Source organism: Ursus americanus, chromosome 16 (assembly GCF_024610735.1).
Source record: "Ursus americanus isolate L20-20 chromosome 16, mUrsAme1.1.p, whole genome shotgun sequence".
NCBI lineage: Eukaryota > Metazoa > Chordata > Mammalia > Carnivora > Ursidae > Ursus > Ursus americanus.
In genome coordinates, this window is record NC_142142.1 from 11206431 (window position 1) to 12055022 (window position 848592).

An 848592-nucleotide genomic window follows, 5' to 3' on the forward strand; every position below is an offset into this window, starting at 1 on the left:
GGCTCTGGGACACAGAAAGGACTCGGGTAGAATCGCCCTCCAGGAGCTCTTAGTCTGGTGGCAGATGAGGCAGAGATCCCACTGCTGTGGCCCACGGCCACCTGGAGCTGTGGAGGGAAATCAGGGCAGACTCCCTGGAAGAGGTGGTACAGGCCGGGGTTGAAACGGGAGTTTGGCAGGTGGGCCAGGGTGGCTGAGACCTTTCAGGTGGAGGAGGTGGAAGAGAGCCTGGTGATAGGAGGTGGGGAACCTCAAGGTTAAGATCGCTGGCTCTGGAGCAGGGCCTACCGGGATTCCAGGCTCACCTCTGGTGCTTTACAGCTATGGGAACTTGAGTCTCCGTTTCTTTAAAATGAGGTTGATAATAACAGAAATCTCTTCAAAGATGGTAAGAGTTACATGTAACAATGTACATCACGTGCTCAGTGCAGGGCTGACCCGGAAGCAGTCAATAATTGTCAGCTCTGAGCACAAGGTTGGAGGTGGCCAGAGAGAGATGGACGGCAGGGCCCCTCTGAGCTGCCTGAAAGACACAGGCACAGAAAGCTGACTGTGGCTGACAGCCCAGGGGACGGAGAAGTCTAGGCAGCTAGTGGGCCACGGTGCTGCCCGCCTCCCCTCCTGCCCGCCAGGCCCATGAGCCTCCAGGAGCACCGTGGCAGCTTACTGAGTTCAGTGGGCCAGGAGCCCTGGCACCGCTGGCGGAGACGTGGGTAGCGAGGGCCTCCCCTCTCCCTGGAGCTTGCCGGATGCTCTGATGACCTAGTTGGCAGCTGTGTCCATGTTTGGCTGAAAACAGGAATTTCTGCCTTGCTGGGGGTCTCGGCCAGGTAAGCAAACGGCCCTGTTTGCCAGGAAAAGGGGTCAGGGACCTAGTGGGCTCCAGCCGGTTTGGAGGCCCGCAGAGCCCTGCGCAGAGTCAGCCTCCGCTGCTGCCTTCCCTTCGGCCCTCCCTGAGCACTTCCTGTGCCAGGCCAGAGTCACAGGCCTTCTTGCCCCCAGCCCCATCTATGAAATAGGCATTTAGAACGTTCCTTTGGAGTAGGCTCTGGGAGGTGAGAGGACGGAGCCCAGAGGAGCTGCCTTGGAGAAACGTCCGGGGTGTTTGGGGATAGAGCTGGTGGAGAGGCGCTGAGCTGCGATTCGTGGGAGAGGAAGTAGGGAAGAGAAGATAGGCCCCTACAGGGGGTAGTGTCTGGGTGTCAGGCAGCTGAGAAGGGGCGACAAGGCCACATGAGCACAGGCACAGGGTGGGGGACCCCACCTCAGAGCCCCTCACCTGCGCCCCAGCCCCACCGCAGGTGAGGTGGCTTGTCCCTTCGCCAACACTCTCCCCCTCCGGGAACCAGGAATGCTCTTCTTCCAAGGTCAGTCTTGAACTGCAGCCTGGCCCCTCACTCAATTCTCTGGCCCCTGCAACACCTGGGTATCAGGGTATCGGGGCTGGGTGCTTCGGGCTGCCTGGGGCTGGAGACAGAGATCTGGGCATCATCAGAGCAATGGAGCACGACAATGAGGGTGATCGCGTTCCTGAGGACTCTTCCTGGCCATTCAGATGCCTCGAGACAGATGAGAACACACAGAGTGTGAGAAGGAGTGGTCCGAGAGGAGGGCAGAAACCACGTGTGTGGGGCTTGATGCCAAGGACAGTGTGCCGAGGGGAGGGCGTGGGTGACAGGGAGGATGGATGGGGTGGGGGCCCCCTGCAGCTGAGGGGTCAAGGAGGTACAGTCTGGAAAGTGCACGGAGTTCAGCAAAGGATAACCTCAGCCAGGGTAGTGCGGGGGTGGGGGCGGGGGGTGGAGAGGGCAAGGCGCCAGGGGTGGGTTGAGAATGGAGGGAGGAGGAAGGGGTTACTTCACCAGGACGTTTCCCCGTGAAGGAGAAGGAAAGGGAAAGTGATTTAAGGGTCTTTTTACTCTATTTCAGATAGGCAAGACTTTGGCACAGCCACGGTGTGAAAGGAGGACGTGAAGAGAAGAGCGGCTGCAGAGGGAGGTCCCAGAGCGTGGGCAGGACCGACAGCGTGGCTTCTGCCATGAGGTAGGGGCTGAGCAGAGAGAAGGTGAACTGCCAAGAAGGAAGGGCCGGGTGGGGTCAGAGCTTGTTGAATGTACGGGTCACGGGTGTGGCAGGGGAATGAGGGCTGAGGCCCCAGGGCGGTGAGGACCCAGAGCCTCAGTCTCCCCACCCCCGTCTCCCCTCAATGAGGTTCACCATGAGGATTTGAAGACCGCGATGGAAGTAGAGGGAGTTCAAGTGGATGCAATGATGGCAATGTTCCGCAGCAAGGAGGAGGCTGGCAGCCCACACTGTTTCTTCAAAATTGTTTTTTAATACATTCATGTGGGTTATACAAAGAGCTGGTCCCCAGGCCCGGGTCGTAGCCTAGTTCCTGGAGGTGAGAGCAGCATTGTGTAGTGTTTTCAAAGATCAGGCCTGAAGGGGCTCACACCTTGCCCTCCAGGCCTGAGCTGGAGTGTTTCTGTGCGCGAGCACCTGTGGTTGTGATCCCAACCAGGACTGGGTCCACCTGGCTGCCCCCCACACCACCAGGGCCCCAGGCTAGGGCCAGGACACCAGCTTCTAGCCCCGGCTCTGCCGCTGACTCCCTGAGTCCTTGACCCTCTCTGGGCCTCAGTTTTCTTGTCTGTAAAATGGGGCGAAGAGAGGGGTGTTTTCATTGTCTCAGACTTTACCAAGCACCATCATGAGCCAGACAATGAGCCAAGCATGGGTAAGATAGTGAAGACAACAACAGAGGGCGTTGGGCTGACCCCAGGGCTTCCTGGACAGCCCATGATTCCAAGGGCATAAGAAATAGGGGGTTATATCTAGATGGGTTTTTCTACCCACTTTTCTAGGAGGAAAAAATTCCTGCATGACGAGGACCCGAAAGTGTTTGGAGCCAGCGTTATCTTGTAACAGGAAGCTGAGATAGAAGGAAATCACTCAGGTCCGGCCCCCAAATCCCCTTCACACCCCCAATGAAGTCTGAGTCCACTTTTGTCACAGGCTTTGCCACTGGCTTGTGAAGCTCTGAGCAAGTTCCAGTCTCTTCCTCAGCCTCAGTTTCCCTATCTGTGCCATGGGGAGGCTGGACTCCATGGTCTCAAACTCCAGGCTGTGCTCAGTGGAGGAAGACGGAATGCAAGAGCGAGAGAAAACGGTGAACACACACCAGTCTGCAAAGGAGGCAGTAAGGGAAACTGAGGCAGAGAAGGAGGAGAGGGCCTGTGTCTGCCTAGCCTGGGAGAGAGGAGGGAGAGGAGTGGGTGGGGAGGGTGCAGCCCAGGAGGCTCCCAGGCCCTGCTCCCTCAATACGGGGCCATTTCCTGTCCACCTAACAGCCGACAGCCCCCACAGTGGCAAAGGTCGGGCCTTGGGGACAGGAGAATTTGAGCCTGAATCTCGGGTCTGGCATTTCTTAGCTGGAGGACCCTAGAGGCAGAGCTCGGGAGTTTTGTAAATGGGTGAAATACCAACGTCAGAGGGCTGCCATAAAGAAGCAAACATGTTCCAGCTGCCAAAAAGCCTGTGCCAAACAGACCCGGTGCTTAAGGTTCTAACTCCTGGCTCACCAGCCAGGGGGCGCTGGGGACGAACAGGGTGCCTGCGTAGGGGCCAGAGTGGTATTCGGGCGAGTATGCGCACCCCGAGAGTGCCAGGCAGGGAAAGAGCCCGTTCGGAGCAGGAAATGGAATGGTCCAGCACTGGGGCCAGAAACCCCGGCTCGCAGCTGCCACACAGCCGGATCCGAGACCTCATGTGGCTCCAGTTCCCTTCCGGTCACAAGCTCTTCGTGTTCCAGAGAAGCTGAAAGTCATTATGGGAAGATGTGACAAACAGTCTGCTTGGAAACGTCTCAGACCAGTCTTCTGGGTCTTGCCCCTCCTGTGCTCTGGCCCCGGGGGGGGCAGGACGCCCCACGTCTCCACCCGCTGGGGCTACAGCGCCTGGGAGCCCTGGCCATCCACGCTGCGTGGCCACTGTGTCGTGGCTTCGCGACCACCTCCCCACCAGGACTCGGAGCTGCTCGAGGGCAGGGATGTGTCTCCTCTACCGGCGTCCCCAGTGCCCGGAGCAGGATGTGACACAAAACAGATGATCTGTTGATCGGACAGGTCGACCTTGTTCTCTGCCACTCCTGAGACTGCCCAACTTGCGGCTTCCACAGCCGGACCACACGTGTGGCCTGGGAAGTGGGTCGCTTCCCAAGACAGCAGGACATAAGGAAAGGAGGGGCCCTGGGCTGGGATGTAGAGACCAGCGTTCTCAGACCCTGGCTCACCGTGTGACCTTGGGTCAGTCCCCAGCCCTGCCTATGCCTCCGGCTCCCCCGCTGACCTGGGAAGGTCCCCCTGCTGAGCTCTTCCGCAGCCCCCGGCTCCTCTAGGCTTTGTACTGTTGGCTGAACTTCTGCCGGCGGACGCAGCAGCAGGTGGCCAGCGTGGTGAGGAGGACGGCCGAGATCAGCGCAAAGGTGAGGATGATGATAAGGTTGACGTTCTTGAGCCCCCCCTTCTCACAGTCCTCGGGGCGGACGTGGCTCAGGGCCACCTCCTCCTGGGAGCCGAAGCGGCAGGTGAGCTCCTGGGTGGGGTCCACGTCCACGCGGCCCTGGTGCAGCTGGGCGGCCAGCCAGCCGTTGCCACAGCAGCTCAGTGGATTCCCCTGCAGGTAGAGGCGCCGGAGGCTGGCCTCCAGGCCGCCCATGGCGCTGCCGGGCAGGAGGCTGAAGCTGTTATTCCTCAGGTCCAGTACCTCGAGGGACACGGCCTGTGTCCAGGCAGGCAGGTGGCTCAGGCGGTTCTCGGCAAGATTGAGACGCTTGAGGCAGCTGAAGCAGGGCAGGTCCACTTGTAGGACAGCCAGCCCGTTGCCTTGCAGGGCCAGCACCTCCAGGGAGGCCTCCAGGCCTGCCAGGGCCCCTGAGACCACATCCAGCCCCGGGTTCTCAGAGAGGTCCAGCTCGGTAAGTGGTGTGTGGAGGAAGGCACCCGCCCGCAGCCGCTCCATCTCATTGTCCACCAGGTTCAGGAAGCGGAGGGAGGAGATGCCCGAGAAGGCCACACACCCCAGGGGTCCAGGCTCCTCCGGCCCCCCGCAAGGCCTGACCCGGTTCCCCTGAAGGTTAAGCCTCTGCAGACTGGCCAGGCCGGCAAAAGTGTACGGGGGCAGGTCCTGCAGGGCGTTGGTCTGGAGAAGCAGCGTCCGCAGGGACCCCAGGGCTCTGGAGCCCAGCGCCAGCGTCTTCAGCGCGTTGTGGCTGACGTCCAGGTGCACGAGGCAAGGCAGGACACCGGCGCGCGGCACCGCAAAGGCTCGCAGGCAGTTCCGGCTGAGATTCAAGAAGCGAAGGGAGGTCAGGGGCTCAAGAAAGCCCTCAGGGACCAGCTCGATCTCATTGTAGCTCAAATCCAGATTCAGGAGCTGGGAGAGGGGGTGGGCGCTGGCGTTCCGGCTGGGGTCCGAGAAGGGCAAGGCCGACCAGCCCTCAGAAGGCGCGTGGACGCCCTCGCTGGCCCGGGCTGGCCCTGCAGGGAGCCGGATGAGGTTGTTGGACACGTTCAGGTAGATGAGTCTCGGGAGCGCGGCCACGTCGGGGAAGTGGAGTAGTTTGTTCTCGCGCAGGTCGAGCCAGGCCAGCTGGTACTCGGCCTGGGGCTCGGGGGCCGTCTGAAAGGCCTCAATACTGTTGCAGCTCAGGTCCAGTATCCGCAGCTGCTGGAGGCTGAAGTCGGAGATGCAGGTGAGGGAGTTCCTGGAGAGATTCAGGTGGGCCAGGCGCGGCAGGGCGTCCAAAGCCCCGTCCTCGATGTCCATGAGCACGTTGCTGTGGAGGTCGAGGCGCTCCAGCGCGGGCGTGCCCCGGAAGGTGTGCCGGGCCAGGCGGGTCAGGCTGTTCTCTGCCAGCGAGAGGGTGCGCAGGGCGGGCGCCTCCCCCAGCAGCCGCTCCGCCAGGCCGCTGTACAGGCTGTTTCCGGACAGGTCCAGGGATGTCACGCGAGGCAGGGGGCCCAGGCCGGGGGCGCTCAGCACGGTGCCTGCCGCCAGGTGGTTATGGGCCAGGTTGAGGTACTCCAGGTGGGGCAGGGCCTGGAAGACCCCCGTCTGGATGAAGCTGATCTCATTGGTGCTCAGGTCCAGGTGTCGGAGTGCCGTGTAGAAGCCCAGGGGTGAGGCCAGCACGCTCCGCAGCTGGTTTCCAGAGAGGTCGAGGGCCTCGATGTCCCGCGGGAGCATCGAGGGGACCTGGAGCAGGCCAAGACCCTGGCACAAGACCTCCTTGTCGACCTGGGGTGGGTTGGGGAAGGCAGGGAGAGCAGTGGGCATGAGTGGGTACAGCAGGGGGCGGAACCACACGCACCTTCCAGGAAGGATGCCCCAAGCCCCGCCCCCGCCCCAGCCAGGCTGAGCTACGCTTCTCCTCTGGCTCCCAGATGTTCCACATTCCTCCACCCCGGCCCGATCATCCCACATCTGGATGACCCCTATCTTGCTCCCTGCCCCTGTCTCTGGCACTCAGTACTGTGCCGGGCATCAGAGGGGGACTTAAGGAAGTTTGATGGATACCCAGACACAGAAAGGACACACAGATATGAAGACAAATGAACTCACAAAACACCGTATACTGACTATTATCCCATTTCACAGGAAACTGAGCCACATATCACCTAGAAGGATCCCAAGCCAGTGAACAGCAGGGCCGAGCTGGAACCCGGGGCCTCCTGGTTCACATCCTGGGTTCCTTTTGTGGGCCCAGATAGTGAAATTCACCCAGCGGCTGTTACACTAGAAACGATTTTGGGAGAAATGTTTCCAAAGTGCAATTTGCACTCCTCTCACCAGGTTTTGGCCTCCTAGCCTCAGCCCTCATTCCATGGGGCAGAGCTCCGGGTCCCAGTGCCTGCCTTTCTCGCTGCGTATCCCCAGATGAGACCTCCTTTCTGCTGCTGCCACCTGCCCCACTTCCATCAGTGGCCTGGCCTTCCACGGCCTGGTCCGGATTGGCCCCTGGAGATGGGAGTGGGGGTAGGAAGCAGGGGAAAGATGGGCAGGGTCCCAGCCCACCTTCTTTGGTGACAAGTCTATGGTTTTGCTGTGTGATTTTCACCAACTCACATTACCACTCCGGGCTTCCTATCCAGAAAGTAGCACCCTTCCCCAGCACCCACTCAGCGTTTTACATTTTATTTAGCACGGTCAGGCCCATGGTCTCACTGGAGCCCCCCCCAGAACAGGCCCATCAAATATGGTCACCGCTCTGTTCAGAAACCCAGGCTCAGTTTAGGAAGGCGGCTCTTGGCTCACCCCGCTGGGGAGGAGCAGAGCTGGGGTTTGAACCTAGATCTTTTCACAACAAAAGGCCAACTTTGTCCTCCTAGCACAAGTGCCTTCTGCAGCCTGATTTTTTTTTTTCTGCGCAAATACAGTCTCCCTTTCACCTTTTCGAAGACCCCAGGAATCCAGACCCAGGAAAGGATCTGACTTCCACAACCACCCAGCTCGGGCCCACCCCTGCCCTGGGCTCTCCGTATCCATTGACCCATTCTGACACTTCCACCTGCCTAATGCCTGGCAACTGCTAAAAGAAAACCTCCCCTCCGTGCTACTCTCTGCTTCTACCCCTCCCGGGCAAAATCCAGGACACTCAGCAGGGTTCAAGGCTGTTTGTAACCCTTGCTGACCTGTCCTCTCTCCTCCCAACCCACTCCAGCCCAGCCCATAGGCGGTGACCACACCTGACTGTTCTTCGTGCCCTCGCACACCTACCTCTGGGCCTCCTCCCTGCTGTTCCCTGTGCCGGTCATACCTACCCCTCCCCGCCCAGATCTGCAGGGGAAACTTGGGGTTTGGCGCACTGAGCCGGGCAGGTGCGGCCTCCTCTGGGCTCTCACTGCCCCGGTGCTCTCTCTCTCATAGCTCTGGCCCCTGATTGTGACAGTCTGTGTGGGACCTGCCAGGCAGAGAGCTCCGAGCTAACAGGGATTGGTGTGATTGATGTGGGTGCCTTGGACCTGGCTCACAAAAGGTATATATATATATATATTTTTAAAGATTTTATTTATTTATTCGACAGAGATAGAGACAGCCAGCGAGAGAGGGAACACAAGCAGGGGGAGTGGGAGAGGAAGAAGCAGGCTCATAGCAGAAGAGCCTGATGTGGGGCTCGATCCCAGATCGCTGGGATCACGCCCTGAGCCGAAGGCAGACGCTTAACCGCTGTGCCACCCAGGCGCCCCAAAAGGTATATTTTTTTAATGAATGAAAGAGTCGCGGGCATCCCTGGCTTAGTAAAGGACTGAGGGATTGACTCCATTGCCTTTCCGAAAGGAAAGGAAAGAGATAATCCATGTATTCTAAATGGAGTTAAAGACCATTAGAGTAAAAAGACTCATTTCCCCAATGGGGAGACAGAACCTGAAGATGGCAGTGACCTGTGCAAGGTCACAGTGAGTGGTGGAGCCCCCGGAGCAGGAACACCAGCCTGGGTGCTCCCTGCGCTCGAGGCTTCCTCCCCAGAGCTCAAGGTGAGTGTGGGGGACGGGAGGGGCACACGGAACCACGCTCCTCAGGCACCATGTGACTCTCCCTGCTCCTGGCAATCCCGCGACTTGGCCCTTCCACTTCCAGCTTAGCAGCTTCGTCGAGGTCTCAGAGGTCCACGGATACCACTGCAACCAAGCATCACCCTAAGCCACAAACCTAGCCCGGCCACCTTGCCGGCCCTGCCCGGCTCTTGCCGCTTCCTCCCTCACCACCTCTCCGCCAGCTCAGGCCACTGGGCATAGCCTCCTCTCAGCTCCCGGGACCATCCTGACTTAAGGAAGAAACGGCAGAAGGAAGAGCGGGACCACCGCTGTCCTGGAGCACCAGCTCTGCGGCAGGCTCCGCGGCTGAGTGCAAGGACCCCTTGCCTCGTTGAATCTGGGCATGCATCAGTTACCGTGTTGACCCCCCTAAGGAGGGGCTCAGGGGGTGAGCTCCCCCCAGAGTCGTCAGAGGCTCCGGAGTCCCAGCGTGAGGTCCTTTCCCACGGGTGCCGCCGGCCCCCCCGAGTCAGGAGCTGCCAGCCCCAGGGCCAAGCCGGGCTGCCAGAGTGCCTGTCGCCTCCCCAGGCGGACGCCTGCCTTGACCTCAGTGACTGCCCAGCCTGCCAAGGGGAGCTAGGTGGTCCCCCTTCCCTGGATCCCGCAGCATCCCAGTGACTTCAGGGCTAGTCTCCCTGGCCAAGCGCAAGAAAAAGGAGCAGAAGTGAATCAAACCTTGTCCCTGCCCCGAAGAAGTTCTTGGTCTGGCAAGTGAAACAGGCTTGGACCCATTCACCAACTACCCGACGTGCTCAGTGTGAGAGTCCAGAAAAAGGAGCACACGGAACTAGGTCAGCCTGGGAGGGCTGGGGGGACCCTCTGGAAGAGGTGGCATTTGATCTGGGCAGCAGTGAATGAGAGGCATCCCATCAGGGAAGCAGCAGACAAGTCAAGGACCCAAATTCCCCACACATACACATGTTCTGTGTCACCCTGAGGGTCCACTGCCCTGCAGGGGCAGCTCGGGGGACTAGAGTCCCATCTTAGCCCCACCGGTCCGAGTCGAATGACCTTGGACGAGTCACCTAACCTCTCTAAACTACAGTTTCCAACTCTATGAAATGGGAATAATGGTACTTACCTGACGGGAGGAAGAGTTCATCAAGTATTTAAACATCCTAGTAGGTACTCATGAAATGCAAGGTTTAAATGCGTTAAATGTGTTCCCTTTCCTCTTCTAACTCCTCTGACTTCCGGCTTGTGGGGCTGGGGCAGTAGGACACCCTCGGGGCTTACCGCACCTGGGCAGGGCTTCTTACCATCTTACAGGGCACCTTGTCTCGCTGTTGGGAGGTGGCCAGGCCCAGGGTCAGCACGGCCAGGAGCAGCAGGATCTGGTGGCTCATGGCTCTGCAGAGGGTGGGGAGGAAAGGGAAACACTGTAAGACCCCTGGCTGCTTTCCACGGCCAGCCCCATCACTCCCGTCCTGTCTGTGCCTGCCTTTAGGGAGCCCCAGATCACAGCTAGAGCTGGACCAAAGGTGCCGTGATTGAGTCAGCCGTGGATGCTGGGGTCTGCAGCCTACCACAAAACCCCTCGTGCCAGGCCAAGGAGCTGGGCTGTCACCAGAGGCAGCAAGAGTTTTGAAGCAGTGGGTGACTTGGTCAGATCTGGATTTCAAAAGACCCTACCTGATGGAAGACTGCCTGGAGGGGGTGAGCAGGAGACAGAGGGACTCTAAGGGCTGCCCCAGGCCAAGCTCAGGGCTGGGGTGGGGTGAGGTGGGGAACTAGGCCTCTAACTGCATTTCCACCCACGTCCTAAGCAGGTCCCCCATCCTAGTTTCTTAGGCCCCAAATGGAATTCCTCAATCCCCGCACCCCCGGACTTTTATTTTGCCCTTTTTCTTTTGATTTTCTGATTCTGGAGTCCCTGCCATTGTTTGAAGGCTGGGCCTGGAGCCCTGACAGGAAGCCCCGCCGGGAGGCCTGCCCTGCCCCCAGCACTGTAGCTGCGGACTTCCCCAGGAGCAGGCTCCAGGCCCTTTACTTTCACTGAAGTTACCACCAGCGCAGGGGGCCACTCGGGCCTGCTGGTGTTCTCTCTATGTACAGGCAGGGTGGCATCGAGGGGGACCGCAGAGGCCCTGAGCAGAGTCAAAGCCCAGTGCTGCTAGGGGCTCACTTACTGAGGACCTGGCTCGAGAGCTAGGTCCTATACATCAAGTCATTTCTTTCTTTTCTTTCTTTCTTTCTTTCTTTCTTTCTTTCTTTCTTTCTTTCTTTCTTTCTTTCTTTCTTTCTCTTTCTTTCTTTCTTTCTTTCTCTCTCTCTCTCTCTCTCTCTCTCTTTCTTTCTTTCTTTCTTTTTTCTTTTCTTTCTTCTCTTTCTTTTTCTCTCTTTCTCCCTTTCACACCTTAACTGAATGCCTCCTCCAGGCTGGCTCTGCGCTGGGAACTGGGGTCACAAATCAGTGCACGGAAGTGACCAGAATGCATAGAGTGTTTGGGAGGAAGGACACATCGAGCTGTCCAAGAGCACTGGACTCAGTCACCCCTGACTGACTCCTCTCTCTTTCCCTCCACTTACCTACTATGGGACCTTGTACAAGTCACTTCACTTCTCGGAGCCTCAGTTTCCTCTTTTGAAGTTAATGCCAACTTTGCTAAGTTCTTATAAAGATCAAAGGAGAGGCACTGTAGGAAAGAAAGTGCCCTCACAGAGCCCTTCCGATGCACCAGGCACTCTTCTCGATACTTGACATGTATTAACTCAATCGTCACAGTAATTCAAGCGCTTGGTTTTATGATTACCACTCTCATTTTGCAGATGGGGAAGCCGAGGCTCAGAGAGATTAAGTAACATGGCCAAGGTCACATAGCTTACTAGTGGCAGGCCTGTGCAATCTGCGCCCTTAAGCTCTACTCTAGAAGGTTACCCATAGGTGCTCGACAAGTGAGCGCTGAATTGCAGCTCTGAAGGGTGCCTTAGAAGGGCATCTACAGGACCTACGAGGACTGAGTCTTTGACTTTGGAATCCACCAGTGTCCTCGTGATGAATTCTGAATCAAGATGGTTACTCTGAGGCCCTTTCTTGTCCAAACACACCTAGGCCACAGTGGTGTCTTTTCAACCCCATTCCCTGGGTTCAGCTCGGGGCCATGGGCCCCCTGGCCCCCACAGCTGCTCTCCTCTCACCTGCGTTCACAGGAAATCTGGTTCTGCTGTTTAAAAAGCAGAACATCACCACCCATTTGAAAGCTAGTGTACTCAGAATTGAATGGAAACCTCTCAGTGGGACCTTTGAGGCCCTTGGGGAGTGTGCCTGCCCAGCCAGCTCTTCGCCCCAGTTTCATCGCTCACTGTCCCCTCTCCCGCTCTGACTTCTGGCAGCCTCCTATTTCCTTCAGTTCTGCGAGCACCTTTTCATCGCCCCAAACCTCCACTTCCTCCCCTCTCTTGTGCTGAATGCCTCCTCATCCTCTGGGTCTCAGCTTAGATATCACTTCCTCCAGGAAGCCTTCTCTGATTCCCCAAGTCTGGGTGATGGATAGCTCATCCAGGTTCCCACAGACCCTGAGCTTCCAGTGAGCACAGCACTGAGCAGTCCCGGGTGTGTTCCTCCTCTGACCCGGCTCCTACGGGGAGTGCCCCAGGGCAAAGAGGACTCTGCTGGGAGGCATCTCACACCAGCAGGCAGGCCAGGGAGGCACTGAGAACTGACACAAGGTGACGTGGGGCGGGGGGCGGGGGCGGTCCTTCTGGACTCTCCCTTCATCTCCCTGCCATACCCCTTCCGCCACAGAAGGTTCTGTCTGTTCTGCCTGAAAGACAGACCCCGGGGCTGCTACCTCCCTCCTTCATCACTGCTCCACACTGGGGCGCCACCACACACTGGGCCTCGTCGACAGTACAACACCCCGCCTCCACCCTGACGCCCTCCAGGTTGTCCTCCACACACAGCCAGAGTGACGTCTTTCAATCATATATCAGAGCATGAATCTCACTGCTTGAGAGCCTCCAACGAAATCCAGGCTCCACACAATCTCCCCTCTGACCACATCTGCCGTGTGTCCTGCCCTTACCAGATTCGAGCTTCCTCACCATTCCTCACACAGGGCAAGTGCGTTCCTGCCTCCGGGCCTGGAATGCTAGTCCCCAAATTCCCACACATTTTGCTTCCTCACATTGATCATTTCCTGCTCATTTATTTCTTTTTTAAAAAAAGATTTTATTATTTATTTGAAAGAGAGAGAGCACGAGCAGGGGGCTGGGCAGAGGGAGACGCAGACTCCGTGCTGAGCCGGGAGCCCGATGTGGGGCTCCGTCCCAGGACCCCGGCCGGAAACATGACCTGAGCCGCAGGCAGGGGCTTAACCAACTGAGCCACCCAGGCGCCCCTCCTGCTAATTTATTTCTGACTCGATGGGAACAGGGGTCTATTCAGTGGTGCTGACCAAACGTTTACTGAACGAATGGCAAGTGAGGAGTAGAAGCTCTACTCCAGGGGGCCGTGAGGTCAGGACAAGGAAGGACCTGGATTAGTTCTGGAGCTGAAGGCAGTGCTGCTCAAAGGAGCCCTCCCTACCCCCTCTTCCGCCTGCCAGATCTCACCTACCCCCAAGGCGGGCGCCTGCGCATCCAGTCCCGGAGCACGTGGCCTTCGGCCCTGGCACCTCACCTGCGGGCCCCCTCAGTAGTGCCCCCGACCCGCGGTGGAGCACATGAGGGCCACTCACTCTCAAGAGGGAGGACGGTGGTCTGTGGTCACTCAGACCCAGGCTTACATTTAGGCACTCCTGCTTCCGTGCTCCCTGGGCAAGTCCCTTAAACTTTCCGTGCCTCAGGGTCCCACCTGTATGGCATGTCGCCTGGTGGCTGTTCTGCCGTTGGCTTCCCCCAACCACTGTGACGATCAAGCTGAGAATGGCTGTGAACGTGTCCTGGACACATTGCCTTTGCCAGCTGGGGCAATGACCCGGAGGGCCGACCAGGCCCAGGTGAGACACGCTGCGGAGGGAGGCCCAGCCTGCAGACTAGCGGCCTCGCCAAGAGAAGGCAGGAGACATTTTAGGACTCTGACTGGGAGGACAAATGCCAGAGAATATCAGTGTGTGTGTGTGTGTGAGAGAGAGAGAAATAGTGGGGGCACAAGGGGGAGGGCAATGCCTATTATACTATTATAATAAGCCTATCCCTACTATTTCCAGGCATTAGACACTGTTCTAAGCACTTGATCTGTATTATCTCCTTGAAGTCACAACACAGTAAGGTGGTTACCATAATTTCCATTTTACAGATGAGAAAACTGAGGCTCAGAAAGTGACTTAGCCCATTGGTAAGCATCTGGGGAGTGGGGGTTAGCCCAGGTCTACAGGCCCCAAACGCTGTTTTCTCCATTAGGTTCTCAGCTACCTGCTCCCTACAGAACCGCCCTTATTTTGCCCAGGAGGAAAACAAGGCGCAGAGAGGTGACTTACCCAAAGTCACACATGTAGTAAAGAGCAGACAGATTCAGAATCTGGTCTGAATGCCTCCAAAGCGAACGTTTCCACTACACCAGGCCAAGATCTCCCTCCCTAACCACCTCCAGCGACCCCCACCCGCACCCCTACCACGCACAAACAGACAAGCTCACAGGGCTGGGCTCTGGGGTGCTCCTCTCCCTCCTTTCAGCCCCAATCACCAGCACCGTAGGGTCCTGGGAGAGCTGCTGTGAATGTTCATACCAAGCAGTGAATCACTAAGGGCAAGCCCCGTTCTGGAGACATGTGCATCCCACGGGGGAATTAGACTTTAACCCAAAGGAATGTAGCTGTGATGGCGGAATTTCAGGCAGCTCGGGTGGGGGTGGGGGTGGGGGTCCCTCACATCTCACCACTCATGAAGAAGGCCGGCTTCAGAACCCCTCAGGGAGAGGTGGGTGCCCCCCATCCCCACCCAGAGGTGGACAAGCTATTTGGTGCGGTGAGATGGGAAGCGCTAGCCCGCCTGAGTCCGAGGGCGGTAGGAGACTTGGATTCAAATCCCGATCTGCCCCTGACTAGCTGTGAGTTCCCGGGCAAGTAAGTGCCGGCCTTTCTGCCGCTGTTTCCCCATCTGTCAAATACGAACTCCGGCCTCTCCCTTCGCGGGAAAGATCAGCTGAGACAGGAGCCTTGGGCCGAGGGAGGGTCATGCTTTGCTGCGTGTGTGGAGTGGGGGCGGCGGCCGGAGGGGACTACTGGGGACGGAGGGGGCCATCGGGATGGACCGGCCGCACCCCGCACTCTCCAGGGGCGCGCGACGGCCGGTTCCCCGAGGGGCCGGCTGCCTTGCCCGCGGGGCGGCTCCTACCTGGCTCAGCGCGGCCGCCGCTCCTCTCCCGCGCAGCCCCGGCACATCTTGCGCAAACCTGCCCCCCCACGGCCCCACCCCGCGCCAGACCCCGGGGTCACGGCCCGCGGAGGCCCACGGCTGCTCCACTGCCCCACGGGAACCCGACCCGCGAGGGGGTAGCTCGGGCTCCAATTTAAATACCTCTCCCGCCGACCCGCCCCACCACGCCCCCCCCTCGGCCAAGCTGCGGGGTCCTAGCGCCCGGCCGGCGAGCCCCCGCGTGACTCGGTTTCTCCGGAACGCGCGAGGGGGTGAAGCATCTTTCCGCTGGAACCCCGGCTGGGAAGGGGCGGGGTGGCAGGGGGCGGGATGAAAGGGCCGGGAGGGAGGGGGGTCGCTAAGGAAGCGCTGGGCGGGCGAGGCCGCCCGGACCGCCGCACGTGCAGCTCGTGGCCCCGCGGGGTCCGGAGGGGCGGGATGGGGGGGGGGGCTCTAGGAGCCGCAGGTCCGCAGAGGAAATCCGGCCTGGCCCCGTTTTCCCGTTGTCGGCGCCGCCGCACTTAGGGCGAGCAAACAGGAGAGGTGACGGCGGGGCTGAACGCGGAAGGAAATGACCCTTCTCTGGCCCTGGGGCGGCCACAGAGGGGGTTCCCCACACCGCGGCCATCCCCTCTGACGAGTCCAGGCAGGTCACTTCCCCTCTCTGAATGTGCTCTCTCGGATCCGCGCTGGCCTTCCTCCTTCATCTCCGGGACCCTTAAGCAGTCCTGTGAACCGGTACCGTCGAAGTCTCCAGTTTTCAGATGGAGAAAGCGAGGCTAGGGATGGGACAGCGAATATCAATAAAACCCAGTTGTCTGGGACTAGTAAGGTCCCCATTTATGTTTGGGGAAACTGAGTCTCAGAAAGGTTTCATGGCACATCCAAAGTCGTGCAGGGATTTGTGCCCAGTCCGTCCACAAGGCTAAGTCCAGGCCCATCAGGGGGCTCTTTTCCAGGCACCACCTTGCCTGGGTTGGTTTCAAGTGCAGAGGGAAAGCAGCACAGTGCCCTTCTTGTCTTTTACACTAGAGGTTGAGGCACATCTTCCCCCAAAGCCACCCCCTCTCCTAGAGGCCTTGGCCCTCCCTAATCACAGGTACTCTGCCCTGCTAGGTGTTGACCCAAGGGTAGGGGTGCCTGGGAGAAAAAGGTCATGGCCATCCTTCGGGCCCTGGTTCCAAGGAGAGAATGTTTCTCTTCCCAGCCCTGACAGTGACACAGGGTGGCCCATTTTACCCACGGGAAAGTGACCACCCAAAGCCTTGCAGTAAACCAGGGTAAAGTTGGGCTTAGAAGCTGGGATCCCTGAATCCCTAGGTGGCTGCCATCTTTACTTCCTCCCATCTGGCTCACGTTGGGAATAGGCCTGCACAGATGGGGACAGTCCAGAGAGGACAAACTGTGATAGCAGGTGGCCCAGGCCCTAACCTCAGCGGAGGAGATCAGGGAAGGCTTCCCTAAGGAGGGGCCTGAACTGCAAAGAAGGCGTGGGTAGGAGAGGGTACGGGAACAGGGAAGGATGTCCAAACCCCTCCCGTCCCTCTCAGCCACTGGAGGCCTCAGATTTATGCTCATGGAGGTCCCAGCTGGTCACCCCAACCCTCTCTCTGGACTCTTGTGCTCTTCTGGTCCAATGGAACCTGTTTCCCTGACTGTAAAGTGAACAAGATAGGAGCAACTTCTTGGGGTTGGGACCAGAATGAAGTCTAGCGAAGCCAGCCTGGGGCCTGGACCCAGCAGATGTTAGGTAACTTCTTGCTGTTTTTATTGGTTTTACCTCCTCTGTACCCTGCCGGCTTCCTTTTCCAGATCCTTGTCCAAGCGGTCAGATGTCCAGAAAGTGCTTCGCGGCATCCCTGCCTCATGGGCAGAGCGTGGCCGAGCCAGATTCCGGCGCCTCCCGCGTTCTCCCATGCGACCTGCTCCGGCCACCTCCATGCCCAGGCCGGCTGAGCGCCAGCTCCTCTTTCCCTGAGCTACTGCCAGGCCGAAACCGCTGGGCTGGCACAGAGCTTTGGCTGGTGTTGGGGTAGGGCAGGGCTGGAGCCGTGACGGGCCCGGGGACGGCGGTCTGCCTCACACACCCGCCCCCCCCCCGCCAAAGGCTGTGGTTGTGGTTAGTTAGTTCACGGGGTTCCACCTCACTCGGTGTCCGGATGGGGCTCCCCAAGAGTCAGAGATAGATGGGCAATCAAGTGTGCCTCCCTGCTGTGGGGGCCCCTTGGCACGGGCGACGGAAAGCCAAGAATGCCACGTGCTCAGTGCCCCTTCTTTCGTCTCTTCACTGCTTCAGCAGTCATGTTGCTGTGTGACTTTTGGCAGGTTGCTTGATCTTTCTGATCTCAGCTGGTGGATCTGCAAAGTGAGGCTAATAATATCATCTGACGGCGTGGCTTGCTGTGAAGACTCGAACGCAGCAGTGTGTGTAAAGTACCTGGGCAGAGGCCTGGCCCGTGGGACTTGCTCAGTGAACGTGACCTCCCTTCCCTGATGGGCCCCAGAAAGCTGAGGAATACAAGCATCCGGGACCTACCCTTGTGGAGCTCCCAGACCAGATGGGAGGCAGATGAGAACATAGGATGATTGAGTCCAGAGGCCTCGAAGGCCGAGTCCAGGAGTCTGAGTGTGATCTGAAGGAGGGGGAGAGGTCGGAACTGAGCAGGGTCAGGGTTGCCTGGCAGCCATGTGTGTGTGTGTGGGGGGGGGTGGCTTTCTTTAAAAGGCCACCAAGGCCGGCTTGCCATCCAGCGTTCATTGGTCCCAGCTTGCGTACCTCCAGGAACAGGGAGTTCTCCAGAACAGCCCATCGATGGGTGGCTCAGTCTGGACTGGGTTGGTAATTTTGTGAAAATGCTTCCATTCCCTCCTCCCTCTGTCAGTGAAGATAGTAGACGTGGCTTTTCCTGTGTCCTCAGGACTACCACCCTGAGCTGAGAAAACCCTCTCAGGCACCAAGTTGGGCTCAAGGTTCCCTGGGAGGGCTTCACCTCAGGCCAAGATGAAACCCAGAAGCCTCAAGTAGGAGCGAGTGGCCCCTGAGACCACACAGGATGGCCCAGGAAGGCAATGATGTGCACATCCTGTGTGGCCTTGGGCAAGTCGCTAAACCTCTGGGCCTTGCTGTCCCCATCTAACTGCAAAGCTGAAGTGGAAAGGACCATAGCACCTTGGGCCCTCAATTTGGTTTCCACTACTCTGTGCCCAACCCCCACTGTGGGCCAGTCTTTCATCTTCTGTGGCAAATCAGGATAAAAACAACCACAGAGAGCCTTTCAGTTAGGTGTCTGTATTATCGATCACGGACTAGGCTACGGGTTCAGCGAGGTTAAGCAACTGGCCCGAGTCACACAGCTTTGGAGTCAGGAATTGAACCCTGGTCTCTGTACTCCCAGGCCAGATCTCAGTGCAAGGATATGGCCGTCCTCACTCCCTGCCCCTGCCTAGCACCTCTGGGGGCCCCTGGGAGTCAGGAAGTCCCTTATCAGCCCCTCCTGGGGCCCTGCCTTCTGAGGCAGAACGCTGGGTTCCCCAGTTCTTTTACCACCAACCCCCCCCCCACCCCGTGTTCCTTAGGGCAGCTGGGTTCAGACCGTGCTGGCTATGGGCCACCTCCTGGGGTCACAGTAGGAGAGGAAAGCAAATGTTGCTGGATGTCAGCTGTAGGGAGTTTGTGAGCCAAAAGCCAATGCTGGGTGCTTGGGAAAGTAGCACTTAGAAAGGGACGGGAGGTGCGCCCTTGCTCTGAGGAATAGCTGATGTGTTAAGCGGGAGTAACGAGGGCTTGCAAGACCAGGCCTCATGCTAGGTACTATAGTGGAATTATCTCCTCCTCACGGTCATCCGACGAGGTGGGGGCTATTGTTGCCCCCCTTTTACAGAAGAGAGACCGAGGCTCAGAGGGATGGTGTGACTTGCCCACAGTCACACAGCTGACAGGACAGGGCACAGCCCCCGTTTCCATCTGAGTCCTCAGACTCCAAGGCCCTCACGCATGGCCAGAGACTAGCTTGGCTAGTTTTCTGCTCTCCGTGGGGGCACGAGCACCAGGAGTGACCAATGCAGGGAAACTGAGGCCCTGTGAACCCTTCCGCCGCCACACAGGAGGCTCCGGGCTCTGAGTCTAGAACTGGTTCTGAGGAGTCTGGAGGCTCTGGGAGGCCCCCGGGAGAGGGGGGAGGGTAGACGAGAAAATTCGAGACTGGGCAAAGCAGGCAGGCTGGATCAGAAGCGTCTCCAGAGCTTGACTGGGCTGCTCCGTGGACCATGAAACCACAGCTCTCTTCAGCACCCAGGCTGCTGGGAACTTGAGGGTTTGTCCCTTTGAGCCACATAACTTTCTCTTCCATTTTAACCATTTCAAGGTAAAGCCCCATGTAACTTTCTTCTGATGATCCAGAGTTATCGGTATGGGCTTGGGTTATAGCCCACAATTCATAAGGTGTCATGTCCCAGTTTCCAACAGCAGCAGCAGAGCCAAGCCAGGGGGGAGACAGCAAGCACATGAGTGCCCCTGAGGACAGCATTAAGTAGAGGCCAGGCTGCCTTGGGGACAGCCCGCCACAGGCGAGCTGGACCACCTCAGACAAGTCATTCTCTCCTGATAGTCTCAGTTTCTCATCTGTGTACTGGAGACTGTCATTCTGCCACCTCAAGGGTGCGTTGGGTCTATACCACGGAAAGCTGAGTGGAATGGGGGTTGTTGGGTCAGTATGATTATTGATGTCATCTTCCTCACCTGAGAGGCTATGACTCTGTGGTTGACTGAAGCACCCGGTGATAAGAGACAGTGAGTGAGAGGGGCCGAGGTGGAGAGACCCGAGCGAGGTAGCCGCAGTGGGCCCAGGGCAGACGTGGGCCCTGGGCTCCTCAGGCAAGGCCCGACTCCCATGAGGGGAAGGGCTGTGGCCCAGGGAGGGCATCCCATGGTGGGCATACTCTGTATCCAGGGGTTCCCTGGAGGTCCCTTCCCAACGTCGGTTCCCCCACTGTGCCGAGCTCCCAGCAGGCTCTGGGATCTGTCTTCCCCAGCGGGGGGGTGGGTCAAAGCCCCAAGGCAAAGCTTCTAGAAACCTGCTCACACATACTCAGGTGACCCCCATAGATAAAGATCACCTCCTGAAGTTTCAGAGAATCCTGTTTGCGTCCTCTACTTCCACTCCAAGAAAAACATCAGATTCTAGGCCCCAAGAGGGTGCTGAGGGGGTGAGTCCCCTCCCCCACCCTACTTTCTTTGACTCGCCCCACATGAGGTACTCCTCGGTTCATACCACAGGCTCTTCAGAGGCCTCGCCTAGCTCCTCTCAGACTGTGGAGACGATCAGAATCCTGGAGGGCTTGATAAAACAGACTGCCAGGTACCGCCGAGACTCTGGTTCAGTAGGTCCCAGGTAGGGCCCAGAAGCTTCGGCTTGTGCAAACCCCCAGTGGCTTTAGTGCTGCCCGTCCTCAGGCCCTTGGAGAAACGCCACCCGTGTGAGGGTGAGGGACAGCCTTCATCCTCTGTGAGACGGAGGTGACCACAGCCCCTCCTCACTGAGCTGCCGAAATGAAGCAGGGGATGGGAAGCTATGGTTCACAGGATTATGAGTCTTTCTCACCATGAGTGAAATTCTGAGACCAGCGTGAGGCCTCTGTATACCTTCAAGTTGGGAAGGGGATGGGCTGGCCCAGGCAGCTTTCTAATGCAGCCTTCGTGTTGTAACGCGTTTAATCCTACAACACCCAGTGAGTAAACATTATTTTATTATTATCATTATTATTACTATTACTGTCGTTATTATCTTCATTTTATATAGATGACATAGGAAGAAACCCAGAGAGGTTAAGTGATTAACTCAAGCTTGCACAGCCAGTGCAGATGAGTCTGCAGCAGGGCTCTAGCCCCTACTCATTTAACATTCTCACATGTTGTCCCTTGGTGCAACATTAATTAGCCAAAAGAGCACGTGTTCTAAACCTCTTTAAATTTACCACGATGCCCCTTCTGTGGAACATTGTATTTTCTCCCCCCTTGGGCGGGAGGAAGAGTGGTCTGAGGAGGGCAAAGCCGAGGGAGAGAAGCAGCCCAGATTTCAGAGGGGGACCCACCAGGGTTCCCACCCTCACTGTGCTGCCCACTGCTGTGCGACTTCAGGCCGGCGGCCTCACCTCTCTGAACACATTCCGTCTCTGTCACGGGGAGCAATGATGGACGACTAGGGCTGTTCGAGGGGTGAGCTCCTTTGTGTCAGTACCTGCCTGCCCGCGGCATTCATCCAGTCCATGGCACTGCTTGTGGTTTCTGGCGGCTTATTGTTTGCTTTTTTTTTTTTTTTTTTTTTTTTTGCAGCAGTTCGATCCACTTTGTGCTGGTTTCGTCCAGGGAAGAGTGACGTGGTTTGTGAAGTCTCCCCTGGCTGTGCTTGGAAGATGTGGGGAGGGGCCCTGTCTAACCTGCATCTGTGGCTGCCCCCGGGGGCAGTGAGAGTGGGCAGCATTCCCATTCTGCAGGGGGACCGGCGGGGCCTCCAGAACGTAGGCTAGGGGCCCGAGGGCTGGGCACCCCAGCTGTTACCGGGACCATCTTCTTTGGCACAGGCCACCATGACGCCTTCCTGTCCTACTCGCACTGCCTTCCTCATGACCAGAAGGCCTTCCTAGAATCGCTCAAGTACGGGGCTTTGGGGGAAATCTGAGGCTGGAGGGGTGCTCATGGAGTACTGAGGCTGGAGTACTAGGTCATGGCACACAGCCAGGAGACGGCAGCGTGGAAGCTAGAACTCCCCCTCTGTGCAGCGCTGGGCTGTCCCACCTCCCCCCGTGCTGTCCCCTCACACACACGCTCCCCACCCACAGACACAGCCCACTTACAAAAGCACACGCCACGCCCACGCGCGCATGCGCCCTTCGTAGAGCCCCTCGAAGACCGTACGGGACACACAGGGCGACAGCTCACGAGAACAGCAAGCACCAAACTTACGCAAACGTTTCACACAGGTACACACTGCCTACAGACATGTCAAACATTCCACAGAGACACCCTCGAGAGTCACATCGTCACACCACACAGATACACACGCCCTCCCAAATTCACTCTCACGCTAACGCTACGCAGGCAGCACGCAGGACAAACATACACCCCGAGCATACGTGCTGGGCACACGCCAGTCACAAACGTACCACACGCATTGGCCGCAGACGCATTTCCTACCCCACGTACACGGCAAAGACTCAAGATCCCCAGGCTCCCAGACCCAGTGCACATACCTAGACACATGTGCACGTGCCTGTGGGAACTAGGCTGTGACCTCGCATGGCTTGTGACTCCGATTTTCTCCAAAGCAGATCCTACACGAGTCGAGTGGCTGATTTCCTGGGGCGTGAAAGGGAAGAAGGGAAAGGACACAGCTTGACAGACTGTCGTGGCCTCCGAGGGAGCCTGTGATTCATCCCGATGGGATGCTGGGAGCTCAGGACCCCGCGAGCTTAGAGGCCGGGCTGGGGCTGCAGGATGCGGAGGGCTGGATCCCGTGTCCTAAGCAGTGGAGGCCTGGCCCTGGCCCTGTCCCCAAAGCCAGCGCCTCTCACTAGGTCTGGAAGCTTGGGAATGGGTATTCAGCCTTACAGACTGCTGTCCTCTGACCTCTTCTGGGCCGTATGACTTCTGCCTGCTTGCTCTCCCTCTCCTCTGTACGCTGGGGGCAGGAGACGAGGGCTTGAGGCCTGATCCCAACCCCTGAAACTGTCCTCACCGCTGCTCGAATCAGGGCCTGCCTGGCATCCTGGGGGCCGGGCTGTGCTTGCTGCTGGCAGAGGCCATCTCTTAGGAGAACTGGGCAGCCGCTCTCCCTGCAGCCTCTCCCCTCAGCATGGACACTCCCCTATTTCCCGAACCCCTTCCAGGCCGACCCATGTCCCCTCCAGCTACTGCCCCATCCTTTTGTCTCCTGGCAAGACCTGCTGTGTCTGCCGCCTACCCTTGCTGTGTCCATCTCCACCCCCCCACATGCCTCCCTTCTCCCTCCACTTGTCTCCAGCCTCATGGTTCCAAGCAGCTCATCCCCAGCTTCCATGACCAGAAGCGCTGCGGGAGCACACTCTTCCATCCCCACCTCCCCCGGTCCCTCAGTCCCTTGGCTGCATTCTTCATAGTTGCCCACTCCCTCCTTCCTGATATGGCCTCTCCCCTTGGCACCTTGTGATGCCTTCTCCTGGCTCTCTTTCCGTATCTCCAGCATCTCGGATCCTTCTCTGGCCCCTCCTCTTCTTCCTCCTCCTCCTCCATCTGGTCTTTATATGTGAAAGCGCCTGGGTCTCCCTCTGCCTTCGAGCCGGCTTGTTCCTCTTCTCGCCCTCCCTTCAGGAGACCTTCCTGCCCCAGGGTCTCCCTTTCCTGTTCATCCATCCAGCCATTCATCCTCCACGTGGCGGCCAGATGGAGTCTCTCCAAAACACAGATTTGACCAGGTCACTCCCTGCTTAAAACCCTTTGATGGCCCTGGGGGTCCAAGCACATGCCCCATTTCCCATTTTCCTGTCTCTTTCACTACTCACAGGGACCAGATTCCATATCACGCACCCACATACATCCTCTACCAGCTCCTTTCCTGCCGTCTCCCAACTGTGCTCTGTGATCTCTGCCACTCCTGCTCTCTCCCTGCCCCCCACTCTCTCCTGCGCTTCCCCTCCCCACCTCTCTCTTCTGTCTCTGTCCCTCTCTACGTTTAGAGTTGCCAGAGGACCACCCCGCCTAGGGCTACCTGCCTTGAAGACATCCTGCCCGGTGCCTGGAAGGCCCCGCGAAGGCTTCTGGATGGCCTGAGCCCATTGGCGCCCTTGCCATTTCGTTCTCCCACTGCCCCACTGACACTGCAGACACAGACTTTGACCTCTGTCCGCAGCACGCTCTGATGTCTGCCCATTCAGCAACTCCAGCTGTCGTCCGGACACCTGGCTGTTGGCCTTGGTTTCACCCGGGGCCTGGCCTCACCAGCCTGCTCCTCTGGACCTCACCCCAGAGCTCACCCCATTTCCTTTGGCTGCTCCCACCCTGTCGCTGGCGGCTGAGGCCGTCACCCTGTCCACGTCAGCCTTTTCCACGTAGCGTGTAGCCGCGGCCAACAAGGCAGGCAGGATGGCGCACGTGGTGGGGGCTTTGGAGTCGAGGTCTGCCTCTGCCATTGGCTTGCTGGGGAACCTTGGACTGAGCCTAAGGGGCTTCATTGAAAATATGGGGGGAATAATATCCACCTGGCATGATCGTAGTGGGGCTTAAAGCGCAGGTATTCCGTCTGCATCAGTTCCTTTTTTCCAGGAGGATGAAGACCCTCCTACGGGCTCCCCAACAGACAGGTGAGCCTGATGCTGCCCTTTAAAAAGCTCCTGGACCTTGGGCCAGTCACATAATTGCTCTTTGGGTAGCTGCCAATGAAGCGGGACGTGGAGGCTGGGTGCTGGTTGGCTTGGAATGATAGGGGCTTTGGGAGGCAAGGGGGACATGGGGAACAAGAGCGGGGGCTGGCTCTGCCAGGGAGGGGACTGGAGGGAGAACTGAGGGGCTGGGAGGGACTCATAAAGCCCAGCTGTACAAGGTGGAGGAATGTGCTCTCTTCTCTGGCTCCCAGGAGATCTCCAGCAAACTCTCCGCTTCTCACGATGCTCTGGGAAGTTGGGTCTGGTTTTAGGGCTGTATCACACAAGGAAAACACAGAGCGCCCCCACAGCCTAACTTTCCCCAGGCCATGCACCTGATGACAATTGGGAGATAAGCCAAGTGAATATTGTGATGTTCCTCAAGCTAGGATTTGGGACTTGGACACCATGTCACCCAGTCTCCTGGTCACTGGGTCCAGATCTGGGGGGGTGGTGGTTATTAAAACTAATTATAAAAAACTATAAAGACATTAATAAGAATGTCTCATAATAGCAATCCTCTAGGTTGAAACTGAGGGTCTGAGCAATTTGAGAGGACAAAGTGGGGCTAGGCACGGGGGCGGGAAAGGGCTGGGCGCCAGAGGAGATGGTGGGGAGGGCCCCATTGGCAGGAGCTCCCTGGCGAAGAGCCCTGGTCATCAGCGGTGGGGAAGGTACTCAGTAGGAGGGTGACATGGCAAGTTCTGTGCTACAGGTAGGCTGGGGATGCCGCGGGCCAATGGGGAATGGAGGCAGGAGTGGCCCGGAGGTCGACGTCATCACTGAGTACCCTGATGCTGGGGCCTGGACAAAGGCAGAGGCCAGTGTAGTGGGTGGGACAGACTTGCGGATTGATTGTGGGGATGGGGGTTGGGGAGAGAGTCGTGGGAAGGACAGCGGAGAGAGGGCGATCACTCCTGGTTCTGGCCAGGTGACGAGGCAGAGCGCAGACAGGGCAGTCTGTGGCTCACTGGGGAGCTGCCCAGCAGGCAGCCAGATGCTGGGCCTGGAGCCCAGAAGGAGGTCTAAGTCAGCAATGGAAGAGAGCTGCCAGCAAGAGCTTCATTCTCCTGTCCATGCACGGGGACCACTACACCTGCCTCCCTGGGGAAGGTATGGTGGGCCCTGTGAACGTCACCTAGGTGTTGTTCGATAGGACTGCAAATATCTGGAGACTCAACAGAAGTCTGACGTAAGCCACCTTGGGCCAGGCTCTTTGGCTGGGGCAGGACACTGACATCTGCCGTCCTCTCACTGTCCCTCACTCATCAGAGAGAGTCCCCCAGCAGGATGCCTCTATGGGGTGGGCCCCACCTATGGCTCTGCGCCTCAGCGCTCTCCCTTTTTGGCTGGGCAGTCAGCCCCTGGAGCCTGCTGGCTGGGGAGGGGCCGGGAATCCTGGGGTGGCTGGAGGGGCTCCTGCTTCTCTCTGGAACAGCTTGCCTGCCCCCTAGTGGACTTCTGAAGAGTCTCAAGGACTCCCACAAACTGGAAAGGGATCTCGAAGATTCAATCTACCCTGAAGCCCCAGAAGGAATGGCTTCTGCGAGCCCAGGGCTAGGGCCAGGCCAAGAGGGGCATGGCTGGCCCTTGGGAAGGGCCCTGGTGAATGCAGTGGCAGTGGGGATGGTGACACCCCCTACCTAGGGCTACAAGGTGGGCTCTCTGAGACAACACATACACCACAAGCTTGGTAACATGTGGCCCTTTCGTCCCGCTCTACGCCACTTCACCTCCCCCTGGAAGAGTGTAGACTCAGCTGGAACAATGTTTGAGCAAACCTGGATCTTCGTGCAGGTGGATTTCCTCAAAGGGAGGTCCACCTGCCACCACTGTGGCCTCCTCTACCTCCCCTGCCCTCTTCTAGTTCTTCTCCTGCTGGGGTCACAGAAAGGGGGCTTAGGCCCAGCCCTGCCCTTAAGGAAGCCCCCAGTCTGCAAGGACAGGGTGGGACAGGGTGGCTGAGGGGCTGGAGGGCCAGAGGAGGTGCCCCTCCTGCAGTATGCAGGGATGAAGCGAGGGTTTCAGGGAAGACTTCCTGGAGGAGGCAGCAGGGAACAGAGGTATGGAGGGTGAGGAGGAGTTGGACGGAAGGGGTGGGAAGCATAGGGGTGAGGGAAGACTACTCAGGCTAGTGCAGGGGTGGAGGTGAGAGCATCCATAGCCGCGGGAGGGCTGGTGGTGAGAAGAGACAGGCAGCCAAGGGAAACCATGGGCTGACACACTGCGCATACCTGGCGTGCAGGGTCCCAACTAAGCATTAGACTAAGCAGGCCCAACACAGAGAATAGCAGAGCGGGGACTGGCCAGGAGAGCTCAGGAGCTGGCGTTGCAGAGGGGAGACTGTCCGCTGAAAGCCTTTGGGCTAGCTGCTTCTTCGGTTTGTTAGTTCATCCACTCAGTTTCCCACTGCTCACCTCCTCCTGGGCCTTGGGCCAAACGAATGAACTAGATACAGCTCCTGCCATCAAGCGAGGGTCAGGCCTGGCAGCTACTGATTACCCACAGGGACGGTCTGGGAAAGGGTTTCAGGAGGAGGTGGCTTCTGGGTGGGTTTTGAATGATGTTTGGGAGTTCGCCAAATGTGGGAAAAAGGATCAAGACATGTAGGTAGAGAAAATAGCAAGACTAAGATGTGGCATCCCTCGGGGTTTAGGCAAGAGCAGTGTGTCGTGAGCAGAACGTTGAGTGGAAGGGGGCAGATGGGGTGACGCCAGCATGAGTACAAGAGGGCCAGGCTGAAGCGTTTGGCTTTCCCAAGGAGTCCGTTCCACACTGGGCCTGCCTGAGGAGCCACACGCCGAACCTTCCAGGCCCGGCAACGACCTTCTGGAGCCCTGTGGCTCTGTCTGCCATCGTGAGAACTCCACTCCTTAGAGGTGTCAGGAGGGTTCCGTGTTTGGAAACCGACCAAGGGACAGGAGGATGGCAGCAGGCTAATGGCAAGGCGGGGGGGGACTTCACAAGGACCAGCTAGCACTGACTCACCATGAAAGTCATGACTTGGGGCCCCATCTCTGGGGTTCTGCCGGGGCGGATGCCCGGAAGCCCCATGCAAATGCCAGGCTGGCTCCTCGTGACAGGAGGGGAGCTCCTCAAAGCCTCCTCAGCCTCACAAGAAGGTTCGCCCTCACCCCCCATTCACAGAAAAGCCGTGTGCCCCCTGCGGCTGCCCGCTCTCGAGCTTTCCAGGGACCACTGCTGTTTCTCTGGGCTTTCGTCGCACTGTGTAACCACCTCCGATCAGAAGACAGACAGAGCCTGGCACGGACAATCACTTCACCCCTCCGAGCCTCTTTCCTCATCTAGGAAGTGGGCAAATACCTCCCGTCTTGATGAGTGTTGTGGTTGAGACAGTGTGCACGGAAGCTCCAGGCAGAGAGCTGGTAGTGGTAAGTGTGGAACAGGTAAGCCCTCCGTCTCCCAGCACACAGGAAGCCAGCCCGGCCCCGGGGCGGAGGCACGATGCAGGAGCCAGGCGGGCGCTGGCCTTTGTCCTCAGTGAGCTTGTCCCCCCTGATGAGGGAAGGTTGGGGAAAGGCGAGGACCCCGGTGTGGGGGGCATCTATTCATAGCCTTGGAGAGAGAGTTCCCTCCTGGAGCCCCCAGCGTCCGCCCTGGAGGGTCTGAGAGAGACACTGAGAACAGCTGCCTTAGCCCTTCTCAGCATGGGGAGCTCAGAGGCTGGCCAGAAGGCCGAAGCCTACTCTCCCCACACCACCATTCTGGAGGGCCCCAGAGCAAGGAGACCCATGGCTGGATCCAGGCACAATCAGACATACAACCCATCCATGTACAAGGTGTGCTCTTGGACACATGCCACAAATGCTGGACACAGACACGAATACATGGGGATTGGCCGCTGCTCCCAGACACACGGGTATGTGCGACCCCCCGAGGCCCACATATATACAAACGCGCACACACAGACACATAAATGCACACATGCGTGCCCTGACAACACTCACACATCCATGGACAAGCACATATGCAGACGCAGACGCGTGTGCAGGGACAGCGGCACTCGCCTGCTCAGAGCCCTTTCAACTCCGACATCCACGGAACGTACACAGAGCCATACAGGTCTGTTCACATACATGGGCACCCTGAGGCCTTCATCTGGTGACAGCGTGCATTCACAGCTGTTGCCACCATGGACCCAAGAGCAGCCCCATAAGGCATGCAGGGCAGGGGCCTGGTCCCCGCTGTGCGGTGAGGAGCCCAGGGCATAGAGAGACTGGGGTCTGGGATGCCATGGGAAAGCTGGCTTTTGCTTTGGACTCTGGTCTCCTGGGTCTGCCCCCCACACCGGTCTCCATTTCGCACACGGGTGCTCACGGAGACTCAGTGTGCACAAAGCCTCACACCCAGAGGGACCAGGTGTCGCAGTCACCTGGACCCCACGTCCCTTCTACAGATGAGGAGAGAAGATCCACAGGGGGAATGTGGGCCACTGAATTCCGTGGAGGAACCAGGGCCACGCTTCTGCACCCCACCCCCGACCCAGCTGCACCCCAGGCACAGATGTGGTCGCACAAAGCCGGGGGTGTGTCCCACCAGTGGGCGTGCGCAGGTCCTCCCTGCTCAACACTGCAGCCTTGCTCGGCCAGGTGTGCTGTCTCCACAGTGCTTCCTCACAGGGGAGCTGAGGGGACCGGCCCATCCTGCATTTCCGGAAACTCGGGAGTGAAAAGGTTAGGCCCAAAGTCATGCAAGGTCAGGACGGGCCGTGGCATCTCCCAAAGCTGAGTCCAGCACTTTCCACCACACAGCTGTTCGTGGTTCCATACACATATCATCCACGGGACTCTCGCATCTCCTCTCTCTTGCTCCAGTGCGAGCGTGCGCGTGCGCGCGCGCACACACACACACACACACACACACACACACACACACAGCCTAGCTCCTGTGAGCACACCCCCCACCGGAACATTTTTCCAACGACCCCCAGTTCCGTGTTGCGCCAGCTCTGCTTCCCAAGGGGTCTTTTGAAGAAGGACAAGTTTGTTTAGGCCTGAACCTGCCCCCTGGCCCCTGGCTCCTGGCCCTCTGCCCTCAGTGGGGGAAATGAATTCCACCCGCTTCTGTCTGCCGGCTCTGAAATCAGCCTGGGGGCTCTGGTGAGCACTCTTTGATGTTAGAAGCCAGTTTAATGAGTGGGTTGTGGGTTTGTTTGCTTTTCTCTGTAAGACAGAAGTCTCATTTTCCTAAGAACTAAGGAATCATCACTCCACTTCCCTTCCTTCTCCTGAGATTCTGGGAGCCCGAGACCTGGACTCCCCGCACAGTGCTCGCAGATACCCAGAGGGTGAAGCTGGTTAGGGCAGGAGCGGAGGGAAGGAGGCAGCATACTAACAGTGTTTCAGGAACAGGGCTTACATGCCTCGTCAACACCCATTTTAGAGATGACACACAGTCTCGGAGACGTGAGGTGACAGCAGTAGGCAGTCCCTGTAAGTCTGGGGCCCTGGTCTGCCTGGCTCTAGGTCCTGGCCCCCGTCGTGCTTTTCCCTGTGACAGCTGTGCCACTTGGGGCACATGGCCTCCTGCCTCTGGCCCCAGCACTCCAGCTATACAGTGGGAAGGGTGTTCTGGGTCCGAAGAATAATAAGGTCTATGATAACAAGCTCTCAGAGTCAAAACGATTTGTCAGGAACAAAGCACTGCGTGAAAGGGAGGGAGTATTTCTATTTTTATTGTTTTTGTGTCAAGAGGCAAGTTTCCCCGCAGGATTCATACTGGAATGCATCGATTAATATCGCTCCGGGGCACTTAGTAATGAGCTCCCTGTTGGCTGCCAGGTTGCTCAGAAGAGAATTCTTGGCGGGCACTGGAGCAGGGAGAGGTTTCGGGGCCACCTAGGTACAAGAGCTTCTGGGCTGGCACAGGCCCCTGCTCCCCTCTGTCCTCCTCCTCAGGGCCCAGCGAAGGCCTTGCCTGAGCTCCCGGGCCCGGCCGTGCTCTGGCGCGCTTTGGCGAAGGCCACCCTGATTTCTTGGTTGATGAGGTCCTGCCAGGGGTCCCTAGGGGAAAAGGAGACACAAAAGTAATAAGACCACCACCCAGAACAACAGGGGTGGGCATTGCTTGCAAGGAGCCCCTTCTCTTCTTGGGCTTCTCCTGCTCCCGGCAGCGGCCCCGCCATGGGCACACCCAGACCAGGCTCAGAGAGGTGAAGTGGTGTAGACTCGTGCGAATGCGGGCCTTCGTGTCCAGCGGCCTCCCAGGAGATGGGGAGCTGGCCCCAGGTCCATCCCCTGCTCCAGATGATTGCTGGGAAGCCAGAATGCCGTGGGCTGAGGGGCTCTGTGACTCTTGGGGTACGAGGCATATCTGGGATAGGGACCCTGGGCGCCCTCCCTGCACACACGTTCATTTTCTTATTTGCTTCCCTTATGTGCCTGGAGGAGGGTAGGTTAGTGTTATGACCTTTGCGTGGAGAAGAAAGCAAGGCTCTGAGTGACAGCCAGGGCCTCGCAGCAACCTGGCAGGGGTAGGTTTTGAGCCTGGTCGGCAGGGATAGAGGAAAGAGAAGGGACCGTTCTGTGGAGTGTTTCTGTGTCATGAGATGGAAGCTTCTGTTGTGGCGACACCAAGACATGGGAAGGCGGCTTGGGTCTCCTTGCTCTGATCTTCACCGGCTTCCCCAAACATCCCCAAAGAGATAAAGATAAATAACTTCGGCGGGTATGGCAAATACAGAAAGTGAGGATAAAAGCATCTTTAGAAAACTTGACCTTAAAAAAAATCACGTTATAGCATATAGTTCAAGTAAAAATTTGGTAACTGCTTTAGAGACACAACTCCAAGACAAGTCCCCCCAAGCCCTTCCCACAGAGATTCCGTGTGTGTGTGTGTGTGTGTGTGTGTGTGTGTGTGTGTGTGTGTCTTGGTCTGTGATCTCATCACCAGGCAAGCAGAGGGGTATGTGGTGGTGTTTCCATGTGTGCGTGTATCCGATGCCCACGACAGGTGTAAAGTGGGTGTGCACACTTGTTTGTGTCCGCGTGCTAGGTCTGAGCCCGTGGGCAAGGAGGTTGCCGATTCTCCCCCGCCTGCCCGAAGGTCTGGGAGGCTCCCAAGTCAGGTGGAACTCACTGGGGCTCATCTCAGCTCTCTCCCCTCCCTGAGCCAAGAAGATGAAAACGTTTCTGGCACTTTCTAAAGTTTCCATCAGGGAGTGGAAAAGTCATCAGCTGACAAGCTCAGGATGACAAATGGTTGCCAGACCTGCTATTCCTGCTCCTAGGATGGGGTGGGCCAGGGGCCTGATGGGAGCCAGCGGGAGCTTGAGAGCTCCCCTTCCCTGGGCTTCTGGCACTGAAAGACCAGCGGTGCATGCGCCGGCCAGATCTCCTGGAGCTTATGTAAGCAGGGGAAAGTTCCATAAAGGAACCAAATAGAAGCGTCAGGAAGCAGCAAGTGCTATGGGGATGCGATGCTGGGAGATGGGAAGGAGGTGACAGCAGGGTTTCCTTTAGCGTGTGTCATCAGAGCCGCTTGCTGAAGGAGGGGCTTCAGAGCCAAGGCCTGCAGGATCGGAAGGGAAAGGGCCAGGGCATCCCAGGTACGGGGGGATAGCGGGTGCAAAGGCCCTGAGTTAGAAAGACATTCAGGGTGTTTTAGGGTAACAGCAAGAGGTCCGGAGCAGGTGGTGAGCCGTGGAAGGCAGCCAGAATGCCCAGGTCAGGGGCAGGCCCGGCCCAGAGGCACGGGTGTCGGGGGCAGCAGGAAAGCTTGGGCTTGAGCCTCGGAGTAGTAGGGAGACCCAGAGGGTGTTAGCGGGGGGACTTTCCTATGGATCACGTTAGTGTTGTACTTACGACCTTGCTCCGGCTGCCAGGTGGTGGGTGGAGAGGCCCTGTGGATGGGGGAGTGGGGAGCCGCGGAGCCCTCGGGTGGGGTGTGTGAAGGCAGAGCGGTTGGGGGCTCCAGGACGGCCTCCTCCACCTTTGTGACGGAGGACAAGGACGAGGCCACCCACGAGGAGAGAGCTCTGGAGGAGGGCCAGGCTGCCAGGTGGGGCTCCTGAAAGATCTGTTGAGGGACAGCAAGCGCTCCACAGCCCAGAGCTCCGGAGGGTAGGTCAGGCTGAGGCCCATGATAGACGTCACCAACGTCTGGGTGGGAAGGGAACCCCCGCATTTCAGGGCCCGGGAGAGGCACGGTGCTGGCTGGCGGGGAGCCTGAGGAGGCTGCATTGGAGAGGAAGGAGCCCAGCTGGGAGGCCTGGGGTGTGTTTCTGGGAAGAGGGAGGGCAAAGGGGAAATGCTGCTGAGCTGTGGGTCGGGTTGAGAACCAAAACTAGCCCGCGGATCTAGTGACATGGATGGAGGTCACCGGTGACCTTCACAGAGTCTTCTGGGTGCGTGGGGGTGAAAGTCAGACTGCGGGGGCTGGGCAGGGAGTGGTGGGTGAGGAAGTGAAGTCACCGTCAGCAGACAGGCCTTCTGAGAAGTGCGGCTCCCTGCCCGGGTGCGCCCTGGAAGGCTGTGGGCTGAGGAGGCTTGCTCTTTGAGGGGCAAGAGAGGCGGGCTGGAGCAGAAGACCTTGCTGGACAAGAAAAGGACACAAAGGGCCATGGCTGTTCTCCTGCGGATGGGTGAGCCAGGGTGCCGTGGCGCACGGGAAGGCCCCAGGCCATACTTTGTTCCTCAGCCCGTGCTGCTGTCCCAGCAAACTGTCCACACGGACACTGTCTGCGAAACGGAAGGGCCCCGGGCTGCGTGGAGGCCTTTCTGGGAGCAGAAGTTGCTTCTGCATCCAGGAGGCTGGGGTGTCCTTATAAAAAGGGTGCCCCCGTGTGCCCTGCACCCTGGCCAGCGCACCAGTGTGTGCCCACCAGCCCCCTCCCCGCCCTGCTGCGCTGGGCCCCGCGCTGCGTCAGGGGGAGGGCACTCGAGATGCCCTTGGGGCACCCCAGCGGCAGGTGGAAAGGAAATGGCCTCCTTGAGCAGCTCCCTGCCTGTAGCCCCTGCCCCACCAGCCAGGCCCCTGGGTTGCTTCAGTGCTGGCTTTTTCCTGGGAAGACCACGTGCGTCCCGCACATTTCTTGTCTTTAAGAGATGGGGCAGCCTTGGGTGGGGGGCCGTCCTGGAAAAGGTGAGGGGAGCCAGTCGGAAGTTCTGATGACAGAAAACCCTACTGGGGCTCAGCCTCCACACCTGCACTGAGCCTGTGGGCCCCTGGACCTTCTCATTTCTAGGAAACTGTCATTTTCAGCCACGGGCAGTGCCGGGCCGCCCTGCGCTCAGCCCTGTGTAGGCTGTCCACTGCTTGAGAAGAGCACTTCGCGGTAAAACAGCTCCCTCGCCACCCCGCCCTTACCGCCCTCAGGGAAGGACATAGGGCCACACGGGACAGAGGACAAAGGGAAGAGCCAAGCTTCCAGGCGGGCACAAGCTCTCAGAGGCTCTGCCTCATCGGGCCCTGAGGTGTCTGTGTCCTTTGGTCTATACGTTCCTCACCTGCAGAAAGAGTCTGAATGGCGACAAACGCCCGGTCACTTTTTACCAAAGCATCACCCAGGACCGGCTCAGAATGGGAGGACTGGGCGTGCGCGGCAAGAAGAGAGAGGCTGAGTCACCCTCGGCGCTGCAATCCTGGTGCCGTCATGAGGGATGTGTGTTTCTGACGTGGTCTGACCCGCACGCAGAGCTCAGATCAGAATGAGACCAGCCAGGCGGCATGACCTCATCCACAGCAAACCGTCAGCCGCGGGCTGTCTCTCAGCAGTGGGAAGAGGTGACATTTAATCGCTAAAGAATTCTGTATTTTCCAAGTTTTCCGCATTGGACGGGTGATACCCTCATCAGAAAAAGAACAAATCAAACTTCAAGCACAAGAGGCTGAGCTTTGGGGGAAGTTCCTCTTACCCAGGTTTGATGTCCAGAGGTGTGGGGAAGGACCCGGGGAAGCCTGCCTTCCCCACCAGCCAGTAGGTCTCCTCGACGCCCTTCCCCTGAGGAGAGAGGAAAGGGGATTGGGTGAGCACAGCTTCTCAGGCAGAGAGCAAGGCCAGAGGAAAGGGCACAGTTCCAAACAGCTCCGTGCAGAGCAGCCTGGAGCCGGGAGCCAGACCGTTTGGGTCCAAATCCCGGCTCCATCACTGGCTAGCTGTGTGACTTTGGCCAATTTACGTCACCTCTCTGTTCCTCAATACCTCATGAGTTGTTGTGAGGATTACATGCCTTAATATTGATCTGTTAGAGAACTAGCTGAATAATAAGTCATGAATTCTACGACCAGCAGACCTGGAATGCTAAGAGCCCAAGATGCTGTGCTCTGTGATTTTCCCAAACTGTTGCAGGACCCCATTGCCTGGGATGGGGGTACGGCTGCCAGGAACTTAGGAGTAGAGGTGGCATCAGGGGCACTGGGGCCAGGGCTGGCTGGCCTATGGATTCGGCCAGGGACGGGTATTGCCCCGTGGAGCCCCAGGCCATCAGGAACCAGCCTGTGGTTGGTGTGCTGCCCTCCCCACCCCCTTCTGCATTCCCCTCTGGCTTCAGAATGCTCTGTTCCTCAGGCCATCTCGTGCCTCCTCCCCCAACAAGACTTATTCCCGCTTGCTCTCCCTCCAGAGCTCAGCCTCCAGAGCTAAGGAGTCCACGTACGCCCACCGTCGCAGGCTGTGTGACCGCGGACAAGCTGCTGCTCCTCCCTCAGCAGCTCCTCCCCCAGCTGCGCCCTCTTGCTCTGACGTTTCACAGTGTAATGAAGCGAGTGCCACGGAGCACGCAATTTCTAGGGCCCGGTCACAGTTCTGGGCCTTTAAACGTCTAGGCTGCTCCAGTCTTACACCAGGCCTGACTGTCCCCGAGGAATGGGGGACTGAGAGGAAGTGGGGTAGGAAGAAAGTCACTCACCCATGGGAATACTGAACCATGACCTTTTATTGAATGTTAACATTTCAAAAACGAATACAAAGGTGCTTGTGGGCAAGTATCACCCAGTATAGCCCTGCAGCAGCAGAGGGCGGTCGTGGGAGGGGTGGGCGCACGGAGACGGCATGACAGTTACCGCTGGGGAAAGGGAAGCGGGGTGTTCCTGGGTCGGGGCAGGCTTCCGGGAGAGGTGAGATAGCTCTAGGGTCCTGAGGGATGAGTAGGAGCCCGACAATGTCATGGAGAAAGCATAGGCTTTAGAGCCGTCCAATCTGGGATACAAACTATGTGACTTTGGACGAATCACTTTGCCTAAGTCCCCTTCCTCAACTATAAAATGGGGACATTGTTCCTTCTTTGACGATTGCTGTGACAAAAAATACATTAATGTCAGGCACCATCCTGCTGCCCAGGTATGTCATCAGTAGAAGTACGTTCTCGACCCTGGCCCTTCTTCCTATGAGGAGTCAATGAGGGAGTGGTTTTCCCAGGACGAAATGGGTTTTTTTCGAATTTGGGGAGTGATGCGGACAGGTGATCAACTCCGTCCTCGACTACAGACAGGCATTTCCTTCTCTATCAGTCAAATGAGTAAGAATCTCTCCTGCTGCCCACAGAAACTGGATTGGCAGGGGGGCGGGGATTTTTCCATCAATTCCAGGAAAGAAAGTTCCCCTACCTTTAGCTCAGTCTGGCCTCTGATGTCAATTCTGTAGCCTTCGTCCAGGCTGAGCAGTGTCTGGACTGTGCTTCTGCTGACGTGAATTCTATATGCTGACAAGAAAGGTAGTAATCAAGTCACCACCTGGTGGCAGCATACCTAGTGTTTGGTAATATCTTTAAGACCTATAACAGCCCCAGTTCCAGCCAGTAATGCACACAACACTGATTCATACAACACCCTTCACCTGACCTTCCTGTCCCGCTGGTAGACTGTTGGTCACTAAAATAGAGGCCTCAAGGAAAAGCAAATTCCATAGATTGAGTGTTAAGAGGAACTCAAGATGAAGTCAAAACCCCTAGGAACGTAATTTTCATTTATAGGGAAGTCTATGAAGGCTGAGTCAGAGCAGGTAAGCAGTTACTTTTCTTTTAAGAGCCGAACTCCCCACTAGGGCCAACACATGTAGTCACGCAGGATGTGTACCAAACGGCATTAGGGAGCACACGCTTCCAGGGCCAGAAGCAAAGTCCTAGGACTCCAACTTTTACACCTGTTCTAACCAAGCCATCAGAGTGCCCTCAAGGGCCTAAAATGGCATTAAAAAAATTGAGAGGGGTCTCCTTGTTATAAAGATGTGGAAACCAAGACCTAGAGGAAGAATATTTTGCTCAAGGACACTAAGCAAGCCAGTGGCAGACAGGGCTGGGATCCAGGCCTCCTGCTCACAAGTCATTGCCTTCTCTCATGAGATCATCACAAAAGCCCCATGGAAAGTTAAAAGAACCAGAGATATAAATTATCTCCGTATAGTTGTTTTACTGACAACTAAGGTACACTGCCACCAGGTGGTGGTTTGGTTACTAAGCACTGTTTCAAATAGCCAGGCTGCAGGGGTTGTTGAGAGTCCTCAACCAGGCAAGATAGAAATGTAAGACACTCACGCAGTCCTGTGGACTCCATCCGGGATGCAGTGTTAACAGTGTCACCAAAGAGGCAGTACCGGGGCATGGTGAGACCGACGACCCCTGCCACACAAGGTCCTGAAACTCAAATGTGCCCAGTGAGTTCCAGGAGGTCCTGGACCCAAGAGAGGTTCCCATGACAGTCTTGCCCTTCCCCCAAGTCCCCCCACCCCTGCCATCTCCACCCCACCTCCTGGGCTCCAGCTGGGGGTGAAGATGAAGCTGTATGGAGTCTCCGACAGTACCCAGAGAAGAGATGATACCTGTGCTAGGCTCTGGGCTGGGGGCAGGGGGACACAGATAAATCAGAGCCAGTTTTTGCTCTTGGGGAGCTCCCAGCCAGGTGGGGGTGGGGGGAGGTGTGTATCAATGTTGTCTGTGATCAATGTCAGATGGAAGCATCAGAGCTGTGCCAGCCCAGAAAGGGGGAGTCTGACCCAGCCCAGAGGACTTTCTGGTGGAGGTGGTGCATGAGCTGTGTCTTGGAGGATGAGACAATGAGTGGGCAGGGAATGGCAGGTGCCAAGGCACAGAGACAGAGAGCCCACATGTCTGTGGGAAGCGGCAAGCAGCTGAGTGTGGTTGGAGTGGCAAGTGGGAAGTGATGGGAGACGAGGCTGGAGGGAATAGCAAGAGCCTGGGAGGCTGTGAGAGGGCCAGGAATTTGGACTTTATCCTGCAGGTGTGACCATGGAGGGAGGAAGGGGTGGCGGCCTGAGAAGCATGTATAAGAGACCCCGCCGTCCCTCCTAGACCCATCCCAGCAAACATTTTGTTGTTTGCATAACCACAGAAGGTCTCTGTCCTGCCTCTTCCGTCAGACTATCGGCTCCTCGGGATGGCCTCAGATGACTGACAGATGCTGGGGCAACATATGTGTGTGTGTATTTATATATGTGAATGAAACTGAGCATCACGCATTCTTTGACTTACAACATCTCAGAACCTTCCACTAATAGAAGAAAAAATGCCAATTTTTCTATCGTAGAGCTTTAGAATCTCAGAATCCCAGAGCACACCATTGGGGTTGCCCCAGCCCATAGCCCTGGCAGGGTGGGGACGTTGGTCTGGCCTGTCGCCCCCAGGCCCCCGGTTCATACCTGAGTGCAGGCCAGCCCGGATGTAAATGGGCACGTCGGGGGCATGCTTCATCCGGAAGCCTCTCACAGAGCTGAGGATGTCCAGGGCCATGTTGGCGATCTCAGCCGCGTGCCGGCTCCCGTTGCGCCGGGGCAGCCCTGACGCCACCATGTACGCATCCCCGATGGTCTCCACCTAGAGGCCACAGCCTTCTCACTCCAGTGCAAGAGCACGCCCCCCTGGACTGTCCCAGAGCCCACACAAGGCCCTTCTGGGGAGCCCTGACCCACCCCTCAAGTCTCTGGCCCACAGTGCCATCTCTAGCAGGCCTCCCGTCCCAGGTGCTTGAGCAACAGACAGATCTGCACCCTTCAAATCGCCTTGGTTTCAAGTGTAGCTGAGCCTGCCTGTCTGGTCTCCTCCAGTCCCAGGCCACGAGCTCCTTGGCGGCAAGACCTGGACACCCCGTCCACACAATGCCACAGCGGCAGGTCAGGCCCTCAGCTGGAGAGGAGTATATCAGATGCATATATACTCTGGGATGCATATATACCCCGGAGGGGTTTGGAAAATAAGTACACCCAGTATGTCTTCCAAGGTGTCCTAGAAAAAACGTAGGTTTGGGAATCCTATAGATGTGGGTTCAATCCCTGGCTCTGCCGTTAACTGGGCAGACCGGTTAGCTTGTGCGAGCCTCAGTTCCCTCCTAGGTGGAATGCATATTAAAGATACAGTATTGAAAGAACTAGGCTCTGGTTATCAGAAGGGAGGTGGGTGGGGGATGGGGGAAACAGGTGGTGGGGATTAAGGACGGCGCTTGTCATGAGCACCCGGTATTGTATGGAAGTGTTGAATCACTAAATTCTACACCTGAAACTAAGATTACACTGTATGTTACCTAAAAAATTTTGTTTACTTTTTTAAAGATTTTATTTACTTATGTGAGATAGAGAGAGAGAGCAGAAGCAGGGGGAGCTACAGAGGGAGAAGAAGAAGCAGGCTCCCCGTCAAGCAGGGAGCCTGATGCGGGGCTCGATCCCAGGACCCTGAGGTCATGACCAGAGCCGAAAGCAGACCCTTAATTGACTGAGTTGCCCAGGCGCCCCCCATAATTTTTTTTTAAAGGAACTAGTCTTATTATAGATGCTCAATGGATGGAGACTTCTGTCACCATCATTATCATCACCATTTCCTTGGCTGATGGTGTCGAAGATGAAAGAATCCCAGAATCTCAGAACTCGGCGGGGCTTTAAAGGCTGCCCACTTGCCTCCTTAGTGGCTGGCCGGGCCTGCTTGCGTCTGTTGATAGGAAAGTCCCCCCTTCTAGAAGTGGCTGCTTCCTCCTCTAGGGAGCTCTGATTTGAACACAGATGTGTACTGTGGCCTTCTTCTCTACCACCAGCCAGGCAGCCAGGGTGAAGATGGTGACTCTACCGCCCCATCAAGTCTTCCCCCCTCCAGGCTCAAGAGCCCAGCTCCTGCACTGCCTCTCCTGCAGCCAGCAAATGCTGGCACCTCCCAGACCTGGGGAGCAGTGCTGTCCTGCTGCCCCACACACCTGCTCTCCCTCAGCACTGGTGGACAAGAAGAAGAAGAAGAAGAAGAAGAAGAAGAAGAAGAAGAAGAAGAAGAAGAAGAAGAAGGAGGAGGAGGAGGAGGAGGAGGAGGAGGAGGAGGAGGAAGAGGAGGAGGAGGAGGAGGAGGAGGGGAAGGAGGGGAAGGAGGGGGAGGAGGAGGAGGAAGAGGAGGAGGAAGAGAAGAATACGTCCCCTGAGGACATCTGGGTGGCTCAGTAGGTTAAGTGTCTGCCTTTGGCTCAGGTCATGATCCCAGGGTTCTGGGATCAAGCCCCACATCGGGCTCTGTGCTTGGCGCAGAGCCTGCTTCTCTCTCTCCTCTGCTGCTCCCCCTGCTTGTGCTCTCTATCAAATAAATAAATAAATAAATAAATAAATAAATAAATAAATAAATAAATAAGTAATCTTGAAAAGAAAATACGTCCTCTGCCCATAGGGGGTGCTGTAATTCAATAAATCTCTCCCACATTTGCTGTGGACTGTGCCCTACTACATATACCCCCCAAACCTCTCTCCCACCCAGCCTGTCTCTACCCCAACACCAGGCAGTGATCTGCCCTAACCATGCCACATTCTGTTTAGATATTTTAATTTGCTCCCTGTGGCCTGGCAGTCAGGGACTTCCATGATTTGCAGAATTTCCTGACTAATTCCTAACTGTTACTCCTGGTTCCCCATACTTCCACCAATGGGAATCTTTCTGTTGTCCGCAGAGACACTGAGTGCTTGCTTGATGGCCTGGCCCCTCTGCCTGAAATGCTCTCTCTCAGTCCCTGTTTGTTGAGATCCAAGCCCTCCATCAGCCCAGCTCCCACCTCATCAAGTCTGTAAAATCTTCCAGGGCACCAGCTGTTTCCCTCCTCAGGGCTGTGAGCTCCCCCTCCCTCTCCATCACCTGCTGATGTCCACCCAGTGCTGGTGGGCTGGCGGTGAATGTGGCCAGGGTCAGGGACATGCCTCCTCCCCTCTGTGTACATTTCCACAGAGGAGAAAGACCTCACACCCCGTAGCCCAGGAGGGAAAAATATGAGCGAGCCCCAGCTTTCCCTCTGCCCGCCCACTTCTTCCCACAGGAGGAAGAACCCGTGATCTTCCTGGCAAGGTTGGAAGAAGGACAAATGCTTAAGTACTTGGATAGCAGCTAGTACATGCCAGACACTGTTCCAAACCCTTCACAAATATCAATGCATTTAGACCTCTGCAAGAATTCTGCGAGGTAGGTATGACTACCATTTCATAGGGGGACAGCGGGCCAGATAATTAAGTCACTTGCCAACATCGCACAGTGCAGCTTTGAGCTTGGTCAGTCCAGCTCCATGGCCTGTATGCTGTGCTGCCTCTTGGTACGCAGGGCTTGGGCCCTTTCCCTCTCTGTTTAGGGGAGCGTGCCTGCTCTGTGGGGTTTCCCTCTGCTACCGTCCTGCACATGGCCAGCACGTGCGTGTAGGTCAGCCCCGCCTCCCAGAGGTAGCCCCGGAGGCCTACAGCTCGCTGGCCCCACTTCTAGCCACGAAGCTGCAATTCAGGGACAGTACGTCTGCTCTGGGGACGCAGCGCTGCCTCAGTCGGGTGACCCAAGGTCCAGACTGTGGGGGAGGGGCATGGTGGTCTCTCTAAGCTGTTAAACTGCCCTCCAGCCCGCCATCTGCCTGCCAGCAGAGCTGGGAGACTTTGGTGTCATTAATAATCACCCCAACGATGCCAGTGACAGAAAGGTGACCCGGCACAGGCCCCACTCTCCAGGAGCTCGGACCCATAATGAGGATCACTCAAAGACTCCTATGATCGTGGGCACTCAGCGGCAAGCAAGGGTATACACCGGTGCGGTCCTTTTGCAGATGGGAGAACACAGCCAGAGGAGAATTGAGGGCAAAGATCTCCACGTTAGCAAACACTGATGTGAATTCCAACTCCACCACTGACTTGCTGTGTGACCTTGGGCTAGTTACTTACCTCTCTGAACCTGTGTTGCATCTGAAGGGATAATGGCCTCTGCAGGCCATTGTATGGTTCATGAAATCCCCTGGGATAGTCCCTAGGTTGGGCCAATCTCTGTAGATGCTTACCTAGCTCTGTCCGCCCCCCCTCCGACCCCTGCCCTGTTCTGTGCTTTCAGGGGGGAGGCCTCAGCACCTGCACATGGTGGTGCTCGGCGGCAGCGGCATTGCGCCGATGAATGAAGAAACCACAGCACTTCCTCTCACATTGCTTGATCGGCGAAACCATCCTAAGCCATAGGCACATTCACCTCTGTTTTACAAACGGGAGCGTGGTACTCAGAGAGGTCAAGTGATTTGCCCAGGGCCCCTTGGCAGCCTGGCCAAGGCCAGTCTCACCTGCTGGGGCTGAGTGCTGGGGGTAAGTCCCCTCCACCCCTATAGCCCACATGGGCTCCACTCCAGAGCCGTGTCCATAAAGGGCTCATTCAGTGTGCACTGCCAGGGAATCACAGACCCCAGAGGAACGAGGAAATGGTCGTCTGGCTGCCTCCCAGCCCAGACCGATTAAAGAGCAGTAACCAGATCCTGCTGGGGACGGAGGGGAAATCGAGGCGGATGGCTGAGTGATGAGAGACGTGCTCGCACATCGTCAGGAACAGGCTGCCTGTTTCCCCACATCTGGAGGGGTGTGCGGGCCTTGTTTTATATCATTTCATTCTGCCAGAAAGATGCAGACCTCTTGGCCAGAGTTCAGAGCAGATCAGAAAGCATGATTCAGAGCTGGGAGGGACACATGTGTGAGAAAAGATTAGCAGGAGAGGAAGAGACAAGGCCAGGGGTGACTCAGGGCACATCAAAGCCACAGGGCTCAGCAAGATGAGATGAGAGATGAGGAATGTTTTCCTGGGGCCCACAGGGCCATGGAGGCTCTGGAAACAAAAGGGAAACTCAGCCAGCGTGAGAGACAACAGCTCCGAACCAGGGGTTGGGGCAAGAGTGTGGGCTCCTGAACAGGGAGCAGGAAGGAAGCTGCGTCCTTGGAATGTCCGTGGCTCAGGACTGGGAGGCTTGGTGTGGAGCAGTGTGGTGTAGCAGACAGAGCCGGGCAGTGACGGTAGGCATTGCTGTTTCCTGTCCTGGCTCTACCGCCTACTGGCTGTGTGACCTTGGGCGAGCCACTTTCCTTTCTGGGCTTCAGTGAGCTCCTCACTCAGTCAATATATATTTCCAGAGGACATACAACGTGCTGGACATTGCCAAGCACTGGGGACAGAGTGATTTGGGTTAGAACCATAAAGCATGGCTGTGCCGTCCAGGGGTAGTTACAAGAGCACCGCACAGGAGCTCCTAACCCTGTCTGGGAGGGGAAGGGGGATAACCTGAGGCCAGAAGGATGAGGAGGAGGGAGCCAGATGAGGAGGAGGGAGAGTGTGTCCCAGGAGGACGGACATGTGCAAAGGCCCAGTGGCCCTGAGAGCAAAGCTCGTGTGAAGAATGCAGAGGTCTGCATGGAGTGGCCAGAGGTACAGTTGGGGAGGTAGATGGGGCCAGTTCCTGGAGAGTCTTGTGAGCCACTATGAACCTGTGACTTTCTCCTGAGGATGTCCATGTCATGAGGCTGGCGAACCCAGCCCCTGCCCCCGCCACAGAAGGGGGTTCTTGGGATCAGAATGCCCAAGTGCAAATCTCAGCTCCACATTCCACTGAAAACATGTAATTAGATAAGCCCCTTATTCACCCATTTCCTCATCTATACATTAGGGGTGCCATTACCTACCTCACAGTCTGTTAGGATGGTTAAATGGATTAGTACATATAAAGCACTTAGACTAGTGTCCAGTACACAGTAAGCACTCAGTAAGTACTGGCAATTATTGTTGTTGGGATACTGTACATAGTGCTATCAGCAGACTGCCTCTAAAACTTCCCGTCCAGGCCTCCTGTCTATCCTGGCTTCTGCCCCAGGGCCTGGCTCTCCTCTGTCCCTGCCTCCCTGGAGGGCTGTGGTTAGAAGGAGACTGGTGGGTCGCAAAAGAAGGCCAGTGGAGTCTGAGTATGGCGGTTTCTGGGGAGCTCCCTCTCCACCCCTCCTCCACTGTGTCTAGAGCAACTCAAGACCTCCAGCAACTGGGTCAGAATAAGGGGCAGGATTGAGGTGGGGTCCCCACAGCAGGCAGGCAGGGATAGGACACTATTCACTTCTACAATCTCAGTTTACACAGCACTACTTCAAGGGGGATAGGATCCGCCCATCATCTGTAAACCCCCGGGGCTGGGGTCATCATTCCTGTGTTATAGGCGACGACACAGAAGTCCAGAGAGAGGAAGACATTTGCCCAAATCTACACAGATGCTGGTGGCCAAGCTGGGAATCAAACCCAGGATCGAGAGAGGGACAGGGACTAGATCATGGAAGGTCTTGACAGCTCCGGCCCCACTCCTTTCTCCAGTGTCCCCCAGCCACCACCCACTCCACCATGGGCCCACTTCATGTCCAGTCATTACAACCCATTCATCACTCTTCATACTCACTGGGCCCATCGTCTCAAGGCTCCAGCTTTGGCACATTATTCCCCCATGGCTTGCCTGGAGCAACCACACCCAGACTGGACAGCGCTAGGAACACAGCACCTCCTCCAGGAAGCCTTTCTTGCTTTTTACTCTACACATCTATCCCTAGCTGGACTGGGGGCCCTTTCAGCCTCCTCTGCCTGCCCTGATCATCACTTTTACTGTGGGTTGCCTTCCTCTTTCATCTGCAAAACTGAGAGCTCCCAAAGGGGAGGCACAGGAGATGACTCATCTGTTGGCCCTTTGCCCAGCACAGGTGGAGTTTATTACCCACCCCCTTAAATCTGGGTTGGCCTTTTTTGTTAAGTAAACTCTATGCCCAATGTGGGGCTTGAACTCATGACCCTGAGATCAAGAATTGTATGCTCCACTGACTGAGCCAGCCAGGTGCCCCTGGGTTGGCTTTTTGACTTGCTTTGACCAATAGAATATGTCAGAAGTAGCCACGTGCCGAATGCCAGCTCAGACTTCCAGAGGCTTCTGTGCTTCCGCCTTCTCTTTCAGAACCCTGCCACACCATGGGAACGATACCAACCAGCCTGCTTGAGGTTAGACCCTGTGGGCCAGAGCTGTCCCATTCAAGGTTCCAGAGATATGAGAGAGCCCAGCCAAGATCAGCAGAACTTCCTATCTCACCACACTGCCCACAGATGTATGAGTGGTCCAGTTGAGTCTAGAGAACTTTCCAGCTGACCTATAGGTTTATGAGTGATAATAAATGCTTATAATTTTACACTACTGGGTTTTGGGATTATTTGTTACATGGCAATAGCTAACTGATAAAAACACACAGATAAATGACACAAACACAGCAGTAGAGGAAGGAGGGATGTGATACCGGCTCCTGGTGTCCTCACCTTATACACATCGTGGCTGCCCAGAACAGCATCGAACAGTGTGTAGAGGTCGTTGAGCAAGCCTACCACCTCAATGGGCTCGCTCAGGGCTGAGATAATGGTGAAACCCACAATGTCACTGAAGTATATGGTGACCTGGTCAAAGTACTCTGGTTCCACAGCTGCCCCCATTTTCAGAGCTTCAGCCACAGACCTGAAGGAATGGGAAGGACCAGTCACAGGGTGGGGATACCCCCTTCCCACAGTTTGGAGGTGAGGGAGGGGTCTTGGGGGGAAATTCCTGGGTTGGGCATCAGGGGATCTGGGTCAGGTCTGCTTGTGTACTAGCTGTCCTCCAGCAAGTACCTGTCCTTCTCTGGACATTACTTCCTCTGAAGTCAGATGGGGGACACTATGCCCTCTCCTTGTTCTCAAGGGAGCGAGGTAGCAGAATTAATACTTAAAAGCCCAGCATAGTGCCTGGCACATATAAGGGCTCTCTGAAAACATGTTAGATAAATAAACAATGAGTAAATTGAATGAATTCGTGGAACCCAGATTTACTGAGCACTTACTATGTCCTAGGTCCCATGCTCAGAGCCACCGAGGCTAGAGGCACAATCAAGTCCTAAGGGGCCACTCACGGAGGGAGCATTTGAGAGAGCAGCCTCTCTGTCTTCTGCCTCTCCAGCTCCAGTTCCTCAGTCCGCTCTTGGATCAGGTCCTCCAGGTTCTGGGAATACTTCTCCAGCATCCACAGCATAGAGTCAGCAACGCTGGTCTTCTTGCCTTGATTGATGCTTTTGAACTGAAAATGGAACAAAAATCCCAATTCACCCATGAAGGTCAGCACACTTGCTCTCAGGTTGGAAATCTCAGCTGCAGGATTGAAGCAGACATAGTCCCTGCCTGGAGGAGTTCCACAGGTGGGGAGCAGATATGGAAAAGACAAGGGATGGTGGCTCTGACAAGGAAAAGCACAGACCTCCGGGAGGAAAAGTGAGTGAGTTCTGTATGAGGCAGGCAGGGAGATGACTTTACAAAGAAGCCTATGGCCCCGCATAGCATTACTGCTAACCTTGCTGCTCTGGTTCTCACAACAACACTGTAGAAGAGACATTCTTTGCTTTCAAAGGTGGATGGATGGATGGATGGATGGATGGATGGATGGATGGATGGATGGATGATGGATGGATATATATGGTGGATGGATGGATGGATGAATAGATAGATGGGTGGATATGATGGATGGAAGGATGGATGAACAGATGGGCAGATAGAAAGGATATATGTAGATTATTTATGTATATAATCATTTCTACCTCTCTATTTCTCTCCTTGTTCAAAAAAACTTTTTTACAAAATTAAATAATAAATAGGTAAGGATGCCGGGACCAAAGAAGAAAAAATCCATGCTATTTTTGTCTAGCAAAATGCATGCCAGAAGTTGGTCACAATTTTGAACATGAGCTTCCTAGCAACAAAGCAAAGAGGGAAATATAGATTACACAAACCACAGAGTCCATGAGACAGTGGAACATTAAATTGTTGCTCAATAGAAACGCAACTACTGCCAGTTGCTGAGCGGAGAGAAATAACTAGCTTAGGTCTTCATATGAGGACGTTCATGTGTGGTCATAAGTCATACCTTCAGTGAAAAATTTTCAGAAAAGACCGCAGTGTGTTCCCTAAGGAGATTTACTAGAACCTTCCCCAATCTGGTTTGCACCTTCCCAAAGTGCAGTCAGTGGGAGAAGCAAATTAATGATTGTCAGAGTGAAGGAGCCCCTTCCTGTGTAAATCCAGCGGCTTAGCATGTGCATGCACGTGTGTGTGTGTGTGTGTGTGTGTGTGTGTGTGTGTAGGTGTGTATATCCAACCTCCATTAGTACCACTTCTCTCTACCAAGCATCTGTAAGGTGGGGAGCGGCAGCAGCCCCTAACACACACCTATTTTGTATCGCCCGTTAAAAGCAGAGGTGCAGGGGCGCCTGGGTGGCACAGCGGTTAAGCGTCTGCCTTCGGCTCAGGGCGTGATCCCGGCGTTATGGGATCGAGCCCCACATCAGGCTCCTCTGCTGTGAGCCTGCTTCTTCCTCTCCCACTCCCCCTGCTTGTGTTCCCTCTCTCGCTGGCTGTCTCTATCTCTGTCAAATAAATAAATAAATAAAATCTTTAAAAAAAAAAAAAAGCAGAGGTACAAGCTGTAAAGGTCAGTTGGGGTGGGCATGGCAGCTGCTGACCTTGAGACACCAAGGACACATGCTGACCGGAAGCGCACCTGTGCAAGGAAGGTCCCCATGATACAAATGAAAAAACAAAGGATCTGAGAAGTAAAATAACTTGTCAAGGACCTCATAATGGTGGAACTGAGTTTCAAACTGAGATCTTTCATGTGTTAATTTTATCATCAGCCACCCCAATGAATTATTTTAAAATTTGGGATGTGTTTTCCATTGTTTCCCTCAGGTTGCCCAGGAGCACAGTCATAGGATATGCAAATAGCACTCATTCTCTTCTTCCTTTCTAACATTCATCTTCTTGTTTCATTGCATTAGCTGGTACTCCCAGGACAAGGTTAAGTCAACATGAACCAAGCCTTTTGACTTGGAGGTCAGCGTTCTTTGTCTAACGCCTCACTCACTCTCTCTTTCTCAGAGAACCACTGTGTTCTTAACTTCGTTCTCTCACTTGATGGTCACTCCAATATGGCAAGTTGGGCCAGGGTTAGTCTTTCCCAGCAACTTTTAGGGAGGTTGAAGCTTGACAGAGCAATTGACTTGCCCAAGGTCAAGGAGGTGAACTGCCGCGTAGATGTGAACGCAGGCATGTTGGCCCCAGCCCCCCACAGTGTGACGCAGTTCCCACCTTCGTGCTGTCTACCATATGCCCGTCCCCGCCTTCTCTGCCCCAGAGCCTTGGGCAGGATCTTTCCTCACAGTCACCCGCTGGCCACGACAATCTCTGATCCCTGGATAGATTCCAGGCTCGTGTTTGAAGAACTGGCTGCTAGTCCTAGCTCTGCAACCCAGCCTCACTGTGGCCACTGAGGGCTCCTCTACTCTAAGACCCAGATTTCTCGTCTGTGGAATGGAGACACCACCCCTGATGCCAGAGCTGAGGTGGGGAGAGGGTGTGGGAAGTCAGGGGATGTGGAAGAGTTCTCGGAGGACACCTGCGCGTTCCTCCCGTCTGTCTTCCTGGCTCTCGCTCCCTCACCACCTGTCTGGACGCCCCTCTCGCTTGCTGAGCCTCTCCTTGGCCACGTGCCACTGCGGCTGGGGAGTGCAGGGCAGAAAGGGGGGGCACGAAGCTGTCACCTCAGGCTTGATGGGTTGGTCCCGTGGGAGCCATTAGCCAGCTCATTCAGGCCCACACACTCCACCTTCGCCCTGCAAACACGTGGCAACTTGCCTCACCCCTCCTGTTGCAGTTACCAAGGCAGGCCTGGGGGTGGGGATGTACCCGTGCCCCTCACAAATTCCACGCACGGACGAGGGGAACCAGTGCTGCCTCCACAGCCACGAAGGGCCTCTTTGCTCCGGTGCCGGGTCTGCAGACAGACAAACCTGAGTTTGGATTCCAGCCCCACCTTTCACTCCCTGAGTTACATTGGGTGAGCCCCTCACCTCTCTGTGCCTCAGTTTCTCTCCTATGAAGCCGAGATAATACTAGTACTTCTTTGGAGGGCCATTATGAGGATTACATAAAGTAAGCGTAACACTTAGCACGGGGCTCGGCACTTAGGAATGCACTCCACAAACATCTCCGGAACCCAGGGTTCTGAGAAAGTTTTCCTCGGAGGGCGGACCTCAGGCACAGCCCTCAAGAATGAGGGTGCCGGCCTGGGCCCCCTTACTACATAGGGTTTCCAGGCCCCAGAGGTAGTGTCGGGCTTCCACTGGGCTAAGTGAGGCGAACGGAGGAGCCATTTCTTGTGAGCACTGGCCGAGGGAGCACTGACCTGGGTGTAGATCTGGTCTAGGCTGGGTCTGTCCTCTGGAGCCTCCTCCCAGCACTGCTCCATCAGCTGGATGCACTCGGGTGGCCCATGGTCAGGCGACACCAGGGGCCGGCACAAGGGAGGGGGTGATACCACCTTCCTGATGATTTCTGCAATCAACACCATGGGGATGAAAGACTCGAGGTCCCCAGCAAGGCTCGTGGGAAGGGGTTGGCCTGGGGTCCCGAGAGAGAAGGCAGGGGAGGCCTCTGGGGGTGCAGGGATCAGGCCCTGCATGTACTCTTTGGCTCCCCTGCTCTGCACCCCATGGCATGCTGGCCAGCAGACCCAGGATTGCCCAGGATGTGACCAGGAAAAGGGTCTCGCACTAGGACTGGAAGAACGGGGTTTGAATTCCAAATCTGCTACAACCTCTCTAGGAGATGGTGGACGGACCCAGATCTCGCCGAGCCTCAGTCTTCCCATCTGTGAAATGAGCTTAATAAACTGCCTTCTTGAGAGGGGCGCAGAGGGGAGAGAGGATGGATGTTAAGCCGCTGGCTCGTAGCAGGCTCTCCCCCCCGCAACCCAGCCGCTGCTGCCAGCGATGCCCACCGACGTGCTTGAAACCCCGACGTTGTGGCTCTTTCCACCAGCCCTGCCACCTGGAGACTTTCTGGTGCCACTTCCCCGGGGAAGAAATAAGGCTGTCTGCTTTCATTATCATCATCATTACTATTTTCCCAAGACAGCCCCAGCCATGATCTTCCCGTCCCCATTCCCTGTAATAAAGGCCACCAGGCTAAGTGAGGTCTGACAGATCAGTGTTCTAGTCCTGGCTTTGCCACTTGCCATCTCTCTGTGCCTCGGTGTCCCCATCTAACAACTGCTTGAAAAAGCTCCACCCCCGGAAGTTGTTGGGGGACACTGGGGGGCACCGAGAGATTCACAAGGGCTCTGGGAGGAAGTGGGGTGGGGGTACCGAGCTCAGACTTGCAGCGGGTCCGGAGGGGACTTCTAGATCACCCATCGATGTTCTAAGTTATGCCACCTCTCCGCGCCTCATTTTACTCACAGATAAAAAGGGCATAAAATAGTACAGACTTCCTAGGGCTGAGGGATACAGCAGTCACTCGCAGAGGAGGACTGGGATTCTCCTCTCCTGGCCGAGGAGGTGGGAGCCCTTGGTGCCCACGAGGAGAAGCTTCTTTCTGGATTTCGCTCCCCTCCCCACTCCTTGTTGGCCCCCTTGTTGGGGAGAGGGCTCGAGTCCCTGTCTCATTTTACAGATAGGGAAACTGAGGCTCCTGGGAGTGACGTAGCTCACCCCCAGCTATGGGGCTGGTAAAAAGCAAACTCTAGATCGGAGCCTGAGCTCTTTCTGCCTCATCTCCTTTGCCCAGAGGCTTCCAGCCTGCCGCCATCAGACCCTAAGGGCCTGTGGGTAAAGGGTCTGGAAATCTGTATGTGCTTACAAAAGAGTGTGTGCAGACGGAATCAATAATACATCATACACACGGACAACTCTCTCGAAAGTATTCGGACGGTGTTATGATGAACAAAACGCAAACCCATTGCAAAGCGTTGCTGATTTCAGAGCAGATTCTGTCTTTGTCTCAGTCGGCGGATATTAAAAGTCAAATAGTAGCATGTGAGGCTCCAAAGGTTTTTGACGTTAACATGGAGTCCTCGCATGTGAACGTGCTGAAGGCCACCGGCCCAGGCCAGGCCGGTGTCGTGTTCCCTCGCCCGCCAGGCCCGCTGTCCACGCCCAGGGCATCACGTGCTCGACCAGCCCCGCCAGCTGCGGAGGGAGGAGGCTACACCCCCAGCTCTGTGGGACATGCTCCGTGGATGATTCCAGGAGATCTGAGGGCAACAGCACTGATGCACTGCTTTCCGCTGAGTGGTCCCTTGCCCGCTCTGAGCCTCCCTCAATTATCCCCAAAGAATGCACTTCCCCCCCACAAGGCTGTCCAGGGGGGATAATACACATGACAGAGCTCTGGAAGCTGCAAGCCCCGCCCCCCAGCACGCACACAGGATCTTGAAAAGATGTTATTTCTAAGAGCAAGGAGGGTCTGCTTGAAGTTGGGAGGTCAGGAGAGAATGTGGGGTCCCGCATCAGCACATTCCTAAAATCACTCGGGCAAATATTTATAGAGTGCCCACCAGGTGTCAGGCACTTTGTGTAAAGAATTTCACTGAGTCCTCACAACCACTCTGGGAGGCAGGCCACATGGTCCCCATTTTACAGATGATGAAACTGAGGCTCGGAGCCTGAGAGGCATTTACTTGAAGTTATGAAGGGGATTGGCGCTGAGCTAAGCTTAGGTCGGTGTCCCCTGGTACCTGCGCTCTTTGCATTTTCCTCCCTGAGACCAGGGAAGACACTCCCCCCTTCCCCCGGGAAGTGGCAGGCCCTGGCCTGACAGCCCAATGCAGTGGTGACCATCCAAGGGTTCCAGGCCTGGTCCCTTCCCCTAAAACCTCATGGAGTCTGGGCCCGAGGCGCCGTGCCCTGGCAGCCTGGCTTACACACTCCATCTGGCTAGTCTCGCCTCTCCTGGCAGGCAAATGTGGGGGGCCCAGGCCACTGAGGAGTGTTGAACAAATGGCCTGACAAAGGCCCCTCTCCTTCCCACTCCTCCACCTCATAAATTTGGGGCCTGGAATGCTCATTACTCACTGAGCCGTGCTTTGCTGGAGAAAGGAAGCGAGCCAGGCGTCCCATGAGTTAAAGATCTTCCACTGGGGGTGGGAGGGGGTGGTGGGCTCGGCTCCCTCGCTGCCCCGCACTGCAGCTGAGAAGCCAGGCTGTGTGTGGGGACAGGTCCCTGGGACTGGACACAGGCAGCAGGGGGACAGCTAAAACAGCCCAGGGTCTGGGTCACCCTGACAGGGAACACAGAAGGGGAAGAAACGTTTCTGAAGTTGGGCCCTGGCACTGGGGTCAGAAGAGAACATGTCTAAGACCGGGCGATGATGGGGACGGTGTGAGTGAGAGTCCTCCACACATCGAAGGAGATGAGATATTCTTGAAGGAGCCCCACCTGGGCAGAGAAGCAAGCCCCCCAATAGTGAGCAGCCTAGCCACACTCGACGTGGGCCACATGTCTGGCCCGTTTTTTATTTCATCCCCATTTTAAAGATGAGAAAACTGAGGCTCAGAGAGGGGAAGTGACTTGTGTAAGGTTGTGTAGTAAGTGAAGCAGCTGGAGAAAACTGAGGTCTGCGTGAGCACGAAGACGACAGTAAGCAAGAGGGATGATTAGGGCATGAGCACCCACAGACACGGCAATGACCCCGGAAGAGAGAGAAGACGGTGGAGGTTTCTCCCAGGAACCAATGTCTTCGGCCCCGGAGCTGGTCAGCTGCCATTCTGGCAAGGCTGCCGCTGGCTGCCTGGCTTGAGCCAAAGAAACTCAGTTCTCAAGGTCAAACCAGGCAAGTGCGCCTGTGTGGTTCTATCCAGGCCTGGATTTCCCGACGGCCACAGGGCTCCCCCACTACATGGGGACTCCAGGCGGGGACAGGCCGAGGAAGGAGGACGGGGTGCTGTACCTTCTGCGGAGAGCCCCGAGGAGCTGTAGGGTGGGCCTCGAGTCAGCACCTCTTGCAGGACGATGCCGATGCTGAAGACGTCTGCTTTGAGGGTGCCCCGCCCCGGCGCCCCCGGCGCCCGCAGCAGCTCCGGAGCTGTCCACAGCAGCTCTGAGGTCACAGGGCAGGGCACACCGTCCTCACCCACTGAGCACCAGGCTGGGCCGCGGTGGGCGGGCGCTTCGCACATGTGGCGTCATTGCCCGGGAGGACGTAGGTGCTTCCATTCTCCCCCATTCACAGGCAAAGGGCCTGAGGCCGCTCAAGGTCACACCACGGGAAATGCTGAAGGATTGGACATCCACCCCTTCTCCCTGCCTCATAAGCATCCGATTTAAACAGAGGCCTCAGAACCTACTGGTGGCCCCTGCCTACCCCTGAGCTGACCTTCTGGGGCTGGCCGGGGGCGGGGAACCCGCTGAACATCCAGGAGCTCTGCATAACCGTGGTCCGTGACCTTGAGAACAAAGCGTCCATCCACCACGCAGTTTCGGGACTTGAGGCGGCCATGAGGGAAATGCCGATGGTGCAGATACCGCATGCCCTGGGGTGGACATAGTGGTGGTCCAAAAGGCCTGCGATGAATGAAAGGGGCCCCTGGTCCTCTCAGAATCCCACAGACCCTAGAAACCCTTCCTGCCTCCTCTCACCTTTTCCCACACTGTTCAGGTTTTTCTTAGACCAAGTGGAAAGAGACCAGGTCTTGGAAATCTGAGCATCTCTTGTCTCCTTGCCCTCCCCATGGCCCCCATAGCTCCAAACCCGGGGAGGGTTCTCACACGGATCAAATCCAGCAGCAGAGAGGCCTTGAAGGTCCAGTCCAGCCGCAGAGCCTCATTCCGCAGCAGGTCCTCCAGGCTGCCCCGGGCACAGTGCTCCAGCACTACAGCACTGACCCCCGGGGCTACAAAGACACCCAGGCAGGCAGCAACATTCTCATGCCGCAGCTCCCGCATCTGTTGGGGCAATGGGCACAGTAGAGCCCTCAGGCGCTTGTCAAAGGCAGGACCAGGTACAGTCCACATCTGGGCCTCCAGTATTTAGCACACAGCACAGGGCAGAGCACAGACAGGCACCAGAAACGTTGGATGGGTGGATGGATGGATGGATGCATGGATGGACGGATGGATAAATGGATGGTTGGATGGATGAATGGATGAAAGATGGATAGATGGATGGATGGATGGATGATGGATGGATGATGGATAATAGATGAATGGATGATGGATGGATAAATGGATGGTTGGATGGATGGATGATGGATGGATATGTGGATGGCTGGTTGGATGGTTGAATGGATGGATAGATGAATGGATGGATGAATAGAGGGATGGGTAATAGATGGATGCATGCATGCAGGATAAATGGATGGTTGGATGGGTGGATGCATGATGAATGGATGGATGGATGGATGGATGGATGGATGGATAAATGGATGGATGATGGATGGATGATGGATGGGTGGATGGATGATGGAGGATGGATAGATGGATGGAAGGATGATGGATGGATGGATGGGTAGAGGGTGGATGGATGGATAGATAGATGAACAGATGATGGATGGATGAACAAGTAGGTGAAAAACTGAGTGGAAACGTCATGGGTAAATAAGTGAGTAAGTTGTAGCCAACTCCACGGTATAGGCATCTAAGCTTGTTTCCCAATCTAAGTGTACATTCTGTCCCCTCCAAGAAGCAAGGACTGATGAAGAGAGGAAGAAGAGCAGAAGGGATCAGGCTCAAGAAGAAAACAGCTTCCCTGATGGCTGCCCAGCAGGTCAGAGAGCTCCAACCCCACCAGCAATGCTAACATTTATTCAAGCAGGAAAAATGGAAGCCTTGTTTGGTTTGGACCTTCTCACAAAAACAGTTCAAGGATCAACTAAGTGGGGGAGACCTGAATACAGGTCACAATTATGTGAATATATCTGGTGAGTTGAGAATGGCCTCAATCCTTTGACCCTCCTGAGAGCAAGAGGTGGGACCTCTGTCCTTTCCCCTCGAGTGAGTTCTGTGATGACTGTGACCAACAGAACATGGTGGAAGTGGTCTTTGCATTTTGGGTCTGGCTCTTAGGAGACTAACAGCTTCTACTTCCTGTCTCTTCTAGCCCTCTCTGTTAGGGACTTGAATGGCTGTAAGAAGTCCTTCTACCCGGAGTCATCATGCTAGAGAGACCACGTGGAGAGACTACACAGAGTGGAAAGTCAGGTCTGGTTGAACCCGCTCTTCCAAATGCCCTGCCAGCATGTAAGTAATCGAATGCGTAAGTAAAGCCTTTTTAGGCCCTCTGGACCGGAGGTCAGCAAACTCTTCTGTAAAAATCCAGTTGGTAAATACTTTAGGCTTTGCAGCCCATACAGTCTCTGTCACAAATACTTAACCTCTGCCACCGAGGGCAAAAGCTGACACAGACAATACGTAAAGGAATGAATATGAGTTCCAGTAAAGCCTTTTCTATAAAAACAGGCAGTGGACCTGGTTTGGCCTGCGTGCCATAGTTTGCCAACCTGACAGCCCATTTAAAGCCAAATACCATTAAGTGACCCCCAACCAATGCCAAATAGAACCAAAGACTTGCTCAGCTGAGCCCTGCCCAAATTTCCTACCCACACAAGAATATCATAAAAATGATTGTTGCTTGAAGCCACTACATTTTGTCACACAGTCACAGATAACCAGAACATATTGAAGGTTCTGAAAAGCCCGATGGCTAACGCAAGCAATTTCCAAACTTATTTGACCACATATAGGACTTCTTCTTTTAAGAAACATCTATTCGCTCTGGTTGCAAGATGCCGACTAGGACATGCCTACCCTCGCCTCCAGTCACTTAATCTCTCCAAACTTGATTTCAGATCGTGGTCATGTGGGAAATAATAATAATAAAATTCACCATTTATCAAAGGCACACTGCTGGCCAGGGACAGTTCTAGGTTATTTCATATGTTCTCTCCAATCCTCATAATTCCCTGGGACTGGACTTGATTAGCTCCATTTTACAGGAAAGCTAAGCATTTCATGGAGGCAGAGTTCTCCCCAGGACCTTCTTGACTCAAGTCCTGTGCTCCGTCCTCCAGCCCACAGTGCCTCTTAGGATGGTGGCAGCCTCGGGGGTGGAGGGGCTCATGTGCTTAGTGATGAACAAGTGACCGGGAGCTCCCTGAAGGAAGGAGCCCCGTCCCTCTTCTCCCCAGCTCTACCCCAAACCCAGCACACAGCTCGGCACGTACTTGGTATTCAGTACACAGTGGATACCTGGGTGGGTGGGTGGAGGGATGGAGGGCACGGGATGAGGTTCTTCGAGGGTGTTGATGATACTGATGGAAGGGACTGTGCACCCGGTGGTCGTGGTGATGGCCATGTTGGGGTGGTGCTGTGACTTTAGGCATGCTCGTGTGTGAAGATGACAGTGATGGTGTGTAACGGTGCTTGAGGGGTCGGCCATGGGACAGCGATTGTGACAACAGGAAGGACTCCTTCCTGAGGCTAGAAGTTTCTACGTTGAGTGGGGACCACTCCATACCACTAGGGGTCTCCTGACAGCACCCCCTCCGCAGCCCATCCCCCACCCCCTCCGCAGCCCTACCTTTCTCAGGAGGCTGAGGCAGCTGGGCCTCAGCTCCGGGGCAGTGCCAGCTTCAAACCTCTTCAGCCACACCCACTCCCCCTGTTCAAGGAAGAACAAGAGTTCACTTGCTGGTCCCCAGCAGTGTGACCCTGGGTCAGTCCCTCGGTGTCTCTCAGCCTCGCCTTCTTCCCCATAAACGTAGTCTTTCTGTGTGCTCCGAGCTAGGCAGAGCCTGGCTAGCAGGAACCAAAGTCAGACTTTCGCTTTGGTGGGGCAAGGCCAGGGGCCCGGCTTTGGCTGACAGACCCGAGTTCAGTCCTAACTCCACCACTGTCTAGCTCAGTGACCTTGGACAAGTGACTTTGGGTTCCAACTCTGTAATGCGAAGATGAGACCCCCGCCCACACCGGAGGGCTAACAATTGGTGCATATAAAGCGTGTTAGCTCCCAGTCTCAAGGTCAGCTTTACTCTGCAGGCCTCAGGCACCCACAACACCCCAAAGCCTGCGAAGTGACTGGGGGGGAGGGGTCTGTGATCCAGGGCCTGTAGGAGAGGGGAGGCTGGGAGCGAAGGAAGCTTCGGGCTGGAGCTCTGTCCTCGCCCTGGCCTGGCTCAGAGCTAGCTACAGCCTTAGCCGCATGTCACCTGTCACTGCTGGGTTTCTGCCCCCTCAGCCTCACCCACGGCCCGTCCGCTACTCAGAGGAGCGGACAACACACGCTGTGTACATCATTAAAGCCTCCTTTCAGCATAAAAGAAAAAAGATGGGATTCCCCTGGAGAGAAGGTGGGACAGAAGGAGCTTGAGCCTTGTGTTGCTTCCTGTGCAATTAGCCCAGCTCGTCAACCGTGAGTCACGGAATATGAGAATTGGAGCATCAGTGAATTGCCAAATTTGAGAACACAGCACCTGAGAAGCCACGGTGTCTTTAGAATCCTGCTGGTCTAATCTCTGACTTTGCAGCCTTTGCTCTCAGCTGGTGGCGAGGCTCTGCCCAGCGGCTGTCTGGGGCAGGGGGCTGGGCCTCTGGGCCTCAGGGACCTGGGATCGCACTGTCCCTTGCTGAAATAGGCAGGAGGGTGACGTAGGCTGGTCCCAGGGCTGAGAGAAGCCCTGGGGTGGACCCATGCCAGGAGTGCCCAGGCCCAAGTGGCCAGGAACTGGTTGTTTCCCAAGGTCACATCACAAACCATGCTGAACTGGGAGCTGGGAGTTCTGCTTCCCCCTCCCACCATGCCACTGATTTACTGTGGGACCCCAGAAAGTCACTGGTTCTCTTCAAGCCTCAGTTTTCCACTCCATAACGGAAGTAGGGCATACAGAGGTCCAAGAGGCTGTAGGCTCCATCGGCTTCTCCCAAACTCCCTGCAGCTCCTCAGACCTGGAAGTGGGGTGGCAGAGGCCCTCACCTGGTACAGGGCCACATTGGTGGGCTCCTGGGGGGCTGGCAGGCTTCTTGCTGATCCCTGGGCCACTGACCTCAGGCTCCCACCATCCACCACACTCCTTGATTCGCTCACGCTGTCCATGTGCAGCCTCTGGAGGGGACAGGCATGGTCAAGAGTCTGGACAAGGCTTCAGTCCGGGGCTTGCCCCGCCAGCCCAGTGCCTGCCCCACCTACCCGTCTGCTCGGGGGCCGTTGGATGAAGGTGAGCTCCTGGGCTGTCAGCAGGACCCGGTGGCGGCCGCGCACCAGCTGCCACTGTTGGATTCCGGATCTGGGGGAAGAGGAAGTGCAGGGCACAGGGATGGCACACATGTCACTCCCACCGCCCTCGGGCCCTTTGGACCTGCGCTGACCTTCAAGCCCTCTTCCTGTGTCCCCAGCAGTCCCAGCTGAGCTGGGAGGGCACCACGGAGCACTTCCTCCTACAGAGGCCTTGGCCCCAGTTCAAGGCTCATCCCTTGGCCCGATATGCTTGCTGGTCCCTAGCCTGCAAATTCCCAAATTGCCTGGAGGCTTTCTGGGGTGATCAGAGCCTGGGGTGAGGGGTGGGGGTACACAGCTACCCCTTCCAGATGTGGCTGAGGCTCAGAGAACACAGAGGACTTCAGACCCAGGAAGAATTGTTTTCAACCCAGGAAGAAGCCCAGGGAATCCTCCTGGTCAAGCCCTCATTGTCCACGTTCATAGCCTGAAGCTCAGCGAGGGACAGTCGTGCGTGAGGTCGCAGGCTTCTTCCCCAACTTTCAAATGGACCTTTTTCGGGAGGCACCCCAGCCTCGACAGGGCCCTGACCGAGCCTCTAGGAGGGAGGGGCAGTCCTGAGGTGCTGGAATGGAGGATAGGAAAGTCTCCTATGGGTTGCCAGGATTGTGCCTACAGAAGAGAGGCCCTGTGGGGTGGGGGGCACCGAGGGGCAGAATGAGGCTCGGGCGCAGACAGTCTCACCTGATGAGGCAAGTGAGGGCCCCGCCGGCCAGCACCAGGAGACAGGCCAGAGCAAAAGCCAGGAGGCTGCCCGGGGGCTGTGCTTCTGTGGGGGAGCAGAGCGGATGTGAGTCCTAACAGTAACAACTGCGCAAGGAGGGCAGCCCCCTTCCCCCAGCCCCTGCACCTCCTCCCTGGCCTTCCTCTGGGAAATGGGAACTGAAACCCCTCCCCAGACCCTCTCCAGGGATGAGGCTCAGAATGGCCTCCAAGTGGGAAAGTCCTATCTGTTGACTGGTCATCACACACAGATACTGATTTCAAGCATTTCTGTCTGGGTTCTGGGGCTCCCTGTCCCCAGGTCCCCACGGACCCTGCTCAGATGCCATTATGGTCCTGATCACACTATGGTCTTTTGTCTCCTGGCATATCAGGTCCCTTCCCACTAGACAGAGTGTCTGGATAGCAGGGCCTGTGTCTTATTCATCTCACTGTCCCTGGCACCCAACACAGGACCTGGATGGGGCAGATGCTGAATAAAAATTTTGTATCCCTCTCAATTGCTGTCCTACGTCTTACATTCCCCCTGTGATGAGCCACTCACTACCTGTTTTGGCAGCCAGTCTTATTGTCCTTCACTCTGACTGTTTGGAGAGCCCTCCTTACACTGAACCAAAAATCTCCAGCCCTCATGTCAGGAGTTGGCGATGAAGAGGTGCTAAGGATCACTGGGCAAGGTTGGGAGGGCTGCTGTGGGCAACCCCAGCAGCAGCCTGGGCTGGCAAGGAGCTAAATGCCCATCCCCGTCCTGGAGAAAGGACACTGACCTCTGCTGCCGCAGGAAGGGGACCATCCCTTCGTCCTGCCTTGCCTCCTCCCGTCCTTCTCTCCTTGGAAGACTGAGCACTGCTGTCCGCCCCCTGCTGAGACCCCCAGTCTGAGTTAAGTCCGTCGTCATCATAGCAGCAAATACCTTGCAATCTGTTATACTCTTGTATTGCATGAAGCACTGATTCTGACGCTATTATGTATTTCAATTCAGTTATTCTGCACATGACCTCTGGTCATGATCACAATTTTGTAGAAGAGGAAAGAGAGAAGTAACGGTCTGTGAGTGGCAGAACCTGGATTCAAACCCAGGCGGTTTTGCTCTGGCATCCGGGCTTCTAGCCACCGCACCATCCCGGCTCTCGCCTACGCTCCGAGGGCCTAAGCTCTGAGTTTTAATCTGGAGGAGACCAGGGAGCAAGCATACAGCCTGCGGCAGAAAAGTGTTCTAGGCCTAGGGGGCAGCAAGTGGCCAGGTTCCGAAGCGGGAGTGTGATGGAGGGAGAGCAGGGCAGAGGGGGAGGAAGCCAGGCCAAGGAGCTGAGGGGGCCGGGGTGCTGTGAAGTCTGAGGCCAGGACTCCGACGTGACTCCGGGTGAGGCCGAGGCTCTGCAGGATCTGCTGGGGGTGTGCCAGGTCTGATTATGTTTCCAAAGGATCCGCCAACCTGCCAGGTTGTACAAGGACAAGGGGGAAGCGGGGTAGCGATCCAGTGAGAGATGCTGAGGGCCTGGCCCGGGGTGGGGGCAGTGAGTGATGAACGGCTCTGCTTCTGGACAAATTCTAAAGATGGAGCCCCCAGGGCGTGCTGACGGGCCAGAAGGGGGGTGTGAGGAGACAGAGGGTTCCTGCACCTCTGGGAGGTTGGGGGTCCCATTACCTGCAATGGGGAAGATGATGGGAGGCAGGTTGGGGGACAGACTGGGAGTTCAAGTTCAGATACCATCAAGTCTGAGATGTCGACTAGACCCAGGTAGCATCTGACTACTGGACATGTCCAGCAGGAGGTCGGGCAACAAGGAGCCAGCAATGCTGGAGACCGCAATGTGGGGGCCACAAGAATGGGTGAGACGCCAAGGGAGTGAGCGCGGAGCAAACCCAGAAAGTCTCCAAGCACCGAGCTCACAGGAGTCGGTGGTCACAGGTCAGCACAGCAGGAGAACAGAAAAGGTGCCAGAGAAGGAGCACGAGCAGGGGAGCCTGGAACGCAGCGGAGCAGCAGGGAGGAGGGAGTGGAGCTGACCACTCCCTGGCCGAGCAAGTCACAGACTGACAGCTGGCCCTGGGCCTCAGCCCTGTGGGGGCCACTGGGGGCCTCGATATGGCTACTTCTGTTACGAGGGTGGTGGAGAGAGTCCGTGGAGAGGATTCAAGAGAAGAGGGGAAGTGACATTTAATCCACTTAGCATGGACACCGTTTCGAGGAATCTTGTTGCCAAAGGGAGTCAAGGAATACGGCGGAGGCTGAAAGGAGAGGTGGATGAATGAATCTCTAAGGTTAACATTTCAAGGCAGAGATAATCAGAGAAAACAAAGAACACAGCACATCCTCTTGCCAACAAGACCCCTGAGACTCAGACAGCAGAGAAGCCAGCCGTGGACAGGACAAGTCCAGCCAGTCCTGGGGTTCCTAGGTGCTCCCTGGGGGAGTGGTTTTCACTGAGAACCTGTGACCTCACAGCCCCTTCCCATCTCCTCGAAGTACAAGCCTTGCTGCTGGGCTCTGCCTGGCCCCTGTGCAAGGACAAGCCATTGAGGGTCCTAAGTCTTTGTTCCTATTTACACATGAAAGATGGAGACCCAGAGAGGGTATGCAACTTGCCCAAGATCACACAGCTAGTCAGCAGCAGCATTGAGCTGCAACCCTAAGTACATTTGCCCCCAAAGCCCTGCTGTCTGGTCTCTCAATCCACGCTGTCTGATCAGTTGTATTGGAGCCAATCGTGGCAATCCTGGGCTAGAGTGTGAGTGGCCATTTCTGGATCCCGGAGAGAAGACACATCCTGTGGCCGGTGCTGCTGCTCAGGCTCCCACCCCCCTTAGCGTCCCCTCGCAGAGCCCTGTCTCAGAGCACCTGCCCTACCCCGTTCCCCGTTACTCGGGAGCTTCATCATGGGTGCTGGCCGTGAGCAGGATTCTTATCTGCCCTCACATCCTCAACTCTCAGCATCAAGCGTAGGACCCTGTGGATGCTCAGTAAATGTTGGCTGATGGATTTGTTGAATGAATGAATTGAAATCTGTTAGACGGTGAAGCGTGTGAGCCAGGGATGACAGAGGAGGGTCTCCTCTGGGCTCCGTCAGCCCCTGGCTTCCCCACTCATGGCTCTGATCACACTGTTGTGTTGTTTTCTGTCCTTGTCTCTGCCACCAGACATGGAAAGCAGGCCCTGGGGCTGGTCTTCAAGCACTTCGGCTCTATGAGGGCAGGGACATCATTTCACTCATTCCTGTATCCCTGTGGCTGTGCACAGTGCCTGGCACGTGGGAGGCCCTCCAGCAGCATTTGCGGAAGAGAAGCGGCAAAGAAACAATTGGGTGAAGGTAGCTTCGTGAGCTACCTGCTAGTCTGGGGAACAGATGACACTGGTCCTCGCCAGTGCGGGACACACACTCTAGGAACATAAAGCAGTTCACCCAGGAGCTGTGGGGAGCACGGGGGAGGGGCCCCCAGCCCTGACAGGTAAGACAGGTAGGATTTAACCAGGCAAGGTGGGGAGCACTCCAGGAAGAGGAAAATGCATTGGATGGATGGAAAGATGAATGGACGGATGGATGGATGGATGGATGGATGGATGGATGGATGGATGGATAGATAGATGGATGATGAATTACCTCTCACACATAGCATATTGGGGTCAAACCAGCAGCTGGAGTCACGCGCCGGAGGGGCCCCTCCTGGAAAGTGTATGGCCCTGTCCAGGGACTGCACATGCCACGTGCCTGTGTCCAGAATGTGGGTGGGGACCAGCTGGCTTCCCCGACCATCTGTGTCCAAAATGACATACTGAGCCAGCCTCCTGCCCTTCTCATCCGTCCGGATCCTCTGGCTAAAACCAGCCACGTTCAGAGTCCCCATATGGTCCCCCAAGTGGGCCCCGGAGAGGCCGGCACCACGGCTCTGAGAGCGGTTCAGGGCGTGGACCAGCAGGACAACAGCATCATAGATGGTCCCGAAGAGCGGGGACACCTGTGAAAGAGACAGTCCCTCAACTCCATAACCCCGTGTCACAGACTCCCAGACATCTCTGAGCCCTGCCAGCCACAATCGTACAGATTATCACCCCCACCCTGGCCCCAACACAGCCCTCCCTGTGGTCCCACCCTGACCTCAGTCCCCACTCAGTGGTGGCGTGGTCTCCGTGGCCGCCACCAACTCCGACGTCTCCAGGGCACCTCAAACCTGCCTGAGATGTCCAAAACAGAACTCCTGTTCCTCAAGGCTTCTGTCTGCTTCTGCTGCACAGACATCCCCCCCCCCAATCTGGGAAATGCCTGGTGTCTCGAGTCCAGGTTTGATTCCCGCTTCCTCTCTTTCTCTCTTCCAGTTCATCTTTGAATCTTCTTGGTTCTATTCCAGAACTTATTCCCAACCCAACTGACTCCTCACCCCCTCCGCTCCTGCCATCTGGGTCCAGGCGCCCTCACTGCTCTCCCGGCCCACACAGGAGCCTCCTAAAGGCCTCCTTGCTTCATCTGCGTTTCTTCAGGCCACTCGGGCAGCCAAAGCGATCTTTTTGAAAACCATAAATCAAGGGGCGCCTGGGTGGTGCAGTCGTTGGTGGCCACCTCTTGGTTTCGGCTCAGGTCATGGTCTCAGGGTCATGGGATCGAGCACCAGGGCGGGCTCTGCACTCAGCACGGAATTCTGCTTCAGATTTTCTCTCCCTCTCCCTCTGCCTCTCCCGCTCGTGCTCTCTCTCTGTCTACAATAAATCTTAAAAAAAAAAAATCAATGATTTCTTACTTAAAACCTACTGATAGTTTCCCATTAGTGTCCCATAAGTTGAGACTCCTTTACTGGCATAAAATGTCTCACATGGCCCGGCCCCAAGCTCATCTCGGACCCCTGCTCCCACGTTTCATGACAGTCCAGCCTCTCCATGCCCTCTGCCTGTTTCTCTAGGCTCCAAAGCTCACTCTGCCTCCAGGACTTTACGCTCCTCACCCAGACCCGCACCCTGGCTGCCTCCTTCCCATGCAGGACTCAGCTCCCGTGCCGCCTCCTCACAGTGGGGTTCCCTGCCTGTCCCAACTCCTGTTGCCCACTGCTCCATCCTGACCGCTCTCTGTCACTTTATCCTGCTTCCTTCTCTTGGCGACATTACCACGATTTGGATTTGGTTATACGGTTGCTTGGGTATTATCTGTCTCGCCCTAATGGAAGCTCGCTGAAGGCCAGGTCTGTCTAATTCACCACCGTGTCCCTGACGCCTGGCCCAGTGGCACAGCAGAGGGACCCAATTCACATTTGTCAGATGAATGTCTCGTTGTAAGGCCCTCCCCCAGCATCTGCATCCCCGTCACCACCTCCAGACACTGTTGCCTTCTTGTCACCAAGAAGCAGACATCCCACGGGGGACTCGAGCTGCGGAGCCCTATGCGCAAAGTGGAGCCAGCACGACCCTCCCCCGGCACTTCTCAGATTCACAGCAGCGACTGCAGCAAACCTTCCCATTCTCCCGCACCCCAACATCCCTCCTACTGATCTGCACGTTTGCTAGGCAGATGCGGACGAAGAAGAGGGAGAATGTCTGTGAGAGGAAGAGCAGCTGGGCCAGAAATGGAAATTGCAGGCGCTGAGCTGGAGATAGAGAAATAGAAGCAGAAAGTCACAAGACAGGGAGAACTGATGAAGCAGGCCAAGAGCGATTAATAGACACACACACAAGCCAGCACGTGCACACACACACGGACGAGAGGGAGGGAGAGAGGGAACTAGAGATGGAGAGAGTACCTAGGGACTAGGCAGAGACACTTTGCCCAGTAAGGGACAGGTCACGGGCCCACAGTGGAGGTGGGGCTGAGCGGCCAGGTGGGTAGCTGGCCAAGGCCAGAAAGGCCTAGAGCGGGTGAGGAGCACGTGTAACCGGCCCGCAGCCCCGCACTCCGGGCCCTGTGCGGGCCTGCACGGACCCACCTGCTCTGGGTCCAAGTGCATGGCCACCTCTCCACTGGCCCTGGCAGCTTCAGAGGCCTGATCCACGGGCCCGGACTCCAGGCTGATGGTGAGCACGGCGTCATAGACCTCCTGCAGGGGCCCGCTGTCGCCGAGGGCCAGGTAGGAGCGGTTCCGGTAGGGCAAGGCGAAGAGCATGGTATCGTAGGGCAGGAAGACCAGCCTCCCATCTGCCAGGCCCCGGGCCCATGCTCGGCTCAGCAGGGCGCTCTGCTCCAGGCCGCCCAGGAGCGCTGAGTGCATGCACAGCACCACAACTGGGGTGGGGGGGTGAGGGGGAGAAGGGGCAGGCTTGCGTCTGCAGGCCTTCCCCGCAGCCCAGGATCTGTGGCCCGGGAAAGCTGCTCGTAACTCTCAGGTCCGCTCCCCACAGTGAGCACATGCCTCTTTGCCTCCGAGAAGGAGATAGGCCCTTGGTGATAAGGCAGCCAGGTTCCTCCCCAGGCCCCCAGGACAGAAGAGAGCCCCTGCCCAAGGCAAGGGTCTCACACGTCTATCCAAAGTAGGGGTCCCCTGTATCTTTTCTCTCTTCTCCACTTGGGTCCCTGACCAGGGCTACAACCTCAGCCAACAAAGGGCCACCCCTCAGGTTCCTGCTGCAATCAATTTCTCTAGAAAATCCAGGAAAACAGCCTCCCAGGAAGGCTGGTGTCTCCTTGCTGGCGCCTGAGGCCCTGGTCATGTGGAAGCCAGAGCCTGGAGCCCTAGGCTCTGCTGAGCCCCTGGGTGGCCATGCTGTGTGGGCCATGGGCCACAAGCTACCTACTCCCTGTCCCAGCATAGGAGGGAGGACCCTCACACACTAGGACTGGGAAGAAACAGAACCAGGGCTTCCTTTGCCCCATCTCTTTGGTCCCGTGTTTGTTCTGGCTTCTAACCAAAAAAACCCTTTGTTTGATAAGTTGGGGACACTGTTCTGCAGTTGGCCACAGGGGAAAGCTGATACCCACAACCTGGGAGGAAGTGTGGACTGAGATGGAGGGGGTTTATTAGCCTCGCGTCACTGATGAGGACACTATAGCACAGAGAGGTTTAGTGAGTTGCTGAGGTCACACAGCTGGTAAGAGGTGGGGCCAGGACTGTGACTCTGGCTATCTGACCCCTGAGAATATGCCCCGAACCACTCTGCCTCCTGGCTCCTGAAAGCTGGCAATTTGGTTGGAACTCAAAACTCTGCAGCAGGGCTGGAGAAGGAGTCTGACGAGGTGTCCCCCACCACCTGCCACCATGCTCCGGCCACACAGAACTGAGCTCTCCATCCCCCTAGTCCCATCCATTCCTCCATCCCCTTGCACTAGCTCGTCCCTCTGCCTAGAACGCCTTCCTCCTCATCGCTGCCTGCAATCAGCTTCTTCTCAGGCCCTGCCCTGGCGTCACCTCCTCTGTGAAGCCCTTCCTACCCCCAAGCGAAGCAGCTCCCGCCAGACCAGAGCTGCTCCCCACTGGGGCCTGGGCACCCTCTCCCCACCACCCCCCCAGAGCCCAGCCAGGCTCGGGCCCGGGGCAGCGCTCGGTGACTCTTGGCTGAATGGCGTGTTTACGGTGCACTCAGCCGTGAGCAGCTGCTGCTTGAGGACCCTGCGAGGTGGGTGTTATCATCCCCATTCCACCTACTGGAAGACCGGGGCTCCGAGAAGTGAGGTCCTGCCGCTCCCGGGCGCGGGCACACCTGGGCCGGGGCTCCCTGTGCACCGGGCACGAGCTCTCAGGGCAGCTGCACCTGCTCAGGGGCCGCCCACCCGCCCTCCTCAGGCTTGGCCTCCAGCTCACTCAGGTGGAGAATGCGGCAGCCACCGGGAGTTTCAGTTCCCCTGCCGCCTGCAAAGCGTTCTCGTGCTTGCCCCCGTTGTCCCATTCTAGGTTCCCTCTTCTACTCAGTTCCGTTCTTCTCTCTTTCTGTCCCGTTCTTTCTTTCTTTTTTTGTACTGCTAGTCTCGATTCGAGTTTCTTGACCATGATGGGCCCCAAGTCACAGTTTGAAATAAGCCCAGTCTAGATTAACTTCAAGGGCTGTTCTGTGTTCCAGGCGCCGCCTCTGCCTCGGTCTACCCACCGTGCCTCTCCTGAGCCGACAGGCAAGTGCCGCCTCCTCCCGGAAGCCTCAGACCCCCAGGGCCCAGCCCTAAACCTCCTCTGATTCTCCAAGCCTCGGCACCCTCGGATGGCCTTGACCTCTCTGTCACGACCACCTGCTTCTATACCTGTCTCTCCATCACATCGTTCTCTCCAGAGACCCGCCCCCTGGTGGGTCCTGTTTCCCCACGTGACCCAGCACTCGGCACAGCAGGGGCTTGATAAACCAGAAGCGGCTGGCTGGTCCGTGGAGTGTGTGCCTCTTGATCTCGGGGCTGTAAGTTCAAGCCCCACGTTGGGTGTAAAGATCACTTAAAAATAAAATCTTAATAAAAAAGCCATTCTGACTCTCACCGCCTTTCCAGGCTCAAGCACTGCTACTCTCTCCTGTCCTCCAGCGGCCCTGGCAGGAAGCCAGGCAGCTCTGGGCTCCCACTCCACAACCAACGCTTGAATCCAGGCTCAAAACCCGACTGCACCGCTTGCCAGCTGTGTGACTTCGGCAAGTTACATACCTTCTCTGAGCTGCAAAGTGCAGAGCTCAACGGGACTAGCTCACAGGGCTGCTGTGAGACGAAATGCAGGGCTGTCGTCAAGGGCTCAGGCCAGGGTCTTCACAGCCCTCCGAAGTCCCACTGCCCACCGGAGGAAGGCACCCAGGTACACTTACTTTTCAGGCCGTCCACACTGCAGAGCTGCTCCAGGACCTCTGTGGCCCCCTGCTCTCCCGGTCCTAGAGAGGTCACCAGCCCCACAGGCAGCCCATGTGTCCTGAGAGTCATGGCCACCTGCCGGGCTGTGGCCACCCAGATGTCCTGGTGGGAGGACACGATGGCCACGCGCGCCCAGCCAAAGTGTCTCATGATAGACAGCAGCACGTGGGCAGCCGACGGCAAGGTGGACACTAGTTCTCTTCCTCCTTCTGGAGCTCCGCACGCCCAAGAGAAGAGGGTCTTGCCCCAGCCTTGGGCCAGCAGGGCTGCTGCTTGGCAGTAACCAGGATCAACAGGGCCCACAAAAGCAGCTACGGTATTCTTGTGGGCCAGAAATGTGGCCAGGGCGTGAGGGGTGTCACAGCCTGTGGGAAGGGCCACGGAAACCAGCCTCGAGCCCAGCACCAGTGAGGAGTCCTGGTTGGCTTGGTCCACGGCCAGTTGGGCAGCCACACTGGGGAGGGCCTGGGCAAAGATGGGGTCACAGTCCCAGGGACCCAGCACCCCTAAGGTGAAGGTCCCTGCCCCCAGGGCCAGATCCAGAAGGGAGCCAGCCCACAGGAGGGCACCCCAAAGCACCACAGAGAGAGGGGGAGGGAAAAAGGCTGTCCTTGGATGACTGACGGTGGCCCCCCATGGGCCCTGGGAGGACAGGCACATCTTCCCGTGGGCAGCACCCAGCACCAACCTTCAGGGTACAAGCCCCTCTGTAAGTCCTGGGAAAGGGGGACAAGAATAAAGTTTGCTTTCTAGTACTTTTGGCCATTACTCCCTGCATGATTTTGAAGCAGACAGCCCTGCTCCCCAGAACGTCAGCCTCCTCATTTATAAAACGAGTGATTTGGACCCACCATGTCTGAAGACTGTCCCCCCTTTTAGGGGCCTAACATCCTCCTCGAGACTGACTCACAGCCTGGTGATGCCCGCGCAGTCCTGGCTGTAGCTCAGTCCCTCAGTGTGGGCTCCGGAGTCAGAGCTGGCCAGCCCTGGCTCACTGCTTGCCCTCTGTGTTGCCCTAGACCAATCTCTGAGGTTTCTGAGCCTCAGTTCCCTCTTCAGTAAAAATGTGGGAAACAAAGCCTACCATATGGAGGGACTGTGATGATTAAGTGGCATGACATGAGGCACTTAGCACGGTCCCTGGTACTTAGGTGTTCCATAAATCCTGCTTTTCTCAACCTATTATTTGTTTGTTTCCTGCACTCATCATCCCAGGTGGGCCGGTTCTCCCGGTGCCCCTCTGAGCTTCCCCCGCCGCATCCCCTCAAGCCTAGCACCATCTGCCAGCACTTGACTCTGCTGGACTCTGGGGCCCTATAGCGTGAGCGTGTTTGTAGCAAGTGGGTTTACAATGCATGTGCACAGTCCCCTCTCTAGTCTGCGCAGCCCTGTGCAGACAAAGCTCTTTCTATCTCCACAGCACAGATGAGGAAAATAAGGGAGACTGAATGGAGTTGGCAGAGAGCCAGGATGAGGACAAGTCTCTCCCACTCATCCTCCATCCCACACAGGACCTACTTGATGAGGACATTTGGACTAGAGCACCCCCCCACACACTCCATCCCACTGTCCCAGGACTTCGATGTCCACCTTGCAACCCTGCCACGTCTGCTTGGTCATGGCCCATTCCCCAGCCACGCCCCTCAGCCAAGGCCTCTCACCCATTTCGTGCAGCCTGCAACTTTCCACTCTGGGTGCCCCAGGAAGGTATAAAATCCAATCTCACCCTTAAGAAACTGTCAGGCCAGTAGAGAGGTAGGTTCCAGCCAAGAGAAGAGCTGACCACAAGTGCAGGCAACAGGCAGGACCAGTAGGGAGGTTCTGTGAGCTCATGGAGGGCTTCCCAGGGGAGGCAAGCTGGAAGCAGCCTACGCTTGGAAGTGTAGGTCAGGAGAGTGAGGGGATGCCTTCTCAGTGCCAACAGCAATGGTCTGTGCAGAGGAGGTCCTTAGAAATTATGTTCTAGGGGCGCCTGGGTGGTGCAGTCAGTTAAATGTCTGACTCTTGGTTTCAGCTCAGGTCGTGATCTCAGGGTTGTGAGATCAAGCCCCATGTGAGCACAGAGCCTGCTTGAAAGTATCTCTCCCTCTCCCTCTCCCCCTCCTGCTCACATGTGAGCTCTCTCTCTCTCTCTCAAATAAATAAATATGTCTTTAAAAAAAAAGAAATTATGTGCAGTGCAGAGAAATAAAGAAGGTCCTTGGAATCACACAGCGGAATAAACCCTGATTTTATCACTCACTTGTCCCTGACCCTGGAGAGACGCTTAACTTCTCTGGCCTCCTAACTTTCTCGTCTGCAAAGTGGAGATGACAATAGCTATCTGGCAGATTTTGTGGTAAAAACTAAAATGCATTGAGTATCTACAATGGGGATGTCATTGTGGTAGGGAGGTAAGCAGGTGGTAAATAGCACTTGCTAAACAGAAGTAAGTGGGTACTTACTTGAAACGGTCATCATCAGCCCCAGCACCGCCACCACCACGATCATCGCCATCTTGGGATCTTTGAGGAGTGGCAGGGGTACTGCGGTATAGAAAGAGCTGGACAGGGAGGTGGAGGTCTGAGTTTCAGTCGCACTCCTGCCCCTGACCCCCTTGCGGCCTCAAGCTCCGTATCTGTGAAAGTAGCCAGTTGGCAGCGCTGGCCAACCCGGAGCCCTTCAGGCCCATGAGGCTATAGTTCTCCCAGCTCTGGGCTCAGGGACTTGGGGAGGGCTGCTCTCCTGCCAGCCCCTGAGGAGCACTCTGCACCCTCCCTGCTCTTCTGTCATGATGTCTCCTAGCATCCCCAGCCCTCGGGATGGACCCCCCCCCCCCGCCCCCCGGAGCAGCTGGGCTTGTTCTGGGCTCACAGAGAGCTAATTGTCTCCGGTTGGAAATGTAAGCATACATGCATGATACTAATGACAGCTGCCTCTCCCCCTAATTTGTACTTTCTAAAGCACCTGTGATCCACTACTTTGCCTTGTCCTCTCAGGAGCCCCAAAAGAGACATTTTACCCTCTTTTTCAGAGGAGGAAACGGACTCTGGGGGAACTGCAATGTGTCTGAGCTCTCGCCAAAAGTCAGGGCTGTGTTGGAACTGGAGCTTGGCTTCCTACCTCCCAACCCAAGACAAAAATCGCCTTTTTCTCAAACACCTAGAACATCACAGATGAAGGATCCTTGAAGAGCTAAACATCTAAACCTACTCTTCTGTGTACAAATAGAGAAACTGAGGTACAGAAGGCATATGGCTTTTCTTCAGTCCCACAAAGCAGCAACAGGTTCCCCTGGCCCCACAGTCCTGCTGGCCACACTCAGGTCCCGGGAAGCCTACAGCTGATGACATGCAGGGACTCAGAGGAGACTCAGGCCTGGAGCTACTCTCAACTCTAGCTCTGTTGCTGACTTGTGGAACAGAGCCCACACCCCTTTCTGTGCCTTGGTTTTCCCATCTGTACGGAGGGGCTTAGTTTTGATGTGTAGGTCTCCAAAGATCATTCAGCTCTAATGCTCTAGTTGTCAGTAAAAATCAGGAACGTCCCATGTCTCAGCCCTTCCCCCAGGAGTGTGTGAGCTGCCAGCGCTCCCACCTCCAGCACAATGGGTTAATTCAACATCCTCCTGGGGAAAACCATTTGTATTTTTAAACTCTAGGGGATGGATGCCAATGATTACGCACAGATTGCTTGGCTCATAGAGCCAAGCCTATTGAATTAATCAACTCATAATATCAGAACCCAAAAAGATAAAGTTGCCTTTGGCTGCATTAAAAGACAAATGAGCAAAATAAAAAAGTTAGTAAGAACCCCAGGAAGGAAGAGGGAGGGTTCCTGTTAGAGCCAGGACCCCTTCAACTCCTGTAGCCAAAGGTCACCTTCTGTTCCCCCCACCAGCCTGGCTCTTCTTGCCTTCCTTCAGGCAGCTTCCCAAGGACCCACCTGCCATGCTGTGCCAGGCTGTGCCAGGCTGACTCACTGTCTCTCTGTGGATCCTAAGGTTGCTGCACCAGGGTCTTAGATGTCAAGCTCTCCAAGGAACTTTGGCTTGGGGGGCCCCCATTCCCACCACAGGCCCCATGGTAACACTCCAGCTCCAGCTGCCTGTCAGCTTCCCAGGGCTCTTGCCCAAGGAGTGCCTCATATATGGCTCATTTCCTCCCTGTCCCCCTCAGAGGCCTGAAGAAGCCACCTGGAAAATTCGATCTATTCAAACCCTAGGGCTCTAGGGAGCCAAGCAGAGAAAGGAAGGAGAGAATGAAGGAGAGAGGAACTGAGGGAGGGAGGGAGGATGTCTTCAGCACTCCGGACAGCTCCAGACTGTGCTTGTACTCCCTGGAGGAAGGAAGGATGGGCTAACACTAAAGTAACCAGCATTACTGAGCATCCAGTATGTGCCAAGCCCTGTGGGCAGTATTTATACAACCCAGTGTGACAGGCATTATTGTTATTCCCACTTTACAGATAAGGAAAATACCACTCAGAAAGGTTAGGGAATTTGAGCAAGTGCACAGAGCTAGTAAGTGGCAGGGCCAACTACAAGTCCAGGCTTCTGCTCATCACACCACATTGATTCTTTGGGATTATAATGGTGATTTTTCTATCTTCCTTTTGGGGGTGGGCCCTTTTATGGAAATAGATAACATGGTCTAGTGGATTTTCAACTCTTCCTTCTGCACCTGTTCTCTCCTACCTGGGAGAAATTGACCTTTACCAAGTACACTAAGTATTTACCATGTGCTAATGATCCCAACTCATTTAATTTTTACAACAACCTTGTAAAATGGGTGTTGTATTTTGTTTTCTTCACATCACTTAATTCATACTCACAACATTTACTGAGCACCTACTATGTTTCAGGCACTGTTCACCTAAGATACATCAACAAACAAACAAAAAAGCAAAGTTTTTTTTCCCCCTCACAGAAATTTCTAGTGGGAGTAGGGCATCAACAAAAGCTTTATTTTACAAAGCGATAGGTGGTATAAAAAGAGAAAAAGTAAAGAAGGGTAATAATGTTGTATTATAATTCACTATAAGTATTTTCTGTATTGCTATACAGTCTTCATATTTGTAGTCTCAATGGTCAAGGAACACACTGGATGGATGTGTCACAAGTTAGTAATTATCTTTTTGTTGGCTATTTTTAGCCCTAATCTTGTTCTGGAAGGATCTTAGGGCCTTTGTTGATGTGCCAGACTTACGCCTGTTGCTCTCAGATCCATTCACTGACCTTTCCAAACCTGACTGGTCTCCCAATAGGGAGGTTAGGGACGTACCGCTGTCTCACAGAGGGCTGACCCTGAAAACTTCATTCCCAGCGTCTCTTGCCGCTGGTTTCTGGCTGGATCTAGCCATAGGAGACACTCACAGGAGACTGGAGGCAAGGAGAAAGTGAGAAGCCAGAGAAGCCCCACCCCCGCCCCCACATGTGGAAAGGATCCCGGTGATGTCTCTCTTGTCCTGGCCTCTTCAAACATCCCTCCTGATGTGGCTCCAATTTCTGGGCTCAGGTACTACCACCTCCTTCCCCCCCTTCCCCTCCTCCAGTAGGGATGGTAGAGATTTCCTGCTGTCGCCAATGTCTGTACTGCTTGATATCCCAACATCTTTGTAATCACTCTCCCACTCTAATTTCCCGCTATTGATATAATGATGAGGACTGTGTTTTCGAGAATGTACCATGACTCATACACTATATATCTGAGTTGTTTGCAATTTCTCACCATTATGAATAATTCCTTAATAGATATCATGCCTTTATCATCTTTTGAATTTTTTCCTTATGATAAACCTTTAGGAAGAGCCGTACTAGATCAAAGAATAGGAACATTTTAAGTTACTCATTATATATTGCTTCATATTATAATGTATTAATGTCAAGATATTCTTTAGATAATTGGAGACATTTGAATATGGACAGAGCATTAACTGATACGTGGTTATTAAGATTTTTAGGTGTAGTAATGATAAAGTGTAAAGAAATTTGCCATTTGTTTTCAACTATGCATATTTGAATTATGCAGAGAGAAATGACATGATGTCTGGGATTTGTTTTGAAATTATCATACAAAAGGGAGAGAGATGAAGTATGAAAATATCTTAATTTTTGAATGTAGGCTATGGTTGTACTTGGGCTAATTATAACTATTCTTCCTGCTTTTGCTTGTATTTGAGAACTTGCATAACAAGAGAAAGTAGTGTTAATACCAATTAACAATGTAGATACACAAATTTCACCAAAACCTTTTCAGCATTCAGTAAAATAATTTTTTTAAGATTTATTTATTTATTTAAGAGAGAGAGCATGCACGAGAGTTAGTTTGGGGTAGGGGGAGGCACAGAGGGAAAGGGAGAGAGAGAATCCCAAGCAGACTCCCCTCTGTGTGTGGACCCTAACTCGGGGCTTGATTCCACAACCCTGAGATCATGACCTGAGCCGGAATCAAGAGTCAGACACTTAACTGACTGAGCCACCCAGGCACCCCTCATTTTTCTAAAATTTAACCAGCATTTTAAAAAATCATGCATTGTATTAGTTTTTTATGTTGTATGACAAATCACCACAAACTTAGTGACTTAAAATAGCACATGTGTATTATCCCAGTTTCTGTGGATCACAGGTACAGGTGCAGCTTAGAGAGACCACAGGTTAAGGTCTCACAGGCCCAGGATATTGGTCAAGGCTGAGTTCTCATCTGGAGGCTCAGCTAGGGAAGTATCTGCTTCCAAACTCGCTCAGATTGTTGTCTGTAGGATTCATGGGAACTTGCTTCTTCAAAGCCAGCAACAGAGAGAATCTGCTAGCAAGATAGTTTTAGAAAACATAACGTAATCTAATGTAATATAATCATCAGAGTAGCATCATACCATATTCTTTACCATATTCTATTGGTTTGAAGGAAGTCACAGGTTCCACCCACACTCAAAGGGAGGGGCTATACAAGGGCACAGATACCAGGAGGCAGGAGTTGTGGAGGCCACCTTAGAATCTGTCCACCACAAGCATTTAATAGTGGAAGAAACTGACAGCCTGGAGGAGTTCATTCCACAACAAATTGGGTCAAGGCTAGAACCAGAGCCTCCCTATGAAAATCATCATCACCTGCTTTATGACTTTGCTAAAGGGAGAGCCAGAGCCATCTTCTTTCCTTCCCTCCATACTCCACCCCTAACTTCTATCATCTTCCTCTCTCTCCCTGCCATACTCCAGGCAGGACCCTGTTCTCTAGTCTAAAATTTCTCTTAGGAAGGTCACATAAAGATCATTCTAACACTAAAGGAACGATGGTAGATATAAACTTACTAGGATTTCCATCCCGGGGTACCTGCTGGGCTGATACAAAACAACAAGGCAACAAGATAATTTGCTCCAAGAGAATGAAGGTTGACTCTTAGACACTTGGGCCATGAACAACCACTGGAAACAGTTTTTGGATGGAAGGAATAATCAATCACCATCTCAGAGTGGGTAAACCCATCGTGGCACAGTAACCAGGAGGGAACGCTGAGGTCTACAGACCTCGGTTAAAATCCTCAACCCATCATTCACTCTCTGAGTGACCCTAGGCAAGTCACTTAGCCTCTCTGAGCTTCAGTTTCCTTATCTATAAACACAGTGATACTATTATAATATCTATCTCGCAGGGTAGCTGTGAGTCAGTGTTAAAGCATTCAGTAAATGATGGACACTAATAATGACAATAATCACCATCATCACCATTACCAAGCACTTACCAGATGCAGACATGGATCACATGATTCTAAAAAGAAAGTGCTCATACAGCTATACACCCTTGAGTCATACAGGAAAGGGGGGTGTTTAAAGAAAGAAAAGTTTATACCAGTCAGGATCCCAGCTAGAAGCAAAGGCACACGCAAGTTAGGATAATTCAGAGGATTTATTTACCAAGGAACTGTTAACAAAAGGATGTGGAAGCTAGTGCTATCACCTGCGGTTAGCAGTAGCAGAGCTGCTACTATTCCGGGCCCCAAAGTGGGGGAGGGGGGCACCGTTACTAGACCCTAGGAAGATAAAGTCATGGGAGAAGGCTGCCTTGATGGAGGCAATGACCACTGGTTGAGGGATACAGCCAGCTTGAAACAACCCTGCAGGGAAGCAGCAATAGAAACAAATCTCTTGACCTTGCTCCTTTTGATCTGCCAGGTCTCTCTTTGGTCAAACCTAAGCAGAAGCCCCAGGCATGGAGGTTTGATGGTGTTTCCCTCACAAGCCATCCTCCCAGGTCAGAGCGAGGGAGGGGGAGAGATCACCTGGCAGGCAAAGGGAAGGTATGTGGCACAGTCCACCCCTTTGTCTCTCAGCATTCACTCCTGTCCTTCATCCAGGGTAGTGGTATCGCTAAGACAGAAGATATGAGAAGTCCCATCAGCTAACTCTATTAGCAAGGGGCTGCCGATTCTCCTTACAACCACTTGAAACTAAAACATTAGTCATTACTAACGTTCTTTATATAAGAAAGTGGGTACAAAAGAATCAATTTACAAGACACATAGCTGCTACAGTCCCCATCTCCATAGCCAATTGGTCATCTAAAGTGCTAATCAGAGCTGCCATCATCTGCCCTTGTTCTATGTCCCCTTACCCTCTTATAAGACCCCAGGTGGAGCTTCTCTACCTGGTGTAGTGATCCAAACCCTCATTCCTGAACAAACTGAGTCTTCAGTGGCCTGCTCTTTCCTGGGTTTCCCCATTTACTATTGACCAGGACCCAGTGGCAAGGAGGACTAACAGGCTCCCCGGTTAATATCCTGGGCGCCAGTCACTGTCCTCCATGCCCCATTGTGAGGCAACACTGACACTTCCTCATGGCATTGGGATCCATCATTTGGCTTATATAGTAGTGATTCCCTTCTCTGCCTGTTGATTCAGGGTCATGAAGATCCCAAAATGATCAAGGGACAGGTTCAGCCTCCAATTGCTAAGATGAATTACTGCGTCCTCTGGTGAAACTTGGGACTAGGTGCTCCGAACTCCCAAGTACAAGATCAGGCACAGGTGGCAGCAAACATTCTTCCAGTGAGTTTGTGGGTTAAGAGTGAGAGAGGCCACTGCTCTTTATTTTTTGGTTTCCAACCTGTGCATTCTGTCTGCAGGAAGACAGCACTCTTGGTCACTAGTATAAAGCATATATTGCACACTGTAAGTACAAGCTAGTGTCTCCAGCTCGTTCTATAACTGAGCTTCAGCAGACCATTCCACAGTTCCATCAGGCCAGATGCTTCTGGATGATGGGAGACAAAGCTAAACCAGTGCGCCGACTGCTGCAGCTCACTTGCAATCAGATGCTCTCCTGGTCAGATCACTGTTGTAGAAGAGACTACGGTAAATCAGGAATAACGGTTCTGGCAAAAGCACAGCAAGCAAGGAAAGCAAATATGTACACAGTCACAGTCCTATCCCTGTGAGTAGGAAAAAGTGTTGCCTTTTGAGGGGAGAGATCTGATATAACAGGTAGCTGGCTGGTCCTCCTAGGGAAACGGTGCCAGCTTGTGCGTTTGGCGTGGCCTCTGCTATTGGCAGGTTGGGCACTGAGCTGGGGCAGTGGTCAGATGAGGCATGAAGTCCATGTCATGGAACCCACACACAGCCTCCATTCTGTCTGCCACGGCCACTTTGTATGGATGTATATTGAGCAAGCACTTGGGGCGGCCGGGAAGAAGCTGACTGATAGCCACAGTTCATCTTGTCGTGAGTTGAGGGCTTCCTCTGTCATAGATGCCGTGTGGTGGGGCATTCACATGGGATGTGTATCTTCACACCCTGTGACTATTCTGAGGGATCCATCCACATACATCATTGACACCAATTTTCCTGTCATTTATACTAACACCTTGGTCATCCAGATGACCCATTATCAACTACCCATGAGTCAAAGCAAATTAGGGCCTCAGGCCATCTCTCCTTCTGCACAAAATGAACAATCAGAGGGACCCCCCGAAGTTCTGCCCACTGGGAAGATTTCCCTTCCACACTCGTGTTTCAGAACCAGCTTTCGCTGGGGGCTGTAATGCCGCTGCCAGACACTCCCGGCTGATGCCAGCGTATCATAATACCCATCCATGGACCAGGTCCCCCTTCTCCTCCACTAACTGGTGATAAGGAACTCCTAATAAGGTCATGGGTGCAGGATGAAGGAGCAGTGGCAAAAAACAGCGGTAGGTACCATGGGAGTCTGAGCCATCGCCTTGGTCTCCTCCTTGCCATTTCCATTTTATATTATTTTTCTCTCCATTTATTATTTTTTAATTAACATATAATGTATTATTTGTTTCAGGGGTACAGGTCTGTGACTCATCATCTTATATAATACCCAGTGCTCATTATATCACAGGCCCTCCTTAATGCCCATCACCCAGTTACCCCATCCCCCTTTCCCTCCAGCAACCCTCAGTTTAAGAGTCTCTTATGGTTTGTCTCCCTCTCTGATTTCTTTTTTTTTAGATTATTTGTTTGTTTGTTTGTTTGTTTGTTTGTTTGTTTGACAGAGAGAGAGACAGCCAGCAAGAGAGGGAACACAAGCAGGGGGAGTGGGAAAGGAAGAAGCAGTCTCCCAGCGGAGCAGGGAGCCCGATGTTGGGCTCGATCCCAGGACCCTGGGATCACACCCTGAGCTAAAGGCAGACGCTTAATGACTGAGCCACCCAGGTGCCCCTCCCTCTCTGATTTCATCTTGTTCTATTTTTTCCTCTCTTCCCTTATGATCTTCTGTTTTGTTTCTTAGATTCCACATATGAGTGAGATCATATGATAATTTTCTTTCTCTGACTGACTTATTTTGCTTAGATAATACCCTCTAGTTCCATCCATGTCATTGCAAATGGCAAGATTTCATTTTTTGATGGTTGAGTAATATTCCATTATATATATATATATACACCCCACACCTTCTTTATCCATTCATCTGTCGACGGACATCCGGGCTCTTTCCATAGTTTGGTTATTGTGGACATTGCTGCTATGGACATTGGGGTGCAGGTGTCCCTTCGGATCACTGCATTTGTATCTTTGGGGTAAACACCCAGTAGTGCCATTGCTGGATCATAGGGTAGCTCTACTTTCAACTTTTTGAGGAACTTCCATACTGTTTTCCAGAGTGGCTGCACCAGCTTGCATTCCCACCAGCCGTGTAGGAGCCACCTCCATTTTATTAAGGAATGCTTCTGTGCATGTCAGTATTACGGTTCAGTGGATCAGATAACACCCAGTTCCCTTGTCAGCTCTGGTGGCACAGTCACTGGGTGTTTGCAGTGTGTTTCAGGCTCTACCAGGGCCAGGAGCAAGTCATAAATTGCTTCTTAAATGGATGGAAGTTGTCCACGGGAAAGAATACGGCTTTACTATACTACCACCACCGCTGCTACCCCCCCCACCCCCTCCCTAAATGCACCGCTTATGCTTTAGTGAAGGGAGTATACTAGGCTTCTTCTAGGGGTGTGAGCAGGTTGCATGCAATAGATCCATTTCAACACATGTACTTTCCCAAGACTTCGGACTCTCCTACACAGAATTCCAAGGAAGTTCTGGCATGTCAAACTCATCCGGTGAGGCCATCATTGTGTTTAAATTTCACTTAGGCAAACTAGCAGATAATTAAAATCACTCCTAGGGGCACCTGGGTGGCTCAGTTGGTTAAGCATCTGCCTTCAGCTCAGGTCATGATCCTGGGGTCCTGGGATCTAGTCCCGCATTGGGCTCCTTGCTCAGCAGGGAGCCTGCTTCTCCCTCTGCCTCTGCCCCTCCCCCTGCTTGTGCATTCACTCTCTTTCTCTCTCTCTCTGACAAATAAATAATCTAAATAAATAAATAAAACCACCCCTAGGTGATCAAATGAAAAAATTAAACCCCAAATCCCAGGCTAGGGCATTTGTCAGTGGATTTGGTCAAGTCCTATAATTCTTACCCTTGGTCTAACATCCCTGGAATCCACACCCACAGGCTCCTGCCAATATAGATTGACAAAGTCTTCTAAGAATTTCACTGTATAGACAATCTTCTTGTGGTGTAGGCTTTGTATTTCTCCTCTATACCATGCTGGGATTAAGCTCCAGTTATGGGCTTGGAGGCCACAAAGAATGATGAGAGTACGCTCCTCAGCGTAGGGATCAGCTTCTGGAAGGACTGCTCCTGGTTGGACCACTGAAAGGCTTTAATGTGGGGGGAGAGGAGTGAGGGCATTCTGACAGGTAGGGAGGAGCTGCCTCTGCTGGCAAAGGAAGTTCAGGGGAATTTGCAGGTGGAAATTCTCAGCCCCAACCATGTCTCCCCAATGCCCACTCCTTCCTTATTAGTACCCCTCCTTTAATGTAAGGCGCCTGGGCTGGGGTGCCGTGACCTCTGCAGCCTTTACCACCAGAACCCGGGTTTGGTCCTGCTACCCCTTGCCTGTAGCCCCAGGACGTAAGGGACTCCTTCAAGCTCTCATGGGAGCTTCTATTGTTCACGCATCTTCTCAATTATGTGGACATAATTTTTCATTTCATTCCTCCATTTTTGCTCATGGGCTGTAGGAAGAAGCCAGGTGCCTCCACTATAATGAGTATCGTTGCCACAGGGCCAAGCGCCACAGCCACTTAATACACCGACTGGCCTTCCAACTTACGCTGCATCCCGTCCGACTGCTAATCATCACCTGAGTCGTGGCGATACTACCAGACGCTGTGAGTTGCATCCTGTTTGTCTCAGCAAGGAGAGTATCCCTGTATTGCTCAAACACAAGACCGACCCAATTCCAGAATCGTCTTTGAAGGATCGGTTTCCTAAAGCAGCTCCTGGTGCTCAGTCAGGGTCCAGGAAACTGAAGGCACCCTCAAATTAGGATAATTCTAGAAGGACTCCTTCACAAGGGACTATTACCAAGGTAGAGATGGGGGTACCATAAAGAATATTGCAAAAACTTGAGGCTAACGGTAGCAGAACTGTTGCTTTCCCAGGCCCAAGGAAATGGGAGGAGAGAGCTTTCTGGAACCCAGAAGACAGCAGGCTCCTGGAAAGGCAGAAGTGCACACCCGGACTGCAGCATCCCTGCCGGGAGGAATCCAGGGAGTCAGAAACCCCGGTGATGCTGTCCATATAGACCAGCCCCCTGGAGCTCAAAGGGGTGGATAAGGGTAAAGCATTGTTCTGGGTGGGCAAATGGAAGACCCCGGTATAGCCACTTTTCCCTCGAGAGAGTCAGGGGCCTGCAGCTTTAGTCCATCCAGGCCTTGAAGAAGGGGAAGTTTGCCCAGGAGCAGATCACAGGAGGGCGCCTGGGGAGAAAGGAGTAACACCAGCAAATGTAAAGAGACCAGAGAGTGCCAGCTACATCCCGATGTAGACTGCGTGCCTAGAAAGAGCGTCAGGGGCAGCTCACAGCTCACAGGCAGGCCTGGGCTCAAACCTGGACCCAAATCTCCATCCATTTGGAAGACTCCCTAATTCTGGAGTCTATCTTCCTGCATTTGGGCATCCAGAGACCTCAGGAAACTCTGCTCACAGTGGTCCACCCAGGGCTGATGGCTCCGGCTAGGATCACACACACATTCTACCCTGCTGCCCACCCAGGATCAACCCTGCTCTCGCCAGGGCGCATCCGACCAACTTAGTCTTTAACCAATTTGTCCCGAGTGCCCATCCCTGCAATCAGACACTGTCTCCATGCCTGCTGGGGCCATAGTCTGATGTCTGCCTCCAGAGAGAAAGTCCTGTGGTGATTAGGTCCCAGGTGTCCGTAGCAGTTCTCCAGGTGGATAGGAGAGGCAGTGGGACCAGCAGAGACACGTGTCTGGAAGGCAGGGAGCATGGAGAACACCAGACTTCCTGTGGCTGGGGACACAACAAGGGACGAGGCTGGAGGGACTGAATGAAAAAGGGCCTCAAATACCAAGCTCAGGAGTTTTGATTTTACCCTGAAGACAAGGGCAAGTATGGGGGGAGGTACATAGAGTGCATTTTCAAGACCTTCCTATTGAAAGTCCATTTGCACTTTCAAGATGTTACTATTGTTGTCCCCATTTTGCAGATGAGGAAACCGACACTCAGACAAGGTATGTAATTTGCATAGAGTGACCTGGCTTGTGCAAGACGCAGCCATACATTCTGTGAGCATATTATCTCTGAATTCTTGGGAGGCCAGCAGAGTGTGGTCTAGTTATCTAATGCTGGGAAACATCCTCAAACGTAGAGGCCTACCACAAAAACAGCCATTTCTTTTGCCTGTGAATCTGCAGTCTGGGCAGAGGCTGGCAGGGCAGGGGTGTCTCTGGGCCACATAGCATCAGCCGGGCAGCTTGCCCGACGCAAGTCCTAGGGGTGGACACATGTCTCTGAGCAGGAGGCAGTTCCTGGAAGGCCGGTCAGGTCTCCACTGGTGTCCCAGGTCCTGGCGGAGACAGAGTCACGAGCCGAGGGCAGTTGCCTGGCATCAGGGTTGAGACCAGGAGGTGGCTGTTCCTCTCCATCTTTGGGGGCTCTCTACAGGGGTCTTAGAGTCCACACCATCTGTCCTCCAGAAAAACGGAAGCCCTTAGCTGAGGAAGGAGCCTCACGTGGCCTCCTTCATGCCACCTCTCGAACAGTATCTCTACTCGTGCTTGCACACCTCCACTGCTAAGCCACTCACTGCCCCGGGGCCAGCTGCCCTGCTGTGGGCTGCTTGGCTCTTAAGGCTTCTGTCCTGCCTCCCTCTGGCCTCAACACCAGGGTCCCTGTTCTACACTTCGCCCGCAGAAAAGCCTGCCCCCATCACCTTCATCAGCCCCAGACAGTCAAGAATCGTCACCAAACCCAAAGTACCAATAAATAGTCAACAGTCAGGACAATCACAATAGCAAACGCACAGCGCTAATTATGTGTAGGACTGTTCTAGGTGCTCGGCATGCAATAATTCGTTTACTCATCACACTCCAAGGAGATAGGACAGACCTTCCCTGCCTTGTTCATTTCTGGGTCCCCGAGACCCTGTCCAGCACTTACTAGCTAGATAACATGTGTACATTGAATTGTTACCCCTATTCGGTGATGAGAAAACCAAGGCACAGAGAAGGTATTACTTGCTGCAGATCCCACAGCTGAATCTGAAGGGGCCATGCTGGGATTTCATTTAGCGGTCTAGCTCCAGGCTCCGTGGGTGCCCTCAGCTCCCGTGGGTGCCGCTTTTTTTTTTTTAACATCATGTCAACAATTCCCTTACCTTTTCTCTTCCCAGCAAAGCACCCCCAAATCCTTTCCTGTTCCTCATAGACACAATGACAATGACGTGACATGGATGGCACTTAGATGGCACTGTGATAGGTTCTCGTCTCTCTGACGCCTTGTTGTAGCCTCTCCAGTGTGAGGTTCGGAGGAGCAGAGGCTGGCCCGGGCCCGCTCGGTGCCGTCTCCCCAAAGCCATGCCTGGCACATAGCACGTGCATAATAAGTGGAAGTTGTGTGGGATAATTTTACTGATGAGGGACTGAGGTCCGTAGAGTTAAGAAGCTTGCCTGAAGTGGCAGAATTAGTAAGTGCCAGAGCCCTGCTTTGAAATCAGTCTCTGTCCCTAGAGACTGTTTCTCGGGCACCGTGCTGCCCCGTGTCTCTGGGGCTCCGTTTCCTCATCAGTGAAATGGGGATGGGATTCTAAGCCTCCTCGGGGTTGTTGTGGGGACAAAGGATACAAAGGGTGTGACGGTGCTCTGCACACAAGAAAGGGACACACGGTGTGGGGCTTCCTGGTTCCTTCTCTTCATCGCTGAGGCCCATGCAAGGCCAGGTGTAGAGCAGGAGCTGGGGAACTTCGGGGGGCCCCAGAGAGCGAGGGTGATGCTACAGGCAAAACTGGGATGGATGGATGGACGGATGGATGGATGGACGGATGGACGGACGGACGGACGGATGGATGGATGGATGGATGGGCACGTGGGTGGGTGAATGGAAGGCTGGACAGATGGATGGATGAAGAAATAAGTGTCGTTTTGAAGAAGACGTTAATGTGGCAGTGTGGACCCGGGCTAGTATTTTAGCCTTTATCCAGCAGAGGGCACCAAGACTCCAATCATTGGCCCAAGGAGCCTTGCTGGGCCCTGCAGGAGGGCACTGTAGCCGGCAGGGGGCTTGCTGGCCGCTCTAGCCAATTAAAGAAAGGAGACAAGGGGACCACACCGGAGTCTGCGGGGTGAAGGGCTAGAGACAAGCCCCAGGAGTCCACCTCCAGTAATAGGGACTTTAGGGAGTACTTCACACCCAGCGTCGTTCCCTTTTGTAAAACAGGAAAACGAGTACTTTTAGGCTTGCCCTGAGGATTCGATGAGATATACTCTAGGAGGTGCACATTCTCGGCTCAGAGAGGTTTGTCTGACCTACGCGAGGCCACCCAGCAAGTACAAGGTGGTCTCTGAGGACCCTAAGGAGATGTCTATGAGAATAGAGTTGTACTGGGGTAAAAGTGGTTCTGGGGAATAGGGTGAGTTCTTGGTGAGTGTGGCAGTCCTCGGGGAGGGAAGCTGCTCGGAGGCTGGAGAAGCTTCTTGGAGACTCCGAGCTAAGCGAGCCCCTGTCCCGCCCCCTCCTGACAGCCAGCCTAGGAGCTCCAGGCCCATCTCGGCAGTGCAGGAAATTAAGATTTTAACCTGAATTTGACTCTCGCGTCCTCTGGCAGGGGGGTGTGAATTTGCCATCTTAGTGGGCGTTTCAGGGGTTCTCCTTCGGCGTTTATTTTTCTGTGCTGCTGTCCCTCCTGAGCCCTGCCAGGGGTTAATCCAGGACCAGGCCTGGCTCAAGCTGCCTCAGCATGAGCTTGACGACGGGCGGCCCCCCGGGCGGCCCCCTGCCGAAGGCAAAGCCCCCTCCTAGATGGTCTCAAAAGTATAAACAGAAAACCAATGCCGTGTTTCCCTGGAGGAGCAAGCGGCCTTGTCGGGCTGAGGAAGTGTCCGGGTCCGAACACAGCAGTAAGCTGGTCCCCTGGCCTGGACCGCGGCCCCGAGCCTGAGCAAGAATATTGTCCACACTGCCGTGCTCGTCTTTCTCAAAGTGGCTTGCACAGGATCGGCCTCCCTTTTTGCGAGTGGACCCAAAAGTGGAGCAGTGATGCTTTGTTTTGCCCTTTTTCCTCTTGTAAGGCAGCGTCTAGAACCTTCCAAGACGCTGCAGGCCATGTAGAGGTGGCTGGGACATGGGCCAGCCTGCTCCTGCTGCCCCCACCCCACCCCGGGGATGGCTCAGGGAGCAGCGGCCCCCACTACTGCTCGGTGGGGTAAGGCCACAGCCTCAGCCACCTGGAGGGTCTGTCTCTGGAGGGTCTGTCTCCTCCCTGGCCCCAGGACGCCCTGGCCCCGGCTCAAGCAGGATCTTTGCGGTCCTTCTTCATGAAGTTCCTCCGGGCACATCCCGTTCATGAATCCAGCTTGTTGGGATTCACCTCTTCATTCATCTGGAATGTAGACATTTTCTGATGTCCCACTCTGGGCCAGCTCCGTCTTTGGTACCAGGAGACAGGGCGACAAGCCAGGCCCTTGTTAAAATCTCATCTCACGAGGGACGCAGAGGGTTTCAACCTAGCGGAGGGCAGAAGCCCAGAAGGAGGTGGGAACAGTGCTTCGGAAGGGATCTTGTGAATCTCGCAGCCCCCCCCCCCATGCGTGTGCAGGTCATGGAGTTCGCCGGTGTGATGAGAAGGTGAGCCACCCTGTCCCGTGGGCCCCCAACAGGGCCTTGGAGGGCATGGGGCTGACAGTTTGCAGTACCCCAGACAGGGCAGGCCCAGCACAGTGTCTGTAGAACTAACCAGGCTCTGGGAACAGGACTGAAGGCACAAAGCCGACACTAGGCCGTGGAGGCCTGAGGAGCCCACTGTGACCCCATGTCAAGGGGCGCTGGGCTGTGAGCGGGGGAAGGAGGTCGCTTGTCCCTCTGCTGGCAGCCCACCAGCCAGGCGCCTCCAAACAGGCAGCCTGCCCCTTCGCACTGCGACATCTGAGCCCACTCTGCGAGCCCCTCTTGCTTCCCTTAAGGACACAGGACATGTGATGTGGCCCACTCCCAACTCTGACTGAAACACTCCTTGCCCCTAAAATGTCAATCTCAAGCCTTTGGGCAGAACTCTGGCGATCCCAGGGCAGCTGCCGGGATGTCAGCTCTGACTAACTGTCTCTCTGTTGTGCCTTCTCCAGGACCAGAACCAGCCGTCCAGGGCTGCTTCGCAGGATCTCTCGGCTTCTCCTCCCACTGCCACAGTTGCATCCTGGGGTTGTCTCAGTGGGTAGAGGAGCGCGGAGGCAGGTCAGACTGGTGTGGGGCTGAAAACCTGCCTGCTGGGCCTGCGACCTGGGGAGCCTAAGCCTCCTTGCCTGTGAAACGGAGGACATCTGCGCCGGCCTCCCGAGGCTGCTGTGAGGCTTGTGTGGGGTGACAGGCGCGCCTGGCACCGGTCGGGAGATGCGCTGTAAATGTCTGTGAGGCCTGGATTCTGGAAAGCCTGGGTCCAGACCACAAAGTGCAAAACCTGTGGGTTTGATGGGAATGAAGCCAGATCCTAACCCTTAGAAGGGGTCAGAATTTTCTCTCCCGACTGAGTCTTGATCCATGTCTACACGGAGAACATTCCAAGGGCTGGAAGCTTACAGTTCAGGCCAGAATAGACATGGAAACACTGTTTCCATGAACCTGAGTGCCAGCAGCAGTTCCTGATGAGAAATGGCTACCCATGCTCACGCCCCAGCCGTGTGTGTGTGTGTGTGTGTGTGTGTGTGGCTGTGTGTGTGCACGTGTGCACGTGTGTGCATGCACACATAGTTTGAGATTGCTTGGCGGCCAACGCCCGCTCTCTGGGTTTGGGCAGTGACAGGATTGGACATCCTCTCTGAGCGCTGCGTGTGACTTTATGAGACTTCTTCGAGGCAGAGGCAGCCGACAGGGCGCAGCGTGCCTGTTGGAGCCCGCCTCAAAGCTGCTTCTTCCATTATAGGGGAGGAGCCTGGCTCTGCTAGGGGCCACGTGGCAGCGGTGCCCAGCTCCTAGCCCCAGGCCAGGGCATGGCTGGAAAAGGGGACTCTGGGCAGGGACGAGGACAGAGTGGGGACCCAGAAACACGGGTTCAGGAATAGGCTGAGAAAGCAATGTGGGGCAGGGAGCCAGGGAAGGGGGGCAGGCAGTGATCAGAGGGAGAAACAGAATTCAGAACAAGGTTGTTACAGACAGGAACGCGGTAGAAAGCCAGAGAGCAGGGCAGAGAGAGACAGAGACTAGAGGGTCGGAGGCAGTAGAAACAGAGAAAGGGAGAGGGAGGAAGAAGAGACTCAAGAAAGAAAAATTCAGATAGGAAGTCAATGTTTAGAGTCATAGAAGAGAATAAAGTCACAGAAAGAGGAAAGAGAGAGACTCCCAGAGAATCAGAGGCAGAGAGGAAAGAGTATATGGTAAGTAGACAGGGAGCAAAAAGAGAGGTGGCAGAGATGGGAAGGAGGAGAGGAAGAGCCAGGAGGGACCTTAATATCTACATTCAACCCTCCCCTCCATTTTCCAGATAAGAAAACTGAGACCCAGCTAGCCAGTGGCAGAATCAAGCTTAGCACACAGGAGACAAAGATGGTGAAAAGAGGAAGAAACCCGGAGAAAAGATGACAGCCTGACAGAAAGCCCCAAAGGAGAGGGGGGCAAGAAAAGATGGGGGTGAAGGGGCTGGGGTCTGGCTGCAGACCAGGCCGCTGGAGCAGGGAGACCCGGGTGCCCAGAGCGGTGAACACCCACCTCTCCCTCAGCTGGGGGCTAAGGACCTCCTGCCTGACCCGGGTCCCAGGTGCAGGCAGAGAACCCGGCGGCGTGGTTTGGGCTGAAGAAACACCAGTGCGATTATATCCATTTTCACACACTTATCAGAAGGGAGCACATGGAGGTGGGCGCCCGGGCAGGTCTAAGTAATGTCAGCTGACCGCAAAGTAGGAGATGGTATAATTGAGAGCAACAGATGCCAGAAGTGACCACGTTTCTTGATGTGGGACCACGCAGAGCGGGAGCATCAAATTGTAACAGGGCGTGTGCTTCCCCGAGATTCAGAGTTCTCGAGAACCGGTAACCCCCCTTAGTGAACCTCGCTCACAAAGATGTGGAAGTGCTGCATGCATTTGAGGAAGAGGGTCTCAAATCAGGGGTCCAGCAATGTATTCTGAGAGTACGAGTTTTCTAAGTGGACTTTTAACTGTGTGTTTTCCTTATTTTATATTATTTTAAGAATTCTCTTCTCAGTTGATCGAGAGTACACTTACCGATGATGAGCACCGAATAATGAATAGAATTGTCGAGTCACCGTATCGTACACCTGAAACTAATATAACACTGCATATCAACTACACCGGAATTAAAAGAAAAAGAAGAAACAAAAAGTTATCTTACCAGTTATGAAAACAAAGGTCTCTTTTTCACTGACAATTCAAAATTAAAAGAGATTATTTGTAGAATAAAGCTTGAATTTCTTGGTGAGGGTTACTCAAGAAAGACTTAGCTTTGAGTGGATCAATTCAACAAATGTTGACCACGTGGGGGACTGGGCCGGCATGGGGTAGCAGAGCACAGAAAGGGTGAGAAAGGCATCCACACAAAGGAGGGGGCAGGGGCCGTGATGGGAGATTTGTTATAGAGATCGAATAAGTAAATATATTCAGGATAATGGGAGCCAGGTTTCTCACTGTTGGAGGAGAACGTTACAAATATGGAAAGAGAAATATAGAATGAGCTGTGTGGTGGTGGAGTGGAATTGGAGGAAGTGGGGTGAACTCAACAATTTTACTGAGAGATATGATTTAGCTTTCTCCACTGAGAAGACCTGGGAGAAGTAACACCCCAGCAGCCATGAGCACCCCAAATACCTAGATCTTGGCTTCTAAAGGATCCAGGGCTCCTTGTAGAAATGGCTTATTCCTGAGGCCCAGAAAGAATAAGGTGAGCCTGTTGTTCTGGAAAGTGGGGAAGTACTTACAGATGGGGATATATCCAAATGACACAGAAGTCACTGTGTCTGAGCTGGAACGCTTTGCACATCAAAATAAATAATGATAGTAATAGATTATAGCACACTGAATAAAATAAGAAACCATGAGTCCAAACAGGGAGGAAGGGAAGGGAGCAGGAAGAAGGGAGAATTTGATGGGGAAAGGGTTATTTATATCATTTCAAAATACCTCCCCACAAAAAATACTCTCTCATTGCAAATGGAAAAGGAATAATTTCCTGAGTAATGTTCCTGCACAGACCCTTGGCAAACACAGTCAAGGTGATCAAACAGCACCAGTAATGAGACCAACTGAAATCCCGTGCCTCCTGATAGCGTGCGCTGAGAACACAGCGTCGCTTCTGTGATACTCACTTCTGGGAGAGTCCTGTGCTGAAGACCTGAAAACAAGCTCATCATGAGAGAAGATCAGACAAACCACAATTGAAGGGCATTCTACCAGGGCAAGGCAAGAACCACTGGCTTATAATCTTCAAAAGTATCAAGATCATGGAAGTCAAGGAAGGACTGGGAAACTGTTTCCGTCTGAAGGACGCTAAGAGACGTAACAGGAGATTCTGAACTGGATCCTTCGGCTATAAAGGACAGGATTGGGACAACTGGAGAAACTCGAATGGGGCCTAAGGGGTGGATGATGGGACTGTACACATGTTCATTTCCTGACTTTGATGGTCCTGTTGTGGTTATGTAGGAAGATGCCCTTGTTTGTAGGAAGCACTGAAACAGCCACTGAGGAAAAAAATACATTACGTGTACTTGCAACTTTTCTGTAAAAGTGAACATTGTTGGTTGTTTTTTTAACAAGATTTTATTTATTTATTTATTTATTTATTTATTTATTTATTTATTTGACAGAGAGAGAGAGAGAAAGAATACAAGTAAGCAGGGCAGCAGGCAGAGGGAGAGGGAGAAGCAGGCTCCCCACTGAGCAGGGAGCCCGATGCCGGACTCAATCCCAGGACTCTGGGATCATGACCTGAGCCAAAGGCAGATGCTTAACTGACTGAGCCACCCAGGTACCCCTGAAAATTGTTTTAAAGGATTTTAATAATGGGGCACCTGGGTGGCTCAGTCAGTTAAGGGTGGTGAGATCCAGCCTCACATGGGGCTCTGCATTCAGCAGGGAGTCTGTGTGATATCCTCTCTCTCCCTCTCCCCCTGCTCATTCTCTCTCTTTCTCTTTCAAATAAATAAATAAATACTTTTAAATTTTTTAATAAAAAAATAAAAATAAAATTTTTAAATAAAAATTTTTAGTACAACTCAAGATAAAGAATTTTTCATATGAGCAATGCCAAACCTTCAAGGAATTAATAACCTGAATTCATACAACATTTCCATACCAAAATCAGAGTCAGTGTGGTAAAGGAAAATTATAAGCCTAGAGGACCTACGAACATGTTTGTAAAAATCCCAGATAGGAGTGCCTGGGCAGAGTCGGTTAAATGTCAGACTCTTGGTTTCGGCTCAGGTCATGATCTCAGGGTCAAGAGATCAAGCCCCACATCAGGCTCTGCACTGGCATGGAACCTGCTTAAGATTCTCCCTCTTCCTCTGCCCCTTCCCCTGCTTTATCTTTCTCTCTCTCGCTCACTCTCAAATAAATAAATAAATAAATCTTTAAAAAAAAAGTCCCAAATAAAACACAAGCAATGTCTAGGGCACCATACTCCAGGAGTCTTTCCTGCAAGCCAGTTGGCTGGCCCCTCGCTCCTGAGGAGGATTCTGTGAGGCTGGGGCGCCATCTTGGGTCATGAGGGCCAGCCTGGTTGACAGGGGACAGGGGGAAAAATGGGAGAGCCTGGGGCATTGAGGACTTCCTGGAGTACAGCCCAACTACTCCTGAAAGCCTACTCCAGACTTGTATGTGAGGGAGACATAAACTCCTCTTATGTTTAAGCTGCCATTAGTTTGGCTTTTCTGTCATTCACTGCCGAAGCTTATCTGATCTAATATTCAGCAATAGCAGATTAAAGGAGAAAAGCCATATTTTCATTCCATAGATGAAAAAAAAGGATTTGGTACTATTCAATGTTCACTTATGACTAAACAAACAAAACAGCTCTTAGACTCGGAGGGCAGAAAAACTTAAATCTCACAAAGAATACTTACAAAACCTCCAGCGGCAAACCATATTCAATAGTGAGTTGTTTTTTTTAAATCCTCCTTAAAATCAGGAACACGAGGGGCGCCTGGGTGGCACAGCGGTTGAGCGTCTGCCTTCGGCTCAGGGCGTGATCCCGGCATTATGGGATCGAGCCCCACATCAGGCTCCTCCGCTAGGAGCCTGCTTCTTCCTCTCCCACTCCCCTACTGTGTTCCCTCTCTCGCTGGCTATCTCTCGGTCAAATAAATAAATAAATAATCTTTTAAAAAAAAAAGTTCAAATACGAGAACCAACTTTTTTGTCATGAATTTTTGGAGAAAACTTAGGAACATTCCTTTATGAACTTCCTTTACGGAACAAGAGATAAAAAAGCATGCAGACACAAAGGGAAGAGTGCGGTGAGGCTGACTGTTACAGACCTTAGAACGTCTGTTCATCAAAAGATACCGTAAAGTCAAAACACGAGCCTTAAAGTGGGTGCGGCAGATTTTATTTTCCCCAGAGGGCTGCAATAATGTCTCCCAACCCGCACGCTCTTTTAGAACCATGCCACTCCCCATCAAGAAGTAGAGTTTAGGGGCGCCTGGGTGGCACAGCGGTTAAGCGTCTGCCTTCGGCTCAGGGCGTGATCCCGGCGTTGTGGGATCGAGCCCCACATCAAGCTCTTCCGCTATGAGCCTGCTTCTTCCTCTCCCACTCCCCCTGCTTGTGTTCCCTCTCTCACTGGCTGTCTCTATCTCTGTCAAATAAATAAATAAAATCTTTAAAAAAAAAAAAAAGAAGTAGAGTTTATATACCCTCTGCCCTTGGACCCGGCAGGCGCTTGACTAATAAGGGCCAGCCGAAGTGATGCCATTGTCTGCCAGGGCTCGGTCATGAAACCGCCATCCACGTGAACCCCCTCCCCCCTGCTTCGAGCCTTCTCCCCCTCTCCCCACCTGCACTTCGCAGGTGACTCGGAGCAGCTTTCTGGCTCAGACTCTGTCTCCATCACATCTGATATGCTCACGTTTGCTCGGGCTCGGCTTCTCCCACTGTCTCTGCAAGATCCGCCCCCACGACCACCTGGCCTGGAAACCTGCCTGGCCTTACCTGGGACATATATTTCCACAGTCTCCAACCTGAGAGGTGGAGAGAGGCACAGAAGTCAGAGGCATATCCAACATCCACTGGTGCTGAGGAGTTGGGAAGCGAGGGCTGGCCTGGAGAAAGCATGCTTGGGGACACTTAGAATGAAGAACCCTGTCCCCACCCAGTCCCCAGGGCTGTCCACCAGCATCATGCCCAGTAAAGGTGGGAAAAGGTTGGGACTTGGAGAGTTCCACGTCCCTTGCTCTGCCCCTCATATGCTGTGTGACTCTGGGCATGTCACTTTGCCTCTCTGGGTCTCAGCTTCCTTAACACCAGGGTTCCTGTGTTCGTCATTTCCATACATTTAATATCTAGCAGGGGGTCGGATATATGGAGCAGGTGCCCCATACATGGAGTTGAAGGAATGCTCTCTCGCCCTGTCCCCCGCGTTTTTCCTACCCCGTAAACTGGGTCACTTGTCAAGAGCCATCTCACACATCACCCCTGCAGTAAGTCTCCTGTGACTCACCAAGCCACCTGGGGGTCTCCGTGCTTCCCTCTATCACAGGACTAAACTCTGTCTCCCATCTCAACCACTCCTGATGGTGAGCCCTCTGAGAGCAGAAATCATATCTGAACCCTCTGTGTCCCAAGACCCTGCCTAGGAAACGGCTGCTGAACTAATTAGTTAATTAGCACATAAAGAAAGCTGTTCATTTAAGAGGACCCAGAAGGGTCTGTTCTGGCTGAAGGCCACACAAGAGTCAGATGGGGAACCAAGTCCCAGTCTGCTTTGAGATTCCCGTCAGTGAGGCCAGTCATGGGGCTGTCGGGGAAAGTCACCGGCTTCCAGACAGCTGCTTTCTCAGCTGATCTCATGACACACATGAGTCTCTCATTTATTCATTTATTTTCCAAGAGTGGCAATATTCCAAGGGTGGCATACTTTTTTTTTCCCTGGTAAGATCTACAGATATATGTAAGGATATTAATTGTCATTAGTGCTGCTTTAAATACATCTTCATACCTTTTGTGCCACGGTCAAATGGCCCAGGGTAAACTCTCCATTATCTGCATGTGGATTGTCTGTGGCCCGTGTGGACTCCCAGGTGGCCTCCCTGGGCCTCCTGGGTCACTTCCTCTTCCCACCTGATGCGGAAGATTCGATCTTTCCAATTTCATCTGAATCAAATGAATTTTTAGTCCCGAGGCTTGCTCACACACCTGTGGCCTGTTCCCACCCAGAATTGCCCAGCTTAGCTCAGCCTGGAGAGAACTCAAAGGGCAGTTCTCAGTGAGCCCCACTGTGGGAGCCAGTCTGTCTCACCACCCCTCCACCTGCTTCCTCATTTCCATACAGTTCAGCCGGGGACACCGTGGCTAGATGTGCAGACAGGGTGAGAAAGGGGGGAGGGGCACAGTGACACTTGGGTTTCTAATTTGAGCAACACCTTTATGGCCATAAGAAACCGTAAAGTAGGGACGCCTGGGTATCTCAGTTCTTTGAGTGTTTGACTCTTGGTTTTGGCTCAGGTCATGATCTCAAGGTCATGATCTGGGATCCAGGGATGGAGCCCCGCATGGGGTTCTGAGCTCAGCATGTGGAGTCTGCTAGTCTCCCTCCCTCCCCTTCTGCCCCTTCCACTTGCTCACTCACTCACTCACTCACCCTCGTATGCACACATGCACGCGTGTGCTCTCTCAAATAAACAGATTAATAAAATCTGAAAAAAAGAAAGAAGGGCACCTACGTGGCTCAGTTGGTTAAGCATCTGCCCTCGGCTCTAGTCATGATCCCAGGGTCCCGGGATCGAGCCCCGCATCAGGCTCCCTGTTCAGCGGGGAGTCCGCTTCTCCCTCTCCCTCTGCCCCTCCCCCCACATGCTCCCTCTCTCACATAACTAAAATCTTGGAAGAAAGAAAGAAAGAAAGAAAGAAAGAAAGAAAGAAAGGAAGGAAGGAAGGAAGGAAGGAAGGAAGGAAGGAAGGAAGGAAGGAAGGAAGAAAGAAAGAAAGAAAGAAAGAAAGAAAGAAAGAAAGAAAGAAAGAAAGAAAGAAATGGTGAAGTAAATTTGGCAAAAAAAAGGTATGACCAGCTTTGAGTGGATTACAATTTCAAATTTTATATATATTATAGATATATATAACAACTTTGTGAGACATTCATAAGTGTATTGATTTCTCATAATGTCAGAAGGAAACATGAGATTTAAAGTGGCTTATAAGATTTTATAACAATACAGGATAGGGTATATATAGGATTGTGCATCAATCAGTGGAGTGTTAAAGGTAGTTGGGAAAACAATGATGTGGAAGAATATTTAATGACACGAAAGCTCTTTACAACATTGTATTAAGTTGAGAAAAATTAGCCTGCAAGAGAACAGAGGAACTCTAACTGTGGGAATATATACATGGGTGTATGGAATGGATTCCCAATGCAGACCGTTCAGATATACACAAAAAAGTGGTAACTGCATTTTTCTACCTAAATTTAATTTGTATTACAAACCCCCATTCTGTGAGATGGAAACTTAACCTCAGTCATTTCTGGGTCCCCAAGCACACAACCAACTCTACTTCCTTTTCCCTGTCCTCAAGTGCCATCTGCCCACAATGGTGGAATGTCCCCTGAGACATCCCGTGAGCCTGGCGGAGCCGGCTGTCACTTCGGCCGGCCTGTTCTGTCCACCCGACCCTTCAGTCCAGGCAGCTTTCTTGGGCCCCGTGTTGGCAGAAAAAATACCCCCTCCCCCAACACATATTCACTTCCTAATCCCCAGAACCTGTGGATAGTACCTTATATGGCAAAAGATGAATATTGCCTTATATGGAAAAATATGTGATTAAGATAAAGATCTTTTTTTTTCAATCCCATCCCGTAATTTCAAAAAGGAAACTGAGGTCCAAAGAAAAGAGTTCCCTTACCGCAGATCACCCCTAGAGGCTCCTGATTTTTCCCCTTCTCTTTATCACATCAGAATAAAACATAATGGGGCATGATAATGTGGAAAAGTGCCATCAGTGGGCAAACTGAATTCATTGATAACTTCAGCGTTTACTAGGAACCTACATACCACAGTTCTGCTAAGCGCTGGGGCTCGAGGACCCCGGCCCTCACAGAGCTTAGGTTCCCGTGCAGAGAAGGAATCTTCCTAACCTTTGTTCAGTCGGTCTTTTCTATCCAAAAACCCTACAGATGCCTCTCCGACCCATCAGAGGCCAATAAAACGTTCTCGGCCCTTTATTCTGTGCATATTTCATGCAGCAGCGACTGAAGCCCCACCTCACTCAGCTCTTCTTTGATTCCTGTACAAGAGGCGGACGTGTAAGGACAATGCCCGCGCGTGCGCACGTGGATAGAGACCGATGAAGAGCGCGAGACTGGCGTCTTTATTTTATTCTCACCTAGGACAGAAATTTACTGGTGTATTTAAATTATTACTTATTCACAATTTTTAATGATTTGCCCATTTTAAATTATTATGTATTTGTTTACAATTTTTATTTTACTTATTTTTAAAATTGTGTTTGATTCTTTTTAAAGAATTTATTTATTTATTTGAGAGAGTGAGAGACCAAGAGAGAGGGTGGACAGCAAGAGGGGGGAGGGGCAAAGGGAGAGGGAGAAAAAGGATCCTGGATAAGCAGAGAGCCTGACAAGGGGCTCTATCCCAGAACCCTGAGCAGAAGGCAGATGCCTAAGGGACTGAGACCCCCCAGGAGCCCCTTAATTATTTTTATCTTAACATATAATATCATATTAATTTCGGGTGTATATCAGAATGATTTGGTATTTGTGTGTATTGTGCAATGATCACCACAATAAGTCGTTAACATCCTTCCCTATACATAGATACAAAAAAATTTTTTTCTTGTGATGAGAACTTTTAAGATCTTCTCTCTTAGCAACTTTTCAATATACAACATAGTTTCATTAACCATAGTAACCACGCAGTACATTATTATCTCCGGGACTTTATAAATGGAATTTTGTGCCTTTTGAGCCCCTCTACCCATGTCACCCACCTCATACCCCCACTGCTGGCAACCACCAATCTGCTCTCTGTATCCAAGAGTTCAGTTTGGGGGAGTTGATTTTTAGATTCCATGTATAAATGAGATCATGCAGTATTTAGCATAATGCCCTCCAAGTCCCTCCATGGCCAAAAAATACGCCATTTTTTTTATATGTCCACCACATCTTCTTTATCCGTTCTTCCATCAGCGCACTCAGGTTGCTTCCATATCTTTGCTATTGTAAATAATGCTGCAGCGAGCACGGGAATGCATGTATCTTTCTAAGTTAGTGTTTTCATTTTCATCTGATAAATACCCAGAAGTGGAACTGCCAGAGTGTAGGGTAATTCTATTTTTAAATTTTTGAGGCGCCTCCACACTGTTTTCCAGAGTGGCTGCACGAGTTTGCATTCCCACCGCCGTGCATGAGAGTTCCCCTTTCTCCACATCCTCGCCAATACTTGTTATGTCTTGCCTTTTTGATGATAGCCATTCTAACACGTGTGAGGAGATAGTTCACTAACCCTGTGCTTGGATTGCCATGTCCTTGATGATGAGAGACGTAGACTATCTTCTCGTGTGGCTGTTGGCCATCAGGATGTCTTCTCTGGAAACATGTCTGTCCAGATCCTCTCCCCATGGTTTAATCAGATTGCTTTTTGTTTTATTTCATTTCGTTACTGAGTTGTTGGAGTTACATATTTTGTTATCGTAGGTGTAATATATTTTGGATATTGACCCTTATCGTATATATGACTTACAAATGTTTTCTCCCATTCAGTAGGTTGCCTCTTCACATTGTTGATGGTTCCCTTCGCTGTGCAGAAGGCTTTTAGTTTGATGTCGTCTCACTTGTTTATTTTTCCTTCTGTTTAGGATAAGGACCGAGCTTATCCTGGATTACCCAGATGAATTTTAACCGCAGTCGCATGTATCCTTGTAAGCGAGAGGCAGACGGAGATAGATGGACATGAAGACAGAACAGGGGCGTAGCCACAAGCTAACAGCCACCAGAGGCTGGAGGGGGCCAGAAGATTCTCCGCCGGAGCCTCCAGAGGGAGGGTGGCCCTGCCAGCACTTTGATTTCAGTCCAGTGAAACTGACTGTGGACCTCTGACCTCCAGAACTGTGAGAGAATAAATTTCTGTTGTCTCAGGCCAGCAAGTGTGTGGTAATGTGTTACAGCCAGCAGCCCCAGGAAACCGGTACAGCCTCACATCGGGGCGCTGTGATGGTCACACTCGTGTGCATGAGCCAAGGGGAACCCCCGGAGCTCTCCATCATGCCCTACAACCTCCCAGGGGCCCAGGGCCTCCCTCTCCTCCCCCGTCCCGGCCTCTCCTGGGCTGGGGGACATCCTGCAGGGCTCTCACTGCCCAGCTGCTTGGAGTTCCCAGTCATCTCCGCTCTGCTCCGCTGTCCAGCACCTCAGGGGAGCTGCCAGGAACCCAGGTGCCCTGGCTTCCTCAGGATGTGCTGACAGGGAGGGCACAGACATGGAGTCCTACAGCACCCTTCTGCCATGCGGGGGCCCCCATGCCCCCACCTCCTGGGACAAAGCAGGGGCCGGGGACAGATGGGACAGACAGGTGGGAGACAGGGCTCCTTTTCAGCACCCACACTTCCTCACCTTCCCTCCAGCGCTGTCCCCCGGCTCCGTTAGAGTATTCCTGTCTGGTCTGGACTCCTCCTCAATTCTTCCAAATGCGTTGCTTACACTCAAACCTCAAAAACCAAATATTTGCTTCCTTCATTATTTGTTTTCCACCGTGTCATGAAGGTTCAATCCCTTGGGAGCCTGGGCGAGGGAAAAGGCAAGGGATTAAAGGAACTATAGAAGAAGGAAAATAAATGTCGAGTAGCTCAATGTTGCACATGTATGTCATATATATGTAATATACATGTAATTTGTCCATACATGTACATATATATGCATAATCAAATGGAAGTCCTACCAGAAACAAGACTAACAGTAGTTATCTTTGAGTCACATGTATTTCCCCATGCTATATTCTGCATGTCCATTTTCCAAAATACCTAACATGAACATGTATTATTTTTGTAATTGAGGAAAAATTGTTATTGTAAAGAAATTATTTAAGAGGCTTAACATTAGAAAACAATTCTCAAGCAGGTAGGAAAGCACCAAGCGCAGAAATAAAGCTGTGACTACCTAAAGGTCAGTGCGTTTGCTCTGGAAGGGCACGTGCTTTGCGTCTGGCTTCCCAGCAGCCAGTCAGCACGAGCAGCGCAGCCGCAGTTCACGAGAGTGAAACGGACCAACTGCTCAGAAGGACGGCTATTCTTAGGCCCGAAAGCAGACAGGAATTTCTGCCAAGGATCTGTTAGACGCATAGTCTTAATCTGCTTTTTTTACAGAGAGGAGAAAAATGAAGCAGAGGGCTAAATGCCTCGCCCAGTGAGAGAGCTACAAAGAGGCAGAGCTGAGATTTGAACCCACAGAACAGCCATGTGGAATAATCGTTTTAAAACATAAGTCATGGGTGAAGGGGATCAAAAGGTACAAAGTTCTAGTTATAAGTTAAACAAGTCCTGGGGTTGCAGTGCACAGTGTGGTGACTACAGTCAATAATTCTGTGTTGTGTATTTGAAAGTTGCTAAGAGTGTTAGATCTTAAAAGTTCTTATCACGGGGCACCTGAGTGGCTCAGTCGGTTAAGCATCTGCCTTTGGCTCAGGTCACGATCCTAGGGTCTTGGGACTGAGCCCCATACTGGGCTCCCCACTCAGCAGGGAGTCTGCTTCTCCCTCTCCTTCTGCCCCTTTCCCACCCTCCCCTGCACAGGCTCGCTCTCCCTCAAATAAATAAATAAAATCTTTAAAAAGAAGTTCTCCTCACAAGAAAAATCAAATTTTTTATGACTATGAGTGGCGATGGATGTTAATTAAATTTATTATGATAATTATTTGGCATGTATCAAATTATTATATTATATGTCTGAAACTACAATATCATATACAAAGTATATCTCCACAAAAATAAGTATTAAATAAATCAAATCAAATCAAATCATGTCATTCCTATGCTCAAAACCTCCCATGACTCCTTACCTCATTCAGGGCAAAAATCAAAGTCCTTCTGGTAGCCTATAAGGGCTGGTGAACTAGCCCAGTAACCACCCTGGCCTCATGCCCTATCTCCTGTTCTCCTTCTCCACCCCAACAAACCCGGTCAGCTCCACCTTAAGGCCTTTGCCCTGGCTGTTCCCTGGTCAAGAACCACCCCCTCCCCGCCCGCACAGGTATAACTGTCTGGCCAAGTCCCTCACCTCCTTCAAGCTTTGGCTCAAAGTTCCTCTTCTAAGGCGTCATACACCAACCACTTTATTTAAGATCGTAACCCACTCCCTTTTTCCCCACGCTCCCCGTGTCACCGCGCTATTTTTATTTGCAGCACTTGTCACCTTCTAACACTCACGTTTGCTGTTTGTCATCGGCTCCCTCTGCTAGAAAGCAAGTTCTCCGAGGACAGGATTTGTGCCCTTGGCTCACCGATCTTACTCAAGTGCTGCCAGCAGGGCCTGACATGGTGTAGAAATTCACCGGGTGTTTGTTAGACGGTTGAATGATGCTCAGAGAATGCTCCCCACCTTGCCTGGCTCATAGTAAATGCTCAGAGAACATGGCTGTTGGGGGCCGGGGACCACTTCCCTTTGCATGCATTGTATTGCGTTAGGCACTGAGGATGGGAAAATCCTGTCCTCAAGGATTTCCCACTTTCTCCTGAGTTTTCCCACTAAATGCTCATGAGACCCACAGGTAGACACAAATAGTCCCATCTTACAAGTAAGTAAACTAAACTCACTGAGTCAGGTAAACTGCCCAAGGTCAAGAGACTCAGTCTGGCTCAGGGCGATCTTGGGATGGTTGCAGTAGAGCTGGCTTCTGAAGGGTTGGCAGGAGAGTCGCAGAAAGAGAAGGCTGGACGGCACAGCCCAGGTGGCAAGGACAACGGGCCCCAAGGCACAGATGTGGTTGCTTGTGGGATGTGTTCAAGAGCAGCCAGGTTCAGATAAGGGCAGATCTATCTGGCTTGCCACTGTGACCCCCCACTCAGGTGGGCAGGGGTCAGTGCCCAGCCTGGAGACAGGACGTGCCCATCGGGCTTACTACCAAGATGGGACAAAGCTTGCAGCCACAGAAATAGCCTCCCCATGGCCTCCACCTTCACTGGCAGGGACAGCCCCTGACCCCGGCCTACTTGGGTCTACTCCAGGCTGTAGCTTCCTTGGCTTTAGAGCCCCGGCCCCTCAGCAGCTGCCCTGGTCAACAGCCTACAGAAACAACTCACTGGCACCTTCACTTAGCCTGCTGTGAGCCTGAAGGACACTAAAAACCAGACCCTTCCCCATACTCCTTAGCAGTTTGGTTTCAATGGGGCAACTGGCCCCATATGTAAGGATAAGGGTCGATCCTTATATACTGAATGTTTTCTTGTAATTCTTGTGCCATGATTATCATAATTCATGAGGATTAAGATTTATCGAACACTGTGTACTTTTACACTCCCTACTTAATTGCATTCTTTTTTTTAAAGATTTTATTTGTTTATTTGAGAGAGAGATAGCGAGAGAGAGCACAAGTTGGGGGTGGGCAGGGAGTGGGGGAGGCAGACTCTCCACTAAGCAAGGGCCAGACACGGGGGCCCAAACCCAGGACCCTGGGATCATGATCTGAGCTGAAGGCAGATGCTTAACTGACTGAGCCACCCAGGCGCCCCTCATTTCATTCTTAAAACAACCTTGCAAGGTAAAGCTGACCTCTCCATTTTACGGGGGACCTGTGGTTTACGAAAGGCCACCACCAGTCGGTGACTGAGATTCAGGCCTTCACCCCCTCCTCCCTTCCTTTATCTATACATGGAGGCTTTCTGAGCACCCTTGCCTGCCCAACCCCGGGCCGCCCTGGGAGGGCACAGGTGGGATCGGAACGCACATTCCATCTCAGCTAACATTTATTGCGAGCCTTCAGTGTCGGCTGTCTGATCCATATCTTAACACCGAATTCTCGCAATAGTGCCCCAGGAGGGGATCTGCTGTTTCATTTTACAGGCAGGAAAACAGAGGCTCAGAAGGAAGTGGCTGACCTAAGACTACCCCACGGGTAGGGGGCAGAGCCCAGGGCCCAGGAGACCCCACGTGCTCAGTCGTCATCTCAGGGTTCACATTCCAGTCTCACTTGCTCTTGCCTTCCCTCATTCCACCTGGCTGGGTCCTGGCCTCTTGTTCCTTTCAATGGAAGCAGCCCTGATATCGAATAGCCCTGCTCCCAGCAGGCTCTGTGGGAGGACGGCAGCAGAGGGAAGCAGCCCCCTTGGGGAGCCCATGAGTGCAGCGCTTGTTTGGGGGACCCCTGCCTGGCCAGGGCACTGGAACAGTCAGGGACAGGAAGGGGGCCAGGCTGCTGCACTCCTATGCAGGGCAGGGGTGGGGTATCTTCAGGCCTGAAAAGGCCCCTCCACCCAGACCAGGGGCACAGCCACGCCCTCCTTCCCAGGATGTCATGGGTCCAGCAGGCTCCCCCTGGCTGTGCTGGTGCTGCCTTCACTGCCTGGCAGAGGGCTGGGGTGGGAAGTCAAGCTTGCCAAGCTCAGGCTGGGTTGAGTCAGGAGCCAAGAAGGGGCTTTGGGAGAGACTAAAACCACCCCTCCACTGGGCAGGGAAGGTTAAGGGGGCCACTAGGGTGGGAAAGGGGTCTGGAGAGAACACAGAAAAACCGAGACAAGGAGAGAGGAACAGAGAAGGAAACACAGAGGCAAAGAACAAGTAGAGAGAAAAAAAGACAAAGAGCACAGAGGCCAAGAGACAGACACGCAGACAGAAGGCAAGGAAGAGCCTGAGAGCAGGGAAGAGGGACTCCCCCCACCTCCAGGACAGGAAGAGGCCTCGGGCAGCTCCTCAGCTGGGGTTCGGCCACAGCCTGCTGGACTCCGGGAAAGAGGCAGGGACCGCACCCATCTGGAAGCACTCAGGGTCCCTCAGGGAGGAGGGTGTGGGGAGGAAGCCAGACATGAGCCACGTCTGAAAAGAGAAAGCGGCAGGATTTTTGCAAAGGCCTGAACTGGCTCAGGGCAGGGAGGTAACGCAGACTGGGTTCTCTGGTCTGATTTCGCAGTGGGCAGAAGGACAGAGCCCCTGGGCAGTCCTGGGCTCCATAAGAGAAGGACTGGGTGGGCAAGGTTGTCCCAGAGAGAAGCCCGGCTCCCTCACCACCACTCCTTTCTTTGCAGATGGAAAACAGAGACCCAAGGAGGGAAAACGTCTGGCCCAAGGTCCCACGGTTTCCAGGTTTTCTAGAACTGCAGCCCCTCTCAGTCACTCATTCACTGATTCACTCAATTATGCCACAAGCATTGGCTGAGCAACTGCCGCGTGCTAAGTACTGTGCTAGGGACTAAGGGGACACTGATGGATAGTAGATGGCCTCCCCTCCCCAGAGAGAGGCAAGTGTGACAGCCCAGTGCGCTAAACGCTGTGATGAAGGGGAGCTCTGTGGTGTGGAGCCAGTCTGGGGGCTCAAGGGTAGTTCCCCAAGGAGGAATAACAGGGCTAAATTGAGAGGTTGAACAGGAACCAACCAGGAAAGGGGGGGGGGGCATGCCCAGCAGAGGCAACAGAATGAACAAAGTGCATTGCATCCGGGTCACAAAATTCAGCTCACGGTGCATCCCAATGCACAAGGAAGCTCAGTTATTTTGTTTGTTACTAATCTGACTTTCCTCCCAAACCACGCCCTGCCTTGGTTAGCAGGAAAATAAGACATAATGTCATCGAATGTGGGTTAAAGCTGGGTCTGATCCGATGTAACTGATCTCTTTAGGTGTGCTCAGGCTGTCTTGTGTAAGAATGTTCCATCCTTCAGGTCGCTGCCACCTCCACCTGCCTCCCCAGGAGTGTGTGTGTGTGTGTGTGTGTGTGTGTGTGTGTAGTGTGTGGAGGGGGCCCTAATGTGCACAACCAGGCAGATGCCAGGTTGCCCTGAAGAGCAGGTGGGATCCATACCGTCTCCCTCTCCAGGGTGAGGATGGGGTCCTCTCAGGAGGTCTCCAGCCCAGGCGCAATGGTGGTCCTGGCTGGTCTGGCTGCACCTTGGCTGCTGGTGCTTACAAAACCACAGTCTCTCGCTTGTTCCCCATCTGCCCCCTGCCCAGTGGTCTCCCCTCAACCTCTGCTGCTCGGGGCCTTTACCCTCCCGGGACTATTTGCTCACTTGTTCTCAATTCAGCCTCCGGGTTACTTGGAATGCATGGTACCCGGAAAACAAGCTCTCGGGACTCCCTCTCTCGGACCACAGCATGAGGCTGCACCCCCCTGTTGCCACATGGTATTACAGAGAACGAATGCACCATCCCCTGTTCTTGCATATTCACCTCCAATTTTTCACTATTATGAACAATCCTGTAATACATGTCTTTGAACCTCTCTCTGTGCACACATGCAAATGTTTCTCTGAGGTAGATGCCGAGAGGTGAATCACTGGGGCAAATACACCAAGGTATGAGTATTCTAAATTCTGAACTGAGTTTATGAGTTGGGCTCCAAAAAGTCTACACTAACTTACATTGCCACTCATCAACATTGGATATCATCGATATTTTTCAAAATTTGTTAAATTTTTGAAATTTTTCAAAATTTCTTATTTGTCAAACTAATTTCCCAACCAATATTTCCCTTTAGCTTCCATTTCTCTGAGGAGCAACAAGGCAGGCATCTTTGCAGACATAAATCCATTTTATTTCTCTTATGACTTTCCTGTTCCAACACTTTGCCCAGTTTTCTATCAGGTTGCCTATCTTTTCTTGTCGCTTTATAGATGTCCTATTTTCCAGACATTGATCTCTTCCTGTGTATGTGGCAAATATTTCTCTTGATTTGTCATTCAAGTTTTGACATTATGCTGTCTCCTTTTACAAAGACATTCCTAACTGAGAGGCAGTCAAATGCAGCAAACTTATCCTTTAGAGTTATTGTCTTTTATTTTATATCTTATTTTTTCTGAGTTAAACTTAAAAGTTGCTCAGGTCTCCCAAATGGTCTCCCACACAAGGGACTTAGTGACTGACCCACAAAGGACTTAGTCCAACTTTCCCCACCAGTGAGAGCACACCCATGCCTAAGCAGCCATTGCCACCATCACTCCTGTCTGTCTGCCACCTGGCATCATCTGCCCCCCACTGATCCAACAGCCAAAGCACAACCCTCTGCCAGGCCGCATGTTCCTCCTAGGGGCCGCCCCACTATCTCCACACCAAGCTCAGATAAGGGTGCACAGAACCCCGGCTTCTTGCCTGGCAGGTCTGCCTCCTTGGACCAAGGCCATGGGCAGTCCTAGTGGGGCAGGGTTCAGCCTCCATCTTCCTGTGGATAAGACTTTGGTCCCTCTTTCTCCTCTGGGATCTGGCAGCTTTTCCTTTTCAGCCCACAAAACACTCTAATTACACTCTAATTACCCTCCCTGTCCCTGACCACGCTGTTGGCCCCACCCAGGGGTGGCTGTGTTCCCCAGAGCCGGACAGAAAATGCATGCTCTGGCGTCTGCCTCACTCCCTCCCTTGCAGCCCCTCACACCCTGACAGCCTGAGCCCATGCTGTGCAGGTTTTCAGCGTCCCCTTTCTCCCTTCTCATTCCCAGGTAACCCCTGAGCCAGGGATTCAGGTTGTTTTCAGTATCTGCCTTCTCAAAAATGCTGATCCGATGCCCCTTCCCCCTGAGGACCCCTCATTCTTGTAGGACATCTGGAGGCCTCCCCTGCAGCAACGTTCTAAAAAAGGCCACACTCAGGAACTCCAAGGTCATTTTCTGCCTGGAGCTTCTCTTATTAAAGACAATATAACTTCGTTCATTACAAGACAGTCCTTCTGAGCCCACTGCCCATCTGAATTCTAGGGTGACCACTAAGGTGCATATAGACATTCAGAGTAGCACCCATCAACCGCTGTGCCTGAAATGTCACCATACGTATGTCACAATGTCATTCCCTTGTGTAATATGCATTTTCGGGGAGCTTTCTTTAAGTGCAAACATATTCCACTCTTTATGCTTTAGTATGAATTAGATTATCATTGGGTCCCCCTGTGACAAGAAAAACTATGACAACCAGACAGCCCAGATTTTCCAGGAACATCCTGATTCTAAATATTAAAATATTATATTAATTGATATCTGCATAACCAAAACTTGTACTCCCTTTATATCAGTCTATTTTTTTTCAGTGAAATTATTTATTAAGCTTGTGACTACCTATGGTTTAATTTTTGTAAGTCATTCACATTTAACCCTGTCCCAGGCCCTGAGCTAGAGCGAGGGATACAAGCACAAAGACGCTGGACATTGATTCAAGATGAAGCTCGTGGCCATAGGAGAGGACAGGTGGGCCACACTGTATCCTACAGAAGATAAAGCTGGAACAGAGGTTTGACCCAAGCACTTTGGAGGCAGTGAGGTGGGTAACTAACTGCCTGAGGCAGAGGAGAAGGTCCCGAAGGACCTCTGGATGTGGCCATATGGGATAGATGGTCAAGGGCATTCACACAGACGGAACAGCTGTGCAAAAACTCGGAGGCCAGAGACAGCATCTTGCTTCTGGGGAACCGCAAAGCCCCTGGTGCTATTAGAGCCAGAGGACAGGGTGCATGGGGGGATGGGAGGGAGGCAGCAAGACAAGGGCCAGGTCACGAAGGGCCTGGCATCTACTAGGCTAGAAAAGAGCTTGTGGGTTTTATCTTGATTGCAATCAAGAGCCCACAGAGAATTTTATTTCTTTCTTTCGAGTTTTTATTGACACGCTTACAGAAAAATTCACGTAAGTGTACATGTCGATGAATTTTCACAGGAAGTACACCCATGTAACCAGCATCTCAAGCTAAGTATAGAGCACTTTCAGTACCCAGAGGTACTCCCCGGGCTCTTCTAGTCATTATGCCCCCTCCCAAGGTGAACCACTTGTCCCGTCTTCCAGCACCACAGTTTCGTCTCACCTGTTTTGAACGTGATGAAAGTAGAATCACACAGCACGAACGCCGTGGTGTCCGTGAGAGGCATTGGAACAGGTGCCGTAGCAGTGGCTTGAGCGAACGTTCTACTCTCTGCGTGCTCATCGCCTCGCTCATGGGCACGTGTGCCGTCTCAGGTCTGAGCACTCCGGCACAGTGCTGCGGCGTTCCCATGCGTGTCTGTTAGAGCTCAGACGTACGCGTTGGGGGGAATATTTCAAAGAGTGGAATTGCTGGCTCAGAGTATACACATGTTCAGCTTTACTATGCGGCACCAAAGAGTTTTCCAAAGTGTTTGCAGGTGAGAAGTTTTAAGCAAAGAGAAGGCAGTTTGAGGCAACCCCTCTCTGAAAAGGCAGAGTGTGAGGGGCACAGGGACATCGCAGGGGAGCTGCCCTGAGGCTGGTGGATGGTGGGTAGGGAGCTGGGGGCAGTTGCCACCTCGGCTGGAGAAGGAGATCAGGGAGTGGTCAGAGCAGAGGGGACAGAGAACGTGTGAGGTGGAGAAGAACTGGGACCAGGGACAGGCTCTGGACGCAGTCATGGTGAGGGAGCCATGGAGATGGAGGAGCCTTCACAGGCTACGGAGAAGTGACAGCCTAGGAAAGAGGGAAGAGCCAGCCAGGGGAGGGGGCGAGTCATAGGCACCAAGGGGGGTGTCTGAGGAAGGAGGGCAGGTCTAGAGCACCGAAGACGCTAAGAGGGCCACCGATTAGGACCAAACGAGAGGTGTCCACTGAATTTGACGAGAGCGTGGGGGGGACCTGGCGGAGGGCACGGTCAGTGGGGCGGGTGAGCACACCGGTCTGCACACTAGGCCACCGCACAGTGAAGCAGGAGAGAGATAAGCAACTGGCTTAAAGGGCTCGGCCCTGCGTCTGGAAGCCTGACATCCATCTTACTGAAATCAGCCCCCCAGAGGCCGGGAAGGAGCAGGTGCCGTGTGCCCCTCCCTCCATCTCCCCTCTCCCCAGCACCCTCCCAAGCTTCAGCAGGAGTTGTGCTCGGGCCCATGCTGTGGAGGAGAAGGTGATGCCAAGGGGTTAAGCCTGAAGGGCCAGGCAAGTCTCTCAACAGCTCAGTTGTTTATCTGAAGCTTAAAGGTTACTAGAGGGTATAGAAATGGGAATCGCTTCTTGAGATAAGAATGAGAACAAAGAATTCCCCAAGCATTGTTCCTGACACAAAGCAACCTGGGTCCCTGTCCAGGTCCTCTCCTTCCTGGGGACACCCTGCCCCTTCCCTTCCCCAGGTGTGGCACTCACGCCAACCCCGGGCACCTCCCTCCCAGCGCTAAAGATGACAGCCACAGATGAGCACCGAGCCGGGCCCCTGGGCTAAGTGCTTCCCTCACAGCCTCTCTTTCAACTCTCTAGAGAATCCGAGGAAGAGAGTGGAGAGCATCATTACCCCCGTTTTACAAGCGAGAAAACCGAGACCCGGGAAGTGGAAGCACCTGCCCAAATGTACCCGCCAGGAGGCTGCGGACCCCGACTCCAGAGCCTCTGGGTGCTCTGACCCCCACCCAGTGTCTCCACCCACGCTCCTTGAATCTCGGAGTCCTGTTGACCCCCACTCCAGCCTCTGGGAAAGCCCAGACCTACCCCTTTCCTTCCACTTCCTGAAGCAGGAGTTCTACTGTGCATTCAGGAACAAAAGGGCCGCTGTGATAGAGTGGAGGTTTTTACTGGCTTGCAGACCTTGGGCAAGTCACCCCCCTCTTGGAAAATCTGTTTTCTCCATAAAGCAGGGATAATAATCTAACCTGCCAGGCTGGCGGTGAGGAGAAACTCGAGTTGTACGAGGACCGAGGGCAGATGTCCCAGAGTAAACAGCGCATCGGGTTCTGGTCACTCCTTCTTTGGTTTCCGTGTTTGGACCTCCCTCCTCCCCTTCCTGTCAGAGACCTGGTCCTCTGCATGGATGGCTCCAGGGGTGGTCTTTGCCGTGAGATCTGAACAAGGGCTCATGTTTGCTTTGGGTAACCCAGAATATCTCCTTGGACCCTGACATTAACAGCCCCAAAACCTTTCAGCCTGAGGGGCCCCTGCCCCAAGACACTGACAGACCTTACGAAGAAAAAATATATAGGGCTAGAGCATTGGCTCAGAGCCACCAAACCAGCCTACCGAACGGGCTAACTGCTGGGGACCTCGTGTGAAATGCACACCTTGACTCAAAGGCTGATGGGCCGGTAGCACTTGATGGGTCTTCATTCAGTGTTCTCGGACTTTCTTAATTCAATGAGGTTCCTCGTGCGGACACATGTTCTCACCTGCAAGCCTCACTCACACTTGGGTCACAGTCAAGCCCACGGTCACACACACACCCAAGAGTATATACTCCGAGGGGTCACCTACTGCCAATTGAGGGGAAGGTGCTGTCGGCAGCCGGCAGGTAGGATGCAGAATTCTGTGACAAGGGAAATGTCGTCGTCCTGCCCAAACGGGGTCCTGTGTCAGCACCCCCACTCCAAAAAGGGAGTGATGCTTTCGGGTGGGAGGGGCTTTGATGCTCTTTACAGTACAATAGCTGGGAGGCGCTCACCTCGGAGAGCGGAGAGCAGGAGAGCCGACACAGGCTCAGGTTGGAGAGAGGGATGGGCTGCCGCAGCCATGCTCCTGGCTGCAGGGGTGTGACCTCCATGCTTCGCTTCTCTGGCTGCTGGACATAACTTTGGTCAGGTGAAGGTTTTCTCAGATGATTCAGGACCCTGGGTGCTAGAGTTCTGGTGGTGGGTAGGGTGCATAGTGCTAGGGCAATGGCAAGAAGCCCCCCATCCTTGGTCCCCTACATTCCATGATAGCAACACTCCTACTGTCCCCTCCTGCCCACTGGTGGCCCCAGTCACTGGCATCTGTCCCCACTGGCATCTGCTGAAGGGCACACACTGCCATCTGATCGGACCCATCTTAGATCCGGGCCAGGGGCCCCTACCTGGGCCCGGTGCTCCAGAGGCTACTGCAGATGACAAAGACTGACATACAGGGATAGAGAGGCAGATCCATAGATGTAGTCTCGTAAGAAATTATTCTGGAAGCCCGCTAACTGCCCGAGCAAACAAGAAGACCAGAGATGGAAGTCAGAGACAAACTGTCCCCATCCGTGCCAGGCCACAGTCCCCAGGGCTGAGAATACGTCACTGCGTGAGCATCAGGCCTCCCTGCATCAGACGCACTAAGGTGTTAGGACGTCAGGGGCCCTGGAGAGGCGGAGGCCTCAGCCCTCACATATCCAGGTGGGCTCTCAGCTGCCCCAGCGCACCTGGACAACCTCGGATGCGCACGGCTGGCACCGTTAGCCTCACAGTGAGTCTGAGCACCCCTCCAAGGGGTTTGGCCCAGTAATTAAATCAGGGCCGGGAGGAGGGGTGGTAACTGAGTGCAGGGAAGTGAAGCAGCAAGTTCAAGGTCCAGAAAGAAAAGAGAAGCCCAGAGGCACTCCCCTGGGACCTCCCAGGTTGGAGCTCTGGGGACAGCACAGGGAAGGCCACAGCTATGGAGCCCTTCCAGACTCACCACACCGCAGCACTCCGGGTCCTGGCGGCCTCTGGATGGTGGAGAGGGCAGGTCCAGGGTGGAGGCAGGGATTCCTTCAAAGGCACAGAGCTAAACTGGAGTAGAAGCCAAGTGTTTTGGTAAGAGGACTCTTCCTACCTCCCCACGCCCTGCAAGAGCCATGGAAGTTCCAGGCTCCTGACTTGCTCCCACGTGGCTGGGGCTTTGTTTCTTCATCACAACCTAATGATGTTAATGAGACCAAGGCACTGAGCCTCCTCCCTGGGCTGGGCTCTCCTCCCCTGACGACATCTCCTATCCCAAAAAGACAGATGCAATCTTAAGAATAATTGGTCAAATTCAGCAGATAGATTTTCTGATGGTTGGACTGCTTCCATCTCATCTGACTCCCCTGCCCCAACTCTCCAGACCCACACAAGGAAGCAGGCTGCCCAGAGCACGTCTCAGGTTGATCCATCAGTGGTTTGTGAGCAATTCAAGGGCGATCCCACCCCTCCCCAGGTCCCCAGCACCCAGAACGGAGCTTCTCACAGGGCCTCAAATGTACCTGATGATGAATGAATGAATGAATGAACCATGTTTGTTTTGCCTGGTATAATATCCCCATACCAATAACAGAGCACATATGACATGGCACAGTGCCAGGAGAGGCGTGTAGGATGGATGGATGAATGGTGTGCTCTCTTCCCTTCATTCCACCAGCTCTGTTCACCACCTTTCCACACCAGCTCTATGTCCCAGAGGCTGACCTGAAGGGACTGCATCCACTGGCCGCAGGGCCCTTTGGTTTCTGGTTGGGTCAGCTGAAGGGAAGCCCAGCAGGAGACAGAAAAGTAGAGAGAGAAAGGGAAGAAGCTGGGGTTCTTATTCCGCAGGCCCCCCTCTCTGTGTGGTGTCTCAGACTGACAGATCTCTTGACAAAGGGAACTGCTCCTGTCAGGTCCTCTCTCCCCAGGTTCCATTAATGTCGCCCTCTCCTCATTCCTTCAGGTTCTAGGTAATATCAACCTTGCTGTTCCTAACTCTAGGACACTGAAAAATCCTGTGTGGTTTCCCTTCACACCACACCTCCTCATCTTAATAAATAGTCCCTCTATTAAGCCCACCTTGAACTCTATTTAAGTATAAATCTGTTTTCTACTGGGAGTCTATCTGATACAAATGGATAACTGGTTGGATGGATGGATGGATGGATGGATGGATGGATGGATGGATGGGTAAGTGGGTGGATGGTTGGATGGATGGATGGATGGATGGATGGATGGATGGATGGATGGGTAAGTGGGTGGATGGTTGGATGGATGGTTGGATGGATGGACGGGTGGTTGCATGGTTGGATGGAGGGATGGGTGGTTGCATGGTTGGATGGAGATGGATGGATGGATGGATGGATGGATGGATGGATGGATGGATGGATAAGTGGGTGGATGTTTGGATGGATGGTTGGATGGAGGGATGGGTGGTTGCATGGTTGGATGGAGGGATGGATGGATGGATGAATGGGTGGATAGAACTAGCATAATGGAGTAGTTAAGAGCCCAAATTTTATAGCCTGGATTTGTATACTAGCTCTACTACTTATTAGATGTGTGAACTTGAACAAGTTATATAATGTCTCTAAGATTTTGTTTTCTCAGCTGTAATATGAGATTAAAAATAGTAACTTACAGAGCTGTCATGAGGATCAAATGTGATAATAAACGCAAAGAGTTAAGCATCTTGCTTGGCATATAGTAAGTGCTCAATAAATGGTCACCACTGCTACAATGGCTGGCCAATCAGATGGGAAGATGAAGGCCCACACTGCCTCCCTCAACTTGAGCCACCTGACGTTCCTCAGTGAGGTCAAGCCAGGTTGTGGTGTAAAACATCTGTGAGTTCTTTCCCCGGGTGGGGGGTGCCGCCAGACTTCCCTCCCTCCCCTGAGCCTGGCTGTGGAAAGCACTGATTTTGTTCCCACTCTTCTCCGTGAGCTGGGTGGGCGGTTCTCTGAGGTGGGCAGACAGACAGCTCTGTCTGTCTCCCGCTAGGCATTCCTATGATCTTGCTCCTCTTTCTCTAGAGTGGGGGTGGGGGGCATGGCTGAATCTCAGCGACATCAACGATGTAGCAGTTCGGCTCTAGACACTGCAGCCCCCTAGCAAGCTTCCCATCCCCCACCTTTCAGGAGGCCCAGCAAAGTTCAAGAGCCATAGGCCTTTCCGGTGAGGGGCATCTCAGGCTATGAGCTCCCCAGTGAGGCTGAGAGGAGTCCCCAGAATCTCCCTCTTTAGAGGCCTGGACAGGGAGGAACGGCCCTGTCACCAGGGGGGTCACCCTTCCACTCCACAAGGAACAACCCTGAACTCCCTGCCCCTCGCGTGGTACCTGCAAGCTGCCCACCCCCGGTGCAGCCACACACACTCCCTCTGGCCCCATAGTCAGCGAAAGTTCACTGAGGTCCCCTCTGAGTGAAGGGCCACCCCAGGCACTGGGAACCCAAATGAGGCAGACGGTCCCAGCCTTCCAAAGGCATAGCACACATCCAGAGCTGGTCACAGTGGGAAATGGATGAATTCAAACCCACTTGTACAGATGTGGACCGTGAGTCCCAGAGAGGGGAGGGACCTGCCCAAGGCCACCCTTTGGGGCAGAGCCTGTTCCAACCCGGTTTTCCAACTACCAGGCCACTGTCTTTCCATCTCCCAAGTCAGTGAGAGTTTCGGGAAAGGAGACAAAGTGGGTCATGGCTTGAGGTCAGGGAATTGAGGGGCTTTGGAAAGTGACCTGAGCTCAAGGCCTGGCCCCACGGCTTGCTTGCTGGGAGATGTTGGCAAGTCACCTGATCTCTCTTGACCTCAATTTCATCAGCTTTGAAATCAGAAGAATAACTCCTCCTTGCAGAGTTCCCTCCCGCAAGAGAATGGAGAGAATCTCCGGTTTTGTGTCTGAATAACATGAGTTAGGTTGAATGGAAGAAACTGTCCGTTTTTCAAATGATGGTTTCACCTCCTAACGATCATTTGTATTTAGTCTGAGCGTAATTATTATCAACTGTGTGCTCTCACACGTATTCCTTAATCTCTCGGTCTCCTCATCCAAAAAAAGGAAGCCGGGATGAAAAGCACGTTGCATAAGACCTAGGTGCTCCCTGGAGCTTGGCCTCCCCGGCGCCTTCCCCTCCTCATGCAATCACTTTCCCCGTGGGAGGTACAGGGGGGCCTGTCCTCTCTGCTGAGTACCACGGCCCCGTGAGGCTGAGGATGAGATCGTGACTGAGAGATGGGGCAAGAGTAAAGAGCCGCCTTCTAGAAAAAGTCATTTTCTCGGGGAAATGTGAAAAGTTAAAAGAAAAAACGTACCAGGTCATGTTGTCAAAAACCTGACACAGTGCAACCTTATGAAGCCGTGCCTGGGACTTCAGGTATCGGGGACAGGAGACCAGAGAACTGCGGAGAGAAACTCCCCGCTCCACTCCCCGCCTCCTGCCTGAGCGGCCTTCAGCAAGACATTCAGTTCGGTGTGTTCTGGGTCATAGCTGAGCAAATTACCAGAATGTCCTTTGGGCAGCTGGAGGCCACCTGGAGCCATAGCAGAACTGAAGATTCCAGGCCTGGGCAGGCACCTCACCTCTGAGTCCAGCCTCCTGCCTCTACATGGGCGGCTGTCAGACCCTGAGGGCAGAGGCTGGCACCCTCCGAGGATGGAGATGCCACCCCAACCTTCATCCCCTATAGGGCTTTCCTTCATGTCAGCCAGGAAGCCTCCCTTTTGTCCAACCTCAGCCCTTCCTCCCTTTATCCATCCATCGATAGCCTCTGATCGCATGTCCATGTGCTGGCCCAGGGGACACAGGGACAAACAGAACAGCCCCTGTCCACTCCCCAGTCAAGCACACAACTTCTCTACCAGCCTGGACACAGGTTAAGGCTAGACGCAGGTGAGGCAGGACCCAGGTGACATAGAGCATGTGGCAAGTACTCCCTGAACAGTTGTTCAGTGTTAAGGGAAAGGATGAACAAATGAGTGAACAGCCAGGCTCTACAGGAACGTTTTCGGGAACCAGGCTCACTGCTTCACAGGGAGCCCATTTCCCTGAAGGAAACAGGAGTGGTGGGCCCGAGCCGAGGCAGGCACAGCTGGCCACCCAGGTCTCCTTCTGCCCCTGGGGAGGCGCTATCCACTGGAGAGGCCACGAACCTTCCCACACATGCCTGGGCTTCAAACCAGGAGCTGGGGGATCCCCAGGTCTGGAAAATCCCTCGTGCCTGGCATTAGGCTTTCCCATTCCACCCCGCCTCCCCCACAGGCCTGGACATTCTCAGCACCATTTCTTGGAAGGAGATATTGGCTTATGATCAGAAGTTCTGGAATTCACTACAGGAAGTGGCCATCTGAACGATGGGAAAAGAACCCCGACTGAAGAGCCAAGAGCGGCCGGTTCTGATGCCCACTCCAGCAATTCCAGGCATAAGATGCAGGGTCGGGTGGACCTGGGTTCAACTCCAGCTCTACTGCCTAGGCACTGTCCGGTTTCTGGCAAGCCATCTACCTCCCTGAGCCCTGGTTTCCTCCTCTTAAGAAGGGATATAGTATCCGCCTCAGCATATCCCTCTGAGGATTATATGAGGAACCAGATCTCCAGCGGCCATGCAGATTCTAACCTAAGCTTGGTTAGAAGCTGGTGCTCAGAGCCCCCTGAGCGCCCATCCCACCCAACACATCACCACCCCCACCACGCTTCAGCAACGGAAGGGTTCACTTCTAGCTCAGTAGCGGATCTCCGGGACCCCGGTGCCCCTTCTGATCGGTTGGTGCCCATATTAAACTAGGGGGTGTGAGAAAATGCTTTATGACTGCCGGGTGCTGGCTAACCCCTAGATCCACACCTTCGTCTCAGATCTGTCTCCTGATCGTGGATAGTCTGCCCTGCCTCCTGGACCCCCATCTGGATGCCCCGGGGGCATGGCACGCTCCCCACTCCCAGACTGAAGTAGGTCCCGGTAAACCCAGTGCAGGAACTGGCCCCACCTCTTCTCGGCTGCTCCGTAGGATCGCCTCCGTGCCCAGCACGTCCCTGTCTGGCGACTCTGTGTCCCCGATGTCCCCCAGATCCAGCCCTCCTTCCCGCCCCCACACACCTCCTGCCCCCCTCAGTCCTCCGCTGAATCAGAACAGCCTCTTCACCGGCCTCCGCACTCAGACCCCCCCTGGCATTTCATTCTCACGCACTGACCCCCCTCAGGGATGGCTGTCACAGGTCGGGCTCCCGGGAAGGAGATTCTGGGGTAAATACCGGCTGACAGGGGCCTTACTGGGGATTGATCTCAAGACCGACACCTGTCAGGGAGTGACTGAAGCAGGACTGGGCAGAGGGACAAGTTGGGCTGTGAGGCAGACCCTGCCAAGGCCTCAGCCACCGTCTCAGGCAGCTCGGCAGTTGGAATGAATTTTCACAGTTGGGCCAAGTTGAGGCATGGGGGCTGGGCAGTAGACCCCCCTATGGATGGTCAGTAGATGCGGGCCGGTCCCAGGAAGGGGAGTGACATTAGATGATGAGGGTCTCTTCAGCCTAAGGGAACGAACGGCAGGGAGGAGGGTCTCAGCCTGCAAGCTGCCAGCCCTCAGAGGGATGGAAGCTCGGGTCTGAGGGGGGAGGCGAGGACATCTGAGCAGCGTACGCCGTGCCCATGAAAGGTGCTCTGGGTAGAGTAGATCCGCGGGAACGTTTGCTGTATGATGAAAAGAATAACCCTCCATTGCCTTCACGTTACATTTTGAATGTCTTGATCTGCCCCAGACATCCTCTCCGTTTGGCTCTCATCTCCCCCCTCCCGCTTGCTCTCCACTCTTCCCATATTGTGCTTCTCGCAGTTTCCCAAGCCCCACATGCCATTTCACACCTCTGCTTTCACACACGTTATTTCATCTGCCTGCAATGCCTTTAAATGGAAGAAGAAATCCTACTCTCTTCTTCCAGCCCCTCCCTGCTCCTGCGGCGAGACTCTGGCCAAGCTCTGCCTCCCCCCCCCCCCCGGGAAACCTTCTACTCGTTCCTCCACACGTGCTGCTCCCACCACGACCAAGGCTGCGGAGATCTTCGTCCAGGCTCAGATCCACAGGGCGCGTCAGATCCCCGGGCGCGGAGTAGCCGGAGTAGCGGAGTCTCGGGAAGGGCAGGCAGAGAGAAGAAATGGAAAGTGAAGAGCCCAGGCGCATGCGGGGGAGGGCTTCACAGTGTCTCATACTGTCCAACAGGACTGTCCTTGTCATCCTTCTCCCCCCACCGCCATCGTCACCGTCAGCATGGTGTCGGCAAGGCCACACTGTTGAGTGCTTACTACATACCAGGCTCTGGGCCAAGTATTTTGTGGGCACACTCCCTTTAACCCGATTTTATCCTCACTATTAATAACCCCCAACAGTAGGTACTATTATTAAGTTCAGGAAGGTTAAGAGCTCTGCCCAAGGTCAAAGAGCTGGTTAATGGTCTGTCTGGCCCAAGGACTATTCACCTCACCAGCAGGCAGCTGGGCCACACTGATCTCATCCCTTCCTGCCCCTCCCGTCCCCATCACTCTCTGCGGGAACGTTTTTTCCTAAATGAAAGGACAGCCAGCTGAGGAGATGTAGGGTGGGCCCAGCTGCAGCCCCAAGAGACTGGGGAGGGGTCTCGGTGGAGGGTGGGGGAGCACACTCAGAATCACGTCTGTCTTTCTAGATGAGTCCAATACGGTGTTTGGTTCAGCTACGGCTATGAGTGCTGCTTGGAAAGCCTGTCCCCTCCTCCTGGCTGTGAAAAGGGAATCTGAAGCCCTAAGGGTCACACTGCGTGTCAGGGGCCAGCCAGGGTTACAGTCTGAACTCTGGGCTCCCAGACCAGGGCCCTGCCCACTGCCAGGCTATTGCAGCAAATGCCACCTTTGAGGGGGAATGTGAGCAGGGGCGCCTGGGTGGCTCAGTCGGTTAAGCGTCTGCCTTTGGCTCTGTTCATGATCCTGGGGTCCTGGGATCGAGTCCTGCATGGGGCTCCCTGCTTGGCAGGAAGTCTGCTTCTCCTCCCTCTGCTTCTCCTCCCTCTGCTGCTCTGTCTGCTTGTGCGCGCGCTCGCTCTCTCTCTCTCTCTCTCTCTCTCTCTCGTCAAATAAATAAATAAAATCTTTAAAGTGGGGGGGGTTGAGGGTACAGGGAAGAGCCCCTCCTCGCCCACACGAAGGCCTACCTCCCCAGGCTGCAGGGATGCCTGGAATCTCTCCAGGGTGATGAGCGTCCTGACCCTTGTCTCAGGCCCAAAGTCTCCACCCCAGCTCCACCCCAGCTGGAAGCCACCCGCCGACTCCCTCGGCTCCTCTGGAAATGCGCAAGCCACCAGGGACTGACTCTGAGGAGGCTCTGGGGTAAGGAAACCCCAAACATGGCTGTGACAGGGACAGACGGACGAACAAGAGGCAACACAACCTAGTGAGAGGATTTAGCCAGACTGGTTTTATTCGGTCTCCAAGTGTACAGACCACGGGAACTCTGGGAGGATATCTGACTGCTGTGGGCCTCCGTTTCCTCAGCTACAAAATGGGAATCAGAGCTCCTATCGGCAAGGTTGTGGGGATTCGATGAGACAGATATTGAGGACGTTTGATGCGGCAACAGGCCTGGTGCCCACAAGGAGACGTAGGTGGCGGTTGGATCGTAACTGAATCTGGGGTCAAACAGAGCCAGATTTGTCCACATTTCTCCAGTCCTGGCTGGACACATAGACAACACAGAAACTTCTTGGCCTGGCACCTAGGACACTGACCCACCTTTTCACCTCTCCTCACTCATGGCTTGTTCCAGTAGTTCCAGCATTTTCTGTCATATCATAAGATTTTATTGAAAGTACATCTTTGCTTTCAGGTCTGTCTCCCCAACTTGACAATGACCCCCTAGAGGACCATTTCTGGCTCTTCTGTGTCCCTGGAATCCAGCACAAGAGCTTGCCAGGGTGTCCAATGCCAAGGGTCGATTGCAGTGGAGTTTTGTAGCCTCAGAGGACAGACCGACCCCAGTGGTTGGGGGATGGAGGAAGGCAGATACAATGTGAGGATGGCCTTTCTGCTAGAACTCTCCGAAGGCAGAAGGGAGTTGCAGACGCGGTGAGTCTCCCGGGAGCATTCAAGCAGAACCCGGGTGGGCATGATCACAAGGACCAAGTGGCTCCATAGACTCTAGGAGCCTAGGACAATGTCGGAGTTGGAAAGCCATTCAGAGGCCCTCAAGCCCCAGCTCCTCAAAATACGGATGGGGAAACTGAGGCCCCCAGGGACCCAAGGTGAGCCAATGCTACATCCAGGACGAGTAGCAGGTCTCCTGGCTCTACAGAGAGAGGGTGGGTACGGTTACATCCATTTTACAAAAGAGAGTGAGGCCCAGAAGGGGGCAGAAATTTGCTGAGGTCACCAAGAAAGTGTGTGATAGATCTCACCCATCTCTCTGGCTTCAGGGCTCTGCCAGGGCTATCTGCGCTGAAAGGTTTTTGGCTGGAGGAAAAGGAGCCAGAAGGCTGATCCCCACCCTTAGCAAGGCTGGAGTAAGTCATATTTCCTGGGGACACGGGGCAGTGTCTTCTGGCTGGGAAAGCCACTACGTACTCCCCAGCCCAGCTCCATTGGCCCAAACACCAAAACTCCGGGAGGGGAAGCCTACGAGGCACTTATTACCCGTCCACAGAGAGTCTGAGGAGGAAACTGGCTCCGAATGGGGAGTGGCTGCTCTGGGACCTCACGGCCACAGGAGCCTGGCAAGGTGGGCCTTGACCCCAAGCCCGGTCTCTCTCAGGAGAGAGGCAGAGACAGACACCATTGCAAGAGGGGAGATTGTCCTGACCTGGGAAAGTCAGACAGGAGGGGGGCAGGCCTACCCTTTGAGAGCTGGGAAAGGAAACAGCTCGGATTTGCACATCCCTCAGCTGGGCTCCCATCAGTCCCCCACTGACCCCTCAGGGACCTCCTCCCCACCCCAGCACCTATCCTCTCAGTTGCTGCACTCATTGGCCCTCTCCTGTCTCTACATCATCAAACAACCCTAACTCAACATGATCTCTCATGACTCCGTGCCTTCTGCATGCTGTGCCCTGCCTGGAGAGCTGTTCCCTCCCTTGTCCATCTAAGTCTGACTCATGTTTTATTCCTTCAGCTGAGGCTTCCCTGGCCCTCCCACCCAGCCCCTCCAGCTCTCTGACATGGATCAGAGTCATCTGTTCTAGCTCCCCCCAGCCCAGGTGGCTCCTCCCTCTGTCACAGCACAGGTCACACCATGGTCACTGTGTCTGCCACTCCCAACAGACTAGCACAGAAGCCTCTAGGAAACAGGATTGGGCTCTGATTTAGGCAACATCCTCAGATGCAGCAAAGAGCTGACCACAAAGGATCAACTCATTCATTCATTCATTCGGCAAATAACGACCAAACTCTGACCACGTGCCAGGAACGGTTCCATGTGCCAGAGACAGAGCAGGAACAAAACAGACAAAATTCCTGCTGCAGGATCATCATTCTAGGGGGGGCGGGTGATGGGAGGTAAACGGTACAGAAATCTAACAGTCCAAGGCAGTTTGCATGGTGACAGGCGCTGTGAAGCAGGTGGAACTGTGCTCCTTGAACCAGGAACCGCAGAGAGGACGGCGGGCTCCAGCACTGGGGGCCGGAGGGAGGTAAATTCCGCTCACCTGTAGGGCTCTCTGCTGCATTCTCTCTCACGGGCTGCCAGGCGCTGGGGGAAGTAGGCATGCAGGAAGGAAGCCTTGGGGGCCCCCTGGAAGTGCCAGACGTCTCTCCCACCCACAGACACACTTCCTGGCTCTCCAGGAATTCGATTCAACAACAGTTACTGAGCACTTAGTTACGAAACAGTCACAATAGCTGCCATTTACTGTGGGTCTGGAGAGTTCCAGGGGCAGAGATGGCCTCCCTCTCTCCCGGAGCCTCTCAACAGCCTGGTGAGGTGGGGGACTTGTCCAGGCTCCCACTGCTAGTCCCTGACCCGGCTGGGATTTGGGCCTCGGTCTGGTGACACCTGGGTCCGGGTACTTCCCACCACAGCCCATAGCCCCCCAAGCAAGAGGCCCCCCTGATGAAAAGGGCCAGGGCTTGAGTCTGGATTCCAAGGTCCTAGTCTCAGCATGGGCTTGCTGAGTTAGGGGGAGCCTCTTAAGTCTTTTGGGCCTCAGTTTCTCTTCGTGTCAAGGGGAGCCCATTAGCCCCGCTCACCTGAAAGGGTTGCTAAGAATATCAGATGAGCTTCACCGTGCAAGTATTTTAGGAAATACCACAACACAACAGTCAACCGCACCACCCTGAGGGCCCCCTGGGCCCCCCTCCCTATCCTTCCAACCCTGCCCTGGTGTTGGGGCCTAAGCCAAGCTAGCCAACCGCTCACAGCAGGTTTGCTGCCGAGCTTAGGCAGAGGCAAAGCCTCTGTGAACCCTACTGACCTCACAGCCTGGCAGACAGAAAGCCAGTGTCAAAGCCAAGGGTGGTGCTGAGAGCAGGACTGCCAGTCAAGGGTCAGGGGTCCTGCAGGTTCATGCTGAGGCACGATGACTCAGTAACATCCCAGTTCCCCTCCCCTGACAGAGCCAGCTGCTGTTCCCGTGCTAAGAGGGGATGCGACGCCAGCATTTGCTACGGACCTACTATGTGCTTGTGCTTTCTCAGGCATGACATCCTTTAATCTCTTATTGAAGCACAGAAAGGTGAAGGGGCTATGCCCAAGGGTGCCCAATGAGAATATTCGTTTACTGAGGGCTGCCATAACCAAGCCCATTATAAGCTTCAGCTAAGTCTTTTAACTTTAAGTTTTATTTACTGGAGGCACCCCCACAGGTGCCAGGAGCATGAAAACCAACCTCAAGTCCCGGTTCTGCCTCTTCCTCCTTGTGTGAACTTGGACAACCACTTCCCGCCTCTGAGCCTCCGTCTGCAAAATGAGGGCACGAGCCCCCCTCCCAGGGTCATTGTGTTGAGCACCCAGGTGGCCACAGCATGAACCCCAAAATCTACTCTATACGTGTTTAATTCCTGTGACTGCCACCAGAAAATTAAAATGAAAGCAGGCTGACAGACAAGTATCCTTTTTCTCTTTGTGGCACGGGGCCTGCCCTGCAGCTTCAAATAGTAGGACTTGGAGGTGGCTGGGGTGAGAGGGAGGCCACGTCCTCAGCCACGGGCAGGTCACTGACACTGACTCACAGAGGTCACTGTGGCCTGAAGTACCCCTCTGTTGTGTAATCGGTCCCAGGATATCTGTTCTGATAGCACAAAGCCCATGGCTGATGAACTGCCTTCACCTAACCGACAGGGCACCTGAGTTCCACCCTGCGTTGGCCTTGGGCCCGCACTCCTGTGGAAACGCACACCAGGTCCTGCCCCGCATTTTCACCCGCTATGCTCTCTCCTTCCCCTCCCCCCTTCTGCCTTCCCCTCTTATTCTCCACTCTCTGCCTCCCCAAACTCAGACCATCCTACTTCCTCCCCCCAGGCCCTGATTGTGAGGACAGACCTTGACCTCCCAGTTCTTGGCCTTTAATTAGACACATTCTGTATTTCACTCTTTGGGGTTGGGGGAGTGGTTACTGTGAACCCTAGAAACCGCCAGAGCAAAGGTTTAGAGGATGGAAAGCACCGAAATGTCTGCGGGCCTGTGGCCTCGTGCAGGGGGCCATCAACTATGTATGGGACCCGAAAACAGGTGGTGGGATCTGAGCCGGACGGGCATGGGGGCCTCACCTCAGGTCCCTCCAGAACACTGAGAGGTTCAGAGTAGCAGAGGCAAAGGGGCAAAGCCCTGATGGTCTTGTGCTCCCTGGGACGGGAGCCCACTCCAAGGGCCCGTTGTGTCCAAGCAGGGGTCATGGCGCAAGGCACCGGCCATCGGGTGAGCCAAAGCTGAACCAGCTCTGAGGTGCTCTGGGCGGGTGTGAGCGTGGAGGGGCATGGTCACGTGCTCCAGGGCTCTCAGGTCCTATAGCCTGAGACTTAAACCTCCACTCAGCCACTCCCAAGCCATAGAACAACTTCCCCTCTCTGAGCCTCAGTTTCCCCAACTATAAAATCAGACCACTAATTGTACCCACTTTGTTGTGAGCGCTCATAGAGGTGATGCTGGCGCTGATGGACACTTAGCACAGTGCCCGGCACACAGGGGGAGCTCGGGAAGTAGAAGGCCCTCCTCTTGCCTGCTGCTCCGTTACACTCTGGGCTCAGCTCTGAGGGCAGGTGTGTGAACTGAGTCACCTCTGTTATTCAACAAGGCTTTACTGAACACCTACTTCTAAACTGTTTATTATAAGGGATTATTGTTATTAATAATAATAAACACTTACGGAACAATCACTATGTGTCCGAATTGTGTGAACCACTTTACATAAGTGATCCCATTGAATCTCTTCCACCATCTTGCAAGGTAGTCATTCTCTTCATTTTACAGAAAAGGAAATGGAGTCTTTAAGGGTCTTAGAGGAAGCAGCAGAGCCAAAATTCAACCCCAGGTCTGTGTGGTCTAAGAGCTGAGCCCTTCCCCACTTTTTCTCACTATTCCCACCATATTTTTTGTCCTGTCCATTTTCCCAGAAGCCTCCCTGCTCTGTCCACTTCCCAGAGTATGAGGTAGTGAGTGCCTAAGGAAGGCTGTATCGTACAGCAGAAACAGAGCGGGCCTCAGAGTCAGAGACCCGGGTTCAAGCCCAGGCTCTCCCACTTGTGAGCTGAGTGACTTGGGGCAAGTTGACTTGTGGGCCTGTCTGAGCCTCAGTTTCTTCGTCTAAAGAACAGAGATCATATGAAGTAACAGATGTGTGCACTCAGCCCAGGCTCTGACCTGAATGCCTCTTTCCTTCTCTTCCTCTCACACAGGGATGTGAGGACCATGTTGTGCACATGACCTTGCTGGTCATGTAGCAAATAACTACTAGAACTTTCTGCTTGCCTGGTAGACCCAGAATATAATCATCTGGCACCATCTGAAGACCTTGAACATCCCTGTCTTCAGAAACCCCAAGTATCATTCCTGTTGTTCTAGACCAAACAAATGCCTTCAGATAGTCTAGACCAAGGGAGGTTGGGAATTTAAGAAGAAGCCTGAAGAATCAGAGCCCAAAGGAGTGGATTCTAGTTGTCGCTCTGCCCCAACATGCTCTGTGACCCTGGACAAGCCTCTACCTTCACTGAGCCTCAGTTTCCCCATCAGTAAAATCCAGGTTTCTAAGGCAGTTCAGCCTATCCTGATGGTAGAGAATCTTCCTGAAGGGTGCTTGTCCTCTCCCTCAGGCCCTAATCCTGAGCACTGATGCATGCCAGGCCAGGGCACAGGAGCTCTGTCCTCTGGGCCCTGAGGAAAATAGGCCCTGAAGCATAGTCGGGTTAGCTAAAATAACCCGGCCACCAAGGTCTCCCAGTCAGAACCCCAGGACAGTTGTTTGGCTACAAAGAGACTCAGATCAGACAACACCATCACCAACGCCCCCATCAGAGGGAGCAGTTGTATACGCTCCACATCGGGCTCCGTGGTCTCATTGCTCACACCCCCAGACAGGGCAGGCAGGGCCTCTTATCAGCACTTTATAAAAAATCAAATGGAAAGTCAGAGAAAGGGCTTCGTCAGCTTGCTTGAGATTACAGCTGACAAGCGGTAGGACTGAAATACTCTCTGGTCCCATGCATCGACATTCTGTGAATCCATTCAGTGTATTTCCATGATTCTGATGTCCTGGGACTCTGATCGTCACAGTCAATGTTCCAAACATCTGGTTACTGTCCCTTCCTAACACTGTAGTGGTTCTGTTTTGCTTCCAACATGAAATCTAAAAGCCCGTTCTTTTTTTTTTTTTTTAAGATTTTACTTATTTATTTGTCAGAGAGAGAGAGAGAGCACACAAGCAGGGGGAGCGGCAGGCAGAGGGAGAGGGAGAAGCCGACTCACCGCTGAGTAAGGAGCCCGATGCAGGACTTGAACCCAGGACCCCGGGATCATTACCTGATCTTAACCAACTGAGCCACCCAGGCGCCACTAAAAGCTCATTCTTTTACAGATACTGAGTGCCTACTGTGTGCTAGGTCCTGAGCTCAGGGCTAGGGACACAGCAGTGAGCACAGCGGCATCCCCAGATTCACAGAGCTTCCGGTCGGGAGGCAGAGAGGACAAATGTGAGCCAATGATGAGAAAGCATCGTAAAGACCATGACAGAAGAAGCAGAAGGCAGAACACAGGAACCACACGTAGTGGGCCAGTGACGGCGTCCTGAATAACCATCCGCTAAGCTATGACCGGAGGAGGCGGTGGGCTTCATTCGGCCAGTGTTCCAGTTAGAGAGAACGGCAGGGACAGAGGCCGGGAGGGGGAGGGCACCGAGTCCGGGGGACTGACGATGGTTGTGTATGTCGCAGAGCTCCGAGATGCAGGTGAGAGGTGAGGCGGGAGAGGTAGGCTGGGGCAAGACTACACAGCGTTTTTATGTCACCAGAAATAACTACAACTTCATCGTAAAAGCAACAGTCGTGGGCAGATTTTAAAACCAAGTAGAGGCAAGGTCCTTATTGCATTTTAAAAGAAACCCTCTCGTATTATGCTAAGCGAAATAAGTCAATCAGAGAAAAGACAATTATAGGTTCTCACTCCTGTGTGGAATTTAAGAAACAAAACACAGGATCATAGGGAAAGAGAAGAAAAAATAAAACAAGATGATATTGGAGAGAGAGGGACAAACCATAAGAGACTCTTAACCGTAGGAAACAAACTGAGGGTTGCTGGAGGGGAGGGGGGTGAAGGGATGGGGGAACTGGGTGATGGGCATTAGGGAGGGCGCGTGATGCAATGAGCACTGGGTGTTATTTGCAACTGATGAATCACTGAACTCTACCTCTGAAACTAATAATACACTATATGTTAATTAATTGAATTTAAATTTAAATATACAATTTAACTAACTAACTAACTAACTAAATAAATAAATAAAAGAAACCCTCTCACGGTTCCAAAGAGCTTGGTCTGAAGGTGATGACATGCAGGCAGGAGACCTCAAGGAGGTGATTTTCACGGTCTAGGCAAGAAATGCTGTCACCTGGACTCGGCTTAGGTGAGGTGAACAGAGAGAAGGGGACAGATTTGAGAAGCTTGGGGATGCATCAGCTCTGGGGACGAGGAAGAGCAAGGATTCTGGGATGGGTCCCAAGCTCGGGGTTTCTACAGCTAGGAGGGTGGTGGCACCATTCCCTAAGACAGGGACTCGGGACGGGCAGATTTGGGTGGGAGCCGAAGCTTGGACCTCAGTGAATGGAGTATAAGGCCTGTAGGACTCCCTCACAGCGAAGACGAGCAGGCAGGTGGCTGAGAGGCTGGCACGAGCGGTGTCACCAGACAACACATTCTTCAGCATCGGGCAGCAACTGGAGGCATGGGGCAGGGCGGGGTGAGCCGCCCCTGGAAACCCTGCAGCGCGAGAGGCGGAGGGGACTCAGAGCAGAGCCTGGGGAACTACAGGGCTAGCCCGTGGTCTGGGACAACGTAGGGGGCAAGCCAAGGATAAAGACAGTCAGCTATGACAGACGTCACTCGGTGAGGGTCGGTGAGCCACCGTCGGCAGCTTAGCAGTGGCAAAGCCCGGGTTATGGTTTTCTAGAGGGGATGAACGGGAGTGAGAAAGCGGAAACAATGAATCCAGACTGTCATTCAAGAAATTTAACGGATGCAAGGCAGGATGGTCAGTAAATGCTCAGCGAAATATTCCTAAGCGAATGCATCAGCTGGAGAGAGAGAGCAGTAAGTGCAGAGCAGCTAGGCTGGGGGAGGTGTTCTTTTGTTCTCTTGGCTTGTTTGGCTTAAACACCAGAGACACTAAAACAGAGGTTCTCAGACTTCCCATTTTAACTTGTTAGTGGGATGTGAAATCGATTTACAGGGTTCTGACCACCATTGTTATAGCTAATGGAATAGAACAAGATAGAAAAGAAAATATCAGCGTGTGTTAAATGTGGTAAGGGTAAGTATTGTTCTGCCAAACGTTTGCTTCTGCTTTGTGGATACATATGTACCCGTGTCCCTGCGTGTGTGACACCATGCATTTCTTATGATAGGCTGTCATTAAAAAGAAAAAGAAAAAAAGCCTGAAAACCCCTTTGACAGAGAACTTGTTTGCTTATGGATAGGAACGATTCTGTTGTTCTCTGAGTCAACTTGTGGGGGTAGCATTCTGTTTGTCCTGGGACAGAAGGTAATAAACCATGCACACAGCCCTTTGCACGCAATAATGTAATCATGCAACCCAAGATAACAAAGTTCTCCAGAGTTCACTGGCCCTCAGCGACTGAACCTAGTCATGAAGGCTTCTGCACCATGGTGTAAATGAGATATCTTCCCTAGAGAGGGCGCTGCAGCGAGAGGCCCAGGAGACACTGGTGGGACTGGCCATAGCTGGTAATGGCCCTGCAAATATATTGTTTTTAAGAAGCTGATCTAGCCCAGGTTGGTTGGTGACAAAGCCAGGACTGGAATCCCATGTCCTGACCTCCAGGCAGGGACTCTTTGCCTGCACAGTGTGGTGGTGGGATACAATCTGTTTCTTGTCAGAAAGACAGAGAGGAAAGGGGGGACGGTCCAGGTCATTGATAAGGACTAATAGGCTAAAAGGAGAGAGAGAGAGGGACAGAGGAGGGCAGAGGAGGAGGAGGAAATGAGTGTGGGGGATGGGGCGGGTCAAGAGAGCATTATCAGGTCTCAGGGAGGAGAGGGATAGGCTAACAGGAAGGGGACAAAGTCCCCAGAGCCTTCCCTCCTCCCTGAGCGCCCTTCACTGGGGCTCTCTCAGATGAGCACCTGACAATGGAATAGATCATCTGAGGTTCCCACGCATGTGGCACCAAGGACTGACATCTCCGCCGGCACATAGGGCCCCCTGCCCTGTGACTCTCTCGCCTTCTCTCAGACCTCAGACCAGGCCCCCTCTTGCCTGGTACCCCAGCCACACTGAAGCACTGTTACTTCACACTCTCCGCTCTGGCCACGCTATTCCTCCTGGCTGGAATCCCCTTAACTTCTTCCCGAACCCCATATTGCCAACCCCTCTATGCCCAGCAGGACTCTCTCAACCATCCCCTCCCTGATGACACCTTTCCTCATTGCTCTGACTAGAATCTGGTCCCCTCTGCGTGGGTTTTTATCAGAGCACCCAAAACTCTTTGGGACCTAAGATGTGTCTGTGTCAGTGTCCCGCACCCCAACTGTGGGTTCCCGGAGCCTAGCACCAGACCTGATGTGTCAGTTCAACAGGTAAACACTTGCTGGGTGGATGGATGGACGGACGGATGGATGGACGGATGGACAGATGGATGGGCAGATGAACAGATGGATGGGCAGATGGACAGAGAGTAAAGACAGTAGGACAGAGGGATGGAAGGATGGCACAGGCAATGGAAAAATATGTCATTATAGTGGCAATGTAAAGAAATTAAAAGACTTCTGACTGGGAGTCTAGAAGCTTTCCTGTTCATTAGCTCTGTGACCTTGGACAAGTCATTCCCTTTCTTTGGACCTCAGTTTCCCACCAGCAAAATGAGGGAGGCAATAGGGTAGAAAGCCTGGTATCTGATCCCCAAGGGCCCTTAGGCTTCCATGCTGACTCTGCGGTGACAGGACTGTCACCTTCCGTCTGAACGTGCAGGTCAGCTCAGCTCCTGGAGGCAGGGATGGGAGTATAGGTTCGGGGGTCAGAGGAAGCCTGGAAGCCACGGTAGGGAAAGGCAGCCCTTGAGATGTGGCCTGGGCCTCCTGGCAGAAGACCAACTCTGACAGCTGCTCAGGAGACAGTTTGTTCCTGACCCCCTACCACTGACATCAAACTGGGAACTCTGGAGGCCGAGGCCCTGGCAGATTTGACTAACAGTCTTGAGCCTCTGTGCAAACCAGGGTCTCCTGCTGAGAGGGCCCATCAGAGATCCATGGGTCCAACAGAGGGAGCCTCTCTCTCTACTGGGGCCCCTCCCTACTCCTGAGGCCAAAGCCACCTTCCATTTTTTTTTCTCTGCAGGGGAAAAACAAATCTTTGTGCCTGCCAAACTTCCCATACCCCACACTGTGTTCTCCTGGGCCATATAATCAGGTTTCTGCTTCAGTTTCCCTGTCTAGTTTTACAAACGTTTGCTGTAGAATGAACGAATAAATCGTAATAGTGGTCGCCAACATTCATCAAGTGCTCGCTATATTCCAGACACTGTTCTACACAGCCCACGTGGATTAATTCATTTAATTCTTACAATAACCTTTGAGGTAGGGACTATTTTTCTCACTTTACAGATGAGAAACGTGAGGCAGGGGCTCCTGGCTGGCTCAGCCGGTGAAGCCTTCGACTCTTGATCTCAGGGTTGTAGATTTGAGCCCCACGTTGGGTGTAAAGATTACTTAAAAATAAAATCCTCTTTGAAAAAAAAGAAATGTAAGTCAGAGAGAGAAGTTTAAGAACTTCCCTACTGTGAAGCTGGGATTCATACCTCTGCAGTTCAGCCCAAAAGTTTGCCCCTTGCCATAGTGAATAGACAATGGACGAAAAACCTTGTTCATGACAGAGGTATCCTCGCTCCGCCACGGACGCAAGGAGGAGGGCCTCCAAGGGTCAGGTTAAGGGTTGGGAAAGTCAGGTGGGGCTTCCTGGAGAAGGTGGTACTCAGCTAGATTTTGAATCAGTGAGAGATGGGGTGGAGTGAGGGGCCCTTCTATAGGGGGGCGCAGCAGGAACAGAGAGAGGCAGTGAGGAACCGCCAGAGGCTGCAGGGGACCCAACAGCTGGGGCCAGAGCCTGCAGGGGACCCAACAGCTGGGGATGTTGGGGACTGCAGCGGCAGCAGGGGGCGGGGCTGGAGAGGGGGCGGCACAGAAGCGCAGAGAGAGCGCTTCCAGGCTCAGAGGAAGAGAAACTGGGGGAAATGAAAATGTCTTTGTGGAGGAGGCAGCCGGGCTTGGAAGACCATGAGGACTGCAGCTGGCAGACTGCGCTGAGAAAGTCATTCCAGGCAGGGGAAAAAGCACGGAGGTGGGAGAGTGGGAGAGAAATATTTAGGGAAGCATTTGATTTGGCAGGAGGAGAAGAGCGTTCATTGCACAGTGACTGCTGAGACACCGGCAAAGGCCAGGCGCAGAATTCTGCCCTGCCGAGGACTGGCTAGAGTTCCGTCAGAGACAGTTTTAGGCCCCAGCTGTGTGCTGCTGGATGGGTCGCTTCAGAGGCTCGGTTTCCACATCTGTAAAATGGAGCTAAGAGATGACCTAAGAAGTGTGCTCAGAGGCTCAAAAATGAATTCGTGTGTGGAAGGACTTTGTAAAGCCTAAGGAGTTCGCCCTGTCCGCCGGTCCCCACACTGCCAGCAGAATCACCACGCAAGCTTTTAAAAGACACGGCCTAGCACAAGGCAGCTCAGCCCCGTGGAATCAGAAGAGGGCTTGGACGGGCAGCCTTTGTCTTCCAGCTCTTCTTTTCTATTATTTCCTCACGTGGTCCTGATGCTCTATTAACTTTAGATCTGCCAGCTTCTGACCACTGGAAAGAGGAAAACGCAGCAAGAAAAATAGATTCGGGAGGTTCGTGGAAATACGTTGGATTTGGCGGGTTTTCTGGTCAGGGCTTGACAGCTACGATAAGGGGGAGAAAAAGACCTTTTAGCTTTCTCAAAACAGGGGAAATGAGCAAGGCAACGGAAGGGACTCCTGGTGCCTTTGACCTCGTCTGGAGAGTTCTAAGAAAAAAAGAAATCCTCACCCAATGACCCTCTGCTGGAGTGTGGCTGGTCAAGGAAATCAATGAAAAGCACGCAGCGCCTACAGCATACACCATTTTTGCATCTGTGTTCATTCATTTGATCCTCCCTATGTCCCTGTGACGTAGGGCTTTTTATTTATTCCCATTTTCCAGGGAAGGAAACTGAGGCTCACGGGAAGAAAGGGACTAGCCCGAAGTCCATAGGTAGGCGAGGCTAGAGCCATGGTTTGCCTCTGGGACACTTCGGTCCCGAGGTCTCTCTTACTATGCTACATTTTGCTTTTGTGTGGATTGTACAAGGAGCACGGGAGCCGTAACTACTGTGCAGCTCTGCAAAAAACAGGTTGTGTGACGTTGGACGGACCTCTTGCCTTCTCTGGGCCTCACCACAGTCAATCTGTGTGGTTGTTAAATGATTATTTAACAGGAATTAAATGATGTAATGACTTTTAAAGTATCCAGCACAGTCCCCTGGCATGTGGTTAACAGTCAGGATGGCGGGGGGGAGAATGATGACAAAGGGAGTGGCAACGTAATAGAACAAAGGACCAACTTTGCCAGGCAGAGGGCTTCCTGCGGGAGGGGAACCTGGACAGAGACTTGAAGAATGTAGAGGTGCTCCCCTCCCTCATCTCCCTCCCCCAGTTCCAGGTGCCTAAAGGCCTAGAGCTTTAAATGTGTAAGAAGGGGTGCCCAGAAATGAGGCTGAAGAGGTGGGGGTAAGGGGCGGGGGCATATCTCATGGGCCTTGAATGCCAAGCCAAGGAGTCTGGCTTTTGCCACTGAAAGGTTTTAAGTAGACAAGTGTCATGATCAGTTTTGCAGATTTGGAGTTTAGGAAGGTTATTTTTGCTGCAGTGTAGACAGCGGACAAGGGAGGTGGGTAGGGCTGATGGACATTCCCCACCTAAAGCCCAAGTCAGGGAAGATGAGGGAAATGAGTTTCAGAAACTGCCTCCAGCCACCAACCAAGGTGTGAAGGGCTGTTCATCTTGTGTATTGCAGGAGCCTGGATCCTTCCAGCCCAGCCAGCTAGGCCCTGCATACAAAGGCCAGTGGGAGTTAGCATCCCCCTTGCCCCCACCCCCTGAGTTGGGGGGGTTGATTGTTGATTATTTATCTCCATTTCTCAGATGCCCAGCAGGAGCCTCACTCCGAAACTCCGAAACTCCAGAAACTCCACATCGAGGGAGGGGAGGATGAAAGTCTCCAGGCCGCGGGGCCCAGGGGGATTGTACTGAAAGAAAGCCCCCTCCCCCACAGGGAAGGGGGCTAGAGAGTCAGATGGCCATTCCCCAGTCCCTTCCCCTCCCAAGCCTGCCTCTACATCTCCCTGATGGGAGATGTCGAGGTATAAGAATCCTGGCAATTAACACGGCAGGACGGTGCTTCCTGTGAGCCAGATACTGCTTTACTTTACTGTTCACTTCTCCTAACAGCCTCTTTTGCAGCTGCAGAACCTCAGAGAGCACAGGCCCCTTGCTAAGATCACGCAAAGCCGGGCAGCGGCGGGGCTCTAAACCCTGTCCAAGCTCAGGGCCCTCACCAAATGCTTTCTTGGGGTCTCCTCCCCCAGGCAGGGAGAAGGGTCTGGGAAGGGCTCTCCGTCCTCCTGAGAGCACCGGGCTGCACAGCGAACGATTAGGGGGTGCCGAGTTGAATCGCAGCTGCGCATTTATTATGAGCTCAACTGTGAGGAAGTGACCGACGCAAAGGAGTACAATTTCAAACACTGATGAGAAGTCTGGCTGCTCGGCCCTCCGGCCTCCTAGTTCGGGCAGCTGGGTTTCTAATTGGGGGAGGACAATGGGCAGAGGCAGAGGACAGAGGAGAGCTCTTCCGGTCCCACACTGATAAGACCAGGCTCCCAGCCTTCGCCCCGCACCTCCCTGATAGGCAGGGTCTGGGGGTCTCACCCAGGTGAGCACCGTCTACAGGACCTACACAGGGACTGGCTGCAGGGGAAGCCTCGTGAGAGCACTTTGTGCTCCGGGTAGCCGATTCCGGTTTGCTGCCCTGAGGCTGGGGTAGCGGCCTCTACTCCTCCTTCCCCATCTCTACGTACCTCCCTCGTTTCCCAGGCAGACAGACAGACAGACAGACACACACACACACACAAGCCCAAGCAACTTTTTGTAATTAAAAAAAAAAAGTAATAAAGAAATAAGAAGCAAAAAGACTGGGAGTGCAAGTCTGGGCCACTGCAGGGAGAACATTGCCCAATCTCTGCACCCAGGGGCCCTCTCCACAACAGGGGGTTCCTGGGAGGTCCAGGGTTCAAGACCAAAGCCTCCTTCCACCCCTGGGCTTGATACCTCTGGGGTGCCTGACAACTTGTCTACGTGTGTTGAGACTCAAACTCACCCCCCTCGCCAGCCCCAGCCCCACATTAGAAATGCATCCACCAGGCAATTCCTCTCCCAATCCTCATTTTTAAAAGTTTTTGTTTTGTTTTGTTCTGTTTTGAGATGCCTTCCTGACCTTATAAACATAAAGGGGGTGAAGAGAGGATGAGCTGCAGAGGGAGGAATAAATGGTGCCTCGTCACACACGCAGTTTCCCTTCTTAGAAATCCGACCAGAAGTCCACGGTTCCCTTCAGAAAAAAGAAGTCGCTGCGTTCCCTCTCCTCTCCGGCTAGTTTCTCTGCGGAAGCCTGCCTCTCTCCCCTCTGCGGGTTCGTCTTTCAGCCAGTCTGCTTCTCACTAATGTCTCTGGACCTCTTTCACTCATTTAAAAAAAAAAAGGAGGGGATGAACGCGAGAAGAGGGAACCCTCACCCACCCAATCTCTTTCTTACCAACGTCCCCCACCCTCTGACTCGCGCGCGCGCGCGCGCGCGCACACACACACATACACACACACACACACACACACACACACACACACACACACACACACACACACACTCTCGCGACCTCCAGATGTTCCCGACCGTGCGGCCATCTGCTGAGGTTGCTCAGGCGCTCTAGGGGAGGGGGCAGGGATCCCGGTTGCAGGAAGCTGGGAGCGAGGCCGACTGGAGTGGGCGAGAGCTGCGTGCGCACTTTTGAGACGCTCCCTAGGGTGGAACCCGGGCACTGCTAGGGCTTCGCAGGCGGGCGGGGGGCGGGGCGGGCGCGCGCCGGGAAAGTCGGCACTTTGGCGACACTCCCTACGTCGTTGGGCGGCGGGCCAGAGCCGCCACTGGGCGCCAGGAGGGCGGGGGGGCTCCCAGCGGCGGGCGGGGGCTGGGGGGCGGGCCGCGCCGCGCCGAGAAAAGCGCCGGCCGGAGGGCCCGCGGCCGGGCCGCCTGGGTGAGCGCGCCGAGGCGGCAGCGGCGCAGGCTTCCAGGTGGGTGTGGGTCCCGGGCGGAGCCCGAGTCCGCGCTGCGTGCGAAGGTCCGGAGCCCCCGACCTCAACCTCGCGGCCCCATCCGGCGGGCAGGCGGGCGGGCGGCGCTGGACTCTGGGGGCGGTCCCCGGGCCCCTCAACTTTTCCTGGATCCAGGGCGTCGGCAGTGGCTGCGGGGCGCCCGGGGCTCGGCCGGGGTAGGGAACCCGTACCAAGGGGAGAGGGCTTCCAGGAGACAAAGGCTCTGGGCGCGGGCCGGGGGCCGGCGCCTCTGGGGTCTTTGTGCGGACACGTGCATCACGCGTTTGTGGGTCTTTGTAGATTTGGATCCAGGGACGTGCATCTGCCCGCGCCTTTGTGTGTCCGTGGCTTTGTGTGGCTGTTTCGTGCCTGTGTCCACGTTTTGTGGGCCCGCGTTTGGTTGTGGGTGTGGGTGGGCTCATCGTCGTGTGTCCGCGTACGTGGTCTGTGCCTGTCGACGTGTCTGGGTTGGATGTCCGTGGAGTGTGTGCGCGCCGAGAGCCAGACACCGCCCCAACTCCTCGCTCCCCTGCTGTCCACCCGGGCCCCCGACTTGACTTCAAACTTTTCTACTGGTTCCTCAGGCAACAGCCCCCGTCCCCCTCCCGCTGCAGCCGGGGCGGGGGCGCTGGCAGCCCTCCCCTCCTTCACCTCCTGGGGTCCTTAGAGTCGCGAGGGGATAGAATAGGATGGGGGGGGGTGATCAGCCGCGCTAGGGGACTCGCCCAGGCCAGGGCTGGGCGGAGCGTGCCGGACACCCCAGCCGACCCAGCTGGGAGAGGAGAGGTAAGCGGCCAATCCTGGGCTCCGGCGGGGGGCGGGAGGCGGGGGGGAGGCTGGAGACAGGAGTGGAGACGGCAGCCGGTGTTGCCCGCCCCGCGCTTCTCGGAGGGAGTGTATGTGACCGAGAGAGACGTGTCTGCTTGGCGAGAGGCCGGCCCCAGCCGCCGGCTCCGCTTTGAGATCCGCTCTCTGCTGGCGTCCCGCCCCCGGGGGGTGGGGGGAGCAGTCCTCCGACCCAGTAGGTGAGGAGGCGACGGCTTCTGGGATCCCGGCACTTACTGGTTCCCAGTGGGACGCCACGGGCCCACAGTCCGGCTCTGAGCGAGCTGCTGAGCCTGTCGGAGTCGCGGTCACCCTGTTGTGGTTGGGGCGAGAGAACTCCCTCTGGGTGCCCAGCGTGCAGTCGGGATTACCCGCGCTGCGGGATTCGGCCTGAGAGCCGTGCCGCCCACACTTGAGGTGACTCAGGAACTTCTCCGATCCTTCCTCCCTGCCTGCTCTACCCTTCAGATAAGTCCAGACTTGCGGAGCCTTAGGTCTGACCCGAGCGGGAGCGCTGAGGGGTGGGAGCCTGCTGGGCCTTTGATCCTGAGTCGAAGAGATAGCCCTAACACCTTCCCTTCCCTGCCCCCTCACCGCCCCCCAACCCTGGCGCAGTCTTTAACCTCGAGTTTTGGGGATGCTGCAGATGTGAAGGAGGGCCACGAGCCACTCACCTGGGAAGAAGGCAACCGTGGGCACTTTCCTTTCCGGGCCTCAGTTTCCCTTCTGGAAAGGAAGGTGTGAACAACTTCTCCCCTCCCTTTCTGTTGTGGCTGACTGGTTGAGACCTCAGAACCTGGAAACACTTTGATGTTTAACACACGCCTCCGTTCTGTCTTGAGCAGTTCCCCAGGCAGTAATTTGCTGTATTGAATGGGGAGAGGTGGCTTTGAAGTTAGGGAGGGATGAAGTGAGGTGGGCCTGGAGCCCCTGCAGCCCGGGAAAGGAAGGCTGGAATGCAGCTGTGGGGGGAGGCCAGGGGACTGTGCCAGGGAAGCAGGAAGTGTCTAGCACTGCATGGCTGTGTATTCTGATAACACCACAGAGGTGGTCAGCCTTGTGGACTATAAGATGTAAGGTGTGTGTTGGGGTGGGGTGGGGTGGGGATTGGAATTCCTCTGGGAGGGAGGGGAGGGGCCAAATATGAGGACCTTCAATGACAGGCCGGAGAGCTGGGATTTGAATCTGCAGGTGGGAAGCTGCTGGAGCGTTTAAACCAATCAGGGTGGGATTGGTAATTTCAGGAAACCTTCCTCTGTCTTGTGGGCAGTGCTGGAGACTGGGAGACCACTCTGCAGGCACAGTTAGAGTGAAGAATCTAGATTTTACTCCCGCTCCATGGCTTCTTAGCCCTGTGAGCTTGGGCAAGTAACTTTACCTCGGATTCTGTCTCCTCATCCTTCAGATGTGAGCAGCAGTAATTCCTGTCTCACTGATCCATTGTGAATGCCAAATAGGATGATGAGTCCCCGTGCTAACGAAATGGGACGAGTTTGTGCTGTGCCTTACAGTGCTGGATTGCACTGTCAACGGAGGCAGAGACAGCTTCACCTGCGGTCCTCAACCTGATTTCACCACCTGGCAAAGCCCAGAGTCTCCTGCAAGCTTGGGCCAGTTTCGTCCTCACCAAGCAGGAGGAAGCTTTCTGTCCAGGACATTTCATTCATCTGGTGTATCCCCTTTCGTGTGGCCAGGCCCCACGCAGGCGATGAGGAGGACACCGATCCAAAGATGGTCACAGACCACGAAGTGTATCATATTTTGACATGAGCAGCCCAGGGGCCAGGGGAGCCTAGGGCGACAGTGCTTGTTAAACAAAGAAAAGAAAGGCAGCTCTGTCATCTTCTCATCTTTGTCAGAGGAACAGCCTGTGCAAAGGCGTGGGGCCCTAGAAGCAAGCCAGGCTTCTAGTCTGGCAAGCTGTCTCTGTGGGATGGGTTTCAAGTGGGAGCAATGGTGAGGTCCCAGGCTTCTGTTGGGATTGTACTGTAGCACCCAGTAAGGCTGACAGTTGGAGGCAGGGGGCCAGGAACAGCGCTGTTGTAGCGGTCCAGGCCAGGAGGGCTCCTGAGCTGAACCTGGGCAGGGCGAGGTCACTGCCCGGCTTGCGGGGTGAGAGAGGCGAAGACGGTGACCCACCTACGCAGGGATAGCCGCCAATTCGCATTCTGTCCTCCTTGTGCACAGATGACACTCCCGCTTCAGCCTGCTTTGGCTCTGCAACCTTGCGAGACCCCCTTCCCAATTCCCTGATAGATCCTGGTCGGCATTCGTAGCGCAGACAGGGCCCTGGATGGTGCGCCAAGAGAGAATCCAAGGCTCCGGATGCATTTCGGATTCTTTAAACTCTGCCCCTGCCTCACCTTCAGATCTGCTGGTGTCATAGCTCCTTTTCCTTTCCTGGCCCCTGAAAGCAGTCATGAGGGGGCAGGAACCCCCGTGCAATGAGCACCAATGTGCGCCAGGCCCGGGACTGTGTCTTCATTTTACGTTGTGTAATCATCCCGGTGACCTGCTGGGAGCAATACCACAATTCTCACCACGTTACAGAGGAAGCCTCGGACTCGGGTGAGGGCACACGCAAGCCTCCCAGCAGGAGAGGCTCTCGGGTTGGAGTCCGGTCCGCCTGGCTGCAAAACCCATCCCCTCGCCCCAGACTGCCTCCCCGTGAGTCCACACAGGCTGCCTTCCAGCGAAGGCAACTTGGCAAGCTTCAGGAAGAAGACGTGCTGGACGGAGGTAATAGTCTTGGGAGCCGTGTCCATTTCCCTGTAGATCGTCCTCCTCGGGCAAGGTCACTGGGCCCAACTGTGCCAGGGATAATGTCATAGAGGAGGCCAGGCACTGGCTGTCAGAGGACCTGGAGCCTGAGTCCAGCCCCTGTCCTCACTGGCTGTGTGATTCTGGACAGAGCACCGAACCCCTCTGGGTCTCTTCGCGGAGCTGTAAGAGAGACACAGTGCCAGCCAACCTGCTGATCCTGCAAGGTGACTGAACGGATCATAGCGGAGGCGGCGGAAAGGTTAAGAGGCGTCCTTTGGTGCAGTGGTAGTATTCGGCATGCCTGGTGCCTCTCCCTGTGTTACCCGCTCTGCCAGCTCCGGTGCTCAGCGCAAGGACATACACATCAATGCGACTCCAGCCCTGCTCGCAGGACAGACAGGGAAACATAATCACAGTCCAGCACGATCAGCTCTAGCCGTCGCCCACACAGGCCCATTTGTAAGTTGAGTCCCAGTGGTATAAGGAGGGATTTGGAGCTCAGACGTCTGGGTTTGAGCCCTGGTTCCTCTACGACCCAGCTGAATACTATCAGTCTCGTCTGCGAAAATAGGGACAGTGATCCCCATGGGCAAGGACTGTGATGAGGTAGAAACAAGATGGCGGCATAGAAGGTGCGTGGTGAGCTGACGTGTTGGTACAGATGTGTGGCATTAGTGATTCTGTTGGGAGAGTCAGCCCTCAAGGCCCTGAAATTCTTTCTGCCTTGCGTTTCCAGAGCTGATGTGGGGGTGGGGGTGGGGGGCAGGACGTTCGCGGAATTTCCACCTGGGGATTTCGCTGGCATCGGCCCAAGTGAGCTCATGGCAGAGAGAACAGGGTGGGAGGCAGCTCAGCACTGAGCGGCCTGTCTCAGGTGGGTGCTGGGGCCCTGGTCCAGCCCAAGGCTCAGCCTCCCACCCACCTTCTGCCTGTGCCAGCGGCTCCCTCTTGCAGTTGTGGTGAGGAGCTGGCAGACCTTTGGCCCAGAAATGCTGCGGTAGGGCACCAGGGGTAGGCACCTGGGGCCAGGAAGACCTAAGCCAGAACCCCAAGCTCTAGGTCGGTCTCAGAGAAGAAGGAGGGAGTTTGGGGCCTGGCCAGCCAACACCAGCACGCTGTCCAGAGAATGTTAGTATAAGCAGTCACAGACCTGCCCGGGGCTTGGCACTGCGCTGGGTCCTTGACGGGGGTGGGGGGGGGACATAAAGAAGAATGACACGGCCATTGCCTTCTGGAAGCTCAATGATTCATCGCCGTCATCAACTGCCACACATGGAGCACTTAGCATGTGGCAGACATTGAGCTGAGTGTTTCACATGCTATCCCATAATGCTTTGACCAACCCCTTGTCGTCGCCCCTATTGAGGACACCGAGACCCAACAAGGTTGGCACTTGCTAAGGCGTGCAGGCCCGGGGCTGGCCTTCCACTTGGGTTTGAGTGCCGCAGCTGATCCTGAATTGCTGGCCTGCTCCCTCAGCCGAGTGTCCGCCATGGCCTCCCGGCCTGGCTCTGACCCCAGCGGGTGGAAGGGATGAACAGGTGAGGAAGGCAGGGTCACGGCCCAAGCCGCTCACACCTGAAGTCAGGAGACAGGCAGGTAAATCACAGGAGAGAATGCAGTCAGTATGCACCCGAAGGAGGCGCGCGGACGGCGTGAGAGGCCCAGGGCGGGAGCCGCAGCTCTGGGGCCCGAGTGGACAGAACAGGCCAGGGCCACGGCGGGCCAGGTGGATGCAGGCGCTGCAGTCAGGCGTGGGGACCCGGGTCCTGGGCCCTGCTCTGCCGTTTCCTTGTTGTCACTACCCCCGCTGGGCCTGTTTCCCATGATCTCTGGGGGACCTTCCAGTTCCCCACCCTGAATTCTCCAAGTTTGAGGAGGTGCGAGCAAGGGCCAAGAGTTGTTCAGAGCTCCTCACCGTAGGTTCAGGTCAAGATGGGGGCTCAGCTGGGGGAGGGAGGACCGTGGGGACAGCGTGCCTCTGTGGCAGAGTGAACTTGATGTCTGTAGGTAGAAGGAGAGGTTGGGAGGGCTTTGAGAAGGGGAGTGATGTGGCCACAGCTGTCCTGGGGGCTGTCTGAGCAGGCCCTCGCTGGGAAGGAGAGCTGCCTCGAGTCTGTTAGTAAATAACCATGTGGCTCTTGCTTCTGACCTCTCAGGGCCATCAGCCAACTTTCCTTAGAGTCACAGTCACCAAGGAATAACTCCTGGCCCCAGCCCAGAGGACCTTATGCTATGTGCCCCTAACCCAGGGTGGGTAGTTTCTAAGCCCTCGTGTTCTGTAGGCTGGCTGACCAGGGTCTTTTATCTGCAGGGTGGGGTTTGGAGAAGAAGTGCTACATCTTGGGCCAAAGATCCCTTTTCTCCCTTCCTTAGATGGTGGTCACCTGTCTGCCTTTCCCTTTCTCCGCAGGGTAGATCACAGGTCCCAGAGGGAGGCAGAGTCCGTACCGTTACATAGATGGGGAAACCGAGGCTCAAAGAAAGAAAACTGTGAAGGTCACACAGGTGGAATGCTGGGCACTAGAATCCGGTTCTTCTGGGTCCAAGGCAGGTGTTGGCGATCTTATTCTGACTTGCTCTCCTGTCCCACTGCTGGTATGTAAGCCTCGTGAGGACGGGGGCCTTGTCCCGCCACCCCCCCCCAACATACACCTCCCGTGGCCTCGCACGGCGCCCTGCACTCGGTAGAGATTTAGTGAATGCTTCTGGTACGTGTTGACGTCCTGAGACACTGGAGATGCACGGTCTGGGCTAAACGTCTCTCTCCCCGCGAAGCCGGAGGAGCTCAGGCTCAAAGAGGAGAGGGGACTTGTCCACAGGTGTGAGCAGGCCAGGCTGGGGCTCCTGACTGTCCCCCAGGGTCAGTCTTGTCACCATGCACAGTCGTCCTGTTGCCTCCCCTTCACCCCCAGAGAGTGATGAAGGGATTGGGGGAGGGCCCCTGGGGGACTCCTGCGCCACAGCGGGGGAGAGGCACAGGCACTCATCAACCGCATGTCTGCCTCGTCCTGGCGCTGTGGTCTCTGGTCCTCACAACGACCCCTTGAGGAAGGTGGTGTTGTCTTCATTTTAGGTGAGGAAACAGCTGAGAGAGGAAGTCACTTCCCGAAGTTGCCAGGATCGTAGCTCCTTCAGAGCCGAACTGATCAGAGGGAATGGATCCCAGAATGACATCTGGAGGGCCACCCCTGACCGGTGGCAGAGGCCTCCTAGAATAACAAGTCGGGAAAAGCTCTGGGGCGCTGCACAGTTTCCCCAGGAAGGGGCGCTGTGATTGAGCAAGGACCTCCACAGTGGATATGGCTATAGGTCCGATCGAAAGGCGCTCTTTCCATCATGTGGCCTCCACTCCCCCCACCCCGGGGCCTCATTTCTCTACGGGAAGATTCAGCTTCCCAGTCTCATCTTCACACCTATCTTCTCTAAGGCCGATGGGGCCAGCATCACTGTCCCAGATTCATAGTCTAAGGAACTGGTCCGGAGAGGTAAAGTGACTCGCCTGGTTCACACTGCAGGTTAGCACCCAAGGTTTCTGGTGGTTTCCATCAAGGGGAACTCAACATTCCTCATCCCTTCTCAGATCCAGCAGCCCTATGGAGAAACAGTGTACCTTCTGGGAAAAAACTGCTCTCCCAGGGGATGCCCATAAGAGCTTTGACATGTTCCATATGTGTGAGCTGAAGGAAGGAGGAAGAGAGATGGGTCAGGCCTGCCTGCTGGCCTCCACCCACCTGCTCCCTGTCTGTGGGGGAAGGCAGGGTAACCCACACTGCAGTCTTCCCATGTGCTAGGCAGACGAAACCATTCTGTTTCGTCTCCACCACAGTCCTATGAGCTGGCTATTCACATCTCCATTTTCCGGATGGGGAGACTAAGGCTCAGAGATTGTGGCTAGCCAAGATCGGAGAAAGCCGAGATGGCCATGGTCTTTTAGGAGGCTCTGTGAGTATGTTTGTCAGTGTGTTTTATATATATTTCTCCTGTAAGAGAGGAAATAGGGGAGAAAAGGAGATTAAGACATGTTTAAATCGCTCAAAGTTCTACCATCTAAAGAAAAACTACTGTTATGTGGATATATTTTCTTCTAGACTTTCCAAAATTAGGATTTGGGTTGGTTGTGTGTGGGGTTTTTTTTAATGCATAGTTATAATTTTCCTAGACATGCAATTTGTCCTTATGATACCTAACATTATGGCATCAGCCCCCTCTATGAGGCTGCCAACTTTTCTGAGCATGATTTTTATGGACTCCGTAAGACCCCCAGGAGACTTCAACGTCCATCCTGAGTGGGCTGGGAAGTCCTAGTCTGGAATCAGGAGACCAGAGCCTGAACATGGGCCACCACCCCCTCACTAGGGGCCGTGGACAAGTCACTGCACGATGGGTCACAGGCTCCACATCACTCCAGTGCCTGGTGGCACACCCTGCTCTGTGGCCCTCGTGCCATCCAAACAGCAAAGGCCTTTTGTGAACTATAAAGAGCCGCACCCCTGGCCAGAATATTCCTTATCTTCCCTCAGTCTCCCCCTGAGAAAGTTCTGCCTTCCCCTTGGCTCCTGAGCCTTTTGCTAAGGGCTTGGCGCCACAGCGCCAGGCCCTAGCATCTCTGAGACACTCACACAAAGGCACCCCTCCCGATGTCACCCCAGAGGGGATCTCCTCTGGGCAGGACAGGGACACCGGCCCACACCTCAGAAGTCGTAAGGCACCAGGGATTCTTCCTTCCTCTTGACTGCGTGGGACACCCCGGAGAGGCCTCTGGGCTGTGTCGCGAGCTCACAAAAGCCCCGGAGCCACTGAGTATTAAAGACCGTGGCACGCGCGTCTTCACAGCTGCCAGTGGCAAAGCAGAGCCTGGCCTGAGCTCTCTGGCCATGTCGTGGCCGTGTCGCTCTTCCTTTCCCAGCCAAGTACAGAAGCGCGCGTTCCGCTTGGCCCGAACCAGGTCGGAGGTTACCAAGGCCTGGGTTCAGTTCTCATCGTCCCTTTCCTCTAAAGTGGACCCAAGACTGCTGACCGCCTGGCGTGACTGCAGATGTGGGGGGGAATGTGCGTCCAGCACTGGCCCGTCGTGAGGACCGGCTCGGACTGTCCCCGTCAGCATTTGCCACCGGGAATGGCCAGGCCTGGCCCAGAACAGGGGCCCCGGCAGAGGTGGCCGCTGTGCAGGGCTGAGCGCGGACCAGCGCAGTTATGCGGGTGGGCCTCGGTCTGTGCTCCCGCTCCCTTTACGTCAGCTGTCCTGTCTCCAGTGGCCTGGTGATGACCACCTTGCGTTCGTGCCCGGCTCCTCACAGTTCGCATTGCGCTTTGGTGGGAGCTGAATCGCCTCGTGTGAAGAGGGCAGGGCAGGAGTGACCGCCTTGCGGAACAGAGGACAGGCGGGGGCCTGGGGAGGCCGGTAAGAGGCCCTGCTCTGGAGGAGAGGGTTGGGGCTCTGTCGGGCTGCCGGTTACATAAGCAGGAGCTCACGAGGGGCCATCTGGCATTTAATAGGCACATTGTATAATCACCTTTGGGAACCAAAGGGTAACCTCGGGGCCTTTGTGTGTGTGTGTGTAGTGTTTGTTTAAACCCCAGGAAGGGTGCGTGTGGGCAGATCGGCTTGGCCGGGAAGGTGGGGCTCTGAGTGGTAATGAACCCCTGTGGTGAGAAACTCACCCAGCAGAACAAAGGGGGCCTGGAGCAACTCAATATTTTCCTTTTGGTTCCAGACATTGGAACACTCTGTCCTGCCTCAGTTGGGACCAAGCCCAGGATGCACCTGGGCCGGGTTTAATCCTCAAATTGGACTCTACAAAAGAAAGGGGTGGGAGAGGAGAGGCCCACAAGGAGGGGGGCGGAGAGAAGAGCCCCACTTCTCGCTGACCCTGGGCAGAGCCGGAGTGCGGATCAGATGGCTGCCCCTTTAAAGTTTCATGTAGGGCTGGTAATGCTATCCTGCTGTTCCCTCCCCACCCACCCCTCCCTGAGGGCCAGTGGGAGGGATGGGTGTGGGGGAAGACTGAGCAGGGGGGCAGGGCAGGGCCACCCCAGATGAAGAGACCTGCTGGGGTGAGGCTGAGTGCCTTCTGTCTCCCGGCAGAGTGGCCGCTGTGTGGCAGGAGGGAGGTAACCACAGACTGTGCTGTGAGAGGCTTCACAACTCAACCCTCTCTCATCCCCCTGCAAGCCCCTCCCTCAGCACCTCTGTCTGCAGAGCTGCCGTGGGTGTGAACTCAGGCTGTGGGTGGGTGTGAGGAATGAATGCAACAACATACATGGAGTGCCCGGCATCGCCGGCAGCTACTGTTATAATTGTACAGGGAGGGAAACTGAGGCCAGGGAGGGAAGTAGCTTGTGTTATAGCATGTGTCAGTGGGAAAAGCCCCTCTTGGGCTTCTCTCCGCTGGCCACCTCCCCAGTCCTGGAGGAAGCAGATGAAAAGAGGGGAATTGGGATTGAGCAGGCCTGGGTTCTAATCCTGCCCTGCTTTTCCTAGTTTGGGAGAAAACCCTGTTCCTCTGTGAGCCTCTAGTTCTTCATCTGTATAATGAAGGAACCAGCCCAGCTGCCTGCCCTTGGTCAAAGGAAGGGCCAACAGGGCATAATAGCTGCATCAGCTGTGGGTAGGGACAAGGCAAGGGAGAAGGGGCTTGGGACAGGTGTCCCCAGAACCCATCTGAAAGTCTAGGCACAGGGTCCCCAGTTGGAATAAGGATCCTGCCTCTGGAGAACAGGCCAGGGAGTGGACTCAGGACTAGGGACTCAGCTGTTGTTACCCACAAAAGGGGTAGGGTGGGAACAGTCACTGCAGGCCCCCCTTACAGGGAGAGGCTTCAGTCTCGGGGATGGAGTGTGGGTCTCAGACATGGCTCAGCCACTGCCACACCACGACAGTGAGTCATGCTTCCTCTGTACTCCATCCAGGTCCTTTCCCCCGTACATGTGGCCGTGCATAGCTCTCTGAACCTTCCACATCTCAGTTCCCTCTTCGTGAAGTGGCCACGGAATAGCGCCTTGAGTTTCTGCCATTATGAGGGTTAAGTGGGACTGCGCCGGGAGGCGGGTAGTGCAGCGCCCAGCACCCAGCACTTGCTCAGCAGAGACAGATGGAGCACCGGAGGCTGTCAGAGCTGGAGAGGGCAGCCAAAGACCCATCCAGTCCAGGAGGGTTCCAGCAGGGTGGTAAGCAGGCTGGAAGGTTCCAAGTGCCCACCCTCACATCAGCCAGAGCATGCCTGCCTTTACGTGCTCATCTTTTTTTAAGCAAGTGTTCCGCTGCTCCGCCGATCTGGCCTAACCCCTTCACCATACAGGTGGAGAGACTCAGGCCAGAGAGGAGCAGGGACCAGGGTGTTTAGGGGAGCAACCTGGGAGGACAGGACTGGCAGTGGCAACGTTCGGCTATGCCTAGATACACCGGCTCGAGGCTTCTGTGCTAGGGCGAGAACCATCTGGTATGGGGTACCCGCTGCCGTCCCTCACCTGTGGCTCTCTTTCCAGCCCCCACCATGCCGTGGCCCCTGCTGCTGCCCCCGCTGCTGTTGCTGCTAGCTGCGAGCGGGGCCCAGACAACCCGGCCATGCTTCCCCGGATGCCAGTGCGAGGTGGAGACCTTTGGCCTCTTCGACAGCTTCAGCCTGACCCGCGTGGATTGCAGTGGCCTGGGCCCCCACATCGTGCCCGTGCCCATCCCTCTGGACACGGCGCACTTGGACCTGTCCTCCAACCGGCTGGAGACCGTGAACGAGTCGGTGCTGGCCGGGCCGGGCTACACCACGCTGGCTGGTCTGGATCTCAGCCACAACCTGCTCGCCAGCATCTCGCCCACCGCCTTCTCCCGCCTTCGCTACCTGGAGTCGCTTGACATCAGCCACAATGGCCTGGCGGCTCTGCCGGCGGAAAGCTTCACCAGCTCACCCCTGAGCGACGTGAATCTCAGCCACAACCGGCTCCGGGAGGTCTCGGTGTCCGCCTTCTCCACCCACAGCCAGGCCCCGGCGCTGCACGTGGACCTCTCCCACAACCTGCTCCACCGCCTGGTGCCCCAGCCTGCGGGGGCCGGCCTGCCCACGCCCGCCATCCAGAGCCTGAACCTGGCCTGGAACCGGCTCCGCACCGTACCCGACCTCCGGGACCTGCCCCTGCGCTACCTGAGCCTGGATGGGAACCCGCTGGCCGCCATCGGCCCAGGCGCCTTCAGGGGGCTGGCGGGCCTCACGCACCTGTCACTGGGCAGCCTGCAAGGTCTCCCCCAGCTGGCGCCCTACGGCTTCCGCGAGCTGCAGAGCTTACAGGTCTTGGACCTGTCGGGCAACCCCAAGCTCAAGTGGGCGGGAGCCGAGGTGTTCTCAGGCCTGGGCGCCCTGCAGGAGCTGGACCTGTCGGGCACGGGCCTGCTGCCTCTGCCCGACACACTGCTCCTCCAGCTGCCCGCGCTGCAGAGCGTCCGCGCCGGCCAGGGGCTGTGGTGCCGGCGGCTGGTGCGGGGGGGCGCCTACCCTCGGCAGCCTGGCTCCGGCCCCAAGGTGGCCCTGCACTGCGTGGACACCCGGGACTCGGCTGCTAAGGGCCCCGACACTTTGTGACAAATGGCGTAGCCTGGGGTCACATAACGGACTGCTGCCCTGGGCTCCCTTGGGGCCCGGGTAACTTATATTTTCATGTGCCAATGCCAGGGGGCATCCTGCGGGCGTCTGTGGCAGCATCCTCGGAAGAGAGCTGCGGACCTGGGGAGAGGCTTTGGAGCAGGAACAAAGTCTTGCCCCTTTGTGTCGTCCCCCAAACCATAAGTAGAAGGTCTTCGATGCCAAACCAGACAGCAGTCCCCTGCTGTCCTTCCCCACTTGTCCCCGAAGTGCCTTCCCTCAGGCCTGGGCCAGCCTGACCCGTGACAGGAGGAGGGTGGAAGGGAGCCACTGCTGCCGGACGGAGGTCAGGCCACGGCTGAGCATCCCCCTGGGCCCGCGGTCCAGTCACTCAGGGGCACGGGCTGCCTTTCTGAGGTAGCCCCCTCTTTGCTCTGGGCACATGAGGCCCACCTCATCCTTTTCTTTTCCTCTGGAACCCTGGGTAGGACCTTAGTCATGGAAGGAGCTGGAGAAAAAGTCAAGTGCACTGCCCCATGAGACAGACGGGGCAACTGAGGTCTAGAGAAGGAAAATGGCTACTCTGAGGCGCCACGGCGGAGGCGTAACCAGCCCAGCGCCCTGCCTCACAGTGAGGCCCTTTGCACTTTTCTGTCTTCTCTGAATCATGCCCTTTGTCCCCTCCTGGGCTCCCCCATCCTGTCATTTGTGCGCTTTCCCTGTATTCCCAGGACCAGCAAGGGCCTCGGAGGTGGGACTCTGGGCCCCGAGACCAGCTGTGCGGCCCAGGTTAAGTCAGTTCACCGCCAAGCCTCTGAAGCTTATCCCAGCCCTACCAGTTTCCCACTCTGGCATGGGGTCCCCCAGCATCAAGACTGGAAATTCATCCATTGACCCCTGAGGTGTACTGCAAGGAGTTGAGGCAGGCCTGGAAACCCCAAGGGGCCTCCTGGATGCAGCCCCCACTGGCCCTGAGCCCCACAGCCTGTCTCCCCCATCCATCAGGAGGCAGGTATGCCCATCAGAGTTTATGCTGCACCCCAGATGACATCTCAGCTTCCCAGCCCTGGGCACTTTCCTTAGTCTTTGTTTTATAAAAGTTGTTGCTTTTGTAAAGGACTGTCACTTCAACCACCCCACCCCCCACCCCTGCCGGCAGGGGATGGAAACCTGTCATTTGTAAAAGAAGAAAAACATTGCATTTGTTCACTTTTGTAATACTGTGTCCTGGGGATGCGCTGAAGGGGGAGGTGTTGGGTGGAAGCCTGGGCGTTTGTGGCCTATTGGGCCTCAGGGGGCTGGTCCCACAGAGATGCCCACAGGACAATGAGAACTCTGTCCTCCCCCACCAGCCCCACGCTACACCTAACTGGTCCTTGATTGAATAAACACTATAAAGAGTCCCGCTTTCCATCCTTCCACCCGCATTCACTCCACGGCCTGGCCCTGGGCAGCCTGTTCTCCCAGAAAAGCCCAGGAGGCTCGCAGGATTTGGACGGTGAGCCGACATGAGGGAGGCAGTTACTCAGGAGTGGCTGCTCCTTTTGCTGTAGCTGGTACCCTGTCTGGCCTTCTCTCCCCCATCCCTGCTGCCCCAGCTCCAGGAACACGTCAGGCCCTGGCACAGCTGTGCCTTTGCTCAGGCTGTTCCTCCGGGGCCTTGCCCTTCTGCCACCCCTGCCGCTCCACTCCTCCCCATTCTAATAGACCTGCTTCCTCCCTCACCTTCTCAGAAGGTTTCCCTAAGGTCCCCCCTCCCCTCCCTCCTGAGCTCCAGCAGTACCTGGTTCCTGCTTGGCATTTTGGCTGCTGCCTACCCTAACTCCCGTTTGCATACTTCCAGTTCTGGGAACTGGTTTCCAGCTCATCTGAATGCCTGTGCTGTCTCTAAGTTGTCGTCCTAACTGGCAAAGGTCCGCGGGAACATCCATCACCATCATCACCAACAATGACAAGGTTTTTTCTGCTGTCTGCTCTGTGCCGGGGGACTCATGTTCTCGGAGTGTGAGTGGGAAGGACACACAGAAGATACCTGGCCGTAAGAGCTGCACAGGGAGCTGTGAGAGCCCTGTGGTGGGGCTAGGAAAGCTTCCTGGAGGAGGTGGGTCCACAGAGCTGAGGACAAGGGGACCTGGACAGAGGGGGATGACACCTAGGGGGAGGGGGTTCATGGGTGAACAATGGCACAGAGCCCAGAACATTCAGGCTACAGGTATGGCTGGGAAGCTTGCCCATCATGTCACTTACCCCCCCCCCCCCGCCCCGCCACTTGGACTTCATGAGCACCCATCAGTCAATATGGAAGTAGGTATCAGGGTGAGACCCCAGCACTCCCAGTCCTCAGACTGGTTCTCCATCCCTCCCTCATCCCCTGGGATAAGAGAGCCTTCAAATGCAGGAGCAGGGGAGGGATCCTAGGGACTTTAACCCGGTGAGGCTGGGCCCTCCCAAAGTCCTCCTTGAAGGGAAAGGGTGTGGGGGACATGGAATGTAGGTGTCTTTGAAAAAGGTAATTAATTAATTAATTAATTAATAAGGGGACAAAGCGGTGCTGAAGGCAGGGTGGGGAGGCCAGGCCTGCAGAAGACGTGAGTTTTGGGGCAGGCCACCTCTGCCTTCGGCTGCAGCTTCATATCCGCAAAAGCTCCAAGGCGAGGACGGGACCGTCACACTGTGCCTCCCGTGCCGCCCTGGCCTCCGGCAAACAGAGAAGCCCCGCGGGCCAGCGGCCCTCCTGAGGCTCCCAGCCCGCAGCGCCACCATGTGGCCGCACATGGCCAGACACCCCGGGTCCGAGGGTTTGCGAAGCAAGGCCCGGGGCCCCTGGAGGCCAAAGGGGACCTGCGCAGTTTGCCCGGCCAGCACCTCTACCCCCTAGCCACACTGCCTTCATGCTGTCACAGTCAGCCCTCCTGGGATCCTGAGGCTGAGAATGAGGACGTTAGAACCTTACGGAATTATAAAGATGAGTGCAGAGGTCCCGTTTTAGAGTTCACAGAAAAGGATTAATTAAAACCTTGGGTCCATCATGAACCAGTCGTGTGACTTTGGCTACCTCGCTTTACGGCTCCGAGCCTGGAGAAGGGGGATGAGAATATCACCCTCCACGGGACTGTATGAGTAAATGAAGTAACATTTGTAAAGAATCAAGCACAGTGCCCGGCACAAAATTAACGCTCCATAAATGCTTGCTCCTGGCTTCATCGAACCACAGAATTAGGAAATAGATTACAGAATCAGGGAGTCTTAGACTCATGTTTTCATAACTGAGGCAGGACTGAAGAATGTCATAAAGGTTTCGGATTGTAGAGTTGCAGAACGACGCTCTAATCCACAGATCTTCGCTCTGGGTGCCGAACACAGAATAGGCCTTCAGCCCACGTCAGTTGAGGTTCAGGGATGGGCAGACCACTGAGGCGCAGTGTGTCATCCCGGCCCAGGCTGGCTCCCACACATCTCCCTCCATTTCACTAACAATACGGGTGCCCCTTACTGGACACATGTTCCTCAGACTAATACCATTTCCTCCTCACCGCAACTGCCCCAGCTGATATTGTCACCATACCGACGAGGATACCAGCCTGGGCCTGGCTTCGTCTGACCGAGGGTGAGTCATCCTTGCGTGTCCTACTTCGGTGGCTGGGCCAGCTGTGCGGATCCCACACGTCAGAGTGGGCAGAGGTGCTCTGAGAAACCCAAAAAACACTGGGATTCCATCTATTTTTCTGTTGAAAATAAATCAGGGAAGTTATGCAATTCTAAATACCTTCAGTCAGACCCTTGGTTCTATATCACAGAGCATGAAAAGCCAAACATCAAAGCCAAAGTCCTCCCCCGCCCCCACCCATGACCCTATTTCACGAATGCGGAGACTAAGGCCCAGAGAAGAGCAGCCCAAGGTCGCATGACAGGTGACCAGGATTCTGTGCTTCAGAGCCGGTTACGTAATTTGTGGGACCCAGTGTAAAATGACAATACAGAGCCTCATTCAAAATTATTGAGAATTTCCACATGGCAAGAGCAGAGCATTCAACCGAGCCCAAGGGCCTTCTAAGGTCCCACTGCCCACGAAACCAGCCCCGCTGCACTTTAATCACGCAGAGAAGGAAGCAGCAAACACCCAGTGCTGACCAGGGGCAGGTAGAGAGTCCCTGTGGATTCGTGTGTCATGTCATCCCTCTGGGAGCCAATTATTCTTTGAAATCTGGGAATTTCCCTCCATGGCTCTTATCATACCACCCCCTGATGTCCCCAAGCTATCATGGCCAAAGGGCTCTCAGAGAAGGCAGATGAAGATATGGATCCTAGCACCCACCAACTGCTTCCAAACCGGCTCACAGGGTGTTTCTAGGCCGCCAAGCATGCCTGGGACAGAGGCCTACCCTCTGCTCCTACCTAATATTCACGCGGACAGTAGAGGTCATCATAGGCTGACAGGGCCTTGCTCGTCGATGCACAGTGTTCTGTGTTGGCTAATGCCCACAAGGGAGAAGATGTTCTGATACTAGTATTTATCAATACCTAATGTCCATCACCGACAGCCCCCACCAACGGCTGATATCCACAAAGGGAAAATGGCCAGTGGCGGTAATGTCCGCTATTGTTCAATAAATACCAACGCCCCGTGTTTGCGGGGAGCTGATTGCAATGACAAGTACATCAGTACCTAATGTCAGTCCGGAGCTCAGCATCGGGCAACAGCAAATGGCCATCCAGTGAGGTCACGTGTCCTGTGTTTATTCTTCTCTTATTTATTAAAGTGCCAGTGGTTGTATTTATGGATGTGATTGTGTTTGTTGAGCCAAGCGGGAAATTCTTCCTGTGTTTACTGTTTAATTCCAAAAGCGATTTCTTATTTTAGTTTGCATACCTGTTAGTCAAAATGGTCTGATGTAACAATACACATTTATGTTTCTTGAAATATACACGTATATATGTGTAACATGTAACACGTATATGTAATCATTTATACAAGATGCAAGAAGGCAGAGAAAAGAGAACAAGGTTTTAGGGCAGAAGCGTCAAGCAGAGAAAACGTGCTAACTCGTTGCTTCTTAGCAACATCTTCCAAAGCTGAGCGATGATTCAAGGCGTCCGCTCTCCTGCTCAGGTGAAGAAGGACAAAGAGCCAGGTTTCCTAATAAGGTTAAGGACCTGACACCGGGCGCCTTAAAGCCCCGTCCGTAACCAGCTGCGAAGGCTCGAAGCTCGGCTTTGCTCCTTACAGCGAAGTGGCCTGGGGGTAAGCCCTTTAACCTCTCTGTGAGCCTTAGTTTCCACGTCTGGGAAGTGGAGTTGGTAACTATCTCACAGGCTTGTGGTGGGGAATAAGTGAGTCAACGTCATAAAACACTTAGACTAGTGCCTGGCCTAGAATAAGTAATAAATAATATAAAATACTATTGCCTTGAAAATTCTTTCTTTGACAAACTTAGAACTCTGCTGTGACTCGAGATATTCTCAAGCAGACTTTCTTCCGTGGCTGTCAGCTCTCAGCAGGTGACCTCACAGAAGCTGTTATGCTCAGGAGTTTGGCTGAAAAGGCATTCTACCGTCTACACCAGTACGTTTCAAAATTGTCCTCCCCATACAGTTTCCTTCTGACCCAACGCTCGTGAGGGAGCAGTGCTTAGGTAATATCCTCCTAACCGTCCTCCTCGTCCTCCTCGGACCTGGCGGGTCACAGATGGAATGGCCACCCTGCTATGATTTGAAATGCAGGGAAGCCTTCCACTGCTGTCGGCATCCCTGACAGCCTCACTGCGCCTGAAATTCTGCCATTATTCTTTGGCTTAAGCCGTGGAGATGAAAAGTGTCTGTGCGGGATTCGGGCATTCACGAATTCCTGGGGAGCAAGGGGACCCTGACTGCTGTCTCCAAATGTGATATATCCTAAAAGATGACTTTAAGGGGCTATGTGATGATGCTGAGACGACTGTGCTCGAGGCCAGATCGTGAGATCCATAAAGAAGGTAGTTGAAGGAGAAGGTCTCTTACGTACGCAGCCTTCTCTACCAACCAGTGTGATATCCTGTTCTACTGATGACCCCCGTGACCCACCTCCTAGCATTATCACCCTTCTTTCCGAATCTGGATTGGATCCAGATTTGCTTTAATCAACAGAACACAAAAGAAGTGGCTCAGGGTCAGTTCCAGGCCTACGTCTTCAGTCTTCAGAAGGCCTGGGGAGTTTCACTTTTGCAATCTTGGGATCCTGAAGCTGCCACATATGGAGGCTGGGGAGACCATGTAGAGAGGCCGTAAGGCCATATGGAGACAGAAAATCTCAACCATCCTGTGGCCCAGCAAATCTTGGACCCCAGCCTAACACGCGAGTGACCCCAAGAAAACCAGCAGAAGAAGAACTAGCCAGGCGATCTCAGCCCTGATTGTAGGATCGTGAGGAAATAAAACGGTGATTGTGCTAAGCCATTATTCTTCGGCGTGGGTTCTTCCATGGCAATAAATAACCAAAACAATCCAGTCGTAGTTTCCCTGTGCCCCCAGCCCCATCACACGGCTCCACCCCCTCTAGCTTCCCTGGTAAAAGAACTGCTAACCAAGCCCGGGGCCACAGCAGCTGAAGATGCAAAAAGGCCAAATGACAGAGCCAGATGGCCAGAGCCTCCTCAAGGGTGACCGGTTCGGAGGGACGCGGCGAGGGGCACCGTTGAGAGGAAATGCGTGTCGCAGGTGTTCTCAAGGTTATGAGGTGCCTCCCTGCACGTGAGCTCATCTCTCGATCTGTGTGCGTCTCTCGCCTCCCAGGGGCCTGGCCAGCTCCCCTCAGCCTCACACTCTCCTCCTAGCCCAGACAGAGGACTCGCAAGTCCCCAGACGGACACGCCTCTCAAGCAGGGCCTTCCCCTTGTCTCACCTCCAGTCCTACCTCAGACCTGGAAGAATAAAGACCTAGCCCCCCAGTCCAGCTAACAGGCCCTCCCTGTACCCGCAGCAGCTTTCCTCCAGGTGTCAGGACTTCTCTGAGGGGCCCCGGGGCTGGGAATGCAGCAGCTCCCAGAACGGCCCCTGAAAAAGGCATAGCTTTTTGTTCTTTCCCGCAGACTGTGGGCAAAGTCATACTTAGCACAAGCTTTAAAAATACTCTCCCCACACACAGACACAAACACTGTAATTCCCTTGACTTGCCCCACCCACCAGCTAAATGCAACCTCGTGTGCGGACATGTGAGAAGTGCGTAGGGACCAGGATGGGGGCTTGAAGGGAGTGTTCTCTCGGGGTCTGAGCACTCAGGAGTGGCTACACAGAACTTCCCTTCACTAACATGCTTTAAAGACAAGGTTACCCTCGAAGGAGTAAGGGAGGGGGCAATAAATGCTTCCCTGTCCTCACACCCAACAGGCTGATTACCTCCCACTTATCCTTCCTATCTCAGCATCCATGGCACCACCTCCCCACGTCCTTCCCCAGGCAAGGTCAGATGTTCCTCCTCGACACTAACCCAGTACCTCCTCTTCCCTCCAGAGGGACACTGATCGCATTTATTTTTCTGTGTATTTTTCCAGCTTACACTTTACCCTGAGGGCAAGAACTGTGCCTCCAAAGGGTCCCTGGCACCCAGGCTGGTGCCTGGCACATAGTTGTTTGTCGATACATTCCCGAAAATAAATAAATGTGCCTGTTGCATCCATTTTACTGACAGTGAAATGGAGGCCCAGAGAGGTTAAGTGACTTTCCCACGGCAGCACAGCGAGCTCATGGCAGAAACCAGCTCTTGAGATTTCCAGTTCCTCTGCAATAGGAACCTCCCTTCCCTCTCCCCTCCCCTCTTCCTCAGATGGCAGATGTGTGCTTCACCTGCCTGAAGCTGGGATGGAGAAGGAGTCCCCTGTGAGGTTCCCCCTCCTTCTCTCCAGCTCCTTGACAGGGAACCACCTCTGCTCTGACTCTCCCCCGGGTGACTAGGTCTGTGCCCTGCTTCACCCATCCCAACGGCTGCCCTACTGGCAATCGAAGGCTGAGTCCCCCTCGTCTGAGCCTGCTTCCCCAGCTGTAACACGGTCAACCTCCAAGATCAGGGGCTCCTTCTAACAGAGGGTCTGTGAGCCCCCATGAAAAAGACTGAAGAAGGCGTCACGCCAGCCCCATCATGCTTGCAGCGTGGCACACAGAACAAACCTTCACCGGAAAGGCCCAGAAATCTCATTTTTTTCAAATGTACCAAAATTTCACTTCAACGTTACACCAGTTTCTAACTTTCGTGTGTGTGTGTGTGTGTGTGTGTGTGTGTGTGTGTGTGTGTGCATGGATGGTGGCGGTGGCAGTTTTCAGGTTTGAAAAAACAAACAAATCCAGATGATTCTGCTGCATCATCAGGTTTGGGCAACATTTCAGGGTTTACACAGAGCTTACCCGTCACACCCACACCTCGTCTGCTCTTCACAACCTTCTCCTGAGGAAGCAGGGCAGGGCTTATCACTAACCCCTTTCGCAGGTGGGGAAAATGAAGTCCAGAGAGTGGGTGGCAGAAGCTGGGACTTGGACTCAGAAGCCCTAGTCCCAATTCTGTCCTCTTCCCACTCCACCTAGACTGATTCCGTTTCAAAAACGAAAAGAAAAGAAAAAGGAAAAAGAAAAAAGAAAAAAGGCCAGAGGTAATTACTCCGCTGAGAGACCTGCCCGAAGAGCTTGCTCAGCCCTGGCAGGGAGCGAAATCATTTGGTGGGAAGCCCGTTTTCTAGGAGATGGGGGTGAGAGGTGACAAGAATAATAAAACCCTGGGACAAAGGCAACAGGATGCTGAGAGAGTGACTCAAAGGATTAGGGCGGCCCAGGGTGAGCCTGCAGGCCTCAGCGCTCAGGAGCCACCCACACGCACTCGGAAGCCCTGCGATTGTCAGAAAGACGTCACCCGCAGTCCTGGCCACAGGGCCCCAGAGGTGTTCCGACCCCCGCCCTGTCCCTGGGGCTCCCGTGGACTGCAGTAGAAAGCGGCGAATGGCTCCCTAGGCGGGGCTGGAGCTCGAGTTCCCATCTGACAGAGGGGACGCTGGGGATCCTTGCAAGCATGCCGTGCTGGCGGAGCCAGGAGCAGAAGCCCGGTCTCTGACCCGTCAGTGCCGTCCCCCCAGAGGGCCAGGCCAACAGCACGCCCCTTGCCTCTCCCCACCCACTGGCCACTTTTCTTACACCCCTGTTTCTGGTATTGATGCTGTAGTCCCAGGCCTGGGGTGCGGGGCGGGGAGGGGGGGGGAAGGCAGCCCCTCGAGGACAGAGCAGAGGGGGAGCTCGGGAAGTAGAAGGCTGAGTGAGCAGTCGTTCTTGGCAGTCACCAAAGAGCGCATTGCCTTCATATCTTCCCCTCTGGTAAAATCACTTTCAATCTTTAAAAACTAACATTTATTCAGGTGATATTTTTTTTAATTCATCACATAGTTGCTGCTTATATGTTGACTTACTTCATTCTCACTGCGCAGAAAGATGTTTGACAGATGAGAAAACTGAGGCTCAGAGAGGTTACCAGATGTGCCCAAGGTCACACAGCAGGTAAGGGACAGATTTCAGATTTTTTTTTTTAAGGAAGCTCTACACCTGATGTGGGGCTTGAACTCATGACGCCGAGATCAAGAGTTGCATGCTCCACCAACTGAGCCAGCCAGGTGCCCCCAGATTTCAGATTTTAAAAGCAAGTCTGTCTGACTCCGGAGCCCATAAATAAACTAAGTGTATAGATGGGAAACACACGCCAACCATACAGAATCTGAAACAGAGAGTCCTAGAGTGTCAGCCTCCTTGACTCTTCCTCGTGGTAGCTGAGCCTGGGGTTTGGTGGGGACCTTGGAAGAGACTTGAGGTCCTGTGGCCCGTGATTTAACTGCTCTGATCCGGGCTCCAACCCAATCCACTGGCCTGTGAGCAGGGCCAGTCGGGAGCAACTTCTCGTGACCCCTGCTTGGTTGTTCTACTGGCCAAGGGCAGTTCCTCTGGGGTTGGGAAGCCCCTCAGAGAAAGGCCCTGTGGGCCCAAGCCTTCATTCTTCCCCTTCTTAGGTAAGCCGCTCAAGCCCAGGGGGTCTGAATTTGAACCCAGGTCCTCTGACCTTCCTGTCCAAGCCTCCTCCCTGCCCATCCCGGGGCCATTGTTCAATATCGGGTGTACCAAGGACATTTCATGGGCCACTGCCAATTGTGGATGAAGCTGTGGCATAGTCCCCACTCACGTCCATGGCACTTTAACAAGGACCTCAGAGATTTAACTAAAAAATGTTTGGTCATGGGGGGATACCCAGGCACGAAGGTTGGTCAGCAGGGAAAGTATTTAGCCTCTGGGATCAGAGTGGCAGGGAAAGTTGGGGCACCGTGCATGCCAGCTGCCCCTCCACTTCATAACTTCATCACCCCAGCCAAGACATTGGAGCTCCAGGCCCCTCACCAGAAAGTGGGGATACCAACCCTGTTTGCAGCACATTCACACCACCCTGAGAGCCTCCATCACATGGCCTGGCGCACTGCGGGCCTCAGGGAGTGCCAGCAACTTCCTCCACTTCCCGAGGCCGAGGTTCTGGGCGCATATCCCAGGATCGGGCCTGTGTCGGGTTTGACTGGGCAGTACTGGTACCACACTGGTACGTAAATCCTGTGACTCTCTGTGCCATTAGGCCTAATGGGGACCCCAGAGGCTTGGGTCATGGTGTCCGGGGACACTGATAAGGCAAATTAATGTAACGTGTAGCCAGAAATTACGGAGTTAAAGGAACTAAAATTAACAGTGCAATCAGTAATGCCTATCTACCCTCTGACCAGCATGTGTATTTCAGAGCAATCGCATGTGCGTGCAATTCTGATCTCAACAGAAAGCTCGTGCGGAGCTCGGATGGCACTATTAGCTCCTTTTACAAAACAGAAAACCGAGCGTCAGTGAGGAGGTGTGTGGTTTGTCCAGGGCCATACGTGCGGTGGCGGAGAGGAGAGCAAACTCTGGTCCTGGTCCCCTGGCCTGGCGAGAACCCGAAAGTGGGAAGACAGGGAAGGACATGGGAGCACAGAATCTTCCCTTCTGCCCCCCCAGAATTGCCCTTAGTAACAAAAAACATGCCAACAAAGACACTGTGGGATCCCATTTGCACTGATGTTGTTTCGTTTCTAGGAAGTGCTGTCTCCTTAGGGGACAGGGTGGGAAATAGGCTGTCTCACGCCCGGCTCAAGCGAGAGAACTTTGGCACGACTTTGCTCAAGTTTGGCCATATGTACCCAATGTCCCATGCTGATTTCAAAATAAAAATTCTGAATGAAGCTGCAACCCCAGCCAGGGAGTGGACAGTGGCGGGGAGGGGACCTGAGGGCACCCTCAGAGGGTGGACAGGACGGTAAGATCCTGTCCTATTGATCCGGGTGCTGGGTACACAGATGAGTTGTGACATTCAATGAGCTGTGCCCTTTGATACATGTGCTTTTCTGTATCTATACTAAACTTCAGTACAAAGGGGTTTTTTAAGGCTAAACCCACAGGAGAACATTTAAAGATGTGAGGCAATGTCCATACATATATATAAATATCTTAAGTAGAAAAAAAAGTAGGGCACAAAGGAGTGTATATTATTTGACACAATATTTGGTTTAAAATTATATAAATAGAGTGGCGCCTGGAGGCTCAGTCGGTTAAGCCTTTGACTCTTTGTTTCCACTTAGGTCATGATCTCGTGGTTGTGGGATCGAGCCCCACTGGGGCGCGGGGCGGGGGGTTGTACTCAGCACGGAGTCTGCTTCAGATTCTCTCTACCTCTCCCTTCTGCTCACTCTCTCTCTCCCTTAAGTAAATAAATAAAATCTTTTTTAAAATAAAATCACATAAATGTAAGGACACCTGGCTGGCTTAGTTGGTGGAGCTTAGTTGGTGGGACTCTTGCTCTCAGGGTTGTGAGTTTGAGCCCCACGTTGGGCATGGAGCCTACATAAAGAGATAGATAGATAGATAGATAGATAGATAGATAGATAGATAGATAGATAGATGATAGATAGATAGATAGATAGATAGATAAAATTATATAAATGTATGTATGTGTAGAGAAACGACTAAGAAGATATGCCAGGTTGCTAATTATGGCTGCCTCTGTCTCATGGGGTAATGCCTCATCTAAACTCACTTCTTGGCTCTGTATTTTCCATATTCGCTATGATAACGATGTATCACTTTTGAAAAAATACACGCACAGAGTTGTTTTAAATTCTAACCTTCGATATTTGTATGGAATTCCCTAGCTTATAAATATTTTTTAATAACCATGTTCTTAGAAAGATCCACAGGACAGAGATGATTATTCCCCTTTCAAAGATCAGGGAACAGCAGAGCCCAGGGAGGGAGCCGCTTATCCAAGGCCTCACCATGGTTACCCATGGAGCGAAGGCTAACCTCAGGTCTCCAGCTCCCACACTGAGCTGTCCCTATGGCAAAAGACCATGCTGGGCACAAAGGGACTTCAATGGTAACTAAAATCATAGTTGTCTGAGTTGGCCTTCACATCTCATTCAGTCCAATCCTACCATCTCTCCATCATGCCCTAGAATGGCCACCTGGTCTCTCCTTGCATACCTCCAGTGACAGCGGACTCACTGTCTCCTAAGGCAGCCCCTTCCATTCTAGAATGGCTCTATGCGAAGTGAATTGCCCAGCATTCTCACTGACCCCCACTCCTCCACCTTCTGTCACCCATCTTCATCCCGCTTGTCGGGCTACACGAATACATATGATGCCTCTTTCTTGTGGCAGTCCTGTGGAATTTGGGAGACGACAATCACCCCTGTCCTTCACTCCTAAGGATAGGACTTTGAGCTTCTAATTTTCTAGACCCAAACCCTGAGACCCTGAGAAATCGAGTGACTTACCTAAGGTCACACAGTGATTTCAATAGATGCTTACTGAGTGTGGGCCGTGGTACAGCACACTCTGTTGACTCTGCTGATATGGCTGGAGCGACCTGGACACGGGGGGGACCACCTGGGATCCCCTTTGCAGGAGTAGGGCGTGAAAAGGAGACGTATCTCAGTGCCAAACCTGCTTCCGGGTCCTCTGGGAGCCATAATCCCCCTCCCCCCACCCCACATACACCAGAGAGTCTGCATGCGCTCCACCCACACACCTCACTGCCCAGAGCTCCTCCCAGGCCTCCCAAATCCCTCAGATCCCACCGGAAGTCCCAGCTCTGCTCTTGCAGTCCTGAGGAAATGAGTCAGGCGGGAGGGGCTGAGGAAGGGAATGTGAGGAAGGAAGGAAACGGTTCCCGGTCCCTCACAGGGGGCTCTGAGGTGACCTTGAGCAAGTCAATTCTTCTCTTGGGATCTCAGCTTCCTCATTTGCCCACCAAGGTGCAAGTCCCCACCTGAAACCAAATCCTCGCAGATCCTGCTGTGAGGGGCCAGTGGGATCCAGACTAGGGAAGGGCTTAGACAAATCGGGGACCTGGGATAACAGAGTGTGCGGGAGCTATGGCTGTTTAAAGTGATTTGAGACCCTCCTTTCTTCCCTTCTCATTCGTTCAAGCCTCCTCTCTCAGCCAAGCCCTGGGCCAGGCTCCAGCGAGAGAGAGATACGCGTAGGCCAGGGTACCACCGCAGGAGTCCATGGTGGCAGGAGCGGGGGCAGGAGGAGGGTGGAGAAGGGGCTCAGAATACAGGCAAGTAAACCAACAACTGCAAATGATAACGAGAAGCTCGGGCACAGTGAGAGAGTCCGGAGAAATGGAATCCGGTCAGACTGTGAGATACACAGAGGAGGTGGCCTCTGGCTGGACTTTGAAGGTCCTCCTTGTGCTGGTGGACAAGACAGAGAAGGGCATAGAGCAGAGGCGTGGACGTGAGAAAGGCCTCCCCTCCTGGCCCAAGAAGAGCTTTCTAAATTTCCCTGCAAAGACTCCCCGGAAGGAGCGGCCTCTGTGCGCCAGGCTCTGGAGAGACAACCTGAAGCAGAGAAGAGAGACACTGGAATACAAGGCCTTTCAGGTCTTTCTAAGGGCGGCAATTCTGAGCTGACCCCGATTAGAAGGTCCTTTTCCCCTCTGTGCCCGAGAAGCAGTATCACATTTCAGGACTAAAGAAGGATCTCGAGCCGAAGCTACACGATGACAAAACCCTCCGTGGAATCTGGATGCCTTTGCCACAGCCTCAAACCTGCGTGGCCTTTCCCAGCCTGAGGGCCCTCGTCTTCCCAGAATTCAGCTCTCAGCATCCTGTTCCGAAGTCCCCCCGTGAGGGCCTGGGCCCCACGCCTCCTGCCAGAGGGAAGACCTGGGAGAGAGCTGTGGGTGGGGAAGGGCCGGGCCGGGCTGCGGGCGGGTGGCCAGGGGCTGAGACTCCAGCGGCGGAGCAGCCCAGCCAGCGCCCTAACCACCAGGACTCCCGACTGGCACCCAAGCGGTGCAGAGGCCCTTTCTCACATGGACGCCCAGTTACCCATTTCTCCCCCGTCCCCTTAAAACACCAGTACAGCAATCCCCTTAATCACAGAGTCCTCCTCTGCCAGGACTAGGAGCCTCTGGCTTCTCTCTCTGCCCTCAGGGACGGCAGGTGGGTAAATTTACAACATCCTGGCTCCAAGATGAGTCAGAATGGAGACTAGGAGCAATTGGGGGGGAGGCAACTCCTGGAGGCTAGGTCCCCAAAGAATGTCTGAGCTAGGGCTGAGGGCCTGCGGAGGAAGCCACCGCAAGACTTGATGACTGATTAGACGTGGGGGTGACCAGCAGTGAGGGGTCAGGGCCGACTCCAGATGCTGGCTTGGCTCACACACGTTGGTGGTGGAAAGGCAGAAGAGAAAGCCAGGGCTACATAATGAGCTAGCAGCAAATGCCCATCATCTCCTTCAAAATTTCACCTTCTGCATAATAGGAAAAAAACTGTGAACGACTGACTTAGTCAGTAGAGAGGTAAATTAAATCAACTGTTAAATCCATACTAGACAATATTATAGAACAGGAGATATGGGGAAAGAGTCTCAGTAAATTATGTTTTGAAAGTGGGTCATAAAACAGTATTGCATAATAATCCTAGTTTTGTAAAAGGAGATGTACATATCTGCATACAAATTTTTTAAAAACTGAAGTAGTAAACATCAAAATATTAAAAGCAGTTATCCCTTTTTTCTTTTCTTTTTTAAATTAATTTGGGGGGGGGCAGAGGGAGAGGGAGAGAATCCCAAGCGGAGTCTGTGCTGAGCACGGAGCCAAACGGGGGGCTTAATCCCACAACCCTGAGATCATGACCTGAGCCTAAATCAAGAGTCAGACACTTAGCCGACTGAGCCACCCAGGCGCCCAGTGGTTATCTCTTGGTGATGAATCACTGGGGATTTTTGCTATCTTCTTGGTGTATTTTTCACATTCTTTTTTTTTTTTTAAGATTTTATTTATTTATTCGACAGAGATAGAGACAGCCAGCGAGAGAGGGAACACAGCAGGGGAGTGGGAGAGGAAGAAGCAGGCTCCCAGTGGAGGAGCCTGATGTGGGGCTCGATCCCAGAACGCGGGATCACGCCCTGAGCCGAAGGCAGACGCTTAACGACTGAGCCACCCAGGCGCCCCCACATTCTTTCATAAGGAACAACAAGTGTTACTTATCTATGTGCTCTCTTCTGAGAAAGATATGGAGTCTGGACTGACAGTTCCTTAAAGCAATAACAAAGAGTCTGAAGATAGTTCTGCCCCCATGTGTCCCGTCCCTCCCCGCCCCCTCTCCCCCACCTAATGTGTTCTGTCCTGTAGGGAAGCAGCCCCTTGGCCCCAGGTATAGCCAGGTGCTTGCTTCTCTGGGTTCTAAGTGGCACAATCCCTTTTGGTTCTTGGGTCCCAGTCCATGGAGGACAGAGGCCACCAATAAATTACATCAGGATCTCTGGCCTAGAAAGGCCCTGGGAGCTTTCTCCAGTGGTGCGAGGCCGACCTGCCAAGGCCAAGAGCCCGGAAGAGAAATAGGAAAAGGTGAGGTGCTGTCGAGCTGGCCCAGGTGCACAGGATAGCTAAGACCAATAAAATGTTCAATAAAAATGTATCGAATGACTTAATGAAGGGGCAAGATCAACTTTGTGAATCTTTTGGATACGTTGGGAATTCTTTTTCCAAATGACAAGTGAATGAAACAGAAGTATAAAGAAACTAATTCAACACCAAATGCTAGTCTATCAGCTGCCCCAGATTAGAAGTGCGCGGTCCCAGCAAGATCCAAGTAGGTCCTAGTGAGATGCAGCACTGGCCCCTGAGATCCAATCAAGCTCTGTTCTTTCCTGATGGCAGAGCCCAGTCCGTGGTGGCAACTCAGTTACATTCTGCTAAGTGAAGGGAAAGGGATGGAACCAGGGCCTCACTAGCTGTGCTGTGACCCCCCTGAGCTTATTAGTTTCTCACACTTCCCTCCAGAAGTTCTGCACACGTGGGACATCCTTGGACACTTGCCTGAAATTGGCAGAAAGCCCCTGACCTTTTCCTAATGAGAGCGTTATTAATGTTCTCTGACTCCAGAATGACAGCTCACTGCTTTTTTTTTTTTCTTCCTTCCCTGAAAACCTATTAATGTAGGAGCATCTGGGGGATTTCAAAGTTGGCAATGACCTTGACAGTTTCTGCAGCCGCTCTGCCCGCGGTGCCCTCAGGCATTCAGTGGTATTTCATAGGTTCCCATAAGCCTTCCGAGGAGCTCCACGATTTCTAGACCAATTCCCATCCAATCACTCAGACATCTTCTGAGCAGACGAGGTTACCATTTCCTGGCACTAATTCTTCATCTTGCCTGTTCTGCACCACTGTGGTTTCTGCCCCTGATGCTGCCAGAGGTTTGGAATCAAACTCTGAGTCATGGACTCATGAAGGTCTAAGCTGGAAGGTTTGAGGGGGGAGCGGGCAGTGGGTCCAATCGTCTCACATGCGAATTCATTTCCATTCTTTCCACCCATCATTACCGAGCGGCTCCTCTGTGCTGGGCCCAGAGCCAGGTTCTGGGGGCACAGAGCTGGGGTTCTGCATTCTCCCCAGCAGTCCTTGAAGAATTAGCTCACACTCACAGGGTAGAGAGACCCTGTAAACATATCCCATTCATTCAGAAAAATAAGGCTTCCGTAGAGGGCCAGATAAAGTCCAGGAGAGGGGAGCGTGGGATGGAGAAGCCAATTGCACTTGGTGAGCTCAAGGAAGGCATCATGAGAGGAGGGGAGGTTTGGAATTTGTAAGTTGATATTTTGAAGATAATAGTCGAGGGTGTGTCAGGGAGATGTGGGGGTAACAAACATTTCCAACAAAAGCAGTGGCCTCTAGGTGCAGAGCCTGGGCTCTGGAGTCAGACCGGCTGGGTTGGAATCCCCCTCTGTGTGACGCTAGTCAAGCTACTCACCTTCTCTCTGCTCGGCTTCCTCACCTGTAAGATTCACAGGCTCCTGTAAGGAAGGCTGTCGCTCGCAGCCTGCAGTTTGTCTCAGCGGTCCTTTTCGGGACGTGTCCTACACCGCTAAGTGTCGTATGCCTGTTATGCAAGTTTTCCAGCAAGCGAGAGTCAAGTGCTTGCTTTCGCGAAGTATTGTGACACTTTGTGACAGAAGTAAAGTGTCGTGAGGAGGGATGCCTTTTACTAATTTGCACAAAGGCACCAAGTGTGCTGCAGGTAGCCTGGCACCCGTGGTGTCTTTCTGCTTTCAGAAGTGAAACTCCGGGGCTGGGTGGCTCAGTCGGTTAAGCGTCTGCCTTTGGCTCAGGTCATGATCCCAAGGTCCTGGCATTGAGTCCAGAGCCAGGCTCCCTGATCAGTGAAGAGTCTGCTTCTCCCTCTCCTTCCCACTCATGCTCTCTCTTGCTCTCTCTGTCTCTCTCTCTCTCAAATAAATAAATAAATGAAATCTTTTTTTTTTAAATGTCCCTTTGGTGGCTCATTGGGTTAAGCATCTGTCTTCCACTCAGGTCATGATCCAGGGTCCTGGGATTGAGCCCCATATCAGGCTCCCTGCTCAGTGGCAAGTCTGCTTCTCCCTTTCCCTGCCGTTTCCCCTGCTTGTACTCTCTCTCCATCAAATGAATAAATAAAACCTTTTTTATTTTTTTTCTCTCTTTGAAATTCTTTTTTTTTTAATATTTTTTTTATTATATGTTAGTCACCATACAGTACATCCCTGGTTTCTGATGTAAAGTTCGATGATTCATTAGTTGCGTATAACACCCAGTGCACCATGCAATACGTGCCCTCCTTACTACCCATCACCAGTCTATCCCATTCCCCCACCCCTCTCCCCCTCTGAAGCCCTCAGTTTGTTTCTCAGAGTCCATAGTCTCTCATGCTTCATTCCCCCTTCTGATCACCCCCCCTTTCTTTATCCCTTTCTTCTCCTACCAATCTTCCTAGTTCTTATGTTCCATAGATGAGAGAAACCATATGATAATTGCCTTTCTCTGCTTGACTTATTTCACTTAGCATTATCTCGTCCAGTGCCGTCCATGTTGCAGCAAATGTTGAGAACTCATTCTTTCTGATAGCTGAGTAATATTCCATTGTATATATGAACCAAGGGGATCCCTCCTACATTGTTGGTGGGAATAAAATCTTTTTTTAAAAAAAAAAAGTGAAACTCTTTATATCAGGCAAGGATCAGAAGAGCTTCAGTCTTTTTTTTTTTAAGTGGGCTCCACACCCAGGATGGAGTCCAACGTGGGGCTTGAACTCTCGTCCCTGAGATAATAGACCTGACCGGAGATCAAAAGTCAGACACTTAACCAACTAAGCCACCCAAGTGCCCCCAGAGGAGTGTCAGTCTTCTTGGGTCTCTCAGGTTGTCCACGGAGAAGCACCCTCGGCTGTCTGGGGCTGCTGCCCGCTAGCCATACTCTTCTCCACAGAAGCCCTGGAGGGACGACAGGGCTCCTTTCCCTCACTGCTCCATCCCTTCGGTCTCCCCAGATTATACGCCTTACCTGGGCAGGGGGTAAACCTTTCCACACAGATGGCTGGGACCATCCTGAAAGGCAAAGCTGAGAGAAGATAGTCTTATTTAAGCAGTAGGGCCAGAGTCCACAAGCTCCCCGCCGCAGCCCCTGTCCTGCTGAGAGCGATGAGGTGAGTTTATTTTCTGCTCTATCTGGGGGCCTGTCAGAAGAACCGAAATGTGCCCCATCACCCTTTAACACAGTGGCTCTCTAGGTTAAGGTCTCCCAAGTCCTCTGTCAGCATCGCATGAGTGCTTACTAACATGTCTCAGCCTTACCCCAACCTGCTCCTCTGCCGAGTCAGAATCCTTGGGGGGAGAAGCCAGAAATCTGTGCTTCTCGTAGAGTTCCCAGGTGATTTTTAGGCCTGTCAAGTTTCGGAAAATTCTGCCCCTCTTTTCTCTCGCTCTCTTTTTTTGTTTGTTTGTTTTGTTTTAAGATTTTATTTATTTATTTGAGAGAGAGAGAGAATACAAGCAGGGGAAAGGGAGAAGCAGGGAGCCCAACACAGGGCTTGATCCCAAGACCCCAGGACCATGACCCGAACCAAATCGAGCTACCCAGGCGCCCCGGTTCTCTCTTTCAAATAAAGGAAAGACTTACTGACCATTCTGGTCAAAGGATTTTATAAAATTCTTTAGTTCTCATGATGTGCATGGGTGTGTGTACGTGTATGAGGGGCCTGTATATGGTGCATATGTGCGTATGTGGTGTGTGTGCGTGTGTGTAATATATATGTGTGCATGTGTGTTTTGTGTCTATTGTATGTGTGATGTGCGTGCATGTGTTGTGTGTGTGTGTGTGTGTGTGTGTGTGTGTGTGTGTGTGTGTATGTGTGTTGGGAGGGCAGCAGGCAGGGGGAAGATGGATCAGTTTCTCACACTGCACATTGAAAGACAAAAGTGCTGGAGAGGGGGGCGCTTGGGTGGCTCAGTCAGTTGACTGTCCAACTCTTGATATCAGGCCAGATCATGATCTCAGGGTCGTGAGATCGAGCCTTGTGTTGGACTCAGTGGGGAATCTCTCTCTCTCTCTCTCTCTCTCTCTCTCTCTCTCTTCTGCCCCTCCGCCTGCTTGAACGGGTGCAGTCTCTCTTTCTAAAATTAATGAATAAATCTTAAAAAAATAGAGAGAGAGAAGTTCTGGGGCTCCTGGCTGGCTCAGTCGATAGAGAATAAGACTCTTGATCTCGAGGTCGTGAGTCCAAGCCCCATGTTGGGCATGGAGCTTACATAGATAGATAGATAGATAGATAGATAGATAGATAGATAGATAGATAGATAGATGATAGATAAAAGTGCTTATTTTGGGGTAGTGAAATTAATAGCTATTTTTCTTTTGCCTTCTCTACATTTTTCAACTTGTCAACAAGGGGCATATATGACTTATGCAACAGCAACAAAAAACAATTAAAAGGAATTCACTGTATTTCTTTGTCATCCACGTTGAACCCCTTGGTCCCGCAAACGCTGTGAGTATGGTGCTATCCTAGTCCGATGTGTCAGTGCAAGAATGCTCACGGACTGCTTTTAGTCTGGCTACAGGAGTGGTCTGGAGGCAGGGACCCCACCCTGTTCTGTCATCCAGGGCTTGCCCAGATGGTCGGTAGGGCCCTGGCAGGGTCCTAAGCATTTGATTCCCAGGGTTCCAGGCAGCTTGGGAGTTGGACCCTGGCCAAGGGGGTAGGGGGGAACCAGGTGCAGAGTCCAGCTCTGGAGGAGGCCTGGTAAGAGCCAGGATGGCACCAGAACACTTCCACCCAAGAGAGCTGCCATAGCTCCTCACCCCCAAGACCTGCATTGCCCTCCTTGCATTGATTTTTGAAATGGAGGGCAACATCTGGAAATTGACATGGTCATTCAGTGAGCTGATACTTCTTGTTTTCCCAAAAGGCCCTTATTAAATCTGCAAGTTATACCCAGAATGGAGCACAGTGTCAGGCTCACAGTGGATGCCAATAAATCTCTCTTAATAAATGAACACATATATTAAAAGGAAAAAAATAATATCTATCTTTTTATAAGAGCAACATGCCTCCTGCTGATCTCGAAGTAAGTGACACTTGCTTGGGGGGGGTTCCCCTGGGCTTGCTTAGCTTGGCACAGTCCCCCTGGGGACATTAAAGAAACACAGTGACTCTATGGGACTCCTGGGTGGCTCAGTCGGTTAAGCGTCTGCGTTCAGCTCAGGTCGTGATCCCAGGATCCCAAGATCGAGTCCCACATCGGGCTTCTTGCTCAGCAGGGAGCCTGCTTGTCCCTCTGCCTGCTCTGCCCGCTGCTCCCCCTGCTTGCGCTTTCTCTCTGACAAATAAATAAACAAAATCTTAAAAGTAACCAGGTACTAATTTAAGGCAACAGGCACCTCCCACTCCTATTCCAGAACAAAGGAATGACAACATTTAATTTTTTAAGAAGATTTATTTATTTATTTATTTATTTATTTATTTATTTATTTATTTATTTTAGAGAAAGAGAGAGAGTGTGCACGCAAGTGGGGCGGGATCGGTGGGAGGTTGGGGAGAGGGAGAGAGAGAACCCCAAGCAGACTCCCCACTGGGCATGCGGCCCAACGCCGGGCTCATCCCATGACCCCAAGATCATGACCCAAGCCAAAACCAAGGGTAGAACACTCAACCCACTGAGCCATCCAGGCGCCCCAGGAATGACAACATTTAAAGGGATATTAGGCTGAACCCTACTAATACAAAAAAATATATGATTCATTCCAGATGTAGAGTATTTCATCATTATAAGAAAATTAACTATTTTAAATGGTTGTCCCCTTTGCCTCAGAAGGGTGTGACTGAGTCCAGTGTCTAAAGGGATGTGGCGTGGCGCCTGGGTGGCTCAGTCGGTTAAGCGTCTGTCTTTGGCTCAGGTCATGATCTTAGGGTCCTGGGATTTATCCCCGTGTTAGACTCCCTGCTCAGCAGAGGTCTGCTTCTCTCTCTCTCTCTCTTCTCTTGCTCTCTCTCAAGTAAATAGATAAAACTCTTTAAAAACTAAAATAAAATAGAGGCGCCTGGATGGCACAGTGGTTAAGCGTCTGCCTTCGGCTCAGGGCGTGATCCCGGAGTCTTGGGATCGAGCCCCGCATCAGGCTCCTCCGCTATGAGCCTGCTTCTTCCTCTCCCACTCCCCCTGCTTGTGTTCCCTCTCTCGCTGGCTGTCTCTATCTCTGTCAAATAAATAAATAAAATCTTTAAAAAAAATAAAAAATAAAAAATAAAAAAACTAAAATAAAATAAAACAAAATAAAATAAAGGGGTGTGGCATCTAGGTAGTGGTCTCTAAGTGGGTCCCCTTGGTGGGCTGGGCACCTCCATCCCCATTCTCTAGCTGCTGTTGGCCCCCAACCCCCATCCCATTCCAACACCCTATTAGGTGCAAGTGGACAGGAGGATAAGGGGCAGACAAGGATTAACTTGACTATTGCAGATGTAACTTGGCATTGGGTCTTTCTTCAAGATAGCTGTGCAAAATCATTGACATTTGTCTTGTAGGAAGTTCTGTGGGCCCCTCACAGCCTTTCCCCTCCCTGGGGAAATCCTTGACTTGGCTTTGCCTTCTCTGGCTGAAAGCTATGCTTTTTCCTCAGCTCATCTCCAGTTCGTCCCCTCTGAGGTGCCACGTGCCCTTCTAGGAGGTCCTCTTAATCCACCTCCTGTCCATGGGGGCACATCTGGCCCATTGGGAAAAACAGGCATCCTTGCCCGGCTGAATCTGGGCTGTTCCTAAAGCACCACCATCTCCCGACTTGGCCACCAGTGGGCGCCCTAATCAAGCCTCTAGCCAATAGACATTTTCAGGTGTGGTCAGGTACCAATCTGTACTCTCGCTAAATGTCCAGGCACACAGGCTACATTCTCTGGAAGGTTTCCAGGAAGCCCCCCTCAGCTGGCTTAAGTAAGGAAGAGGCTCCCCTTTGGCCTTCCCATCTGGGGTTCGAGGTAGGGTGCAGGCAGGGACAGAGATGGACAACACTATCTAGTCTCCAGTGAAACCTCACCTCCCCCTTCTCTATCCAGCTTGCTGTGTATCTTCGGCAGGGGTTTTAGTCTCTTATTAAGTGTCATGGAGATTGTCCTTCCCCTGGTCTGTAGTGCCTCCATGAACTCTCTGAGAAAAACAGGAAGTTGCCTCAGCCCTGTCAGGCTTCACTGATTCCAACATCTTCCAGAGACACAGGGAGTCTGTGGGGTACGGATTCAGATCCCTACCCTTTGTTTAACAAGTCCCTTCGGCAAGTTGCTGAACTTCTCTTGGTCCCAGATTCCTTACTTGCAAATTGGGTTTCAAAATCCTTATTTCACAGAGTTTGGAAGAAGTTTAAACAGACAATATTGTGGAGCATCTGGCATAGTGCCTCGCTTATAATAAATGTTCACTAAATGAGAATCATTATTCACATGGCCCTGCTCAGATGGGAGCTTCCTGCTCTGGGCCTGGGAGGCATCCAGGCTTTCCAGGGCTGCTCTGCAGAGGGATAAGCTCATCCATTATGCTGCCCATGGCCAGCTTGACTTCCTGAGGAGTGGTAGGGAAAGATCACAGGGGTTACCTTCACACAGGGCGGATTCCCTCTCTACCCCATCACATCTCAGCTAGGTGACCTTAAATATCTCTGAACTCCTGGTCCCTCCCCTGAAAAGTTAAGACAATATCAAGCTGTTTTGGAAATAACCCTTCCTTGGTCTCAGGGGGCTGTTGTAAGGATGACATTAGGTGGCATATGGCAGGTCTGGCACAAGGAGCCCTCAGCAGTGATTAATTCCCTCCTCCTCCCCCTGAGAGGAAGCAGTGCAGATGGTGTCTGTCACCTGCATGTCTTCATCCACAAAACGGTTGTGACGGCTGAAGAAAAGAGTGTCCTGTACCAGGTCGCCTGCACTGTAAAGGGTGAGCAGGCCCTGACCATTAGCAGGAAGAAAGAAGAGACCAGAAGTTCTGGGAATAGTTTCTGAAGAAGAAGCCACTTTCAATTTTGCTCCCCAAGGAAGATTCAAAGCAGTCTGTTCTGTTGAAATGTGTGCTTCTCTCAGGAATCGTTTGTACACAGTTGGTAAAGGGAGGTACAGTGTCCATATTATGTGGAAGCCATATTGATTCATTTTTTTATTTAAATTCCATTAGCCAACATGGAGTACATCATTAGTTGCAGATGTGGTGTTCAATGATTCATCAGCTGTGTGTAACACTCAGTGCTCATCACATCACATGCCCTCCTTAATGCCCGACACACAGTTACCCATCCCCCACCCACCTCCCCTCGCCATATTGATTCTTATGTCATATATTCCAGCATGTCCGTGTTTTGAAGCAATTAAACAAGCTTTCTCACAACTAAAGAGGAAGCTGCAGCATTTTATGAAGATCTTACAAAAAGCTGACAATCCTGCAGAAGTGCTTTCCTCTGGTGCGTGTCGTTGCTGACGCGGTGGCTTCAGGAACCAACGTCCTCTCCACTATGTGAGGCTCTCCGGGGAAGCGGATCGTGCGGATGAAGAAGCTGTGGAGATACTTCCTCTTGTGTTGACGAAAACGTGTTTTATTTTCACTTTGGTGACTCCAGCTCTGTTAGAGGCAAATGCCGTAAAAATCCCACATCTGGGAGGAGGCACCTCGGGTTTGAGGCCGTTAGCACGAAGTGACCGGGGCGCTGGGTGCAAGCGCTGATGCCAGCGAGCCGCCCTTGATTAGGATTGGTGCTGCTTTTATTAGAGCTCTGCTTCCTAAGACCCATAGGTTTTAAGTGCTCTGCCCCAAACTTACTCTTTCATTGTGGTTAAGCCCTATCTTTTTTTTTTTTTCAGAGAATTTTATTTTATTCAAGGGGTTTTAATCCATCATTTCCATTATTTATTTTGATGCTCAAATAAGCCTTTACTTGGCTAGTGGGGCCTTATTATTCTTTGAGCCCTTCCTTAATTTCTTTTTTTTTCCCTTTTAGAAATTTACTTATTTTATTTAAATTCAATTAATTAACATATAATGTATTATTAGTTTCAGAGGTAGAGATCAGTGATTCATCAGTGAACACCCAGTGCTCATTACATCACATGTCCTCCTTAATGCCCATCACCCAGTTACCCCACCCCCCTACCTCTGTCCCCTCCAGCAGCCCTCAGTTTGTTTTCTATGGTTAAGAGTCATTATCTCCCTCTCTGAGTTCATCTTGTTTTATTTTTTCCTCTCTTCCCCTATGATCCTCTGCTTTGTTTCTTAGATTCCACATATGAGTGAGATCATATGATAATTGTCTTTCTCTGACTAACTTATTTCTCTTAGCATAATGCCCTTTAGTTCCATCCACGTTGTTGCAAATGGCAAGATTTCATTTTTGATGGCTGAGTAATATTCCATTGTATATGTACACCATATCTTCTTTATCAATTCACCTGTCGATGGACATCTGGGCTTTTTCCATAGTTTGGCTATTGTGGACATTGCTGCTGTGAACATTGGGGTGCACGTGCCCCTTCAGATCACAACATTTGTGTCTTTGGTAAACCCTATAATTTTTACACCATGGGATTTTGCAAAAGGATTTTCTTTGTTTTGTTTTCTTTTCAGGGTCATACATATGGCATGACCCCATTAGGCATGACTACATATGGTATGACCGTATTAGGACATAAATGCCTACTTTAGGATCCCATGAGCCGATCAGAATTACCCAAACCTCCAAGAAAGCAAAAAGTAAACTGTTTTGGGGGTAGTTCATGTCCCCTCAACCACATGTTTTCCAGGTTTGGTGAAAGCCATGTTACCAGAACAAGAGAATACTCCTCATATAGAAAAAAAAGGTAATTTCAGATGTAAGTAAAATTCAGATTTACCTCCTCCAGGAAGCCCTCTCTGCAGCCTTCTGCCAGGCTGGGCTAGGGGCCCTCCTCTGGGCTCCCTCAGCTTCCTGCATTTCTCTGTCTCGGCTCAGAGTACATGGCGTGGTCACTGCTTCCACCCCTGCACCAGTCTCACTGGTCCTTGGGGGTCGAGGGCCCAGCACAAGGCCAGGCACCGGGGTGGCATCAGGGAGCACTGTGCACTACACAGAATGACACAGGGACACGGCTTGGGGCTGGTGAGTGGAACAGTGTGACTGCCTGTACTTGCAGCTGGTGAGACTGTATTTTGGCGGCCGTTTACCCCTCTAAGCCAGTAGTAAGCCTGTGTGTAAACACTTTTTACAAAGTTCATGAAGCATTTAGCTTTGCTTACTAGCTCTGGCACAGGCCTAAAACCCCCCCTGAGGTTTGGAGGCGATGTGTGGATGCATACAAAACCCAGGACGGGACCAGAATGCTGCATGGAACAGCGAAGAAAACCGAAGCAGGAGAGCACAGGGAGGATAGAAAAGTGCCAGGCTGGTAAGTAAGCCATGCTCCAAGCCACACTCCGACGTTCACATGCTGTGTGACCTGGAGGGTCTCTTTGGGCTCCAGTTTCCTCGTCTGCAGGAGGAGGGCCTCGGAGTAGGTCCCACCATTTGTTCAACATATATTGGTCTTCAGGACCTTCACAGTCCCTCCACGGAGGGAAGAGGAATTAACCTCTACTGATGGGACCAAGGGTGTCCCAGGCACTTTGTATCTAATATCTAATTTAATGCCTCCTCCAAGGTAGGCTTTTTTTTTTTTTAAGATTTTATTTATTTGACAGAGAGTGAGAGAGCACAAGCAGGGGGAGCAGCAGAGAGAGAGGGAGAAGTAGGCTCCCTGCCGAGCAGGGAGCCTGATGCGGGGCTCGATCCCAGGACCCTGGGATCACAACCTAAGCCAAAGGCAGATGCTTAACCATCTGAGCCATCCAGGCGCCCCTCAAGGTAGGCATTATTATCCCCATTTTATAGCCGCAGAAACAGAAGCTCAAGAGGTTAAGTGACTCAGGGGCGCCTGGGTGGCTCAGTCAGTGAAGCGTCGGACTCTTAATTTTGGCTCAGGTCATGATCTCAGGGCCAGGAAATGGAGCCTTCCAACGGGCTTCAGGCTCCACGCTCCACAAGGAACCTGCTTAAGATTCTCTCTCTCTCCCTCTGCCTCTCTTCCCCCCCCAGCTCATGCTCTCTTGCTCTTTCTCTCTCAAAAAAAAAAAAAAAAGAAGTTAAGTTCCTTATCCATGTTTGTGGAGCTGGCAAGCAACAGAGCTGGCGTTTGAACCCAGGTCTGCCCAACCAAAGATTAAGACGGTTCCCACCCCACCTGAACGGTCTAGGACTCTGTGATTTAAAAACATAATAATTCAGAAGAATGTATATTCATCTCCCCCTTAGATCTCTGCTTTTAATCATTTAAATGAAAAAGGGATTCTGATTCAGAAAATGGATAATGTCCTATTCTAGGTTATATGTGACAAAAAGCTGAAAGATAGCTCATTCATCCCTCCATCCATTCATTCACACATTTGTTCAACGGATATTTACCGAGTATCTATGTACTGACCACACACTGTTCGAAGCACTGGATAAATGTAATGAACAAGGACAGATGAGGCCTCTGCTCTCATGGAACTGACATTGTACTGGGAAGATAGACAATGAAAACACAAACAACTAAATAAGATGATTTTAGTTTATCGTAAGTCCTAGGAGAAATGTGAACTAGGAAAAACGACAGGGCAGGTTGCAGGTCCAAGTCCAAGTAGTTAGAAGTGGCCTCTCTGAGCAGACGACATTTGAGCTGAGATCAGGTTGAGAAGGACCAGCCATGGGATGATCAAGGGAAAGTACTTTGGAGGCTGAGGGAACAGCAAGTGAAAAGGCACTGAGGTAGGGACAAGCTTGACTATGTGAGGAACAAAAAGGAAGCCAGTGTGGCTGGAGTAGGTCAACAATGGGGAAAGTGGCAGAAAACAATGTGGGAGATGGCATCATGAGGCCATTACATAGTTTAGATGGCTAGAAAAAGTCACCGGCAGAAGGTAAGCAGGGTCATGACATTCAACCTTAGAGACACTCTGACCCAAGCATCTCACATTGGTCCAGCTGAAAAGACCTGTCCAGACACCCAACAAAGTCAGTTGGTGGTGGAGCCAAGAGTTAGTGGAAGACCATGGTCTCCCTCCTCCCCAGGGTGTTAAAACAGAGCTCTTGGCCAAACCAGTAACACCGTGGCTGTAATAGAACTGTCCTGATCAATTGCGCCAACCTTTGCTGGTCTTCTGACTCCCACCTTTATCCTCCTAAGGCTTATTGTCTACACTGCAGGCAGAATGAGCACGTTAAAACTTAGTCTAGATCATGTCAGACCTCTGCTCAAACCCTCTGAGGGTTTCCCTGCACTGTTCATTTCTATGTGACCCCACCACACATGAGGACAGGCTCTTGTCAGATATCCCTGATGCTTGGGGTGCTGAACATAGATCTGGCATGCAAAAAAAAAAAAAAAAACAACAACAACAACAAAAAAAAAAAACCCAACAACTGCTGAAGGAATAAACATGTACAGATATAAAACCATGTGAGCAAGCGGACTGGGCGATCCGCTTTATGCCTCTGTAGAGTCGTCTGGTTATCACTAGGGTACAACACACTGGTTAAGAGCATGGGCATTGAACCAGACTGCCTAGGTCAAAAACCTGTCTTCTCCACTTGCCAGTGGTTGGACCTTGGATAAGTTATTAGCCCCTTTGTGTCTCAGTTTCCTTGCTTATATAATTCAGATAATAATAGCATCTAATAGGGTTGTTGCAAGTATTAAATTAGTCAGGATACATGAAGTGCCTGGAACAATTCTTGGTACCTCCCGACTACTAGTTATTGATATTATTACTGATATCTACATATGCAGTGGGAAAAATGAATGCAAGAAAGGTCCAGATGGCTTCAATGGCCGCTCCTGGTATTGGAGTCAAATCCCTGTCTGTGGAGCGTTCCCCTAATTAGCTGGCATGAATTTGGGCAAGTCACTTCACCCTTTAGAATCTGTTTCCAGGGGCGCCTGGGTGGATCAGTCGTTAAGCGTCTGCTTTCGCCTCAGGGCGTGATCCCAGGGTCCTGGGATCGAGCCCCACGTCAGGCTCCTCCGCTGGGAGCCTGCTTCTTCCTCTCCCACTCCCCCTGCTTGTGTTCCCTCTCTCGCTGGCTGTCTCTATCTCTGTCAAATAAATAAATAAAATCTTTAAAAAAAAAAAAAAAGAATCTGTTTCCAAATCTGAAAAAGGAAGGTCATCTCACTTCCCGCATTGGAAGCTAGCTTTGAAATTAAGTGAGATTATGTGTATCAAGTTTCTGGCCCAGGACCTGGCACCTACTCAAAAGGCAACAAATGTTTCCTTTCTTCTCCCCGCTGGCCTGTGAGCTCAGCAAGCCAGCCCAGCCAGGGATCCTTGTTAAATGGGCCTGAAGCTGCCCACACCCGCAGTGCCTAGCACAGAGCCTGGCCCTCTAGACAGACAATAAACGGCAAACAGACAAAAGCAGCAAACAGACAATAAACACTTGTGGACTCTGACTTATGTAGGCTGCCTTGGCGATATCTCACATATCTATCCCCCGAGTTTCATTTTTCGCTGCTAGAAATCTTGTCCAGAGCATCGTCGTCTCTCACGGTGGCTATGCCGAAAACCACCTACTGGTCTCCCCACTCTGGGAAGGGCTCGACCCTCCGGCTGCACTGAACACGGTACCAGATCGGTCTTCCTAAAGCACGGCTCAGACCATGCCCCTTGCCTTGCACAGAACCTTTGTGACCTTCTAGGGCTGACCCAACCCATCCGTGCTCCTTAGGCTGGTGGTGGAGGCACACCACAGCCCACCCCTGGCTGTGCCAGGTCCTCTCTCCCTCTCTAACCTTAGACACACACACACACACACACACACACACACACACACACACACACACGGCATCAGACCGAATCACAGTTCCTTGGGCCTTGCCAGCGCTGTGCCCTTGCTCATACCCCCACTCCCCGGCCTGGAGTGGCCTCCTGAAGCATCATGTACCCCATAATGCAAGGTACCACTGTCATGCCGCCTCTCCATCCGGCCTCACCCAGTTCCAGAAGCTAGAATCGTCCCTCCCGCACCTGTTGCTACGGCACCTCACGGGACTGCTCAGCGCACACGTGCTGCTGTGGGCCTTGTAGTGTGTTCATCTGTGTGCCTGAGCCAAGTGCGTACTCGGTCAACGCGATGAACAGCTGTGCTGGCCTCGCCCCTGTCAGGGTAAGGATGGGCCTCCCTCATCTTTCATGCCTCTCCTCTCTCACACACGAACATGCTTTCTGAAATGTTAAGAAGGAGCACAATACATGCTCCACAGATGAGTCTCCCCGCCTTGTGTGTTCTCGTGTGGAAAGGTGTCTTGAATCAGTCTCTTGTCCTCAGCCCTGCTGCTGCCCTAAGTCAGACCGAATCAAGGCCCACCGGGACCAATATGACAGCCTCCTAGCTGCCTCTCTTCTTTCCTTCTAAGCCCCACACAGACTACCAGTGTGACCTTGCTAAAACAAAAATCTCATCATGTCTTTCCCCTCCTGAAAAGATTTTACTAGCCCCCCACTGCCATGGCATAAAGCTGTCTTCCTCTTCAGCCTCATCTTCTGTTCCCCCATCCCCTTCCTCCTTCCACATTTCCTTGTACTCCTCCAGACCTGCTTATAATACCACAGCAATCCTGTGCTGCTTCAGGCCTCTGTGTCTTAGCATATGCTGTTCCCTCCTCTTCAAATGACGCCCCACCTGCCATCCCGGTCCCCATCACGTGATAAACAGCTGCGTATGCCTCCAAACCCAGTTCTGCTGGCAGTTCCGTCTGTGCAGGAGGCGATGGCTGACACGTGAACACCCCCAGCCCCGCCCTAACCATACATTTGCCCTGCGCACATCGGGGACTCTCAGACCGTCCTTCTAGGCAGCTCCTGTACTGGTCGGATCCCTGTGGGTGCAGTCGGCACCCCGTGTTGATGTGACTGGTGCTCATACCTGCCTTGTTGCCCCCCCCCGCCCCGAGCGCTGAGCTCCAGGCAGCTCCTAGCTCTCGTCTCTTAGTCTCCTCCTTCCTTCACTGAGTGCTCACACGCTGCTCACACGTGGGGAAGCTCGTCTCTTAGTCTCCTCCTTCCTTCACTGAGTGCTCACACGCTGCTCACACGTGGGGAAGACCCAGGAATGAGCCGCACCGCAGGCACAAATGGTCCGTCCGTCCATTTCCGAAGACCGAGGAAGGCAAGTGTGGAACGGAGCAGGACAACGTCCAAGATCTGACCAAGGCTGACACGGTCCTTTGCCTCTTATTTTGCCATCTTGCCAATCACTAGCGAAAAGATGCTTTGGCTTTGGCTGTCCTGGGACTCCTGCTCGGGCTTCGGTTGAGTGGTTCCCGGGGGCAAGGTCCTCAGGAAACTTCCCTGCAACCCGCAGAATGCTGGGCCAGTGAACGGGTCACACAGGCTGCTGACAGCCCCGCACAGTGTGACACCAGCTCCGTCACCACAAGGATGGCAGGAAATAAGGACGCTCTGGCTTCGACTGTTCAGAGCCTCAGTGTGTCCGTTCGGTTCTTTAACAAGGCTTGCTGATGCTCACTTTGTGCTTGGCCCTGAGGACGGGGAGAGAAATCAGACTGTCCCTGCCCTGGAGAAGCACCTTGTCTGCGGAAGCGGGGCGTGTGTTTCGAGACACTTCGCGGAACAAGTAAGTCACCACACGGCGAAGTCCCAAAGAGCTAGTTCTGAAGGAAGGAGGAACCGGTGCATTCTAAGAATGGCAAGAAGACAAGTGAGGGGTACCTGGAGATAAAGGGAAAGATCCCCAGTGAAACAGGACACGTTGTGCAAGGTGGAGGTAAGGGGAGGCGCGCAGCCTCGTCACTATAGTAAGAGCTAACGTGAGTGTGGCACTCACTACGGGCCAGGCGCTCTTCTAGACGCTTCACGTGCATTAACTCCTTTCATTGGCCCAATAAGCGATGAGGTTAATTGTGATTATTATCCTATGAGCCCTGAGAAGCCATTGAATGGTGTCAAGCAGGGAAAACAAATCAGATTTATATATGAGAAATCCCCGTCTGGCTCTGGTGTGGGACACCGAAGGAGGTCCGAGTGGATGCCAGGACACCCATCAGGAGGCCTCCACGGCAGGGCAGCAGGGGCAGATGCCAGGAGCCTGGACCTGGGGGCTGGCCGTGGGGTGGAGAGAAGTAGGCATTTCTAGGGGCTATTAAGGAGCGGAGCTGACAGACTGGTTAGCGCTTACTCATTCTTCAGGACTCTGCCAGGCCTCCCACATCCCTCCCCTCCTCCTCTAGGCTCCTCCAGGCTTGGCCACCTTGCTTGCTTCTAATAGCCCTGATCTTACTCAACAGCAGATTCCAGGCCAATTTTCCAACAAGCACATCACAGAAGCCAGCTGCCCAAATGAATAATTCCTCAAACCATCACTTTGCCAAACGGCTAATAAGCCAGAAGCTAACTCATAATAAGCCAAATCATTCAAAACTAATTCCTAAATTTGCTTGTTTCCTTTTATTTTATCTATTCTTTTTTTTTTTTTTTTTTAGAGAAAGAGTGCATGTACGTGCGAGCAGGGGAGCACAGGGTGGGGGGCGGTGCAGAGGGAGAGGGAGAGGGAGACTCTCAAGCAGGCGCCGTGCTCAGCACAGTGCCCACACAGGGCTGGATCTCAGGACCCTGAGATCATGACCTGAGCGGAAATCAAGAGTCAGACCCGTCACTGACTGAGCCACACAGACGCCCCTTGTTTCCTTTCAAAACTATTGTGTAATTTATAGCAGTTGGTATTAAATGGGACAGGTTTTTTTGTTTGTTTGTATTAAGTACAGAAAAAAAACTTATAAAAATATGCATAAGGCATAAAAAACAATGATACAACAAAACTCCTGCACCCAAAACCAGTTTTTAAAAATGAATATTACTGGGGCACCTGGGTGCCTCGGTCAGATGAGTGTCCAACTCTTGATTTTGGCTCATGTCGTGATCTCAGGGTCATGAGATCCAGCCCTATGTCGGGCTCCACGCTCAGCAGGGAATTTGCTTGAGATTCTCTCTGTCCCTCTCCTCTTCCCCTGCTCTCTCTCTGTAAAATAAATAAATTTTTAAAAATGAGTATTACTGTTACCTTGGAAACTCTAGTGCCCCTCCCACATCCCATTGCCCTTCACCTCACTCTAGAGCTAATCACACTCCTCGATTTTCTGCTTTCTCCCTCACTTTTCTTTATATTACATATTTGTACCCTCAAATTTTCTTAGTTTTATGTGTTGAACTTTAAATAAAAGGAATTAGAATATATATATTTTTCTGTAACTTATTTTTTTCATTCAGTATTATATTTCTGAGATTCCTTCTTGTTGGTGCATAGAATTCTTTTTTTTTAAGATTTTATTTATTTATAAAGATTTTATTTATTTATTTGGCAGTGAGAGATAGCGAGAGAGAGAGAGAGCAAAAGCAGGGGGAGCAGCAGGCAGAAGGGGAGGGAGACACAGGCTCCCCACTGAGCAGGGAGCCTGACATGGGGCTCAGATCCCAGGACCCCAGGATCATGACCTGACCCGAAGTCAGATGCTTAACCAACTGAGCCAGTTTTTAAGTAACCTCTGCACCCAACATGGGGCTGGAACTTACAACCCCAAGATCAAGAGTTGCATGTTCCACTGACTGAGCCAGCCAGGTGCCCCTGATGCGTACAATCTAATTCATTCATTTTCTTGGCCGTATAGTAATCTGTTTTATGAATACATTATAACTTATGTATTTGTTGAATTAAGGGACACTTACAATGCTTCGCGTTTCCCATTACACATAGTGTCGCTAGGAAGATTCGTGGATATGTCTCCTGGGGCACAGATGCTATGGAATTGGTCTAATTCATTTTTTTTTAATTTTTTCATTTACTTGTCAGAGAAAGCACAAGCAGGGGGAGTGGCAGGCAGAGGGAGAAGCAGGCTCCTCACTGAGCAAGAAGCCTGATGTGGGGACTCCATCCTAGGACCCTGGGATCATGACCTGAGCCGAAGGCAGATGCTTAACCGACTGAGCCTCCCAGGTGTCCCAGTGTAATTCATTCTTTACAACAATCCTATGAAGTGCAAATAATTAGCCTCATTTTATAAAGTACTTGAGGTTCAGAAAATTTAAATAACGAAGGATATGAATCTAATAAGAAGTGCAAGATTTCATACATTGAATCTCCCCATAGCATGAAGTGGTCTATGAGAAGAAAAACCCAGGCTCTGACCCATTCTCTAAGCAAAGGGTTCCTATTTGGACAACTCCTACCCATGAACCCCCCACCCCCATATCCCATTCTTCCCAGCATACCACCAGTCCCTTCCTCCCAGCTTCATTCCTCCCTGTCCCCTCCTCTCCAGCCCTAAAACCCACCACTGTCCACTTTCAAATTGATGTTGACCACTCACAGAATTAGAACAAAGGGCCAAGGACCTCAATCTCCCACCCACCCTTTCCCACCTTCCCTATCCCTCAGCCTCTTGCCTCCAGACAGGGGTCTTCCCTCCCCCTCCGACCACCCACAGCTCTGCCCTACTCTGTTGAACCTGATCACTTGGCCTGGGATGTAGCACGTGCCTCTCCCAGTTGGGAGCTCTTCGAACAAGGGTCTGGTCTTTCGTGTCTGTTTCCCCAGCAGATCCAGAGAAGTTTTCCCTGGTGCTATTTAGCACTTTCTACCTCATGTTATTTTTTTTTTTAATTTTTTAAAGATTTTATTTTGGGGGCGCCTGGGTGGCGCAGTCATTAAGCGTCTGCCTTCAGCTCAGGGCGTGATCCCAGCATTCTGGGATCGAGCCCCACATCAGGCTCCTCCGCTGGGAGCCTGCTTCTTCCTCTCCCACTCCCCCTGCCTGTATTCCCTCTCTCGCTGGCTGTCTCTCTCTCTGTCAAATAAATAAATAAAATCTTTAAAAAAAAAAAAGACTTTATTTTTAAATAATCTCTACACCCAACGTGGGGCTCGAACCCACAACCCCAAGAGTCTCACGCTCTACTGACTGAGCCAGCCAGGCACCCCTCTATCTCATGTTGTAACGTACCTGTTTTATTCTCGTTTATCTCCCCAGATCTCACCTCAGGGCCTTGCACAGAATGAGTAACAAATATTTAATGAAAGAATCCATTTTCACCCAAACCACTTCCCGTGCTGTGCTTGGATTAATTTCAGTTAATGTTTACCCATCTACTTTCAAGTACCAAATACTGTGCACAGCCCTCCTCTTCTGGGCCGCCAAGCCACTCCCTCCATCTCATTTCTCCAGGCTCAAGCACAGGGCCTACCTACCTTCCCAGGCATAGTCTCCTTCAGGGACCTCCTAAAAGTCTGGCCCCTAATAACAAGCACTAATATTCACAAAGCTCTTTCAAGTTTAAGCAGAACTGTCAGACTCATTTGACCTGCCCAGCCACTCAGTGAGTACTGCAGGTGTCATGATCCCCATTTTGCAAATAAGTAAACCAAGGTCCAGAGATAGCAAATGATTCTCCCTGGTCCCCACAGAAAGTCTCCAGAATTGAATCCAACTTTTCTAAAGCAAGAGCCCTTGCTTTTCCACTACAGAAATCTTCATGGCAGTTGACAAGTCGGCATGGTAGAGTGGGAAAGGCTGCCAGCTAGGAATAAGTCACCCTTGGAGTTTGACCTAGTAACAGTGCCTTTAGCTTCCCTAATCCTGAGTGTTTCATCTGCAAATGAGGCAGTAACATCTACCTCACAAGATGATGAAGATTCAAAGGGGAAAAAAAATGTGTATACATTGCCTTATACTTAGGACTCAGTAAGCCTGAGACCCTCACCTGGCCCCACTGTGATCTCTGTGACAATAATCCAATAGTCCAAGTTCTGTGCCCTAAACTATTAGTCCGTGCATGCAGGGGATTGCTCACCCACAGAAGATGGGACAATGAGTTCAGCACAAAGGATGAATGTATGTTAATTTCCTCATTCCTGGGCGCAGTTCTTTATTTTCCTCTGGTTGCTTGCTTGCCTTCCCTGAGATTTTTAAGAGCATGTACGTTTAGGTTTGCCCATAGCCTGGCATGGCCTGCGTTAGCTGCAGAGCGAGGTTTCAGCCTTGCTTCTCCTATACTGAACTCTTTCCCCCACCCACCAGCTGCCAAGCTCCAAAGGAGCTGGTGGTTCCTGAAGCCCACATCAGCCTCAGGGGAAATTTCTTATAGCTGTTTTTAATCTCAGAAACTATTCCCTGCCAGACAAATGGTCTATCAGTCCATTTCTGAAGACTTAACTAAGTGCAAATGATGGGGGCATGTCAGGTCCTCAGACCCAGAGGGGGTCCCATGGGACTAGTCAAGAGGATCCCTGCTGAGCACAGGAAAGAAATCGAACAACCAGCCAGCAGGAAGTGAGAGCAGAGTTTATTGTAGGTATAGAGAGAAAGTTCAGCTACAGAATATCTGGGAGACTCAGAAAGGAAAGGAGGGAGTCTGGGATTGTTTGGAGTCTCAGGGTTTTTTATTGAGGATTGTCGTCTGGTGTACCTGTCTTCTCAGGCACCTAGAAACCCCTAGAACAAAGACAAGGGCCCAGGTGTTATTCCTTGGAGCCCAGGGGTGTGATCGTGGAGATGCGCAGCCTAGCCCGGGTGGTCTGTAATACACATAACGATAGCTGCCTCTGCTTAGATGTTATCTACTTAATAAAAGCATTCACGCCTTGTCCCTTAGAAGGAGGACATGCAGTGTTTGCATTCTGAGGCGTGTGTAAAGTGGGATTGCAGGTTCTAGCAAGAATAGAAGCAGGGAAAGGAGCAAAAAGCTGGTTTTTATGCATCCTTCGGTTTCCCTAGCTCATAAAGTCACATGGCACACACGAGTGACAATTACTATAATGACTGCACTGTCAGTTACCGGGCGTCTGTGTGTGTGCAATGGAGTTAAGTGCTTTATACACATGATCTCATCTTATCTTTACAACAAAATGTTGGGATGGGTGGTTATCTCTGTTTCAAAGATGAGAAAACCGAGAAATAGAAAGGTTTGGTGACTTGCTCAAGCCTACGCTGCTAGTCGCAGAGCTGTGGTTGGAAACCCTGTCTGATTCCTCTCCCTGCCCTCAGAAGTTCCCCAGTCTGTTAATGGGACTTACAAACCCAGAAACAAATACTTCATTTCTTTGTTTCTGATGATAAAATCTGGTTCTGAATACAATAGTCCTCCTCTGCAGGAGGAGGATTAAGGATTGGGAGGAGAGGAAGATTTATTTACTTTTTGAGGACTTTTTTTGTACTTGGTGAATTTTCTCTACCTGTGTGATTTTTTTTTTTAACCTAACGAAGGGGGCATGGGGTAGAATGCCACCCAAAATGTGCCACTTTGGCAAGTGTATTATTTTATGCTGAAAGCAATCAAGACCCAGCAGATTCAGGAAAAGTTTTTTTTTTTTGTTTTTTTTTTTGTTTTTGTTTTTGTTTTTTTTTTTTTACCTCCCCCTTAACTGCCTAAAAGAATTTAGAAAGGGGGCCTGTAACCAGGAAGAGAGCTCTTATCTAAGATCACATTTTCGATATGAGAGACTTACCTGCAGGACAGGGCAAGCATTTGTTTACCAAACATGTGCTCTTCTCACCTTTCTGTGAATTGCCTTCCCCCGACTCTCCCCTTGGAAATCCCAGACCTCTATCCTTGTCCTTAGCTTCGCAAGGTATATAAGCCTCAACTGCGTTGTTGCCTTTGAATCTCATCTCTTTGTGGGGACTTGTTTTTCTCCTGTTAAGCTGTCTTTTTGATATAGGTGGGGTCTCAGCCAAGAACCTAGAAGAGAGGAAGAATTATTTTCTCACCCTTACAATAGTTTTAAAAACCAATTAAAACATAGTAGAACATTTAGAAAATATAGCCAGTAATAAAAAATCGTTCTTAATCCCACTTTACATAAATACTCACTTCTGGCTTTTTTTCTAAGCGCGCGCTTAAAATAAGATCACATTTACACATATTGCTTTGTAACCTGCTTCTCCCCGCCCGCTTATCCGCATCTTACGACTACTACCACATCTTTTCATGTGCATGATACAGACCTGATGGTGCTGATGGCGTTCAGGTGGTTTACAAGCCCTTAACACTAAGAAAAAGCAGAGATGAACTTTTTTGAGTGGGAATCCAGCGCACGCCCGGGTCAGCTCCGGCTGACGCTTGCTCCTAACGCCGAGGCAGGGACCGCGGGCTCAGTGCCGGGCATGCTGGGCCCAGGGCAGGGGCTGGTGTCCGCGTGATACCCGCGGAGAGCTCTCCTGCTGGGCTAGAGCTGGGTGGAGCAGAGGTCAAGCTGCTGAGGTTCCAGGCTGGACCCAGCTCCTGGAGGGGCACCACCCTACTACTCTGGCACACAAGCAGGGGGAGCAGCAGGCAGAGGGAGAAGAAGGCTCCCCGCCGGGCAAAGAGCCCCATGTGGGGCTCGATTCCAGGATTTTATTTATCCATTTATTTGAGAGAGAGATAGAGAGAGAGAGAGCACAAGCAGGGGGAGGGGCAGAGGGAGAGGGAGAAGCAGACTCCCTTGCTCCATCCCAGGACCCCGGGATCAGGACCCCAGCCAAAGGCAGATGCCCAACCAACTGAGCCACCTAGGCGCCCCTAAGCCTTGGTATTTTAATCTGCAAAGTGGAATAATGATCTTACTTTGCTAGACTGAGAGAATTAAATGAAAGAATGCATATAAAAATGCTTGCTTAAGGATGCCTGGGTGGCTCAGTCCCTGAGTACCTGCCTTCGGCTGGGATCATGATCCCAGGGTCCTGAGATCGAGTCCCTCATCAGGCTCCCTGCTCAGCGGGGAGCCTGCTTCTCCCTCTGCCTGCCACTCCCCCTGCTTGTGTGCTCTTTCCCTCTGTGACAAATAAATCAATAAAATCTTTGAAAAATAAATGCTTGCTTAAATGCCTGGCTAACATATAACAGACACTCCATAAATAGTAATAGTAGTAGCAGTAACTATAATAAATGATTAGTTTGTACTGAGTTCTTGCCATGTGTCAGCCGTTGTCCTAAGTGTTTTAAGCTCATTATCTCATTTACTCATAATAGCAACCTTAGGAGGCTGGTACAAGTATTAGCTTTATTTTTCAGGTGAGGGAGCCAAGCAAATTGCTCAAAGTCACAGAGGTAACATGAGGCCTTGCTGGATTCCCATCTCTGGTCTGTTAGGGAGCTTACGCTCGCACCTGCAGACAAGGGAGAATCACTGAAGGAGAATCACTTTTGTTTGTTTGCTCACTTGTCTATCTGACAAGAGTGCATGCTACCCTGTACATAGTAACCATCATTATTATGTGGATGAGGCATGTGGAGGAGAGGAAGGACAAAGGATTGGAGCTAGAGAGGTGACCCACTTTGTGCCCGGCCCTGTGTTCGGCGCTAGGGACATGCTGGGGCCCAAGACACTTTCCTTGCCCTGAGGTTGCCTAGAGTCTGGTTTGGTATTTCTCAAGATCTGGTTCCGGGACCATCAGTCTCACAGTGACCCAGGCTGCTTGTCTGACATGGAGATGCCTGGGCCCCCAGAGACCAGGCTGGGCCTGCAGGTTTCTGAAGGAACATAACCAGCGGCAATTCTGGAATTCTCGTAAGTTTGAGAGCCACTGATCTAGCTGACGAGGAAGACAAGTAAACAGGTGGCTAAACTGCAGAGCGCTAGGAATTACAATGGCAGGTCTGGGAAGAGCTTCTGGAGGAAGCCTGGAATGGTCTGAGACCTGAAAGATAAGAAGTTAGCTGAGGGGACAGGAAGGGAGGGGAAGATGCCCACAAAATCCAGCAGTGAGAGAAGTGACTCTTCTAGGGAAGAGTATTTGAAAGTATTTTAGGGGTGCCTGGGTGGCTCAGGTCATGATCCCAGGGTCCTAGGGTGGAGCCCTGCATCAGGCTCTCTGCTCAATGGGGGGCCTGCTTCTGCCTCTGCCCGCCACTCTGCCCATTTGTGTTCTCTCTCACTCTCTGTCAATAAATAAATAAAATCTTTTTTTAAAAAAAGTATTTTAGTGTGACCGGAGTGTGGGATGTGGCAACAAGGCCGGAGAGGTGGGTAGGGTCCAGGTCACAGAGAGATTCGCTGGTCATACTGAAGAGTTTTGACTTTTTCCCCACAGGTCGTGGAAAATCACTGAAATTTGTGATGATTCAGAGGAGAGCATTGACAGTTTTGAGTTTAAGAAAGAGCCTTCTGGCAGCTGCAGTGGGAAGAATAGTAGTGGGACTGGAACAGGGCGAGGATTTCCTCAGGGCTATGAGGGAGGGCATAGGCAATGAGGACCTGGACAGAGACAATGGCGGTGAGAGAAGGAGGGAGGTGGACGGACCCAAGAGCCCACAGCGGTGGTAACTGATTGGGTACGGATGGATGGGGACAGGGGAAGTCAAGGCTTCCTTCTTTAGCAAACTGGGTCAATGGTTGTGAATTTCACTGTAGTAAGAAATGACTGGAAGAGAAACCAAATTGGAGGGAAAACGATAAGATCACCTTATGACACACGAAATTTGAGATCCTCGAAGTATCCATGTGGATCTGTCCAAGACAACTGGACTTGCAGGGTTATGGGGTATCCTGCTAGTCGCCCACTCGACAGCCTCTTTTCCTCCCTCCCTAACAGAAGCCAACTTTGTTTGGGACAGCGATGCGCCTAGTTAAAACATCCGCCCTCCTAGACTCTCTTGTCAGTCTTCCCAGACTCTATAGTTGGTCATGAGATCCAGTTCCGACCAATAAACTCTAACCGAACATCACTGGGTGGAGGTTCTGGAAAAGCTATTATTTTCCTGATAACAATGGGCAGGTCCAGCTGGCATTTGCCTTTTACCCCTGTCCTTCCTTCTTGCCTAAACAGCATTGTGATGCTGGGACAAGAGGCAGCCCTTCTGTGACCATGAGGATGAAGCCTCTTAGTGTACTAAGGGAAGCAGAGAAGAAAAACAGAAGGATTCTGGCATTGTGGAGTTCTTGTATGGCCCTGGGCTGTCCGAGAAAAATAAACCCTAATTTAGTTAAGCCACTGGGTTTGGTTTTCTACCACCTGGAGCAAAACATGATCCTAATTGATTAGGGCTAAAGGGCTCCAAGGCTAAAGCTCTGGGGACAGATCTGGGTTAGATAGAGATTTGGGTCAGCATCTAGATGGTAACTGACAGTGTTTGGGTGGATACAAGAAAACCAGCACCTGACTAGGCACACATATAAATGATTCTTACAAGTTGAAGGACAGAGGGCTTAATTTGTAGGCAATGTTGAAAGAAGGAATTCCTGTTCACAGGGCAAATGTCTTTAGGTTACTTTTTTATTGTTGATGTTTCCATAACCTCATTCAACACAAAACAATCCATTTAGGGCTATTCAATTACTACTCAACCCCATGACATTTATTTTGTAACAACTTTCCAAGTGCTTACCCAAGGGCAGTGACTGTTCATATACGTGGCGACTTATGTCCCAGGGTGTGGTGTGTTTGGTGCTCAGGAGGTGACTTGGTAAACCACAGTTCTCTGTTTTCCATGAAGCAAGTGCCCTTGGAGTTTCCTTTTGGAAAGACTGTATGAGGACTGCCCAGGACCTGTATTGCAATTTAACCTAATGGTCCTATCTTTTGCCAAGATTATTTGCCACAGTTTCCTAATTAATTAGAAGGTTGATCAGGCTAATTTTCCTGATTCCTCTCTTCTCTCTGCCCTGCCCCCTACACAAAAATCCAAAAACCAGAAATCTATTTTCCCTAACACATAGAAATATGTTATACCCTTTCTTGAACCCTTCTGTTGTCTTTAGGATAAAGCCCAAACACCTTATCCCAGTGTATTAGGCCTCAATCTTTCCCTCCTCGGTTCCCGATAAATGTTCTCACCTCTCTCCCATCTCCGCACACCGGTCAGCCACTCTGAATGTCTCATTCTGACCACATTTTTCTCTTCCTTTCTTTCTTTCTTTCTTTCTTTCTTTCTTTCTTTCTTTCTTTCTTTCTTTCAAGATTTTATTTATTTATATGAGAGTGAGGGAAAGCACGAGCGGGGGGGGGAGGGGCAGAGCGAGAGGGAGAAGCAGGCTCCTTGCTAAACAGGGAGCCTGATGTGGGGTTCGATCCCAAAACCCTGAGACCAGGGACTGGAGCCAAAGGCAGACTCTCAACCAACTGAGCTACCCAGGCGCCCCTTTCTCGCCCTTTCAAGTCCTCAAAGACTATTTCCTTGCCCAATAATGCTTTCTCTGCTTCTTGCTCTGAAGGATACCCCCATCCACCCCCAGCAGCCAGGTTAATTTTCTGGTCTTTGGGCAGCTGGGAATGGCGGGGAACCCAGGAGTGATCAACCTCCTCCTTCTCCTTGATCCTTCTCCCCACTATCTCTCCAAATCCTGTTGACTCAACCCCTTAAACATCTGTGAATTTGTCCCCTCTTCGCCGCCACCATTGCTGCTAACCAAATCACTGCAAGTCCCTATGGAAACCTCTGTGTCGTCAGTCTTGCCCAATTCAATCAATCCGTCCTCCTCTTTGCAAATTTACCCATGTCACTCTTTCCCTAAAAACCCTGTCCATCCCTGATGGCATTATCCCTGCAGACCTCTCAAGCCTCATTTCCTACACTCCAGGTACTGAGAGAAATCAAACCCAAGGCTGGCCTTCAGCCCTCTGTCCTGCACAGCCCCCGGCTCCAGCGCTCCTCAGGGCTAGTGAGACACAAGAGTTAAGAACATGGCCTCTTGCACCAGACAGCCTGGATTCCAGCCTCTACTCAGCCACTTATTAGCTGGGCGCCTTTGGGTGAACTATTTAGTCTCACCATGTCAGTTTCGTTATTGGTAAATGAGGGCTAAAGGTAGCCTTCATCCTTGGGGTTGTTAGAAAGATTTTAGAAGGGAATACTGAAGAATACTCAGAACAGTGTCAGAAACTGAGTAAATGTTATATTAAGTGTTAGCTATTACAACTATTACATTTCATTTTGATCCTTGAAATTTGTCTTTTTCTCCTCTTCTATTACCTAGAATAGTGCAGAAGACATGGTAGGAGATGGCTTGTGGATAGGATAAGGGGGCCAGGGAGCCTTGAGGGAAATGCTGAGAAACTAGGGGCTAAAGAAGCTTACTTAGCTCAAGTCAACAAAAATTGGCTTTGGAGGACCTGGGTGGCTTGGTCCATTAAGTGTCTGACAGTTGATTTCAGCTCAAGCCCTGATCTCAGGGTCATGAGTTCAAGCCCTGGGTTGGGCTCCATGTTGGGCATGGAGCCTTCATAAAAACAAACAAACAAACAAACAAACAAACAAACAAACAAACTGACTTTCTGTTCTCTGTAACCCAAGTTTCAGCTTAGTTTAGAAGATAGGCCTTACAGGAAAATCAGGCCCAGATGTTCCCCACCATCTCTCTTGTGCATGGTAGACAGTATGCTTCCCCATGCTTCCCCAAGGATGCTTTCTCCTTTCTTCAAAGTGATAATAATACCACAATACCATGAAGTGTTTTGATCTCATTTCATTTCCCAGGCACTGTATTTTGCAACCTTTTTTTTTTTCCATTTAATCCAAACATGAAGTGGGTACTGTTGCTTTTTTTTTTTTTTCTTTTTAAGATTTTATTTTTAAGTAATCTCCATATCCAACATGGGGCTTGAACTCACAACCCCGGGATCAAGAGTCACACACTCTACCAACTGAGCCAGCAAGGCGCCCCTGTTTCCCCATTTTATAGATTGAGGTTTATGGTGGTTAATAGGACCAAAATCACAGCATATTAAGAAGTGAGTTTGCGATAGAGGGTCACGATTGCCACGTTCCAGAGCTGATACTCTTTTTTTTTTTTTAAAGATTTATTTATTTTAAAGTCAAGCAGAGAAAGACAACTATCATATGATTTCTCTCATCTATGGAACATAAGAACTAGGATAATCGGTAGGGGAAGAAAGGGATAAAGAAAGGGGGGTAATCAGAAGGGGGAATGAAACATGAGAGACTATGGACTATGAGAAACAAACTGAGGACTTCAGAGGGGAGGGGGGTGGGGGAATGGGATAGACCGGTGATGGGTAGTAAGGAGGGCACGTATTGCATGGTGCACTGGGTGTTATACACAACTAATGAATCATCGAGCCTTACATCGGAAACCGGGGATGTACTGTATGGTGACTAACATAATATAATAAAAAATCATTAAAAAAAAATAAATAAAGATTTATTTATTTTAGAGAGAGACAGAGTGGGAGTGAGTGGGGCGGAAGAGCAGAGGGAGAGAAAATCTTCAAGCAGACTCCCTGCTGAGCATGGAGCTGGCCATGGGGCTTGATTCCATGACCCTGAGATCATGACCTGAGTTAAACCTAAGAGTTGGGACACAACCGACTTAGTCACCCAGGTGTCCCCGAGGTGATACTTTTTTTTTTTTTTTAGATTTTATTTATTTATTTGGCAGAGAGAGAGAAAGAGAGTACAAGCAGGGGGAGCAGCAGAGGGAGGGGGAGAAGCAGGCCTCCTGCTGAGCAGGGAGCCCAATGTGGGACTCAATCCTAGGACCCTGAGACCATGACCCAAGCCAAAGGCAGACATTTAACCGACTGAGCCACCAAGGCATCCCAGAGCTGATACTCTTAACCTCTTAATGCTATGCCAGATTGCTTCATAAAAGTGGATGTTTTACTTCATTTGAGAAATGTCTGTGGACTTGCTCACATGCTAGTTCTGGTGCTAGGCACTGGGAACATAGAGATACATATGGGTGATCCTTTGTTTCCAGGAACTCACAGCTGCCTTCTGGGTACAAGCTAGTCAGCAGGCAGCGAGGCCAAGTGTGGGAAACGCACAGGAGGCTAGGGAGCAAGGAAAAGAAAGCGTTAACGCCACCTGGAGAGTGGGGCCTGGGATCCAGCTACAGAGGCAGCAGCTGAGTCTCAAAGTCTGGGATTGAGAGTCATGATTACTCTAGTGATGTTTCTGGAAGCCTAAGCATCAGCAGGTGCATAAAAATTTATTCTTTGATGTTTGTCATGTATTATAAGTGAAAACAAGAAACCCCAAAGGGTGCCTGGGTAACTCAGTTGGTTAAGCATCAGACTCTTGGTTTCTGCTCTCAGCTCAGGTCGTGATCTCAGGGTCATGAGATCGAGCCTCTCATTGGGCTCCCTGCTCAGCGAGGAGTCTGCTTAAGATTCTCTCTCTCTTCCCTCTGCCCCTCCCTCCACCCTGTCTCTCTCTCTCTCTCAAATAAAAAAAAAAGAAACTCCCAAATGATTTGTGTTTTTAAACTCTATTTTAATATAACATACGTATGTATAGGTCTAAATAAAACACACACACATACACACACAGAAAGATGTTTGGCCCATCATATACCAAATATTGTCAGTGCTTTCTACTGAGTGATGAAATTTCAGATGATTCTTTATATATATATTTTTATTGCGGATTATATTTTTATTTTATAAATATATTTTATATTGTGAAATACAACTTTATTGTGGAAATGTAAATCGGTACAACCACTTTAGAAAGCACTGAGCTCCGCACTCAGTGTAGTCTGCTTGGGATTCTCTCCCCCTCTCCCTCTGCCCCTCAGGCTCATGCTCTCTCTCTCTCTAAAATAAATAAAAATAAATCTTAAAAAAAAAATTCGGGGGGCGCCTGGGTGGCACAGTGGTTAAGCGTCTGCCTTCAGCTCAGGGCGTGATCCCGGCGTTATGGGATCGAGCCCCACGTCAGGCTCCTCCGCTCTGAGCCTGCTTCTTCCTCTCCCACTCCCCCTGCTTGTGTTCCCTCTCTCGCTGGCTGTCTCTATCTCTATCGAATAAATAAATAAAATCTTTAAAAAAAAAATCCGGGAAGGTGGTTGCTTCTGCAGGGAGAGAAGTAATGAGATTGGAGAAGGATACACGGGGCTTAAGGCATCAGCCAGGTTCTAGCTCTCATATAGGTTCTATCTTAATCAGATTCTATCTCTTAATTATTCTTAATATATTCAGTTATCTATTATTTTTATATATTATATATTTCATAATGAAACTATTTTTTAATCCATATTTTGAAATTTCCCATAATGAACATGAGTACAAACGGTGATATTAAACAGAAAGATAACAAATGCCATAGCATTTTAAAAACTGTTGTTCTCTTATAGTTTTTCTTACCCTGGCCTTTTCATATTGTTCATTCATCACATGTTCACTGGGGACTTACTCTGTCCCAAGCTGTATGTTGGGGATACAGTGATGTTACATAGTTCCTACACTCATGAAACTTACCCTCCTGGGTGCTCTTCTGTGTCCCTGTCAAATTCCCAGAGTTTGGCTTTCACTATCAATATTTTACAAGTTCGTCAGCAATTTTTGTTAAGGTAGCTGTTAAGCACCTGAGTTCTGAAGCTAACTGCTTAAATTCAAATCCTGGCTCCGCTACTAACTAGTTACACATATTTAGGCAAGTAACTTAACCTCTTTGTACTTTAATGACCTTAACTATGAAATGGGAGAGAGAATAGTGTCTACCCCGTTGGGCTGTTGTAAGGTTTAACTCAGTTAATAGAATATAAAGACCCCAGGACAGGACCCGGCTCATGGTAAATGTACCATAAATGATATCTATTGTTATTGTTTTTGTTCTTTAAATATTCCCTGAGACCAGTTCTGTGTCAGGCCCCATGAGGGACTGGTGATACAGAGATAGAATGAGACCGAGTCTGGAAGATGGATTCTTAGACTACTGTGAAACCGGAGAGAAGCTATGGTGGAGGGAAACCCAGGGCTGCAGGAGTATAGATGGGCTCCCCCAGCCAACCCTGGGGGCAGGGGCTCTTCCCACAGAGGTTTGGGGCTGTGTCCCCGGGTTGTGGTCTGCTGCACGTGGGCAACATGCTAATATTCCCATATACAGGACCTAGGAAGTGTTGACAGGCTACCATAGATGTGCCTTGCCGTAAGAGGCCAAGAGGTAACGTGTAGATCATAAAATCACTTCATCTGTGGTAAGCCTACACATTTGGTTTCTGTGGTTTCAAATTTTCCTTTGCAGTTATGGAATGGTGCAACATATCTCATGTGGAAAACATGGCTTACAGCTTGGATTTCTTTTGTCTTTTTTTTTTTTTATAAGATTTTATTTATTTATTTGACAGAGAGAGCCAGGCAGTGAGAGAGGGAACACAAGCAGGGGAAGTAGGAGAGGAAGAAGCAGGCTCCCAGTGGAGGAGCCCGATGTGGGGCTCGATCCCAGAACGCCGGGATAACGTCCTGAGCCAAAGGCTTAACAACTGAGCCACCCAGGCGCCCCTGGATTTCTTTTGTCTTGGAAACTAGTAAAAAGGGTTTTCACTAGGAATCTGGTTGAAAGCTCCCAAAATTTGGGTTCTCATTTGTTAGCTGAAAAATAAATACAAGGATTGGAAATAACATAAATGCTCAGTAAAAAGGGAATAGTAGCATGGATATATGAAAAGTACATTGTGGCATATCTATAATACTGAATGTGATATAACTATTAATATGTTTACAAGGATTTTTTAATGGCATGAGAAATGCTTCTGAAATATGAAATACAAAGGCAATATTAGTTCTAGCATGTAAAAAATCCATAGATAAAATGCTGGAAAAAAATATTCTTACATGTTAACAACAGTTATTGCTAGTTGGTGGGATTATGAGTGATTTCCTTTATTTTTTCACAGTTTTCTAAATTTTCCAGTATAATAATATCTGACTTTCTTTAAAAACACAGCTTTATTGGAATACCTGGGTGGCTCAATGGGTTAAGTGTCTGACTTCGGCTCAGATCATGATCCCAGGGTCCTAGGATTGAGCCCCAAGTCCGGTTCAGTGGGGAGTCTGCTTCTTCCTCTGCCTCCATAACCCCTCTATGCTCACACATGCACTCTCTCAAATAAAATCTTAAAAAAATAGCTTAATTGAGATATAATTAAGCTACCATACCATTCAGCCATTTAGAATACTTACTGTACATTTTATTTATTTACTTTTTAAAAGATTTTATTTATTCATTTGACAGAGAGAGACTGCAAAAGAGGAAACACAAGCAGGGAGAGTGGGAGAGGGAGAAGGAGGCTTCCTGCCCAGCAGGGAACCTGATGTGGGGCTTGATTCGGGCCTCGATGTGGGGCTTGATGTGGGGCTCGATGTGGGGCTCAACGTGGGGCTCAATCCCAGGACCCTGGGACCGCGACCTGAGCCGAAGGCAGACGCTTAATAACTGAGCCACCCAGGTACCCCACTGTGCATTTTAAAGTATACAATTTGGGGGCACCTGGCTGGCTCAGTCAGTGGAGCGTGAGACTCTTGATTTCAGGGTTGAGTTCGAGCCCCATGTTGGGTATAGGGATTACTTTAAAAAATAAAAAATCTTAAAAAAAATTAAAAGTGTACAATTTTTTTTTTGCATATTCAGAGTTGTGCAACCATTACCACATCTAATTTTAGAACACTTTCATTGTCCCAAAAGAAACCTTGTACCCATTAGCAATCACTTCCCATTCCCTGTTTCAGCCAACCACTGATTTACCTTCTACTTTACTTTACTTACTATCTAAAGATTTGCCTATTCTGGATGTTTTATATAAATGGAATCTTACAATATGTACCCTTTGTGTTTGGCTTCTTTGATGTAGCATAATGTTTTCAAGGTTCATTCATATTGTATCCTGCATCAGTATTCATTTCTTCTTATTGTCAAATAATATTCCATTGCATGGATAGTCTATATTTTATTAATCCATTCATCAGTTTCCACTCTTTGGCTATTATGAATAAAGCTGCTGGGGCGCCTGGGTAGCGCAGTCGTTAAAGCGTCTGCCTTCGTCTCAGGGCGTGATCCCGGCATACCGGGATCCAGTCCCACATCAGGCTCTTCCGCTATGAGCCTGCTTCTTCCTCTCCCACTCCCCTGCTGTGTTCCCTCTCTCGCTGGCTGTCTCTCTGTCACATAAATAAATAAAATCTTTAAAAAAAAATGAATAAAGCTGCTATGAACATCCTTGTACAATTTTTTTTGTGGCCATGTTTTCAGATTTCTTTTTTTTTTTTTTTAATGATTTTGTTTGTTTATTCGACAGAGATAGAGACAGCCAGCGAGACAGGGAACACAAGCAGGGGGAGTGGGAGAGGAAGAAGTAGGCTCCTAGCGGAGGAGCCTGATGTGGGGCTCGATCTCATAATGCCGGGATCACGCCCTGAGCCGAAGGCAGACGCTTAGCTGCTGTGCCACCCAGGCGCCCCTCGGATTTCTTGATACATAGCTAAGAGTAGAATTGTTAGGTCCTATGGTAACCCTGTTGAGTATTCTGATGAAGTGCCAAACTGTTCCCAAAGTGGTCATATCATTTTACATACTATCAATGTATTAGGGTTCCAATTTTCCTACATCTTTGATAATATTAGTTATTGTTTTTTTTATTATAGTCACCCTAGTGTATGTGAAGTGATATCTCATTGTGGCTTTGATTTGCATTTCTCTAATGGCAAACATGAGCATCTTTTCAGGTGATTATTGGCATTTATCTTCCTTGGAGAAATGTCTAGCCATATTCTTCGCCCATTTTTAATTGTTTTTGTGTGTGTGTGTGTGTGTGTTTATTAAGTTGTAACAGGTCTTTTATATTCTGAACACAAGTCTCTTATCAGATATATTATTTGTAAATATTTCTTTCCATTTTGGGGTTGTCTTTTCACTTTCTTGATGGTATTACTTGCAACAAAAAGTTTTTAATTTTGATGAAGCCCAATTTATCTGTTTTTTCTTTTGTTACTTGTGCTTTTGTTATTTTATATAAGAAACCACCTCCTAACCCAAGGTTACAAAAATTTACTTTTATGTAAACTAAGAGTTTTATAGTTTTAGTACTTAAATGTAACTCTATGATACATTTTGAGTTATTGTTTACTGTGGCAAGAAGGAGTCTAATTTCATTCTTTTGCATGTGGATATCCAGTTGTCACAGCACCATTTATTGAAAAGACTATTCTTTCCCTATTAAATTGTCTTAGCATCCTTTTTGGAAATCAACTGACCAAAAACTTAAGGGTTTGTGGGGCACCTAGGTGTCTCAGTCATTAAGTGTCTGCCTTTGGCTCAGGGCCTGATTCCAGGGTCCTGGGATCGAGCCCCACATCGGGCTCCCTGCATCGCTGGGAGCCTCCTTCCTCCTCTCCTACTCCCCCTGCTTGTGTTCCCTCTCTCGCTGGCCGTCTCTCTCTCTCTGTCAAATAAATAAATAAAATCTTAAAACAACAACAACAACAACAAAAAACCCTTAAGGGTTTGTTTCTGGGGTCTTCATTCTATTCCATTAATCTACATGTTTATCCTTATGCTAGTATTACACTCCCTTGATTAGTGTAGCTTTTTAGTATGAAATTGTCCTCCAACTTTGATTTTTTTCAAGATAGTTTTGGCTTTTCAGGGTCCCTTACATTTCCATGCATTGTTTTTATACTTGGGAAAATTTTGTTAGAAAGAGAGAAAAATAGATACTGCTGATGGTAATATGAATTCCATTTTGTTTTCTGAGAAGGAAATTACTGCAGTGCACCTGTTTTCTTGGTCAGGTGAATTTTTCTCTCCTAAATTTTGTCCTGTTCATGGTAGATTTTTTTTTTCACTGTTGATGAAAATGTGATGAAATGTGCAGGGTCTTGATTTAGTCAAGACTTCATCTCCTGACTTGAGTCACTTGGCTGGGTCAGGGGTTCTTTCCACAACACCCTAATTTTTTTTCTAAAGATTTTTATTTATTTATTTGATGGGGAAAGAGAGAGAGAGAGAGAGCACGCACAAGCAGAGGGAGCGGGAGAGGGAGTAGCAGGCTCCCCACTGAGCAGGGAGCTGGATATGGGGCTTGACCCCAGGACCCCAGGATCATGACCAGAGCCGCCTTAACCAACTGAGCCACCCAGGTGCCCCACAATACGCTAATTTTTTATTTAGTCCGAGCAAAATACTATCACACTCTATTTTTGTGGTCTGTACACTGTTTTCATAGTAATTTCATCAGCAAATCACACTGTTGTTTTTTTTTTAAAGATTTTCTTTCTAAGTGAACTCTACAGCTAACATGGGGCCTGAACTCACAATCCCAACATCAAGGGTCACATGCTCTACTGACTGAGCCAGACAGGCACTCCAACACCAGCAAATAACTTGAGTATGTATTTCTGCATGTTCACTTTGAATATACAAATATATGTATATTTATTCATTTATAAGTTATATATACATGATTATTATACATTTTAAAAATATACACAAAACATTTTAGAGGTTGAGATTCTAAAAATGCTTAGAAATAGAAGTTTTCCCACACCTCAATGGCTTTTATTTCTCTGGAGATTGCCCTCTTGATCTTTCCTATTCACTTCAGAGTGTTCCAGCACCCAGCCAAGGGCAGAAGCTCAATGTCTGTTGTTCAAAAGAAAATTTTCAGCTATCCTACTATTTCTATTAATACACACTGCCTCTACTCCTAGTTCCGCACCCTGAAAGTATAGATTTTGCATCTACCATCTGCTAGGGTCACTTTACAGAGAGTCTGTGGGCCCATCTCCCCTTGTTTTCTCTTTTACCTGTGATTGCGCCTTATCCAACTAGTTCCTTTAGAAAACGGCAATTGTATCATCCTCAACTATAATCTTCATTTCAAACGGCATGGTCAGGCATGGTCAGGTGGAGTGCGTTCCTTGACCATAAAGAATAAACAGCAAGCTTTCTTATCAGGATGTATCACTGGAGGGTGCGAACAAAGGGCAAGGGAGCTTTGTGGGGTGACTATTAGGAAGTGCTTCAGGAAGCTGCATTTGTTTTTAAGATTTTATTTATTTTTGAGAGAGAGCATAAGCAGTGGAGCTGCAGGCCCTGGGAGAAGCAGACTCCCTGCTGAGCACCCAGGGAGACAGACTCTCAACCGACTGAGCCACCCAGGCGCCCAGGAAGCTGCATTTTAAAGGGCCAGTGGGAGTTAGGCAAATAGATAACAGAGGAAGGCAGTCCCAGTTGAACAGCAGGGACAAGGGCCGAGATGGGAATGGACCTTCTGAGCTGGGGAAGAGTTTGTGTAGTTGACAACAAGGGGCAGGAACGGTTGCATTTGCGTTTTTAAAAGATCCCTCCTGCAGCTCTGTGTCGCAATAGTCTTCAGGCTGGAAGTAGGGGAGGCTGTTGCTTGCCTGGAGAGTAGGGCAAAATTATAGGAAGCCTGCGGAAACCTCTGGGATTGGAAGCCCAAATTGAAGCAGCTCTGCTTCAGTGCTTTGGCTGCATTCTTTTATAGGATCTCAACGCCCCTCCTTTTTTTTTTTTTCCCCTCCAGGGTTGTTGCCCTTTCCCTTTGTTCCCAAGACACACTTACCTATATCTTTATCAAAAAAATCGCTGTTTATTTCCTAGAATTCCCGGGAGCTGGGAGAGTTCTGTTTCCGGGCTCGGTTTGAGGTCTGCCCTCCAAGGAAGACACTGAGGTGCGTCTCTGCACAGGTTTTATCAAGCCAGGGCATGTCGGTGGCTTCAACCCACCCCGCCCTAGTTAAAAATCAAACCACACACACACACAGACAGAGATAGAGGCTCAGACACGTCCAGACAGGGAACAGCTTCAGGGTTATCAGGAGCCCCGAACATACAGCCAGGGGCGTGTCTGAGCTGGGCAGGCAGCCCGGGGAACCATTGCCCGGGTGCCCAGACCACAGCCCTTCCCTGGGAAGCAGGGGGCGGAGGGAAACCCCAGCGCCCTCGGGGTGGGCGGGGCGCCGGCAGGGCGCGGGCGGCCTGGCGGCGCCGGTGGGCGGGGTTTCCCCGCCGGGCACTGCTGCTGACGGCGCCGGCCCCGCCCCTCGGGGAGGGCGTGCGGGAGGGGCATGCGGTGAGCGCGCGAGCAGGGCCCGAGCCGGCCTGGGAGCCTGCCGAGCCGAGCGCAGCGAGCGGCGGAGCGTCTGGGCGGCGGCGGCAGCGTGCGCTATGGCTCCGGCCGCGGACCGCGAGGGCTACTGGGGTCCCACGACGTCCACGCTGGACTGGTGCGAGGAGAACTACGCGGTGACCTGGTACATCGCCGAGTTCTGTGAGTGCGGGCGCCAGCGCCCGGGCCTGAGGCGGGAGGCAGGGAAGGAGGTCTGAGGGGAGACTCCGCGTGAGGAAAGCAGAGGGCGGACCTGGCTGCCAGGGGAGGCACCAGGCCTGGCCGGGAAGGTGGGGTGGGGAGCCCTGGCCTGGGGGCAGGAATGGGAGCGCTGCCGAGGAGGGGAGCGGATGGGGGAATCCAGTGTGTCGGGTGAGGCGTGCCGGTCTGAACGGTTTGGGGGGGGGTGTTGAGTTTGCGGGAGTGGAAGAGAAGTGGGGAGCCCCCGCTGGACCAGAAGGGAGGCCTGAGGGTAGGGCTGGGATGGGAATTCCTGTCTGAGGGGCGGAGTGGGGCAGGCTGGGGCGGTCCGAGAGGAGGTTGGGAGAGTGGAGGACTCTGCTCGTTAGAATGAGGGCCCGGGACACCTGCTCCTACTGTTGCCGCCACCACCTTCGGCCTAAGGGCACAGGAGAAAGGAACAGGTCCTGGCCTCGTCTTACCGCAACCGTGAAAATTCCCAGGTCTTTCCCTTCCTTTTTGTTCTCGTCGGACCTCTTCGGTCACCTCCAGGGAAGGTGCCAGGCTCGCAAGAGCACATGGGACCATGTCCCTGCGCCACCCTGCCTCCTTTACGACTACCTAAGGGTTAGGGTTCATCTGAGGACACTACTTCCACTGACTGCCCCTTCTGAGAACTTGGGGAACATCCTTCTCCAGCAGCTGCCCCTGACAGTCCCCAGTTGCCCCCTAGGTCTGTGTGTGTGTGTGTGTGTGTGTGTTTCGCCAGATCTCATTCCACTAGGCTAGGGGAGCACAGGAAAAATCTGCCACTTTTTTAAATGCAGTTTACTTTGGTTAAAGTTTGAGAACACAATGTTTGACCCTTCTTCCAGTACCCACCTGCTTCTGGCAAAGTACAGAGAATATTTTTTGGCTATTTCGTCTTTTAATTGAGTCCACTTTCTCAGGACAGGAAGCAACTCTTCTTCGCTAACCTACCCATTGTTGGGTCCTTTGCCCAGGCATTTGTTTGGCTTGATAGGAAAGAAGCAAGAGTGTCATGCCAGCTGATTCTACTTTATTCTCTTCACAGTAATTGACTAAATTAAAAAAACAAAAACAAAAACGAACTCTTTGTAGTGTTCAAGACTTTAAACCGTTCCTTTTAAACCATGATTTAGGCTGAGAGTCACTTCTCCGGAACTACTAGTTTGAAGTAATAATTTTTACGTAGTAATGGAAGTATATGGGCAAAGGGATCATTTGTAGTGTAATTACTTGGCAGCCCAAGTGTTGGCAAGGAAGCGCTTTATCAGTTTGCTGTTAGATCATGTTGGCAAGCCCATACATGGTCCAGAGAAGGTCCATGAGAGGAAAAGACTTAAAACCATGCTTTCTGAACTGGAAGTGTGTAACATGAAAAAGAGAAACTCAAGGGTCTTCAAACACTGGATGGGCTGTCATATAGAGTAGTTCAGCTTTCGTATTTCTCTAGAATGTGGACTTAGAGTGTATGGATGGAAACTAACCGTAAGGGGAGAGATTTTGCTTCAACATAAGGAAACTTTTAAACCAAAGAATCATGGGATGGTTTGAGGAGAGGTAGAAGGTCACTGAAAGTGTTGAAACAGACATTGCTCAACTAACTCACATGAATATTTTGTGGGGAATTAATTTTTAGTAAAGAAAAGAGGTTGGCTTTAGTTGGCCTTTAGGTCCTTTGCATATTTATGGGTGGATATAGATAATAAGGCCCTTAGTGTAGAGCCAAGGATTAGAATCAAGAGAAAACTGACAGTTAAGTCATGTGAGCTATGAGAGTGCAAAATACTACTGTTCTGCCAGATAGCTCTGAGAAATGGGAAATGGCTTTTGGTCTTACTGTCCTCAGAGGAGGAAACTGAGCAGACTTCAGGGAGGGTTTTGACATAGGGATCAGGGGGTGCAAGAAGAGGGTAAGTGAATGTTGGTTTTCCTTTGCACATGTACCTTGGGAGAAAATTATCTGGAGGAAGTTGAGGTTAAGTCTTCTTACCCAGGAGGCAGTGGGTATCTATTGTATTTTGGAGTAAGAGAATTTGATCTTTGAAAAATACACTGGTTAATAATGATGTGCTGAAAACAAATGTTTTATCATTGTTATAATATTTACATTAATGATAGAAATTTTAAAAAGATAATAATGGTGATAATAGCTATATCTAAGTGCTTAGTGTATACCACGCTTTGCTAAGCACTTCATCTGTCTTCTCTCATTCTTTTTTTTTCTTTTGTAGATTTATTATTTTAGAGAGAGAGAAAGCGAAAGAGAGAGCTCAGAGCACGAAAGAGAGAGTGCATGCTCACCTGCTTGTGGGGGTGAGGGGAGGGGCAAGGGGAGAGGGAGAGAGAAAATCTTAAGCAGACTCCCTGTTGAGCTTAGTGGGGGGGTGCTCAATCCCAGACCCTGAAATCGTGACGTGAGCCGAAATCAAGAGTCTGTCACTCAACGTACTGAGCCACCCAGGTGCCCCTCTTTGATTTTTTTACCTAAGGTGTAGAGATAGTATTCAAGTTGAGGTCTGATTCTAAAGCTACTATATGCCATATTCTATCACACTTCCGTTGTTTTGTCCCCGCATGCAAGGGATGCGGACAGGTGAAATAGTATACTATCACAAAGGACAAATTGAGTAATTATTCAAGAATCCTATCTTTTAGGGGCGCCTGGGTGGCACAGCGGTTAAGCGTCTGCCTTCGGCTCAGGGCGTGATCCCGGCGATCTGGGATCGAGCCCCACGTCAGGCTCCTCTGCTATGAGCCTGCTTCTTCCTCTCCCACTCCCCTGCTTGTGTTCCCTCTCTCGCTGGCTGTCTCTATCTCTGTCAAATAAATAAATAAAATCTTAAAAAAAAAAAAAAAGAATCCTATCTTTTAGCACCAGGCTGTGTGTATTTTGAATAATAAAAAGATGAGTTTCTGGAATTGCATGTTCAGATGGCAACAGTTCTGAGTCACTGAAATACCTGAAAATCTGCCTTCTTAGGATCACCCAAGATCAGTTCAAATAATTCTTCTTCTTCTTCTTCTTTCTTCGTTTTCTTTCTTCTTCTCCTTCTCCTCCTTCTTCTTCTTTCCAAATTCCTTTTTTGTTTGAGCAGATTGTAAGGACAGGGGAAAAGGTAGAGTTTTTCTCTTAATTATAATTGTGAAATAATATATTCCTTGGTGTGGCAGAAGTTATAGGTACAGGCAGTTTCACTCTTTATGGTAGTAACCGTGCAAGTTAAAACCTGGCAAAATAGTCTTAATAGCCAATGGGAAAAGTTACAATTGTTCTGTGACCTTTAAAATTTTTTGTCAAGCACTGTAAACCCTCCTATTGATGGTTATAAATATAGAGAAAAATGAAAAAATAGCAAAGCTATTATTTAGTACACTGTAATTTAAAACATTAAAAACACTGAGAATTAAAATGTGCTATTTCTTTGTAAAAGAACTTATCAAGAGTAGTTTGAACAGTGCTGGCTTTCTTGTGATATAATGTATGATATGGAATGAGTAATTTTTCTATGCCTTGATGAATTGTCATACTCCTTTCTAAGTTTGGTTCAGCTTCAACATTTTGCTCTTTGCACTTTCAATATTGTGAAATATCTCTGAGAGTTCTTCTAATGCAGAGTTTTTTGCTGGCGTCACTTCTTCTGGTCCGTCTTCATCTTTTTCTCACAACCACTTTTTACATTTATGTTGATAAGTTCGCCTTCATGGAGTTCCTCTGGCTGCATATCTAGAATCTGTCTGCATATCTAGAATCTCTCAATGGCAGCAGTCAACATTGTCATTGTCAGCTATTTCTTTGATAACTCTGTTTATGTTTGATTGGAATTTCACTTCCAAAATTATCACTTTTTGTTTCTTTGGTACACTTTCATCATTGTTGGCTATTTCCCTCTTTTGCTTATTCATTTTTGTAAAATGTCACATACGTTTGTCACCAGGAGGTAAGGAGGCAACTCAGCTACACACTTTGCTGTCTGTACATGACCTGAATAACAGAGTACAGTGAATAATCACCAGCAGTTTTTGCCTTGATTTTTTTTTTTTAAGGATTTTATTTATTTTTAGAGAGCAAGCGTGCAAGTAGGGGGCGAGGGGAGAGGGAGAGGGAGAAAGAAAATCTCAAGCAGACTCCCCACTGAGTGCAGAGACTGATGCGAGATTCAGTCTCACAACCTGGAGATCATGACCTAAGCCGAAATCCAGAGTTGGATGCTTAACTGACTGCGTTACCGAGGCGCCCCTCAAACCACTTTTTAGACTTAGGTCTATAGTTAGAGTTTAGTAATACTTGAAGGCAAAGAGCATTTTGAAGTCTCATCTTTTTTTTTTTTTTTTTTTTTTTTTTTTTTAAAGATTTTATTTATTTATTCGACAGAGAGAGACAGCCAGCGAGAGAGGGAACACAAGCAGGGGGAGTGGGAGAGGAAGAAGCAGGCTCATAGCGGAAGAGCCTGATGTGGGACTCGATCCCGTAACGCTGGGATCACGCCCTGAGCCGAAGGCAGACGATTAACCGCTGTGCCACCCAGGCGCCCCTGAAGTCTCATCTTAACTTAGTTTTTACTCATGTTGTCCAAGATATTAACTAGGAAAAATTGTCATTTGGTAGCATATATTGGAAGAAATTACAGATTTTTTTTTAATGGAACAGTAATTGATATATGGGTAAATAAAAAGAATGAATACCTCAGATAGTAATTTGGAGAACTTTACTAAGCCAGAATACATAGAATAGTGAACATTTAAATGAAAGTCTTGCCCAGTGCATGATTAGCTCAGGTTAAAATTTTAAGTTGTTCCTTTGATTTTGGGTTTACCCTGTTCCTTTGCCAACTGTTTCCTCATTAGCGGGGAAAAAAACCTGACCTGGAGAGTTTTAGGTAGTGCAGAAGAGCATTTTAAAAGTAGAAGCATGGAGAAACATTTTAGTACCCAGCAAAATGATAGAGCCCAAAAGAGACAGCAAGGCAATTAGTAGTGACACAAAAGCCCCACATGTTTACTGTGGGAAAGTTCATAGTATAATGACTTGGAGCCAGGATCAAGATTCCTATTTGAACTTTGCGCTGTTGAATGTTGTGACTTTGGGCAAATCATTTAAGCATTCTTTGTATCAGTTTATTTTCTATAACATTATAACGATATCCAAGAGGGTTATGAGAATTAACTGGCATAATACATGTGAAAGAGCACAGTGAGGTGAAGTGCCTGACAAATACAGGGTGCTCAATAAATAGTAATTGAATTGGAATCTAGTCAAATAAGTCTAAAAAGTAAATCATGCTATGTTATAGTTGTGGCCTCCTCATCTGTGAGGGTTAGTTTTATGAGCGAACTTGGCTAGGCTATCGTATCCATTTATTTAATCAAATACTAATCTAGGTGTTGCTGTGAAGGTATCTTATAAATGTGGTCAACATCTACAATCAGTTGACTTTAAGTAAAGATTACTCTCAGTAATGTGGTTGGGCCTTATTCAGTCAGTTGAAAGGCCTTAAGAGCAAACACTGAGTTTGGGGAGGGTGGGGGATGGTTAAACTTTTTGGGGAGAGGTTTCCTCCATGACTTACTTGACTCCTCACTTTAGTGGACCTACTTGACTCCTCACTTTAGTGGACCTTTCCTCTCATCTCCTTTCCTCCCTTTCATCCTTTCTTTCATTTGTTTGAATATATTGAGAATATGCCAGAATTTTTGGATGTTTTCAGTGGGATGGCTTTTGCACATGATCTTCCCTTGTCATTTGTAGCTACATTCTCTGTGAATACCTCTTTAAACCTTGATTGATTACTCCTTACAGAGTTAGGTGCCTCTGTTTCCCTTGGAGAACTTTTTAAAACAATTAAAAAAAAAATCATTCATTTAACAGAAAGAGAGTGCACGCTCCTGCGCCCAAGAGGGGGAAGGAGCAGAGGGAGAGGGACAAGCAGACTACTGAGTGCAGAGCCAGTGCAGGGCAGGGCTCGCACTCACAACCCTGAGATCAGGCATGACCTGAGCCGAAATCAGGAGCCAAATGCTTAACAGACTGAGCCACCCGGGTACCCCTCCCTTGGAGGACTTTCTGTTAACTGAAGGATAAAGGCCAAATTCTAACATGGCATGAAAACCCCTTCTTCTTTTTTTTTTTTAATGAATATTTTTACCACAGTCAAGAATTTTGCAGTGAATATCTGTTCACCTATTGCCTAGATTCTATTATTAACATTTTATTGTGCTTGTTTTATACTTTTTTTTTTTTAAAGATTTTATTTATTTATTTTACAGAGAGAGCACAAGCAGGGAGAGCGGCAGGCAGAGGGAGAGGGAGAAGCAGGACCCTGGGATCATGACCTGAGCTGAAGGCAGCTGCTTAACTGACTGAGCCACCCAAGCGCCGCTGTGCTTGTTTTATTGCATGTCTGTCCATTTATCCATTCTTCTATCAATTCATTTTATTTTTTGATACATTTCAGAGTAAATTGCGGACATCTGTATACTTTCCCCTAAATCCTTCAACATGGATATCATCAGTTAAAGTTCAATTCTTTTTTTTTTTTTTTAAAGATTTTATTTATTTATTTAAGAGAGAGAGAGTGTGAGAGAGAAGAGAGCACTAGCAGGGGGTAGGGGTGAGCAGCGAGCATGGTGCGACTCAATCCCAGGACTATGGGATCATGACCTGAGCTGAAGGCAGACACTTAACTGACTGAGCCACCCAGGCACCCTTAAAGATCAATTCTTTTTGGGTTTTCTTTTGGATGTAAAATTTATATTTGATGTTATGCACAGATTTTATGGTATATTTGCTGAATTTTGAGAAATGCATACATTTGTGTAACCAAAACTTCTATTAGAATATGTAGCTTTACCATCAAGCAAGAAAATTCCTCATGCCCCTTCCCTGTTAATCCTCACCTCCACCTTCCCCTTCTGTCTAGGGCAACCACTGTTCTGATTTTTTTTCCCCCACCATAGATTAGATGTGCCTGTATATAAGTGAAATCATACAGTGTTTACTGTTTGGTATAAGACTTCTTTCGGTCAGCATATGGTTTTTCAGATTTCACCAATGTTGCATGTTTTGGTAGTTTCTTTTTATTGCGGAGTAGTTTTCCATTGTATGAATATACCATAGTTTATCAGTTTTCCTATTGCTAAACACCTGGCTGTTTTCAGGTTTTGGCAATTATAAATAAAGCTGCTATGAACATTCTTGCACAAGTCTTTTTGTGGATATATATTTTCATGTCTCATAGGTGAATACTCAGGATTGGAATAACTGGATCAGAGGGTAGTTGTGTGTTCAATTTTATTAGAAACTGCCAGACCTTTTCTCAAAGTGGTTGTAGTGTTTTACATTCACAGCATTTCATCCACTTCCTCACTAACATTTGGTGTGTCTTCAATTTTCGCCATTCTGGTAGTTATGTAGTTTTTTTTTTTTAACTCATTGTGGGATCCAGTGTATTCTAAACTCTTCAGTCTTTGTTCCTCCTTTTATCTTAATTCCTGCTTTCCCTGCATAAACTGTACTCTTTCCAAAACAGACTGTTTATATATCACATTTATATTCCGGTGTACTTTTCATTGTTTGTGTTCTTCCCATGAGAGATAATAATAAATTGTTTTTTAAAGCCATGAGGTTTGGGGGTGGTTTGTTTTTCAGCAATAAGTAACTGAAGTAGTGTCTAAAGTTGAGTTTTGAGCAATTTTGATTTCCTGTTGTCTAAACTCAGAGTAAGCCAAATTATACCGTACATTTTATTCTTAGAGGATGAAACTTTAAAAATAATAATAAAGTTTGATATAGGCCCTCTCTCTCTGAAAATTTCAAAGAATTTTTATAAGCATCATTTTATTTATCCCTCTGATGCACTCATAAGACTCAAAAGAGGTATTTTACCCAATGAAAATAAAGAACTACTTCAAGGTTGAAAGTATTCAGTTGCATGACTGGAAAAATCTTTGACTCATTAAAGGTGTGGACTCCATCTTAAAGTCCTTTAACTTTTCAGAGAAAGCTGCTTTTAACAGCAAGAGGAAAGACTGAATGGATTCAGAAACAAAACAGAACTCTAAAATTCTGCATGTTAAAATGTTGATACTGCTGTAAAACTGTTTTACAACTGGAATTCATTCATTTCTACAAAATGATAAGGAGATATTCTAGGTAAGATAGTCTCCACAAAATGAAATATTATGGTTTGAGGCTATTTTATTTGCAGGGTACCAATCCCTTCCCCACCCTTCCCCACCCCTCCCCACCCCCTTTTTAAAGCAGACATGAGGACACTCTGGTTTTGTTGTCTGATATCCAGTTGATCACTGGAGTTCATTTAGTTAGTTTTGCCAACCGGATGAATGTTCTCTGTTCTTTCACTACTCTAGAAATGTCCAACTTAGGGGTCCCTGGGTGGCTCAGTCAGTTAAGCATCTGCCTTCGGCTCAGGTCATGATCCCAGGGTCCTGGGATTGTGCCTCACATTGGGCTTCCATCTGCTTCTCCCTCTCCATCTGCCCCTCCCCCTGCTTGTTCTCTCTCTGTGTCTCTGTCAAATAAATAAGTAAAATCTTAAAAAAAAAAAAAAGTTCAACTTAAAGCTTGACAAAGAGAGTTATGACCTTCATAAAGGAGGACTGTTCTTTGGTTAAGAGCATTCATTAAGTAAACATTTAACCCCCTCTGTGCCTTTCCCTCATTCCATCTTCTTCCTTTTTCTCCAGAGATAACTGCTATTCTCAATTTAGTGTTTCTCATTTCCTAGCTTTTTACCCTGTGCATTTCTAAAAATATACTGTTTAGGTTTGCTTGTTTTATATTTTATATAAGTGGAATTGTACTGTGTGTGTGTGTTTATTCTTCAACTTGCTTTTTTCACTCATTGTGGTCAAATATGTATCATCCATGTTCCCCAAGAATTATCTTTGTTGATGGGTTTAGATATAGTTCATTTATTTTTACTGTTTAGAATTCTAAATCTATATGGATTTATCTGTTCTTCAGTCATTGGATGTTTTGTTGTTTTCAGGTTTTTGCTATTACAAATAATGTTATAACCTTCTTGTATGTATTCTAGTACACACAAATTAATAGTTCCTGTATCTATTGGGTAGTATTAGGGCATGCCCATATTCAAATTTTAGTAGATCAGAAGTTCTCACATTTTTTGGTCTCATGACTTCCTTTATACATTTGAAAATTACTGAGGACCCTGAAGAGCTCTGTGAGTTAAATCTTTTGGTATTTACTGTATTAGAAGTTAAAATTGAAAAGATTTAAGATTTTTATTAATCCATTTAAGATTAATGCTTGTGTAAGAATTGAGTAAACCCCCTGAAAAAAGTTTCATTCTGAGAAATGAGATTTAACCATGCTGTTGTATCAGTAGTTCGTTCCTATTTGTTTAATTTTTAAAATTTAAACAAATTTTTACAAAATTTTTTAATTTTATTTTTAATTTTTATTTTTTAAAAGATTTTATTTATTTTATTTGACACAGAGAGAGAGCACAAGCAGGGGGAATAAGCAGAGGGAGAGGGAGAAGCAGGCTCCCCACTGAGCAGGGAGCCTGACATGGGGCTCAATCCCAGGACCCTGGGATTTTGACTTGAGTCAAAGACAGATGCTTAACTGACTCAGGCACCCCAAAGATTTTTTTTATTTTTAAGTTATCTCCACACCCAATGTGGGGCTCAAACCCACAACCCAGGACCGGTAGTCACATGTTCTACCGATTGAGCCAGCCAGGTGCCCCAATATTTTGTTTCTTTTTATTGCTGAGTAGTGTTCCACTGTATGATTATAGTATAGTTTGTTTATCCATTGTCTTATTCATGGATAACACCAGGACTATTTCCAGTTTTTTGGCTATTATGAATAAGCCTATGAAAATTTTTATGCAAGTCTTTTCATGGACATATATTCTCATCTTTCTTGGGTAAATTCCTAGGACTGGAATTGTCAGGTCATAGAGTTGGTTAAGGGACTGCAACACTTTTTTCCAAAGTGATGTATCATTTTATTGTAGAAGTTTTAGGTGCTCCATATCCTCAACAACATTTGCTGATAGTCTTTTTGAAATTTTATCCACTGTGGACTATGTGTAGTGGTATCTCATTGTGTGTTGGGTTTTTTTTTTTAAGGATTTTATTTATTTATTTGTGAGAGAGACAAAGCATGAGCGGGGGAGGGCGATTGGGTAAAGGGAGAGTGAGGAGTAGAGGGAGAGGAGACACAGATGCCCTGCTGAGCAGGGAGCCTGAGCAAGGGGCCCAATCCCAGGACCCTGAGACCATGACCCAAGCTGAAGGCAGACCTTAACCAACTGAGCCACCCAGGAGCCCATCTCGTTGTGGTTTTAATTAACATTTACCTGATGAATAAACATAATGAGAACATTTTCATTGCTTCTTGAACATTACCGTATCTTCTTTTGTGAAGTGTCTTTTGCCCATTAAAATCTGTTTTTAAAAAAATTTTTGTGATTGAAGAATATAGTTGACATACAGTATTATATTAGTTTCATGTGTACAACGTAGTGATTCTACATTTATATATTATGAAATGCTTATCATGAAAAGTGTGGTTGCCATTTGTCACCATACAAAATTATTACAGTAAGATTCAGTCTCATTTTCTGTCTTTCTCTGATTACTGATTTACTGTGATTACTGATTTTTATTAGTAATTTTGATTACTGATTACATTTTATTTATTTCCACCCTTTTTTTTTTTTTTTTAAAGATTTTATTTATTTATTTATTTGACAGAGAGAGACAGCCAGCGAGAGAGGGAACACAAGCAGGGGGAGTGGGAGAGGAAGAAGCAGGCTCATAGCGGAGGAGCCTGATGTGGGGCTCGATCCCATAACGCGGGGATCACGCCCTGAGCCGAAGGCAGACGCTTAACCGCTGTGCCACCCAGGCGCCCCTATTTCCACCCTTTTTAATGCTTTTTATTCTACATCTCCTATATTCCTTGCCTTCTTTTGGCAGTGATAGGTTTTTTTTTTTAATTCCCTTTTCCCCTCTACTGGTTTGGAAGCTACTGGTTTGTTCTAGTTCTCGTTCTTTTATCTATCTATCTATATCTATATCTATATGATAAACATTTCATGATATATATATATATGTAAGTATAAATGTTGGATTTTTTAAAAAAATTTATTTATTAGAGGGAGAGAGAGGGAGAGAGAACTAGCAGGAGGGGCGGAGGGAGAAGGAGAGAGAATCTCAGGCAGATTCCATGCTAAGCATGGAGTCTGTCTCAGGGCTCGATCGCAGGACCCTGAGATTGATCTCCACCTGAGCTGAAACTGAAAGACCCTCAACTGACTGGGCCACCCAGGTACCCCTAAATGTCGGATTTTAAGTGTAGTTCTCTAGGCTGTACTTTTCTCATACCCATGATCTATTTATTTGATAACTGGAGTTTGTACCTCTTAATCTTTTTTTTTTTTTTTTAAGATTTTATTTATTTATTTGACAGAGATAGAGACAGCCAGCGAGAGAGGGAACACAAGCAGGGGGAGTGGGAGAGGAAGAAGCAGGCTCATAACGGAAGAGCCTGATGTGGGGCTCGATCCCAGATCGCCGGGATCACGCCCTGAGCCGAAGGCAGACGCTTAACCGCTGTGCCACCCAGGCGCCCCTGTACCTCTTAATCTTATTCAACTGTTTCATCCATTCCCCCATCCCTTTACCCTCTGGCAACTACCAGTTTGTTCTCAGTATTTATGAGTCTGTTTCTGTTTTGTTTGTTTTTTAAGTTCTCCATATAAGTGAAATCATATGGTATTTATCTTTGTCTGACTTACTCCACTTAGCATAATACCCTCCCTCTAGGTCCGTCCATGGTGTCAAAAATGGCAAGATTTCATTCTTTTTTATTGCTAAGTAATATTCAGTGTGTGTGTGTGTGTGTGTGTGTGTGCACGTGTGTGTGTGCCACATCTATTATCCATTCATCCTTCAATGGATACTTGGGTTTCTTCCGTATCTTTACTATTGTAAATGCTGCAATAAACAGAGGGGTGCATATATCTTTTTAAATTAGTTTTTTCTTTTTCTTTCTCTACCCAGAAGTAGAATTATTGGATTTTATAGCATTTCTATTTTTAATTTTTAGAGGAACTTCCATACTGTTTTCCATAGTGGCTACACCAATTAACATTCCTACCAATAGTACAAGGGTTCCCTTTTCTCTACCTCCTCACCAACACTTGTTATTTCTCGTCTTCCTGATATTAGCCCCTCTGACTGGTGTGAAGTGATAATCTCATTGTGGTTTTAATTTGTATTTCTCTGATGGTTAGTGATGTTGAGCATCTTTTCATGCATCTCTTGGCCATCTGTATGTCTTCTTTGGAGAAATGTCTACTCAGGTCTTCTCATTTTTTAATTAGATTGTTTGAGGGTTTTTTGGTGTTGAGTTGTATGAGTTTTTAATATATTTTGGATATTAACCCCTTATCAAATATGTCTTCTGCAAATATCTTCTTTCATTATTAGGTTGCCTTTTCATTTTGTTAATGGTTTCCTTTGCTGTGCGAAAAAACTGTACATATTTAAAGTGTATGATTTGCTAAATTTTGACAGATGTACTCCTGTGAACCCATCACCACAATCAAGATTTGAATATACTCATCATCCCAAAAAGTTTCCTTGTGCACCTTTGTTGCTTCATTAGTTGTTTCAGGTAGGAGAGTAAATCTGGTCCTTGTCACTCTATCTTGGGTGGAAGTGTAATGTTCATTACTTTTAATCCTGTCTGTATACAGCCTATCTTGCTTATTATTGCCCTCCGTTAGAAGTCTTCCTTAATCATTTGGTAAGCATGCAATGTGGGTATCTTCGTAAAATTGCTCTATCAGCTATGAAACTAGTACAAAGCCATGTGTACTATCAATAAATGGTTTGCTTCTTTAAGAGATTAGACAAAAACAATGGCACTAATTCTAAAAATGACCTAAAATTTAAGTTGTATAATGAACTTATGCTATAAAATCTGTTTTGTTTCTTTTGCCTGACATATTTTCCCCCAGGCTTTTACTGTCAGCCATCATGTGCCCTTATGTTTAAGGTGTTTATCTTATAAATAGCAGATAGATGTTTCTTTTATTTTTAAAACTCAGTGTCATTTTCTGTCTTTCTGTGATTACTGATATATTTTTATTTCTACCCTATCCTTTATAATAATGCTTTTTATCCTACATCTATATTTCTTGCCTTCTTTTGGCAGCGATAGGTTTTTTTATTCCCTTCTCCCCTCCACTGGTTTGGAAGCTACTGGTTTGTTATAGTTCTTTTCTTCTGGTGATTATTTAAATATTTTTTGAATACATGTTTGACTTAAAATCCAAACTTATTTCTTCTCTCCTTTTAGGTAATTGAAAGAAGCTACTTTAACTTTGTATATGCTCCTCTTAACTTATCGTTATTCAGTATGTAGTTCCACTTTGTATTAGTCTTTACCGCGTAACAAATTTCCACAAATGTAGTGGCTTAAAGTAGCACATTTATAATGTCATATTTTCTGTGGCTTAGGAGTGTGGGCCTGGCTTGGGTGGGTCATTTGCTTAGAGTCTCATAAGGCTGCAGTCAAGGTGTTGGCTGGGGCTGTGGTCTCATCTGAAGCTTGAAGAGGGAAGACATTATTAGCAGAATTTGGTTCCCTTTGGTTGTAGGGAAGGCTTCAGTTTCTTGCTGGCATTTGGATGGAGGCTAGTCTTAGCTCCTGGAGTCTGCCCTTGGTTCCTTGCTACTTGAGACCCCCAAAATAGGCAACCCACCAATGTGTGGTAGGTTGCTTCTTCAGCACCAGCAAGGGAGTGAGAGACTCCAGCAAGATGGGTGCTACAATCTCATATAATATTATCACATACTTGTACTTATGTATATCTTGTCATCTTGCTGTATTCTGTTGATTAGAAGCAAGTCACCGGTTCTGCTCACATACAAAGGGAGGGAGTTACACAAAGGCTTGGATACTAAGGGGTGAGGATCTTGGTGGCCACTTTATTTATTTAAGATTTATTTATTTATTTTAGAGTGAGAGAGAGTGTACACAATCAGGGTGAGGGGCAGAGGGTGAAGGGGAGGGAAAGGGACAAGCTAACTCTGGCTGTCCCATGGCTCCCTGAGATTGGTACCGGAGCCAAGACTTGAGCCAAAATCAAGCCGCTTGTCAACCAACTAAGCCACCCCAGCACCCCCTGGTGGCCACTGTAGAATATGCTTGTCACAAACCTTGTGTTTATACTTCCAAACAAGGTAATTAATTGTTTTTATTGTTTAATTTTTTTTCCCTTAAATTAGATCACTGTGGAACAACTTTCTTACTGTTATTCTGTGGTACTGGGTGGTTACTTTTCTATTTCATTTAACTACTGAGTAGGTAGTCCCTCAAGCATTTCATATAGATGATCTCAAATCCAGTTCTCATCCTTCCATGGTCCAGTGCCTTATCTCCTATTCCTGTGTGAGCATTTGAAACTCTACTTCCTACAATAATGAGACAGGCAATTCATTGCCCTACCTCTTTTCTCTCTATATGACAGTCATAACCCAGCCACCATATTGATTTTTCAGGTTCTTCTCAATTTTTCCCTCTGGGAATTACCTTTAGTCTTTTGGGAGTTGAGCTGTGCATTGAAAAATACAGTATTAAACTTATCCAGCATGTCTAGGTATTTGTAATGAGAGGGTTTTTGGGATGTCAGGCATATTGCTCAATAGCTATTTCTTTATTTTATTTTATTTCTTTATTTTATTTTTATTTATTTTATTTTATTTCTATTTTTATTTTATTTTAAAATAAATATTTTATCTATTTCTTCATATTATTTTATTTCTTTATTTTTATTTCTTTAGTTTATCTTATTTTATTTGTATTTTTTAAATGTAATTTTATTTATACATTTCAAAACTAGAAATACTATTAACTATATATACACATAAAAATGTATACTTACAGATACATAAGATAAGAACTTCAGATAATCAGTATTGCCACATGTGGAATATAGAGTTGAGAAGTATAATGGATAAAGACTTTCACAAACCAGCCCTTGATGACTTTTCTGATGTAATCTCTTGCCTTTCTAAACACTTGCACTTTATACTTCAGCAATATAATTCAGCTTTTATTTCCTCAAACACAGAATGCAGCCTCATAGTTTCCTGTGTTTGCATACATTATTCTTTCTGATCTGGAATGTCCTGCTTTATCTCTTTCATCTCTCTTTGCTTGGTTAATTCAGCCTTTTATTATTTTTTTCTTTTACATTCATTTTTTTCTCTTTAGCATTTTTAATTATTATATTTTTCATTTCCAAAGTTTTTCTTTTTCAAATCTACTTGACAGTTTGTGATAATTTTTTATTTTTTAAAGATTTTATTTATTTATTTGTCAGAGAGAAAGAGAGACTGAGCAAGCAAGAGGAGTGACAGGCAGAGGGAGAAGCAGGCTCCCCACTGAGCAAGGAGCCTGATGTGGGACTCTATCCCAGGACTCTGGGATCATGACCTGAGCTGAAGACAGACACTTAACTGACTAAGCCACCCAGATGTCCCTATTTTTTGGTTATTTTTTGTTGCTTGCTTTTATTTCTTAAACGTATCAAACATACTTAATATCCTGTATCCATTAACTTCAATATCTTTCATCTTTGCTTGTCTGTTTCTGTTGTTTGCTTGCTGTTCTTCCTTTATGGCTGCATGTTTTCTTATGTGTTCCTATGATTTTTGACCATGAGTTCATTTTTTTTCTAGACTTGGGAAGTCTTTGAGGCCATTTTAGGTTGTAAAGTCAATGAAGGGAGGAGCCCTAGGATCTTGTTCATTGCTGTATCCCAGGGCTTGTTACAGTATTTACTACATGAGGATTTCAACAAATATTTGTTGAATGAATGATGTGTGTATGTTTCACATAGTATTGTAATTATTTATATATATGTCTGTATTCTCCACTATATTGATAATGCCTCAAGTTAAAAAAACTTTTTAGCTGTAACTCAGTATCCATAGCACTTAGCATAATATCTAATATAGATTAAGTTCTCAGTAAATGTTAGTTAAACCAGTGAGAAATTGCTTGGCATATTCTGCCCATTGTAATCTATAGAATTGAAAAGATTTATTTTTGCCTGGTTGTCATTTTGAAGCCATTACTAGTGGAGATACTAGAGAAATGATGAATCAACGAAGATAACCAGTAGTATGTCATGATCATGATCGATTAAAGCAGAACCTTTTTTCAGACTGAGCTATAAAACCAGAATTTTTTTTAAGTTTATTTGTTTAAATAATCTCTACACCCAACGTGGGGCTCTAACTCACTATCCCAAGATCAAGAGTCACATGCTCTTCTAACTGAGCCAGCCAGGCACCCCTAAAACCAGAACTTTTGAAGTCCAGTGTCACAGAAAGCTGATCACATTATCAACTATTCAAGTGCGTAACTGATTTCAGGGCATTGTGAATATACAAAGCATTCAGCAAATATTTACTAAATACCTACTATATGTATCGTACTTTGCAGTGTTGTATGATGGATTTTTTTCCCCAATAGGTTATGGGCTACGTGAGGCATGAACTTAAAATGTCTAAAGGTGACTAGCAGAAAAGATAAATGATTTGTTTCAGCAGTGAAATAATTGTCTTAAGACAGTATCATTTCCTTGGTCATATGAATCACAAATGAACAAATTCTGTAGACATTCAGATGAGTCTAGGACAGTTGTCAGAATTACATGGCTTGCTTGACTCTTAAGATTTATTAGGATAGACCAATACTTATGATTTTGTCTCTCTTATTCTCTTTCTTTCCTTTCGCTTTTTCTTTTTGCATGTTGTGGTGATAGAAACACAGCTTGTTCAAGAGAAATAACATGAGATTGATTCTAGATATTCCCACTTGGAAGATGTATGACACGGAAAATTCCTTAATCTTTCTGTGGCTCAGTTTACTAATATGTGAAATAAGAATGATAAGACCCAGTTCACAAGGTGATATTTTATATTAGTAAGATTATGTAAATAATGTCACTAGTTTGGTTCCAGGCATATAAACTCAATAGATATTAGTACTCTTCTGTTTTATTCTTTTTCTTTCATTATCTAATTTGTGTGATTTTTTTTTACGATTTCATTCTCATTCTTTTTTTAAATAAAAATAAAAATCAATTTTAAAATAAAGTCAGTATTTAGATTAAAGGTTAATGGAAAAAACCATGGAAATATTCCAGTTATATGTATGTGTGGTTGTAAGAGCATTGCTGTTTTAGTTGGATCACAGAGAAACCTTTGTTTGCTACATGGGACACTTGTCTTGGCTGACCTATCTCATTTTCTCTGGTTTTCTTTAAAGCAGTTTTTTTTAGACCTTTAGAGCTGACACTTGAGCAATGAATACCCTGAAAAAAGCTTGTTCCAGTGGAAATTGGCCCAAAGTTATTTGGGTAGAACTAGAACAGTTCTTTAAGGGGGGTGGTGAGGGAGAGAGAGAGAGAGAATCTTAAGCAGGCCCCACGCCCATTGCAATGTGGGGCTTAATCTCACAACCTGAGATCATGACCTGAGCTGAAATCAAGAGTCTGACGCTTAACTGACAGCCACCCAGGCGCCCCTAGAACAATTCATTTGAGAGATTTGGGAATTAAAAAGTTAAAAAACTTTTATAGTCTTTAATTTTTTCCCTATTGCTTAGGAATTTGATTTAAATTAAACACTGCTTAAGACTTTAAGTTAAATGAAATAAATTCATAAACTTATATTTCACTTAACGTGTTCTATTGGAGCAAGTATTTAGTTGCTTACACTGTTAAAGAATGAGATACTGCTAAACATTAAGAACTAATTATACATTTTCAAAAACAATTCCACAACTCAGATAGCTTTTCATGTTTAGAAAATACATATCTCAATGATTTGTTTTCATTATTCATATTGATTTGGAAGCTGACTAAAATAAATGAATTATTTTTATTTCATTTTCCAGAAAACTGTTTGAAATTACCAGGAAATAAAAGTTACGTAATTCAATAAATATTTAAGAAACATATTTATAACCATCAATTAGAGAATAAAGTCACTAAGACATTTAAATTATTTTACTTTAAATTCTAAATTATTTACAATTATTATGATAAAATAAGAATGTTTTACTTAGTTTTTTTCATTTTGTGGATTTTTTTTTTTTTTAAAGATTCATCTACTTTAGAGAGAGAGTGAGGGCAGTGAGGGGCAGAGGGAGAGAGAAACTTTAGCAGACTCCTCACTGAGCTTGGAGCCCACATGGGGCTCCATCTCACAATTCCCGAGATCACGACCTGAGCCAAAGCCAAGAGTCAGATGGTTAACTGACTGCTCCACCCAGGGGCCCCTCATTTTGTGGATTTTTTTTTTTTTAAGATTTTATTTATTAGAGAGAGTTCACGAGAGACCATGGGGAGGGGAGAGGCAGAGAGAGAGGGAGAAGCAAACTCTCCGCTAAGTACGGAGCCCGATGTGGGGCTCAATCCCAGGACCCTGAGATCATGACTTGAGCTGAAGGCACATGCTCAACCAGCTGAGCCATCCAGGTGCCCCTCATTTTGTGGATTTTTAAAAAAATGAAGTAGGACATTTCAATCCAAATCAACATAAGACTAAGAAATAGTTCATAAAATGGAAAGAAAACAGGTTATTAGTACCCTTGCATTTGAATCCTGACTTTGCCTTGTTCAAAGTGTGATCTTGTGTGAGCTTGTATATATTAGGACAAATTGCTTAATTTTGATTTCACTTTCTTTAGCTGTCAAATTTGATTAAAAATACCTTATAGGTTGGTTTTGAGGATTAAGTTAGACAAAGTAATGACCTTATGCCTCTAAAGTACCATATAAAATATTGGTTAATGGCTTTCTTAAGAATTTAGAATATCAGACCATGCACTTAAATTTAAACTTCCTTTTCATCCATGAACTGAAAAAGTATTGATTTTTCTGTTTTAAAATGTCTCACTTTTTGCTACAACTAAGCTCTACTTAACACAGTGTCTAAGCATCATAACTGGTGCTCATGTAATTGCGGAGTGAAGGAATGAATATGTTCAGCCTCTTGATATCAACATTGTATACTGTTATTAACCTCTTTACTAGATAGATGGATGCAGATACCTTTGTAACTTATTTCAATAAGCCTCATCAAGATGTAGAGATATTACCTTAAGCCCTCAAATAATAGCATAGGCATGTAATTGCTGCAGACTTGGGAGGCAGCCTAGTTTAACTGCTAGACCTATACCTTGGGCTTTGAGTCCAGTTCTGCCCCTTACTGGTTGAGCAAAGGTGGACAAGTCATTTAATCTTTTGAGTCTGGTTTCTGTAGTCTACTCCTTAACAGGGTTACTTTGGGAATTTAATATTAGTATATGTGAAAGTATTTATAGATTATAAAGCAGTGTAAAATACAGAAATTTTTGTTTTATTAAGATTGACAAGGATATGAATTGAGCCATATGGCTTATTTTTACATTCATGAAAGTGTACAGAAAATAGTATTGCAAAGATTTCACAAGTTTGGGTATTTGAAAGGACTCATGGGTCTCCATAGAGCATATTCACCTAAGGCTTTTATTTAAAGTTAAAGTATATGGTGTAGCAAGAGAAAGAGAGAGTAGAGTGGACAAGCATTAAGAATGTGGGGGACTTCAAGGGGAAACTTTCTAGAATTCTAATTTGTACGCAGGTCCATTTCATCTCTGGATTGAACCACCAAGATCTGTGTGATATCTTGGGTTGTGGAGAGCTCAAGGCAGTTCACAGTGGGGTATTGTTGTGTTGCTCTGATCATGTAGTCAAGCCAGGCTGGCTAACCAGTTCTATCAGATGAAAACCTGTCAGTAAACAAACTGGTTTACAGGTCGCCAGGGGAGTTTTGGATTTTGAACAGCACATCATAAATCTAATTGATCTTATCTTCTTCAAGAGCCAGATATCCAGATGTCTGCAGAGATGAAGATAGAGCTTTTCCAGTCCAGCTCTAAATTGACCCTATCATACACAATTAGATTCAAAGCACCTGCTATGCACAAGGTATATAGTATGCCTTTGGAATTGGCATTAAGACATCATCCTTGACAACTAGAAAGATTAGTGAAGAAAAAAATAGAAAATCAACAAAGTGATATTGGCAGTTAGGGGAGTTAGCACCTAACTCTGTCACAGTGTCTAGGTGATTTCCTGCTTGCTTATGTAAGGCTTCACTGAGGAAGTAACAACTTAGATGGTTTTAAATGATGCGTAAAATTTTGCCAATGTTTTGCACAAGTGCCTAGCCAAGTAGGCAATCAGTAATATTTGATGTATTTATTATATTTATGCACCTAAAGTAGGGGACAGTATGTTCAAATCCATATACGATGAAAGTGCAAAGCTTTTCTGGGGGATAGATGATCTAATATGGCTATGCAAAGAACACATGGTAGTAATGGCAAAGTGATTTAGGGACAGATTATTAAAGCTCTTGGGGCACCTGGCTAGCTCAGTTAGAAGAGCTTATGTCCTTCTCTCTGCCCCTCCCCCTGCTTGCTCTGTCTCTGTCTCTCTCATAAATAAATAAAAATCTTAAAAAAAAAAAAAAAGAATTATTTCTTGGCGGTTAGCACCAGACCTCACCAACATTCAAAAACTACATCGTTAATATAAATACCATTTTTATGAAAAATAACCAAAACAAAATTTAGTTATAAGAGCGGCATTGCTTTACATTTTTGAAGGTCTCTTTTAATGTCTGGCTTAATGGAAGTCAGCTGGATTCTCATATCTACTTCTGCATTTAATCTGTTGTAATATGTTATTTCAATTGAAGTGTATAAAGAAATCTAGGGTTTACACAGACATACGTAGTTGGAAAAGAGAGAACTATTTTAATAATAGCCTTTCTAGATAATTGTGGATGTTCTTCTTTGATAGTATACCAAACTTGGCAAGTGGCAGTCTTAGTGATGTGTTTTGGAGTGTGTTTTTGGGGTTCGGAGCCGACAGCCAAGAAAGAATTCAATATTTTGGCAGCAAGTAAGAAGATAGAATTAGTTTCAGATAATGGGCCCCACTCTGCACAGACACATTTAAAATCCTCATTGGTAACCTCCCTACCACTGCTGAATAGCTTTATGTGCTTCCTCTTTTATTTAATGACTTTTTTAACAATTAGATCTGATGAAATTATTTATGCTCTAGGCAGCAGGGAAGGTTTAAATTCTGAGAACTCATGAAAAGATTTTAAGGAGGCAAACAGCATAGGGAATACAGTTAATAATATTATGCTACACTTATGGGAAGGATAATGTATAAAATTGTTGAATCACTGTGTTGTACACCTGAAACTAACATTATATGTTGACTATACTTCAATCAAAAATTTATAATTTTAATAAAAGAGTTTTAAGGAGGAACCACTATTTGTTAAAGAATATATAGATTTCTAGGAAAAAATTACTTTCTTTGGTGGCCTTTTTTGACAATGTTAAAAGCAATAGGGGCGCCTGGGTGGCACAGCAGTTAAGCGTCTGCCTTCGGCTCAGGGCGTGATCCCGGCGTTGTGGGATCGAGCCTGCATCAGGCTCCTCCGCTGTGAGCCTGCTTCTTCCTCTCCCACTCCCCCTGCTTGTGTTCCCTCTCTCGCTGGCTGTCTCTATCTCCATTGAATAAATAAATAAAATCTTTAAAAAAAAAAAACAATATTAACCTAACAGGTCGTATTTATTGGCACTTACTATGTGTCAACCACCATGCTAAACACCTTATTTAATTATAATGAAAAATCTGTTTGGGGAGTATTTATGATGATGGTCCTGCATATTTAGAGTTATTTCCTCTTTCTATGGAAAGAAAGTGGGTAACTTTAATACTTTCGACATTTTATTAGTTTTTCAGCAAAGTTATAAATATATATTTGCATGCTTTTGTTTGCCTTTTGCGTAACCAGTTGGGAATATATTCTTTCCTCATAGAAAACTCTTCTTAAATTAGTCATTCATGCCTCCCCTCCCTCTCTCCCATCTCACAGCGATCTTAGTTCAGTTCCTTATCATCACTTATTTGGATTATTGTAGTCATCTTATTTGCCCCCTTCCTACCTTATCCAGTCTATCAAGCTTATGTTAAAGTTATTTGTCTCCTTATCATTCCTCTGCATCATTTGCTTCCCATTTGCTCTCTCTGGAATAGGGTTCAGACTGTGCAGTTTGGTAGGGAGATCATAGACATGTTGTCCATGTTTATATTCTTTCCACTTTATCAGAGTAGCTATATGTACCTCCCAATACAACTTGCCTCCTAGACTTTATAAAAGTTACTTGTCATGGTTTCCTAGGCATAGCATGTTCTTTCTTGCTTTGTACATTCGTGTGCTATCTCTGCCTCAAATACTGTTCTCTGCACTTGTCCAACTCCTATTCACCCTTTAAGGCACACTGAAATACTTTCCCTTCTATGAAATTTTCATCAATTATACCAAGCCAAGGGTTAATGAATTGATACCATTTTCTATGAACTTTCATTATGGGTTTTTTTTTTTGTTTTTTTTTGTTTTTTTTTTTTTACTGATGTTATGTTCATATGGATTTCCTTTGTAGAAACCACTTTTCTTGTTTTTCTTACTAGAAAGTAATTACTTTTTTATTGTGGAAAATTTTGGATCAGTCAGCAAATATTGACTGATTACTTTCAATATGCCAGGCACAGTGCTAAGCCAGGGCGAAACTGGTGAAATCTTCTTGCAGTGTATAGTTTAGACTTAGGGAAGTACTTAAATAGTTCAGCTCTTCAAAATGTTGTGAAGGGAAATGTAGAAAATACAAAGAAGCAGAAAAAGAAAATGAAAAGCACCAGTAATCACTCTGCTCAGCATTACATTACAAAATGAAATGTAAAAATCAGACCTGGCCCAAGCAGGCCCATGAGGCACAATTAATCTGCATAGGCGGTGGCTTAGCTTCCATGCTACCAACTCCTGTATCACCTCACTCTCAACCCACACCTGTGGCCTCATGGAACGTTTCTTAGGAGTAAATTGTTTGCTGTATATCCTCCACACTGTCTTTATCTCTTTCTCACTCTCTGCACACGCACATATTTTTAAAATAAAAATATATGACTATACGTTATGTAATATTTTGTGGCCTGATTTTCTCAGTGAATGTAATGAATACTTCTACTCTTTAAAAAGTTATTTAGAAGATAAACTTTATTTTATTCTATATGAGCTTACTTTAAATAAAAAAAATGCATTGAGCTTACATTTCTCTATCAAAAATGAAAAAATATTTGTTCACCCTCCTCATGTGAAGTAATACATGGAACATATGTTCTTTTACTTTTCACTTACTTTACTTTTTTTTTTTTTTTTTAAATCTCATACAAGTTAAGGTAAGAGGGCCTGAAATATGGCGGTGATAGTGAAGATGAAGGTAAGGGAACTCTAGTGAACATTCCCAACCCTTGCTCATTGCCCTTCTGCCTCCTGTGATAGCTCAGGACTCCCTTCCATCTCTTTCCTCTTTTCCTTTTCGTCTTCCCCAACTAGGAAGTCTGTTTTATATGCATATAAAGCAATAAACAAGATACTTGTATAAATGTACATAAAGATGGTCTCTGAAATATTGTTGGCATGGGACTAGATAAATAAAATTTGGTATATTCCTATAATAGCATACTGTAGAGCAGTTGAAAGTAATGAACTATTGTAATTATCTACTGGATCTCTCAACTGTAATTTTTATTGATAAAAATTATTTGCAGAGTGATACAGAGTTATCCAACTTAGATAAAAATAAAAAGCACAAAGCAAAACTATATGTTTGTGGACATATATATATGTGAAATAATTTTTAAATGAATTACAATTATGCCCCCAAATTAACACTAGCCATTATCTCCAGAAATGAAGGAGAATTGGACTGGAGAGATGGTTGATTTTGATTATATCGGTAATAGTTCATTTACTTTATTAAAATAAAAAGCTTGATGCAGACATGGCAAAATGTAAATAATGATCATTTGTCATTGGGGGATGTATTTGTTACATTTTTCTTTTTTCTGGATTATACAGTTTCTGTAATTAAAGATCATTGTATAGCATCTGGCACAAAAATGAATTTCAGTTTTCTCTGTTTTTGTCAACTGTTCCTATAGGAGGAGTGGATCAGTGTAGTTTCAGTAAATAACTGTGATGTTACACAGCCAGTTCAATATCCCAGTTAAAGCTTCTCCAGCGACTTTAAAGATACCCCCTTCCCCCGTGGTGATACATTTTGAGGTACAAATTCAGGAAATAAACATTCTTTATGACAGATTGGGCCAGGAACTTATTCTTAAGAGAAATACCAGTATACCCTGTCTAGTAACTTTTTTTTTTTAAGATTATATTTATTTATGTGACAGAGAGATAGCCAGCGAGAGAGGGAACACAGCAGGGGAGTGGGAGAGGAAGAAGCAGGCTCCCAGTGGAGGAGCCCGGTGTGGGACTCGATCCTGGAACGCCAGAACGCCGGGATCACGCCCTGAGCCGAAGGCAGACGCTTAAAGACTGCGCTACCCAGGCGTCCTGTCTAGTAATTTTTGTATTGTTTCATTGTTACAGTTTTTGCACTTGGAAAGTCTTCTGTAGATTACAACTCACTAGACACTATGTCAAATAATTTGTTGTGAAACCTGTGTTGTTTAGCTAATTGTTTTTTTCTTTCAAGTTTTTATTATTGACTGATTTTTAAAGATTTTATTTATTTATTAGAAAGTGAGAGAGAGATTGTGTGTGCACGTGAGCACATGAGCAGGGGGAGGGGCAGAGGGAGAAGGAAGCTCCTCGCTGATTAGGGAGCCTGGCTTGGGGCTTGATCCTAGGACCCTGAGATCACGACCTGAGCTGAAGGCAGATGCTTAACTGACTGAGCCACTGAGGTGCCCCTAAGTTTTTTTTTTTTTTCTTTTAAAGATTTATTTATTTTGAGAGAAAGAGAATAAGGGGGGGGGCTGAGGGAGAGAAGCAGACTCCCCCCTGACTACAGAGCCTGATGCAGGGCTCAATCTCATGACCCTGAGATCCTGACCTGAGTCAAAATTAAGAGTTGGACGCTTAACGTACTAAGCTACCCAGGCACCGCTTTAAAGCTTCCGAGTTTTTATTTTTAATTTCTTAATTTTTATTTTTAAAGATTTTATTCATTTATTAGAGAAGAGAGAGTGAGAAGGGAAAGCCCAGAGGGAGAGTTGGAGGGAGAAGCAAACTCCCCATTGAGCAGAGAGCCCAACGTGAGGCTTGATCCCAGGACCCCGAGATCCTGACCTGAGCCAAAGGCAGACGCCCAACCGACTGAGCCACCCAGGCGCCCCCCCCCCGCCAAGTTTATATTTAAATTCCAGTTAGTTAACATACAGTGTAATAATAGTTTCAGGTGTAGAACTTAGTGATTCAACACTTACATAAAACTCGTGGTGCTCAGGGCACCTGGGTGGCTTAGTCTATATATATATATATACACATATATCACACCTTCTTTATCCATTCATCTATCTGTGGACACTTGGGCCCTTTCCATAATTTGGCTTTTGTGGACAACATCTGGGCTCTTTTCATAATTTGACTATTGTTGATAATGCTGCTATAAACATCAGGGTGCATATATCCTTTCAAATTAGCATTTTTGTATGCTTCGGATAAATACCTAGTAGTGCAATTGCTGGATCAGAGGGTAGTTCTATTTTTAACTTTTGAGGAACCTCCATATTGTTTTCCAGAGTGGCTGCACCAGTTTGCATTCCCACCAACAGTGTGAGAGGGTTCCCCTTTCTCTGCATCCCCACCAACATCTGTTGTTTCCTGTGTTGTTAATTTTAGCCATTCTGACAGGTGTGAGGTGGTATCTCATTGTGGTTTTGATTTGTATTTTCCTGATGCTGAGTGATGTTGAGCATCTTTTCATGTGTCTGTAAGCCATCTGTATGTCTTCTTTGGAAAAGTGTCTATTCATGTCTTCTGCCCATTTCTTAACTGGATTATTTGTTTTTTTTGGATGTTGAGTTTGATAAGTTCTTTATAGATTTTGGATACTAACCCATTATCAGATATGTCATTTGCAAATATCTTCTCTGATTCCATAGGTTGCCTTTTAGTTTTGTTGATTGCTTCCTTGTATATATTCGTGATTTTTAACTAATGCATTTCAGCTCTTAAGTAAAATGAAGAGTGAGTGACAAATTATAGTGAGACTAGTTTTGAGTAAAGGATAAATCTGATAAATGAGATTAATTTGTGAGTAAAGAATTACTCCATTACATCATAATTGAACTACTTCTAAAAGAATTCTGTTAGTTTTTTAATATCTTTACTATTTTGTAAATTTGGCACCAGTTTAATTTGCATGAGAGCAGAGTCTGTCTGGTTTTCCTTTGTATTCCTTTATAGTGCTTTCCATAGTAGATGTTCAGTAAATACTTGCTTTTGAATGAGTGAATAAATGTAAGGCTGTTGCTCTTAGGAAATTTAACTTAAGAAGACAGATGTAAATACTTAGCATTTTGACTTGGTGAAAAGAAGCTATCTGTGCAGGGCAGTCTGTGCTAAGTGCCAGGTGAGGGGTTAGAACAGTCAGTGCTGTAAGAAGAGGGAGTGATCATTTTCAGGAGGGTGACTAAGCAAAAATTATTGAATTGGACCCTGAAAAGAAAGTTTCATTGAAAATGGAGAGGAACTAGGGTTTATCAAAATAATCATTTTCTGATTTTGTTATTTCAAAATGCCTCTTCATCCTGAATATGGTTTGGAAACGTCCCCTTTTTTGACCTTTGCATAAATCTGAAATCTTCATTTCACCAAATATTTCTCTAGGGACATCAGGACCATCTTATTTCCTTTGTTCTTCTAATTCATGTCTTCTGTATCATTCTTTTCTGTTAATTGTTTATTCTCACTGTTCAGCTCTCATCTTTGAGCCTTCTTCAAAGCAGCATTATATAAAGATAATATTCTTTTTTAGCTATGAGTCTTTCCCTTTCCCTGTGACCTCCATGTTAATGGACTATAGTGTACCTGAACCGTAACTAATGAGGAACTCCCAAGGTCTTCTGTTATCTCTTTAAGATACCACTATGTACTTGGCCTTTCTTCCCAAACCTAAAATGTACTTCCTCTTGAACATAATATGAACATTTTCATTTTTATTATTTTATAATAAATGGTTTTAAATTTTATTTTTATTATAACGTATATGTAGTAAAGTGAAAATAGAATGTATGTGTTAAAAAATAATGTGTAAACCAGTTTTCATAAATAATTTTTTGAAGCTACTATATGCACTCTAAAGAAAATAGAATGACTTGTATTAGTAGTGATATAAATACTTCTTATATTTCCTTCTTTCAAGGCATAGCTCCAGTGCTAGCTTCTTACTGAATCTCTTCTTGGGTTCCCTCCCTTCCTGAGTATGTTGTTGGGTACTCCTTGGTCCTGCCATTCTCCCTTGATAGTTGTTTACCTGTCTCTCTTTCTACAAAATTATGTATATAATTTCTCAGAACAGGAACCAGGGACCACTTGCTAACCCTTTCTTCCCATCTCCTATCTCAGTGCCTTGCCCATAGAAAATACTTAATAAATATTTGTCAAATTGAACTGAATTTGTGCTTATAATTCTTTAAAGTAAGACATACCTGTATTGGTTTCCTGTTTTTCTTCTGGTATCTGTCTTGAAAGCTACTAAGGAGTATCTAATGCTGTAATATGCATTTATATGATTTTTTAAAAACTGGGTGAAACAGCATATACTACAGTTTTCTTTGTTTTTCTTTGTTACTGTTCTGGATTGGAGGGCAAACTTTCTCCCTTCTGACAACTGTTCTGAGCTGATCTAAGTACCAAAACAATTCCCAGACAGCACTTAATTTTTATTTTATTTTATTTTTATATCCATTAATTAACATATAGTGTATTATTAGTTTCATAGGTAGAGTTTAGTGATTCATCAGTTGCATATAACACCCAATGCTCATTAATCAAGTGCCCTCTTTAATGCCCATCACCCTGTCGTACCCCCCCCCCCCACCTCCCGTCCAGCAACCCTCAGTTTGTTTCCTAGAGTTAAGAGTCTGTTATGGCTTGTCTCCCTTTCTGTTTCATCTTATTTCATTTTCCCCTTTCTTTCCCTAAGTTCATCTGTTCTGTTTCTTAAGTTCCAGCACCTAATTTTTAACATAGCTGGATTGTGGAAATTCTTGTATAATGTTCAGTGGATCTTTGTCATGTCAGAAATGATCTTTTTTGGGTCATACTGTTTTAATCATACTTCTTTAAACAATTTAAATATTTTGACCCCCCCTCCCATTTTACAGGTCAGGAAACTAAGTCCTTTTTTTTTTTTTTTTAAGATTTTACTTATTTATTTGTCAGAGAGAGAGAGAGAGCACAGGCAGGGGCTGCGGCAGGCAGAGGGCAGGCTCCCTGCCGAGCTTTGATGTAGGCTTGATCCCAGGACCCTGGGATTGTGACCTGAACCAAAGGCAGACACTTAACCTACTGAGCCACCCAGGAGTCTCAGGAAACTAAGTCCTTAGCATAAATAAGTTTCCCAAGTTAACACAGCTAGAAAGTCCTGTTAGGTATGAATAAAATGTTGCCGAATATAAATTGAGGGGATTAAATTAGATGATCTCCCTGTCTTCTTTCAGCTCCAAAGTCTCTGAAGTTCTGGGAATCTTTAACATTATTTGAATATTTGCATAAGCAGTAAAATATGTGACAAAATGAACTTGTTTTGGGGAAAGTGTCGGGTTGCTTTCAAGCTCAAACCAGTTACTGCTTTCACGGAGATCATTTGCTGACTGTGCAGGAGGGCTCCTCACAGTGGGAATGAAGCAATATCGATCATTTTTTCAGCTTCACCGGGTTTTAATCCTTTCATTTTTTATCTTTCCTTCTGGGTCGTGGTTATACACTTCTAAATACAACTGAGCTCTCAGTTGTCTACTCAGTTGCCCCAGGGCTCTCTTGTATCAGGCAAAATTCGGAAGAACCCTTAGGTCTGCTGAGCGCACTGGCTCCACCTACTGTCATGCTGAGAAAAACATCTTACTGTTTCTCCATTGAGAGTTGTTTTAAATTAACGTTTGCATATTGCCTTTTTCCCGACTTTCTTTCCTTTGATTTTGATAATAGAGTTTTCTTTTCATTTACCAAAATTTGGTTTTACCTATTAAGAAATCTCTAAATTATGGGAATGTTGTTAACGTCTATAATTTTTATTTGGTGGGAGAATACAAAGAAATTGTGTTTGGAGGTATAAAAATATTGTAGTTTTCAGACTTTAAAAAAATTCCTTAAGTCTATATTCAAGTAGGATTCCTTCTATGAAAAAAAAATATTTTTTTGCTCTAATGTTTTAGTATACTTATTGTGTGGCATATGAATGAATCTTTAGTTTTTACTTCTGGTAACAAAATTTTTAATTGAATTTTCTGGGAGCATCCCAAATGCAATTACACTATAAGTAGAAGTGATTTAGCCTTCATTTTCTGTCATTTATATTGTTAATATTTTAATTCTAAACTATAGAAACAATATAACCACATTGTAGAAAATACATGTAGAAAAAAAAAAGAAAAGACCATTATTTTACCATCTTAAAAAAACCCATTCTTATCATTTTGGTGTTTGGGGGAACCTTCACCAACCATAGTTATGCCCAGCCATGATTAATGAAAACATAGTTTTATAGTTGTGTTAGTTACCAACTTATTATCCATCAGCTCCAAATTGATTCATTGCATGCTCTGTGAAAATGGACTCGGCCGTTTAAATACGTTTCCTTTGATAGCTGGCCGAATGTTAAACTTTGCCAGTAGAGGGCACTGGAGAGTGATGGCCTGGTGGCTCCTCCAGTGCCTGACTCTTGCAGTAGAGGCTTATCTAGTGTCTCTCCGACAGTGCAAGAAACTTCCTCTAGTGCCCAGATCTTAAAGCTTAGTCAGCTTTTACAGTGATAGCTCCTGCAGAGCACTGCAATCAGCAGCGCCTACTGGCCAGTAGCTCCCCTCTCCATGTGATCAGCTTTCCCTGGCTCCCTAGAGGGCATATGAAGAACAAGTTCTTAAGGGTAGATTTTTCAGTAAGCTCTGCAGTTGTGGCACTACAGCAACTTTTCTGCTGTTCTGTGAGCTGTGGTCATGCCCTTTCCCACAAGGTCTAGATCTCAGCCCTGGCTGGGACCTCTTCTTTCAGTATTCTATCTCCAACCTAGGAATAGTGGCCATTCCTTACATCTCCTATTCCTATATTCTGAAGTATTCTCTTCTTACTAGCCAATCCTTCATTACTCCAATTTTCTCATAGTTAATGATTCTTTATAGTAAACTTTTCTTGTTCAGATTACTCTGGGGTTTGGTGAGGGTTCCCTAAACACCAAAATGATAAAAATGGATATTTTAAGATGGTAAAATAATGGATTTTTCCCCCTTTTTTCCCTTGTATTTTCTATAATGTGGCTATATTGTTTTTATAATTTAAAATATTAATATACATGAATGATAGAGAATAAAAGCTAAATTCTACTTAAAGTTTGATTGGTCCTTCACGTACACCATTTTTTAAAAAGATTTTATTTATTAGAGAGAGAGAGCGTGCACATGCTTGCACAAGAGTGGCAGGGGAGAGACAAAGGGAGAGGGTGAAGCAGGCTCCTTGCTCAGCAGGAAGCCCGACTCAGGGCTCAGTTGCAAGACCCTGAGATCATGACCTGAGCTGAAGGCAGATGCTTAACCAACTGAGCCACCCAGGCGCCCAACTTACACCATTTTTTTAAAGCAGAAATTTTCAGTCCGTGATCATTTTATGTGCATTTTTTTGTTCAGTAAAGTTAAATTAGCTAATATTTATAGATCTCCTTATTTACAAAGCAATTTCATATCTATTGTTCTTTAAATCAGCTTTTTAAAAACAACCTTCTATTCTTGACTTTATAGTCCTAGCTTCTTGACCTTATAGTTTTTTTGCCTTTGTAGTTAAACCTTTTGGTGTCCTATTTAAAAACTCATTGCCACTCCAAGGTCATCAAGATATTTTCCTGTGTTTTCTTCTAAAAAGTTATATTGTTTTACCTTTCACATTTAGATCTGCAGTACATCTTGAATTTATTTTTGTATAAAAAATGTGAGTTCGGGGTCCAGATTTTTTTTTTCCCCCATGTAAGTATCTAGTTGATCCAGTACCCTTTATTGAAAAGAACTTTTTTTCTGTACTACACTGCAGGGCCATGTTTGTCATAAATCAGGTGATTGTACAAGTTGGTTCTTGGGATCTTTCTGTTCTATTTGTCTGTCCTTGCTAATAGGCCTTGATATCTAGTTGTATACATACTCTAACTTTGTTGTAATTTGAAATTGTCTGGGTTCTTCTTGGCCTTTTGAATTTTCAGATAAAGGTGAGACTCAGTTTCTCAATTTGGACCCAAAAAACCTTCCAGGAGTGTAGACTTAAACCTCTTTTGTTAGATTTGTATCTAGGGTATGTGACATGTTTTGATGCTACTGAAAATTACATGTGTAGCTTGCAGTTACAGATTCACGTTGTCTGACTCAGGAGTCAAAAATGTCTTTATTACTATGTTTTCTGAGCTGTATAGAGAGATACAGCAGGTGTAGCATTATTATCTGATCTCAAGGCCTATTATCTACCCAAATACACAGATTCAAGTGTAATGCAGTAATACTTCGGGAGTCTAGGCAAGAAAGCAAGTCTTCTACAAGGGAAAAATTCATGCTAGTTTCAAACGTCTCCATAGTAATGTTCAATCTGGAAGATGACAGCACAATACTTACAAACTTTTGAAGGAAAGAGAGATCTCAACATTTTATAGCTAAGTAAGTCATCTTTTGAGGATAAAAGCAGAGCACAATATTCGCAAACACTCAAGATGTCAGGGAATACAACATGTATAACTCCCTGAAAAACTATGTAGCAAGTAGATCATGGAAATGGGAAGAAAAGGCCGGGGTGGCGGGGGGAAGACTAGTGGTAGGCACTATATGTATTTAAATAGAGATTTGAGGGTAAAAACAAGACTGAACATAGAATTACCATATGATGCAGAATTCCTGTCCTAGGTATGTATCCTAGAGAATTGAAAACATGTCTACACAAAAAAATTGTATTATGAATATTCATAGCACATTATTTATAATAGCCAAAGAGTGGAAAGCAACCCAGATGTCTTAACTGATGAATATATAAATAAGATGTGTTATATCTACCCAGTGACCTGTTAGGCAATAAAAAAGAATGAAGTTTTTGATACATGCATGCTACAAAATGGATGAGCCTTGAAAACATTGTGCTGAGAGAAGCTAGACACAAAAGACTACATATTGAATGATTTCATTTATATGAAATATCCAAAATAGCCGAATCCATAGACATGGCAAGTGGATTAGTGGTTGCCAGGGACTGTGGGGAGGAGAGATGGGGAATGACTGCTAATGGGTCTGGGGTTTCATTTTGGGGTGATGAAAATGTTCTAAAATTGATGATGGTTGCACAAATCTGTAAATATGTTAAAAACCACTGAATCGTATACATGAAAAGGGTAAATTTTATGATATGTGAATTATATCTTGATAAAGTTATTTAAAAAACCACAAGGATGGAAAATGTGGTTTGCAGAACTAAATGTAAATCCTTGACAATATGAAATATATAGCCCTTGACAATGTGGAAATGACTAATAAAAATAAGTAAGTAGGGGAAGAGAGGTGGGAGGAAATTTTGGAGCGTGAATTGTTTTTATGTTTCACGGCAAAGATGCATTTGCTCTAGCGGCGCCTGGGTGGCTCAGTTGGTTAAGCGTCTGACACTTGGTTTCAGCTTATGTCATGATCTCGGGGTCATGGGATCAAGCCCTGGTACACTGCCAGCTCAGCATGGAATCTGCTTGTCCTCCCTCTGCTCCACCCTGCTCTGCCCTCCTTGCCTGCTCGCACACACACTGTCTCAAATAAATAAATAAAATCTTTAAAAAAAAAAAAGGATGCTATCAAAACCATGTAAAAATCAGGTCTTTAATCTTTTAGTCATTTTTTTTTTTTAGATTTTATTTATTTGAGAGAGAAAGAGAGAGAGGGAGAGTGTGTGCCCATGTGGGGGAGGAGGTGAGGGGGCAGAAGAAGAGGGAGAAGCAGACTCCCTGCTGAGCAGGGAGCCTCATGTGGGGCTCCATCCCAGGACACCTAAGCCAAAGGCAGATGCTTAACTGAGCCACCCAGGTGCCCCTCTTTTAGGCATTTTCATATTCAGTTTTACTTTGTTTTTTAAATTAGTGTATTTCTGATACTTTAAAAAAAAGGTATGTCTAATATCCTGTAAAACTTGGTCTTTTCTTTCTTAATTCATCCATTCTTTCATCTCTCTATATACGTAAAGCTTATTAGCAAAACAAACTGCCATCTGCTATAACCATTGTTAAATCAAAAGAGAAGGAAACACTTAATTTTATGAATAATACCAGAGGATAGGGAGAAACTACTATATACTCTGGTTTCATCGAGCATGCATGCATGGATTTATTTATTCTACCCGATTTTCCTGAGAGCCTACTCTGTCCTTGGTATTGTACCAAGTGAAAAGCATTACAAGTATGAGTAAGACGTGGCCCCTGTCCAAAAAAGTTCATAGTCTAGCAAGGCAGCTTGTTATGCTTTCTTTGGATAGTTCTAATTTTAGAATATTTTGCCTTATATTGAGTAGAAAGCTGCTTCTCTGTAACTTCATTGATTTTAATTTTGATATTTTACAGCTGCTGGTAGCCTCATTCACCTGTAGTTTAACAATCCTTCAGATATTTGAAGACTACAGTCATGCCGTTCTCATATGACGTGTTTTATTAATTAAGTGAATGATTCCTTTATTTGAGTCTCTTCTGTCAGTACTTAGGATCTATGTTTGTTTAAAATAGGGTGCCACAAATAGGCTTCCAAAGAGAAACTGAACTAAAGCAGAGAGAAGGATGACCACTACCCATCTCTTTCCATTTTTACTTCTGAATTTTGCTTTGAGGTGGTATATTCAGATTTTCCCCAAGAATAGTCTACTGTCATCTTTCTGTCTTTAGATTGTTCTCTTATAGTTGTCCTTATTCTATCTCTTCACAGCAGCTTATATTTGTGGTTTGCAGTTTCTCATTCTAATTTGTAAAACTGCGTTGTCCTTAATTGAGTTTTATGTAGTTTGTAAAGACTCCTACCCCCTGTCTCCAGGTCATTTGAAATGCGTTTCTCACTTCCATAGTATTGACATCTCAGTTGAATTTAATATTACGTGTACCTTTGGGCATATTTTGATTCCTTTATCTCAGCCATCAGTAAAGATTTTCGTTAGTTTGAATCCTAGGGCCCTCCTGAATGGCGTCTTCTGCAGGTTTCAGGGTCTTCTGCAGGTTTACTTAAAGCTATTGAGAACTGCCGTTTGAATATGTAACTATCAATCTATTTCCCCACCTTATTTTTTCACACTCCACCTAGGCAAGTTACTTTGCTATTTGTACAATTCGGAATTTACTTAAAACATTTTTAATAGAATACTCTCTGATATAATTTTTTTAAAAGATTTTTTAAAATTTATTTTAGAGAGAGAGCATGAGTGAGGGAAGGGGGAGAGGAAGAGGGAGAGAGAGAGAGAATTCCAAGCAGACTCTCGCACTGAGTGTGGAGCCTGATACAGGACTCAATCTCAGAACCCCGAGATCATGACCTTAGCCGAAATCAGGAGTTGGTCACCTGAACAACTGAGCCACCTATACATACCATCTTTGATATAATTTTTAAAATATTAAAAAGGGCCTTCTTTATACAAACATTGTGCTAGTACATTAAAGGGTAAGAAGATTGACTGTAAGGACAGGTAGACCTGGAATAAAATCTTGACTCTGCCATTTGTTTACTGTGAGAACTTGGGTAAATTAAATAATCTCTTAGCCTGGGATGCCTGGGTGGCACAGTGGGTTGAGTGTCTGCCTTTGGCTCAGGTAATGATCCTGGAGTCCTGGGACTCAGGGACTTGCTCCCTGCTCAGCAGGGGGTCTGCTTCTCCCTCTGCCCCACCCCCAACTCATGCTCGCTCTCTGTCTTGCTCTTTCTCAAATAAATAAATAAAATCTTAAAAAAAAAAAATCTCTGGGGCGCCTGGGTGGCTCAGTCATTAAGCGTCTGCCTTCGGTTCAGGGCGTGATCCCAGGGTCCTGGGATCCAGCCGCACATCAGGCTCCTCCCCTGGGAGCCTGCTTCTTCCTCTCCCACTCCCCCTGCTTGTGTTCCCTCTCTCGATGGCTGTCTCTCTCTCTGTCAAATAAATAAATAAAATCTTAAAAAAAAAAAAAGTTCTCAAAAACACTAATACTTAAAAAAAAAATCTATTAGCCTGACTTTATTGTTTGTTTAATGGGGTAGTAATGTTTCACAGGGTTGTTGTGAGAAGCAAGTTAGCACGTGTATAATGTGAAGTCCAGTACTTGGTACTTAATATGCCAATAGACTTTAGTTCCTTTCTTTTCAGGATCTAGCTCAAATCTTATCACATCTATGAAACTATCCCCAACTGTTTTATTCCCTTTCCTTAAAGTTTCTTTAATTAATTTTTATTTTATCAAAGTGATAAGTTAAAAATATAAAAATCCAGTACATTAAAAAATAGATAAAAATCCAGCTAGTGGTAAAGGAGGTGTAATAAAATCAGAAAGCAGTGACTTTCCCTTTTTTCTCTCTACCCTCTAATTCTCCTCAGAGGCAAAACTTTAAAAAACAGTTTTATTGAGGTATAGTTGACATACAACAGAGTTTGCATACTTAGGGTGTATAAATTAAGTTTTGACATATGTGTACACATGTGAAACCATCACCACAGTCAAGATAATGAACATATCCATTGCCTCCAAGTTTTCTCATGTCCCTTTGTAAGTCCTCCCTTTCCATCCCACTGTTGCCTCCACCTCAGCTCTACCCCACAACCACTGTTCTACTTTCTGACACTATAGGTTAGTTTGTATTTTCTAGACTTTTATATGAACTGTTTTAATTCTTGTCTGCTAACTCTAACGTATATGCCAGTTCTGGATTGGTTTTACTGGATTATTTGTCTCATTATGGGTTGTGTTTCTTCTTTGTATGCTTGGTAATCTTTTTTTTTTTTTTTTTTGGTTAAGATTTATTTATTTAATTAAAGGGGGAGAGAGAGAGAGAGAGAGAGAGAGAGAGCAAGCAGGGGGGAGGGGCAGAGGGAGAAGAAGAGAGAATCCTTGAGCAGTCTCCCTGCTGGGCACAGAGCCCGGCATGAGGCTCAATCCCACAATCCTGAGACCATGACCTGAGCTGAAACCCGAGAGTTGGACGCCCAACTGACTGAGCCACCCAGGCACCCCATATGCTTGGTAATCTTTGATTGGAGGCCAGACATTGTGTTTTTTACCTTGTTGGGTGCTGGATATTTTTTGTATTACCAGAAATAGCCTTGAATTTTGTTTTAGGATTCAGTTAAATTACTTAGAAATAGGTTTGGTTTTTTCCCTCTCCGGTTTTATTGAGATATAATTGAAAACAGATGACCCTTGAATAATATGGAGTTGAGGAACACTGATCTGCCCATACAGTCAAAAAGCCATATATAACTTTTGGCTCACCCAGGACATAACTATTAATAGCTTACTGTTGACCGGAAGACTTACCAATAACAAACAGTAGATTAACACATATTTTGTGTGTTATATGTATTATATAGTATATTTTTATAATATAGTAAGCTAGAGAAAAGAAAATATTAGTAAGAAACACATAAGGAAAAGAAAATGTACTTACAGTACTGTATTATATTTATTGGACCTGTGCAGTTCAAACCTTTGTTGTTCAGGGGTCAGCTGTATAATGTTATATAAGTTTAAGGTGTACAGTGTGTTGATTTGATAAACATATATTGTAAAATGATTACCCGCATAGCATTATATAATTACCTGTCACATAATTACAAGTAATTATGTGTGTGTGTGTGTGTGGTGAGAACGTTTAAGGTGAACTTTCTTAGCAACTTTTAAGTATATAATATAGAATTATTAGCTATAATCACCATGCTGGGGGCGCCTGGGTGGCGCAGTCGTTAAGCGTCTGCCTTCGGCTCAGGGCGTGATCCCAGATCCCTGGGATCGAGCCCCGCATCAGGCTCCTCTGCTGGGAGCCTGCTTCTTCCTCTCCCACTCCCCCTGCTTGTGTTCCCTCTCTTGCTGGCTGTCTTTCTCTCTGTCAAATAAATAAATAAAATCTCTAAAAAAAAATAATCACCATGCTGTACATTAAATCTCCAGAACTTGTTAATCCCTGTAACTGGAAGTTTGTACACCTTGACCAATATGTCGTCATTCTCCAGTTCCCCACCCCCAACCCTTGGTAACTACCGTTCTGTTCTCTATTTCTCTGAGTTTGGCTTTTTACATGATGTCACATAGTATTTGGTATCAGGATTCATGAATACAAGTTTGGAAGTATTCCCTTCTCTTCTATATTTGGGGAACAGTTTGAGAAGGTTTGGTGCTAATTCTTTTAAATATTTAGTAGAATTCACCAAGGAAACTACTTGTACCCAGCTTTTCTTTGTTGGGAGGTTTTTTTTCTTTTTTTTTTTTTAGAGAGAGGGAGAGGGAGATGGAGAAGCAGACTCCCCTGAGAGCTGGGAGCCTGACATGGGGCTCAATCCCAGAACTTAGAGATCATGACCTGAGCTGAAGGCAGATGCTTAACCATCTGAGCCACCCAGACACCCCATGTGTTGGGAGATTTTTGATTACAGATTCAATATCCTTACTTGTTACTGTTTCATTAACATTTTCTTTTTCTTCCTGATTCAGTCTTGGTGGATTGTATATATCTAGGAATATATCCATTTCTTCTAGGTTTTCCAATTTGTTGGCATATAATTGTTCATAGTAGTCTCTAATGATCCTTTTTGTTTCTGTGGTATTAGTTGCAGTGTCCTCTTTTAGTTCTGATTTTATTTATTTGAATTCTCTTGCTTTTTTTCTGAGTTCATGTAGCTGAAGTCAGTTTTTATCTTTTAAAAAACCAGCTCTTTGTTTTATTAATCTAATTCATTTATTTCCACTCTGATTTTTTTTTTCTTTCCTTCTCCTAACTTTGGGCTTGTTTTTTTCTAGTTCTTTGAGGTATAAAGTTAGGTTGTTTAGTTGAGAGTTTTCTTTTTTTAAAGATTATTTATTTGAGAGAGAGAACATGCTTATGGGGGTGGGCAGAGGGAAAGGGAGAGAGAATCTCAAGCAGACTGTGCTAAGCACAGAGCCTGATTCTAGGCTCCATCCCACAACCCCTGAGGTCACAACTGGAGCTGAAATCAAGAGTCTGACGTTCAACTAACTGAGCCACCCAAGTGCCCCAAGATCTTTCTTTTTTTCTTAGTACAGGTATTTATTGCTATAAACTTTCCTTTTAGAGCTGTTTTAGCTGCATCCCATAAGTTTTGGTATATTGTGTTTCTATTTTCATTTACTTCAAGATATTTTTAAATGTACCTTTTGATTTCTTCTTTGCTCCATTGGTTGTTCAGGAATATGTTGTTTAATTTCCACATATTTGTGAATTTCTAGTTTTCCTCCATGTTATTCATTTCTAGTTTTATAGCACTGTGGTCAGAAAAGATACTTTGTATGATTTCAGTTTTGAAATTTTTGCTAAGATTTGTTTTGTGACATGATCTATCCTGGAGAATCTGTATTCTGCTGCTCTTGGATGGAATGTTCTATATATGTCTGTTAGGTCCTTTTGGTGTCAAGCATAGTTTAAGTCCAACTTTTCTGTATTAGTTTTCAATCTGCGTTTACTATTGTTGAAAGTGTGGTATTGAAGTCTGCTACTATTAATTGTATTGTCTATTTCTCCCTTCAGATCTGTTAGTATTTCTTAATATATTTAGATGCTCTGATGTTGGGTGCATACATATTTACAGTTATTATATCCTCCTGATGAATTAAGCCTTTGTTATTATATAATGATCTTCTTTGTGTTTTGTTAACAGTTTTCGTAAAGTCTGTTTTGTCTGTGTAGCTACCCCTGCTCTCTTTTGGTTTCTCTTGAATGGGATATCTTTTTCCATACCTTCACTTTGAGCATATGTGTGTCCTTAAAGCTGAAGTGAATCTGTTGTAGCTAGCAAGCATATAGTCAGGTCTTTGTTTTTTTTATCCATCTAGCCACTGTGCCTTTTAATTGCAGAATTTAATCCATTTACATTTAGAGTAGTTATTGATAGTTACGGACTTACTAATGCCATCTTATTGTTTTCTGGCCGTTACATAGTTCTTTCTTCCTCTTTGGCTGCCTTACTTTGTGAATTGATGATTTTCTATAGTTACATGCTTTGATTCCCTTCTCTTTATTTTTCTGTAGATTTTTGCTTTGTGGTTACCATATGGCTTACATAAGACAACTTATAGATATAACAGTCTTTTTTTCTGCTGATAACATCTTTGCTTACTAAAAACTCTACCCTTTTATTCTCCTCCTTATAAGTTTTTGACATAACAATTTACCTGTTTTTTTATTGTCTCTTCATTAATAAATTATTGTAGCTATAGTTTTTTTAATTTTAGTATGGCTAACATACAGTGTTATATGAATTCCAGGTGTACATTGTAGTGATTCAACGGTTCTATGCATTACTCAGTGCCTGTTATGATAAGTACACTCTTAATCCCCATCCTCTATTTAACCATTCCTCCCACACCTCCCCTCTGGTAACTATCAGTTTGTTCTCTATAGTTAGGAGTCTGTTTCTTGGTTTCTCTCTCTCTCCTTTTTTCCTTTGCTCATTTGTTTTGTTTCTTAAATTCCACATATGAGTGAAATCGTATGGTATTTGTCTTTCTCTGGCTTATTTTGTTTAGCATTATACTCTAGATCCATCTGTGTGTTGCAAATGGCAAGATTTCATTCTTTGTTATGGCTGAAAATATTCCATTGTGTATATATTTGCTACATCTTCTTTATCCATTATCTGTGGATGGACACTCAGGCTGCTTCCATAATCTGGCTATTGTTAATTATGCCGTAATAAACATAGGGTGCATATATCCCTTCAAATTAGTGTTTTCATATTCTTAAAAAAATTTCTTTAATTATTATTTTTTAATATTTATTTATTTGACACAGAGAGAGATTGAGAAAGCATATGCAGGGGGAGCTGCAGGCAGAGGGAGAGAGAGAAGCAGGCATGCCACTGAGCAGGGAGCCTGATGAAGACTCAATCCCAGGACACTGGGATCATGACCTGAGCTGAAGGCAGACACTTAACCAACTGAGCCACCCAGGCATCCCAGTGTTTTCATATTCTTTGGGTAAATACCCAGTAGTGCGATTACTGGATCATAAAGTAGTTCTACTTTTAATTAACTTTTTGAGGAACCTCCATACTGTTTTCCACAGTGGCTGCACCAGTTTTCATTCCTACCAGCAGTGCACAAGGGTTCCTTCTTCTCCACATCCTTGCCAACACCTGTTGTTTCTTGTGTTGATTTTAGCCATTCTGACAGGTGTGAGGTGATACCTCATTGTGGTTTTGATTTGCATTTCCCTGGTGATGAATAGTGTTGAGCATCTTTTCATGTGTCTGTTGGCCATCTGCATGTCTCTTTTGGAGAAATGTCTGTTCATATTTTCTGCCCATTTTTTAATTAGAGTATTTGATTTCTTGGGTGGTGTATCAGTCCTTTTTATATTTTGGATACTAACTATTGGATATGTCATTTGCAGCTATAGTTTTATTTTGTGTGTGGGTTTTTTTTTTTTTTGCAGCTGTAGTTATTTTTAATATTTTTGTCCTTTCACTTTTTTAAGTTATAGAGGTAAGTGATTAATATACCATCATATTATGGTACTAGAGCATTCAGACTTGGACCATATACTTACCTTCACCAGTATGTTGTGTATTTTTATATATATTCATTTTACTAATTAGCATTATTTCATTTCAGCTTGGAGATCTTTCTTGTTGCTTTTTGTTTTTAGAGAGAGAGAGAGAGAGAGAGCATGAGCAGGGGAGGGGGAGGGGCAGAGGGGGGGAAGAAGAGAGACAGAATCCCAGTGCTGAGCATGGAGCCCAATGTGCAGGGCTTGATCTCATGACCCTGAGATTATTACCTGAGCTGAAATCAAGAGTTGGTCACTTAACTGACTGAGCCACCTAGGTGCCCTGATCTTATTTGTTTGTTTGTTTGTTTTTAAAGATTTTTATTTATTTATTTGAGAGAGAGAGAGTGCACAATTGGGGGGAGGGGCAGAGGGAGAAGCAGACTCCCCACTAAGCAGGGAGCCCAATGTGGGGCTTAATCCCAGAACCCTGAGATCATGACCTGAGCTGAAGGCAGTTGCTTAACTGAGTGAACCACCCAGGTGCCCCACTGATCTTGTTTTCTTTTTTTTTTCTTTTTTTTTTTTTTTAAAGATTTTTTATTTATTTATTTGACAGAGATAGAGACAGCCAGCGAGAGAGGGAACACAAGCAGGGGGAGTGGGAGAGGAAGAAACAGGCTCATAGCAGAGGAGCCTGATGTGGGGCTCGATCCCACAATGCCGGGATCACGCCCTGAGCCGAAGGCAGACGCTTAACCGCTGTGCCACCCAGGCGCCCCTGATCTTGTTTTCTAATATAAGCATTTATATCTGTAAATTTTGCCTTGGTGCTGCTTTTGTTGCATCCCATGAATTTTGGGGTGTTGTGTTTATTTTAATTCATCTCTAAGTATTTTCTATTTTCTCTTGTGATTTCTTCTTTGATCCATTGGTTGTTTAAGAATATGGTGTTTATCAAAACAGTATGGTACTGACACAAAAACGGACACATCGATTAATGGAACAGAATAAAGAGTCCAGAAAGAAACCCATGCTTATATGGTCAACTAATCTCCAACAAGGGCGCAAGAATATATAATGGGAAAAAGACAACCCCTTCATAAATGGTGCTGGGAAAACTGGATAGCTACATGCAAAGGAGTGAAACTGGACCACTTTCTTATACCATACACAAAAATAAGCTCAAAATGGATTCAAGAAATCATAAAACTACTAGAAGAAGACATAGGCAGTAATTTCTTTGACATCACCCTTAGCAACATTTTTCTAGATATGTCTCCTCAGGCAAGGGAAACAAAATCAAAAATAAACTATTGGGACTACATCAAAATGAAAAGCTTTTGCACAGTGAAGGAAACCATCAACAAAATGAAAAGGCAAGAGTGACTAGAATTAATAAGATATAAAAAGTGTTGGTGAGGGGGTGCCTAGGTGGCACAGCGGTTAAGCGTCTGCCTTCGGCTCAGGGTGTGATCCCGACATTATGGGATCGAGCCCCACATCAGGTTCCTCTGCTGAGAGCCTGCTTCTTCCTCTCCCACTCCCCCTGCTTGTGTTCCCTCTCTCGCTGGCTGTCTCTATCTCTGTCGAATAAATAAATAAAATCTTAAAAAAAAAAAAAAAGTGTTGGTGAGGATGTGGACAAGAGGGAGCCCTCGTGCACTGTTGGTGGGAATGTAAATTGGTGCAGCCACTGTGGAAGACAGTGTGGAGGTTCCTCAAAAAGTTAGAGATATCAGGGCACCTGGCTGATTCAGTTGGTAGAGCATGCAACTCTTAATTTCAGGGTTATGAGGATGTAGATATTACTTTAAAAAATACCCCCAAATAAAAAATAGTAATATTATATGGTCCAGTAATCCCACTACTGGGCATTTATCCAAAGAAAATGAAAACACTAATTTGAAAAGATACATGCATTTCTGTGTTTATCACAGCATTATTAACAACAGCCACAAGATGGAAGTAGCCCAAGTGTCCATCCATAGATGAATGGATAAAGAAGATATGGTACATATATATAATGGAATATTGCCCAGCCATAAAAAAATGAATGTTATCTTGGCATTTGTGACAACATGGATGGGCCTAGATGTAATTAGGCTAATAAATGAAATAAATCAGAGAAACACAAATACCATATGATTTCACTTATTTGGAATCTAAAAAACAAAACAGGCAAAGACACAGCAAAAACAGATCCATAAATGCAGAGAACAAACTATGGTTGCCAGGGAGGATGGGCAAAGTGCATGAAGTAGGAGATACAGACTTCCAGTTATGGAATGAATAAGTTTCGGGGATGAAAGGTACAGCATAGGAAATGGTATTGTAATTAGCATTGTATGGTGAGCGATGGTGATGGGTATACTTGTAGTGAGCGCAGCATAATGTATAGACTGGTCAAATCACTGTTATACACCTGAAATTGATGGAATATTATGTATCAACTATAATTTAAAAAGAAGCTGACATAGGGGTGCCTGGGTAGCTCAGTTGTTTAAGCTTCTGACTCTTGATTTTGGCTCAGGTCATGATCTCAGGGTCGTGAGATTGAGCCCCGCATCGGGCTACAGGCTCATCAGGGAGTCTGCTTAGGATTCTCTCTCTCCCTCTCCTCCTCCCCCCGACCTCCAAACTCCCTCACCCTGCTCACCCTCTCCCTTCCTCTCAATTAAAAAAAAAAGGGAGCTGACGTAAGATATTAACTTCATGTTTATACTTATCTTCTCATTTTAATGTTGTTAAAATAAAAAATGAAAGCATTCTTCATAAAAAACACTTGTATTAGTTTAAGTTTATCATTCATATAACAGCATTAAATTTACCAAAGATGTGGGGCGCCTGGGTGGCTCAGTCGTTAAGCGTCTGCCTTCAGCTCAGGGCATGATCCCGGAGTCCTGGGATCGAGCCCCACATCAGGCTTCTCTGCTGGGAGCCTGCTTCTTCCTCTCCCACTCCGCCTGCCTGTGTTCCCTCTCTCGCTGGCTGTCTCTCTCTCTCTGTCAAATAAATAAATAAAATCTTTAAAAAATAATAATAATAAATAAATAAATTTACCAAAGATGTGTAATGACTCAAAGACAGACATTTGTCGTTCAGTTTCGGGATGGTATCGGGCTTTGTGTTCACAGAGAAAAGGTTGTTAGCATTTTTAATTCAAATGAAATAAGGTGCACTGCATCTTTTGCATCAGTTAGGATTAGGTTTGGCTGTGAGTAACAAATATGTGAAAATTAGTGCCTTAAAGAAGATGTAGATTTATTTCCATCTGAAGAAAGGCAGTTTGGGGTTTGGATGGCAGCTCTACGGTATCAGGGACACAAGCTTCTCTTATTTTGTTGCTTAGCCATTTTTGGTATAGGGGCCTAGGGCAGGCTGCCCAAGATGGGCCATCGTGGTCTAAAGATTATTTTGAGTTAAAAGTAATCAAGGGGTGCATGGGTGGCTCATTCGGTTATGTGTCTGACTCTTGTTTTCAGCCCAGGTCATGATCTCTGGATTCTGAGAAGGAGCTCTGTGTTGGGCTCCATACTCAGCGGGGAATCTGCTTGGATTCTCTCTCTCCCTCTCCTTCTGCCCCCCCACTAAAATAAATAAATACATCTTTTTAAAAAGTAATTAAAACACAGCAGATACAGGAAAAGCTCTCTGCCTCCGGGCAGCTACCTAAATTTACATTGAAAGGGAGAGTATATAACAGGAAGAGAGCTATTAAGAAAGACTACCCTTTACCTTCATAACTTAACCAGGTGCCCCTGTCAATTTGATTCTAAGTCCAGTTAGAAGGACCATAGGGCAGAGGTAGGTCTTAGATGGGCTTAGACATGGGCTTAGATTCCCAGTGTCCCCTCAGAGACCAAGAAGGCTTTAGCTATTACATCCACATTTCCTATAGTAGAGAAGGGGAAGAGGAAACAAGAAGGGTGTAACCTCCATTTTTCTTGAAAGTACCATGGCAGACTTCCATTTATCTTGAACTCAAGTCTCATGACCATTCCAAGCTGCAAAGAGTTCTTAGAAATGTAGTTTTCTTAGCGAGTAGCAATGTATTCAGGTTAAAAATTGGGGTTCTTTTTTTTATTAAGAAAAAAGGGAGAGTGATATTGGGAAGGCAAATAGCCCCCAAAAATAAAGGAAAAAAAAGAATATGTCATTTGATTTCCACAGACTTATGAATTTTTGTTTTTGCTTGGTTATTTTTAACTTCCTTTTGTTGTGGTTGGAGGAGGTATTTTGTATGTTATCTCTTTTCAAGTCTGTTGAGAACTTATAGTCTAACAGATGGTCTGTCCAAACGTTCCATGTGTACTTGAGAAGAACGTATATGCTGTATGGTAGAGTGTTCTGTATATGTCCATTAATTGATATATGTCTTGTTATAAGTTCCTGTGTTGAAAATCATTCATTTGGAATTTTGAATGTTTTGTGCCACTTTATTCTACCCAGAGTCAATTTATAAAATAGTTTATCCATTTCTTTTCCCATTTTACTACTTATTTCTGCTTTTGGGTGTTTATTATTTCTTTGCTTTTCATGTTTGAGATTTGTTTTTGTTTTTGTAAAGACAGGAACAAAACTCAGATGAGGATCCATTGCTAGAAACAAATTAAATATATCACCATAAAATGAAATTTCAAAAATACATGCGAAATGCATACCCCAATTTGTTGCTATTTGATTCAACAGACAAAAGTAACACAATTCTGTATTTTGTCTTGTCATTAGTGTATCCATGGACCACTCTTTCAGTCTCAATGGCTGCCTTCTCCAGCTAATTTTTTGCTGTATCTTTGAGGTTCTTTTTGAGATACTTTTATCTTTAGAATTACCTTTAAGGGGCGCCTGGGTGGCTCAGTTGGTTAAGCATCTGCTTTGGGCTCAGGTCATAGTCCTGGGGTCCTGGGATCCAGCCCTGCATTGGGCTCCCTGCTCCCCAGGAAGCCGGCTTCTCCCTCTCCCTCTGCAGCTCCCCCTGCTGGTGTTCTCTCTCTCTCTCTCTCTCTCTCTCTCTCTTTCTCTCTCTCTCGTGTTCTCTCTGTCAAATAAATAAATAAAACCTTTTAAAAAAAGAATTTTCTTTAGTGAAACTTCTGATCAAAAAATCTTAGTTTAGGGACACCTGGGTGGCTCAGTCAGTTAATCGTCTGTCTTTAGTGCGGGTCATGATCCAAGGGTCCTGGGTTTGAGTCCTGCATCCGGCTTCTTGCTCAGTGGGGAGCCTGCTTCTCCCTTTGCCTGATGCTCCCCCCATTTGTGCTTGCTCATTCTCTCTCTCTCTCTCTCTCTGACAAATAAATAAAATCTTAAAAAAAAAAAGAAAGAATAATCTTAGTTTCTCTTGTCAAAGGTTATTTTTATTTTAATTGGATCATTTTACAGGATTTTTTTGAGTAGAGAATTATTTTCCTTTAGCACCTTGTGAATATGTTTCCACCATCTTTCTTAGAAGTCACCTATTTAATTTTTATTAAGGGTCAAGTTCATGTATTTTATTTAAAGTGGTATTGACTAATATAGTTATTTTCTTGTGTTCTTCTCCTATAGGGAATACAGTGAGTAACCTGATTATGATTATACCTCCAATTTTTGGTGCAATTCAGAGTGTTAGAGATGGACTGGAAAAGCGATACATTGCTTCTTATTTAGCACTCACAGGTATGTGTAACACTTCGTCTAAAAATGATGTACAGTATTCAGATGGGTTATTTTTCTCGTTCATACCTAAAGTTGGTTCTTAATTTTGTGTCGTTTATTACACAACTTGAACATATTCTGAAACTTCTGATTTAAAACTCCAGTAAATTGAACTGCATTTTGAATACAGTTTTTTAAAAATCTGAATATTTCAAGCATACAGAAAAGAATAGAGATAATATAACAAATATACCCATGTGTCTTACCACTCAGCTTTGTCAGTTGTTAGTACTTTGCAATATTTGTTTCAGATTTTTTTCTTTTTTAAGGAAATAAACTACCATGGATAAAATTGAAGCTACATTTGTATTCCTGCCTGATTTTATTTCCCTCGTCCTTCTAGCTCATCCTCCTAGAGTTAACCTTTCTACTTAATTTAATTATCATTTTCTCATGTGTTTTTGTATTTATACTACATATATATGACTACATATATATGTATACTTAAAAGTATATATAATATGGTTTGCATCTTTTCAAACTTTTTTTTGAAGGATATTGTACTGTATCTAACCTTTTGCAACTTACTCATATTCCTCTCTCTGCCTTGTCTGTGAGGCAGGGACTGTGTCTTGGTTATCTTTGTATCCCTACTAACTGGCAATTTAGTGGTCTTCAATGAGTGTTGGATGGGTGGATAAATGAACTTCACAAGAGCATAAGATGGGAAAATCTGTCATGTTCTTGCATCATCATCATCATACAAGAAAAATAATAAGTTAATTCTTTTTTTTCTTTTATATATAACCTTCTAAACACAATTTCTTGTTTTAGCCCAAAGTATTATTTATACATGGGTAGAAATGACTTCTAATTACTACAAATCAATAAGCCATAATGTGTCATATCAGATTCTACCATAATTAATCATTGAATATGAGAGACTTCAGTTTCTGAATCCATTTCTCATATGCATGACGTTTTAAGAAAGTTATTTGTTTTAAGAAAGTTACTTCAAAAGGAAGACTTGTCCACAAACTTAGCACTTTGCTTTATTTCCTGGGATTTTTTTTTTTTAAGATTTATGTATTTATTTTTTTAGAAAGAGAGAGTGTGTAGGCGTGTAGGGGCAGAGGGAGAGAGATTCTAATGTAGACTCCACACTGAGCATGGAGATCGACGAGGGTTCAATCTCAGGACCCTGATTTCATGACCTGAGCCAAAACCAAGAGTTAGAGCTTAACCAACTGCACTGCCTAGGTGCCCCTATTTCCAGGGATGTTTTAAAAATGTTTATAAAATACGGACAAATCACAGTCAGTAATAACAATAAGAATAAAATGATTTACAGGACTTCCTGGTTGCCCTAGGATAAGGGTGTCCGCCTTAATTAGAGTTTGTCCACTCATCCTCCCAGAAAACCATACAGATTAAGAAAGTACATAGTACCACACTTATTCAATACTTTCAGCCTTACTGTGAGAGAAAGAATACTATGAATTTCAAATCGTTTTTAAATAAGTAAAAACACCAATTTCCAACAGAACCATCTTTGATGTTTTAGAGTTGGGGACGTTTGAAAAACTGCATGAAAAAGAGGAGAGGGGTTGAGAGCCTAAGTCTGAAAAAAAAATAATAAAGCTCCACATTAATTGCAAAATTTCTGAAAGCAGTCTAAGATCTGGTAGATTACAGTACTGGCTAAAGGTAAGGGACTTAAAAGTGTGTAAGACCTAAGGTGGCACTTTTGGAAAGGTACCACTTCTGGGAAAGAGATAAATAGAAAGGGGGTGGGACTGGGGCACCTGGGTAGCTCAGTAGGTTAAGTGCCTGACTTGATTTTGGCTCAGGTCATGATCTCAGGGAACTGGGATTTGAGCCCTGTGTCAGTCTCCGTGCCGAATGTGGAGCCTGCTTGGGATTCTCTCTCTTCTTCTCTCTTTCTTATTAAAAAAAAGTATTTAAATAAAGAAAGGGGGAGGGAACTTTTGGAGATATGTCAGTGAAGGGAAAGAAGGAAGCTAGAGGGAGGTATTAAGATCCTGTGGAAACAAAGGAACTATAAAACTTAACAGCCCCTTCCCCCTTCACTCCGTCTATTGCCCAAGTAAGTATATATGAAAAAGGGCACCGAACCTCACTATTCTGCCAGAAGGGGGCAGTCTTGAGCTGGGAATGCTTAAGCCCCCCAAAATCTTTACTCTTTCTGCAAAATGGACCAAAAGCAGCAGTCTATGTCCATATAATATTACTGTAAAAAGAAAACAGAAAATGAAAATCAAAATTTTTTGGTGCATGGGCATCTTTCCCCCACAACTCGTTACCAAGTGGAAGGAAACTATAACATAAAACTCCTGGCTGAATTAACTAGCCTCAAAGAAATGAATCAAAAATTTAAAAACAAATAACATCCCCTTCTTCTAAAAGAAAGAAAATTAGGATTAAACATAGCGAAAGATGTTGAGGCTGAATTACAAGGTGTTGAATATTTAATAAGGACTACCTAAGAAGGCAGAGAAATAAGCAAAAGAAGGAAAGTGAGATAAAGAAAAGGGTCTGACAGAAAGTGATTGAAGTGGGAGAGCGGCAAAGAAGACCTCATAAACATACAATTGGAGTCACTGGAGAAGAAAAACAAAACAGTGAAATAGAACTTACAGGGGCGCCTGGGTGGCACAATGGTTAGGTGTTTGCCTTCGGCTCAGGGCGTGATCCCAGCGTTGTGGGATCGAGCCCCACATCAGGCTCCTCTGCTATGAGCCTGCTTCTTCCTCTCCCACTCCCCCTACTTGTGTTCCCTCTCTCGCTGGCTGTCTCTATCTCTGTCGAATAAATAAATAAAATCTTTAAAAAAAAAATAAATAAATAAAGCCTGAGCTTTAAAAAAAAAAAAAGAAGAAGAAATAGAACTTACATTTAAAGCTATAATTCAAGAACCTTTTTAGAAATGAAAGAAGAAAGAAATGAATCTGCGTATTAAAAGGTCCATTTTTGCCTCTTAAAACTGACTTGGAATGGTTAACTCTGAAACAGCCTTGTAAAACTGCTGGATTTTAAAAACAGAAAAAAAAAATCCTTCAAGCTCTAGCAAAAAAGGCCGGGTTACTGACTAGAGCAAGTAAATTAGGCCAGCATTAGACCTCATCAGCAACACAAAGAAAGGTGGAACAGCATTTTTAGTGTCAGCCACAGATTTCTTTTCTAATCAAGTTGTTTTTCAGATATCCAGGTTATAGAAAGACAGTTTTAAACATGCAAGTCTCACTGACTATTATATACATGACTCCTTCCTCATGAATCTGTGAGCACTGTACTAATTTAGTAGCTACTAGCCACATGTGGCAATTTAAATTTAAATTAATTGAAATGAAGTAAAATGTAAAATTCAATTCCTCTGTCACACTAGTCACATTTCAAGTGCTTAATACTCATATGTGGCTTGTGGCTACCGTATTGGGCAATGCAGATAAAGAACATGTCCATCATCACAGAAAGTTCTGCTGACTACATTATATCAGGGAGTGATGTTCATCCAACTAAGAGAAGACTGGGAAAACTTTTGGCAAAATGTTGAGTCTTTAATATATTTAACTATAGATCTAAGGCTACTACAGGTGGGATAGGGTTGAAGGGTAACATATGGACACATTATGTGGTGTAATAAGTAGAAAGAATGAAGTTTTTTTAAATGAGGAAAGGAAAGGGCAAAGTAGAATAAGTTCATTGACTGTTGCCTAGGTAATAAGTTGAGTACTAAAGAATATGATTTAAAAGTAAGAATTGGGTTGTAAAAGATCGAGTAAGAAAACAAAGGGGGACTCAGTACTATAAAACGCCTAAATACAAAAGAAACCCTTAGAATAAAAAAATGCATTTTCTACATACCAAAAGAAGTTTCTTAAAGAGCAGAAAAGACTTATCACTTAGAGAAGTACATTAAATATAAAATAATATGTGTAACAATTATAGTAAGACAGTGTGAGTTGAGATTAAACACATCAGTCATACCAATCACAAATGAGCTTAACTGTCAAAAGAAAAACATTTTCAAATTTGATTACTAAACAAAACCAAACTTTATGCTTTATACAAAAGACACACCTAAAACAAAATGATTTCAGGAAATTAGAAATCATAAGGAAGTAGGGGTAGTGATCTTGATATCATATAAAGTAGAATTCTCATTAAAAAGCATTAAATGTGACAAAGACTTTATAATTCTAGAAACCATGATTCACAATGAAAATAGAACAGTTACGAATATCTCTGCACCAAATAATACAAATACTATTTTTATATAGCAGAAACTACAAAAGATACAAGGAGAAATAGAAATATAATAATAGAAGATGCCACACTCAGTATAAGACAGGTAAAGTGAACAACAGCAAAAAATCAACAGTATCTAAGACCTAATAACAACCAGTAAAGCAGACCAGTGGGTTTATGCTGAACTTCACACCCTAATAGAACATATGCCCTCTTCTCAAGTGTGCATAAAACATTCGTAAGAACAAAAGAATGAGTTCCATGAAGAAGAAATAATAAAATAATATCCTCTGATTACAATGCATTCATGCTAAAAATTAACAACAAATTCAAACCAGAAAAAGGTTCTTCCTTTTCAGAATTTTCAAATCTTCTATTAACTATTGATTGAAAGGGAAAATGGAAAGTGAAATTATGATATCCTTAAAATAGAGTTGTAACAGAAATTTTGCCTATCAGAGTCTATGGGGATTTATGTAAAGCAGCCATCAGAGGACAATCCATAGGCTTAAACACTTAATAATAAAAGGTTAAAAAGTGAAGTTTTTTAAAGATTTTATTTATTAATTTGAGAGAGAGAGGGAGAGCACAAGCAGGGGGAGGGGCAGAGGGAGAAGCAGACTCCCTACTGAGCAGGGAGCCCTGGGAGCCTGCGGGAGCCTGACCTGGTGCTGGATGGATCCCAGGACCCTGAGATCAAGACCCTAGCCAAAAGATGGATTTAGCCAACCGAGCCACTCAGGTGCCACCCAAAAAGTGAAATATATATATCAGATCTCAAAAGGCAAGGAAAAAAGACCACAAAGTAAACCAAATGAAAGTTCAAGGGATGAAATTATAAAGACATAAGCAGAAATTAACAAGATAGAGGACAGAAAAACATAGTTCTCATTAATACATCAAATCCATTTTTTTCTTTAAAGAAAAAGTACGCAACTAGCTAACTTAAGAAGAAAGGAAGCGAGCATGAACATACATAATAAGAAATGGCAAAGGGAAATATCCACTGAGGCAAAGGAATTAAATTTTAAAACCTCTTTTTGACTTTTTTGATGTATGTGTGAAACAGTGTTGTCCAACAATAAACCGGAATTTTTATTTGCTGACTTGTTCTAAAATAAATAAATAAAAATAAAACCTCTATGTAAATACGTTTAGAAATGGATAATTTACTAAGAAAATAGTTTACCAAAATTGACCCAGAAAGGATAGAAAGGTTTGAACAGGCCAATGTCGGTATAAAGAAAAGAAGCTGTCAAGGAGCTCCACAAAATAATACCAGGTCCGGAGAGTTTCACAGAGAATTCTACTAAAACTTCACAAAGACCAGATAATTCCAATATTACATAAATTTTTTCAAAGCATGAATAAGAAAGGAAAATTTCCAAATTCTTTTTATGAAGCAAAGTGTTAATGTAACGTGATAAAAGTGCTGTAAAAAAGGAGATAAAGTGCCGTAAAAAGGAAAATTAAGGGCTAATATGAATATCAATGCAGATATCATAAATTATTAGCAAGCAAAAAGGAGTGAACTACTGATGCATTTAACAAAAAGGAGGAACCTCAGAAATATGCCAAGAGAAAGAAACTAAAAGATATAAAAGAAAACAGATTATGTGATTCTATTTACATGAAATTTCTAGAAAAGGCAAAATTATGGAGATAAGGAAATCATTAGTTACATGGGGTTTAAGGTGGGACTGGATGTTGACTACAGATGGGTTCTCGGGGTGATGCAGTTATCACAAAAACTGGATTGTGATGGTTGTACAAGTTTTTAAATTTACTAAAACTCATAAAGTCATACATTGAGTGAGTTTAATGGTATATCTCAATACTTGATTAAAAACTAAAAACCAGTGGACACAGGAAATGGAGGAATGTGCACACTGTGAGAGAGAATGAGATGTTGAGTGTTTATATCTTGGGTGGGGCTGAAGGAAGAAAAGCAGTAAAAGAGAATATAGATACAGAAGATTTGAAAACAGCAATATCATGTATAGGAGCTGTATCTCTTCTCTGGTGGGGTATAGCTACTTTTCCCATTGTACCTGACATTTAGGATCCAGGCAGCCACTCCTAATTGTTGAAGATTGATGAATCCTGTTTATCACCCTGAGTTTGAGGATTTTCTCTTAACAGGGATCAGTGTCTTTTAAGTGAATTCATTTGCATATTAATGACCAAAAGGCATTTTTTTATGTTGACGCATATATGATGATTTGAGTAACTATTCCACATATTGTGGTAATCTGCTGTCTTCTGATATTCCTGTGAATATACGGAGGTACATATTTTCTAAATTACTTTTTCCTGTAATCTTTTTCCAACTGAAGAAGGTTTAGTGGTGCTTAAGGGAGACAAAAAATACAGCACAATAGAGGCATCATAATGAAATTCTTGGGCCTCTTGTATCAGTATCTCTTCATGGAAGGCATCCTTATGAAATTTATTCTTTGAAGGTCAGAGAAAGCCCTTGAGCTCAATTAAAGAAAAAAATTTCTTCCATTTACACTACTAATATAGATTAATAAATCCTTATTCAGTTCCTTGGAACCAGAAGTATTTCTGAATTCAGATTGCTTTTGGATTTTAGAAAATTAATAGATTGTATATACTACAGTATACCTACTAAGCCCACCAAGACTTGAGGCAGCACTCCATAGGTGAGCTATTCATCTTGCTGCTTAACATGAATATTTACACTAACTGGGCTAAATAATTATTATAAGTAGCCTTATATTAGTAGCCTTATGTCCAATCAGGTCAGGTTTTACTGTCAAATCAGTTTGTGCCAAACTTAAAGAACAAAAGAACTTTTGGTTTTAAAAGCTTTTTTTTTTTTTTTTGAGTTATTAAACAAGATATTTAAATTAATTTAATTCTCTCTTTTCTTATTTTAAAAAGTAGTAGATAATAAATGGAATCTGGCCCCACATTAGGAAAATAATATGCCATGACAACTGGAGTTTGGTCCCCAGAGTGCAGGATCATTCAAATTTAGGAGATACATTAATACATACGATAAATACAATTTATTACAGGAGTAAATTCAAGGGGAAAAACCATGTGATTATCATAAATCACCATGTGATTTCGTAAATGCTGAAAAGCCTTTGTCAAAATTCAGTACCTGTTTCTTTTTTTTTTTTTTAAGATTTTATTTATTTATTTGACAGAGAGAAAGAGAAAAAGAGCATGAGCAGGGAGAGCAGCAGGCAGAGGGAGAGGGAGAAGCAGGCTCCTTGCTGAGCAGGGAGCCCGATACAGGGCTTGATCCCAGGTCATGAACTGAACTGAAGGCAGATGCTTAACCAACTGAGCCCCCAGGTTCCCCTCAGTACCCATTTCTGATTAAAAAGAAAACTCAAGAGAAATTAGGAATTGATGGATACTGTATTAATATGGTAATATAATACCTCAGTCCTAAAGCCAGCATTTTACTCAGTGTGGAAGCACTAGAAGCACTAGAGACATTAATCAGTGCATTTATACCAGAGAAAATGATTAAGGACCTAGGAATTGGGAAAGAAGGAAACTATCTCTGTTAATAGATACCATAGTATTCCTGAAAACTGTCATCCAGAGAATCAATTCTCAAGCTAACTCAGTGCAACTATTTGGTGAGGTATCAGGTTTAAAATTATAAAAAGCAATAACCATACATACAAACAATATCCCATTAAATATAATAGTAAAGAAGACCCCATTTAAAATATAATCCCAAAAGATAAAATACCTAGGAATAGATTTAATGAGAAATATGTAATATCTGTGTGAAAAAAACTAGAACACTTGATGACATGAAAGAAAATATGAAAAACTAAAAAGTTGTTTCTAGATAGACAACTTAAACATGTCTGTTAGTCTAGGTTAATCTATTATTATTTTTTTAAAGATTTTATTTATTTATTTGACAGAGAGAGTGTACAAGCAGTGGGAGCAGCAGAGGGAGAGGGAGAAGCAGGCTTCCAGCTGAGCATGTAGCCCACTGAGCAGGGAGCCGCATGAGGGGCTGGATCCCAGGACCCTGGGATCATGACTTGAGCTGAAGGCAGACGCTTAACCCACTGAGCCACCCAGGTGCCCCTAGGTTAATTTATTAAAATAAATAATACTAATAGAGCAACCAGTAAGTTGTTTTCATTAAGACAAGTGGATACTAAAGTTCATATGAAAATATAAACATGCAAAGATATTTATGAAATCTTTAAAAAGGAAGAGCTATAAGGATAAACTAACTCTTCTGTATATGTTAAAGTATACTTTAAAACTTGCATTGGTAAAATAGTGTATATATAGTACTGGTATTCCAATAGATAGTACAATGGAATTTTTTTTTTTAAAGGCATAAATAGGGGCACCTGGGTGGCTCAGTTGGTTGAACGTCAGACTCCTGGTTTCAGCCCAGGTCATGATCTGAGGGTCGTGAGATCAGGCCCCATGTGGGGCTCTGTGCTCAGCACGGAATCCTCCCTTTCCCTCCCCCATTGCCCTCCCCCTGACTTGTGCTTTCTCTCACTTTAAAGTAAATAAATAAATAAAATCTTAAAAAAAAATAAAAAGGCATAAATAGACCCAAGTCCATCTTAGAGTTGACAAAGATTGTATCTCTAATCACTGGGAGAAAGATGAATATTTTAATAAATGGTATTCAGAAGAATAGAATGGATGTATGTATACCTTATACATAAGAAAAAGTTCTAAATTGATCGGAGACCTAATTATAAAAACTAAAGTCTTGTAACCACTAGAAGAAAATACATTTGAATTCTTCTATATCCAGTGTGTGGAGAAAGTCTTTGTAACTGTGATTTGACGTCCAGATGTAATAAAGGAAAATGTTGACCAATTAAATAAAAACTTTGGCTTGGCAAAAAAAATACCATAAGCAAAGTTCAAAGCAAAAGACCAAACAGTGAAAATATTTATGATGTACACTACAGGTAGAGGTTTAATATCCCTAACACAAAAATGACTTTTAAAATTGAGGATAAAAAGGACCAAAAATCCAATAGAAATAAGTCGTCAGAGACAGACAGAAAATTCTCCAAAATATATATTAAAAATAGCCAACATATTTAAGAAAAGATACTCAGTTCACTCATAATAAAAAAAATGCAAATGAGAACTATACTGATGTATTATTTCTCATTTGTCAGATTGGCAAAAAGTGAAATGCTTGACAGCATATTCTTGGCAAAGCTGTGGTAGAAATCGGCACTCTTCAGATATTGCTGGTGAGAACACAAAATTTTTGTAGGTGAATTTGGCAATATCTAACAAAACTATGTATGCAATTACCCTTTGACTCAGCATTCACTTTTTAAAAAAGAATTTATTTATTAGAAGAGAGAGAGCACAAGTGGGGGGAGGGCCAGAGGGATAGGGAGAACCAGACAACACCCCTGAGCAGAGAGCCTAACATGGGGCTCCATCCCAGGACCCTGGGATCATGACCCTAGCTGAAGGCAGCCACTTAACCGAGTGAGCCACCCAGGCGTCCCTCAGCGTTCACATTTTAAAGAATTTTCTGTTAGGATATATACCCTTGATTCAAAATTAAACGGACACATGGATATTTATTACAACTTAAGATCCCATATAAGCTTTAAACATAAAACCCATATATGCTTTTAAAGATGCAGAGTGTAAAAGTATATTGTAAAATGATACAGGACTGTTTAACACTTCTCAGAGTATACCTTTTAGTATTGTTTTTATATTTGGAACCATAGTGTGTTTTCACATACTCAAAAAATGCAATTAGATCTGGCAGAACAGGAGTAGTGGAAATTAGGAGGAGGGACCCTGACTTCGAATACAAAGAAAAATAAATTGCAAAAGATACATCTGATAAAGAATTGTTATCCAAAATATATAAAGAACTCTTGGTATACAAAATGTAAATATAAAATTCAACATTAAGGAAACAACTTGGTTAAAAAATGGACCAAGGACCTTAACAGACACCTCACCAAAGATTTATAGATAGTAAATAATATGAAAAGTTGCTCTACATCGTATATCATCAGAAAAATGCAAATTAAAATAACGAGATCCCACTATACATCTATTAGAATGGCCAAAATCCAAACACTTTTGAGATGTGGAGCAATACGAACTCTCATTCATTGCTGCTAGGAATGCAGAATGGAGCAGCCACTTCGGAAGACAGTTTGGTGGTTTCTTGCAAAAGCTCAGCATAATTTCACCATACCAATCAGTTGTGCTTTTTGTTATTTACCCAAAACAGTTGAAAAATTATGTCCATACAAAAATCACACAGATAATTATACCAGCTTTATTTATAATGCGAATACTTGGAAGCAAACAAGAAGTCCTGTAGTAGGTAAATGGATAAACTGTGGTATCTCCAGACAATGAAATGTAATTAGTGCTAAAAAGAAGTGAGATATCAAAGTATGTAAAAACAAAGAGGAACCTAAAATGTCTATTAGTAAGTGAAAGAAGCCAGTCTGAAAAGGCTACCTGCTATATGATTCCAGCTCTAGAATGTTCTGGAAAAGGCAAAACTATAGAGACAGTGAAAAGATCTGTTAAAAGTTCAGGGTTGCCAGGAGTTTGGGGGAGGGAGAGATGAATAGGCAGAGCACAGAGATTTTTAGCACTGTGAAACTATTGTATATTTCTATGATACTGTAATGCTGGGTGCATGCCATTATAAATTTGTCTAAATCCATAGAATGTACAATACCAAAAGTGAGCTATAATGTAAGCTATGAACTTTGGGTGATAATGTTGTGTTAATATAGTTTCATCAGTTGTAACAAATGTGCCTCTAGGGACGTTGATAATAGGGGAGGCTATGCACGTGGGTGAGTAGGGATTATATGGGAAATATCTGTACATTCTGCTCCATTTTGCCGTGAAATGAAATCCTGTGTAAAAAGAAAAAGTCGTAATAATAATTTAAAAAGTACTGTACCCTTTATCAAATAGAGAACATAACCACAAAGGAGGAAAGTGAAAATATTAATCCAATTAACTTTGAATGTTATTTTCATTGTATGTCCCCAGTTTGAAAACAAAAGGAAATTCAATGAAATCTTGAACCTTACTTTACTAACTTTATTAACTTTTATTTATTTATTTACTGTTTATTATTGGTAGGGGTATGAGTGAGTATGGCAATTCTGAAGTTAGTTTTGTATGCCTTTTAGGATTAAGCAAATGAGGAAATTTATTGAAATTGTATTGTTGGGTGAGGGTTCTCATATGGAAGAAAGATATAAATTTCGATGGGGGAAGATAAGGAAGAACCCTGTAGTATTCGATTGGATTTTGGTATCCGCATAATTAAACAAACAAAAGATTGCATATTCTGAAAGGGCCTGAAAGCAGGGAGTCTTAAGTAGGAGCAAACACATCTAGTTGAGGTCTTGGTTTCTAAAAATCTTTCCTCACTGAAGTAATGAAGACTTCTTGGAGAAATGACCATTTCTGGGGTGAGGCAAGGAGAATACAAGATGAGTCTGACACATCTTGTGATGCCAGAAAGTAAGAGAGTGTCCAAAAAATGAGGGAATCATGTCAAAATAACACAGAAGGCAGTTGGCCAAGCCAGGACAAGTTGAACTTCCAAATGAAAAATAACAGAATTGGGTTACAATAAATGGTATGAGAAAAGAATCCACAAGTTTGTACTGATACTAACAACCAAACAAACAAATGGTATGGGAAGGGATACTTTTTTTTTTTTTAAGAGTAGAATTGCCAAGCCAAGAAATAGACTCAACTATAGAGAATACACTGATGGTTACCAGAGGAGGGGTGGGGAATGGGGGAAATAGTGATGGGGATTAAGGAGGGCACTTGTGAGGAGCACCTGGTGATGTATGGAGGTGTGAGTCACTATGTTATACACCTGAAACTAATATTAGTATGTTTACCAACTGGAATTTAAATAAAAATTTAATTGCCAACTAATAAATGTAAACAGAATGATACAGTTGTTGTTTTTTTTTATTTAATCACTATTTGCAACCATCATTGTAATGGTTGATTCACACAAGAGTCATCAGTGAATGCTAAAAATACTGGGTGAAAGTGTTTGCGAAATAATTATACAGCCTGAAAGTATCTTCTGACAGATTACTGATCAATCACAAATGGAAAATATGGTAACAACACAGAAATCTGGTAGATACCACCTTATTCAAGAAATTAAAGTTAACATGATTAATAACGATACAAACTAACAACTGGTTCTTCGTGGTGTGATGCACTGAAAAGGAAACACCAGTTATACGGTATTACTGCCAAAAGTGCATGACCTGAATCAAATGTTGCGAAAACAATCACAAAAAAAAACCCACAACAAATTGAGGTGCATTCTTGAAACAACTCAAAAAATGTTCAAGTTTCAAAATAATATTAAAGTCATGACACACAGAGAAAGGCTGAGGAACTGTTCCAGACTAACAGCTAAATGAAATACGGGATTTGTAGCATGAGAAGAAAGTCTAAAGGGCAGTATTGGGCAAATCAGTGAAATCTGAATAAGGACTGTATATTAGATAATAATATTGTATTAACGTAAGTTTCCTGTATTTGATCACTGCATTGTGATTATATAATAGAATGTCCCTGCTTGGGAGATAAATGCTAAAGAATTTAAGGGTAAAAGGTCATAGTCTCAGCAACTTACTCTTAAATAGTTCAACAAAATAACACTAATGTGTGTATTACTTTGTTTTATGTACATTTTTAATGAATATAGAGATAAAATATGGCAAAATATTAGTAAATCTAGGTTAAGGTACATAGGAGTTCATTGTAATACTTTTATAAATTCTGCAATGTCTTTTTTCTTTTTTTAAAATTTAAATTAATTAACATGTAGTGTATTATTAGTTTCAGAGGCAGATGTCAGTGATTCATCAGTCTTATATAATACCCAGTGCTCATTTCATCATGTGCCCTCCCTCCTTAATGTCCATCACCCAGTTACCCCATCCTCCCACCCCCCTTCCCTCCAGCAACCCTCAGTTTGTTTCCTGTCATTAACAGTCTCGTGTTGTTCGTCTCCCTCTCTGATTTCGTCTTGTTTTATTTTTCCCTACCTTCCCCTATGATCCTCTGTTTTGTTTCTTAAATTCCACATATGAGTGAGATCCTATGATAATTATCTTTCTCTGTTTGACTTATTTTGCTTGCTTTTGTGATTGCAGTCTTATCACTGTACATATTAACTGTTATAATCTGTTTTTAAGTGTCTGTTCCATCTGAGCTTCCTGAAAGCAGGGCTCAGTCTTACTCTTCTGGGTGTCTGGCATTCAGCAATACCTGGTGCAAGCTAAACACGTGAGAATGTTCGATGAGTGAATGAGTGCTTTCTTTTAAACGCTTTGAACAGCAGGCATGTTTTGCTAAGACTTTTTCATATATGTACTTGTTTGAATTTTTCACTGAGATAAGTCTCCCCACTGAAAATATGTGTGTATATGAGAGAGACACACACATGTACACAGAACAGACTTCACCTGGAAATAAAGATTTGATTAACAAATCCCAAGGAAATTTAGTAAATACTTGAATAAGATTTTCAGTATTTTAATTTTGTGATCAAAAATCCTTAATAACTGCTTGAGATGCACTTTTTGGAGTTGAGGGAGATTTTACAGAAAGAATTGGGAACTTTGGCATTGTGTTGAAGCATATTAGGGACAAACTGTTAGTAATTCATGAGGTATATTGTGTTATGGCTTGGAGCCTAAATCCACTAAATTTAGTCATTTAATTCATTCAACAAATGTTTACTGAGAATCTGTTATGTGCTAGGTATCATTGTCAGATCATTGTTCATCGGAGCTTAATAGTTCAGCAGCAGAGATAGACATTACATAATTTTATAATTAAGTATATACTAACAGTTGTGTTCAGTATTGTGAAGAAAAGATATCAACTACAGTGAGGAAGAATAAAGAAGAATTTAAAATGTTACTTTTTCATATTTTTTCTTATCTTGTGTCCCTGAGCAATTGCCAGTTCTTCTGGTAAGCCTGATTTCAGTTTAATTTACCATCCCAGTTATAGCTGCTTTGGAACCACTCAGTCCCGTTGTCTAAAATCTCTTTCTTTCTCTTTTTGTTTATTTTTTTACTATAGTATAGTCTGAGTATACATATTTTATGAAAGGAAGAGATGCTCGTAAAGATCAATAGGAGAATCAAAAATGTCGCCTCTGATTATTTTTCTGATAAGTCTATTAGAAAAGTAGGAATGCTATTAAATTGAGGGGAGAATAAGAACCTAGTATTTAAGTAAATATTTTTGAAACCAGCAAAATTATTTATATAGAGAGATGATAATGAATTCCAATGAGTTTAATACTCCTTGTCCCATGATAAAACTAGGAGAATAAATTGAAAAGCAAAGACAAGTTCTTTGAAGCTGAGTTCTGCCTGCCTGGTTGCTACTTACTGTTTGATATTAGGACTCTTAGAATTTTCAAAGCTTCATGTGATTATGGCTTAGTCATTAATTTTTATGAGGCCATAAAATTTGCTGTTAACATTGGTGGAGTTTGAAGAGACAATAGTAATTATCATTTACAGGGCATTTATAATATACCAGGTTCTGTGGGAAGTATATTAATTTATATTATGTCATTTAAAACTCTCCACAACCTATGAGGAATTCTTTAACCTCATTTTATAAATGAATTTTTGAGAAATAATTTGACCAAGATCACAGAATTTGAAAATAGTAGAACAATACTTTTGAGAAACAATTTTTGAGAAATAATTTGACCAAGATCACAGAATTTGAAAATAGTAGAACAATACCTTGAATTCAGATCTATATTCAGATCTGACTTTTAATCATTATACCATAAACCAATAATTTAAAACTGTCCATAATCTAAAATAGAACCATGCCAAAAGAAACTTTTTTCACATGATTTAATTTTTTCTCATATGAGATTTAATTTTTCTCTTTACCCCTAAATCTACAAAATCTATTTGTAGTTGCACAAATGTATTTGTTGTGTGTTTATCTAAGTAAGTAGGTAATTGGCAACAAGAAAAATAAAATGAATTGTAAAATAGTCAAAACATAAAGTAGAGCAGGAAAAAGTCTATTAAAGATTTTTATGTCAAAGTCCATTCTAAGTCCATTTCTACTGAAATAAAAATGTCACAGAAATACAAAGTCATTTCCTTGTGAAAAGGACCGTTGAAAACTCTTTGTATGGAGTACCTTAAGTTTTAGTATGATCTTACCTATAGTCTGTCACTACCAGGCTAAGTCAAAGTCATCTGAAATGATCTTAAGAACGTTATGCTTTTTGTCTAGGGGGAAGTAAGTGGATTGCATAGTAGATTAATAACCTTTTAGATTATAGCAGTGAAACAGACATAAAATCAATGTGCTGTGGAAAAGACCTTTGGAAATCATTTTATAACCAGGTTATAACTTATTTATTACCCTTTATTTTAGTTCCAGTTTTTCAGACACTGCCAGAAACACCAGTGATCTTTTTTTTTCTAATTTGTTGAAAAAGTAAAGTGATAGTAACATCACCCAACAGAAACAGTGTTTTCATTTTTTGGTTAATATTTCTTATCTTTGCATGTATGCAGTTGTGGTTTTTACATGACTGTACTTTGAATGAACATGTCCAGCCTAGTAACCAAAACCCAGGGACAGGCTCAACCAGAGAAGCAGGAACCAGAGATAGCTAAGTAGCCTGTGTAGTTAGTGAACAGGAAGTGAGGAAATGTGGCCAGGAAAGTAGCCTGGTAGTAAGTAAAAATAACCAGTAGAAAGCCTGAAAGGATAGAGACTAAGGCAGAAAGTAGGCAGCTGTAATGACTCTTCATCTGGTTCCTGTGGCCTCAGTTGTGACTTATTTTAAGTGTTTTAGGCTGGAGACTAAATTGACAATAATTGATTGGCAACTATCTTCTGAAAAAAAACTAATGTAGCAGCCCATCTGCTACTAATGTTGCAAAGTGGGATGGGAGTGGGATGGGATGGGAGAAAGTAATCCAGAATACACTGATATGGCTAAAGAGGACATACTGGCCTCTGTATATATGTTTGTTACTATAATAAGGTTATATACTAGGTAAGGAGTAGATTAGAAAAGAGAATGTGATCAATTCCCCTTAGGATAGGTGGGAAACAATTAGAAAAGCTCTTATTAAATATCCTAAATGGCTTCCCATCAGTTTAGGGATAAAGTCCAGACTTCTTAGGACAACTCTCCAAAGCTCATTCTCTTAATCACTACACTCTGCTTCCTCTCTAATATGGTAGGAGATTTTGTTTCTCATGTGAATGCTAACTTCACAAGTAAAGTAGGATCATGCATGCCCTGTAATTGTAGCTGGCATTGTTGTGACACCACCAAATAACACCAAAATCTCTAACCCGAGGTCATAATTTTAAATAATCACACCTTATACCAGTAATGCCTTTGATACTTTATAGTAATATGCCCTTCTCCTTTTTCATTTATTCTAGGTCCCTTCTTATACATTTTGGTAAATCATGATGGAATTTGAAAAAGAACTCATTGTATTTCCTGGGCCTTTAATTTTCTGTCGTGGCAAATAACCTAACCTACTTCTAAAATCTAATGACTCCGTTCTCTATGTACATGAATTTTTTAATAGCTTGAGTTAGGGATTAGAAAATAAAATTTGTTGATGCCTGTTATATGCCAGGTACATGCTAGGCAATCCTCATAGCAACCTTTCATGATAAACATTGTTATCCGTATTTTGCAGCTTAGACAGCTGAGTCTCAAAAAGGGTTAACATCTTGCCAAAGCTGATAAATAGTAAGTGATGGACTTCGGATTCTAGTTTAGATCTGATTCCAAAGCCCTTGTACACTTTCCACGGTGTGGTCAGTCAAATGGATCAAAATAAATGGTTATCAGAACATATCTGTATTCTCTTATAACCTTGAAAAACTTTGGTAGCATGCCAAAATATTTGAATCAAGAGGTTCCAACTCAGTGAAATTCTGTTATATGCTTGAGAGACTCTTAAAACTGTACTGAAGTGCTGTGAATATAAACATCTAATTAGAAGATGTACAGTGACCTTTCTTTTTTTTTTTTTTAAGTTTTTTACTTATTTATTTGACAGAGATAGACAGCCAGTGAGAGAGGGAACACAAGCAGGGAGAGTGGGAGAGGAAGAAGCAGGCTCCCAGCGGAGGAGCCCGATGTGGGGCTCGATCCCGGAATGCTGGGATCACGCCCTGAGCCGAAGGCAGACGCCTAACGACTGCGCTACCCAGGCGCCCCTGTACAGTGACCTTTCTATTCTAATTTCATTACTATTTCGACTGCCTCAGCTTTCACTTTAGCCATAGCCATGTAGGGAAACTTGTCCCTACTTGTTTTTTGGGATGTTCTAGATAATTCCTACAAATGTGAATTTTATTTTATTATTTTTTAAAAACGTGAATATGATCTTAACTTTGATGCCTCAGACTTTTTAAGGAAACACCGTGATGAAATGTTGGGTAAGAGTTGCCCTTTCCATGAATTTTTTAATTCTTCTTTAATTTCCTGGTTGACCCATTCATTCTTTACTAGAATGCTCTTTAGCCTCCACGTATTTGAGTTCTTTCTAAATTTCCTCTTGTGATTGAGTTCCAGCTTCAAAGCATCGTGGTCTGAAAATAGCAGGGAATGATCCCAATCTTTTGGGATTGGTTTAGACCTGATTTGCGACACAGCTTGTGATCTATTCAGGAGAATGTTCCATTTGCAATTGAGAAGAATATGTATTCTGTTGCTTTAGGATGGCATGCTCTGAATATATCTGTGAAGTTCATCTGGTCCAGTGTGTCATTCAAAGCCCTTGTTTCCTTGTTGATCTTCTGCTTAGATGATCTATCCATTGCAGTGAGTGGGGTGTTAAAGTCCCCTACTATTATTGTATTATTATCTATGTGTTTCTTTAATTTTGCTATTAATTGGCTTATATAATTGGCTGTTCCCTTGTTAGGGGCATACGTATTTACAATTATTAGATCTTGTTGGATAGACCCTTTAATTATGATATAGTGTCCTTCCTCATCTCTTATTAAAGCAATCTTTGGTTTAAAATATAATTTGTCTGATATAAGGATTGCCACCCCAGCTTTCTTTTGATGTCCATTAGCATGATAAAATGGTTTTCCACCCCCTGACTTTAAATCTGGAGGTGTCTTTGGGTCTAAAATGAGTCTCTTGCAGACAGCAAATCCATGGGTCTTGCTATTTAATCCAGTCTGATACCCTGTGTCTTTTGATTGGGGCATTTAGCCCATTTACATTTAGAATAACTATTGAATAGACCATGTTTATACCATTTAATATACCATATTGTAATTATCTGTTTACTTTCTGACTCTCCCCTAATGTTCTTTAGTAGTTAAGGGGGAAAGTGGCAGAATATGAGGTTGGAGAGATTTAGGCAGGGGCCAGATCATGCAGGACCAGAGTAAAGAGTCTGGGTTTTATTCTAAAAGCCATTAGAGGGTTTTTAGCAGGAATGTGACATAATCCTATTTATGTTTTTAAAAGATCACCATGACTGCTTAGTGGAGAATGAATTGGTGGACAGTAAGAGTGCAAGCTGGGCAACCAGTTAACAGACTGTTGCAGCGGTGCAAGTGAGAGGTGATAGTGGTGTAGACTAGGACAGTGGAGACACTGGAGAGAAGTAGATGACTTGGGACATATTTTGGAGATAGTGCCTATAGGGCTTATTAATGTGTTAAGTGTGGGAGTTAAAGAAAAGATTTTCAGATGACTTTCTAGGTTTCTAGTTTGAGCAAGTGTGTAGAGGGAAGATCTGGCATTCTGTTTTTATTATGTTGAGTTTGAAATGTCTGTGAGACATTAAATGAAGGTGTTAAAATATGTGAGATTGGAGTTCAGAGGGGGCTTTAGGCATCATTGTCATAAAGTTGGTGTTTAAAGCTGTGGAAACTGATGAGATCACCCAGGGAATGTGGGAAGGAAAAATGGGCAAAGGTGAATATAAATAACATCAAAAGTTCATCACCCAAAAGGTAGAATCTGACATGCAGACATGTCTTAATTGGCCCATATTTAAAATTTAACCATTTTAAAATTAGTTGCCCATATTGGAAAATTGAGAGAGTTCCCATAGAAATCCAGATCATTGGGGTGCCTGGGTGGCCTAGTCAGTTGAGCATCTACCTTCAGTTCAGGTCATGATCCCGGGATCCTGGGATTGAGCCCCAAGTGGGACTCCCTGCTCAGCGGGAGGGGGGAGTCTGCATCTTCCTTTCTCTCTGCCCCTCCCCCAACTCATGTGTGCTCTCATTCTCTCTCAAATAAATAAATAAAATCTTAAAAAAAAAAAGAAAAAAAAAGAAATCCAGGTCTTTGCCTTCTCTGAATAATTAGAAGATGCAACATCACTGAGCCTGTGTTTCTGCATGGGAGCAATCAGCCCAAGCTGTTCTCTTTCAAATGGTCTGAATAGTTGACCACAAACTCTACTGTTCCCTTATTGTTCTTCATTTAGCTATTTTACTCAAATGCCTCTATTTGAATTTACAGCCCCTGATTTAGACCTTAAGGATAGAAGGAGCTAACAGAGGAACCTAGGAAGAAGCAGTCATGAGATAAGAAAACCAGAATAGGGCATTACTGAAAACTAGATAGGAAAGTGTTTCAGCTACTAAATGCCACTAAGAGATTGAGTAAGATGAAGACAGAAAAGGGCTGTTGTAGTGGTGTGAATGGGTTTGAGGACTAGATAGGAAAGAGAGGTGAGGAAATGGAGGCAGTTCTTTTGAAAACTCAGGAAAGTGAAGAGGCGTAGGTAATGGGGCACAAGGTGGCTTTTGGAGATATTAGCGGATATGTGAACAATCCACTAGAGAAGTAGACATTAATGATGCAGGAGAGAAAGGTGACAATAAAGATTTAGGAGAACAGATGATATCGTAGAGAGCCTGATTGGCCTTTGCTAGAAGGAGACATGCTGCTTCAGGGAATGAAGGAGAGTGTCGGTCCTGAGGTGATGACAATATGGAATACTGATAGATAAAAATGAGAATCTTCAGTGTTCACACAGAGCCAGAATTATCTTAGGCTAAAGATTTAGACTAAATACAGACTTTTATTCATTCAATCCTTCGTTCATTTAAAGAGAGAGGGGGAGATGGGTGGGGGGAGGGGAAGAGGGAGAGGGAGAGAGAATTTTAAGCAGTCTCCACTCACAGCATGTACCCTGACTTGGGCCTTTGTCTCACGACCCTGAGATCATGACCTGAGCCAAAATGAAGAGTTGGTCGCTTAACCGACTGAGCCACTCAGGGACCCCTAGACTTACATTTAGATTTATAGATTTATATAGATTTATTTAGACTAAACATGGATTTTGGAATTTAATCTGTAAAACTCTGTTACTTTTCTTAAAGAGCACATAATAGTCACATGTATTCTAATAGTATTGAAAAAGAGAATATTACTTTACAGTTTATAGGTAAGAACTGAGGATCAGATATGTGGATTTAAGATTGCCCATTGAGGGGCGCCTGGGTGGCACAGCGGTTAAGCGTCTGCCTTCGGCTCAGGGCGTGATCCCGGCGTTATGGGATTGAGCCCCACATCAGGCTCCTCCGCTATGAGCCTGCTTCTTCCTCTCCCACTCCCCCTGCTTGTGTTCCCTCTCTCGCTGGCTGTCTCTCTGTCAAATAAATAAATAAAATCTTTAAAAAAAAAAAAAAAGATTGCCCATTGAGCAGAAGTGGGGCTTCAACCCCTAGTCATCACGAGTTCCAGTCTTACATTCTTCCTGACATACCAATATCTCTAACTTACTTACCTAAAATCTAAGTGAACTAGCCATGTACTTTAATCTTAAGGGAACATTAATTGTTTTTTTTTTTTTTTATCAGGTTTTAGAGAGCATTGTGGTTGGGAGAATATGCTTACACTGAATTTGTTTTTTTACCACCTCTGTGATTCAGAATTTAAAAAGGAAAAAACAGGTTCCAAGGCTGATTTGGAGATTTTTCTTTCGATAGCCTTCTTAAAACCATAGAAAATGTATTCTTTTGAGAAAAAGATAATATTGAAAATCTACAGAATACTTTCTCCTGTCTTTTCCTGAGTTGAATAACAAAACCTGAAATCATACCTTGCTCTCATTTCTTATCTACTGAAAATAAGTTTGAATCTTATATTTCCACATCTTGCTTTTGAAAGGATTTTATTTGGTGTCTCTGATTCTGTCTTGATTCATATTCTTACCACAAAATAATCTCTTCTTAAGTTTTGGATCAGCCTTGACTTATTAAAGTTTATACAGCAGAACCAGTAGTTTCTGGAGAATAATTTCTAGATACCTGTATCTTGTCAAGACAATTTTATGTACAGCCTTAAATTACAAACTTATTTTTCATTTTAAGATTCATATTCATAAATAAAGTTTTTAGTAAAATAAACTATGTAGATATTACTAATTTTGGTGGGGTTTTAAAAATTGTTCTTTTGCTTTTGTAACTACTTGGGATTTACAGCTAAAAGGATTATTACTCCATTTTTCCCCATTAAAGCATATAAGCACGTCATAGTTTTCCCCGGGATCTGGGTATAGTCAGTATGATAAATTATTTTAAGAGACTCAGTTATCACTGTTAATCCTCTTGGTCTCGTTTTCCTGTATATTTGAAGGTTTTATTTTTAAGTAATCTCTACAAGCCCCTCCAACATGGGGCTTGAACTCACAACCCTGAGATCAAGAGTCCCATGCTCTGCTGACTGAGCCAGCCAGGCACTCCTCATTTTCTTTCCAGTATTTTAATGTGTCTGGAGAGCACCTAGGTTAACCACTGATTAGAGGGGAAGTAACCAAAATGCTTCCTGAACTCTCCTTTGATTTCTTGTGGAATGTGGGCATGTGGCTGAGTTGCCCATCTGGCTCACATCAGAGGCACGCTTCTGGGCATCCTCGTTTATTTTTCTCCTTCCCTTTGCAAACCACCTCCTGCTCTCGTTTCCTGTGCTGCAAGTTTCGTTAGGTCCTGCGCACAAAACCACAATTTCATCCTTGACTAGTCCCCTTCCTCCCACTCTCAGAACTCCCATATCCCTCCATAAGCCAAGTCTTCGGGTTCTATCTTTGTGATCTCTAGAACAGCCTCTTTATTTCCATTTTTATCGTCCTCATTCTAATTGAGAATCTGTATTTTTTTCTTACCTAGACTTCTCCTTACTAACTTCACAGGTGGCGCAGGACACTGTGCATTCTTCTCCTAAGTAAAAATTCTATTCTTTTGGACACTTGCCACCCTAGAACCTTATCAAAATTCTGATATTTCTCTTAATTGCTCCCAGGAGTAGGTGTGATACAAGGAAAGGCTTTAGGGCAGACAGTCTTTGTTTCTAATCTGAACTCTGCTACTTGCTATTTACGTTTCCAAACATCACTTTCTTCCTGTCTACAAAATGGGAATAATAATGTGGGAATACCTTGTAGATATTTTGAAACGTTTGGAGGTAGAGTATATAAAGTACCATACCTGGCACTGGTATTACAGGTGCAACCTAAAAAACACCATCTATGCTACCAGCTCACCTTTCTGCCTTTTTTTCTGTTCCTGTCTGATACTCACTCCAGCCCTATTGAATGACATGCTTATTCCTAAATATTGTCCATATCTCCACACCTTTACTCCAACTGTATGTATATTCTCCACTTGCATGTTCTCACTCACCTTATTTGCCTGCAAATCTCTCTTAAGTTCTATCTCAAATGTCACCTTGTGAGGCAAACCTTTCTGTTCTTATTGTGCACATTCTACCCAAATAACATTTTTTCCTCTTTGGAACTCATTTCTTCTATTATTTTCTCAATTCAGGGACATTCCTTACCACCCTCTACTACCAATACACATACTCTAATGTGAAGTGCTGGATCATTGAGGAGGAAGAAAAAAAATCAACCAGTTAGCAAGTACTTAATAAGCGTTCTTTATATGTTCAGCACTGTGCTAGGTTCTGGAGATTCTTTAGTGAACTCTAGAGACCTGGACCCTGCCCTTAATGAATTTTAGAATTTAACAGTGATCTTTGGCTTTTGATGTTCAGCAAAATCATTGGTGGGCCTTTAAAATACGGGTACCAGAGTAGCCACTGAGTCAGAAGTTTCTAGAACAAGGGGCTCTAGGTAAAATAGAATTCTCCAAATCTGGTAACTACTGGCCTAGCCAAACACTATTTCTTACATGCCTTATATGGTTGTCTGAATGGAGGAGGAAGCAGAGGAAGATTTGACTTAGGAGGTGATATTTCAAATGGATATGGGATACACACTGAAGTATTAAGGGTAAAGCGATATGATGTATCTAATTTACTCATAAATGGTTCATAAAAATAATTATATATGTACATATACATATATATACATATATACATTTATACACACACATATGTATGTGGATATAGATATCAAAATGTTAGAAATGGTGATTCTGGAGCACCTGGGTGGTTCAGTCGGTGTAGTGTCTGCCTTCGGCTCAGGTCATGATCTCAGGGTCCTGGGATTGAGCCCCACATCAGGCTCCCTGCTCAGCAGGGAGCCTGCTTCTCCCTCTCCCTCTGCCTGCTGCTCCCCTGCTTGTGCTCGCTTTCTCTGTCAAATAAATAAATAATATCTTTAAAAAAAAAAAAAGAAAGAAATGGTGATTCTGAATAGAACATACACAGCAGTTTACTACTCTTTAAACATTTCTGAAGTTTGAAATTGTTTCAAAAGAAGAAGCTAACAGGAATGAGCAAATTGGATCTAAAAATTGTGTAAGATTTCATGGTTTTTTTAAAGTTTGGTTTTTTTTTAAAGGGTTTTTTTATGTGTGTTTTTTTTAAGTAATCTCTACACCCATCGTGGGGCTCAAACTCACTACCCCAAGATCAAGAGTCTCATGCTCTTCTGACTGAGCCAGCCAGGTGCCCCAAAGTTGTGTAACATTTCAATAAGCAGAGACATAGACTACAGGATTGGAGACAGGGTATAGGATAGGTGTAATAGGGACTGATATTTGGCCAGCTAATTTTTAAAAATTCAAAACAGAGTTATCGTTAAATTATGTATGTACCTACCTTAAAATTTTATTTTAATTAAAACAGTTATATAATCTGGCGTGGCCTTTAAATATGGGATCCTAGTTATATTTCTACTTAGCTTTTTTTGCATTAAAAAACAAAATTTTTAAAAACCCTAAAATGAAAACAGTTTATTTAAAATGGAGGCACTTGGGAAGAACTTTGAGACCTAAATGTGGACTCTTTAGATTTTTACCATTTTTCTCAATTTAACAGGTATCTTACCCACACTTAATTCACAGCAATTTTCGTTAGCAACTCTCTTTTATTGAGTCTGTTTTAAGCATTTTAAATAGTTTTTGTAGAAACAGCAGTTCTCTTTTTGCAGTCGTATTTAGATGTCCTATAACAAACGTAACTGGCTCTTAGTAAGTATACAATTCAGCTATTTGGATAAAAGTACAAGAAAGTTCTAGAGTAGCTAACTAGCTATAAACATTATCCTGTAATATTTAAGCTGTAAAGCTTATCCTGGGAGGCAGGCAGTTTCTCCTTTGCTTGTCCTGTCCACTGCTCCCTTGTGGTGTAGTCAATAAACTTCTGTCTCCTTTATTAAAAAAAAAAAAAAAAAAAAAAAAAGCTTATCCTGAGTATCAGGTAGTATATTTTATAGGAAGAATAGAGAATGTTGATTAATCCAGTAAGTCCATTTAGTGGAGGGAATTTGTGAGAATTTCTTGGTTTTTTTTCTATACCAAAATTTCATCAATTATAGAACTTATGCAGAGTCTGCTGTATCCTGCCATTGATTTCATAAACTTTGTTCTTAAAATTCAGTGCTTTGTATTGTCTTATTATCTTCTCACGTCACTCTGACCATCCCCAAAGAATTTCATGCTAATCGTCTTCTTTTATTTGTTTTAATTTCAGTGGTAGGAATGGGATCCTGGTGCTTCCACATGACTCTGAAATATGAAATGCAGGTCAGTAATGACAAAATTAACTAAATGCTTATTTCTCTTCACCCAGAGATACTTCAGATGTGAGGAAAGAGTACATTGCTAGAGGGTGCTATTGAGATAAGAGACCAAAGGAAAAAAAAAGAGATTGCAAATCTCTGGAGATTTTACTTCAGGCCAGAGGATTCAAATTGGCTAAGTGAAGTAAAGAGGCAAGCAAATAAATTAGTTGTCCATAGAGAAAACAAGTGAGAGCACTATAGCTTTTGACCTCCTCTGTGCAGACATGTATGTTAGAGCAGAATTAGAGAGTAGAGACCCCTGGAGACATTTTAAGAAGACAATTCACTAAGATAATATATTCTGTGATGCCTGTGTTTCCTCATGTCTCTCTAATGGCATCCGTTTGAGTGGTTAGTTCCTCTAGCTAGCAAAGTTTTAGAGCTATGCAAGGATTTTTATTTACTGTCCTTGCTCTAGGAGGCCATATATCTAGTCCTCAATCTTTTGACGTCTTTATTCCCCATCGCTAACCCAGAAACTCATAGAACAGCACTGTGCAGTAGAAATATAATGGGAGTATATATGTAATTAAAATTTTTTTGATAGCTGCATTAAGAAAGTCCATGTTAAAAAGAAATAAGTAAAATTAATTATAATAATATATTTTATTTAACCCAATATATTCTAATATTACTTCAACATGTTATCAGTATAAAAATTTATTAATGAAATGTTTCATGTCTTGAAATAAGGTGTATATCTCAATTTAGATTAGTGCTCAGTAGCTACATAAGGCTGGTGGCTGCTATATAGGATAGTGCTATTCCAGAAGGATTTGTGAATTATTGATTACACTATTTAAATGTATAAGAATTAATTCTTAGGATTGATTCTGATATTCAACACATATTTATAATAAATAATAAAAGACTAGAGAACTGTTTAAGATTGAAGGAGACCAAAAAGACATGACAACTAAATACAGTGTGCAATTCTGGACTGGATGGGTGTGTGTGTGTGTGTGTATGCTTTCATTTATGGTATTATTGGGACACTTAGAAAAACGTAAATGAGGTCCGAGGACTATATGGTAGTAGTAAATCAATCTTCATACCCTGATTTTGTTGGTAGTATTGTGGATATGTAGATGAGTGTCTTTTTTTTTTTTTAAAAGATATAACTCACATGCCATAAAATTAACCATTTTAAAGTATGTAAGTTAATTGTTTTAAGTATACTTACAAAATTGTGAAGCCATTACCATTATTTAATTACAGAACACTTTCATCACCCCAGAGAGAAACCTCATGCCCATTAACTGTCTCTCCTCATTACTCCCTCCACCTAGCCTCTGACAACCACTAATCTACTCTCTGCCTCTGTGGATTTGCCTCTTCTGGACATTTCATAACAATGGATCATATAGTGTGTAACCTTTTTTATGTCTGGCTTCTTTGACTTAGGCTGAATAATATTCCAATTCATAGATATACCACATTTTGTTTATTCATTTATCAATTAATGGACTTTGGGTTATTTCCACTCCATGGCTTTTATGCATAATGCTTCTGTGAACATTGGTGTGCAAGTTTTTATGTGGATATATGTTTTCAGTTATTTAAGATATATATTTATTAGAAGTGGAATTGCTAGGTCACATGGTAATTCTGCATTTAACCTTTAAAATTTTTTATTTTATTTTATTTTTTTGCATTTAACCTTTCGAGGAGCTACAAGACTGCTTTTCAAAGTGGCTATGCCATTTTACATTCCCACCAGCGATTTTCTCTATATCCTTGCCAATACTAGTGATTGTTCTTCCTTTTGATTATAGCCATCTTGCTGGATGTGATGTGATATCTCATTGTGGTCTTGATTTGCATTTCCCTAGTGACCAGTGATGTTGAACATTTTTCACGTGCTTATTGCCCATTTGTATATTCATAGGAGAAATGTCTGTTCAGATCCTTCTCCCATTTTTAAATTGTGTTGTTTGCCTTTTTATCATTGAGTTGTAAGAGTACCTTATGTATTTTGCATACTAGACCCTTCCTGAATACATAATTCACAGTTTTCTTCCGTTCTGTGGATTGTTTTTCCATTTCTAGTTCTGTGAAAAATGCTGTTGATATCTTGACAGGGATTGCATTAAATCTATAGATCACTTGGGGTAGTATGGACATTTTAACAATATTCTCCTGATTCTTTAATCCATTTTAAATAATTTTTCTAAAATGTGATATGAGGTCCGGGTCTAGCTTCATTCTTTTGCATGTGGGTATCCAGTTGCCCCAGAATCATTCACTGAAAAGACTGTTCTTTCCCCATTGAATTGTCTTGGCACCCCTGTCTAAACTCAAGCAATCATAAATGTATTAATTTATTTCTTGACTTTCAAACTCTTGGTTCTATTCCATTGACCTGTATGTCTCTATTTATGTCAGTATCAGTACCACACAGCCTTGATTACTGTAGATTTGTAGTAAGTTTTGAAATCAGGAGCTATGAGTCCTCCAGATTTGTTGTTCTTTTTAAAAATTGTTGAAGAATTTCCTTGTGAATTTTAGGATCAGCTTATCAATTTTTCCAAAACTTAACTGGAATTTATCACTTTGGAGAGTATTGCTATCTTTATTTTTTTCTTTGTATTTACTTTTATTTTGCATATGATCTACAATAAACATCATTTTGGTAATAAAATATTTTAAAAACTTTTAATTAGATGATTTTATGCTAATTTATAACTTTATGCAGACTATAAATTTAATACTGTTCTTAATATTGTCTTCCAATCCGTGAACATGGGATGTCTTCCCATTTATTTAAGTCTCTTATTTCTTTCAGTGATGTTTTATAGTTTGCAAATCATACCTTCTTTTGTTAAATGTATAAATAAGCATTATAGTTTTTGATGGTATTGTAAATGGAATTTTCTTAATTTCATTTTTTTTGATTTATCGTGCCTAATTTATAGAAATAACAGTGATTTTTGCATATTGTTATTGTATCCTGAAACATTGCTGAACTTGTTTTTTATCTCTAGTAGTTTTGTGTGTGTGCATATGTGGATTTGCTAGGGCTTTCTGTGTACAAGATCATGTCATATGCAAATAAGGATTGTTTTATGTCTTCCTTAACAATTGGATGCCTTTTACTTATTTTTCTTGCCTAGTTGCCCTGGATAGAACTTCCAGTACACTGTTGAATAGAAGTGGAGAGAGCAGATATCCTTGTTTTGTTCCTGATCTTAGGAAAAAAGCTTTTAGTTTTTCACCATTAATTATAGTATTGGCTGGAGTTTTGTGTGGATGTCCTTTTTAAATCTGAGGAAGCTCCCTTCTATTCCTAGTTTGCTGAGTGTTTTTATCATGAAAAGATGTTGAAATTTTCAGATTTTTTTTTTCTGAATGTCTTGAAATGACCATGTGATTTTTCTCCTTTATTGTATTAGTATCGTCTAGTACATTGGTTCTCATATGTTGAACCAACCTTGCATTCCAGTGATAAGTTCCATTTGGTCAAGGCATATAATCCAAGTGAGTATCTTTGTAGGAAACATGCACTAGAGTATTTGGGAGTAATAGAACTTCATGTCAGCAACTTACTGAAACGGTTCAGAGATTTAAAAAAGTTCCTTATATTGTCCTTCAAACTTTTCTGTACCTTGAAGTTGTTTCAAAACATTACTTTTTTTTAATTAAAAAAAAAAACAGTATACATGTTCTTTGACCCCAGTAATTACACTCCTAGGAATACTTCCTAAAAAAGTAATCAGAGACAGGGAAAAGATGTTTTACAAGTATGTTACATATGTGAGAGTGTTACACATGGTAAAGATTTTTAAATGATCCAAACGTTTAACAAAAGGGAAATTGTTATATATACTGTGATATATCTATGTGTTGAAATGTACTATTGCCATTTAAAATAATATTTTAAGGGACACCTGGCTGGCTCAGTCAGTAGAGAATGTGACTCTTGATCTCAGGATCATGAGTTTGAGCCCCACATTGGTCATAAAGCTAACTTTAAAAATAAACATGATCTTACAAAAAAGTAAATATGATCTCTGGTTGAGTATCTTTAAAAAAATATTTTGAAAACTATTGAAAACTTTATAACTATTGTTATAAAGACAAAACTTTATGTAATGTGATCTCAGTTTTATAAACAATAGAAAAAAGACTGGAAGGAAATACATTTTGCCTCACTTCTTTTCCTTTGTTACAAAGTATGTAATCTGTGTGTGGCTCAAAATTATAATAACTCCCACCCACCCATAAAATATCTGTAAAGCCTTGCCCCTTGCTTTCTGAGCAATATTCAACTCTGATCAAGCTCAATTATCTGTGTATCCTGTGTCTGAACTGAGTAGCTAAATATTGCTTTTAGAAATTATATCCCTTTGTTTTTTTTTATTTTTTTTATTTTTTTAAAGATTTAATTTATTTATTTGACAGAGATAGAGACAGCCAGCGAGAGAGGGAACACAAGCAGGGGGAGTGGGAGAGGAAGAAGCAGGCTCATAGCAGAGGAGCCTGATGTGGGACTCGATCCCAGAACGCCAGGATCACGCCCTGAGCCGAAGGCAGACGCTTAACCGCTGTGCCACCCAGGCGCCCCTAGAAATTATATCCCTTTTTTAAGTGATCTCACTTTTAAATTATTGAACAAAAATCTCAAATAACCACTCAGTGCCATAAGATGGTACCATTACATTTCCTTGACAGTTTCAATTTCCATTCTTCAGAACTATTATTTCACACTTGCTGCTCTTTTTAGATTTCTATTTATGTCTTTCTTGCCTCATATCCCCTTCTCCTCACTGATACCTTCAATATTTCACCAGGAATATAGAAGAAGTTAATAAAAAACTCCCTCGTCTTTTTACCACTATCATCTTCCTCCTATTATTGTAGAAGAAATGTCCCAACTCCTCTCAAAGGCCAGTGTCCCCTCTCTCCAACTCAAAGACTCAAGCCAAAGACTCAAGCCTGCAGTTACATGCTCCAGCCCAGTCACTTGCTCCCCCAGTCTTTAGAAAGTCACCACACTCATTCACTGCCATCTGCTTACACACATACTCAAATAACTCCCCTTCTTTAAAAATTACTTCTCCCTGACACTGTGTCCAGCTCCAGCTATTGAATCATTTTTTGGTTCCCTTTCATATCAAAAGCACTTGAATGTCTCTGCTCTGTCTACACATAACCTCCCTCTCTTTTCTTCCCATTCCAGTTAGGTATTCCCTTCATTTCACAGAAACTGCTATTGTCAAGGTCACCAGTGACCTTCATCTTGCCAAAACCAATAAATACATTTCTATCTTATTTGACCTCTCAGTAGCATTCCACACAATATTTGCTTTTTTCTTTGTGAAGCACTTGTTTGGCCTTCCCACTTCTCCTTTATGTAAAAGGAAATTCCCTCAGCCTTCTTCCTTTATATAAAAGAAAATTCCCTCAGCCTTCTTCCTTACCTCACTGGACTCTTTGTGTGTGTGTGTGTGTGTGTGTGTGTGTGTGTGTGTGTGTGGTTTTATGGTTGTATTAAAACAAATATGACATGCACAGAAGCTGTCTGTTCATTGTCTTCGCTGGCATTGGGATTGGTGACTCTGATGGCCAGCTGGGCTGCTCTTTCCACAATGGCTTTGTGGTTTTTAGAGGAGACATTATGAGCAATCTCTTCACAGTAAGATTTGTTGCATGTTAGCACTTCAAACTTCTTTTTTTTTTTCTTTTTTAAGATTTTATTTATTTGAGAGAGAGCACGCACATACACACATGAGCACAAGTAGGGGGAGGAGCAGAGGGAGGAGGAGAAAAGCAAGACTCCCTGCTGGGTGCAGAGCTGGTTGAGGGGCTAGATCCCTTGACCCTGGGATCATGACCTGAGCCAAAGGCAGATGCTTAACCGACTGAGCCACCCAGGCACCCCAGCACTTCAAGCTTTTTGATGTTGTGAACTAGGAACTTCAGGAAGCCACTGGGAAGCTTTGTTTTCTTGTTGCTCCTGTAACCAGTGTTGGGCATCAAGGTCCGGCCCTTGAATCTTCTGTGCACCCTATTGTCAATGCCCCTGAGTTTCCACTAGTTGCGCTTAATTTTTGTATATCAGTCTGACTTGTGCCAGATGAACTTCTTGGTCCATTATAAAATTAATGATCTTGGGCTCTACCAGAGGTCTGAGGGCAGCCATGATGCTGAGTAGGAGATGGCTGCCACCTCTGCAGGCAGCGCTGAGGTAGAGAGGACCCCTGGCTGCTCTTTTAGTCCTAGGCTACCTTCTCTGTATTCTCTCCGAGGTGATCTTATATAATATCATGGCCTAAAGTATGATTTTTATGCTGATGATTTCAAAACATCCGTCTCCAGTTCTAACGTCATCTTTGAGCTCTAGATTTGTATAATCAAGTGTAACTTTGACATACCACTTCAATGTCTAGTAGAAATCTCAACCTTTAATATGGGCAATATGTAATTCTTTATTGCGTTTTCCATACCAGTTCCTCCCCTAGTATCCACTGTGATGCCATCATCCACCCAGTTGGTGAAGCTAAAAACCTGGGATCATCCTTGACTGCTTTCTTCTCCTCATCCCTCACATCACATCTGTTAGCCGTTGTTCTGGTTTTATTTTAAAAATATAACTGCAAAATGTGTTCTGTTTTCACTTGTGTAAGCCGTCACCATCTCATTTCCTGGGTGCTGCAATAGACATAGGTTGCCCATGCAGCCATCCAAGGTAGTCTTTTAAATTTTAAATCAGATCGCATTGTTCTGCTGAAGACTCTCCAAGACATCCTTTTGCACTTAAAGTGAAATTTAAATTCTTCACCTTGGCCTACTTGATCTGGCCCTGGTCTAGTTCTACAACTTCAGTTTTTACGCTTCCTCTGCATTGTTTACTGCATTCCAGTCACACTGCGTGGTCTCCCCCGACTAGAATGTAGACTTCTTGAGAGCAGAGATCCCACTTCTCTTAAATACTACTGTACTGTAGCATATAGACTAGTGCTGGCACATGGTATATGCCCAATAAATATGTAAATGGAGGGGAGGAAGGGTTTAAGGAGGGAAGGAAGGACATTTATTTAAACACATGAGTAAATAACTAAAGAGATCCATTAAAGTATTAAATAGTAGTTATCCCTGGATTGTGGAGTTACAGGGAATTATATTTCTTTCTCTCTTGCATTTCTATGTTTTTCAGATTTTCTGTAATAAACATGAAATAGTTTTGTTAATAAGAAAAATACATGTTTGTGCTTGTTTTAAAAGAAAAGGGACTTTAAAATAGACTCCAAATGTGCTTTGGAGGAGTAGTAATGATAATAAGCCAATCTGAATACCCCTCATCCTAGAGCAGACTACCTTCCGTTCTTGGGAGGTGGGTATTTAATTCAATTTTAAGTTTTATTTATGTGGCAGATTATTGTATTTTCCAGAGATGTTAACACCAATATATCTCCCACTTGCTTTTCTTACAATGTGATATTGACTCTCCTCAAGAGGTGGGATCTTTGTTACTTGCCCTTGAATCTGGGCAAGACTGTTACTATGGTGGACATGAAGCTATATGACTTCCAGGAGTGAGTCACTAAAGGCAATAGAGCTTCTTCTTCATCCTCTTGGGATGCTTACCCTGGAATCCAGCACCATGTTGTAAAGAAGCCAGTGAGCCATATGGAAAGGCCATGTATAGATGTTCCTACCAGAACCTCACCTGAAGTCCCCAGGCTGCAGCTGCATCAACTACCCCAAATTTGAGTGTGTAAACCTTTAGATGATTCCACGCCCAGCCTTTGAGCTGTCCCAGCTGACCCTGAATGAAGGAGAGATGAACTACTCCCTCCCAGTTCTGCTCAAAATGCATGTTAATCAGCAAAGTATTTATTGGTGTTTTAAGCCACTGAGTTTTAAGGTGGTTTGGTATACAGTAACAGATAACCAGAACAATTTACAAAACATATCTATTCTAATTCTGTACATATGGCTACCTGTGACATTTTCTTTAACACATATTTTCTAAGACTTAGGTAAGTTTTTAAATTTCTAGGATCATTCCTGTTGTCCATCATGTTATTCCTAAAACAGAAACCCTGGAAGGTAGTGTGTGTGTCTATCACATATATAAAGAAGCAATTGCATGAATGTGCAGAGACAAGGCTAGACTAAGTATCTGAGTGAGGGAAGGGATAGGCTCCCCTACTGTGTGCTGAGTAGATCATGACAATATTTCACTTCCGAGGACTGACCTGGTTTGTGCTCAAATGAGAAACACCAGAATGGTGAAAGAACTAAAACTCCGGTCATGATGCTTGAGGGGAAGGAACTGGGAACATTTAGCCTGAAGACGAGAAGACATGCCACTCACTCAGCTGTACGTATCAGACTCTCTCTCAGTTCTATGCATTTTTCATGTCTGGCCCTATTGCACTGCCCTCTCTCCCTTGGACAATTCCTGTTCATCCTTTAAAGTCTTAGCCAAAGTGGCAGCTCCTCTAGGAGGCCTTCCATGGCCCTGGGGTTGGATATGTACCGTTCGTATGTTCTACAACACTCTGTGCTTCTCTGTTACTGCCCTTATCTTTTGTTTTATAAATATATTTATATCTTTCTTCTGTATCAGAATGTGAGTTACCTAAGAGCAGGGACTCTCTCTGGTTGACCTTGACGTATCCCATACTTACCCGGCACATAGCACTACATAAATGTTTTATGAATCAGTGTTTGAAGGGTTGACATGTTGAAAAGGATTCGATTTATTCTTTGTGGTCCTAGTGGTATTAAAGGTAAAGAGACATCTTGCTCAACATGAGGAAGAATTTCCTGAGCTAGTAGACGGTAAGAGCTTCCTTCAGAGATCTTGAGTCCTCTGTCCTTGGAGGTGCCCAAGCATAAGCTGGACAGACACTTTTATTAGTTCAGCAGTTAGTACCTGGGCAAGAGGTATGCATAGGTAAAGATGATATAGTCCTTTCATCAAGGAATCTGTGGTCTCGGAGTGAAGGTACTATGCTAGTGAATGCAGTAGTAAAGGGACCTACAGTATGCTATGGAAATGAAAAGAGAAATTATTTAGGGAAGGGAGGTGAGAGAACGGGTTTCACGCAGGTGACTCAGACACATGTTTGAGTTGCATCTTCAAAGATGAATAGGAGTTTGCCAGGCCAACTCGAACCTACAGAGTTGAGAGTATGTCTGGCATCTCAGGGCACTGCAAATAACACTTTGTGGTCGTGGCCATGGATGGAATGGGAATATGTGGTGATGATGGTGACAGTTCTAACAGTAATAATAGCTAACATTTGTTACATTATTGAGTACCTGCTCTGAGTAGCCATTGAACTAAATAGTAAGAGATGTGGTTTAGGAAGCTAACCAGAGGCCAGATCTAAGCCTCTTGGACTTTATCCCCTGTAAGCCATTAACAGATTTGGAGCAGAAGTGAAAGCACACTTTCATTGGTATATAAACTTAATTGTTGATAAGATTGTTACCAAGATAACACAGCATTTGGATGGACCAGATGGCCTTTCATCCTGAGATCTTTGATTTTGTGCTTTATCATTAGTGTAATACTACTCTGTCAACTTTGGGGACAGATTATATAGATGCCTTATTTCTTGCCTCTTTTGGTCTACAAAGTTGTGGTTTTATGTGCTTGCCTATCTGGACAGAAATGATATATGACCCAATTTCCCAATGATTTAGGAAGGAAGAATCCTCAGTATTAAAGGGCTTTTTAAAACAGCTTCCCCATCTCTCTAATTTAAACATAAAATGATTGTAAATACTCCTTGAAGGCTTCTTGTTTCCTTTCAGGATAAAGTTGCCTCAGCTATGTTAGGCCATTATTTTTTATGCACAGTCACTGACGCAAAGTCCAAAATGACAGTGCTGTCACTTACTAGACCCTGGTTGTCAGTGAACCATTTCACCAGCCTGAACTTAGCTGGTTATAGCTGTCTTTGGATGCCCATTCTTTACTTCTGCCTAAACTGAGCACAAGCAGATATTAACAGTTCTGTCTTAAGAGTGATTTGGAGCTTAGATGGTATTTTCTCCAGATTTACTATTGCTAGGTGGCTGCTTTCGCTCCAGTTCCGATTCTGCTACCACTTTGCTGGCTGTTTGAGCATAGATATGCCACTTAATCTTGCTGAGCTTGTTTCCTCATCTATCTAATGGATTTAATAATACCTGTAGGAGTATTGTAGGGATCAGTTGATTGGCATATGTGAAAGTGTCATCATAGGATCTGGTAAATAAGTGTTTAATAAGTATTAATTTCCTTCCTTTTTCTTTAGCCAGTTAGAATGTCTGAAACCACCATTATTGATTAATTGTTAGTAATTCATTCCTTTGAGTACTATTATGTATGCCCTGTGAAGGGTAATATTTTAGGGGCGCCTGGGTGGCACAGCGGTTAAGCGTCTGCCTTCGGCTCAGGGCGTGATCCCGGCGTTATGGGATCGAGCCCCACGTCAGGCTCCTCCGCTATGAGCCTGCTTCTTCCTCTCCCACTCCCCCTGCTTGTGTTCCCTCTCTCGCTGGCTGTCTCTATCTCTGTCGAATAAATAAATAAAATCTTTAAAAAAAAAAGGGTAATATTTTAAGCTATTACTAACTCCTTTCTCTTGATTAATATGTCACATCCTTTTGGCAACTAGCCAAGAGCAATGCATTTGGGAATGGGTTTGAGGAAAACATTAAAGAAGGAATAGAGACACCAGGAATGGCCTTCAAGTAAGGGGTAAAAGGTGCCAAAGAACAATTTAGAATCATAGAACTTTAATATTAGAAGAGATTTTTATTTTTATTTTTTTTAAGATTTTATTTATTTATTTAAGAGAGAGAGCACAAACACGGGATAGAGGGAGAAGCAGGCTCACCGCTGAGCAGGGGCAGGGAGCGCAACATGGGGCTGAATCCCAGGACCCTGGGATCATGTCCTGAGCCAAAGGCAGACACTTAACTGACTGAGCCACCCCAGTTGCCCCTAGAAGGGATTTTTAAAATGTCATCCAATCTACAAATTTTACAAATGGAAAACAGCCCAGGAGAGGTGAAGTAAATTGACTAGAAGTTACACAGAAAGTTAGAGACAAGATGAGGACCTACGTTTTGTCTTACTTATTTGTGTTTCCTTTACCTATCTTAGGACTTTGTCTTGCATTGCTGGTGGTTGGAGTATAAAAGTTTCAAGTTTTTAGGAGACTTCTCCCAGATTTTCTTTTCATCTATTCACTCATTCAACTCATTCTTTTTTGCTTTCACTAACTGACATATACACAGTTATCGATAACCCTGGGGAGGGTAAAGTTAAAGGCAATTTCTTAATTTCTTCAGCCATGTGGAATTTTTCTTTGTGTTCTTCTGCTCTTTCTAAGTATTCTTTACTGAGCATATATGTTTGATATTAGAAAAAAGAAGTAGATGCTAGTTAAAAAAATGAATGTATTCACCCTCTTCTCATAAGTAAAAATAAAATAAAACCAACGAAAAATGTGTGTTCACCTATAATTTTCTTTGTAATACAAAAACAAAAATTGCATAACTGCTAGGTAATTCATGTAAGCTAATTCAGATTTTATAATGTAAATAACAGATGTTCTGGCTATAAATATTATCCTTCTTCCTCCTTTGCTCTCTATCTCAGTGAATGGAACCACCTTACACTGAAAGCCCAAGCCTAAAACTCATGATTCATCTTTAATTTCTTCGGCTTTCTCACTTCTAAAAACACTGAAAGCTGAAATACATCTAGCTCTTGCTATCTAAACAGCCACGACCTTAATCCATCATCTCCAATCCGGATTTCTGTAACTCTTTCCTAATTGGTGTCCCTGCGTCCCCTATCCATTTGTCACACCGGAACAGAAATACTGTTCCTACAAACAAAACTAATAGTTTTCATTCTTTGAGCAGTGTTTGCTAGGCTTTGTTTAAGTGTTAGACATGAGACATGTAAAATGCAGTCTCTGCTCTCCAGGATGCATACCACTTTTTATTTATTTTTTTTATTTTTTTTATTTTTTTTTTAAGATTTTATTTATTTGACAGAGATAGAGACAGCCAGCGAGAGAGGGAACACAAGCAGGGGGAGTGGGAGAGGAAGAAGCAGGCTCATAGCGGAGGAGCCTGACGTGGGGCTCGATCCCATAATGCGGGGATCACGCCCTGAGCCGAAGGCAGACGCTTAACCACTGTGCCACCCAGGCGCCCCTGCATACCACTTTTTAAACCATCTTTAATACTTCCCATAGATCAGGCTCATGAATTTGAAACTCAGGCTGTGATCTGGCCCCTGCCTACCTCTCCAGACTCACCTTCAGTCACGCGCCCCACCCTCAACCTGGAACTCTGTGCTCTTTTACCAGTCATAATTTTGCTACTTACAGTTTTGAAATAAGACTTCTGTATTTGTATTACCCAGATTTTAAAATCCATGCCCTTTTAACATATGCTTAATTTAGTTTCTCTAAACAAATAAACAAGCAGCCAACATCTGGAGTCCAGACTTTTCTTCTGAGCTACAGATTTGTATTTCTAGTTGCCTGATTGACATTTCCACTTGGCTGTCTCACAGGTACCTCAAACTCAACATGTCGAAATTGTTCTTGTAATTTTCTCTGTTCTTACAATCTCAGTAAACTGTACTGTCATCAACTGTGGTACTTAGGCAAGAAACCTAGGAGTTATCCTTGGGAGTTTCTTCTCCCTCACCTTTATATCAGATCAGTCACAAATCCCTGATTAATTTACTTCCTAAATATTTCTCAAGTCTAGTTACTTATGTCTATTCTCAATTCCGCGACCTTAATCCAAGTAGCCACTTTCCTTGACCTGGCCTGCTATAACCTACTAGGTAGCCCTCCCACAACTGTGCTCTTTCCCTGCAGAACGCTCTCCACACGTACCTGATCTGGCATCTGATGCTTATTATTGTATTAGTCAGCTGGAGCTGCCGTACAAAAATACTGTAGATTAGGTGGCTTAAGCAATAGACATATATTTTTTCATAGTTCTGGAGGCTTGAAGTCTGAGATCAGGGTGCCAGCATGGTTGGGTCTTGTGAGAGCTGTATTCCTGGCTTACAGGTAGCCACTCCTTTTTGTTTTTCGTTTTTGTTTTGTTTTGGTTTGTTTTTTGGTTAAATGACCTTTGTTTGTTTGTTGTAATTTCAGTTTAGTTAATATACAGTGTTTTATTAGTTTCAGGCATACAATATGGTAATTCAACGGTTCAATATATTACTCAGTGCTCATCAAGATAACTGTACTCTTATTTATTTATTTATTTTTAACATAAACGTACTCTGAATCCCCTTCACCTATTTCATTCATCCTCCCACCCACCTCCCCTCTGGTAACAATCTCTTCTCTATAGTTAAGAGTTTGTTTTTTGGTTTGTTTCTCTTTTATTTTTTTTTCTTTGTTTTCTGCTTTGTTTCTTAAATTCTACATTTGAGTGAAATCATGGTATTTGTCTTTCTCTGGGTTCTTGCAATCTGTCTGGTATCTCTTCCTGTGAGGGCATTAATCCCATCATAAGGGCCCCTACCCTTTGACCTCATCTAATCCTAATTACCAACCAAAGGCCCCATCTTCAAATACTGTTGGATTGGGGATTAGGGTTTCAACATGTGAATTTGGGCAGGACACAAACATTCAGTCCGTAATAACTGTATTTTCTTATTTTTTGTATTCTTGATGCTCTGGCATCTGGAGCCTCACTGAGTAGGGAGAGACTGTCCCTTCCAGGGGTGGCCATTTCTTAGATATAGCAAATAACTCACCCTGGATGGCACCTTTCATATTCAGACTAACCAATCCAGAGCCTATGCTCTAAACCACCTTCTTTTTCTGACTCTTACACTCCAGGAGATAGTATTCCTCTGCTCTAATCACCCCAGGGCCAGGTACCAGACAACTAAAGATAGCCCCTAGACCCTAGAGCCTGATGCAGTTATTCAAATTAGCCAATGCTAAGCCTGCTTGCCCTCTCTTACGTGGCCTTTCTTTGGGAAACCACAGTAAAGGTTGTCATCCATGCTTTCCCCTTGCTCGTTCTGCCTCCTGACTGATGCTGGTGCTTTCCCATGTGGCCCTGCTTGGCGTGGCATGTCTCTTCTTAGGAACTGTGAATAACAAACTCTCTTTTCAATGGCAGTTATCTCCTGATCTGTTGGCTTCACCATACCTGAAAAATAATAAAACATGTATTTTAAACACACTACTACCACCACTGTGGACTGAATTGTATCCCCTCAGAATTCATATGTTAAATCTCTAGTCCCCTGTGTGACAGTATTTGTGGAGATGGGGCCTTAAGATAGTCATAAGTTTAGATGAGGTTATGAAGTGGGGTTTTCATGATGGGATTAGTGCCCTTCTAAGAAGAGACCAGAGAGCTGGCTCTCTCTCCCCTCTCTCTACCATGTGAGAATAAGTGAGAAGGCAGCTGTCTGCAAGCCAAGAAGAGAAACTTCACCAAGCACCAAATCTGTGCCATCATCTTGGACTTCCTAACCTCCAGAACTGTGAGAAATAAATTCTGTTTTTGAGGTACCCAGTCTAAGGTATTTTGTTGCTGCCCAAGCTGATGAAGATCGCCACCCAGCTTAAACCTTTTCAGTGGCTTGCCATTACTTTTAAGATAAAATTAAGAATCCCTTTCAGCGTATAACATTTGCCTGATTTATTTGCTGCTTATCTTTCCAGCCTCATTTTATATCCTTTCTCTTCATCATTAATTAAGCTTCAATCACAATGGACATTTTTCAGTTTTTTAAATTCCCTTCCTGCAGCAGGACCTTCGCACATTATGTTCCCACTGCTTAGGGGTTCTCATCTTCCCCTCAAACCCTCTGCACCTTACTCATATCTGCATATTTTTCAGGACTCAGTTTATGTGTCACCTCTTTAAGGAAAATCTTCATGACTCCTTACATGAGGACCACTGTTTTTTGGTCATGGTACTCTGTACTTTTCTATCATGGCACTTATCATAATTGTAATTAAATATTTATTTTTGTGCAGTTAACTGTCTAGTGTCTTTCACCCTGGCTAGATTGAAAAACATCGTAAGAGCAAGGGTTATCTTGTCTCCTGCACATAGCATTGTTTCAGGCACATAGTAGGTGCTTAATAAATATTTGTCCAACGATTGAATAAAAGAATGACAATTATTTCAACTGCCTTTATAGACTGTATAGATAGACCTATGGGATAATATGGAGAAAGCAGATCTTTTTATGTCCTATCCTCCAAATACAGGAATAGACGATCCCCCAAAATGGGCCATTTAAATACCCCAGTACTACATTGTGGAAAGGCCAAATAATTACACAACTATTTTGCTAGCACACAAAAACTGAAATAAAGAAGATATAAATGCAGGAGATGTTTAATATAAAGCCAGGAGATCATGGTTCAAAATTTTAAATAGAAGAATCTTCTGTGTATCATAAACCTTGTGGTAGATTTATCTGCAGCATATTGTGATACTGTGCCAACTTTTTTGAACATGTGAAGGTGATTCAAGTGAAAGGTTTTGGAGGCAACATAATATAGAGGTATGCTCCAGAGTCAGTTTAAAATCTGGCTCCATTACTTACTAGCTCTGTGATCTTGAACAAATTACTTAAATTGTCTAAACCTCAGAGTTCTCGTCTTGGGATGGAGATAATAGGACCTACCTTAGAATTGTTGTTAAACTTAAATGAGCTAATGAATGCAAAACACCTAACCGTCAGACCCTGCACATATGCTATTTCATTATTCCAGTAATTTACCAGAATAAATTACTCTGCGTAAACTCTCTTCCTTCTTCCTAGAATGTATTTCTCTACCACCCCATTTCATTTCCTGCCACCACCTTCTCTGGCTTGTGTGTGCCCCTTTTGTTGGAATCTTTTATATTTAATCACATGTTTTTCATTTCCCTCCCTCACTAGACTGTGAAGGCATTGACTGTGTCTTGTTTTCATTATATCCTCAGCAGCTAACACATTGCCTGGTACATATTAGATATATTATTAAATAATTAATTAAATGCATATCTACTGAATAAGTAAATTTTATAGGATTGGTTTAAGGATCAGAAATAACCTTAGTGAATAACCTTAGAAATAACCCTAAATAACATTTAGCTTAGTGTCTAGCTTGTAGTTTAATACATAATCTAGCTTGTAGTTTAATACATAATAGCTGTTATTATTACTGCTAATAATAATTTTTTTCAGAAACATAGGTTACTTAGATTAACTAAATGACTTTCCCAGCCATTAATATCCCTTCTTACATATATTAGTGGTCATTTTATCCATCTTAGGTGTTCTAGGAAAAGGGAAAATGCAAAAGAATATTGATAGGACCCACAGACCTATAGATGGTAGACATTCTTTCCTGGAGGTATGACATCATAGTTTGTGGTACTGAATGATCTGAGTGGTCCAGTGAGTCAGGCATCCTACTTAGGTTTGTACATTAGGATAGATAGATAGATGGACAAGCTTGTTTGTTCAGTGACGGTAAACCAGCCCTCATAAGGAGAGGGCAGGGAAAGGTGGTAGAAAGAGGCAGGCCACTCCTGGTTGGTAGATAGCAGTTTTAATAAGCAGAGAGTACCTACATACAAGGCTCATCTTGGGTGGCCACAATGGATCCCCACCAGCCCACCAAACCCTAAAAGTTTGTAAAGAGGCCTTAATTCGGTTCAGTCAAGTATACCATACAGGTGTTTTCAACACCACATCACTATCTCAAGACTCTGTCCTTGGAACAGCCTCTGGGAGCAAGAAAGATGAGCGGGACTCCTCTTCCAAGGATAGGAGGGCGTGAGGATCCTCCAGTCACCTGAGTCCAGCTCACATCCAGCTGACACTCACGTCCTTCCAGTGACCTTCCCCAACACTCAGATTACTTAGATGTGAAATATACGAAAGACTTGGTAAAAGATATTAGATAATAAGAGGTGACTATCATAATCATTCTGATGTTTTATTTTGGTTTGTATAATAATTGCACCTCTATATTCAAGTCCTCTTTCTTTGTTTCTTATAGCTATTGGATGAACTCCCAATGATTTACAGCTGTTGTATATTTGTGTACTGCATGTAAGTACTTATGGTTAAAATTCAGTTGTTTAATATATTTTAAAATTTATTTTCACCTCATAGGGGATTAAGTAACATAGTTTAACCCTGTTACATTATACTGGGAGATGGTAATAGTGTAAAAGGTTATAACTTCTGTGATCTCCATGTAGAGTATAATCTGTGGGAAGTTATAATCATGTTGCTTATTAACTTTTATGATCTCAAAACCCTATGGCCAGTTTAGATACTCTTACTTAACTTTGACTTGTGTAATCTGCCTTCCCTTGAGTTATGAATGTATATAAATATAGATAAAAATTTTATATATTATGCCATAAAAATAATAGTTATGTACTTTTACCTGTAATTGTGGTAGGTATTATACAATCATCTCTAATTCTTTCCGTTGTGCAAGGTAAATGGGTATTATCCCCATTTTATAGATGATGAAGTGAAGCACAGAGAGATTTAGTAACTTGTCTGAGGATATAAGCAGAACTTATGCTTAGGTGACGTGCCTAAGGCCATGTAGTTGGTAAGTGTCAGGTTGGAAATTAAACTACAAATTTAATAAACTTACTTTCTAAGTATGCGTTTCATTCCCTAGCACTAGTGCTTAAAATTTCTCCAAACCCCTTATGTGATGGTTATCCCTTTTCAATATGATCATTATTGCTAGCTCAGGTATATTTTCGTCTTCTTCTCTTTCTCTTTCTCTCTCTCTCTCTCTCTTTTTTTTTTTTTTCTGAGAGAGAGTGTGCTAGTGCAAGCAGTAGGTGGGTAGGGAGGCAGAGGGAGAGGGAGAGAGAGAATCCCTAGCAGGCTCCACACTCAGCATGGAGCCTGATGTGGTGCTCGATTTCAGGACCCCGAGATCATGACCTGAACCGGCATCACGAGTCTGACGCTTAACTGACTGAGCCACCCAGGCACCCCCAGAATATTTTCTTCTAAAGATATCTAAAAATCAGGATCATTTGAGAAAATGTATTATTTAAAAGAGCTTATCTGGGGGCACCTGGGTGGCTCAGTTGGTTAAGCATCTGCCTTCAGCTCAGGTCATGATCCCGTGGTCCTGGGAACCATCCCTGTGTTGGGCTCCCTGCTCATCAGGGAGTCTGCTTCTGTCTCTCTCCCTCTCTCCCTCTGCCCCTCCCCCTGCTCTTGTTCTTTCTCTCTCTCTCTTTCAAATAAATAAAATCTTAAAAAAAAAAATAAAAGAGCTCATCAGAAACTTTTCCTGTAAAGGAACAGATAGTAGTAATTATTTTAGGTTTTATGGGCCTATGGTCTCTGTTGCAGCTCTTTAGCTCTGCTACTGTAGCACTGAAGTAGCCATAGATGATATGTAAACAAGTGAGTGTGACCTTCCAGTAAAATTTTATTTACAAAAACAAGCTTGGGCCTTTGGGCAATAGTTTGCTGCCCCCTCAAAAATACTTTCATGTGAGCTTTTTTTAAAATAAGTCATCAAGTCACAGAATTGGAAGGTAAAAGAGATGTTAGAAATCATCTGGGCCCAACTGCCTTTCTGTAGAGATAAGGAAATAGGAGTTGGGTCCAAATCCCACAGCCAGTTAATTAGTAAATTGAAAACTCTCCTGCTGCTTCTACTAAAACATAGGTTCAAAGGTTGGATACCTAACTGATGGTGAAATATTTGTTCATATTTCCTTATTTACTGAGTATTTGCTAGCCAAGTGATTAGATACACGAGAAAAAGATTTTATCCCTGCACACAAGGAGTTCACAGTCTGGTTGAGGAGACTATAAAGAGACAATTTTAATAGAGTGGTATTTTCTGTAATAGTGTGCCTTAGTCAGGGATGGCTCATTGCAAGATGTAGAAACCTACTCAAGCCAGCTTGAGGTAAGAGAGATTTATTTATTTTAAGCACATGAGGAAATTGTATGAAACCCAATAGCAGGAAGTGCAGCCTGACTACAACTCAAGGGCAGCTTCTCTCTCCCACCCTTTTATCTCCATCACTTCTTCTCTGCATGGTCTCAGTTCTTTGAATTTGCTTTATTTTTCCCTCCATGCAGATCACTTCTCTGCTCATTCATCTTCTTGTTCACTCAATTTAAATGCCCAAATATCAGCATAAGACTTTCAATCCATGAGGCTTTATACTTTGACCCTCACACTTAATTGATTTAGTCTCTGACTCCTAAACTCTGAAGTTTTCAGGAGAGAGCCTCTCATTGTACCCAGTTTAAGCCAGGTGCCTTCTCCTGATTTCCCCAGCCTCTTGGAGGCTGTACGTGGTGGAAGTTCTCTGAGATAAGAGTTTGGGTAGGAGGAAATGATGGGCATCACTAGACCCAGAAGTGTGTGTATAAGTGGTAATACAGCATTCTGTTTGTTTTACTACTTATGTATTCTAAAACAAGTTTCTTTCGTTCTCTGTTTTCTTAAAGGTTTGAATGTTTCAAGATGAAGAACTCTGTAAACTACCACCTGCTTTTTATCTTAGTTCTATTCAGTTTAATAGTAACCACAGTAAGTCATATTTTGTTTCTAACAGATTAAGAATATGATGTGGATTGGAGAATTGTCAGGGTGTAAGTAGTACTAGAAATGTGGGAATAGATGAACTGACACAGAGATAACATGAACCATTAAGATGACCAAAGATGCAACCCTATGGAACACTTTTTTTTTTTTAAACAGAGATAAACGAGAGTATGCAGTTATGATACTTTACCCTAAAAGTTACAGTTGATTTGTCTGTTTGATATTCACAGCCTGTCAGTATGCGTAAGGATTTCAATAAGTCATCACTTTAAAAATAAAAACTATATATACATTCAAGGTGTAAAATATACATAGTGAAATGATTATTCAAGCTAATTAACCTATCTTCTCACGTGTGTGAGAGAGAGAGAGATATGAGACCACCTGAAATTTGTTCTCTTAGCAAATTGCCAGTATTCAACCCGGTATTAACTATAATCACCATGCTGTACATGGGAACACTGACATTTGAAGGTCAGATAGAAGAAATGGAGCCAGCAAATGAGACCTAGAATAAGTAATCAGAGCTCTATGAAAAGGCAGAGCCCGATATCACAGAGTACAAAGAGATTTCTAGAAGGAGTAACAGTATTAGTTACCTCTGAGAAGATGAGTAAAATAAAGATTGAGGTTTGACCTATAAAAATTTCAATTAAAAGACCAAGTGACCGTAATAAAGATACTGTCAACAATAGGTTGATGGAGGCAGAAGTTAGCTGAGAAGGTGAATAGGAGGTTGAAAGAACAGATACACTGTTTTCTTATGCTTCAACACTGCACTGTATAGTCCTTCACATAAACTACATACTCGTTGATCATTAGAGAATCCTAGTGTTTCATAGGTGAAAGGAAAGCTTATTACTGTATAAAAGAAGAGACTAGGGGGCGCCTGGGTGGCTCAGTTGGTTAAGGTTCTGCCTTGGGCTTAGGTCATGATCTCAGGGTCCCGGGATCGAGCCCCATGTCGGACTCTCTGCTCAGCAAGAAGTCTGCTTCTTCTTACTCTCCTTCTGTGCTCTCCCCCCTCTCTATCTCAAATAAATAAATCTTACAAAGAAAAGAAAAGAAAAGAAAAGAAAAGAAAAGAAAAGAAAAGAAAAGAAAAGAAAGAAAGAAAAAGAAGAAGCGATTAAAGTCCAGAGAGTTTTAGTGACTTGAGACTAAAGTCCAGAGAGTTTTAGTGACTTGCCTGTCCAACCAAGTTTATATGGAGAATTTGTGGCAGAGTCAAAACTGGACCCCTCTGTAAGTTTAGAATTGATGTGGTCAGAAATATAGGCTTGGGAGTCAGTCAGATCTGAGTTGAGACCAACACTGTTACTTAATAACTGGGAACCTTGGGCAAGTTACTTAATCTCTCTGTGTTGATTTCCTTGTCTGTAAAATGAAGATAATAATAGCATACATTTCATATTAGTTGTGAAAATTAATACCTGGCACACAGTAAGGACTCCATAATTCTTTTGCCTTAAAAAATGTCTTTAAGAGGCATATCCTTTTGCATTTCTTTTATTAATAGCAGTGGGGATATGAAACTATACAAAGGGAAATTAGCATTTTGAAACAACACGTTTCAGAGATGAAAAGCATTCTTCCTTACTGAGTTTAGAGTTACAGATATATAGCGGCTCATATACATCTTACTATTAAAGCTCTGTGGGTGCCTAAAGGAAATAATCTGCTCTTATTGTGGTGAGGGTAGGAACTTCCTCCTGGAATAAGAAATTTTGTAGCCACATTGAAAAAATACATTAAATTTGTGAGGTTAGCACTACATTAACTGAGTATATAGAGATATCTAAACACAGCCTTTGCTGTCAAAGAGATGATTGCCTTGTAGGGTAGAGAAACAAACCAGTAAATTACATGACGTTTATACATGGTCAGTGAGGGCACAAAGGAGGGTAAATGGCTGCTTCTGCTGCATGGAGAAGGGACCAGGAAAGGCTTCAAGAAAGATGGATAGTTTGAGCTGGATCTTGGAAGATGAATGTTTGCCAGCAGGGGAGGATTTCTGAACAAAGTTAAGAGCGGCATGTTTAAAGATGTGGAGGCACTGTACTTTCTGGAGCCTAGGATGAAAAGGGAACAAGAGGAGAGCAGCGAGGCCAGGCAGAAGGTCAGGAGTGAAATCATGGAAAGCTTTGAAATTTGGACTTTGTCTTGTAAATGATGGAAGCCATTTCAGGATTATGATTGAATTTTGATTCCTCTCCACAATGTCATTTTAAAGGCATACTCCTACAGGACAGTAAATGCATGCTAAATCTTAAAAAGGCATCAAACTTAATCACCCACATGATATTGGAGCCTAAAACTAGGGTATGTGTAATTGGGAATGCCTTTAGGTGATGAGTTATACATCTAGGTGAGCATGTTAGAGGTTTTGGAAGTAAAAGAAAGCACAAGAAATTTGTTTTAAATGTTTTCAGTTATTGAGCATGCATTATATACTAAAAACTTTCATGTATTTTAGCTTATTATGCCTCACTACTGTTATTCCCATTATTCAGATAAGGAAAAAAATGAGTCTTTTGGTTAAGTGACTTGCTCAAGGTATATGGCAAGTAAGTGGCAGACTCTGAAATTTATCACCTGTCTCTAAGTCCACTGTTCTTTCTGTTGTGAAAAAAATGTGTCATAGACATTGTCAACAGAACCTCTTCACCCCTCATGAGTAACATTAAATTACTTAATTGCCCTTCCTTGATGCTGATATAGCAACCAAGAGGCCAGAGTAATCCGTAATAGCTTTGAAACATTTAGTTTACCATGGTAAAGCTAGCTCTGGGGGAGACCCACCTGTAGGTACCAGCCCTTTTTTGGCACGCCACCTTAATCTGATTGGTTTTACATGGCTAGAGTCAGATCTAAGTAGCAGGAGTAGGGAAGCAAGAGAGGTTTGGGATTTGCAGAATTGTTGGAATAAGTTTTCTTCCCCTTCAATAATGCAGTTCATTCACATGCTGTTTCTTTCAATATTTTGTAGGTTTACCTTAAGGTAAAGGAGCCTGTATTCCATCAGGTAATTTTAAAAAATGATTATACACTTGATTGTTTAATAGTACTTACCTGCATTGTGTTTCCTTTTCTGATAAATTATATGCAATACAATTTCTGAAAATAAAATGGCAGATATCCTATGAAAGTGTTTAAAACAGATTGCCGGGCACCTGGGTGGCTCAGTCAGTTAAGCTTCTGAATATGGCTCAGGTCATGATCCCAGGGTCCTGGGATTGAGCCTTGTGTCAGGCTCCCTGCTGAACTGAGAGCCTGCTTTTCCCTTTCCCACTCCCTCTGCTTGTGCTCACTCTCTCTCTGTCAAATAAATAAATACAATATTTTAAAAAATAAAAAAATGAAACAGAGTTTGCAAACTCCAGTGCCTAAAGGATGCCAATGCCCAGGCCCAACTGGCTTTGGTAGTCAGTAATGCAGGTGTAGCATTGCTCTTATACAGAAAAACCCGAAAGCATTCATGCACATACACATACAAAGTCCTTTTTATGACATTATTTCTAGAAAAGATAGACTGAAAATTCCTTGAATATTCCCCCCTAATATTTTATGAGTTTTTTAAGGTGGAAGATTATTTATATTGAGGAAAGCAGACATAGGAAACTTTGCTGTAGGAAATAATAATTTAAGTGCATCCCATAATGAAACCAGAGGAAAATAAAATAGCAGACCCTAAATAGAGCCATTGTTAATTGAATGCTATCATGTGCCTGGTGCTATGCCCATTACTGCACAGACTCTTATCTCCCCTGCAGTCCTACGGTTAGGTATTATTGAGCTCATTTTAAAGGAAATGAGCTCAGAGATACTAAGAATTTGCCCAGTGGTTACACAGTTATTCAAGGGCACAGCCAGGATTATAACCTAGATTTGTTTGACTCCTATCACAATTCTTTTAACAAACTAGAAAACAATAAATGAGGACACATTTCAGGAATATCAGAAGCCTTGTAGTTTTAGAATATTTTGTGCTTATATAAAAGTTAAGTGTCCCTGTATCTTTTTAAACTTAAGCTAGATAATAATCATCTAACTGAAATCTGTTACTTAAAATGAATTCCAAAACCACATTATTGTGCCTTGCTTTTCTATAGGCAAGCTGAAAGTAGATGTTACAAGAGAGGACATCCTCACCTTTCTGTTTATTTTAGCTTGAAGTATGTCATTATGGAATTACCTCTTTATTTATTATTGATACAGTGGAGAGGATGAAGTTTATTTATATGAAGAATACTTCAGCTTTTGTAAATTTCTTATTTGTCTTCATAAGAAAGAAAAATCATAAGCACAAAAAAACAAAATTCAGAAATTTGGGGTTAATTTTTGTAAGTTTATGACCATCGATTTTCCATTTTGTGTTTTAGACCTATTTTACACTATGTTTATGTAATAAAAGTAACAGACTATTCATCTAACTTCCCATGCTGCAGCTCTTATGTGTTTTTTTCAGTAATACATATTTTCTTTTCTGTAGATAGTGGTAAATGTTTGCTAATAGGAAGGGAGGGAGGGAGGATGAAAGCTTATAGCTATGGGTTATATACTAGGCCTTCTCAGGAGCGAAGTGAAGAAGTAGAGAACTGGTAGGGTGAAGTAGGTAATTAATCTGAAGGAAGAAGACATTCATTCATTCAACAGATGTCCAGTGTGTACCTTCTCCGTACCAGATTCTGAGCTGGAAGTTGGAAATAGAGAGGCAGTGGAGCAAAAATTTAAATATCTAAAATCAGGCAGGCCTGGATTCAAATCAAGTCTCTACTTACTAGCTGTATACCCTGGACAAGTTACTTTACTTCTTTGATCTTTGGTTTCCTCATTATTCCACAAACACTTTTTAAGTGCCTTCAGTATGCCAGGTGCTGTACTAGGCATAAGAAAGATATTAGTGAATAAAATAACAGGGTCTTTGCTCTTGAGGAGCTCATTATACTGTATCTCTAAAATTGGTATAATAATCTCCTAAGGTTGTCTGAATGAGGTAATGTCTAAATGAGGTAATGCAGAGGTGCCTGGCTGCCTCAGTCAATAGAGCATGTGACTCTTCATCTGGGGGGTTGTAAGTTTGAGCTCTATGTTGGGTGTAGAGATGACTTAAAAATAAATCTTCTAAAAAATAAAATAAATTTAAAAATAAATGAGATAATGCATATAAAACCCCTACCACATGCTAAGTAGTCAGTAAATATTAACTAATATTAATGAGCCAAGGCAAATAAGACATGGTTATTGGTCTCAAGGAGCTCACTGGTCAGGAAGATAGACCTGTAAAAAAAATATTTATAATACAGTATGTAAAAGCAGTGCTAATGTAGACAAGTGTGCAGTCTGTCTGCTTAGATGACTCAGGATAGGGTTACAAAATATAACTATTGCATATAGCTAAATTATTACTTCTTCTAATATTGAAAAACAAAATAGGGAAGATGGCCTACTATTGTGATGCAGTAATATTTCTTGCTATTCGTAATGTTTTACTTGAAGAGGAAAGTCTAATCTGGAATATTCTTTGCTGTCCTGTTAAGTAATTAGAATTGATTTTCTTCTTTTTAATAAGCTCCACACCCAATGTGGGGCTCGAACTCAAAACCCTGAGATCAAGAGCATCATACTCTACCGACTCACCTAAGCCAGGTTCCCCAGAATCAATGCTTTTTATTTATACTTAATGACTTCAAAAATCTATTCCTAATGAGTTTCTGCATATCATTCTTTAGAAAAGAGAACTGCTTTTTCTGAGAATCTTGTTTTTGTCTAAGTTTGTGGAGTATCACTCTCATTCTTTTTTTTTTTTTTTTAAGATTTTATTTATTTATTTGACAGAGATAGAGACAGCCAGCGAGAGAGAAAACACAAGCAGGGGGAGTGGGAGAGGAAGAAGCAGGCTCATAGCAGAGGAGCCTGATGTGGGGCTCGATCCCATAACGCCGGGATCACGCCCTGAGCCGAAGGCAGATGCTTAACCGCTGTGCCACCCAGGCGCCCCTCACTCTCATTCTTTTATGTCACTGTTAATATTACGTACAGAAATTTAGAAAAATTGTTTTGAAATTTGTAATTGGAAAAATTGTTTTGGAATTTGTGACTAGATTTACAGTAAGTGTCAAGATCTTAGAAATAATGGAAAAGGAGGGAAGAGCAATGTTATCTAATATAAAGGAACTCTGGCTTGAGAGTTTAGAATCTTGATTTCTTACCACTTCGATTTCTTGAAGTTTGAGATCTCAATTTCTTGCTGCTTCGTTATCCATGGACATGCTGTGCCTGTTCTTCAGTTTCCTCGTCTATGAAATGTTTGAAGCGAGGAGAGGTTTTATTTCACAAGGATAATATAAAAATACTATATAAGGTAAAGCACAAGGCAATAAATCCAATAATAGTGCGTCACTAAAAGTACATACGAAGGTGTAAGATGACACGGGTAAGTTTCTGCCTGTGATAATCACAGAAGGCTTCTGAAAGGAGATACTTGAGTAGGGACTAGACAGGTAAGTGGTGGTGATATACAATTAGAAGGAAAGAGTTAATAAACACTTTAAAAGTATCTGTCACAGCCAGGATGATTGTCTTGCTAATCAGTTAGCTTCCCTGAGGGAGAAAATGCTGATAACAGCTCTACTTTTCTGTATTAAATCCAAGGTGATCCGACATCTCCAAAAGAGAGCCAAATGCTGTTTATTTAATTCAATGGCCTCTCCAAGGGTAATACTAAAATCATATGCCTGCGACGTTCAGTAGAAATACTAATATATCTTAAGTAAGAAAGCAACAACAGGGGCGCCTGGGTGGCACAGCGGTTAAGCGCCTGCCTTTGGCTCAGGGCGTGATCCCGGTGTTATGGGATTGAGCCCCACATCAGGCTCCTCCACTATGAGCCTGCTTCTTCCTCTCCCACTCCCCCTGCTTGTGTTCCCTCTCTCGCTGGCTATCTCTGTTAAATAAATGAATAAAATCTTTAAAAAAAAAAAAAAGCAACAACAAAAAAAGTATACATGAAAATAGGTTAAAAGAACTTTTAAGAAGTTAATGAACCCTCTTTAAGCCAATTGGTAAAGCAGTTTACCTCAGAGAGTACTATTGCTTAAAATCTTCTCACTGAAGTAGATATCTCCTAGAGATTATTTCTAGACATGACATATCAGTATTTTACTACTCTCCCTTCTAATTTAACTCTCACGGTTTGTAAGAAAGAACACAATAAACAATTTGAAAAGCAGGAACTTAAGCAGATTTATTTAAATTTTATTCTGTAATTTTTTTAAGAGACTTTATTTATTTGACAGAGAGAGTGAGAGAGTGCACGAGCAGAGGGAGCAGCAGGCAGAGGAAGAAGCAGGCTCCCCACCGAGCAGGGAGCTGGGATCATGACCTAAGCCGAAGGCAGACACTTAACCAGCTGAGCCACCCAGGCACCGTGCTTTCATGTAGTTTATATAGATTGACTTACCTATTATCTTACTAAATATCAACAAACCTGTATAGAAATTACCATCTTCATTTTATAGATGAGATAAGGGAGAGTCAGAAAGGTTAAATAATTTGTTCAGTGTTTCTCACCTAGTTACCAGCAGTGCTGAACATTGAACCCAGGTCTTTTTTATTCCAAAGCCCATATTCCTTCTGTGATATGATGATGTAGTAGATTACTTTGGAATTTAATTTATTATCAGAATGAAAATATTTTTAAGTGAAAATTACAAGGAGCAAAAAGTATGCATTCTATTATCTTTTTTTATTTAAAAAATGACTAACACAGGAATATGCACAGAAAAAAGTTGTGAAGGTCACGTGGCTACCGCTAGCTGCAAGAGAGACTGAGAAATCAAATTTACAGCTGGACATTGTCAGCCAAATAAAATCAGTCTTCTATAAAGACAAAAAAATAAATAAAAGGAGAGATTGGATACTGAGTGGGTCACTAGCAGGGTCTGCCACAGATCCTAGGAGAGAATCAGAATGTATGGGGTGGAGGTGCTTGTGAAAAGAAGAAAATTAATTTGGAAAAGACTCAGTGCACTTCCAGAGTATAGGTTTGAACTTATCCATTATTTGATGTGTTTAATATACTCCTTGAACAATCTGTTCCCCTTGACTTCTGTATGGTGATGATTCGTAAATCTGTTTCTTCAGCTTAGATTTTTTTTTTTTCCTAAGATTTAGACCCGGCTATCTAACATCTGTTCTCAGAGATATCTACATGGATATCTGACTGCCACCTCAAACTCAACATATCTAGAAATGAAATCACCATGTTCTCTCCAGTATTTCTTCTCTTCCTGTATTCCCTAACCCAAGGAACAATTTCACCATGGCACCTAACTGCTAAAGTCATAAACCAGGCCATCATTGACTTTCCCAGCTCTTCCTGACTGCCATAAAAAATTATTATCAGTCCAAGCCCTAAATAGCTCTGTAATCTATTTCTCTCTGTTCCCACTGATATTACCTGGTTCAGGCCCCATCACTCACCTGGGTTACTGTAATACCTCATCATTGGTTTGTTTTCCATTGGTCTTGCCTACATTCTCCACCCAGCAAGAGAGGGTTATTTTTCTAATGCACGAAGTGATCATGTTGTGCTGTTGCTGAAACTTCATTGACTTCCCTTTGCTTAATAAGATAAAGTTCAACTCAAGTGACTTGAAAAGCCAGACTTGACCTCTGGTTGTACTTTTCTGACTTCATTTTTCCCTCTCTTCCCTCCAACAATATAGTCTAGTTGTCCTTTTTTTTTCCTATAAGCTATGCCAGTTACTTTCTTCCAGCTCCAATCGCTTTTTGTTTTTGTTTTTGTTTTTTTGAGAGTGCTTGCACACAGGGTGGGGAGGGGCAGAGGGAGAAGGAGAGAGAAAATCTCAAGCAGGCTCCACACCTAGAGCAGACTCTGACACGGGGACTCAATCTCAAAACGGAAGATCATGACCTGAGCCGAAATCAAGAGTCCAACACTCAATTGACTGAGCCACCCAGGCGTCCCAACTTCTAGCTTCTCTTAATAATATTTCAGTGATTATTAATGATGTTTCTAGTAATGCTTCGATTATAAAATTAAAAATTATATCCTCCATTAAAGTCTTTCTGATCTGCATAAGTCTAGATTAGGTGGCTTTTCTACAGTGGCTTCTGTACAGTCCCTGTCACAGAGTTAAGTACTACATTTTTAATTCCCTCATAACTTACCTCTTTCCACACTAGATTGTAATGGCTGTGAGGCCAGGGATCTTGCCTGCCTTGTTCACGATTAGAGCATCATGGCTGCAGTTATAGATTTAAGCAGGCAATCAGCCTCTAATCAGCTCTAATCTAATGCTTTGTTTACTTAGCTCTATAAAGGGATACATGGTGCAAATACAGCAGGTATAACATTTCCATTTAATCAGGAGATCCAGAGCTATTTATATACACAGATTCTTTTGCTCTCTCATCCACATAAGTTATGTACAGCTGCCAGGGATGAGAGCTAAGTGTGGTGGAGGTCATTGTAACACATAGAGGCTACAGCCCCTTTTTGTACCATTCTTTATAATGAGCACCTTTCATACTGTTCTCACGCAGGCCCCAAGCCTCCAACCTAGGTGTAGTCCTTCACAGCCAAAACAGACATAATATTTTCCATTTATCTTAACTGTTGTATTCAACTGGGAGACTGAGGTCATTCTTAACCAGGCCTACATCAAGACGATGCATGATATTAATCCTTTACTCCACACCATTATATCCCCAGGGTCTAATACAATGCTCAATAAATATTTGTTGGATTCTACTATTGTAGAGAGACTACAAGTAGTAGGCAGGAGATATATCAAGGCCTTATAAAAGAGTCCACCAGAAATATAAAGATATGGAAAGGGTGAAAGTGACAGTATGGAAAGGTATATATACCATGCAAACACTAAGCATAGTTGTGTCATATGTATATGTGATATAGTTTTATTATAGAACAAAATAGACTTTAAGGAAAAAGCATTTCTCTTGCTAGGGGTTTACTTTGTAGTGTTAAAAATATTCAATTCATCAGAAAATTATAATTAAAATTTATATGTATCTCTAATGTAGTGTCTCAAATATATAATGCAAAAATTGACAGAGCTAAAAGAAAAAATAGACAAATCTTTAATTTTAGGTGATTTTAATACATACCCCTCAGTAATTGATTACGATGTAAAATAGTTAACGTATTTAAGAAACTTAACCCATGGGGTACTGGGTGGTTCAGTCAGTTGGGCAGCCAACTCTTTGATTTTGGCTCAGGTCATGATCTCAGGGTCCTGGGATCCAGCCCCATGTTGGGCTCCTCACTCATGCTCGCTCTCTCTCTCTCTCCCTGAAATTAATTAATTAACTAATTAAAAATAAACTTGACCCATAAGCCAAATGTAAAATACTGCATCCGACAATTGCAGAAGCGCATTTTTTTCAAGCCCTTAGAGAACATTTACAAAAATTACATTTGCCCATGTAGCGTCTTAAATTTCAAAGGATTAAAATCAGAATATAATTTATGACTATAATGCAATTATGTTAAATATAAGTAATATAATTCTAAATAATAATAGATCAAAGAAATCATAGGTACTGGAAAATACTTTGAATCATAATGAAAATAAATACATGTTAAAACTTGTAGGATTCTGCAAAATTAACACTTGGAGAGAAATATCTAGCCTTAAAATGTGTATAGCAAAAAAAGAAAAAGAGGAAGAAGAAGAAAGGCCCAAAAGGGAAGTTTTAGCATATAGTTCAAGAAACAAGGCAAAGATAAAAAGCAAAAATGAATACAATCAGAAAACAAATATACGTAGAGAAAATAAGCAAAGCCGTAAGTTGCTTCTTCAAAAAGACAAGTAAAATTAACATATATCCTTAGCGAATTTGATCAAGGAGGAAAAAAGCAAGCACAAATAATATCAGAAATGAAAGGGGGATATTACATCAAATCCTAGAGGCATTAAAAAGTTAAGTGAATATTATGAGGGACTTTATGCCAATAAATTTAAAGTTGTATTTTCTTAAGTAGATTTCCTAGAAGTATAACCTGCAGAAACTTAATAAAGAATAGAAAATCTGAAATGCCCTATAACCATTAAAATTAATTGAATCAGTAGTCAGAAATCTTCCCACGAATATGACTTCACTAGAATATTCAACCACACAGTAAAAGAAGTAATTCCAGTCTTAAACAGATTCTTATGGAGAACAGAACAAAAGGGACAGATACTCTCCAACTCATGTATGAGGCAAGCAAAACTTTGATACCAATAAGAACAGTAGGAAAGAGTTAAAATTAATTAGGCAGAAGTCCTAAGCAAAATATTTGTAAACCAGATTGTCCACACACACACACACACACACACACACACACACACACACGGATAAAACATCATGCCTAAGTTGGTTATATCCCAGGAATGTTAAGTTGGGTAGACTATTAACTAATATCAGAAAATCGTATTAAAAGGGGCGCCTGGGTGGCTCAGTCGTTAAGCGTCTGCCTTTGGCTCAGGGCGTGATCCCGGCATTCTGGGATCAAGCCCTGCATCAGGCTCCTCCGCTGGGAGCCTGCTTCTCCCTCTCTCACTCCCCCTGCTTGTGTTCCCTTTCTCGCTGGCTGTCTCTGTCAAATAAATAAATAAAATAAAATCTTTAGGAAAAAAAATCATATTAAAAGATTAAATGACAAAAATTGTGTAATTATCTCAAGAGATACAGAAAAAAGTATTTGATAAAATATGTTAATTTATTATTTAAAAAACAGAGCAAATTAGAAATAAAAAAGATCTTCTTTAACTGATAAAGAGTATTTAAAAAAAATTTTTTTAAGCCTACAACCAATATTACTCTTAGTGATGTACCAGTGAAAGTTTTCCTTTCAGATTGAGCATGAGATAGCAAACTTGTTATCAGCAGTTCTATTCACATTGTACTGGAGGGTTTGGCTCAGTTAGGCAATTAAATTTAAAAGGATGAAATAAAATGGTAAATATTCACAAGTGATACACAAATGTGTATCTTTAGAAAATCTAAATCTACAGATAAATTCTAAAATTTGAAGAGATTTTACAAAGCAAAGTCACATGATATGAAAACAGTATGCAAAAAATGGTTGTATTTATATATATAAAACAGCATCAAACAGGTAGAAAATATTTTTGAAAGTACTACTTAATAGTAATCATCTAAGAATATGAAATACCTTGGAATAAATGTAACATAAACGTCTAGGACTTATAAATGGAAGAAGTGATAAAACATTTGAAGACATTAAAGAGTACTTAAGTAAATGGGTAATTATGCCATCATTACAAGACACAACACTAATCATCTATCTTAAAATTAAGAATTTGGGTTCATCAAAAGACATCATAAGAGTGAAAACATAATGCTATAGAGTGGATTAAGATATTTACAAATATGACCAAGCAAAGACTAGTATATATAAAGACCCCTTACAAACCAGTAAAAGTAGAAGACCCAATAGAAAAATGAACAAAAGATTTTAAGAGATACTTAACAAAAGATAGTATTCAAATGGCCAGTAAACATGTGAAATGGTGCTCAATCTATTAGTCATCATGGAAGTAAAAATTAAAAACAAAATGAGATGCTACTACAAACCCAACAGAATGGCTAAAATCAAAAAGACTACAGTATCTAGTGCTCACTGGCAAGGATATTATGCAACCATCATACAGTATTGGTGGGAATGTTAATTGGCATAACCACTTTGGAAAACAGTTTGTATAAACTACTAAAGTTGAATTTATGCATACTCTGATCCAGCAATTTGGTTCCTAGGCTTATGCTGAATAGAAATCTCTGAACATGTACTCCAAAAATACATATTAAAGTGATTATATCAGGGTTATTATAAATATCTAAAATTGGACCCCAATGTCCAGCAGCAGTAGAATGGATATATAAAATGTGCATATTCGGGTGTCTGGGTGTCTCAGTTGTTGGGTGTCTGCCTTCGGCTTGGGTCATGATCCCAGGGTCCTGGGATCAAACCCCACATCGGGCTCCCTGCTCAGCAGGAAGCCTGCTTCTCCCTCTCCCACTCCCCCTGCTTGTGTTCCCTCTCTTGCTATCTCTCCCTCTCTCTCTGTCAAATAAAATCTTTTAAAAAAATAAATAAAATATGCATATTCAATGCAATGGGGAAAGGTCTCTTCAACAAATGATGTTGGGAAAAACTAGACAGCTATATGCATAGGAATGAAACTGGACCACTTTCTCTACCATACACAAAAATAAACTCAAATGGATTAAAGACCTAAATGTGAGGCCTGAAACCCTGAAAATCCTAGAAGAGGGCATAGGCAGTAATTTCTCTGACATTGGCCATAGCAACGTTTTTCTAGATATGTCTCCTGAGACAAGGGAGACAAAAGCAAAAAATAAACTTCAAAATAAACTGTTGGGACTACGTCAAAATGAAATGCTTTTGCACAACAAAGGAAACCATTAGTAAAACAGCAAAAAAAATAAACAAAAAAAATAAACTTCAAAAATAAACTGTTGGGACTATGTCAAAATGAAATGCTTTTGCACAGCAAAGGAAACCATTAGTAAAACAGAAAGACAAGTTAGTGAATGGGAAAGAATATTTGAAAGTGATATATCCAATAAGGGGTTACTATCCAATATATAAAGAACTTACACAACTCAATACCCAAAAAAACAAATAATCCAGTTAAAAACTGGGCAGAAGACATGAACAGACATTTCTCCAAAGAAGACATACTGATGGCCAAGAGACACATGAAAAGATGCTCAACATCAGTGATCCTCATCAGGGAAATGCAAATCAAAACCACAATGAGATATCACCTCACACCTGTCAGAATGGCTAAAATCAACAATACAGGAAACAACGGGTGGTAGGAAGGATGTGGAGAAAAAGGCACTGTTGGTGGGAATGCAAACTGGTGCAGCAACTGTGGAAAACAATATGGAAGTTCCTCAAAAAATTAAAAATAGAATTACTGGGGGCGCCTGTCTGGCTCAGTCAGTGGGGCATGGGACTTAATCTCAAGGCTGTGAGTTCAAGCCTCATATAGGGTGTAGAGATTACTAATAAAATAAAATCTTAAAAAACAAATAGAATTACTGTATGATCCAGTAATTCCACTACTGGGTATTTACCCAAAGAAAATGAAAATACTAACTTGAAAAGACATATACACCTCTGTGTTTACTGCAGCACTTTTTACAATGACCAAATTATGGAAGCAGCCCAAGTGTCCATCCATTCATGAATGGATGAAGAAGTGGCGTATATACAGTGGAATATTACTCAGCCATAAAAAAAGAATGAACCATTGCCATTTGCAACAAAATGGGTGGACCCAGAGGGTATAATGCTAAGGGAAATAAATCATAAGACATATACCATATGATTTCACTCATACATGGAATTTAAGAAACAAAGCAAAAAAAAGAAAAAAGGACACTTAACTATAGAGAACAAACTGATGGTTACCAGAGGGGAGGGGGGATGGGTGAAATCAGTGAGGGGGATTAAGAATACACTTATGGGGGCGCCTGGGTGGCACAGCGGTTAAGCGTCTGCCTTCGGCTCAGGGCGTGATCCCGGCATTATGGGATCGAGCCCCACATCAGGCTCCTCTGGTATGAGCCTGCTTCTTCCTCTCCCACTCCCCCTGCTTGTGTTCCCTCTCTCGCTGGCTGTCTCTATCTCTGTCGAATAAATAAATAAAATCTTTAAAAAAAAAAAAAAGAATACACTTATGGGAGGAGGGGGAAAAGATGGTGGAGGAGTAGGGGACCCCTTTTTTTAGCCGGTCCCCAGAATCAAGCTGGATATCTACCACACCATCCCGAAAACCCACGGAATCAGCCTGAGACGCAGGAAGATACATCTGGATCTCTACAAATGAACATCTCCAGTGCTGAGTATTGAGGTACGAAGCGGGGAGCCGTGAATCCACGCACAGATATCAGAAGATAAACGGAAGGGGGAGGGAGCCGCCGTGCTCGGGCGCCAGGAAGCAGTAGCCACCTGCACTGGGGAGCCAGACTCGCAGACCCGCACCTGCAAGGAAGCAGACTGAGACTGTGAGCCCAGGAACGAGCATGCGACCAGACTGAAAACCGGAGTTCCAGAGCGCTCACTAGAACTGGACTGAGACCAGGAACTCCGGAGTGCACACTCGAACTAGACTGAAACCAGGAGCTCAGGAGCGTGCGAACCACACTGAAACAGGGTGCTCAGGAGTCTGCACAGGAAGCAGGGGCAGCTGGTAGTATTAGAAGCACAAAGGACAGAGACGTGCCAGCCCTCGAAGTGAGGGCTGGGAGAGTGGGTTTGGGGCGCACACCCCAGGAAGCTGCAGGGCTTTTAGCAGCACCGACGGAAACAGTTTAAGTGGCCAGAAGAGCTCAGTGGAGAGCAGATTGTGATCTCCCTGTTCTGAGGCAGAGGCTAGGATACAGCCACTGCTGCTCTGACTCTCAGAAGAGGCACAGAAAACCTCCAGGGAAAGCCGCCAGAGAACAAAAGCCCGGAAATACCGGTTCACATTGTGCCCATCCCCATCCCCCCTCGCAGGGTATGGGGCAACTCTACCCAGACAAGGTTGCCTGAGTATCAGCGCGGCAGGCCCCTCCCCCAGAAGGCACGCTGAAAAATCAAGAAGCCCACATCCCTAAGGTCCCTATAAAACAAGTGCACGCTGCCTGGGTCCTGGTCAATAATTTGGGCTCTGTGCATCCCTACAACCTAACCTCATCAGAATGACGAGGAGGAGAAATCCTCAGCAAAGAAAGGACACAGAGACTGTGGCCTCTGCCATAGAACTGATGGATATGGATATAACCAAATTGTCAGAAATGGAGTTCAGAGTAACAATGGTCAAGATGATGTGTAGGCTTAAAAAAATATTAATGAAAATATTAACAAGACTATAGAATCTCTAAGGGAGGAAATGAGAGTGAATCTGGCTGAAATTAAAAATGCTATGAATCAAATGCAGTCTAAACTAGACACTCTGACGGCCAGGGTAAATGAGGCAGAAGAATGAATTAGTGAATTGGAAGATGGGATGGTAGAAGAGAAAGTAAAAACGGAAACTTGGCTCAAAAAAATCCAATCTCAAGAATGTAGATTACGGGAGAATACTGACTCAATGAAACGTTCCAATGTCAGAATCATCAGCATCCCCGAGGGGGTGGAGAATGAAGTCTAGAAGAGATATTTGAACAAATTGTAGCTGAGAACTTCCCTAATCTGGCAAAGGAAACAAGCATTCGTGTCCAAGAGGCAGAGAGGACCCCTGCCAAGATCAATGAGAACAGACCTACACCACGTCACATCATAGTGCAATTCGCAAATATTAGATCCAAGGATACAGTCTTGAAAGCAGCCAGGGGGAAGAAAATCCTTACGTACAAAGAGAAGAATATCAGAATAACGTCAGACCTGTCTACAGAGACCTAGCAGGCCAGGAAGGGTTGGCAAGGTACTTTCAAAGCTCTAACTGAGAAGAACATGCAGCCAAGGATCCTTTATCCAGCAAGGCTGTCATTCAGAATTGATGGAGAGATAAGGACCTTCCAAGACCCGCAGAAACTGAAGGAATTTGTGACCACCAAGCCAGACCTACAAGAGATATTAAGGGGAGTTCTATAAAAGTAAAAAGGCCCCAAGAGTGATACAGAACAGAAAGTTACAATCTATAGAAACAAAGACTTGACAGGCAACACAACATCATTAAAATCATATCTCTCAATAATCACTCTCAATGTAAATGACCTAAATGCTCCCATAAAATGACACAGGGTTGCAGATTGGATAAAAAGACATGACCCATCCATTCGCTGTCTACAGGAGTCTCATCTTGAACCTAAGGATACACCCACACTGAAGGTGAAGAGATGAAAAACCATTTTTCATGCCAATGGACCTCAAAAGAAAGCTGGGGCAGCAATTCTCATATCAGACAGATTAGATTTTAAACTAAAGACTGTAGTTAGAGATACAAAAGGACACTGTATTATTCTTAAAGGATGTATCCAACAAGTGGAGATGGCAATTATAAATATATATGCCCCCAACAGGGGAGCAGCAAGATACACAAGCCAACTCTTAACCAGAATAAAGAGACATATAGATAAAAATACATTAATAGTAGGGAACGTCAACACTGCACTATCAGCAATAGACAGATCACCTAAGCAGAAAATCAACAAAGAAACAAGGGCTTTGAATGACATACTAGACCAGATGGACCTCATAGATACATATAGAACACTACACCACAGAACAACAGAATACTCATTCTTTTTGAATGCACATGGAACGTTCTCCAGAATAGATCATATACTGGGTCACAAAACAGGTCTTAACCGATACCAAAAGACTGAAATTATTCCCTGCATTTTCTCAGACCACATTGCTTTGAAATTGGAACTCAATCACAAGGAAAAATTTGGAAGAAACTCAAACACTTGGAAACTAAGAACCATCCTGCTCAAGAATGATTGGATAAACCAGGAAATCAAAAATCAATTTAAACAATTTATGGAGACCAACGAGAATGAAAACACAACGGTCCAAAACCTATGGGACACTGCAAAGGCAATTCTAAGGGGAAAATACATAGCCATCCAAGCCTCACTCAAAAGGATAGAAAAATCTAAAATGCAGTTTTTATATTCTCACCTCAAGAAGCTGGAGCTGGAACAGAAGAACAGGCCTAACCCACGCACGAGAAAGCAGTTGATCAAGATTAGAGCAGAAATCAATGAATTAGAAACCAGGAGCACAGTAGAGCAGATCAACAGACCTAGAAGCTGGTTCCTTGAAATAATAAATAAGATCGATAAGCCACTGGCAGGACTTATTCAAAAGAATAGAGAAAGGACCCAAATTAATAAAATTATGAATGAAAAGGGAGAGGTCACACCAACATCAATGAAATAGTAAGGATCATTAGAAACTTTTATCAACAGGTTTATGCCAATTAATTAAACAACCTGGAAGAAATGGATGCCTTCCTGGAAACCTATAAACTGCCAAGACTGAAACAGGAAGAAATTGATTATTTAAACAGACCAATTAATTATGAAGAGATTGAAGCAGTGATCAAAAACCTCCCCAAAAACAAGAGTCCAGGGCCTGACAGATTCCCCAGGGAATTCTACCAAACATTCAAAGAAGAAAATAATACCTATTCTTCTGATGCTGTTTCAAAAAATAGAAACAAGGAAAACTACCAAATTCATTCTTTGAGGTCAGTATTACCTTGAGCCCCAAACCAGGCAAAGACTCCATCAAAAAGAATTACAGATCAATATCCCTGATGAATATGGATGCCAAAATTCTCAACAAGATCCTAGCTAATAGGATCCAACAGTACATTAAAAGGATTATCCATCATGACCAAGTGGGATTCATCCCTGGGATGCAAGGGTGGTCCAACATTCGCAAATCGATCAGTGTGATAGATCATATCAACAAGAAAAGAGTCAAGAACAATACAGTCCTCTCGATTGATGCAGAAAAGCATTTGACAAAATACAGCATCCTTTTCTGATTAAAACCCTTCAGAGTGTAGGGATAGAGGGTACATTCCTCAATTTCATAAAAACCGTCTATGAAAAGCCTACAGCTAATATCATTCTCAATGGGGAAAAGCTGAAAGCCTTTCCGTTAAGATCAGGAACACGACAATGATGCCCACTCTCACCATTATTATTCAACATAGTACTAGAAGTCCTTGCACAATCAGACAACAAAAAGGGATAAAAGGTATCCAGATCGGCAAAGAAGAAGTCAAACTGTCTCTCTTCGCAGATGACATGATACTCTATATGGAAAACCCAAAAGACTCCACCCCAAAATTACTAGAACTTATAGAGCAATTCAGTAATGTGGCAGGATACAAAATCAATGCTCAGTAATCAGTTGCATTTCTATACACGAACAATGAGACTGAAGAAAGAGAAATTAGGGAATCCATTCCATTTACAATAGACCAAAAATCATATGTTATCTCAGAGTTAACTTAACCAGAGACGTAAAGGATCTATAGTCTAGAATCTACAAATCACTCTTGAAAGACGTTGAAGAAGACACAGAAAGATGGAAAAATATTCCATGTTCATGGATCGGAAGAATTAACATAGTTAAAATGTCTATGCTACCCAGAGTAATCTACACTTTCAATGCCATCCTGATCAAAATACCAATGACATTTTTCAAACAACTGGAACAAACAGCCCTTACATTTGTGTGGAACCAGAAAAGGCCCCGAATCACCAAGGAATTGTTGAAAAGGAAAAACAAAGCTGGGGGCATCATGTTGCTGGGTTTCAAGCTATACTACAAAGCTGTGATCACAAAGACAACATGGTACTGGCACAAAAACAGACACATAGACCAATGGAACAGAATAGAGAACCCAGAAATGGACCCTTGGCTCTTTGGGCAACTAATCTTTGATAAAGCAGGAAAAAACATCTGGTAGAAAAAAGACAGTCTCTTCAATAAATGGTGCTGGGAAAATTGGACAGCTACATGCAAAAGAATGAAACTTGACCACTCTCTCACACCATAGACAACGATAAACTCCAAATGGATGAAAGACCTCAATGTGAGACAGGAATCCATCAAAATCCTAGAGGAGAACATAGGCAGCAACCCCTTTGACATCAGCCACAGCAACTTTTTTCATGACACATCTCCAAAGTCAAGAGAAACAAAAGAAAAAATGAACTTGTGGGACTTCATCAAGATAAAAAGCTTCTGCACAGCCAAGGAAACAGTCAACAAAACTAAGAGGCAGCCCACGGAATGGGAGAAAATATTTGCAAATGACACTACAGATAAAAGACTGGTATCCAAGATCTACAAAGAACTTCTCAAACTCAATACATGAGAAACAAATAAATCAAAAAATGGGCAGATGATATGAACTGACACTTTTCCAATGAAGACATACAATTGGCTAATAGACACATGAAAAAATGTTCAAAATCATTAGCCATCAGGGAAATTCAAATCAAAACCACGTTGATATACCACCTTACACCAGTTAGAATGGCAAAAATTGACAAAGCAAGAAACAACAAATGTTGGAGAGGATGTGGAGAAAGGGGATCCCTCTTACACTGTTGGTGGGAATGCAAGTTGGTACAGCCACTTTGGGAAACAGTGTGGAGGTCCCTTAAAAAGTTAAAAATTGCGCTACCCTATGATCCAGCAATTGCACTACTGGGTATTTACCCCAAAGATACAGATGTAGTGAAGAGAAGGGCCATATGCACCCCAATGTTCGTAGCAGCATTGTCCACAATAGCTAAATTGTGGAAGGAGCCAAGATGCCCTTCAGCAGATGACTGGATTAAGAAGATGTGGTCCATATACACAATGGAATAATACTCAGCCATCAGAACGATTACCCAAAATTTGCAGCAACATGGACAGGACTGGAGGAAATTATGCTAAGTGAAATAAGTCAAGCAGAGAAAGACAATTATCCTGTGGTTTCACTTATTTATGGAACATAAGAAATAGCAGGAAGATCGGTAGGAGAAGGAAGGGAAGAACGAAGGTGGGGTAAACAGAGACGGAATGAACCATCAGAGACTGTGGACTCTGGGAAACAAACTGAGGACTTCAGAGGGGAGGGGGAGGGGGACTAGGTAGGCCAGTGATGGGTATTAAGGAGGGCACATGTTGCATGGTTCACTGGGTGTTATACGCAAATAATGAATCATGGAACACTACATCAAAAACTAAGGATGTACTGTATGGCGACTAACATAACATAATAAAAAATTAGTATAAAAAAAGTACACTTATGATAAGCATTGACTAATGTATAGAATTGATGAATACTGATTCAACAATTGTGATATCGTTCACTTGAAACTAATATAACACTGTTAATTATACTGGAATTAATAGGAAAAAAAGAAAAGAATGCAGCTGTATTTGGAGACAGGTCCTTGAAAGAATTAAGGTAAAACGAGGTCATATGGATGGGCCCTAATCCAGTATGACTGGTGTCCTTATAAAGAGAGATTACAGAAGAAGATCATATGAAGACATCAGAAAAAGATGGCCATCTACAAGCCTAAAATAAAGTCCCTCAGAGGAAACCAAACTTGCTGGCACCTTTATCTTGAATTTCCAGCCTCCAAAACTAAGGAAATAAATTTCTGTTGTTTAAACAAAAAAAAACCTGAAGTAATTTTTGCAATAATTATTCCCTATTTATTGAAATAGGTCCCTCATTATCAGATAGATATGATAACCAAGAAAAATAAAATGTGCATATTTAAATAATATTAATTTTATGAAATATTAGTAAACTTATTTTCATTTTAAATATTTTAAATAAAGCATAATTATTAATAAATTATATTTAATTTTTAGACATTATTAATTATTAGATAGAAATGAAGTGGATATTAAATAGCAGTGAAAATTGACACACCACAGCTCATAACAAGTTGAATTAGCTCACAAACAAAATATTGAGTAAAGGAAGCTTGGCACATGTATATTATAGGGTTCCATTTATAATGAGGTTCAAAATAGGCAAAATTAAACTCTAATATTAGAAGTGAGGATAGTGGTGAATCTTGGGGAAGAGGGTATAAGGCTTGAGAGGGGTATTGAGGTTGATTTATGGTATGCTGTCAGTGGTCCATTTTTTTACTTACGAAGTCAAAAAGTACAAAGGTACTTGTTTTGTGATAATCATTAAACCATGTTTATCTTTTGAACACTCGTGTGTGTGTGTTTTCAGTTTTAAAAGTTTTTTAAACTTAAAGGAACAATAAAATGATAGGCAACCAAATGAGAACATAGGTTTGAATAGTAGAGGACATCAAACGGCCAGTAAACATAACATACAGCGTTCAACCTGTAACCTGGAAAATATATGTTAAAAACCTCATGGGTTGACAGAAATTTAGACATCTGACTATATCAGTTGGTGAGAATGTAGTACAAAAGAAGCACACATTGGTTGGAGTAAAAATTGATAAAACCACTCTGGACAACAGTTTGGCTTTTTTAGTTATTTTGATAATACATATAACCTCTGACCCAGCAGTTACACTCCTAAGTACATCCCCTAGATAAACTTGTGTACTGTGTACTAGGATATATAAGAATGTTCATAGCAGTGAAAACTGGAAATAACCCCAAAATATTGAACATAAGAATGTTGTGGTATTTTTATCCAGTTAAGTAGTATTTAATATAAAAAATGAATGAAATATGGCTACATACACTATGTAAGTGAATCTTAAAAAAACAAGATGAAAACAAATGTGTGCATTATTATTCTATTGTAAATTAAAATTCAGTTCTATTAAAATTCAAAAAACAGCATTTAGGAATTCATATTTAGGAGACCAGTTTAAGTTAGTAAATATGTAAAGAAAAGCAAAAAAATGTTTATTATAAAAATCAAGAGAGTGGTTTCCTCTAAGAGGATTGGTACTTCTGGAATGTTAACAGGTGTCTGTTTTTGACCTGAATCGTACTTTCCCAGCTATTGACTTTATAAATAATTGTAAAGCTGTAATTTTTAACATTTACTATTTCATACTTTTAAAAGTTAAAATTTTCCACTAGGTTCAGTTTTCCTGATAGTGGAACCTATCCAGTGCTCAATATAGAAGAGAAAGAGTTGATGGAGCCAAGTCTAGGAAGATGTGGGAACATATAGAATAAAAAAACACGGGAATACATTAACATCAATGAAAAACAAATGGGCATCTCTTTGGAGATGAGGAATGGGAGAAAGAATGTAAAGAGAAATTGCATATGACTGCAGAAATATTTAGAAGGAGAATTTAAAAGAGTTCAGGGGGCACCCGGGTGGTTCAGTCAGTGAAGAGTCTGACTCTTGATTTCGCTCAGGTCATGATCTCAGGGTTGTGAGATCGAGTGCCACCTCAGGCTTGCACTGGGTGCAGAGCCTGCTTGAGATTCTCTCTCTCCCCCTCTCTGCATCTTTCCCTCTCCCCTTCTCTCCCTCTCTAAAAATAATAATAATAATAATAAAAGTTCAGATTTATACTGTTATAAAATGGGAAGTAGACTCATTTGCTGAAAGGGAAGCTAAAGAAAAAGGAAGGATCTACGGAGTTTGAGGCAAAATTAGAGCATCTGTTCAGATTTTACCAGATATTCAAATTTCATGTAACCATTCAGATTTAAAATTGGCATAGGACTTCTGATACTGGTTATTCAGAAGCAGTCTCTTAATTTTTCCTCAAAGATCAGCATGACTCTTAATTACATAATTATACATTAAAAAAAAATCTGGGTGTGCCTGGGTGGTGGCTCAGGCGGTTAAGTGTGTGACTCTTGGTTTTGGCTCAGGTCCGTGATCTCATGGGTTGTGATATGGATCCCTGATACTCTGAGAGGGGCTCTGTGCTAAGCAGGGAGTCTGCTTGGGGATTCTCTCCCTTTGCCCCTCCCCCTACTCAGGCTTTTACTCTCTCCCTCTCTAAAATAAATAGATCTTTTTAAAAAAAAATCTGTTCTTTAAGTTTTTATTTAAATTCCAGTTAGTTAGCATACAGTATAATATTAGTTTCAGGTGTACAATATAGTGATTCAACACTTCCGTACAACACCCAGTGCTCATTACAGCAAGTGCCCTCCTTAATCCCCATCACCTATTTTACCCATCCACCTCCCCTCTGGTAGCCATCAGTTTGTTCTCTACAGTTAAGAGACTCTTGATTTGCCTCTCTCTCTCCCCCACCCCCTTTCCCTTTGCTCATTTTTTTAAATTCCACATTTGGATGGAATCATATGGTATTTGTCTCTCTGACTAATTTATTTGCTTAGCATTATACTATAGCTCAATCCATGTCATTGCAAATGGCAAGATTTCATTCTTTCTTATGGCTGAATAATATTCTTGTGTGTGTGTATACACACACATATATGATATATATATATACACACACACACAGAATATTCTATTACATACACACACACACACCACATCTTCTTTATCACTATATTTTACCAATTTAACTACAATATGTTTTGGCGTTGGCTTGCTTTTGTTGCTTTTGATGGGAGTTCTCTGTGCCTCCTGGATTTGGATGTCCGCTTCCTTCCCCAGATTATGGACGTTATCTTTCCTATTATTTCCTTAAATAAACCTTCCTCCCTTTCTCTCTCTTCCTCTGGGACTTCTATGATAGGAATGTTGTTACATTTGATGGAGTCACTGAGTTCCCTAAGTCTACTCTTGTCATCCATCATTCTACCTTCTCTTTTTTGTTCAGCCTCATTATTTTCCACAATTCTGTCTTCTGTATCACTTACTCGTTCCTCTGCTTCTCTCGGATACTGCATTTTTCATTTCTGCCTGATTGGTTTTTAGCTCTTTCATCTCTGCAGTAAGGGTCCCCCTGATGTTTTCCATGCTTTTCTCAGTCCCAGCAAGTATCCTCACGAATATTGCTTTAAATTCTGCATCAGGCATATTACTTATATCTCTTTCGATTAGATCTCTGGTTGTGACCTTTTCTTGTTCTTTCTTTTGGGATGAATTCCTCCATCTTGGCATTTTATCGAAGTCTCTGTCTTCTTCTGTGTGTTAGAAAATCCTGTTATGTTTACTGCCTCGGTGAGTAATGGCTTTATGAAGAAGAGGTCATATAATGTCCAGGGCCTGGCACTTCAGGAAGTGTCTCTGTTGTGTGCTGTGAGTACTCTGCTGCTGTGTTTTGGCTGCTCTGTCCTTCAGGTCAGTTGTCTGTAGAGGCTCTCCTTGCCTGTAGTGGACAGTGTTTGGACCTTGGCCAGAGTGTGGCAAATTTTAACAAGGTGTGCTCTGGTCCTCTTGTTAAATGAGACCTGATGCCATTTCCACTAGAACTGAAGCTTTGCAGAACTCTTTGGTTAGTAGATGTGTTGGGGGCAGGTGTGCTTGTCTTCTGGGGAAGGGGCCCACTGTGCTGGTCCTTAGGCACACCTGCCCATGAAAAGCAGTACCAGCATAGTACAGAGGGATGGGACCTGGTATAAGCATTAGGCAACCAGTGTTGGTGCTGTGCTGTTTACTGAAGTTGGTTTATGCTAAGGGGTGTGGGGGGGTGGGAATGGTGCCAGCTAGCTCCTTTGTCCCCTGGGAGAATAGTCCATGCTCACTGCTCTCAGGAAGCCCTCCCAGAAGAGGGAATAATTTCCCATCATGCATCCTGTGTGTTTTTCAATCACTTTTCACACACTCTGTCTCCACATTGTTTGCCTGCCTGGAGCAGCACAGTGCACTTTGGGCTCTATCATAGTGAAGCCTGCTGACTTTCAAAACTCCAGACTTTAGGTACCTGTGTGGCAGGGACCCATGCTGGGCTTCTGGGTGAGGGTCACGACATGCTGGGACCAGTGCAGGTTTGACCCAGGACAGCTGCACCAGACCAGAAGCAACACAGGCTAAACAGTCAGTGTCCAGGTTAGCCACCTTCAGCAGGTATCTCTGGGCCTATGGCGAGGGGAAGGGGAGCAGAATGGCACCTGTTGGCTCCTTTGTCCCTGCAGTGGCAATGCCACCTCTCACAGATGCACTCCAAGAAGAGGGAATAGTCACATACACTCCTGCCATGTGCCCCAGGTGATCCTCAGATCATGCCTTCTGCCCCAGAGACACTTGCCTGCCTTCTCTCCAGGAGCAGGGCAGTTCCCTCAGTCTCTAACCAGACAGACCTACGGACCTCCATAACTCCAGTCTTTGAGCCCTGCTGGTTGCAAAAATTCATGAAAATCAGCCCCTCTCATTTTCCCAGCCAGTAGCTTTGGGGAGGTATTCTCCTTGGGTGTGTCAATGTGCGCTCCTCTCTCTCTCTCACCTTTCTCCATGACCAGGGCTCCCTCCCCTCTGCAGCACCCATGAAGTGCTTCTCCCCCAAACCATGTCTCCACACATCCTACCTTCCTTGATGTGGCCTTTTCTCTTCTAATTGTGCAGTTTGTTGTATCGGTCCTCAGGTCAATTTCTTGGATATTCAGAATGACTTGATAGTTATCTAGCTGTGTTCGAGGGACAAGGTAAGCCTGGGGTCCTCCTACTATGCTGCCATCCTAGCTCTCCCTCTATATACCACACCTTTATCCATTCATCAGTCGATGGGTACTTGGGCTATTCCTGTAATTTGGCTATAGTAGATAATGCTGCTGTAAACATTGGAGTAACGATATCCCTTTGAATTACTTTTTTTGTATTCTTTGAGTAAATACATAGTAGTGCAATTGCTTGATCATAGGGTAGTTTTATTTTTAACTTTTTGAGGAACTTCCATGCTGTTTTCCACAGTTGGCTGCACCAGTTTGCATGCCCACCAATAGTGCACGAGGGTTCCCTTTTTTCCATATCCTTGCTACCACCTATTGTTTCTTATATTGTTGATTTTAGCCATTCTGGCAGGTGTGAGGTGATAGCTCACTGTAGTTTTGATTTATGTTTCCCTGATGATGAGTGATGGTGAATATCTTTTCATGTGTCTGTTGGCCATCTGTATGACTTCTTTTGAGAAATGTCTGTTCATGTCGTCAGCACATTTTTAACTGGATTATTCGTTTTTCAGGTATTGAGTTTTATGGGTTTTTTTAAAGATTTATTCATTTATTTTAGAGGGAGAGAGAACATAAGTGGGAGGGGCAGAGGGAGAGGGAGAGAGAACTTCAAGCAGTCTCTGTTCTGAGTATGGAGCCCAATTTGGGGCTTGATCTCATGACCCTGAGGTCATCACCTGAGCTGAAACCAAGATTGCTGATGCTTAACCAACTGCGCTACCCAGGTGCCCCAAGTTTTATAAGTTCTTTATGTATTTTGGATACTGACCCTCTATCAGATAAACAGTTCTAAAATTTATAAGGAACCACAGAAGACCCCAAGTAGCAAAAGCAAACCTTGAAGAAGAAAAGCAAAGCTGGAGGCATCACAATTCCAGACTTCAAGTTATATTACAAAGCTGTAGTCATCAAAACAGTCTGGTACTGGCACAAGAATAGACACATAGATCAGTGGAATGGAATAGAAAACCCAGAAATGAACCCACAACCATAGGGTCAATTAATCTTTGAAAAAGCAGGAAAGAATTTCCACTGGGAAAAAGGCAGTCTCTTCAACAAATGGTGTTGGGGAAACTGGGCAGCCACATGCAAAAGAATAAAACGACCACTTTCTTATACCATACACAAATATGAATTAAAAATGGATTAAACACCTAAATCTGAGACTTGAAACCATAAAAATCCTAGAGAAGAACACAGGCAGTAACCTCTTTTGACATTAGCCATAGCAACTTCTTTCTAGTTATGTTTCCAGAGGCAAGGAAAACAAAAGCAAAAATAGACTGTTGGGACTTAATCAAAATAAAAAGCTTCTGCACAGTGAAGGAAGCAATCAACAAATCTAAAAGGCAGCCTATGGATGGGAGAAGATATTTGCAAAAAGTCTGTTTTTTAAAATGTAAACAAAAGATAAAAAATATTTACATTTTATTGAGAGGGCTGTTTTTATAGGCAAAATAGACTTCCTTTGCCAAAGAATAATGATTTTACTAACTTGATTTTCCCTTTCTTATTCAGGTCATGTATGGAATGTTGGTCTTCACATTAGTACTTCGATCTATTTATATTGTTACATGGTAAGTGGTTCGGATCAACGGTATGATTAGATTACATTCAAGCAATAAATCTATAGCCTAAATTGAAATAATAAAACCCAATTCTAGCAGTGATATTGATAGAAAACTTTAGGCCAATATTTATTGTGGTATAAGTTAATGAATACTAGTTCTTTAAGCAAGGTGTTAATTGGCATCCTGTAAAAACAAAAATTCCAACATTAATTTGAGGAAAACTGTATGATGGCCTCCTTTTGAATATTTGTAATGTACATTAGTATATTGCCTTGAAAAATCCCTACAGTAAAAACAAAAATTGTTTTTGTGTTTCTCAAGCTACTTGACTCAGGACCCTTCTTACAAAACAATAAATAAGGAAGACAGTGTCACAGAGAATCAGTACTCCAAAGAGATGATTTAGGAAATAGTCATAATCTTTATAGAGTTTATGAAAATTAAATAATAAATATTCATGTGAGTAATTTCCATGGAACCTGGCCATATAGTATATGCTCAATAAACAAATGATATGATTTATGGGTTTTTCCTTTTATATCTTTTTTAATGAAGCTTTTTATTTTGAGGTAATTATAGAAGCACGTGCATTGTAATAATAGAAATCTCCTATACCTTTTACCAATTTTCTCCAGTGATAATGTCTTGCAAAACTATAGTACAACATTACAAGGATTTGACATTGACAGAGTCAAGATACAGAGCAATTCCATTGCCACAAGCATCCCTGTGTTGTCCTTTTATAGCCATACCCACTTCTCTCCACCCCATTCTTTTACCACCTATCCTTAACCCCTGGCATTCACTAATCTGTCCTTCATTTCTATAATTCTTTTATTTTAAAACATTATATAAGTGGAATCATACAGTATATATAATATATATATACTGGCCTTTTGCACTCAGCATGATTTACTGGAGATAAGTACAAGTTGTTGACTGTGTCAATAGTTCATCCCTTTCTATTGCTGAGTAGTATTCTGTGATATGGATGTACCACAGTTTAACCATTGACCTCTTAAATGACATCTGGATTGTTTCTAGTTTTTAACTATAAAGAATAAAGTTGCTATGAACATTTGCTTATAGGTTTCTGTGTGAATGTAAATTTTCCCTTCTCTGGAATAAATGCCCAGAGTGGAATTGCTGAGTTGTATCATGGTTATATGTTTAGTTTTTCTTGGAACTGCCATACTGTTTTCAAGGGTGGTCTGCCATTTTACATTTCCACCAGCAGTATATGAGTAACCCAGTTTCTCTGCGTTCTTGTCAGCATTTTGTGTTGTCACTATTTTTTATTTTAGCCTTTCTTTCAGGTATGCACTGATCTCTTGTTTTAATTTTCACTTCCCTAATGTCTAAAGATGAACATATTTTCACATACTTATTTACCACCTGTATATCCTCTTTGTTAAAATGATTGTTCGTGTCTTTACCCATTTTCTGATGGTATTGTTTCTCTCTCTTTTTTTTAGTTGAGTTTTGAGAGTTCTTTATATGTTTTAGATACTAATCCTTCATCAAATATGTAGCTCACAAATATTTTCTCTCCTCGTCTATACCTTGTCTTCTCATACTCTTCACAGTCTTTCATAGAGCAAAAAATTTTGATGAAGTTCAATTATCAGTTTTCATTTTATGGATCATACTTTTGGTGTCAAATATAAGGACTCTTTCCCTAAACCTAGATTTTATCCTGTTTTTTTTTTCTAAAAGTTTTGTATAGTTTTACATTTTACATTTGAGTTCATGATTTATTTTTAGTTAATTTTTATATAAGGTATAAGGCTAGGTCAAGGTTCATTTTTTTTACCTATGAATATCCAGCTGCCCCAGGACCACTGGTTGAAAAGGCTATCTGAAATTTCTCCACTGTATTGTTTGTGCTATTTCCTCAAAAATTATTCATTTGTGTAGATTTATTTCTGGTTTTTTATTTTGTTACATTGATCTGTGTGTCTGTCCCTCCACCAGTGCCACACTCTCTTGATTACTGTAGCTGTATATAAAACAACTCTTCAAATCATGTAGACTGACTCCTCTCAGTTCTTTTCAAAATTGTGTCAGCTGTTTAGGTTCCTTGTCTTTCCATATAAATTTTACAATATATATTAAAATATGTGTTTATTTAAAATTTTTGTTGGGATTTTAATAGGAATTGCATTAAACCTGCATATCAATTTGCAAAAGAATTCACATCTTTACTATGTTGAGTCTTCCAGTCTATAAACACATGTGTCTCTCCATTTATTTTGATCGTCTTTGATTTTGTTCCTCAGCATTTTGGAGTTTACTTTTCTTGAACAATTATAAATGGTATTTTATTTTTAAATTTGGGTGTCCGCATGTTCATTGCTATTATATAGAAATACAGTTGGGTTTTTTTATGTTTATCTTGTATTCTGCCACCTTGCTGAACTTAATAGTTTTAGAAGACTTATAGATTCCTTGAGATTTGCTGCAAATAGGGACAGTTTTTATCATCCTTTCTAATGTATGTGCTTTTGATTTCCATTTTTGCCTATTGTCCTATCTAGAACTTCCAGGACTATATTGAATAAGAGTGGTAGGAGTAGATATCCTTTTCAATTTTAGGGGAAATGTATTCAGTCTTTCACCATTAACTTAAGTGCAGTGTTAGCTGTATGGTTTTTGCAGATATTCTTTATCAAGTTGAAGAAGTTGTTCAATTTCATCAGAAATTTTTTTATATAAATTGATTTGATCATGATTTTTTCTGCAGTTTATGAGTATGGTGTTACTACATTGATTGATTTTCAAATATTGAACCAGCTTTGTATTGTGAATGAACCCAACTTAATCATGGTATAAAATTATTTGTATATGTTGCCAAATGATACTTGTTAATATTTTGTTAAGGATTTTTACATCTATAATCATGAAGGGTATTGTTTATAGTTTTATTTTTTGTTTCACAGTTCTAGAGGCTAGAAGTCAGAAATCAAGGTGTCAGTATGGCCATGATTCCTTTGAAACCTGTAGGAGAATCCATCCTTACTTCTTAGTTTCTGGTGATTTGCTGGCAATCTCTGGCACTCCTTGACTTTTACCCACATAATTTCAGTCTCTGCCTTTGTTATGCCACGGTGTTGTCCTTGTGTTTCCGTGTCTTTACATGGTTGTTTTCTTATAAGATTATCAGTCATATTGGATTAGGAGCCCACTCTACTCCAGTATAACCTCATTTTAACTAATTATATCTCAATGACCCTATTTCCAGATAAGGTTACATTCTGGGACTTAGGACTTCAGCTATCCTTTTTGAGGGGAAAAACTTAACCTACAGCAGTGCTTTTCCCTGCACCTCTTAAAATATGCATTTTACATGCATTTATAACTACATCAGACAGTATTATGATTTTTGCCCCACCATAAAACATAATTTAGAAACTCAAAAGGGAAAGAAAAATGTATTATATTTATATTTTTACTCTTTCCATTTCTCTTTCTTCCTCTCTAACATTCTAAGATTCCTACTCTCCTCACTTCCTCTCTGTTTAGAAAACTTCCTTAGCCATTCTTTTAGGGTAGATCTGTTGGCATTATATCCTCTAGGTTTTTCTTCATGTGAGAATGTGTCTTGATTTCTTCACTGGATACAGAATTCTAGGTTGACAGTTCTCTTTCAGAACTTGAAAAATATTGTGCAACTTTCTCTTCAGGTTTTCTGATGAGAGATCCTGTCATTCAAATAGTTTATTTCTTATAGTATAGGAAAAGTGTTGCTTCTCTCTCACTCTTCAGGATTTCCCCTTGTCTTTAGTATTCAGATTTTGTCTGTGATGTGTCTTGATGTGGATTTCTTTGGGTTTAACATATTTGAGGTTAGCTCAGCTTCTTGAATCTGTGGGTTTATAATGTTTTTTTGTTATGGGGGGAGGAGTTTTTTTGGCTAAACTTGAAAGTTTTCCGGCATTATTTCAAGTACTTTTCAGCCCTGCCTTCTTTCTTCTCTCCTTCCAGGACACCAATAATATGAATGCCAGATCTTTTGTTACAGTCCTGCCTTCTTATGGCCCGATGAGGAAGGAAGTCTAGACTCCCCACTCCATCTTTGCAGCATGGATGGGGGTGAGGCTAGAGTTTTTTCTGAGGTGTTTGGCTATAGAAGAGTAGTTACTATGTAAGTTTTTGCTCTTGCTAGGCTGCCTCTTTCCTGGTCATTTGGCTAGAGAGAGCAGGCTTTTGTTGGGCTGTTTTTTTGTCTATACCCACTGGCGTTTCTGGGTTGCTAGCATCTTCAGTTCCAATTCTGGGATATGTGAGGTAAAAAAGAAAATACATGGAACTTACCACTGTAGTGTAACTCAGGTCCCAAAGTCTCTAGCCAGTTGGCCTTCTTCTCTCCACCTTTCAGAGTCTTCTTATGTTTGTTTTTATATTGTTCGGGATTTTTAATTGTACTTAGTGGGAAGAGCAGGGGAAAGTGTGTCTGTTTCATCTTCCCAGAAGCAGAAGTCCCTAATTTATTCTGCTTTTAATCTAGGCACCTTAGGGAAGTGTAAAGAAGCATAAAATACAGTTCTTGCCTTAAATCAAGTCCAAAAGATAGGATACCAATACTTTTAGAAACACAAATGACAGATCTGTAAAAAGTGTGTAACAGTGGAAGTCCTAGGAGATAAAACATCTTTCTTTTATCTGTCTTGCCACAGCTTCTTTCTTATATGTCCATTTGGTGATTATTTTTTTAGTGTTGTTCATTGTTTACCTGTCTTGTCCATCTAGATTATGTTTCATGAAGTCTTAGTTATCATAGTAACCCCTGGAACTCAGAATAGTGCTTATCAGTAAAGATATTTTAAAATCAGATTGAAACTCTAGAACTTGTTTTTTGTTTTTGTTTTTGTTTTTTACTATGACGAGATATATCTGGAAATCTCTTTTATAACAAAACATCTAGAAATTATGGATAAAGCACAACAAACATCCTTTTAAATGCATAGCTGAACTCAAAAAAATGTAAAGAAAATTCTAAAGCATCAAATGCAAAGAAGGAGCTGAAAACTAAACTGACAAATGAGTTCTGAGATCATGAGCAGTTACAAGGCACCTTGTCTTTCAGCCTCAGGAAAGATGGACTTTTAGGTAGGAAAAATGACTCCCCTGTGAATTTATAATCACTGTTCTGCCTTCCCACAGATTTTGGATTCAAATACACATTACCTTTATTGTCTGGGAAACTTCAAGGTGTTAAATTATCTTAAACTGATCCAACATTCCTAGAGCCCCAGTATATCGGAGAGAAGCAAAAGCAAAGTATCTTTAAAGAAACGTAGTTTCATGTAAGCCCTTAGGATTTCTGCAGATTGAATGGAGATCAAACAAGTGTACACGATCAGTTCCAAAACTAGAGGAAATAAGCTACCATAAGTAAAAGTCAGGAGAAACACAAATCAGTAGACATAAACCCCCCAAATCAGATGCTGAAATATAAAGTAACTATTTAGGAAATACTTAATGAAATGAAGGAGAAAATGAAAAGGTGACCAAGGAACAGGAAATTATCAAAAGTGAAATTCCAAATTTGAAAAAGAATCAAAGAACTTCTAACATTAAAAAATATATATTGAAATAAAAAACTCAATGGATAAGCTAAAAAGTAGATTAGACACGGATGAAGAGAGAATTAATTAAATTGGAAGGCAAATCTAAAGAAATAAGCCAGAAAGCACTATAGAGAAATAACACTTCTTATTGCAGTTCCAAGGGAAGGAATAGCAAAAATTGGGACAGAATAGTATTCAAAGAGACAGTAGGTGTAATGTAGATATTAGAAAGCTAAAAGCTGTATTTCCCTTATTTCTTTTGTCGATAAGTTTCCAGATACCTTCAGGTTCAGCCAATCACATGTATTCACATAAGATTGAATTCAGAACCAATTTAAGTGAGGGAGAGAAATGGTAGTATATAAGGCATCCAGTTACTGGTGTGGATCTAGGGTGTGCATCATGACTCTGGAAACAAATGTGATGATAGCTTCCTGATCTATGAATTATAGCGAAGGTTGCAGTATGGTGCTGGGTGCAGCAGTGGTCCAGAGGCTTCCCAATTCTCCAGCTTCCTAATGTGAAAAAGAAAAAAGTTCCTTTGGCAAGATAATTCTGTGGTAGTGTTCATGAGTCATTCCTAGAGAGCCTAATCCTTGCTCATTCATCTTTTGGTTGGAATTGAATATTAAATGCTTTTCTGCTCTAAAAAGAGATATTATTTGCAGTTGAATCCTGATTGTTACCTGTAAAAAAAGCATACTGAAATTGCTGAAATCCAAAGACAAAGATCTTAATACAACCAGAGATAAAAGCTATATTGCCAACAAAGGAATAGTCAACAGCAGACTTATCAACAGCAACAGTGGAAGCCAAAACACAGTAGACTATTATCTTCAAAATGCTGAGAGAAATTAACTGTCACCTCAGAATTGTATACCCAAATATCCTTCAAAAACAGGCACAAGATAAAGACATTTAAAAACAAACAGTAATGGGGAAAGTTTACCAATACACCTCACTGAAAGACTTTCCCTTTAGAAACTACTTTAGCTGGTAGAGAAAAAATAATAAACCTGTGGGATTATCTGAACAAACTATTGTGACTAATATCTAGTTTGAGATATTTTTAAATGAAACTAAAGTGAAGGACAAAATAATAAGAGATACAAGAGGATAATCTTAGTTACATAGTTAGTTCCTAAGGTCCTTTTTATTTGGAAAGAAGGTACAGACAGTGATTAATTTTAGATTTTACATGTGTATTTTTGATAACCATTAGAAACAGTAATTGATTTTGTTGTGACTTTCAAAAACATGAGGGAATAAATGGAGTTATATAAACTCAATCCAAAAGAAATTAGGAAAAGAAGAGTAAAAAGGGAAGCAGAGAGAAGTCAGAACAAATGCAAAGCAGAAAATAAAAGGGTAGAAATAATTCAAAATATATCGATAATCACAATAAATATTAGTGGACAAAGCTAAGCAATTAAAAACAAAGACTCTCAAGCAGGGGAAAAGAAATCCAGCTATGTGCTATTCATAAAAAGTGTTATTAAAACATAAATACACAGTATGTTGCACACCCACCACAAAACATACATAGCTTAAGAGTTGTACCTCTTTTCTCAGTGGGTACCAGTTGTAAATAGGAATGAACTAGGAGCCAAAATGTGAAACCAAAAATGAAGCAGCCACGTGTAGTTAGTAATTTCTAGTTTAAACTGTAACTGAACATTGTGGCTTTATATGTATTATTTTATATTATACTTTTCCCATCACTGATAGTTTGGGCATTAATAAAAGAAATTCCATAGTTTTTAATATCATAAAATGAGAATATTCAACAGTATGTTCTAGAAAGCAATATACTAATTGAAGTGAATGCTTGTATATATTAAGATATAGCGTTAAACCTTTGTCTCTAATGCCTTAACTGTCTAATGATGAAAACTTTTAAAAGCATGGTATTAATAGTCAGCATGCTGGACCGAGAGGTAAACACTGAAGTGGTTAGAGCAGGTACTGATGCTGTCAGTGTTTAGCACTATGTGTTTAGCTGTGTTTATGGTACGAAAGTGTAGTATTAGACTCTAGCTAGCTAGTATTGCTGCCTTACGTAATTCCAAAGGGGAAAGCAGGACTTGACTAAGTGCTCGTTTCTTTAAGTAACTGCTATTATCCTTGGCTTGGCTGCAATGTCATGCAGATTTATGTGGCTGCTATTTTCATTTACTTGGGATTACTTTAGTACCTTGAGGGGAGAGCCAGAGATTCTCTCTTCAGCTGACTAGCAATGGTCATTTAACTGCAGTAGGAAAAAACAAAAAAACCATTTTCTATGAAAATTGGTGACAACTGGCACTTAAGATCAGAAGAAGAGCTGTTTATACTTAATGCTTAAGATGCTGTCTGCCCAAAGCTCTGAAAGACTTTAAGATAGAAAGTAATACTACAATACTACTGAGCTTTTATAGAATTATTGCATTTGATAATAAAACCCACCTGATTAGTCTCCAAAAAATCCACATAAATACACAGTACTTTTAAAAGAAAAGAATATAAAAACAATATGTGCCACACAAATACTGACTAAAAGAAAGCTGGACTAGCTATTTTAATAACAGAAAAAATTTAAGGCATTATTTAAAACAAATGTGTTTGCTACATTATTATTATAAGATTTGATTTACCAGGAAAAAAAAAAGGCAGTGCTAAACCTTGTATGGAAAATTTTAAGCAAAAATTGACAGAATTACAGAGAAGTATATCAGTGCTCAATCATGCTGAAATACTTTAATACAGTAACCATATGGACAAGTATACAGACAAAATTTGAATAATACAATAACAAGTTGATTTAATATATTTAAGTTAAAGAAGGTGGTCTTCTCAAGCAGGCATGAAGTAGTTATTACATCTACCAGACACTAGTTTAAAAGCAAGGTTCAGCAAACTTCAAAGTATAACATGTTCTCTGACTATAGTACAATTAGTTAAAACAGGATTCATCAAAATAGCCCATATATTTGGAAACTTAAAACCACACTTGTAAATACAAGTAAAAAAAAATCACAGTAGAAATAATACTTATAAACTAATCATAGTGAAAGTACTACAAATCAAGTACTACAAAGTACTGGTTCTTAGAGGGAAATTTATGCCTTAGATGTTTACTTTAGAAGTAGAGAAGCTGAAGAATAATGAACTAAGCATACAACTTCAATAATTAGAAAATGGATCAGTAGAATCAATCCACACAGAAATAAAGGGCAGAAATTAAAACAGATATAATATTGAAGATCAACATCTTCAATCTAATTTTGCTCCCTTCTGAAACCCTACTAAGACTCCAACAAAGGAATTTATTTATAAATCATAAACCCACAAGAAGACTCAATAAAATTTTAAAAGCTGGAAAGTAAATGGATTACTGCTAACCCAAGAAAGCTAATTTTAAACAAAGAACCTCCAGTTTACATCAGAATTTTCTCAGGTATCAAGTATCAAGCATTAACAGCAACAGACAGTTTGGAAAAGCAGATGAAGAGGGCTCTAAAATAAAGACAATTGGTTAAAAGACTTAAGCTGTTAAATGCTTACATCCCCTCACCTACTCCACACCACTAAACAATGCCAGGAGCCTATAGGTTTATTCTCTGGGAAGGGTGAACGATGTCTCTGGATGGGGTTTTGCCAAACACAACTGAGCATGTGAATATCATGGTGAAATCAGAGAAATTGGGTGACCTTATGCATTTTGAATGTTGAACGTAAAAACCTCTAAGCAGAAAATTGAGAGAATCTTCTTTTAGGGAATATGAGAAGCCTAAAAGACTTAAAGATACTGATTTAGGGGTTCCCCAAGAATTGGCCCAGCAAAATAGCCCTACAATAAAGGTTACTTACCTAAGGGCCTCAACCACATACTTAGAGCTTGTGGTCACCTTTTTCGTTTCCCATTCTAAAGAATGAGGAAACAGTACCAGACATGATGAATGCATCCAATATGAAAGATAGAGGCCAAAACAAATGGGGGGGGGGTCAACTTAGGAGAAACACTTATGCATGAAGAAGAAAACTTCAAAAATAACAAAACAACAAATGTCATTAATCCATTCATATTTCTAGAAATACACTATATCTATGAGTCAAGAGTGGAATGCAATATAAAAAAAGGAACATTCAGAGGATCCCCCCCCCGCTGCCAAAGATACTAAAAATATGGTAAAATGGAAAACTGAAGTGAATGGTTTGAAAAATACAGTTAAAGAAGCCACTGGAATTCCTTCTCCTGAACACACATTGTGATTGCATTATGGTCCATCATCCCCCATCCACCAGTAAGAATCTACCGCACGAAAGACGCTAAACCCATGGTATATTCCAGAGTAAATAAGACAACACGAGGCCTCAGGACCCTTGGGCCCACTCATCACCAGTGCTGTGGAGAAACAATGAAGTGTTTCCTCAAGTCTGTGGGCTTCACAGCAGAAAAGGCAGAAGCAAACACACACACACACACACACACACACACACACACACACACACACACCTGGGTGCCATCAGGATGATGAGAAAGAAATGGAGAAGAGACTCAATAGAAATATTACTGGGCCAGATACAAGGACCAACATTAAAAAGGGGAGGGGGCAATGCAGATAAAATGGAAGAGAAGGAATCCATTATCAAAATTACTTAAGAAAATACCCTGCAATTGAAAGACATGAATTATTACATTGGAACAACCCACTGGCTCTTCAACACAATGGGTAGAAATAGACCCATGACAGTTTCAGAATTCTTGATAAGGAAGATTCCACAAGTTTGTAGAGTTAGAAGGCAGACATACATACAAAGGGTCAGGAATCAGAATGGTTTGGGGCTTATCAAAACAAAACTGGCAGCTAGAATTCCAACTTAGAATCCTGCAGCCAACCAAACTACCAACTCATATATCTGAGTTCTCAAAAAAGCTTATAGCCTATAAACTATTACTCAGAAACCTACTGAAGGCTGTATAATGAGAGAGTAAACCAAAAAGGAGGAAGACATGAGATAAAAGACATAGGAAATCCAGTGTCAAGAGGGGTAAAGGTAATTCTCAGGGTGAAGAGGAGGGGAAGGGACTTCTCATATTATAGCTATACACTAGTGAGGAAGGCAGTCCAGGATGAAGCGGTGTGACTCCAGACCCAGATATGTTGAGGGCCTTCTGTATTTTATATTCTTATACCTGATAATAATGGGTAGTCTGTCCCCAGAATCTTATCTGTACTTAGCTTATAGGGACCATGTCCTGAGAAATTCTTGCTCTCTCCTGTGTACCCTGCTGCCTGGATAACCAAAGACATTCATTTCACCCCACAGAAGAATTTTGCTTTGAACTACTGCTGAGAGCTGAAGATTGGCCCTGGTAAGTAAGCTTAGAAGCAGAAAATAGAGAGTACCCTACTCCCATCGAGCATATTCTGTCACATCTCAGCACCTGGCCCACACTGCAACTCTGCCAGATGCCTTCACTATGTTGAGCCTTGTTTCCTGGGACTCATTCTTGCCTCCCCTAAATGGGGTTATGATAAACTCTGAAAAGCTGAAGACAGACTGTGACTCTTTTAACCTAATCTTCTCTGAACCTTCATCAGACAGTGGCAGTAATGCTTTTTCCACACACAGCCAGGTTTGTGCTTTCCTGATGGTTTTTAAATTACCCTTTTTCATTCATTTATATACAGATACTTCCAGTTAAAAAAAGAAAGTATTTGAGAAAATCTATTCTTGTCGTTCACCATACTTAAAAGGAGAAAAAATACATGAAGATAGCAGTAGATTTAGAAGGAGCATTCTGTAAAATTCAACAGCTATTTACAAACTAAAAACAAAATAGAACCCTTTACAAATTAGTTAATAGAAGGGAACTTCCTTAACCTGTAAACTCTACAGCATCTAACATATATAGTCATGAAATGTTTTAAAAAGTTATCTTTAAAATGAAGAATAAAACAAGAATATTATCACCACTTCTATTCAACATTATACTGGTTGAAGGCTTGTCCAATATAGTATTTGCAAATCACATGATCATGTACAGAAAATGTCATGGGACATGTACCAAAAAACTACTAGAAGTAGTAAGTTGGAATTCAACAAGGTCATGGAATTCAAATGAATATTCAAAAATCATATTTCTATATATTAGCAGCAAACAATTGAAAAGTGAAATTTCAAAAGTACAATTTACAGTAGCACCAAAAAACATCAGAGGTTTAAGGATTAAATTTAGCAACTGTATGTAAGACCTGCATATGGGAAACAACAATGAACAGTTTTTTGCTGAGAGGAATTTAAGAAGACCTAAATAAACAGATAGATGTACCATTTTCATGGATTCAAAAACTCAATATTGTTAAGATGTCAGTTCTCCCCAGCTGACCTATAGGTTTAATGCAGTCACAATCAAAATCTCTGCAGGCTTTTTGGTAAAAATTGAGAAACTGATTCTGAAATTTACATGGGAATGCAAATGATCTAGAAGAACCAAAACAGTTGTAAAAAAGAATGACATGGGCGCCTGGGTGGCTCCATCAGTTAGGCGACTGCCTTCAGCTCAGGTCATAATCCCGGAATCCTGGAATCAAGCCTCGTGTGGGGCTCCCTGCTCAGTACGGAGCCTGCTTCTCTTGTCTCCTTCCCCTTTCCTGCCCCCGCCGTGCTCCCACGAGCACTCTCTTTCAAAAGAATAAATAAAATCTTTAAAAAAAAAATGAATGACAAAAAGCATTTACACTCCTTAATTTACTCTGTGCTGCACTAGTCAAGACAATGTGGTGTTGGTGGTAAGAATGAAATATAGATCAATAAAACACCCAACAGTAAACCGTTCATCCATCCTGACCTGATGTTAAGTAAACATTCAAAGGTAATTCTGTAGAGGAAAGGATAATCTTTTCAATAAATTGTGCTGAAACAACTGGATATTCTTATTTTCAAAATGAACTTAAACTCATGCCATTACAAAATTTAATGCCATTACAAAAATTGCTAGAATTGAATCATATCCCTAAATGTAAAAGCTAAAATTATAAAACTTCTAGAAGAAAGGATAGAAGTCTTTGCAGCCTTTGGTTAGACAAAGTTATTAAATAGGATACAAAAAATACAAACTATAATGAAAAAAATGAAATATTGAACTTCATCAAAATAACAAATTTTTCTTCAAAAGACATTGTTAAGAAAGTGAAAGGCAAATCACAGACTTGGAGAAAATACAAAATATATATCCAACAAAGGACTTTATATTTAGAATATATAAAGAACTCTTACAACTCAATAAGAAGGCAAACAATTTTTTTAACGGGCAAAGATTTAACAAACTGTATCAGAGAAGATACATGGATGGCAAATAGCACATGAGAAGATGTTTCATAACATTAGTCATTAGGGAAATGCAAATTAAAACGACAGTGAGATACTAACACCTACGAGGAACAACTAAAATGAAAAAAAAAATGCCCATGTTATGCCAAATGTCGGTGAGGATATAGAACAAAAAACATTCGTACACTGCTGGTGGGAATGTAAAATGATACAGTCACTTAGGAAAGCAGTTTAACAGTACCTTAAAAATGTTTAACATTCACCTGCTGTACAATACAGCTATTCCTGTCCTAGCTTTTTACCCAAGAGAAATGAAAGCATATGTTCATACAAAAACTTACTTATCAGTGGTCATAGTTATTTTATTTGTTATAGAAAAAAATGGAAACAATATAAATGTCCACCAACATTTGAACAGATAAACAAATTTGGTATATCCATACAATGGAATACTACTAAGCAATTAAAGGACATGAAGGATTGATACACATAACCACATGGATGAATTTTAAAATAATTATGCCAAGTGAAAGAAGGCATACAATGAAGAGGATGTACTGTGTTATTCCATTTATATAACATTCTGAAAAATGCAAACTAGCTTTTGGCAATGATAAATATGTTTATCACCTTGATTGTAGTGTTTCATGAATATATACAAATGTACCGATAAAATGTACACTTGAACTATATTCAGTTAAGTGTAAGTCAGTGATACATCATTGAAGCTATAAAAATATGTAAGCTACTGTTCTTGTTTTGGGTAACTCACCAAGCCTCAATTTCCTTATCAGTGAAGTGCAAAGATTATAATACCTTCTTCACAGGGTTTATCTGAAGATTTTATTCATTTGCTTGTGTATCTAATTGACTATGGTGCCTGCCTGACACCAAGCAGGTGACTCAGTCAATGTTAGTTCTGTTCCAGCATCTGCTGCCTCTTCCAGGGGACTGTTGAAGTTATTGGGGGCCTTCAGATTACTTTTTGGAAACACTTAGCAAAGTCTTAATGGCACATTTTTTCTCATTTTTTTAATGGCTAAATGTAATAGGCAAATGTATTAGAGAATTTAATAGATAGGTTTGCTTTTAATACTAACGAAAACCTTTCCTTCTCATGAAAGCAGTGGCTTCAAGCTCTGATCATGACACGACTTAACAAAATTTCAGTTTGCTTTCCTTTTTTTCCCCACAGGGTTTATCCATGGCTCAGAGGACTGGGTTATACATCCTTGGGTATATTTTTAATGGGATTTCTGTTATGGAACATAGATAACATCTTTTGTGATTCACTGAGGTAAGATATATTTTCAATCTTTGAGAAATATTTTTAGAAGCAATCTATTAAGCAGAAAATTTCATAGGCATATAGAATTATTAGTGCCATGAAGTGAATTTTTGCCGTTGTTGAAATTAAATTCTGAGAATACTTGTTTAATTAACCTAAAAATTTGGACCTAAGACAATTTTGTAATATCTGTAGGGATTTTTGTGTGTATGTACCACAGAATTATAGAGTTGATCAGATGTTAATTAGGCCTCTGAAATCTCCCTAATCTGCTGTGTTGAAGAAATACTAATGATTTGTAAGAAGCATATAAGATACATGTATATGGGGCGCCTGGGTGGCGCAGTCGTTGAGCGTCTGCCTTTGGCTCAGGGCGTGATTCCGGCGTTCTGGGATCGAGCCCCACATCAGGCTCCTCTGCTGGAAGCCTGCGTCTTCCTCTCCTACTCCCCCTGCTTGTGCTCCCTCTCTCGCTGGCTGTCTCTCTCTCTGTCAAATAAATAAATAAATAAATAAAATCTTTAAAAAAAAATAAGATACATGTATATAATTTTGTACTTTAGTATACTTAATGTTATTTTCTAAGAAAGGCAAGTGTTTCTTTTACCATCTTGTCAACAATAATATATTGACTAGAGTTTGATTTTGCGTCTCTGCACCTTAGTCTGTCACTAAGATAAATATCTTTCTGGGCCTCAGTTTCCATAAACTGAACATGTTGAAGAGGTTAAACTAGTGGGTCCTTCCAACTCAAAATTTTGTGCCCTAAAGTTTTCCATAAGCACATAAATTGAAAAGCACAAGAGAGAGGCAATGAGCAGAATTCTGTGGGAAATCTGCAGGATGAATGACGTGGTCTCTTCAGCATAAATTGCAGAGGGGGTAAAAAAGGGAAGAGGAACATATAGATTAAAAGAGACTTAAGGGGCATCTGGGTGGCTCATTTGGTTAAGTGTCTGACTCTTGATTTTGGCTCAGGTCATGATCGCAGGGTGGTGAGATGGAGCCCTGTGTGTCAGCCTCTGCACTCATCACAGAGTCTGCATGGGATTCTCTCTCTCCCCCTGCCCCTCCCCCTACAGGTGCACACGCACTCGAGAGAAAGAAAGAAAGAAAGAAAGAAAGAAAGAAAGAAAGAAAGAAAGAAAATATTTAAAAATAAATAAGAGACTTAAGAGATAATACTGTATCAATCAAATGCAGTGTGTTGATTTTCTTTAATTCTGATTCAAGCAAACAAACTGCAAAACAAAATTTTAAATTTATGAGATTATTGGAACTTTAATCTATAATTGAATATTTTGTGATATTAAGGGATTATTGTTAATATTTTATGTGTGAAAATGGTATTACTGTTATGTTTTAAAGAGGTTTTTTTGGGTCACCTGGGTGGCTCAGTTGGTTAAGCATCTACCTTCAGCTCAGGTCATGATCCCAGGGCCCTAGGATCTAGTCCCACATCGGGCTCCTCGCTCAGCAGGGAGCCTGATTCTCCCTCTGCCTCCTGCTCCCTCTGCTTGTGCTCTCTCTCTCTCTCTTTCTCTGATAAATAAATAAAATCTTTATAAGAAAAGCTCTTCGTAAAAAAAATTTAAAAATAGATTTTTTTTTAGATTTATTTATTTATTTATTTATTTATTTATTTATTTATTAGAGAGCATGCACAAGCAGGAGGGGCAGAGGGAGAGGGAGAGAAAATCCCAAGCAGACTCCATTCTAAGTGCGAAGCCTGACTTGGGGCTTGATCTCATGACCCTGAGATCACAACCCCAAGATTACAACCTGAGTGGAAACCAAGAGTCAGTCACTCAACTGACTGCACCACCCAGGCACCCCTTTAAAGAGGTTTTAATTTTTTAGAGACACATACTGAAATATTTAGAGTTAAAATGATACAATATCTGGGATTTGCTTCAAAATATGGAAGGGGAGAAGTGGATGAGAGTCTAGGATTGGCTGTAAGTTATAATTGTTGAAGCTGGATTATGGGTTCATTATAATTTTGCCCACTTTTGCACATGTTTGAAATTTTCCATAATAAAAAATTAAATAAGTAAATGTATATTTTAAATGTACACAAACAAACAAGTAATATACCCTGCTTAGAAAACTAAGTTCTGAATGAATGGTTCTGAATCAGAATTACCCATCAGATGCCCCAGTGTTTACACTGCTGAGATAGTCATCATCCTCTGGGTAAGAGCCACTAAGAAATAAAGTAGGTTCTTAGACATGGTAGTTTTCTCAAAAATTCATAGGATATCTAGAGAAATAGTTTTACATTGATTTTTTCCCTTCTAATAAATGAGAATATTAATATAGTACATACTTAATCAAAAGATATAGAATTTGAGACTCAGCTGTGCCACTTGGCTTAGTGACTTGGGCAGCTTGGTCTCTGATTTTTAGGTTCCTCATGTGTAAAGCAAAAGTAATAATAGCTACCTCAAAGACTCACTATGAAGTGAAATAATATTTACAAAAGCACTTTATAGACTGTATGGTGCTCATCTAAGATGATGGTTGTATGTAGGGCAAGGAAAAGCATGTATTTGGTTCCTTGAGTGAATAGCTAAGTAGACCAATGTTTCCCAAATTGTGTTCCAGGAAACACTTGTTCCATAAAGTGTTAGCAAGATACTACTTGAAGAAAGTGTTCTGTCCAAAATTAGATTTAAAGCTAAAGACTATAGTAGTTAGAGATACAAACAGACATTATCTCATTCTTAAAGGGTCTATCCAACAAGAGGATCTAACAATTATAAATATCTATGCCCCCAACATGGGAGCAGCCAGCTACATAAGCCAACTGTTAACCAAAATAAAGAGATATATTGATAATAATACATTAATAGTAGGGGACCTCAACACTCCACTCTCAGCAATAGACAGATCATCTAAGCAGAAAATCAGCAAATATACAAGAGCTTTGAATGACACACTGGACCAGATGGACCTCATAGATAAATACAGAACATTCCACCCTAAAACAACAGAATACTCATTCTTCTCGAATGCACATGGAACTTTCTCCAGAATGGACCACATACTGTGTCACAAATCAGGTCTCAATCAATACCAAAAGATTGAGATTATTCCCTGCATATTCTTAGACACAATGCTTTGAAGCTAGAACTTAATCACAAGAAAAAATTTGGAAGAAATTCAAACACTTGGAAGCTGAAGACCATCCTGCTTAAGAATGTCTGGGTCAACCAGGAAATCAAGGAAGAACTTAAACAATTTATGGAAACCAAAGAAAACAAAAACACATCAGTCCAAAACCTATGGGATACTGCAAAGGCGGTCCTAAGGGGGAAATACATAGCCATCCAAGCCTCACTCAAAAAAATAGAAAAATCCGGAATATACAATCTATCTTTACAACTTAAAGAACTGGAGAAGGAACAACAAAGAAGGCCTAAGCCATGCATGAGAAGAGAAATAATTAAGATTACTGTACCAGAAATACAGTAGAGCAGATTAAGGAAACTGGAAGCTGGTTCTTTGAAAGAATTAATAACATCAATAAACCACAGGCCAGACTTATCCAAAAGAAAAGAGAAAGGTCCCAAATTAATAAAATTATGATTGAAAGGGGAGAGGTCATGAGTAACACCAAGGAAATGGAAACAATTATTAGAAATTATTATCAACAATTATATGCCGATAAATTAAGCAACCTGGAAGAAATGGATGCCTTCCTGGAAACCTATAAACTGCCATGACTGAAACAGGAAGAAATTGACAACCTGAATGGACCAATAACCAGTAACAAGATTGGAGCAGTTATCAAAAACCTCCCAAAAAACAAGAGTCCAGGGCCTGATGGATTCCTCGGTGAATTCTACCCAACATTCAAAGAAGAAATAATACCTATTCTCCTGAAGTTGTTTCAAAAAATAGAAACAGAAGGAAAACTTCCAAACTCATTCTATGAGGCCAGCATTACCTTGATCCCAAAACCAGGCAAAGACCCCATCAAAAAGGAGAATCACAGACCGATATCCCTGATGAATATGGATGCCAAAATTCTCAACAAGATCCTAGCTAATAGGATCCAGCAGTACATTAAAAGGATTATCCATCAAGACCAGGTGCCCTGGGATACAAGGGTGGTTCAACATTCGCAAATCAATCAGTGTGATAGAACATAATAAGAGAAGAGACAAGAACCATACAGTCCTCTCAATTAATGCAGAAAAAGCATTTGACAAAATACAGCATCCTTTCCTGATTAAAACTCTTCAGAGTGTAGGGATAGAGCATACATTCCTCAATGTCATAAAAACCATCTATGAAAAGCACTCAGCAAATATCATTCTCAGTGGGGAAAAGCTAAGAGCCTTTCCCTTAAGATCAGGAACATGACATGATGCCCATTCTCGCCACTATTATTCAGTATAGTACTAGAAATCCTAGCAACAGCGATCAGACAACAAAAAGAAATAAGGGGTATTCAGATTGGAAAAGAAGAAGTCAAACTCTGTATCTTCGTAGATAACATCATACTTTATGTGGAAAACTCAAAAGACTCCACCCCCAAACTACTAGAACTCATACAGCAATTCAGTAATGTGGCAGGATACAAAATCAGTGCACAGAAATCAGTTGCTTTCCTATACACTAACAATGTAACTGTAGGAAGAGAAATTAGGGAGTCGATTCCATTTACAGTAGCACCAAAAACCATGAGATACCTTGGAATAAACCTAACCAAAGAGGTAAAGGATCTATACTCCAGAAACTACAGAACACTTATGAAAGAAATTGAAAAAGACACAAAAAGATGGAAAAACATTCCATGCTCATGGATCAGAAGAATAAACATTGTTAAAATATCTATGCTACCCAGAGCAGTCTATACTTTCAACGCCATCCTGATCAAAATACCAATGCCATTTTTCAAAGTGCTGGAACAAACAATCCTAAAATTTGTATGGAACAGAAAAGACTCAGAATTGCCAAGGAAATATTGAAAAAGAAAAACAAAGCTGGGGGCATCACGTTGCCTGATTTCAAGCTATACTACAAAGGTGTGATCACCAAGACAGCATGATACTGGCACAAAAACAGACACATAGATCAATGGAACAAAATAGAGAGTCCAAATACGGACCCTCAACTCTATGGTCAACTAGTCTTCAACAAAGCAGGAAAAAATATCCAATGGAAAAAAGACAGTCTCTTCAATAAATGGTGCTGGGAAAATTGGACAGTCATATACAGAAGAATGAAACTCAACCATTCTTTTATACCATACACAAAGATAAACTCTAAATGGATGAAAGACCTCAATGTGAGACAGGAATTCATCAAAATCATAGAGAAGAACATAAGCCGTAACCTCTTTGACATTGGCCACAGCAACTTCTTTCATGACACGTCTCCAAAGACAAGGGAAACAAAAGCAAAAATGAACTTTTGGGACTTCATCAAGATAAAAAGCTTCTGCACAGCAAAGGAAACAGTCAACAAAACAAAGAGGCAACCCATGGAATGGGAGAAGATATTTGCAAATGATATTACAGATAAAGGGCTGGTATCCAAGATCTATAAAGAACTTCTCAAACTCAACACCTGAAAAACAAATAAGTCAAAAAATGGGCAGAAGATATGAACAGACACTTTTCTAAAGAAGACATATGAATGGATAACAAACACATGAAAAAAATGTTCAACATCATTAGCTATCAGGGAAATTCAAATCAAAACCTCATTGAGATACCACCTTACACAGTTAGAATGGCAAAAATTGACAAGGCAGGAAACAACAAGTGTTGGAGAGGTTGTGGAGAAAGGGGAGCCCTCTTACACTGTTGGTGGGAATGCAAGTTGGTGCAGCCACTTTGGAAAACTGTGGAGGTTCCTCAAAATGTTGGAAATAGAGCTACCCTATGACCCAGCAATTGCACTGCTGGGTATTTACCCCAAAGATACAGATGTAGTGAAAAAAAAAAAACGCCATATGCACCCCAATGTTCATAGCAGCAATGTCCACAATAGCCAAACTATTGGAGTGGAAGGAGCCGAGATGCTCTTCAACAGATGAATGGGTAAAGAAGATGTGGTCCATATGTACAATGGAATATTACTCAGCCATCAGAAAGGATGATTACCCAACATTTGCATCGGCGTGGATAGTACTGGAGGAGATTATGCAAGTGAAATAAGTCAAGCAGAGGACAATTATCATATGGCTCATCTCATGGAGATGAATCATGAGAGACTGTGAACTCTGGGAAACAAACTGAGGGTGTCAGAGGGGAGAGGGGTGGGGGGATGGGTTAGCCCAGTGATGGGTATTAAGGAGGGCACGTATTACCTGGAGCACTGGGTGTTACATGCAAACAATGTATCACGGAACACTACATAAAAAACTAATGAAGTACTGTATGGTGACTAACATAATAAAAATAAATAAATAAATGGTTCTGTCCATTAGCACATTACCTAAAAGAAAATGAAAATAACTCTTATATAGTTCTGCTGGGACTTCTCAAAACCTTCATTCTATTAATAGACATTGCAGTCTCCAAGAGGGCAATAAACTATGTACTATTTTCTATATTTTTTCTTTGAGCACAGAATCAATTCTTCATGGAACTTCTGCTAGGAACACTATTCCTCAAAATATACTTTGGAAAACAATATGCAGACTACAGCTAACAAGGAAATTAAATAATTGCCATATCTGAGAATAACATTTCAAAATGCTAAAAGGCTGTCAGCATTAGTTGCTAAATATTGAAAAAATAATAATACAGTGATTTCTTTTCCCCTCTTTACACAGGAACTTTCGAAAGAAGGTGCCACCTGTCATAGGGGTTGCCACACAGTTTCATGCATGGTGGCATATTTTAACTGGCCTTGGTTCTTATCTTCACATCCTTTTCAGGTAGGAAATAGAGACTTTTTTTTTTTTTTTAGCATAGTATTGAAGTGTTTTTTCCTTTACCCTTCAAATAGGATGGTGTAAACATAAAACGTCAGAGACAAATATCAAGAACTTGATGTTCTAGGTTTCCCTCTGCCCCTGGGTGACCTTAAGCAAGTCCCTACCCTCTCTGAAGCTTAGTTTTCTCATCCATTTTTTTTTTAAGATTTTATTTATTTATTTGTCAGAGAGAGAGAGGCTGAGCAAGCAGGGGGAGCAGCAGGCAGAGGGAGAGGGAGCCCGATGTGGGACTCAGTCCCAGGACCCTGGGATCATGACCTGAGCCAAAGACAGACGCTTAACCGACTGAGCCACCCAAGTGTCCCTAGTTTTCCTTAAAGGGAGATAGTTATACTAACTGACCTCTGACACGTGGTCTACATTTTAAGTAATCATTCATTTCCATTTTTAGAGCAAGTAGTATGTAAACATTTCCATTTCTTGTTTATCAACATATCTTTGTTTATAGAGAACAAATTTAGAGGGGAAAAAGCAGCCAGAGTAGCAGACTGGGAAAGCGTGAGTATCAGAAGTCCCCAGCTTAATTTGTCTCCTTCCCTGAGATAAATTGGTTGCCACTTCTCTTCCCTTGCTCAAGAGTCTGTTGGAAGTCAATCATTTACAACAAAAATGAAATTAGAATTCTCTCTGATCACACTATTCAAATAATGCCTCCATATCATTCTCCCTTTACCAGGCCTTATTTTTCTTCAAAACATTTATGAACAGTTATATATATTTGTTTGCCTCCACCAGCTAGACTTAAAGTTCCTTGAGATAAGGGACTTTATCTTATTCACTGCTACCCTCTCAAATGCTTAGAACAATACCTATCAGATAGTAAGCATTCAGTATATATTGTTAAATGATTTAATGAATGAATGTGTACCTACTGATCTCTTTACTAGGGGATCAGAATATGTTTAATCTCAAATTCTTCTCAAGAGTTGAAAGAGCTGAAATATTTCTAGAAAGGGAAAGAAAATTTTCCTTTGAACCAATGTGAAAATTTACTCAACTGAAATTTGTAGAATACTTCCTCAAAATAACATTTGCATCGCACCTCTCTGGAGATCAGCTTATTTAGGCAACCTGACTTATCTAAAATACAACTACCTGAGAATTATGGAAAAAGAACTTCTGGGCAGCTAAATAAGAATCATTGCATTTATGCTGTGAAGAGCTCAAGGTTATTAATCATGGAAGAGCTCTTAGACTCTGTCAGTATATTTCTCTTACTTTTTATAACCGGTTACTACGTTGATTATTTGGATTCTCAGCCCATAGCACATTAGAAATAGCTAATTTAACAGGGAAGGGATAGGCAACGTTTGAGGAAATTGAAAAATGATGGAAAAGGAGAAAGAAGAATAACTATAAAATGAGCCTGAGAATTACAAACGTAACACTGCCCGGGAGGTCCCGAGGACATTACTGCCGCGTGATACAATACAGTAATAAAGGTCTCTAATAAATAAGTGAAAGTCTACTCATCCCATGCTATTTTAAAAGGTTAGGGTTCCCAATTCCCACTTCCCTTTTTCACCTTTCCCTTTCCATCTCCCTTTCACTTTCTCCTTCTGTCCTCCTGATATGGAAACCCTTCAGGGAAGTGGGGTAATGAGGGGAAGAAGTGCTGTGCTGAGGTGGCAACATTCAGTGTCTAAGGAGCGAGGAAAGGAGGTCAGAGGTAGCAGCATGCTGAGCTTCCGAGAAGATCTGATGGTGACGGGGAAGTGGCTGCTGTGCACTGCACGGAAGCACAGTGTTGAGGGGAAGGGATATGGCAGGGTGGGTGGAGGAGGTGGCCGGAGTTAGGAAATGGGTTACACTGAACAAGTAAATCATTGATTAAACAGTAAGTAAATATATTGGGGATAGCAAAACCTGATTTCTCCACTGTCTCAGAAGGGATTTACAAATACGGAAGGAAGGAAAGCTAGACAGAATCTTGAGGAGGTTAGACTGGAATTTAAACTATCAGGGGCACCTGGGTGGCTCAGTCATTTAAGCGTCTGACTTGGGCTCAGGTCATGATCTCAGGGTCCTGGGATTGAGCCCCACATCAGGCTCCCTGCTGACTGAGGAGTCTGCTTGTCACTCTCCCTCTCCCTCTGTTCCTCCCCTCACTCCCACTCTCTCTCAAATAAATAAAAATCTTTAAAAAATATTAGCGTGAGCTCATGAGTGTGTGACACGAACATAAATGTACACACAGATATGGAAAAAGATGTGTGTGTTGTATAAATTATAAATATATGTGTATACATATGTTTACACATCCATGTATTGCCTAGCTCTGTGAACCCCTGTGAGGGCTGAAAGGCAAGCTTTGGCCTTCTAAACCAGAGATAGTGTCAGTATCAAAATTAAATAGCAAGGGTTTCAAGTTACAACCCATTGAATAAAATGAGAATCTGTGAGTGCATACTAATATAAATAAATGAGGAGAAGGGAAAGCTCTTCCTTACAAAAGAATGCCAAATAACAAATGTAGAAGGAACAATGGACATGAATGATCACCATTTGGCAACCATCTTAGGGATAGTTGATATGTATTATTTATCAGTGGATGCTCTGGCTGAGAGGGGGGAGTATGATGAGGAACACATACTGGTGTAATTTAGATGTTCTCCCTATGAAATACTAATACAAAGGGGGAGATGGTGACTTTACAGTGAAGAAAACTGGCAGCAACCAACTTGACCCTGCATTTAAGGTTAACATTGCCCATGACAGAGCAGGTCATTATGGTGTATGTATCTCCTGATAAAATGCACTGAAATGAGCTCAGCATCATTGCTTTAGTATTCCTGCCAAAAATGCATGGCCTGGGTCTGGTTATGAGGAAATATTGATGGACCTATGTTGAAGGTCCTTCTACAGAATGAAAGTCCTATACTTTTTAAGACTATCAAGTTCATGAGACAAGGAAAAACTGAAGACCTGTTCTAGTTAGAAAAAAATTGTTAAGATATGAAAACTAAATGCAGTGCGTGTTTCTGGATAGCAACCTGGATCAGAAAGGAAAAAAAGGAGAAATTATTGGGACAGTCAACAAAATTAGTTACAATGAAGTCTTGAGTTGGATGTTAGCATTGTATTAATTTCCTGAGTGGAAGGGTTGTATGTATTATAGTAATTTAGGACACTGTCCTTGTTTTATGTGATACATATTGGAATATTTAGGGGTGATGGGCATCATGTCATACAAAGATGGGCAACATGTCATACATGTATAGGATAATATATACACTTGGACATGTGTTTGTGTGTGTGTGTAAAACAAATGTGGTTAAATGATAACAATTTGGCATCTGGGAGACAGGGATACGGAATTCTTCCTACCAACCTTGCAACTTTCCTGTAAGTTTGAAACTGTTTTTAAATTTAAAAAATAACAGAGGAGAGGGAAAGGCCAGTCCTCCAGATGATGAGGGGGGTGAGGGGGGATATTTGGTGTAAATAAGCAAATAGAAAACTGATCGTCTAAATGGTAATCAAAATGCCTTATAAAACAGAATATCCATTTTTGTGAAAAAGTGACGGCTAAATATATATATGTGCTCAAAAATACTTAATTATCTTTGTGAGGGTATATGTTAACTGGTAAGTACCAGCATTTATCTCTCGAGTGAAGGTACCAGGTAGGAGACAGACCTTTTTACTATGTACTCTTTCAAATCATTACCAAATGATTATATTACCTATTGAAAAAAAAAATTTAATAAAACAGTGAGATATTTTTTATAACCATTAAGTGAGCTCTGTAGTATTTTGAAATTTCCTACTGCAGTCTTTAGTTGCAGTGAAATGCTATGATCACCCATTACTTGTCATTGTAAATTGATGTAACCCATTTGGAAAGAAATTCGATACTATATGTGTTTGTGAAAATAAAATATTTATATTTTTTATCCCAGTTATTATATTCCTTGGAATTTATCCTAAACAACCCAGAAAAGTGAAAATGTGTGTGTACACTCAAATACGTTTATTACAGTGTCACTTAATTAGCAAAGCAACAATGATAACAGAAGAAAAATAAATTACCCAATAAGGTAGAATTATAAAGTAAATTATAGTATATCTTTTATTCAGCCGTTTAAAATTATAAATGTGAAAATTTTATAACACATAGAAAGATATTTGCATAATTTTGACTTTTAAGTGAAACAGACTAAAATCATATGTAGGTAATTTATTAATCCTGTGTAAAAACTAATTTGTATGGAGACAAGGGTTAAAGTAAATACAGAAAAAAAATAAAGCATTTTGACTATATTTGGTGGCAGCATTTTGACTTACTTTTTTTTTGTTTTGTTTTCTATTAATGTTAAAATGTTTTACTTTGATTTTTCTTTAAGGAGGCAGCGAAGATAGAATATGTTTTAGACATATTTCATCCTAAATAACTAAAATAAAAGAAGCTTGGGTATTGAAGCTTCAGTTTTGGAAATTTTGGTTTTTTGGGTACCTCATTGAATGAAGTATGCAAATAATATTTCAGAGGGATGATTTGAGAATTATTAATAATACAACACATGTGCCCTTTTAAGACTTAAGTACTGTACAAATGTTTGTTTCAAACAAAGAGTTAACACAGGGAAGTAAAAAGATCTGAGCTTGGAGCTTTGCTCCATCCCTTCATAACTGTGTAACGATCTTAGCCAAGTTATTTACTTGCACTGATTTAGAATCCAGTCTCGTCTTCATAGGTTACTTATTCTAAAGGCTACTGTGAGGAAGACTTTCGTGGCCTTCCTGATTATCTCATACCTGTATTGTAATCCTTCTGGAGCTGGTATAACCACTTCCAAAATATTCTAAGAATACTCTACTTTAATCCTTGCTACCATATATCTTCGAAGATGAAACTGGCAATTATGATATGAATCATCAAGTATGAGTGGAGTGCTCCCCACTAAACTACAAACATCCTGAGGTCACAGTCTGAGAATATTCATTTCTGCCTTCCTTAGCATCTTGCCAAGTGTTCTGCATAGAGTAGCTGCTCAGAAGACGGTTGCTAAATGAACAAAGAATCTGCTAGTGTTGTTTTTTTTTTTTTGTACAGAGGCACTATGGTTAAATTTGTCAGTAAGCCAGTTTTTATTAATTAAAAATTAATCTGAAGAGCTTTCCCCCCTCCCCTTTTCTTTCAGTTTATATACAAGAACTCTTTACCTGAGATATAGGCCAAAAGTAAAGGTAAGTTCCCTTCCTGGGGTGGGTGTGTGTGCGTGTGTGCCCGCATGTGGATGTGTTGGGAGAGGCAGGGTATTGGGAGGATGGTCCACAGATGGAAGAAGGGGGTGGGGTGGAAAGGTAGTAGATAGAGTGAACCAGATGCTCTTGAATCCTAGCTCTTGCATGTACTGCTCTATGACCTTGGCCAAGTCTGTTCTCTTTAAGCCTTAGTTTTTCAACAATAAAATGAAGCTGTTAATAGCTACATTACAGAGTTGTTTTAAGAATCTGAGATGATTAAAATGCCCAGCTCCATGCCTGACAAAATAGAAGCTTAATCCATTAAATAAATTAAATAAAAATAGTTTCTGAGATCTGGTGCAAGTCTGGAAGGACCATGCCATACTCAGGCTACTAATACCAGGACAGTTGTTAGCACACCTAGCTCATAGGTTCTTTTTCAGGGATAACACGCAGCAGTTACCTTCTTTCATTTTGTCCTCACTTGTTTCCAAACAGTTTCTCTTCGGAATCTGGCCAGTGATCCTGTTTGAGCCTCTAAGGAAGCACTGATGAATTATTCCACCAAGAAAACAAAAAAGCACCTACCATAGGTCTGGCCAAGTGAATAAGGAAATCCTTAAAGATCTACACATTCAAATATATCATGACCATCAGAGCAAAGGAGTGACTTTCTGAGTAATGCTGCCAGTCACACAGAGAATAAGGAATGGGGCTTGTTGGATGTTTAGTGTCTTTATCTCATTGTCCTTCTCCTCCTCACCCTCACCCTAAGATGTTTAAAAAGACACAGACATGATGTGTGTGTATATACTTGAGTGCTGGAAAAATGAGGCTTTTCTTAACAGGTTAACAATTTGTGTGGGTCATAGGAAATTAACTTTTTTCCCTTTTTTGATAAAGTTTGCATGTGAATTATACTTTGCTTAATAGTTGACTAAATAATCAAAACAGCTAAGTACTGGCAAAACCCCATATCCAGATGGTGAGCCGTGGAACCAGCACTTAGTGCTGTCAGCCTTGGTTTATATTCTTGTCATAGTAACCTCATGAATGGTTTTCCAGGGTGAAAAAGAGCCATCTGTGGGATTCTGGTAGTTCTTCGCTGTCTGCCTTTGTGCTCCTCAGTATGTCGTGAGCAAGCTCCAACCTGCCACCAGGTTCCATACCTGCCGTATCCCAGATTTGCAGTTTGCTCTGAGGTGTCTGGGTGCGGCCACAGCCAATCTGAGTTGGTGGGTCACCTTATAATATTTATGATGACCATGAGGACACCTGTAGAATGTTATACCTTCAGCCAGCTAAAGGTGTTTTCTCAGTTTTCTTTGATCTTTGCAGATCTTTAAGTTTTCACTGGCTTTATGGCTAGGCAAACATGATTGGTGGTCTGGCCTACCCCCCATATTCCATCCTCTTAGTGTAACTTACTTGAAGTTACCTGTGAATGTTGTTACACTCTTGACTTTTTAAATTATGCCATATTTTCCAGTTTTTGGAGAGGCTATGGTTATGCCCAGGGAAATGTTTCGGGTTAACTAGAGCTAAAATGACCCAGGATCCTATTTACCTAAAGCTTATTAGGATATCTGCACCTTCATTTTTTGAAGGAAATAGATATGAGTTGAGAACAGCTCTAACGTACTTGAACTTGTAACAGAACTCACCAAAATTAAAGTGCTAAGAAATGGCAGTGAAATATCATTGTAAGGCAGCTAGTTCTAATTTGGGTTTGAATGTATAACAAATTGGATCACTTTTCACAAGTATAACACCTATCTGGAGTAAAAAGCTTATTTGACCCCTTTGCTGATGTATCACCATATTTGTAGCTCCACACCATTTAGCATTTTTGCAACTTTTTCCTGCTCATGCATTATAAAATCCAGATTGTTTTTACCACGTGGTGACATTGACCAGATTAAATCCTGAAGCTACAGCTTCAAAGGGAAAGTCATTTTTTTTCTTATGCAAAGGTATAAAACACTCCTGTCATTTCTCCAGTATCCAGTAAGTCTCCTTGGTACAAATTAAAAACCAATACAAATTTTGTTGTTTTTCTTCACCGACTAGCCTTAGTTTTAGTCGAAATAGTATTTTCCTTACCTTAGCATGCCAACATGCCATTAGGCTGATACTTCTGCCTACCTTTATGATCCTCCAGCAAGAAAAACCCTTGCCAAAACAGATCTAGAGACCTTTGGTTGTGCCTTAAGAAAATCTAAGTCTAAGCCGTTCCAACACACAGCCCGCAAAACTGTTCTTTTGCCACAAGATTCTGACTGCTGGCTACGCTTCACATGCAGCTACCTGGGCTATCAGCCATCTTACATTTTTTTATTAAGTTCATTTGTTTCACACCATTGTCTTTTCGTACTTTTCACTCAAGATACACTTCTGTGTAAAGAATCTATGTGGCAGCAAAGGCGCAACCTTCCTGACCGTGCAGCTAGCGAGGTGCAGCTGAGTTTCTGTGTGTCCCAGTCACACAGGGCGTGGAGAGCCCCCCACTGACACGGGGGTCCTTTCCAGCAGCTTGCTGAATGAGCAGTTCAGCCACAACCCCCTGTAGTCGCTTGAAGAAAGTTGTCCAGCACCTCTGGAGAAGCATGGCCACTGCTGGATGACTTGTATTGCTGTGGCCAGTTCTTCAGAGACCCTTGTTCCTGCTGTGAAAACAGTGACATGAAAGCAGAAAGCATCTTAGAAGTGTTGAGCAGAAAGCAGAGACCGAATCCAGACTCTTAACTCTCCAAGTTAGTCTGTGCCTCACATACGGCTCTCTTTCTAGCAGCCTAAGTATTTGCACACTCAAGACTGTTTCTGTGCCGTAGCAAGTATTACGGAAATACTGCTGACCTTCAGGATATCACTACATCGACTTTATTTCAACGCCTTTATTTTTCCCTTCTAGGATTCTGGGTGGGCATTATAGGGTTGGATTACTACCGCCCCCCACTTCCCTTTATTTTCTTGGCAGACTTCCTGAAAACCTGTTTTCTGCTGAGCAAACAGTAGTTTGTTTACACATCATCTGATGGGAAAGGTGCTCCCCTGTGAGTCCTATAGCAAATTACCTTCCAGAAAACACTAATACCTTAAGAAGACTGAAAGAAGCAGTTTGCTTGCACATCTTAATGTCCTGCCATTTTCAAAAAAATTGAAAGCAATTTGACTTTTTTTTTTTTTTTAAGGAAAAACTGTGTGAAAGGTGGTTGGACTCATCTGGTTAGTCACTCTCGCCACCCCTCCCCACCTTGGTGCTTTCATGAAACGTTGCCAACACCCGAAGTGATCTCTTTTATCCTTGCATTATTTTATAAATTGATGATTGGTGATAAATTGATGAGAAACATTCGTTTTGGAATAATTTACAAATGAGAACCCCAAATAGTGGTATTTGGTTTAGCAGAATTAGATAAAATATTATGGTTTACCCTAAATGCACAAGTTCTAGGACTGTTAAACTAGGCTTTCATTACACTAAGAAGGTTTTTTTAATACTAAAGAGGAGGTAGGAGTCAATATCAAGAGACCAAAAACTTTAGGTACACAATGCGTGAAAATCTTTAAATGCCTGAAAAAACTAAGTTCTACTTTTTTCTGAAGATTTTATTTTTAAGTAATCTCTATACCCAACGTGGGGCTCCACCTTCCACCCCTGAGATCAAGAGCCATGTGTTCTACTGACTGAGCCAGCCATGTGCCCCAAAACTAAGTTCTGTTTTAATGCCAACTCCTTCAGAATTTAGCCAATGCCCCTTAAAGTATAATGATTTAGCTTAAGGTTTTCTTATGAGCCCTGTGGGTTCCATATCACTTTGCTCTTGAAAAAACTAATTTGTTGCTAAGTTGCACAGTTGTAGCTCTCAAGTCCACATTTCCATGACAGAAGAAATTCTTTTAACCCTGTGGTTTATGATGTGCTACTGGATACATATTTATATGAAACGGGTGTTTCCAAGAGAATCCGTTATAATTGGAATTTGCAAGTATGTGGCAGTTTGTAGATCTGCCTGGGTCTTACATTTTGCATCTTATCAGTGCCGTAATATAATTAGTTTGATGACTTTGTCTTGTTTTTCAGTGTCTAAAATTACAGCTTATTCACTATGCTGTAAACATTTGGAAATAATGAGTAAAATTTGGCTAAAAGCTAAACCCCTTTGTAGAGGGGGCTGTAAAGTGGGAAAAAAAAAGTCATGACCCACCTGAATGGGAAACTTCAACGCTGTTTTTTATGCTGTTGGACTTCCTTTAAGAATAAGAAACTTCTAAATGTCTAACTGTGGTTGTAGATGAGAAGTTGGCAGTTTTGCTGAGGTTCATGTGAACATGCCACTTGATTTAACAGTTTCTCCTGCTGGGGAGAAAAACCTCTCCACCCTCTTAGATCTAGTAGTTAGGGGCCTGTGAATTAAACTGATTGTCAAGAGAAAATGTAGATTTTTTATTCATATCTGTGCACAAGAATTCAGAGGAAAGGGTGACTCAACAAGGCATAATTCGGGCTCGTGTGCTTTCTCAATAAGGGGAGGGGAGAAAGGGCACTTAGGGGAGAACAAATGGCTTTCAGAAAGGATAAATAGGTCCTCTGGAGAAAGAAGGGAGATATGATAGTTTTGTGACAATGACAATGTCTGCTTAGTTGTGGCCCCACAAGTCTCAGGGAGAGAATTTGCAACAGTTGAGTTCTTTGGGGGAGGTTCTACTTTGGGGCAGATAGAGGGAGTGCAGAAGAGCTTCTTCCTGCATCTGCTGAGTCTCAGATGCCCTTAGCTCAAAATAATTGTTATTATTATTATTATTGTTATTATTATTATTATTATTATTATTATTATTATTATTATATTAATGCCACAGTGGTGTATTCTGGACCCCTTTATTTCCCCCATCTAAAACTTCCCAAGGTGTTTCAAGGAGCAGAAGCTGAGGTAGTGGCTGAGAAGAGATTCAGGTTAAAAGCTGGGAGGTAAGAGATATGCAAAGGGAAAGAAAGCAGAGACATATGGATAAAGAAAAGGAAAAACCAAAACTAATAGTTGGAGTGGATTATAAACTCAGTTTCTTGAGTTCAGAGAGAGTCAACCCAAATGATTTCTAGATACTAGTCTTGAAATGTCTTTAAGTGGCAGAGTCACAATGGTAGTGGCAATCTCACAGTCGTGGGCATTTCTTGGAGCTCAGAGGACCATGTTCTGGTGAACTTCCCGAGTGGCCCAAACTGTTGGGATAAAGCCTTTAAGGTTCCCTTCAGCTTGCAGGGCTTTGGAAAACAGTTTAGTTCTTAGTGGTGCCAAGTCAGGAGGGTGGAAGAAAGTTGGAAAAGTTAAGTGCTGACAAAGTGCACAAGATGGCAGGATTCAGCTTACAAAGAGGTGAAAATAGCTCAAGGACAATGAACAGGACTAGAATCTGATAATCCGCAATGGTGGGTTATAGTTTTCCATTGAAACATAAAATTTCTCTGTAATCACCCCCATTTTTATCAAAGATAATCAAGGTAAGACTATTTTTGTTAGCAAAACAAGTCGTCTCATCAAACTTGGCCTGATTGTTTATGTAAATGTAGCAAGAATGGTAATTGACAACATAGGCCTTTTTAATTTTGTTTCGCTGGAACTTCTATTAGGAATCTCAGATTGGACTTTTAAAAGGCTCAAGGCTAGGAGAATTTGCCATCAGACTTCACTTGTAGTACCCACAGATTTGGATGAATTCCTTCTCAAGGTCCCCAAAATATCCTAAGTTTTCTGAGCCTGCCAGAAAGTAGCCTTCCTTACTCAACTGTAAGGCTGGGAATCCTGTAAACCAGGTGCCAGGTGGGTTTTCCAGGAAGGCTTTATAAGCACTGGCTCCTTAAAGTCCATCTTAGTTTCTTAAACCTGGTCATCTCTGATGCTATGCACACCATTCTCATACATGACACTCCATCAGAGCCTAATATAACCAGTGTTTCCGGTTGTGTCCTGTTATTAGAAGAACAAATTCTTACTGAACTTACTCAAATAACTATATTGCCATGAAAATAATTTCAGAAAGGGTTTCCAAATTTTGGATGGATCAGGCAGGGAGAAAAAGGTAAATGTTTTGTTGTTGTTTACAAAGACATAATCTACTAAATTGCTATAATTTATAGATAGCTTAAGAGAAAGAGGGTTTCTTAAATCCAGAAAATGAAACATTAAAGAACCAGCAATATTCTGAACAAAGGTCATTCTTTATCAGGCTACTCAGTGCCATGTGATAAATTCAGGTGTTTCTTAGTTTGGGATTTTATGAACCTATGAGCTTTTCTATTTGTTCTAAAAATCATTAATCCAGGGTATGATCTTAAAATTACCTGAACAATGACATCAGAAGCCTGTACCCCAGAGCACATGCTAGAGTCTTACTGTGGGTCCCTGAGACAATCCTTTTTTATTGAAGATTAAGCCCTGCAGCTGATTACAAGAGTTTTCAGGAAGACATCAGAATAGAATAGTATCTGTGAGCGACAAAAGGCTTTAAATGGCCATGGTTTAAGATTTGATGAGAGTTCTTTATAATGCAGTTGACAAGGAAATGTAATTGTCTCTGTGACATTCAACATTTCAAGATAATGGAAGTTATGAATGATCACATTCTGCCAGGATATGGACAGCTAGGACATTGACAAATTTCCAATAATCCAAGAAACGGTGTCCTTTTAATGGGGAATTTCAACCTGTAGTTTTGCATCCGTATACTACTGAGCTCATTTCTTTAAAAAAAATAGATTATAAATAAATGTATTCAATCTCAGCCAGTTTGCCCACATGAATAAGATATCCCCCCCCTTCTCTCTCTCCCCTCCACCCCCTGCCCCCTGCCCTTTTCGGCAGACCCTTTACAACTTTATGCCCATGCAGGATTTTGTCCTTTCCCCTTCCTCATTCTGGAACAACCTTTCAACAACCTCTGTGCACCTACTTGAGGACAAAATTGCTCTTCTTTTTTCCTTAACAAAAACACATCCTTCATTTCTTTCAGGCCTTTTGAGATTGCTTCCTTTCTGTATTGTTTCTAGTATTTTTGACTTACATGTATTGATTAGCATTCTTAGCCCTTAGTAACCTTTATTTCCAGTGAAAATGAGGAAGTCATCAGTTGTGAATTGTCACATACCAGCATTCTGTGCATTAGCACATTTATGAATGTCCCACTTCAATTTCTAGAGGCATATGTGTCTTCATAGTACAGTTTCTTCATGTGATGAAAGAACATGTTTATTAACAGGCCCAAATATCTTTAGTCAAAATAATCTTTAAGCCAAATAACAGGTCCAAATATCTTTAATCAAAAATAAGTCAGAAGATAAACTTATGTTTAGTAATTGACATTTCAGTATTTTATTTTATTTGGAAATGACCTAGACACAGACACAAACAACTGCTTCACTTGAAATTCGAACTGAAGATAAAACCCTGGCTTGAGACAGTAAACTTTGACGTTGGATAATGAAACCTTCACATCATTGAGGGAAAAGTGGAAAACGTGTAAGGGATAGCAAGTTTCGCCAAGCAACAGTTCTTTCCCTGATAGGCAATCAGAGCAGCTAAGGAGAAGACCGGGCACTAAAGAATGTAAGTAGAATTATTAGCTACAGAATTTCTGCTGTAACAGACGTAGACTTGGCCATTTGCAGTAAGCAGTACCAATCCCCATTTTAGTTCACTTTCAATAGCCAGTGTTGTTTCACGAGACCTTCATTTATTATCAAATCCAGCAAATGACTACCTGTTTTGATTGGCAGCTAGTGTAGAAAATGATCACAAGAATATTTCTCCTAGAAGACCCTAAAAACAAAAACTTTGTCACGGGTGACCTAAAATTGCCCCACTCTGTTTAGCTCAGCAGCTGTTGCTATTACAGCACCAGCCACAGGTCATACTTTGCTCACAACTCCTTTTCAACCCTTCTTAACAAGACCTGCTTCATTGCTTTAAAGAATACAATGCTGATACTTGAACTAGATTTAGTCGCTGGTGATTTATTCACAAAATTGTCATAAAAGAAGCTTTCTTTGAAACTGCTGACAATGTCTTTGCAGAACATCACTTTTACACTGAGTTTGGAGAAGTAACTAAGATTGCATCAGAGCACATTTCTTAGGGAGATCTTTAAGCACGTAAATATAGTTCACTACAGATACTCATTCTGAGGTCATCTGCACCTTAAAGAAAATGATAAAAATGTTTTATGGTATCATATGGCTCTAGACCGGGGTGGGCAAACTATAGCCCACAGACCAACCCAGCACTTGTATGGCCTGCAAGGTAAGAACGATTTTTACATTTTAAAATTGTTTAAACATTCAAAAAGAAAGACGAATATGCAACAGAGATGTATGTGGCCTGCGGTGCCTCAAATACTCACTATCTGGTTCTGGGAGTTTGCCTCCTCTTCTCTAGGCCTTCAGCAAATAACTCCATAATGGAAATACAGTATAGTACTTGCCAGTGCACTTCTCTGCAGGATGGTTCCAGTGTGTATTCATCAGAATGAAAATATTTTATACATTTAAGACCTCTCTCGCTTCTTTGTTGAATGTAATAGCATTTGTGTTTAAATATTTACACCATAAACTTATTTTTTCGTACCAGTTTTACTAGATCTTTAATGGCCTGCTGCAAAGTGCCTAAACCTTTGAATAAAGTTACATGATTTTGTTTTCATTATGAAGGGAATTACATTCCATACTGTAAAGTCCAAAGATGCTAGTTGCATTCACTTTTTAAGCTGACTTCCAAAAAGTTGAGATCTTTTGACCATCTTCCCTCACGCCATATAAAATATGTCGTGTGGCAGCTGTCAAGGAACTAATAAGCTCTCACAGTCATGGGTACTTTTTTTTTTTTAACTTTCTAAAAGGAAAAGTTCAAAGTCCTTTCCACCATTAGTCCTTGTTTCCTTTTGGCTTTTCTTTTTAGAGCTTAAGTACTTAATACCAATTAATAAGTCTGTTTCAATAAATAGGTATTATTAAATCAGTTTCTGTTTAATGTACTGATGAGGCATTGTCTACTGTCCACCATTTCCACACATGTAGTATTTCTGAGTTGTTAATGTGACAGATAAACCGTTCACGTTAATATAAAGGTTCCTAGTTTCCTTTTGGTGCATGTGTCTGTTCTACTAGCAATTATTTACTAAGCATAGGTTGTACTGAACCTTTACAAGGAACTAACCATTTTCAGATGATCTCAGATCTGCTTATTGACTTTTTCCATTTGATTTGCCAATACCACAATCATTTTTCTAGAAGATAGAATTATGTATTTTTATCTAATCTGCTATAATCTAGGCTATGTTTCATTATCTCTCTAGGTGAAAGTATTAAAATGATAACTTTTGAAATAAGACTTCTGGTAATGTTTTACCCTGGTTTATATTAATATATACATTTATATAAAGGTAGGGCCACCATGTTTAGTTGTACGGTCTGTGCACTGCACAAAGCACCCACTTGAGGGAGGGGGGTTAGTGGAGGCCAAAATCTAACCTGTGCTCAGCTTGTCGAGGTATGTGCCTTGGTAGGGTTGCATCTTGGGACACCCTTTTCCAGTTTCTGGGTGAAACGGTCTGTATAGGCCAACAGCAATCCTGTTCACGGGAAAGATCTTCTTTATCCTTAGCGTTTTGAACTATGCCGCAGTACCTTTCTACTCCAAGCCTAGATAATTTGCAAAGCAAAAGCTAGTTAAACATTTATGAATATACAGCGTTCTCAACTTTAGGAGCTCTGGAGTAAACACAGGAACCCTACAGCTTCACACAACAAAGGGGTACAGATCAAAAACAGAAAAAACATACTGGGGCGCCTGGGTGGCGCAGTTGTTGAGTGTCTGCCTTCGGCTCAGGGCGTGGTCCTGGCGTTCTGGGATCGAGTCCCACATCGGGCCCCTCCGCTGGGAGCCTGCTTCTTCCTCTCCCACTCCCCTGCTGTGTTCCCTCTCTCGCTGGCTGTCTCTCTGTCACATAAATAAATAAAATCTTTAAAAAAAAAAAAAAGAAAAAACATGCTGCACGAGCCATTGTATGTCTGTGGTTTCCGTGGTTTCTGTCTTCAGCAATGGCCAAAGTGCCATCAGCAAGACGTGAAACGCAACTAGAATTTCCCACTTCTCACTCAGTAATCCATGGCTTTTCAAATATTAGTTTTCCTAACCAAACCCGCTGGAATGCGTAGTTTGAATCGCTGCTGACCATATGGCAGATAGGTCAACTGGTTCCTCCTTTCTGTGTCAGGAAGGGCCATCCATGCCTGAATCAACAGGCTGCCAACGAAAACAAGCTGCAAATTAGCAAAGTGATTTGGACGCTGCTTTGCAAAAGTAAGGACTTTTCAGGGGTTGGGATTAGCTTTAATTCCACCTCAGAGCAGTTTATGTCTTTCTAAAGCCAGCCTGCCACATACACCCTCCAAACACAGGCATTCACCGTTGGAGTGAATTTCTGTTGAGCTGATGGGTCTTAGCTCTAGCATGCCGGGGCCGGGGGGGGGGGGGGGATTTTTTCCCCCTACCATCCCCCAGCTTTTTTTCCTTCCTTTTTTTCCTTTAGCCCTGGACTGGAATACAGGACTACGTAGGTGCTAGAGAAAGCAGGACCTGTCTCACTTGGTAAGCCAGCCTAGTCCCAAAATAGGGCTGATTCTCAAATGTGGAGAAAGCATATAAAGAGAAAGGAGATTCGTTTCTCGAACCTTGCTATGTGGGAACCATATGGCACTGTGCCATGCACTCAGCAAAGTTTGGAATGCTGTGTCCATGTTAGGTGCTAGGAGCACGTGGAGAGAACAAGACATCCTGCCCTAGGCACTTACACTGTAGTGCCCGACAAGTAAGTGCCAGTTACATTTGGGTAAGTGTCATGGAGGGAGGGAACAGAGCTTTGGGAGTGTGCAGGCGGGAACTGGAGATGGGGACACTTCTCTGAAGAGGAACGTTATGTTAACTGAAGAGTAAGAGGAGTTAGGAAAAGAAAGGCTGGTTACAGCAGAGCAAGAAGTGAGTGTCTGGAGAGATGAGCAGGAATTAAATCACGCAGGGCTTTCAAAGCCACGTTGAGAACCTGAATTTGGAAAGCTCCTGAAAGGGTGGAGAATAGACTAAAGGGACCCAGTGTGGGTGCAGGGGTACCAGATAGAAGATCAAATATATCTGAGTTATATGGGAAGTCGCGGATTTGGGGTGAGTTCGTGAGTGAGTTTGGGCTTCATTGAGTATGAGGTCTGTGTGAGAGAAAATCCTGGCGGAGAGCTTAAAGGTAGTAAAATACTGTGGATCAGGAGCTCAGCTGAGCAACTTTGTTGAAAACAGAACTCTGAGAAAAACACATGATATTTGAAGCCATGAGTGTGGAGGAGATCACGGAAGGAAAGAAGAGAGTCTCGGGCTGAGTCCTCTAAACCAAAGCATTTAAGGATTAGGTAGAGGAATCATGAAGGGCAGGGGCACCTCCAACCAAAGAGAATCACCACTCGGGAAGGAATCCGGGGGCGAGAGCCCGAGTTCTCGTTCCTCAGGGTCTGTGTATGCCAGAGGCTGGGCTGGCGCAGCCATTGCTGCTGGCAAGGCTAGCTCTGCTCCACGAGGCATGTGGGGGCAGGGGGGAGGCAGGAGCCCTGACCCAGCACTGCCCTGAGGCAGCAGCTCCAAGGGTAGCCCATTGGCATTGAGTCCTGACGTACTCCATGTCCTCGTTGGTGTCTAAAGACCTGGCTTAGGATCTTGGGCCCCCACCGAAAAGGTGTCTGACTTTAGCCAAGTCACTTAACTTTCAGTGTTGGATTCTGGATCTGTAAAACGTAGGACTGTCTAAAGGGTTAGAACCATGGTGTAACGTGTATGTAATTATAGTGGGCTTTCTGAATAGGATCCTTCCTGGAAGAATGTCTGGGCTGGGCCTGCCAGGGGTACCTCAAAACTGGTGGACAGCCCTGAGGAGTCAGCCTCTCTTCTAGGTCCCTCTCCCATTGACCAGTCTGTCCTGGAACAAGGGACCAACCAACTTTCCTCCCCTTCCTGGTCGTCAGGCGCCAGCTTGTGCTCACAGAACCTGTTTGTCTTAGAGGTGGGGACGGTTCCTCTGCCTTATCCCACTCCAGTTTTTCAGACTCAGGTGTGGCTGAACAAGCACTAGACTGAGACTTCTTACACTAGAGTAAAACACCCACCCATTGTAAAGAGGTGGGCTGGAAGGGAGTTAAGATTGTTATGACCTCTGAACAGCACACACATTTCTGAGGTCACCCTGCCACGCATATCCACTACATACAGCTCCCTAGGTTTCTCCCTGGCCACTCCAGAACCTTCCTGAGAGGTCATAGTTGCCTGTCCTGAAGTCTGTTCAATTTACTCCAATAAATTTAACCCCTATCTAACTCTCTCCCCACTTCGATTCATCCCCTAAACTTCCCCAAAGACATTTCTGCTGAGGAAAAAAGATGCGTCTTTAGGGGGCTTAAAGAAGATGAGTTAACGTTATGTCATTCTGCCCACCCGGATGGTCGTGTGCTCCATGCCAGGCCTTGGACTCTCAGCCATCGAGTGTGACAGGAGTTCTCAGTCTGGGAAAAAATCCAGTCAGGTCCCTCCCTGGGGCTGTACTCTTGGCCTCGTGTGCCCCAGATTTAATTGGTGCTACCATCTTCTTTCGGCCTTCACCTGCCAGAGAGTTTCCAGGGAGTCTGGGCTTCCGTAATCCTCCAGCTATCTCTTACCATCACCACTGAAACCTATACTCAAGCCCCCTCCCCCTTTTTCCTCCTTCCTACCACTGCTCGCTTGCCCCTCATCCTCATCCCACACTCTTCTCTCATCCAGCCACTCCCCCCGACCCAGGACCCTCTAAATTAGCAAGAAGGACAAGGAGCCTGAGAGGTGAACACTCTCACAGAATATCCAGTAAAGCACCAGTGTCCAAGGACACCATCCTGCTGTTTTGACAGACCCTGCCCAGTTTAGGCTGGGCTACCCTCGCTCCCATGGATCACCATCTGCCTCTGGGGTCCCTGCCTTCAGTCTCCCCTTCCCAGCCACTGCACCACCATTTGGGGTGCTATAATGAACTCTTGAAAACAGAGACTTGTCAAGACCGTCAAAGGACCAAATTAAAACTGCAGGTATGGCATTCAAAGTCCTTCCCAGGGTACTTCTAATCTATCTTTATATCTTCAACTCCCAGTATTTACCCTTCCAACCACATTAAGCCTGAAATGTTCCCAGAAATGTCCTGTGTATTCCCACCTCTGTAGCTCTGCCCAGGAGTGCCCTATCCTTGCCTGCCGGCACAAGTCCTTACCATCTCAAAACCCATGTGGTAGGTTCAACAGGGCCATCGGTTTTTGGAGCCCCTCCTCATCCCTTTTATCTGGGCTGGTCTTGTGACTTGCTCTGACCAACAGAATGTGGTGGCAGTGATACGATGCAAGTTCTGAAGGCCAGGCCACAGGGGCCTTGTGGCTGCTGCCCTCCTCATCTTGGAACCCCGGGACCGCCGTGCCGTGAGGCAGCCCAGGATGAAGGAGCACAAAGAGCTCGAGGCCCGGCTGTCCCCAGCTGACCCATTAACTGACTGGAGCCACAGGAGAGAGCCAGGCGGGTCCGGCACAAGAGCCTCCCAGGCCACCCACAGAATCTTGAAAAATACTAGATGTTGGTAGTTTCAAGCCATTACATTTAGGAATGGTTTGTGACACAGCACTAGATAACCGATATAATCCAGTTCTTTTTTTTTTTTTAAGGTGTTATTTATTTGAGAGAGAGACAGCCAGCGAGAGAGGGAACACAAGCAGGGGGAGTGGGAGAGGAAGAAGCAGGCTCCCAGCGGAGGAGCCCGATGCAGAACGCTGGGATCACGCCCTGAGCCAAAGGCAGACGCTTAACGACTGCACCACCCAGGCGCCGCTGATATAATCCAGTTCCACTGTGAAGTCTTCCTTGGCTCGCTCAGGTTCCCTTCTCCAAGCTCCCTCTCTGTGTTTTGTATGCATCTCAACCCTTTATAATTATTCAATATCTGGCTCTCCCAAGAGACGGTGAGCTCTTGAGGACCAAGACCAAGTCTGAATCACCTCTCACCTGACCCCTCACAGTGATAATGGGATGAAGCCCATGGTCATTTGCCAAATACTGTATGCTTGGATGTCATTAATGTGTTTAGAAAATATGCCTGTATGAACATTTTACATACAATTTCCCCAACAAAGATTTCAGAGCATATTCTATGTTTTTTTAAATTTCTTTAAAGATTTTATAAATTTGTCAGAGAGAGAGCACAAGCAGGAGGAGCAGCAGGCAGAGGGAGAAGCAGGCTCCCTGCTGAGCAAGGAGCCAGATGCAGGACTCTATCCCAGGACCCTGGGATCATGACCTAAGCCAACTGTCTGAGCCACCCAGGCATCCCAGAGCACATACTATGTTAACAGAACAGGCCCCAGGCCCTAGAGTTGCCTGCAGTCCCTCAGGGAGAACTGATCATGAAAATAGAGTGTTCAAGCATTTGAGTCAGGCATACTGCTGGAGAGGCCAAGGCTGTCGTGGGTGGAGTCAAAAAACCAGGAGAGCTGGCATTTAGCTTCACCACAAAGGGTAAGCAGTCACTGTAGGGAGGAAGCTTGTAGCTGTCCCCCGCTTCACCCTCCCTCCAAGGAGGACGGATGTCATGGATTGGTCAGATTCAAGAATATGGAACCAAGCCCAGTCCTGGGGGTGGGGCCTCAGCATGTGAAAGCAGGGGTTAAAGGTAGGTCCCAGTCTGGGGACGGCTCCTGTCTATTTCTTCTCTCTCAGACACTCGAGGTAAGACGGGGGCTTGGGCTGCTTCCCATCAGCAAGGAGGTGCGTCTTCTCCCCCTCCCTGCACCCTTCTCCTTAGAGGGTGAAGCAAGAACCAGAGGGAGGACAGGGAGGGAAAGGAAGCAGGACAAAGCTTCTGGGTTAGGGCTCCATGCTTGGAATTGGGGACAAGAGTAATAAAAAATGTGTTTGCCATCTCCACTGTGCACATATTCCCCAGGAATACCTTAGGGTGGAAGGGGGCTGGTGGATGACCCAGGAATCCATGTTCCATTCATCCATCTCGGCATGAAACCAGAGGGAATAACCAAGAGAAACTTCCTGTTCCTAGGAACACAAGAAAGAGAATCCCAGGCAGAGTAAATAGCATTGCAAAGGAAAGGACACATACATGCGGAGCAATAAGTGGAGAAAGAAGTGAAGTGACAGGGTCACAGAGGAGCTTTATATGATCCTCCTCTGCCCCATAAACATTCCTGTGTTAGTTGCTAATGTTGCTATAGTGCCCACTTACTGCGTGCCGTGCATGGGTCACCTCACACGAATCAAGTCCTATCATCCTCCGAGGCACTGAGATAAAGGACTTGCCCATGTTCCCACCATGAGGAACGTGAGGCTTAAAAGGGTCACCTAAGTGGGGGTCTGTCCTCTTCTACCAGCTTGGCTACTCAGCAGCCACGGTAACAAGGACACACAGTTGAATTGAGCTCGTAGTACCAGGTTTCCTGCAGGAGGTGGTACTTGGGCTGGGTCCTGAGGGACAAGGGATCAGGGCCGGCAGAGTCTGTGAAAGCCTAAGGTGTGGTGACTCCAGGAGATCGGAAGAGTGCATTGAGAAAAGGGGGACATCCAGCAAAAAGAACCACGGAGGACGCCCAAGGTTCCACGGTGTCAGCATCTAGGAACAGAGTTCTGCACACCAGTGCCACCCTCAGGAACAGGACGCCGCCCAACCTGTTCCTTACTCCTATAAAAAGTGGCTCTGATTCAGCTTCCTGGATCAGCTCTATCAAAGTAAATGCAAGTTTCCTTGAGACAAGAATTACTGCTGCATTTGGACGGAGATGAGGACGTCCGCTAGGTGGAGAGGAGGAAATGAGCACAGGGAATTGAGAGACATGGTTAGAGAGGGAGGAGGAAGGCAGGAGAGAGTGGCATCTCTGAAACAGAGTGGAGTGTGTTTCAAGAAGGACAGGACCCAGTGCGAAGGAATTTCGCAGGGAGCAAATACAAGAGAGGCTGTTGCGATCTGGAGTTCATCTTGCAGGGATTGTCACGAGAGCAGGGCTCGAGGGGCCGCTGGGCAGGTGCAGGAGTTAGATACACAGCGAAGAGGGCCTGACCTGGCATGTCTGGGGAACAGAAAATAATGCCAGGCAGGAAGAAAAAGAAGTGGGGCCAGAGGAAGTGGAAGAAGTCATAATATCAGTGTCACTCGCAGATTGGCTACTTTATGCTCATTTAATGCTCTCAACGACCCTGCAAAGTAGGAAGCTACTAGCCCTTTCTTACAAACAACACTCAGCCCTAGAGATCGGAAGTGACTTGTTCAAGAGGATACGCGGAAGTGGGGACACCAGAATCTGACCTGGGTCTGAGTCCGGTGCTATCACCTCATGCTTCCTTGACTAAGGTGGAAGGGGGGAATAGATCAGAGAGAGTCAGGGCTGACAGGGATGGAGAGGAGGGAATAAGCATGGAGAGACTCCAGGATATGGAGCGCGGATATAAGTCCAGGGGGGAGAGAGTCAAGGCTTCTGGGTGGAGCAACTGGGTGGCTGGTGGTACCATTTACTGAAGTGGAAAAGCAGGATATGAATCCACGGGGAAATGAAAATTTTGACTTTGAGGTGAGTCTGCTTGGCCTAGGTGGCATCCCAGGGAGATATGAGGAGACAATCAGATTCTGAAGGTCAGACCACTCCAGACTGGGAGCCGTGAGATGCTTCCCTGTAATCTTGAATTGTGATTTCCTTTGACCTTGTAGCAGCAAAGTTGAGAAGGGCCTGGTTCTGGGAGAGACGTGATGGGGCCAGAACGCCCTTCCACTGATGTCAAACATGATTCTTGGCTCACCTCTGACTCGGTTTCCCCCACAGATGGCTTTTCCCTGCCGCAGGTCCATGAATCCCAAGACTCTGACCCTCCTTCTGGTGGGTGTGAGTTTCTTGGCCCTGCATCTCTGGTTCCTCCAAGCCTCCAGGTCCCAGCGGGAGAAGAAGAGGGATGGCTCTGCGGAGGCTGCCCCTGTTGCCCCTGTGGCCATACAGCGGTTCCGAGGTGTGGCCAACGACTCAGCCAACCCCACGGTCGACTTCGAGCAGCTGCCCGCGCATCCAAGACTTCCTGCGGTACCGCCACTGTCGCCCCTTTCCCCTGCTCCGGGACGCGCAGGCCAAGTGTTTGGGCTGCCGCGGGGTCTTCCTGCCGCTGGCGGTCAAGTTGTCGCCCGCCAACTACGACCGGCGCGAGCTCATCCGCCGCACGTGGCGGCAGGTGCGCCGTCTCTCCCTGCTGGGCACCCGGGAGCCGGAGGACGCCCTGCGGGCGGGGTGGCTGGCGGCGCTGGTGGGGCTGGAGGCGCGCAAGCACGGCGACATGCTGCAGGGGGCCTTCACCTTCCTCAACCTCACGCTCCAGCACCTACACCTGCTCAAGTGGCTGGCCGAGCGCTGCCCGCGCTTCCTGCTCGGCGGCGACGACGACGTCTTGGTGCACGGGCTCCCCTTCCTGGAGACGCCGCGGCCGGACCGCCAGCTCTTCGCGGGACGGCTCCTGTCCGGCTCGGTGCCCATCCGCGACCGCTGGAGCAAGCAGTCCGTGCGCCCGCAGCTCTTCGCCGGGCAGGCCTAAGCGGTGTACCGCGGCGGCTTCCTGCTGTCCGGCCCCGCGCACGGCCGCCCGCCACGCCACGCCCCTCCCCACCAAAGACGCCCTGTGTCTGAAGCGCGCGGGCCTGGCGCCAGCAGTCGCAAGCGCATCCATCCGGCCCTTCGACGTGCAGCTGCCTGGCAGTCCTCTTTCCATCCCCGCCTGTACCGCGAGCTGGTGCTCCGGCACCGCTCCGCGCCCTACGAGATGTTGCTCATGGGGAAGGCGCTGCACGACCCCGGGCTGAGCTGCGGCCGCGGCCGGAGGATCTCCTGAGGACGGCTGGGCCGGACTGCGGGAGGGGGAGCAGCCTCCACGTGTGACGCTTTCCGAGCTGAGAACGCGTCTTCCCCGCTATGGATACCTTCTATCCCCCGGCTCCAGGCCCCCGATCCCCAGCTGCACACTGGAGTCACCTGGGTGGGGTGGAAAAGGTGGGCGTCCTGTCCCCGCCTCCACAGCTTCTGACTATATCGGCCTGGGGTGTCCTCAGACATCCGGATATTTTTTAAGTTCCTCAGTCGATCCGCATGTACAGCTGGGAATGAAGCCACTGGGCAAGGCATGTCGTTGAACCTTCCGGACGCAGCCCCATCGCCCCGTCTAGGAGCGGGCCGCCGCCGGCTCCTGCGCTGTCAGTGCGGACCGTGGAGCAAGGCACGTGTGAGGAGCCAGGATGGAACGTCACCTGCTGGGTGCAGTACACGGGAGTCATTGCCATCATTCGCTCCGCAAGCGAGTACGGAGCGAGCTGGACGGACGGTCAGCAGACGGATCCCCTCCCCCTGAAGTCAGTTCACACTTGGGACCTGGAAAGCAACCAAGTCAGAGCCTGGGGGGTCTGACAGCCTTCCTCCCACCCAATTCTCTCCGCCACTCCCCCACCCCCCAACATGTCTGTGAGGTCAAATTCCCCATTGTGCAAAGTGAGGCTCAGGGAGGACAGTGACTGATCCAGGGCCATGCGGTCATTCCCAGTCCTCCTACTGCTGTGGTCCCCTCCACATTCACGGACCCCAGCTAACAGCCTCTTCTAATGGCCTTGCCGACGCACACCTGCCCCACCAGCACTTACTCCCGGGATGGGGGTGGGGCTGGGGGCACAGACAGGCTCCTTGTCAGGGTCTGGGCCTCAGGGTTGGTCAGCCTTGGGGAACCAAGCTGGGGGTTCAGGGTGGGATCAGCATGGGGGTCAGTGATGGTGAAACTGTGAAAGACGCTGATTGGGAAATCTGGACAGTATTTGGAAAGCCTGTGGAGGTCACTGTACAGAACTATGTCGGGGGTGGGGAATCCGCTTAGTAGCCTTGAGGGACAATGATTAGGGAGTGTGCAGGGGTGACTGGAGTCTGTTGTGAGCCTCAGTTAGGAGGCTGGAGGCTCAGTGATCAGGACTCTGGGGATCGGGCGGTGCTCCTGACCTCCAGGAGCTGTCAGCCATCTTGGCAAAGTTGGAAAATCAAGGAAACCCGTTCAGGGTGAGGCAGAAATGTGTATCAAGGTCCCAGCTGTGGGAGACAGACAGGAGGGACACAACTTCAAGGAGGAAGGAGCCCGGGTGGGAAGTCAGGAGGCTGACCAAACGCCTTCCCTGCGCTCAGGACAAGGTCCATTCCTCCCCGCTGGCGGAGTCCATCCGGACAGAAGCACATGCAGTGTCCTGCTTTGTGGGGCTCCTCCTGCCTCTGCGTGTCCACACAAGCTCTCATCCCTTCGCAGGAAATGTCTTCCAACCACGGCCACCATCCACGTCTGTTGCAGAGTGGTGGCCAGCTGTGCGCCAAAACCTGCCACTCCCTCCCTCTGTCCCTCCCTGCGCACGCCTAGACTACACTGCCCAGCTTCCGTCGCAAGGAGGCCTGGCCCTGTGACCAGGCGTAGATGACTGTGGACGCCACGAGGAGCACACCTGAGCCCTGCCTGCCTGTGCTCGCCTTCCCCTTCCCCTGGATTGGAGCATGGGTGGGCCCGTGACCCAGCTCTGACCCGGGCGATGAGGACGGCGCTCCAGGCCTACTTCAAAACAAAGAACTGCTCTACCCAAAGTGTCAATAGCACTGAGGCTGAGAAACCTCTTTTTCTCTCTGCAAGGACCCAGAGTCTACCCCGAATCCCCAACAGACCTTCACCCAACTCCTGATGCGTATCCTAGCGCCTCGAGGGTCACCTCAGCTTGAACGTGCTGCAGGCACACGTCGGGCCTGCCCCCCACCCATGGTCCCAGCTCAGTAAACGGCACTATCATCCCCTGATTTGTCCGCGCCAGGAGGCGGGAGGTAACGATGCCCCTCAGACTCTCCTCCCTCACAGCCCATCTGCTCCATCACCAAGTTCCATTGATCTGCCCTCCAAAATCTCTCTCCAGTCGGTTCTCATCTGTCCATCTCTTTCTCCACGGCGCCAGTCCGGCCTGGTAAGCACCAGCTCTCACGTGGGCCAGAGCCCCCTAGGGATCCACTCTCCACCTTACAGCAGCCAAAAGGCCCATCTGGTCATAACGTGGCCATTCTCAAAATCTAGCCCTACTGTCCTCGGATAGAAAGCAAACGCTTTCTGGGACCCCTGACTTCTCCGGCCTGATTTCCCCTCACTCTGCCGTCCCTCTGGAGGTTCGGTGCACTCTCTCTTGCCCCTGGGCCTTCCACCATGCTGTTGCCTTGCCCGAAACATTTTTCCACTCTCACTTCATATTTTTTTTAAAGATTGTATTTATTTATTTGACAGAGAAAGGGAGAGCACAAGAAAGGGGAGCGGCAGGCAGAGGGAGAAGCAGGCTCCCCACTGAGCAGGGAGCCCGATGCGGGGCTCGATCCCAGGACCCCGGGATCATGACCTGAGCCGAAGGCAGACACTTCACTGACGGAGCCCCCCAGGCATCCCCCCCACTCTTGCTTCATTCGATGTAACCTTGAGATAAAGGTGTAATGTCACTTCCGTGGAAAAGCCCTTCCCAACCCCCCAGTCCTGGGACACAGAGCTACTCGACACGTGGCCCCTCACACTCCACCTTGTTCCAGCTCTGAGTTCCCCAGAGCCCCAGCACCTGCCACTGTGCCGGCAACAGTTTCCCACCGCTGTGACGAACGACCACTCACGGGGCTGCTTAAACCCATGCACATCTATTCTCCTACAGTTCTGTAGGTCAGAAGCCCGACACAAGCTTCCCGGAGTTAAAACCACGGGGTCAGCGGGACTGTTTTCCTTACTGGAGCTCTGGGGAGAATCCCTTTCCTGGCCTTTCTCAGCTTCTAGAGGCCCCTTCCTCCATCTTCAAAAGCAGCAGTCTTGCAATTTTGACTCTCCTGCTCTCCCTTCTGCTTTTAAGGACCCTGTGGTCACACTGGGCCCACTTGGCTAATCCAGGATTATCTTCCTATCCTAAGGTCAGCTCATCAGCAACCTTCATTCTGCCTCAACCTTACTTGCCTCTTCCCTTGTAACCTAAACTATTCGTAAGCGCCAAGGGTTAGGGTGTGGACCTCTCTTGGGGGACATTATTCTGCCTGCCAGTGTCCAATAAATATTTGTTGAATAAATGAACAATGATTAAATAATAAACTGAAATGAATAAATGAACAAAGGAACACAGATCTCCCTGACGCAGATTCTCATGCTGCACCATTATCACGAATCCTGAATTCCCTTCTTCCTAGCTTCCATTTATCAAGGGCTTGTAACAGACAAGAAAACAAGGATGCTGAGGCTGGGAGAGGACACCTTCCTTATTCTCTAGAAAGTCTGATTTCTGTGCCTTGACAGCTTCCTCCCATTTTCCTGACAAGCAGATAGATTATCCCCACTTTTCAGGTAAAGAGATCAAGACTCAGGAACTTCACAGCTCAGAGGGTTAGAACTCTGTAGTTACGAGCCGGCTGTGTCACTCTGGGTCCTGGTCACCCCTCCTCTGAAGCTGAGCTGCTCTGGTCACCAGGCCCAGGGAAGAGCAGCATCCCGCAGAGCCCTGGCACCATCTCGCCTGCCTCATCTGGCCCTCAGGTAGGGCCCCAACCCACCACCCGCCACCACTCACCCCGCCCGGCTCCTCAGGCTCTTGCGCTCCACGGCCGCCAGGGGGCGCGCCCCGCACACGGTTTCGGTGGTGAGGAGGGCGGCGGGTTCCTGCATAGGTGAAAATCTGGGCCCCGGGGGCGGGTGCTCCCAACGACCGTTACCCCACTGGCGCTGACAGGACCACAGAAGCAGAGAAAATGATGGGCCTGTCTCACAAACACGCTTGCGAAATCCTACATAAAATGCCAGCAGATGGAGCGCGACGATACGTAAAAAAGGAAAATGTAGCAGCATCTGGATGGGTTTATCCCAGAAATTCCCGGTGGCTTTATTTAGCGTTAGAAAAGCAGTCCACTGGGTGTGGCTAGAAGAGGAAGATCTGTCAGTGGGGCACATCATATCAAGAGAAATGTATCTCCAGCGCAGGAGAAAAAAGTGGATAAAATTCAACATCCATTTGTGATTTTCTTTTCTTTTCTTTTCTTTTCTTTTCTTTTCTTTTCTTTTCTCTTGTCTTTTCTTTCTTTTCTTTTTTCAGATACAGAGAGAGGGCGCGAGCTGGGGAGGGGGAGAGAATCTCAAGCCAACTCCATGCTCAGTAGGGAGTGGGGGGGGGCTGGATCTCACCACCCTGACATGACCTGAGCCCATATCAAGAGTCGGTCACTTCACCAACTGAGCCACCCAGGAGCTCCAGCCATTTGTGATAAAAAAAAAAAAAAAACTTTATAAAAGGTGAAAGCATTTGAAAGCACTTCCTTTAAGATTTGGTACAAGACTAGATGTGCCCACCATCACCACTTCTGTCCAAGACGTGAGAGCACAGCAAAGCAAGACAAAGATTAAAAAATGTAATGACTTGAAAAAAGAAAGAAAATGATCAAAACCTCAAGGTCTGCAACCCTATCAGCTCCAATTTCCCCTTTCTATAACAAATGAATGCCATACTCCCTGTCCTGAAGCGAAATTCGTGGATAATTTAATCTGTCCACACACGTATTTTCCAAAAACCACCATAATTCTTTAATTCTTTTTAAAGATTTTATTTATTTGACAGAGACAGCCAGCGAGAGAGGGAACACAAGCAGGGGGATCAGGAGAGGAGGACACAGGCTCCTAGCTGAGGAGCCTGATGTGGGGCTCGATCCCAGGACCCTGGGATCACTCCCTGAGCCGAAGGCAGATGCTTAACGACTGCGCCACCCAGGCGCCCCAATTCTTTAATTTTAATATTAGATTAATGTAAGAAAATACTTTAAAATAAGATAATATGAATTGTAATGTGTAATTTCTTGGGCACAACAGCAACAACAAAAAACCCTTACAGATTTCCAAATCTCTTAACCAGGGGGCATTACGCCTCACTGAGAACCATTAGTCTACATAGAGAAAACCCACCAAAACACACATACAAAAACATCCTGCGGATTAATTTTTAAAAGTACCAAGTTTTCCAGATACAGAATCAACCTACAAAAATCCATTTAATTTCTGTATAGTAGTAATAAGCAGTCAGGAAAAGTCCATTTTTTTTAAGTACCGCCAAAATAGAGGGGCGCCTGGGTGGCTCAGTTGGTTAAGGGTCCGACTCTCGATTTCAGCTTAGGTTATGATCTCAGGGCCGTGAGATCGAGCCCCACATAGGGATCCTGCTTAAGATTCTTTCTCTCCCTCTCCCTCTGCACCTCCTCCCCTCTACCCCCCCCCACTCACATGCTCTCTCTCTAAAAAAAAAAAAAGAAAAGGAAAGAAAAAAAAAACCATAATAGAAACAAAGAGCTACCTAAGAATGAAAATAAAAGACCTGCGAGAAAATAACAAAAACTTATTTTAATAGTTTTTTTTCTTTTTTTAATGTCTAAATAAACACGGAGAGATACCGGGTTGTAAAGCACCTCTAAGTCCCTGACTGCCTTGACTCCTTGCCCCACGCAGGGAACAGGGATTATTATCATCACCCCTGGCCAAATGTGGAGACTGAGGCCCAGGTAGGAGAATGACCTGCTCAAGGTCACACCAGGCCTCCTGCCTGCCATTCCTGGGCCCTGACCACTGCCCTAGCTGCCATGCTGATGGCAGCCACACCCAGACCAAAGCCGCAGCTGCACACGGCCAGAGCCTGGTCTCTGGGCTCCAGAGAGAAGGAGGCAAACAGCAATTTGTGTGTGTGTCCACACACACACACACACACACACACACACACACACACGGGGGGGGGGGGGGAGGGAAGGAGGGAAACCTCCTTAGCCCCACCCATCTCGGTGGCACTGGGAGCGGGAGTCCTCAGCCCTCTGAGGCAGGAGGGGAGGGGAGGGTGGAGCTCCAAGGTCAGGCCCACCCCAGCTTCCTCACCATTCCCCGTTCCTGTTCCTGTTCTCCTCCCAGCCCTCCACTCCTTCAATTCCAGAACCCCACCTGGGTGCCCCCGCCCCTGCTCCTGGAGGCCACCAGGGGACACTGCCAATCTCTCTGCATTAAATGAACATTATAAAGATCTTTAGAGCTGACCCCTCTCCACCCCAGGACGGTCATTTACAGAATTGTTCTTTAGGGTTGGTGACCCTCTTCTTCCCTCCCGCCTAGACTCAGCCTGGCCTTTGAGTAATCAACAGGCTCATGAACATATTTGCCCAGTAGAAGAGCAGTCTTTCTAGAAGGTCAATTCTGATGCCCCCCAAAACCCAGAAATGACATTAGTTTGTCAAATGTCATCCTTTATTCCTTTCTGCTGCTCTCAAGAGTTTGAAGCAATAGAGTAGGAGATTGGATTTATATTTCAGAAAGTTCATTCGGCTGCAGGTGAAGGGATCTGAGGGTCAGGAGGGGCTCCCAGGGAGAGTGAAGAGATGGGGAGCAGGGGAGCAAGGGAATGCCTGACCTGGGAGGGAGAAAGGAGTAGAGGGAGCCCAGAGCAGAGGTCATGGCAGGTGTGATGGGCAGGGCTTGGAGCTTTGGAGTGCTAGCAGAAGGCATGGGAGGGAGCAAGGCTGGTTCGGTCTCACCCAGGAACTTCAACTTCACAGGCTTGGTGGGGAGGGTCAAGGTTCTTAGGAGGATGCTCTGGGCTTTTTGGGAAATAGTCTGGCAGTTCCTCAAAAAATGTCACCTGGAGTAATTCTGTGACCCAGTAATTCTGTTCCGGTATAAACCCCAAAGAACTGAAAACATGGGTTCGTACAAATCCTTGTACGTGAATGTCCATAGCAGCATTATCCATAATAGCCCCAAAGTGGAGAAATCCCAAAGGTCCGTCAACAGATGAATGGATAAGCAAATGCAGTGTATACATACAGTGGAATATGAGCCAGCCGTGAGATGGAATGTGTATGCGGACTGATCCATGCTGCAACATGCGGGCACCGTGAACACATTCTGCTGGGCAAGAGCGGTCAGACACCAACAGCCACCTATTGTATGAGCCTGTTTGTATGAAACGTCCAGAACAACAAGTCCGTAGAGACAGAAAGTAGTTTTGTGGTCACCAGGGGTTGGGGGGAGGCAAGGGGAGTGACTGCTAACAAGAAGATGAAAATATTCTGGAATGAGATCATGGTGATGATCTCACCATTTTGCAAATAGACTAAAATCTACCGAATCTTACACTTCAAAAGGGTGAATTGTATGGTATGTAAATTGCATCTCAATAACACACATTTACAAAGATGGGTTGGAGACAAAGCACTCTCTCCACTTCCTTCCTCTTCTGTTCCCATTCCCCCCCCCTCCCCACCCCTTCCCACCTGCCCCTCAGGAACCAGTCTCCACAGGCTGTCTGTCCTTCCTGTATTTCGTTTGTCCAAATAAGCAGATCCCTGTGTGTGTTCTTATATTCTCTTCTTTCTGATATGAAGAGTAGCATACGATAGAGACACTCTTCTGGCCTTTGCTTTTTTTCACTTAATAGAGTCTCTGGAATTCATACCATATCAATTCAGAGATGGTCCTCAATTTCATTTTATTTTATTTTATTTTATTTCATTTTATTTTATTTTATTTCATTTCATTTCATTCCATTTCATTCCATTTCATTTTACTATATTTTTACAACTGCCCAGTACTTCTTTGTATGGCTCAACTATAGGTTATATTCAACAGTCTCCCGAGTACGGCAGGTTGTTTCCAAGATTTTGCAATTAAAAATAATGCTTCCACGGAAAAACTTTTGCATCTGTATCTTCACAGGCTGGAGTCCCATCTTCAGGGGAGATTCATGAAAGTGGAACTGCTGGGTGAGAGCGTAAGTGCATATTTAATTTTGTGAGGTATTGCCAAAGTTCTTTCCAGAGGGTTGCGTCAATTTGCATTCCCACCAGTGACGTATGCAAATGTGTTCAAATGTCTGTTTCCCCACAACCTTGCCAGCAGAATGTGTTGTGATCTTTTTTATTTTTTGTCAGTCTGGTAGCTGAGAAATGGAATCTTTCTCAGAGTGTTTTAATTTGCCTTTCTTTAATAGTGAGTGTCCTTGAGCATTTTTTTTTCCATATGTGTGAAGGCCATTTTTTAAAAAGACTTTATTTATTTGAGGTGGGGGGGCGGCCATGGCGGGTGGGAGGGGGGAGGTAGGGGCAGAGGAAGAGGGAGAAGCACTCAGCAGGGAGCCTGACGTGGACCAATGACTCTGAGGGCCATTTATTATATCTTTTTTGGTGAATTGTCTGTCCTGCCCTTCCCCTCATTCTACTATTGGATTTTGGGGTCTTGCCACTCAACTTTTAAGAGTTCCTTATGTATTAGGGAGATCTGCCGTTTGTCTGTGGTATAATGTTGGGAATATTTTCTTCTGGTTTGTCACTTGTCTATGTACTTAGTTTATGGTGATTTGTGTCATTTAAAGTTTTTTTATTTCCATGTGGTCAGATTTATCCATCTTTTCTTTTACAGCCTCTGAGCTTTGAATCATCATTGGAAAGCCTTTCCCAACCATGACACTTGAGGAGGTCACTCATGTTTCCTTCTGGTCCTTGTGTGGTTTCAGTTTTACGCTTAGAGCCCTACGCCACCTAGCTCATTCTTTTGTTGGGCGTAACATATGGGTCTACTTTTCTCCTTTTCCAGATGGTACCCAGTAGCATTTATGACAAAGTCTATCTTTGGTATGTAACAAAGATGCATCTCAAATCACCGGGGGACGACGTATTGGGGTCTATTTCTAAATTTTTAGCCTGTTGCAATTTGTCTCTTCACGCACCAGTACCGCCCATTTGTAATTACAGAAGCTTTTATTATTTTAATGTCTGGTAAAGATTTTGCTTAAGTAAGCTCTATGTCTAATGTGGGGCTCGAGCTCACGACCCCTAGATCAAGAGTCGCACGCTCTACCCACTGAGCCAGCAGGTGCTCTGACATTTTGAGTCTGGTAAGACCTCGCTTTTTCTTTTCCAGTGTTTTCTTGCCTATTCTTGCATGTTTATTTTCCATATGCTCTTTGGCATCAATTCGTCTGTCTTCGTAAAATAGCTTGCCGTTATTTTTAATGGGCATATTTTTAATTTGCATTGAAATTGCAAATTAACATAGGGAGAACTAACATCTTTATAATGTTGACTCATCCTATCCAAGAGCAGGGCATGTCTTTTCAATTGCTCTTCTTTTGTGTCTTTCAAGACTGTTTAGATTTTTCCTTATATAGGGTTTTTTTTTTTAAAGAGTGGTTACATTTCAAAGACTTTAAAAAAAAAAGATTTTGTTTATTTATGTATTTGACAGCGAGAGAGCACACAAGCAGGGGGAGCAGCAAGCAGAGGGAGACAAAGACTCCCTGCTGAGCAGGGAGCCCAATGCAGGCTCCATCCCAGGACCCTGGGATCCTGACCTGAGCGGAGGGGAGATGCTCATCCAACTGAGCCACCCAGGCGTCCTTCCTCATATAGGTTTTATACGTTTCTAATTAAATTTATTCCTAAGCATTTAATCTTTTCTGTTGTTATCACAAATGGGTTTTTCTGTAGCCTTAGGACCTCTGTTTAGTGTTTGTATATATAAAGACTATTGAATATTATTTATTTATTTACTTACTTATTTATTTTTAAAGATTTTATTTATTTATTTGACAGAGAGAGAGAGCACAAGTAGGGGGAGCAGCAGGCAGAGGGAGAGGGAGAAGCAGGCTCCCCACTGAGCAAGGATCCCAATGTGGGGCTCGATCCCAGGACCCCGGGATCACAAGCTGAGCCGAAGGCAGACGCTTCACCGGCTGAGCCACGAGGCGCCCCAGGCTATTGAATTTTATATTTTAATTTTACATTCTGCTACTTTCCTGAACTCTTTTACTGTTTGTATTAGTTTTCTCATTGATTCTCTGTGGTTTTTCAGGTATAACATTTTGTCACCTGCAAATAGAGACAATTTTATTTCTTCTTTACTTATTGTCAGGCCTCCAATTGGTTGCTCTTGTCTAATGGCATTAGCTAATACTTATGTGGAGTAGTCATGGAGCAAGTGGCCATTCTTGTCTGGTTCCTGATCTTCATGGAAATATTTACAGTGCGTCTTGATTAAATAAGATGCTGGCTTTAGGACTACATTTGATCATTTGAGCAAGTACCACTCACTTCCTATTTCACTGAATATTTTTATCATGAATGGGTGTTGAATCTTGTTAAAGGCTTTCTTGGTGTCCATAAAGAGAATATTATATGGTTTTCCTCTAAGGTTCATTAATATAGCACATGCTTATTATGCATTCACTGTGTCCCCCAAAAGATGTTGAAGTCTAACCCCCAATACCCCAGAATGTAACCTTACTTGGAAATAGTCTTTAAAGAGGTGATTGAGAAATGAGGTCATTTGGGTGGACCCTAATCTTTATAAAAAGGGGCATTTTGGACACAGAGATGGATACACAAAAAGGGAGAACACATGTGAACATGAAAATATAGATCAGGGTGTTGTGTCTACAAGCCCAAAAATGCCAAAGATTGCCAGCCAACCACCAGAACGAGGAGGAAGGCACAGAACAGATTCTCCCTCATAGTCCTCAGAAGGACCCAACCCTAATGACACTTGGTCTTGGATTTCTAAGCTCCAGAGCTGTGAGACAGTGTGTTTCTGTTGTTGAAGCCGCCAGTCTGGGGGCCTTTGTGACAGCAGCCCCAGCAAACTAATGCTGTTAGCGGAGTCTCTAACGTTAAGCCAACCTTTCATTCCTGGAATGAATCCCACTTGGTTCTGACTGGTTCTTTTTTTTTTTTTTTTTTTTAAGATTTTATTTATTTATTTGACAGAGATAGAGACAGCCAGCGAGAGAGGGAACACAAGCAGGGGGAGTGGGAGAGGAAGAAGCAGGCTCCTAGCAGAGGAGCCTGATGTGGGGCTCGATCCCATAACGCTGGGATCACGCCCTGAGCCGAAGGCAGATGCTCAACCGCTGTGCCACCCAGGCGCCCCCTTGCCACCCAGGCGCCCCCTGACTGTTTCTTAATAAAATCCAGGATACTAACAAAATATAGGCCATGTTTCAGAGAGTCATGGAATTAAAAGCAACTGAAAGGTAATCTTATATTCTGTATCACCATTTTCCATGTGTCGCTGGAAGTTCGTTGTGACCCTTCCATTTCCTGCACTCTCAGGAGAATACCGTTAGCAACCACTCCCAACCTGAAAGTTCTGACTCATCTATTTCCCTACAATCCTTGGCCTACAATCCTCCCTACAGCCTCTTGGCTAGATGGGAGTAGGGGAACAGGTCGACATGATTATTTGAATCTTTCTCCCCAAGACACCAGTCACTCCCTGTGCGGAGGGGCTTCCTTTAGGCTTCTCAACAATAGCTAGCCAATTAGATCTGCTGAGATTTTTGAAAGGAATTATTATTATTGTAAGAGTTTCACCTGGGAACCCTTGTTACTCACAGGAGCAGTCAAGATAAGGGTGTTCTGGACTGGAGCAGAGAAGGTTCTCTGTCCAGGCTCTGGTGAGGTGGGCAGTATGGAGACCTGCAGAACTGTGGAGAGAGCGTGGCTCAGCTTTGAGTGACAAAAGACTCTTCCAAGAAGAGCTGAAAGAGCTATCCTGTGAGGGAATGAGCTCCCAGTTACAGGGGGATGCAAGCAGAGATTGGCTGGCCAGTCAAGGGGTCTACAGAGGTGGCTTTTCCCTGGGGGAGAGAAAAGGAGGAAGAGGAGGGGGAGGGGGAGGGCACAAGAGTGGGGTCAGACAGGGTAGGTGTGGATCCCAGTTCTGCCATTTCCTAATTGTGTGACTGGGGCACCATTTCTGTCATCTGCAAAATGGGCCTAATGAGGGCTCCCGCAGGGACTGGCTGTGAGAATTCCACGGGGAAAGCGCCTACACTGCAGGCCCCTTGACGGCACCTTTCGAGGACTGCCACCAGAGCATCACTGGAGCCGCACGCCTTCCTCAAGCTTGCTGGGAGACCAGGTTCTTCCTGGCTTGTCTGCAGAAGGCACACAACTCCCCCCTCAACAAGAGCAGGGCTGGTGCCTCCCCCCACCCCCAGCCGGGATGGGTGCCCTGTCCATGTCACTGTATCTCTCCAGGCCTCTCTCCTCATCTGTCAGAGAAGGCGGGTACTGCCAGGGATGGGCTCAGAGTGGGCCTTTGCCGTTCTGACCTTCTGGAATGCCTGGGCTTCTCACTAACCATGTGTACAAGTCCCTGCTTCTCAGGACCCAGTGTCTTCCCAGAATGAGGGGGGTGGACTGGATGGATGTTAACATCAGCTAAACTGGGCCGGGCACTTACTCCGAGCCAGGGGCCACTCGAGGGGCTCCACAGGGACGGAGCCAGAGTTCCCAGAACTCCGCAATGGGAAGGCTGCTGGGTTGATTTTGTAGGGAGGTGACTGAAGCGGAGACGTTAGGTGACTTGCCCCGGGTCACACTGATGGTAGGGGCCCAGGCAGTGAGTCCAGAGTTCATGCTTGCAATCACCACGTGACACTCCTCTTGTGGTTCCAGCACTCTGAAAACAGAAGAGGGACGAAAAGCCACTGTTTTTGCAGGCTGAGGCAAATGTTTTCTCAGACATGGCCCAACACCCGGCATGACCGCCATACTGGGCCCCGAGATAGGCCAGTACCTCATCACACATTTCCGCTGGAAGCCCAGTTTGCAGGCAGGAAAGGGGACAGAGGACTTGCCTGGGTCACAGAGCCAGTAACAGCAGAGTGAGCGCTGGAGCCTGACCCGCCTGGCGTCCCCCAGTACAGCTGTCTTCCCCAGAATAAGCCTCAAACGCACACGGAGGGAGGCCGGGACTTCAGCACTAACTCTGAGCGAGGCAGCAAGGAGTTCAGGGCCAGGGAGGCCGCACAAACAACAGGGTGGGAAGGCCGGAGAAGGGGGGTGGGGCTTCGGAGTGGAGAGGTGGGGGTGGGGCTTGGTGATGGAGGCCCTGGCACTGGAGGCCTGATTATCAGCACTTGCCTCCTGGAGAGGGAAGGAAGAGCCCTACAGACAGCAGCCGACTGGCACAAACAAGGTCTGAGGGTGGGGGAGGCTGCGGCCTCAGGGGAGCACTGAGGGTCTGGGGAGGCTGCAGCCAGGGCACAGGCCCAGAGATGGGGTGACAGTGGAAGAGTCAGACACAGGGGCAGTTTGGGAACATTGTTCTGTGGGTGGCCGGTCATGGCTGCATCTTTGAAAGTCTCCCTTCGCTGGATAGGGACTGGGGGGAGAGGGGGGAGGCGGGGTTGGAGCTGCATCCCTGCGAGAAACATCTGGGCGGCCTGGGACAGAGATCGTGAGGTGGTGGCCGGGCAGTCTGAGTGCCTGAGAGGTGAATGAGATCATTAACCGAGACTGAGAACCCCGGTGAGTGGGCCGGCCCAGGTCAGAGAGGCATGTGTACCCAGAGCCCTGCGTCCCTACTGTGTGCCGCGGTTGGTCATTTCACAAACCTTCTCAACCTTACTCTAGAAACGGGCCGCTCCTGCCGCAGTCCTAGCACAGCACGCGTAAATGCTCAGATACGGGCCTGGGGCCAGCTTTCCGCAGCTGACAGGGGCCTCCCTGCGTGTGCCTCCCGGGGCTCTAGATTCCCCCTCTCATCCCGAACCTTGGAGATGGGGAAGAGTTGGGCACTCGCCCCTTCAAGTTCCTCTTTTCCCAGCACTCTGCTTTGGCCCTTGCATGGCTGTCTATACCAGATGCAGCCCAAAGCTCGGCCGGCCTGCAAGCCTTCCGCGGGGCTGGCACACAGCCCTCGGGCAGACCTGGGCTCGGCCCTGGGGGGCTCCGGGAGATACTCCGCGGCAGACAGTGCGAGACTGGAGGGAGGGAGGGGGAGCGGGGGCCTGATCTAGCCGAGAGGGGTCGGGCCGAGCCGCGCCGGCCCCGAGGCCCCCTCCTACCCCCGGGCGGGAACTCGGCAGCCACCTCCCAGCCGCTTCGCCCCGCGGCACGGCGCCAGTTCGCCTGCGCAGCAACCCTGGCCCGCCCGCCCCGCTGGAGACCACGCCTCTGTCCCCAAATGGGCGGAGGCCGCGGGGCGGGCGGGGCCGCGGCCCGGGAGTCCAAGCTCGAGCCCCCGCCCCAGGCCAGCCCCACAGGGATCCCCGGCCGGAGCCGGAGGCCGGTGCAGCCCGGGTTCCCGTGTCCGCGCGGTGCCCTGCGTGCGAGTCCGGCCGGAGCCGCGCCGCCGCGGCAGGTAGGAGGCGCTGCGCAGAGGGAGGCGTGTGCGAGCGCGCGTGTTCGTGTGTGTTTCGGAGGTGTGTGTGCGGGTGCAGCGCCGGCCGGTGCGTGCCCGGTGAGCGCGAATCGGTGTCCGGGTGCGCATCCCGCAGGCGGGGGAGGAAGGAGGTGAGCGCGGGCCTTGAGGCCCGAGGCGGGAGTGGGGGGTTTCGACGATCCGCCCCCGCCCCCGGGGCTACTGCCCACCCCCATCCCCACCCCGCGGCCAGGGGCCCCTTCCACCTCCCGGCTCGGTGGGTACTCTGGGGTCAGATTCTTAGTTCCGACGCGCTGAGATTTAACCCCCGGGACTTGACTGTCTCTTCTCTTCCTCACAATTCCCCTTTCCTGTTCTCTCCCCAGCCGTCCTCCATCCGTTCAGTTCCACAGCCCCACCTGGATGTCCTCCCAACCCCGGCCCTGGAAGCTTGGGAAAGGGGCAGGGCCAAGGCCGATTCCCTTCCCGATGCTCCGGCCAGGTTGGATAGGGGCCTTTTTTCTGGGCTGCTGGGCTTGGGTGTGTCAGAGGGGGCGGGAGGGGGGAGGAGGCGGGGAGATCTGGGAGATAATGGATCTTGGGCTGCTCTGATCCTAACTCCACCCCTCAGAGTTGGGGATCTGGGAGACTTTCCTGGGGTCCAGAGGTGAAGTAGGACAGGAGATCATGAACAGGTTCCAAATCTGTCCAAGTTGCATTTCATGTGGTGGGACCCAGCCCAGCTATGCACTGGTATGAGAAGGGTGGGGCAGAGGGTGAAGTGAGCTCCCGTTTGAACCTGGGTCAGCTTGGCTCTCAAGTCAGAATCGTCTTCCTTTACCAGCGTTGGAGAGTGAAGTGCTGAGGCCACCTGTATTCCTAATATCCTAGGGAGGGAAAAATCTGGGTAGACTTCCTGTAAGAGAGGGGTTTGAGGGTAGAGCTCAGCCAGCCCTGAGTGTGAGGCCTCCTGGGGGAAACCACTGTGTTCTCCTGCAAGGGTTGAGACCTCTCAGGATCTTTGAGTCTGGTTCCTGCCCCTGGGGTAGGGGTGGGGAGGCCTGGCTGCTTTCCCTGCTGAGGGGACTGGGCAGGGTTGGGTTGACCCAGCTGCGGCTGCTTCAGGCCAGGCTGGAGCTGGGTGCCAGTTCGGTGAGGTGGGGTCATTGCCTTCGGACTGGTGACGCAGATAGGTCAACAGATAAGCCCCAGCACACGTACCTAGTGCTGGAGCCTAGGGCAGGGACCTGCCTGGGAACTGGGGGAGATGTCCCTGCAGATACAGTGGTGCTGGGTCTTAAAGGCTGACAGGTTCACCAAGCAGAAGAGAAAGGGCAGGGCATTGCAGGTCTGGGGAGAAAAGGCCTGGAGGTGGGAAGTGGAATGATAGCCCTGTGGCGAGGGGCATTCAGTGGTCAGATGTGGGGCTGAGAAGTGTCACCCATCTTTGGCCCTGTGTTGGCTGGGTTACGGTGGAAGCCAGTGAGGAGGAAGCCACAGCAGGCAGAGGCCCTCTCCCCTGCCTCTCCTCTGCCCACCCCCTTACCCAGGGCTAGGTTTGACACCGGGAAGGGGATCTGATAGAGTTTCCTCTTGCAGGGGTGGTGTGAACGGGAAGTGCTCCAGGGCTGCACAGGGACCCCTTGCAGAGGGAGGGTGGGTCAGGGAGCCCCTTTTGAGATGGGGCCACCATTGAGGGAAGTCAATGAGATGGAAGTTGGCTGTGGGACGACTGTGGGGTCTTGGGGGTAACATCCAGGACATTGCTTCCAGGCCACTGGATGCTTCTGCCTTCCCCGCAGGCTCTTAGAACAGCCCTGAGGCTCTGGTCTCTGAACAGGAGGCCCCCTCGGAGCCCTCAGAGGGCCCAGGGAAGCCTTTGTCCACCACCTCTCCTACCTTCGGGGCCTGTCCTTGTGTGCTGCAGGCTTCTCTGAGACTGGCTCTGCCCTTGTCTGTGCCCAGGGATAAATGCTGCCTGATGACAGGGTTTCAGGGGACGATGATGATTAAGGCAGATCGTGTTGCTAAAAGTGCAATATTAAGTGTGCGTAATGGCGATCAGACTGGTGTTTGATCGCTCTTATAATTAATAGTACAGTTGCTCCTTGAAAAACACAGGTTTGAACTGCATGGGCCCACTTGCATGTGGGCTTTTTACAGTACAGTACTGTAAATGTATTTTCTCTTCCTCATGATTTTCTTTTTTTTTTAAAGATTTTATTTTTATTTGACAGAGATAGAGACAGCCAGCGAGAGAGGGAACACAGGCAGGGGGAGTGGGAGAGGAAGAAGCAGGCTCATAGCGGAGGAGCCTGATGTGGGGCTCGATCCCAGAACGCCCTGAGCCAAAGGCAGACGCTTAACGACTGCACCACCCAGGCGCCCCCCTCATGATTTTCTTAATAACATTCTCTTTTCTCTAGCTTAGTTTATTGTAAGATTGCGGTGTATGATATGTATGACAGACAAAATGTGTGTTAACTCTTTCTCTTATCGTTAAGGCTTCTGATTAATAGTAGGCTGTTAGTAAAGTTTTGGAGGGGAATCAAAAGTTATACGTGGATTTTTGACATGGATTTTTGACTCTGGGGGGATTGGCACCCGTAACGCCTGCCCCAGCCCCCATTGTTGTTCAAGGTCAACTGTAATTAACAGTTGGTATCACTTAGTCCCTTCTTTCCTGGGGGATACAGCCCACGGTAAGGAGGGGCTAACTTTGGGAGAAGGATAAAGGGAAAAGGGTTTTCTCCCATGGAAGTGGAAGCAGCCCCCGCCCCCCTTCACTGGGTGAGGAGAGCTGTGAAAGGCTCAGAAGCCCTGACTGGGTGGTCTTGCTGTCTGTCTGCCCAACCAAGTCCCCGGGCCACCCAAAGGCTCCTATCCCATAGGTCATATAAAAAGCTCATACAAAAAGCTCCGCAGCGGGTCTTGGGTTACCCCAGCTGCAGAGGGCTGGTCTGCAACTCCCTGCTCCGGGCAGCTCCCTAGCTCCCCAGCCCCCCAGCCGGCTTGGGGCCTGCACAGACACATGGGGAGTCTGTACATCCACATGCGGAGTCTGTCAGTCTGCAGCTGGTCTTCTCACCTCCTGCCCCCTGCCCCCATAGCCTCAAGTTATCTGAGCGCCTTTAGGGCCCCTTCCCTCCAGCCCTCAAGTCCCGCAGGGAGCTCTTCTGCGCCTTCATGCCCCGCCCTTGCTGCTCAAAACAGTTCTTGGCTGGCAGTTGCCTCCCAGGCCTCGCCTTCAAGGGCCCCCTGGTTTTATAACGTCTCCTCCCTGGGTTGATGGTGACACCCTAGGACTGCGTTCAGTTAGGCCAGGCTGCCGACTTCCCTTGGCTTCAGGCCCTACTTTTCCCTGCCCACTAGAGGCAGAATGGGCTAAGTCCCTTCGGGATTTTAGTCCAGGATGTTGTAGGAAGGCGGCCCTCAGGCTCCGACAGAGGAAGCTGATGGATTGTGAGCCTTTGCTTGCTGTCTTGGCTTGAGTTACTGCTCCCCATTCTACCTGCTAGCGGCCCCAGGTTTCGCAGGGCTCTGTGGTATGAGCGTGCCAGTGGCTGGGGTTCTGGTGGCCTGTGGTTTTCTGCCACAGTGGGACATATGGTCCTGCGGGAGAAGGGGCCAGCGGCCAGAGCAGACGAACCCCGGGCATTGGTGCTCAGCTCATCGTCCCTCACGGGCTGTGCTCGGGGGATGGCCACAGGGCCTTGCGTCTCGGGGGACAAAAGACAGAGAGCCCGCTGGCCTGGTCTGCCAGTCCCTGCCCCAGTGCCGCCTGCTGCTGCGTGACTTACACCCGTCAGGCTGAGGTGCGCCCCGAGTGGTTTGTGACCGGTAGCAGGAAACAAGACACCGAAGTTTGGGGTGACTTTGGTTTACGTCGAGGCTGTTCAGGGCGTGGTAACTTCACCCTGGCTTGCTCGCTAGTGCACTCACTCCCTCGAGCAGGAAAGAGGTGTGAGGCCACGCACAGGCCTGACCACCATCTTCCCCCAGGGTTAGTAGTCGTTTCCTCCTACTGACCTAACAGTGAACACAAGCTTAATGGCTGAAAACAACACCAGTTTATTTCCTTACAGTTTTGGAGGTCAGCAGTCTGAGTCGAGGCTTAGGGGACTAAAATGGTGTTGGCAGGCCGGTTCCTTCTGGAAGCTGCACGGGAGACTCTTCCTTGTCTCCTCCAGTTTCTGGTGGCTGCCGGCATTCCTGTGACCTCATGACCCCAGTCTCTCTACTTGCATTGTCCTCTTGCCTGGTCCTCTTCTGGGGAGCATCTCCCTCTGCGTCCCTTGTACAAGGACCCCTGTGATCACATTTAGGGCCCGCCTCGATAATCCAGGATAATCTCCACAACTCGAGACCCTTACTCACATCTGTGAAGTCTCTTTTGCCGTATAAGGTGACCTGCTCAGGCTCCAGCAGTTAGGACATTGATATGGGGGCGGCCAGCAGTCAACCCGCACCCAGACCAATTGCACTGTCATGGCAGGCCATTCTAAGACCTCCTCCTCCCGGGTGCGCATGGCCACCGGCCTCCCCCTCAGTGTCAGTCTCCCCCTCCCAAGCCCAGGAGCTTTTGTGGGCCGAGCCTGGGGCTGCCGCTCCTCCGGCCTTCCAGCCCAGCCTGAGACCATGGTAGCCAGAGTTCAGGGCTGTTTGGAAGAGGGGAACGTGCTGGCTTGTCCCCACAGGTTGCCCCAGTGACCAGACCCCATCCTGTACCCAACAGTAGGTTAGGCCTTTCATAGCGGTGCCCAGCTCTCTGCAGACATTCGGTTGACAACATTCGCCTGATCCCCACCATCATCCTCTGAGGGCTAGAGCCTGGTCGGAGCCCTGTTTGCAGATGAGTACGGTAAGGCCAGGGAGGCTAAGCCCTGCCGGAGCAGAGGTGTGTGGGGAGCTGGGCCAGGAGGGCAGAAGACCTTCGTTTTATAGACGAGAACGCTGCAGCACAAAGGGTAACTGTCTCCCCATCTGAGGATGAGGGTGAAGACGTGGACCGGACGTTCTCAGGCTCTGATCCGTCCTCGGCCCGGGCATCCGAGGCTGCCACGGGTGCGAACATGACCCGGTGCAGAGCCGGGCACGGACGCTGTGGGTGCTGCCGGCTACCTCCGCCCGACACGCTGTTGCTGTCCTGGGAGGCGGCGTGGGCCTCCCAGTGCCCCGAGGAGAGGCCCAGCCAGAGCGCCCCTGGCCTCGGTGTGGGTCTCCACATCCTCCCCACAGCCAAGGCCGTGCCCTGTGGGCCCTGTGTGTCTCTCAGCGGCCACTTCCACAGTCTGGTCTATCTGCCTGCGTCCTGGCCTTCTCGCCATCCGCCTTGCCGTGGGCCACGCGGGAGCCCGGCGCATGCCGCCGCCCACCCCGACCCCTCGGCCTGGCTTTCAGGACGATCATAGCTTAGCTGTGGCAGTGTTTCTGTGCTAGCCCCTCTCCCCTGCACCCTGTCCTCCAGCCTTGCCTGAATGGTTTCTTCCTCCCAGAATGTTCTATCCTCCTCCTAACCTTCCATTTGCACCCCATGAAATCACAGCCCCCCACCTGAGATCTTGCTTAGATGCTTCCTCTTCCACGACCCTTCCATGCCCTGTCTGAATGACTCTGTGCCCTTTCAGAGCAGATCTCTCAGCTTGGTACTGGGGGCATTGTGTCTCCCCTCCCGGCAGAGCCCTGCCTGACCCGTCTGCCCCTTGACCAGGCACAGGGCAGGTGTGGGGGAAGGTTGGAAGGGGAACACGCGCTGAGTGGAACTCCCAGGGGCTGCTGAGCGGTTGGTCACCATCTTTGCTCGAGGGAAGGATGGAGGGCCAGGCAGAGCGGAGCTCCAACATGACACAGGCCCCTGGCTCGGTCCCAAATACGTCTCTTCCCTCTCTGAGCCCCTCGACCTCACCTGCAATAAAAATAGTACATCTCATTTCTGAGGTCATGCAGGAGTTTGAGCTAGGAATCCAGCATCAGTTTTCCTGTCTGAGAAGTGGGTATCAGCTCAGCAGCTTGCCAGCTTGAATCTTGGAGGCACGTGGTGTTAGAAGCGGACTGCCTATTCAGGAAGCAGGAGACGAGGCTGTCCTGGTGACAAACCCAGCAGGTCGGAAAAAGTGAGAAGTGTCCCCTTCCCCAGCCATCCAACAGGGAGAACCTATAGGCCAGAGAGGGCAGGGGCTTGCCTGGAGTCACACAGCAGGGTGGAGGCGAGGCGGCTTGGAGGTGGCTTGGAGGTGGCTTCGAGGTGGCTTCGAGGTGGCTTCAATAACCTGATCGAGTCTCCCTTTGTCAGGTTGTTTGCCTTGTGGGGAGTGACTAGCACCTGTGAGCTGCAGCTCGACTCACCCCCACCCATGGAGGACAGGAAACAGTCCCTGGCCGGTGGGAGGGGGCGCGGGGTGGGGGGGCTCAGCCGCATCTGCCCTTCCCTCCAGCACCTTCTCGGCAGGATGTGGTCCTGGGAGCTCCCATGTAGGGTGACCAGCTGCCCTGGGTTTCTCGGGGTGCGTGACCCTCAGTGCCCAGACCAGGTGAGCTCGCTGCTTACCCTGCTGGGGCCCGTCCCCTGCCGGGGAAGCCCCTGCCTGCAGGAGTGTGGCTTCTCCCTGTCCCCGCCCACGGCCCAGCAGAGCCCAGGCTGGGATGCCCCTTTCGGAACTTTGTCTCCCAGGTATGCCTGCTTGCTGAGGTTCCCGGCCTCCTCACGACACCCTGAGGAGGGACCCAAGGCCCAGTGAGGAACAGCTATGGGGCAGAGGCCTCAGGACTCAGGCAGGACCACGCAGCCAGCCAGCCCAAAGCTGGCTTTCCCCTCATCAGCACCCCAGGACCACAGAGAGGCCCTGTGCCCCAGACGTGCCTCGCCCTGCTCTCTAGGCCCCCACGTATGCAAGTGTTGGGCACCTTGGTTGGGTATATGTGTTCCATAAGATGACTGCAGCTGGGTGGAGCCTGGATTGGACACAGAAACGATACGGGGAAGGGGAGCGGAGAAGGAAGACAGGATTTCCCAGCCCTGGTGCCAGGCGCCTGGCGTTGGCTGGAGTGACTCACTGGGGCTGGCCTCCTGGTGCTGCTGCTGGAGCCGGAGCGTGACCTGGACCGTGAACTGGATCGTGAACCGGTGGCCCAGCTCTCCCTCCTCGCACGCTTTCCCGCCCCTACGCTGCCATGCTTTTCTCAGCACCCAGTACATGCAGGAGGCCAAAATATACCCACGGTAGCACAGACATACGCCTGGAGTTGGCTGGTGACATGGTGGGGGGGTGGGGGGGTGAGCAAGAGGAAAATGGGGGTGGGTGGTGGGAGAAAAGGGGAGGCATACAAATACAGAGCCAAAACCACACAGACAAGCAGGCAGTCACCAAACTCTGGGGCTCTCCCTTTCCAGGGCCTTCCCTGGCATCTGGCCTGTCCCGACCTGGGCCGGGGCTTTAGCCCCTTTCCTCAGCATCCACCCCTCCGTCTCACCCCTCCACCCCTCCTTGGCTACCCTGTGCCCTCAGTAAGAGCTCAAGCCCGGCAGCCTGGCATCCCAGCCCGGCAGAGCCGGTCCTGCCAGCTTTCCCCACCCCCCGCTCCACACCCGGGCCTTCTAGCTGTTCCTCCGTGCTCTCCTGCCTTCCTTCTGCCTGGAGTGGGTCCTCCCTGTCCTCTCCCTGCGGGTCTGGCCTAGCCTTCAAGCCCAGCTCTGGTGTCATCTTGAAGAGATACGACCGTTCTTCCTGTCCCTGTAAACCAGCCTGCAACATGCCTTCCTCCTGGGAGTGCTGACTGCTGGGTGTCTGGCTTCGTTCATGGTCTGTGTCATGTCTGTCTGTCTGTGCCTCGCCTGAGACAGCCGGGAGGCTCTGACCCTCCTTGTCAGCTCGGGGCTGGCCCAGAACGGGTGGCAGCACAGATCTGCACATTGGCATTGTCTGTGTCCCTGAATTACGAGACACGGCTGCGCGGCCCGTCCTTGACCATGTGGCGAAGGGGAGGGGGCCCTGTTGCTTGGAGTGGGGTGCAGTGGGAGGCCGGGGAGGGGAGATGGGGAGCTTTGGTTGCGGGGTTGTGGGTGTGGGGCATCACTGGGTCCTTCGGCTGGCGCAGGAGGAAGGCCACTGTGCCGGGCTCGTGCTGCATGATGGGAGCCCACTGTGGCGTGTGGGGAACCGCAGCTCAGAGGAGGGACCCCCAGCAGCCCTTCCTGTGTCCTCCCTTTCACCCCCACAACTGGCTGCTCACCGGGGAGTTGTCTCCCTTTCACACAGGTCTAGAACCTGCCTTCTCTCCATTTGCACGTGGATCTGTCATTTCGAGTCCTGTGGCTGCCCTTCTGGCTTTCCTGCTCTCGCCTTATGCTTTGCTAGTGCATTCTTCGTGTGGCAGTCAGCTGGGTCTCAAGTCCCTGCTCGGCACCCTTCTCACTTCTCTGTCACCTCAGAAGGAGCCCGGTCCCTGGCAGGTGTTCCAGGACCCCTGCTGGGCTCCGGTGAGCCTCACCTGTGACCTCCTCCCCACCCCCACTGCCACTCTGGGTCAGCCCAGCCCCTTGCCCTGAGTACCATGCCTGCCTGGGGTCGAGAACGTCTCCTGGGGTCCCTGGCCGGCACCCCCTTCTCAGACAGAGACGGAACCCAGGAGGTGTGTGCCCGGGTTGGGCTGAGGGGTACCACCCTCGCCTTGTGGGACCCTCTTTTGGGTTGGAGCCCTCCTGGTGTCAAAACCACAGCGTTCTGAGAGAAGGGGGAGGAGGTTGCAGAAGGTCACACAGCCTGTGTTCCCCAAGGCCAGGCCAGGACCGGGGCTCCCTCCCTGTGCCCCAGCCTAGTTGTCCCACCCTGGGGACCAGGCAGGACCCTCCAGATACAGAATGCCGGCTTCACCGGGGCCCAGAGCCGGCAGGGTCGGGCGCACTAGACTCGGCCAGCCTTCCTTCCCGGGGCCGTTGCACTGGCTTTCTGCTGGACATTGTATGAAAGCGTGACGGCCCTGTGACACAGCGTGCAAATGACAAGCGCCCAGCCCCGGGAGCACAGCCCGGCGGCCGCCACCCGGCTCCAGGAGCAGTATCGCAGATCCCCAGAAGGCCCCTCGGCCCCTGGCAGTCTCTGCCGCCGAAGGTAGCCACTGTCCTGCCCTGTGTCCAGCCCCGATGGCTTTCGCTGCTGTTGTCTCCTGTCCGTGGGGCGGCGGTGCTGCTTCTCTTGCTGATGGTTACACGGTCAGCTCCCCCGTGCGCTGCGAATGGCGGTACTTCGCTCCTTGCCGTCGCAGGTCGTCGCAGGCTACTAGGCCATAGCGACACCGTCTTTATCCTGTCTTCTGTTGATGGACGTTGGGTTTTTTTCTGATTTTCAGCTGTAGCAAGCACTCCTGTGACAAACGTTCTTGTCCATGAGTTGAAGGGAAGATGTGCGTGCGTTTCTGCCCTGTGTGTACCTAGGAGTGGAACTGCTGGACGAGGCCTCTGTCCAGCTTTAGCAGGCGTGGCCAGATGCTTGTGCGAAGTGCTGTTACCAGGGTCTACGTCCACCACCAGCGTCCCCGAGCGGTGCGCGCAGGCGTGTGTGTGTGTGTGTGTGTGTGTGTGTGTGTGTGTGGTTTTCGCTGTAGCCATTCCGGCGAGAGTGTAGCGGAATCTCCTCAGGGTTTTATTTTATTGTTTTTTTAAGTAGGCTCCCCGCCCATGCAGGGCTTGAACGCGTGGCCCTGCCAGTAAGAGTCCCGTGTGCTTACCAGGCGCCCCGTTCGAGGTGGTTTTCATTTGCATTTCTTTGACGACTTGTGAAGTCAAGGGTTTCTTCTTCTTTATTGGCCATGTGGACATGCTCTTTTTCTCATGTGTTCTTCAAAAAGCTGTATCGTTTTCCCTTTTGGTGAGATTTGCAATCTATGTGGAACTGTTTTTTGTGTATAGTGGGAGGTAGGGGTCAAGATAAATCGTTTTCCATCTGGATAAACCAGTCGACCCAGCACCATTCATCAAAAAGACCATCTTTTGCCCAGTGCACTGTAGTGTTGCCTTTGTCATAAACCAGGTGTCCTACGTGTGGCCTTTTTCTGGACTTTCTAGTCTGTTCTGTCCTGTTCCATTGGTGCGTTCCATTTGTCTCCCCTTGCCGGTACCACACTGTCTAAATTATTAGAATTTTACGATGGGTCTTGTTAACTGCTAGTGTGAACCACCCCCCACCCCCGCCCCGCCCTTCCCCCCACCCCTCCTCCTGCCTCCACCGCACCTGCTTTCCAGGGCTCTGGCTACCACCCAGGCCCCACCTACACCACCCGGTACTTCATAGCTTTCTCTAAATCAACTTCCTTTTTCCTTAATATTTCTTAAAGGAGACTGGCATCTAGTAAATGGAAAGTCAGTATTACTCTCCACAGGTACAAGGCCGCTGGTAGAATCTTAAAAATAAAGTAAAAACATCAGAAGAGGCTGGTGTCTAGCGAGGCCTTCTCCTCCTGTCAGGCAGGTGGGCCGGGGTGGGGGGGCGGGCATGAGGAGTTAAAGGCCCGCTAGACCGAACCAAGTCCCCCCTCAGACAGTCCTCGAGAGAGCCCCGGATGGGCAACGGCCTTCTTACTGATGTCTTGACTGCCTCGTCCGTGTTAATCTGCTTTGGGAAGTTCCAGTGTGAGAGGGAGTCTGGAAGCTTGGGATCCGGCCAGTAGGTTACAGATTTGGACATTCCTCGATGCTCTCATCTATAAAACGGGACGAAGGCTCTCTCCTGTCCCTCCCTGGCTGTGCTGGCTGCAGCATCCAGGGAAGGCCCAGTGCTGTCAGCCCCCTCCTGCCGGTGGCTCAGTGTGACCCGCGGCAGGATGAGCCCTTCCCCCACCCCGTGCACAACTGGGCGGTCCACACCACCTCCCGCAGGCCCAGGAACAGCAGACTAGGCCACGGCCTCCTGGAAGTGGGTGCACACCATTTCCAAGGTGAGGCCCGGGGCTGACGCTCCTTTCCTGCTCTGTCACCTGAGAAGCTACAGCCAGGTAGGACTGACAGACAGCCGCTCAGTGGGGTCCACGACTTGCCCGAGGACGCGCAGTGCTGAGTGGTGCAGTCAGGGCTGGAGCTCAGGTCAGACTGACCTGCAGAAAACTGGGTGCTCTGAGCTCCCTGGTGAGCACTGTCAGGCCGTTATTCTGCGCCCGGTCCGCCGCCCCCTGCTCAGTCCTCGGGCCCCACCGTGCCCGGCCGGGTCTGGTTACCTTGCACTTTCCTGCCACTGAGACGGCCTGAGCTCTTCCCTCTGTCTGGAATGGCCTTTCTGTCCTAAAGAACGGCTTCTGGGACCAGGTCTTTATGGAGGCCTCTTTGCCTCCCTCTTGCCGGAATCTCTGAATGACGTGTTCCGTGCTGCCTTGTCTTTTGGCCACCCTAGACCATGAAGTTCCTTGGGGATGGGAACCCTGAATTGTCATTGCCTTCCTGGCAGGGGTCTGGAAACGTGGTCGGTGTACCCCAGACGCCGGCACCGACCTCCCTCAGGGGCGCAGTGCATTCCGTGCGGCGGCGTCTCCTTTGATCCTCCCAGAGACCCTGGCTCGTTAGCTCTTCCTTCCAGACAAGGACCACGCTGACCAGAGAGGTGACAGGGCCTGTCCAGGGTCGCACAGCATCAGAGGACATTGGGAACTAAAGCTAACGCTCCATCAAGTGCCGGAGAAGGGCTGGCGGCTGCAGAGAGAGCCCGGGCGGCGGCTGTGATGCCCCCGGAGACTGCAGGGGTGTGGGCACCGGCTGGCACCCAGCCAGCGGGAGTGGGTGGGAGGGGGAGAGGGAGAGGCCTGGAGGCCTGGCCCAGCGGGAAGGGGCAGGCCCTGCTTTCAGGAGCCCTGAGCGCTGGTGCGGCTCTCACTCGGAAAGCTGACCCCTTTGGTGGTCCCTGCTGCTCTTTGAGCCTGTTTTTCCCGTCCAGGGAGGGATTCCTACTTCGCTGTGTTGGCTCTTTCCACACAGATTTACTTCATCCGCCCTCCAGTGTGGGACCCTGGGGGTACAGAGAGGAGCCGGGCGTGGGCCCTGCCCTGCAGGGGCCTGGGCTGGGCTGGGGGGATGGACGAGTCCTGTGCAGGTGGGGTACGATGTAATGGGTGTTGTCACAGGGGTTCCAGGACTGTGGAGGGGAGGGGTAGGGGTAAGGTCCTTGGGCTGAGCTGTGAAGAGTGAGCAGGAGTTCTCCCAGGACGCACGTGTGGGAGGAACAGTGTGTGTGGAGGCCCTGTGTACCCAGCTTCAGGGAGCTGCCAGGGGTTCTTAGCGCTGGAACTTGGCATGAAGGATGAATGGTAGGGGTGGGGTGAGCTCGGCAGGGGCAGAGGGAAGAGGGCGGGCTGAAGGCAGCTGGGAAGCCGGACTTTCCCGTGAATGCCGGCTCGCACACAGTGTGAAGATGTTCAGAAACGGGAAATACCATGCTCCCAGCTCAGGCCCAGAGAGAAGAGCCCCCGGATTTGGAAGCCGGCTCTCCTGACTCTTGGTTTATCCACGGCCTTCAGTGGTGATGCCTACAGCTACGGGGAGAGGGCAAAGCTCAGAGGCTTTTGACTCTGTGACCCCATGGGGTTGTTGACCCAGTGGGTGGAGTGGGAGGTGACCCCAGGGCCCTCGGAAGGTGCGGGAGGACAGTCCCCGTGAAGTGCCATGTGTGCGAAGGCTGGGGCCAGAAGAGCCTGGCGTCAGTAGGCCGGGGGCAGCCTCACTGACAGGGGTGTAGCTGGAGAGATGGCCACGCTGGGGCAGACCTTCAGCCAGGCCTGATCTCCGTTCTCCTGGCCTGGGCCCAGCCAAGCTTTCTTCTCTGCCCCCACCTCCCTCCTGTCGACCTCCGGGGAGCTTGCACCGCGGTGTGGCCTGGAGGGCCACCAGAACCCTCATTCCCCACTGGCTGTGCAACCTCGGCCAGCTTGCTCCCCCTCCCTGGACCCTCTGGGCTCTGAACATGGAATTGCTAGGCTGATTTCTGGGATCCTACTTTCAGCCTCTTTGATCTCATTCTTGCAGCTTTAATTGCTTCCTGAGTAGGCCCTGCCGGAAACTGGGATGCTGCTGATGACTCTCCTGGGTGGCCGTGGGCCAGAAGCCCAGGGGTGGGCTCCCCAGGCTCGCCTCTTCTCTTTCCCTCAGGCCTCCAAGGCTGGGAGGATGGGTGAGAGGGGGCAGGGTTCTGGGCCTTCCTGGCAGAGAGTTGGCCAGAGACGTTAAGTGATCGGCCTGAGGTCACACAGCTGCGGTGCAGGCCCAGTATGGAAGCGGCCATGTGTCCTCTGCAGGCAGGGACCGAGAGCCCTCTGCGCTCCCTGCTGTCCACCCGGATCCCACACTCACGGCCCACCTCACCTCCTGCCCTTCCTGCTTCTCCCTTCCCTGTCAAATCCCTCATTTTCCCCTTCCCGTGAGGCTGGCTCAGTCCGCGTGTGTGGTGTTAGCGCTTTCTCTACGCCACGGGGTCACCGGGCCAAGGTGGAGGCATCGAGGGGTGTGGATTCAGTCCAGACCCTGCATGGGACGTGGGCAAGTCTCCTCCCTTCACCGAGCCTCAGTTTTCTTTTCCGAAAAATGGAAACAATGAAAGACTTGCCCAGCGCCGTTTGCAAATACCGCACACAGCCCTCTTGGCAGCTCGTTTGCAGATGGCAGGTGCCAGGGGCGTGGAGTTTCCCCCTTGGTGATGAGAGGTGGCTTGTCTGCTCTTCTCGTTCCCCTCCCTCTGGCCTGCTAAGCAGTGTTCTCAGCCCTTGGTAAATTATCACGGCATCTTCCAGTTATTAAAGCAACGTTGTTCCCATTGTGGAGCTGAGAAAATGGGGACTCGGAGAGGTTGAGTGACTTGTTCAAGGCCACATAGCAGGTGACAGGTGCACTTGGGACTGGCACCCACGTCAGTCTTGCTCTCAAACTTGCGTTCACCCCAGAAGCCAGCCTACCTTGCCTTGGTTTACCTCAGTGGGGCTGGGAAGTCAGGGCCCGTGTCCCGGTGGGGTTGCAGTGTTGCCCTGGGCAGGCCTCAGGACCAGCAGACCCAGGGGGTGCGGAGCTCTGCCAGCCGCCCAGATGGAGTCTGAGATACGGGGGCTGTCGGTCAGATGGATGGCTGGCTGAGCATGAGTCAGGGCGTCTCATGGGTCAGGCCGGCCGCTGCTCCCCACCCTGCGCCCTCCTCCCAAGGCCTTCCCTGGCCATATCCAGCCTGTGTCCCTTGTGTTTGGTTAGCACACGGCCCAGGCCCGAGGGGGCTGCAGGGAGGATGCTGACAGGAACAGCCTCCTTCCATGTTGGGCTCTGTGCAGGGGCTGCATATGCGTGGGGACAAACCACGTGGACCCTGCTCCTGGGGCTTCTGGTCTAATCGGTGCTTATGGTCCCACTTCCTGGGACGGGACTCCAGGGGAGGTGTGGAGGCAGATGAGTTCAGTTGGGGAGTGGTGTGTGTGGGTGCCTGGGGCCCTCGTAGGGGTGGGTGGGCTGGAGGCCCAGATGAGAGGTCCAAGCTGAATACAGGGAGACGGGGGTCATCAGGCAGGAGAGGTGAGCAGAACACGGCTTGGTGCGGGCGGCCTGAGAGGGAGAGGGGGGTCAGGGATGGGGGAGGGGTCAACCAGTGCCCCCACCCCTGGGGCCCCGGATGAGACTGTTCAGGAGTGAGACACGGTGAAGCCTGGGAAGCCGTCAGGGAGAGTCTGGCCTAGGAGACTGGGAGGCCACGGAGTGAGGGATGGGGGGGGCCTCAGGGGAGGTTACGTCACTAGGATTAAGCCATGAGGAGATGTTTATTCCAGAAGTACGGTGAAGAAGGCAGCGCTGGAGGGCGGGGCCAGGGAGTGAATGTGAACGATGGCCAGAGGGGGGATGCCCTCCGCAGGGCAGATTAAGTGGGGGGGTCCAGAGGAGGGGAGCTTAGAGGCAGAGCCCGTCCTCTCCTGTGCCTGTTGAGTCGGCCAGGAGACTGGCTCAGCCCTAGGAGGTCTAGGGCCTCGGCTCCTGGCCTGTGCGACAGGGGTAAGGGCGCTCACTTCACAGGGCTGCAGGGCGGGGAGCACCCAAGGCTCCCCCGACTCCGTGGGCCGAAGGCCCTCCCGTCTCCTCAGTAAGTGATGATCTTCTCACCTTCCTGTCGTCCCAGGTACCCCCGGAGCCACCCGCGTCCCCACCTCGCTGCCTGCTGCCTTGTCTCGGCCTCCCCTGCTGGGCAGCCGCCACCATGTTCTCGTGTGTGAAGCCCTACGAGGACCAGAACTACTCTGCCCTGAAGCGGGCCTGTCTGCGCAGGAAGGTGCTCTTCGAGGACCCCAACTTCCCGGCCACCGATGACTCGCTGTACTATAAGGGCACCCCAGGCCCCACGGTCAGGTGGAAGCGGCCCAAGGTCAGTGTCTGGTCCTAGCTGGAGCTGAGGCCAGCAGGCCCAGACCCGCCCGGTTGCAAGGGACAGGGGCGGTGGCTGGTCACCCGAAAGCCCCGGGTGACTGAGAAAGCCGAGGGCCCTCTTGCTGTGGGGTTTAGCCCGGATAGGGAGCCCGGGAATCGCCCTCATCCTGGGGCCACCGCTGCCCCGCCAGGGCCTCGCCCCTTCTCTGGGCCTCAACTTCCTCGCAGGGAAAATGGGGCCCTCTGCCCTGCCACCCGAAATAAAACCCGGGGTGGTTTGGGGCTAAAAGCGAGGCGAACGTCTTACTCTAGTAAAACACAGGGTGACATTCAAGTGTAAGCTCCTCGTTGGTTGTCGTCATAGTGGTTTTGAAATGGTCGTTCCCTGCAAATGGAAAGTATTTACGATGATAGTAATCAGTACTGACAACAGCAGTAAGAAGTCCCGGTGCTTCTAGGGCTGTGGGGAGCGTGCGGAGAGATGAACGAGTGTGGCACGGCGCCCGGCGCCCAGCACGGGCAGTGGCACCAGGACTTGAGGGCGGTGACTCCGTGGCATCTGGCTGGCTGCTCCCTGTCCCGGCCTTGGCCGCCGAGGCTAGGACGTGTTGAACATGACTGTTTGGCCTCATGACGTGATTCCATCCTCTTTAACCCCTTTTCCCGCGTGTGAGTGTGGGTGCCCCTGGGACACGGGTGACGGGGCGGCTGCTGGCGCGGGGTTGGTCACACGGGAGGGCCGTCGGTGCAGGGCGCTGTGCTGTGCCCCGTGCCCGCAGTCAGGAGGCATCTCAGGGTTGAAGGGGGAGAGGCACCGTGTGGAAAAGGTGGGAGACTTGAAACCCTCAGGCTTATTTGGGACATGGCTGGAACATAGGGGAAGAGGGAGCCTGCGTCCTGGGGCCCGTGGGGCTGGTGTGTCCTGGGGCAGCGGGAGCCGCGGAGGGTGGTGGGGGGAGGGGTGCGAGGCTTTCAGCAGGTGTGAAGGGGCAGATTTGCATTTTACGAAGTTCTCTCCGACCTCCTCGACGTTTTGGGAAAATGGAATTCAGTTTTCGTGTTCCTCTCCTGGGCTATGGTCTCAAGTCCCTTCCAGCTCAAAAAATCCTATGTATTTCCTTGGACTGGGGTATTTGAGAGGTAGAGGGACTGAGGCCAAGGGGGGGAAGCGCATGCCCTGATTACCCAGGGAGCCGGTAACTGAGCCAGGCGGGAACCCAGGCGTCCTGCCTGCCCTGGCCCTCTGCCGACTCTGTTCTCCGGAACTCCCAGGAGCCTCCTGGCCACAAGATTCCTGCCTCTCAGGCCCCTACCCCCACGCCTTCCTCTCTCTCCTTTGTTTGGTGGGTGGGGAAGGAGGCCAGCCTCAAAGGGCCTTTGTGAGGCCTTGGGTGTGTGTGTGTGTGTGTGTGTGTGTGTGTGTGTGTGTGTGTGTGTGTGTGTGTCGGGGAGGCACTTGAGCTCTCTGCCTTCCTCTCGCTCCACCCCCTTGCTGCCCTGTCCTGCCCTCTGGCCAGCATGCAGGCATTTCAGGTCTGTGGCTCTGGAAGGAGGCTGGCGAGGCGTGGCTGGGGAAGGGTGGGCTTGGTGTGGTGAGAGGAGGAAATGCCAGCCTGCCTGGGCTCAGCATCCCCTGCTGTGTGATCCTGGTGGAGTCACCTGCCCTCTCTGGGCCCCTGTCCCTGCCAGTTTGGGAGTCCTGCCATGCTGCCCCCTCCTTCACTGCCCCCCCGCCCTGGGCGTGGTGTCTGGTCCTTTCTCGTCACTGGCGGACGAGGAGCAGAGCTTCCCTGCCCTGCCTGTGGAGGCTGGTGACAGGTGGCTTGTGATGGTTGGTGTTGACAGGGAGACATCTGAGTGCAGCCCACGGGTGGCAGTGGGATCGGTTCTGGGTTTGGGAGGCAGAGTTCAAGGCCAGGCACAGCTGAGCGGGGTGGACCAGGATGTGATGGACGGTGGGTGTGTGAGCAGCGCCTGCTGGCTGGTGTGGGGCTCCTGTACCGGGCAGGCCCTCACCCCACTGTCAGGACGGCTGGTTGGTGGGGCAGGAAGTCGGCCGGCTTGCCTCAGGCGGGTGGGCGAGGCCAGCCCAGTGGGGTGACCATTAACTCCCAGCTGCTTGGTCCTTGGCCAGTGAGATGTCCCGAGGCAGCTGTGTTTCTGTGCAGTCCTACTTCCTGGGGCTTGTGACCTGACTGTTTATAAATAGAGCAAAAAGCTCTTTCTGGACAGCCCCTGGGAAGGCCTTCGTCGCTCCCATCCCACCTTCAGCCCTTCTCTTTACGTTGGTCGGTATCACGGTCTCTCGGTCCTTGACGATCTGCTCAGTCAGCCTCCCTCCCTGCTGGCCTTCCCTGTGCTTGCCCCCACAATGGAATGAGAAGGCTGGTTTTTGAGCCAGATGGACCTGGCCCCAGGAGGGTCAACGGGAGGTGTGACCTTGAACAAGCCACTTCCCCTCCCTTGGCCTCAGTTGCAGCTTAACCTCCCATGGTTTCTGGAGGTTGAAATGACTGGAGGTATCTGTGGTGTTACAAATGGGAGGCAGATGACAAACCGGCTCCGTCTCTCGCCCACCCGATCCTTGCTGGCCCTGTGTTGGGGACCCAGAGCTGGCCCTGCCTGGAAAGACCCATCTCCTGTGGACTCTGCAGGTGGGGCCAGGCCTCGTTCCACCTCATTCCCCACCCAGGGCACCTGCCCCACCCAGGGCACCTGCCGCAGGCCCACACCCTCCTCCTTCCTCTGGGTTCATTGTTTCTTTGTTCCTTCTAGTTTGGTAAACGCCCGCTGGCCTCCCCCACAGGCCTGGCCAGGGAGATAAGAGACGGAGACTGTGACTCAGGGGGATCCCTGAGGGTATGGATGTTTGACGGGCTTCCTCCTCTCAGGCCCAGGGCCTTTGTAGGGGCCCCTTTTCATCTCTGTGGGGACAGAGTACCCCCTGTCCCATCCAGCACTCTGCCTCTCCCCGTGTCTGAAAATAAGTTTGCAGGTTCTTTGGTGGGACCGAGAAGGGAACGAGTAGTGGTTGTACAAACAGACGTCAGTTTTAGGACCCCCCCCCCCGGAATTCTCCCCTGGTGGCCTGGTGGTCCCCAGCCCCGATCCTGGGCTCACATTCCTCACACCAGCACCTGGAGAAGAGCCCACTCTTTGGCTGTGCTGGAATGTAGGGCCCTTTATGCCACGAAACAGATAGTTTCACCAGGGCCAGCCATCTGGGCCGCTGCCCTGCTCAGGAACGATTCCCTTTTTTTTTTTTTTTTAATGATTTTTTATTATATTATGTTAGTCACCATACAGTACATCCTCGGTTTCCGATGTAAAGTTCGATGATTCATTAGTTGCGTATAACACTCAGTGCACCATGCAATACGTGCCCTCCTTACTACCCATCACCGGTCTATCCCATTCCCCCACCCCCTCCCCTCTGAAGCCCTCAGTTTGTTTCTCATAGTCCATAGTCTCTCATGTTTCATTCCCCCTTCTGATTACCCCCCCTTTCTTTATCCCTTTCTTCCCCTACCGATCATCCTAGTTCTTATGTTCCATAGATGAGAGAAATCATATGATAGTTGTCTTTCTCTGCTTGACTTATTTCACTTAGCATTATCTCCTCCAGTGCCGTCCATGTTGTAGCAAATGTTGAGAACTCGTTCTTTCTGATAGCTGAGTAATATTCCATTGTATATATGGACCACAACTTCTTAATCCAGTCATCTGTTGAAGGGCATCTCGGCTCCTTCCACGATTTAGCTATTGTGGACAATGCTGCTATGAACATTGGGGTGCATATGGCCCTTCTCTTCACTACGTCTGTATCTTTGGGGTAAACACCCAGTAGTGCAATGGCTGGGTCATAGGGTAGCTCAATTTTTAACTTTTTAAGGGACCTCCACACTGTTTTCCAGAGTGGCTGTACCAACTTGCATTCCCACCAACAATGTAGGAGGGATCCCCTTTCTCCACATCCTCTCCAACAATTGCTGTTTCCTGCCTTGTCTATTTTTGCCATTCTAACTGGCGTAAGGTGGTATCTCAGTGTGGTTTTGATTTGAATTTCCTTGATGGCTAATGATTTTGAACATTTTTTCATGTGTCTGTTAGCCATTTGTATGTCTTCATTGGAAAAGCGTCTGTTCATATCTTCTGCCCATTTTTTGATTTGTTTATTTGTTTCTCGTGTATTGAGTTTGAGAAGTTCTTTGTAGACCTTGGATACTAATCTTTTATCTGTAGTATCATTTGCAAATATATTCTCCCCTTCCGTGGGCTGCCTCTTAGTTTTTCTGACTGTTTCCTTGGCTGAGGAACGATTCTCTTCTGGGCACATGCCCCGGGGGCCTTGCAGGATGGGATTGCTGGGGGGCAGGGGCGGGGAGGACGGGATGGCTATGACTCCTGAGAACCTGCCCTTTTTTCCTGTCCCAGGCACAGGGACTGCTTTCTTCCCGGGCCTTCCTGTCCCCGGTTGTGTGGTCCATTCCTGCCGGGATCTTAGATGGCAGGAGGGCGGTGACGGGTGCATAGGGCGGGAGAGGAGGGCAGCCCCGGTCCGCTGTCTTGCTGCATGCCTGTTTGCACACCGGGCCTGCAAACCTGAAATTCTTGTTGTGCCCGGAGGGAGATGGTTCTGAGCTAATGCCCTGTGTCCGGTGGAGCTGGTCTGACAGGCTGACAGGCTGAGAGGTGAGCGGTGACTGCCGGTGTAGAAGGCGGTGCCCCAGAGAGAGGCCCGTGGGGCAGAAGAGCTGTCAGCTCCCAGCCCTGGGGGATGGATTGGTCTGGGGCTCCCCGCAGATGCCTGTCCGGCCCCATGCTGTGTGCCGCTTTGCCCTCCCTTGCTCCTGGGATCGCTCCTGCAGCCCTAGCAGAATGTGCCAGGCCCTGCTCCTGACCCTGGTAGTGGGCAGAGCCGGCCTGGGCCCTGTCCTGGAGTTGGCAGGCTGGTGGGGGTGACCCAGAGTGTGGGCAGTGATGGAAGGGAGCACAGGTGGCCAGGAGCCCAGGGGAGCATGGTGTCGGTACTGTGGCTGGATCGTATCTTGGGGTGAATTTGGAGTCCTCATTTCTTTCTGGAGACCTCCTTACCCACCGGCCCTCTCTGTCGGTGTCACTGTCTCCAGACAGCCTCCTCTGATCTCTCCCCGGCTTCCTGCTGTCATAGCTGTGCTCCCCCGGAGCACAGTCAGCCCCTTCGTCCTCAAGGGCGGCGCCCTGCGGCTGGGAACTTCCCTGACTAGCTTTGGGCTCTGTGCCTACTCGATAGCCCAGGAGAGTTGGAAGGACAAACCTAGGTCTTGACATCCTGGCCCTGAGGGTAGGTGAGGGTCTGGGCTGCCCCCGACCCCTCGGTCTCATTGCTGCATAGCGAGCACCTCTAAGCTGGGCTGAGGACAGGTGCGGGGGGAGGGGGGGAGAAGGGTGGCTTTGTCTCTCATCAGTCCTAGCCCCACAGAGGCTGTGGAGCTGACTGCCTGAATTTGAATCTCACTTCACCTCTTCCTCTGTGGCCCTGGGCAAATGCCTTAACCTCTCTGTGCCTTGGTTTCCTCATCTGTGAAGTGGAGAGGCCAGGAGTACCCACCTCACACAGTGGTCTTGCGCAGGGCTGGGCACACAGCAGGTGCCCACTTATTGTGAGCTGTTTGTGTGATCGTTCCATTGAGGGTGTCCCCGAGTGGCTGCTGGACTCTGGGGCAGGCCCAGGTACCACCGACCTCAGCTTGCGCTGGCAAACCTCGTCTCTGCTGGCGGGGGGAAGACGCCCCAGACCACTACCTCCCCTCTGCTCCCTGCCTGGCTGGCCGCACCTGCTTCCCACAGCGGCTCAGGGCGGTGCCGAGACTGGGAGCCGGGACTCCCGTACACTCAGTCTCTCTTGGGGGGCCGGAGCAGTGTCTGGTGCCAGAGCGCTGTTCTGGGTGGCGGGGCCAAGCTGGGATGGTCGGACCTGCCCCACAGGTCTGCCCCGGGCGTCCCTGCTCAGCCCTAGTCAGGGAGCCCAGCAGACCTGGGTTCTGTCCCATTGGCCCACTTACTGCCATGTGACCTGGGGTGGCACTGCCTCCTCCCGGGCCTCAGCATCCTCCTCTGTGGACCACTGGGCACTCATGTCTCTCGAGCGCCTTGGCCGGGAGGATCTGAAGGGGAGGGGTACTAGGAGGTCACCTCTGCAGACCCTCGTGATGCCAGGCCGTGGCGGCCTCTCCTTCCATGATGGGGACGTGGTGGCACTCTCCAGCTATGAAGCACCCCCCACGCCCGCCCTGCCTGCCCTTCCAGGGGGCGGATGCTAAGTCGTGGCTCCCTCTGGCCCCAGCGCTGGTCTGCATGTGGCCCGGGCCTGGGAGAGAAGATAAGCTCAGCAGGGAGGGAGCCGGCCTTCTTCCTGCCCTGCTTCCTGATAGCATGGCCTCCGTGTTTCCAGCCTCGCTAGGTTCCCGTGACCTGGGGCAATATTCCTCAGACCTGTGGCATGCCACACAGTCTGTACTTGTGGCTTGGCTCTGGGTCACACCAAAGTCCCACCGGGAGCTGTTCACGCCCTCAGGGGGGTTGGGGCCTTCCATCTGTCCCTCCAAAACACTGGTTTTCCCAGGCCGAGGTGGCAGCAGGAGTCCCAGATGCCTTAGTGAGAGCCCGTAGCCCTTTGCCCCGTTTTCCCTGCGGGGTGCCCTGCTTCCATAATCTGTGGGGTCCCTACACAGCCCTGCAGGGGTAACGATCTGCCTCCTTTGCACAGGTGAGGAAACGGAGGCTGAGAGAGCTTAAGCCACTAGCCCGAAGTTGCAGCACCAGGAAATGGGTCTTCTTGACTCTGCTAGGCTGCCAGTGGTGGGACCTCAGTGGCTCTTGGTGGTGCAAGCCGCAGATGTGCAGGCCCGGCTGTGGGGGGGGGCGTGTCGTTCCCCCTCGCTGGGGCCTTGGGCTGCCCATCTGTACCGTGGGCACAGTGCCTGCCTCTCAGGATCACGGCGAGGGTAGGTCATGGCGCCAGCAGGAGGCCTGGCACATGGAAGGCCTGTCTCAGTGTTCACCACCTCCCACCCCGGGGAGCGCTCCCTCCCGGCAGCTCTTGGAGTGAAGGTGCTTTGGGACACAGGTGCGCACCTGCGTGCCCCAAGCAGAGACTGGACCGGGAAGGGGGGGAAGGGACCTGCCTTCATGCCCAGCCCTGTCCCCGCCTGGCCCATTGGGCCCACAATGGCCACACAAAAGGCCGTCCAGGAGCTCTGCTCGATGTTGCTTGCTGTGCGTCCTTGAAAGGCACTGCCCTTCTCTGAACCTTCATTCCTTGTCCATAAACTGGAGGCCCACACTCCTCGGGTGGGTTGAGGGGCCAGTGAGACAGCCTGGGGATGTGCTGGCACGGAGCCCGGCGTGGTCAGCTCCCTGCTTCTCCCCCGCCCTTGCCACTCATTCGTTCCCTGGGCGTTTGCTGTGTGTTTCTGCTCTGGGCCCCCACCACTTTTGTGCCTGGGGGCGCCTGAGGGTGGGTGGGTGTGGCCACTGCAGGGCTGCTGCTGCTGGGGGAGGACGGGAACTGACCCTTTACTGGTTGCAGAAGGCCGCAGAGGGCCGGAGGAAGGGGGTGCCCTGAGGCCAGTCCCCCTCAGCCCTTCCACAGCATCTGTTCACCGTCGAACCTCTGGCCCCGAAGGGCAGACTTCTTCAGCCAGGGGAAGGGAGAAGGGCATTCTAGGCGGCACCCAGGGGGAGCTGAAGTTGGAGAAACTGGTCAGCCACACAGGGGGCCCCCAGTCTGCCAGGGGAGGCGGGCGAATCTCCACGCTGACGGTGACGTCCCCTCTTGGCTTCTCCACAGGACATATGTGAGGACCCCCGCCTCTTTGTGGATGGCATCAGCTCCCACGACCTGCACCAGGGCCAAGTGGGCAACTGCTGGTTTGTGGCGGCCTGCTCGTCGCTTGCCTCCCGGGAGTCCCTGTGGCAAAAGGTGAGGCCTGGGGGGGCCCTCGACAGCAGAGGTGCAGCCGGAACTTGCAGATGTGACTTTGGGAACACCTGTGCAGGGGTGGGGTGGGGGGACCCCAGGGCTCCCAGCATTGGCCAAGCAGCAGAATCGCTTTCCCCTCACCTGCCAGCTTAGGCTCTCCAGGACGGGGTGCTGGGAATCTGTGTAGCTACCAAGGGGATTCTGATGTGTCCCCACCTGAATCTTGGGGGCCCACAGTGTCCCTGGAGGCACCTGGCAGGATACATACCTGTGAAACATGGAAGACACCACTAATTGGGGCTCAGGAAGCCCCTGCCAGTACCTGCTGTATAGACTTAGCCAGTCCTTGTCCTTACCTTGGCCTCAGTTTTCTCACTTGCTCAGCGGGAGTAGTCCAGCTGGTTTTGTTTCATGATTCCTGGTTCCAAGTGCTGAGGTCCTGGACCAGTGCCAAGGCCTTAGGTTGGAAAGAACTGGCTGTGGTTGTGACACTTCGCCCTCTTGTGGCAGCACTTGGCACTGCAGCCCTTTCATCCCTGGGAGAGCTCCCTTCTTGGGGAGGCAGGGAGGCTGGAGTAGAGGCTGGACTGCTGGTCTCTGTAGACTAATCCATCAGGACTGCATGCTGGGTTCCTGTGCCAGCAGATACCAGTCATTGCCCCCTGCTCATCCCTGCCCTTCCTGTCCTTCTTATGAGGAGCTAACAGCAGGGCTTACAAGCTCTGGGCATCTCAGCCTTACGGCTTAGGTTGAAGCCCCTGCCTCACCATTTGGTAGTTTTATTATTAGCTGCGGTTACTCATCTGAAAAACCAGGATATGAGGGTAGCTCCCTTTCAGGGAGTTTGTTAGGGTAAAACGAGACACTGTTCTCAAAGAGCCTGTGCAGTACAGTGCTCAGTGGATGGTGGCCACGTTACCCGTGCTATGATAATTAATAGTCATAGAACATAATGGGTATTCCCAGGCAAGCAGGGAGCCTCCCTCAGCCATCAGAGGGAGCTGTGCCCTTAGCCAGGGCTGGGACTGTGTTAGTGCCCTACTCTCATGTCTTCTGAATTAGGGGTATGACCTTTCAGAGTCACCCCAGGGTGGGTATCCCTGGGGTCTGGCTCGGTCCTATGGGGACACAGGTGCTGGAGGGCCCTCAGCAAAGGTCACTGCTGCAGCCTGTGGACGGGTAAGAGGTCCAAGCTGGAAGGGCCTCAGAGAGCCACATGTGGGATCATTTCACTCATGAGCCTCAAGGACCAGACAGGCTTGGGGCCCAGGGCTGTTCTCTGGATGTAGGGCTATCCTTGCCCCCATGTCTCCAGGCTCCAGGCCCCTTCTCTGAGCCCAGAACAAGGTCCCCCAGCCTCTGAGCCCATCAGCAGCTAAGTCAGGGCTCAGTCTGGGGCTGACGGTGGCACTCGGGAATCCTGTGGGCCTGGCCGTATACATCCCATCCTGCCCTATAATCCCCTGTTTACCTGTGGTTTCCCTTCTTGACGTGAGCTCCCCGTGGCCCCAACTAAGTCTTCCCACTAAGCCCAGCAGGATCCTGGCCCAGAGAAGCCTCAAGAAAGTTTTGAGAACAGAGCCTCTCCCCAAATTGTTGGACCAAGCTGCTGGCCAGCAGCCCCTGGCCAGCCCTCCTACCCGACGCCTCCTGGGGCCTTCAGTCAGGCCAGAGCCTGGCCCACCGTGTCCCCTCCTGGGGAAGGGGCTCTCTGGTCATTCGTAGGGAGGAGAGGCTGCTGTGTGTCCTGTACTGGGCCTGGCCTTCGGTGCCCCACCTAGTGAGTGGAAGAAGGGGCCCAGGACCCACGGGCAGGAGGACTGGCAGGTCTGTGCATATTTGTCTCTAGGCTGAAGGTTCCGCCTGCAGGGTGACAGGGTGCCTGGCCTGGCTGGTCTGGAGGCTTCCAGGGCCGGGAGCTTGGGTCCCCAGGAGGCTGGAGCAGAGCAAGGTGCTCTTGGCTAATTGCACTCTGCCTCCTGGTGCTGCTGTGGTGACAGCTCCTGGGTCCTAGAAGGAGGTAGGGGGCCCTGGGGAGCTTATTACTATGCCTAACCTCCCCTCCTGTCCCTGCTGACTGGGCCCTGTTTGTTGTCACCCTTTGCTTTAGGGCCCGTTGCCCTGCAGGGCCTCCCCGGCCCTACCCTGTTTTCTCCATGGAACAGGGGTGCTCAGCCTGAGCTGCTCCCCCACCCACCTCACTCCGGGGATGCTGAACCTCGGGATGCTGGTGCACCATGCCCTCAACACACCATACCCCCTCCTCCAGGAAGCCACCGCTTTACCTCTAGGTCTTGATGCAGCCTCAGGCCGATGGGCACAGGATTTGAAACCAGCCAGACCTGGGCAGGAGGCTGGCTGGGTCCCTTGTTGTTGTGTGACCCTGGGCAGGTCAGGTTCCTTCTCCGGGCCTTGGTGGAAACCTGACCTTTCTAGTCCCCAGAGTTGTAGGAAGATGAACGGAGCCTGTGCCGGGCGAGGGCAAGCCTGTGGCATTCCTGGCAATATACTCGTGTTAAATCCTCCTCCCTCCCCACCTCTGGGTTCCCCGTCTGTCCCCCTGTTTTACGAAACACCTCTTGGCAGTGGGTCTCCCCGTCCTATAGGATCCCTGGTGGGGGCAATATGGTCTCCGCACCTCGACTATCCATTCTCTGAGGGTGGGACAGTGGACTTCAGGTGACCGGGTTTTGTGGACCAGAACTCAGGATGTGACAGCGGGGTAGGGCATTTGCCATCAGGCCTGCTCATTCTGGGCCCTCACCTCCCCCCAAGCCTGGTGCAGGCCCAGGCGTGGGGGCAGGCCCGATCCCTGCTCCGACCTCGGGTGCCCCCGGCCAGAGGAGGAATGCCGAGAGGAAGTGAGTGAGTGTCTGGCTGGCTGAGAGGGAGTGTTGGGGGGTGGCCGGTCCTGGGGCACAGCCTAGGGGAGGCACGTGGTGGCAGGACTCGGTTCCATTGAAAACGCCCCCCGTCCCGCGCAGTTCATGCCTGTGAGCTGCGGAGCAGCTCATTCAGCCCTGCTAACTGAGCACCAGCTGCTCCCCGCAATGTTCCAGACACCGGGGACCGGAGATGGGCACGAGTACTGCGTCACTGAAGGCTTGCTTTAGCTGGGAACAACCAGCGTTAGGGGTTGCTGTTTCCTTCTAGACTGTTTCTCCAGTTCGGGTTAAAAAGGTGCTTGTTTTGCTTTTCAGTTGCCAGTTTTGCAATCACATCCACAAGTTTGGAACCCGCTCGTCTCCTCTGTTCATTTCTATGCCAGGCTTTAGTGGGCCTTCCCAAGGTGTCTGGTGGCCAAGCAGAGAGCTGTGGGTGGCAGTGGCCTAGCCCCACCTGTAGCCTCCTGCCCCCTTCCTCTGCTCCCTTCCCACTCAGGCCTCTCCTGCCCTGCCTGTCTGAGGCCCAAGCCCCAGACGCCTTCCACCCTCAGCCTCCTCCTGCAGGTGGGCAGCCGGCCCAGGCTGAGTCCAGGCTCTCCCCAGGGTCATGCAGCCCCTGGGTCTCCCCACCTGTAGAAAGCGAGTGCCTCCCCCAGCGTCCTGCAGGTCCAGAGATGGTGCAGGCATTCTCGCTTCCCTCCGTGCTGCTTCCAGAATGCACCCTCCATTTGGAAGCTCCTCCAGGCTCATGCCCTTGGCTCCCCACACCCCCGCCCCCGGCCCTGCCCACCTTGTTGCCATCCCCTGCAAGCCACCTTCCACTCGGCAGGGGCTTGGCGCTGTGGATTACCACGCCCGTGTGGCTGATGCCCGGCCCTCATCATCCCCGGCCTCAGTTCCTGTTTGCAGCTCCAGCAGCCTTTACCGTCAGCTGCCTCCACCCCCTGCCTCCGTGGCGGCCACAGCCCGCGCCTACATCTGCCCTTCCCGAGGCTGTTCCGCCGAGGACCAGTCTCCCCGGCCTCACCTCCCAGGCGTGTCCCTCATCCTGCCCTTTGATGCACACCTGCCCCTCAACCTCGTTTTGGCTTTAGTCAGTGTCTGTGTGCTCTCCCCATCTGCACATCTTCCTCTGGTTGGCCTTGGCCTTGGGCCCTATCACATCAGTTCTCTTCTCAGTGCTATTCGTTCGTTAATTCATTCGTTCATTCAACGAGCATCTTCTGAGGGCCTCCTATGTGGCAGGCTCTGTTCTAGGTGCCGGCTTAACTTTAAGTTAACAGTAATCCCGCAGCCATGTTGTTCCCCTCTCCTCTGCCCCTGCAGCTACAAAGTGAAAGGTCTGGGAGGGTCAGGCAGCTTGACATCTCGCATCCTCTTGGATGCCCTTGGGGGATTGCCACCAGCAACGCCCAGAACTGACCTGAGGGCCTGAGGTGTTACCTTAACAGGACCACATGCTCTGTCCCCATTGGTGACCCTCTGCTGATCAGCTAGCCCAAGATCCTACTGATTTAGCCTCCATCGACTATGCTTGTGGTCCACTAGACCTTTCAGATTGTTTTCAGTTGTTACATTTTGGCCTGTGCCTCTGTCCTCTTTTCTGTGTGTGGCATGTCATGGCAGCTTTCCCAACGCACCCCGCCACCCCCCAACTCCCACTCACATATTCCAGTTCTTCCATTTACTGGAATATACTAGCTGAGCCCCTGGTTCTGCCTTAGGCACTGCAGATACAGATATCTGTCAGATTCTTCCTTAGCCTCAAGTCTCCTGGGGGAAACTGAGGCTTGATATGGGTGGAGTGAGTGCTGGGATTTTAGTGGGAGGAGACCTGGGCGTTCGGCTGCCCTGTGGTGCAGTGTTGAGGCAGGGCCAGCAGGCGGGAATCCTGCAGGTCAGTGGTTCTCACAGTCCCCGGACCAGCAGCCTCAGCACCCCCTGGGAGGCCGGTAGAAGTACAGATTCCTAGGCTTCATCAGCCCTATTGAATCAGAATCGCTGGGGGTGGAGCCCAGCCATCGTGTCCGAGTCCTGCAGGGATTCTGATGGAGTCCTGCAGGGATTCTGATGGCGTCTAAAGTTTGCGAGCAGGGGTTTAAGGGAGAGATGCTGGCAGTGGGGCTGGGCGGGAGGGCTCCCAGGGTCCCTGGGACGCGGAATGGAAGGCCTTGGCCGTTGAGTGTGGAGGGGTGAGGTGAGGCTGAGATGAGGGGGAGGTGGCTGCAGGCTTCCGCTGGGGTGGCTGCCCACCTCCAATCAGCAGGCCCCTCCGTTCCTTGTCCCCCCTACCCTCGCGCCAGGGGGTCTTCCAGCCTCTCCAGTGAGCGCCAGCTCCCCACCTCCCTCCCCTCCTTACTGCCCCACGCAGCCTCCCTTCTTCACAAACAAGCCGTTCTTGGTAGTCAGGTAGTCAGGGCGGTTTCCACAGCAATTGACATCAGCAGTCTGGTCCCCGGGGAGCCCGGCACCCTCCTGCCCCCGGGCAGCGTCTCCCTCACCGCCTCTTGGAGGAGGAGAGCGGAGGCATTGGGGGCCTCCCACGCGCATTTTGAGGACGGGCCCGGAGGGGCGGGGCCGGGAGGGCCGGAGGTGGGCGGGGCGTCCTCGGGGGCCTGTGGCCCGGCGGCCCGCAGTCGGGCTCCTCGGCGGCGGCGGGGCGGCAGCAGCACCGGCATGGCGGAGGACGCGCCGAAGCAGCCGCAGCTCAGCATGCCGCTGCTCCTCGACCACGACCTGACCAGGCAGATGCGGCTGCGCGTGGAGAGCCTGAAGCAGCGCGGCGAGAAGCGCCAGGACGGCGAGAAGCTGCTGCGGCCGGCCGAGGCCGTGTACCGCCTGGACTTCGTCCAGCAGCACAGGCTGCAGTTCGAGCGCTGGGACGTGGTGCTGGACAAGCCCGGCAAGGTCACCATCACGGGCACCTCCCAGAACTGGACGCCCGACCTCACCAACCTCATGACGCGCCAGCTGCTGGACCCCGCTGCCATCTTCTGGCGCAAGGAGGACGGGGACGCCGACGCCGTGGATTGGAACGAGGCCGATGCCCTGGAGTTCGGGGAGCGCCTGTCGGATCTGGCCAAGATCCGCAAGGTCATGTACTTCCTCATCACCTTCAGCGAGGGCCTGGAGCCCGCCGACCTCAAGGCCTCCGTGGTCTTCAACCAGCTCTGACGGCTGCTGCTGGCTGCCGCCCCCGCCCCGTGCCCGCCCGTGCCCTGCCCGTGCCCCCTTCCGCCAGGCGTGTGTTTGGGGACATTGCTCTAGCTGCTGGCCTGCGCTCAGCTTGCCCGGGCCCCTGAGCCTGCGTGCTTCCTCCTCTCCTTTCCCTGGTGCCGGCGCTCGTGCTCACGGGAGGAAGAGGCAGAAGCCCTGTAGTCTAGAAGCTGACCTGACTGCTGCTGCTTCTGCTGTGGACCGTGGTGGTCGGGGCCGAGGGCATGTGCCTTCTCTCTGCCTCGTTGTCCCGAGAGAGACTCAGACAGACCGAGAGAGACAGACAGACAGAAAGAGACATCCAAAGCGCCAGCCGTTGGGCTTCCTCAGGAGAAGGACAGACAGACGACAGAGCAGCCTCCTCAGGGAAAATCCGCAAGCCGGCGTTTGCTGCTGTCCTGGCCACAGCGCCCTTTGCTGAAGTCCAGGGGCGAGCAGGGAGCCTGAGGACCCAGGAAAGCACGGCTCCTGGCCGGGGCCTGGCGTGGTCCCATGACGCCTCAGGGGCCTTAGGACTTCTGGCCGCATTGCCGTGGGGGTTGATTGGGGCAGCGGGGAGTGGCTGTGGGGAGGCTCTTCTGAGAATGACTTCAGGAGGGAGAGGTGACAGGGAGGGCACATATAAAAAAGTTACATAGAGATGCATATATCTGTACATGTGCGTATAGATCAAGAGAGAGTGTGCTGTATTCACGTGGCTGTATTCTAGCGTCAGCACCTGCCCTGCGAGCAAGTCTGATTTTAGGTGATCGGTTAGGTATTGCCCAGCTGGTTTGTGGGTGGCCCTTAGTAGGGGCTTGGTCAGGATGACCTTGGGGGGGGGGGCTCCTGAGCTGAGAGCCTTTGAGGTTCATGCAGGGAACAGCGTAGTGAAGGGGTTTTCCTCTGCCTGGGGAAGCAGGATGGAGGGGTCCAGAGCCCTGGAGCTGGAGACAGTAGATTCTTTGGGGCCTCAGGTGTCCCTGCTGGGATGTTAGGCTTTTTCCAGGTCCCTGGGCAGGAAAGACACAGGCCCAGGAGGCACCTCAGGAAGTGCCCCAACACCCTGTCTCCAGACCAGCCCTGTTTTTTTTGTGTGTGTGTGAGGAACAGGCCGTGGCATTTTCCTCGTGAAGCAGAGCCATCCCCAGTGGCTGGGGCTGCTGAGAGGGTGAGCCCCCCACTCGGGAGGCATGGAAACAGGACTAGGGTGTTGGAGTCGGGATTTTTTAGGTGGGGATTGGCTGTGGTCCTTTCTGACTCTCAGGTCTGGGGCCTGTTCTGGGCCGGGCTTAAAGTCCCAGGATTGCCTGCCCACTTTCTCTGCTGACAGCCAGGGGCGTCCAGACCCCTGGAGATGGCCCTGCCCTTCAACTTTCTGCTTGATGCCCCCTGCAGCTCGGTGGACCCTCTTGGTGCAGACTGCCTGTACCCCCACCCTGAGCTGCCACATCTACCCCACGCACTGTGTGTCCCCAATAAAGCCTCTGTGCCCCCACCTTGTGGTGTGCAGTCTCTCACTGTGAGCCACCCCTGCCCCTTCAGGAGCTCTGACTGCCTCTCCAGTCCCCACAGAGCCCTGAGTACCCCCTCCCGGCCTTCTCCCACAGCCCCTCCCCTTCCCCTACTGCTTTCAGAGATGAGGCCTCGAGCAGTCAGGAGACTGGCCCAAGGTCAGACATCAGGATGGAGTTTAGAACCAGGTTTCCTGACATGCAGCCGGGTACTAACACCCCTGACAGTTTTTTCCTCAGTGGCCCCCAGACCAGCCTCCATCCGGAGTGTGGAGCCATGCTGAGGCCACAGCAGGTGCCATCTGGTCCTCGGCAGGTGGAGCCCAAGCGGGATGGGTAGGGATGCACGGGGCCGTGCACAAGCTCCGCGGTCACCCTCTCTTGTAGGGTGGCTGGGCAGGAGGCAGACAGGACAGGGAGTGGCAGGTGGGGTGGGGTTAGGCCTACGTCCGGTTTCACTCAGCCTCTGTCACCAATTTAATGCACGTCCTCAGGCAGCCCCCACCCCACTGACCAGAGAAGACTGGTGTCACCACATCACCCTAGTGCCCCACTTGGCCCTTCCTGAGAGCTCTTTCCCCTTATCATCTCTCGAGCTCACTCAATTTTTGGACAGAGACGAAGAGACCCAGAGGATAAGGCCATTTGCCTGAAGTCACAGAAGGCGTGAAGGGGCCAAAGGAGGGGGACGTGTGTGGCTCTGGGTCTGGGGCCCCCTGGGATGGACAGGGGCAGTGCCCCACGCCTCCTGAGGGCCCAGGCCAGGGTGAGGCCAGCTTCTTCCCAGTGACTGAGGTCAGATCGTGCTTCAGGGGCCACACTTGGGGTTTTGCTTGGGGATGATGCCAGCTTTGAAATGCTCCACACAGCCAGGTCTCCTTTCCCCGTCCTCCACCCCGGAGCCCACCCGGAGCCCTCCACGGAGCAGCTGTGGCCTCTATATTTCTCTTCCCCAAGCCCTGCCCTTCCAGCCCCGGCCTCCATCCACTCCTGAAGATGCCTGTGGAAGGGGTGGGGGCAACAGAGCCCAGCCCTTCCACCCCTGCTCTCCTCCCTGGCTGTACAGCCGAGACAGGGCCAGGAGGAGTGCAGGGAGTGGGAAATGAGGACCCATTTGCCATGGAACCCACAAGAAACCATAGAGTGAAGAGACCTGCCGTCTCCTGAGCTTCTGCCTCCCACTGAGGTGGTGTGTGCCGTGCTGAGGGGCCTGCCGCTGACCCCAAGCAGCCTCTCTGAGCCTGTTGGCAGGGGCTAATGATGGGGCCTCCCATCATGTGAACCTCCCCATGTGAAGCTTTGATGAGTTAGTGTTAGTGGAACACTCGGACCTCAGGGGCTGGCACATGGCACCGTCTCTCCATTTGCTCATTGTGACTCTCCCAGTCACCACAGACGCATGGTCCTACTTTTCAGTTATTCTGCGAGGAGTGTCAGGAGAACCTATTTCCAGAGTAGCAGTGCAGGGTTCAGAGAGGTGAAGGGAGTTGCCCGAGGTAGCACAGCAGCCCAGTGCTTCTGGAAGCAGGCAGGGTGGGTGGAGGGAGGGGCAGGGACCAGGCCTGGCTCTGGCTGGAGTGGACGAGAGGGCGTGAATTCTCCTCTGCCATGGTCACCAGGCTCAGAATGGCCTAGCCGAGGGGGTAGCTGGGGAGCCCAGCAGGAGGGGGCCTGCCCCAAGCCCGGGGTCCTGCCTGGGTCTCTGAGCATCTGGTTGTGCCCTGTGGACAGGAATCCCGAGGCCCCTCAAGGTACATCTCGGCCTCCTCTCCAGGTGGTGAGCGACGGGGCTCTGCTCTCCCGAGGGTGTGCGGAGTGGGGGTGGGGGGCCCGAGCTTCCTGGCCTCTTCCTGTCATGGGAATTTGAGACTCTTGGAATCAGAAGCTGAGAACTGAAGAACTTCAGATGCTTGGAACCAGGGACCCTCTAGTTTGGGGACTCACCCACCTGACTTGGGTAACACAGGAACCCCCCCCTGCAGCCCTTCAGCCCTCAGCCCTGCTGGCCTTTTGCAGAAATGCCCCCAGGTGGCCCTCTGGGGTTCCGGGCAGAAGTGTGTGAAAAGCTCCTTCCCCGTGCCACACCTACACGTGCACTGACACTCACATACACGTGATGCCGGCGTGCACACGCACATATGCTGATGGTCACACACATGCACGTGCTTGCACACTCACACGAGCGTGTCCCACTGGCTCAGAGTCCTAGGAGGATTTGAGCTGGGAGTGCTCTAGGCACCGCGGCCTCCCGGTGCCCGCATTGCCTGAGGTTTCTGGGCTGATTGTGCCGTGGGTGCCGGGGGCCTCCAAATCCCACACAGTCCTCGCTTTGCTGCCAGCTCTGCCTAAGTAAGTGTGTCAACCCCTCAGGCTTCCCGTCTGCCTGGGAGGCTGTTGTTGAGGTTCCCCTCGGGAAGGAGACTGACCAGGTCCCTGAGCTCCCCACCGGCCCCAAGGTGTGCAGACTGTGTGTGGACGCACGCACTTGTACTGCGTTCCCTAGCGGGGATGACCCCTCACAGGTGCACAGCCCTCCACGGTTCAGGCAGCATCCCCGAAGCCACTGTTCCTTCTGGGTCTCCCAACAGCCCTGGAGTAGGGGAGGCAGGTGCCGACGCTGAGGCTCAGAGCAGCAGCCTGGTCGGAGGCTAAGTGCCGGCCATTCAGTGTGGTTGGTCATGTGTCCAGTAGTGGCTACAAGGTGACCTGCCGGACAGGGCCCTGCTGCCGCGGCCACTTGGAGACTTGCCTTCCAGAAAGACTTGTCCGGCTGTGGAGCTGGCCTCCCTATGCTGGGTGCGGGGAGGCAGTGGATCTGGGCGTGAGTGGGGGCTCAGCCCCGCCCTCCAGAAGCTCCCCTCAGTGATCAAGGAAAGGGCCTGGGGGAGGGGCTGTCCCGGGGGGGGGGGCGGTGAGCACCAGCCCAGGAAAGCCCTGCAAGCTGCTGCTCAGCTCACCCCGAGGGACAAGGAAGGAGACGCACCAGAGAGGAAGCCACGTGCACACAGAGCCGAGGTGGCCTGAAGCATCATGGCATCACCCAATTACCCCGGTCCCCCACCCACCTCCCCTCCAGCAACCCTCAGTTTGTTTCCTATAGTTAAGGGTCTCTCGTGGTTTGTCTCCCTCTCTGATGACTTCCCATTCAGTTTCCCCTCCCTTCCCCTATGATCCTCTGCACTGTTTCTTATATTCCACATATGAGTGAGACCATATGATAATTATCTTTCTCTGATTGACTTGTTTTTGCTCAACATAATACCCTCTAGCTCCATCCACGTCGATGCAAATGGTAAATATTCATCCCTTCTGATGGCTGAGTACCGCTCCATTGTATATATAAATACCACATCTTCTTTTTTATTTTATTTTATTTTATTTTATTTTATTTTTTTAATGATTTTTTATTATATTATGTTAGTCACCATACAGTACATCCCCGGTTTCTGATGTAAGGCTCGATGATTCATTAGTTGCGTATAACACCCAGTGCCCCATGCAATACGTGCCCTCCTTACTACCCATCACCAGTCTATCCCATTCCCCCACCCCCTCCCCTCTGAAGCCCTCAGTTTGTTTCTCAGAGTCCATAGTCTCTCATGTTTCATTCCCCCTTCTGATTACCCCCCCTTTCTTTATCCCTTTCTTCTCCTACCGATCTTCCTAATACCACATCTTCTTTATCCGTCACCTGTCGATGGACATCTCGGCTCCTTCCACAGTTCGGCTCTTGTGGACATTGCTGCTGTGAACGCTGGGGTGCAGGTGGCCCTTCGGATCACTGTGTGTATTACAAAGCTGTGACCATCAAGACAGTCTGGTACTGGCACAAACACAGACACAGATCAATGGAACAGAATAGAGAACCCAGAGAAGGACCCTCATTTTCTCTATTTTTTGAGTGTCTTCTATTTTATTGATTCCTGCTATCTTTATTATTTCCTTCCCTTTACTTGGGGAAAAATCTTTTTCTAGATTCGTGAGGTAGGAACTTCCTCCATGTTAAAGCTTCCTTCCTTTGTTGGCTTGGTTTTCATGGTGTCGTTTCAAGTGTTCTCTGTGCCACACGTTTCCCCTAAGCTCGGACTTACCTTAGTGGCTTTGTAAGGTTCCGGTACAAGTTTTTTGGCATGACTGCTTTGGAGGAGACAGTGTGAACTTTTCTCATGAGGCACGTGATGTCTGGTTGTCTCTCTTTTTCGCGATGTTAGAAGCCGTCGATGATCACTGCTAAATCCATTATTTGTCAGCGGTCGTAAAATAGCGAGAGTCTAATATTCTAGTCTCTTCCTCAGTTCTTAGCTGCAACTCATCTCCAGATGCAAACCTCTCTTCATCTGCTTCTCTGGGTTACCCGCAGGTACGGTTTGTATAGAAGAGGCAGGATAAATCTCGATTCTTTCCCTTAACTTTCCAGTTAAGGGAAAACGAGTCCGTTCCCGGCTGGCCTCCAGTAGTGACTAATTATTTGTTTTTGTGAATGTCGTGATCTCATAGATGGGAACGTATTTGATCTGTTCTCATCCATTGCAGTAATTATCCTTACTGATGCTGAGCGTGGCCCGTCTTTGGCCAGTGGGAGCCTCTTTAGGTTGGTTCGGGAATCCTTTGATGGGGCCCGAGGGTCCTTGGTTACTTTCCTGATTCCGGGTGCGACTGGATGAGGCGTGAGCACACCGTCCTGGACAGTGTCTTCCTTCTCGCTCAGGACCCTGCTGGCAGCAGAGGGGGTGTGGGGTAAGAAGCTGGCTATGCTGGGCCCACTGGCCATGATGTAGGAGGGGAAACTGAGGCCCACGGGGATCCCCGAGTCAGGATCTCCAGGCCCTAGAGCCTCATTAGCTGCTTCCTGAGCCACAGAGGGCGCAGGGCCAAATCCCGGGTTTGGCTAATGATGCTCTTGCACCCCCAGCAGTACGTCCCAGCACCTGCCGGGGCTCCTCTTCCTCCCTCCCCAGTCCCATGCAGTCCAGAGCTTGCAGAGCAGGTTGGGGGGGGGGGAGGGTGCCCTGGCCAGGCTGGTGTGCTCAGCTTCGGACTCCTGATCCTTCTGTGCCCTTGGGCAGCTCCTCGTTCCTCGGCCTTCCCATCTGTGCAGTGGGGATGATAAACCATCCTGTTTGTGCCCCATTTTTGGTACAGCTTTCTGTCCTGAAAGCAGTGGGAGAGGGTGCTGGGGGCTGGGGCGGAGGCTGGCCTGGGAGGTTTTCGAAAGGACACAGAATTGACTGAAAAGGCACCACCAGGCAGTATCGGCCGGGCCCTGAAGCCCTGCGGGTGAATCCTGCCTCCCTCACCGGTCCTCATGGGCGGCGTTGTGCCAGCGATTTCCCATGGTATGTCCCCGAAAGGTCGTGGGAAGGGCCAGGGGTGGCAGAGTGAGTAGCCGGTCTGTGCCTGGCCCCGGGCAGGCCTCCGCTGCTGGCAGTGTGGCCGCTCTCACGGTGCTTCGCGTTTTCATTCGCTTGGTCTCCAGTGTCTCACAGGGACCGTTTGTCTTTGCCAACATCCCTGTTGGTGGTAAGAGGTGCGTAAACAAAAGCCTTCTTAATGAGTGTGGGGGTTGGGGAATGGCTTTTGGCTGAAGTATCTGTGGGCAGGCTGGGCTGGCCTCGGGGTTTACGGCCTCCTGGGGCATCTCTGGCTCCTCGGCCTGGATGCAGGGGTGCCACCCCCAGAGCTGAGGGCGGTTTTCTTCCAGAAGGAGCTGCCTATGGCCCAAGGGGTTCGGCCCTCCTTGGTCCCATGCTGGGGAGGGCCAGCAAGTCACCTCACTCTAGGCTGAGGGGCTTCCTCTTCTCTGCCCGGATTTGCCTCATCTGCTTGGGGGACGCCCACAGTCGGCTCTCAGGACACCTGCCAGGAAGCTGCTGCTGGCCCTGCTGGTCGGGCCCTGCACACCCTTCTCTCCACGCTCCCCGTGCTCCCCATGTCAGTCTCAGCCTTTGCCTCTCCCACCTCTGGGGGCCTCCTGAGGGCAGGGACTGTGTCTGATCCATCTGGGTCCTAAGTGTCAGCACGGGACCAGTGCAGAGCAGTCCACAGGCCACAAGTCTGAATCCTGGCTTCAAACCCAGGTCTGCCTGACCCCAAAGAATGTGTGTTTTCTAGCTGTGTGACACTGGGCAAGTTGCTTGCTCTCTCTGAGCTTTAGGGTTTCTTAGCTGTAAACGAGGGATGGATGATAGTACTCTATGCAATGGGGTTGTTGTGCAAATTAAACTGAGATAAGTCGTGGCACCTGGCGTGTCCCAGATGTTCCATAAATAATATTGTTAGAGACCCAATCAATGCGTATGAATTTTAACACCTGTTTATCGAGCACAATCTCTGGGCCAGGCCCCGGGGCTAGGTGCTGGGCATACAGCAATGACCAGGCCCGATGTATCCCTGCCCTCAGAGAGCTAATGTTCCAGTGATAGTAACAGAATCGAACGGAGTGACACACACTTGTTTAATTATAATTGCGCTAATGGTCCCTGAGGAGAAGTGCCAGGGGTTATGAGTTGGACAGACAGAGATCCTGGCCTAGTCTGAAGAGTCAAGGAGGGCTTCCTGGAGGAGGAGGTGGATCCTAAAGGGCAAGTGAGAATCAGCTGGGTGAAGAGTAGAAGGAAGAGCAGGTGCAAAGTTCCTGAGCGGAGAAAGAGCCCGGAGCAGGGAGCAGGGCTGAGGGGGTAGAAAAGCCAGCCTGGGAGCTGGTGGCAGGGCATTGCACATTGAGGGTTTGGACTCACTTCCCGGGTAAGTGACATGATTGGAAAGATCACTGTGCCGCTGTGTGGGGTGAGGGCACATGTGGCGGCTGATTCTGTTCCAGCTTCTGGGGCCAGGAGGTGGGGGCTGGCCAGGCTGGTGCCGGGGGACAGACGGGAGATGGATTTTAGCAGAACGTAGGAGCTGAGATTGGCCTGATAGGATGGATCGAGGGAAAGGGAGGGGCCGGTGTGGCTGCCGGCGTCGGGTTCGCTCTGGACTGGCTGCCGGGAGTACCGTTCACCAGATGGGAGCTGGGAGGGATGTGATGTATTTCTGAGGGGGGAGGACGCAGAGGGTGGCCCGAGGAAGGGGGCAGGACGCTCATAGAGTCTTAGAGTGACAGCTGGCAGGAGCCTATGCCTAACCACTGCAGAGAAGGGAAACTGAGGCCCAGAGATGAGAAGCGTGTGGCAGGGATGGGGATGGAGCCCAGTATTCCTTTCCATTTTGATTCCTTCGAGGCAGGCGCCCCTGTGTCCTCAGCTGTGACCCGCACTGTGTTGCTGTCCTGTCCCCCCCCCCCCCCCCGCCCAGGTCATCCCCGACTGGAAGGAGCAGGAGTGGGACCCCGAGAAACCCAGTGCCTACGCGGGCATCTTCCACTTCCACTTCTGGCGCTTTGGGGAGTGGGTGGACGTGGTCATCGACGACCGGCTGCCCACGGTCAACAACCAGCTCATCTACTGCCACTCCAGCTCCCGCAACGAGTTCTGGTGCGCCCTGGTGGAGAAGGCCTACGCCAAGTAGGTGCTGCCGGGGCCCGGCGGGCGGGGGCGGCCCGGGCGGCTCAGCTGATGGGCTCCGCGGGGCTGGCCTCCAGCCAGCGCCCCTGGCTCAGAGGGGCGAGGGGCTGCTTCAGAGTCACACAGCGTGCTCTGAGCCTGGGAGCCCAGGGCGTGGCGGGGGGCAGGGGGACCGGGACTGAAGGTCTGGTACCTGGTGTCCCGTCCCCAAAACCAACCCACACAGGAAGGAATGGTTTCTCCTTGTTCTCCTGAGAGGGCAGAGCCAGCACTCACGTTCGGGTCACTGGTTTTTTCCCACAGATCCCAGCTGCCAAGCCCTCCCTGGCAGCCTGGCTGGGGATGTGGTTATCTCAGAGCCCGGGCTGGTTGAGGAGGGTGGGCCCCCCCTGCCCTTCAGCTCCCCTTCATCCACTCATCCGTCCACCTGACTGACTGTCCATCCGTTCTGTCTCCACCGACCCCTCCTCCTGCTCTGTGCCGGGCCGTGGGTCCCCAGCACGGGCCGAACAAAGGTTTGCTGAGCTGTGGATGGCTTTGGGGCAGAGTGACCTGCTCAGGCCTCTGTAGGTCAGGGGCAGGCCTGGGGCAGGAGGTCAGTGGGGTTGCGGACCAGCCCAGCGGCTCTGTGGGAACCTCTCCCTGGTTCCTTGCCCCAGGCTCATCCGTTGGTCTCCTTGGACTCTGTGTGTGTGTGTGAGTGTGTGTGTGTGTGTGTGTGAAAGGAAAACCAACCTGCAACATCAGAAATAAACTCAAGAAAACACAACATTGACAGATTCCATTTTCAGTCTGAAGAAAGCAACACTCACCCCCTGGTGGTCACTGAGCCTCCGCGGCCCTGGGTTGCAGGCCCCTCTCCCTTTCCGGAGAGCCCTCAGTAGCCGCTTCTGCTTTGGTCTCTGGTCTCGAGCCTGTCCAGCTCGAGCGTGTAAGTGGAGTCGTACAATATTTGCCCTTTGGTGTCTGGCTTACGTCTCGTGGCATAATGTTCTCAGTGCTCATTTATGCTGTAGCGTGTCAGCGTGTCGTTCCTGTCCAGAGCGGCACAGAATCCCATCGCATGGGTGTGCCACAGTTTGTTTCTCCGATCCTCTGTCGATGGACTCGGGTCGTCTCCACCGTGGGCTACGGCGAGTGTACCGCCGCGGACGTTGGTGCGCACGTGTCCGAGTCTCTGCTCTCGGTTCTTTGGAATACGAACCTGGGCGTGAATTGCTGGGTCTTACGGCAGTTCAGTGTTTAAATTTTTAAGTGGCCACCAGAGCACTTCCACAGCAGCCATACTATTTACGCTTGCTTGCTTTTTCATTGATTTACTTTTAAAATTATAAAATGAATGCATGTCTGTTAGAGCAAATCCAGAAAATACAGAAACCCAGGAAGAAGGTGCTAAAAGTCGCCTGTACTCCTGCATATTCTTCTGGGCCTCTCCACCCCCCTTCTCTGTTCGGAGCCACCTGAGTTAACCAGGCTCCCCCCTCCTTGGGGAACCTTTGCTCCCCTCCCCTCCAAGGCCCCGCCCCCCATGCCTGGCTCCTTCCTTGTGCTCCCTGTGTCCTCTCTACACCTTCCCTGCCACTCACAGCTCTTTTAACATCTTTGACGGCTCTTTCTGTTTGTAGGTTACCTTGCGGAGCCTGTGCGGCTGTTTTGTGGGACACCGCAAAAGATAGATCAGGCATAGATTTTCATAGATAGGTGTAGATTTTCAGTGTGTGTCATCTGTTTTGTTATGTATCCCATTCTGCTGTTCACGTTCAGCACCGCCGTTAAGATCCCCAGCGTTTTCCTAACATTCATAGAAGCAGCTGCGGTTGTGCCCCTAGCACCTCGTAGGTTGCACGGGGTAGACGCTGTATGTTTTTTATTTTTTATTTTTTAATTTTTAAAAATAATCTCTACACCCAGTGTGGGGCTCGAACGCATGACCCCGAGATCAAGAGTCCCATGCTCTACCGACTGAGTCTGCCAGCCGTGCTTAATGTTTTTTAAATGAATTATTGCATACATTTCAATTTGTATTCCTTTTTAAAAGATTTGTTTATTTATCTTCAGAGAGAAAGAGAGAGAGTGTGTGTGTGTGCTGGGGCAGGGGCAGGGGCAGAGGGGGAGGGAGGGAATCTTTGAGCAGATCCCCGCCGAGCATGGAGCCTGACACCAGGCACGATCTCACCCGAGGCCGTGACCTGAGCCGAAACCAAGTCGGGTGCTCAACCAGCTGAGCCGCCCAGGGGCCCCTGCGTACATTTTAAACATCGCTGGAATCCAGCTGTCTTGTTTTCTCAAACGTACCAAGCAAGCACTGGCGTTTTCCTGCCACAGGAATGCCTTTACCAGACGTCATTCTGCGGCTGCCTCGTCCCAGAGCGCAGGTGGAGCGTAAACTGGTTTCTCAAGTCAATTCCTTGTTGTTAGACATTTAGGTGATTTCTGGGTCTATATTGTTATTAAATAATGTGAATTATTTATAATTGATGTTTCAAAAAGTACACGAGCTTTTAACACTTTTTAGAAGAATTGCTTGATTTCTGGACAGCTAATTTTGAAGACAGGCTGCTAGGGCGAAGAGGAATTTGAGTGGTTCAGTGGGACAAATGTTAGCCTAGGAGCCAGAGACATGGATTCCAGTTTTGGCTCTGCTGTGACCTGCTGTGTGACTTTGGCAGTGTGCTTGACCTCTCTGAGTCCCAGATATCTCCCCTGCAAGGGGAGGGATTTAGACCGGCTGGGGAGCATGAGCTGGGAATTTTTTCCACATTGCTCCCCAGGCTGGCGGGCTGTTACCAGGCCCTGGATGGAGGCAACACGGCGGATGCATTGGTGGACTTCACGGGTGGGGTTTCCGAGCCCATTGACCTGACTGAGGGTGGCTTCGCCGACGATGAGGCCAAGAGAAACCAGCTGTTTGAGCGTGTGTTGAAGGTGCACAGCCGGGGAGGCCTCATCAGTGCCTCCATCAAGGTGAGAGCACAGAGTCAGCCCTCCCCGTCGCCAGCCCTTCCTGGGGTGGGAACTGGCTGTTTTGTCCCAAGCAGAGCCCCCGCTCAGATTGGCTCCTAAATCTGCACGCCCGGCCTGGGGGGTAGAGGGGAGCGGTTGGGGGGTACAACCTCCCTCCCCAGTGCTGGGCAGCACAAGCCACAGGCCCCATGTCCTAAGCTCTACGGTGTGAAATGACTTCCGGTTTGACCAGCATCCCCCTTTTATGGGCATCTTGTACTGGGGCAGTGGGTGTCTGTGCCTCTGAGGGTCCCTTAGTCGGGGTTTGAGGCATCACAAGCTACAAGGTGACTGGAAGGGGGGAGTGACCCCCGGCGGCTGGCACAGGCCCGAGTGCTTGAAGAGGATGGCCTTATTTCATTGACTGCTCATAGTTCAGGTGGGGAAGCTGGGGCTCAGTGCAGACACCAGTGGTGTGTTGATAGACCGGCCCCCTGGAAAAATGAAAAGCCCTGATTTGTAGCATTTGCTGATTTCCCATGTTGATTTCAAGCTAATGTTTTAACAGTTGCACAGTTGAGCCAGTGCCAGTGAACTCCAATACACCCCTGGGCCAACCCCACTTTAGGTCCCTTCCTTGACCCCACAGTGCTGCCCAGTGGGGGCTTTGCAAACACTGAGCTCAGTCCCTAATCGCGGCCTCTGCTTTGTGTGGGGCTGCCATGCCTTCCCTGTCCTCTAGGGGGCGGTGTAGGCACACTACCCACCCCCACCCCTTCCCTCCCGCGGGAGCCTGATGGGGCTCTGCCTCTCTGGGCAACTGTGTCCTCCCACAGGCAGTGACAGCAGCAGACATGGAGGCCCGCCTGGCGTGTGGCCTGGTGAAGGGCCATGCATATGCCATCACTGATGTGCGCAAGGTGCGCCTGGGCCATGGCCTGCTGGCCTTCTTCAAGTCGGAGAAGCTGGACATGATCCGCCTGCGTAACCCTTGGGGCGAGCGGGAATGGAACGGGCCCTGGAGTGACACGTGAGGCCCAGGGGTGGGAGTGTGGGCACAGGACAGACCCCGGGTGGGTGGGCCCTGGTATGAGAGCTTGGGCAAGGACAAATGTGGGCTTCCTGGAGGTGGTGGCTGGGCCTTGAAGGATTTGGGAGGAGGATGACATTAGGAGCTTACCTTGCAGCAGGTGTGTGTGTGGGGGGTGTGGATTCTGCAGGGCAAAGTCCTGGAGGTGGGGATAAGTTGATTCCTATAGGGGACAGAGAGCCCCGCTGGGCGGTGAATGGGGAAGAAAGCAGGGAGGGAGGCCACCAGGGATGAGAATGGGGGTGACTGCTCTGTGTTCGGCTCATGGCCCTGGTGGAGCTAGGATAGGAGCAGCCCCCAGTGAGGGAGCCCCCTCCCCTGAGGGTCATTCCGCCCTTGCCCCCAGCCTGTGGCTTTGCTCTCAGACCTTGGACCCTGGCATGGAGACAGCCCATGGTTACCTGTGGGAGTGGCAGACAGGCTTTTTGGAGAGGGACTGGACCTGGCCCTGGGTGTCCCCAACTGCACCCACACTGATGGAGGCCTGGTGCTGAGCTGGCCCTCATGCCTCCTCTCCCTGGCCAGGGTGGACCTGGTGGGGTCTCTCCTCTTACACTCCCCTCCTTCCGTCCTCGTGTCCACATTCCAGCTCGGAGGAGTGGCAGAAAGTGAGCAAGAGTGAGCGGGAAAAGATGGGTGTGACCGTGCAGGATGACGGGGAGTTCTGGTGAGTGTGCTCCTGCCCCGGGTGGGCGTCTGGGGCCGGGGCTGGGGGGTGGGGCTCCTGTGGCCGGGAGCCCTGGAAGGGGAGGCCGGAGCCAGGGCTCTAGCAGACGCCCCACCGTCAGCTTGCTCTGTGGCCTTGGACCAGTCACGCCATCTCTGTGAAATGAGTGGGGCGGTAATGGGCCTGTTCATCCCCGTAGTCCCACTGCCAACCTCAGGGGACCCTGAGCCGCTCCAGCACGCAGCTCCTCTCTGCTGGAATTTGTACTCCATGCTTTCATCGCTTTACTTAACTCCTGCACTACCTGTGAGAGAGGCGGCTGTTGTGAGCTTCATTCCCATCTTACACGTCGGGAAACTGAGGCCAGAAAGCTGGGAGGCGGCCAGGCGCCGCCGCGTCCGCCCTCGCTCCCGTGTGGGTGGTGGCTCAGAGCACACAGGATGCGTGGGCGGGTGGGCCAGCCAGGGGACCTGGCCGGCTCAGCCTCCTGTCTCGGCCAGGATGACCTTCGAGGACGTGTGCCGGTATTTCACCGACATCATCAAGTGCCGCTTGATCAATACATCTTACCTGAGCGTCCATAAGACGTGGGAGGAGGCCCGGCTGCGGGGCGCCTGGACGCGGCACGAGGACCCGCAGAAGAACCGCAGTGGGGGCTGCATCAATCACAAGGACACCTTCTTCCAGAACCCACAAGTGAGTGTTCTCAGGGCCCCTGCCCCCAGTCCTTGTCACTGTCCTGCATGACTTTGTGGGCATGTCCCCCTGTGGGCCCCTGTGCACCTGTCTGTTTAGTGGGGGGTGGATGGGCATGTTTGGGGGGTCCTGGGTGATCTGCAGATGGTAAAGACGGGGAACTAAGGCTCTGAGGCCTCATGGGTGTGTCGTCCAGAGTTACAGGGACGTTTAGAGGGAGGCTGGGCCAAGGACTCGAACCCCTTGTTTCTACACCCACAGTGCTGCTCTTTCCAGGGGAGCTTGGTCAGGCTGGCTCTCCCTCAGGGAGGATGTCTCCTCTGCAGCCTCCTTAGTCATGACCCTGGCAACTGTTCAGTTCTCATGTTTGGCGTGCCTTCGTTTGGCACAGATGGCATGCGGGCTCAGAGCTGAGCATCCGTGATGTCACCCAGCCCCTCCCCCCCCACACACAGAGTGGGCCCCGTAGGCCTGGGTCATAGATGAGGGACCGAGGCCCAGAGAGGTGCCGTGACTCCCCTGGGCTCTCACCGTCGAGCAGGGGCCTGGCTCCGGCCCAGCTTCTAGGGGCCAGCGCACCCGTCCCCGGCGGTCTTACCGCGGTGTCTCTGTGCCTTGGCGGTCCCCGCAGTACATCTTTGATGTCAAGAAGCCCGAGGATGAAGTGTTGATCTGCATCCAGCAGCGGCCGAAGCAGTCTACCCGCCGGGACGGCAAGGGTGAGAATCTGGCCATCGGCTTTGACATCTACAAGGTGAGGCCAGCTGGGACCCCTGCTCGGGGGGAGGAGAGCGAGGGGGCTGCATTTTAGGCCCCCCAGGCATGGGGGGGAGCTCATGCCGCCATCTGGCTGCAGGGGCTGACGCCGTGGACCTGGCGTCGCATGAGCCGTCTTTGGAACACCCACAGGGCCCGGCCTGCGTGGGATTGGCTGCCCTGGGAGCTCTCAGCCTGATTCCTTCCTGCCCTGGACCCACAGGCTATTTGGTGGGTGGGAAGGAGAGAATTGCCGGTGGTCAGGCCACGCTCTGGGAGGCCCCGGCTGCTCCCTCCCTCAGGGCTCCGGGTCTCCCTGAGCTGGAGGCCCTGCTGGGCCCCGGGAGGAAGCATCCTGGGCAGAGCCAGGCAGGCTTACCCCTGGCCGCTCCTGCTGGCCTGGGGCCTGAGGCCCTCCGCATGTTGCGACACTGGGGATGTGACAGCACACAGCGGGACACTGCGGGCCGCCAGACACCCCGAACTTCATGAGATCACATGGATGCGCGAGGCACGCGGGCTGAGTTGAGCCCCTGCGTCAGACGAGCTCGGTCATGTCATGACCGTCCGTGCGTGTGCTCGTGTCGGTACATCCATTGTGCGCTGGGGTGTCGTGACTTTGACCTCACGTGATGTGGCTGCAGCTTATCGCGGCGCTCGTTCCAGGAGTTGGCCAGCATGTCCTGGCAGCTGGTGACGTCATTTCACGGCCGCAGGCTGTGATGGGCGCAGACAGTGCTGCTCGGTCTGTTGTGAGTCAGAAACTCTACGGACGTTGTTACGGGGGGAGTCCTGTTGTCCTCCTCCTCTTACAGTTTTGCTCCATACAGTTCACTCCTGCACAGTGTACAGGGACTTTTAGTGTATTCGTAGAGTCATGCGACCGTCGCCACCATTCTAAAGCATTTTCGTCACCCCGAAAAGAAACCTAACACCCTCAGCTGCCACCGCGCGGTCCCGTCCGCCTGCCCCGCCTGCCTGCGTCGCCCCCCCGGGCCTTGGGCAAGCGCCCATCGACCTCGTCTCTGCAGATTTGCCTTTCCTGGGCACTGCATGTGCGCGATTCTGTCGCTCTTTCCACGGCGGCGCGGGAGCCGTGCGTGGTGCAGACGGGCAGGGGGCACGGGGCGGGGGGCGTGCGGCCCAGCTCCCCCTCTCCCCGCAGGTGGAGGAGAACCGCCAGTACCGCATGCACAGCCTGCAGCACAGGGCCGCCAGCTCCATCTACATCAACTCGCGCAGCGTCTTCCTACGGACCGACCAGCCCGAGGGCCGCTTCGTCATCATCCCCACCACCTTCGAGCCGGGCCACACTGGCGAGTTCCTGCTTCGGGTCTTCACTGACGTGCCCTCTGACTGCCAGTGCGTGGGGGCTGGGCCAGGGCCGGGGGTGGGAGCGCCAAGTCCCCTACCGGGCTGACCCGGATCTGCAGCCTAGAGATGTTCATGTCTGCCCCAGGCAGGGAGCCCAGCCCTCCGGCCTCCCTGGGCTGCCTTCCCCACCCCTCCCCTGCTCCTCTGTCCCAGCCTCTCTTGGCTGCATAAGGGGACAGCGTCTCATATGTGCACAGCACTTCACAGTTTACAAAGCTTTCACTCCTCTCATTTGCTCTTCCTGAACCCCAAGTGGGGGGCCTGGCCCCTCCATTTTACAGATCAGGATTGGGGAATCGAGGGTGGGGGTGGTTTCCAAGGTCATGACACCAGTGGTCGGGTTGGGCTAAGCAGACTGCTGGAGCCATCCCATCCCTGCTGGGGTTCAGACCCTGTGAGCCCCACACTGCCCTCCCACCTTGGCAGGCAGCCCCGATTCAGGGCTCCTTGTGCCCACGGCAGACCTGGGAGGCAGCCTGTGTGGTGGCTCGGTGGACCCGAGTCCTGCCAGTGCACGTTCCACTTCTGTCCCGCTGGGGGGCAGGTCTCTTGTCCTAGTGAGCCCCGTGCTTTGTAGTCTGTAAAATGGGCGTGGGAATAGTCACCTATCACCCAGGGCTTTGGGAGGGTTACAAATAATACCGGTAACATCCCAGCAGAAGGGTTGGCCCACAGATTGCTTTTCTCTCGGGGAAGGTGGGGCATCTCTGAGGAGAGAGAGAGCAGCAGGAAGCCCGTGGCGGTTTGCCCAGGATAAGCAAAGGCTGGACTAAATACTGCTCCCCTCCCCTTCCCCCTTTTTGAACTCCCTCACCTTCCATCTTCCTGGCCCCCCTCCATCACCTGTCCCCTGTCCTCCTCTGGCCCGTCCCAGGGAGCTGCGCCTAGATGAGCCCCCCCGCTCCTGCTGGAGCTCCTTGTGCGGCTACCCCCAGCAGGTGACGCAGGTGCACGTCCTAGGGGCTGCTGGTCTCAAGGACTCCTCGACAGGTGAGCTCACCTGGGGAAAGCTCCGGGACCCACCTCACCAAGGAGGTGCCCCTGCCCTCTCCCCACTGCTCAGCAGTAGACACCCAGCTTCCAGAACTCTCCTGCTCTCACTCATTGAATGAGCAAACCTTTCCTAACATCCGCGCTGGGCCCAGCCTGGGAGTGAAACTGGGTGCCTAGGGGGGCACGGGCTCTGCTGCCCGCTCTTGGGCAGCTTCCGGTGTGGGGGGCAGTCAGACACAGGGACAGACAGCTGGGAGGCACAGCTTAGGGAAGGCTTTCTGGAGGAGGTGGTCTTTCTCCAGGCTGAGGAAGCATTAAGATATGCTGGTGAGGTAGAATAGGGGAGAAAAGTGCTCAGGGCAGGGGGAGCAGCATGGAGGCCAGGGATCACCAGTGTGCCCCCTCCTGTCTCTGGAAGTTAGGAAGTGAGTCAGGCTCTGGTTTCCCTTCTCCTGAATATAGGAACTCTGGCTTCTGCTTTGGGGAGGGGAACTCACCTCCCAGACATCTGTCCCATTGGGTCCTGCCCCAGCCCCCACCATCACCCCATGACCCACTCAATTTCTCTAGGGGCCAACTCTTATGTGATCATTAAGTGTGAGGGAGACAAAGTCCGCTCGGCCGTGCAGAAAGGTAGCTCGACGCCCGAGTACGACGTGAAAGGCATCTTCTACCGCAAGAAGCTGGGCCAGCCCATCACAGTCCAGGTGAGCCTGCCCGTCCCGAGGGCCGCTCCTGGGCCCCCCGCCTTGATGCTTCCCCACTCACGGGGGCTGGGCCCAGGGTGGCAGAGCTTTTGTTGGGGACCCAGGAACACTACGTGCTGGTTCCCACTCTGTCCCCGACATGGTATGGCCTCACAAATTCTCTGGCCGGCCCTGCCCGGTGCCCCAGAGTTCCCCCTGTGGGGTGGGCAAGTTGGATTGGCTGGTGTGATTTTGAGACACAGCAGAGTCATGCCAGGGACAGTGGTCACCTCTGCCAGCTTTGCCCCAGGGGCTTGGGAGCTGTTCCTTAAATCCCTCTGGAGGTGGGTCTACCAGGAGAGCTTGCGCCGAGATGCGATGCCGCGTGGTAGGGGTAGCTGTTTCCCGAGAGCGAGGGACCAGAGAGCCAGGGTCCTGGCCATGGGCTTCCTTCCCTTCTCAGGCCAAGGTGGCCAGTGGATGATTCTGGGCTCATTAGCGGGAAGTCCTCCATCCCCCGGGTCCAGGCCAGCCCCTCCCCGGGTGAGAAACCATCTGTAAACAAACTCCCAGTTCCTCTGGGGAAGCCCCTATAAGATTTCCAAGTTTTCCTAATAGTGGGTCCCACTGGATCAAATCACGAACCCGTAGATGTTGGGGCTGAAAGGACCCATAGGGGCCACTGATCCAACCCTATATTGAAGATGGGGAAATCAAGGCAGCGGGTGTATCACTTGTCCAGCGTCACCTGAGGTCAGCAGCAGAGCTAATAACACACTTAACTGTGTCCGTGGAAGGGAGCTGGACAGATGGAAGGAAGCCTGAGGCTCTGGAAGGAGTACGGCCAGACCTGTACCCCTGCTCTTAAAGGCGCTCCCTGCACCGCGATCCTCTGTCTCCTCCCAGATCTGGAACCACCGCGTCCTGAAGGACGAATTCCTGGGCCAGGTGCGCCTGAAGGCTGACCCGGACGACCTCCAGGCCCTGCACACCCTCCGCCTCCAGGACCGCAGCAGCCGGCAGCCCAGCGACCTGCCCGGCACCGTCGCCGTGCGTGTCTTCAGCAGCACCTCCCTCACGGCCGTCTGACGCCTGCCCCCCTGCCTGGCCGCCGCGGTTTTACCATCTGCATGTCCCCAGCCTGGCCAGGGACTCGCCCGGGAGCCAGGACGCTGGGGGCCTCTTCCCAGCTTTTCCGCTGACTTGCTGTGTGACCTGGGGAGCCCTCTGCCCTTCTCAGGGCCTCAGTGTCCCAAGGCCCCCAAAGCAGTCCCTTCTCATGGAGGAACCTTCCTGCCTGAGATTGACAAGCCCTCTCCTTACCCCAGCCGTCGCCACTGCGAAGGGACTCTATCTGTTGAAAACATTTTCCCAGGGCCCTGCTGTCTGCCGACGGAGTGCCGAGATCTCACTTGTTTACACACAATCTGCCACGTCCCCTAACCCCGCTCTTGCCCCTTGTGTCCCAGGCCCGCCCCTATGAACCAGACCTTGCTTTCTCTGTCACCTACACCTGCTTTTCTAGCCACCTTGAAAGGACTCTTGGCTCTTGCTGGGTTCCTGCTTGGGCTGGAGTCAGGAAAATGGGCAGGTGACATTTGTTCGTTCTCTGATCCTATCCACTTGCCCATCCATTTATTTATTCAACAGAGATTTGCCAAATGAATAAACGATGTCCATGAGACCCCCAGGTGGCACCAGGCACCTCACTGCCACTCTGGGAGACCCGGCCCGTCCTGGGCCTCACCCCTGCTCTCAGGTCCTCTCCAAGGCCGATGCCCAGATGCCCAGAGGAGCTATGGCTGCCCCCTCACCCCAGGCTGATTTCACTCCCAGCCTCTGCGTGAAGGCCCCTAGTGGGATGGTGGCGGCCATGGGGAGGAAGGGCGTCTTCCTGCCTCTACTGCCCTCATGCCAGGAGGCGTGTGCCCGGTTTGGTGGGCCAGGAGGGTGTGGGGAGGCGTGGGGACCTGAAGGCCCCCCTCTGCTGCAAGACCTGAGCTTTTCCCGGGACAAGGGACCCTGGGGCGGTGGTTTCCGGCCCACTGGACTCAGGTCATTTGTCGGGCTTGGCAGGAGACAGGTAAGTCCGTCACCTGACCAGAGGCCCCTCTTCCAGCATTCCCCCCAGAATGCAGCCAAAGAGGCTATGGCCCTCCTCTTGCTGCCTCGATCAAAGTGTCCCTTTAGTCCCCAATGCTTTATATTCTCTATGTGTTACCAATTTTAACCAGGGGCTTTTAAACTGAGAGCCTGAACCCCCTTTTTTCATCTTCACCTCCAGTTCCTGTGGTCCGCTGATTTTATTTTGATTCTGCTGGGGGGAGGGATGAGGAGTCCTGCCTTCTCAGAGGAGGACCGCAGCAGGTGAAGAAGAGGGTGTTCGGGCGTTTCACCAGCTGGCCCCACCTGGGTTCCTGGTGAGTGTTGGTGCCACGACCTGTGCCCTTTGCTGGCTGCAGACCAAGCGATGTAAATGAAAAGCCCAGTTGGTTTAAGAACAGGAACTCCTGTGGCCTTGCTGGGAATTCCGGGCACCTGAACATTTGGCTCCTCAGCTGGCTGTTCGGCGCCGTGTCCTGGCTGGAGGCGCTGGGTGTGCCTGGCTCTGCCCCTGCGCCCTGGCGCCCGACCACGTGTGAGGACAAGAGGATTCCTTCTTGAAAAGCTGGGACTTCTCCTCCAGAACTTGGGTCTGGGGCTGGGACAGGACCACGTGACCAGGAGCAAGTCCCTGAACCCTCCTGTGCCTCGATTTCCCTTCTGTGAAGTGGGGCCAATGGTTCTTGTGTGTCGGTGCTCTCACAAGTGCTGAATAAGGGCAAAACCATACCTTTTCTGTGTCTCTGTAGCATGCCCACTACGCACATTTCATGTAATCACTCCTCAGTGTCTTTTCAAAGTGAAGATTCCCGAGTCGGGGTGGAGAGGTGAGGGCCAGACACACCAGCGTGGGGCCCCTGGGGCTGACACCTGAGTCTTTGCTCCACCATGCCCACCTGGGCTAGCGGGCAAACAAGGACCGATGGGCAGGCCTGTGTGGGCTTCAGTCTGGGGATTGGGCACTGCTGCCCCCCTCGGGCCCTCCCAGAAAAAACCAGTTTCGGCAGCCCTGCCCTTGCTTGCTGCCCCTCTGAGTGGGCCAGGCTGGCTCCTAGCTGTGCAAAGGGCCCTGGTCCCTGGGCAGGTGAGGATGGAGTTCTGGCGGCCGGGACTGGAGGGTGGGTGGGGAGAGCAAATGCTCCATTCCCCTGATGTGCCCTTCAGCCCGTGGGGTCCTCAGCGTCCCCACCTGCTGCTGGGCAGGGCTTCTGGTCATATCACCTGGATGTGGGCTTCACTTCCCCAGGGCCGACCATGGGGTCGGGAGCGGAGACCTGTTCTGTTCTCAATAAACATTACCACAATCTCAGAGAGACTCTTGCATCTGTCTGTCCCTCTGGGGTAAGAGACAGTGGAGGGGATATTCCAGCTGAGGCGGGACCCTGCTGCCAGCTGGTGCATCTGTGGGCGGAGGTCACGGGGATCATCCCATCATTCCTTCCGCTGGCCTTGTCCCAAGCCCCATCCCAGGCATTGGGGCTGCAGGGAACCAGCCAGTCCCATCTGTGGGGCAGTCCACACACTAGCTGGGGGGCAGGAGGCCAATGGAGACACTGCAATTCTAACAAGCACTGTGCAGGGAGTGACTGGAAGGGCAGTGTGGGTTCTGTGGGGTTCCAGCCTACCTGGGAGGGAAGGTCGATGCCCTGGTGCAAGGGGACAGTGGAGGGAGGGAGGCAGCCACAGGAAGAGGAGCTGGGTTTGTGGGGCGCAGGTGGATGGGGGGAGGCCAGAGTGGAGGCTGTTGGGAGGAAGCTGCTGGCAGCTCCAGCCAGGAAGTTGGGGGGTAGGGACTGGGGAGAACTCGTGGACAGATTTTGGAGGTAGAGTGGACAGAACACAGTGATGACTGGGTCGGGGTGGGGAGTGAGGGAAAATGAATGGAGGCCAGTTGGTAGGTTTTCTCTACAGGATCGTGAGCAAAGGACATTATGGACGCTGAGCCCTGCTGGCACAGAACATGACCGTGGGTCTCTCCATCGTGCCGTCTGCGCAGGCCGCCACCAGCCTGGGAGGCTCAGCAAGGGACGTGATTGGAGGAGGGGTAGGTAGCAAGTGGCAGTGGCAGGAGCTAGCCCAGAAGTGGGGACGGTGCCCCGGCACAGCCCCTGCCCGGGCCGCCTGGCTGAGGCCGCTCTGGCAGCCGGGGGCCTGCAGGGGTTGGGAGCGTTGAGTCAGAGTCTGAGTCCCGGCACTGTCGCTTCTCACCTGAGGCTGGACGCTCAGCCTTGCTCCCGTGGGGGCTCCAGAGGGCAGCTGCGCCCGCGCCCAGCAGGTGGCACCCTTGAGCCTCCCACCCTATTCCTTGGGGGGTAGCCTTTTCCCTGCAGACGCACCCCACTTACAGAGGCGGGGGCTCCAAGAGTGCTTCCCTCTGCCCAGGCCAAAGGGGCCCCTAGAGACGCCTGCCCTGATGGGGCAGCTGCCAGGGAGGCAGGAGGCAGAGGGTGGTGACAAGGACATGCCAGGTCTCAGCGAGGAGTCCTCCATGTTATGTCTTTGCCATGCTAGTAACACTGTGGAACCCTCCTGTGTGTGCCCCGCCCCCCACTTCTACATCACAGTAGTTCGCCGCAGTTCATCCGTGTCCCTGGGACAGGCAGGCTTGCTCCAAGTCCGTTGGTTTGAGAGACAGTTTCCTGGATGATTGTGGACAACACCTCCCCCTCCCCCAGAACAGGCTGTGGGGACAGTGTTGAAGTGAAGAGCTTTAGGGGGCACATCTGAGGGGAGCCCTTGGGCGTGGGTCTGGGGAAGGGTGGTGTGTGTACAGGGACTGGGGAGAAAGGGCTGGAACGTGGGGCCTGCAGCCTCCTGCCCGCCCCGTCCCGCTCTGCCAGGTCCTTCCAAGAGTGTCAAGCAGGCATTTAGAGAGAAAACAGGCGTGGTGGAGGGCGGGCAGGTGCCGGGACTCAGCAAATCAGGGACGGGGTCGGGATGGGCGGTGCCCCGCCCACGTGCAGGGAGCAGGTGGCCCTACTGCGTATAATAGCCGGCAGCTGGGGCCGGCACGGGGCGTTTTTGCTTGAGTCCCACGCTGCTCAGCAGCACAGCCGAGGGACCCCAGGGCCCCTGCCTCCCCACTGGGCAGCCGGCTCCGCACCGGGCCGGGCGGCACAGCCTGCCTCCTGCGCTGAGGTCACGACACCCAGATCTTGGAGGCCCCTCTGGCTCCGCCTCCTGAGGGAAGGCTCTGGAGTGGGCTGCGGGGAGGGCAGCAGTGCCGCTGGACAGCCGCCCTGGTCGGGAAAGAGAGGGAGAGGCTGAGACGGAGACAGGCAGTCGCACAGGGAGGAACGGACAGATCCAGAGAGATCCCCAGAGTGACGGGCCTCGGAGCAAGACAGAGGAAGAGTGGACGTGGGTCTGCAGACTGTCCCAGACCCGGGACCCCGGCTCTTGAGCCCTTCGTGCGGGTGGCAGCTGCAGCCAGCCTGGTGCGTTGCTGAGAGTGGGGAGCTGGGACCCCGGTAAGCGTGGGCTGCCCCCTATCCTGGGCACTGGGAGAAGGGTTTGCTGGACGTTGGGGGGATCACGGACTTGGGCCTCCCTGGAGCCCCTGCCCCCACAGCCATTTGCTCCTGGTCTGGGTGTCCTGCCACATTTGCGGGAGCAGCCACAATAGCCACGAAACGAAACGGTCCTGAAACTGGACAGATGGAGGCTTGTAGCCTGGAGAAGGGCAGAGTCGGGGGCATGGTGTCCATTGAATGGTCTCTGACCGGGCCTGGGGCAGGGGGGCAAACGTGCTAGGGTAGCGATGAGAGAGAGAGAGAGTCTTTTTTGGCCTCTGACACTCCTCCTTAATCTCTTTCTTTATCTCTCTTTCTCTCTCTTTGGATAAGTAACTTCTTTCCTCTGTGCCTCAAATTTCCCATCTGTGAAATGGGAACAGGAAGCCCCCCTCCCCCCAGGGTTGTTGTGGAGACAAGGTAAAGTCCACCATGGACACAGAAGTGTAAATAGAGTTTTGCCTATTGTCAATTTGAAAAGCACTTAACTTAAACGTGGGCTAGTTCTTATTTTCAGGAAGAAGTTTATCTTGTAGCTTTTCCCTTCCGTGTGACTGTTAAAGTCCATGCCCCTTCCACCCTCCAGAGTCCTGAAAGGCCTGGCTCTGCCCCGGCTCTTGAGGCTCACCCTGGTGCAGGAGGCTGGCACAGCCGCTGGGCACCCTGTTTGGACATGGCTCCCCAGGGAAGCCGCCTGCCAGCCCTGTTGAATCGCCTTCCCCGCCAGCCAGGCTGGGTGCCGGAGCTCCAGGGCAGGGGTCAGGGCTCAGGTGTCAGGCAGTGTCCTGGACAGAGGATCAAATGCCCCAGTGCCTCTGAACGGGCCTTGTGAAAAATTGATGCTCACCCTGGGGGGCAAGTTGGGGGGGCAGAGGGGCCTCACACCAGGACCTGTGGACTGGGGCTGCCTGGATCACCACACTTGGTCCCAGGGTTCCTTCCTAAGCAATCTCTGGGCCTGGCCCTATACTGTGTGAGGTAGTGACTGAGCCCACCCCCTGCCCTGGATTAACTCCCCAACTTTGGGGTGACAGAGGTGGGGACAGACCCTGACCTGACAACATAATGCATATAATCAGGGCTGGATAGACAGAAACATCAGAGCTTTTGGCACCTTAGGGGTGGTCAGGCAGGGAAGGCTTCCTGGAGGAGGTGCTGTCTGAACTGAGCCATGAAGTATAGGTGGGAATTTACTAGTCAGAATTCCAGGTGGAGGGGGTCAATGTATGCAGAGGCCAGGAGCTACGAAAAGGGTTGGCATTCTTCAGGAGTAGTGAGTGCTAAGGATAGCCCAAGTGTCAGGGAGGGGGTGGGGAAGAGGCGGTGAGAGGGAAGACTAAGACATCAGCAGGAGGCACATGGTACTGGGCCTTAGAAGCCAGCCTGGTGGGCTTAGAGCCCCCATCCTGAATGCAGTGGGTGCTCTGTGGAAGGGTTTTAGTTAGGGCATGCCATGAGCAGGTCGTGCTCAGCCTGCGACCCTCCCCTTGGGCCTGGCTGCTCCCGTCACCCTGGGGCAGCCCTGAACTCGGAGGCCGGAAATCAAGTCCTAGTCCTGAATTTGCCCTGCCCTGCTGTGTAACTTCGGCAAGTCCCTTTGCCCGTATGTTCAGGGGAGGGGGCTGGACTTGCTATTTCCTAGGAGCCCTTTAGAAATCTCTGAATGACCGTAACCAAGAGAAGAGCTCAGCTGCTCTGGGCAGTAGAGCCGGTGACCGTGGCTGAGGCTCAGGTCACGCAGGCTGGGCTGTGGCCAGAAGGAGAGCAGCCAGGGAGGGAGGGTTCCCCAGGGGGAGGCACGGCTGAGGCTTTGGGAAGAGCCCAGGTGACCCCAGCCAGGCTCTTGGCTGCCAGGGCCGGCCTGCTCAGAGGCTTCGCATGGTCTCTCCCCCACAGATCTGTATCTGGCCAGGCGGGAAGCACGAGCGTCTGACGACGGACGATGGTGATTCTTCAGCAGGTGAGTGCTCCCCGTGCCCCACTGGCCTTCCTCTGGCTATGCCAGGAGGAACCCTGTTGGGAGGCTCATCCTGTCCCATCCCACATTCTCTCATCCATATGGTTAAACCATAGGACACCCTCCCCAGTGCTTTCTTTTAGAAGCCTCCTGTCTATGCTTCAAAAGCCAGCGGTGAAACTTTCCCGCCTCTCGCAGGCCCAGTCTGGAGCTGCTCCCTCTGATGTGTCTGCTGAGCCCTTCCCTTCTCACTGTACTCACCCCACTGGGTAGAAATTATTTATTTATGTGCATCTCTGAATCCCCAGGCATTCCAGAAAATAGAATAGCAGGTGCAAAGGCCCAAATGTGGGAAAGCCTTTGGGCACCGGGAATAGGAAGTCGGTCAGTCTAGTGAAGCCAGACAAGGAAGGGCTTGAGCCTCACAAGGGGCAGTGAGTGGGGGATGACCTGCTTAGAGCGTGAGCCCCCTGGGGTAATATGGGGAAGAGGCAGGGGTGCTGGCCCTGGCCGAGTCCTCTAGCCCGCCTTCCTTCCCGGGGCCACAGTGGCCTCTGACCCTCAGCCCTTCCCCGTGATCAGCCTGAGGCTCTAATGAGCTCCTGGTCTCCAGAGCCAGGAATGTGGGCCCCGAGCCAGGTCTGCTTGGCACCAAGCCCCAGGGCTGGTTGGAGTGTGTGCCGTGGGGGCTTGGCCGGCAGCTTCACATCCTCCAGGCCCGTCAGAGGCCAGTGGGCAGCCTTGTTCTGCAGCTGCGTGTGTGTGTGTGTGTGTGTGTGTGTGTGTGTGTGTGTGTGTGTGTGAGAGAGAGAGAGAGAGAGAGAGAGAAGGCAGGCTTCAGGCAGGGTGGGATCGGAATGGACAGTCTTCCATCCCAGGGCTGGAGGAGACCCCCTTTGGAGCCCCTCGGCCTGACAGCCTGTTCAAAGCCCCAGCAGAGACAGCCAGAGCCAACAGAAGGAAAGTCGCTGTCACTGAACGTTTGCTGGTGCCAAGGCCTCAGCTGCAGGCAGGGCTCGGTGAGTGGGGGACTTCGTAGCCCTCGGAGGGGCAGCCTGGGCCACCCAGAGCCCCCATGGGGGTTTTGGCTGACGGTGCCTTCCCCCTCACGGGCCCTCTCCGCACGCTGGTCCACCTCACCCTGTGAGCGGGCTGTGCTGGGAGAGGGTGTCCACGGGGAAGCCCAGGCTCTGCCCACCCCTCACACAGACAGTACAGTTCTGTCGCTGCTTTGCCCCTGAGAAAGGGGCAGCTCTGGGGAGCCAGCCAGCTACGCAGCTCCACAGGCCACACACCAGGGCTCCGGCGTGGGCTTCGTTTTTGGTGAGTGGGCAGATTTGGCCATGTCTTTCAGCCTTCCTGAGCCCGTTTCCTGCCTATAAAATGAGGGGGGAAAGCCCTCTTTCCTGGGATGGTGGTTGTGAAGATAAAATGCCGCGAGGGTTCCCTCAAGGTGCTGCTGCTTTCACCTCCCTTCCTCCTGCCTCTCCTTCCTGCCCTGAAAGACCCCGGTTCTCTCACACACCCTGCCCTGAGCACTTCGCTTCCCATTTTCCTGGCCGCTTTCTCCTCAGGCCTTGAGGTGGCCACTGTTCCCTGGGGAGCCTTCCCTGCTCCGCGCACGGTGGAGTCGGATCACACTCCATCTTCTCCCCCTGCGTACCTGAGAGCCCCAGGTGAGCCTGGGAGTGGGGGACAGCCCTCGTCCTGCTCCCCACTGTCTCCTCAGCCCCGGCACCAGCCCACTCAGATGAGGCTCGATGCTAAAGAAGGAATTCTTACACCCTCACTTGGTCTAAGGAGCGAGGCAGACAGTGGTGGCCACCTCAGCGGAATGCTTGGGACAGCAAAGTCATAAGGCGTCTACAACAGTGCGTCCGATGGAGGACACAGCTCGGTAATGGTTAGCTGCCGCGACGCCTCCTCCCGACAAGACCATGTTGGTAGTGTTCCTGTGAATGAGAATTGCCTGTTCTTTTCTCTCTCACTTTATTTGATGTGAAAATCTCAGGAGACCTCAAAGGACGTGATGGATCTTTCCCCGTGTGGGAAAGATCAGTGATGGCGATTCGCTCCTCCCGCCCTCCATCATCCCAGCCTTTCTGAGCCCCCCAGGGCCCCAGGTACAGGGAACACCTTCATAAACATGGGCGAAGAATCCAGACCTCTTCCCTCATGAAAACGTGCATTTGTTGAAGGTTCTAATTCTTCAAAAGTAGCATCCACGTTGGCCCTACTATGTGCCAGGCACTCTCTAGACATGATCTCCTTTTATTGCCAGAAGGCTATGAGGGGAAGGATCGTCATGTCCATGTCACAGGTGAAGAAGCTGAAGCCCAGATAGGGTCATTTAGACGTAAGCTAGGGCAGGTCCAGACAGGGAAGGCAGCCATGATGGTGAGGGGGCAGCAGGCAGGGAGAGGCCTCAGACCCTGGGAGGGGAGCTGCTGGGTGGCACGGGGAGCAGGCACAGCGCTCGGGATAGGAGAGATCAGACCGTCCCGGTGGGAGGCATTTGCAGAACACAGGCTCTTTCCTAGGGACCCTGGGGAGGTCTGGGCAGACCCGTCAGGTTGATGGCTTCAGGCCTTGGGGGGGTTGGTGCCCGGAGACTCCTAGCGTGCCAGAAGCTGCCTCCCCTCCAGCCACATTCTCACTCACCCACCCAGCAGAATGGCACTGAGCCCCTTCTCTGTACTGGGCACAGAGGATGCAGAGCTAAATTGCTCCCTGTCCTGGAGTAGTTACTGGACTAAGGTGGGAGGTGGCTTGAAACATGGCAAGGGCGCCTTTCAGTGCAACGGTCATAGCAGGAGTCCTGGGCTGGAGTGAGGTGGCACAGAGTCTGGGGGCTGGGGGAGCTTCTGCCCTGCCTGTGGTAGGGGGTTGGGGGGGTGCCGGGGAGGGCGGGAGGCTGTTGCAGGAGCTCCTCGCGTACAGATGGGGGACTGAGGTCTCCGGAGGAGGGACTGGCCCAGGTTACAAGGCCAGCTGGTGCTTGCAAGAACCCACAGATCTTGGGCGCACGTGACCCTCTTAAGGACCTCAGGGAGGGCTGCCGTGCTTCAGTATGATATGATTTCTGGCTCCGTGGTGGACCCAGGGTAGGGACTGAACGTACTTTGCCCGGATTCGGGAGCACCAGGGAGGTTTGAAGATAAATTTGTGGGCTGTTGATAACAGTTGAATTGACCCTTTTATTAAAATGTCCTTCTTTGTCTCTTGTAACAACGTTATAATGATGTCAAGTCTACTTTGGCTGATTTTCTAGCCACTCCAGCTCTTTTTTGGTTACTATTTGCATTATTTTCATGGAATATATATTTTTCTATCTTTTCACTTTCCATCTATTTGTGTCTTTGGATCTGAAGTGAGTCTCCTGCAGTTGGCATATAGCTGGATTCTGGTTTGTTTGTTTTTGCAAACTATTCAGCCAAACTGTACCTTTTAGTTCATTTCCATACAAAGCTTAACTCCTTTCCATATAAAGGCTTCTGCCATTTTGCTGTGTTTTCTTATATGTCCTTCTACTCCCCCCGTCGAATTCCTGTTACTGCCTTCTTTTGTGTTTGATTGATTTTTTCCTCCAGTGTACTTTTGATTCTTTTATCATTTCCATGTATATTCTAGTGGTTACCCTGGGTTTACAGTTAATATCTTACATTTATAAAAATCTAGTGGAAGTTGATACCAACTTAGCTTCAATGGTACATAAAAAATGCTGCTTTTGTTCAGCTCTGTCCCTCTCCCTTTTATATTGTGATTGTCAGAAATTACATCTTTATACATAGTGTGCCCATCAACATAGATTTATAATTATTGTTTTATGCATTTGCCTCTTATTTTTATTTTATTTTAAGATTTTATTTATTTGAGAGAGAGAGAAGATGAGTGGGGGGAAGGAACAGAGGGAAAGGGAGAAGCAGACTCCCCACTGAGCAGGGAGCCTGACGTGGGGCTCGATCCCAGGACCCCAGGATCACAACCTAAGCCCAAGGCAGCCACTTAATCAACTGAGCCACCCAGGACATTTAGGTTCTTAATTCATTTTGAGTTTATTTTTGTGTGTGGTGTAACAAAGTGGTCCAGTTTCATTCATTTGCATGCAGCTGTCTAGTTTTCCCAGCACCAGTTGTTCAAGACCATCTTTTTCCCATTGTATATTCTTTCTGCCTTTGTCAAAGATCAATTGACCATAATTATGGGTTTATTTCTGGACTTTCTATTCTGTTTCATTGACCTATGTGTCTATTTTTGTGCTAGTACCATACTGTTTTGGTCACTACAGCTTTGTAATATAATTTGAAGTCTGGAATTGTGATGCCACCAGTTTTGTTTTTCTTTTTCAAAATTGCTTTGGCTATTGGGGTCTTTTGTGGTTCCATACAAATTTTAGAATTGTGTACTCTAGCTCTCTGAGAAATGTTGTCGGTATTTTGATAGGAATTGCATTAAATGTGTAGATTGCTTGGGGTAGTAGAGATATTTTAACGCATTTGTTCTTTCAATCCATGAACATGGAATGTCTTTCCATTTCTTTGCATTGTCTTTAATTTCTTTCATCCGTGTTTTATAGTTTTCACAGTATAGGTCTTTCACCTCCTTGGTTAAGTGCATTCTTAGGTTTTTTATTATTTTGGGTGCAATTGTAAGTGAGATTGTTTTCTTAATTTCTCTTTCTGCTGCTTCATTATTGGTATATAGAAATGCAATGGATTTCTGTATATTGATTTTGTATCCTGTGACCTTACTGAATTCATTTATCAGTTCTAGTAGTTTTTCGGTGGCATCTTTCAGGTTTTCTATATATATTATCATGTCACCTGCAAATTGTGATAATTTTACTTCCTCCTTACCAATTTGGATGTCTTTTATTTTGTTGTTTTTGTTATCTGATTGTTATGGCTAAGACTCAATGTGGATGTTTTTGAGTTCATCCTACTTGGAATTTACTTAGCTATTTGGACATGAAGATTTGTGTCTTTCCTCAAGTTTGGAACATTTTTGACCGTTATTTCTTCAAATAGCCTTTCTGCCTCTTTCTCTTCTCCTCTCCTTTGGGATTCCCATTATGCATATGTTGGTCCACCTGATGTCCCATACCTTTCTTAGGTTCTGCTCACTTTTCCTAATTCTTTTTTTTCCCCTTCATATTCCTCAGACTGCATAATCTCAATTAACCTATCTCCAAGTTTGCTGATTCTTCCTTCTGCCTGTTCAAATTTGCTGTTGAATGCCTCTAGTGAATTTTTCATATTTGTTATTTTCCAACTAATAATGTGTAATAATTTCTATCCCTTTATTTATACTCTCTATTTGGTGAGATGTTCTGGTTTCATTCCATTCTTTGACTATATTTAAGGTAGTTGAAAAAATCTTTGTCTATAAAGTCCAATGTCTGACCTTCCTCAGGGAAAATTTCTATTAATTTCCTTTTACCTATGAATAGGCCATACTTGTTTCTTTGCCTCATTACTTTTTGTTGGAAACTGGACTTTTTCTTTTTTCTTTTTGGAAACTGGACATTTTAAATATAATGTGATAACTCTGGAAGTCCAATTCTCCTCTCTCTCTCTCTCTCTCTCTCTTTCTCTCTCTGGTTTGTTGTTGCTGCTTCTTGTGAACTGTAGTTTTGTTTAGTGACATTTCTAAACTATCTTTATGAAGACTGTCTTCTTTGCTGTGTGTGGTCACTGAAATTTTGAAAACCCCTATAACCAAAACAAAAAACCTCTTGGTCCTGCAGTTGGGCTCTGTGTGTGTGTGTGTGTGTGTGTGTGTGTGTGTGTGTGTGTGTGTGTGTGTTGGGGCATGCCTTCAATCCTCAGGCCATTTACAAGCCTGCCTTAGCCTTCACTTTTTCTGAACATTCTTCCAACCCTGGGCATATATGAGGTTTTCTAGATTCTCTAGCATATGCAGGAGCTTTTCAAAACCCATATTCCCCTGGCTTTCCTCCAGGCTTTTTGAAGTGTCTATTGTTTTTTTCCAACTGATTATTTTCCCCCCCAGGTGGCAGTGGGTAGTTCATGTATCTTTGAATGTTTTTGCCCAGAGCCCTCCCTAGCTGCTCCTCCACCCCAGGGGAGTTCCAAGTTAGGGAAATAAAGGCAAGGCCCTTGCATTATTCCTTTAGGGAGCTCCCAGACAGGTTAAAACAACCATAATTCTTTGATAACAGGTCTGTTCTGCTTCTGGCCCCAAGAACCCACACCAGGGATGTGAGCCTGCATCTTCAAGATTGCCACAAGATGGGGTGGGGAGGGGTAGGTTAAAACACCACGAAGCTCTCCTGCTGGGGTTCAGTCACCTTTCTCTTTATTCAATAGTCTGTTGGTTACAATAACATTTGATTATTTTCTAGAGTTCTGGTAGTAAAGTTGATTCTGACAGTTCTTGCCATATTTTTAGTGTTTCTATAAAGGAATGAATTCTTGAGTTTCCTTCTTTGCTATCTTCCTTGACATCCCTTGCTCATGACAGTTGGCACAGTGATTAAATGAAAGCTTTTTGTCCCAACTTGATATGTGTCCTTGGGTAAGTCTCTTCACCTCCTCTGAACCTCAGTCTCCCCCCTGGCCAGAGTCGGAGTGGATGGTGGTGTGATGGGGTGAGGGCAGCACCATGAGTTTGTGTGAGGCACCAAAGAAGTACAGAAAAGAAGGCAGTGTTGGGGGGGGGGTTGTGGAGAACAGGTGGCATGCGGCTCTGTGGATCCCTGGTGGCTGGGTGGGGGCAGGGAAGAGGATAGTGGGGTGAAGCAGTCCTGGCAGAGGGCTCCCAGAAGCAACGATGAGGAGAGGGAGACCCTGTCCTGTGTGTTCGAGGCAGCGGCAGATGAGGCTGGAGCAGCAGTGAGCCCTGGGTCTGGGCGAGGATCTGGGAGAGGTCACAGGGGCATGAGACTTGCCTCCCAGACCTGGGGTGCTCGCTGCCTACAGGGAAGGGGCCTCTTCCCACGCTTCAGCCCAGGGTGGCCTGGGTGCATGGGGTTGGGCAGTGGGTCTGGGTCAGTATTTGCCCAGTCTCCCTGAGGGGGCCTCTCTCCATCCACCAGACCTGTTTTACCATCTCTCCCTTCTTACCTCTGCTTCTCTGTGCTCTGCTGTTTCTTCTTCGGGAGTGCCCTTCCCTCTCGTGTCTGCTGCAAAGAGGAACACCGTTAGGTGTTGCCCCTAACGTGACTTGCTCAGTGAATCATAACAACACTCACACAGCCATGTGTTCTAACAGGCACGAATCTGAGTGAGTTACACACGTAAACCATTTTAATCCTCACAGGCAACGCACGAGGTAGTGTTATCCTGTCACCCCACAGTTGCGGAAACAGAGGCCCGCACAGGATGAGGAACTTGCCCAAGGCTCCACAGCTTGAGCAGCCTAGCGGGACTGAACCCAAGCTGTCTGCGTCCCGAGTCCAACCGTGCAGTGGCCACGCTGTCCTGCCTCTCCAGGACTAACCCCTCCCTCATCTGGTGGTACTAGCCTTACCTGGGTCTGGGTCTGTGCATCCCCAGGCTGGGGGCTCTGAGGATGGTGTCCCCTGAACTTGAGTCTGAGCCTGTGAAGGTTGGTCACAGGTTGGTTAAATGGACAAATGGAAGGATGCCTGGAAGCCCACCTCCGGCACCTTCCTGTGTCTGAAGGTCCTGTTCCCATAGACACCCACGGGTGAGTGGATGGGCAGGGATACGTGTGCTTATTCCATGCTCGGCCAAGGGAAGGACCCCTCCCAAGAGCAGGGTACCTGAAAGGGCACAGGAAGAAGGTGGGAATAGCTGTGCTCAGTCGGCTTTGTGCCGGGTGGCGGAGTGCTGGTCCCTGAGGCTGGGATGGGGGTTGGGGTAGAAGGAAGCCCAGGTCCAGTGGGGCAGCTCTGAGTTCTGTGTGAGGCATCGCTCTCTCCTTCTTACCATTCCCCCTACTTCCCATTTGTTTTTATGGGACAAATTAGGCCTCCAGGATTCCAGACAATGCCAAGGGCCAAGTATGGAAACAATAGGCCGAGAAGAGAGAGAGGGAAAGGGGAAGAAGAAAACATAAGTGGGGGGGGGGAAGGAAGTAGGAGGAGAGTCACAGGGCCTGTGCATTCTGGATAGGATGGTGGCCACTGTGGCCCCGAGCCAGGTGCCCAGTCCTGCATGGCTGCCCGGACACAGGAGCCCAGCTTGGTGCTCATCGTCCTGGGGAACCAGGGGACACCCTCCCCCATACCTCAGTGCTTCATCTGCCTGCCTGCGGGAGATTACCAGCTGGCTAGCCTCAAGGCTGGGTGAGGAGGACCAGACAGCAGCTTGTTCAGAAGCTTTGTGTCCCCCCCCGCCCCCCCCCCCCCGCCTCCGGCCCCAAGATGTTTACATGCCATGGCTTTCTAGAGGTAGCCAGTGAGCTAGAAGGATCTTTCAGGCACCTTCCCTTCAGTCTCAAAAACTCATGAAGTTTATTGCGTTCCCCTCCATAACATCCCCAGGCTTCTTTCCATAGAAAACATACAGATTTGTCTCCCAAACTGCGGTCCACGTGAGGTTCCAGGTGCCTCGTTTGGGCTGAGACCTGCAGCTGGGTTCCTGGGCGCCACACTCTGTGTCTGGGTGAAGCCAGCCAGGAGTCCCCATGATCAGGTGGTGGGGGGTCCCGTGCAGATGGAAGAGGGCCAGGGCAGCGACGGCGCCCCCTCCCCGGTCCCGCCCGCGGGCGTCACCTAAGCCGCCGTTGCCATGGGCCCGTGGCAGATGGCCGGGTTTAGGGTTCCCCGGCTGGCGGACGGCACGCACGGGATTAGGTGAATTAGGGAGCCTGAGCCTTGCTGCCACCGGAGCCGCCGCCAGACCCTCCGCGCCATGGAGCCCCCTGCCGACCCCGCCGACCCCGCCGACCCAGCCGAGGCGCGCGCCAAGCAGCCGGACAAGTGGGCGCTGGTGCGCAGCCTGAACCACGTGTTGAAGAGTTATGCGGTCCTGCCGGTGAGGCCTGCGAGGGGAGGGGGAGGGCGCACCCCGGGAAGCCCGCCCAGGGCCTCCGTTTCCCTGCCTGGCGGGAACTGGGGGGTGATGGTCGCAGAGCGCCGGGGTGCACGCAGACAGGGCACTCAGGTGGGCCGTACCATCCCTGATTCCCAGCGGGAACTTGGCCCCCGCCGCCCCCCCTTGTGCATGGAGCTTTTGCGTTCACCCAAGGTGGATGGGCCAGGTCCGAGAAGGGGCTTCCCCACTTCTCCGGGGTCCAGAGCAGGGAGGGCCTCCAGGTGATCCGAGGGGGCTCAGGAGACGGTTCTGGTCTGGCTGGCCCATGGGCAGGAGAGCATGGCCCTCGGTCCCCTCTACCACCTAAGGTTAGCAACTGGAGACTTCCTGCTCACAGGTGCCCTCGACAAGTCGGTCGGTTCGTCTTTCCCACCTGTGAAAATGGGGCTAATAAAACCAGTGTCCCAGAGTGATTATGAGGATGAGAGGGAGAAACAGGTCCTGAGACAGATTCCTTTTCATCCCACAAATGGGGACTGAGTTCCAGGCCCTGCCCCAGAGAAAGGAAGAGGCATAAAGAGCCAAGGCCCTGTTGGAAGTTAACGTTCACCCCACACTGGACTGCACCCCTGGGAGGGCAGGTGGGTGGGCATCAAGGCCAACATGCGTTTGTGGGGTCTCTCATGTTCCCATGCCCTGACTCCGAGTCCGTGAGCTCTGTGAACGCCGAGGCCCAGAGAGACTGAAAGCCTTCCCCAAAGTATTAGTGGTAGAGCTGGGACCTGAATCAAGATCTCTCTCTTTAATTTTTTTAAAGATTTTATTTATTTGTCACAGAGAGAGAGAGTGCACGTGCACAGAAGCAGGGAGCAGCAGGCAGAGGGAGAAGCAGGCTCCCCACCGAGCAAGGAGCCTGATGTGGGACTGGAGCCCGATGCGGGACTCGATCCCAGGACGTCGGGATCGTGACCTGAGCAGAAGGCAGACAACTAAGATCTCTTTACTGTGTGTTCACTCAGGGTGTGCCCAGCTTCCTTGGGGGATTTCTGGGTACTTTTGAGAACTTTTTAGCTAGATTCATTCTGAGAAATCAGTACCTTGGGTCTGGGAGACCCTCTGCTCCAGCCACTCATGAGACAGCAGAGAAGCTGGAACTGGCCCCATATCATAGGGCCATACGGAGGCGTCCATCATGTTACAAATGGGATTTTCAATTCAAGGTGAAGTCTCCAGTGGGGCGCCCTTCGCAATGGAGTGGGACGAATGGGGCCAGATGCAGGCATGGGTGCCTGGAGTCTGGGGATGGGAGGGGCAGCTGGGGTAAGACTTGGGGCCCGTTCCTCTTTTCCTCTCCTCCGACTTCCTGCTCCACAAAAAAATTTCATGTTCTTTTCCGACTTTCTTCTCTCCCCCAGCCAGCAGCTCCTGGCCCACCCTGTTTTCGGCTCAGGCCCTGCCCTGCAGGCGCTCACAGTTTAATGCGTCACCAATTCGATGAGTGACGGTGGCCAGGTTCCTTTGTCTCTTTGGGCCCCAGTTTCCTCATCTGTAAAAATGAAGATTCTTCCAATCCACCTGCATGCTGATACCCAAAGAACTTTCCCTGGGACCATGGGAACTTCTCCCTCAGAGGTTCTCAAGCCTCAGAATTTTCCCTGAGGCCACTTAGCTGCCATTTTAGCCTTTTTCCTCATGTTGAGGCCTGGAACAGAGAAAGAGAAAGTTTAGTCACTGCCCTTCTCGTGACCATCCTTGGTTAGGAGAGCTCTAGTGACTTCTGTTTCTGTGGGCCCTGAGCTCCCTGCTCAGCCTCTCTCACTCCCATTTCCTGCTCGCACAAGGTCTTTTATCTTGGTTATCCTCTGTTCCGAGTGGGATGCATTTTCTGTATGTCAGGCTCTGCTCTGGGTCGGGGAGTACAGGTGACTCAGAGAGACTCTTGCCCTCCAGTTCTGCCCTCTGCTGAGGCTCCCAGCATGACCTTTGGCCCACAAGCATTTAAGGCCAAGGGTCCTATCAGTGTTTCCTGTTTTGCTCGCAGAACTGGGTTCAGGGAGATGTCAGGAAAGAGCACTGAATTTGGAGTTTGTCAGATTTGGATTCATTCCTGGTTTTACTACAAAACAGCTCGGTGAATTTGGGCAGGTTTCTTGACCTCTTTGAGGAGATGATGTAAAAATAGAACCCTCGGCCTAAGGGCTGTCGGTGAGATAGTTAATCGCAGGGAAGCCTCTAACTTGCTACCTGGCCCGCCGTGGGTGTTTTGGGCATTAGGATGAAGCAGTGTCCTGGCCACCTGGTCTCCAGCAGTTAGTGTCTGTCTCTGGCTCTCTCTCATGCTATACATTCTTTATTCTTTCTCATACACCCTCTGGCACCTGCTTTGTCTCTTACACAACCCCCCCGTGCACGCACGCACGCACACACACACACTCACACACTCTCTCGTATATGTTCATACACACATACTCTCTCATCGAGAGACAAATTCTGTTTTTCTGTGTTAGACTGTTTGGGGAGTCCCACCTGAGACTCAGCCCCAGCCCTGTCCTTGGAGCGGGCTGCGTGCTAGTGCTGAATGATTGCATAGATGGTGGTCATCCCGAGCGGTGCTGGCTGTAAGGGGAAACCCAGAGGCCCTGGAGCCTGGGGGCGTGCCCCCGTTCTCCACACAGCAGCCAGAGTGAGCTTTTGAAAATGTAAATTCATCACGCCATCCTACTGCTTAAAACCTTCCAATGGCTTGTCGTCATACTTTAAAGAAAGTCCAACCTCTGTCTGTGGTTATAGGCCCCTGCGTGACCGTGACCTGGCACCTGCGCATGGCCCCCCCACGTCCTCCCCTCGTCTGGCTATAGGCACTCTGCCTTTCCTGTCTGTTCATGGCTCTGTCCCTAAAGCTGGAGCAGGACTGGTCCACAGTGGGTTCTCCATAAATACATACTGGGTGAATGAATGAACTCTTCAGGGGTTGGGGAGGAGGAGTAAGAAGAGGGGGAGGTGGGGAGAGGCTGGAAGAGCTGGACAGATGGGTGGGCATCCTCCCTGTGGACATGCGGGCAGGGTAGCAGGCCAGGGGAGAAGAGCAGTATGAGCCGGGCGTGTCCAGAGGCCCGTGGCCTGGAACTCAGCGCGGCTGAGGGGTGTGCCAGGAAGCACAGTTTGGGTTTGGGACAAAAGGGTTACACAGGGCGCCTTACGGGAAGCAGCCATGCAGCCCGGGGACACCGCAGATGCTCGGGACCACGGAGTACTCCTCCCCAGAGGCTCTCCAGTTCTCCCACTTTTTCTGGGAGAAAGGTTGGGTTTGGAGCTAGCCTGTCTCTGACATGCATAACCTCCCATGAACGGGCAGCTGTGGCCGAAAAATGGTTGATTCTGATGGGAACAGGAGGAGGCTGAGGCCGTGAGGAGTTGGCCTCGGGTCTCCCTGAGCCCACTCCTCAGACACCTGTGGAAACCGAGGCTCAAGTCCATCAGTAACTTGTCTGAGGCCGTTCCTATGGAGTGACCTCATTGTCCTCTGTTTTATCAGCTGTTCTGTTTCTAACTGCCGCCTGGTAAATTCTAGTTTTATTAAGATGTCTATGTTCTCTCGCCCTCCGGGGGAATACTCTTACAAGGATTAGGATAAAATCCAGCTTTTACCTGCAGGCCGGTGAGCGTCTACGGGGCTGGGTCTTGGCCAGCGTGAGGGCTGTTGCCCGGCTCAGGCCTTCTCCGCCCTCTGGGTGCCTGGGCCCTTCGCTGTCCTCACCATCCTCTGCAGTGATCGCGTGAACGTTATTTGCTCAGCTGTGTGTTTTCTGCCTCCTCCCAGCTGGAGTGTAGACACCACGGTCACTGCTGGATCCCCAGCATTCAGATCAGTCAGTGCCCCGTATTCAGTGGGTGCTCCGTGTGTGTTTGCGGAATGCATCTGTGCTGAAAACGCTTGTTCCTAGTCCATTTTTCTGACTCCGGGTTTTGGGTTTGGCTTCCGTGCGCCTTACTGAGTACGTAGTAAGAGCAGGGGACACAGCGTGACACCCTCCCCCTCAAGGTCGGGGCTCTCCCCGCAAGCCAGGAGGCAGTGTGGGGGACTCATATCACATGGCCCAGCACAGAGCAGTGTCACTGCAAGGAGCCCACACCTGTGAATAAGACTCGCCCCCGTGGGTGATGGAGGCTGTTTGGGTGTCTTGTGGGGCTGCCTCCTTTAGGACAGAGGGGAAGTGGTTTGATGGCTTGGTGTTTCCGCCTGAACCTCGAAAGATTTGCTGTCTGTGTATGGGGTGTTGAGCCTTGGGGATAGCTGGGCACTGGACAGGCCTGGGTGTGAAGCTGCCCAGCCGTGGGGTCTCTTCCCCCCTCTGAGCCTCTGCTTACCTATCTGTGAAATGGGGGCAGTAACAGCTGTTACAGACAAGGGATTGAAGACCTCGCATCAGTGCTCAGGCCGGGCCTGGCACCAGATGGCTTCCAGCAAGAGCAAGTTCCCCTTTCTTCCCCCTCCTGTGGTGGCTCAGGAGTCTCTGCTGGTAGGAGGGCAGGGGCACAGGGTCCCCTCCCTGCTCACCTGGCCTGGGGCTCTCTCCCACCCACAGGGGGACTATGTCTGGATGGACCTGCGATCTGGGCAGGAGTTCGACGTGCCCATCGGAGCAGTGGTGAAGCTCTGTGACTCTGGGCAGATCCAGGTGGTGGACGACGAAGGCAATGTGAGTAGCCGCTACCTCCCCTGCCCCTAGGCCTTTGGGAAGACGTAAGCTGACAGGTCACCCAAGGCAGGGGCGGGGCAGTAACCTGAAGGGGTGGAGGCAGTACCTGTGCCCCTACTTCTGAGACACCCCATCTTCCATGGAGCTTGCCCACTGCCCCAGTGAGAGGGTGCTCCCCTTCTGCCCAGGCTGCCGGGTTCTATTTCCGTAAGCACTCAGTCCAACCTAGTGGACTCTAGCCTAGTGTTAGAGATGGGGGGGGGCACGTGCACATGTACGGTGGTGGGCGGGGGGCGGCACCAGGCTGCGAGCTCCTCAGGCACAGGGGTGCTTTGAGTCAGACAGACTCGATTCAAATTCCATCCTGCCCATTTATTAGTTATGCATCCCTCACCAAGTCTCCTTCCCTTCAGAGCCTCAGTTTCCTCTTCTGTAAGATGGGGATCACAGTAACTATCTCATTGGGTTGTTGACCCATAAGTTGGGGCCCCTGTAGAGAACACCTCAGTAAAGTGAGTTAGAGTAAAAATGCCTGAGTTTTGCTCTCCTGGGTTATGGCATCCTAGGAGTTCATTGCTTACCTTGGCACCGCCCTGGGAATCTAACAGATTAGCGCTTGATTCCTTGTGGCCCTGGAAGAAAGGGACACAGGAGGCGTAAGCTGTGTGGGTAGTGGGTGTGGGGAGGGACGGAAAAGTACGAGGTCAGGGTCCTGCCCTGGAGAAGGCAGGTGGTCTGGAGGAGGGCCTAGAGGGGTAGCACATGTGTCCGTGGTGTGGGGACGTGGGGGCATGGTCCTGAGAACAGGGTCCTAGCTTAGCAGGGAGATTCAGTGCATCAGGGAGATGCACTGTGCCTGGTGCTGTGCCCAGTGCTGGGGAATAGAGGGATAGAACCAAGTTTCTGTCTTGGGGTCCTAGAATGCTGGAGGCAAAAGAGAGTGCAGTGGGCTCCCCTGGGGGCAAGGGCAGGGCTTAGGGGGAGGCCAGATACTGGCTCTAAGGGGTCAGGGGCACCACTGTTGTTCCTGCAGCCTTCAGGGACACCCCCATGGGGTCTGCAAAGCCCTTTGACCCAAGCTGTCTTTGGGTCCTCACGGCATCCATGAGGGGCAAATGCCCTGCTCCCCAAGGGGAAGCTGGGACAGGGCAGGACCACCGGGCCTGGTCACACAGCTAGGAAGTGACGGTGCTGGGAGTGGTACCCAGGACCTCTGGCCTCCGTGTAGCGTCTCCCCTCCCCTATCTCAGGGGCAGCTCTGGCGCTCAGGTTCTGTTCAATCATGCCCTGTCCCCTGGGCTTTAGAACGGGAGTGCCTGCAGGTCCTTCTGGAGGCTCTGGTTCTAGGACCTTCTAGGAAGCCACTGTGAGGTCGCAGTCAGAGAAGGGACACAGCTCAGCTGGCAGCCCAGACAGGCCCACAAACCTGCCTGCAGCCCCCAGGGCGGGCTCCGGACTCTGCCTGCAGGCTTACGTTTCACCTGGTCATGTTGCATGTCAGACGGTGTCCTGTAACTGTGTCACTGGATCCCAGAGCTCCCCTCCCACCGGCTCCCACTGGAGCCCTGGGAGTGGGGGCTGCAGGTCGGGGGGACATGACTGCGTGGCCGGGAGCGGGTCAGGGAGGCTGGCTTGCTTCAGCAGCATTGGGCCCAGGGCTTCTGGCCTCTTCTCTCGGGGGCTTTCCCACTTTCATCCCCCCCACCCCCTGCCCTCCGCCCTCCAGGCTGTTACCTTTGACCCCTCTGAATTCCAAGACGCCCTTAACTCCAGGGCAAGGACTAGGCGAGTCACATCTGGTTCCCCTGAGACCCCACAGGGCGTCTGTCCAGACAGGATTCTCTGTGAAGCCTTGCTGAATGAATGAATGAATGAATGAATGAATGAATGAATGAATGAATGAGCTGGGATCCTAACATTCTGCCTTTGCCCAAGCTATTCCCGTTGGAACAGAGGCGACCCTCCCCCCCTTCCTCTACGGGGCACACGGTCCCTGTCTCTCCAAACTCAGTATCAGGCCAGCTCCTCTTTTCCAAATGTGTCACCAGTCTCTGGGATTGGCCACATTCTCTCTCTCTCTCTCTCTCTCTCTCTCTCTCTCTCTCTCGCATTTCTTCAGAGCCAGGCCTCCTTTTGTGCCCTGGTTACACTTTGGTCTATGCTGGAGGTGCCTGTGGACATTGGCCCGAGGGGCCCAACTCCGTTGGGAGTCCTTCCGTGCGGGAAAGGGGTGAAGAGAGGCCTGGGTCTGCCATATAACGGGGTGGGCCACTTAGTCACTTGAGTGTGACTCCTCGCTATAAAATGGGGACTGGTGATTCTGTTATGGGATGTTATGAGAAACAAACAAGAACATAGGTCTCCTCTGTAAAACCAGAAAGCGTTAGAGTAATAATACCCAGTCCTGAATGGGGAATTATCAGGCACCAGCACTGTTTAGACATGGTGGGAGTGAAACAAAGGTTGGCCTTTAGTGTCTCAATTAATCCCCCCAAATTCTCCAAGAAGGAAGGGACTTCCTTGTTGTAATTCCCATTGCATAGATGAGGTCATGGAGGCTCAGGGAGGCCCAGTGGTGTGCCCGGGTCTACAGGGTTGCGCGGTGGCTGAGCTGTCTGTCACCTCTCTGCTGAACTGTTGGGGGAGGGACTGTGGGGACCAGAGGCTGGGGTCGAGCGGGGAAGGCAGACAGTCTGCCTAGGCATTCTCTTCCCTGTGGCACTGGAGCCTAGCAGCAAGTCTGTGAGCAGGGACCAGGCAGAGGAAAGTTTCCAACTGGATCAACTTTTATCAAGAAACAGGATAAAATGGGAGAGAGGAATGTTCCACTCAGGACTGGAAAGTCCAGGCGGGTTCTTTGATCTCCCCATCCAGTCCATTCATGCCTCGGGGAGGGCTGCGTGAGGGCCTGAGCTGGATTGAAGTGCTCCTGGCCCAGGAGGTGCCGTGAAATGCCAGGGCAGTTGGAGTTGTGGGCTCTGGCTGGCCCTGTCCCTGCTTCCTCTGAGGGCCTGGTGCAGGCCACCGTCCTACTCCAATCCTGTTTTCTCAGGGGAAGTGAGAAGGTGGGAAAAAGGGACTACGAGGGTGTGTCTATGACTAGGATTTCTGCTTCTAATTCAGAGCTGGTCCCCAGTAGCCACCAGCTAGCCATCCATCCCGTCAGATTCTCTGCCACACCACTTGCGTGTGGCCCCTGTATGAGGCACTGTGGACCAAGAATCTAGAAGACACAGAGACTGGCCGCCACGAGTCCCCAGCCTTGGGGCACAGTGGGAGGTCAGAACCGCATTCAGACAATGGCAGCCCAGTGTGACCACTGCCTTGCCATGGGAGACCCAGGCAACGTGGGGGCCCAGAGGAGGCCCTGACACAGCCTGCGGCAGATGTGAGGGGGTGGCCAGTGGAGCACGTGAGGGTGGGCATCACGGTCAGCAAAGGCTTTAGAAACTGGGAAAACTTTGAGCTGGGCCTCGAAGATTAAGTGGAAAAGAAGTAAAGGGAACAGCATGAGCAAGGCCATAGAAGTGTTTGGGGAAGTGCAGACCAACCTTCCCTGGCTTGGAAGTGTGGGGGATTGCTGGAGCGAAGGCCCAAAGTCCCTGTGTCTACCTCAGGTTGGCCTCTGAATGTCAGGCTGCAGGTGGGGGTGGGGGGGTGGCAGGGAAGGGCTCTAAGCCCCCGAGCCCTGGGATCAGACAGGTGCTTGAGGAAGCTCCCAGGAGGTGAGGGACTGGGGCAGAGCTGGAGGACAGCAAGGGCCAGGGGGCCAGGTGAGAGGTGGCGGTCTGGATCAGGGCAGGGGCTTGAGGTTGCTGAGGAGGGCACTGCTCAACCAGCAACAACACTTCAGAGGGCTGAATGAGTAGGACTGGGTGACCAGTTAGATTGGGGATAGGATGAGATGAGGGGCTAATGCCCCAGATTCTCGCTAGTGTCCAGCTGTTGGGGTTGGTTATTCCCAGAGGGGACCTGGAAGAGAAGCAGGTACGGGAGGACATGTCGTGTGCATCACACCTAACCACCAAGTCTTAGGGCCTGAGCTGGGAGGGGGCAGAGGGATCCCCTTCTCCTCCCCTGTTCCCCCAAACTCAAACCCCTGCCTGGTCCTGAGGCTCCCAGGGGTCTGGCATTTGGGAACAGGCAGGGGCCCCCGAGGGCTGTGGGATCCCACTGAGGCTGCAGCCATACCTCAGAGCACAGTTCACTCTCACCTTGCTGAGAAGCCAGATTGTGAGAAGGTGCTGGAGGCCACCTTGGGGAGGGAAGGAGGGATTTGCAGGTTTGTTGAAACCGACAATGCTATTCGCCTGACGTACCACCGGAAGCACCCCCCAGCAGAAGATATTGCAGGGGAGAGTAGGGGGAGCCATGGGGCAACCTCTCTCCTAGTTTCCCCATGAGTTCACAAGTACCGAAAGATCACCCCTGCTCCACATTCATCAACAAGCCCTGTGAGACGTATCCCAAACAGATCCACTTCTCTCCATCTCCACTGCCTGCTTTCGCCAGCCTCAGAGGCTTGCTTCTGCTGTTCCCTGGGCCTGGAATTCCCTCTCCCCACACCTTACTGGTAAGGGTCTCTCTTCCATCATTCGGATCTCTGCTAAAACCTCTCTTTGGAGAGGTAGCTCCTTCCCTGATTTCTATCCCATATGCCTGTTGGTTTATTCTCGGCGCTGAAATTACTTTTCGTGTCTTTGTTTTACCAGAGCCTGTATCTGAGGTCAAGTCTAATTCCAGTGGTTACACTCTCCACTCCGTCTTGCAAAGTGACTGGGGGGACTCTTCCCCTTTATCACAATGCGAAGTGGGGCCAAAGTCCCTGCCCTGCCCATCTTTTAGGTCTGCAGAGAGAATTCCCTAAGAGGAGAAGTGGTCCACAGAGAGTCGGGGTGGGCAGCACCATCCTCGAAGACCCGTCCCTGAAAATGATCCTGTTTGGCCACAGGAGAGGAGGAGGCCTTTCCCAGGGTCGCACAGATCCAGGATCCCTGTCCCTCCCGGGCCCCTTGCCCAGCAGAGCACAGCCTGGGTTCCGGGAGCGCCTCCTGACCGTAGCCACGGTGCCCCCCCACAGGAACACTGGATCTCCCCGCAGAATGCCACGCACATCAAGCCCATGCACCCCACGTCAGTCCACGGCGTGGAGGACATGATCCGCCTGGGAGACCTCAACGAGGCAGGCATCCTGCGCAACCTGCTCATCCGCTACCGGGACCACCTCATCTACGTGAGTGTGCCCCGCCCACTCCCAGGAGCCCCCTCTCCAGAGGCAGCCAGGGACCCACCTGCCAGCAGCCCCTTGGCTGAGCCATCCTTGTGTGGTGTGTGATTGGAGCGGGAGCGGTGTGTACCGTGGGCTCATGTGCCTCCTCCGGCCCTTGGGCGAGTCAGTGAGAGGCTCTTTGTTTTGCCCAGAGATGGGGAACTGCTGACCCCTCTGGGCTCTCTGTGGGGTCGGAGCCTGCCATTCGTTGGTCCTCCAGCAAAGAGAGGATGGGTCGGGAGTCTGTATCCTTAGAGGGGGATGGAGGAGAGAACATACTCCTTGACTCTGCAAACCCTTGATATAAGATCCAGTCATACGTACGCTCCCCAGTCTTACACCTTGAATCTCAACAAGTCACACAGTCTCACTCAGCAGGACTGAACTGATCCAGGAGGTGGGTTCAGAGACCATCAGAATACAGAGGGCCTGTGGAGATTGTATCCAAGAGGTTCTCACTCTTTGGCCTTGGAAAGCTTTGATGCTCTTAAAATTATTGAGGACTCCCAAGAGCACTTGTCAGTGCAGTCTGTCTCTATTGATATTTACCATATTAGAAATTAGAACCGAGAAACTTTACAGAATGTATTAATTCCTTAAAAAATAACCATAAAATCTATTACAGGAAAACATTTTTATGAAAAATAACTATACATATGCCCCCCAAGTTAGCAAGAAGAGTGGTGTTATTTTATAATTTTGTGAAATATCTTTATGCTTATTTATTATTTTTTAAATTATATTAGTCATCATTAGCTTTGATGTAGTGAAGTCTGGCTTAACAGAGGACCGCTAATGCTCCTGTCCCCACGTCACAGGCAGTCTGATGGGAGGTTGTTTGGTTGAAGTGTTTGAGGAAAAGCTGGCCACACAGATACAGAGGTGGAAAGGAACTTACAACTTCTTGAAGGGGCCTTCAGAACCCTCAGGGGTCTCCGGACCACAGTCTGAGAACTGCTGAGCTAGGCCCATAGTCCCATTGTATAGATAGGGAAACTGAGGCTCCACGAGGTTTAGCCAGGTCCAGGGCTGTGTCCTGGGGTCACTGCACGTCTCTGACCCAGCCCCTCCCGAAGCAGCTCCGCTAAAGGAAACCATGGCTGTACAACAAAAGGAGAGAGCAGGAGGGAAGCCTCCTCCCTGCCCCCAGGTAGGTCCCCAGGCAAGCTGGTAGAGAGGGCATGCTTGGGTGACAAGTGTCGCGAGGAGCGCTCGAGGTGGGTGCAGACACAGCAGGTTCTGCAGGGTCCGTAGGGGTGAGGCCTCACTCCCAGCTCAGGGAGAGCGGTGGCGTTCCCAGAGGCGGGGGATACAGCGTTCGGGGAAGACCGTGAGGAGGAGCCAGGGTGACCGGCCCTGAGCGGTCACAGCAAGGAGCCGCGTCAAGGTCAGGGATCCATCCTCTTAGAAGCCCTGGAATTGTGGCCACTCAGCTGCCCGGGAGGCCCTCTGCTACCCTCCCCACTTTGGGACCCTTGGCCACTCCTGGTGCTGAACAGGGACTGGAGCCCTAGTCTGGGAGGCTCCCAAGGAGAGGCCGTGCCCAGGTCCTTGACTTTCGTCCACTGAAGAAGCACGGCAACTGGCTTTTACAGGGAGTCCCTTAGCGCTGATACAGCCCCTCTCATTCTTTCCCTCACCTGGGGTGAAGGGCAGGGCACCTCCAGACCGGAGCAGCATCGCCCAGACAGGAGCATGGTGCTTGAGCCCAGGCCAGAAATACCCCGTGAAGACCCACTGGTGTCTGCACCCCAGTTCTTGGCAGTTCCCTACTCGCTAGGTGGCGGGTGGTCACACAGGGTCCTAGGGAGGAGCTCTGTGGCTGGTCTCCAGGGCTGGGTGGAGTCTGACACTTGGGTCTGGAGGCAAGTGGGAGCCCGCCCCTCCCTCCCACCTCCCCCTCAGGGAGGCCACTGCCAGAGCTGATGTCCTGGTCCAGTCTCCTGTCAGGAGGAGCGTCCCCCAGAGACCCCCCAGACCTTGTCTAAGAATAGCTCAGAGCATGTCCTTGGGTTACTTTGCACAAAGTTTATTGATTCCTGGGAACAAACTGGTTCCTCGCACGTGAGGGACTGTCGGTGGACTGAATCAAAGAACAAAGGCAAACACAGGAGTCATAAAGGAGAGGGGAAGAAACAACCTCAGGAAGAGCCACTCTTGTTTGTGAAATCTGGGGGGATAGACCGATTGGCTGGCAGCTAGCGGAGAAATCAGCTTTCTGTCCTTGAATAGACGGACGAGGGGAGCAAAGGAAAGAGTTCCAGAGGCTGACGGACTCTCCAGAAAGCCCCACGATCTGTGCCATTTGCCTCATTAGAAGTCCTCACCAGGAACCTTTCTGGTGGTCTCTTTTCTGGGTGGGGGAGAGGAGGCAGGGGACGGGGCAGGGCACTGAGTCGACATGAGGTGCCTAAGTGGCCTTCTTGTTCAGGAAGCACCTGGGGGGTCCCAAGATTGGTTGGTCCATGAGCCCAGGATTCTGGGTGTCTATTGGTCTGGGGACCCTTTCTGTTCAAGGATTGCCCCGTTCCAGGTTTCAACTTGCTCACTCGCTGATTCTGTGATGAGTGGATGGGGTAGGAGTAGAGCTTTGAAGAAGCCACTGGGCCACTGTCCCACCCAGAAACCATACCTGTCCCTAACCATGGCAACCCCTCATCACTTTGTGGCTTGGGTTACCCCAGGCACAGCCCCACATACCCAGGATTTCCTCCAATTACCACAGCCGCTCACAGCCCTGGGCTGGGCGACGCTCGGTCTGTGACTGTCTGCCTTGGGCTTGCCCGCTGCAGGAGCCTGCCCCTAAGAGCCTGAGGGATAGCACTCCAGGGCCACAAATCAGCCCTGGACACCCCCAGTGGGGGAGGACCTTCAGAGGACAGCTAGCAAGCCCTGGTTGGGTGGTCTCAGCAGCTAGGTGTCCTTCCTGGGAGCATGTGGCAGGGCCGGTAGGGATCGAGGGCTCCCTGGTGCTGAACAGGGACTGGAGCCCTAGTCTGGGAGGCTTGGGTCCAAGTCTTGGCAGGTGGCCTTTGGGGAGTCCCTGCTCTTCTCTGGTCTCAGCCTTCCCTCTGGCACAATGGGGAGAGTTCCTGGGTGAGCACCGCTGCGACTCTGGGAATGTATGTGTGTCCAGGATGTTTCTTGGTCTCCATGGTCTGCTAAGGGAGACGCTCCAGGGCTGGCAGGCCTGGGGCTTCCTGGAAGTGGTGGAGCCATTCCTGTCACATCTCCTGGAGCGTGTCTCTGGTTCCAGAGAGGGCCTCAGAACTCCGCCTGGGGACTTGGGGCCCCTAGGGACCACGTGTGCTGTGTCCTTGGCTTGGGAATAACCCTTATCTCTCCCTCTCCCAGACTTTGGCCCCAAAGGCAGGCTTTCTTCCTGGAGGCTTGAGCAGGCGGCCTATGCTGGGCAGCTGGGCATGGACCCCCTGCTGACCATGGACCCTTGGGGAGAGAGAGAGGGCCAGAGGGGCTCAGGAGCAGTGCCAAGAGCCTTGGGGGACGGACAGGTGTTGAGGCCCAGACAGGGGCAGGACAGGCCTGGGTCTCATTGCCCGTGGTGCCCAAGCCCCTCCCTTCTTCACTACCCCACTGTCAGCTCCACCGTCCGCCGGGCATATTCCTGGGGTTTAGGTAAGCCCAGGTGGGGAAGCGAGGCCTGGGCTCGTGTGCCCGCACCCCGCCTTTAGCCTCCTGCTTCTCTGGCGTGTGATCTTGGAGCCCTCTGCTTCCCAGAGGCTGAGTTCTCCCAGCTGTAAAGGACCGTGTGGGCCTTCACAGCGGCCTTCTGAGGGCACAGGCTCCTGCACCCAGCGCTTGCGTGTTCTTGCCCTCCTGCCGGGGCGGGGGGGGTCCTCCTCATTGACGGAGAGACCGCCGTTCTGTTAGTTAGTTTGAAATGGGCGCATGTGCTGTAGATGAGAAAGTTGCCGCAGAGAAAACCACCGCTAATTTCTTATCCACCCTCGAAGAGAAAGACTATATAGGGTATATATCAAATATGATATAAAATTACATATAAATCTTTTAATTTTTTCTACACAAATAGGAACATTGCTTCCTATGCCATTCTGTGCTTTTTCCGTGAGCCACATCCCTGGGGCCATCCTACCTGTCACTGTCACTGTCGGCCGGGCTGCCCAGTGGCTGCTGACAGGCTGTCCCCTCAGCTCCCTTCCCTGCTCTTCCCCGGGAGCACCAATTAATGCTGTCCACTCCAGTTCTTCTCCACCTGTTAGTCATTCTTTCGATCGCACAGGAATATCTGCTGAGCCTGTCGTATGTGCCATGCATGCGCTGGGCCTGGGTAGAGAGGACAGCGTGGCTAGAGGGCAGAGGCCTTGTCCCAGAATTACAGAGGAGTCAGGTGGGCCAAGTGACAGGGACCATGCAGATTACATAGGAGGTTGCCTGGCTTCCTCTAGGGGATCATCTCTGCTCAGAACTGAAGGAATAAGCTGGGCGAGGGGGCAGGGGATGGAGTTTGGTGCTGTTAGCTGAAGGATTAATGCGGAGGGCTCTTCTGGCTGTTGGATGCCGCTAGTGAGGACCCGGGCCCTGGCGTCTTGGTCCTGTAGGCATGGGAAACTGCCTGAGGGTTTCCAGCAGGGGGGTGACGCGGTCACATTTTTGAAAAGCTGGCCCTGGCTCGGAGCAAAGGGTAGATTGTAGGGGGGCATCTGCAGCAGTCTGCCAAGAGCCCATGGCAGCCAGGGCCAGCGGGCTGGCTGCGCCAACAGAGAGAGGGGGCTGGGACGGAGGAGAGGGAGGCAGTAAAGGGCCTCCCAGGTCTCGCCCTGGGTGAAGGATGGTGGAGTTCTGCTGGCCAGGTTGGGCAGTGTGAGAAGGAGCAGGGTTGGCGGGGAGGGTGGGGTCCGGTCTGGACAGGCGGGTGAACAGAAGCGGGGACATCCAGGAGGCAGGGCGCTTGGGGCCTCTGCTATGGAGAGGGCCCTGGAAGCTCTGCTGGGGAGAGAAGGTTCTGGGCCCCACACCAGGAGGGTTTCTCACAGTTTTTATCAGTGCATCCTCTCTGACCCTGCCTGGTCCTGCTCATGGTCACCAAGCCTGATCCCAGGGCCAGCCCCGTCTGGCTCCTACCGCCTCCATTGACTGGTTCATTAGGTCTGAAATGGTCTCTACCCCCAGCCTCCGGGACAACCACCCATTCTCGCACAGCTGCCAAAGTGACCTTTCTCGGACAGACCTTCCAAATGCCATGCCCTTTCACGTCTCCATGCTTGATTCCCACTGACCAGCCTTCGCCCCCACCTCCACCCCCACCTACCCCACCAGAGGAATCTGCTGCCTCCCACAGGCCCAAGCTTTTCCTCCCTGGCCCCCAGAAGGTGGCTCTTGGCCTCCCCTCAAGTCTCCATGGAGGGTCCTTGAATGAGTGCATGGAGCCCACCTCACGCCACGTGGTGATCACAGACCAGGTGGTTCCGGGGTCCCTTCTTTAAGGAAGGTGGCTTCCTGTAACCAGGTACATGCCTAGGGTTAGGCCCTTCCATCTTCACATAACCCCGACAGGGGGTGCTAACTGTCCCCCTTTTACAGATGAGCAAACTGAGGTGTAGACATGCAAAGTGATCTGCCGAAAAGATGTTCTTCAGGGCTGACTCCCTCTCTAGGGGCCAGCTGGTCCCCACAGCCGGGCAGGGCTGAGCTGCAGGGGGTGGGGCCCAGGTGCCCTGGGGCTGGCGGTTGGTGGCTTCGGATCGGAGAAGTTAGCCCAGCCCTGGGCTGTGTGGGGTGTTGTTGGCGGACAGTCTCCTTTTATCCCATTCACCGCTGAGCAGCTCCCTCTTCTGTTCCTCACTTTCCAACCTCAGACCAACTGTGGAGGGCGGGTGAGTGTGGCACAGCTGCCCGTGGCTCTCAGCGTGTGCTTGGCTGGCGGCCCCCCACAGCCCACGTCCCCATGCCACCCCATCTCTGCCTGCTTGGCTCTCGCACCCCATGAGGAGGTCAGGCTCAGCTGCCTCTGGCGTGGGCTGCTTGGAGGATGAGCCCGGGCCGCGGGGGAGTGTCCTCCGGGGCCCAGAGCAGCGTGGTAAGTGGTGGGGCGTGCCGAGCCAGGACTGGAACCTGGGTCTGGGCTGCCGAGCCCAGGGCTGTTTGCATGGCCACAGCTGGCCCTGGTTTGGGCCTTTCCCCTGGGACGTGGTGCTGGTGACAGCACGTTCCTGTCATGGCCACCTTGGGCTGAGGCTGCTGAGCACGGCTTTGGCTCTGGGGTGATGCTCTGTGCCCTTGGTGGGAGGCAGCGGAGCCGGCTGTTACTTCCTCTGTGTGGTCACATCTTTTCTCAGTCTCTCCAGGCCCAGATGTCAATCCATCCATCACCAATTACAGGCTGCGTCTGACCTTTTCAAGCTGGGGTGGGGCGGGGCTGGCGGAGGGAGCAGTAACCCCTGGGTACCTTCTTCTGCCCTGGTGGCGGCAGGGCCAGACGGTGTTGGCCCCTGTGTGGCAAGGCCCCAGGCTCATAGCAGGAAATCCTGTGCATGAACGGAGGAGCCCAGGAAGAGAACACCCCCTAGAAGTTTATCGGAGGTGCACGGGGCCCCTGCACCTGTGCGGGCCAGGGCGGTGCCCCTTCCCCCCCGCCCTGGGCTGTGCTGCAGTGGTCTGGTTTATGCGTGTCACTCCGAACCTCGGGGATGCAGGGCTTGGGAACAAAAGTGGAAGCCAGCGTTTGAGGAGCACCTACAGTGTGGTGTGGCTCTTAGGGTCCACCATCCCCTCATCTGTAGAAATAGTTACACTGCGCCCACTTCACAGATGAAGGTAAGGAAATGGAAGCTCAGAGACCCTCCCTCTCTCCCCACGTCCTTCCTCCATTCAGCAAACCTCCGTGAGCACCTCCTCCAACCCAGACCCAAGGCTGGTTTGAAGGCCCCACCCCCAGCTCGTGGAGAGGCAGGTGCAGGTGACTCCAAAGCCAGTGCTGTCCCTTCCAGGGGAATGGAGCGGGGCAGAGTCTCCCACGTGGGAAGTGGCGAGTTCCTCGTCTCTTTTTGCCCACAGACGTACACAGGCTCCATCCTGGTGGCTGTGAACCCCTACCAGCTGCTCTCCATCTACTCGCCAGAGCATATCCGCCAGTATACTAACAAGAAGATTGGGGAGATGCCCCCCCACATCTTCGCCATTGCCGATAACTGCTACTTCAACATGAAGCGCAACAGCCGCGACCAGTGCTGCATCATCAGGTGGGCGGCTCGGCGCTCCTGCTAAAGCCTCATCGTGCGGACAGTCACCTCCCATTTCCCAGGCCTTACATCTCTATTAATGCCGCCAAAGTTCTTGTTAGCTTTTGAGGCCAACCTTGTTTGTTACTGGCTCCTATGAAGTTAGAGTCAGGTGACGTTTCAGGCCCCTGTTCTCTCTTGGGCAGAGGGTAATAGGACAAAGCATTGATCTAGCATCAGTCGATGCCATGCTGTGTGGCAGGTATGGACAGAGGGGTGCGCGCGTGTCTAAATGAAGGGGAAGGAAAGTACCTTTGGCCATGGCAGAGCCCTGAACTCCTGGAGCCTCTCCCCTCCCCGAAAGGTCCATATTGTCAGCCTGTTTGACAGATGGGGGAGGGGGAGGTGCCGGTGGGGGAAGCAGCTTGGACTGAAGCGCCGTAGGGAGAGGCCCACGCAGTCCGTGACGGGCCCTGCCTCTTTCTGCGTGTCGTGTGCAGCGGGGAGTCTGGGGCAGGGAAGACCGAGAGCACCAAGCTGATCCTGCAGTTCCTGGCGGCCATCAGCGGGCAGCACTCGTGGATCGAGCAGCAGGTGCTGGAAGCCACCCCCATCCTGGAAGGTAGGGCCAGGGCTCGCAGAGGGGGCTGGGGGCTGGGTGGGTGCTGGCCTGGCCCGTGACCCTCTCCCCACCCTGAAGCGTTTGGGAATGCCAAGACCATCCGCAACGACAACTCCAGCCGCTTTGGGAAGTACATCGATATCCACTTCGACAAGCGGGGTGCCATCGAGGGCGCCAAGATCGAGCAGTACCTGCTGGAGAAGTCCCGGGTCTGTCGCCAGGTGGGCCCGGGTCCAGGGCAGAGCCGTACCTGCACAGGACCCCCAGCCTCGGGGGCGGGGGGGCGGCCCGCACGGTCTGGATGGGGCCATGCTGCCGCCCCCTTACCGCGGTGCTTGGACTCCCGCCGTGGAGTCTGCCCACAGCGGCTTTTTTGTCAAAGTCATTTGTTAACATAGTAAACCGCGTTTCGTCTTGATTGTCGGGTTTCTGATGCCTGTTCTGCCTCTGTCCCCCAACACCTGTGCCCGCATTCGCAGGCCCCCGATGAACGAAATTACCACGTGTTTTACTGTATGCTGGAGGGCATGAGCGTGGGTCAGAAGGAGAAGCTGGGCCTGGGCCAGGCCACGGACTATAACTATCTGGCTATGGTGAGGCCCAGGCAGGACACCGAGGGAGGGGATAGTGGGCCGGCGAGGTGGGGGCAACCCACCCAGCTGCTCCCCAGCTCCAGGCCTGTGGATGGGATCCTCTGGGTGGGCTTTCCCCGCCCCAGACCTGCCCCCTCCTCCTCCCCCTTCCGCCTCCCCGCTCCTCCTCCCCTGCCCCAGGCTGCCCCTGGTGAGGCCTCAAGTCCCTGAGTGAGAGTGTCCAGTGAGGGGCAGGAGCACGGTAGGGCCTGGGTGCTGTGACTGCCAGGCTAGGGGACAGGCCAGGCCTGGTCTCAGCAACCCAGCTCCTCTCACTCTTGGGAAGAAGGGGCACCCAGGGTCCCCAGGAGTGGGAAATGTGTTCTTAAAAAGCTCTAACCAGGACCTTTCTAGACTTTCTGGAGAGGTCATGGTGCTCATGAGGCGAGGTCAGTGCCTGGCGCCCCAGACTGGCCTGGCCTGGCAGAGGGGGCCCTTCGTCCCGGCCACTGCCTCTCTGGGGGTCCCCATGGCCTTGCTGATGCCCTCCTGTACCCCAGCGTCCCGCCTCTGCCTGCCAGGGTAACTGCATCACCTGTGAGGGCCGGGAGGACAGTCAGGAGTACGCCAACATCCGCTCGGCCATGAAGGTGCTCATGTTCACTGACACGGAGAACTGGGAGATCTCCAAGCTCCTGGCTGCCATCCTGCACCTGGGCAACCTGCAGTATGAGGGTGAGGGGCCCCGATGGTGCACCCCCAGCCCAACCCCGCCCTGGGTTCAAGGGCAGCACAACACGAGCCTTCCGGGGGGGCGCTGTGGCTCAGCTCCTGTCCCAGCAGCTACGAACCCTGTTTCACAGGGGCCAGGGCTGCTGCCGGGAGCTCTGGAGTCCGGGGTGGAGAAGCGTGAGGGGGGAGGGCCATGACTGCTGGGGTCTCCCCTTGGGTGCCAGGCATGGCACTGGGCATTCGCGGTTCCTGCCCTCACGGTGCCCATAGTGCGTGGCGAGAACATCCATCAAACATACATGGGCCCGGAGAAGCGCTTCATCATGGTGCTGGTGGCCTCTGTGGACAGGGCAGAACCCCCGAGAGCCTGGCCCTTTCCCCCATGCCCACCCTCGCTTGCCTGACCCTGCACCCCCTCGCTGTGACAGCCCGGACGTTTGAACACCTGGATGCCTGTGAGGTCCTCTTCTCCCCGTCCCTGGCTACAGCTGCATCCTTGCTCGAGGTCAGTGTCCGGCCGTCTGTCCCCCTGCGGCTTCGGTTTCTCTCAGGGGCAGTTTGGACTCAGGTCCGGGGGCTGGGCAGGTGGGATCCTGGAAGCTGGGGCTCTCCTTGGGAGAGTTCTAGAAGTTCAATGTGGAGAAACTGTGTACAGCATCTGTGCTGGGCACAGGTCTCAGAGGGGGAGTGGAGCCAGGTGCCCTAATCCCACTGCCCCTGGGGATGGTGCGGAGCACAGGGGACCCCAGTGAGTCCGTCTGTCCGTCTCTCAGCAAAGGCTTACTAGGCTGTGCCCTGGGTCAGAACACTGGGATGAATGAAGCCAGAGTCTGAGCCTGTCCTGGGAGGGCCAGGGAACAGACCAGGGGGAGTGAGGAGGCGCCGGGGAGAGAGCAGCCCTTCCAGCAGCATTCGGGTGGGGTTGGATGGTTGGGGAGGATCTGGCTGTGGCCCGTGGGGAAGGGCACCCTCGGTGCCGCGAGTGGTGTCAGCAAGGCCCGGTGGGACAGTGGGAAGGGGGGGAGGAACGGGCACGGGCGGCTGGGTGAGCACCTGGATGTTGTCCCACCAGGTGAACCCCCCAGACCTGATGAACTGCCTGACCAGCCGCACCCTCATCACCCGTGGGGAGACCGTGTCCACCCCGCTCAGCAGGGAGCAGGCGCTGGATGTGAGAGACGCCTTTGTCAAGGTGGGCCTTCAAGGCGCGGCACTGGCTCGCTCCGCCCCGCGGGGTGCTAGCTTGTTGACATAGGCAGGAGTGGAGTAGTCCACGGAAGCAGACGGTGTCTGGGCCTCCACCCCCGCCTGCCCTTGCGTCCAGGCTCTGGCCACTGGCTCTCTGGGGGGCCTGAGCTCGAGTCCGCCTTCTCCTGAGCTCTGCTCCTTCTACAAGGGGCCAAGGGTGGCCCCTTGCCAGCGCTGCTCTCCTCGGGCCCTCCATCCCTGGCCTGCTCTGCTCTCCAGCCCGTGGGCCTCACGCGGGCTCATACTGTCTGGGCACTTGGTCGGCTGTGCTATTCCCAGCCCAGAGGATATCCTCGCCAGTCTTTCCAAAGAAGACACTGAAGATGGGCTGGGTCGGGTGGAGAGGGCCCTCGGTCCTTCCTGTTTCCACACTCATGAGTTTGCAAGCCACTGAGCCCCTGCCCCACGCCACCTTCTGTGCTGGGTTCTGGGACCGTTGAGATGTCCAGAGCTGAGAGGGAGACGGAGGGGGATGGAGAGAGGGGAGGCCAAAGTGGGTTAGGGAAGGCTGCTTGGCAGAGCTTTGGGAAGGAGTAGGAATTGTTCCAACAGGAAAGGGGGCTCCAAGACAGAGGGAAGAGCTCGAGGAAAGCTCAGCACGGGAGGGGCCGAGCGAGGCTGTCACAGCCCCGGGAGCCTGGCCCACGTCCTTGGGAGGGTGCGCGGGCCCAGCGGCTGACACGGCCACCTCTCAGGGCATCTACGGGCGGCTCTTTGTGTGGATTGTGGACAAGATCAACGCGGCGATTTACAAGCCCCCCTCCCAGGAAGTGAAGAGCTCTCGCAGGTCTATCGGCCTCCTGGACATCTTTGGGTTCGAGAACTTTGCTGTGAACAGGTACCACAAGGGGCTCTGCTCTGTGGGGATTTTCTTCCACAACACGGATGGAACAGGGGTCCCATCTCTGCCTTTAAACTACACTTAGTGGGCTGCGAGCACGCTATGCCGGGCTGTCGGAGTTTGCCTCCAGTCATCCTGGGGGGCTCTCTCACTCCCCTTCCTGCCCATTCCCTCCAGCTGCTGGGGTCAGCTGCGGTGGTGGGGAGAAGGCCCTGACACCATCACGGACACCCCAGTGTCCAAGCCGCAAGGTGCCTCGAAGCAGGCGAGGCCGAACTATGCTTAGAGTCCCTCGCTTCCTGAAGGGCCACTCTTGGGGGCCATGTCAGGAGCAGGTGGAGGGAGCAGGTCCAGGAGGGGCCTGACTCAGTGTCCCCTTCCCTACCTCCGGGGTGGGGGACTGGCCCATGCCGCCCGCCTCAGAGGCTGGGGAGTCCATACTGGGAGCACAGCGTAGCCAGTGTGTGCTGGGCAGAGGGCCCAGGCCTGCTCAGCCCCTCGCCTGTCCCCCGTGCTCCCCGCAGCTTCGAGCAGCTCTGCATCAACTTCGCCAACGAGCACCTGCAGCAGTTCTTCGTGCGGCATGTGTTCAAGCTGGAGCAGGAGGAGTATGACCTGGAGAGCATCGGCTGGCTGCACATCGAGTTTACCGACAACCAGGACGCCCTGGACATGATCGCCAGCAAGCCCATGAACATCATCTCCCTCATCGACGAGGAGAGCAAGTTCCCCAAGGTGCGCCTGCCCCTGTTGGGCGCCTGTGCAGAACGTCCCCTCACGCTCTGAGCCTCAGCTTTCCTCATCTGTAAAATGGGACCAATGATACGTGCCTCTCAGGGTGGCTCTGAGGCCATTGCAGATGCCTTCATTTGACATTTGGGGATCACCTGCAGTCCACGGGGTCCTGGACCAAGCGATGGAGATCTAAGCATAGAGCTGGCACAGAACAGGTGCTCCGCACCTGGGAGGTGTCTCAGAGTGAGGGAGGGACTGCCCCCGTGATTTTCACTGTGGGAAATAGGTTTTCTAAACTGGACTGAACACTCAAGGTAGTGTAATTCTAATCCCCCCACTTAACAGATGGGGAAGTGGAGGCCCAGAGAGCTCCTGTGTGGGGTACAAATAAAAGGAGGGAGCTCTTGAGAAAGACAGAAGAGGGGGTGCAAAGGCCTGGGGCAGCAGGGGCAGAAGGAGCTGGGGCAGAGGGGGGCTGAGCGCGGCCATCGGTTCCCACAGGGCACAGACACCACCATGTTGCATAAGTTGAACTCCCAGCACAAGCTGAACTCCAACTACATCCCCCCCAAGAACAACCATGAGACTCAGTTTGGGATCAACCACTTTGCAGGCGTCGTCTACTATGAGAGCCAAGGTACAGCGGGCTATCTGGGGCTGGGGCATCTCCGCCTGTGCCCTCTCCAGCCCTTGCCCTTCTCCCGCCCAGGACAGGGTGGGGCCTGGAGCACAGAGCGGGAAGGGGCCTTAGGAAACCCTGGGCCCAGTGCTCTTTCTTTCTTTCTTTTAGAGATTTTATTTTATTATTTATTTATTTTTAAAGATTTTATTTGTTTGAGAGAGAGCATGCTTGAGCAGGGGGAGCCGCAGAGGGGGAGGGAGAAGCAGACTCACCGCTGAGCAGGGAGCCGCACGCAGGGCTTGATCCCAGGACCCTGGGATCACGACCTGAGCCACCCAGGCACCGCACCGCTGGGTGCCCGTCTTGTAGAGATTTTAATAAATGTGGTGAAGTGTATATAATACAAAATGTACCGTTTTAACAGTTTTTAAGGTTACAGTTCAGTGACATTAGGCACCTTCACAGTATCGTGCCACCGTCGCCACTATCCCTCCCCAGCGCCTATCCATCACCCCAGATAAGTACTGGTTGAGGAAAAATGTGCCCCTTTCCCCCAGTCCCTGGTAACCTCTATTCTATTTTCTCTCTCCATATATATATCTGACTACTCCAGAGATCTCATATAAGTGAAATCGTACAGTATTTGTCCTTTCGTGTCCAGCTTATTTCACCCCATAACGTCCTCAAGATTCATGTATGTTGTAACCTGTGTCCAAATTTCCTTCTTTTTTGTGGCTGAATACAATTTCATTATGTATGTATGTATAAGTGTGTGTCTGTGTGTGTGTGTGTCTGTGTGTGTATATATATATTTTGTTCATTCATCTCTTGATGCACATTTGGGTTTTAGCTACCGTGAATAGTGCCGCCATGAATATGGGTTTACAAATCTCTGTTCGAGTCCCTGCTTTCCATGCTTTTGGGTGCGCTCAGTGCTCCTTTGTACAGGTGGGGAAGCTGAGGCTTGAAAGGGAAAGTTACCTATCTTTCCATGACATTGCCCATTAGGTGCCAAGCCAGGCCTAGAACCAGCCCCGTGACCCACTAAGATTCTCTCAGCAACAAGACCAAGTGTGAGCGTCGAAGGGGATGCATTTCCGTGCTCCTGGGACGTGCAGTTGGGTTCATTTTAAAGCTAGCGGTGAAGACGAGTCAGCCCACAGCCAGGGACCCCCTGAATTCTTGGAATTCTTGCAGACTGCCCTTGCGACTCTGCCCCCACCACCCTGGTCTAAAGGGCCACCTTGGCTGGGCATCAGTTGTCGTGTGTGTCTATATTGAGCTCTTGTGTTCAGCCTCCAAGGGTTTCACCTGCCTTCGAAGACCAGTGAAATTCAATACAAGCAAAGAGCCTTTGGTTTCATACTTCCTTGTTGAATTGTCCAGAAGGCTGACAAGTGTATGGGTGAGCCCTGCTGCAGGGCTGGAATCTGAAGCCCGCCCAGCCCTCCCTCAACTATTAGATTGTGAGATCTAACCTTGCTGTTAGAAGGAAGGAAGCCAACATTAAGTTTGAAGGGCTTTTGAGCAAACCAATGTGTCTGTTGTTAGGAGTAAAAGGATTGTATCAGGCCTCATGCTGTTGCGAGGATACAGATGGGAAAATTTAGTGCATTCTGCACAGTTCTAAACTTACATAATGTTAGATCTGGAGGGAACACAAGCCTTACCTACTTTATGGATTAGAAACTGAGAGGGAAATGACTTGCCTAAGGTCACTAACAGCGTTGGGCTACTTTAAACAATTCTGCCAGCATTTCCTGGTTCGCAAAGTACTGTTTTAATCCAGCATTTCATTTACGAATCAGGAGGTGTTAGGTGTTCCGAACCGAACAAGAGCTTATAGGCACTGTCATTCCTATCGGACACCTGAAGCTGAGATCCAGAAGGGAACCATCCTAGGTCCCAGAGTGAGGCTGTTGTAGACTTTTGATTAGAGCCCACAATTCCATCCCAGCTCCAAAACCCACCCTTCCACTGCCAGGTGCCTCCTGTCACGCTCCCCTCCCCAGACACCGGGTGGGCAGCCCAGCGCTGGGTCTCTATGCTGTCTGCGAGCCCGCCAGCCTGAGTCCTGGGGCAAAGGGTGCTGCTTCTCTTCAGTGCTCTTCCTCATCGCGCCTCCCCCGCCCTTGGCCACTCCGTCTTCTGCCTCCCCCCAGCAAGACCCCCCCCCTCCATTAACCAGTTCCTAGCTCCTCAGTCCCTGGGAATGGCGGGCCTCTCGGGGGTCTGTGAGGTGCTGAGGAGCCTCCCTGGGCTGGTGCTGGGAGTCCTAGGTTCAAGTGTTGGTTCTGCCCATGGCTGGCTGTGTGGTGTTAGACAGCTTGCTCAGCTTCTCTGAGCATTGGTTTCGCCCTTGCGGGATGGGAAAGATAGTCCCTGCACACCCCCAGATAGGGGGCAGTCGTGAGCATCGGTGCTGGGAGGGCACTTTGTAGAACATGGCGCACTGTTCAATGCAAGGTATTTTAAATTCCTTTACTCTTAGCTGGATTGGCCCAACACCTACTCTCTCCCAGGTGACACACTTACTTACAGGGGCTTCTGATCCCTTCATTCAAAAGACTAAGGCTGGCACTGCAGGCCCTGGGTGGCTCCCTGAGGAAGGCAGCCCTGCCCTCCCTGGGGCCTGGGGCCTCTGCCCTCCTCTCTGAGCAGGTCTGGAAGGGGGGCTGTGTGGGGAGGGAGATGCGGCTCCCGTTCTGGCTCTGCCCCTCGCCCTCCTGTCATCTTGGACAAGCCGCTCTATCCAGGCCTCAGTGTTCCCCGCTGTAAAGTGGGTGTGGTTGAGCTAAGCGAAGTGCGAGGGTCTTCTTTGCTCAGACACCGTGGATTTGGGGAGCGGCTGAGCCTTCTCAGGCAGAAGCTGCCAGAGCTCTTGAGGTGTGGCCGACCGTTTCTTGCCACTGCCCAGGCTTCCTGGAGAAGAACCGGGACACCCTGCATGGAGACATCATCCAGCTGGTCCACTCCTCCAGAAACAAGTTCATCAAGCAGATCTTCCAGGCCGACGTCGCCATGGTAACGTCTGGGCGGGGTCTCTCTTGGGCAGGAAGGGCCCCCAGAAGCCAGGCCCATGCCTAGGCCCACCCTTGTCCAACAGCTTTGGCTGAGCTCCTCTGGCCGCGGAGTGAGGGCAGTGCTTTGTTGTGGTTCCAGGAGGGGGGCCCGGGGCCTCCACAGTTCTCCCGTCTGGTCTTCCTGCTGTGTTGACTGGGTTGGGGGGCGGCCAGGCCCAGAGAATGGTGACATGAGAGGTCACAGAGTTCAGCCTGATCACGGTTTACCATGGGGGTCCCCCCAGCTGGACCTCCGGCCGCTCACAGGGGGCCTGGGAGCAGGGAGCACATCCAGCCTCAAGGACATGGATGGCTGTGGGCATATCAGAGAGACAGACACAGAGGGCGTGGGCACCGCAGCCGTGGGCCCCCTACTGGCGTGCAGAATGTCCCGCCCTCTGTCCCCAGAGTGGTGGTCTGGCAGACTCGTTCTCTGCATGATTCATTTCCTGTCTTCCTCCTGTCCCAGGGCGTCCTGAAGGGCGCTCAGAGGGACTCGTGGGGAGGGCAGAGCCGCTGCTGCTCGGTGCCAGCCCGGGTACCTGCACTGCTCCGGGCCCCTGGGAGCCCAGACCTCTTCCCCAAGGGACCTTCTTTCTCCCTGGTGGATTTTGCTCTCTGTTTTCTGACCCACCGCGTTCTCCTTGCCCCCAACCCCATCTCGCCCTGCACTGTGGTTCCTGTTGTAGTTTCTCTGTGGTTACTCATCGGGCACTCTTCGTCAGTCGGCCGCTTCCATGAAGGTAAAGGAGCCCTGTCCGGGGCCAGTGGATGGCGGGCCAGGCCTCAGTGGCCCCCGGGGCTGGGCTGTGGCCTTGGCCCCGCGGCTCTGAAGCTTGGGGAAAGGGCCGGCTTTTTTTTTTTTTTTTTTTGAGTGTGTTTTTTGTGGAGTGGTTTGTGTAGTGGTTTCTTGTTTGTTTTGTTTCTTGAGTTGTGTGAACTGTGAGCCTCTCCATTTCTTGAAGGAGGAAACCGAGTCCTAGATAAAGAGGCGAGACTTGCCCAGCACGCCCCGTGAGCCAGGGGCCGGGCCAGCACGCCACTCCAGGTCTCCCACGTCCCCTGCCCCCTGAGTCTCTCTGCGGTATCAAGGCCTGCTTCCTCCGCCAGCCCTGCCACGTGCTTCCGTGTCCACGACTTGGTCCGACCCCCCGATAGCCTTGCAGCGCAGGAGGGGCAGCTGATAGCCTCTGCATTTTGCAGATAGGGGTCTGACGCTCAGAGGCGGGGGGTGACTCACCCCGAGGCACAGTATTCCGGGGCACTGGGACTAAAAGTCGTCACCCCCAGACCTTCTCAGGCCCGGAGCAGTGTCTGCGGTGTGCCCGGTGCCTGGCCACCGCCTTCAGGTCGTGGCCCCCACGGTGCTCTGGGCCCCGGGAGCGCCGGCTACCCCCCCCCATCAGCAGCAGAGCTTTGCCACCCCTTTGCCTCTTTTTCCTTTTCTCTACCCTCAGTTTCCTCTCAGCCTAGTACCGATGTCCTCCCCATTTCGTCTTCGTGCTGAGTCTCCCTTCTTCCCTGCATGTCCGGCATCCCCCCGCTGCCCAGTGCCCCGTGGAGGGCCAAAACAGTGCCCGACAGCCACAGCAGCAACACGGGTGCCAGGAATGTCCGGAGCAGGGAGTGTAACTGGGCAGTAGCCTCTGTCCTCGGCCCGGGAATGGCCCTGAGACCCCACCCCCCAGGCCAGCACTGGGGCCCAGCTGCTGACCAGGCGAGTGTGGGGCCCCCGCCAGACTGGGGCCCAAGGGGCCAGAAGCTCCCGTGCCCAGCAGTCCCCACCCCGAGGCCCACGTGTCATAGGGCGGCAGCACTGGGGAGACAGGTGTGGCACTGGGCTCTTTCCCCCTCTTACCTCTTCTCCTCCGGTCCCCAGCCCACCCCTTCCAGGCTCAGCCATTCCTCCTGGTCTTAGGCAGCCCTGGAAGATCATAGAACCTTGTCTTCCCCACCTGCCCCTTCTGTTGTCTTTCCAGAGCACCTGGAGGCATCTGGGGACCTCTCCACAAACTTTCCTGTTCTGAGACTTCTTCCCCGGGACCCTAGGACTAGAACCCACTTGTTGAGGAACCGTGAAGAGGTCTAAGTGAAAGACCCTGGGGTCTCCAGAAATGGCTCCCTCTTGAGGGAGTTTTGGAGCACAGAGAGCACAACAGTGACACATTTGATCTTGATTATATCTTCTTTCTGGGCCCCTTACATTTCTCACCTCCTCACTCCTCACAGCACCCCTGTGAGCAGTTAGTATCGTCCCCACATTACAGGCAGAGAAGCTGGGCCCCAGAGAGGCCACGGTGTGGGCTCAAGGTCACACCCTTTGTGACACAGGGGACGTGGATCCGGGTCTGTGTCAGGGAGGTATGGGAAGTTGTCCAAAGTCACACACCAGTGAGGGCTAAGGGAAAGCTTTACAAGCCCCTGCTGTTTGTCTCTGCGAGCGTCGAGTGTCACCCCTCGCAAAGAAAAAACCTGTTTGGGGACTGCTGGAAGCATGCCAGCTCTGTTAGAGGGATACGGAAATCAGTTTGGTGAATGTCAAGTATTTAGTCACAGTTTATTGACGACAGTGCTTTATCTCGGGGTAGAAGCCCACACCGCCTCCTTCCAGTGATCTGAACCCGCCTCCTATGCTCCTCTCCAACCCCTAGATTTCCATCCTTTGACTCTAGTGTCTGCCTCCTGAGGTGGCCCTGGGCAGCCCCCCCACCCCCAGCCAGTGCTGCTGGAGGGACCGGCTGAGCCATGAGGTCTGCATTCTTCCAGGCCATCGAGCCCCCGATTAATGTCTAACCCCAGTCACACATCCCCAGGCCCTGAGTCCACTGGACTCTTACTCATGCTTTATGCAGGTGGCTTGTCACACCTGTGTGTCCCCAGCCCTGTGCATGTCCCGCTCAGGTGTCTGTCCCTCAGACCCCCTCTGGGGAGTCATTTAACACTGAGCTCTGGACTTTCTACTCCTACCTTTACCCCATTTCCAAATGTCTGCACATTCTCCCAGAAACCCATGAATATCAGAAAGGACCACCATTCCCCTCCATGAAATAAAACTGAATCAGAAACCCCGGGGGCCAGGAGGTGAGAGTAGACTCTAGGCTCAGCTCCCCTTCCGGCGCTCCTGCACTCAGAAACAAACAGTAACGGGTGCCCGTTCTGTGCCAGACATGGGCCTGCATCTTGGGGACAGAGCAGGGGGCAAAACAGAAAACAGCCTCTGTCCTCACGGAGCTTACATTCTGGCAGAAGGGAGAAAACGCTAATAAGTAGATAAAGAAGTCGAATAGATAGTACGTCAGAGGGTGAGGAGGGAGAAATGCCAGGGGTGGGGCTTTCAGTGTCGAAAATGGGGACCGGGGAAGGCTGGTGAGGAGGCGGGGTGCATCTGGAGGAGGAGCCCCGCAGGGAGGAGAAGCAGCAAGTGCACAGCCTTTGGGCCGGCCTGGTGCCCGGTGGCGAGCACAGGGCGGGGGTGGCTAGAAGCACGGAGACACTGTAGGTCACCGGGCCCAGATCCTGCAGGACCTTGTCAGTGCTTGCGAGGACGCCGGTGTTCACTCCTGACCTCGGCGGCTATTGCAGGGCCCTGAGTGTGTCGGGTGGAGAGGCCTGGATTTGTGTTCTGACAGCCTTCCCCCGGCTGCCAGGTCGATCGTGGAGCAGAGGGAGCTGTGGAGTGTGGGGGACAGAAGCAGGGAGGTAGAACCAATATGGATTTTGGCATATCGGATATGAAAGGAGAGGAGCTGGGGGCGGTTCTTCGAGTTTGGCCTGAGTAGTTGGAAGTCGGACATTTCTGGGAGCCCATGGCCACTAGGAGCCAGTTCCGCAAAGTGTTGCCGATTGCCAGTTGTGCCAGGCCCTGGGCCACCACTGAAGCAAGGCAGACCTGCCTGTCCTCACTAGGCTCACAGGCCAGCAGGGAAGACAGACAGACAGAAGTAGTTCCGGAGTGATGATAGAAACCACAGAAAGGTTTGTGCCGTGTGTGCTGTATGGGTGTGTGCGTGCGGGCGTGCTCTGCGTGTGCTGTGTGTGGGAGTGCGCGTCCGTGTCTGTGCCGTGCGTGTGCTCGGGGCGGGGGCTCTAACGCAGGCTGGGTGAAGCCCGACCCAGCCCGCTCCCCCTCCGAGGCACGGGGCGTCCGGTGCTGCGGCTGCGTCAGCTTCTGGGACGGTCGTGGGGGTCAGAGACCTGACAGTCACCCTACCCTGATGCAGAGACTCCCCAGCTTCCCTGGCAAAGTCCTAGAATATGTGCCAAATGGCACTAACACAGAGACCTGGCTCACTGCAGAAGAGCAAGTGTTGGCTGTTCCCGGCGAGCTCCATTTCTGCGGGGGGCACATGGTCTAACCTTCGCTCGCGTTAGACGCCTCTGCCCGCCCCCCAACACCTCACACCTCTACCGCCGCACTCCAGCACACCTGGCTGCGCTGCTACGGATAGCAGATAAAATTAGGTCTCATTTAAAACATAAAATCTTACAACACTAATCAAATTCACTGATAAGAAATTCTCACATAGATGAAGCTAGCAGGGAAACAGCAACATCAGAGTACTTTGGAATTGAGTTTGAATTCTAGGTCCAGTCTCGCAGGGTTGGTCTGAAATGTTCTGCTTCGTGGTTGTTTGTGGACCAGGCCCTCCCCCAGCACCCCGCCTCGTTTCGCAGCGTTCTGAGACGGGGACCCTGATGGGGAGGCGGTGCCAGCCAGCTCACCCAGATAGCGGCTGGTGGAGATCTGGGCATGTGGGCCTCGGGGCCCCTGGTGGGTGGCCTGGGCCTTCTTAGGAGGTTTATCTGGGCCTGCTGCCACCGGCTAATCCCACAGCGAAGGGACAGGGCACAGACAGCCCCCCCACCCCCAGCACGCACACAGGTTCCCAGGCTGCTGTTTACTGAGCCATACTCTGTGCCCACCCTCGTGACAGCCCCGACAGCGAGTGAGGTGGCACTGCTGCCATTTAGGACAGAGGCTCAGTGCTGCTTAGGGAGCTGTGCAAGATCGCACAGGAGGTGGTGGGCCGGGGCCTGAATGTAGGTCTGTCCGACCCATCTCTAGAGTGGACCTTAGTGTCCCGAGGTGACCAAGTTCGGCTACTCATTTATTCCCGCCAAGGCAGAATGGAGACTGAGAGGGGCTGGGCCTTGTCCAGAATCATCCAGCAACCTGGGGAGGGGGGCATTCCCTGTGTAGCGCTCCTCCAGACCCAGGTCCCAGGGGTGCCCCAAGGGTGCATCTGAGGTCCAGCGCCAGCCCAGAGGAGGCCAAGTCACAGGACAACCCCAAGTGTCCTGCTAGCCTGCTTCCCTGGGGCGGCTCTCCCTCAGCCCCGAAGCCTGCTGACCGCCCCTGCTGCTTCCCTCCTGGCGGGCTGGGGGGCACAGGTCAGCCCCTCCCATCCCTGTGGTCCGTCCCCCCAGGGCGCCGAGACCAGGAAGCGCTCGCCCACTCTCAGCAGCCAGTTCAAGCGGTCGCTGGAGCTGCTGATGCGCACGCTGGGCGCCTGCCAGCCCTTCTTCGTGCGCTGCATCAAGCCCAATGAGTTCAAGAAGCCCATGGTGAGTGGCCCTGGTCCCCCGTCCCATCAGCCAGGGCCCAGCCTGGGGCAGGGGGAGGGGCAGAGTGGGGGCTGGGCTGAGACTTTGTCGTCTTGGGGGAATGGCAGGGCATCTGAGGGCACCTGATAGAACCAGTTCCCACATACCGACTTACTGGAGGGAGCAGTTCCCCCGGAAAGAGCCTTGACTGCTGTGGGCTTGACTCTACCGCTTTTAAGCTGGGCTTAGCTCCTGGCGGCATTTCAAGCAGTATGCATGCGGACTGCCTGGCACAGGAGTCAGCTGTGGTTCTTGCTGTGGCCCTGACTTTGAAAGCCCCCTATCCTTTGATCCAGCTAACTACCACCTCCTCCTTGAAGCCTTCCCAGATTCCTCTGACTGGTTGGGGATATTCTCATTTTTTGACTCCACTGAATAACATTTATTGGGCCTTTCCTGTGTGCCCGGCATGGGCCAGAGTCTCCCCACAGCTCCACTCCACCTTCCCAAGAGCCTGGGAAGGAGGGACCTGAAGGAGGGACCCACCGTTATGATTCCGCATTTGAGACGTATGACTGCAGACTCGGAGATTAAGGGGCTTGAGGCTAGAAGCTGGGAGCCCTGGCCAGCCCTCATTTAAGCTCTTTCTTTCTTTCTTTCTTTCTTTCTTTCTTTCTTTCTTTCTTTCTTTCTTTCTTAATTTTATTTTTATTTATTTATTTTTCTTTCATTTTTCTTTAATTTTTATTTATTTTTCTTTTTTTAATTTATATATATTTTTATTATGATATTTCCACAGCTCTGGGAGGTGTTGTTTACCACAAAGCTCTTCCCAGAGGCCCAGGGGGAAGCTGGGGCCTGAGGGGTCTGGGGAGGACGGAAGGAGGGAGGCCAGGGCTGGGCCAGGGAAAGTGCCGAGAGGGAAAGGAAACAGGTGGCGGAAGCCAGCCGGCTGCGGCTGCGTGCTGACCCTGCCCCCAGCCTGAAAACATTTCCCAGAGTGGGCTGGCCTGTCCCCCATGGGATTAGGACTGGGTCTGCAGGGGCATGAGGGTTACAGAGGGTTCTAGCTCTCCCTCTAGGGTAAAGGGTCTGGGGGGAAAGAGGCCAGGGCTCTGCCAAGGTAGTTGGGTACCCTCTCTCCTGTTCTGAGATGCTTCCAGAACCTTCTCTCGTCCCAGACCTCAGCATCTGTTGCCTGAACCTTAGCATCAGGACCTTCTCATTGGTCTCCTGTCTCTTTGCTCCAGTCCCCCTCCCGACTGCTGAGAGAGCCAGTCAGTCTCAGATGCAGCTCTGACTTGATCACTCCCTGCTGCGTCCCCAGCCTGGCCTCTGAGGCCCTCTCCAGTCCTTCTACAACCTGCTGCCATCACAAAAACCACTCTGTGCCCATGAAGAAAACTGTCTCTTCCTTAAGGCATTTTATTGCCAGCAGCCAGAAAGTTGTCAGAAGAGCTACAAATCTACTGTGGCTGTGATATGAAGGGCACTCCGTGGGGTTGTGCAAACGCTCGTCACCTGCACAACCACGACCCTGACGTGCATTAGCCTCCTGAGTCCCCATAAAGTCCGCGAACGTGCCCTGCGCTTTTAGGCTTCCATGCCTTTGCCCACGTGCCCCCTGCCTCCTCCAGTGCCCTTTCCCCTGACAGGGTTAGAGCCAAGACCGCCTCCTCCATGAAAGCCCCTCAAGATATCCTAAGGGGAGTTAAGCTGTTTCTCCTCTGTGCCCCCAAAGCATGCAGCTTGCCCCGAGTGAGGGTCTCATTCTGTGCTGTGAAGTAAGTTCGAGCAGTGGCTCTGGTTCGGTCTGCCCTGCTCCTCATGGGCTGTGTGGCTGGGAAAAGGCAGAGCAGGGCTGAGCTCCCAGCAGGAGTCCCGTGCGCTGATGCACTTGGCTCCGTGCCCGCCAGCTGTTCGACCGGCACCTGTGCGTGCGCCAGCTGCGGTACTCGGGGATGATGGAGACCATCCGGATCCGCCGGGCTGGCTACCCCATCCGCTACAGCTTCGTGGAGTTTGTAGAGCGCTACCGTGTGCTGCTGCCCGGAGTGAAGCCCGCCTACAAGCAGGTACAGGGCCGGCGTCAGGGACGGCGGGAGGGAGGGTCCCAGGTTTTCTCATGCGGTTGGTGTGCTGGGCTGGACGTGAGCTCGGCCACCTCAGGGATGGCTGCGGAAGTCCAGGAGGAGCCAGTAGAGGGCTTCCGAGGGCTTGGATCACCGTTCTCAACTGGCATGGCCTTCACACACGTGGTAGTGGACAAGACCAGGGCTGCCCAGTGGGCCCTGGATGTTAGCTGTGGAGAGGGTTTTGCAATCATCTGGCCCAGCTAAGGAGAAAACTGGGGGTCAGAGAAGGTGGGACCCGGCCACGGACACAGAGCATGTCAGGGGCAGAGCTGGAGCCAGAGTCCTGCCCCCTGGCCTTGGGAGGGACACTCAGGTGGCTTTCTCAATGGGGGGCTGCGCATTCCCTTGTGCACCCCTAGGACGACCTTCGGGGGACATGCCAGCGTATGGCTGAGGCCGTGCTGGGCACCCATGATGACTGGCAGATCGGCAAAACCAAAATCTTTCTGAAGGTGAGCATGGCCTCCGTCTGTGGCTGCCTCGTGGACCTGTGAGTTCCCCATCGCAGTGAGGACGGGGTCCCAGGGGCCTCTGCAGAGAAGCTGCGGCATCAGGCTGGTCAGTGCCGGCTCTTTGTGATCTTCCTCCCTTACAGTCTGTGATAGGGAGGGAGGATTAGGCCTCCTCCGTGGGGGAGGGGAAATTGGTGTTAAGACCATCTGTGATGGGGGGGATGAGGTCAGAGGTGGTTCACCAGGGAGGCCTGGATTCAAGCAGGACCCTGTGGTTGGTTGTCTGCCCTGGGATTTTGGGCAGCTCACTGGCCCTTTCTGAGCCTCATTTTCCCATCTGTAAAATGGGATGTGTTTGGGGGCGTGGGGCTCTTGAGTGTATCTTTAGACCCCTCCTGTGATTTCCTGCCGGTCAGGGTTCATCCTGGCTGAGGTAGGCCATGCGCTGCCCCCTCCCTCTGCCCTCTGCAGGGGCCTGTTCCCACCCTCCCTGAACAACACTGGACAATGGGGCTGGACTTTGGGATGAGGCAGTTGGGAAGGGCCCAGGGCTGGGAGCAGGAAGCCGGGCCATGTGGTGTCTTGGCCTTGGAAGAGAGCTTGCTGGGAATTGGCGGGGCTGGCAGCTGCAGCAGGGACAGTGTGAACTCCCAGCCTGCCTTCTTCCCCATTTCCATTTCCGATGTCCTGGGTGATGGGCAGGGCTCCTTCCTCTGGTGGGTGGGTGCGGCCCCGGCAACAGGGGATAGCTGTGGGAGGGAAGGGAGGAGCCAGCCCGGAGCTGGAGGGAATCTGGGGTCTAGTCTAATTCTTCTTTGGCTGAGGGGCCATGGGCCAGTCCCTTCATCTCCCCAGGTCTTCATTTCCTTGTCAGGAAAACGTGTCCACTATTCCCTGCCTGCTCAAATCATTACTGCCCTCTGCAAAGGGCGCTCTTTGTGCCAGGCCCAGGTGGGGCTTTTTATCCAGAATCCTGTTTAGTCACCATAGCAACCCTGGGACGTAGTACTGTCACGCCCATTTCAGAGGCTCAGAGAGGAGAAACCAGTTGCCCAGGAGGTACACTGACCTGGAGTGGAGAGCAGGGCTTCTAGCATGTGCGGGGAAGGGAGGAAGGGCAGGCAGCAGGATGGTGTCCAGTGCCAGAGAGCTCTGAGGACCATCCTCGTCCCCATTCTCACCTCCCGGGGCTCTCCAGAAATGCACTGTCATTTGAGAGCCCAGACATCTACTTCTCATTCACTCATTCAGACAGCCTTGGCCGAGCTGCTGCCCTGCTAGGCCCTGTCCACAGTGGTGTGGTCTGGGATTATCGGATGGGTGTGGCTCGGCCTCGCCAGGGCAGGGCCCCTGTCCGCCTGGTTCACTGCAGCCCCCACCCCCGCCCGAGCACTTAGCACTGTGTTGGCACCTGGAGACACTCTATTCATCTGTATTGACTGTATGGTGAGGTTTTGTCTAACCGGAGTGAGAAGAAACGAGGCCTGGAGAAGTGAGCAGGGCCTGGGTTATGGAGGGGCTGAGTACAGGGGGGACACTGGGCTCGACCCCGGGAACCAGGGGTTTTACTTTAAGGTCACCATCAGATTTATGTTTTGGGGGGGGGTCCTCCCTGAGGGAGGACCAAGCGGGAGCGACAGAGGCCAGGAGAGAAATGGCAGGGCCCAGGTTAGGGACCCATGTGACAGACATTGAGAAAAGTGGGGGCTTGGGCAAAGATGGCCATAGGGATGAAGCCAGGGTGTAAATGGTGGGTTCTCTGACCCCAGGCAGTCAGATTAGGCTCCTCCTATGCCGTTTGTCCCATCCCGGCCTCTGGGAGGCAGCCACAAGCCAGGTCTGTCCCCACGGCCATGGGAGGCTATGCTATGGGGCCAGAGCAGGGCAGGGAGCCCTCGGCCTGGGCTCCAAGAGAAGGAAGGCAGGGCCTGTGTGCGGCAGCCTCAGCCCGGGACTGAGCTGGGGGCCCTGCGAGGGGGGTGGGGGTGCGGCTCAGGAGCTCTGCCCTCCAGGACCACCACGACATGCTGCTGGAGGTGGAGCGGGACAAGGCCATCACCGACAGAGTCATCCTCCTCCAGAAGGTCATCCGGGGTTTCAAAGACAGGTATGTGTCAGGACCAGCTCCCTCCCAGCTCACAAACCGATGTGTGTGCGTGTGCTGGGCTTGCCTCTGTCCCCCTGCGCGAACGCTAGGAATAAACACAGCCGTGTGCACACGTGGAAGCAAGAGCACAGGTACACAGCATGCGTGCGTGGTCGCGCGAACACGGATGACCGCAGACACGTGACTCACACAGCCCCACTTGTGCCCGGTAACACGGAACACGCCCCTCCGGACCGGCACGCACACGTGGATGCGTGAGGCACCCAGGCAGACACTCCTGTGTCTCGGATGCCTGATGCAATTTCCCAAAGAGGAAATTTGAGATTTTGTGAATCACGGAGCGTGTCCCATAGTCCACGTAAGGGGCACGTGTACAGCTGTGACGGTTCACGACTGGGCAGGGCTGACTCCGGAGTGTGATTTGGGCCCCACAAAACTCCATAACTTGCCCGTTTACCAGTACGTCGGGCCGCTCCCTCCCTCCCTCTCTCCATTTACTGTCTGTCAATCTGTCCTTCAGCTCATCTGCCCTTCTGTTAGTTCTTCTGTCTGTGTGTCCGTCCGCCCATCTGTCCATCCCCTCCCACAGCGGCTCACTCGCTCATGCGCACCCAGGCACTGGCTCGCCGGCTGTGTCACATGGGGCCGTACCCATCCTTCACTCCCCCACTGTTCGGTTCTACATTCAGCAGACACCTGCTGTGTGAGGTGTGGTCTCTTTGTCCTCCATCAGGTGGCAGGTGACTCATCCTGTGCGAGCTGCCTCACATGTGCAGGGGTCAGCATTGTGCGCACTCACAAACCGATGTGTGTGCGTGTGCTGGGCTTGCCTCTGTCCCCCTGCAGTGGATGACATGGGCTCTAGTCCCCAACTCCTCAAGTCTCTTTTCTCATCTATAAAATGGGGAAGTCAGTAATAAGTCATGTTCACAGTGTTCAAAGCTTCTAATCTTTGTATTATTTCCTTCACTTATCATTCATGCATTTCTTCATTCAGTAAAACCTTGTGAATGCCCACCTTAGCGGGAATATATGACAAGCCTGTGAGGCAGGCAGGGCAGGTGTTATTGTACCCATTTTACAGATGAGGAAGCTGAGGCACAGAGCAGCTGTATGTCTTTGCCCAAGGTCACATAGCTGGAAGACGCAGAGCTGGGACTCAGCCCTGCTCTCCTGATTCCAAGCCCCACCAGTCCCCTGGCTGCCTCTGGGCACTATGTCTTGGCTCGGAGATCCTCCCGTATCATGCTGCCATTTCAGATCTAACTTCCTGAAGCTGAAGAACGCGGCCACAATGATCCAGAGGCACTGGCGGGGCCACAACTGCCGGAGGAACTATGAGCTGGTGAGCCTCCCCAGGGGGCTGCTCCTTGCCCCACAAGGCCTTTGAACCAGCCCCATTGCCATAGCAGCAGGATGTACCTATGCCCAGGGCTGGTCAGCCTCCTGCCACTGCCCCCCAGCCCCTACCGTTCCTCCAGCCCAAAGTCCAAGCCTCCTTCTTGCAGCTGAAGCCGTCTGGTCAGCAAAGTTTGCGGCTTTTCTTCTGCAGTGGTTTTTCATGGGTTGTGAGCACCTGGGCCATTAGAGACCGTGGAGGGGGCTGGGAGCGGGCGTCACATGACCTCTGCAGGGTAACTGGCGGCAGCCTGGGCTTGGGGCTGGGGAGGCAGACAGGAAGGAGACCGGCTCCTGGTCTGAGAAGGGGGCCCCCCTTCAAGGGACACCAAGGGAGACCGCTCCCTAGAAAACTTGTCTGAGAGGAAACAAGGCTTCCCTGTGGGGAGCCCCAGTCTGAGAGAAGACCGCGCTGTGCGCTGTGTCTTTGGGGCAGTGCTAGGGGAGCCCCGCGCCGCGACGGTCCCGCGGGCAGGGCCGGCCTGGAATGGGGCCGCAGGCTCTGAGCCGTTGGTGTCCTTGCAGATGCGGCTGGGCTTCCTGCGCCTGCAGGCCCTGCACCGCGCCCGGAAGCTGCACGGGCAGTACCGCCTGGCCCGCCGGCGCATCATCGAGTTCCAGGCCCGCTGCCGCGCCTACCTGGTGCGCAAGGCCTTCCGCCACCGGCTCTGGGCCGTGCTCACCGTGCAGGCCTATGCCCGGGGCATGATCGCGCGCAGGCTGCACCGGCGCCTCAGGGCCGAGGTGAGGGCTCCACCGCAGGCGGGCAGGTCACCCCCCCTGCCCCCCCCGCAGGGGCTGCGCTGACAGAGGGGATCTAGGACCCTGCCTCCTCTGCGGACGCACACAACTGCGATCACACCCCTTATTTTCGTCCTCCCGGCCAAGGGCAGGGTCTGGGGCCCCAGTCACCCTCGTGGTGAATCTGGTTTGGCTTTGGGAATCCGCAATGCCCCCGACCTGCCGTGTGACCTGGAGAAGGTCTCTGATGCCTCGGTTTCCCTCTCTGCCAAATCATTTGGCAGGGTCGCTCCCCATCCCAGAAGTCAGTGGGGGGGCGGGGGCGGAGCTGGCAGGAAGCCCCGCGAGGGCGCTCACCCGCTGGCCGCCCCTTCCCTCAGTACCTGCGGCGTCTGGAGGCTGAGAAGATGCGGCTGGCAGAGGAGGAGAAGCTCCGGAAGGAGATGAGCGCCAAGAAGGCCAAGGAGGAAGCTGAGCGCAAGCATCAGGTGAGCTGAGCGGCTCAGCCCTCAGACGTCCTTTCGCCGGCTCGAAAGCACTGGCAATCCGTCATCTGTCCACGCAGCCTGCGCGGTGGGTGTCTGGTCCTGTGCCGGGCCTGAGGACGAGGGGCTGTGGCTCCGAATGGGAGGTTCTGTGCCCTCAGGAGCACTTTTCCTAGCTGGGAGAGAACGCGCGCATGAAAAGCCTGAGCCGGGTGAGAGCACCCAGTCTGGGAGCCCCCAGCCATGTGTGGCTCTGGAGTGCTTGAAAGGGCACGGGGCTCTAAGTGCAAAATACACACTAGATTTTGAAGACAGTAAAAAAAAAAAAAAAAAAAAGGAATATGGAATCTCTCAGTACTATTTTAAAAATAATAATAACATGTTTACATAATATTTTGGAAATATTGGGTTAAATAAAATATATTATTAAAATAGATTTCACCTATTTCTTTTTACTCTTTTAAACAAAGCCACTACATACATGGCTTGCATTCTATTTCTATTGGACAGTGCTGGTCCAGAGCCTCAACCCAACGGCTGTGGGATTTCTGGGTTGGTATGGTCCCTTCCAGCTGGGAGGCATGAGCAGGCTTCCTGGAGGAGGTGGTTCCCAGCTAAGCCCTGAAGGGCGGCGGCATTGCTCTCGGCTTATCTGGAGGCTTCTCTGTGGCTGGATGCTGGGCATCTGTCTGCATTGGACGGTGATGGCAGGGCCAGGCGAGGCCGAGGATGGAGAGGCCCGAGGCTCAGTCCTTGCCAGCAGTTGGGAGGGCCGCGGTGGAGGTCGGAACTGAGGCCTGGTTGCTGCAGGGGCTCTTCTGGGCTCCCTGAGGAAGGCTTGCTCCCTGAGGCTGTCCCTCTGTATCACACCAACCTCCCAGGAGCGCCTGGCACAATTGGCTCGTGAGGACGCGGAGCGGGAGCTGAAGGAGAAGGAGGAAGCTCGGCGGAAGAAGGAGCTCCTGGAGCAGATGGAGAGGGCCCGCCACGAGCCCATCAACCACTCGGACATGGTGGACAAGATGTTTGGCTTTCTGGGGACTTCAGGCAGCCTGCCAGGCCAGGAGGGCCAAGCACCTAGTGGCTTTGAGGTACCAAGCTGGGGACGGGCTGGGGACAGGACCCAGTGTGACAGCCCTCCCTCCTTTCATGCCTCTTTATATTAAAGTCCACCTGGTTCCCTCTGAGCAAAGGGCAGCAGTGATGACGTGTGGCCCTTCCCTGTCCGGCTGTCAGCTTGCTGTGTGACCTTGGGCCAGTCACTGTCTCTCTCCAGGGCCATTTATAAACTTTCACTCGTGTATTGAGGACCTGCCACGTGCCAGGCTCTGTTTGGGTCTTGAATAGCATGACACAGTTCCACCCTTGGGGAGGAAGAGCTGGCCCCACAGGGACAGGTTGGGGGGGCTTTGGCCCAAGTCTGCTCCCACGGCAGGGAGCTCATCTGGCCTCCTCAGGACCTGGAGCGTGGGCGCAGGGACATGGTGGAGGAGGACCTGGACGCCGCGCTTCCCTTGCCCGACGAGGATGAGGAGGACCTCTCCGAGTATAAATTCGCCAAGTTCGCGGCCACCTACTTCCAGGGCACGACCACACACACCTATACCCGGCGGCCGCTCAGGCAGCCGCTGCTATTCCACGATGACGAGGGCGACCAGCTGGTGAGGCCTGGGGCTGCGTGGGTACCCAGGTGGCAGGGCCCCGGGGGGCGGGACGAGGGCCGACCTCACACTGGTGCCCAGCCTGGGCCCGGGCCACATGGGCGCCGTCTCAAGGAGCAGTGGTGGCCCTCGTGCGTCCCCCTCTGGCCCCCTCCCCAGACCCCCAGGCTATTGTGATGGTTCAGCCATGCTCTGTACCTGTGCCCTCCGACACACGGGCTCTGCCCCAGGCGGCCCTGGCGGTCTGGATCACCATTCTGCGCTTCATGGGGGACCTCCCCGAGCCCAAGTACCACACGGCCATGAGTGACGGCAGTGAGAAGATCCCCGTGATGACCAAGATTTACGAGACCCTGGGCAAGAAGACGTACAAGAGGGAGCTGCAGGCCCTGCAGGGCGAGGGCGAGGTGAGGCCCAGCCACCGGCCGTGTCCTCCCAGGCCCGTCGGAAGGGCTGCCCGGCTTCCCCAGCCTCAGGGGAATCCCCAGAAGGAGCGCCCCAAAATTTGCCTCCACCTCACCTCCCTGACCCCCACTCTCCTCCGTCTACTTGTGGGAACAAATGTGTGCACATTTTGTAAACTGCAAAGTGCAGATCATCACCCGGGGAGGCCTTTGCCGTCCGAGCCCGCGGCAGTAGTGACCCACTGCGAGGCACTGGGCAGCTTCCTACACTTTCTGAGTCTCTGCTTTCCTGTCCTGGATGGTGCAGGGAAGTGGGGGGCGAGGGGGCGGCAGTGTGGGGTATACCTCGTAGTTGTTAGCGTGGAGGCGAGCCCACCCTCTAGCCCTAGCTCCGTTGTCCATTGCCTTTGTCATTCCTCGGGGCCCAGTCGCTTGACCCTGACCTCTGTTTGTCCTGCAGGCCCAGCTCCCAGAGGGGCAGAAGAAAAGCAGCATGAGGCACAAGCTGGTGCACTTGACCCTGAAGAAGAAGTCCAAACTGACAGAGGAGGTTAGAGAAGACCCTGGGCTGCCTGAGGAGATGCGGGCTGGGGCCAGGCTGAGCTTGGGGACTGCAGCTGCTCCTGTTCCCGGGGGCTTGGGCTGGACCGTGTGGGGAGCCACTGGGCAGATAGGAGCACCTGGAAGGGGGTGGTGAGCTCAGGCTGGGGCCAGATCCTGGAGGGCTTCCCAGAAGAGGGGACTGGAGAGCTGGAGAGGGCTGGAGTGGCCCATGGTGAGAGGGAGGACAGTTCCTGCCAGCGCAGGGACCCATTGCATTTGATCCAAGGACATTTCAGACTCTGCGAACTTTCTGTGGGCAAGAGTGCCCATGGGACATTAACACTACTAATTCGTTTGAACTCTCGTTTAGTCGCCAGGCCTTTTCTGAGAGCCATCCTGGCCCAATGCTCCAGGATTATGCAGGCTGGGAGGGCAGCAGACACTAACCAAGGCATTTACGGTGCAGGGGACTGGCTCTCTCAACCCCTTACGTTCCCACACAGCAGTCCCTCTGCCTAAAAGTCCTCCTTCCTCTTTTCTGCCTGGGTGTCACCTCCTCCAGGAAGCCTGCCCAGATCCCTCTGCAGTACAGGCACACTCCATCAGGGCTTCCACAGCCTGCGTTGTCTCTGCCATTGTCCTCTTCCCCATCTGAGGCTCAAATCCAGTTCTGCAGCCACGTGGCCCCAGATTTGAATCCTGGCTCTGCTGCTGGGTGTCTGAAAGGCCCAGGTTGCGGGGGGTGGAAAGGCCCACTGGTGGGCTCTGGGGAGGATGGCGTGAGAGCACAGCTGTGGGTGTTCCATAGAGGTGAGGACCTCCTCCACCCCTCCCGCCTATAGGGGCACGCTCCTGCCGCTTGCCCCTCTCAGTCTAGGGCTCTGGGCAGGGTGCAGGCTGGCGCGGTGGGCTGTGGGGAACCAGAGAGGAGAAACGTGTCTGTCAGAACCCAGGCCTGGAGCTGTTCACGGAGGGGCAAGGGCACCGGGGACTGGTGATGGTGACTGGGTGGTTGGACCCAGGGTATATTCTGGGTGTCAGAGTTGTGTGTGGAGTTGTGGCCCACCGTGGAGAGATAGGGGTCAGACGAACAGGTCCCTATCCTGGCTGAAAGGAGGGCTTCCGTGGGGGAGGGGGTGTAGGGTGGGGTCAGGGAGCCTGCAGAGGAGCCTCGTCCCTGGGAGGGGGCACCGGGCCCGCGCTGCCTAGTTGTCTGGGCCAGTCATCCTTCTGCACAATGCTGGGGGCGGATAGCGCTGGGGCCATGACAGCACTGGGAAGCCAGCTCTCCTGGCCACTCTCAGGATCTGCTCTCCAGGGGAGCGGGCAGACTCACACAGGTGGCAGGGCCCCCCTCCGTCTACCCTGCCTGGGGCCAAGCCTCGTCCCCTCCTCTGGCCCAGGTGACCAAGAGGCTGCATGACGGGGAGTCTACTGTGCAGGGCAACAGCATGCTGGAGGACCGGCCCACGTCCAACCTGGAGAAGCTGCACTTCGTCATTGGCAACGGCATCCTGCGGCCGGCGCTCCGGTCAGTGCCAGTGCCTCTCAGAGTGTGGCCCTGCAAGGCTTTTGGTGGCATGAGTTGTGGCTTTGTCACCTTGGCGACGGAAGAAGCCAAACAGGCCTGGGTTTAGCTCCGCTGCTAGCTAGTCATGTGACCTTGATAGAGTTAGTTCATCTCCGTGAACCTCAGTTCCTTCATCTGTAAAGAGGCAATAATCACAGCACCTACCTGATAGGCTTGCGGGCAGATGGAACTCTGGAGAGCGTGTAAGACAAGACCCGCGTCTAGGCACGATTGTTTTCACGATCGGATGCTTCTCCTGCTGTAGACCCATCCCTGCCAGCTCTGGCCCGTGGACAGGGTTACTGCGGTTAGCGTGCCCGCGAAGCCTGCAAGTGCCTCCTTTGTTCAGGTCCCCGGGGTGTTGCGGAGGGGACGGGATGATCTCAGCATCACTAGGAGCAATAAAGGAATCGAGTCAGCTAGGTCAGAGGAGGGAAGACGGGGCGTTTCTGAGACTCTATCAGCACAAGATGGTCAGTTAGGAGAGCTGATCCCATGAATCTGTGCATACTGGCTGGGAGGAATGCAGGATGAGCCCGGGGCAGGGGGTTGAGCCCATTTTACTGGTGGAAAAACTGAGGTCCAGAGACAGGAAGAGACTTGCCCCAGGGTCCTAGCCTCCCAGACGTCCTCCCTTCCAGTCAGACCCCCTTTCACTGCTCCTGGAAGCCAGTTACTACCTCACCGGAGATGGTCAGGCACCCAGGGCCACCTGACTCCAGCAAGAAAAGGTAGCTGTCCAGGGTGTGTTGAAGGGGCAAGAATTTGCCTCCCACTTGTCTCACTATCGGACCTAAAGTCAGTCCTGGAGAACACAGTGCCGGGAGCCCTGGGCTAAGAGTCAGAAGGCTGGGTGTTGGGTCTGAGAGGCCATGGCTAATCCTTCCCTTCACCTGGCCTAGGCTCCCAAGGGCAGGTGAGAAAGCTTTTACTGGTCTGTGACGAGGTGGGAAAAATATGAGGTGGTTTCTAAAGCTAAATTTGATTTATTGAAAGAACTGTTCTTTGTTCTGCGATTTTACCCTTTCTAATTTTTCGGGTATTTAAATTATGTTTGTTTTATGAAATGATTGTGATACAGATGGTGGGCAGATTGTGTGTGTACGGTGTGTTTTAAATGACCTTATTTGTCATGATAAAAAGTGAGCAACGTCAGAATTAATTTTGAAGTTGCGCTGGCCCCTGAACCCTGAAGATCTGGGTGCCACTGAATCAGATAATCGCTCCTTCCTGCCCAGGCTTGCCCTTCTGAGAGGGAAGCGCGGCCATGAGTGCCCCCTGGTGGTCACTTAGTTGTCAACGTCCTGTCCTTGGCCCCATGGGGCAGCTAGCCTTTATTGAGGATTTGCTGTGCCAGGTGCTTTCTAAGCCTTGGCTCTTTTCTTTTTCTTTCTTTTCTTTTCTTTTTTTTTCTCCACAGAAAGCCTGTAAGGAAGGTTTTATCTTTCCCCTTAAAATGAAAACAAAACCAAACCAAACTACCTTCATTGCTTTGATCTGATTACAAAAGTAATACATGGCGACTTAAGTATTGTATTCAAACATTACGGAAATGCAGCGAGTGAAAGTCGACCCCCACCCCTTCCATCTCCCAGACAAACTCCCCAGATGTGTTTGCTGTTTCTGCTCTTCCGGTTGCCGTCAGTAGAAACTGTACCTGCTGCCATGCCTATGGGCTGGGCTGGGAGGGGTGAACTCACCTGCCCAGGCCACCCAGCTGCTGAGGGACAAGGCAGGACAGCCCATGCTTCTCACCAAAGTGACCACCAGTGGCCGTGGCCGCTGTGTCCCAGAGCAGGAGGCGCACCCCCCTCTGGATCCTGGGGGCCTGACTGTGCGTCTGGATCGGAGTCAGGGACATGCCTCACGCCTGATGCACCCGCCTCCAAAGCAAGACCCTCTTCAGTGGCTCCACCGCCTTCCCCGGTCGGCACCTCGCCCCCTCCTCCCGGGTGGTCTGGGGCAAGCAGGAGAGGACCGCGTGTTGTGTGGCCCCCCTGTGGCCGGGCGGCGGAGGGGCCGGGCTTATCCTCTGAGGCTGTCTCCCTTCCTTGCTTGTCTGCCTAGGGACGAGATCTACTGCCAGATCAGCAAGCAGCTCACGCACAACCCCTCCAAGAGCAGCTATGCCCGGGGCTGGATCCTCGTGTCTCTCTGCGTGGGCTGCTTCGCCCCCTCCGAGAAGTTCGTAAAGGTAGGGGGCGCTTGGCCTCCCAGGGCGGGAAGGGCATCAGAGGAGAGAGCAGGGGAGGAAGCACAGCGGGGCTTGGCGAGGAGGCCCTAGCTGGGCCGTCTCCTCTCAGGCCTACAGTTCCCGCCACCTTGTCCTGCCGTCCTCCCAGGATCCCAGCCCCTCACTCTGTTCTCCCCTCGGCCTCTTTTGGTTTACTGAATTTGACAGCATCTCCCGGCCCCTCCACTTACCGTCTTGGAGCAGACACTGTGGCTGATTTCAGGCCACTTTCTTGACTGCAACTCAGTGCCAGGCCCTGGGTGCTGGGGGCACGGAGGCAGAGTGGGCAGCAGAACCAACCCCGCCGGCCAGTGCCCTGAGGAGGAGAGCACTCTCCCAGTCGGGAGAGGTCGGGGAGCAATTACACTGGGTGAAGAGAGAGGGGGAATGGTGTGTGGGGTGAGGCGGGAGGCACAGCTGAGACCAGACAGGGTCAGAATGTGGTGGCCTTGCTGCCAGCCTGCTCCCAAAGGCAGCAGGGCTGAGCCCAGAAGCAGTGGAGGGATGAGGGTGGCTGGGCCTCGAGCAGGTCCCGAGTGTGGGTGGAAGGGCTGGACGTAGGAGACCTGGGCAGGCCGCTGTGATGGTCTCGGGCGGTGGGGGGGGGGGGGGCTGGAGCGGAGGCCCGTCAGCCGGTCCTCCGTCTGCAGTACCTGCGCAACTTCATCCACGGGGGACCGCCCGGCTACGCTCCGTACTGTGAGGAGCGGCTCAGGAGGACCTTCGTCAACGGGACGCGGACACAGCCACCCAGCTGGCTGGAGCTGCAGGTGCGGCCCCTGGCCCCACCCAGGCACTCGAGTGCGCATGTGCGCGTGCGTGCGTGTCTAGTGCACTCCAGTGCCCCAGAAACAGTCCCTGCTTTAGGATTTGTGGTTCTTCCAGTTCTGGGATTCCAGGCCTGTTGGAACCGGAAAGCACCCAGTGGACTCCCATCTGTTTTATAGTCAAAGTCACTTGGGCAGGGGGGTTCCCTCTGTGTCTTAATAGCTTCACCTGTAACATAGCAATGATGACACTCATTTCACAGCGTCTTGTGATGGCTGCAACATGTAAGGGCAGATGTCCCTGGCATGTGGCAGTGCCCAGTCTCCCAGTCCCAATGCCCAGGTTCGGGGGCCTTAACGGTGTTTCAGGATGGGGAGCACTGCGGGGCTCCCTGGGCATCTGTGACCAGCCATAGGTGATGTCCTGGTGGGATGCTGGGGTCCGAGGCTCTGGGGTGGCTCCAACCCCCTAGGAGCAGGGACCCAAGAAACCCAGAGGGCGTGAACTGGTCTGAAGTGAAAAGATCCCCGTTTTCAGGCCACCAAGTCCAAGAAGCCCATCATGTTGCCTGTGACATTCATGGACGGGACCACCAAGACCCTGCTGACTGACTCGGCCACCACGGCCAAGGAGCTCTGCAACGCGCTGGCTGACAAGATCTCCCTCAAGGACCGCTTTGGGTTCTCTCTCTACATTGCCCTGTTTGATAAGGTTTGCCCCCCCCCCCCCGCAACGCCCCCTCCTGGCACCACCCTGGCTCCCGTTCTGGGTCTGCCACACATTGACTCAGGCGGTCTCAGGCTGTTACCTGCCTTCCAGAGCCGTCGTCTCCTCTCAGCCGCTGGGAACTCTGCCTCTGCCCAGCTCGTTAGGACTGTGGAGAGCGCCGAGAAATCTGGCAGTGCGGTGGGAGCTGGAAACCCAGGGCTCACTTCTGTCACATGTACCTGGGCTGAGTCAACCCTCCCCTGGTACCGGAGAAGAAACATGGCAAACAGGGACCGGGGAGGGGGCGTGCAGCTACTTTGCTCTCCGAGATTCAGTGTTCTTATTTGCAAGTTTGTGCAACCCTGGCCACAGCTGGGCCGGGGGGTGGGTGATCTTGCCTCCACACGCAGCAACACCACAGGCGGCAGAGATGCCCCTCACCCTCCACTCTGGCAGGTCCAGGGACAGATCCATGTTGTCCGACAGAGTTTCCCTGAATTTTTCTCAGCTACAGAGAGCTCCCGTGTTTTCACTGACCATTTGCCCATCAGAGTTTCACGTGACGCTCACACTAGGAAATGGGAATGCCCACGTGGCTGTGCCGACTCAGAGCCCCCGGCTGGGATCCCGAGGTCTCATCTGCTTCTTCCCCGTGACTCGGACACATGCCTGCCTTCTCTGAGCCCCGGTTTTCCATTCAAACAAGGACAGTTGGCACAGTTGATGGCTCTTTGTAGGTCCTTCCCTGCCTGCTCCCCTTTCTGCCTGCCGACTTCTAGCCCTGTGCCCGCAGGTGTCATCCCTGGGCAGTGGCAGTGACCACGTCATGGACGCCATCTCCCAGTGTGAGCAGTACGCCAAGGAGCAGGGGGCCCAGGAGCGCAATGCGCCCTGGAGGCTCTTCTTCCGCAAAGAGGTCTTCACGCCCTGGCACAACCCCTCCGAGGACAACGTGGCCACGAACCTCATCTACCAGCAGGTGGTGCGAGGGGTCAAGTTCGGGGAGTACAGGTGTGAGAAGGTGAGTGACTGAGTCTTCTGCCTGAGCTTGCTCAGCTCACAGCCCTCTGTTTTCCAAATTTGGGCTGAACGTTACTGTCTGTGACCCACCTTAGGTTACGTAGAGGTTAGCCTGGCTGAGGCTTCTTCTAGGGGAATGCTGCCCATGGGAACAAGGGTTTTGAAGCCTAGTGTGAACTCTGTCGGTGGAAGGTGTTCACACTGCTGCAGTGCTCGTGCATGGTACAGAGTCTGTGCCTCAGAACATGCTGTGTTGTTCTGCGTTCACCCAGAAAACTCTGTTCTCAAAGTAGGGGATCCACTCGTTTAGACCAGAGTTTGCAAATGTGTACTCTCTTCGTTTCCTTTTAAGGACAGGAGTGATATGGAATAACTCGTGTTGTGTTATTTTATTTATGATGGTGGTGATGATGGTTCTCATGGTGCCTATGATTCTGTCGGTGACCGTGATGGGGGAATGAGGAAGGACGTGGTGGAAGTGGAAGGGGTGGTTGTTCTTGTTGTTGGTGGTGGTGGTGACGGTGGAGGCAGCAATGGTAGAGGGTGGTGGTGAGGGTAGTGGTGATGATGATGGTGTTGGTGTTGGTGAGGGGGCAGGTTTGGTGGCCTGGGACGGTGCCAGGTTGGTGATGGTGACAATGGCGTTGGTGGTAATGGTGGTGGTGAGCTGACACGCAGAATGCATGAGCCCAGCCATATCAGTTGTTAAAATTCTGAAATGTTTTGAGTGGACTGGGAAACATCTACTGCCTTCAAGGCACCCAAGAGCCTTTCTCTATCCCCTTCCGCCACAGCCCTGGTGAGCCCCGGGCAGACATGACTGGGGCTGCCGTGTACCGCCCCAGGCAGAGGAGGGGCAGATGCCCAGTCCCCATTATCTGTCTGGCCCTCTAAAGCCTCTGCAGCATAACCTCCTTGTTGTTCACTACTTGGACCATCCCGGGGTGGGGTGGTGATGGAGATGGTAACGTGCCGCCCACCCGCACTCTGACAGCACCAGAGGTACCCAGGTCCCCGCTTCTCCAGGGCAGTCTGTCAGCCCCAGTCGCTGGCTCACAGGCTGGGAATGTGGTGGTTGACCCATCACCGATGGGCTGGCTGGCCTCTCTGGGTCAGCTCATGTGCCTCGTGCTGGCGCTGAGGGCACCCAGGAGAAGGCAGCGGTGTGGCCCTGCCTTTAGGGAGCTCATGGTTCCACCAAGCAGATGAGAACTTCTGGGGGATCAGTGAGAGCACAGTTTCCCAAAGCCTGGGATCGACAGCTGCAGGAGGCAGGGCCCTGGGGACTTCAGTGGTCTGGAAGGGCTTCCCAGATGGTGTGTGAACTGCACACACCTCTCCCTCCCCATCTAGGAGGATGACCTGGCGGAGCTGGCCTCCCAGCAGTACTTCGTGGACTATGGCTCTGAGATGGTCCTGGAGCGCCTCCTGAACCTCGTGCCCACCTACATCCCTGACCGCGAGATCACGCCCCTGAGGACACTGGAGAAGTGGGCCCAGCTGGCCATTGCCGCCCACAAGAAGGTAGGAGGGCAGGGCAGGGTTTTGGAGGAGGGGCTATCTGGTGACCTGGGATGAGAGGCAAGGACCCAGGCAATCAAAGGGGTCACGGCTCTCACTGGACATGTGTCTGTCCATAGGGCTGCTGGGAGAGAGGATGGCACCCCCCACCTCCTGCCTCCGAAGCAGCTTTCCTCCACCACAGATATCGGTTCACCCATATCTTATGCTGTCCACTCCAGGCTGGTGCCAGGGACAGAGAGATCAAATCAACCCTACAGCCTCATGAGAGAAACCATGGGTGCAAGAGTGTCAGGGGCCCCTGCTCCTGGCCTGGCCACAGCCTCTTGCTAGAGCTGCGGTTCAGGAGTGTTGGCGCATGCTGGGAGAGCTTCTAGGAAGCACACCCTCCTTCCTGCCTGGGGAACGTCACGTACAGACCCCTCAACCTCTTTGCTTGAGGCCCCAGCCCATAACCAGCCTTGAGGAGCTCTCTTCCAGGCTAAGGGGCCTCCAGGTACTAGAGGAGGGGTGGCCTGGCTGCTGGAGGGAACCCACCGGCCTCCCCGCCTCTTGGCCCAGAGCCATCTTTGCACACAAGTTCCTCGGGGCTCTGCAGACCAGCTGTCTTTCAGCTTTCTATACCACACGCCCTCTTCCTTAACCCAGGGGCCCCATGTACCTCTCCCACCCAACTCTTTGCTTTCCCTGGTGAGCGGCCCACAAGCTTCCCCTCGTCTCTGAACCTGCCCTGCACCCTCTCTACATCTAGGCCTGGCTCCCCCACCAGGCCCTCCCCTCCAGCCCCCTGCAGAAGAGATGCGTGTTTTCCCTCCACTCCTGTCTGTCCAGGCAACCTCTTGCCCCTCACCTCTCACACCTGTCAGCTGCTGAAGCCCATCTATTCTACCTTCCAAACAGCTTCCGTCCCTCTGAGGACACCCCCACCCCCACCGCGGGGCCGCCTCAGTGTTCACTGCCGTCACGCACTTGGCACGCTCTGGGCCAACTGCCATCATTCATTAATTGGTTCTGTTTGGGGTGCTTGCCATGTGTCGGGCACTGTACCAGGCCCTGGGGACACAGCCGTGAAGAGGACAGAGGTGGTCTCTGCCCCTCAGAGCCCACAGCTGAGCTTGCTGTGTCTCTCCTTTGGACCAGAGCCTGCTGGCCTGTGTGTCCCGTATCCTGGGGCCGGTCTTCCCACAGAGTGCACAGCTGTGAATTCGCATGGCTTTTAGGGTCGGAGGGGTAAAAACATTTTATCTGGGAACCATTTCAAACTTATGGAGAAGTTGCAGGTTCAAAAACCTAGAACTGTATACCCCTCCCCTTGACCCAGACTCACCAGGTGTTCTGGGCTGCGTTTCCTTTATGATCCCCTCTCCGTGTACGCACGCGCAGTTTCTTCCGACCCCCGTCCCCTCCTGGGAGGACTCTGCTTCCGGCCCTCTCCGCACATGGCATGCACGTGCGTCTTTGCCCATGTTTGTGTCCCGAGATGACAAATACCATAAGTTCAATTTGATGTGTCCAATTCTACTCCAACCCCACCAAGTTGTTAATAGGGCTCCGAGGGATATTTTTACATAATAAAATGCCGGGGCTTTAGTTTTCTGCGAGCAGCATTGCATTACCCCCTGGCTGCTCCAGCCCTCCCCTGCGACGATCTTCCTCCCTCCCAGGTTCACCTGTCGGGTTCTGCTAACAGTCCAGTCTGGCAGCGGCTGCCTTGTCTACACGTCCACGTGACTTGGCTCTTAGGTGCCCATTCCCCACCCCTCTTCCCGGTGTGGCACACACACCCCTGCGTAGCCACACATGTGCCTGTACCCCAGATGCCTCCCACTCACCCATGACTTCAGGCCTTGGCACACCTGCCGACCAAAATCGTGGGCTTTTCTGTCACGGCTGAATTGGCAGCTCCCTGCAGGTGTGGGACCTGTGGCGTGAGGGGGGCGGCTGTGGGCTGATGGGATGCGACAAGGCCACGGTACACAGGAGGGCACCTTAGTTCCAGGGCACTCCTGGCTTGCGGGGCACAGACATTGGATCTCCAGACAGAGCTTACGTGATGTCTTTTTTCCCCTGTCCATCCCCCTCCAGGGGATTTATGCCCAGAGGAGAACTGATGCCCAGAAGGTCAAAGAGGATGTGGTCAATTATGCCCGTTTCAAGTGGCCCTTGCTCTTCTCCAGGTTTTATGAAGCCTACAAATTCTCAGGTACCCCCTCAGCCCTTCTGCCTTCCCACCTCCCTCCACGTCCTCCCCCACCCCACCCTCTATGGCTTCCGCCCCCGTGGAAGGAAGGGATGGCCTGAGCCAGACTCTGCAGTCAGCCCGGTGCTTCCTCGTTCCGGTCAGGAGGCAGGGTGGCTCCTCCCTCCCCACAGTCCAGGTGCTCAGCGACACTCCGGGTTAGATAACGGAGTGACTGCTAGGATAATTAAGCACCTGCTGTGTACAGAAGCAGGCAGCCCAGAGTATAGGCTGTGCTGAGTCCCAAGCAGAGCGTGGATATAACGGACACACACCCGCGCGGGCCACTGGCTCCGCCATCCTCGGGTCTGAGTGACTGGGCGTCTGCTCCGTGCTAGGCCCTTCACCAAATATCTAGCTGGAGGGAACCCTGGGGCTCAGTTGACCCCTCCCCCTGTCCCACCTCACTCCAGGGCAGGGACTTGTTCAGAGCTGCACAACGAACGGAGGCAGGGCTAGAACTCCAGTCAATTTTCCTGCTTTCAGTGCTCTCTTCCCGCTGCACTTTGAGTTTTGACCTGTAGGGAGGTTGCGCTCTCCGAGGCTCAGCTTCCCCGTCTGTAAAATGGAAATCCGTGTACCTGCCTGGCGGGCACGAGGACTGGGGAGAGTTGGGCCGTGAGTGGGGCCGCCTCCCTCTCACTGCCGCGGTCTCTGCCCCAGGCCCCAGCCTCCCCAAGAAGGACGTGATTGTGGCAGTCAACTGGACGGGCGTCTACTTCGTGGATGAGCAGGAGCAGGTGCTCCTGGAGCTGTCCTTCCCCGAGCTCGTGGCCGTGTCCAGCAGCAGGTTAGTCCAGCCCCCCCACTACCCGTCAGTGCAGAGCAGGGAGTCGTCCAGCCCTGCGGAGCCCAGCAGCAGGGGTGTGTCGAGCCCGGCGTTCTGACTCAGGGAAAGGAGAGGGCTCCTGGAGCTTTCCTGGGGGCCCTGGGGGCCTTTGACAGGAAGTCACTGCCTCACAGAGGACATGAGTGAGGAGCGGAGACGTGCAGTCCCCTGTCCCGGTCCCGTGCACTTGAGCAGTCTGTGCCGCACGGTGCCGACCTCTCAGGCACCTTCCGCCTGATCCGGGCCTAGGGGTCTTCATGGGGCATCAATAGATGGGTGTGGGCAGCTAGGAGGACGGCCGGCGGCAGTCAACTGTGTACAAAGAGAGCCCGGCCTGGGATTCAGGGGCCTGGGTGGGACTCACGTCCATGTCCTCTCCCCTGAAACAGAGCTGTTAATAGTTGCCTACAGCAACAGTGGTGAGGGATCAATGCAACAGTCAGTGGGAGAACTCTGCAACCTGAAAGGTGCGAGCACACTAGAGCAGTGGTGGGGGGGTCCTGGGATAGCCTGGTGTTCCAGCGGGCGTTCCCCTGATCCCAGGCTTATGGGAATGTCTCTGGGCAGTGTCTGCTGTGGGCTGGGGCTGGGCACGTCCAGCTCTGATCAGGCATGTGCTAGGCACAGGGAGCAGGGTGATAAGATAGGCCTTGCCCTCTTGCAGCTTCCTTCAGTTGAGAGAGGAGATAGACATTGAACAGGCTATTTTAAAGCAAGGACCAGAGTGATGAGGACTGTGGGAGGGCAAGGAGGACTTCCTGGAGGAAGCAGTATCTAGGCTGAGATCTAAAGGGTGAGTGGGAATTATATAGCCAAAGGGAACCAGGCCGGGCCCTTGCAGGCCTCGCTCTGGACCATGTGTGATTTTGGCAGGGCCATGTCTCACCCTGGCTGGGCAGTTCTGACTGGGCTGGCCTTGGTCTCCTTCAGGGAGTGCCGTGTCTTGCTCTCGCTGGGCTGCTCTGATCTGGGCTGTGCTGCGCCTCACTCGGGCTGGGCAGGACTGACCCCGGCTGGGCCCTGTTCTCCGTGTTGGTCCTGCAGGGGAGCAAAACTGGTAGCCCCCAGCTTCACACTGGCTACCATCAAGGGGGATGAGTACACCTTTACCTCCAGCAACGCTGAGGACATCCGTGACCTAGTGGTCACCTTCCTGGAAGGGCTCCGGAAGAGGTCTAAGTACGTGGTGGCCCTGCAGGACAACCCCAACCCTGGTGAGTGGTCCTGGCACAGGCCGCCAGGCACTGGGGCTCCGGGCATCAGGCAGATCATGCACCTTGGCCTTGGCCTGGCAGTCAAGACTGTCAGTGCCTGTTACCACCCTGCCCCAGATACCCTCATCTCCACCTGGACCAAAAGCCAAACTCCGCACCTTCCCTCTGTGCCCCACGGGGAATCTTCCTGTCCTCCCCCTTCCACACTTACACTGTCACGTTCTCCGGGTGACATCAGGGGTTCCTCTTCGGTAGTCTCCAAATACCCACCACCTTCAGATGAGGCTGGCGGTAATAGCTACCCTCGCTGAGCGTGCCCAGGCCTCTGCCGCTCTCGGTAGAGCGTGGAAAGGGCAGAGAGCAAACAGACCCTGGCCCTCCTCTCAGCGGGGAAAGGGGCTGAAAACAGGGAGAGTCCCTGTGACAGTGCAGTGACCAGGGAAGCCCAGAGCCTGGAGGGGAGTCCCCCACGCAGCCTGGGGTTCGGGGAGGAGGTATGTGTGGGTGTAGTGTTGGAGGCAGAGAGGAGAGCACAAACCCAGCACAGACGCTAGAGAAAACAGGGGTGTCTGGGAACGGCAGGTAGGGTGGTTCGGCTGGAATGGGTGAGGAAAGGGAGGAAGGGCAAGAGACGAAGGGGAAGAAGTCAGGAAAGCCAGCCCACTACAGCCCTGTGAGCATGAGGAGGACGGCCTTTCTCCTCAGGGCAATGGGGAGCCATGGAAGGCTTGGCAGGGAAGTGGCCTGCTCCAATGGCCATGTCTGTGTGAAGGGTTGCGGCAAGGTGGAGGCAGGGTGACCAGTGAGCAGACATGAGAGGGACAGGGCCTCAGTTATTCAGTGGGGAGCAAACAGCTTATAGGTCATCAACCCAAATAAAGATGTTGCAATCCAGCCTGTCTTTCTCTGCCCCCATGTGGCCCTGCTCACCTCTGCCTCCCAGCGGGGGAGGAGTCGGGTTTCCTCAGCTTTGCTAAGGGCGATCTCATCATCCTGGACCATGACACAGGAGAGCAGGTCATGAACTCAGGCTGGGCCACCGGCATCAATGAGAGGACCAAGCAGCGTGGGGACTTCCCCACCGACTGCGTGTATGTCATGCCCACTGTCACCATGCCACCGCAGGAGATTGTGGTATGTGGCTTGGGGGTGGCAGATGGATGGGAGTCTCCTCTGGGCCTCTCTGTCTTCTTTCCATATCTGTAAAAGGGAGTGAGGAATTATAATAGATTCATGGTCTGCAATTCCCGCGAAGATGATCTGGGGGGTCTTACGGGACCACAGACTTCAAGTTGGGGAAGCTGTCAAACCTGGGCCAGTGGCCAGTGGCCTAGAAACTGCATCAGATGAGGAACTGCCGGGATGGGGGATGCGAGGTTAGTGGGGAGGGAAGCATCACCTTGCACTGCCTGCGAGCAGAGCTGGGAAGGGAAGCCGTGGTTCTTCCGCATCACAGCCCTGAAGACTCAGAGCCTGGCTTTCCAAGTCTGCTAAGCTAGACTCCGTTGACTGGGCCGTTCTCACACCACACCCCCCGCTTCACCCAGGCTTTCTGACGGGCCCAACCTGGTTCAGACACAGGGTATTAAGGAAAGGATCTGCACGATGCAGGCAGCAGTTGCAAAGAGCGAAAAGGCTCCTAGGGTCAGGATGGGGTGAGGGTGAACCCCATGGTGGCTAGCTTCCCCAGCCCCAGTCCAGAAGGCTCTAGGCTTTACCATGTTGATCCCGGGGGTCCCAGGAGAAGAGCTGACCTCAGACCCTTGTCTTTGGTCTCTAGGCCCTGGTCACCATGACCCCTGACCAGAGACAGGACGTTATCCGCCTCTTGCAGCTGCGGACAGCAGAGCCCGAGGTGCGCGCCAAGCCCTACACACTGGAGGAATTTTCCTACGACTATTTCAGGTGATGGGGAAAGGGTAGGGGGGGCCAGGACAGTGAGCTATAGGCTTCTGCTACTGGTTGGTGTGCTGGGGTTGCCTTGGGATGCTCCCATCTGTGAGCAGGGGCTGGGTCAGACGGAGCAGGAGGACAGTTTCTGACCCTTCTTGTGTCATTTTATCCTTCCTCCACTTAAGATATTGTAACTGTGGCCACCCCAGGTGGGGTCTTGGGCACTCATGACTCATGCCTGTGCCTTTCTCACCAACTCACAGTCCTGGTGGGGAGCTAGCCACAAAACTGGGCAGCTGTGATTGTGTGTTCCCAGCATTGTGATGGGGATGCTGGGGGATGAGGGTGGAGACAGAGGACAGGCTTCCTGGAGGAGGTGGCGTCCGAGCCGAGCTGTACAGGGAGTGACCCGGGTGGAGGAGTGCTGCAGGCAGCACACGCCAAGGCCAGAATGGAGAAAGCAGAGAGGGACAGAGGGGAGGAAGCCATGGAGATGGGCAGGGCTGATTTTCTAGCTGAGAAAGTAAGGTCTGGGGAGGGCTGGTGACTCATCCCAGGTCACCCAGCGCAGCAGGGAGGAGCGGGGCCTTCTGCCTCCATGCACAGGTGGGAGAGGGGCGGGTCTTACAACCTGGGGGTCAGTGCTGACTGTGTCGTGGCAGGCCCCCACCCAAGCACACGCTGAGCCGGGTGATGGTGTCCAAGGCCCGTGGCAAGGACCGGCTGTGGAGCCACACACGGGAGCCGCTCAAGCAGGCACTGCTCAAGAAGATCCTGGGCAGCGAGGAGCTCTCGCAGGAGGCCTGCATGGCCTTCATCGATATCTGCGCCTGTGTGGTGGGCACCATGGCAGGGCAGGGCAGGGGCCCCAAGGAGGGGGGGGCCTCCAGGGGAGGGGGGGGCATTGGGTCCCTGCCTCTTGAGTTTTTATCCAGATACCTCCTTCCTCCTGAGGGGCCTAGCTGGGTCCTGGGCAGTGTGGAGGGATGTGGATCCATTTGCCCGGCTACTTACAGTGTGCCGGGGGCGGCCTCATCCACTGTCTCCTCTGACCTTGTCATTCAGTGCACAGATGTGTACTGTGTCATGTGCTAGGCCAGGCATGGAGACATAGCTGCGACCAGCCCCAGTCCTGGCCTCGTGCTTACAGCTAAAAAGGGCAGACGTGCTGACTGGGGCAGTGCTGTGATGGGGCAGAACTGATGTGGGCTTGGAGGAGGGTAGGTGGCCTTTCTGGAAGAAAGGGTATCTAGGCTGAGCCTGAAGACTGAGCAGGCCCTAGTCAGTCAAAGGGGAGATGAGTGGAGAGTGTTCCAGACAGAATGAGCATGCCCAAAGGCCCCGAATCACAAAATGATTCAGCGCAGGTGGAGGGCAGAGGTCTAGAAGGAAATCTGAAGACGTGCGCGGACTAATGAAGGGTTCTCAAGTCCTGTTAAGAAACTTGGACTGCAGCCCAAGGCCTTGAGGAGCCACCAAGCGGCGGGGTGGCACAGTCAGATTTGTGATTTGGAACGTCCGTCCTGGTTGCTGTGAGGACTTTGGATGTGGGGTGGCGATCAGGTGGGACCACTGGTGAGGACACGGCCAGAGGGGTTGAGGCAGAGGGTGGGCAGTCGCATGGAGAGCGGGGGGGGGGGCAAGCCCATCTCCTGAGTGAGTAGTCTGAGGCCCAGGGCCACACACTTGGGTAGGCTGACCCCGTTAGAGAGTGTGGCCTCCCGGGTCAGTGTTCCCCCCACATCGGTCGCAAGGCTTCCTTGACGGCTCCCTACCCATGCTCAAGTACATGGGCGACTACCCATCCAAGAGGACGCGCTCGGTCAATGAGCTCACCGACCAGATCTTTGAGGGAGCCCTAAAAGCCGAGCCCCTCAAGGACGAGGTGTACGTGCAGATCCTGAAGCAGCTGACCGACAACCACATCAGGTGGGTGGGGGTGGTAGGTGGGTGCGGGGCGGCCTCCCCCGCTAGTGCTCACAGCTCCCCACGGTGACAGGGAGCTTCCTCCGTCCCGAGGCAGCAGCCGGCCCTGCCTGGCAGCAGTCCTTCCTCACTAAGGGCAGGGGCTGCCGTCAGATTCCCTCACGTCCCACCTCTGCCTCGAGGCCCAAGGGAGTCTGGTCAAGAACCAAGAGGTGGTGGCTGCGCCCTCTGAATCTGTCCTCCTCCAAGTTTAACAGCAGCAGGTCCCCCGAGACTTCCTGCCACTCGCTGCCTGAACCTCCTCTAGGCATCCGTCCCCAGCCCAGACGCCACTGTCTGCCTGCAGGTTCCATTCATAGGCCCAAGTCCCAGCCTGGCGCGGGCTGCACTCTGCTGGCCGCCAGCTGGAAGCTCTGGCTGAAAACTCTCACGGGCTGGTGGTGTTGAGTCGCAGAGCGTGTCACTTTGTCCCTGCTGGGTCAGACCGCAGCAGGAATGGGAAGTCAGGCCCATGCTAAGTCTCAGAGTCTGAGAGAAGCCCCACCCTCTCCCCTTACACCCAGATCCCCAACTCCCTCCTCAGCTTTGCCATTTTCTGAACCTCTTACAAAATCCACCATTGAACCATATGTCAGATCTTTTCATGCTGCCAACCCTTTATACCTGCTGTGCCCACAGCCAGCATTTATCTCTCTTTTTGTGTATCAGAATTTGCCTCAGCCTTCAAAACCGAGATCAAATGCCACCTCCTCCCAGAAGCCCTCTATGCTTCTTTCCTGTCAGGCCCAAGGAACTCAGAGTGGTGCCGGAGGGAGCCCAGAGGCTGGGCTAACTCTGTGCTACTCAAAGAGTAGATGAGCTAAAGAGCTTTTGCCAGAACACAAACCACGCACTGCTTCCCTCATAGGAAAGTCTTGCCAGGAAACAAAATCGTAGTTGAACCAGGAGTGCTTGGTTGACAGCAGATTTTCAGTCGGGCTCGAGCACCTCGCTTCCAGGGCGCGCGTAACGGTGTGGCCCGGCGTGGGCTGGCCCGCCGCACCCTGAGGAGCGCTGACGGGGTCTGGCTGTCAGCCAGGTGGGTCTGGGCAGGCCCGTGCTGGCCCGCGTACCCCCGCCGGACCCCGCCCGTCTCCCGGCAGGTACAGCGAGGAGCGGGGCTGGGAGCTGCTCTGGCTGTGCACGGGCCTCTTCCCGCCCAGCAGCGTCCTCCTGCCCCACGTGCAGCGCTTCCTGCAGTCCCGCAAGCACTGCCCGCTGGCCCTCGACTGCCTGCAGCGCCTCCAGAAAGCCCTGAGGTACGGCGGCCCGCGAAGAGCTGGGGCCAGGGGCCGGGAGGTGTTCCCAGCCGCACCGGGCTGGCGGTGTCCCTCGGGGATGAGGACGGGACCACACACGAGAGGTGGGACCCGCCCGAGGCTGTGGCCCGCCGGGCCCGCGCAGGCGCGCTTTGCGTCTGGCCGTGCAGAAGGCCCTATGCAGGCCTGGCAGACTGCGGGCGAGGCCGACACCTGGGCCGCACCTCGAATTCTGCAAAGCCCCCTTCATCCTCTGCCTCACTCGGTCCCCTCCACAGTCCGGAGTGGCGGGTTCTCTTCTCTCACGCTATAGTTGAGGAACTGGAGGCTCTGAGAGGTTAAGTGACTGTCACCTGGTAGGAAGTGGTGGACAATCAGAACTAGGGTCTGTCTCCAAAGTTCCCTCTGTTCCGTGCGCCCTGTGGCCCCCTGAACCCGCTGACTCCTGACTGCCCCTCCACCCATCTCCTGGTTTTCAGAAATGGGTCCCGGAAGTACCCCCCACATCTGGTGGAGGTGGAGGCCATCCAGCACAAAACCACCCAGATTTTCCACAAGGTCTACTTCCCCGACGACACCGACGAGGTGAGGGCTGCTGGCTTCTTGGGCACTGGATGCTCCCGCAGGACCGGGCTCCCTGAGGACACAGGGGCAGCCCTGACACCTCCCCCCTGCCATCCCCACATTTGCCCCCACCCTTGTGCTCCTCAGTGGAGTCAGGGCTCAGCTGACAGGCTAGAGACTCTGTCGGGAGACCTGGGGTTCCCAGTCCGACCTCCTGGTGTCTCCAGCAGCTTCCTTGAGAAGATCACTCTTCCCTCTCTCTGAGGAGGCTCTGGCTTGGAGAAAAGTGCTCTCTCCCTCTGAGCTGAGCTTTGTGCTGGTACCACTCCCCGCTGCCAGCTCTGTCCCTGGGCACAGGCCCGCCTGCCCCCACGGCCCCACTGAAGCCTCCCTGTTGCCCTGAGCCACTTTCCTGCAGGCCTCTTCCTTCCTCCTCACCTGACCTGGTTGTCGGTCTTCCTGTCCAAAGGTCCTGTTTGTCTTCCCGTCGTGCCCATTACGTCAGGTTGCTTCGTGACTGCTGCTCCCTACCCCATCTCAGCACAGGGGCTCATTCAGATAAATGAGTCCAGTACCGAAACTTTTAGTTTGAAAAGCAGTTTTAACACTTGTCCAGAGACTAGAGACTCAGAAATGCCATAATAGGATTGCAGTGACAAGGGCAAGAAACGAACAGGTCCTTTCCTGTCCCTCCAGTGGAAGGTTATATGAAACAGTGCCCGCACCTCCCTCTAACCCAGGCTGCTTCCCCTCTCGCCTTTTTCCTCCCCTTTCTGGAATTTGCTTTCTTCTTCCTCCAGCCTCTCTCCTCCCAGTCACCCCACCCATCTGTGCTCCCTGGGCCTCTCATCCCCGTGCTTGTATAGCCAGGCCCAGAACCCTGGAAGCAGAGGCCAAGTCTGCTTGGAGGGTGGGAAGGACACGATCTGGGAAAATCTGGACAGAAGTTGACTTTTTCCTTTTCTTAAATGCCATGCCCAGCTCTAGACCCATGGGGAAGGTGCCCTCCATGGGAGGGGAGGGGGGGACAGGAGGGGACTCAATTTAGTTGCAGGCACAGACAGAGGGATGCAAGAAGCCCCAGCAGAGGCCTTGCTAGAGCCAAGTAACCACCTCTGCTCCCGACACTCCCCAGGCCTTTGAGGTGGAGTCCAGCACTAAGGCTAAAGACTTCTGCCAGAACGTCGCAGCCCGGCTGCTCCTCAAGTCCGCAGAGGGATTCAGCCTCTTTGTCAAAATTGCAGACAAGGTGGGTCGTGGGTCACTGGCTATTTATCAGACCCCTGTTGGTCTGTCTGTTGGAACATTTGCTTGGGCCATAGGAGCTGGGAGCTCGTGGGGCAGCAGGGAGGGGAGAGAATGAGGGAGGGAGAGAGGGGAGGAGAGAGTTGTGCTTGCATGTGGCATCTGTGTCCCTCTCCTTCTTACATCCCTGCAAGGGCCCCCTTACTTGTAGGAGCTTCCCCTAAATCTCTCTCTTCTGACACAGAGCAGAGCATGGCCTCAAACCTCTTGGGAGCCATGTGGTACTTCATGTTCTGGATACACCAGGCTCAGCACTCTGCCGCAACACACGTGTCCTTCCAGATTTGATTTGCCTTGCTGAGACCAATTAACCCTTGAAATAACCCTTGAAAGGAGGGTGATTATCCCCACCTCACAGATGGCAAAACCTGGACTCAGAAAGGTTAAGTAACTCATCCAAAGTCACGCAGCAAGAACGCAGACTCAGATAGGTCTGACCCCAAGGCACAGGCCCCTGCCACATCCATACTGCTCTCCCCCACTTCTGTGTCTGTAGAGGTCAAGGGCTCAGCTTTAGAGCCTCTTCCTGTAGGAAGGCTTCCCTGACCGTGTCAGGGAGATCGGGTGCTCTCTCACATTCCCTGTGCATCCACATCTGTCTCCTCATTTCACAGGTGTGCCAGACACTGGGGACCCACAGGTGATCTCAGTGAGGTCCTGGACCCAGAGGAGCTCAGAGCCTGTGGGAGGAGTAGGTCACGGATGCTGGAGAATGTCCAAGGGGGGGACTGGGCCTCATTCTTGGCCTTCTCCCCAGGGTCTAGGGAGACGTGCAGTTGGTCTGTGCTGAACAACGAATGACTGGCACTCTGGGCAGGAAGTAGGCTCTGTTCTGGACACATTCAACAGGCACAGTCAGGACAGGGTGGGACACCGCTTCTGGTTGCAGGAAAGGGCCACCAGGAGGGCCTTGGATGGGAAAGTGAGAAAACTCAGTATTGCTGGAACTAAAATGAGTGGACTGCAATGCGCATTTCCCTAGGTCATCAGCGTCCCTGAGAATGACTTCTTCTTTGACTTTGTTCGACACCTGACAGACTGGATAAAGAAAGCACGGCCCGTCAAGGATGGTAACGTGAGGCCGGGTCCTGGGATCATGTGAGGCCCGGAGCTGGACAGGTGCTGGCTCAGCGCCATACAGCGAGGCCCATCTGTGTGGGACCTGAGCTCGGGCCTCCTCCAGGGCTTGTGCTGGGCGACCCTCTGTGCTGGGACCCTCTGGGTGACTGACTGCCCTCTGCCACAGGAATTGTGCCCTCGCTCACGTACCAGGTGTTCTTCATGAAGAAGCTGTGGACCACCACAGTGCCCGGGAAGGACCCGATGGCCGATTCCATCTTCCACTATTACCAGGTGAGCCGCCTAGCACCTCTCTGCTGTGGCTGCCTCCGCGTGCTGCTAATCCCGCTCTATTTGGGGAAAGCAGGAACCTGCTGTCCTTGCCAGGAGAGGGGCCTGTAACAGCTAGGCCTCTGAGAGGTTCCTGATTCCTGCTGGGATCCTGGGGACTGGTTCAGCCTCACACTCTTCTCCTTCCTTAGGGCCTTATACTTTCTTTTGAACTCTTAGTCCCCACCTGTTCACACCCTTCCCTTGGTGAGGGGCTGTCCTCTGAATTCCAGGTTCTGCTGCTCTAACCTGGGTGTATCCGGGTGTATCTGAGGCCTCAGTGTGAATGCATAAATGCTTTCCAGCACAAGCATGTGCCTGTGGGAAGCCGGGGGTGGGGTGGGGTGGGGAAGCCTTCATGTTGAACCTCTATTCCGTGTCTGGCATTTTTCACTCATTTTGCCCTCCCAGCAAACCCCAACAAGTAGGCATGTTTTCCCATTTTATATATAGAGAAACTGAGATGCAGAGAGATTAAGTGATGTAATTAGGATGACAGGGCAGGTGAAACCGGGGTTTGATTCCATGTCTTCACAACAGCAGACTCCGCGATCTTTTCTGGGCTAGCCCATTTACCTTTACCATCTACCTGTGGGGCAGGTGGACCAGGATGCTGGGAAGGCTGGGGGAGGCAGGGCTGGTGGCTGCCATGGTAAAGAGACTCCTGGCTCCTGGCCTGGGAGTCAGCAGGGCTCGTTCACACGTGAGCTCTGCCTCTCCCCACGGTGCCCATGTAGTGAATGAAAATGTGAATGTCAACTGCCAGTTCCCCCAAGGCAGAAACCCACGTCAGCCTTGACACCTCCCTCTCCTTCCTTTCCCCTGTCCCAGATCATTCACCTGATAACTTCACGTCCCAAATTTCTCTAAAATCCATCCACATCTCTCCATTACCACCTGTACCCACTCGGGTCAGTCCATCATCTTCTCTAGTCTAGATGAAGCAGTAACCTTTCCCCTGAGCTCCCCTGTCCATTTCCCCCCGCCTTGAATGCATTCTCCACGGGGGGGGGGGTGTCCATCATGCTTTTGGGACCCTCTCAGTGGCTTCCCATGGCTCTCAAGGTAGAACCCCAAATCCTGACTATGGCCTTGCATGGGGGTGCCACCAGCCACTTCTGCTGCCTTGTCTTTTACCCAGCACCCCACTGTTCACTTCCCTCCAGCTATAAAGTTCTCAGGTATGCTAGGGAGCCTTTGTAACATTCTCTCTTTGGGAAGCTATTCCCTAGGTTCTTTCCTTCACCTACTGAGCTTTTAGATGTTATTTCAATCATAAGGGAATTCTTCCCTGTTCTTAAGACTAAATCAGGTCATCTGGTTATATGCCGTTATAGCACTGAGGAGATTCCTTCAAAGATTATAATTATACATTGATTTGGGAGGATGGTTGTCTGTTCTGGCCTTGACTACAAGTTCTATGAGAGGAGAGAGGGTATATGTTATTGCTTAAAGGCCCTGGCTCAGAGTAGATGCTCAACAGATATGTGTTGACGTGGTGGATGGGTGAATAGGCAGTGACTCAGTGAATGAATAGGTGGAAGAATGGATGGTGGGTGAACTCATGGGTGGCTGTTGGTGGGTAGATAGATGGACAAATGGGAAGTGGATGTGGGTAGGTAGAACCATCTGGGTGGGTGGATGGATGGATGGGTAGATAGTGGGTGAGGAGATGAAAAGGTGGATGGATAATAATTGACTCAGGTTTCTAATCTGCAGTGTGTCCTCAGGCCAGCCTCAGTTTCCCTATGCTTTAAAGAGTGGGTATGACAGTTGTGAGGCTGTGGGTGGTGTTGGCCCTTTAGAGGCTTCATCTTTGCTTTTGGTCCACTCCTCATCCTCAGTTACTCTGTCTCTGGGTCTGGAAGTTCGAAGTGGGGAAGGGGCTGGTGTTGCTGATGAAACCAGCTGGTCTCCAGGGAACACAGTGGGAGGAGGAGGTCAGCCTGAGAGGTGTTTTTCAAGGAAGGACAGGCTTGGAAGGTGAGGGGTGTGGAAGAGTCTCAGGTTCACCGACTGGTCACTCTGAGTTTCTCTGTCTTTGAGATGGGGCTGCTCACCTCACCAGACTCTTATGAGGGGAGAGGAGATCATATTCATACATGGCTTTGCTTCCCAACTGTAACGTGCTGGATCGGTGCAGGCATGACTGCTACTGCCCTGTGCTGTGCTGTCTCCCCTGGGGGCACAGTGTCAGCTGAGGCTGGAGAAGCAGGTAGGCCCAAATGTGCAGTAGGGTAGTAGATGCCACTGCAGGCTGGTAGGGAAGGAGCCCGCTTCCTCCAGCTCCCTCCACACCTACGACCTGCTCTGCCTCTGGCAGGAGTTGCCCAAGTATCTCCGGGGCTACCACAAGTGCACGCGGGAGGAGGTGCTGCAGCTGGGGGCGCTGATCTACAGGGTCAAATTCGAGGAGGACAAGTCCTACTTCCCCAGTATCCCCAAGCTGCTACGGGAGCTGGTGCCCCAGGACCTCATTCGGCAGATCTCACCTGACGACTGGAAGCGGGTGAGTACAGAGGAGGCAGCAGGACTAAGGACACCGCTGAATGGGTTTCTGGGTACCCCATGGATGAGGGGAAAGGTGCTGGCCAGCAGCCTAGGGAAGTCTCTCTTGTGGCCCCTGTGTATGATAAATTCACCCTCCCATCTTCCCTTCCACTTGCTTTAGTATCCAGTCTTCCAGGCAAAGGCCTCACCTGGCCTCTTGGTAGTAATCTGCCCTGTCCTGGTTACGAGGGTGACCTGATTTTACTTGATACTCTTTGGCCTGCTTGCTTAGGGGAGGGCTGGAAGGGGAGGGCGATCAGGATTCCATTAACTGGGATAAGGGGGGAGCCCCTCATGGCCTCCAGGACCCCCACCCTCTGCCTGGCCCCTCCAGGGCCCACGACAGCTGACAGTGCAGGTGGGATAGGAGTGATGGGAGAGGCCTCTGACACATACTCCCCCGGCAGTCTATCGTCGCCTACTTCAACAAGCATGCAGGGAAGTCCAAGGAGGAAGCCAAGCTAGCCTTCCTAAAGCTCATCTTCAAGTGGCCCACCTTTGGTTCAGCTTTCTTTGAGGTGAAGGTACGTTACGGGTGGTTTCTCAGGAGGAAGAGGTCAAGGAGTGGGGGCAAGAAGGCACAGAAACTCCTCCCCAGGACTGTGGGAAATAGCCATGGCCTTTGCCACCTGCGCTGGCAAGGAAAGGAGGGAAGCACCCTCAACTTTGCACCACCTGGGTGTCTCAGCCCTGGGACACAAGGAACCACCAGAAGCTCAGCCTGGGAGGGAGGCAGATATGTAATGGAGAAGGAACTGTGCTGTGTGACAAGGGGAGCCCTCATCAAGGTGGTGGAGCCTCACAGGCCTACCCAGACTATGAAGGCTGAGGAGGCAACACCTGCACTTTCCAGGAAGACCCTGGGGAGAGTATTCCTGGCAGAGGGCCTAGCATGAGCACAGGAAGTGCAAGTGGTTGAGTATGGGTGGGCGTAGGGTATGAAGCAAGCAGACTGCAGTGAGGCAGCTTGGCAAACAGGCAAGGGGATGGGTTTCCTCCTGCAGGTGGTGGCCGATTCTGGAGGGTTCCGAACAGGGTTGATGGGGCCAGAAGTGTACTCTGACTGCAGGGTGGAGGTGGGCCTGAGGGGCAGGAGCAGAGGTAGGAAAATGGTGGACAGGCTGGCATGAGAACTGTGGGGATAGGTCAGGATGGAGAGAAGGGAATGGCCTGTTTACATACCTTGGATGGGGGCCTTTTGAGAAGTCTGGCTGTGCAAGGAAGAGAGGGAGGCCCAAAGGTAAGCTGGAGGCAGGGGTAGAGTTCAGAGAGGGTTTTTAAATATGAAAGACATTTGGGCTGAGAGAGGAGAAAGCACAGACTCCTAGAGAAGCAGGAGAGAAGGGATGAAACTGCCACTGGGGAGGGTGGGAGATGGGGTCATTTGGGGACCCATGAAGGGATCTGGGTGGCACTGAGGGCCCAGCAGAGGTGAAAACCATGAGGTTGTGGCAGGGCCGCTAGCTCTGCTGCACCCCAGGCATCGAGCAGGCAGCAAGAGAGGGCAGCTTAACCCTAGCTCCCAGCTTTTCCTGCTCTGGGTTCCCCCAGCTAGATCTGATCATTTCTGGCTCTCTTTGCTAGCAAACTACGGAGCCAAACTTCCCTGAGATCCTCTTAATTGCCATCAATAAGTACGGGGTCAGCCTCATTGATCCCAGAACCAAGGTGAGCAGTGACAGGGGAGAGCAGGGGTGGGGAGGTGGACTTCTCTGTCTGCACCTCTAACAACAGTCCCCAGACCCAACCCCCAAAGAGGGGGTTGCCCTCTTGGCCACACATCTTGAGAAGTTGTCTGTGTTTGCTTTGTCAACTTCCTTTCCTGCTCCGTCAAAATTGCTCTCCTAGAGTTACTAGCCAACACCTTGCTACTAAATCCAATGAACTTGTTAGTACTTGGCCTATCAGCATCACTGGACCCTACCAACCTTTCCATCCTCCGACAGTGCTCTCTGTCCATATTGGTCAGGATGGCACACTGCACTTTGGGTGGGGGGCTGTAACTGCTGCTCATATTCATGGGCCAGAGCAGTCCTCACCAAGGGAACCAGGAAGCACAGTCCTACTACATACCCAGGAGGGGTACAACTGGACCATTGGCGAAGGGAGCCAATGGCCACCATCTTCCCCTTGTGCTCATGTGCTCCACGTTCCTGGTTTTTCTCTTACTACTCTTAGTCATTCTTCTCACATACTTCTGTGGGATTCTCCACCCACACACATCACGCTCCCCAAGCTGTCCTTGTCATCTTCTTGTCTTCCACCTCAGGACCATCTCATTCAGGATCACAGTTGCAGTTTCTTCGAGCCTCTCTAATTTCCAGTTCCAGCCCCACATACCCCACAGCCTCTCAGACTTCCTTGGACGTCCCACCACCTGGCCCCAAATGAGGCATGGAGGCAGGGAGGCACCTGCCTCCCCCAGCAACTCCACAGCAGGACTGGCTTCTATATTCTTGCTCCTTCTCTCGTCTGAGGGCCCAAGGGCTTTCTGGTGGGTGGTATCTATGGGCTAGAACTGACGGAGGTGAGGCCAGAGAGTCTAGAATGTGCAGCTTCAGACTTTCTCTGCTTCCTCAGGACATCTTGACCACTCATCCCTTCACCAAGATCTCCAACTGGAGCAGCGGCAACACCTATTTCCACATCACCATTGGGAACCTGGTGCGTGGGAGCAAATTGCTCTGTGAGACATCACTGGTGAGAGCTCTTCTGTTTAGGCCTGGTGGGCTTCCCTGCTTTGCCTGCAGCTCCAGCTATCCTCTCAGTCCCCAGAACAAACACAAGAGTGCATGGCTTGGCCTGAGATTGGGACCAAGGGTCAGATTGGGCCAAAGTCAGGTCAATTTGAGGCTTAGCTTAGGTCTGGGAAAGGGGCTTAATTTGGGGCTGAGGAAGAGACCCCTCATTTAATAATTATAGTTTGAGTGACTTTAGTATCTGGGAACTGAGCCTTTAGCCCCTGAATTCAACAGCAGACGCATTAGCAATGAGGCTTCTTCGACTGAGCTGAACTTCAAAGGCATGGCTCAACTGGTAGAGCCTTTAGAGTCATCAGCATGTGAGGGACCTACAAGCTAGGGCCTTCACGTCTGGTCATAACAACTTAGAACCTTAGACATCTGGCTGGATGAGTCCAGCCCTTCAAGTATACAGCTGGGGAGACTGGGTCTAGAGCAGGACAGGATTATCCTTTGTCCAGGGCTCTGCCCTCTGCAGTTTCCTGGAAGGGTTCTGGGTCTGAGTGGGTTGGCTCTGTCACACTTTTTGCTCTGTTTATCTTCTTGCTGCTGTTTCCAGGGCTACAAGATGGATGACCTCCTGACTTCCTACATTAGCCAGATGCTCACGGCCATGAGCAAACAGCGGGGCTCCAGGAGTGGCAAGTGAACAGTGAGGGAGGTGGTGCTGGCTCAGGCCCATCAGCTACCTCTGCAGGTTGGGGAGGACTTTGTCATCTGGGCAGGGAGTCTGCGCCAGCCGGCCACCACTGATTACACCAACTTGGCTTCCTATCCTTCTTCCAGCGAGGCAGCCTTGCTGGGATGCAGAACTCCCTCGATCCACTCCTGAGGGTTGGTTCTAGTCCTGGCTTGCTGTGGCCTTCCTAGTAAGAGCCTGTGCTCCTTGGATGCCTTTCTTAGACCAGTCCTACCATGTGACCTCCCTTGACTTTCTGTGCACCACTGCAACAGGGGATCAAGAGGACAACTTAGTTCTCCATACTGGGACCAACCAAACCAAACCAACCAAGAATATTCTGAAACCTAAGGGAGTGGCTTAATTCCTGTAAGTCCAGGATCCTCAGCTGGGATGGGGGAGACAGACCACTTTTATATATTGCAGTGTGAGTGCTGAGCCCCTGTGCTAGTTCCCCTGATCACCTGAGGGTATAAAGGATGTGTTTAATCTTTTGGCCCTATAGTGTCTTTGCTGGGGGAAGGGGAGAGAGTGAGGGAGTGTGTATGGAACAAAGACAGGGCCCTGTGGGAGTGGCCTGTGTTAAGTATCTCCTCAGTCTATGTGTGCAGGGCTAAGCTGGTCTGTGTTTGGGGGTTGGGGTCCCTGAGCCCAAGGTGTGCTTGAAAGGGCTTAAAGGGACTGGTTGGGACCAGGGCGGGTTGGGGGTAAATGTTGGGACATCAGTCTGGGAGATAGGGACTTAAGTGTGCAGGGGCTGGGGATCTAGATGTAGGAACCAGCTTCTGGGCCCTAACTAGGGCCAGTGGAGCCAGAGTGGCCCCAGCGTCCTCTCAGAGACCTCTCCTTAGTTCATCAACAACTCCAAGAAGGATGCTGCCTTGGGTTAAATCCCTATGTCCTGAGAGTGCCTATAAATGTTACTTTGTGACCATGATGAAACAACCAAGTTGGGCCATGATCTAGGCAGGTATGCGGGTGGGGCATCCTCCTAGGCTGTGGCTAGAAGGAGCGCCTAGAGAAATGACAGTGGAGAATCCCCTTGAGGAAGGCATGTTTATGATCAGCCCCCAAGGTCCCCCTAATACTGCAGCAGAGCTGAGTCTTTAATGTCTTGGGTCATCTGCATCTGGATGCCCAAACATGCCACAGGGAGCGCTATTCCCCAGCTACCTGTGTGGGAGGGGCTGCCTGTGAAAATGGAGGACTCCACCCAGACAGCCCTGCTTCCTGGGGTGATCATGTGCTGTCTGAGACAGCTTTGCCCCACTGATGTTCACACGGTTCTACAGGAAGCCCAGGATCAGTGTGAGCCAGAAGGAAGGTGCAGTGATGGTCTGCCCCTACGCCATCATATTGATGGAGCTACAGAGGCTCAGAGAAGGAGTGTGAATAGGTAAAAGTCACACAGAACTCAGTTCACTGCTTCTAGCATTTAGCTCTCAGACACAAGGGGCTCCAGATGTTTGTTCTGTGCTCTAGTTCCCCTTCAAGGCTTAGGGCTGGTGGGTGGGCACAGAATTTTACCCATCATCCCACTGCACATTAGATCACAGGGTATGTGTGTGTGGGATGAGATCTTTCCTCCAACTCATGCCACTTCTCATTCGCTGACTCAGGATGGCATCACTTTTGCACTCATCCCCTAGTCTCTGTCAGCCTGAGTGATCACAGAGGGGTCCAAATAATACATCATTTACCTTCTGGGTTCCCGAGAGGTTGCCTTTATTCCACACTGATGTGCACAAAGCCATCCTTTAGCAGGGAGTACTATGAAGGGTTAGGATGAGAAACCCTGTAACATCAGAGAACAACTAGCTCCAACTCCAAGACTACAACTCCCTTGCCCACCCCTGTACGATGCATTCTTTATGGAAAGCGCTAGACCAGAATGGTCCTCCTCAGAGCCTCAGTGGCCCTTCTGAACTCCTTTCTTGACTATTCCCCACCATCACCACCCTTAGGCACAGAGAGGAAGAGGGAGGAGAAGGCAAGGCACAATGAAATTTTCTCCAAAGACATCCTGTAGGAGAAGGAGGACATGCTAGAGAAGGAATGCACTGTATGAAGGGACTCCTGGCAAGAGGATTTAACGATGAGGGTCTCCTGGGATTTTCCAGATGGAGGCCTCTTTGGTGGGCACTGTGAATCCCAGGGTTTCTGTGGCAGGGGGTCAATGTGATTTAGTGGAGGGGGTCTGTCTGATGACTCCCCTGGTGGGGGAACAGTGGTGGTTTGATGTTCTTAGGGGACACTGGTGGTTTGACTTTCCCCCTGGGGGATACTGGTGGTTTGACTTTCCCCCTGGGGGACACTGGTGGTTTGACTTCCCCCCTGGGGAACACTGGTGGTTTGACCTTCCCCCTGGGGGACATTGGTAGTTAGATCTCCTTGGGGGACATTGGTGGCTTGACCTTCCCCTTGTGGGGTCACCAGTGGTTTCACATCATCCTTGGGGGAGTATTGCTGGTCTGAGGGCCTCGTGCTTGGGGGCTTCTGTGACACAGAAGGAGTTTGGATATCTGAAAGTTTGGGGGATTTAGGATGGCTGGAAGGTGGCCACAGTCCAAGGGTTTTCTGTGACTCATTTTCTATGTCAGAGGCTGGTTCCTGAATATCTGTAGGAGATAGAAAAGACATAAACACAGACTCTTTAGTGTCACTTCCCCGATCTGTGTGTGCTATGTGGTGAACTTACTGTCATCTCTTAAATGTTAGAACCACCCCCACTCCCTCAGGCTCATTCTTCTAAAATGCTCCCCCAAGATTTTGGGAAAACTTGTAAGTGGCCCTCCAATTCTGCCTGGGGCAAAAACAAGTCCATTATGTGAGGTTATGGAAGCTCCAAAGGAAGCTCTCCAAAAGTAGCATTTTCTTAAAGATTATGTATTTTACAATAATTGGTTTCAAATCAGTTTATAGGGAAAAAGAAACATGTTTCCCCACTACAATGTGAGCTTCTTGAGGCCAGGGACCTTTGGTTTGCTTGCCACTATATCCCTGGTATCCAGAAAAATGTCACATACTAGGTGCTTGATAAATATCTTTTGACTAATTGACTGATGGAAAAACTGGTAATAGAGAATTCAGACTTACTCTCCTACTTGGAGCAAATTTTTCAAATGGACAAAATACAAAGAAACATAGCAAAATTATTAGAGTTAGCAATATAATGAGGAGTTTTGGGGACCAAATCAAGAAGAATGTGAAAATGTAAAAAGATAAGCCTATACCCAACTATACACTGTCTATAAGAAATTCACTTTAGATACAAAGACACAAATAAATTGAAAAAAAAAAAGAATGGAAAAATAAAAACCTTGTTAATACTAAAGAGATGGAGGTGCTATTAATATCACACAAAGTAGACTTCAGAGCAAGAATATTAGCAGAGATAAAGAAGTTCATTTCTAATGATAAAGAGGTCATTTCATCAAGAAGCCATAACCCTAAATATTTACACACCTATTAACAGTTTTTCAAAACACACGAAACAAAGACAGATAAGACTACAAAGAGAAATCTACAATTATACTTGAAGATTTCAATACTCCATTCTCAGTAACGAATAGAACTAGGCAGAAAATCAGTAAGATATAGGACACCTGAAAAACACTACTGGTTCTGGTCCAAGATGGTGATGTAGGAAGATGCTGAACTCACCTCCTCCACAGACACCTATTTATAGAGCAATTTCTCCTGAAGATGACCTGAGGGCTGATTGACAGCTTCTTCACCATGAAAGAAACCACACAGAGAATGGCAGGAGAGACAGAGACATAGTAAGGAAGAGAATCCCCACACCAACTCTGCAAACTGCAGTGGTGGGGATGGATAATACTGAGGGGTTGTAAACTGATTTGTCTGCCCTGAGGCACAGGAAAAAAAAAAAGGTCTTGGTTTAAAAGGGCAACTAGAATATAAAGCAACCAGTCATAGAAGCCTGCCAAACAGTGGGGGAGGTGGCTGGAACCCTCTCTGGGTAACAGGAGCTGGCAAATGTGGATGGAAGCAGGGTCTGGGCATCCTAGCTGGCCTACTGTCACAGTGATCCTCAGAGCCCTAACCCACACCAGCCTAAGCCATCCCTCTAAGGCAGCCCCAGTGTAGCACAAACTGGGACAACCCTGGTCAGTGCTCGCTACAGTTAGAGCCATCTTGCCATGGTGGCATAGGCGTAAAGCACCCTGGAACACCCTACGTCCAAACCACTTTGGCTCCAGACAACTTGCTAAGGTACTCCTGGCACAGATGCACACCTCAGCTCTAGCTGCCCTGCCAGGGTGCCTCTGAATTGAGCACCGTGGAACACCCGACCTGCACCCACTTCAGTTTCAGTAGTGCTTCCAGGGCACTGACTGCACAGAGAATCTCGAGACCACCCCTGCCCACACCCACTCCAGCTTTGGCCATCCAGAGTGCCCTGGAACCCCCAACTCATAACCAGCCAAACTCACCAGGCATAACAGTATACACAAGGGATGACCATAAACAAGACCATTCCTCTAAGTTTAGGAGAAGTAGCTGTTCTGCCTAATTTATAGAAACACAGAGTCAAGCAAAATGAGGAGACAGAGGAATATGCTGCAAATGAAAGAACAAGACAAAACCCCAGAAAAGAACTAAATGAAATGTAGATAACCAGTCTACCTGATAACGACTTCAGAGTGATGGTCATAAAGATGTTCACCAGACTGGAGAGAATAGATGAACTTAGAACTTCAACAAAGAGAAAACATAAAAAAAGGGCCACAGTTTAAGAACACAATAACCTAAATGAAAAACACACTAGAAGGAATCAACAGATTCAAGGATTCAGAAGAACAGAGCAGAGATCTGGAAGACAGGGAAAGGGAGAGCACCTGAGCTGAATAGCAAAAAAAAAAAAAAAAATTTAAGATTTTATTTTTTTTAAGTAATCTCTGTACCGAATGTGGGGCTTGAACTTAATCCTGAGATCAAGAGTCACATACTCTACCAACTAAGCCAGCCAGGCAGCCTGGGAAAAAATAATTTTAAAAAGGATAGGCTTAGAGGTCTCTCTCTCTTTTTTTTTTTAAGATTTTATTTATTCATTTGACAGAGAGATGGCCAGTGAGAAAGGAAACACAAGCAGGGGGAGTGAGAGAGGAAGAAGCAGGCTCCCAGCGGAGGATCCTGATGTGGGGCTCAATCCCAGAACGCTGGGATCACACCCTGAGCCAAAGGCAGATGCTTAACGACTGAGCCACCCAGGCGCCCCAGGATTAGAGGTCTCTTGAGCAACATCAAATGAACAAACATTTGCATTATAGGGGTTCCACAGGGAAAAGAGAGAGAGAAAGGCAGAAAACTTATTTGAAGAAACAACTGAAAACTTCCATAACCCCAGGAAGGAAACAGGTTTAGGAAGCACATAAAGTTAAAAACAAGATGAACCCAATGAGGTCCAAAACCATGACACATAGCTATTAAAATGTCAAAGTGTAATTTTTTTTTTTTTTAAGCAGAGAGAGAAGCAACTAGTAATGTACAAGGGAAACACCATAAGGCTATCAACTGATTTTTCAACAGAAAAATTCCCAGGCCAGAAGAAAGCGGCTTGATATATTTAAAGTGCTGAAAGGAAAAAACATACAACCAACAATATTCTACCTGGCGAGATTATCATTCAGAACTGAGGAAGAGGTAAAGGGTTTCCAAAATAAGTTAAAGGAGTTTTCACCACTATACTGGCCTTACAAGAAATGTTAAAGGGACTTCTTTAAGTAGAAAAGGCCATAACTGTAAGAAATTTATGAAAGGAAAAAATTCACAAGTAAAAGAAAACATACAGTAAAGCCAGTAGAGCAATCACTTGTGATTTTACTTGTAGTAAAATCACTTATATCTAAAATATTAGTTAAGTGGACTCACAAAAAAATGACAACATAATCATAAAACATGGAGGGTGAGACTAAAATGCAAGTTCCTTTTGAAAGTGTTCAAATTTAAGTGACTATCAACATAATATACCAGGTACTTAGAATGTTACATATGAACTTCATGGTAAGCACAAAGCAAAACCCTATAAGAGATACACGAAAGCCATCAATAACAAGAAAGAGTATAGGAGAAGAAGAAAGGAACAGAGAACTACAAAAACAACCAAAAAACAGTTAAAAATGGCAATAATTACATACCTATCAATGATGAAATGTACATGGTCTAAATGCTTTAATCAAATAACATAGGGTGATGGAATGGATTAAAAAAAAACAAGACCCATCTATATGCTGCCAACAAGAGACTCACTTCAGACATAAAGACACATACAGACTGAAAGTGAAGCAATGGAAAAACATATTCCATGCAAATACAAGGGGGAAAAAGCCAGAGTAGCAATCCTTATGTTAGACAAAATAGACTTTAGAAGAAGACTGTAATGAGACCAAAGAAGGGCATTACATAATGATACAGGGATCAATCCAGGAAGAGGATGTAACAATTGTAAACATCAATGCATCCACACTGGAGAAACTATACACATAGAGCAAATATTAACATTTATAAAGGAAGAAATTAACAGTAGGGAATAATAATAGTAGGGAACTTTAACACCCTACTTACATCAAAGGATAGATCTTCTGTACAGAAAACCAATAAGGAAACTGTGACTTTGAACAACACTTCTTAATAAATTTAAGAAGACTGAAATGTCATGCATCTTTTCTGACCACAACAGCATGGAATTAGAAATCAATTACAAGAAAAAAACCCAGAAAAACACAAACACATGGAGGCTAAACAACATGCTACTAAACAATGAATGGGTCAGTGAAGAAATCAAAGAGGAAATTAAAAAAAATACATGGAGGCAAATGAAAATGTAAACCAATGGTCCAAAATCTTTGAGATGCAGCACAGGCAGTCCTAAGAGGGAAGTATGTAACAACGTAGGCCTTCCTCAAGAAGCAAGAAGAGTCTCAAAGACACAACCTAACTTTACACCAAAAACAGCTAGAAAAAAGAATGACAAATAAAGCCTAAATCCAGCAGGAAAAGGAAAAAATAGAGATTAAGGCAAAGATCAATGACATAGAAATTAAAAAAAAAAAAACGCAGTAGAACAGATCGACAAAACTAGTAGCTGGTTCTTTGAAAGAATAAACAAAATTGATTACCCCCTAGTCAGACTTATCAAAAAAAAAAAAAAAAGGACCCAAATAAAATCATGAATGAAAGAGGAGAGATCACAACCAACACCACAGAAACACGATTATAAGAGAGTATTATGAGCAATTATATACCAACAAATTTGGCAATCTGGAAGAAATGGGTAAATTCCTAGAAACATATAAACTACCAAAACTGAAACAGGAAGAAATAGAAAATCTGAACAGACCCATAACCAGCAAAGAAATTGAATCAGAGTAAAAAAATCTCCCAAAAAACAAGAGTCCAGGGCTGGATGGCTTCCTAGGGGAATTCTACCAAATATTTAAAGAATTAACATCTATTCTTCTGAAACTGTTCCAAAAAAAAAAAAAAAAAACAGAAATGGAAGGAAAACTTCCAAACTCATTCTATGAGGCCAGCAATACCTTGATCCCCAAACCAGACAAAGACCCCACTAAAAAGGAGAATTTCAGACCAATATCCCTGATGAACATAGATACAAAAATTCTCACCAAGATACTAGCAAATTGGATCCAGCAGTATATTAAAAGGATTATTCACTATGACCAAGTGCGATTTATTACCAGACTGCAGGGGTGGTTCAACATCCATAAATCAATGTGATACACCACATTAAAAAAAAAAAAGGATAAGAACCATATTATCCTTTCAATAGATGCAGGAAAAGCATCTGACAAAATACAGCATCAATTCTTGATAAAAACCTCAACAGAGTAGGGATAGAAGGAACATACCTCAATATCATAAAGTGACATTTTAACAATGTTCTTCCAATTCATAAGCATTTAATGTTTTTCAATTTCTTTGTGTCCTCCAGTTTCTTTCATAAGTGTTCTATACTTTTTAGAGTACAGAACTTTTACCTCTTTGGTTAGGTTTTTCTTACAGGTTTTGGTGCAGTTGTAAAGGGGATCCATTCCTTGGTTTCTCCTTCTGCTGCTTCATTATTGGTGTATAGAAATGCAGCAGATTTCTGCACATTGATTTTGTATCCTGTGACTTTTTTGAATTTGTCTATCAGATCTAGCAATTTTTTGGTGGAGTCTTTCAGGTTTTCTACATAGAGTATCATGACATCTGCAAATAGTGAAAGTTTGACTTCTTCCTTGCTGATTTGGATGCCTTCTTTTGTTGTCTGATTGCTGGGGCTAAGACTTCCTGTACTATATTAAATAACAATGGTGACAGTGGACATACCTGTCTTGTTCCTGACCATAGAGGAAAAGCTCTCAGACAATTTCTTCAACAAATGGTGTTGGGAAAACTGGACAGCAACATGCAGAAGAATGAAACTGGACCACTTTCTTATACCATACACAAAAATAAACTCAAAATGAATGAAATACCTAAATGTGAGACAGGAATCCACCAAAATCCTAGAGAGGAACACAGGCAGAAACCTCTCTGACCCCAGCCATAGCAGCTTCTTACTAGATATGTCTCCAGAGGCAAGGGAAACAAAAGCAAAAATGAACTATTAGGACTTCATCAAGATAAAAACCTTCTGCATAGCAAAGGAAACAGTCAATAAAACTAAAAGGCAACTGACAGAATTGAAGAAGATATTTGCAAATGACTTATCTGATAAAAGGTTAGTATCTGAAATCTATAAAGAACTTACCAAACTTAACACCTGAAAAACAAAAAATCCAGTTAAGTAGTGCGCAGAATACACGAATAGACATTTCTCCAAAGAAGACATCAGATGGCTAATAGACATAGGAAAAGATGCTCAACATCACTTGGCATCAGGGAAGTACAAATCAAAACCACAATGAGATATCACCACACACCTGTCAGAATGGCTAAAATGAGCAACTCAGGAAACAACAGATGTTGGCAAGGATATGGAGAAAGGGGAACCCTCTTACACTGTTGGTGGGAATGCAACCTGGTGCAGTCACTCTGGAGAAGAGTATGGAGGTTCCACAAAAAGTTAAAAATAGAACTACCTTAGGACCCCACAATTGTACTGTTAGTTATTTATCCAAAGGATACAAAATAGTGATTTGAAAGGACACATGCACTCCAATGTATAGAGCAGCATTATCAACAATAATCAAACTGTGAAGAGAGCCCAAATGTTGACCAACTGATGAATGGATAAAGAAGACGTGGTGTATATATACAATGGAATATTACTCAGCCATCAAAAAGAATGAAATTGTGCCATTTGCAATGACATGGATAGAGCTAGAGTGTATTATGCTAAGTGAAATAAATCACAGAAAGATAAATACCATATGATTTCCCTCATATGTAGAATTTAAGAAAAAAACAGATGAACATAGGGGAAGGAAAAAAAGAGAGGGAAGCAAACCATAAAAGACTCTTAACTATAGAGAACAAACTGAGGATTGATGGAGGGAAGGGGGTGGTGGATGGGTTAAATGGGTGATGGGTATTAAGGAGAGCACCTGTTGTCATGAGCACTGGATGTTATATATAAGTGATGAATCACTAAATTCCCCTCCTGAAACCAATATTACACTATATATTAACTACCTAGAATTCAAATAAAAATTTGAAACAAACACACAAAAAGAAAGATCAGGGTTACCAAAAGGTAACTATACATTAAAGAAACTGCCTTTAATTTGAGAAAGAAGAGAAGGAGACCTTGAACTAAGTGTGAAGTACCCAAGATTCTCCTCTTTTGAGAACTAGAATTGCCTTGCTAATTAATTAGTCCATCAAATTTAATATGTTCTATTATGAACAAGAAAAATCACTGAAGTATTTTTACAAGGGCACTGTGAGAATCAGCAGAAAATAAGACTCATAACTTCAGAGCAAGAAATGCATACAAAAAAAAAAAATCATGCCATGAGAGAGGAGTTAAGATGGTGGAGGAGTAGGGGTCCCCTTTTTCAGCTGGTCTCCTGAGTCGAGCTGGATAGGTACCAGACCATCCTGAACATCCACGGAATCAGCCTGAGATGTAGGAAGATACACCTGGATCTCTACAAATGAACACCTCCAGCACTGAGTATTGAGGTACAAAGTGGGGAGCCATGAATCTGCACACAGATATCGGAAGATAAACAGAAGGGGGAGGGAGCCTCCATGCTCAGGCACTGGGAAGTGGTAGCCACCTGCACTGGGGAGTGGGCGGATTCGCAGACCAGCACCCGTGAGAGAGCAGGCTGAGACCGTGAGCCTGGGAACGTGCATGACCAGTCTGAAAACTGGAGCTCTGGAGTGCGCACGAAGCACACTGAAATGGAGCTCCAGAGCGCGCGGGGGCAGCTGGCAGATGGCGGTGTTAGAAACACAAAGGACAGAGACCTGCCGGTCGTGGAAGTGAGGACTAGGACACCGGCTGTGGGGCACGCATCCTGGGATGCTGCATGGTTTAGCAGCACCAACAGAAACAGGGTTAAAGAGGCCAGAAGAGCTCAGTGGAGAGCGGTCTGTGATCTCTCTGTTCTGAGACAGAGGCTGGGATTCAGCCACTGCCGCTCTCTCAGAAGAGGCACAGAAAACCGCCAGGGAAAGCCGCCAGAGAACAAAAGCCTGGAAATACTGGCTCACAGTGTGCCCATCCCCATCCCCCTTCACAGGGGACACGAGACTCTACCCAAACAGGGTTGCCTGAGTATCAGGGCCGCAGGCCCCTCCCCCAGAAGGCAGGCTGAAAAATCAAGAAGCCCACATCCCTAAGGTCCGTATAAAACAAGTGCACACTGCCTCGGTCCTGGTCAATAATTTGGGCTCTGGACAACCCCGCAACCTCTCCTCATCAGAATCATGAGAAGGAGAAATCCCCCCAGCAAAGAAAAGACAATGAGTTGGTGGCCTCTGCCACAGAACTAATGGATATGGATATAACCAAATTATCAGAAATGGAGTTCAGAGTAACAATGGTCAAGATGATGTGTAGACATGAAAAAAATATTAATGAAAATATTAACGAGAATATAGACTCTCTAAAGGTGGAAATGAGAACAAATCTGGCAGAAATTAAAAAATGCTATGAATCAAATGCAGTCAAAACTAGATGCTCTGATGGCCAGGGTAAATGAGGCAGAAGAACGAATTAGCGAATTGGAGGATGGGATGGTAGAAGAGAAAACTAAAACAGAAACTTGGCTCAAAAAAATCCAATCTCAAGAATGTAGGTTATGGGAGATTACTGACTCAATGAAACGTTCCAATGTCAGAATCATCAGCATCCCCAAGGGGGTGGAGAAAAAGAGAGATCTAGAAGAGATATTTGAACAAATTATAGCTGAAAACTCCCCTAATCTAGCAAGGGAAACAAACATTCGTGTCCAAGAGGCAGAGAGGACCCCTCCCAAGCTCAACCACGACAAACCTACGCCATGTCACGTCATAGTGCATTTCACAAATATTAGATCCAAGGATACAGTACTGAAAGTGGCCAGGGCAAAGAAATTTCTCACGTACCAAGGCAAAAGTATCAGGATTACGTCAGACCTGTCTACACAGACCTGGAATGAGAGAAAGGGTTGGGGGGGGCATTTTTAAAGCTCTTTCAGAGAAAAACATGCAGCCAAGGATCCTTTATCCAGCAAGTCTGTCATTCAGAATTGATGGAGAGATAAGGACCTTCCAGAATCGCCAGTCACTGACCAATTTCGTAACCACGAAACCAGCCCTACCAGAGATATTAACGGGGGTTCTAGAAAAATAAAAAGGCCCCAAGAGTGATACAGAACAGAAAGTCACAATTGATAGAAACAAAGACTTTATAGGGAACATGACATCATTAAAATCATATCTCTCAATAATCATCCTCAATGTGAATGGCCTAAATGCTCCCATAAAACACCACAGGGTTGCAGATTGGATAAAAAGACATGACCCATCCATTTGCTGTCTACAAGAAACTCATTTTGAACTTAAAGATACATCCAGACTGAAAGTAAAGGGATGGAAAACCATCTTTCATGCCAATGGACCTCAAAAGAAAGCTGGGGTAGCAATTCTTATATCAGACAGGTTGGATTTTAAACTAAAGACTGTAGTTAGAGATACAGAAGGGCACTACATTATTCTTAAAGGATGTATCCAACAAGTGGATATGATATTTATAAATATCTATGCCCCCAAAAGGGGAGCAGCAAGATACACAAGCCAACCTGAACCAGAATAAAGAGACATACAGATAAAAATATGTTAATTGTAGGGGACCTCAACACTCCACTATCAGCAATAGATAGATCACCTAAGCAGAAAATCAACAAAGAAACAAGAGCTTTGAATGCCATACTAGACCAGATGGACCTCATATCTATATCTAGATCTAGATATAGATATAACACTACACCCCAGAACCATAGAATACTCATTCTATTTGAATGCACATGGAACATTCTCAAGAATAGACCATGTTCTGGGTCACAAAACAGGTCTCAACTGATACCAAAAGACTGAAATTATTCCCTGCATATTCTCAGACCACAATGCTTTGAAATTGGAACTCAATCGCAAGGAAAAATTTGGAAGAAACTCAAACACTTGGAAACTAAGAACCATCCTGCTCAAGAATGATTCGATAAACCAGGAAATCAAAAATCAATTTAAACAATTTATGGAGACCAACGAGAATGAAAACGCAAAAGTTCAAAACCTATGGGACACTGCAGGCAGTCCTAAGGGGAAAATACACAGCCATCCAAGCCTCACTCAAAAGAATAGAAAAATCTAAAATGCAGTTTTCATATTCTCACCTAAAGAAGCTGGAACAGCAACAGAAGAACAGGCCTAATCCATGCACGAGAAAGCAGTTGATCAAGATTAGAGCAGAGATCAATGAATTAGAAACCAGGAGTACAGTAGAGCAGATCAACAGAACTAGAAGTTGGTTCTTTGAGAGAATCAATAAAATTGACAGACCTCTGGCAAAACTTATCCAAAAGAATAGAGAAAGGACCCAAATTAATAAAATTATGAATGAAAAGGGAGAGGTCACAACTAACACCAATGACCCCATCAAAAAGGAGAATTACAGACAGATATCCCTGATGAATATGGACACCAAAATTCTCAACAAAATCCTAGCCAATAGGATTCAACAGTACATTAAAAGGATTATCCATCATGACCAAGTGGGATTTATCCCTGGGATGCAAGGGTGGTTCAACATTTGCAAATCTATCAGTGTGATAGATTATATCGACAGGAAAAGAATCAAGAATCATATGATCCTCTCGATAGATGCAGAAAAAGCATTTGACAAAATACAGCATCCTTTCCTGATTAAAACCCTTCAGAATGTAGGGATAGAGGGTACATTCCTCAATCTCATAAAAACCATCTATGAAAAGCCTACAGCAAATATCATTCTCAATGGGGAAAAGCTGGAAGCCTTTCCCTTGAGATCAGGAACACGACAAGGATGCCCACTCTCACCATTATTATTCAACATAGTACTAGAAGTCCTTGCAACAGCAATCAGACAACAAATTGGGATAAAAAGTATCCAAATCGGCAAAGAAGTCAACCTGTCTCTCTTCGCAGATGACCTGATACTCTATATGGAAAACCTAAAAGAATCCACCCCTAAACTACTAGAAGTTATAGAGCAATTCCGTAATGTGGCGGGATACAAAATCAATGCTCAGAAATCAGTTGCATTTCTATACACAAACAATGAGACTGAAGAAAGAGCAATTAGGAAATCCATTCCATTTACAATAGCACCAAAAATCATATATTATCTTGGAATTAACCAGAGACGTAAAGGATCTGTATTCTAGAAACTACAAATCACTCTTGAAAGACATTGAAGAAGACATAAAAAGATGGAAAAATATTCCATGCTCATGGATAGGAAGAATTAACATAGTTAAAATGTCCATGCTACCCAGAGCAATCTACACTTTCAATGCTATCCCGATCAAAATACCGATGACATTTTTCAAAGAACTGGAACAAATAGCCCTTAAATTTGTGTGGAACCAGAAAAGGCCCCGAATCGCCAAGGAATTGATGAAAAGGAAAAACAAAGCTGGGGGCATCACATTGCCGGATTTCAAGCTGTACTACAAAGCTGTGATCACAAGGACAGCATGGTACTGGCATAAAACCAGACAGACCAATGGAACAGAATAGAAAACCCAGAAATGGACCCTCGGCTCTTTGGGCAACTAATCTTTGATAAAGCAGGAAAAAACATCCAGTGGAAAAAAGACAATCTCTTCAATAAATGGTGCTGGGAAAATTGGACAGCTACATGCAAAAGAATGAAACTTGACCACTCTCTCACACCATACACAAAGATAAACTCCAAATGGATGAAAGACCTCGATGTGAGACAGGAATCCATCAAAATCCTAGAGGAGAACATAGGCAGCAACCTCTACGACATTGGCCAAAGCAACCTTTTTCATGACACATCTCCAAAGGCAAGAGAAACAAAAGGTAAAATGAACTTGTGGGACTCCATCAAGATAAAAAGCTTCTGCACAGCCAAGGAAACAGTCAAAAACACTAAGAGGCAGCCCACAGAATGGGAGAATATATTTGCAAATGATGCTACAGATAAAAGACTGGTATCCAAGATCTACAAAGAACTTCTCAAACTCAATATGCGAGAAACAAATAAACAAATCATAAAATGGGCAGAAAAGATACGAACAGACACTTTTCCAATGATGACATACAAATGGCCAACAGACACATGAAAAAATGTTCAAAATCATTAGCCATCAGGGAAATTCAAATCAAAACCACACTAAGATACCACCTTACACCAGTTAGAATGGCAAAAATTAACAAGGCAGGAAACAGCAATTGCTGGAGAGGATGTGGAGAAAGGGGATCCCTCCTACATTGTTGGTGGGAATGCAAGTTGGTGCAGCCACTCTGGAAAACAGTGTGGAGGTCCCTTAAAAAGTTAAAAATTGAGCTACCCTATGACCCAGCCATTGCACTACTGGGTATTTACCCCAAAGATACAGACGTAGTGAAGAGAAGGGCCATATGCACCCCAATGTTCATAGCAGCATTGTCCACAATAGCTAAATCGTGGAAGGAGCCAAGATGCCCTTCAACAGATGACTGGATTAAGAAGATGTGGTCCATATATACAATGGAATATTACTCAGCTATCAAAAAGAACAATTTCTCAACATTTGCTGCAACATGGACAGGACTGGAGGAGATAATGCTAAGTGAAATAAGTCAAGCAGAGAAGGACAATTATCATATGGTTTCACTCATTTATGGAACATAAGAAGTAGGAAGATAGGTAGGAGAAGAAGGGTATAAAGAAAGGGGGGTAATCAGAAGGGGGAATGAAGCATGGGAGATTGTGGACTCTGGGAAGCAAACTGAGGGCTTCAGAGGGGAGGGGGAGGGGGGAATGGGATAGGCTGGTGATGCGTGGTAAGGAGGGCACGTATTGCATGGTACACTGGGTGTTATATGCAACTAATGAATCATGGAACTTTACATCAAGAACCAGGGATGTACTGTATGGTGACTAACATAATATAATAAAAAATATTATTATTAAAAAAAAATCAGCATGAAATGAAAATAAAAGAAAAATAAAATAGCAAAAAAAAAATCATGCCATGGGGTAAGTAAAAAGAGTAACATACTCCAATATGAAGTAATTTTAAAAATTTTAAGCAAGCAACTCTATACTTGAAAGCATACCATGAATAAAAAATTTAAAAACTCAGCAAATATATGGGAAATCAATTGAAAGATATGAAACAGAAAGCAACAGGACTGAATGAAAATGAAAAATACAGAAACTCCCAAGATACATACAAAGGAGAAAAGTTGAATAAGTGGCACAGAGGATAGGAATGTACACATTCAAAGGGCACCTGGGTGGCTCAGCTGGTTAAGCATCTGCCTTTGGCTCAGGTCATGATCCCAGGATCCTGGGATGGAGCCCTGCATCAGGCTCCCTGCTCAGCAGGGAGTCTACTTCTCCCTCTCCTGCTCCCCCTGCTTGTGTGCTTGCTCTCTCTCTGTCAAATAAATAAATAATCTTATATAAAAAGAAATATCCACATTCAAAAAAAGGATTAGAGAGAACTGGCAATGAACAATCCAAAAAGGACATTTCTTAAAAATCCATTTACAATAGCACCAAAAATAAATAAATAAAATACTTAGAATTAAATTTAACCAAAGAGGTGAAATATTTGTACACTGAAAACTATTTTTTAAAAAAACCTCTAAAAGAAATTAAAGAATGGGTGCCTGGGTGGTGCAGTCGCTTGAGCATCTGACTCTTGGTTTCAGCTTAGGTCTTGATCTCAGGGTTGTGAGATCAGGCCCTGTGTGGGGCTCCAGGCTCAGTGCAGAGTCTGAGACTCTCTCCATCTCACTCTACCCTCCCCCTGCACTTTCTCTCTCTAAAATAAATAAATAAATATTTTTTAAAAAAGAAATTAAAGAAGACATAAATCAATGGAAAGATATCCCATGTTCATTGATTGGAAGACAATGTTGTTAAGATGACAATATTATTCAAAGTACTCTACAGATTCAATGCAATCAATGCAATCCCTGTCAAGATCACAAAGACAGACACCTCAACTCTATGGCCAAGTATTCCTCCACAAAGCAGGAAAGAATACCCAATGGAAAAAAAGACAATCTCTTCAACAAATAGTATTGGGAAAATTGGACAGCAACATGCAGAAGAATGAAACTGGACCACTTTCTTATAGCATGCACAAAATAAACTCAAAATAGATGAAAGACCTAAATGTGAGACAGGAATCCATCAAAATCCTAGAGGAAAACACAGGCAACAACCTCTTTGACCTTGGCCATAGCAACTTATTACTAGATACGTCTCTGGAGGCAAGGGAAACAAAAGCAAAAATGAACTATTGGGACTTCATCAGGATAAAAAGCTTTTGCAGCTAAGGAAACAACAAAACTAAAAGATCCCAATGGCACTTTCTACATCTTAAAATTCATATGAATCTCAAGGGATCCTGGGAATCCAGAGCAATCCTGAAAAAGAAGAATACAGTTGGAGGACTCACATACCTCCTGATTTCAAAACTTATTATAAAGCTACAATAATCAAAACAGTATGGTACTAGCATAAAGACAAACTTATAGACCAATGGACTAGGATAGAGAACCCAGTAATAAATGAGTTTATATACGGCTAATTTTCAGGCAAGGATGACAAGACCATTCAATGGGAAAATGACAATCTTTTCAAAAAATGGTGCTAGGAAAACTGGATATCCACATGCAAAAGAATGAAGTTGGACACTTACCTTGCACCATATATAAAAATGAACTTGAAATAGATCAAAGACGTAAAGGTACGAAATAGAACTATAAAACTCTTTGAAGGAAACACAGGGGTAAATCTTTCATGACACTGGGTTTGGCAATGTTTTCTTGGATACAACACCAAAGACAGAGGGAACAAAAGAAAAAATAGACAAATTGAACTTCATGAAAATTAAAAACTTTTGTGCATCAAATGACACTAATCAAGAAAAAAAGGCAAACCACAGAATGGGAGAAAGTATTTTTAAATCATATATCTGATAAGAGATTAATAGCGAGAATATATACAGAACTCCTAAAACTGAACAACTGCAAAAGGAACAACCAGATTTTAAAATAGCCTAAAGCCATTATTAAAGAGGGCATGTGACAGGATGAGCACTGGGTGATATACTCAACTAATGAATCATTGAACATTATGTAGAAAACTAATGATGTACTATACCTTGGCTAATTGAATTTAAAAAAATAGCAGAAAATAAAATAAAATAGCCTAAGGACTTAAACAGGCATATTCCCAAAGAAGATACATACAAATTGCCAATAATCACATGAAAAGCAGGGCACCTGGGTGGCTCAGTTGGTTGAGCATCCGACTCTTGATTTCAGCTCAGGTGATGACCTCAGGGCTGTGAGATCAAGATTTGAGCTGGTGCAGAACCTGCTTAAAATTCTCTCTCCTCTCCTCTCTCTCTGTTCCCCCACCCCGTGTGCATGCACTCTCTCTCTCTCTCTCAAAAAAAACCAAAAACATGAAAAAATATTTGTCATCACTACTTATTAGGAAAATGCAAATGAAAACCAAAATGTGATACAACCTCACACCTACTAGGATGGCTATTATAAAAAAGAAAATAAGAGAAGCTGGGGAAAATGTGGGGGAAATTAGAACCCTTTTACAGAGCTGTGGGAATGAAAAATGGTACAGCCACTGTGAAAAGTGGTATGGCAGTTCCTCAAAAATTAAAAATAGAATTACTGTATTATCCAACAATTCCACTTCTGGGTATATACTTAAAAAATTAAAACCAGGGACATTAATAGATATTTGTGTGTCCATGTTTGTAGCAGTATGATTCACAATAGCCAAAAGATAGAAACAACCTAAATGCCCATGGATTGATAAGTAAACAAAACATGGTCTACACACATAATGGAGTATTATTCAGTCTTAGAAAGGAAGGAAATCTGATGCATGTTACAATATGGATGAGCCTAGAATGGATGAACTTTGAAGTCATTATGCTAAGCAAAATAAGCCAGTCACAATAGGACAAATACTGTATGACTCCACTCATATCAGATACTTAGAATAACCAAATCACAGAAACAAAAAATAGAATGGTGGTTGCCAGGGACTGGGGGGAGTAATGAGGAGTTATTGTTTAATGGGTACAGAGTTTCTAGGGTTTACTTTCAGCTTTATTGGGATATAATTGACAAATAAAAACTGTATATATTTAAGCTATACCACTTGATGTTTTGATATACCTATATATTGTGAAATAATCACCTCAATCAAACTAATTAACCTCATATAATTACCATTTTCTTTTTTTGTTTCTTTTTGTGGTAAGAACACGTAAGATTTATCCTCTTAGCATATCTCAAGGATAAAAAAACAGTATTGGTAACTATATCCACACGCTATATAGTTATATTGCTATATATTAGATCTCCAGAAATTATTCATCTGGTATAACTGAAACTCTGTACCCTTTGATCAACATCTCCCCATTTCTTTCTCACCCTAGTAACCGCCATTCTATTCTCTGCTTGCAGGAGTTTGACTATTTTAGATCCCACATGTAAGAGAGATTAGGGAATATTTGTCTATGTCTGCCTTTTTAACTTAGCATAATGTCCTTCAATTTCATCCAAAGTGTTGCAAATGGCAGGATTTCCTTCTTTTTTATGGCTGAATAATATTTCATGCCAGATACTAGCCAAGCTACTTCTATGCACTGGGTAAACAAGAAAAAAACCCACACTGAAACAAGGAAGAGACACTGAGACACAATCTTGCCATAAACATCACCCCAAGCATGGAAACGCACAACCAAAGGAAACTCCCTCTTGCTTCTCTCTGAGGAGCAAAGAGTTTGGATCCTGCATCTGGTTCCCCAACTTTTAAGACTTCTGTCTGAAAGATGAGCCCCCAAAACATCTAGTTTTGAAAGCCAGTGGGGCTTGTATCTACCAAATCCACAAGGCTATAGCAAACTCAGAGACCATTCTTCAAGGACTCATGTGGACTCACCATGGTGAAAACCCAGGACCCAGTGCAGAGGCAGAAGAGTAAAACACACTCAGTCTTTCCATGAAAGAGGCTTACTTGTTTATCTTAATAGCTGCAGCTAGAGGGGCAGGCTTCAAACTTCACATACATCTCAGGGCCAACTGCAATACTCTCCAGAGAGCACAACGGCTGGTGGGTGCCATCTTTATGTTCTCCCTCTGCCTTGCTCCAGGTCAACAGTATTTCCTAGAAGGGATTCTGAGCACATGTTTGTTGCCCCGATTTTTGTAGCTGCTGCCCAGGGCATGCCCTTTGATCACCTGGCTCTGGTGGCCAATGGGGCTTAAATTCATGGGTCTCACAGGGCTATAACAGAGAAACAATTCTTAACTGGATATCCCCCTAAAACATAGCACAGAGTCACCAGACAGAAACACCCGGTCTTTCTGTGAAAGAGGCCTATTTGCTTATCTTAAAAGCTATAGCCTGAGAGGCAGGCTTTTAATTTAACCTACATCTAGAGGCCAACTGCAATCCTCTCCAGAGACCAGGAAGGCCAGTGGGAACCATCTGCATGCTCTCCCTCTGCCCTAACTCAGGTTGCTGTTGTCTCCAAGAAAGGAGTTTTTACACACATCTGGTAACATGGCTTTTGTGGCTGCCACCTGGAAGACATATCCCTTGACAGCCTTGCTCTGATAACTAGCAGGTTAGTGTTCACAGGTTCAACAAAGAAGTAGCAAACATATGTTTATATAAACAGTTTATAACTGTCAGGGCTCAGTGCAGAGGCAGCAGACAGAAACACCCACTTCCCAGTATTCCCTTGAAAGAGGTATATTTGCATACTTTAAAAGCTTCTGAGGATCTGACCTCTTATTAGCCTGCACCTAGGTGCTGAGATCCCTTTCTCTTTTGGACACTGATAGGTCTTGGCACACCCTCACCTACTGGAGTCACTAAGAACAAACAATCTTGCTTAGACAATCACAAAGGTTTGAGAGACAACAAGAGCTAGGTCAGGGTTGAATAATAAGGTTCAGCTCCTACACCAGACCACTCTTTCAAGACTCGGAGAGGTGGCTGTTTTATCTAAGGCATGGAAACCAACACAGAGCGTCAAGGAAAATGAAGAAATAGAGGAATATGTTCCAAATGCAAGAACAAGATAAAACCTCAGAAAAAGACCTTAATGAAAAGGAGATAAATGATTTACCTAATAAAGAGTTGAAAATAATGGTAATAAAGATGTTCACCAAGGTCAGGAAAACAATGAATGAACAAAGTAAGAATTTCAACAAAAAGACAGAAAATATAAGAAAGTACCAAACAAAAACTACAGACTTGAATAATACAATAAATGAGCTGGAAAAATTGAATAGAGGGGTTCAACAGAAGACTAGACAAAGCTAAAACAGGACAAGGAAACTTGAAGACAGGGCAGTGGAATTCATCCAATTACAAGAGTAAAAAGATTAAAAAATAGTGAAGATTACTCAAGGAACTTATTGGGCCACATTAAGCAGACCACTATGTACTTTATAGGGGTTCCAGAAAGAGAAAAGGGAGGGAAAAGGGTAGAAAACTTATTTGGAGAAAAAATGGTTGAAAACTTCCCTAACCTGGTGAATGAAGCAGACATCCAGATCCAGGAAACCTGGAGAGTTCCAAAGAAGATGAATCCAAAGAGACCTACACCAAGACACATAATCAAAAGTTAAAGACAAGGAGAAAATCTTAAAAGCAGCAAGAGGAAAGCAACTTATTACATACAAGGGAATCCCCACTAGACCATAAGCAGATTTTTCAGCAGAAACTTTGCAGGTGCAAAGAAAGTCACACAATGTATTCAAAGTACTAAAAGAAAAAAAAGTATTACCAAAAATATTCTATCCAGCAAAGTTAGCCTTTAGAATTGAGTTAAAGAGTTTTCCAGACAAGCAACACCTGAAAGAATTTAGCATGATTAGACTAGTCTTAAAATAAATGTTAATGGGACTTCTTTAAGCTGATGTGAAAGGGTGTTAATTAATAACGGGAAAATATATGACAGTACCAATCTCATTGGTAAAGGTAAATATACAGTTAAATTCAGAATAATCTAATGTAATGGTGGTGTGTTAATCACTTATACATCTAGTACGAAGGCTAAAAGACAAAAGCAATAAAAATATAACCACAATAATTTTTAATGGATACACAAGATAAAAAGATGTAAATTATGACACTGAAAACACAAAATGTGGTGTTGGGAGAGTAAAAATGTAGAGCTTTAGAATGTGTTCAAACTAAAGTTGTTATCAACTTAAAGTAGATTATTACGTTTTATATAAGTTTTATCGTAAACACAAAGCAAAGTCCTATATACACAAAAATGAAAAGAGTCTAAGTATGCCACTACAGAAAATTTTCAAATCACAAAGGGAGAGAGCAAGAGAAAAAGAAAGGAACAGAAGTACAAAACAGCCAGAAAACAATTAACTAATGGCAATAAGCCCATTCCTATAAATAATTAATTTAAATGTAAATGGACTAAGTTCTCCAATGAAAAGACAGAGAGTGGCTGAGTGGATAAAAAACAAGACCTAACTATATGCTGCCTACAAGAGACTCACTTCAACTTTAAGGATACACAGACTGAAAGTGACGGGATTGAAAAAGATAATCCATGCACATGGAAACCAAAAGAAAGCTGAAAGAAAAAAATTCCATTATGTGTATATGTGTGTGTGCATGTATATGTGTGTATATATGTGTATGTATACACAGACACACACAGACAGACAGACAGACACACACACACACACACACACACACACACATCTTGGGTATTGTCAACAGTGCTGCAATAAACATGGGAGTACAGATATCTTTTCATGGTACTGATTTCATTTCCTTTGGATGTATACCCAATAGTGGGATTGCTGGACCATATGGTAGTTCTATTTATTATTTTTCTAAGGCACCTCTCTACAGTTTTGCATAATGGCTGTAGCAATTTACATTCCCATCAACAGTGTACAAGAATTTGCTTTTCTTTCCATCCTAACATATGTTATCTTTTGTCTTTTTGATAATAGCCATTATAACAGGCGTGGGATGATTTCTCTTTGTGCTCTTGATTTGAATTTCCTTGATAATTAGTGATGTTTTCATGTATCTGTTGGCCATTCACATGGTTTTTTTTGGGGGGGAAATGTCTATTCAGATCCTGTTCCCACTTTTTACTCAGGTATGTATGTCTGTACATGTATATGTATGTATTTGCTGTTGAATTGTGGGAACTCCTTATATATTTTGGATATTAACCCTTTATTTGATATATGGTTGCAACTATTTTCTCCCATTCTGTAGGTTGCCCTTTCACTCTGTTGTTTCCTTTGCTGTGCAGAAGCTTTTTATTTTTACTTTTTTAAAAAAAGCTTTATTTATGAGAAAGGTGGGGGGACAGAGGGAGAGGGGAGAGGAGAGAAAGAATTTCAAGCAGACTCCCCGCTGAGCATGGAGCTGGATGTGGGGCTCGATCCCATGACCCTGATATCATGACCTGAGCTGAAATCAAGAGTCAGATGCTTAACTGACTGAGTCACCCAGGCAACCCTTTGCAATTTTTTTAAAAGCACAAATAAGAATATAAGATTGGTATTAAAGTTTTTGTTGGACTAATGTTGTCTAGCAAGCCTGGTGACAGTTCTTTCACTGTTACCTTGAAGATTTAAATGTTTGTATTTATAAATATTTATATTTAGTTTTTTATTATAGTTCTGTTTATCTTGATTAATCCACTAGATTGACTTTTATTTGAGGGAAGTGGAAAAATCCTAATCTTAGAGTCAGTCAAGAGGATAAAGCTCTAGAGCTTATGCCTGCTTTCATTAATAAAGTATTTAAAAATATTCCACTTTTATCTCACTGCATTGCTCCTTTCACTTGGTAGATCCCAGGCCTTCCTTCTTTGGAATCCTCCAGATAGATAGGTCTCCAGATACTTGCTGTGGCTCTGATTTTTGCTCAAGGTCTAGGGCCATTAGGTGGGCATGGGATTATGCCTATCATCCTGTTGGGGAATCAGCCATCACCAAGCTATTAGGAAGCATCTCACTGCATACCAGATCACAGAATATGCATGTAAGAGGATTTTCCCTCCAACTCATGCCCATGCCTATGCCACTTCTTATTCTCTGACTCAGGATGGCATCACTTTTGCACTCATCCCCTAGTCTCTGTCAGCCTGAGTGATCACAGAGGGGTCCAAATAATACATCATTTACCTTCTGGGTTCCCGAGAGGTTGCCTTTATTCCCATGCTGATGTGCACAAAGCCATTCCTTTAGCAGGGAGTACTATGAAGGGTTAGAATGAGAAACCCTGTAACATCAGAGAACAACTAGCTCCAGCTCCCAAACCACAACAACTGCCTTGCCCATCCCCTTGAGACGCATTCTTTATGGAAAGTGCTAGATGAGAATGGTCCTCCTGAGAGCCTCAATGGCCCTCCTTTCTTGACATGTCTCCACTATCACCACTCGTAGGCACGGAAATGAAAAGGAAGAGGAAGGCAAGATGTAGCTAATTCTTCTTTGAAAGCAGCTCAGAGGAGAACATACTGGTTGTGGTAGAAAACATGATAAGAGAGGACTCTTGGGAGGATTTACTGTTGGGGGTATTTTCAGATTCTGTTTCAGATTGAGAGATCTCTACGGAAGAAATTGTTGGTTTATTCATATTCAGGGAAGGCAATGCAGTTTGAAAGGTATCCTTTCTGGCAGCATTCCACATGGGTTCAAATGACTTCTTGGTGGATGCCAGTTGTCTGACAGCATCCTCGTGAGGCATCAGTGGTTTGATGGTTCCCTTGACTTGCTCTGGTTCACTGGCTTTCTTGGGGACTACTAAAAGACGGCGAGAGCCTGGATGTTTCTTTGTGTTCTTGGTTAAAGCTGGGTAGAGGGCTGCTAGAGTCCAAGGACTTTCCATAACTCGGAAAGGAGGCTTTATGGATAAATTAGAAGATTCTTGACTCCCACGTTCTCTGTTTTGGAGGCTAATACTCTGAGAATCTGTGGGATAGAAACAACAAAAACAGATTCCTCAAATGTCACTTCTCCAATCTTTGCCGGTCATGTGGTGAAATTTTATCATATTTAAAATGTTAGTCCCTCACATACCATCTCAGGTTCTTTCCCCCCTTAGCTTTCCCTACCCCAAACTTTGTGCAGCTTTTATTATGGTCTTCCAATTCAGGATGGTGCTGGAGTTTAAGAGTCTATTATGTGCGATTTTAGGTCACTATAGAAGCCCTCAAAGCAGGAAGTGACATCTGCTTAAAGTTCATGCATTTCACAACCACTGTTTCCAAATCAATTTGAAGAAATGAATACATCCTCAATTAGAATGGGAGCTTTTTTAAGGGCAGAGACGTCTTGCTTGCCACTACATACACAGTGCTCAGTAATGTCTGTCACATTATAAGTGCTCAAAAAATAATTTTAATCTGATAGAAAAAATAAATGGAGACTACTTCTAGTAATGGAGTAATGAAGTTAGGAAACAGAATCTTACCAAAGACAAATTAAAAACTGGATAACAATTAAAGCTAAGACGACATCTTAAAATTATCTAAGATTTTACAATATGGTAAGGAACTGTGTGGCCAAAATCTAGAAGATAGTTAGAATCCAAAGTAAGCCCAGAACTCAGTTGTTTTTGCCCTGAGTGTAATGTCAATCTTGAAGAAATGGCTGCTTACATGAACTACATTTCTGTCAGCTTCACAGGAAGAAGAGGATTTTAACTGCACTTTAATTGAATTTGTAGGTCAATTTCATGACAACTGATATATTAGGTTTTCTAATTCAGATTGGTCCACTTATTTTTGCCTTCTCTCAGTAAACTTTTGTAGCTTTCAGTGGTCAACCATAACTTCTTTGTGAAAGCTTGCAATATTTTCCTTAAATTTATTCCTATTTTGTTTTTATGGAGTTGTAAATGATGCTATTTAAAATTTTCTTTAGTTTCCAGTTATTCATTGCTAATATATAGATATAAATTTGATTTTTCTGTATACTGACCTTGTATCCTAAGACACTGTTTAACTCACTTACCAGTTCCAGTAGGTATGTTTGTTGAGTCCTTAGAATTTTTCTTTAATTTTAATTTCAGTGTAGTTAACCTACAGTGTTATATACATTTCAGGTATATAATATAGTGATTCAGTAATTCCATCTACTACTCGATGCTCATCAAGATAAATGTATTCTTAATCCCCTTCACCTATTTCACCCATTTTCTTACCCACCTCCCTTCTGGTAATCATCTGCTTTTTCTCTATAGTTAAGAGTCTGTTTTCTGGTTTGTCTATTTCTTTCCCCTTTGTTCACTTGTTTCTTAAATTCCATATATGAGTGAAATCATATGTTACTTGTCTTTGACTGACTTACTTCACTTAGCATTGTACTCTCTAGATCTATCCACATTGTTGCAAATGGCAAAACTTCATTTTTATGGCTTAATAATATTCTTGTGTGTGTGTATCTTTATCCATTCATCTACAGATGGACACCTGAGTTGCTTCCATAATTTGGCTATTGTAAATAATGCTGCAATAAACACAGGTGCAGGTATTCCTTAAGATGACTGGCTTTTTTTTTTTTTTTAATTCTTTGGGTGAATACCCAGTAGGTCAATTACTGGATCATAGGGTAGTTCTATTTTTACTTTTTTTGAGGAACCTCCACACTGTTCTCCACAGTGGCTGCACCAGTTTGCATTCCCACCAACAGTGCTTGAGGGTTCTTCTTTCTCCACATCCTTGCCAACACTTTGTTTCTTGTGTTTTTTATTTTAGCCATTCTGACTGGTGTGAGGTGATATCTCGAGGTTTTTATTTGCATTTCCCTGATGATGAGTGATGTTGAACATCTTTTCATGTGTCTGTTGGCCATCTGTGTGTCTTTTTTGGATAAATGTTCATGCCTTCTTCCAATTTTTAAATTGGATTATTTTTGGGGTATTGAGTTGTATAAGTTCTTTATATATTTTGGATACTAACCCTGTATCAGTTATGTCATTTGCAAATATCTTCTTTCGTTCTGCCCGTTGCCATTTAGTTTTGCTTGTTGTTTCCTTTGCAGTGCAGAAACTTTTTATTTTTGCTTTTGTTTCCCTTGCCTCAGGAGACATATCTAGAAAGATGTTGCTACAACTGATGTCGAAGAAATGACTGCCTGTGCCCTCTTTTAGGATTTTTGTGGCTTCAGGTCTCACATTTAGGTCCTTAATCCATTTTGACTTCATTTTTGTATATTGTGTAAGAAAGTGGTCCAGTTTCATTCATTTGCATGTGACACTATTATTGAAGACACTATCTTTTTCTCATTGCATATTCTTTCTTCCTTTGTCAAAGATCAATTGACCATATAGTCGTGGGTATATTTCTGGGTTTTCTTTTCTGTTCTATTGATCTATGTGCCTATTTTTGTGCCAGTACCATACTGTCCTGATTATTACAGATTTGTAATATAACTTTAAGTACAGAATTGTGATGCCTCTAACTTTGCTGTTCAAGATTACTTTGGCTATTCAGAGTCTTTTGTGGTTTCATACAAATTCTAGAATTGTTTGTTAGATTACTTTTCTTTTTGCTCTCTACTGCTGTGGCTAGGACTTCCAATACTATGTTCAATAAAAGTGGTGAGAGTGGACATCCTTGTTTTGTTCCTGACCACACAGTTTCAACAAGGTGTGCCCATCATCCATGGGAGATGACCATCTGCCACTGGATGTGGACTCCACAAAGTGCACAGTTGGGAGATGCAGTGTTGGTGAGGTTTGTGCTGGTCTTCTGGGGGAGGGGGACCTGCAGCATCAGTACAGAGGCAAGCCTGGCTTGAGCGGGTGGGGTGTAGTAAAAGCAAGTTAGGTAGTGAATGCTGCTCCACACTGGTTCCTACAGGTGCCCATATGTTTATGCTGGGTGGGGAAGGGAGGTAAATGGTGCCTGCCAGCTCCTTTGTTCCTGAAAGTCCCTCAGTGAACTTTTGAGATTAGTAAATAAGTCTCCCTCCTCTATGCCCCAGGAGTTTTTCAAACTGCTGCTTCTATGCTGTATCTCTGTGGGCTATTTTTTGTGCTGTTTCTTTAAGGGTGGGGACTCAATTTCCTATTGCCCTCCTGGCTTTCCTAGAACCACGCCTGCTGATTTTTAAATTTCCAGGCTTTAAGTCCCAGGGGTGGTAAGAACTCAGCAATTCAGCCCCTCTGGTTTTCAAAGCCAAATGTTATGGGGATTCATCTTCCCTGTCCAGGATTCTAGATGTGACAGTATGTTTTTTCTCCCCTCTCTGCACCCACAGCTCCATCCTTCCAGTGGTTAAACCCATGGGCTTTAGCTCCCAACTGTATATCTGCCCTTCCTACCCTCTTTGATGTGGTCTCTTCTCTACATTTAGTTATGGAGTTTGTTCTGCCAGTCTTTGGGATATTTTCTGGGTTATTTACACTGACATGAGTGTTAACTAGCTGTATCTATGGGATGAAGTGAGCTTAGAGTCCTCCTACTCTGCTGTCTGTCCCAGGAAGTCTAGAATTTTTTAATGCAATTAATCGTATCTGCAAATGAGGAAGGTTCTTCCCTCCATTCCTTTATGCCTGTTATCTATCTTATTAAACTGGCTATATCTCCAGCACAATGCTGAATAGAAGTGGCGAGAGCAGATATCCTTGCCTTATTTCTGATGTTAGAGGGAAAACATTGTTTCACCCTTAAAAATGATATTGGCTGTAGATTTTTTGCAAATACCTTTCATCAGATTGAGGAAGTTTCATTCTACTAGTTTTCCCAGAGCTTTGATCATAAATGGTGTTGACTTTTGTCAAATATATTTTCCTACTTTAATTCACTGAATTAATTTTCAAATAACATATCCATCTTGCACTACTGGGATAAACCCCACTTGCTCGTGACATACTATCTTTTTTATATACTGGTGGATTCAGTTTGCTAGTATTTGTCAAGGATTTTTAGGTCTAAGTTCATAATGACATTGATCTATAAATTTAGTTCTTGTAATATCTCTGTCAGGTTTTATATGAGGGTATTGCTAGCCTCAAAAAATCTGCTGGGAAGTGCTCCTTCCTCTTTTTCTGAGTTGGTATAAAATTAGCATTATTTCTTAAATATTTGATTAACTAGTGAAACTCTTTGGGCCTGGACTTTTCTTTTTGGTGAAGTTTTTGGGATATGCATTTGATTCCGATAGTGAGTTATTAAAAATTTCTATTTCTTCGCTCAGTTCTGGTAAGCTGCATATTTCAAGGAATTTGTCTATTTCACTTAAGTTGTAAATTTTAACAGCATTAACTCTTCCTAATTTTCCTTTTTATGTCTAGGATCTGGACAGGTAATCCGTTTTTCATTCATCATATGAGAAATCTCTCTCTCTTCCCCCTCCCTCCCTCTCATCTTGCTAAGAGTTTATCAATTTTATTAATCTTCTCAAAAAATCTTTTTTCATTTTCTCTATTTTTTAAAATTTAAGTTCAATTAGCCAACATATAGTACATCATTAGTCTCAGATGTAGTGTTCAATGATTTATCAGTTGCATATAACACCCAGTGCTCATCACATCACGTGCCCCCCTTAATGCCCACCCCTCAATTACCCCAATCCCCCACCCACCTCCCCTTCAGTAACCCTCAGTTTGTTTCCTATGATTTAGAGGAAATATGGTTTATATCTCATGGGTTTTTTTCCTCTCTGATGACTTACCATTCAGTTTTCCCTCCCTTCCGTTATGATCCTCTATGCTGTTTCCTATATTCCACATGTAAGTGAAACCATATGATAACTGTCTTTCTGTGATTGACTTATTTTATTCAGCATAATACCCTCCAGTACCATCCATGTCAATGTAAATGATAAGTATGATCCTTTCTGATGACTAATACTCCATTGTATATATAAATACCACATCTTTTTTATCCACTCATCCATCAATGGACATTTCGGCTCTTTCTAGTTTGGCTATTGTGGACATTGCTATGAATGCTGGGGTGCAGGTGCCCCTTTGGATCACTGCACGTATTACAAAGCTGTGACCATCAAGACAGTCTGGTACTGGCACAAAAACAGACACATAGATCAATGAAACAGAAGAGAGAACCCAAGGATAGACCCTCATTTTCTCTATTTTTTGAGTGTCTTCTATTTTGTCGATTCCTGCTATCTTTATTATTTCCTTCCCTTTACCTGGGGAAACATTTAGTCTTCTTTTTCTAGATTCTTGAGATAGAAACATCATCAATATTAAACGTTTCTTCCTTTTAAAATTTAAAGTTACAAATTTCCAAGTCCTGCTTTAGCTTCATCCCACAAATTTCATTTTATCCCACAATGAAATTTAGTTTAAAATATATTCTAATTTCTGTTGTGATTTATCCCTTCATCAATGGGATGTTTAAAATTATATTAATTTCAGCATTTAGAGACTTATCTAGATATTTTATTAATGTTCATTTCTAAGTTAATTTGAGACTTGTTTTTTTGCTTTGTCAGGTAGTCTATTTTGGCAAATATGCCACATACATTTGAAAATATTATATATTCTGCAGTTGTATATAATGTTTTATGTCAAGTCAAGGTGGCTGCAGGTATTGTTCAGACTTCTATATCCTTTCTGATTTTATTTTTTGTGTGTTTTGTTGTTCTTGCGGGTACTGAGAGAGGAATCTTAACATGCCTAAGTATGACTTCTCTCAGTTTTCGTTTCATGTGTTAAGTTTCTAGAGTTCTAATTATAATGCCTTCTTGATATACTGACCTTTTCATTATTGTGAAATCTTTGTTTCCAGTAATGCTCCATGTTTGGAAGTCTATTTTTTTTCAGATATTATTTCTTATGCTTATTGTTTGCATGGCGTATCATTTTCCCATCGTTTCACTTTTAATCTTTCATCATCTTTAAGTATTTCCTTTGTAGACAAAGTATGGTTGGGTCCAGTTTTTTTCTACCCAGGTCTGACAACCTCTACTTTTGAGTATTTGGTCCATTTATATTTGATGTAATTAATAAAATGGCTGGATTTATGACTATCATTCTTCAACTTGTTTTCTGTTTGTTTTGTCTGTTATATTGCTTCCTTTGGTCTCTTCTTCCTGAATCTATCTGCTGTAAGATATTCTCCTGCTGGTTTTGAAGAAGTAAACTGCCTGTTGTAAGAGGGCCATATGGCTAGGACCTGAAGGTAGACTCTAGGAGCTCAGAGAAAACCCCACCAACAGTGATCAAGAAAACAGAAAAAAAAGTTCAGTCCTACAATTATAAGGAACTAAATTCTTCTAACAACTAGTGATCTTGGAGGAAGACTAAAAATCTCAGATGAGATTGGTGAGACTTTTTTTTAAAAGATTTTATTTATTTATTTGAAAGCACGTCGAGAGAGAGAGCAGGTGGGGGGGGGAAGGGCAAGGGAGAAAATTCCAAGCAGACTCCACACTGAATGTGGAGCCCAACATGGAGTTTGATCCCACAACCCTGAGATCACAACCCAAGCTGAAACCAAGAGCCTGACGCTCAACAGACAGCTATTCAGGCACCCCAGCCTGGTGAGACTCTTAAGTAGAGGACCTGACTAATCCATGCCTGAACCCATGGTCCACAGAAACTGTGAGATAATAAATCTGTATTATTTTAAGCTGCTAGGTTTACAACAATTTGTTACACAGCAGTAAGAAACTAATACATACAGAAATAGAATCTACTCAAGATGAAGCACAGAAATAAAACAGGCTAAAAATAACAATGAACAGAGTCTCAGCAACCTATGGAATAGTATCAAACTTTCTAGTAGAATCTATGTAATTGGAATCCCAGAAGAGGATAGGAGCATGAAAAAAATTGAAAAAAAAAAGACTGAAAATTTATCCAATTTGATGAAAATTGTACTAAGAGTTCAGCAAACCCCAAGCAGGATAGATAGATACATACATACACACACACACACACACACACACACACACACACACGGTAAACAATAATCAAATTATTGAAAATTAGTAATAAAAGGAACAATCTTAAAAAGCAGCTACAGAAAAATGACATATTATAAGTAGAAGAGCAAAGATAAAATGGGAGACTTTCTTTTGTGCAAGACTTTTCAAGAGAAACTGTACAAGGCAGAAGACAAAGGACTGACTTCTTTACAGTGCTGAGAAATACACCCTAAAGCTAGAAAGCTGATAAACGCCTTATGGTGGCAGGAGCAGCTGCAGCAGTACTTGCCCATCCTGAAGGTTGTTGTGGTGCAAGATGTGACACTGTGCTTGCTTAGTGTCTGAGGCTCTATTCTTTTCAGCCTCAGTGACTGTGCTTCAGTCTTCCTTGTTCCTTCAAAACTTTCTCTACCACCTATATTTCCATCACCATTTCCATGTTTTTTGTTTTTTGGTTTTTTTTCCCCTCTCCATTTCTTGGCTCTATTTCTGTTATGGGCTGAATTTTGGGCCACACCATTTCACATGCTGAAGCCTCAACCCCCAATATTTCAAAATCTGACTATGGTTGCAAAGAGGGCCTTTAAAGAAGTGCTTAAAATGAGGCATAATACAATCTGATTGGAGAAAAGAAAATCTGAACACACTGAGAGGCACTGGGTGTGTGTGTGCAGGGAGGAAAGGCTGTATGAAGAAACAACAAGAAGATGGCCGTGTGCAAGCCAAGAGAGGCCTGAGAAGAAAGCAAACCTGCTGACACACTGATCTTGGACTTCTAGCATATAGAACTGAGAATATAAATTTCTGTTGTTTAAGCCATCCAAATTCTCGTATTGTTATAGCAGCCATAGTTTACTAATACAACTACTGAAAATCACAAGGTAGCTAGGCTAAAGCCTTCAGACTTCTTAACAGCCAGTAAAGTGATATTAAAAATCCATATAACTCAGTTACTTGAGATCTTTCTACTCCTTAAGAGATTTGGGTGAGCTTAGTCTGAACTTCCAGTTTCACAGTATGCAAATGGAGATACTATTGCTCTCCATTTAATTTATTCTCATTTCTGAACTTATTTTTTCATGGTCCCTATGGATCCATTCCTGCAGCTCTATCTTTTCAGTTCAACCCTCTGCCAGCTGGTGCATGGCATTTCTGGATCTTTACCACTCTCCACAAGAAATTAAATTAATTCATGATTCTGTGACTGTACCAACTTTACCTAAGGCTCCAGGAGCTATGGAAGAAATCTATCATGTATAGCCCAGTCCTTTGCCTCCTAATTGGTTTTCCTTTGACCTGCACTGGCTTCCTAACAACTCACTAACTGTGTGATTATCCCCATAGCCTCCTGAAAAATAAAATCTAGCTTCCCTTCCCCTTACTGGGCCTATCTCACTTCCTCAGCCCCTGAGTTATTCTGCAAAATAATAGTTATTCTGTTATTCTTCTCATTTGAAGCTCATTTGCCATCTCTTGATTGCTTATGTGCAGAGCCTAGACTCTAGTCCAGCATTTCAGGATCCCTGCAGTTTTCTCCCTCCACCCTCCAACATACATCACCCATAAGTGAAGCTCTATAAAAGCTCTAATGGCCATGACATCTACTTTGATAGCTGGACCTTGGTGCCTAGCCCAATGCTGTCAACTGTCTACTTTTGCCTGTTCCTCAATGCTCTTTGGGGGCCAGCCCTCTTCTCTTTGGGCCACTCTCCATGACAGCTTTCAAGTTGTCTTCAGCCCTTCTTAGAGTGCCTGGCACAAAGGGGGTACTCAATAACTAACTGTGTGAATAATTAAGATATGAACAAGTGAACAAATAAACACCCAAGCTCAAAATCTTCCACGAGGTCTCACTGCCAAAGGATAAAGTCCAAAATGAAGCCTGACGTCAAGGGTCCTCCAACCTACAATTCCCAGCTTCTCCCTGGTCCCCACCTCCCACTTTCCCCAGACTCCCCCAGCTCTTGTCAGAGAACTGAAAAGCAGGCTCCATATCCTGGAAGCAGTGGGTAAGGGTGAAGAAATACGAGCAGGGCAGACCTCTGACTTTACCTGGGTGAATGCTGGCATTATCGAACACTTCTTTTTTGCGCTCTCTCCACCTGGAAGGGAAGAGACTATTCATGAGCTTCAAAGACCTCTTCCAAAAAAGACAATAATCCAAGGCAGTGGTCAGAAAAGAAACATCATACAGTCAAATTCTCATTTAAGTACAAGGTTTATACTTTCCTCTTTAACGTATAACTCAGGAATGATGAAATGATGGGTGTGATGAGGTCTGAAAAACTATGGTCTCCTCTAGCTAAAATTCTTCTACCTGGATGTTTCCTTTCCCACTGTGAATCTTGCAATCCTGCAACATTTGCCTTGCAGGATTCTCAACTGTCATATTCTTGGACAGATAATAAGACTATAGCCTAGAAAGAGGCAGTGATTTTTCAGGGCCACCCAGAAACTAAGGGACAAAGCCAGGACTAAACCCCAGGCTCCCCAGTTTGTGAACTTGCTTCGTTTCACGGAAGGTGGGAAGATAAGGTGCTTGCTCTGCACAACCTCCAACCTTTGTCCTTTTCCAAATGGTCTACAACGAATCTGTAGTAACAGAATTTGACGAGGCCTGAGAGTCCTTATCCTTAGAATATTGTCCTGTGTTGAAGCAGAAAGAATGTGAGGAGGTACAGGCAGCATGAGAAGTAATGAGAGATTCAGATTATAAACCCTGTCTTCCTGAGAGCTTGCCCTGTGGGATTACAGGAAGAATCTAAGTGTTTTTACTGAACTTTCCATAAGAACCACTTACACTTTTATCTTGGGAAAAATCCATTTAAAATTGCAAACATAGGCTTACCAATGAAAATAAAATATGGTAACAATGAGAACTGCAGAAACACTATCCATGAGAAGCCACATGAACATATAGTAACCTGGTGTCTGCAAAATAGAAAACAAAATAGTTTTAAAAAACTACAGTTGGAAGGGATTTTAGACAAAGGGTCAAGTCCCTTGCTCTGCTGCCAGAATTGGGGGAAGAGCAGGGAGGGCAGAGCAGGAGGAAGAACTCTGATATGGAGTCTCAAGCACAGAGAGTACCTGCTCATAGCCTAACAATCACCCCTTACATGTGCAGGGAACTCTACAAGGGACAAACACTTCATACCCTTCACCTCCTTTAACCCTCAAAGACAGAGGAGTCCCAGAGAAGTCACATAGCAAGTCTATTCTGGACCCAGGACTACAGCCAAAGTTTCTTGAGTTCCACTGCTCTGTATTTTCATTGTATGGCTTCCCAAACCTGTCTGCACATCGAAATCTACGTGGCCAGCTTTTAGTAGTACAGGGTCATAGGTCTCACTACATACTCAGGAATTAGAATTTCTGCATTTTGAACAAGCTTCCCAGGTGATGTTGAAGCAACTAGTCTGTGAGCCAGCATCTAGGAATTTTTGTTCTAAATCATCATACTTTAAATAAGTATGTTGAAATTGTAACTCCCCCTTAGCGAACATGCGCCCTTCTCCATGCTCCTTTGCCTGAATCACCCAGAGCTTCATCTCCTGGGTCCTCTTGTGTGAGTTTTATAATTACCTGATTTGATTCTCCCTTTCCACCCCCATTGTTACTTGATGCCTGGGGCTGGCACTTTTTACTTTTTCTTGAGTTTCTCCTCACCCTATCCCAAGGTCTTTCCATGAGCTGAATAATAACATTAATAATAATAAGACTAATGGTCATGATGACAACTAACAATTAACAACAACTAATAATTAATGAGCATCCATAAGAGCTAAGGAAGCATTCTAAGCACTTTAAGGGTGTTTTCACATCCCATCTTCACAACAGCCCACTAAGCAGGTACAGTAGAAGCCCTCAGCCAACTTCCACTAAACCCAGGCTCTTTTTTTTTAAATTAATTAATTTTTTTATTTGAGAGAGAGAGAGCACAAGCAGGGAGAGGAGCAGAGAGGCACCACTGGGCAGGGAGCCCAATGCGGGACTTGATCCCAGGACCCTGAGATCATGACCTGAGCTAAAGGCAGACGCTTAACAGACTGAATCACCCAGTCACCCCTAAACCCAGGCTCTTAATCCCCTCTGGGAAAGAGTGACTGATAGCCTGACCTGCTCCAGGATTCCCAGCAGGTGAGCTGTCCGTTTACTAAGAATCAGTTGTTCCTGCTTCCTAAAATGGCTTAGAACAGTGTACTTGTTACAGCTGTGCAGTGTAATTAAATGTTACTCAAATCTGTAAAACTAAGTGAAAAAGAAGCATGCCATTTTCAAGAAAACTAAGCCAATGGTTTGAAAATCTCAGTGAACACAGAAGAGATCATTAAAAAATAAACTACAACTGAAGGAGGTGTGAGTGAAACACTCTAAGAGATTGGGATAAGAGGATGATGAAAATCTCGGTGAATCCCTCATTCATACTTTCTCCCAATGACTTTATGTTCTTTTTCTGCTTTAAAGAAACAAAACTTAGAAATCATAGCTGGTTCATTTGGGTGTTTAAATAAACAAATGAATATAGGATTCCACCAGCTGAAGTAACCTCAAAGACCTTGACACCATGTTACAAGGTAAATGAATATTTTAAATTAAAATAAAATGTGTGAGGTATGTAGGTGATAAGATTATTTATAAAAATGACAATATTCCACCCAAAATGCAGGCCTGTATACAGTGTGACTTTGCTGTTCCTCCCCATCAAGAAATGAAGTCTATTTCTCTCCTATCCCACCTTGAATCTGGACTTGGCCATGTAATTTTCTTTGGCCAATGGAACATTAGCAAAATCACACCTGGGAAACCTTGAAAACTGTATTGCATTGGGGCTTCACCTCTCTTGCTTGCTGGGAACCCACTGCCACCAAGTGAACATGCTCAAGCTGGCCTCCTCGAGGATGAGTGATCACATAAAGAGAAACCCCAGGCATTCCAGGTAAGATCCTAGACATATGGATGCACCCACCCTACACCAAGCTGGCTCAGACCACAGGACCACGTAGCCATCACAAAGAATATGACAAATAAATATTTGTTTTAAGCCACTACATTTTAGGTGTGTTTTTTAAATAGTAAAAGCTGATAAACTGTAAATACACACACACGTGTGTGCACGCACACATAAACACACATATTTATGATTTCCCACTTTAACTTTTTCAATTAACAGACCAATGATCAGATTAAACTGTGGTGGCAGGGGGAGGGGCAGAAGGAGAGAGAATCTCAACCAGACTCCACGCTGAGCTGAGAGCCCAACACGGGGCTTAATCTCATAACCCTGAGACTGGCTCTCCTTTTCAAGAGCATTTTGTTCAGGACACACAGTTTTCACTTTGGAGTCAAATATACTTGGTTTTCTCCCCACAGCCCATGCCACTGTCATCACTGCCATGCCTCTAGGAAGGTGGGGCTACTGTAACGAAACTGTGGAATCAGACCTCATTCTGAATCTTGCATGTGACTATGCCTAAGAATCTTAATATCTTCAAACTTCAGTTTCTTCATAGGGATAATAAAAATGAGTAACTCAGAGGATCAAATTACATAATGCATGAAAAACACACTGTGAAAATTCAATAAACAACAATTATTATAACATACTAATTTCTCTCTGCAAAGCATAGAAGGATCTGGGTGAGAGAAGGGAGAATGCCTCATCTCCAATATCACAGAGGTCTCTGCTATTAGGTAGCTCCCAAAAGGCCTGCACAGTGGACAATGTAGGGGTAGGGTAAGGGACTTAGACTCCTACTGTATCAGACTTGAAAGAACAATCTGGATAACCAGCTCACCATTAAGAAGTAAGGCTGATTTAGCTGACTCAGGATATGAATATTGTCTGTGGTCACTGAGTGAATCCTGGAGCACCAGGCCAGTGAGTAGAGCCAAGGTTCATTGACGAGGTATAAGTTGATTTTGATGTTAGCTGCTTTATACTCTCTGGAATAAAAACAGAACCCACAGGGAATTTAGACTTAATCTCACTTTCCTCATCTAAAAGGGTAACGACCACCATGTTTGTGACAGGCTGCTGCTTAAAACACTAGAAGCCGCCTGTCCTGTGACAACTTATGATAATGCAGAATGGGTTCATGTTGCGATGAGGTAAAAGACTGGATTTAATACTTCTGGTCCTGAACCAACATGGTATGTTAGTAAACTGGATGTTCTGATGGGAAAAAAGAAAGTAGGAAAAAAAGAGAAAGCACTATTCATAGCATTTGCCAATTTCCACGGTGTAAATACTCCTACCATAGCCAATTTTAAGCTACCATTGGTAAAACATATTTGTAAAGTTTCTGAATATTTAATAATTGACTCCCATGTGCTGGCATGAACCAGCTCCATCACACTACTGTGGAGCAACTATACTTTCATCAGAGCACTTACCACTCTCTACTATATTTATCTGCTTTCTTATTAGTCTTCTTTACTTGACTATAATCAAATTAAAAGTAGAGACTATGTATTATTCGTCTCTGTATATCCAGTACCTAGCATAATATCTACCTTCATAAATGGTAAATGAAGGAATGAATAAATGCATACCAATCTGGTGAATATTTAAATTTCAAATATATAAAGTTTTTTATAAGCATTGAGTAGAGACAATGAAAATGACAATGAAACCAACACTCAATGCACAAACTGTCAGATACCTGTACATTCTCCAAAGAGAAAAGAAAATAAGTATTGAAATACCGAGCAAGTCTAGTCAAGTTATCATTTTTAGTAATCAAATTTCTTACAAAATACACCATGTAAATGCCTTCAAAAAACTTTTTTCAACCTGAGATAGTAAACAGCTCTGTACAAGCTTGGGTTTGAATCTCAGCTCTGTCATATACTAACCTGGCAAATTCTTAGGTTCAAGAAACCATAAATAATAATACTGCCTTTGCATGAATGTTTGCAATTAATCATCCAATATGTTAGAATTGTCTCTAAGACAATTCTACAAATCATCTACAAATAAATTTTTAAAAAAAAGGAAACAGTAATAAAAAGCTACTTTTTAAACTTTTAAGACCAATACAAAAAAATCACATTTACATATATTAATGATGAATATATAGAAACTAAAATATCAGAAACACAATATCATTAACAATTAACAAAGAAAATAAAATACTGTGGTATAAACTCAGCAAAACAAGTACAGGATCTCTAAGCTGAAAACTACAAAGTGCTGATGAAAGTAATCAGAGAATATTTAAAAAAACAGACATATGTGTTCATAGACTGGAAGACTCAATGCTGTAAAGATGTTAATTCTCAAATTGATCTGCAGGCTTAATGCAATTCCTATCAAAATCCCAAGGTGTTTTGTACAACTAGGTCAACTGATTCTAGAATTATATGGAGGGGTGTCTGGGTGGGTGGCTCAGTCGATTAAGCGTCTGCCTTCAGCTCAGGTCATGATCCCAGGGTCCTGGGATTGAGTCCCACATCTGGCTCTCTTTCACTTGTGCTCTCTCTCTCAAATAAACAAATTAAATCTTTAAAAATAAAATAAAATTATATGGAAAGATACAACCCCAAAATAAAACAATCTTGAAAAAGTGAGAGGGAGTCACTCTACCCATTCTAAGGCTTATTATATAGCTACAGTAATCAAGACGGTGTAGTATTAGAGAAGGGATAAACACACAGATCAATGGAACATAATTTCAAACCCAGAAACAAACACACACAAATATGCCCAAATGATTTTTTTTACAAAGGTGTAGAAGGAATTCAACGGAATAAGGACAGTTTCTCCAACAAATGGTAGCAGAGCAATTGGATAGGCATAGGCAAAAAAAAAAAAAAAAAGGAAAAGAAACTTGAGATATATACCATACACTTTATATAAAAATTAATTCAAGACAGATTACAGACTTAAATATATAAAACTACATAAAATATATAAAATATGTAAAACTCATTTCAGGGGAAAAACTTTTAAAAAAATATTTGAGATCTGAGGGTTAGACAAAGAGCTCTTAGCCTTGAACTAAAAACATGATCCATAAAAGGGGAAACTGATATGCTAGGCCTCATCAAAATTAAAAAACTTTTGCTCTGTGGAAGACCCTGTTGAGAGGATCCTACAGACTAGCCATAGACTGGGACAAAATATTTGCAAACCACAGTTCCAACAAAGGACTAGTATTTATAATATTGAAAGGACTCCAAGTAAGACAAACTCAAAGAGACCCACAATGAGACACACTTTAACCAAACTTTCAAAAGACAAAGACAAAGACAAAGAAAGAATCTTGAAAGCACCAAGACAAAAGCAACTTGTCACAGACAAGGAATCCTCAAATGAAGTTATCCCCAGATTTCTCATCAGAAACTTTGAAGGTCAGAAAGCAATGGGCCCATATATTCCAAGTATTAAAAGAAAAAAACCCTATAAATCAGACTCCTATCGCAAAAAACAACACAAAACAAAAAACTGTCCTTGAAAAGTGAGGGGGGAAATTAAGGCATTCCCAGATAAACTGAGGGAGTTTGTGGCCACTAGACCGGCCCTGCAAGAAAAGCTCAAGGGGTCCTGCAAGGTGAGAGGATGCGGTACTAGACAGTAATTCAAAGCTGTATGGAGAAAGATCTCAATAAAACAAAATATATGGGCAAATATAAAACCTAGTATTATTGTAACAATGGTTTGTAACTGTACTGTTTGTTTTCTATGTAATTTAAGAGACTAATACATCTAAAGAAAAAACAATTGGTCTAAAAGATAGTATCCCTGTACTTTTGGTTTGTAACTCTACATATAGTTTCCTATATAATTTAAGAGACTAATGCATTTAAAAGAATTACTAGCTTATGTTTTGGAGCACACCATATATAAAGATGTAATTTTCTGCTATCAACAACCAGAAGAGGTAAGAATGAAGCTATAAAGGAGCAGAGTTTTTGTATGTTATTGAAATTAAGCTGTTATAAATTCAAATCAGTGTTACAACTTTAGGATGTTAAATGTACATTTTTTTTGTGGTAACCACAAAGAAAATCGGTATAGAATATATACCAAAAAAAAAAAAATAAGGAAAGGATTTAAATATTTTACTACAGAAAAATCAACTAAACACACACATCCATAAAATAGTATTACAGGAAGTAAGCGACACAAAAGTTACAAAGGCACACAGAAATAACAGTAAGAGATGACAGAAACAAAATAACAAATATTTACAGAAATGACAAAAGTAACAAAATGATGTAAGTTCCTCCTTCTCAGTAGTTATTTTAAATGTAAATAGATTAAATTCTACAACAGACATTGGCAAAATAAATAAAAACATATGACCCTACTCTATGATGTTCTCTTCAAGAAACTCATTTTAGATCCATAGACACAGATTACAAATGAAGAATGGAAATAAGATATTCTGTGCAAATAGTAATCCAAATCAGCAGAGGTGGCTATACTGATATCAGACAAAACAGGCTTTATACCAAAAAAGGTAACTAGAGGCAAAAAAACCCCCACTATATATAAATAAAAGGTTCAATATGGCAAGAAAACATAACAATTATAAACATTTATACACCTAATGACAGACCAAGAAAATGTATAGAGCAAAACCTGATGGAATTGAAGGGGGAAACAGACAGACGTACAATGATAGTTGGACACTTCAATACCCTACTATCAATAACGGATAGAACAACCAGATTAAAGAAAAGTAAGGAAACAGATAACTTAACACAAGAAACTATACCTAAAGACATATACAGAATACTTAACAATAACAGCTTTTACATTATTCTCAAGTGCATTTTACATTTTAGAGGATAGACCATATGTTAGGCCACAGATTAAGTCTCAATACATTTTAAAAGATAGTTATCAGGGTGCCTGGGTGGCTCAGTTGGTTAAGCATCTGTCTTTGGCTCAGGTCATGATCCCAGGGTCCTGGGATTGGGCCCCACGTCAGGGCTTCCTGCTCAGCGAGGAGCCTGCTTCTCCCTCTCCTCCCCACTTGTTATCTCTCTTTCTATCTCTGACTCTCTCTCTCAAATAAATAAATAAAATCTTAAAAAAAAAAAGACAGCTATCATACAAAGTATCTTACAATCACATTAGGATGAAGCTAGAAGTCAATAACATAAAACTGGAAAATTCACATATTCGTGAAAAATTAAACCACACACTTTTAAACAATCAATGGATAAGGGAAAATCACAAGGGAAATTAGAAAATACTTAGAGATTAATGGAAATGAAAACACAACATACCAAAACGAACGAATGGGATGCAGCAAAAGTGGTGCTAAGGGGGAAATTTATAGCTATATTTAAAAAACAAGAAAAATCTCAGGGTGCCTGGGTGGCTCAGTAGGTTAAGCATCTGCCTTCACTTCAGGTCATGATCTCAAGGTCCTGGGATGGAGCCCAGCATCAGACTCTCTGCTCAGTGGGAAGTCTGCTTCTCCTGTCCTTCCCCCAACTCGTGCTCTTTCTCTAATAAATAAAATCTTAAAAAAAAAAAAAAAAGAAAAATCTCAAATCAACAGCCTGTCTTTATATCTCAGAAATAGATATATCTAGAAAGAACAAACTGACCCAATATAGCAAAAGGAAGAAAATAATAAAGACTAAAGCATAAATTAGAGAAAAAGAAAACCTATAGGGAAAAATCAATGAAACCAAAAGTTAGTTCCTTGAATAAAATCAACAAAATTAATAAACCTTTAGCTAGATGGACTAATAAGAAAAAAAGAAACTCAGATACTGAAATCAGAAATGAAAGGACATTACTACCAATTTTACAGAAATAAAAAGAATTACAAGAAAGTACTATGAACAGTTGTACCCCAGCAAATTTGATAACCTAGATGAAATGGACAAACTCTTAAAAACACAGACCCTACCAAGACTGAATCATCAAGAATTAGAAGATGTGCATAGATCTATAATGAGTAAGGAGATTGAATTCTTAACCAAAAATATCCCAACAAAGAAAGTCCTAGACCCAATGATTTCAATGGTGAATTCCACCAAACATTAAAAGAACTAATACCAACCCATTAGGATGGCTACATCAAAAAATCCAGAAAACAAAGATATGGAGGATATGGAAAAATTGGAACTTTTGTGCAATGCTGGTACAGCTGCTATGGAAAACAGTATGACAATTCTTCCAAAAAATTAAAAATAGAATTACTACTTGTTTTGGAGAGATGGCAGAGTAGGAAGATCTTGAACTCACCTCGTCCCAGGGTCACAAAGAGATAACAGCAACATCTATGTGACTAACTTTGAAAACTACCTGAAGATGGGCAGAATAGATCCTCCATACCTAATCATAAAGAGAAGGCCACATCAAAAATGGTAGGGGGCAAAGACTTTGCTCAGAACCAAATTCTTGGTGGGACAAACCACAAACAGGAGTATATCACAATCACAGAGAAGCAAGAGGATCAGACTCCACACCAGGCCTCCCTGGCAAGAGGACATGCACTGAAAATGGGCCCACTTTGAAAACGGGCAGCTCCAAGAGCTTTAATTATCTGCAGGGTTTAACTCTGTGAGCTTTAAAAATTCAGGAGACTTAATTCTAGGAGAGCTGGGGATGACAGGAACCTGAGTTCCTGCACATAAAGAACTAGCATATTAAGTAACTAGGCTGAGAAATAGAACAAAAGCAGCAGTTTGAAAAGTGCCTAGGGTATATGTAAATGAAATTTATTGGCCAATCTTAGAACATGTGTGGGGATAGGGCAAGAGTCTACAGGAAATTTCTCAGGGAACAAAAGTGCTAGCAGGCAGCATTTGTTTTCCATTCTCCCAGCCCAGATAGCCAGATGCTTGCAGGAGCCAGTGCTAACATTCTCCATCTACCTTGCTAGCACCACATGTCCTGTCCTGGTGTTTCCCTGAAGACCCACCTCATCCAACCTAGAGGCAAGTGTCCCTCCAAAGTGGCTCCTGCCCCATCACACCCTAAGTCTGCCCCAGCTGGACCAGCACCACTCCAAAGTGACTCCTGCCCTGGGGGAAGTGGAAAAATAACCCCCACACAAGTGTGCCTACAGTTCTTGCAGCCTGGCCTCTTAGCTGGCCACACAGGGAGCAAACACTGCCCTTTCGTGTGCCTACAGCTGTGGCAGGAGAGGCTAACAGCAGACAGTGAGGCTAACTGCTGGCCCCATCCACCAACAACCCAGTGGCTGCTGCAGGCAGGCCTCTCAACAACATGGGGGCCAAACCCTGACTAGTGCATCCACAGCAGGCAAAGCAGGTCACTGCAGCCAGCTGGCTGAAGGCAATCACAGCCCAGCTACAATAGGAGGGTGCAGACAGCTCACACAGGGGACACTCCTAGAGAACCTGGTTCTGGTGACCGGAGGGGACTGTGCCATAAGGCAGCACAGGACCTCTTCTACAAAAGGCCACTACTTTCAAGACCAGTAGACATAACTGCTCAAGCTAATACACAGAAACAAACACAGAGAGTTAGACAAAATGAAAAGACAGAGGAACATGTCCTACATGAAATAACAAGTAAAAATCACAGTAGAAGAGCTAAATGAATTGGAGATAAGCAATATACCTGATAAAGAATTCCAAATAATATTCACAAACATACTCAGTAAACTTGAGAGAAGAGTAGAGGAACTCAGTGAGAACTTTAACAAAAAGACAGAAAATACAGAAAATAACCAGTCAGAGCTGAAGAATCCAATAACATACATATATACATATATATACACACATATATATGTATATGTATACACACACACACACACACACTAGAGGGAATCAATAGCAGATTAAAGGATGCCAAAGAATGGATCAGCAATCTGGAAGACAAGGTAATGGAAATCAAGCAAGCTGAACAGCAAAAAGAAAAAAGAATAAACAAATAAATAAAACTAAGTTAAGGGAACACAGTGACATCAAGTGTAATAACATTCACATTACAGGGATCCTAGAAAGAAAAGAAAGAGAAACGAGCAGAAAAATTATTTAAAGAAAGGATAACTGAAGACTTCCCTAATCTGGGGAAGGAAACAGACATCCAGGTCTAGAAGCAGAGAGAGCCTTAAAAAGATAAACCCAAGGAGGTCCACACCAAAACATATAAAGTAAAATGGCAGGGTGCCTGGCTGGCTCAGTCAGTAGAGCATATGACTCTGAATCTCAGGGTCTTTAGTTCAAGTCCCACATTGGGCATGGAGCTACTTAAAAAAAAAAAAAAAAGCAAAATGGCAAAAATAATGACAGAGAAGGAGAGATAAAGTGTTTCTCAGATATATAAAAGTTGAAGGAGTTCATCACCACTAAACCAGATTTATAAGAAAGGTTAAAGAGAATTCTTTAAATGAAAAGAAAAGGCCATAATTAGAACAAAATTATGAAAGGAAAAAATTCACAGGTAAAAGCAAATATAAATTAAAGGTAATAGAGTAATCACTTATAAAGCCAGTATAAAGGTTAAATCACAAGAGTAGTAAAACTAATCATATTTAGGGGTGCCTGGGTGGCTCAGCTGGTTAAGCGTCTGCCTTCAGCTCAGGTCATGATCCCAGGATCCTGGGATGGAGTCCTGAGTCTGGCTCTCTGCTCAGTGGGGAGTCTGCTTCTCCCTACGTCCCTCCCTCCCACTCATGCTCAGTCTCTTGCCAAAAAATCCCCTAATCATATCTATAAAAAAATTTGTATATCAAAAGGATACACAAAATAAAAAGATATAAAATATGACATCATATGCATAAAATGGGGGGGGGGGAGTAAAAATTAGTGCTGTTAGAATGTGTTCAAACTTAAGTGACCATAAACTTAATGTAGACTGCTACACACTTAAGATGCTGTATATAAACTCAACAGTAACCATAAATCAAAAACCTGTAATAGATACACAAAAATTAGAGAAAAGAATGCAAGTATGCCACAAAAGAAAGCCATCAAAGCACAGGGAAGGGAGCAAGGGAGGAAAAAAGAAACAGAGAACTACAAAAATAACCATAAGACAAATAATAAGATGGCAATAACTCCACACATATTAATAATTACTTTAAATGTAAATGGACTAAACACTCCAATCAAATGCATAAAGTGACAGAATGGCTTAAAAAAAAAAAAAGACCAATCTTATGCTGCCTACAAGAGACTCATTTTAGGCCTGAAAACAAATACAGACTGAAAGTGAATGGATGGAAAAACTTACTCCATGCAAATGGAAGTGAAAAAAAATTTAAAACACCAAGGTAGCAATACTTATATCAGACAAAATGGACTTTAAAACACAGACTATAACAAGAGACAAGGAACTGCACTACATGATGATATAGAAATTAATCCAACAAGAGGATATAACAAATATAAATATCTATGTACCCAATAGTGGGGCACGTGTATATATAAAGCAAATATTAACAGTTATAAAGGGAGAAATTGAGAGTAATACAATTACAGTAGGGAACTTTAATACCCCTCTTAAAATCAATGGATAGATCACCAGATAGAAAATGAGCAAAGGAACACTGGCTTTGAATGATACACTAGACCTAACAGATATACACAGAACACTCCATCCACAAACAGCAGAATACATACTCTTTTCAACTGCACAAGGAACATTCTCCAAGACAGATCACATGTTAGGCCACAAAATAAGTATCAATAAATTTAGGAAGACTGAAATTATATCAAGTATCTTTTCCAACCACAACAGCACGAAACTAGAAATCAATTATAAGGAAAAAAATTGGAAAAACTGCAGACACTTGGAGGCTACCCAACATGCTACTAAACAACCAATGGACCAATGAAGAAATCAAAGAAATAAAATTTACATAAACAGAAATGAAAATGAAAGCACAATGATCCAAAAATCTTTGGACAAAGCAAAAGCAGTTCAAAAAGGGAAGTTTATAGCCATAAAGGCCTCTCTCAAGAAACCAGAAAAACCTCAAATACACAACCTAATCTTACATCTAAAAGAGCTACAAAAAGAACAACAAACAAAACCCAAAACAAGTAGAAGGAAGGAAATAATAAAGATTAGAGTGGAAATAAATAGACTAAAAAAAACAAAAAGAACAAAAAAATTCAGTGAAACCAAGAGTTGCTTCTTTGAAAAAAATAAACAAAATTAATAAATCTTTGGGCAGACTCATCAAGAAGAAAAGACAGATGATTCAAATAAATTCAGAAACCAAGGAGGAGAAATAACAATGAACACCACAGAAATACAAAGAATTACAAAAGAATACAAATATTATATGTCAACAAATTAGACAACCTAGAAGAAATAGATAAATTTCAAGAAACATACAATTTTCCAAACTGAATCAGGAAGAAATAGAAAATCTGAACACACCAATCTCTAGTAATGAAATTTAATCAGTAATCAAAAAACTTCCAAACAAAAGTATAGAACCAGATGGCTTCATGGGTGAAGTCTACCAAATATTTAAGTAAGCATTAATGCCTATTCTTCCAATTTTTTTCCAGAAAATATAAGAAGTCTGAAAACTTCCAAATTCATTCTATGAGGCTAGGATTACCCTGATACCAAAACCTGATAAGGACATTACAATAAAAAAGAACTACAGGCCAATATCTTTGATGAACATAGATGCAAAAATCCTCAACAAAATATTAGCAAACTGAATTCAACAATACAATGAAAAAATTTTTCACCACAGTCAAGTTGGGATTTATTACAGGGACACAAGTATGATTCAATATTAGCAAATCCGGTCCTTTCGATGATCTCCTTCAACAGTAGGTCTCAGTCCCAGCTCCCCATGGATGATACTGGAAGGTGGGGCCTCCGAGGAAGTGATTAAAGATAAACGAGGGCATAAGGGATCCTACAGGATTAGTGTCCCAGTAAGAAGAGACCCCAGAGCCAAGCTCGCTGTCCACCCTGTGAGGAAACAGCCGCAGGACTGCAGTGGACAAGCCAGGAGAGCTCTTCCAGAATCCCGCCCTGCCAGCCCACGGTGGGTGCCGTCCAGCCTCAGAACGGACTGGGGAAGATGGCGGAGGATAGGGGACCCCTTTTTCAGCCGAGCTGGATAGGTACCAGACCAGCCTGAACATCCACGGAATCAGCCTGACACACCGGAAGATACATCTGGATCTCTACAAATGAACATCTCCAGTGCTGAGTATTGAGGTACGAAGCGGGGAGACGTGAAACCGCGCACAGATATCAGAAGATATACGGAAGAGGGAGGGAGCCTCCGTGTTCGGGCGCCTGAAAGTGGTAGCCACCTGCATGGGGGAGCGGGCGGACTCGCGGACGGCACCCGCGAGAGAGCAGACTGAGACCGTTAGCCAGGGAACACGCATGACCAGACTGAAACGGAGCTCCGGTGCGCTCACTGGAACCAGCCTGAGACTGGGAGCTCTGGGAGCGTGTGCGGGGCGGCTGGCGGCGGCAGTGTTAGAAACACAAAGGACAGGGAGTTAAGATGGCGGAGGAGTAGGAGACACCGCTTTCAGCCGGTCCTCCGAGTCGAGTGGGATAGGTACCAGACCAGCCTAAACAACCACGGAACCAGCCTGAGACGCAGGAAGACGCATCTGGATCTCTACAAATGAACATCTCCAGCGCTGAGTATTGAGGTACGAAGCGGGGAGCCATGAAACTGTGCACAGATATCGGAAGATAAATGGAAGGGGGAGGGAGCCGCCGCGTTCAGGTGCCGGGAAGCGGTAGCCACTTGCACGGGAGAGCGGGCGGGGCTCGCGGACGGCACCCGCAAAACAGCAGACTGAGACCGTGAGCCGGGTGCGCGCGCCACCAGGCATCTCGCGGAACCCCGGAATCCCGGTGCGCTCACTGGATCCAGACTGAGACCGGGAGCTTCCGGAGCACGCACGCGGGGCGGCTGGCGGCTGGCGGCATTAGAAACACAAAGGACAGAGACGCGCCGGCCCTGGAAGTGAGGGCTGGGACGCCGGGTGTGGGGCGCACATCCCGGGACGCTGCAGGGTTGAGCAGCACCAACAGAGACAGAGTTAAAGTGGCCAGAACATTAGTAGAGAACGGGCCGCGATCCCTCTGTTCTGTGACAGAGGCTGAAATTCGGCCGCTGCTGCTCTGACTCTCAGAAGAGGCACAGCAAACCGCCAGGGAAAGCCGCCAGAGACCAAAAGCCTGGAAATACCGGCTCAGGGGGTGCCCATCCCCATCCCCCCTCGCAGGGAGCACCGAGACTCTACCCAAACATGGCTGCCTGAGTATCGGCGCGGCAGGCCCCTCCCCCAGAAGGCAGGCTGAAAAATCAAGAAGCCCACAACCCGGGCGCCTGGGTGGCGCAGTCATTGAGCGCCTGTCTCCGGCTTAGGGCGTGATCCCGGCGTTCCGGAAAGGAGTCCCTCATCGGGCTCCTCCGCTGGGAGCCTGCTTCTTCCTCTCCCACTCCCCTGCTTCTGTTCCCTCTCTCGCTGGTTGGCTGCCACATAAATAAATAAATAAATAAAATCTTTAAAGAAGAAGCCCACATCCCTAAGATCCCTATAAAACAAGGGGCACGGCCTGGGACCCAGTCAATAATTTGGGCTCTAGAAACCCCGCAACCTCTCTTCATCAGAATGACAAGAAGGAGAAGCCCCCCCCAGCAAAGAAAAGACAGTGAGACTGTGGCCTCTGCCACAAAAATAATGGATATGGATGTAACCAAATTATCAGAAATGGAATTCAGAGTAACGATGGTCAAAATGATGAGTAGAATTGAAAAAAGTATAAACGAAAAGGTTACTGAGAATATAGAATCCCTAAGGACAGAAATGAGAGCGAATCTGACAGAAATTAAAAATTCTATGGGCCAAATGCAGGCAAAACTAGAGGCTCTGACAGCCAGGGTCGCAGAAGCAGAGGAAAGGGTTAGTGAATTGGAGGATGGGTTAATAGAGGAAAAAATGAAAATAGAAGATGGTCTTAAAAAAATCCACGCCCACGAATGTAGGTTACGGGAGATTACTGACTCAATGAAACGATCCAATGTTAGAATCATCGGCATCCCCGAGGGGGTGGAGAAAAACAGAGGTCTAGAAGAGATATTTGAACAAATTGTAGCTGAAAACTTCCCTAATCTAGCGAGGGAAACAAACATTCATGTCCAAGAAGCAGAGAGGACCCCTCCCAAGCTCAACCACGACAAACCTACGCCACGTCACGTCATAGTGCATTTCGCAAATATTAGATGCAAGGATACAGTATTGAAAGCGGCCAGGGCAAAGAAATTTCTCACGTACCAAGGCAAAAGCATCAGAATTACGTCAGACCTGTCTACACAGACCTGGAAGGAGAGAAAGGGTTGGGGGAGCATATTTAAAGCTCTGTCAGAGAAAAACATGCAGCCAAGGATCCTTTATCCAGCAAGGCTGTCATTCAGAATTGATGGAGAATAAAGACATTTCAGAATCGCCAGTCACTAACCAATTTTGTAACTACGAAACCAGCCCTACAGGAGATATTACGGGGGGTTCTATAAAAGTAAAAAGGCCCCAAGAGTGATACAGAACAGAAAGTCACAACCAATACAAACAAAGACTTTACTGGCAACATGGCAACATTAAAATCATATCTCTCAGTAATCAGTCTTAATGTAAATGGTTTGAACCATCCGATAAAACGCCACAGGGTTGCAGATTGGATAAAAAGAAATGACCCATCCATTTGCTGTCTACAAGAGACTCATTTCAAACCCAAAGATGCATTCAGACTGAGAGTAAGGGGATGGAGTACCATCTTTCACGCAAATGGTCCTCAAAAGAAAGCTGGGGTAGCAATTCTCATATCAGATAAATTGGATTTTAAACTACAGACTATAGTTAGAGACGCAGAAGGGTACTATATTATTCTTAAGGGAAGTATTCAACAAGTGGATATGACAATTATAAATATATATGCCCCCAACAGGGGAGCAGCAAGATACACAAGCCAACTCTTATCCAGAATAAAGAGACATATAAATGAAAATACATTAATAGTAGGGGACCTCAACACTCCACTATCAGAAATAGACAGAACACCCTGGCAAAAACTAAGCAAAGAATCAAAGGCTTTGAATGCCATACTCGACGAGTTGGACCTCATAGATATATATAGAACACTACACCCCAGAACCAAAGAATACTCATTCTATTCTAATGCCCATGGAACATTCTCAAGAATAGACCATGTTCTGGGACACAAAACAGGTGTCAACCGATACCAAAAGATTGAAATTATCCCCTGCATATTCTCAGACCACAACGCTCTGAAATTGGAACTCAACCACAAGGAAAAATTTGGAAGAAACTCAAACACTTGGAGACTAAGAGCCATACTGCTCAGGAATGACTCGATAAACCAGGAAATCAAAAATCAAATTAAACAATTTATGGAGACCAATGAGAATGAAAATACAACAGTCCAAAACCTATGGGATACTGCAAAGGCAGTCCTAAGGGGGAAATACATAGCCATCCAAGCCTCACTCAAAAGAATAGAAAAATCTAAAATGCAGTTTTTATATTCTCACCTCAAGAAGCTGGAACAGCAACAGAGGGACAGGCCTAATCCACGCACGAGGAAGCAGTTGACCAAAATTAGAGCTGAAATCAATCAAGCAGAAACCAGAAGTACAGTAGAGCAGATCAACAGGACTAGAAGCTGGTTCTTTGAGAAAATCAATAAAATTGACAGACCACTGGCAAGACTTATCCAAAAGAAAAGAGAAAGGACCCAGATTATTAAAATTATGAATGAAAAAGGAGAGGTCACGACGAGCACCATTGAAATTGGAAGGATTATTAGAAATTTTTATCAACAGCTATATGCCAATAAACTAAGCAATCTGGAAGAGATGGAATCCTTCCTGGAAACCTATAAACTACCAAGATTGAAACCGGAAGAAATTGATTCCTTAAACAGGCCAATTAATTATGAAGAAATTGAGTCAGTGATAAACAACCTTCCAAATAACAAAACTCCAGGCCCGGATGGTTTTCCTGGGGAATTCTACCAAACATTCAAGGAAGAAATAATACCTATTCTCCTAAAGCTATTTCAAAAAATAGAAACAGAAGGAAAGCTACCAAACTCATTCTATGAGGCCAATATTACCTTGATCCCCAAACCAGGCAAAGACCCCCTCAAAAAGGAGAATTACAGACCGATTTCCCTAATGAATATGGACGCCAAAATCCTCAACAAGACACTTGCTAATAGAATCCAACAGTACATTAAAAGGATTATCCATCACGATCAAGTGGGATTCATACCTGGGATGCAAGCGTGGTTCAATATTCGCAAATCAATCAGTGTGATACATCATATCAACAAGAAAAGACTCAGGAACCATATGATCCTCTCAATCGATGCTGAAAAAGCATTTGACAAAATACAGCATCCTTTCCTGATTAAAACCCTTCAGAGTGTAGGAATAGAAGGTACATTTCTCAATCTCATAAAAGCCATCTATGAAAAGCCTACTGCAAATATTATTCTCAATGGAGAAAAGCTGGAAGCCTTTCCCTTAAGATCAGGAACTCGACAAGGATGCCCACTCTCGCCACTATTATTCAACATAGTACTAGAAGTCCTTGCAACAGCAATCAGACGACAAAAAGGGATCAAAGGTATTCAAATTGGCAAAGAAGAAGTCAAAATGTCTCTCTTTGCAGATGACATGATACTCTATATGGAAAACCCAAAAGAAGCAACTCCCAAATTATTAGAAGTTATAGAGCAATTCAGTAACGTGGCAGGATACAAAATAAATGCTCAGAAATCAGTTGCATTTCTATACACGAATAACGAGACCGAAGAAAGAGAAATTAGGGAATCCATCCCATTTACAATAGCACCAAAAACCATACGTTACCTTGGAATTAACTTAACCAGAGACGTAAAGGACCTATATTCTACAAACTATAAATCACTCTTGAAAGACATTGAGGAAGACATAAAAAGATGGAAAGATATTCCATGCTCATGGATCGGAAGAATTAACATAGTTAAAATGTCCATGCTACCCAGAGCAATCTACACTTTCAATGCTATCCCGATCAAAATACCAAGGACATTTTTCAAAGAACTGGAACAAACAGTCCTTAAATTTGTATGGAAACAGAAAAGGCCCCGAATCTCCAAGGAACTGTTGAAAAGGAAAAACAAAGCTGGGGGCATCACAATGCCGGATTTCGAGCTGTACTACAAAGCTGTGATCACAAAGACAGCATGGTACTGGCACAAAAACAGACACATAGACCAATGGAACAGAATAGAGAGCACAGAAATGGACCCTCGGCTCTTTGGGCAACTAATATTTGATAAAGCAGGAAAAAACATCCGGTGGGAAAAAGACAGTCTCTTCAATAAATGGTGCTGGGAAAATTGGACAGCTACATGCAGAAGACTGAAACTTGACCACTATCTCACACCATACACAAAGATAAACTCCAAATGGATGAAAGACCTCAATGTGAGACAGGAATCTATCAAAATTCTAGAGGAGAACATAGGCAACAACCTCTACGACATCGGCCAAAGCAACCTTTTTCATGACACATCCCCAAAGGCAAGAGAAACAAAAGATAAAATGAATTTATGGGACTTCATCAAGATTAAAAGTTTCTGCACAGCCAAGGAAACAGTCAGAAAAACTAAGAGGCAGCCCACGGAATGGGAGAATATATTTGCAAATGACACTACAGATAAAGGACTGGTATCCAAGATCTACAAAGAACTTCTCAAACTCAATACACGAGAAACAAATAAACAAATCAAAAAATGGGCAGAAGATATGAACAGACACTTTTCCAATGAAGACATACAAATGGCTAACAGACACATGAAAAAATGTTCAAAATCATTAGCCATCAAGGAAATTCAAATCAAAACCACACTGAGATACCACCTTACGCCAGTTAGAATGGCAAAAATAGACAAGGCAAGAAACAACAATTGTTGGAGAGGATGTGGAGAAAGGGGATCCCTCCTACATTGTTGGTGGGAATGCAAGTTGGTACAGCCACTCTGGAAAACAGTGTGGAGGTCCCTTAAAAAGTTAAAAATTGAGCTACCCTATGATCCAGCCATTGCACTACTGGGTATTTACCCCAAAGATACAGACGTAGTGAAGAGAAGGGCCATATGCACCCCAATGTTCATAGCAGCAATGTCCACAATAGCTAAATCGTGGAAGGAGCCAAGATGCCCTTCAACAGATGACTGGATTAAGAAGTTGTGGTCCATATATACAATATTACTCAGCTATCAGAAAGAACGAGTTCTCAACATTTGCTACAACATGGACGGCACTGGAGGAGATAATGCTAAGTGAAATAAGTCAAGCAGAGAAAGACAACTATCATATGATTTCTCTCATCTATGGAACATAAGAACTAGGATGATCAGTAGGGGAAGAAAGGGATAAAGAAAGGGGGGGGGTAATCAGAAGGGGGAATGAAACATGAGAGACTATGGACTATGAGAAACAAACTGAGGACTTCAGAGGGGAGGGGGGTGGGGGAATGGGATAGACCGGTGATGGGTAGTAAGGAGGGCACGTATTGCATGGTGCACTGGGTGTTATACACAACTAATGAATCATCGAGCCTTACATCGGAAACCGGGGATGTACTGTATGGTGACTAACATAATATAATAAAAAATCATAAAAAAAAAAAAAAAGTAGAGAAGCAAGTGCCTCAGAAGGAAATAAAATTCATTTTTTGCATAGTACAGGACCTATATTTTTTGTAAGACATAATAAACCATACTACTCTTTAAAAAAAAAAAAAAAAAAAAAGAAACACAAAGGACAGAGACACGCTGGCCCTGGAAGTGAGGGCTGGGACGCCAGGTGTGGGGCGCACATTCCGGGACGCTGCAGGGTTGAGCAGCACCAAAAGTAACAGAGTTAAAGAGGAGAACTGTCCGCGATCCCTCTGTTCTGAGACAGAGGCTGAGATTCGGCCGCTGCTGCTCTCTCAGAAGAGGCACAGCAAACCGCCAGGGAAAGCCACCAGAGAACAAAAGTCTGGAAATACCGGCTCACAGTGTGCCCATCCCCATCCCCCCTTGCAGGGGACACGGAGACTCTACTCAAACAGGGTTGCCTGAGTATTGGCGCGGCAGGCCCCTCCCCCAGAAGGCAGGCTGAAAAATCAAGAAGCCCACATCCCTAAGATCCCTATAAAACAAGGGCGCACGGCCTGGGTACCGGCCAATAATTTGGGCTCTGGACAACCCCGCAACCTCTCCTCATTAGAATGATGAGAAGGAGATAACCCCACCCCCCGGCAAAGAAAAGACAATGAGTCTGTGCCTCTGCCACAGAACTAAAAGGTATGGATATAACCAAATTATCAGAAATGGAATTCAGAGTAACAATGGTCAAGATGATGTGTAGACTTGAAAAAAGTATTAATGAAAATGTTAATGAGAATATAGAATCTCTAAGGGTGGAAATGAGAACGAATCTGGCAGAAATTAAAAATTCTATGAGCCAAATGCATGTCAAAACTAGAGGCTCTGACGGCCAGGGTCACTGAGGCAGAAGAACGTATTAGCGAATTGGAGGATGGGTTAGTAGAAGAAAAAGAGAAAATAGAATCTGGACTTAAAATCCACACCCATGAATGTAGGTTACAGGAGATCACCGACTCAATGAAACGATCCAATGTCAGAATCATCGGCATCCCCGAGGGGGTGGAGAAAAACAGAGGTCTAGAAGAGATATTTGAACAAATTGTAGCTGAAAACTTCCCTAATCTAGCGAGGGAAACAAACATTCGTGTCCAAGAGGCAGAGAGGACCCCTCCCAAGCTCACCCACGACAAACCTACGCCACGTCACGTCATAGTGCAATTCGCAAATATTAGATCCAAGGATACAGTATTGAAAGTGGCCAGGGCAAAGAAATCTCTCCCGTACCAAGGCAAAGGTATCAGAATTACGTCAGACCTGTCTACACAGACCTGGAATGAGAGAAAGGGTTGGGGGGGCATTTTTAAAGCTCTTTCAGAGAAAAACATGCAGCCAAGGATCCTTTATCCAGCAACGCTGTCATTCAGAATTGATGGAGAAATAAAGACCTTCCAGAATCGCCAGTCTTTGACCAATTTCGTAACCACGAAACCAGCCCTACAGGAGATATTAAGGGGGGTTCTATAAAGGTAAGAAGGCCCCAAGAGTGATACAGAACAGTAAGTCACAATCTATAGAAACAAAGACTTTACTGGCAACATGGCATCATTAAAATCATATCTCTCAATATTCAGTCTCAATGTAAATGGCCTGAATGCTCCCATAACATGAAACAGGGTTGCAGATTGGATAAAAAGATATGACCCATCCATTTGCTGTCTACAAGAGACTCATTTGAAACTAAAGATACATTCCGACTGAAAGTAAAGGGATGGAATACCATCTTTCACGCAAATGGACCTCAAAAGAAAGCTGGGGTAGCAATTCTTAGATAGATTGGATTTTAAACTAAAGACTATAGTTAGAGACACAGAAGGGCACTATATTATTCTTAAAGGATGTATCCAACAAGTGGAGATGACAATTATAAATATCTATGCCCACAACAGGGGAGCAGCAAGATACACAAGCCAACTCTTAACCACAATAAAGAGACATATAGATAAAAATGCATTACTAGTAGGGGACCTCAACACTCCACTATCAGAAGTAGACACAACACCCTCGCAAAAACTCAGTAAAGGAACAAAGGCTTTGAATGCCATACTCGACGAGTTGGACCTCATAGATATATATAGAACACTATACCCCAGAATCAAAGAATACTCATTCTATTCTAAAGTCCATGGAACATTCTGAACAATAGACCATGTTCTGGGACACAAAACAGGTCTCAACCGATACCAAAAGACTGAAATTATTCCCTGCATATTCTCAGACCACAATGCTTTGAAATTGGAACTCAACCACAAGGAAAAATTTGGAAGAAACTCAAACACTTGGAAACTAAGAACCATCCTGCTCAGGAATGATTCGATAAACCAGGAAATCAAAAATCAATTTAAACAATTTATGGGGACCAATGAGAATGAAAACACAATGGTCCAAAACCTTTGGGATCCTGCAAAGGCAGTCCTAAGGGGGAAATACATAGCCATCCAAGCCTCACTCAAAAGAATAGAAAAATCTAAAATGCAGTTTTTATATTCTCACCTCAAGAAGCTGGAACAGCAACAGAGGGACAGGCCTAATCCACGCATGAGGAAGCAGTTGACCACGATTAGAGCAGAAATCAACGAATTAGAAACCAAGAGTACAGTAGAGCAGATCAACAGAACTAGAAGCTGGTTCTTTGAGAGAATTAATAAAATTGACAGACCTCTGGCAAGACTTATCCAAAAGAATAGAGAAAGGACCCAAATTAATAAAATTATGAATGAAAAGGGAGAGGTCACAACCAACACCAATGAAATTGGAAGGATTATTAGAAACTTTTATCAACAGCTATATGCCAATAAATTAAGCAATCTGGAAGAGATGGAGGCCTTCCTGGAAACCTATAAACTACCAAGACCGAAGCAGGAAGAAATTGATTTCTTAAACAGGCCAATTAATTATGAAGAGATTGAGTCAGTGATAAACAATCTTCCAAAAAACAAAACTCCAGGCCTGGACGGTTTTCCTGGGGAATTCTACCAAACATTCAAAGAAGAAATAATACCTATTCTCCTAAAGCTATTTCAAAAAATAGAAACAGAAGGAAAGCTACCAAACTCATTCTATGAGGCCAATATTACCTTGATCCCCAAACCAGGAAAAGACCCCAACAAAAAGGAGAATTATACACTGATTTCCCTAATGAATATGGACGCCAAAATCCTCAACAAGATCCTGGCTAATAGAATCCACCAGTACATTAAAAGGATTATCCATCATGACCAAGTGGGATTCATCCCTGGGATGCAGGGGTGGTACAACATTCGCAGATCTATCAGTGTCTTAGATTTTATCCAGAAACAAAAATTCAGAAATCATATGATTCTCTCAATAGATGCAGAAAAAGCATTTGACAAAATACAGCATCCTTTCCTGATTAAAACCCTTCAGAGTGTAGGAATAGATGGTACATTTCTCAAGATCATAAAAGCCATCTATGAAAAACCTACAGCAAATATTATTCTCAATGGGGAAAAGCTGGAAGCCTTTCCCTTAAGATCAGGAACACGACAAGGATGCCCATTCTCGCCACTATTATTCAACATAGTACTAGAAGTCCTTGCAACAGCAATCAGGCAACAAAAAGGTATAAAAGGTATACAAATCAGCAAAGAAGAAGTCAAACTGTCTCTCTTCTCAGAAGACATGATACTCTATATGGAAAACCAAAAAAATCCACTCCCAAACTATTGGAAGTTATAGAGCAATTCAGTAATGTGGCAGGATACAAAATCAATGCTCAGAAATCAGTTGCATTTCTTTCTATACACGAATAATGAGACTGAAGAAAGAGAAATTAGGGAATCCATCCCATTTACAATAGCACCAAAAACCATACGTTACCTTGGAATTAACTTAACCAGAGACGTAAAGGACCTATATTCTAGAAACTATAAATCACTCTTGAAAGACATTGAGGAAGACACAAAAAGATGGGAAAATATTCCATGCTCATGGATCAGAAGAATTAACATAGTTAAAATGTCCATGCTACCCAGAGCAATCTACACTTTCAGTGCTACCCCGATCAAAATACCAATGACATTTTTCAAGGAACTGGAACGAATAGCCCTTAAATTTGTATGGAACCAGAAAAAGCTCCAAATCGCCAAGGAACTGTTGAAAAGGAAAAACAAAGCTGGGGGCATCACAATGCCGGATTTCGAGCTGTACTACAAAGCTGTGATCACAAAGACAGCATGGTACTGGCACAAAAACAGACACACAGACCAATGGAACAGAATAGAGAGCCCAGAAATGAACCCTCGGCTCTTTGGGCAACTAATCTTTGATAAAGCAGGAAAAAACATCCAGTGGAAAAAAGACAGTCTCTTCAATAAATGGTGCTGGGAAAATTGGACAGCTACATGCAAAAGAATGAAACTTGACCACTTTGTCACACCATACACAAAGATAAACTCCAAATGGATGAAAGACCTCGATGTGAGACCGGAATCCATCAGAATCCTAGAGGAGAACATAGGCGGCAACGTCTACGACATTGGCCAAAGCAACCTTTTTCATGACACATCTCCAAAGGCAAGAGAAACAAAAGATAAAATGAACTTGTGGGACTTCATCAAGATAAAAAGCTTCTGCACAGCCAAGGAAACAGTCAAAAACACTAAGAGGCAGCCCACAGAATGGGAGAATATATTTGCAAATGATGCTACAGATAAAGGACTGGTATCCAAGATCTACAAAGAACTTCTCAAACTCAATACAGAGAAACAAATAAACAAATCATAAAATGGGCAGAAGATATGAACACTTTTCCAATGATGACATACAAATGGCCAACAGACACATGAAAAAATGTTCAAAATCATTAGCCATCAGGGAAATTCAAATCAAAACCACACTAAGATACCACCTTACACCAGTTAGAATGGCAAAAATTAACAAGGCAGGAAACAGCAATTGCTGGAGAGGATGTGGAGAAAGGGGATCCCTCCTACATTGTTTGTGGGAATGCAGGTTGGTGCAGCCACTCTGGAAAACAGTGTGGAGGTCCCTTAAAAAGTTAAAAATTGAGCTACTCTATGACCCACCCATTGCACTACTGGGTGTTTACCCCAAAGATACAGACGTAGTGAAGAGAAGGGCCATATGCACCCCAATGTTCATAGCAGCAGTGTCCACAATAGCTGTATCGTGGAAGGAACTGAGATGCCCTTCAACAGATGACTGGATTAAGAAGCTGTGGTCCATATATAAAATGTAAGATTACTCAGCTACCAGAAAAAACGAGTTCTCAACATTTGCTGCAACATGGACACCACTGGAGGAGATAATGCTAAGTGAAATAAGTCAAGCAGAGAAAGACAATTATCGTATGATTTCTCTCGTCTATGGAACATAAGAACTAGGAAGATCGGTAGGGGAAGAAAGGGATAAAGAAAGGGGGGTAATCAGAAGGGGGAATGAAGCATGAGAGACTATGGACTCTGGGAAAAATCTGAGGGCTTCAGAGGGGATGGGGGTGGGTGAATGGGATAGACTGGTGATGGTTAGTAAGGAGGGCACGTATTGCATGGTGCACTGGGTGTTATATGCAACTAATGAATCATCAAACTTTGCATCAGAAACCAGGGATGTAGTGTATGGTGACTAACATAATATAATAAAAAAAACATTAAAAATATTAAAATAAAAATTTTTTAGCAAATCAACCAATGAGATATATCCCATTAAGAAGTGGAAGGATAAAAGCCATACGATCATCTCAAAATGCAGAAAAAGCATGTGAAAAATACATCTGTTCATGATTAAAACTTTCAACAAAGTGGGGTTAGAGAACATACTGCAATATTATAAAGGCCATATATGAAAAATCCAGAGCTAACATCATACTCAATGGGGAAAAACTGAGAGCGTTTCCTCTAAGATCAGGAACAAGACAAGGTGTCTACTCTCACCACTTTTATTCAACATGGTACTGGACATCCTAGCTGCAGTAATCAGGTAGGAAAAAGGAATAAAAGGCATTAAAACTCATAAGGAAGAAGTAAAACTGTCATAATTTGCAGATGACATGATACTATACATAGAAAACCGTAAGGAGTCCACCAAAAAACTATTAGAACTTATAAATGAATTCAGTCAAGTTGCAGGATACAAAATTAATACACAGAAATCTGTTGTATTTCTATACACTAATAATGAAGCAGCACAGAGAGAAATTAAGAAAACAATCCATTTACAGTCACACCAAAAAGAATAAAATACTTAGGAATAAATTTAACCAAGGAGGTGAAAAACCTCTACTCTGAAAACTACAAAACAATTAATGAAAAAAATTGAAGATGACACAAAGAAATGGAAAGAATTCCAGGCTCATGGAAAGAATATTGTTAGAATGTCCACACTACGCAAAGTAATCTATAGATTTAAACTATCCCTATCAAAATTCCAAGAACATTTTTCACAGAACTAGAACAAATATCCTAAAATTTGTATGAGACCCCAAAACACCCCAAATAGCCAAAGCAATCTTAAGTAAGAATAACAAAGCTGGAGGTATCACAATCCCAGATTTCAAGATATACTACAAAGCTGTAATAATCAAAACAGTATGGTACAGGCAAAACACAGACACACAGATCAAAAGAACAGAGAGCCCAGAAATAAACTCATGCACATACAGTCAATAAATCTAGGACAAAGGAGGCAAGATATATGATTGGAAAGGGCAATCGGTTCAATAAATGGTGCTAGGAAAACCAGACAGCTACATGTAAAAGAATTAATGGGAACCACTTTCTTTTTTTAATTTTATTTATTTTTTATTTTTTTTAAAGATTTTATTTATTTATTCTACAGAGATAGAGACAGCCAGCGAGAGAGGGAACACAAGCAGGGGGAGTGGGAGAGGAAGAAGCAGGCTCATAGCGGAGGAGCCTGATGCGGGGCTCGATCCCATAACACTGGGATCACACCCTGAGCTGAAGGCAGACGCTTAACCGCTGTGCCACCCAGGTGCCCCTGGGAACCACTTTCTTATACGACTCACAAAAATAAATTCAAAATGAATAAAAAAACCTACACGTGAGACCCAAAACCATAAAACTCTTAGAAGAAAGCACAGGCATTAGGCCTTAGAAACATTTTTCCAGATATGTCTCTAGGCATAGGGGAAGAGAAACAAAAGCAAAAATAAACTATTGGGGCTGCATCTAAATGAAGAGCTTTTGCACAGCAAAGGAAACTATCAATAAAATGAAAAGGCAACCAACTGAATGGGAGAAGATATTTACAAATGATGTATCCAATAAGGAGTTAATATCAAAAACATATAAATATCTTATGTAACTCAACATCATCAAAAAGTAATCTGATTTTAAAAATTGGTAGAGGATCTAAACAGACATTTTTCCAAAGAAGACATACTGATGGCCAAGAGACATCTTGAAAAGATGAAAAGATACTCAATCTCACTGTTCATCAGGGAAATGCAAATCAAAACCACAATGAGACATCACCTTACATCTGTCAGAATGGCTAGTATCAACAAGGCAAGAAGTAACAAGAGTGGTGAGAATGTGCAGAAAAAGGAACTCCTGTGCATAGTTGGTGGGATAAATTAGTACAGCCACTGTGGGAAACAGTATGGAGATTCCTCAAAATATTAGAAATAAGAATACCATAAGACCCAGTAATTCAGCTACTGGATATTTACCTAAGGAGAACCAAAAGTATTTCAAAAATATATATGCACCCCTATGTTTATTGCAGCTTTATTTACAATAACCATGATATGGAAGCAGCCCAACTGTCTATCAAAAAATGAATGTGGTATATTTATATACAATGAAATATTACTCAGCCATAAAAAAGAATGAGATCTTGCCATTTGCAATAACATAGATAGACTTAGAAAATATGCTAAGTGAAATAAGTTAAAGACAAATACCATATGATTTCAATTATATGTGGAATCTTAAAAGCAAAGTAAATGAATAACCAACCGATCAACCAACCAACACATCAACAGACCTATAAATAGAACCGATGGTTGCCAGAGGGGATGGGGTTGGGGGGTCTGGGCAAAATGGGTAAAGGGAAGTGGGAAACACAGGCTTTCAATTATGGAATGAATAAGTCATAGGGATAAAAGGTACAGCATAGGGAAGGAATATAGCCAATGGTACTGTAATAGCCTTATATGGTGACAGATGGTAGCTACACTTGTGGTGAGCGCACCATAATTTGTAGAGTTGTAGAATCACTACGTTGTACACCTGAAACTAATGTAACATTGTGTGTCAACTATACTTCAATAAAAAAAAGGAATGTTTTGAGAAAAGTAAATTATGAGACCAGATATATACTATCTATTCTATGCTTTAAGATTTGAAAAACTGAAGTATACTTTTATTAGAGTATTATTATATAGTACATATTTTATTTTATTTTTTTAAAAAGATTTATTTTTTTTAAAGATTTATTTTAGAGAGAGAGCAAGCAAGCGCAAGTGCAAGTGAGGGGAGGGGCAGAGGAAGAGGGAGAGGGAGAATCTCAAGCAGACTCCCCACTGAGCAAGGAGCCCAATGCAGGGCTCAATCGCATAACCTGAGATCATGACCTGAGCTGAAATCAAGAGCTGGATGTTTAACTGACTGAGCCACCCAGGTGCCCTGGTGTGTATTTTATATTTGGAATTATTCGCTAATATACTTCCTATTTTAAACTCCATATCTAATTCCAGCTTTATATTATGTTCATAAGAAGGCTTATGTCCCTATTGTCATATCTAAAACTCAAACATAAAGTTTCTACAAATAAAAAAATAAAGAAGAGCAAATTAAACTTCCAGTAGAAGAAGAAAATAATAAAGAACAGAAATCAATGAAATGGGAAAGCAAATGTGCAATAGAAAAGTATAACAAAGCCAAAATTTTTTTGTGTTTTGAAATGATTAATAAAATTCACTAACTCCTAGCAAGAATGACCAAGGAAAAGAGGAAAAATCAAAATTTCTACTCTCAAAATGTATTGGCAAATGACATATCTGATAATGGGTTAGAATCCAAAATCTATAAAATAATCCAGTTAAGAAATGGGCAGAAGACATGAATAGACACTTTTCCAAATAAAAGTACACAGATGGCTAAAAGACACATGAAAAGATGTTCAACATCACTCAGCATCAGGGAAATACAAATCAAAACCGTAATGAGATACCATCTCACACCTGTCAGAATGGCTAAAATTAACAACTCAAGAAACAACAGATGTTGGCAAGGATGCGGAAAAGAGGAAACTTTTGCACTGTTGCTGGGAATGCAAACTGGTGCAGTCACTGTGGAAAACAGTATGGAGGTTCCTCAAGAAGTTAAAAATAGAACTACCCTATGACCCAGCAATTGCACTACTAGGTATTTACCCAAAGGATACAAAAATACAGATTTGATATTTGCAAATGACACTACAGATAAAAGATTAGTATCCAAGGTCTACAAAGAACTTCTCAAACTCAATACACGGGAAACAAATAATCAAATAAAAAAATGGGCAGAAGATATGAACAGAGACTTTTCCAATGAAGACATACAAATGGCTAACAGACACATGAAAAAATGTTCAAAATCATTAGCCATCAGGGAAATTCAAATCAAAACCACATTGAGATACCACTTTATGCCAGTTAGAATAGCAAAAATTGACAAGGCAGGAAACAACAAATGTTGGAGAGGATGTGGAGAAAGGGGATCCCTCTTACACTGTTGGTGGGAATGCAAGATGGTACAGCCACTTTGGAAAACAGTGTGGAGGTCCCTTAAAAAGTTAAAAATTGAGGGGCGCCTGGGTAGCGCAGTCGTTAAAGCGTCTGCCTTCGGCTCAGGGCGTGATCCTGGCGTACCGGGATCGAGTCCCACATCAGGCTCCTCTGCTATGAGCCTGCTTCTTCCTCTCCCACTCCCCCTGCTTGTGTTCCCTCTCTCGCTGGCTGTCTCTCTCTGTCAAATAAATAAATAAAAAATCTTTAAAAAAAAAAAAAAAAGTTAAAAATTGAGCTACCCTATGACCCAGCCATTGCACTACTGGGTATTTACCCCAAAGATACAGACATAGTGAAGAGAAGGGCCATATGCCCCCCAATGTTCATAGCAGCATTGTCCACAATAGCTATATCGTGGAAGGAACCAAGATGCCCTTCAACGGATGACTGGATTAAGAAGATGTGGTCCATATATACAACGGAATATTACTCAGCCATCAAAAAGAATGATTTCTCAACATTTGCTGCAACATGGTCGGGACAGGAGGAGATAATGCTAAGTGAAATACGTCAAGCAGAGAAAGTCAATTATATGGTTTCACTCATTTATGGAACATAAGAAATAGGAAGATCGGTAGGAGAAGAAAGGGAAGAATGAAGAGGGGGTAAACAGAAGGGGGAATGAACATGAGAGACTACGGACTCTGGGAAACAAACTGAGGGCTTCAGAGGGGAGGGGGATGGGAGACTGGGATAGGCCAGCGATGGGTATTAAGGAGGGCATGTATTGCATGGTGCCCTGGGTGTTATATGCAAGTAATGAATCATGGAACATTACATCAAAAACTAGGGATGTACTGTATGGTGACTAACATAACATAATAAAAAATTATTATAAAAAAAATTTTCAAGCATACACACACACACACACACAAATACAGATTTGAAAGGGTACATGTACCCTCATGTTTATAGCAACATTATCAACAATAGCCAAACTATGGAGAGAGCCCAAATGTCCATTGACTAATGAATGGATAAAGATGATGTGGGGTGTGTACACACACACACACACACACACACACACACACACACACACACACTGGAATATTATTCAGCCATCAAAAAGAATGAAATCTTGCCATTTGCAATGACACAGATGGTGCTAGAGTGTATTATGCTAAGTGAAATAAGTTAGAGAAAGACAAATTTCATATAATTTCACTCATATGTGGCATTTAAGAAACAAAATAGATGAACACAGAGGAAGGGGAAAATAAAAGAGGAAAGCAAACCATAGAGACTCTTAACTATAGAGAACAAACTGAGGGTTGATGGAGGGAGGTGGTTAGGGGATAAGCTAAATGGGTGATAGGTATTAAGGAAGACACTTGTGATGAGCACCAGGTGTTATTATGTAAGTGATGAATCACTAGGTCTACTACTGAAACCAATGTTCCCCTATATGTTAACTAACTCGAATTTATTTTTTAAAAGTTTTATTTATTTATTTGAGAGAGGGAGAGAGAGCAGAGCAGAAGAGAGGGGCAGAGAGAAGCAGGCTCCCCGCTAAGCAGGGAGCCCAATGAGGATCTCGATCCTGGGACTCTGGGATCATGACCTGAGCCAAAGGCAGATGCTTAACTGACTAAGCCACCCTGACACCCCTAAAATTAAAATTTTAAAACACTATAAAAATTCCCACATCAGAAATAAAGTAGAGGGCATCTCTATATTCATATAATTTTGATTAAAATAATGTATTTAAAGCATTCTCAGTCAAAATGGCAGGGTCACGATGTCTGTCTTGTGACAGTGGTCAGATAGATTATGAAGTGAGCATAATCACAGAGAATGTATTGGAAATGTGATCATAATTACAAATATTCTGGTCATAAACATTATACCAATAACTTAAGGTACAACTACTTAATTTCTTAAAATGTAGTGGTCCTTGAGGAGAAGGACTTGGAATAACGTACAACACATGAATTTATCACAGTCAGCTTTGCAGTATAGCTATAGGGAGAAACCTTTACTGTCCTTATTAGAACACATGGTTTCCTTAAGGAAAAGAATGGTGCCTTGCTTCTGACTTTTCACATAAAACTAGCATGGTGCACTTGTACATATTATTACTCAGTAAATATGTGCTGAGCTAAATTAAACTGCTTGACTTTATAATAGGACTCAGGATATGATCCCTCCCAAATTTGATGCCAGCCTCCCATATAACTATAGCTAAGAAATAACTTTAAAGACCTAGGGTGAAAGAATTTGGATTCTGGACTCTGTCAGACCTATATTTAAATCTCAGTTTGGGGGCACCTGGGTGGCTCAATCGATTAAGCAGCTGCCTTCTGCTCAGGTCATGACCCCAGGGTCCTGCTATTGAGCCCCCCATTAGGCTCCCTGCTCAGTGGGGAGCCTGTATCTCCCTCTGCCCCTTCCCCCTGCTTGTGTGCTCTCTCTCTCTCTCTAATAAATAAATAAAATCTTTAAAAAAATAAATCTAAGTTTGGTCCCCTACTGACCAAGTATATTAATTTTGGTCAATTACCTAGCCTGTTTGAACTTTTCATCTTTAGAAGCAAGCTTCCTCATTCGCAAAAGGGATGGTGATAATTTCCAGGGCATAGCATGTAAGGACGGTGATGATAAAAGCAGCAGCTAACACTTAATTGTGTACTTACACTTGCCCAGCATTTTGCATGTCCATAATATAAAGGATATTCTCACCTAATCTTTTTTTTTTTTTAAAGATTTTATTTATTTATTTGACAGAGATAGAGACAGCTAGTGAGAGAGGGAACACAAGCAGAGGGAGTGGGAGAGGAAGAAGCAGGCTCCCAGCGGAAGAGCCTGATGTGGGGCTCGATCCCAGAACACCGGGATCACGCCCTGAGCCAAAGGCAGATGCTTAACGACTGAGCCACCCAGGCGCCCCTCTCACCTAATCTTTTAACCAGTCCATCATGCTATTGCTATTCTTTTTTTTCCTTTTAGGTTATTGCTACTCTTAATTTACAAATGAGAAATGAGACGATTAGAAGTTTGTCCAAGGTCATGTGCAGCTGATGAGTAAGCCATGATGTGAAAAAGAGCCTGTGGTCTAACAACCACAGAACTTGACACATAATAAAGGCTCAATAAGTGGAAGCTATTATAATTATTTTTCAACTACTAGATTGATCTAAATTATGAGTAGCAGAGAAGGACATCATTATACAGCTATTTTCTATTTGAAAAAAAAAATAAAAGGAAAGAGAAATACACTCTAAATAGAAGTAGTAGTTGAGCAAAGAGAAATCTTCTTATTGGGAAATAGAGGTAAAACACTGCTAAAAGAAAAAACCCAATATTTCATGATCAACCACCACACGGCCAGAGAGGCAGGAAAAGTGAGAACGGGAGCAGGGGTAAATCCAACAGCTTAGTTCATGGCTTGAGATGCAGAAAGGTAACTAGTGGGAATTTTTATTAAGCCCAAGGAGATTTTGGATATATATCTCTCCAAGGAAAACTTTGTCTTTGAAGCATTTAAAATCATCTGAAAAAAATTTACTTTTAAATCTAAGAGAAAGGAAATATGGATTAAATTAAGCAGTGATTAATAACAGTTAAGTTTGGAAAAGTTGCCATTTTATTCCTTGGTGCTTTTAATTTGAAAAATCTGTCACTAATGACATATTTATAAATGTACTTGATAATTTTAGTTTCTTCTTGTGCTTGGCTGTTTTAAGGTTTGTTGTTGGTTTTTTTTTTAATGATTTAGTTATGTTCTTAATTATCCCTGTAAAAAAATCTGGCCATCTGGACCACAAGGCTTTTTATGAAGTGCGGCAATCATCTGGCACTGGCAGGAGGAAATAAATAAGTTCCTGATTTCTGACTGTTCAATGATCACCTTATGTAAGAACAAAACCGCCAAGCAAACAAAAAAGCACGTTGAATGATAACAGATCGGAGATAAAGGAGAAGGGGCTGCAGACGAAGACTATGCTCAAGGCTAGTCTATACCTGACAAATGTTTGCTGGCAGAGGGAGGCAGGAAGATAAGGTGGGAACGGGAAGAGGGGAAACTAGGGAATTCCAAAAAAAGCCACACAAAGAAATCTTGAGACGAGAAGAAGCGAAGGAGCTTGGTGGGAGTGCAGATTTTATGCAAGTAAGGCAATGCCTGCCCAAAGAAGTGTGGCCAAACTTACCTCAGCCCGTGGTAGAACAGCCTCTTGTAGTCGACATTTATTCTACTGATATTTTCTTTTGTAAGACGTTCAATGGAAAATAACCGGCCCACGTGCTGAAAACCAGGAGCTGCGTTTCTGACATACTGCCTATCAAAATTTGGCAACCAAAAAATCTGTAAGGAGAAAAAGGAAGTCTTTCAGTGGACAATCAGCTCTCCAGGTACAAAGAGCCCCATGTAGGATAAATGGAGCCTCATCCCAGCACTGGTAACAGTCTACAGGGAGTGGAGAGAGATTCTGGTTCTTGGTGAGAGCCAACTTGGCCTAACGAACTCTTATCATGGGGCTGTCACCAGGACTGTTCTGGAGCTGAGATTTCTAGAGTCCACAGCCTGAGTCAAATGCCCACTGTGTTCAGATAGGCTCACGCTAACCAAAGTGGATGAGGGGTTGGTAGGTGTGGATGAAAGGTGGGAATCATTTTTCCTCTGGTTGATGACACTAAAAATCATCTTTGAAAGGGGTCATTTCCTGTCAATGGGAAATACGAAAATGATTCATCTGTGGAAATAGTACCGTTTGCAAGAAAACACATATTTGTTTCACTCAGCACTCTACCACCTTCTGAGAACTTAAGAGATTTGGAATGATTGCTCAAGTGCAGAGAATTGCTTCTGAAAAACATGATGAACAAATCTCTGCTCAAATAAGAACCAGCTGTTTCTTCTGTATCATTAATTAAAGCCAAATCCTCAAAGCCTCAGCGTTGCCCAAGCCCTTTCTAATAGTTTACGCTAGTGACGGTGCAGGTCACATCCCATAGTCATTGCACACTTGCCTTTTTAGCAGAGTGCTGTTATTTCACTTCGCTTGGAGTAGCAAACAGCTTCCATGTTTTTCCCCACTAGGGACAATTTAGCTGGGTCATTCTTAGATTGTCACATGTAGCTACATAAGTAACAACCTCCATTTCTACAGAGAGCAAAATTATTTGGGCATCTCAGGGAAGATGGACAGGGTAGATCAGGTTCAACTGCTATGCTCCTGGGACATGCTCCCCACCTCCCAAATACCACCATAAATAATGGGGGAGACATACCAGATGTTGCTCAATTTTAGAGGCAAGGATCACGCTTACTACACGGCGAATATATGTGTTTCTGAGAGGATGTTTTTGTGGAGGGGCATTAAGATCAAATATCACAAATTTTTTCTCCTTCTGTGCAAGTTCCAATAAATCGGTTAGTTTGGGAATCGTCTGATTTTCTGCTCTTCCACGATCAGCCTTTGACAGGCGTTTCATTTTGTAAAATGGTTTCGACTAAAAACAAATACACCAAAGAATACATTGGCTCCTATCAAAAGCAGTTTCCAATTTTCCTGCTCTATAGCCCCACACCCGGACCCACCTCCATTTTAATCCATTATCATTCAACCCACCAGACCCTCTGAAATACTGGTCCTAAGATAAGAGTTGCCAAGGAGAGAAAGTAAATGTACTCTTCATAGGTAATTATGGTATTTGGAATGATTTCTACACTATAAAACATGTCTTTCCACTGAAAGTACTTCAAATTTTTGTCTTGACCTTCCTTTTCAGCTTTTTTTTCCTGTAACTTGTGGTAATAAAATCTTTTTTTATAAAAGTCACACTGGCTTCCCACATTTGCTTTGACTGTTCTAGTTTTATGTAATGGAAAGAAAATAGGCTTTAGCTTCAGATTAAATTGGATTCAATCCTGGCTCTATCACTCATTGGCTTTCCTTGACGAATCCACCTGTTAAAATCTTTTTTTTTTTTTGAAGATTTATTTATTTATTTGAGAGAGAGAGAGAAAGAGCACAAGCAGAGGGAAGAGGCAGAGAGACAGAGAGACAGAGAGAAGCAGATTCCCGCTGAGTCAGACTCAGGACTCAATCCCACGACCCTGGGATCACGACTTGAACTGAAGGCAGACGCTTAACTGAGCCACCCAGACACCCCTCCACCTTCCTAAACCTACAAAGCGCAGCTTAAATGTTACCTCCTTCATGAAGCCTTCCTTAAATATCCCTGAACTAAAGAGACTTTGATGGTATTAAACTCCAAAGGCTCATTTTTATGCCTCTGTTGTATGTTTCATTCTACCTTCTACTTGTTTGTGTCTTAGACCAGATTCAAATCCTGGTTTCATATGTGTCTTGCTGTGTAACCTTGGTAAAACCATTTAAATTCTCAGAGTCTTCATTGCCCAAACTATAAAATCGGGGAGGAGAGAGGTAATCTATGTATTTCTCAGGATTATTTTGAATATTAGATACGATAAAATACTTACGGCATCTACAAGCATGCCTAGTACATAGAAAAGTAAACAATTCACATTAGTTCCCTCACTCCCTACTGTCTCTATTGGATTCTACTTCCCTTATGACAGGAACTGTCATATTTTCTTTGCAATACACAGCATTTCATTTTACATCTCAGTCCATACATATATTAGCTATATTAAATTTAACAGATGACTACTTTTATAGTCATTTGCCCATTTTAGATCATTTGTAGGTGAACTCAGTGATAAAAGGCTACCTCTAAGAAGGAAACAGGACATGGGTCCTTTTCTCAAGAGGTAAGTAATCTCTTTTTCCTATGCAACTTTTTTTTTGTTCTCATTCTTACCCTATTTCTTCCCCTTCCCCTGACCTCCTCCTTCACAGCAAAGAAATTATCATATCGTGCAGTATCCTCATGCTAGAACAGAAATCAGGCCATGGAAGTTAAGTTAAACCCTGGACTAGATCTGAATTGAGGTCTACTATTAAGTGGTTTCTTAATCCTCAGGAAAAGAGAAAATTTGTTTCAAAATTTAATATATTGTTAGATCTACCAGATCTAGACCAACTGATTCACTTAATTATTAGACCGCCGTGTGGAAAAATTGTTAAAAGAACAGAATGGGAAAGATCAAGACAGAATTTAAATAACTCAGCTGTGCATAATTTTAAAAATGCCCCTGAATGGGCAAAAAGAATAGGAAATGCACTATACAAGGACATTTATAAAGCCTTTCCTTTAAGGATAAATTGAACAAAAATTTTTTAAAAAATAAAGATTAAACAAGAGGAGAGTTTAAAACTAGATTCCAGTAAGCTTTAAATAGTATTATGTGGTAGCTCTAACAGCAGAAGTAAATTAAGCCCTTTTGGCGGCGGGGGGGGGGGGGATTATATAAAATAGGGGACTTAGAAAAATAAACTGGAATGAGACACATCCAGTTTAGACTACCTCCAACATATGGTTGAACATCTTCAAAAAAGTCCTAGGAAGTAACAAGCTAGAAATGAAAACGAACTACTGGTTTTCCACATAAAACACCCGGTTCCTCAAATAAAAACACACTAAAAAGTCCTCAGTACTCTGTGCTTGTGCTTAGAGAAATTACAAGTAGGACAATTCAATGTATCATATTGGTAAGAAATAGAACAATTTCCCAAAATCTGCCTAATAATGCCACTTCAAGAGAAACACTACCACCCAGAATACAGTTCTGAAGAGAACTACCTGTAAATACAGATGAACAACAATACAACTTCTTGTTGATACAGGTGCCACCACCTGTACTATTAATTCTACTACCATGGGAAATCAGATTACTCAAAATACTAAAACCATTTAAGTAGTGGGAATTTCTAACAATCTTAAATCCCTTTCCACGTCCCAACCTATAACTGTTACTTTTGTCAGAAGAACAGTCCTTTCCTCTCTATGGCACTTTCCTGTAAATTTCATCATTAGAAATCTATTCTGCAAAATATATACCACAGGCAAAATATTTTCAGGAGTTACAGAAAATTCTACTGCACATTATCAAATTATGGCTATGGACATTAGTATACTGATTCAAACAACAACCAAATAACTGGTCATGGTACCAGAATCACTGGGAAAAGACAGAATAATTGGGAGTCAAATCTGTAAGGGTTCAGACTGACTCTATTGACACCATTGCCTAGAAACCTCTTAATGCTGAAGTTAAGGAAGATCTAAGCCAACTGTAACAGACTTTTAATACAAGGATTAATTATCCCTCACATTAGTCCAAGCAAAATATGTTTTACAAACAAAACAAAAACTGCGATGGTAGAGGATACAAATTCATCTAACTTCTGTAAGCTATTTACCAAAGAGTTATATCTCATTTTCTAATATTGCCTAATCCAAACGTATTCTCTTTGGCCCTATCTTTACTGTCTTTCATGTTTTAGTTGATGAAGATAGCCAATATTCACTGCCTTCACCAGGGAACAATCAACAATTCACCCGAAAAGTTATGCTTTAGACATTTACTGAAGCCCCATACTACTTTTCTCAAATCTTAAACCAAGATCATAAGGATATGCAGTAACGCATCTTGAAACTGTAAGATCAACTATATATTCATAGAGTTTCTAAAAAGAAATTTTAGTTCTACAAAATAACAATTCATTATCCGGGGTTCAGCAAACTTATTCTGTGAAGGGCCAGATACTAAATATTTTTGACTCTGTCACAACTACTCAACTCTGCTATTATACTGCAAAAAACAGCAACAGACAATTCATAAGTGAATAAGCATGGTATGTTCTAATAAAATTTTATTTATGGACCTTGAAATTTGAGGTTCATATCATTTTTACAGGTCATGATATTATTTTTCTTTTAATTTTCTCACCCATGTAGGAATGTAAAAACCACTCTTATTAGCTCACAGGCTGTATAAAAACTGCCAGTGGCTGTCTTTGGACAGCAAGCCACTGTTTGCCAACACTTGACCTGAGCCATAATATATTGGCTGAGGAAGGACATAATCCAATGAGAGATCACAAATTATCCAAGGCCAAACACTAAGGACAAATGAAATAATTTCTGAATTAGTTAGATGTTGTAGAGTATACACAGCAGGTCTTTTGAAATAGGCCTCTATGATTTAACTTAAACATCTTGGGAACCACTGTCAGAAAACACAGAAACCAAACACCTTCAGTAATCTCAAAATATTTCTTCAAAAATCATCTTTGCTAATCTTCCAAATCATAATAAACCTTTCTTTGATTGAAAGTACACGAAAGGGGAAGCCATGGTCTAAAAGTATTAACTCAACAACCTGGCACACGTCAAAGACTCATTGCCTATTAATGTGTATTCCTTGATCCAGTAGCAAGGCTCTTTATCTTTGCCTCAGAAGAAAATACAAACTGATGCAGCCACTCTAGAGAACTGGAAGTTCCTCAAAAAGTTGAAAATAGAACTACCCTACAATCCAGCAATTGTACTACTAGGTATTTACCTAAAGGATAAAAAATACTAATTCAAAGGGGTACATGCACCCAGATGTTTAAAGCAGCATTATCAACAACAGCCAAACTATGGAGAGAGCCCAAATGTCCACCAACTGAGAATGGATAAAGAAGAGGTGATACACACACACACACACACACACACACACACACACACACACACTGGAATATTACTTAGCCATCAAAAGAATGAAATCTTGCCATTTGTAACGACATGGATGGAGCTAGAGTGTATTATGCTAAGCAAAGTAAGTCAGGCAGATAAAGACAAATACCATATGATCTCACTGATATGCGGAATTTAAGAAAGAAAACAGATGCAAATATGGGAAGGGGGAAAAGAGAAAAAGGAGAGAGGGAAACAAGCCATAAGTGACTTTCAACTATAGAGAACAAACTGAGGGTTGATGGAGGGAGGTGGGTGGAGGAGGGGCTGGATGGATGATGGGTATTAAGGAAGGCATTGTTATGATGAGCACTGGGTGTTGTATGTAAGTGATGAATTACTGAATTCTACTCTGGAAATCAATATTGCACTGTACGTTAACTAACAAAATTTTTTAAAGAAGAGGTGAAACATAGCTAACCATTTTGGAAAACCACCAATTTTTAAAAGGTAGACAGAAACACAAGGAAAAAGAAAAAACAGAGATACAAAATAACCAGAAAACAAAAGATAAAATGGTAGTGGTAAGTCCTTACATATTAGTAATCACCCTAAATGTAAATGGATTGAACTCACCAATCAACAGAGAGAGAGAGAGACCGGATGGATTAAAAACAATGCTCAACTATGCTGTCTTTAGGAGACTTATTTCAGTTATAAAGACACAAATAGGCTCAAAGTGATGGGGTAGAAGATGATACTCCAAGCAAATAACCAAAAGAAAGCACGTGTAGCTACATTTATACCAGAACAAAACAGACTGCAAGCCAAAAAGTTAACAAGAGACAGAAAAGGTAATTATATAACGATAAAGGGGTCAATACATCAAGAACACAAAACAGGGGCGCTTCGGTGGCTCTGTCGGTTAAGCAGCTGCCCTCGGCTCAGGTCATGATCCCAGGGTCCTGGGATCAAGCGCCACATCAGGCTTGGATCTCTTGCTCTCTCTCTTGTTAAATCAATCAATCAATCAATCTTTAAAAAAACCCCACAAAACAATCATAAATATGTTATGCTCCCAACACTTGAGAACTATTTAATTCTAGTATAGTTAACATACAGTGTTATAATAGTTTCAGTCGTACAATATAGTGATTCAACAATTCTATATATTACTCAGTGCTCATCATGATAAGTGTGCTCTTAATCCCCATCACCTATTTTACCCCTTCCCCCAACCCACCTCCGTCTGGTAACCATCTGTTTGATCTCTATAGTTAAGAGTTCCTTTTTTTGGTCTCTTTTTCTCTTTGTTTTGTTTCTTAAGTTCCATATATGAGTGAAGTCATATGGTATTTGTCTTTCTCTGACTGGTTGATTTCACTTAGCATTATACCTTCTAGATCCATCACTGGCAAGATTTCATTCTTTTTTATGGCTGAGGAACATTCCATTGTGTGTGTGTGTGTGTGTACACACACACCATATCTTCTTTATCCAATTATCTATCAATGGACTTAGGCTGCTTCCATAATTTGGCTGTTGTAAATAAAGCTGCAATAAATATAGGGATGCATATATCTTTTCACATTAGTGTTTCTGTATTCTTTGGGTAAATGCCCAGTAGTAGAATTACTGAATCATATGGTAATTCTATTGTTAAGTTTTTAAGGAACTTCCATGCTGTTTTCCACAATTGCTGTACCAGTTTGCATTCCCACCAACTGTGCATGGGGTTCCTCTTTCTCTACATCCTCACCAACATTTGTATCTTTTGTTTTTGATTTTAGACATTCTTATAGGTGTGAGGTGATATCTCATGTGGTTTTGATTTGCATTTCCCTGATGATTACTGATGCTGAGCATTTTTGTGTGTGTCTCTTGGCCATCTGGATGTCTTCTTTGGAGAAATGTCTGTTCATGTCTTCTGCCCATTTTTAATTGGATTATTTGTTTTACTGGGTGTCGAGTTGTATAAGTTCTTTATATATTTTGCATAGTAACCCTTTATCAGATATGTCACTTGTAAATAACTTCTCCCATTCATCAGGTTGCCTTTTAGTTTTGTTGACTGTTTCCTTTGCTGTGCAGCTTTTTATTTTGATGTAGCCCCAAGAGTTTATTTTTGCTTTTATTTTCCTTGCCTCAGGAGATATATCTAGAAAAATGTTGCTATGACCAATGTCTATCTTCTAGGATTTATGTTTCAGGTCTCACATTTAGGTCCTTAATCCATTTTGAGTTCAATTTTATGTATGATGTAAGAAAATGTCTATCTTCTAGGATTTATGTTTCAGGTCTCACATTTAGGTCCTTAATCCATTTTGAGTTCAATTTTATGTATGATGTAAGAAAATGGCCCAGTTTTATTCCCTGCATGTAGCTGTCCAGTTTTCCTAACACCATTTGTTGAAGAGACAGTCTTTTTCCCCATTGCATATTTTTGCCTCCTTTCTCGAAGATTAATTGACCATATAATTGTGGGTTTATTTCTGGGCTTGCTATTCTATTCCATTGATCTTTACTTTTTTCTTTTCTTTTCTTTTTTAAGATTTTATTTATTTATTTGACAGAGAGAGAGGCAGTGAGAGAGGGAACACAAGCAGGGGGAGTGGGAGAGAGAGAAGCAGGCTTCCTGCTGAGCAGGGAGCCTGATGCGGGGCTTGATCCCAGAACGCTGGGATCATGCCCTGAGCCGAAGGCAGATGCTTAACGACTGAGCCACCCAGGCGCCCCCTATGTGTCTATTTCTGTGCCAGTACCATACTGTTTTGATTACTACAGCTTTGTAGATTATCTTGAAATCTGGGATTCTGATACATTCAGTTTTGTTTTTCTTTTTCAAGACTGTTTTGCTTATTTGGGGTCTTTTGTGGTTTCATATAAGTTTTAGGATTGTTTGTTCTAGTTCTGTGAAAAATGATATTGGTATTTTGATAGGGACTGCATTAAATGTGTAGAGTAGGATAATTGCTTTGAGTAGGATAGATATTTTAACAATATTTGTTCTTCCAATCCATGAGCATGGAATTCTTTTCATTTGTGTCATCTTCCATTTCTTTAATCAATATTTTATAGTTTTCAGAGTATGAGTCTTTCACCTCCTTAGTTAAGTTTATTCCTAGGTATTTTATTCTTTTTGGTGCAATTATAAAGAGGACTGTTTTCTTAATTTCTCTTTCTGCTACTTCATTATTAGTGTATAGAGATACAATGGATTTCTGTATATTGATTTTGTATCCTGCAACCTTACTGAATTCATTCAATAGTTCTAGTAGTTTTTTGGTGGAGTCTTTAGGGTTTTCTATACACAGCATCATGTCATCAGCATATTTTGACAGTTCTATTTCTTTCTTAACAATTCAGATGTCTTTCTTTCAGATGTCTGTTTTCCTTCCTTCCTTCCTCTCTTTCCTCCCTCCTTTTCTTTTCTCTTTGCCCGCCCTCCATCGCTCCCTCCCTCGTCACTGAGGCTAGGATTTCCAGTACTATGTTGAATGTAAGTGATGAGAATGGACATCCTTGTCTTGTTTCTGATCTTAGAGGAGAAACTCAGTTTTTCACCATTAGGTACAATGTTTGCTGTGGGTTTTCACAGATGCCCTTTATTATGTTGAGGTATGTTCTCTCTAAACCTACTTTTGTTGGGGGCGTTTATCATGAATGGATGTTTTACTTTGTCATATGCTTTTTCTGCACCTATTGAAATGATCATAGGGTTTTTATTCATTCTCTTGCTGATGTGATGTATGTTGATTGACTTGCAAATACTGAACCACCCTTGCACACCAGGAATAAATCAGACTTGATCGTGGCGAATGATTTTTTTTTTAATGTATTGTTGGATTCAGTCTGCAAACATTTTGTTGAGGATTTTTGCATTTATGTTCATCAGAGATATTGGCCTGTAGTTCCTGTTCTTGTTCTTCTTCCTCTTCTTCCCCTTCCCCCTCCTTCCCCCTCCCCTCCCCCTCCTTCTTCTTCCTTCCTTCTTCCTTCCTTCTTCCTCCCTTCTTCCTCCTTCCTTCCTTCTTCCTTCTCCTTCCCCTCCTCCTTCCCCTCCTTCTCCTCCTCCTTCTTCTCCTTCTCCTCCTTCTTCCTTCTTCTTCTTCTTTGTAGTGTCCTCATCTGGTATTGGTATGAGGGTAATGATGGCATCATACAATGAATTTGGAAGCTTTCCTTCCTCTTCTATTTTTTGGAATATTTTGAGAAGAACAGGTATTAAGTCTTCTTTAAATGTTTGGTAGAATTCACCTGTGGAGCCATCTGGTCTTGGACTTTTGTTGTTGGAAATTTTTTTTGATTACTGATTCAATTTCATTCCTGGGAATTGGTCTGTTCAAATTTTCTTTCTTCCTGCTTCAGTTTTAGTAGGTGATATGTTTCGAGGATTTTATCCATTTCTTCTAGGTTGTCCAAATTGTTGGCATATAATTTTTTATAATATTCTCTTATAATTCTTTGTATTTTGTGCTGTTGGTTATTTCTCCTCTTTAATTTCTGATTTTGTTAATTCTTTTGTTTTTTTGATGAGTCCAGCTAAATGTTTTTCAATTTTGTTGATCTTTTCAAAGAACCAGTTCCTGGCTTCACTGATCTGTTCTGTTATTTAGTTTCTGCTTCATTTATTTCTGCTCTGATATCTATTCTTTCCTTCCACCTACTGGTTTTGGGCTTTGTTCTTCTTTTTCTAGTTGCTTTAGTATAAGGTTAGGTTGTTTTCGGAGATTTTCCTTACTTTTTGCAGTAGTCTTGTATTGCTACAAACTTTTTAGAACCACCTTTGCTGCATCCCAAAGATTCTGGATTGTTGTGTTTTCATTTTCATCTGTTTCCATGTATTTCTTGATTAACTCTTTGATTTCTTTGTTGACCCTTTCATTGTTTACTAACATGTTATTTAACCTCCATGTATTTGTGTTCTTTCCAGATTCTTTTCTTGTGGTTGATTTCTAGTCCTACAGTATTGTGGTCAGAAAAGATGCATGATATGACTTCAATCTTTTTGAATTTGTAGGGGCTTGTTTTTTGCCCAAATATGTGATCTATTCTGGAGATTGTTCCATGTGTATTTGAGAAGAATGTGTATTCTCCTGTTCTGGGATGGAATGTTCTGAATATTATCTGTTAGATCCATCTGATCCAATATGTCATACAAAGGCACTATTTCCTTGTCAATTTTCTGTGTAGATGACATATTCATTGATGTAAGTGGGTGTTAAGGTCCTCTACTATTACTGTATTTCCATCACTTAGTTCCTTTATGTTTGTTACTAGCAGCTTTATGTATTTGGTTGCTCCCATGTTGAGTGCATAAATATTTATAATTGTTGTATCTTCTTGTTGGATTGTTCCCTTTATGATTATATAGTGTCCTTCTTTGTCTCTTGTTATGATCTTGTTTTAAAGTCATTTTTGTCTGATATAAGTATTGGGTTTTTATAAAGATTTTATTTATTTATTTGAGAAAGAGAGAGCACAGAGGGAGATGGAGAAGCAGATCCCCTCTTGAGCAGGGAGCCTGACATGGGGCTCGATCCTAGAAGCCTGAGGTCATGACCTGAGCCAAAGGCAGCTGCTTTACCAACTGAGCCAGGTGCCCCTGATATAAGTATTGTTAACCCGGCTTTCTTTTCACATCCATTTGCATGATAAATGTTTCTCCACCTCCTCACTTTGAATCTGCCTGTGTCTTTAGGTCTGAAATGAGTCTCATGTAGGCAGCATATAGATGGGTCTTGCCTTTTTATCCATTCTGTCACCCTATGTCTTCTGATTGCAGCATTTAGTCCATTTACATTCAAAGTAATTATTGATAGGTATGTACTTATTGCTATTTGAAAACCTATTCTCTTTTGACTTTTTCTCTGTTATGCGTGTGCAAAACATTCTTTGTATTTAATATCTTGTTCTCACTGACCCTATAGAACTAAGGTAGAAATATTTTTTACTGAGTCTCTACTTTTCATGGCAATGCAGTCATTTGCATAAGTTGAATAAAAATCTGTCCTTTTTACTGGGATATAATTTAACAAATTGTGTAATCAGGGCCAAATCTGGAGGATCATATTTGAGAATACATTCCATTCAGTCAGATATGACAAGTCTCCAGTCTCCATTAAGGACACATATATAATTGATATTTGAAAACTCATGCTTATAAGTCTTTCTCAGCGAACTGGTATCTGTTGTTGTACACTCTCCCAGAATCACAGGTAGTAAGAAAGATCACAGCCTAGCAGGAAAATAGAGTAATTTGCCCATGTTTGTAGGTATACAGGTGAAACCTGGTAAAGAAGAATTTCTTATTTTGTAAATAATAGTGATAAAAAGCGTTCGGGAATAATAGCAACTATTAAAATTGAAATTTTTGAGTCTACGCATAATATCCAGACAGAATCTAATTTGAAAGACTTAGAAGTGGTTTAACACAATCTGGCTCTAGATTTGCTGATTATACCACAAGGAACCTTATGTGTGTTAACTGACCCTCCTTACTGAACCTGTGGAAATTAATAAAGCCAAATAACACAACATCGTACTGAGATGAACCTCTAAATAATCTATAGAAGTTAATTATGACTACAAAGGGAGACCGTTAAACTATTCAAACTTATAAATAAGGCAAAAAGTTGATTATTGGACCATATAGTATCATGGTAGCACATTCTTTAACAAACCCACGTAAGAGTCATTTGATTCTTAGGGGAAGGTACCTTTGTTTGAATTACTATTTACTCTTGATTAGGGCAAAACTATGTAAAGTTAGGTGTGAAGTTGTAGAAAACTGATAAAAATGGAAATGATTTCTGTCCAACAGAGATGCAAATGATATTTTCTGACAGAAAAGATAAGTACAAAGGTATAGCTTTATTATCATATAGTATCAGATAATCATATGGTATATTATATATATACACACACACACACAAACATACATATATATACACAGATATATATACATACATATATACACATACATACATATAGATATACATATATACATACATTCATATACATATATACATACATATATGTGTATATATATATATATATATATATAGTATAGTATATTAACTAAGTTTGTATCTAATCCAGCAATCTAATTTCAGCATTTCTTTGTTGCACTGACTATACACATTCTGGGTTCTCACTTTTGAGTGGGTTTTGTCATCTTGATTTGTTCTCTCATTAATGTGCTAAATAAAACTTTTACTCATGCTCATTATCTAGTTGCAGGAGAATTATCTATTTTTTAAAGATTTTCTTTATTTATTTGAGAGAGAGAGAGAGCACAAGTGGGGGGGAGGAAGAGAGGGAGAGGGAGAAGCAGATTCTCCACTGAGCAGGGAACCTAATGTGGGGCTCGATCCCAGGACCCTGAGATCATGATCTGAGCCAAAGGCGGATGCTTAACCAACTGACCCACCCAGGCGCCCCTACATGAGAATTATATTTTTATCGTTTTGAGAATTATACTTTCACAAAAAGATATAAGAAAGCTCTACAGAAATGTTGGTTTTGCTGGAGAAACAGGAACTCTGCTGAACTTCCAGGAACAACTACCAAAACTGCTCTATTTTTATTTTATTATTAGATTAACAATTTAATTTTCACCAATAATCTCAGGAATAAATATACTAGCAAATAATGATCAACTCACCACCATCATCAATCCATAATTATACACATCCAATGAAGAATGACCAGAATAAAAACAATTTCTTTGCTGTGAAAAAGTATCTAAACATCCAAATCTTTAAAATCACATGCCAACACCATTTCAGCCACCCCTGAGTGCACAGCATGCAAGCAAAGAAAACTCCACAATTAAACCTAAAAATAAAGCCCCCTAGGTAACCATATTTGGAACTCCAGGTTTCAGGATACTCATAGTAATAGTATTAACTAGCCAGAGTAATGGTATTAACTACATACTGCAAGCATGTCACCTAAATATGCTAAAATAAAACTATTAATCCTTAAAAAATCCACCGAAATTTATTACAATAACGTATCTAACCCTATCACTTTACAATGAGATTTTATGAGCCATACATCAGACACAATATTAGCCTTTTCATCTGGAAGGCACATTTGCCAAAACATTAACTATGGCTGACTAACCCAATATACATTCTAATGGAGCATCTCTAGTTTGTATGTGTCTACTTATTCATGTATGATGAGACATATACAGAGCCTACATACACACAGAAACCTGGAATACCAGGTTGAAAACAGTATTTATAAGCTATATACTACTATAAGAACAAGTTTTCTAAGAAGATACAGTAATTACAAATCTACTTTCAGCTATCTCTTATATTAACACTAGTTAATAGAATGAAATTGAAGTAGGGAAGACCATTTTAACATAATGCTTTACTTAACACTATTTTTACATGAAAAAGGATCAAATAAGTTCTCAGGGTTAATATCAAAAATATAAAATTCCATTCCGCTCTGAGTATGCAATTAAAAATACCTTAAGACGTATTTTCGTCATTATAATTACCTGATGAGAGAGCTATTACTACAGCTGATACCCATACCACACTATCTCTGCTGCTACAGGTGCTGGCAGTATGAATGCTTGCTGTCCTGTCGTGCTCAGATGTTTTTTTCAAAATTGAAGTCTCAAAATGAGTATATGTGATTGTTACAACCTAGGTCACGGAGACCCCCCCAGACATATGATAAGTTGGAAACTAAGTAGTTTTGTTTTCTTTAATCTGTCTTGGGAAGGCAGATTTAACTTTTATCAAATGCAAACGTGACTTTTTATTTTAGCCACTTTGAAATACTCAAGATAATTCTAAACTCTCTAACTTCTTATTTAAGCATGGCTACAATCTCCTCTCGTGTTTTCTATTCTTCTCCAACTCTATCTCCCATCTCCTCCCTACCCACCTTTCTCTCTTTTCTTCCCTCCATTCTTCTCTTCGTCTTTCACACATGCACGCATGCACACCATATCCACTATTGCTCCAGTATACTGTAATCTTTGAAACACACCACCGTCATTGCCCATGGTTCCCATTAGTAATGATCTTCCCTCAGCTCAAATGATACCTTTGCATGAAATATTCAACTCTCCCAAGTAGAACCATTCACTCTTGCTTCTAAATTATACTGTACACAGCAACGCTTTTTATTTTACCACAACCTCATTGGTCTATTTATCTCCTTCTTCCAGAATCCCCCATCTCCATCCCTCAGACTGAGTTAGAAGTTGCTCTTGTGTGCTCCTAAGCAACCTAAAATTCACTCTAGTTTAGCACTTATCACGGTGTATTGTAATTGTCTCTTCTAGCCTGTGAACTCCATTAGGGCTCAGTGTGTGTTTATTCACCATTGTATTCCATATGCCTAGCACCCAAAAGGTATTCAGTAAATATTTATTGAATGCTAAAAAGAGGAGGCTAGAATAAATATGTTTCCCTGCTTCATCTATGACTGTGAGCTACTCAAAATGCCTAGGGAAATGCTGTGTACATGGCAGTCACAATAAAAGTTCATGAAATGCTTCGATAAAAAGAAATTAAATGACAAAAGTAAGCTTAAGAGTTCATCTTCAGAATTTCCAGTGAATGTAGAAAGCAGCAATCAGACTGACTGCATTCCTGGAAAAGCCCTCCTGTCAATGGTACAGTTCTGCTACCAAACTGGGATGGAGTTGTGTGTATGCTTGCCTTTATTTCTAGGAGCAGCACATGACTTTATACAGAAGAGAGATTCAGTGCAGGTTTGTTGAGTTGGGGAATGTGTCTTACCCGTGATTGTACAAACCATTTGCCTGCATTCAGAGTAGACAGGAAATGCCAACGGAAGAAGGCAGAATGTGTGAAGGAGGCATTTGGCAGGACCTCCCTAATATTGGTTGTTCTTCTCAGGTCGTTGTCATGCATGAGAAAAGGCACCTGATCGAAACTGCAGGCAGAAGGAGAAAAGAAGAGGGAGAAAGGCTGAACTCAGCCACCTTGGCAGATAAGGTTCTCAAAAAGCCAATCAATGTCACAAGTCTTACTACGGTTTCTTACTCCCACCCAAATCTCAGCAAAGGACTAAGTACTAGTCACTTACACTTTGATTTCAATATTTGTACACTCTAGAAGTATTTAGTGACATATAAAAACCTATTAGCGATGGTGAAAAAGTAGCTTCCGTATCTAGGGGCTTTCTGGCATCGAGAAAACAGTAGGTACAGTAATAACCTGAGAGTAAGGTGAGTGGGGTAGGGATGGGGCAAAGCTCTGAGGTCCCAAAACCATACTAAACTGGCATCCACACAATCTCCCTGTTCTGACCCATTTCCCAGGTAGGTACCTGCTCTGAGATTTCTGGCCCTAGACCCTTCATATATCAGATGGTATCATTAGAAAAGCTTCTTTTTCTCTTATCTGTTATTTGCCTTGAAGTATCTCTGGTTTTATGAAAATCTCTCTCCCTTTCTCATTAAAATACCTGTGAAAAGAACTCTGTAATGGCTATGAGGCCAGCTCTGTAACAGAGCTGAGACTTAGCATGCTGTCCATAAACAATAGAAAACTGGACAAAATAAGAGAAATAATTCTTTTCAGCCCAGTGGGGAACTGGGAGCACAGTATGATTATCTCTGAGAAAAGGTAAACAGATGAAATTAGCTCTTCCATTACCCAGGCTTCCTTCTTATAGGTAAATACTAGACTATGGCACAGAGAGAGGGAACCTAAAATGGACCCAGCTATCATGCTGATTTGAGTAGAAAGAGAACAGATTAAAGATAGGCCAAGATAGCTAGAATTTGTGGGCTAGAGTCTCACAAAGAATGGAGCTATGAAAAAAAAAAAGTTCCAGAGAAATATGCAGAGGTCCTTTGAGTGTATGGCTAAATATCAATGAGTATATGTGCAGAGTAAAACTCTATAAGCCTTGTAAAGAACAACCTCCAAGAAAAGAAAAATTACCAGAAAGTTTTAAGACAATGTGCAGAGCTCACACAGGGGTGTGAATCTTTCAAGTTCCATTCAGCAAGAGCAGAGAGACTTCAGTAATTACAAAGGCATTCTTCAGAGACTCCAGAGGGCCATGCCCTAGAATGGGGATAATTTGGAACTAGAATCACTTTAGACCCACCATTAAAGAAATTAAAAACATCCTTCAAAGGATAAAACTAACTTTAGGTAACTTAACTGCTTGCTAGAAAAGTCCAAAATTCTTTAAAGGAATACAACAAAATATAGCACCTAGTCTAAAATCACAACGTCCAGCACGCAACCCAAATTTACCAGACATGTGAAGAAGCAAGAAAATGTAACCAGAACCAGAAGAAATTACTCAATAAAGACAAACTCAGAAATGAAAGAGATGACAGAATGAATTAATTATTAAATCATATAAAACAAAAATACAGGTGTGTATTTAAATAATGTCAAGAAAACATGAACATAATAAAAACATAACTGTACGACACAAAAAAAATGGAAATTCTACAGCTGAAAAAATATATTAAATGAAAACTTCACTGGATGAACTTAACATCAGATTAGATATTACAGATCATGTACAGATCAGAGAATTTGAAGATGGAGGAACAGAATCAATCCAAATGACCTGTAAGACACTATTAGACAAATATTATATACAAATGATTGGAGTCCTAAAAAGATGGGAGAAACAAAAACAACAACAAAAATATCTGAGGAAATGAAAGTTAAGTATCTTAAAAATTCGATGATAAATACACATCAACAAATCCAAGAACTTTAATGAATACCAAGAAGGATAAATATAAGAGTACATATACACACACCACATTAAGGATTATTACATCCAAACTGGTGAAAAACACCCCAAAACTGATGAGGGAAACTGTAAAGGTAGGCAGAGGGGGAAACAAAGGACATATTTAGAGAGAAATAAAGGTAAGCATACAGCAGACTTCTCATAAAAAAACACGATAAAAGATAAAAAAGATAAAAGATTAAAATATCAGTGAAACAACATATTTTAAATGGTGAAGGAAAATAACTATCAACTTAAAATTGTTCAAAACTGAAAGAAAAGAGGATTCTGGAAAAATGGCAACGTAGGAAGCACCAGGAATCTGTCTCTCAACTTAGACAACAACTGCACCGGCAGACTGTGTCTAATCTAACTATTTTGGAACTCTGGTGTATATTAAAAAGCTAGCCACTTCCAGGGGAAGGCTTGCACAGAAATTGGGGTTAATTTTGCTCGATTTCAGCTCTTAGCACATTAGCAGCTATCAACCCCCGACCCCAGCCACATGGCAAACAACTGTGTATGGTTCCAAGAGTAGCTTACACAACAGCTAGCAAGAGCCAGGGTAGCACAAAAAACCCTGTACTCCAAATAAAGGGGATGTGTGCTCTGGTCCCTGTTTGCTGCTTTTTGCCATAGAAGGACAGACGGAGAGGCAAGCAACCATTGTTGCACCTACTCCCACTGTTGCAAAGTCCTCCCTCTCAGGCTAAAGTTACTGCCAGGAAATTTAAAGGACTAGCACCCTTTTTAACCCTCTTCATTCTTCTCCTTTTCCCAGACATTAAAGCCTAGCATATTAGAAACAGATGCATATATGGGGAAAATTAGAAAGTGTGCATTCCGGAGGAAAGGATCAGAAAAACCTAAAACCTTGATTTTACACCTCAGACTGACCCACAGCACAGACATACTATGTGATGTAAAAATAATAACAAAACACAGCAAACCCTGAGGAAGGGGGAGAATATGATTTCTAGGTTTACCACATTAGATTCAAATTTCCAGTTTTCAATTAAAAAAATCACAAAGAAACAGGAAGTATGGCCCATTCACAGAAAAAAAATAAATCAACAGAAACTGTTCCTGAAAAAGAGCTGATTGCAGATATACAACACAAAAACCTTAAAACAATCATCTTAAAAAAATAAAACAAAGCTGGGGGCGTCACAATGCCGGATTTCGAGCTGTACTACAAAGCTGTGATCACAAAGACAGCATGGTACTGGCACAAAAACAGACACACAGACCAATGGAACAGAAACGAGAACCCAGAAATGGACCCTCGGCTCTTTGGGCAACTAATCTTTGATAAAGCAGGAAAAAACATCCAGTGGAAAAAAGACAGTCTCTTTAATAAATGGTGCTGGGAAAATTGGACAGCTACATGCAAAAGAATGAAACTTGACCACTCTCTCACACCATACACAAAGATAAACTCCAAATGGATGAAAGACCTCGATGTGAGACAGGAATCCATCAGAATCCTAGAGGAGAACATAGGCAGCAACCTCTACGACATCGGCCAAAGCAACCTTTTTCATGACACATCTCCAAAGGCAAGAGAAACAAAAGATAAAATGAACTTGTGGGACTTCATCAAGATAAAAAGCTTCTGCACAGCCAAGGAAACAGTCAAAAAAACTAAGAGGCAGCCCATGGAATGGGAGAATATATTTGCAAATGATGCTACAGATAAAGGACTGGTATCCAAGATCTACAAAGAACTTCTCAAACTCAATACACGAGAAACAAATAAACGAATCATAAAATGGGCAGAAGACACGAACAGTCACTTTTCCAATGATGACATACAAATGGCTAACAGACACATGAAAAAATGTTCAAAATCATTAGCCATCAGGGAAATTCAAATCAAAACCACACTAAGATACCACCTTATGTCAGTTAGAATGGCAAAAATTAACAAGGAAGGAAACAGCAATTGCTGGAGAGGATGTGGAGAAAGGGGATCCCTCCTACATTGTTGGTGGGAATGCAAGTTGGTACAGCCACTCTTGAAAATAGTGTGGAGGTCCCTTAAAAAGTTAATAATTGAGCTACCCTATGACCCACCCATTGCACTACTATTTACCCCAAGGATACAGACATAGTGAAGAGAAGGGCCATATGCACCCCAATGTTCATAGCAGCATTGTCCACAATAGCCAAAGCGTGGAAGGAGCCAAGATGCCCTTCAACAGATGACTGGATTAAGAAGTTGTGGTCCATATATACAATATTACTCAGCTATCAGAAAGAACGAATTCTCAACATTTGCTGCAACTTGGACGGGACTGGAGGAGATAATGCTAAGTGAAATAAGTCAAGCAGAGAAAGACAATTATCATATGATTTCTCTCACCTATGGAACATAAGAACTAGGAAGATCGGTAGGGGAAGAAAGTTATAAAGAAAGGGGGGTAATCAGAAAGGGGAATGAAGCATGAGAGACTATGGACTATGAGAAAAAAAACTGAGGGCCTCAGAGGGGAGGGAGGTGGGGGAATGGGATAGAGCGGTGATGGGTAGTAAGGAGGGCACGTATTGCATGGTGCACTGGGTGTTATACGCAACTAATGAATCATCAAACTTTACACTGGAAACCGGGGATGTACTGTATGGTGACTAACATAAGAAAAAAATATTTTAAAAATACGCAAAGAGGGGCACCTGGGTAGTGCAGTCATTAAGTGTCTGCCTTCAGCTCAGGGCGTGATCCCGGCATTCCGGGATCAAGTCCCACATTGGGCTCCTCCACTGGGAGCCTGCTTCTTCCTCTCCCACTCCCCTGCTGTGTTTCCTCTCTCGCTGGCTATCTCTCTGTCAAATAAATAAATAAAATCTTTAAAAAAATACACAAAGAACTAAAGAAAGATGTGGATAAAGTAAAGAAAACAATGTATGAACACAATGGAAATATTAATAAAAAGACTGAAAAATCTAAAAAGAAACCAAAAAGAAATTCTGGAGCTGAAAAGTACAATAACTGAAATGAAAAACTGACTAGAAGGATTCAAAGGCAGATTTAAGCAGGCAAAAGAAGGATGCAGTGAACTTGAAGACAGGACAATAGAAGTTATTGAGTCTGGAAAAGAAACAAAAAATATTGTTAAAAAAAAAAGGTGAGAGTCTAAAGGATACCCTAATACCAAAGCCAAATAAACACACTACAAGAAAAGAAAACTATAAACCAATATACCTAATGAACACTGATGGAAAAATCCTCAACAAAATACTAGCATATTCAGCAGTGTATTAAGAGCATTATAGCCCATGACCAAGTAGGATTTATTCCTGCAATGCAAAGGTGGTTCAATACACCAAAATCCATCAATGTAATACACCACATTAACAGAATAAAGGGGGGAAAACCACATGACCACCTCAATTGATGCAAAAAAAGCATTTAATATTCAACACCCATCATGATAAAAGACACTCAACAAATGAGGAATAGAAGGAAACAACCCCAACATAATAAAAGACATAAATGAAAACCCACAATGATCATCATAATCACAGGTGAAAGATTGAAAGCTTTTCCTCTAAGATTAGGAATAAGGCAAGAATGTCTGCTTTTGCCACTTCTATTCATAGTAGTACAGGAAGTTTTAGCCACAGCAATTAGGCAAGAAAGAGAAAAGGCAACCAAACTGGAAAGGAAAAAATGAAATTACCCGTTTTTTTAGAGGATATGATCTTATACATAGAAAACCCTAAAGAGTCCACAAAAAGCAGAATAAATAAATTGACCCAAGTTGCAGGATACAAAGTCAAAAGACAAAACTCAGTTGCATTTCTATACACTAACAATGAACAATCTGAGTAAGAAATTACAAAATGATTCCAATCACCATAGCCATCACAAAGAATAAGAATTAACCAAGGAGGTGAAAGATCTACATGATGAAAACTAGAAAACAATGCTGAAAGAAATTAAATAAGACAGAAATAAATGGAAATATATCCCATGTTCATGGATTGGAAGACTTAACATTGTTAAGATGTCAACACTATCCAAAGCAATCTACAGATTCAATGCAATCCCTATCAAAAATCCCAATGATGTTTTTAAAGAAGTAGAAGAACCCATACTAAAATTAATATGAAATCTCAAGGTATTCTAAATAGCCAAAACAATCTTGAAAAAGAAAATAAAACTGGAGGACTCATGCTTCCTGATTTCAAAACTTACCACAAAGCATTGAGATACCACCTTACGCCAGTTAGAATGGCAAAAATTGACAAGGCAAGAAACAACAAATGTTGGAGAGGATGTGAAGAAAGGGGATCCCTCTTACACTGTTGGTGGGAATGCAAGATGGTACAGGTGCTTTGGAAAACAGTGTGGAGGTCCCTTAAAAAGTTAAAAATAGAGCTACCCTATGATCCAGCAAATGCACTACTGGGTATTTACCCCAAAGATACAGATGTAGTGAAGAGAAGGGCCATATGCACCCCAATGTTCATAGCAGCATTGTCCACAATAGCTAAATTGTGGAAGGAGCCGAGATGCCCTTCAACAGATGACTGGATTAAGAAGATGTGGTCCATATATACAATGGAATATTACTCAGCTATCAGAAAGAACGAGTTCTCAACATTTGTTACAACATGGACGGCACTGGAGGAGATAATGCTAAGTGAAATAAGTCAAGCAGAGAAAGAAAACTATCATATGATTTCTCTCATCTATGGAACATAAGAACTAGGATGATCGGTAGGGGAAGAAAGGGATAAAGAAAGGGGGGGTAATCAGAAGGGGGAATGAAACATGAGAGACTATGGACTATGAGAAACAAACTGAGGACTTCAGAGGGGAGGGGGGTGGGGGAATGGGATAGACCGGTGATGGGTAGTAAGGAGGGCACGTATTGCATGGTGCACTGGGTGTTATACACAACTAATGAATCATCGAGCCTTACATCGGAAACCGGGGATGTACTGTATGGTGACTAACATAATATAATAAAAAATCATTAAAAAAAAAAAAAAGAAGATGTGGTCCATATATACAATGGAATATTACTCAGCCATCAGAACGATCACCCAACATTTGCTGCAACATGGACGGGACTGGAGGAGATTACACTAAGTGAAATAAGTCAAGCAGAGAAAGACAATTATCATATGGTTTCACTCATTTATGGAACATAAGAAATAGCAGGAAGATCGGTAGGAGAAGGAAGGGAAGAATGGGGGGAGGGTAACAGAAGGGGGAATGAACCACGAGAGACTACGGACTCTGGGAAACAAACTGAGGGCTTCAGAGGGGAGGGAGATGGGGGATTGGGATAGGCCAGTGATGGGTATTAAGGAGGGCACATATTGCATGGTGCACTGGGTGTTATACGCAAGTAATGAATCATGGAACACTACATCAAAAACTAAGGATATACTGTATGGTGACTAACATAACATAATAAAAAATTATTAAAAAAAAAACAAAACAAACAAAAAAACAAAACTTACCACAAAGCCACAGTAATCAAAATAGTGTGGTCCTGGCATAAAGACAAAGAGATGAATGGAAGAGAACTAGCTCTCTAGCCTAGAAATAAACCTTTACATACATGGTAAATGATTTTTGACATGGGCGCCAAGACCATTCAACAGGAAAAGAACAATCTTTTCAATAAATGATACTGGGGTAACTGGACAGTCACATGAAAAGAATGAAGTTGGACTTTTACCTAATAGCATATACAAAAGTTAACTCATAATGAATCAAAGACCTAAATGTAAGAACTAAAACAATAAAACTCTTAGAAGACAAAATCATGACATTGGATTTGGCAATGATTTCTTGGATATGACCACAAAGGTATAGGTAACAAAAGAGAAAACAGGCATGGGACACCTGGGTGGCTCAGTTGGTTAAGCATCTGCCTTCAGCTCTGGTCATGATCCCAGAGTCCTGGGATTGAGTCCCAAACTGGGCTCCTTGCTCAGCTAGGAGCCTACTTCTCCCTCTGCCTGCTGCTCCCCCTGCTTGTGCACCCTTGCTCTCTCCTTCTCTCTGACAAGTAAATAAAGAAAATCTTAAAAAAAAAAAAAAAAAAAAGGAAAAACAGGCCAATTGGCCTTTATGAAAATTTAAAAATTTTGTGCATCAAAAGACACTATCAACAGAGTAAAAAGGCAACCCAAAGGATTGGAGAAAATATTTGCAAATCAGGTATCAGGGATTAATATCTGGAATATATACAGAACTCCTAAATCTCAACAACAAAGAATAAAAGCCCAATTCAAAACTAGGCAAAGGACTTGAAGAGACATTTCTCCAAAGAAGTTTAGAAATTGCTAACAAGCACATGAAAAGATGCTAGACATCACTTATTACTAGGTAATGCAAAACAAAACTATTATGAGATACCACCTCACACCCATTAAAATGGCTACTATCGAGAAAGAAGAAAGAAAGAAAGAAAGAAAGAAAGAAAGAAAGAAAGAAAGAAAGAAAGAAAGAGGGAGGACAAGTGTTGTGTTGTTGAGGATGTGGAGAAATTGGAACCCCTGTGCACTGCTGGTAAGAACCTAAGATGGTACAGCCACTGTGGAAGACAGTATGACAGTTCCTCAAAAAATTAAAAATAGAATTACCACATGATCCAGCAATCCTACTTCTGGGTATATACCCAAAAGAACTAAAAGCAGGGTCTTTTTTTTTTTAAGATTTTATTTATTTATTTGACAGAGAGAGAGGAAACACAAGCAGGGGGAATGGGAGAGGAAGAAGCAGGCTTCCAGCGGAGGAGCCCGATGTAGGGCTCGATCCCATAATGCCGGGATCACGCCCTGAGCTGAAGGAAGACGCTTAATGACTGAGCCACCCAGGCGCCCCTAAAAGCAGGGTCTTAAGGAGATATTTATACACCCATGATCATAAAAGAACTATTTGCTATAGTTAAAATGTGGAAGCAACACAAGTGTCCATCAACTGATGAACAGATAAACAAATGTGGTATATACATAAAATGGAGTATTAATTTTTTTAGGATGAAAATTCTGCAAAATGCTACAACATGAATTAACTGTGAGAACTGTACACTAAATGACATAACTCAATCACAAAACAATAAATACTGTAAGATTACACTTATATGAGGTACTTAGAGTAGTCAAAATTATAATGATAGAAAGTAGAATGGGGGCGCCTGGGTGGCACAGCGGTTAAAGCATCTGCCTTCGGCTCAGGGCGTGATCCCGGCGTTAACGGGATCGAGCCCCACATCAGGCTCCTCCGCTATGAGCCTGTTTCTTCCTCTCCCACTCCCCCTGCTTGTGTTCCCTCTCTCGCTGGCTGTCTCTATCTCTGTCAAATAAATAAATAAAATCTTTAAAAAAAAAAAAAAAAGAAAGTAGAATGAAGTTGCCAGGAGCTTGAGGGAGGACAGAATGGAGAGTTATTACTTAATGGGTATAGAGTTTCAGTTTTACAAGATGAACAGAACAATGGGGATGGATGATTGAAGGTTGCACAGCATTATAAATATATATAATACCACTGCATTATATATTTTAAAAATGGTTAGGATGATAGATTTTACTTGCATATTTTACCACAATTTTTAAAAATTTACCTAGGCCACAACATAGTATTTACTTGGGAAAGCAACCCAGATGAAATAATTGTTTTCTTGGTGAATAAGCATGTTTCAGAGTGGAAAAATGAATAGTTAAATATATGTATGTTTAAAACAACCATACTTTATTACTATTTGTGATTTAAAAATCTTTGAGTATTTGGCATTTTAAGTAAATTTATGTGTTTAAGAGAATTTGGCCTACGTTACCTTTGTAATTTCAATTTAAAATATGAAATTGAGTAACTGATCTAGATTTGTGATTATAAGTTCACATCTCACTACATTTACAGATTTGAAAGATATAAGAGCATTTAAGGTCTCTATATTTTTTTTTTTAAGATTTTATTTATTTATGTGACAGAGAGACAGCCAACGAGAGAGGGAACACAGCAGGGGGAGTGGGAGAGGAAGAAGCAGGCTCCCAGCAGAGGAGCCCGATGTGGGACTCGATCCCGGAATGCCAGGATCACACCCTGAGCCGAAGGCAGACGCTTAACCGCTGTGCCACCCAGGTGCCCCTCTATAGTTATACTTTTAATGTATTAAATTTGTAAGAATTCCTTAAGTATTCTGAAAATATTTCACTCAGACAACTGCAGTACCAAAATAATATATTAAATGTGTAAGTGCAATTTAAAACATCTAAATTAAATGGGATTAAGCATTATTCAAAGGCCCTCAAAAATGATGGTTAAAGAGGGTACGTGTTGTGATGAGCACTGGGTGTTATACGCAACTAATGAATCATTCAACACTACATCAAAAACTAATGATGTGCCTATATGGTGGCTAACTTAACATAATAATAAAAAAATTTTTTTAAAAAGGAGGAAATTAGGACAACAGACACACAAAGAGGGAGAAGACAGCCATCTGTAAGTCAAGAAGAGAGGCTTCAGAAGAAACCAAACCTAGCGACACCTTGATCTTGTACTTCTAGACTCTAGAATCATGAGAAAATAAATTTCTGTTGTTTAAGCAAAAAAAAAAAAATGATGGTTAAAACATTAGACTTATAGGGGCAGCTGGGTGGCTCAGTTGGTTAAGCATCTGACTCTTGATTTCAGCTCAGGTCATGATGTTGGGTCATAAGATTGAGCCTTGCATTGGGCTCTGTGCTGGGCAAGGAGCCTGATTAAGATTCTCTCTCTCCCCAGGCCCCACCCCAACCTCTCTAATAAAAAAGGAAATAAAAAAACATTAGACTTATAGTTGCAGGATATAAAATCAATGTACAGAAATTCATTATATCTCTATACACTAATAAGCAGCAAAGAGAAGTTAAGAAAACCCCATTTACAGTTGCACCAAAAAGAATTAAATACCTAGGAATAAACTTAACTGCGGAGGTGAAAGACCCATACTCTGATAAAACACTGATGAAAGAAATGGAAGATGACACAAATGGAAAGAATTCCATGCTCACGGATTGGAAGAACAAATATTGTTAAAATGTCTATCCTACCCAAAGCAGTCTACATGTTTAATGCACCCTTATCAAAATATCAATAGTATTTTTCACAGAACTAGAATAAACAATCCTAAAATTTATATGCAACCACAAAAGACCCCAAATAAGCAAAGCAATCTTGAAAAAGAAAAACAAAACTGGACATATCACAATCCCAGACTTCAAGTTATATTACAAAGCTGCAATACTCAAAACAGTATGATACTGGCACAAAAATAGACACATAGATGAACAGAACAGAATAGCCCAGAAATAAACCCACAATTATATGGTCAATTTGATGTGGGAAACAAAGGCAGAAGAAAAATTATTAAATTTTCCTTACTACCTACAGCCCATTGACAAGTCCTTGAAACAGGCAGAATGACATTCCTCTAGGGATTCAACTGCCTCAATGGTAATACTTTGCTAAGGGCAAAAGGCAGTCCTAGCCCAACCCCCCACCAGATCCTGTAAGTCTACTTTAACATATAAAAATTCCTCTCTAAACCCCCCAAGATACGTGTTGGCAATCATCCCCCTAGCATATGGCCCACCAATATACATCTGAAGGGTCTCATGACTAAGGTTTTATAAGACAGTAATAAATGGCCTTTTCCCAACAATAGCTACCCCCCTCAAGGTCCTGGAAACCTTGCTTCCAAAATTCCTTAGAGTCTTACGCTATCCCTAACCCTCTTCCAACTTGAAAGTATACCTCATGACCCTGGTGTAGCTCTTTATGCCCACGGGTCCTATCTCTGTGCTTTAATAAAATCACCTTTTTGCACCAAAGACGTCTCAAGAATTCTTCCTTGGTCATTGGCTTCGAACCCTAATGTCTTTCCTACATCAAATTAATCTTTAATAAAACAGGAAAGAAGATCTGCTGGGAAAAAGACAGTCTCTTCAACAAATAGTGTTGTTGGAAAAACTGGTCAGCTATAAGCAAAAGAATGAAACTGGACCACTTTCTTATACCATACCTAAAAATGCATTTAAAATGGATTAAAGACTAAATGCGAGACCTGGAATGATAAAAATCCTAGAAGACATCACAGGCAGGAATTTCTCTGACATCGGCCATAACAACATTTTTCTAGGTATGTCTCCTGAGGCAAGGAAAGCAAAAGCAAAAATAAACTACAGTCTATACCAAAATAAAAAGCTTCAGCACAGTGAAGGAAACAACCAACAAAACTATAAGGCAGCCTATGGAATGGGAGAAGATAGTTGCAAATGACATATCTGATAACAGGTTAGTATCCCAAATACATTTAAAAAACTTACACAACTCAACACCCCCAAAATAGATAGTCCAATTAAAAAATAAGCAGAAGACATGAATAGATTCCTCCAAAATCATCCAGATGGCCAAGAGACACATGAAAAGATGCTCAACATCACTCATTATCAGGGACATGCATATCAAAACTACATGAGATATCACTTCATACCTGTCAGAATGGCTAAAATAAAAACACAAGAAACAGGTGTTGGAGAGGATGTAAAGAAAAAGAAACACTTGTGCACTGTTAGTGGCAGTGCAAAGTGGCGCAACCACTGTGGAAAACAGTATGGAGAAAGCTAAAAATAGAACTACTCTCTGATCCAGTAATCGCACTACCAGGTATTTACCTCAAAAATACAAAAACTCACACACACACACAGAGGAATATTATTCGGCCATGAAAAAGAATGAACTCTTGCCATTTGCAACAACATGGATGGAGCTAGAGAGTATTATACTAAGTGAAATATGTCAGAGAAAGACAAATACCATTTGATTCCACTTGTATGTGCAATTTTAGAACTAAAACAAATGAGCAAAGGAAAAAGAGAGAGAGAGAGACAAACCAAGAAACAACCTCTTAACTATAGAGAACAGATGGTTACCAGAGAGGAGATGGGTCAGGGGATGGGTGAAACAGGTGATGAGGTTTAAGAGCACACTTATCCTGATGAGCGCTGAGTAATGTACAGAACTGCTGAATCATGACATTGTACACCTGAAACTAATGTAACACTGTACGTCAACTATACTGGAATTAAAATTTAAAAACCCAACAAAAAAAGTTAGACTTATAAATGGAGTAAGTTTTTGTTTTGTTTTAGTACAAAATGGTGGTTTTATTAAAGCATGGCGACAGGACCCCTGGGCAGAAAGAGCTGCTACACCAGGGCTGTGAGAGGTGGCTGATTATATACTTGGGAATTGGGGGAGGTAAGGAAAAGGGAGGTTTCAAAATGATTTTCGTATGTTAAAGAAGATTCACAGGACACCCAAGGCCTTGTTGTTGTCAAGTTAAGGTTGTTTTTCCCTCTAGCAAGGCATTAACATTAAGATAGTTGGGAGCTTCCTGGAAGACTGTCCACCCAGGAGTAGGAATAAGGTTCATAAGCTAAATTTAAAAGCTTAAGAATAAGGGTTCTGAATTTAATAAACTGAATACTTATTTCAATAAAACTAAAATGTTTCTAGCACACAAACATCACCTTAAGGCACAAAATAAATTTATATTTGAAAAATAAAAGGAAAATGAGAATGTTTTCATAGAAAGAAAAGATAGGATTCTTTTCCCAACAGACCTGCACTCTAAGAAAAATTAAAAGATCTTAGGCAAAAACTAAATACCAACTGGAAACTTGGACCTACACAAAAGAATGAAGAGTACCAGAAAAGATAAATACATGAGTAAATATTTAAAACTTTTTCCTCATTTTTAATCTTTAACAAAGATTGACCATTTAAAGCAAAAATTAAGAACAACGTATTGTGGGATTCATGACAGTAACAGGTCAAACAATGGGAGAGGTGAGTATATTGTTAAAGATTTGTATTTTACACACAAAAAATGTATAATATTTAAGGAAGAGGTGACAGGTTAAACATCATATTATAACTCTAGTGCAACCATTAAAAAAAAAAGTATAGCTAATAAGCCAACTGGGCAGATAAAGTCCTAAAAAGTAGTCCATTAATCTAAAGTGAGACAAGAAATGAGGGGGAAAAAATAGCAAAATAGTAGCGCACTCACATCGGGTATAAAATGGAAGGTGCCAAATAGTCAGTAATCAAGATAAATACCATTTCAATACAATTATTTTAAAAAATCTAAATTAATGACGGGGCACCTGGGTGGCTCAGTCGGTTGAGCATCCAACTCCTGATTTCGGCTCAGGTCATGGTCTCAGGCTCCTGGGATCAAGCCCCCTGTCTAGCTCAGCACTCAGCGGGGAGTTTGCTTGAGATTCTCTCTCTCTCTCTCTCTCCTTCTGCCCCTTCCCCTGCTCGTTCTTGCATGCATGCCCTCTCTCTCAAATAAATCTTTTAAAAAATATATAAATTAATGAAAACTCCATGACAAATAAAAATAACTGAATTTCAAATACAGACAGAATTACTGACTTTACCTTTTGCTTTGGCCTCTATTATGGTTTGACATGGCACATCAGTACTAAAATATCTGACATTTTGTTCATCATGGATGTTAAAGGGTAGGCAATACTGAAAGAAATTATTTTTTTTTGAAGATTTTATTTATTTATTCGACAGAGATAGAGACAGCCAGCAAGAGAGGGAACACAAGCAGGGGGAGTGGGAGAGGAAGACACAGGCTCACAGCGGAGGAGCCTGATGTGGGGCTCGATCCCACAACGCCGGGACCACGCCCTGAGCGGAAGGCAGACGCCTAACCGCTGTGCCACCCAGGCGCCCCTGAAAGAAATTATTGATCTCATTCTCATACACACACACACACACACACACTTGCTAAGTACAACATTTACACTTATTTCCCCTAAAAAGTTAAGTAAGAATTGAGTTGGTGGGGAAGGAATGGAGCAGTAAATCCCATAGAAGCTTACTGCGATCTTTCAGCCTCTGTGCCTCAGCTCCCTTTCACACCCAGTGAGTCAACATTTCTCCTTTTGGCTCACACAAGGTCAACGTTGCTTCAGAACACATGACTCAGTGTTCTCTAAGAGGTGCTGCTCCACGCTTAGCGAGGGTACCTAACTGGGCCTTTGTGCTATAAACCTCAGCAGCCAAAAGTCTTTGCGTAGATTCTTATCAGGGCTTCCCATACACTTTCTCTCTTAGATGCTTAATACCAGTTTATATTACTTGCTTTTGACGTGTAGGCACACCTCCTTTTCAAATATGTCTTTAAAATATCATATTCAAATGAAAGTTTCATATAAACATGTTTGATGTATTAAAACAACATGCTTGCAATTTTATGAAACGGGGTGAACACTGTCAAAATAAGTTCATTTTGGGGGTAGGAATGAGACTTCCTTTGTATTTTATCACAAATCTCCAAAGTGCCACAATTTTGAGAGTAAGAAGAGATGGCAGGAGTGGGCAAAGAAAACCATTTAGGAAATGGTCCAGAAAGGAAGTAAATCAGGACAGTATAATACTCTGGAAGCCAAGTTAAAAGTGTTTTTTAAATGAGGAAATAATTCAAATGCTGATGCTGACTCTTCTCATTTTACTGATATAACTGACATGTCATTGTATTTAAGATGTGTAACATAATAATGATTTGATATATATAAACAAGTTGACTTTTTAAATCATTTTTTCTCTAAAGAAATTTTATTTCCATACGGTTCTTCTTTATTCCTTCTGCTTCTTTGCTAATACATTCTACTTTTTTGTTTGCTTAATGAGTGTCCACAATTTGTTTTTGAGATACATTATGACAGCTGCTTTAAAATTCTTAGATGATTCCAATATCTGTTTCTCTTGGTGGTGATATGTATTAGTTATCATTCAAGCTGACATTTTTGTAGGTTTTCATATGCTGAAAACTTTGGGCTGGATCCTTGGCATTTTTATGAGATCCTCGTTGCTATTTAAATTTATTTTAGCAGTCACTGTATTTAGACACACATGTCCTGGCCCATGTTTGTAAGCCATGGTTCCAAAGTCAGTTTAGTTTTCAAAGGCTTTGCAATGTTTTCTGGCCTTTCCCACTATGTGCTACCCAGAAGTAAGTCTAAAACCTGGATGGTATTCCAGACCAGTGTTCAGTTATCAAATCTGCTGTGTTGTTTCTGTAAAGTTTCACGCATGGGTTACAAAAGGGTCTGCCCAGGATTTTATACACAGGTTTTAAAAATCCATTTCTCCAGCATAGCAGTTCCTCAGATAATTAAACACAGAATTACCATATGTTTCAGCAATTCCACTTCTGAGTATATGCCCAAAAGAATTTAAAGTAAGGTCTAGAAAATATATTTGTAGACTCATGTTCATAGCAGCATTATTCAAAATAGCAAGACGTGGAAGCAACCCAAATGTCCATCAGCAAATGATCAATAAGTAAAATGTATTATATACACACAATGGAATATTATTCAGCCTGAAAAGGGAAGGAAATTCTGTCACATGCTTTAACATGAATGAAACTTGAGGACATTATGCTAAGTGAAATAAGACAGTCACAAAAAAGACAAATACTGTATGATCCACTGATAAGTGGTATCTGCGGTTGTCAAAGTCATAGAAACAGAAAATGAAATGGTGGCTACCAGGGGCCGAGGGAAGGGAGAAAAGAGAGCGTTTTTTTTTTTTTTTTAAATTCCGGTACAGTTAACATACAGTGTAATATTAGTTTCAGTGCACAATATAGTGATTCAACACTTCCATACAACACCCAGTGCTCATCACAGCAGGTGCCCCCCTTAATCCCCATCACCTGTTTCACCCATCCCTCCACCCACCCCCTTCCCCCCCTCCATAACCTCAGTTGGTTCTCTACAGTTTAGAATCTGTTTCTTGGTTTGTCTTTTTCCCCTTTGCTCATTTGTTGTTGTTTTTTTCCTCTAACTTCTACATGTGAGTGAGATCATACGGTGTTTGTCTTTCTCTGACTCTTACTTCACATAGCATTATATTCTCTAGCTCCATCCATACTGTTGTAAATGGCAAGATTTCATTTTTTTAAGGCTAATATTCCATTGTATACTTATACCACATCTTTATCCATTCATCTATCAGTGGTCACTTGGGCTGCTTCCTTGAGTTGGATATTGTTAATAATGCCGCTACAAACACAGGGGTGCACATATCCCCTTGAATTAGTGGGTTTTTGGATTCTTGTGGTAAATACCTGGTAGTGTGATTACTGGATCAGAGGGTAGTTCTATTTTTAGCTTTCTGAGGAACCTCCATACTGTTTTCCACAGTGGCTGCACCACTTTGCACTCCCACTAACAGTGCACAGTGTTTCTTTTTCTTCACATCCTCTCCAACACCTGTTGTTTCTTGTGTTTTCATTTTAGCCATTCTGACTGGTGTGAGGTGATAGCTCGTTGCAGTTGTGATTTGCATTTCCCTGATAATGAGTGATGTCGAGGATCTTTTCATGCGTCTCTCAGCCATCTGGATGTCTTCTTTGGAGAAATGTCTGTTCATGTCTTCTGCCCATTTTTAATTGGATTATTTGTTTTTTGATGTTGAGTTTGCTGGCATTTTATTGAGGATTTTTGCATCTATGTTCATCAGAGATATTGACTTGTAGTTCTCCTTTTTTTGTGGTGTCTTTATCTGGTTTTGTTATCAGAGTGATACCGTCCTCCTAAAATGAATTTAGAAGTTTTTCTTCCATTTTTTGGAATAGTTTGAGAAGAATAGGTATTAATTCTGCTTAAAATGTTTGGTAGAATTCACCTGTGAAGCCATCTGGTCCTGGACTTTTGTTTTTTGGGGAGTTTTTGATTACAGATTCAATCTCCTTAGTAATCAGTCTGTTTAGATTTTATATTTCTCCCTGTTTCACTTTTGGCACAACATGTGTTTCTAGGAACTTATCAATTTCTTTTGGGTTGTCTTATTTGTTGGCATAGTTTTTCATAATATTTGCTTACAACTGTTTGTATTTCTGTGGTGTTGGTTATCATTTCTCCTCTTTCATTGGTGATTTTGTTTGTTTTCCCTTTTCTCTTAATTTTTTCTTTCTTCCTTTCTTTCTTTTTCTTTCTTTCTTTCTTTCTTTCTCTCTCTTTCTCTCTTTCTCTCTTTTTCTTTCTTCTTTCTTTCTTTCTTTCTTTCCTCTTTCTTTCTTTCTTTTCTTTCTCTTTCTTTCTTTCTTTCTTTCTTTCTTTCTTTCTTTCTTTCTTTCTTTCTTCTTTCTTTCTTCCTTCCTTCCTTCCTTCCTTCCTTCCTTCCCTCCCTCCCTCCCTCCCTCCCTCCCTCCCTCCCTCCCTTCTTTCTTTCTTTCTTTCTTTCTTTCTTTCTTTCTTTCTTTCTTTCTTTCTTTCTTTCTTTCTTTCTTTCTTTCTTTCTTTCTTTCTTTCTCTTTCCTATGAGTCCAGCTAGAGGTATATCAATTTTGTTGATCTTTTCAAAGAACCAGCTCCTGGTTTCATGTATCTGTTTTTTTTTTTAGTTTCTATATCATTTATTTCTGCTCCAATCTTTATTATTTCCTTCCCTCTGCTGGTTTGGGGTTTTGCTTGTTGTTCTTCTAGCTCCTTTGGGTGTATTGGAGATTTTTCTTGCTTCTTGAGGTAGGACTGCATTGCTATAAACTTCTCTTAGAACCGCTTTTGCTGCATTCCAAAGATTTTGGACCATTGTGTTTTTGTTTTCATTTGTTTCCATGTATTTTTTTACTTCCTCCTTGATCTCTTGGTTGACCCATTCATTGTTTACTAGCATGTTATTTAACCCCCATGTATTTGTGTTTTTTTCAGCTTTTTTCTTGTGGTTGATTTCTAGTTTCATAGTGTTGTGGTGAAAAAAGATGCATGGTATGACTTAGATCTCTTTGAACTTGGTGGGGCTTGTTTTTTGGCCTAATATGTGATCTATACTGGAAAATGTTCCACACGCACTTGAAATGAATGTGTATTCTGCTGTTTTAGAATGGAATGTTCTGAATATATCTACGAAATCCATCTGATCCAGTGTGTCACTCAAAGCCGTTGTTTCTTTTTTGATTTTTTGTTCGATGTAAGTGGGGTGTTAAAGTCCCCTACTATTACTATATTACTATCAATTAGTTTGTGTTTGTTATTAACTGTTTTATGTATCTGGGTGATCCCATGTTGGGTACATAAATACTTACAATTGTTATATCATCCTGTTGGATTGTCCCTCTTATTATTATATAGTGTCCTTCTTTGTCTCTTGTTACACTCTTTGTTTTAAAGTTTATTTTATCCAATATTTGTAACAAGCCATAAGAGAATCTCAACGACAGAGAACAAACTGAGGGTGGGGGATGGGCTAGATGGGTGATGGGTATTAAGGAGGGCACTTGTTATGATGAGCACTGAGTGTTGTATGTAAGTGATGAATCACTGAATACTACTTCAGAAACAAATACTGCACTGTAGGTTAACTACTTAACATTTAAATAAAAAAAATTAAAAAAAACAAAACAAATGAACAAAGGAAAAAAAGAGACAAACCAAGAATCAGACTCTTAACTACAGAGAACAAACAGAAGGTTGCGGTAGGGAGATGGGTGAAATAGGTGAAGAGGATTAAGAGTGCACTTAACATTTTTTAAAAATTTATTTATTTGACAGAGAACAAGAGACAGAGAGAGAGAGCAAGAGCGTACACAAACAAGGGGAGCTGCAGAGGGAGAGGGAGAAGCAGGCTCCCCGCTGAGCAGGGAGCCCGACATGGGGCTCGATCCCAGGACCCCGGGATTGTGACCTAAGCCAAAGGCAGCCACTTAACCGACTGAGCCACCCAGACACCCCTTGAACTTCTGATCACTATATTGTATACCTGAAACTAATATAACACTGTATGTTAACTAGAATTAAAATAAATTTAAATTTTTTTAAAAACATAAAAGTTTATTTTGTCCAATACAAGTACTGCTGCTCTGGCTTTCTTTGGACATCCATTTGCATGATAAATGTTTTTCCAGCCCCTCACTTTCAATTTGCAGGTTTCTTTAGGTCTGAAATGAGTCCTGTGTAGGCAGCATATAGATGGGTCTTTTTTTTTTTTTATCCACTCTGTCACCCTATATCTTTTGATTGGACCATTTAGTCCATTTACATTCAAAGTAATTATTGATAGATACGTTTGACTTCTGGTTACTGGTTGTTTTGTAGTTTTTCTCTGATCCTTTCTTCTCTTTTTTTTATGATTTGCTAGTTTTCTTAGTGATATACTTGGACTCCTTTCTCTTTATTCTTTGCATATCTATTAGTGGTTTTTAATTTGTGGTTACCATTAGGTTTGTATATAACATCTTCTGCATATAGCAGTCTATACTAAGTTGACTGCTACTTAAGTTCAAACCCATTCTTTACTCTTTTTAAGTATATGGTGTCACATTTTAAGTATACGGTGTCACATTTTACAACCTTCTATGAATTCTTTGACTGGTTTTTTATAGAAATACTTATTTTTACTATTCTCGTGTTTCCTACTTTTCAAACTCTCACTTATGATCTTTCCTTCCACTCAAAGGGTCCCCTTTAATATTTCTTGTAGGGCCGGTTTACTGGTCATGAACTCCTTTAGTTTTTGTTTGAGAAACTTTTTATCTCTCCTTCTATTCTGAATGATGGCCTTGCTGGAGAGTATTCATGGCTGTTGATTATTCCATTTTGGCACTTGGAATATACCATGCCACTCTCTTCTGGCTTGCAAAGTTTCTCCTGAAAAATCTGATAGACTTATAGGGTTTCTCTTATACGTAACTGTTTTCTCTTGCTGTTTTTATAATTTTTTTCTTTATCATTACTTTATGCCATTTTGATTACTATGTGTCTTGGTGTGGACCTTACTTTGGTTGATTTTATTGGGGGAATCTCTGTGCCTCCTGGATCTGAATACCTGTGTTTCTTTCCCCAGACTAGGGAAGTTTTCAGCTCTTAATTCTTCAAATAAATTTTCTGCCCCCTTTTCTCTCTCTTCTTCTTTTGGGAACCCTATAATTTGAATGTCATTATGCTTGATGGAGTCACTGAGTTCCCTAAGTCTATTCCCATTTTCATAATTCTTTTTTCCTCATTTGTTCAGTTTGGTTGCTTTCCATTACTCTGTCTTCTAGTTCAATAAACTGTTCCTCTGCTCCTTTCAGCCTGCTATTTCATTAAAGGTATTTGTATTGTGTTCTTCAACTCTGAATGGTTCTTTATGTTTTCTATCTCTGTCTTAAGGGTCTCACTGATGCCTTCCACTCTTTTCTGAAGTCCAGTGAGTATCTTTATGATCATTACTTTAAATTCTCTCTCAGGCATGTTACTTATATGTTTTGCTTAGATCTCTTCCTGTGATTTTGTCCTGTTCTTTCATTTGTGACATATTCCTCTGTCTCCTCATTTTGCCTAGCTCTCTGTGTCTGTTTCTGTGTGTTAGGAAAGTCAGCTACATCTCTTATTCTTGAAAGTAGTGGGCAGGATGTGCACTTTTAAGTAGGTGAATTCTGTCCATTTTTTTTGTTTTTGTTTTTGTAATTCTTGGAAAAAAATAGGGTGGAATGTGCTTACTCCATTTCATCTGGAACAGAAGTTCCAGGAGCTATACTTGATACTTTTGTACTCCCCAGGATCCTCTTAACTCTTCTGGTAGTTAACCGCATTTTAATACTTAGTAATTCTTGATATTACATTTTTCCTGTTCAAGTTACTGGTGTGGTATTCATGTCCTGACTGGACTCTGGCTGATATATAATTTTTGGTAATCATAAAGCTTAGGGTATGACCATGAATGTGGATGGTTCAGGGACAACAAGCAAAGAAACTGAGGGGTTGGAAGGATCACCTACATCAAAGTTGAAGTCACAGAAGTAACAGGAGAGAGAAAGACGATATGCCAGAACCTCACCAACTCAGCACCTTTACCGCATTATGCCATGACCACGAGGCATTTCAACAAATGAACCCAGGACCTCTGAAAGACTATCCATTTTCAATCCTGGGTCAAACATTCTGCATCAAACAGTTGTCATTGTTGGGTAACATCAAGAACCCCACTCAAGGGTCAGGAAATCTAGTTCTAATTCTGGATTTATTATGTACATTCTAGCCTTATGACTTCAGTAATACATTTCCCTTATTTGAAACTAGGTTCAAAACACATTTCCTCACCTGTGAAACAGAAGGTTCATTTCTCTTCTGTTTCCGCCTTAGAAGGGCTGTAAAGGCACCACATTATCTAATATACCCATGCTACAGAGAAAGCCTTTCCACTTCCAGCTGCTCAGGTACATAGGTTCTAGAGCAAAGCATGTCTTTTTGTCCTCACCCCTGCTCTGATCCAAGTCTTCTTTTGTTTTCCCTTGGACAATGCTACAGCCTACCACCCATCTCCCTGACAATTCTCCCTCATACACTTCCTGATGAGTCTTTCTAAAACAGTAAGGTAATATGTCCTCTAAAATCTACCATGGCTGCCCATTACACATTTACGGATCTCGATGGTCCAGCCTCAGTGAGCCTTACAGCCATACCTCTTCCTCACATAGCCCTCTCCTGTCCCCAAAGCATATCACTTTAGGCTAGCTTGCTGATCTACAAGCTTGTTATTTCTCATTTAGATGCCTTTGAATAAACTGTTGCGTCTGCCCAGAATACCTTCTTTCCCCACCTTTGATTGGTAAAATAATATTTTTTCCTCAAGACAACATAAACACAATTCTGAGGACACAGATGTTTTTCACACACTAGGCAATGGCCTTTTCCTCCACTGAGGTTCCACTGCATTTGACTTATTCTTCTCTGGAAGAAACTCACCACAAATGGTTTTATACTCTGTTTGTAAACATGCTATGTCTCCAGGCTAGGAACACCTCTTAGGCAGGGCTACATCTTATTTGCCTCTCCCTAGCACCCAGAAGAAGGCCTGGAATACAGCAGGTGCCCAGGGAATGTTAAGTAGATTGCTAAGGTAGTGCATGGGGTTAAAATGTTAGCATGGTTTTCAATGAGGACAAATTTGAATCAGATGGAGACTATATAGCGTGTGCATGATTTATGAGACTATGTTTGAGAATGTAGGGGTACAGATGTATGGTTTGTAAGGAAGAAGTGGTCTGTGTGTGTACTCTGTGTGTATGTGCCACACGAACACAGGAGAAACTTCCCAGAGCTTGCCCTCTCTACAACTTGGGCCATATTGGTCATCTTCCATGGCATTGGCCTTATCTCCTCCCCACCCCAGCCCCTGCTTTCCTACCTTACTTGTACATCACTCTCCAGCCCATAGGCCCCTTGTTCAACAGCTTTCTCAAAGGACATCATGGTATTCTCAGGCCCCAGCTGTGGAAGAAAAGAACATCAATCACTATACATCAGAGTCTCTCCCCCCGACATCCCTTTTATGGTGAAAGGGAGCCCAGTAAAAAAACGGCTTTAGGAAGACAAGTTTGGATCCCTCAGCTCTTTTTTCAAAGAGCCTGCCTATATTCTTCTCTACCCAAACTGATTCTGGGACTCTGCTCATCTGAGGTAACGTCACTGGGCACAATACAGAAAAATAAGTTAGGTGACTTGTGTTCAAATCAAACCTCTACAATTAACTCCTTATTCTTGTCATTTCAAGCCAACCCCTTTTCCTTTCCAGGGATCACCATGGCTCTGAGGTCCCATTCTCTCATCCACACACCCCATGTACACCTCTACTTACCCATGCTCAGACCTACCATGGGTGCACCTCTATGTCCAAAGAAGTCTGGCTTGGGTCCCAATTTACCCTCCTCCTGAATGCAGGGAGAATGAATCCCCAATGGCATAACATACAGACATAAAAGGATAAGGAAAAAAGGCAATCCAATAGCTACCTGTAGAGCTGGAAAAGTTGGGAGAAAGAAGTGAGAACAAAGCAGAAGCGGAATGGAGAATCATCTCAAGCAACTAACTATCCCAGCAGCAGTCGGTAAATACCCAGTCTATTGGTTTCACTGACTCTGCGGACTGGCTGATTACTCTATTTCTGTCACGTCCTCACTTATTTCCTTATTCCTCACTTATTATGTCACGTCCTAACTTATTTGTTAAACTATAGGGCTATCCAAATATAAGCACTACTATTAAGAAAAAATTATTGGAACTGTAAATTTATAAGGGAATGAACTGTGAAGGAGGTAGGATGGAGAGAAAATGTTAAGGAATACTTTCTCAGGAGGAAGCGTAGTTTGGCTGGTTCTGAGAAAGCCCTGAAGCCTGTAAAGATAAGCCTAAAATGCCCATATTTAAGACACTGCAAAATAGTGGAAGGCGCACTGGTTGACAGAAATCTTAGCTCAAAGCCACAGTCTACCACTTTCTAATTGTATGACGAAGAACATGTTGCTTAACCTCTCTGCGTCTTCATTTTCTTCATTCTGAAAAATGGAGCTATCTTGCTGCTAAAATCTACCTCACAGGATTGATGTAACAGGTAATCAATAAATATTAGGTATTTGCTTTTCTCTCTCTCCTACACACCCACCCCCACACACAGCCTGTCCACAATATCTGTTATCACTGGTCATTCCCCCAACACTTACTATTTTAGACCTCTGAGAATTTTACCCATTTGCATATTTTTAAGTTACCACTTATGCTCCAATCACTTGCAAATCTAAATCTCCAGCTCTAACCTCTCAACTTTGTGAGTGTATTACATCTCTTGGTTCTTTCTCTGTCATTGGGTGCCATCTTGTATCTTCTGATTCTAGCTAAAATTTAGGAAAAGAAAAAAAGAGTTCATTATTATCCCCTTCAAGATCCTGCCCCAAAATATTGCCTAAAATTCACCTCCACTTACTCGTACATACATGTCTAAGCACACAATGGCAAACGTTATCAATCCAGTCTTTCTTTTGCCTGCATCCTTCCACAAGTCAGGAAGCAAACACTCCTTATTTAACCAAGAGTAAAAAGAGAGACGGTAAAGAAAGGAAGATCCTACTTTTCTAGTAAAGGTGCTGTGAGATAACTTTATTCTCAAAACCATTTAGTGTACAGCCCTGATCCTCTTTTGTTTCCATATTAGGAATGGAGAGGAAATCAGTGGCAGAGGCAGACATTTCTGCTTCTGCTGTGAGTCAGGGACTCATAGGAGACTGCTTTGAATTACTAGGATGGAATGGGGGATATCTGGACCTATCATAAGTTTGTTAGTTGAAACTAGTATATTTGATACAAACTAAAAGAACTGTGACTTGTACAACCACTCCAGTATGCACCTCTATTCTCACTCCACCCTCAATCCATTCCCAAACTGTAACAACATAGAGAAAATTCTTATTTTTATAGAAGAATCATCCCTCTTCAGAAGACTTGTTTGGCAAGGGAAATGCTATGACAGACCACATACGGTTGTGAGTTCGACCACAAAGAGAATGTAGGAGTAACAAGCTAAATGAATTTCAAGGAGGTATAGTAGTGGCTATCTACCAAACTCACATTTTGCTAAGCGGAGAATACAAGCTAAAGTCAGAGCTGAAAGAATCAGGCAAAGTTCCACCACATGACATACCTTCTTCTTCCAAATGGATCAAGTAGAAGCCCACAGGCCAGGAAAGAATAACCATCACAGTTATGCTGCTCAGGTGCACATAGGGAGCAAAGATCTGGGAGAAAGCCAAAAGTTAGGCTGAACACATCTAGACAGACAGTGCTAGACCTATAGGATGATGCTTACCTGCAGTGACAGCCCAGCTGTCAGCCACCTGTCTTGCCAGAACTTGCATAAAATCCAGAAAAAAAATAAGGATAGCAGAATCACTAGCAGAACCAGGATCTGGGGAAACAGAAAGAATGTCCTGACTTCTAGGCACTAGGACTGAATCAGAACTGTCCTTGGGAATTGTATGTTGTGTCCCAACAATGTCAGGGGCCTCATTTCCTCATCCTTTTACTCTAACCATCTTGCAAATCTTCAATATGGAATGGACCCAATCACTTACCTTCTCTGTGTATAAGTCTTTGCTGGACAGCATGGTTGGGAAAAAAATTACTCTGCTATGTGGTCTGATGACTTCACTAATTTATCATCTCCAGCCTCAGCTGGGCCCTTAACATTGCTTAGCACCTCTTACCCAGCTTCAACAATGGCCATTACAAATGTTCACTACTTTTCTATATGACTCAATACAATCACAAGTAAATAGTATGTTGTACTTGCCTTTTCAATGTATATCTTCTCCAACAGACTGTAACATTCATGATATCAATGATATCATGATATCAATAAACATGATATAATGTTTATGATTATATCCTTACTTTCCTGCAGAATGTTTGGCACATTGTAGGCATCCAATAAATATTTGTTTAACAAAGGGAAACAAAAATCTGCCTGCCAGAACACTACACACTTCACAGAGAAAAAAACACTGACAAAATACAACTTAAAACTTTTTCTCCTTTAGGAAGAAAGGGATAAAGAAAGGGGGGGTAATCAGAAGGGGGAATGAAACATGAGAGACTATGGACTATGAGAAACAAACTGAGGGCTACAGAGGGGAGGGGGGTGGGGGAATGGGATAGACCGGTGATGGGTAGTAAGGAGGGCACATATTGCACGGTGCACTGGGTGTTATACACAACTAATGAATCATCGAGCCTTACATCGAAAACCGGGGATGTACTGTATGGTGACTAACATAATATAATAAAAAATCATTATTAAAAAAAAAAAAAGAATGTGAAAAGAAAAAAAAAACACTTTTTCTCCTTTAAATGTACATCTGTACAGTCCTCTAAAGAGTGTTTCGTTACCTCCTTTCCATTATCTATCTATTAAAGTAACTGAATCCATAATTAAACTTTCTCATTTACCTCCAGGGTTTGCTGGCTTAAATGGCTAATTTACCAAACATTTAAGGAATAAATATTTCCAATCTTTAACAACCTCTTCCAGAGAACAGAAAAAAAGGGAACATATTCTAACTTGTCTTATATAGCCAACAAAACATTCACACCCAAACTCAACAAGAACATTACAAAAAAGAAAAAGTACAGGCATACTTCGGACATAACGGCAGGTTCAGTTCCAGATCACCACAATAAAGCCATTATTACAATAAAGCAAGTCAGATGAATTTTTTGCTTTCCCAGTGCATATAAAAGTTATGTTTATACTATACTGTAGTCAATTAAGTGTACAACAGCATTATATCTTAAAAAACAACGTGTATACCTTAATTCAAAAATACTTTATTGCTGAAAATGTTAACCATCATCTGAGCTCTCGGTGAGTCATCATCTTTGTGCCGGTGGAGGTCTTGCCTCAGTGTCAATGGCTGCCGACTCATCAGGGTGGTGGTTGCTGAAGGCTGGGGTGGCTGTGGCAATTTCTTAAAATAAGACTACAGTGAAATTTGCTGCATTGATTGATTGACTCTCCCTTTCATGAACGATTTCTCTGTAGCACGTGATGCTGTTTGACAGTATTTTACTCACAGTAAAACCTCTTTCAAAAATACAATCAATCCTCTCACCTGCCACTGCTTTATCAACCAAGTTTACGTAATATTCTAAATGCTCTGTTGTCATTTCAACCATCTTCACAGCATCTTCACCAGGAGTAGATTCCTGCTCCTTCTCAAGAAACCACTTTCATTGCCCATGCATGAGAAGTAACTGCTCATCCGTTCAAGTTTTCTCATGAGTTCAGTCATGTCATCAGGCTCCACTTCTCATTCTAGTTCTTTTGCTTTTCCTCCATATCTGCAGTTACTCCCTCAAGTCTTCAACCCCTCACAGTCATCCATGAGAGTTGGAATCCATTTCTTCCAAACGCCTGTTCATGTTGATATTTTGACATCTTCCCATAAATCACAAATGTTCTTCAGGACAACTTGAATGTTGAATCCTTCCAGAAGGTTTTCAATTTACTTTGCCCCAGGTCAACCAGAGGAATCACGATCTGTGGCAGCTACAGCCTTACAAAATGTACTTCTTAAATAATAATAATAGTTGATAGTTAAAATGACTCCTTGATCCATGGGCTGCAAAATGGATCTTGTATTAGCAGGCATGAAGACAACATTCATTTTGCTGTACATCTCCATGAGAACTCTTGGGTGACCAGGTGTATTGTCAATGAGCAGCAGTATTTTGAAAGAAAATTCTTTTTCTAAGCAGTTGGTCTCAACAGTGGGCTTAAAATATTCAGTAAACCATATTGTAAAGAGATGTAAACATTTCTAGCTTTTGACTTAACATGAGAGATGTGACTCTTCCTTTCACTGGAACACTCAGAGGCCACTGTAAGGCTATTAATTGGTCTAATTTCAATATCGTGTGTCTCAGGGAATAGGGAAAGGGAGAGAGATCACGGTACGGCCAGTAGGTGGAGCAGTCAGAATACACACATTTATCAATTAAGGTCACTATCTTACATGGTTGTGGTTCATGGTGACCAAAACATTTACAACAGTAACACAAAGATCACCGATCACAGATCATCATAACAAATATAATAATAATTAAAAAGTTTGAGATACTGTGAGAATTACCAAAATGTACTACAGGACACGAAGTGAGTATATGCTGTTGGAAAAATGGCGCCGATGACTTGCTGGACACAGGGTTGTCACAAACCTTCAATTTGTAAAAAACAGTATCTGCAAACTGCACTAAAGTGAAGCACAGTGACATGAGGGATGCCTGTATATGCCAATCTCTCTATGTACACAGATGCAAAAATCACAGAAGCATCCCAACCCAAAAGTTTAATTGTCAAATCAGACTCACATGAATCTCGTAGGATTCTATGATCTACCCAACACCAAACTTATTAAGGATTCAAAGGATACAGGCAATTAGAAGGCGCATATAAAACATTTTCTCTTGGAGAAATGTGAACCTGTCAAATGCAGCCACTCATAAAAATGTCTTTCCTCTTCTATATTAGGATACATTCTGCTCTTGGGACTTAAAATGTGGGGTGCGTTTTTTTTTTAATTGAAATATAGTTGACACACAATGTTCCAAAAGTCTCAGGTGTACAACATAGTGACTGGATAAATCTATATATTATGTTATGCTCACCTCAAGCTACCATCTATCACCATACAACACTATTACAATACCACTGACTATATGCCCTATGCTGTACCATCTTTCATCTCTGTAATTTATTCATTCTATAACTGAAAGCTATACCTTCCACTCCCCACTTCATTGTCCCCTTTTTGCTCATCCACTCCCCCTCCCCTCTGGCAACCACCAGTTTGTTCTCTGTATTTACAGATCTGTTTCTGCTTTTTGTTTGTTCATTTGTTTTGTTTTTTTAGAGTCCACATACAAGTTAAATCATATGGTATTTGTCTTTCTCTGACTTATTTCACTTAGCATAATACCCTTTAGGCCCAACCATGTTGTTGCAAATATCAAGATCTCATTTTTATGGCTGAGTAATATTCCATTACGTATGTACACCACATCTTCTTTATCCATTCATCTATTGATGGACACGGGCTGCTTCCATATGTTAGCTACTGTAAATAATGCTGCGATAAACACAGGAGCTCATATATCTTTTCAAATTAGATTTTCATTTTCGACAACTCTCTATGTTACACTATGCTCACCCCAGTGTAACTACCATCTGTCACCATGCAACACTATTAGAATACCACAGACTATATTTCCTATGCTGTACCTTTTACTCCTGTGACTTTTTCATTCCATGAGTGGAAGCCTGTATTTCCTGCTCCTCTTCACCCATTTTGCCCAGTGCCCCCCGCTCCCACTCCCCTGCAACCATCAGTTTGTTCCTTGTATTTATCGGTCTGATTTTGCTTTTTGTCCATTCGTTTTCTTTTTTAGATTTCACATGACTCTTGGCAGTGACTAACTGATCATGGTGTCCCAACTCCAAAACAGATGGTGATCTCAACAAGGCCTATTTTTTCACTTCTCAATCTACATTCTTTCCCTGTAAGATCTTATGACTTCAATTTCAACCTATTCTAATAACTCTTGAATCTACATTTCCAGTTCATACTTCTCATTTGAATAAGAGGAAATTTAAGGGGACCACTCAGAGTTTGATATGTTCCTGGGTTTAAGGAAAAACAAAATATGATATCAAACCACACCTGAAAAAAGTCTATAAAAAGGAAAGAGTCTACGGCTGGAGCTGCTCAAGCCCATGGCAGAACAAAATGAGGGAGGCTATGTTGGAAACGAGCTGCACATCCACAGATGTTGGGGCAAAGATGCTGCTCTCTGTGGAACAGATACGGATCCTTTAAGACACACCATTCTGGAGTCATTTTAAAGGGCTCCAAACTAAGGGAAGGTTAAAAAGACCTCAACAAATTTCCAGGTGTATAGGAAGACAGACACTGACTTCACCAAGAAAGGTGTAGTCAAGGTTCTCGGCAGAAGGGTCTCTGAAAATACACACAGAAAAAGCCTGTGGGATAAAAAGCCAACAATTGTACATTACCTGGTCCTGACAGCATCAACCTCAGATGACCCTCTTGCCCCTCTTTGTGCAACTGTGTTCTTTTATCCTATCTTCTTTTCCCCTGTGCCCTATTCTGGTAAAAAGAGAAGTAGATGGACCATCATGCTCTCCATATCACTGCAGGCTTCCAGGCCTGGGTCACGTCCAAAAAAGGGGAGGAAATATCTTATAATGTTGAAGTCTGGGTTATTACAATGAACTGAAATTTTTAATGACTGAAATGAGAATGTTCTTATGACTATAAAGGACTGAAAAAGTAATGGAATTTGCCTAAGATGTTATTGGGATGGGAAGAACAGAGTCACAGAATGAGTTTAACAAGGAGTGGTTAAAAAAAAAAAAAAAGTTTGAGTTCAAGCTCCTTCAGTAAATCAGTTACATCTGCTAGAAATTTAATGATTTCAGCTAAAACAGTATAAACAGATCTCTTCTTTCCAAGGGGAACAATGAAAGAAAGGGTGGCTCTTCTTAACACTAGAGTGCCTAAGAGGCACATTCAGTCCTGGCCCAAGGTCTCCTACAAAGGTTCAGTGTCCTACCTTATGACACCAGTGCAGGTTTGGTTCATACCCTTCCCAAACCAACAAAAATGCAAGTACCTGGAAAAGCAAAGAAGAAAAAGGAGGTTATCTTGAAATCACCAAGCTGCTGCCCAAAATTAGCTCAAAATCCCTTTCACACTCTAGCACTACATTCACTTATTGCTATACCTGCACTTTGCGGCCTCCGGTAGTTTGCCGTGCTGCTCCCCTGCCTGAGAAGCTCTCCCTGTCCACGCCACTGACGCTTCTTCGAAGGTTCAAATGTCACCTTCTATTTGTAACATTCACCAGCGCCCCCAGGAAGAATTATTCCCTGGAATTTCATAACAATCACCATACTGATATCCTTCCTGTGTTCCTAACAATTTCTTTTCCCCGTGATGAACTGTACTCCTGGTATTACTTAGACCCACTTGTGAGAGAAGAGAGGGCAGAGACCAGCCCGTCAAAGAGTTATTTAAAAACTCTTTCTTGAGGAATCGGTGCCACTGTTACAACTGTTAACTACTGTTGTTAACCTGATATTTAGTCAATAAATCTTAATTAGATTTGAATATAATCTAACCAGTCTCTAAGTCAGTATGAAGATACAAACAAAATCGGAACCCTTAGATGCTCAGGATATTAATGAGAGATGGAATGTATAAAGCTCTTAACTTTTTTATCAAAATAATTTTATATATCTGATTTCATTTGTTCTTTATCCAGCCCCATAAAATACCATATTATTAAATATTATCATTCTCATTTGAAAGAAAAGAAATGTAGGCTCAAAGTTATATGACTTGAAAAAGGTTATAAAATAACCTAACAACAGAAATAGAACTCAGGTTTTCCTCTTTGTGCACTGTTGTGGCCACTGCATGCATCCAAAAAGAGGCAGGGTAGAGTAGAAAGTTTGTGGTAGTTATAATGTATTACCCTGTTGAACACTAGAACTCATTATCACCTGAGAAGCTAGCTATACCATTTCATGTTCACTGTGTATAAAAGCAGTACAAGTCAGTGGCCAGAGTTTGGCCCAGAGCACATCCTTCATCTGCATTTTCCCCATTAAAAAGAAAAGTTTCTAAGTAGCCTTCCTGCCTATAGCCACCCTCCACACCACAATTTCCAGGATGGTTTTCCTAAAATAGAAATCTGATTTATGCCAAATGTCTTAGCCTTATTTCCAGACCTTCCAAAATCTGTCACAACCCGATCTTTTTAGCTGTGTTCCCCATTATTCTTCATTATGCCCTACATGCTAACAGAACTGACCTTGCCCTCTTATCTAGTTGCACTCCATATTTTTGTCTCGCCACCTTTGTTATAATGTTCCCACAGCCTGGAATGTTCTTTCCCCATCCCCATATACACATGTCCAAATCCAACATCCCTTCAAGATCACACATCAGTGCCACCTCTTCCCAGAAGTCTTACTTAATCCTCTTGGCTGAGAGTCACCTCTTCCTTCTCAGAACCCATGCAGAACTTTTTTTTATGCCTCTCTAATTACAAATAAAATGTTCTGCCTGTGTTAGTTATTTTTGTCTATGAGTTAGTTGCCCTACTAGAGTCTAAACTCATTGAATTAAGACACTATTATAACTTTACATCTCATACCTATCTCTTTGAAGTGCCCTGCATGAATATAGAAACTGCATATTTTAGTTATCACTGTATACTCAGTACTTATTACTCATACAATGATTAATAAATTTTGTTGAACAATGCAAATGGGAACGGATTTGGTGGGTTGGGGTTTTCTGTATCAAAAAGGAAATTAGTAAGGACAGGGAACTGTGAAATCAGAGAAAGATATATATGTCCTATGTATAAGTGGGCACTGAAAAACTCCCATTACCTGAAAGTTATCCTCCCATAGCTTTCCACTTTCACAGACTCCTCTCTTGCTTGGCCTGAATTTCTCATACTGCACTACACTACTATGTCAGGCAACAGAGACAAGGTCACTATTTGCCATAAGACCTGTTAAAATGTACTCTGCACAAGGACTAGAGACTAATGTGCATTTGCACATTAGAATAGGTTTGAAAAACTAGCTGATTTGTAAGGCCCAGAAAGACTCATTCTCGGAGACAGGATATGAAATGAGGTAGTTCAAGACATAAGGATACTGCTAATGTGAATCTGGAGCGTTTAAAATAACATTAAGTGAACCATAAAATAGGCTACAAAACAAGATTAGAGAAAGGATGTTCTGTCACCCTTTCAAAGGGAAGGTGGTAAGACAGACCCTCTAATAGCACAAGCCTTTTTTTCTTCCATCCATCCTTTGTGTCTAAGATTCAAGTAGCTGATATAAACCCCAACTCTGCTAAGACAAGAGTGATCTTCGGTTCTGATGGCTCCCAGCACCTACTAGATACCATCCCAGATAGGAGCACCGCATGAGGCTACTCAGGAAGAGAGGAGGAGAAATTTGAAACATTACTCACCAACCGCAACAAAACATTACTCACCACCAGCAATGAACAGTAGGCAGCCAGGATCCCAAATAAACTCAGCAAGACAATGGACCAAAAGAACCAGTATCCTGTACCTAGAAAAACGACCCTGCAAAAATGTGTTTCAATCCTTAAAACATAGCAGATATTAGTAGCGTCTGTGTCAAGGGTGGGGAACAAGACTGGACTGAATGAAGCATAAGAAAATGGAAGGAGATAAGAGAAGCAATCTGAGAACAGATCTGTGAAGAGCTTTAGAGATATTTAGTTGCGAAGTTTTAACTTTATCCTAGAGGCAACTGGGTACTTTAGTGGGAGTCTGTATCAGTGGTAGGATTTTTTAAAGTTATTTAGAATATATACTCAAAAATTACGTCCTCTTTAAAAATAATATAATAATACAGAAATTCCGGAAAGTCAAAAGAGAAAGTCATCCATGAATTCAACACCTTAATAAAATTAATATTTTCCATTTTGGCAGGTTCTTTGTCCATTTGCATGTTTGTTTTCTAATATAATTATAATCATAGCTACCATATTAATTGCTCTATGCTAGAGTGAAGAGATTTGGGTCCTTTAAAAACAGTTTAAATGTGTTCTGTTCTGAAAGTAGGTTATGAGAGAAACCTGCTAATGATTTGCTAAGAGAAACAGTGTTATACTTGGTCTAGATATTATATGTCAAATAATTTAGACTCATTTTCAGATAATAGAAATTACGTTCTCTCAATATAAAACCTGGAGAAATTATATTTTAATAATATAAAATATAGATTAATGAACATATAACCACATTAAAAATAAGAAAGGAAATTCTCTTGGTCAGGAGGTATAAGACACACCCAGAAGAAAGAAACAGGCAAGCAATCACCCTATCGAGAACTATCACAAATCAAGACACTGGAAACAGTACTTTGTAGAAGATGAGTTTACAACCAGAAATCAGAAATCATCAAATGTCAACAAATGAATCCAATAAAGCTGACAAATAGAATAACTTGCATCCAAGAAAATAGAGCAATTAGAAAAGAATCACAAAATATATTTAAGATATTAAGAGACATAAAGGAAGGACTAATATCCATGTAACAAGAATATGTTTTTGCTTTTTTTAAAAATAATATTTTTTATTATATTATGTTAGTCCCCATACAGTACATCCCTAGTTTTTGATGTAAAGTTCCATGATTCATTACTTGCATATAACACCCAGTGCACCATGCAATACGTGCCCTCCTTAATGTTTTTTTTTTTTAAGATTTTATTTTAAGTAATCTCTACACCCAACATGGGGATTGAACTTACAACCCTGAGATCAAGAGTCACATGTTCTACTGACTGAGCCAGCCAGGGGCCCCAAGAATATGATGTTTTAATAAGAGCACAGGGATAATCAAAACAATCAAATAAAGTTCTTGAAAGAAAATGAAAGATGGACTTAATATCAGTCTAGATACAGCCAAAGGATTAAACAGCTTAACCAAGAAGTGATACCAGTTTTGCTTTCAAGTGAGAATGGAAAGCTAAGGTTTGCCATTTAATGGTGCCTCTGTCTTTTCTAATCATCTCTTTGGCCACATTAGATATTTTTTCACTTCATTTCAACCTTTTTTTTGTATATTCGATCACATGTAAATATTATTATTAGTTTAGTTCAGCTCAAAACTCTCTCACCAAACTCAAGTGCAGTTCTCATCTACCTGCTGTGAACTTCGGGCAAAGGAAGAGCTGTGATTTTTTTTCTCTCTCCCTTTTCTACCTCTTTCTGTCCCATTCATCTGTACTCACTCTTGGTGGTGGTTTGGGGCAGGGGGTAGATAACAAAAGGGAGTGAGAAGAATGAAAAGGAGTTAGTTTAAGTGACTGACTACACATCAGTGGGAATCAAAAAAGGAAGTCTTTCTTGGTCATCACTCCTTTAATCTGGGAATATACAGTTGCTGATGAATATGCAGTAGGCTCCCTTGCATGGATTGTCCAATTTAGGCTTCTTATGACTTAGTATTTTCAAGCAACTTTCTCTCTGCTCCAGATCGTTTGTTTTAAATACCCCTAGCACCATAATCACATCTCCCTTTTAGAAGGCCTTCTCATTCAATAGAGAAAGACTTTTAGGATAGCCTAGTCAATGCAACTTCATCTAAATCCACATTCACTGCACTAATGCTTAAAGAAATCTTCCAGGACCCCATCCCTGCTTTCCCATAGCTGCACGATGCAGCTTTCTTGCATCTTGCCCCAATACATATCTTACATACCACAATTATATTAGTACCACCAATTGTCAGCTGACAGTAATTCTGAGGGGAAAAAAAGGCACATCATGGTGAGGCATTGGGAACTTTCACATAACAGGAAGAATGGGAAGACAAGTCTAACGCCTCAATACACACAGAAGGAGGGGGAGAAGGAAAATGACAGTTACCCCATCAAAAATTCTGCTCTACCTCTCTCTAGCTAGAGGTAACAACTAAAAAAGCTGGATATGATTTTAAAATCTAAATGAAGACATCAGGGAACCAACCAGCAGTGAAGAACTATGGAACCAAGATCCAAATAAGAGAGGAAATCCAGAGACATAACTTGGCATTTGAGTGATTTTTCTCTAGAAGTGGCTGAGATAAAAAGGAGGGCTTCCTGTATCTTGCAGGGTTAGGAGAACAAAAAAGTGAGAAACTTTTTTCTGATAAACACTATACACTTTGATTTGGGACCTTTCAAGGCTACAACCTAGGAATCAGCACAAACCAGAAATACACTGCTTTTGGGGGACTGAATCCTAGCTTTGAACCATTTAAGTACATCAAACTGGATTAAGGTGAATAGGATTTGTTAATACACCTAGTTACTTGTTAGAGTACCTAATATAATTATAGAGGACATAAGATAATTCGAGGTCTCAAATTACCTATACAAACTTTTTATATATAATGTTTAGCACTCAAGAAAAACATTTGGGCACACCAGGAGAGGAGACCACATTAGTGAATGCCTAAAGAAACAAGAACAACACGACACCTGGGTGGCTCAGTCAGTTAAGTGTCCAACTCTTGATCTCAGCTCAGGTCTTGATCTCAGGGTTGTGAGTTCAAGCCCTGCGCTGGGCTCTATGCTGGGCATGGAGCCTACTGAAAAGAGGAAGGAAGGGAGGGAGGGAAGGAGGAGGGGGGAAGGACAACATAAAAAGATCTTCAGCAAATCTAGGTAAGAAAGATAACAGACACAGACTTCTAAATAAATATCCTTAAAATGTTTAGACAGGAACAAAATTAAGAATTCAGTAGAGAACTATTTAAAAGGAGACCAATTAAAAAAATAAAAGAAAATGTTAAAAGATATGTCATGAAAAAAAGTCAAGAATGAAACAGACACATGAACAAATACATGAAAAATACAGAAGATTAAGGCACTTGGGGATAAAGAAGGCTTAATATACATAAAAATTAAAGTTCCAAAAGTAGAGATGATAAAAAATGGGATAAAAACAATAGTTGAAAAGACAGTGGCTGAGAACTTTTCCAAAATGATTAAAATATTTTATTGCTCTGGGATCAGTCAGGAAAGGATTTATTGTAGGGATCCAACCTTATGCTATTATAGAAGTCATTAGAGAAGGTTATATAAGGCTGTTACATCTGATCTGATATTTGGCCTAAAGTTGCTAGAAGTCAGGACAGCAGGGGGAAGGAAAACTGAACATTACATATGAGAGAACTAAAACCCATAACGAGCAACTGGAACCCACAAAGACAAAGTGAAACACATGAGGACAGACTAGAACCTATGAGAACATACACAGACAATGGAACATGTGTCTATCACTGTGTCAAGAATTTAGCTAAGCTAGTCCATGGTATTGCTGCCTCAACATCCATTCTGTTTGGCCAAGTGGCCTGCAAGGACCTTAAACTGACACTTGCTCCCTCAGGGAAGCACATGCCCTCTATAGCACCCCACAAAGTCACAAGCAAATACAAGTTCCTGACAGATCTCTCCCAACAGGCCCTGGGATCAAGTTTCCTCTGCTTCCTAGCGCCTGTATGCCTTATATGTCCCTTAGATAAGACTCTCATGGCACTTACCAAATTCCTGCTCTTTTGGCTTGAACTGACCAATTTGGCCCTAGCCCAGGAACCCCAAAACACTCCACCCAAGGACCCTAATAAAGGCATGTGTCACAGGGCATGCCTCTCTTTCTGACTGAAATTTAACTTTGTTAAACTAACAGAAAGGCCTTGACCTTCTGTGTGTCCCCTTGAAGTGTGCCATGTACTTCCTCCAGTACTTACGAGTAATAAACTTCTCTTTTGATTTCTCTTGTGGTCTGTTGCTGAACCACCACTCACCACTCTTGTTGCCTTGACTCATCATCCAGTACCCTGTGCTCCACATAACAAATGTTAGTTTAACAAAGTTATAATACACTGCCTCCAACCTTGTTGATAAGGGTGACTTGTAGAAAAAGTTGGTGCTTTTTCTTACTGTGGCCTAGGACATGGACAAACTAAAAAAGATCTGGCAAGATCAGGGAGTATGTGGGCAGAGGTGCCACCCCATGCCAACTAAGTGAACTACCAGATACTGACATTGCATGAAGGCTGCCATAACGTCTGGGCACATCATGGACCTTCAGAGTATAAAACAGTGGCTACTGATTCACATCCCACATTCAAGTTTTATGCAAATTTCTCCTGTGACTAATCCTGACCCAATCCTATATTGGGAATGGAATTCTCAGAAATATAATTTTAGTTTAGCTGGCCCAGAAAGTACACTATCACAGTCCACTCAAGGTCAACTTGGTATCCATACACACCTCTACCAATTGCCCTTATTTTCTAACACGATGCAATTATCTCTCATACGGCCAAAAATACACCAATCCTCTCTCCAAAGAGTCCCAAAGACTCCACCAAAAAAGTTAAATCTAATCAGCAAATTCAGTAAAGTTGCAGGAGACAAAATCAACACACAAAAATCAATACCATTACTGTACACTAATAATGAATTACCTAAAAAAGAAATAAAGAAAAAAATTCCATTTACATTAGCATCAACGACAATAAAATACCTAGGAATAAATTTAAGCAAGGAGGTGAAAGATCTATGTACTGAAAAATATAAGACATTAAGGAAAGAAATTGAAGACACGAATAAATGGAAAGATATCCTGCATTCATGATTGGAAGAATATCATTAAAATTCCCATATTACCCAAAACCATCTGTAGATTCAGTTCAATCCCTATCAAAATTCCAAAGGCATTTTTCACGGAAATAGAATAATCCTAAAATTTTTATGGAACTACAAAAGACCTTGAATAGCTAAAGCAATACGGAAAAAGGACAAAGCTGGAGGCATCACACTCCCTGATTTCAGACTGTTTGCAAATCCATAATAATCAAAACAGTATGGTACTGGCATTAAAAACAGACACATAGATCAATGGAACAGAATAAAGACCATGGACATATATGGTCAATTTATTTATGGCAAAGAAGCCAAAACCAAGAATATACAACAGGGAAAGGGCCATCTCTTCAAACTGGATAGCCACATGCAAAACAATGAAACTGTACCACTATGTTATGCCATACACAAAAATCAACTCAAAACGGATTATTAAAGATTGAATGTAAAACTTGAAATCATAAAATTCCTGGAAGAAAACATAAGCAGTAAGTTCCTTGACATCCATCTTGGTGACAAATTTTTTGGATCTGACATCAAAAGCAAAGGCAAAATAAACAAGTGAGACTACATCAAACTAAAAAGCTTCTGCCCAGCAAAGGTAACAATCAACAAAATGAAAAGGCAACCTACTGAAAGGGAGAAAATATTTGCAAAACATATATCTGAGTAAGCGATTAATACCCAATATACATAAAGAACTCATACAATAGCAAGTAAACAAACCAATTAGAAATGGGCAGAGGATCTAAGCAGACATTTTTCCAAAGACACACAGACCAACAGGTACAGGATAAGGTACATAAAAGTTATAGCATAAGGAATACAGTCAGTGGTATTGTAATAGCACTGTATGGTGACAGATGGTAGCCATACTTGTGGTGAGCACAGCATACAGAGTTGTCGAATCACCTGAAACTAATGTGTGTCAACTATACTTCAATTATACAAACCATCAAAAACACCTCAATGGATAGAAAAAAAAAAAGAGGAATATGATGCAAGATGGGGAAATGTGTTAATATGGGCACGGGGGCTATTAATACAAACATTGTATACAGACATGGAAGGAGATTGGTCCAGTTCACATGCCATTGTGCTCCAACCCTGGTTCCATTCTTATGAAGAACAATAAACTCACCCAGAGATGAACAGTCTTGTATTTGATGAACATGTTAAATTCTTGAGTTGTTCAGGATAGAGAATATTTAGGGGAATGATAGCCATGTGGCCAAACCAAGACCAGTGAGACAGGGAAAGCGGAGGTCTATAAGTATGGAAAGACTGAAACATAAAATAGTATGTACCCGCAACTTCAAGTTTTAATCAGAGATTAGAAGAGGGGCGCCTGGGTGGCTCAGTCGTTAAGCGTCTGCCTTCGGCTCAGGGCGTGATCCCAGCATTCTGGGATCGAGCCCCACATCAGGCTCCTCTGCTGGGAGCCTGCTTCTTCCTCTCCCACTCCCCCTGCTTGTGTTCCCTCTCTCGCTGGCTGTCTCTTTCTCTGTCAAATAAATAAATAAAATCTTTTAAAAAAAAAAAAAAGATTAGAAGACCACCTGGAAAAAATATTTTAAAATATGTGTACAGTGTAGAGAACTGGAGCAGTTGGCTCCAAGATCCTTTTGGACTCTGTGATTCTATGTCTTTGGATGGAATTTTGCTGAGACTCCTATACACTAACCCCCCAATATATGCACCCCTCCTTATACAGTTAACTATGCTCCACCTACTTTCTGTGTATACTACTGAGACATTTTTCCAGAAGAGAAAGATGAGAGGTCTACTACAATATTTATTATTTTACAGTTTATGAACAGTATTTACACGAGATTCTCCCATTCATTCCTCAAAACAGTCTCATGATGGTTTCCCAGGGGAATTCTACCAAACATTTAAAGAAGAAATAATACCTATTCTTCTGAAGCTGTTTCAAAAAATCGAAATGGAAGAAAAACCTCCAAACTCTTTTTATGAGGCCAGCATTACCCTGATCTCCAAACCAGACAAAGACCCCACCAAAAAGAAGAATTACAGACCAATATCCCTGATGAACATGGAGGCAAAAATTGTATTGCATGGAGCACTGGGTGTTATACTCAAACAAGGAATCATGGAACAACACTACATCAAAAGTTAATGATTGTATGGTGACTAACATATCATTAAAAAAAAAAACTTTCAACCAAAAAAAAAAATTCTCACCAAAATACTAGCCAATAAGATCCAACAGTACATTAAAAGGATTATGACCGCAACCAAGTGGGATTTATTTCTGGGCTGCAAGGTTAGTAAACATTCACAAATCAATCAATGTGATACACTACATAAATAAAAGAAAGGACAAGAACCATATGATCCTCTCAATAGATGCAGAAAAATCATTTGACAAAGTACAGCATCCTTTCTTGATTAAAACTCTCCAGTGTAGGGAGAGAGGGTACATACCTCAATATCATAAAAGCCATCTATGAAAAACCCACAGTGAATATCATTCTCAATGGGGAAAAACTGAGAACTTTTCCCCTAAGGTCAGGAACACGGCAGGGATGTCCACTGTAACCACTGCTCTTCAACATAGTACTAGAAGTCCTAGCCTCAGCAATCAGACAACAAAAGACTCCACCCCAAAACTGCTAGAACTCATACAGGAATTGGTGTATACAACAGACGAAACAGAAAGAAGAAAGAGAAATTAAGGAGTCAATCCCATTTATAATTGCATCCAAAACCATAAGATACCTAGGAATAAATCTAACCAGAAAGGCATAGAATCTGTACTCAGAAAACTATAGAACACTCATGAAAGAAATTGAGGAAGACACAAAGAAATGGGGAAACATTCCATGCTCATGGCTTGGAAGAACAAATATCATTAAAATGCCTATGCTACCTAGAGCAATCTACACATTCAATGCAATCACTATCAAAATACCATCAACTTTTTTCACAGAACTGGAATAAATAATCCTAAAATTTGTATGGAACCAGAAAAAACCCTGAATAGCCGCAGGAATGTTGTAAAAGAAAGCCAAAGCTTGTGGCATCACAATTCCAGACTTTAAACTCTATTACAAAGCTGTAATCATCATGACAGTATGGTACTGGCCCAAAAAACAGACATATAGATCAATGGAACAGAACAGAGAACCCAGAAACAGACCCTGAACTCTATGGTCAACTAATCTTTTACAAGGCAGGAAAGAACATCCAATGGAAAAAAGACAGTCTCTTTAACAAATGGTGTTGGGGAAACTGGACAGCCACATGCAGAAGAATGAAACTGGACCATTTCCTTACACCAGACACAAAACTAGACTCAAAATGGAAGAAAGATCTAAATGTGAGACAGGAATCCATCAAAATCCTTAAGAAGAACACAGGCAGCAACCTCTTCGACCTCGGCCGCAGCAACTTCTTGCTAGGCATGTCTCCAAAGGCAAGGAAAACAAAGGCAAAAATGAATTATTGGGACTTCATCAAGATAAAAAGCTTTTGCACAGCAAAGGAAACAGTCAACAAAACCAAAAGACAACCGGCAGAATGGGAGAAGATATTTGCAAATCACATGTCAGATAAAGGGCTAGTATCCAAAATCTATAAAGAACTCATCAAACTCAACACCCAAAGAACGAATAACCCAATCAAGAAATGGGCAGAAGACATGAACAGACATTTCTGCAAAGAAGACATCCAAATGGCCAACAGACACATGAAAAAGTGCTCAACATCGCTCAGCATCAGGGAAATACAAATCAAAACCACAATGAGATACCAACCCACACCAGTCAGAATGGCTAAAATTAACAAATCAGGAAATGAGAGATGTTGGTGAGAATACGGAGAAAGGGGAACCATCCTACACTGTTGATGGGAATGCAAGCTGGTACAGCCACTCTGGAAGACAGTATGGATGTTCCTCAAAAAGTTGAAAATACAGCTACCCTATGACCCAGCAATGGCACTACCAGGTATTTACCCCAAAGATACAAAAGTAGTGATCCGAAGGGGCACCTGCACCCCAATGTGTATAGCAGCAATGTCCACAATAGCCAAACTATGGAAAGAGCCCAGATGTCTATTGACTGATGAATAGATAGAGAAGATGTGGTGTATATACACAATGGAATATTACGCAGCCAACAGAAAAATGAAATCTTGTCATCTGCAATGACATGGATGAAACTAGAGGGTATTATGCTAAGCAAAGTAACTCAATCAGAGAAAGACAATTATCATATGATCTCACTGATATGCAGAATTTAAGAAACAAGGCAGAGGATCATAGGCGAAGAGAGGAAAAAACGAAACAAGATGAAACCAGAGAGGGAGACAAACAGTAAGAGACTCTTAATCATAGGAAACAAACTTAGGGTTGCTGGAGGGGAGGGGGTTGGGGAATGCGGAGGCTGGGTGATGGACACTGGGAAGGGTATGTGCTTTGGTGAGCGCTGGGTGTTGTGTAAGACTGATGAATCACAGACCTGTACCCCTGAAAAAAATAATACATTATATGTTAATTAATAAATAAATAAATAAATAAATAAATAAAGGGAAAACAGTCTTATGAAATGGGTAGAGCCAGAGTTTGTTCTCTCTCTCTCTCTCTTTCACACACACACACACACACACACACGCATACAGACAAATGTATACACTGACCCATGCCAAAATACACACACAACGTGAATTTCAACCTTTACTGTGATCATAACTGATGCTTATCAAATGTAATAACTATCTTAAAAGTCAATCCAATGAAATCTGAATAAGCACCACGGGTTTTGCCAATGTCAGTTTTCTGGCTTTAATATTATGCAATAGTTTTATAAGATGTTAATATTGCATGAAGTTGGGTAAAGAGTGCATGGGACCTCCCTGTACATTTTTCAACTTCCTGTGAATCTATAATCATTTCCTAATAATTTTTTTAAATAGAGAAAGCCCAAGAAAATCAAACTAAAATATAACATCCCACTGGTACTCATGGGAGAGAGAACAGGTAGGGAGGAGGAATGCAGAAGACAGGAAGATAAAATTAAAGCATGAGAACTTCAAAAATAAGTCACAGTGAAAAAATAAATTAGTAAAATAAAATAAAAATAAATCATAGTGAAAAGAGGCCTCAAAGATTTTAAAAATAAATAAGTGGGACTACATCAAAATAAAAAGCTTCTGCAAAGGAAACCGCCAAGAAAATGAAAAGGCAAACTACCAAAGAAAGAAAACATTTGCAAATCATGTATCTGATTAATACCCAAAAATACATAAAGAACCCCCACAATTCAACAGCAAATAAGCAATCCAGTTAAAAAATGGGCAGAGGATCTGAGCAGAAATTTTTCCAAAGATGACATTCAGGCCCACAGGTATGTGAAAAGGTGCTCAATGTCACTAATCATCCGGCAAATGCAAATCAAAACCACAATGAGATATAACCTGTCACCTGTTAGAATGGCTATCATGAAAAGCCAAGAAATAACAAATGTTGGTGAGGATGTGGAGAAAAGGGAACCTTTGTGCACTGTTGGTGGGAATGTAAACTGGTCCGGCCACTCTGAAAAACAGTATGGAGGTTCCTCGAAAAATTAAAAATGTAATTACCATGTGACCTACCAATTCCATTTTGGGGTATTTATTTATTTATTTATTTTTAAGATTTTATTTATTTATTTGACAGAGACAGAGACAGCCAGTGAGAGAGGGAACACAAGCAGGGGGAGTGGCAGAGGAAGAAGCAGGCTCAAAGAGGAGGAGCCTGACGTGGGGCTCGATCCCGGAACGCCGGGATCACGCCCTGAGCCGAAGGCAGACGCTTAACCGCTGTGCCACCCAGGCGCCCCCATTTTGGGGTATTTAGCCAAAGAAAATAAAAACACTAACAACTCAAGGGGCGCCTGGGTGGCTCAGCCGTTAAGCACTTGCCTTCGGCTCAGGTCGTGATCCCGGCATCCTGGGATCGAACCCTGTATCAGGCTCCCTGCTCGGCGGGGAGCCTGCTTCTCCCTCTCACTTGCCCCTTGCTTGTGTTCCCTCTCTTGCTGTCTCTCTCTGTCAAATAAATAAAATCTTTAAAAAAAAAAAACACTAACTCAAGAAGATACATGCAACCCCTTCTTCAGTGCAGCATTATTCATAATAGCCAAGATATAGAAACAACCTAAGTGTCCATGAATGGATTAATAAACAAAAATGTGGTACATATACACCATGGAATATTATTCAGCCATAAAAAAAGAATGAAATCTTGCTATGTGCAACAACATGGATGGACCCTGAAAGTATTATGCTAAGTGAAATAAGTCAAAGAAAGACAGGTACCATATAATCTCACTTATATGTAGAATCTTAAAAAACAAAACAAAAATCAAGCTCAGATATACAAAGAACAGATTGGTGGTTGCCAGAGGCAGGGGGTGGTAGGTAGGCAAAATGGGTAAAAGGAGTCAAAACATACAAACTTCCAGTTATAAAATAAACAAGTCATGGGCGTGTAATGTAGTGCATGGTAACTATAATTAATAATACTGTATTGTATATTTGAAAGTTGCTAAGAGAATAAATCTTAAAAGTTCTCATCATAAGAAAAAAACATTTGCAACTATATATGGTGACGGATGTTAACTAGACTTATGTGATGATTATTTTGCAATATATACAAATATAAAAACAATTATGCTGTACACCTAAACCTAATATAATGTTGTATGTCAATTAAACCTAAATTTAAAAACAAAGTCTTGGGGTGCCTGGGTGGCTCAGTCTAAGTTAAGCGTCTGCCTTCAGCTCAGGTCATAATCCCAGCATCCTGGGATCAAGCCCTATTCTAGGCTCCCTGCTCAGAGGGGAACCTGCTTCTCCCTCTGCCCCTCCCCCTGCTAATGCTCACTCTCTCTCTCTTGCTCTCTCAAATAAATGAATAAGATCTTTTTAAAAAGTGTTGGTGAGGATGTAGAGAAAGGGGAACCTTGTGTACTATTAATGAGAATATAAACCGGCAGAGCCATTGTGGAAAACGGTATGAAGCTTCCTTGAAAAATTAAGAACAGAACTATCATACAATCCAGTAATTCCATGTCTGAGTATTTATCCAAAGGAAATGAAAACACTAACTTGAAAAGATATATAACTCCCATATTCTCTGCAGCATTATTTACGCCAGTCGAGACATGGAAACAACCTAAGTGTCTACTGCTGGATGAATGGATAAAAGATATGTGATGTATATAATTATATACAAAGGAATATTATTTAGCCATAAAAAGAGTAAATCCTGCCATGTGTGACAACATGGATGGGCCTTGAGGGCATTATGTTAAGTGAGTAAGTCAGACAGAGAAAGACAAATACCGTATGTTCTCACTTAGAGGAAATCTTTAAAAAAAGAAAAACTAACTAAACTCACAGATACAGAAAACAGATTGGTGGTTTCCAGGAGCAGGGAGTGAGGGGTGAGTACAATGGGTGAAGGTGGAAAAAAAGGTAACAAACTTCCAGTTATAAAGTCAGTCAGTCCTGGGATGTAATGTAAAGCATACTGATTATAATTAACATATTATATTATATATTTGAAAGTTGCTACGAGAGTAGATCTTAAAAGTTGCCATCACACACACAAAAAGAATTTATAACAATGAGTGGTGATGGATGTTAACTAAATTTATTATGGTCATCATTTTGCAACATATACAGTATCGAATCATTATGTTGTACACCTGAAACTAATACAATGTTGAATGTCAATTATATCTCAATAAAAAGTTTTTTAAAAAGGGGGGAAATTTTCTAAATATAAGAAATGAAATATTTTTGTTTGTTGAGTGCTTTGTAATAACTTAGAAATGATCCATAAAAACTGCATACAAACTGATGAGAAAACTCACTAAAAATCCCACAATGGGCAAAGAAGAAAACTAAAAAGAAAATGAATTAGTTAAACAAGTTTTAACACTTAATGATTAAATTAACATTTAACAAAACAAATTCTATCTAGAAAATTAATAAAAATTATTCAAAATAAGAATGGTTAGTGCTGTCAATGATAAGGTTAAAACAGAAACTCTGAGGGCGCCTGGGTGGCTCAGTTGATTGAGCACCCAACTCTTGGTCTCAGCTCAGGTCATGATCTCAGGGTGGTAAGATCGAGCCCCAACTCGGCTCCACGCTGGGTGTGCGGCCCGCTTACGATTTCTCTCCTTCCCTCTCCCTCTGACCCTCCTCCCCACACTCAGGCAAACATGTGCACATGCTCTCTCTCTCTCTCTTAAAAAAAAGAAAGAAAGAAAGAAACTCTCATATACTTCTGTCATGAATGAAAATCGCTACAATCTTCTGAGAAAGTACCTCAGCAACAGGCATAATGAATATTACAAACATTTATTCTCCTTGACTCAAGAACGCTACTTGCGGGAATCTATTCTAAGACCTAAGCCAGAATACAAAGCTTTCTCAGCACTCTTATTTCATAAAAACAAAAAAACTGGAAACATAATGCATACCAATAAAAAGTGGTTAAGTTTATTACAGCATCTTCATGTCATGAAATATTTTGAAACCATTTTAAATGATGTTCAGTTTTTAATAGTCAAAATGTTTGTAATTATTTTAAGCGAAAAGGAAAAACAGAATTTTATATACATGTATGCTTTGAGTGCAATAATATAACAACAAGCATAGAAAAAAGGCTGGGAAATATACCAACAAGTGATTGTCACTCAAGAATAAGACTAAACAGATTTTTGTATTTTCCAAGTTTTTATATTTAAAATAACAAACAGGGGTGCCTGGGTGGCTCAGTCAGTTAAATGTCCAACTCTTGATTTTGGCTCAGGACATAATCTCAGGGTCACGAGACCGAGTCCCATGTCTGGTTCCACACTCTGTGTGTGGAGTTTGCTTATGATTCTCTCTTTCCCTCTCCCTTCCCCGCCTCTTAAAACAAAACAAAACAAAATAAAACACATTTTACTTCTATAACATGTAAAACTCAACCGTATTCCTTTTTTTTTTAAAGCTTCATATCCAAACATACCCCACTCTCCCCCAAATACCAAATAACGGGTAAGATTTGCCACCATCGGGGCAGAGAAACCGGAATTGCTGGGAGCAGTCCAGGATGATGAGTTTGGCCACGAAAGGATGCCGAGAAGGACACCCATTTCTGTGTTCAGAGTCCTAGGAAGCTCCCTGGGGACAGAAGGAAGAGGCAAGAGGCCAGAGGTGAGGCAGAGAAGGGCTCGTGGACAGAGAACATGAAGCCCAACTAGGGCAGTCATCAGTAGCCCAGACAAAAAGACTGAGGAACGTGGTTTCAGGGAGTCATCTGCATAGCTTCCCACTGGCCAGATTCCGTCTAAATATGGAAGGTTCCGTCTAAATATGGAAGGTAAGCACCATAGGTGAGGGTGCCAAGCATCCTTCCTCCAGCGCGGAGTCAGGCCTCTCATCTACCCCCTGTGGAAAGACCAATTTTGTGACCCTCCCTCTTACGCCACCAGATCTTTTCAGCCTGAGGTACAATTCAGGTGGCCTGCAAACCAAAGAGCCCCTATATAAATGAAACTACAAAATGTGAAACTCACCAGTCGAAGCCAAAGTATTCATTTGAAGTTTCTATCCACACGAACAGCAAAACCACAGACAAGAAAAACGAAATAATCAGAAAGGGATAAAATAATTTCTCTCTCTGGGAAGAGAAAGAAAGAAGTATAAATTAGTTCCATGTATCCACATCACCTCAGCAATATCTGTGTATACCTGTCACAGTTCTACGGAGTTGCAATGCCACGCATGACCCTCCAGAGGCTGGAGCGACCACTATAGTCTCCTTACCCCTACGCAATTTTGTATAAGCCTATTTATAACGTTTATTACACTTCACTGCAATTACACGTTTCCCTGTTTGTATTTGGTGAGACAGTTTCTTCTCTGAGGAAAAGGAACTTCGGTTACACACCTCCATCCTGCCAATATCTAACACGGCTCCTTCAATGCAGCGGTGTCTTAGCAATCCTCTGCCGCACTCATCCGCCTCTCCATCTACCAACAGTTGGTTTGCTGACTCACGGAGTCATTCATTCAATCATCACTCACTGACCTGCCCAAATTTGGGGGCTAGGGGACAGGTTAGGGAATAAAGCTTTTTTTTTTTTTTTTTGAGTAGCTATCTTGTGCCAGTACAATGCTAGAAATTTCACAAACTACTTTCATTTGATTTATTTTTCAATATGCCCATATAAGCTCGGTATTGTTAACCTTACTTTGCAAAAGAACTAAAGCTCAGAGAGGTAAAGTAATTGACTCAAGTTCACACAGCCGAGAAGTAGCAGGGACACTGTCCAGATCTTTGAGCCTAAAGCCAGGATGGAGGATATCTTTACAGAGGAGGTGTTCAAAGAGCCTAGGGGGCAACCCCCTTCACTGAAAGTCACATCATAAACCAGTCATGCCACAGGTCGCCAAATCCTTCCTGGGAACATTAGGTTTGGGTTGCTACCTGAGTTATAATCTTAACACTTCTGTATCACCTGAATAAGAATTCTGCCTCTTTTGGGACATTGCATTTAATCGGTTAGCAATGGACAGAAAAATCCCTGCCCTGTCTAAATTATGGTATTATTATGAAAAGCAAAAATAAAGAAATAAAATGAGAAATGTAGAAACTATTCCAAAAAGATGAGACACATTGCAGCTATCAAGACGCACTTTCTGAGTGTAGGAGGATGAAGAGCACATGATCTCTGACTCAGATCTCATACTCTACTAAATCTAAATCTTAAGTGGACTTTTAAAAACATGTATCAGATAATATCATTACCCTGCTCAAAACCCTGCCAGAGCTTCCTATTGTACTAACATACCATCAGACTGCCTGCCATGGCAATGAGGTCCTCCATGATCAGCCTTGTCCATCCCAACCTCATCCCATTCCACAGACTCCAGTTCTGAACTCCAGCCACATTGGCCTTCTTTCTGTTTCTAGAATATAACCTAATTTGTTTCCATCTCAAAACCTTTGTACTCCCTGGTTCCTCTGCCTGGAATACTTCTGCCCCCAGATGTACACATGGCTGACTCTACCTTTCTATTTAGGAGACAGTTCACATGACACTTTTTCAAAGAGGTCTTCTCCAACCACTCTCCCATCCCAGGTTCTAACACAATTTTCCTATTTATTATCTTCAAAGCTCTTATCACTGTCTGAAATAATATTTCTTTATTTATTGGCTATTAACTAACTTGTCCCACTAGACTGCAAACCACAGGGGGACTGAGGCCTTAGTTGTCTTATTCACTGTGGCACATAGTAAGTGTTCCACTAACTTGCTTCTGTTGAATAAATCCATTTCCTTATTTTGATTTTCATCGTTGCCACTCTTACTCAATCATTTTCAAAGGCTCCCCACTGTTTACAAAAGAAAGTTCAAATACTTTAGCTTGACACAAAGATGCTACATAATTTGATCAAAATATTCCTTTCCAACCCTACTACTTACCATTGCTTTACATGTCCCTAATTCAACATCGGAAATTTGTTTTTCCTCAACACACCACTGTGCTTCTCTATCCCTTGACTTCTGACCCCCTCGTTCCCTCTACCCACAAACCCCTTGTACTAATATTTCTGCATGTGAAAGATCACTTCCACAAGTCAGTGATTCCAAGAAGAGTAATAAAATAGCTAACATTTATTGAGGGCTAATTGTGTGCCAAGGCCAATTCTAAGTGTTTTCCACATATTACCTCTTCCATCCTCACAACAAATCCTATTGGCGGGTACTATTATTACCATCTCCATTATTCTAATGAGGAATCTAAAGCACTAGATAGATGTTAAATAACTTATCCAAGGTAACACAGTGGTAAAGCTCCAGTTTGGAAATAGTCAGTGGTAAAGCCATAAATTGAATCCAGGCAGTCTTTTCCCAAAACACAAGATCTTAGTTCTTACGCTATATGCTATACTCCCTCCCCTGAGCAGAAATGAGGCCTTGAGAATTATTTAGGAACCTTAGGAATTATCTAGTTAAATTCCCTAGCTATAGAGAGGCTCAGAGAGCTCACATAGCAAGCCCAAGGGCAGAATGGGAAATAGTACCCAAACATTCTCCCAGGCTCTAGTCCAGGGATTTTTCCATAACACCACACTGCCTCAAACGTCACCCTGCCCACAAAGCCTCCCTTTTCCTTCTGTTACTACACAGTAACTCTCATGTAACTTACGGCCTCATCCCTAATAAGTATCTGTTGAATCAATTCACTCTTCACCTTAACCATCGCTACTCTAATCCAGGCCACCAACATCTCTTACCTTAAATACTTCTATCACTTTCTCTTTGAAGGCAAAGACATCTCCCTCCCCGTTTTGTACCTTCCAGTGCATCCTCCACATGATCAAATAATCATCTCAAAACATAGATCAGGCAACATCAGCTTAAAATCTTTAGGGACTCTTTATCCCCTACATGGCAGCGGTCAAATTCGTAAAACCAAACAATATCGGTCCCATCTCCCTCTGTGGCTTCATTTCCCATCATTTCTCCATTTGTATCCTCTGTTCCACCTAAGACAAACCTTATACCAATGCTCTTTGGCTCCTCTAATATGATTTCTTCTGCCATCCCCTAAACCTTACCTACCCAATTTTTAATAACCTTTTGCCTTCTATACGAAGTTGTTTTCAGCCCTTCCCTTGGCACGTGGAGGCATGTATGCATATACACATACACACACAAAAACACTCAGTATTTTGAGACTGCATTGTGCTTGTCTCTTCTACCAGTAGACTATGAATTGCTTGAGAGCAGGAACCATATCTAAGGCGTTTCTGTTATTCCCAGTCACTAGTATATAAACTAGTCCTTATAAGCCGTAAGTTAGTAGAATACCTAGGAAGGTAAGGTACAGGAGACAGAGGAACACTTCTCCTAATCTAGGCAAGCCTCCCATTTCTACCCCTTTCCTTGTGTTCTCCATCTTAGGCATAAGAAACTAGTAATCGGACTGGTCAGAATCTCAGACCCTGGCTGGGCTGTGTTTACAAGTACATGAAGGTACAGGATAAGGTCCTCCTCTTATCATTTCAGTGGTCTCTCATATCAAATCACCCACCAGAGGTCTCTTACAACATCCCGTCTCTTAAATCAAATAACCCACCAGAGGATCCCAACATATGACTGAGAGTTTAAAGTAAGAGGCCCTCAATAAGGCTAGGCCACATGCTACCACTCGGCCTTACTAAAGTTTTTCATTAGTGAATATCAGGCATTAGCCTGACCGATAAAAAAGGAATACCTTGTTTCACACTTGCTGTTATTTTTCACATAAATATGGCTCCTTTGGGAAACTCAAGATGAAGAGAGAATTAAAGATTTAGGCATTCCTGTATTTCCTAGTCAAAAACAACTAATTATACCTAAACTTCACTTTTTCAAGACTCACGAAATGAATAAGAGGAAAAGTAAATCAATGAGTAAATGAATGACATAAAAGAGGTAGAAAAAAAAGAGAAGTAATAAAAGTGAAAGCAGATGGAGAAAACAAGAATGTGTTTCCGTAAGGTTAGCTTTGGCTCCAGGACTGCAGCAGGCTTTTCATCGAAGCACTAGAGCCCTACCATGCCCAGTCCTGGAGACTCTAATAAGCCCTCACAGGGGCAGGGACCAGCCCACGTTCCCCACATCGGAGAAAGTACGGTCCAACTCCTTCCCATCTCTCTGTACCCAAGAGCAGCAGCAGGGTCCAGGTCTAGGCTTTTTCTCCTGCTTGACTTGCCACTCGCAGGTATAGCAACCAGTAATGAGGGTGATATAGCATTGTCGGTTGCAGCTGCACAGCATCCGTGGATTATGCTTTTTCAGATGACTTCTCTGGCTCCCAGGCTCAATCCTGTTAGCCTTAAGCATGGTTCACCCTCTTGCTGAAATGACAAATAAAACAATTAGGATCTAATAGCTCCTTTAAATGTTTCCTATGTCACTGTTCTACAGAAAATTCCATCAAAAAAAAGACAGATTTTAAAAGTTTATAATCTAAGATAATGCACTGGATTCTGTGGGGTGGAGTAGAGCTTCACCCTACCCTTCCCACTTTGTTTAGTATTTACTGCAGTCAGTTACCATTTGAGGTTTAGTTTTCTTATCTCTAAAGTGGGACCATAATCTCTGCCCTAGACAACTAATAAATGCTGAGAGTATCCAATTAGATAATATATACAAATGTTTTTTCAACTGTAACATGCTCTTGAAATAACTTGAGAACTAAGAGGCATGGGTGAGGTATGTGAAAAATATAATCACTGACTAATAAGTAACTTAGATATATAGCTGCCTGCCCCATCCCTTTCGTTCCTCTCCCATTTGGAATTAGTTAGGGTTAGCCTCAATTTAAATGATGGAATTTCCAAAATAGCAATGGTTGATAGTTTGTTTTTTCTCAAAAACATTATTAAAAACAAATTTTCCAACAAAAATATTTCAAAAATTATGTGGTATGTGGCTTCACAATGTCATTAAGATCCCAGACATCTTCCATCTTGCTGTTCCACTGCAACACAGGGCTTCCTTCTCAGGGTCCAAAATGGCTGCTTGAGCTACAACTATCATTCTAAAGTCCAACTAGAAGAAAGGAAGAAGAACAAAGAAGGATGTCCCCCCTTACTTTAAGGACACTTACAGAAGTTGAACATGACATTTCACTGACAGGGGGTTTTTGGAAAGGAGAGGAGAGGAGAGGAGAGGAGAGGAGAGGAGAGGAGAGGAGAAGAGAGGAGGAGGGAGGGAGGGAGGGAGGGAGGGAGGAAGGAAGGTGGAGGGACGGAGGAAAGAAGGAAAGAAAGATACTGAGCTATGTCTAGCTGTCACTACTGAATTTTTTCACCCTACTGTGATAGGACACTTTCAGAGAATTAGGGGAATTAGGGGAATTAGGGGAAATTAGGGGAAACCCCTCCAACCCCCCCAAAACCAACAAGCAAAAACCCGAAGTATTTAAAAATAAACAAGAAGTCTTAAAGGGCCTGATCCCAGACAACAGTCTCTGCTCCTCAAAACTTTCTGTTGTGCTCCACTCTTTCTCTGTGAAAGGCAGTGTTGTAGTTCAGAGCACATAGTCTGAATGTACACTTCTGGCAAAAAATGGGAGTAACAGGGACTGGAGTAATCTTTCCAGCTTAAGTGACTAAAAAATTGGGGAAAATATGAAAGAAAAGTTTTCCTACAGTGAACAATAGGGATTGAAGGATATCAATCCCTGAGAGAGAAGAAACAAAGGAAGTGAGTTTTGTAAATGCAGTCTGGATACAGTTTCCAGGATGAAGCCCTGGGAGTGAGAATGTAGGTGAATCCTCGCAGTATCCCTGAACTGAGCAGACAGAAATGGAAGTTTGGGGACGGAAAAGTACCTCCCTCTGTGTCTTCCCCAGTCTCCAATTGAATACTAATCAGTATACGCTTGTGAAGAAATTACCTGATGCTAGAAGAAGAATCACACAAAACGAGGTGGTTAGACAATCTTTAGAGTTCACAAAAGGCTGGGAATAATTGCTGTTTCCTCCAGAGCAGAAAAACTTTATAATTCATGAGGCACTAGGAAGCATACTCAGAAGGGTATTGCCTCAACAGTGGAAAAAAATTAGGCCTAAGGACTACGGCCTGGCCAAACAAAGCTTAAAAATGAGCTTCAAAAAACTCAAAATGTTTCCAAATAACTTGGCTCTGTTCCAAACAAAGATCAGAATAAAAAGGAAAAACAAAATACAAGAAGCAGCCAACAAAACAAAATTCTCAATGCCTAGTATCTGATCAAAAATTACCAGGAACATAAAAAAGTAAGAAAATTCACCAATATGAAGGAAAAAACTATCAATCAACAACTCAGAAATGTCTCAGATGACAGGATTAGTAGGGAAGGACACCAAACATTTTTACAACTGTATGCAATATGTTGAAGACAGTAGAGGAAAATTAGCATGTTAAGCAGAGACATGGAAGGTATTATTAAAAGATGTAAACTGAACTTTTAGAGATGAAAGACATAATGTCTGAGATGAAAAATACACTGCAAGGAGTAATAGCAGATTAGACACTACAAAAGAAAGGATTAGAGAACTTGAGAATTGTTTTTTTAAATGAAGAGTTTAACTGTGAGCTGCAGAACAACTATAAGCAGTCTAATACAAACATGCCTGGAGTCCCTAAAAGAGGGAGTGAGAGAGAGTGTGTGTGTGTGTGTGAGTAAGGGATAAACACAGTATTTAAAGAATTAATGGCCAAATGTTTCCAAATATGATGAAAACTATAAACCTACAGACCCAAGAAGCACAACAAACCCCGAGGAAAAGGCACATACAGCAAACTACAAGACACATCATAATCAAGATGTGTAAAAACACTAGTAAAGAGAAAATCTCACCACCAGCCAGAGAGGAAAGGTCTATTACACGTAGAGGAACAAAGATGACTTCTTGACATTTTTCCAACAAAAAAAATTTGTTGAAAACAATACAAGCCAAAAGACAGTGGAGCAACACCTTTAAACTTAAAGAACTGAACAAAACATGTTAAGCTAGAATTCAGCACTCACCATAAACAGTCTTAAAAAATGAAAGTGAAGGGGTGCCTGGCCGGCTCAGTCGGTTAACTGTCTGCCTTCGGCTCAGGTCATGATCCCAGAGTCTGGGGACTGAGTCTCCCGTCGGTCTCCTTGCTCAACAGGAGAGTCTGCCTCTCCCTCTCTGCCCCTCCCCCCACTCGTGTTTTCTCTCACATTCTCTCTACAGAGCGCGCACAAGTGGGGCAGATTAAGCAGGTGCCTAACCGAATGAGCCACACAGGTGCCCCAATAAATAAAATCTTAAAAAAAAATTTTTTTAATGAAAGTGAAATAAAGATCTTTTCAGATATTCAAAACTAGAAGAATTAATCACCAGCTGACTCACATTACAAGAAATGTCAAGATCATTCAGTATGAAGGAAAAAGGTACCAGGTGGAGATGCGCATTTATATAAAGAAATGAGGTGCACCAGAAATATTAAATATATGGGTGGATATAAAATAATGTTTTTTCTTATTTATAAAATTACTTCAGAAGATAACTGACTGAAGCAAAATAATAACAATGAATATTGCAGCTTATAACAATTATAGAAATAAAATGTATGACAACATTAGTTCAAAGGCCAGGAGCAAGAAAATGAAAGTGCAGTGTTATTTCAGTGTTCTCATATGATATATGAAGTGGTATAACTTGAAAGTAGACTCTGATAAGTTAAAGATGTATACTGTACAGTGCAAAGTAACCTCTGGAAAAAGGTGTATGTATATAATAAACCAACAAAGAAAATAAAATGAAATCATCAATATTATTCAATCAAAGAGCAAGAAAAAAGTGAAAAAGGAACACAGAACAGGAGAACAAACAGAAAGTAGTAAATCAAATTTAAACTTAAATATACCAGTAATTCCTTTAAATGTAAACAGTAAACGCTCCATGTTTAAAAAAACATTAAAAATTGTCTAAGTGGATTAAAATAACAAAGCCCAACAATATGCTCTTTACAAAAATTTGGTTTGTTGTTACAGCAGGTAGAAGAACGGAAAAATTAGTGTCCCATTACCAGGGCAATGCCATGTACCAATCAAAGATGAAACCTTAGTCATATGTAACATAAGCATGTACTGCTCATACTCTGCTGATCTACACTGGCCTCAGCTAGTATGACTGGGGTGACCTGGCTCTGCTCCATGCGTGGCTCAACCAGGTTAGGCTGAGTATATTCTCATGGTGGTGGAAGTTGTCCAAAAGAGTAAGTCACAACATGCAAATTCATCTCAAATGTCTACTTCGAAGGATGTCTTCAAGTCCAAGTCAGAAGCAGAGCACCTCAACTCATGGTAGGAGGGCATTTTAAGTTACAAGGCAAAAAGAATGTGAACACAAAAGGTGCAACTAAAGGAAGGGTGAGAATTGGAGCCAAATGATACAATCTACCTCACTAGTTACCAGCAGATCAAAAAACCTTGCTTTTTGCTTCAGGCAAAGAGCATTAGAAAAGACAAAGAAGGACATTTCATAATGATGCAAAATGACTTAAAAAATATTTTTCAATTTATAGGCACCCAATCACACGGCTTCTACAGGAGAAATAGATAAATGCACAATCACAGTGGAAGATTTAGCATTCTTCTCTCAATAAATGATACAATAAGCAGACAAAAAAGTCAAAAAGGATATAGATTTTAGCAACTTGATTAACAAACTAATCTTAATTAACATTTATAGAACACTATATTCAATGATTGCAGAATGTACATTCTTTTCAGTTGGAACATTTATCAAAAATCATATACGGAACCACACAACTGGTTTTAATAAACTTCTAAGAATTGAAATCTCAAGAGTATATTTTCTGACTACAGTGCAATTCAGCTAGAAATCAGTAAGAAAAAGATAACTACAAAAATTCACATTTGGGAATTTAACACTATATAAAAACCCATGGGTCAAAGGAAAATAATCCCAATGGAAATGAGAAAAAGTCTGAATTGGCTGATGATGAAACTGTGATGAAACTACATGAATTTGGTGAAACCAGCTGCAAATATTAGTATGTCCATGAATAAAAACTTTGTGACTGGAAGGGTGGTGAACTGCTTGAATAGTGAATAAAAGGCAGCATTTTAACCAGAATTATTACCACGACAATTTCCCACATACCTACAGATCCTTGAAGCTCAATATTTAGGGAAAGATCAATAAACATTGTTTCCCTTCCACACCTCCAGCAGCCTGCCGAAATCTCCACTTGGATTTCTCCCAGACATTTCAAAATTAGTATATCCCAAACTGAACCCCTGCCTTCCCCTCCCAAACCTATTCCTTCTGGTCTGTCGCATCTCAGCAAAGGGCACCACCGTTCACCCGGGGCTTAAGTCAAACACCAGGGTGTGTTTGCCAGGATCGAGAAACCAGAGCAAGACTTATGCTCCGTCCATAAATAACTCGGAAACTGGGCAAGAAACAACATTTTCACACGTTGAACACAGGCAGCTTTGGGCTATGACCGCCGAGAGGGGAGGAACAAACGAGCTGAGCCCTTCACACCTGTAAGGACTTACGGACAAGCCGACCGCCGGCCAGCCCTGGACGCCAGCCAAGCCACTGGGCCTGCCCGGCTTGGTCTCCCTGTCGCCCACCGACCGGGACAGGCGCAGGGGGAAGGCTTTGGTCTCCGCTTCCTCACCTGAGCACAGGGGTAATGGCTGCTCCAGGTTCACCACACCTAGTGAGCGGCCTGGCTACAAGAGCCTCAGGTTTGGCTGCCAACTTGATAATATTTATGTAGCTTCCTACTCCTGGAGATGCTTGAGGGGGTAAGCACAGAGCTGCAAACGTTACTTACGGCGACTTCAAAACCTCAAATGCAAACGTGAACTCCCCACTGGAGAAGACCAGCGTCTCTCAAGATGGACGCCCGGTTCAACGAGGCGGTGGAGGCCGCCTCGCGCAGGGGGCGTGGCCAGGGGCGTGGCCTCAGGTGCTCCACCCTGGCGCGCGGCTGTTTCCTGCGGACCCTCAAGTTTACTTCAGAGCACAGCCTATTAAATGTGTACTTTAAGGTATGCTCTTGGTTTTATTTTGCTCTTTATAAAAATAATGTCAGCATAAGCTTAGTTCATTTAGTTCAGGCATTAGCTTTTTTGTAGCCGAGTTATTTATAGATTGTCTCATTTTTTACTATTTTTTTCTTGTCTTTTTTCCCCCCTAACCTGCTTCAAACAATGGGCCTGTTTGTTTTGTTTGTTTGTTTAATCTTTTTTTTGTAAAAAATAAAGCCATTTATTTTTTTTTTTTCACTGTTTTATTTTATTTTCTTTAATGTTTTTTTATTATATTATGTTAGTCACATACAGTACATCCCCGGTTTCCGATGTAAGGCTCAATGATTCATTAGTTGTGTATAACACCCAGTGCACCGTGCAATACGTGCCCTCCTTACTACCCATCACCAGTCTATCCCATTCCCCCACCCCCCTCCCCTCTGAGGCCCTCAGTTTGTTTCTCAGAGTCCACAGTCTCTCATGTTTCATTCCCCCTTCTGATTACCCCCCCTTTCTTTATCCCTTTCTTCCCCTACCGATCATCCTAGTTCTTATGTTCCATAGATGAGAGAAATCATATGATAGTTGTCTTTCTCTGCTTGACTTATTTCACTTAGCATTATCTCCTCCAGTGCCGTCCATGTTGCAGCAAATGTTGAGAACTCGTTCTTTCTGATAGCTGAGTAATATTCCATTGTATATATGGACCACATCTTCTTAATCCAGTCATCTGTTGAAGGGCATCTCGGCTCCTTCCACGATTTAGCTATTGTGGACAATGCCGCTATGAACATTGGGGTGCATATGGCCCTTCTCTTTACTACGTCTGTATCTTTGGGGTAAACACCCAGTAGTGCAATGGCTGGGTCATAGGGTAGCTCAATTTTTAACTTTTTAAGGGACCTCCACACTGTTTTCCAGAGTGGCTGTACCAACTTGCATTCCCACCAACAATGTAGGAGGGATCCCCTTTCTCCACATCCTCTCCAACAATTGTTGTTTCTTGCCTTGTCTATTTTTGCCATTCTAACTGGCGTAAGGTGGTGTCTTAGTGTGGTTTTGATTTGAATTTCCTTGATGGCTAATGATTTTGAACATTTTTTCATGTGTCTGTTAGCCATTTGTATGTCATCATTGGAAAAGTGTCTGTTCATATCTTCTGCCCATTTTTTGATTTGTTTATTTGTTTCTCGTGTATTGAGTTTGAGAAGTTCTTTGTAGATCTTGGATACCAGTCTTTTATCTGTAGCATCATTTGCAAATATATTCTCCCATTCCGTGGGCTGCCTCTTGGTTTTTTTGACTGTTTCCTTGGCTGTGCAGAAGCTTTTTATCTTGATGAAGTCCCACAAGTTCATTTTATCTTTTGTTTCTCTCGCCTTTGGAGATGTGTCATGAAAAAGGTTGCTTTGGCCGATGTCGTAGAGGTTGCTGCCTATGTTCTCCTCTAGGATTCTGATGGATTCCTGTCTCACATCGAGGTCTTTCATCCATTTGGAGTTTATCTTTGTGTATGGTGTGAGAGAGTGGTCAAGTTTCATTCTTTTGCATGTAGCTGTCCAATTTTCCCAGCACCATTTATTGAAGAGACTATCTTTTTTCCACTGGATGTTTTTTCCTGCTTTATCAAAGATTAGTTGCCCAAAGAGCCGAGGGTTCATTTCTGGGTTCTCTTTTCTCTCCATTGAACTATGTGTCTGTTTTTGTGCCAGTACCATGCTGTCTTTGTGATCACAGCTTTGTAGTACAGCTCGAAATCTGGCATTGTGATGCCCCCAGCTTTGTTTTTCCTTTTCAACAGTTCCTTGGAGATTCAGGGCTTTTTCTGGTTCCATACAAATTTAAGGACTATCGTTCCAGTTCTTTGAAAAATGTCATCGGTATTTTGATCGGGATAGCATTGAAAGTGTAGATTGCTCTGGGTAGCATGGACATTTTAACTATGTTAATTCTTCCGATCCATGAGCATAGAATATTTTCCCATCTTTTGGTGTCTTCTTCAATGTCTTTCAAGAGTGATTTATATTTCTAGAATATAGGTCCTTTACGTCTCTGGTTAAGTTAATTCCAAGGTAATGTGTGGTTTTTGGTGCTATTGTAAATGGGATGGATTCCCTAATTTCTCTTTCTTCAGTCTCATTATTCGTGTATAGAAGTGCAGCTGATTTCTGAGCATTGATTTTGTATCCTGCCACATTACTGAATTGCTCTATAATTTCTAATAGTTTGGGCGTGGATTCTTTTGGGTTTTCCGTAAAGAGTATCATGTCATCTGCGAAGAGAGACAGTTTGACTTCTTCTTTGCCGATTTGGATACCTTTTAAGCCTTTTTGTTGTCTGATTGCTGTTGCAAGGACTTCTAGTACTATGTTGAATAATAGTGGCGAGAGTGGGCATCCTTGTCGTGTTCCTGATCTTAAGGGAAAGGCTTCCAGCTTTTCCCCATTGAGAATGATATTTGCTGTAGGCTTTTCATAGATGGTTTTTATGAGATTGAGGAATGTACCCTCTATCCCTACACTCTGAAGGGTTTTAATCAGGAAAGGATGCTGTATTTTGTCAAATGCTTTTTCTGCATCTATTGAGAGAATCATATGATTTCTGAATTTTAGTTTCTGGATAAAATCTAAGACACTGATAGATTTGGGAATGTTGAACCACCCTTGCATCGCAGGGATGAATCCCACTTGGTCATGATGGATAATCCTTTTAATGTACTGTTGGATTCTATTAGCCAGGATATTGTTGAGGATTTTGGCGTCCATATTCATTAGGGAAATCGGACTGTAATTCTCCTTTTTGATGGGGTCTTTGCCTGGTTTGGGGATCAAGGTAATATTGGCCTCATAGAATGAGTTTGGTAGCTTTCCTTCTGTTTTTATTTTCTGAAATAGCTTTAGGAGAATAGGTATTATTTCTTCTTTGAATGTTTGCAAGAATTCCCCAGGAAAACCGTCCGGGCCTGGAGTTTTGTTTTTTGGAAGGTTGTTTATCACTGACTCAATCTCTTCATAATTAATTGGCCTGTTTAAAAAATCAATTTCTTCCTGTTTCAGTCTTGGTAGTTTATAGGTTTCCAGAAAGGCCTCCATCTCTTCCAGATTGCTTAATTTATTGGCATAAAGCTATTGATAAAAGTTTCTAATAATCCTTCCAATTTCATTGGTGTTGGTTGTGACCTCTCCTTTTTCATTCATAATTTTATTAAGTTGGGTCCTTTCTCTATTCTTTTGGTAAGACTTGCCAGTGGTCTGTCAATTTTATTGATTCTCTCAAAGAACCAGCTTCTAGTTCTGTTGATCTGCTCTACTGTACTCCTGGTTTCTAATTCATTGATTTCTGCTCTAATCTTGGTCAACCGCTTCCTCGTGCGTGGATTAGGTCTGTCCCTCTGTTGCTGTTCCAGCTTCTTGAGGTGAGAATATAAAAACTGCATTTTAGATTTTTCTATTCTTTTGAGTGAGGCTTGGGAGGCTATGTATTTCCCCCTTAGGACTCCCTTTGCAGTATCCCATAGGTTTTGGACCATTCTGTTTTCATTCTCATTGGTCCCCATAAATTGTTTAAACTGATTTTTGATTTCCTGGTTTATCGAATCATTCCTGAGCAGGATGGTTCTTAGTCTCCAAGTGTTTGAGTTTCTTCCAAATTTTTCCTTGTGGTTAAGTTTCAATTTCAAAGCACTGTGGTCTGAGAATATGCAGGGAATAATTTCAGTCTTTTGGTATCGGTTGAGACCTGTTTTATGTCCCAGAACATGGTCTATTCTTGAGAATGTTCCATGGGCATTCAAATAGAATGAGTATTCTTTGGTTCTGGGTTGTAGTGTTCTATATATATCTATGAGGTCCAACTCGTCGAGTATGGCATTCAAAGCCCTTGTGTCTTTGTCGATTTTTTGCATGGGTGTTCTGTCTATTTCTGATAGTGGAGTGTTGATAGTCCCCTACTATTAACGTATTTTTATCTATATGTCTCTTTATTGTGGTTAAGAGTTGGCTTGTGTATCTTGCTGCTCCCCTGTTGGGGGCATATATATTTATAATTGTCATATCCACTTGTTGGATACATCTTTTGAGAATAATATAGTGCCCTTCTGTGTCTCTAACTATAGTCTTTAGTTTAAAATCCAATCTGTCTGATATGAGAATCACTACCCCAGCTTTCTTTTGAGGTCCATTGGCGTGAAAGATGGTATTCCATCCCTTTAGTTTCAGTCTGAATGTATCTTTAGTTTCAAAATGAGTCTCTTGTAGACAGCAAATGGATGGGTCATGTCTTTTTATCCAATCTGCAACCCTGTGGCGTTTTTTTTTTTTTAAGATTTTATTTATTTATTCGACAGAGATAGAGACAGCCAGCTAGAGAGGGAACACAAGCAGGGGGAGTAGGAGAGGAAGAAGCAGGCTCACAGCGGAGGAGCCTGATGTGGGTCTCGATCCCATAACGCCGGGATCACGCCCTGAGCCGAAGGCAGACGCTTAACCGCTGTGCCACCCAGGCGCCCCCTGTGGCGTTTATGGGAGCATTTAGGCCATTTACATTGAGACTGAATATTGAGAGATATGATTTTAATGATGCCATGTTGCCAATAAAGTCTTTGTTTCTATTGATTGTGACTTTCTGTTCTGTATCACACTTGGGGACTTTTTATTTTTATAGAACCCCCCGTAATATCTCCTGTAGGGCTGGTTTCGTGGTTACAAAATTGGTCAATGACGATTCTGGAAGGTCTTTATTTCTCCATCAATTCTGAATGACAGCCTTGCTGGATAAAGGATCCTTGGCTGCATGTTTTTCTCTGAAAGAGCTTTAAAAATGCCCCCCCAACCCTTTCTCTCATTCCAGGTCTGTGTAGACAGGTCTCACGTAATTCTGATACCTTTGCCTTGGTACGTGAGAAATTTCTTTGCCCTGGCCACTTTCAATACTTTATCCTTGGATCTAATATTTGCGAAATGCACTATGACGTGACATGGCGTAGGTTTGTTGTGGTTGAGCTTGGGAGGGGTCCTCTCTGCCTCTTGGACACGAATGTTTGTTTCCCTTGCTAGATTAGGGAAGTTTTCAGCTTCAATTTGTTCAAATATCTCTTCTAGACCTCAGTTTTTCTCCACCCCCTCGGGGATGCCGATGATTCTGACATTGGATCGTTTTGAGTCAGTAATCTCCCATAACCTACATTCATGAGCGTGGATTTTTTTAAGTCCAGCTTCTATTTTCGCTTTTTCTTCTACTAACCCGTCCTCCAATTCGCTGATACGTTCTTCTGCCTCATTCACCCTGGCTGTCAGAGCCTCTAGTTTTGACTGCATTTGGCTCATAGAATTTTTAATTTCTGCCAGATTCACTCTCATTTCTGCCCTTAGAGATTCTATATTCTCATTAACATTTTCATTAATACTTTTTTCAAGTCTACATATCATCTTGACCATTGTTACTCTGAATTTCATTTCTGATAATTTGGTTACATTCATATCCATTAGTTCTGTGGCAGAGGCCACAGACTCATTGTCCTTTCTTTGTTGGGGGGGCTTCTCCTTCTCGTCATTCTGATGAGGAGAGGTTGCGGGGTTGTCCAGATCCCAAATTATCGGCCGGTACCCAGGCCGTGTGCCCTTGTTTTATAGGGACCTCAGGGATGTGGGCTTCTTGATTTTTCAGCCTGCCTTCTGTGTTCTGGGGGAGGGGCCTGCCGTGCTGATACTCAGGCAGCCCTGTTTGGGTAGAGTCTCCGTGTCCCCTGCGAGGGGGGATGGGAAGGGCACGCTGTGAGCCGGTGTTTCCAGGCTTTTGTTCTCTGGCGGCTTTCCCTGGCGGTTTGCTGTGCCTCTTCTGAGAGTCAGAGCAGCCGCGGCCAAATTTCAGCCTCTGTCACAGAACAGAGGGATTGTGGCCGGTTCTCTACTAATGTTCTGGCCACTTTAACTCTGTCTCTGTTGGTGCTGCTCAACCCTGCAGCGTCCCGGGATGTGCGCCCACACCCGGTGTCCCAGCCCTCACTTCCAGGGCCGGCGCATCTCTGTCCTTTGTGTTTCTAACGCCACCAGCCGCCGGCCGCCCCACGCGCTCCCGGATCTCCCGGTCTCAGTCTGGATCCAGTGAGCGCACCGGGATTCCGGTGATCCGCGAGATGCCTGGTGGCGCGCGATCCTGGCTCACGGTCTCAGTCTGCTGTTCTGCGGGTGCCGTCTGCGAGCCCCGCCCGCTCCCCAGTGCAGATGACTACTGCTCCCGGCGCCCGAATGCAGCGGCTCCCTCCCCCTTCCGTTTATCTTCCGATATCTGTGCACAGTTTCACGGCTCCCCTCTTCGTACCTCAATACTCAGCGCTGGAGATGTTCATTTGTAGAGATCTAGATGCATCTTCCTGCATCTCAGGCTGATTCCGTGGATGTTCAGGCTGGTCTGGTACCTATCCAGCTCGACTCAGGGGACCGGCTGAAAAAGGAGTCCCCTATTCCTCCGCCATCTTAACTCTAATCCCCAATCTGTTTGGGAAACTCTTTATCTTTCCTTCTATTCTGAATGACAGCCTTGCTGGATAACGTATTCTTGGCTGCATATTTTTCCCCTTAAGCACATTGAATAAATCATGTCATTCCCTTCTGGCCTGCCAGGTCTCTGTGGAGAGATGCGCTGCTCACCTGACTTGTCTTGCCTTATAGGTTAGGGAAGGTAGATAGTACTATTATACTCACTTTACAGAACTAAAAACTGAGGCTCAGGCAGGCGAAGTAGCTTCTCCAAGGTCCTACGTACCAGTGACAGAGCCAAAAATTAAATACAGCCCATTTGACTGCAATTACACCATCCTATTTTGTTTCCTCTAGACCTCCACTGTCCAAAAAGATAGCTACTAAGCACATGTGGCTATTTGAATTTAAATTAATAGAAATTAAAATGTAAAAATCAGTTCCTCAGTCACTTACCACATTTTAAGTGCTGAGCAGCTCCATGTCGCTAGTGGCCCCCATACTGGACTATGCAAGTGTAGAGTCCGTTATTGTAGAAAGTTTATTGGCTAGTGCTGGTCTACAGTCACCAGTACCTGGCACACTTTCTGCCTTTCTGATAATGGAAATTATACACATTACCTTGTTACTTTAACTTCCAGGAAGCTCAATTCCAAAATTTAAGCCCACGTGTAGCTGTACTTTAGCCTTGGTAACCAACGTGTTTGTGCTTATCTTTTCCGTGGTCCTGATTTTCTATCTGTATTTATTATTGTTTCATTGAAAGTGTTATTGTTGCAGGTTTTCTTAAATCATTTGTTGAAAGGGCAGGATATAAATATAAATAAACAAAAATGAGGACAGATGCTCTGATATTTCATGACCTGCATGGTATAAGGGGCAGAACAGGATTCCTGAACCAGCTATACGCTGTCTGTTAGAAACTCACATCCAATGAAACAATGTAGGCAGGATGAAAGTAAATGGATGGAAAAAGTTATACCATACAAACTTTAATCAGAGTTTAATCAGAGTGGAGAAGGCTACATTGATATCAGATAAATTAGATTTCAGAGCAAAGATAATTACTAGAAACAGAGGAAGACATTATATAATGATAAAAGGATCAGTTCACCAAAACAAGACAGCAGTTCTAAATATGTATGTAGGAGACAACAGAATTGCAACGTACGTGGATGAAAAACTAATAGAAGTGAAAGGAGAAATAAGCCCACGATAAAAGTTCAAGTCTTCAATACCTATTCTTCCACAATTCATAGGACAATTAGACTGAAAATCAGCAGGTATTTAGAAGATTTCAACAACATCGAGCAATAGGATCTAATGGATATTTATAGAACATTTGGCCCAACATCATCATTATACATTATACATTCATTTCAAATGCTTATTTCCATAACATATACCAAAATAGACCATATTCTGGGCATTAAAACAAACCTCAGCAAATTGAAAGAATTTAAATCATACAGAGTATGTTCTGTGATACGCTCGAATCAAACCAGAAATCATAACTGAAAGATAACATGAAAATCTACAAATATTTGGAAACTAAACAACCCCCTTCTAAATCATCTATGCGTCGAAGAGCAAGTCTCAAGGTAAATTTAAAAAATACACTGAACTAAACGAAAGCGAAATACAGCATTTAAAACTTGTGGGTCACACCTAAGGCTGTGCTGAAAGGGAAATTTACAGCACTGAATACATAAATTAGAAAAGAGGAAGTCTTAAATCAATAATCTAAGTTCCTACCTCAAGAACCTAGAAAAAGAAGGGCAAAATGAACCCAAAGTCAGCAGACAGAAGAAGATTAAAGAGGAAACAAACTGAGGGCTTCAGAGGGGAGGGGGGTGGGGGACTGGGATAGGCCGGTGATGGGTAGTAAGGAGGGCACGTATTGCATGGTGCACTGGGTGTTATACGCAAATAATGAATCATGGAACTTTACATCAAAAACTAGGGATGTACTGTATGGTGACTAACATAATATAATAAAAAATTATTAAAAAAAGAGTATGTGAACTATCCCTCTATTTTTTCTCACTTTGCATTTATATCTACAATTATCTCAAAATATAAAGTAACATTTTTTTTAAAATTTTTATTTAAGTTCAATTAATTAGGAGATGTGTGGGTGGCTTAGTCGGTTGAGCATCTGCCTTCGGTTCAGGTCATGATCCCAGGGTCCTGGGATTGGGCTCCGCATCGGGGCTTCCTGCTCAGCGAGGAGCCTGCTTCTCTGCCTGCTACTCCTCCTGCTTGTGCTCTCTCTCTCTGACAAATAAATAAATAAAATCTGTTTTAAAAATTCAGTTAATTAACATATAATGTATTATTGGTTTCAGCGGTAGAGGTCAGTGATTCATCAGTCTTATATAATACCCAGTGCTCATTATATCACAGGCCTTGTTAATGTCCATCACCCAGTTACCCATCCCCCAACCCCTTTCCCCTCCAGCAACCCTGTTTGTTTTCTATGGTTAAGAGTCTGTTATGGTTGTCTCGCTCTCTCATTTCATCTTGTTTTATTTTTCCCTCCCTTACCCTATAATCCTGTTTTTTTCTTAAATTCCACATATAAGTGAGATCATATGATAATTGTCTTTCTCTGATTGACTTATTTCACTTAGCATAATACCCTCTGGTTCCATTCACGTTGTTGTAAATGGCAAGATTTCATTTTATTTTGATGTCTGTAGTATTCCATTGTGTATATACACCACATCTTCTTTATCCATTCATCTGTCGATGGACATCTGGGCTCTTTCCATAGTTTGGCTATTGTGGACATTGCTGCTGTGAACATCGGGGTGCAGGTGCCCCTTTGGATCACTACATCTGTATCTTTGGGTAAATAGTGAGTAGTGCAATTGCTGGGTCATAGGGTAGCTCTATTTTCAACTTTTTGAGGAACCTCCATACTATTTTCCAGACTGGCTGCACCAGCTTGCATTCCCACCAACAGTGTAAGAAGGTTCCCAGAAAGTTTAATTTTAAAAAGACAATCAACAAAAAGAGTTTATAACACAAAAATGAGAAAGGAAAATTATCCAGCACATACAAAGAATTTCAACAGAAAATAATTAAAAGATGACAAATTTTTTTTTAAAAAATGAGGGAAAGATTTGAAAAAACACTTCACAACATACTCAAAACACAATGACATACACTCTACACACAGATTGGTTAGAGTGAAGTAGTTGACAGTATTACAGCTTAGCAAGGATTGACTGAGCACGTGAGGAAGGTGGAGCAATGTGTATGAACTCCCACACTAGTGGGGGATGTCAATTTGTACAACCCCTTTGGAAAACTTGTAGGTATTATCTTAAAGAGTTGAAGATATATATGCCCTGTGATCCAATGATGCCACGACTGGGATATCAGTGGTAAATTTGTGCTTACGAGCACCAGGATAAATACACAATAACGTCACAGCAGCATTGCTTGCCATTGCCCCAAACAGCAAATAAGCCACATGCTTAGCAACAGAAGAATGAATAATGTCAGCATACTCATTCAGTTGAATGACGTGGAGCAAAGCCAAATGCCCACACGGACACATACCAGGCCTTTAGAACAGCATTTATTGGAGGAAACCGGTGAGTATAGGGGCAGCGGCAGGTTTGGAAGTCCCCTGTTGCTCATTCCATTTGAAGTCAGCACACAGGAGGGAGATCCTGATCCTTGCATGACTGTGACAGTGTGGTATCTCCTCCTCATCTCCCTTCTTGCTCACTACCAGGGAGGAAGATTGTCTCTTCACAAGGGTAGAGGTCTGAAAAGTCATAGAACAGCTGGCCTGATGAGGGTTGAGATCCAATAGCTGCGTGACATGGCAGAACCATGGCTTCTAGCCCTGTTCCCCCGCTTCATTCATACATACATATCATACATTCAGAAGAAAATGCATCGGCTCTCTCCTGTCAAGACCAGGGACAAAAGACCGTGTCTTGGTATGGCAGACCAGTGATCTGATCAGCATTCTTCTAGAACTGATTTCTCTAAGCATTTGGCTGTAGCTAGATTCCACGGAGCTCAAAGGCCTACTCCTTTCCTAGAAGGCCAGCCAGCAGAGAATATTGGGCAAGTTAACCCTTAGTTCTCAACCACAATAGTTCTTCACCTCTAATCTCTATGTGGCCTCTATACATCATTCCCCATTCCATCAGTAACGTATATCATTTCAATCTATAGGCAACACTGGAGAATGGTTAATACAACTAGGTGGGAGTTCTCAAACTTGAGCTGTTTCAGAGTCATCTGGAGGACTCATCTGCAGATTGCAGATCCACGAAGGACCCTGAAAACTTTCGTTTGTGAAGAGTTCTCATGTGATGCTGATGCTGCTGGCGTAGGAACCACACTTTGAAAAGCACTGGAATAGGGAAAGCCCTGAATAGCTGTTCAGACAAGAAAAAGGGGTACCAGACCGGGATACACTAAATAACCATACTGCCTTTTCCCATTTGCGGAATGCTGATTATCCTACTTGCTACGAATCATTATCCAGAAGCAAGAGGAATTGTTGATTAGGGCACAGGAAGCCCTTTGGCTATAGGATTATGAAGATCAGTTTTGTGGTCTAAATCCACTCTGGTTAAAATAACAACAATAATAAATGAAAATAAAACCACCCCGGCTAAGTCCAGGCTAATCTGCTGGACGGTTAGCGTGATCTCATTAGCTATTCAGCCTAGCAGAACTGCTAGATTTCCTCTTGTTTTCTTCAGCTTCAATTATCCCCACTCAGGAGTAAGACTGTGGTGTCCTCTCTCCTCACTTCCCATTGGCAGGCTTTCTCCTCTACATCTAGGCCAGGTGGTAGCTATGGGGGGCCTGAGATTATCACCTCAGGGTTATAGGTCATAGTTACTGGAGGCAAACAGGTGAAGGCTATTTGACCACACTGAAAAACAGCCTAGGTGGAACGTATTATCCAGTCCAGAGGGGTGTGTGTGTGTGTGTACAGTGTTGGAGTTAAGGCCAATATTCATAGGTACAGGGCTTGAATAAAGCCTAATCAAGATCTATAGGATTATTCTCCAAGCCTTTTCCAATGACCAAGAATTCTGTGTCATCACAGGAAGTAGAGGAAGAGCTAGACATAGAACCCAAGAGTCCATTATGGATAGTTTTATAGGCAGGTAGTGGGTAGTATGATTCAGTGGAGTAGGATAGGAAACTCATAGCTGGTAAATGTTAGAAAACACTGGAGTGCTTCCAGCTCTCCCTTGCTGCATCTGGTAACCGATGACTGATCCAGCACTGTGACAGATTAGCAAAGGACCCATTGTCAGTAAGCGATGCCTAGAAGAATGGGAGTCCCTGGGTGATGGTTCTCTTGAAGGGATCCAAATATAAGATAGGATGTACTTCCTCCAAATGTCTCCCACGGTTTGGGGTATTCCCTTATTTCTGGTGAGAGGCTGCTTCTGAAAATATAACATCTGACCCAGCACAATTACCGTAACAGGAACCCAGGAGTAGCCCCATCACCACCAGTCTCCTTCCTCCATGGTTCCACAGTAGTTGCACTGCATTTACTTATACCCAAGGGTGAGGACACCTTGCACAGTGCCCACGTGGCAGTTATACAATAACATCAAATGCAGGATAAAGGTATTAGTGTGACTTCAGTTGAATTGGTCACCACTAGCCAGCCTCATGGCTCTAGCGGTGTCTTCAGGTTGGTATCTACCTACTCTTGATACAGTGTAGTGTTCGGACTTCCCAAATGCCAAAGGGAATCAGGGTAGGAGAAAAAGCACAGAGGTATGGAAAGGAATACCTGGGTTCAGGTCCCTGAACTACAGTTATACCACTCCAGTTATTTCCCCATCCCCTAATACCTGTGTCCTTAACAGATGGCTGAGAGCGGATAGCCCCTTCCAGGATATGCTGGGCAGAACTCTAAGATGATCCCTGCTGATCTGAAGGTATCTCCCCGCCCCGCCCCCCCCCCACTTCAAATGCGTATGTTGAAATCCTAATGCTCAAAGTGATGGTATAAAGAGGTGGGCGCTTTGGAGGTACTTAGGTCATGAGGGTGGAGCCCTCATAAATGGGATTAGTGCTTTCAGAAAAAAGAGCCCATAGAGCTCCCTAATCCTTCTGCCATGTGAGGACATAGCAAGAAGTTAGCAGTCTGCAACATGGAAGAGGGCCTTCACCAGGACCTGACCATGCTGACACCATGATTTTGGACACCACAGCCTCTAGAACTGTGGAAAATAAATTTCTGTTGTTTATAAGCCACCCAGTCTATGGCATTTTGTTACAGCAGCCCGAATAGACTGAGGCCCCCAAGATGCCCAGCCTCTGGTGTATTAACTTCTCCATTTTCCCAATCAAACAGTAATCGAAGTACTGTGGTGAAGGGGTTTTGCAGATGTAATTAAGTGCCCAAATTAGTTGACCTTAAGACAGGTCGATTATCTAAATAAGCCTGACCTAATCACAGGAGCCCTTCAAAAGCAGAGTTTTCTCTCGTTGGTTGCCAAAGTGATAGACAGATGTGCTCTTGCTAATCTGGAATAAAGCAAACATTCATTTGTGAACTGCCTGTGAAGGCTGGGGGGGGGGGGCAAAAACAGTTGGCAGCCTCTTGTTGCTGAGAGTGGTCCTTGACTGACAGCTAGAAAGGAAATGAGGACCTCAGTCCTACAACCACAAAGAAATTAATTCTGCCAACGACCAGTGAGCCTGAAAGAGGACTTCAAGGCCCTGATGAACTATAGCCCCGGCCAATACCTTGATTTCAGTCTCACGAGACTCCGAGCAGAATATCCAGCCATGCCGTGCTCAGATATTTGCCCTATAGAAACTGTGAGATACTTTGCATTGCGTTAAGCCACATTTGTGGTAATTTGCTATGTAGCGATAGAAAACGAACACATGGGATAGACGTGTACAGTACTCATACAGAATTAAATAAGCAGCAATTGTCTATGAATAGAGAGCTTCAGTGTTCTCTTGCCTCCACGCTCGGCAGACAATACAAGCATGGGAATACGCTGTGTTAGGCTGGCTGGGCAGGAAGAATGTCCCGTTATCTGAGTGCATGTCTAGAAATTCCAGTAGCAAACAGTCATCCCTATAATGCTTGAACAGAGTGTTGGAAAGTTCACAGGGCAGGCAGTGCTTCTGTTTTAATGCCCAACTATCAGATAATTCCCAAGATTCTAAGATTCCAGAGGGACAATCAGCTAAGAATTCCTCAGGCCTCATCAGCTAACCGGTTTACCACTACAATCTGAAGTGAAGAGGTGTAACACTCCTTCTGATGGGCTGTACCATCATGTGACATTCCTTGTGTGTTACATGTAAGCAATGCAATTGTCCTTGTCCTTTCAGTAACTGCATGCAAAATCTCCTGCACCTTTGTATTTTTTTTTCCATAAGACAACATTGGGGGTCCCCAACCTTTTCACTTTTGCCCCCTGGATCTAAAGGTCATAACCACATAGCACTGTAAAAGGTGTCAGTTCACTTAGTTCCTGCTGGAGTTATCGCCTCCGTCTGGAGGTGGGGATGGCGTGTGTGATGGTTAACTTTCTGTGTCAATTTCACCGGGCCGTGGGATGCCCAGTAGCTGGTTAAACAGTCTTTCTGGGTGTGTCTGTTTGTGTGTGTGTGTGGGGGGGGGGATTGTTTCCGGAAGAGATTAGCATATGAATTGGTGGACAGAGTAAAGCTAATGACCCTGCTTGGATGGGCATCATCAAATTAACTGAAGGCCTGATGAGAACAAAAAGGTGGAGTGCGTTGCTGGGACATCAGTCTTCTTCTGCCTTGGGTGCTCCTGGTTCTTACACATCAGACTTTGACTGGAATCTACACCACGGGCTCTCTATCCTCTCAGGCCTTTGAACTACACCCCTGGCCTTCATGGGCCTCCAACCTGCAGATGTAGATCATGGGACTTCTCCATTTCCATACTCACCTGAACCAATACCTTATAATATATAAATATTTTTGGCCCTTTTCTCTTAGTTTATAATTAAAAGTGTTAAGACAAAGAATACACACTGAAGTACATAGTGGTAAAGGGGCATCTTACTACAACTTAATCTCAAATTACTCAGGAAGAAAAAATATATATATACATTTTTATTATATATATACTTAAGTTTTCTTAAGTTTGAAATCATTTCAGAATGAAAAATTAGGAAAGAAAGGGGAAAAGGAAAAGAAGAGAGGCATACTCCAAGTAGAATATTTTCATCTCCTTTTATTGAAGGAAATAAAACTTGTGCTGCAAGAGGCAGTGGTACCTCAGAGCATGACAAGGTAGCCAAGGGGACTGACATGACAAGCCACAATGCTGGCCAGGGGTCCTATCGTAGTGGGAGGACCAAAACCACAAAGATAGCAGGAGGTAGCAAACATCCCCAACACCCAGTGCAAGCATTTCCATTTGCAGAGAGCTTGGCCATGCATTGTAAAACAGGGTCCCCTCACAGCTGGCAGAGTATCTTGTCAGGTTGCCAAATCCATTCAAAACTAACATGTAGTTATACAGTTGGGAGATCTTTCCTCTGACCCAAAGACTCAGGCCATCAGAAGATCTTTCAGCTCCTCATCCCAGATGGAAAAAGAGGCTGAGTTCTTGAAACAACACATAGGTACAGCTGGACAGATGCTGAACCCAACTTTGTTCTAAAAGCAGCTAAATTTTCCCCTGACTTCTCACACTGCTCGCCCTAGGAAACCTCTCGAAGTTCTAAACAAAGACAGAATTGGGGCAGCAGCCTAGGGGGTGGAGGGAGTCAAAAGCTGCTACATAGCCAAGACCATTTCACAAGAAATAGCATGGGGAACACTACTGGGTGAAGATCTCCCAAAGAGCTGCTAGAAGCACACACAAAGAAAAAACATGGTAGCTTTCTCTCCCATATCGAGATCAGCTGCGCCAAAGCCATGGTCCAGGAAGATGAGCCATTTCATGTCCTGGCAAATTATCAACCCTCACGGCACTCCTCCCGCTGTTCCAATTTTCAAGTACAATAGGATTTTGAGCAGTTCAGCCTCAGAAAAGCAAGCACTAAAGAAATCTCAACTGATTACAAACTGATAAAGTTATAAAGCCAAAAATTTATAGTCAAGAACTGACTGGCGGGTGTGAGATTGGGGTGGGGGAGAGAAGATTTTGCTGTGTAGAAATAGGAGTCCAAGGGTTTATTCATATAAGCCCTTGATCATAAACCACCCTCACAACCACAAATTGGGAGGAAATTCCATCTTTAGAAATGGCCATCATTAGTCAGTGGCAGTTCTCTTCAATGCTGGACACATGGTTTTCAGGGATCAAGGTCATGAGAGCGCTAGACCAGGAAATGGGAGGAGCAAGGCAAGGAAGAGAGGGCATCGGGGCTTGGAATTTCTAAAATGAGCATTTATTTCACAGAAGTCTTGGCACAATGAGGCTGGGGTAAGCGTGGTTTTAGTGATTGTTCTTGGTTGCCTCCTTTGCTGCAGCAATCAGTGGAGTGAGGCTGGAGAGGGGCTTGGCAATCTTCAGGAACTGATGCTAGAAAGGAAAACAGAGCAAAGACACGTGACTCTTTACCATTCTTCCTCAGTAGCCGTCATAAGATGTTACGGGAATCCACATTTGCACAAGGTGCTGCCTGGAAAGCTTCAGATCATCCCCAAGTTGATGAACATCTTTAAAAGGTAACAAACCATTTTGGAAAACTGGTTGGCAGTATCTGCCCACAACTGAAACACACATCTATGCTATATCCTAGCATTTCCTCTTGTAGGTATATTTCCAAGAGTTTGTGTATCCACCAAAAGATACACACAAGAATGTTCTCAGCACTTTCACTTACAATAGCCATAACTAAAAAGAACCCAACTGTCTAAGAGAATGAAAGAATGAATAATGTTATATTTTATAATACTATGCAGAAAATTACACAGCAAGTTAAAAGAATGAATAATTGATACACTGACAACAGGATGAATCTCAGACATTACGTTGAGTGAAAGAAGCCAGACACAAGAGGTTTCATGTTGTATGATTCCATTGTATAACAGGTAAGACTAAACTGTGGTGATAATCAGAATAATTATCTCTGGGGGAAAGAACTGACTGATCATGACCCAATGGTACACTGCAATACTGCATCTCAGGAGCACTGATCTAGGAATTCATTGTTCTATCTTCGAATCCAATAAAGTCTTCAATAGCTTGGTCCTTCCCCAAATCACTTTCACTGGGCTGTACTTTGGGCCACATCCACAACTATTAAGACCATTTTGGAGAAAACACCGTATGAACATTACATCTACATTTTCGGCCAGACTGTTATGGAAAACAATTCTTTATGTAACGCAGAGCCTCTTTTTTTTTTTTTTTTTTTTTTAAGATTTTATTTATTTATTTCGACAGAGATAGAGACAGCCAGTGAGAGAGAGAGACAGCGATGCAGGGGGAGTGGGAGAGGAAGAAGCAGGCTCATAGCGGAGGAGCCTGATGTGGGGCTCGATCCCATAACGCCGGGATCACGCCCTGAGCCGAAGGCAGACGCTTAACCGCTGTGCCACCCAGGCACCCCAAGAGCCTCTTAACTAAAAATGATTTTTCTTACATTTAGTAGTAAAAAGGCTTTGTGTCTTGAGGATGTGATGTTTTTCCATTTCATAAGAAATATAGGAACTATCACATTTCCTTTTCTGTCCTAGCCACCAGGAAACTGAGACCCAAATTTGATGTTTAAACAAAACTAACAGATGATTAGCGTATTTGATCCTTCTGCCATCCTTATAAGTCCTTTTTATTAATCATATTGCATACTGTTCAGGCACATACACATACAGCCATATATACGCCTCTTCGTCGCTGGAAGTTGCTTCATCGTCTTTTGGGACAGAGAGAGGATAGAAAAAGGCACTGAAAACAAGAAGTTACTATGAAAGAAATTAAAGATCTTGGCTAAATCATGAAGATACGAATTCCAACATAATACCCTATGTATTTTTGTCCATATATGTGTTCTCACAGGAGAAATAGATATGAAGCTTTTGTGATTTAAGATACCAAAGTCATGGTTTTAAATATTTACAATGTACAGTAACAAGTTAAAGAGCCATTGTTATCAAACCACATGTTTCTACAACTCCCCTCTGAGTTGAGAAAGCAGCATGATCCAATACCCACTTGGGAAGCCTCAGTTTCCTTCTCTGTATCATGAACAAAGTATAATAGATAAGCCCTAAAGCCTTTCCAGTTTTAGCACTCTTTGAGACAAAAGAGCAGTGGCCAAGAGCATACACACTTGAGAGCCAAACAGACATAGGTTAACACCCTGGGTCCACCACATATTAGCTATATAATCATGGAAAAGTTACTGAACACTTGAAACCTCACTTGCTCACCTATAAAAATGGGAATAACAGAACCTATAAATCACAGGTTGTTATACAGAATAGACGAAAAGAACATATAAAGCACTTAGTGCCTATAGTATGGTAAAGATTCAATGTAATGCATTTATTGTTTCTTATGGTATCAGGAAGAAAACTCTAGAGGGCACTACTTTCAATACTTACAATTTAGTACCCAATTAACAATATCTTCACCAATCACAGGCTTAGAGTAGAATTTGAACATTTTTCCATGTTTAGGGTTTCTAGAGCAAACCTCATATAAAAGGCAAAGGGATCCTATATGGTACTGCCTGTCATAAGGGGTTTTCAGTCCCAAAGGATCCGAGAGACTAATGGGTTACACTTGGCAGAGCCCAAATCTCATATCTATTGTTTTTTTTTTAAGATTTTATTTATTTACTTGACAGAGACAGACAGCCAGCGAGAGAGGGAACACAAGCAGGGGAGTGGGAGACGAAGAAGCAGGCTCCCAGTGTAGGATCCCAGAACGCCGGGATCACGTCCTGAGCCAAGGGCAGATGCTTAACGACTGCACCCCCCAGGCGCCCCGCAAATCTCATATCTAACAGACCAGTCCTCTGTAAATCCATAACCCTGGTTACAAAGACATGCTAAATATGTTCTAGAAGGTAGCATTTCAATGAAGGTAAATAAGCAATTTCATTCAATTCAATAAATACTTCCTGAATACCTTTTCTAAGTCAGGTCCTAGGTATAAGAGGAGACCCAGATATTAAGGAGATATGAGTTATAATCTAGTGGGAAAGACGGGACTGTTCATAACTAACTTCAGTGCAGTCAGGTCTGCCTGCCTTGCTCAGTTGTTCTCGGACCTCATAATAAAGAAGTAACTGTGCGTGCCTATGGATTCATCACCACCATAAAGTTTAATGTGGTAATTATGCGGCAGCCTGCTAAAAGCAGTTTTTGCAACCATATGAAATAATTATGTAATTTCAGGATTAATTAAGCAGGTGGAAGTACAAAAAGCCTGGCAAACCCCCGACTCCAGGCTTCCCCACAACCTGGCAGAGTCTCACTCTAATTCAGGCAAAACAGAAGAAGTGCTGATGAAAGTTACAGGCAAAGTTCAACAGGAACTCAGAAAGTAGATTTTTAAGCTGAGCCTATGAACGTCCACAGAGTTTTAACAGCCTGAGGAAGAGCCTCAGGGAGTAACATGGACAAAGGCCCAGAGATGCAGGAGGTTAGGGAGCTAGGAATATAAACTGAGTGTGGGAAATTGTAGGTGAGAAGCCTAGTAGGGTCTCACAGGCAAAAATGAAGCAAAAAAGGCTTGATTTAGTGACCTTAAACTTGGAGCTTCCCTGCACAGGGACAGTTACCTGCAGCAGCTCTTTAGCTGAACCTCTCTTCTCCACATCCATCTCAAGACAGCGGTTCAGAAAGTCCCGGAAGAAAGCTGACAGCTTCTCTGGGTTCTGAAGCTCTGGGGTCCCATTGGTGGCAATGAGGTACAAAGCCTGGCAATACAAATGGAGAATCATCTTAGGCTTTAGCTGGAGTTCTCCCTTAGTGCCCAGACCTGCCCTCTAGAAATATGATCAGCTGCTTTATGCCTCTAGGACATAAAGAGGCAGCTTTGGTATACAGGAAAGAATATGACCTAAGGATCAGATTTAACATTTAAAGGCCATGTGATCACATGCAAGCCAGAGAACTCCCAAATTCCTCATCTGGAAAGTAGGGATGACAATCTCACATGTCCGTAAAAATAAAACAAGAGAGTATATTGTAAAGCACTTTATAACTTATGAAGTGTGTTCCAGACCCATGGGTTTATTATTATTCTTGGTTATAGATCTAAAGGGTTTATTATTCACTTAGTCTGATGATGAGTTAAACATCTATCTGCCCATTTGCTGGAGGAAATTACTCCTGATGCCTTCACCTTAGTCACCTAAGAACAGATTTCTTCTAGCAGGAGAGGAATATAAAAAGCAAGTGTTCTGTAAAGCCAACAGTCTGCTTCCTTGTTGCCTCCCAACATAACATAAACCTAACATAAACCATCTTGTGGGATAGGTTTAAAAAAAAAAAAAAAAGTCCTTTTCAAGCACTCAGCACTTTAATTCAAAAAGTATTTACACAAACACTATCTCATTTAATGACCACAATAACTAGGCAAGAATCATCATGCCCATTTCATAAAGTCCAGAAACATAAAGAGATATGCCTGGGATCAAGCTATTCATACAAGTTTGTGTCCTCTGATTCTAACCCAGTCTTATTTCCACCACACCCTACTGCTCATCTTCACGGCCACCGTAAGATGGGGGAAGACAAGTGGTATATGGCAAAGCTGGGACGTTCAGGCAGTTTGAGTTTGGTACACTGAAGCACTTTCCAATAATCAGAATCCAAGAGATAACCAGTTAAGATGAGATAACCACCCATCAACAACAACACACACATAATTCCTGCACTGGATGTGAGGTTGAGAAATGAGGAAATAAAAGCAATCAGAATAATTCTCTTATTTGCCCATGACCAAAATTACCATAACCTACTTGCATTTAAATTCATATACTCTGCTTTCCCTCTTTTATTACAATGGATAAATTGTCCATATTCTAATCTAATACTCTTTCCTTCAATACTTGATCCAGCCCCTCTCATCTACTTAAGGACATCACTCCTACCGATGTCACTCCTCTCTTGTACATGACCGCATTCCTCCTTTCCACGACATCATTCCTGTCAGCACGCAAACATGCTAAAATAATATCATAAAAACAAAAAACCCAAACCCTCCCTCAACTCTTCAGGTTCCTGCTCCATTTTTCTGTTCCCTTAAGAGCAAAACTTGTTAACAACGACTGCTTTCACATGGCGTCTCAACTTCTTCTCCCGTTCTGGTAGATTTACTCTAGTCAGGCTTACATTTCATTACCATCACTCCCCTGATACTGATTGTCAAGCTCATCACTACCCTCCACATTGGCAAATCTAATGTTTATTTCTCAGTCTTACACGATCTATCAGTGACATCTGACACCACGGTCCATCCTCCTTCTCCAAACACTTTGTTGTCTTGGCCTCCAGGACACACTTCTCCCAGTACTCCTCCTAATTGGGAAGGCCACTCTTTGGTCTACTTTGCTAGTTCCTCCAACCTGTAAGCATGAGAGTACCCCAGGGTTCAGTACTCAAACCTTACCCCTTAGGTGAGTGATCGCATCAATCATCTAGTTCTGACGCTTTAAATAAACCAACTATATACTATATATTTATAGCTCTGACCTCTCCTCTTGAACTCCAGACTCATGCCCAACTCTATTCAGTATCTCCACTTGGTTGTCTAATAAACATTTCAAATCACCACATTCAAAACCAACTCTATTATCCCATTTTACCTGCTCTTCAACCTTCTCAGTAAGTGGCAAATGAACTTTTTCAGCAATTAGGGCCCAAAATCTTATAGGCATTGTTGATTCCTCTTTCTCTGATATCCATTTCACCTTGTCAGCTGTATGTTCAAGGTATTTTCTGAGTCTAACCACTCTTCACTACCACTGCCACCAATATAGTCCAAACCACCACTCTCACCTAAACGATTATAACAGTATTTCAGTCTGTTTTCCATAAAAGCAGTCAAAATGGTTAATTTATAAAATAAATTAAGTCATACTACTCCTCAGCTCAAAATCCTCCAATGGCTTTCAATCCCTTACAGAATAAAAACCAAGTGCTCACAATGGTCACAAGGTCTTACCTGACTCGGCTCCCTGCTAGTTCTCTGACCTTGTCTACTCATTGCCACCCTGCTCACTCACTTAGGGACATTGGCCTCTTTGATTTTCTCTAGGATACAATGCGTGTGTTCTCAAATCAAGTCCTTTGTCTACTAGGTACATGGGAAACTCTTGCATCAGATTAATCTCATGGCTTGCTCCTTTCTTCAGATTTCTGCTCAAATAACTTAGAAGAGAGGACTTTCTTCTCTACTCTAAATAAAATAGCGCACTTCTCCTTTCTTCCCTGTTACTCTCTTCAGCTCCTTAGTCAGCTTCTTCTCACAGCACTTACCTTCTGTTTATTTTTTCATCACCATTAGAACAGTTTCTTTTACATTATAGGAACTCAAAAAATTGTTGAATAAATGATTGAGTGACTGCTAATATCTCTTTTCTTTGAGCATTTATACTTTAAACCCAACAGTGCCAAGTTTTATCCAGAAAAGACAGACCCAGGTTGAAAACTGTAGGGAACAGCCTGAGTCCCATTTCCAGGGACTAAAGACAATAGCCCGAACATCTTGAAATGGGACTAGTAACACTCACTCTCAGAGGATTTTCATTGAGGTATGGGGGCTCTCCTTCAATCATTTCAATGGCCATGATACCCAGGGACCAGATGTCAACCTTGGGTCCATAGGCCTTCCGTGTCACAACCTCTGGCGCCATCCAGTATGGAGTTCCCACCATGGTGCTCCGTTTGCTCTGCTCTGGGGTGATCTGGGCACAGAATCCAAAATCGGCTAGAAAAAGAAAAGAAAAGAAGGAATGCACTTATATTTAGGGTATTCCTTTTGTTAAGTATTGACTATGTGCCTATCCCTCCCTAGGAGTCTGGCTTTGCCTGGCTCCCAGCCGCTGCAATCCCTTCTCTCTCCAGAGCTGGAATCACACGACGGCCATCTTCAGGACTGGCTCTTAGCCTGCCCTCTATTTAACCTTGAAAAGAAGCAGGAGGAACAAAAGAAACATCATCTCTGGCCCCTTACCCTCAAACCAGAAGAACATAGGCATTAAAGTCCAAGCTGCCCATTTTGGCCTTGATTATTTGCCCCACTCCTGCTTTCTTCTTAAAAACCATTCCCATGCCTCAGAATCTGGCAGGCTATGTCCTTGCTTTATTTCCTGGGCATGAGTCCCTGACTTAAACCCTAATCACCTATGAGTAGGCACAGTCCTGCTTTTATCAGTTTCTCACCCTGTGCCCCCGGACAAAGATTGCTAACAATCTTCCCACAGCTGCCCATCTACCTGTAACACACCTGTTTGTCTGGACTACTGGTCCTTACGCTTTTGAACAAAATGTTCTGCTTATAGTTCATTCACATTAAATTGCAATTATACGTTTATTTAAGTTATGAGGCCTTTGATAGGAAGGACTATGTCTTCTTACTCATTTTTTTTAATCCGAGAGGGCCCAAGTATAATTGACGTTTGCTAAATGAATGAATCAAAGAAATTACACTAAACTGTATCTTCTAATTATGTATTTTATGACTCCAGCACTTGACTGAGAGCTACTTGAAGACTGGCAAAAGTATCCATGTGCCCATCATAGCACATAGAAGCATTCAGTAAATTTTTGTGGCTAAACATACAAATGAATGGAAAAAAAAGAAATGACACTCTGTATAGTGCTGAGTACTGTAAAGAGCCTGCATATCCCAGGAAATACAGACAGACTTCATTTTATTGCACTTCGCTTTATTGCTCACCATAGATATTACGATTTTTACAAATTGAAGGTTTGTGGCAACTCTGTGATGAGCAAGGCTATTGGTGCCATTTTTCCAACAGCATTTACGCACTTCGTGTCTCTGTGTTATATTTTGGTAATTCTCATAATATTTCTAATTTTTTCATTATTATTATTATATTTGTAATGGTGATCTGTGACCAGTGATCTTCAATGTTACTAATGTAATTGTGTTGGGACACCGTGAACTGTACCCACATAGGATGACGAACTTAAATATGTACATTCTGACTGCAGACGTGGTGAAAACAGCACGAGAACTAGAATCACAAGAGGAGCCTGAAGACGTGACTGAACTGCTGTAATCTCATGATAAAACCCTAACAGATGAGGAGTAGCTTCTCATGGATGAGCACAGAAAGTGGTTTCCTGAGATGGAATCTACTCCTGGTGAAGATGCTGTGAAGATGGCTGAAATGACCACAAAGGATTTAGAATATGACATAAACTTCATTGATAAAGCAGTGGCAGGGTTTGAGAGGACTGACTCCCATTTTGAAAGCAGTTCTCCTGTGGGTAAAATGCTATCAAACAGCATTGCGTAGTACAGAGAAATCATTTGTGGAATGGAAGACAGTCGATGCAGCAAACCTCATTAGTGTTTTATTTTAAGAAATTGCCACAGCCACCCCACTACCTGATGAATCAGCAGCCATCCACACGGAGGCAAGACCCTCCACCAGCACAAAGATGATGACTCACTGAGAGCTCAGATGATGGTGAGCATTTTTTAGCAATAGTTTTTAATTAAGGTATGTACATTTTTTTAGACATAATGCTATTACACACTTAATCGACTATAGTATAGTGTAAACATAACTTTTATATGCACTGGGGAAAATTTATTTGATTTGCTTTATTGCGATCTTTGTTTTGCTGCAAGTGGCCTGGGACTGAACCCGCAATATCGCCAAGGTGTCCCTGTAAGTAAAGACCCTCTGCTGAGTCTTGCAGCTCCTGTTATGTGATTATCCTCCCCCAGGAGACAGGGTCCCATCAGGAAGAGCAGTATCATCACTCCTACTCACTTAGCTTGACAGAGCCATCCATTCCCAACAGGATGTTGTCGCTCTTGATGTCTCTGTGAATGACCTGGTTCGAATGCAGAAACTCCAAAGCCTGCAGGCACTATTGAAGTGGATGGGCAAAGAGAGAGAGAAAGGGCTTATAATATGAAGACTTACAGAAAATCAACTAATCCAACCTCCTCATTTTGTGACAAAGAAAGCGAGGTCCCAGTGAGTGAACGAACTTGTTCTGAATCCGTGGCGGAGGCAGGTCTACGGCCTAGTCTCCTATCTCCTGGCTAAGCACTCTTCTTACTTGGTGCTGCTTTACGCCTTTCTTATAATATACCTTATTATAATACACCTTATTTACAGTAGTTTTCTACAGGGGTTCCTCCTATGTTTTTGGAGTTTTTCCCAAACATTAGATCCTTAACAAAGAACCTGAGGCCCAAGCACAACTACTGAGGAAAAAAGGAAATTATTTTATAAAGATAAAACTGGAGGAAAGTGACCAAAAAGAGTCATATCTGAGACATATGGAAGTGATATTAGAAACAGTGAAGTTAGGAGAAATATTTTTGATGAGATAATTTGTACTGTTTGGGGTATGTTCAATTTTATATACCTACAAACATTTGCAGACAAATGTTCAGTAGACAACTGAACATGTGAGTCTTAAGTTCTATACAGAGATCTAGACTTGAGAAAAGTATTTATGAGTCATTTTTGACCAGGTGATTTTCTTTAAGTTATAGGAATGGTTGGAACTGGCAAATGTTATAGAAGAGGAGAAAGAAAAGAACCTTGGAAAACATCTATAATTAGCAGGCAGAATGAGTAACAAACAGACTGAATGGAACAATGAAGATGCTTGGTTCTTCCACTACCTAACAATATCGTTCTAAATAAATCACTTACTCTCTCGAGGCTACTGTTTTCCCATCTGTAAAATGTGGGGATTAGAAAAGATAATCTCAGGTTTGCTACTAAATCTACTAGTTTAAGTCCATAACCCAAAGCTAAAATTTTAGAAGCTTCTACCAACTGAAAATCAACACAAAAGATGCAAACCAACTGGAAAATACATTTAAATGTTCTCGAATTAATACTTCATTTTTTAAGAACATTCCAATGGCTAAATTAAGAATGAACCAATATTCAGAAGCAGCTTTTCCCTGAAAAAGAGTTGCTTCCCTTAGGTGGAGAGACCCTGGCCTCTGGATGTCAAAAATTATGATAAAAAATGATTTCGAGAAATTAGAACCCTCATACATTGTTTGTGGGAATCAAAAATGTTAGTTTGTTTCTCAGATTCCATAGTCTCTCATGCTTTATTCCCCCTTCTGATTACCCCCCCCTTTCTTTATCCCTTTCTTCCCCTACCGATCTTCCTAGTTCTTATGTTCCATAGATGAGAGAAATCATATGATAATTGTCTTTCTCTGCTTGACTTATTTCACTTAGCATTATCTCCTCCAGTGCCGTCCATGTTGCAGCAAATGTTGAGAAATCGTTCTTTCTGATAGCTGAGTAATATTACATTGTATATATGGACCACAACTTCTTAATCCAGTCATCTGTTGAAGGGCATCTCAGTTCCTTCCACGATTTAGCTATTGTGGACAGAGCTGCTATGAACATTGGGGTGCATAAGGCCCTTCTCTTCACTACGTCTGTATCTTTGGGGTGAACACCCAGTAGTGCGATGGCTGGGTCATAGGGTAGCTCAATTTTTAACTTTTTAAGGGACCTCCACACTGTTTTCCAGAGCGGCTGTACCAACTTGCATTCCCACCAACAATGTAGGAGGGATCCCCTTTCTCCACATCCTCTCCAGCAATTGTTGTTTCTTGCCTTGTCAATTTTTGCTATTCTAACTGGCGTAAGGTGGTATCTTAGTGTGGTTTTGATTTGAATTTCCCTGATGGTTAATGATTTTGAACATTTTTTCATGTGTCTGTTAGCCATTTGTATGTCATCATTGGAAAAGTGTCTGTTCATATCTTCTGCCCATTTTTTGATTTGTTTATTTGTTTCTCGTGTATTGAGTTTGAGAAGTTCTTTGTAGATCTTGGATACCAGTCTTTTATCTGTAGCATCATTTGCAAATATATTCTCCCATTCCGTGGGCTGCCTCTTGGTTTTTTTGACTGTTTCCTTGGCTGTGCAGAAGCTTTTTATCTTGATGAAGTCCTACAAGTTCATTTTATCTTTTGTTTCTCTTGCCTTTGGGGAATGGGATAGGCTGGTGATGGGTAGTAAGGAGGGCACGTATTGCATGGTGCACTGGGTGTTATACACAACTAATGAATCATCGAACTTTACATCAGAAACCGGGGATGTACTGTACGGTGACTAACATAATATAATAAAAAAACATTTAAAAAAATGTTACAGCCACTTTGGAAAACAGTTTGGCCATTTCTCAAACAAGCACCGAGTTGCTATGTGACCAGAAGTTCCACTCCTGGGCATACACCCAAGAGAAATGAAAACAGATAATCAACTAAAAATTTGTACAAGTACATAGCATTGTTCCTAACAACCAAAAAGTAGAAATGACCCAAATGTCCATCGATGAATGATAAATACACACAATCTTATTTGTTAATAAAAAGAATGAAGTACTAACGTATACTATAACATGGATGAACTTTCAAAACATTATACTAAGGAAAAGAAGCCAGTCACAAATAAGCATACATTGTATGATTCCATTTATAGGAAATCTCCAGAACAAGTAGATCTTTAGAGACAGAAAATAGATTAGTGGTTGCAGAGGGTTGAGAAGGCCGAGAAGTGAGGTGGGTGGGGCAGTGCCTGCTAATGCGTAAGGAGTTTTTTTGGGGGGGGTGATGAAAATGTTCTAAAATTGATTATGCTGATGTTTGTACAACTCGATATACCAAAACCCATTGAATTATATACTTTAAATGTGTGAATTATATGGTATATGAAATATATCTCAATAAAACTATTTTTTTAAAGGGGGATGACCTCTCTTAGAACTTGTATATATAGCATGAATTCCCATTTTATTTTATTTTAAAGATTTTATTTATTTATTTGACAGAGACAGAGACAGCCAGCGAGAGAGGGAACACAAGCAGGGGGAGTGGGAGAGGAAGAAGCAGGCTCCTAGTGGAGGAGCCTGATGTGGGGCTCGATCCCATAACGCCGGGATCACGCCCTGAGCTGAAGGCAGACGCTTAACCGCTGTGCCACCCAGGCGCCCCATGAATTCCCATTTTAAAGATAAATAAGTTGGGGCAAACTGACTTCCCTAAGTACACATATGCATGTATCCTCAACCAGTGAAAGTCAGATCCTGGAGTGAGTGAAAAATATTTTAGATATTACTGTGGTTTATGGCTTTCCAAAGGGCCACAGTACATAAAGAGATAGGCAGTATATCTATGGTATTAATACTTCATGGGGGGGAATGTGATTAGGAAAAAACGTGTTAAAAGGCTCCTTAAGGGAGAGATAATTTTTAAAAAAAGTTGAGAAACACTGCATTAGCAGTACAGCAAAGGAAAGTAGCCATAGGTCCTAAGACTCCCGGACCTGTGTTAATTCCATTAACCTATATGGGTATGTTCTAGATTCCAGGATTTTTAATGCAAAGGTGATCATATTTTCTAGGATAAAACTGACTTCATATGATTTTATTTTTTCTAATATTGATTAAATATACAACTACATTATTTCATCTGAATGCCTCCAGATCTTACATCATCAAACCCCAATCATACTATTAAACTTAACCCCGCAATACTCTGAACCTAATCTTCTACTCTTTCCCTAACTCCCAAACTTTTCTATTATTGGGCTATTGGAAAGTTCCAGTCTCTTATCAGCAAAACACCCAATATCCTCAAGTTCTCTGAATATTCCATTCATCTTCTTCTTCTAATAAAAATATGGCTGAAGTGCCAGGTGGCTCAGTTGGTTGAGGATCTGACTCTGGATCTCAGCTCAAGTCTTGATCTCAGGATCCTGAGTTTAAGCCTCATGCTGGGCTCCTTGCTGGGTGTGGAGCCTACTTAAAAAAAAATATGGCTATCCACAGCAGTCAGATAACAAAAAGAAATAAAAGGCATCCAAATCAGCAAGGAAGAAGTCAAACTTTCACTATTTGCAGATGACATGATACTCTAAATAGAAAACCCAAAAGACCCCACCAAAAAATTGCTAGAACTGATACACAAATTCAGTAAAGTTGCAGGATACAAAATCAATGTACAGAAATCTGTTGCATTTCCATATACCAAAAATGAAGAAGCAGAGAAATTAAGGAATCCCATTTACAATTACACCAAAATCCCTACGATACCTAGGAATAAACTTAATCAAGAGGTGAAAACACCTATAGTCTGAAAACTATAATACACTGATGAAAGAAAATGAAGATGACACAAAGAAATGGAAAGATATTCCACGCTCATGGATTGGTATCACAAATACTGTTAAAATGTCTGTACTACCCAAAGCAATCTATGCATTCAGTGCAATCCCTATCAAAACAATGATAGCATTTTTCACAGAGCTAGAACAAACAACCCTAAAATTTGTATGGAACCACAAAAGACTCTGAATAGCCAAAGTAACCTTGAAAAAGAAAAGCAAAGGTCAAGGCATCACAATTCCAGATTTCAAGTTATATTACAGACTTGTAGTAATCAAAACAGTATGTACTGGCACAAAAAACAGACACATAGATCCTGGAACAGAAGAGAAAATCCAGAAACAAACCCACAATTATATGGTCAATTAATCTTCAATAAAGCAGGAAAGAATATCCAATGGAAAAAAGACAGTCTCTTCAAAAAATGGTGTTGGGAAAACTGGACAACATGCAGATGAATGAAACTGGACCACTTTCTTACACCATACATAATAAATTCAAAATTGATTAACGTGAGACATGAAACCATAAAAATCCTAGAGGAAAACACAGGCAATGACCTCTTTGACATTAGCCACAGCAACTTCTTACTAGATATGTCTCCTGAGGCAAGGAAAACAAAAGCAAAAATAAACTACTGGGACTTCATCAAAATCAGAAGCTCTGCCCAGCGAAGGAAATAATCAACAAACTAAAAGAGAACCTAAGAAATGGGAGAAGCTATTTACAAATGACATATTTGATAATATCCAAAATATATAAAGAGCTTATAAAACTCATCACCCAAAAAACAATCCAATTAAAACATGGGCAGAAGACATGCATAGACATTTTTCCCAAGAAGACATACAGATGGCCAATAGACACGTGAAAAGATGCTCAACACCACTGATCATAAAGGAAATACAAATCAAAACTACAGTCACCTCACCCCTTTCAGAATGGCTAAAATCAACAACACAAGAAACAACAGGTATTGACAAGGATGTAGAGAAAGGGAAATCCTCTTGCACTGTTGGTGAGAACGCAAACTGGTCTGGTTACTCTGGAGAACACAATGGAGATTCCTCAAAAAGTTAAAAATAGAACTACCCTACGATCTAACAATTGCACTACTTGATATTTACCCGAAGAATTCAAAAATACTAATTCAAAGGGATACATGCACCCTGATGTTTCTAGCAGCATTATGTACAATAGCCAAAGTACGCAAAGAGCACCAACTGATGAATGGATAAAGAAAAGGTGGTAGGTGTGTATATATATACACACACACAATGGAATATTACTCAGCTATACAAAAGAATGAAACTTTGCCATTTGCAACTACGTGGATTGAGCTAGAGAGTATTATGCTAAGCGAAATAAATCAGAGAAAGACAAATGCCATACGATTTCACTCATATGTGGAATTTAAGAAACAAAACAAACAAGAAAAGGAAAAAAAAGAGAGAAGCAAACCATGAAATAGATTCTTACCTATAGAGAATGAACTGATGGTTACCAGAGGGGAGGTGGGCTGCAGAATGGGTTAAACAGGGGATGCGGACTAAGAAGTGCATTGGCTGTGATGAGCACCGGCTGATGAATGGAAATACTGAATCACTATACTGAACACCTGAAACTAACATTACACTGCATGCTAACTGAATGGAATTTAATTTAAAACTTTTAAAAAATGTGGCTATCACCTGAGGACATTGCTTCTCACAGAGGCTTTGTAAAGAGGTTTTTTCCCTGTTACCAGCATATTACAGACCTTAGATATTCAATAGCAATGAGGAGAAAAGAGAATACCTACTCTCATTTCATTTTCTATTTCATTTGCCTGAAAGTATTTTACCCTAGATTTTTGCATGGCTTGCTTTTTTGTATATTCAGATCTTTATTCAAATCTATGGCAAAAGCACCCCTGACTACTCTAAAATAGTACCTTCTCTGTCACTGCTTTCTTACTCTGTTTTATTTCCTTCAGAGCACATGAAGAAAATAGGAAAGTAAAATAAAATTATGATTAAAATATATATCCACATAAAAGAGAAAAAGATTACAAAGTATTTACACCAGTCAACTTTAAGATTGAAGTTGAGAGACTTTACATATATATATAATATCTGATTTTTCTACAATGGGTATATACTTTTATAATCAGAATAAAGTTATCTTTAAAGAAAAGATCACAGTGATAGAAATTTCAAAACAGATAAACAGAAGACTTATGGGGAGAGGTCAGCTAATTTCTCCCACCTCCAGTGCCCAGGCTGAGATCCCATCAGGTGCAGAACTTTGAGGGACATTGACATGAAGGCCACTTCCTGCTCAAGGCTGGTTGGCCACTGGCCTTACCTCACGGCAGACAGCTGCAATCTGGCCTTCATCCATGCAAGTTTCTGTCACCACATCTGTCAAAGAACCTCCAGCCAAGTATTCCATGACAACCCACAGCTCATCTCCCACGAGGTAACTGTAGGAGCACAGATAAAGGGTAAGAAGGAACAGAGTACGTTGAGCCATAGCACTGGGTTTCAAAGGCTAAGCATATACAGAGTAAACGTGCATGTCCAACAGCTCTGAAAAAGTCTAGGGTTCTTTATTCTGGGGAGAAGAAGAATCTGGGGAACAGAACCACTAACTTGATTATCTCTTAAGGATTCTCCTGGAGAAAACAAAGCAGACGGTTCTGTGAAGCCCCAAATGGCAGAACTAAGACCACTAGGTTGAAGATATAATAAAATTATATTTCATCACAACACAAAGTAATGCTTCTCAAAATTAGGCATGATTCCCACACCTCTAGAAGCATCAAGACAAAGAGCACCCAAACATTTGACAAAGATGAGATTTGGAATCCATGTTTCCAACATTAGGGAAAGTCACTAAACATCCTCAAGAGTTCTACTAAATCTGAGCTCCATGAGAGCAAGTACTGGGTCTTGTCCAAGACTCTATCCCCAGGGTCCAACACAATCGATGCCAATATTTACTGAGTAAATCAATGAGCAAAATAAAGATAATTGATTGTAAATATTAAATGAAATAATGGCTGCAAAAGCCATTTAAAAGCTATAAAGTATTATACACACAGTCATGCCGGCAATGATCTCCATTTTGAGTGTCTCTGATTCTAGGAATGAAATGAATTCAAGCTGCAGAGCCAAAGCCTCTTCTAGTAAGCCAAGGGCTGCCATTTAGTACTGTCTCCCTACAGAGATTATGGAGACATGAGTTAGAACCAATAGTGTCACTCAGGGACTGGATCACTTAGCCCTATTGTGTGATAAATTAAAAAATCACTTTGGTCAGTTTCTTTAGCTGCAGAGTAAGACAAATGAAAAGAAGAATCGCCCAGAGCCCTACAGACTCTTCTGCTAGCTTCAGAAAAAGAAGCTAGAATGGACTGGCTTGAGCTGTGTGGTATGGGATCTAATTGTCATCCTGATATTGGGACAACTGCTGGGCAGATGGAGAGACTGTTTAAAAAAAAAAAAAAAAAAAAAGGCCTCCAGCAAAGGGTAAGAATTGAATCCTAGTCTCTTGATTCTGAACCTAGTACTCTTTCCATAGATTCTATATTCTTTGTAATTAAAGTCTTACAGTTTTTTTTTTAATTTCCAGGAAGAATATATATGACAGAGTAGGGTATTCTTCAACAATCTCTTTTGAGAGAGATTATAAGGACTTGGACCAAAAGATAATTTAGGACTGGGTAAAAAGCCCTCCACTGGCATGAGCCTATGTCTTCCCTGACAAAGAATGCACATTATATCCTCTTACCCAGCACGTCAAGGAGACATCTGTCAGCTTGGACCGATTGGGGGAAGAAATATGAGGGTCCAAGAGACTATCTCTGGACGCTGACAAGGCAGAGCGTCTTTACCAACGTGTCACAGCCAAAGCTAAGACAGTGCATGACCAGATTCAGGTTGTCCCAAAAACTCTGTGGCTCTACACTGTGCCAAGGTACCTTGAAAAATCATATCTCAAGGTAAAGCCTCAGAGCATCACATATTTGGAGAAGAACAAATATGGATGGAGTTCTCTTCTGGGACAACTCACGAAAACAAAAGACTCTTAACTGCAGTACCTTCACTTAATGCTCAGGGTAAGGGTACCCAGTTCTGTCCCCCCACAGGAACTCCTAGGTATTTCTTTTCCCCACACCAGACTAGGAGTTGTTTGAGGGTAGGACTGAGACTTACTTACTCCTGGTTTCACAGTACAAGCCTCTGGAAACACCAGCAAAGGCTCAATGGATAAGCAAGTTTATAAATCTTCTAATCTTACTCCCAGAACACAAATTCCTTCAACAACATGGTCACGCATTTTATTGTTCAGATACCTCCAGTGATAAGAGACTCGCTTTTTTTATGAGACTCATTTTTTCTTTAATGCCCATACCCTTATTGGGCAGCTTTAATTTTTCCTTATTCTGAGCCAAAATCTGGTACCCTTATAACCTTCAGTAGTTTGTCTGAGCTATATTCTCTAAATAATAAGTTCTTCAAAGAGATGGGAAGGTGAATAATAACTTCCAGAGGATTTTTCAGAGCCAGCTGTGATCCCCATCTTGGAGAGACAATCGTCCCCCAGAAAGGAAGTATTCACTATACTTATCAACATTATGTGTCGAGAAAGTCAAAGTCCAACTCCTTTCCTCTTTAAAGAAACTGAAGCTTACCCATGTTTTAGATGCAAAACAAGAAATCTGACAGAATCTGGCAGAAATGAAATAAAGCTGGCAATGCAACATAGATAATAAAGGAATTAAGAGTCTAAGACTTAGTCCAATGTCACCTCCACTGGTGATGTCTCTGAAACAGGCAAGAAGCTCACTTTCTTTTTTCATATATAGGAGAAAAGAACATGGTATGATGGAAAGGGCACAGGTGTTGGTGCCAGGAATATTCAAATCCAAAACCCTCATCTGCTACTTACTGGCTTACTGGTCTTGGGCAAGTTATTAACTTCTATGAACCTCAGTTTCTTCATCAGTAAAACACAGATAATAGACCCTACCTCACAATGAGATACTGTTCATGAAAGTGGTGCAAAGTAAAGCATAACACAAATGTGAGCTGCAACCACTATTATTATGCTGAAGAACAGAATGCTCATGAGCTGGAATGGATGGAAACAATCAAAATGGGATTTAATCATGGCTACTAAAAAGTTCTACATTACCAGTTTAAGGCAACAAAAGAGAAAAAGGATCAGAGATTTTAAGTGACTACAAACTTACTAGGGGTCAATAATGAAACAGGCTCCCTAAAAATAAAGCAGTGAATGAAATCATTAGGTTGTGTAGGGTTTAGAACAAAAGAGAAGTCTTACTCTTTCCGTACTGGTCAAATCTCAAATGAAACTACTGACCGTCAAAGTTTAAGAGATAAGACAAACTAGAAGTTATGCAGGAAAGATCTGGGATGTAAAATGACTTAAAGACCTACATGTCTGACTCTGGCAGATGGGCTAAAGGGCCTCTCCCAGGCAGAACAAACAGTTCTAGGATCAGCTGTTAGAAGCTACAGGGTGGTAGCGTTCACCTAAGCCAGAAGGACTGTGCAGCAATCAGAAGTGTCCAGCAGGATACAGGATTGGAGGCAGAGAGCCAAGCATCATAGAAGATTCTCGAGTGGAGGCAGTTCAGAGAGCGGCTGGTGCCTCCTCCTCTAGCTCCACCATCCATCAGTTCCAGAGGCTGATCTCTGTGACAGGACCTATCACTCCATACCTGTCCAAGTAGTTCACAATATTTGGGTTCTTGTTTTCCCTCATGACCAGGATCTCATTAATAATCAGCTCTTTCTTCGGCTGCTGCTGCAGGTTCATCTGCTTAATGGCCACCTGAAATCAGAGTACATTCAATGTGCAACCAGTCACTCAACATTTACTGAGCAAAAACTTAGTACCAGACCTTAAACACCAAGGAGACAGAGATGACAGAGATTCTGCCCTTGCAGAATGCGCATAACCAGTATACTCAATATGAGATTCCCAGACCAGCAGCAACAACATCATTTAGCAACCTGCTGGAAATTAAAATAAAAAATTTTAGGTCCCATCCAGGCATACTGGATCAGAAACTATTTTAATAAACGCTTCAGGTGATTCTGATATGAGCCAAAGTTTGAGGATAAAACTTTCTACTAATAAAATATTTATATGAAAAAATACTTTAAAAAAATCACAATATAAAAGAGATATGCTGGGGGGGCATCTGGGTGGCTTAGTCTGTTAAGTGTCTGACTTTGGATTTCAGCTCAGGTCATGATCTCAGGGTTGTGAGATCAAGCCCTGCATCAGGCTCAGCACTGAGTGTGGAGCCTGCTTAAGATTCTCTCCCTCTCTCGCTCTCTCTCTCTCTCTCTCTCTGCCCCTCTGCTCCCCTGCTAGTGTTCTCTCTCTCTCTCACACACACACAAAAAGAAAGGAAGGAAGGAAGGAAGGAAGGACGGAAGGAAGAAAGGAAGGAAGGAAGGAAAAAAAAAAAGTATGCTATAACAAAAGTCCATACAAAGAGCTATAGAAACACAAAACAGAGCAAGAACTCTTTCAATCTGGCAATGGTAGAGAGGCTTCATAAAGGGGGAGAGGACTTTTTGAGCTTGCTGTGGAAAGATAAGTCAGAATTGACCACATTGAGAGAGAAGAGAAAAGGGGGATGAGATCCCTAATATTTATGTATCAAAAAGAGCTTTATAGGCTTTTTGTCGATAGAAATAAATTAATTTCCAAAGCACTTCTGCATCCATTTCTTCTATGTGTCAAGTACTAGGTAAGGTATTCTCAGGTTTATTTTATTTAATCCTCAGAGACACCCTATAAGTTAAGTATTACTATTGATTCCTTTTGACAGATAAGGAAATCACGATTCAGAGAGGATATGTGACTTGCATACACAGCTATTCAGTCGCAAAGTCATGATTAGAACCTTCGAAAGTGATGCCAATGTATTCTGTACACATGGCTAGGTTAATCTTCGCCACAGTACACATTTGATAACACCCTCCCCTGCTCAAAATCATAAATGGCTTCTGTTTGCCTAGAGACGCTCCCCAGCCCAACATTCAAAGCTCTCACGACTTCCTTCCCACTGTATTCCTTCACATACTCTGTGATCTGATCTTCTCTCCACTCGGAGTACCTTGCATCCTTTTCGCCGGTTCAAAAGCTATTTATACTTTGTGTCAGGCCCAAAGAAACCTCATTCTCTAAACCATATAGGCCTTTTCTCTTCTTTGGAGCATCATAAGATCATATTCATACCTCTCTTAGGGAACTTACCACATACTACCTTCATGACGTTAGTTAGAGTGTATATCTCTAGAAGCTTGAGAGCTCATATGAAAACTCAGAATCCCTGGTGCCAAGCACAGGACCTGACATACAGTGGTTGCTCAAAATGTTTGTGGAAATGAAGAAAGAGAGTATTCAGTGGGTTGATAAGTACTTTGTTTTTAAATCATAAATAGTATCAGCAATAGGTTACTCTATTCCATAGGAGAACTTATATTATTTGCTAAATGTTTATTCCCTAGAGATATTTTCTTTTTCCTGCTTAACAGACAAGAACATGAACACCTAACAGAACAAGTAAATCAGCCTTTCCAGATATAGCAAGAAGTGTAAAAAAAAAAAAAAATGAATAATCCACATTTTTATGGGGGAAAAAAAAACACCCCTGGCTCTTATTTAAGTATAGGCAGTCTTCTGCAGAGATCCAGTTCATCAGTAAGAACAACAATGATTCTTTTAAACACTCTGACTACTACCATCCCTTACCCCCAGTGAGAAAAATTTGCTTTGGAGTGGGGTCTCCTATCAGGTTAGGTTTCTGGTCTGGCTGCAGCTTTCTATAACGTTTGATTATCAGCTTTTTCTAATGTTTGAAGAATAACACATTGATCTAAAGATATATTACATTAAGTATAGCGAGCCCTTATAACATATAGTAAGATCTGGAGGCAAAGGAGTGCCTCTGGAGTTCGTCTGGCCATCCTAGAGGATGGGAAAGGGCTTATGAACCTCAAAGAGGTCACTGCTGGAAGCAGCAAGAGAGATGACTGGCAGGCAGAGGATAACACAGAGGTGGTGGCAGGATACCAGGAGTCCTTTTCAATAGCTATTCACTAACTATGGGCTAGGCTAAATGTCCTTCACCCAATCAGTCGCTTTTAGGCCAGCAGACAGCATTCCTATAACAGAAAAAGAACTGGGCTTGAGCGCTGAGGACCTAAGCTCTGGGGCTATCATTTACTGACCTTGACCAATCACAAGCTCTCTGTGCCTTGGTCTCTCCATCAATACACCAAGGGTAATAATCCCAACCCTGCTTCCCCTCTTTGCAGGATTGTTTAGAGGACTAAATAGGAGATAGTGGTCAACATGTTACTCAAATATAAGTAAACATTTTAAGTAATAAAGGAAGACAACAATGAAAATGTAAATTGTAGTAATAACTGCATTTGAGGAACATCTGGTACTGAGCAGCGAGAATGACAACATCAACAGGAACAACAAAAACCAACCACCTTCCCACCAATACTGTTTATTCAATGCTCACTGTGTGCCAGGTGCTACGTTAAGTGCTCTAGTTACATTATTTCAGTAAAAGCTAACAACAACTCTCCAAGTAAAAATCCTTATCTGTATTTTCAGCTAAGGAAATTGAAACTAAGACTTACAAGAAAATTGCCCAATTTTATAATCAATGCCCTCAGGTCCATATGACTCCAAAGTCTCTTCCAGTCTATTGTTTCTATTAAACACATTCCCTCTAAAAATGGGCTTGAAAAGTAATTGTGGAGCTGGGAGACTTCCTGGCACTGATATGCTAAGCTTCCTATTATGTGACAGACAATAGTTCTGCTCTTCTCAGGTGGATAACCCCCAACAAGCACTCACTCACAAAGACTGAGAGCATCTCACCAGCTCCACTAAAGATTTATACTCCCTAGGGCAGGAAATGAGGCCTTCCTGACCACACTGCATTAGCCACGCTAATGGACTTGCTGCCATTCATAGTTTTGTAACCACAAGGCACGCATAGAGTGAAGTCAAGTTTCTGTTTCCTGTGGCCAACTTCTCACACATGCAGGCTCCAAGCCTTTTCAGGAACTGCCCATCACCAACCTGTCTCCCATCAAGGGTTGTAGGGCCCCAGAGAACAGAAACATGACCAAGGGCCCTAGAACCTAGCCTTAGCTCTGCTGTGGCCTTGCAGTCTGGAGAGCGCAGGCTTAAGCTTTAGAATCAAGATTCTAACCCAGTCCTTGCTAAATGCTGGTAGCATAAAACTGCAAAAGTTATTTAAACTCCCTGAGCCCCAAATTTCTAATCAGTAAAAAGGAAATAATACTACCTACCTCACAGGGTTCTTCTTAGGATCGGTATAACTACCTCTTTTCTATCTCTGCCTCCAATTCACCATGTTTCAAACTGGCACAATGATACCACCCTTTCTTACTCACCATTACTTTAACACGGGTTCCCATCCTCCAATCTGTTCTCCACAGTACAAGACTTTAACACGCACCCAATGGAAAGTGTGGTCTCTAACACTTATATATGATTTTAATGTCTGTGTGCCTGCACAGGACTCAATATTTCACACAATTCTTAGCACAAAGTGTGGCATAAGGCATATCTTCAGCAATTGCTTTGTGGAACAAATAAAAACTAATAAATATGTAATTTTTTGTATGTAATAAATATATAGCTTTAATTCTTAAAGTTTATAATGTATTTTCACATGCATTGCTTTACTGAATTCTTTCAACACTTTTGGTAGGTATATGTTATCATGCACATTTTATAAATAAATAAAATTCAGGCTCAGAGAAGTCAAATGACTTGCCCAAAATTACTTAAGTAACAGTAAACATCTAAGCTGTTGAATTCTCATCTCAAAGAACAATGAAAAAATCCTTAACCACAGTAATTACCCTCAACAGAGCCTCAATATTTGGTTTAGATGCTTGTAAAAGACTCACAAGAGCCAGAGGAAATATGTGCTGTCCTTACTAACCATGCCTTCTCCAGTATACCAGGGGTTCTCAACCACCAAATGTATACAAGCAGGTCCTAGCAGCCTCGCTCCGAGGAGTCCGACTCTGTGACTGGAACAGGAGGTCTCTCTCACGACCTCTGAGTCCCAGTATGCTATGAACTAAGAACTTCCTTAGGCAGCTCCCGTCCACAGCACACCCGCCAACATTCCTGCTCTGCAACCAAAGAGTAGAATGCAAGAAAACCTCAAGTACTCTATATTCCCTTCACAGCTTTCTTCTGCTGAAGATCTTGGGTCAGCAGGCCTTAGCAATAAAGTCAGAGTTCTCCCCAGCTTAATGAAATGGAAGAGACAAAGACATGCCTCCAAATGAGCACGTCAATGTCGACTGGAATCCTGGGCACAGAGTAATGGAAGGACCACGAGATTAGGAGTCAAGAGACATGCGTTTAAATCTCTTCTACATCAGGAGTGCCTGGGTGACTCAGCTGATTGAACGTCCAACTCTTGATTTCTGCTCAGGTCATGATCTCAGGGTTATGGGATTGAGCCCTGCTTAGGGCTCCACACTTGGCACAGCGTCTACTAGGGATTCTCTCTTCCTCTCCCTCCACCCTTCCCCCCTGCTCACTTGTCACTCTAAATAAATACAAAAATAAATCTTTAAAGAAAAAAAAAAGTTAAATCTCTTCCACATCAAATTTCTCTACCAAACACCAAACTTATATAAACGATAGCCCATTAGGCAGTTCCACAAGGTCTCCCAGGCAGCATCCAACTTCTTTAAACCTGTACCTCCACCTTTTTACTTTCTCCTTGACCAGGATCACTCACTTGTGAGTCATCCTCACATTCAGTCACTCACCAAATTCTGTCAAATCTCCGTAAGTACCTCTCAAAACCAGCCACTTCCCCCCATTTATACTGTGTTACTACCTTAGTCCAAACCATCCTCTCTCACCTAGAATTACAAAATAACCACCTGACTCACCTGTTCCAAGCGTATCTCCTCCAATCTGTTCTCCACACTGTAGCCACAGAGACTTTTTCCAAAATCTGTAAGTCTCATCATGTTACTACTCTGTAGTAACTCTAGAAGTATCCCTACCGAGCTAAGAAGGACTAAAACTTAACCAATAATAATAATAATAATAATAATAATAATAATAAAACAGTAAAACTGAAGGAGCAAGAGTTGGCGGTTAATACTCACCTCCTGTCCTGTGGCCACATCCATTGCAGTGTACACAGTGCCTGAAGCACTGAACGACAGGAGAGAGAGAGAAAAAAGCATAGGTATTAAATGAAGTGACATCTGTCAAATGCAGCTCTACATACAATCTGGCAGTGCAAGTGTTAATAATAATAGCAGCAAAAATAATCCTCCCCAACGCCCCTTCCCCCTACTCTATTCTCATATGTGAGAAGCAGTATGTGGTAGAAAGAGAAAACAGGCTCTAGTGGCCAACAGACCTAAGTTCCAAGCTGAAACGTCTACTTAGTACCTACTAGCTATATGACCTTGAACAAGTTAATTTCTCTGAGCTTCACTTTCCTCAGTGGTGAAGATAAGAGATAAGAGAATTTAAATCAATTAGTTCATAAAGCCCTTAGCCAAGTGCCTAGAATATAAAATAGGTCTTCGGTATAAGCTAGTTTCCTGTTCTTGCTTCCTCTCCTCTTCTCCATCACTCTTGATAGGTTCCTTTAACCCCTTATGTCCTCAAACTCTTCATCTGTAAACCTTGGTAAGATGAGATCTATAGTTGAAAACTATAGAGGTGAGGAGTTAGGGGTAAGGGGCCCAAGGGAAATTTTCAGAATGAGGTGGGGGGATGGCTTATATCTTTAGCAAAAAGGGGTATGGACTTCGGGGTAACAGTAATGTTCTGTTTCTTAATGTAGGTACTGGTTACATGGGTGTGTTCATTTTTTAAAATTCATTGAGTTGTACACTTATGTGTGTTATATTTAATTATAATTAACATTGAAAAACTATAACAACTAAAAAACTAGAAAAATAATTTCATGGTACCTTTCCTGTTTTTATACTATGAACCTTTAGAACAGTGTTTTTCAATCATTTATCACATAAGAGAACATGTGAGTTTTATTTTGCAGTTTATATTGTAAAATAGGTTTTCACTTTTTTCAAACATAAAATATTAAATGTTTTCTCAAACACATATGCTCCCAGAAAATCTGATATAATTTTTATGCCATCTCCAAGGTAAAAATAATCTCACTATACATACATATGTACATGTATAATACACATATATACTTACATACACATATAGACACTCACACATACACACAGAAACAGAGTAGGAGGAAGGCAGGCAGAGAAATACTATGAATGATGCTAGGCAAGCGATGACGTCTATTCTAAATATCTGAAATCTTCACTTTATGCCTATAGTCACGAGCCCTGTATATTTGTAGGTGAGTGGTATGCAACAATATTTGTAACTGTACATGCCATATATCAGATATATTATGTGCAATTTGAAGAAATTTTAAAGTCTATATATTACTAAAATGCATTCTAGGCAAGCCCTGAGATTCATGCTATCCAGGGAAGTCAGGTCAATTCAGGAAAGAAAGTCACTTGTAATTATGCCTTGAGGCTAAAAATTATGGTCACCAGCTTCCACACCACCACTCTTTAGTTGGAAGTCTACCTACAGGTCAGGAAATTGTGACCCTAAGAAGTGGGCTATAAGAATTGGATTATTTGTATTGGCAGTTACCTTCCCATTGCCTGATCATTTTATCTTTAGCCATTTTCTGTCATAAAGCTGGTGTCTATCTTCCTACATCCATCCTCCCCCATTCTACCAGAAACATCATTGTCAAAGGGCAAATATGCCCAGGCCCCAGGAGACTGGACATTTTGGGACTATGTCTCCATGATTACAGAGGTCTAGAAGTCAGGCTCACTGGTTATTAATACTTGATTATTTCTACCTTGAAAAGACATACAAATTCCAGGTCCAAAAACAAACAAACAAAAAACAAAAAAATTCAGGTCGTAAAGGGGAGAAAAAAAGCAAGCAAAAATTATAATAGTACCAATTCATCCTATTTGTGTAGCATTTATTTCTTTTAACTGTTTTTTTAAGTAGGCTCCATGCCCCACATGGTGCTTGAACTCATGACCCTGAGATCAAGAGTCTCATGTTCTACTGTCTGAGCCAGCCAGGCGACCTGGCATTTATATTCTAAAATCATGGAATGGGGAAACATCAGCACAGGTGCTTAATAAATATTTCATTCCTCCCTTAGCACTAACAGAACTGTCAAGTAAGCAAGGAAAAAAACATTTTGCAGATGTTGCCTATTTATGGACCTCATACATCTGAATGAAAAAAAAAAAGGTCAGAAGTTCTGGAGGCGAAAGGCTCTGAGTCCACAACCTCTCCCTGAAATTTATGAAGAAACTGAAGTCCAGAAACGGGACCTGACTTGCCCACACTTGTCTGTGTACCTTTCTGCCACATTGCTAATATCTCAATGCAATAGCTAAAGGATATAGCGTCCCAGATTATTTTCAAGCAAGCAAAATAATTTCTCCTCAAGGTGAAATTCTCACGAAAGCATGTCCAGTAGGAAAAGCACTGGACCAGGAAAAGATAAGATCCACTCACGTGATTTCAAGGATTAAATTAAACAACAGATGCGAATAACAGATGTAAGCTGTAGAATGCTACACGAATATATCATTATATAATGCAATACTTTATTTTCAGATGTTCTTGGACGCATAAGAAAAAACTGAAACAGAAAACTTTGAGGACTTCATTAGCAACAATGCTTTCATTAAATTCACACTGAGAGCTTTCTACAAATCAGGTACTTTTTTTTCAGTTTCTTTTTGATTTTAGCTATTTGGGTAGGTCTGTAGAAATCTCATTATTTTGCTTTTTTATAGAGAGGTAGAACTTAACTAAAGTAATCTGCACAAATCTAAAGTGTACAACTTGATGGTTTTTCAATATTTATACACCCATGTGTTCACCACTAAGATCACCCCCAAATGTTCCTTATGCTTCTTCCTAATTCACATGCCCTTCCCAGATACAACCATTATACTGACTTCTATTAGCATAAATTAGTTTTGCCTGTTCTTGAATTTCATATAAACAAAATCATATAGTTTCTGCTCTTTTATATCTGGTTTCTTTTGCTCAAAATGATGGCCAAACAGTTTTAAGACTTATCATAGTATATTATAATTTTGTGTTTGATAGTGCTTTCTATAAACCTGAGGTCTTTGAAGATGGAGTTTGTGTCAGATTCATACTGTAGTCATACTGCCTAGCACATAAACAGGAACTCAGTTAAGATCTGCTGACTTCAGTACACTGAGGGCAGCATGCAAGATGCAGAGAAGAAATCAGAGAGCAGGCATGAATCCTGGCATCCACCTAGAAAAACAGGTCCCATTACGCTAGCAGAAGGGTCTGCAGTTCCAAGCCTTCCATTTCATATTAGTGTTGGTAGGTCTCAGTGCCAGGTAAACAAGGTTAATCTGAAAAAGTGGAGCTGTAATTTGGGAAGCAGGTTTTGCGCTAAGAAAATAAATGGTTTTTGCACTCTCACCGAAGGGTTATTTTTAGCAACATGGTCAGCTAACGGCACATCTCTCATACTAAGCATAATTCTGCCAAACCTGAAGTCAGCCTAACATACCACCTCCAGATGGGTGAGGGATGAGGTAGAGAAAGAACAAGGTTTATGAGAGGCAAAACAAAAGTAAAATCATATATACCAGCATACACAATTTTTACGTCATTTCTCTAGGGAAAGAAAATGCCCCTACTAACCCTTGTCCAATCTTCTCAAACCGTGTATATTTCTTCTTAGGATCGCCCACACTCACTATGCTCCCTTTGAAAGAAACAGAGACCATGAATCATTTCTTCCCAGATCAAGATACAAAACAGGCCCCATATTCCCCCCAAACCTGCAGCTGGCAAGGATTAAAGAACTACCTCCAATGCCCAAAGCCATACTAAACAGGTCCTTAGCTTTTACCTGTTAAGTTCCAACAAAAAGTTTCATCTCCTTACTGCTTTCAGTCACGGTATTCACTCATTTTTAAATTCATTCATTCAATAAACACTCACTCATTTAATAAGCTCACTTACTATGTACCAAGCACAATGCTGAATACTAAGAATAAAGGGACAGATGAGACACAGTTAAAACAGTCCCTACTCTCAAGAAGCTCAGTCTCATGGAGGAGACAGAAAAATAAGCATAAAGTCCCATGAAAATACGATTGTTGTAATACAGAAAGAGGAATAAAATACAGACTGGAAAGGCTTTAGGAAGTGATATCTGGACTGGTTTTTATCGGGTAAGTAGGCAAGAAGAGGTTACAGCAGACAGTAATTCTAGTGCAAAGATAGAGAGGTGTGAGAGAGGTTGGGTTTCACAACTTGTACTCTAGAGATGGTGAAACTGAGACCCACAGAAGGGAAGATACTTCCCCCCAAGGTCACACAGCAAACTGGTGTCAGAGCTAAGATTAGGAGTTTGGTTTTTGGTCTCCCAGTCCAGTGTGCTCTCCCTAACACCAATTACGAAGGTCTGATACTTTTTACATATATTATCTCATCTGATTTACAAATAAGGGAGGTATTAACATCCCTATTTAAAAGATGAGCAAAAGGAGGCCCAGAGAACAGGAGGAAATTGCCCAAGACCCAAGTCAGTGGCAGAGCTGGGGCTTTAACCCAAGTGCCCTTAAGTCTCAGGCCAATCTGCTTTTCATAATTCTAAGTATGATTGCTTTAAAACGAATCTAGTTCAGAGAAAAACACTATATATAGGAGTAAACAGATGGCTAGGTAAGTGGCTTTTCTTACTTCATCATTTCATAAGGGCTCTGGGCAAGGGCAACTTTTACAAGAGTGAAATTTTTTAAAAAATCAAACAAGAATCATCAGGAAAAAAAATGAGAGCTGCTAAGCTAAAGAACCAGAAACCTAGGCTTTAGAGAGCAGTGCTAGTTCGTGGATTTGGCCCAAACAGTCACATTAAATCCCCCTTAGAAGTAAATAGGGACAAAGGATAAATGAAAGGTCTCATCAAAAGATTTTTCCAAGCCCAAAGGTCAATCTAGTCAGTCCCTCCTTCTAATATGAATTCTCTTGCAGTTTACTGAAACACAGAAAAAGCTACTCTGATATACCCCACTTCTGGACACTAAAGAAAGTAAAAGGGAAGCTTCCATCTGAGAGCAAGAGGCAGCATGCTCTAATTACAGGAGCCCAAGGTGGGCTCTGACCCCGGCCTGTCACCTTCTGGCTGTGTGGTCTCGGGAGCGTAGTTAGCATCCCTGAGCCGCAAATACCTTAACTGCAAAAAAGAAGATTATAATGTCTATCTTCACAGGGTTAAAATGAGCAATAAAGGAACAAAAAAAAAAATCAAAAAAATACCTTGTTGGACCTTTGCTACACAGTACAGGCTCACAAAATGTTAGTTTCCCTTCCCTCTTCTCCTATAACCAAGATGGCAGATAAAAGCTATTCTTCGTCTCATAACCCATAACCCGTAACCCGTCTCAACCATGCCTCAAGTTGAAAGATGCCTAGCCCTCAAAGTGAGCTATCCACTCTCTCCTCAATCCCCAACCCACAGTGGTAGCCAGCTGCAGCTGCTGAGACAGAGGAGGTGGGTGCAGGGGGAAGGTGAGCAGCACACCTTATGTGGCTAAGATATCAAGCATAGCCAGCCAGCCACATAGACCGAGCCCAGGATTGGGATCCTTTTAGAAATGTTTTCCCATCTTTGTGCTCATTCAGTCACATACAAAAGGAAAGTTCAGAAAGTTACAAAGTGCTTACGTAATTTCTCTAAGATCTCCTCATCAGACATCTTAGGCTTCTTCTTCTGCTTCTCAGTATTCCGGGTCAGAGCATCTGGTGGAGTGGTATTATTCTCCGTAGGTGAAATAGGAGATGTAGCCGCATCCCGAGTTGGAGTAACAGGAAGAGGTTCTATCACAGACCGTGTGTATACCTGCGTTGTTGGTGCAAGAATTTGGCAAGACCAGTCTTTGTTAGCACAGCGACACTCAGGGGCCTCTTATACATGTATGTGTATCCACATCCACGGAAGAACAAATCCCAATAAACTCATCTCTTCTCCTAGGTCAAAATCCATGTTCCTCCTCCTCTGTGCCCAGGCCCATCCTCTGTGGGTGGAATGGCCTTCCTTGTTCTCACTACACACAAAATAAATTAGGAATTAACAATGTCTTTTTAAAAAGGAATGCTCCGGAGGCGCCTGGGTGGCTCAGTTGGTTAAGCGACTGCCTTCGGCTCAGGTCATGATCCTGGAGTCCCAAGGATCTAGTCCTGCATCAGGCTCTCTGCTCAGCAGGGAGTCTGCTTCTCCCCCTGACACTCCCCCCTCTCATGCTCTCTCTCTCTCATTCTCTATCTCTCAAATAAATAAAATCTTTAAAAAAAATAGGAAGGAATGCTATGAAGATCAAATTTATTAATTCATTTGTTCATTCAGTATTTACTGCCTTTCTGATACCTGCCAAGAACTATGTTAAGCACTACCAATACATAGATATTTCCTCTATCTTTGAGAAGCTCATGGTTTAGTAGGAACATTTTTTTAAATGAACATGCTTGCAAACTGGAAAAAGACCATATCAATGTGAGCTATGTTGACAACTCTCCAATTTTGAAGCTCATTTTTGTTAAGGTGACTTTGTGACCTATAGAAAGGGTGATTCCATAGATCCTGCTTATATAAGTTCTTATCCTAAAAGGTCATCTAGGGGCGCCTGGGTGGTACAGCGGTTAAGCATCTGCCTTTGGCTCAGGGCGTGATCCTGGCATTATGGGATCGAGCCCCACATCAGGCTCCTCCGCTATGAGCCTGCTTCTTCCTCTCCCACTCCCCCTGCTTGTGTTCCCTCTCTCACTGGCTGTCTCTATCTCTGTTGAATAAATAAAATCTTAAAAAATAAATAAATAAAAGGTCATCTAAACCCCTTGAATTGCCCTCACAGCATCTCCTATAGTCAGTCAACCAACTTCTCCTTGAATACCTCCCTGCATGCTCTACTCCAAAGGCAGCTTTTTTTGGTATTATCACAGAGTTTAAGCCCTAGGTCATTCTTTCATTATAAAGCTCTTGTCATACAAAAAGTCCAAACGAAGAAACACTAATAGAGTATCATCTGATGACAGGTCAGTGCTCAGTGATGCTAAATCAAGTAAAAGGTATGGGGACCAGATTGTGCAAAATGAGGGCAGAGGGACTGTGGCTATTCTTAGATGCAAAAACCTCAAAGGAAGTTAAATAAAAATCACTGCCAATATCCAGCATCGAAATGCACTCCTGATGTCCAGCATATTAATAGCACTAATGTATTTACAAATTCCTTTGGGTCTTTCAGTATCATTAATGATGTTCTAAGAGGTAGAATGCTACACATCTAACAGAGAAGAAAAGATCTGCAGGAGGCTAATTTGTTGCTTCCCAGGAGACTAGAATAATTTATGTTAGTCCTGTACTAAGTAACATTAATTCTGTGTATCTTCCTGTCTTTGGAGAACAGGCTAAGTAAACTAGGGCTGAGTTAGCATAAACACCAATTATCTAGGACACTTCGGGACTATCAGCAAACCAGTGACAAATAAATATACCATTTCTTGTCTTTAATCATACAGAAAATACTTTTCAGTCAGTGTGGTTCTGTGATTTTACCAGCTCCAAAATCCAAGGACCCCTACCAGAGTATTAAACCTCCAGGCCTCAGCACCAACCCCTCCCTTGCCCTGCAAGCTCTCATAAATCCCAAAGCTGTCCACAGCCCCACAGACTCACAGATTTTGTGTGCTCTGGGCGTGGAGCAATCACTGGAGGGGGGGGTAGCATCATCATCATCATCTTCGTCTTCTGAAACGGGTGGCACAGCAGGGGTCTCAGACACCGTCTTCACATTCTGTACAGCAGAGAAAAGCCAGTTGCATCAGGTCCAGCTGACCTGAGGCTTAAGCTACCAGGATAGCCAACCCCAGAAGAAATCCCATCCTCACACCCTTTCTCAAACCCACAGCAGCCTCCAAACTCTCCACCTTTGTGTAGCCAGTCCCAGGAACTCAGTCAGCTTCCCTTTCTTCTTTTAGCCACTACAACCCCTTGGGGGCTTCCTTCTCCTACCCAAAGCCTAGTTGTGGACTGGGAAGCCAGCTTACAAATTCTCTATTTGCCTTCTGTCCAAACTCTGAAGACCAGCTCACAGTTCTTTCTTATTCTATGAATTTCACTTTCCACACTGAACAGGAAATAAAGTACAAAATATGGGAAAGGGATCAAAAGTTTGAAATTTTACAAAGTTTATCATTGTAATTCCTCACTTCTTTCTGATACGGTAAATGGGAATCCAGACAGATTTTTGCCTCTCCTTTTCCTTTCTTTACCAAAACCTAGTGGACCCATTATGTCATCAGGTACCCTTGCCTCAACCTGAAGATACAGAACATCAGGAGCCCCTTGCCTCAGGAGGACAGTGAGTTTCTCCCCGGACTGGATGCTATCCATTGCACTAAGCTTTTGCCCTGTCTGAGAATGAACCGCATCAGCACTACTAATTGAATTTGCTATAATCTCAGTAACTTGATTTTTCCATGCAAACTATAACAAACCTGGGCAGGTCCAGGCAAAACATACCATACCATTACTGTTTACAACACAGATTCAAGAGGCAGAGTAGCCAGCTCCAAAACATGAGATTTCTGATAGAGATTAAATGATTACAGCATAGGACCAGAGAGGCAATAGGGATCTTTTAATATATATTGGCATAATTCAACTGTTTAAGGTATTTTCAGAGCACCCATTTTGTGCTCAGTAAGATACTGTGATGGATACCGTTGACACAGAGGTACAAAGATGAAGAGGTACAAAGATGGTCCACGTCCTAACGCAGCTCATTGTCTGGTATGGGAGACAGAGAGAGGGTGAACTCCCCTCCCCCTGCCATTTGGGGCTTCTGGAGAGAGGAAAGTCAGGAGTCAGAGTGATAGGAACTAAGTGAAGGAACTTAGCTAGCAGAATACCAGACAAGAACTCCTGTGTGGGAGACTGGTATTTACCACATTGACATACTAAGAAAAGGAAAACTTGCAATCTCATAGATTCTAACAGGACCACTGGTGCAGGGCATAACTTAAAAATTGACAGTGCCGGCTATATGCAAGCAACTAGCTTTGGTGACCACAGGCAATGAATCTGTCCTCTTGGTCTCAAGTTTCATCATTTGAGGAATGTGGAGGAAGAGGAGTGGTATAATTTGAGGGGTGACCTTAAGTCACTTCCAGTTCTAAACTCCAATAGAGATCTTTCCCTGTCAAAGGACATGTTTTGATATTTTTCTGCCTTAATTTCTTTTCTCCCCACTATTCCACTCAAAAAAATTTAACTAGAAACCCAAAATGGGAACAAAGTTACTCAGCAGCCTCTTCATCATCAGGTGGCCCCGGGGCCCCCTAGCATATACTATAAACACAGTTGAACAGGTGTGTTTGCTTCCTAAAGCTCTGCAGAAAAGGGGATTTCATCACTTTCCTTTGCAACACCTTCTGTTTTCCACAGGTGATGGCTTTGAGTGGTAACATTAACAACTACTAGAATCAAGAGATACAGGATTTTATTCCAGATTTTTACTTCTTAACCCTGTGTCCTTAGGCAAAGCTGTCCCACCTTAAGCCACAAGTTTCTCATCTATAAAAAGGGGATAATGATACCTCAGAAGGCCAATGGAGGATGAAATGAAGTGATGTGGGCATAAAAATACTTTGTGCTAAGGAGCTAGAAAGATGCAAGGAATCAATTAAGTTATCATTATGTCTAATAACCACAAACCCCTTTTTTAAAGCCAGTGACTTTAATTCATGTATTCATTAGCTGTATACCAGGCTCTAATCTAGGCTCTGAGGTTATATTAAAGAACAAAATAGATACAGTCCTTGGTCTTGTGTCTTGTATTTTAGAAGAAAATACAGTCTAAATAAATTATCAAAGTCCCAGGTAGTAATAAGATTTACACATGAGAGTAGTAATTGGTTAGGAGTGGGGAAATATTACTTTAGATGAGTAGTCATGGAAAAGGGCTCTCTAATGAGAAGACATATAAGCAGTGGCCTGAATGAATTGAGAGAGCAAGCCATGGGACTCTCTGGGGAAAGAATATTCATGGCAGGTGGAAGAAGTACAAAGATCCTGAGATGCAAACATGCTTAGCGTGTTCCAATACTTCTGGGAGGCCTACTTATGTTGCTAAGAAACGCTCATGATATAAAAACTGCTGAACTTAGTAAAAGCAGTAGGAACCTCTGATGTTCTATTCCACCCCAGCTCTGTCAGACTGGGGGTTCTTCCAGGATGAGGCAGGCTCTAACAACATCATCCAAGAGGGCTCACTTTCATCTGGACCAGTGGGCAATGCCCAAGTCTAGTGGTGCTGTCAGTGGAAGTGATCTCCCACAGGGGTTAGCAAAAGAGGCCAGCTGCTCAGATCTGCTACCCTGAGATTGTAGTCCTGGATAAGGCAAACAAATTTCTGGCTGGGGCTGCTGAAAGGCACAGCAGATAGAAGAGAGACTAGTTTAACAAGCTTAGCTATGTGCATATACATTAAAGATTCAAAAGAGCCAAGCTGAAAATAAAAGCTGAAACAGACCTCAAAGAGATCTCAATAATTAATAAAACGAGAATAAAAATTAGCAGTTATAGAAAATTTGAACAATACTATCAGTACAACCTAACTGACATAAACAGAACATTCTACCCAAGATCTGTAGAGATCTTGAATCTTCTTACAGAGAAGACTGAATCTTCTCTGTAGAGAAGTGAAAATATACAGCCACACAATATTCATACGTGAATGAGCATTTATACCCAAAAAGTAGAAACAACCCAAATACCCATCAACAGATGAACAGATTAAAAACGTAGCATATCAGGGGCGCCTGGGGGGCTCAGTCAGTGAAGCATCTGACTTCAGCTCAGGTCATGATCCTGGGTTCCTGGGATGGAGCGCTGTATTGGGCTCCCTGCTCAGCAAGGAGTCTGCTTCTCCCTTTCCCTCTGACCCCTCCACCCCCGCTTGTGCTCTTGCTCTCTCTCTCAAATGAATAAATTAAAAACCTTTTTAAAAAATGTATATCAATACAATGGAATGTCATTAGAATATAAACAGGAATGAAGTATTGATACATGTTACAACATGGATGAACCTTGCAAACTTTATGCTAAGCAAAAAACTAGACACATGTTGCATGAAAGTTATATAAAATGTCTAGAAGGACAAATTTGCACAGACAGAAAGAAGATCAGTGGTTTTCTAGGACTGGGCATGGGAGTTTGAATGAACTGTAAAAGGAAACAAGGGACTTTTCAAGGTGAAGAGAATGTTCTAAAAGTAGACTGTGGTGATGGTTGAACAAGTCTAAACACTTAATAAAACCACTGCATTGAATCCTTTGGATAAATATGTAGGTATACAAACTCAGTGATTCCAAGAAGCACATGTACCCCAATGTTTATAACAGCAATGTCCAAAACATGAAAGAGCCCAGATGTCCATCGACGATGAATGGATAAAGAAGATGTGGAATACATATACCATGGAATATTACTCAGCTATCAAACAGAATGAAATCTTGCTGTTTGCAATGACGTGGATGAAACTAAAGGGTATTATGCTAAGTGAAATAAGTCAGACAAAGACAAATGCTATATGATTTCACTCATATGTGGAATTTTAAGAAACAAAACAGATGAACATAGCGAAAGGGAAGGAAAAATAAAATAAGATGAAAACAGAGAGGGAGGCAAACCATAAGAGACTCTTAACTATAGGAAATAAACTGAGAGTTGCTGGAGGGGAGGTGGGTGGGGGATGGGGTAACTGGGTGATGGGCATTAAGGAGGGCACATGATGTAATGAACAGTGGGTGTTATATGTAACTGATGACTCACAAAATTACACCCCTGAAACTAATAATACAGTATATGTTAACTAAATTGAATTTAAATTAAAATGTTTTTTAAAAATACATTGCACTGGGGCGCCTGGGTGGCACAGCGGTTAAGCGCCTGCCTTCAGCTCAGGGCGTGATCCCGGAGATCCGGGATCGAGCCCCACATCAGGCTCTTCCGCTATGAGCCTGCTTCTTCCTCTCCCACTCCCCCTGCTTGTGTTCTCTCTCGCTGGCTGTCTCTATCTCTGTTGAATAAATAAATAAAATCTTTAAAAAAAAAAATAAAAAAAATAAAAATACATTGCACTGTACAATCAGTATGGGTGAATTTCATGGTATGTAAATAATGCCTCAATAAAGCTGCTTGTAAAAATTCTAAATTTATGTAAAATAAGTAGGTTCTCATTATAAATTTTAAATAATCTAGAAATATAAGGAGTTAAAAGTGAACAGTCCACAGGAATGCCTGGTAAAGATGGCAAATTGAACACAGAAATCTATGTCTTGAAATCTCACTAGAACTATAATAAAGAAATGGTCTTTTAAAGGAATTAAACCCTGAAGAATGAGGAGAACACGAGAGAAGGGAAGAGCAGCAAAAAAAAAAAAAAGAAGAAGCCAGTGACAGATGGATGAACTGACTCAAGGAGGCTGAATCCAAAGCTGAAAACCAATCTATTTATCTATGCAGCAGAATCCTCAAAAGGCACAGGAACTGTTACCACTATATACTCCTGAAATTGGAGATGAAGTGGAGAGAGAAGGGATTCAATGAAAGTTATGTAAGATGCAGTTAGATCCCTAAATCCTTCCCCTACTCTACACCACTGTGTGGTTGCCCTCCCCATCCCTAGCAGAAAATTGAAGGTCTATTCTCTGGAAGGTAAAACAGATAATTTCTGGATTAGGGATGTCAGGCACAGTCAAATGTAAGAGTATCATATTAAAAACAGGGTAATCAGGAGAATACACTAAATGCTGAGACAACCACCCTCTTCCCTTTCTAGGCTCCTAGAATACTAGGAGTCAAACTCTTATTCTCAAGCAGGAGATTAGAAGATCCTTCTCTGGATCTCACCAGCCTAAATTCAAAAGATAAAATACAGGAGGTTTCACCAAATGGTCCGAGCTGGATTACTCTACAGTGATACAAACAAAAGTACTAGATTATAGCGATGACTGCACTCTAAAAATTTATTACATTACTTTTTAAAGCATACATTTTACAACTGTATACTTACAATTCAATGCCACAACCAATGAGCTTAAAATTCTATTAAGGACTTTAGTATCCCAGTCATAAATACGGGCATAACCCCAAGGATTACCAAATATCCATGGGATACCTCTAACATAAAAGGAGGAAACCAAAATGAATGGGGAAAAAGGACACCTGGAAAAAACAAACTAGACAGGGAGAAGAAAACATTGAAAAAAAAAAAAAAAAGCCTATCATTCATCTCAGGGATAAGCAAAGATACCGATTCTGGAAACAAGAATAGGATGCCCTAATTTTTTAAAAAATAAAAATAAAAGAGTTCTTGGAAATTCAGCATGAAAACAGAAATTAAAAATTAAATGGACAGATTGTAAGATGAAGTTGGGGAAGTCTCCCAAAAATCAGAATAAAAATCAAGGCAAGAGAAATAGAGAAAACATAAGAAAAATGGAGAAATCAGTCCAGGAGGTCCAAAATCTAAATAGCAGGAGTTCCAGAAAGAGGAAACAAAGGAAACAGAAGAGAAGAATTCATCAAAGAAGTAAGTCAAGCAAATTTCCTAGAACTGAAGGCTTGAATTTCCAAGGTTTAAAGAATCCACAAAGCTCCTTGCAAAATAAATAGATGAATATAAGGATATAAATTTCAAAGCAATGGTGACAAAGAAGATGTCACAAGCTTTTCAAGTGGAAAAAAGAATAGGTCAGACACAAAGAAGCAGGAATAAAATGACTTCAGACTTCAACAGCCAATGCTGAATGCTAGATGACAAAAGCGCAATATTTTCCAAATATTGATGGCAAATTATTTTCAATCTAGAACTCCAGACTCAGCCAAAGTATCAATCAAATCTGAGGGTAAAATAGACATGCTCCATTTTGAGACTTGGAAGGCATCAAATATTACTTCCCATTTACTTTCTCAAATCTACTAGAAGACGAGCTCCACCAAACTGCAGAAGTAAACCAAAAGTGAGGAAGGCACAACACAAAGAAAACAGCAAGGCCTAAACAGAAATGCAAAGGGACTGCCAAGACAATGGTTAAGAGAGATCCCAGAACAACAACTGTTAATTACAAGGATTCTAATCCTATTTGACGTTTTCATCTAATACTTGGTTAAAAATAATTTTTAAGGGAATATTCTTAATCACCATCAACTCGGCTAACAGATATTACTGTTATTACTGCTAATAGCAGTAATTATCTGTTAGCCTGTCTGAGATTATCTGTGGGTGGTCAATCTGTATCTTCATATGTCTTTATTTTGACTTCATGCATTCTCGAATGCTAGTTTCATCACGCACAGAATTCTTAGTTCTAAATAATTTTTCTCATACCTCTGAAGATATTGCTCCTCTGCCCACAGTTGCTAATGAGGAACATTAGGTGTACACTCTCTTTGAAAGGTCTGAAGATCGTTCTCCTTATCCTTGGGTCTCTGCGGTCACCTGACTTGATAACTGGTATGCCCTTTCATCTGAAGAGTCATGCTTCTCTTTAACTGAGAGATTTTCCTTCTATTATTCCTTTGATTATTTTTTCCACTTGAGTGCCCCAGTTCTCTAATTCTTCTTGAATCTCAAGTAACCCGTGTCCCTTATTCCTCTATTTTTCCACTGTTTTTTATATTTTGTGTCATATTATGCACTCTTATATGCATTTTTTAATCCTTCTGAATTTATTTCTTTAATCACATTTTTCATTTCTAAGAAATCTTTTTTATCCTCTAGTCTAATAGTATGTTTTTGTAGATGCAACATCTATAAAGCCTCTGAATATATTATATATTTTTTAAAATTCTTTGACTTATCTATTTCCTCTGGGGCCAATTTTACTTTCTTTATCTGATCCTTCTTTTTAATGCTTTGTTTCCCTCACGTATCTGGAGATCCTGGGCTATCCATTCATACTTTTAAGTGAAGAACTAGATTGATTAGTGTATATAAGTAGCATGAGTTTCTTCTGCAGTTGTGTCTGTTTCTCCACTACGCCCTCTTCTGAATGGGAGGTCTGATGTAGTCTATATGTGAGTTATGGAGTCTGTATGTGGTTGCTGGTAAGCATCACTTTAAGGTATGTTGGCATGGAAGAACATGTAGGGTGAGATTCCTCTCCTTCCAGTTACCAAAAATATGAGAAGTTTACTCTTGGGAAGGAGAAATTTAATGTATTTTCTTCCACTGCAGACCTACTCTTCCTTTTCTCCTTCTTCATACCTGTTGTAGAGATCTGTAGGAAACTCAGGTTCTGTTCTGCTTCTCTCTCAAGCACCTATACCTACAGCAGGAGTTCTCTTCAAGTAGGCAGTTTACTTTCTTTAGAAAATTATCTGACTTAAGCTTAGAATCAATATTCTGCTACTTTTTGTTCACTGTAAGATGAAGACTGTCCTTGCTGTTTCAAATGCAGAATTTTATTTTATTTTATAATAATAATTTTTTATTATGTTATGTTAGTCACCATACAGTATATCCTTAGTTTTTGATATAAAGTTCCATGATTCATTACTTGCGCATAACACCCAGTGCACCATGCAATATGTACCCTCCTTAATACCCATCACCGGCCTATCCCAGTCCCCCACTCCCCTCCCCTCTGAAGCCCTCAGTTTGTTTCCCAGAGTCCATAGTCTCTCATGGTTCATTCCCCCTTGTGTTTACCCCCCCTTCATTCTTCCCTTCCTTCTCCTACCGATCTTCCTGCTATTTCTTATGTTCCATAAATGAGTGAAACCATATGAAAATTGTCTTTCTCTGCTTGACTTATTTCTCTTAGCATAATCTCCTCCAGTACCGTTCATGTTGCTGCAAATGTTGTGAAATCGTTCTTTCTGATGGCTGAGTAATATTCCATTGTATATATGGACCACATCTTCTTAACCCAGTCATCTGTTGAAGGGCATCTCGGTTCCTTCCACGATTTAGCTATTGTGGACAATGCTGCTATGAACATTGGGGTGTATATGGCCCTTCTCTTCACTATGTCTGTATCTTTGGGGTAAATACCCAGTAGTACAATTGCTGGATCATAGGGTAGCTCAATTTTTAACTTTTTAAGGGACCTCTACACTGTTTTCCAAAGTGGCTGTACCAACTTGCATTCCCACCAACAGCGTAAGAGGGATCCCCTTTCTCCACATCCTCTCCAACATTTGTTGTTTCCTGCCTTGTCCATTTTTGCCATTCTAACTGGCATAAGGTGGTATCTCAGTGTGGCTTTGATTTGAATTTCCCTGATGGCTAATGATTTTGAACATTTCTTCATGTGTCTGTGAGCTATTTGTATTTCTTCATTGGAAAAGTGTCTGTTCATATCTTCTGCCCATTTTTTGATTTGATTATTTGTTTCTCATGTATTGAGTTTGAGAAGTTCTTTTTATCTATAAAGAACTTCTCAAAAAAACCAGTCTTTTATCTGTAGTGTCTTTTAAATAATTTACCCTTGAAGATGATCCAGGACTCCTTCCTGCTTCTTATTATATACTCCCTCAGCTACTCCTATTTTCCCAGGAGTTTTCTCTTCCACATATTTTTAAGCTGTGGTTTCTTCTGTTTTCATCAATCTGATCTTTGCTTTCTATCTTCTATGAATTTCTGACAATGGTTTATTTATGTCCTGTTTTTTGTTTTGGAGCACTGCTTTGTATTTATTTTTTTAATAGATCTTTTCTGAAATTAAGAAATTTGGGATAGCAAGAGAGATACATGATCCAATTTCCAGATGAATCTTTCTAAAACGTGAGTTTAGACCAAAATGCGTGAGTCTGTTTCTCCACTGTGCCCTCTCCTGAGCTGTATCAATCTTCCCTTTTTTCTGCCTGGTATCATTACCTGTGTTTTATTATAAATCCCCGTTTACATGTTCTGATTCCTCACTAAATTGTGAAATCAAGAGCAAAGACCTTACCAGTCCTTGACTACCCAACACCCTAAGAACCTATCACATAACAGCTGTTCATTTGATAAATGAGAATTCAGGCAATAAAATGCTATCGAATCTGAGAGCCAGACCTCAAACAGATAAGCCACAGAATAAGTAACAGAATTTTAGTGCTAGAACGAACCTTAAAGATCATGCTTTACATCAAAAACTAGGAATTTACTGTATGGTGACTAACATAATAAAAAATTATTATAAAAACATAAAATAAGATACAAAAAAAAAGATCACGTTTTTTAAATGAACAAATCATTAGGACCAACAGCTCTCTGAAAACTTCCCTGTACTAGCTGGCAGAAAAGATCACTCTAACCAAATATGACGCCCCATCATACATTATTCATACCTCTCTTGCAGCCCTCGTCCCTCTAGTCTGCTGTTAATTTTTTTCCTCAAGGACTAAGATAGTGCATATTCATTTTTGTGTCACCAACACCTGGGCACAAAGAAGGTGCTAAGCAAATATTTATAGTATGAATGAATAAATGAAGCTTAGGAAAATGGAATTTTGTACTGGATTCTACCACTAATTTATTCAAAGGTAGACAGCAAGCCACTTAATCTCAGAATCTCAATTTCCTAACCTGTGTTATGGGAATAACAATCCCATCCAATTATTTCACCAATCAAGTGGGATGATCGGTATGAAACCAATATGGAAAATAATGATACGCTACCACAACGCAAACCACAATCCCCCAGGTAATACTAGTACGGAAATATAAAATACTGAACCACAGGGGAAAATGTTATGAATTGAGGGATAAAATGTCCTTGACAGCCTGAGTGGTTTTAATTGTAGATACTAAACCAGGTTTTTACCAAGCAGGTGTTCTCCTCTCTGCCATATGGCATGAGCCCCAGGGCTCCTCCTCTTCATGAACGAACGACATAGCTATGGCTTTACTGTAGTCTCCTTTATAAGACCTCTTAACATCATCTTTCTCAGTTCCCTGCCACAGTGAAAAGTATCCTGGACTGGGACTCAGAAGACCCTAGTTCTAATCTGATCCTGCCACCATCACTAATTATGAGTCTTTAAGAAAGTCTGTTTTCTACCTGTGAAATGGGGATGGGTAATGGGGATGGATAATGCTTTCTTCACAAGGTAACTGTGAGGACTATCCATACTAACCATAAATAGTTATTAGCATGGTGCCTGGCACACACCAGCCCCTCAATAAATGATAGCTGTCACTCTGTAAAAGCATAAACACATTTGAGCCACAAAGCACAGCTCAGCTTTGTTTAGACCCCTTCTTCAATAATTAACTGTTCAATAATGGGGAGAAACTCCCAAAGATCTTAACACTCACAAATTCTTTCCCCTCCTTTAATTACATCTCTTCCATTTGATGAAAGAATGAACCAGGGGAAAGCAATGCAGACTGGGAATCAGATACCTATTGCCATTAACCCTTCTCTATCTCAGCATTATCATCTATAAAACAAGGATAATAACCCACCTCATTAAACTCCTGTGAGGATTAAAAGACATAGTGAATAAGAAAGGACCCAGGATGTTACAAAGGCCCTGGACATGTGAACATTTTTTATGATTGGCAGGAAAGTAAATGACTCAAAGTAAACCAATCCCTACTGCTGGAAGCATGGATTAAAGTATTTCGATGGTGACTCAGTATTGTGTTAGAACTTACCATTCCCCTGTTTAAAATTCTTTAATAGCTTCGCATTACCTTTAGGGTAAAGATAAAACTTCTACATGATCTGACCTGCCACTATTCCTCCTCATCACCCACCTTTCATCCATTCACACTTCACATTCCAAACATAACAAGCTACTTGCAGTTCTCTATAAAAGCATACTTTGTGAACCTCCTTGTCTTTGCACATGTTATTTATTTTCTCTTTGCCTGGAATATCCTCATGTCTCCTTAATTCTTGCCCTAGATAACAAACTCCTCAACTCAGACTCTACCATCAAGAAGTTTTCTCTTATACAGCCAACCTTTTATTCAGTAAACGGTTCCTTGCCAGATGCCACAGATACAGCAATTAACAAGTCAGACGTAGCCCCTGGCTTCATGAAGTTTTAACACAGTGTACTGTAACTGCTTGTGCCTTCATGTTGCTCATAAGACTGGGAGACCCTTAGGAGTTGGGACAATGTCTGATTCATTTCCATGTTGTCATTTCTCCACACAACACCTGGCATAGAGTGGGGGTTCTGTAAATATTTAAAAAATCAATATGACGAAAACCACCTTTGTACAAGAGAAAGCGTCAGGTGTAAAGAATTGCAGTATTCTCTTATACATATCAGAGCTTACTATTTATAAGACCCTTTCAAACATCAACATCTCATTTTATCTGCTCTGAAAAATGGAACTTGTGAGTCGAGAGAGACAGAGAGACCTTTGCGGTCATCTAGCTTCTTTTTTAAGTTTTTTATTTTAATTCCAGGACTGTTAACATACAGTGTCTATTAGTTCTAGGTGTACAATATAGTGATGAAGCAACTCTATGCATTACAGAGTGCCCATCACAAGTGCCCTCCATAATCCCCATCCCCTATTTCACCCATCCCCCACCCACCTCCCCTCTGGTAACCATCAGTTTTGTTCTCTATAGTTAAGAGCCTGTTTCTTGGTTTCTTTTTTTCCTTTGTTCGTTTGTTTTGTTTCTTAAATTCCACATGCGAGTGAAATCATATGGTATTTGTCTGCTTTGTTTCATTTAGCACGATACTCTCTAGCACTACTCATGCTGTGGCAAGTGGCAAGATTTTATTTTTTTATGGCTGAATAATATTCCATTATATATATAAATATATGTATATATATATATATGTACACACACACACACACACACACACCACATCTTCTTTATCCATTCATCTATCAGTGGACACTTGGGTGGCTTCCATAATTTGGCTATTGTAAATAACAATGCTATAAACACAGGGGTGCATACATCCTTTTGAATTCATGTTTTTGTATTCTTTGGGTAAATACCCAATAATGGAATTACTGGATTGTAGGGTAGTTCTATTTTTAAAGTTTTGAGGATGACGTCATCTAGCTTTACTTTCCAGCCAATTCATCAGTGATCCCTATAATATTCAAGTGACAGGGCATTCACTACAATGTCAGAGAACAGAACAAATGACCTTAAATGAACGGATTCTGCTCCCTTCAACAACTAGTCTTTTTTTTTTTTTAAAGATTTTATTTATTTATTCGACAGAAAGACAGCCAGCGAGAGAGCGAACACAAGCAGGGGGAGTGGGAGAGGAAGAAGCAGGCTCATAGTGGAGGAGCCTGATGTGGGGCTCGATCCCATAACGCCGGGATCACGCCCTGAGCTGAAGGCAGACGCTTAACCGCTGTGCCACGCAGGCGCCCCTCAACAACTAGTCTTAATCCTGGTTTTGGGGACCCTACCAACAAAAAAGAGGGAATATTCTTCTAAATTCAGGTATTTGAAGACATGTCCAGGTAAGGCAAAGTGTATCATCCTCATTTTATTGATGAAAAAACTGAAGTTCAGAAAGGCAAATTGGCTTTCCCAAGGGTCAAAGCTACAAATAAAAAACTGAGTCTAGATGTCAGTTCTGGTTCCAATTTAGGATTTCTGGAACACTAAAAAATTAAATCTAGAAGGGATACCTACTGTTTATTAAGTCCAATTCCTCTACTGTATAGATAAAAACTATGAGGGCCAGCAGGTAGGGGGCATGGAGTGACCAAGCTGAGTGTCCCCCAGTCCAGGCTCTGCATCTACCACACTGTCTTGATCCCTAACCACCAGGCCTGCCCATATCAGAATAAAGAAAATAAAGACTTACCAAAGTGTTAGAAGAATTATAATCCTCAGCTGATTTATCTGCAAAGGGAAAAAGACAAAGGACTCAGTCAGTAAATAATTACAATTAATCCATTCTTGAGAGCTAAGGAAGCCTATCCAGTCAAGCACTTGCCAGGCTCAGAGAATAACAACAGTATTACTGGTACTACGGGCCTGACACCATACTAAAGCATATTATACACATTACCTCCTATAATCCTCACTATAGCTCTGAGTACTATTATAATGTCTACTTTCATAGATTTGGAAACTGAGGTTCAGAGAAGTTAAGTAATTTGCCCAGGGTACACACAGGTTAAACAGGAGTCAACATTTGAATCCAAGTCTAATTCTAAATATTATGATAAAACTGTATCCACATCAACTATATCATCATCAATGGTCAAGAAAATTTCCTGCAATCTAAGAGAAAGGGATAGAATTCATGTCCTGAGCTATCCATGACAAATCATGACCAGTTGTGGCTTTGGCTTTTAAAAAGGATCTTTCTACATCCATGTCTACTTCCTATAGGGAAAGAAAAACAGGCTTAGGAAGAGAAGCATTAATCATGTCAAGTCTAACTTAAGGCAGGGTCTTATTTCTAAGAATAGACATAAGCTTCCTCAATGAGGCAGTTAGCCCATTTCACTGATTTTGAAATGTAAATTGTTTCACATTAACGTCTCTGAAAGAGACAAGAGGCCTACAATCAAAGGCATTTCATAGTTTAATTGGCCACTTTTCTTCTTTAGTGGTATATAAAATAATGGTGCAGCTTACAATTAATGATATCTTATACCTAATAAAATATGAAACACAGACTCAATGGAGATGTCAGCAAGAAAATAAGTTTAAAAGCCAAATACTGTGTTTGGTTTTAAACTTTAATTCGTACAGACTTAAGAAGAAACTGACTTAGCCAGTTCAACACTAATGGTATTAAGGAGGAATATTCTACCAAATCCAACATATTCCTCACCAAGAACCAAGTCCAGAGAATGTCCAAGATCTCAATTCCACCATATAAGAAAGTGTCAGGTACAGCTTCTTTGATCCTATGACAAATCATGAACCCACAAGCTGTGACAATATATTCTTTAAAAAAAACCTGAATAGCCAGCTGTACCCTGGAGAAATTAATTCAGGATATACTTTAAATATAATTCCATCACATATCAGTTGATTCACCCTGAGTAAGTCCCTCAGTTTCTCTAAGCCTAATTAATTTCTCCAAGTCTGTGAAATGGGGATAATAGTCCCTGCCGTACCAACCCCCCCCCCAGGCCGTCATGAGGATCAATGAGATAATTCATGTGCAAGCATCCAAACTGAAGTAGTATTCTCAGAATCAATAGTATGAGAAGGGAAACAGGAAAAGGAGAGAGACGGCATTAAAAATAAACTGTGCCAGGGGTGCCTGGGTGGCTCAGTTGGTTAAGCGTCTGCCTTCAGCTCAGTCCTGATACCAGGGTCCTGGGATCAAGCCCTGCATCGGATGACTCCCTGCTCAGCAGGAAGTCCACTTCTCCCTCTCCCTCTGCCTCCCTCTCCTTCTGTCTCCCTCTGCTTGTGCACATTCTCTCTCTCTCTCTGTGTCAAATAAATAACATATTTTAAAAAAATAAGTTAAATAAAAATAAATAAATTGTGCCAAATATACAATTTTGTCTAGAAATTGGCCCTGGACTTCAACTTCTAAAAAACTAAAAATTCTCCACTTGCGTGTGCACACACACACATATACACACATGCACAAATTTATACACGCAGAAGGAGATGTATAAACACGTATCTATACATTCTATACATATACAGTGTTATTCATATATGCGTGCACAGGTGATCTTATACACATTTATCTTAATGTGTGTATCTATACACAGGTTAATTCATGAATACTTCGGTGGACTTTAATTCCAAACATATGCAAACCCACAGAGCTATGCCTCCATATACATATTTGGTACGTGTACACATCTACACACATGTACACATAAACAGAGATTCTTCCAAAGACTTCGCTGCCAAGGCTTTCAAAGCTAGCTTCTAATGTGACGTTCATGACAAATGCCTTAAAACACAAGCTCTAATCTCCTGACTAGAAAACTCTCCCACCCAGCACCCCTCAACCCCAATTCCTCCTTGGAATGACCCAGTCCCTCAATGGGAGAAGTGAGACAGAGCCAGCAAGGCCAGACGTGAGGAAGGAAATCCTGCTGGGAACATGCATGACCCTCTCCTGGGTACCACCATGGCGGCATGGGCTAAGCTGCAGTTTGTCATCCTCACCATCTGTGCCCTTTGATACAAGCCAGATACTTGCTGGGGAAAGCATCCTTCAAAATTAGCTAGTTCATCCTGGTTCTAACCTTCTCCAACAATACTGCTCTTTGAAAGAGACAGCACGAACACTGGAAAGAGCTGCAGACTTATAGTCAAGAGACCAGCTCTGCCACCAATTTACCCATACTAGATAAGCCTTTTTTGGCTTTAATGCCTGCAAAACAAGCGGGAACTGGAAGTAGTATATACTGAGGATATGTCTTGCTCTAACATCCTAAGATGCCACTATAAAAGCCAAGTTTCTAGAAATGTAGGCCTTCTGATTACTTATCTTGGAAAAGAAAAATCTCCCTACTATGGAAGGAGGTGCTCCAAATAGAGTTACTAGAGGCACCTAGTAAACTCAAACAGTGCTGGTCTGGGAATTAGGAGACCTGGATTCTAATCCCAATTCTGCCATTAAAAGCACTCTGAAAAACATAGTCCTTTACAGAGAGGGTACATTTAAGTACATTTATTATTTAGTGGCCTGTTTTACATTTGACTGATAAAAATTAATTCCTTAAGGAAGAAATTGGGCTTACCTACTTAAAAGATACACATTTAAATGTGTTATTAAATAACTTAATGATATTAAAATTGATAATGATAACTACATTTCCATGGTGCTGTTTTACAACCTATTAAGAACTCTCATATCAATGAGCTCATTTATTCTTCACTACAGTCTCTTGAGACAGGAATTATTATTCCCATTTTGAGGCTCAAAATATACGTGTCATGCTACTTTTCAAAAATGTGCAGTTTCAGAGCAAAGACCCATCACTTTGGCTCTCAAATTCCAAAATCCCACCTTAAAGTACCATCCCCACTCTTTCCAATACTTTCTTCCCTTACCCCACAACAACAGGCATGTGGAGCTTTCCCACCCAGATGAAAACTCTCTTTTTTTTCATAGACTGCTCTGGATTCAGTCCCCATACCTGTAAAGCTCATGTACTTCTGGCTGTTGGAGGTCTTCTTTGAGTTATAAAATTCCAATACATCCAGAACAGCCTGTGGGTTCTTCTTCTGCTCTGACTTAGTGATATTTGATGTCTGAAGCAGGCGAGCCCACTGCTCTGGCATCCCCTATAAGAGAGACATACAACATTATCAGGAAGGCACAGTCAAAGGAGATCCTGAAGGAGAAACTCTGATACCTGCTGGCAGTTAAGGACAGGTTAAATAATTCTTTCTCCCCATACCCTCAGAGCTCTCCACAAGCCTTGTTTATAGTTCCTATCTCATTGTATTAGTCATTTCTGGAGCTGTTTGCTCTTCACTAGGCTACTCCTCCTTCAGAACAGGAACCATGTATGATCTGTCTTTACAGTCTCAGTGCCCCGGGCAAAGCCTACTACCAAGGAGCCACTTAAGAGAGGTCTAGTTAAGGCGTGGAGATCCAAAGGCTTCTCTGCTACAATTCTGGAGGTGAAGAAAATGTCCCTCTCATGAATATAAGAAGATAGTAATGAGGGTCTCAGGCAAAGACAGAGGCATCAGGAATACTAAGGGAAAAAACTGAATCTAACAGTGCATAGTCAGAACTTTCAAAGACCAAAGCCCTCTCTGTGACCCAGGACTTACTGTAAACTCCCCTGTGACAGCATCAAAACCAACATGAATCGTGTGCTCAAAATCTGAAGGAAGAGAGATCTCTGGCCGTTCTTTCTCCTTCTTTTTATTTGCTGCAAGAGAAACAGGGAAAAGGAAATCAAAAACAAGCACATTACAATTTTTTGGCTTATTTAACTCTTTGTTGAGCTGTGGGCTCCTTTGAAGACTACGGGCTGTCTACTTCACGTAAGTATTGACAGAGCTGAATGCCAGTCTTAGACTGGAATAGGTGCTCAAAGCATGATTAAAGAACTTAATTTTTTGTTGAACTAAAGGAAGGGAGGGAAAGAAAGAATATTCCTCAGAGTTTAAAGTCCTGGCTCTACCACTAATGAGCCATTTGATCCAGGGCGAGTCACTTCCTTTTTCTGAACCCTGGTTTCCCCAACTATAAAAAGAGAAGGCTCAGATAAATGATCTCTAAAGTCCTTCCAGCTCTGACATCCTACATTGTATGAGCTTCTACGACCTGCATCCTACTGGTTTGGTATTTGAATATGGATGGCTTTAAGGTTCTCTAAAGTTAGAGAAGTTTAGATCTGGATGTTATTTTAGTAATATAAATCACTAATATTTTATCAGATGCTTACCAGACAATGGTTCTAGTTCTTTACATGTATGAATTTACTTTAGCCTCATGGCAACCCTATCAGTTAGATACTATCTTCCTTATTTTGCAGGTAAAGAAACTGAAGCATAGAGATTAAGTTACTTGCTCAAAATCACATGGTTAGTAACTGGCAGCATCCAGACACAAACCCAGGCAGTCTGGCCCAGAGCCTGAGCTCAAAACTACTATGCTATACTGCCTCCCCAGACTAGGACCTTAAAGGATTATTCAGACCAAAAACTTGTAGTCATCCACTTGTAGTGATCGCTCTCCCATCAAGGGTCATGAGTAAAATAGATGTTTACTAAGGTCCTGCTGACCTGGCGCAGAAAAAGCTTCAACACTTAGGAATTGTGCTAAAGTAAAGTACCCTTGTCAGGGGTTCAATTATGTCCCCCAAAACTCATATGCCCTAACTCCAAGTAGCTCAGAATGTGACCTTATTTGGAAATAGGGCCCATTGCAGATATCATTAGTTAAGTTATGATTAGGTCATACTGGAGCAGGGTAGACCGTCAATCCAGTTAAGACTGGTGTCCTTATAAAAATAAGAAATTTGAAGACAGATGCACACAAGGAGAATAGCATACGAAGATGAAGAAAGATGTCAGAGTGATGCTTCTTCAAGTCTAGGAACACCAAAGATTGCCAGCAAACCACCAGAAGCTAAGGAAGAGGCAGGCATGGAACAGATTTTTCTTCACAGCTCTCAGAAGGAAACAACCCTGCAGACAACTTCATCTTGGAATTCTAGCCTCCAGAACTGAAACAATAAATTTCTGTTGTTTAAGCCGCCTAGTTTGTGGTACTTAGTTATAGAAGCTCTATAAATACAACTCTCTTCCAGCTTAAAGGAGTTTCAAGGTCTTGGTATCAAGCTAGACCTCAGCAGGCATCTGCAAAGTCAATCCCACTGAAACAGGCTAAAATACCTCCCAAGGCTCAGCCAGATAATCTTCCTTCTTAAATGGGGACCTACAAAGCCCAGATTTTAAACATCTGTAGAAACCCTCCTTATTTCTCCAGCCAAGGCTCCTCCTCCTTCAATGTTCTAGGGAGGAGGCCATCTGGTCTATACTCCCAGGGACTCCTACACACACTTGGGGGAACTGATTCAGAGGCTAACTGCAAAAGCTACTATTTATTGAGCTCTTACCATGTGCCAAGCATGTGCTATAAATTTTATATGCATCATGTCACCAAATATTCATACAACCCTGCAAAACAGATATTAACATCTGCATTTTATAGGTAAGGAAACATAAGTACTTTTTTAAAAATAATTTGCTTGATCATTCCCAAGTTTCAGTGACAAGCCTATCCTAAAAGTATTAGACATTGGCCATCTAGGCTCACAGGCCTGAAAGGCAAGACCAGAATATCCCCTCTTTAAGGCAAGTCATCAAGGAAAGCCCAGGAACCCTAAGTCTCTGGTCTTCCCCACTATCAATCCCTCAATGAAACCACCAGAGTTTTCTCTTATGGAAGTCATGTTTCACACTGTCAAGTCAAGACCCCAAATCCTTGGCTCCATGACAAGACACTTCCCCTTCCAGAAATGCCCGGGATCATATACCAGCAAGGGTCCAAAAAAAACCTATAAGCCCAAAATTCACCACTAAGAGAATTCACTCCAGGGGCACCTGAGTGGCTCAGTCAGTTAAGCGTCCAACTCTTGGTTTCAGCTCCAGTCATGATCGCAGGATTCTGAGACTGAGCCCATTGCTGGGCTCCGTGCTCAGCACAGAGTCTGCTTCTTTCCCTTTCTCTCTCCCTCTGCCCCTCACCACCCTCATGTGCTCAGTAGCATGCTCCCTCACTCTCTCCTTCTAAAATGAATAAATAAATAAAATCTTAAAAAAATAAAAAAATAAAATAAAATAATTCACTGCAGTACTTAAGAACTTGGCTGGGGTTAGACAAAGACTGAATGCCAGGCTTCTCTGGGCCTCTGTCCTTAGGGATCAGATTAAAAGTATAGGCTGAATTATAGTAATCAAAACAGTATGGTACTGGCACAAAAATAGATACATAGATCAATGGAACAGACTAGAGAGCCCAGAAATAAGCCCATGCTTATACAGTTAATTAATCTATGACAAAGGAGGCAAGAATATAGAATGGAAAAAAGACAGTGTCTTTAATAAATGGTGCTGGGAAGACAGAAGAGCTACATTCTTTCATAAAAGAATGAAACTGGACCACTTCTAACACCATAGACAAGAATAAACTCAAAATGGATTAGACCTAAATGTAAGAGCTGAAACTACAAAAATCCTAGAAGAGAGCCTAGGCAGCAATTTCTCTGACACTGGCCGTAGCAACGTTTTTCTAACATTTTCCCTTGTCACCTAAGGCAAGGAAAACAAAAGCAAAAATAAACTATTGGGATTACATCAAAATAAAAAGCTTCTGTATAGCGAAGAAAAGCACCAAAAAAGCTAACCTACTGAACAGGAGAAGATATTTGCAAATGATATATCCAATAAGGGGTTAACATCTAAAACTTACAAAGAACTTTCACAACTCAACACCAAAAAAAACCCAAAAAACAAAAAACAAAAAAAACCCCACAACAACAACAATCTGATTAAAAAACGGGCAGAGGATGCGAATAGGCATTTTTCCAAAGAAGACATCCAGATGGCCAAAAGACATATAAAAAAAAATGCTCAACATCACTCATCATCAGGGAAATACAAATCAAAACCACAACAAGATATCACCTCACACTTACTGGAATGGCTAAAATGAAAAACACAAGAAATAACAGGTGTTGGTGGGGATGTGGAGGAAAAGGAAAACTTGCACACTGTTGGTGGGAATGTAAACTGGTACAGCAATGTGGAAAATAGTAAAGAGGTTCCTTAAAAAGTTAAAAATAGAATTATATGATCCAGTAATCCCACTACTGGGTATTTACCCAAAGGAAACAAAAACACTAATTTGCATAGATACATGCACCCCTCTATTTATTAGTATTATTACAATAGCCAAGATATGGAAGCAGCCTAAGTGTCCACTGATAAACAGATAAGGAAGATGTGCATATGTGTGTTTACACACACACACACACACACACACACACACACACACAGGAATAAAAGTACCTTGCGATAGCACAGATGGATTGGAGGATATTATGCTAAGTGAAACAAGTCAGTCTGAGAAAGACAGATATCACATGATTCCACTCATATGTGGAATCTAAAAAAAATGAATACACAAACAAAAATCAGAAGCAAACCTATAATTACAAAGAACAAAACTGACGGTTGCCCAGCCTATGGGGGGGGGGAGGTGGGCAACACGGGTGAAGGGGAGTGGGAGATACAGGCTTCGGGTTATGGAATGAACAAGTCACAGCATAAGGAATACAGTCAGTGGTATTGTAACAGCACCATATGGTGAACATAGCACAATGTATAAACTTGTTGAATCACTATGTTGTACACCTGAAACTGAAGTAATGTGTATCAACTATGCTCCAATAAAAATAAAATTTTTTTCAAGTATAGGCTGTGGACTAAAACAGACCCCCAAATACAAAGCTACGGCCCCAATGTTCAAGAAGAGCTGGACTGCATATATATGATCCCCTTGTACTGCCTTTCCCAGTTAACTTGTCTGAGGCTCACTAACAGACCGAATATTCCTACAGGGCAAAGAAAGTATCAGTATACCTTACAGCACTTTATAGCAGATTTATATTTCATAATAATCACTGTCATTTGTATCATGTTGTAATGCTTACAAAGCACTCTCACATATATTACTTCACTAGAGCCTCGAAACAACCAGTGTGATGAGCGGGGCAGTGGTTATGGTGCCTATTTGAGAGAAGAGGGAACAGGAGTTCCAAGAAGTTAAGTAACCTGCACAAGGTCACAGAGCAAGTTAGAAGGAGATCTGCAACCAAACTGAGGTCTTCAGACTCCCAGCCCCAAGGTCTTCCTGTTCTGTTTCTCTGCCTCTTACCGACTACTGCTGCTCACAAGTATGTGTCTCTCCTCTTTCTCCCCATTTCTCTTCCATTCAGTCTCCAGGTTACTAATGATTTCCTAGTCCAGGTAGTGATCAAATTTATCCACTTCTCCATTTGCATTGCCACCACCCTATTTCAGGCATTGTTATCTACGGCCTTGGATCATTGTAACAGTAACTTGTTACCTGCGATCCGGTCTCCTCCGGTGCACACAGCAGCCAGGGTGATCTATAACCTTGCTATTCAAAGCAGCATCAGCACAACTCGGGAGACCATTACAAACGTAGGATCTCAAGCTCCAACCCAGACCTACTGACTCAGAATCTGAATTTTAATGAGATCCCAAATGATTCATGTGCAGATAAAAGTTTGAGAATCAAGAGAATGAGAAGACAAACCACAAGTAAAAAGAACATACTTGCAAAAGATATATCTGATAAAGAATTATTTTCTAAAATATATGAAGAACTCTTAAAACTCAACAAGAAGAAGATAAACAATCCGATTAATAAAACGTTCCACCCTGGTATAAGATGTTAATAGTGGGAAAGGCTGTACATGTGTGGAGGCAGGAGCTATACAGGTACACAAGGTATACTATATACCTTCCACTCAATTTTGCTGTGAACCTAAAACTGCTCTATTTTTTTTTAAGTTTCTGAAGCTCTGCTCCACAGACTTGTACCTCTTCCTAACCTAGTCATACACTCTATACCAGCTACACTGAACCAGTTCTGTCCCCGAACATAATGAGCTCTTTCACACCTCTTCACGTCTTCTCAAGGTACACCCTTTGCTTATGAATCCTGCCTTGCCCTTTCCCTTCCCTCACTACCTCAGCCCTTAATTTACCCTTTTCGAGAGTCAGTTTAAAGGTCATCTCTTCTCTGAAGTCGTCCCTGATCTCTAGGTTGGGTAGTCCTTCACCCTCTCCTCTTTTCCCACAGCACCATTATAGTAATTGCCTATTTTATAGGTTTATCTACCAACGAGACTGAGCCTCAAGTGCAGGGGCCATGTCCAATTCATCATGGATCCCGAACAGCTAGCACACACCTGGCACAAAACAGCAAATGAAGAAAGGAACAAATGACCAAATACCTAACTCAACCTGGCAAGGGTCTAAGGAATCTGTCCAAGACAGGCAAATTCCCTCCAGGACAGGAATAAATGTTTCATTTTTACAAGGTCTGACTTGACTTTTCATAATCCTTGTTACCCAGCTACCTAGTCCTGTTTGAAAACCCTGCTCCGTGGGAGGTCAGCACACTGGCCAAAAGAAATTCTGAAGTCCTAATGTCTCCACTGACCCAGGATAATCCTGATGAAAGGCAGCAAAATGGGGTGGGGGTGGGGGTGGGAGAGGAGGAGGGGAGAAATAAGAAGGTCTAGAGTCCAAGCTAGTTTTGCCCCTATACACCATACAGTCCAGGTTCTCAGCTTTCTCATGTGAACAATGGAGAGAATGGACTAGACGATTATAAGGACCCTTCCAGCTCCTACATTCCACGAGTCTATGAAAACAGAAAGATGAATACTCCCAAAGCTCTGTAGCTAGATTCTTCCTGAATGGCACCCCACAGTTTTTAATAGGTACTCCATTCACATCATCTCATATAATCACCACAATCCTAAGAGACAATTTTTATTTGTAGATTAGGAAATTGAAGCACAGACCTGCCTACAGTTATTGAAGTGACTGAAATTCAAAAGGTGTGGCTTCAAAGCCAAGGCTACTTGGCTTCTACTGTTTTACTTCTCATAAAGAATTTCAAGTTGAGTCAAGAAAACATACTTTGGTAAAACAGGGAAAGGAAATAACATTGAATAAGAACTTAGGATGTATAAGATATCATATTTTCCTTAATTATTTTCCTTAATTCTTAAAATCCTATGAGATAGATTATTATTACTGTTATTTTACAGATGAGGAAACTTAAAAAAAATTAAATAATTTGCTCAAGCTCACATAGCTAGTAATAGCTGAGATTTGAACCCAGGTCTGATACCAAAGTTTCTTTCCTCAGTGTCTTACTGAGAACTATTTGCCTACATGCCAACTGCTACGGTTTAAGCTATTTATGCACTTGGCAATTTCCCTTCCAGAAGCAGCTGCTTTTAGAAAGGGAAGGCCAAGAGTTTACCAGGGCCCAAATTAAGCAGTCACTTATGACATAAGTCCATCTGTCTTACTCATAGCTAGAATGCATGGAACATGGTGCAGGGCTTTGGAATTCCTTACTGTTCCTAATTTTCCTCTGATCTAGTCACTTAAAAGATCATAGGGAAAAACAATTATGTTATTTTTACATTTTAGATTTTTGTTTTATACTTATGTATCTTCTATTTTTATATGTTATTTCTAGTTTATGTTATTAATATACTATATAATATACCATCATAGGCATGGAATGTCAATACAAAACAATCTCCAGTAATGGGGACACAGAGAGAGAGTGGCTCAGAGGATGAGTAGTCTATAGAAAAGAGCCCCAAGGAAATGAAATCAATCAACACATGAACAAACAGGGCAATGCTGAAGTTGGCTTCCACAGGTTACTCTTTGCCCCATACCTTTGCATGTACCTCCCATAGTCCCACCTCCGAGTTTTTGCTCACTTTTCCTTCTTCCTGTTTTAGAATGCTCTTCCTCACAATCTCCCTGTCAAACTCAGTCATCTGTTAAAGACTGGTCTAGGTCCCACTTCTCTTCCTGACCTCTCCTCCCTCTGTTAATTCCCAAGACACTGAGTCTGCCACACCACCGTGCATTTAGTCATTTCCTGTCTTGTATGATTCCTTGCTATTTGAAAGACTTAACCTCTTTACTTAAAATGTAAGCTTCTTGAGGACCATAATCATGGCTTGTAATTATGATTGTTAAACTTCCAAATCTTCCATTGAGCACCCAACACAGAATAAATTATTCAAGAACACACCAAAAATATTAGGAAGTAACCTTAGAGACTGTTATTTTACTCCCTAAAGAAAGAGGCCCTGAGATGTAAACTGACTCGACCTGCATCACAGAGCACATGGAAGTAAGACTCAGTTCACCTGATCAAATCTTTTTTCCTTTGTGATAACCCCTGATCCCTACTGACTGATCTGACCGCAACTTCTGACTGAAATAATAGTTCAACATAGAGTAGAACTGGACTTTAAGAAGAGGAAGGGCTTGGCTGAAGTGAGAGAGGAGGGAAGTACAGGGGTAAAAAAAAAAAAAAAAAAAAAAAGTCCGAGCTGGCAGGATTTATCCTGAGTGCTGTGCAATTGAGGCTGAGTACCCACTGGCTGGGGACCACCAGCAGGAAACAGGATACCTGAGGCAGGAAAGCAGGATGGAACTGGAGAAGTCATGCAGTCACAGAGCCACCTGGCGCTCTGTAAACCCCTTCCTGGAAGTAACAATCACCTCCCTCACATGTGTATAGCCCTTCACAAAGCCTTTTCACATTCACTGTCTCACTGGCTCCTTACAACAACTCCAAGGACCAGACAGCATGGATTATCCCCATTTCACAGCTGAGAAGACTGAAGTCAGGGAATTAAAAGAAATCTGTTCTGGACTAGGAGTCAGAGGAAGATGGATCCAGTATTCTCTTTGCCATTAACTCACTTTATGACCCTGGAAAAGTCACTTCCTTCTTCTGAGTTCAAGTCTTCAACTGTAAAATAGGTCACTGATCCATGTTCAGGTACAGATAAAGGTGGGTAAAAAGATCACCTTTCTGGAGAAAATAATACCTGAAAGAACTCATGAAGGATAAACAGGAGCTGGTCAGGCAGAGAAGGGGAAGGGCATTCCAGAGGGAAACAGAATAAACAAATGTCCAGGAAACAATAATCTCTGTCCCAGCTTTCCACCTGCCCAGCAAGTCAACCAAATTTAATAAACTCTTATTAGAGACGTACTCCAAGCTTGGGACTGAGGGGAGATACAATGGAGAAAATAAAGCAAACTCAGGATACTGGTAGGCCCATATCTCGAGGCCACAAACATCAGGCTACCTGGGATGACTGCTGCTGCTAGCAAATTTTTTTATGGTGACTAGCAAGTATGAGTCTAGAGGAATCTGATGAAAACCTTGTAAGTGAATGTTCATAGCATCACAGCAACATTATTCAAAACAGTCAAAAATCTTGTAAGTGAATGTTCACTTACAGTCAAAAACCTTGTAAGTGAATGTTCACAGCATCACAGCAACATTCAAAACAGTCAAAAATCAAATGTCTCTCAACTGATGAACAGATGAATAAAATAAATAAAAATATGGTATACCCATACAACAAAATGTTATTCGGCTATAAAAAGAAATGAAGTCCTCATCCATGCTACAACATGGATGAGCCTTAAAAACATTATGCTGAATGAAAGAAGCCAGTCCCAAAAGGCCACATATTATAAGATTCCATTTATATAAAACGTCCACAGGGGGTGGGGGTATGGGTTAGCCCAGTGATGGGTATTAAGGAGGTCACGTATTACATGAAGCACTGGACGTTATACGCAAACAATGAATCATGGAACTTTGCATCAAAACTAATGATGTACTGTATGGTGACTAACATAGCATAGTAAAAAAAATTTCTTTTGAAATGTCCAGAAACGTCAAATCCATAGACCGAAAGAAAATCAGTAGTTGCCAGGGACTTGAGGAAGAAGGAGATACGGTGAAGCACAGGGTTTCTTTTTAGGGCAGTGAAAAGGTACTGGAATTAGAGCACTGTGATGGCTGTACAACCTTGTGACTATACTAAAAACCACAGAACTGTACACTTTGAGACGGTCAACTGTATGTGAATTATATCTCAATTTTTTTAACCAAGTAAATGTAATTTACCACATTAAAATAAAGGAGAAAATGCATATAACTCAATTAATACAGAAAAAGCATTTGCTAAAATTTTATATCCAATTTGATTAAAACCTCTTAGCAAACTAGGATTATAAGGGAATTTACTTAACCTAATAAAAGCTGATTACCAAAAAACACTAGAGCTAACATTATACTTAATGATGAAATGTTGACAGTTTTTCCTCCGAGATTACAAGTAAGATAAGAATGTCACTTCTATTTCTCATAATCCTGAAGGTATTAGCCAGTGAAACCAGGAAAGAAAAAGCAGCACAGGGAGAAGGATTAGAAAGGAAAAAACAAAACTATCACAATTTACAGATAATATGAGTGTATACAAACACAGAAAAATTCAAATAGGAGAAAAATCTTCACAACTTAGAACAGATAAGGTTCCAAAAACAGAACAGAAAGTATTGGAAAGGAAGAATAAAATTGACTATATTAAAGTCTATCAAAGATACCATTAAGTGCATAAATGAAGATTTCTGCAATATACTGGCAAAAGGCTTATATCTAGATAAAAACTCCTGCAAATCAATAAAAAATTTTTCTTAAATGGGCAAAAGACTTGACCAGACATTTCAAAAAAATGTATACCTGAATGGCCAATTAACATGAAAAGCTGCTCAACCTCATTAAAGACTGCCAGTACTAAGTGGTGACAAAAAAGTAAAGTAAGTGCAACTCTCACGCACTGCTGGTGGGAATATATATTGAACAACTATGTGTTTCAACTTTGAATTTTTGGTATTATCAACCAAAGTTTAACACAAATATCCGCACGATCCAGCAATTTCACTAGGTATATGTACCCAACAGAAATGTGTGAACACATGTACAAAGACACGCATTAGAATGGTCAGAAAACATTACTCGTAACAGTCTATCGCTGAAACACCTTATGTTCATCAATAGTACAATGGAAAATATTCCTATAAGAGAATATTATATAGCAATGAAAATGAGCTTAACTGTATGTAAAAATACAAATAAATCTCACAAACAATGTTAAACAAAGGCAAAGAAAAAATACATGCTGTATGATTCTATGTATAGCAAGTTAAAAAACAGACAAACTCATTTACGAATTAATCTTTGGGAAGGAGAGAGATGTTAATGCCTGGAAGGGAAAACACAGGGAGCTTCCAGGGGGCTAGCTATGTCTTTTTTTTTTTTTTTGGTCATGTTAGTGGCCCCATAGGCTCAGTCAATGCATCACTGACTGTAAACTTCTGAAATTTTTCTATATAAAGGTATAAAAGTGCAGTGGAGGAACCTATAAGAACCCTGGTTCATGAACCACATATGACTTTACAGAGTATTTAGTCCAATTTTTTCATTTTAAAGATAAGAAACTTCAGGGAGTTGTTCAAGGCCACACAACAAACACGTGAGAACACTGCAATAGGAACCAAACCCCAAACAGAATATTTTATAATGTTATTTCCTTAGAAAACCTTGAACACATATAGTTGGTTGCCAAGCCCAAACTCCTAATATCACATGTACATCAATGTTTCCAACCCTGTTGACAACAACTATGTAAATTCAGAGAACACAGAGGAAGAGAAAGAGGGAAAGGAAAAAGGGAAAGGATTAGAGTAAGAAAGAAATGAAGAGTATCTAAGAGATTTGGAGTTTTAAGAGGCTTACCTTTTTGGCCTCAGTTTCAAATATATTATTTGTTCCAGAAATCCAGGCCCATATCCAGAGCTTAGAATCCTGCTTCTGACAGATATTACAGAGAACTCTTGGGAACTTCTTGGGAAAGCTGTTCTTGGGTCTGCTTAGTCTCAGTGCACAAAATCACTTAATCGGGTCTTCCCGTTAGCCCTATCTAAACCAACAGGAAATACAAGCCTATATGTAAAAAGAGAAAGGTAGCTTACCCCAGAATCATTCTTTAATTCTGTCTTCGAGGAACCCTGTCAAGAACTGCTATTTTGTAAATCTCGTAACAGCCCTTAAGTGTTAATCACAGATTCCAAAAGAAAACCATGACTGCAAGCTACCATAGCCACCAAAATTTCACCAACTCTTAACAAGGTTGCAGTTTGCATAACATTTTTCACATCTTTAGTCTTATAATCCTTTCAGCAATTCTATGAGATAAATATTACTGTGTACCCATACTACAGTTAAGAGAACTGAAACCAAGAAAGGTAAAGCAACTTAACCAAAGGTCACAAAGTCAGGGATGGGCAGTGGTGATAACTTCAAGTGCTTGAACTCCAACATGGCTTCTTTCGTATGTACTGTGCCTTTCCCATATTGAAGACTACATGAATATGCCAGGGAGTGATAGAATGGATGTCATTAAATGCAAATTTGTTTTCAAGTATGTTAAAAGAAACAACCAAATCAATTCTACTAAAAGCATGAGTCTGAACATCTCTCAGATGGGAGCCCTCAAACACTATATGGTGTCTGAGGACTTAGAAGAATGAGAGAGTTCAGAAGTCAAGAGACAATGATTCAAAGTCAGACTCCATGTACTACAACTCTGCAGCATGTGACCTTGGGCAAGTTGCTGACCTGTTAAGCCTAAGAGTATCAGTGTTGTACACTGGAATCAGAGCTTCAGTCCCCACTCAGCCACTCCCTAACTAGATGACCTTGGGAAAGTTACTTAATCACTGTGAACCTCAGTTTACTTTCTACTAGGTGAAATATTTATCTTCCTGAGAGGGCTGGTATATTTCACAAACATCAAAGCTCCTAATACACTATGTGATAATTAATAGGCATTCAACAAATAGTAGCTGGGTTATTGTTGTTACTATTTTATGGTTATTACTATTGCATAATTACTGTTTATTATTATTACTGTTTTTTATTATTGTTATTAATTTGAACACCAACTAAGGTAAAGAAAATGTACATGTTTTATAAGCTAAAAGCTTTACAAACATGAGTTATCATTAATATAAGAAAGTTTCAGAGTATGATTTCCCAACCCACTCACTAAGACAGAGAAACTGTGGCTGAGAAGAAAGAAGAAATAATCATTCTGATGTCATGTAACTAGAGATCACAAGCTTGAAGAAACAAAGTGGAAAAAGAAGACTACAACCTCACCCACCCTAACTTTAACCCTCTCTTTGGCTTAGTCCATTAGGCTTTCTGATAGCACAGGAAATGAGGCTGACACTGCCCAATCCTATGGTGCAGTACAGCCATCCGGGTTTCAGCACAAATCATTGGCCTTACTTATTTTTTTAAAAGATTTATTTTTAAGAAGCACCTCTTATTGGTTCAGCTGAGCTAATCTGAGCTCAAGGCAGTAAAACACTCCAAACTTGGGAGAGATAAACACTGACGCAGTCCAGTTTTAAAATTAACTTTGCTAAACTCTTCCCAAGCCTGGAGAATTCCACTTTGGTTGTGAAAATTCAGCCAGAAAAAGATTCCAAACTAAATGCTGTGGGACTTATTAGAATAAACCAAAGGCTCCAGATCCTAACCACAGGTACCAGGCTTTCCCACACAGAATTCTGCAACCCAGCACCACATGTTACAGGCCTTCAATTACAGCTTCTTCGATTGATTTATGCATTCCCCCAGGCACACACTGAAGCCGCGCTGGAGGTCAGCATTAGGTAATGCCCACAGACATTCTAACCATTGCCAGCTCAAATCTCAACCACTACCGCAGGCCACAAAGATTCTTCTTTCTCATTTCCCAAATCTCTTTAGAGACTTAAAACTACCTCTTTGGTAATTTTGGCTCCAAAAGTCTGGGTAGGACCAAGGCATCTGTTATTTTTTAAAAGCACCATGAGTGAGTCAGATGTGTAATCTGGGTTAAGAACAACTAACAGAGATAGTAGGTTATGCTGTAACAGATACCTCAGGAAGACTTAGTTCCACACTCATCCCTGCCACTTTTCAGCTGTGAGATCTCGAGCAATTTAATTTTCTCTAAACCTCAGCCTCCTCAACTGAAAATGACTTGTGGGCATCAGATTAAAACAAGAAGTGAGTTTCCCATTAAAAAAAATAAAAAATAAACCACCAACAACCTCATATTTGTAGTACCTTACAGTCTAGAAAATGGTTTCATATGCGCTATGTCAAATGGCAAAAATAGGGGTGATGGGAATTACAATTATTCCCACTTTACAGATGAGGATACTGAGATTAAAATAAATTGGTAAGAGGAAAAGAAATCACAGAATAAATGTCAGAGATAAGACTCAATGTTGGTTCTCTAAGTCCAGTTCTAGACCATTTCTAGGCCAAATACTCTAATAAGGCCATAACACTTCAAAGACTGCCAACACTGCTTTGTATCCTGCTAGGACTAAGTGAGGCACAAAGCAAAGGTCAACAAATGCTTATTGGTTGAAAGACAGTATCAACAAGCATAAAATTTAGCTGAACAAAGGCTCCAAACAAAAGGGAAAAAAATTTCACTTATTTCATTTTGATGTATGCATTAATTATTGCCATCTTAAAGCAAATGGGTGAAACCTATGTGCTCAGAGCATGCAAAGAAAATCTATAACTAAGGGATGAAAGAGAGGTTACTAGACTTCACAAGAACTTCTTAAAACTCTACACTTTCTACATCTATACTTTGAATTCACAGAGAAACTGCTTTGATCTGGAGCTATGAGATTTATTTTCAGAACAGATTTGGCCTAGGATCACTCAGTGAAGGGTGTCCAGGAAGAATCTCTGGGTCTACATACAGCTTTATCACTAATTAAAGTACTTTACAATGGCTTAGTGTCTTTTCACTTACCTATACAACCCAATCCGACTTCATCTTTATAATCTCATTTATATAATTATAGATTCCAAAACTATGAGAGATCTTATATGTCTACTGGTTTGACTCTAGTTTTTTTTTTACTATAATAATATTTTTTATTATATTATGTTAGTCACCATACAGTACATCCCTGGTTGTTGATGTAAAGTTCCATGATTCATTAGTTGCGTGTAACACCCAGTGTACCATGCAATACGTGTCCTCCTTACCATCCATCACCAGCCTATCCCATTCCCCCACCCACCTCCCCTCTGAAGCCCTTAGTTTGCTTCCCAGAGTCCACAATCTCCCATGCTTCATTCTCCCCTTCTGATTACCCCCCCTTCTTTATCCCTTTCTTCTCCTACCAATCTTCCTAGTTCTTATGTTCCATAGATGAGAGAAACCATATGACAATTGTCTTTCTCTGCTTGACTTATTTCACTTAGCGTTATCTCCTCCAGTTTTTTAGACGAAGGCACTGAAGTCTCCAGAGAAATAACTGACCCAAACCAGACAGCCAATTTATGACAGAACTAAGACTACAACTCAGATATTCAGACCCCCACCTCCCTGTTCAGTACATAAGATCATCACTTTAGTTCTCTTAGAAATAAGAGTTATGTTTCCATCCGCTGTTTCAGACAGGAATCTTCTTTAAAAAAAAAAGTTTTACTGGGATATAATTCACATACTGTACAATTCATCCATATAGTGCACAATTCAGTGACTTTTTATATATTCACTGAACTAGGAAACCATCCCTACAATTGATTCTAGAACATTTTCTTTTTTTTTTTGCCAAGGTTTTCTTTCTTCTTTTTCTTTTTTTTTATTATGTGCAGTTAGCCAGCATATAGTACATCGTAAGTATTTGTTGTAGTGTTCAACAATTCATTAGTTGCATATAATACCCAGTGTTCATTCCAACACGTGCCCTCATTAATACCCATCACCCTGTTACCCCATCCCCCCACCTCCCTCCCTTCTGTAACCTTCAGTTTGGTTCCTGGAGTCCAGAATCTCTCATGGTTTGTCTCTCTGCTTTCTTCCTTTTCAGTTTTCCCTCCCCTCCCCTGTGGTCCTCACATTTTCATCACCCCACAAAGAAACTCCATACCCCCTAATCCCATCTGCCTTCTCCCACAGCCCTGAGCAACCATTCATCTGCTTTTTGCCTATAGATTTGCCTGGATATTTCATATAAATGGAATCATATAATATGTGGTCCTTTGTGACTGACTTCTTTCACTAACACAATGTTTGCAAGGTTCACCCGTGTTGTAGCATGGATCAGAACGTCATTTCTTTTTATTACCAAATAATATTTCTTTGTATGGATATGCCACATTTTACTTATCCATTCATCAGTTGATGGATATCTGGGTAATTTCTACTTTTTGGCTATTATGAATAATGCTGCTATAAACATTCCTTTCTAAGTATTGTGTGGACATATGTTTCTATTTCTAGGTCATATGGTAACTCTATGCTTAATCTTTTGAGAAACTGCCAGACTTCTCTAAGTGGTTGTACCATTTTACCTTCCCACCAGCAGTGAATGAGGGTTCCAATTTCTCCACATCCTTGTCTACATCTGTTATTATCTTTTTATTACAGCTGTCCTAGTGGGTGGGAAGTGACATCTCACTGTGCTTCTGATTTGCAATTCCCTGATAACTAATGATTCTGAGCATCTTTTCATGTGCTTATTGGCCATTTGCATATCTTCTTCGGAGAAGTGTCTATTCTTTTACCCATTTTGCCCATGTTTTAATTGAATAATTGAGTTGTCTTTTTATTGTTGAGTTGTAATAGCTCTTTATATATTTATGATACAAGTCCCTTATCAGGTATAGGATTTAAGAAAATTTTTTCCCATTCTGTGGATTATCTTTTTACTTTCTTGGTGGTGTCCTTAAGCACAGAAGTTTTTAATTTTGATGGTATCTACAAAGCAGGAATCTTCTTATCTTCCTAGTCAGCAAGAATAATTCCAACTTTTTAATTTTAAGAGTCCTCTTTACTACATGTAGAAACTTGGGCTAAAGACCTACTTACTTACAGAAATCAAGAATTACGGCTGATAAAGCACAATGTTAAAAATAAGCACACACCTAAACTGAGGGATAAACGAAGTGGCTATATATGTGGGAGAAGATTCTAGGGCAGCGTAACACCACCTAGATCATAGCCCCTGTATCTAGGAAGTTGGCAGCTACTACATAAATGAGTTAGCCAAAAAATGAAAACTGAGCAACTTACCCATATCTCTTCTAAATAGACCACAAAAGAGCTCACTATGAAGGTGGAATAGGAGATAGGTTAAGCACACACAAAGATAGAAGCCCAAAATAGTAAAAATTCTCAATAGTTCTCATTTCAGTTATTCAACAATCATTTCCTATATGTAATATTACTGCCTATTAGACATCTCTATGTCAAGACATCGCAAATGCAAAGTGTCTAAAATTATCTTTTCACCTCAAATGCAATGTGTTTAACGTCTTTCTTATTCTCTCCAACTACCAACCCTCCTGACTTGTTCCTCTTCCTATGTTTCTTATTTGGTTAATGATACTAGCATCTGCCACCTTACACTGATTACAACTATGTAGTTATATTTTTCTGCAACATAGAATATTTTCTGCAATTCACCATTGTGCTTGTTCTATCTGGCTTACTATTTCAGAATCCCAATTCTGATTTTATCATATAATCTACTAGCTATGCCTCCTAGCTTGAATAAAGGAGTAAAGAGAAAGCACACTAATAAGAAGTACCGTCTGTGTGGAAGGTACTTAATTAGGAAATTTGTATGTAATCTTCACACAACAACCCTGTGAAATATTATTCCAATTTTAGAGATATAAAAATCGCAATCTTTCCTAGAGATATTGACATACCTAAGGTCAGAGAGCTGGTAAGTGATGAATCCAGGATTTGAACCAGGTCAATCTAAAGCAGAAGCTCATGATGACTATTTATAAACAGAAAGCCAACTTCATCAACACACCACAAGAAAAGGCCCTGCAAGCATGACGGAGAACTTCACCTCATATCAAGAGCCACTTAAATAAATAAAAAAATAAAATAAATCATTTATCAATGTGGACACCCAAAACCTCTATTTTACTACCTTGTCCGTAGGATTTCAGCGACTTTATCAGATACACTGTTAAAATCCTGATTACGCAGGCACCTGGGTGGGTCAGTCAGTCAATTGTCTGCCTTTGGCTCAGGTCATGATATCAGGGTCCTGGGACTGAGCCCCACATCGGGCTCCCTGCTTAGTAGGGAGTCTGCTTCTCCCTCTCCCTCTGCCCCCTCCCCTGCTCATGCTCTCTCTCTCTCAAATAAATAAATAAAATCTTTAAAATCTTGATTATTCTTCTAGAAGTTTTATCAGTAAAAAGAAAATGAGCCCACCTAGTATGACCTATTCTTAGTAAATTCACACTGAGTCCTGCTTCTTTTTCCCAGCGATTACTTGCCCTTCTTACTGATATTTAATCTCCAAATCTAGATGTGAGATGAGGACATATGAATAAAGAAGAGGCAATCAAGAATCCAGAAAGAAGACATTCCAAAAATGACACTAGTTTGAAAAAAAAATTTCCAAATGAAGACATTCCAGTATTCCTCATATTTTGTGAGTTCATAAAAGTTTTATAACTTATAAAGTAAATACATGGCTTCAGATTGTCCCAACTCTGGCAACAGCAAAATTCTTTTCTTAGAATTTTGCTCAGAAATAGTTAAGAAAGTATAAAAATAAGTCTATTTCCTATTTGACTTCAGCCGCCGTAGGAAAAAAAGACAGGGAAGTGTTTAAAGGGAAAAAGGGTATTAAAGGAAAAGTAAGTCAAGGAAAGGACAGCTCTTTTATCCAAGCTACCAAAGAAACATTATTTTAGGCATACGAATGGTGAGAAAGAAATGAAATACTGTACTTTTATCTCCAGGTAAGATGGATCGGTAAAATCGGTCCTTCTTTTTCTTCTCCTCTGGGTTTGGAGGCAGAGGTTTGGAACCGTGGTTTAGGGTTCCAGCATCTTTGCTGCCAGCTCCAATCATAGTGCTGGTGTTTCTCATCGGAGGGGCTGGGGGTTTGTCTTGAATGTCTAGGCCGTTATTTGACATTGTCACCACCACCAGCAGCTACTGGAATCAGAGAGAAAAACATAACTCTTATTATTTTCATGCGAAAAGAAATACAAGTTGAAAAATTTTAAAGAACCCAAATTATATAACCCATCCTGAGGGCCCAGCTCAAACCCTTCCACCACACACTGTAAGTACTGCCATCTCATTCAGTCAACAATATTCAAAGATGTAACATCTACTCTGTGCCAAGCACTGCTGAACATGCACAAGGTTCTTCTTTTTCTCTACCTAAGACACTGGAGAGCACAGAAAACCACCATGATGAAGTTTAAAAGGCAGAATTTGGCCCAGCTAAACTAAGTAGGAATCCCAGTGCCACTTACTAGCTTTAGAGAAATTCCTTAACCACTTGGATTCCATTTATTCATTCATTAAATAAAACTGCTAACAGCACTCCACATAGTCACCCTTTGCCAACCTCTAATTTTGTAACCTTAGGAAAATCATGTTCCCTCTCTAGAATGGACTATATCACTATATCAAGAGTCCGTAAAGCTGCCGGTTTTGTTAACAGTTTTATTGGGACACGGCCGTTCATTTACATATTGTCTATGGCATCTTTCACATTCCAATGGCAGAGTTGAGTAGTTGCAACAGAGACTATTTGCCCGCAAACCTAAAATATTTATCTGGTCCTTTACAGGAAAAGTTTGCTGACCCTTGGCCTATATCATCTCTCCAGTATCTTCTTCCTCTAAAATTTGACCTTGTTCTAAATACATGATAGTCAAAGCAGTAACCATCCTGTCATATATGGTGCTGAATTTATTGACAATCTCCAATGCTTCTGGTAAAGAGAAGGAATAAAATCTTTAAAAATGGGGAAAAAATCGTATCACCTGGTACCAAATAGTTTTAATGAACATAGATGTTATTACTTTAAATAAGTAAGTGTCCTTAACAATGGGCAGGCATGTACATATACAGAATTAATAAAGTCTCTCATTATTCTTCCAGGTTACAGTGGAAATTATATCTTTAGCCATGACTACTTAGTATACAAGCTCCTTTGAGTAAACACAATAGTGCTTTAGAGACTAAAGTTTCTAATTAAAAAAAAAAACATAAACCAATGTAATAATCACCAAGAGCTTTTTAGAAATATAGATGCCCTGTTTTGACCCCCATAAATTTTGATTTAGTGTAACTAGGTTATGGCCAAAATTCTGTAATGTTAAAAATTAGTGATCCCAGTGCCATCCAGATTTGAAAACCACTGCTATAGATGTCAATTATTTAAATACTATGAACAAAATCTATTAATCTTTTTTACATTTTCTAATAAATGCAGGACTAAATGATCCCCTGCATCCATTTTTCCCTTCAATTCTTTCTCCACATGCCATAGGCGATCTAAAACGCAGCACTCCTCTACTTTTTAAAATATTTTTTTAATTATGTTCAGTCAGCCAACATATAGTACATCATTAGTTTTTGAGGTAGTGTTCAGCGATTCATCAGTGGTGTATAACACCCAGTGCTCATCCCAACACATGTCCTTCTTAATCACCCAGCTACTCCATCCCCCCACCTCCTTCCCTTCTGTAACCCTCAGTTTGGTTTCCGGAGTCCAGAGTCTCTCATGGTTTGTCTCCCTCTCTAATTTCTTCCCATTCAGTCTTCCCTCCCTTTCCCTATGATCCTTCGCACTATTCCTTATGTTCCACATGTGAGTGAAACCATACGATAATTAGTCTTTCTCTGCTTGACTTATTTCACTTAGCATAATCCCCTCCAGTTCCATCCATGTTGATGCAAATGGCAGGTATTCATCTTTTCTGATGGCTGAGTAATATTCCATTGTATATATGAACCACATCTTCTTTATCCATTCATCTGTTGAAGGACATCTCGGCTCCTTCCACAGTTTGACTATTGTGGATCTTGCTGCCATGAACATTGGGGTGCATGTGCCCCTTCTTTTCACTACATCGGCACTCCTCTACTTTAAAATCCATCACTGACATCACAGAACAAAAGCTAAAGTTCCTTACCAACCAAGAAACTACACCAGGACACAGCCTACACTCAAACTATACCTCGGAAATCTCTGTTCTCTTGATTAGCCAAGTAGTCTCTTACCCTCCTCCTAATCCCCCAGTGCTTCTTGTCAAAGATTGCTACCTCCTCTGACTGATAAAAATCTTACTCGTCTTTCAGGCCAAATTCAAACTTCACCCTTTGTGTAACTCATCCTAACCTACCTCTGCCAAACCAACTGCTCCTTACTTCTCTTTTTGATCAAAAGAAATTAAGGAAGCAAGAAGAATTATTAATCTATATTAATGCTCTGGGTGGTGTGATTTTATCCATTTTTTCCAGTTTCACTTTGCAGGTTTGCTTTGCTTTTCCTCCCAGCCCCAACTCAAGTCCCTCAGCTCCCACAAAGGGAATTTCCACGGGTTAAGTCCTCAAGTGTACCTTCCTACCCTGGACTGCACGTTCCAAAATTATACTCCCTACAGCCACCTGACAGACTAAGCAGGCCCTTCCTTGACTTTTAGGTCCTTCAGCCCACAGCTTCATTGAATATAGCTCCCCTTCAGGACCACAGCCCAAGATTGTGCCAAGAAAGGCTTCACCACCCTTTCTGATACAGGCTTTTCTTCATTTCTCAGTTCTTTTAACCATGCCTAGAGAATTCTCAGAGGTAGACCTCCACTTTCAAAATGATTCCAAATTATCAAAACCCAAAATCTGTTATGGGAATACGATGCTTGAATCCTCTGTACCACATTCCAGCCTAGGTCATCCAGCCTATGCTTGAAAACTTCCATTTTTAGGAAATCTATGGTCTCAAAAGTGAGCCTATTCTATCTTTGGTCACTTCATTTAGAGAATTCTCACTTATATTAAGTTCTGTCTATTTCACGCTGGACTGTAATTATTTGTTTATATATTTGCCTCCCACCCAAACCCCCTTCTCTGCCAGCCTTAGACTATGAACTCCTCAAGAACAAACATTCCATGCTCATGGATTGGAAGAATAAACATGGTTAAAATGTCTATGCTACCCAGAGCAACCTATACTTTCAACGCCATCCCAATCAAAATACCAATGACATTTTTCAAAGTGCTAGAACAAACAATCCTAAAATTTGTGTGGAACCAGAAAAGACCCCGAATCACCAAGGAATGCTGAAAAAGAAAAACAAAGCTGGGGGCATCACGTTGCCTGATTTCAACCTATACTACAAAGCTGTGATCACCAAGACAGCATGGTACTGGCACAAAAACAGACACATAGATCAATGGAACAGAGTACAGACTCCAGAAATGGACACTCACCTCTATGGTCAACTAATCTTTGATAGAGCAGGAAAAAACATCCAATGGAAAAAAGACAGTTTCTTCAATAAATGGTGCTGGGAAAATTGGACAGGTATATACAGAAGAATGAAACTTGACCACTCTCTCACACCATACACAAAGATAAACTCTAAATGGATGAAAGACCTCGATGTGAGACAGGAATCCATCAAAATCATAGAGGAGAACCTATGCTGTAACCTCTTCGACATCGGCCACCACAACTTCTTTCATGACACGTCTCCAAAGGCAAGGGAAACAAAAGCAAAAATGAACTTTTGGGACTTCATCGGGATAAAAAGCTTCTGCACAGCCAAGGAAACAGTCAACAAAACTAAGAGGCAACCCATGGAATGGGAGAAGATATTTGCAAATGACACTACAGATAAAAGGCTGGCATCCAAGATCTACAAAGAACTTCTCAAACTCAATACACGAGAAACAAATAAATCAAAAAATGGGCAGAAGATATGAACAGACACTTTTCCAATGAAGACATACAAATGGCTAACAGACACATGAAAAAATGTTCAAAATCATTAGCCATCAGGGAAATTCAAATCAAAACCACACTGAGATACCACTTTATACCAGTTAGAATGACAAAAATTGACAAAGTAAGAAACAACAAATGTTGGAGAGGATGTGCAGAAAGGGGAACCCTCTTACGCTTTGGTGGGAATGCAAGTTGGTACAGCCACTTTGTAAAACAGTGTGGAGGTTCCTTAAAAAATTAAAAATAGAGCTACCCTATGACCCAGCACTTGCACTACTGGGTATTTACCCCAAAGATACAGATGTAGCGAAGAGAAGGGCCATATCCACCCCAATGTTCATAGCAGCATTGTCCACAATAGCCAAACTGTGGAAGGAGCAGAGATGGCCTTCAACAGATGAATGGATAAAGAAGATGTGGTCCATATATACAATGGAATATTACTCAGCCATCAGAAAGAATGATTACCCAACATTTGCATCAACATGGATGGGACTGGAAGAGATTATGCTAAGTGAAATAAGTCAAGCAGAGAAAGACAATTATCATACGGTTTCACTCATTTGTGGAACATAAGGAATAGTAGGGAGATCGGTAGGAGAAGGAAGGGAAAAATGAAGGAGGGAAAGACAGAGGGGGAGATGAACCATTAGAGACTATGGACTCCGGGAAACAAACTGAGAGTTTTAGAGGGGAGGGGGGGTGGCGGGATGGGTTAGCCTGGTGAGGGGTATTAAGGAGGGCATGTATTGCATGGAGCACGCAAACAATGAATCATGGAACACTACATCAAAAACTAATGATGTACTGTATGGTAACTAACATATCATTAAAAAAATAAATAAATGGGAAATGTGATGAAATAATATTTCATTAAAAAATTAATTTGTATAAAAATTAACACATTAAAAAAGTAAATGGGAAATGTGATGAAATAATATTAAGAAAAAAATTTAATCAGCATTTTATTATAGATTATATTATAAAGTTAATTTTAATAAAACCTACAAATTCTGACTTCTAACTAACAAGGGCTACATCTTATTTTATTTAAATTATGTTAAAAAATGCATTCTGGTGACATAAATACTCTAAAATGATGTATCTTGTTTGTAAACTCATGAACACTAACATAGATTAAAAAACTGAGACTGAAAAAAGAAAAAGAACGAAGTTCAGTCTTATTTATTTCTCAATCCCCAACACCAGGTCTGTCACAGAATAATCAATAAAGATTTGTTGAACAAATGAAAAAAGAACAAGTAAACAAATAAATGAACAAACAAACAAACACTACACTTCTACCTGTTAGTCCTAAAATCCTCGCGGCTATTCAGAAAATAGCTGCTTCTTCCCCAGACAGAACTTTAGATACTTGAAATCATCTTTCAAAACCCCCCAAATCTATTTTCTCAATGCTAAACATTGTCAGTATCTTCAACTATACTCACAGAACAAGATTTTGTGCCTTCCCGATCCTTCCCTCTGACCTTACTTAGACTTGATGTTTCTATACTACTTTTCCAGTTTCCCTGCAGCCTTCCAACCAGTCCCTTCCTGTGGTTTCTCCACAAGTCTTTACTCTATTTGTACTTCACAGATCCTCTCGCTGGTCATTTTGTCCATCTACATTCAACAAAATAATTGGCACATTTTTAAAACTATGCCATTTTAAACTCTGTTTACAGGAAAACAAGTCCAAAAGATCAATCCTGAGAGGAGAAAGGAAAAACAAAATCAACTCTTAAATAAGGAGACCAAACAAATCTTAAATCTTCTCGCAGTCTGTGCAGGTCAAAGATTTGGGAAGATGACAAGCCAATGCTATCTGACAGGCTACGGTAAAAAGCTAGGCTCAAAGCCAACGTTTAGAATGATAGTTCAGACGGCACCCCTCTATCCGACCTAGACAACAAACTGATATAATAGACAGAGGGAAAGACACACCAACCACATTTTACCAATGCTCCAGAGGCTCAGGGAGCCTAATAATTTATGAGCAACTAATCATACTGAAGTATTAATTATGAATCAACTCAATGGCTCTATAATAAATGCAGGATCACCATAAGGTTTCAAAAAGGCCATCGGTAAGGCAATATAATAAAAAGATGACTGGATCTAAAATCAAGAGATCTGGATTTAGGTCCCGGCTCTGCTATTTACTAGTTACGAATCTCATAAAAGTCCCTTCACCTACGAGCTGCAATTTATTGTTTCCCACTCTATGGTCACTAGATAGACACTGGTCAAGAGGCAACCAAGGAGTGGAAATGATTTGTGTCTCCTTTACTATAAAAGCATAAAGATACACTGCTAGGGCAGAAAGAAGGAAAAGAAAATACCTTTCAAGTAACCATCATGTGTAAGGTACTTTACATACTGAATGAAACTGGACAGGGATCGAGGGAAGGCGTGTGTACACCAGCAGCTACTTCTTTCCACTTTACCACATCTGGATGCCACAGCCGCTAATATAAAAAGGGCCAAAATAACGATTTTAAGATACACATAACATCAAAGCCAGAAGCAACCTTTTAGAGGTCACCTAATCTGACCCTCTCATATAACAGGTAAGAATACTGAGGTCCAAAACATAGAATGAAATTGCTTAAGATCATACAGCAATTTAAAGGTGGGACTGGAACCCATGTTTTCAAACTCCCTGCCAAAGAATTTTCCAAATATACCTGAGGTAATCCTATCCCCTCTGTACCTTTTCTGATCTGAATTCTGCTACTCTTGATTTAGGTAAGTCAAATCTAGCCAATGGCAAAAACAGAACAATATAAACATATTTGGGCTGGACTTGATTGATATTTACTAAATGTCTTCCATGAGGCTAAGTGCCAAAGAAGATAAATAAATTCTTGGTCCTCAAATCAGCCATGTGAAAGTTATGTACGCCTTTTGCTGTCATTGCAGGTTTTTCATTTAAGTACAATTCAAATCAATAAATTTTTACGCGTACTTACATATAAGATGCCATGGTAGAAACCAGGGACAAAGAGATAAATAAATGAATAGGATCTAACTCTAGACATTCTCACAGTCGAGTAAGCAAGATACAAAGGATCCAGAAAACCACACTGCCAGGCCAACTGTGAATAGTGCTGTAAGAGCAGTATAGTGGCAAAATGTCAGAAGACACAAAAAGGAAAGACGGTATTGAATTTAGGTGATCAGTGAGGCTTCACAGAAGGGGTGGTGTTAAAAGCAGGGGCTTAAACAATAAATAAGTCAGACTAATGGTCTTTGACTCTGGACTATTAGAACCCCCTAGGAGCTTTTTAGAACACCAGCTGAAGTACTTAGGGGGCAGTATACTAATATACGCAACTTACTTCGAAATGTATTTTTAAAAAAATAAGATGGATTAATGGATGAACACTGGGGTGTGACGTAATATGCATGTCCATATATAATTTATAGTGGATGTGATAAAGCAAATATATGAAAATGTTAATTACAGAAGAATCTAGGTTATGGATATACAGGTATTCACTATAAAATTCTTTAAACTTTGCTGTACTTTTGAAATTTCTCCTAATAAAAAGCTGGGGGTGGAGGGCAAATACCAATGCTGAGCTCTGATTTAATTGGTCTGAAATAGGTCCAGGCATTGGTATGGTACCTGGACCAAAAAACCCAGACAATAAATAAATGGACTATTTTGATGGAGAATGATAATGGCAAATGCATCCTAGACCAGAGGAATAGCAGAAGTGTGAAAGTACAGTGTGGCAGAATGCAACACAAAAATGAAAAAGTAGGACACAGAGATCAGAGAGCCTTTTATGTTCTGTAACACATACAGCACTAGTCAGAAAAATGGTCCCTTCTAAGCAGTTTTAGATCCACGCAATGAATGTCCCATGTTAAAAATAAAAGATGACACTTGATTTAAAAAGGCTGTGGGGAGATGACAATGAGAAAAGAGGTGCTGCCTGGAGGAGGGGACCAGCTGCCATCCGTCTGCACTGAGGGCTCTGTGATGCCTTGAGCCTACACAATGGTACTTGGAGTTTTGGACAGTCCTATAAACTGCCTAAGAGAGTTGCTCAAATTCTAAAAAGTAGTTTCCCCAGAGAACATCCTGGACCAACTATCTTTACAAATAGAATTTCAGCCACCATTTGGCACTGATAGTTTAATAACCACTAACATTAGAAAACACTTTGGAATTTACAGAAAACTTAGAAATCTATTTGGTTGGCACCATTTTTCTCATTCATGCAAATATTTATTTATCACCTACTGTTTGCCAGGCTGTGCTAGGTGCCGGGGATAAAACAGTGAGCAAGTCAGAAGAAGCAAAATATCAGAGACACTGCCAGTCACCCAGAGCCAGCAGAGGCCGAGATCTGAAATAAAACTCCGTATGACTACAGGACCACCTCTTTTTCTACAGCACATGTCATTGTTTACTCTAAAGGCAAAGGAATGAACTAGATAACCTCTAATAACCCCTCAGGCCATTATTTAAAATGAAGAAAGGAAAGGAAGAAGAAAAAATAAAACCTATTCCACATATTAATCACATCTGTCAGTCAACAACTCAGAGCAGCTGAGGCTGGCATGACCAACACTCCACCCAGAACTGGGGAGTACTCCATGCCCTTGACACCTGGTTATGAGAATCTGATCTTTAATTAAATTGTGCCAAGAGGTTTTCTTTGGCAGGAGCCTGGAATGCTGCAGTCTTGAATTCGCTGAGGGATGTCCTTCTGACACGTCAAAGGCACTCCCGCTACGCAGCCTCCAGCCACTTGCTCTGGTTTAGCAACAAGAAAGCAATTGCTGAGGTAGCAGGGAGGAAAACTCGAGGCTGTTTCTGGGTTGTTGGAAAAGCTACTTTAATTTCTGACACTGTTTCCTCATGTAAAATACATAAGACTGTACTTTATAGAGTCAAAATAATTTATTTTTTTAAAGATTTTATTTATTTGAGAGAGAGAGGAAGAGCATGAGTGGGGGTAGGAAGAGGGAAAAGCAGACTCCCCACTGAGCAGGTGGGGCTGGAGCCCAGGACCCCAGGATCACAACCTGAGCCCAAGGCAGAGGCTTACCTGACTGAGCCACCCAGGCGCCCTGGGTTATGTGAATTTAAAAGCGTATATGTATATGTATATGTATATGTATATGTATATGTACATGTATATAAGCACTTAGCATGCTGCCTGGCACAAAATAGATGTCCAATAAATATCTGTTCTTATCCCCCACTCATCTTTCCAGTTTCATCTCTACTATTCCTTAAACTTAGTCATTCCAGCTCAATATGCCTTCATGCCCCTGCCTTTGCCCACACTGTTCTCTCCGCCTAAGATGTCCCAACTTGTCTGCCAAGCAAACTCCTACTCATTCTTCAAGACCCAGTTTGATTCACTTTCTCTATGAAACCTTCACAGAAGCCCCCCTATTTCTATTTTTTCCCAAAAATGTAATAGCAGTTTATACATACTTCTATGCAGCAGTTTCCATATTTCATATCAACCCCACCAGACCATGAACAAGTCAAGGGACAAAACTGAGTCTGATTGATCTGTATCTCCAAGTCCCACCCAGCACAGACCTGGCACGCACTAGGTAATTAGCAAAGGTTCACTGACTAAGGCAGCCTGGTTTATAGGGAGGGGAAAAAAAGAAAGGAGCTAGAAGGATCCTGAAAAATCAGTTAGTTTCAAACCTTTATTTTATAGCTGGGAAGCTGAAACCCATAGAGGTATGAAATTTACCTAAGATCACTCAATGAAATAGTGAGGACAGGATGAGACTCTGATTATTCTGATTCTTTTAAAAACACTCTTTCTACACTAATTATAATTTGAGACAGAATGAACAAAGGTTTTTACCTGGAATTAGAGAGTATGGGAGCCAGAGAAGTGAAATGGAAAAGGCAGAGAGATTTGGGGTCCAAGACTTAAGTAGCCCTGTACCTTCACCTCCTCTTCCCTCCCCAATCACACCTACCCATCTTGCTCACTTCTACCACCCTTGCAGACAGCCACTAGAGTTACTTGCAGAAACCAGTACCAAAGGTCTTATAATCCTCTCCCTACCATATTGGGAAATTCCTGACCTGCAGCCCCAATTAAGCTATTCCCAACAGTTCAGAGAACAATTGAAATTTAAGCTTCAAACGATTAGACTTCCCAATGGATGCCCTGAACCGAGAAAATCATCACTAAAACCTGAGGCCCATACAATCTGAGAGCTGGAAGGAACCTATAAGGCCATCTGGTTCAACCACCCAAGAAACACTGGAATCTACTCAGCTGTCTCCTGGATGGATGACTTGCTAGTCAATCTCTGCCTGAACATCCTGTGATTTCCCACACTGCCCCATGCTGCCTCAAAGGAACATTTTCTCTTGGAAGTATTAAGAACCACAGCTTGAAAATGGACTGCTCTCTCTCCTCCAAAAGATACTCAGGACTAAGTCAATCAAGCTTCCAGTGTCCATTTACTTCAGTCGTCCTCAGTCACCCAAAATCTTGTCCTCCAACTTTTCTGTATGCCCTCTAATCTCATCAAATTCTTCACCCCCTTCCTGATGCTGGATCCCTTTCACTATTTCCTCTGGATCTTCCCATTTGTCATAGGCTAACTCCCCTTGCCTCCTTTTCTTAAAAGGAACCTGGCTATCACCTGAAGAAGAGAGTTCTCCAGCAGCCCTCTCAACTGGAAGCTATTTTCTCTCTCATACCCTACCGATCAGTGCTGTCCTCAATTTTCAGTGATATTTCCAAACCATTCCTTTCTCTTCTTCTTGTAAAAACCTCTTTCCTTTGAGTAGCCTCCAGTGGTTGCTATCATACTTCCTTGCTGCCTAATACCCACTTCCTGGTCACCTCATTCAAAGGCTTTAGTTCCTAGATCAACCTTCTTCTGTACCCCTCCTGTTATCATTCTAGGTGACCTCTATACCCTTCCAACAATGATGACCCTTCCAACACTCTGGCCATTTCAACTGCTGACCTCCAGTCCAAGTTGGCCAATACTCCCATGATTACACCCTGGATCTTATCACCAAAATGTGTATCAACTCCAGTATCTGGAATGGATCCTATATATTGCAACACAACCTCCTATCCATGCAGCTCACTTCCTCAAGAACTTCTACTACAATTCCTAGACTTCATTTTGAGCTCTAATCCACTATCCATTAGTACCGCCTGCCTTCACTTCTCTTTTTCCTTAACTATAGTCCATCAAAATCACTCAAATATCACAACCCATCAATCCTCCAAAACTCAACGACAAAAAAACAAACAACTCAATTCAAAAATAGGCAAAGGACTTGAATAACATTTCTTCAAAGAAAATGTATGAATGACCAATAAGCACATGAAAAGACGTTCAACATCACAAATCATAAGGGAAATGCAAGTCAAAACTACAATGAGATAACACCTTGCACCATTAGGATGGCTACTATCAAAAAAAGAGAAACCAGTTAAGTGTTGGTGAGGATGTGGAGAAACTGGAACTCTGCACATTGTTGGTGGGAATGTAAGACGGTGCAGCTGCTGTGGGAAACAATACAGCAGTTCCTCAAAAAATTAAAAATAGAATTAGCATATGATGCAGCAATTCCACCTCTGGATATATACACAAAAATATTGAAAACAGAGTCTCAAAGAGATATTTGCACACCCACGTCCATAACTGTATTATTCACAACAGCGAAAAAGTGGAAGCCATACAAGTATTCATTGACCGATGAATAGATAAGCAAAATGCAGTATACACATACAATCAAATATTATTCAGAAAAGGACAGAAATTCTTTAATATGTGACAACATGGATGAACCTTGAGAACATTATGCTAAGTGAAATAAACCAATCACAAAAAGGCAAATACCGTATGATTCCACTAATATGAGGTACTTAGCGTAGTCAAAATCATAAAGACAAAAAGTAAAATAGTGGCCGCCAGGGGATGGTGGGAGGGAAGAATGGGGAGTTATTGTTTAATAGGCACACAGTTTCAGGTTTACAAGATGAGGAGTTATAAGATGAATGGTGCTGGTGGCTGCATACTAATGTTAATGTATTTAATTTAATGCCGCTAACCCATACACTTAAATAATTAAGATGGTGAGTTTTATGTTACGCATATTTTACCACAATAAAAAAAGAGAAAAAAATTAGGGAAATTAGAATTTACTATCCAATAGATACACTACAATGTGCTGAAAGTTCACAATGGTATCACAGTCATATTACCACAGGAGCCTGTTAATGCTGGGGAAGAGGCCAATGAACTGAGACTTCAGACATTAATTATGAGCAATGGATAACTGATACTCAGTAAAATCTGCAGGATGATAAGACAGCTTATAACAGGATTTCACTGTACATGTAAACTTTAAATAAATCTGATCAATGGAAACAAGTCTAATAAAACACACACACACAAAACAATCAACCCCCTTGTCTTCTCTCCTTTTCCAAAATGCAACTGGCAAAATCCCGGCTTTGGGAGAGTTGAACTCTAACTTTCTCCCAACTGTCTCTGTACTGAAGTAGCTGAATGTCCTAAAGAACATTACCTGATTGGCTGCTCTCACTGAAAATTGTGAATACCTTTCTGCAAATGATTACCTTGCCTCAAATGGGCATTCGATTAGACTTCCCACTCACCCCTTCCCCTTCGCTTATGAACTCACCTTCTGTGAGCAAACAGAAATCTTTGCAGGAGAACTCCATCTTCCCATTCCCAAATCTATATGCCTCCCCCTGCACCTGCAATACCCATTTACAATGAAGGAGGTATTCCTACTCTCATCAAAAGCCATTCCCTATTCTCCCTCACTTGCACTCTCTCTTACCTGGAATGATCTCTTTCAGCTACATTAATCAACTAATCAATGAATCTCTCTCCCCTACTCCCTCTCCCTCTCTCTCTTTTAGATATATTCAGTCATTCAACGTATATTTATTGAGCAGCTACAATGTACCAGTACTAATCCAGCTGAATAAGACAAAGTTCCTGTGTTTATGGATTTTATGGACTAGTAAGAGAAGCAGACAAAAGAAATAAGCCAATATACAATGTCAAGTCCATAATGAAAATTAAAGAGTAGTACATGTGACTGTGGCAGGGGGTGGAGGGTAGCCAGTGATGGGTGGTATATAAGACATGATGATCAGGACAGGCTTCTCTGAGGAAGAGACACTTAAGACCTGAATGAAATGAAACAACTAATCACAGTAATATCTGGAAGCATTTTAAACAGAGGGAGCAATAAGTACAAATTCCTAGATGAGAATATTTGGGGCATGTAGAGTAGCAAAAAGGACAGCAAGACAAAAGTTTAGTGAACAAGGAGAAACATGGTAGAAAACTAAAGTTAGAGGGACAATCAGAGGTCAGATTATACAGGACTTTACAGGCCACAGTAATAAGTTTGGATTTTGTATCAAACACGAGAAGAATTTTGAGTAGTGATCTGATTTGTGTTTTAAATAGACCACTCTGGCTGCAGAGAACAGACTGAAGGGGAGCAAAGGAAAAGTGAAGAGACCATTAAGAAACTATTACAATAATCCGGATGGGAACTGATGGTAGCTTGAATGGACTGCAGTAGGGATACAGTAGTACAGCAAAGGTAGATATTTTGAAGGTAGAGCCAAATGGCTTATTTAGAAATTGGGTGTACAGTGTGAAGGGGGAAAAATGAAGGTGATCTCCAAATTTTTGGCCTGATCTGTGAATACTGAGTGAATATGAACATGCTATAGTGTCTCCTATTCAAAGACACATATACACATACACCCCTCCCTTGACACCAACATCTTCCTCAAAATACATTTATTTGTTTCCCTTCATAGCAAAGCTTCTCAGAAGAACTGTCCATTTACACTATCTCCACTTCCTCCCCTTCTCTTCACCAAGTAACACTCTGTATTTCACCAAGAGTCTTGTCGAGATTACCAACCATCTCCGTGTTGCCAAATCAAATGATTACTATTCTGTCCTCACCTTACTCAATCTCTCTGCAGCATTCACCTGGCTTTCCTTCTATCTTTCTGTATACTCCTATCTGCTTTGCAGACTCTTCCTAGCTATCCTCGCCATGTCCAAGGTTAAGAACCTCCTTTCCTCATATGCTACACTCTTGTCTAGATGATCTCATCCATTCCTATAGCTTTACTTATTACTTATATGCTGATGATGCCAAAGTTTCTACCTTTAGCCCAAAAGCTCTCTTTCAGACTAATAACCATCTGTTAGACAATTCTGCCTGCATTTCTTTAAGTACCTAAACCTAAAACGAACAAATGAAACTCTTGGTTTTCACAGCTTCTATCATGAATTATATTTGCTTATTTATTATACATCTCCAGCAATAAACAGTAAGCTTCACAAAGAAGCAACTAAGTCTTTTGTGTTTACCAGTGTATACCTAGCAACAAAACAGGGCTCGGCAAGAGTAGGCACCAAGATTTACTAGACCCTGTCCCTAGCCTCAAAACAGTCACATACTAATGGGATAGGCAGATTCATAAACCACAATGACAGTAAGACGTGGTAAGTGCAACTGTGAGTGGTGAGAGGAAGAACATGAGTGTTTCATGAATCCCAAAGAGGGGCCCTTAATAGCCTAGGAGTCAATGAAGACTTTCTTAAGAAGATAATATAAGAGTTTATTTTTGCAAGAATAGCTATTAAGTGCCTACTAGATATATTTTTAGATAATTACTTTTAAGCTTTATAATAACTCTTCAAAGTAGGTGTAAATATATTCCATTTTATATATGAAGTTTAGAAAGATTAAAAACCAAGCAGTTAGTAGGCAGTGGAACCAAAATCTGAACTGAGGTCAGTATGCTTTTAAATCCCTCCCCCTTCCTCCTTTTCTTCTTCTTTTTTTTGCTGTATCACAAGGTACCACCAAAAATAGTATCTTTTATACTTGCCACCTACTATTTGTTTGACCTAAAAGAAATACCTTTTGAACTCAGTTTTTAGCATGGGGTTCAATTACCAGTCTCTAAATCATCCTTGTTCTAACTCCCTCCTTTTCCTTTGTTATTAAGGATTGAGGCTCAGTTTTAAACTAGTCAGTGAGCAACACTAGGCATTTCTTTTTTTATTATTATTAAAGGTTTTATTTATTTTATTCATTTGAGAGAGAGAGAGCAAGAGCAAGGAGGAGAGCCAGAGGGAGAAGCAGACTCCCCACTGAGCAGGGAGCCCAATACGGGGCTCCATCCTAGGACCCTGGGATCATGACCTGAGCTGAAGGCAGCCCTTTAGCGACTGAGCCACCCAGGCGCCCCCTAGGCAATTCTTTTATGCTACAGCATCTGAGCATTTTTCATGGCTGAAAATGCATTCAGGAACAACCACAGTAAAACATCTGTAGAGAACTTCACAGTTTACAAATTAGGTTCACACATTCATTATTTCATTTGATCTTCATCAACCCTATGAGGCATTAAATCCCTATTTTACAGAGGCCAATGGAAATGAAATGCCTAGCCTAGCTCCATCTGGACTCCACAGCCCACCAGAAATTGAATTTAAGAAAATAGAGGGGTGTGGAAAGGGAGGAAGAGAGTAAATGACTTAAAGAGGAAGCTCACCCAAGTGGCCTAGAGCCAGGAGAAATTAACAGGGACTAAGTCAGTTTCCTTTCCAAGATAATGAGTGTTTGGCCATAGCACAGTGACCCACCACATGGACCTGCTCTTTCTTCATCTCAGTAATACCTTTAGTCCAGCTCCACAGGTAGGAAAAATATAAAAAAAACCTCTCTGTATGCATACACAGCATCAGAAGAGAACATGGCATAGAGAACAGATACCACCTTTAGAGAAGACCTGAATTTAGGCCCCAGCTCTGCTACTGACTTGCTGATTAAAAAAGTTTCCTCCTTCTATGTTATCACAGACCCTGTGCTTCTATCACATATACTTAACACATGAGGTTACAGATGCCCATACTCCTTGACCTGCAATGGAAGGCAGCAACTGAGTCCAATTTCTATCTTTGCATCCTCAGCACCTGGCACCATAACCAACATAGAATAGGTGATCCAGAGGATGTGTGATGATGAATGTCATATTCAAAGCTTTTTGTATACATGTACATTCCACATTACAGTCTAGACAGTGAGTGCCAGGAAAATAGCAACCTTGTCTTCTTATCTCTGCTTCCCCTCTCACTCTCCCACTTCGAGGACACTGCTCAAGAAAAATCAGTTGGGTAGAAACGAAGCAGTCCAAAAAGCCAGACTTCGGAGGGAAAGAAATTAACCTATATGGTCCTCTTTCCCCGACCGTAGTTTTCCCCACCACACCTACCTCTACCCCCAAGTAACCCCTATCTTGCCAAGTCCACTCTCTTCTTCAAAAGATCATTGTTCTTCTTCCCCAGGACTCCACCTTCTCTCTCCCTACCCCATCCTTACTCTCCCCTCTTCTTCCATAGGCTCGCAAGTCACCTCTTTTCCTCCAGGTAAGCAATGCTTCAAAGCTGCCATAGTTTTTGTTCCCAGCTACTTGTCTCACAAAAGCCAGCCTGGGCCTGTGCCCAGCCCTATTGGACACCTTGCTCTTCTCCCACTCTAGTCTTCAAGCTCTCCCCTTCTCATCTTACGTACTCCCTACTGCCTACCGCTGCCTCCTCCCCCTGCGAAGGAAGTGGGGCTCAAATCCTGGAAGAAAGACTGCTTATTGGCAGTCCCAAAGCGAGACACAGAGGAAGTAAGTAAAGAGACTGGCACTTGGGGAAGACAGAATTTGTAGATGAAAGCTGAAAGTAAGGAAGTTAGGTAGGAAACACAGTGTTTGGACCTTACAAACACCACAACAAAGGTCCCTACAAACCTATTAATAATGAGAAAGCTTAACCAACAATTCTACTTCCTGTATTTCTTTTTTAAGATTTTATTTTTAAGTAATTTCTACACCTAATGCAGGGCTCAAACTTACAACCCTGAGGTCATGAGTCCCACACTCTACAGACTGAGCCAGCCAGGCGCCCCTTAACCAACAACTCTAAAAGGAAAAGAGAAGAAAGCCTAACCAAGAGAAGGACCCAAGAGAGGGAAGGAAAAGCTAGGTATGGAGGGGAAAGGATAAGAAAGGGAAGTATGAGGAGAGCAGGAAGAAGGAAGAAAGTGGAGGGTGGGAGAAAAGATGGGTAAGGGAGAAGGAAAAATGATCAGGAGTAGGAAGTAGAAAGAAAAATGGAGAAAAGAAGACAAAGAGGCCGAATCACAGAAAAACTCAGGGGAGGAGGGAGATCAAAATAATCAAGGTAGGTTAGCATCAGGCCTAACATGTGTTTCTTAGTTCCAGATGATCAAGAAGGAAAGAATTATTGTGAGTAAGACATTACACAGCCCCCAAGGTCTGTCATTAAGTAGGCTGAGTAAGGAGGGGGCTCCAGAGAAGGTAGCCTAGTTTAAAACAGCTTTACACCCAAGTATCAAATCATTGGCCGGTTCAGAAAAAAACCATTAACATGCCTTGACCTGTTTCATTCCAACCCCACCTCCCTACACCCAACATATCTACACTCAACACCAAAATAATCAGCATTTTCAACCTCTGCCTTGTCCATGAAGTATCTGGGTCCTCAGCAGATCAGCAAGATGCCATCCAAAAGGCCGGCCGGAGGGCAGGATACAAAGGTCTGCTTCTCAAGTCCCTGTCTCCTACATTGTTGAGGAGGGCATCTCTGCAGCCTGTTCTAGGGCTTTAACCAGCTCACCTTTCCAAAAGGCAGTCTGTAACTCTCGGGAAGCCAGAGTTACAAACAGAAGGGCAAGCTCCTCACTGCACAGGTAAGGAAACTGAGGCCCACAGAGGCTGCCTGAATGAACCATACCAGCTTCCTTAGGTCTCCTATCTCCTGGTTTACTCCACCTCTTAACAGGTCACTTATAATATAATGCCCCTCCCCAGCACCCAAGAGAAAACCCCCCCATGGTCCAAGCAGGCCGGCAGCTAAGCCAAGACAGAGAAAAGCATCACCCTAACCACCAAGCAAAAGGGTTTTAGCAAACGAGAGCGCCTCCTGAAACACAGCAGTTCCCCCCAAAACCAGCTTCTCCTTCACAGCCTTCCCTAGCCAGGGCTCTGGTTCCAGGTGCTGGCCTAGCTGTAGGCCAGCTCATCTGAGGGTTCAGCCCTCAGCCCCTTCTCTCACTTAGGGCCTCTTTAAGACCCTAAATCCACCCGGCTGCGCGGCACCACTCCCCGGAAGCCGGCGGAGACCCCTCCCCCTCCCCAGCAGCGCCCAGCCGGGCGCGCCCCAGGGTGGGCCAGTATTACCTGGTGGGGGGAGCTGGCCCCGGCATCTCTGGCGACTGTTTTTGTCGCAGAGCCGCACCTCTCCCGCCCCTCCGGCCGCACAACGCCCTGGCTCCACCCGCGCCGCTCTACTCTGCTGGGGCCGGGCTCCCAGCAGCTCAGCCGCCCCAGCTCCCGCTCCCGGTGCAGCACGCTCCCGCCCTCGCAGGGCGCAGCAAAGGCGCAGCTTCGGGGTTGGCGAAGCAGAAGGGGCGGGGGAAGAAGGGAGGGAAGGAGGCGGGAGGAAACCGCGCTTCTCCTTTCCCCAAGCTCTGAGGGCGGGGAGACTAGTACCTTCCCACCCTCTCAGCTCTTCTTCCCCATCTAGTCTCCAGCAGGAGGTAATTTCTCACCGGGGCCAGGCTTTCCAGGGCCTGTCAGATTCCTGGGTGAGCCCCAGAGTCAAGGAAGAGAACCAGAACCCTTCTGTGCCTTAGTTTCTGCAGCTGTGTCTGGACTCCAGAGCAAGTCAGATCAAACCTAGGATTTTATCAGATTAGCCTTCTGGTAAAGAGATGCACCCACCCCTCTACCCCACCAACAAAGGTGTCCAGGGAAACAAATGTCCTAGGGAAAACTCTAGGTGAGCACTTATAGCTGTTTCTAAGCAAAGAAAGCTCAGCAGCAGCTACCAGTTATTAAGTGCTATTGTGTACCAGGTGCTTTACGATATGTTATGTCTACCTCACCACAACCTTATGAAGTAAGCTCTCTACCAAATCACATGTCAAAACTGAGGTCCAGGAGGAGTGTGGTTTCATACAATAAGTATTTCTTAAGCACATATTGTGAGTCAGGCATTGTAATGAGCCCAGAGCTGAACAACACATTACAGGACATTCACCAACCCTGGCCCAGATCCCCTAAATCCCACTAGTGCCCCCTCAATAATTTAACAACAACAAAAAACAAACAAACAAAAAAACCCCACCTTCATACATACCCAAATGCTCCCTAAGAAATAATAGTGTCTCACCAACTTCCCCCCTACACCCTGCTCTTGAGACATGGCAGGAGTCAGATTATGCAAGGTCTCCCAGGTCAGAGCTAGGAGTTTGGGTTTTGTTTTAAGTTGTAACAGTCGGAAGGCTTTGGAAGATTTTAAGCAGAATGACAAGATCTAATTTACATCTTTAACAGGATCACTGACTGCCGAATGGAGAATAAAGGAGAGAATGGTGGAAAACAAGAAAACAAGTTAGCAGATTCTTACAAAAGTCCAGGCAAAAGATGGGAATGATTTAGACTAATATATTGGAAGATAAGCCAAAACAAAACAAGCATATTCTAAAGATACAGCTCAGACCCAGCAGCAGCTGCAGAACTTGGTGAAAGACAAAATGTAATGGGTGAAAGAGGGCAGTGACTTTCCCAAGACCACACAGCTAGAAAATGGCCAAGTCATCCCAACTTTGATCTGACTCCTAAACCTATGTTTTATTTCTCTCTGCCATGTTAGTCATCTTTATATCAACTGCCATACCCTGCCCCTGCTGCATAGCAAAGAGAGGTAACCAGCATTATGGCTGATCAATGATTTGAGTGTGCTAGAGAGAAATTTTATGGTTTTTATCCATTTCCCCTGCCAGATATCTATAACTCCATTCAATATGCCCATCATTTAACTGCAGAAGGTTGTAGGGGAAGAACTCCAACAAGGATAGAAAAAACTCTTCTGTTAAGTATCTTTCACCTTTCCAGACCCTGAGTACCCATGCTAGTCCAATTACAGGAAGTCCCAAATTCGGTGGAGGACAGAGGGAATTTCTTAAAGACATCCATATTATAGAGAGACATGGTAATAACATAGAGTGGGGGAACTGCTGCAGTATGACAACTCAGCTTCAAAGTAGTTTTAGGATGTTATTTTGACGGCACGCCCTTCTCTCAACTTATACAGAGTGGATGAACAGCAGAAACAGTCCTCTGCCTTGGACATAGTTTTTCAAAGTAATCATCAATAATCATAGCATCTGATGTTACCTAACTTTCCAACCCATGCAGCATCCCCCCTTACAGATGGTTTTCCACATTCTGCTGAAATACACGTGGGACAGAGAGCTCACTTGGAAATAGCACTATTAGACAATGCTTCCTAACATTCAGCCAGGTGCCTCTCTGTAAACTTCCAATTCCGCCTCCTGGAGCACTTAGAAAACATCCTTCAAGACAAATACTAAAAGCTTTCAGATATGTGTTATGGTAATCTATCAAGCCCCTGCACTTTTTCTCTTCTCCAGGACAGATACTCCCAGTTCTATTAATCACCTGGTCATTCAATAACTATTGAAGTGTCTTGTATAAGCCACCAAGGATAGACACATCAGTGAACAGGACCACACCCTCAAGGAGCTTATGGTTTTAGTATGATGGTTTTCAACTCTCTCTTTGTATAAAAATTACCTGGGAAACTTTAAAAATATATACTGAAGTCCCAGCACAGATTTTGACTCAGTTGGTCTGAAATGTGTCACAGGCAATATATTTTTATGGATGTAACTATAGCTACACAGATATCCATCTATATAGAAGACTAACATTAGCTGACTTCAAGACCTACTATAAAGCTACAGTGATCAAGGCAGTATGGTATTGGTAAAAGAATAGATCACTGAAACAGAATAGAGAGTCTGAAATAGACCTACACAAATACAGTCAACTGATCTTTGACAAAGAGCAAAGTAAATTCAATGAAGAAAGAAGAGTCTTTTCAACAAATGGTGCTAGAATAACTAGACATGCAAAAAATAATAATAATAATTGGTCTGGACACAGACTTCTCACTTTACACAAAAATTAACTCAAGATGTATCATAGGCATAAATGTAAACTGAAAAACTATAAAATGATAGAAGATAACATAGGAGATCTAGATGACCTTAGTTTAGTTATGACTTTTTAGATACAGCAAAATCATGATCCATAAAAGAACAAGCCGGTAAACTGAACTTTATTAAAATATAGAACTTCTGTTCTGCAAAAGATACTATTAAGAGAATGAAAAGACAAGTCATAGACTTGAGAAAATACTGGCAAAACACATATCTGATAAAGAACTTGTACCCAAACAACAGATGTTGGCAAGGATGCAGAGAAAGAGGAACCCTCTTACACTGCTGGTGGGAATGCAAACTGGTGCAGCCAGACTGGATAACAGTATGGAGGTTCCTCAAAAAGTTAAAAATAGAATTACCCCATGATCCAGCAATTGTACTACTAGGTATTTACCCAAAGGATACAAAAATAGATTCGAAGGGATACATGCACCCTGATGTTTATAGCAGCATTATCAACAATAGCCAAACTATGGAAAGAGCCCAAATGTCTATCAACCAATGAATGGATAAAGAAGATGTGGTATGTATATATGTGTGTGTGTGTGTATGCATATATACATATATATATGATGGACTATTCCTCAGCCATCAAAAAGAATGAAATCTTGCCATTTGCAATGATGTGGATGGAGCTAGAGTGTGTTATGCTAAGCAAAATAAGTCAGAAAAGGCCAGTACCATATGATTTCACTCATATGTGGAATTTAAGAAACAAAACAGATGAACATATGAGAAGGGGGGAAAAAAGAGAGAAGGAAGCAAACCATAAAAGACTCAACTATAGAGAACAACCTCAGGGTTGATAGAAGAAGGTAGGTAGGGGATGGGCTAAATGGGTGATGGGAAATAGAGGTCTCTTGTTATGATGAACACTGGGTGTTATTTTAAGTTATTTGAATTTGTAAGTTATATTGTAGTTATTTGAATCACTAAATTCTACTTCTGAAACCAATATTACACAATGTGTTAACCACCTAGAATTTAAATAAAAATTTGAAGTAAACAAAAAAAGAACTTGTATCCAAAATGTACAAAGAACTCTGAAATCTCAACAGCAATAAACAAACAACCCAATCAAAAAATGGACAAAAGATCTGAACAGACACCTTACCAAAGAAGTTATAGAGAACATGAAGAGATGATATCATATGTCATTATGGACAGTAATGAAGTACAACTACATACCTATTAGAATGGCTAAAATCCAAAACACTGATAACACCAAATGTGGGTGAGTATATGCAGCAACAAGAATTCTCATTCACTGCTGACGGAATGCAAAATGGCACAGCCACTTTGGGAGACAGTTTGGCAGTTTCTTATAAAGTTAAACATAGGGTTACCATACAATCCAGCAGTTGCACTCCTAGGTATTTATCCAAGCACATTGAAAATTTATGTCCACACAAATCCTACCCACAAATATTTATTGCAGCCTTATGTATAATTGCCAAAATATATAAGCAACCAAGATATCCTTCAATAGATAAATGGTTAAACACACATCCATACAATGGTGTGTCATTCAGCAATAAAAAGAAATGAACTATCAAACCACAAAAAGACAAAGAAAAACCGTAAGTGGAAAAATATCAAGTAAAAAGGTAGTCTGAAAAGTATGATATTCTGGAAAATGCAAAACAATAGAAGCAGCAAAAATATCTGTGGTTGTGAGGGGTTCAGAATTGGGGTAGGGTAAGGATGAAGGGGTGGGGTAAGGATGAAGAGGTGGAACACGGGATTTTTAAGGCAGTGAAACTATTCTATATAATATTATAATAGTGGATACATAACATTGTGTATTTGTCAAAACCCGCAGAACTATACAACACAAAGAGCGGACCCTAATATAAACTATGGACTTCAGTTAGTAATAATGTGTCAATATTGGTTCATCAATTGTACCACACTAATGCAAGATGTTGATAATTGACAAAGTACACGGGGGAGTGGTAGAGAGAGAGTATATGGGAGCTCTTTGTATTTTTTGGTCAATTTTTCTTTAAGCCCAAAACTGCTCTAAATATAAAATGTATCAAAATAAAATAAAAAATAAAAGTATCAAGCAAAATAAAAGACATATAAGATAAAGTTCATTTTCTTTTTTACTGGATTCATTAGACATAAAATTACTCTGTCAAATTGCTATAAAAGTATCTAAACACTCTCAATTTTTATGCTTATCTCGTTGTAGATTGAGAACAGTTCAGACTCTACTTTGGGTAGTGTTGATCTAGGGCACCCTCCAGTAAACATAGTCCTGTTTGCCATGACCCTCTTACTACCTGGTACCCTACAGGGAACATGACACTCTAAGTGAAGTCTGTCCCCTTCAGAACGTAGTTGGACTGGGGCGCCTGGGTGGCACAGCGGTTGGGCGTCTGCCTTTGGCTCAGGGCGTGATCCCAGCGTTCTGGGATCGAGCCCCACATCAGGCTCCTCTGCTATGAGCCTGCTTCTTCCTCTCCCACTCCCCCTGCTTGTGTTCCCTCTCTCGCTGGCTGTCTCTATCTCTGTCAAATAAATAAATAAAACCTTTAAAAAAAAAAAAGAACATAGTTGGACTATCGCCTCCGCTAACTCTACTTACTTCCAATAATTTAGTCTGAAGTTGCATTAGTTTTTAGCCACTTCAATGTCTTTGGCTGACATTGAGCTTAGGCAGCCAAAACCACCATTTCTGTAAGAATAGCATCATGCTAGGTCTCCTCCAGCCCGCCCATATGTTGCCATTTCTTCAAGACTTAAAATGTAGAACTCCTCTGTCATCCTCCTTAAATTTCAGCTTGTTGGCTTCAACCCATCTTTGCAAGTTCTCTTGCTCACTCTCTCTCTGCCATCTAGCATAGTTTTCCCTTCCAGTCTTTATCACCTGCAAATCCATGAAGTATGCTATCTCTTCAAACATTTATCAAACATCTCCCCTGTACCCTCACCCATGTTAGGCTTCAGGGATTAAAGACAACCTAGAAATGGTCTATGTCTCCACTAATCACCACTAACAATGGAGGCTAGCAAATATAAAACTAAAAAGACCCACACTAGAAAACTGAACAAACAAAATGAATAAGATAACGTAGAAAAAACAATAAAACATTAGCATACAATATAAGGCAGGACCACTGGCATCTTCAGCAGGTAAGATCAAATTCAGGCATCTTCTATTCTAGATTTCAGTTCTCTCAAAACCAGATGCTGGTTTGGTTATAGAAGCCTAACTAGCTGTCTGACTCCTAGAGAAGCTCTTTTAATGGTGGGAGCTACTACAGGAAGCCTGGCTAAGCTTGGCTCCCTCTAATAAAACAGAAGACTCATGAAAATGAGGCATACTGGTGAGAAGCCAGCATTCATTTTATTACTAAAGGCTAATAATCAAGGAAGCTTTATTCCTGAGGGCTAATAATCAATCCAACTTATAATCAAGGAAGAAACTATGAGCTTAAGAAATGAAAAAGTAGAATCAAATGAGGGAGAAGGGTCTTCAGAGGAAAAACTGTATATTCAAAGAAAGAAATTAAATCTTAGAGATATCAAATAACTTGCCCAAGTTTACACAAGTTAGCAGTTAACTTGTTTTAAGCGCAGTCACTCCTTGCATTTATATAGGCCTTTGGTTTACAAAGTAAATAATTCACAAGTTATCCTTCCGAGCGATGGACCCTGACCAGTAATGTTTTGTCTGTGTAGTCACTTTAGGCCTGACCAGGCCCTTTTAGGTTACTCACCTGGCTTATATAGGCATATGAGTTTGCAACCCCTGGTAACGCTATATAAAGGCTTATGATTGGTAATAATTAGCAAATTTTGTTTAGACACTATAGGTTTCAACCTAACGGCTTATGTATAGTGATTATAGTGCCCACAGGATTTGAAAAAGATTGTTTTTATTTGATTATTTTGCAACTGCAAATAATTTTTAAGAACAATACATTTACTGTATGAGAATTACAATCTTCCCGTATCACCAAGTTAAATGTAAGAGGAAGTCAGTCAACAATGATGACTTTGCTTATCAAGTAGTTATCTAACATACCATTCTTTCTTGTAATCAGATGTCAGGGCCAGTTGCCTATTAATGACTACGAAATGAGGTGAAGTACGAAATAAATAAATAACAGTAATAGCTTACAAAAATACTGCAAGAAAAGAAATAAGCAATGAAGGGATGGAAATAGAAAAGGGGGCAAAACCTATTCAGCAGCAGTTACAAAGCAAATAAACCAAAATGTACTTGAAGTTCAAACAAGGTCAAAAAAAGTTCAGAGAAGGGAGACATTAATTACATCTGTAGAGATGGGGGAAGTTTTGCAGAGGAGACAGTATTTGGGCTGGGTACTGAAGAAGTAGAATTTTTATACATAGAGGTATTGAGATTGGGGATAAAGGTAGAGAATTCCCTAAAGGGGAACCACAAAAGCAAAGACTCAAAGGAGGAAAAAGTATGCACTCTGTTTAGCAAAAAGTAAACAGTCTAGTCATTCAAGGAAACAGCAAATAATCTCATCATGAATTCACTATAGACTGAATATGTTCTACATGCCAGACACAGTGCTAGTCATGAGGGATGCAAACATGAGGAAAATTACTTCTTACTTTCAAGAAGCAAAGCATTTAAAAAAGGAGAAGAAGAAGAAGAAGAAGAAGAAGAAGAAGAAGAAGAAGAAGAAGAAGAAGAAGAAGAAGCAGCAGCAGCAACACATTTTTAAATACAACAGAAAACAAAGCCATGTCACTGACAGACTTAACACGTCCAAATTTTGTTCCTTCTTCAGTTGCCTCCCTCTCAGTAAATAGCAATTCAACTCTTTGAGTTACTTAGTCAAAAATTTGACTCTGGTTAAGTTAATTCCAAGGTACCGTATGACTTTGGTGCTATTGTAAATGGGATGGATTCCCTAATTTCTTTATCTTCAGTCTCATTATTCGTGTATAGAAATGCAACTGATTTCTGAGCATTGATTTTGTATCCCGCCACATTACTGAATTGCTCTATAACTTCTAATAGTTTGGGAGTGGATTCTTTTGGGTTTTCCATATAGAGTATCATGTCATCTGCGAAGAGAGACAGTTTGACTTCTTCTTTGCCGATTTGGATACCTTTGATCCCTTTTTGTTCCCTGATTGCTGTTGCAAGGACTTCTAGTACTATGTTGAATAATAATGGCAAGAGTGGGCATCCTTGTCCTGTTCCTGATCTTAAGGGAAAAGCTTCCAGCTTTTCCCCATTGAGAATGATATTTGCTGTAGGCTTTTCATAGATGGTTTTTATGAGATTGAGGAATGTACCCTCTATCCCTACACTATGAAGGGTTTTAATCAGGAAAGGATGCTGTATTTTGTCAAATGCTTTTTCTGCATCTATTGAGAGAATCATATGATTTTTGGCTTTTTTTTTTTTTTGCTGATAAAGTCTATGACACTGATAGATTTGCAAATGTTGAACCACCCTTGCATCCCAGGGATGAATCCCACTTGGTCATGATGGATAATCCTTTTAATGTACTGTTTGATCCTATTATCTAGGATCTTGTTGAGAATATTCTAGAAACTACAAATCACTCTTGAAAGACATTGAAGAAGACACAAAAAGATGGAAAAATATTCCATGCTCATGGATCGGAAGAATTAACATAGTTAAAATGTCCATGCTACCCAGAGCAATCTACACTTTCAATGCCATCCCGATCAAAATACCGATGACATTTTTCAAAGAACTGGAACAAATAGCCCTTAAATTTGTGTGGAACCAGAAAAGGCCCCAAATCGCCAAGGAATTGTTGAAAAGGAAAAACAAAGCTGGGGGCATCACAATGCCGGATTTCAAGCTGTACTACAAAGCTGTGATCACAAAGACGTCATGGTACTGGCACAAAAACAGACACATAGGCCAGTGGAACAGAATAGAGAACCCAGAAATGGACCCTCGGCTCTTTGGGTAACTAATCTTTGATAAAGCAGGAAAAAACATCCAGCGGAAAAAAGACAGTCTCTTCAATAAATGGTGCTGGGAAAATTGGACAGCTACATGCAAAAGAATGAAACTTGACCACTCTCTCACACCATACACAAAGATAAACTCCAAATGGATGAAAGACCTCGATGTGAGACAGGAATCCATCAAAATCCTAGAGGAGAGCATAGACAGCAACGTCTACGACATCAGCCACAGCAACCTTTTTCATGACACATCTCCAAAGGCAAGAGAAACAAAAGATAAAATGAACTTGTGGGACTCCATCAAGATAAAAAGCTTCTGCACAGCCAAGGAAACAGTCAACAAAACTAAGAGGCAGCCCACGGAATGGAAGAATATATTTGCAAATGATACTACAGATAAAAGACTGGTATCCAAGACCTACAAAAAACTTCTCAAACTCAATACACGAGAAACAAATAAATCAAAAAATGGGCAGAAGATATGAACAGACACTTTTCCAATGATGACATACAAATGGCCAACAGACACATGAAAAAATGTTCAAAATCATTAGCCATCAGGGAAATTCAAATCAAAACCACACTAAGATACCACCTTACGCCAGTTAGAATGGCAAAAATTGACAAGGCAAGAAACAACAATTGTTGGAGAGGATGTGGAGAAAGGGGATCCCTCCTACATTGTTGGTGGGAATGCAAGCTGGTACAGCCACTCTGGAAAACAGTGTGGAGGTCCCTTAAAAAAGTTAAAAATTGAGCTACCCTATGACCCAGCCATTGCAATACTGGGTATTTACCCCAAAGATACAGACGTAGTGAAGAGAAGGGCCATATGCACCCTAATGTTCATAGCAGCATTGTCCACAATAGCCAAAGCGTGGAAGGAGCCGAGATGCCCTTCAACAGATGACTGGATTAAGAAGTTGTGGTCCATATATACAAAGGAATATTACTCAGCTATCAAAAAGAACGATTTCTCAACATTTGCTGCAACATGGACGGCACTGGAGGAGATAATGCTAAGTGAAATAAGTCAAGCAGAGAAAGACAATTATCATATGGTTTCTCTCATCTATGGAACATAAGAACTAGGAAGATTGGTAGGAGAAGAAAGGGATAAAGAAAAGGGAGTAATCAGAAGTTGGGAATGAAGCATGAGAGACTATGGACTCTGAGAAACAAACTGCAGGCTTCAGAGGGGAGGGGGGTGGGGGAATGGGATAGGCTGGTGATGGATGGTAAGGAGGGCACGTATTGCATGGTGCACTGGGTGTTATACGCAACTGATGAATCATCAAGCTTTGCATCGGAAACCAGGGATGTACTGTATGGTGACTAACATAATATAATAAAAAAATATTTTAAAAAATTTGATTCATCTTTGACTCTACTTTTTCTATCACCTCTACATCAAATCCAACACAAAGAACAACACACTGATGACCCAGTTCAATGAAGCAATGATTGCCATTACTTCTGATCATTAGATGCTAGGATGGGTAGCACTGCCACTTCTGACAGTGCAAGAATTCAAGCTCAGCGCAAGAGCCACTAGCATCAATACCACTTCAGTGCCAGTGACTCAAACTTGTGGGCTGATACTACCGCCTCTGCCGCCAAAGGCAGAAAGTTAGCCCCCCATTACTTTCTCTCTCATGTCATTAAGTCCTAAATCCAAGTGTGGTGTTGGTGAAAGCTAGGTCACTGTCTGTGTTCCAGAAGCAGGGCAGTATGAAAAACAACTATCTAAGATACATTTTTATCTCCTTTAGGGGATAGCATCTCTGCCCCACAAAAGACTCATAAATTGGGGAACACAAAATGCTGTACAGTAGAAACAAATGATACCTATTCATTTCGGTTATCTTTCCATATATAAATTATTTTTAAAAAAGTACAGCCTATCATCACCAATCATGAGGGAAATGCAAATCAAAATCACAATGAGATAGCACCTCACAGCTGTTAGAATGACTGTTACCAGAGAGACAAAAAATAACAAGTGTTGCTGGGGATGTGGAGAGAAGGGGACCCTTGTGTACTGCTGGTAGGCTTGTAAATTGGTACAGTCACTCTGGAAAACAGTATGAATGTTCTTCAAAAAACTGAAAATAGAACTATATGACCCAGCAATTCCACTTCTGGTATTTATCCTTTCAAAGTAAAAACATTCATTTGGAAAGATATACGCCACCCCCCATGTTCAGTGAAGCATTATTTACAATAGTCAAGATATGGAAACAATCTAAGTGTCCACTGATAGATGAATGGATAAAGAAAATGTGATGTATACATACAACAGAATACTATTCAGCCATAAAAAAGAATGAAATCTTGCCATTTGCAGCAACAAGGATGAACCTCAAGGTCATTACGCTAAGTGGAATGTCAGAGAAAGACAAACACATATGATTTCACTTATGTGTGGAATCTTAAAAAAAAAAAAGCTCATAGATACATAGAACAGATTGGTGGTTGCCAGGTGGGCGCTAGGGGTTGGTGAAACAGGTAAAGGGAGTCAAAAGGCACAAACTTCCATCTATAAAATAAATAAGTCCTGGGGATATAATGTACAACATGCTGATTACAGTTAATAATACTGTGTTGCATATTTGAAAATTAAGAGAGTAAATCTTAGAAGTCCTCATGACAAGAGAAAAAAAGAAAGAAAAATTTTATAACTATGTACGGTGACGGATGTTGAGTAGACTTACAGTGGTGAACATTTCACAGTGTATATAAATATGGACTCATTATGTTGTACACCCAAAACTAATATAAAGTTCTATGTCAACTATACCCTAATTTTTTTAAAATGGTAGAGCAAAAATATAAATTAAAAAAAAATACTCCAGCTTTACATATTGTCACTAATCCTAACAAACAAAATAATCTTACCATCTCCCCAGAAAAGGATAACACAAAGTCATCAGTTCCAACATCCCAGCATTGAGTTCTAAGGAATTTATCTCTTACTTGTTGAGTGCTCTAAGTACCAGGTACTACTCTAAGCCTCCTTGCCTTTGTTCACGTTGCTACCTCTGATTGGAAAAGCCGTATCTCTCATTATCCCCCTTTGTTTCCTGGCGAACTTTTAATCTTCAGGTGTTATCTCTAATTTGCCATCTCTGCTGTGGTTCTGCCCAATGGCTTGAGTAGGTCCTCCTCTTTCGGGATCTTAGAGCACAGGTATCTTTATCTCCAGCCAGAAGTCCCTTTGGTTAGAGAATGTTTCATTCATATCTGTTTCCTCAGTACCTGGTGGAAGCCTCCCACATAGACAGTTCTTAACAATTATGTCTACTGAATCAAAACAAATCTAAAAAATAAAAATATACATATCTTTTGGCCCAGCCCGCAACTGCTCTTTCTCTGATCCCATTTATACCCCAGGATACATGCTTGTTAAATATAGCTCCTAAATATTTAAAACTGCAACAACACAAGTGGCTTTTTAAAGATTATTACAGATAAATTCTTTATAAACCCAAAAGCAGTTTGAAAGTCCATTGTGTTAACAAAGCAGAAGACATTTTAATAGGCATATCCCCATTTTAAGAACTCGTAGACTCAAAACACTTTAGACACAGCTTTTGTTTTTTTAATGAGCTCTCAATCTTTCTTGCCACTGAAATCTTTCTTCTCACGCTAATTAAGCTTAGATTCCAGCTGTGGTGTTCCACTAGGTCAGTAAGGTATTAGAAAAGAAGCACCTCCTGTAAGATATGACAGTCTCTAACATTTATGCAGTTCATTATAATCCACAAAGCACCATCATATACATTGTCCAATTTAATTCTTACATAAAATCTGTGAGATTTCTCCTCCCTCACAAGCAAAGCCCAGTGCCAAGCCATCTCTCTTGGACCACTACCTCTACCAGTGTCACGCCCACCACCCACCATACACGCGCACTTGTTATGGCTCTTCTCGCTTATACAGATGATCTACTCTCCACAGTGAAGTGTGAGCAGCTTGAGGGAAGGCACATCCTAAAGAGCTTCCCATGATGCTTCCCCAATATTATAGAACTAAAGCCTTATTCTCCTTTAATTTCAGTTACCACTAGGCAGATGGAACAGTGCTAATCTAGAGTTAAGAACATTCCATTGTCTCTTAGGCCAAATGAAACTTAAGAGTTAGCCTTGTAGGTAAGTACAAGGACCTTGTAGCTAAGCTTGACTGCAATCCCTGTGCCCTGCCTCAGTAGGATGAACTAAACATTGAACAGTTTTGTTAGAAAATGTTTCAACCTCAATTTTGAAATTATTTTAACTAGACTAAAAATCTGACAGGAAAGGCAAAAGTGAACTTTTTTTTTTTTTTACCATTCATTGTTATGATTATAAACCATGGCAAAGAGCCTAGGCCTTGAAATCAGTTCAAACTTAGAAAAGAAAAGCCTGGACAAAGCCCTAAAGGAGAGAATAAGTAGAACAAGATAGGACCATGGCTCAGTCAGGTGAGCGTCTGCCTTCAGCTCAGGTCATGATCCCAGATTCCCAGGGATTGAGCCCTGAGTCGGGCTCCCTGCTCAGCAGGGAATCTGCTCCTCCCTCTGCCCCTCCCCCTGCTTCTGCTCGCACTCTCTCTCTGTGTCTCTCTCTCTCTCTCAAATAAATAAAATCTTGAAAGAAAGAAAGAAAGAAAGAAAGAAAGAAAGAAAGAAAGAAAGAAAGAGAAAGAAAGAAAGAAAGAAAGAAAGAAAGAAAGAAAGAAAGAAAGAAAGAGAGAGAGAACAAGAGAGGACCAAGATGTGACAATAGCTAGAATAAGTGGACTTGACAGTGAGACCTATGAAAATACAGTCCCCTATCCTTCTCTTCCTCCCTAGCCACCTTCATATCCCACAAGGAGCCTAACCTGTGATGCTTCTTTTCTCCCCTCTACCACCTGAGCAATATGGATTAATAAGTCATTGAGAAAGTTTAAAACCTTCCTTTGCTGACACTTCAGACTAAATGCCTCTCCAAAGACAGACTGAATGGTAGACAGGCTGTCAGAAGACACATGCTGTCATTACACTGTCCTTCATACAGTCTGGGGAAGTTTTTTTTTTTTTTTGGTTGAGTCATGTAGCTGCCATTATTTGCAGCCTCAAATACTCATATACATGTAGCCAGAAATTCTTTTATTTGGGATTAGAGTGTAGAGAAATTTTTATAAAGGATATATTTGGAATTCACACACACACACAAAAAAAGGAGAGCAGTGTGAATATTTAATTTTCTCAGAAAGAGCTCTGGCATAGAGCAGGCATCTGACCCAGCAGTACCACAGCCCAAATGCTTTCATGCAGTCAGAGCCTCTTGGACCTCAGCAGGGCCTATAAAAAGACTTCAGATGAAAACAACAGACTCACAACTCAGAAGTCTTTCCCTCAACAAGTTCTATTGGTCTTCCCTGAGAATTTACAAGATGCAATGCCATGTGTTGGGGCATTCAAGGAGCAGCCAATGCATCAGGGGCAGCAGATAAGAGTTAATCATGAAAACAGGAAGAATGAAGTAAGTACTCCATCAGAAGTGGAAAAAAAGGATTGATTTTGACTATGGAGATCAGAGAGGCTTCACCAGGTGACCTCCTCCCTTTATGGATGGATGCCCTCTTCACTGTACTGTAACCAGACTCTGACGACCCACATTAGACATACAAACACAGCAAGGAATTTTATCATATACCAAAGAAAGGAGTTGGCTAAGTCAGGTAGAGGAGAAGGCAAAGGCAAAAGCTTGGAAGAGTATATGCATAGGGGTACATCTAAGGAATGACCATTGACCATGGTTTGGGTGCAGAGAGGAATTAATTAGAAACAAGGCAGGAAAGCACATTTGGGTCAGATTCTGGAGGATCCTGAATGCCAGTCTAAGGAACCTGAAATGTATTCTACAAGCAAGGGGAACTATTATAATTTTTTAAAGCAGAACAGTGGCACGATTTGACCTACATTTTAGAAGGATCACTCTAGCAGAAGTGTGAAAGGTAAGGGAAGATTAGAAGCAGTAAGACTGTTAGGAAACTACTATGTTATAATAGCCCAGTTAAAAGATGATAAGGGCAGCACAACATCATGATCAGAGCCTAAGCAGGGTGAGGAGGGTCTACAGTGGGGAGAGGGGTGGAGGAGAAGCAGGCTGGCAGGAGAATCAGAGCCCAAGCAAGGTGAGAAGGGCATCCACGCATGGAGCAGGGAGATGGATGGTGTGGGATATAAGAGTCTAAGTACAGTGAGGAGGACATCCATATGAGGGCAAGGGTGCATGGTACAACCTGTCAGAACACAAGCGCAAGAAGTGAAGAAGAAATCTCCATGACAGAGCAGCCTGGTCTAGGGTGTTGAACCCACACATGATGAGGAGAGAATCCATACAGTGGGGAGATCCTGTAATGGAGAGTTGGAATCTCAGTTCCTTACTATGTCTACTGAGAGGGCCTGGGAGCAGCACCAGCCCAATGGAAATAAGCATACCTAGCAGCCAGATTTTGGCTTCTAAATACCACTTGACACTAAAAGAAACCAAGGCTCCTTGGGGAAACGGCTTCTTCCAGGGCCGAGGCAGAGAAAGCACAAGATGAGCCTAGAATATCTTCTTGGGCGAGAAAGCAAAGGAGTGCTCAAAGAATGGCAGAGACATGTGAAAAATAGACAGAAGCCAACGTGAATGGGGCTCCTACTGGTCAAATCAGGGACAATTAGAGAATCAAAATAAATAATAATAGCAATAGCATATTACCTAACTGAATAAAATAGGAAGCCATGAGTCCACGCAGATACAAATAATTAAATATATTGAAAGTTTGGCACAGAAAAGGATATTTACACAGTTTCACAGTACCTCCCTACAAAATTCTTATTAATTATGAAGGAGAAAAGAGTAACTTCTCAGTAGAGAAGTCTAAAAGATATCATCTTGAGCAAGTTACCAAACTGAACACCAACAGTAATGAGACAATGGCAGCAAAATAAAATACAATATGGACTCTGGAATTAGATCTAGTTTTGATTCCTGACTCTGCTACCTTGACCTCATTATTTAATCTTTTTGAACTGGAATTTCCTCACCTATCAAGTGGGGATAAAGTTTTTATTATAAATTGTTGGAGAAATAAGGTTTAAAGCACCTATCAAAAGTTCCATGAACAACAGGTGTTTAAAATATACCTATCTTTTAGCTACATTTGCTATATTATTTGTAACATTTTGCCATTATTTGATTATTTACAATTATTTGCATTATTTGCTATATTATTTACATCACTTTTTTATTTTTTATTTACATTATTTTTGCTATATTACTTGCAAGTCTACCTTTTGCAAATAACTAATGTGTATATACAGTTTTATATGCATCTACAATATCATTTATGCCCCATAACAACCTGAGAGTTTATGTAATAGTGGTACTCTTTTCTCAATTTGACAGATGAGGCAACTAAAACAAGAATAGAATGAGTTGATGTGCCCAATTTTAACAGTGAGCTAAATGTACAGCTGAGCCTGAAACACACACTCCCAAATCCCTCTCCAGTGGCCTTTCCTCCTAACAGAGTTTGTGCTGCTGAAGGAAATGGCCCTTCTCACGGATTATTCCCTTTCACCAGAATGTGGAATAATATGAAGAGAAATAATCTCTCTGATACGAGAGGGTGATTAAGGCCAACTAAAAAAAAAAAAAAAAAAAAAAAGCAAAACATCTTTCTTCCACTCATAACCAGAATAGAAAAAGTCACCTAATACCTAGCCACTTAGAACTTATTAAAACAGCAAACTCTTCTGAAGGACCTAAGTGAAGGAAGCCCCACAAAAGACTAGTAATTTCACAACATGCTATAACTAGAAGGACTCTTACACACCACTCAGTCCAACTTTCCCATGTACACATGGTGAATCTGAGACCTGGAGAAGGGAAAGGACATTTCTGAAGACAAGAAGAGTTATAATATGCCAACCCTACAATCAATGAGTGGCCTGAAAATAAGATCATTGGACGGTTCATTTGGTAACTATTTAACACACATCAACACAAGATGCTGTCTTTATCATATTCCTGTGTTTTCAACTTTAAACCTGTGTGTTTTTCTGTCTCCACAATTACAGTGAATGGCCCCCAAATCTTAGTCATGTGTGTTCTCCCACAGGCTTGGTAAGCAGTTGGTGCCCAAAAAATACTTCTCATAAAACACAATATAATCCACAGTGCAGAAGGTTAGTTTAATGTCCAGAAAAAGTCAATCAATCAATACACCATATTAATAGAGTAAAGAACAAAAGCATAAGATCATCTCTACTGACACACAAAAAGCATTTTACAAACACTAACATCCTTTCATGATAACACAGTCAAGAAACCAATAATAGAAGGAAACTTCCTTAACTTGATAAAGGGCATCTACAAAAAAAAAAAAAAAAAAAAACACCCACACCTAATATCATACTTAAATTGGTAAATAATTGAATGCTTTCTCCCTAAAATCAGGAACAAGATAAGGATATCTGCTTTTGCCACCTTTATTTAACATTGTACTGGAGGTTCTAGCCAGAGCAGTTAGGCAAGGAAAAATAAATAAATAAAAGCAACCATATTAGAAAAGAAGAAGTACAACTATTTCTATTTGAGATGACATGATCTTGTATATAGAAAATCCTAAGGAATCCACACATACACAGACACAAGCACACACAACTATTGGAATTAATAAACAAGTTCAACCAGGTTGCAGGATACAAGAGCAATACGAAAATCAATTATATTTCCGTACATGAGCAATGAACAGTCCAAAAGCTGAAAATTTGTTTTAAATTACATTTACAGTAGCATCAAAAAGAATAAAAGAAGTGCAAGATTTGTACAACCTTGAAAAAGAACAAAGTTGGAAGACTCACACTTCTCAATTTCAAAACTTACTACCAAGCTGCAGTAATGAACACAGTGTGGTACTGGCATAAAAACAGAGATATGGATCAATGAAACAGAACTGAGAGTCTAGGATATAGATATAACTCTTATATCTATGGCCAAATGATTCTAACAAAGTGCCAAGACAATTCAATGAGAAAAGAATAGTCTTTTCAACAAGTGGTACTGGGACAACTGGATATCCACCTGATAAAGTTTGAAGTTGGACTACTACCTCATACCATATGCAAAAAGTAATTCAAAATGGTACCTACATCTAAATGTAAGACTGAAACTACAAAACACAAGAAGACCTAGGTGTAGATATTCATGACCTGGGACTTAGGCAATTATTTGTCAGATATGGCATCAAAAGCCCGCCAAAAGAAAAACTAAATAAATTGGACTATTTCAAAATTAAAAATGTTTGTGCTGCAAGTGATAGCATCAAGAAAGTGAAAAGAAAATCCACAGAACAGGAGAAAATATTTATAAATCATATATCTGATAAGGAACTGCAAGAATACATGAAGAACTCTTACAACACAGGCATACCTCATTTTATTGCACCTCACAGACACTGTGTTTTTTACAAATTGAAGATCTGTGGCAGTGCTGCACTGAACAATCTACTGGTGGCATTTTTCCAACAGCATTTGCTCACTTTGTGTCTCTGTGTCACATTCTGATAATTCTCGCAATATTTCAAATTTTTCATTATTATATTTATTCTGATGATCCATGATCAGTGATCTTTGATGTTACTATTGTCATTGTTGTGAGACACCACAAACCATGCCCATATAAGATGATGAACTTAATCGATAAATGTTGTATGTGTTACGACCACTCCACCCACCAGCTATTTTCCCATTTCTCTCCCTCTCCTTGGGCCTTCCTATTCCCTAAGACACAGCACTATCGAAATTAAGTCAACTAATAATCCTACAATGGCTTCTAAGTGTTCAACTGAAAGGAAAATTTCCATGTCTCTCACTCTTAATCAAAAGCTACACATGACCAAGCTTAGTGAGGAAGGCATGTTGAAAGCTGAGATAGGCTGGAGAGCGCCAAAGAGTTAGCCGAGGTATGAATGCAAAAGAAAAGTCCCTGGAGGAAATCAAAAGTGCTATTCCAGAACATGCAAATGATAAGAAAGTGAAACAGCTTTATTGCTGATATGGAGAAAATTTGAGTGGTCTGGATAGAAGATCAAACCAGCCAAAACTATGCCTTAAGCAAAAGCTTACTCCAGAGAAAAGCCCTAACTCTCTTCAATTCTATGAAGACTGAGAGAGGGTGAGGAAGCTGCAGAAGAAAAGTGTGAAACTAGCAGAGGCTGGTTGATGAGGTTTACGAGAAAAGCTGCCTCCATAACATAAAAGTACAAGGTGAAGCAGCAAGTTCTGATGTAGAAGCCACAGCAAGTTATCCAGGAGATCTAGCTGAGATCATTCATGACGGTGGCTACACTCAGCAACAGATGCTCCACATAGACAATACAGCCTTCTATTGGAAAAAGATGTCTCATGGACTTACATAGCTAGAGAGGAGAAGTCAGTGCCTGGTTTCAAAGCTTCAAAGGACAGGGCGACTCTTTGTTAGGGGCTAATGTAGCTGGTGACTTTAAGTTGAAGCCAGTGCTCATTTACCATTCCAAAAATCCTAGGGTCCTGAAAAATTATGCTAAATCTACTCTGCCTGCGCTCTATAAATGGAACAACAAAGCCTGGATGAGCCCCCATCTGCTTACAACATGGTTTATGGAATATTTTAAGCCCAGTACTGAGACCAGTTACTCAGAAAAAAAGGATTCCTTTCAAAATATAGCACCTCAGGGCACCTGGGTGGCTCAGTCAGCTAAGCGTCTGCCTTTGGCTCTGGTCATGATCCCAGGGTCCTGAGATGGAGCCCTGTATCGGGCTCCTAGCTCAGCAAAGAGTCTGCTTGTCCCTCTCCCCCTGTCTCTCCCCTCCAATCGCATTTGTTCTGTCTCTCAAATAAATAAACAAAATCTTCAAACTTCATTGACAATGTACCTGGTCACCCAAAAGCTCTGATGGAAATGTACAATGAGATGAATGTTTTCATGATCACCAATACAACATCCATTCTGTAGCACATAAATCAAGGAGTCATTTTGACTTTCAAGTCTTATTATTTAAGAAATACATTTGATAAGGCTGCCATAGATACCGATTCTTCTGATAAATCTGGGCAAAGAAACCTGAAAACATGCTGGAAAGAATTCATCATTCTAAATGCCATTAAGAACACTTGTGATTGTTGGGAAGAGGTCAAAATATCAATATTAACAGGAGTTTAGAAGAAGCTGATTCCAACCCTAATAGATGATATGAGGGGTTCAAGACTTGAGTGGAGGGAGTAATTGCAGTTGTGGTAATAGCAAGAGAACTAGAATGAGAAGTGAAGCCTGAAGACATGACTGGATTGCTGCTAACTCATGACAAATCTCATGATAAAACCTGAATGGATGAGCAAAGAAGGTGTTTCTTGAGATAGAATCTACTCCTGGTGAAGATGCTGTGAAGACCATTGAAATGACACAAAGGATTTAGAATACTACATAAACTTAGTTGATAAAGCAGTGGCAGGGTTTGAGAGGATTGACTCCAATTCTGAAAGCAGTTCTACTGAGGGTAAAATGTTGTCAAAGAGCATTACAGTCTACAGAGAAATCATTCATGAAAAAAGAATCAATCAATGCAGCAAAATGCATAGTCTTATTTTCACAAATTGCCACAGCCACCCCAGCCTTCAGCGACCACTATCCTGGTGAGTCAGCAGCCATCGACGCTGAGGCAAGACCCTCCACCAGAACAAAGATGATGACTCACTAAAAACTCAGATGATGGTGAGCATATTTAGTAGTATTTATTTTAAGTAGGCTCCACGCCCAGCATAGAGCTCAATGTGGGGCTTGAACTCATGACCATAAGATCAAGGCCTGAGGGGAACCTGGGTGGCTCAGTTGGTTAAGCATCTGCTTATGGCTCAGGTCATAATCCCAGGCCCTGGGATCAAGCCTCATGTCAGGCTCCCTGCTCAGCAGGGAGTCTGCTTCTCCCTCTCCTTTTGCCCCTCCCCCTTCTCCTGCTCTCTCTCTCTCTCTCTCTCAAATTGAAAAAAAAAACAAAAACAAAACAAATCTTAAAAAAAAAAGATGAAGACCTGAGCTGAGATGGAGAGTCAGACACTCAACCAGCTGAGCCACCCAGTGTTCCATAAAATATTTTTTTATGCTTTTTATTTACTTAAGTAACCTCTACACCCAACATGGGGCTTGAACTCACAACCTCAAGATCAACAGTCACACACTCTTCTGACTGAGCCAGCAAGGTGCCCTTGTAATTAAGTATTTTTTAATTAAGGTATGAACATTGCTTTTTTTAGACATAATGCTATTAAACACCTACTAGACTACAGTATAATGTAAACATAATTTTTATATGAACTGGAAAACCAAAAAGATTCATTTGACTCACTTTATTCCAAATTTTCTTTATTGTAGTGGTCTGGGACCAAACCCACAGTATCTTCAAGGTATACCTATAATAGTGTTGGTGGTATAGTAATGAACATAGCTGCCTTCCAAAGTATGACTATAATAGTAAAAAGACAACCCAATTTAAAAATGGACAAAGGACCTGAAAAAACATTTGTCTAAAGATACACAAATGGCCAATAAGCACATGAAAAGTTGCTCAACATCATTAGTCATTAGGGAAATTCAAATCAAAATCACAATTAGATACCATTTCACACCCATTAGGATGCCTATAATAAAAAAGACAGATAACAAGTTTTGGTGAGGATGTGGAGAAATTGAAACCGTCATACAATGCTGTAGGAATGTATAATGGTGCAGTTCTTTTGGAAAAAATCTGGCATTTCCTCAAAGGTTAAACAAATGTTACCATATGATCCAGCAATTTCACTCCTAGATATAAATTTAAAATAAATGAAAATATACATCTACACAGAAATTGTACATAAATGTTCATAGCAAGATTATTCATAACAGCAAAAAGGGAGAAACAACCCAAATGTCCGTCAAATGTGAAAGAATACGTAAAATGTGGTATATATCCATACAATGGAATATTATTTGGTGAAAAAAATCACCAAATATTGTTCAGCAATAAAAAGAAATGATACCTATTACGACATGGATAAACCTTAAAAACAAACTGAGTGAAAGAAACAAGATACGAAAGACCACATATTGTATGATTCCGTTTACATGAAACGTCCAAAATAGGCAAATCAAATCCATAGAGACAGAAAAATATATTAATAGTTTCCTAAGGCTAGGGTGACGAGGATAGAGAAGAATGGCAAGTAACTGTTAATGGCTACAGGGTTTCTTTTAGGAAGATAAAATGTTCTAAAACTGGATGGGGTGATGACTGCACAACCCCGTGAATATACTGAATTGTACACTTCAAGCATGTGAATTTATGTTATGTTAATTATATCTCAGTAAAGCTGTTACACACACACACACACACACACACACACACACACACACTTTGGTAAAATGGCAAGAGCACCCACAGGTCTTAAGAGTCAGACCTAAGTTCAAATCCTGATTCTACTACTCACTATCTGCATGACCATGACTTCTCACTGAATCTATTTTCTTTATTGGTGAGATTAGGATAATAATAATAATCACTACCTTTGCAAAATGGCTGGGAAATGAGGTAAGAAAACAGACATGAAAGTGCTTTGCATACAGCTGATTTCCTAAGACACTTATTTTCTCTTGATAAACATTTCTTGTCACTAGACCAAAATAATCTTACTGATCAAAATAATTGAAACAAGAAGAGAAGGACATTTTTTTCATTTAATTTAAGTAGCTCTGTGGCTTTTCCCACAAGCTAAAAGGAAAGTGAGCAAACCCCAAAATGTACAATGAGGAGTAAAAAGCAGGTACTCAGCATACAGTCCTGAATAAAGAAGGGGTCTAAGTAGATACTCCAATTGCCTTCTTCCCCTGCAATTCAAACCTACTTTCTGTTTCAATCAGTATTACTTTACTACCATATCACCACCGAAATAGGAAGTCGTTCAGGAGAAATAACATGATTCCTAGTTCTGGGTTGGCAAGGAGAATGAGGCTTCCCTGTTTTTTAGTAGACACTTAATCCTATGGTTGGCCACACCAGGACATTACTGGGGGCAACAAAGATTTAAAGGAGAAAAGAATGGTTGTTTAATACTTTTGTTTGTAGAAGGGAAAACAGGGATTTGCCTATGGCCACACAGCAAGACCATATCCTCCCAATCATATGGTAGGTATATAGCAAAAAACGTGGTGTTTTACGAAGAATTCTACGCCTGAGGATAAGAAAAATCTAATCTAGTCCCAAAATTGCTACCAAATTGCTGTCTGATCTTGAATAAATCAATCTCTCAGTTCCCTTCCTACATGCCTACTGATTCAGAAATCTCACAAATAAAAGTACCGCATGAAAGGCACTATGCTGAGATATTATGGTGAACAAAACAGTCTGTTTACATGGAGGCCAACATTTATGGAGTTTACAGAAGACAGCACTGCAGAAGTCAGATAAAAAAAATAAACAAGCCAATCGTAACATAATCACAACTTGTGATATACAGCCAATGTCAATCAGGAAGTAAGAAGTTGGTAGAAGAGCCCATATGCAGAACACCTCATCAACTTTAGATTACAAATCAGAAGGCGCTCCCCTCAGGTCTCGCCATCACAAACAGGGGCTCAGTATTCTTCACACATGTCACCTGACTGCCTGCTACTTTCTGTGGCTGGAAGTATCAGGGTCAACCACAAAAAACATAAAGCACAATATAACAAAGGCCAGCTAGCTCCACCAGTTTCTGCACATTTCTGTCCCTGAGTCTCAGTATCTTCAGCTATAAAATATGGAGATAATACTATTTACTTCACAATATTGTTCAGGAGATAAAATACGAAAAAGTTCTCTGGAAACTAATCTACTCCAGTGTGCCGCAGTGCTCAGTGCAGAGTTAGGCACACTCACCATAGCTTCCCCATCTGTAAAATTGTGATAACATCTGAACCCACCTCACAGAGTGATCGGGAGAATTAAATGAGATAACATACAGGGAAGGTACTTAGAGTCCCTGACACATAGCAATTCATAAAAACATTAGCTCCTATCAATGCACTTAACCTTTTCCCCTCAGTTTCCTCATATGTAAAACAGGAACAATAATAGTACCTAGTTCATAGGTTTACTATGGAAATAAAATGAGCTAACACATTTAAAGGCTTATAACAGTGCCTGGCACACAGCAAGTGCTATAAAAGAATAAGAGGGGCACCTGGGTGGCTCAGTCAATTGAGCATCTGACTCTTGGTTTCGGCTCAGGCTGTGATCTCAGGGTCCTGAGATAGAAAGTCCTGTGTTGGGGAGCGCCTGGGTGGCACAGCGGTTGAGCGTCTGCCTTCTGCTCAGGGCGTGATCCTGGTGTTCTGGGATCGAGCCCCACATCAGGCTCCTCCGCTATGAGCCTGCTTCTTCCTCTCCCACTCCCCCTGCTTGTGTTCCCTCTCTCACTGGCTGTCTCTATCTCTGTCAAATAAATAAATAAAATCTTAAAAAAAAAAAAAAAAAGCCCTGTGTTGGGCTCGGCGCTCAGCGGGGAACCTGCTTAAGTTTCTCTCTCCCTCTCCCCCTCTGTCCCCTGTAAAATAAATAAATAAATCTTTTTAAAAAAGAGAATAAGATTATATTATTATTATTATTATTATTATTATTATTATTATTATTAATTTTATCTTTGAGCTTTCTCTACAGTTTGCATGTATACAGACTCCTGGTTCTCAATCAGGATTGATTTTGTCCCCCAGGGGACATTTGGCAATATCTAAAGACATTTTTGTTTGTCACAACTGGAGGGAGGGGTAGACGTTAACTGGAATCTAGTGGATAAAGGACAAGAATGCTGCTAAATACCTTACAACGCACAGAACAACTCCCCACCCCCAAACATAGATTTCTATGATCCAAAGTAGCAAGTCTCAAGGTAGAGAAATTCCGACATAGACTAAACAAATCTAACAGCTCTCTCTTCCTCCTCCTCTGAAATGCTAGAGCATTTTACTAGGATCTCTCTTCTAGAATTTATTAAACAGTTATAAAAGTTTTAGACCTGAAACAGGTTTTAGAGAGTCCCTTTCTTTACCAAGGCCTAAAATGAGCAAGTATTTTACAAAAGAACAGAGTTTCAGTAGGAAAGCCTGAACTGGAACCCAGGTCTCCTGACTCACTAGTGTTCTTTCATGGAGCTAACTTAGATAACCTGGCGAGCACTTTCTCTTTCCCTTCCCTAATCCTTCTATGCTTCTCCCTCTTCCTCTCCCTATCCCTCCCTCCCAGGTTTGGATCTGTTTCTTTTCTGGTATCATCAGAAGTGAGAAACAGGGACGACCTTTCTCCCCACCCTCCCAGTTTCCTACCTTTAGAAGGACCTGCCCTCTCGAGCTCCAGTATGAGTTTTGGACCAGAAGCCAAGAACTCTTCTTATTTACCTTTTCTTTTCTTTTCTTTTCTTTTTACAGGGGCCAGGCTGAGCTGCTCTGGCCGCCTCTCTCTGCTCTCTTCCGAGGTTACTCAGGCATTCTGCCTGAAAGCATAACTTGGGTCAGACAACCTGGAGTAATTTCCTTTTCCCTGTCTATGGGAATGAACTAGCCTTAGGGAGGGGCCACAGGCAAGTTCTAACAGCTTATGTTGAACTTTCCTCCCAGGAAGTGGTTTTGAAGAGAAAAAAGACTATGGGTATCTTGGTGAGAGAAAACATGGAAAAAGAATATGTAAGAGAAAAAGACTATCGATGGCTTTAACAGAGTATTCAGCTGCATACAGGACATGTTAAAATTTCCCACATCTAATTCCTACCAGTACTTTGAGGACAAATGCCTGCCTCTTCAAAAACAGCCTCCCATGACCACTTCAGCCCAAGAAAATATTAAGCAAGTACTCCTTATGTGCCGGCCACTATAGTAACTTAATCTCATTTAATCTTCACAACCTGAGGTCATTATTATTCCCATTTCAGAGATGAAGAAAATGATAAGAGAGGTTAAGTAACTTGCCTCATTGCCTTAGCCAATAAGTAGCAGAGCTGCAATTTATCCCCAGATCTTTCAGACATCAGAAAAGTAAGCTCTCAACTAATTTACTAAACTGTTTCTCAAGACAATTTCCCCCTTCTTTGAACCTATACTGTATTTACTGTCTATATCACATATTAAGCAATTAATTTCAGCCTGCCTTGTCTTAGTTACGTGTGTATTAGATTTGTTCCAGACCCTGTGTTAGCTCCTGTGAATAAAAGATATAAATAGCAGGCAGTCTCTGCTCTAAGGCAGTGTTTCTCAAACTGTTTTGACTACAACGTACAGTAAAAATACAATTTATATGGAGACACAGTATACATGCACATACACGTGTGTGCATGCACACACACACAACCTATAAATATAAAACTAAAACACAAGTTTCACAAAGCAATCCTTGCTCTTTCTATATACCATGTATTCTGATTTTTTTTTTCTGGCATAGTCTATTTGACTTTTTAAAAATGCTGCTCCAATGTACTATGTTAAATCAACAATCCATGGGTTATGACTTACACAGCTGGGAAAAAAAACACTGCCCTTGAGAGCTCCTGGGTTAAAAGGGGAGATAAGACATTAGTAACAGTAAAAATAATTACAATAACAGTAGCCAACGTTTCAGGAACTCTTATTGTGTGTCTAGCACTCTAACAAGCACTTTACGTGAATTATTCGGATCCAAAATCCAACCCAAGTCTGCCTGTTTAAATCCGATGTCCATGTTCTTTTGACCACACCACACTGCCTATGCAGCATGAGAACTATAATGAGGAAATGGGGGTGGGGGAAGGGAACAGTCAGGAAACTTCACAAAAGTAAAGATTCCTGAGTATGTCTTGAAGTATAAATTTTAAAGAATTTGGCACCTGAACAAGTATAGGTGCTCTATAAATATCTGTGGATGGAATCCTTTACCTTCGCTTGTGATACTGAAAAATAGCGTGTTATTTTTAGACAGAAATCTATGAAATTTTTAACTGATGCTGTCTCTCCTAATAGAAATCTCAAGGTACACCTGCCACATGGCACTTTAAAAAAAAAAGTTTTAGAGTTTGGTAACAGTTTCTCTAGAACTTTCTATGGAGTGACATCCAATACTGGCCACCAGGAGACCAGGATCTCATAGCCAGAATTTATGTGTGTCTTTGGGCAGATGACTTTATCTCTCTGGGACTCAGTTACTAATTTATACAATGATAGAAACAGGCCATATGATCACTACGGTTCTTTCTAGTACTTAAAACTTCTAATAATAAATTCTAGTGACTCTAGTACCAATAAATCTGTCAAGTCCATGAAAAAGAATAGATAATTTTAATAAAACCCACTTGCCCACAAAAACATGAGGATGAATCTAGAACTGAGCTCCTGGGTCTCTGTCTTGCCTCGTCTGCTTAGCTGGATGTGGAATGAAAGATGCACACCCAAAGACTTGACATGCACTGTTTCATCCACCAGAACCTAAGCTTCCTAACGTGACAGGCTGGTGATTGGAGCCACAAAGGAGTAGATTTTAGCTTTAAGAGCCAAAATGTCAAACCATGAAAATGACTGTCTCTAGCAATAGAGAGCTCTCCATCATGAAACTATGCAAGCAGATACTGAAGAAATATGTGATAGGAACTTTGCAGAAGAAATTCAAATATAGGGTAAAAGCTGCGTTAGACATCCTTTCAAGGAGCTTTGAGTTCTAAAATTCTATAATCCTCTGTTCACACAACAACAGAAAGATTAGCCTTTAGCACACGTTGGAGGGGAAAAAACACCCAAGAAGTTTCCTGAACTTTTCCATTCTCCTTCCCTCCTTCTTTCCATTTTCGATTCAGGCACACTAGGTCATTCACAGCCAGAGCCATCGTGGCTATACTTGTCTGCTCTTTTCAGGATTTGTTTTTGATTTATGAGGAGGGAAGGATGGGTTTAGTCATCAAGGAAAGAACCACTAAGCATATCTTCAGGGCCCAGGTCCACACCAGCAAATTCCTCTCAGAAGAATGGGAAGTTATGAGATTGGCTCTACCTGGCAGTATCCAAACTCAAGTGGCCACTGGCTTCTCAGGGCACATAGACTAATGACCCTCAAAGCATAAAGTTAGGAACCTACTGTGGATACCTATGCCAGTCCCAGCCACCTAGACTAGTTGAAGACACTCCTGTAACTGGAGAATGAGCTATTGTAAACTGAGTCCCTGCTGCCTCTACTGGGTAATCTTGGGCCATTCATTGCTTCACTTTGAGCCTGAATAATTCCAATTACAAAATGCACCAACTGTAAAATGAATAAATAAGATAAGATGATCCATAAGACTTTTTCCAGTACTGACATCGTTATTCTAACATAAAACGGTATTCTTATAATTTAATTAGCATCTATCCTAAAATCTCAAAAAGTACAAAAATAATAGTAAATAGTTAACACCTAATGAGCACATATTATGGCAGATGCAGTACTTTACGTGCTTACTTCCTTTCATCTTCCCAGCAATCCTATTTTATATATGAGGAAACAAACTGAGAAAGATTAAGAAACTTGCCCAAGTTCACAAAGGTGAGTAGGAGAGCCAGACCTTCACTTAGACCTACTGATTCTAAGTCCAGTCCTCTTTCCACTAAAGTATTCATTTCCAGGCTTCTATTCCAAAAAGAATTTTACCTGGAAAGTAAGAGAACAGAGAATAAAGAGGGCTAAAGACTAACTTCAACCAGACGGCAATGATCTGCTTTCTACAGCCAATAGAGAAATAACAAAAAGTACTGGAGCCACCAAAAGTCAAGAACCCTCCTAAGCTGTCAGAAGCAAGATTCATTTGAAATTCCTCCCACCTCTATCTTCTCCATTAGCCTCCAAAAGATAGATGGGCTTGGGAACCAATAATAGGCCACAGAAAGTATGTTTACATCTAAATAATCCAAAGGAGACAGGCCAACTTATAGGACCAGTCCTTCTCACCTGCTGCTGGATTCACCCAGTCACCTCCTCTCCCAGAAAGCCTGTTCCATGACCTCTGCCTCTCCAAGGAAGGCCTTCATTCATTCCTCCAGATCTGGATCCTAATTCCAGAAGAAGCTATACTACCTTGAAGAGGGGAGACACAGACATCAGCAACGAATGCCCACCTCTCCCTCTGCCGGCTTAAAGGAAAAATCTAAGGAGGATAGGGTAAGAAAAACATCTAGGTTTCTTAGAAGACATCTAGGTCCACTGCTCTGCTGCTCTATGTGTAGAAATGTAGAAAGGATAGTGTGCCAGCACCCCTTGGGCTACTGCTCACTCAGTGGCATCAGAAAAACCAACCCCTTTCTTTACATGGAGAAGTCTTTTGAAATCACTCAATCCAATGGTTTCCAAGCTTTTTTAAAAGCCTCTCAAACTCTTTTTTTCCCATCAAATCTTACAGAAACACAATATTTAAACGGATAAATGTGGTGCTGCTCTGGCTAAAAAGAAGATGAGGAAGTTCCACTTCCTCAGCCTCTTCCCACTTCCCAGTCTCACAACAGCCTGTGAGGTTGCACTTCAAAACACTGAGATGCTATTTAACACCTCCCTGTTTTACTTAAGGAAACTGGAGTCCGGAGGGAGAACATGACTTTGTCAAGAGCACACAGTCACTGCCAAAGCTGGAACTCAAATTCAGATGTACTGACTTAAATGGCAGTCAATTTCTCATCTCATCACACTATTCCTTTGAGATGATCACAGGAAAATGAATGTGAAAGGGCTTTTAAAAGCACTAAGTGCTGGAGGCTTGTATAGTTCCTTCAGCTAATTTTCTCTACAGGTAAAAGAATCAAAATGCTTAGATTTCCAAGGTTAATTTCACCAGGTAGCACTCAATGGCAAAGAAATCCTCTCATGTTCCCAACTCCTCAATAAATGTTACCAACTTAGAAAGACTGATAGTAAATAAGACTCAGGAGGATTCTGCAGGACCCCCTGCTCCCTATGTCCTGAGAAACCACCCCTTAAAGACATATGGGAATTTTCCTGATATCCACCATGCCTGGGACAAGGTATAGAATCTAAACCTGTGTATTAAATAAAGCTAACTCCTTAGGGGGTCCTGGGTGCCTCAGTCGGTTGAGCGTCTGACTCTTGGTTTCAGCTCAGGTTGTGATCTCAGGGTGCTGAGACCCAGCCCTGTTGGGCTCTGCACTCAGCACAGAGACTGCTTGGGGTTCTTTCCCTCTGCCCCTCCCACTCATGCTTTCTTTCTCTCTCTCTCTGAAAAATAAATAAGTAAAACTTTTTAAAAAATTGTGCACTGGGTGTTATATGCAACTAATGAATCATAGAACTTTACATCAAAAAACAGGGATGTACTGTATGGTGACTAACATAATATAATAAAAAAATATTATTATAATAAAAAAAATTTTTTTTAATAAAGTTAACTCCTTAATAAATGATGTGTATAGCCTGGGCCTCAAAGTTTCTCTACAACTATGGTAACCAGCCTCTAAGACAATATCCAATGGTCCCTGCCTCCTGGTATTTGTACCTTTGTGTATCCTTTCCCACCTAGTAGAAGGGTTGGTCTGTGTAACCAAAGAATACAGAAGTGATGGTATCTCACTTCTGAAATTAGATTATAAAAGACACTACAGCTTCTGTTTTGGTTGTTCTTTTCTCTCTCAAATCATTCATTGTGGGGAAGCCAGCTACCATGTTGTGAACCGCCTAATGGAGAGGCCACGTGACAAGGAACTGAGGTTGTCAGCCTGGCAACAGCCAGCAAAAAACTGAAGCTGGCCAATAACCAGATGAGTGTGTGTGGAAGGGGATCCACCAGGCCCAGTTGAGCCTCTAGATGCTTGTAACCCTGGGCAACAGCTCCCCTATAATCTCAGCTGAGACATGGAGCCAGAACCACCCAGCTTGGCCACTCTAAAATTCCTCACCCTCAGAAACTGTGTGAGATAATAAATGTTTATTTTTTAAGCTGCTAAATTTTGCAGGCAATTTATTTAAGCAACAGTATATAACTAATACAACCATGACACTAAGGCTTCTGGGTTTACATCCGAAAGCCCATTATGAAACCAAAAGTCCAGTTGAAACAAAACCCAAGGCATCTAGGGCTGCGGCTCCCCCTTAAAAAGTAACTGTCTCCACTGCTTATTCATAAGGTGACCAGCTGAAAGTCACTTCATCTCTCTTAGCTGTGGTTTCCTTATTGAATATATAGGGATATTTCCCTTGCAGATTATGGTGAGGATTAAATTAGAATAGTTTGTAAAAGCATCTTTAAAACAGTATATAACTATACAAATTAAAGTTTTTATAATAAAGACTTTGGAAGGTACCCCACCAAGCACACTCCCAACAGCCATCAAAAGGAAGATGACTCTGTTCAGTAAAGTCAGATGGACTGGTTTCTTTTTTACCTTTTATCCAACTATATTAAAGGTATTTCCCTCTATCACTGCCCCTCAGAAAAACAAAAAGCAACAATTACCAATGCTTGGTATTACATATCAAATATAGTGCTAAGTGCTTCCACATTATTTTCTCATTTAATACTCCATTTAACAACATACAAGGAAATGGAAACTGAGAGAGTTAAAGTGATTTGGTTAGTAATAGAGCCAGAATTGAACTTCACATCCATGTAACTCCAAAGACCATGTTCTTTCTACTAAACCAATATGCTACTTACTATACCTAGGAGCCTGAAAGTATCCAATACAGAAGGCATTCAGATACAACATAAAAGAACTGAAAAAACAAAAGAGAAAGGAAGAAAGATCACCTTTCATGTTAATGGGGAAATAAAAAGATTCAGGAGATGTGGATTTTGGTCCTGTCTATGGCACCAAGCAATTGTAACACGTTAGGCAAGTTATCTATCAGTGAAAAATTTAAAAACCCTCATATTTACACAGTACTTTGGAATCTACAAAGCATTCTGAAGTATGCGCAAGTATTTGATTGTCACAGCAAACCTTGAAGGTAGTTTTAATTCTCTCCAATCTACAAATGAGAAAACTGAGACTCAAAAAGTTATTTTGAGTTATTAAACAGCTGGCACATGCCAGAGATAATACACCTAGATTTCTTTATTCTCAGAGGTACCTGAGACTCAATAGTTTTAGGGAATGTCCAAAGGTCACAGCAAGGACAAAAATCCCTTTCCCTTCTTACCCCCAACCCAGTGCTACAACCAGGTATACAAGCCGGGAAAGCTTTTTAAAAACACTGATGCCTGAGCCCCATATCTACCTTTACCCCCTAAATTTAATTTATTTGGTCCTGGGTGGAATCTAAGTATCAATATATTTGTAATCTTTCTAGGAATGGCCACACTTGAAAACTACTGCCCTAATCCCAAGAGTCACAGATTAAGAAATGTCATGATTCACCCTCATTTTCTCATGTCAAATTCCTTGAGTGAAGCCATCTACTTTTTGTTTGCAAATTCATCACATTTACAAAGAAAAAGATCTATTATTACAAATGACTATGTAAGTTAAAATAATTTAATTTTTGTTACCTAAGAATAAATTTTTATGCAATATGCAATCAACGCCTTACTGGTCAAGACTGGATATGTGGCATGCATCAATAAAATTGCTTGTAGAAAAAAAAGTTGCCCATAATAGTATACTGTGAACAAAAATAACTAAGAAGAAAATTGAAGTAATCTTGTTTCTCTAAGTATCCCTGCCTAGGGATCTCAGAACTCCTTGGTTCTACCAAGATGAATTTACCTGGAGTGTCCTCTGATGAGGGTTGGATATTGTACAGACTTGTCTCATGATATCTCCACTTCTCTCTGCTAATTAATTCTTACCTTACCAAGTTCTTTCCCTAACCCTCAAACCTATGGTTATGGGTTTGAACTGTATCTCCCAAAACAAGATATGTCAAAACCCTAAACCCTGGTACCTCAGAATGTGATTTTATTTGAAAATAGTCTTTAGAAAGGTAGTCAAGTTAAAAAGAAGTTTTTAGGATGGGCCTTAATGCACTACGACTTGGGTCCTTATAGGAAAGAGAAATTTGGAAACAAATTTCTGAATTCCAGCTATGCTGTTCTGGCCTGTACTTACTAAGAAGTTCACACACACACACACACACACACACACACACACACACACACACAAGGCTGTGAAAAGACACAGGGAAAAGATGTCCGTCTACAAGCCAAGGAACACCTGAAGCTACCAGAAGTTAGGAGAAGGGCCTGGAACAGACCATTCCCTCACACCTTCAAAGGGAGCATGGCCCTGCTAACACCTTAATTTTGGACTTGTGGCCTGCGGAACTATAATTTTCTGTTGTTCTAAGTCAACTAGTTTGTGGTACTTTGTTACAGGAGGTCCAGAAAACTAATCATCCACCTTTCTCTAAACCCTTAAAGTTTGTACCCAGTTTATTTGGTAGAACTGTTCAATTTTTCAGCATATATATCCTACTGTCCTAATGAAATCAAAGCCTCTTGAGGACAGGAACACCATTTTATACTTCCTCTTTGTCATCTACCACTTTTAGGGAGAGACTGATCTCAGAAAAAGCATTCAGGAAACATTTGCTCACTTGATCACTTTCTGGAAAATGTTCAACAACTATTACCTATTCTCTTATAATTTAACAACCAGAAAATCACTTTTCCTATTTCCATAATTCTGTAACACTAGAATTAGCTATTTTTTAAAAGATTTTATTTATTTATTTGACAGCGAGAGCACAAGCGGGGGGGAAGTGTAGAGGGAGAGGGAGAATCAGACTCCTCACTGAGCAGGGAGCCCAACACACTGGGCATCTAAGATCCCAGGACCCTGGGATCATGACTTGAGCCGAAGTCAGACACTTAACTGCCTGAGCCACCCAGGCACCCCTGGAATTAGCTATTTTTAAATCAACATTCTTCTTCATGAGTTACCACTTACTCTCTGGTACCCATAAAGGAAAAACTCACAATATCATAGAATCTTATACTGTTTGGGACTGGGAGAGAGCTTACAGACCATCTAGTGCAAACCTAACGTGGTATTTTCCTCAATGCATACATACCATTTCTCTTTTGTTTTTTTTAATTTTTTCTACAATTTTATTTTTAAGTAATATCTCTAGCCAATGTGGGGCTCAAACCCACAACCCTGAGATCAAGAGTCACATGCTCCACCCACTGAGCCAGCCAGGCACCCCGCTCTCTCTTTTATGATAAATGCCACATTCCCCCTTGTCCACTGTATTAGTTACTGGCTTACAGGGCTCCTTCTCACTATGCCACCTCCCATTAGGCTGTACACACATCAGGGGTTGAGAGTCTCTCATTCATCCCAATTGCTTATCATGGTTCACAGTACATGCTCAGTCAACAGTCCTAAAGTATCGTTTCCTCCTTCTTTGCCACTAGTCTATAAGCTTCTCCAAGAGAGGAGCTGGATCTTACTTACCTTTGTATACCTAGAGTCTAAGAGCAAGTAGCATAAAATAAATACAATAATATTTGCTGTTCATGTAATAAAAATGTCTCTCCAATCACTTTCTGTGCTAGACTGTTCATGGCTATGAATTAACTAGTAAGTTGAGATGCCCAACAATCAACAAGTAAAAAGTAACAAGTCAAAACAGAGCCAACTTTTAGTCCAAAAGCAAAAATATATTGGCGAGATACTTTAAGAGAGTTAAATGTTGAGGTATCTTAAACAGGTTAGGTCCTAAAGACCCCTCAGCTGCCTGGGATGACAGAAAGTAGAGATTCCAAACAGTTCTCTCTCAGAAATTCACTCAGGTAGCTCTCAAAAGAGCAGACATATTTTCTGCTTAACTGACTTATGTCCATTAACATTACCCAAACCTCAAACAGCCTGGCCAAGCGTCTTGTCTACATTGGTATAAAGAGAAGTACAAGCCAGCATCAGAAAAACACTAATTCAGACTGCCAAAAAACTTCTTAGTTTCTAATAGGCTCCAGTGACTTCCTAAAGGAGTCCTTTAGGTCGTGTTGAAGCCCAGAGAAAGGGCAGAGCAACCCTAAAAAGACCTCAACATATTTTCAAATTGGTGAAGCTCAGTGGAAGTTCAACAGAAGCTCATTCTTCCAACTCGAATGTCACGTCCTCTCTGGAGCCTACATTGCCTCTTCTCCCCCCTTGCCACCCCTTGCTTAGATAACACTTGGTACATCCCTCTATTATACATTCATCACTGAATGTTATAATAATTTTAGTGTCTTTCTCTCCACAATAATCACAGCTGCAAAAAGCAACAAGCTGTTACTTCCCATGCTAAGACCTCAGGTACCCTGGCTTGTCTTAATCCCAGGAGAAAAAGGAAAAAGGGTGAAATGTTTTCGAATGGCTGCCTGTTTACCATGTACTATCTAAGAGCCATGGATTTGTATACTGTGATTCTTTTTTTAATTTAAATTGAATTAGCCAATATATAGTACATCATCAGTTTCAGATGTAGTGTTCTGTAATTTATCAGTTATGTATAACACACAGTGCTCATCACCCAATTACCCCATCCCCCCACCCACCGGCAACCCTGTTTGTTTCCTATAGTTAAGAGTCTCTAATGGTTTGTCTCCCTCTCTGATGACTTCCCATTCAGTTTTCCCTCCCTTCCTCTATGATCCTCTGCACTGTTTCTTACGTCCCACATATGAGTGAAACCATACAATTGTCTTTCTCTGATTGACTTATTTCACTCAGCATAATACCCTCCAGTTCCATCCACATCAATGTAAATGTTAAGTATTCTTTTTTAAAGTATCATGCTCTGGTCAGTATGGTAGGCAGATACACACAGACTTCAGAACACCCAGTCCTGTTTGTCTGAATCCTAGGCCTTAATCATCCTGAACAAGGGGCTAGACATTAGCATTAAAGGACAAGTGCTCTTCAGGAATAAGGAAAATTTCATACTCCTTAGAATACTAAGGAACTTAGAGATCACCAAGGCTAAGTTCCTCATTTTACGGAGGGAAACTGAGGCCCAAAAAGGGGATGGATTTGGTCAACGTCCCACAGTCTGCTAAAAGCAAACCCATGTTTTGATTACTAGTTCAGTGCAATTTCTAATGTATCTTTTCTCTTAAAAAAAAAAAATTCCAGGGGTACCTGGGTAACTCAGTCGGTTAAGTGTCTGACTTTGGCTCAGGTCATGATCTTGGGGTCCTGGGATAAAGCCCAGCATCCGGCTCCCTGCTCAGCAGGGAGTCTGCTTGTTCCTCTCCCTCTGCCCCACCCCCACTTGTGCTCTCTCGCTAATAAATAAATAAAATATTTTTTAAAAATGAAAATAAATTCCAGGGGCACCTGGATGGCACAGTCGGTTAAGTGTCCGACTCTTGGTTTTGGCTCAGGTCATGATCTCCGGGTTGTAAGATCCAGCCTCCCATCAGGCTCCATCCTCAGCAGAGAATCTGCTTGGGATTCTCTCTCTCTCTCCCTCTCCCCCTCCCTCTTGTGTGCTCTCTCTCTCTAAAAATAAATAAATAAATCTTTTTTAAAAATTCCAATCTCAAAAATAAGGATTAGGGAGGTAATTTGTTCAAGGTCATATACCTAGGAGATGATGAAGTCAAAATCTAAACTTAGGACATCTCTTGGGAAGGCCTAGCTTCTAACTCTCACTTACTTTCATGGTGAAGTTTTTGCAACTCCAGATATAAATGCAACTTCATTTTCTTTACCTTTAACTTCCTTTGAAGTTTGCTTCTAGTTAAATTTGGCAGATTAAAAACACATTTACCTATGTTCCTATCTAAAATCACACTAAAATGATACCAAAGGTAAAAAACCTCAACAAGGAAGAGAACAGGTAGAACATCAAAAGATGACAGATTTCAACAAATTTTTAGACTACACATAGTGAATGGAGGATTTGTGACCTAAAAAAAGAAAGGCAAAAGAACCTGTAATTTACAGCATAGCATGGTCCCTGGACAACAGAGATGTGTGCTACCTGGACAGGATCACATCCCCTAGAAAGACTCACTGGATTAAAACACCTAAAAGAAGATGCCTAGGAAGTATAAATCATTTGCCCCAAATCACATACAGCTAACAAGAGCTTGAACCCTGGTCTTACTCATTTTTGTTACCTTTCTGTAACACATTTGCTATCAGTCAACTTAAGAAAATACAGACTGACTCAATAGCCCATGTCACAAAACAAGGAGACAGAAGTGTTTCCCAAGGTCTACCATTTGGCCTCCTTTACCAACTTCATAAAAGTCCTTTGTGTTTAGGTTCTCCTGGGTAAGAGCTTAGGCTATTCAAACAGTTGGAGTAAGAATCCCATATTCTAATTCATATTCCAATTGTCTGATTCTACAGTTCTGAAAAAGTAGGTTAACATCACCTGACAAAATATGACAAAGCTTGGAAGTGAAAGATTTCAGAAGCACTGTTTCAGGTCAAAGCTGAGCTCATTCACATTACCCATGATAATGCGAGAGAAGCAGCTTTTCATCCCTTTTTAGAACAGAACATGTCCTAAGGTAGGTGTTGTTACATCTGCTAACCAGCTAAAACAGATTCATTTTTAAGTGCCAAATTATAGGACTGCCTACAGTACCGATTAAGGCATTAACAACTCCAGACCATTTCTTAATACACAGCAATTATGTGAGTGCCACTGCTATTTGCACCTTACTCCTATTTGAATTCTTATCCATCACTGCATTAAACATATCTACATACTCACTTTGTGTTTTTCTGATGTGTGCAGAAAGAATACTGACTCAGAAGAATAATTCTAAACACAGCTCAAGCTTTGAAGTCAGCAAACAGGTTTGAAACCCAGTCTTTTGAGTCACCAGATGTGAGATCATAGATAGATCTGCAAAATGGGCCTAATATCTACATGAGAGACCTATTGTAAGGATTTTGGGAGAGTATATGGCAACTTGCACAGCAGTAGGGCACTGAACAAATGTTAGTTGCCTCTTCTGTTGACTACCTTGTATATGACAGGTACTTTCAACATTGGAAGGGCTGACTGAGGAAGTGTTTAGGGAGAGGAAGGATAGACGAACAAGTAAAATTACAATACAATACAGTACAAACAAGTACAATACAATAAATGCTGCCATAGCTGTTGGAACAAAGTATTACATAAACACGGGAAAAAAGGATATTCTGTCTGGAACAGAAGGAACGTGTTAGGGAAGGTATCGGAGACAGATATTTTAACTGGGCCTTGAAGGTTGTTGAGCAGAAGTACAGCAAGCAAAGAAAAATATGTTACACAAAAGAAACTATGAGAAACAAGTTAGGGAGACAGGAAAGAGGTATATATGGCTTATCTAAGCAACAGTGAAAAAACTTGAGAGAAGTGAATGAGTTATACAGAACAAGAAAATTAGCATAAAGAGCCTACCCATAGGAATTTTTTGTGGAGAGAAAAGTGGTATAAGAGGCAAGGAGAGGTAGTCATCTTAGAAACTCATGAAGAAAATATTTACTAAAAAAAAAAAAAAAAGAAAAGAAATAAAATCTCCACTGTGATTATAAAGGATTGTAACATGAAGAAGAGCTTGTTACATTGTATGACCCAAGGGTCAGACTTAGGAAGGTAGATGGAAATTAAAGAGTGACATAAAAATGGCCCAGGGATATTAATCACATACAGAGTGGAGTGTTTGGAATTTAAAAGGAAATATCCCTTCTGTAAGTGGTGAAATTAGCCCAGAGAACTCAAAAAAGAAACTCTTTATCTACTAGCTAAGGAGCCCAGGCTTTCTCTTCCTCTTTGGGGATAGGACTTGACTTGATGGGCTTTTGATGCAACCAGGTTTGAGGAAGGTACTTCAGCCACTTCCTGAGGATTTACACAATTCAATTCAACCTCAAAAGGAACGCTAGCCCACACAAAGCAGCCTGAAAAGGAAAACTAAACTAAAGCAGGCAACTGACTTTAGAGGAAACTAGACAGTGGGCTTAAAGAGAGAGAGGTCATAGAGCTGCAGAAGAACACAGGCATCAGTTACGTGTTACTTCGTTAATGGAGGAGGGCATTTGCTGTGATGAGCACCAGGTGATGTATGAAAGTGTTCAATCATTATATTTGCGCACCTGAAACTAACATTACATTGTATGTTAACTTTAAATAAAAACTTCAAAAAATGTAAAAAAAAATTCTACTTGTTCCTATGCAATACGAATACACAGATTTGAATTAGACAAGGCCTCCACCTTCAGGGAGTTCCCATTCTAGAAAGGTAGACAGACATGGTAATCAGTGATTATCTTTGAGTCATAAAGACCTGGGTTCGAATCCTGGGTCTACCCTTTACTAGTCATTTCCTTTATCTAAACTCTGTATTTCTTATCTGTGAAATTGAGGGCATCAGCCTAACTCAAAGGGTTACTAAGCATTTGGTGAGATAATGTATTCAAAGCACCCAGAAGGATGTCTGATCTATAGTTTACATGATTAGTATGTATTTACTGAATTGATGGCTTATATGAGAGTATTATTTTGGGGGAGGAAGGAGGAGGGAACCTATTAACCTTATGCTTTCCCATAATACTGGAACTTCTGAGGAAATGCTGTTTGCCTGATCATGCAGATTTCATGTTCTCTAGCTCTCATGCATTAGAACCACCAACCCCATCCCAGGATTAAAAACCAGAGAGAGGAAGCCAGCAGGTGCCACACAATGACTAGGAATGAAGAAAATAGTTGACTGGCCTGACCAAGGTAGTAAACGGAAGTTGGCAGTAGAGCAAAGCTTAAAAAACCCAAGACTTGAAATCCCACAAATCCATCAGGTTAAAGACTATAAAACCTGATTAAATACAAATATCTCAGCAAAGTGGAGCTGGATAAGAAATTAGAGGCCACCAGATATTTATGGACCCCTATGGGCCACAGTACTTCTCCATTTCAGGTAGTCATCTTTCAATAAAAATGTATTACATGTCTACTGTAGGTCAGGTGTTTGGGGCAACAGAGGACTTAGACATTGTCCCAACACTCTGAGACATTTATAATGTCAGAGACTGAGATCACTATGAGAAAATGTTTCACCACAAAGATTCTGACATACAGATATTCAGTAGCCTGCAGCAGGGTGATGAAAAGTAGCATTACTTTTCCCATTCCCATTCTCCCTTCTGAGTTTCCCAGCCACCAAATTTCCTCCACCTCTTCTTCAATCAGTTCACCACATTCAATGCCTGTCATCTCTGCAGGTCTTTCCCTGGACAGAAGAAAGAGCCTAACCATGGGCCACTGGAGTTTAGAACAGAAACCTGACTAACCGCAAAGCCCATACCTTACCCATCCCACCTACAGCCTCTGAGTCAAACTTTACAAAATGGTCTTAAAGCCACAGAAAAATGAGTTCTGCTATATCTACTTTAAGTCTTTAGAGGAACAGTTCTGAGAAGACAGAACTAAGTCTTCTGAGAAGATCTCACATACTGAATACCTATTAAGCACCATTTTGAATGCTTTACATACACTAATGTCCTCAAAACAGCTCTGCAAGGGAGTTACTATTGTCCCAATTTTACAAAGGAAAAACTGTTCACAGAAACTAAGCAACTTGCCCAAAAATCACACAGTCAATACGTGATAAAGCTGAAATCCATAGGCGAGTTGGCCATGTTCACTTTAGTCTTCCTTTTTTCCACTGCATCTCACATTTTATCCTAATGATTACCCTGTAAGGCAGGTAAAAGAAGTATCAGTATTATCCCATTCTACAGATTAGGAAACTCATACTTGAGGAAGTGATACTACTTTCTCAGGAACAAGTCAGTAAGTGGCAGAGCCATTGTTCATACCCAGATCTTTTCCACTACTCAACATTTCCTCCTACACTGTGTACTTCAGAGGAGCGTGGTGGAAATATACTTCACAGAGTCCAACGTGCTAAGATGTGGTCCTGACTCTGTAACTAACCTACTGTATAACATTGAGTGAGTTGCTTTCCTTTCTAGCCCCAGCCCCGTATGTAGGAGCCGCTGAGATGTTAAAGACTCAGAAGAGCCCTACTGTCATTTATGAACGCCTTTTCAAGGAAGGAGTGATGGTGGCCAAAAAGGATGTCCACATGCCTAACACCTTGATCTGGCAGACAGGAATGTACCCAATCTTTCGCGTCGTCAAGGCCATGCAGTCTCTCAAATCATGAGGCTACATAAAGGAATACATTGCCTAGAGACATTTCTGCTGGAACCTTACCAATGAGGGTTTCCAGTATCTCTGTGATTACCTCCACCCACCCCCTGGATTGTGCCTGCCATTCTGCACCACAGCAGTGTTGAGACTGAAAGGCCACAGTCCAAAGGTCTGAAGGGAGAGCCAACCACAAGACACACAGGGGAAGCTAACAGAGACACCTACAGACAAATCTGTGTCCCTTGGTGCTGACAAGACAGCTGAGGTTGGGGCTGGGTCAGCAACTGAATTCCAGTTTAGAGGTGGATTTGGTTGTGGATATGGTCAGCCACCTCAGTGAAACTGGAGGAGACTGTTTTGTGTTGAATAAATCTGTAGCCAGAAAAAAAAGTTTTTTAAAGCATTGAGTGACTGAATTTTCTTCTCTTGGCTCCATTTTCTCATTCATAAAATAAAGGTGTTGAACTGGATAACCCTTAGGTTGTCCTTCAGCTGGCAATCTAGGTTTTAATTAGTATCAACAAGTCTATGAGAAGTTTCTCTGATCTCCTTGCCACCCAATAGTAACTTCCTAAAAGAAACATTAACTGTTATTTGTAGTATACATAAGGTGAGAAGCGCTCAGCATCAGAGTAAATACTGTTCATTCGATTTCATTCCTTCCCTCCTCAAACACCCTAGATGTAAACACAGAAAAGACCACAAGCCACCTAATAATGCAACAGTGGCACACCCAATAACTAGCACATCTAATAGCATGCCAAGTATGTCTAGAAGTGAAGAGTAATGTCCACGGTGGGCCCCTCTTTCCACTGCTGGATCCACAACTCTTCTACTCACTAGGTAATCTTTTTCCTAGGTTGGGACATCAGCTCTGCTTCACTTTCAACAGACCAGGCTTATGACTGTAACTAAATCCCATCCAATGTAAACAATTTACAAGAGACTTTTGACTAATATATAGGAGAAAAAATGAAATTTAACCCCAGATATAAGTTCTTCCATGCCAGGAAGTAGGAAGAGGGCAAGAAGCAGGATACAGGACTGGACAAATTACTTCCCTGGATGTCTTAATTTCTTATTTAAAGCAATGGAGAGAGTCCAAACCAATCCTGAACACCTTTCCCACTGTAACCTAATAGAAATTTATAAAAATCCTATATTTAGAAAAGTGAAATGTGTAAAAAACAAAAAGTAGGAGGAAGAGGCCATAGTGTTACAGATTAAAAGGACCTCACGGAAGAAAATAAAAAGGAAATCAGTTATTCTGCCAAAGCAGAACATAAAATATATATATATATATATATATATATATATATATATATATATATATATATATATATATAGTCACATCACCCTGAGTACACATTAGTTATAAGGGCAAAAAGAAATCTCTATATCCCTGAGACAGCCGAAGTAACTAATTCACATAATGCCCCAAGAAAAGACTGCAGAAGCAGGAACCATTGCTCATGAGATTAAATCAGAGCTTGTCTACATATGATCAAGGACCTGAGACCTGAAACTAATACTAAGAACTAGGGAATTGTCTGAGGAAGAAAGACACTCCTAAGGGAGCACACTTCCCCTTGTCCTCAGAATAAAGTTCATAGTACTTTGGCCAAGCATTTTCAGTAAATATTTACTTGTCAATATGCTAAATAATGAACTTCCACATACATTCGTCCATTTAACTCTTCCAATACTTTAGTAATTATACTTCCTATTTTACAGAAGAGGAGTTTGAAGCTTAAAGAAGTAAAGAGACCAGGATAAGAACCCAATCTCTGACTCCAAGTTCAATGTACTTTCTTCCTCATCGCTATTACAATCTACCTCCTTCACTGGCACAGGTCCTTCACACATACATTTCCTAGTTGTATATCTCACAATAACTTTGTGAGGTAGACATTCAAGGTTCCTCACTAACAGACCCCTACCCACCTTTTAAATTTTGAAATGGATGCTATTGGCTGCCTACCCAGCATTTATTCTCTTTCGTCTTCAATAGAGCCCTGATTTTTATCCAGTATTCATCCCTCAGCAGATTATGTTACTAAGGCATTTCTCAAATTTTAGCATGTTGTCAGAGTCATAATTACCTGGAGTGCTTGTAAAAAAAAAAAAAAAAAAGTTTTTGATTCAGTGGGTCTGGTACATGCCCTGAGAATCTGCATTTTCAACAGTGACTACACTTTGGAAACCACTGTCCTTTTTTTTTTTTCCTGAAGATTTTATTTATTTATTTGACAGAGGGAGAGAGAGAGCAGAAGCAGGAGGAGCAGGAGGTAGAGGGAGAGGGAGAAGGAGGTTCCCCACTGAGCATGGAGCCCAATGCGAGCTTGATTCCAGGACCCTGGATCACGACCTGAGCTGAAGGCAGATGATTAAACAACTGAGCCACCCAGTCACCCCTGGAAACCACTGTCATAACTAAGGTAATGCTGAACCCCAACCTAGCTCCAAAGGTAGGTCTTTTTTTTTTTTAAGATTTTATTTATTTATTTATTTATTTGTCAGAGAGAAAAGGGGAGAAAGAGTACAAGCAGGGGGAGCAGCAGGCAGAGGGAGAAGCAGGCTCCCCTCTGAGCAAGGAGCCTGATCTGGGACTCAATCCCAGGACCCTGGGATCATGACCTGAGAAAGACAGAAACTTAACCAACTGAGCCACCCAGGCGTCCCAGCCAGAGGTAGGTCTTGATATTTAAACCATAGTATTCAAACCATTCTCCTTGACAGTCATTAGTTCAAGAACTCAGGCGGTGGCTCAGTCATTAAGAGTCTGCCTTGGGCTCAGGGCGTGATCCCAGAGTCCTGGGATTGAGCCCCGCATAGGGCTCCCTGCTCTGCTGGGAGCCTGCTTCTTCCTCTCCCACTCCCCCTGCTTGTGTTCCCTTTCTTGCTGGCTGTCTGTCTCATCAAATAAATAAATAAAATCTTTAAAAAAGAAAGAAAAAGAAAGAAAGAAAGAAAGAAAGAAAGAAAGAAAGAAAGAAAGAAAGAAAGAAAGAACGAACTCAGGCTTAACCAATTAGCTTATGGTAGTCTCTGAAACTCTCATAGTTCAGGGATGGGCAAGTGGCCTAAGTTGATCCAATTGGACTAAAGAAAATTTTTTCCCATTTTGGGAGATGAAGTCAGTGTCCATCTCTCTTTCTCTGCCTCTCTCCCTCCCTCCCTCCTCTTCCCCTTCCTCTCTGTCTCTATCTACGCATCTCTCTCATCCATTGGTTAACAAAAAAAACTCATCTCCTCAACTATTCCTATCAGCCAATTTACCACCATGATGAAAGCCAGCTTTCAACACACACACACACACGAATTTCCCAGACTCCCTGTTAAGTGTAATTCAGGTTTTGCTAATCAGATGCGCTCACACTGTAATGAAATTAGATGAATGGAGAGACTGGACACAGGACATCCCTCTTGTTGGAGCAAACTGTGCAGGGGCGGCACGGTTCTAGATCTAGCAGTTGTGGCAACAGCTTCCTGATTCTGTAGCTTCGAGGCTATGGCAAAGACAGTGGCATCCTTGACAGCTCAGTTCTCCAGTGCAGTTTGAGGAATTTCTTCCTGGGAGCTCAGCCTCGGTCCTTTTCTTCTACTTCAAAGGCTCTTTAATCTCCCTGGTACCCTCTAATAAAGCATTTTTCCTTGAATCTGCTAGAGTGGATTCTGTTACTTGCCCCTGTTAATAAGAAACCTGACCAATAAACTGCCCTACACTAAAGATAACATTTATTATTTACTATCATGTTCTCATAACAGCTGACCCTTTCCTTCGTCTTTGTAGCAACTCTTTCCTCAGTCTGCAATGTCCTCCTTCAAAATTATCCCATTTGCAAAAATTATCCACTTCTTCCATAAAGAGATTTACATACAAAGGAGTTAATCACAGAAGAAGGGAAGTAAATAAACGTGACAAGGGAGACCCAGCCTTATAGAAAGAGCAGTATGACATCTGGCAGAGAAGGGGCAAGGAGGAAGGAGGCGGGTATTTCATGTGTAAAGAACAACATTCACAAGGGCATTAAAGTACTTCTTGCCACCAAGGACTGACCCTATGAATTCACAACTTCTTAGATTTGGGATTGATGCCACAGCATATACTGGTGTTTGCTCAATAAATTAGTACTGAACACGAGTGATTTTTAGAGTCAGTTGTCAGGAATTACTAATCCTTAACAACTGTGTATTTTAAAAAAATGCTATACTAAGAGCCACAAGGAAATTCCCATAGTCTCCTACCCATGAAGATTTATAATGTAGAGAGAAACAAAGATAACTGAAAAGATCAAGGACACAATACAAATACTATAGAGACAAGTGCAAATTCATATAAACAACTGTAAAGAAAAAAAAAGGTTCAAGTCATTGGAATATCTAAAAGTAGCTGTTTTTCGGAGAAGATTTTCCCTAAAAGAATTCATTAATTTACTAAATATTTACTAAGCAACTACTATGTGCTAAAAATTACTCTAGGTGCTGAGAATACAGGGAAGCAACCAGACAAAATCCTTGCTTTCACAAGGTTCAGATTCTAACTGAAGGAGAAATAGGAACAAAGGTTTCAAGGACAGAGTTGTAAATTAAAGCACTGGTCGTTAGGCTCGTTTTAGCTTCCTTGTGCTGTAATAATATTAATAGCCAACACTTGCTGAACACTTGTTATGTGCCAGAATCTGCTAAGTGCTTTATGATCATTGCCTCGTGTAATCCCAGTAACAAATCTATGAAGCGGGTATTATTATTAGTACCATTTTAAGGATAAGGAAACTAAAACTACAGAAGTTAAGCAACTCTCCCCAGATCACAGTCAGGAAGGGGCAGGGCCATAAGATTCAAAGTTAGGTCAGTGGCAGACGTTTTAAATGCTGCACAAAATTGAGCAGGGACAAAATTACATTTACATGAGATAGATCTTTGTTAAAATGGGAGGAGGCAGGGAATTATTAATTTGGCATGAGCTTTATCATCTCTGGGTTTGTTTTTTTCCTTATCACATAAAATGAGGGATTACATTCCCTAAACTATGATCAGTTCCAGCTTGCTTCCATTGTTTCAAAAACAATGTGAAACGATATTCAGGTGCCTAGTCCAATTGTTGTTAGCAAAAAGGTATTTTGAAGGTTAACCCTATCTGGTTCTTACCCACCAGCTGGGACCCTGTGCTTCCACGCTTTCATTAAGGGTCACATTAGCATTATATTAATTGGTATAAACAGCTGTAGCACCTCCAGCAGATAGGAGACTGGAGGCACAGAGAACAAAGGGAGAGGCAGGAAAGCAATGATTGGCTGACCTGGATCCGTCTAGGTCAGGCATGGCATTTGGTCCCTCTGCATTTCTAAGTTCTCATGAATGTGGATGCCGAGGCAGCAGCCCAAAGCCTTCCTCATTTCCATCTCAATCTCCAGGAAGAATTACAATGAGAACAAGAGCTATTGAGGCAGAGAACAGACTGTGAATATTAAAGTACACACTAGGCAGGAGCCGGCAAAATAAAGAATAAGACAGGTTTTCCTTTTGGACCTAACAAAGTGTAACAGTCAAACCCTATTCACTCACCTGCCATACACGCTGCACCAAACAGTACCTTTTCAAGGAGCTTTTCCAAACCCTTCAATTGTTATGTCCTTCTTCCTATCCCCTATGCATTTATTAGTTATCTCTTAAGTACCAGACTCTGAGCTAGGCACCATAGGAATATAATGAATAAAGCACAATCCCCAACCTTGGGGAACTAAATCCAATGGAGAAACAAGTATATACAGTGGGATTCTTACTATCGGAGTATAACTAATATCAAAAAATGCCATTTAAGTTAACTGATGAGAGACCAAAATTTCCTAGTAAAATTTAAAAAAAAAATGATTGGGCCTTTAATTTATCAAGATAAGTAAAAAATTTTTTTTAATTTTTAATATTTAACAAAATTTTAAGTTGTAATTGCCTATAAGGTAATTCTTAACCCAAAGAACATCTGTCACTTCACATCTGGCTTTCAAAACACATTGATAAGAGGATCAATTTTGTAAAAATATTCAAGAGCTTCACCAATCTTTCCCAAGGGTCTCTCTTAATCCTTTGTTACTTGAATCATTGTCCTCTGAATCTCCTATTATGTCATTACTAGTGTTAATTTCCCCTTCAATTTTAAACTGATCTAACTCTACCTAATCCTCACTTGTCAATGATTTTTTTGTGTGTGATTCAAGCCATTCTCCAATATTGCCTTATTTCAAATTCATAAAAGTCTTCATGTTTTGTGGAATTGTGTTTTCTTTTTTTTTTTTTTTTTTTTTTTTTTGGTCAGTTTCCATTTTAGAATCTATTTGCATCATACTGTTAGATGTTAATTATCCTACCATTAGAAAGGCACTTACCGAGAAAGAGGGTGAAGAGGACAGAGTCCAACGGACAGCAGGGAGGGATGCCTGAGTGGGGATTAATTTTATAAGTGATCAGTTCCTATGGATAACAAATGAACTTCTAATTATAGTGCAAAGGACAGACAGAATGCTATGGACATTCAAAAAAGCTTAATAAATAGTTGAGTAGATAAGTCAATTGTTATTCAATCATTCAACAAGGATTTACTGACAGCCTTTTACATGCTACACACTGCTTAAGATGCTAAGTATATAGTAAGGAATGAAAAAAAGTACTACTCTGTTTGAGTCCATTCAGGCTGCTATAACAGAATGCCATAGACTGGATGGCTTACAAAAAACCCCAGAAATTTGTTTCTTACAGTTCTGGAAGTTAGCAGTTCAAGATCAAAGTACCAGAAGATTCAGTGTCTGGTGAGACCTCTCTTCCTGACCCATAGATGCCGTCTTCTCACTGTCTCCTTGCACAGCAGTAGCAGAAAGGGCAAGGGAACTCTCTGGGGTCTCTTTTATGAGAACACTAATCCCATTCATGAGGGTTCCAACCTCAAGACCTAATCACCTCCTAGAGACCCCACCTCCCCAATCATCACATTGGGCATTGAGTCTAACATATAAATTTGGGAAAGACAAACATTCAGTGTGCAGCGCACCCTCAAGGAATTCGTAATCATGCATGGGTAGATGAGGCCTGGAAGACTACATGGAAGACATGGCATCCAAACTGGATCTTGAAGAATGAAGAGTTTTAATAGCAGAGAGGGAAAAGATATTCTAGGCTGAGGGAACAGATGACATGACATATGAAAGTAAATGAAACTGAAAGTCTTTTTAGAGAGATGGAGTAGAGTCAGGAGAAATAAGGCTGAAAAAGTAGGTGGGGTCAAATTATAAAGTTTCCTGAAAAACAACTCAGTTTACACATTATCTTACAAGTAATGGGGACACAGTGGTTGCTTTTGGGCAGAACAGTAACAGGATCAGAAACATTATTCCAGGTAGAACAACAAATGAAAAAGAGGGCAGAAAGACTGGTGGCACTAGTCTAGGACACTAGTAATGAGGTAGTTAACAGCCTAGAGAAAAGATGATTATGGTCTAAACCAAGCAGAGGAGATAGAAAAATAAAAACAAATTTGAAAAAATTGCAGAGATAAAACTGCCAAGGCTTAATAATCCTTGATAGTGTGAGCTCATTCATTCAGCAAATATTTACAACACTTACTATGTTCCCCACACTGTACTGGGTGATGAGGCACAATGGTGGACAAAAGAGAAATAATCTTTGATTCCATGAAGCTGGAAGTCTCGACATACAACAAACAGGTAAGTACAGAATTACAGATCATTACAAATGCCATTACAGAAAATAACAAAGCACTGTGAGAGGATAATGGGGGAGGGGGGATCTTCTTTAGATTAGACAGGTCCTGGCTAACACTTGTTTTCTTTTTTTTTTTTTTAAAGATTTTATTTATTTATTTGACAGAGATAGAGACAGCCAGCGAGAGAGGGAACACAAGCAGGGGGAGTGGGAGAGGAAGAAGCAGGCTCATAGCGGAGGAGCCTGATGTGGGGCGCGATCCCAGAACGCCGGGATCACGCCCTGAGCCGAAGGCAGACGCTCAACCGCTGTGCCACCCAGGCACCCCTAACACTTGTTTTCTAAAAGAAAAAGGGGAGAGACAGAAACCAGACTTGTGAAGAAGCCAGAACTGGGGAAAAACATAGCAGGGGAGAAAGGTATGAAGACCCTGAGGCAAGAAAGATTTTCTGAAACTCTGCAGAACAGGAAAAAAAAAAAAAATCACTCTGAAGCACAACCAGTGCAGTGGACAGTAGCACAAGATGAAGTCAGAGAAACAAAAACAAGGACCAGGTCTCTCAGAACCTGACAAATCACATTTAACATGTTGTATTTTCTCCTAAATAAAACAAAAAACCCTTACAGGTTTTAAGCAAAGAGTTCAATTAAGAGATTACTGTAGTAGTCTAGGATAGCGATAGTGGTAGCGTGGATTAGAGAGATGACAACAGACACGGAGAGAAGTAGATGGATTCAAAAAATACACAGGAAATAAAATTGATAAGATTGGGGGTGGAGTACCCATGAAGGATAGGACAGAAGGTGTCAGGGGCGAATCTTAAATTTGTGATCTGAGCAACTAGGGAAACAAAGATGCCACTAAGACAGGGATACCTGAGGGAGGACCGAGTTTGTGGGAAAAGATCACGAATGCAGTTTTAGAGCATATTAAGTAGGAAATGTAAGACCTCAAAGTGGAAATATCAAGTGGGTAAATCAATATATGGGTCTAGAGTTAAGAGGAGAGGTTTAGGCTAGAGATATCTGGAAAAATATGGGAGTTGCCAGCAGATATATGGTATTCGAAGGCAGGACAATGAATGAGATGAAGTAGAAAGAGAGTCTGGTATAAGAAGAGGAGAGGATCTCACCCTTGATGAACTCCAACATTAAAAATAAACTAAATAGAATCAAAATAGAAAAAGGCAACAAAATAAACTGAGGAATGATCAGAGGGAGGAGGCAAACAAAGAAAGTGATATCATAGAAGGCAAAAGAGTATCTTAAAGAGAGAGTAATCAAAACGGCAAATAGATCCAGTAAGATGAGGATGAAAAGGAAACCCCATGGCTGCTAACATCACAAAAAGAAAGACATCCACGCATTAAGAACCCCCTGATGAAAGAACTGATACCTAGAAAGTGGTCATGCAAAACAAACAAAAATACAAAGAAAAGAAAAACCTGTATCTGAATTAGCCTCTAGATATTAACTTACATGTAATATACAGGACCAAGAAACTTGTTAAACTATAAAAGGGAGATGCAAAATCCAGACAGTGGGAAACTCTGCAGAACAAACAATGTGGTTTCTTCAAAAATAAACTGAAAGGGGGAAGAAAGAGATTGAGAGGAACTTTGGAGATTAAAAGAAACAGAAAAGACCTACCAACCAATCTCTCTGTGTAGCCCTTATCTGGATTCTGCTCCAAACTGTTAAAGAAGAGAAAAAGTATGACATTTGAATCACAACTGAATATTTTTATGACATCAAAGGATTACTGAGTATGTGTGTCCCGCCTTGGTTTTTGGTTGCTTTTTTTTTTTTTTTTACATGTATATTTGGCACCATGTAGGTCATTATGTGTCTTAGAGTGGTTATGATGAGGTGGTGAGGGTAGAAGTAGACTGGAGCAAGCTTTCAGGTAAATAGGAGGTAAGAAACTGGAAGCAGTAGTTGTAAACAGCTATTTAAAGAAGACTGGCTTTGAGGGAGAGCAAAGACAGAGTTTAGCTGGAGGCTGACATGGGATCTCAGGAGGGCTTTTGTTTGAAAGGGAAGGGGGAAATTGTTTTCATTTAAATAGAACATTTGAATGCTGCTTATGATAACTCGATAGAAAGTAAAATGTAAAGATGCAGAGAAGTGAGATTTCTGAGACAGGACCATGGGAGGCAATATAAAAGAATGTGAAGGAGACCTTTCCTTGAAAGAGAAACCAGCAAAGGCAAAAATGGGTGCACATCCAAGTAGATTCTTAGATTCAGTAGTAGGAATACGAAGCTTCTATTTTATCTGTGATATGGGAAGCAAAGTAGGGTAGGGGAATTGGGGGGGGGGGGGTGGAGAAGAAACCCAGGGGAAAACATGACAGGTGGAGATTGAAGGGAGAATTGAAGATAACCCTGAATAAAAGCAGCTGTCTCCAGAGCCAAAAACACAGGGGGAAAAGAACAGGTTTTTGGAAATAGAAAATGAGTCAATTGAATAGATTAACTCCTGAAGGAATCATTAAAAGAAAGACTGTAGTGGTATTTTCAGTTTGCAAATATTAAATCCTGTCAAGAGCCCATTTGGTCTTTATATCCCTTGACCGAGTAATCCTACCTATGGGAATTTATTCTTTAAAAAAACCAATCTTTTAAAGGAGAAAGCTATATGTGGTGTTATAGATAAAATTGCAGTATAATTTATAACAGGAAAAGAAAACCCAAATGATTGTGATGGCTAGTTTTATGCATCAACTTGGCTATGCTAAGGTACACAGTTCCCTAATTAAATCTAGGTACTAATCTAGGTACTGCTGTGAAGGTATTTTGTAGATGTATTAAACATCTACAAGTCAGTTGACATTAAATAAAGGGGACTATTCTTCCTAATCTAATGGTAGGCTTCATCCAATCAGTTGAATGGCCTCAAGAGCAAAACAGGTTTCCCCACGAACAAAGAATTCTACTATTTCTGTTTCTCTGATAGAACACTGGTACAATGGTTTTAGACAAATTATGGAATATCATCTAAAATTTTATAATGAGCACAAAGAAATAACATGGGGAAATGTTTATAGGTCAAGAAAAAAAAGGCAAACAAATTTAGGTCTACATTGTGATTACAACTATGTAAACATGTATGTTTATATGTAAGAAAAAAAAGAAACAAAAGTGTTTATTCATTAGAGTAATGGAATCCTGGCTGAATTTAAAATTTATGAATAGTGTTACGAAATAGTCTGTGAAACAGAGCTCTGTTATTTTTAATGGAAGAAACTTAGTAACATTATTGTTAAGCCTTACTAAAATTATGTAGCACTTCAAAGAAACTCCTAATAATCTAAAAGGAAACTGCCAATTTTGAAATGTTGCCTTGGATATTATTAAAAAGAATGGACCCTCTGGAAGGTAAATATGCCTACAAGGGCCTCAATCTAATGCCATTTTTCAGTAACATGGAATTCTTCAACTCAAATAAAATGAAGAAAGACCCATGAGGTGCCTGGGTGGCTCGGTCGTTAAGCATCTGCCTTTGGCTCAGGTCATGATCCCGTGGTCCTGGGATGAGGCCCCTGCTCAGTGGGAAGCCTGCTTCTCCCTCTCCCACTCCACCTGCTTGTGTTCCCTCTCTTGCTGTCTCTCTCTCTCTGTCAAAGAAATGGATAAAATCTTTAAAAAGAAAAGAGCAAAAGAAAGAAAGACCCAGAATGGCAAAGTAGCCAGTGATCGACTTGATCAGCTTAAGAATTTCCCACATCCTTAGCTAGCTAGCATTAGGGCATGCATCCAACTTTGACTCAGATCAGATATTTGTACTGGGTAGCTAAATATTTAGCACACTAAGGTTTCTTCTCTCCTTCTCTCTCCCAACATCAGGCACTGAAAGGATTCTTGTATGTTTATTTAACTTGAGAAAAACCGAACAAATGCTCTCAGTAAAGAAGTCATATGGACCTCAGTTTGATGCTGGCTCCACTTTCATTCTTTCAAACAAAAAATATTTATTGAATGACTAGTATATGCTAGGAACTGTGAACACAATGGTGAGCAGAAAAAGATAATTTTTATTTTAAGGAAAAGGGTACTCTATTAAAACTTTTAGGATACCACGGCTTAAAGAGAAATAATTCTCTAGAGCTTATGGTCTGATAGGGCAGATAGATATTAATCAAATAATGCCATAGTATAATGGGTAAGAGTATGTTTCTATGTAAATAAATAATAACACAAATGCTGACGTGTTTAAAAGTGAAGTGCACTGGGGCGCCTGGGTGGCGCAGTTGTTAAGCGTCCGCCTTTGGCTCAGGGCGTGATCCCGGCGTTCTGGGATCGAGCCCCACATCAGGCTCCTCCGCTATGAGCCTGCTTCTTCCTCTCCCACTCCCCCTGCTTGTGTTCCCTCTCTCGCTGGCTGTCTCTATCTCTGTCAAATAAATAAATAAAATCTTAAAAAAAAGAGAGAAGTGCACTGGTGTCTGCAACTTATTTGGAATGGCTTCAAAATAAGATTGCTGAGTGGATTAAGGGATGGATAGATATTCAAATATAGCAAAATATTACAGAATCTAAATAATGAGTATTTGGGTGCTCACTGCACATACTTCCCTTCTAATACTTTACTATTATAATTTTTAAACATACAAAAATGTTGAAAGAAGTGTACCATCAAACAGTTTCAAGAGGAGTCAACCTACAGGAAGGATTTTTGTGTGTGTGATGAAAATTTCAATCTTTGACCAAGAGTTCTAGATATTATAGATACCAAGAGGCAGTCTCAAAACCACTTAATTTACCCATCAATATTTATTTGCTTGGTTGTTTTAGCTGACAGTGATAGAAAACATTCTACACTCAAGATACTAAGCTGAAAGTGCTGGCACTTTACAGGTGGGGAGAGGCCCTCAGGCACTAACTGTCTATAAAATCAGATTTAATAATCCCTTCTCAGTCTCTCAGAATCAAACAGGATATTGCATAGGGTAGCATTCTGAAAGGTCTCTTCCTACCACCGCAACTTTATCAAGAGCCATTCACTCTTATTCCATGTGCAGCAGCCATAATGGCTTCTTTTTTAGTTCCTATGTTGAGGTAAACCAGAGCTGTCTAACAGAAATACAATATGAGCCCTTAACACGAGCCACATATGTAATCTTAAATTTTCTAGTAGCTATGTTTTTAAAAGCTAAAAAAAAAAGGTGAAATTAATTTGAAAATCTATTTTAACCCAATTTATCCAAAATGTTAATATTTCGATATATAGTAAACAAAAAATTAGTTGTATTAAATTCTTTTTTCAGTACTAAACCTTCAAAATCTAGTATATATTTTCTATTTATAGCACATCTCTATTTGAACCAGCCACATTTCAAGTGTTCAGTAGCCATTTTGTCTAGTAGTTACCATCTTGAGCATCATAGCTCTAAACTTTTACCGACTTTCAGGGTCTTTGTGCATTTAAAATGTTCCCTCTGCATAACATGCTGTACACCCTATTCTCTGAATGACTAATACCTATTTATCTTGCATATCTGAGTTTAAAAGCATCGTCTCCTCAGTGAGGCCTTCCTTTTCATCACTCCAAAAGTCTCTACATTAGTCCTTTACCTCTTTTGTAGGACTTATCAAAACCTGCAACTATTTATTTGTACATTTAATGCTTTTCTTTGTATTCCCCTCTGGAATGTAAGCTTTATAAGAGCAAGGAAAAGGATCATTTCTGTATTGTTTATGATTGTACCCCAAGTACTAATCACAAAGCTTGGCACATAGGAAGCAACCAATAAATATTTGTAGACTAATTAAGGAATTGATAAACAGATGCACTGTAGAGACTGAGTTTGTATGCAAATGAAAGTAAGTATATTTTGCCATTCCCAACTAGTCTGGGACCTTTACAAAACAGTCAACTTCAGATAATTCTCTGGCAAGCAGCAATAGTTAGAAACATGATTTTGGGGGCACCTGAGTGGCTCAGTGAGTTAAGCATCCGACTCTTGATTTCAGCTCAGGTCATGATCTCAGGGTTGTGAGTGAGGCTGTGTGCTGAGCATGGAACCTGCTTAAGATTTGCTCTCTCCCTCTCCCTCTGCTCTACCCCCATCCCACCCCATCCCCCCACCCCGCTTGCTCATGCACACGTGTGCATTCTTGCTCTCTAAAAAACAAACAAACAAACAACATGATTTTGGGAAAGAGAACAGGCTGTAAATAGTTTTTATCATTCTCCAAGGAACCAGGAATTTTTTGGAAGTCAAGGGAAAATGAAGGAGGTGCCACTGGTCAAAGCAACATCCAGATGATCAAGAGCCAACTAGATCTGGAGACAGATGATATGGATTAAAGATGGCAATCTCCAAATGCATGGCCATGTTATTATGGACAAGCCCTTAACTTCTCTCCATCTACAAAAATATGATGCCTTAAGGATAAAATTAAATTAAACGAGATTATATATAAAGTGTTTTCAAAACAGTAAAGTCTAAATATATATTAATTGTCTCTAGGGTGCTCAGGAAATTGGACTTTCAAAAGTCTATCATCATGAATTTTCCCCCTTTGTTCACCTGGTTTCTTGCTTTAAGTTACTTTGCAGATTATATATAGATCACTTCTGAAACTAATCAAGCAAAATCTACCCTGATAGCAAATAAAAATCTCAGACTCAGGGGGCGCCTGGGTGGCAAGCGGTTAAGCGTCTGCCTTTGGCTCAGGGCATGATCCCGGCGTTGTGGGATTGAGCCCCACATCAGGCTCCTCCGCTATGAGCCTGCTTCTTCCTCTCCCACTCCCCCTGCTTGTGTTCCTTCTCTCGCTGGCTGTCTCTATCTGTCAAATAAATAAATAAAATCTTAAAAAAAAAAAAATCTCAGACTCAGGACTGATAGATAAAACTCCAGATGCGAAAATAATCTTAAATGGAAGAAAATCTTATAAAAATGGTAATTCTCCAACAGGTGATGGGGGACTAAGAGTCCCTCCACCAAATCAGGTCCCACTGTACCCATTCCCCAACCTCTAGCCCACTGAGAACTGTTTCCATACTAAAACACTGTTACTGATGGACTATGTCCTAGTGTATTACAAAACAAGGGTGAAGGCAGAGAGGAGGAGATAAGACAGTAAAAAATCACTGTCATAAAATATTTGAGTGGGGGAAGTTAGCATCAGATTTAATGCATCTATAAAACAGTTAAGGATAACTGAGGCTCAGAGTAGTTAAGTGATTTGCCATGGTCACACAGTAATAATCATAAAAATGTCTTCAAATCCCAGCTTGATCTTTCCGCTCTTAAATTTCATCATCTATAAAATGAGTATAAAATAGCATACCTCTTATAGGACTATTTTGAGGAGTAGAGGGAAAAATCAAAAGTGAAGTACTTGGTACATCAAAGTTCTTGGTAAAAGGTCAGTTGTAATGAGGCTGATGATGTTGATTTGTTCTCAATCTCATTTATCCCCAATGAATAATGACGTTGGGGGAAGCAGGTGGCTGGGAAACAGGGAGATCACCAACCCAAACTCATTTTTTAAAAACATTAAAAAATAGAGGAAATGATACTATTGGTTACATTTCCACAATAAAACTGATAGGTTTGTTGTTTTTTGTTTTCCTTTTTTCTTTTATTCTTCTGTATTCTCAAGAGCCTAAAGGCCCTGGCTTCAAATCATCGCTGTGGGGCTATATAGCCTCAGGCAATTCAATTAACCTCTGTTTCCTATTCCATAGTATGGAGATAAAACAATGCCTGTCCTAATTAATCCACAGAGTTGTTGAAAGAATAAAGTGAGGTAATATTAGTAAAAATATTTTGTACACTAGAGGCCCTTCACCATCTAGGCCTTGTCTTCCTCTCTACTCCTACCACTCCCCACCGTACCCTAACCTGTAAGTGTTTTAAAATACTCAGAGTTCCCCAAACATGCTCTCAAGCCTTCTGGCCCTCACGCTGCTCTCTTTCAGGAAGGTCCTTCTTCTTTCCTCTCTTCCCACCCCTCCCCAACTGTGCTTGGTTAACGCCTGCTCATCTCTCAGAACACAACTTAGCTGTCGCTTGCATTAAGAAGGCTTGCCAGGCCACCCCCATTTCAGGTGGAGTAGATGCCTTTCCTTTGTCTTCACATAGCATGAGCCTATACCACCACGTGTCGTTTTTGTCTCAATATAATTGTCTATGGACTTGTCTGTTTCTTAACTATAAGCTTAAGGGTAGAGACCAGGTATGATTCATCTATTTTTTCAGAGCCCCTGACAATGCCTGATGCTTAATATGTGTTTAGCAAATGAAACTTAAATGACAATTAAAATATTAGTTTTCATATGGTAGGTACCTAAGACTTTTATGCAAAATATTATAATACAAAGCAATACTTCTCAATCTTGGCTGCATATCAGAATCACGTATAAACCTTCAAAAATAGAAATTCCAAAGATTTTGATTAAGTAGACTTTAGAGCCCAGGCAACAGTTTTTGTTTGTTTGTTTGTTTTTACATCTTCACAAGTAGTTCAAATGCACAGCCAAAATTCAAAACCACTGCTATAAACAATTGAAGTCATTAAATTATAACAATTCTACCTAACATCTACGTAGCTTAACATCCTACAATTCATTTTTACATATATTATTTATTTAATCCAGTATTATTAACAGTGTTATATTAGTTTCAGGTGTACAATATTCATTTTCACATACATTATTAATTGAATCTTCACAACTCCGTGAGTTAGGTGTTATTTCTATTTTCCAAACTAAAAAATAGATATTAAAATAAGTGTCCAACTAGGTCTTTGCCTAACTTCAAATTTAATGCTCTCCCTTCTACATCCAACTCCTTCCCTAGAAAGTGACAGGTAATATTGCAGCAACATACAAAGTACATGGGGACAAGGATTCAAATGAGAAAGACATGAATCCCAGCTTCATGGGAATCAGAGAGAGAATAAGCAAAGCTAGGCCTTGAAGATACAGGCAGGCAGATGAGGGTGGAAGCCAGACGTATTCTTTCACTGTCATTTATCATCCCAAAAGATTCAAAAGGCAGATCCTGTAAAGGAGAAAAATGTTCTTACCAGCCTCGCTTGGTATTTACACAGTCTGCAAGGGACACTGGAGAGGGCTGGAGGTAGAAGAGTGGAATAAGAAAATCCCATACACAAGAGTGAACTTCCCAATGCTACATGAAAATTACCTCACCCTGACTCCATGAATAAGAGCCAAGACATAATGGACTTGTTATAACTAAGACTTAGATCAACTTTAGAGAATTAATACCAAACAAAATCATATTAATGAGGGATCAATGATCTTCTGGTTCTTTCTAGACTTATTATCACATTATTCTTAGTGGATAATCTGGAAGATCCTAGAACATAGATCATTTCCCCCATCTCAAAGACTAGAAAGATAGAATGGTGGACAAAGTTACTTATGAAAGATAAAGCTTAACACAAGAGTAGAAAAAACATGATGTTAGTAAATTTATGATGGCAAAGGGAAATGAATATTCAGGCAGTGGTGACTCAGAACGCTGGATTAAGTCTGATCTCTCAACTTCAGTGGTAAAGTGTTATCTTTGAGTCTGTAATATCATGACCATCTGACATAGTCTTACCAGCAAGTATTTTTTTGTAGTTCAAACTCTCGACTTCAGTTAGAATTTTCTTAGGGGGAAAAGGCTAAAGGGATTAGGAAGCAACCTAAAAGGACATTTCTAGTGCTCCAAAGTATAGTTTGATAGTTTAAACGTCAATATGATATAGTGACAAAAGTGAAGTACTACATTGAGATTCAAAAAATGTAGTTTTAAGCCAATATTTAGTCATTTGCTAATGATGTGCCTTTGAGCAAACCAAGACTTCTATAATCCAGTCTCCTAACTCATAAAATGGAAATACCTATCTCACGGGGCTGTTGTGAAGACTAAACAAATAACACCAGGGGAAGGTGTTATTCTTTTCCCTGTATGAATGATAAATGTAAATGCATGTAAAACTGTCTTCACCAATCTTTCTGTGCACAAAAAAAGAGAGCAGGCTAAATGAAGAAAAACATTTATTTTAACTCTCACAGCAATATACTTGCAAAACATTCCTATATTCTCTATACAGAAAAATTAAAGCAGCCTGGGTAATGAGCATAACTCATAATTGCTGGTATCAGGTGAATATGAACTGGAATGGAGGCCTACCACTTACTTTCAGCAAAACCTTGAACAAGTTCCCGTTGCCAGTCTGAGCCTCAACCACCTTATCCATTAAACAGAGGTACTAGTAATCATCTTACATGCTTATTTTGAAGATTGGAGAAAACAGCTCATGTGATGTCTGGTATGTAAGAGGTGTTCAATAAAGTTTACCACCACCTAACAACTGCTAACAAATTATACTCTCCAAAGTTTCCTTTATATTCAATATTTTATTTAGTTGCTTCATAACCTTGTAAGCTAGTCATAGCAACTGTTATTATCCCCATCTTACAGTTGGACAAAAGGCTCAGAGATAAAATTACTTCCATAAGGTCATACAGTAATAAGAGACTAAATTAAGTTTCCCTGACCATTCCTCCCACCCCAAATTACAACATTAGTCCTTAGGAATTAAAATGACATCTATGAAATAGTATATGCTTTTGAAAACCTTAAGCTTCTCTCCTTACAAAAAAAAAAAAAAGTTTTTCCCCTACTTTCTGGTTATGGTTCAGAAAGATAAAAAAGGGGGAAAGAAAAAGTCATTAAAACCAGCAACAACGGGATTGAGAATTGTCTCAAATTAGCAACTATTGATTCCATCTTGATTTTTCTTTTCATTTTCCCCAAAAGCCACAGATCTCTTAGTTAAAATTGTTTAAAGGTCTGCTTATCAAAATGATACTTACTTGATAAACTATCCCTAAACTGAGAAAATAAATTAGAAAGACAAATTACGTCTTCGGGAGTATACATCATTTTTCTACCCCTCTATTTCATCCCTTCATTTCAGCACTTATCATGCATGGTGTAATATCTTTAACACCTTGAGAACCTGAACCGCATCCTATTCATACCTGAACATCCTGTCCCAGCATGGGGCCTTGCACATGGTAGAGAAAGACTCAATAAGTGTTTATAAATAAATGACCAAATGAAGCCAATCTCTCAGAGGGAAATTAGGAAAGGAGAAAACTGGATATGGTATCTTAGGGCTAATAGGAAAGTGAAAGAAACAAAATATTTTAAGAGCTTCATAAGGAAGAGAAACCTTTGTGTGGAGTCAAACGGCCCTTGTACGGCTTTAAGTATCACTAGAGAAAGACAAAAACCACAGAAGATCCGGAAGAGACAGCTTCAAGTCAAAAGACTCAAAAGTTAGGGCGCTTATTTAGATTTGCAAAACCAGGTTACAAATTCCCAAGAAACAATCCTAGCATAAGATATTTCAACAGCAGTTTTCAGGTCTTGGCTAAACGAACTCTAGCTGAAAATACTGTAGGCTTTGGTGGAGAAGGACAGATGTAAAACAGAAGAAAAGCTCAGTCTAAATCAAATCCCCAAAAATGTCAGAATCCACTTGGACTTGCATATTGGAGTATGGTTCCTCTTCATTCTGAGAACTATTCTTAAATAAAACCCCAGTATAACAGCTGGCTGTAAATAGGACTACATCCTTTTGTATTTTTCATTCAACAAATATTTGAGAGCCTGCTATATGCAGTCACTGCTCTAGGCCCTGGGAGTAGGGTAGCAAACAAAACAAACAAAATGCTCTCAGGAAGCTTTCAATCTAGTGGCAAAAGACACATGACAGACAGATGGGATGGAGTGGCAGGCAGTAAGTGCTAAGGAAGAAAAAGAAGGGAGGGAGAGAGAAAGAGTACAGAAGGAAAGAGTGGGAGGGAGCTGGCAAGGAGCTGGTCTTATCAAAAACAGATCTTTTAACCCAGTGGTTTTCAAACTTTAGCAAGTGTCAGAATCACCTGGATGGCTTGTTAAAGCAGAGGTTTGAGAGCCCCAACCCCACAGTTTTTCATCTGCACGTCCAGGATGGGAATAGTAATTTGCAATTCTATCAAATTCCCAGATTATGTTGACGCTGTTGGTGTAGGGACTGCACTTGGAGCTAACTGTTCTAACCCAACAGATTAGGAAGCCTCTATCCCATGGGTCTTGACTTAGCTTATACATTCATTCATTTCAAAAATATATCCAGTGCCAAGAACTCTGCTAGTCACTAAAATTAAACAGATCCTGCCCTCAAGAAATTCACAGGTTAATCGGGTTGGGGGGGAGGACTCAAATAATTGCCATAGAGTACTATAGAGAGATTTGAGACTGGTATGTACATGAGCCAGAGGATGGAAGAGCAACCAATTCTATGGCAGTAATAGGAGTGACTTAAGGACTGCTTCCCAGAGGTCCAAGCACTTCTCCACAGGCAGATAGTGGGTGGGAGGGCAGCATTTCCCCTGGGAAGAATAGCACCAGGGAAAAGCAGGGACGAGAAAGAGTATGGCAGAGGAGTTATAGAAAGTGAGGCTGCAAACGTAAGCAATAATCCGATCTCCAAGAGCTCCTTATTCATGTTAAAGAGTTTAAAAATTTATCTTTAGGCAATGACTAGTTGGAAAGTAAAGGGAAATGATGTGATGGGGTATAATTTTCCAAAGCTCTCTCTGGATACATAGGGCCCTTCTTTCACAAAGCACGGGTTTCTCCAAGCCTACAAGGCCTCATAACGTGTGCTTGTAAATGTATATTTAATTGAACTGGACAAGCTTTCCGTCATGTGCTATCTTATGGATGAGAGGCAGGTCACCACCTTCCCCACAAAACTCTCTTGGGCCTGGACAAGACTTGTAAAACAGGTCCAGCAGCCTCAATTATTGCACACTACTCCCTGTACAACTGGAGTCCCCCCAGAGATTAGGGCAGGCCTTCATTGTTTACATGTCTACCTCACCCACTAGACTTTGAGCTCTTTGAAAACAGAGAATGTCTGAATCCCCACAGCCCTAGCAGGAGACCCAAAACATAGTAGCTCTCCAGACTCTAGTAATGTTGGGTAAATGAACCACTAAGTAAATTTACCAATAAACCCATAAGCTCATATAGGTGAGGATATGGATAAGCTTCAGGTTCCATGTTCCCAAAACCCTTTTGAGAAGTAGAGTTTCCAGTTGAGGTGAGGTGGATTTCATATGCACCTGATAAAGGATTTCCCCAACAGGAAAAGAAAATGTTACAAGTGCCATAAAAATCATACCAGGCTTCTGGGGGCCCCAATGAGAATAAGTTTTGCCTGAAAAGAGTTTGAGGGTAGATGCCAGCAAAGACCTGGGGAGACGGGGATGAGGCGGGTGGCAGGATTATTCAGCGGGCTCGTCAAAGCTGAGTATGTGCTGGATACCTGCCGATTTCTAGGGCTTAGAAAGTCCTGGAATTTTAAGACTGGAAGTGACCTGCTCAAGGTCACAAAGTAAGTAGGTGAAGTCACAAGGTAAGACCAATGAGGCATCTATATACTCTTGATTCCTGTTTTCTCCTGACAAAGTCACAGTAGGCAAAATCAGAGGTTATGCTCAGGAAAAAGTTTTAAAATACGGGCTAGACTGATGAATTTGAATTTTTATTGGCAACCATAGTACTAACCCTTCCCTTTACCTTTCAGTTCTGCGGGAAGAGTGTAAGAGTTATCCAAGCAGTTTAACAAACAAGAAACACTTTGCTCCCAACACACCTAAACACCAAAACTTCTAAAGCATTCTTCCAAAATACCCGCAGCAACGTTTGCTGCTGGAACATTCAAGACAGTAAAGGCCATAATAATCACGTCTTTGGAAACGGAGTATTGAACATAAAGTAACTGTCAGTCTCCTTTCGTTGTTTGTTTCTAACTCTACAAGTTAGGGTATTCCCGGGGTGGGGGAGGGGCTGCATAAGTCAAGCTCCATCCAGCCGTATTTTTCAAGGAGGCGAACCCTAGAGGCGATTCCCCCGGCCTGGATAGGAGGGATTTTTTTCCACGCAGAATGAATCGGACGCCGCTTTGCTGGGCTTCCCGGTGGCCCGCCAGCGTTAGCGCCGGAGGACCGCAAAGTTCGCAAGGGAGGCGGCTCCCAGCCCCAGACCTGTCGGGTCTCCGGGCCCCTCCCCCGCTCCGGCCCTCCTCCGGGTTCCCCCGGGTCCCCAGCTTCTGAGACCGCCGGCCTCGCCGGGCAGTGCACAGGGGGCCTTTGTTGGTCCGCCGAGAGCGGCCGGCCGCGCCGGGAGGCGCCCCGCCTCATCTTACCTGGCGCCCCCTCCCGCCGCAGGGAATGAATGGGCCCCGGCCCCCCACCCGCGCCGCTCCCACCCCCGCGCCCCAGCCCCGCAGCCTGCGACGCCAGGGGGGCCGCGCGGGAGGCTGGCTCTCACCTTCCGCGCTCGCCCGGCTCTACTCCGCTCCTCCTCCTCCTCCTCCACCCCGGTGGCGGCGGTCGAGCCGAGGAGTAAGCGCGAGTGTGCGCGAGGGGCCGCTTCACTTTCTCCCTCCCGCCGCCGCCGCCGCGCGTTCGCCGCCTCCCCCACCCTGCTCGTGCCGGGGAGTCCCCTCAGGACGGGGTGGGGGGCGGGGGTCAGCGACGGCGAGGGGACAGGAGGCAGTTAGGCGACGCGGGAGAAGGGGGTGCTGTGAGGGGCGAGAATGTGAGGGGACTCGGGCGGCCTCTGGGGAACGAGGTGGGGAGACAGAGTTCTTTGAGGAGATCTTGAGAGCGCGGGGCCCCGTGAAAGAGGGGAAAGAGTCTGAGGGGAAAGCGTCTGGGAAGTAGGACCGCAGAGCCGGTGAGGGAGACGGCGGGGAGGCGCGAGGGACGAGCGCAGCGGGAGGGAGCGTTGTGGGGGAAGCCGTGAGGGGGCGTCTACTGCGCCGCCAGCACCTAGCGCTCCAGCCCGGCCGCCTCCCCCGCCCGCAGCCGAGCTATTGTACGCCGCCCGCCGGCCCGACAGCCTCTCCCACCGGCCCCCGCCCCCTCCCCCGCGAGGCCGCGGCGCCGTCCGAGCCCGGCCCGCCCCGCCTCCCGCAGGTGGGAGGGGGAGGGCTGCCCGACCCACGTGAGGAGGCCAACCCAGGCGTGGGGGAGGGCGAGTGCCTGGGATGACGTCATCGGCGCATGACGCCAGAGGCTGGGGAATCACCCGGCTGCTGCATGATGTCATTGCGCCCGCGTCTCTCCTCGCCCCTTGCACCCTCTTCGGCTGTAGACCCTTTGCGCGGCCTTTCCTCGGGAAGGTTTTGGGACGATTTCTGGCGGCGTTAGTGGTGTGTGTAGTCTGGGTTCCAAAAAGAGGGCTAACCCCTTGGCCTTGTGGTCCTCTTCAGGTTGAAAAGCACCACCGCATCTGCTAGCTTTCATTGCCTAAGAGCTTAATTTGAAAACTACCCAATCTCCTGTGACCTCAAAGCCAGACACTTATTATACTGTTTGTTTTCTTTGTGGGGAGAGGCGCGAGGAGGGAGACCCAGAAATGATAATGGATGTTTAACTATCGTGAGCTGATAGGATGGGTTTCCTTTCCCATTTTTCTCCTACCACGGAGGCTACGTTCAACCCAAACCTTTCCCCTGAGCTCAGACTGCATATATCCTAATACCTCTCGGACAGCATCACTTGCTTATCCCACTGTACCTCAAATTCCGTATGTCCAGAACGGACACAGCATTAGTGACGAAGGGTCTGGAATCAGATTGCCTTGCTTCAATTAGCAGGTGCGCTGTGTTTAGTGATAGGACCTTAACATCTCTAAGCCACAATTTCTGCATAATAAAAGTACTTGTGTATCCTTAACCCTATCTCTCTATGCCTGTTTTACCATAGCAGAAACTACAACCTATTACCATTTCCCCCAAACTTACTCCTCATGTTACTTCCTGGTCTCAGTGAATGGACCGCCATCGCCCAATCCTCTATGACAGAGCCCTGGACGTAGCCCTCATTCTTACTCCCGCAACACCCTTATCAAGTTGGTCACCAACTTTAGGAGACTGTATTGAGTCTCCTAAATATTTCTCAAGTCCTCATCCTTCTCTTCACTTACCATCACCTGGACGATTGGAGCAGCTTTCAGTCTCCAAATTCAATCCATTCTTGCTGGTGACCAGAGAAGCCTTTTAAAACCACAAATCTGATGATGCTTTCCCCTGTTTAAACACTCTGAAAGGCTTTCGTTGCCTTCAGGATGAAGCCCAAACTCGTTAACTTGGCACTGTACAACCTTGGTGCTTACACCAGCCTTTCTAGCTTCCTCTCACACCGAATATCTTTTGTTCCAGCCCCACTGAAATGCTACTTAATGTTCTCTGCATGCACATTTCTTCGTGTCTCTGAGCCCTTCTATCTTTATCTCACTGGCCAGTACCTACCCATTCATTCTGCAAACCCCAGCTCAGATGTCATGCTCATTTATTCATTCAATTAATATTGTTTAAGTTTCCCTGAGCCTTCACAGTGTTGTAAACCTACACTACTTTCATACCTTTTGTGGCATGTAGCACAGTCTAGTAATTGTATTGTGTATCTAACTTCCTGAGCTCCTTGAAAGCAAGTCACATTCCTATCCATACTATCCTTATTCCCAGTATCTAGAACGGTGCCTGGCACCTAGTAAGAATAAATATGTTATTAAAATGCATTTAATAAATGCTTACATTGTGCTTACTATGTGCCCGACACTGTCTCCTTCTAAGCACTGTCTCCTTTAAATCTCCAATAACCCTGTGAGATAGATTACTGGTATCCCCCCATTTTATGGATGAGGAAACTGAGGTGCAGAGGGGTTAACTTAACCCAAGGTCATAATCTAGCAAATTCATTCTAATCTAAACTGTTTTTGCTTGGTCTCTGTGGTGGACAAAATCATGGCTCCCTAAAGATGTCCATACTCTAATCCCAAGAACCTATAAATATATTACCTTCCACGACAAAAGGGATTTTTGTGGCTAAGGAGCTTGAGATGAGGAGGTTATTCTGGATTATCCGGGTAGATTTAATGTAATCACAGGGATCCTTAAAAGTGAAACGGGGGACGGGTATGGAAAAGGGAGGCAGAAGACTAAGGAAGAGGTAGATTCAACTACAGACCAGGTCAGATGTTGAGATGGGATTCAATGTGAGAAGCACTTTTCCCACCCTTTGAATACAGAGGAAGAGAGCTACCAGCTAGAGAATAAAACTCCAAAAGCCAGAAGAGGCAAGAAAACTGATCCTTCCTCAGAGCCTCCAGAAAGGAGCAGAGCCCTGCCGGCACCTTGGTTTCAGGCCAGTGATAGCTACTTCAGACTTCTGAGCCACGGAACTGTGAAGTAATGAGTGTGTGTTGTTTTAAACCACGACACTTGTGATAGTTGGTTACAGCAGCAGTAGGAAACTACACGGTCAAGTCAAGGGTGACTGGGGGCGCCTGGGTGGCTCAGTCAGTTAAGTGTCTGACTTCAGCTCAGGAGGTGATCTCGGGGTTCAGGAGCAAGCCCCAAGTCAGGCTCCACTCTCAGCTCAGGGTCGGCTTCTCCCTCTCCTTCTACCCCATCCCCCACTAGCTCGCGTGTGCACACGCTCTCTCTCTTTCAAATAAAAAAATCTTTAAAAAAAAAATCAGGGGTGACTACTGTACACTAACAATTGGAGGGGGCTACTTGCTAGAGCTGCAAGGTTCTTAGTTGTATCTACCCAAACGTCTGGGATCGAGCCCCTCATCAGGCTCCCTGTTCAGTGGGGAGTCTGCTTCTCCCTCTCTGGCTCCCTCTGCTTGTTCTCTCTCTCTCTCTCTCTCAAATAAATAAATAAAATTTTAAAAATGAATAAGAATAAAAATCTTCCATGGAGGTCTTCTGGAGTTCCTACCATGTCCTGAATTGATGGGTGGATAACCTGACCCTGAAATTCGCTTTCTCAAGGCTTTTTTTTTTTACCTGAGTTTTATGTATGTATGTATGTATGTATTTATTTATTTATTTATTAACTTACTTATTTTTTTAAGGGGGGAAGGGACAGAGGAAGAGGGAGAGAATCTTAAGCAGGCTCCACACCCAGCCCAGAGCCCAATGTGGGGCTTGATCTCACAACTCTGAGATCATGACCTGAGCCAAAACCAAGAGTCAGACCTTAATCAACTGAGCCACCCAGGCACCCCAAGGCTTTTTTTTTAAATAAACTTTTTTTTTTAAAGTAAACTCTGTGCCCAATGTGGGGCTTGAACTCACAACCCCAAGAGCAAGAGTCACATGCTCTCCAGACTAAGCAAGCCAGGTGCCCCTTTCTTTAAGACTTTTAAGATAGTTAATAAAATCCAGGCAAATCCTTGAAATTCTAATTAGCATTACTCCATACCATTCAAGAACTAGAGCTTGCATTCTCAATATCTTCCCCAGGGCCAATATCTTCCCCAAAGAAGTGAAAATTTGGGGCTTTTTTAAAGTTTTTATTTAAATTCCAGTTAGTTAACATACAGTGTAATATTAGTTTCAGGCGTACAATTTAATAATTTGATGTGGAAATTTGTTCTAAGGTAGGAAAAAAAATCTTAGATATTACAACGGTTTATGGCCTCTGAATATCAACCCTATTTGATAAAATCTTATTCCTTAGTATTTAATTGCTCTGGCTAGGGATACTTTATTTTTATTGAGATGTAATTGACATACAACATTATATTAGTTTTAGGTATGCAACATAATGATTTGATACATGTATATATTGTGAAGTAATTGCCACCACGTAAGTTTAGTTAATATCCGTTACCACATATAGTTACAAATTTTTTTCTTGCGATGAGAACTTTTAAGATCTACTCTCTTAGCAGCTTTCAGATATAGGAAACAGTATTGTTAACTATGGTCACCATGCTGTACATTACATCCTCAGGACTTTATCTTGTAACTTTTTGTTTGTACCTTCCAACCACATTTACCCCTTTTGCACACTCTCCCACCCGGGATTCTTTTCACTTAATTTTTCTCCTTAGGAGGGTGATTTTTTTTTTTTTAATGTTGAGAATCCCTGTACTAGAGCTACTGCATAATCTAATGTACTTCTTCCATTTGTTCTTCCAATCCAGGACAGGGGAAGAGCTCAGTTGTGACAGCACAGAATATCAGGGGCTATCACCAGCTATTGAGTCCTTATTGCCATCTGGTCAGCGAGCAATTCCGTTCCGTAATTCTATTCTGAGAGTGTTCACTTTGGGGTCACTCCAGGTACCATCTACCCAAGTTTAGGTTTCCCAAAACACAGAGCCTGAAATAAGTACTTGGGGCTGGTAGTTTATTTGGGAGGTGAGCCTAGGAAACAAGAATGAAATAAGGAAAAGGGAAAGCCAACGTAGAGTGCGTTATTGAGGGTCTCACTTCTGCCAGAACTTCAGAGAGGCGTACAGAATGCCTTCCAGAGTAAACCACCTGAAAGACGACAGCTTTCCTCCCATGGCTTCCATCTCTCATTGGGTGACAGTTGTCCCCAGGGCTGTTGACTCCCCTGGACTCTGTGGCTTTGCTTGCCAGCTTTGCAGCTACAGATACTGGAGAAGATTCTGGGGCAGAGTAAGGAGAAATGTGAGGTGTACCCTCGAGGTGACTCGCGAGCAGAAGGAGGAAAGTTGGAACCATCCACAATTGTGGCTGAAATCAGAGGTGGGCTAAGGAAATGGGACAAGTACCAGAGACGTCTGGTACTGACAAACTAAGCAGGTTTCATTTATAGGTTCACATGATCAAATCAACTTTAGGAGATAAGGCCAAACCTATTTTCCAAAATAATTGAACCAATTTACATTTCCACCAGCAGCGTAGGAATGTCCCAGTTACCCATCCCACCAATATTTGATGTTATCAATCTTTGTTATTTCAATCATTCCAGTGGGTGTGTAGGGATATTGCATTGTTATTTTCATTTGCATTCTTCTGATTACTAATGAGGTTGAAAACCTGTTAAGTTTGTTGGTCATTTGGGTATCCTCTTTTGTGAAGGGCCAGCTCAGATCTTTTGCTTAATTTTTTTTAAGTTTATTTATTTATTTATTTTAGTAATTTCTACACCCACCATGGGGCTCGAACTCACCACCCCAAGATCAAGAGTCACATGTTCTTCCAACTGAGTCAGCCAAGCACCCCATTTTGCTCAATTTTTTAAAATATTTTATTTATTTATTTTGAGAGGGGAGAGGGGCAGAGAGCAAGAAAGAGAATCCCAAACAGCCTCCCTGGTGAGAGCAGAGCATGACTCAGGGCTAGATCTTAAGACCCCAAGATCATGACCTGAGCCAAAATCAAGAGTCAGACACTTAACTGACTGAGCTACCAGGCATCCCCCATTTTGCTCAATTTTTAAAATCAACTTTATCGAGGTATAACTGACATGTAATAAAAATACACTTATTTTAAGTGTTTACTTTGATGAGTTATGACAAATATATATCCCTTGTTACCACCACCACACCACTTCTGACCCAGGAAGTTTCCTTGTGCCCCTTTGTAGTCAATCCCTACCCCTATGGCAATCAACGTTCTGCTTACTATTACTATAAATTAATTTTGCCTGTTTTAGAATTTCATATAAATGGAACCATACAGTATATACTCTTTTGTGCTTTTTTTTTTAATTCAGCATAATACTTTTGAGATCATCCATACTGTTTCATGTGTCAGCCCATACTTTCTTTTTATTGCTGAGTATGGATATACTATAATTTGTTTATCCATTCAACTGTTGATGGACATTTCAAGTTTGGGGCTATTATAAACAAAGCTACCAGGATCATCCATATACAAGTCTTTGTGTGGATATGTTTTCATTTCTCTCGGGTGTGAAATGGATGGGTTGCAGGGTAAGTGTATATTTAAGTCTATAAGAATTGTTAAACTGTTGGGTGCTTGGCTGGCTCACTTTCGAAGAACCTTCGACTCTTGATCTTGGGGTCGTGAGTTTAAGCCTGAAGTTGGGTGTAGAGATTACTTAATTATAAATAAATAAAGAATTGCTAGACTGTTTTCCAAAATAGCTGTACCAGTCAGTGTCCTTTTGACACGTCCCCACCATTCTCTGAGCACTTCCTTGCTTTTTGGCCCAAGATGGTCTAGGCTCTTCTTGTACTGTTTTTAACCCAAAAGCCTCAAATCAGGCTTTTCTCCAAAGAGTTCTGATTCCTTTCACTGAAAAATTGTATTTAGAAACCAAGATCTAAGCACTAGATGAGGTCATTACTATGGACTGTCACTGTTCCCGGTGCTCTCAGTGTATATAAGACTCCAAGCAGGAGTGCCTGGCTGGCTCCACCAGTAAAGCATGCGACTCTTGACCTCAGAGTTGTGAGTTTGAGCCCCATGTTGGGTGTAGAAACTACTTAAAAATAAAAAAATAAAAAACAGATTCCAAGGAGACTCACTCTCACTCTCCTTCTGGCCTTTAAGAAGCATACCTCCATGAATTCTACAGTAAAAGGAAAGGAATTCTGCCAACAACTTGAGGGGGCTTGGAAGCCTTTGATAATAAAGGAACCCACCAACACAATGACTGGAGACTTGTGAGACCCTGAGCAAAGGACCTATCTAAGTCATTTTCAGACTCCTGACGCACAGAAACTGAGATAATAAGCATGTATTTTTTTAAGTCAGTAGGTTTGTGGTCATTTGTTACTGAGCAATAGAAAACAAAGACAGGAGGGGTGGCAGAGAAGGCTCCACCAGTTAGCGGTACCCAGGAGAGCCTGGGAAGGCGGAGTGAGGCAGAGATCATTTTCCTGTTGCTCTGGCTGTTCTGCTGAGAACAACAGTTATGGAGCCCGGATTTTTCTGCAGCTGTATCTCAGTGGCCAGCCACTAACTTTGTGGGTGTCTAGAGTTCGTTGTCATGACACATGACAGTGGCAGCAGCCTGGTCCCTCAGTTGCAGCTGTGGTGTGGATTCTTGAACCTCAGTAGTTCATCTGGTGGGTTTCTGATGCCCCTAATTGTGTGAGAGGCAGCAGCTCCACCAGCAAGTCTGTTCGGCAGTGTTGTTCTGGGGTGATTCGAGCCTACAACTCAATTCTCCTCAATTTGCAACAGCCTTATAAGTACCTCATGTCTCTTTAAATCTTCTTCTACTTAGAATAGCTAGAGTTCATTTCTGTTTCCTTGACCTAAAGCTTAACAGATACCCCGCCTCTGCTTGAGCTAGCTTAAAAGGCTTCCTTTTTCTTGTGGCCAAGTGCTTCTGGTCTAAGATAATAATGTAGACATGCAGAGTTGACTGTTACCACAAAGTCTGGGAAACTGAGGAGTTCGATGAGGCAGAATGAGGGTTACTTCATTCAACCAACACATTGTACTCATCTCCTGCCCTTCCCTAGAAACAGAGGTGGGTCACGCACACCCCTGCCCTCAAAGAGCTCCAAAGCTAGCTGGGAAGACAAATACAGATATGAGTAAATCACAGTACAAAGTTTTATGACCGTAAAAGGGATTAATCAAATATATTGGGAGCCCAGAGAAGACAGCAATAATTCTGCCTCCCGAGAGGTATTAGGAGATTACATTCGAGGTGGGTCTTCTAGGACAAGTGAGTTTAAAAAGAGGGAAAAGGATCCATTACCCACAAGCCTTGTCGGACCCAGAGTGAGTCTGTCACTTTGAAGGCATCGTTCCATTTAACCCTCACGACATCCCCACAGATAGGCATTGTTTCTCCTTTTTACAAATAAGGAAGCTGGGCCTCAGTGAGGTTAATAATTTGACAATGTCGAACAATTGGATATAAAGAAAGCAAGCTCACAGGACCCGCTCTAGCTAGTATAAGCATTAAAACACTTATCTCAGGGTATGAAACTGCTTGAGGAATCACTGGGAGCGTTCAAAATGAAGACTCCAGGCTGGGCTTTCAGCAGGGACTCCCCGAGTCCTACTGGTGGGAACAGCAGGGGAGCTGTGGTCCTAGCACACTAGGAAAGCCTCTCTTAAGGCTCCTGGCTCCAGAACCCCGCCATCACCATACGCCAGTGTCAATGGTTACCTACCTGGTGCCCTGCCCCTCTCCCTGCTTAACCCAGTTCCAAACTCAGGTCCTGCAAGGGTGCATTTGATTTGTGGACATTAGCTGGAAACAAGACTGGAAAAAGGGATTTGTTTTGCCCACCTCCAGTACAAGGAGACATACCAGAAGTCAGCTGGGCTGGATGTTGAATGCGCCAACTCATCATTTCTGCCACATTCAGTTTGATGGGCTTACGAATATTCACTCCACGAACACGCAAATGATTGATAATGCTTATCATGTGTGGAAATGGACGCTCTCACACACTACCGGTGGAAACTTTGGCAGCATCTAATAATATTAAAAGCACATATCCACTCTGAGCCAGCAATACCACTTTGAGGAATCTCTCCTACCAAGAAGAAAATAGCGCAAATACATGAAGTTCAAGAATGTGTGCTGTAGCATTGTAGCTACAAAAACCTGGAAACAACCTAAATATCCATCAATATTTGACGAATTAAATAAGTACATGATACGTTCGCGCAGCAGAATGCTAAGCAGGCATTAAAAGGAATGAAATGGATCTCTTATGCATTGGCCTGAAAAGATGTCCTTTATATGTGTTGAGTGCAAAACAACACTTAAAAAAAAAACCGAATTGCAACTACTGTAGTTTATATAACATAATCTCATTTTTTGTTTTTTAAAATGGAGGTAGCAGGTATGTCAGTATAAGCATAGGAAAAATTGTTGGTACTGTTTATTCTCAGGGATTGGAAGGGTGAAGGTAGGGGGACTTTCACATCCTTTACTTTACATAATTTTTAAAAGCCAGATATTATGGGTAAGATTTGCTTTTCTTGCTTGTAATTTTCAGTATTTTCAGAATATAAATATAGAGAGAAATAGATATATAAAGATATAGTGTGTGTGTGTGTGTGTGTGTGTGTGTGTGTGTGTGCCTTTTAAACTATCTTTAAGGATAACCTAATACGCATTTTTAAACCAGAAATAAAGATAAAAAGTGAACTGAGTGGTTTGAACCCAGAACGAGGCCCAGTGGCCACTGAGCAGACTCTCCAGTAGTCAGGGTAGAAAGGTTCGTGCTCAGACCCAACTCTGCAGGGTCAGTGTGAGTTGATCCTGCTTGATTCTGTCCTGGGGGTGGAGGAGCAAGCCATGGGGTGGGAACCGTGTGAGCATCTGCAAGTCCGGAAGGCGAAGGTATGCCCAGGCTCCCATCTCTTCATACAGATGAGTCTGCCATGAGGGCCTACTGTGGGCCAGGCGTAGCGTTAGGCACTAGAATTATGAAGATAAATAATATAATCATTGTTGTCAAAATGTTTATTGTCCAAAGAACAATAATACCAGTGCAAATTCATATCTGCAATCCTAACCGTCTTGTAGATCTGGGTAGCCCTTAACAAATGATGAAACACTACTCTTCTTCCCACTTGATTCTCTCAACAGCTCTATGAGGGAGCCAGGGCATGAGTCGTGCCCCCATTTTACAGATGAGGAAACTGAGGTCCAGAGGGAAAGTGACTCAGTCCAAGTGCGTACACCAACTGCATCTTACCAACTGTTTTCACGACCATTAGTTCATTCGCTGGAGGCACACCTGGGCCTAGGAGCTAGGCTCAGGTCCTCTGTGTGCTGCATTCTGTCCTGCGATGCATTCCATTCAGCTGCTTGATCCAAGAATTCCAACCAACTCAGCAACGTGTAGGGACCGGTTCTGTTCTATTCCAAAGGGTGAGGTTGTTCAGTACGTCCGTATGGAGAGAACAAAAGGATCTCTACCTTGCTCTGTCCTCTGACTCTCAGACCTGCTGTCCTGTGTTATTTTGCATTTTCTGATTTTGCACTAGAGTTCACATTGTTGTGTGCAAATGTTTTGTTTTGTTTTTCACTAGAATATTAATCTCCATAATGGCAAGAATGCATAATTCTTAGATATCTTCTTAGAGTGTGTCTCTCTTATTTGTTTTAACTGCTGCTACCTTCAATAAGGAATACGACTAACATATTAACAGAAACAAGTTTCATGCAACAGTACATATCGTTAGCCTGTGTAATGTACCCTGATATTTTCCATTATATTCTATGTAATTTCACTTTTTACGAGTTTCCTAAATGCAATATAGGATCCTGGATTGGATCGTGGAGCAGAAAAAGCACATGAGTGGAAAAACACGTAAAATCTAAATAAAAGCTATAGTTTAGTCAATAATATTGTACCGATGTTAATCTCTTAGTTTTGGCTCATGTACAATGGCTATGTATGATGTTAACATTAGGGGAAACTTGAATGAAGAATACACAGGAACTTTCTGAACTATCTTTGCAACTTATCTGTAAATCTGAAATTATTCAAAAGAAAAAGTATACTAAAAAAACCAAATGCTGGGGGAATAAGGTGGCAAAATGGAAGAAGAGGGTCAAAAGGTAGAAACTTCCAGGTATAAAATAAAGAAGTCAGAGGGATGTAATATGAAGTATAAGGATTATATAGTTAATAATACTATATTACATATTTGAAAGTTGCCAAGAGAGTACATCTTAGAAGTCTTCATTACAGGGGCGCCTGGGTGGCACAGCGGTTAAGCCTCTGCCTTCGGCTCAGGGCGTGATCCCAGCGTTATGGGATCAAGCCCCACGTCAGGCTCCTCCGCTATGAGCCTGCTTCATCCTCTCCCACTCCCCCTGCTTGTGTTCCCTCTCTCGCTGTCTCTATCTCTGTCGAATAAATAAATAAAATCTTTAAAAAAAAAAAAAAGAAGTCTTCATTACACGAAAAAAGAAATTTTTGTAACTATGTATGGGAAAGGGTGTTAACTAGACTTATTGTGGTGATCGTTACATAATATATACAAATAGCAAATCATTATGTTGTGCACCTGAAACTAATATAATGTTATATGTCAATTATACCTCAATAAAAAAATAAATATAGATAAACGCGGAGGGGAAGGCCACAAATTTTCTAGTCTTAACCATTTGAACTGATTTCATGACCTGCTAATGGGTTGCAGTTTATACAGTGAGTGTTGTAGGTGTTTGCTGTCTTTCTGAATAATGCTGATAAGAGTGGTTGTGGATTTCAGTGAAAGCCCCTTATCACTCCCTCTCTGACTCGCACGTCCCCCGCGGGCCTGCCGCTAACCTCTCTCCCCGCCGCTGGCCTTCTCTGCCTTGTCTTAACTCTCCTGTTTGTCTATATGGCCTGTCTTTGAAGGGATCACCCTGCCTGATTCACCTGTAGGCCTTCGGAGAGATACATAATACCTAGTTGTTAAATGGATGTCTGCAGGAATAGCTGTGTTTCAGTACCCTTGCTCCTGAATTTTTCTGCCTCTTCACGTTGTAGGAGATATTTGGTTACATATAGAAATCTAATAGAAAGTCTTTTCTTAAAGCCTTATGTGAAATAAAGTTTCCCAAAGCTGGCAGAAAGTCTTTCTTGACAAAAACCTTCATTACAATCTTGGAGACTTCCAGTCACAAAGAAAGAATAGCTTCTATGAAAAAGGTTTAAAATTTTTATACCTATTCACTACTTAAAAAAAAAGATAATAAAAACAGAGGAAAATAAAAAATGAAATTCTGAAAGATCACCTCCTAACCCACCATAAGTAACCACTGTTGAGATTGTAATATATAACCCCTTTTGAATCTGTACACATGCAAGTAAACATAAATGTTTTTTAAATAAGTGGTCATATTATTCATAGAATTTTAGAGGTGTCTTTCCTCAGGCTGTTCCCTCATCCTGGCGCACATTTCCTCCTTTTTGTTCTTCCCGTCAATATCTCCTGCTCAGCTCTCTCGATTCAACACATGATTCCACTTCTGGAAAGCCGTTTCTGCCCTCTTGGCCTTCCTCCAGCCTCGACGGATTAGGTATTAACGTCTTAGGTTTTCCAAAGAAGCCTTGGTTATCTCTTTATTACACTTTGTAACTGAATGAGCTTTTTACGTGTCTGTCTGTCCCAACAGTCACGGAGCTCCCCGGTGGCAGGGATCGTTCCCAGAGCAAGTTTTGTTGAATGGCTGTAAGGCTGGACGGAGGGAAGGAGGCCTGGACAGCCGAATGAATGATGCAGGGAAAGCGACAGTCCCCTGACTTCTCATCTGCTCTGGAGAGCATTCTTAGCCTTTTGGTGCTGCGGCTTCAAACTCAGCTATGTCGCCGTGGAAGAGTCACTGGTAGAGGGCATATGGGTGATGCCAGGCACCCACCACTGGGGCTACAAAAACAACTCAAATGCCTGTCATCTCCATGGGGAAACTCCCTAAATCCCATGGACATTTGTGCCTAGTTCTCAATTCTGGACCCTCATTCACTGGAGAGGCAGCAGACCTGCTCAGCCATCCTGAAAACCCAGATCGAGTCTCAGTTCTGCATTAGGAGACCCAGATTTCAATCTCAGTCCTGTGACACACTTGCTATGCATGGCCTTGGACAAACTACTTCCCTGTCACAGGTCTCAGTTTTCCCATCTCAGGATTCCATTTGGTGGTTTCTAATTCTCCTTTCAGCGCTCACCCTTGATGGCCTCCCGATGTACTTACTATTCAACTCCCTCAGAGAAGAGGCAGGATAGCAGCAGCGAACATTGCCCACCTTTCCTAAACTGTGCTCACCACCACTAACTCACCGAGTGCCCTCAGACAAATCTCTCTACTTCCCAGGACCTCAGAGTCCTCGTCTGGAGAGGGAAGATTGAGCCAGCTCTTACACAATGAATTTATGTCCACAGTGCACCCTTTGGAAGCATCTCATCCAAAGAAAGTATTTCACTTAAAGATGAGTATTTAGAATATCTGAGGCTATAATCAGATTGCATTAGCTGATGTTCTCTGTGTTCTCAAAGACCACCATCTTACACTGAAATAAATGTTTGAGCTTTTACCAAAATCACTCTGATTCCCAAACTCACTACGAAGGTTACCACCACATTACACTGATTCACAGAGCTGCCAAAAAATAAGGAAATGGCAAACATCAATGCCACAATGCCTAAATTCTCCAGCACTTGAGAACTTCTCACCTATTATTCATAAAATGACCTAATTTAGAGTTCTCTGAAGATTGTAACTCACTGTCAATATTACTCTAACACCAAGTTTGAGGCTACTTTTCCATCAGAAAAACCATAGTTATTACATTAAGTATAATGGATATTATTGGCCACCGATATGAAATTTCAGTAATGAGCAAGAATTTAGGAAAGCATTTTTTCTCAGATAGCAAAGGATGGATATACACATATAAAGAACAAGAAAAAGGCAAGAATGAAACACACTAAAACGTTCACAGTACATGAAAATATGCTGAATATCATTAGCCATAGAGAAATGCAAGTTAAAATCATGATGAAATACACTATGTACTTTTTAGAATGTAAAACATTAAAAAGACTGACCAAACCAAGTGTTGACAAGAATTTCGAAGAGATGGTACGCTCACACACTAACAAGTGGTAATGTAAAATGTATACTAAATTGGAAAACAATTTTTTATAAAACAGTTTGTAAATGTCTTTAAAAGTTAAATATATACCAGGTGCTTGGGTGGCTCAGCGGGTTAAGCATCTGCCTTTGGTTCAGGTCATGAGCCCAGGGTCCTGGGATGGAGTCCCACATTGGGCTCCCTGCTCAGCGGGGAGTCTACTTCTCCCTCTGCCCCTCCCCCCACTCATGCTTGCTCGCACGCGCACATAAATAAATAATCTTTAAAAAATATTTAAATATATACCTACTTACCATATGAGCTAATCATTCCAACCTTAGATAGTTACTGGAGAGAAAGCATATGAAAGCATATATCCATAGAAAGTCTTGTACATGAATAGTCATAGCAGCTTTACTTGTAATAGTCAAAAACTGGAGGCAAATTTGGGGGAGTGAAGGGTATCTTGGTTGGGGCAATGATTCCACAAGGGTAGACATATGTCAAAACATCAAATTGTTCATCAACAAGTGAACAGGTAGACAAATTGAGGTGTATCCAGCCAATGGAATACTACCCAGCAATAAAAATGAATGAACAATTAATGATTCTCAGCATAATTATGCTGAGTGAAAGAAGTCAGATGAAAAACAGTTTATGATTTCATTGATAGAAAATTCTAGAAAATGAGAACTAATCTATAGTGACAGAAAGGTGATTGCCTGGGATGGGAGAAAGAATGGGAAGGAGTGATTACAAAGAGTATGCAAGGGGCGCCTGGGTGACTCAGTCGTTAAGTGTCTGCCTTCGGCTCAGGTCATGATCCCAGGGTCCTGGGATCGAGCCCCACGTCAGGCTCTCTGCTCAGCGTGGAGCCTGCTTCTCCCACTCCCACTCCCCTGCTTGTGTTCCCTCTCTCATGGTCTCTTTCTGTCAAATAAATAACTTTTAGAAATCTTTAAAACAAAACAAAACAAAGGGTATGGAAAACTTGGGGGTGATGGATATGTTTATGATCCTGATTGTAACAACGGCTTCACAGATATATATATATATATATATATATATATATATATATATATATATATATATATATATATCTCAAACTGTACATTTTAAATAAGTTTATTTCAAATAATAAACTATTAATAAAATTATAAACTATTAAATATGATTAATATAATAGAAATATATGTATTATTATGTATTTACATTTATATTGCAGAAATATCAGTAATAAAGGGGTCTATCCAACAAGAAGATCTAACAGTTGTAAATATTTATGCCCCCAACATGGGAGCACCCAAATGTGATAAACAATTAATAACAAACATAAAGGAACTCATTGATAATAATACAATAATAGTAGGGGACTTTAACACCCCACTTACATCAATGGACAGATCATCTAAGCAGAAAATCAACAAGGAAACAATAGCTTTGAATAACACAGTGGACCAAATGTACTTAACAGATATATTCAGAGCATTTCATCCTAAAGCAGCAGAATGCACATTTGTTTCAAGTGCACACAGACATTCTTCAGAAAAGATCACATCCTAGGTCACAAATCAGGTCTCTACCAGTACAAAAAGACTGAGATCATACAATGCATATTTTCCAACCACAGCACTGAAACTTGAAGTCAACCACAAGAAAAGAGTTGGAAAGACCACGAATACATGGAGGTTAAAGAACATCCTACTAAAGAATGAGTGGGTCAACCAGAAAATCAAAGAAGAAATTTGAAAATATATGGACACAAATGAAAATGAAAATACGATGGTCCAAAACCTCTGGGATGCAGCAAAAGCAGTCATAAGAGGGAAGTAAATAGCAGTACAGGTCTACCTCAAGAAACAAGGAAAATCTCAAATAAACAACCTAAACTTACATCTGGAGGAGCTAGAAACAGAACCAAAAATGAAGCCTACAACCTGCAGAAAAAGGGAAAGAATAAAGATTAGAGCAGAAATAAATGAGACCTAAACTAAAAAAACAAAAAAAAAACAAAAAAAAAAACAACAACAGTAGAACAGATCAATGAACCCAGGAGCTGGTTCTTGGAAAAAAATTAATAAAATTGGTAAACCCCTAGCCAGACTTACCAAAAAGAAAAGAGAAAGGACCCAAATAAATAAAATCATAAAGGAGAAAGGAGAAATAACATCCAACACCACAGAAATACAAACAATTGTAAGAGAATATTATGAAAAATAATATACCAACGAATTGGACAAACTGGAAGAAATGGATAAACCCTAGAAACATATAAACTACCAAAACCGAAACAGAAAGAAATAGAAAACTTGAACAGACCGATAACCAGCAAAGAAATTGAATCAGTAAGCAAAAAGCTCCCAACAAATAAAAGTCCAGGGCCAGATGGTTTCCCAGGGGAATTTTACCAAACATTTAAAGAAGCGTTAATACCTATTCTTTTTTTTTTTTTTCTTCCAAGATTTTGTTTAAATTCAAGTAAGCTTACATATACTGTAGTATTGGTTTCAGGAGTAGAATTCAGTGATTTATCGCTTAGATACAACAACCAGGGCTTAATGCCCATCGCCCATTTAGCCCATCCTCCCACCCACCACCCCTCCTACTCTTCTCAAACTATTCCAAATAATAGAAATGAAAGGAAAACTTCCAAATTCATTCTGTGAGGACATTACCCTGATATCAAAACCAGATGAAGACTCCAATAAAAAAGAGAATGACGGGGCGTCTGGGTGGCTCAGTTGGTTAACAGTCTGCTTTCAGCTCAGGTCATGATCTCAGGGTTCTGGGATTGAGCCCCACATCTGCTCAGCAGGACGTCTGCCGCTCCCTCTCCCTGTGTCCCTCCCCCCCACTCCTGTTGTCTCTCTCTCACTCTCTCAAATAAATAAATAAAATCTTTTTAAAAAGAGAGAGATCATCACAGCTTTGCAATATAGCTTGAAGTCAGGCATTGTGATGCCCCCCGCTTTGGTTTTCTTTTTCAACATTCCCCTGGCAATTCGGGGTCTTTTTTGGTTCCATACAAATTTTAGGATTGTTTGTTCCACCTCTGTGAAAAATGTTGATGGTATTTTGATAGGGATTGCATTGAATGTGTAGATTGCTTTCACTCATATATGGAACATAAGATATAGTATAGAGGACAATAAGGGTTTGGGGGGGACCTAAATGGGAAGAAATCAGAGAGGGAGACAAACCATATGAGATTCTTGACTCTAGGAAACAAACTGAGGGTTGCAGAAAGGGAGGTGGGTGGGGGGATGGGATAACTGGGTGATGGGCATTAAGGAGGGCACATGATGGGATAACACCCAGTGCTATATGCAACTGATGAATCATTGAACATCAAAAACCAATGATTCCTACTATACAATGGCTAATTGAATTTAAAAAAAATAAATAAAGTACAAAAACATTAAATAAAAAATAGAACAGCAAGCCAATATCCCTGATGAGCATGGATGCAAAAAATCTCAATAAAATACTAGTAAATCTAATCCAACAGCACGTGAAAAGAACCATTCAACATGATCAATGGGGATTTATTCCTGGGATGCAAAGAAAGTACAACATCCATTCACAACAAAAATCTTCAACAAAGTAGGGTTAAAGGGAACATATCCCAACAATAAAGGACATATACGAAAAACCTACAGCTAATATCATCCTCAATGTGGACAAACTGAGAGCTTTTCCTCTACAGTCAGGAACAAGACAGAGGTGTCCACTCTCACCATTGTTATTTAACATAGTTCTGGAAGTCTTAGCTTCAGCAATCAGACAACAAAAAGAAAGAAAAGGCATCCGAATCGTCAAGGAAGAAGTCAAACTTTCACCATTTGCAGATGATGTAATACTCTACATAGAAAACCCAAAAATCTCTACCAAAACACTGCCAGAACTTCTTTTTGGAAGAAAAAAATGAATTCAGTAAAGTTGCAGGATACAAAATCAATGTACTTTTCTATGGCATTTCTATACACCAATAATGAAGCAGCAGAAAGAAATCCAGGAATCAATCCCATTTACAACTGCACCAAAACCAGTAAGATACCTAAGAATAACCCAACCAAAGAGGTAAAAGATCTGTGCTCTGAAAACTATAGAATACTTATGAAAGAAATTGAAGAAGACACAAAGAAATGGAAAAATATTCCATGCTCAAGGATTGGGAGAGCAAATGCTGTTAAAATGTCTATAGTACCCAAAGCAATCTACATATTTAAGGCAATCCCTATTAAAATACTACCAGCATTTTTCACAGGACTAGAACAAACAATCTTAAAATGTGTATGGAACCACAAAAGTCCCTGAATAGTCAAAGCAACCCTGAAAAAGAAAACCAAAACTGGAGGCATGACAATTCCAGACTTCAAATTGTATTACAAAGCTGTAGTCATCAAAACAGTCTGGTACCGGTACAAGAATAGACACATAGATCAATGGAACAGAATAGAAAACCCAGAAATGGACCCACAACTATATGGTCAACTAATCTTTTTTTAAAAATATTGATTTATTTATTTTAGAGAGAGAGAAAGAGAGAGAGAGCATGAGCATGGGGGAGGGGAAAGGGAGAAAGAGAGAGAGAGAAAGAATCCTCAAGCAGTCTCCACTGAGCACGGAGCCCAACCTGAGGCTCCATCCAAGGACCCCGAGATCATGACCTGCGACAAAATCATGAGTCAGCTCCTTAACTGACTGAACCACCCAGGTGCCCCAGGTTAACTAATCTTTGACAAAGCAGGAAAGACTATCCAATGGAAAAAAGACAAACTCTTCAACAAATGTTGTTAGGAAAACTGGACAACAACATGGAGAAGAATGAAACTGGACCACTTTCTTACACCACACACAAAAACAAATTCAAAATGGGTTAAAGAAATTGACAAATGTGGGGGCACCTGGGTGCCTCAGTCCTTAAGCGTCTGCCTTCGGCTCAGGGCGTGATCCCAGAGTCCTGGGATCGAGCCCCATGTCGGGCTCCTCCGCTGGGAGCCTGCTTCTTCCTCTCCCACTCCCCTTGCCTGTGTTCCCTCTCTCGCTGGCTGTCTCTCTCTCTGTCAAATAAATAAATAAAATCTTAAAAAAAAAAAAAAAAGAAATTGACAAATGTGGGGGCGCCTGGCTGGCACAGTCGGTTAGGTGGACAACTCTTGGTTTCGGCTTAAGTCATGATCTCAGGGTCATGGGATCGAGCCCACATTGGGCTCTGCACTCAGCCAGGAGTCTGCTTGAGTCTCTCTCTCCCTCTCTCTCTGCTCCACCCCACCTCCACTCTTTTTCTCTCTAAAATAAATAAATAAATCTTTCGTTAAAAAAAAGAAAGAAAGAAAAGAAAGAAATTTAAAATATGAGACCTGAAATCATAAAAACCCTAGAGAAGAACACAGGCAGTGACCTCTTTGACATCAGCCACAGCAACTTCTTATTAGATATGTCTCCTAAGGCAAGGGAAACAAAAGCAAAAATAAACTATTGGGACTTCATCAAAATAAAAATCTTCTGCACAGCAAAGGAAACAATCAACAAAACTAAAAGATAATTTATGGAATGGGAGAAGATATTTGCAAATGACATATCTTATAAAGGTTTAATATCCAAAATATATAAAGAATTTATAAAACTGAATACCCCCCAAAATGAATAATTCAATTAAACAATGAGCAGAAGACATGAATAGACATTTTTTCTGAAAAAGACATACAGATAGCCAGCAGACAGATGAAAAGATGCTCAATATCATCGATCACCAGGGAAATACAAATCAAAACTACACTGAGATATCAACCTCACACCAGTCAGAATGGGTAAAATTAACAACACAGGAAACAACAGATGTTGGCAAGGATGTGGAGAAATGGAAACCCTCTTACACTATTAGTGGGAATGCAAACTGGTGCAGCCGCTCTAGAAAGCAGCATGGAGGTTCTCAAAAGTTAAAAATAGAGCTACCCTATGGATCCAGCAACTGCACTATTAGGTATTTACCCAAAGCATACAAAAGTACAGATTTGAAAGGATACATGCACCCCAATGTTTACAGCAACATTATCTACAATAGCCAAATTATGGAAACAGCCCAAAAGTCCATCGGCTGATAAATGAATAAAGAAGATGTGATATAGACATAGATATAAATATAGCAATATATAGAGGAATATTACTCAGCCATCAAAAAAGGGTGGAATCTTGCCATTTGCAATGACGTGGATGGAACTAGAGGGCATTATGCTAAGTGAAATAAGTTAGTCAGAGAAAGACAAATACCATATGATTTCACTCATATGTGGAATTTAAGAAGCAAAACAAATGAACATAGTGGGGGAAAAGAGAGGTAAGCCAGGAAACAGACTCTTAACTATAGAGAAGAAACTGAGGGTTCCTGGAGGGGAGGCGAGCAGGGGCATGGGCTAGATGGGTGATGGGGATTAAAGAGGGCACTTGTTGTGAGGAGCACTGGCTGTTGTATGTAAGTGTTAAATCACTAAATTCTACTCCTGAAACTAATATTGCACTGTATGTTAACTAGCTGGAATTTAAATACAAACTTGGGGAGGGAAATAAATACATAAGTAAGTTCATTTCAAACAATAAACTTAATAAAATTATAAACTATTAAATATAATGATTAACAATAGATATATTCGTTATTATATACTTATATTGCAGAAATATCAAGGTCAATAAAAAACATAAATATATAAATAAAACAATGGTAAATGTAATAAAATATTAAGTTTAAAATAAACTGAGTTTAAGTTAATAATAAAATAAAGGTATAAACAAAGGAAATAAAAACAACCATTTTCTGCGCTAATTAGTGAGGAAAATACAAGAGTTTAGTTTATATATTTTGTGGAGGGGCCACACTACAGGGCAACTGGTCCTGGGTCCATACTGCTTCCTAAAACATTGAGTTGATATGTGCCACCAACACACACACACACACACACACACACACACACACACACACACACACAGCACTGGACCTTCTGGCATTTTTGGCTTCTACAGAAAGAATGGTCGCATCCTAGTTAATCTTGCCCCCTTGATTTTCTCTTGCACTCTGATGGCAAACCCACCATCCTGCATCAGCCAATGCATCCAGCCTCTGCTTCTACCCCTGGCTCTGGGAGTGACTGGAAGGACTCTGAACACATATATGTAAGAGAGCAAGCTCTGCCCCAAGTGAGGGAAAGAAGTTGGCTCCCTTGGAAAAACTGGTTGTAATCAGTTCATGAAAGTGAAAACCTTTGAACACAGGTTCCTATAATAAAGGTGAATGTATGTAACTCAGATTCAGCTCGGGACCCTCCTCCTCCGAAAGACTGAGATAAAGTTGGCTTGGATTCCTCTTGTCTCCAATTCCATATCTTGTGGCACTCCAAGCCCTCCTCAAGATGTCAGTTCTTTTCCAGAGATGTTCTGGTACCATAGCCACCTGGCCTCTGGACTGCTGGCTTCACACCCCTTCCTCTGAGCACCCAGACTCATCAGTGGACTCCACAGGTTTAAGGACATGGTCCCCACCATTCTGTAGCAGGTGTGGTCCCGGGCCACCTATACTTTTGATCAACCAGCTACAGAACCAGAAGGTTCTCACAAACCCCCTCAGATTCTATAATTGACTAGAATGACTCACAGAACTGAGGATAGCACTATTCTTAATTGTAGTTTTTTGTTTGTTTTGTTTTACAATTATAGTTTTATTATAAGGGATACAAATCAGACCAGCCAAATAAAGAGACACACAGGGTGAAGTCTGGGAGAGTCCTGAACACACAGCTTCTGTACCCTCTCCCCACGGAATGAGAGCACCTCATCTTCCCAAAACTGTGTTCACCAACCAGGAACCTCTGCTGGGTTTCGGTGCCCAGAGCTGTATTGGACTTTCATTGTTTAGGCATGACTGGTTAAATCAGAACCATGTGATTGAACTCAGTCTTCAACCCCTCTCCCCTCCCTGGAGGCTGGGCTGGCTCAAAGCCCCAACCTTGTAATCAGAGGATGGTCTTTCTGGTGACCAGTCTCCATCCTCCATCCAGATCCCACCATGAGTCCCTTCATTAGCACAAACTCAGGAGTGATCCAAGGGACTCATGAATAATAAAGACACTTTTATCACTCAGGAAATTCCAAGGGTTTTAGAAGCTTCATGCCAGGATCCTGGAAATTACTTTTCAGAACTTCCAAATGACTTGAGCAGGGGGGACCCCACCCTATTCCAGTGATTCAGACAAGTGACCAAGCCCAAATAATCGGTACATTCCATCTGCCTGGCCAGACGGCCATTCAGGGACAGGCTTGTGGGAATTCTTGGTGAGTGAAGGACTCTTGCCCTTGGGGATCACGGGAGCTGGTAGAAAGAAAGGTCAGCCTAGCAATGCTGGTGCCCATCTTTGCCACCACATGTGAAGAGCCTGCTTGAGAATGAATCAAACAAAGGAAAACAAAATCAAGAGATGGAGAAAGAATTGAAATATAGATGACAAAGTTTGAGTCCCTGAATCCAACCATGTCTAACTAGATACCTGGGTTTTTTTCTTATGCCAGATTGAGTTAAATTTCTCAATTAAGTCAATTTGCAATTGCAAGTGTGCTGAGCAATACCTTGTTTCTTCCTCCCTCTTTTCACAAACAATAAACCAAATTCCTCTCTTTGCTTCATGCAAAGCAGTTTCCCCTCTCGGAGCTGGGCATCTGCTAACATCTGTGCCTGCCGGGCATCTCCAAGTATTTCCACAAGGACAGTTTCCTCCAGATGAGATATATTGGTGCCAGCCATTAACGTAAACATTTTTTTCACTTTGTTACAAAAATATTTATGTAATCAAGACTGTACATCAAGACTGTACTGAATGTACAGTCTTTTATTCTTTTTAAAATTTTCAATCAGCAGATATTTATTTTAAAACTGTATGCTAGTCATAGACTAGGTACCTAATATTCTTGAGAATTTTCCTGTGTTATTAAAAGAAGACTTTATAAGGGTCATTTATTTTTTTTTAAAGATTTTTTTATTTTTATTTATTAGAGACAGCCAGCGAGAGAGGGAACACAAGCAGGGGGAGTGGGAGAGGAAGAAGCAGGCTCCCAGCGGAGGAGCCTGATGTGGGGCTCGATCCCACAACGCTGGGATCACACCCTGAGCCGAAGGCAGACGCCCAACCGCTGTGCCACCCAGGCGCCCCAAGGGTCATTTATTTTTAACCAGCATAGAATATACAATCATACAGATAGGGATTTTTTTTTAAGACTCCTTTTTTTTTTAAGCAGTTTTAGGTTCATAGCAAGATTGAGGGAAAGACACAGAGATTTCCCATACACTCCTTGCTCCCTTACAGATAGTTTTAAAACTAAACCTTTATTGTAGAACATTTAGCTTGTTTCCAAATTTTATGAATAATGGTAGACACATAATGCCATCTAAATCTGTCATTGTTTCCTTAGGATAGATTCTCAGAAGTAGAATTTCCGGAAGAACTTCATATTTTACCAGCTCCTCTCCCCAAAAAAAGCAGAAAAGAATTTACCAGTCGTTGTTGTAGTAGACTCTGTCCCTCCTGACCCCACATAGCCTGAAGGATGTGGCCTGAAGTGCTTCCAGACAGCAGAAGAATCACGCTCCTTTGGCGGCGGGAGGGGCTTCCTGCTCCCTCTGAGTGTCCCTCCTCAGCTGTCCCTCAGGGTGGCTGACTGACCAGCAGCTGCCCTGCCCACCATGCGGCAGGCAGCCTGTCGACCCCAGAGATCTCTGGAGGCGCAGTACACATATTGTTCGCAGGGCCTGCTTGAAAAGAATGGCATTGAAGACAAGCCTGAAAGAGAGATGCCAACACAAGGAAGTCAGGGCTAACCGTGACCCAATTTTCATTTTTAAGGCTCTTTTTTTTCCTACTTCTAAAAGTTTTCTTTAATGAGCATGTGTGATTTATAATGGAAAAGAAATTAATTTATTGAGAAAAACAACAACAAAAAGAGTTTCTCCAATTTGGTGTGGAGCTGGAGATAATCTCCTGGTTCCTGGAAAAGCAGCTGTGGTTATCTGGCTTGGCGTTGCCTCCCACAAATCCCTGGCTGACTCAGAAAAACACATACGCGCGTTAGTCACCCGAAGGACAGGCTGACTCCCCAGGGGGCCACCACAAAGGGCAATTGGTAACTGTCTTCAGACCTGGAACAGGGTTCTACACTGTGAAGTATGAAACTACGAGGTGGGTCTAAAGCCGGTCTGTGCAAGCCTCCAAAACATGGATTTTTGACTCATTGCCAGAACTCTCTAGCTGTCAGAGTTGTCCAAAGATAAAACCAGCTGTCCAGGAGGTGGTGACCTCGCCATCCCATGAAGTGTTAGAACACACGAGAGAAGCCAGCTGTCCTGGCGGGGTGGCAGGGAGCCACGTGCAAGGCCGGACAGTGGGCCTCAAACTTTTTGGTCCTTTACACTCTTAAAAATTATTGAGGATCCTAAAGAACAGTGTTTATACAGATTCTATCAATCAGTATTTACCATATTAGAAATTAAAACTGAAAAATTAAAAAATATTTATTAATTTATTTTAAAATAATCTGTTCATTATAATAAAGAGCATATTTTTATTAAAAATAACCATATTTTCTCAAACAAGAACACTTCATGAAAAGAATAGCATTGTTTATATTTTATTATCTCTTTACTATCTAGAGTAATAGAGCACACAAGGACTTCTATCTGCTTCTGTATTTATTCTGTTGCAATACATTCTTCTGGCTGAAGAATAATGAAGAAAACCCATCCTCCGATATGTAGTTGAGAAAGGGAGGAGTATTTTAGTTGCTTTTTTCAGCTAAGTGGATATTTTTCTTTGATACTACACCAAAACTTGACTAGTGGGAATTTCTTAAATGTTAGTTGCCGTGTGGAATCTGAAACCATCAATGAACTTTTCATTCTACCTACACTCACGTGAAGATGATACTGATGGAGGCAAATAACACCTTAGCGTTATTTTGAAACTAGTTTTGACTTCACAGACACCCTAGAGGGTCTTGGGAGCCACCACAAGGTCCCAGATCACACTTGAGAATTGCTGTAGTAGGGGCTTGAAGTAGTTCATTCATTCATTCAATTCACACACATGCCCTGGGCACCTGTTGTGGTACGCACCTGGGTTACACCTATGACAGACACAGACCCTATGCCCAAAGAGATCACAATTTAATAATAATAAGAGAAAACACTTATTGACTGCTTACCCTTATCCAGATTCTGCATCAAGTATTCCGCATACATTACCTCAAACAACTTTATGAAGGGAAAGCACCCATTTCTACAGATGTAGAAACTGAACCTCAGAGGAGTTCTTTACCTTATACCAGCTCGCACAGCCTGGTGAAGCCAGGATTTACAACCAAAATTAGAATAGCAAGGCTAACTTGCTTCTCTATACATTAAAAAAAAAATTTTATCATGATAAAAGATATGGAACATAGACTGTACCTTTTTAACCATTTTTAAGTGTACAATTCAGTGGCATTAAATATATTCATGATGTTGTGCAAACATCACTGCTCTCCATCTCCAGAACTTTTTCATCATCCCAAACAGAAATTCCGAATCCATTCCCCCTGTCCCTTGGATTCTGCAACCTGTATTCTGCTATCTGTCTCTATGAATTTGTCTATTCTAGGTACTTCATGGAAGTGGAATCACAATATTTGTCCTTTTGTGTCTGGCTTCTTTTACTCAGCAAGATGTTTTCAAGGTTCATCCATGACGTGGCATATATCTGTCCTTTATTCTTTATTTATTTTTTTAGATTTTATTTATTCATTTGAGAGTGAGAGATAAGCAGGGGGAGGGGGAGGGGCAAAGGGAGAGAGAGAGAAGCAGACTCCCCACTGAGCAGGGATCCAGATGTGGGGCTCCATCCCAGGGCCCTGGGATCATGACCTGAGCCAAAAGCAGATGCTTAACCCACTGAGCCATCCAGGTGCCCCTGTGCTTCATTCCTTTTAAAGGTTGGAAATATTCCATTGTATGTATAGACCACATTTTGCTTATCCACTCTTCTGTTGATGGATGCTTCTCAGTACGTTTTAAATAAACAATTACGATGCACTGTGACAGAAGTACACAGGTTCTAAGAGGGAGAAGCAGAGGAGAAGGAACCAATCTAGCTCAGGGTGGGGTGGCCAGGGACTGGTGCTGGTGCAAAGGCGTGAAGGATTGATGGGAGACGGCCAGCAAAAAGACAGGAAGGGAGGAAGTCCCGTACCAGGGCCCGGAGGTGTGGGAGAGATATAACCCGCAGGACTGAGGCAAGTTTGTGTGAAGAGGGGCAAGAGGTGAGGCTGGAGCTATCCCAAAGCATTTAAGACAGGTGGGTGCTGTGCAGAGCATCTTAGTTGTTTTAACTTACTTAAACATTACAGCAGCCCTACGAGAAAACCAGCGCTTCTTGGGTATATACTGAGGATCAGATACTGTTCTCACTGCTTTGTGTGCAATAACAGATTTAATCCCCACAGCAACTGTGAGACTGGTACTATGATCGTTCCCATTTTACAGAAAGGAAGTAAGGCATGGAGAAGATAAAAAAAAATGCCCAATGTCATGCTAGTAAGCTGGAATTTCAATCCAAGTTTTAGCAGCCTTGTCATCACCTGACAGCCAAGGATGTGAGGACAAGGTAAGGAATTCAGACTTTCACCTGTCAGGGCCACTGGGCAGGATTAGGCAGAAAGCAACTGGTTCTGATTTGCATTTTATAATCATTCTAGCTGCTGTCTGGAAAACGGCAAGCAGAATAAGACTGGAGGCAGAGACACCAGTAGGAAGCCAGATGAGAAAGGACGAGAATAGGGCAGCGCAGTGGAATCACAGACGAATGGAAGATTTCAAGAGGTACTCAGGACACAGAATAGTCAGCCAAGGATGATTTATGGGAGAGGGGTCAGGGGTTTCCTGCGAGGTTTCTGAGAGGATGACAGTGCAATAATGAAGATGGGGGATACATTTGAGGAACAGGTTTAAGGTTGGAGAGAATCAGGGGGTGATGATAACGAGATAATCTGGGGCAGATTGTGTCTCAGCTCCATCTGGGGAGAGAGGTCTAGCCATATAAGCTCTGTGAAAGCAAAGATCTTTGTCTGTTCCATTCACTGATGTGTCCCAGTGCCAAGAACAGTACCTGGCACAAGAAGACAGCAATATACAGTTGTTGAGTGAAAGGGGTTTGGTCTAGAGGAGGAAAGAGCTGTGGCCTAGAGAGGTCAGGAAATCATGATGCGACCTGGAGCTACAGAGATAGTCCACAGCTGATAGAGCAGGGAGAGTTATAAGGACAAACTCTGGTGACACTAACGCTTAAAAGATGGGGACACTAACACTTAAAAGATGGGCACAGAAAAGACAACTGATCCCTAGAGAGATTGAAGAGTAGGCAGATAGGGGGAGAAACTAAGAAAAGATGGGAATGTCAGCCACCGTCTCAGACTTTGCAGCTCAGATTTGAGCTTGATAATGAGAACAACCAACATTTGAACAATGCTCTCCAGCTTATAACAAATTCTTCTTTTCCTTCTTAATTTCAACCCAATATACCTTTTACTAAGTTTTTTTATTGAGGTCAGAAGTACTTTATTATGAGGTCGTGATCATCTTAAGTGTATTTCAGGATGAATGTTTCATCCGTATGCATCCGTGTAACCCCCATCCAGATCACAAGAGAGAAACGCTCCAACGACTCACTCAAACATCTCCCTCACGTGCCTTCTCACCACTCCCTTCCCCACCGGAGACAAGCATTCTGGTTTCTATAACCTTCCATCAGTTCATGAAACTCCTTTCAGTTCTTAAATTTCATATAAATGGAATAATACATATGTATTATTTTGTGTCTGGCATCGTTCACTCAATGTAATACCTGTGAGATTCGTCCATGATATTTTGAGTTTCAGTATTTTGTTCTTAGGCGTTTCCAAAAATGTAATTATCCTTGAGGATAATAATTTATATCTCTAAGGACTGCTATGGAAATTAAACATGATCGTGCCCGATAGCCACCCTACAAAATGAATGTCTATTCATTACCTGACTTTGGTTCAACACCAAAACAATTTAATCGTCATAGAGGACTCACTATTTCCTTTTCGCACAATTTGGCAAGGAGTAAGGAAACGTTGGTGTGCTGGTAAACCAGTTTTCAGGGGCGGGATGCCGGCGGGGGGGGGATCCCTGATTTGTAGCCTTTGCCGATTTTTATGGTGTAAGATTCCCACTGCAGCTGATAGCAAGCTACCCATGGTTTAACAACTGGCTGGCAACATTCCTGGACATTTCACATTCAGCTCTCCAACAGTGACATGACCGATGAATGATTCACAGACTCTGAAGCTCAGACCACCTCAGAATCTTGTTCAAGTTCTCACACCTGGGACAGGGGGATTTAAGACCAGCTTTTTCTGGCTCCAGTTGTCTATGCTTCCCCCCCACTCTGTAAGGCATTCTTTAAAAATGAGCTGGCATCTACTGATGGGCCTCAAATTGACCCCAAAATTCATTATTTTATAAACTTTAATTTTCATTAGTAATCTACTAAGTGAATCATCCGATACTAAAATGTGGTATTCATAAACTAAAATTGGGCTGTTACTAGGGTTTAGACTCTAAATTCAGGGCACCTGGATGGCTCTGTTGGTTAAGTGTCTGCCTTCAGCTCAGATCATGGTCCCAGGGTCCTGGGATTGCGCCCCACATCAGGGTCCCTGCTCAGCAGGGAGGCTGCTTCTTCCTCTCCCAATGCCTGCCACTCCCTCTGCTTGTGCTCTGTCTCTCTCTCTGTCAAATAAATGAATAAAACTTTTTTTAAAGAAGACTCTAAATTCAGTATTCCACTAAGAAGTCTAGCTGCCAGGCCAATCTTTACAACCCGATTAGCCTCCTGCTGCTCATTCCCTCACCCCGATGGCTGGAATGCTCTTAATTTGGGTAATAGACCCTCTGTTATCAGAGTATCCAAACTTTATAGTGTTGTCTTGAATTTGTTGTGATTTTCAGTGGCTAACATTCTTCCTCTTTAAAGTTACTGTTATTTAGCTTCCCCTTTTTTGTCCGTTAAGGTGAAGTGTTGTAGAGCATGTAGTAACACGTATTTGCCCCAGCAGCACTTTTGTCCTAACGTTTTCTAATAACTAGACTCCAAGACATGTGTACATCATGATTCAATCATGACTCATCCATACCCTCATGGCCAAAGCCGTTGTAAATATCATCTCTTTAAATGTTGTGTTTGCACTCATGCTTCTGTGGTGTGTGTGGCTGCCTGTGAAGTGGTGCTGTTTGAACAATTTGCAACACGCTCTCAATAGAAATGCAATTAAACCACTGAATTATTGTTAATGTTACAAGGCGTTGTTTATAACACAAAATTATATGAATGTACACGTACTTCCATATGGAAATAATAAATGTAAATCCAATTACACATACACCTGTGTTTTCATATGTGGTAACAGGTGAGAACGAAAGAAATGGGGAAGTTTATCAAGGCCTTGGAGTTCCACACACCATACCAGGAGGCAACATGCTAGAGCTGAAGGTGCAGATTTTGGAATCAAAATGACTCTAATACACCTTAGCTGTGTGATGTTGTGCAAGGTACTTCTCTCTATCTCAGTTTTCTTACGTCTAAATGAAGCAAATGCCAGCTACTACACAAAGATATTTCAAATACTAAATGTGCAAAAACAGACACATAGACCAATGGAACAAGACCAAGAGCCCAAAAATAAAAAACTCATGCATATACAGTCAACTAATATTTGGCAAGAAAGCCCAGAATATTCAATAGGGAAAGGATAGTCTTTTCAATAAATGGAGTTGAGAAAATTGGCTATTCATTTGTAAAACAATGAAATTGGACCCCTATCTTGGCATCACCCACAAAAATCAACTTGAAATGGACCTAAAGACTTAAATGTAAGACCTGAAACCATAAAACTCCTAGAGGAAAACAAGTGCAGACTGCTCCTTGAATTGGTCTTGGCAATAGTTTTTCAGATATGATACCAAAAACCCAAGCAACACAAGCAAAAATAAAGTGAGGCTACATCAAACTGAAAAGTTTATGCAGCAAAAGAAATGATCAACAAAGTGAAAAAGCAACCTATGGAATAGGAGAAAATATTTGCAAGCCGTATGTCAGATAAGGGGTTAATATCTAAAATATATAAGGAACTCAAACAATTCAACAGCAAAAAGACTAAAAATCCAATTTAAAAGTGGGTAGAGGAACTGAACAGACATTTTCTCAAAGAAGACATACAAACGGCCAACAGGTTTATGAAAAGATGCTCAACATCAGGGAAATACAAATCAAAACCACAATGAGATATCATCTTACATCGACTAAATTAATCTATTATCAAAAACACAAGAGGTAACAAATGTCCTCAAAGATGTGGAGAGGGGCGCCTGTGTGGCTCAGTCAGTTAAGCATCCAACTCTTGATTTCGGTTCAGGTCATGATCTCAGGGTTGTGAGATTGAGTCCCACGTTGGGCTCCGCACTCAGGGTAGAGTCCACTTGAGATTCCCCCTCTTCCTCTCCCTTTGCCCCTCCCCCTGCTCACACTCTAAATAAATAAATAAATAAATAAATAAATAAATAAATAAATAAATAAAGTCTTTTTTTAAAAAAGATGTGGCGAAAAGGGAACCCTTGTTCACTGTTTTTGGCAATATACATTTGTTTAGCCACAATGGAAAACAGAATGGAGTTTCCTCAAAAAATTAAAAATAGAACTATCATACGATCCAATGAGCCTACTTTTTTTTTTAAAGATTTTATTTATTTATTTGACAGAGATAGAGACAGCCAGCGAGAGAGGGAATACAAGCAGGGGGAGTGGGAGAGGAAGCAGCAGGCTCCCAGCAGAGGAGCCTGATGTGGGGCTCGATCCCACAACGCCAGGATCACGCCCTGAGCCGAAGGCAGACGCTTAACCGCTGTGCCACCCAGGCGCCCCCAATGAGCCTACTTTTGGTGAACAAAATAAAATCACTATCTTAAAGAGATATCTTCACCTAACGTTCATTGCAGCATTACCCATAATAGCCAAGATATAGAAACACCTTAAGTGTCTGTCAATAGATGAATGGAAAAATAAAATGTGAGATATACAGAGATATATAGATATAGATATATTATTCAGCCATAAAAAGAAAGAAATCCTGCCATTTGCAACATGGATGGACTTTGAGGGTATCGTGCTAAGTGAAATAAATCAGACAGAGAAACACTGCATGATTTCACTTACATGTAGAATCTAATAAAAGCTGAACTCAGAAACAGAGAGTAGAATGGTGGTTGCCAGGGGCTTAGGATGGAGGAAATGGGGGAAATATTGATCAAAGGGTAAAAAAAAAATTTTTTTTAATTAAATGAGATAATGCTATGTCTGGAACAAAGTAAATGGTATGTATTATTATTTCTTCCCCTGTGGTCTCCTCTCAAGTAAAATCATGGACTTCCCTTTCCTATTGCTTCTCCAAGATTTCACCAGATACACAAATTGTTTGGCAGATTGACTATACAATCTGTCGTGCAACCAAGATATACCTTTCCTAGAAAATCTGAGTAGAATTCATTCTACTTTAATGACTGGACACTCTTGTGGACTCAGTTATCTCCTCATCCCAAATCCAGAACTTAAAGTTCCTTCCTACTCGTCTTCAGTGGACAGATGCACTATACACTAGAAATAGTTGATACAGGGTTAACTCTCCAAATAAGCAGGTTTTAAGAGAAAGTTGTAGCTTCAGGAAAGATAAAAGAGGAGTAGTATTAGATCTAAGAAATGATGTTGAATGGGAAGGGAGTAACTTTGTTGAGCTCTATAGAGGCTCTGTAATAGAGTGATTAAGAGTGAGGGTCATGGGGGTATAGTAGTTGTTACCAGGAGTTGGGGGGTGGGGGGAAGGAGAAGATATTGCTCAAAGGGTACACACTCTTTGTATACATACTGTATCATATACTTGAATGTTACTAAGAGAGTATATCTCCAATGTTCTCACCACAAAAAAGAAAGGGTAACTATGTGACTGGATGGATGAAGGTGGTAGCTAATACCATGGTGATAATCATTTTGCAATTTATAAATGTATGAGATCTACATGTTGTATACCTTAAACTTACGCAATGTGATATGTCAATTATATTTCAATAAAGCTGGGAGAAACTTAAAAAAAAAGAGTGAAGTTCACGGAGCAAAGTAACATGGGTTGGAGTCTAGATCTGCAAAGTCTAGCCTTCTCCATAGCTCAGTTTCATTACCTAGAAAATGGTGATAATAGTACCTAATAATAATACCTAAAACAGTTGACATGAAAGCTAAATAATTTAATACAGGTAAAACCCAATAAAATGGCCAGGATATAATAAGCACCTAGTTACTGAATGTTAATTATTATTAGGTCTGTTCTCCGCACTAGGTCACAGTGAGGAGTAAGATAAACAAGGTTCTTGCATTAAAGAGCATAATTTGGGGTGCCTGGGTGGCTCGGTGGGTTAAGCATCTGCCTTCAGCTCAGGCCATGATCCTGGGGTCCTGGGATGGAGCCCAGCATCAAGCTCCCTGTTCAGTGGAGAGCCTACTTCTCTACCCCTGCTCATGCTTTCTCTCTCTCCTCTCTCTCTCTATCAAATAAATAAAAATATTTTTTAAAAAGTTTTAAAAAATAAAATAAAGAGCATAGCTTCTAGGTAAGGGGTGTACCAGATTTCTTGCTTGTTCTCCAAATCCACCCCCCCCCCCACTTCTCCACCCTGCTCCGTGTTTCCTGAGGTGGCTGTGTGACTACATCAGTGGGTTCCCTTCTCCGGTTTCTGGGTCTCTTCCTGGCAGGTGTTACCTATATCCCTCTGTCAAGGGCCACAACTTCTGTCAGGAGCCCACTTCAGGTTCAGGCAACAGATCCTTCCCTCTCCCTTTCAAGCTTGTTACCGGTAATGCTCACCCCTGTATTTGGCCAAGATATTGACCATCCCTTGTTGGGTCCCTGAAACCCCATCCACATGTGTCCTTAAACTATCCAGTTTTAAGCATCCTTTCCCACAAGGTCCTGACCAATACAAGAGAAGACAGACAATAAATAAGTAAACAAATAAATGTATCAGATAAGCTCAAATCAAAATAATGTGAGGTAATAGGATAATAGGAGGGCTATTTTTTAAAATTTTTTTACTTGTGGTAAACACATATGATGCAAAATTTACCCTCTTAACCATTTTTAAGTGCACGATTCATTAGTAAGTACTTTCACATTGTTGTGCATCCAACCTCCAAAACTCTTCGTCTTGCGAAACTGAAACACGATACCCGTTAAACAGGAACTCCCTCCAGCCCCTAGAAACCGTCGTTCCACCTTCTCTCTGTGAGAATTTGACTATTCTAGTTACCTCATACAAGTGGAATCATAGAGCATTTGTCTTTTTGTGACCTGTTTATTTCACTTAGCATAATATCCTGAAGGTTCATCCATGTTGTAGCCTGGATCAGAACTCCCTTCCTTTTTAAGACTGAAAAATACTCCATTATATGTATATATACTTTGTGTTTACCCATTCTTCCTTCGAGGGACACTTGGGTGGCTTCTGCATTTTAGCTATGGTGAATAATACTTCTATGAACATGGTCGTACAGATATCTTTTCAAGACCCCAACTTCAGTTCTTTGGGGTATATACCCAGAGGTGGAACTTTTAGTTTCTGGAATAATCTCCATACTTTTACGTTCCCACTAACAGTGCATGAGGATTCCAACACTATCTGTTTTTTTAATGTATTTTTAAAAGGATAGTACACAGAACTAATTTCAAAAGGTGGTAAGCGGGACAGGATGAAATGGGTGAAGGTGGTCAAAAGGTACAAAATTTCAGTTATAAAATAAGTAGGTCCTGGGATGTAGTGCACAGCATGGTGGCTGCAGTTAATAATACTGAATTGCATACTAGGGCGCCTGGGTGGCTCCAGTCAGCTGAGCATTCAACTCTTGGTTTTCGGCTCAGGTGGTGGATCTTGTGGTTGTGGGATCGAGCCCTGCATCGGGCTCCGAGCTCAGCATGGAGTCTGCTTCAGATTCTCTCTCCCTGTTACTCTCTGTCCCTCCCCCTGCTTGTGCTCACTCTCTCTCTCTTCCCCAAATAACTAACTAACTAAATAAAATCTTTTTAAAAATACTGAATCGCACATTTAGAAGTTGCTAAGACAGTAGATCATAAAAGTCAACACAAGAAAAAACTTTTTTTGTAACAATGGAAGGTGACAGATGTTAACTAGACTTGCTGTGGCAATCATTTCACAACATATACAAACCTCAAATCATTGTTATACACCTGAAACTAATAAAATGTTATATGTCGATTATACCCCAACAACAACAAAAATGGTAGTAAAGAATAAACAGCAGACATTATTGTTAGTTTCTTGAAGATCCGTAAGAGGTAGACCCGGCCTAGACGCACATTTTCAATTTTGGAGTCATTAGCATACAGACAATATTCAAAATCACGAGACTAGCTATCCACCCCCCTCCCACCAAGAAGATAGTGTTAATGAAGTCCTCACTATGTGAGGCACTCTTCTAAGTGCTTTACAAATATGACCTCATGCCACCCTTACAACAGCCCCCATGACATCATTATTACCTTAACCCTCGTTTTACAGTAACTTACCTCAGGTCCTACAGTGACTAAGTGCTGGAGCTGTGCTTGGAACCAGAGTAATCTGACTCGAATGCCTGCATTTTGATTTCCCACGAATCTCATGGAGCTGGAGTTGCACAGGCCTCTTCCTAGACTGGGAGAGCTGTGCCCATGTGGTTGCTTCACCGTGTGTTTTTGAAATTTGGCAAAGGCAAAATCATTTCACCACAAGCAATTAAGACCACTTTTTCTTTCCACTGCAACTACTCCTCATGGCGGGTGGTGGTGGAATGGCCACAGACATTTTTGGGACCCTTCTAAAGGCGAGTTGAGTTGGGGATAACTTTAGTTTTGGTTTAGTTGGATACATTTATGTGGTCACAATCACTTTCACATATAGGTATTATTAGTCATTCCAGTGTAGGAATAACTTCCAAGAGTATTCCTCCTGCCCGCTCTAGCAGCAGTACCAGCATTATGACAGTAGTGCAGAGACAGCAGTATTCATCCGTATTCAATGTGAACGCATCCCACGGTGCCCAGCACATGTATGTGGGCAGTGGAGGAGAAACAACAATGGATCCTGAAGTTAGTCTGTGGACAATTCTTCCAATTATCAGATGTATGTGATTATAAGGGGAAGGATATGGTTCTCATTGGCAGCTAATCAAAATAGAAGTTCTCTCTCATCAGGAGTATACTCAATATATATTTACTTTTTCTTTTTTGATGGAAGTCATATAAAATAGAATTTATTTTGTTTATTTTTAAAGATTTTATTTATTTATTTGAGGGGGGGGAGGAAGGGAGAGGCAGACTCCCCGCTGAGCAGGGAGCCCAACATGGGGCTCGATCCCAGGACCCCGGGACTGTGACCTGAGCCAAAGGCAGACACTTAACCAACTGAGCCACTCAGCTGTGTTCACCAACCCAGAAGTTCTGTGAACCTTCTGGTTCAAGAGCTTTTATAACCCAGTCTCCAGTCCCCTTCATTTTGCTGAAAGTCAGAGAGGGTGGGGATGAATGTTCCCACCTTCTACTCTTCCGTTTGGTCTTTTTGATGACCAGCCTGCATTCTGAAGCTATTAAGGGGCCTCATTCTGAGTCATCTCATTAGCATAAACCACGTGTGGTTGAAAGGGACTCAGAAAAAACAACAAAAGACATTCCTCGCACTCAGGAAATTCCAACAGTTTTAGGAGCTCTGTACCGGGAACCAAACATATATTATAACACAGTCTGTAGGAAGTTGCAGGACTCTAATGTCTCACTTATTTTACCAAAACCTTTAGAAACATCTTTCCAGATTTCACTTGAAAATTACGTATTAGAGTTTTATCAACTTTTTAAATAAACGTCTTCTGCTTGGTTTGTGTTCAGGTTTCTCTTCCAAGTTTTTGAGAATGAATTTTAGAATCCTGAAATGTTTTTTGTATCTGTACTGCAAGATTTGACAGACTTTATGATGGGTAGACTCTCTCACTACATTTTGACTCTTTACAGAAAAATCCACAATGCAGGGCAAGTGGGTGGCTCAGTCTCTAAGCATC

At 45.4% G+C, this 848592-nt stretch overlaps 10 protein-coding genes, 1 long non-coding RNA gene and 2 pseudogenes across 28 annotated transcripts; 7 read left to right on the plus strand and 6 right to left on the minus strand.

Moving 5' to 3' along the window:
- Positions 1-1834: 1834 nt before the first annotated feature.
- LRRC32 (leucine rich repeat containing 32) lies at positions 1835-15302 on the minus strand. The gene is made up of 3 exons (XM_045816281.2): positions 14871-15302; positions 9854-9944; positions 1835-6297 (listed from the first exon to the last, which is right to left on the minus strand). The coding sequence occupies exons 2-3, from the start codon at positions 9938-9940 to the stop codon at positions 4393-4395; spliced, it is 1992 nt and encodes a 663-aa protein (XP_045672237.1). The 5' UTR covers positions 9941-9944; positions 14871-15302; the 3' UTR covers positions 1835-4392.
- Positions 15303-30017: 14715 nt separating this feature from the next.
- LOC123804220 (guanylate cyclase D-like) lies at positions 30018-67741 on the minus strand. The gene is made up of 18 exons (XM_045816275.2): positions 67039-67741; positions 64257-64552; positions 61952-62306; positions 58311-58395; positions 57540-57636; positions 57327-57455; positions 55935-56015; positions 53126-53302; positions 52734-52890; positions 52308-52457; positions 48765-48913; positions 45445-45608; positions 44822-45014; positions 37897-38071; positions 36776-36874; positions 35850-35944; positions 34160-34245; positions 30018-30307 (listed from the first exon to the last, which is right to left on the minus strand). The coding sequence occupies exons 1-18, from the start codon at positions 67739-67741 to the stop codon at positions 30199-30201; spliced, it is 3300 nt and encodes a 1099-aa protein (XP_045672231.2). The 3' UTR covers positions 30018-30198.
- A 63850-nt stretch (positions 67742-131591) lies between these two features.
- Positions 131592-132406, minus strand: LOC148108758 (uncharacterized; annotated as a pseudogene).
- On the plus strand, positions 131772-145448 carry TSKU (tsukushi, small leucine rich proteoglycan). 4 transcript variants are annotated; one of them, XM_045816246.2, is made up of 3 exons: positions 131804-131863; positions 137886-138070; positions 142961-145448. In XM_045816246.2, exons 2-3 carry the CDS (start codon positions 137986-137988, stop codon positions 144043-144045), a joined length of 1170 nt encoding a protein of 389 aa, XP_045672202.2. In that variant the 5' UTR covers positions 131804-131863; positions 137886-137985; the 3' UTR covers positions 144046-145448. The 4 variants fall into 4 exon arrangements, with proteins under 4 accessions (XP_045672201.2, XP_045672202.2, XP_045672205.2 ...); XM_045816245.2 differs by lacking the exon at positions 137886-138070 and having other exon boundaries at positions 131772-131863; XM_045816249.2 differs by lacking the exons at positions 131804-131863; positions 137886-138070 and adding an exon at positions 133850-135931.
- Positions 145449-175302: 29854 nt separating this feature from the next.
- On the plus strand, positions 175303-351339 carry ACER3 (alkaline ceramidase 3). 6 transcript variants are annotated; one of them, XM_045816290.2, is made up of 11 exons: positions 175303-175588; positions 243463-243573; positions 268811-268863; positions 285917-285969; positions 288373-288454; positions 291459-291494; positions 316086-316144; positions 330221-330322; positions 337107-337211; positions 342416-342461; positions 342960-351339. In XM_045816290.2, exons 2-11 carry the CDS (start codon positions 243486-243488, stop codon positions 343011-343013), a joined length of 678 nt encoding a protein of 225 aa, XP_045672246.1. In that variant the 5' UTR covers positions 175303-175588; positions 243463-243485; the 3' UTR covers positions 343014-351339. The 6 variants fall into 6 exon arrangements, with proteins under 6 accessions (XP_045672246.1, XP_045672248.1, XP_045672245.1 ...); XM_045816292.2 differs by lacking the exon at positions 175303-175588 and adding an exon at positions 175672-175738; XM_045816288.2 differs by lacking the exon at positions 175303-175588 and adding an exon at positions 196806-196972.
- LOC148108759 (uncharacterized) lies at positions 175603-196675 on the minus strand. The gene is made up of 3 exons (XR_015726936.1): positions 196265-196675; positions 181469-181701; positions 175603-175683 (listed from the first exon to the last, which is right to left on the minus strand). It is a non-coding gene; the product is annotated as an uncharacterized LOC148108759 (long non-coding RNA).
- Positions 351340-357041: 5702 nt separating the features above from the next.
- On the plus strand, positions 357042-363839 carry B3GNT6 (UDP-GlcNAc:betaGal beta-1,3-N-acetylglucosaminyltransferase 6). The gene is given in 5 exon segments (XM_045816323.2): positions 357042-357283; positions 359380-359609; positions 359611-360168; positions 360170-360291; positions 360294-363839. Coding segments are annotated over 5 exon segments (1158 nt in total). The 5' UTR covers positions 357042-357169; the 3' UTR covers positions 360428-363839.
- A 9652-nt stretch (positions 363840-373491) lies between these two features.
- On the plus strand, positions 373492-425813 carry CAPN5 (calpain 5). 5 transcript variants are annotated; one of them, XM_045816189.2, is made up of 14 exons: positions 374677-374773; positions 375160-375275; positions 389893-390135; positions 397969-398100; positions 412988-413196; positions 415968-416160; positions 416976-417169; positions 417819-417896; positions 418397-418592; positions 419224-419346; positions 420514-420710; positions 421597-421712; positions 422286-422422; positions 423308-425813. In XM_045816189.2, the coding sequence occupies exons 3-14, from the start codon at positions 389971-389973 to the stop codon at positions 423488-423490; spliced, it is 1923 nt and encodes a 640-aa protein (XP_045672145.1). In that variant the 5' UTR covers positions 374677-374773; positions 375160-375275; positions 389893-389970; the 3' UTR covers positions 423491-425813. The 5 variants fall into 5 exon arrangements, with proteins under 5 accessions (XP_045672142.1, XP_045672144.1, XP_045672141.1 ...); XM_045816186.2 differs by lacking the exons at positions 374677-374773; positions 375160-375275 and adding an exon at positions 373492-373606; XM_045816188.2 differs by lacking the exons at positions 374677-374773; positions 375160-375275 and adding an exon at positions 373918-373938.
- Positions 398113-412979, plus strand: OMP (olfactory marker protein). The gene has a single exon (XM_045816190.2). It carries the CDS (start codon positions 403194-403196, stop codon positions 404157-404159), a length of 966 nt encoding a protein of 321 aa, XP_045672146.1. The 5' UTR covers positions 398113-403193; the 3' UTR covers positions 404160-412979.
- Positions 425814-427522: 1709 nt separating the features above from the next.
- Positions 427523-506953, plus strand: MYO7A (myosin VIIA). 6 transcript variants are annotated; one of them, XM_045816141.2, is made up of 50 exons: positions 427524-427974; positions 429913-429976; positions 430852-430992; positions 443523-443636; positions 448717-448869; positions 455941-456125; positions 456605-456726; positions 456805-456947; positions 457206-457319; positions 457880-458033; positions 458459-458535; positions 459103-459222; positions 459974-460116; positions 460644-460854; positions 461356-461491; positions 464394-464500; positions 469966-470103; positions 471999-472157; positions 472577-472669; positions 474682-474776; positions 476037-476121; positions 476700-476918; positions 477296-477403; positions 478282-478491; positions 478858-479061; positions 479292-479468; positions 479926-480015; positions 481412-481539; positions 483646-483772; positions 484462-484581; positions 485117-485290; positions 486081-486308; positions 487661-487831; positions 489914-490031; positions 490731-490857; positions 491827-492110; positions 493054-493244; positions 493891-494015; positions 494666-494823; positions 495779-495932; positions 497072-497227; positions 497707-497812; positions 498927-499040; positions 500079-500166; positions 500343-500449; positions 502809-502994; positions 503443-503559; positions 504620-504703; positions 505616-505735; positions 506336-506953. In XM_045816141.2, the coding sequence occupies exons 2-50, from the start codon at positions 429959-429961 to the stop codon at positions 506423-506425; spliced, it is 6789 nt and encodes a 2262-aa protein (XP_045672097.2). In that variant the 5' UTR covers positions 427524-427974; positions 429913-429958; the 3' UTR covers positions 506426-506953. The 6 variants fall into 6 exon arrangements, with proteins under 6 accessions (XP_087724304.1, XP_045672097.2, XP_045672098.2 ...); XM_045816142.2 differs by having other exon boundaries at positions 427524-427941; XM_045816144.2 differs by having other exon boundaries at positions 427525-427974; positions 491941-492110.
- A 1666-nt stretch (positions 506954-508619) lies between these two features.
- GDPD4 (glycerophosphodiester phosphodiesterase domain containing 4) lies at positions 508620-642382 on the minus strand. The gene is made up of 17 exons (XM_087868179.1): positions 642197-642382; positions 638057-638160; positions 623301-623394; positions 620833-620892; positions 615512-615610; positions 615347-615440; positions 614466-614543; positions 613527-613672; positions 613061-613143; positions 589866-590022; positions 575767-575988; positions 574686-574840; positions 543892-544039; positions 540942-541024; positions 540146-540195; positions 508901-509073; positions 508620-508812 (listed from the first exon to the last, which is right to left on the minus strand). Exons 1-17 carry the CDS (start codon positions 642377-642379, stop codon positions 508639-508641), a joined length of 2103 nt encoding a protein of 700 aa, XP_087724305.1. The 5' UTR covers positions 642380-642382; the 3' UTR covers positions 508620-508638.
- Positions 642383-662766: 20384 nt separating this feature from the next.
- On the minus strand, positions 662767-749511 carry PAK1 (p21 (RAC1) activated kinase 1). Its single transcript, XM_045816161.2, is given in 16 exon segments — positions 662767-664085; positions 667297-667434; positions 670255-670451; positions 672493-672592; positions 679229-679346; positions 682614-682726; positions 688105-688153; positions 691721-691784; positions 693752-693926; positions 695757-695798; positions 695800-695874; positions 708885-708922; positions 712153-712300; positions 712799-712899; positions 730995-731202; positions 749311-749511. Coding segments are annotated over 15 exon segments (1635 nt in total). The 5' UTR covers positions 731185-731202; positions 749311-749511; the 3' UTR covers positions 662767-663998.
- A 40585-nt stretch (positions 749512-790096) lies between these two features.
- Positions 790097-790588, plus strand: LOC123804164 (small ribosomal subunit protein eS10 pseudogene; annotated as a pseudogene).
- Positions 790589-848592: the final 58004 nt, after the last annotated feature.

Coding starts and splice junctions, on each gene's coding strand:
- TSKU (XM_045816246.2), top strand. CDS start 137,986: ATGCTGGGCACTAGAATCCGGTTCTTCTGGGTCCAAGGCAGGTGTTGG. Junction 138,071..142,960: donor GCTCTCCTGTCCCACTGCTG/GTATGTAAGCCT, acceptor CTCTCTTTCCAG/CCCCCACCATGCCGTGGCCC.
- MYO7A (XM_045816141.2), top strand. Junction 499,041..500,078: donor TTGTCAAAATTGCAGACAAG/GTGGGTCGTGGG, acceptor GCATTTCCCTAG/GTCATCAGCGTCCCTGAGAA. Junction 500,450..502,808: donor CCATCTTCCACTATTACCAG/GTGAGCCGCCTA, acceptor TGCCTCTGGCAG/GAGTTGCCCAAGTATCTCCG.
- LOC123804220 (XM_045816275.2), bottom strand. CDS start 67,741: ATGTGCCTGTCCTCCCAGGGCCCATGGGGGGCCACCGTCAGTCATCCA. Junction 48,914..52,307: donor CTCGGGGCTCTCCGCAGAAG/GTACAGCACCCC, acceptor TGTTGATTGCAG/AAATCATCAGGAAGGTGGTA. Junction 30,308..34,159: donor CCTCTGGACATCAAACCTGG/GTAAGAGGAACT, acceptor CTTTTCCCCTAG/GGACCCCTGGCAGGACCTCA.
- OMP (XM_045816190.2), top strand. CDS start 403,194: ATGAGGGGGAGGTGGCTGCAGGCTTCCGCTGGGGTGGCTGCCCACCTC.
- GDPD4 (XM_087868179.1), bottom strand. CDS start 642,379: ATGCTTAAGGCTAACAGGATTGAGCCTGGGAGCCAGAGAAGTCATCTG. Junction 614,544..615,346: donor GATCCATTTGGAAGAAGAAG/GTATGTCATGTG, acceptor CCTAAATTTTAG/CTAGAATCAGAAGATACAAG. Junction 613,144..613,526: donor GACATAGAGGTGCACCCATG/GTAGGTCTGAGC, acceptor TTTCTTCCACAG/CTGGGGCCTGAGAATACCAT.
- CAPN5 (XM_045816186.2), top strand. CDS start 389,971: ATGTTCTCGTGTGTGAAGCCCTACGAGGACCAGAACTACTCTGCCCTG. Junction 420,711..421,596: donor GACGTGCCCTCTGACTGCCA/GTGCGTGGGGGC, acceptor GGCCCGTCCCAG/GGAGCTGCGCCTAGATGAGC. Junction 421,713..422,285: donor TCTCAAGGACTCCTCGACAG/GTGAGCTCACCT, acceptor CAATTTCTCTAG/GGGCCAACTCTTATGTGATC.
- LRRC32 (XM_045816281.2), bottom strand. CDS start 9,940: ATGAGCCACCAGATCCTGCTGCTCCTGGCCGTGCTGACCCTGGGCCTG. Junction 6,298..9,853: donor ACAAGGTGCCCTGTAAGATG/GTAAGAAGCCCT, acceptor AACCCACCCCAG/GTCGACAAGGAGGTCTTGTG.
- ACER3 (XM_045816288.2), top strand. CDS start 196,870: ATGGCTCCGGCCGCGGACCGCGAGGGCTACTGGGGTCCCACGACGTCC. Junction 196,973..243,462: donor CTGGTACATCGCCGAGTTCT/GTGAGTGCGGGC, acceptor CTTCTCCTATAG/GGAATACAGTGAGTAACCTG. Junction 285,970..288,372: donor TGTATATTTGTGTACTGCAT/GTAAGTACTTAT, acceptor GTTTTCTTAAAG/GTTTGAATGTTTCAAGATGA.